This window comes from Buteo buteo, chromosome 4 (assembly GCF_964188355.1).
Source record: "Buteo buteo chromosome 4, bButBut1.hap1.1, whole genome shotgun sequence".
Taxonomy (NCBI): domain Eukaryota; kingdom Metazoa; phylum Chordata; class Aves; order Accipitriformes; family Accipitridae; genus Buteo; species Buteo buteo.
The window spans coordinates 60,914,189-62,005,233 of record NC_134174.1 but is presented as its reverse complement, the minus strand read 5'-3'; the positions used below and the strand labels follow the sequence as shown (position 1 = coordinate 62,005,233).

Here is a 1,091,045-nt window from a genome sequence, read left to right as displayed (position 1 = left end):
TCTGTGTACTGATAATATTAAAAGCTAGTTGTGTAGCTTGTCTCAAAGCAGCAGATTTTGAGTGAGCTTGAACACCTTTGAATTCCATTGAAAGTCGATGAGAATTGTAAATCCATAGCATTTCTTACAGAATGGCTTGAAATTAAAGAGATCTATGAACATCAGGGCAGTCTGGTGGGGTTGCAGTGTTTTTGAAAGGATGTCACTATTGGACAGTCAGGCATGGTGCATTTGCACAGAGGGGATTAGTTCAGATTTCAAATACCCCTGTTTTCTAAAATTAAGGAGTGGCTGATTCAGACAAAGAGATAGTGACTATTTCTAATACAAAACTTCACCTCCATTTTCTTCTTTAAACATTGAGACATTGAGATAAACATGTTTCCAGAATCAAATACATATGGGCAAATTCTACTTCTGAATGTGACTTTTTTTTTTGAAAGTATTTTTGGTTCTACAGAATGATTGAGAACTATACCAAATAGGTAAGGTAATTAACATGATGATGTTTAGAAGAAAATGCTGTTTAGTGTTAACCCAGGATTTCAGATTCCTAGAACACATGGGTACAGCTCTCAAACGAGTTTTCACAAAACTTGATCTTTCTTTCTTGAAGCTATACTATGATGTAAATTACAGAATCACAATCATTTAGGTTGGAAGGGACCTCCTGAGATCATCTACTCCATCTCCCCTGCTCAAGCAGGGTCAGCTTGACCAGGTTGCCCAGGATCATGTCCAGCCAGGTTTTGAGTATCTCGCCAGAGGGAGGCTCCATAACCTCTCTGGGCCATCTGCTCCAGTGTTTGACCACACTCACAGCAAAAATTATATTCTTGTTTTACACTGAATGTGCCATTTTTTAATTTGTGCCCATTGCCTCTTGTTTTGCCAGCGGCCACTACTGAGAGGAGTCTGGTTTCCACCTCTTCGTTCCCTCTTATCAGGTATTTAGACACATTGATGAGAGTCCCCTGAGCCTTCTCTTCTCCAGGCTGAAGAGTTCCAGCTGTCTCAGCTTCTCCTATTATGAAAGACACTCCAGTCCCTTAATCACCTTTGTGCCCTGTGCAGGACTGACTCCAATAAGTCCATCTCTTTCTTGCATTAATTGCACTGATGGAATTGCATAACTGTGTTTGGTTATGGTGTATTTGATTATGTTAGTGCAAGAAAGATTATGGTTTGATGAAGCATAAATGGAATTGTGCTTAAGAATAGAATTCAGTGTCAGACTCTAAACTTCTGTCAGGATTCATATATTTATTAAAAAACATGCATGTTATCCACTGAAAATACTGCCTACTCGCTGAGTATTGCACTGCTAGGAATGTACCTTTAACTGTGATACAGGACTGCTGCTTTCTAGTCTCTGTTTCTTACAAATAGCTAATGAAAGCAACATGAGGGGAGGAACTGATAGAATTTTTTGACAGAAAACCCTCTAGAACTGGATGAAGGTACTGCATCTGCAATTGTATGTTTTGTGAAATGTACCTAAAGCAATGAGAAGGATAGTATGTGAAACTCGTAAGGCTTCAACCAGAAAGCAATGAGTATACCTGTTGTGTCCAAACATCCATCATAAAAATCACCACTTTCCTCAGCAAAGGAGGAGGCTCTCTTTATTGTCAACTGCTGATGTCTAGTGATGGAGCTGAGAATAGTACCAAATGTACACAACTGTATTTGTCAGAGTGTAAAACCTTTGTGTTTTTTGACTGTTCCAGTTTATTAATTCTCAGTTACCTGCTCCATTCACAGGGAGGGAAGCAGTCCATCACACACAACCTAGAACATTCTGGCAGTGCAAGCTGTGTATAAGTAAATAACACCATGAAATTATTTTGAGAAGTGCTTACTATCACTCTATTTTAAAGTTAAATGGTATCCTAGCACTTACAAGCTTAAATCCAGAAAGAACTATTGGATCATCAACTCTTGAACTCCTGTGTATATCAAGCACTGTGTTGTTTTTTGCATATGATCTACAAGTTGAAAGGTTTTTAGGCTTTAATTTGAGATGAATTGCTGCCTGCTTGCAGCAAAATGTCTTAATAAATAGCACAGCTCTTAATTAGCAATTTTGTGTTTTAATTCTACCCATATTCTGTGAACATTGACTATATCAAGCATGCAAGGGAGCACAGGAACATCTTAAATTCCCTGGCTACTTGTCAGAAGATAGTAAAGCTTTTCTTTTGTGTTTCCTGCTTATAAATGGTCACTTTTTCAGGACTGCCATGAAGTGTTTGTGAAGCTCCTGCACTAGTCTGCCCTGTAATGGGAGTTCATTCAAAGGCCATGTTGTTTCAGGACAAGCATCAGTAGCAATTACCACTTCCAGCTTTTCTCTAGAAGTGTGAGTTTGTGTCAAGGGCTCCAGAGTCAGACTGCTAGCCTAAGCTTCAGACACAAAGAGAGATCAGTTATTCTCAGTTTCCTGTGTCACAGTTCTTGGTGTTGAAGTTTTAGATAGAATTTCCACTCTATTTTTGACAAGCAAGTTGTGGGACTGTCTATTTGAAAAAATTGAGGCTATTGCATTTATTGAGTTTTCAGACTATACTTGTGGAAAGAGTAAAAGGAATTGATATTTCACATGTCTGCTGAATCCTTTTACTTCACTGCTGTAAAACATTGTATCATCCAGCAAAAGCTTTAAAGTAATTCTGAGTAAGTTATATAATGGACTTTAGAAATCACTGCTTAGTTTAATTGGATACCTATAGTACAATTCTTTTAGATTATCAGGGAGCAAGCCTTACTGCATATAGCTCTATATAATGAAACGGAACCATGAAATTAGTTTTGAGATAGTACAGTTTCTGAAATATTTAATGTATAAACAAGTTGTGCATCTGGTTCTTTACTTCATGTAGTTAAACTAGTGTAAGTCTGGTTCAATTTTATTGCAAGATTGGAGCCTGGATCTCTCCAGATATCAGTCACACTGATTTGAGTGCTTGTAAGCTTGTGATACTACATAAAACAACCATCATGTAATTGCCTATGGTGGAGTTCCTTACCAAAGAATAAGGAATTTCGCTATGGTGGTTCCTCAGCAGCTCAGCATATGAATAGCCTGTAGTGATCCAGCTGCTGATCCAGCTCTCCATCATTTTTGCAAAACTTTAAGAAGCTTCCAAAAGCTATTTATTCTTTATGGAATTTATGGTAAAAAGATTTGATGGTTATGACTTTGTGATGGTGTATTATTGGTGACAGTGCATATGTAGTATAGAAAAAATGTGATTTGGAAAATGATAAAGGATGAGGTTTTGTGCAGTTTTTCTGATTTTGCTCTGAGAAAATTTTTACAAGTGTGGACTTTTTCTTGCTTATTTGTACTGTCAGTTGTACAAATGGAGTTCTTGCTTTCATACAAAATCTCTATAGTCTACATAATTCAGTGATAAAAAGCATGATGTCTTTGGGTGCGCTCTTGAATTGTTCATCAGTGCATAACATCACGTGTTTGTTAGAAGTGACAGCATGTGTTTCACATGAAGAAATGAATTAAATACTGGCCTGAACTATTTCCGTTATTTTAATTATACTTAGATTCAGAGTGTGATATTTACATGACCTTTTCTTGGTATAGCATTTTTCTATCAGCTATCAATTCATAAAGCTACAGAGCAGAGCTGCACAAAACATGGTCTTGTTTGAGTATTTGGCAAGGCACTGTTGCCAGCAAGTGACTAAATCGGAAGGGCATTAAACTCACAGCACTATTCGATAACTCCACCCACTTCTTTAAGCCATTCCAGGCTTTCCCTCAGCATCTTCTCTATACAGACAATCTTTTAAGATTAAAAAGAAATTGCAATAATTTGGTTTCTAAGAAATGGAATAGTAAGTGGGGAAAATGCAAACCAGGTGATTATATAATACTGTCTTCCAAATCTGAAGTAAATGACATAGAAATCCAAAGTAAATGAGAGAATTACTTCCTTATGTGAATTGGTATGTGTATGTTTATGTTGTTTAGCTTCTTAAAAAAAGTCATGAAAATGTAAAATATGGTGAAAGCGTTGCTTATAAAGCAAGATCATCCAGGAGAGCTGACCACTGCAAACTTGCTATATATACACAGATACATCCATATATAGGAGCTGCTTCTTTTTTGCCTCCTTGTTCTTGAACTTCACTAAGAGCTTTCAATTGCTCTGACATTTTCAGCCAAGGAAGTAATAGTTGTTGCTGAGCAGTATTCTACAGGCAATTATCTTATCTGATCGTTGGAGCAATCCTCAGTAGAAAGGAACCAATACGATCAAGTTAAATCATTACAGAAAGGCAAAAGAAACAGAGGGAGGAACAAATAGAGGAAAAGGGGCTCATCTCATTAACGGGTGCCTGTGCTGCAGGGTTCAGAAGAGTAGACAATGAAGTTAGCCTGTAAGACAAAGCTGTGGAGTTGCCTCCTGTAGCTGTTGACAGGTCTGAATCCTCTCTTCCAGAGCCTATTCTGGCTATAGTGTGAGGCACCTGCAGAAAATGTGCCAAAACTAGGCAGGGAGCACAAGCTTTTTCAATAAGCTGTCATCTCTTTCTCCCTTCACCCACCCCTCTAGTTCCCAGCGGGAGAGGAGAAGCCATACTGAGGAACTAGACTGGAAAATAGTCATGTGATGGGAAAAGGGGTCAGAAATAGACACCTTCCTGTTACCAACTTTCTGAGCCGTGTATGATTCAGCTTTTTGGGCAATTCCTAAAGAGCATTTATTCTTTTTGCTAATACTGCTTTTAAGCTAATGACCTCTAAAAAACTGCATCATTGGGATAGGCAAGTCACCATGTGATTATTGTCAGCAAATAGATTTTTAAAAAATATTTATTGCTTCCTTTTTCTGCTCTAGAAAGAAAGATATGGATTTTGTTTTTGTTAATTCACTGGTAAACAATGATTTGAATACTGCCAAAATTAGCTGCTCACTTGCTCTCACAAATGAGTTGAAAGATCAAGCCAGGCTTCCTTCATGCATTTCTAGACTTAGTATTGTGCTTTAAAAATCTATATTTAGAAGTCCATGTTGTTTTAATGTTTCTAGAGCATCCTCAAAGGCTACACGTAATTGTTTAAAAAGAGAATGAAAGCAGTTGTTTGTGTATACACAGACACACACACAGAGGAAGAACTTACATGGCATAAACTATAGATTTACAAAGGAGAGGGTTTTACCCATCCTGTGAACAGACAGTCCTTGTGTGTGTGAGCATATTCATGTGTAACATGTATGTGTGTAACATTCTTCTTGTTTTCTCTGCATGTATGAATCTTGTTACTGAGTATGCTTATTATTATTAGGGCAGAGGTCCTGGAGTCCCAATCAGACCTTTTTTAACTAAGCATAGCACAAACGCAAGATAGAAGTTTCCTGAAAAGAAATTATACAGGTTAACAATGGTTACATCTGCACTGTGGGGTAGAGGTATGTCCTGGTGTAGCCTTATTCTGGCTTTTTGGATACAAACTTTGCTGTGTCTCAGTCACAGAATGGGAGATTTGTGAGGCATCTGATGTAGTCTGAAGGTATGGCCTTCTGGTTTTCCCTGTCAGAGAAGTGTAGTGCTTCTCCCTTTGTAGTGAGGTCAAGGGTAAGGGGGAAGGTTGGCTTATTTAACAAACTGAACAAACAGGGATAAGGTGCATAGCCAAGGTGGGTTGTGAGTTTTTTTTGTTGGTTGTTTCCCCCCCCCAATATTGGACTTACTTGGAAACAGTCAGGGACCAAAACCTCTGGGTATGCCAATGTGTGAGAAAATGACAATACTGTTATTTCAGTTTCTAATAAGTGGATCTGAGAAAGAGATAACCTTCCATTGGCTGCAGAGCAGGTCTGATGGATTGGGTTTTGAACCAACACCTTCAGCACCTTTATCCCAAGTACCTTATGTGGAAGATCTATTTTAATCTCTTATTACTTCTGTACTTTATTTTGGAAGGCATAAGTGATAGTCTGTGCAGCTACAATGTAATGGAACGATTCCCTAACAAATGAAAAAATCTTTTCTTTGGTGGAACAAAAGTGTTGCTGGTAACATACGGCTGTTACAGATTGGGGGAGCAGATTCCAAACCCTAAGGTAATACAGTCTTTATCTGGTCTAAGGAAACAGCCCCAGTACTATATTTTGTAGCTTCCACTGGAGGAAGAAGGAGATAATGGGTTCAAAGGAAATAAAAGGAGCATGGATTGGGGCATGTTCATGGGAAGCAGACATAAAATATCTGAGGACTGGACACCCTTCCAAGTCCTGTCCAGTTCTTTATTAAAAAGTGTGTTTAATTATTTCATTTTCTTGTGTCTCTTATCTCCAAAAAACTGTGCCAGGATTTTGGTCAAGTATTGATAAATTATGGAAACTCTTCAGTTAAAGAACCTGCAGAAAAAAATTGAGTACTAATAAACTGACTCAAGGCTGCATACTCTTCTGTATGAATAAGTAACTTTTTGCACATAAATTGCTGCCAGTGGAGACTTAATTAAGGTAGGTTGTTAATATGCCTGAGTGGTATTTTTTGATAATCTTCTGTCAAAGTTAATGTGCAACAATTAAAGAAATTGTAAGGGAAGAGGAGGACAGTATGTTCTTAGGCATGCATCTTTTTACATTGCTGTAGCATTTGATAGCTCCAGCAAAGGTTTGCAGGCTTACTGGATTAGGTACCTATTCTTGGATGTAACAGAAAAGAACAAAAATACAATGAATACACTTAGAACAATCAGATGCATATGTGATTGTATATGTCTCTGTTCCAGTGTGAGTTATGCATACTTTCCCTTTCAGATGTCCCCTTAGGCATGTTGCAGGTAAGATTGCATTTAGTTGTTTGTTCACTCACCAACACACTCCCCAAAAGGCAAGAGTTTGTGTCTGATTGTTTAAGACCTTGCTTCTGCTTTGAACACGTCTAGTTCCCTTGGAAAAACATTCTCTACATCCCCATCCCCCTTTAGAGAAAACAAGTGAACTATTCATGCAAAAAAGTGTGTGTGTGGTTGGGAGAGTGGGGGGGCGTGCAATGCCACCGACAAACCCTATTGAAATGCATTGGCTGTTCATTTACATTCACACTTTTTTTAATAAAAATGTTAACTAATGATGTTAAATGCTTTGCCAAAGGTCCTGGCGGGTCAGTTGCCGAAGTGCCATTTCTGCCTAATTAGGGCTCTTGTGGCAGCCTAGGGGCCTCCTGATGCAGTGGGTGACAAGCCGGGAGCTGACAGCTTCAATCGGCTCCAACAGGAAGGTTGGGCTGGTCATGTTTTCTAACTCAGCCAGGTGTTAGCTGAATGTAGGGGGGGTCTTGGCCAGACCTGAGCATTCTTTTGATCTTCCTTTCTTTCACTTGCTCTATTTTGAGCTCTTCCCTTTGCCTGTCCCGTCTTGTGTCAAGGTCAAGAATGAGCTTGACTAAATCAGCAATTTCATTTATCTCTGGGAGATCATTAGCAGTCCTTCTCCCTCCCCTCCCCAAATAAACCTTAGGCACTGGTGCAGAAACAGCACTGGTTCCAGAAACCAGACACTGGGCAGTCCAGATATGAAAAGGAGAAGGAATAAATGCAAATCCTTCCATTAATAAAATCTTTTCTACTGCTCTGCTGCAAACCTGTTCCTTGTTATTAATGTATATTAAATATCTCCATCAAAACATCCTGAGAAACCCTCAAAAACATAAAATGCTTCCACAACCACAAAAAAACGCCTAGAACATGTTTAAAATTTTATTTCATCACTACTGTAGTAAATGTATTTTCTTAAAAACAACAAGAAAACCAGAATAAATAAAGGTTTCGTTTGACCCCACCTGTTTCTTAGTAGCACACTGACCATATTCATATGTGGCCACATGCTTTTGGTAGTTTTTCCGGTTTTAGGTGTCCTGACAGCTGACAACTGTAAAATTGGATCATCAATGTATTGGGGAATTGGCTTTTTTAAATGGATATCTTCACTTGGTTAATCAATAGCACTTTGACTTCAGCTGAGTTATGCTAGTTTGTGTTAACTGAGAAAATAGCCCTTAAAGCATAAACACATAGCTGACCATTGTCTAAATAACTCAGGATTCCAAGATGCTTTACCAAGAAATGGCACAAAACATCAGACTGATCAAGGTTGAAATAATTTACTAGATTTCTTTAATCTAAGATGAATCTAATTTTCAGAAGTTGTTCTGGTTTTCAGGTCTTACAACTAGATTTCAGACTTCTTGGTTTAAGCTGATGAATTGAACTGTTCCCTATTTACATAAAAGTCGCTACGTGTGGGAATTGCTTTCGCCTCTATGGAATGAAACCACTGCTGAAGTAAAAGGTAGCAGCTGGATAATAACAGACAACTGATTAATAATACTCAATAATATTAAGGACAGGAAACAATAAAGGAAATTATATCACTTGAGAGCTGTAGTCATAATGTAATGATAAGGCATGGTTTGTTTTTTTTAAACAGGAAGACTATAATAAACAGTTGCATCCTTCCTTATTACTGATGTTAAACACTTTTTTAAAATTATTTTTTAATTTGCCCTTATCTCTGATCCAAAAAACAACGCAAAAGAAATTCAGCTCTGGGGAAAACAAATACTCTTCTGTTGTATTCAGCAAAAATGTAGCTATGAAACATTAGAAAATTGGAATTGACAGCTGAGAAGCAGTTATACTTTATGAGAGCAAGAACAATTGAAGTGTAATTCCATTCCAATATTTTAATAAAAAATTAATTTTCAGTGAGGACTACTATTGTAGCAGCAAGAAATTCCAAATAGGGAGACCTAAAAGCTGTGTTACGTAGTTTCTTAAGACAATATTCCTATCTCTTTTGAGAGATTAATATTAAAATAGGAAGGTAATGGTGGGACATGAATTTCTTTCAGGAGAAAATTTAACTAGAAAATATAATGAATCACATTAGTCAATATCTTGCCTGATCTACATTCTGGCTCTGTAGTGAACATCTGATTTTCATTACATTGTCTAAAAAGAACTTGGCATGCAGGACAGTTGCTGGATAGGTAGCAAGCCCACACGGTAGTTTCAAGAGGGGATGTTTTTTCTTTTGAGATGATTTTTTTGGAAAAGTAGTTTTCCTTGAGCTATTTCATTGATACTTGGAGTCAAAGAACATGAAGCGGAGTGCTTGCTGTTTCTGTATTACTAATTTCCTGTAGTCTAAAAGAATTTCAGTGTTCTTTTAGTAATGACTGGTTTTGGAAAGTTGGTGACAATGCCAGTACACAGACTTTTTGCCAGATAGGCCCAATGGGAGTGTTATGATTATGCAAATGTGCACTGGTAATACCAAAAATACCAATTACCAATTTGATAATATCAAATCATAATTTTCTGTATTCTGTCTTCATATGTAGTTTGACTTGGTGTCTACTGTCATAAAATATGCAGATCCTCAGAAATGCATGTATGTCTGAAAGAGTAGGTAATTGGTTTCTGTTGCACACTGAAAAATTTTATTTACTGTTCATGTGATAACATACAAATCAGTTATTGAAAAAACGTGCACATCAAACATACATTTTTAACATCTTAAAGTGCAGTTCCTGGAAATGTGAAGCTGTGATGAGAAGTTATTCAAATGATGAAAACAGTAAAAAAATGCAGAACACTGTGAAGGTGATGCTGCTTTTTAAAAAGACAGTTACTGAAATCTGTTTTTGTCTCACTATTTTATTGTATCCACATATTGCAGCACATCAAATAGCCTAAAATGTATAATTCATGAATCCTAGGATAGGTGTGTGTGGAGGACAAGGCTGTTCTACAAGCACATTTCTTCTACTCTGTACTGTTCTGGGAATATGCTCAGAAACTCATGCTACTGTCACCTACTCCAGACTACGTAGGGTTATATTAACCTGCAGCATACATCAATCCAAGCATCCCGCCTTGCAGTTTATCTTCATAAAGTAGACAAAGTGAATTGAACCAAGGACAGAGAATCAGGTTTGCTCTGAATTTCCTCTCCATTTATAAGATTCAGAATTATTTCTTCACCAGTTTACTCCTTAAGCATAAAATGCATGCCCAAGCTGAATATTCCCATTGCAAAAGCGTAGCTGCTTCCTTTCTTTGTGACTAGCTAGTGTGTATTGTTCTGAGAAGTTCTTTCATTATTATTGATTGTTGCAGTTTTTCTAGGTTTTTGGTTTGGGTTTTTAGATGGAGGAAGAATAAACCCCTTTATTGAAGTGTTTTGTATATGAAGCTGCAAGAAAGTTATGGTTGATTTACTCAATCTGACCAACAACAGGAAGAAAAGATGCACAGATAGGAAGAATTCTGCTCTTCTGCAGAAATCTGCCCTGCTCAGAGTCAGACCAATTGCTCTTGCTCCCAGAAGGTAGATCTGAGTGTTGTTCAGAACGGGTGCTTATTTTAGACTGTAGCTGTCTGTTAGGAGTCGTCATGACCTTGGAGATACAGTGTGTGTTAGGAGTCCTTCCTGCTCTCACCGACGTGCATTAGAGGAAGGTAGTGCCAGTCACCTTCTTAATAGTCTTTTTAATTCTTTTGCAGTTTAGGGCAGGAACAAACTGTGAGGCCTGATCAATGACCCATGAATCCAGTGAAGATTCACCCACTGACCTGCAGTTAGCAATGATTCAAAGCTTTAATGATTCTGTATTTTCCCACTCTTTTCATGTTTTCAATCTTTTATTTCTATCTTCATATCAGATCAGTAGAATCCATCTGTTAAAGCTAAATACAGTGACATGAGGTCTGAAAAGGTCAGGAGCAGAACAGATTTCTTTCCTCCAGATGGAAGCTTTAAAACAACAGGGAATAATTATATATAAATGCAAGAATGCTCAGGTAACTGATCGGATTTTATCTGCCTGATCCTTGCATGATGCGAATAGAAGATCGACCTGTCCCTGAACTCTCTTGGCAGCCTCACGGAATGACTTAAACAAGATCAGCTAAAACGATTATACTAGATGGGTTTTAATGATTAGTCAAACCAATTTATCAGCTTGTTTCTCATTGGTACTTTCATTCCACCACAATACACAGGCTGACTTTACAGACTGGCTGCATCTTGTTGACAAAACAGTTTAAAATTTTGGAGGTACAGCTTTTGAGCTTAATTGATAAGCTGCTTCATACAATACCTATGCATGTGGCATGCGTGTTGTGATACATCAGCAGTAGGCAGTCATTGAGTTAAACTGCTGGAATTCTTCTTGACTTCTTAAGAATGGTTTTTTTTGGCAACGTTAGGTTAAAATGTTAGAACACTAACACTGAAACAGGCTGAAGCTGTCCAAGCTCACAAAAACGTCCATTGTACTAAAGACAGAGTTAAATAGGGAAAATCTGTAATAAAATCAGTCTAAATATTCCCAACCCTGATCTTGGGTATCTGGAAAGATGAGAATGAGAAACCTGGAGTGCTTTACTGTGTTCATCTAAACTTTAGGGGGTCTGTTGAGGAAAGAGGATATTCCAGCTGAACATAATAGAGCAAATTCCAGAATGATTAGGCACTGTGATGTCTAATTAATTAGCTTTTGTGGTAGTTAATTAAGTGGTTAAGAGTAGTATATGAGGCAATAAAGTCTACTTCTAGCATTTAGCAGAGCCAAAGGTTATTTATAGAGTTCTGATAGTGATGTAATTCTATTATACTGCAAAACTTGCATAGAAACATGTTCATTAATATGGTTTAAGATTTGTAACGTTTTTAAACATGGGAATAACAGTTAAGCCCATGGAACAATCTTGTAGTGAATACTTGGGCAAAAATATTATCAATAGACCCATGTTCTGAATTACTCTCACAGATATCTGTCCTTGGGATCTAAAATTCTGCTTCCCATCAGTAAAATGAGCAGGACTTAGCCCAGAGGCAGAAAAACTTTTGCCTCATAAGGAACAAAGATGGGAATTTTCTGCTATTTTTAGTAGCTTTCACCTTATGTATAAGAATAATCATAAAAAAAAAGTGAACAGGCTCATCTCTAGGATTGCTTCTTACATTTCTGAATCTAAAATTCTGTGGTTTTTTAGTGAGTCCCTAATGTTTAAAGTTGCAAAGGCAATAAGCCTTGTGAATATAAACCAACATAGTATCTCCAGGACTTCTGTAAGATTGCTTGGGATATCACTGTAAAATCCTTGACATAAGTTTTGAATTTCTTGCATGTATTCAGTAAGCTGAAAACACTGAATATTACTGATAGCAATTCAGATGTCATTGTTGACTATTCACTGTTGATTAGCTGTCTTTCAGTTTTTATTTTTGTGGGATGGTAGCATGAAGACTGTGTAACTTCCTACGAGTGCCATCTTATTTGACAGCAGAATTGGGTACAGGTAAACAGTCCTGGCATCTTTCAGTCTCCTTATGAATAAATAGAAAGAGGGAGATTCTGAATTGGGTGTTCTTCATCCTTAATCTTCCTGAGGACAGCCAGGTCAGATACCTAATGCCCCCTCCTCTCTCCAGAAGGGTCTCTTGCTTGTAGAACAAGAGATTGCACCAGTGTTTAGTGTCTTCATGTTTGAACCTGTATGAAGTGTGCAGCCATCATGTTGCTAGGACCCAATCGTGAGTGGGCTGAGTACACACACTTTGCCAGCCCACATATGATGCTATAATACTAGCTTGCTTAATAGGGTTGCACATCAGATGGCACACTTGGGTCCTGCAGGGACAGAAGGCAGAGGTCTACAGGGAGAAAAAACAGGAAGAAATGAAGTGGGTGGAAAGAGCAAATAAGGTGTCCATCACCCTACAATGACTTGTATGGAATGGGTAAGTGCTAATAGGTGATACCAATCCTGTACCTTTTCCACACAAACACTTTTCCAAATATGTGTGGGTTTTCCATTTCTCTATCCAATACAGAAACTGCACAATGTTCCCTTTTCACTTATCTTCTTATTGAGATCTTCTGCAGCTTGTGGTAATACATTTCTTTTCTTTCTTCTTTTTCTTTTATTCACAGTTAAAGACTTGTACTGTATCTCCAAACCTTTCTGATAGATTCCATAGAGAAGAAAATGATTCAGGGGAAAAATCTTTGAATGCATTTTTTTGAAAAATATTAGGACTAAAGCTACCTTAAAACTCCCTGCAGGTTTAATGAGAGAGCCTGTTAAATTTTCTGGGTATAGAAGAATAATTTGCTAAACAAAATCCCTGCAATCTTACCTTGGTTGCCTATCTTTTTTTTTCTTTTAAACTTCAGAATAAATGAAAAATTGATCTGTATGGTCACTGAAACATTAAATTGTCTTATCTGTCACTTGTTCAACATTGGCTTCTTAAAAGGGAAAACAACAATCACAATCAGCAGTTTCTCAGTGCCTAGAAGAAAATAGAAGCTATAAATGGACAGATGAATTATGTGCTTCCAGTGGTTTTCAAGGGAAGCATTTACTGAGGGAGAAAATTGTTTTAATCTTATAACAACTAAGGAGTGTAGAGTTTGTAAAAACATGGAACACCTACACATAAACTTAATTTTTGTTGCATAGGAACATATACAAAGTAGCTTTCAACAAAAATGGTTGGGGAAACAAGCTCTTTCATTGTTTGGTGTGCTATTTTATATCTTTAACAAATCTCTGTGAAACACTCAGGGAAACCTAAACACAGTGGGTTAGTTGAGTGTTCAGCCTTTACAGTATTAAAAAAAAAATTATAGGAGTGAATCTTCTTTTAAGACGGAAATAAGTATAAATTTTGGTCATGTGGTGTGTATCTTTTCTTTCCTTATTTTGGAAAAGTGGAGGAAAAGAATAGAAGGAAGCTAGAATCAAACCCAAACAAAGAGCAGCCTCTGCATTCTTGTTTTTCATTTCCCTGTCCTGTGTCTATTTCTAGATTTTGCTAAGGATCCACTGAAGCAAAATACAGAGTTGCGAACCTGCCAGTAGGAGGCATGGATATCCTCTTTCTTTGATTAATTAATCCTGGCCATTAGAGCACCCTCTCCCTCCTTTTTCTTCTTTTGTCCAGCTGTTTTACATTCAATAGCAGAATGAAACCAAATAGATTTTGGGGAGGGAAAAAATCAGAAAGCTTTCAAGAATTAAACTTTTCATTCTTTCTTGGAGAAACTAAGTAAATAAAGTACTGGGCATCCCAAATAACATAGATTATAAAGACAGAAATTTAATATCTGAATCCTTTGTTATGATGGGAAGGTAATAAGAATCATAATCTGATCCTTTCAAATTAAGCTGTTTTTTCATTGCAAATCTAGAAGTCAGATAAGGCTAAATAGAGTTACTCCTTTTTTCACCATTGTAATGTACTGCCCAGTGTAATAATGAGATTTTCTTATGGCTGCCCTCTGTACTGGTGTGGGCGAACTGCTTAATCTACTAGAAATACTGGGGGGACAAGGGAGGAAGTGGACAGAAGATTGTTGAGGACTGGAAAGTGAGGGTGTTCCTTTGGTTTTAGTTCCAATGTGTGCAGAGCAGGGGACACAAAGGCAACCTGATATGTAAAACATTGATTTTTGCACAAGAAGGCTTATCTGCCAAACATTTCCAGGAACGTTTTCCCTTCTAAGTGGAAGCATATGGATGCGTTACTCAAAGGTGAACTGGAAATGTAGATTCCATTCCTTCTTCCACTGATGTTAAAGTAGATGCGTTAAGATCAACTATTGGTAGAGCTGTGAGCAAAACCTAAGAAAGGAGAATTGAACTGGTGGGAATGTTTTTAGAAAGGGAGTTTTGTTCTGGAGAACTCGTTAAGGTTTCTTAAGCCCTTCTTGAATGCAGGGTACAACTTTCTGTACAGCCAAAACACCAAGCTAGTTCCCATCTGTTTTGTTTTGGTGAAGCCACATTGTGGGAGGTAGGTACAGCCTAAGGCTCCACTAGTACAATCACTTTGAAGATGGAGTTCATTTCCTTTAGGGTTAGTGAAATAACTGTAGCAAAAGCTGCTTATAGCTGGTGGTAGCACATGTGAAAGTATTTGCATTGTTCCAAAGACAGTAAGTGGAAAATAATGGGTGAAATGTGGCAAATAAAATCAAGGAGTTATGGGAACAGGAAAGCTCAAGTTCTTGGGTGGAAACTGATAACTATGGATTCAGACCTCGTGTGGAATTTTGACAGCTGTTATTATTCATGAATGCCTGGGTTCATTTGACCGTAGGAAAAGAGAAATGGTGAACAATATCTGCAGGGGATAATTTTTATTTCACTTCAATCAGAAATAGCAGTCAACAGCAGTGGCTGCAAATGCTGTAACTAGAGGGGAAAATATTTAGAGAAAGCAGGTACATGTTATGTTTTGCAGAACGGTATTGCTGATAGACTGCTATAGAAGGTTAAGCATGGGGTTAATTCATGACTTCTCTGAATACTCATACAGTTTTCTCACACACATTGTGGGGAGGGGAGGGGGAGGGTATTGATACACCTACTTGTCTTTGAAACATACTTTGAATTCTTGAAGTATTTGACTCTTCATTTTCATATCTTTTCTACAAGACATTGCCACTGTTTAGTACTTTGTATGATGGATAGCAAAACTTACACATTCCATTTAAAAGGTTTTAGCATGAATTAGTACTTTAAGTTTTAAACAGAATGTCTGCTTGGGATTTATCCACTGTCACATACTAAATAACATTATTATTTTAATTGTAGTTGATTATTTGGGATAGGGTATATTGTTTATGGTTTTTGTGTTTGCCCTCTTGATGTAATGAAATAAAAAAAATGCACAAAGAAGATTTTCCAGCCTAGCAGATGTTTAGGGTTCAGTACATAAAGAATAAATGCAATTGCACATTACTAATAGAGAGCCAAGCAATGTAAAAGGAATGACCGATCTTTAAGATCAGAAGTCCTCCTTACATGTAAGGACTATGGTTTTCATGTGTAGTGAAAGATTTAATGCCTTAAAGAACAGATGTCTGTGTTCCAACAAATATGATACTGCAAACAAATTGTGGTTGTCAATGGAGATTCTGCCAAAGGGAGTTCTTCTGTCAAATAAACCGTAAGATACTAATTATTGTAAAGGCACAGCCTATCTAATTTTTCCCCTCAGCCTTATTTTACTGGATTTTTTTTTGCTATATTTGTGAGGAAAATTGTTAAAATGTGCTAATTTATTATGCCTCTGTTTATGCAGTGCTATTCCTGGTTTTATGGGAATCCCACAGAGGATCATGTGCATCGGTGGAAGCCTGCTGCGTCCGTCAGCGTGGAATAAATGGTACACAAGACCATATGGAAGCTCTCTGCATAGAGGTATTTCTCAGTTCTTGGTCTTCCTTGGCATAGTTCTAAAGGTGATGAAAAATCAGGACAGAGAAAGAAATGTTAGGAATAACCAAAATTTTTGTTAACATGCCTGGCAATTAAATGTTGTCAGAAGGTTGACGATAAGGAAGGGAATTAAACATGTGGAAGAATCTAGAAAATCAAAGTTTGTAAATAACTGCAGCCATGAGGCTTTTGATATGTCAGTTACTGGCCTTCTCTACAGAGAGCAGCTAAAATGTTTACAGTGCTTTTTTGGGGATGGATGACATTTAAAACCTCAGCAATGAAATATTCGCCTTTTTCATTTTGAGTAACTGCATACAAACATGTATGTATGAAATGTAATTTTTGATTGCCACAAAGAGAGACTCATAAGTAGGCATAAATCAATTCACAAGTGTTACCTTCTCCATAGGTACTTCCTTATTGCCTTTATATTCTGTAAATCAAGGAGGAAAAAAAAAATCAGAATTCATGTTGTTGTTTCTATGTCTTCAAGAGCTGACCAATAGTAGCATAAGGGAATAGGTAGGGTCAACAAAAGGTTTCTTGAGGAAATATCAGCCAGATCTCCGAGTTCTTATCATATCTCTTTCTCCTGCAGAAATTTCATGAGAAACCTAAGCCTATAAATACAGACCTTTTCAGTCTCTGGTCTTCAAACGTGAGATTCCACGTGCTGGGGCACACATTTCTGTGCAAGGTTAGGTGATAAGCATATGTCCAGTCATTAAAGAGCTGAATCCTACAGCACATAGCCTTAAGAGGGGAGCATGACTTCTAGCAGGGCTCCTGTCAGCACTGGGTCCTGCTAAACAGCACATTCCCCAGCTGCAATGCCAGTACCATGACCTTTCTTTTGCTCCTTGACCCACACATCAGATGCAGCTGGTCAGATAATCACAGAGCAGACTGACCACCTGCATCAGATGTGTGGGATCCAAAAGTGGAAGAGAAGCCATGGTACTGCAATATAAAAATGTGTAATGCTGGCAGTGGCAGAGTGTGATACAAAAGAATGAGTCAGTGCATGAGACTTGACAGGTCTGCTTTATAGCACAGCTGGGGATTCACCAGATCCCACAGCACAGAGTGGGAAGGGAAGTGCTCTGTGTGCTGCCAATTCCCCCTCTTTGCAGAACAATCCTTAGAAGTCTGTTTCTGCGTGCATAACTTACCAGCCTACCTAATGAGATTTGCACCACAAACGCCACAGCTAAATTTGTCTTACAGATAGTGTGGAAAGCACTTTAGCCTAAGAAAACATGATTTTTAGCCTCTTCCCCATTTATTTCATAGAGAGCTCTTGTTAAGCGTTCGGATTTTGAGTCAATGTTATCAAAGCTACATGTTTTGACAGGTTCTCTCCTGTGTGTGTATATGGAAAGGTTCTTCATGTACCTCCTAAGTTGAGAGATATAATTTGAACAGAGAAAATTATGGTTCATAAAGTGCTCTTGTTAGGTGACATGACTATGCTTAGTCCACTGCAGGACAGCCTACACAGAGAAACGCATATTTCCATACAAATTACAGTATACTGCAGCCAAGAGATCAATTAGAATGTCTGCGACCAAGAACTCTCAAGTGTCTCCATTCAGTCTGCCATTCAAACCAGACGAGAAATGCGTTCAATTGGTGTAAAGAATTTGAACTCTTTCAGGGAATGTGTAGAGACTGCTGGAAAGTGGCATTCCCTGCGGGGTGGGACTTGCAGATTCTGTGAGATCCAGCAGGGATTTTTAAGGGTTCTGTAACCTAACATTTTGTCTCCTGTTGAGAGAAAAATTGCAGAACCTGCTGAATATTGTGGAAAAAAATGAGGATTTTTCATTGGTCAAATATAACTGACTATGCCGGCTCTATCATGTGTTACATCGGTCAACTTGATCATCTTAAATCTATGCTATATTTTGTTTGAAAGGAACTCAAAGCACTTTCAAGCTATGCTGCAGATACAGCACCAGCATCCCTGGTATTGAAATGCAGGTCTTCTGGAATGAAACATTACAGGAATGAAATGACATAACTGTTTAACTATGTATAGTAACAGTTCACAGATCAAGACAGGAAATTCAGGTTTAAAAAACTTTGAAAATGTAGAAGTGTGTATTTTCAGGGCAGCAGAGTATGATATCGCCTACTCTTTTGATAACTGCCTCAAGATATTCATTTGACCAGAAGTTGTCAAAAACTGTGTTTAGCAATTCAAAATGCCTACCTTTCATCAAGATGATCTAAGATCCCTCCCTTTGACTAGAGCTGTAAAGTTCAATTCTTACTCAAGTCAATGAAAAAGCTCCCTTTGACTTCAGTAATACAGCAACAGAATGCAATAGAAGACATGAAAGCTATCCCAGCTTTCACTCAATAAAAATCCTTACCAAATGAAGTCATTGAAATGTAATAGAATTTTGATGTTAAAAATACCTCTAATAGTTATTTCTGTATAATGTAGTTATATGGCAGTTAATAACATTATAAATAGTTTATACTTAAAATAGGGTGACATTTGTATACGTTATAATTTTCTTTAAATATACCATTCCTACAGTATTTTTTTATTTTCAACACTGAGTGACTTGAAATATTTTTGCTCCATTTTAAGCAAACATGCTCCTCCCAGCAGTTAGTGAAGCATTTTTTTCATGGCTAGCTTTTCCCCTTTAAAAATATTCTTTGACTGTAGGAAAGATGTTAAATTTTAATAGAACAATTTCTTGTTATAAAGGTACTGATTAAAAGAAAACTTCTATTCAGAGGCAGGATTTCTTTCATTCATGATTTATGAAGGATTTCCCCAGGCACAGGATCGGTAAAGTAAGTCTCATAAATTGTTGAGTAGGGGCAGAGTTTGTAGGTGTTTCCTTTGGAACTGGGAGATCCAAATTCCCTGATAAGCTTTTTATGTTGGTTGCTGTCCCAAAAGTTTCGTAATATTTTAGGATGCCTCTTCTTGCTCATTTTGGTATCTGCTTACAAAAGAGCTATTTTTAACGATGGCATGAACTGCTGGGTGTCCAATTTTGAACAGTTTTTTTGTAAGGGATATGGGAGGTCTTTTCTGGTAGGAACTGGTGCAGGTTCAATATTAAATATGGTTTTGCAGCGAGTTCGGCCTAAAATTCTCAGAAGCAATTGGTGTTTAGCAGCTCAGACAATTGACTAGGGTCAAAATCTTCACCTTTCACTCCAGACCTTTCATGCTGCAAAAACCTCCTGATATCTTAGAAGAGCTGTGGGATGATTTTCTTGGAGAAGTCAGGGGAAGAGCGAGCGAAAGACTGCTGAGTGCAGTCTGTGGTGAGCTGGGAGACAGGGTGTAGGAGCAGGCTGCGGTGTGCTGGAGAGCTTAGCAGCAGGCTGCAGGCAGAGTTAGAGAGCACCCAGATTCCAGGGAGCCGGAGGTCCAGGTCTCCCAGAGTTAAGGTATATAGTGAGCACTCAGATTTCCCCAGGAGGTGGTGGATGCAGGATGTCTTAGCTTAGTGTACTCACCCGTCTCCTGTTACATGTATGTGGTACATCCACTGCTAATTTTACGCTGTTGTACAGTGCCCTGGTTCTTTGCCACCCCCTCCCCGCGGCTATCTGGACTCGGGTCCGAGGGGCCGGGCCATTATACAAAGCAATAGGACGCCCTCCTCTGGATTGCTGTGTCCAGCTGCATGTACTTCATACAAAAAGTGATATAGAAACATCAAAATAAGGGAGATGGGAAAGATGAAGGTCTTTGGAAGACTGCTTTATAAATTGTATTTTGTGGAAGATAATAGAAAGTGAGGTAATACAGTATATGGCACAATCTATTGAACAACCTGTGGGTTATTCCAGTGTAGCTATCCTCCCGGTATGACAGATATAAAAAGGAAACTGAATATATAAAGGTAATATAAATGTATGTGTTCATATATATATAAATTTATGCATATAAATTTATCAATATAAATGAGTTTTACAAGTTTATATATAGGTGTATATATAAGTGAAGGAAAGCAGATTTGGTTTTTTATTAACTTTAGATCAGAAAAATATTTAATACTACATGCCAGGACATAATGTAATTGCATTAATGATTGAGTCAGGAAGACCTTTTTCCATGGATATGCGATAATGAATACCTGGTATGAGCTTTGAATGCTGTCTTCTCAAGCAAGTTGCTTATTTGAACATAACAACGGAGTGTCCCTTAAAGATGCTGCTGCAATCCTTGTGAATAAAAATGAAGACAGCCTTTTAAAGCAAGCTGTTGCTTGCTCACTGTGCAGTAACAGCTATGACTCTGTACCTGCGACAGACTGCTATGTCAGAGTCAAATTCTTAAAAAGTACAACACCAGCATGAAACAGCACACCAGCAGTGTTCCTCGGGGAGAGACTGTTCAATTCTAGGGCCTGTTCTGTTCAATATATTTTATCAACGATCTGGATGCAGGTGTGGAATGCACCATTAGCAAGTTGCTGATGATACCAAACTGGGAGGTGCTGTTGACTCTCTTGAGGGACAAGATGCCTTGCAGAGGGATCTAGATAGATTGGAGCATTGGGCAATCATTAATGGGATGAAATTTAACAAGTCCAAATACCGGATTCTGCATCTAGGATGGAGTAACGTGGGGCACAGGTATAAATTGGGAAAGGAGTGGCTGGAGACCAGCTCTGCAGAAAGGGATCTGGGGGTGCTGGCCAGCAGCAGGCTCAATAGGAGTCAGCAGTGTGCCCTGGCAGCCAAGAGGGCAAACGGCAGCCTGGGGTGCATCAAACACAGTATAAGCAGCCAGTCAAAAGAGGCAATTATCCTGCTGTATTCAGCGTTGGTGTGGACTCACCTTGAATACTATGTGCAGCTCTGGGCCTCACAATTTAAGAAGGATGTTCAGGTCCTTGAATGCATCCAGAGGAGGGCAACAAAGCTCGTGAAAGGGCTGCAAGGCATATTCTATGAGCAGTGGCTAAGGACTTCGGGCTTGTCTAGTTTGGAGAAAGGGAGCCTGTGGGGTGACCTGATTGCTCTCTACAGCTTCCTGAGGAGGGGAAGTGGAGAGGGAGGTGCTGACCTCTTCTCCCTGGTATCCAGTGATAGGACCCGTGGGAATGGTTCAAAGCTGTGCTAGGGCAGGTTTAGACTGGACATTAGGAAGCATTTCTTTACCGAGAGGTTGGTCAGACACTGGAACAGGCTTCCTAGAGAGGTGGTCGATGCCCCAAGCCTGTCAGAGTTTGAGAGGCATTTGGACAATGCCCTAATAACATGCTTTAACTTTTGGTCAGCCCTGAAGTGGTCAGGCAGTTGGACTAGATGATTGTTGTAGGTCCTTTCCAACAGAAATTATCCTATCCTATCCTATCCTATCCTACCATGCTCGATAAAGTGCTACCTACAACTCTTGACTTTCCTGGACAGCATTGACTTCCTAGCACTATGAAGCCAGATGGATTTTTTTAAAAGCAGGATTAGCTATTCAAAACAAGATTCCAGGCAAGAAAGAGAAATAGTGAGTTTCTTCTGCCAACTGCTTATCATTGGGTTAGCCAGGACCTTGCGTGACTGTTTCAAAGAGAGGAAATGACGGGCCCAATCCATAGCTGAATACTTAGGGTTAAGACAGCAAGTTATTATTATATAAGATAAAGGATTGAGGGAACGACTAGAGAGCCATTTCCTCTTTTTCAGAGAAGCAACTGAACATGAGATCAATAAAGTTATGTGCATAAACACATATATATATATAATAATACAGTTATTCAAAGAACTCATCCCCTTTGGATTAATTAAAGCAAATGGAAGGATGGCAGTGGTCTGCATTAGAAACAGTCCACTATTAAAGTAAAGCAAAAAAAATACTGTTCATTTCAAATAATATTAGTGAACATTTTTTAATTCTTCTAATTTGAAGAAGGACTTGCATTATTTGTTTCCCTTTTTTTTAAAACTTTCAATAAATACCCTGAAAGCATAAAGTTGGTACATCATTAGCATAACAGAAATTAAAGCTATGAAAGGTCTGTGAAAACATCATAGGAGTATTGCGTCAGTATATCGTAATAAATACTGTCGTTGATACACTGCACCACACGATGGCAGTGTATTGTCGGATAAAGACAAGGAGTCTGTTAAACTAGTCTGAAAAACAACTTCGCAGATTATACTTTTACCTAGTGTTAGAGAAACTTTTGTCTTTTAGGGTCATCGAATCTTAATTTTAGCCCAAGAAGGATTTTCCCAAGGATCTGGTTAAATATATCTACAAAGAAGCCCTTTGAAAAACAACACAAGCTTCTTTCCAATAAAGCCTAGAGCATGAGAGTAACTTAAGAAGTTGCAGCTTCTTCTTGAGTCCAGACTCCATGACCTTGTGGACAGTAGATCATCTTTTAATGCCAAATATAACTCCATGTTTCCACTCCTGCTGAAGCCAATATTAAAACTGTTGTATTTAGTGAGAATTGGCTTAGCCTTACAATTAGGGACAGCAAACAAAGATCACAATTCTGATGTGTTTTGTAAGAAGCACCACAGAATGGCCTTTGAAAGGTCACTTGGAAAAGTCTGGGTCAATGCATGTGTCTCTTTCAAAAGTTGGGCACTCTGGTTTCATCAGTGGCGGGTGCCTCTCTTGAGGTGGAGAAAGAGGCAGCAATTAACTCACTGACAGATAAGGAGAAATGGAGTGTCTGAGTGCTTGGAGTCTGATCTTTCCTCAGTGTCAATTAGTGATAACTGCTAAACAGAGTGTTTCCTGGAAGTTAAGTTTTTGCACATGACCTTTTGCCTTGGTCATTAACTGCCAAGTTAAGCACCCTCTGCATTGGTCCTGCAGAGCGAAAGCGGGGGGAGAATGATACCGCAGAATTGCTCAGTCCCATTTATTTATTTGTTCTAAAATATTCCTATCCATAATCCACAGCACAGTTTTAAAACAATTGCAAAACAAAGTAAGCAAAAAGTGTGACAGGGTTTTAAATGGGAGACAGGTCACCCCTCCCAGCTCACATTTATTGAAATTTAACTTTCTTCCAATGTGTAAGGAAGGAGGGTCACAGTGTGGTTTGAGTCACTTGAGTTCTGGTAGATTAGGAGCAAAACAAATTCCAGAATTAGGACTCCTTCCCTTCCCCCTTCTGAATGGAGAGCTAGCTGTTAGCTTAAGGCCTGCTCAGTCTTAGCTGTTACACAGCTAGGTGAGAGGGGCTGTTTCTGAAGAAACCAAACTGGTCATTTTGGCTGAGATTTTCAAAGGTGGGTAAAATGTTTGAGCTTTATACCCTGCTGGGTTTTGGAGTCTAGCTTTCTTTAGGAGCCATAGAAAAATTCCAGCTTTGTGGTTTTACAGTTATGTTAACACAGACATTAATCAAAGAACTTGTACAGGTGCAGTCAATATTAGCTGTATCTGCAATATCTTACAGTGAACACTAGCTGCTGATTCCCAGCCAGTGGGAAGCAGAGCAGTTCATAAAGTTGATGAGCTGCTTGGGCCATGCCTTTTCCTGAAAGTGTCTTAGGGACAGGCTGCAGGCTGGGTGAAGAGTTGACAGCAGCAGCCCACTTCTATTTGCTGTTATCTCCTAGGTGACACCCCACTATTTCATAAGATGCGTGACAGGCAAGCTCAGGGTCTTCCAGAAAAAATGGTTTCAGGAGTGAGCTGCCACACTGAAACAATTCGTGTGTGCCACAATTCTGTTCTGGAGCCTGAGAAACCTAACAGCCAGAAACAGGCTGCATGAAGTGCACAGGGAGTGTCACCAGTAGCCTGCCACCATCCTTCCCAAACTCTGTAAATACAGACATAGAGCAGCTTCAGGCAGGCTCAGTTTCCATGGACAATTACAGATCTATGCAGGTGCAGTGAAATCAGAACTTCGTAGAAGAATGGACGTGCTGTATGATTAGCTACAATGCGCCAGGAGAAAGGTCACAGCACATGGCATTCTCCTGCCACGTGATACAGGCAGAAGGTATGGGATCTATTCAGCTGGAAAGACTGGACACTTTAAGCTATCAGAAGAGGTTGTCATGGAGTTCTTCTCTAAGCCCAGGAAGTTATTTCCCTCCTATCTGTTATCTCCCTTGATGCTTGCCCATTATTTTAGGACCTTTTACAAACATACTGAGCAGATGTTTATCCTTAAAATTTAACAGTAAATATCCTTTAATTTTTCCAAACATTGTCATTTGGCCTCAACTTCTAGGAGTTATCTGCGAAGAAGTGGTTTTGGCTGGTGGAGTTAAGCATCAGAAAACTGTAATGTGGTTGCATTCGGTAGCAATGAGGCTGGGGCCCCTTTTTGCATCTAGTAATAATACTAAATTTGTGCCTTCCCTCATATCACTCCTAAAGGACTTTTTCTCATGTTTCTAGTGTGTCCAATGCCCATAAGGTCATCTTCTCCAAAGGACTCAGTTCCCTGTCTGCACACCACAACAGCTGACCAAATTTTGTAAAAAGATTATCTTTCCAGCTGTAGAACCCTCTGGACACTGTTGCCTATTTTCTCAGCAAAAACTAGCTTAGGACATGGGACATGATTAGGAAACTTCCACAAAAATCAAAGTATGGTCTTTTTGTGTTCTGAAAAACACAATTTCATTTAGAATCTTGTAAATAAATAGATTTAGGACTGTATTTAAACAGCTCCTGAATTCTTGATTGCTTTCTCCTTTTCATAAGAATGACTCTCAGATTCATGAGAATTGGCTTACACTGACACAAAAAAAGAGAATAGTCTGATAAAATTCTAGAACAACACACAAAAGCAATAGTTCATGAGGTAATTTCCTTCCCTCTGCCAATATCATATAATCCTTTACAGAATATTTTTGCTCTTTTGCCCTAAATTTTCCCATCTGATGTGTCCAGAATTTCAAATTTACAATTTTAATATACTTTCTGATATTTAATATAAACATTCCTTTTCACCCTTTCATCCCATTACAGTTTTTTTAACAGTAAAAAATTATCTCCTACTAATGTGAGTCTGACCCCATATTCCTCAGATCCTTGTCAAAGGTTAGGTAACACTGGTTACAGCCATGTTAGTTAGCCACTGACTTCTGAAAGTAATTAAATATATACTACTCCAGCACCTTAGTCATTTTCACTCTTCTCTGAATTCCCTCCAATTTCCCATTAGGCTTTGTTACAGTCATAAAGATTAATAACAAGGATTTAATCCTGTTTCTCAATTTCCAAGTCATCTTAACGTAGCTCAAGACATAACATAGTAGCACAAAGAGAACAGCAGGTCCAGCAAGGGATTGAAACAGCAGCATGTTTCTGAATAAGCTGTAAACTTTAAAAAAAAATAAACCAGAAGGGCAGCTAAAAAAACATTAAAGGAGCCATCCAGAGGAAACATCAGTGCTAGTGTGTTTCATAGCAGAAAAATGACATTAAGCATTTTCAACAGACTAAATCTATGGGATAGTTAATAAGAAATGCAAAACATGTATGTGATAAAAGTAAGGACAAGGTATATTTAACTGTGGATTCCAGTGATAATATTTCAACAGAGATTTTGCAAAAGAAGGTGAAATTTGGGGCACATCTGTCCCTATGCTTCTAAAAAACTTTTTCATACAAAGAGGCAACAAGGAGCTGTTGATGTAGGTTTTAACTGATGTTTGTTTATACACATATTTATATATTAGACACAGGGGATCTTTTGGGTCGGTTTAGGAAAGGTCAGATTTTTCCCACTGATGTGCAGCTGGAGACTATTCATTCACTACTGTTATTTGAGAGCTCTTTGCTCATTGTCTCTGACTGGCAAGAGTTTGCAAGTGGCAAAAACAGTGGACACTTCTGGTGCATTTCTGAACTGACACTAGTGTTTCAAGTGGGAAGGTGAATAGTTTCAGTAACATGACACAGCTATGTCCCTTTTATTACTCCCCAAGGTCCTAGAAACTACTGGAGTGTGTAATTAGGACATTAGATTTGGATTATTATCAGAAGCAAAGGAAACAATCAAGATTTAGCACAAGAAAGACTATACAAGATTAAATATAAACTGTAATAGAAGTATGTTACAAGGTAGCAAATCTATATTTTGTGGTAGCACTTCAACTTAAGTTTCAACCATATTATGCCTTCTATGATGTCTTCTATGTCTGTCTTCTTTGATGTGTTTGTACTGCTCATCCTAATTCCAGTCTCTTGACAAAGTTGCAACACATAGCTTTTGTGCATCCTAATGTTGAAAATAAAAAAAGAAGAAAAATTATAGTAAAAGCTGTACAATTTAAAATGAAAACTTTAAGCTAGTCAATAAAATCCAGAAATGAAGATGTCAGGGCGGATGCCTGTCTGTGAGATTGCTGCCCCTGAATCCCAGATATTTTTGGTTTGCATGCCTGGCTGCTTTTTTGTTCACAAAGCTTTCTGCAAGAGTTGTTCAGCTGCTGCAATGGACCTGTTAGTTGGAGTGTGGGAACTCACTGTTACTTGCTTGTGCCTAAATAAAGGTGTCTACTGCCTGCACAAAAGTATTTCCAGAAATACTAGGACATCCTCAAGGAACAAGGATGTTACTAGTATCATCCTTGATTTTGTTTACATGCCTGAGCCTCTTCTTGTGCTTACTTGTTCGTGGCTGTGAAGTGTGATTCTGGTATGTATGCTAGCATTGTAGGGCAGATGATTATTTTAGCAGTTTACTAGCCATCTTCTCTTTGGGAATGTTCTGTCTCACCATTTGATACTCTTGCAGCATGTCTTTTCTTCTAGTTTCTTGGCTTACATGGCATGTTCATAACTATTCAGGATTCTTTGTGATTAAAGACATTTGGTAGATGTTGGAATTAAGGTTCTCCTGCCTTTGAACACTACCTGGTGAGTCTAATTAGGCAGAGTTGTGTGTCAAGAGAGCTTTGTCCTACAGTTGTCTGTCCTCTGTGTCCAATCCCAATCTTAACAATTTCTTGATGTATGGAAAAATGTCTCTAAATCACTCTTATAATGCACTTTGAACCCTACTTGGTTCTTATTCACCTCACATGACACTATGAACTGAATACAGTATTCCAGGTAAGAGCCTTGTGTTTAGCATAGCTTTGTATTTCCAATATAATTTTTTAATACTGTTCCTCTGTACTTCTTAAACTTTTGCTCATTTCTTGATAGCTGCTGAATGGCGTATTCACCAATGACAGCAAGCTTTTTTGTTGGGACATTGTTGCTAATCTAAAATGTAATCTTTCTGCATTACTAGTGTCTGATTTTAGATACTCATCACATTTCACTGTGCTGTTGGTCTAAAATACTGTCTTTGTGTTTCTGTAACATTGGGAATAGAACAATGAGCTTGCCTCAGATTTACGCTATTGGAATTGTAAGCAGAACTTGATTGATTTCCTCAGCAAAGTTAAGTTTGCATATTAACTTGGCTGAAGAAAAAGGTCACATCAAAGGGCACAAATTAATCAGCTGGGACAGTGTCATTAGCTATGCAGTAAGCACTGACTGTGTTTCTGGAGCTCCTGTCATAACATTTTTTTTATACATTGTATGCCATGCATGGGGGCCTAAGAAGAAAAGGTAAGCTAAGGATACAAATTTATTGTAAAATTCAGGTCTTGGGACACACAGGGTTCAGTCTGAGCAGCATGGCATCTTTTGTTGCTTTTGTGAAAGGTAGGGGGCTGATCACAGACTTATGTTCTCTCAGATCTGTTTAGCTTTTATTTTAGATTTTTGTTGATTGCTCTTGCACTTGGGTTTTGTGTGTGGTTTTGTTTCTGTTTTTACGATGTGTTCAGTTCCTCGCCAATATGTCAGCAATTGTGGTTTTGGTTCCTGACTGGATCTATGTTACGTGTTTGGGCCTGAAGGGGCAAATCAAAGTGATATTTATTCAGACATGTGACTGGGTTCAGGCTTTTCTGTCAGCTCAAAACCTATGTATGGTTGTTTTGTAAGGAGTTGATTTCCATTTTGTTCTTGCCTGACTGTGTTTAACTTCCACCAGCTTTAAAGAGGGTCAAGCAATGCTGTTGAGGGACAAAACAAGCACTGCACAAACAAAATAGATAATGAGAGTGGAGTTTCTGAAGATGATATTCTGCCATTCTGAAGATGTCCTTGGCTGTTCCAGAATGCTTAGATAGCAACAACCGCCAGGAATGCTTTTATCATCTGTGTTTGCCTAAGAGTCTGCAACCTTTCCTTTCAGATGCTGGCCTTACACAGTTTTCTGTGCCTCCGTCACCTCTTGAGTAGATTAGTGTAGTACATGGGCTGTTGAGTAATATGCTGCAATCATTGGAAACTTTGGCTGTTGTGGACAGTGGTTGTTGCCTTATTTAGAAAATGATTCAAATGTTCAAAGTCCTGAACAGTTTGGATCCAGTTTGATTTTGAAATCATCTGTCTGGATGACTTCTAACTGCAGAAGTTGATGTAACAGCAAGAGTACTGACTTACAGCCTCACATTCCTTCCTTCCCTACTTTAAACCTTGAGGGAGTTGGATACAAGGAGTTAGGGAACCTTGAGCCAATGGACATGTCTTTAACTTGCATGTTTTGCACCTTTTGAGCTTTTGATTAGAGTGTAATATTTTTCTGTTCTCTTAGATTTTCCAGCAGAAATGATTGATTTCAGTAGGAAGGAGTGAGGAACCTCTACTGGGGAAATTCTGCAAAGAATTTAATTTGGGCCTTTTTAGCAGGATTTTGTAAGTTTGTATGTTTGTGGAGGTGGCATGCCTGCTGGTTTGTGGGGATGGCTGTGAAACAAACAAGTATGAAGTTGTGGTCAACCTTTTTGTCTTGTACTGCAAAAGTACATGTCTTGGGTTCCCCTTGGTTACTTTCAAACATAAATCTACATTTGGCTTTAGCTTTGTATCATAAGTCTATTTAATTTAGGCATATAAATTAAATCTGGCATCTGTGCAGTACTGTGGTGTATATTTCAGATTATGTTACACTGCAAAACTAAGCAGTGGAGACAGCCTGGCTAGCAGTTTACCTGAAAACAAAGGTAGTAGGCAGATATGCATCCCTCAATGGATTCATACTATTACATCCCTCTCTTTCCAGATTCAAGGTGGGTGTCTCACATGGCCACTAACAAACTCTTCTGAATTCTCAATAGATTTTGTATTTTAGAGAGAGTTTAGGAGATCTTGCCCTTAAAGATTTAAAATTTTAAATACTTTCCAGGCTTATTGTTTTGCTCTTTTGTGACAAATGACATTACTCACATTAAAGTATTTAAAAGACCTCTTGCTGTGATAAAAATAAACCCAGCTGGCTCAGGCCTAGACCTTTAAAGGTATTTGAACACTTCAGTGCCCGGCACTGCCTGTCTCCAATGAGCCTTGTAGCTAAATGGAGTCCTCAGCTCCAGGATTCCCTCAAGCAATTTATAGGGAAGAGCTGGGTAACCCAGAACAGCCCCACAGATGTCAGCTGTGTGGAGAGAAAATCTTACTAGCCAAGACAGGAACATCAAGAACTGTGATGGGACTAAAATGGTCTTTGAGCAAGCATGCACCTCCTTTGGGATTCCTAAACATGAAATTTCTTGTGGTGTTAGAGGCACGTCTAAATCGTCACCATGAGTTTGTGAACAAGAGACATGAAGAAAGTGGTAGATATGCCTGCAGAATGCTGATACCTCCTTAGTATGATTTGGAAAGATCCTGAACCTCCGTATCTTGATTGCAAGAGAAGGTTCAAGTCTCCTTGTTACAACACCAAAACAGCTCTTTGCTTGAAAGCAGGGAAAGACAGGCACCTCTCTCTTCCACTCTATATATCTGGACAGCTAGTCACCTTTTGGCTTAGGTACACTTAAAGCATCTGAAAGGACCAGAAAGGACTAGCAGTGAAAACATGGAAAGTCATACTTCAAAAATCCTGCTTCAGATCCCAAGGCATCAGCTGGAGCTAAAGCTGCAGGCATCTTATTAGCTATGAAAGAATATCTGCCTCTGCCAGTTGGCAGTAATTCAAGTACCTACAGGCTTAGAAATATGCTACAGTAGGACTTCGAGAAAGCAGTGGTCCCTCACTGGTGAACAAAGGCCTAGAAAGAGGCCAGACCATAACTCTTCTCTAGTGCCCCTGCTCAGGTGTACCAGTTGAGAAGGGCCAGCCAAATACAGAAGCATTACAAACAGAACAGCCTATAATGAGGAGATTTAGCAGTGAATTGAAAGGAATTGTGATTGTAATTACTCATCTAAAATTGTGTTTTTGTCTATAGACTGTACCACATCAAGAGGAAATTACAGTATGTATCCACATAAAACTTGTCCATACATAATACACAGGAAGATTTCACATATATGTGCAACAGCTTCCCTTCTTTGTGATTATGTATCCAGTCATTCAAAGTCCTTGAAATTTCACATACCTGTAGGAAGTCACAGTTTTTAGAGAACTACCTCAAGGCAAACTTAATTTTCTTTCCAGCAAAAATCCTCCTTACAAACAGAGTATAAAATCTTGCAAACACATGGTTATGCAGATACATCTATTACAGGGGAAAATACTTGTGCCGGTGAGGTTGTCAAAGGACCTGGAAATGGAGATAGCTTTCCAGCTAGCTTTGAAAAGCAATTTTACAATTATTTCCTGTGATTTTCACTGAGGATTAGGTTCTTCTGTGAGTTTGAAGATCAAGATAGGCATCTAGCTATCTCTGAGTGCTCTAAATGCTGGACATTTGCTCTTTCTGATGTTGAGCGGCTGCATCTCAGAGAAAGCAGCAATAAGTTAGACTCTGAAAATCTAAAATTAACCATTCAGAATTAGCGAGTGCTTCTGAACTATTGTTTTCCCGGCCTTAAGTCTTGAGACATCCTGAGCCCTCACAATACCCATGCAGTGCTATGGAAAATAAATTATGGGTGCCTGTGAAAAACTGACTTTAAAACCTCCTTTTTGAGTTACCTCAAGTGCAAAATCGAGATTATTAGAGCTAAGTGTGCTGCTTTTGTATTGCTTAAATATCCAGCATTGAAAAGTTTGAAGAAGGAAGGCTGACTATAAATAGTTATTCATGGTAACATTTGGATTGCTTACATGTCCATTGTCTGCATGGTTTGTTTATGACTGGGAATACAATTTTAAATTAATGTCATTCCAAACCCACTTATCTGTAGAAAGCGCCCCTCAGATCTTGCATCAGTGAACAGGAAGATGTATTTGATACAAGCACCCTATTTTCCCTGTAGCTATATACAGTATTTCATGTCTTATTAACATAATCTATCTACAGTGAAGTTTATAGGCCTTGACAGATAGCACCTCGGGTGAGAAAAAGGATGACAGAGAAAATTTGCTTTTACAAAGTCAATCTTTCTGCATCTCTTCTTGGACAGCTTGACACCAAAGGCTATAAACATGGACTGGAATCTGAAACCTTTTCTGCAATGACCTTGTTTTAGAAAATGCTATTCTTATCTCCTCGTGCTTATTCTTTTCTTGGCAGTCACTCCTCACTATACATTCCTCACCATGTGCTCCTTCTGTTTCTTGAGCAGTACCTTCATATTTATTTTTTGTTTACTACCTGTTTTTATTTAAGTCATGCAATCTGAAGACCTACTGTATGCTAGCACCAAAATTATGTTAGTGCACCATTTGATTTGATATAAGCTTGTCATCTCTGACTGTTTCTTTTCCATTTCTTTGGAAGAAGGCTTTTCCAGGAGGAGGACTGCTCCTGCATTGAGCACTGGATTAAATTATACTTTAATGGAAGTAGTTTTGTACATTCAAATTTAAAATTGCCCATTCTTTATATTAGTAAAAGAAGGTGGCTACTTTCTAAATAACAGAGCAGTCATATGCAAGTTTAAGGCAAAGGACTGAAAATATGGGCTCAGCCAAAAATACAGTCCTTTGGAAGAGAGGTGTCAAATGGATTTGATCAGTATTTTTACACATATTTCACTATTTATAAACAGTGTCAAGCACTTCTTTTCATATAAAATGTTATGCTGCCATTCTAACGAAACCAAATGCAGTTTCCTGTGGTGATGGCTTTTTTTATTGTGCTTGCACCCTGCCCATATGACACATATTTTTTGCAGAACTGATTTTAAAGAAGCACCTACATTTACTTTCACTGCCCTATGTTTCAAAGCCAGGAGACCTTGAATGAACAAAGATCACCTGAGGTGTGGACACATTAATCTCTGTGCATTTGCTCTATTTGGGTTTCCAAACATCCTTGCTGAGTTCTGCTGGTGGTACAAGATCCTGTAAGCAATCTAATCTCCTTTTCAGTATGTTCTGGCCTCCTTGGAAAAAAAACCAAACAAACCAGCCCCAAACTCCTGTTGTATAGCAGACTTCTTAAAACATCTGAATCCAAATTCTGTGATAGCCATTGTGGTGATGTAGAGAATCACAATTTCTGTGTAACAGCACAGGTTAATGAAGCGCTAGGTAAAGAATATCTCTATTAGAAACACTGGCGTACGTTACATCCTCTATTATACAGTTCCCAGATACCAAGGCAGCTATCACCTAAACTCAGCGTTTCAGGGCCTGATTTAAAAGTGTTGAAAGCAATGGGAGTTTTTCCATTGGTTTGAACAGACTTTGAATCCAGCTGAAAGAACCTGTAACCAGAGTTTGCCATTATTTTTGTGGTCAGTGAAAATCCTAGTTTTATAAGACACACATGCATACATAGTATACTAAAATAATCAGCTGTGTCTTTTTCTAAATGGTAATCTTCACCAAGAAATAAAAATTGGATCTTTTATTGCAACTAATGGGATCAATGTTATGTGATTCTTCTTTTGTCAATGAAAAAGCAAATTAATATGAATTCATTACGTTTCTTCAAGGGATTAAAGCATCATCTTTATGGTAGTTAAGTTTAATAAAGTGGAAGCATTTAAAGGAGTATTAGTTTTTTTCCTGAACAAATTCTTGTTTTATTGAATTACCAGACTTCAGCAGTTTAGTAATAATTTAGGCTAAACACTTAAAGGAATGTCAACAACATTCTCTTCTGCTGGCAAAGACGACTGAAATAATAAATCATTATTGAAAATACCACAAGCAAATCCAACAGATTTAATAAGAGGAAGGATGTTTCTTGCATTGTATGTGCCAGTTTAAAGATTGTGGTGCAGTTTGTTGTATTTAAATGACAATAACAGACTTCTCCAAGATTTGAATTATGGTTTCTGTTTTCAATTACATTTTAAGTCAGTAGAGCTCTGCCATCTTCTGTTTATTTTTTTCTTTATCTATTATTGAATTTTGAAGTCAGGGACAAACTGTATTCTCATTTACATTTGTGTAAATACAGGAAATAGCTTATTTTTGCTTCTATTTTTTATGTAGCTGTCGTAATTAATTCAGTAGTCATTTATAGAAGCTAAATATATTATGTATTTCAGTGATGATAATCTTGTATAAGCTGAACTACTTTTCTTAAAAATAGACATGTCTTTGTTAGATGACTGTTGGATTGTTATTCATTATATGATTTGACTTTTTAATTACTTGCTACTGCTTGTGGTAATTCCTCAGCTTTGCAGGCATAATATGACTTACTGATTCATAGTCTTTATTTTAGCATACTGGACTACATGTTTAGAAATCTTCAAAAACTGGTATTGATGTCTTTCTTCAGAAAGATTTTACAGCAAGTGATAGAGTGGTATAATCTTACGGAATTAACATCCCTTTAGTGATTAGGGAGAAAAAAAAATGATCAGAAATCTCATGTAACCTGTGGTGAGATAAATTAGCTATTGAGCAGAAAACCTCACTCTGTTAATTTGGGATATTATGTACTTCCATTTATATGTGTGTGTCCTCATTAAAGATTCCAAAAATAGAAGTACGTGGTAGTTAACAAAGAATGTACAGAGAGGAGTGGCACATCAGGATTTTGAGAAAATGTTAGTGATGCTCAAGACACCATTCATTTCAGACATTTTAACCAAAAGTAAATAAATGACTCATAATGATTGACTGATGATTTAGCCTTTTAATTTTTACAAATTATTTTATTAAATTATAAAATTATATAAAATTTTACAAATTTTTACAAATATTGGAATTTTCTTAAATGTTTTGTAAGAACATATTTCAACCAGTGGATTCATGCTAAAATATCCACTTCCACTATGTCTAGGAGTATTTCTATTTTTTTCTTCATCTGTGTGATTTACTATGCTTTATCTACCCATGATTGAATAAATGGTACCATTTGATGTTCTAAATGTAATTTTCTATCAAATATTCTTTTCTTTTTAAAAAAAGGTGCTCTGAAAAAAAATCCAACATCACTTATATTTGCAGATTATGTTTCATGAACATTTCTAAGGCATATCTTTGTAAAACATCTTTTACAACAGTTTAGCCTTTTCTTTTTGGGTAATATTCTTAGAAGCAAAAATCAAATCATATAATGTTCATATAAATGAAATGTTAAAGGTTGTAAAAGCTATCAAAATATGTTTATAATGGTAAAAAATTTTTCAATATTCACCAGGCACTTCTTAAGAGTGTCAGAGGGTTATTTTTCATTTCCCTTCAAAATCTAAAATGTCCCAGTCCTACTGCAGTGTTAAATGTCAGGTGAAAGTTGGAGGTTAGTGGAATTCATTAAGATTTACTCCAGCAAGTAACCAGTTTGTTCAACCTTATATGGAGCTATAGATTCCTCTGTATACTGCAAGTAGTTTCTTGTAAAACTGATCATGTTATTTCTCTTGTTTACTCTGTGACTTTCCTAGCCTGCATTTCTTCAGTTGGCCTGTAAGCTTCTTTTATTCCTCTGTACAGGTGTGTGTCTCAGTGTGACCTCTTCTATCTCCTACATGCAGAATGAGGTGGATGAAATCTAATGTGCATTATAGTGCCCCCTCTTCCCATTCATTCCATACCAATCTGGAGGATCTGGGTTGACATTTTTATTATATTTGTATATTCTCCACACAGTTTCTCAAATGTCTTAGGAAAAAAACCCAAACCCTTAAGCTGACATGTACCTACATGAAACCTAAATGCCTGTTTCCTATGAGTAATCAATCTGTGGAAACTGCATGTAATTCTAGTTTCAGATTTTCCCCTTGCATGCAATTTGTTTTGAGTATCATGTCAATCATGTGTTGCTTATCTTTCAGTATGCTGCCTTTCCTTTCTAGTTTTTAATTGGACCACAGGAAGCTTCATAAAGCAGTTAGTTAGGAGCCTGGCAACTGTCAGATGTTCTATGCATTTCTGTGATGACATTTTTATGTAGCACAGGTGCACAGTGAGAGAATGCACTCCTATGTCACTTGTTGAGTCTGATAATTTTCTGAGTCCTTTCCCCTTTACATTGTCAAATTCAGTATACTCAGGCTAGTACAGGACATTTTTAAGGGACAGAGTTATTACTTGCACTGCAAATTACATTGCAATTTTGGTAATGCTATTTAATTCAGTGAAACAGTCTGCAAAGCACGGGTATGAACAATAATACCTAAACATGCCACCTGGGGGGTACAATGTATTCTCTGAAACAGAGGCCCTAAGAAATAAGGTAGGCAGATGTTTGTCTCACCCAACTGTACTTCGTTGGTTTTAGAGGTGGCTGGACCATCTGCCACTTGTATTTGACTTCAGTGGGAGCCAAGATGCTCATCACTTACTTAAGCAGTGTACATGTTCACAGGAACCATGTAACAAAACTAAGTTTACTTACAAAAGCCACTATGGATACACAATCTGGTTGATATTTTAAAAATGCCTTGAGAGGATATAATTTTTTTATTCTATATAGAGGGGTGCATATTTGAAGAGTGATACTCAGATGACAGTATGATCACAGTAAGTTATATAATAAATCTGTTTCTTCTGGGGTATTTTGTTTGTTTGGTTTGGGTTTTGGGGCTTTTTTTTGTTTCTAATAAATCCAGGACAGAGGGAGGGCAGTGAATTTAAGGAAAAAAGGAGTTCAGGACATACAGTATGCGTGGAAACTTTCTGGGACTGAACCCATCTTTTGGTTTTGTGCTCACAACACCTAGCACAGTCCATTGAGATCCACAAGACTCTTGAACATTACTATGATGGGACTGTTGGACACACTGTTCAGTATTCAACATATCTATATGGTACAGTCTGTAAAAGAAGTGAAAACAACCAATGGTGTAAGCAGTGTTGAGCACTGGGCTGCCATTTCTGCATTTGAAAGTACTCTCCAAATGAGTAAGTGTGTTGCCAGAGATTTGTGAGCACCAGAACCACACTTTCAGTGTCCACAGCCTAGCAGTTTCGTTGAAAAAATATCCTGCTGTGAAATGCTGGAGAATTCTATGCAGGCTCTGTTTCCAGTGTGATGCACTTCCAACAAATGCCAGGATACTGGGAATGAGAAATGTATAAAAGACAGGTGAAAACTGTATAATCTGTTCCTTTTGAAGAAACCCTTTATATTCTTATGTGCTCAGTAACCTGCTTCATTGAAAGGCTGTGACAGCGATGCATAGTTTTTCATTCTTCTTGTCTTTACAGAGATTTCTTGAGTATTACTATAAAAGGCTGTTTTTAGGAAAGGGGAAGATAGCAACTGCATCTAGGGAAACAGATCACCAGTTGACTCTGTAATAAAAATAATTTCTAAGGTTTTGGTACATGAACCAATAAGCAGAACTGGAGAGGTTAAAGTGCTGTAAGCTGGAAAGCTATACAGCTGGAATAAAGGAGGAGACTGCGCAATAACAATTATGCAGGTGACAAACAAAAATCAGGTATTGTAGGTTTAATGGTGCTCCAGAAAGTACATAAAAGGAAACTTTGAAACATGAAACCATTACCGTAGGAAATTTAATTGAGCGGATGGACATAGTGCTTCATGAGGGATTCCTGAGCTGCCAAGATACAAGGCCATGCTTACCTGCTTTCTATTATTTTGTTTTAAATGTGGTGTGGTTTTTAAAGATAAACTCTCCCTGGTACCAGTATTGGGCTGGGTGTTGGGCTTCACCGGCACACTGATCTCTGTGTCTGTAACGATGTCTGCACATCTTGCTGTCAGGTGCATTGAAAGCAATATTCAAAAGCCTTATATTCCTTCCAGATCTGCGTGCCTAGTGTTTGCACTGATTCTTGGTGCTACTCCATCAGTGTCTGACTTAGACCCTCATAATCACGTGTGAGAAGCACATAGCTCTTTTCACTGACTAGCCACAGTTTTTTGTGTGGTGCTCACCACATGTGAATATGGCCCTGAAAGGGCAATGTGGTGATCTTCAGTTTCTTCATGAAATTTTGATTGATGCTAATGGATAACATACATGTGGTAGCTCTGCTAAAATCAAAGCTAGGTTAGGCAGCTATTACTCTTGTACTGTCAGTTTATGCCAGTGTATCTGAACCCCTTGTGTGATGAATTGAATGATTTGAGGCTGCAGATTTCTGGGGATCACCTAGGATAAGAAGTGCTCTGCAGATGCAAAATACAGGATATTAAATCACTGTTCTTGATTGTGCTTGAGAGGTGTTCAGTTCCAAGTAGATGTTTGAGAGGGAACTTAAAGTAGATGCCTGCCCCAAGCTACTGCAGAAATCATGCTTCTCCCCAGAGTCAGAGTAACACCATATCAAGCACTGGGTTTGGTGCTTGAATTTAACACTGATGGGTGCCTTGGTTGTCTGACAGAGTAACACTTCGATGTTTCAGAGTCAAAAAAAGGTTCTTCCTTTCTACTACTACTCCCCTGCAATGTACTAAGCCAGCTGATGTTAATTCAGTGAGAAGGAAAAGAAAATTCTTTCCAGACCCACACTAAAACTGAATCTCGTGTAAAGGTCCAGCTAATAGCTCACCTAGTTGTTTGTAAGAACAGGCGTTCAGAGAATGTAGGTGATCTTTCTTGTGCCATCCTTTTCAAAATCTATCCATCCACGGTATTTTTACATTTTGATCATTATATTTAGACTAATTTCCTGTTATGCTTATAAAATAATAAACCATTAAAACCACAGATTCCAAACAACCTGTCAAAGTGACCATAAAAATGACAAACTTCCTATGGAATAAGTAACAAAAATGAAGTCTCTTCAGTCCCAGAGCAGGCTTATTTCATACAGTGACCTTCTCAAAAAGTTTTTTTTTTCTTTCATATGAAATGTACTTTTTTATTCATTTCCAAGGGAAAAATAATGCATTATTTTATTTTTCTGTAATTTATTTTTATCCATATAATTAATTTTGATCTATATAAAACAAAACAAAGGGGGCCTTAGTTCTTCATTTTATGTTTCAGATTGATAATCTCATTTTACTTCAAATGCTTTTTTTTTTTTTTTTTTTAACTTGGTTCCTCTCATTAGATTTTAAAAGGAGACACTAACCTCTCTGGGAAAGGGTCTTATTTCTTAAACTAGCAGTCACATGCCTTCAAATATTCTCCTTCTGCATTATTCAAAACACCTACAGCTGAGTGTGTAACTTAGGCAACCTGGCTTGATATTGAATAATGCAGTCACTGCCTTGACATTCAGAAAGATGTCTGTACCCAGCAAATGCTATTTTTATGTGTGTTGTCTTGTTGCTTGAGGGATCATGGAAAATTAGCCTGCATACAATGTTTTTTCCTGAAAGTATACAATTTGGATATATGTTTATGTCTTCCTTGTTTGTTTCTTTTCTTTTCCCTCTGCCTTTGTTAATTATCTCAATACATTTTAAAGCCTACGATTAATTGCTATTGAAGTGCATTTAATTTGAAGCAAAAGTTTCTGCTATTTAAATCTCTTGTCAGGAAACCAAGTATTAGAGTTGTTTGGTTTCTTATTTCTGAGGCTGTTTAATGACAGCATAAATATTCAGCCTGACTCTAAATATGTAATTAAAGCCGACTATTGGCCAGATGTTCCCCTTTGTTGCCTGGCGTGGAGTGGAGGGAAGAGCAGGAAATGGCAATCCCAACGCACGCTGTCCTTGGGTTTTGGCAGATCGTGCGAGTGATCCCCGTGTTACTGAGTGTCCTCAAGAATAAGCTTACAGCTGATGTGAACGGTGGAGTGAGCTGCTGTTCCACCTTCCCTGCGTGCTCCTTCCCTCTCTTCTCCTCTGCAGTCTAGAAAATCCCTTTGTGCAGCTGATTTTGGGAGGCGAAGAGCTGAGTTCAGCTTTTTCCCTGGACAAGACAGTGGATTTCAGGAAGAGGTCATTTTTTAGTGCGTACAGGATTGGTGAAGGCCTTTGAGTCAGGTGTGTAGATGCGAAGCAGTTTACTGCTTTAATTTTAACTTTTGTGCCACACCTTCTGTCCTCAGAGGCAATAAAACTTACAGGGAACAGAGGAGGAAATCAGGGAACAAATAGAGGGAGGTGCTGAGTAAGCACCTGCAGTCTGGAGGGTTTTGCTTCAAAACACCCTAGTTCTCAGGGGTTTCGCAGGAATCCTGCCTTGTGCGAGTGACAGCTTTGGTGAGAGGACTCAGGAGAAATTTTGGTGGATTTCACATTGTGATGAATGTCAGTGACATCCAGGGCCTAGGAGCTGGCAAGGAACTGAGGCTGTGCTTGGAGTTAATGCCCTTATTTATTCCATGTGAACTGTGGGCAGTGCTTTCAAAATGTAAATGGCTGCTGAGGCTGGAAAGCAAAGGAGAATTAGACCATGAAGCATGGGAGGGAAACAGGAAAACATTTTCTCTGGCTCCAGGATTGCTCATGGGAGGATACCAGCCTTATTTTTCTTCTTGCGTTTGTAATGGCTTCTTACTTAGTTTTGAAAACTCTTAAAACTTAATCATGGATCAAGTGACAATAGGGTGTCTCTCTCCCAGGTCCTGGAGACAAGTTAATTCGCTAAAAATCCCTGGGAAAAAAAGAGATTATGGCCCTGATGGCACTGCAGAACCACACGGGTGAGTTCACTGCAAAGGCAGATAAAAAGAATCCCGTGCTGTAAAAGTTACCCCGTCATTCACGATTTCGGGGGACCCATTGATGACTTCCGACCGTTCAGGATAGCTGTCCCTACACGCCCCTGACAACCTGAAGGCCAACAGCCAACATAACCTTGGCAAACAACATCATCGCTCGGTCTCCAGCAGGACCCCAGAACCCTTTTCCTAGCGCACGCCGATGAGGCAGGGTGTCACTTTGGGCCGCCGAGGGGCCGCTTTTTTTTTTTTTTTTTTTTTTTTTTTTTTCCCATAGCTATGCCCGTGAGGGTTTTTCTGCTTCAGTCGCCGTGAAATCCGCATCTGGGGCTGGGCTGGGCTGCCCCTCGGAGCTCGCCCCCCGCCCCGCGGAGAGCCCCACCGCCTCCGAGCGTGCAGCCGCAGCCCTGCGTCCCGTGTGCGGCTGCGGGGAGCGGGCGGGGAGGGGCTGCGCAGCCCCGCAGCCTGCGCGGGAAGCCTGTCAGCGCCGGGTCAAGCGGGGAGGCTTCCCTTTGGCTCTCCGCACCGTCTGCAGGAAGGCGCAGCGGGGTGGGGACGAGAGGAAGGAGCGGAGCCTCCCCCGGGGTGGGCAGCGCAGCTCCGCCGCCGGCCCATGCCTCGGCGTGTGCAGTGAGCGCGGCGCGGCGGGCAGAGAGCCGCGGGGAGGCGGCGGGCGGGCCGGGCCATGTCGGAGACGGAGAGCGGTGCTGCAGGTAAGGGGGGAGCGGCGGGGCTCCCCGGCCGAGCGCGGCCCCGCTCCCGCCGGGCCCCCGCCGCAATGCGGGAGCGCTGCCGGCGGCGGGCAAGGCGACAGCCCGGCCGCTCCTCCGGCCCGGCCCGGCCCGGCTTATCGGGGGAAACGATCTGGAGCCGGAGCCCCGTCCGGAGGAGGGGAAGGCGGCAGACAATGTCCCGGTGGCCCCGCCGCCCCGGCTGCGGCCGCTGCAGGCGGGCAGGGCGGCCGCGGCGCGGCGTGGGGCAGGGCCGCCAGCCCCCCTTTCGCTTTCCCCGGCGGGGTGCGGTGGGCGGCGTGGGAGGTGTCCCCGCGGGCAGGGACGGCTGCGGCAGCGGTGGCCGGGGGGGGGGGGGTGCGGCTCGCTGCGGAGCTGAGCCCCGCGAAGCCCCCCGCCCGCTGCGGAGCTGCCGCGGCTCATGACGTGCCGTCCCCGGGGGGAGCCGATGCAGCAGAGCGGGAGGGGATGCAGGTGAAAAAACAATGCGGAGGCATCGCCGGGCCGGGGCGGGGGCGGGCGCCCTGCCCGGCAGCCGGTGCTCTGCGGCGGGCGCGGCCCGGCGGGGCGGCGCAGCATCCCTCCTGGGGGGAGCGGGGGGGGCCTTTGTGGCTCCGGCTTCCCCGCGGGTCGGGGTCTCCCTTTCCCGGCAACGGCCCGGGGGAGAAGGGGGAGAGCTTGGGCTGGAAATCAGGGGCTGCTGCTGAAGTAGAGGAAGGCACCCTTTTTAGCAAGAAGCTCGATGCACTGAAAAAGAAGGACCTGGCAGCTCGGGGGGAGAGGCAGCGCGGTCTGGGATGAGAGCCTGAGCATCCTGGCGCAGCCTCGGGGACCAGGGAGCTCCCAACGAGGCGTAGGGATGGAATAAAACCCGAGTGGCGGTTCCGTTTTACCACGTTAATGGGTCCGCGGGTCTCTGACTTTGCAAACTTGACATAGGAGCCGAGACGATCTGAATCTTACTTTGCCTGAAACAAGGATTCGGTGGGTTTGGTCCGTTTGCGATTACACTGTGACCGAGAAAAATAACACAGCCGTTTCAGGACAGGGGTGGTCTCTCCTTGTGTGGGAAGGGAACTGGGGGAGGGAAGAGGGTTCCTAGGATACAAATGATATGGGTGAATAACCCTAAGGGAAATGCAGGCTCAGCCTGATTTCGTTGGATCTCTCTGTCCCTTCTTCCTCACTGTATGCTGCAAAGATTTAAGGAAACTGTAATGTTGAGCCTAAGGTGCTGGCAGTAGTGTATGGGGAAACTTAAAAGGTTGAGTTTGTACAGATCATAATGGGATTTGGGGAATATTTTGAATAAAATAGCTTAATTGCAGTGAAAGTGGAATAAAACAGTCATAAAGTATCCATTAAAAAAAAACAAACAAAACAAACAAAAAAACCAACCAGAAAACAATACTTAGAAACTAGTTGAATCTTCAAGATGACCTGCTCTACTGGATTCTCTCCCTGTCCCCTCCCCCCATCTAAATGTTCTTTCAGTGCTTCCTAAATAAAGTCTCTAATGTCTGTTTGAAGTAACCTGTAACAATTTTCTAGCATGCTGCTGACAAAGGGAAGAACAGACTGACGGATTCACTTGTCTTTTAGACGACAGGGTATCGTGTTTTGTTTTCTGCAAAGCTGCAAGTTAGTTCGATGCAATACTGAAATTGAGTAACTTGTGACATAGGGATAATCTGTGCAGGAGGGATTTTGTTAGAAGACAGAAGACCATGTAGTAAAGCAATGATTTGTTATGCCAGAAATCTTTATGTTCTTTCCACACGCTGGAATGCTGAAGCTGTCTGAGGAAAAAAAGGCTTCGGGGATAAAATGTGATTTAGTGAGTGTTGTTGTATTGTCAGTATTGAAGCTGCAGTTGCTTATTGCAGTATGGTACAATGCGTAAAAGAAATGTCTATATGTAAAATAGCCAAGTGTTCTATGCAGTGCCTGCCAGTCATTTTTATAGCTTCAGTTAGCACAGCATTGCGGTATCTGCAGCTCGGTTAGCATGAGCCTGGATGAAATTGTTCATACTCAGGAGCTGTTGCATGTAAAGCTTCTAATTATACTGACTTTTGGCTTTTTTAAAGCCATTGGCTCATAATTGGGTGATGCCGATTCAGCCAAAGAGTTTTCCTTTGTGGTACTGTCACCCTATAAGCTTTTGGTCTGAATATTTAGTTCATTCCCACTGGGACAGCAGTTGGTGTTCAACAGAGCTGCCCTGCCCTGTACCTGCAAAGTTTCCTCAAAGCTGCAGTCAGCTGTAGTGAGACCCCAAGAAGTCTGTTCTGTCCAGAGATTTAGCTGATGCATGAATGGCATAAGGGGGCTTTATCCTAGTCTAGAGGGAGTGACCAGGATGTCTCTCAAACACAACTGTCACCAGGAGCTGGAAAAGGCTGCTGCGGCCTCAGATGTCAGCTCAAGTTAGAGCAGCCTTTGGGAGGCCAGTTCTGTGCAGGAAGACCAGAATGCTGCCTCAGCTACAAAAGACCTGATCCCTGCATGGAAATGTCAAGATTTAGGATATGTTTCACTTTCTGACTATGTCACTGTTGGTTTGGGGTTGGTTGGGGTTTGGTACAGCTGGCAACTTAGCACCACGCAGCCGCTCACTCACTCCCCCCACCCAGTGGGATGGGGGAGAAAATCAAAAAAAAGTAAAACTTGTAGGTTGAGAAAAAGACAGTTTAATAGAACAGAAAGGAAGAAGATAAGAATAATGATAATAATAATAAAATGACAATAATAATAATAAAAGAATTGGAATATACAAAACAAGTGATGCACAATGCAATTGCTCACCACTCACCAACTGATGCCCAGTTAGTTCCTGAGTGGCAATCCACCACCCCTGGCCAACTCCCCCTGGTTTATATACTGGGCATGACATCACATGGTATGGAATATCCCTTTGGCCAGTTTGGGTCAGCTGCCCTGGCTCTGTCCTCTCCCAGCTTCTTGTGCTCCTCCAGCTTTCTTGCTGGCTGGGTGTGAGAAGCTGAAAAATCCTTGACTTAGTGTAAACACTACTTAGCAACAACTGAAAACATCAGGGTGTTATCAACATTATTGTCATACTAAATCCAAAACATAACATTATACCAGCTACTAAGAAGAAAATTAACTCTATTCCAGCTGAAACCAGGACAGGGTTATATGCGGGTTGACTGGTGTCTCATCTTCTGCTCTTTTCTGCAAAATGCTTTTTTTTTTCATTGAGTTGATGTGACCTGCCATGGCCAACTTCTCCCACTTTCATGGGAAAGCTGTTGCAATTTTTGAGGCCCCTTCTGGATGTTATATCTGCTGCTGCAATTGACTCTGGATTTTTTTCTTTTAAAGCTACAGGTCTGGTCAGGTATTTTAAAATTTCCAGTTCCGTATTCTTCTAAGCTGTTCTGGGTGATTAGTTCCCTTTTTGCTGTCCTCAATTATGATTTCACTTATTCTATCTATAATTGGACCAAACAACCATCCCTTTCTTAAAAAAAAATAAATCTTAGGAATATATTTTTTATTTTAAAACAATAACATCCAAAGGATCCTATCACCTCCATTTTCTGTACCTGAATTGGTTCCGCCTTTTGACAATGTGTCAGATGGGATTTCACAAGTGTTTGACTTCAAAGAGCTCACCATTTATGGTTTTAGAAATTTCTTTCTGTGGCTGTTGTAGTCTGTAGGTATCGTGAAGGAGCAAATTGGCTTTCTTGGGTATTCAAAAAAGCTGCACTGGCTCTCAGTAAACAATGAGGGAAAATGTGAAAGGAATAAAAAACAATGCACGCAAACGATGTTACTTCCGAGTAGGAGAACAAGAACAGTCATGACCTTAATTATGCATGAAGCAACATGACCTTTGGGGGGAGTTTGGATCTATTCCTTTTTTATTTTTTTAAGTAAAGTAGATGTTGATGTTTTCCATATGCAGCTTAGTGAAATCTTTATAGAGTATTCTGTCTATCCATAAGTGACTTCAGTTGCTTACTTATTCAGCTTCTGTACAGCACTTGTCACTTTTCTATTAAACAGCCTTGCTAGTTGAAAACAGAAATGGGTGAAACTCTGGACCGCATCACTATCGTGCAGGCTTGTTCAGCTGTATTTCTGCAATGGTTAAAGAGAGAGGTACCAGGAGGACTTGGAATCTTTTTTCAGTAATGAGCTCTGAAGTCCATCGGTCGTGACTATAAACGGTATGCTCGCTTCACAGATGTTTTACTGAAGAGTGTGCAGCTGTTTGGTGATGTAAGCTCACAGATGTTGGTGTTGCGCTGAGGGAATGCTGCTGCCAGGTATGAACTTCAGTGATCTGAGATGCCTGTGACATACTTACAGACTTCATCTTTACTGTGACAAATGTCCTGGCTCCTGGGTCATTAAATTGAAACTGCCTCTTCTCAGTGACCAGGCACATTTTTGATCTTAAAAAGAACATTCCATAGCTCTCATTACTCAAAATATGTCAACTGTGGCCCATGTGCTGTGCTGTTAAGAAACATTGTGATATGTGTTTAAAATAAACAAATGCAATTTTTAATTTTGCCATAACTACGATTAAAGCAGTGACTTTGCAATGCTTTAAAATTAGGATGGCAGTGGTGAACTGTGTAAGTGATCGGTATTAAAACAGGAAATTCCTTCAAAGTCTGTCTCAGAGGGATTTGAGAAAGGTTTTCATGTAAATGAAAAGGAAAATACAGTCAGTTCTAATAAAGTAAGCAAATAAAAGTACTCAGAATATGGACGCCAGCATTCAGGCTAGAAAGCCTTTGTTCTTTACTAAGGACTTGACTAAATGTCCTTACTTAGGACTGCATCAGGGTGTGTCAAGGACATCAGAGTGGCTTTATGAACTGCATTGGTGTGCCCCGTCATCAGCACGCTGCTGTGATCTGGTTGTGTGCGAGAGTCATTTGCTGCTTGCTGGCCCAAATCAGTAGCTCTGTTGTGATTGATTTGCAGGGCTCTGGGCACAAGGATCAGTTCTAAAGGTGTCTTAATTTACAACAACAGGAGACCTGGAGAGGGTTTTTCTTATAGCTGCTGCTTCTGTAAGTAGTTCCTCAGTGCCTGAGTCAACACTCTCAGACTGTGCTCTGCAGATGCAGTTTCTGAGGAATATTGAGAGAGATTTCTAGTAATTGTTATCAGTTGGGGTCCGGAAAGAAGTATGTATGTGATTGGAGTTTCATAATAGCAATTTCATGTCATCTAAGGGAGTTTATTCACTTACTCTCTCTGAAGAAAAACTCTACCGCAGTAGCCTGCCCACCTTGCACTAGCTTCCTTGGGGAAGGAGGCAGAGATAAATTATTCTCCTTATGCTACTTCCTTCTCCCATAGGGAATAATCTGGGAACACTGCTTCGATTTGTCCATTTCTGGATACATCTTATGTTCTTAGTGCTGTTCAGGACCACTCTCTAGGGTTGAAGCAGTTTTTCTCGAAGGGTTTTACAGTCCCAAGCACTCCATGTCCACCTGTCCCACACAGCCTTTCCTTGTGGGGCTCTGTGCATTTGTATTCACTTTTTTTTCTTGTTCCCTGTGAGGTCTGAAGAGTGAGTGAGTATTTGGGTGTCTCTCTCCTTGCTACAGCAACTGAGCTATTTTTCTCTGTTAAGAGATAATAACAACATTAAAATCACAGTTTCTTTAGTACATCCTTGCCACCTCCTTGTCGTTGTTTGGGAAATGCATTCCTGTGACAATTTGGTCTTGTGGATTTCATCACCATTTGAGGACTCTTGATGCTTTCTCCACGCTTAAAGATCAAAATACCTGTGGTTATACTAGGTTGACTGGCATCTAGCCTCATTCCCTGGTGCCAAACAGATCCAACAAATTTAACATCTCTTTCTCAAGTTTCCATGGATACCTTAGTAGAGCACATGCTGTAATCAGAACAGCAGGGCATGCCGTTTACAAAAGCTTTCAGTATTGTCATTATGGAACTGCTGCATTCAAAAATCAACCTTTTGTAGTAGCTCTCCTGCTTACTCAGCTCTGCTCCTGTTATCATTTTAGCCATAGGAACTCCTTTGCAGGCTGTATCATCAGCTTGTCGCTGTAACTTTCTAGTTGGTTATCTGGCTGGTCAGTGTTGGTCTCTGTGTGATGTGTATGCACAGTCATGGCACTTGGATGTAAGCCTGGTTGGTGCTAGTATAAAAACCTCTGGAAATGGATTTTGGTCAGTGACTGCATGATTTTGTGATCTGCTCTACAAATCCTAAACATGTACTTTCTTCTGTCCATGGCTTCTCTTCTCATAAGATATTTTCCTTTAAGACTGATAGCTGATCTGTTTTCAAGATTGTAAAATAAAAAGAATAAAGAAATACATACTTACTTTTGATTTAGCTATAAAGTGCCACTCAGAAGCTAAATCAATAGCCATAGACTACAGATTCATAGATGACTTTGCTAACGACTTGTCGAATGTGATACTAATTTTTGCAGTTTTGCAACAACTAATATTCTCTTATTTTCCCATCTTTGAACAAAATCGGGTTTAATAGCCTTGAAGAACATCAAGAGATTTATATACAGCATCACTTATGCTGACTACTGTGAGAAGTAATGGTTATTCTAGTTTGGTTATTCCTTTTACCCTGTCTCCCTCTTTCTTTGTTTTTGTTTTTGTTTTTGTTTTTGTTTTTTTGGTGGGGGGAGGGAGAGAGGTTTGTTTTCTCTTGTCAAGAGTCTACAAATGTGTGAATCATGTTTGGCATTCCTGAAGATTGTCAAAATGAAGAAGACAAATATTTTCAAGCATTTTTTCCAATTCATGCTTTAAGAAAATGGAGTCAATGCATTCACCCAGCTTTGATGCGTTGCAAGATACTTCATGAATTTGGGAATGCTTGATAACTAAATAACCTTTTTGCTTTCTAAGTAAACAAATACCCCCCCAAAGTGTTCTTATTCCATGTGTGCTGGACACACAGCCCAGAAAAGCTGAACAGTAATTCTTGTTCAGTCTTTGAATATCTTGATCTAGAAAGGTGAATCTACGATTGCATTGTTTTCAGGATACAATTGCATCTTGAGATGTTCTTAAATAGGGACTTGCAGTAAAACAGGGATTTTGTAACTCTGTAATATTTTGATCTTTCTTTTTAAAAAGAAAAAACAACCAATTAGCCAACCCTCAGCTGGTAAATGGTGTTTTTCCCAAAGAAAGTGATTAGCATCACAAATGTTCTGTTTTATGAGTGTGGTCCTGGGAATTAGAGCATAATCTTATTAGTGCCATTGCTGACAACCTTGCAGTGAGCCAGGTAGATGAGGTAGATGATGACAGACATGATGAAGGAGAAGGAGCAGGAAACCTTTTCTAGGAAGGTATATTTTCACTAGGTTCTGTACATCTGTGTTTTGTTTTCTGTTTCCTATGTCTTTCTCTTTGGAAGCAAGAAGGGAGGAGATGAGACATGCAGGAGAACAGTGCTTGCACAGAGGCAAACAGTGCAAGGAAGCCTGAAGGAAGCAAGTTCATAGAAGAGCTTGTTGAAGGAAGAGAGGGTTAGTTGGTGCACATTAAAGGTGTCTACCACAGAACTATATCTGTGGAATATTTAGAAAGATCCTGGCGAGTTGTCTTCTACCACTTTGAGCTGCAAAATCTTTTGTTAACCCACCTTTATCACAACATGCAACCTGCCCTCTCCAACATGTAAACCAGGATCAGTTTTGTCTCTCCTGGCAGTAGTACATGGGTGTGGAAGAGCTGGAACCTAGGAAGAGAGCAATCACTGCAAGGCGCTGCTGGTGAGTTCCCCGAACCCCAGGCTCTGGGGGGTGAGCAGGTTCTGTGCAAGTTGGAACCGTGTCACGACTGGGAGGGAAGAGGGAGCTGACTGACTGCAAAAGTGGGAAAGCTCTCAGGTCATTCAAGGTAGAGCTGGATTTAAGACCTTAGAGTGTAGATGGTGAACGGGTTTGAGTTTAAAGCAGCTTTAAGGGCAGACTTAGCTATTGGTAAGGACCTGGCTGAGGCTGTACAGATCCAGTTGTGAAGTGTGCAGGGGGTGTGTGATAGTTCTGTTTTAGTCCAGCTTACCAAGCATTAGCGAGGTCAGATCAAATCTAGGTAAAATAGTTTAGCCTACATCCTGTCAAAAAGAGAAGTGAACGTAACCCATGTGGCATTTTCAGAAGGTTGTTGCGTGTTCTTGTGTGTTTCTTTCATCTTAAATTAAGTTCACAGAAAATACATAGTGTCTTTTGGTTTTCCTTTGCTGGTGAGGTGCAGGAAAATTAGTATTCACAAAGTGAGTGATGGGATGAACCTGGGATTGTTTTTTAATACTCTTTAACAATAATGTTAAAAACTTAAATTATCTTATGAAGCTTGATAGCATAGTGGAAAAGTAATTCCTACAGTCAAACTGTAATTGTGATGGGAGACAATGTAAAAGCATAAATGAAAAAGGTCAAAGTTGAATGAGGAACATGTCTTATTTTTAGAATTTTATCCAAAGAATTGGGAGATTTGTTTTACTTAGGAAATCACTGTACTCTAATTGGTATCAATGTGATGAATACCAGCTCTTTGGATGACCAGTTATTGTGAAAGGGTATCAGGAAACTTGGATTTATACCAGAGATTAGCTATGGCCGTATTCATAGAAGGGAAGGGTATTGCAGTCTTCAACAACCTAGCAGGATGCCTACTGGCATTTTAAAACAAAGAACTCTGATTCCATTGATGGCAATAGCAGTGGTGTCGCTGGTTTCAGTAGAAACAGAAGGTTCTTACTTCTGATATGAAATAGGGGATATTTTTATTATGCCTAAGAATATTTTAAGTGGTTTTCTGTATTTGCTTCACTCTATCTTTTTTTGTTGTTGTTCTATAATTATTTTCAAAGGCCACCTTTGTATTTACAGTAAAATGCTCTAGGTTGTCATGTTACATTTGGAAGCTGTGACATTTTGTGCTTAATGCAAAGCAAAATCTCAGCAATAGGAAAAGCTGAATAAGGTTTTCTTCTTCAATGCAGCAGTTGCCAGCTAATAGCAATATGGTAAACCCTTCTTTTCCTGTTGTGCAAACATCATTAGCAAGCTTGCTTATGGCAGAATTACTGATGTGCAAAATGATATACAATGTTTTAAATGAAAAACAGTGTTTTAATACCATTCTTTTATTGCCTAATGGATACATTATACCCATATTTGGCTCGGTTCGTCCTCTTTTTAATTATTTTTTTATCTTTTTTTTTTTTTTTTTTAAATCCAGAGATATTGCCTGAATGAAAAATGAAGAATTTGGCTGAGATTTTGGTATGACCAGCAACCTGACTGAGATCATAGCTACATATAGCAGTCACTTTTACTAGCTGCTGGGTGGCTGGAAATTCCAGAAAAATAGCCATCAGATATGTGCAAGTGTTTGATCTGTGAAAATGATCAGCATGTACACAGTAAATTCAGTTAACTTGGATTTATTAGAGCCGTAAAGATCGGCTGCAATAGTGGCATTTTTAGTAGGACTAATGCATCAGGCATAGTTCATCAGCCTACAAATGACTGAGAGGCTGAATGGATTTGGCATATGGAACAGTGGCTATGTATTATACAAATCAAGAAGAGTTATTGCAGCTTTCCTTTTGAGGCAGGGTGGTGTACTGCAGGCATTCTCATTTGGGAATTTGGGAGAGCCTGGAAAAGGGTGTGGTATCTAGGCCTTCCCAGTGGGTCCCCAGGCTCAGCCAGAGGTTCAGATCTGCACAAGGAATGGAATTCATTGAATTGTATATTATGGATTGAAAAAAATGACTTATTATTGTGAGAGCACTTCTTAAAATGCTAGAAGTATGATCTGGAATAGGGAATAGTATTGATCCTATTGTTGATTAAGAAAATCATGAGAAGAGTTTAATTAGCAAGCGTTGGGTTTGTGGCAACTCTGGCAGGATAGAAATAGAAATGAACTTAAGGTACATTGATTGGGATATAACATACATATACATAGTGTTCAGGCATGTTCCTGCAGAGAGATGATATCCTAGTGATGCTGCCTATTTTGTGGTTTGCAGAACAGCTGTAGGAGATCCAGACCATGATGAGTCTCTTTCACCATCACTTGGAAGTGAGGTCTGCGAAGGTTTGGAAAGTACACTTCTTTCCTGGCCAAACCTTCTCTTTTGTAGGCATGACTGTAAAGTACTGCAGAATGTGTCTGAAAAGGTCCATGTTGGGGTTTCTGATGGCAGACTTGGGGCTTGATACCTTATTTCTTTTTTTCTTGTTCTTTTTTTTTTTTAAATTGTTTCTTTTCCATATGATAAACTGGTGACATGAGATAAAGTCAGAAATTTCCCCCCTTCCATGACCTGACTGCATTTCTGTGCTTTATGCTGTTGAGCAGCATATCCTGCTTCCTGAATTCCTGCTTTTACTTGTTTTGTTAAATTCTTACTTAGAGACAATGCACGCTTGCAAAAACTTTAGCTTATCTGTTGTCTATGTTACTTGGGTTGCAGGGAACCTTCTGTTAGCAGAGAATCCACTGCTATGGCATGTTGCTTTTCTGTTGAAATGAACAATTTCCCTAATACGTGAAGCAGACAATTTTGCTGATGTGTGGTGTAGCTGAATTATATAAAGTTAAATATTTAATAAAAGCTGAAATTAATAGAAAAGATTTTGTGTAGGTGCTGAAAAAATTTTTGGTTTAGTAGCACCTTAGTGACTTGTGACTGCAAGGTTTAGTAGTCATCTTTCCTAAAGCAGGTTTAAGCTTGCTGTCTTAAAACTGATTATCTAAGACTGTAGTGGTCCATGTCTGATACTTTCAGTGGTTCACTAAAAGTCATTTATCCAGTCTAGGAATCTAGGGGGGGCTCCCAAATATTCAGAACAGACTGATAGTCTTCCAGAGGATATCAGCTGCCATTAACTGATCTAATTAAATAAAGAGCTTGGTCCTGCTCTCTAGATCTATTAGAAAATGAGATTCAGCTGAACATGCTATCAGTCAAATGTTCACACTGCATCAGCTAAGATTTTACAAATGTGCTGGACTTTGCTTTTACTCTGTATTCTGTAACACTTAAAGGTTAATCCTTCATTGCGTTTGTCATCAACTTCGTTGCATTTTGTTGACATCTAGAACGTGGCTGATCATTTACTGAAATACAGAAAAAGCTAAACTGATTAGCTATTACAGGAAACCACAGAGAATAAACTCTTGCATGTTTATAGATGAAAAGAAGGAATAATTTAAATTAAATCTGTTAAACCAGTAATTGCAGCTAATATGATAATGGACATGATTCATTATTAATACGGTATCTGCTGATCTCATAATTTCACCAGTTCTGTAATTGGGGATTTGCAAATCAGGTAGAACCCTCTGAATGTTAAAAAAAAATGCTGAAAATGAGAGTCTTCTCTATTTTCTCTTCCTCTTCTGGTCATCTTGAAAATATACAAGGTGTTTTTTGGCAATTGCTTAGGTTAGGACTAAAGTCAGAAATTGTAACAATGTGGTCAAATTCTTTCTATACACATTTAGTTAAATTATCCAAACCCCTGATATAGACAGTCGTATTTCAGGTTAATGTTCATATTATTGTTTCATAAGTAAATTAGAGAGTTTCTATTCAAGAAGTTTTCTTCGTATTTAGAAAAAAGATTATTTTAAATATTGGTGTGTTTGAAGACTTACTTTAATTTGTATTCTAAATCAGATTCCTCCATTTATTTTGCTGTGCAAATTGTCAAGAATTAAATGTTTATTTAATGCATGCTGATTAGCTGTATGCTTTTTTCCACAGCGTGTAGTTTGACACAGATAGAGATCCTTAGTAAACATGAGAGATAAAGCTGGAACTTAAGCTATGTGGGACACTGTTTGGTTGTGTTTTTTTATTAAAGAAGCCTTAATAAGTCATCCTGCTTTTAAGAGATGTTCCAAATACCATGATACTATCCAGGACATCTTTTTAAATTGTTAAGAAGAGGAATTTAGTCATAAAGGCTAGGCATCCTTTTTTCTGTTGCATAATTGCAAATCAGGTTCCTTGCAACACTTTTCCCATTCCCTGGCTGGAAAAGATGCTTTTTTTTTTTTTTCTTTCAGATCAACCAATCATAGTCCTTTAGAAGTAAGAGTTTTTTAATTCATGGATATTCCAGGATATTTTACTGCTCTTCAGAACGCAGTTGTGAAGATTGTGAGACGTGCACATTTTTTCCCCAAACAAACACTAACTCAACAAAATATTAAAGCTCCCACATGGACAAGTATATTTTAACACCTTTCAGTTTAGATAGGGCAGATAGTATAATGTTACAAATTTCCTAATTTCATTTGCTTTTAACAACTGTTTCACTACTTGTTAAAAGAACTCTTGGCATTAAATTCAGGGTGACTGCCTTGTAAGCCATTTTCTGTAAATGCCAACTGCTCTGTTAAATGACTTTTTAACTTCCCAGTATTCTGAACTGCGCTTACTCACTTATTAGCTCTGCAAACTCTCTGATAGTGTCAGGGCCTCTTTTAACAGCTGAGTTACAATATAACAATTATGGCTTCCCCAGTTATTGCCCATGATTAGTTAGTAGTCTTATGAAACGAATTGTAATGTAATGCACCTGCTGCTTGTGCCAACATGATAGCAACTCTACAGAATTACTGTAATGGTACATTTTGGTTAAAATTTTAGTTTGCTGCTTTAGAGTTTGTAGCACTGCCTTCCATGATTTTCCTTTCTTGATCCAAGAAAACTCTAGGCTGGTGGCGTGTAGGACTCATTGTAGAATTATTTTGTTTACCTGGATATTTGCAGGAGCAGCAGTGAATACAGTGCAGAATGGTCATGGCTTTGGAAGGATTTTTTTTCCTCTGGTCAAAAACCAGTGATAAATCACCAAGAGCTTAACCTTCCAGCAGAGTTGAGCAGTTGATGAGAATTAGAAAAAGTTAGCTGCTCCACAAATCCAGCCTTTTTCAAAAGGATTCTGAAACTGAAATGGACAATTTATTTTAAAGATTTTTGATGAAAATATCTAAGTCTGTTTTAAGTGGTATTTTCTACAGGTAGCTAAGACAGACCTCTGATCTCTGCTTAACATTTTTTATTTGTTAGCAAATATTTCTATACTTGTGGTTACTGTAAGTGTCCTTAAATACATTTTACACCTCTGGATTACCACAAGTTAATTGGGTTGAATAAATTCTTGATAGACCACCACCCAAGTTAGCACAGTTTCATTGGATAAATATGAATATTGCAATGGTTATTTAATCACTGCTGTCTGAGAGACAAAAAAATGTGTACACTGTCACAGAGGATTTTCTGAGTTGCATGTAGAGCTATAAATAACTTCTCAAGGTACACCCAGGCTGATAACTGAAGACAGGCTGGAAAATAGATGACTGAAACATGAGTGCTGAAACAGGTAACAAAAAGAATTAGTAACAAAAAGAAACACTGGAAACACATAGATAGTGATATAATGTCTACATTTTTGTGCTTCAAAGCCAGCATGCTAAGTGGGAGAAGTGTACTAGTTACCAAAGATGTTGAGTCAGTATTGCAGTGTCCTGATCTGCTCAGGAAGTATTGGTTCAGGTTCACTCAGGAATGACAGCAGGATGCAAGGAACATGTTTTGTTACTAATTCCCTTTTTTTTCTGTGCTGAAATATCGTTCTTAATTCTACAAAAAATGCCATGTTGATGGTATAAAAAATAATCTGTTTTGAAAAGAGGAAGAAGTTGCACAAAGGAGGCTGATAACAGCATCTGATTCAAATATATCTTAACAAACTGAGCAGATTCTGTGCTTGTCACATTTGGCCTGTGGCTTTTTGTACTTCACCACAAGAGGAGTAACATAATATATTCCTGAAGAACTTATATAGGAAACGTGAATATTTTGCTTCTGCAAATGCTTCTGAAGATCAGGCTGAAAATGCATATTATAACTTGAACAAAAATAAATGTTGTTACAAGAGCAGTATTAAGATTTGGAGGAAGATTTTTTCCTGTGGGCAGATTATCCCTTAGTTGCCTACTGCAGAGTTTTTGCATTTTCCCTGGGAACAACACATATTTGATTACCAGGAACAACAGGATTCTTCACTAAGTAGTTCTAAGGTCTTTTCTTAGACAGTAGCTCCTGTGTCATCTTAGAATAATGCTCTGACTTGTCAATCATGTCTAGGAATTACACGCTACACATAAAGTCTTTAGAGACTTATTAAATAATTCTGCTTTACTTCTAATTAGCTTGTGTTTTACAGAAGAGAATTCAGTAAACTCAAGGCTTAAATTTGGGGGCAGAGGGTTACAAGCATGGACAGGGTGTGTGGTACCTTTTTTACATTCCATTTTGATAAACTACTGCAGTCTTCATAGGAGAATATATTATATATAAATCCATCTGAGTCATCAGTGCTTAATTATTTTAATAAGCCATTTCCTTTTCTATCATCAATGGGGTAAATACAAGAAGGAAAAATACAAATAGTGCATTACAGTATTTGTCACTCATTTGGTATGTTCCTTTAAATGAAATTTCAGTATTGTATGCAGGATAGAAATATTTCTTTGATGATTTGTTAATAATACTTTCCTTTTTCCCAGCTGGATTCTGTCCTGCAGTCATATTAACAGCTGCAAGATGTTTCAGTGCAGAGTATTGAAGAATAAAACCAGACACAGTATTGGGAAAGTTTCAGAATAAAGGTTCATGATGGAATAGTTGCAACTTATTCTTACTGTGTTGTCAAATTGATAGCAACTCCTCTTTTTTTCTTAAAATGAGTCTGTCTTTTCTGATCTCAAAACTTGTGTTTAGTTTCTGCATTCACACATTTAAATCTTAGGCCATTAATGTGAGTGTATAGTGTTCAAACTGCTTGTATAACTATGACTTCTGAATATATTTAGGAAGACTTTTAAAATTATACATGGTGATGTAATAGGCAGACGAATGGAAGTTAGTCATGAAGGTCAGACAAACATTTTAAAAGCAAAACTGCAGTTGTTGTGTCTTACCAAGTTGTAAGGGCAAAAAATATATTTTACATGGTGACTGTGGAATTTGCTTTCTTTTTAGCACATTTGTTACAACAGGAAAATAGTGTAGCAGTATGCAAAGGAACTGTCCTGTCCCACTCATTCTGCTTATGGACACTGAAGAATTTTTGTTTCCTTTCAGATGCAGTTTCCACATCTGCTTACTCATCACCAGCCAAAAGTTTGGGAGACCCTGGAATAACTCCATTGTCTCCATCACATATTGTGGTAAGAAATGCACTCTTAACATATACTGTATGTTGACATTACTTTCTCCCGCCTGTTTAATGGGACATAATTTCTTTGGAAAGTTGTTATTTCTTCACATAGTGATCCCCTTTATGCTATCCATAGTCTTAAGTGAAATTTTAGTCACGCTAGGGTTGGTAACAGAGATCTCATGAATTTTGTTGGCGTCCTGGTTTTCCTTTTTTTTTTTGTCTACTTGCTGAGCTGATAGATTTGTTCCTGCATATTTTTATATCAAATGCAGGGGCTTCTTGATCCACAGGGTTCCCAAGTTCTGTCCCTGTCTTTATCATTGATTTGTTTAGGCAGCCCCTGAAAAGTCTCATTCTGTTCAGAAAAAAAGAAGGGTATATATGATACTCAACAGTAAAATCCAAATTCTCAGAGGAAAGAATCTCCTCCAACATAGAGAGAGAAGCTCAAAATAGAACTAGTTTAGTTTCTTAAGGAAAATAGCCACTTCTGTAAGCTTTTAGAAGCAAGCAAACGTCCCATAAAGGTAGTGTGTTTTAATCTCTTGTACATCATGCTTATTTTGTTGATAAACTCCCATTAAAACTAAGTCCCATCTGTTTTTAAGAACATCGGCATCATCTGTAACACAGTATATGCACAGTGTATTTCTTGATATTGCAAGGGATCATGTTCAGAACAGATTGCTACCCTTGTTGGATTTCTTCCTTAGCTTTCTGAATCAAGTTCAGAGTTGTACAAGATCCCTCTTCAGGATTTTCAGAGTTGTCTCTCATAAATTTTTGCTTTTATTCCCTTCTTTCTCCATATACTCTAGAACTTCCCCCTTTTACTTCTGTCATACTGATGACTTTATTTCCTCTTTCAGTTAGATTTGTTCCTTAAACACTTTGAGGAAAACATATAAATAACATATTGTCCTAGTTGAAAAGCTTTATTAGGAGAATCCAAACAAGTCTTTCATTATTTTGACCAAACGTTATTACTCTCGTTTCTCCATTTTAAGTAGCAGGCCTATGGGATGATCTTGGAAAATGTAGGGGTACAATAGAAAGGTGCTGGACGTAGCAGGCATGGAGGTAATGCAGTTATGTGAGAAAGATGGTGGAACATTGCTCATAGAGTGAGGACATTTGGCAGTTCCTCTGTAAAAGATAATAACAATTACTTCAAAATGTTATTGACAGTACAGGCTGAGCAGCAGTGGTGGAATTTCAGACATGACCTGTATAGTATAGGTTGACAGGTCTGTTCCATGGTGATTTTGCCAAGATGATGTGTGCGCAGACGCGTGTATTACCCTCCTTCACTACCTGCCTGTAGCACATAGCCCTTTCACCAGTGTTTCCAGCTTGTTGTCTTCCTGTCTTGCTAAGCTGTTAGTCCTTTAACCACCATCAGCATGTGAAGAGTAGTTCCTTGCTGTTCATTACTTATTCCTCCTTTATACAGGATTTCTGTTAGGCAACAGCATATGGGGAGTGGTACAATTCCTTGTTTATTCATGTCGTGATTTATATCACACCATTACAATTTGGGCCATAACCTTTTCACCTCTTCTAGTTAATGTTCCCATGTTGGCCTTGACTGTGCTTTTCATGGATTGCAGGATTACAGGTAAAAGGCAGGGAGAAGGATTCAAATTCACTATAAGCAGCTGAACAGCTTTCCACATGCCAGCACAGGAAGGAGGAAAGAATGCATATAGTGCTTACAGGATAAGGGTTATGTATATTCTTCATAAATAAATAATTATCATGGGATATAAAGCTTGTTTCTGTATTTTGGGTTGTTCTGTCTCCACTAGTCTTGAATGATAGTAGTACCTCATGTTCAAGGCTATGACATAGTTAGCTCCTAAAACCACCAAATAAGTCCCAAATGTACCACACTGATGCATATAAACATATTCTTCAGTTGATCAATTTAAGGGGGAAAAAACCCCACAAAAAACCAGCCCCAAACCCAATAACCTAGTGTTTAGCCATAAATTTTAATGATACAGGATGACAGCTATTCAAAAAAATGAGTATGAAGGTAACTCTTGATTCAGAAGGTTATGTATAAAAGGCTCCAGCAAATATGTTGAGTTGTATATTGAATTTCCACTTCCATTGGTATGTGTAGCTTTCTGGTATCAACTTTGGTCACAAATGCAACTTTAAGGAAGTCCTTATTTCCACTGAAGAGATATACATGTCTCAGAGAGCAGGAATACTGGAGGGTAAGACACGTTACAGTTACTCTAACCAGTGACTTGGTGTCTATTTTGCTTCTGCTATTTAACAGAAGGACTCTGATGCAGATGATGCTGTAGAACAGTTATTTCTTGTTGTTGTGGCTATTGATTTTGGCACAACATCCAGTGGCTACGCCTACAGCTTCACCAAGGAACCAGAATGTATTCATGTAATGAGGTAAGGGCTGCAATGCAGCATTTAGTTTTCAATCGTGATAACATGGATTGTCTGCAGTAGCTATAGGTATTTTCTACAGGAGCCTGAAGTGTCTAGATTTGTCTAGTGTTGCCACAGTGTATGCCTTTCTCATGGTTATAGTATTTTGTTGCATCTTACTGTATTCTAATTGGCTTTAATAAGAGATTTGAACATGTCCTCTCTCTGTTATTTTGCTGATGACATTGTTATTTTACAAGATGACATGAGTAAAAGGAGGGATCAGTGAGTATTTAGCATTGTTCAGGGAACAGCAATAATTATTAAGTCAGGATGCCCCTATCTCAGAGATTGAGAGAAGCTACACATTTATTAAGGGTCATGGCATTTTCCAGAAGCTGCCTGTCCCCTGGAATCATGCTTCTATACAGTTGTATGTACAGCACTTAGTTACTTGCACCCAGAAACTGGTTTTCATTTGGCTGATTTAAGCTTTTTAGAAATAAATTTGAATCAAATCCCCGATAATGAACCAGTGATACTGGGAAATAAGCAATCAAAAGGCATGAATATGAAAATTAAGGTTTGATGTGAAATCTGTTCTGTATTATATGTATGTAAGGGACAGACTTCAGATGCTGTTATGTAGGGTTTTTTATTTTTTTATTTCTTGGTTAAACCAACAAAATATAAATCCATCCATATAAATCTAATGCAGTCACAGATGCAAAAACTATTATGGCAGGTACCTGAAAGGATTGCCCTACAAACCATTTGTATAGTGTTTGATAGTGGTTTTTTTAAAGTTTTTTTTTTTATAACTAAAAACATATACAATTCTTATTAAGGTATCTTCCAAATTACTATATTGTAACAAGACCAAGATATAGATAATTTCAGACATAAACAAGGTATGTAAGAAAAGCTTAGCCATAGAAGTCTTCTAAACAACGCTGCTGTTATAGCAGTAGGTAATGTACTGTTTGCAGCACTGTAATACTGAGAAAAAAAGGGCAAAAAAGACTAACTTGCTGTAGTCCAGTGTGATACACTGTAATTTTTTTAAGCAAAGATGCTAGCTGAATGCAGCACTCTCAGTCTCAGCAGACTGTATTGATTGAGCAGTCAGCCTGCATAGTTGTTTTGTATGTGGTTGCAAAGTATTTCAAACATCTAATGCAACCGAATGATTTGAAATACTATCTACAGGGAGGTAAATTTTGGAATGGTATTACGCCATCCAGTTGCAAAGATACCTACCATTTTCAGTATGGACAGGTAATCCTTCAAGGCCTTTTATGCATCTCATGCATCTGTTGTTCTCTGAATAGCGCAGGAAGCTGTATGAGGCTAGAAGTCAAAGGACAGGCCATGTGTTGCTGTCTCAGACAGGTTACAGGTTGTCAAGTCAGAACCCATGTTTATCAATTCCTACTCTCTTTTGACAGCAAATAATTAATGAAATTTCTTAAAGAAGTTTGATGAAATGAGGGAAGACATCTCTGAAGCTGTACCTGAGCAAGCCTAAATCCTATATACTGTGTTGTTGCTATAATCTCTGTGGTGATTTTACTATGTGAAATCACTACTGTTTCTAGGGATGTCCTTTAAGCGCTTTGGACTCAAAATTTTACCTTAGGACCTGATTTTGCTATTGGGTTCACACTATACTGCAGCAAATTACAGGCTAGATTCTCCTTCCAGGGTACCAGGCTTCCTGCTGTAGATCACTGGGACATTGAAATGTAGGTGCTGTGTGGCCAGTTGAGAGTATATTCCAAATATTAATTGACATTTTGCTACTTGTGGTTCAAAATACCATATTTTCTTCCTTATGCAATAATGGTAGCATGATTGTGATTTCAGACCGGATAGATATTGTATGAGGTGCTGATGTAAAAAGAAATGAAATAAATTAATTCATATATTTCCAACCAGAAGGGAGTAACATATTTGCGGGGGGTAAATGTATTCAGATTTCCAACAGGTATTTCAAACAATTGAAAATATTTTAATATCAAGAAGGATTTTTTTTTGTTTTTAATAAATATTGTTGGCAGGGAAGGATTTGGGGGAAGATACAGCTGAAACTGACTTATGAATTAATGTGTATAATATTTTTATATATATTTATATATAAATACTCATGAAATCATGAAATTCAATTAAAAGAATGGTCTATGTTTCAAAATAAGGCTTCAGTAGTTCAGCAGGTATTAAGAGGTTCAAACTTTGTATATAATGAGGCTTACATGTAGGATAATTTACAAATATTTCAGCAGAGTAAATGTAACTTCCTGCCCGCACTCAAGAAGGTTTACATTAAAATAAAGCATACGAATGATGCATGGTCCTCTTTGCTTCCTAACATTTTTTCCACCTTCCTTCCTTAGTGTTGATCCTTTCCAGACATTTAGATTTCTGACTGCCTTTTAACAAAGCTGCTTTTCTGTAAATGTCTCAATGAAGGGTAAGATGGGTTTATTTAGAAGGTCCTACTTCGGAAAAGAGTGAATACACAGGGCTTTAGTACTGAGTTTGACTGTAGTGTCTGCAAAGTTGTGATTCTAGTAGTGTAGTTAGTAGACAAACAAAGTCATGTTTTTGACTGTGTGTGTTTATTTGCTGTGATGCCCGGTACTAAAAATGAGTATATAAGCATTGACATAACAAAGTTCTTTAAGCATATACTTAGCTTTAAAAGTATGAGTAGCCTCAGTCATGTCAGTAGACTAAAGCATGTGTTTGGAGTTGGGTGTGTGTTTCTAGATGACCAATGAATGACTTCACTTTGATTGCATAACATTAGTTACTGTTTTATCAATTTTAGGTAATACTTCACATCTGTCAACTCTTGCTAGTTGCCCACGGCTTCTGTAAAGATAGTTGTGGTTACTTTCAGGCTCTTGTTGCAGTGTAGAAGTATGTGTAACAATGAGTGCTGTTTTCTGCATACCTTGAGACTGTGAGTAAATGCATATGAACAGCCTGGGCATGAGTTCAAGCATTTCAGTGGACAGGGCAGTGCCAGAGCCATAATGAAAGACAGTTTGGTGCTGTAGAATGAGTTAATAACATCTCCTTTGAAGGGAACACATGAGGTCTTACACAGTTTTGAAAAACTCCTATTGATTTACATGCACTTATGTGAAGTTATAAATGTTTTGGCTACTGGTTAAATAACAACAAACTGAATGTAGTATTTCACAAATGGAGAAAAACAAATGGAAAAATGCTTGTGATTATGAAACAAATTGCAGCCTGTTTTTGGAAGAAGGGAGAATGTGGTCATTTTTCAGTGTAACTTTACTTAAACCTTCAAGTTTTTCCTTTTCCTTCTCTTCCCTGTTTGATTGTAATTCTTGGCAGACACATGCTTGCCTTTCTTCTGCATATACACTCCTAGTGGCATTCAGCTACATTTTGATGACCCCATTGCTTCATCTCCTTGACTGTTATGCTGCAGCTCTGGATCAAATTCTCATCACTCTGCACGGATCACTCTCTTTGCTCTGTCTGTTAGCCAGATTCATGTGTAAGGAAGGGCATTTCTCTAACCTTAGTATAACCCTGTTATCCTTTCCACACTAACTTTCCTCCTGTGTCTATTTTCACTTTTAATATACAGTTCGATCCTCTGTGGCTATAAATGGGTCTATGCTGCTCTGTTGAGTTAATCCACTTGATATCGGCCTAAGAACTGGTCTCATATGTCTGAATTTAGGCAGAAATCTACCTTGGGTTCTGATTTAATAGATTTTTAGCTCAGACCCTGCTTTGAGAAAATATACCCCACATGCATTTAGAGTACTGCTAGCTTGTATTAGTTCATGCTCTTAATAGGCATTTCCATATATCTTTTTTTCCTAAGAGCATTATTACCATTATTTTGCCTGTATTGCGACTATGAAAGAAAACTGCAAATGAAGGTGCTGAAATCCTAGCCCTGCTGACTAGAAGCCTCCGCTAACTGGAGTGAGGCTAGGGCTCCACCTAAGAAGAGTGTCACCTTCAGGAGTTACCACGCACACGCCTTTTCAGCTGCTTCTCTCTAGAAAAGATGTCACACAGGAATATTTTTAAATCTCTCATTGCGAGTGGTAAAGTTGGACTTCCCCTCCTGTTTCCTTATTACTCCTTCTGTGACTGAACAGTAATACAGGCTGAGAACTTTAGAACGTGCTGAGCAATTACCGTGTCTAGTTTCCACCAGAAACTCATCAGGAAGTGAACATCCAGTTCTCTAGGTGGCTTTGAAAGCTTCAGCCCATACCCACTGAGCATCAGTTTGTCTTCATTTAAACTGCACCTTAAGTGTACTTATTCCAGAAAGAGAAAATATGCCTAGCCATAATGAAAAATGAAGAAGTATTGTTATTAGCCATTTATGGAATTTCCCACCAGTGACTCAGAATGAATCATTAATGATTCCAAGCAAAAACGATACCAGTCTGTCTCCTCTCTGCTTGCAGTGGGTGTGTGGGATTTAACAATCTGGTGAAATAGGCAGTGTTTTCTGTTCATGGGCTGCGGGATACCATCTTTTTCACATTGGAACAGTATGTTTGCTGTAACACCTACTCAAAGATTTTGGAGTTGACCAAGTACATTTCTATAAGCAGGTTAGAAGAAATGGCCTGGAGCAGAGCCTTTGCCAGCTGATAATAGCTCAGGGGCTGAGCAGCGGGACGAAGGAGGTTTAGGAAAGTTTTTCCAAATGATTGAAGGTGGAAATCATTCTACTTCTCATCATGCTGTTTCTGCTCTCAGAGCAGTGGAATTGCCCTCTACACTGAAGTAAATTCATAGTCATGTGATTCCCTGCCATCACTGCTGCTGGTGGAAAAAAGGGCAAATTTTGCTGTTTGATCTAGTTGAATGGTCTGAAGGGTTCCCAGCACTGTTCTTTGTTACTTTGCCAAGTGTTAACCCCTTAGATTGCAGTTTTCCATGTCAGTTGTCTGCCTTGGTCTGGAGGCCAATTCATTTTCAATTGGTTCAACTGTTTCTGAGAATGAAATGGAAAAGATTTTTCTTCTACATAATCTTCCTGTGTCACATAAACAATTACCACAGAACAAGGCAACCTTTTGGTGCTTCAGAACAGGGACTTTGGCAGTAGTATATTATGAAAGTGTATTGTGCTTTCTTTAGAAAAAAGCAATCAACATGTGGTTTAATAATGAATGCAGTTGCCTGTCTGATCTTAACTTGGCTTGTGTTTGAGCTGTGTTATGATTATATATCTGATAGCATAAAGCAGATTTTCCACTGATGCCTTTTTAAGAAAATGTTTTCTGTTAAGTGTTTGTTTCCCATGCTGAACATACTTGTATATGAGGCGAAGAGGAGCAGTAATGCGATTTTCTTCCATTCTGCTTTTTTTGTGATGGAGAAGTGAGAAGAAGACAAGAATGCTCACAGCTGTCTCTGTGGTACAACTTTCTACTGTCTGACCTTGTCATCCCACCATGCACCCCCCCCAATTTCTGCTGCTAGGTGTTCCCATATTCAATGTTCTTATTTATTTCCTTATCCATTCAGTGAAACAAGCTTTGGGTTGCTTTTGCCTTAAAACTTCTGTGTTTCTTGGGTCTTCCTGAAGATAACTTCACAATCTTGATCAGATAGGATAGTTTTATTCACCATTTTAATAGATGGTAGTGAGGTAAATGTTTTGGTGCCTATAAGATACTTGGGGATTGGGGGAGTCTGCTTTATTTTTGACAGATTAAAAATTTTACAGCATTTTTCGCATTTAAAACACAAAATCCATCAACTTCAGGTGGGAGTGCAACGCAGAGAGCCCAACATCTGCAAACATGTCTTCAGAGTTTCAGGTGTCCAGGAAATTAGGCATAGGATCAGACGTTGGTTGAACTGGCTTGTCTTGCTTCAGAGAGCTTTCTGTGACAAAACCAGGGATTTAATCGACTTCTCCACAGTGGTGTTCAGATGACTTAAACAGGTCCCTAATTCAAAATGGGGAAAATATGCTGTACAAGTAAGCATTCATGGAGCCTGATTGACAGTTGGATAGTTCACTCAGTTTGAAGATTTGGTTTTTCATTAGTAGTGTTCTTGGAGAATTACTTGATATTTTTTCTGTAGAATATGTATTACATGTATATGCTTAGTTTGAAAATTTAAGTGCAAAACTGTTTCCTTGTTAATTGTGTATGGCTTACTTCAAGGAATCTGTATTCTTATCAAAGACAGAGTATGATTAGGTACTTAAAAATTATTCAACTAAATGCAAAATTTATTGAATTATCTGAAATGAAAATTACTCTCATCTTTTCTTGGATGTGAATAAAACCACTTGATTTTGGTATTATAAGGATTGAAATTAGTATCTCTGGAGGGGAAAGAAGTCTCTGCAATCTGCCACCACATTGTTTTTCTCACAATATACTATTTTTTCTGCTGCTCTAAACATTAGTATCACTTACTGAAGCTCTTTCACTTGTTGGATAGACGATGGGAAGGTGGAGATCCAGGAGTATCCAATCAGAAGACACCAACTACTATCCTTCTAACACCAGAGAGAAAGTTTCATAGCTTTGGGTATGCAGCAAGAGATTTCTACCATGACTTGGATCCCACTGAATCAAAGCACTGGTTGTATTTTGAAAAGTTCAAGATGAAGCTACATACCACCGGTGTAAGTAATAACTAATTCTCTTGGATAATTGTGCATTTGCTACTCAGATTATCTTCCTGTGGACAGTACTAGGTTTTTGCCTAAAGATGGTCAACTAGACGTGAATCAGCTCTATTTCTAAGTTTAGAGAGTAAATAAAGTAAATTAAACTCTTCAGTTAACATTATGATTCATTTTGCTTTTCACTGCATTTGCCAAGTGTATTTTGCCAGCCTTCTTTCTAGATCTTAGAAGTCCAATATCTGCTTTGCTTAGATCTTCATGTCCTAATTTTCCTGGGTGAAATTCATAGCTGTCTATGGAGTCTGCATGAGGTTGTTTTGTTCTATAAATGTACTCAGAAAGCAGAAATAGAATAGAAGAGCCATACTGAACTCTGGTGGAACAGCACAGTGGAACAAGTTTAGCTGGATTTCACTGTCAAAAGTGCAAGTGCAAATCATGTTGTTAATTTGACATTATTCCTACTGATTATATTTTTTACTTTAATCTGTTGGAGAGTTTTGGGATTCGGCCAGTACTTTCTGCATTGAGGTGTTTCCTGGTTTCATGTGTTAGTGGGAAGCCAAAAATCTACACTTCTAACTCTTAACTTGGATTAAACATCATGCATATGCAGCTTTGTTGCAATTAATTACAGATAGATTTATTGTAATTATTTAATATTTAGTCCATATTTTTCTCTCTGCCTGCAGTTGTCTAGACATGGTAAGTGTTTAAAAACAAAGTCTAAAATAAGCAGCAAATGTCATGCTCCAGGAAATTCAAGTGATGAGTTAGATCCTCTTCAGAACAATTTTGTCACTTTCTCCTAACCGGGTGGATAATGAAGAGTTCCCTTTTCTCAAGCAGTGGGATTTAATTTCATGTTTACCTTTTCCTTTTAATAACTTCCAGTTATTTTCTTTCATGTAGAATCTTACCATGGAGACAGACCTGACAGCTGCAAATGGCAAAAAAGTCAAAGCACTTGAGATATTTGCTTATGCTCTGCAGTTCTTTAAGGAACAGGCATTAAAGGTAGGGTAATGTTTCCTTATCTGGATTTTCTGTATTTATAACTGGTATAAATGTGAGCTTAACACTTCTAACCTTGCCAAGCTTTGACCTCAGTAGTACTTGATGTAAACAAAGCAAGGCAGCTGTAGAAACTCTAGGCAAGCTGTGGACTCTGGAGAGCTCACAATAGCCTGAAGTGATTTCCCCTCACACAAGGGAAGCCTGATTCATTAATAGTAAGTGTATCACTGTGGTGCAGAGTTCCTATTATCTTCTTGCTGGCTTGAATATTTTCTACTGCTTTTTTCATGGAAAAAACATTGATTTGAAAAGAAAATTTAAAAGTGTAGGAGCTGAAGCTCAGGAATTAAATTTGAGACTGGGTCCTGTCGTCGTCCCCTACACTTCTGCTGCTGGGTCGATGGGTTATTCTGTGTTCACACCAGGTTCTCTCTTATGCTAAAGAGTTGGCACTGTGAAACACAATAGGATGGGCACCTAGAGATGTCTGCTGCCCCAACCTGACTTTGTCTTCACTGATTAAGCAAAGGGAAGTTGGATGAGCTGGATATATTTTGTAATAGAAAGATTATTAAAAGCTCGTTTATAATTTGGTGACTTGAATCTCACTGTAAGTCTGTACAAAGATGACGTGCTGAGGTGTACAAGCTGGCTAACCTGGTGGAAATAGTGTAATTATGCCAGTACAATGATTTCTACAGGCCACTTGATTGCACTGAGACGTTCAGTATAGTAGCCTATGTGGAATTCTGCACTAGCGCAGATAAATAGCCTCCATTACCCAAACCAACACAGGTACCTTTGCACAACACTCCTTTATTCTGTTTTACACAGTTGAACTGTAGTATGTGTGCCAAAAAACCGCTGACCCTTTGCAGGGGTGAATTTCATGTCGCTGTGCTGTGAGATAGAACTGTAGAATCGTTTAGGTTGGAAAAGACCTTTAAGATCATTTTGTGCAACTGTTAACCTAGCACTGCCAAGTCTACCACTAAACCATGTCCCTAAGTGCCACATCTACACATCTTCTAAATACCTCCAGGGATGGTGACTCCATCACTTCCCTGGGCAGTCTGTTCCAATGCTTGATAACCCTTTTGGTGAAGAAATTTTTCCTAATATCCAATCTAAACCTCCCCTGCTGCAACTTGAGGCCATTTCTTCTTGTCCTATTGCTTGTTACTTAGGAGAAGACACTGACATCCTCCTCACTACAACCTCCTTTCAGGTAGTTGTAGAGAGCGATAAGGTCTCCCCTCAGCCTCCTTTTCTCCAGGCTAAACAGCCCCAGTTCCCTCAGCTGCTCCTCACAGGACTTGTGCTCCACGCCCTTCACCAGCTTCGCTGCCCTTCTTTGGACACGCTCCAGCACCTCTATGTCTTTCCTGCAGTGAGGGGCCCAAAACTGAACACAGTATTCGTTGTGCGGCCTCACCAGTGCCGAGTACAGGGGGACGATCACTTCCCTGCTCCTGCTGGCCACGGTGTTTCTGATGCCATTGGCCTTGGACACCCGGGCACACGGCCGGCTCATATTCAGCCGGCTGTCGACCAACACCCGCAGGTCCTTTTCCGCCGGGCAGCTTTCCGGCCACTCTTCCCCCAGCCTGTAGGGTTGCATGGGGTTGTTGTGACCCAGGTGCAGGACCCAGCACTCAGCCTTGTTGAACCTCATACAACTGGCCTCAGCCCATTGATCTAGCCTGTCCAGATCCCTCTGTAGACCCTTCGTACCCTCGAGCAGATCAACGCTCCCGCCCAACTTGGTGTCATCTGTGTAATTTGGTTGCCCTGATCCTGAATGCATGTTTATGCAGAAAATCTAACAAGCATTGGGGAGAACAAAAAGTAAGACAGACATCTGTCACGGGTTTAATTTGTAAATTCATACTGTGTTCTGATGGACTGCTTCCATTTATGTTGCCTTTTTTTTTTCTTTCTTTCCTTTTTTTTCTTTTCTTTCAACTGTGGCTGGTGTTGGTAAGGAAAATGAATTTTATTTTCCATTTCCCATTTGAAATGTTGCAATACTAATTTCTTGTAATAGTATTCTTGGGTCACAAGATTTTTTTTTCATATTCTCCTGTGAAATACATGTCCCCAGTAAACAGTTTTTGAGATTTAAAATCTTATGTAAACAGTCAAATGTAAATTAAGTACACATTGGCTTCAAAAGTGCCACTATAAAGTCAATGTAAGCATAGCAGTTGCTGGGTCAGATAAGAATATTCATCCAAGTAAGCATTGTTTAAAATAGCCTTGTTGTTAAAAACTAATGTACTTTTTTGAATGGGTTTAATTTATTCTCTGTGAGATCTCACTGTATTCTTTATGGCTATAGAGAAACAATCCTCATCTTGTCAAAGACTTACTTAACTAGATTTTGGGGTTGATTGTGGAGTCACAGACTTGAACCCGTGCATAGCCTGGCGAAATTCTTAGTGAATATGAATGCTGTTGGGTACAATCCCATATACTTGCTGTGCTGCCTCTTCAGGGCTGCATCCTTTCTTGATGTTAATAAATAAATCCTTGAGATTTGTGAGTGCATGCTGAAACTAATTAGACAAGTGATGTAAATGAACTGTTACTTTCCACTATAATCTGTCTGTTTCTAGTGCCCTGTGCAGTATAAAGGTACTACTTTTCTAGCATGGATTTTTAAACTGCAGCATAGCTAAACAAACACAACACCTTGGCACAGCACATGCAGAAACTTTTTTTTTACATTCTAAAGGCCCGTTGTTCACCTTTCTGAAGCTTTCCCTGTTTGGATGGAGATTTAGATAGGACATATGGTAGTGACATTTTACTTGGAACCTTTCCCAAAACATGTCAGTATATCACCTAATTTGCAAATGCAATACAGACTTTCCTCTTTTTAAGGGAAAAAAAAGGACAATAAAAGTACTAAACTAGTCTTGAATGTTAGCTTAAAGCAAAATTTTCAAGGAGCAATCAGTCAATTTTTTTAAAGGGTTTAACTGTAACTTTTCCCTTGTTAACAGAGTTGTAAAAATTTGATTTAAAGGTGAATTGTGTATAAAGAAGTTATTGAAAAAATCCAGATTGTAAAACATAATGTTCATCAGTGATACCTCAAATATTTTTCTGTGTATTAATCAAGATGCAAGTGTGAATTCTTCAAGCTAACAGCAAATCCCACACTGTGACTAAGAATGTACATAAACATTCTGTAATATTCAGCAGTGAATGAGCTGCTTTTGGAAAAACTAACTTTTCTACTTCATGTTAAGCAGTAAACTTTTCTATAGGCCTCCTTGAGAAGGCATCAACCCTAATTCCAGCTTTTGGCACAGTAAAGCATTTTTGACAGGTTGGCAATAATTCTGATTTGTAGCATAGATGTAACAGGAAAAAAATTGAAAAGAGAAAGTTACTGTTACTAGAGCTAGCAGAAAATAATGTTTTCTTATAAAGTTGACACCCATCATTTTGCATTCACTTCTGTTTTCCTTTTATTTAGGAGCTCAGTGACCAAGGAGGCTCAGACTTTGAAAACACTGAAGTAAGATGGGTCATTACAGTGCCTGCTATTTGGAAGCAGCCTGCAAAGCAGTTTATGAGACAAGCTGCCTACAAGGTAAGATTACAGGCTGAACATAGAATTGCCCCTTTAAAGCCCTAGTTGATAGACTAGATGATAAACTGTATTTGGGGCAATTAGCTCTGGTATAAACTGTATAAAAATGCTCTAGAAAAGAGTGAGACTAGAAACATTTAAAGAGGTGTTAAGTCTACAGAGCAGTAGCTTTAAGTCATATGCATTCACCTCTTAAATGCCTTTTTCTTTCTATTTACTTTTATATATTGGTCTCCTTCACTGCAGACTCTGATGTTTTAGTCATCTTGTACACTGTATTCCTGCTGAATTCAGTGCACATGGAACAGATGCAGTTTTGAGACCCGAGGGAAAGCTGTTTTTAACATACTGGGCACAGTTTTGTTTTGTTACTTTCTTTAGGTCATCACAGACTTTTAAAGCAAAAAAAAAAAAAAAAAAAAAAAGGAAGAGGAGGGAAAGCAAAGAGCCTCCTCGGTGGGACTTATTTTCCAGTTCCCATTTTCCCACAGTAGGAATGAAAGGACTGTGAACCGGATAGTCTGGATATAAAATTAAATTCAAATGTTATTTTCACCAGTAAGAGGCTTATCTGCATTTAACTCTTTCCCCCCAAATGCCCCCCAAATATTCCATATGCACTTTCCATATGCATGTCCTTTATTTCAAATTCAGTTTGCGTCTTTAATACACGAGATGTACACATTCTTCTTTTCATCAGGATATTCATTTTCTGTTTTGTTTTTTTTTTTATTTTTGGTCAGAGACTTGCGTAACCCATTGGCAGCAGCTCTGTGATGCACAGTTTATAAAATACCTAGTAGTTCATGAGTAATTTGCAGAGTGCTCCTGGGAAGCACCCAGATTTTTCTAACTCTGTTTCTAACTATCTCTAATGTTGAGCAACATTTTTCTTAACAGTCTTTATTGTGGGATTGCTAATGCTAGTGCCAGAAGCAAAACACTCTTAAAGTTCTGATGGAAGGACACGGTTGTAGGTAAATCTGAAACACTAGAGACCCATTCATTATCTTTGTATATTGTTGTCTGCCTGCTGTCTGTGTGCATGTGTGCTCATGTACTGGGAGCTGTGTAAGGAGCAGGGCAGGGTAAGGTAGATCTCTTGGCATTTCTCATTTGTGGCACAATGGAATGTTGTTAATTAGTGTCTGTGTCTGTGGTTGTGTCTGTGATTGTGTATTTTTATCGGCAAGCTTGATAAACAGCAAGGACTGACGGCTTTTAACTCGGGGTGTGTGATCAATTGCAGGAAAACATGAGTTTAGAGGAATAATTGATGTTTACTTGACACACGGTTGATTTTTTGTAAAGTAATGGGGATGAAGAAAGAAGTGCAGAAAACTGAGAATTCTGCTTTGCCATTCAGTCTTTCATATTCCTGTTGCTGGATCCAACACATTCGTCAAACCAGTATGTACAGATGAATCAGAAGTTGCAGCTCTTTTTTCTAGCTATTGGAACATGCAAGCATCTTGAAAATGAGAGCTTGTCATAAGAGTAATCGGGGCATCAAGTAGAGAAAAGTGTGAAAAGGGAGCAGTAGAAACTTTGTTACTGGTAACACACTGAAGTACAACCACTAGTCTAAGCTCAGAGTTAACTAGTGGGAAATGTTAATGAGCTGTAGAAATCTGTGGCAAGTGACATAGCTCTAAGAGAACAAAAATACTAATGGCTTCGGTCAGTGGTTCACAATGTAAAGACTTGCCTTTCTGGAATGGTTAAGTAGTTGTCTAGGCAAAGCTCAATATTGCATGGAATTAATAAAGTCAAGTAAGTAGTGTTGTAGGTCTGCTTCTGCACTCAACATCCATCAGCTTTTGTACAGCCTACAATCTCAGTGCATCTCTGACATGCCCTCATTTCTGTTTTGCCTTAAACAAAACATTGCTAACCTGGAACTCTTAATCTGCCCCAGGGCTCCTGTGACACCCCCTTCCAGCTGCTGTGCTGCTTTCTCATTTGAATGAGTAATCTGAGTGTTCCCTTCAGCTCACAGTTCTTCTTCTCTCTTTCCATCCAGCCTATCAAAATCCTGCTAATGCTGTCTGCATGACAGCTTTTCCTGTCTGTACATACTGCTGAGCTTTCATCAAAGCTGTAACTGATTTTGCATCTTGGTTACTGCAACATCATTTCCTTGGCTTTGGCAACTGTAATCTGGCCTGTTCTCTATCTCTTCAGAATATTGCCGCTAAAGGGTTTTGTGGCCTCTCATTTGACAGGGAATCAACCTACATTTGACTCCTTCATTTGTGTCATCTCAGACATAAGCTGCATGTCCTGGACATGAACATCTGTAATGCAAACTCATTTTCCTCCTCTGAAACCCCCGCTAAAATGCTGTTTTATTCACGCATACAAAAACTTGACTGTGATTAACCTACTGATATGTGAAAACTGCTCCTCATTGCTTCTTGCTGTTACTCTGCCTGCCCCATCTGTATTCATCTATTGTGCTTTTTGTATCCTTAACTCTTTTTATACTTGAGTCATTACCTCTTTGAAGCAGGTGTTTGTTTATTCTCATTTGTCTTGCTCTCTGGGCCCTCCCGAGGGACTAAGTCTGGTAGGCTGTAGAGCTGCATGTCTTTCAGCTTCACTTTGCTGAATCAAAATTGCTCTGTTCCTGTATAATAGTTCACAGATGCTTCTTCCTGTCCCTCATGCTTAATTTCTATGTGTCCAGAGATAGTTCTAAAGCTGTGTGACACTTGTTGGGGTCTGGTCACACTTGGAGTGAGCTCTGTGGCAAGAGCAGAGTATCATCTCTGTAAGACCCACTTTGGCTTAAGTTTCCTTTCTCAAAGCATGTCTGCTGGGATAAGTGTGCACTGCATCTGTGTTCGTTACATCCTGAATAATGACTCTCGGGATGCATTAGTCAGGTTTGCCATTGTCCCCACCAGTAAAATATAAGGCACCATAAATAGTGTTAACTTTTCTTGTTTCCGTGTCCTAGTTGTTCTGTTTAAATTTTTTTGCTTTGGTGTAGTTGTCAGAAGTGCTGCATTTACCAGTATTAGAAGGAATCCCATTCTCATGAAGAACTCGCATCGTGAGTAATAAATTCAAATTGTTGATGTATTTTCTTCTTTTGGAGACCTTGGCAGCATGGTCTGGTGGGACAACATGTAGTAGGACTCCATCCTGCTCATTTGGGTGGGACCTGCCCTAATTCTTGTCCTTGCAGAAGCAGGCAAATGCAACTACCTGCGCTGGCCCTGAGGTTTAGACCCCAACATGAAAAGATGGCTTAGGTGTGGAGGCAAGCCACTTCTAGCTCATGAACATGGCCTGGCACTTACTGCCTCATCAGAATGATGTGTTAACATGGACACAAAAGCAGGATCCCACCTCTGTGTCGTCTGAGGTCCTACTGACACAAGAAAATTCAGTGTTTTCTTAGTCTTGTATTACTGATGACAAAAAAAAAAGTGTGTCTTCTAATGGAAAGGTGAAACTCTAAAAGTATTCAAGATGATTTGTGTAGAAATCCATTGAATCTAGGTAGGCATGAATAGTTGGTTCAGTCTTAACAGCACTTTGCTGTCTTAATATATTACTATGAGCAGCACTTTTAATCCTTTACCCAAATGAAATTCAGGCACTGTAGATTGTTTATTAGAGGAACACAGCATCCAATATTCTTGGCAGAGTGTTTCTTTTTAGTAAAGGCATTTTTCCAGCTCATCTTTTAATACACATTCTTTGGGCACAGTAAGTGCAGAGCAGAATCTGCAGGCTGGAATTCCGTGAACATGCCAATAGGAATAAGGTTTTAAGGAAGAGTTTGGAGTGTGACAGGAGTATGTGAATGCAGAAGCTATAAAATAAGAAAGTAAAACATGGCACACCAAATGCACTCAAGGCAGAGCAAAGGAAAGGGAAGGATAGTGCATTTTTGTAAGCTTGCCCCAAATGTTCTGTAGGCTTACAAACATCAGTCAGCTGGTCTACTTAGAGATATCGAGAGTTCTTTTTCCTTTTAATATGAACTGTTGATTTTGAAATGGAGTTCTAGAGCTCTGAAGTAGATTTATCTTTCAATTACAAATAGCAAATAAAATCATTCACATGTTAAGCTCGTATAAATAGAGAGGCAGTCTAGGTCCAGTGAGCCTGAAATTCCAGAGGCTTTCTTTAACCAGCTCTTATGCTGAATATTTATTATGTTTTCACATCAGTTTCATCATTGAATGTGCATGATGAGAATTATTTAACACGTTGTGTTCCACGGTTACATTACATTGATCAGTACTAGCCTGCTCTGTAGAAACCTTCGGAGAAAAGTAAACACATTTGGTGAGAGAGTAATGTGATGACACATAAAATTCCTTGCTAATAAAAACGTGATGTGAAATGTGTTTGGTTTTTAAAAAGATGACTAGAGAGACTTAACCAGATCGATATCTGTGAAGCTGAGCTACGCTTAACTCCTTTCTAAGTATTATCTTTGGTACATAAAATACACACAACTGAAATTTATTTGTCTAGGCACAGTGTAACAGACTTCTGCTATGAACTACATAAAAAGGCAATGGATGTTCAGGCATAAGCAGCACTGGGAAGCTGCTGATTTCTTTGAAAGTGTACTTGTTAGTGGAGGCAGATGAAGCAGAAGTGCATTAATGCATCAACCATCCTGATTATTTGTAGCTTCTGGGGTTCTCTTGAGTCCATGCTTTCACTTTTGTGATATTAATATCTTTTTAATCATAAGGATTAAAATGTTTATTAAGAGATATGATAGGGAGGATTCTGCATCTTGTAGCTATGTTTAATTAGGAAAGGATAACTAATTGAGGAGTGAAGATTACAGAGTGGGAACTCAGCACAGTGGGAAACGTGTACTAATTGATCTTGGTTTACGCATTTTAATTACCCAGCCAGGTTCAAGCGAAAGCAGAGGTAGTTGACAAAGCCATCTGCTAATCCAGTTCTGTACATTTCTGTTTGTCCAATTCTGTGGCACAAGTTGGAATATTTGGAGGTTTTCTTTTTATTTTGCTAAGCAAGTAAAATAGGAGGTTTTTGTAGCATTCTAGGTAAGAATAGGTAGATAGAGCTGTGCCTGTCTTAGAAAGTTGTGGAACATGTTTCTCAGGATCTTGGAAATTGCCTGAAAGGGCACTGGAACCAACAGAAATAGCAAAAAATTAGAATCTTCCCTCTGCCTGGTGGAAGGACTGTGCTAGATGGGGTTTTCCAGCCAAAAGAAGAAAACGACAGTCTTAAAGGCTTTAAATTACAATCAGGAGGAGTGGGGGGAGTGATAGAAGTCCAGAAACAAATATAAATCAGTGTGGACAAGGTCTAAAACTAGCGGGTAGGATTGTCTGTAACAAGTTCATAGAAAGGACAATGAAGGAGGATAATAGATAGGTCTAAAAGGCATCTTAGATGCCAGTATTCAATTACAAAGACAGGGAAAAGAAATACAAGCTGAAAATATTAAGGCAAAATCAGAAAGCCCAAGGTACAAAATAAGATGCAACTAACAGAAAATAGCAAGCATATAGTTTTCTCGGTGAAACTGCTCTCAGTCAGGGCCACTTGTGTCTCTTTAATAAAATCAGCCTGAGCCATAAGGACCTACAGTGAGGATATTTTGAAACAAAGGGAAGGGGGAGCCTAAGACACTAGGAGAATACTTAAATAGGAAGAGAGTCAGGCTTTGCTGTTGTGGTAACTGGAGCATGCCCATGGTACAGAAACCATTTCTAGAATAATGTAACATGAAAAATTGAAAAGCTTATGTGAATTTAATGGCTTCATTTTTCTAATGCATGCTACTCATAAAATTTGCAACTAATGTCCTCCTGCACCTTGGGGGATATAATGTAATGCAGCAAAAAATTCTTGGTAATGCCACTTTGAGCTAAGCTTTCATTTACTGCACAAATGTGATCTGTGGCAACAGTCACTTGGGAGTGAGCTGCAGCAACGTCACCCTAGTGGAAGTATGGACTCAATGCCACTGTGGTCCCATTTACCATCAACCTGTCAACAAGCATAACCTCTCTTGTAGCACGTTATTGTTTGGCAGTATGCGAGTCAGCTTCAGTAATGCTAATTTGGATTTGTGGTCCTAATACCTGTGAAAATTTTGGAGGAATGAAAGGGCAGGGGCACAACAAAACAAGCAATCTGGAGATTTTGTGTAGCCTGTTGTGCAAAGAGAAAAGTTGGTGATTTCAGAGTCTTGTGTTTTTTCCTTACCTTGTAAGGCATCCAAGATTCTTCCCCTTAGAAAATTGTGTCTACATATCTGGGATTACTTCTGAGACCAAAGTGTGATAGACTAGAGGTGATGTCCTAAGTAAGGTCTGCTGCAATTATTGGTGTTCTTTTCTGTCTCACAAATATAAGAAATCCTTTTCTCTCTCATGATGACCCAGAAAGCTTGTGCCTTGCCTGTATGTAGCAAATCATCTTTCTTTCTTATCAGTGGTTCACAAAAGCTTTTTGAGGAATAGCCACAGGTAAACTGCAGAACCTTCTCCATGCATTGTAAACAGAAGTGGTTTTAATGCTGCTTCATGATCGTTAGCCAGTGTTCGTAATTCAGATATTTCCTTCCTTATGTTCCACTTTCCTTCCTCAAGGCCTGCTCGTCAGCACGTGCTACAGTACTAATTTCCAAACCACTCTGCTCAGATCTGTTCTTGGATTCATCTATCTCACTGTTATAACCTGTGAGTGTTGTTTCTCTGCAAACTACAGAGCTCTTCCCTAGAAAAGTGAAGTATAATTGGAAGAGGACATTTTTGAATTTAAGATAGCAACAGGAATAATCTTCTCATCATGCCATGAAGTAGGACTTATGTATCTCTGTTTCTGTCTGGAAAGCAGCCACTTCTAGAAATTCAGTTCCAGTGGGCATCTTCTAAAGGCAGTGGAGAACAGACACTCCTTCTGGGGGTAGGTAAGCACTCATTTTCTGTCTTAATAAGGACAGCAGAATCTTTTTACATTAGGAGACATTCGGGGCAGACCGCCATACAGTGCAAAAAGGCAACTGAATTTTCACACCACTCCTCTCAGTAGATGGCAAAAGGCAGCTGAAATATTTTGTTTCCACTGAAAGTGTTCTATGGATGCACCTCCTGGTGATGCAGGTTCCAGTACAGGGGAGAAGAGAGAAAGCAGGAGGCTTATGACAGGGATATAGGCTCTGTGACTGCATCAGAAAGCATGCAGACAGCAGCGTGTTTGGAGTTTTGGGTGCTGTCTTGTGCTGCTGGGAGATGTGGCAGCCCTTCCCATCTCTGCACAATCTGTTCAAAACAGATGTGAACCCTCAGTGAGCCAACACCGCTCCCGTGGCTGTGGCTGGTGCAGATCTGAGCCCAAACTCATGAGCCTGCTGAAGTATGTGCATGAAGAGGGGAGTTAAAGACTGAGGGGGTAGAACTGGCAGTGGTATGTGGCAGTTCCTCCTGACCCTCTTCCCAGATCCTCCCACAGGTGCAGTACACACATTTTCCTACATTTTTATCTCTGATTTCCATCTCTCACCTTTGCCAAGACAGAACAGATTATTTCCTTCCACATTAGCCCTCAGGTCTGCAGGGCCCTGTAAAACCCTGAAATCACCTCCATGGGGAGTTCAGCATGAATGGTCTTTTCCTTTGAGAAGTAAACAAATGACCAACAGTCCTTCAAAAATTAAAGATTTATTTTTTCAATGAAAGGATAACTTTAGGATAAACAGCTTGTACACATTTCTTGGTGATTTCTGACAGGTATAAAATAGTTCAAGATTGTCCCAAGGACCTTTTTCTTTGGGTCGTAGGACATGTCTGCTAGTTTTGGGGTAGGGTGACGTTCCCCTATCAGAGCTGCCACAGTACAGTTTTAAATTATAAATTTCCTCAGGTTTTTGAACTAAGACAGACCAGTTAAAGGACTTCGTCTAACTGTGAGAGGAGGGTGACATTTTGGAAGGCTTGACAGAGAGGAGCCCTTTTTGTCATCATGGTTGTTCTGCAAGAAGCCGCATTTACCTTAGCATTTGGACTAGAAGTATAATCTTAATCCTTGTAACAGTTATATAGTGAATACTGTATTCTTTCAATATTCTGCAATTCTGCTAGTGTCACATATAGGGATCTGACAATATTTCCCATTCTCTGTCCTCTCATTGCTCCTACTGCTCAGGATAACTTCATGTTTGCACGAGTAATACTTCACAGAGCTCAGAAGCCTTTGAGACTATCTGCTTCTCTTCCTTCGCTGGTTTCCATTATGCATTTTGGGAGTTTCAAAAGTTTGTATTATAGCCTACATTTAGTAAATTTTATTGTTTTATAAATTTAAAAAGGGAAATTATAATACAAAATCTAGAAGACCTCATAAGTATGGGTTTTAATAATAGAATCAAACAGTGCTTACAGTCCCAAAGAATTCCAAGGTCAGGTTGAAAATACAAAGAATAGATTATAAAAATAATGTATAAAATATAAAGTATAGAAATGCACTGGTAAAGCAATCTGTGCTCTTAGCTGAGTAACAGCAACCCCAGGAAAAATAAATTGAGGCAGTCTGACCATGCTTAGCAAAGGCGTTTATCTCAATAAGACAGCCTAGCCATCTATAACAAATCAGTTCATCTAATCAGCGACCACACAAATACAGCCGTTTTGACTGTAGCCAGTGCAACTCCACAAAATTCATTATTCAAAGTGTGCTGAAAGTAAAAGTCACAATTCATTACAGTTCTAGGTGCCTCATTTATCTTCTTGCTTTTCAGAATGGGATAATGCCAGAGTTTCTAAACAGCCATTAGGAGGGAGCAATGTTATAGGCTGTACTTTATTTCTTATTATAGGAGTAGCTTTATTGATAGGTTACTAAACAGTAATGAAATGAATTCTGCTTTGGTTCAAACCAGCTTGCTAAGTAGCATGATCAGGTATACGTATGACAGATAGCTTGATTATTCAGAGTCCAAGCATCCCCCATTCCAACAAACTTTGGCAATAGCTCCATTGTAAACCTTGGTATTGATCTGGATACTCAGAAATTGATGCATTTGCTTTAGTGGATTGTTTCACAAAGTTTGGTCTAAGTGACTTGCAAAATGTTATGTGGGGAGCTTGTAGCAGAGCTGAACGCAAAAGAATTGAGCTTCAAGTACAGGTCTGCTATTTGTATTCTCATGCTTTTAAGCACAAGACCATTTTTTCTCTACAACCAAATACAGGAAAATGAATTAATTAGGAATTGAATTTCCCTGTCTGACAAGACACTGGACTGAGGCAGATTGGGTTTTTTTGGTGCAGATTGTATTAGTGTTGTAAACTCAACTTGTGCATCCTTGATGCATTAAACTAACTGCTTTTGCTGTATTGAATCACTTTAAAAAGTGACTGATGGCTGATGTTTAAGGCTAAAGGACTGCTTAGGACTGTTGTGCTCTTTATATTTTCAGATTTTAAAAGAGTAGCTTTCAGATTAAAAAAAGTGTACTGTGACAAATGTTTCCTTTTGATCCCAAGACACTCAGATAAAAGTTCAAATTGACTGAACTCCACACGGAAACCTGTGATGCCCTGAATAACTGCAGGCTTGTTACAGCGAGTCTGGTACTGCTGTCATACTGTCAGACATGATGGGCTCCCTCCTGCTGATACAGGCAATGATTTGACATGGCATTTACAAAGACAAGGAATGAGAAAGTGTGTAGGTCTTTGGTGTTTGGGAGATTCCTACCAGCAGTTCTGGTCTTTCTCAGCGTGTAATACCTGCACCATTTTAGAATCATGGAAGCATTCATTGGAAGTGTTTGTTGGAGATCATCTAGTCTGACCTTCCATTTGAAGCAGGGTTATTGTCAACACCAGGTCAGCAGTGGCTTTGTTGAGCCAAGTTTTAAAAATCTCCAAGGACAGAGATGCCTCTCTGGGCAGCTGTTCCAGTGCTGCATCACATTCCTAATAATACCCAATTTGTAATACCTAATTTGAACTCTGCAAGCTGCAATATGTGGCTGTTGCCCCTTGCTATATCTCCTGGCAAGACTGAGAAAAGTCGTGTTCTGCTATCTTTGTAACTGCCCTTCAGATAGCTGCAGGCAGCTATTAGATTCCTCCGTGGCCACCTTTTTACCAGACTAAACGCACCAAGCTCCCTCAGTCTGCCCTTACAGAACATGTTCTCTAGCAGTCCTCCTTGAACCCTCTCCACTTTCTCCATGTCTGTCGTGAACTGAGGGGTATAAAAGTGTTCAGTTGATAGCCTTTACAGAGCTCATTCTGTAGCCGTTACTCATGGAAATTGGCAGTCATGAATACTTGTACTGAGAAATAACAAGGAAGTAAGTGCTGTAGTAGAGGGCTGTAAGTGATTCTAGTGGTTTCTTTGGAATTAACAATAATAATAATAATAATAGTTTACACAGTGATTACGTATTTTCATCTCAGCTTTTTGAAGTTGGTATCCAAGAGTTTCTTCCACCATAAAACTAAATCTAATTATAAATAAAATAGTAATCTAAGGCTCTTGCCCCTTCAACATATACATTCATGCACAAACTCTTAAATGGGGAGTAGTGTTGCTATTAACTGGAATAAATTTATATCTCATCTGGTGAAGTTCACCACACCAGGTATATGGGTGCAAGTGAGAGGTACCTTATTAACATCTATCCTGACTTCCTGCAGATTAGAGGATTTAGTCTAAAAACTCCCTTCACAGGAGTTCATAGCTTATGGGTTCTACCTTTGAAGTGTGAGCAGCAGTAAGTTCAGCCTACGTGAAGGCTGTAGGAAGGCTGTGAATTTTCTGTGGGTTAGTTACTTTGTATGAGCTTCTGGTACGGGCAAGCCCTGGGAATTCAAAAAGCACTGCAAAGCCTACGCTCTGGTGTTTTAAAAGCAAGGAAAAACAGTATAAATATGTAGTAACAGTAACTGCTTTATCATAGCAGAAGGGAAGATATCTGGGCTCTCAGAGAGGTCTCAGGATAATCCCAAAATCCTAAAGACAATTTAAAGGCCAGTTTTTACATTGGGTTTCATCCTTCTATGTCTTTCACTTTATTTAATCACTTACGCTAGTGCAAAGTGAATAAATGAAAACTATTACAGGGCTCTCTCAACTTACAGTTTTGTGCCCCCTCCTTTAAACCGATGGGTTTTCCACTTTTCACCTTTCCTAATTTATATTTCCCTTGTCTGCAAAATGAAGTTACTACTATTTTACCATAGCCTGTGATTTCATTTATGCTCTTTCAAGCAGTTTTCTCACAGAGAGATGAGCATCTTTGTCCTGTCACTTAACAGCGAAATGTTACAAATGGGGAAGCTGACACTGAAGGAATTCTGCAGCTGTGATAATTATCCACTATGTTCTCACTTGTGAAATGCAAAATACCAGTGGCACCTGATCAGAATAGGACGAAGGACAGCCTGTGCCACAAACCTAATTTTAGCTCAACAGGCAGCAATAGTGTGAAAATGTATGCATTTATGTATATCTATTATATACATGCATGTATGTATAGCAGGTGTTGTTTAAGAGAAAGCAAAAAGCTCTTGGTTCTGTAGAGCAAAAAGTGCCTCTGTGACAACTGTAGATGTTAGATCTTTGCAGGATCAACCACCACCCAAACATTGCGTTGACTGGATTTAAAAAAAAAAAAAAGAAAAAAGAAAAAAAGAAAAAGAATGATGTTAATTCTCAGTTTTCATCTAGGCTTTTAAATCCTGAGGATGAATTTTTGAAAGGAGGGGAGCACCCAGCAGCTCTTCCTCCTGCCTTTGGCAAACGCAGCCTCTGTGCTGTGGTCACTAAGAGGAATCTGGGTGCCTTTGAAAATCCGGTTTGTTTTGTGGCTGTTGAGCAATTTTAAGAATCTGTCTTTGAACCGATAAGTGGACTGAGCTAAATGGGCTGTCTGGCCTCACTCTGTTGTATTTATTCATGATACTTATTGTGCTGCAGTACTCTTCATCACTCTGAAGACTAACGGCAAAGCATCAGTGTATGTGATGGCGTAATGATTTTCAAACATTTTTTGTGAAGGCTTCTTAAGTCTCAAGGCTGAAGATCTAGCAAAACTGCATGTGCTGTGCTTTTCATGCAGCTTTGTGATGTCCACTAGCCCCACTCTCAGCCAGCCCAGCTCCCCCTTACGTGCCTCTTTGTGATTGGTAATGCTGGGAGTCTTTTTCCATGTTGCTCATCTTCTTTCCTGGCATGCTCTGCCTCTGTAATTAGATCTCAGTCGTTTATTTGTGACATCCCAGTTTGATGCCATAGAACTGGAGAAAGTGCTAGCTAGTGAAAAAGGAGGAGGATTAGAGAAGAGCTCACTTACCAGGGCACTAAGTGGATGGTGTTATCATGAATCCCTTAACACAATGAACTGATTAGTTTAAACGGTGTAAATTTCACAAGGCACTTAATTTCCAACTGTTGTTTTGTGTTGCCTTGATTCAGTCACACAATAGTTTCTTCATGCAGGCTATGCGGTGCTTAACTTGCAATCATGGCTTTCCTATTGTTACTAATTATAATAAATATCTTGGAAAATAGAAAAATGTTGATGTTAATTCACAGCTTCTGTTTTTTTGGCTGAATGATGTTGTCCTGCAGAGCTTCATTTACTAATGAAGCACATTATCTTTATGGAGCTATTTAATGGACTCCAACTTTTAAATTGTCTCTCTGGTGCCTACAAATGTGGCTTTAGTGGTAAAACAGGTTTAAAAAGTTCTTCCTACTACCCAGAAGAATGTATCATTACACTCATCTGGTCTGCAGCGTTGCTTCAGAAGTGATTAAAGTAATGCAGTTGGTGGAGGTGGCAAACTGTGAAAACAGAATGGGGGCCCAAGGCTGTGATGGAGCTGTCCCTGCAGCTTCTGCAAGTGCTATGTGTCACATGCAGAAATTGAAGCTTGCTGTTTGGCAAAGAGTAGCATTTGGCTGGGACACTGAACTGTAGTTCTGGGGTTGTGGAGTGAATTCCCACCTTATTGTGGGTTCCTGTGCAACATTAGCCAAGGCTTTTAGTCTCTGTGCCTTGTTTTTCTAACTGTCTAACGAGGGTGGTTCTTCTCTTGCACATGTTTATCTGTTTAGTTTATTTATGCTACATTTTTGTATCTGGAAATTATTAATTGTGAATGCAGTGCCTACAGCACTGATGTAGTACTGAATCAGATCTTAAATGACTACAAAATTTATCAGAGCAGTAAATTAGAATTTATCCAATCAGACCTCATTCTTAGTTTGTTTCTCTTTCTCAAAGATCAAATTTAACTGCCATGAAAGTAATATCATATATTACTCTTTACTTAGTTTACAAAATGTTTTCCTTTAGTGGTTTTCAATGCATAAAGCACAAAGGCACTAGTATATGTGTTCTACAGATAGGTAATCTGAGCTAGGAAGAAGTATAGAGTCTGCGAGGATCATCTCACTGGTTAGTACTACAATAGAAAGCGAAATTCACTTCTGAGTACAAGAACAGTTCTTATCCAGAGAAAATACGGTTTTTAAAATTTGTGAGTATATGTTGGAATAATTTACTTATTCCATTTGACCCTGCAAGTGCTGTAGGAAATGTTATTAAATGAGTAAAAAATGGGTCTCGATCAGATTATTTTCTCTAGTTCAGAGAACTGCCCTGAACTACTCCCTGGACCAAAGGGGAATCAAGGGGTCACAGTGGCCTCTGTGTTCCTCTTGCAGTGGTGAAAACCAGCACTCTGCAAGTTAATGTAAGCATTAGCACTGAAGTAGACCCAGCTGCAGTTTGCTCTGGCCCTGCGCAGATCTGATTAATCCTAAAGCTGTATAATGCTCCTTTGTACCTCCATTATTTCCAGTATATACTAAATCTTAACCATTTCTCTTTTACTTTTCGGACCTTTTTCAGAGGCTGTGTTAAGATATATTTTCACCATATTTTTGCCATAAGGAAGATGCTGAGTTTATAATAATATGTACAGCTGCATCTTAACTGGTTGAGGCTTTTTTGCCTTTGGTAACATAACACTGAGGTGCAAGAACCATTTGAATCTAATCCTGGGGGGGGGGGTAAAATTTACCTCATCCTTTATTTTATTTATTTATTTATTTATTTAATGCTTTTATCTCCCCCACCCCCTATGCTGAAGAACATAATCAAGGCAGATCCCTCCACTAACATTCTTTCTCAGAATTTGCCTGTGTGGGGCTGATTTGGTCGTGTGAGCTGCTGCTTTCCTACCTGGCTTGGCAGGGTAGCACCGCTAGCCTGCAGAGGAGCCTAGGGGCTGGCCCACAGCTTCAGTCAGGTTTGACAGCCCTGCTATAGACTATTCTTCCTCCACACAACCTCCACACAACCTGAGGGATGTAACAATCTAATTATTTTATGTACAAACTTAACACAAATACTTCCCTTTTGGATGGAGGAAAGTTCTTGGAAAGAACTGCACAAGACCAGGGTGGTATTTTGATCATTGCTGTTGTGCCCCTCGTGTAGTTTCATTCTGCAGGTTTGGCCTTTTTTAATGATCTGGTTCCAAAAGTAAGCTAGACCTATGCAGTGATCTTGTGAAAGTGTGTGTGCCTGCTTGTGTTATCACCCAGTGTTGATGGAATGGCAGAAGCTTCAGAAATGATTGAAAATAGGCTGCTGTGTGCAGGAAAGCATGGTTATGTGCTGTTCCCTGACAATGGGAAAAGCTGCAGTGTGAGCTGAGAGCCTGCCAGCCCTCATAGCAGTCAGCTGTGAGATTTCAGAAGTTTTAGTATTCAGAAAACAAGTTTGACTTTAAAGTTTTTTGAGTGAAGAGGAAATGTATGTACATGAAAGAGAAAGAGGGGATTTCCAGGCAGATAAAGCTCAAGGAAATAAAGATGAATACAAAATACATGGGGCTGACTCCAGTTTAACATACAATTCTAATAATAAATCGGTGTCTTAAATTCAACAGATGGAGTACTTTTTTTCGGGGGGGGGGGGTGTGCACTATTTAAGACCTTAGTATCAGTTATTTTAATCAGTTTTATAGCTCAAGGAAATGCAGGCTCAAGGGTGCAGTCCATGTAAGGCATATTCCTTGTGTTACAAGTCGGTGGTCAGGTTTTTTTATTGTTTGCCTGTAAAAAGATGCCTGATGTATCCTTCTGAAAAAGCAAAAAAGGACATCTAACTTTTGCTTTCAATAGTTTGAAATGACAATAATAGGAAACGTGTACCTTGTCAATGATAGCATGTTTTCTAATATGCTATTACTTCTGAGATCACCATGGTGTAATAAATAAAGCCTGATAGAGCAACAGCATTCTGCCCGGCTGTGTTATGAAATACAGGAATACTCCAGCTAAATGCTGATGCTTCTAATTATGGCTGCTTTCAGAGATGGGAGCTTTTCATCTAGATCTACCTCGTGGCTTCATTGCCTTTTAAAAAGGCTCGAACTACATGGAATATTCTACTATAATGCTGTCTTGAAGGCCATATACATTACAATATGTTATAAAAAAAAGTGCATTGCTTTTTTCATTGTGCATAATGGCATGTGAGGCTGGGTTTTAAAAGTACCATCTTTTAATCTGTAGTAATGATGATTCTGTGTATGGAATGAGTGAATATCGTTTAGTTCTCTGGAAATGCTCAGACTGCTATACTGAGCTTCAGTCCAGATCTCACTATTTGCTAATGATGAATTAGTCTAACACTTGGCAGCTGATGCTGTTCAGGGAATCAGTAATGTATTTGTGGTCAGCAGTGGCTCTGGTCTGGTGACACATCTCTGGCTATAAAAGCAGACCAAGTGCGCCAGGTTGAGAATTCAGCTACATCTGGATGGTAAAATTATTTGTGCTCCAGTATGTGAGGCTTTGAAGCAATTTGAAGTCTGCTGTCGATGATGCATTTTGAACAGCAATGCACTAGCACCAGCTCATAGACCTGTTTTACTGGAGTGAGTGAAAATCTGGGAGTTCAGTTGTCAAAGCATGAAATCCTAGTCCTCAGGCATATAAGCAAAGTCAGTCTGGGGCATTCTTTTAAAGTAGTTCTTTTCATAGTGTTCTTGGCTTCTTCCATGTATATAAATGCAGCAATGTCCTGCAAATAAATTCATTTTTAAGAACTTTCTGGTGTTCAAAGGATTGTTGTAATTCCATGATGGGTTTTCCACGTTTGTGGTTTTGGGAAAACCTCTGTCTGCTGCTTTCATGTTTCCTAAGTGATGACTGGGTTTATACTGCTAGTGAGTATAATGGGAGAAAGAAAATCTCCTTAGCAGACTGGAGTCAAGACATGGCTCTGTTATAAAGTCTGCTATAAGGTGCCCTAGGCAAAAGCAACATGATGTATCTGTCCCACTGCCAGAATGATCTATAATAATGTTGAATACCAAGACATTGTTTAGATCTGTCCTGTTCAAGTCTGTTAACTTGTGAATCTCTGTTCTTAGTTACAGTAGTACTGGGGCAGCAGTGGGTGAGGGCATGGAGCGAGGCAGATAGAAATGAACAAATGTAAAAATATAACAAATTCCCAAACTTCTACAGTTAATATTTTTAATGAATGCATCACTGTTTCTTTGTGTTGACTGCCTGCTGTTTTCACTCCTCTTTCTCTGCACACTAGATATTTTTCTCCCATCTGTCCCTTTCTCCTTGGCTGTAATGATGGGCCAGAGGTACTGTCTCCTAAGTCTTCATCTTCTCAGAGCTTGTATTAAAGCAACCTCATTGCTCCATTCCTCCCTAGCAGTATGTATGTGCTCATGTTTCTTTCTCATCGCCCCTTCCCCCATTCTCTCTGTGCTGTCTACAGATGTGTATGTACAGTAATGTGCTATCTCTGATGATCTAAGTAGAAATACTACATACACAAGGTATGAAATAGTCTATTGATCCATACATATATATGTATATGTACATATAAAATTACATACATGTTGGATGCCTTTTACCTTTCACTGTACAAGATTCTTTGTATGGTCTTCTTATGATGTGAAATAACACATTTTTCATTGTAACTGGCCTTTCAAACTCTGTAAGAAAAGCTTTTTAACAAACCCCCCCAACATTTTCTTCATGAAATTCTGTTAGGATCAGCTGTGCTTTGAACTGTTAAAAACTGTCATTTCTGTTGAATGTTTTCCTCAGGAGATATTTTGAGTATGTTAAAATAATATCTAGAGAGAAGAAGTAGCAAGAATAGCATCTGCTATACTTGGAGGGTCTGAGAACATGGATCTGAGTCCATCCACTGCAGGTCACTGCCTTCCTCGCCTGACATGCAGGCTGCAATGTGAAAAGTTCATGGTACAGACTACTGCTGGAGGAGGGGAGGAAGCAAGTGTTATTGTTAATGGTTTACTGTTTTCTTTTAGCAGAACCAGCCTTGGAAATTTGTACCAAAATCCCCCCCTAGAACAGATGACTGCAATTAATACGATCTTTTTTTTCCTCCCCTCAAGTTAGGAAATACCAGTACATTCCCTGCTTGTGCAACTCAGTTCTTGTCACCTCTGCAAATCCTTTATGATGTAGCCTTTGGATTTTAATATCCTTAGCAGCAAACTATTTTCTCCCTAAAATACAATTTTCTCTTCTATTGCGTAGGTTAGACAGGAGACTAAGAATTGCTTTGTTTGTGCTACTAACATTTATCCAGTACATGGAGCAGACTGAGCACGCTAAGTTTATCCACATTGCTGGATATTAAAAAAACACTTGCTGCTCAGATTCAGAGCTCTCACAAGACATGATAATGGATTTAATATATGTGAAAACTGCAGCAGGGTAGTAGGGAGCTCTTTGTTCTCCATGCCCTTACTGGATAGGGCAAGAAGTGCTGGCCTTAAAATTGCAGCAAGAAAGATTCAAATTAGGCTTTTAGCAAAAATTCCCAAAGGCAAAGACAGCAAAGGGCTGAGAGTTTGTGTGCAGAGACCATACATTTTTGGAATTTTTTAACAGATTAGATAAATTTCTGTCAGGGACCAAGTATTGATTCATATCTTGAATGTTGCCCTTTCCAGGGCAACAAATTAGAGCTCTGAAGAGCTCAGCTGGAAATAAGTGATGTTGAAGTGAGCTGTCATGAAACCAGCCCTGCTTGTGCCTAGTACATCCAGACCAGTTGGAGGAAAGATTGGGTTTATACTGGGGCATGATGCAAGAACTTCATCTTCATCCCGAGTACAACTCCAGAGCTTTATCTAAGCCTGTGCCTGCCAACATGCTTGCATGCAAGTGGTATGATGGCAGGAGAGTCTGGCTTGGACCTGTACTTGATTGATAGTCTTTTTATATGGTTTAGGGTTACTCTGGTTGCTGTAAATCAGCGTTTTCCAAATTTTGAAAGTTTGGTTGCAAACATTATTTTCAAGATAATATTTTTCAATATGCATTGCCACAAGGCTGCAAGGTTTGATATTCTGTGGTATTTGCACAGTATTGTCCTTCCCAGACAGTTCTACTAATTTCTGATCATGCTGTTGAGTCCAGTGGATGTAACCGAAGCAGAAGGTTTTACCCAGCAGCAATAAAGCATGTAAAGTGACCATAATCCCAATCATGAGGTGTACTTTTAAAATAATGAACAACCATGGTTAGTTTAACCCTTTCTTATTTTGGAATTTATTTGTACTTTTTTTTCCTTTTTTGTTATCAACAATGAGGAAGATGCTTTCTATAAGAATCTATTTATCTCATCTATTAAGATGGAGGGGGTAAAATGAGTCAGTAAACTTGAAGGACAATTTTATGTCTCCAAGTCTTACCCCAGTATTGCTTTTTGAACAAGCTTTACTTTGAGTTTCTAGCTGCAGGTGTAAATTAGCCAGCAATTCCCACAGCCCACAGTGTAGCTGTATGAAGGAAGCCAAATTCCAGTCCAGGTCCGCAGTCTTTCCATGTGAGTCTGCCTTTTTTTGGGGGTGCGCTGGAGCCACCACAGTGGTTGTGTATGAATTGAAGTGAAGGTTTGCTGGAAGACTGACAGCGGAAGCAGAAAAATGTTTATACGTGTATTTGTTTGTTAGCATGCTTTAGTACGCAGGCACTTAACTGAAAAACAATAGCAGGTAAACCAAAAGTTGGGCAAAATTTGTTGAAAGATACTGTTATCTATTTTAACAGAAAATCATACAGTAGGGAGAAGTACAGGAGAAAGGAAATGAAAACACAATTTTGTCAACTGCCCTTTGATATTTTTCTCTAAGCCCGGCTCTGAGAGTGATGTGGTTACATGAGAACTTGTGGATTCTTGAAAATCTATGTGTCTGGAGGCTGAAAATGCAGAAAGAAAATAGAAAGAATGGCAAATGTTGATTTTATAATGTGGGATTATTTTTAGGCTTGTTATCATTACATTTTAGGGAACCTGCCCTATTGTATTTTGAGACCTTGAGTATACTGAGCATTTTGAAGATGCTATAAAAGTGAATGTGCTTAAAAGTAATGGATTTTGAAATAGAAAATGTTGGTTTTAATTCAGAAGATGTGTTACTGGCAAAGTGTATCGTATATTCCTAGTAAACTACACAGTACAGGGAGTCCATTTCAGCAAGGACTATGTATATCCGGGATATAAAGAAAGGCATACTTAAAATATTGTTGTGGGGAGGAGAGGCCAAAGGTATTCCTTTGTTCCTTAAAGGAGGCTGGGGCCCCTCTTAGCAGGCAGATTCACGGGTTAATTAGGGGTTCAGGTTTTAGTCCATTCGTTACAGGTTTCAAAATGACTTCCTTTCTCCACCTGTCATGTACGCAGCTGCTCGGTTAGACACTTAGCATGGTAAGTGCATGCATACTTCCCTGTTACAGCCTGTGAAGTTGTGCTATACATTGTGGGCAGGACCATTCCAGATCAAGACCTTTAGCAAACAGCAGCAGCTCCTTTGCGCGTTGAACTTGGAGGGCTGACCTAACTGAAACCGAGAGCTGGGGAAAGGCTTGTTCACTTGCTGAAAAGGGTCTGCTAGGTTGTGGTATTTCCCACTCCACTTCTCTGATCAATTCTCTCTCGCAGGCAGGAATGGCATCTCCTGAAAATCCCGAGCAGTTGATCATTGCCCTGGAACCCGAGGCTGCCTCTATCTACTGCCGAAAGCTCCGCCTGCACCAGATGATAGACCTGAGTAGTAGGGCACCTGTCAATGGTTATAGCCCAAGTGACACTATTGGAACTGGATTTACACAGGGTACTTCTTCTATTAACTCACTTCTTCAGATTCTTATGCCTGAGTTTGCTTTGTCCATGAGGGCTGCTTTCTTACCATTTCTTGTCTTTACTCTCGAGATGTTTCAGGCTAGCATCAATTTGCTTTTATAAACTGTTTTGCTGTTTACTGTAATTAGACTGGTTTAGGGATTGATCAGCAGACATGTTTGCATGCACTTGAATTTTAGCATGCAGGTAGCTTCATTGCCTTGACTTTATTGGAATGTTGTGGGAGTCTTTTAGTATTTTCACAACAGTATTTTTCTGCCTTAATTAAAATCAATACTTTGTGTTTTGTCATTTTTTTAATTTAATTTTTTTGGAAAGAATTATGGGTTTATTTAGCTGCATTATTGAAACAGTGTTAAATAACTGGATCTGCAATGAGATTTTTAGTCTGAGGCGTTGCAGAGTTTTGGCGGATGCTTTCTGATGTCATCTTTATGAAATATCATTAATTAGTTTCAACACTCAGGTGAACACACAGTATTGGAATAAAGCAATGAATTTATCTGCTCGTAGATGGGCAACTAGATACGGCACTTCTGATTTGTCAACCTGGGGTCTGTTGCTAATATCAATGTTTGAAGACTGACTGACAGTGAGGGACAGAGATTGCACCACAGTGTAAGTCACTCGCCAAAAGATCCTTTGTCACCAAAGATTTTTGAGCTTGGTATCCTACCTGAGATTGGAGGAAAATGAGAGGAACAAAACAGGAGAACGAAGCAGCAGTAAGACGTGATTGCTGCATAACGCAGTTTTCCTATCTCTGTGAATTGTAACAGTTGCACTGATATTGGTGGTAGTGTGCCAGTCTGTGCCAGAAGGAATTTTTCAGAAGAATTTGTATTTTATCATATTTACTAGGTCAAAACAGTACAGGCAAATGGAAGATTAAGCTAGTAAAGCTATTCCTGCAGTTATCGGAGGGTATTTTTTTTAGTTAGGCAGAGTCACTACATCGTTCTCTCAAATCCATGCCTCTCCTAGCCAGCACTTGTCAGATGTGTTCAGCGTTATGGAGGCCCATACAGAGCACAGGACAAAATCAGTTTTCAGGACACAGTCCCTTCAGGAGCCCCTCAACTTCTGACCCCCTTGTTCGTGTCCTGAACCATTCTAGTTCCATGTGATTTTACATGAACTCGCTTTCAGGCTACACAAGGATTTGCCTCTGGGAAAATAATAAAAGAAAAGAGTTTCTCTGGTTAAGGTTTTGAAGCTGGGCAGAATTTGACAGATCACGGATTTCTGCTATCGGGCTTTTTCTTGGATGGGGGGTACCATTCTTCTTGACTTTGTATGGTAAAAGCTATTGGGGATGAAAAAGGTTTCATGTCAAAATTAATGAAAACAAAGTTTGGAGTGAATTAATTTGGGGTTAGAATTAAAATTTCATAAAGGCATGGCAGGGACCCAAGACAAGCTGAGAACAGATTAAGGAGAAAAACCCTTTAAATATAAACAGAGAGAAGTACTCCAAGGACCATATTATTGCTGTGAAGTCAAAAGAAAAATTTTACTGTTCATAGTAGCCAGGATAAGCTTCCTTCAGTCGTAGCTAAAGGCTGGCTCTTGTGTTCACTTCTAGCCCACAGAAGTGAATGAAAGAACTCCCATTGACTTCTGTGGGCTCTGTGTCAGGCCCTTGTTTGGACCTAGAGCTTGTTCTGTCCTTGAATGCTTCGTCATCTAAGCTCTCACTGTGTGCTGCTAAGTCAGTGCAGCAAAGCTAATGCGGCTTGTCTGCATCATAGGGTCTTTATGGGGAGGGTAGAGTGCGTGTGCAAGTGGAGCTGCTGGTCTTTTTCTGATGATAGGCACTATAGAAATGAGAAGCAAAATGCATTCAGTGATTTGCATGCTGATATTTTCAGAAAGAATGATATTTGCATGCATGACAGGATGCCTCTTCTTCTCTAGTGTTTTATAGAAGTGCCTCTGAGGGTGAGTGAAGTTTACACAGGGAATGATTTTTTTTGATCATTCAGTTGTAGAGGTTGATTTAGAAGCATAATAGCAAAGGCTCTCACTACTCTGCTTTGTCTTTACAGCCTGTTCTGCATCTTCTAAAAGTCTAAGTAGCAACTAAGTCTTGTAAGTTAACTGATTGTTATAATAGTATTGCTAGATTGTGCTTAGTTTTCAACTGGTGTATATTTAAAATATTATGAGGGTCAGCCTTGGTGAGCACTGTGGCCTTAAGAAGTTATAAATGTGAGCAGCAGAGCTTTCGGCTGCTCGTTTTGAGACAGACTGACGTCCTGAGAGGCTCAGGAGGCATCTTTGCCTGCGCACCCAAAATCGACAATGGCTTTTGGAAACGTGGGGATGGTCTCGCTGGCACTGGGCGGCGCAGGCGGGTCTGACAGCGGGCTGGGGCTGCCGCCTGGCGGCACAGGCTGGCTGCAAGCCCCCCCTGGTTAAAGGCGGTGCTTTAAAAAACAGAATATATTAAAAAAATAAATCAGACCTGTTTATGCCTTTCATATGAGGTTATTGGTTTTAATCCAGTTAGTATCAAGGAAGATCAGTGCAGCTGAAAAAATTTTTCCTTCTTTCTAGGAATGATGTTATAATGTTGCTGATTCTAATGCAGTAATTTTTGCTCATTTGTTTTGTTAAAAAGCGGTACAAACAGATCTGTCAGCCTGCTTGCACTTGTTTCCTGCAGCTTATGATATCAACTTCTTCATGCTTTCTCATACTCAGTTATTTTTTCTCTGTCAATGACTAGCTAAGGAACACGTCCGTCGTAATCGACAGAGTCGTACCTTTCTGGTGGAAAACGTCATAGGAGAGATCTGGTCCGAACTGGAGGAAGGTAGTATGCTTTCTTGAATAAACTTTGCTCTCACTGGTTTTATATTGCAGGCGAACGTTGTGTTTCCAACAAATGTGCTGTGCGCTGCGTTGTTCTCACAGTGATTATAAATAGGAAAAGAAAAAAATACAAGTTCATGTGCTGCTCTTAGTTACTAAGGCTGAACTGCAATTCTGTATGCTCTAGCAAAATGTGGTTTATTAAGGAGATGGTAGAAGGCAATCCAGGTTTTAAAATGCAACCAGAATATTTTCCTCAGAATAGGCCTAGTAAATATGCCATAATATTAAGTTGGTAGCCCACTAGAATGTACACCAGCAACGTGAGCAATTCCACTAACCTACTTTTCATCTGTGTAAATCAATAACTTTTGACATCTGAATTTCATATTTGTTATCAATCATTGCATTACAATTACTAAAAAAGACCAAGTCTTCAGCGTAGACATTCATGACTTTCTATAAGTCATTATCTCTCATGGTGATAATGCCCCTGAGAAGCTTTCATTGCAATATGCTGTTGTGATAACACTAATGTAAATACCGTTTGGCAAACTAGGTGACCGTTACATCGTTGTTGACAGTGGAGGAGGCACAGTGGATATGACTGTCCATCAGATCAGGCTCCCTGAAGGACATCTTAAGGAGCTGTACAAGGCAACAGGTAATGTCACTTCCACTGCTTGCTTATTTATGCAATATTTTGACTTGTCAGTGAAGGAAATGTATGCCTTTATTATTCACTACATTTCACTAAAAGTTCTTCCTGAAATAAGAGCAGCATTCAGAATTAGTATAACCTAGCTACATGTCAGCAGACATCGGTAAATCACTTAATGCTTCTGAAGCTTTTGGATGGTAAACCTCACATTGGGAGGGTAAGAATCTGCCATCTCCTGTGTTATTCACTCCTATTCAGGCCATGACCTCCTGCCATGGTCCTGGTCTGACTTCTGCTAGGAGAATTGTCACCTTCCTGTCCTTCGAGAGGTCACCTGTGTATTGCTGCTCTGTCCAGGTATTCAGAGATGTATCGTGGAGGTACAAATAGATGTGTCACAAGATCCTTGTAAAGTGCCTGTTGGCAGAACAGAAGTTTCCCTAGATTTAAGGGGAATCTTATATAGTCCAGTAATTTCACAGGCAGTGTAACAAGGATGGTCTACCATCCCCTGGAAAAAATGTACAATAATTGGTCCCCAACAAAGATATAAAGTGCAATCCTTGAATGGTATTCCATCCCTGAACTCCAGATCCCCTTTGACTTTGTCCTGTGGCTAAGCTGTTAAGCACACGAGTCAGCCTATTATTTGTTGCTGTGTCTCTATACCAAGTTAATCTTCATCTGTATGGTTCATCACTGAGCCTTCTCAGTCTTGGTGGCTGTAAGACTACCTCAGGAAACAACCTAGTAAGAGCAAATGGGACAGTGTACATCAAGTCCATCTACCCCTAAATATGAGTCTAACCCATACTTTCTCATGTGTGGATAAGGAGTCAGTTTCCTCTGCTTCTAATAAAAATGTTTCTGTTTTATAGTGATAGTGTTACAGTGGCTATAATGGTATGGGAGTAAAAGTGAGGCAAAGGTAAGATTATGTTCTGTATTAGAACAACTGTTACATTTAGGAAAGATACCTCTTTCTGTAGACCTTCTCCCATGATAGTCCTAGTAGTGTCGATCTGATGTGTATTTGGTCAACTCGAAATCTAATAAGCAGTTCAGAGTATTAAAGCTGTGTTTTGTTTGTAATACAGGTGGGCCATATGGTTCTCTAGGTGTGGACTATGAATTTGAAAAGCTTCTGTGTAAAATATTTGGAGAAGACTTTATTGAGCAATTTAAAATCAAGCGTCCCGCTGCCTGGGTTGATCTGATGATAGCATTTGAGTCCCGTAAACGGGCAGCAGCTCCAGACAGGACCAATCCACTAAACATCACTCTGCCTTTCTCATTCATTGACTATTACAAGAAGTTTCGAGGTCACAGTGTAGAACATGCCTTGAGGAAAAGCAAGTGAGTAGACAATTGAACACAAATGGATGCAGAATTAACTACTGGTAGCAAAGACAAATAAGTAAAATATCCTAATTACATGTAGACTGCAAGATAATAATGTAAAAATGTAGTATAAGGATGAGAAAATGGGATTGCCTAAAGTGCAGTTTCCAAAATAGAAAGTTCTGATCAATTTCTTGCAAAAGCTTTTCTGTACAAGACTTGCACTCTTCTGGTATTGCTTTCTATGACTTTTGGTAGGCCACCACTGCATCACTTTCCTGAATTTGACCATATATTTTGAGTCCTTTATGTGTTGATTAGGAACATCAGATCAAATACAGAATTTGATGTCTAAAAGTTAGTTACCAAGAACCTTAATTTTTAGCGGCCTGGGCTCTGGAACAAAACCAAGATCTTGAGTGCAATGATATGTAAATAAGTTTGTGGCTTGAGGAAATTTATTAACAATACCAGATCACTGGTGAAAACATATACTACTGCATAGAGCTCTGCAAAGGGAAAGCATTCTTCTTTTGAAGTGATGGCAGGCTTTCTTTTCTTCTAGTATTTTACCAGTTCAATAATTTGCTCGGTATGTGGGGAGACATAACCCCCTCCAGAGATTTTAATTCATGATTTTCAGTATCAAGAAGGCACCCTAAATGATAAGATCATGGGCTGCTATAGAAAAGGAAATGGGCTGCTATAGAAAAGGAAGTGAGGAGAAAGTAGAAGTGGGCATTTTCATCTTTTGAAATTATATACTACAGGAGACCTGGAGATTAATGACATAAAAGAGAATGAACAAGAGAGCCTGCAAATCTAGGGCAGAATGCTTGGGACCTGAGAGCAGAAAACATGATTATTTAGTACCTGTACCTTGGCTTCTTTCTGTGTTTTTTAATCCAGTGAATGTTGAATGTAACATTGTTGTGGTTTAACAGCAGCTAGCAGCTAAGCACCATGCAGATGCTTGCTCACTCTCCCCACCCAGTGGGATGGAGGAGAGAATTGAAAAAAAGTAAAACTCATAGGCTGAGATAAAGACAATTTAATAGGACAGAAAGGAAAAAAAAAATAATGATGATGATAATAATAATAATACTAAAAATAAAATGACAGTAATAAAAGAATTGGAATATACAGAACAAGTGATGCACAATGCAATTCCTCACCACTCACCAACTGATGCCCAGTTAGTTCCCAAGAAGCGATCCGCCACCCCCGGCCAACTCCCCCCAGTTTGTATACTGGGCATGACATCACATGCTATAGAATATCCCTTTGGCCAGTTTGGGTCAGCTGCCCTGGCTGTGTCCCCTCCCAACTTGTGGCCCTCCAGCCTTCTTGCTGGCTGGGTGTGAGAAGCTGAAAAATTCAGGGCAAGCATGCAGGCTGAAACTTCTGCATCTCTTCCTAAAATTATTGGTAAATGTACTTTAAGCCTAAATGACTTGGAATTCAGTTCAGAGTCACCTCCTAAGAGACTGAGATTCTGAAATCATTAAAAATTTCTGGAAATACTCCCCCTCACAAGACCATCTCCTTCTTATTAATAGTCTTAATGGTGAATCTTAGAGGGAATGCTAAATGTTTCCTTCAAATAAAATTAAATTAATTGGGTAACGGGATACAAAGAGCATAGAGGTGACATATAATGTGCATGAATGGAGAGATTACTGAGCTATATGTATGTGTATCAGTGATGGAATAACATAATGCTTGTATTCATTTAACAAATGTTATGCCTCATTAAAAATGCTGTGCTCCCTTCTGCCTCCTGAGGCTTCCCATACTTGCTTGTTTTCCTTGTGTGTTTCCAGTGGCTTTGGCCTGCTACTGCTATAATCTAAATGTTGCCCTTCTGGGGATAAATCAGTGCTGTTTCAGATCAGTGAGCACTGGATTGACTGCCAGCTGTTTCAGGAAGCAGCTGAGCATTGGTAATGCTGCAGAAGGCAGTCAGGCAAAGAAAAAAACAATTAGACAAGCAAAAATAACAATTCTCCCTTGAAATTTTACATTACTGCAGTTGATATGGGGCAAGGGTGAGGTGGTGAGGCACTTTCTTCCAAGCAGAATGCATGCGGATTTTGTAAACTCATTTATTTATTTATTTATTTAGTGTGTCTTGTGAGTGCTGAGCTGTTTCTTACTGCTCAGCTGTAATATTTTAATGTCCTTTCTAACTGTTCTTTTCCAGTGTGGACTTTGTGAAGTGGTCATCCCAGGGAATGTTGAGGATGAGCCCGGATGCAATGAATGCTCTTTTCAAACCTACAATTGACCAGATCATTCAGCACCTTAGTACGTATCTGCGTGTAATTCCACTTTGCGGCTGAGCTGAAACTGAAGCTTTGCTTACCTGTTTCACACCAGTAACTGGCATTAAAGTCAAACATTCCCCTAGTACACACCAAATGTGGGCAAGGAATTTAGTTCTGAAACTTGCAGTTCTCTACAAAGTAGTTAAGAAAATAACAGAAGTAAGGGACATCACCTTAACACATATTGCTACCTAGTTCTAGTACTAATTACTGAGTGTGATTCAGTCCTGTTACTGCCTAAGCTTCAATTATTCTGTACTTCCAAGGCTGCAAGCATTCAGAAGGCTGAAATGCACTTACTAACCCAGATCCTGCTTTTCTTTTTCCTGTTTCAGGCAACAACTAAATAATGCCAAAGATGTAACTAGTTGCCGATTATTCCTACTATTAAGACCTCTAGTTCATTTCTCCTCAGTGGAAGGTCACATTTGTTCATGACCATCCAAATCACTGACATCTCTAAAACACAAATAATAAATGATGCATCATGGTAAAAGTACTTCCAGGCATGGCTTAAGCAGCACCGAATATATTTATCCAGTAATGGAAAGTGACATAGGCTTACTGGTAAATTTATTATTTAAAGTCTTCCTGGTGAAAGATAGAGTATAATATATATACTGAGCAAAGTATTGCTGTTCTACACATTATAAAGCACTAATTGAATCGTATTATTTGGAATGGAATATCCAGCTTTGCTCACTATATGTGAGGAATTACTAGGTAAATTTCAGAGGTCACAACTTAGTAAAGACAACTAGTACAGAACAGCTTGTACTTGAGCAGGGAGGGAGAGACCTAGACTTAGAATAGTTGTGACAGAAAACTCAGTCATGCTGCGTCAATTATTTGAGCTAAGGGTGAGCCTACAATTGAACTGTATGGTTTTCTTGAAAGTAGGGGATGTGGGCTTCCGCTAAGAAGGAATATCTGTAAAATTTAAGGAAGTATTATTTTGCAGATGGTACTTATTGTGATTAAAATGTTAGGATCAGAAATAATAAGTGAATTTAAAATGGGGTGACTTATCTGGAATGCAGTAAAGGATATGTGAATTGGTTAAGTTTGGGAATATCTCACTGATACTTGAAGTGGCAAGATGATGTCTGTTTCCCTACTACCCATAATGTGACTGGCAGGATTTCTTTGCAGGAAAACTGTGTCTCCCTTTACAAGTAGAAGGTAAATAAAAATTCTGTTTTAAGTGCCACATCAGGAATATTGTATGCTTTGAGGTAAGTTTCCATTCACAGTGAAACAGAGTACAGAAGAGACTACAGAAGGGGAACAAGTGCATGCTGAGAGTGGCAGTGTGGGCATAGATGTGGCAGTTTCAGATCTTGTGCATGTGCATGGGACATTCAGTGCGCTCAGTCATTAGGAGTTTCTCCTGCATTGCCTTGTCACAGTGAATTTTTCCGTATTGAATGGGCTCTGTTTCTGTTTAGGTGATGTGTTTGATAAGCCAGAAGTGACCAATGTCAAATTTCTGTTCCTGGTGGGTGGCTTCGCTGAATCCCCCTTGCTCCAACAAGCTGTCCAGAGCGCTTTTGGTTCGAGATGTCGGGTCATCATTCCTCAGGATGTGGGGCTCACTATCCTCAAAGGAGCTGTTCTCTTTGGTCTAGACCCTGCTGTCATCAAAGTGCGGCGTTCACCTCTCACCTACGGTGTGGGTGTGCTGAATCGGTTTGTGGAAGGGAAGCATCCACCAGAGAAGCTTCTAATCAAAGATGGCACACGCTGGTGCACTGATGTCTTTGACAAATTTATCTCAGCTGACCAATCTGTAGCCCTTGGAGAAACTGTGACACGCAGTTACACACCTGCCAAACCTTCTCAGTTAGTAATAGTGATCAATATCTATAGCTCAGAACAAGATAATGTTAGCTTCATCACCGAATCTGGAGTGAAAAAGTGTGGCACCCTTCGTTTGGATCTCACGGGAACTGATGCTTCAGTGCCAAGCCGGCGGGAGATCAAAACACTCATGCAGTTTGGGGACACTGAAATCAAAGCCATGGCCATTGATGTTGCCACCTCTAAAAGTGTCAAAGTTGGTATTGATTTCTTAAACTACTAACAGCCTGTTTTCCCCACCACAGCCTGTTTGTGAGACTGATCTTCCACTATTCCATTTTTTGACTTTCATATATCACGTAATCAACTTGAATTTCAGCAGGCTATATGAGAACAGCTAGTAAGGTGGGGTATGTCATAATGTGTGCCCTTTGATGACCAAAGGCTGGATTGTGAAAGAACCTTAAAAAGTTTTGGGAGCAAAAGTTCCAGAGGTAGTAAGAGTTCCCAAGTTACTCAAGCATGCTTAAAGATCTACCTTTATTAAGTAAATACTGATTATTGGTGCGTTCTGAAGATTAGTTAAAAAGATATAAAATCGTAATCTCTTTGCCTTATTCTTCTTCCTCTTCCTTTTTCTCCCAAGAAAAACTCACTAACCAACACGGTTGTTGTAGGGGGTGTATCTGTGGGTTATCTGTTTAAACAGCACCGTCCTGTGGCAATGGGAACAAATTAGTAGTCTATAGTATTCTTTTGTTTGTTTGATTTTGCCTTGTGCTTTCAAAATTTTAAGTGCTGAAAATCAATGACTTAAAGAAATGGGAACTGAATTTCTTAAATTCTGAGATCCTACTGAAAAGAAAATCCTCAGAAATCCTTAAAATTAAATTTAGGAAATATATACATATAAAGAGCCTAATATTGATTGCTGCAGTTTGAAAACAAGGCCTTTATTGTCAAAGCCCTCAGAATAAGCTGTTGGATTAAATAGCCAGCATTACCCTCATTATACTTTGGAAAATTATTAAGAACAAAGCTATTTCCCTTTTGGGTCTTTGAAACTCATTTTTATTAGTCTCCATCTGAAATCATAGAATCATGGAATAGTTGAGGTTGGAGGGGACATCCATTGAGTATCTGGTCCAATCTCTCAGCCTTAAGCAGTGTCAACTAGAGCAGGTTGCTTTGTCCAGTTTTGAATATCCCCAAATGCCTAAACTCTGGGCAACCTGTTCCAGTATTTGACAACCCTCACTGAAAAAAAGTTTTTCTTATGTTTAAAAGGAATTTCTTGAGTTTCAGTTTGTGCTCATTGCCTCTTGTTCCTTCACTGGATACCTCTGAAACATCTGTCTCCATTACTGTCTTCTATCAGTCATTTATACACATTCCTAGCATCTCCTGAGCCTTCTCGTGTCTAATCAGTCTCAGCTCTCTAAGCCTCTCCTCACATGACAGATACCCCAATCCCTTAATCATCTTCATGACCCTTTGCTGGTCTCAGTCCAGTATGTCCATGTCTCTCTTGTAGAAGCACAGAACTGGACCTGGCACTCTAGATATGGTCTCACCTGGGCTGAATAAAGGGGAATAATCACTTTTCCTCGACCTGCTGGCAGTGTTCTTCCTAATGCAGCCCAGGAGGCTATTGGCATTCTTCGTTGCAAGGGCACATTGCTGGCTCACACTCAACTTTGTGTCTACCAAGACCCCAAGGTCTTTTTCTGCCAAGCTGCTTCCCAGCTAGTTGGCCCACAGCATATACTGGTGCATGGGGTTCTTTCTCCCCAGGTTCAGGACTTTGCACTTTGCTTTGTTGAACTTTATGAGGTTTCTGTCTGCACATTTCTCCAGCCTGTTGAGGTCTCTCTGACCCATCTGGTTTATCAAGCACTTCTCCAAGTGTTTATATTTCTTTTCTTGTTAATCCCTGTGTTAAGATTTGGAAGTACAGTTAGATGATGGCTGTCCAGGAAGATTTAAACAACTTAAAAGAGAGAAACACCCAGATCAAAAGTGACGTAATATATTTTGAGTAGCAAGCATTTTAATTGAGTAAAATATATTTCTGGGTTGAGTTGAATGGCCAGTTAAGTGGAAGGCAGAAGCCAAGAGAATGAAACTACAAATAGCATTAAATAAAACATTCCTTACATGGCTATAAGCACACAACTCTTAACGCAGGTGAAATACAATGATGGTCATGGTAGAAACTTGTTTTCCAAATAATAACTTTCTGGAAATGTTTTCTTAAGCACATTCACCTGGAAAATTTCTTCTGCAACTGGAACAGTTTCTATTTTGCAAAATGCTTCAGGTGGATAACTTCTGAAACCTACAGTCTGTATCTGCCATGAGCTGACAACTTCAGATTCAAATCTAAATCCCACTCCAAATTGGCAGACTGGTACTAACCTATACAATCACCCTAAAATGCTGACACTTTCAGAGCTTTTATACAGAGCTGCCTGATTACCTGCTGGAATTCATTACATTTTTGAAACTTTGAAATGTTAATTGTTAAACTAAACCTTCCTTTCTAATAAGTTGAGCATGAGTTAAAGCCATTACTGACACTTTTGGGAAATGAAAGCTTTATCAATTATTTCACTAATTTACGTTCCAATCCTGCACTGAAGCTTTCTGTGTTTAGCCTGGAGTGTTGCCACAGTAAAGAGCTGCAGAACTGATCTACTGCATTTTGCCATTGAGTTTTCTGTGTCTCCTGCAGAATTCCCTAGTTGAATGTGAAATCTGTTCTGCATTCAGCTTTAAAAAAAAAACAAAAAAAAAAAAAAAAAGACTATGGAGAATGCTAGTCACAGTATCCGGCTGGATACTTTCTATAATTACAAAGTGTGCTTGCTAGCATTCAGTTTCCTGCTGCCTGCTAAATGCTTTAAAAGCTAAATACTGGGATTTTTTTGTGTGTTGCTTTCCATGGTTTACAAACAAGAGAAACTTTAAGATTAGTTATGAACAATATAATTTTATGTATATACAATATTTAAATATTGTACAGACTCTTTCTTTCTACAGTGCTATTTTCTTGTATAAAAATGCTCTTTGCCTCTGTTGATTTCATTCAGCTGTTAATTTTAAATAACATAGTTTCTCAATCAGCTTCTGTAATTATAGGCTTTTGAAGATGGTAAGATATGAAATGTAAAAGGCTGATCTTATAATAATAGGAAAGAAATGTTGGTGTGTCAGAGAATACAACATTCTTCCTGCAATGCAAGTCATACCGGTTAAGCACATTACACAGATGCACTAGTATGTTGCTGGGATTTTCATTTCTTTGTTTCAGATGGTGACCATTCCATCTCCAGCAGTTCATCATAATAATGGATAAATTCTCCTGTAAAACCAAGCTAAAAATTAGATTGTATGATCTGGATATACAGGTTCCTCACTAGCTTTTGGGGTTTTGTTAAGGATCTTCTCTAGTTTAAAAAACAACAACAAACAAACACGAAACTACCTTCCAAAGCCAGGCAACACTTTTATTGTAGCTGCAGGCAAGAGCCAGTCTCTGACTACCACTACCACAAGACAAAATCCTTAAAGAATAGGCTTCAGTGTCTTTGCATCCTATGTTAAACTGAATTGGTCCAGTTCTGCACAGATTTGTTTCCGGTGGCCTTAAGTTAACACAGAATTTGGTCTAATAAATGGTTGCAACCTCCCCCTCTCCTCTCTGAAGAGAAGGTGAACTTCAAGATCAGGTGGCCCATGATTTTTGTGGTGTTTTCAGCCTGTCTGCAGGGAATATTAAGGGTAGTTTCTGCAGCTCTTCTGAAGCATAGTTCCCTGCACAGTAGTGATTCTCTGCCCTTTCTTATTCACCTTTTGTAAGATCCCATCTGGATCCAAGCAGGGGTTTCTTGCTGAAATTACTCTACTGTAACTGTAAAATGTGGTTGGCATATTTTTGCACTTCCTCATTCATTCTGATGAGAGCACTATCAAGCTTATCTTTGCAGAGCACTGAAGTACTGAACAAACTCCCAGCTGTCCTTGTTGCCCTCTTTAAATCTAAGAATGGAAAATTAGCTTGTCTCTCTAAGGAATTAGAATTGTAGGTAGAATATTATGCTGTGGTCTGTAGTCTATAACGCAGTTAAACAACTTTACATTGTAAGTGGCATGTGGATGCCCATTTTGATAAAGGATGTTAGGCTGTAAAACTAATATGAAATTTATTAGGAAATAAGTAATTTTTAGAATAGTAGTTCTGATACTTTTGCAGGAGATTCCCTGCAGAGCACTTTTTTGGTAGGGGTTTCAGATGACATTGTGCAACTTGATGTTGAAAAGGCAAGGCCTGCTATCCTTAGGGAAAGCAGAAAGGCTTGGCAGAAGTTTTGCTCTAGGCAGCAGCTTGCAAGTTTGGGTCCAGGTTACTTAACTTTAGGCTGAAAGTTAGCAGCTAATTGTGATGGAATGATTAATTGTGCTAGAATATGATAAATGTGCAGTGATGGTTAGGAGTTTACATTGGTATGAATATACCAATATTTATATACAGGAGTTTTAATGCATTATTATGAGAAGGCTAATTATATATTGCAGAGATTTAATCGCCAAGATAAGCTGCATATTTATGATATGAAGTGGCTTAAGCGGATGAATAGTATAAAAGTTGTTGGGCATAACGTCACAGTACTCACCTGCTTGAAATAGTCTTAAACTATATTATAAAACCAACCATTGTGGTCTTGTTCACCTCTGTGCAAGATAAATTCAGATTTCACTGATGTTTGGAGCTGTTCACAACTTGTCTGGATTGTATCTTGAGTGTTCTTGTGTCTTCAATCATGTCAAATAAAATACTGTAAAACTAATTTTTCTTTTGGGGTGTTACTATTTTTATGAAAATGGCTATAAAAAGAAACTTAATCTATTATGAAAGTGAGAAAGGCCAAGTGGTTATACTTGCATTTGGATGTTCCTTCATATGTGTAACTGAGCAAAAGTGACACCAACCGTATGTACTGCTTATGCAATTTCTTCAACTGTTTAGATGTGCAGACACCTAGAGTCTTTGCCAAGGGCTTGCAGGCCCCTGTGCAGCACACACAACTCTTCGACAAGAGGCTGCTGCATTTTTAGTTCACTTGTGTACTTTCTAGGGGAGTCCGTATGTGCCCAAGGTAGAAGTCCACTGCTGGTGATTACTCGACTTCCACCAAAGCTGGTGTAGCTCTGAGTACGGTGTCTGTTGGAGTTAAGACAGAAAGACTTTGGACAATACCAAAAGCAGATTAGGTATTTTCTGTAATGATGCTCTGAGAGCGACAGGAAATCAAATATAAAAATTGATATATCAAAGAGGACTGTGGTCTCTTAGGCCTTGTCAAAGGCTGGTTTATTGTTTAAACTGTATTATCAGGTCAATAAGCTGGCCAATAACCAGCTATATTTGCATGAGAGTGTACATCTTTATTGTGTGTTTCTAGATGTAGGAATGGTTAGTAAGGTCCAGCTGCACTGAAAAAAACTTGCATAACAGTTTGTGCAATATTGTATTTTTCTGCTCACCATTGCAGGCCATGTCCCTCTCGAATTTGGCAGCATTGGCACTAGCTATGGAGAAGATTCAGTGGTGTGTGTGACCTTAGTCTACAATACTGCTCAGATGCAAAGATGAAGAGAATGAACTGAGATGCATAGCAGCCACTACACCCCAACTTCCACCTATTTGCTGCAATGAAGATGTTTTACAAGTGCTTTATGACTATAATTATAAACACCATCCTAATAGGCTAGGTACTGTATTTAACTTGTAATGAACTTGATTTCAGCTAAACATTCAATTAATGTTACTAGTACAATGGGAAATATAATTACAGTCTTCAGGGACACATTAAGAACCAAATTTTGCTTTCAGTGTTCTAGCACATTGCTCTGGTTTCCAGGGGAGTTTCATGTATGTGCATTCAGAATTTGGTCCTTTCACTGGACTTTTCTAAATCTTAAGGTTTTCTCATATGAGTGCATTTATATTTAAAGTTACAGCCCCATCTTGATAGGAAGGAGTTTGTATAAATTATTGGCTCTACCAAGCGCACATAAATACTTACTGAAATTTGCGGATGGTGTTTTCATGTTAGTAGCCATGGAACAAAATAATTTATAAAACAACCTCTATGACAGCAGTGTCCAATTTCCCCAAAGAGGTTCTCTCCTTTCGGTTTCCTAAGCAGCTACATTAAACACCACCCAGACATCTGTCTTAAAAACAATGGATTCAGAGTCCCCTTACTCAGTGCAAGAGCTGCCTGATTTTCAAGAGATGCAGCTTGGATAAATTGGTGAGAACTGCAGATGCTTTGTGTAACTGGGATTCAGGCCTGTTATTTGCCAATCTCATTAGGCACTTTTTTGTGCTTTTTTTCCTTCAAATTAGAGATCTGAAAGTGGGTATTCAAACAAAGGAAGAAGTTTGCATTACAGCCTATGCAGTTCCACAGATGCAAAGATCAATTTCTTGAAGCAAAAACAGTCTTATGCCATCCTGAAAATGCATCACAGCAAATGTCACGAGTGCTGAGTAGCCTCTGGGGAGGTGAAGATGTTCATGGTATATTTGTGATGTATGAGTTCATGAAAATTCTGTTTTCGTATCTGCAACTTAACATGTGGACAGGCTCATGGATAAAAAAAAAGTAAGATGATCTCGGTATCACTAAGGGGTATATCAAAAGCAGCTGAGCATATACCTCACTGATATAAAGGGACTAAGTGCAATAAATTAAGTTAGTTAACTGCAAACATTTTTCTGCAAACCAAGAAATTCTGTATCATCTTCTTTGTTTAACATAGAGTTGTGTAGGTGCTGGCTATAATTTTGAAATAGTATCTTCTCATTTTTCAGGGACTGTAATAATAGGGAAAAGTTTACTAGACGGTATATCCCAGGAGCACTGGCTTTGTGCCCAGAGCAGAAGTCATCGAACTAGGACATAGTGTTCGCTACTATGTGATGGCAAATAATTAAGAACTTGGTAGATTGCAACTGCTATGATCCTTCTATCAGTGTCCACAGGTGAGCTTACATAAACATGCAGAAATGAAAAATACAATATAAGCTTACTCCAGGAATATTGTGTGCTGCATCAGAGCCAACAGGTAAAAGGAGGACAATACTTTATTGAGTGTAAGGAAACCGAAGGTATCGGCTGAAGAGGTGTGTAACTAGGATTTGGATGTGAGAGGATGGAGGCACTGGTATGCTCCAGCAGTAACTGAAGATCGGGCAAGGTTTCAAAGTAGAAAGGAGTGGTGAGACTGACAGCTGTGAATGCCAGAGTTTTCTAACTCCTTCATTACTATGGTTTAGCAAGGTGTCTCTCTCTTTCCTGAGGACGAGGAGTATTTCCTTCCCTCTGAGGAATAAGCTCTGCACCTCCAGTAGGAACTTCCGTCTGCCATCAGCTGATAAGAGCGGACACCAGACTGAACATATCCTCTTCCTCTGTAGTACAAAGAGCAACCTCAATGCTGACCTGATGCTTCCCACACACAAGTACACTGCATACTTTACATGTGCCATCAGTGCGTATTTGCTAACATGTACCAAGGTTGCAGTTAAAGCACTGCAGTATAATGTATTGTTCACAGAACTTTTACTTTTTATCTAGTGAAAATCTTAATGTATTTTCTCAGCCCGTTCCCCCCCGGGGACACATACACAGACACACACTCTTCATCTAAATTACTATTGACTCCTCAAACTGAGTGGAGTTGAAGGAAGTTAACTGTGAGCAGAAGTGAATCCAGCAGAAAAGATGCTGGTGCTGCATGACATCGGCAGGGGTTCCTGTATTTAAGTGTGTTTTTTCCACGAACAACATTACAGCATCCTCTTTCAGATAATTTTCTCCCTATGTTCCTTGTATAAGCGGAGGTCCCAGATGGCGGTAGTATCTGCAGGGTGTTGGGAACACACAGCTAGCTGCCTTGTCCATGAAAAAGTCCTTAGCAGGTAGTACATAGGTGGGCAGGAGAAGAGATGTTTTGTCAGCTCAGGGCAACAAGGTCAGCATTTAAGTCTGGTAATTGTGTAAGGCATTTGAAGAATCAGGTAACATGAATAAGGGTGTTCCAAAACACATTTAAATTAATTTTGTAGTTATTTTGTTTTGTCTTAGCGGTGAGACACATGAGATCAAAGATCAAAAAGTACCACACACTTGCCAAAGGTGCTACAGGATTGAGGGCATGTTGCTAAAATACGCTGATCACATCCTACAGAAACATCTATCATTTCTCTCCTTCAGAGTCAGGTAGTATATAGTATTAATTGTGGCTTTAGATTTTTCTCCGTTTTTTCTCCGCTACCTCTGTGCAGACATATCCAGTATTTTTGCTGGCTGCAATTGCAGCTCTGTCAGAGCATCACAGGAGATGCATGTAGCTGGAAAGGACCTCGAACATCTCACATAAAAGGAGGACATCAGACATATCTCACTGTCCTGCTGCAAAACAGTTCTGCCTAAGCTGCTCCCAACTTTGGTTTAATCTAGTTTTAAACCTCCTGATGCTGCAATGGTGCTATCTGCCAGGGCAGTTTATTTGTGTTTTACTGTCCTCACCTTTCTAAAGTTTTACATAATGTCAACTCTGACTCTCTGTGGCTGTCCTACCCCTAGAGAACATGAGAACATTTCATCCTATTCCTGCTCTGACAGCTTTTGACATATCTGAAGACTAGTTTAGTGCTTGCCCTGAATCTAATTCCCTAATTAAACCCCAGGTCTTTCAATCACATTTTATAGACCTGTGATCTTTTTTATGGCTCTGTTGGCAGCTTTGAAGATTAGACAGTTGTGCTGGTTTTGGCTGGGATAGAGTTAATTTTCTTCATACTAGCTAGTATGGGGCTATGTTTTGGATTTGTGCTGAAAACAATGTTGATAATTCAGGGATGTTTTCGTTACTGCTGAGCAGTGCTTACCCAGAGTCAAGGCCTTTTCTGCTTCTCACCCCACCCCACCAGTGAGGAGGCTGGGGGGGGCACAAGGAGTTGGGAGGGGACACAGTTGGGACAGCTGACCCCCACTGACCAAAGGGATTTTCCGTATGGAACAACATCCAACAGTGGATGCTGGTTTCTTGCAGATTAACATCTCATTGTTGGAAGGACATTTGGAAACCGATGCTGAAGTCATTCTGTGTGCACATGCATGGGGGACTTGTGTTGTGCACATCTCATTACGAAACAGAAAGCCCTGGAGAAGCATCAACAAACAATGAAATGTGATGTGAGTAGTTGAGGCACGTTGTGGTTTTGACTTTTGCAAACATTGATTAAAGGCCTTCTTGTGTGCAATCTGAAGAGTGCATGTTTAAACTTTAGGAGCTTGTTACGGTAGTTATATTAGCTGGGTGTATTTTTGATAAATTGCACTCATGAGATAACCACAAATCATGGTTATGAAACATACTGTGAGTTTTGCACTCATTTTGCTTTTAGAATTTGCATCATTAAAGCATTTTCCTATACCATGGAAGTTCTGATAAACTACTTGTGCTTTACTGACCTGAAGTGTGTTGAGCTTTTCAGCTACATGAAACATGCTGCAATGAAAAACTTCAAAGAGGGTGAGAAATCTCTTAACTTCCTGAATGACTTGCTGGGGAAGTTTAGGCAGGATACATTGAGCTTTTAACCGTGAATTTAAAATGCAATAAAATACTCCAACTGCAGAAAACTGGGCTCCACTCTGAGGTTAAAAACTAATTTCATCTGGTCATCACCCCTACTTTTGACTAGGTGTCAGCACCTCTGGTCTTTAAATCTCTCTTACACACCCCCGGTCATAAAAATCCCCGGCTCTTCTTATGTGGCTGTTACGGGACAAACTGTGCTTTGGTAAACAAGGATCTAAATGAAGAGTGTTGGAAGACAGTGCTTTAGACTTGGTCACTTAATTGCTGTTTTACTCAGAATTGATGGGTGTGGAAGAATCACATGATCTCTTGGTAGATTCCCAGTGCTCCATCACCTAAATTTATATGACTGGTATGATGCCAGCAATGTATGGTATGTAGCACTATTTCCTCTCTGCTTAACTGACTGAGAAAGCAGAATTGCTATAAACAATAAAACAGCTCACTGTAGTGCAAACTCTGTAATACAAAATTTGTTTCATCTGCCCTATTCTACTCCTCCACAAAGGTGAAATGAAGCATTTTTCACACTGTCTCCATACCCAAAAGCCTTCACATGAACAAAGAAGATTATGGAATTGATATGAGCATCTTGGTGTGCCCAGAGAACCCCAAAAGATCTGGCCTATTGATATGCATGGTCTGCAAATTCAGTCCTGGTTGGGGGTGACAGAACAGCTGGACCTGTTTTGGATACCAAAGCAAAGGAAAAACAACTGGTGAAACTCCTCAAATTTATTGAACGCTTCTAGGGGGCCTTTTGTGTGTTAAGTTATATTCATCTTCCCAGAGTACTATTAGCATATTCACCTACATTTAAATAATTAATTTTCTTGTTACACGCCAACTCTTAATTTTTTGTTCTTTCAAAATTATTGAAATCTGTGACAAGAGGTAGTGATACGAGGAAACGTTTGGTTTCTGGTTTGTTAATCAATTCCATAATATCTCATTCTTCACAATTGCTTTATTTAATAGCACCAATTTCTGCTTTCAGGTCTTGACTTCCCTGTTAAGCATTTAAGTTTCAGAATTTTTTTTAATCTTTTAACCTTTATCCCTTTGAATTTTTTTTTTCTCAGCCTATAATTTATTATACAGTCTCCTGTCAGAGGAGGAGGTAGACTAGGTGATTTTTACTGTATTGCAAATTATAATTATTATCGTTATTTGCATTAGTAATGGATTCATTCTTATCACTGCAAACAATTCCATTATCTGATCAGACAGTTACCTTCACACTGTCCGTGATCATATATTTTCATTAGGCACCTCTTTCTCTGTGGGTCAAAAGGAGAATTATTCTTTGGTGCAGTCACTTTTCTCTTCACTTTTAATGTTTTCCTTGGTTAAAAAGAAGTTTTTCATCCCCTACAAGCGCCCTTTGCAACAAAAATATGCTCCTTTCTGCTGCCATGTCGCCATCCCTTCAGACCCAGCAAGAAATGTCACATCGCTGCTATGAACTGCCCTTCAATGTCCTTTCTGTCGCAGCCGCCGGGAGAGGGTTTGTAATTCAGGTTCAGTGGGAGGAACCGAGAAGCTGATTTTCATGACCCGGCAAAGACATTTTTGAGTCCTTTTTGGATTAAAGCAAAGGCTTGAGGATCTACAGTCTCTCTTTAATGAGGTGGAGAAACTTCCTTTCCCAAGCCCTCCCTCCCCACATTCTGTGGGAGATGTGGGTTTGGAGAAGGATGATTGCAGAGTGAGGGTGCAGAGGGAGCAAACGCATCCTCCTCTTTGACTCCCTGCTGAACTTAGTGTGCCTCTGCAGGGGTATAAAACAGTCAGATGGCACCAGTTTCCAAACTGCCAGCAAAGGGGAGATGAGAAAGGTTGGAGAGAGGTGTGAGGTCTCGCCACAGACCCTCCTTGAGGACCTGACAGCAGCCTTGGTGAGAGCTGAATGTGGTGGAGAACTTCTTTTCACGCTTCTCTCCTGTTGATTTTTATTCCCTCATCAAATGAGAGATGATTGGTGTTTGAGTAAGGAATTAAGGACAGTAAGGAAAAGGTTGTCAGTCTAAAACAAGAGATTGGGTTTATTTTTAAGCAGCTCCTTTAGAAGTTTCTGTAGCCCGACTCGGGCTGTGGTCAGCAGACACAGCACTCCATGTTCAGAGGAGGGCATGACTTCTACTCTTCCATCATCACAGGCAAGACATACACATGCTCATTGTGTATTTTGTATACTGTGTAATTAAGGTGATGACTATATTCCTCCTCCATGAAGAACCTCCTCTGAGTAAGAAATGGTACCGCTCTCACGGGAGACCTCACTTTCCAAAGAGGATAATCAACACTCCCAGGGGAATCCAGACTCTGAAACTGCACACCCCAAACTGAGGCACCCAAGCCACCGGTATTGTTCATTGCTGTTGTTTTTAATGAGAGCAAGTGAGACTTACGTTTATCTGAACTTATATGCAAAATTATAATAAGGCAAATTATTATGAAAAAAAGTGCATTGCTTTGGAGGTTTAGATCCCCTTTTTTTCCCCCTTCACCTCCCTAATTGGTTTGCTGTGAAGCAATTATCCACTTAATGCAATTAATGGTAAGATTTTTCATAGGATATGTACCGCAACAAGAATTACAAGGGCCATAGCACAAAGAGGGACTTGAATGCAACTTTTGTATTTGGGTCTCACATAATATATGTCTTCAGTGCGCTAGCAAGTGTAGTAGCCACTTAGTTGTTATTGTGTAATTGAATACAACATTTAGACTAATTTAAAGAGTACTTTGCTTCTCCTTTCTGTTTGTATACAGGCACAATTTAGAAGTAAGTGGCATGTAGGCCACGATTAGTATTTTTTCATTTAGGGCTATGGGAGCATCACCTCGACCTTCTCCTTTCTTCCTCTGCCCCCTACTGAAGCCTTCTGTTTTGACTGATTAAGAATACTGATACATTTTACCCTTTCATTGTCTTCAAATTTGAGAGGGTTTGCAGAGGAAAAAAAATGGGTATCTGAACTTATTATATAATTTCTTTGGCAAAAGATGGTATTTTCTTCAAGTAAATATCTCTTTTGTCAAAGAAACTGTTTCCAATTCTTATAAGTAACAAGATGTTAACAAGTTTAGCCTTGTTTTTTTCACAGTTAAGTAGAACCATACAGAGTATATATTTCTGAAGTATGAGGGTGTGGCAAAATAGCTTGTGATTTACACTCAGATTAAGAACAAAATAGCCTTCAGGCATAACATCATAAAATTCCTATTTGCAACCTCTGAGGACACATCCCAGAAAGGTATGGAAATAAATACGTGTACATAACTGTCAGCTGTGGCTAGGTGATGAAAGCTCTAATATGACAAACTAGATTAAAAAAAAACTCAAGAGGTTCAGGAAGGAGAATTCATCAATGCCAAATTAAGATACACTCAAACATTTCTTGAAAGATAGAACCTCATTATCCTACTGATTTATGGAGCAAAGTAATGACTATAGACGGCATTGTCTAAAGACAACAATGAGCACTGCTATATCTCAGTAATAATTAGAGTCACTTGAAATCTTTTTTTTTTTAATTGTTCTCAGATGATTTGTAATACAGGAGAGAAATACATTGCACATGGCAATCTAAAATGTAATGAAAATATGTGGCCCAAGTTGCTCCCATATTTAAAATTCTGATTGCAATGCTGCCCACCAACAAAATAATAGTAATTTCTGGCAGGAATTATAAAACCTAAACTACAGCACAAAGTGTTGTTCACCAAATTACTCATTCCATATCCACAATTATAGTCCATTTTTTTCTTATGCTGATAACAAAAGATACATTCTAAGATCTGCGCTGTGTTACTCTTCCTTCAATAAAGAAAGTGAGCTTTTCAAAAGCTACAAAATCGTGCAGATAAAAATCAAAACATTTCTACATTTAAAGATTCAATCAAAGACTTGCCACGAATGGTGTGATATTAAAGTTTAAAAAAATAATCAATTTAGTGTGTATTTTTGAACATGATTTGTCACAAATAGCATTCCCAATAGATAAGAATGATTATATGGTAAAGAGCGTAATTTATATATCTCGAGCACTATGCTTTTGTCACCGACATCGTTAAGGAATTTGACACATTTGCAGGAGAACAATATATGTCAACTGAAATATATACCAATTAGCCATAAATGGGACACTGAAATGAATGATGCATGTGCATGCTATACTTACAAGTAATAACATGTGGTTTAAAGTCGCTTGCGTTTTCAAACAAGAATTCTTTTTATGTTGTCATTTAAAAAAATCTAATATTTCAAAAGGTCATGAATAAATAGCACCATTAGCATTAAAAGCTAGCTAAAGGGAAAGTAATTTGTTGTTCATTTAACATTGCGTTTTATGTAATAGCTTTGTAAAGTGTTCAGGGTGGGGGGGAGAGATTTTACTCTGCTAAACCAAGATGACGGCAGCTCCAGTTCATTATTAAAAGGAGATTTTTTATTATGCTATTGTCAACTTTAACATCCTGATTCTGTTATGTGTTTGTTAAAATTACATGGGCTGCTGAAGTGGCTATGGCAAAGGATAATGCAGAGAATATCATGACTGTCAAAACAATTGTGTAGGCAAGAATCTGCTTATACTAAGGTAAAGGAACAAAAGACAAAGGAGAAACCCTTCTGCAGTGTTAGGAAGTTAATAACCCTGTTGAGCTTTCCTCAGCAGGAGGTACTGAGATCAGGAAGCCAAATTCTAGAAGAGACAAACAGTCAAGGCCGAAGGAAGCAGGCAATGTCAAAGGGACGCGGGGTACATGGAAACCCAACATCAAATGCCAGCTCCCGTGTCTATGGCTATGCGTCCTCTGAGTAAACCCATAACTGTTTATCACCCTGGAGGGGGGAGGTGTGTTTCTCCATGGACTGGATGACATGAATGAAGTGTGAAAGCGTGTAGAGTCCTGCGGCTGGATCCTCTGCATCCTGCACAGCCGTGGCCGTGCAGCTGCGGAGAGCTGAGAAAGGCTTTGCAGGAGCAACCCAAAACTGGATTTATCACAGCCTGATGCAGGACAAACAATTAACATCCTTGAAATTATTAAACCTTACCCTCTTATTCTACTATAAGGCTGAACACAGATGGGAAAAACTGGAGCCAAAATAAGTGTTAGCTTATACCCCTCATGGACAGTGTAAGCTGGGGAGAAAACACAGAAAGCAAACGTTGCTGTGCACTTGCTGCTGCCATGAGGAGCTGCACAGGGAGAGAAGCAATGTAACGAGGGGAAGACACAAGTAATATCGTCAGGGTGAAAAACATCCATTTTTCCCTCTTGAGAGAAGTTGGACAAGAAATTGGCTTAGCAGTTTACTACCCCACACATCTATGACAGCATAGCAAGCGGTGTCTCCTTTACTAATTCATGTATTTATTCCCTGTTATCCTCCTAAAGCCAAGGTTTCAGGGACTCAGAAAACAGTGATTTTCCACATCAAAATTTGGTTCATACTGTGCTCCTGGGGCAGCACAATTGGGTAGTGACTTTTAATCTGGGCAAGAAGCACAAGTGCAGTTCAGTTTTTAAACATAAAAGCAAGCCTGCACATCTCTGACTAAAATTGAAATTGCTGGGGCACATTCTTTTCAGTTAGGTTAAACCAAGGAACAATTTGGTTTTCCCATAAGGAACTTGTTCCAGCTCTGAGTGTGCCCACAGATTGCCAATCTTCAGTGCTGATGGTTCTTTTTGTACTCTTTACAGCCCCCTCTCCCTCCCATCACCCTGTGAGAGCTGGCAGAATGCACTGAATTAATCAAACTGCTTTTTGTTCTGTATTAGAAAAGTAAAGTAGTGCTCCAACACTGAATAAATCGGTTTCCACCTCCACCACTGCAAGGGGAGTCCGAAGCCTTGCTAGGGGGTTGATGTCCTTCAGGACAAGACATTCTGGGGGAGGAAAGGCCAGACAGAGAGGCAGAAAGAGCAGAGTGCCCCAGTCTGGGGAACCTCAAGAGAAACTGGTGAAGACAAAAGGTCCCAAGGAGTGGTAGATCTCCAGGCCCCAGCGATTCTGTGTTTTTTTCAGCGAGGATGGGGTTGCCCTGGCAGCAGAGGAGAAGCAGCAGCAGGCTGAGGGAGCTGAGACAGGATTACGTAGGGACAGAAATTAATTTGTGAACTATCCACACTTCAGCTGAATGTGTTTATCAAAAAGCAGGGAAAAAGTGACTCCCTTATTGCATTACCTGTTTTGACCTCATCATCTGGCAGTTTTGTTCAAGGCTGAGGGCCAGGATATGGGATTTCAGGACACTTTGGTGATTGTTCTGATTATAAGCATTTTAGTGAAACTTCATTAACATTTGAAATTTGCTCTGCAGCTTTCTTAGATTCTCATTCTGTCCAGATTATATGATACAAGCTTAGTTCAGCATTAACACACCAGAACACAATACCAGTTCTCCATCATGTTCACTGTTCCCTCTCTCACAGGTAATTAAAATTAAACTTCTGTCCTCATTTTGTAACCACTCACCCTCTTATCTCTGTTTCATCCTTATCTCACACTAATTCTGGGTTTAGCCTTCAGTTTAAGAACATCAGCTTCCTTAATCCTCTCATAGAATCATAGAATGGTTTGTGTTGAAGGAACCTTAAAGATCATCTAGTTCCAACCCCCCTGCCACGGGCAGGGACACCTTCCACTAGACCAGGTTGCTCAAAGCCCCATCCAGCCTGGCCTGGAACACTGCCAGGGATGGGGCAGCCACAGCTTCTCTGGGCAACCTGTTCCAGTGCCTCACCACCCTCACAGGGAAGAATTTCTTCCTAATATCTAATCTAAATCTGCCGCCCTCTTTCAGTTTAAAGCCATTACCCCTTGTCCTATCACTACACGCCCTTGTAAAAAGTCCCTCCCCAGCTTTCTTGTAGGCTGCCTTTAGGTACTGGAAGGCTGCTATCGGTCTCCCTGGAGCTTTCTACTCACAAGCAGGTCTGCTTTCTCTTGGTACTGCCCAGGAGCCACACTCCAGATTCTGTTACCTGCCCCCTTTCCTCCTCTTGTCTGAAATTATTTTTAAATAGGCTGAAATCAGGGGAATTTTTCAACAGGCTTTGGCTCATTCACTCCTAAAGCTACTCTAAAAATTCTGTCTATAGAAATATTCTGTCTATAACCCCCACCTCCCAAACCAGCAAAAACCCCCCAACACACATCACCAGTATTAGAACTCCAGCGACCGCAGACTCCAGTGTTTTATGCATGAGTAGCTTTTATTGGCAGCAAGGTTTGGGGCATCCGTATGTGCTGTTAGCAAGCAGTAAGAGTTTGCAGAACATCCTCCCTCACTGTCTCGGAACCACAGAAACGGAATCTGAAGAAAAAAAAAAAGATACAAGTGCCTTGAGTTGTCAACATTTGTTGAGATTATATAAGTGGATTTGTTTTAATATAAGTAACCTGGTTTGTCATTTGACACAACTGAACACAACATACTTTGAGCTCCTAAGTTTGAAATTTTACTGCTAGGGAAAGCAGTGAAGGACTGTATTCATTCTGGTTCACTGCCTGCCTTCCTTTAGTTTTAGTTTCTTTTTTTTTCCAGATTTTGTGCTACCATCACTATGCAGATTGTCACAACTACTTGTGCAAAGGCCATGAGTCAATAGAAGAGTGAGGGCCTCTCTACAGGTGTACGCTTCATCAGCAATGTGCTTTGGTGAATAGAAACTACAACTGGACTTAGGACCTCTGCTTAAAGGTAATGCTGCTGGTCTGTAATCATTTTGCTTTGCTTGAAACTGTTTCCGTCTCCCATGTTGTCTTTTAAGTGATGGCATTTTAACTATGAATTTGTATATGGGTCTAAAACATATACTCTACCTCCTCTTCCAGATACCCAGTCGTGGGGTGGATAAAATAAAATAACTGATCAGGCAAATGAGGGAGTTTGGTTTAAAACGTCCAGGAAAATGACTAAAGCTGGATCAGTAAATCGTAATTCTATAACCTGAACATCCAAGCCATATTCCACAAAGTCTGGAGAAATCAGTTTTAGCCTCTCTCCCTCAACTTTATATGTAGCCTTTTAAGCGCAGCTTCCAAGTATTAGCCTTGCTCATTGGAGGGGTAGGCTTATTATCACTGTCCTCTTTTATCAATTATGATCTCAGGGACCATCAATATCAATGGAAAATGTCTGCTGGTTCCAGCTGACAGTAAGTCAGACGTCCCAATGCAAGCTCAGGCACAGATAACCTATTCTTGTGGACAGTAGGAGCCTGGCAAGAATGATGCTGATAATCCAAGCCATGGCTAATTTTTCTCACCCAAAGGTTTATACAGGAAGTTTGCTCTTCTGAAGCCTGGAAATATTTTAAGTTTTTCTTTGAAGTTATTTAAGGCAAAGAGTTGAAGTAGTAGTGAATTGAACTATAGAGGAACAGTGTCTTGAAAGGAAGGAAATAAAAGGTTTTCTTGAGAGTCTTTTTCTTTTAATGCTTTCAATAGCTTTTCTTGTGAAAATGCTTTCACCCCACATATAATTTTGTCACCTGTATTACTGAGTAACTTTCAAGATTTTCACAATGCATATACTTACTCTGTTCCATTTTGTCCAGATTGTACTGTGATAGTTGCAGCTCCTAATTTAGGAAAAGTTGGATTTAACTGGTTGTTGTTCCAAAGAAATTTAACTTTTGTAACTGTTCCAACATTAACTTCTGCATCAATGAAGTTTATGTAAGTGTTGTCTGGTTTGAGGGTTCCCCTGTGAAAAAATAACATTTTATGGATGTGAGGCATGCTAGCATTTAATATGAATTACCAGTCCTGTTAACTGATTGGCTGTGGTAGCAAGTGAGTAGAAAGTTAACAGAGAGACAGTATTTAGCTTATAATATAGTAACATCATTATTGCCCATTTTCCAACATAATTCATCCCAAATCAGTGTTTGTCAGAAGCAGCAAAGGCAGGTAGGCCTGATATGCCGCAGTCACACCTCACAATGAAGACCCAGTTACAGGACAATCCCTGTGGAGAAGGTAGAGCTTGCTCCCTGTTGCTTATGTAGGCAGGTTTTTTTGCACATAAATGAAATTTTCACTTAATATTAATTAATTTATATGATACAGATGTTGCATTTTTGGGGGTTGGCCAAAAGGATTATCTACCAGCTGCTCAGCCCTGCTCTCTAGCAGAGATTCCCACAGTTGCAGCACCGTGGCCGAGTCAAATGTGCATCTGCTCTTGGGTAACCGTAGTTTTAATCTGGCTACTCATTTCACGAGCATCAAAGCTCTAAATGGCAGCAGTTTGAGACTGGTAATGGCTTCAGCTACTACATCTCACCGAATATGAGCCAATGCTTCTTTGATCCTCTCCTTTGCCCCCTCCCACCCCCATGCTCTGAAGGTGAAGGGCTACTTTCTTAAATTTACTCCTGCTGTATGAAGTCAAGAGACATTTGAATGTGTGATGCCTTTATCACTGCAGAACTGTTATTGTAGACACTACCTGAGAGATACAGGAGGGGGGCGGGGGGAGAAGCAAAGGACCCGGCAGAACCACCCAGCAGAAACCTCTACTGTTTTAACAAGCTTCATGAGAAAGACAGGATTTTTATTCCTTCCCCTAGCTTTGCACTTTCTCATTCATCTGCCTTCAGAAGATGATATTTACTCTCCTCCATATTAAAAGGCTTATGGTAGGGGAAGTAATGAGAGACAGGACAAAATCCCTTTGCCTTTTTGTTTCTTTACTGGATCCACAGTGGTGCCTGGTAGGTTAGAGCAAGATTTGCTGAGGAAAATAAAGTTCACTTCCAGCAATTGAATTGACACAGGCCCTGCAAATGGCAGCTAGAGAGTGCTGGAGTGCATTCAGTACTGGCAGGCTAGTCTCAGGTGAATGCATGCATGCCAGCAAACTGGGATCAGCTCATAGCAAACACCTGCTGCCAAGTGTGAAGATGCAAAGTCATTCTTGGAAAAGTGGAAGTGACATAGTTGTCAATAAACAAAAAACAAAACCAAAAAATAAACCCCAAAACCCACATCAAAATGCCTTCTCTCTATTTTTCATCATTTCAGATATTTTAGTTGAAACAAACAAGAAAAATGCAAATAAACAAAACCACATAAGGCAAGCAAGCAGCTTCAGTGTAAGCAGGCAAAGTTATGAGCAATAAAAAAATAGATTTTTATATGGTAAATCATGAGGTAACTTTAGCTGTAAGCAGCTGTGGCGGGAACATTTTACAAGCCTGTGAAAGACAAGAAGATAAGAACTCCACTAGTGTAGGTCCAGCAAGACCTTAGTGGGACAGCAGACAAGTAACATCAAATTCTAACATTTTAAAATCCTGCATTCTAACCTTCTCCCTTCAAATGTAAAGCCAGAGTGAGCAAACTGTCACTGCATTTACATAGGGGGTAGAATTTTACCTCTAAAATAAGACCAACGTAAACAGAAATATTAATTAAAAATATGAATTAAATATTCTAGAAGAGAAGTTTCTTTTCTATTGAATTTTTAACTTACTTGATGATCTGATGCTGTCTTGTGTTCCCACCACTTCCATACAGGGCAATATTTACATATCCTTTTATTTTACTCCTTCCAGAGAGGGTCACGGTTACTTTGTACCTCCACACTACACAGAAGAAATACGGTAAGTTAGATTGTACCCAGGGAGAAACACTCTCCAAAATATCAAGTGTTGTCTTTTTTTTCAGTCTGTACACTGTAGTTGAAAGAAAACAAAATTAATGCTGTCCTTCACTTTCAGCTCAAGGCTACATCACAGGCTGTCTGGACTCAAAGGGGTTAACACAATGCTCTCACACCTTAATCTTGGTGCTTGTTGTTCTTCCTTGGGTTATAACTATGCAAAACAAATACAAAACACCAGCAAGTCAGACCTGTCATTATGCCCTGATGAGATCAATGTGAGAAATGGGTAGACATTTGTGTTACTTTCTGGGAAGAAAAAAAGCGCTAGTCCATAATATGGTAAACACAATGTAGACCTCAGCATTTTGACCATGAAGGTTTTCATATACAGTGAAGCTGGAAAGAAGGAGGTGTTAGAAATAAATACTGATACATACCAGAATATAAGCAGTGTCGAAGGAGTGTAAAAAAGTTCTGAAGCTCAAGGAAAATAATTTTTGTGGGTGGGAACTTTCTTTGAGTGTGCAATTAGCAAAAGCGGCTGTTCCCTCTCTGATTCTTGTTTACAAAGGTGAAGGAAGAACAGTCTTGTGAGAGCTGACATTTAGGATAACTGAGGTTGTAAAGGAGGTCATCTCGTCCATCCACTTCTCGAACAAGGCCAGTTACGATCAGCTTGCTCTTGGCCTTTGTCAAATGGAGTTTTGAACATCTCCAAAGATGGCGATTTCCCGGCTTCTCTGGACCCCTCTTCCTGCAATTAACTACTATCATTGTGACAGTAATTTTCATACTATTTAATTAAGAAATTGCCTTGCTGCAACTTCTGTGCATTGCCTAACCTTTCTCCTTGCACGTTGTAGTGCAGCCCACTAAACATCTCAGTGACCTCCACTAGACTCTATAGTTTGTCAGTATCTTACTTGTACTGGAGGGCCCAAAATTGTGCACTAGTGTTGGACCAAAAGAGAAAAAGGCATGAAGGACTGAATAGCCACTGCACTGCTATGAGGTCTGTTCATCAGTTAAAATTAATTGTAAAACAGGAAAATTAAAAAGGTTGTTTACAAGGAGTAAGTAGCAATGGAAGCAATTGAAACTCACGAGGAAAATCCCTGGCTTCTCCAGTATTCAGGTAAAGTTTCAGGAAATCGTTTTTAATTTTCCCTTTAAATTTATCTGCAAAGTGACCCATATTTGGACATCCGTCTCGTGGGCAAGGGAAACAGGTTTCCTATTGAAAACAAATATATCTATTAATAAAATTATCCAGCCAGCCAAGAAAAAAAAAAAAATTAGTCATAGGACTTATTTTTAACATACCCACCTAACTGGCCCTGTATCACAGCAGCAACAAATTTGAAGTAACAGTTTCTGTGACTTAGGAAGGATCATATAAGCTAGACAAGTTTCTCAAAGGCTCTGATTTTTCAGGGCTCTATGTTTTTTCTCATGCCATTTAGCTCAATCCAGCCACAGCAGTGACATCCTTAAGTAGTCTTGAACTGGAGCGGGGAGGAGGAGGTGTCCTTCCCAGCAACTGATGAGAAAGAATTATGTCTCCTTATACCTTCAGGTTGGGTCAAGAAAGGCTTTGTCTTGAAAACAAAGCTCATTTTTGTCATGAAAGCAGTTTTCTACTATGGTGACAGAAGCAGGTAGTCACCTTCTCCCAAAGTGACCTGAGAAGTGTGATCTCTATTACCTGCTCAGAACATGTAAAGGTCAATCTAAGCACTATGTAAGTTTATACCTCTGTCTGTAGGATATGACAAGCCTGTTGCCTCCCTGCTACTCTTGGGCTGTAGCTCCTCATCTCCCAGTCTGGGACAGGGAAGGGCTTCCTGACCTTGGTCCATAAACCATTGCGCTTTGTCCCTGAGGCCATCTTAAAGTCACCAAAGTACTTTGATCATGGACTGACCCCATCAGGTCATCACATGTTATTTTCCTTCTTGTTGTTTTGAAAAGAAAACATTTAAGCTGTGTTTGAAAGTTCATCATCTACAGTATGGGATTCCACTCGCTGCAGTTTGATAAATACATTTGGTGATTACAGGGACAGGCTCTTCTCCTTACCTCTTCCCCAGTTTGATGCAGCAGAGCAGACCTGCAGAAGCCACACTAGCTCCAGTAGTACCTCAGGGCTGTCACACCAGCACAGAATGAGGGCTGTCCCTGTTTGTTGTTGCCTTTTTCTACTTTGACCCATGTCAGCTGAACGAGGTATAATACTTTAGGATGTCTGACCCTTACTTCTCTTACAGATGCACTCATTGGGTGCAAGCTAGCATAAATAAATTGAATTTCAGATGTATACATAAGAGACACTATTTTTGATATGGTCCATACTGAGGCTCAGAGAAATACTTACTGTGTCAAAAACATCATATGAAGCACAAGAATAGCCTAGAAATCCATCAGGGTAGATAATACTGTCAGAGTAATACTTGTAACTCCGCAAATGATTGCAAGCCACAAAGTCCCGAGTTCCTGTGAAAAGATGCTCCCAGGTTAGTTCTCCCTTTCTGTTACCATTCGAGGAAAGATACTGGCACAGCCCTTGCCATGTCATTGGGATACATCGTTCCTCCTCAAAAGCCTCATCACAATTCTTGGAGTATCAAACGTAAGGTTTGAAGCTTGCTCTCGCAATGAATTGATGCTCTAAGGAATGTCACTGACTCAACAGGTATAAAATGCAAACTTCAAATGCTTTGTGGAGCTCAACTGTGCAGCTCAGCTCAGCCCAGCCCCTCCCCTTCCCTCACAAACACTTATTCAAGCAATCTGACCGAGTTTCACAATAGAAATGAGAACTGCATGAAGCAGGTCTTTTGTAGGCAGCAGCTGCATTACCATAACAAAAGAAAACCAAATGAAAAGTATTTAACAGTGAACTTCCTAGGGCAATGCTGATTTGCTCCAGCTGAGGACTTCAAAACAAAATTATTATTATTGGGGGGGGTGCTTAAGGAAGGGAGACTCTTAAAATTAAAATAATGAATATATTATTTTCCTTTGTGTTGCCTTTATTTTCCTGACTTTAGGTTAAAAAGAAGATCATATACAACACAGTTATTTCTTTGTGCCTTAATTCCCCATTATTGATAACAAGTTTATTAAAAAAAAAAAGAAGAAAAAAAGAAAAAGTAATGCCTCTAGCTGCATTGAATAAAACCTGGAGAAAAAGGCTAGTCATCACAAATAAGTTCATGGATTCTCAGAGTTTAAGGTGTTTGCAATAATGTAGGAAAGAGCTCAGATAATATACTGAAAAATCTCTACAGCAGAAATCTTGGGATTTTTTTTAATGTAATGTACAATTAAACTTTATAAGGAAATTTTCTAATATTTAGAGCTTTTATTAGAACCATGTAAAACAACAGAGAACAGTGTATTTGAGCAGCTATGTGCCACTCTTTTTTTTAGCTGACTAAAAATAGACACAATGATGTTGCTTTAATGCAACCCAGATTATAATAGGTAATTAAAAAAAAATTAAATTGCTCTATCTCAGAAGAACTGCAGCTGAAGATACCCTAACAGAAATAGCTGTGAGCATCATTGCCCTGCTCCACCCAGTATTGCTGCTGGGCAACTAAATAGAAACAAAGTGAAATGTGTTGTTACAGACCCTTCAAAATTTTTGGCACAGTTTCAGTAACTTTTGTTGCTGCTGTAAAATACTTTAGAGGAGGCATATTTTCCAGAGGCAACACCTTTGTCTTGTTTATTTTTGAATAAGCTTTGGGAAATAGTGTGTTTTGAGCATATCAACAGTTTCACTGCACTCTGCAGCTGCCATTGCTGATGGACACACCAAAAGCTAATACAAAACACCTGAATTAAGAGAATTTAAGTCCTTACATTGTGAGGGGTGAGTTTCCCCGGAATTTGTAATGTAATCAAAACACTTACCTTCCCAGATGCCGTCGAGATCTACAATTTGTGAAACAGGGTTCTTCCCACACCCTGGCATTTGCTTTCCTCCATTTGGGTAAAAGTCAAGATGTCCTATAGCTGTGGGCATGCCAAAACCTGAAGCATTTAAAGCGGGGGTAAGTAGGTTTGAAATTAATATTGTCTAGTATTTTCTCATACCTATAGCTACTGGCTTGAAGTTTGTCTGTGCTTGGTATTTTAGGATATGAGCTGTTAGTGACCAGAATGGTGTATTTGTTCTGTGTCTATACATCACCCAGCACAACTGAGTCTTGATGAATGATTAGGATACTTAAGTGCCACAAAGCATAAATAATTTAGTATTAATACAGTACAGCTGAATATTCACCTAAGTAGGGGATTGTGGGAGCTGAATCTGTGTGGATAATGTCAACAAACTCTGCATCAGATTTATCCAGTCTGACTTCAAGTGGAGTGTCTTGGAAATAAGGTTGAGCAGGGTCCAGTCCTGAAAGAAAAAGACTAGTGTTATGTATAGATAAGGAGATATAGATGTATCATTTTACATAACACTATGATTGTATATAATGAATATTACATATATAGTTGCCTATGGTTCCTTATATCTAAGTAGTATAGGCATTAATAAAATGATAACATGTGCTCTCTCTTACCAAGTGGCTTTTCAGGAAGGAGAAAGGGTTACCTGTGTGAAGCCTATTAAATTTTACTGATTTACATGAATATTGACTCCCACTTGGATGTAACTTTTTTTTTTTTAAAATTGAACTTCCCTTTAATAATGTTGCTCAAATTGAGGTGGCTGCGTCTGCATCCCATGTAACTCAATGTACTCAAACAGTAATTGATGCTGATAGCACCCCATGTGCTTGGAGGTGTTGGAACCAGCTTGCCTGCTTGTGGCTCCAGTCAGGTTTTGGAAAAACATCTAGTTTTGAAGTGATGATCTTTGCTTTTGATCCTAGCAGAAAACAGAATTAATTTGCTTCCCAAATTGCTGCAGCAATTTCAGGAGCTTGTAAAGTCTTGCAAATTGCATAATTTTTGCTACCTTATACTTGCATCTCTTGTTGTCCCTGGGCAGCAGATTTGGTTTTGCTCTTAGTAAACTATTTTGTAGACTATTAGTCCAAGGTTCATCAAGCCTGAAATCCCAGAGGAAAAGTAACAATTGAAAAGGGCTGCGTTAATAATATCCAAAATTGTCTTTTGTGTATGAAAGGTCACTCTGCTTAATGCACACCGCCCTTGGCGCTGACTCCATGATGAATAAGGAGATCAAGCCCATAGCTTTAAACTCTGGAAATGCTGAACATGTTAAAAAATTGCTAAAGAATGCAGACTGCGGGGTGAGTTTCCTATATTTTGAGAAAGGCGTGGTTTGATCACAAATTTAGCTGATAATACCTCTCTTCAGTTTTGTTCTCTGGGACATTATTGGAGGTTTTAAAATGCTCAAAATGGTGTCTCTGCTTTGTGAGGTCTCTGGAATATCTGAATATCTTTTTTAGAAATGAATTCATGTTGCAATAAATATGCCTGTTTGATTGCCATTTTCTTTCTTAAAGAGTCAGTTAAACATTTTAAGAAAGATGAGGGCTATCCCTTGAAGAACAGCGCAGGGATAGGGTGAACGGTTATGCGGTGGCTGTGTTGTACTGATGCTCCTGCTATGGGCAGAGATCTGAGACAGCCTGCGCTTCCATGGAACTTCGCTTTGCCTCTTGGCCGTACGCATTTTCATCATTTAAGTCTTGCAGTGTTGCAAAATGGTTTCTTCAAGAGTTGTTTGCTCTCAGCTAGTGTGGGTAGAGAGCAGATTACAAGGACGCTGAAAAAGGAAAACTTGCTGTTGGATCAAAGGGAAGACGAAAACGCTTCTGGCCAATAGTCACAGAGGCTTGATCTGTTAGATCTTGCAAGACACAGACACTATTTATAGGACCAGTGGAGGATATCCAGATTCTGCGTATTCAGAGCGATATGTGGACAGCTATAAAACAAACCAGAACCAAAAATGCCCTCCCTGATAGAATTGAACAGGAAAACCTGGCTTAGTGAGAGGCTTTCTCACTTTCTCAGAGCATAGAGTGTGTAACTTGCAACAGGGAAAGACAACAGAGCAATTCAGTGCTGGGCAGGCGAAAAGTGAATCAGTACAGCTGACCAAAAATTAAGAGAACAACATCATATTCCTTACAAATGTCTAAACTCCGAAATGTGGGAGCACTTAAAAGGGACACCTATTACTTAGGAATATAGTGAAAATGGGGGGCTGCTTTCTGATCAGTCAGCTCTGATATTATCTGGAAAGTAAGAGGGAGCTCATGTAGCTCAAACTAATACAGGTTGTCTAAACATAATGCCTGTGATCTCCTTCAAGAAGAAAAAAAAAGGGATTCAGTTGAAATCTGACTGTTTCGTTAAGTATGAGTGCAGTTTCTTAGTAAGTCTACTTGAATATGGACAGATGATATAATCCTGTGCGACTCAATTTTTGCTGCCAAGGAAATACAGAGATTAGTGTATCAACAGTTAAGTGAAGAAATTAAACTTTAGAAAGTTTGCAGGAAATAAAAACAAAAAAGGTAATTTAATTGCTGTTAATGTACTCTACTAGGTGAAGAGTTTATGTAGACATAGCAAAGCAAGGTCATAATGAGTATATCAGGAAGGTTAGCCTACTGCTTCTGAAATGTCAGGTTTAATCCATCCTTTTCTGGAAAATGATATTTGTTAGAAAAACTACAGTACAAAATAACTACTCGCTGTTGTGCTGCTTCTAGCATGCTTTGGAGGGACCTGCAAGCAGTGGGTGATATTGTGCATCAGATGTGCTGCTGTATAACAGGCCAGATTAATGAAAGATGAAAATGGCAGGAGAAAAGCTGCTAGGACAGGGAAGGTAGGGATTACTCTCCTGGTCTGTTTTATTACATTAGTGTTGGACAAATCATTATGAAAAGCAATCATGGCAACTCAAGCTGCTTCTGGTTGTACGGTAGTTATTGCAAGTTCATTTTTAACAGTGACAATGGAGTATTGTTATGTTATAGCATCGCTCCCTTCCTGCTCCAAACTAGCACTGGTCTGGGCAGTGACACCGCTAGGTTGAAGCACCAGAAAGCAAGCTCTGCAGAGATTGCCACAACCATTAATGTTTATCAGCAAGTCAATTAATGTATTGCAGGGGGCCTTCTGTCTCTGTTAGCTGTATGGAGCCTTTCCTTTGCTGTGTAAACATATGCAAGCAAAATAATCATCACACTGACTGTTTTCCCACACTTACCAGGGTACCACTCCCCGGTGTACTATGAAAAGAAGCTAAGTTCTATAATGTCCAAATTACCCTTGACTAAACTACAGCCCACAGTCAGATACAATCATAACAGAAATTGAACAGCAACATTTTGTTAAGCTGTGATGTCTTTAGTCACTGACTTACCAGTTATTCTTCCAATCCCTGGCACCCTCCTGCCAGCCTCACCTGCCGCATGTGCCCCAAGGCTGTGGGCAATTATGTGAACATCAGCTGGAGAGTATCTATATTTTTTCTGAGAAAATAGCAATATAAAAAATTACTACATCTGTTTTCATCTGCAACAGGGAAGAGTAAAAAGGGGCTGAAAAACTACTTTCAATTTGACTACAGACTCAGGAACTCCTATAGTATTTCAGGATCTGTTTCCCAGTTTAGGTAATTATGCCCAATACATAGATTTTTCAAAACTCCTTATTCATGTGCTGCTCTCATTTGAAGGCTGCAAAAACTCTAGACGGCTCTGTATCTATTTTACATCCTAGACCCAGTAAGATTCACAGGATGTTTATCTGGCTTGCAAGTTTCAGCCAGGCAGGAACTCTTAATTACACCTGGCAGGTCAGGAACCACATGCAGCTGGAGGACGACATGAGAAGAGAGATGCCTTCACCCTTTTTGGACAGTGATTCAGTGGCTGCAATGCACATGTAGAGAGTGAGACATGGTTCAGAGCACTCCTAGACCCAGCCTACTATCTAAGTAGTTTACAGTTCTTTTATGGGAATTGTGTGTTGAAAGCACTTAGATTAAAAGAAGGCTTCAAACCAAGCATCGCTTCCCATGTGAAGCTGGCTAAGAAAGGGGGCATGTGGCACCTTCTGTAGATTTGGGCAGTGTACACAGTGACCTTCCCCGAGGCAGCTGGCTGGGTCCTATTTGTCCCCAGGTGTTGTTGCTCACTGGAAAGCAGTTGTCCTCCAGCTGCTGCTGGCTGCCAGCTGATTTTCTGGCATTCTTAAGAGCAGTTTGGTAGGTTTTGTCTTCCTGAGAAGGCAGTCTGCTGTGTCTGTTTGCGTATTTAAAACTACACACTTTACATCTGTTAACATGTATGGAATAACTGTTTGGCTATACTATGGGGACATCTTGTAGAACTTCATATCCCTAAGTTGGCTAACCCTGCTGTTATGACGTAGTTCTCTAACTTAAAAAAAAAAAAAAAGAGTCTGTCTTCAGCACAACTTCTAAAATGATCACTGAGTAGAAGAAAATGTTTTCTGATGGTTACATTCACATTCATGAAAGTTCTTGAATAGTATTTCTTTCAAATCAGCATTATAACTATAGCTTTATAACTGCAAGATTCTTACCATAAGAACATTTATAAAATAAGCTATTTCAGCGCCCACAACACGGACATTGTTTGATGCCTGGGTGTACTGACATCTTGCGCCTTTCTTCCAGTTTATGCAGATGCAGTTCACATCTTCCACAGAAAGCATCCTCTGTTTTGTAAAACAAAAGTAAAAACCAAAGATCCCCACAGTAAATGCAATCTGGAATTGGTTCATATTGCTTATTTCATTCACTGTTCATAGTAAGTCCTAGATTGAAAGCTTTGTTCTAAATGATGTCCTTCAGTTCCCTTCCAGACGTACATTTTTACAGCTTTATTGCTTCTGTTAATGGTCAGCCCATGTCCTCAGCCTCCAACACCCATGTGGCAACCCATACCTTCGTGATGGACTTTCCACATCTAGAAACCTGTCTTTTGTTTGGAGAAATATGATGCAATAGTTATAAGTCTGCAATTATTTCTGGATTCACCCTAGTTCCTAAGCAGTATCTTGCTCCAGGGTTTGTATTGTTTTCACGAAGAAAAAGGACGCTTACGAGCCAAATCTTGTTGTCACTTACTTCACTAAAGAAAAGAATTGAATGCATTTTACCTCCTGCTTTTCCTCAAGGTGCAGAGCTACATATGTAAGTTGCTAACAATTTGAAAATGTGGCCTTTTTACCTTTCTTATCACTACAAGTACCATGAGAGAAATTGGTTAGAAATGGAGGAAACAGGCAATTTATAGGAATGTGTTTATAAATGCAAACTAAGGAACTTCACAGGGACACAATTTCCCCATGGTACCTACCTTGCACATGTCTGACAGCCAGTTTTCTTCTCCATCATCTATAAATCCATGTACTATAAATCTGGTTATCCTACTTGCATTAAAATTTGAGTAGTCAATTGTTACAGCATCAACTGCAGAGATCTCCTGTTGTAGATGTTAAATTAATAAATTAATAAACATTTAAATCTGCTTTCTGTAATGTCAAAATTGCAAAGACATGAACTATGCTCATCTGTACAGGTATTTAAAACTTATGCAATGTTAAACTCATCTGCAAGTGTTTATGTGACTGTGGCTTGAGATCTGTATCTCCATTCAAAGCAAGCTTTGACATATATCTTAGAGCAGCCAGGACTTTATTTTAATGTGTTTTTATCTTATCTGTGGAAAAAAAATTACTCAACAATTTAAAAAATGCACAGTTTTCCAGTACTTCTCAGTGGCCATACAGAAAAAATGGGGGCGTGCTGCTTTGTGAGGGTTGGAGGAGGGTATTCTGTCCCAGAGACCCTGCCAAGGAGATGGAAGAGCTTGTCTCCTGCATAAAGTGGAGGTTTGGCCATTTCTAATACTTTCCAGGAACACAGCTGGAGTCTGTGTTTATTTATTCTTTTTGCATATGACTTACTAATGTTTAAACCGCAATACTTACTTGAAAGACAGTAGGATTTTCTCTTGTGTACAGGAGGAAGTGAATGTCTATCTTTTTTGGATCCCAGGGTAACTTATGGATTGGTCTTTCTGCAGTCCCAGACCATGGTATATCATCTGAGAAACATCCAAGCCTTTCATAGCAAACTTCATTGCCTGTAGCCCACAGATGAGATCAATAATATGTGAATGAGCAAAGAAGCGGAGCAGGCTGGTCATAACTCACAGCACCTCTTCTCTGGAGGTCTCTTGGTTTCCTGAAACTCCTACGGTTTACAGAAAGCAAAGACCAGTAGTTGCCCTCTCTGAGCTCTTCAAAGGCTACAGTTTGCCCCAAGGAAAGAAACCATCCTATTGCTCATCAACAAAGTATTCAGTGGAGTTTCTCCATGGGTATCCTGTACCATACCTTGGATCTTTCCCCAGCTGTGTTTTGCCTAAGGCAAAGACAGCTGATGAGTTTCTCCTAATACCAAGCCAAGATATTGCAAATAATCAGCAATAACTTGAGACTGTGCTGAAGAGCTGACTACACTGTACGTGAGAACTCTTATACTATACAAGCCAGTGGCTTCTGCTGAATATGAAGTTATACCCTCATTAGACTGCCTCTGCCCCCCACCCCTGGCTTTTTCTCCATTTCCATCACTAAAGAAGAGTACAACAAATAATTTCCTAGGTTTGGTAGAGCAATAGCTTTGCTATGAGATGGAAAACACCAGCATTTCTTGCATGCTTCTAGGGTGGGATTTCCAGAGTGGAGAAGAGGAAGGACAACATGCACACACACTTGTCTCACTGTTCTTGTATAGGAAAGTGAACTATGTAACCTCAATCAGTAAGTTTTAAGGCATCATAGTGTAGAATAATATCTCACAAAATATAGCAGCATAGAAAGGCTATATAAATACTAACCCCATATGCTTACCTTCTGCTGCGCTGAGCAGAAATAGTGCAAGTATCCAAATTCCAATCATCTAGAACAGTAGAAAAAGAAGCAGCTAGGATTTGCTAACCTGCTTGATTAGCGAATGCACTTAGCTTTCTGGTGCTGAATTTTCTCAAGGTGAAAAGTGTGCTGTGTCTCTCTTCTCTGCAACATGTATCTATGTGAGATATGTATGAGTCAGCTTTATGTTTGCTTGCTCCGCTGGAGACTGTGGGGCTCCTAAATCTACTAAAGCATAGCTTAAATCCAGAGTGTTTGTCCTGCTGAGGCTACACCTCTAATTGGAGGTATAGTAGCTAATTCAGAACTAGTGTAAGGATGCCTATGTAAGCTGCCATTCCCCTTTATACTGCTGGGTCTTGGGAAGCCATACACCTGATGAGGTAAAAGAAAAACCCCCAAACCTGAGCTACTTACGCTGCAGCCTTGAAGCTCCATGTGCTAATGTGCAAACTTTGCATGTACTTTTTATAGTCTGCTTTATCCTTGGAAATGTTCCCAGAAAGATAGGAACATTTATTTCAGATTATAGTTTATAACTAAGCTGGAAAACAGCTTTAATGGTTGGTTTCTCTGAAAACTCCAAAATCCATGGACAAAGACTTCTTGAATTGGTGTGCTGGAGCCCAGAATAGGATTGGAGCTCCAGAGGTAGGGTAATCCTCAGGCAGCATCACATCAAGAGTGGGACATTAAAGAATTTTGTGGATCTGTGTAGCAGGGCATTTAGGGGCTTGTCTTGGCTGGGAAGGATTTTGTTTTTAGTGTTGTGTAGTTGAGATGTAGGGGGTCTGCTGGGGAAGTTAGCAGGGAGCCACATCGTCTTTAAGTCCCCTCCCCTGCCTTTCATCAAGTGACTTTGGATGTGGAATGCTCCTGTGCTTCTGGGTCTTCTGTGCCCATTTCCTGACATCAGCTCAGTTTGGCTAAGCCTTATCCCTTTAGGTAAACTTCTTAGTGGGCTTAGTATGTCTTTTCATAGTGAAAGAGCCTGACCTTCTTCTGGTGTCCCTTTCATTTCCTTGTTGAAATAAATAGATATAGAAGGATAATTGTCTACCCCTTTGGATTCTTTCTATACTACCCATGTAACCCAAGTTTTGAGAAAGCTCTTCTCTGAGTGATGAGACACATCAAATGAAAGGTGAAAAACAGCCTGTGCAAATGAACAGGACTAGCTCTGGGAAGCCCTTGGTCCTGTTCTTCTCCAGGAGAAGGCTGTAAGTGAACTCAAGAAGCAGCGAGACCTCTGCTAACTCTTTACTGAGAAAGCTTTGTCAGCGTGGCTATGCTTTTTCACTGTGGCCACCTATTTTTGCAGAGCTGACGTTCCCTAATCTCCACCTCTGGGAATGACCAAATGGATACCAGCTGTGTGTATAGGTATTACACTGCTATCATCTGTACTAGTGGGGTTTATTTCTTTAAACAGTAGTGAAGTTTTTAATTTTTCTAAAATATCACCTTTGATACTAATTTAATGCTCAGTGCTCCTGTCCTTAATTGAAGTAGCATTTTAGTCTGTAAACATGTTCATATCGGTGATACAGGAGAACCTGTACATGCCCTAGTACACTGACAAGTTTTAACACTTGTTCAAAATGAGGGGAGAACAGTCTTTCCCATTTAATTTAAGAGCTGGTGGAAGAGATTTGAGTTGGGATTTTATCATAGTTAGTCTGCTGTTCTTATTCAACACAGTGTTAACACAGGGCAAACTGTCTAACTAGACATTCTTTAGGCCATGGTCAGATGGGTTTCAGCTGCTTGCCTCTCCTTTGGGAGGAAGGGGTAGGGCTGGGATGTGTGTCCCCAGCACAATGCAGGATGCTCCCTGTGCCTGGAGGAGCCGTTCTGGTCCTTGCAGCCTTACAGCCAGGAGCTGTTGGAAGAAAGACAGCTTTTGAGACAGAAAGTGATAAATAAAGGCCCAGCTATGTTTCTGCAGTCCTGAAGAAGCTGTAGGCTGGAATAGGAAGCAGGCAGAGGAGAGGACTGGATTTCTGGCGCTGCAGGATGCTGTGGCTCTCTCCTGGGATGCGGCGCGGTGCTTCCCACCATTGTTCACGTTTCCCTTGCCACCTGTCAAGTCCCTGGGGCACTTGTGGCACTCCGGACTGCAGGTCTCCCTTGGCTGAACCTCAGGCTTGTGTTTAATTATGCTTCTAATTTCATACAGGCTTGGTTAGTGTTTAGTCAAGGATACAACAATGACTGTTCTTTTTTTTTAAAAAAAATTCATTCAGATATTTATACTCATTATAAATATGTTCTTAATATTGTATTTCTACTCCTATTTCTTAGAGTTTATCTGCCCAAGTGCTTGTACATCGTTTATCAAACATGGGGAAATGAGACTGAATAAATTATTAACTCTTGCTTCCTATTCATTAGCTCAATTTGGTTTTTATACTTAGAAAAATATCCACTGCCTTGGTCTCCTAAAGCTCCAGGTGGCTTACTCGTGCCATGCTTTGCAGAGCAGTAGTCTTCATTTTAATGTGAAATAGTCAGTCCTAGGTTTTGCAAAGCCTGGAGTTATTCAAAGTCAGAGTTTCTCTCCAGGATTGTCAGAGGCCACAGCAAAGGTATGTGTTTGAAATTAAGCAGTAGCCAGGTGCTGTGATAGAGCTGTTTTGTTTCTTCCAAAGCGGGGAACACTTGAGGTTTGCCTTCATCTGTTGCTTCCATGAAGGTGCAGCGTACAAAGTCCTGTTCTGACCCGCTGAAGAAATATCTTGGTCTTGTTCTGCTCCTGCCTCATCCCACAGCATCTTCTGAAGGCAGTGCTCTTGTGAGGGGCTGGAAAATTTTGAGCAGTAGCATAGGTTGCAGAAAGGAGATGTTTGGGACTATTCCCAGCCCCAGGGGTGTGCTGAGGTAATGTGCTGCCTTGAGAGTGTTTGATAGACAGAAAATCTGGCAAATTATCAACATGGTGGGAAACAGTTCTTACCTTGAGGCACTGGTAGAGTAAGACTGTGCAGTGTTATAAATGGATTTTAGCATATATGATTTCCAGTTGCCTCCGTAATTACAAGCACAATAAACTTGGTCCAAACGTGAAAAACATTGACAAGTGTGTTTGCAAAGAACTGAAAAAATAAAGGAAGCAATAGGCAGTTTGATTTTTTTGCTTTAATAGCCTTGTGTACAAACATTCGCATGCACAGGACTGATGGTTTGCTCAGCTGCCGTTTACAGAACAGTTGTACCCGGTGACCTTCTAGCAAGGTGTAAGCAACTGGGGAACTCCATATGTCACAGTTCCATGGCCACAAAAAGTTGACCTGAGAAGAAAAAAAATACTTGATTCAAGATTTATTTATCTATTTTCCCCCAAAGAAAAACGAAAGGTTGTCAGCTGTCGCCTTGAGGGTTGTTAGTTCGATCCATAATCCCACTTAAGCCTTCTTAAAAGCCTGCTGTACAGAATATTAGCATCTGCATATTAACAGTAACAAGCTGAATTTCCTTCTTTTGGGGAGCAGCTGTAAAATTTGAGTTTTAATACATGAATAAAAATAATCTCTAAACTCATAAATACAGAGCTCTAGATAAAGTCAGAAAGGCGTTTTGTTAAGCTCCCTTTATTTAGGCTAGGTGCTTAACTAGATTTCCCCAATCAAAGCTTTGCAGCTTTTCTTTTAGGAGCTCACACTGAAAGGGAGTTCATCAGCTTCTCTAAATAATCCATGTCAATGCCAAACTGTGAAGAAGTTTTTTCCTAGTACCTAACCAATATTTCTTCTGTTGTAAAATACATCAATTAAACCTTGACCTAAACCCAGTAGATATGTGGAATAGTTGACTGTTGCCCTTCATGGACACTTTATGCATATGTTTTTATGCTCCTCTCCAGGCTTTTCTTTATTGAGAAACACATTTCCTTCAGCTGCTCTACACAGATCAAGTTTTCTAAATCTCTTTTGCTATTTTTCCAGACTTCAGTCTGTGTGCATTGTTCCTGAAGTATAGTCTCCAACCTTGAAAATGACCCTGCTTCTGGTTACAGTCTTACCCCAATTATTCAAATTAGAATAATTACTCCCTGGATCTTCTATACAATACTCCTGGTAATGCACCTGGGAATGAGACTTACTTTATCTTGGTTTGTAATTGTTTTGCAGTGGCAAAACAGTATACATTCCAAATTATTCACTGCTGTATTCCTTTCCAGACAGTTATTCCCTGGCTTGTACTCAAACATTTGATTTTCTGTCCACAGTGTAATATCTTGTTCTTGTCGTTACTGAAATTCACATTGTTGATTACAAACCATGTGTCCAATTTATTAAGATCAGTTTTCAATCCTGTGTCCCAGAGTTTTTGCACTCCTTTCCCATTCCTTCTCACCTGTAAAAGGGATATACTTACCTATGTCCATCTTCTCCATGAGTTATATTGACTGTTTCTGCTCCCAGTCTTGCCCAGAGCAGAGTGAATATGGTTTTATTCCAGAGAAATTCAATTTTTTTAGTATTTTGGGGGTTAATTTCAACATCAAGGTATTTTGTATAAACTTGGTCTTGAGAGAGGACTCCACTGCAAATAAAATGAAGACAGCAATGCTAAGTTTAACAGTTTAGAGATTACTGAACTAAATCACATTCTCCACAAGAGTTGGCTTTTCCCCTTTGCTACAACAAAAATTTGCACTTTTGCTGTTCTTTGCAACAGCACAGAGCACTGGACCAGGACTCTGGGGTGTTTTGCTCTGAACAGGGAGAGGATGAAAAACAATACTGGAAACCTTAAATATGCATGTGGCAGGAGACCACCGGGAGATGGTAAGAGTGAGGCTGCCTCCAGCCCCCAAGGGTGCTGAATTTTGCAGGTATCACTGCAGGAGGAGCTCCAGGCAAGGTTTTTGGGGAGGATTTTATAGAAGATCTGGGAACTTCTGTGGGGCTTTGGTCTGCACATGCACAGAGTATGGCAGGAGAATGTGTGGAAGTGCTTGGTTTGGAGCAGGTACAGAAGACAGTGGGAGCTGCTATTTTGGTAGTCAGTGGGAGATGATGTGAGCTGTGAATGAAGCTCACTGGCCAGATTATATAAATGTACCATTTATATAGTAGTGATGGCTTTTAATATATCCTAGGGAGGAAGGAGGTATCCACTTTGCAAATTTAATAAGTTCAGGCACAGGATTACCTTGCAAGTCACTGGCAGAGCAGAGAGTCTTGTCAGCACGTGGAGAGAGTATGCTGACATGTGTGATGCCATGCTAATGTGGGAGCAGCAGTGCTAAAGCATGTATGTAACGAGTGAGCACTCTATGAATTACATGCGTTCCAGAGGTGTAAATTTATTTTTTTTTAAGAGCAACTCAGGGAAACACAGCACTTCTCCTGTCAAACTGTATTCCTAATTTATTGTAAAGTCACATAATTCATGGAAAGGAAGTGACTTTCATTTTCTTTTTGCAACCATCCATCTGCCCTCATAGGTCTTATCTACGGGATAACTTTTTTTCATATCTGATGTTAAGTAGAATGTCTGCAACACAGAATAAGTGTTTGCACTGCTTAAATATGTGGAAAATGTGTAGATTAAGGTTAGCAGCATTAAATGCTATAGGGAAATATTAGTTTATCTTACCTGGCAATTTCATATTCTTTTGTGTTCCCCTCTGTGTCATGGAAAACTAGGTTTATGTCCCCCCTCATTTTCTTTACACCAGACAGTTTGATAAATACTTTTTGTCTCCAAGCTGCATAAAGACAAGCAAAATAAAACTAGATTGTCATTGGTATGAGAGATCTAAAAATGCTAGTATACTGGAAAGTTCTTTCTTTCCTAACTGGAATTCATTCATGTTGGCAAATGAAAGAATCAGTGAGCTTGAATTTTGGTAACTAATGTAGCATTTTTTGTCAGAGATGTTAGCACTTGTTTATAGAAGCAACAGAAGTGCATGGCTGTAAATCACATCAAGGCAATCACTTTTCAAACAGATGATCAACTGTAACAAACCTCCTCCACTTACTAGCAAAAGGTGGGTCTGCTGCTGTATTTAAAAAATACTTTTGGTTTACCCTCTTCAATTTAGCTGGGAATCTGTCAGCATAGTGGCCCATCATTGGACATCCCTCCTGGGAACATGGGAAGCAGTCTCCCTAGGGAAAAGACAAGCATCAGTTAATGAGGAGTGGTTTTTTTTTCAACCTAGCTCTGACAAAATTAAAGATCAAGATGCTGTTCTGATCTTGCAAGGCTGTGGCAGTGCTGTGTGTTGTCATATCTTACCACCAAAACCCGATAAACTTGTTTCAGGTAACGGTGTCTGCACTTAGGCATACCAGGGGTGTGTGGAATAAGCAGGTTTAATACCTGTGTGGATGATGGTTTGAAAATCCCTAGTTCAAATATTTTTCAGCTAGAGTCTAGGACAAAATATAAGCCAATTTTACCCTCCCAGTGGAAGGGAACTTGCCTGCATCCACTTTGCAACACGATGTGGAGGGGGAAAAAAGGAACATCACTCGTAAGTACATTTTTTAGGTGCTCTAATCAGTGCCCAGTGTAAATTAGAGAAGAGAGTCAATGATTTTGGAGGCTCCAAATGTCTCTTCTTTCATCCAGGAATTAGTTGGGTAGATACATCTAACCTATGTGCTCTTTGCATAAAAGTTTAGAGTGAGAACTGTATGGGGTTTAATTTTTTTTCCTATTGGGTGATATCATCTGTGCTTCAGGATTCATTTTTCAGAGTGGAATAGTTGATGGAGCCACTGTGCCTGTGCTTCACTGTGTGCTTCTTCCTACCAAACCACACGATGAGAGCACAACCATCAGCATCTAAGCGCTCTGTGCACATAGTGGGACCTATTGTGAGTGAGGACACCTGGATTATTTTCTTTACAGCTCACCCATTCCTGGGTCGATATACTTACTGCCTCAAAAGATTTGTACGTTTCACAGGGATATCCAAGGTATCCAGTGGGATGGAGGATACTTTCAAAGTAAAACTCATGGCTGCGTGAGTGATGGCACCCCCCAATGATTGTAGCATCTGTTGGAACAAAGTTTATGAGCATCTGTGAAATAACCTCCTGTCCTCTGGTACAAGAGTTGCACTTGCCTCACCATGGAAACAGCCAAGGCATGGAACAGAAGAGCAACATGGTCTTGTAATAATTTTTCATCCAGTTTTACACATTTCTAGTTGCAGTAAAAGTTATTGTTTTGTCTGTGTTTTATCCAGAGAACTGTGTGCCAGTTATGCCAAAATTTCAAGTGAGATGCATTAGTCTGCTATGGTGTAATAGTCTCTTTTAAGAAGACAGCCACATATATATGAGATGTCACAGCAAGATGACATTATTTATAGTTTTAAAAGGCTTAATAGAGCAAGAGGAATCTACCAGCCTTCTGCCAACCTCTCCAAAGCCTGTGAAGAGAGAGAAGTCTCAGGTGGAGAGGTGAAGCATGTACAGTCCCTGGAAACACTGAGTGCTTTTGCCTAATTCATGCCTTTGTAAGTGTCGGATGCTCTTTGCAGCATCAGCAAGGAACCAAAGGTGGTGGTGACATACTGTCGGTTTAGTCATGACGCTGGCCTATCTCAGCCTGGAAAACCTCCTGCTGGGGTGGTTGGCCTGTTGGACTTGCACACTCCCTGTTCTCTGCCTTTTTGTGTTCTGCAGGTCCAATTTCAAATTACAGAAGTAAAGCTTAGGCCTGTATTATACCTCCTTTCCCTACAGCGTTCCCTGGGTAACACTTTTCTGATCCAGCCTTTATTGTTTCTTACTGCCTTTTCTAATTTATGAGTAAATAAGCAAAAATCAATTTTGTTTTGCTGTTTTCTCCCAAACAGACAGTTACTTTCACAGTTCATGTTTCAGGATTGAATGAAAATAAAGTACTATGCATGTTGGGAATGTATGTTTACCTGCAATGATAACTTCAAAATCACTTTGCTTCATCTCTGGAATGAAATCAGTGCATCCAGGCATCACACTTCCTCCATTTGGGTAAAAGTCCAGGTGACCGGTTGTGTTATACATTCCAAGCCCTGAGATACACATGTGTCACCAATGTCTTAATGGCATGCCCATCCCTGCAGATATTTACTTGCACATGAACACTTACCTATGGCAGGAAAGTGAGCAGCGTTACTGTGAATAATGTCAACAAAGTCTGCATCTGAAGGATCCAGTCTCACCTCAGGAGGAGTACCTTCAAAATAGGGCCCAGCAGGATCTAAGCCTAAAAAAACCCCACATTTATTGGTTGAGGGAGGGAGAGAAGTGTTGCACGTGTTAGTATGTCTTTTGCCAACTTACAATATCACATACTGAGTATTGCAGAAAGCATCTTGAATAATAATGATTTGAATTCTGAGCTAAACTGAAAAAAAATGCAATCATATGGTTTTATGAACCTTTTGGCAAACTTATTCCAACAGAAGTAAAATATTTTCCAATAGACTGTATAAAGGCATCGTATTACTATGAAGGAGGTATTTTATAACCTGTGAGCTTATTACTAGTCTGTGAAGCTTTATGAATAGGAAAAACTAAGGATTCTTGGTATGTTGCTTTGTCTTTGTGTAGGGCTTGATGTAACCCAGTGAATGACAATAATGTTACAAACTTATTAACTATGTTTGTCCTTCCACTAAAGAGTTTTTAACCTAACTAGAGAAAGAAGATATAATAATTACCCTTGTTTTGGAGAAGCATAAAGTTTGCCTGCTCTTATGCAAGGTGTCTCCAGCACTGCCAATGATTTAATTCCAGTCTACAGACCAGTGTGTTGCAAGTTTCTTTCCTTTAGAACCGTGCTATGTTAGCTCTGCACCTCAGTGAACAGCCTACCTGTTATCCGTCTGATGCCTTGGATCCTTCTTCCCGCCTCTCCTGCAGTATGTGCTCCCAGACTGTGGCCAATTAAATGGATTTCCCGAGGGGAATATCTGAAGATTTTCTGATCGTTAAGGTGGTGGTGGGAGACAAGAACACAGGCTTTAAATAGCAAGCAAAGAGGGTGTCTTACATGATGGGCCTTTGGGACCATCTAGACTGACTTTCTGCATAGCAAACAGGGTGAGAGTACCTTGAGTTAATTATTGTTTGAATTACACTAAGACTTGAGAGAAAAATGATCCAATCTAGAATTTTAAATGTCTAGTGATGACAGATTCACTGTTGTAGTGTTGGCATATGGTTACCGTATTCAGCTACCCTTGGTGACAAAATTTCTCATGTGGATCAACCCCTAATTTCATCTTCTATCAAAATGATCTTATTTTTTCTTTATTTACTCTCTTACAGAGCCCTTTTTTATCAAGTCTGTTCTGCATGTGTCTGCTTAGAACACGTGATCATATCACTCAATAATATTTCCACTGACAAGTTTAGTGGGGTGACATTCATTCTCTTCTTTGCCAGATGTCACCTGTACAAGACCTGCACTGCTGAGATATTACGCATGTGCTGAAGGTGGATATGGAGATTAATCAGCGTGTAGGCTGCATGCAGGGTCATATTTTATCCAGGGGTTTGCTCGGTTTTGTAGTGACCAAAGACAACAAGGATTGGTTGCTAATTGCTTGAGGTTTCTACACTGTTTGGTTTTGTTTTGTCATGCATCTACCAAAATATAAAAATATCTGTAGTACTGGCCTGTCTACCTTTATTGTTAGACAGCGGATTCCTCTGAATACATTTTATTGCAGTACTTCTATTTACAATGCAGGTTATTTTTTCCTAAAGTCAAACTTCAGAAGCTTTTAAACTGGGGAAAAGAAAAGAAAGTCTAAGGATCATTTATGCATTTTTGTAATGGAAGAAAGAGAGGCCTAGACTGCAAATGGTGCAGTAATAGAGATACTAAATGAGAAACTGAACCCATCTATGAGTGCCCTGGGATTTGTACACAAAGAAGAAAGATAACAAATGTGTGAGGCTAGGTAGGAGTTTCCTAGGTAGAAACAGTAGATTGTACCCCAGCAGATTCTGAGGAGGTGTTCTTTGATACTCAGGTGCTTGAAAAGTTGGCACTTTGCCTTGTGGGCTCTGAACTCTCTCTTGCAGCACTTTAAGATGAACACCTTCTGACCAGGATCAAGTCCATAGCTGGGCAGTGTTCTGATTTTCAGCAGTTCTAAGTACTCACAAGTCTTTCTGAAGTCAGTGGGAAATACTGGTACTCTTAAACTTTGCAACCGAGCAGTTCTGCGCTATATGTGTAAATGAACATTTGCCTTCAGGAAATTCACAGCTAGAAGGCAACAGCTGGACGGTTTATGGTGCCTGTAGACAGGCAAATATGGCATTATCAAGTGAGCCAGCTCCTGCGCGTTTCAGTGGTGCTGAGATACTAATTTACTTCTAGCACACGTATATAATGCTGGAAAAAATCCTGTAAGCACTGAACTTGTAGGCCTTGCCTCATTTCCATTGAATGCCTTCTTGCCTGTATCATCATATGGAAATGTTGCCACCTACTGGTCTTTAATTAATTGGCACCTCTTTTCAACCACATTAGCTTAATTTGCGTCTTTTGTGACTGTGAGAAGTCCTTCCAGAGTTGATAATTAGTATAATTAGATGGATCTCAACTGCATGCATTGTACAGCTCTTCCTGCAGCACTGGCTGACCATACTGGACAAGGTTCAAAATCAAAGCAGCAGCATCATAACCCCACTACAACCACTTAAGGATTGTAGCTGTGTCTTTTACCTGTAAAGTTTTTATGAAATAAGCAACCTCAGCCCCAATCACGCGGATGTTGTTCACTGCACTGACGTAGGTGCCTTTTGCACCTTCGTGCCAATCGACAGCAATGCAGTTGATATTTTCCACTTCCAGTAAGAGCTGATGTGGGAACACATAAAGCAAAGTATTTAAGGAAACAAAATAACAAACAGAGATTCAACTTAAATCAGAATAAATGTTAAAAGGTAATATAATAATGGAATTTCTCATTCTTTACTAACCAGTACTCTTCACTGTGGCCCGTATGACACTGAAACATGCATCATCTTACAAAGTGGAATATAACAAGGCATTCATCCAAAAAGTATCAATTATGAAAGACCTTAATAAAAATATTTTACATTATAAGCCATTTGTATACATATTTGAAATAATATGAAAAAGCCACGCAACGGCACAGCAGTTTCTATATATGGTATGTGACTTGCTTTGAGGGATGTTGGTGGTTTAACTGACTAGCATAGGAAGTAGACTTATTTACCAAGTGCCTTTAAAACTGAGAAAGTCATGTCAGACTGGAAAGTTCTGGAGCAGAGTAGAAAGTTGCTATTTCAGCAAAGCAAGCTAATGCATTGGTCACTTTGGTACTGGTCAGTCTTGCAGAGACCAGTGATTTTTCCACTGGAAGAATCATGTATTAAAGTCTGCAGTTATATCTCTCTGTCACTAAGGCTCACTTAAGGTTTGAGAAAGAACAAGGACTGGAAACAAAAATTAATCCATGATAAATAGCTGAAGGTGAATGACAAGGAAAACAGAAGCTTGAAGTGATAGTGTATTGAATCCTGGACTCTCCTCTCCTGTAGGCACCATAAGTTTGTAGTGTGGAGAGGCAGATAGAATTGCTGTTTCTTTTCAACTGAAAAAATTAGAAAGTTAATATTCTAGATTAAAAGTTTTCATAGATTTAAACAAAAATAATGCTGTAGATCTGTGACTTAGTATTCAGTGGTGGTCTTTTTCTAGCTTGTCCTTTTCCCTGCCGTTGTGGAAGAAGCAGAAACTAGAGTAGGTTTTGCTTATCCATCAGAGCCAAGGCTGTCATTGACACAGTACATTCTGCTGATTTTGTGGTAGCTTCCACATTTCAAATCTTTTTACATTCCACACTCTGATCAAACAAAAAGTTTGGTGTTTTGGTGGTTGGTTTGTTTGTTTGTTTGTTTTTTAAGAACTGAATAGTGGTGAACAAGAATACTATTTGCAGAATGAAACTTGAGCTTTACAACTCAGGAAGGCCTTTTGACTAAAGGACAGTTCAATTGCTCCTAATGGGAGAGGTAGTGAATTGGTGTGTCTAATCCGATATTCTGACATTGGTGTAGAGGCTGGGGACATCTGTATTCAGTTTATGGCTTTGATCTGATCTGTAGGGCTTGAGGATGGAAACTCTCTGGAGAAGCAAAGTGTCAGAGATGACCAAGAAGATGACTATGCTGCATCTTCCAGAGTGGGAACATTTTGGCTTTTGTGAAATTTACTTCTTGATTGGTATCTGCTATTACCTAATGAATTGCAAAATGGAAGGTGAGCGTTAACGCCTAAAGGATACTGACAGATTGTAGTTACAACTGCTGATGGAAATCAGAGGATACTCTCTCATACCAAGCACATTTCTACCACCCAGCCTTTTTTTCCAGTGCTGCCAAATCCATGAATGATGAAAGAGGTTTTCCTACGTGAGGAAAAATGTGAGTTTTGGATGGTTGATGAATTTATTGCTGAGATCACCTGTGTGTAAAAAAAGAAAAAAAAAAAGAAAAAAATTTATCTCTTCATACTTTCAAACGTTTGAAAAAAGTCAGCTAGGTCATCCCCTCTATAGGACTCAAGGGACTACTTTGAATGGACAAAGTCTGTGATTTTGGGTCTAGGGACCCTTGTATCTCACCTTTCTCCATTCCACTATGGTTTCCAAAGAAGTTGTGTGCATGTGGTTTCTGCTGCTCCTATCTATTTTGTTTAATGCAGGGAGAACCCCCTTATGTGGAATATGAAGCAGCCTAAAAGGGCCACAGTGTCGCATGATGCCTGTTGGCCCGAGTTGGACGAGTTCCTCCAGAAAGCAGCCCACCAGCTCCGCACCTCCTGGTTCAGCTTGCCCTTTTACTGACCTGACCTTTGGTTTCAACGTGCTGCTCTTTTTTTTTTTTTTTTTTTTTTTTTTTTTTTTTTGTGGATAGGTGATGTTTCTATGCCTGTTTTGCTACTCCAGAAAGGCTGAAAGAATTTCATGCAAGAGCTGCATGCAATAGGGGTGAAGCTGATCTTCACACATTGCTGCAAGCTGCTTAATTGTATGCTTTCCTTTTTCTCTGAGAATGATAGTTGACTGTCTGTATTGTTTTCAGACAAATACAGGGTCTGTGATGTGAGCTCAGGGAGTTTGGGTGTGGGAGGGGCTGTGCCCTAGATCATAGATAATTTAAGTTTAGTGGCTAGGAAGTAGTGTAAGGTGTATTTTGACTTATTTTATCAACAACAGAAGTGCTGAGTAACCTGCTGCTGAATGCATCTTGTGTGCTCACCTGTCCCTGCTCTGCAGATTGTAAAAGTTTATTATGGGTATAACCTTTCATCTTTAGAGAGCCTGAGTTGGATTCTCAGCGTGGCAACCAGGTTTGCTGCAAGCAATGATGTCTGCAACAGCAGTGATGGTATCACAGTTCATGCCAGAGGAATCCTAAACATCCCTGTACAGCTCACGGGATGCTAGGTTTGGGAGCCTGAACGGCATTTAATAGCTCCATAAGCATTTACTGAAGTGATGTGGTCCCAGCTCCTGATCTTACAGGTTCCTCTGCATTGCTCTGCTCAGTATTTCAGGGCATAAGCAACTTGAGGAGTTCTGTCTTATTTTTAGAGTGCAGAGAGACAGGTAAGAATGTAAAATCACTCAGATTTCAAAGTGGAGTGTGGGTTTGGAAATCGCATAAAATCAGTCTTCTTCAGACTTTTATTTTTAAAAGTCACAATACCTTCCTAGCTCAGCGTTCCTGTAAGTCAGCAGTATTTGCTCTCCTATCTGAATACTCAGAAAGCTGTTTATTTGAACAAGTCTTCAACTTTCCTCAGAGAGCTAAATGCATGCAAAAGGTAGTCTGCCATAACCCATATCCTCATGCAGGAAAATGCCAGGAAAGCCGTTGTGTCCTACAGTTCATTCACAACATTTTTTTTTTCATGCTTTACCCCAAAGTACATTCATTACTGTACCTTCAAACTATCTTCTTATTCTGACTTGTTTGCCTATGATGACTGACGTAGACTTTTTAACAAGTCAACAAACATTTGTAGGTTTAGTTAGTTCTTGATGTTAAAAATAAATGTCACCTGTGAGTTATTTCCTTTTTCTCTGGTGTAGAGAGTGAAGCTGATGTTCATGTGTTCTGGAGAGTCAGGCAAACCTGTCAGCAGTCTCCCCGGTACCCCAGACCAGGGTGGGTCATCTGTAAAACAGCCAAGCCTGGGGTAGCAAACTTCTTTACCTAGAGTAGAAGAAACAACTTCTTTATATGTTGGACTCTCTTATGCTTGATGATGTATAGTCTGAAGAGCAGAAAACTAAGGATTTCATTTTATGATTAATTTGGAAACTGAGATTCATTCTTGTTTCCTTTATGGATATTGCCTGAAGCAGGTAACACGAGGGGAGCTAAATAATTTGAGGATAAACCAAGTAAAGACCCAGACACTGTTTTGACACCATTTTCTAGGCTTGTAAAGGATTAATTCAATTTCTTTTAAAAAAAGTCTTTTAAGAAGTGCTTGTTAGGATTGCTCCTGCATGCTTCCTCCTCCAAAGCATTGTGTCTCTGCTCATAGGAATGAAGGATATCTGAGCAGTAACCTTGTACTGTGAATGAAATGATCATTTCTTTCAATATAGTAGCTTTTTCTAGATCAAGCAGGTCTCTTGCTCACTTATGCTCAACTTTTATATTTTAACACTGTCTCTTGTGCTAAGCACCCTGTTCCTGAGCGGTTCTTTGTATACAGCAGTCATGTAAAGACAGCTCGTGCACTGTCTTGATAGAAGGAGGACATGTGGCTCTGAATTTCTCTGTGAATTTTCAGGACAGAGTTATGTCTCTTGTATTCTTAATAATAAAATTTAAACAGAGCAGAGCCTTTTAGCATTAATTCTATGCACAGTAATAGACATTGTCATACAATGACCCACAAACCATACTACAGCTTCAATGTAAGGGAAAATACCAGTCATCATCTCCTATATACTCTTTCATCTGAATACACCTTCTAGTGATAGTTTTTATAGATATAGTGTCTCACCTGCTACTGTGCCAAGGAGATAAAATGCAATAATCCACATTCCAACCACCTAAAGCAAATGGAATATATACATTAAGCATTTTATTTAGAGTGATTTGTCCTTTTAAAAAGAGTGTAATACAAAGAGAAATGCAAAGACCTGCACCTGAACGCTGGTTGGTACATACTGGGGACCCATCAGCCAGAAAGAAGCTTTACAGAAAGAGACCTGAGGGTCCTGGTGGACACCAATTGACCATAAGCCAGCAACATGCCCTTGCAGCAAAGGCAGCCAGTAACATCCTGAGCTGCATCAGGAGGAGTGTTGCCAGCAGCACAAGGGAGGTGATCCTTCCCCTCCACTCAGTTTTGCTGTACGTTGCATTTCTTGCACAGCCAATGCTGCATGCAGGTTGCTGAGGGAATGAATCAGATCACAAGGTCCTGATTTTTGCCAGCTGTGAGGAGACAGGTGGGACGTGTGGTAGAACAAAGACAGTGATACCTGTAACTTGGTAAAGTCTACATGCTTGACAGCTTGGGTCGCTCACTACAAGAAGGACACTGAGGTGCTGGAGCGTGTCCAGAGAAGGGCAATGAAGCTGGTGAAAGGTCTAGAGCACAAGTCCTATGAGGAGCAGCTGAGGGAACTGGGGTTGTTTAGCCTGGAGAAAAGGAGGCTGAGGGGAGACCTGATCGCTCTCTACAACTGCCTGAAAGGAGGTTGTAGCGAGGTGGGGGTCCGTCTCTTCTCCCAAGTAACAAGTGATAAGACAAGAGGAAATGGCCTCAAGTTGTGCCAGGGGAGGTTTAGGTTGGATATTAGGAGAAATTTCTTCACCAGAAGGGTTGTCAGGTATTGGAACAGGCCGCCCAGGGAAGCGCTTGAGTCACCATCCCTGGAGGTATGTAAAAGACATGTGGATGTGGTGTGTAGGGACGTGGTTTAGTGGTAGATTTGGCAGTGTTAGGTTAATGGTTGGACTCAATGATCTTAAAGGTCTTTTCAAACCTAAATGATTCTATGATTGTATCTTCAGGCTGTTTGTGCTGTTTTTACCCAGGGTTCATTGCATCTATGCACCTTCATATCCCTGACTTTATTCACATTCCTCTCCTCACTTGGCTTTCCTGTGGCAGGGGTTCCATATATTTCACCGTTCTCCCTTCCTGTTTGCCTCATTCACTGGTCTCAACTTCCTCTTCTTCTAGGTGTTTCCTATGGTACCTGCCTCCCATTTTCAACATACTGTTTTTCTTGTAAAGCAAAAATTTTGAGCTGTCACTCCTGGCCACTGAGATAGCTTATTAGAAGTAATTAAGAAAAAATGGTAAATTTAGTAGGTACAGTCTTCCTATGTGGGAAACTGTCTCCAAGGGATATTTTTAGAGATTTGGCAATGTGAGAAAGCTAGAAAATCAATGCTCCGAAGGTCATTGATACTAATAAATGCTCTCAGAAACAAACATGAAACAATTGGGAATTTCACAGAATTTGTCCTTGAAGCTTGTGTGTCAAATGACAGGCAGGAGGCGTATGTGGTCCACCTATGTGCTTTTTTTTGGTGGAAGTTGGATTATTTGGCTGTAATGACATGCTTTTCTAACCAAGCCAAATGGGGTAAGGTCAGAGGGCAGGGAGTGTGTCTCTGAGCACTCTCTAATCAGCTCTGAAGTCCCTGTGTGGTAATAGCTCATTGTTTATGTGGTAGACCAGAGGAGCAAGGCTGAATATCTAAACAGTGAGCTGTTGCAAAGTGCAGAGCTGAGAGGAATCATGAAATTTCCTTGGAAATACAATTCTGTTCCCAAGCCTAACACATCCATTGAAGTAGTTAACAGAGAAGAAAACTAGCTGCTGGAGGAGAGTGGAAAGCAGAGAGGCAGTCTGGCAGTGAGTAAGAGTAGGAGGGATAAAGGATCAGGAGTTACTCTTAGCAGCTGGTGGCAGACAAGAACAGAGAGGTCCTAGCTGTTAGCCAAAAGGAGGACCTCTGTTCAGCTGGAATATCTGTCAAGAAGTACTCATCATCATGATGAGAACCTGATGACAGTGCAGGAAAATCACAGAAGATGTGGCTCATCAAATGAATTGGAGAGCTCAGTGGGATTTGCTTATATTTAATGGAGGGCTCTCATACTCAGGAGATGTATAGTCCATGTTGGGAACACTACAGCAGGAGGGGTAGTATAATTTCTTTTCAGACCCAAAATCTGAAAGGCAGCTAATGAGTAATGATTTTAGAAAATGTGGGAGGTTGTTGCCAAATAAAAGTGATCAGTAGTTTCCTTTCAGAGCTTCTTCTTTTGAAGGCAGAAAATAGAAATTAACATGTAGTTAGGTAAGTAATAGAAGATGCAGGAAAATTATTTTTTTAATTTTTATTTTTTGTGGAATATTGATGCATTCTGTTAAAAAGAGAGGTGTAGTTTGGGTAGGAGACAATTTTTTAGTGGGTAGGCTTTCTGTATTGGTCTATGTTAATGACAAAAAGATTGCAAAGAGGTTAAGAAATTATGTCTTTGTAAAAAGAGTTGAGGCAACATGCAGTTTGATGGGGGAAAATTCTTTCACTAGGCATTTAAGAAGTTTACTGCTGAACAAGAGGAACTGGAATGACTTGTTTGTGAATGTGATCTCAGCCTAGCTAGTATTGCTGGCAAGAAGGCTGCTGAATGCTGAGCTCAATTGTTATACTCAATGGACAGAGGATATGCGCTTCTGAAGGAAAACAGCACTAAATATTTCCAAATTGCTGTTCAGCTCAGAAAAAAATAGAAATAAATTACAAATATTCCTGGACTGACATCCTAAAATAGAAAACCTATGCTGGAGCAGTAGTTGTCCTTCACAATAGGCCATCAAGTCAACTTCGGGACACTGTTGCTCAACCTGTGATTCATGGGCCACTAGTGGATGGTTTGAGATATGAGAAAGTCTGCATAATGACTGTCAACAGTGTATTTTTAAGTCCCACACATATACCCACACACCTTCCTCAGGACATGCACAAACAGGCACACAGTTTATTCATGAGAAGGAAGCCCAAATCTCAGGGGTTTTAATTATCAGCATTTTTAACCTAATAATCTCACTACAATAAATAGATTTTTTTTTTTTTTTTTAAATTTTAAACAACATATGTTATTTATCTAATTGCTAAGAATTTTACTCACCATTCTTTTATTACTCTTCTTATCTTTTTTCCTGGTGAACAGTAACAGGATACAAAACAGCCACCGTTTTCTTTAATGAAGATTAGGTACCTTTATACTGGAGAAAAAAAAAGTGATAGAAAAGAGATTAAAAACCTACAGGCAACTTGGTAAAGTGAAAGAAACTGGAAGAATACAAGAGTACAAAAAAGGGGAATATTGGTAACTGGTAACTAATAGCTAGAAGTCACACAGGTTTCATAAGGAAAACGGCATTGCCAACGTGTAAATTTATGGCCAGTAGAATTAAGACATGAATTAAGGAGTCCTTCATGCATGGAAGAATTAAAAAGATGCAATGTTTTTGGTCCATTACTAGATAAAATGGAAAAAAAGGCAGGGATGCAACTGAATTGAAATGTTTACACTTTTCTTTTTCTCTCTTTACCAAAACCAGCTGAAGTTCACAGCAGAAAAAAAGTTCATGGAGATACCCTGTTCAGACAATAATGCTAGATGTGCTTTAGAACAGCTGCTGGAACTACATATTTTAAAATCATTGGACTTTGGTAACTCATAGCTGGGATCCTTAAAAAAATAAGAAGCTATAGAAAGACCTTAATGACAGTTTTTTGTTAAGTTATTGATTAGTAATAAAATTCCAGGTTTGAAGAAAACTGATATACTAACAGGTAAAAAAAAATAGGATGAATGACCTGAGGAATTTCAGACCCATGGAGTTTCAGTCTGATATCAGCCTGAGGCAGAATAATGAAACTCTCCACAGGTTACTAACTCATGAAAGAAAAATTGTGAAAAACTGTTAAAAGATTAAGTTGTATAATTGAATTCAGTTACATGACATGACAAACTAATGTGACACTTTTATAAGATCAACATTGTAAGTCTCATGATACTTGGATTTTAATAAGATCTGCTCTGCTACTTGGTATTTTGGTTAAGAAATTAAAATTATATACATGCACTACTACAACAGTTAAGTAGATTAAAAATTAAATGCATGGATTAAGTAGATTAAAAATTAAGTAATTATTGCATCTCAGACTCTGAAGGCAAAGAACTAGAAGGCAACTCCTGGATTTACAAATAGAGCTCTTCCTACTGTGCACCCTCGTATCACATCATGATCAAGCTGTGATCATGTTTTTTTAGCCCTGTTTTTTGACCCTATAATTACTCACTGCTCATGATGGATCATCACTGATTAGGGTTTTAGAGGAATCAGTTCCTGGCATTACGCTGCATGACAACTTTCAACACTGGTATTGCTGGACATGAGCTCATACTGAAAAAATACTGACATCCAGACTAAGGGATTACTAAATAAAAAATACAGGTCATGAATGTGGGATTATTTTTTATTGTTTGGGAAAGTAAATGCTGTCACACTGCATATCATACAGAAAGGAGGTGAACATCTGAGGAAGCAATAACTGAAAAGGCCTTTGAAGTCTTGCTAATGTATTATTAGTGACTTTTGAAGTGCCAGGCAACTTGTTAGTCTTTGTTTCCACATAGGCAGTTGGGACAATAGTATTTTCAGCATATATATTGTATTCAATATATAGATGGGGGTATTAATTAAAAAGTACAGAGGTTTCATTGGTGCTGCATGCACAGTTCAAGAGGGATATTGAGAAAATGGAGAAGACTGAGAGAAAGTCTTCTCGGATCATCATGAGAATGGAAAAGAGGGAATGCAGAGCAAGAAGTGAAGGGAGGACTTTTAGACTAGGGGTACAAAGGCTCAGAGTGTAAATGGTTGTTTCCCAGAGATATAACCTGAGACCAGAAGAGGAGCAGTGATACTTAAACAAAGCAGTAGCGGTGGAACAAGAACTAGCCATGAAAAAATGAAGTCCAGCATGTTGTCCTGAAACAGCCATCCGGCTGGAGTCACAGGGCAGAAAACATAGCTAGTTTTAAGATGGAGTTTTATTGCATTTTAATGTGACAATGAGAAGTGGCATGGATGAGGGTCAGTGACCTAGATGGTGCCTTCCACTTCTTCATCCTGTGTTTCAAAGAGGCCAAATGGTAAGTTAAAGGGTCACCTCAGCAGCCTATGCTGAGGTGGGGAACAGCCTTTGTTAATATCATTATGTCCAGAGCAAGCAGTGGTAGAGCAGGAGCAGCTCCTTCTGCAGTAACGATCTGCAGTGCTACCTCGTTTTCATCTGTCAACAAAGCTAAGCATGGTATCTTCTGTCCCTTCAGTCTTATGTTGTCTTTCCAATTTTCAGGTCTGCTTTTTCCCCTTCAGTACTGAAGTTTGTCTTTTTAATTTTCACCATTTATATTTTTTTCCCATCTTTTCTTGCCTTACCACTCCAACAATACTTCTTATAATTTCTGAACTGGCATTGTCCTTAAAGAGTGAATATTTTTGTCAGTACTGTCTTTTCAGTGTTTTATTTTAGCCTTTCATATTTTTCAGTAGTTTGGCACAGCACTCAGTTAACAGTGTAAGGGCAACACAAAGGAGAAGAAGACATCTAGAGTTTAGCATATAAGCCTTGGGTATAGAAGTTACAGGTTAAATTTCCCATTCTCTCAGCAAATTCTTGCATGGCTTTGAGCCTGAGGCACTTAGAGGACACTTGCTAACTGCACACCCAAGCATTGTAACATTATCCAAAATGGTAAGAGAGACTAAGGAAAAAAATATTACAATAGTATCTTTAGGCCTCATAAAGGGGATCAGTTATGTATTTACCCATATGCAAATACCTGAAAGTATGCTATATTTTTTTCTGTTTTATTTGAATGTAATTTTGTTGTTCAGCCCATTCTTTACAAGTCTACAAAGAATATCATCTTTTCTAGGCACAGTCTCCATTTGGTAGCTCAGACACAGACTATCAAATACTGAAAACTTGTGTGCACGGTACTGGATAAAGTGCTGGTGATATGGTGTACTAATTCAGGTAGCAGAGTAATTGGCATAATTGATAAAAGACTTAATTTCACCTTCAGCTCCTTCCCCATAAATAGCCCATAGTAGGGTTCTGATTCTGGATGAAGGCCCTTTGGCACTGCTTCAATACAAACGAGTAATACTAAGCAAAAATCTTGGCATTAGCCAGTCTCCATTCTTGCTGGCTCACCAGCTTTTGCGTACAGTTAAGTTCTCCAGGAGGAAACTGATCCTAACTGACTAGCTCTGAAACCCACAAATTTAACATTAGATAAATCAATTTTGTAGTGGAGCAAAGATGTCCAGAACCTTTTGTAGATTTCCTTCTCCAAACCACCCAATACGAAGTAGTAACCAAGGCAAGGCAGGGCTCGCATATGTTGTCTGATCTAGGTAATAGAGTTTTCTGTGTATCTACTGACCTCTTAAACTGATTCTGAGACAGTGGACTAGGGCATTAACCTGAAATAATGACTCAGAATAGTGATGCAAATTCTTTTTTGAGGTGTTTAACAAGGGCAGTGTTCCAATAAAAGGTTAATATGTAGGCAAAGTTTTACATAGATTTGTTTGTCATTGGAGGATTCAGTAAGACTTGGGCTTTTAAGGTGTTTAGGTCAGTTGCTTAGAAATAGTGAACAATGTAAAGAAATTGCAAGATAATAGTAAAGAAAACCTATTAAATATCAAGTCCTTGGCTTCCCACTTCAGGACTTTGTGCAGTACCTGCTCTGATTTCCTAAATTATAGGGTTCTCACCTTGACCCTACACTGATATTCATACATTTAAATTTACAGAGACAATTATGATCATTTAACCTGGCTACAAGCATCATAAAAAACCCAACAAACATGATTCAGTTCTGGGACGTGGCTGTGCCAGTTCTGTGCTAACTAGGGAGCCTTCATCCAACTTGCAGCCAGCATCTGGCCACTTGTCTGTCTTTCCAGGAGGACCTTCACTGTTCCTCTTCACGATCAGGCTATTGTTAAATATAGTGAGCTCTAAGACCAACACTATTTTCCTTTTGCCATTTCTGAAGTGCAGAATGACCCTTGCTGATGACTAGTTCAAGCTTCTCTGTATATGGTATTCTACCAAACTACATTGTTTGCCACATTCTTTCATGTAACAGTTCTGTAATTCTTCCCCACTTCCATTCTCACTTTAAATTTGCAGTGCTCCTAATAATGCTTGATTTGTAGCCTAATTTGTCCTCCTTTTTAATTTCAGCTGTTATTTGTGTTCTCATGCATTTTCCCTTAAAAAAAAAAGTCCAGATTCCATGTGCAAATACTGCCATTTTGTTCTTCCTTTAAAAACATAGTTATGTATTCAGTCTTAAATTACCTTAGCCCCACTGAATCCACCCTGTTTTCCTAGCTGCATTACATTGTCACAGCCCAGAAATTCTCATCTCCTACTGGGATTTCCTGGAATTGAAAAGTTTTAAGCCTTGTAACTGCTGCCAGGGTCTTCTCAGGATCACTCTGAGTGCTGCTGTTTGCTTTTTGCCTGTTGACTCAGACCATACCGTTTAGCCGGTCTTTTTTTAAGCAGGAGTCCTTACAGTCCTCCAGCCTCAACCAGGAGTTAGTAAGGACACTTGCCCAGAAACCCTCCCAAGTTTTCAGCCACTTACCACTCTAAATGCAGAAAGGGTTGCTGCTTTGCAAGCTCCGTTCAGCCAGCTCCCTGTCAAATCCTGGTTGCTACCGGCTCTTTTCACTTGGAATCAGTCCCACGGCGGTGGGTGCGGACCTGCCCACATGGTGTCTAATTATAGGCTTCATGTGGGTGACTGAGAACCTTTGTAAGAATGATACCCTTATTGCTGGATATAACAGATGTTGCCTTTTCTTGTCTCTCATCATATCTAATTCATCCAAATTTGCACCTCTTGAAGTTTTGTTATGGGTTTGAAGAAAAGCAGGACAAGGCCATTTTAGCCCTCAGAGGGGTTCCTGTATGTAACATTCATGACAGTCAACATGAAGTGCTTACCTGAGTTAGCCGGTTATCGTAAGCTCCTGTTACAGGCGATGGGCTCCTCTGTGGGGAAGTTCAGAGCAGTAGCTTAATTTTGCTGCCCTGTCTCACCCACTGGAAGTCACCAGCTATCTGTTTGTTATCTGTCTGACGTACATGCTCTGTGGAGTAAACCCTTGTACGTTTTCATATAATCAAAGCTGTTTATATTTTTTACATAGAGCAGGCTAGCTTCTTTTAAAAAGGGGGGAGTAAGAAAAAATTGTGTTACAACTTAGGGAAAATATAGGTGCTGGAGCATTTATTAGCTTTTTCTAATGAAGTTACTCGAGCTCTGTCTACCTACTACCATTTTGACTAATCTATGTCCTCTTAGGCCATGTGGGATTCACAGTTTCTGTGTCTCTGTACCAAGCTCTCTCATCGGTTGGCAGGCTCTGAATATAACTGGCATCTACTGACAATATTGTGATCCACTTAGAGCAGAGAAACCACAGCCACTTTCATTCCAAACTGTGTCAGGAGGAGAAGGATAGGATGATGATAATCATGTCATTCATCTTTTTCTCTGCAATGGCTTCGTGACTTGTCCATCATGTAAGTCTCAGGTTCTCTTCTGTGCTCTGGAGGTTGTGGGTCACAGCTATGTCACAAGCCAGGTCTCTCAGTTCCTGGGCAAGACCTGAAGTCACTACACTGCTATCTGCAGGATGGGTGCTGCCATAATCACCTGCTCAGGCAACTGTATAAGAGCGACTGTCATCCTTATACAAGGAGTGATTCAAGTGCCTAAGGGTAGGAAGTAACTTGGGTTGAATCTGCAGGTCATATAAGAAGCCAATTTGTGGTCTTGAGATAGTGCATTGCCTGAGAGAAGATATAATTTCAGAAATAACACCAAAAGTATGTTTTTCCATTTGCTGAGCTATACATAATGCACTCAGCCTGCTAGCCATTGTAAAAACCGAGTCAAGAATGTCTGTCACTCCTTGTAGGACGTGGCACCTATATGAATGTTTGGATCTGAGTCTGGTTCTTGCTGGTGAAGTGGTGCAAGCCAGTGCCATGTACAATGATAATCATTAGAAAGAAGTCTCAGAGGAATCTGGAGGAAGCAGTGGCTAGTCAGTGAGTGGATCTTGTATTTAATTACTGCTTACACTGAAGACACATATGTAATTTCAGATAAGACAGAACAGACCTAGCTAATAAGAAATTATCTATAGTCTAGTCTACGTTCATTGACTGGAAGATGGAAATTTGGCAGCAGTTACGGGACTTGTATCTCCTCAGAATGATGTAGCTCCTTAGATAAGTCTGGGAAGGAATGAAGCTGGGGTGCCATGGAAAAGAGATAAGGAATGCCATGTGCCCCATTTGTCAAAATACTGGCATGTAAGTTAAATGGAAATCAGCCAGTGAAAATGGTGCCTCTGTTAATGATGAAACATCTTCAGAAATTGCTGAACATCTTTGTGTGAAAATCAGGCCCCTTTGAAAATTTTTTTTTTTTTTTTTTTTTTTTAGGGGACCAGGATTGCTGGATATGCTCAAATATTTTGCTGTACTTTCCCCAGAGTTAGTTCTTTGCGTGCGTGTTGAAACAGTGCCACTGAGACCCCCCCAGCAGTACAGTTACAAATTGAAAGAGAAGTACAGGCTTGCAAGAATACCTCCAGGGACAAATGTACACAAATAGCTGAAAATTGCTTTTGGCAAGAATAGAAGTTTACTAACTTCTTTAGTTTGCTTTTTGATCTACTCTGTACACTGGTAAGTGGCAACCTGGTCGATACAGGGGGACCATATACATTTTCAACATAGAGTTTCACTGCCGGCATATTTCAAAGGGAATACACAGTGGTGCAGATTAAACTAATGTAGGCCAGTGTGACAAGTTGGAATTAATAGTAGAAAGAATTTCTAGCCCATGTTGTAGGGTTTTGAGGTCTAGCATCTTTTAGGAATGGTCAGTCTTAAGAGGATCAGTAGGATTTATGGACACTCAGAAAAGGCTGACTTTTGCAGTTGCCTCTGACAAGACACAAGTGAACACATCCAGGTGGTTTTATAAATGTCAGCTTGAGAATTATCAAGGACATAAATGCATTCTGATAGTAGTGGCCTTCACATAGGTAGGAAAAAGAGGATCAAAACACTCACTGAGAGTCATGTTCTCCAATCTCAGCAACTGTGTTTCAAGTGCAGCAATATATAAATTACCAAGGCTTTCTTGGAAAGATAAGTGAATGAAATTATAAAAGCAACACTTTTCTCTCTCATTTCAATTTTAGATTGAAGATGGTTAATGAATTTCTTAGCTTGGATGGAGGTCATCTGGAAGTAGCTTTCTGTATTCCATCCCCTAGAGAACAGCTAATACATATAGACAAAGGCCACTCACCTTCTTGGAGAATCTTACCTTTAGTCTCTGAGTGGCAAAGCCATGAGTAAAAGACTTTCTTGATATTTCTATTGTCTAACTCCAATGTGTTCATTCTGGTCAAGTGAACAAATCTTATAATAAATAGAGGCAAAACCAATTTGCCTTAGTGTACCCGTTCCAGTATTGCACAATAGCAATAAAAGGAATATTTTGGAAATTATAAATATTTATGACCTTCCATAATACATGTTGCCTGCTAATTAAATCAGTCAAAGCAAGCAAAGATAATGTTAAATTCTGGTTTTGTGTCCTGGAGACTGATGGAGCATAGTACCATTTAAAGGAAATAACACTAGGAGAGAATTTTAGAGCAGATGATGAAAGTAACTGAAGACAGAGAGGAGTCAGTAGGGACAGCTAGGTTGGCTTTACAAGTAATGGACAGAAGTAAAGGGAAGAGGGTGAAGTCCATTATTCTGAATGCTTGATCTCCTATTAATGCTAGAATATTAAACTTATTTGAAAGAAGCAGGTGAAATAAAAGGGAATTACTGTAGATTTGCCTTGGAGATTGAAAGGCAAATGCAAATCTTTGTGAATGTTTAGATCGATGAAAGAATGGCTCTGACCAACTTGGATACAGACCAGTGACTTGGAACAAAGCTAGCCATCTAGGGCTCTGGGCATCTCCTACGTTTGGTCCCAAGCTTTCCTAGTGTCAAAAAAAGGAAAAAATTATGTGATGAACAGGGGACTGACGCCAATGCCAGCCTGTATTTTCACGCATTGATTACACTTCCGGTGTTGCAAGACACTTGCCCCATCCAACCTTGCAGTTGCTGGGAGGAGAGGTACGTGTTTCTGCAGCACAGCAATGTAGGATGTAGGCGTGCTCTGTTTGTGCAAGGGTTGGTGATGATGCACGTTCTTTCCGGAAGTTTTGAGATCCTTGATAGTTAAAGATAAAGAACAGACTCTTGGCTCTGTTTTGTCTTGGAAATAGGCCATAAAAATAGATTTGCACATGCTATCAACTTTTGCTTCCTAATTATTGGAAACAGAATAACTTGAAGGAGCTTGGACGCTATTTGAAATTACAAAGTCCCTGATACCGTGTTATTACAAAAGAAGAATAGGAGAACCACAAGTTTTGCAGAGAGCCCATGCAGATAGATTTGCTGATAGGTCAGTGAGCAATTGTTTACCTTCCCAGTGGCAATTCCAACCCCAGTCAGCTTTGGTTTTGGAAGAATAACTCAAATGTTGGGAATGCACAAAGATTTTCATTTTTGCTTCTGTTGCAGAAGCCTGCCAAATGTAACTGTTAGAGCCAGGGGTTACCCAGAAATACCCTGACTGCATTAAAGTCTCAGCAAAATCACTTTCCAAAGATTTTATTTTGCCTTCTATATAACAGACACACATTTGAGAATTGAAGCCTGCTTTAGGAAAAATCAGTAATTTGCACTGGAGGAAGACAGTGGGGGAACTGTAGGTAAATAATTTTGCTATAAGAATATCTAGGAGGAAATGCAAGAGAAGGGAGTGAGGTGATGCCCCTGCAAGAATACTACCTGGGAAAATAGACTTGCTCCTAGGCAATATGATCTTACAGGTGGGTTGGACACTGCTGTGGGATGGAAAAAATTAAAACCAGTTCTCAGATCTACCAAAGGTACCTTCAGGTTGTGTGTTCCCAGGCATTGAACCACTGTAATCATTCACTCACTTCTAGTATGCCAGAGATAAAGACTCTAACCTAAATTAAATGTAAAGGGAGAAGTCAGAAAAACTTTTCAAAATGCAGCATTGTAGAAAAGAATTAGCTTTTCTTGGGGAAGCAGAAGCCTGAAGAGAGAAACAAAAACTGATAAAAAATCATGTGGGAACACGTGGAATACAGATTATCTAGAGAGGAGACAAAAAAGCCTGATGTATTTTTACCTGGAGAAAATTATGGTTTCCCATGGAGTTTCTCTAAGGAAAGATGCTGGCAAGTGACTGGGCTATAAAATGACATAACTGGAAAGGAGATAGTCTTAAAGGCAGAACGAAGGCACCGAGGAGGCTTTCTGTACAAGAGCCTTGTCAAGCTTCATCTCTAACAAAGATGAAAGACCAAAAGGACTTGGTAGGCTTATTTCTGCAAATTCGTAGTTCATTGCAAATTCGTAGTTCATTTAAAAGGATTTTATCAATATATTATAGGATATTAGAGTAGCATGAAAAAATCTGAAGTCACAGGAATAGATAGAATCAGAAGTGGGAAGAGAGATGACTGCATAAACTGAACGTTGAGGTCTCTGCCTATTAGTTCTATTTAATTTTTATTATTCTTATGCTTTTGGTTCTAAGCTCACAAATATTTACGAGGGACATTTTGATAGGCTGTGCTTTTGGGAAAGAAGAGAGTTTGCTGTGCTATGCAATAGAGTATTTTATTCCTGTTAATGGAGAAGTCTAACAAAAAGGGTCCTTGTTTTGTCATTAGCATACCTGCTTATATCACTTTATGACAAACATACATTTTCACCTAAAATTATTTTTCTGACATTACATATAAAGTAAATACAGATGATGTAAGTGGAGCAAGGAGTTAGTATTTTGGATTACTTACTATTGCTGTTCCCTTCTTCTATAAAATATTTAACAGGTTTGTTTGTACGTGTGTGTGTTTTACCTTACCCCATTGGCAAAGAGTGTCATGAGAAAGAAAAGGGACTGAGGCTGAATGCTTTCAAATGGCTTCGTTAGTAATTTAACTTTGGCATAGTTTTTGTAGTGAACAAATGCTTAAGGAGTATTAAATGAAATTTGTATTGTAATTCTGAAGCACTCATAGTGTTGCAGAATATTTAAGTAATGTAGAAGACTGAATGCAAATCATAATATATCTTTAAAAACCCTAGACAAATGAAGCACATCTGATAAAAAAAACCCAACCTTTCAACATGACAGCCAAATCTATCAAATGGTACATCTCACTTGACATCTTAAAGATGCAATTTAAACTGTTCTAAATAGCTGGCTTACCTTGTTGTGAAGGTATGAAAGAATTACCTGTTCCAGTCTTTGTCAAAGGCAGATTTTCTTGCGAAATATCAAACCCTTGCATTTTTTGGACTGTCTCCATTAATACAAAGTGGTAGTATCCAAAGGTTTCATACAAGTAACAATTTTAATTTTTAAACACAGAAAGAAACAGGAGAAAGACTATTTGCTACCAGCAACACACAGCTACTGTCAATGTTTTTTTTCACCTTTAGCTCATAAAAATAAATCTCTCTTGCTATGTTTATAGATGTATTAGCAAAGAAGTGCAGTGTTGATGTTTACTATACCAAAGAATGAAAATTACCTCAAGAAACAGTCTATGACAAAAATGCAAAACAGGACAACAGAAGGGGAAGAAATTAATGCAATATTTTATTTTTAGCTGAACTGATTGGGTGAGGAAATGTATATTTTTAAGTGGTCTAATCAGCTGGACCACATTTACAGCAGAACTCATCAGCCCATACAAGCTGTCATGTTTTGTCAGAATGTTGTTGAAATCAATAGCTTAAACAAAATGAAAGCTTGTATTTTTGAAAGTAAGAAGATTATTTATTATTCATAAAAACATCAAATTAATTTGTAGAATTTCAAAGTAGCACAGCCAAAAATGGAGGCAGAAGGGGATGGGCTTTATAGAAGTCTTGAGTTCAACAGGACAGTGCTTCCTTCTTGTGGGAAGTGATGGCCTGCATTGCACTGCTCACTCTGCTGTCTCATGTCATTAAATCCAATGACCCAATCCAGTGCCTGGCCCTGCTGCACACTTTTTTGTGACCCCAAGGAAAATATTTACATTTCCTTTGCTTCAGTTCCTGGCTATAAGAAAGAGAAAATAAGTCTTCCTTCTTCTTTCCCTGCGTCTCCTTTATTTGTGCTACTCTGGGGCAGAGAGCCATGCCTGATTTATGAAGGATGTCAGAAATGGTGTAATTACTAGCTACAGGTATTTCCCAACTCCCAACACCTAGGGGGGTGTTTTGTACTTGTCCAGGGAAGTGCAGAAGAGGGGAGTCCCTACTTAATGCAAGAAGAGGGTCTTGCCTAAGGAGTTTCCCTGATGGGTGGAGGAGGCTGAGTTCCCTGCTCGGGTTGGTTTCTGGATCCTACTCCGCTCAGGTGGAGATGATAAGGGCACTGAAGCAGTGAGGCTGAGAAGGTAGACAGCTGATTTGTCAACTTTGCTGCAAACCTCCTAAGCAAGCTCCTCTGGCAGACTTCTTAAGAGGTGATTGGATTCTGACATCTCAGAATTATTGCTGCATAATTTGAAACACACCTGTTCATCACTCACATTTAGCCTGGTGTAATGCATATCATTAACACCTTCTGGTAAACCTCACTGGAAGTATTCTGGAATAGCTAGTTGTTAGGGTGGGACAGAACAGAGTTGCCCAATGTGATTCACACACAGGATTTCTGCACCCAAATGATGAACCTCACATTAGATTTAAAAATTAGCCCACCACAGTGGGCAATTAAAAACCGAAAGGATTTTTGTAGCTTGTATTGAAACAGAAACAATCTTAGCTTATTTTGGCTGATGCTGATTACTCTTAGTGGTCTGGTTTTGTTAACCAGTATAATCAAAATGCTGCCAGATTTGGGGTGGGCAATGCTACATAGTGATGCAAAAAATGCAGCTCAGGCCCGACTTCAGTGGCTTCAGAAAGGCAAGATAGAGGTGGAAAATTCAGCTTCACCAGTAAAGAGAAAACAGTTACTTTGAAGGCTGCCAGAAAATTGAAGATCCTCAATAGCGCAATATAGTTTTGATAAAGAAGATGCCTGTTTCAGGTATAGAGAAAGAGTCCCAGCTCACCCACTGTTCAGCAGAGCTGAATAGAGCATATCAGTGAGTTCTTCCCCAGGAAAAAGGCAACAGACAAATATTTTGCTGTACAATCAGCTGTCCTGCTTGACACATGGTGAACATTGATGGTAGAGTTTCTCAAGGTCTACTGAACAACTCTGTATGCAGTCCCACCTCTTAAGTAGTCTTTTGGATGTGCTGCTAAACTGTTGTTTAAATGTTCTTCAGGAAGGAAGAATGGGTCAGGCAACGCCATTCAGACTCTGATTATTTTTATATTTAAAATTATTCCTCGGACTCCTGACATAGAAACAATCAGATACTTCTGAAAGCATGTAGGTGTCCTTTTCCTGAACAAGTAAGTAGGCACTATTAAGGAATTTGGCAGTCTATACTTCTTTTTTCTTCTCTCCCCACCCTCCCTTGTTTTCTTTTTTCTTTTTTTTTCTTCTTTCTTTTTTTTCATCTTTCTTCCTTTTTTTTTTTTTCTTGTTGCTTCTTTTTGGATGCTCCTCCTAAGATAATTAAATCTATTTCAAAGGGGAATTGGCTAGAACTTTTTTTTTCCTATTTTATTATTTCCCCCCTTGACTGTGAAATATAACCACAGTGCATGTGTGTGTCACTAGTAAAATACGTTAGCTGTCATTGTAACTGGAATTCACAGAAGTGTAACTCCCCTATATGAAAAAGGTTGACAACACTAATTTGGAAATAGAGCTTTTGCGGTGGGCTGGGCAAATTTTTCGTAATCTATTGAAGGAGCCTTGTTGATAGTTTGGCGCTGACTGGAGAAGCGTCCTCTTCCAGATGACGAGGGTTGCCACAGTGGACAACCACGGCATTCCTCGCCGAGCCTCAGCAAAGTGTCAGGGCTTGCCACGTGCTTGGCCGCACGGTTCCACAGCCACAGAACACAGACCTGGCAAGGGAGGAAGAGTTTAAAGAAATATTTTTCAGCACAGTGGGACACTTTCTCAGCAGCAGCCCGAGATAATCAACATAAATCCTATTTTTATTTCATGTTAGGTCAAGGCATGAGTTCTAGTAGACTGAGAACATAAAGTGTGTGGTATCAAATGATTTTTTAAAGAATTACCTGTTAGTGACTAATTATTAAATTTTAAGATGTGTTTGCCTTTATGCTCAGACTCCATTAGCATTTTAATCTGGACCAGGAGTGTGCTTTTGAAGGGAACCTCTCACTCCATTTTCCCCACTTACCACACTTTGGTTTACATGACAGAGTGGTGTTGGGACACGTCAACTAGATTCATTTTGGTTAAAATTAAACCGAGAGGTGTGCTCCAGAAGTGGACCTAAGGTACTGCAGATGCCAGCGGGTGCCCGGTCCATGGGATCAGGTTGGAGTGAGCCTAAAGTACTCTGCCAAGGCAAGTGTACTGTTGCACTGTGCAGAGCTCTTTCTGATGTGCTGTGCTACGTGCTAATGGAGATGTAGGCACATGAAACTGTAATTTAGGAGAAAAACTTGTACCTTTCTTACAAGTGCAGGGCTACACACCCCCAGAATTTCAGATTTGATATCTCTGTTCTTTAGGGAAGTCTGGCTGCGGTGCTGAGCTGGTGGGAGTTACTGCAGTCAGCCAAACACCCTGGTACTGCCATGAAATTTGGATTAGGCTCTTATTTTCAGTACTGAAATCCACTTGCTTTAAGGGGCATGATACCATGCAAAGGTGTTTTGGGTATTTCTTCCCTTTTTCTGCTTTTGTTTGTTTGTTGTTTTTGCCTCACCTGAGACCCATAGAATGGAACAACATTAGATTGTGTACTCACACGTTTCCGTTTTCCCCAGAGACTATTGTGACTTCTTCAGCTCCCATGCAGCCTCTGTCTACATGACCTGGATGCTTTTTCCAGAGAAATTCAACTTTTGAAATGTTCCCAGAAATTTCTGTATCAATATAGTTCAAGTATGTGTTGCCCGGTTTGAAAGTTCCCCTGCCAAAAGAAAAGCACAGAAGTGATGCTCTGTGTTCTTTACAAATGAGGAAAAAAACCTGCTACAGTTTAGGCAGAAAGGGAAAAGAGTTGTGGGATGCTATGAGAGTTGAAGCTTTGAATACTATCATTATAATTTTATTACTTTTTTTCCAAGAACTACCAATCAGGGACGTTACGCAAAATTTTAGCTTAGAACATGTTCTTGGAGAATATGTTCCTTGGGGAATGCACAGGGCTCTTGATTCAGAGCCTCATGCAGATCTGAGGCTTTCAGCTCAGGCAGTAGGGGACCATGTCTCAGGTCCAGAAACACCAAGCTCTGTCCTCTCTGCTAACTAGTCATTCAAGCCATGTAGCAAAGTCTTTTATAAAGTCCTTGTACCTTAGATTTTTCATATATAAAATATATCAAATACTTTTTTGGACAAACATTGTAACAGGGCTGAATTTAAGGGAAGATTAACACCCCCCCCCCCCCGCCATATATAATGCACTTTTCATTTAACCTTTTTTGTAAGGATTAAGAAGGAGTGTCTCGTTGACATTTTGGTTGATTTCTTCTTCCAAATCAGTACTGCAATTTTTTGCCTTCCCTGAAGCTCTTGGGGCAGTGCTGGGGCTACCTCTTCTCTCCCAGCATGATTTATCCTGAATACCTGGAGAAAGTTCTGAGGACTAAATGTCACTTTTTTCCACCTTTGGCTGAAGTCTGTGGTGCAGATACCAGCTAGGCAAATTGGTGAAGGCCACAAAGTCTCTGTATTAACCTTACTTGAAAAAGCAGAGGAAACACCGTTCCTACTTATGTAGAGAGGTTATTGTGGGTCCCACTACAGGCTCTCAGCCTATCGACCCAATGTATAGGCTCGTTGGTACCTAAGGAGGAGATAGCTACTCAGAGGAATCTAAAGAAGTATGCAAATGACTTATTTGCTTAAATCTCTGTGCCTTTCAGGATGAAAACACTACATTAATTAGCCTAGCCTTTGTCAGTATTGCCACGGGTTTTATTCTAGACGTTATTTTTGGAAAACGAGAGCTATCTTCAAAAAAATCCAAGTCAAAAAGTTCTCTCAGTGTTTCTGCTTGCTCTCAACCAAGAAGAAAATTGAAAATTATAGTTTACATTCATGCCTTCTGCGGTATCAGTGTTCATTATAATGGAATGCACATTACAGCGTGATATTAACATAGAAATTACCTGTAGGTGTATCGTTGCAATAGTGTATTTGCAACCAAAGGTACTCCTGGTACAGACCAGTAACAGGACTATGTTCAAACACAGAGGAGTTTGGCTTTACAATATTTAAACTGTGCTCTGGACAAGGATCAGTTTATGAGATTTAAATTCACATTTACTCCAAAAAGCCAGGCTGAATGGACAGGAATCCCAGACTCTAGCACAGTTCATAAGCAAGCTGCAACTTTCTTACTGAGGTATTCCCTAGAGGAGGGAATAATTAAATAGATAACTGTACATCGTGCAGCTCTTTGTCTTCTCAGAGAAGATCACCAAATGATGTTTGAGTTCAGCAGTAGCCACAGAGCTGTTTGCTCTTGCCCACTTTGCTATGCTAATCATCATCCTCAGCAAAGAAAATACAGAGCAAGAGAGACCAGCAAGGAGATTTTGATCAGTCTGTAGCATGAAGAACTTCAACCACTTATCAGCTACTTTTATTACCGGTGCAAATCACAGATCATGTAGAACAAGAGGAGACATATAAAAATACCTGTGTATAAATTCAATATGATAACTATGATAGAGCCATTTTTTCGACAGTCATGTTAAACTTACGTGTCAATTGTGTATTTTTTCCTGATCCCATTAGTTCCTGTCAAGGCTACATCTATATTTCCCTTCATGGTTTCTGTTGCAGATACTCTGACACATATCTTTTTTCGCCAGCCTTTGAAAGCAAAATGAAATAGATTATGGTTGTAAGGAGATTTCTTTCCTAATGGTAAAACTTCTCATATGTTTCAATGTCTTTCAGGGAGAGGAAAGGATTGCAAAAATGTGCTTGTAAGCAAACAAAATGTCACTCTTTATTAAGGCAAATGTTAGTTCTGTGTGGTTCTGGTGGTATTAATTCCCTTGACAGCGGTCTAAATCACAGATCCAGTCTTTGCTGACCTACTGACTATGCTGAGTATTTAGTCTGCCATGGCCAATACTGTACCTTGCTCTTCTACTTGGCCTCACTTTTAATTTTGTAATTTCTTACACTTATGAGCAATCTGGGCGGGCTCATGGGTAGCATGTTAGCTCTTAACTATGAAGTGAGGTCCACAGGACTGCTGTGTTGTTGTTAAAGATATATTAAACAAAACTGGCTGCTCTCCCAGGATGATCCCGATATACAGAGTGTTTAGGGGTTTTCTTATACTTGTGCACAGCCCGACAGCTGTCAGGAGATGCTGTCATCCCACATGTCTTTCTAAGGCAGAAGCAGGGTCTCAGATGCAATAGCACATATTGATTTCAAGCAACCCGGTTTGGGAAGTTTTTGTACTGGCCTTAATTTGGGCTATTGAAAGGAGAATCTCTTCACTCACTTCATAAGATTATATTTTGTTTCAGGCTATAATTTCTATAAATCCAACAGTTTGTAAATGTTGAAATTAATGTATTCATTCAGATTTGAGAAATGACTAGTTTCTCTATACTCAAATTCATTTTTTTACTTTTTACTCTTATAGAGTCGTGATATAAGATTTTTTTTGTTCTTAATTTTGCTTTCATATTTTAGTGCCTAGTGATTAAGGACCTCAAAGACCCTCTATCATTCATTGCCCTTGCAGTTCATCACCTGTGATGGATTACAATTTATTTATGAATTTTCTTATTTCTCAGTTCTGTGGCTGCTTCTACACTAATCACAATTAAAACTGTATTTCTTATTACTCCCTGCCATTTTGACTTGATGAACTTTCCAAAAATATCCTGAAAAGGTCCAGTTTTATAAGTGTTTGTTGATAAAAACAACGTAACTGTTTCTGATTTGAAATTTTGCACTTTCGGCATAACATTCCTTCCATCTTCAGCTTTATAGAATCTTTGAAGCCATCATCTAATTAACAAAATTTTAGCAGGGTTTCTAACTCGGATGTCAGCATTAGCTGATCTGTTTCTACAATTATCTCAGCCTTTCCCAGATAATGCTAGTACTGCATGATCTTAAAACACCTGAAACTCTAGATTTTGGACCAAGTGCCACTCATTAACTGCAGCAGCTCTCTGTAGAAATGTAAGATATTTGTTCATACATAATACTTTGCCGCTTTGGAGTTCACCACCCAAAATGAGCACTTACGAGCATATGGAGGGGAGGGCCCTGTGTTTAAATAAACCTTTTGCTGTTCTTTTTCAGTTTTATGTAAAAACTTATCAGCATAATGACCCATCAGTGGGCATCCTTCCTTCGGACATGGGAAGCAGTCTCCCTGGGGGGAAATAACAATGTGTGTTACAAGATGTTATCTGTTTTAATCCCACTTCTTAAAGTTTAAGAAATTAGGATATTGCAGCTTTTTCCCAGCTTTTCTGAAAAGGTGCTTGCTTCTGACTTCAGGTCATATCTTCAGTATTTATCGGTGTGGTAAAAAAAGGAGCTGAGATGGTCAGTCAGCTTATTTTATCTGGTTGAAAATAAGAGAGAAACAGGTTGAAAATCTGGCCTAATTCCTTATCCTCTTGCAGAAACCATAAGTAAATACCTTAATGCATGTTGTGCCTTATTACCTGATCTGTAAAATACAGGTAATACATTCATCTTTCATAGGGTCTATTGAAAGGTTGTCAGCTAACTATTATAGGGTGGGTAACGATATTTGCAAGGAGGTCTGGCTGGATATCTCACTCATGTGGTAAAGATATTTAAGCTCAGGAATACTGAAGCTTGGGGTCTCACTTTGGGATGTGTTCTGTCTGCTTTTCAGCCTTTATTCCCATGCAGAACCTTAATGAACTTAATCTATCTACACAGATCAAGCATTCAGATCAAGACCTTGATGTGCATTTAAAAAAAAAAAAAAAAGGTAACCGTGAATATTTTCAGTGAAACTGATTTAATTCCCATTGGAAAAAATAGCATTGTTACATTTAGATAGTTCAATTTTGGTATTTGGGAGGTTCTGTAGGAACTGGTGTTTGTGGATCTTTGGCTATTTGGGCATTAGAGGAATAAAAGGCTAAATGATCATGTTTATTACAAGATTGAAAAAAACATTTCCCTTGCATGACTAAATTGCACAGGGTTGAGGTTTTCAAGTCCTGAATTACATCAGACTTGCAAGTTATGTGGTAACATTGCTAAAACATTAACAACTTTTCTGTAGTATTGTAATAATTCTGTTTGGGATTAGATGCAAATAAATTCAGACTTGTCTTCCTCCGTGACTAGTCCTCAGTTGCATTGCCAGAATTGGTCCACTAAAACCCCAGTTATATCAGGCATGAAACACCAGGACATTATGCTGCCTTCTTTCTTGTGCCACCTGAGGGCTGTGTGTGCAATGCTGTGCTGCATAAATATCTCTCCTGCCCCGTATGCTGTGGATGTTTATTGTTTATACAGATGTTTAAACATTTCTGAAATGCAGAGGCTGTCCTCTTGATGATGGTTTCCACCAGGTTTAGATGGACTTCCTTCAACCAGAGTGTCCCTCACTGCTGACCTACACAAAAGGTGAACCCAGCCACTGCCTCTCATTGCCCTCTTACTCAACTCATCTCTCCCTTTGTAACTGGTTTTGGTATTTATATTTACTGCCTTATTTTCTTCTAGATTTTTTTTTTTTTTGAGGTTTTGCTGCTTTTACATTTTGCCTGGTTTTTGGATATGGTCTTGGCTGAAGGTAGTCAGTGGGTCTGCATAACCCCGTTGTATCCCATGATCCAGAGCATAGAGGTTGTCCCAGAAATTATTAAGAGAAGAAGGGCAGGGCTATAACCCTTCAGATAAATATGTACCTGATACTTACCAATACAAAAGCTCTGTATGTTTCACACCGATACCCAACAAATCCATTCGGAGTGATAATACTCTCGGCATAATACCGGAGACTTCTTTTATGTCCACATCCAAAAGATCTATATTCTGGGAAAATGCCCAGGTAAAAAAGATTAAAGCTATCATTAACCTGGAGTCCATGCCAGAGCAACACTTGTGGGTCTCTTCCTCAAAAGCATTTGCACATATAGTGACATCTCAATTTAAAAAATAGTAATAATGAAAAGATGTTTAAAGTGTGAATTATTTTGGTTTTACAGTAAAAAGTGTACTTATGGCTACATGTATCTTTTCGATGGAGAAGAGCTAGGTTCTGATCTGCGTGTCCCTCTGCTCATGCTGAAGTTAACAGACTTGGAGATGCACCAGGGCAGACCTCGTGCAGCCTCCCATCCTGCTAGGTGTACTTAACTGCTTTTATTTTAGCATGAGAACCGAGGAGGATTTAGGAGAATTTCCCTTCGATATTTCGAAGACTGGAATAATTCATAGTGACAGCATTTGTAAAGCATATAGTAGTTACTATGAAGTAGTTTTCACTTGCTTACCATTATCACAATATGGTATTTTGTTAAACCACATTTTCCACTCATTTCTAGAATTAAAAGTAATTGTAGTAATTATTTTAACTTCAGTGGCTTTCAATGTTTTTAAGCTCTAGAAAATCTGGGGTCATTTGACAGTGGTGATTCTGTGAAATGCTCTGAGAAGCAAGGTGTTTGGCAGTGTGTCCTTGATTTTGTCAGAATTATTTGAAACAAGTACATTTTCCCATTAGAGTGAAATTTATAAGCAGTCAGTGCAGGAGAGAAGAAAGTGCTATTTGGGCTGTATTTACAGGTCCCTTGTAACAAGTATTTTCTTCATTGGCTCTGAAGTCTCTCCTTTATCAAAGCACAATATACTAAAGTTAGGTTGTAAAAAAATAAGCTCTACTCTGTTTCAGCATGTGTGGGGGCTCACCTAATCACAGGGTGAAGTCCTGGAGGCACTGAAGTAATTGTGAGTTGGCACAGTTTACACTGAAATCCGAATTTCACCTACTCTCAATATTTATGCACCTTAAAAACAGACCGGTTGGTATTGACCAGTTGACACACATTGTCCTTTACATAAGGAAAGAAAAAAACACACCAAAACCCCTCTGAAAAGTATCTTTGTCTGTTTTTCTTGAAAGTAATCTGCATCATCAGGGCTTCCTGAGTATGTTTTCTTTATAGTTCCTTCTTTAAATCTAATTCAGAAGGATCTGTGCTTTTAACTTTAAAAACCTCAGCTCTTACGGTTCGCTTACTTTGTGCTAGTGCCAAATTCACTTAACATCTATACAATGGGAACATAATACTTCTCTCCCTACTGCGTCAAAAGCTGTAGAAAGAAGTTACTAAATAGCATTTCTAAAACTCTTCATACATAAAAGCACTACATAAATGTAAATATTATCAAACAGAAGAGATATGCACAAAGTGAGGTTTGACCAGGAGGCAGGAGTTAAGTCTGTCTCTATTTTTAGGAGCTATATGAACAACCAACTCCATCTGCTCGTGTTCAATAGAGCTGAGTTTCTCCTTTGCCACAAAACATTGCAAACAGCCTTGTGAAATGTATCTGGAAAATATTTCATTTTTCTGCTGAAAACGCAGACATTCTTATGCAGTCCAATTGGAAAGTGTTTTGGTTCCAAGTGACTTTGTGCAGAGCCAGCTTTCAGTCTTCTTTGTGGCTAAGTTCTCCAACAAGTTCTAAGACAGAGCATTTTTGACAGCCAATTACTTAACTAGTGGTAGGGATTTCAAAATATTTCTCATTTCTGTAGGTTAGGATCAGAAGACAGGATTTTGGGGATCTATTGTACTGGATCCCAGGGTAATTCTGATTAACTGCCCAGCTTTCTTTGAAGAACATGAACTGTCAATGGAGCAGTCATTTTATCATCTTCTATATTTTTAACCTTGTGCTGTTCCCTTTGAAGACACTAAAGCTTTTAATGGCATGGATGAATATGTCTAACCCCAGTAATATTGGGATTGATGTCTTTCTAGGGAGAAAGGAAGCTCAGATTTTAAAATACTCATTTTTGGATTATCCTTGAATGAAATTTTACCAGTCCTTCATGTGTGGAATTCCCACTGAGGTCAGTCTGTTAGCACAGTGGCTCTTAGAAAGGTTGTGAAGAATAAGTCTGCATGCTTTAACTGAAGTTTCCATCTGGAATTTGCATTGGTTAGTACAAAAGAAAATTGGAGGGTATTTCACAAGCAGCTTTAAATCTTCCATTTTTGAGCATTCTCTCCCTACTCCAAATCTGAGCTATATAAATAATATATACATTCAAAAGGCTTTACCTTAGCCTAGCCTTTATTTCTAACTATAGCTTATACTGAGGTATTACTTCTTTAAAATATATTTACCTCTCATAAGGTCATTGATATTCCGAGTTGCAGGAGGTACACGAAGCTGCTTGCATCCTGGCATCTTCTTCCCACCATTTGGGTAAAAATCCAGGTGGCCACAAGTCTGGAGAATCCCTGGAGCTGAAATGCACAACAAATTGAGGCTGATCACTCAGGTACCCTGTGGGCAACCTCTGAGTTAGTTTCAGCCTTTGCATGAAAACTTACCAAAGTCAAAGAAAAGATGACCAGCATGAGTATGAATTATATCAACAAATTTTGCATCTGAAGGATCCAGCCTAACTGTTGTGGGAGTATACTGGAAGAGGGGCCCAGCTGGATCCAAACCTAAAGGAATGGAGATACATCTGCTTGAGTAAATAATACTTTATGTATGTCATCACACAGAGTGTGTATACACTGTATGTCATTACATTTCTTCCTTTACATATAAAAATCCATTTTGTGGTCCAGAACCAGCAAAACAAGCAGAGTTTTAACAGAAAGGTAGCTGGAGGCATTGCAGGACAATAAAATGCTGATGGGTGCTTGGCTTACTTTTGGGGAACAATGTTATAAGAAGAGGTTTGGGGGGTTTTTTTGCATGTTAGTGAAAAATATGAAATCTTGATATGTTACCCTGAGCATGCAGATTTGTTCGAGCATTTCAATTTGGTCAAAAATCTATTTTTGTTTCCAAAAGAGCTTTGTTGAAAATGTTACCCCTTCACTTCAGTGTCAGTGAGCTCTCTTCAGGGCTAAAGCAACACAATTCTGATCCCAGTTTCCCTGAACTGCTTATGTGCAATATATACGCAGATGTCCTGGTTTCAGCTGGGACAGAGTTAATCGTCTTCCTAGTAGCTGGTACAGTGCTATGTTTTGAGTTTGGTATGAGAAGAATGTTGATAACACACTGATGTTTTCAGTTGTTGCTAAGTAATGTTTAGTCTAACGTCAAGGATTTTTCAGCTTCTCATGCTCAGCCAGCAAGAAGGCTGGAGGGGCACAAGAAGTTGAGAGGGGACACAGCCAGGGCAGCTGACCCAAACTGGCCGACGGGGTTTTCCATACCATGTGACGTCATGCCCAGTATATAAACTGGGGGAAGTTGGCCTGGGGGGCGGATCGCTGCTTGGGAATTAATTAACTGGGCAATGGTCAGCGAGGAGTGAGTAACTGCATTGTGCATCACTTGTATATTCCAATCCTTTTATTATTACTATTGTCATTTTATTAGCATTATCATTATTAGTTTCTTCTTTTCTGTTCTATTAAACTGTTCTTATCTCAACCCAAGAGTTTTACTTTTTTTCTGATTCTCTTCCCCATCCCACTGGGTGGGAGGGAAGTGAGTGAGCAGCTGCGTGGTGCTTAGTTGCTGGCTGGGGTTAAACCATGACAGCAGAGAAAAGAAATGACTGGTGGAGAAAGGAAAGCAGAAAATAACCTTTGAAGTGATGTGTGAGTGTGTCTTGACGCTGTGTCTCTCTGTGTAGCTATGCGACTAACAGCTTTCTTCCTTTTCAGGGCATCCATGGCTGTTTACTCTCTCATCCTGACATATTAGATCTAGAGTTTTTAATTTTTCATTTCAGCTCTTCAATCTTTTGAACTGCTGAAAAGTCATGTTAGAGTGAGCTTTTAAAACCAAATATGGCAATGAGTTGCTAGTGTTTTACAAGTCTGTTATTCCACATGTGTAATACAGTATTTTGTTCCTGTTCTTTTATATAATTAAAAATCATAACCAAGTGTTCCCTGGGCCATGTTGTGACCTGTGAAAAGTGACCTCTGTTTAGCCACAGTCGGGACAGTTAAGCCTTTCTGATCTGTCGCACTTGAGCCTTTCTCAGAGCTGTGAACGTTGATGTGTGAAATGCATGGCACGTGATAGGACATGGCTTCGTTTGTGTGCCGTCATGCTAGCCCTGTACTGTTAATTGAGACAAACTAGCATATTGTGGTCTGTATTGTGTGTTTATAAGGCAGCACCGATTCCTCAGTTCTCTTAGGTCGCATGAAAATATACAGCTTCATCAGTTGAAATAGCTTCAGTACCTGTTATTCTTCCAATGCCAGGTTTCCTTCTCCCTGCCTCCCCTGCAGCATGTGCTCCAAGACTATGGCCGATGAAGTGAATGTTGGCAGGAGAGTAGCCATAGTCTTTCTGTGAAGATGTATGGAAAGGAAAAAGCAAGGGTGTTAAGCAGGGGATACAAGACTATGGCACTGCACCATGGCCCCGTGCTGTGCCAGGACGTGGCCAGACCAGTGGGTGATGGAGGGGAGTGACTTGGGTGGGAAGTTACTGTTGCGGGTGGTGGGATCTGTACCTAAAGTGAAGCCGTTCCCAACTCATCCCATCCCCTCTTAGATCACGCCCCTGGAAGGGAGTAATCTCTATCAGGAATTGGCTCTTATGATAGAAAAGAAGAAAAAGGGAATTTCTCCACATAGCTCCCCTACATTTGCACCGATCGCTTATCCAAAAGGCGAATGACCCCACTGCCTCACCCCTGAACCTGTCTGTCCAGTCAGGATAGTGGTCTGTGGTGGCGGAGTTTTGAGTGCCTTTGTCTGCGGCATACCCTCCGTGTGAATCAAGCGGCCGTCCTGCTGTGGAGATGCTCCACCATGCAGGTCCTGCAGGACGGGGAGGACCATGCCAGGAACGCTGCTGGTGTGCCAGGCTTAGCTGAGCTTCTGCACGGGAAGCCTGACATTGGTGGCTGCAGGAGAGTCACTTCTCTGGGCTGTGGTTCGGTTCTTTCAGGAGGCAGCGTGTGTGACACACAGCGGGATGTTTTAATCCTAGTCGTTCTCTATTACCACTCTTCCCCCTGCTGGTTTTGCTAGACAGTCTCCAATCTGATGTGTGATCCAGTAAAAATCATGAGCAAAACTTTCAGAAACTATGGGACCTGTTTATCTGTGGTTTGACACTAAAGTAAGTATTTCCATTGGTGCAGGATTAGAGACTTTTTATGACATTTTCAGCTGCGTTATTGAGTACCTCTGTACTTCCCGACTCTATTGCATCAAACCTAAAGGTGCCACCCTGAACACGGCCTTTACCATAGAGACTATGCACCAGCTTTCATGTTCCATGATACCTTTACCTCAAGAAGGTTCACCAGATATACCAGCTCAGCCCCTACAATGCGGACGTTGTTAACTGCTTCAGTGTACAAGCCACTAGAGCCGCCTCTCCAGTCGGTCAAAATGCAGTTCACGTCTTCAGTGTGAAACATGAACTGGGGGAAAACATGAAAACAGGAGAACAGAAGCAAACAGGCATGAATTACCATTGTAGCAGGGTATATGCAAGCAATATTTTGTTTCACTATAGCCAGGGACTCTGTTTATGTGACTGGTAAAGACACAGCTTTAGTATATAAATTCCTGCTAATGCTGAAGGATGAACACAAGGAGGCAGAGTGGAGGCAGTGATTTGAACACCGTATAAAGACACACAGAAGCTTGCTTCAGTTCTGTTTTCCATTCCAGATGCCTTGCTTGGCTTTAGGGTATCAACTTTTCTTAATGACAGTACCCCAGTTAGAAAAAGAGGATAGTATCACTTCTTTTTTATTGTCCAAGCTTTATTCTTCAATATTTATATGCTTGGATCATCTAAAAGGATTCACAAATTTGTGTTCATGTGCTTGAATTGCTCAGCCCCAAAGTTCAAATATTTTAACCAAAATATTCTATTTATACACTTCTGGCAATGGAACATTCTGATTTTTCATTCTGAAACAATTTCATTTTTGAAATGTGGCTAAATAAAATGAAACCAATCTGCTGAATGAAGCATTTTGTTTTTATTAGATCAAATGGTTCACTCAAAGTGAAATGTTTATTTTGACCTTTTGCTGAGGTGAGAAAAGTGACATTTTCCCACCTTTATTATTAACAAGAAATTGAAAAATCAACTATAGCTTTCCATGTGGAGGTGAATGCAGCAAAAGGGCATTTAGCAAAAGGCTGAAGTGCACTATACTCATAGCTGGGAACAAGAGGGTGGTCATGCGCAACTGAGCTTCATTCTGATTTTTTTTTCCCTCATATATTCCCTGAATTAAACAAGAGAACAGAGGTGTACATTTAATGTGGGAATTTTAAGCCAGTTGATAGGGTGATGTGGATATTCGCACTTTCCAATACAAGTAAAATGACTGTCAGACAATAGTCATACCATACCCTGCATATATTTGTTATCCAGGGGAGGTCCGCTCCAACAAGATGGCCATGTATAATGAAGCGAGTTTTCCTGTATGTTCGGAAATTTGAAGCTTTGATAGTTGAAGGATTTGTAGCAGAAATTTTCTGTGTCAAAAAAACCAACCAACAAACAACACAACAAGGATGTGACTGCTCCATCCCAGTGTACATTTTGGTACAGGGCGGAGTAGCCCAATGGTTAAGGCATAGTTCTGGACTCTGAAGAGATGGGTCTTGTTCCTCACTCGGAAACTGCCTTGCTGGGGGATATCAATTAATTGCTTCAACAAATGATTCACTTCTGCTAGTTAATTGAACTAATGATACTGGCATCTTTTGCACAATGCTTTGAGATGTAGTGGTACAACATGCCATGTAAATACCAGATTTTATCAAACTTCGCCATAGAAATACAAAGATAGCATCTTCTGCAAGATATTATGCAGTTGACTTTGAATCTATACCTATTTTTCTTTTTTCTTTGAAGATAAGATCTTCATCACTAAGCTTATTTTATGAGAAAGCCCACCAGGCTTACAACATCAGAGGCTGTAGGTATTTTGGGGTTTATTGAGAAGGAAGGCATTATTTTCTTTTAAAGAAATTCTGATTACTGGGTTGTTTTAAAACTTGGCTCTTACTTATTTTTTGTTGAGGTTTCGTAAGCTTAAAAGGGGATGTCATGCACTAATTGGCATATATCTTACCTTCAGTGAAAGACTAATTAAAGTTAAAACCTCACAGGCCCGCAGCTAGAGATGATGGACTTGTTCTGAGGTGACTCAAACAGGTGAAATTATTAAACACCTCCACTGTCTGTGACTGCCATTTATATAAAAAAACAACTAGGAAGCCTTTTTCATGTAGTGTAAGCCAACAACAACAAATTGTTCCCCCTCCCCTTTTCATATTAATTTGCTTCATTTTTCTTGCTCTTTGTCCAAGTAAAATTCACACTCTCTGAAGGTCATTTCTCTTCTTTCTCCAGACTAGTCTATAGCTCCACAAAACTGCTCCATGCTATGGACAAGCCCACCTCCAACACCTCGAGAGCATTGTGCTGTGAGCTTTTCCCAGTACTTGCTGATCTTCAGAGGAAAGGACTGACACACTGCTGGCCTCTTTCAGTACATTCCCATTTGAACCATCCTAAACAGTCCTGCAGGCTCCTTTTAGCTACATCCATTTAACACACAGTCACAGTCCAGAGCTTCCTCTTGCTGCCACTAGTTTGCAGATGTTTTAGATAACCTCACCTTTTAACTTTTTATCTTCCATACAGCTCCAGAGTCTGCTGTCTCTATGCTCCTCTACCTGATGTGTCTTCATGAGGGATAACCTGGTTCAGCTCTCTGTAAAAGAAACCTCAAAGCTCTCTCCATGGTATATCTTACCAAGTCTTTGTCTTTAGCTTTTTAGTCTCCGTTTTCCCTCAGTCCCAGTCTTCCAAAAAATGTTTAATATTTGTTTGTTTTCTTTATCCATCCCTGTTTCATTCTCTTTTTGGTTGCTTCCTTCTTTTTCCACACATGATTTCATTCTCTCTTTCATTTTTTCTTTAGTCTCCTGTTTTACTTTCTAAGCTTGCCTTTTATTTTTCATCCTATTTTCATTCCTGTCTCTGGTGAACGTGGATACTTTCTCTTCTGATCTTCACTCTTAACTATCTACCTGCTCTTAGGGCTCAGCGTTGGCTACCGCATAAGCAGAGCCTTTGAGACCAATCATACGTAGTTCAGAGGACCTGGTAATCGTGTATGTGAACCACATACGTCATATGTATGGGCCTGAAACATGTTTTTAATCTGGAGACACATGGGAGCCAAAATTGAGCTTTCCTTTTGTACTGCCCTCCCTACCTCTGGCTTTATAATGCTAAACCTGGAACTGAATTTGGGCCATTAGCTTACTGTAGAGTATATAGAATATATCCAAAATATCTCAGATAACTTGTGTTAGAAGGCTGCGATTAATATGTTGTAAATACACCTGGCTCATTAGAGAGCTGAAATGAGGAAAAAGAAAAAAGATGGAAGAAAATTATGATGGACTGTTTGTGTGTAATATAGAATTGGGGCTTCTCCTGGGAGACTTATGAGCAAAAATACAGGAGAAAAGAAACTGTCCATATAATTTGTGGAATGTGTTGTCTACCATCAGTATTTAAAAACAAAGCACTTTCTTACTTGATATTTCATGATGTTGTCTCTAGTGTAAAGAAGGAATTTGGTGTTCACATCTTCTGGAGAGCTTGGCAAGCCTGCCAGTTGTCTCCCTGGGATCCCAGACCAAGGGGGGCTATCTGTAAAGCATCCAAGCCTTTTGTAGCAAACTTCCCTTCCTGGGGTATGCAAAGAAAAATGTTAGTGTTCTGGGAACGTAGCAGGTTATGCTGCCACCACTTTACAAGAAGCTGGCAGGACAGTGGTTATACCAGGGAAGCAGAAAATGGCTGATTCAGATTAGGATGGCACTTGTGCTCATTTGTCATTAAGGGGCTCACTTGTGCTCTTGTGCCTTGTGCATGTAGCAGGGACTTGAACTTCAAGACTAATTCCTGCTGCAAACATAGTGTAGAGCTCAGCTCAATGAACGCAGGAGAATGCAGGATATGTTTGGTCAAAGATATGGTTAACACAGCCATCGGAAAAAGACAATAAAATCTTGATCCTTTATGGATCCAGAGAATAAACTAGTTTTTGCTGCCAGCACAGAACAGTCCTTCAAATTAGTCCTAATGCTCCAGGGATTATCTAAATTGTTATTTCTTGTGCAACAATTCATCAAGGAGTAAAAAAAACCCAAAATGTTAAAATAAATACCTCTGGTTGCTCCACAACATACATTAAACATCTCCCTTATGTTTTTATTACCGTAAGATTTTAGTGGAAGCAATAAAGTGGAATTTGAGTGGAAGCCTAGAGAAAAGCACAGCCTCAGGAAGTGTGGTCTCTGCCTGAAGGACTAGAGTTTCCTAATTTCTATTGTGGTTTTAATACAGTAATGATAGAAATATGACATACGGGTGTTGCCATTAAATGTCATCCTTACCCACTATTATACCACAATAGTTGTGAAATCCCAAATAATTTTAATTGCTATTAAAAAGATACTGAAAACAATGAGAAACTATTGTTAATTAAGATAGGTGACAGATTCACACTACCTAGAACTGTGACTTACTCTATTCATTGCTCTGTACGAAACACAGGGGTAGAGTGATATGTACTAGAAATACATCTACAGAAAGAAAAGATTTAATTGTGGAGCTGCAGCAAGAGACTCCTCAAGTGACCCAGTCATTTTCACAGGGGTCTTTCCTCTGATTCCAGCAAACTTTTGGACTGTGTCTTTTTGTTTCTCTCTGCTCTTTCTGCGTGTCCATCCCTCTTGAAGTATTTCTTTCCTATCGGTAAAGAGGTGTTTTGGACCAGGACTATCTTCTTCTCTGCATAGCACTGTGAAGAGTAAGTGCCCAGGCTGGCATTACAAGTATTGTAGCTACCATAAATGCTGGTATGGGTTGAGGGTGGGTAGGGGAACCTGTTCTGGAAGAATTTTAGTATCAATTCATATATAAAAATACTTTTCTAATGCCCATTCTGTTTGCTAGCTGTAAAAACCTTTACAGAATTGAAAAGTAATAGGTTAAATGTGGGAAAGACATGACATAACTCAGTGATCCTAATGAAGAAGTATGTTAAATCCATTCCAAAGCACATCCTTTTTCTAAAAAACAGATATTCTGGTGTAAGCTGCACACAACAATTTTTACTGTTTAAAGACTTCATCAACTATGTGTCTTACCTCTGGCTGCATTGAGAATAAAAAGAGTAGTGATCCATACTGCAAACATCTAAAGCAAATAAGAACACAATTCAAACATAATTAAAAATAGAATCTGGAATTCACCTAAGGGTTTCCTTGGCCATTAAAAAAAGTCATAGTGGCCATAGGAGTACTTCAGGCATTTAATCAGTTGGATCCAAAAGAATCAACACTTCCTTGAAGGTAGCAAGGTTTCAAGAAAATACCTTTGGGATTCTTTCTGTTTGCCATGGAGATTTTGCATATGCAGGATATCCTCTAAGCATCTTTTAAAGATTGTCTTCCTGACCTTGATGAACAGAAGCTGTTTTTCCTCTAGAGCTGCAATTTATGGGCAAGCAAATTAAATTCTTACAGGATTTGCAACAACATATTTTTACAGAGTGAAGTTTCTTTTAACATTTAATAGAAAAGTTACTCATAGAACTGCTGTTCAGTGACTGTATTTAAAAGAACTGAGGAACAAACTTAATTTGTGTTTCTAAATCATATAGATAGTCTTGAAAACTCATTTTGATCATTGCTATCAGCCATGTACGCTTATCAGCCCTGATCTGCTTGATCACTTAATCACCAGCTGATAGGTAAGCATCAGAGTAAATGGAACTAGTCATGTACTTTGAGGTGAAGTAGGGAAAGCCTTTCAAGTGTAGTCTCACTACTACTACTAGTAACTTATCTTCAAAGGAAAGAAGATCATTCTTAGAAAACTCTAATATCAGGCCCTGATCCTCCAATGAGTCCTGCACAGGCAGAGCCCTGCATCCCCTTCCTGACCTCCCCACTCCCAGTCCCCCCAGTCCCCCCAGTCCCCTGAAGTCCATAGTCTGCTGTTAGGAGCAAAGAGTTCATCCCTGTGAAACCCACTGCAGGTTCAAGCATGTCCTGCTTCCATCTCCTCTCCTCCAGCCACTCACCGAACACCCCGCACCTTATCACGATGCACCTTATTTCAGTTCCTTAGATGTTCTTGGCTCCGACGTATGCCATTTTACCTTGGCAAAGCTCAGAGCCGGTTCTTTGGGTTCGCCTCTCAGCTGATCACAACAAACTTGCAGAATCCCCGCGAGGAGCCTGGAACGAAGCAGGATAGCCCTGTGCCTGCCCTCCTGCATCTGAGACTTTGTCGGCTAGTGCCAAAGGAGATCTCCCTGTGACAGGCATGCTTCATCTGAGATAACACGAACCAGGTCAGACCAGTTGCTGCATGACTCCACCTGTTTAATGCAAAGTTTCAAATAGGGTGTTATTGTCATACATCGGTAATTATTTTTAAAGCTAAAAAGTGCTGCGAAGCGTGATGTAAAGACTGAACAAACACACAGCCGTTCAGAATCAGGAACAAGGCTCTTGCCTTTGGCTGCGCTGCGCGTCTCTGTGTGATGCTGAGTTGGGATTCAAGTGCCTTAGCTACAGAAGTCTGTAGCAGAGCCCCAATCTTTTGGCTCCTACTCCAGAGTTCTAACAGAAAAACCACCCTTCCTGGAGCTGATCCCCACCTTAAATAATTTACAGTCTTAAGGAAAATTTTCAAATTTGTATTTGATAGTTACATCTACCGTTACTACATCAAGACATAAACAAGGTGTTTTGGGATGAGCTAGCATGTACGTTAACAAAGTTTAAGCTGTTACCTGAGAAAAGGCAGAAAGAAGAGAGAAGGATGAAAAATGATAAAAAAATTAAATTGCTCAGTCTGTCATCTTTTATTTGTTCATCTTGTAGTTCTCTCATCTATAATTTTGCTAGTGGATGAATTACCTGACTTTTCTTTGAAAAGCTGACAGAAATGCTTTTAAACAGGGGAGAATAGTTCCTTGGGCAGATTGTCACCACATCCAATCACCATGAATCTTCATAATTAAATTGTATTAATTGCAGTAATTTTAGTTTTTAGTGTTTTGATAATAACGTCTTTTCACGTAGTACTATATTGTTGTCATACTGTTATGTTAACATTTCTGATCAGGCTTTCCTAGAAATCTTTGTTCCTGTATGTGGGTCTTTTCCAACCTAAATGATTCTATGATTCTATGTAGACATAAATGAGAAACCCGTGTCTCAACATTTTAATGTTAAACCCTTTAAGCATATTGAGTGACTATTGGCACCTCCTAAGCCCAGGTTGTACAGGAAGGGGAGACTCCCTTTTGGAATAATCCTTTCCACTGACTGATGACTTATCTCGCATCTAGCATGTATAAATGTGAACTGGGTTAAAGTGATTCTTAGGAGTGCTAGGTACAAAACCATTTCCAGGCTTTTTTTCTGCTCAGCAAGCCTTGAAAGGTTGATTTCTTCAGATGCAGATTGTAGAAGAAAATAGATCCTCCATCTCTGTGCTCCATAACCCTAGCAGAAAATTAAGAAGGAAGGTTACTATGTAGCTCAGGAAGGTTTTTTTTTTCATTTCTTCAGGACTAAGTTAGTCCAGTACAGTGTTGAATTATTCACATTAAAATTCATTAGTTATCTTCTGCTCACATAATTAACTGTTGTTAGGGTGCAAATTGGTCAGTTAAGCAGTCACCAATAGAATTCAGTAAACAAAAATCCTGACCAGGTGTTTGGAAGAAATGGTTAAAAGAAGCACACACAAAAAAATCTGCTTCCAAGTTATCCTAGGTCATCTTGGCCAAAACTGGATTCAGTGATAGTCAATAGGTTCTCAGAACTGTGATGCTACAGCGTATGGTATACTCAGATCTGGTGATCAGGTGCTCAGATCTGTGATACAGTATCGCATTTAAAGGGAGTAGATGCTTGGGTTTTTGTATCTCTAAGAATTTATAGACAAACTCAGAAAGGCTGATTCATTAGAATTTAAGGGCCCCACAGAATAATCTACATTACCTGCTTCTGATTTAATTCTATTATATATAATATTGGGCCAAAACCTTACTTCATTCTATCCTCACAATTTCTCCCACTTCAGAAGGAGTGCAGAAAAAGGTCACCCAAACTTTTAAATTAATCTAGTTGATTCAATTATTTATTCCTGTTAATTTGAATTCATAGATCTTACCTATTTAGAGTATTTTAGTGCATATGCTCTCTGGGGAGCTCAAGAAATCAGAATTAGCCATTACATTAAGAAGCCTTTCTGGAACCTAGTATTATATGCCCAAACCATACCTCAACCCTCTGCTGCAAATGGACTTCAATAGCAGTCTGGTAGTGAAGATTTCAGATCACTTACAAGATTTAGTGATGTTGCCAAGTTATAATTAGAACAACATATTTAAGGGCTTTTGATTTTACCTATGATGAAAGCATCATTGTCTCATGTCCTAGATGCAAATGTGTACTATGCAATTCTTATAAGTCATCATTCCAGCTAGTATTGAGCACCAACTGGAGCTTAACTTCTCTAGGCTTTTCTCAGAACACATGAAGCGATTATTTAGTGATGTTCATGCTGCCTTTCAGCAGTCAGCTCTCTTCCAGTGTTTAAGACAAGGTTACTGGGAGAGCAAGGCATCTTCATACCTGTAACGAATTAGTCAGAGGATTTACTCCAGCAGACAAGCATGAAATGGGTTTTTTATGCTAGTTTACTAATACCAGGAAAGCTCGTAGCTCAGCAGCATTGTTAGATGTCAGCACTTCTGCATCGGCTTCTAGAAAACGTCTCACTTTAATGGGGTTAACTACTTCAGTATTATTTGAGACCTGCGTAGGAGTTAGCAAGCCATAAAGTACTAACTCTCCATCCCTTAGAAGTTCTTGAGAATTTCTCTTCCTGAACTTGTCCAAGCTGTCCCTGAACTCACGCACACTTCTAGCACACCCAGCATCCTGTATCAAACACTTAATTATGCAACTGTGAGAAGGATCACCTCCTTTCCTTCGTCTTGAGGTGTGCAACTGCTAGCTTCATTTCATGGCCCCTGTTACTAGTGTGGAAGCAAATGAACAAGTCATTTTGTATTTGCCTTCTCCATGATCCTCTTCATTTTATAGGCCACATTCACACCGCCATCTCTTTTCCAGGCTGACTTCTGGTTTTCCCTTATGTGCCAGAGGAGGTTGGAAAATGACTGCTTATTCCATTCGGCTGGAGTAGATGAACGTTAGTCTTTTGCCCTCCATTACCAAAACCAGCAAGGAAAATTCCTTCTGTCCTGAAGTTCTGTCAATGAGTGTGTGTTTTCTTGAGGGATGAAGTGGCCAAAGGTGGAAGAAAGTTCTTTCTGCAGCTCAAACACACTTTTGTGCAGTCTCTCCTAAAAGCTCCCTTCTATAGCAACATCTGTAATAGAGGCACTTACATTATGAGCTACAGTGCTTATAATATGTTATGATAAAAAAATAGGACTAATGGAGAAAATTCATTTAAGTTATTATGGAGGGCTGTTTACCCTTTTTTTTTTTTTTTTCCCCTTTTTTTTCCTTTAATTGTAATAGCACCCACTTGTCATGTCTTAATCTGATCAGTAAACTTCCTGGGCAGGGACCTACATATCTACCTACCTCTGCACATTGTGGGGCATGTAATTCAGTTTTGGGTAGTGTATGAATAATTTTTATTACAAATGGTAGCAGTAATGCAAAGGTCACCTTTTCCAGCACATCAGTTGTAAGGCCCTCCCTAAGGAAGTAACAATTTGAATAAAAAAACTTAAATAACAGCAAGAATTTTTCTATTCTTTCCAGTCTGCTTGGCTGCTGAAATAGATATGAAGGGATTATTATTCCTTTTATCTGCTCTTCCTTCATTATGATCCAGCTTCTAATACTTTTATTGATGCCAATCCCAATGGGATCACTCATAGAATAAAATACTTCTTAGCTAAAGAGAGAGCACCAAATGTTAAGTTCCACTTGCTTTGTATTTTAATACCATTTAAACTAACAGCTGTTGTGTGACTTATTCGTACCTCCCATGGAAACCCACTTTTTTTCTTGTACTTCTTGAGGTGAGACTGGAGATGCCATGAGATTTGATCTCTCATGCTCCTGACTATGTTTTGTCCCAGAAATTAAAAGAGTGAAGAAGATGTTTAAGAGCCCTGGCTTGTACCTGCTCTCCTCATAGCAGTATGTATTTCCAAGGATGTGAGCGTGTAGTTAGCCATCCTTTATTCACTGCTTACCTCTCTGTCGTTAACACTTACTGGCACTCCTGGGAAGATGGGTGAGGAATGATTAAACTTCACAAGGAATACTGCAGGAGACATTCCCCTGAGCTTCATCTGCCCTTCCAATATCTAAATCAAGAAGTGCTGTCTAGCCTGGTCTGTCCTGGACATATCTCGCATATCTGGGTAGGTCTGAAACATCCCACTACCATGCTACAAAGTTATTTAATTCTGTGTCACTTTAGAGCTCCTAGAAAATTGGAGATCCATATCCTGTTGAAGTAAGAGAGCAGAGATAAGCATCCTCTCTCAGCCCTCACACTGTTAACTTCCATTTGGCAAAATTCAGTAACATCAACTTCAGATTGGAAAAAAATGGGAAAAAAAATTGTATTTGCATAGTGCTTCAGTTTGATAAAATATCCCTCTCCCTGGAACAGTTTAGGGAAGAAAAGAATTCAAGCAGTGTTAGTGACTTCAAGCTTTCAAGCTTGAAGACATGTATTTTATTACTTTCACATAATAATGGCGCAATTCCTAATAACCATCTGGCTAGTAATAGATTATGCTTGTCTCTACAGCAGCTACTTGCAGATTGTAAGAGTCTAGGTTACAGATTTGAAACAGTCAGAGTCACTGACTGAATTCAACAGACATTTACAGCAGGTAAGATCTGAAATTTGTGTCTTAATAAACAAAATAAATTTGTTCCTGCAGTTATGTCTTAGTTTGTGTCAAAAGGAATTCCAAGCGAGTTAGTTTTTCATAATTTCTGTGATAAAACACTCTTGTGCTTGATGCATATTCTGAGGACAGCATTGAAGTTAGAAGTACAAAATAGGGAACTGAAGAATGTGATATAAACAGAAAATTTTAAATCTCCTCCAGCAAGGTATTTTAAGGTGTACAGACACTACAAGTGTTGATCTAAATTTCAGGATGTAAGTTAGTTAACTACAGTGCAAAAAAAAGAAAGAAATAAGTAAACCTTTGGACTTTTTCCTAACCAATTACCATTTCTTTCTTTCTCTCATCAGCCATCTAGCATGAAATTACTGGTTTTGTACTTTTGAAAAGTTAGAAATTATTTTAAGAAAAGACAATTAAATACCATGTAAAATGGATTTCACAGATTAATGGGAAAACAGGGAATAAAGATTCTAATCATAGCTATTTTCCACAGCCCTGTAGAAGGCTGTGGTAAATGAATTGTAATTGATCATGATTAATTTTGTTATACAGTTTAAAGATTACATGAAGTGGTGGGATAGAAGCTCTATCTGAAGGCCTTTGATTTTATATTTCTGAATTAAAGCTGGTGGTTATTAGTAAAATAGGAAGCCATCCTTTATGAGATAATTGGGACAAATCCCTATCTGGTAGCATAATTACTGAAGCACTATGCCTTTAGAAGCACTATATTTTTTTTTTTAGTTGCTGCTTCTGTCTGAAATTAAAGATGACATTTTATATTAAACAAGTAATATCAGCTTGCGGGATGGCTGAATTATTTTCTGTATGTTGATAAAATCATTTTATGTATTTATTTCTGAAAGATAAGACTAAAGATAGAGACATAGACATTCTACGTATTCTAGTCCCTCACGAGATTTCCTTTGCATTTCAATCTTTATCAGGTTTTTAATACCCCTATATCTCACTTTTCTCAAACCATTAAATGATTGTAATTGTTGGAGCAGAACGCTCCATGTTTAAAAATGAATGATAAAGTCAATAGAATTATATTAATTTATACAAGCTGTGAGCTTCTTTTAAATAGAAACACCTAATAAAATAATTGGACGCTTTCACGTCTGGCCTTTGATGTGGCCTGGTTTATTTGGTTGTTATTTTGCAAGCACCGGTTGTGTTCCATCGCATTTCCTTTAACTTCAGTTGAGTACAGGAGGTTTACATCAAGGTGCTGTTATGTTTGTGTCACTATCTTTAGGTTCTTAACTGCTTGTGGTGTGGCAACACGTGTAGTGGTTTAATAAAACTGCATATTGTTTTTGTAGTATCCCCTACGCTTGCAGCCTGACTGCAGGTTTACTTTTGTCCCCGATTCGTGTCTGGTCTGGAGAAGAGGTCTGAATTTGGACCTGTGCACCTAAGGCACATGAGGATCTATAGATTTCTTCCTCAGAAGGACCCTGGAGGGGGCTGACAGAAGGAGAAGCAGTACATGGATGGTTCCTGAGGTCTGCTTGGTACCTTTCACTGGCGTCACCACTACCTGTGCAAAGGGATGATTTACACAGGGAATAACCTTTTATCGTATTTGCTTGTGATACAAGACTGCCTGTAAACAGGAAGGCTTCTTTATTTTGCTTTCGAATACTGCTGTTTCTTCAGTCAGTTTGGTTTTTTAGTATACTTTGAGAATGCTGTCAGATTTTTAATAATTTCTGGGCCACTATTGGAATTGAATCAGTTTTTAATGAAGAATTACCTCTGCCCTTTCCTGTTTTTGGAAGGTCTCTCAACACTCATTTGAGAGGGGCCAGTCAATACAGGGTGGACTATAAAGAAAAGTAACTAATTTAGAGCATCTTTCTGTAACTGAAGTAATGAAAAAGCTACAAGATGGCATCTGTTTATTTTGCAGGCCAGCTAAATCAGTATCAGCTTCAATATGACTTCAGAGAAATTGTGCATAGCCATTTCAATTTTAAGCCTTTTGGCTTTGAAGTTACAAAACCACAGATTTTTTTGAAAAATTATGAAGAAAACAGACATGAGGAACAGAGAAAACTTTTTAAAAGGCTACCCCAAAGGAGAATTATGAGGCAGGGTTGCAAAGCACAAAGTCATTTTAAGCCCAAGGAATGTGGGAGTGGGATGTTGCAATCGGCACAGCATGCAACATATAAAGGCATTACCACACCGATTAGACCTAATAAGTTTAACTGGAGTATTTCATAATGTGTGTCCAACCCGGCCTCTTTTTAAGTCATCTGAAGTTATTGCTATTGTCTTCAATAAGCAAGGGTAGAAGTCAGCATTGCAGTATTGTTTTCAGGGTGTATATAGTTGTGGTTTGTATTTGAGGTGCATACAAATGTCTGGAAAAGATGTCACATTTCAGTAATATTTCAGTGATCCATTACTGGATGGGCACTAAACGCTGAGTGTGAAGAACTGGCGAGTGAAAAGCTTTAGGACTGATTTGTGTGTGGGCTTCATGCTTCTGAAATGCAGTTGGGCCGTTTGTGAACACATCACTTGCAGACAACTGCAGCGTGCAGGCCTTGGGTTTTCATGGAGCTGTGCTTGTTTTGGGATTATTTAACAGTTAAATCTTACAAAAATAAACAGCTATTTAGGCATCCTTCTAAACTGCATTTTAACGGCTATGTGACAGAATGATAAAATCTTCCAGTGGCAAATTAAGGGCTTCTAGGCTATTAGTTCTTCTCAGTCCCCTGACTGGACACATTACAGATGCAGTGTACAGTCAGTCTGTGTGTGCAGAGCAGGTACTCGCTTCCCTGACGCGTTGGAGCACTTTAGATGTGCTCTGCACTGTGCATATGTACGTTCTTGTCTCCTCTCCGGGAGAGAAGATGCTGAGACTCCGCTATGGACACGCTAACCATGGACTGATTTGAGCAATGCTGGTATATGCAAAGGAGGCAGCACTGATTATTCTTGTCATCTACAACATATGTAAATGTTTTAAACAACCATTATATGCTTTCTGTTACTACCAGCCAGACTACAGTTTAAGTTGGTTGAGATTAATGCAAAACATCTAATGATCAAAGCTAGAATTATCAACAGTTTCAAGAGGCGAGAGCCAAATGACGCCTGGGCTGCATGCAGGATCAGCCCCGGTAAATTGGGAGTTTTCCGCAGCCTTTGCCAGACTCACCAGGACCACTGCCACCACTGGGACAAACTATATCTTGCTCAGCTGCAGTGTTTCACTGCTGGGGTTAGCGTGCCAGCCCATAGTCTCAGCACGGTCTATTATTTATAGGCAACATAGACATGCTAGACCCTGTGTCCAGGCAAAGGGGAGCCTCGAGCACTCATCCAGGATGAGCACGCGTCGTCAGCCGGGCAAGTCACATTTGGGAGCCAGCGGTTTTCCAAGTCCTTGGGGCTACTGGCGATATGAAGAGTAGTCAGAGCCTGCATCAGGTGTGATAAAAAGTAAGGGATCTCCAGACTGCTCGATTACGTCCGGCTGCCGGAGACCTGAGCCCTGTGATCTCACTGACATCAGAGCCTGGCCCGAGAAGGTGGAGCGTTTGGCCAAGAAATCAAAGGGCATCCTCATCACTGGTGGTTTCATGAGTTCTGACAAAATCAGCTCTTTTGTTTCTCTGAAAGACTTCCTGCTAGCCTCGAAAACAGACTTCAAAGGGATTGTTTTTAACGGCCTTCATCTAGCTGCTGTCATTTCTTAAAGTAATAATTCTCTCTTTGCTAGAAAATGTAAAATTTACCAGGTGGGGTAAGCTAATACTTTTTCTTTTTTTAATTTGCAATTTATAACACAAAATGAAGGCAATAAGGAAGTTAAAGGCCTTTTTAGCCATTTTAGTGTAACACTTTTGTTATAATAACTAGAAGTGCATTTACTGGCATGAAATCTTAAATATAGTGGAAATAGCACTTCAGGAGTTCTCCGTTTTGCCTTTATAGATTTTCTCTGCTTCACCCTTTATCCCAGTAGGATTTCATCATTGAAACTTTTCTCATATCCTGCAGTAATACTTTGCAAACTCCTGAAATTTAATAATCTAAATTATTATTTCTTACGCACTATGTACATGTGTGCCTTTCAACACGTTTACTGAACTGTACAAGAGTCTGTATGATACATGAATGAGGTACTTACTGGGCATAATTTTTAATGCCATTGAAATTAAGTCATTCAGGTGATAAGAGAGAATTGTCTTCAGACAACTACAGAATCTGTAGACAGAGAGTGAGTTAGGTACGCGTTTTCAAGGTTTACACAACCCTTCTCTCCATTGTGTAAATGCTGATTGCAGGGAGCTCTGGGACCCAACGAGAAGCAATCACAGCCCTCCCAGTCTGTGAGGAGCACACGCAAGTCTGTCATTCACAATGCCCCCAAAAGCCTGACATGTTTGGTATTCCATTATAAGATAAACTAATTTCTTTCATTAATGAATCATTCCCCATGCCTTGCCCACAAAAAAAAAAGTACTAACCATGAACAACTTCAGAACAGCGAACTGCAGAGGAGTAACAGTCTAGGTTACTGAAACAGCAGAGGGAACAAGCCCCGAGTTCTGCCTGTCTGTGCTATAAACGTTCATATGCCTCAATCTGTTGCAATATATACATTTAGAGAATTGATAAAGAAGGATAATATGTCTCAGGAAATTATTATTTGGTGAACAGAATCAGGGCCTCATTTTATTAGAGGGCTCCCTGAATAGCTGAGGTGTCCTTCCAAAATGAGCTAGGTTGATGTGTGAATACCAGCATCTCTACCCATAGTTTCAGTTGATTGGTGAAGACACTCTGATCCCTAATTATATGTGATGATTCATCTAGATTATCAGCCCCAGGAAGGAATGCTTTCTGGTTCTCAGGCTGGGGTCTGTGTCTGGCAACAATCTCGTTATACATGGGGGCGAGACCCAACATGTACCACCCCTCTTCACATTGCAGTCAGCTGGGAAGAGAGCTGTATGGTGCACCCCAGACTGCCCCAGTCTTTAAATCTAAAGAAAAAAACAGTTTCATTGCATTGCTGAGCAGCACCACTAGTTCGTTATTGCCTTAAAATAGTACAGCCTCTAAACAATGTATTAATTATTAGCTTGCCTCATTAGTTAATCCCATTAGACTGATATATGCAGGCATTTTATCAGTAAAATTGAAAGTAAATTACTAGGAACATCACTTTTCCGGTTGCATTTTAGATTGCATGATAGATCAATAGATGACTTGAAAATGCTCTTGCTTTAGTGTAGTGCAAACTTGGCCTCCTAATTTCTTGTGCTCAGGTGAGGGCATTTGATGCTTGAAAATGATGCTTTTGCCAAATGATGTTTTGGGGAAGGATAAATCAGGCGTATGAGATGGTAGCACTGGGAGTATACTCTACTTTTATTACTAATTTGCATTACTGATGTTCCTAGGAAGCTTTGCTTGAAGCAGGAGCACAAAATGCCAGGCCCTGCACGAGTGCCATGTCAAGAGACTTGCAGCTAATCTTCCTAAATTAGAGCAAGAGTGACCAAGTCAGCAATTCTCACCTCTGGAGTTTGCATTAACTCAAAGCTCCACACCTGAGACACAATGGCACTCCATGGGGTTCAGAGTCTGTGAGATGCTGGGACTGCCATGGAGGTATCGTTTTATTAATACTGCCATTTTCAGATCACTTCACTAGCTGCCTAAAGGGAAAATACTTTAAAATGTCTACTTAAAAATAATTTGCAAGTAGTTTTTATTATCAAATATTAATTTCAGAACAGTATCTAAGGGCCTGAAGTACTGAAACACTTAATGAGGGTTTAAAAATGATAATAAAATATAACAGGCATGTATTACTCAGAGCAAGACACTCTTGTGAATTGAACTTGATGGTTTGGGTCTTGAAATGTGCTTGGAGTTTCCTATGAAGCTAATAAGTAGTTGTAGTTGTAGTTATTGTAATCTCCACAGAGCAAGCATTTTACTACTCAGGACAGGATCAACAACCACCTGTACATATTTTATGAGGAAGAAGAAAGCTCAGAAGTTAATACAGAGGGTCATGAAATTGAGGGCAATTTTGCATGCACCTTTTATCTCAATTTTATAGTGTCATTTCCATCATCCTTATTGCCAGTTACTTGCATCGCAGCAGCACCAGAGCTAGTGCTACACAGGCACAAAAGGGTAGGATCTTGATCCTGATGCAGCTAACAGCTGAAATAATCAGGAGGGATGGAGAGACCGACAGTGATGAACCAAGCAAAGTATGAGATAGTTGACAGCAGTCATTGCTGCCTACCCCGTTAGTGGTCAGGAGTTAATGAGATTCTCTAGGTAAAACTATGCTGCAGCGTCTCTTAGAAGCATTTAAAGGAAGCAGAGATGACAACTGGTCTGGTATTTTTGTCCCTTTGTATTTACTGTCCTTACATATTTACATTTCTTCTGTGAAATTTTTTCTAGTTTATACCTGTGTTCTCACATATGAAAAGTTAGAGCTTGTTGAATTTTCTGAGGATTGGAATTAAGCCTTAAATTAGATGAGCTACACCTTCCTGCTCCCCATGATTGAATAATAAAATGGTGATGCTGTATTTCCTTGCAGAAATTACAGTGAGAAACTGTATGTTAATTTGCCCCCCCCCAAAAAAAAAAAAAAAAAAAAGAAAAATCCCTGAAAACTGCCTTTCTGGTAGTGAAGCAGATCCTGTTTGAAAACAGAATGGTGCTATTCAATGGAGTTCACATTCTACCGAAGCACCATATTTGAAAGAAAATAAAATAAAAGCTAGGAGTCTTGGCAAGTGGATAGCAATATTTGCATGTAACCACATATCCACAAATGGCTGTTGTCTGTTGTTATTAGAGTTTAGGATATAAGTATATATCCGACCATTTGAGATCTTCAAAGTGGCATATACAAGAGTATCCATACTGGTGGTATATGGTATATACTAGTATCTTCTATCAGGTAGAGAATTACAATTTATGTTATTTGAATCCTCAAAGGGTGTGAAAGACTCTATTTTTGTGCATTCTGTTCAACAGGAATAAATCAGACCCAGAGTAATATGATCTTCAAATATGTCTGATTTCTTATGTCATATTTGCTTGACTATTTTCTGAGAAGCAGCAGCATGAACCATTTGGTTTAAATAATTGCATCGAAGATATAGTTGGGGACAACTGTGTTAAAAGGATTTTCAGTAATCTGTTGGTTGAGGTATTTTCCCTGGAAACTTGAGAAGGATCTTTCTCACTGCAGTCTTTTTAATTAGTAGTATTATTTATCTGTGCTGTTTTGTTTGATAAAATTAATAAGAATATATTCTGAGTGGATGAGTGTTTATTTTCACTGGCCCTGGCATAGTTACAGCCAGGAGCCAGAGTTATGGTCTACATTTCTGAGTGTGACAGAGCAATGGATAACAGCTGATACTTATAAATATCCTCCAGTGAGAATCTGCAGGTGTGTTTTTTTCATTGATGATTTTTCTTTACAGCTGGTTACCTGAGGGAAGTGAATTAACATAACTCTTTCTCTACTTAGTTTCACAACTTTGTTACGCTCTTTGAGCTGCCGCAGTCACTGCTAAGCTAATAATGTCAGCCTTGATTTGTTTGTTCACCGCTCCTGTGCTACATGTCCTCTTACTAAGCCACTCCTAGTCCTAGAACTCAGTATCTGCTCTTATCATCTCTCCCCTTCCTACACATCACCTGCAATACATTCTTCTACTTCGGTTCATGGGTAAGTATCATAAGGATGCACTCAACTCTTCCCAGGGTAACTCTGTAGCCCCGCTACAGGAGCGTCGTTTGTCCTCCCTTCGTCATACAGTTGTGCTTCCTGCTGGTGACTGAAATGAGTTTTTAACTCTTCTGTGATGCCATGTAATCTGTCTGTGCCATGAGGCACCAGTTCACTTCCAGGTGCCATAAATAAACACGAATGCTCTAAATTTATAGGTAATAATTTTTGTGTGAAGCTTATGTCTGTGCTTCCCTGTATAAAACTTGCATTGAGTTATAGTGGAGCATTTCTAGTTGCCCTTATGTATGTGAGGTGGCATCCAAGGAGCTGCTTCAAAGTCTCTGAACCTCAATGGGAAATGCTGCTATGGGATTTGGAACTGAGGTGCTGTCAGAGAGGTAAATTTGAGTCATTTTGGTGATCATAGAGATTTTCAAAAGCTAGTGTGTTGTTCTGAACTTAATGGTGATGCTCTCTAGTGGACAAGTTTGAGAAATCTGTTAGCATGAGCATCTGAAAGATGCCTAGAAACACTCTGGTGCTGAGGATACAAGTAGGTAAGGCAAAGAAAAGATCCCTAAAATAAGTGAGCAAATTAAGAAAACTCAGAATGAAAAAATCTTTTTGAAGGGGCCGAAAAAGGATTAAGGGACTGGATAAAAGGATTAGAACCCATGTATCTTTTTGTCTCCTTCTTGTTTGTTTAGCTTGTAAACATTAAGGAAGCATTAAGATACATCATATGTGTTTGGTTATAGATGTACGGGCATGCATATGAGACAAGGTTGAGTTGTGCTTCTTTTTTGGAAGTTAATATCTGAAAAATCTCTCCACTTTTTGGTATTTACTACTACACTCAGCTTAGTAGCTTCTCCTAGGTAAAGTATTTCTGGTTAAAGGAAAAAGCACTGGAGATTTTTTAATGAGTAGCACAACTATTACTGTTAACCCTAGACCATTTTCTCACGAGGCGCAAGTTCATACTACCACCTAGTGCAATTCATGTTTCAATGCAACAGCATTATACAGTATGATGTCTTTATAATTAATGAATTCCTCTGAATAATTAATCTAGTTGATGCACTTGTTGACTATAGTAATAACTCTATATTAATGGAGGAAACAGAAACAGAACATGATTGTTCTTCTACCTCTAAGCCTTCTGTAAATAGTACACTGGCTTCCATCCTTTATATGCCTATTTTCTCACATGTATATAGTAATTTCAAGATAGTAATCATTCCCCTAGCACAATAATACACACCTACACTCCTGCTGAATTATGCAGCTGTGGGTTCATATGAATGAACAATGGTTGGTTTGTACGAGCACCCTGTTAATATTTGAAGTGTGATTTGGAAAAGGAGAGTAGATTATCTTGATCTCATGTGCTGTGGTATGTAAAACCACAGTAAATCTCTAAGTTCATAGGTATTAGCATTCTGATCTTAACAAAGAATGGTATGGATTAAACAGCTAATGTTGCTAATTCCTAGTGTGTAGCTATAACTTTGGTGTCATTCTACTTCTCCCATGAAACAGTCCATTTTTTTTAAAAGGTATGCCCAATAAACATACTCAAATGATACAGGGATTATTTAAATGAAATTCCTAAAGGCCAAATGTAACTTTGGTCCTTAATATAGCTACATTACAATGAATATACATAAAAACATTGTCCATTTACAAATGGCTTGCATGGTTTTTTTTTATATCGGAATCTTCATTCTGTCTCTATTAATGAATTATTTCACAGTCAAAAGTAGATATTATAATTTTTTTTTTTTTAAAGAAGTTAGCCAAATTGATGCTTTCTGTTGTTATGTTTAATTCCCCAGCCCTATTTTAATGCTGTATCAATAAGGAAAATAGACATATAGTTAACTGGGTGTGCAGCAGAACTTCCTCTAATACTGCCTATACTTGCCCTTGCTTTAAAAAAAGAATGTATACTCATTTCATATAAAGAAATAATACAAATATATTAGTAGCATTTCTGTTTATGGGCTAGCTAAACTCTGAAATAACTAAATACATTTTAGTTTCAATGAGCAAGTATTTTTTACAGGCCTCTTCTTTTTCTATATTTCCTTCATTTGAAAGAGTCAGATCTAAAGAGACAGGAAGGATCAAACTTCCTATAAACACATAAATAACTGAGAAGTTTCACTAATTTGGAATTCCAGTGTGATTTTGGCAAAGGGATCTTACCTCCATGAAAAGCCAAGTGTTTAAAGCTTAGGGTACAGACTTCGAGGGCCAAATTTGTGGTTGATGGATAGTTCCTTGGACTTTAGTGAGACTGGAAAGTGTTCAAATATGAACAGAATGCAAATTAGTTTAATAATTATAAGCTGTAGTGTTGCAAGTATATGGCTATAAGCTATACATACTTTTCTGATAAACTATTCTAAGAGAAACACCAAATGCAGTGTTACAGTTTGTCCATCTTACCAGCAATGGCTCTTTCTGTAACATGGTATCACTGGTTTTACTCTCGCTATCATGCTTACATGGCAGGCAGGTGTGGCTATAGATTTACCTTAGGAGCTTTAGAGGAGTAAAAGATTATGACTGATGGTCTTACAGCTCCAGGTGAATTTTCTTTAAGATTTTGGGCAGTGCTCCCAAATACACATTTGAAATGGACCCCTCAAGTAGATTAATATTAGAGCTATTTAGAATGATGCAGAAAGGGTGAAGAGCTTCAATACATTCTGTTTTCTGTTTGGAAAGAAGTGTATTAGTGCACTTATTCCACTGAATTCATTAATAAGTAAGGAAGAAGTTAGGTGTCTGCTACAGATAAGTTTTTTAAAAAAAATGATCAGGTCTGGATCATTCGCACCTGAAAGTCCATAAAGAAAACACCCTTGGCTGAGGCACTTCACATACACTAACCAGCTTTTGAAAAGAATTTTTGAGTGTTGGGGACATTGCAGAAGCACGAAAGCTGTGAATAGCTTATGAGTATTTAAAAAGAACTTGTAGCTAAATGGCCTGTTAACCTGACGTGATCTCCAGGTGGAATAGTGGGAAAGAGCAAAGGATTTTGGTGATAAAGAATTAAATGATAGGAATACAACTAATGCTAGTCAGTGTGATTTTATAGGAAATAGGCATGATTTAGCTCTTCAAGAGATTACAGATGTAGTCACACTGTGTAGATAGCATATGCTTTAACTGCTGAAAGACATTCAGCTAGCACAATATACTACTGTTCATTTAAAATAGCTGGCACTGTAGCACATACAGTCTATAAGCAATGAATTAAAATCTGAAACCGATGGTTTTGAGAGCTAATGCCAGTGAGAAATAGTCATCCAGTGAGGCTGTTTACAATTGTGTCTTCCAAAGAAGAGCGTTCAAACCAAAGTGTTTTTATGCATAACATGGACTTAAACATAAAATCACTGTCAATAAAATACGCAGATGATACAGAGGTTGACAGCATGATAGATAATGATGCTGAAGTCACACAGAGTAATGTGGATAGTTTGGTAAGCAGAATGAACACATGTAATTAGCTACTGTTTTAATATATTCACATGCAGAGTTGTATATCTGAAAAAATGCAGTTTATAAGTACGAAGGGGAGGACAGTATCCTTGAAAACACCAACTTTGAGAAGTTCTTATAAATCATCTTGAACAACAGACTTCTAATGTGATGTGTGAAGTAAAAAAGATTAACAAGAATTTGTAAATCTATTCAGGAAGGCAGTGTGTAGGAGTAGGAAGGCAATTTTGTTTTTATATAAGCACTGATGAAGCCAGTACTAGAATATTGCTTACAAGTCAGCTGTCAGTGTTTCTAACATTGCGAGAAATGGAGAAGGTGTAAGAAGAAAACCACAAAGATTATCTGAGCGCTGGAAAAATGCCTTACTGTGAAGGACAGAAAGAATGCAGTTTGTTAAACTTATCAAAGAAGAGTCTGAAAAGTAACTTGATTGTAGCACAGTATTAATACAAAGAGAATATACCATGTATTAAAAAGCTTTATAATCTCAGAGAAGAAAGCATAAGAAAAACCAAGGGCTAGAAGCTACAGCCAACACATTTAAACTATCAATTAGACAAAGATTAGCATGCCAATTAGTCAGCAGAACAGGTCTGACGCATCTGCCCCCTTGAAATCTTGAAGCTGTGTTCCTTTCCAAAAGATGGGGTTTCACCTGGCTGGGTTATTGGTCTCAGCCTCACAGTATGATGCCTCTTCCTCGTACGTTTAGTGTATTCCCACACTGCATGATATTCATTCTATTTTTGCACAGAAATAATATGTCCTTAGACAGAGCCAATAGAATTATTTCAAACGTAATGTGTCCAACATCATTATGTATAAAATTGAGGAAAAAATAAGCATATAGATGTAGCAAAAAGTGTTTCCTAATTACAATTATAAAATGAAAATTTCCATACAAGGGAACATTTTTTATTAATATGAAAAACCACTAGATGGCACTGAAACATCCCTTTACAAATCCTCTCGCTTTGACTGATAGCCTGATACTCCATATCTTTTAATCAAGACTAAAAAGAATTTATGAACCATAGTATGAAGAATCCAAGCGACATAAAATTCTGATATTAGACAGGATGAATTTTCTTTCTTTTTGTTTATTGTACACAATGTACCATTCACTGTTTAGTTTATGATTATCTGAATTATCTTTATGCACTTAAATGTTTGGAAACATTGTTTAAGGGAACTTAATCAGTACCAAATTATACCACATGCTCCTTAGAATACGGAATTGAACACCGTTCCAATCTATAGTTTGCTTGCTGCCTAAGCCTTGTTCCCTTCCTGCTAGAGTAAGTCTAATTAAATAAATTATAGCAATTCTCTATTCTGAAGTGAAACAGAGGCTATGGGCTCCTCTCCCACTAGGACACTGCATCAAGACTGCTTGGAAATTTATTAGTACACAATAACAGGAATTATTGTTTCAGTAAAACCCAAGAAATATTCTGTGTGCTTATAGACTCTTTTGTGGCATTTCATCTATTTAATAAATTATTTACATGTAAAATGATCACTGTAAAACCATTCCTGCCAAACAAGTACATGTTGTCTTTAAATACTCAAGATATTAAGTGGGAAGAAAGGAATTAGCTCCCACTTCACATTTCCAAAGAAATTTTTAAGCTCCTCAGCTTGTGCTGATGGGAGTAATCATGGAGTGGTGAAACAGATATCTGGGAATTACTGTATAGGTCTGGTTGAAGGAATGGAGAAGCTATATAATGTAACACATCTAGTGTTTTAACATTGAAAGTGATGTAGTATTATACTTTCCGATACAATTTTAGTCAAATATTAAATGAAATGCAAGCTTTCTGCTGATGACAGTCTCATGCTGAAAATTCAAACCCTACATGTATCAGCAGGGTGACTGGAGAGGTGACTGTGAATGTATGGATGCGCCTTGAGTTTCGCCCTTCAGAGAATCAGGGCTAGCATGTCCCCTACTTGGAACTCAAGGTCTGTAAGTGTTTTTGACAGTTTAGTCTTTAGGAGCTTTACTATTGAGCCAGGTAAGAACTGTCCTTCTACAGATAAAGGTATTACTAAATATAATTGTTTTTCAGCCCAGAATATAGATGCTTTGCTACACAAAAGGGCTATTAACAGCAGCCTGGTATCTAGAATATAAAAAAAAGCATCTAGAAACTTGATAAACTCAGCCCCCAAAATTCACCAAATGAACAACCAAATAATTACAAGAGTTATTTGGATAAGGGGCTGACAAATGCTAGCAGACACAATGAGAATGATGGGAATTTGGAAGGTTGGGCTGTCACTAGAATATATAAGCACTGCATGTCAGCTGCAATCAGTAAAAGGAGAGCTACTACTTACTTAAATAATCTATTGACAAGCAAGGTGTAGATTGTTAGACATGGAATCTGATCCTTTACCCAGTTAACATACTGTAGTATCACATTTAATTTCAGAGCAGAGGACTGGAACTATTTTGCTAGTCCTCTTTACCCAGTATCAGTTTATTGCATTGTCATCCTTGGAAATGGGTGTGCAGCATATCTACTAAACCTGTTATCTTTCTCATGGAAATCACCTGGAGGTGTTTTCTCTTATTAAAAGCTTCAGGACAGGTCCCTGTTTATTACTTCATCTTAGTGGTAAAATTCTTTCTCGTGTTAAATACTCCTATCAAATCAAAGATGACTGTGGTAAGCCAGTTGGCTCACTCTACACCTGAGCTAGCGTACTGACTTAGTACGAGTTTAGACATGGAACAGCATGACAACATAGAGAGAATAGCCATTGTTTCATTCAAGTTTACTCTGACTTGATACTATGGTATCAATTAGAGCAGAAAGTGCCCAAACAGGTACACACTCCGAGAGAGAAACACAGAGCTCTTCAAAATTCTAATGTATTTAACCCCCGTTATGTATTGATTGAATCTGCAGCAGAAATAGAGTGAATGGCAAATCCAAAAGCAGTGCTCCTTATCCTATTGAAGGACAAGGAGGATCTGCTACAGATAGGTAGTGGTGCTTGCCAGGCATGGCATCCCTACCAGTGCTGGAACACGTCTTCTCTTTCTGGTCTTCCCCGTTATCTTTCTTGTAGGATCTGTGCTTTCAGGTTCTCCACTACACCTTTGTGGCAGGGGTTGGCCTTGCAGGTCCTTTTCCCATCCATTTTTGATCTCTACATGTAATTCAGTCACAAGTTTTACAAACAAATACTCCTTTCCCTTGGGGTCTAATTTTTCTGGACTAGTCAACTGCCAAACTGTCAAGCTCTACACAGGCAACCAGCCCTGTAGCTGGAGACTGTCAGTTGCCCCTGTGACTGAGGACCCCATAAGCTAGATCAGCTGAACAGGGATGTGTGACCTCAATTGGTATTTTGCCCTGTGTCACACATGTGAATTTTTTTCTCACTGACTCAGTGTGTCATTCAGTTACAGGCACCTTTTTTTTGGTGACTTATTCTTTGTTTCTTGCCGTTCTTCATTTTATAACATTAGTTTGGCACTATCACCAATTCAATCATATTTATGTCAAATAATTAGAGGTAATTTCTGTGTGCACTGTTGTATTAGCAAACTGTAATTTTATTCTGTGGTCAGATACTGTAGTGATTTTCTTGGTAGTCTTTGAATTGGCTGTTAGTAATAACATGAAAATGTGGTAATTTAAATCCTTTTAATAAGAAACAAAATAATTGCATTTTGATTACTTGTGGTTTTGGTTTGTTTGTTTGTTTATTTGTTTTTCCTCCCAGTTGTAGCTGTTTCTTGCTTCAAGAATTGGTACATATCAGGGTAAGTAACATTTGCTCATGGGGGTGCTTTTTACACAGTTAAGCTGTACCTTCACTGTGGTTTGTGTTCTGTCTGCTGGCTTGTTGGCTATTCAGGTTCTTGGGTCTTCTGCTCCTTAGCATGGCCTCTGACCATGACTTCGGCTTAGTATATGTCCCAGTTTCTTTGGCTCCTGACCTTGGGTTGTCCTTGCTCTACCTCTAAACTCATTAAGGCTGATTTGTAAACCCATAATCTTGTAGATTCAGGATTTAACAGGCTTTCTCTTTTGGGCCTCTATGGTCAGACCTTACTCACCCTGGCTGGTAAACTTTTTGAAAGTTCAGTGATTTTTTTCCCAAGCTTTATCAAGTCCATGGCCTGGCTTAATCATTTTCCTGTTAGATTTTTTCAAATGGATCTTGGATTCTCCTTTGCAGTAACCTGTTTGCATCAGGTTGGTACTGGGAAGTACCTTGTACAAAGCATGGCTGCGAGCTATGGTTTGACGATAAAAAAATCAGGCTGCTCAACTGTGTCTTAGGTATGTGGTCATAGTAGAGGAGAGGTGCTGTGGTGTCAGTGTGTAAGCCTGAGATAAAACTGCAATTCATCAAGTCTTTCGTGAAGGATGTAGGACTTGATGCTTGTCAAATCTGAATCCTTACCAGGTAAATTTAGTAATCTAAAGTATTTCTGTGTTTCTCTTAAAAAATGAGGGAGTTTTTATCTGTTGATCCTAAAAGCAACTGTTCCCAGGTCCAATACAGAAGCATGGCTAGTTTTCCCTATGCTTTTTTTTCTGTAGAATAATAACTTTTTTTCTTGGGCTATATTCCTCTTTCTCACTAACTGCTTCAAGTACTTCTACAGCTCTAATCTTTTTTTGTCATCAAAAGGGACAACTACTTCCTCTGGCCACAGAGGTTCTGTTACACTTTCATATGCAAGGTATACAATATATAATCTATCCTTAAAAAAAAAAATCTCACTATGTAATCTGTGAAGTAATTTATGTATTCAAAATAACTCTGTGTGTATTTTCATGGCAATTTGGCAATGTTCTGTTCCTTAACATATTTATGGCAAATTGGCATATTTATGCCAAAAGATTTGGGTTTTTTGCACTCAATATTTAAAAGATTACTCATCCTGGTTTGAGAATTTTAAAGAAAATCCACAAAACACAAACTTTTGGTTAATTATTAGTTTGAGTCTTCCAAACAGAAAAATTATATTGCTCCCAAATTATATTACTCATAAGACAGGGGTGACAAATGTATTTTTATACTTGGAGAAATTAGTATGTTTTACATTCACCCTGCAACAGCTGGTTTAGTCTGGCATTGTATTTTTTCAGAGCTGTTAAGGGATTTGTTTAGCTCAATAGGATTTGTATTGATTTCTGTTTCACTTTTTTTGGTGAGCTTTATTCTTGTTTTGTTGTTATATCGATTCTGAGAGCTTTAGCCATTTGAGTTATTAAAAATTTTGCTGTATTTATGCTGTAATTCTACTACAATAATCAAGAACTTAGACTTTCACAGCTATTAAAAACAAACCACACACCCCCCCCAACAAACAAACAACTCCCCCCAAAAAATGAAGTTGCAACTGGTTTCCTGAAATCTGAATCATCTCTGAAAAGGGTTTACCATATTTCTTTTCCCCAGATGTTTTTTTCAGGTGACTTAGGGACATTAATTTATATTATTAATTGATAGCTATTGGATGCTATTGCTTATGCCACTTACCTGAATTGTGTATGTAGAAAGCTGGTATAAGCCAATGAGTTCTGTTTCATGTTATATGTGAGTATTTAATCTATATGGAACAAACTACTATATAAATATGAGACCATTGCAAAAGAGATGCAAGGATTCTTGTAAATTGAAGCAACTATAAGTGGATAATCCTGAAGTTATAAAAATAAGTTTTTCCTGGTTGATTAACCAATACACTTAATGTAAGCAAGCTCCCTTAAATGAATAAAATGATCAGGATAAACTCAGCCATGCTAGCAAATCCCAAATTTATATCTGTTTCCAGCAATTAAACCCAGAAATAGCCCTGCTTTAGCTGTCTGTAGATGCTGATATGCAACTGTATCATTTTGCAATACGCCCTGGATTTGGTCAAAATGGACAAGAAGTAGTTGCCTAACTTTGAAAGAGTCAGATGGTCCCACAGAAGTCAGAAGGACTAAGTTGTCTAAAATTAAGCACATCCTAAGAGGATCTCTCTTAGGGAAGAGACAAAAAAAACCCTTATAAGGATGTCAGCTCCAACAGCACTGGTTATTAAGAATGATAATTCCAACCTCTTGGAATTATCCTAGTTAACCCAGTGGATCAGAATACTCTTTGATACCCGTGCTGCAGCTAAATCCTTGCCAGACTTCAAACTGCAGCTGTGTCCCAAGAGGAAAAAACCTTTCTCCATCACAGGCAGAATTTGGTCAGCTTCCAAAAGTGATTTATTCCTCCCTTCTTGGTAAAACATCTTTTGCACTTTTATGTGTGACGGACACCCTCTGTAGCTTGGAGAGCTTTGGGTGTAGAAAAACTAGTGAAGTACAATTATCCATCCCAACCCCCAGGTGTGAAGCAAATTGAAAATTATTTGCACACACAGTTGGATGTGATGAGATGATGACCACAGAGTGGAGTGAGACTGAACAGAGTGAATGTTTTTACATGGTCCTGTTGTAAGCATCTGAATCATAAAATGAGTTCCTCCTGTGCAGTTGGGAACTGCTGTAGCAGTTATACGTACTACATGCTTGAATGAATAGGGCTCCTTATTCAATGGAAATTCTTCACCAATTCTCTAGAAATGTGGAGTTTTCATTTAGAATACGGTTTTATCTTTGCTGTCGAGTGCTGAAGCTAGCATTCAGTATTTTTTGGGTTGTAGGAGAGGAAGAAAAAAGGACTTCTCATGTAATCAGAAGACAAGTGCTGAGTAATGGACTTACTTGCCATCAATAGAGGCATCTACTGATCAGTAGATCTGGAAACTATTCTGGACCATCATGCAGTATTGCTGGATTTGAGCTGTTTCAGAGAAATTGTTACAGAATTGCATTGTAGAGGTATAAACTAAATAGCCACAGCTCCTGTTAAATATTTCTTGATGGTAATAGCAGTCTTCCTCTCAAATAAGACCACATCACTACCTTAAAAATAGTAGAGCGCTCATTCTAAAAAGTAGTACATAGAGAATAGAGCTAGTAATGCAGGAACTCAGCTTTATGTGTAGTGGACTATGTATTGTCCATTCATGGGCAACAAAGAGGGAACTAAAGATAGATAGCTGTTGAACTTGAGGATAAAACACAAAAATCCCACCACTTTTAAATGAATTTTTTTTTTTTTAATGAAAAGTAAAGGCAGATACAAACTGTGGTTTAATTCAACAAAAAAAAACGGAAGCAAACCTGATGTAGCCTGAGTAAAATGGCTTCAAAATACTCAAAGACTAGCTTCTATGACACTACGTATCATATGCCACATATTTTTCACTTTTCTGAAGACTTTTTTTGTGATAGATTCTGGAAAAGAGAAAGAATTGAATTATAGAAAATCTAAGTTCAATGTGTTCTTTACAGAGAAGTTTTTAAGCATTGAGCTGGGTTTTTTTGTTTCTGAAATTTGACAACCATGATAAAATTAACGGATAAAGTGCAAGTAAGTTTGATTCCTCCAACAGAAACTTGAAACTGATCATAAAAGTGAGCAATACAAATTTCCCATGATTGTTATTCTGCTATTGATCCTAGTGGCAGCTCAATCAGGGGCTCTGAAATGAACCTTTAAAAACCCTTTATTTCCAAGAATGGGACTCCAAAATATTTTTTCTCTTTGTATTGTTACATAGACTGACAATCAAGAAATTTGAAGTTAGGATTGACATTTAAAGAAAAAACACACTTTAATTTTTGTAAGGAGTTTGTGAGTGGACAAAATAAAATATTACATAAAAGGATGCTATTATCATCCTATTTCTTCATATTCCCATCTTCCATTTAAATGACAGCTGAATGTAAAGATTAATTTAGCTCCTAAATGCGTAATCTTTTGCAGCTTTCAGGAAAATAATGATTAGTACTAGTCCCCTAAATAGGTCTGTCTTGTGCTAAAAATGTATCTTTAAATGCTTTTCTGTACTTCCCTTTTCTGTGAGAAATGATATTCCTGGGCATTTGGAAATAATAGGCTAAAACAAATGAGAATTGGAGTGCGCCTGCAAGGCAAGGATGTTTGGTTGTGTACATAGTACAAAAAACTGCTTATCTAAAACCACTGCTAATCATCTTAAATTACACATTTAAAACTAAAATTATCAAACACTTAAAATACATAATGAAAATGGCATACCATTTGCAGAATTTCAATTTCTGTTCGAAGAGTCTCACAGATGCTTTCCCAATCATCATTTCTGCAATTTTCCAATTCTTTCTTAAGCCTGCGTCCAAAACCAAATAAATTTTCAGATCAGGGAACTGTACTTGGGTAACTATTTTTTTTTCAGCTTTGGTCCCAGTTGTCAATTTGACTTATGTGAGAAAAGCCTCATCGATCTATTTGCATGATCAGGGTTTAAGTTTGCTGGTTTTGTAATTGGCAGTCCAATATGTTGCTCTCCAGTAATATAGTTGGATTTCATTCAGCACGGGCAGTTGTGATGGCAATGTAAGGAACTTCAGAAAATGACATTTTGGGTTTTTACAAAGTATATCTTGACTAAGTACTTTGTTAGACAAATTTCTGGACCGTGTTGTTTTCATAAACATGAAAGATTTATGGCCTCATTAGTTGTCATTTCCCTTATTTAAACATGCAAATTTGAACGTTGATACTTAGGAAGTACCATACATTACTGTTCTTACTTTCCCTGGATATCTGCTTGTAGCCGCTGGTGGAGGCAGAATGTTGGATTAGCTGGGTCCTCTGCCTGACCCTGTGCAGCCGTTCTGTGCAATGGTTGCTCCATACCCCTCCACAGACTCCTTTGCTGTTGCTGCTGTTCTCTCCCCACCGCTCTTATTATTCTTCAGTGCTTACTGACTCTTTCCCAACAGACTCGGCCAGGAATTCCCCAACTTTTCTACAGTAAGGACTGATTTTAATGTAATGATTTTTGCATTCAAAAGAGCATTTAGTCCTGCTAAAAGGAGACACCTAAACTTTGCACATCAATGACTGCAGTGGTTTAAATTAATACTCAGTAGGCCAAGAGAAATCTATGACAGAGCTTTTAGTAGTCTGATGAATACAAGGTGATGAGATTATACTGAGTCTTTCCATGGCTGTCATAAGAAAAGCATAATGAGAAAGATAAAGTTGCTTACCCTTAATACAGTTTCAGCAAACAATGTGAATATTTTGGGACATATAGACAGACTGAAAAAAAGGAGGAAAAGTATATATTCTGTTTATCATTAAATAGCTAAACTGATGCATCAAAGCAGGACCTCATTTCTTCTGAAGTTGAAAGAGGAGGTAGCAACTATTTTTTCTTTTATATGCTATAACAGGGAATAAATTATTTAACCCTATTAAATAGATGATGCACCTATTTAGCTGTCCTACTGCAGGTAGAGATTGTTTTCTACACAAGAAAATGTCTTTATTAAAATTAAAAGGTTTAGCTTCATATGAGAGGAATAGCTTAGTCACCATGTGGCATTAGAATAGTAGCATAAGACTGGACCATAAGTTAATTTTGCTATTCCTGTGGAAAATGTAAATATCTTACCATCAATACGGAAAGAATATGAGCTCTGTGGGTTTGTATCATGAAGGACTAAATGCCTCTTCTTTCAGGAATATTTCTCCTGCATTTATAATACATATAAGTGTTCGAACAAAAGGACATTTTGAACTACACTTTAAGAAATGAAATATTTACTGTAGGACAGTGCTAGTTTACAGACCATTTTCATTGAGGGAAGTTCATTCCAAGGTCTAAGATCAACTTCTGATCTTGATTAAATCAGCTTAATTTCATTGTCTTGCCTCCTTATTTTTTTTCCTCTCTGTGTTCTCTGTTAGTGTGATATTGGAACCCTAATTTAAGACAAACAAAAGCCCTACTTTGCCTAATTTACTTTAGGAAAAGACATAGTCTGTTAATCTCAGAGAAAATGCTCTCATTGTCTTCCACATTGTAAAATTGATTCATAGGCTGTTTGCTAGTTGTCAGCTAAGAATGATACCACTCTATGTTAGGTGTACGCCAAGGATAGAACAACCAGAAGATAAGCAGTAAGACCTGCTTATCTGTCTGTGTCTTGGGATAGAGAATTAATTACTATTGATGATGTGCTTTGAAACTGTAACATTTTGCATATGGATTTTAAAATCTTATTTAAAATATTTTATAAAACTTTTAAATGTGGTGACAGCACAACTCCTTACATAGCATGGGTTAGTGGTGATAAAAGACATTCGTTCAAATGTGGTGATTAATTTTTACATTAATCAATTGATTCTGCTTTCAGGACTTCCTTCTTTCTTATTTAGAAGCTAGATAATTACAGTATGTGCCAGGAATATTATACTCACAAAACAAGGGCTGTCTGTTAAGTTACAGTCTACACAATTAATGCATTGGGGACGCCTGAGTTACTGAATAAATGATGAAGTTTTACCAGAAGGAATGTGAGACAATGGAACTATTAAAAAAAAAAAGCTTAACCTGGAAGCAGATTTAGCTTTTTCATTTTACACTTAAGATAAGCAGGATATTCATATTCATCTTTCCACTATCAGATTGAATGTGCAAACCAATTATTCATGAAACTATAGTCTCTAGATGGAGGGCAGGTTTTCTGTCACCTTCGGAAATGGAAAGAGATGTACCTTTTGCCAGAATAAGGATTAATATGACAATTATACCCTCCTTATGACTTTGATAAAAAGCAAATACCTTAAAAAAAAAACACACAACCCCCCTGCCCCCAAAACCCCCACCAACCAAAAACCAACCAAAAAAACCCCAACAGAAGAAAAAACCAACCAAACAAACTGAAAAATCACATTAGCATTTGGCCTTCCATGTCCGTTTTTTTTTGATTTTTTTTTTCTTTTTTTATTAGCATTTTGGTCTCCTTGATGACAATAAAATATATCTTTCAAAAAAGTTATTGCACTGAATTAACAGTGTATTGGTAAGTTACAGCATCATAGGTAATGGGCTCCAGTGAACAGCTTGAGTTAAAATGCTGTATTTGTGAAAGGAGGCTTGACTACTCCTTTGAAAAACATTCAAGATAAATAGCAATAGCAAAACCTAGCCTTAAATCAAGTAGGTGGGACAAAAGCATCAGCATTTTTTTGGATGCTAGCTTGCCCCAGACTGAGCTTTGCTATCAGTTGTCCATTTTCCATTACTCTTGTATGCCAGAAGTGACAAAGAGATGAAGAAGGAGGGAATCACTGAAGACAATCGATTTTGCAGCTTTGAAATGAGCACAGCTATTAAATGCATTGGCATTTGTGGTTGATACGCACTCTTCTTGAATTTCAGCTGTATATGCAGAAGGCAAATAGGAAAAATAATTGTGAAATCAATACATGCTCGTATTATGAATTGAACTATGATGAAAATAATGTTATTGTCAAGCAGGTTTCTCTGAAAATCATCCACAAATTATCAGATCAAGACTCCAGTAGCCAAAACTTGCATTCCAAGAATAATTTTATGTAAGGAGGTCTCAGAGAAGAAATAGTTTGTGTAGAAGGCAGGGTGAATATGTATTTTTAGAGCTTTTTTTTTCTAAGTGGAGATGAAAGACCCTATGTGGTTATTGTTGGAGTTGTAGAAGGAGCAGACTGTCTCTTGGTTATGTTTTGCTGAGACAAGTAAAATATTTTTTTTTATATTTCCCTTCTCATCTGTGCCTTGTTTATGACCACCATTTTATTTTTTAACCATAAATACAAGGGAAAACATTAGAGTGTATTATAAAACAGAATTGCTTGACACTGATATCCAGATAGAATCCTGATAGAATTTATGGTACAAAACAAAGTTCCCTAAGAAGTTATATATAAACTTGAGAGTATGTATGTTGATTTTCCTGAATTTTATCATAAAGGTCAGGAGAAACATTTATCAAGGTTTTAAGACTTTATTGACATTGAAGAAAATTTTAGAAGACTTTGGTTTATTGTCTGAAGCCAAAGTAGAGCTAACGCATTGAGGTCATTCAGTCTCAGTTCAGTACCAGGACTAAATTAATGTGTATGTTTCTATAGTGAGGGCAGGATTTTGCTGGGTATTTACAATTTGCTGACACTACTAAACAGAAAATGCTATTGATACAACTGAAGAAGTCAATAAATTTCAGACTATTATCAATTGATTGAGGAAGGAAGAAAATGAGTCCTAAATGGAATTCAGTATCTCAAAACATAAATTCAAGCACTTGAGTTGAACAAATAAATTATAAAAGTATGTGCTTGAAGGAACATAAATAGAATAAAAATTAAGAAAGTGATCTAGTAGTAATAATAAATGCTAGCAAGAAGATGAAACATGAAAGTGAACAGGGTACTAGGCTACATAACAATGGGAATTAAATGTAAATTAAAATAAATAGAAATACCTTAGGTAAAATAAGAAAATTTCAGCTTTTACTGTTCTGGATCAAATGCTGATTGTAAAATACATAATTATCATTGACTAAAGCTTGTGTTTTGTGAATGCTATCAGGCAACTATTTATAAAAGTAGTTATAGGTCTTGAAAAGTATGGGGGGTTTTTTGTTTGTTTGTTTGTTTTAACTTTATATTCCCTAAATACATAAAATATCACAAGAAGTCTATGTGTTATTATAGATGAATAAATATGAAAAGGTTAAGGCACACAATTAAACTGCACATTTAGAATAGATTTGCTTTTGTGCAGACAGCAAACCAAAGTTATACAGACTACTTTCCATTGGAACTGTAAGAACAAGTTACACAGGAAAAAAAAAAATACAAGCATCAGAGACATCGAAACTGAAATATGTTTCTAGGGGTCAATAAGATTCCTATTGAAAGGCAGGGAAAATAAATATGGGTCAATGATCCTTGTCTTTCAAATATCTTGATTTTTCTATTGTACAGGGAAAATTAGATCTCAATCTGGATGTATTAATATGTCCACCCTATTGCTGAAATTAGTATCTCAATACTATTCTGCTTTGTTTCATGTGAACTGTATAATTTTCTCACAGCTAGAAAGGATTTAGAATTGTCCTTGTTTCCTTCTGTGTTATGGGCTCTCCATTCTCTGCTCATCTTCCAGGTTGAATGCATATTTCTTGAAAAGTAGGTGAGAAATTTATACACAGTATTCTTACACCCTCCTGTTTATTGTTGGAAATGCCTCTTGCTTTTATCTTTTCCACAGCTATAATTACTTTTGATGTTTATAGTTGTCTTTTGATTACATAGTATGTTCAGGCATCTCTTCTTTGCTTCCAGGTACCTATTATTGAAGTCCTTAGTTGTGTACAAGTACATAAACTTGCACTGCATATAATTATATTCCTCCTCTTTTTTAGCAACTCCAGTCTACAAGGTCTAGAGTTTTTCAGTTGTTTTACACTGTTGTCTTAAAACATTTTCTATTCCAAAGTCATTATTTAAAACTAGCAAGACCAGCTGTGGCTGCAGTTATCTTCTTCCAGCCCCAAATTTCCTTTTTCAGACCTATTACTGTTGTTACTATTAGTCATTTCCTTACTCACTTAAAATTTTTAATATGTCTTCCCCAGGTTAACTAGTAGTTTCCCATGTGGGATAACACCGAATACTTTACTAATGTCTAGGTGGATGGCATTTGCATTTTCTTTGTCTAACCAATCGGTTGTCTTATCAAAGAAAGATATTGTTAGTCAGATTTGATCTACTTTTTGTAAATCCATACTGCAATTTATAATGGAAACCTATTTTAACATAATTCAAACTATAATGGTTCCACTAGGCACTGCTATTAAAAAGAAAAGCTTAAAAAATCGATGAGGAGATTGTCATTAAAAAACTCATTTTGAACTACATATATTACTCTAGAGATTGATATTTCCTGATTATAAAATTTAACATAAAATTAAATGGCAAACTTTTTTTTTTTTTAACCACCAGAACCATGCATGGCTTTGGGCAGTCCACTGTTAGTGTGAAACATTTGTTCAGCTCTAACGAACATATTTCCTGTATGATTTGTATGAAAGAAAGCATTGCTTTTTCCCTCCTAATTTTGGTAATGGAGTTTCTTTTTCTGTATTATGAAGTATAAGAAGCAATACTACATTTTTAGGAACTAGGCAAGTATACAAAGCCTTGAACTATTTACAAAGTTGGCTGACTTCATGCATTTCCCTTCTGCTACTGTTTTTTTGAAGTAGAACAGAAATTTAGGTTTCAAAGAAACATTTTATCCTTTGTCTACCTTTGGAATAGTAGGAAAAATATCAATTTTAGGTAGAAACTCAGTCTAAATAAACGTTAATTAAAATTATTTCTAGGTTGCTTTACATAAGGCAACACATAAATTTAAAATTAAAATGTGGAAGAAGATAAATAATTAATATAATAAGTAATTACAATGAATATAATAGTAAAATGACATAGCTAGGAATTTAGTGGTATCAGTTAGTCTCTGCTTGACCCCTGTATTGTTCCACTTAAGTGATGCTACTTGCTACCTGCCAGGGAAATGCAACTCAAGAGAGCTGATGCCAAAGTTCTTTCCTGCTGTTTTGTTTTTGGGGCTGGCACTGGCAGAATAGGTGATTAAAATAAGGCTTTTGATTTTAATTGCAGATATTTTCTGGGGAAAAAAAAAAAAGCCCTCTTTGTTAAATATTTCTCTGATATGCACCTGTACCACGAGACTTAAAATTTCCAGGGTGCCTACTTTGAGGAAGAGGGTATAGTACCTTATCCATAACTACATCTGTGCTTAACATTCAAATTTTGGTTAGCTTTTTCCTGCATCTGATGTGTATTAGAACAAGCCTATAACTGCAGCACCAACAGCTGTTGGAATTACTGGTATGTGCTTCTCATGACCTTTTGTAATTTTTTGATGGATTTGGGAGAAATTTTATGAAACTGCAGACATGGTACAGGGCATTTTTCTCAGCTCAAAGATGAATTGCTGTAATTTGAATTTGCTGGCTACACTCTTCAGCTGAAATGCAATTTACTTTAAGATATATACTTAATTATAATGAAGATTCTTGCCTTGCCAGCTACTTTTGATATTGATTTTTAAGCTGGGACTAGGTATGTGATACAATAACAGACTTACAGGGTGATCTGGGAGCTACATATATCTGGTTATTGATGCTGAGTGTCTTTCACATTTGTTCTAAGGAAGGATTGAAAACATTGGTATTTTTACCATTAAAGAGTGGTGTGGTTTCCTGCTCTATAAAAAAAAATATCAAACTTTGATTTTTTTAATAAAAAAAAAGAAAGAATCAAACTTTGTGCTTATTTCTTAGGAAAAAAAGTAATGTGGATCAAAAATACATATTTGTGTCAAAATAGTCTTCTCTTTATATATACTAAATGCGATTTTCAGTAAAAACTGAAATTCTATTCTTGCATTAGTTTCTGTATGGGGAAAAAAGCTGATCTTGTTAGGGTTGTTTCTCAAACACAGTAGGTTCAATCCCTGACTCCTATTAAGATAGACACTAGTATATGTGAGATTGCATTAATTGGTACTTTGGCTGCAAAAGGTCCTTTGCAAGTGCCAAAGGTGTATCTAGACTGTCAGGAGGGCTTCCTGGTTCACCCCAGGTGCCTGGTACTTTAGTTTTTCCCACTGACACTGCATGAATTCTTTATTATCAGATTCCCTTCAGGGGGCACCCACAGGAGTGGACAGGATAGTTTGTTCAAGGATCTGCTCCAGAGAGACTATTGCCATGGACTGCATCAGCACGTGCTCTGCTGCAGCAGCTGTGGTCCCCCAAATACTTCTGTGGCACATCATAAAGCATGCAATGCATGTGCTATGTATTGCCATTTTGAACCAGCACTCTGCTGTGCTGCACATAACTTCTTTAAGTATTTAATGCATTTTGAATGGAAAATATGCGTATATAGATGACATTATATCTTAATGTCACAGAGACGCTACACAGGAACCAGAGCAGATGTGATCTCACCAAATGCTAGGCAGTGTGGAGATGACTGGTTTGTTGCAGATAATGCTGCCTCTGAGCAGTGTAGGCACAAACCAGTGCACATGTATTGATCTATGGGCTGTGTAATCCACAATGATTATTGGTTCATTGGATAACTCAGACTGGAAGAGATGTCAGGAGGTCATCTAGCCCAATGTCCTTCTCAAAGCAGGATCAGTTACAAGGTTAGACCAGGTTACTGAGGGCTTTATCCAGTGAAGTGTGAAAACCTTCAAGGATGAAAACTATGCAACCTCTCTGGGCAACCTTTTCCTTTGCTATACTATCCTCATGATAAACAAGTTTTTCCTTACATTTACTTGATACCCCTCTTGTTTCAATTTCTGGTTTCTGCCTTTTGTTGTCCCTTTGTGTGGCATTGTGCAGATCCTGGCTCCATCTTCTTGATGACCTTGTTGTAGGTACTGGAGGGCAATCAGTTACCTCCAGGGGGACTAGTTATATACTGCACTATTTATAGCATATAATACTTTAAATTCCCTTTCATTCTCTTAATTCAGTAGTCCAAACCAAGAAGTGATGAGCAGGTTTTGTTAAAAAAACAACAACAAAAAGAATTGATAGAGTTGTACGAGTCTGATAAAGTTTGGGATAATTCTAAACAGCACAGCACTATGACATACAGAAATAGACAAATGAGGATTGCCTGCTTGGCTCTACTGAAAAGCAGAATCTATTCATGCTGATGTGGAAGTACAGTAACATAGCTATGTTGCTTCTGGCATCTGAGTTAACTTATTCAGGGCTATCTCTCTCTGTAAAGCATTGAGCTTTTCTGATCAAAAGCCAGTGCAAGATAGAAGTATGGTTTAGGCAAATCTGTCCTAAATTTTGTCCAGTATCTGAAATGAAAAAATATTTTAATGTAAAGAAAATTTATTCATTACATTATTACATCTCAAGGAGACCTAGCTTTTTGTGATGGTAGTAAGAGCAGTAGGAACACTTTATATTTTGCACTGCATGCAATTATCAAATAATGTAAGCTTATCTTGACCATAAAATGAAGCATTTTATGAAATAAAAAAATTTCATCATCCTTCTTGATTTGGTTGTAAATGACACTTTGTCGTTTTGTAGTTAATAGAATTTAATATGTTTTATCCACTGTTGTGTTTTCCACCCAGATAAAACCAAAGTATCATTCCACAGTGCTGTGAGTTAATTTTACTATGTAGAAAGACAGACATACGTGGTTTTGAATGGTTTGCCTAGGATCTCATAGCAATCAGCGGCAGAGCTGTTTGCTGCTCTGTTCCTTATACACAGGAAAGCTGTTATAGAAAACTAATTACACCAATTGGGATATTAAGTGGCATCATGGCAGTAAACTACTCCAAGGGAAGTATGTTATTTAGAAGGAAGTTGACAACCTCATGTATCACAAAACCTAATATATCACGATGCAATGAAAAATGTAGAAGTGAATTATAACATGCTGTCTTACAGAATTGCTTCTGTTGTTATTATTTACACTGTGTCTTCTATATATATGTTGAATGCAAAGTTTTTGCTACTGTATGCAGAATTGTGAGCTAATTAATTTTTATGCTGAGGGAATTTTGGCCATGTCTCAACACCATGTAAGAGATTGAAGAGAGTTAGTAATAGGGCTGATATATCATTTTCTTTCAAAACCCAATATTCAGCAAAAAATGGGCCATTAACAAATCGTCTTTCAGAAAAATGCTCATGGTTCTCTGCAAAATTTTATTTTTCCATTGAAAGTTTTCAGAAAAACAAAACTATTTATTTTTTGTCAAAAAACTCAAAAATGTATAGGAAAAAAATGTGATAGTAACAAAAGTTGTGTTTTCCCTAACAATTTCTTTTAGAGAATATTTTTGATGAGCTGTTCTAGGAGGATTTCCTCTGCATTGTCTATTAAATATTTTTATATATCCACAGGCACTTTCATCTGGAACACCATAAAATAGGAAAAAGATGGTTGATTCTGTGATATGGGGCTTTCTGCATTGGAAGATATTTTTGCCGAAAACATTACATTATTTTCTCTATAGTGAAAATGTAAATGTTGCACTTAAGCAAACTGGAAAGAAATTAGTTATTGCCACTCGGTTCCTGGGAAGCAATAGTCACTATTAAGGGAGGCTGTGCAAGGTGTTCTGTATTGGTTGAATCTTCAAAATTTTGTTCTAAACCAGCTTAATTAGAAGGCAAACTAGAACTGATGGTAGAGATCACAGAGAAAACAAATCTACATATAGTAGCTTCAATTCAAGGCCCACCTGACCCAAGGAGGTTATTGTGGCCAATCCATTCCATTGCAGTCAGGCTCTGGGGAAGGTTGTACAGCCAGTCAGCAGATGTATGTATAGCATTGGGTAGTTCATCAGTACTCTGTGTACCACCACTATTTTTACAAAAACTTAAGAACTGGCCTTCCACCCAAGGAGCACTCTTTTGCTCTGCCTCCAAGTTTGACTGACTTCCTTGTAAATGCTTCCAGTTTTTAGTTCATTGGAGTATGCATGTAAGGGTGAAAGGCTGTAACAAACAACAGGAATTCGTGTTCTGTAATAAAAATGAATGATTCTTCTGATTTCAAAGGAGTATTGTACAGGAATGTAAAATAGTCATAGCCACAAGGACTGGTCTGCAGTTACAGACCTAAAATTAAATTTAGGAACTTACGAACATAAGACTCTTACCTTAAACATTCAGGATCAGTCTGAGGTTTTTCAATGACTTGGACTTTTTCTGCTTCTAAATCTTTTGTCATTCTTTCAGCCTCCCTGATTACTTTCTCAAGGTCTAAACATAAAATAACAATTACCTTGTAAATATATATTAATAATCCATATTCAAAGACTTCCTACATTTTATAAATTTATCTTTTCTAATATTTCTTCATGAAACTGTTTGTAGGGTAAAGGCATCAGAATAAAGAACATGAATTATTTTATTATTGTAATTGATACGCATATTGCAATCTTCTAGAAAATTTCCTTCTTTTTCCCTTATTTATGGCCTGTCTTTCTTAACTTTCTTACTGTGAGATGTTATTTACACATTTGTAAAAAAGTTACTAAACCACTTCTAGATTACATTTTCTTTTAATCCAAATTTCCAAATCATCCATATTTCTTGTGATCACCTTTGACACAGAACCTTTCTTGGTTCTCTCTGTATCTTTTTAGTTTTTTTCTTTTATAGGGTTTCCTGTGTATTCAACACATTCCTCCCAGCTTTGTGCATGGACTTCTTTTTTTAATGCACAGACTTTCATACATGAACACACAAATGTCAGTAAAGAGATGACAGTTGAATTTACAACTCAGACGTTTAGCACTGAGGCCAAATTTGTCTTTATCAGTCCAAGCCATGTTGCTTGTTAAACATTTGAATCTTTAATTATAGTTTAATGGGTTTTAAACAATATTTATGTTGATTTTAAGTTCACTTTGAAACAATAAATTCTCCAATTATGTATATCACTTACCAGCAAAAGTAAAAATTTCTTTTTCATATTTGTAGCTTATGATTCAGCAAATCTATAGACCTCAGTATCACTGACATTTAAAATAAATCTTATTGAAATCCATAATACTTGTTATAACCATATTTAAAAATGATGTATTACATAATGTAAAAATATATTAAAATCTTGTTTGTATGATTTCTTTTTCTTGAGGAAAATAACTTGAGAGAAAAGATTTTTCAAAAGTATTTGTCAAGCCACAAATAATTATCATAACGTGATTGTCAAGCACACCTTTGAGTTCACTTTGGAGAGTAAATAAATCCTGCTTTAATTCATTCTTCTGCAGCTGGAGTGCATTTAACTGAACATTTTTATGTTCCATTGACTCCATTTCTAAGAAAAAATATGTTTTAAATTAAAACACATTGCAGTTTTAGTCTTCATGATATAATCTTAAATATTCTGAAGTACTACCAATCTTCAGCTAGTCAAAAAGAACCTTAAATATAAAACTAAAATCGGTCATATAAACCCCAGTTCACAGGAAATTATGTCATATAATGTATTCATAACTATGCAAGAATTTTTTTTTTAATGTTATTAAGATATTTGACATATTTTGTTGACTGGGCATAAAAAAAATTTTTGCTTTAGAGTTACTTCAGCTGTAAAGGAAGATGACTTAGTGAATAGGTGGTGAACAGACACTTCTCAGCAGGACTAAAAAACCCCTTATTTTTTTTAGTGTTATGGACATTTGAACCTGACCATTGACAGCATCTGGAATTAATTGTGATTGTTTCCCTGACAACTGGAGGTCCTCACAAAATTTCCTTGTTATGAGTTTAAGTAAACTTTTCTCTTTAGTGTTGTCAGTGTGCTCAGGACTGTAGCAGATAGAAAGACAGACAAGTTGTACCTCAAAAAAAGTGTAATTTAAAAGGATGGAATCAAGACAGCAACTGAACCTAGAGAGGAATGTTAGTTGCCTTTCATGTCCTACTGATCATTTGACTGATCAGATCTGCCTGAATATGTAAAAATTAATCATTAAAAGTAACAGGTACCACCAAATACAGACTTTTTTTTTAGTTGTAGCTCAGAATCAGAGCCACAAGAAATGCAGAAGGAAGGTACCATCAAGTACAAACTCAAATGGATAGTCAAATTTCAATAACTTTACATCAGATATCAGGAATTCAAAGTGCTGGCGCTTATGAATCATAGAATCATGAGAGTGGAAAGGAATTTGAAGGGTCATCAGCTGTACCTCTGTCATTTCTGCCAGATGCTTGTCTAACCCATTTTTAAAAACCTTTGGTAATGAAGACTCCTAATTCCTTTGGTAATGGAATCTCCTAAAGCAGAGTGTTTAAGTTGTTCACTGTTCTTAGAAAGATTTCTAAACAGCCAGCCAGACTCTCCCTTATTGTGGTTTACACTTGGTACTTTCTATTCAGTTCACTATAGGTATGGAGAATATATTAATTTCCTTTTTACAGAATCCTTGAATGATTTGAAGATTGATATCCATCTTCCATCAGTCTTTTCCTTCACAGGTTAAATAGTCCCAATTCTTTAATTTTTTTCCTTCTCATGTTCTCTAGATCTCTGATCACTCTCACTGGTCCCATGTGGATTCTCTTCAGCCTGTCCACATTTTTTCTTGAAGTTTAACATCCAAAACTGGATACATAGTACTCCAGCTAAGAGCTTAACTGCCCTAAATAGAGTGAAGGATTATGTTTATGTCTCAGTATGGTGTTGGCATTCTGATGTTATTGACTTATGTTCAGCTTGTGATCCATGATGACTCCTATTTCCTTGCCGAAGCATTGCTTTTCAGTCTGACTCTGTTCTGAGAAATCTCATATTCTGTATCTTAACTCAAAGATAAAGTTATACTGTGGCAGTAGAAGTCCAGTCCTACAAGACAGCTGTGCATATGATTCTTTTGAAGCTAAGGAAATTTAAATAGCTCAACCATGGGTGATTATAATCAGCGCAAACCTAATACAGTATGCTATGTGTGACAGTGCACCTCTGTACTGGTTGACATTAGACATTGGAAGCCACTTCTACAGGTCTGCTTCTTCTCCTCATAGTGCTCATAGTCAGAAAGGACTGAAGAGGACAGGAAACAGAAGAAGCTTTAACTATGCTTGTGTAATGTGGTACGTCAGACCATACTCTAAGAGGAAGTTCCAGACAGCAAGGGAATGGAATTAAAATTATTGTTTTGCATAGCTATATTTACTGATTTATAGTCATTCTCTGGTAATCCAAGATAAAATAGTTTAATATAAGACTTACCATTTTTCAACAGAACTGCCTCATTCTCTAAATCATTTAATTCAGTCTTGACTTTTTTTTTAATCAGAAGGTCTCTATTACTTGTTAGTCCATACTCATTGTTAAACTCTGTTACTTCTCTAGCAAAATTATCTTCCTCTTCAGTCATTTTTCTCTTTGCATCTGTCTGAAAAAAAGAAAGGGAAAATGGAATGTTCAGGTGAAAAAAAGAGTCTTCGTTAAGCTAGGCAGACTGAAACACACTGTTGTTTATCCTTAAACTTGTAGTATAAACGTAGTATATTTACTTTTCCTGAGTTATGAGAACATGAAAATGGTCTACAGCTCTATCATTTTGTCTGTTGCTTTAACTTTTTTTTTGTCCTGAAAAATTGAAGGATATATTCTTAATAATAAAAAAAAATTAAAAAATCACTACATTATGTTACAGACTTGTACCAGCAGTTTTTCAGTTCAACTCTTTATTGAAATTAGTAGAAAGTTCTGTTTAAAGTCAGTAGCATAGTATGGCCACTCTTTTTTTTAGGCTGTTATTTAATGAAATAAAAGTGGTGTTTATTCCTCTGCAGAATGCAGACTTTAACTCCCTCAATAACTACCAAGAAAGCCATAGCTGATAGGAAGTCACTGTTTCATTTTCTGGAAAAAATATTCTAAAGAGGCTATATTAAATTGCTTTTAAAAAATCCTAACTGATTGCTAAATTAAATAAAATTAAATGACCCCTATATACAGGAAGAAAGAAACGATAACCTATATATCAGACTTGAGTGGTTACAGTTAAAAGAAACTTCACAATTCTTCAAAGGATATTTAGCTTTTATAGCTAATAAGTTTTTCTGTGATACTTGTAATATTTATTTTTCTTTCTTTGTATATTTAGGAATGGGAATACTTTGGATGCTGAAGATATATTACTTAAAAGGATATCTGTCTAAAGATTTAGGGTTAATACTGGTGGTTCATACTGAATGTTTAAAATTTAGCTCTGCTGATTTAAAATACAAATACATATGCAGAGAAGACTACTCATCTGTGGCATTTCTTAATAGCTACGGATCCAAGGACCCACAATGAAGTAAGAGGAAGGCAATATATTCAGGGTAGCACAAGAGAGAACTGAAAAGCTTGGGTTTTGTATATGTTGCAAATAGCTACCTTTTAAGGGGTGGCTAGATGTGTCTAGTATCAAAGAGATTGTGTAGTATGTCAGGATTCCTAAAATGTGGGGTTGGCCTCCCTGTTTTCCTTTGATCCTTCTCAATATGTTTTATTGTGGATGAACCTGTCCAATTTAAGGTGAGACTTTCCTAGTTTTCTTTTACAAAGGAAATAATATGTCAGAATTGGAGTTCAGTCATACAACAGCAGACATTAGAAAATGAAGTCAAGGATGTTAAATCAGCTTTGTAGATAAACTGCAGCATACATTACCTTAGATCATGGTTTAAATTAAAAGTGAGAATTTACCTACATTTATATTGTTAGGTATGCTAGATTACAAAAAGAATATATTTTCCAGATTTAAAATGTTACTTCTTCCATATTTTCAAATTTTAAAGCTGACTACTTTCATACAGTAGAAAAGAGTTGTCTGAATATCATAGCTGGAAACATACAAAGATTTTAAGATGACTGCTTTTTTGATTAATAAGTTCAGCTTTCTGTTTCTCTAAGCTGTCTTCACGCTTCTTCAGAATTTCTAAGTAGAACTGTTTTTCAGACAGATGCTGAACCTTCCAAGAGAAAAAAAAAAGGTTATAAAGTAAGGTTATTGTTTTATTGTTTCATATACTTTGATATTGTATATAAGGATCTTGGTCCAGTTAAAACACAGCTGGCATAGCTGCTGGACTAGCAAAAGCATAACAGCTCTTTTTTCCCCCAATAATCTTCCAATATACCACTAAGCTTTTGAAAAGTATCCTTTCTTTAAAAGACACATTTAGTGCTGGTCCATCTATCTAAAGTGTCGTTTTAAAGTCTGCTCAGTTTCAGGTTAAAACCAGGAAAAATACTGATCACATGGGATCTTTTACCCAGCATAATACAGTGTCCTCCATCTAATTGTGTAAAGCTCATCACGTACCAATTCAGACAATAATATCAGAGGGACAGGGGTCTAACATCATTGTTTTTACTGAATGGCTGTACACATCATCAGCTCTGCAATGCTACTATTGCATATGTGAAGGAGGGAGGGATATGCTTATATCGTTCTGAGCACAATTTCTGGAATCCTTAGCCAAGGAAGTGTAATAGAAATTAGATCATTGGTTAAAGAGAGTTTGACCATAACCCCCCCAAGTCTCAAACTTCTATTTTGCATATAGTTTTATTTTTAGTTTTAATAATTTTAAACAGTAGTTTATCTGATAGAAGGGTATGCTGTTCAACCACTGCATTTTCAAAGTTTGCTGAAAAGTTATTTTCAATTTTCTAGTGCATCTACTCTATCATTGACTAATCTAAGTTAAGATATATGGTGGGATAAACTATAACAGCAGATAAATAGGGAACAGCTAAGTGTTGAACAGTCTTAAAGGATGAGAATCATTCATCTGGTGAAGTGGAGAAAAGGAGGTCAAGAGAATGACTCATTCTGTAATACTCAGAACCATGAGTAGGGAAAGTCAAGATAGCAGAATTGCCCACAGACTTTAAAGGCACAGGGTAAGTATCAGGAAGTAAACTGAATAGCCAGGCTGATACATGACTGTTTGTGTGTGCAGAAGCAGAAAAGACCAAATAATAATGGTATTACAGAGGTAAAAATGAAAAGATTGTAAAATGAAATAATGTAGGTGATTTTGGAGAGGGTGCAGATGAAGTGCATCTGATCAAAAAAGGAGGAAGAGGATAGTGGAATCAAATGCCCTAAGACTACAATGTGAGAGTTGGAAAGAAAAGGACCAGATTTTTTCCTTATCCCTGCTATGTCCGGCATGCTAAATGTCCAGGAAGTGCTTGCCTCAGGAATATTTATTTTACATATTAATTCAAAGAGAGTAGATGGTCTTATACCAAGGTATTTATATTACTGAATATAACTAGATGCAGTGTAATTTCTCCATCTGTAAGATGCCAACTTAAGCTATGCATTTGCAACAGATATTTTTAAAGAAATCATTAAGCCATGAAAAGCAAAATGCTATAATTTGGGTTCTAATTACATGCTACCTGATTTCACAGAACAGAGGAAAAAAAAATAGCATTTCCTAGGAATCTTTGATTGACCACAGGCAGTCTCTGTGAAATAGAGGTCAAAACACCTTTGAACTCAGTCTCGTCTGCTTGGTCAGGTATAAGCTGCTGTGCATGCACGTGCTTGGATATGCATGCTTATAAAGAAGTGCCGTTATCTGGTGCGGGACAAATGGAACAGCATTAGCTCAATACCATTATTAAATATTATTTGAATTACATTAACTATTGTAGACATATGTAAACTGAATTCCTGTACTGAAAAATAAATTACTTTAAATAATTTCAGTAACTATATAATCTTTAAACCTAAACACAGTCTGATTGAGATGCATTTTCCCATTCCACTTGTTTTTTACACCATTTCCTATCTATAAATGAATCAATGATGTCAGACTAAGCAAGCAAGTAAAATATATTTTTGTGGATGTCAGTGAGAATATTATTAATCCTGGTGGGTAAAGCACATAAGATTTAATTAGGAATAGTTCTTCAGCTCTTCCCATTAGTCGTTTACAATAATGGCTCTACTCTTGGGATGTTCTGTACCTACCACATAAACCTTGATTATAAATCACAATGCATCAATAACAAATTAGTAGTATAAACATAAAATTGTGATGTTCATAAATAAATTTATCAGCAAGACTACAAAGGACTTTTCCTAACAGGCAACACCCAGATATAATCTGTGTTGGTTAAATAAGTTACTATTTTAAAGCACTTTTGGGCTCTGTGATTGTGGCATGCATAAATGCAAGTACGTGAATAACTGCTTGCATGATTATAGTCTCAATTTGCAACCAGTAAATATTTGTAAATGAGTTCTCTTTTATTCTGACCCCCTCACAGTAATGTGGATATTTATTATATATATTACACAGTCTTTTACTAAAGGCAAAAGAGCCTGGTTTTGGAAGGATGAAAATCATCCCCCAAACATATATTTTCACAATTAGGTGAGGCAGTCCCCAAAGTTTCTTGAAGATGTTTATTTAAGTGATAGGATACAACAGTTCTGACTTCAAAGGGGGCTCCATATGGTATCCTGTTGTGCATACACATTCTGCCAGCGCAGATACTTAAGAGCACAGGGGATGATATTTAGACTTCATTTTCATGCACAAGCAAATGGACTTTTAAATCATTTGTAACCACAGGTATTAATGGTGAAAAGCTCTGCAAAACTGGAAGCTTAATCTGAAATACGTCTGCAGTTTGGTTAAGTGGAAAGCATACTAAAATCTTAAAAATACTAAACAGATTCAGAAACTTTCCTCTGTCTTTGGTGTCCCTGAAAAACACTTAGGCCTTTTAAGCCCTTACTGTGAGCTCAGGCTCACAGGAAGATCTTTAGTATATGAATCAAGATCCTGTGAAGTAAACACAGGGAATGTTTCCATGTATTTTTTGTGACAGGCCTTTAATGAATGGCAGTGGACAAAGGAATGGTTTCCGGGCCTCTGAAGGACAGTGCTATAACGAGCTCCAGGACTGTTATGGCAGGGCCGCTCACACCGTACCTGAACAGCTCATCTGCCTCCAGCTGACGGCTGGTGGCTGCATCTTGTGAAGGGACTGACCTGACATGGCGGTCCACTCCCTGCCAAGCTCCATCTGCGGAGCAGGACTGACTTTCACCTGCACACGTGCTGTCTCCAGTGCTTCCAGTTTTTAGAAGTGTTACCTGGAAACGTTCCTACCCCTGAGGTGAGCGAGTCCATGAACATAGCCAGGACCCAGCCTGAAGGGTGAGATTTCTGAGAGGGGAAAGAGGTTGACAGACCTTTTTTCATTACAGAAATGCACAGTGTAAGTTTTCTCAATGCTGCGTTATTTGGTAGGTGAAGCATACTCCTTGAAAGTGTTTACGAATCTGTTCCTGAAAGAATAGGTCATATATTTGTAAATATCATGTATTTCATTATTTTGTATACTATAAACATGCCTACTTACCATAGTTTCTAATTTCTTTTTAGCAGTGCTTAGCTCTTCCTTTATTTGCTTAATTTTTTCATAACTTCTATTTATGTCGCTTTTAGCTGCAACACAACAAAAACCTGTAAGAATGTGTGCTCTGTTTGTAAAAGTTACGTTCTTATAAAAACATGCCATTGGCAAGAAGCAGCCAGCCCGGCTGCCTGCCAAGGTTTCACTGATAAAGGTCCCCTCATGGCAGCACAGTGCGGCCACCCTGCTCTTCCCCCAGGAAATGGAGAGGCCATTAAGCGTGGTCAGTGCTGCTGCCGGACCCACAAAATGGCAGCCCCAGGGCAGACCTTGTTGGATGAGGTGCCTCTTCTCCCTCGCCTGCTTCTCTGTGAGCTGTATTTGCTGGAACAAAGCATCCAGGTTCATTTCTCTCTTCTCGCGGAATCTGTGAGTTCCCCGGGGTCTTGTCGTCTTTGCGGAGGGCTGGTTGATTAAAGCTGGGATGCCCTGGAGGAAGGTGAGGCTGGGCCCGGCCACAGCCCTTCCCTCAGGGCCCTGTGCCCTGCCAGACCTTGGTTCTGCCCTTTGGCCTCTGCCTGCCGGGGGTCGGGAAAGAAACCCCAGACCACAGAGGGAAGCAGCCGTGGTAGATGGGACACAGCTGAGGAGGAAGAGGTGACGGAGTGGGACGTGTGGGCTGCGCTAAGTGGGGAGCGAGAGTGAACCTCGGGCAGGGGGAAACGTGGATGACTGGCTGGGGGAGCCCATGTGGGAAACACGGGACATGGAAATGAGCAGGCAGAGCAGCAGCATGGTAGGAGCAGGAGAAAGAAGATAATTTGGCTAGGCAAAAGGCAGCTGGCACTGAATCCTGTCAAACTTGTGCACGTTTGTGAAACATGGGTTCTGACTCAGAGCCTGGGGAGTTTTGATCAAACAGCTCTGACTTTATTTCTCTGGGACCACAAGCTTTATACTGGTTTTGTGTTGTTCAGAAGCTGGGTTTTTTACCCCTTCCTTTTTCTATGGAGTGATCACCATCCTTTTTAAATATTATATCTGCTCATATTTATTTGTCTTTTGAGGATTGATGTCTAACCTTAGCAGTTAAGGAAATAGGCTAAAATCTGCTATCATACAGAAGATGATGGTAAAGCTGACTACATATAACTTATGTAACGGTGATCAGACTCAATTCAGCTGCATTTCACCATTAATGTAAAATGGCAATGTTTCTGTTCCAGTTGGTCTCAGTAAGCAAAGATCATAACGCAGCCTGTTGTATGCTCTTCTGGAGCATACTTGTGTATGAGTTTACTATGCTCTGAGCTTCTGCAGCTTTCTGGTTTGTACATTACTGGATGGCATACCTGAAAATGTAAATACCCCATTGAAAATATAATTCATATTACAGGGTTTGTTCCTACATCTTGAAAAGGATTAACTACGTTCCCCACAGGGGATACCTATGAGAAGTTGGCCTCTTTGCTTTGAGGCAGAAAAAGCCTGGAGGAATGGAACTTTATAGCCTACCAGCCTTTTTAACATTGAAAAAGATTAGGATTATTGACAGTTTTGTCTTGTTAAAGAGCTTTCCTCAGAGGAGATACTGTCTTAGAATAGACTGCAGCAGCAAAGTTCAGAAATCAGAAAATCTTTGACCGTAAGAAGCAAAACAATATACATGAGAGTACAAATGTCTTATTGGTGGAAAAGCTGTTCTCAGTTAGCAAAACGAAACTGAGAATTCTGGAAAAAGGGTTTGTTATAGCATTTACTGCTTAAAAAGTGCCATATTATAGCTGATAGTGCGCTACAAAATGGTGATTTTTAAAGAAAAGACATTGCTCTATCTAAGAAAGAAAGTGTGGGTTCTGATGAAATTTAAAAACCTGAAACTAGCACATTATGTTGCAGGAAATGCAATTATTTTTTTAAAATGGAACAAAGTGCAACTGAGGGAGAAGAGTTCACAAAAGTGAATTTAGAAAATGTTTCAGAAGTGAAGCTTCCTACCCAAAGGCCAAAGGAAAAGCGGATGAGTCAAACGGGAACATTTGGTGATTGAGACAGTGATTTCTCACACAGGTCTGATGAGTAAAAAAAAAGTCATTTCACAAAATTCAGGAAAATGAACTGCTCTATCAGTAGATCAAGGAGAAAATACAATGAAAAGCTTTCTCTGAAGTTTTTGAGACTTGACTGCTTTTGTGTTTCAAACTGAGAAAGCTGCTGTAGGCTGGGATGGTGTTCAGTGTCACTTATTAAAGAAACGACTGTGTTTTGTGGAGGGTGCTTCAGTGCCTCTAATTATGGCAAAGGAACTGCTCTCCCTAGAAAGAAGGGTCTGGCTCCAACTACACTTCTCACTGTCTGAGAATGACCATTCAGCACGATTAGCAGTTCTGTAAAAGATTCCTTCAGAGACTGAAAAAATTCAGTGGGACAAGTATTTGACATTAAGCTTTTGACTCCTGCAGCTATTTGCCATGTGCTTGATTTTTACATGGTAAGTAACTCACAATAATAATTCAGGATTGTATAAAGTGAACCACACATGTGAAACATCTACAAGTGTTTTCAGAATCAGGATCAAGGCCATTACTTCAAAGGTGTGCAGTTGCCTGCCTCCCATGGAAATGGATGAGATGGCATGAATCTAAATGTTTCAGAATAAAAGTAAAATGTGAATTACCTTTGCTTGACTCCAACTTTGCAAAGTATAAGATCTTTTGTAAATCACTAGCTGCCAGAAAGGTGACTTTAATTTTATTCTGTCGGCCGTATCAGTACATCGTAATCTTAATCTATATCTGTATCCTAATCACTGTGCTGTAATCAGGTCATGTCTTTCTAGTGTACTTCAAAATTAGTAATTGCCCTTTGTAATCAGGCTGCTGTGCTAATAGTAAAGTTTCTTCTACAAGTTTATTCTCTAGTTTGTGTAGGAAGAAGAAAAGAAAGATTTTGTTTGTAATTTCAAGTCACTATAAAAATATTTATTAGCGTAATTTATTTCTAAATATATACACTCAGATTGTTCCAAAAACTGTTTTTCTGAAAGCCAAGAATGAACGAGGCAAAGGTAAAGAAGTGGCAGGTGTCCTAGTTTCAGCTGGGATAGAGTTAACTGTCTGAGTGAGCGGCTGCGTGGTGCTTAGTTGCTGGCTGGGGTTGAACCACGACAGCAGGGTAAAGATTAGATGATTCAATATGGTCTTCACCATAAAAAAAATGTATAGTAGAAGCTAGAAATTGTAGGAGTATAGTTACAAATAGATTTCATCTTTGTTCTTAAGCTCTGTAAGTACTGTTTTTTCCATATACAAACTATACTGCTTACTTTTGAAATGTTGTATTTATAGCAAACCTTCTTCCCAAACTACATTTCTGGTCTCCCTTTGCTCTTGGTGGTCTTTGTATTTGCCATTTATTTTTGGACTAACTTTTTTCTACCCTGCATGAAGGAATAAACCCAGATTATTCTGTGTAATAAATTCACAGCTATCATATTGTGTTCAGTGCTGAAGTCTGAGCTATCCTTTACTGGAAAATAGCATATATATGTGTGTGTGTGTATATATGTATGTAAAATAGAGAGCACTAACCACTTGGAATGCAGTGTTGAGCAGCAAAGCTGATGGAGAGAGACCACAAATAGTGAGAAAACCAGTAATTATTTGGCATAAGTAAGCATACAAAAGCAGACTTATTCAAAATTAGTTTTATAATGTGGCCTTTAAAATAAAAGCTTTAGCTCTACTATTTTAAAACTTCATTGTTCTAACACAGCAAGCGGTGAAAAGTAGTAACATGTAATAAAGTGGTTTTAATGCTGGCCACCCATTGCACTGCAGGGGACGATGGAGCTGTTCTGCCTCTTCCATTGCCTGTTTCCTGTGCGGTCTGTGTGGGAATGGGGGGAACACAGGAACAGCAGAACGAGCACTCGGTGATCTCTGCTTGAGTTCCTAGTAATAAAAACAGAAAAAGAAAAGAAAAGGAAAAAAAGAAAGAAAGAACAAAAAAGGAGAAAAAAGAAAAGAAAAGAGAAAAAAGAGAATGAACTCTACTTCTGAAAACCTAGAGCAGGACAGCAGAGAAAAGGAATATTAAAATGCAGTAATAACCTATAATTTATGACCTATCTAATTTCCTGAGGAACTCAGGTTAAACACGGTCTAGTTACTATCTCTGGAAGAGTGAGAGCAAACCACTAACCTACAGGCTGGAAGCTCTCCATTTCTAGTAGACTGCTCAGCAAGGGACTCATGAATGGACACTCTGTTTCCTCCCTGTAACAGAGAGGAAATAAACTACAAAAATTCATATAATAAAATATAAAATAGTGGAAAATGTAGAAATAAATCGCGGGCAAATTATATGCAAATGAATACAGAATGTTTCTCAGTGCCCCAAATCCCTTTTCTTGTCATCCTTTTCAGGTGACAAAATTGTGAGTTAGTGAAAAGCCTTGTGTGTTTATAATGTATTAAAAACCACTAAGAAGTAACTTCATACTCCCCCTAACATGTCTGGCTGCAATGGAGAATTAGCTATACTCTTTTTCATTTTGGTAGGAATGTAAACAACTTCACAACAGATGTTCTTTATAAGGACAGAGCCTGCTATTTGCATTATGATATCTCCATTTGAGAGTTATATTCAAGATTTTGTTTAATTCTATCTGGAAAGGCTTTATTAGATCCCTTTGGGTTACAAAAGCAAAGATTACTCTTTTATGTTTTTAAATGTAAGTTTTCTGTTGTCTTTCTTTATAATCATGCAGCACCTGCTTTCTTTGCCAGTTGGTAACTTTGCTGATATATAGGTATCCACGTTGTTCCTCTGCAGTCTTTTGGAGTCTTAAATGTATTTCAGTTGTCTCTTTTGCTGGATCTAAGAGTCTAACCTAAAACTTTTTTACTCTGCTATTCTGCAGTATTTGGATAAGCAACAAATGAGGCTCTCATTTTGAAACATTTATCAGAGCCCTTATTTATCTTGGCATAATGGTAGTAACTTTTCTAATGGAGAAAGAATTTTTCAGATCTGGAGTGCATATCACAGTACAAAATACTGCCTTGGCTTTGCATTGTCATCGTAAATTTTCTTAATTATTTGGCTGGAAAACTGCAGTTTGCTTTACATCAATACTGGCTATCACTAAGTTGGCACCCAGTGGAAGCAACAACAGAAACTGTGAAAAAATACTTTTTGTATTTTAATTGTTTTTATCTTCCATTTATAAGAGATTGGCTTTTTTATTTTGTATTAGCAGAAATGAAAATGAATTATCTGTTATGTTGTAATATCCTATAAGAAGATGGGTGCCATTAAATCTTCTGAATAAAGGGCTGTTAAAGAAACATTTTGAGGACTGGGACTTTCATGCAAGATTGAAATGCATTAAACAATCTGTTGAAAATTCTTCATTTTAATCAATTAAGTACGGTATGTTTCCTATAACCATATAACGCCAATATGCTAGCTTATCTCTTTGTCACATAAAGTTTATCTTAATCATAGAAAAACCTTAATGAATACTGAAAGATAGAAAGTAATAATTCTACAGTTAGTTCATCAAAGTAAAAAAAAATAAATCTTTTTTTTCATTTCACTTGATACTTAGAAGTTCGTTTACAATGCTGCTACATTATTATATGAGCAACTGTCATTTTTTCTTCTAAAATATTTCAGGAGATTTTAAAATGTTTGTTTGCTCTTTAAGCTTTTTTTCTAGTTGATGCTGCAATTATAGGAAAAAGAATATGTGTAGATGACTTAAATGAAACTGCTTTATTGTCTGTATTCATAACAGGAGCATTATTTAGTGCTAGGTTAGATAACTGCTATACTTTTGCTGTATGCATTAAAGCCAAATGAGTTTCTCTGCATGCTGAAAATAACTCTCATCTGAAACCAGGAGTCGTCCATTACACTTTTAGGCTTCTCTGCTCATAGTTTTTATCAGATTAATTTTATGGTTACATCCATGTTCTTGCTTAAAAATATGACTGTTTCCTTAGACATTTGGAGGACTTGGATAAATGCCCATGGCTTGAATTAGGCAGCAGTAGGGATTATTCCACATTCCATTCAAGTTCCCAAACCAAGAAAGCACTGCCTATTTGGGGAAGAGCTATTTCATTTTGACTAAAACACCTATCCTAAATCTGAAAACCTGCTCTTAACATAACTATTGAAACTGCATGATCTCATAAAGCCTTTCACCAAAATTGGGCCAGATGGTATTTTTTAGTGACAAACTGTTTTGTAACAAAGTTCCCAATTCTAAATATTTATTCAGAAAAAAAGGTGTTGTCCCTACTCCTTCAAAATAATCTGAACAGTTTTCAGAATACTTCTTTCCTCCAGAATATTGTGGAAAAGGTATGTTCTACCTGCAGATTTTAAAAGCCGCTTTGTAAAATCCAATCTAATAAAGGGATCTCTATAAACTGTGCCCTCTATTTTCTGTACAGCCCATTGTGGGCAGAGGAACATATTTAACGAAGACTTAACAATGATAAATAACATTATATAAACTTAACTGCCTATTGATACAGATGTTATGCTGTCATTTCATCTTTTTTAAAGATGACATAATAAAAGAGAGCCTATAGTTGTACTTCTGTCCCTTCCATATTCCTTCTCACTGATGCTTCTGGGAGATTAGCTATCTTTAATTCTGAAGGTTTCAAAGGCTTCATGGCACACATCTGCATACATATGCCAGGACTCAGCACATAGGCAGAATAATAAAAGCATTAAATTCAAGTAGAGTAGAAAATCACAGCTGCGGTAAGCATGTATTATCAATTGTGCCACATTCATAAATTAATAATTTGCATTGTATCACAGTGACTTCTTTTCAGAAGCATTAAACATTTCTACTCACAGATTGTGTGAAAAGTATATAAATAATTCTTGTGGGTTTGTCTTTTTACAGCTTTTCTTTTTGGAAAGAAGATAACAGAAGGGAAGTGAATTAGAACAAATAGCAAAATTTTTTTTTCCTTTAAAATAATAACATTTTTCCTATTTTGAGAATTAAATCAGCATATTTAAAATATCCTCAGTAAGTCAGTTCTTTGAATACAAAATTAATATCCATTGTTGAGGCTGCAGAGTTTATAAAAGTAAATAACACAGTGTTTTCATATGTGTTTTCACATATGTTTTGGCCTGTTCCTCTTGCTTTTTTAAAAAAAATCATATCATAACTATGCTTTTTTAACCTTCCTCTTCCATTGCTAAAAAAAATAAATACAGCTTAAATACTAGTTCAGAAGCAATTGTTGTTGATTGTGAATGCTGTTAGATCTTCCAGTGCTGGAAAGAGAAAAAAAGAGAAAAGTTCTTTAATCAAAGGACTTAATGATGAAGAGCCTGATGCACACACATATTTATATTTGTAATCTTTATTTATAGCAATAATTCAGTAGGACACACTGAGTGGATGACATAAGAATCATAGGCATGGAGGGCTGAAAAGCACAGCAGGGGAGTGTCTGTTTTAACTCTACAGTCAGGACAGAAGAAGCGCACCGGGGACTGCCTGACTCATGGGGACAGGGAACTGCTGCATGGGCAGAACTTTGCGGGAAGTCCTGGCAGGTTGCTGTCCTGCCTGGCTCTCCCTGTCCTGTGTTTACTATCTAGAGTAAACACACCCAATTCCTCCACCCTTTCTGCATTAGTCATATTTTCTTAGCCTCTTGTCTTTGTTTCTTTCCCCATATTCTCCATCTTTAGTGGTCTTAGGTCCTTTTCTGCCGGGCAGCTTCTTGGCCAGACATTCCTTATCCTGCATGTGTGCATTAGATTTATTGTCATTAAATGTACCGCGTTGCTCTTGCCCTTAGTGAATATTCCACACGATCTTTCCCATTTGTCACGGTATTCTGAATTCTGATTCTTTCCTCCAAACCACTTTCTCTTCCCCTTCTCCAGCCTCTGTCCCCTCCTCAATACTGTACATTGACTTGCACACATTTTGTATGTACATTCTCTACTCCATCTTCCAAGATGTTAAAAACACTGAATAGAATTGCACCTGGCTCAGACTTCTGTGGGATCCCTTTTGTGAAGGCCTGAAGAGTAAATAACTGTAAAACTATTCACCGAGAGCAAGTTTTCAGTCAGCTCTGCATTCTGATAATAGCGATTACTGTAGACTATATGGAAGTTCAGGATCACAGTTATGCTGGCTCAGGCCAAAGGAATACCTAGCCTTTCCGCGACAATGGCCAGCAGTAGAAGCCCAAGGAATGTAAGAAGAAAATAGATATGACATGACTCTTCCCCCAGTATGACCTTCTATTTTGGATTTAGAAACTAGTTTACTTATGAGAATATGATAAAAGTGTGAAAATCCAGTGTCGGTGTCAAAATCCTTTATCAATATCAAGGTACAACACGTTTACTGCGTCACTGTCATCCTTCTGGCCAGCTGCTGTATCAGGGAAGGAAGTTAAATGGAGTGACATGATTTGTGGTGACAAACCAAGGTTGACTGGTGTTTTATACTTGTTTATTTTTCTTCCAAGTATCTGCAGTTTAACTGTTTAATAATTTGTCCTAGTACCTTTCTTAAAACAATCTGGTGTAAAATTCTGCCAAAGAATAAAGACAAACACTAAGTTTAGCCTGTCATATTTCTCTGGGAACTTACCGGTCCTCCACGAATTCTTTAAGACAGGCTCTAGCAATTCAGAAATATCTTTGAATGGTTCCTGCAAGCTTTTAGGCTGAAAAGGATGAGGTCCTATCAGCACGAACACACCTAAATATTTAGTAAATGATTTCTGTGTTGCAGCCAATACTCTGTACTCCTTGTTGAAGTTAGTGTAATTATGCATCAAGGCATCACTGTTCTGGGGATTACTGAAGGAAGTAAAGGATAGAAATGTGTCAGTCTTCTCAGTATCATACTCCACACCCTTTCCTAGTTCATAATGGATCTTCTCAAAAGTGATATAAAAATAACAGCATGGCCAAGAATTTATAGGTGAGTTGGCTTGCACAATTAAACCAAATAGGAATTGGTTCTTCAGACACATTAGTAAAAAGCAGCACAGAAGTAAGAAAACACAAAATACCAGGAATAAAATGGAAATTAACTACAATCTAGGTATGATTGAAATAGCACATGAATACTTTGTCTCATTTTTCAGTGGGGATAATATAGTGACTAAGAATAGTAAAAAGGTGCTTAAGGAAATGAAGACAGAGCAATGGAAGTTTCCATAAGTGAGCTATCAGCTGAACGTAGCCTGCTTACTGTGATAAAATGGAGAGGGTTAAACAATACCCATTTCAGGGCACTTAAAGAATCCGCAAATGCTGATTTGCACGGAATGCATTTGCAGGGATTTTATGTGTATCTGTTCAATTCAGGGCTAGCTCAATACAACTAAAGAATAATAAAGTTATTCCCTGTATTCATAAAAGGGAAAAGAGGTGGTCAAATAAAATGCAGGCATGGTAGTTTGACCTCAGCATTAAGCAAGGTCTTAGAGTAGATTTTGAAGGAAAAAAATTATCGAGGACCTGGAGGTAAATGGAAAGTGGGAAAAACTACAACATGGTTTTATCAAGGGCAGATCATATCAGACTAACTTAACTTTGATAAGATAATTGTCCCAGAGAAGAGTAATGCAGTAGACCTAATCTACCTTGATCGAAATAAGGCATTATATTGTTCCTTGTAGGAAGTTACTTAAGGTGGAGAAGATGGGCTTTAATACAAGAATTGTAAGGTGGAAAAGGAACTGAGTAAAGGGTTATATTAAAAGAGAGTTCTGTTAAAAATGGAAATACCAAAATGAAAGGAGTTTGCTAGTAGAATTCCTCTGGGACTGGTCTTGGCACTGATTTAAGGAGTATTTTTGAACTTGGTAAAAGTAGGAGAATGGATATGCCAACAAGAGATGGCACAGAATTGGAATATGACTAGCATATCAGAAGAAAAAAAATGACCTTATGGACTGAACAAAATGGAAACCTAATAGTACGGAATGTAGAGCTGGGTGCTTGGGGGTTAATATCTTGTTCTTTTAGTATAAGCCGGTGTCTTGATAATTGCTGGCGATAGCAAAGGGAAGAGGTTTAATGCATTAGTCGGCTGTATGGTGACTATGAACCATCATTATGTCATGGCTTTAAAGCAGGGTATATTAGATGAAGGATTTTCAGTGAAGACAATGAAGTGTTAATATTGCTTTGCAAGGCATTGGTAAGACAAGTCTCAGAATATTGTTTACAGTTCTCATGACCCACATTGATTCACAGCAGGTGCAGAGTGGGATGGTTAGGGGAAAAGAGTACCTATTTTCTCAGCTGAGATGAAAATAGCTTATCTGGCAAAACAAAGCTTGAAAGGGCATATGGTTATATCTTTATAAGTATGTGTGGGGGTAGACGTGAGGGAAGAAGACTTTTATGTTAAAGGATAACACTATTTCAAGATCAGATACTTACAAACAATTATGAATAAATGAGAAATTTAAAAGAAGGTTCTTGGCAATCTGTGCAAAGCTCTGGAACTGCTTTCCAGACAAGGTCATGGAGGCAGGGACCTGAACTACTTCCAGATGGAAATTTATAAATTAATGAAAGGATATGTGTGACATGGTGAGGTGATCATGAGTCAGAATACAAAGTTTGTGATATAAAGCTTTGGATACTTACTGACATTGTCAGAGAAGTTTAATGGGAAACTTGTTTGTGTACTTTTCTTACTCAGTCCCTAAACAGAAATGATTTTAACTGGTCCATGTGCCAGTTTTTCTATTCTTCTGCATATACAAGGACTTTTATGTTCCTTCTTGGTGCATAGAATAGAAGGGGACTGCCCTTTCTTAAACCATAAGATTGGCAGCAGGTAAAAATGGGGCAGTTTGTTAGGATGTCAGGTGTTAACTGGTTATAACTTGCTTACAGGCTCAGGGTTAAATTGATCACCTGATTGGGATCAGGAAGTAATTTTTCTCTTAGGTTGTATTGGCTGGGGTAATGGAGGGTATTGTTTTCCTCTCTAACATAAACTGTCTGGAATGGGATGTGAGTTTTTACCTTGTGAAGTACCTGCTCTTGCAGACTGCTAAGATGTGGCTTGTCAGGAAATCTCATGACTTTTATATCTTCTACTGTCTTCTGACACGGTGTTTTTCAGTCTTTTATTCTCCTGAGGTACAAGGGGGTATGCCTTTAAGGTAGGACATTATTTCAGTATACTGCAATACTTGATTCAATGTTTGCTTTTTCAGAACTTTTAAGAGTTTTCTCTGAATAAGAAAATCTTGCTTTTTTGAGGTAGCATGGAGTTGATTAAGAGGCAGTCAAGGATGCTTCATATGTATTGATAAGTTTTCAAACAGAAAAGGTTGATCACTTTTGTGGACTAGACATTCCTGAGACCTTATAGCAGAAAAAGTCCTTTAATTGATGATTCTAGCTCAAAGGATTTTAAAAACTATTTAGAGGATATCGTATTGTGTTAACTGATATTCTCAGGGCTTTCTAGATTAGGTATTCCAGTAACACACTTATGGATGCCTGATCTTATTACTAAATGATTGAGGTTCTTCAGGCTTTATAAAATCCATTTTTTGGTAACTACAGACGCATTGGTTTTTTCCTTCTGATTTGGTTTCTTTACTACTACTACCTGAAAAGAAATACTTGAAAAGTGATAGTGCTTTATCTCATTAAATGTATAAGGCGTCTATGGCAATTGGGCTCCTAACTCACCTGTCATAGTTAAGTAGATAGAATTTGATGGGGTGTAAATATACTGGTTTTATAATGTTTAGTTCTAATGATGGCTTTTTACACAAATATGGATCCTCAGACTAGAGGCCATGAAGGACATAATGGTGTTAAAAATCTACTAGGTAATTCAGTGTGAATTATTGATATACTTATGCTTGTAGTGGCTATGCTGATGTCTTTCTTGCCACCAATGAAAACAAGATACTCAGTTTATCTCTGTATTTTTTCAGGAATTCTGAATAAGTGTAGTCTGAAATTGTGCAGTTTATTTCTCATAACCTGTACAGTGGTATCAATGTATCAGTTCTGTGATGTGGTTTATCTCTTGCAATCTAGGAAGCTGGAGTTTGAAAGTTTTTCTTAAAGCACAGATTACTAAATGGCAGTATAATCTACTGCTGCTCAGTCTGTCCCTCTCCTTACATTTCTTGTCAGAGAAGCAAAATAGCAGATTCATAAGTCAGGTCAAATCTAGTCTGTATCTGTTTTCTTGAGTCCTAAATCAGATAAATTATCTTTCAGTGAAGAGATGGCCTGAAACATATATAGAAAATGAATGTCTAAACCTGTCAGTCCTCCAAAATCCTCATGTGGCATTTGCTTTGAATTAAGCAAATGCTTAGTTATCTGCTAGTGATACAAACAGCAAAATCACCAAATTAGTTTTTCTTTGTTCTTCATATCATTGTCTCTGTGGAGTCCGGTGTTACAAGCCATGGAACCTTTTAAGAAATAGAAGTTGCATGTCATATGTAACTTTCTAAATCCAAACCCCTCGTAGATGGAGAATGGTTACTCCCACGCTTCTCAGTCCCCTTTGGCTATCATCTGGAACAGCAATAAAAAAAAGTTAACTCTTTTTATTATCATCCTAGGCACATAAATCCAGCTGAAAATGCTTTTTTCCTAATAAATTGTGTGATTAAGCTGAAAAGTTTCTGCTGAGTCATTTTAAGTTTATTTATTTTAAGTTTTGGTTAGAAATACAGGATTTTTGAAGCTGATTCTGTCAGATTGTTTTTATTTTAGCATTTTAGATAGCATAATACTTCTCTCCCCCCACCCCTTATTATTGTTGTCTAAATTATTGTTATCAGACATTTATTTTCCTTTTATGCCACAGGAAAACTTTGATACATAAATTGGGACTTGGGAAGCCCTTAGGTTCCTGATATCAAAAAAAGTCCTTCTGCTAAACAGACACCAGTATCTGTTGGCAGAAAGTTAGTTACCTTCTTGTCCTTTTACTTGTGTGCTATACGTGTGTCCCAGATCACCTCAGCCTGAGTAGCAAAGCGTCTAGCCATCTCCTTTCAAGGTCCCTGTTGGAAACCAGAGCAGGGCTGAATTTATATTTGCAAGTCCACCCACAAGATGGAAAGTGAACTCTACTATGTATAAATGAAGAGGAGTCAGTACACTATTTCCGTGTTCATTTTAATTGCCGTGATATTGTGCTTCCCTGCAAAAGTGTTGGCTTGAGAGCTTGAAATGTGGTAGGAATACCACATAAGTGATTTGGGTTGAGGAAGAGGGAAAGGAGAAAGGTTGATCTCTCGGAAAGGCCTGTATTGTTAGGAGCTCTCAGAACACGTTGTGGCAGAAGTATTGTAGAGTTTAGAGTATTTGCCCAGGACAGGAAAGTTTTGATTCTGTTCTCTCGCAGCACTAGGGAATTAAAAAAAATCTTACTTTCCTAGCATATTACCAGGCACCTCTTTCAGAGGGGGACATTGAACAGCAACTTGTGCAAGAGTTATGGGCTAAGAACAATAAGAAGCAAGGTGTGGTGCAATGTGGTATGTTAATGATTATGATACTGTGCTTCCAGAACTGTTTTTATCTGACAACTGTGCAAAATGTTTCTAGAGTCTTCAGAATACTTCTTCCACTTTTACATATTAAGTCTGAAGTATAGTCTTAGTTCTTTATAGACAGGCTTGCCTTTTGTGTAGTATCACAATTGAGATGGGCCTTATCCATATGACAAATGGTTTTAAGAAATGGGTTATCTTGGGGAAAGATTTAAGAACATGGGTTTGGTATTCAGTGGATGAGATTATCTTCCAAAATCTGGCATAAATTTTTATTCTTTGCCTTAGATATCGATTCAGTAACAGTATTAGCCTAAATACATATTCCTAATTAAAATGTAATTGTCACTTTTAACTCTAGAGAAATTTACAAACCTAGGCTTTTAACAGATTCCAGTTGTACTGGGGGAAGGAATATATTTTTTTATTTCCTAAGGAGGCTTTATGTTCTGATTGTCATTTTATAGTACTGGATTCCATCTGGGCAAAATATACATCTGGTACTGTGAAACAGGAGTCAGCAGTAACTGCTGTATGCTGCTTCCTCTGAATCACGGGCAGCTCATGGGTATAGAGAAATTGGCTAGTATTTGGAAGGGAGAGAAGGGAGACGATCTTTGAGGGTCGTTTCTAAGAAGCACTAAGATTATGAGTGTTATTATGAGTGGGAGAGTGCATTTGAGATAAACTATGGTCTTTCTTTTGATCCAGGATCAGGGTGCGCAATTCAAACAAAGCAGAATAACACATCACAGTATTAAAACCAAAATGGATTTTAGTAGTTCAGGCAGGTGTTGTGGCCATCTTATGTGTTCACCCTAGTAATACTTGTAGGCTTTGCCTAGACACGGGTCTATTTAGATGCCTGTATTTTCTTAGACTAACCTCTGGAGTCTATACAAACAGATTTTTAGGATATTAGGCATTTCTCTGGGTTTTCTAGGTATCTGGTGGTCTTGTCAGTGCCTCATATAAGCTGATGGGTATCTGGACAGCTAGGATAAATGGTCCCTGCACAGGAATAAATTACATGGCAAGCCCAACTTCTAACTTATTTCATAAAATCTGCATTTGCACAGCACAGGCATAGATACTCTTGTCTTGTGACTCTTACACAGAAATGTGGCGACCCTGCCTTGGTAAAGTGGTTTGCAATACAACACCTAGTTCTTTCTTGTCTTTAAAATTTTAGACTTCCCTGGGAAACCTGACTTTTCTATAATCATTACAGAAATAAAAGCATTCTTGAGTGGCTTTAAAGTACAGTAAACTCAATTCAGCAACCAAGTGCTTTATTTTAGAAATCGCTTGATTTCAGAGGGGAAGCTGTCTTCCATGTTTAAAAAAAAAATAAAAAAATTACCATTTAAATGTTTAAAAAAATAAATTTTGTGCAGGTAGCTTTGTCAGTCCAGTCACATAATTATTCAAAACATGAACACCACTCTATTAGTTCTTTATCAGAAAGCTCAGCATAGGACCTTGTTGGCCCCCAACCACTGGGAGATTTCTGTTTGGGTATATCCCAAATTTACTGGCCAAGTCTGGGCTAGCATTGCAAATCATGTTCAGGAAGGGAGCCTGCAATCAGTTTGCCCTCTCTGTCTGACTAATACTTGTCAGCTTGGCTGTGAAGTAGACAGCTGAATATATGTATGCCTCCCTGTCATATATTCATGTGCTGATAAGCATCTTCCTGTCTCAGTATGTCACAAGATGTTGGACACCAACATCTTAGCAGGATTCAGAACTGTAACTAAGTCCAAGTCTTTTTACCAAACCCTTCAGTTTTCTCAGGACTCCTGCTAGTTAAAAGTATCTCTTAAAGATGTTCAAGGGAGTTAAACAGACTGAGGGAAACTTCTGTGTGCTTGACACTTCTTTTAAACATTTTTAGTCAATATTCATCAACTGGGACATTCCACATAAAGTGGAAATCTTACAGAAAGAGGACTTGTGGTTATTGATGGAAACCTTGCAGGAAGAACACTTCTGGTTATTCCTCTAGGGGGTGGGGAAATTACTTCTCTTCCTGCAGGGATTTCTGCCCCCCATGGGATAAAAGATGATTGAAAAATTAAGTTAATTTTTTTTTTCACTTTTAAAAAAAGTGCTAAACCTGAATTTTAAATTAATATTGAGTGGGCAGTCAACACATTTTCAGCTTTCCTTCAGTGCAGTGTCTCTATGCTGAAGTGAGCTGTTTCAGATGTCTGAAAAAGTATTGCTTAATGCCTGTAAGCACTGTCAGAAATCAGTTGAAACTTGTGCTAATTGTACTTTAAGTTTGGCATATCACTTTAATTCAGTCTGTTTACAGTAGAATACAAATGGATATGGGCAATTGTCACAAAGCACATAAATGTGTTGAATAATATTCCTTTAAATTGTAGAAGGAACATAATTTTGATATTTGCAATATTAACTGTATCTTTATTGAAGCCTTGCAAAAAAAGTGCAAATTCAAAATATCATAGGAAATAGCATTGTTTTGGTGGTTACATATAAACTGCAGATAGTGACCACAATCACACTAAAATAATTTTTTCATATTGAAAATATTTTAAGAATTTATAAAACATATCATTAATGAAGAAAAAACACATTTTCAAGATACTTTAGGTGGGCAAATGATTAGCAAAGCAGTGCTGTCAATAACATGAGCTTTTAATATTAACAGAAGCAATGCAAAAGGATTCCAAATTGTGTTTTGAGAAGAAAAAAAGGATGCTGAATTTGAGTGTTGTATTTTCCAGCAGACAAAGGCAGCTGTGTAGAAGTTCAGTTTTCATATTGCATAGGTGTCTGCATGCTGAAGATGAAATTTATTCACTTTTGTTATATAAATGTATGGTCAACTCTAGGACTTTGATCATCTATCTGTGGAATCTATTTAGTGATAATGGGATGATTCTAAGCATTTTCAACAAGTAAAATTTGAAGAAGTTTAAGCATCCAAATGTGAGAATTAAATTAAAATACAACAGTATTCTATCTAAATGTGAATGAAAAGACTTAACCAATTAGGCTGAACATTTAGATGTTTTAATGCATGCCACCAAAAAGTGCAAAGTATGCGTTTTCACCTAAGACTGTGGTAATACAGTAAAATAGATATCCTCGGATGAACAGCCTTCTCCTTTCTGCTTCTCCCTGTGTTCTCCAGGTCTCCAAAAACTACGGTGGCCCAGCTAACTATTCCAAACACAAATAATTTAATGTGCCATCACCTACCAGTTTTGTTTGATATTTAGAATTAAGATTCTCTCTCTCAAAACCAAAACTGTTTGATTCTAATGTTACAGTAATTCCTGCAGTTCTAGCCAATACTGTAGCCTCCTTTCTAACTCTCTGAACAGTGTCAAAGTAGTGCCTGCTCCAAAGCATTTACAACATACATAGTCAAGACCAAAATGGAAGGCAATTGTGATTACCCAGTTTACAAAGACGAAATCTGAATCTCAAAGATCTAAGTACAAGGATATATTCTAGGGAAATGCACAAGTTTCTGTTCATGAAGATGTCATGGTTTAGGTCAGGATGGACTAAAAATATGCATGAATTACTACATGATAAATGAAACTATGTGAGGTATTATTTTGTGCATTAATAGTCAGTCCATCACAGAGGCCACAAATATCCAAAGTTATAGGAATGTGGTTAGCTCTGCTTCTCCTTTTCTTGCTGATCGGAGCAGTGGTTATTAGTAATCTAGAGGACCAGGGTGTTACGTGTGGTGGTTGTGAGCTTGGTCCCATGCATCCCTGGAGGTCCTCCACAGTCAGGTATCCCTGAAAGTTAGGTTGTGCTGTCCCCTAAATTGAAACTCCTTTGTGCCTGTTTTGTGTTGTGTGTGTTTGTCTGTTTGTTTGTTTTGTTTGTTTGGTTTTTTCCTTGCTTCCTTTCTTTGATGTATAGAAAAAGAAAAAAGAACTCAGATGTGCTGTCCTGGTGTTTCACAGTATCCTGACTGTGCATCTGTCAGGATGTTCTGACTAGCTCCAGTCATACAGATTAGAATGTAATCAAGTTCAGAAATCATGATATTAATCACAGTTGCTTTGGATTTTTGTAAGTCTGGGAACATCACGCTTACATTTCATTCTGGCAAGATGCCATTATTGTACATGTTTAAACAAGTTTGCGTTATTTTGTCATAAATAGTGATCTACTGGATAATTAACCAAGTCAGAAAATTGGAGGGCTCACGCTGTGGGCATGTTAGTAATTTGTTACAGCTTTAAATATACTATAAAGTATTTACATTTTATCTTAACATTTTGTCTGCAAACATATTTTTTGCTTCTTTCATAAATTAATAACTCAGAAATTCCTATGAAAATGAATCCATCAGAAGCTTCTTTCTTTTCCTTACTTGGGGCTGCAGATTGCTAGCCTTTTTGCTATATATAAAATAAATTATACAGCTCAGTTGCTTGTATCTACAGCCATTGCTGTGTCCAGAAGTATGGCCTTTAGAATGTTTTTCAGGTATGGTTTGTAAGAAGCAATCAAAAAGACATTGGACAATCTTGTATGCTGGATGCTCTTCCAGTTTATATTACAGGATTGGCTGTTAACCTTTTTTAGGGTCAGGACATTGTTCTTTCAAGTGCTTTACAGACACAGTACAGATGAACCTCCATAATCTGAAGCACATATTCCCTTTAGTGGACCTATAGTTATTCACTAGTGCCCAGGAAAACATGAAGTAAAATTGAAGCAAGGTGTAAATTGAAATAGGTGCTTATTTAACCTGCATTTTTTTCAAAGAAACCACTAATTGCTGGTTTCAGATGTTATGCCAGGTGTTAGAAAGGTGTCCCAGGACAACAGAAAAGATACCCACGTGTCCTCCTTGGCCTGGTTCCTGCATCCAGGTCATCTAGAGGGAGGAGGAGCGAGAAGCTTCTGCAGTGGATGGCAAGGCAGGCATGACAAAGTCAGCAAGGGCTGGAGAGTTGGGTGCTGAGGGTTTCTAGGAAGTGCTGAGACTCTTCTCTCCGAGTGCCTGAATAGACCCAAAGGCAAGCCTCAGAGGTGATGGCAAAAACCAAGAGACTTCAGTAACTCCAGGAGAATCTGAGTAAACTTTATTCAAGTCAGGAAACCACTTGAAGAAAAAGACTCATGTTCCATCCATACAGTAGTGGAGGAAAGATTTGCTTTCAAACCTTGTATTTAGTCAGGCCCACCCAGCTGAAATGAGTTTTCTCTACTAAAAAAGGAAGCTCAGTCTAATCCATTATTTTCTGTTCTAATAAAATACAGTTTTGAGATTAGAATGCTTTGGTGTGTCTGCCTAAAGAAAATGGCAAATCCACCTTCATATCCCTTACAGATGGAAAAAAGTGTGGAGTCATTTACATTTGGTTAATTTACTGCCAAGTTAGGATATAGTTTATTTAGGAATATTGAGGATGCAGTTACATGTAAATGACTTGCATCGGGATCAATTTTAGACAGCATCCAGGAAGTTTGAATAGTTACCTTCATAATTTAAAAGTATGTGTTGTTTTCCACTGAATTATATCTGCTAGTAAAACTGCAGGATAGATGCATGCATTCCTTCATAAAAGCTTTTTTTACCAGCAGGTAACTATATCCATCTAAATAAAGTGCTGTAGATTTAACTGTGCATCACATGATTAAACCAGGAAAATTTCTTTAACAGTTGGAGCTGTAGTTGATGTCATGAACGCTTTCAGAAAAGCGTGGAGGAAAGAAACTGCAAGTAACATCAGTTGTGAGTCTAGCTTTCAGACTTGCCTTTCAGAGTAGCCTGTCACGTTTACTTCTTTGGTGTGTACAGTGCCCAGTGGGTATTCTGCTGTCATCAGAATTTTACAGAAGTAGTAGCAGAGAAGCCACGTAATGGGATTATCTGGTATTTTAGTAGAACAAACAGGTCTTGATTTTCAACACTGTTTCCAGCAGATAATCAATTGGATTACAGGAGAACTATCTCATTATAAGGTTCTTCATAAAGTATAAAAAAAAAGGCATGTGTTAATTAAGGAGCCGTTGTTGCTGACTCAGGAAATACTTAGTCTTTTCATCCCATATTTTTTGAATACTTTTTATGACTAAACATCTAATTTCAAATTGTGTTCTGTATTATTTTTCCTGAAGTGTTTGCAGCTATTCAGGAAGTAAACAAACCAACACCCCAAATAATAAATAAAAAAATCCAACACCACAAACCAAACAAAAAAAATCCACAAACCCACACAATCCTCACCCTCTCAAGCCTCAACAACGCATAAACACTGCCACCCCCCAAAAAACCCCCCAAAGCAAACAATAAAACCCCAAATATCACCGTACCTTTAGTAGAGAGACTGCTACATGCAGCTGATGGCAGATATTTGAGAATAGTCTCGCTTTCTCTGTAGGACAAATTCTCAAGGCATTTACAACACTAGTTTCTTTCACTTACATTTTTTTCTTGATCTCCTTTCACCTCCAATATAAATATCTTGAGACATTTTGTACCCTAAATTTCTCACCTCAGAGGAAGACCGATGAAACAGAGATTGTAGAAATTAACACTGACAGAGTTGCTAACCTTTTGAGAAACTTCCCATAAAATTACAATTTTGGTGATACCATCAGAAGAAAAAATTATTTTACTCATCAAGGTTAGTCTAGCAAATGTACAGAAAACACAATTTTGAAAATCCAAGATGATAGTTTTGCCTTTGGTCACTGAATTCTAAAATGACTTTAACCTCCATGCATCTTTTTTGACTTCCCTACACAAGGCAGGAGTCAGGGCAGATTTGGTCCTACAATTTAGAATAAGACATGTACAGTAAGTGAAAGCAAAATGTTGCTCTATGATTTAATATTCTTTGCTCTGTAAATGTGTGTATATCCGGTGTAGTATGAACAGTGAAAGCTGAATACCCATGACTAGCTAGAGCTGTGCATGTTTGAAAAGAACATCTCACCACTTTTTACATACCATTCTATACAGAGACATTTTATTACTTTCAATTAAACATAGGGGAGGAATGAACCTCCATGTAAGTGAAGCAGTGTGCAAATACAAGATACCAACATTCTCATTTTTTACATGGATTTTCTCACATGCTGTTCAAGAATCTGATTTCAATGTTCTGAGATGTTAATGCTTTCTATAATTATGTTTTTAAAGCTGCCTGGATGTTATATTCTTATAGCAATAGACAATTAGAATAAGCAATTTTCTAGAGCTTTAGTTTTTCTGCAAAGACTATGAGGTTCATTCATGTAAATATATTTTACCTAGTATAAGGTAGGGTTTCCTGTCCTGAGGTTCAGGATTGCATGGTTTCCGCAAGACCAATTTGCTGGTAATCACAGAAATTTTAAAAGACAAAAGGAAGGCTTCAAATTAACAAACCAAATTGTGACCTTGGCTGAATCACATTAGTTGCTAATGCCCATGGGATGCTGAAGGCTGATGCTGCTGGCATACTCTTTAGAATCTGAAGTTCCAAGCTGTTCTAGCATCTGAATAGTACTGCTCTAGATTTTCTAGGCACGTTATTAGTACTACTTAATAGATGATATTTCATATTTTTTCACCTCTTATACTTTTACCTAACTGCATCACATCAAGTTTCTTTGCCGACTGTATCCTCTTGTGCTGTGGAATTTAGCACGTTGTTTTGCTGTAGAGGCATGAATCCCCTTTCCCACGTTAGCATGAATTGCCTCTAAGAACAGCTAGGGGGCTGTATTATTCCATTTTTAAACCAACAAGACGTAAATCGAGGGATACAACTATTATCAGTCTGTTTTAACAACTTTTTCCTTACCAGTTTGGGCAAACATCAATGTCTATGCCTGTATATCAGTATTTAAAGTTTGATGGAATCATTTGTATAAGATACAGAGCTTACAAGTGGCTGCAGTTTTGTCCATATTGTCAAATCTTTAAGGGTAACTAGTATGTTGTGTTTCTTAACTACAATCTCTCTGAGCTGCATTGTACCATTTTAGTATTTATGTATCTATTCTACTGAAATCATAATCAGATCACATGTTAGATATGAATTGACAGAGGAATTCTGCAGCTTTTTTTCTTTTTTTTTTTCTTTTTCTTTCTTCCAGGTGGTCTGATACTACATAAACACAACCTCTGGTGAGGACAGGGAAACAAGAGTTCAGGAAAAACTCCTGGCCAAGAACAGCTGTGGGAATTCACTACCAGGTCTGATTAAAGTTGGGGGGGTGGGGCTTTCTTTTCTTATAGTTTTGCATCAATTAAGTCATTCAGTGATCTGGATTTCACTTCCACATGTTTTTTATTTGATTACTGTGTGAATGTTTTTGTTTTATGTTTTTTCTGATACTTGCTGAAAGCTCTAAACCCAAATAAATGACAGGTTCAGTAAAAACTCAATCTTGCTTTTGTGCTGCAAAAGCCCATTCAAGGCTTCATAAGCCCCTCAAAATTGATTTTTGGAGCACTGTTATTTAATCTGTCCTTTACAAAACTTTAATGCCTTGAGCAAATCCTTCTTGCCTTATTCCCACCACTGGGTACTTTGACTTCATGGTAAGCAGATAAATGTAAGACAAAAAATGCAGTTCGGATTGTTTCCCCAGTCCCTAGTAATTCTCTAACTTGTCTATTCTCCCTTAGTCATTATTGAATAAAGCCTCCTGTGTAAACACTACTTTTTGTGCTCCCACCACACACAGACGTTTTCCCATCAGTCGCTTGCTCTCCCCCACCTGCTATATCTGACTCATTAGTTCAGCTTCAGCTTTGCTTCACCTATTCCTTCCCCAAAGAATTCTATTTAAAGTTCATGACACTGTTCTTATTCTCAGCATACTTTCTCTTCACATAGCTACCGGGCCTACAGATAATACTGTGTAATGTTCCTTGGGCTCAGTGGCTCCAACTTCAATATTTTCTTGCAGGGTTCAGTCTTTAAAAGGAGGTCTATGGCAGAGATGAGAAAGGGAATCTGCAGGCTAACTGTGGCCCAATCAATGTATTAATTGAACCTTCTTGTCGGCTTACTGTTACATTGTCATCTGAACTGCTGCCAGCCATAACAACCTAATGCAGTGCTCCAACACCGCAGCTTTTGCATGTGGGACTGGCTGCAAAACAATATCGACTGCATTTGAGTCAGTTCTTTTTGCACGTGACAACCTTCTGAGAGTTTGCTGTCAGCCGTTAATTTACATGCAAAGGAGGAGGCAGAAGGAAAACCAGTGAAACCGAATGCAGAAAAAATAGTATTCTAGCTTTGCACATCTTGTATGGCTGGCCTCAAGTACCATATGGCCCTGACTACAGGTGTAGTTTGATGCTGTTGCTGTATTCAGGGCATTTGGATTCAGGCTGCAAGGCGACAGGAAGCTTAAAACTGCCCATAGTTAAGGGTTCACTTATCTCACCCTACTTTGAAAGAACAGTGTTTGAAGCACTGTTTTTTACAGAAGTTTTAGTATCAAATAACCCCTCTATCATCATTATTTTGTCTTTATTAAAAGTGTTCAATGAAAGAGTACCAGCTAATGTAGGTAACTAGAAAAAACCAAGTAACTAAAATTATGTAAAAACTGAAGTACTAGCAGTTAATGCTGGCAGAAAGTGGCTTGAAGTAGGTAGTACTGTCTTCCACATTATTTATATTGTAATGGCCTTTAAACAATAACTCAGAGGTGATTATGTTGTCATCTGTCTTCTAATGAAATGTTTGTCCCTGCCGGCTGTACCTTATGTATGTTATATTATATTAATTGTTCTGGAACTTTTTTATAAAATTCAATCAACAGAATAGGAAACCAGCTTAAATATCTTTAAAATGCTCACATTAAGGATTTCTGTATGGCTTATTTTTTTTTATTATTCATTTGGGTGAAGGGCCTTATGGTTTGAGCGATTGTCAGATGCAAATTGTAAGGTGGACCTTGGTTTGACTGAAATCAACAGCAAAGCATCCATTGACTTAATTTTACCTCGGAAGAGGTAAAAGGCAATTGGAATAGAATGTGCAAAGAGCAGAAGGATTATGACTCCAGCCACAGAGTGGCTTATGGGTTTTTGTCCAGTATCTTTTTAAATTCTTGAAAAAACTGAAAATTATTTGTAGCTACGATTTGCGGCAGAGCACATAGTAATACAACATGGCACTTGAGGAAAGCTGCATACCTTGTGTGTAAATATGACACCAGTCCAACACGCACATGACTTCAGCTACCCAAAACCACAGCGATTCCTATACAAAGAGAGTAAAGTACTTGTGTTGTCTCAGTGCTAGCTAGCAGGACATGGAAATTAGTTTAGTAATAAATGGAAAGGATAGCATCCTCAGATTAATTAAAAAATACTGGAAATAAGTTGACAAGATTTATAAATAATTCCATCTCTGAAAGAAAAAAAAGATAAATTGGCAGTTTCTGCTGTGGAACAAATGTCCTTGTAATCTGCAAGAAGCTTTCTCATACCTGCAGTCCTGTTAAAGAGTGCGCAGGGACTGGATATTCTGAGCAACTCCGTGTAGCATGGACTTTGTTCTTTCTTCTTGGATTTTTTTTTTTTTTTTTTTTTTTTTTTTTTTTTTTTTTTTTTAGAACGTGGCTGCATTTTAACACATTTTTGGATTAAGACATTTTAACCTTTTTTCACTTTGGGTGATAGTTTTCCAGAGATGAGTCAAAATACTGGCAAGAGGAGTGTTCAGTTACAATATTCAGAATTTTGGATGCATGCTTTCCAGCTGCCTCGTTATTTCTGAACTATCAGTAGCATTTTATTCAATTTTTAACACTTAAAACATGATTTTAGTTTCACTGTAATAGTAAACACCCCACAAAAGCTGTGTTTTATAACAGCAAAAGTAGCTATTAATGCAGAGATTTGCAATGTGTTGCTTTTATATGCCAAATAATACTCTGCGTGTGTATATATGTGTGTGTATATATATGTATTCAGGACATTAGTGCATGAATGGTTTTGTAAATAGTAGCCTGGATTTCAGTCTTACTTCCACTTGCCTTGCTCTGCTGTGAATGTCGTAGCTATTCCTGACATAGACTTGTAAATAACAGGAGAATAATGCTACCTGTGTTTTAGATCTACAGATGACTTCTGTACAAAGCTTATCATGTGCCATAATGGCATCAAAATTACCAGTGAAGAACTAATGAAGCCACCAAGATAATGAAGGGGCTGGAGCACCACCCCTATGGGGACAGGCTGAGAGAATTGGGGTTGTTTAGCCTGGAGAAGAGGAGGCTCTGGGGAGACCTTACAGCAGCCTTCCAGTACCTAAAGGCAGCCTACAAGAAAGCTGGGGAGGGACTTTTTACAAGGGCATGTAGCGATAGGACGAGGGGTAATGGTTTTAAACTGAAGGAGGGCAGATTTAGATTAGGTATTAGGAAGAAATTCTTCCCTGTGAGGGTGGTGAGGCACTGGAACAGGTTGCCCAGAGAAGCTGTGGCTGCCCCATCCCTGGCAGTGTTCAAGGCCAGGCTGGATGGGGCTTTGAGCAACCTGGTCTAGTGGAAGGTGTCCCTGCCCATGGCAGGGGGTTGGAACTAGATGATCTTTAAGGTCCCTTCCAACCCAAACCATTCTATTCTGTTCTATGATTAATCATCTCTGTATCACCCAGTTTGATTTGTATTGAAGTGTTCGGAAGGCCAACTCGTTTCATTAAATAACAGCTACTTCAAAAGCTGAACCTGTCTTGAATCATCAGTGCTGTCACCAACCTAGCACCTTCTAATTATCTTGAAATACTCTAGAAATCTGGTGGTTGTCTTTGTTTCTCCAATTATGTCCTTGTACACGCAGCAGGTAATAGCTTTTGTGACCATATAATAGTATATGCCCCTTCATATGAAACAACCAAAACACAAACAGTTGTGACTTAATTAGTTGCAACTTAACATCACTATTACTACTTCATGGAGAGAACCAGTACTCTGGACAGTTGGGTTTTTTTGTTTGTTTGGGGGTTTTGGGTTTTTTTTATGATAGATATACAAATCTGTCTTTTAAGAAAAAGTGGCAGGAGGGGAAAACAAAACAAAAAAATAAAGCTTCCAGGTGGGTTCTGTGAGTGTTGTATTCTCTGTATATCCTGGCATATGCTAAGCTTTTAAATAAGTGTTTCTGAAGTACCTTACAACAGTTTAGCTCCATCTGCCATCCAGTTTTCGCTATAAAAGTGGCCAGCCTGATCATCTTCCATCTCATGAGGTGAGGCAAACTCCTTTAGGCAAAATTTATTGTGAGGCGAAGCAAATTCCTTAAGTCAAATGGGCCAAATAGCTTGTTGACAAAATTGCCAAGTAAAGTACACATTGACTCTTTTTATTTTATTTAAAAAAACCTCCAACATTTGGTTGCAGCTAAAACATAAAACCACCTGAATCAAATTTTCGGCGTATGAAAAGAAGGAAATCTGGAAACTGGCGCTATTTTAGGCTAATTGCATTTCGTTGGGTTTCGGGGGAGCGCTACATAGTAGCAACTGTGGGAAAACCACTAAATAGTTCTCTGTTTGAACCATCTGTCACGAATACGGGACATATGTTCGCTTTGTTTATTCAGGAGCCAAGTGGAAGCCGATACACTCAGCTCGGCCCCGGCCGAGCTCTGGCCCGCGCCGAGCACCGTGAGGATGCGGCTCCCACCTTCCCCCCCGTCCCGGCCGGCCGGGGGCAGCCTGCGCCGCCCGGCGCTTCCTCCGCAGCCGCGGGGCCCTGCCCCCCGCCAGGGGACGGACGGGCGGCAGGGGGAGGCCGTGGCCGGCCGGGAAGCCGCCTCAGCCCCAGCGGGCAGCGGCGCCCGCCCCGCCGCAGCCGCGGGCGGCTTCCGCTCGGGATCGCTCCGGGGCGCCCCCGCAGCCGCGGCCGCTCCGCTACCGGTCGGCGGAACCGGAGCAACCACCCCCGCCGGGGCTCCGCGCCTCCCGCCGAGCTCCCCCCCCCGCCGTTCAGTCCCAAACTTTCCCAGCGGCTGCCGGCAGCGCGGCACCTGCCCCCGACCCGGCGGCGGAGGCGAGCGACCCGCGCAAGGGACGCGCCCCGCGCCCCGTCTCCCCGCCCCGGCGCAAACGAATAAATAAAGTTGCGGACCGGGGCGGGGGGGGCTGTGTGTGTGGAAGAGCCGAATAGCCCCGGGGAGCCGCAGCCAGAGGGGCTGCAAGTGGCTGCGGCGCTGACAGCGGCTCGCCCCGGCTGCGGGGCCGGGGGCGGGCGGGCGCCGCGGATCTCGTGTCGTTCCGTCCGTCCCCCCCCCCCCCTCCGCCCACTCCCCCCCGTGTGTGTGTGTGTGCTCTCGGTCCCTCCCTGGGAACAGGCGCTGCCCACCCAAGGAGGCGACCGGCGCTCCTGCCCCGCTCCCGCTCGCTCACTCGCACACGCATCTACCCGTGCGTGCGCCTCTCTCGCTCCCTCCCTGAAGTCAGTGCTTGTGTTTTCAGGTTGCTCAGACCTGAAATCTAAAGGAAAAAGCTGAGCGTCTGCGTCGCTGCTCCTGCCGCTGGTGGTGGTAGCGGTGAAGAGGAGAGAGGTTTCTTTCTTTTTTTTTTTTTTTTTTCCCCCTTCAATTCAATGGATCTGAACTTGGAGTCTTTGGACCTCGTCGGTTTTGGAATATCTACATGCTGATCCTCTTTGTTGTAGCACATCAGCTCGTTTGGGGAAACCATCCGAAGACAGCAAGATGTTTCTCGTTATCTTGTATTTCGCTTTGCCCTTAGTGGGTAAGTTGCTGGCGTCTGATTTCTGTCTGTACATCGCTTCATAAAGCAAAGCATAGGGTTTATGGGATCGGATGCCTGACAGTTGTCAGTCTATTGTTTAGGCAGAACAGTGAAGTTCCCAGTAGTTTTTATGGCTCTGCCTCACATCAGTTAGCCCAGTCTACGTTTAAAGCTCTGGGAGATTACAGACTTAGATACTTGCCTGTATAGCCTCTCGTTAAATTGGGTTCTTGCAAGTTACAGGGAAACTTTTCATTTTACTAAAATAAGGCTGCTTGGGGAGAGGGGGGGGGGTGACAAGAGCCAGCTGAAGGATTACATCTTCACCTGAACCTGGCAGCCTGCCTGACTGCGAGTGGTTTGCAGCCCAAACTGGTTTCCTTTCCACAAGAGATGTTTGCGTTTCCATCTGCGTGTGTCTGAGGGAGCATGACAGGGGGCACGATGGAGAGGAGAGAGTTAATGTAATTTGCTTTGTTCTCCTGCAAAAGCATCATACGTGGAGAGAAATGGGGAGGGGGAGTCATAAATTCTACCTTTATACATGTAGAATAAGCAAAAATGTGTACAGCCTTTAAAAAGTGACTGACACAAAAAGAGGCCAATATCAATCAGTGAGGATACTTACCGCTCTGAGCGGGTTGTTCGTGGATGTAATTGAAATTACAGCAAAGCTCTTCTGGAAAGTGAGGCCGAATATTTAACCCCTCAGTTAAACACTCGAATGGAAAGGTTATTTGTTTCCCCAAAGTGGATCTAAGGAATAATGAGTGCTTGTTTTGTCAGGCACATTAACCCCTGTGGGTTTTCTTTCCTTTTTGTGTTTTCTCATAAATCAGCCAGCAGGCTTAAAACATACTGTTTCCTTGGACTCCCACAAAAGTGGATCTAAGACCATGAAAACCCCGCGTGCTTTTTCCTAAGGTGTAGCGTGAAGCCCGGAGGTTTGCAAGGTGCTGCCCGTGGGGGCTGGCTGCATGTGCTGCGTGAGGAGGTGCCTTGTGCTTCCCAGATGCCTGCTTTGGAGCCCTGGTTAAATCAGCCTCATCCCTCAACGAGAGTTTGTTGGTTTGTGTCTCCTCTCTCTAGATGTACTTTTGTCCGCAGAAGTAAGCGGGCTGCCTGGAGGGGACCGCCTCGACTGCGTGAAAGCCAGCGATCAGTGTCTCAAGGAGCAGAGCTGTAGTACTAAATACAGGACACTGAGGCAGTGTGTAGCCGGCAAAGAGAGCAACTTCAGCCGGGCGACAGGCCTGGAGGCAAAGGACGAATGCAAAAGCGCCATGGAAGCTCTCAAGCAGAAATCTCTGTACAACTGCCGCTGTAAGAGGGGCATGAAGAAGGAGAAAAACTGCCTGCGCATTTACTGGAGCATGTACCAGAGCTTACAGGGTACGTTGCAAAACGCAGAAACGTTACACTCCCCTAGTGCAGTGTGTGATTTTGCAGCCCCTTGCATCTGCAGCTAGCTACCGCCACTGAGGCTAAACCGAGGGTCTGACCCCGTAATTCACATTGTGCTCTTCAGCTGCAAACTGAGGACCTTTCATCCGACTCAAGAACAGCTGCTGCTCCGTCTCCTGTTGTTGGGAAATCCACAATGAGGGTTTCCTCCAGGGGACCCAGCTGACCTTTCTAAACCAGAGTCAAGAGATAAGGGCACTAGCAAGTGCAAGAGCTACAAAAACAATCATTTGGAGACATTTTCCTAATAATATTTAAACTCCTTAATTAGGACTCACCTAACAAGATCACAGGACACTGGAACTAGTTTCTTAGCTCTTTGCTGAAAGTTAATGTATTATGAAGAGGAGCATTATTTTAAGGAAAAGTTTTTTCTTTCCTTTCCTGTATTTACTAGCAATATTCCCTGGGCATGCTGAGGCAGAGAAAAAAAAAAAAAAGTTTGTGCTCTCCTAGAGTGTGTAGAAGTGCCAGTTAGAAGGGATGTGACAGTGATTGACTCAGGACTTCTGTTCTTGATGTCACTGGCAAATTTCCCGTAGTCTGTTGAGAACAGTCAGGTTCTTAGATGAGATATATAATTTTTAGCCCTGTTTTGCTCTGGCCCTGGAGTTGAAGATGCAATCTTTCACTTCAGTATGGTCCCCATTTAACTCTTTCCTGTAGCTGCTTCTGCAAAAAGGGAAGTCATTCCTTTCTGTTCATTTATCCAGGCATCAACTGGAATGTTTTAATGAGTATATGTATTTTTGTTCTAACTTTCGTAATAAATTACACTACTCTTGGACATTTTCTGCATCATAAAAAGTTTCCCTTCCAACAGCATCTTGTTAGGAGTGTTTTATTCCAAAGATGCTAGTTTTTAGCTGTTACCTGTGCTGCTCCTCTAAAACAGAGCTCTGTTGTTAGGGTGAATGAAAAGGAACATCCTTGCTACAGCTTGTCTCCTGCTGCATGAGATGGGACAGTTCCTGTGATGTCACAGGCTGTCTTTGCAAATTATGACCTCATCCATGGAGGAAGGAGAGAAAAGAACTAGTAACAGGGATAAACAACTAGCTTCTTTCAGGTGTTTTTATAGGTAGTGCTTTGAGGAGAAATAACCAAATAAACAGATTAAAGGGGAGTACCTTTTGCTGTTACAGAATAACTTCATTTCAGAGTAAAAGTAAACAACAAAATCTTATCCTGAATTCTCGTATAAGAAAAAAATCCAAATATTTTTTGTCTTTAGGAAATGACTTGCTTGAAGATTCCCCATATGAGCCAGTTAACAGCAGACTATCAGACATATTCAGGCTAGCACCAATTGTATCAGGTAAGCAGACTTAAAATTCTTTAACTGAAACATGATTACAATCTGCTGCTTTGTAGTTGAATTATGGAACTTTAAAGCAATACTCTCTTAAAAGAAATGTTAATGGCTTTCTGGATTTAGGAAGTTCATGATATAGTTGCACCAAAGAAAATACTAATTGGTTTTGAAATAATAACTAAAACTGAAAGAGTACTTGGCAGGATGGCAATTTGTATTCTTTTTGAGTCATTCTTGACAATAAATGCTAAATTTTCCTGTAGGTGGCAATCTGATTCCCTACGTTCCTAATTTACAAATCAGTTCCTTTTTGGGAATGTGGTCAGTGCAAGTTACCTCCCATTGACATTAAAGAAGATCAGAAGATAAATCTTTCAAATGTTTGCATAAGGGAATGCTTTATAGTTTCATACATTTTTGTTTAAAAAAGAAATTTCAAAGTTAAGGCTTGTCTTCTTTTCTGGAACTGCTGCCTGTTTGAAGAGCCTATTCACAACTTCTTTCTTTTTCTGGTTTTTCTCTAAACATTTTTTGTTGCTGTGTGGCTGTCTTTCAGAACTTGTTTGTAGTAATTTGAATATGTTGCTAGGTAATTAAACTATGCTGTTTGTTTTTTATCAGCCTAAATTATACTCATTTTGGATCATATTTATTGAAACAATGATTTGGGGGCACTCGCAGGGGTTACAGGTTGGAATTAATTTTCTTTTTCGGAGTTTCAGAAAGTCTTAGGAGGATGCAGTCTTGTATTCAGGACCTTTATTTGTTGAGTTACATAAAAAATTTAATATGCACAGTATAATGTGTAAGTCTGGCAGTGTTGAAGATGTAGTTAACTGACATGCTATGGATAAGCGTTAGTAGATGGCTCTTTAAAAGAAAGAAGAAAAGACCAGAGAGAGTGGGTTGACCAATTTTCAGAGGTACTTACACTTTTTAGGACCCTAAGTCTCATTAAAAGCCAGGGGGACTTAGGTTGTTAAGTATTTAATGGTACAGATTTTCAAAGGCATATAGACATATAAAATGTAGGTAACTGCCCATTGGGATTTTCAGAAAGGACTAAGTGATTTAAATAGGCGTTAGATGCCCATGCAGTTTTAAAAATTCTAAGTGCTTAATGCATCTTTAGGTATCTTAATGCCTTTGAAAATCAGCCGTTTAGTCACTTTTCAAATTGAGACTTCAGATCCAGATCACATACATCTTTTGAAAGCATTATCCTAGTTTGGCGAGCAAGTCTGTTGGAAAAATAGTAGAGAACAAAGATTAATTTCTGAAGAATCTTTATTTATTTTATTTTTTATTCATTAAAAACCTCAACTTAATACAAAACCAAGACAAAATCAATGCAGAAGGGTTCCAGGATGTTTTCTTAAAGTTTATGGTCAGCCTGCTGAGGACCAAATTCTAACCTACCTCAGCAGTTTTATGATCTCCATAGAAATACCCTATGTACACTCTGCCTTTCTGTTATTTTTTAGGTTCCCCATTTACTTGCAAAGTAATTATCTTAAAAAAGTAATAGTTTTTTTTCTACCTGTTCTGTGCAACAATTAAATAAGACATAGTTGCCAGCAAGTGATGTCCATCCTACCACAGTCACTGAAGATGCTGGTGGAGGTTAGGACTCATTCTGTGTTACTAGTGCACCCCAAATTGCTGTTCACTATGTCAGAAGTTTCAGGTTTACAAGGATTGGAGGCCTAGGTTCATAGGGAGCAACAAACAGAAGTTGTAATACAGTGGAAAAACACCAGTATTTGAAAGAATTGTTATCTGAAGGAAAAGATTAGCAAAGGCATTTTTCTTATTGTCATGGTTACTACTGCATGTTACATTCTTTAAAGCTGCCTAGTCTTACAGATTTTTTGCAGGGCTCTGCAAGTACCCCAAACAGCAGAACTTGGTAAGATTTTTGTATCTTGATTAAAACAAAACAAAAAACCCCCTGTACAAGCAGTGTTGGCAGGGGCTTCAGAACTGGTGTTCTGCTAATGTGGTCACTGTGTTTATAGATGTTGCTGCAGTATTCACTCTCATAAAAGATACTTGGGTGTAATTAAAAGCAGAGATTAACCCTTTCATCTCACAAAGGCCATCCTGTTGTACTGTGTGACTTGGTATATATCAAGTGTTATGCTTTTGCCATCCTTTTTATTTATTTTTGAGACAGTATAGAAAATCACAACAGTCGTCTTTCGTGGTACGTAAAAGAGGAAGACATTGGCTAAGATGACTGTTTTGTGTGTTACATAAGTCTTTTGTAGCATACGTAAGTCTAAGAAATGGAGGACAGTTTTTAAAAGCAGTTAAAGTTGATCTATTTCTGTACTGAAAGGTGTTCAAAATTGCGTCCTCTATGGAAACAGGATGCCACTTTCTCATTAATTCTTCAAGCATCAATATGTTGATTGAAAACAAAAATCAGGAATATATTGCTAAACCTGTTACTAAGTTTGTAGTTTCTCTTCAGTTCCCGTTATGTTAGTGGAACAAGTGATGCAGTCGTGTTACTAAAGTGAATTTTTTTTTTCATATTTTTAAGTGGTTTATATTATATTGGGACTAGTGGTATAGTTAGCCTAGAACTAGAAGGACAAGCTAAGTGTTCTATATAAAACTTAAAACAATGTCCAACAACACAGAAAAGAAAAATCTAAACACACAAAATTATTTCTTGTAGTACTAGCTGTTAAGCCCAGGATATCATATATTTAGATACTAACAAGCATGAATTTTGCATTTGAATCACTACTGTATTTGCCAGGAAAGTGTAATTTATATACATAAATATATTTATGTATAAAAAAATTGATAGCTAAAACAGGAATGTGAGTTCATAGTTTGATTTACTTGTGGTGACGTATCCTGAGTATTCAAGGGTCTGATCTTCTTTCCTTTCCATCTACACTTTAAGTTCATAATTCAGCTCCTTCTATAAAGTCAGTCCTCTGACACCTCACGTGGCCACATCCAGGACTGTGAGTCTTCCCAGTTGAAGGACAGGGCTGTCTTGTTTTTTGTTTTGGGCATGTCTAGGTCTGAATTTTCTTTAGAACTACTATGTCTGATGTGGTGCTTCTGCCTCAAGGGTGTGAATTTCTTGCTGGTAGGCAGCTCTTCAAATTACTGAAGACTTGTGTGTGTGTGTGTGTTTCAGAGAGTAACAGATTTGGGTTAGTTATTATGATGTAAAGATTTTGCTTAAACAGACATTTTTCCTTAAACCTTAACAACTTCTGAGAGGTGAAAACATTTTAAGGCCATTGAGTTCTGTCACAACTACAGTAAATGCAAAATCTGTTGACTGGATTTCAGAGATGAGTTTCATACCAAATTAAGGATAGGTGCTTGAATTAGTCACTTTTTTAAAGCTATCTACAGCTTTTCACTACCTGGGGAACAGTTTGCCTCTTGAATTTGTATTGTATTTGACATTGAGCCTTGCAACTGGAAGATATCTTATTATTGTGGTATCAACTGATACAATATAGTGGTCATCTCTGTGGCATGTTATAAGAAAATATCCTGCATGAAAACTGTAGCTGCACGTACCTGTAGAAATACTTACAAAATAAATGTTTCTGAAATGTCTCATTCATTTCAACACAAAATGGAGAGCCACTGAAGCTGAATAAAGTGTGTTAAGCCATATCTGTGAAGTGGTGTAAATAGAATACTTGATGTTAGAAAGAATTGACTATTTAGATCAACGTGTTTTGGACAACATAACGCTCTCCTCCCATGGATTCACTTTTAAGTTGCCTAGTTAATCACAGGCTTATTATCCCATTGTTCAGCTTTGTGTAGCTTTCCTTCTTTCTTTTACATCTATCATGTTGAGAAATAAAGAACAGGGTACATAAATCAGAATATTTCTTAAAACATATAGGTTTTGCTGGTAATCTGTGGAGAATTGGTCAGTTATATGCGGCTAGTCATGTCTTTTTTCTAGTTGCTAAAATGCAAGACAGGTAGAAGTTAATTATTTTGCCAGTATTTCTTTTTAGTGTAGTAAACTGTTTTTGCAAAGTGCCTTTTGTATCATTAACAAATGAGAAAAAGAAACTGGCTCGTATGATTATACGTCAAAAGGAATGTTTCCTGATTCTGCCATTCTCATGAGAGGCTGTTTACTCTTTAAAAACTCTGGGAATCTTCTGTTGCAGAAGGTATCTGGAAGCTTATATTTAGCTTATATTTATATTTTGTATTTATTGTGGTAAATTTGTTAATTAAAAACAAGAGTTCAGTAGACAGAACGGCACATAGGGCTTCTTAATGGAGTGTATCATTCCACATTAGAACATGAGTAGCACAGCACATGAAGTTAGCATGTTTGATTGCATATTGAATAAGCTGTAAGTACAAATACAAACAACTATGGTCAGTAAGATGGCCTTTTATTGTATTTTAAAAATTGAGACTATAAGAAGTTAGCAGTGCAGGAATTCTGAGAAGGGTGTGTGTGCTGGTGGCCTTTAAATTAGGCAGTCTCATGTACACTCTTTCTGTAGGATTTCATGAAGGTGGGTCTGGGTCTCCTTCTAGGATCTCTACAGTGTTCAGAAGGACAGTGGTTTAATTAGTAGTTTTCCCTTTTTCCTCTGAGTTTTTCAAAGTCTTTTAGGCATCCTGCGTCATTGGCGTTCACAGAGTAGAAAGTCAATGCTAGGAAAGAATGAAGGCCAGTATGCAAAACAGTTCCTTCGAGATTTGACAGACTTTGATCAGGGAATACTTCCCTCTCCCCAGCATAAAACCTGCTCTGAGTATTGATGACAGCTCCCCATTATTTTATCCTCCCCAGGGATGGGGTAGAGACATCACAGAGAACGGACTGCAAGTGTCTCCTTTGGAACAGTTGCTATCAGCAAAGGTGGGGGAAGAAGGTTGGGGTTTTTCAGTACGAATTCTCAGGATCCAGAGGAACAGAGCTTCCTTATCTGTGTGCTTGAGGTCCTGTAGGATTCCTCATACCTTCCCTGTATGGGGGAACTGTAGAACTAGTAGACAACATGTCATAGTGAATTAATTTTGCCCAAACTTTCATAACCCCAAAATTCTGTTAATCAAGAATTGAATGTTTTCCTATTCATTTTAAAATTCTTGAACTAATGTAAGAGCTGTGTTCTGAGTAGCAGGTCCCTGACACTTTAATTATCATTTGCTTCTTTTTTTCCTACCTGGTAAATTACTTTTGTAGAATCCATATATAGCATTTTTTTAAATTGTTTATCAAAAAGATAAGTTAGAGTCTCTGTCCTAGCCAACAGATTCACTGCTTTTTCCTTTTGGGGTTTGTAGCATGTGAATTAGTGGCTTCTCCCATGAATTAATACTGTATGACACCCCCAATTCCTAGTGCCTGAGGCCTCTAATCCTGGTTGTATTCCTAAATCTGTGTATATTTCAAATTCCACATATTTTTCTAATTTAACACTATGCCTTTTTCTGACCTTTCTCTAAGAATATCTGAGATGCCACATTTCTACAAAGGCAATTTAATTTACAAAATATTAAAAACATTGATTTCTCTTGACTATTTACAATGCTCTTAGCTCTTACCTCCCATATCATTGCAGTTTATTTAAAAAAAATGAGATACTTCATGTTGGTTACCTTGCACGTTCACCCGATTTCATAAACAATAAACCAGATCTTATTAAGTTAATAGGAGTCTTGCAATCTGATTCTGTTCCCACTGAAGTAAGCATAACACATCAAAATCTTTTTATTTGATTATGATGTATTCTGTTTCCTGTTGTAATTTTTTTGGCTTAGTTCTGGTTTTCTGATGTGAGTTTGAGCCTTTTGATAGCAGAAAAGTAAAAACGTTGTTAATTTAGCCTTCACTAGATTGTCACATGCACAACTATATTTTCCTTTGTAAGGTAATACATTAAAATAATAGCCCTTGAACCAATATATAATATTGGCTTTACAGTTACAAATCCAGATTAACTCTTCTTTCCCCAGTGAGAATTTGTGGCCCTTTGCCTGTTGCAAGAAAAAAAATAAAAAACACGGGCATCTATTTTAGCTGCCTTTAACAAAATGAAAATAGTTTGACAAAAATAAATCTAATATAAGCATGTACAATGTTTGTGTTCTTTGACATTTCTGTCTGCAGATTTTCTTTGCAGAGACAACTAGGCTGGCTTCCAGTCAGATAACAAGTTATCAAGGGGGCATAGATACCAGTTGCTGATTTCCACTTCTGCATTTTCATAATCAGATTGGACTTCACACAAAAGAAAATCACTTTGGTGACTGTTGGCTTGCAGGAGCTCTTTGAATTTCCTGTTTTCTGCATTTCTTGAAGCTAGATCTGATTATGAGAGGGGAATTAAGTACCTTGCTGAAGTAACTGATTGACTAGCTTATAAAGGCAGTGCCTACACACTTTAACTTGAGCAGGAACGTGAACAGGCCTTGAAACCTCAAATAGAAATATGTAAATATCCTCAGTTTAGTCCACATTTCTTTCCTTGGTGAGATTATTGGAACTTTTTTGCTAATTTCTTTGAAGATCTGTAAAACAGAAGAAAAGGTCTGTGTTCCTCAAGTATTTAAAATGCACAGCTTTGGGCAAATGTAGAGTTTCTGTTTGTCCCAGTAGTCTAGGCAGACGTTGTCCACCTGTTTCAACATGGGAAACAAGATGAAATCCATTCCATAGAAGGAGGAAGCATCTGATGATACAACACAGAGCTTTTATGCATGAATATTCAGCGTCTCCTTGAATGCTGGGAGTAGTAAGAGAGAATATTTAAGTCTTGGAGGAAACCCAAAGGAGAGCAGTATTCTCCTGAAGCCTCAAAGGAGAGTGTTGAGAGATGGCTAGTTGAATAAGCGTGGCCAAGCATTTTGCTTACAATGTATAATGTACACAGTGAACCATGTCTTTTCTTTGTCTAGAGTAGAATCTTTGGAGAGCGGAATTGCCATCCCTTTAGTCTGTATCTTTGCAGGAAAGCCTAAATTATGGTGTGGTGGACCAGATATCAGATAAACAAATGCGTATCCATGATTGAGCAGCAAATTGTGTATTCTTGTTCCCTATTACAGGCCAGCATTATGGTTTGCCTAAGCACTACGCTAGCTCCTCTGAAGTAGGAGCAAAAGCACTCAGGTACTCCTAGCGGTGTTGGTGGGATTACGAGGAGAGATCGGGTACTTACTAGTCACTGAGGAGGGAAGCAGAATCTGGTTATCTGTGGGGAGAGGTACCACCATTTCAAGGATGTGGTGAGCAGGAACAGGCATGGCCTGCCAGGGGACCTTAGAAACATAGAACTTGCTTGGAAGTTCCCAGTTTTGTCAGGTATCTACAGACTGGTGCGTTGCAGGGGTAAGCAGTTGGACACAACCAGCCTGCTAATGGGGCTGCTGAAGACGTGACGTGGTGAGAGTGAGAAAAAGCCCGTGGTTCATGTGGCATAGCTTTGGTGCAGTGCTGGGTGTACGGTTGGGAATACGGCGGTGATAAAGGTGGTGCAAGGGCTGGCGCAGAAGAGCAGCCTGCGCTGAGTAGGCATATTTCCATGGCAGTCTTCCTCAGAGGGCTTCTGGAAAGCCTTGTCTGTAAGCTGTGTCCCCTGGTGAAATACAGAGAACAGTGCCCAGAAGAGCAGCATCCTGCAGCTTTCTGTCTCTTGATGGCACAGCAAGGTGCAGTTTATGGCAGGCAATTTGTACTCTGGCTTTTTACATTTAAACTATTTTAAAACTTTGTTTTTATAACCCTATTTGTATTTGACTCTCAGGGATAACTTTGACAGTCTTGGAAGAGCCAGTGGTTTCTGTCAGGAGCTGACAGTATGTTAAAAATGCTAAGAGTAAAAAGCCTGTGTGCGATGAAAAGAAATAAGAATTTCTGGATTGCAAGGCAGAACTTATTTGTGATAAGTATCCAACGTTTCTTATTTTAAGATCTACATTATATTGTTTTAATCTTAGAAGGGAATGTGTTTACAGCTTTGGTTTTTAGAAACGTGTCCATTTTTGTTTATGAAAACTTAATTCTGTAATTTATCTTATATTAGTTTTTTGGTATTATTTTTATATTCTTGCATTTTCTGTGGATGAAACTAACGCAGCGACAATACTGTCTGTATAGTTAGGGCATTAACACAATTAAGTTATTTTTGGAGTAGTTCTTTAGTTACTATGATGCTTTGACAATTTTTATAAGCATCAGGCTATTGTCCTGTACAATCTGCACTCAGCCTGAGATTTAACATGAGAGATGCGTGACACAAAGTGTAATGGCATAGAGATAGCTCTTCCTGCATAGAAATTTGCAGAAATGATGGGTTGTAAAGAGACTTGAAGATATCAAACAATTTGAGTAGGAATCCATAAATAAAGATGAATTTCTGCATTCACTGGTTATACGATTTTATCACTGTCTGGTGTCCATAAAATGCATCTTCCCATTAAAGTTTTGTCATGCAGCTGTTGAGGTTCAGAAGTGTTAAAAGCTTCCACTCTCTTCCTTTTAAATTCTGCACCCTAAATTCAGTACTAAAGCTCAGTTAAGCAAAACCAGAAATCGCCATTTCCCTGTTCCTCCTCTGCCGGAGACAGTGCCGTGATTCTCCCTGCTCCCCAGTCCCACAGCCTCCAGCCCACTGCTGACGTTTCTTACGTTTAACCCTGACAGTCAGGCTAGTGCTAACCACTGTCGCTTCCTTGAGCTAATAACCACAACTCATTCCTGCCATGACATACCTTTTCCATATACTGCTGTCCCTTTGATTGTCAACTTTGCTCTCTCTGAACTGTAACTTCTCCTCCAAGTCCCCTCCAGCTGTAGGACTTCAGTGGTTTCTTTCTCTGTCACTGCAACATGAAGCAGCTCTGCTTTCCACCTCAACTACTCAACTCTCAGAAATCTGACTACAGTTTTCCCTCTCCTTTTTACAACAGGCTTGTCTTTGCTGTCTTGTCTGATGTCTTTGCTTTGCGTTCTGCCTCTGTCCCCACCCTGCTCTCCCTTTCTCCATTCCCCCCACTGCCTCCCTGTCCTCTGTTTTCTGGTACTTCTGGTGAGGCAGCGCCTTCTCTGTTCCTTGAAAGATTCCCTTAAATTCTACTTTTTCCAGCATTCTCCAAATTGTTCTCTCACCCTCCCTGTAAAGAATTTGAGATGTGGTCTAATAAAAGGAATTGTTCCTGACTAATGGAACTAATAAAGCCTGGTTTCCTACCAGAGTCCTCCATCTCCTGGATGCCTCCGCTCTCTGCACAGAGTTCCTATCTTCTTTCCCTGTGCTGTGCCCTCTCCGCATGTTCTCCCTTGTCTCTTCACTCGTCCTTAATTCTGTCCCACGTCTCTCATCTCTGGGGCAGCACGTCCTGCGGCTGGCTTGGTGTTACACACGTGCTGAAGGACTCTAGGGGCAGGTAGGCAGGCACCTGCTCCCTCTTGGAATGGCTCAGAGCCAGAGACATGCCTGCCTTGTCCTCGGCAGGCAGGTCTACTTGGGTCTAAAACCTGCAGTTTTTCCGAAAATTTGTAAGAACTTCATATTCATTCCTCTCTCAAATTTGTCCAAGTATGTCCTATGGGTTAAAAAAATCGCTGGGAATTGCAGGGGTGTGGAGAAGATAGAGGAGACTAATATTCAATTTACCTACATTGCCTTGAAAAATTAGGATTAAAAAAAGCAAATATGGCTTCTGTCATATCGCTGAGCATTAGACCATGACATAACTCATCTTATTCTAGTCTCACAAAACATCTAGCATGTCATGCAAGTGATATAAATAAACATGCAGTGGACTTGAAACATACAGACAGTTAAGTACAGTAGATGGCTGATAGTTAGTTGTATTAGATAATTGAGCATCTCAGGATTCTCAAAATGGGAAATAATTCATGCATTTAGGTTAGTTGGCATGAAGATTATTTATTCAGATTTAGAAATGAAACAAGAAAGAAAGGACCCATCCTAAAGCTGTTATATATGAAGACCTCTATTGCTTTTGACTATTTGGATGATACCACATTGTATTTACAAATGACACTGCACTTTTTAGAGTCATTTTCTTTTTCAGATGGAATATTTTTAGGATTAAGGATAAGTTTTGCTGATGTTTGTTGTGGTAAGGTCATAAACAAAATTAAGAAAGGTGATATTAGCGTTTGGTAGTAGTTTCAAAGAATTCAGGTCCAAATACCCAGACTTCTCCAAGCTTGCCGCTTGCAAATAGAGTGGAATGTATTCTGCACAGCAGTGGCTTTGCATTAATGAACGCTTAAGCAGCAGATTAAAATGTCTGCTTAAAAAATAGGTTAGGATTATATAATAACACAAGTCTGGGATACTAATAACAGTGAAGATAATTTTATTGAGCAGATTAAGTGCAATTAGATCTCAACTACAGAATATTTAAATACAATACTAGATCAAACCCCAGTCCATGCAGCTTTACTTGCTTTCCTTCACACCTACAGGATCAGCACCTGACAGCAAAGTACATTATCATTTTTATTGTTGTTCATTTTATATTGCCATGTGAATGTACATCATGTTATCCATTAGGATCCAGACAAACAAGTCTTTTCTCCACATACACAGTCATGAAACAAGACATGATTGAAGACAGCGTGGTGTCTGCACTATTTGAAATTCTATTAGAAATTGATAAATTTGCTTGTCAAATTTCTTTAAAGGATTGCATAGGTAAGAACTGCCTATAGTATTCCCATATGAAAAGTCATCAAAATCATAGCTTTATCATAAACCCATATGGACTGAGAAATTGTTGTCAGTTCTTCCTCTTATAATCTATTTACTTAATTTTAGTCTCCTAAATAGTGAAATGGAGACACTAACTTGCAGTGGTTGGTAACACTTATGACCTGATGCAGTAAACTGCTTTGATCCTTTGAGAGGTCAAACTGTGTGTGTTTCTAAGCAAACATTCCCCAAGGCTGCTGATGTGTGAGATGTCTCTTCCCCTTGCCAAATGTCCCACCTTCGCAATAGAAAATTAAAGGAGACTTGCAAAGAAATGTGGTGTGTTAGTGTATTTAATCTTGTCTATAAATTGCTGTGAGAATTGTTGAACACAGGGTTTGGTGTGGTGCTTATTTTTTTTAATTTTTGCACAGTTTAAAAATATCCTGACAGCTCTCTTCTGGGTTGGGTAGAAAGTGAATGTATTAACTCTAACTGCGTTAATGTTCAGACAGAAAGGCATACAGTGTTTTTTAATTTAGTAAATAGAGAATTACTTGAATCTGACTTGGAGCTTCATTTAGCTTTTTAATACATTTCTGCTGTATAGCTAAAAATATCTTATCTTCATGCCCTTGACCTTTCTCTAAGAGCTGTGGGAAGATTAAAAAGCATAAATGAGAATAAATTTAGAATTAGCCTATTTGAAGAAAATGGTACCAAATGACTTGGCTATCCACAAAATGGTATTAAGTTGTCAGTCCTACAACATGTCCAGCCTGGCAGAGCTGAGCAAAGCAACCTGCTACTACGGCAGGGCTCTAGTAGTCCTAGAAGTGGGAAGGTAGTTCATTTTTCATTCCCCACTCAGCCCTTTCCCTCCTTGCAGAAGCTACTAGCAAGGTGCCAATTATGATGATGATTTCTGTAGCTCAGATATCTAACCCTTAACATCCCCCTTTCCACCTGGCTTGTTCTGTGTAGTTCACCATGCAGCTGTATAAATACTTTCGATCATTACCCTCTTGGACTGTATTTGAACTAGAGACTAAAAGGGGAGGTTGTCAATATATTAAAGACATCGTTAATGGCATAACCACAGCCATAAACAGTGAATAATTGTGATGGTTGAGCTTTATTTATTTATTTATTTGTTAAAAAATGTGTCGGTATCTGGGCATCTTTGACATTACAGGGATACTTCTGAAAACAGATGACTTTTAGTGATACCCACTGCAAGCAGCCACTCTGCAGTGTTCTTAATTATCTACTTTAAATTATTTACTTAACAAGACAGAGAATGGTTGCACTTGTGAAGCTGTCATCTCTAGGGCTTAGGTACTGCATTGCTGTGCAAAAATTGTACAGTCTGATACTAGCTTTCATTTATGCTAATTGCAGGTAAGCTTATAAATTCCTCAGATTATTAGAGAGTTATCTCCTTCCTGTTGTGATAGGTCAAGGATTTAAATGTTGCAAACTTTCAGTCCTGCTTCAAAGAGAAAATGTCACCATAAAAATCTTTCAGATATCAATACTTTGTCAAGCTAAGAAAACAAGAAACATTATTCTATTTTGCCTATCAAAATTGTATTTGTAGCACTGCAACTGTATATACTGATTTTTATCATTATTTTAAATTAATTCCGTGATTTAAATATGTATTTAATCCTACACAGACAGACATAATAAAACTAAAATCATGCCTAAAAGTTAATCAATAAGCGACTATACCTGGGACACTAAGAGGAGGCAAAAGAAACTGATTTCATAAATGGCAATGTTTTCTCTAAAGCTGTTCTCAGTAGGATCTTCAGAGAAAAATCACAGATTTCTGCAACGCAGGCAGTATGCAGTATCTGGTTTAGACTGTGAAGAGAAATGTAATTTACAAGTTACAGAATGAATTATTTTGTCACAGAAAGAATAAAATAGAGCCAATGGTTAGCTCCCCTTGAGCAGTAATATGTGCTAATTGAAGGACTCAGGACTGGATTGTAAGAGTCAATATTCAAGCTTGTAGAATACTTGAAGTGACTACTTCCTGTCTTTAGCCATACTGAGAAATATAATAAATTATTCTGCACCTGGACTGTGGTGAGAAGAACTACTTCCCACTGCAGCTATCAGGATGGGGAGACGTGTAAAATGCTTGTAACAGATAGCTCCTCTATCTACGGAGCAGGTTGTACTTCTTCTATGGCAAAGAGTGTCGCTGATAGATTAGGGTGACAATTCATAATGTTCCTGAGTGTGAATGCTACATGTTGAACAAGATCAGAGTCTCAAGGAGCATGTCGTAGAGAATTAAGGTTTATTACTTATCCTTCCTTGTGGTTTTCAGAATTTTAAAAGGATTTATAATATCTGAAATATGTTTAAACTCAGAAAACCGTGGTATTTCAAGTAATACTTTACAAATCATCTTTTCTCCAGATTGTAGCTGAGTGCAGTGGTCTAATTGCGGGTAGTGGCTTTTTGTTGTGTGACATGATACAATAACAGAAGAGTATTTTAACAAAATTCTAGAAATTATTGTGCATATTAGGAATGATTTATTAGACTATAACAGGAAAGCTAGAAAGGTTTTTAAAAGGTGTTAACTTTTCAGATGTGTATTATTAGTGTGCAGTAAATGTATTATTTTGAACTATTTATTTTTAAAGAGTGGCAAAAGTATTAAAATACATCTCTAAGTCACTCTGCAGCTATTTAGAGACAAGGTTTTGGCTAGCTGCCCAAAATACTGTATAGTAGGTATTTGGGAAGAAGAGAAGGTTTCTTTGAGGTATTTTTACCACTGGAGGACTCCTGCTGTTCACATTTCTTCTGTACAGTTTGGAGTACCCCAGATTTGCTTTAAATGATTGAGTTCACCTGAAAGGTGCGGGGTGTACTTGTGTTGGAAGAGGTGCAGCCAGCATATTTGTCATAGAAGATCATGTTAATTTTAATTGGCAAATGAAGCGTTTCCCTATTTCACATTATAACACCCAAATGTTAACCCAGGTTGTTTCTCTTTGCATCTAATGCTAGCATGAGAAGCTGCACGGTTTGCAGAAGATGTGGCTGAGTTCATTCTTTTGCCTGTTTTATCCTTAGCTGTTTTAAGACTTGAGTGAATAGGTGCTGGCAGGACTCTAGCTTTTTTCATATTAAATGTAAAAGCTGAGCTAATGTATATTTGGCAGACACAAGCACTTGGCGGTCAGGAAACTTACGACTTTAGCTTTTTCTCTTTTGTACAATTCCTTTCTGACACAGGCTTGAAATTACATTCAGACACTCCTTTTCCAGTATGTGATATGAATCAATGCTGTACCAGTGCCTAAGATCACCTTTGCTGATGTACTTAAATCTGACTAAGATGTATATTAAAGGGAGAGTTAAGGTACAAACACATCTCTAATTCTGGGTCTGTCTGACTGGAAAGTTTCTTTTCATAAATCATTCAACAGCAGGTTTACTGAAAGGAAGGTTAGGAGACTCATTTGTGTAAACTTCCAGACCTTTCCCCCAAAATAGCTCTTTTCCATTGGAAAAAATGCAGTTATCCTAATTTCCTGACTGTAATCTAGGTTGGTCATTCTGTGAGACTGCATTTTCTTCCTGTTAGGAGTTTTCAAAACCCTTACAGGTGGCATCAGAAGGGCCACCAGTTTGTGCCATAGTGCTTTTTAGGAAGGACTGTACAGAGGAGAGATGTGTCTGTAAGTATGTGTTCATGCAGCTGAACAACAGTTTGCAATTTGTAAAAAGCCAAACTTTCCTGTTTGTAATACTATGTGGTGTCCTTAAACCATAGGCCACTAGGTCAGCATGTTTTTAAAGACACTAGCAGTGTAAGGCCAAATATTCTCAAAGCAGTATTTGTTGCTGTTGTATTGCAAGCTATATCACAGTTTATTTCCTTGTACTAATTCTTCTGTCTGTGCTGTTGCATCACAGTGAAATAAGTTCCAGGGTGTTAGTTGGTAGGAAACAAGTATGCAGAAGTCCCATCTCACATCTGGCTTTCAGAGCCCATTTATTTTATTAAAGTTAATAAAGTGGATTGTACTTCATACAGACAATCACACCAGTTTTATTTAATAAAACAAACAAGGAAGAACCAAGTTGCATTTGCTTCATAAGGAAAATCTGTCTTTTGTTGTTTAGTGAATGTATCCTGTGATGGCTGTCATACAGCATTAATTTTTATGCTGTACTTAGAATTTAAATAGTCAAATTTCTGGCAGATTCTTTTCTGTGTTGGTGACAAGTAAATTTTGAATAATCAATTGAAATGTAATTTTTAAAAAGTAACATCTGAAATGAGGTAGACTGGTAGAAGGGAAGAAGGCAACATTTTGCATGTGAATAAAACAAAAGAGTTTGTCAAACTCTCAATTGGAGAGCTTCAGGTAGTGTAAAAGACATATTTGAACAGAAAATCCTCTGATTGTTTTCAGTCTACTTTCATGTGTATCAAAAAGCTACTCCACTGAGTACCACAACTTGAGAGTTGGCAACATTTTCCTGGAGGAGAATGTGTAGTGCCTCTATTTGCTGTTGAAGAGAAAGAAACAACCAGTTTGCTTTCTAACATGGTAGAATTCCATGAACTCTGGTGTTATGTTATATTCTAATACAATCAATCCTAATGTGTTATGAAGCATAAATGTTATTCAATTTGTTGCTATTTTCACTGGTTGTTAGTTGGTCGCTAATGGGAAACTTAGAGATATGTTACAGAGAAATTTGGTTATATGGAGACCAGTCAAATTGCAGCAGCCATTTTGCAAGCCAAACAGTAGTTGTTAAGGTCACTTGGCAGAGGAAGAGGGGTGATATTTGCATGTTTAAACCTATATATTTCATGAGGTCGCATTGTTCTTTGAAGAATATATGTTGCAGTAATTATAGAATTATGCCAATTACTTCTTTTAATTACAGATTTTTTTTTTAATATGGGGGTTAGATCAGCTCTTGTGAAATTGGCTTCTCATTTTTTTTCCATTCATCTATATTGGAAACACTGGGGCAAAATACGTTTTATATTATTTTGTCTCTTCATCTGGAAAGAATTTTTTTAACCTGAAGAAGCCATATTCATAGCATTAAATTATGACAAATATTTATTGTAGAATATGTTTTATAGTTAACTGCAGAAGAGTGTTTTCTCTTGCTTTTAGTCACAGGATACACATTTACATTCTATTATCAGGGTCTCGTTATGAGTACTGTAGGCCCTCAGCTACCATTGAGTCTCCAGTTGTTTTACATCAGAGTTGGATGAAAATCAGCTTCACTAGATCAGATTTTTAGTTCCTCCTTGGGCAAAATTTTTGTTAAGATCAAATGAAGCTTTCCCAAGCAAGCTGCAGAATATAACCACTGTCAACAATGATGTTTCTTTGTGTATTCTAGATTGCAAATATACCTTGTCTGTGAGACCTCAAGATGTTTTGATTAATTGCATCTTTTGGAACGCCATATGTGTGTTGTGCCTGCTTTATTCACACATAAAAGGGACACAGCTATTACCTTCCCTCTAAGTTATGTGAGGAAAGAGGATTATGTTTACCCTCTGTGGTATATTTCTAAGCTCCATAACATTAAAAAAAAAATTTTTCATGCCTTTGGTCTAATTCTAAATGTTGTTTTTCATTAGTCATAAAAAATATGGGTTAAAAGCTCGCAGAGGTTTTATGTAGGCTTTCATGCAGTAGTCTGATGCCTCTGACAGATAATCCTAGAGAGATCTCTTGCACAAAACAGGACTTGTTCTTGATAATTATTCTCATATTACGACTACTGCTTCTTTGCTTTGAGCAATCTGATAAGGAGACTACATCACGCAGAGTCAGGAAAATTCCTTCCAAGTAGAGGAGATTTTCATGTGGGCAACTCTTGAAATTAAAGACCGGTAATTATTTACAATGCATAGGTGGTTCCATACCCTCTCTTACATTGACAAAAGGTCATCTGATAGTAACATGTGTGTGTCACTGTTCAATACTTTACTTCTGTCTCATACTGGTGAAAGTTCTTAAAGACCCTTTTAGTGACAAAATAGGTTTTTGTGCAACACTTTAATGTCCTGTTTGTGATGCTTGTCATGCATCTTGTGTGTATTTTAAGCACTGCCGTGATCATCGTCTGACTCTTAAAATTGGTATTCACTTCAGGAGGGCAAGCAAGCTTTAGACAGTTAGGGTATAAAAGCTATATGCCTTGCTCTATCAGGAACAAATAGTGCTGAGACCTTGTATGAAATTCATTCATAAAGATGATGCCTGCATTTTGCAGAACAGAATTGGTGGCCTTATGTTTTCCCCCTAAACTTCATGCTACAGATGGAGAGGATTATTTATGTGGAAAACTCAGTTTATAGCTCAGCAATCAGATAGCAGCTGTATTTTCCTTCATTGCCAGATCCTCAGCAACATCTTGTCCTGTTTGCAAAGCCATCTAGTTTATGAAAGTTAGAAGGCTCCCCAACAGAACAAGCTGCTCATATTTGTAAAGTATACAGCCGCTAGATCCAGAGCTGATGCACTGGGAAAGCAGTATTCCCATCTTTGTTTAATTGATAATGTTGGCACTTTTCATGCCACCACTCTGAAAAGACTGCAGCTTAGCCACCACTCTTGCCTTGCTTTATGCTGGCATGCACCCAAAGAAAAATAAGATCGCTTTCTGTATTGGGTTTATGTGGTGGGGTTTTGGTAGGGGAGGAGGGGCTGCAGGGGTGGCTCCTGTGAGAAGCTGCTAGAAGCTTCCCTGGCTCCATGGAGGGGAGCGGGGGAGCAGATGCCCACCTGTAGCCCTGGGAGAGAGGAGCCCACACCGGAGCAGGGGGATGCCCCCCGAGATGACCGGGACTCCGTGGGAAAGCCTGCGCTGGAGCAGGCTGTGCCTGAAGGACTGCAGCCCACGGAAAAGACCCACGCTGGAGCAGTTCATGAAGAACTGCCGCCCGCGGGAAGGACTCACGTTGGAGAAGTTCGTGGAGGACTGTCTCCTATGGGAGGGACCCCATGGTGGAGCAGGGGAAGAGTGAGGAGTCCTTGCCCTGAGGAGGAAGGAGCAGCAGAGACAACGGGTGATGAACTGACCCCAACCCCCATTCCCCGTCCCCCTGTGCCACTGCGGGGGAGAAGGTAGAGAAAATCAGGAGTGGAGTTGTGCCTGGGAAGGAGGGAGGGGCAGGGGGAACGTGTTTTAAGATTTGGTTTTATTTCTCCTTACCCTATTCTAATTGCCCATGACCATAATTGGTGAGTGATCCCTCCCTGTCCTTGTGTTGAGCCACGAGCCTTTCGTTTTATTTTCTCCTCCCATCCCACTGTGGGGGATGAGTGAGCGAGCGGCCTCATCATGCTTTGTTGCCGGCTGGGCTTAAATCATGACACTCTCCTGTGGCCGCTTCAGCTCTTCAAGACAGTTTAGTCAGTTAAGTACACTGCTGACAAGATTTGAATTACAAGGAAAAGAGGAGAGAGTAACTACTTCTCCACCTTCTATCTTGCTGTGTAGAAGCAGTGAAAGTTAGGGGTCATACATGTAGCACTGCACAGTGCTGGGCATAGACCTCAGAAGGTCGCAGGTTCAGACAGCTGAGGTACTTGCTGCTGGCAATGTATTGTAGTGCAGCCCCATTGACCACAATATTGCAAAAATAACAGATATTTATCAGACAATTATTATTTTTGATATGGTAAAGCAAATTTGGGTATATTTTTCACAAATACACTTTTTAAGTACCTCACATTTCCAGTATATAAATGCTATTTATAATATATTTCTCTTTGATACTGGTCATTTTTGTCATTATAAAACTTGCCTTCATCATTTAAAAATAGGTTGTATAAAACTTTGATAATTTTTCAATGTTTGATTTAAATTACAAAGTTCAATAAGCTTTCTTTGCCCAGCTTATCTGTAGAAAATATATGCTTTATAAATACCCAGTGCACCAATATTTAAAAGGCCATGTGTTATCTGAGAAAACTCATGCAGAGAATCAACAGCTCTACCATAGGAATCAATCAGCATAGTACTGCAAACAAGGGACCTTTTGTACCTCTACAAGTGCAGAACAGCATGAATTTTACAACTGCTGAGTGTACTCCTAAGTTAATTACCATTTAGAGTCTAAATAAAATAATTCTCTATAAAAAATTGTGTTGAAAAAAATTTCAGTGGCATATAGCATCCTATTTATTATTTATTCAACTATAACTTTAAATAGTAATCAGAAGTCAGATTTGAATCACAGGCTGTGGGGAAAAGTGCATCTTTTCAGTGGGGTTAATTAGCTTGAGTAGAACAAACTGCTAATGCAGCTATCTGGAACTTGAGTTTTTATTCAACGTATATTTGTGCTATATAGACACACCCTATGATGCCAAGGTTTTATTTTTAATAAAGGGGTTGAGAGCATCACAATTGGGTCACTTAAGGGATTTAATCGCAAAGAAGCAGCGTTGTTGCTTAAGAGTTGTTTAAAGCAGTGCAGTATATAGTGTGCACAGCACTGTTTCAGAGTGTGTATTTAGTGTGTACACTATCGTGTATACTATAGTGTATATACACTGCAGGAATTATCCTATTGTCTTCTACTAGTGGACACGTGATTCCAGATTTAACTCGTTGAGGAAGAAAAGATGCCACAGGTGGAAGAAGGATGCTTCATGAGACCCTGAACTGAGCGGATTAATTGCGAGGAGGAGGTGCTGTGAGTGGCTTTCCCTGTGGTTCACAGGCTGTCCAGTGAACCTGCACCGTCTGCTGACTCTCACTGTGCAATCCTCAGCACCTCCAGTGTCTTTGGTTATGTTCAGGCTTGACTGAGATCAAACTTGCCAAGTATAGGGACAGCGGTGTACTTTCTGTGAGGTATCTGGCAATTGCATTTCCTTCCTCCATTGACTTTTAATTATTATTATATTTTTGCCAATATTATTGAGCTTTCAAATATTTTGCATTGTTTCAAAGGAGGTTTGCTTCCATATTAAGCTAAATAAAACTTGTCAATAGCGTGCTCGATTTTTATTACTCTGTGTAATCACTGCTATAGACTATATCAGATTTCTAGTACTCTCAAATTCTTCTCTTTGAAAGTACCAGATCTTTTCAGTCAATGTCTGTTTCACTTACAGAGTTCTCTTTGTTTTGAACCAAAAAACTTTGGAAATACTTTTGTTGCTTTTTACTTTCTCAAATCGACTTTTGGAGAAGTCCCATTTCTCTCAAGCATTTGACTTGCTTGTTGTGTGGTTGAGCACATTGTATTATGTCTTGCCATATAAAGCCATGAAATGTAACTGATGTGGAGAAATTGAGCACATTATAGTTTCTAGGGTAATGACATTGGAATACATATTGCTTTCAGGAATAAAGAATTGCTTTTAAATATCTATAAAATGGACGTGTTTAGTATTTACTTCTGACGGGATTTAACAAAAAATTCTGTGTTTTCAAGGTAGAGAAATTAATGTCTGCATTATTTTAGGAAGCACTTGACCACAAAAAGTCTTGCTTTGACATAGGCTGGAAAACAGATGGAACAAAGAAAGGGCACATGGATTGTTTTGATTCCTTTTCTTTCCTTCTGTTTTGTTTCTAGTGCCAACACATTTTGGTGTTTCTTTGTGTTTGGAGGCTTCTGAGTGTTCTATTGCAATGCTTAAGGGACTTGACGGGGCATACTATGAATTTAATATCATTATTACTGTTACTAACAAATTCTTGAGTTTCCAGTTTCAGAAAGAGAATATGTTCTAGGTTGTAAACATCTAAGAATGGGAAAGAAAGAGGCAAGGAAAAGTAACTGAATCCTAACTATTGGCACCTCAGGGGGATGAAGAGGTTTCTCAGTCTTAAGGTTTATCTGCTGCTGTATTTGGTATTTCCTTGCTCAGGAAAAGATTATGTAAGTATATAGGAGAAAACAAAACTGGTCTAATTAAACATTTTTTGGGGATCTTCTTCCAACAGACTTACTGAAACCAGCTGCATCTTGTGGTATCACTGGGCAGAGAATTCATTTTTTCAACTGAATTAAAAATGAAATTCCTCATAGGTTCTGCTAAACTTCCTAAAATTCCCATGAATATCTATTTCCTGAGTCTTTGTGGAATCTTTGCTGTGGTGTCACATCCAAATTAATTTTTTTTTTCTTTTCTGTCTTTTGAAATCTTCCACTTCTGTTTTGTACAGCAGTCGTCATTGTTAGGCCTATTGGTGCATAGCAGGACTATATCACCTACATCCTCTTAAAAAATGCTTGGGTATCAGGGAATGTATAAACTAATTTTCCCATTAAATGTGTGTGTGTTTGGTAAACTACTGAGAATTTTTCTGAAGGGAAGGTGAGGTATAAGTGTAAAATCATTATCAATGTGGTTTACACCAGTAAAATTTTCTGGATATTGATTAGGGCTGGAGCATGACAACAAGAATTCGATACTAGGAACTGAATCAGTATCTAAGCTTTTATTGCATTTTGCATCCACAGATTCAGATTACACAATATTTTGGTGCCAATTTAGCATAGTAATGATTACTGTCATTCTTCTAGATTTATTTTTAAAATAGTGTGCTGAAATAAATGCTAAGTAAGAGCAAGACAGTATGTGGGGTGAGTGTCAGTCACCATCCTATTTGTATTCAGACCTTACTCACTGTAAACAATAAATAGGACCTCTGAAATACCTCTTGTATTCTCCATAAGGAATATATAGATGTGATTTAATTGTCAGTTGAGTTGTAAATACAGCTGAAAAAGCATTTCTCAGAAAGTTAGAAAAAAGATCTGTGAAGTTTAGCAACTTGAATCCATTGTTCACTTGGGACATATAAATTGTATTGGAGAAGTATTTCTCTCTGGTCTATGATTTTGGACAAAGAAATGGAATAGCCATTTCAAAGAACAGGGTGCTTAAACAAGATGGTCTTATTAAAAATGCATATTTATATCTGTTTGGCTTTTTGCATGTGTTTTTATTTTCATAGAGGATATCACATTGTAGTTTATCATTTAATGAAACACTCATAGTTTCTTTTTCAGCGACATAACTTAGATATAGTAGTGCATGTTTTGGGAAAGATCTTATTCACAATACATGCCTTTTTGGGGACAAATTGTATGACAGTCCGTGCTGGTGTGCTGCATCTGTTATACTAGTAAAATTTGTACTGGTTCTCAAATAGTGTTTGACTATTCTGGATAGCTGCATTTACAGAAGCTCTTTTCATGATGGAAACTAAAAACTGTTGCCTTTCTGTCTGATGTGCAGCTGCTTCACATCTTCTTTGCTGGGTATTTCTTTGATGCAATTTCAACAACTATCAAATTTGTTGGTGACACAAAACCAGATGGGCCAAGAATGCTCTTGTTGGCCAGGCCAAAATGCAATGACCTCGAGAGATTAGAGTGGCAGAGGCCATGGGGAGCAAAGGGAGATTAACTGCTTAATAAATACAAAGTTCTGTAAGGCAAGGGTGAAGAAGGATTGGCAGCGGGAGTACCTAGCCACGTTTGTCACATTAAGGGAAACTAATTTTCCAGATCGTTGTCTCAGTTCTGTCCTAACATGTCTTTTTATGAAAACAAACATTTCAGACTTCACAATCCTAAAATAGCACAGATGAAGTGAGAGGGAGCTAATCCACAAAATGAAAACTTTTGAGGATACTGCTGTAATACAAGTAATTTACGTTTCAACTCTCAAACAAGTGACCTTGCCAAGGTATTTGGGAAAAAAAAGTAATCTATATTGCTTTGCTAGACTCAAATAAGTCATCAGTAGCTGCTAGAGGGATGGAGTTTAATATATTTTTATATCCCAGGGAGTTTAATAATACAGCCTAAATATTTGTACTTGAATTCCTTATGCTTGAATTACATGTATTGTAATTAAAAAGTAATTCAATTTAAGAAATTCTAAATTGATATAAATTGTGATATTTGCATACATCTATTAATAAAATGCCCTGTTCTGAATTTGGCTTTTAGTTTATGAACAGAAAAGAGCATTGCACTTCAGTGTATGCATTTAAAAACATCACTATTAAATAGAGTTGCCTTGTGAATTCAGTATGATCCATAACAATGAAAGCCTTCCATAAAACCTGTAAATTTATTACAGGTTCAATGCTATTTTTATTATTTTATTTTTACATATATAATCTGTTACAAAAAACAAAGCTATAAAGCATTGTAGCAAAAAGCAGTCCATTCAACATAAGCAAGTGTGTGGAGGGTTTCTTTTTGGTCATATGTTCTCTCCATGGTGCTTTGGAGCACAGCTAGCATTTATAGCTTTCGTAACAGAGAATCATACTTTAAAGATCTGAGGCAGGAAAAGATAAAACTACGGCAGAATGGCCTTGTATTTTGCATCATATTGAAAATGGGAAGTGATCTGGGTCTGATATTCTGAAACATGTGAATTGCAAGGGATGCTAGCAAAATGTCTAGAAAATGAGTCCTGACAGCACTGCACTGAGATAGTGGAAAACGTCTTCAATTGTACATACTACTTGGAGACAGAATAGACACCGAAGCAAAGAAAATGGCAAGTAGAGGCTTGTTCCTAATCATAAAAAATGAAGGGAGTCCAACAGCAGAAAAAATGGCAAATCTTTATAAAACATGTATCAAAACCCATGGTAATTCAGTGGAGCAAAAATAGAACAATACTGTCATAATTGGTTTCCATGAGGCAGAACAAAAGGAGACCCGAAGACCTAGAGAAAGGGATTGTACTTTTCTGTCCAGAACCTTTAGTGTTATCAAGAAACACAGGCCTCTTCCTCAGAAGAAAAATATTTAGGAAACATTGAAAATCACAGATATTTGCAACCTAGCAGCCCAGTAAATACAAATTAGTCTTATTAGTCTAATTTTTTCTAGATGTATTTAAAAAAACCACTCTATTTTTTCAAACTTTTTTGCAGTAGAAATCCTGCAGTAGAAAGAATTATGTTCTAAACTTTAAAGCAAGACTTTAAACTTGTCCTAACATTGCTACTGACTTACTGTGTCCCTGTGAAGAACCATACAGCTCCAATGGTTGAATATTCTCAGTAATAACATGTGGGTATAGGGGAGCAATCTTTAAAATTTTTATAAGGACTTCAAATGATAGGCAAAGTATTTTGTCACTCCTTTTCTGCAGCAGTAGTTATGCTGTAGGGTGAGATTGAGCACTGATTTTTTTTTCTTTTAAATAGATCCACATTGAGACATCCTACTTCATCCTTTCTTCATTTGGATATATTTTGTATAAAGAGAAAAGCATATTAGAATTTCTGTGATTCCTACCAAATAAAATAAAAAAAGAAATATAGTTACTTAATGTTTTGCTTTTGTACAAAAGACAGGTCCTGAGTGGTATTATAAGATGTATTTAGTCCTTCTTTGAAGGGTAGCGGAGCTTTGGCTCTCCACTCGAGGATACAATGGAAAGAACAGATTCTTCTCCCGAGATGCAAGTTGCAGTGAAGCTGGGATGCGGTTTGTAATGCTCTTTGTGTGTAGGAAGAGCGCTTTCTCACTTTGTGCAGTGCTGTATTTAATAGATAGAGCTTCTCAGTCCCTCCCCCTCTCTCTTTCTCTGTATCTACAGAGATATCTATGTCTATCATATATACCTATCTATGTATCTATAAACAACTGCAATAGCAACTGTGGGTTGCAAACTGAACAGGGTGCAGGCAGTGCTGTGTAGCAGTGCAAGGCCCTTTGCTTCTTCAGAGCATACCTGTCTGAACTGATCATCTTTGCAGTTAAACTGCTGGGTTTGCTGCTTTTCAGACTAGGCAGTAGTAGGGAGCATGGCAGGCAGGAGTTGGATGTCTGGATCAGAGATGAAACATGCTAATCTTCACTTTTTGTGAGTTAGTGTTAAGTATCTATGATCCTTAACACCCATGCCCCTACATGAAAGAAATTACTTCTCCTCCTTGTTCACAGCCCCTATCTCTTGTCCCTAAATTATGTTACTACCAATGAATTCCATTTAATGCAACTAATTTCCTGCAGGAACCCCATAAAGTCTCAGTGTAGTGATCTGCAACAGGGTGAGCTTTCCTCTGTTGTGTCTTGTTGTGTTATTTCCTTCTGAATCTTATTTTCTAAAATGGACTGAAAAAGTGGTTGTCTTTTGGGGTTCATATTTTTATTTTATTTTGTTTGTAAATGCATCCTGTTCTATAATCTTTCTTCAGAATGTTCTTGTGGGTGGAAAGATAGTTGAACATACTTATTAAGAAAAGATGAAGAAGGTTTATCAGTTGCCTAAAATGTTTATAATGTCTAGATATTCTATTCTGTCTTCTTAATTAGTTTTATGAACTATGCCAATTTGCACACTGAGGTTGTCTGGATATTAGAAAGTATTCAAGTGTAAAATAAGCATTAGGCTGATGCTCTTATGCTATTATTTTAGAAATACCTTTTGGTTTATTCTAAGCGAAGCGGTTTGTTTGGGCTTTTTTATCTTAAGTTACAGCTTTTCTATCCCTGTACTCTATGATATGATTTACCATCAGGTTAAGTGGACTGACTAAATTAATATCCTAATGAGTGTAGTTTATTTTGGAAGATGGATTATTGTCCTGTTTTGTTACCTTTCTAGATGATTTCCCATATTGCAATCAAATCATTACCCAGTTTGGGGGCACTTCTGAAATAGATTTAATGTGTATTATGTTTAACTTTATACATTTGAGCAATGTGTTCGTCTTTTTCCCAGATCATGTACAGAAGCAATATAAGCATTCATTCTGATACAGCCTTTAAATATAAGAAATGGTCCCATTCATGCTAAATCAGGTTTTGGCCTTTCTGTGGTGACAATCAATAAAGTGATGGGATTCTCCTTTTGTTGCATGTTGTTAGCATTACAAACTCACCCAGGGATACAGCTTAATGCTTGCTTACTTGGCAAATGTGATTAAACTGTGACTTAGATAGAAGGGGAATGAGAATAATTGTATGGCAGAGGCAACAAGGCATGGTAAAAACTACATAGGTCCTGTAAAAGAGCATGTGGAACTGTGAAATTCTTGAAAGCTCAAAATAGGGCAGTTCTTGAAATGATCAAGTGCAAGGGGAAAGCTTAGTCTGGGATTCACGTCATTTTGGAGGAAGAGAAAGGTTTTCTTCCTTTGTCCGATTTACTTGCCCTTGTTTATGGGGTAGAAGGTTGTTGATCTTTGGTTGAGGAAGAAGGTAATGTTTCAGTATGGAGGGAGGAGATATTCCTTAAGCTAGGAAATTTCCTTCTAGTTCATCCAGTCAGGTTCGTCTGACACAGAAATGAACTGATTTTGTGTTATGTTCCCATCCAGCATGACTCATTCCCTGTGCTACTCCAGGTTCTTCTATCTTGTGGCTTGAGATGGAGAACTTTGTATCCAAACGTACATCTACCCAATTTACTGGAATCTTTGTAAAACTGGAGAGAAATCTTTTCTCTTTGACCAGACTGGTTGAGATCATGTGGGTCTTCTCTTTGGAGCTGCACTGTGAGCGTACATGTCTAGGACAGAGAAAATCAGATCTAGGTGTTGGGTTTTTTTTTTAATATTACAGTTGGACAGAGGAGGTGTAGTTCATTGAGAGCTGCAGCTCTGTTCCCAAACGTGAATGAACTCTGAGATTTTTTCAGGGTAAATCTCAATTTTCTTAGATAAAGCAGTTTGAAATGTTTGGGTGTTCTCTTGGGTACTCTCAATCCTGATGCTTATGGGAATGAACAGAGCTTGGGTGGGAGTGGGAATTAATTGCTAGAGACAGAATGTGAAGGTGAGAAGGTGAAAGTTCTTCCAGAAAAGGGAAATTATTATACTCCCTGAAAATAAGAGACAGCTGATACAAATATCCTATATGAATTTCTGCAGGCAAAATATATCTGAAACAGGAAAAGGGAATTAAAAAAAAAACCAAACCCAACAGAACACCCACATAACTCTTACTTTTAAAAATCTCATGACTATGTTGTATACAGCTGTCTGTGGTTCACTGGACGTGTAAAGAAAGAATTCGTGAAACAAATTCTGTACAACAACTTTGGGAGAGAGTCCAGGAATGGATACTTTGTCTTCAGAAGACCCATGTCCCTAGGCCTAGGATTCATCTTTCATATAGAGTTACCTACAGTAACTTGCTGCTAAGATGATCAAATTTCACATTGCCAGCATTTGTTTTAAAGACAAACATTTTCAAAAGCTTTTTTCAATATGCAAAAACCTGGTGCTTATGCTTTCATACTGTTCTCTTTGTTTTAAGACCAGTAGCTTTATTGACACAGTAATTGATCTTTGGACAAATTAATCCTAACTTATTTATTGGTTCTATTGATATTATTGTTGTAGGAGAAAAAAGGAGAAAATTTTATGGATTGGAGTTAGTTCAGTGCCCACTTAAAGGGAGATCTAGATAGAATGTGTTCTGGATTGTTCTTGTGTAAAGTTCCTTTTCTTATTTGGTCACGATTAACATTTTAGGATAGTCTTGTAAATAGAAGGATATTTTTGTAAAAGCAGAAATGTACTTTTGTACCATGTGTGGTGATTGTACTCAAATCTCTGATTTTTTAAAGACAAATTTTTGGGTTTTGAGGGGTGGTCAGTGGCAATGTACAGCAAGTGCCGTCTTGATTTACACAGAAGATCGAGACGACCTTTAGTGCTCACAGAGCAGGCAATGCAGAATCTCCCAGAGATGGAAGATGTACTTGGCTATTAAGAAGGAAGCAGGCCTTACGGACAAACAACTAAATTTGGCTCCCCAGCTATGTTGCCCAGCGTATCTCCTGGCTGCTCTCTGACAGAGTGTTTGTTAAGCCAGTTGCACAGGTTATCTATTTGCTTATGTCCCTGCAAGCTGATTATAAAATGTACAGTGTGAAGTCCACTCTCCGTCCTTGGAGGTTTCAAAACCTGTTTGGATAAGCCCTGAGCAACTTGCTCTCATACCACAGCTGACCCTGCTTTTAGAAGTACTTTGTACAGAGACCTCTTGAGAGCCCTTCCAACCTGAATTATTCTATGATTTTATGAATGAGCAATCAACAACATTTGAGAATACGTGTATATTGCATTTGTTAAATAAGGCAAAACTGAGTTTTTCCTAAATGGTATCTGGATGTAATATGCAGATCTCATTATGCTGTAATATGGCATTACTCTGTGTATGAATAACAGATTGTAATAGAAGGCCAGTTCTTCGTGGGTAAAAGTCATTGAAAGTTTTGCCATCCACAGAGAGGAGGTTCAGAATTCTCATTCACAATTCATGAGTCATATTCTCTATTGCCTTCTGCTTTATGGAACCACTGTCCCTGCGCACAATGGGCAGAAAACATTTTATCAAATCAGATTGGGCCTGAATGTTTTTCACTGTGCTTTCCAAGGACATTGCGGCTAAGAGGCTCAGAGAAGGATGACTCATGTTTCTCCTCTTCTCACTGATTTGCTTTGTTTCAGAGACCCTTCAAAGAAGGGTATGTGCTGTGGTGGGAAGAACTGATCCACCAAATGAGCGGTGTAGACTTCAGTGTCTCCTCGCTCCTGTTGCAGATCCATGACATCCATTTCTGACACCATTTTAAGAGTAATGAATGAAATACCTAACTTTGGGAGAGGATAGCTATACGCTTGTTGATGTTTTCCCAAAGATTTGGGAAGCTTGTATGTTAATTAAATTAATTGAATAGTGAATACACTTTTCATTCATAGAGCTATCAAAATGCAGTCCATAGTAGTCTATTTATTTACACAGTTGTCTGTCTGCCTCTTGAACATTAGGAGGTATTAATGAATACTGGGGGCATATGGTATGGGAAAGAAGATGCTTACTGTTTGTAGGCTATCCATTATTTATTTCCAGAGGCTGTACTATAATTTTTTTTTCCTACAGAGACTTTCTGTGTAATGCATATAACCCAACATGCTGTAAGTTGCATTAGAGGTTATATTTAGTTGAGGTTGAACAAACAAAACTGAAAAGGGGATTAGGCTGTTTTTTAAATAAAATATCTGTTGTGGGAATGCGTATCTATTGGGAATCTTTCTAATTGGCTTGAGCCATCTAGACAGCTTTGGCTATAATATATTTTATAAATTAGAAATAACCATAACCAAGAGTATAGACTGTATTCTCATGTTATCACAGTATCTATTTATACTGTGAAACAGTCTTTCTGTTTGCAAAATACAAGACAGATTTATCATTTATGATGATAAAATCTAAGTGCTTTATTTGTGAGCACCATTGAAGTGCAAAGAATAAATTTAGGTTTATTACTAAATAGCTTGCCATACTTTGTAAAATTTGCCATTCTGTTTGTAGGGTTTGCCAGTCAGTAACATGATATGCTGTTAAACATAATCTTACAAAAATTTCTCGTAATTGGAAACTCGGTAGCATTTTTTAAAGACTGGAGCAGTTGTTGTTATACTGTTATTTCTTCTCATTATTATATGAGAACAGTTTTCTTGTTGGGAGGAGTTACTAACATTACGAACACTGAAGTACTAAAAACATTTAAAAAATTTTTACTCTGTGCAAGGCAGTGCTTTAAGAGTCACTGTGTAAAGGCATAGAAATTCTGTGTTTATAGTTTTCTTCTGTTTTTAGATGTAAGGCAGTTAGAGTTGTTGGGCTTGATATATGGTTTATTGCTCTCACTATTTTAATTCAATCTTTGCTTAGAATGTTGAAAAAACAAAGTTGGTGTTAGGTTCAGCAAGTGTAATTGAAAAGTTATAAATACAATTGCTTTCTGAATGACACATTGCATAGTAGCATGCTGGATGCTTGGCAGTATCATATAAAATCCAAACCTTTTGTATAATGACAGCTTAATTCTGAACTTCTCAGAGTAGAAATATTTTAAAAGCAAGGAAGAGTGGTGGTGTAGCTTGTGTCTGAATGAAAGGGCCATAGCCAGGCCCCTGAACATTGCCACATTTGCACATACACTCACACATATATCAAACTATGACAGACACAACAGCCGGAATTTTTAAGAAGTTTTCAATGTGGAGACCCAGGGAACTTTTTAGATGATTTGTGGATATTTGAAACTGGTTTATTTTCAACAAATACTGAGGAAACACTTTTTGAGAAACTTAAGAATTTTGAAAATTGTCCATATTTGTCAATATCTGCATAATTGCTGCAATTATGTAGCCCTCATTTCCAAAACACTAATTGTCTCTTAACTCTGTAGTAAATATTTTTTATTACTTTCATCCCTTTTATCCTCTTTATTTCCTTCTCTGATAAGTTTCTGGAAGGAATGGGTTGGTGATTGAAATGTCTAGAATTCTGAAATTTCTCAGTGAAGCAGTAAAATTGTCATAAAGTGTCAGAAGTACTCTTAGAAGGGATGAAACCTCCAAAGGAGTGACAGGCCTTGGAACACCTGTGGGAGCACATTGCACACATGAACTGCAAGGTCTGCTGGTGGGATTCTGGTGCTGAACGTTGACCGATGTTGTAAGTACAGCCTCAGCTTGCTTCAGCAGCGATAGTGAGGGTGCCCTTCTTCATGCCAGCAGTATTTGGTGTCTCCCCTTCCTCAGGGCATTTGGTACAGGTTGATTAGGGGGAAGTCCTGCTCAACACTTTACTTGGGCCTGTAGGATGTTCTTTGCTGCATCACCTGCAGTGTAGCTTTTCAGGGCTAGAAGGCTGGCAGCGTGAAGGTCACGTCAAGAGTTTTCTTTGGCTGTAAATGGAAGTAACAAAAATTTAACAATATAAAAGATGATTGTAGCCTGCAGAATAGCAATATCAATGTTCCTGTTGCCTAAAAGTGCAGAGCATGTACCACTTTCAACGGCAATATCTACTTCATTCTTAGTTCAGAGACAAGGCAGTAACTGAGCTTTCATAACTCCGGCCACTGAAGTTGGAGCTTTCTGGGCTGGTGACTTGATTTCTGCTTTAATGTTAGTGTGAGACAGGATCAAATTACAGAGGGGAGTACCTAATGCCAGTAAAAAGTCTTCAATTTGAGAAGATTGTCAGAAGGCTACGGAAGACCACATAAACGTATGTGCAAACCCATTTTTTTTTAATGACCTTTTGTACAATAGATGTCAAGTGGATGAAGGAGTCCAGATGGGCTTGTGCTTTCCCTGAATCTGAAAGCTACATGAAACTTCTCTTGTCCCTGACTCTCTAGATGTCTCCTCCTCATAGCCCTAGACCTGTACAAAAGAACCAACCCACTCGGGTGCCTATTTTTACCTTAAAACCTGTATTCGGAGTATCAGGACACCGTATGCTTACTCTATTTCAAGAGACTGCTTGAAAAAAGTTGTACTCTCAAGTGCCAACAGGAAATGTTACTTTTGCTGGATTTTTTGTACAGCTCTCTAGCCCAAACAGTGCCTATTACAAAAATATAGTAAAAAGTATGTTGATAGGAATGAATGTTTTTGTTATGAGCCTATGCCAAAGACCCAGCAGATATGGAACCTGAGATTCCAGGGAGTCTCCTAATGTATCGCTGCTTCAGTAACCTCCATTTATAGGTGAAGGAAGGGTTGAGAAAGTTGTTAGTGACTCTTGCAGTCAGCGTATGTGCACCGGAAGCGAAAGAGTGTTTGTTTGGGTTGGTTGCCTGCCTGTGGTGAGTGAGAGTCAGTTTGTAGTCTTGTATTTAAAGAATGGACAGAAAAATGCTGAAACAGTATTGTGGTTTGGCAATATAATGGTTTAGAGTAGAAAGGATTGGGAGCAGGTAACCTTTGATAAAACATTGTAAAAAGTTTCCCCTGAGTAATCGATATGTATTTACTGCCTTAAATTTGTCTCAAGCTTTTTTTGGCACATCTCCAAAGGTTCAACTCCTCTCACTTTTCAGATCTCCTTTATTTCCCAAATGCCTGTCTGATTTATATTGAACAGTTTGGGGAAAAAAAAAAAAATAATCCCAAGTCCACATGCCACAAATGAAAGATTTAAGACAAAAGATTTTAGTGAAGGAGGGAGGAAGGAAAGCAGAGTTTTAGTAATATGGCAAGGGGAAAAAAATGGAATTTATAAACCATTTCAAACTTAGCAGTGTAGGCATACATTTATTAATTTAATGTCGAATTGTTACTTGAAGTGTTATATCAGCATTGGGACCAAGGAGGAAAAGACAGGCTCGTGGCATCACCATCATGCTGCAGAGAGCAAACTCGAGGCGGTATAAGGGAGCCCGCGGCGGGGAGGAAGGAAGCTGCCCTGGATGGGAGCTCATGCATCTCGCTTCCCCACTGGAGGAAGGGACTGAAGCGTGACTCTCCTGAGGCAGCGTATCTTGCATTGCTGCCAAATCTCCTGCTTTTGGCAGTAGTCTAACACTTTTATGAGTCATCTATCATCCTACCATTTTTTCAGTTTTTCTATCACCAGTGTGAAACAACAGATTTTCCCCTCCTCCTTTTCTAATCCTGCCCTTGCTGTCTGTTTCCAGGCTGCTGTATGAGCAACATGCATGTGCTCATCCGTTGCTGCCCAGTGACGAGAACTTGTCCCTTTGTCACCCTCCCTAAGTGCTGGATGGTGTCCATTCAGCTCAGCTTCTTCCCCATCCTTTTTCTGAGGAAAATAGCTGGCAGGTTCAGGTGCCGGAGCATGTGTCAGGATATAGGTTAACTTGTACTGCTGTGAAACGTGTCCCAGGCTGTATGTGTGTATCATCCATTTAGTAGGGAAGGGGGCCATGCCGAGGGCAGGCTGGCACCTAGCCATCACATTGGCTACCGTATGAATTTCAAATATGACTAAGTGGGGGCACGGCAACTCAATGTCCTTTACTCAGGTATCAGGCTGAAGCCATGATCTAGCCCTTAAGAATGACGGGAAGCTGCCAGGGCTCCTGCTATCGTCTGTGAAACCCTTGTTTTGACACACATACCGTATTCTTGTAAAACATCAAGATACAAGTTCAGTATTCATTTCAGCAAACAGGAGAATTGAATTCTCTCTTCATTAGCGGTGCGTGAAACAGTGTCTGCTGGTTGGTTCAGGGCTTTGATTTTTATTCTAAACCCAGATGGAAATATTTGCATAAGTCCTACAGTAGTCCTTTGTGGGGGCTTTTTAGTTCTTCTCACCCCAGTTAATATTGCAAACTTAAGAAATCCTCTAAAATTAATCTTTTCCGTTATGCCTGTTTCTGAGTATTATGAATATGACAGAAAGATCTAGAAATTGCAGCTAGTGCTGCTTTCCAAGAGGCTGTGAAGCTGCAGTGATTATTTGTGTGTTGTGTGTGTGTGTTTATCTCTTTTGGCGAGCGAGACCTTCCATGTTTCCCCATTTTTATTTCCCCTCTCCACACACTCCTTCCCAGCTGCCGTAACCAGTGCAGCACTCGCCCTCTGGCCAGTATGTGGAATAAGCTGTTTGTGAGGCTGCTGGTAATGCCTCTCAGTCCGCCACTAGACAGGACACATGCAGAGACGCTTGGCATCTGCGCTCCGACTCGCTGTCTAGCAGCCTGGTACCACCTGGTACCCTCTGGTCCAGAGTTTGCTGCTGTACTTGGTCCCGAGTACTCTGCAAAGAAACCCTCCCTGGGCCAAACGCATCCCCAGAGCAGCTTCTGCTGCATCCTTGTCAAAAGGATACATTTGGTGGGTTTATGCTTTGTATTGCTGGAGAAGCAGGATGTTGAACCGTATTTGTTGTTGTTTCATTGAAATTCTACTTACAGCTGTAGCTACACTGCTTAGCCTGCGTGGAAAATATCAGGGATTTCTTGGGTTTTCTCTTTTCAGCACAGCAGATCCCTGATTTCCTCCCTGGGAGCTGCCATGCTTGGGGTTTTCTTGTCGCTTACTACTGGCAGTATGATAGGGGAGTGTATGTATGCTTGGTGCCCCATACATGGGGTAGAAGCACTTACCGAGACAAGGCCTGAAGGACTGGGAGGTTGAAGAGGGAGGTTTTTTACTCAACATACCTTATTTTATTGGAATTGGTATTTATTTTACTTGTAAAACATAATTCCCCTTTCTCCGTTGCCTGTTTTTACCCTACCAATGATTTACTTTCCATTTTTATGTTAAGTAGCATGGTGTCTGTACAGTATTTATTTTTAATTGTGTGTTTGTATGTGTTTGTATGTGTTGAATATAAGTAACAGCCCAGTGTCTCTCCAGTTTAGAAATTCTGCTATCCAGGCTGTCACAGAGATTCTTTCATGAGCCATATCCTCAAACTCCCTGCAAGTGGTTTTTAAATGCTGGGGCCAGTCGACCGTAAGTTTTAGAGTTACATTTGTTAGAGATGCCATTCTGCATTCACTGACAAAGTGCTCTTGCATCTTGACACCATTTCCTGTTGCCCTGTCTCCTGTTTTAGACCAGTGTGGAATGCATTAAGAGATGTGTTTTCTGAAGTGTAATAATAGGTATATAATAGCCTAAATTACCAGGCTGCTTGGCTCTGTACATGTGTGTACATGTGTTTCATAAGCAAAGTCTGTATTCATCCTGGGGTGCTCTCTGCATTACGACAGCATGGCAATCAGCATAAAATCAAGAAAGGACTAGATGAGCACTGTATATGCAGTAGTCAGTGGATTTTGAGTTCATTTCCAGTTGCCACCCATGTAGCTGTTTTTAATATCTTTTGGTGACAGCTCTTATAACGTTAGAGGTCAGAGTGAAATTGTTATCTATTTCATCCTTCTACAAGCATATAGATGTAACATCCTTTGGACCAAATCCAATCTCTCTTTCCCTTGGGGTGCAAGTGTTGAAAGTATGAAAAACATCACAGCTGCAGTGTTTAGATGTATGGGATAGGTGCAAGCAGTACAGAGCTGGTAACTTCCATGGTAGCTGTTTTCAGAATGGTGTGTTGAAGATGTTGAGAAGGTTGGCAGTAGCAGTTGGTGAGCCTGCAAGCATACAAATTACTGGCCAGTGCCCCAGCACAACATCTACATAGCAGGCATAGATATGTCATAGCTCCACAGCTGTTCCACCCCTCCTGTGACATTACATATGGTGAGTGAAGCCTACCCATTGAGCTTTCCTTCCTCAGGGGAGTATCATTGGGCTGTCTCACCTAGCAGCCTCTGTATATAAGATTTTTTTGTAAATATTAACAATGTCCTGATGTCACATTTGATAATTCTGCAACTGTGGGCTAGAGGCTGAGTGATATCGGTTGTTGGCCTCCTTTCTTTTTGCACCTCCCTGACACCACAATCCTCCTTTTGCCCATTACTTACCTTTCTCCTTCCTTCACATTTTTCTTTCTCAGTTTGCCTTTTAAAATAAAAAAAATACCTACCCAAACTAACTCAAAAATTATACATATATCATAACTTTCTTTGGGTTTTTGTATTACTAGTATTATCCAAATCAGGTTACCCAGCTGGAAGATACATTGTGGGAAAGCACATCTCTGAGTGGAAGGAGGTGACGATACCCATGAAAAGTAGTTAACAGCCACACAGAGCAATAGAAATGATTCTTTTTAAAGGCCCAAGGGGTTGTTCTCACTTGTATTTGTTTGATGCTCAACTGGAAAAAGGAAATTTCTCCACGTCTCTCTAAATAAACTTTTTATCTGGAATGTCATGGTTGCATGTCACCCACTATAGCTAGATTTGTCTAACTTCTTGTCAAGTCAGGGTTTATTTGTACAAAACTAATTTTAGGGTTTTCTTTTCTATGTAAAATGTTAGGGTTGGTTTTTTCCCTTTGATTTAATTTGTCAGTATCATGTAGCATTTCTGCCTCCATCTCTGTATCCATCTCTAGTCAGTTTGTGGATGATGGCACAGATTTGACATTTGGGTTTCTTTAATGGCTTTTAGGGAACTAAAAAAGGCTGACAGTCACTGGCTGATTGGTGTGATAGGAGAGATCAAATTTAGGATTGACACCATGTAGCATCCCAAAGTTGGAGCGACTCAGGTTCGTGGATTTCCTTGTCAGAATTAAGGTGAAATGACACCAGGGGAGTTCAATCAACATTTATTCAATCTAGCTAACCTTGCCCAAGTACAAGTGAACTTATCAATATGAACCTTGCAACATGTCATTAAGCCACTGTTTGAAAAGAGAGGGGAGGTGTAGAAAAAGAAATGGAAAAAGGAACATGGAACTGTATCAGAAGGAAAGCCCTCCCGTTGAGTCACGAGGTTCAGAGCAGACCCCCTTGCTTTCTGGACTCCTTCTCAAAGAGGAGCCCAGGGGTGGCTAGATCCACTCCTAATCTCAGACTTGGTCAACGGTTTATATTTAAAAGGATGAGGTGTTGTAGCATTCGCCGCATATCAAGGTGCCTGATCAACCCCCCAGACCAGGGAAAGAGACAGATAACACACACAGTGTGAGCGCCAACTTCCGCCTTTTATTGCGCAGTTAATTCCTTTTATACTAACAAGGGGAGGCGGGATTACAGGTACATCATAAGGCTGTGACTAACCCTCTAACTTTCCGTGACATCGCGAGATCTTCCGAACGCCGAACCCTACAAGTTGTAGGGACTGTGGAAAAGAGAGAAGGAAAAGAGTGAGAGAGAGAAAGAGAGAAAGAAAGAAAGAAAGAAAGAGAGAAGAAAAGGGTTTCACCAGTCCTGGGTCCAGTGTAGAGATCCAGTTCCGGAGGGCGCGCACTGAGAGCTCGTTCTCCCTTCTTTTATAGTGTGTGCGTTGATGGTCTCGACATGCACAGTTCCCGTTCCCGGGGTTCTTTGGAATTGGTTGGTGAGCTTTGGCAGGGGGTTCATTGCAGAGTTGCCTCTCCTTCCCTGCTGGCGTGACCGCTTAAGATAGAAGCACAGTCCCATCTTCCGTGGGGCCTCCTCCTCCGGGCGCATATGCTGTGCTCCTTCTCCTGGTCACTTAAGATAAGGAATTGCCGCTTTGGAGAAGTGCAGTCCCACCCTCCAGCAGAGGGGCCCTCTCCTCCAGCCACATTGTCCTGTTGACAAAACTCCATCATTTTTACAGAGGCAGTTTTCTCCACCAAAGTTCTTTAACGAATGTTTGAGACATTGACTGTAATTTGTCAGACTGTCACACACCGATTGTGCAAAAGTAAATAAAACACCACTGAATTTTTAGCTATTTGTGGTATGCTGAAATTGGACTTTGGTATACAAAATAATTAGGGATAGAAACACTTGATAAAGAATATGAATTGAACTCAACTATTAGCCATATCAACATTTCTGGAATTGCAGAAGAAATTTTTTTTTTTTTTTTCATAATTATGGATGCAAAAAGTATGGATGTATAACAATGTGAGGTGTCAGTAGGAGCCTAATTACTAAAAGTCTTGTGAAAAAGAATTATTTTCAAATTGCAATAATTCTGTCAAACTGTTTTACCATTTGTTTTCTGTAAGTATGAAATAAGAAAACTCATTGTTTTAATCTCCAAGTATAGTTTGTACCAGTGGTGTAAAAATTATATCAGAGGTTCCTATTTCTTACAGAGAAATTTATACTATGTGCTACCACAGAGCCAGAAACTGTCTTATACCATGTGAGCAGATAGTAACTTGAGACGAGGATCAAACAATCACTTTTGTCTTTCACTTTATTTAAAATATGACATACACAAGTATAATTTGGCTTAAGGATCAGAGACCAATTTATGTTTGAAGTACTAGACTAAATAGTTTTTCTGTTGTCTTTATGTAAGTTACACTGAACCCTTATCCGGTTGTCACAAGGAAGTCAAGTCTTGGAAAGAAACTTTCTAAATAATTCTTTAAAAGAGGGGAGCTAGTTACAGAGCTATGAATTCTCTGTGGATTTAGGAATTCATCATTAGATTGTCTATTTTCATTTTTATAGGAAAAGTAGTAATTTCTTGAGAAAGAGGTAGGAAGTGAATTTAAAAAAACAAACCAAAACACAAAAAACCACCAACACACGCTTTGAGTCCCTGGTGATGACACTCAACTGCGGAGGCTTTCCACACGTTGTGGATAAGTAAACAAATGGATTGTTGAAATTGTTGCAAAAACACATGCTTTTGCCTTAGCATTGGTCCAGAAAGATAAGAAAAGCTGTAAAATGAACCATTATTTTGAAGTAGCATATGCATAAACTCTTGCCCATTGATTACAACGTAGAATCACTTTAAATCCAGTTTCCCTTGCAGATGCTAGCTAATTCTTAAATAAGGAAACCACAAATGATATTTTCTTGAATCACTGAGTGATACTGAAGCACAGATCAGAATTCTAATTTCTCTTTGTCAGTAACAGATAATATAAAGATAAAAGCTGTTGTAGAATATGAATATTAATTTGTTAACCATACTGAAAAAACCCTTCTGACCACTTAGCCCTGTGTTTTTGAAGCAGTATTCTGGGAAGTAGCTGATTGAATCCCATTAATTTAAATGAGAGTCAAATGACAGTCTGTATGGACCTCTTTGAAAATTTGAGGTTTAGTTCTTTATTCTTATTTCTTTCAAACTATTGTAAAAGACTTTCATGTATTTAGTGGACTTTCAAAGGCAGACATATATAGTGCAGTTAAAATACTACAATTTAGTACTTGCACCGCCAAAGTTGTCATTTCCCACAGAGTAAAAGAGTATAGTTAAAACATGTTGTTTTATTTGATGTTGCAAGATTTAAGGCTTCTACTTGTTCACAGTGTAACTGGTGAAAACTTTATTGCCTGTTGTCAAAAAAATAATTTTAATTTAATTTTTGAAACTTGAATCTAAATCTTAGATCATACTTCCTTTATAATTACACACACTTACTGGAACAGCATATGGTGAAAATATATAGAACTTTGCAATATAAAAGAAAAGAAGAGAAATGCTAGGCTTTTATGTTGATTGCACCTGTATGGGGGCTTTATAAGCTTACAATTTGAATCATTTATAGATACAGACTCAACATAGCTCTAACATAACTAGTACTGCAAAGCTTTTTTTTTTTCCTTTTTTTTTTTTCTTTCTGCTGACTGAATGATAGGCAAAGCAATTTTCAACAAATGTCTCCCAGTAGGCTGTCATCATGGAAGCCTTGTAATGTTGCATTTTAACCTTAGCACTGGCGGCTATCCAGAAATTATTTCGTTTATGCCAAACTGTTCTGCACAAAGCACTTGCTCTTTTACTATATGGGAAGAGAATAAACTTTAAACCTTAACATTCCCTCCATCTTCCCATCATTTTATCAGATCTTTTTCATCAGTGGTGTTCTATGCTTATAAGGATGTAGCAAAAGTGAAATAGCAACATGTCCCTTTTTTTTCTTGGGGTCATCTCAATTTCATTATAGAAGGAGAAATTTGAAAACTTCCAGGTGACTTAGGTGCCTAATTGCCATTTGTACCTTTCAGAATATTTAGTGTCAGAATTTGATGATTACAAGAATAAATTCTACTTCATTATATCCAAGAGGTTTTCTCTTCAGTAGTTTGGTTTGTTTTAAAACTCTTCTACACACCCTAGTGCAGGGACTCAGGTGGTAATGTTACTGCCTTCTGTAAAATCTTTTTTAGTTGTTATTTTATATATAACCATTAATCCTTTCATGTGGGCTAAGAGCTTTTCTAAAAAACCCTAGAAGATAAATGATCCCTTAAATTAAGCCTGAATCTAGGTTTTATTCAGGAAGAAGTCATGAATATGCTGGTGTTCAGGTCTGGTAGCTGTAAAGCCTTGTAGTTTTTCTATGCCCTGTTTCCTAAAACTTGCACTCCTAAAATTCCAGCAAACAAAGTAATTTGGAACTGAAGGTGTACATTTTAGCTAATCTCTACTGTGAAGTATAGTTGTCCTGTGTAACTAGATAGAAGATAGTGTGTAACTAGATGAAAGATATGTTTTGGGTTGAATTCATAAAATCTCCTTGAGTTAATCTTCCTATGTGATCTGCATTTCTTTATCAGTAAATACTGTAATAACTTATAGGTAGAGATGAGCAGGTATTTGCAGAACATTATGTTACCCCATACGTATGAAATCTAGGGTGATAGACTTGTTGGCAGTACTTCACATTAATTTTCATGTAATGAAAATACAGTTCTGAGTTATCCACAGCTCAAAAAATCATCATTTCCAAACTTGACAAATAGCCTCTTGATCCGTCCTGTGCAAGTTAGTCTGAACTGCAGCACGGTACAAATAATGGCTTCAGAGAAGACTGTGCTGGTTAGTACTTTTATTGCTCCCATTGAGGCAAGAGGTTTGTGTCTGTGTTCTTGCAGATCTTCTTGGAGACAGTATTCAGAGGAAAGATCTTACCTACAAATAATGCTTTGTGTTAGACATTGATCCACTCCTTGAAATTGTTGTCATATCACATTGGCTCAGGCAGCTGATATTTTCAGCTCCTTCTACTGAATTCTTTATTTTTTTCTTTTTTTTAACCTCTCTCTTTCTGTGAGAGGAACTTTCAGTCATGCATTAAATGATTCTTGGTTAGACAGTGCTTTTACACAGGTAGGACATCTGCCTTGGAGCCACCAGACTAGCGTCTGTTCTGAATTTGGCTATTAACCAACAGAACAACCTGCAACTTATATTCATTTTAAGTATAGGTCGAAGCTGTTGCAGAAGACCCAACTACTATTTGCTTAAGTATTTAAATATGGACAAAAAAGCCTAATTTGAAGCTTCCTGCTCTAGAAATCTTTACCTCTGTGGTTTCTTTGGTTTCGTTTCGCCTTCAGTTCCCAGTGTTCAGAAACTCCAACTACACATAATTTACCACTCTGTAAAGTCAAATAATTTCAGTCAGGCAGTTCGCTTACTAAGGTTACTGATGCCATTTTGTGCAGTATTTTTTGTGGTTGCAGTAGTGGAAACAAAATCGTCTCAAGAACAAGGGCATTTGATAAGGGTCAAAGCACTGGCCTCTGTTGCTAGAATCTTTAGAGCAATACAGGTAAAAAAAAACAACCAAAACCACAACCCATGAACAACCATGGTATTCCAGTGGCTGAGACCTTATGCTACCTAATAGTTCACAGAAAGATTCTCTCACATATCTGAAGTGTGGGAATACAGAAATTAAGAACAGAATTCACAGGCACTCAAATTCTCCAGAGATGACCTTCTGGGATTTGGTAAGTGGAAAAGTAAAACCATTTTTAGTAAAAATAGAAAGGAAAAGAGAATTCTAGATTTAGACCTTATTTATTTATTTATTTAAGAGACTTCAAACATTTTGTAGTTAGAGAATTTCCCTTTCAGTCGGTTCCTTTTACGTCAGTGTGTTTGGTTCCTGTACATGATTTCTACTGCCTGAAGCATATAATTCACCAAATATGGTTGGGGAAAAAGGCAAAGTTTCACTAATAAGAATCTCACATAGACTATTAACTTGAAACTTCCAGGAGACATTATTAGTTGCAGGGATAAGGGTCAGGTCTCTTTGTGTATCTATCTTCTGTTGGCTTTCAGCCTAACAGCTTTAGGGGACATTAGCTTGGAACTGAGCAATATAAGCAGAAACAAGTCTTGTGGGAGCTCACAGATGCTTGTAATAAAAATTGTTAAAAATTGTTTCATTAGTTTGCAAAAAGCAGATTTCTTGGAATACTGTACCTTCTTCTGCCAGGAATATTTAATTTCTTTTATGTTCTGTATGTGAAGAGCACAAGCAGAAGCTAGCTCACAATTAATTATGATGATATATGGGACTTAAAATGAGCACTCAGCATTTTTCCATTTGCATGCTCAAAACAAAAGATAATTGGGTAGAAAACAATACGGCATTTAATACAACTGTTCCTTTAAGTGGCACATTTTTCCAAAAGATGAAGAGATATCAGCCTTCTAGAATTACATAATATCATAGACATATAAGTAAAACTAATCTGATATGCCACGTGCCCTCATTTTGTAAGTGCAATAGCTCATTTAGCTGTTAGCAAAACCTTGCTTAGTGATGCATCAATAATTAGAAACTGTCACTGTCTGTATATGAATAACACTTTTTCTCCCTCTTGCTATTTTGCTATTTGGAAAAAAAAAAATCATATATCACATTTCATCTGTCCTGGAGTACAAACATACTTGGACACTTCAAGATGTCTATATAGAATTTTTAAAATATCACAAAGTTCAGTGTAGAATTTTTATACTAAAATTACAAACATGTTTTTTATCCAATAGGCATATAGAAAGTGTTGCTCTTGAGGTAACACATCTGCAAAGCAGCCTACTCTATGTGGTGTTTAATTAATATACTTAGTTTACATACAATTGAGAGCGTGTATTTTAGAAATAAAAAACATGTTGTTTTCTTATTTGAAAGGAATATTTGTACTTAAACCTGCTTAGAAGGTCAATGGCAAGCCATTTACTGGTGATTTTTTAGCAGACAGGCTTCTCTGAGCTGATTGCCGTTCATCCATTAGGGGGAATGGGCACAACGAAGGGCACAGTGAAGTTATGTCTGTCAGTAACTAAACTGCCAGAAATCATTAAACCACTGTAAGCCTGGGCTGCAAACAAGACAGACAATCTTGCTAGATGATAGTGTTTCAGTATCCTTTTCTCTGCAGATCAAAAGAGTGTCTTTGCAAACGTACCCTGTTACAGATCACCTTTTGTGAGGACAGAATTCCTCTGTTCTCCAAGGCACGTGTTTTATGTGCAACACCACTTTGTGCGTAGCCTTTTTCACCAGTTCTGTTGCTGCCTTTCAACTTGAGTGGCAAAGGAGGGACAATGTATCTGCATGTACAGATTTGGGGTCAGACACATTGCGTGAAACTACTTTTAATTCATGTTTGGAAGCCTATCCTGTCCCTTTTAGAAGTCGTTACGTATAGAAAAGAATCTCGACTGAACTATTATTAAAGTGGGCAGATTTAAACCAAAGCTACTGTAAACATTCCAGCAGCTCTGCGACAGTGATATACAGGTTTTAGTGACCTACCTGTGAACTCCAGTGGGAGTAGGTGGGAGAATTTCCGTTTTCATTCAAAGACATATGTAAGTGGTTAGTGCTGAACAGTTTTTCATCCATTTTTAATGCTCATCTGGGCCATGATCATTCATTGGTGGGATCCTTACTCATCTGTGTAAAAACAGCGGGCGAAGAGTATGATTTTAGGCTGAATGACATTATGTGGGTGACCCTGAGCTGTGCTCTTCCACTAAAAATGATGGTGGTGCAAAGACCTGCTTGCCTGCAGTCTAGGCAAGATCAAAACCCAAGTGACAATTAGATAACTCAGGTAAATGGAGATAAAACCATTTCTCTGGGAGGCACATAAAGCTTAGAGAACCCTCCATGCTGGGGAGGGGACAATGCAGAGCTGATTTACGATATTTACATCTATTCAGATTTGTAAACGATAACCCTTAAAAAGAATTTGTTGACACTATTTTTTCAGTCTACTCACTGTAGCCATTTCTCTGTGAACCAGTTTATTTATACCCATATGAACCCCACATTTCAATGTTGCAGTGCACCACAATGTACTGGGATAACTGCAAAGGTTACTTGGAAGCTCACAGCTAGTCCTCAGTGCCACCATTCACATTACCTAATGGCAGCACATTCAGAGAGTATATTGCACTACTTCTCCAAAGAACTGACTCGCTCTTCACTGGTGTGTCCCTCAGGTTGCTCATACAAATTTATAAAGCCCTCCTTGAGAGACAGCTAGACTCAGATAGTGCTACAGAAGTGCGGATCACCTAAGGTATATTCCAGCCACTGTTTAGCTGTAAATATCTGGGACCGGACAAATTTTAGCTGGCACTAAAACAACACTAAAAGAGTTGGGTTTGATATGTAAACTAACTTTTTCCAATTATTTTTTAAAGGAAATTTAAAATAATGTAATAATAGTGTAGGACTTGAGAAATTCCCAGGACAACTTACTCACCTGCTCCAAATTCCTACTGTCTCCAGGCTGGTGGGATTTCAAAACTTGATTCAAAGACCAGCTGCCTGAATTATAGGAAATGTATTAAAGGTGCATGATGTCATGGACTCACATGCGTACATATATATATATATGAATAATTGGATGACTGTAAGAATATTGACATAGCCCCTTTGTCTCAGATGGTTCCTTGACACACAGTGCCAAGACATTCACTCCCACACATGGGCTCTGGAGGGGAAATTTCCTTTTCCTCCTGCTGTATGTAGAAATATGAGAGAGGATTTTTTTTCAAACAGTGGTCTTTCTTATTCACAATCCGTAAATATTTATGGGCTGTAAGAAAATACACCTGCTACTTACTACTCCATGTGAAACAAAAGCACAAAAAAGAAAATGCTGTAAAACAAAGGAGATGCTGAAACATATTTTACCAATTACTGATAAGTACTAGAAGTTAAAGTGAAATTTTTCAGAGACAAGCTGAAGAACAGATAGCAGTGAGGTTACACCATGCCACTGAAGAACCTGGCTCTAAAGGTTCTACTTAGTAGAAGTCATAAAGAATGACTACAGCATTCTCAAAAATGGATGACAGTTGAGTGGATTGGAAGAGTAAACTCTTCTCAGTACGTTTTCAGACATGATTATAACAGGATAGTAGGATAATTGTAGAATTATAACAGGATAACCTGCCTGAGGAGTCCCTTGTATTACAAGGCTGAGGGGATTTTATGATCATGCTCTCGTGAATTGGCATAGGACCGTGCACTGTTTTATATATTAATGTGAGAGACCTCTTGGTTTAGATGGGCTGTGTCTACATTGGATTCAGTGTGCAAACATTTGAATTAAATTTGGATTTTGGTGCCATGTAGCCTCAGTAGTATGCAAAATACTCCAGACTGCAAAAATACATCCAGAAACCTGGAACCCCCCCCTTTTTTGAATGCTAAACTTGTACTATCTTAGCTACATGATTCTCAATACCAAAACTAGGTATTTGAAGCATTCAGGAGAAAATGTGCTTATTTTTATTGATGAAATACCCACACTAAGAATTCATAATGTTTACTAGAATGAAAATGGTTAGATAAAAAAAAAGCTATAATGATATAGTAAGATACCATCTTGGTTAGGAGTCTCATAAAAGAAACCTTTTTTCTCCCTAGATGTTAACATGACCCATGGTTCAGAGACAGCAGTTTGCTGTCTCTAAGGTAGACACAGTCATTTCCTACCCAGGGTTTCTGTAGATGGAGCTGCTGGAGTGCCATTTTGTTGCAGTTCTTGCCATTTCTAGTAAATGTGGATAGTCCTGCTTATATTTTGTGAATAACAGGAGACAGTACTGTGTCTTGTATCCTTTCCAATGGGAACATGAATGATTGCAGTGTTTCAAAATCTATTGTGCAGTAAAGGAACAACACTATGCTGTGATTATCACTTTCCATTGCCAGGAGCACCGTATAAACTGATTTGAAAACTTGCTTGAGTTCTTGTCTCGGCTTCTAAACATTTGCCATGACATCTAATAGCTTTACAGTAGTGCAGCGCTTCTGAAATGTTGAACCCCAGTCCAGGTCCAGACAGGCAAATTTTGATTGGAATTGCCTCGGTTACAAGCGTGTGATGTCTGTAACTTTCCCAAGGGGAATTCTAGATGTCTTACCTGTGACATGGGGAGAAGCTTCCACACAGTGACAGAGCGCTGAGCTTTGATGTCAACTTGAAGTTTTTATTAGCAGGCCTGGTAAAGTTGGAGCTGGCTCATTGCTTCCCGCTGAGCAGTCTGTGGTAAGGTCTGATCAGACCTTGGTAAAAAATAGTGGATGCTGGTAAAATTAGCTTCTGGGCCTTGAAAATTATTAATTGAGTAGTCTTCTAATAGTACATTGTAATTCAGCTTAAACAGCTTAAGCAGTATCTATTACATGCTGGTAAAGTGGCTCAATAATGGAGGGCTGATTCATAACCATCATAATCACTTCATTGCGCTTTTAGTTTAGATTTGTTTTTCTTGCTTTTGTGCTCAGTAGAGTCTTGATAGCTAGAAAATCCTTTGAGTTAGATGTTTGTATTACTAAATTTTGGGGTTGTACCTATGAAATAATGAAATAGTAAAACACTTAATTAAAGGGCAGTATACTTAAGTGTTATTGCTTTACTTGCATTTGTGGTGTAAAAAGACTTTCTGACTGACATACTGACATTTATATTTGAATCTTTTCTATCATCTTGGAAAATCCTGGAGTTGGATATTTTTGGGGAAGTGTCTTTCATTTTTGAGAATGTTTTGCTTGCTGTACTGCTCTAAAAACAGTGGCTTCCAGTATTGTCTGAGCTGATCAGGAGTCTGAAAACACTGCTGAATTTGTAAAATAGATTATATTAATACTCATTTTGCTCCTTTCAAAAAATTCCTTTGCTCCAAATATGGTGTGACAATGATCAGAAGTGTCGCTAGAGATCCCTTTGGTGTCCCCGGGGGAGCTGCTGGTGGAGCTTAAGAAACTGGTGGGCTCAATTATTCTTACTGCTCCTTTGGATGTTACCTTTCCCCATAGTTGAGCTTCTGTAATAGGTCATGGGATGATACTGAGTCTTATTCTGTAGAGCTAACTTTGAATTACTACTGCAGTGTGATTTCATGTGAAAGACATATGATCCATTATAATGTCACCTCTGTAGGGGTCATGCAAAGTGCCTTGTGGGTGATAGACCGTTAAGTCACTACAGCTGTTTCTGGAATTACTGTATATCCGTGCTCAAATAATTTATCTGGACAATGGTGATTAGATGATATTGAAGTTGGCCTGTTGCTGTAGTCTTTGTTCAGGTTTCATGTCTTCAATTGTTGGCTCAGTAGCGATGTCCAAATGTGCAGACAAAAGACACAATCTTCAGGGGGACTCAACTGATGACCCTTGTTCTCTAGGGAAGGCAGAGCTGTCTGATCATCAGACCTTAGGTCAAGGCTTTAGATATGCCACTGATTTACTGACTGATATCTCTGTCTCAGCTTATCCATCTGTTCGATGGGAATGAAATCACTTCAGCTTTCCTCCAGATCAAATTGTGTGTGCAACTTTTTATAAAGGACTTTGAACATATGCATTGCTGTGTAAGTAATGTAATGTACTGTGGTATTACATTGGGCTGGAGTGGATTAATTTAATTAATTAATCTTGATTTAAATCATGGCTTAGAAATAGCCTCTGTTTCTATAATTGATTTAAATTTTGCTTTGCGTGTTACTGTCTCGTGATTTTTCTAAAGAAAGATTGATTTTTAGTTGTTAGTAAGCATTGATTTTTCAGTGAAATACATAGCGGATTAAACTGATTATTTCTGTTTAGGAGGAGAGGGTTGTAGGGGTTTTTTGTGTTTGTTTGCTTGGGTTTTTTTTTAAATCTTTGAAGATGTCACTCTTGTGGAATGATTTGCTTGTACTAGTTTAAAAGAAAGAGCTCCAGGCAGGAGCAGCAAAACTGCCCTGGACAGAATAAGAAGTGGCTCAATTATGAAGCTTACTTCCTTTTTCAAAATAAAGGCAAGGATTAAGTTCCACTGGTTAACTGCAGGTGAAAGGAAGCAGAGAATTTTAAGAAGAGATACCTGAGTAAGCATGACAGAGAGTTGTGTTTTGGAAGGGAAGAAACAAAGATATTTTGTATATTCAGCATTGTGGTGACATGTATGAGGTTTTGAGAGAAGCAGGAAAACAATAAAGACGTAGTAAGTGAGTTTGTAGGAAACAAAGGAGCAGAAAAGGAGAAAGTGTAAAAAAAAGTAATTAAGAGTGGAGAGTAATGGGTAACTTCATATAACTTTTTTTTAATGGGTGACCATAGTGATATGGTCAGTGCAGGCAAGGAAAGTAATTATTTTAGCAGCTATATTTTACATGCATTAGAGCATAGGGAAGATGACCTTAAACAGGAATTTGCTGTAACTGATGCAAGTAATGTGAGGTCTTGGACAAAGATTTTAGTGGAAGGATTGGAAAGGACAGGGTGGATATTGGAGATATCATAGAAAAGTAGTGATAGGATTTGATGCCATCTTGAGCTGTGATCAAGTGATGGAGAAAAGAGTTGAATGGGCCATGAAATTTGAAATCTAGAGAATTGAGAAAGATAGTGGTATTGTCAACAGTAATGGCAAGGAGGTGAGAATTGGAAGAAAAGATAAGAAGTTCAATTTTCAAGAGGCTGACTTTGACATCAAAATTGTGTGTTTGAGAAGCAGGCAAAGAAGTGACATAGCCTGCAACGTAGGGGAAATGAAAGATGCAAGTGAAGATCGGTGATTCATCAGTGTCAAAATGGTGCTGGAAGCTAGAGCAGGTGAACTCTCTGAGAAAGGAGTAGGGAGGAGGACTGGCTGAGATTTTGCACTGGAGATCAATGAAAGCAAAAGGAAGAAAAATGAAGCGCTGGCCTGTCAAATCCTACAGTGGACAACCATGGTAGGAAAAAGGAGCGAATTAAAATGCTGTTTTCTGATTTTTAAGAGAAGGAATCTATATTAATTAGTGGAAGCCCAAATGGGATGTCCTAACATTCCATTCTTGCTGCTTAGAAGTGTCCTTCAATTTTGGTATAGGTTTTCTATCCAATGCATAGGATTCATTCCTCAGGTCAGGTCTAACTTGATTCAGATTATTACTGTCAGGTGAGTAGAAAAAGATGTCAGATGTTGCTATCAACAAGTAGATGAAGAACTTCTAAATTTTCCTTCCATGATTCAACCACTTTATTTTAAAATATAACTGTAAGCTATTATAAAATCTTGTATTATACACTAGAATAAATAAAACCTCTCATTTATCAATGTTAAGATGATACAAGAATTGAAGACTAAGGTTTTCAAGTGTGAGTAGAGACTTTTTATATTTCAATTTCAGAATATCTTTTAAAATATATTTTAAAAGGGCCTTTGCTTCAGTAAATGGACACTGAGAAAATCAGGCTTCTTCAGCAGTGTCTATTAGGCACTTTTTGCCATGCGTAACATACCCCAAATCACTATGCTTGAAAAAGTCTTGCGATGCTTTAAAAATCTTAAAAACCTTTCTTTTTCTGATAGCTTATTGTATTGGAGGGAGCAGTGCAGATACACTGCAACAGTGGACTGAGTTCAGGTGCTGCACTGGGTCTTGCTAATGAAACTTGAGCTTCTTTTGCCTTGCTATGCAAAACACAATGTCGGTGCATATGCTTGCCTGTCCTGGGTGCTAAGTTCTCCTTGAGATCCTTTTCTCCAGCAGCACAGGCAAGAATTCCTGAGTTTTATCATAAATTGTAAACAGTCACCAGCTCTTTACATGCATAAGAATAATTTGGTTAGAGGCCTTTGAGAGAATTGTACATGTATTATCTTTTATTTATAGTACATCTTAAAGAGCATTTAGATGATCAGTTCCCCCTAAGTCTCAGATACCTTATGGCAGGACTTCTGAACACATCCAATAAATCCATAATTCCTTCTGAGACATTAAATATTATTTTTAGTTTAAACATTGGGAAAGAAATCATTTTTTAAAGCTTATTAAAATGTTATATGAATATTTTTCAAATATAATTTATATTATCACTGGTGCATAACCCTTCAAATGAATAATTCACGGCAGTCAGTAGTCACTTTTGATAACCTATAGTGGTATATTATGTTGGTTCTGTTGAGAGTTTAACACTTATGGCCTAAGAAATAAAACTGGAGGATCTAATCCATTTGTTTGCCTATTCACAGCGAGAAATATTTTCTTAAATTAAAACCTATTAGTCTGAATTCTGAATCTTAAAATGGAATCTGTTTTAGCTCATTTTAGACTCTTATAAAACAGGATTATGATATATAACATATTGCAGGCAAAGAAGTATGCAGACTATTGATTTTCAGCACAGTTTTCCTATCACAGACACTGAAGAATGTTTCTAACAAAAATTTATAGGACATTAAGCAGAGAAATTGTTTCAAAAGGGAGATGCAGGAAATAGGGTAGACTCTCTCTGTTAATAATTGGGTGTCAAAATTTTTCTGAAAAGCAGCTGAATTTGAAATGGTTTTTCACCACACATTTTGATGGCACATCTAATATAAAAGTAAGCAACAATGTAAATGCTATTTTAGTAATATTAGTTGGACCCGATCCACATCATGTTATAAAAGTATGCATTTAACTATAAATAGTGATGTAGTAGAAGTTAAGGTTTACCAGAGAAAACACTGCGATATATGCAAATAATACAGTTTATATCTGTTTAGCTTCTTCCATTTCTGGTCAATTAAATTTTAACTTCTGTAACTGAGAAATATTAGTGATGTACATTATTGACTTTGTTGGTTGTTTTTTGGCTGGAAGCAAGGGGGGACCCACTGGTATTGTCTCCTGGCAGATACTGTGCAATACTGCACAAATTGTGCTGAATTTAAGGAATATGCAGATGCTTCTGTGTGGTGGGACAGGGAGATGCTAGAGCACTGGACCAAAAGATAATTTTAGGAAGCACACTTCAGCGGTAAGGGGGTGGCTTAGGGAGAGCTTTTTTTCTGTTTAGATGTTAAAGAAGCTGCCTCATGTGAATTAAATCCCTTGTTCATAAAGCCCTTCCTCTTTACCTCATGTTGTGGGCAATGAAATCAACCCAAACATGCAAGTATTGATTTGCTTGAAACAGTATCAAGGTAGATGGAGACTTAGTCTGGCAGCAGGGACATGTTCAGAAGACATGGATGCTGATTAAGGTACATAACCTAATAATTAAACCAACTGCTTGTTGATCTTACAGGAAAACCAAACCAAACCAAAAAACCTACAACGCAAACACTTGTTTTCTTGTATCATGCACTTCTGAAGAGACAAGGCTGTATGGTTTTCATTATGAGGTAGCATGTCTAAACAGTAAATGGCCCTCAAAGCAATTGCGTTAAACATTTCTAGTTCCAACAGTTAAGACAAGTGGCAAATCAGAGAAAAATACAAGATTATATAGCTAGTGGAGCTGCACCTGCCAAAACTGGGTGTGAATTTGGTTATAAATGAACTTGGTCAGACATTTGGGAACCTTTTACGACATGCTCACAGCATACAAGTGACTTTTAAGCATAATGTGAAAAAATACATTTCCTTTTAGGCAATAGTGGCTATTAAAACCACTTTTTAAAAAAGACATATTATATGAAATGTGGTTTTGGGTTAACTATTGGCAAAAAAAGTTGCCGCTTTTTGGCACCTTATTACGGAAACTATGGTACCTGATAGAAGATATAATAGCTACCTAAACCTTTAATTTGAAAAAGGTATGCTCTTATATTCCACAGCATAGAAGTTGCATGTCTGTGTAGTTTTAAACAGAGTTGGTGGCCAAGTCATACAAGAACCGGTTAGCTACATCAGAATTGGAATTGCTACACTGTGTAGCTCAGGGAAAGGTCTTTCTATTAATTTATCTCTTCCTTTGTCAGAGATGCTTTGAACAACCTTAAAAACAGCCTGTTACAACAGGCTCCCATTTTTACTGAATGAACAGGGAATAATCTGTGAAAGTTGGTTTGTATAGTATGTAGTGCAGCTATTACATGACCCTGGGTAAAATGCCAGGATTGTACTTAAGGATTAGAGTCTGCTAATATTAATAAATCATTCAAAATGTAGGGCTTTGTTACTGTTTTTTTCATGTCAAGTAAATGCTGTGATTTAATTACAGTAAAGTATTTCATAAAGGAACAAGTTTTATTCCATAAGTTATTACTTTAATAAGCAATGAAAAGGTAATTAAATAACTTGAATCTGTTTTCTGAACCAGAATTGGCATTCAGTGTATACTTGAAAACTACTAGCAGAAGAGATGAAACAGATACTGTTGCAAGTTTTGCATAAAGAACAAAAGCTAAAGTTTTTTTAAACTGGATCAGAAGGATAATTAGAATTACCATTGGGTCTTGTCATTGTCCTGCCTCTGCAACACTACCCCCAAACCCGATATGACTTTGGAGTATAGTCCCTGATTGTATGCTAAAAGAGAAATCCTCATGTTTAAAAAAAAAAAACCACAAAAAAATCCCTGGTATTATTTGTGAGTCTGGTCTAATGTGCCTAAATCAGAAGTAAATGTATAATTAACCTTTTTTCATGATAAATTAACATTAATTTTCTTAGGATTAGTGGGAAATAGCATAATATAGGGCAGGTTTAGCATTCACAGTAACTGTCACATGGGACCTTTAACACTCTTACAGGATTAGTGCAGCCAGTGATTCATCCTGTTACCATGCACACAGAAATAGTGTGCAGCTTCTGACCATCAAAGAGGCTTTCCTAATTATCAGCTTTTACAAGTGAGCATAGAAAGATTAGAATATAAATATGAGGAAGATGGCTTCAGAGTTCTTGAGGGAACAAGATAAAATGCACTCTTTCCCCAGCGAGTACTTCGATTTTGAATGAAATTTTGCAGTATTGTTCAAGAACCCATCATTAGGAAGATAATGAATGAAAAGGCCTGTTGTTAGGCCTAAGTGAGTGTGGTGTCTGTATGTCTGTCCCTCTCTTTTTCTTTTACAAGGGCATTTCTTCCTTGTCTTATTAATCTGAGCATTCTTTATGCAAGGAAAAAGACGAATAATTTTTGAAGAGTGGGAAAGAACTTGAAAAGCACTGGTTGAAAGTGTATGGCTTTGATGGTACTGAGAAACAGGCCAGCTCTGTTTAGGTACTGAAATACAGATTCAGTGCTTAATTTTTGGAATCCAAGAGCCCAGAAGCAGAATTCTTTTGCTTAAACACTTGAAACAAAATAGGAAATGAAAATACAGATGCTTTAGAAGCAGCGTTCTCGTAAGTCATATTAGTCGCCAGAAACTCCTCCCTCAGCTGTGCTGCGATTCATGTTTCTCTGAAGCCTGGCACAGAAAACTGGTTCAAAAGTTGACAACGGACACGGTTTGCCCGACCTGATGCTGCTCCCCCAGAGCACGCACACAGACAGCGACTGCCGCTCACCAGAGGTGACATGCTGGAACGTCGTGTAATGTGCAACTCGGTTGTAGATCTGAGTTCATAGATGAGAAAGAAATTTTTCAAGCAACTCAGTCCGCTTTCTTTTTTTATCTTTATCCTTTACTGTAGATGCAACAATGTATTGTCCATAATACACCAACCCTGACCTTGCAGTGGGGGCTTCTTTGTGCCTCCTTTGCTAATTATCAGCCCATGGAGGAGGAAATGCAGAACTGCACCACCTGAGCAATACCTTAGGAAGACAAAACATGCTTACAGCCAATCCACTCTTAATATACTGAATATGCCCTGGTGAGCTCTGCTTTGTAACTCAGAAAGAAAAATTAGTGGGGGTCGTGGCTCCTCTCTGAATATAAGAGACTAGGTTGGTCGGGCCATTAATCCATGTCAGCCACCAGTCATCTGCATTCTCCTGGACACATTCCCTTTTGCATGCAGGGTTCTTGTCCATGTAGATTTCAAGAATTTAACAGATTAGTCTGGGTTTTGTGCGTGTCCTAGAAGTTTAGATGCTACCATGTAGGCTGCCATATGTCCATAAATCTCAGACATCTGGCAGTCCAGCTGGAACTGGTGTGCACATAAGATCTCATATAGCCATGCACAGCAAACCCTGGGAGGAGCTGGATTCCCTCCCTCCACGTGGGCTATAGAGCTGACTTGTGCACGGAAATGTCCTGAGCTGTTGGACGGGTTCATTGCACATGGACAGGAGTACCTGCAGTCTGTTTTTCTTTATGTTTTTTTATTTCTCTAAACCGTGCTATTTTGTGCAGGACAGCCTGGGTGAATTGAAATGAATAAGGTAAAAATGTTTGTTCATTTGAACATTTATGTGGGCTCAGGCCTTTGGAGCCCATGCATTTGAATATGTAGGGCTAGATTCTGATTTTACAAACAGATCGTAAATTCAGAGCAGCTTTTGGATCTCAGTCTTCAGCTTAGCAGCAGAGATCAGCATAGGAACTGCTCAGTGAGACTTTTTTTTTGTTTGTTTCTTTTGCTATCCTGACTATTCATATTTACCGGGAAAACCAGGAAGGCTGAACTTGTATGGTGTGTGTTGAAAACAAGCCTTTTTGTGCAGTAATGTATATTGGAGAAATTGTTCCAAGAACAATTTATCCATAGATTGTCACTGCAGTGCTTTCAAGGGCAGTTTCATCTTGGGCTATTGGCTGTTTTAAGTGCCAGTTGCACAAAGGCATATTTAACTTGTGCACTCAGTTTGCTGTATAGTCAGATTTAGCATTCACGAACAGATACAATTTGCTTATTGTTTGGAAGAGTTCTTTTCCTTTTATGTAAATTCTTCATCTTCTCTTAGACTCCAATACCTCTGTTACATGTCAAACAAGAATCTGATCATAGGGCAAGATGTCTATATGTGAAATAGAAATTGAGTGTAGGTTGGGGCAGCCGGGTTCCTTTGTCTTTTAAATTACAAATTACATGGAAACCAAGAAGTGATCAGCATGTATGTTCTGCTAGAGGAAGGCTATAGAACTGCACCTTTCTAGACAGATCCTCTCTGAATTCTGCACAAGGTAAAACCTACATATAAATATGAATCCTGATAATATGAAGCTGTTTCATATGAAACCTAAACGGTTGCATAAGGTTATATATGTAATCAGCTGCAAACCTACAGGCACACCTGCTCATAACGTTCAGCACTTTGTATATGGATGTATAGGGTAAGGGTCTTCATTTTCATCTCATAGTGCCAGGGACGTCATGGCTTTGTATTGTAATTAAATCTTTGTAATATCAAGAAGAAATTACTGTGCTCCAATCTGAAAATTCATTGTGCAGCTAAATGCTTCTCTTTGCATAGAAACTGTTCATAATTAATAATCTGTTTGATGGATTATTCGTGCCAGACTGGATTGGCATCTGCACTTTGGACACGATGTACCTGATTGTACTAACAAGTTATAACAACATGTATCAACTACTGTAATTATCATATTGCCACTGTTTTCTACAGATGTAAAGATACATAATTCAAGCTGACAAGCCCAAAGATTTTATTGGAATGACCTATGATACCCTAACTTCTCATTAATATACAGCCAAATGCACAATATCAATTAAGTGTAAGATACAACCTCAGGGCTTCTTAACATTAGTAGCAGTAAAAATTAATAATGCAACAGAAGTTCTTACTATTTTATTTTCCTACCATGTTGAAGTGAAGAACTTTGCAGTATAAAAGCCTTCTTAAAAATGTGTGTTTTTAAATAGTCAGTTCTTTTTTGTGTTTTCGATTTTTACATTAGTATGGAGTAGGAGTAAATAGCATTTAAAATGAAGCCATTGTTTATTCACAAATCAAATAAGCTACCGACAGCTGCCCTAGTGGCTTCCTCATTCACTTAAATTAATGCCTAAGGCCTTGGGGTGAATAGTCTTCTGGGGAGAATGTGGGCATTTATTTTCGATTTCCATTCAATGTTGGGTCTTTTAATGCCAAATCCTATTTAATGTGCACATGTTATGTTGAACTGTGTGCAAATTTATTCTATGGACCACTTGACAGAATTCATACTATTAAAGTCACATACAATTTGTACTCAAAAAATAAGGTCTTTACTTCTTTTTTGAACCAGCGGCGTACAATTCTGTCTTTATTTTAGTTTAAGATCTACATAGCGCTGAGAATAAGTCCTACACAATAGTAGGTACTTTTTAACTAAGCTTGAGGTTTGATGTTTTGGATTTGTTCCAAGCCCTGTCCATTTAATCAGGATTTTCCTGTGCCCTCAAGTGTTGAGACAGTGCTGTGAAGCATGCAGTTCAAAAACTTGAGGGGGAGGGTAGTTTTTCTAGGTTCTGGTATCCTTCTTTCCCCACCCCCAGCCCCAGTTGGAAACTGCTTAAATGTATTTGGACACTTACATTATGTCAGATTTGCAAAATTAATTAGGCCCTATGTCCACGCAAGGACTTACATCCTGTGACAAAAAGGAGATGAGAGAATGTAAGAGTGATAACGATTCTGTAACCTAGTGGTCAGCCTTCTCCTGGGGAAGTAGAGTACAGTTCCAGTTCTGCTCCAAGGATTGCTTATGCATTTAACAGAAATAATTGAATCGGATGACTGTCACTATCTCATTTTCTGTCCTGGCCATGTGTTAAAATGACTGCATTTTTTGCAGCACCCAGTTTGTTAAGCAAGTTCAAATAAATTCCAGTAGGCTTTAAGCTTCTTAGGTCTGGGAGAGAGAAGAACATTCCCTATGTGGACCTTGAGGGACTTTGTTATCAGCTAAATGGAAAGCTGCTCTGCCCATTAACAGTGAATTTATGCACAAGTGCAGAGACTGAACTCAGAATATGGTTTAGTGACATGAGTGGCATTATGACCATGACCAAAAGTCCAAGGTCTAACCTCAAACACGTGGAAACTTCAGGGCTATAAATAAAGTGGACTTCATGTGTGTCTCTTTTCTAGCATCTGAGCAGGGGCCTGGAACCTCATAATTTTGGATTAAGTGCTTAGTTTCCAGTTAAGAGCAGGCACAGATATGTTTGAAACATTACTGGAAAGCTGGTTCTAGATGGCTGCTAGCAGAGAACTGCATTTAAAGTTGAGAAAGAAACCAAGGGCCAAAAGTTTGATCTTCTGACAACCCTTCAGAGGGAATGTAATTTTCCTTCTTTGCACTTGCAAGTTTCACTAGCTTTTGTTTCAGGGTGCAGTCTAAAGCCTAGATTAGACACAAACTTTTAACTGGTAAATCTTGCATAGATTACACCTTTTTTTGTTGCTCTTTTGTTTCTTTCTGCTTTCTTCCGTCTGTGCAAATTCTCAGGTTTGCATAGCCATACCTGAAGTGGAAGGTGAAGTGTCCTTCTTACCTTATTTCTCTACCTTCCCATTTCTACCTTTTCTCCTGTCCTTCTGGCATAGGTAAAGGTTCTATCCCCGCTACTGTTTAATGTTCACTCTTGCTTTATGTTCTGGATTTAGAAAGGAGTGGTCTCAGCCACTGTAGTACCCCTCTGACTCCAAATCTGCTGTGTCTTCTTCCTTAAAAAAGTGAAGTTGGTGCTAATGCATGCTTCAGTTCCCAGATTTCCCAGTTTACAGCAGCATGGAAATGACATGACTTTTGAAAGCTTTGCAGAAGCCCTGCAAAGTTCTTAATGGCATCCATGTTATGACAGGAATGTTGTCAATTTTAGGGATTTTTGTCACGTTAGAAAAGTTGTAAGCAGCAGCTGAGAGGTGGAGGTTGTGTTGTTTCCTCAGTTATTTTTGTTTGGGGTTTTGATTTGTGTCAAACACCTCCACCCCAGCAGCTTCAACAGGACAATTCTGCATTTACTTTACATTAACTTCACTTTTGGAAGGTTCTTTGAAACCATAAGGGCTGGGAACAGTGGCCAAATTTGTCAAGCCTGCATACGTGAAGGTATGCATTTCAGTTCCTCTTGAGGTACTCAGATCGAAGTGATTTTCAGAGCTGCCACATTTCCCCAGCTACCAGTAACTCAGGATGAGCTCAGTTTGTTGAATATCTATAGAAAAAAACCATTGCTTTTACTGAGAAGTATGACATGAGGTAACTCGGTATACCCTTTTGCTCTTAATGTACTTTTTATTTTCGTAAAAGCTTATATTCTGCAAGAATTAATGGTTGCAATTCCTCTCTTGCCAAAGAGAGCTTCCAGCTCAGCCTGTAGTAGCAGATTTGTCTGTACTTGCTAGAATATCAGTTATCCTTGTTTGCTTTTTTAATACTGTAACTGTGTTCAGAGAAATGGTAAAAAGTGGGCAATAAGGAGTAAAATTCTGTACTTGTAAGAAAGGGGAGGAAAAAACGGTATGCTTGAAAAACTTTTAAAATCTGTGTTTCATAAATCGTATTTGCATACTCAGCATGTTACATGTAAAAAATCAGCTTGTAATCTTTTTAGATTTTTTTTTTAAGCAGTGCTTTGGCATATTATATGAATACTTTTCTAAATGATTTGTATTGAGTGATCTGTTACCTGTTGATTGTCTTCTGTGTTAGTTTGGCATATGTTTACACATGCCATTTACTGTTTTCATCACCCCTCCTCTGTTACTCCATCCCCCAAAACTTTGTTCTTCAAAGTTCTCTCCTTTGTAGCATTTACCCATTTAAGGCCACCCTTTTCTATTCTTGAACATTACTCTGTCAGGAATACAGAATTCTGGAGCATAGGGGGCAGAAAGACCCCGTTAGTCTGACAGAATCAATTCTATAGTAATGTTGTGCCCCTTGCTTAGGGTGGTGTCTACCACTGGAGGTATGTCTTTGGTGTTTCGCAGTTGAACTGTGACCTGCTGTCTGCATTTGCCTGTGCAGTGGCCCTTGTGTCAAATTGTTCTGAAGGGAACCACAGTCTTCTGGTAGTTAAAGCTGATCTTTTTCCTCTGGAGGACAGAGCTGTTTCCTTCCAGTGTGCCAGCTAGAAATATTTCCCATCACAGATTAAACAGTATAAGTATTAAATAGCCTTTTATGAAACAGCAAGAAAATAGAAAATACAAATCAATGATACATCATTGGTTTTACCCATAAAAACCATGGAATTATTCTTCTTGACTTTGATGAGAATTGGCTTAAACTCCAGGGCCTCAGTCAAACAAAGTACCTGCATGCCAAGTTACTGTTTCAGCCCCTATGTTTTCATCCTCTTGGGAGCCTAAATACTTTGGATCTGGACATAAGAAAAGAAAATTAGTTATAGCTATAATGATGAAATAAGAAGAATCTTTCTTTACATTGAAAAGATGTTTTCAGGATATGAAGTAACCAGCTTCCGTTGGAGCTGGTTTCACTGTCAGATCTGTATAGTACGTCTGGACAGTACAGTCCTTTTGTGGCATCTGCTCCAGTCCTGAGTATGCCTAATTAAGGTTGGACCAGATGATCTTTTGAGGTCACTTCCATCTTGGGCTGTTCTATCTGGAGATTTTATCTCCAGATAAATTGCAAAAGGAATTTACCCAAACTTACCTGTTCCTTGGAAGTGCATTACTTGTTCTCTGGGCTAGAGAGGGGGAGAATCTAGCTCTATTTGGCCCTTGGCCACCTTCTCCCTAACAAGGTGGCCTCTGTGCACCATGTGGGGGATGCACTACATGCTTCTTTGCTTGGGGGGTTCTCATGATACAGCTCTTTATCAGTGTATTATAGTATGCTGAAATTTGAAGTCTCAGAATGGAGTGGACTACAAAAGGAATAAGAAATTTACATTAGCTCTTATCCCAGCCACCCTCTCATTTGCATGCACAAATGATAAATTCCATCTTTTCTATTGCCTGGGATATTGATTTTCTTTTTAAATTCCTCTTTCAGGGTACATACCTATTTTCCCTTCATTGCTCTTTTATGCACCTGTTTAAACACAACACCAAGAACCCCTAGGCTTGATACACAGAAAACAAATCCTTTGTGAATTTTTAATTAACCTGTCTATATGATTTGAACCGAATAAACAAAATTTCTTGCATATATTTCCATTAACTGGCCTTTTGTGTTCTCACAGATCTAAGCAAAACCTTTCTGGGAGAAGACTCAATTAGCATTTCGATCTCTGTTTCACTTGAACAGTTCAGGCATGTTTTTAAGAATGTAGCCTTTTGTCTGCAGATAAACACAGAATTAAAATCCAACCTAATATATCAACTAAATTAAAATTGGACAGATTACCCATAACCATCAGACATTACCTGTGGAGCATGTTTTGTCTTTGCAGCCTGGTGACTGAAACTCAAAAGTGTCTGTGTGTGGCACTTCATTCTAGAAGTACCACAAGGAAATGGGTTTGTGCATCCTTGGGTGCATGGGAGAAAATCCAGACTAGGACACCACACCAAAGGAAGATGGCGGTGTATGTTAAACTTCCCTTATATAGGAATAGTCCATTCCAATCTGTATACCTTTTTCTGTTCCCCCCCCTTTCTGAGGACATTGACAGAAAAGAAAGAAGAAGTCTATAAGAAGATGAAAGCCCATAGGCATTCTTCTTGGAAACACCCTTTTGTCAGGTAAAAATTAGCTTGTACAGATCCGTGCAGTAATAGATGGAAATGAAAGTATGAATTTCTATAAACACAAACTCTGTGTGCTGCTGTTTTAAACAGTGCTCTCCAAGATACAGTTACATTCTTCCAATAGAGTGTAACACCTCATTTACTCAAGCGTAAATGTTGTTTTATAATGGCAGTGTCATTCATTCCAGTGTTCCTGTGTACAGATGTAAACAGATCAATTCATTTTCATTTTTAATTTGTCTTATGTTTTCTCTGCCGTCACATATTTTAAATGCAATAATTAAGCAAAGATGTTGCACTGTATTATTCTAACAGGCTGAGGAAAACAGCCTTAATTCCCAAGTTCCATATTCAAACAAAATAGTGATAAATATGGTGGCAATAGAATGAACACCAGTTGTTTTTGCTACAAAAATGAATCCAGCAGCATTCCTTGACTGCAGTTAGCCTTTGGGTCTACAAATAAACATCCCACATCTACTTCAGATGTAGGCAAAATGCAGTTGACTAATTCTGCAGGCAGTTTATAAACATATTTTGATAGGTGTGTCCTTCTAAATCTTATATCAAATCAAATGCGTGTCACACAGCATGACCTAACATAGCTCAAAGCAAACTAGCACATGCAGAATTCACATATGCATTTGCAGGAGAAATACAGTGTCTTTGTACCTTGTCTGCCGCTCTCTATCTTTTCATCTTTACCATAATGCTAAAGATGTTTACACTAGCAGTCCAAAACACTTCACCAATGTTGTTAGTAATCAAAGAGCTTTTGACCTTCCAGAAAACTACTGAGGTTCACTTGTTTGTTTGTTTTAGGGGCTTTCAAATTCAACATGAAGCGCATGTATGCACAGATGAACAGAGGTTGAATCTTGAGGCCCTTTACTAATTCAGAGTCCCCGCTAACCTTGAATGCCTTTAGAAGATGTTATTCGGAGTAAAGATTTTCTTGAGGAAACAGAACTGCATTTTGCTAGGCCTCTCAAAACAAAGACTTTCTTTTATATGTGAAGTGTTTTTCAAATGCCACATCACTAAAATTCCTACTGTTGTCCTTTGCTGCTCTTTCAGCCACTCACTTGGCTGGAGTGTAGTTACCATGATGAGAATCTATAAAAGCAGTACTTTGACGTGGCTTTTTTTGGCCCAGGAGAGGCTATTGTACTAATAGCTCTAGAACTGTATCTGAGACTTTCAAACTCTTTGGCTGATGTTAAGCTGCTTTGCTTTTGTGAGTGTCCCTTTTTGGCAGGGACAACATACATGTGAGCATCCCTGTGGGGTTACTGGTTCTTGTGGCTATCAGTATCCAACATGCAGCTGTAAAACCTGCAGCCACTCTGCTATGTAAAGAGCGTTGCATAGTGATTTCAGAACACTTCAGTTTATAACCTTTCTTTGAAAACCAACTCCCTTAATGATATTTAAACATGGATTCCAGATGTGACAGTTAAATATACCCACCCCTTGGGAAATTAGCAGTGGGTTTTTTTCTTTATTCATTACTGAGTGTCCTCTGCCATTTTTCACGCTCTCCCTCCCATTGTCTCTCAGTCTCTCTGTGTACTCCACATTACAGCGGAGATTGCTGTGTTTTGGTACTTACATTCTCATGAGGTAATGGAAGAACAGCATTATCAGCTTACTGTAGCAGCTGAAAAATGTAAAGTCTCACTGCACTTAATCATAGTTACAAGATGTTACTATATAGCAGCAAGTTGAGTTTCACGTTCCGCTGTATACCTAGTGTGTGTATATGTGAGAGTCTCTGTATGTTGATGCATTTATGCACAATAAGAACACGACCTGTTAAATGTCCTTTTGGTAAAAATGTGTAATTTTTGACCAGCAAAGTTTCTTCTTTTTCTTTTAATTCCAAGTTAAGGGTGGCTTAACTGAACAGTCTTAAAAATAAGTGGCAGCTGTGTAACCATGAGTTTTGATCATGGATGGAAATACCTTATGTCATGTCTCAGCTACAAAGTGGTTTGCCTTAGTTTTCAGAATAGGTTTATTTGAAAGACTATGCTAGAAAGTAACATATCATGCCAAGCTGGAATATTGAATAGCATGCTAAGGGAGTTTTTTAAATATCTAATAATTACAATAGTTGAATATTAGTGACAAATAGGAATCTGATTAACTTCTTATGAATTGTTGTAGGATCCAAAGGCACTGAAATAGTTTTCCCAGATGCTAATGAACTTTGAGTTTCTTTGTACTATTGAGAGCATATTTCATTTATCAGGCACTCAGTTCTCTATGTCTCTAGTGATTTGGTCACTGACTGTTCCCTAGGTGCTGGAGCTGATATATAAAGACCTACAGAGCAGACCTGTTGTCATCAGACTTTTGGCAAGGCATTGCCATCTACAGATGCTGCATTTTGGCTTCACAAACATCTGCCTATAGATATCCTTCTCCCAACTCCCTCCCTCCTTGAGTTCTTTTCACTATAATGCACACTTGGAAGGAGGTCATCTTTTTGGAGGTCTAATCTATTCAAACAGATTTCATCTGTTTTTTCAGAAGCTGTCTTGGATTGCATGCTATTGAGACTACTTCTATGCAATGCAGCGCAAAGCTGAATCTCATCGATCTCTGTTTAGTGTCCTTTCATCTTTTTTAATCTATACTTCAGGGAACCACATTTTAATAATGAAAAACATCACTTTGTTTATCAAATTAATGTAGACAGTGACCTGGCCCTCTATTAACATTTGTAATATACTTAGGGCTCAATTTAGACAAATTTATTTTACCTGCTTAGTAAATTAAGATACTGTAACAGAAGAATTAATCATTCATAGTTGTTATTGACATATGCCTTTCTGCTTTCAGAGAGAACATGTTAAAATAATACCTAATTAAAAACAGTATGTGTAAGAATATCATAAATCTATTTATGGCTAAATGCCTAGTGGTCCATACTGCTTTCAAATTTCTAAATGTATGGTGGCTTAAAGACAGTATATATGTATTTTCTAAACTGTACATTGGTCATTGATTTTTAACCCATTTAGAATTATAACTCATACAGACTTAAAGTAGTCTTTGTCATGCTATATAATGTTGTGTATTGGTTTACGGTTTATGGATCATTGTTTTACCACTGGCAAGTGAAGTGTTCAGCCTTTTCAAGTTCGTTTCCTGAAAAACTGTTATGGCCATTTTAAGAAGAAAAAACTTTACTGGGGTAAGAGCTCATTTCAGCTGTCCACGTTTGAACAAAATTAACCTTGGCTTCCTCTGTAAATGTTACTGGGAAGTCTGTCAGACCAGGAATGTGGCTTTGACTGATGAATCAATAACTGGATGAAAATATAAGTTTCAAATTTACTTGGGATATCATTCAAGACACGTTGGGATTTTTTTCTCTAAAATACATGAAAAAGATTTCTTAACAATGTGTAAAGTTACCTTAAAAGCTTTATTAGAATTTGGATTTTGGGACCCACAAAAGAATCAGCCTTTCAGTAGTGCTTGGGACAATGCCTAGGTCCATTTATTTGCAATATCAACTAAGATCTTAGGATATATCAAAATTTTGTATGGAAAGATGGTGTTATGATGAAGAAATTACTGCAGGATGTAAGATTTCTGCTCAAGGTATCTCTTAAATCCCTTGTGAATACACAGATTTCATGTGTAGTCTGACCAAGTTATAAATACTTTTTCTACACCTAGATTCCATAGCTATAAATTGGAACTGGAACTATAATGTTGCCCCTCTGAGATACTAGGAGGATAAATGACAAATTCATTAATATATTGTGGTAGTAGGAAGAAATATGTAATGAATAAAACCCCAGAATTACTCAAATATAAAATATAAAAATCTATGTTTAGATCTGTTGATTTGAACGATGATTTGCCTGCTTCAAATCAAATACTAAACAGATTTTGCAAAAATCCATAATGAAATCTCATCTTCAACTTGCTGGATTTCATCAGTCTTTTTTTTTTTTTTCAGTAGCTTGAGTCAAGAGATGATTTAATTTTACTTTAAAACAACTGTGGGTAGTGAGGCAAAATAATCCCACAGGAAGATTCCAAAACTCCATGCCCTTATGCTGAAAGCTGACTGCATTTGGGAGATGCTCTGTGGGTGGGCAGAAAGGTTGTATAGTGTGCAAAGCAGCCACTCTCTGCAGCAGCCTTCCACGATCAGGATAGCACTCAAGCATTTAGTGTTCCCACATGATGTGATCTGAATTGGTTTTAACTGACGCATTTCTTTTGCACTGTGACTTCAGGTCACTGGAACTGGCCATGGATTTATAGAAGTCTTGCTTTATGCCTTCCTGTTTTTGCTAAAGACAAAGTAGTAGGCCTCCTCTCTGCCCTCAAAAGAAAACATTTGCATAGGTGTATATGAATAGATGTTCTCTTTCTCCATCCATCACGGTCTTTCGGGGGCATCTTCTGTGCCCATGGTGGCTTCATGCTTCCCCTCTGTTAATGCTCTCTGCCATCCTCAGTAGTGGGGAAAATCTCATTCCTAGCATCCAGTTAATTTTTTAAAAGTCTGGGAGGAGAAACATGAAATTATTCATTTTTGGCAGGCTAGTGGTTTCTTTGTTTTTGTAAGCTTTGTGCATCCTTTAGATCTCATCTTTTACCAGATGACATTCAAGCTCTTCGTCTCTACCTTTAAACCTCAATCGCTCTCACTCTCCCCTACATACATATTCTGCCTAAACTGCCTCTCCCCATGTTATCACATCCTTCCATTTTGCTTTTCATCTTGTTCTTTTATATTGTACTTTCCCTAAGCTGTCTCCTCTGCCTCCAAAGTCTTCACTTTCATCCTCTAAACTCTTGTGCTTTGTCTTGCTTGTCATTTTTTGTTTGTATCTCTAAGGCACAAACTTATCCAACTGCATGTTTACTAAAAAATCTATATAAAAAAAGGGACTTGTGTGTATAATTATATTAATAAAAAGGAGGGTTTTTTCATAGTAGATTCACGAGTTTTGTTTTTCTTTTCTAATCGATCCAGATGTTGTATAATCAGACAAAGCATTACAACTCACGCTTGTCAGTTTCTGAGTTAAAACTGGTTGGAGGCGAGAAGAATGGTGTGAGATTTTAAAGAAAAATGTAAGATATCGAAAGAAAAATATTTGATAAATTTTTAGCAAAATGGAGAAAATCATTCAAATCTATAACATAATTTTAACTTACCCTAATGACCTGTAATTTCCTTCTTCTGAAATGTGGCCCCATTACATTAATCAAATTGACATTGTCATGATATATTACACTCATTAAAATGGTGATTCTTTTATTTATTTTAGTTAGTTTACAATTCAGTATCCGTGCTATATATCTAGTGACAGTGCTGTACAGAAAATTAGAATTTTGTGGGGTTTTTTGTTTTCCCCTTTGGCTGAGCCAAAACAGCTGTTTTTAAGATTTGGCATTAAAATCATACTGTATTGTTTCAACAGCTAAATGGAGCAATTTTTGAATAAGACATGTATAACAGTGCATACTACAAAATATTTAAAATATATCAAATAGTACTAGATCAAGCACCAGTTTGTTTTATTGTCTGTTGCTTGCTTTCAACTATTGTGCTGGAAACTGATTTGAATAAATGTTTCTTACTTTCTTTCTATGGGCCAGATTCATAAACCAAAGTTGATCTTTATAGCCATTTGTTTTTACCAACTCAATAAAGCTTGATTGATCTGTCCCAGTGAGTAATTCAAGTATCTATCCAGGATGATTACTGTGCCATGTGATACCCATGCCATCTTACATTCAGGCAGCCAAGCTTTAAAATTTTCACAGGGCACTAGCTGAATTGTTGTTGAATTGAGAAATTTAACTCATTTATCACTTTCAAAGAGGTAGATTTGTCCATTTGTTATTGTGTTTCTTTGACTGAAAACATGACTTAATAAATATATTATTGAAAATTAGCAATGATTAGGGCAAGTTTTTAGAAATTTGTCTGGTGATGTTTTTGTCCAAGTTTATTTTCCACTAAAAAGAAAAAAACCCATAATGTTCAGATATAAAGTAATTGCACTGTTCAGCCTCTCACAATTTATGCATGTGTTAGGAATTTAAGAATAGAAAGACTTCTGCAGTGAATTGGAACAGACGTCCATATATCCCTATCTGACAGCAGCCAATAACAGCTGCTTTCCAGGACACTTTTGTACCTTTTTCAAGTAAACTCTACTGTAGCGCAATAGGTGTGTATGTGGCATGGTATCAATTAATTGGCTGTTAGTACAAGTGGAGGTAAGACAGGAAATGGTAATTAAAAACTAAATCTTGAATTCTGCTTATAAATTCCTCCTTCATGGAGGTGCTAGAACAGACTTTTTCCCTAATTTAATATACAGATTTCTATTACGCATGATTTATGCAGAGAAAGAATAAATTTCATTCTCATTTTTTCTGTGTGATGCTTAAAGAGCCGTAGATTAGATTTCTTGTTCTGTGTTGGTCTCTTCTGAAGATGGGAGAAGGCTATGAAATGAGAAAGAATCTGCCATCTTTCAGTGAAGCAACAAAGTTACTCTGGATTTTTGAGTCTAATTGCAAGCAGACAATATAGTTCATTGTATACTCCCAATTGCACTGAACATTTTCCCCTCAAAATTCACGGGAAACTCCTAGACTGAAAGTTTACAATAAGCGTACGCCATTGCTGCACACCGACACCGAAGAGTTGAAAGTGATTCCTTCAAAAGGTATTATCTTCTGTCACTCTTTGTAAGAATGATGGAGATGATCCACATATGAATCATGTTTATTACATAACGTTCAAGAGCCATTTGGGAATGAGGTACCATTCTGCCAGGCTGTATGCAAACATGGACTAGATAAACCCTATCCTGATGAACTTACAAAGTAAATCACTAGGATAGACAGAGGGACAAAGCATGCAAGCAGTGAAGAGTGTGATAACTGCAAACACTGTTTTAGTTCTATGATTGATTGATTTAATTTTATTAAACCTGCATGTTAGTGAAGACTTGTTTTTCTCTCTTAAATGTCCACTATAAATATGTTTAATCAAGGAAGGGGAAGTAGAATGAAAAGTCAAGTGTGCCTGACATTGATAGAAATTCTGTTTGGAGAAGTTGTTCAGGAACAGTTCATCCATGTAAAAATATGATCCTCGTAAGACTGCCAAGGTCATTGAGGCCTGTGGTGATCTGATGAGTAAATGCTGGTCACGCCTGGAGGCAGCTTTAGCTTCTGAACTCAATTCTTCAAAAAATGTAAAACAGTTTTACAGAAAAGAATGTTTGTCATTAGCCTGTCAAGGCCATTTCCTCCTTGTTTTCTTGGTGCCCTTTTCAACAACTGTATAGCCCTTTATGTACCTGTCAGCTGTCCTAGATCTATACAAACGGCAGAAGTGCTGGTACTGGTTTGCATTCTGCCATTTTGGGAGGTAGCTCAGCCACCTCATGGGACGTGGAGCTGCGCGTACATAGCCCTTTTTAATGGCAGGTCATCAGCAGTCTTTTGTACCAGTCCATTGTAGTTGGTATGCCCATACTAATGGCTACTCCCAGTAGATTACAGCAGTGTGGCCACCTTAATGAGATATGCCATCCTGATGTCTGAATGAATATATACGGTAGTTCAAGATATTCATATATTCATGTAGAAACAGGCTCAAGTCTTTAATGAGAACGGTACTAGGTTATTAGAAAGATTAATCCTTTCATTGCTGGTCGTCCATCATCCCTTCTGATTTGCCATCAACCATTCACATGTGCAAATCCTCAAAATATTTGGTGCAACTTGAATGCATCTGCTTCTCTCCTAGACATACTAGGCGCTGGCAAACAGTTCATAAAGAACATTTTGTTCACCACAACTTCTGGAAAACCTTACTACACTTAACTTTAGTGCAGACATGTCTTCATTCTGTAGTATACCTTGATGTTTGAATTTGCACATGATTTAACATCCCTTCAGCATTCATATTTTCTTTGATCCCCTTGCTTATTAAAAAATGCAAATCTAAATTGTATCTTATTAATGTGCTTCTTTGTGCTAAAGCTGTGGGGGGTTAAAATCCCAGCTTTGGTAACGTATTTGGATTCTTAATGTGCAAAGTGCAGAGAGAGTTAGACTTTCTGCAGGCCATATTTTCTAATCAACTGTTATGAAAAAGATTTTTATTGTGCTTCTATTTCTTGCTCTCATGGAATTTACAGAAATAGAGTAATGACTTCATTGTTATACAAAAAATATTTTCAACCATGGATGGAGATCCTTATTAATTTGCTGCAATTTCTCAAAAATGACAATGAGGAATCTTCGGTGAAAATTCAGAAAAATATGTATTTTAAATGTACAAAAGCCTTTTAGCTGGTTGATTGAAGTAAATAGTAATTTTTTGTCATGGACCTAGGGCCTGGATTTTGTAGTAGTAAACAGTGGTCACTCATTTTTCCAGTTAAATATAGTAGCTTTTAGGTACTGAGTACATCCTTTCACTATAAAAAAAAAGCAAATGCTGTAAAATTACTGATGCATTTAAGGCCATTAAACTGCTCCTTATATTTCCTTTTTGCACAACTTGACCTATCCCTTTGCCCTGGTAAAAGCTTTCTCTGCATGTTTAATGGCTTTTTTCTTAGTGTAACTGCTTGTTTTCTGAGTTGCTTCTTATGCATCTGCTTAACTAGTCGGGAACTTGGGTGGGTCGTTGTGCCTTAGGATTCTGCATTGCATAAAAATATTGTAGCAAAATGTAAAGCACCTGTGAGATTGGTTAAAAGAAAGTAGGAAAATGTTAAACGTCATTTGATGTACTGCCATGTTACTTCTTCACAACTTACTTTGCAGCAAGCTTTACATGCAAATTGAACTCTTCCAGAAGCAGTCCAATCATTAATGAGTTTACAAAAATATTTGGATGAAGACAAACGAGAAAAGTTGACTATTTAAATTTTTACAGAAAGGCAAAAATGACCTTAGAATTATTCTTAGGAAACAAATAAAGTAGGGAAATTTTATGCAAGTTGTACATTTGTTGAAGCAGCTAATCTTTGTGTTGTTTCTGCAGTAGCTGCAATTTTAGGACATGCAGATCTACAGTAAATTGTTGACTGAATAAACTGTGCTTCCTTTACTTTCCCCTTCCTGCTTTTGCTGCTTCAGGAGCCTGAAGAATCCAGCTGTGGAATTGAGATGGCATGGTCTACCATAATATGGAGTGGATACCCTGTAACTGAGTTTATTCTAAGCTTTTGCAAACTCAGAGGAGAAGGCTCTCTTCTAAGAGCCATTCTAACATAGTAGTACCTCTATCCCAACACTTTAATTTGCCTTGAAAAGAATTACTGATTAGGGAAGGACAAAGTGCTTCATCCAGGAACTAGATCTCCTTTGTTTATAGCAGGGCTTTCCATAGTTTTGCAATTGGGGGATCATTTAATGGCTATGGCCCTCATCTAAAGGCCATAGATTACATTTGATTTGACGCGGTATTCCCTGATCCCATCTCTTTTCAGCTGCCTACCACACAGGGCCTGAATGCTGAGCAGACTGACACTTCTTCCAGGAACACTTCAGAAATGGAAACCGATGCTCCTGGCACTGTCCTTTCACTAGCTTCATGAGATGTTGTAGATGAAGAGGAAATGCTGAGAGAGGGTTTGGAGGCCCCCAGGCTCTGACTGACAGTTCTGCGGGGATAGGGCTTTGGGCCACTGATTAGCTTCTCTAGTCCGGTTGTTTTCACTACTTTCCTGAAGAGATAGAAGAGGCCCTATTATCCCTTAGGCTCAACAAATCATCTAGTTTTGTTGAGGACAGATGCTGCGAAAAAGTCTGACTGTAAAGTACACGTTGTAGAAGTCCTTGACTTGCTGGATCCACAGCCATGTAGCACTGGGGCTCATGACTTGGGTACCATCTTTGCTGGGGGCAATGAGTGACCTTGTTTGTGTTGTTTCGCTTCCCGTTGTTGAGACTCCATCTGGATCTGGGTGTTTCTTCAGCTGTATCACATTCTTTGTAGCAGTAGCCTTTAGCCGCTGTTGTCCTAGCTCAAATAGTTTGCCCATATGTTGACCAGAAGAGAGACTAAGAAAGATTGCAGCTTCTGGCTCAGGAAAATAGGAAGGAAGGTAAGCAGTTTCATGCATCTGAGATTCAAGAGGTCCTTATTTTATTCATCCTGGTGGTCGGATACAAGTTTAAGAGGGTGATGGGGCAACTGGTGGTGGATAGGTTGTCCTAATCTGGTGGCCCTGTGGTCTCTTTTGAATAAGGACACTTTGCTCATAGCTTGGGGCTTTGAAGCTCTAGAGATGTGAGTGCACATTGGAGGATCCTGGTTTTGCCATAGGTGGCTTTAGTTAATTTGGATAGAAAGGCTATCCATTTATGTGTTCAATCATAAATGAAACAACAGTAATAAAGTTTTGGCCAACTTTGCTCTGTTTCAGAGGCTGATTTGTCAGAATACTTCTACTTCTCTGGGCCCCTGTGTGAGACAGAGTCACCAGAAATCTGGTTTAACTTCTCAGTTGGTGTGAAAGTTTGTTTTCCTTCTCCGGAGTAGCAAAAAACCAACCAAAGACTGTCAATACCTTAGGCCTCGCTTCCTGTGTCGATTTATTCCTTGATGATCTGTATGTATTGGAGGTGAAAAGACAGATGTTTTGACTTTGAGAACTACTATTGTCTACTGGTAAAAGATCATCTAAAAAGTTTTCAACGTTCAAGCAGTTTAGGAAGGCAGTTTAAAGATGTTTAGCCCGTAACATACGGTATGCTATCACAGGACATAGCACCAAAAAAAAGTTAAAGATTTCTATTTCCTTTTTAGTTTCAAGTTAAATTGTGTCTTGAATAGAAACGAAGAAAAACACACACAAAATGTTAGGGTTTTTTTTTCCTTCTGATGGCATGAAAATACTCCAAAAGCCTGATGAAATTCTTTTTTGAGTACTTAAAACAAGCTGAAGCTGTCACTGTACTATTAGCAATTATCTTTGAGAACTCATGGAAGAAAGAGGGCATCCCAGGGGGCTGAGGAAAGACTAATATAGTACCTACCTTATTAAAAAAAAAAAAAAATATATATACACCATCAATAAAATAAACCTAGGAAAAAGGCCCAGGGAATTATGATCCAGTTCCCAAACTCAGTGCTTGGAAGGATGATAGAATAGGGTATTAAAAAAATTGATTTAAAAGCATCCAGGGGATGTAAGGTGATAAGAAGGGTCAGTGTGGAGTCATTAAGAACAAATGTCAAAGCAGTCTAATATCCTTTGTGACAGGGTAATTGTTAATTGGTCTGAATTGTAGTATGTAATGTTTAGGTTAGATATTAGGCAAAAGAAGTGTAACTTTTAGAATAACTAGGCACCGTACGTAATACCCTGGAGGCTGTAGCATCCCCTCCACTGGGAGATACAGACAGATATTTTGCAAAGGATGGGCTCAGTTTGGCTTGCCACAGGAGGATGAACTAGATAGCCATTACAGTTCCTTCCAGCATTGAATTTCTGTGATCTTGTTAAGATTTCACAGCACAATCCAAGTTTTGAACTGCTTGGTAAAATACTTGGAATGGGGCTTTCCTGAATTTAATCATTAGTGTTTGCAGTAGGAAGGCAAAACACACTTTTTTCTGCCATTTCCTATGGAAATTAACTGAGGTTTTTTTCCTCACACATTTACATACACTGTGTGAACGTACACTGTAGTCTCAGGTAGGTAACTTTCATCTGCAAGCAGTTTTTCATGTTCAGTTATATATTTGTGTGATGGCTTGCCACATGCAGGCCAGAGTATTATTTTCAAATATATCTTTAAATCAGCAAACCTCTGAGTCCTTATGGACCCTGTTGGGTGACAGTGAGATGAGTGTGGCTGTAAGAGCTCTGGCTATATGGGTCAGATTACAAGATCATTTACTGGTTTAATCCATTTTTAACTAGATTAAAAAAAAAAAAAAAAAAAAAAGAAATAAAAACCACCTCTGTTTGTACTATACATTTCGTTTTGTCCAGGATTTAAGCAGAAGGACCCAGAGTACAAAACTACTGTGTCACGGATTCCCCCTTTTGCATCCTTTCCTTATGCATTCTGCAAGACCATAAAAGCATGAACTTTATCCATTGTATGCAGCTAAAATATAAAACCAAGTTTTGCTTTAATCTTGACTGTTACAGTTATCTCATTCCTCTAGTAAAATAATGAGTGAACGCACCCCATTTGGCTTAAAGCAACAGATCTATATCCAGTTAATTTGTGGATAAATATGGGTTTCTGCTATTGATGTTTCTTGATCCACACAAAGTGGTTATATTAATACCGAAACATTATTAATCAATAGGTAGCTCTTTAAAAATACATCACTAAGACTAGCCAATTACCTTTAAGTATATATCAAAGGCGACAGAGCGATTTGACTTACACTCATGGTCCATTAGAGAGTTCCAAACATTTAATTATAAATATATTTTTATCTGCAGTGAAAATTAAAAAGAAAATTTAAATTTCTCGTTCTAGCCTCAAAAAATTAAAAACCTCCAAACTTATTCTTCAGTTTTTCAGGTTTTTTTTCATTCAGAAAAGTACAAAAATATGCTTAAATTCATTTTAGTCTCCTGAATTAAAACTAAATAAACCGTGTGTTATTGCATAGTATTTTTGAGATAGTCTGCTCTGTAAGATCACAAAAGTAAGTTAAAAAGACAGTTCATGTCATTGAAGTGTATAGTTCTGTTTGGTTTTGTAACACTAATTACCTCTATTGACTTTCAGTGGAATTCCATTATTCTCCCCTCTACCAAATGAAAATCTGGCCAAACATACAATATATCTGTAAATTCTCAGAAATATGTTCTTTATTCAAAGAATATCAGCTGTAATTTTGGGAAGCATACAGTGTCTTTTTTATACCTTGGTGAAAGTTTGAATACCTGTTTGAAATGTAAAACCTACTCTGACCTATTTATGGAGTCGGTACTGATGCTTCTGCTTTTGCTTTAGGAAAGGAATGTGTTGGCTGAAGTATTGTGTTGTGTTTTACAATCAGATGAGAAACTGTATATTTTCCTTTGAGATTATCATACCATTCTTCACATAAATTTCCTTATTTAAGTAGACTATTTCCCCTCTGGCTCATGTCCCTCAACAATTACCCAGCATAAGCAATCTACAGAGAATAGCATGAGGTGTAGCTGATTGTCATTCAATGGAAGTGAAATCTTTAGGTGGAACATTAGTCACTCTTTTAGACATGTTAGCTTGAAGTGGAAGCAGTCAATTATAGAGTAGAGGCTTTATGGCTACATTATTACCATCATACTATTAGGTTTTCGGCAGTAGCATTCTGTGTGATCGATCCGTGCCAAGACATTGATGGATAGTTTTGTTCTTCAAATGTCAAATATGTGGGACTTTTCTACTTTATTTATTTACTGGTGCATTACTGTACTGTGAATATCTCCCCTTTCTACATAATTCTAGCTTTAACAGCTAATCATGATTCATTTTATTTTAAGTTTTGGTGTTGATTTCAATAGTGTTCTTAATCTTTCTTTCTCATGCTCTTGAATTACAGAGGAAACTATACTATTGTAATGGATGTACACTTAATCGGACGTATGAAATTTTCACAGCTGTATGAGGGCCTTGGCGAGCAAGAGTTGTTGCTGATTGAGACATGCATGTGCATGGTGGTATGCAATGTGTAATGAATTTTGAGATTCTGTTCTCTGCTCAGTGCTTCTGTGTGTTGTGCTTGTTTGGGGGGGTTGGGCTCTTTATTATTTTATGTCTCATACATCACAATAATTTTAGAACATCACTAGCTTCAAGACAGGTTTATTTTCGGTCACAGGCTTTAATCTGAGTACTATTTTTTTAACTAAATATAGGCATTTGTAAGTATACTCAAACGTAAAAGTACTGCTATTGACACTAATCATCAGGTATATAAGCAAACTATTTTTTGCTTTTGATGGGGATGAAGAAGAATGTAAATATGAAGAAAGAGCAAGTAGACATAGGGTGCTGTTAATCTCTTATCTCCAACAGGACTGAGAAGAAACTCTTCATCAGCCAGTTTGTGAGGGGCACTGGTTCTAAGTATCTTAACCTTCTGCCAGGATTTTCCTAACAGTGTTACTGAATCCATTCTTCAAGAAAAAGAGGGTAGAGAAGAATGGGAAACTGAAACTTGCCAAAGTTTTCGGCTCAGTTTGGTTAAGCATCAAGGTTTGCAGACAGAAATTAGCAATACAATGGCTCCGCACCCATCCTGCATCCATGGCTTCAGTGACACAGAAAGGCAGAGCAACTGTCATCAACTAGATCTATGTTTATGCAAGGAGGTTCAGGGAGCTGTAGTCTCCATGTTACCACTTCAGACAGTGATCAGTAGGCTGTGTTATGTGCCAGAGGAGTGACTCCACTGCTGTACAACTATTGTGCACTGTACAATTGCTGTCTCTGCAACACTGTACTGGCTGCACCCACAATGAAGGGAATGCAATTAATATTGTTAATACCAGTGAATTAGTATTTCAAACCCATCCATTTAGGTCAATACTGCACAAGTGTCCCAGCAGGATGTGGGTTGGGATGTCAGTCTCATGGTTTGAATTCCTGACAGCAGTAACACTTTTTACCTGATTGGGAGTGTTAACATTGAAAAAAAAAAAAATAGTGATTTGGGTAAATGTTCTAGTTTTGATCACAGGAGTATTATACACTCTTAGTTCATCTCTTATCCATGTGCCTCTTGGACAGTGTTGCTGGTGCTGGATAGGTATAATTCTCCTCTCCAGAATTGGCTGCAATTCTGTAGCATGCGTGTGTGTGAAGTGACTCTGAATAGAATAAACTATTTAAATGTAAATCGAGTTGTCATTTTCCTTAGTGAGGATCACTCCTCCCTAATTAGGAGGACATTCATTTTACGTTAGTGTTTGAACATTGAAATAATTAATTTTAGTGTAACACTGGTCTTCTCTTTCAGTTGTTTTTACTCCTACGTACATGTGTATTCACATATTTGTAAACGTGTACACTAAATAAAACCCAATGCATTCCGTCTGTATTTTAGAGTTAAAAATGGAGCCATGGAGAGTGTAAGCTGATGCCCAGTTCATGATAGCACTTAATCAAATGCTTAGTTGATTCAAATGGGTTTAAAGCACAGGCTGAATTAGGGCATAAAACTTGGATCCAGAGTTTATTGAAGCAAATGGAAGTCAAAATACTGTGTTCAGTGGGCTTCAGACTGGACATTAAATAGCAGACAGCTGAGGCACAGGGGCAGCACCTCAAAAAAGAGGCACGAGCGCCACGTAGTTAACAATGAAGTCAAAATAATTCGATTTCCTGCTTGCTTTTTTCAGGAAAAACTACGTTTTTACATTTGGAAAAAAAGAGAAGTTGGACATTTATTTATAAGAGATAAATAAAGGCAAACCAGACTAGCTCAGGGAGAGGGATCAGTGGAGAACAGGGGAAAGACCAGAACACTGAAGACAAAACAGAAAGAAGCTTCCTGTCGATTGCCACGTGTCGTACACAGCAGAAGTGGGAGTGAAATGTAATTTAGAGTAGGCAGTGGTCTAATTATTAGTGTGGTCTAATTTTTTAAATAGCATAAATACCTCAAATTAATAAACCCTCAATTGCATGTAGGTAAGTGACATACATCATACACAGATGCCTTACCTTCATTTTGTGCTGCTTTATCTTCTGGACACACAGTAGGATAGTGACCATCATAATCGTTATTAAATCTCTAAGTCAGTATCATTTAAGTTACTTATTTCCAAAGTATCTTATTTCCCTTGTTCCATTAAGTGCACCTGCCTCAATGCACAAATCTCCTTGATCATTGTCTTTTGAAGTCTCTGCAATGAGACTTAAGATGAAGACAGCAGCAACACAGTGACTGCACCTTCCATAAGCTTCCTGAAGCTGATGCACAGCAAATCCATGGATAGACAAGAGTTACCAGTATTACCCTCTTCACATTATGGTGAATTTATTTGTATTCAACAGGATTGCATTGGGACCAACTGATAGAGAAAAGAAGAGCAGCTGGTGGTGGATTAATGGAATGAGGCTCATATTGTTTGGTAGATAGGCCAGATAACTGCCCCAAATGGTTTTCACTAGCAGCAGGGAAAGGGGGGGGTAGTTCCGTGCCTCCACAGCTGCTGTGACTTTTGTTGTTCTCTGACTCTATTGCTCTCTTTGCTGCCATGATGGCAACCTTCGCCCCACCCCTACTGCTGCTGTCACTAATTGAGCATCTGCCTGTTTCTGTTACTGCTGCTTTCGCTATGATTTTAGTCTCTTCTTTTACTTGTGCTAATGTACTTTTGTCATGACCACAGAGACATCATGTCTACCTGATAGGAGATGCAGGAGAGTTTTAGAGCTTCTCTTGTTATGCTGGAGAGAGTATCTCTCCCCACTCTCTGCCTTCAAATGTTTCCTGATTTATCCCATCAGCTGCTGTTGTCAGACTCAATTCACAATCCTTCTCCAGCCCTCTATCCTCTCTTGATTTTCCTTCCGAAAGAGTAATACCGCAGAATAAGCAGGATAATTTTTCTACTAAGGTTTTATATACTTTGACTCTTTTTTCAGGTTATAGCCATCAGGAGCAAGCTGCTGTCATAGATAAGCTAATATATACTCCTGCAGTAGACAGTCAATGCGTGTAAACCATCCCTACCTACACTGGTATTGCTTGAGGCTGGAGTAAGCTATGCTTCAGCAACTCTTGAATTAACAGGTTTTGTCTGTCTGTAGCAATCTCCTGAGTACAACTCATACAGTAACTCTTGGTCAATGGATTTCTTGGTAATCTCCATTTTTTTTTTTTCAAATCTGAGAATAAAATAGCATAAGTTTAGACACCTAGAAAACATGACTTATGTTGTGAAGAAAGAATTCATAGATTGGGGAGGACTAGTTTAAAAGAAGAGTGGAGAGATGGGAGAATGACAGTCTTCAAGAAGTTAAAAAGCCATTGCTAAGAGGAAAGGAGTAAAGTTAGGCAGGAGACAGGGGAATTATGTTGCAGGAAGTGATAGTTAGATTAGATACCAGGAAAGAAATTTAATGGGATGCGTAGGGAATGCTGGATAGCTATTTGGAAAGGCTGTGGAGTTACTGAAGAACAGGTTAGAGCATAGATTAGGCAGATAATTAAGGTGGGAAGAGACCTTTGGAGGTCATTGAGATCCCACTCAAAGCAGGGCCAGTTTCCACCCTGTAGTCCTCCTATCCAAACTCTGTTTTTCCAATTTCTCTGCAAGGATTAATGTGGGAGTCTGTATCAAAAGGCTTGCTAAAGTCAAATTTAAATTGATACCGTACTCTCCCTCTGCCCACTGAACCAGTCATCTCAATGTAGAAGGCAGTCAGGCCTGATCTGACCTTGGTAAATCCATGCTGACTGTTTTTCATCACCTTCTTGTCCTTTATGTGCATGGAGATGACTTCAGGGAGGACTTGCGCAATAATACCCCTGCAGCTGATGTTAGGCTGACCCACCTGTTATTCCCTGTATCCTTCTGTTTGCCCTTCTTGAAGTTATTTGTGACATTTGCTTTACTCAGCCATCAGGAAGTTCTCCTGATTGCCAAGACCTATGAAAAGGAGATCAGCCTCACAGTGACATTGGCAGATCCCTCAGCACTTTTGCACGCATACTTACCGGTCCTATGGACTTGGGTATGTCTAAGACAGCATCAGTCAGGATTTGTTCTGGCTATAGCTGGTCTCGCTGTGGGGCAGGAGGTGCATTATTTTATGAAATCCCTTCCAACCTTGTGATTCTAAGATCAAATATGAATGCCAGCTTTATCATATATGAGGTCTTGTCATTCTAGGATTTCCCTCCTGCTCTGACAAGCTCTCCTTCCTTGACATCTCCTTTCTCTGCTTGAATCTAAATGCTGCAAGCTTTTTAAGGCTTTGAGCAGCCCAAAGTCTGCCCAGCTGAGGAGCACAGAGAAGTTCCTTGGCTCCTCCACTGCATTTATCCATCCAATGAGCTAAACGAAGTTCCCAGTTAGACTTTTGAGGAAGAGTTTTTATATCCTGAAAAGAGTTGCTGTGTGTCATATATGCCTGTTATTTAAAAAAAAAGAAATTGAAAATCCTACCAGTTAATTTTTACTTACACACCATTTGGTGAGCTTCTACTTGTGCTTTGTCTGTGGACAAATTTCATGTGATGCCCAAATTTGGACATATGGATTCATATTTTTGTTCCTGATGTTGGAGTTGTGCCCATTTGTATGTGCATTTATAGTCTTAAGTTGAGGGCTTTCTCAGCCCTTTTCCTGTTGTGCCAGACAATATTCACGTTCCCTCCTTTGACGTCTTTCCCTTTGGTTCACCTATTACTCTTCCTTTAGACGTTGAGAAAAAGTGTGGTTCTCTATGTGCAAAAGCGCCATTTTATTTTTTTTTAACATATCCTGACACTTTTTACATGTTCACTTCCCACATTTTAACAACTTTATTGTTTAATGAAATGAAAAAAGTAAAGCGAAAAATACAGCTGTATTGACAAAGCAATTCTTGGCCTGTAGTTGAAACACTAAAATATGTGTTGGAAAATTTCAAAATATTAAGCCCCAAACCAGACCCTATGTTTACATTTTATAGCATATATTATGGCTGAGACTGAAATAGGACAAGGTACAAAAAAGTAATAATCATAAGCTTAATATTTTGCATAGTCAAAAATATATAGTTAGATTATTAAAATGCTCTAAAAATCCTTGTTACTAATTCAAAATCCAGTTATAGTTCTAAAGTTTTTCTGAAAAATGTTGGGATGTTTTGCTTGAGCCTTTGTGAAAGTTCATTTCTTTTAAGTGTCTTTCCTCTTTCCATCAGACTTAATTTTCATATCACACTGAGCCCAGATATCTTAGAATCAGCCTTAAGTTAGACAAAAACATTTGGATTATTTCTCACGCTTATTAATAAATATATAAGTAGCTATCTTGTGAAATGAGACATGAAGCCAAATAGTATGGAAACATTCTATGTACATATACACATGTGTGTACAAATGTGTATGTATATATACATATGAGAAAGGTTTAGGCCATTTTAAAGTAAGAATGTACTGTCCTGTTAGTGTATATAATTGTAGAACTCCTCTGATTTTGGTGCACCAACATAATGAAAGCAAACTCCGAATTTAGTTTCAACAGGAAGCTGGTGTGGTTAGAAAAAAATAATATATTCAGAGCTAAAAACCTTTCCTTGTACAAAATCTGTGGTTATTTAGGTTTCGATGTCATAGCTAAGAGCATATCTGGCCCCTTCTTTTCTGTAACTGGCATGACTTCAGGAATAAAGCAGTTGTTAGCGAGCAGAGAAAGGACTTTGGAATTTCCTGCACTCCTGCTGTGTAGATTCAAATGCTAAGTTTAAATAATGGATGAAGCTAAGATTATTATAATTGATCATTGTATGATTTATATGGAGTAATTATAACTAGGTTGAGAAAGAATTTTCAAAAGCTAGTTTCCTGGTAGCCAGAGCCATTAAATAACAGTGTGCTGCCAAAACAAAAATTAGGTGGGAACCTAGCCACAGAGTTCAGAAAGTCTGTCCTCCACCTGATTTATAACTACCCTTATGATGACAGTATCAGGGGTATTTTCTTATTAGGAACAGTAAGAGCTGTTTGAATTGTTTTTCTTATCTTTCTAACAGAACTCGGTATTGTTTTAAGCTTAGTCAAGCATAATAACTGGAAAACTGCAAAAATCTAATGTATAACAAAACTAAAAGGTGCGAGAGGTTGAAAAGGTTAATTAAAAGTGTAATGATCGCATTTACTGAGACAGTCCAATTAATCACTTTATTCCACTGGTCATGTGATACAGAAACCATTGCTAGATAACTGATTTCTAGTGCCAGCATACATGGTCTGTGTTCATTAAAATGTGTATTTTTCTACAAATGGAAATTGAACTTTTTCTTTTCAGCTGCTTTTATTTATTTGAAAATATTTTAAAATAGTAGCTAATGTTTAACCCTGTATCCTCACGTAATACTTTCTCCAGGTATTCTCCCTCTGAACAGTATGGGAGCATTGCCCCCTTGATACTTGTAGACTTACAGCCCCATGGGAGGTTTGCTTACAGCTTAATGGGGTTGTAGGTATAGAAGAAATAAAGCACTAGAAATACATCATTATGTAATGTGATCTCTCTGAAACAGTGTATATGACCAACAAAGTGAATTCTCAAGTGTCAACAAGCACATCTAAATGTAATTTTTACCACGTCAACTGGAAAAAGGCAAAAAGAACCTTGAAGGATCAATTACAAGGGTCAAAACCTTGTATTATCTGATTTGCTATGATATTCATACAAGCTTTATTGGAATGGAACATAAATTTGAAAAATCGTGAGATTAGAAAGGATTGCAATGCTAGAGCAAAGAGCTAGAAGCTTTCTCCTGGTTTATTTTGCTGGGGCAGCACTTTAGAGGGAGCCCATTATAAGCAGGAGAACAGTAGTTATGTTAACACGGTAATTAATCAAGTCTGGGGAAAAGAGGAAACAAGTTGTGAATTCAATTCTGCAGTAATAAAAAGAAATGCTGAAAGTTGCCCTGTAAATTGGCATGACTTTGGTAAACAGTCCCTCACTGTGTCTTGAGAACTTGCATGCAGTAAATCACTTCTCATGGCAACTGTGTAGGTTTGACTATTTTCACAGGTTTATTCTGCATTTCTGTGTGTGCTAGTTCTTTCTCAGTTCTGTTGACCTAGTATTTAGCTAATAATAAAATACTGAACTGTATAACATGAGAGCATATGCAGTAACACATTTTCACTTTGAATATTTTAAGGGGAAATTAATTAGAAGAACTCAGCTGAAACCGCGGCGATAGCCTTCCACATCACAAAACCAGCCTCTGACTCAGTACAGAGCATGAATTGTATATGGAATGACTAACTCCCTCAGAAAAAAATATATTCTGTATATGGTCCCAGCCATGCGTAATCCATTCCTAATGCTAGTGCAGTGTAGATACGTTAAAATGACCTTTACACCCTAAAAGCCTTTAGGGTAGAACTGAAATAATTGGTCCAGTAATGTGAGAAACAGTGACTGGATCAGTTTGCAACAACTGGAAGTTTCTTTGTTTAGCAGCTTCTGATTTTATTCATATATTTCTGCCTCCTGTGTGAGATACCTTGGACAGAAGAAGTAAAAGTAGCATTAAAGAAGCAAATTCTTGAATTTAGATTATTGAACATTCAGAATAACTCTAGTGAATAACTAGATTTAACTATGCTGTCCTCAGTGCCAGGTGGAAAACTAGGGACCCTGGCATAAACTTTCATTAGATTTGTAGCCGAAATGAAAGGTGATAGATCAGGATATTTGTGTGAGTGAAGACAGAAAGAATTTCAGCAGCAGACCACAATGTTGTTAGCACTGGGGAGCAGGGTTTCCTCTCCCTCCCTGCTCTCGTGGAACAAAAATTTAAACCAGTTCGCTGTAGGGTTATAAGACTTCCCTCTTACATAGCCTGTAAGTTGAGCAGATGTCCCTCAGCCAGCCCACAGGGCTCAGCCATGTCTGAGTTTTCTGCTCAGCCTTCCCCATTCCTCCCCAGAAAAGACTGAAAGTATCAAAGGAAATCTTAAGACATAATTTATCCCCTTTTTCATCAACACATATCCAGCATAGAAGTTTTCTCCTGCAGTCTTTATCTGCAATGTCTATGAAATGCACCAGGAAATGGTCAACTAAAGGTAGCAGGATCTAACTCTAAATTGAGACAAGTGTCCTGCTAAGTACTAGAGCCCAGATCCAGTGGTGAGCTTGGGCAATGCAAAATGCAGCACGTAGGGCATGTGGCCCTCTTAGTAGAATTACACTTCCAGGAAGAGACCAAGAGATAGATTTATCCACCTAAAAGTCAGGAGCCCTTGCTTCCAGGTGATAATCTAAAATCCTTAGCAAGATGCTCTGAATCCTTATAAAGTGCACAGGCAATAGTGTGTTAAAAAACACAACCAACCAACCAAAAACCCCACCCAATAAAATCCATGCACAATAAATGTCTAGATGGACAATAAGAAATACAGAAACTGAGATTTGTTGGGAGACTCTGGACCCGAGGAGCCAAATTCACAGCTTCAGGCCGGTGCATCTGCCCACACAGCAATCAGTGTATGCTCCTGGGAGTAGGGAGCCGCTCTTCTTTTAATGGGCTCCTAGCAGAAGATGTCATGGTGCTTTAGTCATTATTAGTGATCAGAATAGTCTTTGAGGAAGTGGGATGGCTTTGCTTTCTGCTCTTCTCTACAGATTTTCAAAAAGCCTGAGAGGGTACCCTATGGATTAGGCATTAGGTTGGTCTGGAAGGAAGGGGAGGAGCGGTGGTATAGAAAGGGTTATGGTTTTTTTAGAAGGGGTTAGAAGAAGAGAGCACAAATGGGATCACACTTCTGCAGACTTACAATTAAGGGAGTCATCTTCAGGGAGGCAATCCTGGTTTCCAGTCATTGTTCTTGTAAGAGAAATAACTCTTTTTCCTGGGTGCAGGCCAGAACCCAGCAATCTGCCTCCCAGGGAGAGGTCTCATCTTTGGGCTGAAGCATGATGCTCTCTCTTGTGTTTTGCAATATGCACTATTTCCTGGGCACCTTGTTGAGAATACTCAACAGTGAGATGGTTTGAGAACCCTTCTGGGAAATGAGAACAGAGTCTCCAGGTCAAGGAAGGCATTGAACCAGAGTCTTCTAGATCCTGACTGATGATTCACCGGCGGAGTCTTATGAATCGAAGGCCAGGGTGTTTTGAAAAAGACTTTGGGTGTAGCAGCTGTGCATAACATGGTAGCTGAGTGATGAACACTTCCAAATCATGTCTGTTGGTTCATACTAAGCAATGTAAATGATCCTGATCTCTATAAGGCTTGGACAGGAGACAGTCTTTACCTCCTCAAATAGATTTATGGGTGTATTCAGCAAAGGATTCTAGGCACCTGTGGAATTTGTGTTATCAAAGACTTACATGACTTACCAGGAATGTAAAATGTTCCAGCTTTGGTCTTGGGAACCTAAAAGTCTCAGTTTAGGCAGTTTTGTTTGTTTATGTCCTTTTGTTGCTCTAGCCCTGGGTGTGCCCTTCTGCACACAGGAGTCAGTCTCATACTTGTCACCTGGTGTACCTACTGTTGCCGTCGACTGTGATTTCAACGTGCATCTTGTTGTATTTGGTAGTGCTTTGAAAGCCCTCGTTATAGCTGATAATGTATTAACTTTAATTTAAAAAGTAAAGCTTATTATGATTATGGAAAAGGATTGAAGTAGGCCTGACTGTTCTTTAAATGCTAGTAGAAGACAAGTAGAACCTCAGAATAACATGTACATGTATCAGTCTCATGATTTCTCGGGTGTGACTTGTTTTTTCTCTGCCATTTGGGATTAGAAATAATTTGTCCAGGAAAATGGTAGTTTATTTGAATCCATTAAGCTGCAGATGACAATATTTCCCATGCTTTCCTTGTTTTTTAATCTGCTCTTCTTACAAAGCAGAAGTACTTTTGTGAACTCCATAGCAGCACTTTTGTTAAAGTGGGATCGTGGTTCTTCTCTTTATTCTGGTCAGGTTTTGGTTCCTATACGCCATATACTGCACCTGTGTTGGAGTAGGCCCATACCCATGTGGTCACCTCTATCACTTTGTAATTTTGCTTTCCATCACATTAACATTTACCGCTCTCTTTACAGCATTCCCTTCACTAAAACCCCTAGAAAACCTACTAATGCTAATTACTTGCAAATAGCAATGGTAATTTTAATGCCAACCTCAGTAAATTGCTTTTTATGTGCCGTAAGAAAATTGAAAACTAAGTGTCCATTTTGCTGTTTAATAAGAATCTTATAGAACAAATAATAGTCCTTTCGCTCCTTCCATCTAGTGGGAGTATGAGTAAGAAGCTCCCAATATCCACGGAGAATCCCTTCTTGTGCACCCTGGGGTTAACAGAAGTTGAGGAGACAGCCAAAGGCTCAGTAGGTGCAGAAATGAAATAGAAATGGAAATGCAAGGAAGATGAAAGATTAAGGTGAAGAGACTGTGAAAGAGGGTGAAGCGTAAGGAAGATCACATGGGGCAGAGGAAGCCCTATTAAAACTCTAGAAACATCTCTGGATGAAAGACAAGCGTATGGGAGCTTGAGTCCAGAACTGTTGCAGCTGTAACAATGTTGGGCCAGGGTGAGGGGGGTTCAGGAGATAAGGAATACCGAAGTGGTTACACTTTATACTATAATACAAGGCCTGCTTTTTCATCAGTAAAATTTATCAGAAAAAACATCTCATCTTGCATGTGTGTGTTACATGTGCAGTAGAAGAGCTGTGAGACGGTGATCCACATAGAGGTCAGTTAGTAAGCCAATAGTTGCTCAAGCCTCAGAGTTTTTGCACATAGCGTACAGCAAACGGCCTGGTAGGAGGACATTTTTAGGCATCCTAACTCTACGGGTGCTTTCCCACCAAGGCAGCAGCTCCTGGCTCTGGCTGTGTTCTTCCTGACTCTGCCTGCACCGCCTCAGGGTAGCACCCATACCAGCGAAGCAGCTCCCAGCTGCTGGTGACTTCTGGTGGGAGGCAGCATCCTGGTGTTTGCAGATCTGCTCTGCTGGGCCCCTTGCCATGGGTGGGAACCAGTGACTCGCACACGGGCCTGAGGCATCACTTGTCACCTGCCTGGAAGTAACTTACCTCGGAGTCTGCAGTGATTTAGCAGGAGTGGAGAGCTGCATGGTTTGGCAGAGATTTCCAGAATGGGCCCAAGGCAAAGTGGACTTGGGAGAGAGGAAGCACTGCGTGGGGAAATGGTGGTGGGAAGGAATCATTACTTGTCCCAGGCTGCTACTCTGACCGGCCTCGATCCATATCCAAGTGCCCCAAGAGAAGGGGGAACCGAAAAAGGATCTCCTTACAGACCTTTCCCAAAGGATGCTGGCAGGAAAAGTAGCTCTGGATTAGATCCATTTGCTCTTAACATAGTCAGTACCTAGTAAGAGCCAAACTCCTGCCTGTCTTAATAATTTAAGCTTTGCAGAACAGAAGCTGGGTGAAATTTTGACCTTACATATTACTGCTGCGTAAGTAATCCTCAGAAACACTCTCAGTATTGTTAACTGTTTGTAGTTACCACAGGACTTAGGAATAACTATGTTGTACTTTTGCAATAAAAATAAAGCATAAAGTGTGTTCTGAACCATACATTTTGCATGAAAACACAATTTAAAAGCTTGGGAGAAGCTGGCATTAATGAGAAGAGTTGATTTAGACAGTCTTGTTTAATTCAAATGCAGTTGATGCGTATCTCTGTATGTTAGTCTTGGTTTTAAAAGGTAGAAATAATTTGTATAATGTGACAATAAATATGCCAGAAACAATAGCTAGAGACATATGTATCAAAATAGAAAAGGCTAGTGGCAAGTTACAGCCAGGAGTAGTTCTAGAAAAAAACCCCAAACACCAAAAGACTTGGTCGATGTTCAGAGTTGACATATAGAGGGATGCGAGTCTTGACTAGATATAAATTGTGTGAAAGATATGAGTGAACGTAACTATTGTTTGTGAACTATTTGCACCTGATTCAACTTTCATCCAAGATAACTTTCACTGCTGTTTGTGTCATCAGTGAATTGGCTTGTGCTCAATTTTTAAAAAAGATTGATTAACCTGTCCCTTTTGATCTTTGAGGTGTTCATATTCACAGTGCCTTTTAATTCTGTATCAGCATTTACTACATTTTGGACCCTTAATTGAAAACATTTATATGATTAACAGCAAAGAGGTGCTTTATTACATCTCGGGTTTTCTTTTAAAGAATGCTTTCTAATAGATCATACAGTAAGCTGATGTCTGTTCATATTGAAATGCCCCATTCGAAGCTCTTCCACGGAATCATGTTTTAAAGAGTGGAATTCAGCAGTTGACTCCCAGGCACAAATAACCATGTAATTACTCTGCAATCACATAGTAATTAGCATGTACTATTCATATATTGCATAATTATATGCCCTGCAGATTACATAGTAATTATATTTGTACTAAATGTATAATTCTATATACTATATAAAAAAAACTTTGAGAGTTCATAGTTAAGATTATAGTTGTAAGCTCATGTAATACAACATTTTATGTAAAAACATTACAATTTTATGAAAGGGTTGTATTTTGGATATCATCTCTTCTGCATCTGGTGTTGCTTAAACTGTGGTAGGCTGCTATTATGAGAAATGCTTGGCTCTGTTATTTATAGTCAAATGTTGCATGTTTATAATTTTGTAATTTGTGAAGATAAGAAGCAAAAAGTTGCAGATTATTGTGCAAGAAACGGATTGGGAAGGACTTGGAGCGTGCATGTTAAATGTACAAAGGTTAAATGTACAAACCCACTGAATGTAGTTACAGCATATCACTAGAGTGAAAAATCTAATGTTACTTAGGCATTGCGTTACTTCTGGCTAGGTAAGATACATTGAATAGTAGCAGGTGATTTATTTGTATAATGTGAAGCATGTGCTAGCACCAAGGCTCATCTTGGGCACAGTCAGTTCAGGCAATTGCAGTACCTCGGTGCAGCATGTCAGCCAAGCTACATCATCTTTTCCTTCTATGGAAAAAGATAAAAGGTTGATGTCCTGATCTAGGAATGGGAGGCAAAGTGGTAGGAGAATGTAGAGGAGTGGCACTGAGTTGTAGAATGGCCTTGGACTGAGTTTTGGGGAAAAGGTGGAAGATGTAGAAAAAAAGGTTTTTTTAAGAGGAACTTAGAGCTTTAGATCATTTGAGATGTTTTATCTTTGGCCAGCCCCCCTAAGAGGTTGCTGCAGAGTTTTAGGTATTTGCAAAATGTTTTGTTCAGCTTGCACATTCTGTAGCAACGGGAAGTTAATGTATTTTCTTGGATCTGTGATGTTGGCGTTCCTAATATCCAAAGCAGCATTACGATTATTCTTAATTGAATTTTTCATTCTAATGCCAGTTGCCTTCATTTTCAAGCAAAGCATATATTGGGTTTTAATATCTGGATAATGTATTGCAAAATTAAATGTGTAATTATAGTCTAAACTTTTACCCGAGTTTAATTTTTCCTATAACTTGTTGTAGCGTGTGCATGTGTGTGTGTGAGAGGCATACTCCTTGTTTTAAAGCATTTCATTCCCAGTCACTTGTTAATTCTACGTCAGCTTCTTCAAAGCTTGTAAACTTCATAAAACTTCCAGGGTTCGGGTGGCATCTATAGATCTTAGAAAAGTGTCTTTAACTAAGCATGGCGCTTACAGGCCTCGTGGGTGGCCTTGGAGAGCTCACAGTCGTGGGGCTGCACCTGCTTTCCTTTCTGGCTGGGTGGGCTGTTTTCATACCTCAAAAACTGTAGTAACAGGCATGTGGCTTTTGCATTCTGCGGAGTACCCAACTTACATTTAAATGTTGTTACCTGGTGTAGAAACTGAATGTCATTTATACTGTTCAAGGAAAAAATAAAAAATGTCAGAGCTTTACAAAAGCAGAGTTGGGAGCCCATGTTCTCACTGTGTTCTTGTGCGATAGGCCAAACGTATCCCTTCCAATTTACCAGCGATTTTAATAGTTTTTTAGTGAGACCAAGTCTTACCCAATATTCATCTTGCATGTCTGCTACAAAGAAGATGAAGTACAGCCTGCCCGGTGTAATCGTCATTTATTTGCCAGCATTCTGATCTTAACGCATGCCTATGCTCTTGTTCGCTCGTTAAACCATTACTCTAAGAAACGTAAGGACTGGTCGCAGTTTCTGGCACTGAAAGTTTTGTCTGTAACAAATATATAACCAGGATCTCATTAACAGTGAAATAAACACAAACATCAAAACACAATATAAATGTGACGCATTTCTTACTGCTGTTGTGTTGTTTTTTCTAGTGGAGCCAGTACTTTCAAAGGGGAACAATTGCTTGGATGCAGCAAAAGCTTGTAACCTAAATGATACCTGCAAGAGGTTCAGATCTGCTTACATAACCCCCTGCACCAGCAGCACGTCTAATGAAATCTGTAACAAGCGGAAGTGTCATAAGGCCCTCCGGCTATTTTTTGACAAAGTTCCCCCAAAGCACAGCTACGGGATGCTCTTCTGCTCCTGTCGAGACGTAGCCTGTACAGAAAGGAGACGGCAGACTATTGTTCCTGTGTGTTCATATGAGGACAGGGAGAAACCAAACTGCCTGAATTTACAAGAATCCTGCAAGAAGAATTACATCTGCAGGTAAGATAGCACATGGCAGGGGAGTGATTAATGAGGTACCAGAGAGAACATTTTGGTACTGCTAGGTTTGCCAGGACTAAGGGTCAGAATATCCACTAGGGAAAAGGATGAGTCAGGGAAAAAAGCAAATGCCACTGACATCCTTAACAGAATAACAAAAGCCTGCATCTGGCTACAGTGTGTGCCTTCTCCAAAACTGTTCACAGCTACTCCCTCGCACTATGGAGGAATCATTAAACCCCCAGTTTAATTTTTACAGATTTTTGTTGGAAACATTTTCATATGGTGTCTCTATGAAATGATGTCTCAGAATGACTTTTATGTCCCATTAGTGACCAGGTGAAAATAGTATTACTCATTATAATGGAATTTATTTTCATTGCAATCTTACATGTGAGCACTAATAACTGTTTGTGAATACAAGCTACATGTTGGTCTTTGTAAATGGTCACAATACACAGACTACTCATGGGCTTTTTCTTCATGGAAAGAAACGGAGTCCACATTTGCAGATTAGATCCCACTCTCTTCTTAGAGCTGTCTTAGGCTTGGAATTGTTTTATCTCCCCTCCCCTGACAAGGGTGCTGGGCTGATACAACTGGAGGGTCATTGATTCAGTGACCTAGTTCCCAGTCGCTTTCCTCTGCCTGTTCAACCCGGCGAGGCAGCGCAGAGTGCTGCTTCACAGGACAAACTGGGTCCTTTCGCCTTCAGCGAGGTCCCTGCAGGTTGTCACACAACAGTGGCATACAGGACCTCCTCTGCCCCTAGGCAAGAGAGAACATTTTGGTACTGCTAGGTACTGCCCTTTCTTCCTACTTAGCATTGTGTATGTTTATATTAGAGCGTTGCTGTGCTAATGTTGTATTTATGAAGTTATGCCCAAGAATCTTGCTCATTTCTAATGTGTAAATTCCTTGTAGATTATCCAGTTCTGTGAATTAGCAAGTAAGGAAATAAACACTATTGTAAAATGTCAAGGACACTGAAGATATGATGTAAATCTTAATAAGTATTTACATATGCCTGGTAAAATATTTACTTTGAAGTTTGTTTATGAGATCCCCACTGCTGATCTTAAGCATTTAGCCATAGCACCTCAGATGTGCCCGAGTGTTGTTCAGAGTTGAGGAGGCGAGCAGCGTCCTACCCTCGGCGGCTCAGGGGAAGTCTGGAGCCAGTTTCCTGCTGACCCAAATTAGAGCAAATTTAAATCAGAGCAGGTTCTTTTTTTGGCCCGGTGAGTTGCATTCAGCACCTTCACAGCTGATGCTATTGCAGTTTATGAAAGCTGGATACATGTAGTCCTGTAAAACCACCTGTTTTCCGTTTCCATGTTGTGCCATTAGTCTTTTTGCTTATATATATATGTCTTCCCTATACACAGGCCCTGTTAATTAGTAGAGTTACAGTATCTTTATTGTGTTTTCTGCCAAACTTAGAGTGTGTTACAGTGCCAATGAAATGGGAGAGAGGATTTTATAGGGAGACTTCTTCCTATTATTCAGGCTGTAGTGTTCAGGAATAACTTAGATAAATTAATGCCATTACTTCTCTCATGACTGTGTTTTCCTTTGGTCAGCTTTGATCTAATGTTGTCTCAGCAGCTAAGTTTTTAATGGCGTTTTGTTTAATTTGACTTCACGAGTCTGGTGTTATGCTTTCTCCATTGCAACGCTGCAGAGGAAAGCTTGGTAAAGTCTCTGCTCCTGTAGCCCTAAGTTACAGCTGGCACTGGGGTGAAAATGGATTTCTTTACAGGTTCTTCCTGGGCTGCTTTTCTTTAAAATACCAAAATCAAAAAGTTTGAACTCTTCCAAGGCTCAGTGAGACCTGGCTGTGAGGGCGAGAGGCAGCGCGGGTAAAAGGGGATGGGTGGGCAAATGCCTGCGGTGTCTGGGGCAGAGTCAGTGAGTGCAGTACTTAGGTCCTACGCCTGGAGGTAAAGAAAGCTTGATATGTTGCTGAGAGTCATCTCATGTGGGTGTTAATACCTCCTGGGCTGTCTAAACTGCTAGTGTATTTAATACCTTCCCTCTCTACTGTCATGGAGAGGAGAGGTCAGCAGCAGAGCTATCCCAGCCTATCCATAATAACGGCAAAAGACATTTTGTCTCTGTGACTTGTGCACTTAGAGGGAGTTGGTGTGATTTGTTCCTCTGTCCTGCAGGAAAGCAGGGACTTGGGCAAGGGAGGAGAGAAAGGGGAGAAGATCTCCTGTATTGGCACTGATAAATATCAGTCTACATAGTAATTCCAGATATGTTTAGAATAATTAAAAGCAGTAGTCAGTAGGCATATAATTCTATCTTTGATAACTTCTATTTCATTTTGAAATCAAAAAGAGTTATCTAAATGGGAGAATAATTTGAGAATACATTATGCCTACTGTGAAACAAGTAGAAATATTAGAAACTATTCTTTGTGTGCCTATTATATCTATTAAAGCTTCTTCATAATGCTAGTTAAGACAAGGGGGACAAGTTCTAAAGGGTTTCTGAAAGTACCTTGGTTTACGAATGCGGCATACTCAGAAATGCAAGATTTGAATCTGCTCATAGTGTGTATAAAATATCAACTGGGCCTTTGCAAATAAGTATTTAAACATTCAATTTTGGATCCTCGTTAAAAGCTTTGTCCTGAATGCACAAATCACTGAATCTGTTTTTGAAACAGTGTTAAGAGCAGAGAAGCGATTTGGCCAAAATGCAGGTATCACTAACTGACACGGCAGGACACTTTGCTTATTTTTTTTCTTTTTTATTCATTAATCTATCTGTTATATAACATAAACTCTCAGTGAGGGAGAAAAGGACCAGAAATGTCAGGAAATGCAAATAAGTTGTGACTTATGTAAATAGTCCTAATTTTTCACCTTCATCAGAATACTGAATTGTTCACTTTCATTACCAGTTTTCTGCTGCCTCTACTTGTATCCCAGTCCATATCCAGCTTTAAAAACAACTGGAGTCTCTCAGGCATGCCTGTCAATGCTCACTGAAAAGAAAAGCAAAAAAACCCAAAGAACAAAAAGAAGCCATTAGAGTTCCTTTTTATTATGAACATTAACAAAACTTCTAAGGAAAGTCAATATACTGTCAAAAACTTTCACCAACAATGTTGTCCTGGAATAATTCAAACCTCAGGAACCTCCTCTTCTGTTCACTTCAGCCACCCATTAAACTTCAGAAAGTTGACTGGCATGTTTTAAAAATACCATTCTGCTGTAAATGCAGGGCAGTGTGCTTCATTTTTGCCACTATCACATTTAACAGTGTTTCAAATACTATTTTCTTTGAGTAATGAAAGTGTGAGTCATTAGTTTGGTGGTTTTAATAATCTGTGTTTTGAATTTGCATACTTCTCTGTCTCCTGGATGCATTCAGAAGGCACTGCCCAGAATGATAATGATGCAGACAAATTGTTTAGTAAAGAACAGTATCAATCCAGTCTCGTGCTGCAACGATCTGAAAAGAAGGATAGTATAAAATGAGGCATTTTTTGTTCACATAAGAATCTAGTGACAGCATGTTTCTTGTCCTCCACAATTACTATGTTCAAAATGGTTGGTCAAATCATTGAGGCTTGTTTTTAAGGTAAAATAGACAGAAAGTAGTTCGTGACTAACTTCAGAAGACAGCTATTTGGACCTTTTTATTTTTGGCTAAAATAGATACTATTATTAATGTTTTGCCTTTAGTTTTATAAAAAGCACATGTTGCTGGCTACAGCTATTTGATACTGAAAAAAAAAGAGAAAATGGCTGCATAATATATTTAAATAATTTTTCCTCATTGGATAGCTGAAGGATAATAGGGAAATGTCCCATTAGATTTCAATAGATGGGTCATCTCCCTGAAAAGACAATAAAGATATTTTTGGCACTGTGTATTCAGAGAGCTAAATCTTTATAAATGTACTTTCATTGGTGTGTTCTTACCCCTTGACCAGTTTCTGGTCACCTGTCCTATCCAGTCTTAATTTTGTTGCAACCACCCAGTCATTCAATTCTGTATGAAAGATATCTGCATCTACAGGTATAAGAACGTTGTGTGAAAATATGCGAACATTTTCAGCAGTGCGTAAAAGAGTTCATCCACAGTAAAAGCTAGAACAAAAGCTCAGCTGCTTGCTATGTTTCCTGAGAACATAAGAAACTTGCCAAGAAATTAATTTTTCTTCTTTATATTCTGTTGAACATTTTTAATGATAATTTACCATGGAAAGGGAGGGACTGTATCTGTGTTCCTTTCCCATAAGGCATGTGCAATCTGCAAGTGCTTTATACCAGTACCTGTTTGTAAAAGTGGCTTCTCTGTGTAAGACTTCTGGGCTGTTCCTGCAACACGTACCATTACTGACTGCAAACCCTACACCATCATGGATAAGATCTGCCAGAGGAGGGGGTGGTCAAACACTATAGGTAAGTCTATGAGGAGATGTTATAAATGTGCAGTCAGCCTTTTTTGTCCTGCTATTGCAGAGGGAGAGCACAGCACCTTGTGTTAGAAGAGAGCCTTCTTCGCTTAAAGCATTAACGGGTAGCAGGGAGGAGTGCAGTAAAGGGTTGTGTGGGGGGAGAGGGAAGACGGGAGGAAGAAAAATGCCCTATTCCTCAAATGTTCTATTCCTTAGACTTATCTTTCGTTTTTCTCACTTTCTCCCTTGCTTTTTTTCTCATGCCTCATCCCCTTGCTTAGTCTCCTTTCATCTTCTCTTTCCAGATCTCCCAGTCATTATCTGACTTTCACTGCCTCTCCACCACGTTTGAATTCTCTCTATTATGGCCACTTACAGTCCCTCCTCACCTGCTCCTCGGCGTGTTGTTCTTTTCCTCCCTCGATATTCTGCCACAGTCCAGTGATCTTCTGTAATTCAGAAGATGAGAGGGAAAACATAGGTGCTACCTCCCTTTCTGAACCTTGTAGCTTATATTGGTTACAATTCAGTTGGCCAGCTACTGAGCCTGACTGCTCAGTCTCAGACTGACTTGAGCTTGATGTGTTAAAAGGACATTATACAGTTCTGTAAAACAGAGCCGGATTTGCATCCCTCCGGGGTATTTATATCAGTTTGGCACTCAAAGCTGTCTGGCAGCTCCTTGAGATGATTGTTTTGCTGTGGGTATGCAAAACCAGGACAGCAACATACTTTTTGTAATGCTCTTAAGGACATTAAAACAGGGACACTCTTGATTTCTAGAGACACGCAGGCTATGCCTATATCGTACGTTTGGAGACTGAGTCAGGGAGTGGGCGAAAAACCTCGTGTGCTGCCTGACTCACCCTGCACTGGATGTAGGAAGTCTGCAGTGTAATAGGGTTAGCTTGAGCTCAGGCTACCTGCAAATCCTCCCTGCTCTCTGCACATGGTATCAGGAAGGCTCCTGTCTGCAAAATACCGAGTGGGACAGGAAAAAAAGTAAAGCTACCTTTCGGCCCATATACTGCAGCGTGCCCACAAGCTCACCTCACATCTATGAGCATAGCCTGAATTTGAAGAAGAATTATTTTTATATGTATATATAAGCGTATGTATATGTGTATATATTGCTGGAGGTACCATATTTATTTAAGTGAAAAACACCCCAGGTATTAATTCATTTTAATGAATTAATAGTGAGGAATGATCACAGTTCAGAAAATTCAAAAAATGGGATCTGGGGGCAGGTGGGACAGAAGCTGGTGTGCTCTGCAGAGGAAACATGATGGTGTAGTAGAGTATGTGTGGGGGGAATTGCTAGCCTGGAAAAAATTATTAATGCAGTCTCTGCAAAATAAGCAAAACCTCTTTCAAGTCAAGTCAAAGTAAAGATAGAAAATGCTGCAATATTGTATTATTTTCTTCCCGTCTAGTCCTTTACATGATTCATTACATTGATGTCTTTTATTAGCAGAGTAAAATAGGCGAAGTATTACTCTCCCCTCCACCCCATAAACAAAGGTCATTTTAAATTTCTTCCCTCTGAATAAAACTGAATGAATCAAGCAGTTCCTCCTTAAAAGATATCCATAAGTCCTTTTGGAATCCAAAAATCAGAGCACCCAGCAAAACAAGACTGCTTTGTCCCTGTTAAAGTGTAGATGGATCTCATTCTGTGGTGCCAGGATCTGCTTGGCCAGTCCTCATTTATACTCTCTCTGTTCTGCTTAAGAGGGTCTTGAAGATTAAAAGCTTGCTGGGTGATTGACATTTCTCTGAAAGAAGCAAAGACACAAGGATATAGTAATTAGAAAAATGGCTCAGCTTTATTCCTGCACCCAACTTTCACATCCCTTTGTGCTTTAACAACGAAGAGAGCTCATGCACAGGGGGTTTATGCTCCAAGAAGCAGTAACTAGACAGTATCTTTACGCTGAGGTCCCTCGTCAGGCAAGCTTGAAACTCTCCAGGCAGCATCCTTCAGTCAGCTAGAACCTCTGCTGATTGCTGCAACCCAGTCTCCACGGAACGGGAGTGTAATTCGTTTGTGCCCATTACCTGCAAAACACAAGTTATACCTCAACATTGTCAGAACTGTTTGATTCAGATGACTTCTGTTGTGCATGGTGTAGCTTTGGCAGTATCCCTGACGTGGCTGAGGTCCTGCTTGTCCTTTCTGGTTACTTTTAAGGTTAAAACAAACCATGGCACTGAATGTTCATTATTACCTGTCTACAGGGTTGAAAAAGTGAAAGAGGGAGTAAAGTATGTGTGCGAACACACAGGAATTGTAAAATAAACTTGGATACAAACGATTAGAGTTTTATAGGTCATATTTAGATACCCTGCCTTCCACGTTAGTCCCTTTTTAGCCAAAATGATTCGGTAGGCTGAAGTACTCGCAGGCACCAGTAAACTTCAGCTCTAAGACTTTGGGGGCATTTTTATCATCCAAATTTGGTCCTTCATCTCTGTGTATCATTTTGTCTGAAGAGGCTTGTTTTGTTATTCTAAGTGAGCAAGGAAAACTGCCTGTATAATAGAAGAAATAAGATGACTACAGGTTAGAAAGATGAGCCAGGAAGGGAGTTACAGCAGGGCAAATGTGACCCATTTTGTTTTCTTCATTTATCATGGGGGAAAGATTAAACTACAGATATTAATGAATCAGTTTCTCCTATGTTTAGTTAAAAATATTGAAATCCAGGAAAGTTAAATTTGGTCTTAAACTTTAATAGACATCTAAATTTGGAGCTACTCATGTTCTTACGGATAAGCAAGCACTTAATTGCTTTGCTGGATGGGGTTCCAGTAAGAGTACTGATACTGCTGATTTGCTGAATTGTTAGTTGAGAGATTTTTATAGAGAGCAGGAGTTTAGCACCCATCGGTTTGCATGAGTAGTTTCCACCCACTAATCTGTTAAATCCGCAGAAGAGAAGATTTTTGATCCTTTTTAATGTACACCTGGTCACATTTGGCTAACTTGCTGTTTCTGGGGCAAAGAAAGGGTGTGTATATCACACAATAGCATTTTCTTTAATAAATCAAAATGTTTTCTCATTTGCCTCAAACCATGTATATGCTACAGGCAAGAAGCTGCTGTATGTTTAATGTGAATAACAGAGCTATTATATCAAGTCCATTCCCAGTGTGCTTCCTCTGACATCAGTGACTTCAGTGGATTTATTCCAGGAGTGAATTTGGCTATTCCTGTTCTGTGTAGGTAAATCTTCAGGCAGTACTAATTAAAAGAATGTCAACTGATTTTACCATTCCATTATGCTGGACTTTGTAAAGGTTATTTATATCATTCTACATCAGGCCCCAGTGAGAGAATATTTCTGGTGGCAGTTCATCTATTAAAATAGCTGCAAGAAAATGTAAGCACTGGAACTAAAAATAAAACTTTGTTTCTCAACAGAGCAAGTGACAGCCACATGCATATTTTCAAATTTTAGCATTTTAATGTCTACTGAATAGAAATTGCATTGCTTTCATTATGTTTTAAGCACTACCATGTTACTGACAGAGTAACTACTATTAAGTGGAAGCCAGATGTAAATGTACCAGTATCCACAAAGACTTCTCAGCAGAGGTGGTGGTTGTTTCCTATGCTTTGATTATCTGCTGGCTTTGAAACAAGTGACACAGAAAAAGTTATCTGGTGTGTGTTTACTGTGGAATATAGATTTTCTGTGTGAGCTAACTGTGACCCTTGCCTAAGATTATTAATAGATGACCTTACATTCACGTGTTTGTGCTTACACTATATTTGTTCAAGCACATTCTATAAACCATTACAGCAAGCTTTTCTATTAGAAAGCGGATATAACTAAGACCTCTGTTAAATTAAAATGACTTGTTCAGTTCACTTTCTTTTGTTCCAATTCAAGCATAAATTACAGGGGTTGTCCTCTCAGTTATGATGCTCCCTTTTCTAATTATGCACTGTGAAATGCTGGAGATACATCTCAGTAACTGGCCATCATGCAGCATTGCAAAATATTCTTCAGAATGGACAATATCTTTCAGAGCAACTTCTGTAAACATCTGGATATATCACAGGCTGTCAGCTCTCAGCCTCAGTGGCCATGTTCAGGTTTTTTTGACAGTGGAGACAAAAAAGCCTCTTAAGACAGCCAGATCATCCTTAACTGGTAAAAATTGGTTATTTTCCAGTCTTATGCTACAAATCAGTGCTTTTTGTACTAGCATTATATATCCATATAGCTTCTAAAAGCAAGTAAAACATGTTGAATAAGATCAATGCTATACTGGTTTGCTAGTGCCAGAACTTTTCGACTTGCAGTTTGATGAGGCTTGTTTTGTGCGTGGAAAAAAAGGGTTCACATAAAAGAGACTCTTAATCTGCTTTTATCTGCTGTAGTTCTGATTTTATATTTGTTGTCTTACTCCTGAGGTCGGAACAGTCTTTAGAGTAGCTTCAGGATGAGTTTCAGCTATGCTGGCTGCCTACAGACCCTGCTTGACTTGAGTGCAAGGACACAGTGGGCACCCTTTCTCTCCTTCGGCCACATCTCTGGCAAGGGGACACAGAGCTGTTCCCTTCAGGAATGCCGCCACACATACCACAGTGCCACTGAGGGATTTTCCTATGCAAAAAGCATCCCTATGTAACCTTAGGAAACCTGATGATCCAGCGCACCTGCCAACAGAAACTTTTCTGGTAAAGAGAGAACTTGTATTGGACATTTTAGATTAGTTTTTTTTTGTCTCCAAACTCCACAACAGTTTCATGCTTGAGTCAGAAATATTCTATTATAGTTTATTCAAGTGGTTACAGAGAATATTATTGTCATGGACATCTTTCTCAGATACTTGGAACCACATCTTTTCAGTGTGCACTCACAATATAGTTGTTAGCAAACACGTAAGCATCCAGTGGCACACTCAAGGACTTGCAGTGGCACTAATTTCTTTGGCTTGCTTTTAGAGAGTGACAATGATTTTCTTAGGTTTCCAGCCTGTAATTCAAAGACACTCCTGTCTGCCCAGCTAATGAAGTGAGAACAACTCTATCTGTAATGCACTAGTTCTTTCCTGAGTAACAGGCTATCAAGAGACACTCTGAGGCTTGGGCATCTTTAAACATGACAGTCATGTATATTTAGAAGCTTCAAATTAAACAGCGTAAAGGAAATGAAATGAAATGAAAATATACAAATTCACGGTACTCGGAAAGCAGCTAGTGGATTTGTTCATGTTATTGGAGAGCTTTGGTACAGAGACAGATAGACTAAATAGAAATCTTACCAGCATCCCCTGATAGAAATCACAGACTGACAGTTCATCCTATCATTTTGTAGAAGATTCTCAGAGAAGTGTTTTCTTTGCAGCTGAGAAGACAGAAACACATTATGCATGCTTAAAATCAATGGAAGGAAACAGAGCCCCGCAAAACATATTTAATATAGGTTTGATTTCCTGTGGAATGCTTTCCAGATGTTCTCTCCAACAGGCCTCTAAAAAATGATGTGAGGTAATTTTTTTGCAAACAGAAAGAGAAAATTCTGGTTTGTGTCACTGCATCTGAGAATCATTGTTCTAATTCTTTATTGCATTACCTTGTGCTCAGGATTTGCACCATATTTTTCAAAATTGGTTTTATTACAGAAAAAGTCAGTAGTGTAAAAATACTTATATTACCCAATTGCAAATAAATCATACTTCTTTAGAATCACATTTGAGCTTAGTAGTTATCCTTAAACCCAAAGGACACCTAATATATTAAATTAGAATTACTCTCATGCACGATCTTGAGTCACTTAGAGGATTTAACCAACATTGATAAACTATGAGATTAGTGTTTTGTTAAGTTCTTTTGATTTTTCTGTAGCAGACATTGTGTAAAAAGATCTAACAGGTCTCTAGCAGATGACATGAGCAAGAGGAAAAGATAATGTTAACAGAAAATGGTATATAACTTACTTTATTTTGCTTTGCATAAAATACAATAATAGAACATGGATGTGGGGTATGTTTACTTTAGAGCACTTGTTACTCAGAAAAATGAGGTTTGTTAGTAGAAAAATAGAAGGAATGTTTGTACTGTTAATTTTAAAATATAGACATCCCTAGATGGAAATATTTTTCATTTTGCATGACTGAATTTCTAATAGCTCTCCATTATCTGGGGTACTAGATGTCTAGAAGGCCCCGGTAAACAAAAAGCCTGGATAACATAGGTAATGGCAGATATGGTGGGGAACATGGTAGAGACCGTCAGCCAGGCAGTTTGGGTGGAGTGTGGGTGCTCAGCTGGAGGAACCAGCTTTGGTGGACTGTCGTGTCTGTGCCCGATGCTCTGAGCAAGCATTTGTGATGCAAAGGGGCATCTGCATGAATCTTGTGTGGTCTCTGGTTGTTTCTGTATCCAGTTATTCCACAATCCAAATAGGCTGCCTGTATGTAATTGGGGCTTGTCTGTATTTTACTTCCAGATGAACACCGCAATTTTTAGAGATAAATTGAATCCAGAATCAAATATTTGCATGGGCTTAGGCTGCCAGTCATTTAAAATAACAAAACAGAATCAAAACCAGACAAAAAACAACTTATTTCAGTTAGTGGCTGGTATTTGGTGTCCAAGATCCTGTAATGGTTTCTGCCAGTGATGGAAAAGATTTGGGTCTGCTTATGGGAGAGATGCTGCTTTCAGTATTCAGGGCTGGCGGGCCAAATGGTCCGCCATCAGATCTTTACTTTTTTACCGTTCCTTCCCACAAGGTACAAATGCTGAGCTGTGTGTAAGGGTGAAGCATGGACTGGGGGCTCCCCGGGGTCCATGGGGACCCCCCTAGGACAGGCAGGGCAGGACCTTGCAGGTCTCATCCCCCCACCCCAGCCAGGGAGCGGGGCAGCCGGGGGCAGCCCCGAGCATCAGGCACTTCCCTGGGGATGGGCTGGGACATCGGCTCACGGGTGGATCTGGCTCAGCGGAGCCCATGGCTGGGCAGGGAAGGGCTGTGGGGGGCTGGAACCGAGGTCCTACGGCATCGCTGGGGCGGGGGGGGCTGGAATGGGATCCTGGGCCATAGGCTGGGTAGGGGAAGCCCTGGGGGTGGGCAGGGACATTAGTGCCCTCGGGGCCTGGACACTGTCATTGAGAAGGAGGGTAGCAACCAAAGAAGAACTCAGCTTTTTGCTGAAAAAAATTAATGGAGTTGCTGTTTAATAAATATATGTAAAAATGACCATTTAAAAAAAACTGTCAAAATTTATAGTTGCTCACAGGCACTCAACAGTGTGTGTACATAACTAAGGAGGTATGAAATGTATTAGTATTACACGGCTCTAGTGTCTTTTAACGAAAAAAAATGGGTCAAAGCTGTGTTACTAGGTGCTGGGAGGGTCATCTCTCTTGTGACAGAGCTGCTCTGAGGCTTTTTTCGGCTCACTAGTTGATAGAGTTTATGTAGTCTTTGCCTCATTTTCTCACTGCCGACTCACCGTGTGTTCATGAAACAAAGAGGAAATGTATAGCTCCTCCAACAATGAAGCCATTAGTTTGGCCACGTACCAACCCCTCTTGCCACTATTGCATCCCAACAGAAATAACACCACCCAAGCTCCACAGGAGCTATTTGTAGCTACAGAGGAGGATACTGCATTTGACCCCCACAAAAGAAGAACAAGTAGTTGGGCTTGTTTTTTTCTATAATGGTGTCATTTATCACTATGACACATATTCATTGACTTAGTCTGAATTTTTTCAGTGTCAGATATATACTTCTTTTCTGTTTTGAATATTGATGCAGCACTTCCCTTACGTGACTATGCTGTGTCTGCCAAATGGTGTCTAGACGCTAGAGCAGCTTTGACTAATTAGTGTAGTCACCCCAGTCACTCAGCTTTGGCATTTACGTGCTCTTTATGTTACTGCTGTGGAGCCATAAATAGGTACCTAAACACAGGCAGCAATGTAAAGAGAGATGGCGGTGAGCATGTCCAGACTTCACCTAACATCACCGAGGTGAGCGCAGAGGACAGCAGCCTTCGCTCCCTGCGTTCTCTAACAGGGCAAGTAGTTGTAACCACTCACCTGGACATCATACCGTACGGGTGTGCAGTCAGCGGGACGTCCGGATTTGATGTCTTTCTTGGCCTGAAGATTGCCAATGCAAAGGCAAGGCTAAGAGAGAAGATTTCTCCCTCTCAAGGCTCAGCCCCTCCATCCCAGCAATTGAAGATATGTACAGCCAGAGAGAAAAAAAGAAGTCAGAGAAATCAAGACCTGCTAGCCCAGTGATAGGGGTACTTCTTGGGGATGACTCATATGTCTGGTTCGTAGAGTTGCTTTCCGATAGGCCATGAATTATACCAGATCCAAGCTGAAAATGCACTTTTAGAATTTTTCTGCAACTTCATCATTTATATCATGCTTTTAAATACTGCACCGGTACTGAAGCTGAGTTGACCAACTTTAAAGAGGGAGAACTGATAAATATCAAAGATAACTTCAGAACATCAAAGAATTTTTACAAAACCTTGAGAATAAAAAATAGTGAAAACCTAATCAATGTTGCCTACGCAACAGGCTGTGCTAATATAAAATTAAATTGTCTCAAAAATTATATGCAGATTAAACACAATACTGCTATTAACAAAGCTTATTTGTAAGCAAAATTTGAAAGTTTTGATTTATCCTGCTGAGTATTTGAAGAACCACTATCATAAGGAAAGCAAATTAACTTTGTTTTCTTTGTATTTTTAACTGTTACAAATGATTTTACTGCTACGAATACAAAGCATTAGAGAATAGCAGGTTTGGGATTTTTTTCTCTTAGAAAGTCTGTTTGTTGTTTGAGCAGATATTCTTTGAATTTGCCAATGGATTATTCTTATTTTTTCAGTTAGTGGTATACAAAGTATTTAAAGTGAGCTTTCCAGAAGATCTGCAGTTTACTTTGAAGAGATTTTACAGGGGTAAGATAACCAGCATTTAATTTGTGGCCCTGCAAAAAGAATTTTTTTTTTCTTTTTTTTTCTTCCTAGGAAGAAGATTTCTGGATAGTTCTATTCAGTTACTTTTTTTTTTTTTTTTTAATGCAAGGGAAAAGAAAAAAACATTAATGCTGCTGTGCACAAAGAGGATTTGTGATTCTTCAACAGAAAAAGAAAACAAGTTTCTTATACATGTGGTCCTGCTATATGTTATGCACAATATAAAACTGCTGTCTCTATCCAGCCATCTAGCATATAGATACACATATGTACATAGCACATGTAAAACTGTCCACACTTGAAGGCACACATGTTGCGAGCTCTGTTTGTTCTCTGGATTACCAAACTGCTGAGTCATGAGTTAGACACTTACTCACAAGTTCCTACCTACAAGTTGCTTCTTGCTGAAGGAACACTAAGATAACCCAGTATGCATATTTTTATAGGACTTCAATCATCTGATTGCTCTTTTTCAGCATCTGTAAAAGGATTGTCTCTTTTACCCAAACAGTTCTTACTGTCATGTGCAATACTTTAGGATAAATGATTCTGTGGTTCCTAATTAGGCTAATTTGTCTCTCTCTAGATAAATAATAGCACCACTGTTCTGGTATTGCTGATGAGCACACTTTCATCAGTGCCAGTCTACTGGAAATGTTTGGGGCTAGTTCTTCAGTGAGTGTTAATCAGCAGAACTTTGCTGAAAATAATGGAGTTATTTTATGGCAGATGGAGGTCTGTCTCCATTTTTATTTGCTGGCCTTAACTTTATCTCCAGTGGAAATGAATCCACATAAATATCAGGTATAGTTAACAGCTCAGGAGAGAGAACTTTGATAGTATGAAGTTTGGATGACTCACTAGGGAGGACATGTATGATGATGTCCAGTAATGCTTGGACCAGAGATATCTGAACTATATTTGGCTTATGAAAACTTAAATGTGCAACATTGTCAGACCATTAACTTTTATGACCACAAAAATTCTTCAGAAATTAGCATAGAAATCATGCTGTATGCAAAAGGGATCAGCAGAGCACTTTTTAGCCTCCTTTAGGGTTTACAACAAATAAATTCTTTAAGCAGACTGGGTAGTAAATGACTGCTGTTATTCCATAGTTATCAGTCCTTAAAAACATTTAGAGAAGAGGAATTATTAAATGATCTCTGGACCAATGCACCTAATAATCTGAGGGAGAACTGGATATTTAAGAATGATGAAATGGTTGCAAGAAAAGTTTTCAGAATTTTCAAGACACTGGTCATATAATTGCATCTCCAAAAAGATTTATTTGTGGTCACATAAATAATGAAATTTAAATCTGAGGAGCTACTTTGTTTTAGAAAGGCAAAAATACTGCACATACAGCAGGCCTACTCTTTCTACCATGGCAAAGGTTTTTCATACTAGATAGATGTAATAGGCTCTTCTGTCCTAAAACAGACTTCATCCAGGTATTAGCAGAATTTGTAAAAACCTTGGAAACTGTCTTTGTTCCCAGTTGCTCACAAGGCTGGATCTGAGCCATTATCTTAATTATTGACTGAGAGAGGAATCACTGCAGTAACATAGGGTTTCCTTGCCCTGATTTTCTTCATGGTGCTGCTATTTATTTCTTCCCATACCTTGGAATCCATTTCTTCTAAGCCTGTCCCCTGGTACATACAGTATATATTCACCAGCAAAGTAAAGATTTTATGGAAATTTAGAAATTTTTGTATACATTTAGGGCATCTTGAAGGATCGGTAAAGAGCTTGACTTTTTAAAGCTATTAAAGGCAACAGGGTACAGATGTTCATCTCAAGGTTAAATGTTTAAATAAGGGAAGGGAGGGAGTGAAAAGCTTACAGTTGACTGTGGTTTGAAGGCAACCTTGGATTTGCTGGTGTCAGTACAGTTAGCGAGGGATGGAACTGAAAAGAGGTCATAAGAATAGCTCAGATGAATTCAGGTACAGTTTGCATACGGTCTATTTATAGGATGTTTTCTCAAACTAAGCCTGTGAACCTTTTGAAGTTTACCCATCACTACTTTCAGGCCAATTAATGATGTACATCCAATACCATTCTGAGGCAGGTAAAACAATAAAGCAAACAAAGATAATTAGTCTCTGGAGCATGTAAACAAATAAAGTAAATCACTTGCAAATCACTTGTTTCTGCTAACTTTTGTGTTTTCATTGCAAAACTAAAAAAGGGCATTTATATTGCAAATCTACATAATGCTAGAGCAGTGCTGAAAACGCATAGATCATACAATTCTGATTTTGAGAGGGCTTTGCAAAGATTAAGCACCTGATCCTGAAACATCACTGTGACTTGTTATATGCAAAAAAAACATTTTCATCCCTTTTTCACAGAAGAGAAGATCGAAGTAGGGAGGTTAAATAATTTTGTTCATGGAAATAAAGATCTAAACAACACTTTATAAGTAAACAAAAGTCACTGCTCCGGGTTTACAAGTCTAAGTGAAAGCACCAGTGGAGCTGAGGAGAGCAAGCCAAGATGGGCAGGAGGGCGGCTGTAGGATGTGGGACCTTGACCCAACTCAGTGATGCCTCTCAAATTTTACAGACCTGAATGCGAGCATTATGTGGCCTTTAAAGTGCAAATAACCAGAAGAGTTCCTGGCTGCTAGTCTTTTCTTTTGTTTTCCAGCCTAGTAGTAATCTGTTAATTGCAATACAGCTTCACTCCTAGTCTTAAAGCACTTCCTATAAGTAAGCAGTGCTCTCCCCGCTTGGACATGGGGTAACTGAGGTAAGTGAAGATAATACGGCCATTCAGCAGCAGAACTCGATGCAGAACACACATATCCCTTCTTCTGAGCCGTGGGCTCAATACTGTAGACTTCGGATAAATGCACATTTTGCAAGAACGAATAGATTCTCAGTACCGTGGCTCCGGGGGGCTGTGGAGACCGTGCCATCTGGATCTGCCTGCTACCCCCAGTTTGGCCAGCTGGTTCTGCTGGCCAGTCCAGAGCAGCAGTAAGCCCATTCCCTGGAAACTCAGGGCAGTACCAAAGCAGGTCCTGCCTCAAGTCATGTAGTAAGAGAACTCTGTGAGCACAAACCTACAGTTTTGTGCAATCAGTAAAACAGCAGAAACGGTGTTCTGAATCTGTAGAACAACAGATTCCAGTTAGAGTTCAGATCCAGGCAAAATGACTGCTCATATGATAAAATTGCTCTTTGTCTTTTTTTTTTTTTTTTTTTTGGCATGAAATTGCAGAGCATTTCTTTTAGTAAAGGGAAGACATTTCCCTGTTGTTCTGTCCCTTTTTACTGTTTTCTTACACTTTTTTCTTCTGACTTCAAAAATGGATTCAGGAAAGACATGCATCTTAGAAAGAGACTCTCATCAGCTGAAATGTGTCCAATATACATTTAAGTTAAAGAATATTAAGCCTTGTCCAAAAATAAGAAGAGTGTAAAAGGTAAGAATGCCTGGAGGCTTGATTTTTAAAGATATGCATTTTTCTTCACGTTGCAGATCTCGCCTTGCAGATTTCTTCACAAACTGCCAGCCTGAGTCACGGTCTGTTAGTAGCTGTCTGAAGGAGAACTATGCTGACTGCCTCCTCGCTTACTCGGGGCTTATTGGTAAGAAGGCAGGGAAAGGTGGGGGCTTGCTCAGTCTAAGAAAAACACCCCAACTGTATTTTGAAGGCCCACATAAAATAAAAGCTGTGGAATGTAATACTGTACAGTATGATACTAGGCAAAATTCTCCACCTAAGTGTATTGGCCCTGTGTTACCTTACAGAGATTCCTGGGGTAAATTTGTACTTTGTAAGGAAATTAAGGATAGAAGATAAGGAGAGAAAGGTGCTTGAATTTGAAATAAATTGAATCTTACAAAGTAAAGTTTATTAAGGTGGTTGAATTTGGACAGGACTGTGATGTAGGAAGTTAAAAAGAACAAGTGAAACTGCAGCTTGGTTGGTTTTGCAGCTGTCATCACAAGATTGGGTAAATACCTCTTGGTCTTCAGGGAAAGTTTGCAGGACATTTGGGGAATGAGACGGTAGACCAGCCCAGCCTTGGTTCACTTCCAGCTGCTATTCTTTCCATGATGTCCTTCTGTCCACTCTAACTGTTGTCTGAGATGCCTGTCAATGGAGGTGAACTGAGACCAAATTTATCTTCTGAAATCCTCTTCTCTCCCCAACATAATTAATTTTGTTTGCTGTCACCTTCCTGACTGTCAACAGGCACAAGGGTGCCTTTATGCAAGCCAGTTTCCATATACCACACGCAGTATTTGATTCCTGGAAGAGAAAGATCATCTCAGGAAGGTGAACTTGTAGAAATACCATGGTTGGGCAGTAAAGAGTAAGTGAATGTCAAAACTCTGAAACAAACAAATTTTAAAGGCCACCAGATAAGATGTTTTTAAGCTTACAGCCTGCACCTGCTGCGATGCAGTAATATCCCCTTCTGTTGGGTGTGAAGGTCCCAGCTGAGGCCCTGAAGCAGATCCTGCTGTTAAGTAAATGTCTCTGGAGATAATATCCAAAATAAAATATTTCTAAAATAGGTTGGCTTTACTGAAAAATGACTGAAAGCTATATTCACTGGCTTATTATTCTAGCAGCTAACAAGTGAGGTAAGTCCATGTGGCAACTGGTAAAATAAGATGTGATGGTTTCAAAGGATATGCTTCTATGACTTAAGAGATGAAGTACGCAAAGGGTATAACATATGAGCAGTTATGACAGAATGTCATTTGACTCTAAAACAAGGAATTGAATAGCCTTGAAATCTGATCTAGTCAATGAGATTAAGAAGTCTAGCTGCTGGCAAAGAGTAACTGTTACTAATAGATACTTCTGGGTAAGAACTGCCAAGAAGTTCTTGCTGGACTTAGTGAATTTTGCTGGCAGTTTTGCTGGATCCATTTTTCAATTTAACCCCAAGGATGACCCAGTTCCTGTAGTCAGGTGTTTTTGTGTTACTGTGGCTGAGCATGCTGCAAAACACTGTCACACATCAGAAATGTGGAATGGATCCCTAAGGAGTTGAAATCAAAATCCTTCCTGCTAGCCCCTAGACACATGCAAAAAGATAGGAACTGACTAGTGTTACAAGGGTTTTTAGTTCTTGGTAGTAATTCTGATAAACCAAGAAAATTACCAAAACAAAATTTAATGTGCTGAAGCAGTAAATTCCTTCATCCAATATCAAGCTGATATAAAACTGAAGTAAATTATGTGAAGACCATCAAATTTGTAAGATGCTGAGATAGAAATCAGAGGTACAATCTTTCAAGTGTCTGCTTAGTATATAAAAAACACAGGAAGAAGAGACAGATAGACTGTAGGTAAGAAGCTGTTACAGATCCATTCATTCATCAGAGCTTCAGGATCTCCAGGTGTTTTAATTAAGATAAAATATTGCTCATTAAAATAAAATATTATTTAATTTAGCCATTTCATTAAATGCAACAAAAATTGCACCTCCATAGAGTTTGCTCAGGAAATTGAGAATTCTTTATGGAAGGTACAGTGGATATGATTCTGCTGTCACATACAGTGGTGTAAATCAGAGTTAACTTCACTGAAACTAGTGGAATCCCACCTGAAATGAATGACTTAAGTGGAAATAGAGTCAGGCACAGTTTTTGTATGAGGGGGTTTACGAGTTAAATGGAGAACAGTCTATATAGGGTGCTTTAAGTGCATCAGGGTGTTATATATATAATTTTAAAGGTATGTGTATTTTACAGGCATTTTGAAAGTATTAATTCATCCCTTTAAGCTCTTCATTGTAGTAATAGGGATAAATTAATATTTTTTAAATAAATTAAAGGAAAAATATAAAAAATTATTAAATGCGGAATAAGACTGGAGCTAGCCATGTTTGAGAATCAGTACTTCGGTTACAGCCTAGTTAAACTATCTGGACCTGTCTGTACTCCCACATCAGTTAAGTATTGCTCTAAGTGCTGACTTCCAAGATCTGCTTTAGTATTAATTTTCTGACACATTTTCCCTTGTCTTTGGTAAAATCCTTCTAATTTCCCTGGGATTCCCAAGAATTCCGTGAGAGTTTGTGTGAGTAAGCTGGAGTTGCTATGGGCCAAAGGAACATCAGTCACATGCCCCTCATCCTCGACTCGCCATCCATCTCCTCATTCTTAATTGACCTTAATTTGAGCAACCTCTTGGCTGTGTTCAGGTCAATTTTTGTTGTTTCTAAAATACAGAGACCTGACTGCCTACTATTGTGACCATCACTGAACTATTTGATACATAGAACACAGAAAACCAAGCATGTCCTACTTTACTGCCAACCGTCATGGTTTCTCTGATCCGTTAGTGTCCTTCAGCAGAATTTCCAAGATGCCAGCTAGCGGGGAGGGGAAAGGGGAAGGCACACACATTGCAGGGAAATAAGAAAATCCACCCCAGGAAACCAAGCATATAATCCGCTTGGGTTCACATCTGCCCCCAGGTTTAAATGACAGACTGATTTTCTACTAGCTGCTCTTTCAGCCACTCTGTTTTTGCTGGATGTACAGTTTGTGTGCTGTGTATACACATTCCTAGTCCTGTCTTCCCTGTATTCATCAACCCTAATCGTACCTTGGTATCTGTTACACTTTTAGCCCCTATCTTGACCCATTTTAATTACCTTATTACCTCTTTGTGATAACAAAGTCTTACATTAGTGACCTTTTAATTTCCTTGATACCTTTCTGGTTTTTTAACCCTTCACTAAATGTTTGCTACTTAGCTTTTTTTTTTTTTTTTTTGAGGCCTACTGTTTTCTTTCCATTTGCAAAATCCTCTTGATTTTCATTTTCTCTCACTTCTTTCAGATCATGTTACATGGTTGAAATAGTGTACTGAACCATCAAACGGATAATGGACAGATATTTTCATTTGTTTTTAATTTAAAATCATTCCTCTTCTTATTTATCTACTGTCAAGTTTTCATTAATGGTGCAAATGATATTTGCCTATTTTACTAAATTCTGTACCTCCATTTAATACATTTTGAATGGTGCTATTTACTCATGTGCTAATCTCATGTAGAATTTGAGCAATTATTACTGCAACTATCTGTTAAAAGCTGGAAGTAGATAAAGGCATGGGATTGCATTCTAATTTAAGAACACCCCAAAACAAGACTAAAGATGCTTTTTGTGAGTTTGGCAGTGGGACTGCATTCATTTTCAAATACATTACTGCCTTTCTCAGGCCAGCCCTTAATGTCTGTTGTCCTTTGTCTCCCATGTCATGTATGAAGCAGTTTGCATGTTGATTTGTTCAGTTCCCAGCTCTGCCTGGTGACTGAAAGGCTATTTGACATCATTCTGTGATTTGTGTTATTTGTAATGTTCCTTCTTTTAACTTGATATTTGATAGCCCTTTCCTCTGTGTTATTGCAGACTCTTGGACCCTGGACCTATAGACCAAATTTTCTCTGCTAGTGTACACTTTGGGTCTCTAATATTTATCCTTCATCTATTCCATCTTCCTAGTGACTACTTTGATGTCAGTTTTGAGGAGATATGATCACATTTCCTCATGATATATAGCCTGTCCTAGAACTGTAGATTACCAAGTGAGGAACATGTTTCCTGAAACAGCTGTCACCTGTACAAGTCCAGAATACCTGCCCCCTTTTATTTAATCTTTCCTGTTGGTCAGACAAATAAAATAAAGGTTCAAACTTCTCAATCCTTAGGGAAGTTTGAAATCTCTGACCTGCTGGGGCAATGCCTTCCGTGAGACTACTTGTTTGAATAAGTGCTGATCATTTAACAGTTGCCTGATCCAGATGAGTGATGAACAGTTGCTGTATATCCTTTAAGACACAAAATGCATTCTTTGGTTTCATTTCATTCTTGGTAGCCTTGAGTTGACATAAAAAGGTAAGAATATTTACCCAAGAATTTGTAATAAAGTTAGAGCGAACCTGTGTTTGCAAGTTGTTGACAATACTTAGGAAACAATCACTGTAGTGAAAAAGTAGTGACACAGCAAGATTAATAGTAATTTATTTCCTGCAAAGAATCTAGTGTACCATTTTATGCATGCTGGTTATGTTTTTGCTTTGTTCATCACCATAACCCACTCTGTTGGCAGGTCACTAATGAGCACTATGGGGTTAACGCTCCTCCAAGATGTATTAGGGCTCCTTTCAGCATGACTAGCATTATCCTTGCTCCTGTGTTTCAGAAATGTTTTTTTCAGGCTGGCTGCAGACTCAAGGAGGAAGCTCAGGCCTGGATGCCTAGTTTCAGCCATCTATTTGCAGCTAGAACAAAAATGAGAAAAAAACATAAGTGAGGAAGAAAAATTGGATTTTTAGAGTGCAACTCTAAGGACACAGGTCCACTTATGTTTGATTTGGCAGCAAAGCCCTTTTAAGAGGTTCCCACCTTCTTCCAATCCATCCCTCCCCTGTGCCACAGTTTTCCCCTTGTCAATTCTGCTGCTACAGCTCTCTGTGGGAATGCAATATAAACCTTTTTGGAAGAAGGGAATGGGTCTTTACTGCATAAGTCATTTTACAGTCCCTAAAGTGGTTGCATTCAAAGAACCGAGGGTGCACTGTGCAGTATGGCATAGGGCTGGGTGTCAAAGGGCGTAGGGAGCCAGGAGCTGTTAAGTCTGGAAATTAGAGCCCTGCCATGGGTCTGCGTTGTGATTCCAGTTCTGAATACGTGACTTACCAAGTGCTGTTTGCTATCTTCTTAGAATGGAAAGAATATTTCAGTGCAAAGGTTGCTCACAGTACTGTACTTCACTCTTTATTAATAGGCACAGTGATGACACCAAACTACATAGACTCAAACAGTCTCAGCGTTGCCCCATGGTGTGACTGCAGCAACAGCGGCAATGACATAGATGAATGCATGAAATTTCTGAATTTCTTCCAGGACAATACATGCCTTAGTGAGTACAAAATCTTATGTCTTAAATGTGTTCTAGGATGTTTTCAGGAATTTCTTTACTGTTTAAGTATGTTATGATACATCAAGGCCATCTTTTTGCACTTCCTAAGCATGGTTCTGCTGTAGGTGTAAGAATTAAACAAGCAAATATGCCTGATACTATGGTTTATGGCCAAGATTGCAAACATGAGAAGCTCTTGGAAAAAAATTCAAATACAAAGTTGTATTGTGTAGAAATATGTTTACATCACAGATCATGTTAGGACCCTAACAGTCAGGCAGCATCTGTACCAAAAATTTGCAACACCTGAGGGGCTTCTGTATAATTTACGAACTTCATATAAAAAAAGACGTGTAGTTTATGATATGAAGGATTTGCTGTAGGTAAGTATAAATTGGATTGTGCTTGCAATTTATAGCCAAGCTTCAGGTTTTTTAGGCTACTTGATCTCAGATGCCTGTTTTTAACACAGGTCTGGATGGTACCTATTTTCAAGATTTTGTTAAATTATTGATTATTTTTTTTTTTATTTTTTTTTTTAGTCAAACTCACTTCCAAATTAGGGACTGTTATAAATTTCAGAATGGCTCAGTGGAGTCGATTTTGGCAGGTTCTCTTTTCAAATTTCCTGTGTGCCTGGAGCAGCGTAATTGGATGATGTGGAGTGTGCATCAGAGTTTTAATTTCAGATAAATGAGGAGACCAAAAGAGCTTGGCTTCCCTAGCCTAGCAGAACAGAAGTTGAAAGGATACGTGATTGTCTTCTGAAATTGCATTAGAGGGGCAAGCCCAGGGAAGGAAAAGGATTACTTAACCTAGAGGACAATGTTGGCACAAGATCAAAAAGTGAGATATTGGCCATACATATTTAGGCTCGAAATTGGAAAATTTTTTACCACCAGACTAAAGTTAAGAAATAGGCTTCCAGCAGTTTTCAGGGTAAAAAACCCTTACCGGTTTTAAAAGTCATATTTCATCAGCTTATGAAAAGAAGCATACATCGTTGCTTTTTTCAAAAATAGTGAATGAACTCGATGATCCAGATTGTCCCATCCAGCCCTGTATACTTGAGCTAATGCTAATGCAGGGTTCAGTCTGTATTTTAGTATAGTGGGCTGAAAATCTCCATTGGTAGCTTCCCAACAGGCAGCATGTTGTTAAGACATGAGGAGCTTTGCATACAAAAAGTGAGTGACTTGAGTTGCTATTTGATACACTCTTTATTAAGCTTTGGAAGAACGAGTAAATTACTCAAGATCATTTAACAAAAAAAACCAGAAAACAGTTCAGACTATGATTGGATTAAAGTTAACAATATAGCATCAGACCTTCTTCAAACCTAATGGGGCTATCATTTATATATACTGTAATACATCAGATTTTATTCATTTGTGAATATATTATTGCCAGAATGTTACAGGTTCCTTTTAGAACATAATGACAGAGCGATCCCTTGTCCTTTCTTTTGCTATCAGTAAAATAGCAGTAATGAAGACAAATCAAAGACATTAGAGGTTACTGTGAGACAAATTATAGTCATCCTAGCTGTAAGAGATGTCTTCTTCATAAAGAAATTAAAGATGTTTCTAGTTTAATAAAAAGTTTTTTCTCTTACAGAGACTGGAAAAAGTTCCAATATTTTTTTTTAATTGTTGTCATTAATGGGCTTTACAGTGCCTGAAGAAAATGTCATTTGTTTATTGGACGAGATTAAAATCCCTCCCACTTTTTTTAGACAAAACAAAAATCCTTTTTCCACGATGGAATGAAACTAGGAATTTCATGCTAGTCTGTTTTGCTAAGGTATACTTCCCCTTCAAACTGGAAAATAAAGCAGTAATTTGGGCCATTTACAGAAGATGTGGAAAACCTGGCTTAAATGTTTATTCAAAGCCTATTTGGTTATTTATGCAAGTGGAATAGCTGAGACTGTACCCTGAGGGTTAGGGGACTCAGAAAGCAGGAGACCTAGGGTCACACTCATACTGTGCATGATGTGGAGCTGGGATATGAAGCCGAGTTTACCATGTCCCACATACACACCTGAAGTCCTGGTCTTTCTTGTGCCTCTGTATGCGCTTGCCTGGAAATTCCACTCTAGAGTTGAAAAGCCTTTTGCAACAGAGTGGAAACCCTTGAAACTAGGGTGAAAGTTTTGATTTCAAAAGGTGGGTGTGAAAATACAAGTGAAAGTTCCAGTCTGTTAATAATTAGTCCTAATAAAGACAATTGTTTTCTTTTTACATGTATTAGATAAAGTGTTTCTTTCTCTCAGCATTGTCCTGCAGAACATGGCTTTATATCAGAACTGTGAAATTGGCCCAATCTCAAGAAAGCTAAAAATCCAAATTAATAGGCCCCAACTAAGATATATTCCACCCTAAAATTTGGGGCTGTGTATTACCTTGCTTGTACTTTTATCCTTTTTATTGGAAGATGCAAGTTTATTGGTAATGTTACAGTGGTCCTAATTGCTGCCTATCCAGTTAGGGTTTGGCCAATCTTAAATTCTGGAAATCCATCTTAAGACTTTATTTTAGCTACTCTGAAAATGAATGTCCTGACATTCATTTACATACTCTAGAAATCCTACTGAACTGAATGGGATTCAGTGTATCTACCTATCTGTTCAAAGGATTTGTTCACACCTGCTTCATACTGCAATAAAAGGAATTGGCAAGTGGGAGGAAAAGCATGAAGTAGTCAGTTAGTTAATAAAAATTATTGAAAGGACTTTTACGAGAGCAGTTATACACTTGAAGCACCTCCTCACAGTCATTATGGTTTTTTAAATCTATTTGAAATACATATGAAAATTATATATATAAAATACATATTTAAAACATAATTTATATGTTTTAAATATTATGAAATTATAAGGAGGGATGGAACACCTCTCCTATGAAGACAGGCTGAGAGAATTGGGATTGTTCAGCCTGGAGAAGAGAAGGGTCCGAGGAGAGCTTGTTGCAGCTTTTCAATACCTAAGGGGGATTTTAAGAAAGATGGGGACACACTTTCTAACACGGCCTCTAGCAACAGGACGAGGGGTAATGGTTTTAAACTAAAGGAGGGTCGATTCAGGGTAGATAAAAGGAAGACTTTTTTTTATGACAAGAGTGGTGAAACACTGGCACAGGTTGCCCAGAGAGGTGGTCGATGTCCCAACCCTGGGAACATTCAAGGTCAGGTTGGACGGGGCTCTGAGCAACCTGATCGAGTTGAAGATGTCCCTGCTCATGGCAGGAGGATTGGACTGGATGACCTTTAAAGGTCCCTTCCAATCCAAACTATTCTATGATTCTATGGTTCTATCATAGAGTCATAGAATAACTCAAACTGGAAGGGACCCATAAGGATCATCGAGTATGATTCTATGAAATAATTAAAGAAGATTAATCGTAAAGACCACTTTTACGTAGAAAACTGGAAGGATTGCATGTATTTCTGTGATCCTTCTTGCAATAATGGAAACAAAGAGTTGCTGTTAATTTAGGAAATCATAGGAATATATTGTTTTTATATATTGCCTTATTCAACTAAAACCTAGAAAAATATCATTCCACTCTTCTTGCTTTGTCTCCATCAACCCTGCTGATTGTGGTGCCTTTTATGAATTCTTCTCTTTGTATGTTGCAGTTCTAAGAACTAGTATCAGAATAAAATACATCTTTTTCAGATGAGAATTAAATGTAAATTATTTTATAAGGCAAGGAATACCACTGAGAAGTAGTATTAATAACTTCCATATATTAGTCCCCAGTGAAATTGTTTGATTTCTTCTACAAAGAATTTGAAATAAGAAATCCCTAAATCCATGTTGAATCCCCAAAGACTTGATTAAAAACTGTTTTTCTATTTGTTTATAAAAAACCCCAACCAATTTACTCTTGCCATAAACACACTCTTTAATCCCATGAAACTATGATAAGCTTTTTAACTTTTATATTCTAAAGTTTTAGTTTAAGCATGCTTCCCTCACCTAATTATGCAGATTTTGATTGAAAACTGTAAGGAAAAGATTGTCTTAGTTAAACCATTTTGTAGTTATAGGCATATTAGTTTTACTACAACAAGCTGTGGAAATAAATTAATATTTTGCCTGCTCTCTGTTTTTAGTTTGCTATGTAACATCGCCTCCCTGAATTAGGACATAACATTAAAACTGTATTCTAAATCTTGAAAGTAAATTTTTGAGGCTTTTGGGTGGTAACAAATATGATTACAGTAAGTCCCAGAGCTTCTGTCAAGAATTACTGGGAACATTACAAAGAAGAGGCTGCACCAGATAATTATGTGACCCCAGACTCTCAGTTCAGGTTTCTGACATGTTCAAAATTAAGACGCATTTTGCAGCATAAAAATTGAGTTTCTATAAATACACATTTTCAATGGAATAATAATAATAATGGTTACAAAGTCAGTTCTGCTTTCTGCCATTTGTTTAGAAATAGAAATTTTCCTGTGATTTATTTTTACAGAAAATGCAATTCAGGCCTTCGGCAATGGTACTGATGTGAATGTGTGGCAGCCAATCTTACCAGTACAGACCACTACAGCCACAACTACAACGGCTTCCAGACTTAAAAACACAGGTTCAGAGACCACCAACAATGAAATACCCACCCACAACGATTCACCAGCATGTGCAAACCTGCAGGTAAGAGAGTCTTGTACTTGTTGCAGTGCATAAATGAAAGTTTTTCATAGATGTGTATACAGAGTAGTCTCCTGCTGCATAAATAGATGCCTGCTTAAATTGGAATATCTGTTTATTCCCATGTTGTAGTTAAAACCCGGATATATTGTAAAATATCAGACACTCCTATTTTAAATGAGAAACATGCATATTTCAAAGTTGACTTTATTGCCTCTCTGACTCAGAAACAGGGCATAGGATTTAATTTGTTATCACAGGTTTGGATATGAATGTGGCACTCTCCAAACTCTGCCAGGATATGTCAGATTAAATTAATCCCCTGAGTAATCCAAATTCAGAAGCAGCTCTTAATGTCAGCTAGCATGTCCTGCTGCCTTCTTTCTTATGTTATTGGCAGTAAACTTAAGAGGGTTTTTGGCTGAGTAGGGCTGGATATTAGAGGAAATGTGGTGCTACAAATTACATGATGAAAAAGCTGGACAAAGATGGAAGCTATTTTGAATCAGGTGCCTTCCTGAACTGGGGTCAAGGTTGTGATGTGATTTTGGCCAATGGCTGCAGCCATATTCTTTGACACTTCAGTTAGGCTATTCATGGTGCATCACTGATTCTGGATTTAGAGGCTCATCACTTGCTGAAGGCAATATACTAGCTCTTAGAAAGTTTGAAGAACTTGGGCAGGAGACAACAGCAAAATCAAGGCAGGAAAGAGGTAACAGGAAATGTAAGCTTGAAACATCTTTAGGACAGATTAGAATCTGGGGTTATAAACGTTTCTGGTGGTTTAAATGCAAGATCAGGTCAGGGATAGATCAGCTTGGCCTGTTTACCTTTGTCTTTACAGAAGGAAAATTGCTATGTGACACAAATGAAAGTGTCCAACTTTTAAGGTCTCATCTGGTATTAAGATACATTTTTTTCTGGATTCCCAAAATCTTCCATACTTGTAGCATTCACATTTCACTTACTTATAAAAAATTGATTTTGTATTCTTCATATTAAACTGTATCAAAGTTTCCATGCTCACTAAAATGGACAATTAGTATCCCTCGGAAAAGGATTTTGCTTCTTAATTTTTCCTGCACCACTCTCTCACCTTCATCCTTTTCTAGTTTCTCCTTTTATTTTGCATTGGCAAATTGCATATAAATTAACAATTTTAGAGGCATTATGGAGTCACAAAGTATATGGGGTTAATGGTAGATGGTGTTGAGCTTAGGTCCTTCTGTTTTAATTCTATTTTTCATATCTATGTGTTCATTATTAGTTAAGCTTTGTAAGTCATTGATGCAAGGGAGATAGTTGTAGGCATATATTTCTATATGCAGCAGTCATTTGACCAAATAGAATATGTTAAAAAGAAATGTAACCTTTTAAACCTGAAACTTGGAATATCTTGCATTTAAAGCAAGACCTTGATGGGATATTATTATTCATGTTATAGTAAAAAGTTGTTTTATGGGAGAGGTCACATTTTCCTTCAGTGTTTGTAGTCCCCTGTAGAGTAAGGCCTCCAGATGCTACCAAAGTACACATGATAAGGAATGAACTGAAGAAATGGCAAGTGATCACATTGGATTCAGTTTGATTTGCAAATGGTCCTCAAGCCTGAATAGATGTCCCAGTGCTTCGAAAATGAATTAAATTCTTCCCTGTCCTTACTCCTGTTACTCTGACACTTTGAAGTCACATCCCACATGAGTTTATCAGCACTGGTTTAAAGCTATATTATGACTTTAAGTGTACCCCTGATATACTTGATGCAAGAAGTAAAGATCTGTAGGGAAAACAGCTTCCTTTAAATCAATTCCCTCTGCTGTTTTGTAGAAACTATAGGTGAGTCTGCACTAAAAGGTCACTGAAGTTATGTGAATCAAGCAGTTCTATTCTTGTGGAGTACAACATTCTGATGCTCACTACTTCCTTGTGTCAGAACTGAAACACAAAGAACAGAACTCTTATATTTTAATGCATTTTTCAAAAAATAACTTATGAATAGAGCCAAAACAAGCCCACACTTTTTAAGAAAGAAACCTGTGTTTGTTGGACAGTATGGTGCCACTTTGCATGTGAGACTGAAACCTCAATGCAAATTTTACAAAAGAACTGGAGGCATTCGTATCACACTTGGAGAAGTGTATTCATTCCATGCTCTCCTCCCATGAAAAATATGCCTTTGTAGTATTTTCAAAACATGAACTAGTGCGACCAAAAGCAATCTGAAGGGCTTTGTTATACGCTTAGCGGTTGAGCTGAAAGGTTTCAAAAAGGCAATATAGCCTAAATACTATGAAAAGTAGAATTAAAAGCATTAGTCTCAACACAAAAAGACAATGGCAGAGCGGGGATAAGGAAATGATCATTGAGATGCTATAAAGCTGCATATCCTAGTTAGTGGGTTTAAAAATACAGTGAAAGAAGAAAGAGCAGGGAGTGATTGATTAGTATAAATCGCCATAGAAATAAATACAGTAAGGGAAGAAGGAGCAGGAAGTGATTGATTAGTATAAATTGCCATGAACAAATACTAACCTCCTGGCGTTGTAAAATACAGGGCACTAACCCAATCTGCCAAGAGTGTTCACTGACTGAGCAATTTTTGATACATTTTTTCTAACTTGTTCAGTATGGTTGTATGAAAACCAAGAATATACTAATGGTTTTGTCGCTGTGCCATGTTCTCTTGCACACATGCAAACCTGGGAATCAGAAGGGTTGTGAATGCTTGAAGAAAATATGAGATACTCTTTGTTTACCTGTATTCAATATTTTTTTTGAATACCTGTTGAAGGTTTGGACTTCTAAATAATTTTTGTTTCAGTGATGCTGTTTAGAAATTGTTCTTCATTACAACTTAACCATTGCCACAAGAATTTACAGTTCTCCTATTATGGTGGTATTTTCTTATTTCAAATTGACACAGAGAAATGTTGATTTCTGATATGTGTTTATTTTATGTTTACATATGGATGGATTTGTGTAATATACTCTTGTTTTTTTTAAATCCCTAAATTAAATCAGCACTGCATCTTTGGCAGGAAGGTGCTTAACTTTGTCAAGCATCCTATAAACTCTTTTATAAACCTGGCTTCTAACAAAGTTTGCTAAACCCAGAGAGTAAATAGTGGTTAGTTTTATATAAAATGCTAAATTCAAGTATTTGTTGAGGTGCTTGACATCTTGCAAAGGATCCTCAGCACCACATAAAAATAATTCATAAAATATTGTGAACAAAAAGGAAGATGAATGCCAACAACATTCTCCTTATACAGGCACATTTTATTAAGTAATTGCCATCCCTATCTTTTTTCCTGATAGCTTCACTCTAACATTTTCTATTTAACTGACATATTTGTTTATCCTTCATTCTCAGTCATAACTTGTGTTCAGTACGCCAGTCAAAAAATGGTTATGGTCTTTCAGTCTCACATTCTGTCACCACTGCTTGAACCGTCATGTTGGATTATTTGAAAGGGACAAAAGAACAAGTTTGGATGTGTACTCACACCATGTATTCTTCAAGAAAAATGCTGCTTCTGCATTTAGGAGAGATGCATGGAACTGAAAGATGACAATGAAATAACTTCAAGTGATAGATTAGACTAGATTAGACCCATTGTAACTACGTCATCAGCAGAGGTAAATAAAAACCTAAGACTTTCATACTGGGTTTGCTATAGTATTTTAGAGGACATTTTGCACAAGACAAAAATGATAGAAGTCAAGATGGTTAAGGCTGTTTAAGTCTAAAATTATGCATCAAAATCTATCAACTCCCTAGCTAGTTCTATACTTTGTTTTCCCATGTTTATTATAAATGTCTTGCTCTAGTTAACCTTAGTTCAACATTCAGAGGGAATTTAAGGTTTTTGTGCTTTTGAAGAAATATAAGCAGTGGACACATATGATTGAGATACAGATGGAAGGTAAGTACTTTTCAGTCAAGTCCAGTATGTGAATGTCTTTGTGCTTTCAGCAGCAAAACTAAAAAAATTATGAGATAGGAACTAAAAGCTCAAACATTTTGTGGGGAACAAGGAGCAAAAGAGAAATCTAGATACTTAAATATGTCAATTCTTTCTATTTGCATGTAAGATTAGTGAGTGTTTAGAACAGACGTGGGTCATATTGCAAGCTGTTCTTCCACAAATTCACATAATTCTACATAAACTTGGGATTTTAAAAAACACCTATTATGGCGAGTCTTAGGACAAAACCCGTAGACAGGGCTTGTGATTCTCTGAGGAGACAGGACTTAAACGTGACTCACAGACTGAAAATGACTGTGCTTTTCAGCTGTAGGTCTATCTGTTGCAGATCTTCAGCACTGTGTGAGGAACTGCTAATCTGGTGTTTGAAGTACTGTCTATAATTATTTAATGTAGCTTCCCGTGTGCTAAATATTATTATTATAAAGTATTGTGTAGGTGTTTGGAGAGCGTTAAAAGCTACAGTGTAGTGTTCTGAGGATCAAGGCACAGCAGGTGTGGAGCTTCATGGACTGGTAATTGGGTGGTGGGTGAACATAAGCAGGAAACACAGGCAGCATGTAGGTGTGTTGGTGATGAGGGGATAGCACAACGGCTGAGACGGTACGCTGGGATGGAGACAAAGGGAACTTGATTTATCCCCTGAGCATCAGCACTAACTCTCCCGTATGCCTGGCACCCTCTTTCCCCCATCCCTTCACACAGCCTGTGATCTTTCTGTTTCTTTATCATTTTGTGAAAAACAAGCACCGTCCTTTCAAATGCCCCGCCTGCTCTGTCCTTTGGGAGAAGTCGTGCTTGGACCTCTTCCTCCAGGCATTGCAACCACACAGAAAGTTATAGTCTGGGGCAAAAGATGGACAGGAATATAAAACTCCCAATGCTGTGCCAGAACAAAATAAAAAAATAAAATAGAAAAAAAAAAAGAATATTGACTAAATGTTTCATTTGAAAAGATTTAAATTTACCTCCTGTGTTTCCAGGATTAGCTGATAAATGGGGTCAGCCTGGTGGTACAAGTGGTTTAGAGAACACCTATTGGCAGCTTTTCTTCTGAAAAAGCAACATCTTTAATTTGCTTCAGTAGCAATCCTGTTGTACCTGAAGAAGTCTTGTGTGCTTTGCATGTTCAGATTAAAATCTGACAGCTAGGGATAATTTAAAGTTTCATCTTTAATCTTATACTTCTAATTTGGGGAGAAAATTCTGTGTTTTACCAAAACGGAAACTGCTTTGTCCATTGATTTCATTGGCATTGATTTCAAGTGAAGTTAATCCTTGCTTGCTTCAGCACCATGCTGTCCTCAAAAAATGTGGATATATAAAATTTGGGTCCTCAAAAAATGTGGATATATAAAATTCCCTGAGACTGTATTCATGTACTGCATGACTTTTGCACCTTTCAGACAGAACCAGAGAAGGTGAGGTCACCACGAGCGAGGGACAGGTTTGAGTTTTGAGTCTGTATGGCAATCTTGGTGTTCCCAGGCAGGGAAGTGGTCAGCAGTCTGCCTGCATTACTGTGCAAACGGTGGACCTCAGTGCCAAAAGGCTTCTTTGCAGTGAACATATACATACATATGCAATAGTGGTATGATCATGTAGACTGCTCCCACTTGGAGCAAGGTTGCGCTTGGGTTCTTCACTGTCTGTGCCAAAGAATTTCAGGACCACACAAGATAGATCATTTTCAAGCTTGTTGAAATCCTGCTGAAGTTAAAGATCAGATTAATAGAGCTGATTAATTTCTAAGTACAGAGAGACTTTTGCCTCTCTTTTGAACATTAAAGGAACAGTTTGAGGATGTAGCCAAGTATCATACACTTTAGGCTCAGAAATATCATATTAGTGTCAGTGTTGCTATGAGACATCAGTGATCAGTAGTCAGTAGAAAATTGTTCTCATTTACCAGCCTTGGTTGAACTTCTTAGTCGAACATTGGGCTCCATTGCAGGATCAGTCACGATTTGTGGAGTAAAATACAGGCTAAAACTCTCCGACAGTGTAAGTCAGCACATCTCTATTGTTATCATCAGAACTACACAGATGTACAATGATTAACGTTCAGTCTCTTTGACATGTAGAGCTCTCTGTAAGACTGGACCTTATATTCAATGATCAGTACTCTGATGAAACATTTTTAATGTTGGAATTCGGCTGTAATAAACTTCTGTTTCCAAAAGACAGCAAAATGGTTTATTTTGCATATTAGAATTACAGTTTAAATTATGTTTTTTTGATTAGTATGCTTTTCATTATACCCAAGTATTGTGCATGTATACTGCTGGAGAGCATAATACTTCAGAATTATTTCATCAATGATAAAATATTTTACAGTTCATTTAAAAAAAAAGTTTTAATAGTCTGAGTATCTTTAGTGTATTATAATAATACAGCGCTTTATAGCAGACTGTAAAACTCCAGGCTACGGTTTTAGGAATCATGCAATTTTGTTTTATAGTTTAATAATTGTTCAATTGAAAATGAGTATGAGGTTACTAAAAACCAATTTAATGACTTACAAAAATACAACTTTATTAAAATGTACTACACACCTTTACAGAAAATTGAAATTTCTTTGGACAGATTATAGTTCTTATCCTCAGAAAGAATTTTGCAAATTATTGCTACTAAAAGCAGATGTAGCATTTTCAGTGTTCCCCTAAGCCACTGTTGTTTCTACGTTTCACATCAGTATCCTCTTATAGGAGTACCCACAAAAATACAAAGTGCTGGAATAAACTGGAATCAGAAAATTGGATCACATCAGATAAGCCAAATCAGACTATTCATAGCCCATGTTATTACTTTATGTGGTTCTTCATCATATTAAAGGTATTCCTAATGCCAGCCAACTTTAGTTCTCAATCAAATATCTAGTCCATCATGTCTTTCCCTTTTAAAACAGATAACTCACTACAGCCTGCAAAAACCAGCCATAAAATGGAGTACAGTATTATAATTTAATTTTAAGGCATAACTACTAATAATAAAAATTCTAGGTCTTTGCATTGCGATGGTAGATGTTTAATCATATTGTCTTTGGAAGTATAGTACATAATATATTGTGCGTTTATGGGACTTGACAAAGTGCTTTGTTTAAGACATATTGTTTGCTGTTAGCAAATATTAGGTTTTAGCAAGTGAAAGGAACTCTGGTTATGGCAGCAGGCTGACCCTGTTGCAAAGCGAGTGCAGGCAAAAGCGATCGTGCCACCAGGTTTTTAATGGAACGGAGTACAAGAATAGAATAATTGAAATCATTAGTATTTTTTTATTTTAACTGGAATAGCTTGTAGGAGTCCTACTTATAGACTAGAATCCCATCATACTAGCTATTCCACAGGCTCATAATGGAAAGGTACTCCTGACCTTAAAAACCCAATGAATTGCAGTTAACTTCAGTGAAGCTAAGATATCACCTCATAGCCTTCATTTATTCTGAAAACCACATAGTGTATTTGAGTGCTCTAGAAACAATAAATATTTCACTATTATAAACTATGTTAATGCACTGTTTTGTCCTCAAATGTATATCCACAGAGACACATGAGGAAAACCAAAGTAAAAGACCGGTACTATCTCAGATAATTGCTACAGTTGTCATTACAAAGATGTTTCTTTCTAAAGTATGAAAATAGCTCGGCAGTTGCCAGAATGGATCAACTTTAACAAATAAAATCTTTATCAATTCTGCCATTTTTTTAAAAATTGTTATTTGCTAGGCAAGCAAAAGGATTTCACAAGACTTTTATAATTGAAATGTATTTTTAAACACTGTTATTGAAGCAGGTATTGATGTTTTTGTTTTGTAGTGTGACAATTTAGGACAAATGACAGTGTGGAGGCTAAATAATTTTGGATAGCGAAGCATTTTAATCACAGATGCATACAGTTTTACAAATTACATCCCTTCTCCGTCTTGGGGGGGGGATGGTGCAGAGGGGTGAGAATTTGGGAGCAAAGTAGCAATTTGTTGCACAACCTCCTCGTTCCGTGGGGGAGAAGGCTCACTGCCAGAGAGGGACCCTGATGTGTTGTGCACAGTCCTGCTGCAGGGTCATGGCGTTTGCCTCGTTTCTTGTCCTGCTCCCTGAAATCCCCAGAGGTTGGAGAGATGTTCCCAGATACTGGAGTAGGGTGAGGCTGCCCACCCCAGAGTCTTTTCCCAAAATCTTTGTTCCCTGGTATTTTTATGAGTCCTTGGGTGTATGAATGGGTAGAGAAGAGCTCATGGATAACTGCTGCATTCAGATTCCACTATGATTCTCTGGTTTGCTGTCACCCTTGTTGGCTCTTGCAGTCTGCTTGTTGCAGACACTTCTGGACATTTTTGCGCCTCTTAATGATCAACAGGTTGTTTGCATAGATTAGCTATTTCATAGAGCACACCAAACCTGTGCTGGTTTTGGGACAAGTGGTTGACCATATTTTTTCTACTGCTACGGCAAAGTGTCCATTAAAGTTGGCTTTCTTATGCTCACAGCTCGCTGTGATTTATTTTCAGTGCAAAATAATTTTAAAGAAGATAAGAATTGGGTAATATACAGAAGCCACTGCCCTGTTGTGGTAGGTCCTGAGCAGCTTTCAGGGAAATAGCATTCTCCACAAGCCTCAGGAGCCTTGTGCACATGCTTTCTTATCTATTTCTTAGTCGTTTCAAGTGTTCAGATTGCTTTGTTGCTGGTGTTAGCTGAATCATTATGAAGAATATAGTAGAGTTAAAGCATGTGAGGAAGGTGTGTGAATTTGAGTACTCCAATGCTCAGAAAAATAGGAAGGATAAGCTGATGTTACCCACTGGATGAAAATGGGCTTGAAGGCATTTACCATATTCTCTCCTTTTACGCACCTTGCAGAACATGCCAATTGTGGAAGTGGATGTGGCAGCTTTGTTCATCCTCTTACACTTGGTCTCATGGCAACATGACTTTCCCTAGCACAGAACTGTAACCTTTCCTCTGGAGGTCTAAACATCTCTGCAGTACCAGCAAAGAAAATCACACTGCTTTTAGAGAGATAGATTCCCTTAAACTCATACATGGATACCAGCTCTAAACACAAAGATCCTTTTTAAATACCTTGCTGTACTCTTGGAAACCCTCCCTACTGGAAATAATAGAAATTCAAGAAATACACTATTTTATCATGGAGGAAAGTTCCCCTTCAGAAAACGATAACCAAGACTAGTTCTGCCTATTTATGTGATGTGAGTTGTTAGACTATTAGTCTCAATTTACTGGCATTTCTACACCATGTTGAAACCTCACTTCCAGTTAGCCATTAGTCTTTATTAGATCCTTTTCCTATCTGTCCCTTCCTCTTTTTTTCTTTTTGTCCTTTCTTCTTGCAGATCCATTCTGTAATCTGGGCACTCAACTGCCCCATAGACTTATTCTGGTATGAAATTATCAGTATACATTTTTCCATATTCTCTCTAATGATGTAATGGCTAAATGCAGATTCGGGGGAAAAAGACTGCACAAGACTGAGCTGGAGGGATGCTGAGCCCATATGGCAGAGGAGGAGTCACCATGCCATCACTGGCTTGGCTGCCTTGGAAGAAGGGGAAGGGGGAAAGGGAAGGCGCTGGGCCTTATGGCCATACTGGGGTGTTAGTTAAGAGATTGGAGTAGGTCTGTATTTTGACTTGGGAAAAATGTCTGAGGCAACCCTGCTTCCTTATCCTTGAGTAAAGAGGATACATTGCCTTCCTCTGTCAACAGCAAACCCAAGTACATTAAGTATGTTTATGCATATAAAGTCCTTTGAGTATAAAGAGGCAATTGCACGACCTAATCAAATTCTGCTTTTCTTTATATACTTGTAAAAATGGAATAACTCCACAGCTGTGTAAATTACAATTATCCTTAAGTGTACATTGTAATTATCAGTTACTCCTTACATATGTATACATCATTCTTTGATATTTCTATGTAAACCATAAACTAATGTTCTTAAAAAATAAACTACCCAGGCTCACAGCTATTGTGTGGCAGATATGATCAAAAGCATTTCAGTAATAATGAAAAAGATTTTTTAGGAATAGTTTCTTCCTTGTAACCAGCAGCAAATGAAATATAGAAAAGCCCAATGGAAATTAGAATACAATAATAAGTAATCATTCTAAATCATACATTGGTGACAAGGCAGCATAGCTGCAAAAATAGTATACTGTTGAAGAGCTAAAATTCAGAACCTTTTCCATAGCATGCCTAAATTTTTCAAGTAGTCAAACCAAGTTTATAGGACAGAAAATGAAACGCAGTCTTTTAACCAAATTGGCTAACATATACTCTTAATAAAAAAAAAATTAATGATAACAAAACATATGAACATAAATATATTTTTGTTCTGCTTTTAACCTGTCTGTTCATTTTACTTTTAGTCTTCACTGTACATCAGTAATCAAATACTGGAAATAAATCACACCCTTTATCTCCTACTTGCTTTTTATCACTATGACTCCTAATCAGTTGTCTTACCTGAATAATAGTTTTCTACATTATTCTCAAACCTTCTACTCTACAGCATTTTTCAACTTGCTATTGAGTTCCAGAACATGAGACACTGTCACCCATTTCAGTTCCTTGCCTTTGAAATCAATAGGAGTTCAAAACATTTATTTTAGTCTGTACTTTGGAGGAGAGCCTAACTATTTCACACCAAATTATAGTTCTAATCAGTGAACTCGGCCTAATATTCCCACCTCAGGTTAAGCTCTCCTGCATGCCTAGCTCTTTCTGTGAGACACAAGTAAACAGACTGACTGTTGTGCATAATGGAGGATATTTTTTCATAGGTTCACTCAGCATGTGCCCTAAAGAATTATAGGATTATCCTCCCTCATGTCTTTCTTAAAACAGAATTAAGTATTCAGGGCAGTAATTTACTAAATACTGCATTACATGGTACTACTTTATTTTTCCAGATTGACATTTTCAGAAGCCTCAAGTTGCCTCTAATTCAAGGCTAGATATGCATTACCACATGCACATAAACATTTGGATGTACTGAATTCATGCTCAGATTTGAAATGTGTGCATTCAAATTTGTTATGTACATCGCAGTTAAGACCAGGTAGGATCTAAATGGCTACCTGGAGTCATAAGTACCTAATTTGTGCAGAGAGTTGGATAAGTGGTCATATAAATTAAGTGTGCATGGATGAAAGCAAAGCAGTTACAAGTATCCGTGAAAACCTGTTCCTAAATTTGTGTCTGCACAAATGTAAAAAAGTGGCTTGATCAGAACTTTTCTGACCAACAGTGTTTAGTATGTTTTTTACAGTGGCTTGCCCTCCTCTAGAAAAAGTAGTGCATTAACAGTTGCATGGGTCCGAGTTAAATTCTTGAAGACCTTTATATAATGAATTCTATGTCAGTATGCTATTCTGCACACTTCAGTCATATACACACTGTAATTATCTGGTTCTGAGGGCAAATTTAGGGATCTGTTCTTGCAAGGAACTAACTGCCTGTATACAATTTCAGAAGTTAAATGCAAATTCAGAAGGAAAAATTGTCCCTTTTTTCATACTGATTTTGAACTTAATTAGTTTGACAAATTCGTGCAACTATTTGCAGAATCATGCTCTCATCAAGAGTTGGCCTAACCCTTATTGCTTTTGATTAAGATTTCCTGATTATTCCTAGGGATTCAGTCACGGTTATTTGCAGATGAGAAATTCAGATTGTTATAGGCACAACTGAACAGGTTTAGATAAAAAACACACCCTGTCTATACCCAGAGAACAGCTTAATGAGGATACTTGGGAATCATTAATTAAGCAGAAGCTTTTCACCTTCAGGCTGATGGCTCAGATACAATGTTGGATTTAGTAGCAGTACAACTCTTTGGTAAGTGCCCTTAGTGAGAGAGCTCTGCTCCTGGGGAGCTGAACTCGATGCTCTGGGTCCACATCACAGGGACAGCCCCTAAAATACAAGTCACGCTGGCTCATGTTAGTGTAACAGGGGACTGGACTCTGGTGTTTCATGAACATTTAAAGAGAGCAACTGGCAAAGCTGCAGCTCCAAATAATCTCCAAGCCAGTGAGACGCATCTGCTCATATATGCTCTGCAAGTCCTCATTCATCATCTGCTGCCCTTTGTTATGTACAAAGCCTGTTGTAGTGCAATTACATTCATCCATGCACAGCATATCAGAAATGCGACGTCCCATGCTGTTCATGTGGTCACTGAGTGTGACCAGCATAGTGATATCCCAGATCCCTTTTAAGGATGCTGTTCGCAAATACTAGAGAGGCTAATCCCATCTTGGCCACTGAACATGGCATCCCTTCAACCCATTAAATTCACATCTCACTGGGACAGCTCAATACACTAGTGCAGTATCAGTGCTGGTGTGCATATGCAGCCTGCATATACAATATACATATGTTAATATACAGGAGACGCAGCTGCATTATACTCATCCCTCATCTCCAGTAATGCTGTCTTAGTTCTGACTTTCCACCCACTGGTCTGGAGGTAGGAGTAACACAAGAAGCCATATTGTTGTTGTAGTCAACACACACTCGGATGTATTTTTTGGAATGCTTCCTCTCTGGAAACTTGATGACAACTTATTGACGCTGAGACTTGCTAGTAAGACAAAGCTGATGCTTGCGAGTATTAGATGCATCTGAGTAGGTAGATCACAAAAAACACCCCTCACTTGGTCTGTTTTCTACTTGCCTCAGCTCAGTCCAGAACTATTAATAAAACTGTTCTGCACTCAGGGAAATATTTGCTGCCAACCATCATCAATCACGATTCTCTTCAGATAGCACTCTCAAGATGTTTTTCTAGGTGAAACCTTCTAATCCCTCTCTGGAGTCCCACTAAAGGATGTTAAAATTTGGTAGCATAGGGCACCTTCAAGATTTTTCCTGTAGGGTTTGCAATGGAATTAGAAAAATCTGAGGATACAGGAGGACTGTCCCTTTTAACAGAGCAGCTCATCTCACAGAAAGGGAAATGAAGGGCATGGGGAAATATCCTAAGTGCTTTGTGATGTTATAAACCTATATCCCATTAATTCCTCAGTCCCTTTGGTGAAGTGCACTGCCTGAGGTGCAAATTAGTGCCACTTTTGTGCATTGAACCTGTCCTCTTAAGAGAAGAAGTGCTCCAGAACCACCTCCTCATTTCAAAAATACTACAGAATAGTTGTCAGTATTGACCTGAGCTAGATTAAAGTAGTTACCTTGGAATATAAGTCTGTATATCCCATTAATAATCCCCTGAACTATCCAGTCTGCCACAGCTAATACTTCAAAAAGTAGGCAAACTAGTCACAATAAATCTTCAAAAGCTTCTTCCAGTTTAGTATGGAAACCTTACAAAATGTACCCAAAGTGATCCTGTTCGTCTCCATTACTTGCATTATTAGCATTCATCTATTTGTATTTTCTGGTTTATTAAATGTAAACATAAATGTAAGCCTTCTGTCCTTCTGTGAATGATTTGTGTGATGAAACAAAGCAGGATCATATCCTGTGAATACAGTTTTGCATAATCTGATAATTATTTGCTTAATCTGGTTATTATAGGCTCAGATTTGTTTTAATAGGGTTATAATTACTAAACGTCTAACATTGACAATAATTTTTGTGTCTAAGAAATTGTTTCAGTGATTGAAAAGATTTCTCAGTACTTCTAACTGAGCACAAATTTGAGGCCATATATACAGAAGATATTAGGAAGTTACTTTTCATTTTCACTTGCTGCTGCCTGGCCAGTGGAAGAATTCCCGTTGATGTGGTGGGATCAGGGCAGTAAAGAATAAGGCACCTTTCAAATAAGGTCATGATTCTGCAGACTCCTCTTACATGAGAGTTTCTCTGCTTATTTGAATAGCTTCATTAACTACAGTGTAACTGTTGTGTGTGAGAGCATCGTTCATGTGTAAGTAATGGATATGAAGAAGGCCACTATAATATCATCCATTAAAGTGTAGTCCACTATAGTATAGCCCATTAAAGAGAATTAGTGTTATGATTTCACTCCTAGTATTTTTGAGAAGGGATGATTTTTCTCTCCTTCACTCACTTCAACAGGGGAAGAATGAATGTAGGATGCTACATCAAAGTCTCTCTCAAGTATTGAGTTTTCAGATCCATGCTGCAAGGGTCTTTTAATAACGTTTAGGAAGCTGACAGGACAAGCCAAAGTCTAGCTCAGCTAATGGAGATCTGTGGACAAGACCAACTGGATGTTTATTTTTTTTCAGTCATGATGCAAATCCATTGAAACGTATGCTTGTTGTAGAAAATACAATGCCAACAATCAAAATTGTGTGATATTAATTCACTTTTAGAAATTAAAATGCTGTCAGAATTTTTAATCAGGAATACTAACAATGATCTTGAATGCCTTCCTACAAAAGTATAAAGGCATATATTCTAATGAAAATAAAACCAGATTATTATAGACACAGGTAGAAGCTATGCTTGAAGTTGTTTTACATTTTGCAGTAAAAAAATCATGTGTTCAGTGACTTTGAACTTTGCCAAAACATTAACTATTTGGGTGAAATTCTTCATGTTATGTGTGTGGCTCTGGCTGAATTATTGGGGAATAACTGCCTGTCAAAACCACAGTATGCCCTGATTTGTTTTTGTTATAGACTCACCTTGGTAAATTTGACTGCATTATTTTCAAAAAACCCTCTCTGATATTTTTATTCTGAATGGTATTTTCAGTGCCAGAAAGGAACATGGATGCTGAGGCAAGTACTGCAGCAAGTTCACTAAAATTTCAGCCCTGCCAGTTCTGAGGATGCATCTGTGCACCTGCAGAATTCAGCCACAGGATTAGAGGAACAGGGAGAAAATGCTTTGAATTTTTATTTCAGTGGCACTTCTGGAGAGCAGATTGTGCCAAAAATGCAAAATTCACCCATTAGTCCAAATCACAGCTGTTCAAGATTGAATTACTTTAAAAGAAAAAAACCAGTCTCTAAATCATGTCATGATTTAATGGTACTTGGGTACAGGCATAGCCACATAACTGTGGATGTAAGGAAACTAATAAATTGGGCTTAAAATGTGCAAACAAAACTGAGGAGGGGAGGACATAGCTGTGTGATGGGTGCTCAACTAAGCAGCTAGTTTCTTCTACCTTTCCATGCAAGATCACTTTAGTATCTGCAGCCTTTGCTTTTGCCTCCCTGTAATTACAGCAAAGTCACTTTTTATCTGAAGTGTTTTCAAAACCCTTTTAAGGCTTTCTGTGTTTTCCTTCTGGGCGTAACCTTGCCAGGACTCACAACACACACTCATACACGTATGGTCAACAAAGGGAAAAGTCTTGAACGTTTTTAGTCATTTAACCAAAAGCAGATGTTCATGGTCATTCTCTTCCCTTCCCTTTTAAAATTTATGAGTGAATGCAGTGCTCAAGAAACCAGCAATAATATCAGTTGCTTAAGGTTGGCATAGCATGAAGGGAAGCTTCCTGTAATGCTCAGCGCTCAAGGCCTCGTGCAGACTGGTGTTCAAGCAAGCTTGCCTGATCTTTCCTTCCAGCTGCAGAACCAGAGGACACCACCCCTGGTCCTGCTGCCCGAGCGCGGAGGCAACGCGTGACCTTGTTTTTTTAATCTCTTCCACCTACTGACAGCTGGGAGCTGGATGTCTCATGAGGCCGACGGATGCGGTGAGCATCCCTGCTGAGCCCTCTCCCGGCAGCTCCGCTTTCAGCTTCGGAGGCTCCCCCAAGTTGTTCTTAGCAGAGAGTCACAGCCCCACACCGTCCCGTCATCTTCTCGGCGTGAAGGAGAACTCGCCTGCCTAGCGCAGAGCAGCACGTCGCAGCCACCCTCCAGCCAAGGCACACTTGGAGGTGGGAGATACGGTGTAGAGGCACCGTAGCTGCATTAGGACGGTGCCTCTTTTCAAGGCTCATTAGTGCAACGCGGGCCTGGGCTGTTCTGGCTGAGCTGCTTTTAGTCCCCTAGTAGCCGTGGCTGACAGCTGCTCAGGAGTGTTTACACCACACTCCAGTGCACCACGTAGCCCAGTCTAATAGGGGAGGTAGGTACTTTGCTGGCTGCCAAACGGAACAACTTTGTTTGCATATTGGGACACGCACGGGCACACACTCCAGCCTGGGGAAGTGTTGTGGGATCTGTAGTTCTTCAGTGGCTTACCTTTGTTCAAAATTAAAAGCTGAGTATGTCTTTTAACTGGGATTGCAATGGCTTTGTGTTCACTCTGCTTTTCTTTAAATGCTCTTCGGTGCGCAACAGCCAAATGCTACCTGTAACTGCTATGTATGGCACTGGGTTAATAGCTGCCATGAATCACTAGGGAAGTGGGTTTTAATAAAATCCCAAACAACTTGACTTTGGATTACATGACTGTAGAGGAAAAAAAAAAAGAAGAAAACCTAGGCAGCCTAAGCCACTGAGATATTAACCTAACAAAACTTACTCCATCTATGCTTTTTAGTATTCTGTTTTCTCCTCTGCCCTTCTTAATGCAAAAATATTTGCTTAAGGCAAATCCATAAAAAGACCATATTAGGAGAATTGCATAATATCTCCTAAAAATAGGAAGGAAGAATCTAGGACTATGGAAATTCATTTTACTCAGATAAATGAATGACTGAACACGAAAACAAAATTGTAAGCAAGTTACTGTACTGCCATGAAAGGTAAGTCAGTCAGTTCAGTTGTCTTGGCTGGGTGTCATATTTTGTGCTGTGCTCACTGGGAAACTAATTGCTTGAAATAAATATTTGAAGATCTCTGTGTCTGGTCCTTGTAAGCTGTTTGATCAGTTTGGTGTTTCTGATAGGATCTGTTTTTTATAAAACCTTTAAGATTGCTGTTAGGCAGTTTTTGTGCCATATTGTCCCTGCCATATAAGTGCAGTGAGAGATGTGGCTTAATTGGGTCTCTTCTTTACTAACATAAGGATCTGGGAATGATCCAGCAGTAATTCATATGGTACGGGTCAACTTTCCTTCTTTCCACCCTTGTTTCTGCTTGTTTGGGAAGATTACTCACCCCCTTCCCCACCCCTCCCAGTCAAATTTTCTTACAATTTTAAGATTGAAGAGGTTGGAAGGAGGAGATTTTCCTCTACCTGTATTGAACTTTATTGACTAATAGGCCTGTTTCTCAGACTTCTGGTCTTGTCTACTGCTAAGTATGTTTCTAGCTACAGCTATGAAGAGACCCAAGTGTCTGCACTGGACACCTGTTAGAGCAGAGCTAATTTGATCCATCGTTACCCAGTGGTCTGGGGAAGAGACACCATTTCCAACCCACCTGGCCCTGTCCAGAAGAGACCGGGCAGTGCTCCCTTGTTGGTGACTAAAGAGCTGGAAAGCTGGCCTTAGCAGAACAGGGACCTACACGTGTCCCAGCCCCTCTTCCCACAGGATTGATTCCTTGTGCCTGCCCTGGGGTGAAGATTTCTTTTCAACGCCCTTTCCTCCTGAAGGAATGCTTGGAAATGTTCTCCGGAGACCCACCATCCCTTTTTGCCTTTCCTGATCAGAAAATGAACCTCCCTGCTTTGAGGTAGTCCCTCTGTGCCTTGTTTCTGATGCTGAAGTACTCCAACCCAGCAACAAGCTACTGATGCTGAGGGATAAGGGGACTTTTTATATGCAATGTGTGTTCCCTTAAGAAAGCCAGAGCTTTGTGAAGGTAGGTCTGTCACTGCGTGGTGTAGCCCACTGAGCAGCTGTCTGCTGGTTTTGGTTGAGGCCTGACCCATGATTTCTGAATCCTTGAACTGGGAAACCAGAGGGTGGCTGGGCCCGAAGGCACTCGGGGCGTCCTGCAGTGCTCAGGACTGCCTGGGGTCTGCCACCCTGCCCAGCTGGGGCAAAACTGCAGGGGAAAGCAAGACAAGAGCCCCGTAGGAGAATGGGGACAAACTGTGTGATTTTAGGATAGGTACAAAGCTATGGGGGTCAGGAGCTTGGTGCTGGGAGGTGATGGGATCTGAAGGGACTGGCTGATAAACCGTTCATTGCGCTGCACTGCAGCCTGTAAAACTCTGTGTGTGTTTCCCCAGTGCATATTTCGGCACAAGGGGATAATTGGTTTGCTTTCTTTAATGTCTGCCAGCTCAAAAAACTTGTGATTTGATTCTTACTATGCTGGGTGTTATCTACATAGCTTTGGAGACTAGTGCCAGCAGTGTCTTGGTAATGCTGGTTTTTAAAAGATACTTTCTTCACTCTACAAAGTGGGATGACAGAACTGTAGTGCTTTTATGCAGAATGATGACCGATAATTTCATCCCCCAAGCTTGCATCTTGAGGGCTGATTTAGCAGAGGGAAAAAAAAAAAAAGAAGCAGACAGAAAAAAAATCTGACTTCTTTTTTATAGGATTGCACAAAGTTGATTGTTTTTATAGTTTAAATAGCTTTGCACTCTGGCTGTACAGTATGGGTTTCAAAACTACTCTGTGCTGAATTGGATCCTTATTTTAGTGGCCTGTGTCTCTGACCCACACTTTGCTAATCTGCCCTTTTCAAAGTAATTTATACTCCAGCGTGGCGTAGTACTACTGTGCTAATAAGAAAATACTATTGACAATTGTGATAGATGCACATACTGCTTCGTGAGCGCAGAAGAGTTAAACTGATTGCATTTTTACAGTCTGTATATTTCTCTGCTTATTGTTTGTACCCTGCTGTTCGAAAAACAGGTTAGTTGCATAGTAAATCTCTCTAATCAACATAAGAGAACAAAAAGAACAAGCACCCTCATTTTTTGTAGCTACTTCAGAAGCATGGTCATTTGAAGGATGTATTCTGGGAGATATGTCCCTCTTCTTCAGAAAGGCTTGTTAATATGGGCATAACTAACCAGGCATCTCAGGAGAGGACATAGGCACGCTCATTAAAATTAGCTGAAGAAACAACCCACATAACAGATACCTATCGTAACGAAACTTCTGTTGTCTCTCACTGTAACCTGTAAGCAATACGTTCCATAAAGCACATAAGGACCAAAACGTGTAGCTAACAGCAAGAGACTGGTTTCTGAGTTCGGACACCCACTCTGTGCCTGTTTGCATTCAGGTCCAATGCATTTATTTCCCTTTAAGTGCTTCTTCTCTCCCCTCCCTCCAAATTAAAGCTCACCTCTGGAGCTGTCCCCAGTCAGACTTTTTCCTTGCTGTAATGCAGATAAGCATGCTATAGTGGATATATAAAAATATTGCTGGATGACAAGCCATAAATAACGTGTGTGCTGACTCCTGGTGAGATGCCACTGCAGTGTTTAATGCATTTATTAACCATGTAGTGCTATGATTTATAGAAACTGGATGCATAACTGCAAGATAGCATTTCTAGGAATAAATTCAGCGCTGTAGTGTCTGCAAAGGATGGCGGTAGGAGGATTTGGGGAGTGGGAAGCAGGGAGTTACTAGGTTTGGGAGGATCTTATGATGGTTATTAGGTGCAGGGCAAGAGGAGACTAGGTTAGGGTGTGTCAGAGCAAGAACATATGATTGAAGCCATCTAGGAGGCACTGGGATTAGAAGGAAACATGGAGGTCCACAGAGTCCTCTGGAAGAGAAATACCTCTATGAGCAATATTACTTTCTCCTTTCAGAAAATCACTAGCTCCTCTGCTGCTCCTGATTCGCCTTTCTTTTTAGGAAAGAAATAAGTAAAATTCTGCTTCTGATCATGAGAGTTTTTTCTTTTCTGGACATGCACTTGGTTTCTTTACCAGCCCTTGACACAGTCCAACACTTTAGTGCAAGTATTAAAAGCTAAATGTTGCAAAGACCAAAACAAGGCTGATGTGACTAACGGACAGGATACTGAAGCTCATCAGGAGGTGCATGAATATGATTATCTCCCAATATCATTTGTTGCTTGTGCTACCACAGTGATAAGATTCTCTGTAAAAGCAGATGTTCATTTTTACAGAATATAAAAGCTTAAGTGAGTGCAAGGTTGTTGGCAGTATGGGGGCAGCTTCATCAGAGTAGCACACATTACTGAATTATAGTTCCCTGCGAAGCCAGGGAGAGTGTCAACCCATCTTACATAACTTTGTTTTACAGTCAGAGGCATGTCACAGCTGAGTGTATAAGTCATTAGCAAATGCTATTTCACCTCAGCAGAAAAATCTCATACCTCTTTCCATATGTTTAACCAGTTATTTTAAGCTGGTTTTCTTTCACTGTTTTTTTAATTATTATTTTTATCAACCCAGCCCTGCTTGTTTTTTGTTTAATGACAGAATTCCCATAGATCTTTTTGTCACTAGATGAGAACTTTATATTAAAATTTAAAAAAAATACAAGTTTGAATACAGACTCATTAGCCATTTGTGTGTTCTATTTTACTCCTGTGGAATTAGGCACTTTAGCACCTTTGAAGGTACCTTCTTGCCTGTATGTTAGGCATGTAGGATACCTGAGATGGGGGTTGGCAATGAATCTTTGGCATCATGCATAATGACCAGCTCTCATTTCCCAAATTTGTTGATGGCATAGATAATCCCTGTCAGAATTGTCTGCAGGTGTATGTGATGGACACACATTTCTATCGTTTAATTTTTTAGGATAGTGGAAGATGTTATAAAGTACATATCCGATGACTGAGGATATCCTTCATAATTCAAATGTATGTCTCCCAGTCTCGGTGTTCGATCACTGTAGCACAAATACAGCGGTTCTGCTACACGTAGAGTCGTTTCTGCCCAAGAGTAGGGCAGGAAGTATTTTCCCCTTAGGTTGTAATTAAAGGGCATATACTGTCTATAGCACTCTCTTCAACAAATAGTTGTGTGTGGGTTTTTTTCTATTACTTGTGATTTAGTGATGCACTGTTGTATTATAGTAGTGCAGCCTATGCCAGCATTTCCATTATAACCTGTTTTTACAGGTTTATAACTCAACAGTAAAAATGTACTCTTCCAATTTGAAACTTCGCATATAATGTCTTATCTCATCCTCAAAATGATAGTTTTTTCTTTCCCTTCACCTTCTCCCCACCAAAAGAGGTTGCATTTTTGCTTATTTTTAAATGGAAGATATTGCCATACCTGTTTTGATAAGAGAAAAGCCTGCATGATTATTAAAATTACTTTTTAGTTCTAAGAAAGGAGGACTTTATAATAGAGGATGCAAGTGAGTAAGTGTTGTTGATGTTAGAATGACTACAATAAGTATATGGATACAAAGAAGTATTACCTTCTAAATGAAAGCCAGGGAATATTGATCAAAATGATTGAAAAGCTTTTTGAAGTTGATTTTGTTTCTAGCTGTTGATTTTACCCTTAAAATAGTGTTCTCAAAGGTAAATATGTTTTAGCTGCTGCACTCTATTGTTTATCAGGCTGAATGAAGTAAAGGAAGACTTTACTGCATATAGACAAAATAATGATATTTTTATCTTTTCTCATTTGAGAAACACAGTACAGAAGGAACATAAATTCTAACTTTGGTGTTGAGACAAACTACCAAGGGTAGACTTGTAGTTAGCACAGTGTTATGAATCCAAAGCAGGCATAAGCAGCAAAGCACAATGTTTCCAATAGACAGATGCTTGTGTGGAGTAGGAAATTTAGCACTGAATGACTAAGAAATGTGAGGCTTGTGTGGTCCTTAGACTTTACACTGTTGAGATCTGAACATCAACCCATACCTCCTCTGAAGCCTCACATTCCAAAGCAATGTAGTATAGGTGTTTAGGATATAAGAAAACCAGGACTGAAATCCAGTTTCTCCTCCTTCACCTGTCTCCTTGGAGCCATTTAGGAGTTGATATCTACCCAGTTGCCATTAAAAGATGTTTCCTAACCTGTATGAATACCACCACCACTGCAAACACAGCAGGAAGGTGTCACTGTGTGGCTTGTTGTAGCAAATTTACTTCCAGGCATTTCTTTTTCCATTTAGATAGTTAAATTTATGCTTACCATAACCACTTTAATGGTACTAATTAGAAGAAAGGGTATGTAAGAGAGAGATTTCACAGAGGGTGTTTATTAATGAATTGAGCTATTAGTTTGTCATATATTTGAAAACTATCAATATATATATAGAATGCATTCTTACTATAGCTAAGCTGTCTTTCTCTTATGTCCCAGCTGTTTTAGTTTTTCAGTTGTCTCTAATATATCTATTTGTAAATGTAAAAGTATCATGAAAAGCAGGGAATGTGCTTCCTAATGAGAACTTCGGTTCCTTCATTTGGATTCTAAAATCAGTAATTAGGTTGAAGACTATTTTGTATCCATAGGCAGCACCAATGGCTCTCAGATATAAAATAAAATAGCCGTACATGGAACTGAATTTCTGAGGGTATAAAATCAGAATGCTCAGCACTTCCTCACATCAGCTTTAGTCCAGTCCACCTCTGCCAAACCCAGTGGAATTCTGCAGTGCAAAATTAATGCAACACAGTGAGATTAACATCCTCATTTTTTGCAGGAAATAAATTCAAGGTCCAACAAAACTTCCAGGAAGTATCAGACGTGCTCAGTGCAGTCAGTAGTTTCAGTGTGTAAGTCCAAGTCTTCTGTTATAAGACTTGATTGTACATTTAACATGGGTAGCTCCTATAAAAGAGTGCTGTTCATGTTTCTGGAATATACGAAGAAAGAAATTATACTGAGAATCACTGAAGTACTTAAATCAGCCACAGCACCATCTATTGAAAATATCTTCAGCACCATGGAGATTGCTATTGCTATTATAGAGAAGCAGAAAACTCCCAGCCCAGTCATGTTCACTTGAGCAATGGAAATGCTAAACACCGTATGGTGCTAGACAGAGTGCACACTGCTGCTTTCATTTTGTATGATGCTGCCACCTCAAATGTTTCTTACTTGAGTCAGTGTGGAGAGCACACCATAATAGCAACAGATGGATGCTCATCATAAGACATAGCCAAAGATATGTCAGATCATTTTTTAGGCTTTGATTATCTAAAATATTCCTGCATTTAATAATATTCCATGTATAATAATCAGCGAATGCAATGTAAACAAACAGCTGAATTTGAGTTACAGGTATGTATTTTAAAAGACATTAAATATTCTTACAGCAGCCTTCTAGTACCTAAAGGCAGCCTACAAGAAAGCTGGGGAGGGACTTTTTACAAGGGCATGTAGTGATAGGACGAGGGGTAATGGTTTTAAACTGAAGGAGGGCAGATTTAGATTAGGTATTAGGAAGAAATTCTTCCCTGTGAGGGTGGTGAGGCACTGGAACAGGTTGCCCAGAGAAGCTGTGGCTGCCCCATCCCTGGCAGTGTTCCAGGCCAGGTTGGATGGGGCTTTGAGCAACCTGGTCTAGTGGAAGGTGTCCCTGCCCATGGCAGGGGGGTTGCAACTAGGTGATCTTTAAGGTCCCTTCCAACCCAAACCATTCTATAACTCTATGATTCTTTTTGTAACTTTCTAGAAGAGACTTTGTGGCAGCCATGCAATGTATTAAAATTATATTTATATTTTCATGATAATACATGGAGAAATTGCAAGAGTCATTAAGGATAAAATACTCCTGTGTTGTATATTTTCCTAAAACTGAGGCATATGATAGATGTTAATGTGCAGTGGTATTATGGTAATTATTAACTGTCATATTTCATTTCTTCTCATGAACATCCAGCACCATTTTTAAGGGGCCACAGAACATAACATGTTTTTTGCAGCTCACGGCACTCATCATTGTAATTACTAAGTACCCTTAGCTGACTATTTGAAGTTTTGCTGTAAATTCAAATCAGAATGTGAATGTTATTGGAAAACATGCAGTTACATTTGGAGAGTTTATTTGCTAATCATGTGCAAATCACTGTCAAAATTATAGGAGTATGACAACCCATGCAAATTTATCTAATTGTTTTGTGCTGCTGTATGTATAAATTGTACAGGGAATAAATTTTGTATTTGTTCGTAGGCACAGAAGAAGCGGAAATCCAATGAATCTGTAGATACAGAGCTCTGTCTTAATGAGGTAAGAGTATGGATCCTATATATTTCACAGCACAGGTGTCTCCCCATAATATAAAACATTCAAAGTCTGTCAAGATTATAATGGGTTTACCTCACACTAAAGTCTTGTTAGTATTGTTATGTTTGCTTACCATAATGTATTAAAGAATGATCTTACTCAGAAATCTGAAGCTGGGCTCAAAGTGGCCTCTGATGACTGTATTTTAATAGCTGTATAGCACATGTTTAGGCAGATCCCATGGTAATTACCATTGCACCTTGCAAGTATACTTAGTTAATAATCTGCAGGAACACAAGATGATACGGCTTTTAACAAATACACAGAAATATACTGGACATCATTCTGTGGCTAATAAAAATGACCAATTTAGGGCATGAAACGATGTTCACGTCAGGAGATGTGATGCTCATACATCAGGAGATAGACTGACAGCCCCAAGAGACACGAACCTCCCAGTGCTGTTTGAGTAGTCTGCTCAGCCTGACCTCCAAGGCCCCCTTTCAGACGTAAACATTACATCAGTTTCCCTGTCTGTCAGTCCATATCCTTTGTACTGAGTCTCTCAGGAAGCGTAATAATTAGTGATGTACATAAATTAATTTTTACAGTGTGGAAGCACATAGCCTAGGCATTGGAGCAAGACCAGCTGTACAGGCATAAGCCACCAAAAGGATGTGACCGTATCTTTCAGGTTCTCCTTCACCATTCCAGATTTGCCCAGTTCTTCTAAACAATGACAGTTTTATAGCGCATTCCTAATTCTTTAGGTTCTATTAAGAATTTCCTGTAGATACTAGAATGTAATAACATGTGAGGGAACAATGCAGTAATGTTAACACATCTGTTGACATCTTGTGCTGGCTAAAAGACCTTACACAAGAAGGCCCTAGTAACTGTAGTTTACCATAAGAACTGCTGGTCCATCTTACCCCATACTCTGTGACAGCTTCCAAAAAGCAGATGCCCAGGGTTGAGTATAAGAAAGCGTATCATGATGATTCCTCTAATGCCTCTACTACTTCTAGCAGTTTGCATCTCAAGGCCTTCCAGTTAGCCTGTCCTAGCAGGTGATACCAAAATGAGGGAATGGCACGGAGATTTATCCATGAATGCCTCCCTGGCTCTGTAGACAGTCGTTCCTGTGGATACTGATGCTCTGTACTTGTTCTTTATATCTGATCTTCTGGGTACTTCTAGCTTGCGCCTTGGCCCATTGCCTCTCCAGGATGGGGGAGGCTTGTCCCCTCTGTAGAAGCTGCATCCTTGGGGATTTTCAGATCCTGCGTGGACAGGGTCTGAGCAACTTTGCATGGAGTAGGTTGGACTTAATGACCTTAGAGGTCCCTTCAGGTCTAAATTGTTCTACAACTATGATTATACCTGTTAGGCTTTTCTTTTTACTGAGGATGATAACAATGAGACATATTCTTGCTACACCTCCTCCTTAAATAGTTCACTATAATCTGCCAATCTGTACTTACATATACAAACTGTTTAATTATTGGTAGCAAAGAGGACAAGGAATGTAAATAATGCAGCAATCAAGGGCAAAAGGCGTTAGAAAGAAATTTTTCATAAGCTAGAAAACTCTGTCTTTTCTGATCCCATGGATTAGATTTTATTTATTGTTATCCAGAAGTAACTTCTTAAACAAAGTTGTTCTGTTGACTGTGGAGAAGTTGCAGTTTCTCTGTGCAACCTGCATTTGCTTTTTAAAATAAACTCGCATGATAAACACAGATTGCTAAACAAATTGCCATACTTAACAAGGGTAGGTTTTACACATGGGACCATTGCTAAAGTAGGGACTCTTTAATACTTTCTTCTTTTTTTTGAATTGTGCTGTACTGGAGTTTTTATCCTTTAAACTCACTTTAAAATCCTTGTGACATCTGTTTTTATGCCTTTTGTATCTTTCAGTCTGTGACAGTGATATACAGGTAACAGTGGAGGGTGGGACGTGAACAAAAGATGAACTTCATCATGTAGATTTAAATATTTTTACAAAGAAAATGTGTAATGGTGACCAAGGAAAGTATTGTGTCTTGCAGAATGCTATTGGGAAAGACAACACAGCAGGAGTCTCTACCAGTCACATATCTTCGGAGAATTCGCTTGCTCTTCCTAGAAGCTTCTATCTAAGCACACCGCTCACTCTGATGACACTTGCACTCTCACTCTGTTTGTCCCTAAGCTCATCAGTCGTCTTGTAGCTGCATTTCAAAAGGACTTGTAAAAAAAAAAAAAAAAATAAAAAAATCTGTTTCCTGTCCTCTGTTGTTTATCTGGAATTCCAGGTCTGGGAGCTAAGCTGAGGCACTCCTGCTAGAACAGTTTCAGTCAGCTGGAATTTTTTTTTTTTCTCTCTAAAAAAGCTTCTTGTGATATTTAGAGGCTTTGTGAAATACTTGGTGCAGTGCTACATTCCAAACCCAAAAGGCTTTTGGGCATGCAGTGTTTTAAAGAGACAGTGTGTAAATTTGCCTGTAAAGCGACCTGGTTGGATTATTTTAATAATTATTATTTTAATTCTGGCTTTTACCCAAGAAGGAGGATGGCAGTTTTCTTAAGATCCTATTTATCTCATTGAATGATTTTGGTTGTCAAATTGATTGAACTTCAGACTATCAAGGATGCCAGGCTTTTGTCTAATGGTGAATGTTCTCCCAGAGAGTGGACTTTATGAAACATCTTCATTTGATAAATTGCTACTGATGTTAAACTCTTTCAGTGTATTAGCATTTTCCTCTTTAAATGTTTATGTACTGTAAGTGATTCTGCGTTCCCTCCTGAGAAGCCATTATAATTCGCATACAGGTATAATGTATGTCTTTCAGTTAAATTCTCATAAAAATAGTGTGGCATATAACTTTCTAACAGTACATTTATCTTTTAATTATAATCATCTAGCCTTAACAAGGGTGAAGATTCTTTAACAAGAAGCAGCCATTGTGAAAACTTGATAAAGATACATTTCTTTAAATTTGAGGATAAGCGGTAGAAACAAATTTTGCTTCAGGGTGTCAGCTGTACAGTCTATGGTCTTCTATGCTTCCATTGTGATAATATAGTCCAGTTATTATACTGTTTGTTTAATAAAAAATGACATACAATTTATTTGCTCTACTAAAACAGCATTATCTGTTTATACGTAGCTGATAACATCAGCTCAAAAAGTTACCAGAACTTTATGCCTTACTTCTCTTATCACAATAGTGTAGAAGGAAAAGAGGTAGTAGGATATCGTTTCAACTGTGTTTTATTTCTTAGACTGCTAAAATCAACACAAAAGGATGGTTGTTCCAATTACAAGGCAGCATCATGCACACTCACCCATGTGACAGGCTTTTCTCACCCTGGTACTTCATACTGCAGACCTTGGCATTGCTGACATGATGAACTGTTTGCAAGACCAGTTCCATAAATTGTTTTAATGGTTTGGATGGCAATATTGCCAGTATACATGATTTGATTGCTTTGGTTTTCATTCAGTGACATTGACAGCCTGTGCTGGCTCATGATGATTTTCTGTGGTATCTAGAAGGAAGTCTTTAAAGCTTTAAATGTCATCAAATAGGCAGCATTTCTCCTAAGGGCTGTCTTTATACCTTACTGTGATGGCTTGTTGACTGTTACAAGCAGTTATGTCTAAATGATCAACAGTAATCAGTTTTTGTTTCTATTGAAAGTAGAAGATAACTTTACCAAGCAGGGAGTTCATCATGCTGAATTTACAGATTTACATTGAGACTTACACAATTATGCCCAGGCCTGCTCTGAAAAGTCCAGATCAGCTATTTGCAATACAACTATAAAGTACAATTACTGTTTTATAAACAGCAATGAAGTTTGGGTGTGCAGAATACACATCTTACTAAGAGATTATTAAACCTATTGACAAGTTCATCTTTTGATCTTTTTCTTAGCTAATAACAAACACTATCATAAATTCTGAAATTCACTTATGTACTCTTGATTATGGTCAAATAACATAGGTTTCAAAGCACTGTGTGTGTGATAGAATTCTAGGATACTCTGTGCCACTGAACATAACAAATTAGACAATATTACTCTTTAATTCTGTACTGATAAGAAACTGCAAATTACTTTCAAAGGCATCAAAGCTGCTTTCACAGAAGAAATATATAGCACATCATTACCAGCAAAGCCCATGTGGTTCCTGTTGCTCTTCTTGTAGAAGCTAATCAAATTATTGAAAACTAGTGACAACAGAAAAAAGATTACGAGATTCATGATTTAAAAAATAAATCAAATTATTTTATGTCAAAAGGAGTTGATAATATAACCTATTGAAATGCTAATGAACATAGCATTATAATTCAAAAGTCTGACATTATCCAATTAAAAATATTTTCAAAACAAATTCATAAACATTACAATTATTAAATCCATCTTTGATCCACAAAGCTTTCTTTAAAAGATCATTTGTATTCAGCACATTAAACATTTTAAGCAGTATCGGGAATTTTAATAACCTCCCAGTATAGAACGTACTTTTTGAAGATTTTTTTATATTTGGTTTGATTACAGTATCTCTGTTACATTTAATACCAATTATTAGAGCTTTGACACTGTGTGATCCAGAATAAAAGCTATTGATCACTTATACTGTAAACAACAACCTAATTAGGTTCTGATTACAAAAGAAATTGCTAGTTAGCTGACTCAATGAGAGTTACCTTTGGAAATACAATTATGTATGTAGTAGAGGAAGAAATGGCGTTTTATACAGCTCACCATGTTGCCACCAAAAAAATCAGACCACTCAAGCTTTTTTTCCTGTATAAATTAAAAGCATACTGAATTCTTAATAAAAAAAAACCAAAACAACTGCTTATTAAACAGGCAAGAAGGGAAAAAAATCTTAAGAGTCTGACACTTGATGACGTTTTTACAGGCATCACCATGCAAATATTGGAGGGTTTTTAGAAGTTGGATGTGGTGTGGATGATGTCAATTTAGCATGGTGACCTTGTCAATGCAGTCATTTGCTACAGTACTGAAGTATGCAAATTGTTTAATTTTCCTCCCTTTCAGTCACTAAAATGCCATGTGTTGAGTCTTTAATGAGCAAGCTTAGGCTGGGCCTTATATATTCCTTTAATACATTAATTTTATCAACATAACAATAATCTAGGAACCGTCCAACTACAAGATGTACATACAGATGATCTACTGTTTAAATTGTAAATTTAACCAATTCAGTTGTGTGTAAATTAAATCATGGGCTACTGTAAACATACACAAATCATCTTTTTCATTTAATGTAAAGGCACAGATGTTGTCATTAGTATTATTAGGAATGTGTATACTCTGCCATGTTAAATAACCTATTATGTTTGTTTCTTCTTAAAAGTAGCACGCACAAAGATAAAATTCAGACTGAACTGAAATACAGGGCTAAGGTTTTGCAGTGTTGACATAGATATTAGTTCCACAAGCTAGTCCAATGAAAAAGGCACTGAAGACGAACCTTTCAGATATTAGTTAAAATAATAGCAGTTGAGGCTTTCCCCTGCCCTTGTGCAGGCGCTGACACCCACCCACGGGCAGCAGTCCTACAGGAGTGTCTGCGCAGTGATTTGGTCAGTAACGAGGAGCACAGCCTTCGTTTCACTGACTCGGTTCCCTGCGATCCCAGCTCCTTCCAGAGAATGGGGAGGGAGGTACCGAGCACTGAGCAGGAGCCATCCATCCATCCTCACTGGGGCACTGCCCGCTTCCCACTGAACAGCTTCATTCCCACTGTGTCATTAGGAAGAATTAGGAGGAATAGGAATTCTTAATCATTTCAAAGCATTGCATAGACAGACTCTGTCTGGAGACCTATTCCCAGCATTTTTTTAAAATGAAATTATGTCCCACTAAGACACAACCTTTTGAATATGAGGCTGTTCATAATTTGAGGGATGGTGCAGTTTGACTGAAAACATGAAAGTATACACCTTTGCTAAGCCTGTGCAATTAGGCTGGAGATGAAGAAAACAGAGAAGGAATCACCTTGAAATCTTAATCTGATTTTAATTTGTGATTGTTGGCTTAATCATGACGATATTTCCATGGAGGAGAGATGGTGAGAAACCAGTGAAGGAGAAGAGCAAAACTCAGAACAGCTCCCTGAAGGGACATACTTCTTGTGTATGTTAAGTGACAGGAGTATCTCTTACTTAGCTTGTAATAAAAGAGCTGGATTCTGCTAGAACAGCAGCTCCTTCAGAGCAAGCAGTAAAAGATGGAAGAATAAGCAGTTATCTGTACAGCAATTATAACTTTCTTTCATCAAATGCAGTTGTTTGTCTTCAACACCAAGGTGGATCTACCTCACTGAAAAATATGCGTTCACTGATGGGAATTCTGCATTAAAACTATTCTGGACTAAAGAGGCCTCCAAGGTTGTTTTATGCCCATAGGGTTAGTCAGATTCTACCTGATGTCAGGGACATCAAATAGAAATATATTTGCTTCTGATGAACTTGGCAGAGAAATTAATCCAGTGGCTTGTTAAATATTTCTCATCTTTAAATATTTGCTTTTTCTTAACAGCTCAGTTCCTCCTATGACATTTCAATTATTGGCTATTTCAGCTTCTCCTTTAACTTCAGAAGGTCATTTTCTCCATACTCTACAGTAATCCACTTTATAGATTTGCCTCAGTATTGTTTGTTTTTTTTTTAATTACAGCCTTCGCTTCTGAGAAAAAAAAATGTGATCAGGAATATGTCTCTACTGAATGACCAACACCTTTACAGGGGGAGGAAATTGCAAGTTCCTATTCTATCTGTTTAGCACAGGTTCGACTAGAACAAGCTAAAACATGATACTGCTATTCCCCAGATGGAATTTAAAATTTAGTTTGGTACTGAATAAGGGTTTAAAAGTTTTAAACTCTCACAATATTTTAGAAATATTTAAATATTTCTAATGTATTTTCCAGTTAGAATTTCAGCCAAATAGATAAAGTCTCGCTAAGCAGTATTTTTTTTCAAGAGTAAGAAGTTTCATTGGGAAATTTTGATGGGTCCATGTTTAAGGTAAAATCAGGGAGGGTGGTGAATTCCCATTTTTAACTCAATATTATCTGGACTTTCATACACCTTTGTTCCGTATTCTTTTCATCTGCGTATGTTTGCCTTCAGGGGACAGTTATGCTTAACAGATACATATTAATGTATCAGGTCACATCAATAATCAGAAGCCAATCGTGCAACTCCTATTTAGATACTCCATCTCTTTTATCATTTATAAAAGCCAGAGCAACAAATTCAAGATGGGCCTAAAGATTATCTGAAGTTTAAAAGAGCACAGGGTCAACCACCTACTCAGTAGCATTTCTTACCAATATAGACTGTGGTATTATAAATTGGTACCATCTAGACTGCTCACTAAAGTTCTCTGAGCACAGTTAACCAGGGCAGCTGCAGTTTCTGCTTTTTTACCTTTGCCAATAGCCGAACTTTGCCATGCACACACTTAGACCCAATTGCTGCCTAGATTACAGCAGCCAAACCCGATCCCACTTCAGCAAGGGTTCCCCTTAGCCCATTTCCCCCTGCTCTTAGTTATTCCAACACACTTTAATTCTTTTGCACTACTTTTTAATCTGTCAAAAGGAGAATTTCCTAGAATCCAGGAGAAAATGAGTCACAGATTTAAGGGCAATTTTCTTCAAATTCCTCCTGACAAAATACCACAATAATTGATCTCTTATGGACTTCTATCCTCCAAAGCATTGAATCCCCACTGCCCAGCATCTTTAGTCCTTATGACACTAAGCAGGAGTTTTGGGGATTCAGCTTCCAGTAAATGAGGCCACGTTTGTTTTCAGGCTTCTTCAAGCCACTCATTCTATGAATTGATATTATGGATAAATGTAAGTAATTAGAGATGGTGTCGTGGCATTACCCTACTCCCTGTGTTGGCCAGCTCGTGTCAAGCCGTTTTCCAGCATTGGCACCAATGGTGCAAAGTTCCTCATGACTCCTTCAGTTGGACGTTGCTTTGACAGTAGGAGATGACATTCAAAGTCCTGCTGTTGTAAGTGCAAAAATGTTACGTCTTTTACTGTTTTATTCATGTCTGAAATACAACCCCTACTCCACCCTTTTCTGAGTTCGTTCACTCGATCACCTTGGAAGCACCAAAGAGCTGAAGATGGTTGACTGATGCCACCCAGTTCTTGGTATCAGTCTGAGTAACCTAACTCCATCTCAGGCCAGTAATCTCAGTCCATATTTACTGGCCACCTGCATAATGCAGGACCACAGTGGGCACTAACATGTGAACTCCGTCAAGCACAGAAGCCAGCAAATATGCTGAAACTCTGGAGTAATTTTCAAAATAAAATTCAAACATCATGGTCCTCTCCTGATAATGTTTATGGAATAGGATATATATGACAGAAAGAAGCTTTTGTCAAAACCAGGAGAAAGCCTGAAGATGCAAGAATTACTGTTTAGGGAACCACCATTTATTTTAGCAGAAGATACTGGAGAGAGTACACTGCTGGGAAATAGAAATGTATGTCCCACTAGGTAGAAGACAGAGAAATCATACTTTTTTTTCTTTGACTTTATGAATTGGCCCGTGGAAACTGTTGCTGCTTTTGAGAGGTGAAGCAGTTCTCTCGGGAGTATGCTAACCAAAATGCAGCTGATGGGAGCACAGGGTCTCCTTCCCACATCCCCAAACCTGATTATTGGTAATGACATCCTCTGCATGCTTTGGGGTGGGACAAAGACTTTAACCCTTAAGTGAAAGTTAATTCAGGAAGAGTGTTTGTAAGGCTTGTTAGGAATGGAACAAAGCCCCGCAGCGGATTGCATCTGGCCATTGGGTGTGCGCAGTCCGGGCTGAGCTGGGTCACACACTGCTCATACAAAAAAGTAAGTGGAGGTAAAAATTGAAAGCAAAAATATGGTCTTGAATTTTATATTGCCTCCTCTCTGTGAGGCATAAAATCAACCTCTTACCTCTCCCCAGTACCCTCCAGTCTTTCTGGATAAGAAAAAAGAAATAAAACCAAAAAGCAGGCAGCAGAAGAAATTGCTTCAAAGCACTGCAACACATGGGAAAATTAACTGATGGCAATTATTAATCTCTATTCTCCCCTCCCCCAAAATTACTGCTACTGAGTTTGCTTAACAGGGTTTGTATGATGTTTTGTGTAGCATTACTTAGTGCTGAAATGATTAGCCATGATTAGTACCGCTCATGCTGGGAAGGTGTATGTGTCTTTCACCTGAGGGTATGTCTACGTTTGCACTTTTTGTGTAAAGTGCAAGTTGACAAGAGCTGCAGCAAAGAGGAAATAGCAGGGGAAGGCTCAGGTAAAAGTAATTTTTGTAACATTGCAGTGATAAAGGGATTAATTGAGGGTAGGCAGAAAGGATGCAGATAAAGGTAACAGGTAGCATTTGGACCCAGAAGACTGGCATTCACTGTGAACTGAGGATATCCAATGTTAGTATCTTCCTGCCTTTTTTTTTTTTCTTTTTTTTTTTTTTTCTTCTCTTCTTACAAAACTATCTGTCTAGAACATGCTTCCATTTTCTGGAGGAAATTCTTGCACAAACAGTAACCTTCTTGTGTAAATTCTATGTTGTCTAATGGATTTCTGTACATCTCACTGCAGGTTATTATGTGTCAGGTCTTCAGTCATAATGGCTGGTAATTTGTTGTAAAGAAAAAAACAAACCACTGTTCACTTGTTCCTGTTGACTTACGTAGACATTGCTCTGAGGACATTGCTCTTTGGACCGTCCACACTTTGGAAGTCAATTCATGATGTTTGGCATTTTCTGTTAGCATAATCCTCCTGCATTAGTATTGTACATATCCAGAAAACAGTCCTTCTCAATAAACATTATTCTCTTTTTTTATTAAAAAGCATGTTTTTGTGAGAAAAATTTCCTGGTTGGTTGTTCTGTTTTGATTTATACAAAAAAAAAAGGAAGCTTGACTGGCAAAAAAAAAAAAGGCAAAACAAGCTTACTAAAGGTTGATCTCATTGTTCCCTGTTGTTTTACAGTCCACTATGATCTAAGAAAATAAGAAATAAAGCTTTTCCCTTTAAATATCCGTGCACTTGCTTGCTCCCTAGTCTTTTTGTGTTAGTGAATGTGGCCTGCAAAATTACAATGAGCAGGGAATATCAGATGGAAATGATGGAAAGACGGGCGCAAGAATGGCCAGCTGGCCCTATTCATGCTTGTTGGCTCTCTGGCAGGCAAACACGCCTCCACACCCATCCCACCCCTTCATCCTGGCAGGGCAGAAAGGAAGGGCTCCCTCCTATTTATTTTTACACAACGGGAGCAAAAGAGCTGCAAAGGCTCTGAAGACAAAAGGGTCTGCGGGGGCAGGGGGGGGTGTTTTAGGAAATGCTGAGTGTGCTGGAAGGGGAAGGGGAAGGTGGACAAATGAGCCTTCATGATGCATTTGCTCGTGTTGATGACTAGAAACCAGGAAAATTATTGCAGCCTTTACTCCTATTCAGACTGAGACTTAACAAATGAATATATTCTGGGCAAAGAGCAGTCACACCCGCCTGCGGAAAACTGCGCAGCAAAGGGCAGGCCAGAGCCTCCTACCATTTTAAACCAAAATAGTTTCAATTGCTGTTGCCTCAGAGAGGGGAAGCAAGGTTTGGGGGCAGGGTGCAAGAAGGAAAGACGGGAGTGGTAGAAATGCAGGTTAATCCAAGATGAACAGGCTGCTCTTTTAGGGCTGGAAAAAAAATTCCCAACTAACACAGCAGCAGGTCACTGTCCTACATGTTCACTGTCATGTTTTGGCAGCTCCAGAAGGGGCTAGAGTTGCATGGGGATTGATGCAAGCAGGAGGAGATGTTTAGCTGTCCTGGCATCGTTTGCTGCTCAGATGATCTGTGTTTCTGAGGTGGCAGGGGAAGGCAGCAGAATCTGTGTGGGAGCATCCAACAGCTCAGCTTGAGTTCCTGGGCCACCTATTGAGGTTGCTTGGATTTAGGAGTCGCTCTGCTGCTATTATGGTCCTGTGTATAAAATGCTGCAGGTACTTCACCTCCTGCAGTGCCAGCTCTAAGTGTTTAACCATTTCAAAGACACAGAGATGGGGAATGTGATGCACAAAAGCAATCAAAATATTTGACAGCACGAGTTAGCATTAGGCTTTCTTTCTACTTGCTTTCCTTCTTTCTCTATGCTGCCACAGCACCAGTGCTCTGAAAGACGAGAATGGGGAGGGAGGGAGAGCAGCAAAGCCTCTGTTCAAGAGGTACAGCTCCATGACAAACTCGCCGAGCAGCAGCCTCTCCGGGGACAGATGAAGCCAAGCTGTGTTCGACACCACTAAGCAGCCAGCTATGCATGACCAGATGGGTTCTTTTGTGTACATCGTCTGTGGGTTTGATTTTTAGGTTTTGTTTTGTTGATTTTTTTTTTTTTAATTTTAATTGTTACTATGCTCACGTCGGCTCCCTTTGACAGTTTCCCTCTGGGCTGAGAGATAATGGCAACAGGGCTACTTTTACTGGACAAAGGCCAACCGGGTAAGTTAGTACCAGGGGTCTGCGTAGAAGGTGCACAGTTCTAAGCCATTGTGCCCAGTTGCCCTTCTTCCACATGTATATACTATGCCATTAATAAAGAATGATGCCTCATAGCATCAATCTCTTGTCGCGACAGAGAGGACCAGTGTCCTCGTGAAGAAACCGCGTTCTCTCTCCACTGTCCTGGTTGCTGGGTGTTAAACTAACAATGCCCATCTCACCAGGCAATTTGTCTAACTTTCAGTAGGAATGTTAGGAAAGTCTAGTGATGCCCAGATAAGCTGGGTTATCCGCCTTTAATGACATTTATAGATCCATGGGTTGAGTTATGCAGAGGAATTTTAAATGACACCCTGGCAGGCAGATGAAGAAAGCAGTTTGGCATCTTCCAAGCAGGCGTATGATGGACATGTCAGAGGGGCAAATTGGCCAGCTTCCCATGAGGAGTTTTCTTAGAGATGCAGTTCCAGCATGCCATTAAACCAGTAGAGGGTCTCAGCTGTCTAGGACATGGGTTTTGAAAGGTGGTCTCAACCATTTTCCAAGTATGCTCCTACAGCTCTCCAAACCTCTCTGCCCGAGCAGTCGGCCAGCCCCAACACTTGCAGAGCTCCTGTGTGTTGGCAACAAAACCTGTCTGTGTTATTGTCTGTTTCATGCTGGATTCTGTTTTACATTCAGAGACAGGACTGTGATTTCCTGAAACAATTTTTTGGTAACAATAAACTCAATTGTTTTGGTGATACGCATGTCTTTTTTGGCCCCAAATGCAAATTACACAACCTAATTCTGCATTGCCAAATTTTTTTAGCTATATTAATTACAAAAAAACTGCAGAGCAACAGCCAGGAACAAGCCCAAAATAGAGACTGGGAAATGTTGCTCCAAAGTAATTGTGCAGGAGGTTTTTTGGGGGGGTTGTTTTTTGTTTGTTTGTTTTTTCCAAAGAGGATGCTAGAAAATATCTTGCTTTGAGGTAGAAAGCATAATTCAGAGAGTCTTTAATAAAAAAAAACATTTATGTTTCGTAGCATTATAAAATAAAGACTGGTAGTCAAGTGCTTTGGAAGGACCTGGCATTCAAGCCTCTGAATTGCTATTGTATATATATTTTTTAAAAAAAGAACAACACTCCACCAACATTCTCAGTGAGGTTAGCTAAGCAGATGGTCTTTATCTCTGGATTTGCGTGTGTACCACATCCCTCTTGCTTTCAAAAGAGACGTTAATGCAAAAATCTTAAAGAGAGGCTATTGCAAAAGTGTCTCACAAAGTACTCACACAGACATATACAAGCATAAAAACAAAAATAAAAATAAATCTACATTCACGAATCCACTGCTGGCCTTATTCTGGATTGAAGAGGCCTCTAAGGTAGTATTAACCTGGCTGAGCAATGATATTTGCCTGTTTGTCAGAGGTCAGAATCTGGTGGCTATAAATACAGTTTAGCTTTTATTTGTCTCCAAAACAATATTTGTCAATAATGCAGTGCTGTTTTGAGCAGATCAATGGCTGCACATAACTCACTGCCTCAGGGCTTTATTATTAATACAAATATAGGTAGGCTAAATATTGAGTGACATTATTAGAAAGGGATTGTCCTTCCCTCTGTGACTTTGATGTCAAATGAACTTAAAGCTCACTAACACGTTGCAAGAAACTGTCTCTCCTTCTCTGCCCATCATGGGAGTTGTTGAATAATCTGAGGAAGATGATTCAAACTGAGTTTTGGAGTGCTAGCAACCTGAGTTAGCATATGGAAAGAAGTTTGCCTTTTGGGGTGAAAGGCTGAGTTATCTCCGTTCAACCTCTTCAGTGGGGCAGGATTAGACCGATTTGTGAGAGGCTCCTGAACCTTCATACTCCTTAAACGTAGCGCACAGGGCTGTGGCATAATTAAGAATGCGCATGTCCTGGTGACTGTGGTTTAAAGTAGTGTCTTATTTCAAAAAAAGAAAGAAGCACTTGTTAAAAAAAAAAAAAAAATTACGGCCGAAGCAGGAGACTTTTCCACTTGCAACCCGGTATCTGTGTTACAGAGATTGCGACCCTCGCACATTGTGGTCTACGCAGATGTTACGCTGCCACATAAATCTGACCTGCGGCGGGTCACCAGACCCCTTCGTGCAGTCCGGTGCCTGCTGCGCCTCAAATGCCACCGCTTGCTACGGCCCCAGTGGGCATCAGGAGCAGCCAGATGCGAAGCTGAGGAAGAGGCTTTCCAGGCACACAGCTGGCTGTAGAAACAGTCGTCCTGTCAGGTCCAGTGGTGCCCAAGTACCTGATGTGTGATTAGGCAACTGACTGGTGAGCTGTACCGTGTTATTCCCTTGAATAACGTTTAACCTGAGCTCATAAAAGAAATCCTGTTGACCAAAGAAGAGATAAATAGCTGCATATAATGCCCCTTGGTAGCTAGCACATTAAGTATTGCTGTGAGAGTGCCTCTTGAAGTGAGCATATATATGCATGTTTAGATAACTTCTTTTTTTAACCAATTTTTATAATAAATGAGGAGATCTTGTGCTTACTTGAAATGTAGCAGTGAGATTTTTAAAAATGCCACTCAGTATAGAAAAGGAATATTTTTCTGCTGGATGAGAACACAAAATTTGTGTAATTGGGGTGTTTCTTTTATGATTACGGACTATCTACACTTGACAATAACTTAACTTTCAACACCCACTGACATTAATTTCACTTGACTTCCTGTCTTAAGGTCAAAAACATTAATCAGCACTTCTATCATTAGCTCAGTTTCCTTTTCTATTAAGCGATTATGATCACTTACTATTAATGAGTCGTGAAGTTTTAATAAATTTTTGCTAGTGTGAAATTGCTAAACAGTAATTATGGCATATACTGTATGGATGGTTTGTTTCACAATGTACATTTTGCTTAACATTGGTTAGAAACATCTACAAAAAACAACAGAAAATAATTAACTAGTTACGGCTGAGGATGTGGAATGGCATTTTTCACCACATTTATAGTCAATAAAAAGACAAAGGAGGTCATTTTTTTTGTCATTGCTGGAATTAGTGTATTTCTGGACCTTGTGACTTTTGCAGTTCTTTATATGAAATGGCACTACCAAGGCTGCTTACTAAACAGGAGATGAAAGAAAATATCACATCTTTTAAGAGCTATTGTTTTAACTTGTGTTATATGTCTACTGTTCTGGCATTGAAACAACAAGGTTAAAAAACAAAAGCCAGACCCTTTCCGTTAATACCGAAGAGAAATAACACAGCAAGTCCCATTGCCAGAAAGTAATGTCTGAATACTGGCTTGGCTTTCCTGTAGCTTGCCATTACTCACAGAAACATCTAAACAACCAATGCCAGATGCTCATTTGGAGCTTGGCTGAGGTTTTTATTGGTTAACTTATTTTAAACACTCGTCAACCAGGAGCTGGACTAACAGTGGCTGACAAACCGGAAGGTAACTCTGAACATAGAACATATCAAGAGGGTGTATTAGAGAAAACAAAGGAGGTTGCAGTGATAACAGTTTCTCTACTAACTGCCCCTTGTTCCCAATTTTCTGGTATACTGACATCAGGGAAATTTGCTGAGAAGACTGTATCTGCTAGAGCCACTGCAGATGTACTCCCTTTTGTACTGAAGCCCTATCTTCTGGACTACCCAAGTGGAGGAATAGAGTCAGCTGAGGCACACCGGCTTTGCTGAGTCCTCTTTCTGTGACATTGCACTGATCTCACAGCAGTCAGGTACTTCTTAAAAAATGTAAGGTTAAATCCTTTTCAGTATTTGTTGCTGTACTGATAGTAACACGCATGGAATGGAAGTTGTGTTGCCTGTTTTGAAAGCTCTGGGTGGGAAGCCATCTGGGTCAGTACTGTCCCTTTTCAGTAAATCTTATCAAACTGGTGCTGAGAAATTGAACATGGTTCCAAGAGGACCTAAAAGGGTGATGCTAAGAGTCTGTGAAAAGCACGGCTAATAGTACATCTCTAACAGTGCAACCTCATCACAAAACTGCTATGTATTGTCTTGAACACTGACTGTAGGTACCTAACAAGGAACAGAAATTAGAAAATAAATAGAAAGTTTTCCATCCCATAGACAAAGCTTTAACAAGGCTGGCTGGCTGTTAAATCTAGACCAGTTCAGGGTAGAAAAAAGTGTCACATTTTTAGCAGAGAAGGTAAGTAAACATAGGAACAAGTAAACATGATTTGTACCGTGTTCTCCACCATTGAACAAAATCTTTAAAACCAGACAAGGTGTTTTTCCCAGAGAAAAGTTGTGTTCAAAGAATAATTCAGGCAAGTCCTACACCTTGCATAGTGTCAGAGGACAGCCTCTTAGTCTATAATGGGTAAACCTGTTCTCTAGTGTATCGTTGTTGTGGTTTAACCCCAGGCAGCAACTAAGTACTACACAGCCACTCACTCCCCTCCCCCCCCCCCCCCAGTGGGATGGGGGAGACAATCGGGAAAAGAAGTAAAACTTGTGGGTTGAGATAAGAACAGTTTAATAGAACAGAAAAGAAGAAACTAATAACGATAATACTAATGAAATGACAGCAGTAATAATAAAAGGATTGGAATATACAAATGTTGCGCAGTGCAATTTCTCACCCAGTTAATCCCTGAGCGGTGATTCCCCGCCCCCGCTCCCCCAGTTCCTATACTAGATATGACATCACATGGTATGGAATAACCCGTTGGCCGGTTTGGGTCAGCTGCCCTGACTCTGTCCTGTGCCACCTTCTTGTGCCCCTCCAGCTTTCTCGCTGGCTGGGCATGAGAAGCTGAAAAATCCTTGACTATAGTCTAAACACTACTGAGCAACAACTGAAAACATCAGTGTTATCAACATTCTTCTCATATTGAACTCAAAACATAGCACCGTACCAGCTACTAGGAAGACAATTAACTGTATCCCAGCTGAAACCAGGACAATCATTCTGTAGTGTTTGGGGTTCCCCGTTGCCACTTTGAGATGTCAGAACAGAGTCTTTGCACTGACTTTGAATATTCTTTGTATTCCAAAATACAAGAACAAGACACTATTCTGGTTATTTCAACCATAGAGCAATCAAGGCAGATCTTGAATGAGAGCATACATGTATGTGTGGGAAGGCTGGTATTGTGTAGGTCTGCAAAATGTCTTATATTGGTTGACTCCTGTAGTGAAGAAGGATAACACCAGAAGGGTGCAGTCAGAGATACTGCTCCAACAAGTATTCAGTCATACCAGTGTAGAACTTTCAATTCAAATCTAGTGTTAGTCTATCAGAAATTGAACAGGTCCTTGGGTTCTATTATAAAAGTGGTGAATACCCTGGATCAGTAGAAAATAATGTCTTGCATAGCCTAGGATTAAGCAGAAGTAAAAATAACTAATCAATCATCTTCCTGTGTCTTCAGCAATGCTGTGGCACTGTAAATAGCAGTTCTGTTCAAAGCTCACATTGCACCATACTGCTGGGACAAGGTTATAACTTTGTTGGTAGCTGAGTGACCATCCGTCCTTGCAGACGTTAGAGTATATCATCTCCTCGGAGAGTTATAAAGCAATATCAGTCCATACTGGAGGAGCTGTATCGCTCACCAGCAGTTACTGGGATCCGTGCCTGTATGACTTGTATTAATCTGAGGAAGATTATTAAAACATTAATTCATAGCTCTTGTCTTCATCTCCCTGGCCTGATTCTCACAATGTTCATTACTAGGTAATGCGCAGTTATATCATCTGAGTTTTATAACTCTCTGAGGATACTTTGGGTCAAAAATGAGCTCGAGATTCCAGGGCACAAGAGAAATATAATTTTTATCTGAAGAAACAACAAAGTGTAGGGAGAATTATGACCAGCAAAAGTCATCATAGTCAAGTATCTACTGAAAGCAATTTTACTTTAATTGCACCTGAAACTGACAATTTCTGAATATGTAAAAAGACCAGTAATTGCTTTGTGGGGATTTGCAAGGAGCCACTGAACAGTGCCTTGGATACATGCACGGTACAGGATTACTAGGAAAGCCCAGCCATGCATATGAGGACATCCAGTTAACTTAAAACACATGGTAATTCCTATAATCAAATTTGTTGCATAAAGATTAAGCAATCTGAAGAACGAGCAGGTGACTGGATCATTAGCACCTTTTCCTCATTCATTAAGAGTGCCGGGGCTCCTTAATAAGTGTGACTGGCGCTGTTACAACACAGTAGGTTCCTTGCTCCATAGTTGAGGTGCGTGACACGACATCCGTATTTGCGTAGCCGTGCTCTGAGAAGCCCCTTGGATAAGTGGGCAGCCAAAGCAGGTGCAGCAACATGTGGGGCTTGAGTCAACTGCACAATGACATTTTCAGCGCTGTCAAGAATTGAGCCTTAAGCCTTTTCCAAAAACCATCCAAAGTATCTGGGGACTTCTGAAAATGCAGGCTCGATCCAGTTTTCAGGGTTGGCAGTGGCTGAACCGGGGTTCAAAAATGCTAAAACTGGGCTTGGAAACTTAAAGCACTAAGGATGGGGGCGAGTCTAGACACGCACATCTTTTAAAGAAGGAGGACAAACACCTCTCAGAAGCAATGGGCAGATCACAGGACTGCTTTTTATCCATATGTAAAAGGAGATGATAAACACGACAGGCCTTTAATGGAAAGCAGTCACCGGCCATATGGTGACGTCTGGCTAGGGGCTGAGATTGTTCGACCAAGCAAGTGCTGCTAAGGCAAAGTCAAAGCTTGTTTCAAAGCTCATTCCTCACATTTGACAAGGGTTTGTGTTGCCAACTTCATTGTTTCCCCTCTGTACACCAGTTTCTGTCTACTCTTTTCATGGCTTTGTTCTCAGTTAGTGAATGGCAGAGTATCTCTAGGTTTAAAATAACAGTATGTATTGGGTCTGTGTGGCAAGGTTTTTGTAGCGGGCAGGGCTACAGGGGTGGCTTCTGTGAGAAGCTGCTAGAGCTTCCCCCGTGTCCGACAGAGCCAATGCCAGCCGGCTCCATGACGGACCTGCTGCTGGCCAAGGCTGAGCCCATCAGCGACAGAGGTAGTGCCTCTGGGAGAACATGTTTAAGAAGGGGGGAATGGGTTAAAAACAGCAATTGCAGCTGGGAGAGAGGAGTGACAATATGTGAGGGAACCAGCCCTGCAGACCCCCAGGTCAGTGCAGAAGGAGGGGAGGAGATGCTCCAGGCACCGGAGCAGAGATTCCCCTGCAGCCCGTGGGGAAGACCACGGTGAGGCAGGCTGTCCCCCTGCAGCCCAGGGAGGTCCACGGGGGAGCAGATCTCCACCTGCAGCCCAGGGAGGACCCCACGCCAGAGCAGGGGATGCCCAAAGGAGGCTGTGACCCCAAGGGAAGCCCGCGCTGGAGCAGGCTCCTGGCAGGACCTGTGGCCCTGTGGAGAGAGGAGCCCACGCTGGAGCAGGTTTTCTGGCAGGACTTGTGACCCCATGGGGGACCCACTCTGGAGCAGGCTGTGCCTGAAGGACTGCAGCCCACGGAAGGGACCCACGCTGGAGCAATTCGTGAAGAACTGCCGCCCGTGGGAAGGACTCATGTTGGAGAAGTTCATGGAGGACTGTCTCCTGTGGGAGGGACCCCACGGTGGAGCAGGGGAAGAGTGAGGAGTCCTCCCCCTGAGGAGGAAGGAGCGGCAGAAATAACATGTGATGAACTGACCCCAACCCCCATTCCCTGTCCCCCTGCGCCGCTGGGGGGGGAGGAGGTGAAGAAATCGGGAGTGGAGTTGAGCCCAGAAGAAGGGTGGGGTGGGGGGGAGGTGTTTTAAGGTTTGTTTTTTTCTCTCATTACCCTACTCTGATTTGATTGGTAATATATTAAACTAATTTCCCCAAGTCGAGTCTGTTTTGCCTGTGACAGTAATTGGTGAGTGATCTCTCCCTGTCCTTATCTGAACCCATGAGCCTTTTGTTATATTTTCCCTCCTCTGTCCAAGTGAGATGGGGGACTGATAGGGCAGCTTTGGTGGGCACCTGGTGTCCAGCCAGGGTCAACCCATCACACAGTATATATGCTGTAAATTCATATTTTAAAACAGATTTCAAGTTGATAATATTCCCTACACTTACTTAGAGAAAAAGCTCTATATTTTAATCCCCTTCAGTTTTGAAACACTTTCAGTCCATTAAAGCCACATAAATACAAGGCACAAAACAATAACAGGCTACAAATCAATACATTTGCACAGTCAGACCTAAATAAATATGATCCAGTTGCTGACTTGAAAAACTGAGAGTTGTCCAAAGTTTCCAGACTAAAATGCTGGTGATGAAATAACATTCAACTGTGTGCAAGAAACCCTGACACACTTGTCAGGTGGCACACTCGGTACAAGGTATTAGAAAGGTATTTATCAACAAGGAAGGCCAATCTTCTGATAAGGTAATGGAACAGTTAGAATTTACGCCGGTGTGAAGTGGGGATGGTTCAGCGTTATTGTGGACAGTATGCTGATAAAGTGGGTTGTTAAGTGGAATGAGACATGTTCAGTTCAGATATTCAACAGTGATTTCTTGTGAAGCTAGCATTAGGCCTAGCAGGAACTTTATAAATAATACACAATAAAATCATAGTCTTCAGCTTGGGAATTGGTACTAAGCATACAGACATAAACATGCTCACTATAATCACACATGATTGGTATCGCTGCAAGGGAACCTCAGAAAGCCTATAGGAAGAGACAAACCAGAAAGAATGACAACCTCTATTCATCTTGCCTTGTACATCTCGCATGTTTCTGCTCTGCAGCTGGTTACGTGATAAACAGCAGAGGATGCTTCAAAAGATCTTACTTCAAACACCTGGGAAAGAAAACCAAGAAAGGAAGAGTGTTTTGTTGAATTTCAAATTATAAGCAATAAAGTCCATTGGATTCAGGCCCCAAGTAGCAATTTAAAGTTCAAGTCATTTTATACCATGATATTCCTCTCTTGCTTAGAGTTATCGCTTCCTGATCCTGTCACAAATTATCATTTTATTGCATCAACCATTAGTAATGGGCACAAGCAAAGGAAGGGAGACACACATGAGTAAAGGGCAAAAGGCAAAGCAGGCATGAGAGGAATGACTCCTCTGTACCTCTGGGCAAGCAGGTATAGCCTGCTTTTACATATGCAGTTCAAATTCATGTTTGTCCCTTCTGTACAATAAAAATATTCTGTTAAAGAGTAGATGTGGCCATGTTTCACGCTAGTAAAAGTCTATAAACACGTATCAAAATTGGTGGATTTGTATTAAATAATTTGTGTACGAAACACAGATTTATTTTTTTTTCTTCTCTTGTTTGACCCTCTGTTTCTATGAGAAAGGGAGAACTGAAAGGCCTGGGAATTGTTCCATCACTTTGGGGGTTCAGAGCCCAAAGACAGTGATCTGAGGCATCAGCTCTTCCCTAGTTCAGCTGCCTCTACTTGAGCCTTTTTGCTGTGGAAAAAGTAAAAAAATAAACTAAACCAGACCGAACCAAACCAAACCACAACAAATGGGTTCCCCAGGGTGAAAATGTTGGACTGCTCTATGCATATTTATGCATGTACCTTTGCATTTGATGGGTTCTGGCCCCACTGATTTCTCCACAAAATATAAAGGTTTCCTGTGGGATACCCCCTCAAAAGTGACCTTAGTGATTCAGTTACTTTCAGCAAAATAAAGAAAAGCCCCTGTAGCTTTTTAATCTAGACAGTACTCATTTACAGTATTCATAAGAGCTCATTAGTGCTAAGGCACACACCTTTGTGTGCTTACCCAGCTGTCTTGAGAGGCAGGAAAATGCTGTTAAATCCATTTTATGGATGAGGATGTTGTGGTTTAAGCCCAGCCAGCAACTAGGCACCACGCAGCCACTCGCTCTCTCCCCCCCTCCCAGTGGGATGGGGGGGAAGAACTGAAAAAAAGTAAAATTCGTGGGTTGAGATAAGAATGACTTAATAACTAAAGTAAAAAAAATGTAATACTACTACTAAAATATAATATAATATAATATTATAATTAATAACAATAATAATAATAGTGATGAAAAGGACTATAACAAAATAATAATAAAAAAAACCAAAAAACCAAAACAAGAAAAGACAAGTAATGCACAATGCAATTGCTCACCACCTGCTGACTGATGCCTGAGCAGCAATCTGCCCCTCCAGGCCACCTCCCCCCAGTTTATATCCTGAGCATGATGGCCTGTGGTATAGAATATTGCTTTGGCTAGTTCAGGTCAGCTGTCCTGGCTATGCTCCCTCCCAGCTTCTTGTGCCCTCCTTGCTGGCATGGGAAACTGAAAAATCCTTAATTTAGGATAAGCGCTACTTAGCAACAACTGAAACATCAGTGTGTTATCAACCTTATTCTCACACTAAACCCAGAAGTCACTGTCCCAGCTACTAAGAAGAAAATTAACTCTATCCCAGCTGAAACCAGGACAGGACATAAAGGTTCAAACAGTCCAAATAAGGATTAAATTGAAGTTAGGAGCCAGCCTCTCAGAAGGTGATGTATAGTATTTGCTCTCCACACTGCCTAGTCTCAAAGATGATGAGTTAATTAATTCAATCAGCACCTTCGTGCCTGACTCCAGAGCTCATTAAGCACTTTTTCATGCTGGGAGGCTCCCTGGGTGGAGCAGAAAGGTGCCTGTCTCCCACCTGAAGTGCTATCACACCTCAAGGATACACGGAAAAACACCTCAACTCTGCCCAGGTTCTCAATGGAAAACACTGCCGGAGTGGGGTGCTGTGCTAGTACTGACTCCTCCTGCTAATTTCTACTTCTCAAAGACCTCTGCAAAATGGGGGAAACCCAGAGACCAAGCCCTGCTTGGCCTGAAGAAGTTCAAATTCATACTGTGCCCTTCAGAGAAGTACAAGCCACAGGGCTGTAGCCAAAGCCCAGCCTGGTCATGTTGCGTTCCTGTGCTGAAGCTGGTTTGGAAAGCAATGCCGGTTGAGCTGGTTGTTGTTTCCTTGTAGCTGGTAACCCTCAATGAATTCCTCATCTGCGAGTTTCAGAATTCACCAAAACCACATAAAATTTCCATTGAAATCAGGGAGAACATCCGTACAAGTGTTAATCAGTGTTGTAAGTGCTGCAGAAGATACAGCAGGATTATGACCACTGTCTTTCTGCCTTCTCCTGGGAGAAGGAAGTCAGGTACATTCAAAGATGACTGACACCTTCATTCGTAATTTGTTTTATTTCCTTTTGCATGACTACACATAAAAGATGGATTGTCTGCAGTGAATTGTGTTTCTGAGAGATTCCCTGAGTGGCTCCATCCTACAGAAGATGCAGTTAAAGCACATTCTACAATGATAGTCCAGACAAAGAGCATAACTATCATTGGTGCACACTGTAGGAAAATCCACTTTAGGAAAATCATCTGGTAGCATATAACTCATGTTACTTGACAGCATTTTGAAAAGGTTAACTCATGAAAATCCATTATTAGCAGCCCTTTTTTGACTTCTCGGAGAAGTTTGCAGGCATTCTGGAGTCTGACCCAGGGACTGTTAGTGAGGAGGTACTACCCTTTCTTCTAAGCTTTATACACCACAGACTCCCCTAGGCTAGTCTTACCCTCTCAATACAGTAGACTAAATCTGACCCTATCTATCTTAATAGTAATTTGAAAATCTTCACAAGCCTACATGTCTTTTGTCAAGAGCATGACTGATTCCATCACCGCTTTAGGAAGTCCCACTGTGTTTATCGATGCAATTCAGACCAGTGTATAGTGGTAATACTCCAGTTATGTTGGAAGGAACTGTACTGGATGCCCTACAACTAACACATACAGTACCCCAAAATAGTCATAGTGCATGCAAATACTGCATTTTCTTGTACAAATATTCTCTTAATGGACCCAGAGGCTTGAGAGGCATTATGATTTTGGTTCTACGTGTATAATCTTTCTTCACGGAGAGATTGTCCTAGTTCTAGTGAACCATTACGACCACACTGGGACAATCCCCACTGTGAACAAGGAAGGGCACTGTCTTTAGTAGTGGAGTTCATCTTGATTTCAACAAAGCAGAGTGTAGCAGCGTGGCCAAACCATCCACATCATTCTGCAGAAAACAGCATATTACAGTTCTGGGAAGTTGTCAGTATTGTGGGAGGCTGCCCTTTTATTTATAAGATCTCGAATTCACTATCCCTCTTCTCTGCAACACAGAAGGTTATTAGAACAATTTCCCTTCTGTTCATTTAATGAAACCACTCATCAGGAATAGTTAATTAAAAATCCATCCTTTGAACTCTCAATTTGGAAAAAGAAAGGAATTCCAAGCAGTTTAGCTCTCTCAGGAAATGAGGCGAGATGAAAGGAGTACCGGCACGCTATGGAAATGCATTGGTAAGGGACCTGTGGGACAAATGAAGTCATCAGCCCGAAGAGAGGGAAGAATCAGTGAGCAAACTCCAGAGAGAAGAAGATTTTGGCTTCAGGTTTGAGACATCTTAAATGTTTCTAATCTTCAGAGATTAGGAATTCAAAGCTAGCTGAAAGCCAGATCTTCTAGTCACCTCTTATCATTAGTCACTTCTGAGAATCCAGCCTTGCTCTGCTCTCTTCAGCCTGTACTTTCTCCTGGGCTTTAATTCTGTCATTTTAAGGCTGCATGGTCCACCTGTAAGAATGCAACTGGGTGTTATGCACACTGTTTTTCAGAAAGCTGACCAATTTTTCTGCACAAGAAAAGCATGGATATAATAATTTTCAGATAGATTCTGGAAGTGACTCTATTCACAATAATCAAATCAAGCCTAGAAGCCCAGGATTAATGATATGATAACTGACAAAAAATTCTTTCTACCCTTGCTAATGGAAGTAAGTAGACAAATAGGCATAAAGCTCTATATATTTTGAAAGAGATGAAATGCTTTCTTAAACTTTGCAGCTAAGAAAAAGAAAAATAATGCAGAGAAGCAGAAACAGAAGGTTGTTAATGGGCTTATCTCCACAATTTCTGTTGGGAAGATTAAATCTAGCAATATTCTCCTTGTGAAATTACTTCCTTCCCCTGCCAGTAATTTTCAAAGCATGTGTCCCCAGGTATGGCTTTTTTTCTGATTAAAAAAGTGCTTGCTGACATTGGCCAATCTGTTGATCAATAGGGGTATCCTTAGTAACTCTCAGTTGTTAACCTCTTGTCCTGCATGGAAGCTGAAGTTCCACCATTCAGCCATTCGTTCTGATTCAAAGCAGCCCCAAATCTCAACCAATTTGCCTATGGATACAGAACAAACAGATCTAAAAAGATGTGACCTTCATCTATCAAAACAGGTACCATCTGGAGACCATAAATGTTGTGATCCTACCTAGCGTAAGCTTCTGCACAAGCATGCAAATTGAAGTCAATTTTGGTAACTCAAGCGTAATGAGGTTCAACAATGTTGAATGTAAGATCACTGTTACAATTATAGGTTACAAGCCAGAAAGTGAGCCACCATCCCCATTCACCCTCTAAAAAAGAATGAAAGGAAAAATAAAAATTCATGAAAAGTCATCTTATATAATAATCCCTGGTTTACTCCCCTGTTTATGATTTCTCAGGGTCTATGTTCCATGCCCCCCATTCTTTGTCACAGTGTGTCACGTGTCCAGATGTCTTATGTTTCCTGGCAGTGCCTCCAACTCCTAGATACACTAAGGAGTATCATTAGTGAGATGAACATTTGAATTAGCACAGATATTCTCCCAAGGAACGCTGTGCCATGAATAGCCTTAGGAATTCATTATGCACCCAACTTCTCAGGAAAGCACATCATACACTCGTTCACATGCGGCTAACGGGATGACGTGAGGCTGCACGCGGTGAGCCCTGGGTCATTGACTGCATCGCGGTTCAGCAGCAAGCCCAGCCTCAGAAGTCCCTGCTCCCCAGCTGCTCGTTCTGCACGTCCCCTCCTGACCCCCGTGTCTGAGACGCCTCGCTTGTGCCATCATGATTGCTTGTGGAGCTGAGCCATAAACTGGATTCCTGAAATGAACAGCCTGAAAATAACTGTTAATAATAAACTGTTCTATCAACACAGCTGAGGGGTGATGAACTGCAAGAAGGTAGGTGGGAATTGGCCGGGGGCGAAATGCATCTTCGGCCGGCTTCGCTGCTAAAACTTCTATCTCCCCCATTGCTCCTCTCAGTTCCAGCAGGGGTATTAGTGAAGTAGCATTGATGGGATATTAAGATATTAAGAAGCTGGTTCATGGGGGCATTTAAACCTTTTATTGCTGTTACTGCTGTGACTTTAAATAGCATACCACTTTCTGCTACGCTTTCTTATGGTGCCTTTGAGGACAACAGGGAATTCAGTGCCAGGTCAGCCTGTGATCTCTGTAGTCCAGCGCCTTGTTGTACACACTGGCCAGCAAGACATTTCTAAAGAAAGTCCTTACAGCCCAAAGCTGCAGTTACAAATGAACCTGTTGCCTGGGAGGTTTCTTACTGGCTTCAGTGGTCTGAAGGTGGCTTAAGATTATCACGAACACCCTGCTCTTTACAGAAGGGCTCAAACCTAGTTTACTGTTTTAAAAGCATGGATTGTAACTGATACAAAGAATACAAATAATCAAAAAATCAGTAACGCTGAAGTCAGATAAACCGTGCTGTTTCTTCTAATTTCAGATTTTGAAGCTCAGGTACAGTCCTACATATTTGCATTCCCATCATTATGCTTTGAGAGCCATGGCAGTGGATGTGTTTGCATCTACACCTAACACCAAGGCTTAAAGAGCTGACAGTCCAATAGACTAGAAAAAGTAGAAGAAATACACTTATCCTTATTTTACAGATAGAGATCTAAGACAGAGAGAAATGAAGGACCTACCTGAGGTCATACAAAGAGTCAACAGCAGAAATTGAACAAAGATTGTCTGAATCATGCCCAGTGCGCTAATATCTTGACCTTTATACCAAGGCATTTACACTTCCATAGGAAAGAGTTATATAGATGGCTGAGGGAAAGCAGTGTACAGACAATTAATTATGTTTTACCTGCCCTTTCTTTCCTTGTCCCCAGTTACCTCCTGGCCCCGCAGCCTGAATCATGAATTCTTGAAGAATTTTCTTCATTCAGGGTATCTATACATAGAAGATAAATAGAAGCTGGAGGAAAAATGCCGAGATGATAGAGTAGGTGGAGGAGGTTTTCTGTGCTACTAATGTATTTCAGTATGCCTCTCATTTGAGCTCTGTGCAGCTACTCTGAAGAAAGAGAGAAAAAGCCTGAATACTTCGCTTTTTCCTCTAGGTAACAACCGCAGACGGTAGGTGCTAAAGAGAGAGTATCCCAGCTCTTTAAAGAATGACTGATAAAGAGTTTTGTTACAAATAACAGGAGAAGAAAAATCCCCTCTGCTTTATTTCTTGCCCTGAGAACTTCCAGACATTCCCCAGTAGGTGCAAAAGACCTCAGGAGACATTGGCAGTGGTAACTGTAACGGTTGAGGGGGCCAGTGAGAATTCTTTAAAGCACTGATGGGATTCAGGAGCATAAGTCCCACTGACAGGTATTACATTCTTTAGGTTTGCCTGAAATGCCACACTGCAATTAACACCTGGAACAGCAGATTTTGTGCATTACCCTTCATAACTGCAGGTGATGTTGGATTAGATACAATTTTTTATTACATTAAGAGATTTTTTACTTGTGCTGGGAACAAAGTTCTGCTCTCTCAGCTCTTCAGAGTCCTGGCTTCATGTTTGCAAGGGCTCTCAGGCATGGGGTGGCCATGACTTGAACTGTACACTCACCACAAACTCCCACTTCCAGCCTTCCCCCATATTCTCTCTCCCTGGTGATAGCATCTCTTCAGTGTCTCCTCAAAAGACACTGAACTGAATAACAACATATTTAGCCCTCAATGCCAGATACACTGAATTGTGTTGGATGCTGCTCTGATTTACAACTTTGTGTGAAGAAATTTGGCACTAGTTTTAGCCTGCGCAATCTCTTTCTGCTCTACTGTGCTCTCACTCGCGCGGATGGAAACCAGGAGATGTACAAAGGCAATCACAAGTGCCACTGGTTTGAATAGCTTGTTAAAAAGTTTACATCTAGCACAAAGGCACACGTGCACATGCAAACTGTACTATCTGCTTCTTATATAAAGCACATTTGGGAAAAGAGAAACTGATTGTAAGAGAAGAATGGCTGCTTAGTCAGTGTCTTGTCCTTCACATGGGGAGCCACAGTTCTTTCCTGCCAGCAGTCGTCTGTACACTGGAGAAAGCTTTGAACAGCTACAATTCAGACACTGATCCCCCTAATCCCGCTAATCCCATGCCCCGATGTGCTCCATTACCCTGTGAAAGGCAGATTTGGACTTTCACAACTAATGGCACTCCACGCTTCAGAGAGGTGGCTTGTACATTTCCCCAGCCCCAGCCAAAAGGGGAACAGCAAGGTCACAGCCAAAGGAGCTACACAGCGATCGTGCCAAGCCATGAAATGAGCTCCCTCGAGGCCCACGGAGCCTGGTCTGGTTTGTATCCGCACACCAAAAGACACCGTCAGCCTCTGTGGCAGCTACAGGTTTACATGGGAGAAACTTATTATTTCACGACACACTGTTAAGAGCAGAGCAAGCCAGCACTGTTGCTGGAGTGAGTATCTGCTGATGCACAGACCTGGCCTTTGCTTTAGTCCCACCAGTTTCAGCAACAGCTTGTAATTACATGGAGATACATAGCCAACGTGGACCAGGTACAGCGGCTATGGTATGGGAATGAGAAAAACATTTTTGTTTCCCTTTCGGGCCTCTATTGCCACTGCTAAGCACAAGTATGTATTACCTTAGCCCACAAATGCTGTGAGCTTTCAATTAAAGATGGCACCGTCTGTGCGGGAACAGTACGTGAAAGAAACGTTTAATCCTAAGGAAACTTGTAGGTAGCTAAAAGGAGTGGAAAGATGCTGTGTGTGGATGCATGTGTGTATGTCTGAGAAAAGGCACACTCTTTGTACTGATAAACTTTAAAATATGATTTACTCTGTGCAGGCAGCAGTCTCAAACATCAAAGCTTCAGACACAGTGCAGTGTCAAAAAACCATGAAGCTTTAAGACTCAACCAAGCATCAACACCAAGCTGAGGCAGAAGCTTTTACTCTTGAGACCGCTGACTGAACGGATTAGATTAAAAAAATCCCACAACTCTCTAAAACTGCTAGTAGAAAAATAAATTACTAAATGGGTGTTTACTCAAGTACACCTTTATTTATCCTGCTGCACTCTACACATCAGTATTTAAACTCACTGCCTTTTAAATGAAGGCTCAAAACAGCTGTATATGCACTAGTCAATGAACTAATGATAACAAATGCATCCAGCGGAGGAGACAAAGGTTTGCTTTTAATCAGAGAAATGAAACAAAGACCAAGGTAACAGTGTATTAGGCATTTTCTTTCATACTGCAGAGTGAGTTGGCCTAGAGCCATGCAGCAAAGCGCACCTCTTTCCTTCGTGCATGCATTTTTACAGAGCCATCGATGATCCAACCAGGGTTATTGTACCAGATGTGTGATCAGGAATGGATCCAGCGGCTGGGCAGAGAGGCAAGGTGTTCTGCTGCAAGTGCTGGGGTAGATCCTGATAGCTCAAGGACTACAGACTGCTTAGGCCCTTCTGTTCGTACAGTAGAGCTGTGCCTAAAATTACTGTGGTGCCGAAAGATCGGACCTCCTTTTGCTGAGCACTGTATGTGGTTGGAAAAAGCTCATTCAGCAAGGAATATCCAGATCTAAACAGGCAATATACATAAACAGGGTAAAAAAATCCAGAAGTGTTATAATTTCTATTTTATATATCAATAATAAAACATGGCAGAACTCATAGAAAGTTATTTAAGGCCTTTCCCTTAATTTCAGAGGGAGTTACGTACCTCAGTAGCTCACAGAAACCATGCCAGATACCCACCCAAGCTTTTCACACAGTCTGTGAAAGAGGTGGGAAATGACTACAAAGCTCTCCTGTAGGCATTACAGTCATGTATTCTCCTTCTTGGAGCCACATGGTTTCATCCTTAGATTTTGCCACCAAGTGAACACTTGAGGAAGAACCTCAGTTCAATGTTTTGACCTTGTGACACCTTCTACTCCTAATGTTCCTGTTGAAAAGGGACTGAGGTCAGTTTTATGTGGATTCCACACACTTGCATGAGAAGGGGACTAAACTGCTAATGGGGGACTGCCTCACTTTCAACAGTGTACTCAGATTTACAAATAGCCTGCACCAGCTGGTGGACTGCAGCTGAAATGATAGTTGGCATTAGTGCTGCTTGCACAGCTTATCTACAGGTCTACTTTGAGACCGTCTCATTATCTGGACTAGAATTGGGCTTCTAGTGCTCTGCACAGAAAAAGATTTCCTCCCTTCCATCAAGATTTTACAGATTGATTTAATGGTAAGAGACACTGGTTACTTTTTCCCACAGTTTTGTTCCCCTCCCCATGTGCTCACAGATAGCGACCTCTCTCTGTGTACCTTGGTGGCAAATTTGCACACTTCAGAGCCTCTCACCTCCAGCCTGCCTAGGGTAAATTGCAAGAAAGAAAAAGGCAAAACCCAACAACAACACCACAACCAAAAATTGATTTCCTACAATACAAAAGAAAACTGAATCTCTTCCTGTTGGTATGTAAGCCCTGCTACTGACAAAGAACAAGATGGAAGGGAAAACAAAGAGAAAGATAAACGATTGAATGAAGATCCCAGGTAGGAGGCTGGCAGCTTGCAAAACTCCATCTCTTCTGCCACTTACTAACACTAAGACCATTTAAAAGGCACTGCATTGTTATTTCTGTAGCAGGGCAGCAAACCAAGCTTAGTGACATGGAACAAGTTGTCAATAGGCCTACAGATCTGCAGGAGGACTTTAATTGGGTAAGAACATATGTCAGGAGGGGGTGGAGGCTGAGTTCTTTTTATTAGCAAAAGATGTTACTAGGCATGGTAGCTTTTGAGAAGGAAAAACTTTTATTCCTTTGTCTCTTTTATCATAAAAAATCTGCTAAACCACAAACCGTTCAGCTTTGCAATGAAAGAGTGCCTTTTGTGTCATTTATATTGCCCAACTGTGCTCTTATTATTAACAGTTTTATGCTTAAAAACAGCACTTGGAAAAACATGCTCTTAAGAGCTTGAAAACACTCCCTGCAAAGCTTTCTTCCTTTGCTCCCACCCCAGAATCCCAATCAACACGTGGATTTTGTAGACAGGCTCCCCCCTCCACCCACCCAGTCACTTTTGTTAAATATTAATTCCTCCTCAGGTTCCAAAAAAAAGCTATTGAAAACTAGCCTGAGACACTTTACTCCCTCTGGGAAATGCCATCCAAGACCCTTAGGGTGTCCGGAGAGCAGGAAGGTTAGGGGGTGAGATGTAGGAAAAGCTATTGCCCTTTATGAAAGAAAGGTGAATCTGAGAGACAGTCAAGAAAAACCTGTCAGGACATGGAAATTTCCCTCACTACACTGAAGTCTCTTGTCTTTGAGAAAGGTGGGGGAAATATGGCAATCCACACTCTCTCTCAGGAAAAGAGGAGCTTGCCAGAGCATGTGTGCTATTTGAGTTCACAGATCCCGTGCAGCTGAGGAATGATAAGTTATCACAAGCTCTAGACTAGAGAGTAGAGCAGACATATTTTCATCTTCAGCCCACTATCCTGCTACATGCTACAATAAGCATCTCTTCTCTGCCTTTCTTCCTTTTTTCACCCTAAGTTAAATTAGTCTCGTCAGTGAAAAGTGCTGGCCTATTTGAGCATCATGGGATAGACCAAATTTGGGAGATCTACAAAATCCCAAGAAATAGGGGGACAAGGGCCAGGACTGGCAAGTGATGATCTCTCCCTATTTAAGATACAAGCAATAACAGTGGAAAGTTTTCCACTGCCGTCCTACAGAGTACTCACAAACACAATCGTTTCGATCAGTAGAGCAATGCCGTTGCGTGCTAGTTCAGTTTGTGGGGCCGTTTTGGTGCATGCCAGCTAGGTAGCTTTTGGAGGCAGCTGGGCCTGAATCTCCAGTCCAGGCACACACCAAACCTGTGCCAGCCGTTAGTGGGGATGTGATGGTCTGCACTAGCCGCACCTCTGCAGAGCTTTTAACATGCCTGGTGGGGAAGACTAATTTAGGGGACCAGGCAGGCTACATCCAAAGTAAAGCCTTCAAGCTGCATACTGTGTAGGTGTAGAGGTCTCAGCCCACCTGACTTTGTCTGACTCTGCCCAATAGATCCTCTGACTGCTCTGCCCTAAGGATGCCCAATTATTCTTGTACCCAAGGCCACAGCAAGTCTCCTGTGGCAGAAAGGAAGCCTAAAAAAGGACTAGAGGACTACGTAGTTTCCATGGTTTTTTTTCAGACTACAGGCAGGGAAGTCGGATGCTTCCAGTGCCGCTTCAAATGCTGAGGAACAGTGGGTCTTGCTATGGTCTCCTCAGAGACTTGACTGAGTCTCTAGTTTGCCAGAAATTAATGCAAGAATCTTAAAGTAAGACAAGCTAAGACAACTGCAACGAAGACATGGAATGGGCAAAGGATTGGTGTTTTGGGGATCTTTCTTTTGATACTGTCCATCTCTCACAGAGTTTCATAGCAAATGATTCTTAATTTTCCAGATGTACATTCATTTCCCCTGAGTGTGTCTTTTCAGAGACTCAGATAATACAAGCTCCCATGTATCTCTGGGTAACGTTTTGCCCTTTTTAGAAAGGACTTCGGACACACAGCTCTCAAGTTAAAATTGCATGCAACTGATCAATGTTCATGGTTAAATATAATCAAATAAGACATTTCTCCTCTGATTAATTTCAAGTGCATTGTCAAAGGTGGTACAGAAAATATCAAATTCACATTGCAAGGCAAAAGAGGCAGCACAACATCTCTGTACTTTTCAGCTGTCTGGTTTTATGAGAGGGTAAGGGTGGTTCCACTCTCGGCAGGGAGGAGCACATCTCACATACATACAAAAAAAAAAAGGTGGTATTCTTCATGGTTCACCAATAGGGGACAGCCTTTCGCATATTTGTCAGATTAACATATTCTCGGATGGCATTTCCCAGAGGGAATAAAGTGTCTCAAGTTGTTTTTCAAGCTCCTGTGCACTGTCTGAACAGATAGTTATGAAATTGCCTTGCTAATGCTTACAGTGGAGAGGTTTTCTATTATATGCTACAGTGAAAACATTCAAGATATAGCTACACGTACTCACTGTCTCTAAAGGTACAGAACAGCTTGCTCTGTCCTAAGCAGAATGCCATGCAGTTAAATGATGGGGCAGCAACCAGAGAATATTTCATGTGATGGAGGAGCCAAATTTCGTTGTGAAAGCACATGCCAGCTCACCTCAGCCGAACCAGTTGTGGTGCACTCTACTTACAGTACATCAGCAATATATCTGCTCTGTCTCTTCTAGAAATTTTCAAATCACCATCTCTGGCCCTCTCTCAGCCCTTTTTCACTGTCTCCTTCCTTCTTCCCCCAAATGTCACTTCCCCGCCTTTTGCCAAGTGTTGTAGTTCTGCACCCAGAGAAACAGAAACATTTTATTCTCTCCAAACCCATCCCCTCTCCCCCTGCTGTTTCCCTTTCCTCCCATCCTATTGGCATTTATGAAGGGGGAAAAAGACTGAGGTGGTGATATTAAAACATGTGGACTTGGGTACATGGGTTTAACAGCTTTAATCTGTCCCAAACTCAGAAGCTAACAGGGTTACAAAGGTAGCTATTTGCCAGACCAAGTTACTCAAAGCACAATTTCTCCTTGCCCCTACCCCCAGCCATGCAAGTATGTCCAAAGTCACCGTTTGTCATTCCTGGGTAACACGGCTCTTTCATTACAGCCATCGTTTTCTATTTCTAAGGTCACAGTTCGTTCTGTCTGAGAGCCGCTGAGAGGGTCTAGGTGAATTTAAAAGGACAAGGCTTATTGCTTCAGTTTAGTATGTATTTTTATGAAACCTGTATGTCAGTAACAGTTGTTGCTTTGACTTATTAGACAGTCTCTAAGTACAATGATTAAATATGAATATCATGGGATATTTATTCAGACTTAATCTCCCCCTCTCAATCCTCGAGACATTATCTGTAGAGAGTTGCTAATGCAGAAAATGTTGCTGCTATCATCCAAATAGCAATCTGAGCTATCCCATGTAAAATTTGATGGATGTACTTTCTAACAATGGGGTGGGAGGTGGGCAGAAGGCAGGGTTTCCAACGAGCAGGTTTGAAACTCCATGCATCAGAGTTGTCAGCTAACTGCGTATCAGATTTACTAACAAGCCTTACTGGGGCAGGGATTTCTAATTTATCACTGTCTTACACTGGAAGGAATGCTTAAAATACATGGACTGGGCTATTTTAGGTAAGACCTGCAAATTAATCTCCATCTTGTTGCATTCCCAGGATCTTTACAGTGAAAACACCTGCAATGACTGTAGTTGACAAAAGGCTGCTTGCTTCAGATCTGCAAATAGCAAATAATGTAACACCTATTGCAAGGGAAAAAAGCATGTAGAGGTAATATCCCGCTCCTGTAGTTCACACCTACCTTAATTTCATAATGAAAAATACTCTGTATTTTGAATAATAAGTATCCACATCTGTGATAGGTGGTCCACTACATTTTTCGATGTAGTTCAGTTCATCACTTACCAATACATTTCTCAGGCTAAAATCTTTTCGGGTCTCTTTGTTTGCCTAAAGACTTCCTACAGCAGGGCCAAAAACATTACCCAGAAGACTCCCTCTGGCCAGAAGTTTTGTCCCATCTGTGAAGAGCTGGTTTCATGGCTCCTCACTGACTGTCCTTCATCAGAAAACTGGGGCTGACTGATGTGCATTTGGGGTTTTGCAGACACTTGCTGCCTTCCAGCCCCCAAACCCATTCGTCAGGAATACGTACCTGTTCCGCACTGATGGAAGAGCAGAAAAGATGGCCCCACACACCCCAAATGCCTTAAAGTTATCCTCAACTTCTTCCCCCGAGTGTATTAGATGAGACTCAGGCTCTAAGTACACCACAAGTGCCAGGTCTCCTGTTCCTTCTCACTGCATTTCATCAGCAGAGCTCGGTGTTTGATCTGTTGTTGAGTGATTGAAGGCGGAAACAGTGTGGTCACCCTCGTGTTATTTAATGACGTTTTTCCTCAGTTTAGCAATTAGCACAGTCACTGAGCTGTTTTACAGCAGGCGTTGCTATGCTGAATTGTTCTACAGCTGGACAGGATCAAAGAGTCATGAAGGGAGCCCGGTGCGTAGATCTGCCACATGTTCCTTTAACTCGGCTTTGGTTGATGTTAATAGTTCTGACTGTGGTCATTAACTCTCTTTCTCTCTAAGATTTTTTATTTCTTGCAACATGTCTGAAAGCTTTGTTCCAGACTAGCAAGCCTTGACAGTGAGCCAGGGAAGATGAGACTGATGGAATATAGCCAGGGCTGTGGCACTGTCCTGCAGAAGTATTTTCCCAAGAAAGGAAAGATCTCTCAGTGTTTCAGTTATCATTAGCACTAGTGTACTTAAGAGCCCTTAAGAATGTGTTACTACTTTTCGGAAATCTAAATATGACTACATAGCTAGTGAGCCTTAAGAACTATAGTTTTATGGTATATCCTAGGGAAGCATTAATGGAATTGACCCAATAAGGAGAAAACAAGTCAAAACTGAAAGAGTCAGCTGAGAAAAGCAACACAAACTTCCCACCTCCTCCCCAAAATATTATAGCCATACTTATTCCCATATTTTCTCAAGTTTAAAGCTTCCTCCTGTAATAAAGGTTTTGCATCAATAGCTCTGTCTCAAATTGCTGTAAACTTTCAAAGCCAACAATGAGAATATGTCATCCCAATAGCTTTGGCAAAGGGCTTTTCAGAGCTTTATGAATAGGTACTGCTGCTTGTCTCTCTACTCTCTTGTAACTAGGGCTCCGAAACATAGCACCCTGTATAGTCCATGGCAAAAGGCAGGGGGGAGTAGAATGCAGTGCTGACGGTAGAGAAAGGGGAAGGAGATGAAAACAGTGTCTACAGTTGCAAAAAGGACAAGGAAAGTGGGAGGGGGATGGTTTGACTGCACTAGCACATAGGGAGGATAAAGAAAACACATTAAAGTTGGATAAGATAACATACAGCAGAGAGTATGTGAGTACAGCCATAAGCTACTGCTTTCATTGTTTTATTCTGTCAACATAACAATGACTATATATTTTTACCCATTTAAATGGCACTATTAAGATTTTACAGAATTCTGGGCCTTCTTCAATTAACCCCATAAGGCAATATGCATTCCAACAGCAGCTTCAAAGGTATGGCTTTTCCACTCTATTAAGCTTGTACAGGTCATAAAACTGTAAACATGGCAACCTGATTATCATTCATTTTATCTTTCTCCTTCCCGTGTCTTCACCAAAGTCTATAGCCACTATTCCTTTACTCCTGTGTTCTGCCACTTGACATGATAGGCTTTATTCTCTTCCTTCAAGGTCTGATTTACTTTTTAAAGACACTCTATTGACCTAAACACCTTGATAAGATAGGAAAGCCCAAAGTCTATGGCTGGGACTCAAAGCTGAAAGGTGTCTCCTTGCAGTCTATAGTCTCATGCAGCCCATGAGACCTCTCTCTTTGAGAAACTGTGCTCCATTTCTTTAAATCTGAACAGTAATGCAGACAAAAAAGGGTTGACGGTTTTCTGGGAGTGGTGTAAAATTCTTCCAGCAATGAGGCAGAGTGTAAATCGGAACTTTTGGGGATAAATATTCTCTGTTTTAGGAGAGTGATTCTTGCTACTGCTGCATACATCTACTTCTTGAGCAGATCATGTTAACAGGGAGACTCATCCCTTGCTTGGGGATAACTTGTCACAGAGGATATGGATCCTATCATTTTTCCTCACTGTAAGGACAGATGTTTGCTCTGACTGGCAGATCTAAAAACTGAATTATTTTTCTCTCTGCTGAGATAGATATACTCCCTGGATAAATCTGAGCATGATCAACAGATATCTTCTTTAGAAGATTGACACAGAGCTTGAAAAATGATGCACATGTCCCCTGGCAAGAACGTCCTCTCTGCAAAGCAGTGACATAGAACAGGAAACAAATGATCTACACTCCTTGCCCATTCCATCATTTTATCCTGTGCTCTACACCTTTATCAAGGCAATCATAAGATGAAGGCTTGAGACAAAGTACAAACATGGTATATTGCCAAATAGTTTCTAATAGTATTTTTGGCTTCTTCATTGTTCATTATTCCTTAGGAGGAACTTTGTTCCTTGGCAACTAGATGTTGATGTTATTTCCATGCTGTGCAGGGAATTAAGACTTCTGTTTGTAACCTCTTCTTACCTCCACAGTACTAGGGCAGCTCAGGGAAAGGTGCTTCTTATTTAGCAGAAGCACCGGAGGAAGACAAAAAGTGGGCCAAATCCTGCTGTGCTACCTGTGAGCCAGGAGAGCTTGTCAGAGCCCCACAGCCTGCCCAGGTTCTTCTGAAGAACCTCTTGTGGTAGGAACTAGCCTGGGGGCTGCTCCATGGTCACCATCCTCCACCAAAGTGGAGGTGGCCAAGGAGTTACATAGGAAATGTCACTGCAGCCATTCAAGCTCCATCACCTCCTTCTGGCCTGGAATAGGACAGAACTTCCCCCTCCTACTTCTAAATGAAGGAAGGAGAGGTAATGAATGAAATCTGAAAAAACAAGACATGCAAGAGACTGCACAAAATCCCCTCGAGACTATGCCAGTGGACGATATTATGAACCCTGAAAACAAGGAGGAAGAGAGGAAAACCCAGTCAGATAATGGACCAATAATTCACCATGTCTAAAAAATTGTATACCATCTTGTTATTGAGTGCCTGTTTTCCTTTTTCTCCAGCCTTCTAATGACTTGCCAGATGGACCATCCACTGTGCAAGCAACTACGTGTGCAGCTAGAATTCCTTTGAAATGTCATTTGAATCTTTTTAATTATTGGCTTAATTTCTTCTCTGCATTATGCTAGCCCCACTTCAATCCTAAATGGCCATGGAAAAGGTTGCCTAGCGTTTAGACACAGAATCCTATTTAAATTGAGTTTAATACTGGATACTGAACACTGTTTAAACGCTTCTTGTGTTCCTCTGCTACTTGAAGCAAGAGCTAATGCGAGTCTTTCTGGGGTTTTAAGCAGTTTTAAACTTAGCCCATTAATGAGACACATAACACATGAGGCACGGGATGTGGTGCTTACTTACACTCTCCAGATATAGCTGTAATTAAGCACTGCTCTGCTTAGCACTGAGACTTCCCCCAAAATCTCATCTAGGTAGTGAAATCCTCCATCCCAAACATGATACACGAGCTCTGTGGGGGTCACAGCCACTCCAGGAGCTGGAGCACTCTCAGGACCAGCTCTGGTGCTGCCTGCCAGGCGTTCCCACCGGGAAGGCTTCAGATGGAGCACCCTCAAGAACCTGCTTATCGGCAGCCCTCTTTCTTACCTCGGTGGCCGACGAGGGGGAAATCAGGCACTCAAGACACATGGGAAGGGATGAAGAGACTGTGTTGGACTCAGAGCTGCCAGGAGAGGTTTTGATGTGAATCAACCCCACAAGAGGTTTTGAAGCTATTTGTTCTCTGGCAGGCTGCGTATACCCTGAAATGACCATGGCCTAAGTGACTAAATTAGATCAGCTAATTCAAAGGTTTGAGGGCATGATGTGGTTTATGTGACTTTTCCTGAATTTCATACCCTTGAAATTTTGTGTGGAGAAACCTTGGGTACTACCTCTGGCAAAGCTACTTTGTGGAGAAGGGATGGAGAGGGGTGATGCAGCAGTACCACAGCAATCTACACATTTAAAATAGTCTCATCGAAGTGTTGGAGCACTACCAAAACTCTGACTTAACAACCTCTCTCTTGTATTTTGTTTGCTCATCATTTCCACTCACTGTGGCCAATTTCAATTCAGATGATTGTAAATACTTCTGAACATAAACTATGTCTTTATTTGTTTCTAACACTCACTGGGTGCCCAGCACTAATGATCACCACAGCCATTAATGACTCGGAGGATTCTGAGTTCTGGCTGTACTTCAAAGAACCTCAACTATCTCAAAGTGTGGAAATTCATAGTTGGGTCTTTCAAAATATTAATTAATAAGTACCCCACTGCTAACTCCCAACTCCCCATCTTTGTTCCATTCACACTTACTTTGTAAGGTGTGTTTATTTTTTCTAATCAGTTACTTTTCTTGGGTTGTGTAGGAAGGCTGCAGCAATACACTAAGGATATAATCCACATGGAAGAGCCACTGTAGTTGTACCAATTATTTGCACACCACAGAGCTTTCCTTTTATAATTGACTTCATACATTCATGTCTTCAACGTTAAGTGCACAGCTTCATCACCACACTAATCTTTGTTCTGTTCAGAAAGCAAGTGTAGTAATTTCCTGATCTGGGCCTGGGAGGTTTATTTATGCAGACATACTGCGTCCTATATCTAATGACATTTGTATAATTGGTGGTCCATGCAGAGGGAGCATTACAGTCATTGGAGCCCCGCATGGTGGTTTAGGCACGAGCTCCTCCTTGTCTCACTCTCTATTTGCAGGGCTCCCTAACTTAACCGCTTGCCCCCAGTTCTCCCTCCTCCGTGGCTGGAAAGCCTCAGGAATTACCCCAATACCTCCCTCTCATTCTGTTCTGTACGGACAAAGCCTGAACTGGGAAGGAAAGCTTGCCGAGCCCATATTTTCCTGATTGTGAATGTGGAGTATATGTCACGCACTTTTCTTTGGTCTGTGTCTAGCCATAAAGAAAATCAGGGCTGGCAGAACTCTACTACAAGATTTAAAGTAAGTCACCGATAAAACAAACCTGTTTGTAACAGAAATATGAGATTGAAAGTACATCACTGATAGATAAAATAAGCCTGTTTGTAATGGAGATAAAAGCTATTTATATTGCAGTGGTGCTGGGTAAACATATTTTTTTGAGTCAATAATAAAGTCACCAAAAAACGCATTTTCTGTTGTCCAGAAACTATTTCTGAATTCAGGTCAAGTTTCCTAATGGTTCCATCTGAGAAAAAAATACTGAGCCAGTACTCTCAGAAGAGATGGTAGATGGTGTTTTTACCTTTTACCCAACAGTTTAATGCAGACCTACTCAATTAATTTTTACTGAGGTCCACTTCCTCTCAGCAGAAAGCAGTATGCCATCTCCCGCCCTGCCAGGATTTGCGTGTTGTCTTTTCAGCCAAGATGCACCGTTACAGCTGTTCCCTCATTTCCCTGTCTTCCCACCTAGCAAGATGTTAGAGAATGGTGAGCAACAAGAAATTTGGAGTCTTTTGCTTGAATTGCATATCTGGAACTGTGGTGATGCCTAAGGGAAACGCGCACAGGATCTGATCCAGCCCATCCTGGTATGGCCTTGTTTTAAGGATTCATACATCCCTCCTGGGACATGAGGTAGTTTTTCCTCTGACACTGTTCGAGCAAATGTTAATTGGAGCAAGACCTGTGAGGCAGTTCCACGTCCCAGCTGAAAATCCTAACCCTTACACTGAGGTTCACACGGTCTCCCTTCCTTCCTCACTATTCCTAGGAATGCTGAAGCGTTTCACAAGAGCGGGACAGGCTCAGCGTGTGGCATCCAGCACCACCTTCTCCTCGGAGGTGGGTTCTATGTCCATCAGGCAGGGAAAGAAGCTAAATCTGGACCTCTGTCTTGTGGTGACTATTCCTAATCAATGACCTACTGAATGAGAGGAGGATGGTATCTAAATCCCTCCTACCTTTGTTAATTAGCCATCACCTGCTTTCTGTAATCAGTGTTTAAAGAATGACAGATTTTGGTTTATATTCCATAGAACTAAATAAATTACTGCATGTTATAAATTTTGATGATTTCTTACACCATTTGGTTGAGTATTTCTATTTTGATTTCTCCCACCTGAAATAGCCCTACATTGCACTCATTTTGACCTTTCAGTGCACTTCTATTTATACAGGGCTAGATGAATTACAGAGATGCTTTTAACAGCAATCTTCACACTTCTGGTGTCTAAATTTTGGAAGTATTCCTGATAAATTAGCTTACCTTTGAATTTTCTGGCTTTACTGATAGCTGGAAGCTTTAAAAAACCCATATAAAATCTGAGAATGGTTTTTAAAACAACCTTGACAGAAGGAACAATATATCCAGAGGGAGTGCTAGGACAACTTGCAGGGATACTCAGGAGCTGAGATGATAGTCTATTTTGCTTTGGTTTCTCAGTCTTCACGAGTTACCTGGCATTCCCCTCACCTGCCCTCCAGTTCCATAACCAGTGTGTCTGCTTGTAAATATTAGGAGCTGCTGCAAAGGTAATATCTCAAGAAGAGCTTGAAATTAAAATAACAAAAAAGTATCTTAACCAAATCCACTCACCTACATTGACCAAAATCATAAGCAGTTTTGCTCTCCCCTTTTAGGTGCAATTTTTCAAAGAGTCTGTGTACTTGAAACATTTCTCCTAGCTTTGATCAAATGCCTAAAAAAGGGAGGGGTGGAGAACTGAGACGGGCACTGAGATCTCAAGGATGCCTAACTTTGGCTTTGCAGGTTTGAACATTCTTATTGTCAGAATATTAGTTAAGGACATTTCTGGAGAGCCCAAGTGGCCATCTGAGGTCTGAGGCTGGGCTGAACATCAGCCGCACAACTAAACCCTTTGTGTCCATTAGCCTGAAGCTGTGAATGAAGAATGCACTGGGCAAAACACTGACGTCAGTGAAGCAGGAGGGAAAAGTCCCTTTTTCCTCTGAAGGGGAAAGGGCGAGTTGCAGGAGTTCACCCAGGATATTGTATTGCCTATGGTCGTGAAGACGGGAGGCCCCTTTTTTAAAGACAAATGTGCAATAGCTGAAATTGAGCTAGCAGAACCTGCCTGAGGAACAAACTCACCTTTTATTAAAACAAAAGAAAGCTTGCCAGAGCTGCTAGGCTCAACACAACTTGATTAAAGACATTGGGGAATTTACCAATCAAGGAAAGGGCAGAGCATGGTAAAAATAAGAAGTGCTAGATCAGTTAAAAGTAGCTAGAGAAAGCCCTGAGGCTCTGCAGCTGGTCATTACTGATGCAAGAGATAGACTGCCTCATGGAGAAGGGATATAATGGGAGAAGAGCAACACATTAATCTGCAGAGTTCAGCATTACAGCTGACTAATCACACGCGGCACTGGCAGCTGTAGACCACAGACCACCTTCTTAGAGTTGGGTCATTGATATCGATCCCTGTTTGTCATGAAAACTACATGTATTACCATGCCTGCATGCCTTAAGCAATGCAGCTCACTATTACCCTTCCATGCCAAAGAAGATTGGTGTGAAAAGTAACTCAAGACTGTGTCCACACTAAGTGCAAATTGAACATACTGCTGTGAGCTGCGCTAATCGAAGCATTGCTTAGTACTTTGGCGGCAGGTTATCACTAGCCCTGCTGGGCAGTCAGCCCTGCTGGAAATCATTATCGCTGGAGAGGCTTCAGCTAAAAAATCTCTTCTAAAGGCACTTTAGTGAAACAATGTTAATTGCTAATTCTGATTCCCTGCCTCCCACAAGGCAGCAGGACAGTGATGGTAAAAGGGGGATGCACAAGTGAGCTCCCCGAGGCAGGTAAGCGAGAGGTGTGTGCATTTACCTAGGCACAGATGAAAGGATAACCACGTAGTCTCTAAGTCCTTTCCACACTCTCATCAGTAGCACTGGGATAAGAAATTCAAGGTTTCACGATGCAGAATCCATTTCTGCTTTATTGAAGAGCTACCTGGCGCACATTCAGGCTATAAACTAACACTGATTAATAACAGGACTTTAAGGCACATGGCCGTACACCTGGTCACACCACAGACTTTCGCCAGGATCCCGTACTTGCTATATGAGAGAAGCAACTCAGGCCACCAGGGCCTCACATAACTCAGTTGCTTTGTCTGTGCCTCTCATGAAGACAGAGTTATTCAATCTCCGTAGATGCATTTTCAGGCCTGATCTCCTCTGCCAGAAAGGACATGCACCGAACTCAGCGTAACCTGCCTCCTAGTCGCAGCCAAGAGACTCTGTACCTGTGCTAGAAAGCAATTATTTTGTATTTGCCAGCGTAACAATACAAAAGAATGGCAACAAATCTTTTTTTGCCCTGCTGCATCTCAGAGCTTTGTACGTTTTCTCCCCCATCCACCTTTCCTCCTGTCTGCCATGAGAAGTGTCAGAAGATGTCAGATTTCAATGTCTAAATTAAATGTAGTAATCTGATCAGGATGAAATGCCAAATGAGTCACCTCCTTCTGCATCAGCCTCTGTGCCACCTGCCCTTTGCTGTACTTCTTGGCTTTCATAGTTTGCTGCTCAGTACAGTGTCCAAGATAATATAAAATGGGCATGAAGAAGAAGGGGTTAATGGATAAAAACTTCATGAGAGCTTTCAGGTAGAAGACTTTGCAGTACAAGCAGATGTAAGTGATGACATTTGTGGGGAACCTGCCCTATACTCTTCCTTTTTAATGGGAAGAGTAAAGTGAAGTTGATAGAATAATTCTGAATTTTTAGCCTTCTCTCTTCTAAATGGCACATAGGTGAGACACTGACAATGTTCTCACCATTAAACCTGACAGAGAAATATATGTTTCCTGATTCCAGAAGGCTTCAATAATGTAAAAAGCATTATGAATCTCAACCAGATTACCAGGTGGGGACCTGAACACAGAACAACGTGGAATCAATAGCTTTTAATAAACTTGTTGAATTTGGCACCAGTTGTTGTTCCTGAACATTAAAAAAGAAATTAATTTAAAGAAGGGATCTGGATTAAAAAAAAAATAAAAATAACATGACCATTTTTTTCTGCATCTTCTTTGACTTTATGGAATAGTACAAAATACCGTCATGTGAATCAAGATATTTTAGCTATTCCTTGCTTTCTCCCCTCTCCAAGGCCAGAGCTAAGTTTCCATATGGCCAAGATAGCTTTTCATAACCACTCATCTGTGGTATAAGCTAAGTGAAGGTCAGATCATTTTAAGAGTGGTGTGCCTTAAGTTGAAGATATTCAAAACACTAAGCTTTGATGTTAACTGGAAAACAGAAGGAAAACTTCAGAAAACTGTCTGCCACCTATAATTCCTTCTCATCAGCAAGCCAAAATAAATAATTCTGCACTAAAATTTAAGAAAACTCAAAGAAAGACCCCACCCCCCACACCTACTTTTTCTCTTTGGTTATGCACTGTATTAAGTGCAGCATAATTCACTGCTTAGGCTTCCTGAAGTAGAACGACTTAGTAAGACACCACTGTACCTCCTAGGCTATCCTTAAAAGTAGATGAAGCCTTTTGTCTTTTTAAAGCTTCCTCTTCTAAACCAAGATGTCTCCAAAATAAAACGACCAAAAAACCCTCCAAAGTCCTCCCCCCTTAACCACTGGGCTTTCTTGCTTCATATACCTGTTCCCCATGCAGCCACAAGTTCTCAAGTCCCATGGCCAACACCTCCTATAGCAACCAGATCTTATCAGTAGTAACTATTTGCTGCTACCAAGGCCAAGGTAAAAGGCAAAACAAGAGGACTAGATGGTGGGAAAGACTGCTGAAAGAAAAGACCTATTGAGTGGAAAAATGGGCCATACTAGGGGAAGATGAGCCTTTCACACTGCATACAGGAGTTTGTCTTCCCTGTTTTCTTTGTCCTTTCCCTATATCGGGGTGGCTTCCTAAGGGTTAAGCCATCTTTGATAGCAGGAAGGTAAAACTGTCCTAAATGTCTTCAGAAATCTGCTTGCCTATTAGTAGTTCCCTAGTGACAATGTAAAGAAAATCAAACACCAGGCTTCACATCCTGAGCAAGCCTGGTTATGCATATTTAATAAAAGGAAACATACTATAAGATAAAAATGGGTGTCCATGGAAACTGCATATCTATCTTTAAGGAAAAAAAAAAAATCCCACATTAAATTTTATGTATTTCTTTCTTTCACATACACTCTCCCTCTACCCGTTTTGGTGTTATGTATTGACTGTCAGAGATCTTCACTGCCTGACTGTTATTTTCACATCACCGGGATGATCTCAGCATTGTACAGCTCTGAGATCTGTCGTGTACTGCACACAGCTTGGACTGCACATAGGCTTGTCTGCACCAGGCGAACATGGGCTGCAACAAAGCACTGAGCAGGATGGCTTGCCCCTAGGATTTAGAGCTTTTCAGTAATTTTTTGTAAGGGGTTAGATGAGGGGAAACAAAACAAAACAAAACAAAGCAGGCAAGACAGAAGCAGTCTGTGCTCTGCAAAAAGGGGAGGGGGAGCTGTGTTCCCAGCTCTCACTGTTCCCTGTCCTCACACTCTGCAGGTACAGATGAGAGATGAGAAATATGGGTATATATCTCCCCATGGGGACATGGGGATCATCCATGGGTGATTTTTGGAGCCTACCTTGAGCCCATGCTGCTGTAACAGTCCAAAGCTACGACCAGCAGCTGTCCTAGTGCTTTATATGGGGTAGCTGAACTGCAGCTCTGAATGCTGGGGTTCAAGCTCTGGACAGTGTAAGGCACAGTGGCGGAGATCAACAAACACTGAATCATCTTGTGGTTCTCTCAGCTCCAGCCACCAGAGCAGTGCTCAGCATCGAGCAGTGCTCAATAAGCCTCTTTGTTTGCAGCACCAGCTGCTAGGCACTGTGAAGAAAGCTGCAGTAAGCAGTGCCTTGCAAGAGATGCATGTGCAGAGACAGACAGCAAAAGGGCTCTGTTACTGTTAGCATTGGATGTACAATCAAATTTTTTATCAAAATGAAGGCAATAGTTGGCTTCCTCAACGTTTTACCTTTAGCAAACGGGCAAATATGCCAACTCTGTCTGCAGCTCTGGGAAAACGGTGAGGTGTGCACAGTGGGCCATACTGAGTGATACACAAAGGCACCACCCAATTGGTGGTGATAGCAGAGGTCACCATGGAAAACTTGACTTCCTCTAATCTGTTTCCACATGGAGTCCCATTGTATAAATTGCCTTAGCACTCCGCAACTTTGAGGATCAGGACCCTACCAAAGAAAAGCCTGTGGCAGGATTGTGAGCTATCACCTTATTACCATTGTTTCCAATAGAGTCACCATTTTCTCCTCTTCAGTAACTAGGCAATTAAACTCAGTCCCCACTGCATTTTTTTTAATAGCAGTGAAGAATTTCCCCAGTGGGATCAGACATTTAAACAAAGAGCAGCAGTTTCCCACCTCACTCTGCAGAACACTGACAAACCCAACCTCCATCCTCCTCCTCTTCACATCTCTGCACACATTCGTTCTGTAACTGCTGCCTTTTCATTTAACTTGCTCTTAGGGAAAGACTTCCCAAAGGTTTTAGTTGCCCAATTACTAGACAAACATAACCACACACAGCTAAGCTAATGCAAATAGATTCTCTGCTCCTTCATCCAGTACGCTTGCTTCAGGCTTTACTATGCATTCATAAGCAAATTCTGTTTCCTCCCTCCTTCCCTCCCGTGTTCATCTTGAACTAGAGAAAAGCTTTTATCCTGTTCCCTTGTTATCACACCGAGCATCCATAAATTCATTCCACTGCTTGAATGTCCTCACATTGCTGAAACTAGGCACCTGCAAAGTCTGCAGGTTGAATGAAGGTCCACTCCTGCTCGTAGAGTCGTTCAGGAACAGACCTACAAGCCCATGCAGCCACGCAGAGGCTCCCTGGCATTGTCCAGATCGTCCTGTTGTAGTGCTCCCATTTGTGCAGTTCACATCTCTGACTTCCCACACCCTTGCTCAACAGTACTCTAAGTTTTTGGAAAGATCTGAAAGATTGATTGCACAAGTGGAGGGGTGTCCAAGAATGGCAAGTAGCCACTGAATCAGTCTCAGGTGCAAGCTTGACATGGTCACAGTCACGTTCCACAGGATTTTCAGTCTAAAGATAAGGTGTGCTCCTAGACCACGGTTTCACAAGTAGTACTTTTTGAACACGCGAGGGGATTAGAGTGCATGAGTAGCTCACGTACCGCTGTACTCCTCCTGCCAAGCAGAGCATGCTGTTGGACTCACCAGAGAATGACACCCTTGTTCCATGGCCTTGCCTCAAGAGTTTGCGCAGCTTGAGGGTTATCGACAGTCTCCTGATGTACGAGGAGGCCCACAGAGTACAGGAATGCGAGTGAAGTGGGCCGACACAGCCGATAGCCGGGTCAAGCAGCACCTCCAGAGGAATGCCGACAGCGGCCCTCAGCGAGGGCAGGGTTTCTGGTCATAGAAGTAAATATGAGTCAGCAGACGACAGAGCGCAATAGCGTTTCTGATGAGAGCTAGGAGTCTTCCTCTCCTGGCTCTTCCTTCCCCGTTGTAGGTGGTCCCATGCATTAGGCATAGGACCCCCCACAGGCCCCGGACACTGGCCTACCCCAGGACCCGATGAGTCCTGGAACCTATGGGAAACAGGTGATTAAATGCTTCTGTTAAGCTTACAATACCGGTTCTGCTCAAGTAAACAAGAGAGGTGAGGAGGAGGGATGGCAGGAGAAAGGGAAGAACTGCACTACGTGGTCAGCAGCAAGGCTGCTGAAGCTTCTGGGAATCCAGAATTTTGAACTGTGGGTTGGCAGATGCCTCATTCCACTTACTATTCCACTTGCTCTTTTTTGCCATCTCTTTTGTTCCCAGCACCAAGCTCTTTCTATGTGACTTGCCAGGGTTACATACTAAATATATTTCTTCCTGTCAGGGTAAGAAATGGGTTAAGTAAGCTTAGAAGTGGGTTTGTTATCCAACTAGCATCTCTGTGCCCTAATAAAGTCAGATAACTGTATTACTGGGGTAGCTTGAAAACAGACAAAATCTGCTTTCTCTTTTTGCTAAATCCACAGCTAAATGATTTTTGAGGGGGATGTTTTCATGGGAGATAAAAGACTAAAATCAATGATAGGACTGTCTGAAGACTGAAGTTTCATTTTATCTCCACAAAAAATCAGGAGTCAGCTATTCCAGTCGCTCTCTATTAAGTTTTCGTTCAAAAATGTCACTTGTACTCATAGCAGTGCTGAAAAGATTATTTATCTGAATCCAACTGTAGCATAAAGATTCTCTTGGAATCTTTTGTTTATCGAATTGGATAAGCATACGTAAGTAACGCTGTTTATTACAAGAAAGGACTTGGAGGTGATATGAAACCCAAACTATGATATGTGACAGAAATTAATAACAGTAATCATAAATGGTTATGAGAGTGGTGTGAGATCTAATCATAACACATACATACAGTTAGATATCAATCTGTGGTTTAGGGAATTTAGCAGAAAAGTACCTGACAGTCCAAAAAGGAAAATTACCATCTCTTCCAAATGCTTTTCAAGAACCGCAACAGCAGTTTAATGCTCTAAATTATGAACTTTACTGTCTAACTGTGGTGATGGGTCCGCATCACATCTAAGTCTATATAAGAACTGAGAAGGGAGAGAGCAGTACAAGGTGGGAGTTAAAGATTCCGCAATCTAAAGGGATGCATATTACATTGTCTTACCTTCCTGATTGTATACTACTGTGACATCTTTTCCAGAAACACCGGCTCCTATGAAATGCCATCAAAGACTTGGTTTTGGCCCAGGTAACCATGCAGACAGCTAGCAATGGTTCCTCAGTCCCTGATCTATCTGTCCACTAGACCCAAAGAAGACCTAACAAGTGTTAGGCAACATGGTTGTCTGCAGTAATTGGGTGACTAGAATTGATGGTCCTTGGTGTGCTAGTCCTAAAATCCTAATTTTCCAATCAGTCTTCCTTTGCAACCGGCTCTGCCTAGAGACTCCTGCAAGAGGAATTAGGATTAACTATTTCTTTCTAGACACTATACTCTTTAAACACAGATCTAGCTGTAAAGTGCAACTAAGTAGAAATGAACCCCTGCTCATTTTCTCTTTGCAACTAACTTCTTTTATAAAGACCTTAATCTCCAGTTCAGCTAAGCCTTTAATTGTGTGCTTAACTTTAAGTATGTGCTTAATGTCAATGGGACATATGGGTAAGCATGAAACTGTGTATTTCGTTGAATAGAATAAGTTACCTCAAACGTTTAAATGTTTTGCTGAACTGAGGCCCTGCCAAATAGAAAAAGAAAAAGCATTTAAAGGGATATTGAAAAGAAATAGGTTCCTAGCATCAGTTGGTAGAACTAGTATTTTAAGTTTTTTCTCCTCATGGTATAATTATATCAATAACTCATTTCTGTTCATCCTAAAAGGAAGGATTTCTTTGAATGTTAATTGAAATGTGGGAGCTTAAACTAAATAACTGAACTCTTTGCTTTTGGGTGTCTTTGATCAGAATGTCAAAGATACTTGGATAATTATTTCTATTACATCAGTGCTCAAGACCTTGCCATTAAAATATATATACATATCCTCTCATCCTCACTGCACTTCTAGGATTACTACATTCCTGTAGGTATTCAGCCAGAAAAATGATTAGGCGAGTATCACGCATAACAATGTCATAAACCCAACATATGCACTCACTGGGATTTCAGGGTTGTTGCGACGGTACCCTGCTGAGATCCTTGCCCCTAGTGTATATACATTCTTGTTACCTAGCAGTGTTAATAATGGTTCTAAAGCAAGAGGAGAGGTATGAAATGATAAACTCCCTCTTGTTGCTGCTCCCATTCTTGAGTCTAGGGAATTTATCTTCCACGAGTTTCTGTACTTAAGCACTTTCTTTCACAAGTAGTGCAGTCATTGCATTTACCATCATTTGCTCTGAAACGGACGCTACCCTGAATCATCTGAGGTGAGCAGTTTTTGAAAAGCTATACCTGTTAGACAAAAGCAGTCTGCCTTTTGGCAGCTCTCTTTCCTTTTCTGTCCCTGAGCTCACCCTGTAGCAGAATGAGGTGTTACCCTGTAAAAAAGAATAAATGCTACATGCAGGAAGAGTGTTTCTCTTCTCTCTTGCCTTATCCAAATGTGTTCTACTCTTGTCTGTCCTATAGCTATTGCATCACATTCAGCCTCTACTTGTCCTCTAAATCTTGCCAGAATCTACATTTTTGCCTCTTCAGCTGAAATTAATGACCACACCTATTCATCCTTCTGACATGTCTGTTCTCATTACTCCTTCATCCTTTGACTCTTTCTGGTGTCATTATCATACTAATATCTTTTACCTTGTGTGTCTTCAGCAATGGGAGCAGTTCTTTCGCATGACTTGGTACAGAGCATTACTAAAGAGTCAAACATTTTCTAATGCCTCACTAATATTTTTCTTCATTTCTTTCACATGACAAGCCACAGAAATATAGAGCAGTGATACCAGTATTTCAAAAAGTGTCTCATCAAAACTCTTATCTAATGGCTATAGTTTTATGTCACGATCTTGGCTACATTTCAGTGGTAAAAAGAGAAAGTCAGTGGCAAGTTAAAAAGGGCAATAAACAAGATGTATCATAAGCGATATGCCAATAATTATGCTATAACTGCATTCAGTTCTTAGTGCCTTACCTTCCCAGTTTGGTTTTTTCCTTTGGCATTTTGGGACAGCTTAGACAGTTAACAGAATCTCATGTCACTGCTCTTCTGGTTTCCCTTTTAAATTCTGATGCATAATATTTGGGTTGCAGCTACCACTAGAGATTTCTTATTTTTTTAAAACACTTCTCTTGGAGATTTAAATGAATCAAGCACATATTCCTATAGGTCTTTCATTTTGTAAACATTTTCTTCTTCAAACAAAAATCTGCATTCTGGGTCATATTTGGAGATTTGTAATGTCTCTTTAATGGATTGTAAAACCAAAGGGATTGTTACGATAATCTATTTTAAATTAACTTCTGTTTAAACAATAGTACATTTTTCAAAAAGATAATCAGAGGGGAAGATACATTCTGATCCTAGATAAATTGTTCTGGTAATCAATTACCCTCAGTTTTAAAACATTGTGTGGTTTATTTAAAGTCCATATTTGTTTAGCTCCAGCTTCCATCCACTAGATACTGATACCCTTTTTAGTGATGTATTCACACTTCTTCACAATCATAAAATAGCTATTTTACATAGATATTGAAGACTGGTATCAATACACCTATTAACATACTCTTAGATAAATTAGGTAGATTACTTTTCTTAAATCACATGTTATTGGAATTTTTTACCACAGGCTCAGAATCATTCTTTTGTTCCTCTCTGAACCTTTTCTGGTTTTCAGTTTTGTTTTTTTTTAATGGGTGAAAACAAGACCTGGACAGAGAACACTAGCAATTATCTCAGTCATACCATGAACTCATCTCCCTCCTGCTTGACATTCACTGCCTACCCATTCAAAGCTAATGTTTTTCTCTTAGCCATTATATTGAACAGGGAGCTCATATTCAGACACTACCTATCACAAACTCTAAATCTTCATCAGTATCACTGTATTTCAAGGGTACTTTTCTGCTATTCTGTACGTGTGATTGGAATTCTTTGTTCCCAGGCATATGACTTTGTATTTGAGTGTATCAAAATGCATGTTGTTCAGATGAGCTCACCTTATGGAATGATGCAAATCCAGAATATAGAAATGATCTGTCCTGTCATTATTTACCACTCCACTAATTTTTATGTCGTCTGCAATATTTACCAGCAGAGATTTTATATTTTCTTCCAGATCATTGCTAAAGAATAACTAGCATTAGGCCAAGAACAGATTACTGCAAATGTCTCCATAGGATGCAGATTTTCAATCATAGTCCTTTTGAAGTCTATCTACTAAATACATCTTTCAGTCAAAGCATAAAGGGGTTTGGAATAAGCTCTATATACACTGTAAAATGGTAGAGAAAGGTTAAGCTATTTTAAACAATAAAAATCTAGCTGACCAGGCAATAGATTGGAAGCTATTGTTGCCATCTAATAACATTTTAGACTATCCAGTCATAAAGTTTGAAAATCATCATGGGAATAAATACAGAACCACATAGTGCAACTAGAAGAAATCCAGTCCCTTAGAAATAATGCAAGACAGCTTTCTCCTTCAAATACATTAATCTGAGTAGCTTTGCGATAAATACGATATGATAATATTCAGTAAAAGAACTTTTAATATCCTACGTATTGGATAGAGAGAGGCATCTGCCTACTTTGACCCCAAAATACAAGCAAAACTTGGAAAGCACTTTGACTCTGGGAGGGATGCACAGAGGCAGCACTATATATGCATCTCTCATCTCAGGAATGGACAAATATATATGGTAGCATCACAATAACCTAATTCTGTCCTTTCTTTTTCTTAGTCAGCACAGTACACAGTAATCTCACATGAGCCTGCATCTTGCAAGTATGTAGGGTTTTGGCAGAACTGTCACTTCCCTTACAATACAATGCATTTTGGGCTTGGATTCATTATTAAAGAAATAGTATTTGTCTAGGATTAGTCAGTCCAAATGCAACACTTTAAGTTTAATTTTTAGTGATTTATCTAGGTCATATATCAGTATGTGAAACACAACAAAACTGTATATTTATCTAATCTCGTAGTAGGAGGGATACAATTATTATTGCAATATGGGAATAACTCTAATAAACTAGAAATCGTGTTTCCTCTGGCTTGGACATGACTAGTTAGGAATAATATTCCACTGAAAAAAATTAATTGTCAAAGCTTTTGTATGGATTTCAAAACTGCTTGCCAAGAAAGTCCTCTATTTCCACTCCTCCAGCCTTCCAGGACCAAGACTCCAGTCTCACCTTATTATTCAAGAAACTAAAATACTCTAGATTCTTATTGCTTTCTATTTTCAGCACTTCAAATGGACAAATAAATATTATTTCACTTTTTGGCTTTGCTGTAGTTTAGTCAAATAGCTGTAGTTTTTCTTGCTTGTTACTACGATCTGTTTGCCACAGTCCAGACAAATAAATATGCTATCATGTTATTGTCAACAGAGAGGTCCAAACTTGCTCTTTGTCTTGGTCGTCTGCATTCATGTAGGGCTCTGTCACAATGCATATTAAATGGGGATTGAAGGTCTAAGTCTTTGGACCTTACCACCGTAATTTTGTTCAGAAACTCCTGATGTCTTAATAGGTTAGCTATATGCCATATTTCTTCCCTCTTCTATTTTTACTTGATGTTACAGGATTCGGTAATCTATATGGTGAAAAGGAAAATACAGCATTCGCAACAGCTCTTTCCTTCCCGTATGTTGTACATCTGAAGGAAACTAATGTCATGAATAAAACCATTTGAAATGTGATTTCATAGTCTCCTTGTTTTAAATATTACAGACTTTCTTAATGCCAATAACACAAAGTAGGTATTTAAAGTATTCTTCAGCTTTACAAGCTCTTACTATGTTAAATATTTTTACTTACGGCATAATATATGTTTTAACAACTCTAGCATGTGTAAACCATTTTATAGCCCTGAGCTTCATGGAATTAATAGAGGTTTAAAGGTAATAAGGCTCATCTGTTTTATGAAGGGGATGAGCTACCTTGACATGCTCATATTTTGCGGGTACTAGAGTTTCCAAGTGCAAATAGAATTAGACAGATGGGGTGGAACTGGTACGAAAACTGACTGAGTTTAGTCACATGAATTGGATTTTCTAAAAGTGGAAACATGAAATCACCCTTTCATTATCCTTGCATCTGACAAAATACATTATCATATGTTTTTGCTTGAACAGTGTAAAGACCGTTCAAAACAGATACAATTGCAAATCAGGAAAGATCACACTTACGTGGAGCCCTGACAATGTGATCTCATCAAGCTAGAACTTGAAATTGCAAGTGTCACTTCAGATAAGATCAGAGAATGCTTCCTGTCCCAATGATGTGACATTATCAGGTTTGAGACTGTAGCAAAGGCACATGCACAATTTTGTGAACTAACAAGGCAGATTGAGAACACACTGGTTGGCAGGATATTTTAGATCCTGAGATTGCCTTGAGCTGGGCATAATTACAGCTCATTTTTTGCACATGGGAGAGCCATCTCGAAGACGAAAAGAGCAGGGTACTCACTGAAGAAAGAAAAATGTTGATCTTTCAATTAGCATAAGTTCAAGCATCTGAACTGTGTTTCACAGTGTACGGACAGCTTTTCAGTGAAAAAAAGCCATCTTCTACAGGAAACTCTTAGACAGCTGTGCTTCCATTTGCACAGGAATCATTTAACATAGAGAATTCTACTTTTAGCTGTGGTGTGTTTAAGCTTGCTTAAAAAAACCCAACCCTATAGAAAATAGAGAGTTTGCTGCTATTAAATTGCATAAAGTTCATTCACCCTTAAGATAGGTCATTAGGAATTTTTTAGCAGGATTTTTCGGTTGATTTGGACTCCTGAACTACAAAATAAATACAGTGATTCACAGTCAGAAAGGAAGAAGGGCAAGATGGCAGGAAGCCATTTAGATTTCTTGGCTCTCTGCATATTTTTGGCGTTTAGAGCTTAGTACACAGCACTTCGCCAGGAACCGATTCAGAACTAGAAGTTAGGTACCAGTCCAAAACAGAATTCATGCATTAAAGGCAGTAACTGGGAAGATGCTGAAGGTCACATGGGAATTAGCAATCTGAAAGTGTTTCCTAACACTAAAAACCTCAAAGCCATTAAATGCCTCTCCTTCTGATCTGGAAATTCCTTAGCACCTACAATTTGCCTTTAATTGAACAGGTGCCAAATTACTGCTTATACAGGAAGACCAACTTTTTGGACTTTGGTGTCCTTAATGGCTTTAACTCTGTCAGATGGCTGAAGACCCCTGGAAGCCAAGGCTTGGGAGCACCCCCATCTGTTGAAACCACGGGAGTAGAAGATGCACATTGGTACTATTTGCATGGTGGAAGACACGAAGTCTATCTTGGTAAAGCAGCTGGAGGAGGCAGAACTGTGAAGTGCTTTTGCTTCAGTGCTATAAATAAATCTACTTAGGAATAAAACACTATTTTATCAATCATACACATGGTCTACTTGGAAACCATGCGATTTCATGTAGCATGGGCTGCAGCATTTGAAATACTAATTCCATGAGCAGAAGATTACAGAAGGTCACTTTGGCCAAGGAATGCATGTAGTGTGATACCAAAATAATTAAAAACTTAACATTTAAATGGAGACCATCCTATCCCTCACAAAACCAGCATTTTTTTTCCAGTGACTACCCAACATATTAAGACCACAACGATTGACAGCTCCTACGTGATGTCTGACAAAACATGAAACTATAACATTAGTGCATAACTAAGAAACAGTGGTGAATGCTTTTTAATATCATAACTCTTATTCCAGCACCTCATTTTTGCACAAATGTTCACATCAGCTGGTGGAAAAAATACTGCACGTTCTTCATCTTAACAAACTTTCTTGCATTGATTAACGCGGCATTTTATGAGACCTGAAAGAACAAAGTTAAATGAACAAGAAGCGAAAACTTATGATGGATGTGTCCCTCATAGCATTTAGATCTTTTCCACTTGATTAAAAATTCCTAGTTCCTCTTCACTGAATTGTTTAGTTTTTTAGCAGTCTCTGTCCTGATTAAAACAAATTAGCATCAAAGATCCCCAGCTGAATGAGGAATCATTAATTGAGAAACATGCAATGCTCCTTAATTACCTTAGAACAGTCAGAGAACAAATAATCTTAGGTTTCAAAGGGGTTTGCACGCACTGTGCACCGTGGGCTTATTCTCTGTGTCTGCTGGAATAAAAGTAGACTCGCTTATACCGTTGAGGGATATCAGTACAAGCCTCAGTAAACACATTGTAGATTGTTTATCTAAAGTGAAAAAAAAAAAAAAGCAAGGTAATGGCTGACTGGAAGAGATAGATGTTTCAGTTTATTATGTTGATCATAGCTTTCAATTTGCTTTGCATATGCCAACATTGACAGAGAAAGAATGAAAGCTGTTCGTTATTGATACAAATTTAAATACTTCTGGAGCTGGAGTGTTTTACTCAGAAGCACCTAACAAAATGTCAGACACTTAGGTACAGAGAGTAACTGTGCAGCTTGAAATAGCAGACAAAAAGGCAACAAACTTTCATAAAACCTGGCTCAAAAGGAATCCAAGGAATATTTGCTATTCCTTGGTTGCTTGTTCTTTGGTACACAGTTCTTCTGACTGTTGGTTTTTTTAAGCTATGACTCAAATTCCACAGATCAGTTAGTGCCAGCCTTCATAGGAGAAGGAGTAACTGACTTTTTTAAGGGCACAATATACTTACTAATACGAATATCTTAACATTTGTTTTGCTTCACCAGCTGATAGAAGAAATCCTGCAGAAAAATGTCACTCAATAGCACTGAGCGTATTCCTGGAGCAGGGCTGTTATTTACATTGCTTTGGCACTAAGGCTAATCCAGCAAGCGTTGCTAACTTTGAAACTAGACAGCGAAATTAAACGCTGTGCAGAACTACCTGAGTTAGCTGGGAACAAGCTGGCTTGTACCAGTGCCAGTATCCTGTGCTCTCTCACTGAGCTAATTAGCTCTGCAGAGCAGTAAGCTATTAGCAGGGGTGCAGTACAGTGCTGATGCAGCTGTGCCCTTCTGGTACCCAGAGTAACTCACCTCGAGTTAGCTGGAGAGATCTGCACCATACTTCATTACGCTATATAAACCTATCCTTACAATCTTTGGCATACAAAACCCTGATGCAATGTAATACAATGCATGCGGTTGACATAACAAGATGATCCCAATAAATATAAAGGATAAACACCATAGTAATAAATTTTAAAAAGAGTCCCAACACCACAGGAAAGCTTTGGGCTTGCTCCCAGTTCCTATAAACCTGTGCCATTACTGTATAAACAATGAATTTTTGCTGACATACCTCAGAAGGGTGATTCTAAGACCCATTAAAGAACTTGATCTAAATATTACATTCTGGCCTTAGTACTCTGGCACCTGAAGGACAGGAGTGGCACATCCAGCCTCTTATGCTAAATCCAGTTTGCTTGATCGTTTTTCAGTCCACAGCCATGAGTTTCTGTCTAACTGGAAGCCTGAAACTTTCAAAGATTTCAGTGGGGCTGATTCTTCTCCTAGGCAACTAAGGATGGTATCCACTCAGAAAGCAAACCCCCCTTCTAGCGACAGTCTATGTAAAACTAGAAAGGATAGTCAGAAAACTCCTCAAGCCCCTGGAGGACACTGCACTCTTTATGCAGAAAGATATTGTATATATTTGCGAGCAAAAACACAGAACTTGAGCCAAACTAACACTTCTATAGGTGAGACACGTATATATGTATGTGTGTGAGCACAAATGTACCATTTTGGGTAATATATGAGTTAGATCAGTACTTTATTTTGTCTCTTTTCCTGTGAAACAGAACTTCACCTGTACATCACACTCCTAACAATTAAGTGAGAAATCAGAAAGCAAAATGTCATGTTGTTTACTGGTTTTAAATTTTACTTATTTAGAGTTTAGTGATGCCGGTTTTGTTGTTGTTGAAATCATAATCTGTATGGGTACAGCTTCTGATGCCCTTCCTGTTGGCCTTCATTTTTAGAGTCTATAAACCAAACTAGTTCATCTTCCCAGACAGCAAAACTACTGTTAGCACATTGCACTGTCACAGGAACACAAATAAAGAAACCTTTGCAATTCTGCGTTGTTCGCCATCGAAGTGAGGTTTTGCAAAGCAGGCAAAAGCCAACCAAGCTTCAAAGCACTCCTTTTGGGTTGGTAATTTTTACAACAAAGGCAGTTTGTCATAACAGAAGGTTGAGCAAATACAGGGTAAATCACAAGTTCTGAATGCTTCCATTTTGAGCTACCATTGAGCCATACGATTTTAGAAAATAAACTAAATAATAACATAACTTTTACCATTAATAAGATCAGTGGGCTCAGTGGTGAAGAGAACATAAAGCTGTATGTTTTCCTTCTGATGGGACTGGGACAGGCACAGTGGGAGGCAAACCATACAAAATGGCAATCACGTTAAGTAAGATGAGAACACCTATACGGCAATATGATGAATTCACTTAAAATATTTCAATTTCTCAAACATTCTCCCCTCGCCCTCCAAGTATTGCACAAAACCACCCCCAGATCTACAGTACTACCAAAATAAGGCAATGGTTTGGCACATCTCCTCTGGCTCTTGACAGAACACAATACCTTGGGTACATGAGTGACTCCAAAAGTTCTGCTGACTGTAAAAACCAGGGCAGGCTAAAGGAGTGGGGTCATATTAAAGTAATATCGCTTGGATTTGAAGGCCTTTTCTTCACCAAGAAGCATAAAATCTTAGAAAACACTCAAATAAGGTTTGGGAAAGCAGATAAAACTGCAGAGGTGTAAGGAAAGAGGGGACACCAAGGACACGGAATATTTTGAGGGCAGATGGTGCAAGTGAAGCCAAAATGCAGTGCAGGGGAATGGGAACAACTGGCTGGATACCAAAACTTTAAAGGCCTGTGCAGGAGACAGCCTTGTCCCAGCAGAGACAAAGTAAACATAGATGCTACAAATAAAATTTACAAATTCTGAGGGATCCAGGAAACACTGAGTAGCAGCTAAGGACAGGTTTGAAGTTTTGGAAGATTTCTATACGAAGTGTGCAGATGATGCTGATACTAAGTGTAAGATGATTGGGGATACAGTAGGAGAACTGCTGAAGAAACCAACAGCATACTTCCAAGAGGAAAGATAAGAGAATTTGGAAAGGAGTCAGGATCAGCATGCGGCAAGGCCTGTATGCCTTCAGAACCTGGATCGGATTCATGATGAGATTGAATCCAAAGGAAAAGCCAAGAGAGAAAGCCAATGCAAAAGACAATATTTGAAGGGCATGGTGGAGCGGATGAGGAACGTTAATGCCTGAGAAGGCGGCAGAGGCTATGCCTGGAGGAAAGGGTATCATTTTATTGCAAATCTGCTGAAAACCTTCTAATTTCAAAGAAGGAAGTTACAGAGGGATGGACCTGAGTTGTTTGTGGAGCTCAGTTCTGAAGAGATCCAAGAGACAATTATAACCCTTTGGGAAGAGCTTGGCGCCATGTGTTGACAGGGTTGCCATTAAATTATTAAAAGCAGGAGGAGGTAAATGAAGCCAAAAGCTGTGCAGAATAATTCTGTTGATTTCAGACATCTGAAAAAGTTTCAGAGCAATGGAAGGTGGTTTTCATAAATGCAATGTAAAAGCTAGTGTGGTACGTGTCTTTTTCTTAAAGTCCATAAAGCTTCCTCAGAAGGCTTTACTTTTTCTTTTTTTTTTTTTTAATAAAGCAGGAACAGTTCAATAACACTGGTGGGCATTCTACAAAAGAGTTCTACCAAATATTAAGAACTTTCAGGAGAGATTTCATAAGATATAACACTATAATCAGAATGAATACGCAGACTTACAGATTTTAAGAAATCTTATGATGCTATATCATGGCCTTTGAGCTACATTGGAGGAATTTATAACTCCATAAAACATTTTTTAAAAGGCATAGTCACTATTTCCAATGAAGAAGATGGAGCATGAAGAGGGTGTAAAATCTCTGGCCCATTTAATATAAATGAGGGATTAAGGCATGGAAATGCATTATCCCAGATATTCTTCAACATGGTTAAAATGGTACAATCAGTGACATTTTCAGACTACAATGAATATCAAAATAGTGGAGCACCTTTGGGATCCTATGGTCTGGGCAACTGTGAATGAAGCAGAAGGTACTGTAAAAAGAATGGCTACTTGAAGAAGAAAAACAAAGAATGAATAACATAAAATCAGACATCTGAGAAGCCTGATTAATCAAAGGTATCAGTAAGTTGAGTAGATTAGTAAAATGATTTACCAACAATGGGAAAATGACATCAATAGGAGAAATTGAGAGCAAATTCTGTGACCACTATTGTGTGAAAAGCCACAGAGTATGAATTATTTAATGCCTGCCATCAAATGTTTATTTTCTTTTTTTTTTTTAATTATGCCTCAAGTTGTGGTATGGAAAACTGCAACATCTAGCACTATTAAATAAATCTGATACTAAATAACTTAATAACTAAAACATACTTAGCACTCACCCAGTGACTGTTATTTTTAGATCCGTAAAGAGCTCTGAGTACTCTCTAAATATTAATTAATTAATCTTCAATATTCCCATGTCATTAGTAAGGTTAATTTTATCATTCCTAAGTATTCAGTTAGGAAAATTAAAGCAGAGAACATGATTTGCCATATTCCAACCATCTATTTAGAAGCAGAAACAAAATTACCTCCTGTATTAATACACACAGAAAGATTTTTATACCTGACCATTTGGTTCTTTGTGCTCTGGGAAGGGGGGAAGAAGAGACTTGCAGGAATATTAACCAATTTAATTTCTGAGAGAAAACTTTAGGACACAGACAATTTGGGTAGAGTTTTGGCATAAGAACATCCATATTGGTTATCCTAAACATTCTATTCCAAAATTATGTTTGTTTTTTCTCAAGTACATTTTATAACTGGATATCATAAAAGAGCTTTAGGACTTCACATGAAAAAATAATTTCCTTTTCATGTTAACCACTAAAAATCATGTCATAACAATGACTTTAGAAAAATACTGACCTGGAAAGGAATGTTGAAATCACTCAGACTTTCAGTAGAATAAGATGCTTAAGATATCTTCTAGGTCTAGAATTGTATTTGAAAAGCCCCATTGTATTCATTTCTTGCTTCTTGTCTAACAAAAGGTCTTTTAGAAAAAAATTTTTGCTAAAATTGGAAAAGAACATAGCTAAGCATTGTTCTGATGATAACATAGAAAGGTAAACAGTTACTGGTAAATGAGTAACAATTCTCTCAAACTCCAAATTCATATAAGCTTCCTGTATTATTAACTATGGCCTTAGCACTTAAAAACTATTACAGAAAAATATACTAAAAAATAAAGTATGTAAAAGGATGGAAGACATTTGCCTCACTTTATGTACTCAGTCTCAGACAAGCTGAAATTACTGATAGCCAATGGATAATAATCGATAACACTTCATAAGTGATAACATTATCTATATAGTATTTCAAACAGACTTCTATATCCTCACTCAGAATGATAAAGAAATGACCATTAATATACACATAAATAGTCACTGATTCATTTAGTCTTCATACTGTTCAATACGATACGTGAGAATATATAAAGAAATTGAAAAAAATGTTCTGATTCAGATCAGCTGTGAAACCAATTACATAATTCCATACATACAGATATATATATGCTTCCTGTATGTTTTAAAGAGGGTTGTCTGGTTTGTGGGTTTTTTTTCCTTGTTGTTCATCACTCCCACCTTTGCTTTCTTATTTCAGAAAAAGGAAGTTTTTAACATATCTGAAAAGGTGCAAAGAGATGTTTTTTACCAAAACATGACTCACCTTCAACTTACATGACCAAAGAAGTCTCAACAAAAGAAAGCCTAGGGTAATAATAGTCCTCTTTCAGCTTCGCAATAAATTTCAGAGGGTCACTATAATTTCAACTACACGTACAAGATGATGATTTTTTACATCAGAAATATCTGTAGCCATAGAAATGACCACATATTGCTGTATATGCGGTCATAGAGAAATATAAGCATTCATTTTGAAAGTGAAATAGCATTAAATAAGGAAAAAGTTGAAACAACATATAGCCCCGAGTTGTACAAGCCCAGGTTCTGCAAGGCCTGTTTTTTCCAGCTTTGTTCTTCTTCGTTAGTATTTAACAAGCAAGTACAGCTGAAGACAATAGGGGAAGTTCTGGCCACCTGTAGACAACAGTAGTTTTGCTATTATTTGCCATAAACATCTAAAATAGCCTTAGGTATTCTACACTTTACTTTAGAGATGATCCAAAATAAGTATCAGTAAACTACAGCTTTTCAGGTAATGCTGCAACTTAGAGATTGAAAAAATAGAGTTAATTTATTTAATTTTCCCCAGTAACATCAAGCATTCTGGATAGGACAACTTTGCTCAAAAAAAGAGAGGGATTGTTAATTACCTTTAACAGAGACTTTTCCTTTATTGTCAAGAAACCTTTCAGATGCTTTTTAAAAAACTGGTAATGAAATTAGATACATAATGATTCTATAATTTAGATGAATACTGTGAAAGCTATTATGCATAAAGACTGAACATCTGTTAAAGTGGTCCCAAACTAAAATTCTTACTATCAGGTTTCCAGCTCTCCACATTAGATTATTTGGAAAATAATTATTGCTGCAGATTTTACCCATAACAAATTCCACGTCCCAATCTGAACTTGTCTAAATGTTTTTGATTTGGGAAGATGAGAGGGGACTCTAACTATAAAGAGAGCAGTCAGCTATGAAAATTTTCAAACCAGATGAATCTGAATGCTCCTAATTAATGGTATCTTCATGCTTTAACATATCTAGAATTTGGCCTTTTTTTTTTTGGATATAATTTTAATAATGGCAACATATAGACAACCATTTTTTGTATAGGTAAACTAGCTTTTCATTACATTTCATAGGAATGTAATGAATGGAAGCAAGTATTCTAGAGTGTTATTTATATGTGCACAAATTTGATTTAAGTAGTTTCAGGCCTTTATATAAATATACAAGTACAGAGAGGAATTGAAGTACTGGTGAACCCATGCTACCATGGACAGTCTATCTCAAGTTTTGAACAGTAATTCATAGCTGCTGAATTTCCCTCAGCAGAATCCATGGACTGAGGGAGTGGAGGTGGAATCCTGACAGTCAGAACTTCACTGGGGCTTACTTTCCCGAACAGCACTTAGTTGTTTATTTTTCATCCAACATAAATCACATTAGGTGTAAAACAAGCCATTCAACATTTTCTGACTCTAAGAGAGTTCAAAAGTTAAATTGGAGAACAGTGTTTAAGAAAATTGGCTTTTTCATGAAGCAATCATAATGTGACAGTTGATAAAACATCTCATCTGATGTACAGTGATCATTACTAAAAAGTTTGCACTTGCCAACAACTAACAAAATGTAGTTATCAGACATATTATGCTATTTTTATACCTTTCAAATAGAAGACTGTAAGAGTTATTTTGAAACTTTGGTTTGAGATGTGTTGGCAAACTTCTGGTATTTAAGTATGGCCATTATAGAAGTATTTTTATTTATTTATTTTATTATTATATGACCTTACTAATTTGCATGCAATCAAGGATTCTGGGAGAAGAAAAAGACTTTAGAAAAAAACATTCTCAGAGCGAATGAAAATGCCGAATGATCCCATGGCAAACATGCTTTTCTTCTACAATAAAATAACATATTTAACTGTTAACACAATAAAATGGCTGATAGCTATTTGCCCATCTTCAGTGTTGCAATACAATATTTTAGTCCCTTTAAAACTCATACCTGCTTTTCAAGTATTTATCAAACTCCAGTTGAGATACGGAGGAATGTAATCCTTTATGAGTGAGTACAGTCAAAACTGTTCTACAAGACTACATGGTCTTTCTGTGTATGGGGTTTCCAGTACATTCACAAAACACACACTGTATATTTCTTATGTGAAATGTTTAGGTTGAGGATAATACAGAGTTTGGAATATATTCCAGACAAGTGGTTCTTTCCTTTTCATAAGTGTATGCATCATATAAACCAGTTCCATCGGTTTATAGTCATTTGAACAGATCAGCTTTAGAACTGACAGAAAGGGTTGTTTTCAAAAGACCATTTTTTTCCACTATGCTAAGTAGCACTGGTTGAAAGTTCCCAACAGAAGCTTTAAAAAGGAATTTTTAAAGTTTTAAGATATAAGAGATTGAGGTCAGAATAGGCAATAAAATTCACAAGGTTGTGATGGCATTATTTTAGTATAATAATCTTATGTTAAGATATGAAAATACTGAAACAATCATGCCAGCATAAGAAATAATTATACCATAATTCATAAGTGCATAATTTATCAAAACAATAGAGCGGTCATGGTTAGATGCAACCTAACACTCCTGTATAAGATATAACTACATACTGTACAATCGTTCCTTTTTATAGTTATTTTTACATTTAGTCTTCATCCAAATTAAGCTGAGTACTTCTATGTATGAATGGCATTACGAAATAAACACAACTCACAACAGGGCTTTATTACTGCTACTGCACCACCATGGCATGCAAGTAACTATGTAGTCAACTATAAACAGTAAAATGTCATCATCTTCATGAAATAAAAAGAACATGAAAAATACAGATATAGTAGTAAACATCAATTATCTTTTTATATCTTTCGTATTTACCAAAAGTCTATCATTACATGAGGCATTTATACCTCTGTATCACTCTCCTGTACTAGTACGGTGGCAAATTTGGAGTTGAGAAACTATACTTTCAACAAGCTTGTACAAAACTACTAGTTTCATATTATACTGCTGTCAATGTGTAATGCGTAAATGAGAATATGACACATCTGCTACCTACCCCTTAGCATTCTCTTACTCTTTTGTATATTCATGAATTTTGAGTAAATAAAAAGACTGAGGGCCATTAAAGCTGTTTGCTAGGTTATCTGTCATGGTGACTGAGCCTCTAAAAGACTAATGTCCTATAGAAAGGAAACTCTTCCATCTGCTTTTTGTTGCTGAGTACTGATTCTGTGAGGTTCCATGCTGGATGTTGGATTTGAGAACCACTGTTGGAAGCAACTTGGATTTATAAATATTTATTTATTTAGTGTTTGTTATGCAGGGTAATTCCTTAACTGGTGTGAAAGTGAGAATGAGATGAAATTCTGCAGCTGGGAGAAAAAAAAACCCAACACAACCCTACTTTATTATAAAAACAAGGATCAAAGTGCTGACTGGGATTCATTTCTTCTGCTTGGAGGTCAGGACAATATATAGATACTAGCTAATTTCAATACTGAAATGGGAGCAGGTAGAATAACAGCAAGTTAAACTCTCCTTAGATTTGCAATCTTGGAGACTCTCCTGGAAAAAAAAGCAAACTTTATTGCAGAAGAAGCTTTTCCGTGCTCAATTAATTTTGCTAATCAGTTAGCTGGCATGGAGGACCCACATGTGCTCTTTGTAAAACATATCATTCAGAATTCAGAATAGACTCTTAGGTACAGAAACATGAAAGCCCACCCATCACTCTGCTGCAGCCAGATTATGTTTCTGAGGCGTTTGAAAGGTAAAGAAAAATAATCATGAAATGCTCAAATCACTTTTTTTTTTTTGTGGAATTATGTTTCAAATATTACATGTGGTGTTCTTGGGTTATACCTATGCTAAATTCAAAAGCTGCCTACCTATTTCAGGCAATGATAAAAGAACACCTAAATCCAAATTATCCTCTTTAGTTCCTGCTTGCTGGAAAGAAATCTTAATGCTGATTACAAGGAAAGAACTGTACAATTCTCTTTGTTACATTAAGCTATACAAAAATGTCCTTTAGTTTCCTGGAATTTGCTTAGTTTTCAATTATACAATTTTCTTCTACATTACAAAACAATGTACAGTTTTTCCTAGTTCTGTTCAAGGATTTTCCCTGCTCTGATATGTTCAGGTTTAAGAATACTAGGTATTTTGTTTCATATTTTGTTGATATCAGGACCCACTCTTTATATTAAAGCTCATCAAACATACTCATACCTACCATAAGTTTGTTCTGCTTTGGGGTATAGTAGGCTGTGTGACTACAACAGAGCACAGTACCTCATATGTTCATTCATAGATTTGCCTCCATAAAAACTGAGGCTGTAGTATAGCTTTCAATGGAAGCCATTTAAAAAGAAAACATTACAGAATATACAATTGTAGTTTTTGAATCTCAGACACAAGTTCCTTGACGTGTTGAAAGATGATGTTTTCGATTTCTGACTCCTGAACTCTTATCTTTACAGTCCGCAGGCTTCTGTTGTGAAATGTCTATCAGTGCACTTGCAATTGCAAGACCTGTAAGATAAATAAAGGAAAAACAAAATTTAATGCCCAGCTTTCCTGAGAAGAGTTCCAGAGCAGTGTGATGGTTAGTTTCATGCCAAGTTTTTGTACTTTCCCAGAAGTGATCAGTTTTATTTCAGACTTAGATAACAAGTTCTCACTTTTTAAAATGCTACCTGGTAACAGTGAAGAAACAGAGGAAGAAAAAAAGTGCAGTTAAGACACTAGACTGGAAATCAGGAGAACTGAGTTCCATTTAAGTCTCTTATTGATTTGTTTTGTGATCTTAGCAGCACCTCTCTTTATCACCATTTTCTTGGTTATGGTTATGGTGGACCAGCAGCTCTCTGACATGGATTTTCTCTTATTAAATGTTTGTGCATTGCATTTAGAAATGGATGAAACTATCAAATCAGAAAATAAAGGAGAAATGGAGACCACAGTTAAGACAAAATTGTATCCTTGAATATTTACCTTTGCAATGCCTCCCTAATTTGGGAATATGAAGAAGTTAGTATTTACCATGAACAAAAAGATAGAAAATATCTTTCCAGAATGCACGGATTTGTGAGCAGACAGTGAACTGTGATGCTGTTGGCCTGGATAAATTCTAAATGTTGTCAACTTACCAAAACTCTTCTTTTTCAGATTCTGGTTAAGTTGTTGATATTTCATGACCTGTTATAATCTTAACAGGGTATTACAGAGGGCAGGGACAGCCATGCTTAGGAAATGAGTAGTTTCAGAATTTACTCTCTGATTTGCTTTTTACTGCACGCATGCTAGAAATTACTGACTTCTGCTGAAATGCTGTGGTTGACAACACACTTAATACATGGTGGTTCTTAATTTTTAAATTCACACAGGTGATATTGCAATGAAATGGATTCAGAGTTTTTACATCATTCATATGTTCTACTACACCACAACTGCAATAAAACCCTTACACTTATATCTGCAAAAGCATGTCTATATAGACCCATAATGTAGGTAAAGATGGTGCTGATTCTCCATACTGCCCAATACATCTCAATCTCTAACCAATAGCAGTACTACTCCACAAGAAAACCTTGAAAATACTTTTCATCATGTTTACCAGGCAGTCTCTATTTTTTAACTCAGGCCAATATCAAACTCAGTTTATCTATTACAGAATCCAATTTTGCAATATTTTTCAGGTGTTCCCTCATTACAGCACTTATCTACTAAGAAACTGTGCACAAAATATTTCTCACAAGTGTTTCTACAGGCTTCTTTCTTAGTGTATGATGTACTGTCAGATTCAGTTCTGGTTTCCAGTATCCTGAAAAATTCTATGCTATTGCACACTGTAACACTACCTTTCTTACTTCACAAAAATGTTGCAAGAATTAATTAATGTGCATACAGCTTTTTGAAAATGTACAGCACTATACTGTAAAATGCTAAGCACAATTATCATTGCTACATTTCAAGTCATTTTTCTCACATATACATTTATTTCCCGGCATGAGCTAGTGATGCCTTAAATTGGACTTTGATAAATTAAATTTTTTAAATCTTTGAGGCACCTTTAAAGTATCAGCAGTATGTAGTGTTAGCAAATTCAAGGATAAAACCTAAATAACATTTTGATGGTCGCTTACATGTGATCCTGTCTTTAAGAGCTAGGCTTAAGGAGTATGCTAAATGGAGTGAATATTATTAGGAAAACAGATTTTCCATTTTTTAAAGATATTTTAAAATATACTTGCATGTATAATGCTAACCTCAGTTTACATAACAATTAACAGAAAGGAAGAACTATTTCCTTCAAATCTAATGCTGCATACTGGGATATACTGGCATGCTGTTAGAGTTCCATTAAAATCGGGTCACTACAGAAGATCATTTTTCAAAACGTCAAACAAATCATCTGATGAAATTCATTTATTATGTTCTCTACGCCCAGCATAGTTCCTTGTTATCAAAGCAATACAATTAACTGGGGGAACAATTCATTATTTCAGACTGGCAGTCTAAAGGAATTTCATTTACCAAGTCAAGCTGATGCACAGGCACTGCAAGCAAGCAGAATTTACATCAAAATACAACAGAAGATTTGATAAAAATGCTGTGGCTTAAATATTCATTAAAAGAAAAAAACCAAAACATTCTCTGTATTTTACAGGTTTTGTATCTAAACAACAACTGTGAATACATTTATAGTCATTGAAGTTGGAAATGTAAATCCTATAGTGCTCTATATCTGTTCCCTCAGTTCATAAGTTATTACTTTTACCCATCTTCCCCGAATGCTGCCATTTAAATGTCCTACCTACCATCCAAACTAGTATTTTCCAAACCAATACATGGCCTTTGGTTGCTTCTGACTCTTGAGTAGGGAGGCAGAAAGGAACAGTGGAATCAGTAAGCACCCCACATGGAGAATCAGTGGGTCACCTCTAATAGTCTAATTTCTGGAATTTCAAGCCTAGCTGCAGAACCGGACCTATTTGTAAGTTTAGTTTGTTTTTCTACTAAATGTTATAGAAATAACCTGACCTAGTTCTATGCAGCTAAATCAACCTCTAGCTTGTTTTAAGGATATGTATGGGAAGATCATTAAGAAGTGAGCCCAGACAAATACATAAGTGGAAAGTATATTTTTGTAAGAGATAATTGCATCCACAATGAGAAAAATACCGGAAAAAGCAATATGAACTTGGTTATCTTTAGCAGAACTATTGTCTTTCCTAATGGAAGTTAAATGGTAATAGTTTATTCTCAGCAAGTAAGTGTCTAATCATAAAATTACTGGTGTGTGAATTTTTTGTTGTTTTTTTTTACAATTATGCAAAACAATTAATAAGTACAGGAATAAAATACAGCACATCAAAAGAGATTGCCTTGAAAAGCGCATTCCCGATTTATATACAAACAGCACTTTAATTCTGCATTTGAACAAAAGCATCTGAAAAAGTCATTCATTTTGAGATGCTCTCCTCCCAGTCTCTGTAAAAACAGGCAGTACTATATATTTTAATTTTGCAGCAAAACAGCTTCATTAGGCGTGAAAGGTTAATTGCAGGTTTAAGTGCAGTTCAGGGAACAATGCACGAGTCTGTAGTGAATAGCACAGTCTGCTACAGGAAGGCTGAGTGCTATAAACTGTTTGCCCTGCTGAAATGGTTTACTACCTCATTTACTAACTGTCTTCTTTTACTGCTTGTATTTGTAGTTCTTCTAAACCTTTAATAGCTACAGTTTTATTTCACTGTAATCAGATTTAAATGGAAATACCCATGCTGGGATGTTTAAACATTTTTCCTCTGATTGTATACAGCTACATTTGAACTGATGTAAGGCTACACTATCTCTCAAAGTAGAAAAAACCCTTACATTGAAAAAGTTAGTCTTACATGCTGACGTGCATATTTAAAATCTTTTTTCCTCCTCTATTGTTCATTTTAATGAGAAATGCATTGAGTTCTTACTATCCCCTTTGTTAAAAGTAAGGGAACAAAGAATGACCTCAGATTCATGGTTAGGCAGGTAACTGGAAATGTTTTTTTCAATTTAAATATGTCTTATTCAGAGATAACATTTGGATAGATGTCTTCATTTGATTAAATTCTACACGTTTTCATTGTTATGCACAATCAGAACATTCAGAAAGCTGAAGACAATAAAATAACTACAACTCGGGTAGATCAATTAGATTTGTTTGACGTTTTAACCAAAATTATAGTCATTGCTTAAGGTGACCTTAAGCAATGAAAATAAAATGACAGCTGCCATACAGAGAGACTTAAACAGAAAAGACTGGGTAAACACTGTACTGTTAAAGTAATAGCTTCACCCTTCAGGACCCAGCAGTCTTTGTGTTACTTCCATTTGTTGATTCTTTAAAGACGTGTTACCGTACATGGTCACCTAACAGTGGGCAGAGTCCTTTTATCATAAAGGTTCTGTTATTTGAAGTCTTTCCATTGTACAAGATGCAATGTCCATGAATATCTGTACAAATGGATCTAAACAGTTTGAAGACATACTAAGTGATGAGAATTACAGACTCTAGTGCCTCATGAAGATGACCATAACACACAGTGAAGCCAGTGAAAACAATTTCATGCTCATCAATAAAACTACCAGTTACTATTACAGGGAATTTTAATGAGTTCTGTCAGTTATCATTATTTCAGGTTGATAAAGAAAAGTTTTCTAAATACGCAATGTACAGTATGTGTGTATAAATGACATTTATATACAAACCCACCTTGTTAATAATGCAGTTTTGTATTATCTGTTTCTTAGTTTGATGAAGCAGATCACATTCACCATAACCTTTATGGATGCATACCAGGACTGCATACATTTATTCTTCATAGGAAACATACCTGTTAGCTATAGTGTCTATAATGGCGGAGGAACATAACTTTCAAGAAGGTTGTCACTAGGCGAGTGTTTCTGAGTACCCACTGAAAAAAATCTCTCACTTTCTGTGAGACATTGTGCTAGGAATATTCTTATTCAGTTTAGTTGTTTGATAGAATTTTCAAGATTGTCTGGTACTTCCTACACTTTTCCTGTTTTCTCACTCAAACTTTCTCCAAGTAGACTAACTCATGATTAACTTTCACGACTGAAAAGGCCAGAAGGCTGTTTGTGCTGCACACTTGTGTGCTGTAGATCAAGTCATGTCAGGAGATATCCAAAAGTACATAAAATGGAACCAGAACAAAATCTGGGATTCAAAAGCATGATCCACAAAACCTTCTCCTAACCACATACAAACCTGATACTCAAGTGCCTACTTTCCAGGAGAAAAATTAAGAGTCATCTGAAGTTCAAGACTGTACATGCCTAGAGGAACGACTCTATCTCACAACAGAGCTAAGTTCATTTCAAAGTCAGAAAGTAGTCAAATCCTTCATGAGTATCTGAGGGTCCTGATCTGGCAGGTGTGCCTAGACGATATCCAGAGATCACGGGCTTAGTCATAGAGAAAAAACAATCATAAGCAACTGCCAAGAAGAATAAGAATCTTCATAACCTGTCATATTGAATTTTTTTTATTTGAATTAGAATTTTTTTAAAAGGACAAGCTGACAGCCCCTCAGAATCACAAAGACTTTTTATGGGCTTCTCTTCCTGTTTGGTGCATGGATGTGTATTTTAAGCTGACACCACTCTTACTATGAGAAAGATATATTAAACAAACTAAACTAACTAGGAAATTACTTCAGGCAAGTAACCCAATCATTTTTTTTCAGTGATAATTTTTGCTAGATGGGAAGACAGCCGAGTCCAGGAGGTATGTTTTCCTTTTCTTATGCATGTAACTTAATTAAATAAGTAAAATATGAGACAGAGCTTAAACCATAACAATAATAAACTAAATAATGATAGTGTGGAATTAAATAGCCACACACTAGTAGAGAGGAGATGTCATGATCCTTTGTACTATACCCTTGGTATTTAGTAATAACAGCTATCTATAAGGGGCTAGGAAACTCTTATTCCCAGAATAGACTTATAAATTACTTGCTGTCAGTTTGTGGGAAATGCAGACTATACAATAAAGGATCTTTTACGCAATGTTCAGCCTTTCCCAATTTTTCTCATTTTGAAAAGGAAATGGCCCTACATATTTGTGTGAAATATTTGTGCTCCAAGGGGTCAGTAGTGATTTTTTTTTGTGTACAGTCAGGCAGTTTCCCCTTCCCTTTCCGTGTGAGATATCTGTAGTTTAGTCTGTAATCCAGGTCTGTACAACATCTGGTGCCTTTAAACTATCCAGCCTTCCAGTGGCTAAGAGATAGCGTGGGCTGTTTGGTCTCTCTGGCAGTTTGGGATAGCTCTTGTCCGTTCAGGAGGGCAAACAGACACCGTACTGATGAAGGGGACCTAGTGAGGAGTTGGAGACACTATGGCGGTGGGACTGGTGCAATCTAATGTTGATTAACTGAAGCTTTTGTCTCCCACACTCTTTTTTCAACTCAAGCCCTCCTGGAACACAAGAATCATAGAATCATTTAGGTTGGAAAAGATGCTTAAGATCATCGAGTCCAACCATTAACCTAACACTACCAAGTCCACCACTAAACCATGTCCCTAAGTGCCACATCTACACGTCTTTTAAATACCTCCAGGGATGGTGACTCAAGTACTTCCCTGGGCAGCCTGTTCCAATGCCTGACAACCCTTTTGGCGAAGAAATTTCTCCTAATATCCAATCTAAACCTCCCCTGCCGCAACTGGAGGTCACTTCCTCTTGTCCTATTGCTTGTTACTTCGGAGAAGAGCCTGACCCCCACCTCACTACAACCTCCTTTCAGGTAGTTGTAGAGAGCGACAAGGTCTCCCCTCAGCCTCCTTTTCTCCAGACTAAACAAACCCAGTTCCCTCAGCTGGTCCTTCACTGATTACTTTTAAAAGGAGGTAATATGAGATCATTGCATTTAGCTGGACTGTATCATCAGACCTGTACACCAATCCAACCTGTGCACCTTGCCCAGGGAAAGCAGCACAGATGGAAACAGAGATGCACGTACTTAACAAGTGGGAGAGGAAGACTGAGATAATGGCTGACCTGAGCTGGGAGAGGACCTTTCATCTGAAACTGCGTAAGAAATGATAGGCGAAGAACAGTAAATCATGGCGGGTCTTGAAGATGAATAATGATATTTGAGGCATTAGAAAAAGAGAGTGCGTGGAGCTACTAGAAATTACTTCTGCAATAAAAAGAAATAGTCAAGAAAAAGATCTGAAGTAAATGTGGTTAAGACAGTAGTTGTTCAAGGTTGCAGTAATTCAGAAGCAAGCGGCAGAGATCCTGGGCAAGGGCTGTTGTTTTGGTGATGCAGAGGGAAGATGGAGTTTTGGAGAGGCTGCAGCAACAGAATTCAGCAAGACTAGGCACTACTGGTGGTGAGGAAGCAAAGGAATGACAGTCAAAGAATACTTGGGCAAGATCGGAGGGACAACAAGTGTAAGTAAGAGTGGCATTAAGACATGCTCAAGGGAAAACAGTGGAATACAAACTAATATGAAGAAATGTAAAATGTTGTGGGAATGAAAAATGAACTACATAAAACTGGTCTGTGACCCAACCTGTTGGTGAAAAGTAACCCAAATCTAGGTGTATGGAATACAGACTTCTGTTAAAGTCAAATACAGTTCTACAAATAGAGGAAGAAATGGAACTACAGATATTTTCCCAAGATCTCTGACACTCTGCTTTGCCAAAAAATCTTTACATTTGAAGAGTAAAGCACACCTTAAGCTATGATGGTTAAACAACATTACTAGGTATATTATCTATTTCTTGGACCCTACTCCTTGGGGCTCGCTGGCAAAGCTTGTCACAGATCTGTCCAGTGATATTAGCAATATGACTGACTCCAAAGACTATAAAAAATAATTAAAAAAGAATTCTACTTTACTGCTGAGTCTGAAGATAAAACTTGCTTCTCAAAACCTCTTATTCACTCACTTTAGATATTACAATAGACTTGGGAAATGGTTACATTTAGACTAGTTTAGTAATAGCTCCTAAAGCTGCAATACTCATCAGTAATAAATTTCAATTAATAAAGCAGGCATCACATTTAGTCAAGAAATATATTCTTCCCACAGAATAGCAGAGCTAAGAGAATTAAAGCATCTTGATGTTTTTATCTAAGAAGTTTTACCTTGGCAGTAGTTACAGACAAGTGATCTATTGTTAGACTATTATTTCAGTCCATTATTGTAATTTTTGGACCTTGGACCACAAATGGTGATTACAGAAATCTGACAGTGCGCCTAACTGTTCCATTGTCTTTCTCAGCATGGCTTATTTTATACAAAATGATGGCAGATTTTTGTGTGCAATTTTTTCCCCCTTTACATTAAAAAAGAAGCAACAAGTAGTTACTGCATGAATAATTATGCATGTGATCAGACTTTCTCTACCCTGCTTTTCTTGAATAAAAGTTATGGAGACTCAAACAGGTATATCAGTAGCAAAATATGTTTACATTTTTAGGGGGTAAAAAGCAAATTTATAGGATACATAACATTTTCAGAAAGCTATCAATCAAGTACATGAATGGCAAATCACCTGTAATTGACAAAATAACTGTTATTTTAAGTTATTAGCAAAAGAAGCATTTTAATTTTTAACCAATGGGTATTAAAAATACCTAAAAAGGAATAATCTGCTTCGAATATGTGCAAAACTCATGCAGATTAATTCCTTGATTCTCTCCCACTGCATATTACACATCATGTGTCAAAATGCAAGTAATTACACAGGTTTCTATAATGGACAGCAATATTCGAAACATTTGAATTTATTTTTTTTTTGCACAAATGATTACATTTTCAGTTTGATTACATCTCCTTTCCATTGAATCATTTATCCATACGTTATGAAAAACGTCTCTATTCTTGTGATGTTGTGCAGCTGTTTAATTTGTTTTCAAGAAAATCACTATAAACTAATTTGCTACTCTGCAAGAATTTGGTGAGATGCATTAATCATGCCAGAATCTAATTTGGTCTTGTAAACCTACTTCTGTAGAAGAGAAAAAAATCTAGTTGGAGTACTGAAGAAGCACTCTTTTCACTTACTTTTAGCAATACCTGTGTTAATACCAACAAAATTATAATTGGTTTTGTTTAGAAGTCAGTATCACAGCTGTGACCCTGTTGGGGTTAGTTTATGAACTTCTCTATAGTAATTAGACACATTTGGATTGCAAAAGCCTCCTCCAGACCAGTACATTGAGGTTACTTGTACAGCATTATTTTACTCTTTGTCTCTGTCTTCAGCAATCTCCTTTTAGTGGGATCATGCATGCCAATCAGAGAAAAATGAAGATATGAAAACTGTAAAAAACTATCAGCTTGAGTTACCAGCTTTTTACCCAAATCCATTCATGCAGTTGGACTCTAACCACTGCAATGAAAGCTAAAGCCTTGCTAAACATCATGAGTAGGATGAACACCTGTGAGACAGAGATTTATCATCCATATAAACAGTGTGATCGACCCTCCATTAATACAGTGCTAAACTATCATTTCATGTAATTAAGTAATCAGAGTATCTGCACGTGTGTGTGCGTGCATATATCTATATGTGTATGAGTATCTGGGAAACAGAAGGTTCGAACGCAACTGAGCCATCAGGAGAACAGTTAGGAGGAGAAAAGGCAGAGGTATTCACTGGGAGCTGCCTCCCTCCGGAGGGGCCTTGCTTGCAGGGGGTTATTTAAAGCAGATCTCTCTCTGTCTGTAGAGGAAATCTGGGGTGATTAACCTCACCAGGTGAAATTCAGTTTTTTTGAATACCTCTCTAATGTTCCATCTGGGTCATAACATATATTGTCAGATTTGCAGCTTTACTAGTCTCCTCCTCAAGACAAAACACACAACTTTAAAGACAATAGGTTTAAGGGCCCAAGAGGGGACAATTCTGCCCCCACTGGAGATAAAACAACACTACTTACATTATCATTTACTTTTAAGGAAGAAGATCAGAGCAATAATCCTCAAAGATGCTGTTTCTCACTCTTGCACCTTTATTTTGCAGGTGCTGGGTTTTTCTTCCACTATCAAAAATTTTATCTAAACCAGAAAGTGATGAATATGTCCATACAAACGAATTATTATTGTTCACCAGAAATTCAATAGGATTGCAGCTTAATCAGAAGTAGGCATGGTATCTGCAGTGCTTTCCCATAATGCATTCTCACTTGTTAAGTTTTGCTTTCCAAGGTTGATGAAGTGCTGGACTTGTTTTCCATTTCCAACATACTGCTGCAATATATCATCGCTCTAACCACTGTTTGGCTTGTAATTTGGTTCTGGCCAAATAACAATGCCAGTTTTTCAGTATTCTGCTGATTTCCACAATTAGACATTCAGTACATCCCCAGCTACATAGCCAGCAGTCACTCTGACAAAATAAACGATCTTGGGAATGTAACACAGAATGAAGTCAACAGGACAGAAAGCGTGCCCAGAATTTTGAACCATATTTTGAAATATTACTAAAGTGACAACTTCAGTGTCCTTAGGATCCCTAACATAAGGGTATTTGTAGTTTCAGTAGCCACTAATGCCAAAGAATAAGGAAAAAATAATAAAAAAAAGAAGACACAAATGCCCTGCTGTCAGTATTAGGGTGGCTCCATCAGCAAAGCTAGTATCAGCTTATGCAGAATATTGATTTTTATTAATTCTAGCAGAAAAGCTTGGTAAAAGGCTGAAAAGCTCAAACTATAAAAAAAATTTAAAAACCCAAACATTTTATACAAATGGCCCTACCAGAATCCTGGTCAGCACTGAAAGGGAATAATTCTGAATGGGATTCCAGTATATACAGGCAAGCTATACAGCTACTCATTTATCCTTTCCTGAATCTTCTATGTTACACTGAAAACACTATATTATGACTTTAACAGGCAAAATGACACACTTAGACCTGGTTACTATTGAAAGGTATGGAAATAGGGTTCCTTTTCAAACACTGTGTGTTCATAATTGATTACATACACTTGGTCCTGCACAGTCAATATAGATAAATATCAGTAAAATTATAGTAGCAGAGAACCATTTCTGTTTGTGTGACATATGCAGGTAGAGCAAATGCCTGAAACTGCGAGATAGTAATACTATGACTGCATATCACTGAAAATATATTATATGCCCTAGGCATGCTTCCTAGTTTGGAGAGGAAAAACTAGAAAACTGACAGTAGATAGTCACAGCTTGTTACCTAGCTCTGTGTGTGCTCACACTCCAACAAGTAGCACTCATTGTCTCATTTATCAATCCCATTAAAAATTTTAAAAGAACTATTCTGGTACGAAGATTACCAAACTGTAACTTCTGCCATTTAAAACATTCCTCTAGATGCTGCTTTGCATCTAGAGGATTTAACTGGAAAAACCTGAGAAAGTTCCTCCTGACACACCAAATTCAGGTTCAGTGTTTCTCCTTTTAGGAACTACATCCACAAGAGTTGCAGGAGCTGTGAAATATTCCTCTCTTGGCATGAGATTTGGCATAAATCTGAGCCTGATGTGCACACCACCTTTTTATACAACAAAGTAAAATCTCTCACTCATTTCCTGTTGCACAGGACTTATGCTACTAAATGGATATGAAAGTAAAAGGTAGAAACCAAGTGAAAGATACAGTCCAGAAATTCTCATAAAGTCCATTTCCCAGCAGTGTCAGCTCCCGGAAGATGGGCTCAATGACAATAAACCTTCAGATACTGAAGAGTTACTACAACAGCCCTTCCTCATCACTAGTCATGGCAGGAAGAAATGGCAGAAATGAAGCCAGGGAGAAGAAGATGTGGCGAGTGATCCACTCTGCTTGGAGTTTTCCAATGTCAGGATGGTTCTTTGAGACAACAGGCAAAATTCAGAGCAATTCTGTGCATTGTTCTTCACAATATTTTCATTAAAAGCTGACGTGCTGTATAAAGCACCATGCTGGCTTCATATTTCCAGGATGTGATTAGGAGCTAGTTTTCATTTATGTATTTTCAAAAAGTTTTTATAATGTAATGAAGGAGAAACAAACCTTCAGCAGGACATTAGAATTCCCTCACTGCAATTTTGCTAAATCTCCCATCTGTTTTTTAAAAGCAGAAATTATGTTGAGTCTTCTGTTTTCTATTTAACTGCTGACCTTTTCCCCCTCTATTTTTTCCCATATGCTTTTTGATCACATGTGAAAAACTTAGCTTCAGTTCTCTCATTTCCTGATTTTCTATATTTCAATTATACTTTAATGGCTATATATACAGTGATGATGATACAAGAGTGTGTTGTGAATGAAATCTGTTTTGTACTATCCCAGCTTCTGAGAACTGCTACAATTTGAGTTTCTTTCTTCCGTAGCCTCTGAAGTGCCTTCTATAATATAATAATATAATAAACCCTGAATCTGCTCTTCCCTTTGCAATGCAATCCAGCATTCTGTTTCCCATAATGCTGCTACATTATGATTTGCAACTATAAATAATTATCCTAAGTTATAAAGATAAAATATAAAACTTTAAAGCAATACCATTAGACACCATACACTTGAGACTCTGAAGCAGCCATAAGCAAACATTGATTTTCATAAAGAATAGAAAAGGCGGCAATAATAAAAAGCGTGGTTCCTGCTTAGGATTAGTTCATCAAAAGCTTGCTGCAAGCTTGGGTGCAAAGAATGGAAAGGGTAGGTAATCAGTGGCAAACTGCACCTTGTTTCTAACAGGTGGGGCACCGGCTTTTAAAAGGTGATACCTTTCACCTGTCTTAAAAGGTGAGGGGGGAAAAAGCCAGTTGTGGGAATGGGATTTAACAGTGTGTGAGGTTCAGAAATAGAAGGTATTGTCCCCCCAAAGGGGAAGCATCAGAGATGAGAGGGACTTACCTAAACCTCTGTAAGGCTTGTGTCCGGACGTGTGAACTTTTGAGTTGATTTTTGTTTGTTCTGTCTTGTCTGGACAAGCATTCAATATAATGACAGTGGAATATATAGGATTCCTGGCTTTTTCCTACACTATTTTGCATTGCCTTCCTTCCAAATAGTCCTCCATTTTCCATTCTTATTTTTGCTTCTTCTTGTTCCATTAAGCTTGAGTCTCCATACTAATGAACTGCCTTTACAAAGTACTTGTTTTTCTCTACTTAGACTTCCAATAATCAGGAATTCTCTTTGTGAATCTGATGTTAGTTACTAAGACTATTCTAATTCCCTTCCACATTCTTTCATCTCTTTTGATTGTACTAGTGTGAAGAGGTGGTAGTATAGCAGGTTTTAAAAGCTGCAAACATCTTAACAATCTTTTATACTATTTGTCCTTCTCCTGACTTCTCATTTTAGTGGGCAGTTCTTTTCCAAGAAAAATACACACGTCCACTACTTACAAAGAGAGATAAAAATAACTGTTCACATTTGAACGATGATCTAATTATTTCTTTAAGAGCGATGAAATAGATTGTGAATAATCTCAATACAGCCAGCCTTATTGCTTTATTTGAGTCCCACATGTGCTTTAAGAACAATATTTACATTCAAGATTTTAAAAGCGGTGTGCTAACTAGCGCACATTTTTTATGCAACTTTTCATCTTTGATGTGTTTAACTGTACTGTCACTACTCACGCTGCAGAAGGGTTGGAATTGTGTTTTTCTCATTGGGATGGCCTCAAGGATACAGCTATCCTTTGTGCCAGTGTGAGATGTGCGTGAAGCTGCTGAAGGTCCGCAGAGGCTGAGGCAGTGTGGGTTTGAGTCCTCTCCAGATCCACAGAGATGGATTTCAAGGGGAGGGAAGTAGGGCCAGGAGGCTCTTGCAGGAACAAACAGCCTTTAGGGTGAGGTACGTCATTGCTGTGCTCTGCTGAAGCTGCATATGCTCAGTAATTTAGACAACTGGGTGCCTCATCTAGGACGCAGTCACGATACAGTCTTTACATTTTCATCTGGCTTCCTACTCTTTGCCTTTCTATTTACCCAGGTAAAATCAACCTATTGCCCTGAAACTTGCCTCTTCTGGTCCATACCAGCAGTTGCAATAGGCCCAGAAAATGAGAATTTTTTAGTGAAACAAATGCTTAACCATATATGAGCCTTTTAAGAGATCTAAGGCTTGGTAGGAGAAATCTGGGCCTCCAAATTGAAGGCCTGACTTAAACAGGTTGAATTTTCACACTCTCTTTTTCTTTTCCTCCTCAAAAAACTAGCTCTTTCAAGTCATATTTTAGAGCTTTCTTTTATAAAATCAATATTTACTGACCTTTCCACAGTGCTTTAAATATGAAGAAAAGAGATGTGTCCAGGGAGAAAAAATAGTATTAAAATACTGAGCTTGTTATCTCCAAAGTGCTACACAAAAATTAACCAATGCATGCTAACACAGTGATTAGCTAGTTTGCCTAGGTTTAGTGCAATGACTATGTTTTCTGATGCCAGCATTCAATGAGAGATGGTTTGGTATCACACTGAAGCCAGGACAGCTCTTCTTCAAACATAATGTGCTTAACGTTTGTGTATCCTCCACTGAAAACAATGTAAGTCTATTTAGAGTACTGAGATTATTTGCAAAAGACAACTACTTTCGGAGAAACATTTTGAAATCAAGATATGCTCTGAGTTACTGAGAGATTGCAATACTAGGCAAAACCATAACGGATTGTTGTTGGCTAGGTGGGATGAAGATGGAGCTACAGACATTTCACCTGGAATGACTACTGCGTTCTGCATAAATTTCATAGGCGTTGACCCTTCACAGCATCTTCTCAGGAGCACATCGCACAGAAAGTTAGAGAAAAGTGCTGTCCCCTCTGTCCCATCCCTCCTCCTTCGGGGAAAAAATTAACAGACCAAACAGATTTTGCCTGTGGGCTTCCCAGGGGACCACGCTCCACGGACACTTGCACGGCACGTAAAATTCCAGCGTTCATAGGCTAGATTAGGTACATGTTTGTACACCTCTCGACGTAATGAGGTCCCAAGCCACAGTGAGGCCTCTGAAAGCCTCAAGAATATAAATAATAACAACAACAAAAAGTAGTAATAAATAGAAATGAAACTGGTAACTTCGCAGGTATTTGTGGAGCTTTGTAATGACCACAAGAAAGCTGGCACAATATCACTGGTATGATGTATACTGAAACAGCTTGGAAAAAGCAATCTGGAAAAAACCCCAATATGAATATAATGAATGTGCCTTTATTCCACATATGAAAGTGTTTCTGATACTGACAAAAGAAGGTACAATATTTATCATTTTAGGATCGCAGGGGACAAAACAACAATATTAAATCATGAGAGGTTTTATTTGTGAATTGGCATTGTTTTCTGTCCCTTGCGTTACCAGAATGATAAATGCTTTCCTTTGTGTAGGAAAGAAAAGGTTTGATACTGGCTGTGCATTCTATATATTCGTGCTTAAGTTTTTTTGAGAAGTGTGGTTAAATCCTCATAAATACCAATGTTTATATTAAAGGTGCTAATAAGCATTTTGGGGTGGTTGTTTGCTTTTTTCCTCCTCCACAGTTTTTTTTTTTTTTTGAGAGTCTCCTTCATAATATTTTATTTTCTAGGGCAGATGAAACAAGATTCAGTTATCAGAGTTCTAGGATAACTAGTGGGAATATTGCAGAAGCACAATGTGATCAAAGCGGATGGAAAAGCAATCCCCAAATGACTAAGGGCAAAACTGTGCCAGTCCCAGAATTACAGAAAGAGCTGATGTGTATGAGACATATTAAACACTTGCATTTGAATTTTTAATATCAAAAATAAATGTCAGCATTTTCATGAAGAATCTATTTGTCTTGAATGCAGCTCATCTGCTACCCCTTTCTATGGATTGTACCTTTTACTTTTTATCCATCTTTAACTCCTGCTGAACACTCTGGCAGCTGCAACATCTGATAGGAGGTTATAGGGGTTTTCATATTTTTCTTACATTTTATGTTTTCAAAAGCTAGCACAGAGCATTCCAGTGATCACACGAGAGTTAACATACTCTGTTGCCAATATTTTCAAATGCAAGCAATATCTTCTGGTTTGCACAATTCAGGATGAATATGGTGCATCACTGTGCCATCTAATGTGACTCAGCTTTGAGAGCTTCAGGGCTTGGCTTTGCCTTCGGTGCCCTAAGTACACATGGCTGAATTATTTTGGACAGTAAATACCGAATGTGTAAATAAATATATAACTAGTAATCTGATTTCCAAAGATATATAAGCATCACCCCAAGAAAGGATTATTTTATAATAGTATAATTCTGTGCATGCTCTGAGTGCTGGGGAAAAATTCCTAGAACGCAGCCAGTTTTATCCCACTGATTTCAATTCCTAGGTTAGAAGCACTTAAGAATAAGATTTAAAATTACACAGAAATGTATTCTATCTATGTTACATATTACAGCATGCATGGATAGAATGGCTCTTCAAATAGTGTGATGGGTTTTCATTTTCTTTTTCAGTGCAATTGCTATTACTGTTACTCAGACATCTTCCTGTAACCTCCCTCAGCCCATCAGGGATACAGCTCCCACTTTGTTGGGTGTAATATGAGCACGGCACCAAAGAGCTTACAAGCGAAACAACTTTTCACCGTGCTTAAATTTTCATGTTAAAAGAAACATATTCACAGACCTCTTTAACCCATAGACTTTTAAAGTCAGGCTGAACATGAAAATTTACCTGGACTTTTCTTTTATGCAATAACCTACTAAGAAATAAAAGTTCTGCTAATCACTATCACTCTCAGTTACACTGTGTAGCTCAGAGGCTTCAAATTATATTTCTGACATCCTGTTACACAACTACTACTGAGTAGACCTTTGTCAATAGCTATATTAATGATGTAGAAGACAGAACACAATCTACCTCACTCGTGCCTACCCACATGGCCTTGCAGTTCTAACACAAGTAAAATAGACTATTTTACATTAAAACCTGTCAATATAATTGCTGCATGGATCTATGGAGCAATAAGACTGCATTAACTTTTTTTTCAGGGAACTGGACTAAATTATTGTGAAAAATAATAAATAAATAAGCTGCAAAATTCTATGACTTGTATAGATAATTTTAATATTGGAAGGAGTTAATTAGTTTTATTTAAAAATAGCTTATGCTTAGAGTTAACAACATACGTAGGTAAAAAAAGATTTGGGGTTTTGTACAGACTGTAAAATTAGCACAAAATTTCTGGGAAACTTTTAGGACCTGTGCAAACAGTTTTGTGTAGAAAATCACACATATAGAAGTTACAATGAAAAGTCAAGAAGTTTCCAGATTTTGATAGATTTCAGGCTGGATGTGTCAAAAGATAAGCCCTGACACTGGCAGGCAGTCTCCCTTGAAAATTTATACCCCATATACAGAGATCTTCAGGTAAACCAATTTCTACTTTCACCTCTGCCTCCAAATGCTGGTCTCGAAGGACTTCATTTCAGCCAAGACCTGTCAAAACCCCCAAATGCTTTTCATTACTGAATTCCTTCTGTATGTTCTCTGTCAGCTGTGTTAAAATAATAAATTCACAACCAATTGATTTCTGAAAAGGGAGAGAACAACTTGAACTCATCCCCTCATTTTGTTATTTCAAAATGTAAAATGTGGGGCATATTTAAAATTGTTGTTTGAAGTCTTTGCTTCCTGTGCCCGTTATGGGGTTTAAAGTAGCAACAGGTTTAGAAGAAGTTATAATAAAAATCATTCTCAGTAGGCTGACTATGAGACATTACGGGTGTGCTCCAGTCAGTGCATATCCTTTTAAATCATTAATATCAATGGTAACTCACTCACAAACATCCAGCACAGACTACGTGTCCTGGTGTTCTTAACTGGTGCTATGAAATAATAAAAGTATTTTTTGTATTCTGATGTATCTGGGGGGGAATTCAGAATATTTCTAAAATTCCTTTGAGAGGTGGTTCTGTACAGTTTTTTTCAGCATCAAGGGAGGAAAATACACAACAACCACACTGCTGCATTAAGAAGGCAACAGTGGTTATTTTACCTAAAAAGTAGAAAAGAGCCTTTTCAAACTGTGTATGTAGACAGGGAGCTTAGCTTGGATGAAGCAGTTGCAAGAACACCTTAATGGGGGACAAGAAAGCAATTAACAATGAAAAGTCACTGATGCAAAAGATAGTCCTAGAGATTAAAATCTTATTGAAACAAATGCTTCTCCATTTGCTCGTAATGAATTGAGCTGAAAGATCTGCAAAAGAAGTTCACTGAACACATGAGAAGAAAATAATAATTTGTTACTCAATTATAGTACAAAGCTTTCTGACCAACGCACTGCTCTACAGCATCAGTTAAATAGAAATAGGGATGTTGGGTAAACTGAACAACTCAATAGGAGAATTATGCATAGTATTATTTGAAATTGTAATGTGATAATTATGAAAATATATACAGATATACCAATTTGTACAGTGCTTTAAAAACACAGGAAGAATATGCTTTATCCAAATGGATAAACAAGACGTTCAAGGGAGCAGAGATGAAATGGGCATAGCAGGAGGACAGGGCAGGGATAGACGAAGGTAATAGCGGAGGGAAGAAAGGTGCAGCAGTGGAGCTAAGCTGAGCGTGGGGCAACTGGGGAATACTCTGAAATGAGAGAAATTGCAGAGACGGAGGTGTGGAAGAGAGAAAGAACATTAAGAAGTGAAGGTTGAGAGAGGTACAATGCACGTGTGGGAACAGACTGCTTAAATTAGAGAAATCCATCAGATCAAGGTAGATTGGGTCTTTCTAATGGGGACAAAGGTCTCAAATTCATCCCATCTGCTGAGACATCCAAATCATGACAGTTTCACATCAGATTTGAAAAATCAGTGGAGAGGCATGTCCAAAGAGGAATCAAGATTGTAGGTGGGCTGAATTGCCTTCTGACAGAAGCTTTAAGAGAGAAACAGAAGTGATCAAATTCATAACACATCTAAAATAATAGGCACAGATTATGTGAAACCTTTGGATTAGATGAGACTGCCATAAGAGAAATTAAAGGAGGGAACAATAAATATAACTATTTACAAAAATAGCTGTCACAGGGAATTGCTATTGAATTTTTGTTTTTTACAATGCACCCCTAACAGGTCCTGTGTTCTTCAATCTTGCCATTCATGGTAAAATCTAGCAACAACAGAGATAGACACTACAGAACAGTCAGCAGTGGTGAAGATGGCATCCATAGGAAGAAAAAAATCTCTTTGTTTTTTAAATGGGCTATATTTAAGTATTTTTTCTTTTCAGTTGCTTTGCCGCTATAGCAAAATATGAAGTTACACAGGTGGAACAATAATGTGGGATATAGCAAAACCAAAGCAGTGGCTTCAGAAAGGCTCTCCAATTCATGAGTCGGGTAAAGGGGAAATGATTTGATTACATTTTGGAGGTTGTAAGGAAAGAAAGATCATGTGCTAAAAGGGCTCTTCCACCCTTTCAGCAAGAAATATTTAACATCCAGTTTGAACTCAGGAAACCTAAATGAGATTAAATTAGAGGAACTTTGATAAACAAGTCATCAGAGTAGGTAAGTCAATGATTCACATCTTAAACTCTGTGAAAATAAGAGATCAAGCATAGTCTGAAAGGTCAACAGACTTGGAGGCAGACCATCAGAAGAAGAACCATGACAGAAAAGCACTGAAAGGAACATACATGGGGGGGGATCAATTACAAAAATGCCAAAGTGCCTTGTTAAAAATCGGTTATAAATATGTAAGTTTATATATACACACATATATATAGTTATTCCAACTGAACATATTTCACTAATAATTTGCTGACAATTTATTCTGTCAACGTCACAAACTGAAGAACTCAGAAAAGATAGTTCAATAATTTCAGGATGAAACAAATTATCTGAAAATATGGATTTCTACACTGTTTAGTAAATGAAATATTTTTAGCAAATGAAAATAAACCCATTAAATAAGCTTCTAGATGAGAAAAACAAAATTGAGATCATCAAACTATCAATACATTTTGTGTTTGTCAGTCTGTAAACAATCAACATAAATACCATCTAAAATTAAGCTGTAAATATCATATATTTTCAGATCACCTTCTACTTGCATTTCAGTCACAAAAACTTCAAAGAAACTCAGTTGTGTGTTCACATTGCAACTATGTTTTCTTAAACGAGCTGTATGTAATTAAGCCTGACAAACCTTGTCCCTTTATAGGAACAAACCCAAGGGTTAAAACCTAGGTATGAACAAAAGAGAGGGCAAAAGGAAGCAGAATGTATTGCCTACAGAAAGGTCTTCCTAGATCTTCCTAGATTTGGGGAATTATGGACACAAGCTTATGTGCATCAAAAGATATCAAAAAGAAGTTATAAGTCTTGTTTAGAAGTGGAAAAAAAAAAAAAAAAAAAGTAGGACTGTAGTCCTTCAGAGATACCTTATCTTTACTGAGTGTTCTGCTGCGAAAAAAGCCGCGTCCTCCACGCCAGGAGCGTACAAACCCCGTACAGGAGCCACCCAGTGAACGTACAGTTGTATGTTGTATTTCTCACTGCGATAATGAAATTAAGTTTTAGACATTTTCTGCATGACTAATCTCGCTTGATTACATTTTGAAGTTTTTCAGTGAATGGTTAATTAATGATGCACGAGGCCTCCTCTTTGTGGTTCTGCTCTCTGCAGTACAACAGGATCGCTGGACTTTGGTGCACAGCTTCCACTGTCTAGACTCTTCCCTCCTAGACTGTTCCTTGCCTTCCCTTGGAGGTGTGCGATAGAGATACAGTGAACCTCAACACTGGACTCGGCACCCACGGAACCATCACTGGATGAACTCAATTTCCTCCTCTTGAAAAGGGAGCTTTGAGGGGAGTTGCTCTCCAAGAATTGCAGCCTCCCCCCAACCTGCCAGATCAAAAAGGGGAAGAGAAGTGGGTGTTCATTGCTGAATGAAGGGACAGGACCTGTGTGGATTTCCTGTCTGTCGGACTTTGTTCCTCTTGATTTAAGAAATATTCCTCATAATTGATCTCTTCCTGGAGCTATGTACACAAATGCTTACCATCAAGTCAACACATCCACTGCATGCTTAAACTTTTACCCAAGCATCTTGATCAGGACTTTACAGGGACCCATCAAGCATCTATCCCTTAATGGAAGCATCTATTAACACTTCTAGGAGATTCACATGATTTTTTCCTTCCTTCCAGTTGTCTTCCACAAATTATTTGTGGAAAGAGATGATCTGTCCACAGGTTTGGGACATTTAACATCAGAACTGCAGAATGACCCTCAAGCATAGCAGACATTTGCTTCAAACCAATTTTCCAACAGCCTTGACGCAACTGTGCACACAAAAACGTTCTCTTTGCAAATCTCTTTCACAAACTGGGGCCAATACCTGGACTGTCTAGACCAGAGATGCACGACAAGGATGTGAAGCTCTTTATAAAATCTCACTGAAGGGAAATCAGTATTACAAACATACCCATAACAAGGGATCCACTACTACTACAATATATAAAACAGTACTGTGCTATTCAGCAAAAACTTATTTGTAAGGTATGTGTTGGGAGTGGGAAATTTTTCAACTTTCTAGGAATATACAGTGATACAATATCACCGAAACTGGAAAATATTATAAGCATACCCATATGTTCATAACCTTAAACAGAGTTATCCACCATACTATATTCTCCTGTGCTTCGGTCCCCGTATGGTAAGGTTTACTTTAGGCTTTTAATCTGATCATGCATACCTCTAATTGTTTAAACTATAATTATAGATGTTAAATTGTTTTGCCTTCTATGGAAAATGTGCTTTGGAGAGACCAAAACAGAAATTAAATGCATGTAAAATAATAGAACTATTTCAATGGCACTAATTGCAAAGCAATTTAAAAAAGCATCTTTTGATGAAATAATTGTTTTAATTATACAGTATACTTAGGTTTACCAACTATAAACACTTCAGCTTTTATCATTAAGATAATTTTATGTGTCCTGTTTTCCCACACTTTATTCCAGAGCGCAAATAAACTAGAAATATAAATCACTGCAAAAGGACACCTGAACAAAAGAGAAAGAAAAGTGGTGATTTCTACATATAACAGGGTTCTACCATAGTATATTGTTAATGGATATAGCTAAATAAAAACAGGAAATTCATGAATTGCCTAGGAGAAACCTTAATATTGGGGCCCTAGTAGGGAGACCAAACTTTAGGTCATTTGGAAATGGCATGTGCCCACAGAAGGCTCTGAGCAGAGCTCAGCGAGGTCCCTCCCGTTGTAGAAGGACTGCACCGAGGCAGGTCTTCTGGCAGGGGATTTTCTAAGTGGAAGTCTTTGCAAAGGACAAGGTCCCCATGACTGCCTGCCTTAAACTCACAGATTCATAGATGGTTCATTTCAAAACCAAAATGAGACGCTTCTTGACTGCACACTGTGGAAAACCATGAATTCACCATGGTCCATTGTCCACTGTGTCAAGAAAAAATAAATGCAATAATTCTTATCCATGTGGCAGCAACTTTCCACTGGGTTGGTCTTAAAGTTTTCTTTGAGGGTGAGACACCTAGAAAAGGTGTTATAATTCAAATACTGTAGTAGGGAAAATTTATTCAACAAAATTACTATTAAAGGTAATTGATATCCCCAACCAAATACCTCAAATTCAGTATTGTCTTAATTGTTGCATGGATACAGACATAGTAAATGTCTTGTGACATTTGGTAGAAAGTGGAGGGGAAAGGAGATATTTGTGATAAAGAATGAATGTGGAAAGGAGATGTTAGCAAAACATTGCACATGTAGACATGCTTTGGCAGAACTGCAAACGTTTTTACAGCTATAAAACACTCAAATCTCTTCTCAGTTTAAAAATATGCCTGTAAACAACTACTTTATATTATTCTGTGAATCAACTACAGTAACAACTGCTTGTATTCTCACTGCCTGCAAAAGCTCAACACGCAGCAGTGAGGAGGTTCCTGCTTCAGTAAAAATCACGGTATTATTCTTATGAAATTTCAGAACTATCGGTCTTTCGCAAGACAAAGAAAAATCCTCTGTGCTCTGACTGCTGAATCAGTTCATGTAAATAGAGCAAAACCAGAGGAACTGCTTGGCAGGATTTTAAGTAGCCTCTTATCTCTACACTGCATTCTCGCTTGTACTGCACCTCAGTACCCACACAATACTTTCGTGTTGGTCTTGCTCTCACCTTGTAATCCACCATTCAAACTGGTTGAAGGATGCCAGAGACTAACGTATCTGTTTAAACTTTCCCACCAAGTAATTACATTTCAATTTTTTTCTAGCTGAAAAATTTATCTCGAGCTTTTTTGTGAGGAATGTTATTTTAAATAGCATTACTGATTAATTCATATTTTCGGCTCATTGAATTTCCACACTGCCCTTGAAATTTGTTCCATTATAAAGAAAAAAAACCCTTCTACAACATATTATATTATGAAAGATAATGTTGAAGTCTTCAGAAGAGCTATGTGTCATATCTTCGGCTGATATTAATGGATGCTCTTTACTATAGGCAATGGGTTAATCCCAAATTTGGTTAGCTGGGGTTCTGGTTCTTTTTCTGCCCAGCTAGCAAACCACTGATGTCCTAACTGATGTTACTTGCAGTATCTAGGTATTGGAACCATGTATACACTGATATATATATATATATATGGGTTTATTTCTGCAATTTTCAGAACAAACTTTGGTAAGAAAAGATATCATTACTTTCTTGTACCTGTTTTCTTTAAGGATTATCATCTCAGAGAATTTGTGCTCCTCAGCTGCAAAAGTCTTATTTTTTAATTTTACTATTTAACGTTCTTTCTGTTGTTCATCAAATACTCCTTTTCTGGAATATGTTACATAACACTGGTCAAAATCGTGCAACAAAAATGTTTGAAAATAGAAAATGTCATAAGGTTGATACAATCTCTTTGCATAGACAGAGGCATCTGATCATTATGGGGCACATTTTCATCACTACCAAAAGTTTATTGGCTGTATCTTTAAAACTGACAGTGTCTTTCAAGATCTATCAAATGTATCATAACATAAGCTATCAAAATGAATAAAATATAAAGTGCATACTTCTTAGAGACATCATTTCCAAGCATGTAAACTTTTATCTTACTTTTGAAAAAATGTCAAATCACTTGGAGCAGCACTTTTAAAATATGATTTATGAAAAAGGCTTATTTTACAGGCTTTGAGAACTACATAAAAGTCCTTCAAATAGCAGGGCTACCACAACTTTTAACAGAGCAAGTAGTAAAACAGGTGACAGATGGGAGCAGGTGAGACAGAATCATGGTCCCTGCACTCAATCAAATGCATCTGCATTTGGTAAATAGCTCTAAGAATTAAGTATGTTACAGCTGATGAAACACTCTTGCAAGCTCTCAATTTGCATTCAACAGATCGGATGTTTGTGGCATAATAGATGCTGCCACACTAAGGTGCCAGCAGTAATCTAGTGCACAGAAGAGTGCTCTGAGCGTACAGATAGGTGAGAACCTTATGGCTGAACTAAAGAGGTTGATACGAGAACAGTCCAGTCATGCAAAAACATACTGCTCTTTTAAGTGAAGCCTCTTCTTAATGTAGGAACCATAGCACACGTTACTACTAATTATTTACACAGCAGTCAATATATGACATCGTTCTTACATGAATTACCTCAAACGTCAGAGCTTCTCAAGGTGAGAAGTTCCTGTTAAAACTAGTAGTCATTACTAAGCCCGGCCACCCTTTTAGCTCTATAACACCCAGGTTAACAAATGCAACTATTCTACCCTGGCTCTATACAGGCTCTCCTTACATTCCTCCCATACTTGCTGCTCGAAGACACGTCTGCTAACTGCATCTCCGTACTACATTTGACAGGCTGAAATAACAAACAATTCAGCTCAGTTTCAAAGGTTGTTGTTAAGCTCATCCAACTTCAGCTGCCTAGAGTGATGTGACTAGGCTAAGCTAATCATCCAGGCTCCCTCTGTAGACATCAGAGGAGTAGGGCCACCTCAAGAGTGAGATTTAAAAGACAATTTTATTTCGAGTTCATGCAATAGAATAGGACAAGATGTCCTCTCCAAGTGCTACATTCTTTCTGTTGACTATCAAGGAATCTTCGATTAACTTAAATTAGAAACCTAACTTCTAGATGAATGTGAGACAGCTCCTGGTTATTTTGATATAGAATTGGTTAAGAACAGCTGTGGAAGCAGCCTTATACAGACAGCATTAAAGATAATTCTTGCTTCAGGCAATTCACAAATTAAGCTAAACTAAAATCCCATTTCAGCTATAAAACTATTTTAAAAGATGCTTTTTGGGTTCATCTTAATGGGAGAAGGGTGCCATATGGAGGGATTTCATTTTGTTAAGAGATACTCAGCGCTCTTCTCCTCCCTATGTACAGCATGGAAATTGAAAACAAGCATAAAGCTTATCATATATTTTTGCAAGCAATTGTCATTTTAAATACAGAGAACTTTATTAATATAGCCATGGGATACAGAAATACTAAAGTGAGAGATCTCAGCGTAAAGGCTCTTTTAACTCAGTTAACGCCATCTAGCTGTATGTAGCTGTCTTGCATTTATTGGTTTACATATATGGATCATGGCTCTTTAAAATGTCATGTATTATTTTCCAAGGATCATTTTCAAAGAGAAATCGTAATTTGCCAAATACAACTGGCATATAAAATAATAGCTAATGTAACCATATGATGAAATTGCTGTCAAGTTGTTTACCAACTGTCCAGTACCATCAAACATGGTCTTGTGATTATTTTCCTGTTCTGCTTGAGAAAAGAAATTAATTTGACTTCCAAATCCAGGCTTTTGTTCCAGTAGCCTTTGAATTCTGGGAGTACAGAAGTATTTTGTAACCTCCGTAGCGAAATAAAGGATTTAATGAACTCAAAAGTGAATGTCATCAAATTCTCCATGGCCAAGAAGTGTCTGCTGATATGATGGGGGTGAAATCTTTCAGTGAATATGAGAAGAAGGAGCATTCTTTGGAGGGTGCTCCACACTTACAAAGTAGATTAAAGGCATGCAGCTTTCACTCCTACCTACATGGAACGCTGCTGCAAAAAACATGTACTTCTGCAAAATTTTGGTGATACTGCCACTATCTGTGTGCTTTCTACTGGCTTCCTACTTTCTGTGCCCTAAACCCCGAGATATTTGGCTTCACTTCCAAAGCCCCTCCCCATCAAACTGCCTCATTCTTAGAAGGAGTTCCCTACAGTCATCTGCAAGGCTGTCTTAATTATCTCATTTTAGATCCTGTCTTTGACGTGTTGCTTATAGAAAACTCATAGCTGGCCTGCTGCTCTCCTTTGAACACTGGCTTTTTGGCTGACCAGTACTGTCACATTGCTTCCTTATGCTCCCCCGTCTGTCTAGCCCCATCTGTTGTCTCTTGTTTTGTACTTAAGTTATAACCTCTACGGCAGCGGAACTGCCTTTTTGCTCTGAGTTCATTTAGCGCCTAAAACAATGCAGGCTTGACCCGTGATTAGGGCTTCCGAGCACTAGAATAATACAAACAAGCAAACATTCTCACAAATAACCCAGCTGGAGTGCCGGATACAGACGCTGCCTCGCAGACATCACAACGTGCAGGAATCAAATTCCACCAAAACTAAATTACCCGGCAATACCGGTCCATTTGGTCACCACTGCAAAATCGTCTTCGTGTTCAATCTCTCTCACAGTCATAGCTTTTAGCTAAATCATCTTTCCTCTGAATAAAACTTGTCAAATCATTGCATTGTGCTCTTCAGGTACTGGAGCTCTGCTTCCCGTGTCTTGGCTCTTCTAAAGTAAGCAGGGTCAGAATCTCCCTTTCTCTATTTTACCAGAAAAAGCTGGAGTTTGAAACCAGCTCTGCTGAAGCCAGCTTGGATGTAAGGAGATGTTCACTCACAGCTTCACCGGTTTAGGGCATTGCTGCCTTCTGGTGTGTGTTACCGTGCCTTGACCCATACCTCGTTCAGAGAAGAGATGAAGGAACAGCACGTGTGAGTGCTCCATGTCTGGCACCTTTAATTCAAGCTACCTCCTGTGGCAGTTTTAAACTACACCCTTTCTGTCCTCCTTCGGTCTGCCTTGGTTTTGCCCAGAGTACTGCTCTCTCAGCTGTTTAGCTGACCAGCTCATGGGTTGGTTTCTGTCCACCCCTGGCCTGGCTGGATTCCAAGCCTAGCTCCTCAGGCTCATCTGCCTAGATCCCCACAACAGCGCAAGGAATACTCATGGTCACCCAGTCAAATCTCTACTATTTCGGACGGGGACATAAAGAAAAGAAGCCGCTGTGAGTGGATCCCAGAAGAGCAAAGAAACAAACCACCACATGTGTGTCTCTGGTTGCAGCAAATGATGAATCCTATAACATCTCCAAAACTCCACGGATGCAGAATCCGTGTCTGTCGGGACCGACCAACACAACCAGGGAAGTTCACGATGCTTACAGCTATCCTCACAAGTCGCCTGCAGATTCTGGCAAGGGACGTGGCGTGGTTATATCCTTATTCCCATTTCAAGGCTGCCTGTATACAGATGAGCAGAATTTGGGACAGGATTTCTCCTGTGATTCTTAAAGTGCTGATTAGTTTAATTAACTTTTTCATGAAAGTAAAATAGGGAATAAATTTTAGCTGTATTCCTATGAGATCAGATTATTAATGGGTCTCACTAACTTAGATTTCTTCAAGCACCTCTCTTTCATATTGTCAGTGTTTTGCCGATTTGATTACATAGAAGAGGTGGCAGCATGGTGACTGCTAATTAGAACTGAACTCTCAACTTATTACCAGTCCACCTTTTTCTAGGTTTCATATTAGCAGATCAATACAAATAGATAATGTGTGTACAGCTGTGTTTAACTCTCACACAAAAGCACTCTAGTACATACATGTCTCCTTTAAAATCTTTTAGTCTGAAGAATTGATATTAAAAAAAAATAGAGAGAGAAATCCAAAAGTTCAGCTCTAAAAGGAGGTTTTACCACAAATAAAGTTTTATGACTCTAGTGATCAGGAATGTCCTTGAGCTGAGAATTTTTGATGATATCATTAACAAGCAGTGGCATTACTTGTATGCAGGCATCAGCTATAAATTATGCTTTATATACAGTCACTATATATTTCTCAGGGATTCAGGACCTCATCTAGCACCAATGGACATTAACAGGAGCTGAGGATCTTTAGCAGCCTGCACTACTATGACCACAAAACACAACTGTGCAGTGCATGCTGAAATAATCATGAGGTAAGTACCTGGTAATTTCTCTTTTCTAGCCAAAGTGCACAATACACATTAATTACAGTTAAGCCACCTAAGCACAATTATCAAGTATTCTACAGAAACATGTAATTTCTATGCAGATTTTATTTGGCAAGAAAGCTTCATGAATCTACTGTGTTATTCTGTGTTGCCACATATATGAGGACAATGCAAACCAAGCTATTAACAAACTAAATAACCCTGAAAGAAAATTTAATATTTTAATATTTTAATATCTATTGCTGCCACAGACTCACCTTCTAAGAATACCAAAGTAGTTTAAAGCATGGAAAAGAGTAGATTATGAAGGACATATAGATACATTTCTTTATCTGACATGCAGAATGCCTGAAGAAGGTAAGTCCAGTACTCTGGCTTCTCATCAGCTGCTTCTGAATTTTACAACAAAATGGTAATGATGTGTCCAGGTGGCAAAAATTTTGTTTTAACAGCTGTATCGACTGTTTAAAACTCAAAAGCAGCATCTTAACAGATTAACAGTTCTCCATAATATTATCTTTGTAGCATGCAATTTGTTCCCAAAGATAATTGGGTATTTAGAGACACACATAATTAGAGAGAAATGACTGGATGATTTTTCATTTGCCGAGAAATCTACTGTCAGGAAAGGAGATCCACTATGGGGACTAATGTGATTCTGGTGCTAGAATTAGTGTCAGAAGGATATGAAAAAATGTGGTTTAAACTATCTAGATGGTAAAATAATGTACCAATACAGACCTACACACAGTTAATACGTGCATAATACTTTTTTCTCCAAATGGAACGATTCCATTCTCCTAAGATGCATTTCATAAGTGTGGGTACCAAGCGGAATATATAAGATTTAGTAAAAGATGCACTAGGATATTTCTTTTTCTGTTAAATAGATCTTTCCTAGTCTAATTTGGGATAACAGATAAAACATTCAAGGGACCATTAGTTCTAGAAGGCATTTGTTTCTTCTTTCTTCTTATTTTTGCGTGCCTACTGCAGGGATCTATTTCTGTTTGCCTTTGCTGCTTCATTGCCTGTCACTAAAATACATCTTTAACTGTATATCATTTTTCCTCTGGATTTTATTTACCATGTCACTCACCAGCTAGCTTCATATAAGTACACCTCAAGCTACTGGAAAAAAGCATTCTCCGCATTCACTACTAATATCATTCCATAGATTGAGTGGAGTGCTTTATGAGAGATGCTGCTATCATGCAAAGACAAATCATGTCTATGACATATTCAGTCGGCTTTTACCCAGGGCTTAAAATCATACATCTACAGCACTAAAACGTTTAAGCTGGCCCTACAGCATCCTTCTTCTGAGAAATTGATAGTTCTTTTTGTGCAGCAACAAAACCCTCCTCATTTCCTCAATTACAGGTGCACACGCACATATACGCACACATATGTACCCCCACCCTTATAACTATACGTGCATCCAACAGCATCCACACTCACAATACATTAAAACATACGTAAGCGGCAATACCAAACATTCAAACATTGCAGCTGTTTGCACAAACATAATTTTTTCCTTTCCTATGTCCAAGCCTATGCAATCAATGCTGCAGGTGTTCTGCAGAAACATGCGATGATGGTACGTTATTGAAGGCTGTATCACAATGCACTCACCCAGGGGAACTGAAAAATGGCTGCACAGCCAAATCTGGCAAACCATTACCTCCAAGAACTTGGCTTTCCAGTTTCACTGATTTCCTTTTAAAACAACCTTTGAAGCATTTTTTTTTCTGTCTTTTGCTGTTTGTTTGTTTTAAAGGAAAAGCCTTTACAAGTTTGCTAGCTTAACTGCAATGTTCTCCCCAAAGCCCCGGTATTTATACTGGACATATCAGCTGAATCACATAACTTTTCAACTTTATGTTCAAGACCAAATATTTGAATTGTCAACAATAATCCCATGGGTGAAAATTATCTTTTCTACGACCCTCCAGAAGGGGCAAAATGATAAGGGTCAGTGGTAGGTCTGGGGAGGTATGGTTGTAGAGCAGAGAGCCTTGACTCTGCCTGCTCCTTCCTCCCCACTGCTCCAGCAGCTCAAATACTTCATAGTGCAGCCTGTGCTGCTACAGCTGCTCTGGCAGCAACGTGAACCTGAATCTTTAAAAATGTTTGAGTTCAGTTATTATTTTGGCCTGCTGCCATTTTTTCCTATGAAATGCAGCTAAAAGAAAGAAAACTGTGATGTTCTACAGTTTATGATTCCACTAAACTGGACTGATTTCAGGGAACAAAGAAATGGCACTTCTTTAGTTCATGGGGTTTTTTTCCTTGACCAAATTTAAAAGTCTGCTGTAAACAACAGAAGTGTTAGAAATTGCCTTTGAAAGTAACCATATTTTTCTGCAAAAATCTTTCATTTCAATGTGCTGGGAAACTTAGCAGATAGCCCTAAGTTTGTCTAAATATATGTTTCCTATATAACTACACAAGCACTTCACAAACAAGTTTATAAACATGATAAAATAGGCACCCATGTGACAGCAGTTGCATTCAGACTTGTTAATTGCTTCGGATAGCTAGCTGCAGATACAGACAACCTTACATATAGTTACTAATGCCTTATACACAGCCCAACTGCATCAGGAATAGTATCAGAAAATAAACTTCTACTTAGTGTCTAAGGAATCAGAATTTGAGCATAAATAAGTACAAGTAGTCAGTTAATCCTGTTATTTACAATATTTGAAGTAATTCCCACAGTTCAGAACAGCAAAGCTCAGAGTACTGAGGTACTTCTGTCCACTTATTCTGAGTAGCTCTCAAGTTCTGCAAACTGTACCATCACGTATCTCCAACTTCTTAATTTCTACATAACTTCGATTTAAAAGATCAGCATCACAAAGTGTTTCTGTCTTTTCTTCCCACTATTGAACTTACTGGCCAAGCTTCACGACTCTTTACGTACAGTGAACAAAACTAAGTACTGAAGCACCTACATAATCAAGGTTTGATATTTAACGATGCATCACAGTGATACATCATTAAATGACACTGAGATAAGATTTGTATGGAGAGATGGTATTGACCAATTGATAAAGTTGGAAAACCACAGACTTTCTTAAACAGGACCCCTTCTTCATATTTGAGCTTTCTAAAGAGAGGGTTCCCAAGGGTGTTATGATTCAGGTGGCTAAGAATCATGAAATTTTATCAATTTTTTTACCTGTGCACTCACATGCACACGCATTTAAAAATACACTCAAATGTCTCAACATTCCTAAAATAGTAGAGGTTATCAGGGTTTTCTTGTTTTAGCCAAATGCATAGAAGGAATGGCACTATGCTATGGAAATAATTTCTAAAGCATCTGCTTAAGAGCGCTTAAAACTTCATAGCTCATTTTTTTTGATTAGCTGAGTTCACCCTAAAAAGAAATCCTTTACCTTATAGAGCCATACTTTCTATCATGTTCTCCAAATATGCATATACAGGTATGCTTAAAAGACAGTTGAATATGTAGAAAGAAGAGCTAAATTACTAATACCAAATAATACTGTAAGATTCTTGTCTTTCCCTTAAAATAATAAAAATAACCGCTTCCACATACAGAACATAGTAAATTACATTTTCCCATATGTGTAGGGATGTTTACTTGCAGCAACATCTACTTCCTCAGCAAAGTAGTCATTTTCTTGTCATTTCCAAGTAATATGTCATAACTTGTTCAATCTCTTGAATGTTACTTTCCATAATCACACCTTGAAGTGTCCTAAAAGTCTGGAAGAAGTCAGAATATTTTATGCTGTGATATCAACACACCACTCTATATGCAGACAAAGAGTAATTAAAGTTGCTAATGAAAGAGTGGTATGTGTTGTTAAGGTTGACTTCATTTTGCATTTCTGTTTTTGGTTTTGTTGTTCAAAAGAAGGAGAAGGCATTAGCTTGAAAGATATTTGTAAGTGCAGGACAGTGTCAGAAGTTTCTTCCCAATTAAATATTTTTCAATGCGAAGATCACATTCAATTTGAAAAAAACCCCAAACTACTACTTTTTATCACATTACTACACCCATGTGCAACATCACAGTTAAAAAAGCTGTCTACTGTAACAATTCGATCCCATGTTGGCATTTCAGCTTACAAATGGGGTATTTAACTTTACAGCCTCGTCTAACAATGCCTTCTCATTTAGTCAGGGAGAGATCCAGGAAATCGAACTGTAGCATATCTGTCTTTCTTTGTGGAGTCAGTGTATATAAGACTGGATGTTTTTTTCTTCTTCACTAATGGGAAATAAAATTGGTTTCAACTGCATCTAGAATGAAACACACTACAAGGAGACCTGCAACTTCAATCAGGTTCTTTTCTTTCCATTTCAACCTTACCAGTCTGGGACAAGAAAACGGTATTACAACATACTCAGAGTTTACAAGAAAGGCACAGAACTATGGAGACAAAATCAGCCAGCTCTTTAATTCATGACTGGTCAGGTCATAAAATGAGCATAATTCATAGCCTTGCTTCCAAAACAAAGAACATGTTAAAGCAAGATTCCAGATGCAATAATGAGTAGTCTGCTCGTATTTCTTTAAACAGAGATCTATTTCTCTACATAAGTTGTTTGGCTTGAAATGCTGAAAATGTTTTGAACAGAAAAAAATGTTTCCTTTTTGAGCTCTGGCAGAACAGCATTCCAATCAGAGAGTGGTAGATTTGTGGTGTAAGTGGCATCCAAAAGCAAAGAAGATCAGAATGCACTTCATGAAGCATTGCCAATGAGGTACCTCACCCCACCTTTTTCAAGCTGTTTCATTTTCTAATATATGATTTCTTGAGAAATCAATATTCCATTCTCTTCCCTATACTGTGGAGAGTGCTTAGAACTACTGATTTGAAGGTGGGGCTTTTACTCATTACTGACTTTTCAATAGGCCCCTTGTATTCCAATCCAAAAGATATAAATAATACCCCCCCCACACCAGTTAAGAGCTCATAACTTCAAGTTATGCTCAGTTCAATCTTTCAAATTCGAAGCAGGTTAAGTGCTCAGACGTGGTCCTCCTCTTCAGCTACAGATTATTACTGCTACCATCTGATTATTATTTGGTGCTCTCTGTGACATGAATGCGGTATTTTTTTCATTTCATTCTACTAGAAAAATCATTACAAGAACCTCAATAACCCTTACTAACATCCATATTTGCTGGCAATTTCTCTAGGAGCATTAAGGAATAAGTAGAAACAGCTTCCTTCAAAGTAAGGGACCAGACACATCGGTGAGCCCTGCTGGGAAAACTACCATTGCTGCCAGCGCTCAGCTGAATAAACAAAGGTTTCAGCTCCCAAAGCAAGAAATGCAGCATTAAAATTCAAGCATGCAATTTGATATCAAAAGAAAAATAATTTGGGGAAGCATAGTCTCTCAACTTTTGCTTTTCAAAAGGGAAAAGAAAATACATACAGTAGCTATTGCAATTAGATAGGGAAATTCGAAGAGGAGAACTGAAATACTTTCATCAAAAGCACACAAGCAATGCAACACAGGCTAAAGAAGGCAGACCAGGTACTGTGCAAAAATGGATGTAGTCAAAACATGGAACAAACAAGAGAAACATATAAGCTGATTAATTTGAGTGCTTACAGAAATTATTTGATTTGTGAAGTTTCTTGGGACTTCTCTACGAGTTTTTTTATTCAAAAACCTAAACTGTTTTAATGGCACTGGTATCACTATAGTGATACAATTCCTCATGTGGAAAAGGTTCTGGAGATGTATCTATCGATATAAAGGTGGTAACAGCAGCATATCTTACTTCTGAAAGAGAAAGGTAATAATTTATCCCAGTATATGGTATATTTGCACACTTTAACTCTGTCCACACAGGCTGCACTGTGCAAGCATAGATCTTTTGATTGGAATTCATCTTTCTAAACATAATTGTTTTATTAGCTTATTAACAGTGTGCATGCCAAGCTTTCATTTATGCTATTGGGTACTATTAGTGAATATGTAAATGAACAAAAATTTTACTGCAATTATAATTATGTTCCATCCTTTAGTCAACTATAGGAGATATGGTTGAAGTGACATCAACTTTTACTAGAACACCTGAAATAGGCTAGAAAAAAAAATACAAGTATACCCATAAAATATGTTTAGAAGATGAGCTTGGGAACTAATTTCATATTTTCAGGTGGCTAGATATCTTTCATTCAGTGGAAGCATTGATTTGATGAGGGACCTACCCTTTTCATTTGGATAGACTCACATTAACTTAACTCAAGACTAAGAACTAAAATTTTGTAAAATATATTCATTTACTGGTAGCTGGGAATTTCTGTCCTCCACGGATTGCAAGTTCACTCTGCTGTGCTGCGGTTGTTTAGTTGCAGCTATACGTACCTATAGAAATAGATGCATTTGGTACATTAGAGGATATAAAAGCACAGAATACAAGGAATATGATGATACAGAGCAGGACACTTGCTGAGGTGAATTATTTTATGTTGATTGTACCTTCTAGAAATTCATTGTCTTTGTATCAGTTTCCATTTTGATGGATAAGTGGCAGCTACAGGCTTTGTGTAGCAGTCAGTCAGGCACTCCAGATCAGGTCTGTTAGCATTTCCATGTTTGAACGTTTTGGATGGGATCTAATGAGGGATTAGAGAACAGGGAATGGCTGTTCAGCACTCTTTGGAGCTGCTGAGTAAGATTCGATAGTGTAATTTCTCCAATATGAAGAAGGGTTCTGCGTCTTCCCTGAGCTTTGTGTAGTACAATATCAGGATGTTGTCTGCTGTTGGCTGATGTAGACTCTCTTTGAATAGTTGGGCTATACTGAGTGAGACAGATTGTGACTGTGGTCACATTTGTTGATTATTACATTGTTCACATTCTAGTCCACGACAGGCATTTGTCTGGTTTGGGATATAAAATCCAATATGTCTTGAATTTTTCATAGGGACTGTCACAGCAGGGAAGAAGTGCAAAGTGGCCTCCCCTAAGTGTAGAAAAACTACTTGTGCTGAAGTTGGCAAAACCAAATTCTAAATCTAATGCAAAAACTGAGCCTTAAATGCTTGACAGTTTCTGATTGTTCATTTGACTATCTGGAATATTTTCATGTACCTACCATCGAAGAAGAAAACCAATAATTTATGATAAGAAGATGCAGGAGAATGGTGCTTTCTAAAAATCTCTTTTCATATCACTACTTTTGATCAATGGAGAAACATCAGAGAAAGCATCACTGAAGCATAATGTCAAGGAAATGTCATTTGAGTAAAGCTCTGGTCATCTAATAACAACTAGTGAAAGTTTATTACAGAACTATACTGATGGAATAGGTTGAGGGGAGCCTTAATCCATCCCATTCCTACGAGTTTGATGTCAGTGCCAGCACTAGATGCCCAGAGCCTAGAGAGGGTTCACAGGTCAGCAGGAGAGGACCTGAAGAGCAGCACAAAGGAATTCCAGCCACTCGAGCCAGTAAGTCAGCTTCATTGGGGACCCAACTTAAGTTTGCCTCTATGCCAATGCACATAGCATGGGGAATAAACAAGAGGAGTTAAGAGATGTGCACGCCTGCAGGGCCATGATCTTATTGGCATCACAAAGACATGGTGGGATGGCTCCTATGACTGGAGTGTTGGAATGGAAGGATACAGGCTCTTTAAGAAGGACAGGCAGAGGAGACAAGGAGAGGGTGTCACCCTCCATGTCAATGACCAGCCGGAGTACAGGGACCTCCACCTGGGGATGGATGAGGAGCCAACCCAGAGCTCATGGGTCAGGATTAAGGGGAGGGCAGGGCCAGGTGACACAGTGGGTATCTGCTACAGGCCTTCTATAGACAGAGAGGAGCAGCCTCACGTTCAGAAGCCCTGGTCCTCATGGGGGACTTCAGTGACCCCGATCTCTGATGGAGGGACAACACAGCAGGGCATAAGCAATCCAGGAGGTTCCTGGAATGCATTGATGACAACTTCCTTCTCCAAGTGACAGAGGAGCCAGCAAGGAGAAGTGCTGTGCTGGACCTTGTTCTCAGCACCAAGGAGGGGCTGGTGGGGAATGTGAAGCTCAAGGCCAGCCTTGACTGCAGTGACCATGAAACAGTGGAGTTCAAGATCCTTAGGGCAGCGAGGAAGGGTGCACAGCAAGCTCGCTAGCCTGGACTTCAGGAGAGCAGGCTTTGGCCTCTTCAGGGATCTGTTTGGTAGAGTACCATGGGATAAAATCTTGGAGACAAGAGGGGCCCAAGAAAGCTGGTTAATGTTCAAGGATCACCTCCTCCAGGCTCAGGAGCAATGCATCTCAACAGAGAGGAAGTCAGGCAAAAATGCCAGGAGGGCTGCATGGATGAACAAGGAGCTCCTAGACAAACTCAAACACAAAAAACAAGCCTACAGAAGGTGAAAGCAAGGACAGGTAGCCTGGGAGGAATACAGAGAAATTGTCCGAGCAGCCAGGGATCAGGTTAGGAAAGGCAAAGCCCCAGTAGAATTAAATCTGGCCAGGGGCATCAAGGGCAACAAGAAAAGCTTCTATAGGTACATCAGTGATAAAAGGAAGACTAGGGAAAATGTGGGCCCTCTCCGGAAGGAAACGGGAGACCTGATTACCCAGGACATGGAGAAGGCTGAGGTACTCAACAACATTTTTGCCTCTGTCTTAACCGCCAAGTGCTCCAGCCACCCCGCCCATGTGGCAGAAGGCAAAGGCAGGGACTGGGAGAATGAAGAACCGCCCACCATAGGAGAAGATCAGGTTTGAGACCATCTGAGGAACTTGAAGGCACACAAGTCCATGGGACCTGCTGAGATGCACACTTGTGTCCTGAGGGAACTGGCAGATGAAGTGGCTAAGCCGCTATCCATCATATTTGAGAAGTTGTGGCAGTCCGGTGAAGTTCCCACTGACTGGAAAAGGGGAAACATCACCCTCATTTTTAAAAAGGGAAAAAAGGAACACCCAGGGAACTACAGGCCAGTCAGTCTCACCTCTGTGCTCAGCAAGATCATGGAGCAGATCCTCCTGGAAACTATGCTAAGGCACATGGAAAATAAGGAGGTGATTGGTGACACCTAACATGGCTTCAGTAAGGGAAATCGTGCGTGATAAATTTGGTGGCCTTCTATGACAGGATTACAGCATTGGTGGATAAGGGAAGAGCAACTGACGTCACCTGCCTGGACTTGTGTAAAGCATTTGACACTGTCCTGCACGACATGCTTGTCTTTAAATGGGAGAGACAGGGATTTGACGGATGGACCACTTGGTGGATGAGGAATTGGCTGGACAGTCGCGCTCAGAGAGTTGCGGTCAACGGCTTGATGTCCAAGTGGAGACCAGTGACGAGTGGTGTTCCTCAGGGGTCGGTATTGGGACCGGCGCTGTTTAACATCTTTGCTGGTGACATGGACAGTGGGATTGAGTGCACCCTCAGCAAGTTTGCTGATGACACCAAGCTGTGTGGTGTGGTTGACGCGCTGGAGGGAAGGTTTACCATCCAGAGGGACCTTGACAACCTTGAGAGGCTGGCACGTGCAAACCTTATGAAGTTCAACAAGGCCAAGTACAAGGTCCTGCACATGGGTCAGGGCAATCCCAAGCACAAATACAGGCTGGGCAATGAGTGGATTGAGACCAGCCCTGAGGAGAAGGACTTGAGGGTATTAGTGGATAAAAAACTGAATACAAGCCAGCAATATGTGCTCACAGCCCAGAAAGCCAATCACATTCTGGGCTGCATCAAAAGAAGCGTGGCTAGCAGGTCCAGGGAGGTGATTCTCCCCCTCTACTCTGCTCTCGTGAGACCCCACCTGGAGTACTGGGTTCAGGTCTGGGGCCCCCAACATAAGAAGAACGTGAACCTGTTGGCACAAGTCCAGAGGAGGGCCACGAAGATGATCAGAGGGCTGGAGCACCCTCCTATGAAGACAGGCTGAGAGAGTTTGGGTTCAGCCTGGAGAAGAGAAGGTTCTGGGGAGACCTTGTAGCAGCCTTCCAGTACCTAAAGGGGGGCTACAGGAAAGATGGGGAGGGACTTTTTATAAGGGCAGGTAGTGATAGAATGAGGGGTAACGGTTTTAAACTGAAAGAGGGCAGATTTAGATCAGATGTGAGGAAGTTCTTCACTGTGAGAGTGGTAGGACACTGGAACAGGTTGCCCAGAGAAGTTGTGGTTGCCCCATCCCTGGCAGTGTTCGAGGTCAGGCTGGATGGGGCTTTGAGCAACCTGGTCTAGTGGAAGGTGTCCCTGCACGTGGCAGGGGGGTTGCAGCTAGGTGATCTTTATGGTCCCTTCCAACCCAAACCATTCAAAGATTCTATGATCATATTATAAAGGTATATGCAAGTCAATATTTAGGAGACAATATTTATCCCACAGGTAAGGATTACCTGAATAATTTACAAATTCCCTTGTGAATGAATTACACATCCTTGTAAGCAAAATGTACATTACAGCTCCTAAATTGCCATGCACCACTTTTGCTGGGAACTAAGTCACATTTGCTTCCTAAGATAAATTCCTCTTCGTTAAATGCAATTTTCATTGCACCTTGCTACAAAGTGCCATAAACCTGCAGGAAGAAATAACTGATCCCTGCTGGCTGACTGTACCAGACATGAATCATTGACTCCACTGTGTATGGAAAGAGATGGGCATGTTTGTGGGAAGAAGGAATTAAAGCCCAGAGCCAAGATCTCTGCAGGAAATCCTAAAAATAGCCAAACTTAGGAAGAAGTGTGGAGTAAGCTTTCTGGTTTCAGTATCAAGTCACTTAGTAAAATTAAGATTTGGGAAGTAGAAAAACTGAATCAACCACAGCTTTCATTTTCCTGCTACCTTATAGATCCTGCATATTGCCCAAGTTCAGAATTACGATGTCAACATATTGACAGCTGGACTCAATGTTCTTAAATGTCTTTTCCAACCTGAATGATTCTATGATTCTATATCACCTACCTCTCATTTTAGGCATGTCAGCCTTTCAGCAAATCATTTCAGCTATATCAAACATCAGTAATTAACAGCATAAGAAGCATGGAAGTTGTGCTTGTGAAAAGGGCACACTGAAGAAGAGACTGAAAGATAAGCTGTTATACTTGCAAAAATGCTATTGAATGCTTGGTATCATTTTAGGATGATTTCCTTTTAAAATACTCAATTTCCCTCTCCAGTCCTCAGTATTCTACTCTCCTGCTGTACCTATCTTTGCATAGGCATAATATAGAGGACTAATACAAAACAATCAGGTCTAGAAAACATGACCTTGACCAGCTTGGAGGAACTGGAATTATTTTGATATAGAGAAAGGTGATAGAGGGGAAACATAAAAATATAAAAGGCTGCAGAGAAGAGGAAGGAAGGAAATAATCTTTTTTCCATGCTCATTTTGGGCATGATAAAAAGTAATGGGCTTAAACCATAGCAGAAGAAATTTAGGTTAACCATTAGGAATAACTTTCTAACAGTTAGCACAGCAATGCATGGGAAAAAAATTTCCTAGGTAAGAAGCAGAAACTACATTTTGGTACGCTTTTATGAACAGGTTAGACAAACATCTGCCAGGAATTGTTTACATGCAGCTGATACTGCCTTGAACAGGGGAGATGGGACTAAATGATCTCTAAAAGTCCTTTCCAGCCTTATTTTTTTATGATTCTGTAATCAACTTTGAAAGGAGCTTGGCATCACTCCTATTGAAAATAATGGCAGTTTGCAGAGTGTTCTGTAATGGCATTCCAGATTTCCTCCGGTACAAACCAAGGTGGAACTGTGTGCATTTTAGCAGAGGGAAGTGGGACCTCGAGCTCCAGTAGCTACAGGAAGGGTGGTAATTTATACCTAGCTGCATTTGTCACACTCAGTATCTTGCATTACCAAGCTCTTTACAAAGCAGAAGAAATTTGATGCCTCTTTCAGGCCATTCTTCAGATTCTGTTCTGAATTGAAGCTGATGGGTAGCTGATAATGCTTCTTAGGTGGATGAGTAACTGATTCTAATGCATTGTTTCACATAAATTAGAGCTTTCTCTATTCTAAATATTTTTCTGAGCAAATAGTCTTAAATCATCAGAAAACATTAAGTTAAAGGATATATTTTAATTTCAGGCTAACAGAAGATATAATTCTACATATAACTCTTCCCTATGTCAGTCTGAACAATCTGATGCAGCTCAGGATATGGCTCACTGTGCTGCCAGCTATGGTTTGCTGTTTTCTAAAAAAAAAGCCCATTATTTTCATCCTCTCCATATACAAATGCAAATAGAATTTATTCAAAGGATATTTCTTCAATAGCTGGTATTTAGAATTTAATAATTACAATCTCCAGAAATTGTAAAGTTCACATTTATACTTAGATCATTTTGCACTTTATGGCCAACATTCCTTTGCTGCTTCTCCAGCAAAAGATACAGTCTCTTCTTGGAAGTAATGTGTTATGCTCTAATAGTTTGTAGTGTAACTTGTTATGCTTTTTGCATATTGATACATTTTCAGGTAACCAAAATATCTCTACAAAAAACTTCATTGTGTACTCTCAGCTGCAATGTGCTACCTAAGATTCTTTATCTATTTTTCCCTCATGATGACTAATCAGTATTTCTCTATTGTGGACAAAGATTCCTGCATGAGTATATTTGACAGGAATCATTTATCTACAGGAAGAATAATGGATTAATCTGCACTTCCATGGAAAAAGCAAAACAAAACAACAGAGTTTCTTATATATTGAGATACTGATCTGAAAATTCATCAACAAATACTGAAGAAGAGTTCTTAACTCTGTCCTTGACTCAAACTTTCCTGCTGAGGCAATGCAAGGATCTGGAAATTAATGAATGATGTTATGCACTAAACCATGCTATGAATGATGGTTTATATTTTTTCTATTACACTTACAACAATGAATCTGAGAACATCTCAAACATTAATTCATTTATTCCCACAACATCCTCACAAAGTAGAATTCCCATTTTAGAGAGAGTATAGAGAAACACTGTCCATCCACAAACACATGGGGATGTGGTAATAGAGCAGGGACTAAAGTCTACTTTGGATACTAGTTCCAGTAGGTACAAGTCCCAGCAAGTCTTTTCTTCCTTTTTGATATGATTAACTACAATCAGCCATCTAAAACTTCCTTGCTTACCTCTAGTCAGTGAAACCGTTTTGCTACAGGGCAAGTTCTGCTGAAGCCACCGTGGTGTGAATTTGTACTAAAGAAGTGAAAGGCAGATACAGCTACAAATATGTAGGAAGGGGAAGGGTTGATGGGGAAAAGAGAGCACAAGCCTGAAGAAGTTTTATACCTGGAAAAGTGCCCTCAATGATGCTACCAGGGACAAGTCTGAAGCCTTGAATTTGCAGTTGTGGGTATCATGCTGGTATATCACTGTCAGAGGACAAGGATAAGGAAGGTTACCCTTTGATCACTGAAATCCAAGTATAGTGCCTTACTCGGTCTGCCCTATGGCAAGACACTAGATATTTTAACTCCCTCTTACAGTCAGATGCGTTCAAAGCAAGCTGAGGACACAGAGCGCTTCACAGAAGATACTCAGGACTGTGTATCATTGAATCCTGAATTATAAGTAATAAATATATATAAAAATAGTAGGAATTAAACACAGAATGGGTGAAAAGGGTAGATACATTGTCATTCTAAACTTTCCACAATTGTGTCACATTGAGTCACTCTCAACCCTAAATATAGTTTGCCATTGTAATTTTCTTTGTAATCTTTCCTTTACACCCTAGCATGTTTTGAGCACTTAAGACAACTTTATTGAAATGAAAGACTTAAAGTGACAAGAGGGGTCTTTTTTTCTGCTACCAGTCAGTTCATGCTTCATGCTTAGCAATTTGGAAAATTCACTTAATATTAACATTTTTCAGATCTAAGAATTTTAGGAAGATTAGGTTTATAAAAAGGCATTCTTTTAAAAGTGATTCATATACAAGTACTAGTTTAAAATGTCCCTCTTATGGATGGATTATTTTGTCTACCGTTTTTCCATATTAACTAGGTCTCAGTCATTTTCAAGCTCATCTTCTCCAGTATGAAAAATACATACATTTTGGTGTGTGACTTACTTGCCAGGTCCAATAATATTTACAGAAACCTAGCTTCATCTCATTTAATATTTTCCTTATCTTCATTTTTTATGGATTTAACTGATCCTTGGATTTTTGTTTGGATTTTTTTCAAAAACAATATTTTAAACAGCCTGTTTTCATTTTATGGACCTGCTAATTCTGTATGCCTAAACTTATCCCTTCTTGTTGTTTCCGCAGACCTTTACCTTTGCTATATTTTGTAAGGAAGAGCAGAAAAATCACCTTCTAACTTTTTTTTTTTCCCCACCTGGGTAATTGCAGGTAGGAATAGCCCTGATATCAGAGAAGCCCACCCATCTAGCGTATGTACTACAGAGAGTGGTGCATCCTGCAGAAATTCTTGAGCAGCTCTGCAGTGAAGTATGATTCACCAGGGTGTATGAATTCTGACAGCCTTGCTAGGCTCAAACTCATTCCAAAAAGCAGCATTTGGTGGTTTCTACACTGTTCCCCATTTCATGTCCCACAAAGACTTAGTCATTTGGATGCACTGTTCAGCTGGTTGTATGTGTAGGCACAGTGCCATACCGAGATGCTAAAAGGGTAGTGCAGGGAGATGCAGAACTCAGCCCTGGTCTTGTACAGACAGTACTGACCTGGATCTACTATATTCCTACAGGACATGAGCTGACAAGTAGATGCCTCTGAACTATATTCCCTATACCTCTCAGTTCCAGAATTATGAAGCAGAACTATTCAAGGCACACGACTAAGAGAAGTTGAGAAGCTGCCACAGCAAAGGCAGATGTCTTAACAAGCAACATCTCTTCTCTAACAACCGTGAGCTAATTAACACCAACCCTGAGGTCTCAGCTATCTGTGGGTGGTTTGAGTTAATATCTTTGCTGGATCCAGACTAGTTCCTTCAGAAGGACATTTCTAGTGATTTCATAGTTAAGGGATGGTTAATCCACAACCACAAAGGATGCGGGCAGAACTGAGTTCACTGTTATGAACTCACTCATTACAAGAATGAAAGTACCCCATTAAGATGAATTTCCTCAGTCTGCTATTCAATTTTATTAACAGAAAGTTTTGAACTTCAAACCTTGTGTCTTTTCCTTTGTACTTACAATAGTAATTGAATATATCAAGCACAGAGAGTAGTTCATCTCCCATCCTTCATCTTAAAAGTGTTTTGTACTTAATAATAATGATAGTGATATTAATTTATTTGTGTCCATAAGCTTTAAACCTAGCCTTCTACAATAGTTACACAATATTGATTGGAAGGGGTTAGATCAAACAATTCTAGAAACTGAGCTGCTCCAAACTTTTAAGAGCTACTTTTAAACAAGAACTGTCCCTATCAGGCTTTCAAACTGTTAACAACAGAAAGCCCTGACATCCTTCTGTCAACATTTTCCTGAACCACAAATTGCTCATGCATTAGAAATTCACTTGAAATGGCATAAAAAGGCTGTGAAGTAAATGTATTCCTGAAGCCTGGGTCTGCAAGCCAGCGTAATTTCAGAAAACACCATACAGGCTGAAAAGGCAGCAGTTGCAAGGACTGAATTTAACTATACATGATAACTCAATTTATTTTCTCTGTAGTCTCATAACTCAGTAAGTCTTTAATGGTTTCATAAATAAACAGATGGATGCCATCAAATGCCACAGAATGATAAATCTGATTGGCCTCTCTATAATTTTGGATAGCTTTATCCCAAAAATAGATAGTGGAAGCATCTTACTCCAAGAGTGTGATAAAATAAATGTGAGAAGGTAGATTATGGGCAATTGCATTGTCCTAGTGATGAATGAAACTTTCCATGACGGTGTGACTAAGAATGAGGGCAGGTCTCAATGTAACTCATTCTAGTGGTAGATTTGAACAGATTTGACTTCTGTTGATAAAAAAAAGGTGCTTCTCTTCAAGGAATTCAAAGTTAGAGGAAGGAGAAATAGGTGATGGGACCCCCTGCTGAAAGATTTAAATCATCTATAACTTTAGCTTTGAAAGGTTTATGGTTCTAATTTAACTGTAAGCCATCTGCTCCACCTAGTATGTGTTGACTGAATATAAAACCAGACCACCAATTTCAAATAGGAAGGACACTTATCATCCAGTCTGTCACTTGCACAGGGGTTTGTTCACTTTACCTAATTTTGCAACTCAAACTAGACAGCTATTGAATCCTCAAAGTTTAACAGCACAAAATTAAAATAACCTGCTTGGTTTTCAGGAGGAACATGTCCAAATAAGATGCTCCATTAGGTAAAGCTGTCATTCATGTGGGCTGAATGCAGACAAGACAGGCCCCACTGCTGCCTATTTTCTATGTTAGGAACACTGGGTCTTTGTGTCAATATCAAGAGAGTAGAACAAAACACTGCTTAATAGCATTATTCGATCACCAATGTTTCCATTTGTGTAAAATAAATCATACAAGTGATTTTTTTTCCCCATGAGATTTCTATTAAAAATAACATAAGTATCATATAAACTGTCTTAGCATAATTCTCAAGTGAGAACTTCACATGTTTGCTAGTTGCCTTTATAACTTTTTTGGGGGTTTTTTGTGTTTGTTTTTTTTTTTTTTCTTTTTCTTTCCTTTGTCGACATCTGTATAGTTTGTCTTAAAAGAGAAAAGCAGACTACAATTTCTTTCAACTATGGAAAGCTTAGCCCTGCAGAGTGCCTAAGGGTCTGCCTGCGAGAAAATCAAATTTGAAGACCTAACTTTACAGAACATATTCTTCTTCCTATTCATGAATTACTTTTCTTTGTACCACCTATCAATTTTACTCTGACTTTCCAAACCCTACTAATCCTGTGCCTTCCTCATCACAAAATAGGCAAAAAGGAAAAAAAAACCAAACATCACATCCAGTAATACAAGTATAGGATTTCACAGCCTAAAAAAGAAAATAAGACCAAGGTCTGTAAACTACCACTTTGTTTAGAGGAATTAGTCATGGTGAGGAAATTAGAGCTGCAAGTAGAAAGGAGCCAAAATCAAAGGGACAGCAGTTCCCCACTCCTCCACATGGACCCATCGTGGGATCCTAAGGCTGTCCCTGCCATTTGACAAGGTAGGGAGCACAAGGTCCTGGCTACCATAAATCTTGCCAAGAGCCTCCAAGGGACAAATCACTGCTAGAAATCTGTCCTTTTCCACATCAACAGAAAAGCACATTGTACAAGGTTACTGCTGACCTGCAATAGATTCACAAGAAAAATTCTTGACTCCTCCCTGACTTCCAACAAATACATTCTACCTAGGCTATATGGGAGCCAATGAACTTCTAAAGGAAGGAGGCTATGCACATTTTTTAAATTCAGAAAGCCTATGAAAATGGAAAAAAACTTCAAGTAACAAAGGAAGCTGTGTTTTAGAGGTAAAGAAATGTAAGAGTGAAATAAGAATTGCCAAAAGTCAAGCTGAGTTAGCCTTGCAAAAGTTTATTAAAACAAGCATCTGAAGATTTTCACTGTATAAATAAATAAAAGACCAAAAAAAGAGAGAAGAGTCATTTTCTAGAAAGAATGAGACGAAGATCAAGTATTTTCTAGGTATTGTCCCAGGAGTGAACTATTTGATGGTTTTCAAGGAGGAGATAATGTTTATCAAAGAAAGTACCATCAACATGGATAACGGAACAAGGATATGGAGATAGAAACAACAGAAGTTTTATGCATTGACATTGGGATAATCAGAACACTAGTTCTGTAAGAATATAAGAAAACAAAGGCTGGTAACAGGGAAATTTAATAATCTGTCACGTCAAATGCAGCGGCATACAAATTGAGAACAGTAAGTGCTGTTTATTTCATACTAAAAATTGTCTAGATTCAAGAAAAAATATTTAGTTCTTTACTGATCTATTAATCAGACTCAGCTATATGATACTTGGCAAGAAAGAATAATTAAAGGCAGGTAAATGGAAAATGGGTCAAAATGCATCAACATTTCATCAAAGATTGTGCCAGACCAACCTGATAGTTTTTTACAATACTAACTGATTTTCTGGGTAAGAACATGCAGAAGATTTTCTAGATTTCTGAAATCTTATACTGGGGGAAATTATCAACAGACAAAAAAGATGAGAGATTAGTACAGGAGTTATGGAGAGTGGACAATTGCACGAAGGAGAGAAAACAGAGTAGTTCTGAAGAGGAAGAAGTCTGCTGAAGGTATAGCATGGCAACAAGAATCAATCTTTTGACCAGTCTTTTTTAATATTTTCATTAAAGAGCTCGGCATAAAAGTAGGAGTATGCTGTTGAAATTCAATCGTGACAAACATTGGTATGTATCATCAATACAGAAAAGGAGTAGAATATAATCCAGAAAGAGATGCATGACCTCAAGAAATTGAGGAATATAAATATACTCAGATTCAACAGTGCAAATTTCAAAGCCATGTATTTTGGGAACAAGCAGAAACTTATACACTGAAAGTTCACTGTTTGAGGAAGAGAAGAAGGGCAGGGATGTAAGAAGTTGGCCACAGAAAGACTGAGTTGGAAGGGGGGAAAATTGTTTAAAGTAAAGTAAAAGTTAATTGGGATACAGCGAGGAAATGTTAGTGCCATTGGGCAACACCAGATGGGACTTCACATGGCGCTCCGAGTACAACCTGGCCATGCAAGGTAAAAAAAGCTGAACTGAAGCTGAAACTGGGACAGTGTTACAAAGGTGTTCAGAAGACTGAAGAACATGTTTAAAGCAGACCTCATTTGCCTTAGCCTGGCAAAATGAAGGTGAAAAAGAGATAGGACTGCTGTGTTAAAACATTGTGTGTGATAGATGTCATGTTGAAAATAGGGTAACCCCTGAATACTTCAGCTGATGGTTAGCAGGCAGGTATGGTAGAAGGATGCTGTTTCTTTCCAGGTTAGAGCCTTCGATTTGAAGGTTTGGGTTCTCATGCGTCTGTTCACAGCCAGAAGCTTAGGATCATGAGCATCCATCATTGCATCTCTATTCCCCATGATGACTGGGGAGAAGAAATCATCAAATTACCATCTGGATGCAACCTGAAAATGGCTCAGCCAACCTCCATGAACAGCACAGGGGATGTACCTGACTGTACTTACATTTCACAGTGTTCAGAACTTTTACAGCCTTGTCAGATATTCCTTCAGTTCCCTTTATGCAATTAAAGCTGCAAAAGCCCCCAAAAGAAAAAAAAAAAAAAAAAAAAAAAAAAGCCTATTTCTAATACTCTGGAGGAACAGTGACAGTTTTGGTTTGAACAATGAATAACTAGTTGTCAAAGAAATGTTCATAGTATTTAACAGTTTTTATTAATATTGAATCCCTCTAGGGCAGGAATTCCAGCAATAAAGTTGTAAAACAACCATATCTACATCCTCTGTTCTCCTCTTTTTTTTTCCTTTTTTTTTTTTTTCCAGCTGATAGCTCTGCAGTATGCAGGTTTTACTGTCCAATCAATAAGTTACTTTTGCCAAGATTTGTGGAAGACACATTGCTAACATTATACTGCATGTTCTTCATATTAAAGCGTTTATGTCCTCTTCAAATAAATTCTTCAGAATATAAAGGAATCAAGGTTCTATGGTGAGAATGATATAGAAAATAATTCATAACAGAACCACCTAAAATTCTTTAAAACTCCAGACAAAATCAATACCCACCTTATTCTTCATCACTTACAAAGCTTACTATGCTAAAAACCTCACTGCTTTTCAGGTAGATTTTACCTGCAGGTTGCAAAAATAATTGCTTTGGGTTTGGGCTGGAGGAGGGGTGGTGGCAGCTACTGGGTCTTATTATCTACTTTGTTTTTGCTATTGCCATAAATATTTTTTAAGTAATCATCAGCACCATCTGCCACTTAGCACTGTGTTCTTTTCACAGTGTCAATACTATAAACACAGTCTGCTTTCTCATTTGATGCAGTGCAGAAGAATGGAATTAAGCAGAAAATAGCCACTCCAAAAATAGGCCTTACTATTTAAAAGCAAGCAACTCTTTCTGTAAAATGATCTTCAGAATCAGTTTCCACCAAGTCTTAAAGAGCTATTTTGCTAAGCATCTCCAGTTAACTAAAAACAACTCCAGATTTTACTTCTTTTGAGACCACGGCACTTGACAAACCAGTCTCTCAGTGTCAATAAATTGAACTTACAGCTTAATATATTAATTAGGAGTTTAGTTTTATTTATAGTCATTAAACTCTTACAAAGACCATTTTGATTTTCTTACACAATTTTAACTTTTTCTATTTTTTTGAGCATTTAACTGGCAGCATATTGGTAACTAATACGGAGTATCCCTCAATGCAATTACCAAAATTGCATTTCTATACAAAATGGTCTATTCACGCCTTAGGCTAGAGAGACAGATTAAACTCAGTCTTCATACAGTCTAAACACTACAGGTAAACTTCCAAAAAATTCTGTTCCTTACTGAGTCTTTTAAAATAATCCACCTTATCTGCAGAGCTTCTGGTCAAATGAATACAGCCATGCACCTTTGCAAGCTGAGCTATGAGAATTGTCCCTGTCATTTCCATCATAGAAGCATCATTTGTGTAATCCAGATATACAATATTTTCTGGAAACAGGTTTTTTTCTAGGCATGGTGAATTATATGGTGCTGTAAACTGTACTTTGGTTTCGGCCCAGATAAAATGCCTGACTCACCCCTGTATTTTAACACAAGTTTTAGACATCAACACTGTTTTGTTGTAATGCATAGTTTGGCTTATTTCCAGTTGCATGTTGGCACTTCAGAGAAGATGAATAGAATTGAGATTTTTTTTCAATATTTCATAGGAGAAATCTTGTTATTTATGGGGGGTGGGGGGTGGGGAATGTCCCTTCTAGGGCTATTGTGAAGATGCTTTCCATGCTTACATATCATTTTAGTCTACCTAAATAGTATTGTCAGATTATAAATATAAAATCTACTTCTTTGGTGCATCAATAAAAACTTATGTCAATAAAACAGCAAATAATGAAAATAAGCCAATAGTCTGCCTCCAAAATTACAAAGGAGGAGAAATGACACTCAGTCTAGAGAGGCAGATGGGTACAGAACAAAGAACAGGATGATGCAGAGAAATATGTTTACTTAAATACACACGTAGGATGCCCAGATACTACTTTGATGGGAGTAATAAACCAGCTGAGAAAAAACAGAATGCAGAACTACATTCTGTTTTATTTAGACTTACGCCCTTTCACAGATTTCTTTTTTTCTTTTGCAATATCAATTTTAGATTTCTTGTTTATGTGTTTAGGAGTCTAAATAGCCTGCCAGTTATGAGTATCTTCCCAGTACTCATGGTCTTTCTTCACTAAAGCCTGCTATATATACAAATGATTAAAAGTCCCACTTCTAAATGAAGGAATAAGAGAAATAAAGCCTTTTTATATAACTTCAGTACCTCTTCTCTAGCTTAAGCTCTTCTCTTTCCCTGGTTCTCTTTCGCTCAGTTGAAGGCGCTTTTTTTGTTAGTAGGTATTAGTCCATATATGCCCCCAAAATGCTGCATATGCAAGACTCTATAGCTAATGCCACATTTTATATAGCATGAAACGTATACTTAGTGTAAGCATTATTCCAAAACAGATACCTTGCCAGCACTCCTCTGTACTATCTACCTGACATGATACCATACCTACAGCTCTTGAACTCCTAAGTCATTGTTTTCCCATTTGAACAGAGACCACACAAAGGACAAACAAGATTAACGATCTGGCCTAGCCCTCTGCTCTAAACAGAAACAAGCCTCAAGCCCTCCCCCCTTGCCTCCTTTCTGAATATAAGAAAAGGTCTACAAAGTGGTGAAATAGTGTACCAGAATATGTATGTCTGAGAAGACAAGGGGCTAAAGTGGTCCTTAGCAAATGAGCCTCTGAAGTTCACCCTTGACTCTTCAGCCTCACTGTTACTGGGAGGCAGGAGCTTTTCAGTAGGCACACCGATAGACTTGCTAATGCAGAATCAGATTTGGATGTTTCCCTCTACTGCCCTCGTCTTTTCCCTTTGAGTACATGAAAAATGCTAGAACCCTCAAAATGCACCCACAGGCCCTTAATAATATGTACTCCATACATCACACTGTACAATTCAATTTACATTCTGTTATTAACTTTTTCATTAATTTGTCCTGTATTTTCACTCCTTTAGTACTCTGTAAATACCCTCCAACATGAAAAAAAGGCAATAAGAGATTCAACCATCTTCTGTATATCTTAATTACAGTATATTTTCATCAACAACTTTAACATTTTTCTACCAAAAAAATATTTGCTTGTCCTTGTAGTCCTACTGACTTTATATTGGGTTATTTTGCAAGTGTGAAGGGACTGAGCAAGGAATGTGTTTGTAGCTGGTAGAAATTCATGGGACTTACTTGCCCCTGGACTATGTCTGCAACTGTTTCACTGCATACTGAGATAGGTACACATATGAACCCAATCTATATATGAAACCCCCTAACCTATGGATTTTCTTCCAAGGGTCAGAACAATTGACCAATATCATTAAATATAACACTTTATAAAAACTATTTGTTTTTTCATATTTATATTCATGTGCCTCTTATGATATGTATTGCCTTTTCTTCTATTTTAATCAGAGAAAATTAGAAATAGAACCAAGAAAGCCTTGTTACTGAAAACCCCCCATCCAGAGCTAATTGTCTTGTAGAACACTTAATGAGTCGTTATTCATTATGATGGTGAGTACAGGGAAGGCAGATGGCATGGTAATTTTATTGATTCTGTGATCCTACTGTAGTTTGCTGATTAAGTAGGATTGAACACCACAGTTAGTGTGCCCAAAATTACATGAAATTCTGTTTTGATTCAAGGATATTGGAGAGTAACTTTCAGATAGCACTGTTGGAGAGGCCTGCTGAACATGAAATTTTGCTATCTTCATTTATATTTATAACAACAGAATATTGCACACAGTCTTCCAGGATGTATGTTCCACAACTTCCACTGCAAAATTATTTCCACTGAAGTCGCTCTATTAACTACTATATTTTATTTAGTTCTTGATTTTAATTTCCAATTGTTACTTTTAACTGTTAAGTTAGATTCACTCACATAGTCATAGCCATCTAGATGTTAGAGTTCTTCTATGGTTTAATAGAGAGACACATATACGTACACCTTCAGAGACCATTCAGCTCACTGTCTTAATAGGAAAGCACCGCTACTGGGTGCTCTACCACTTTTACCTGCTTGGTAGGAAATTTTGCTGTGTGAAAGCCACAAACCTGTAAATAATTCACAAATTATATTGTGCTTTAAAGCATTTACTGGCCTTATCCAAGAACGATGCAAATGTCAGAGTTTTATAAACTTATTGTGCAATACCTCGATACCTCAACATGTGGGATTTAGTTGGCTTTAATAATAAGGATGATATGGTCACAGAATTTATCACACTACCAAGCTATTCTTTCTGTATTGCCCAATATATCACCAGAGCTGTATGAAGACGTTGAAGGAGTTATTCTTGGTCTTTCCACTGCTGGTAATTCATTGACACCTTTTCTGCATTAAGTAATTTATATATTATTACCTCTCTTTTTTTTTTTTTTTTTTTTTTTGTGTCTAGCTTGTTTTGTTCAATACCATCTGAGATGTATAATTTAGTTCTTTCTAGAGATCCGGTTGCAGCTGCTCTCATTATTAGATCTCCTTTGATATTAAGAAGACTTCAAGCCATTTAAAGCATTGGGTCACACACTACAGCAATAATAGATGATCTCTAGCTTCCAAAGTGTCATAAAATCTGTAAGACATGTATGTGCATTGTATACTATAATCTGCCCACAACTGCTTGAAGGAGTGATTTTTCTGATATGCACATACACTGATGCATGCATATTGATATACTCATGAATTGTACAGAGAATTGCTATTTTTTTTGAACCTTTGAATTTTGATCTGATTACTTAGGTACAGTGCAGCCAATAAGACAACTGAAGAATGAGGAAACTATGTGTTCTACCAGTCAATCCAAAATTGAGAAATTTTAGTTTTTATCACTGCTAAACTTCCTTAATGTTTTTCATTGCTCATTTGAATTTATTTATAATTTGGTTCTAATTTTTGCCTTAATCCAAGCAAAATTTCATTTAAAACCAGTTGTTACTCTAGAGAAGTATGATTGAATTGTTAAGATCCTCTTCAAAGCTTACACCTAAAAGAAAATGTAAGGTCTACTGTGCTACACCTAACCTACTACAATGGTAAAATTAATTGACTTTCCAGATTTTCAGGATGTTTAATTCTACAAATCATTCCTTTATTAAAGAAGTCCCTTTTTAAAACATGAGTCACAATGAATAGGGTTTCTTTTTTGCAATAAATCACTTTTTATTAATATGTCATCTGAACCTACATGACCAATCTGTGTTAGACCTATCTTAAACCACATATTAATTTTAAGCAGTTTAATTGTGTCAACATAGCTGTTATTTGTATACTTATAGGATTGGCACATAGAACTAAACAATGCTGTCAAAAGTCTGTAAAGTTCTGAGTATTTTCTGCAGGAGGTAGAGAACACTCAGATCTCCACTGGGACATATGGTCTCTCCTGCAGAAGTTTTTGCCTTGCATAGCCTTTGGCCAAAGCCCACCATCTGTAGTTTCAACTTTTCTTCCAGCTGCTGATAAAGGTGAAGTATAGAACATTTGCTGCAGAAAGAGTAACCTTTACATTAGGGTTTGGTTTGGGTTTTTTTTTTGTAATATTCAAAGTCATTTTTCAACAAAATATTTGTTAATGTAAACCTTGGAAACAAGTAAAACTTGCTTTTAATCAAATTCAGATCTTAAAAACATAGGGATATGGTAACAACTCCAGTGGAGCATAGACTAGTTATTTGTGGAAAGAATTAGCTTTCTTGATTTTGGAGAAACAATGTAATGCAGAACAAAACAGGCATTCCCTTCTTCTATTTCAGATATATGCATATAAGAAATGAAACCCATAGACTCTCATTGTGAACTGAGAATCAGTATCATTGACATAGCATTTAAACAAATATGTTTGACACACTGTCAGTTATATCCTAGAATGATCCCAATGAGATTGAAAATGGTTATATGCAAGTAATAGAGGATTCTAAAATTACTTGGCAAGACATAATTACTGAACACACTACTTCCATCCACCTAAATATCATTGTTTTAACCTAGCTTAGGTCATAAGGGAAACCAACTGCATAGGAAACATGTCTGCCACACAAAGCTTCCACATCATTTCAAATAACTTGGCACGGTTCACAGCATCTGCTCCCAGGCAGCCCAGGAAAGAAGCAGCAGGTAGTGCTGCGGGACAGGAATGTGGTGAATTAGTAGAGCTGCAGGTATGCCAATCAACTTGCATAATAGCTTCTGCCTAGACTATGCATGGTTACATACAGTGAAAGCAGTCCATGAGTACCAAAATTCATTACACACAAGAAAAAACAATTATAGCAATATAATCTAATATAATCTAATGGTTGAATCGGAATGGTTGCACACCTCAAGCATTTCTATTTGCTTTTGACTCTGAACAAAGTGAAAGTTGTGGGACTAAAAATTTTAGATATTTTTAAATACTAAATGGCTGACAAACACTATAATAACAAACGGAGGAATAGCATTTGAAATACATGCCTGCAAAGCTGATGGAAGGCAAAGTAATAAGAGGACAGAGCAGAACAGGAGGACATAACGTGTAAAAAAGAGGTGTATCCTGTCACAGATTGAGAAACACTCAAAATGACACATCTGCTGTATTGCTGAACCCAAGTCCTGTTTCAAAAAGCCTATTCCGTCCACATTTTACACACAGCAAAGAACAGCAATTACTTTTAAAAAAATTGTATATAGTAAATAGAAGCTGATTATGAAGTAACTAGATAAATACATTTTTACTGCCGAGAAGCACATCATAGGTAAATTTGAAAACAACAGAAAAAAACATTTTAAGCTCCAATTTCAACAATTACTTTTAATTTCCTTTCATAATGTTTTTCCTTTTTGTAAGACTATAAACACCTTCATTTCTTTTTCATTTCATTAAAACATGAACACGTAATATGCTAAACATCCTTCCTCCCTCATTGCTCTCTTCAGAGCACTTACATTTATATACTTCTTCCAGGAAATGTATTTGAGAAAGCATCAGTAACACTTATTTTCATAGCACTTCCAGAAATGATATTCCAAGCCATAAACAGCATTTTAAGAACTAAGTCCTCATCTCAGGATTCAGGGGAAAAAAAAAATTACACACCCCACCCAACTGAAAAAACCTACCCTGAACTAAAAAAACCCAAATAAATAACAGATAGTCATCAGGCCAAAAGAAGAAGAACGAACACTCAGCTGAGCTTATTTCCAACATAAGTCAACTTAGTTTGCCCTTATCATCATTACTCAATACTTTTTAATCTCTTAAATGGATTTTTGAAGGTTAAAAGGATATCATTTTGGCTCTTAATAAGAAAAGTTATCCTTAAAGCATATTTTCTGGTTTATAGGAGCATTTTGGGCATATACCATGCACCTTACTAGTCTTTACAAAGGTGTTCATTTTGGCAACAGCTCCAAAGAATTCTGAAACGTTAAGCTGGTCGTCTGTGCAGTGCTACATTACTGTCTCAACTTTGTTCTCATGGCCATTTTGTATCATACCATTGTAGGCAGTTATTTAGAGGATTTTAGAAGTGTATTTAAGTACCTCCTGTTTAGGAAGTATTTTAGAAGAAAGGATGTAATGGTTTTGTACAACAATCTGGCGTAGATCAGATAAGGTAGATTACCGCAAGAAGTGCTTCCAGATAATGCAAATGCTGCTTTAAAAGGAGCTGGGATCATTTCCAAAGTGAACACCTTCCTAATGAAGCAGACACATCCACTCATACAATCCCAGGTTTCATCCCACAGGCATTCTGGGAAATGCTAATATTTTAACGGAATCCTGGGCAGCATAGCATTGGGATTCACGGTGCAAAGGAACTTAACTAGAAGTTAGTGGACTAAAGATCAACTTGAACTGATTCCCTATATAGCCTCATTTATCACAACTTGAACTGAAACTCTAGAAGTGTCTGCATCTGAAATTTTTTTGCCCTACAAGTCAAGGTTGAAGAATATCGGTATGCACACATATTGTTTCAGTAAGTGCTAATGAGGTATGGCATTGTACACCAGCCTAGTCTGATCACTGGGCTTTTTATTTGGGATACCACAACAAATTCCAAACAAAAATTCCTCATTAAACATTGGCCCTAAACTTAACATCAGTTGGACTGAGTAGCCCCTTGTATTCACCTGCTGTGCCATTATTTTGGGTCTGTGTGGGTGCCTTTGTCCAAGTAGACTGCCTTGCACGAGAAAGGACACGACGTTCAGCAACACGAGCCTTACCTGACTGACCAGGGGGTGGGACTCCTGATGATCCTCTGGGCAGACATAAAAACACCGTGAGGACTGCGGCTCTGTTTCCTGAACAGGGCTCAATGGCAATCGGTTTAGGAGCACCCTGAAAAAGGAAGATACCCATGTAATGTCAGAGATTTCCATTATGGTTTTACTTGTACATCTTTAACTTATTTTAAGGTTCACTGTAACAGTAGGAAGATATTTTTCTCAATTAGTTCTTTGCATTTAAACAGACTGTCCTACCCATGTTAATTGACTTAAAAATGGGCTTTAACAGCCCACATTGCAAATCTAAGCAAACAGAAAAAATGAAATGATCATAAAGACAACAAAATTATACTTAATTTTATAGCTCACTAAATGAAGAGATATCAACTTCTTAAAGCTTAGAAAACAACAAAACCTTTTGGTATACACATTGGTATCTAAAAGTACTGAAACTCCCCTATTCTAGTAAGAAGTACCCACGTGAAAAAACTGTGCTTCAGTGGCATCCATTACATAGCCCTCCTAATGCCAAAAACATAAAATGAGAGCAAATCTCTATAATGTAGATATATATAAAGATAACCAATCCCTCCTGAGTTTCCCAGACCAGTAAGTCTGCCTTCTCTATGTCTGTCCTGGTAAGCAACCGATTTCTTTGAGACAGGAACTTCCTGATTTTTTTTGCATATGCAGAAAACAGGTGCAGTGTTACTATATTTAAATAAAGTTAGAAAAGCTCTGAAAATGTTGCCTGTGCAATTATCATCTTAATTTGTCTTATATGAAGCTATGACAATGCTGGTTTTGCTGGTGGGAGGTATGTGCTGTTACCAAGCATCTCTCTCTTATTAGCTGTAGAGATCTTTTCATTTATAGTTAACTTGCAACAAAATGGTTGCTACCATATTGTTCTCAAGTTACCAAGACTGAGGATACTAGGAGCAGGAAAAAAAGCAAAGCAGTCTACAAAGCCATAGAATAATAAGTGTCTAATATGACAATTTGCAGTGTTTCCATATTTACATGTTTCCATGTTTTGTGCTCACTAAGAGATAGGCATTTCACTTTGGAGAGCTTAAACATTTAGTCAAGCAGTAAAGATATTTCTAAAAACATTAGGTCAAAATCAGCATAAGCATTTGTTTCTTTTTTTGTTTGTAAATTTTTAGAATGTCTGTCATGTTCCAAGGCAAAATACGAGTTTGATGTTTTGATTCAAAATTCAAAGCCATAAAACTTTCCATTGACATGCAAAATGCAATGTATATATAAATGTCAACTGATTCAAGTTTACTAAGAAAAATGATAGTTTAGCCAAGTTAAATACACTGCAAAGTATTAGATATAAAGAAAACAAAGGCACTTCCATCATGTAAAGCAATTATCATTTTCTATTTTTCTGCCTCCAAGTAACCAACATTTACATTCCTTATCAGTACAGATAAGGAAACAGAGAATACAGCAATAAATCGAACAATAGATAAATATACTTATTTTTTACTTCATGGTCATATTTGAAAGGCATTGCTGTAGATGCATTTGAGGCGATAGCATTAAAATAACTTGGGCGAGGAATGTCATCGAATTTAAAATTGCTATGACATAATGAATGACAACTTATATTCACTAGAGCCTTACCAAATGATGAAACAGAAAAGTAAAACCCCAAAAGCTTCAGCTAAAATCAGTAACTTTTCAAAAAACAACATAAGAAATATTTTCTAATCCGTGTGTACTGGATTTGTAGCATTTACTAATAATATTTTGTAATGCATTGGCTCAATATAGGCCAAAGGAACAGATGAAGAGAACAGATTCTGAATCTGTGTAAGCTGGTGTATATCTGTAGACTTCCGTAGATCTATTATCAGCAAAACATTTAGACAGGCATTGCTGGATGATATGATTCTATACTAAAAGCAATGCAGGGAAGGGGGAAAACAGAATAAGAAGCTTGCTAATATTAGCAGCATTGATTGTATGTGTACAAAAGTAGTACGAGTGGATTATTGGAGAAGAAATGGTGTGGGAAAGTTTGCTTTCTTATTACGGTTTCTTTGACCTACATGTGTTGAAGGGCAATGTAAAAAAAAACCATACAAAAAAAACCCATACAAAAATAATGGTATTTCTTCCGATCAGAACATTTAATATAGAAAAGGGTCTTGATGAGATCATTCAGATTAGCAGCTAGTCTGTGCCCTGGGCTGTTTAAATCTAATGAGAGAAGCGTAGGCATAGCATAACATAATATAACACAGCACTGACAACAGTCTGGTGTAGACCTCTCTGCTTACTTCTTTCTCCCACTATTACACACTTTCATTCACTCCTACCTGTTGCGCTTCCAGTTGTCAAAACCTAGGGCTTCCCAACTGTCGCACACTCATATCAGAGCTCCCCTTAGACATAAATACGTGCCCCTTGATTCCAGCAGTTCTACCTATATCTCTCTTCCCCAACCATCCAGACAGGGATGCAGCTCCACGCCAGCTAAGCTCATCTCACTTCGACCCCGTGCTTCCGACATCACCCTGCATTGGCCTTGCTCCTGCACCTTCAGTGCGAAATAGATTTTCCAGCTCTAGGCAAGCTCCTGCAGCAGGAGCTGTGAACGGAGCAGACCAGGTCCTCTTCACGTCCATGGACAGAGTGCCATAAATTGGGGAGGTGGCTAGTCAGTGACTCCCATGCACTCACTAATATGATAAATAGATTTTACAGATAAATACCTTTGCATGGGGTGTCATGGACCATCTTCCACTATATACAAGAACAACAGCACCTGAACCCTTATACAGCATTTATAATTAAAATAGTTGCTATTACTAACGCAAACAATAGAGCATTTAAGTCATCTTTCCTCATTTGTCACAAAAGCAAATCAAATAACAGGATTCCTTTCAATTTCAAAAGGCAGAAAAAATGAAATCTTCATTTAAAAATGTAATTCAGGATACAGTTTATGCAGACACACAACTGAAAGGAACAAATTTGCCATTGTGCCTTTTAATTTGGTGAATAATTACTTTATTCTAAATCAAAATGATGATATTTTCTATTGCTGTGTAATATAAAACCTTTTATTAACAGGTCCCATCCTTTTCTGTTTGAAGTTTATACTAATGTTTTTCAAAACACAATTGGAGGGAACTATTTCTGATAAATATTTTTCAGAGGACTTAATCAAAAAATCAAATACAGTAAGAATTTCTGTTTGTGTTTATTTGTTCTTTATAGAACATTACGAATGGAAAAGCAGATGTCTTATCTTACCTCACATCATTCAGATTCACTAGCAAAAAAACACAGAAGCATAGAGCAAATGATAATAATTTAGATACCCTAAGGTTTGTCAGTTGTTCAAAGATAAATACATAACCATGAATCAAAGTTATTTCACAGTGACATAACATGTTCTCTGAAATGTGCCATTTATCATGCATTTTCCACGGGTTTTTTGGAAGAGATAAGGCACATGTTTGCATGTTTGTTTGCCCAAAGCACTTAGCTACCATGATTTACTTGCTAGAATTACCTTTTTTTTCCCCCTGTACAGAAAGTGACTTACCTTTTTTTGCCAAAAAGCACAAATGACAATCACAGAGTTAATAAAACTTTATCAGTGGAAGACAGAATAAACACATACTTCTTTATTTAACAACATTTTACTCTTATATTCCCTTTCTTACACTCACTGTGACAGAAAGAGGTATGTCAGTTGGGAAGGTGAAAAAGAAAGGGGAAGAAAACCACGAAGGAATAGAAGGGTAAGAGAGCATGTATTATTATTGATACCAGGAAAAGAAGAGTAAGTCAGTGGATATAGAAAGAAGAAATAAGTGCAGAGCATAGGGAATAAAACAGAGAATAATAATAAAAAAAATGAGATAAGGTTTTATCCACAATTTAAATGTGTTGTCATATATTTATTCACAGAAAACAAGTATCAGAAGTTATCTTCCCAGGGTCCTAGTCTTTTGTCACAGAAAACGTTCTCCAGTCTCCAGATTTTTTTTCTGAAAATCCTACAAAACCCAGCCAAAGTCCAGCTGCCTGGGTGAGTTTGTGAGGAATTACCAAGCTTTGGGAAGATTCTTTGCTCACCCCTGAGTTGTTTCTATAAGAAATAAATTTTGGCTGGATTTTTTTTTTCCTATACAAAGGACAGATGATGATACTACCATTACTGGCATAAAAACATATGTCAGTATATAGTATATCCATACCTGTATTAAAAATATTTGTTTCTAAGTAACTTTGGACACCTGCTTTATGACAAGAAAGTAACAAAGTGCATTGTGTTATTTGGCTGTTTAGGATTAACACAAATGAGCAGCTTTAAGAGTTCAGACCAAGAAGAAACTGGGAAGTATATTTTGTCATTCTTGGAGGGCAGGACAGGCAACAGAAGGCAGCAGCATGAAGAGGTGAGAAGGGTAGGAGAACACAACGATGACTAAGGGGATGTTCATGGAGCTGCTATAAGGGTTCAGAATCTCTTGGGGGGAAATGCACTGAAACTTTAGCAGCGATTCATATCAACGAAAATATTAAATACTGTGAATACGGGAAGATGAAAAGTGTAAAGTGTTTTGGCTCTATCTGTATTCCAAGAAGTGGTGTCCCACAGAAGTGCTATAAAACTTTGGATTTTCAGTACTAAGTAATATCTATATATATTTTTTCTGTTCAGCATCCTAAGTTAGGTGCATCCAATTTTTAAAAGTGCATTATTACACCATAAGACAAATAGATCACGTAAGACTAAATGGCTGCAACCTCATGCCAAAAAAGCAATTAGAAAATTGAATCAAGGAATTAAGGATTAATGCGAGCATGTTACACCTGTCAGCAGTAATAAGTATTTTGACAAGAACAGAATAAAGTTTGACAGTGTGCACAAATACAGTTCTCATATATAAATCAAGAATTTAAATGCAAACAACTATGCATTAATCACTGTAAAGTTTCCTAACTAAAATGGTCTTAGTACTACTTACGAGAATTCATTATAAATAAAACTTCATCTCTTCTAAAAAACCAGCTTGACTTACACTTTTTTGTTTTAGAAATAAATGACGCCCATTTAAACCTAGTTTTTAATCATATTATTAAACCAGAGTTAATCTGGTGAATTCCACATAAACTAAGCTTGATGGCTTGGCAAATAAACAACCAAATCTGTTGTTGTGACAGGATTAGTACCAGACTCAGAATGTAAATAGCCACTTTTCTGGAGATCAGTGTGCAGGACTTTAGAGGGGAGAGAAGAAAAGAAACAAGACTGCATCCTCTGAAGAGGTAAGGAATATAGAAAAGGAGGAAATGTAAAATTTAGACCTTTATATTACAAGTAATCACATCTTCATTCTCCCTCAGCTTCAGGTTCTTTTCCTGAATTCTTTGGTTATTTTCTGAGTTTCTTGATTTATTTGTGATAAGCAAGTCTCAATTCAGAAAAGCACTTGAGTACCTAAGACGGATTTTGGTCAAATTTAGATACCCACATGCAAATTCAAAAGCCTCAAAACACTGTTAATCTTAATTTCAATATTAAAAATTTCCCAATAGCTGAAGCTCTCCACTACCTGCCCAGGCACATCCTGGTCTCTCTCACACCCACTCAGGATTCACTGGCATTCCTGCAGCTGCCCTGGATGTAGAGCTTGATCTAGGTAGCTGTTTTCAAAACAAGTTTACTAAATTAGATTTTTACAATACAGTTGTGGCCACTTTCTTTTCAAAACGCAGTTGAAATCAGAGGTAGCTCTGTTCTTTGTGGAAAGAGGATTAATCCTGGTTTTCCTATTCTGCTTCTATTAAATGCTTGTTTGAGGTGAAATACTCTGACCTATAATTAAAGATGTGGAGTAAAATGCAATGACTGCTCTGACCATTCTCAGTGCAGTAAAGGCAGACTTTTCAGCAGTGCAAGGGAGAAAAAGAAAATTCATCCTTTCAAATTCACAGAATTCCATTGATGTCATTTGGTGGGGGCTTTTGGGGCCATTTTGCTGAAGAACCTCCAAACGTCCTTAGCACAGCTATCCTGCCAAGAGAAGGAGATGGGAGACTCCCACCCGTAGCCAACCTTCATCCTATCCCCATCTGATTTCCTCCATGGTCATTTGCCGAGGGAATCAAAACCAAAAGTAATGTCAGAGGAATGAAGGAACGCTGTCTGCTCCTCCCAGCAGCAGCTCACCGCTTCCACAGCACCCACTGCTGCCCTGAGGAGAACCTGGCACTTCTACCAGTGCTGAAACTAAGGCAATGCCTCAGACAGAACCAAAGACTATAATCGGTACTGCTGTTTTCTTAGACTATCAGTGTTATACTGCATTGCTGTTTTAATGTTGGGTACATATTAACTAATGCTCATTAACCTACTTTTGAGTACGAGCTTCCCACCCACCCAAAAGTTTTGACAATTTTCTCTACAGATTGATACAATGAGTAATAAGCCTTAATGACAGGGAAAAAAAAAAGCTTTCACCAAACATCATCTGTGTGCCAGGAGAAATATACTTTAGGAAATACCACAACAGACTAAATAAGCGAGGCTGGAGTTCTGAACATTGCTTTGTGGCTGGCATAGGAAACTCCAGTTCTTTGTATGACCCTAGGGTTTTACTGAAATTGTAAGCATCCACTAAAGATTTTCATTTAATCTATCCCGTAAAGTTCCTCTCTTGCGATTAGTGAGCGGAAAGTTTTACCTCATCTAAACCTACAAGAATGGCCCGGAGCCTGAGTGTCCTCAACGCTTTGGGCTTCTACACTGCACCTTCTTTGCCTGAGGATTTCTCAGTGATTTCTACCTTTGATTAACGAGGTCACACTAACCCATGCAGAGTACAACACTGCGTTACCTACAGCAGTAAAAACTGGAGAACTTTTTGGAGTACCTTACAATTCTTCCACCTTTAGTGAAAGAAACTTGAGGTAACATCTTTGCTTCGCTGACTGAGTCATCCGGCCACCGCTGATTTACTGGGAGGACTCTACCAATTCTACTTGACCTTCAGAATGAACCAGTTTTCCCTGAAAACTTCTACAGTATCTAATGGAGCTGAGATCAACAGGCTTATTGATAATAAAATGCAACCTGACCAAAATTATACTAACATTTCTTCTTAGAGATTTTTTTAACATTGAATTATCTTTCCAGAGTAATTTTGCCCCATTGCCTTTACAGAATATAAATCTCCATTAATTTCCTTGTTTCAAAATAGCAATGGAAATCTTAGAATATGTTGGTCCATTATTTTCCATATGAAAAACAGTGGGAATTAACAATAAAAAGAACACATTATGATTACCAAGCTGTGATTATGGCCCCAGTGAGCAAACCACATTGTTATCCTTCAATTTATTGTCTTAACTCTCTCTCAACTATATCAATATGCAGTGATAGGCTGCATTCTTTTTTGCAGTCTTTTGAGTAGAATGTGATTGTTAACAAAGGTTATGTACTGATGTTAAATTTATGTATTAATCTCAAAATTTTTATGCTCAGAAGAGCCATATTTTTATTATAAGAACGATATTCATTTGCAACAAAGTTACTCTCAGTTAATCTAGTAAAAGACTTCGTTTCAAAACCTAATACTATGTCATACAGCATTTCATTAGCAAGAGTTATGAATTGACATTCTGATTAAAACTGATTTATTAAGACAAAGCTTCGAGAAACACCTGCAGAGGCATTTATTTTCAATGGGGTTTCCAGAAAGAACTCCTAGTCAGGTTTCCTAGTCAGCTTTCATCCTACTGCCTAGAGGTTGCTTTTTCTGAATTGTGACACTAGTGTGAACCATCCTGCAGTTTTCCTGACTTTCACAAGTGGCTGAACAGAACACAAGACATTGAAGTTAAATCAAAATATCAGGTAGCTGCAGGGCACACTGCGTTTTTTTTTCTGTGTGTCCAAGTATGCAGTTTCTTATCTCTTCATACTGTTAAATAAACTTGGTTTTACTTTACTGTTACATCTTGCTCGCTAATAAAAGTAATTTCAGGTTAATCTGGAAAATATTGAACATAACTTACAACGGATGGTGTGTGTAGTAGTTGTACTGGATTACTGCCAGAGGTATCCCCAAGAGCCTCCAGAACATTCCCCTATTAAGCTGTATGAGTCTGATTAAAGGCTGGCAATGTTAGCGTCCAGTTTGTGAAAAGAAATTTATCTTGGCAGCAGCTAGCTAGATCCTGTTGGGAAAAGCAGCTGAGACCCTATGTCTGTGGCATATACCAAGCATCATGTATCCCCAGATACTTTCCTGTAAATTCTTCTGACTGCCATTTCAAATTCTGTAAGTCAAAGTGGTGTTGTGCAGTGAAGTGATGCTAATGGGCATTTGTTTCCCAGATGGGTGTATCTGTTCGACCTCCAAGGATTCGAAACAAGAAGTGGAGAATTCTGTTATTCCTTCACAATTCAATCTTAAAGGCTTGTCTATGAAAACTCACATTTCAGTGGTGACAAATCACTGACAGTCCATCACTGTTTGAATTTGGGCTGATCACTTACGACCAGATTGTCACTCCCATATTTCACAGTGGGTTAACTTCATCCCAGACTGCCTGACAGAAGACGACATGGTCCCTCCAGAGCCACTACTAACTTTTCAGGGTGAGAAAGAAAAGATGAAGTACTAGGTACACTTTAAATTCTGCCTAATTTGCCGGCTAACGAGGGTGGCTATGGTGGAAGGCAAGGGAATGCTGAGCTAAGGATGAGCACAGTACAGGTTACTTTCATTGGGAACAAGCAAACTGAGACAGCTACAGATTTCTGAAATGGCCACGAGGTGGATAAACATGGGCTGTCCTTTGCTTGTGGTGGATCAGAAAATTTCAATCTGTCATTGAGACAATGAATCTTGGGCAGATGTCAAAAGTTCTGACTAGCAGGTGCCTTTTGTTGACCACAGAGATCTCATTCATGTAGATGTGCAGTATCCTAGAGTCATTAAAGACAAGATTTGATTATCATTTAGGAGATCTATGCCAGACTTGAGGGTTAGGAAAGGCAAGTGTCCTGAAATTATTATGCAGTATTTTGCATTTCTTGCAAAACTGGAAAGAAAATATAGTACACCATATGTCATCCAAAATACACTTTTAGTGAACTTTTCTTCAGCAATGTCTTTTAAAGTTCTTGTGTAACCTCCTGGCCACATGCAGGATGCCTAGCAAATGATAAATTAAAATATTTATACCTGGAATCGTATTAATGAAAAAGAGAACTAAATCAAGACACATTGTGAAAACTAGCTGTCAGCAGAAGGGATTAAAGTGCAAACTTGGCAATATTCTTAATGCAGGAAAAAATGCTAATGGCACCAGAATAACAAATTACTTTCTATCATGACAACTTACACAGATCACAGCCTACTGAATGTAGGGAAGACACGAACCGAATGTCTGAAAGCATGACATAGTTTTTATTTTGATTGTCCTTGCCATGGTCCAAGGACAGCTGTAAAATGTGTACACCATAGCCAAAAACATTCTGAAACAAATTACCCCACTACTTAAGATTTGTAAGTCTATGGAGTTTTTCATCCTAGTGTGTGTGGATAGTGTGGATCAGAGCAGCAGGAAGAAACAACGATAAAAGACTTCTCTATCCCAACAAAAAGGTATGTGACGGCAGCAAAAGGGAAACTAGTTTTGCTCTATCATGTACTAGTAGCAACAGCATGTGTTACATCGACTAGTGGTTTTGGCAGTAGTTGCTGCCAATGAGGTAGAAAGGGAGCGTTCAGTCTGGCAGGCTTGTGAAAGCACAAACCAGACCTTTTTAAAGGTGTTGCAAGATGTGTCTCTCACCTTCCTCTCTTGAGGACCTCCATCACCTACTCTGGCCCATTCACTAATTTGAAAGCATAATTCGGTAGTTTTCCACTTGAAGCTTATGAATTAATTCAAATCTCAAATATCTGTGAGATAATCCTCAGCTGCCTAAATCAGCACAACACTGAAGTAACAGCAGAACTATGTTGATTTATACCAGCTGCAAATCTGACACTATATCATTAATTTCTTAACAGTGTCCTTGAAAAATCCTGCAAATAAACTCAAGTATTATCACTTAATGTTGCTTCCCAAGATGCTCCCCATCAAGATTGTTAGTACTTACAGTGGTCACAAACATATTAGGAACTTCACTGAAAATGCACAAGAAATGAAGTCTACAGGATCTAATCTGACAAATGATTAGACACATGAGAATTAGTGCTTGGAGAAGCTGTTGCATTAAAGCAAACAGGATTACTCGCATGAATGGAATTATTTATGCATGTTACTCATGTTAGCTTAACATAACTGATGGAATTTATTTTTTTTAAGAAAAAGAGACAGATTTTTTTTAATATAACAAAATAGGGAAAAGTCTGCTCCTTTAAAATACTATAAAACCTGCATCATTTTTACTAAACCAGCAAAGATCTACTGTATAAAGTATTTGCTGAACTTGGATTTGCTGAATCCCACTTACTTATTCAACACTTACTTTTATGGAAAGTAAGTGTCATTTTTTTAGAAAGTACCATATTCCAAGCCTGCTTAGCCCCTTGAGCACTGCTAACTGAAAATGAGTGGTATGGAAACATAGTCCAGCTCAGCTTACGCTTCTATTCCATGTGTGTTTCCTAGGGCACAGCAAGACCTTCTAATTATTTTATATTTTATTATTTCCTTCAGTAAGGTATTACACAGTCACTACCAACAAAAATCATTATTCACATTGAACTCTATAGTCCCCATCCTTATTGCATGAAAGTACAGAAAAGGTTGTTATTTTTCTTCAAAAATGTTCTTACTTTAAATTTTACATCGTAAAATTTACCAGCAGTGATGACACTTGAAACATCTTTTCTTCAAAAGACATACCATTTTCACAGCAGACTGACCATCTTTTTTAAAGAGTTTCCCTGAAAAATCACAGATTTGTGAACTTTTCATTGGAGTTTGCTTCCAATCCTTGCTGTCCGTGAAGCTTTGCACTCCCCCTCATATATTTTTCATATCTAAACAAATGATTTCTCTTCCCCTAATTTTACGCAGAGAGTTTAATCCACTGCCAGTAGTAAAAGAGAGTAATGCTTGTCCTGTACTTCAGTCAAAAGAATAGTATAACACATTTACTTTTGTGCTATGTGTAAACTAATTTACTTTAGCCATGACTACTGTTAGGCTAATGAGGCAAATCTCGCATTTCACCATTGTTTTCTGACTCCTCTTCCCTTTTCCCACCCCTTCCCCACACCTTTCCTAGTCTTGGGGTGCTCTTTCCATGGAAGTAAATGCCCCGTATCAAATGCCACTGACTAATACAATAAGCAGAAGGAGCAGGATCTTATTTACTTAAACAAGGGTTGAGATTTGAGATCAGTCATCAAGCAGATGTTATTTCTGAAGCTGAAAGTGTTCATGATGATTGTTACTATAGAAACCAAGCTTTGTAAAATATTCCAAACAAACACTTCTTTATTAGCCTGCGCTGTAACTACAGCGCTCTGCATTACGCTGCATCCCACGGTAAGTTATCAACCGCGCATATTTTCTTTCTGGTTATTTGCTTTCAATATTAACTACAAGAGAGGATTTCTATAGGTCTTAAAAGATAGTGTATCACAATACCAGTCATCCATAAAATGACACACACTGTACTCATTCAGCACTAAACTCCCGTCTGTTTCATTTCCCCCCTCCTGTGGGCAGCCACTCAAATCAGCATTTCCCTGTTCAGCAATAGTGGAAAACAGGAACCCACTGCTAATTCCTGTGGTTAGATCAGCAGCACAAAACCAGCAGTGGTTACTAAATGCCAGCCCCAGCCTCTTTAGCAATTAAACCATTCTTCATTCTTAGTAGACTTTGCGAAGCATGTGCGTCACTCAGAAAGCATCTTTCAATGGCCTGTCATATCAGAACCACAAGTTTCAGAGTTGTTGCTTTATTCCTTAACCATACAAGAGGAAGAGTCAAAATTTGAATCCCAGTTCCGGTGAAGTGCAGGGTCCCAGGGAAGAGGGCTGGAGCAGGTCACAGCCCTCACTGCCAGGGGACACCACAGCCTGCGCCAGCGGGAAGGGGCAGGTAAAGTCCCATTACCCCAACCTGGGCCTGGAATCTCACCCACCTCTCTCTCTTGCTACACTTAAACTACCCATAGACAGGTAACAGGGCAAACTTCGATTAGAAGTTAAGCAGGTGAAAGCTGGCTTGTTATTATAACACGTGGAAAGGAAAACTGTATTTAAGGCTATGCAAGGAACTTAAAAGGAATTTTATTATAGAATGAATGCATCATGTGGATATTGGAAATATCCCTTCTCTGAGGCCTTTCTGTCTCCTCTCACAGAGAAATCCTTAGAAATGATAAAATACCACTAATATTTCCAATTGTAGCGATGTTCAAGACAGCTCTGGTAGCAACTTCTGATTATTATAATTCCAAAGCTGTTTTCATTCTCAACTTACTGTCATGTGCTCAAAGTCTCCTTTAACTTTCTATACTGTTTTTCTGTTCAAACAGACAATTTTGCCCAAGTCTTTCAGAAACTTCTCAGCTATCTTTGAGATGTGGGACAATTAACATTTTTTCCTAATACCAGTTCTATCCAAGGCTTACAATTTAATTTAAAACTTGGCCTTGACTCAGGTAACATTGAGGATTCCTGCCTTTCTTTATTGTAAAACAAATCTGTTTTAAAATACAGTGATACAATCAGAGCATGATTAGATTTCCATAAGAATATACAGAAGTCTGGAACTACATGGGACACTGGTATCTATTTTAACGGACAATACTGCCATAGTGAGGAGAGTATTAAGCAAAAGAGCATAACTAAGGAGCTGGTTAAAAAGTTTTAGTTGTGGTGATTTGTGCTGTCTGCAACAGTATGCTGAAGATAATAAAATAAAAAAAATCTGTAAAACATTTTAAGTGTGAGAGATGTGTGGCAAAGGATATTCTGGAAACCAGTCACAGACAGAGCAAGAGATCACAGACAAGGCAGGCATGTTTTATGAAGACAGAGTTACAATTTAGAAGTGATTGTGTGGGACTGAATACAAAGAATGCACTTAAAGCGTGGCACAAGTCCTGATGGACCAACATCCAGAGATGAAAGCACTGTAGTTAAATACTGTAGTTACAGGAAGGCTAAGGGTTCAGAGAACACACAAGCTGCCTTTTAAATGGCAGTTACCTACGCACTGTACTCAGAACATCTTAATGGATTTTGTACACCTGTGCAATAGGTCATGCCTTCTCCATGGAGGAGAAGAGACAGACAGCTGGGCCTAACATGGCCAAAGCATGCCAGGTCCTCTGGGTGGGGGCCCTCAAGGAATTACAACAGCTAGCAACGAATCTGACTGCCTCCTACTTCCCAGCTTAAATGAGCCAGTTGCCGTTTACAGCTACGAGTCAGGGCAACCTTCAGTACCTGCCTACAGCAAGGCAAACCCATTCCCCTTGATGTATAGCAACTTAGCTTTTCTAAGAGTTTTTGTTTGTTTAATTTTTCTTAGCTTTTTTTTTTGCTGTATTCTATGTAGAGTGTACGTGTAATGTAAAAAAATAAAATACATATGCATTTATACATACATGCAGCTAGACTACACACACAAGTATATGTCATTATTTCTAATTATGCTATCAGAAACCTCTAGAATGTTACGTCGAAGCAAAAATGTAAGCATAATAAAAACTATGTCAAAGGCCTTGAAAGAGAAACCCTCTCAAAAACCTCCTCAGTCCCAGACAAAGCAGTTTCTCATAATTCCCCAAATGTCTATTGAAATGAGTTGCACTAAGAGGTTCTAGAGCCATCAATATATTTAAGAATTTCATAGATGTCTTTTAGTTCTCTTTGATCATAAATTGCCAGAATGGTTTCTACTCTCTCCAGTTCCCTTGTCCCTGATTTTTCTGCTGTGACATTTCTGGATGACTTCCAGTTCTGATTGTTGCAAAGCCCGTGTTTTTGCAGAATCACCTAGTGTTGAAATTTGCAATTCCAAACACTATCTTTTTTGGTCTGTTTATCAGCTAACACTCTGCTCAAGCAATCTTTGCCCTTCACATTCCAATTGGTTTTGTCCTTATTCAAACTTCTATGAATTTACTGTAAGTAATATAACTTAAAATATAGATGAATATTTTTTTCATTTAAAAAGTTTTATCTTTGCATAACCTTCAGTTATGGGAAGTATCTGAACACATACTTACTGACAAACTTAATTTGGGGGCTTAACACTTCATTCAATTGATCTTTATATTATTGAGTTTTATTTTTACATTTTTGTTATATATTTAAAACAATTTTTCATGTCCACATTAAAGGCCTCTTTGTATAGTTGTAATTTTCCTCCAGTTTGCCTGGTTTTGGTCATTAGAGTTTCCCAATTTTCAGTGAACTGCTGAGCAAGCTGAAGATGTTAATTGGATATATCACTTTATTTTTTTCTTGTAAGAGCTTCTTATTAATGGCTGCTCATGTAGATGATATAGGTGTTAATCAATTTGCATCTGTCCTTCTAAAAGATTTAGTTAGGTCCCTAATTAACCATCTGTAAACAAACCCTTGTTCAGTAACAGGGCCTCAGCCATTTATTGTGAGCTGGTAAGGGCCTTATGCTACCACTCTGCCCTGCTGTAAATACTTGACTTCTCTCAATATACAGAAAGTAATTGGAAAAAGACAAGTGACTCACAATCTAGGTTGTGGATCACTGGATTCTCTCTAATTGAGTCATTGTTATTATGAGAAAGCATCAAAAGTTGCAGGTGTCTGGTGCTCCCGTGAAGCGTCTGGTGCTTTAGCAATACTAGGAGTTGTGTATTCCATAGCTATAAGAAGTGAGGATAATGAAGATCATACATTCCTATGATGAAATTAAGAGACAGTTTTCAAAAATAAAATTACTTAGATAAAAATGATATTTTTTCCCCAAAAAGAAAGGCACATTATTCTGAGCATCTGCAAAGATCCTGGTCTTCCAGAACACCAATGGTCACCTGCTAGAAAGTTCTTTCATAGTTTTGAGTTTTTAATCAATAAGTTTATCAGTTATTTTCCTTTAATATTGTTTTCAAAGCTGTCATTTACCTAGTTCTGTACTGTAGCACTTTCTACACTCCGCAGTGACCACAGGAGTTTCTGAACAGCTCCAAGCAGAGTAACTAACCTCCTTAATAAATCTTGTCTCTCACCACCTCCTGGGGAGCATGCTTATTTGAGCATGCTAATGCATAAGGATATCTTTTTTTGTTACAACATGCATGGCATTATATACTTAAGGCACTATATATTTTTATATATATATCCCATTCCCAGTATGCCGTTATGGACCATGTATGTTCACAAAGACTTGATGCACAGCCTCCAGCTCTTTTCTTATGGGCTGCTCACAGCCATGACAGAGACAGACACTAAGTTATTGTCCATACTTAAGAGCAATTTCTAGCACAAAAGGAAACTATCTCCTTTATTCTTACAAGCAGATAACTTACTGATATGTGTCAGTAGGCATTATTCATTTTTACCGCACAGAGGCAGATCAAGGGTGCCACTCAATCACACGGAAGGGATTACAGCTACTCTGAGGCCCTTCCAGTTCTGCCATCATATCTATTTCTCATCCTTCCCTATTCTGTTCAGTACCTTCCTATAACTATTGAAAATTACAGGTATTACTTACATTCCTGTTGATCCACACCAAAGATTTTGTGTGGTGACCACAAATACTGGACCATCTGCACAAAACACGTACGTGGAAGTGACTGCTTTTACATAGCACGTCATGTGAGCAGAAAACATGACAGAATCCACGTAACTTGGCATAGATGATGTTAGAGGCAGATATTCACATTTTTATTTAGTGCTAGTATCTCAGTGATAATGTTTTATGCTTTCCACCAATATTTCAGCAAGGGATCATTTTGACTCTTATGTTCCAAGCAATTTATTTTGTCTTTAATTCCACAGTTGTTAGAACTGTTTTCTGGAAAGCACTTGTACGTAATTAGATCCCTACTATATAGTCTTTAGGAGTTGAGCAGGATCATTAGGAGTTGAAAAGAAAATAAAGAAATAAAATTAACTTGTTAATCACCAAAGGTTGGGAAAAAAAAAAATCTATGAAGGAGGAAAGCAGAGCCACAAATCAAAGATATAACCTGAGGACTTTCATCTTCCTTTTTCTGCAGTTCTACTTTTCTCTGACTCAGTGATCTCTCTCAAAATCCAGTTTTGTTATAGCACATCTATTTCACATTGATTGCAACAGATTGTGCAACATGAGACATCTTCTCTGTGCAATTTTCCAGATTCTTCTGAAAGTAAACTCATCAAATCATCCAAAAATTTGTTACCAGGGTTCTTAAATATGGCACCCACCGCTGTCTTTCCTTTCCATTACCATGTACATGCAAATGATTAAATTAATGTTCTCCTGCATCCACACAGATTATTATCATACCTGTTGTGTCAGACATAATCCGTTGCACACCTCTGTTGACCTGTTATATGCTTAAAAGAAAAAAACCCACTCTTTTGGAGATCTAGGCTGACTTTGAAAATACCTAAATACATTTTGTAATAGTTTTTCCTAACTCAAAATGCCAAGGCACTTCTCTGTTTTTAAGATCTGGAATTCATCTAAAAGCTCATGATATATGTGCTTGATATTTCATTTAGCGCCAGTGAGCACTTTTGGACCTGCTATCTCATGATTTTAGGAGCTGGAAATTAAAGGGATGGATAACCTAAATGGGAAAATTCACAGCTTTCCACTGAGATGCACAGTACCTGCTTCAGGACTTCAGATTTAGACTGATACAAATGAAGGAATTAGCTTTACAGTCTAAGAATACAAGAACTAAACCCATACCACAGTTTTTAATTTCTATTTTTTTCTGCTGTGAAACATGTGGCATATGCATAATGTATGACAATGCAATCTACAGAGCTTTTATTGATGGTTGTTTGGTGTGATCTATATAACTCATATATTGCTCATTTATGAGTAATGCAGTCCTCCCAAACTCTTGCTCACACACATATAAAAGATGAAAACATTCAATGAATATCACTTTAGGAAGGCCACATTATTCTTGAATGTCAGAGCTTATGCAAGTCATGCTGAAGAAGGCATAACACTAACTGACATCACACAATTATGCACTCTAAATACATTATACATTTTAGAAAAAGAAGTAATTTAGCAAAGAAATGTGAAATTTTTCCTCTCGTACTAGTTTTTGTATACTTTGGATGTAAACCCAGTGCCTTAGCTTCCATCAATTCAACGCTGTAATGCTGAAAACCAGAAAACTGGACTGTAAAATCTTCTGAGTTTATAATTTCATCTAGCAGGGACCATTTTTACTGTCTGATTTGCATTTGATAAATAAGAGGGGGGGTTTATAGCATTTATTTCTGGTTCTTATTTTTTTGATGGTACCGAGGTTCTACAACTTCCAGTATGCACAGGCATCTGACGTCTTCACCATCAATATCTCTCTGACATGTAATGATTAGGGGCAGATTTTTACATGCTCAGTTTTTTGAATTTTGAAGAATTAAAGCTAAAAGATTATATGATTTTTTTTTTATAGTTGGTCACTACAATTTCTACTACAAATATACCAAATTTTAAGAAGCTGTCACACTATCTCCAAAGGCCTTATATGTTCTTATTTTAATGGAATTTATTTGATGTATAGGAATATAACTATATATTCAAAAGTTAAGTATTTGCTGTGACACATTCAGCAATAAATCAAAGGTGATTATTTTGTTAAGTGTTTTCAGTACATTAAAAGCCAAGTACAAAATTCTAAATGTTGATTCATAAAGTCTAAACTATCTACAGACCTTTCAGTTTCTTCATAGGATATGGTTTTTAAATCTTTAGGATATACATTTTAAATTATTCATAATCAATACTGAAATCAAAGAGTTGGCAGCTAGCTCATTCTAAAAACTGCAGCCATGCAATTCATATTCTGCCATAGTGGTCAGGTCAGAGTAAGAAAACAGAATGAACTGATGCAGCTAATTACAACCTAATTCCAGCTTCCCAAATTGAAACAAATGATTGAACTCTATCTGCCACATTGAACTTAACATCACTCAACCACTTGATGTTGTACCAGTGTGATAACTTGTAAGAAAATGGACACTGATTACGAATAAGCCCATGCTGAAGTGCTTTACACATTTGAGACCTGCCTATTATATTGTTTTAGGCAGCTCTTAAGAAAGATTTGAAGGTATGAAAGCACATGATGGTATTCTTTTAGATACATCTGGTTTAATATTTCTAAATGCTGAAAGTCATTTCTCTCATTGCATGTAGATTTCCTGTCTCTACATTCAGTCTCATGATGATACTCATTGCAGTACAAATCAGATGGGTTTTCTTCCAATCAATTAATTCACACGTGCAAGCAGTTAATGACAAGTATGTAGTGTGGCTAGTAAAATAAAAATTACAAAATTTTTCCTATAAAAAAAATTAGTTTTATCTTGAGAATGGAGCAAGAGAGAAGATAGAAGCAAAGCCAAATAATTGCAGGAATGCTTCTACCAAGAATACAAGAAATAAGGACAAAAGTCCTGTTTGTTTAAAAGTAAGGAATTGCGCCTGTGCCTCCCACCGCCAAGGTGCACACCATACTACCATATGATGGTCAAACATTAACTGTTGATGAATATTTATTTAATTCCTTCCAGGTAGGATGGACCACCTGTAAGTTACTAATTTATAGCATATTAATTGAGGCACTTTCCTAGGGGATGCGAGACTACTGCTACAGGGATGAGATCTACCATGGTTCCCTGATACATTTCTAAATTCTGATGAAGTCTAAGGTAATTTAAACAACAAAATTTCCTCACCTATGTTTCTGTGTTGCTTTACCTTGAAGGGTCCATCAGCTCACTGAGCTTCTCCATCTGGGTCAGAAATCATTCTGAGCACTTAAGCTGTCTCCATGCAGAGAAGAGGTCCTCGTTTGCAGCTGTTTGGTTACTACCTATATTCTGCTGAAACTGGAGTCTCTTAGGAGGGGCATCTCATCACCATCTGTCCTGGTTTCAGCTGGGATAGAGTTAACTGTCTTCCTAGTAGCTGGTACAGTGCTATGTTTTGAGTTCAGTATGTGAAGAATGTTGATAACTCTGATGTTTTCAGTTGTTACTCAGTAGTGTTTAGACTAAAGTCAAGGATTTTTCAGCTTCTCATGCCCAGCCAGAGAGAAAGCTGGAGGGGCACAAGAAGTTGGGAGGGGACACAGCCAGGGCAGCTGACCCAAACTGGCCAAGGGGGTATTCCATACTGTGTGACGTCCCATCTAGTATAGGAACTGGGGGGAGAGGGGGGATTGCCACTCAGGGACTAACAGGGTGTTGATCGGCGAGTGGTGAGCAATTGCCCTGCGCATCATTTGTACATTCCAATCCTTTTATTACTACTGTTGTCATTTTATTAGTGTTATCATTATCATTTTTAGTTTCTTCTTTTCTGTTCTATTAAACTGTTCTTATCTCAACCCACGAGTTTTACTTCTTTTCCTGATTTTCTCCCCCATCCCACTGGGGGGGGGGGGGGCAGTGAGTGAGCAGCTGCGTGGTGCTTAGTTGCTGGCTGGGGTTAAACCACGACACATCTAAACCTCACACAGGGGCCTGATTTGTTAAAAATGCATGTTACCTCATGTTAAAAATGGATAAATTACATGCCTTTTACATCTTTACAATCAAACAATCTTTAAGCTAAAGTACACACCCAGGATGTGTAAATCCTGGGTTCAATCTCCCATAAACTGGGGACACTCAAACACAACTTTACCAATTTTGGTGAGGGGCCTGGAGCACAAGTCTTACGAGGAGCAGCTGAGGGAACTGGGGCTGTTTAGTCTGGAGAAAAGGAGGCTGAGGGGAGACCTTGTTGCTCTCTAGAACTACCTGAGAGGACGTTGTAGTAAAGTGGGTGCTGGTCTCTTCTGTCAGGTGGCTGGAGATAAAACAAGAGGAAATGGCCTCAAGTTGCGGCAAGGGAGATTTAGGTTGGATATTAGGAAAAATTTCTTTACTGAGAGGGTTGTCAGACATTGGAATAGGCTGCCCAGGGAAGTGGTTGAGTCACCATCCCTGGAGGTATTCAAAAAGCGCATAGAAAAGGTACTCCAGAACATGGTTTAGTGGGCAGGGATGATGGTTGCACTTGATGATCTTGAAGGTCTTTTCCAACCTAAATGATTCTATGATTTTCTGGAGACAGTTTTCCCACAAGGGTATGCCAAGGGTATGGCACAGTCCCCACTGGGGAAGCTTATTACTCTAGTGGCAGGAGACATGGACAGACACTATAATCAAGACCACTTGCAAGGTTTAGATTAGAGACTAAATAGGAGCAGGAACGAGACTCCCTCTCTTATCTGAGTGCTTAAACGCAAGGGTACAATTTAGCCTCTTTTCCTGTTTTTTGTTTCAGATGCTTACATTATTCTAGTTATTTAATGGCCCGCCTTCAACCTCTATTTTTTTAATGAAATCATGACTTTTAATTACTTTAAGTCAGCTTTTCCTGCCAGCTGTCACTGATAGTCAGTTTTTGACTGCTCATTCATCTGTAGGCACGTACAGAAGCATATTGAACCTGCAAATGAATAGACAATAGTAAATTTGGCCCAGAAAATATTTGGGGGCAGGGGAGAAGGTGTGCTCTTCCACTAGTCCTGATTAAATGCAGAACACAGAAATGAAAGAATAGCTGTAGAAGAATACAGTTAGCTCTTTAGTGCTAAGCAAAATTAAATCTAAACCAACACCTTCATTATACTTCATCCATGACAAAGACCAAAATGATGAAATGTCGCTTTTCATTCAATGCCTATGTTCAGCATGAATTCAAGATAGTACTTTAATATCATTTACAAATATATATTAGCTATTATAACATAATTTGTTTCAGTCACTCATTACTAATACTTAAATACAAAGTATTAGTTCAACAACTCCATTGACAGCGTGATAAATTACAAGAAACCAAACGAGTAAAAGGTACTATACTTGCCAATACACAACTAGGGAGATTGTAACAGAAATCTTTAATTAACTCAGGAAATTAAAAGGTGACTTTAATAAAGAAGCTTAATAACAAGACACACTCAGATGAACTCACTAGCACATGTTAATCAAGAACAAGAAATAATTTCAGGTACACAAATTACTAGATGCTTATACACAGCCTAAATTAAACAAAAGACAAACGTTTTAAACTGGTATCCACATGAATGATGAATCTATGATATTAAAGACTATAAACACAGGCACCGACCATAGGTGTCTAATAAATAACAACTGGAAGCAGGGTTGATTCCTTAATGAGCACATGTTAAATGACAGTGAAACTACATTGAGACTCATTCTGCAATTTATGCCATATACAAGATACTACAGTTTCAGAGCTAGTAGTTCTATGTTTGCATGTAAATAATAAAAACTCTTATATAGGTGGGGTTTTTTTCCAGATGAGAAATGCACTAGTGTTCAATTAATTATTGCAGCAAAGGTGAGATTGTTATGTTCTTATTTCTGATAGCTGCCTAACCATAATTCCTTTCGCTTCAACAAACATATTTACTGAATGTGTCGTATAAACACAGGAAATAAGCAGTATTTGTGGAAAACTCACTGTACATATTCAATTCTAGAAACAGAATTATGTTCTTTCCTATTCAAATATACGTTAAAATACCAATATTGGCAATAAATGTAGGACCTGAAATATTTAATTTGAGAAAATGGAGAATTTTACAGCATTTGAGGTGTTCAAACACACAACATTGCTACTTCGGTTGCATTCTTAATTGATAACAATTGAAAACAAGATATTTCAGGTAAAAGTCCCTACAATTAACAAGACCTCCCCATAAGTAAGTGATAAACTCCTGAAATTAGAGCATTTAAAACACAGATTCAGAATATAAATATACTGAATTTAATGGACAAAACTATGACTAAACTCTTCATTAATTAACATCAAATATTAGTATTGTCCTTCTTCATCCATGTCGAAAATGTTTGGAAACGTTCAGTCTCTAGTTTTAATGCAATTTTCAGGAAATAGCCACAGGCTCCAGCAGCTTACACTTCCATGGTAGATTTTCAGTTCCAAACAAAAGTAACTTTTTAAAGCCTAGCCCAACCCTTACAAAACTGTTAACATCCGGAGCATTCCAGATGCTGCTTTCAGCAACAAAATGCAAATTCAATGAAAGCAATGGAGATAATTCATTTTTTTTCAATATAGTATTTGAAATATGTCTCAATACCTTACTTAAATATGGCCTTGATAGTGATAAACTACTAAGTGAATTTTAACATTAGAATACTATTATAATGAACATTTAGAAATGATTCTTGGCTTTCCTAATCTCAGTCCATATTCAGCTTAAAAATCCTTCTGCTTTTGTTCTTCCTACAAAACATGTTGTGTGAGTTATGGAATTAAACCTACTCAATTTATAAACCATGTTTGTTAACTAATTCAAATGAATTTGGCAATGTACAGTGGTACCACATTTATTCTCAGCAGCCATGCCTTGTCCCCCTCCCCCCCAGTTTATTCATTTCCTAAAGGAAATTGCAAGTTAATAGAAAAAGCAGCACTGGAACTGCCTCACATCCTATAGTTATTAATTAAGTAAAGTCTGGTTCAGTAACTCTGGATACTAAAAATACAGAGTTAAACAAAGCCCAGTGCTTTTTGAAATGAAGTTTCAACTTCGTCAGTCATTCTACAAAATTTATGCATTAAGATCCGTATCGCTCCTTTAAGGAGTTTTTCCCAAAAACTCCAGGTAAAAAAATAACAACTCTTGACCATTTCTTCTGAAGGACTCATGTATGAAACACAATACAGGAGCATGAAAAAAAGTTATGTTACTGTCGCGTAGAAGCCGCTAGCTATATAATTCTCCTTTATTCCTACATGCAGATCATTACCCTGCAATTAGTAAAACAAGAAGGTGCACTACCTGATTCATTGATAATATATAGTAGTTAGTAAAGCTTAAAATGCACTAATGGAAGAAAATTTTTTAAATGTTCCTGATATCTGTAGATCTTGCATGATAATTTATAGCTGGATATGGTATTGAATGTTAAGTGAGTAGGTAGCACGCTGGGAAAAATGCACATAAACTCAGGTTATAACAAGTCCATTCATTTATAGTGAACCTTTTCTTAAAAGTGAAGAGGTTATTATTAAAGTGATTTTTTCGAATCGAGGACAATAACAGGTTCAACAACTATGTTAAATATCTTTTAAATTCTGAATGGAATCAAATATATAAACTTATTGCAAGTTTAAAAATTGGAACCAACTGATGATATAAATGAGAAACAAAGTAGGAAATATTGATGAAATTTATCTGTGAACGTGTATGTTACAGAGAATGCTTGAAGACAAATCAGTTTGTATCCTCTGGAGGGATTGAGTCCCCTCTTCCTCAGGCAACTTCACGGACAGGAGCCTCTAACTGAAAAGCGATGACAAAGAAAGAAATATGCCCCAACAGCCTGGATATTACGACAGATTAAATAAAATTGCTCATTATAGATGGAGTGGCATTCACCTTCGATTAAGCAGTAAACACTTTGTTTTGCTCTCATACCTGCTTTTATACTCTAAACAAAACATTTGTGTCAGATGAGAGGAGTTTGCCATGTTTGTTCCAAGTTAAACACCAAGTGATTGCTATGACCGACCTTCAGAGGCTGAACTGTGCCCTCAGCATCACAGCTTACACTCCGAGAAGGGAGAAGGAGTGGCGCTTATAGCGAAAGGAGACCATTCCTCATGGGAACAAAGAGGAACCAAATTCCTGGCAAGCGAGCGCAAGGCAGATGCCAGGCAAACCTCTGCGTTTACCCCTGAAGTCACAGAAGCTGCCTGGGCACTTCTCCTGTTCAAAAAGAGCTGCCAGCTTGTGCTCCCCATCTTCAGCTAGAGGGTTTGGGGGCTTTTTTTTTTTTTTAATGAAGTAAGCAGACCCCTGTCCCTAGCTATTAGCACCTCCATCTGCCAGTTTCTGTAATAACAAAGTATCTGTGCTTTGGCAGGCTAACTCCTGCAGAAACACGGTCCTCGCTGCTGCCAACCTTATAGGCAGTGACACGCATGGGACTGAAAGAATGACACCAGATCAGCGTTTATAGCAAGAAAGAGAAAAGGGGGAAGAAAAGATCACTCATAACAATAAAGCAGAAGTTACACGATAGCCAGCATCAAGATCTCCTTAACTATTACCTTAAATGGAAAAAAACCAACCAACCAAACAAAACCCCTACAACCTCTAAGCCATTAAATATAAAACTGAAGCAAACAAAATATTGTATTATTAGCAAGTTTTCTTGTAGAGGTTTAAAACCAAATCCATCAACTTGGCTACACCTAATTTGTGTGTGTTTATGAAAGAGACGAGTAATGAATGACGGCTTTTCAGATTTGCTGTTGCTTTTCTTGTATTGAGAGTTTTAGCTCCCCTTTTTCCTTCCCCTCAAACAGATGCAAACAAAAATGTTGTGTATTAGCAAATCTTCCCATAATTTATATGGTCACCTATGGTAACAGTGCACAGCAGTCATGAGGTCTTTTAGCTTGCTTTCTTTTATGGAGAAGCTCTTATAGTGAGCAGTGGGTATACTGAATACCTCAAACAGTATGGAAGTAAGGCCATTAACCCAAATTAATTTCAATTTTTTCTTTCCTTACAGACACTTTTGTTCTACTGCACCTGAGCCCCAGTTCCCTTCTCCCCTGCCAAATATATTCAGGCCCTAAGGTCCTTAAGATACTTTTTAAAATCTTTTAATGACAGTGCTGAAATTCTAGTTCAAAGGCTAAAGGATCTATCCCTGACTGCAACCCATGCTGTGCCATCCCACGTGTGCTGGTGGTACTTTACCATAAAAATGACTGTAAATTATTTTATACAAAACCCCCACGGACTTAAGATATCAGTTTTAGAGCACAGCATCTCCTTTAAAATTCCATGTGCGCTAACTGCTCGGCTCTTGGGCCGGGAATTGGCGTTACCTTCTCACCCCCGCATCGCAGCACGCTGCCCTGCCAGGTTTCCCAGTGCAACGATTCATACAGTCACAGCCTGAGAGCTGGACAGCTGAAATCATCTACCTTAAAAATAACCCAAGAAAATAAAAGCAGGTTGAGGTTTTTTAGAGCAGGATAACTTCCCCGGTTCTTTTAACAGAGTGGTCGTTCAAGCAGTTTTGGGGGACACATACAAAAGCATCCAGGTAAAAGGTATAAGTGACAGGGGCCTGATGCAGAGGACTGAAAATATTGCAAGCCAGTACTGCCACTAACCAGCTGAGAACATCAACCTACAGATTCCTTTGCTAGCATGCCTCTCTGCTCACAGGAGCTAATTTCTCTCAAACTAACCATTTATGTTATACTAATCAATCTTAGACTAATTGCTTAGAACCTGTATTTAACTTGAAGTGTGCCATATTTTTTTTTCCAGACTGAAAGAGGTCTTGTTTGCCTTAAAGCTGGCCTGTTTTTTATTTCAGAAATATATTAGTTAGTTTAATAAAATACATGGCTTTTCTGGGAAATCTTTATTCTCCTACAGAGAATGCGATTAACAGGCTGGTGAGTTAAATTTTATGTAAGCAGGATATATTTCTCCAGCCTCTTAACCATCTTGTCTCAGTTTTCTCTGGAAGACTAGGTCTGTTGCAGGAAAAATGACCACTATTTCCCTCCCCCAGAGAGCGGGGTTTTTTTATATCAGCTCTTTATCTTCCTTGATCTAAAAAACCCCTCAGCTTTACCAATGAAGAAAACCAGAACTCAAAAGTAAGTCCTTTCACTACTTGCTCACAGAAAGGTATAAAGCACTACACTTCCAGAGCTCTGGGGCATTGCCTCACTTTTCTGCAATTAGAAACAGGTTCCTAGGTACTGCTGTTTTGGCAGAGATTGCATAATGCAGACACATTTAAGTAGGGAAATAAATTAGGCACAGCCTGCCATAATAACCTTCAGTTATGAGTGAAATAATAACTGTAAGTTTTTATTGGCCTGGGACATGCTAGAAGAGAAAATGCAGAAATGGAAAGATATCGCTTTCCATGAGATTTCTGAAATCATAAAATCTTCCACAATGTCATCTCACTGAAGTTTGGTTATTTTTTGAGATATTTTAAGAAATCAAGTTTCCCCATAAGCTAGTGAAGTATTTAACTTTTTTTTGTTTTTAATTTAAATTCTTCACAAAAATGAAAGGTTAATTTCTGTTCCTCCCCTTAATAGTTCAGGAATCTATGTAGGTGACTTAGAAAAGAAGAAATCCCTAATTCGTCTTTCTTTGATAAGATAAAACGATATTTTAAGTAATTTTACCCCCAAATCTTATTTTTCTTATCATTTTGAAAGAGGTGAAAATTAAAAGAAATCAAACAGCTAGACCAGATTAATAAATTAATCACAATAATGGGAAGTTCTCTCTCAGACCCTTCTATTTATACTATCTGTATACTATATTTATGTATATAATGATATGGGGTGTATTTCTACCTGCACTTTCTAGATCATGAAAGAGAAAGGATAAAACTGGTATTCAGCATCACGATTTTGTGTTGGTAAAATTTTTGTGACACTTACACCATTTCTCCAGTTCCCAGAGACTTTGACAACCAATATCTGCTGCATAATACAACTATTTTTGCCAAGAGAACAGTGTTGCAGTTTGGCAGTGGACAAATTGTAAGCAAGAGTCAATAGAAACAAATATATTTTCAATAAATCAGTGTATAAATCAGTGGCTTGCTCTGTTTTGCTAGAGCCAGACCTAGGAAAACAAGCGTATGTACAAGGGAAAGCCCATATCTACTGGCAGGTAAACCTGTCAGCGAAGGGACAGATATTCATCAAGGATATTCAGATACTACAGGGACTGCAACCAAGTACTAGCTAATGAAGATGTGTGGCAGAAATGAGGCAGTGCTCAGAAGGAATGAAGGAAAAAGGATTATCAGTCACATAGGAAGTAAGAGGTAGATGGGAGCTGGGGGAAATTACTTTGGGAGAGCTATGTGGTATGGCAGGAAAAAGTCTTGATAGGAGCTACTCTCACTGATGAAGACAAGTTTTATCACAGTGATGGTTAACGAAGAAGCAGCTTGGACACTAGGCTACCAGATTGCCCGAAAGAAGCAATGCAGTAAGTAGAATAAGGCTAAAAATGGCTGCCGAGGAGATAAACCGAGGTGAGCAGTCTTTTTCTACCAGCAGAAAAAACAGTAAAATCAAAAACATTCAGGCCTTTAACTTGCTTATTACAACATCTACAATATGTCCCAATGGGTTAATACACTTCCTCTCAGTAAGCATAGTAAAGAAAAGGAAAACGGAACAATAAATTTATTCATATAGATATGAATCAAAATTGCTTAAAATAGCTGGTGATGTACTTCCGTTACTGACTGTTGCCATGCTAAAAGATGAACTAAAAGGAGAAAGAGAGAAGATACTACCAAAATTTTGCATTTCCTGCAAGGTCACTTCTAAAAATTATTACTATAATCCAGGTAAGATTGCACTCCTTAGTGCTTTTTTGGCCAGTTTGTTCACATTTTCTTATTTAATGACAATACTCAGCCCAGTATTATTTAACTCTATCCTTCAGACAAAATGATGCACCATCTAAAAATATTAACATAAATTTCACTGTAAGAGGATTAAAACCAAAGTAGTTCTATCCAAATTAATTTAGGTAAGTACACTAGATAAATAAATCAGCACCCTTCAACTCTCAGAAAGCACTTCAAGCAATTTCAAGTCATTAAAAATACTTTTAGTTCCAACATTTTGGCTCTTAGAACAGTCTTAATGGTTATATGACAGTATGTTCTACTACTGGCTGTATGGCTTTTATTACATGCCCTGATCTATTTGATGATCATGGCAGCTTTTTAGAGAACTACAAAGAATAGCTGAAATAATGAATTATTTTTCAGACAAGTCTAATAAAAGTGTTAATCAAAAATACCATAAATGTCAGAAGCTCTCATAAATCCTACAATTTATATATTCCTCTTTCTAAACATTCAACCAATGGAATAACAATCCTAAAAGGGCAAAAAAACCCAAGAGTGAAAGCCAAGGAAGAGAACAAAAGCACTCCGCATGCATTTACAAAATCTCACCGATTTATTTATCTGATCTCATTTACTGATTTATGAGCTAGTATTATTCTCCTATGACTTAATTTCTGACAACTTATAAACATCTCATATAGATTAATATGATTATGTTTGATTTCTAGTTAGATTATAAGGTATTCCCATATGACAAGATAAAGTCAATTATTTCCCCCTTATGCTACTATTATGAAATATTAGTGGGTTTTAATATACTTCTATCAGAATAAGAATCACTCCTCAAACCATTTTCCAGTGACTTGCACATCACTGATCCTGAGACAACAAACAGAGTTTCAAAGTACAACTTGAAATGTATCTATCCGATTTATAATGATAATTTTCCTTTTTTTGGGTGACATTTATCAAGACTAAATGTGATTTGACCCTCTTTCCATCCACTTTTAAATCCTCCTTGAAAAGAAATCCTCATTGGTAAGTGAGGAGAATATAACGACATATAACACTGAAGATTTGTTAGCAAGAATTCATTTTGCATTTTTATGAGGTTCCAAGAATATTATGTTGGAAGGTGAAATTATAGAGCTGTCAGTTATGTCTGTTGGATCCTGTACTGATGTTAGTACAATGCTATGAAGTTTCAGGAATTCTTTGTGGGGTTTCCATAGAGCTGTGCAGATGCTTTGTTCTACCTTTGGTGCAAATACCTGTTAATTTTCTTCACTTTCTAACTGAAAGCACTGAACTAAATTTAAAAAAAAAAAAAAAAAAAAAAAAGTAGTAAAATTTGTTAGACACATAATGCACAGGCAAAAAGATGGAGCTTTGTAACAGGAATCAGAGAGGCTTCCAGATCCCTTCAGTCACAATATATATTTTGCTCTACCATTGACATACACACATAAATACTTCTAGCAACATCTAGAAAAAAATAAGTTGCCAATTGACTTGAGCATGCATTAGCTATTGTTTCTATTACTGTATATTCCTCATGCAAACACAGACTGTGTATATATAGACAGATAAATATTTTACATCTTACAGAGATTCCACAGAATTCTTCAACAACCTCCATACCCAGAGGAGAGTCCAGTTATTTAAAATGGATGATTCCTGGTGTGACAAGTGAAATCTATACAAAAAGCTCCATGGAGTACTTTTAGGAGTACCAGTGTGACACTTCTGAGAGTGCTGTTCTAATACAAGAGCATCAAAAGACATACACAGTCCCCCCATTTGAAAACTGTGATTATGAATGTTTCTCTACAGTTCCCTGTTCTGTAGAACAACCAGTGGCAGAAATTGTCACCATAGGCTTGAGGTTTCATCAAACACCCAACCCAGCTCATTTTATGTACTTGTACTTTTTTCAAAATGTGTAAATTTCTTAATTTTATTCCTTTCCCTATATATTTCGCACTATTAATATAATAAACCAAATAAAGTTTACTGGTAAACTTTGCAAGAACCAAGAAAAATAAAATTGAATGTTATTTTTCCCTCAGCCTTTTTCATCAGTATAGGCTTAATCTTTTCACAAGGGACTCTGATAAGGACAATTTTTAGCTAGGCATTAAAAAGAAACATAACATCTATTGAACTTCACTTTTTCCACATTTTGTTGAAGCATCATTATGCAAGAATAGGGTCTGAGAATTCAGGGAATACTGTCATTTGAATATTGCATCACTTTCTTAAGTAGCAAAAGTCTGTACTCATTACCTGAATAGTTGCATCCATACTTTATTAAGATGTGATGGATTTATGTGACAGGATCTATATGTTAGGAGAAAGTCATACATGAAAGGGCAATTTCAAACAAAACTTCGTGTCTGCATTCACTGCAATCTTGAGCATGATGTCTTCCCCACTGCACATTTTTCTGAAGAACTGTGACTAACCAGAAAAGCAGCTTGGTTTCATAGATCAAAGTCGGGGCTCCTGTCAGCTGAGAGATGAAATGCTGTGCTTTTGCTTAGCATAACCAACATTACCAGGGACTTTTCAACTCAAGCTACACCTCCTGTATCTGCTATAACAGCAGTTCCAATGGGATACAGTCCTTTCAGGCTGAGATTTATTTCACTTCATTCTAATTAACCTGATCACTATCTAGCCATACACATCTGTTAACATGAGACACCAAAAAAGAGTTTCTATCGTCATCCGCAGAAATTGTCATGACACTGTCTAAACATAGTGTGCTGTCAAAGATTTAAAATGTCAGAGGAAGATGGTGAATCAGACTATCAGATTAAAAGAGAGTGACATGAGATAGGAAAAAGAGATTAATGAACGTTGCAGAGTTACTGAATTCTGTTTAGGTTATCAGATAGAATCCAGTATTTGAATTTGAATAATACAATACAAATAGATAATGGACAAGTTCACACATATTGATTGCAGCATTAGTCCAAAGAGCAAAACATACACTTAAGCCCATAAATCATTAGCAAGATGCAATACTGACCAGATTACTAGCTATCAAAATTCAGTTTCCACTTCCAATGAAAGAAACAAATTAAGTGGTTTTTTTGCTAGTGTCAAACTTGGAGGAGGAGCACACAATGAAGTGTGTTATAATATTACTTGTAATTTTGTATTAACTTTTCCAAACGCGTTGCAGGAAAGAACAGGATAAGTTTTTATACCAATTTCATTGACTGTAGAAGAAAAATAAAAATGCAGCAGTATCATAGGGTTATTACTAATTATTTTAAGTCTCAGGAGGTGCAGGACAAGAATTAAAAGCAGCCTGTCATAATCACTTTGTAACTTTAAATATGAATGGAGCAATTTTATATATAGAAGCATTATATGAATCTTATAAAGAAAAAGAAAACTTGAGGAACAGAGAAGCCAAAGGAGGGAATTTGTTTTTTACTTAAAATGAGTCAGTATTTTGCTCTGATGCCAGCTTATTTTGTTTCAGCAGATCTCTACCTAAAGCAGAGGGAGACATTCCACACTGCTGAGTTCAGTATCACCTGATTGGATCAATCTCTGGAAATTTTGCTGAAAAAAATCTCTGCTCTGCCATTTAATTGTTCTGTGACCCTCATCAAGTAACTTCACCTCTGTGTGTTTCTATTTTCTTGCCCACTTCTATTCAACTATAAAGCAAACATTTTAGGGTAAAGACTTTTCTTACCACAACCTTGCACTGTGTGTAGCCCAGTGGGAATTCCAATTTCACTTGGGACTGCAATGTGTATAATAACCCAAATAAAGCATAACAGGAGTTCATATAATTATGCAGCCACAAAGATATGAAAGAGCAGCAAGAGAAAAAAAAGTAATAAATGAATCTGATTTTAAAAATCAAATGACAAAATTTGGATAGTGCTGTGAGTGGTGCTGAATAAATACACTTTGCTGAAAACCTTATTTATTATTTGATTATTCCTATAAGCAGACATGCCACTTCTTAATGAACGTGTCCTTCCAAGATGACACAGGAAAATTTGACTTTTTTTAATTCTAAGGACATTAGCCTCACCAATATCTGTCCCAGATGGAGGTCTGGTGGCAGATGTCTGCTTATATGCAGAGATTATTGATCTCTGAAATCTGAGCTTCATATTAAGGACTTTGAGGATGAATCTTTCTTTTTGGGTGAGAAAATAAACTCTCTTTCAGAAACAGAAAACCCCAAACTTTAATTTATTATGGCCCTAATGCTCCTTAGAATTTACTCCCACTGACTTCCCTTTGATAATAAAAAGCTTCAGTATCATTCTACAGAGGGTCTGGGCTAATGAGCGCAATTTTGTACCTGAAAATTTAGGGAACTTTTACTTAAAATTTGTATTTTCATAAACCCAGATTCCCAGCAAGATCAGAATTACAGTATTCTGTCTTGGACCTCCTGCGATTTTAGAAAATCTAAAAGGTCTACTGTTCCAACCAGCGACATTTCTAACTCATCATTCCTTATTTTACTCATCCTGTCTTTAAATCTGGCAGAGATCAGGCTGCTGTGAAGGGGCTGCCATGAGATCATGCAAAATGCACCAGTGAAGCTTAATGTGTGCAAGGACAGAGGTACAGGAAATAACTAATTTCTCATTTTCTGCCTCTTCCTCTCTGTCCTGTCAAAATTCTAATTATATGAAAAAATTGCATTTTACTGACATTGTGTCAAGTAGTCATAACTGTTACCCAATGTAAGTGTTTGACTCTGGCTCCCAAATAATAATGTTAATGAGATAACGCAGAGCAGAGGGAGTGTGGGCTGCCAAGCCTGTGCAGCAAGCTACAGCAAAATTTCTAATGCAAATTATTTCCTCCTGGACACAACTGCATTTGATTTGAAGATTTCTTAGCAGCTTCATTTTCAGGCTATATCATCCAACACGCTGCCTATGTCATCAGCATTTTGCACAAATTCGCTTTCTGCCAATGAAATCCTCTCTTTTAAATGTTCTTACAAGAACTAATCCTGTTTGCACCTATGACTGTAAAAATCTGCCTCGTGACAGAAATACACAGAGAGACCTAAACAGACAAAATACTGAGGACTAGGGAGGCCAGCACTGAACTGGATGGGATCTCTGAAAGTAATTTCACACTGTGGAAGAAAAAGAAGTCTTAAAAATAACATAAAGTCATGGTAGAAATTAGACCCATATCGACAGGCCACTTCACATGTTCTTTCAACACGGACTTGCTCCAGACTCCATATTTTCAACCATCATTTTCAACCTACGTCATTCACCTCTCTCCAATAGCAGTACTTATATTATTTGTCTTGGGAAGTTATTCTACTACATTGCATCATCATACCTGACACACATCTTTCCTCCTCCTCCTCCTCAAAAAAAAAAAAAAATGCAATTTGCCCTTTTAATGTCTTTGAATTTAACTGTAGCATCATCCTCTGTTTTTTCCCTGAGGAAAAGAACTGAAGTACATCTTATTGGACAAAACTAAGCTCTCATCAGACCTCAATTTCTAAAACAAAAACAAACAAACAAAAGAATTGTATTGCCTCCCCATTCTACTTTAATCATATCCACACCAAATGTCTTCAAGTTAACTAGTTTAAGCAAAAAGGCTTTGTAGTAATTGCACACTCAGCTGGGGTCTTTGTAGTTCTGCCTCTAATGGCACATGGAGGTCCCTTGACTCCTAGAATTTTGTACAGGCATCAGGGATGGGATTAAGGGACACAGTCCTGTTGGTGAAAATGCAAAACTGAACAGAACCAGCTGCTTGCCATCCTTCTCAGTTGCTGTATACGTGCAGGGTCAAAAGAACAAACTACAAGTTGCATACTATTTGCATTCCGTAATGAACTGCTGGAGGCAATTGGGACATTGTAATGATGAAGACAATCTAAATGGAACATAATTAAAAAACTTTTTTGTTTGTATTTTTTAATACTGCAGTTAACCCCAGAGGCACAGAAGACAGACCTGTTAGGAAACCGCTTTAACAATGACCTTTTCATCCTCAAAGATGCACACTGTATGTCAGGCAACCTATGTAAGTACCTGTGCTCTCTCTTCTGATTTACAATTAATTTGTTTTCTTTCCAGGTAGGTTAATATATTAGTAACAGGCCTTATGGTGTTCTATACCCTCTTATTCCTCTTGCTCTCTGTTCCATTTCAATATTTAGTAACCACAGGGATATTGCAACCACCCTCCCCAGGGATTCTTCTATCAAACTTTTCATTAGTCAGGAGCTGCATGTCTGCAGTTAGGGTAAAATTCAGTATTAAAAGCAGAAACTACATTTCTTTCTTACACGTGAATAATAAACCAAATAATTGCATGATTAATATCACAGTGCTTTCCCTTCTACAATGGCTGAATTTTCCCAGAGTTTAGATAGAAAGCTAATGATTATTTTGGAGTTAAAATTAATTACAGTTGGGCCCTTTAACTAAAAAAAGTAAACAAAAAAATCCCCACACCAAACAATCACCACACCACACCCCTCCAAAAAGACCCCAAACCACCAAAACTAGGATTTGGCTTTCAATGAGAAACAGAACAAATTCCCCCTGTATAATTTAAACTCTTCAAGTTCTGTGCTTATTTCTCTTTTGAATAGCGTTCTCTGAAAGTAACAGTGATTTCCCCATACAAGACCTTAGAACTAATGGGGGTTTTTTTGGTTTGATTTGGGGTTTTTTTGTGGTTTTTTGAGGGTTTTTGTTTTGTTTTTTTTTTTTTCTTCAGCATTGCCAAATAATAATGTTCTGTTCTAGAATTTCCATGAGGAACCACTCCAGACAAAATACTTTCCTCTCGCTGCTCTCCCTGGAAATGAAACAAGATGCTGCCTACAAGTGGCCACTAAGAGAAAGACTTGCATCTCCCACAGCTCTCAGTGAAGCTGTTCTCCCTCGAAGCACAGACCACTAGCTAAGGGCAATGCAAGAAAAATCGACGGTGATGGCCTCTCTAAAGGAGGACGGTTCCTCATAAACTTTTCAGACAGGCAAGATTTTTTTATTTTAGCCTTTCCTGACATATTTCTGACTCCTCTGTTTAGGACTGACAGGACTGCTGAGCATAGGAAGCATTCCTGATTTTCTTATCAGGAACTTGACAACAGAGGGAATTAAAATACAGGATTGTGTAGGACATAACTGGTGAAAAGGGGGACATCACCTTGGAAATATTCTCTAAGGCACTAAGAAAATAAATCAATATTTGACATGTAGATATGATTTTTGTTTTGCAGGAAGAATGTAATACACAAAATATGAAACTAATTTCCTTTGATTGAAGCTATTAACAATAATTCTGTATCACCTTTTATTTTTAGCAAAGATGACCTCGGAGAACCTTAATCTTTTTTTCTGCAGCTTTGTAGTGTAAGCCAAGACAATTGAACCCTTTTAGTAGTAACGCTGGGCGCTCAGAGAGGAACTCTCAAGTACTATTATCCCCGATACCCTCAAACACACTATAATTTGTGCTGTGTATAGCAGTTTTGAAATGTGTCATGGAGATGGAGTGATTCATACTTTTTATTTTTCTTAACAATAGATGTTAATATTTTCTCGTATTTAGAGTGTCAGCTTTTTGACAACTTATATTGCATTTTAGGGTTTGGGTTTGGGGTTTTTTTTGTGTTAGCTGAAAACTAAATTGTATGACTTGGTACAAAATAAAGCCTATCACTTGACTACCACTTCTAACCCCTCTTCTTGTGGATACTTTCACAAAGTAAATACCTTGTAAGGAGGCAATGAAATCTCAGGGGTGGAAAGAAGGGGGAGGTAGCAAAGGAGAAAAATGGGGAAAAACCAGGATCATGAAAACATTTGGATTTCAATGTGAACAATTAATTTTGAAGATATTTTCTAGGGGGAAAAAAAAATCTACTGATTTGTGATTATTAAAAACACTTCATATCTTGTTTTCAGAGACAATCACATCTATGAAAATCCTGCTAGCACATACTAGATACAAGCTAAGTCATAAAATAACAAAAAGTCTTCCTCTGGCATCCCACTTCAGAATATTCCAATGTAATGCTGAATTGCCAGAGCAATACCTGAAAATTTGGTAGAAGCTTCCATGGAAAAGATGGAATAGAATTTCTGTGGGCATATGATTTCACTAATGAACTTCAGAGTGCCCTTGAAAGCCCCAGGCAAAGCTTCCAGATAACACTGACTGTACTTAAAATAAGTAAATAAAAATAATAATAATTAAAAAAAATCATCTCAATAGTCAAGTCTTAGTTCTGCTCTTTTAAAAATTATATTTTACCCTTCTTGCTTTGAAGCAGCAGTATGGAATAACTCAGGTGTTAGGCTCTGAAGCACATAGCTTTTTTTAAGAACTGTTGAAGGGCAACAGCATACGAAAGTTCATACAAAGGAGGAAGTATAAAAATGTGACATTTCTAATAACGAGGCGGTTGCATGGCTTGTTACGAAGCTCAGCACAAAGAGGAAGAATTACAGATTTATTTCAGAACTGCGGCACGGTCTCATACACCCTATAGGAATTCAACTTTAAAGCTGCCTATGACATGCTACATGCACGTTGGACAATCGAAGAAAGGGACAAGATCGGCAGAACTGCCGTGTTTGGTACTGGTGTCAAGATCGTTTCACGGTTCATGCTTTCCCTGCAGAAAGTATCTAGGAGCAAATCACCTCTTTCAGGCTCTCAAGAAACTGTTACTGTGATGAAGGAAAATCATTCCTCAGCTCCTAAAGGAAAATTATCCTCTGCAGATACTTTTTACTCTCTCCCTCTCTCTCCTTTCTCCCACATCACATAGCAATAGCAGTTAATGAAAGCATTATGGTTCTACCTATCAGAAGCAGGAATACTGGACATTTATCAATAAAAGTTAATAATGTGACCACATTTACAGTAACAGACCTTCACAATAAAATTATACACAACAAGGTAAAAAAAGGTTCCAACTTTCTGGGGAAGGAAGGGGGATGTAGTAGGAGAAAAGAGCAATTATTACAAACAAAATTATCACCTGGTAATTTCTCTGATATCATCTATCTAACAACTGAGGCTGTAAAAGTGAAGCTAAAGAGATGAGATGTAAGTAATAGCACTGCTTGAAAGACCAACACACAGATATTCATTAGACAAGGTCAAAATCATTGGATAAGGCTAAAGGAAAGGCCTATAATATGCAAAAGTTGATACTTATATTGTAAGGGACTTTGAAGCTTAAACTTCCCAGAAAGACAGAAGTGGGTTAAGCATTGCAGGACTTTTCTGGTTCCAGTTGTCTATGCACAAGTCAGATACAGAAAAAGAGCAAGATTAGTAAGATCTGGGAGATCAGTGATGAACACATAGCTCTAGGAATGAAAAGGAATGAGTACCCAGAGCAGAAAAAGCCTCTAGACCATCCTGAAAGTGTGGAAAGCAACTGGAAATTTATGTACTTAAAGTGTGTCCTTGTGTCTGGAAGATATGAGGGTGCCTGTAAGAAACACAACAGTTTGAAAATAGCCTCATTTCTCACAATAGTGGCCTCTGTAGCACTTGAAGATTTTATTAACCATGTACACTAACAAGAACTCTGAAGTATAAGGTGCTGCAATGGAAAGACTATGATGGCACATAAACATTCATAAGACATTTAAGCCTGCAAAATTAATTCTGTAATTTGGGTAATTTACAACAAGATTCCCAGAATTGCCAAAGGGATTTGTTCTGTCCAGCATTAAGCTTATGCAGGGTCCGATGTTGTTATGTGTTTGTAATCCAGCAGTGGCAAAGATGATGCTGTGACTAAATCCTGTAACAGGCTTCATGTGATAGCGGAGTTCTACCTAGTGGAAATCCTGTGAACATACCTAGTTGAAATCCAGGCAATTTAACCTTTTTTTGAGCAGGGGTGCCACTGCTGTAGGCATCAGCTGTCACCTCACGAGAAGCACATCCCAGGCAGCAGCCCACCCAGGGACCCCCCTGCCCCACTGCCAGGCTGTGGGACAGAGCAAGTGGAAATGGGCAGGCAAGGCGCAGCCTGACGCAGCCGAGAGGAAAGTAGGGGTTTGCACCATGCTCCATCCACCATTTGTGTATATCACACTGTCTTACTCAATAACAGACAAATGAGATTGTAAAGAAAAAAAAAACAAAACCACAAGAAAAAAACCACCAAAAAACCCCACCAAACCAAAAAAAACATAAAAACAAACAAACAAAAAAACCCCAAAACACCAAACCAACACAGAATAGTCCCAGAAGCAAAACTCTAACTCTTTGCTTGCCAGCAGATGTTAGTGCCCTAACTTCTAGTCCACCAGGGGGTTCTCTGCTGCTGCTGTGCTCCTGACCACTGGCAACTATAGCAGCCCAGCATCAAATAAGGGAATATATTATACTCGTACAACATATATATTGACATGATAGCTGTGGCCCTCTCCTCACACTTGAGGTTAAACCCTTCAGACTGAAAAGGGCCTAGAACCCAAGTCTTTCTGTGTAATTGTTTTAACCATTAAAGAAGAAAATCTACAGTAGCATCATCCCTGTGAACTTCTAGCTCTGACCCGTGAAGCTAAAAGCTGCTGCAATTTTTTTTCTAAGTCTCCTGCTTACGCAAAGGCACCTGCGTGCTTCAACAGGCACTTCTGAGATCACACAGACACAAGGTTACCTATAACAAAGTTAACTATATCATTCATCATACATGTTCCCTGATGCCAGCAGCATGAGATGTAGTTGCTTTAGGCTCCATTTTAATAATTTTCTCCAAGTGCCACTTCTGTAGCAAAAGTCTAATCTCACTTTTCTACAATAACTGCTACCACTTGTGGTCTTATGGTACCTATATCTGACTCATCCTGCATTAAAAAAAAGGGCAAAACTTCCTCATTCAATAATTCTTGCATCAGGCTCAGCTGCTTGCTCTTGAGGCAGCTTTTCTTTTAGAAAGATATGCAATTCTGATCAAAGACTTCCACTAATGGAAAATCTATCATATTCCCTGAATGATGCATTCCAATAATAAAATACTTTGGCTTCTTAAAATGGGCATCATCTTTCCTGATCAAATTCTCTGACTTTCAGACTCAGCCTCAGGATCTTGTTATGTTTTTTCTTCATGATAAATGAATCCCCAATACCAAGCATCTACTCTGTGTGGAGTAGATATGTCACCCCTTACACTTTTCTTTGACAAAGAAAAGCCAACAGAAGAAAACAGAAGTGAAAAGGAAGCCCCCGTATGAATTTGTTTAAGGTTGGCTCAATGCTTTTAACAAAAGATGAGGTTAGGTTTCATCTTAAACACAAAACAGATTTTTTCCACCTCCAAAACAAGAGTCAAGCACAGAGGTTCAGATTTAAAGGAAGACAAAAGGGAGATCCATTCCCCCACTCCCTCCCCCCAAAAAAAAGAAAAAAAGAAGAGGACCTAACAGGAGTTGTTTAGCATGTACTTTCTATGTTAAGACAGACCTATCAGAGGCGACTGAAGTAAAGAACTTCTAAGCACATGCACAAAGGGGAAATAAAAGAGGAAATCCTCATACACAGCTTTAAAACTAGGATTTATCCCTCTAAAGTTCCTTTACAGTTATATCATAGATTTATAGTGCTTTTAATTACAGTATTAGTAAATAAGCATGGCGAATTTCTATCAAAGTTAGAGGAAGCCACGCTACTGACCAAAGAGATGAATACACACAACATTTTCCCTGTTGAGGAGCAATCCGCATTTGCCAACACAGCAGTACTAATGATGCTTAACACAAGGTGAAAACATTGAGTAAGAGGAATTCCTGGAAAACACAAAAAAAAGCAAACATTTTGTGGTCTAATCCAGCCTGACTCTGTTATTCACTTCTTGGGAGCCGCAACAGATCTTTAATAGAGCATGGCTCTAGCACCAGAAGAACAAAGTACTAAACTGGATTGAAAGCCACAAACCTATCCAGAAAAGTTTGCTGGTTTATATATTCAGCAAAATTTCTAGAACACACACATGAAAAAAAAAATGGCTCTGTAATAACAGTAAATACTCCCCTGCTGACCCAGAAATAGATGTAGCCCCAATCTTAGGGAGGGCTGCAAAACAACAACATAAAGCATTACCTGACATGGAAGAAACACGCAAAATCAGAAATACTGGTCAATTTTAATGGTGGCCAAAAAAAGAGGAAAAATTAAGTTGCATAGCCATTAGAAGTTAACCCATGACTGACTTGAGTTGTTTTGGGGCATGATCCCTATAAAAACACATTGCTTTGGTCAAGCCGGACATGTCTTTTGGCTTTTTTGTCTCCTGTTGGAGAGACACCATGGACCTCTTTGCCATACACACTACTCAATAGCAAAGCATTGGTAAAGGTTTCTTTTATTAGGGCAGTAACAAAACAGCATCAGTACATTAATAATCGATAGTAAACAATGGAGTTTAACTGTCCAGCATCTAGATATCTGAAGTGCTAGCCATAGCTTTCTTTACATATACACACATTCCAATAGCCTCAATGCATATTTAGTACTTGGTAGCAGGTTATATTAACATCTTGCACAAACACATACATGTCTATCTCAATATGAATTATTTAATATTAATCAGTCCAGCACAGAGACCCTGCAGTAACTGACACTTCCAATAGTCATGCACAATTCCTATGATCAGTTAAGGCCAGATAAGAGCAGGGAGAGAGGAAGAGACACAGGGTGTTGTGAGGAGAAGAGACAAGCAAGCAAATTCACTGATTGAAGATAGGCTATTGTCTCCCAGTTCTTCAGGTCAAAAGCTAAGGGCTGCTAAGAGTTAGTGTCTGTATTATCATATAGAAAAGTCTACTTCTTGGCTAAAAACAGTTTCTAGAACTGTGTTTGTAAAGCTAGATGGGGTGGGAGGTCACGAAGAAATAGCTGTTGGAAAAAAAAAACACCTTTCTTAACAACTTGCAGAGGGCATTCAGGAGAATTAGACTAATATGTCCTCATCTGATAAGGCTAGGCTCACCTAAGCTACCCTGGTGGAGGACGCATCTTTCAATTAAATAGTTTCTGTTCAGGTCTGTCCTTTGAGAAGTCTGACTGGTGACTACATATACTAGTGGCCACCTTTTTAGAACAGAGATACTGTAAATGCCTGAAATCTGGCAGACCTAAGGAAGCCCAGTTGGCACAAAAGCTACTATGGTGTGGGAGTTGGTATGAAAAAAAGAATAATTACAGAATTCTACCCAGGACAGTGAAAAATCACTAAACCTCTCTCTACGTGGATTGATTCCAGGAGAGACAAAGGCAAAGTAAGCCCTTTAACTTTGGTACATCATTGCTCAGTATGTAGTCATTTTTTGACACGTTAGCAGAATTACTTACATGTTAGGCAAGGTATCTGTATACAGACACACTTTGAAGGTCAACTTTAACACTGTTACATGAGATCTATGGTTCAAATCCTATTCTAAGTTACTAATCAGAATCAGTCTAGCAGAGCTGCATTTTATTAGAAAGTGAAAATAAGGACACTTCAAGAAGTGAAACAGTTAGATGTATAACCAAGTTTCAAGTATATTGAATATTTAGTAAGGAAACTTGAAGTCACTAGTTGTCTTCCTATTGACTTAACATAGTTCAATACGTTAGAGTAAGAAATCCATTTGAATGCCCAGGTAGCCACGGCTGACCATGTTGTGAATGTCAGTTCATTGACTCAGTTAGTGAACTCTTGCCATTTTAAACTTAGGCAAGTCATTAACCATGAACAAGAACAAAGATTATTACTTAACTACCTGTTCAGCTGCAGGTACAAGCATGGTATTATAATCCGATGAACAGCATAATAAGCATTTTCTGCATTTACCTTTTTAGCTACACATGATATACATAAATCCCAGAGGTGCTAATTTCACTACAGAAACTACGCAACTAAAATTTGCTAATATAATTTGCAAATAGAAAGCTGGGGGGGGGGAGGAAGTGTGTGAGAGGCTTTTGGGGAGCTGTAGGAGACTGGTAACGGGTACAAGCATGTGACATTCCATAGTAGTGAGGCAGGCTGGCTGCGTGCCAGCCTCAGCCACTGTAACTGCACCCTGCAAGAACTCAGCTTTGCAAATCTTTGTTTCTTTTATGTCTTTCATATCTTTGCAATTCTCAAGGCAAAAGGCAAAGACAAAGTCTTTCAGCTGGAGTTCTTTCATCCCAGAACATTCTTCATCCAAGGCCAAAGGTTCACCATATCCTAAAAGGCCTTTGGATCTGCATGTTCAGTCATCTTCATCCAAATGTATTTCTTTGGGAGCATTATTCAGTCCTTGTGGTCGATCCTAAAAGAACACCAATAAAAACTATCTTCATTCCTTCAAATACAATCTTCAATGGTTTTATCTCTAGGACGACTGTATAAGAGTATTGTGTCAAAGGCGCAAAACGGTAAATGATTCAGAAATATTTCAATTAAAACCACAGCACATTGAAACGTTTCTCCTTCTATAGTTTTTGGGGTCTGGTTTTTGGTCAATTCTTTAGATAAAAGTTTCCAAGATGAAATAGAATTTCTGGAAAACCACACGTATGAACACAATATTTTTCCCTTGTGCTCACAGCAGTTTAAAAAAGACTGCCTATTAGCTTTCCCTGGGCGATATTTCTAAAGTGATAAAAATTGTGATAGAAGACCCTGCCTGTATACTACAGTACTACAAAGTGTCTTGAGTATAAAACTCTAGCATATGAGGAGGTTCTTGTACCCACTTAAATTTCTTGACTGGAGTAGGAAGAAGCAGAGTTTCCTCACAGAGGAAACAAGAGAGTTATTTAACAGTGCATGATAATGCTATAGAAAATAAAATAAAAAAACAACCTGCAACTGCAACTTGTGATTGCCAAAAAAAAAAAAGCGTCAGCTAATCTTGGTTTCAAAACCAGTCCTACTTTCTAACCTGCCCATCAGTATTCTATATCATCTAGCTTGCTTAACTGTCCTCCATCTCTCTTTTTGTTTTAAATATGAAGTTCTCCAATTCTTTCTTTGCCTTTTTTTTTTTTTTTTATTTTCCCTGAGCTGCCTATTCACTTCTTCCTTTCTTTCTTATGTTCAAAGATCTTCGTTCCTTTTTCTCTTCTGGTAGCCTTTCCCTGCTACTCTTCTCTTCAGGTCCATAAGCCCCTCTTTATGATTTTAGTCTTTGCCTTTCTCCCTCTGCATCATTCACAACTCTGTCTGTTCTCCACAGTTTCTCTACCAGTTCTGTGCCTCCTGCCCCTTTTCAACCTATTGCCCCACAGTCACCTCCAGTTCTTCTTTGCCTTTATTATTTTTCAGTCTTCACTTCTCTTCACATCTCTCTTTCACCTAAAACCCAGTCATTTCCTGTCTTCTCAATTATTTCTTCCCATGCTACCAAATTTCTGCTATTGCATCATCCTGCCAAACAATTGGGTCACAGAAACCATTTCTAGGATAAGGGACTAACCCTGCCTTGCTCTGATGGTATAACAAGACTAAGTTGGAGGAAAGCTGATCTTCAGCATGATTTTAAAACACACAAAACTTCTCTGCAAGCAGTGCTGTCAGTTCGCATTATTTTATTACAATACTTCAAATAAGTTTGTTACTATTAAATCTGTAGCTTCTGAAGGAAATTTGTAAGAAACCTCTCTCAAAAGAAAGTTTCAAGTTCTGACGGTTACAAGAATAGCACGAAACATGCTCCTGTCTTAACTTAGTGAATCACAGGTGAGAAAGGCTATAATTCAACCCTAATATTTTAAAGTCTTATGATTTTTAAGCTGTGTAACCATTAGCATTCTGACTCATAGGGATAGACTTAAACCTGGTCTGAATAGAAAACCAGACTGCATAGCAACAGCTTAAGTCCATACCTGATTTTGAACTGTTCTGATTTAGCACTACATACTGTATGATCAGAATATTAGAGGAAGGGAAGGGAAAATAAAAAAAAAAAAAAAGGAAAGCTAATCTCAAGCAGTCACCACATGAATGCCATTAAAATGTCACTCATTACACTGAAGTTGTAGAAACAGGCAGCAATGTTGTCAGTAACTTCTATTCAGTTTTGGATGGAAATGACCAGAAGTGACAAGGGTTTGGTGCTTTGCAGATTTCAAATCAGTAGCAAATGGAGGAAAAGCTCAATTTTCCTCATCAGTTTGAGAGTTTTGTTCCTATCAAAAGTCATTTCTTGATCTTAAATTAGAAGCTGTTTCCATTGTAATGGGAAATGGACAAGTCAGATAAAGGATACTAATGAGGATTACTTTTTCCTTGGAAGAAATGTAATCAATATTCCTCCTTAATTATCTCAGAGCAATATGATGGGAAAGGAAAAGGGGTTGTGGTTTTTGTTTTTGGTTTTTTTTACTCCACTCGGCCCCCACAAAACCTTTAATTGCTGGTTTATATTTTCTAGAATTAATATAGATAAATTGCCCTTGGGGATTCTTCTTTTACAGTCCTATCTAGTTTTCCAATGTAAGAGTAGAAAGGATTAAAATTTTAACTAGAAACACTTTGACATCCATCTTCTAACATAAATGATACCCCCTTATGACGAGGCTATGTTTGCATAACTGGGTTAATTACTTAAAGGAAATATTTCTCTATCAATTCTGCACTGAGGTGAATTTAAAGTCCCTGAAGGATTCAGAAATCAAATCCTTTATAACATTAACTTTTTGAACGATGTTAACAAGACACACTAGCTCAAACAGAAGCTTCCTATTGACTCTCTATTCTGCCTTCAAGGCCTGACCAAAGCAGATCTCAGACTTTAAATATGATAAAACTCAAATGGGATTTGGTTTGTAAAAAACAACAACTCTAGGCTTCAAAGTTTATTAATTCTTTAGTGTCCTCTGTTCTTTAGCTTTTTATGTGTAAACTAGATTTTTGTGCACCAGAGTCTATAAACAACTTTTAGCTGAAAGGGAACAGTGATATAAGGTATCATGTATCATCTTGTGAAAGCAAATATCATAAACTTGTTTTAACATCAAGACAAATGTAAAAAGAGAAATTAAGGCAGGTTGTGTCAGCTGCAGCCTGGAGGAAGACTGAAGGCAAAATAAGGGAGTGTGCTCTTAGGTTAATTTTTCCTAACAAATTTCAGGCCTATCAGATCTTGGACCTACTATATTATCCAATTAAGGATCATTTTCTGGATGCTCAGGCCTTCCCAAATTTATTCATAAACAGGTCTAAGTTATTGCTTTCTGTCCCAGCACCTGAAAGCAAGCAGTCCTTAGCCTTCCTCTGCTGACTCCTTCTGAAAAATCCAGTACAAAAAAAAAAAAAAAACAACGTACCAACAGCAAGCTTGGTGGTGGTTCAATGTTTTCCCTGCAGTGGTGAAATACCATGAAGTGCTTGGAAGCACTCACAATTTTCTCAGCATTCCGTTCTCAGCACTGAAGCTAGCTGTGGGTCAAGTCAATGCTAAGACAAATCTAAGCTTTACAGCTGTGGAAATACTAAGCCATACCAGATTTTAAAGTGATGTCATAGCAATCCGCTTTTTACTCGCCTGCCACAGGATCTGCTGATGGCAGTTGAAGTTCTTATTCATCAAGGGGCCCAAATAATTGAAACAATCCATCTGCTCTATGTACTCTCTTTCTGCCTATACTGTGACTACTTACTGCCTTGTTATATTTGCCAATGATGTCATACTTAATCAAGCAATTGGTGGCCTGTTAGATTTCCCGAGAACTGCGCTGCACTCCTGTGACGGAGCATAGGTAACTAAAATAATCCAACTGTTCCAAGCTTTCCCTTTGCAAAACCTGATGGGACATGATATTTGGCAGTGACTGTCATAACTGATCAAACAATTGCCAGACTTGTGCATATTTCCTGAAAGCTGCTGCTGTTTTTCATCATGAATTCCAGATAATTGAAATAATTGACCTGCTCTAGGGCCCTGCTTTGACTCTTGCATTTTCTGCAATGGGACATTTGCCTATTGTCATATTTGTTTAAGGGCTGCAGTAGCAAGGGCCTTTGATTACTTTTTCACAAGATGTCACAGCACCACAAAGGGAAGTGAAATTATTTGCACAATTTTAGTACTGAACTGCCAGACGCTGCTCTGCTCTCTGTACTCATACCATGACTCACAAGTGCACGTGCTATGCTATATCCATCCAAGTGTTAGAGAGCTATAGGAAGAGGAAACGAGGGAAAGCATGCAAGCTAAAGTTTTGCAATCAGGCTGATAGTGCGAATACTATTACTGCTCCCATATGATGAGCACCAAGTAATTGAAACACCCTAGTGCTCTGTTGGTTAAATGGACTTCTATTAAGCTCTTTTTTAACAGTTAAGAAGCCCACAAATGTTTTTGAGGACCAGGTACCCTGACTTAGGCTTTTCACCACTTATTACATAGTTAAAGGACAGACTTGCCTGTTGATTGATATAAAGATTTTTAGAATCGTCCAATTAAGTGTACTAGCTATAAAAAGATTGTATGTGTTCATCTGCTAAGGGGTATAGATCTTACCTGTAGTCAGACTATGTTGTTCAGTTTTATTTGAGATGAATAAAAATACCACATTCACTCACTAGATCACATCCCACTCCTGAATTTACTTTATTCATCTCAAGGATGGATGTTCAGTTGTGTTCATTACTCTGCTTAGCATCTGAGCAGGTCACAGACTGACTGACAGTGACTATAGGTGTCTAGCATATCTGCAATAATCTTGCAAGTGTCAGACAGAGATTTCCACCACTTTCATTAAGATCTAACATTTCTGCAGCTGTACTTTTTTAAAGGGTACAGTATTTTGCCCTGCACAAAGTACAGCATATAGAATTATTTTTAAAAGACCTCTTATAACATAGCATCCACCTCTAATAATGCCCAACTTTCCTAAAGTCCAAGCTTTTCTTTATCTGTAGCTTTTTCTTTTCAGCTCTTTATCTTCAAACAGATAACACTGAAATGACTAAAGAGAAATGCTGTGTTTAAAGGAAGAAAGCTGCCAAATCTTATACAGATTTACAGCTAGGAATATCAACAACATTAGAGTTACAATTATCTACCCACTTAAATAATTTTTTTCTTTTTGGATGAAAATGAAACCAACTCAGAATAACAGAGCTTACAAGTAAACTATGCAATAAAAGGAATATATTTTCCTCATCTTACATCAAGCTTTTTAGAAAAGAAAGTGTCTCTCGATATGGAAGGTTTGATGTGTATTAGTGTAAAGATAAATTCAAACCTTGACATCCAGAGAGATTTATGTTTCCATCAAAAATGAGAGTCAGTACTTGCATACAGGGACAGGTAGTCACCAGAGGTCTGTTGCCTAGAGCAGCTAGGGATTGCTCTGCTTCCCCCATGCTCTTGACTTTCAGTGCTGCCTTCTAACCTTCAGGTCCTAGTAGCATCACAGCATGTGCAGCCCAAGCACTACGTGTATGCTTTTCCCCCATTGAGAAATATCTTCATTATGAGAAGGAACTAACCTAGTGGTAAAGTTTGAATTTCGACTTTAGAGAGGAAAGTTTATCTAGGAAGACTTGATATACTACTCCAGTGAGTGTCTGTCAATCAACACTTACTTGAGGAAAAAAGATGACAGAAAGGACACTGTTATATGGGTCCACACAACTGTGGGGTGAGGGGAAATAAAACTTTTTATGAAATAGCCTTTTTTTTTTTTTTTTACATACCTAGGTGATGATTGAATGCAGAGAATTCAAAAGGGTGACTTCACAGATAATTGGCCCTGACTAACAAAAGAAAACACTGCAGCTTTTTGTAAGCAGTGGGAGGTAATTATGCATCATTAATTATATTGGCACATCAATGAGAGGTCAGACAATGCAATATAAACGAAGAAGAAAGTAGTCCTATACTCTAACAATGTTATTGTTCAAAAATGTTAGTGCTTTTGGGGTGGGAGGAAAACATACTTCATTTAAATCAGGTGAAAATCTGGGCTAGGATTCTGATCTGATTTAAAACCAAGAACGTGAAATAAAACAAGGTAATGAGAATAAAAGAGGTGTTGCAGACTTTAATGTAACCACCTACCCTTTTATCCTGCCCAGACAGGTCTGCTTATGAATGGGTATATAACACCAGGCAGCAACACTTTCACTTAGTAGGGGGTCAGTAACAGCTTGCCAGCAGTAGTACAATTCAAAGCAGAAGACCTAACTTCCCTTATCACGGTGCATGCTTTTATTAAGATAATCTACTGCTCTCAACATTATTTTTATTCAATACCTTCTCCCAGTCACCAGTCTGATCGCTCCCAGTGCCAACTCTTCTAGGAGGTAGATTTGCCATTTGTGATGATGTGCCTCACTGCTGTGCTTTATTTGCAGGTTCTTATTTGACCCACCATTAAGAAGAAAAAAGTAAATTTCAGCTTTGTTAGCAGTGAATAGGTTTGGGGTTTTTTTGAAGAGAAGTCACTTTTAGCTAGATTCTTCCCTGTCCACCAGATTGCTTCCCCCCCATTGCTTTATTTGCACAGACTAATTTGCCAGTGAATGATAAATGGGAGCAAGTTTTGTGGCTTTATAAGCATATTTCAGATAACCTAGTAAATAAAAGACATAATAACTTACGTGATGTTTTCTCTGCATGCAATATATACTGCTTTCCCCAATTCTTTGAATTTTCTTTAACTGATTAGAAATACATATGCAATCTTGAAGGCCAAAAGTTTTGAAGTGAAAAGCACACAGTGTTCTAATGTTTATCACTAATGGAGTCGACCATGCCTCTTTGCCAGGATGAGAGGGGCTTGCAAAGATATTCTGATATTTCTGCTTCCTTTCCCAAAGCAGGAGTGAGACTTGGCAATGGGTAGAGATGGGGGAAGTTGTGCCAAAGTACATCTCAGGGATGCACCTTCTCCTTGGCAGGCTGGAACTGGGTTAGGTAATTATAATGGTCTACAGTTGACAACATTTGCTTCCTCAAGTTTAGGGTCTTGGAGGGGGTCTTTAAAAAAAAAAAACAAAAACACAAACCACCAACCATATCTCCTCATACTCAGATATATTCCCCTTCCCTGCCAAAAAGAACACGAGATTCAGTTAAATACTGAAGTGATTAGAGTGTTGAGAAAACAGAAATGGACTGGGGAAGGAATATTTTCATTTTTCTTTCCAGCTCAGTAGAGAACTCTTGTTTTTAGCAGTTCCATTTCACACACAAACCTCCCTTGAGATACTAAATTCAAAGCCTGAAACTGTCTCCTTTCTGCATGTTATTTTATCTTTTCACATAATTACAGAGGAACTGCTAATGGTCACACTGAACACTTAGATTAATCAATAGGGCAAATCAAACTTTCACAGCAAGATAAGTTATGCAGGATACATATTTCAATACAGCACTATACCACCACAGTTGGTAACTTGAAGGCAAGCATTTAATTGCATGAAAATTTTGGAGAGAGGTTGAGGGAAGTGGTGTAATGAGAGTGTCTTTGAACAAACTTAGTGGGATAAGCACTGATAAAAATATCAAAGAAATAATGTTGAAAGTGAAATTAAGCCCGAAAAAGAAAACTCTCAATACCTGGATTTTAACTTGGTGCAAAATGTAAGCAGAAGTGAACTTTAGAACTAGGTTAACCTCTCTTTCACTTTTCATTTCTTTTTACAATGCAGCTGTGGGGTTTTTTAAACCTGTGGTTTTGTCTAACTGCACAGCTCTTCTAATGGCTAATGCATCTTTCTTTTCAGGTCTCTCCAAGCTGCTAGAGAACAACTTAGATACTATTCACTGTATCCAGCCTTTTGCTTAGGCAGCAAATGTTACTCTTAGGCAATGGTTATCTTGAGTAGCTATAGCATCATTAACTTGTCTCAAATGCCCCATTTTTAAAGATTGTTCTTGTTAGGAACAATTTTGGAAGAGTACCGAAGAGCTGAAAAGGGCTGAGTGTTTTAGATTAGGCTATTATAGTAAAATTGAGCATCCCAATCAAGTTCTCTGGTATCTAAACTGATTTATTGCATCCTAGCTCTTCTGTGTTAAAAGAGACCTGACAAAAAGTATGCAACAGAAATTTTGTAGTAGTGTTTCACGTTAGGCTTCCTCCATTCCCACAGGTTCGATTCCAATTTAGATTACACTATTTACCAGAAAAATGAAAAATCTTCTACCTCAATATTATATTAATATATCAATGAGATGTATCCAATATCTCTCACGCTCAATCTAGTAGACAGTAATTAGTAGACAGTGGAAGCGATTTTGAGAAAATCCTTAATTGTTTCTGAAGTAAGCTAGCAACAAAGAAAAAGGTGTTTGGGGGATTCCTGCTAAGACAGGACAACTACCCTACCACCCCTTGCTCAGATACTTAGCCAGACCCCCAGTCTTCCCTCCAGCTCCTACTCCTGCCAGTTCTACAAGAAGAAAACAGGCATTTGGATGACGTCAGCGTACCTTACACTTCCCTGAAACAATGACCATAAGATGAAAATGTTATTTAACTGTTAAAATTCTTGCACTGTATTCAGTTATTTAGTGACCAAATAAAAGAGGTACCCTCCCATACCTCATATATCATTATAATCTTTGAAAAAGTTTTCAAAAACATTCACTTAATACAAACTGCTGAAGAGAACCAGAGGTAACCAGAATAGTACCCAAATGTCACTCATGGACCCAGATAAAAGATATAACCCTCCCTATGGCCACCTAGACAAGGCCAGTATTAGTTTTTAACCCTAGAGTTCTCTCAGAAGCTGAAAGTTCTACTTCTTTTCATGAACAAAAGGCATCTGTGGTCTGACAGGGAAAACCCTATGTCTACCCATGCTAGTATAGGTTAAGGTGAAAAATTACAGTTCCACAGCCTTCATTCCACCCAAGAATTAATTTAAGTAGATGGTTTCAGTGCCAATCAGTGTTATGTTTTCAGGATCAGGTTCTTTCTGACAGGCATACCAGCTTTTTCCTTCCAAGAAATATGTGAAATGGAGATGGGATCAGAGCTCCTTTATATACAGCCTAGTTGCCACAAGATTCACAGAAGCTGGACATGCAGATTCAGCTGCCTCTGACAAAGAGTTAATAACATTTATCTCCCCCAAAGTTATCAATATCAACTAGATCATGGCCTACTCTGAGGGGACATACTTGCCATAATTTTTTTTTTTCTTTTTCCCCTTCACAATGACAAGAAGAATTTAAATTGAATGCATTGACTTCAGGCAAGTAATTGCTTACTGCACTGTAAAACCCAGAGTAATCTGCACGACACCCAGCTTTGTCCATGAATCACTCTGCCAGCCATGGACCCACTGAGTACTCTCCAAATACCACCAGCTACAAAATCCAGCAGTGCAGCACACTCCTCTATGCTCCCAGATGCTCTACTCCATCAATTCATTAGAACAGGGAGTAACAAGCGGGAATTGGACACCACCACCCTCGTCAGTCCTATTCCCTTCCTCCCCTATTAATAGGTGCATGTGTTTCCCAAGTGAAATATTGACTTGTTCTCACTATAGAAGTACTTAGTGACCTTTTTAAAAAGGAAGTGTCCATTATTTCAAACTTTCTCTCTGGACTATTTATTATTGTGTTGATACACTTAATTACTATCTCTTATTAATTTTCTGACCACGTTAACATGTTATTTTTAATACAACTGTTCAGAATACCAAGAGGCAAAGATAAAGTGCTTAGGTACACCCTGTGTCTTGGAAGTTTTTAATAAGTAAAAAGGGGGGTTTGATAGCAGCGGTCAGGCACATAGCCTTGATCTTACTGACAAAAAGAAAGGGCTATCTGAAATCAAGTTAGTGCACAAAAGAAGACAAAAGGCAATTGATCAGATTAATTTGCTTCTGATGCTTTTTGCCATTATTGGTTTTAGGTGTCTTAGAACCTGGACAAACCCAATTCTACATGCCTGTAACTTTGATCCATAGAAGACTCAGACATTCATTTCTTATTTCATATTTTCGGCTTCAGGCCAATCCTTCAGGAAAAAAAAAATCCAAAAGTTATTCAGTGACAATGAGAACCCTGAAGAACAAGACAGCTATGGAGGAAAAAAGAGAATTCATTCTTTTAGAAGATGGCTATGGCTGCTGGTTCAGTCCATGCCAAAGGTCTTTGGGAATATACATGAGAAGGGATTGGATTTGCTCATAAAATTCAATATTCTGCCTTAACTATTTGAGGAAAAAAAAGAAAAACAGCTCAATCAAAAAACTTTAAATATCTTTACAAAGCAAAAATTACATGTCCTTGATAAACTAATATATTAATGGAAGTGTAATTTATCCTTATTCTAAGAAAACTGTCACTTGGCAAACAAGATCCAAGACACAGAATTATGTTAGAAAAGGGAAGACAGAAGTTTTTCAAAGGACAAACAAAATACGACCTAAATTTACATTTCAAAGCATTTCCCTGAGTATATGAGTTGGTAAACAAGTTTGTCAATATTACCAGATTACTTTGCATTTTGTATATTCCACATCCAGTGTTACCATTATTTATTCAAAAAAAGGTGATCAGGGCCATTCTCCTAATTTGTAAGAGGAATTCTGTGCTTACACGGGTTCTGGGCCAAGACTCACGTTTACCGAAGCAAGAGTTCATTTAATGGAATTTAAGGTTTTAATATTACATACTTAAGTTTATGTCATCACAAACCAAAATATGTAATGTAGGATCTGTTACTGCAGTCAGGGACAGGTGAGAAGACCCCTGCTCTCCAGGGAAGCCTTTTTGACCTAAAGGACACTCCAGACTGGTGAATCTTGGCATTCTCTGCACAGTCACCCTAGTCAGTGGAGTTCACATACTTAAGGGTATCTGCCCAGAATAACCTGGCAGTAGGATGGAGTGACCTCTGACTTTTAAGAAAGCCTTATTTAAATGCAAAGGAAGATGCAAATATTTATTAGATAGCCTTAGAAGAACATGATTTGATGGTGCTTTTCATCATAATATTGTTGACGATTACTACCTCAAGTCTTTTCAGAAGTGGCTAGGTCTTTCCATGTGTGCCCAAGTAGCTTTCAAGAGGGAATGCAAGACTAAACGTTCTGGTTTTAAATACTGCGTAATGGTAAATATAGTAGAATTAGGATTTGTTGTGTTTTTTGCAAATTAGCATACATAATATTCAGTTTTGGTAGCAATTCAGAGAGCTTTAACACTTTAATTAGTCTAAGCTTGGTAATTCAGCCAATGAAAACTAAAATGTTTAAGTTATATTAATCGAAAACAATGTTAACAGTTAATTTTCTGAATGAAGGAGCAACATGAAAACAAACTTGAGTAACACTATGATTAATTAATTGATTAGCTAGTTCCTGTTGAGAAATTATATTCAATAAGAGTCCGTCAATACAAATTCTATCAATTGCCACTTTATGAAGTGCCAGGAATAATGGGTTCAGGCGCATATTAGGACTAGTTGTCATGAATGCCAATTTACACCAGAAAAATGGATTGTTTATCACCTAATTTAATTTCAGACAGCTAACTTACTTGTAATAACTCATTTTAGCATTGAATTTTCAAGAACTTGAGTGTTGTTAAATGCAACAGCTTGTTATAATAAGTTTGCAAATTTAAATTCTTCTGTAAATAATTTAAAGCAGCCTATAACTCAATTTTGCCATTGATTACTTAGAAAGTATTTAGCAACTGTATTCAACATCCAGACACCCCCATTCTTCCCACTGGCAGCATGTTGCATTACAAATGCTTCCCTACTGCTGCAGCATTAGACTTGACTCTGTGTTTTTAATACCATTGAGAAGATGTAGCATCCAATGTTGCTTCTGGCCAATTCAGCCAAAATACTTTGTGGGGTCTCTTAGGTCATGCATGCTAGCAAATATACCACACGTGGAGGGATTTACTACACTTTATTTCAGCACATCTGGACAATTTGATGTCCAGATGCTGAAGAAGAAAATGCAGAGAATAGAATTCTGCTCACGGGTTAATAAGCAGAGTGAAAGGGTGCAAAGTTGCTCTGGTTTGGGACAAGGGAGGGGTATAGTTAATCTTATATGTTCTCCATCCTATTTCTGAAGTCTTTTAGGTTATTTGATGGCAATTACAAACAAGGAAAGTTTCAAGAAAAAACCCACTCTACTTAGAGCCTTTGAAAAATGATGCAAAGCATCAGTTTCTTAATGGCTCCTAGGAAGCTGTCAGCTAGAAACAATTTAACACTCTTCTGAAAAGACCTCCCCCTTCCAGATTTCAAATATTCACTGAACTTCAGTTAGCACTGCCCAAGTACAAATATGCAGTTACATTTAGCAATAAACTAAGATGGCATAATTATTTAAGAGTTTATTAATCTGCATAAAGCTTTACATCTAGGAGTCATGCCTATCTATGTCCACAATTGTAATACATGCTCTCACAACAGTTTGCAGTTTCTGGAAATCAATATACTATCAGCCTTTTTCTTTACTTTTCAGACAAGGCATTGAAACCAATCATGTTCCAGCATGCTTGCAATAGGTACCTGACAAAGCCCACCAACTTGTACTCATATCTAAAACTAGTGAGCATAAAGGTTACTGCCAGTTTCATTGACTTGCTGCAACTATCTCACACTAGTGTGCTGTATGCCCATTAGTTGATACAGATCACTTTAAATTTCAAAATAACTATTGTATTAATACTCTCCTGTAATCTGTGGCTTCAGGAAAGATCATAGTTGCAAACAAGCAGCAATAAACTAAAAGGTTTCAAAAGCCTTTTCAACTTTCCTTTAATAACATGAATTGATTTAATAAAAAAAAAAAAAAAAAGTACAACAACAAAGCCTTTGAAATGCCACCTCAAAAATAGGTGAGATTCTTACTTCCTAGCTTCTCTTTTACAGCATGAAAGACTGTGTTTTGCCTTATGACTTTTCTCCTTATGGGAGCTCCCATGGATCATTTCTGTTAGCAAAAAAGAATCCATTGGCTAAGCCTATCCTAGAGCTAAGAGACTGAGCTTCTATTGGAAAAATGCTGCAGGCTGAACACAGATATTGACCAACCTAGTTAAAAATATAACAGCACATAACCAGCACTACTTTAGCATCGCTGTTTATTAGATTTCACACAAAGCTTTTTCATAAGTGAGGAAGTATTTTAGCTTAACTTCTAGTCAGACTAATAGCAGAACATTTTACTTCAACTCAAAAGTTCTTCATTTCTACAAGTCTGATATTTCCCTCCCTGAGAACATTTAACTGAATTTTCTGAGATCCATTTGCTCTTGCTGTTCCAGGAACAGCTTAGGTTGACCAGCTTCAGGAAGTTACTCTGTTCTTTCCACGACCGTTTTGGAACACCCTAAACTGCTGTCAGTGTACAGCAGAGCAAGGACAGACTACAGAAGCCCATTTCAGAAGCAGACCATTGCAGAATAGGTATGGCTTAGTACGTCTGCAATGTTAAAGTGCAACTGAAACTTCTAAAAATTCAATTTAAAAATCCTGTCAAATAGAGAGCTATTTAGACCGTGTTCAAAGAGCCTTTGGTAATAACAGAAATAACCTTTTGCCTGGAGGATTACTTTTGAACCACATTGTTTCAGTCTTTTACTGTATTGATCCACAGCTATATTGACACAAATGAAGAGGCAATCAGAGATGGGAACTTCTTAATCTAGTTCCACTACCAAAGCTAACACCTCACATACCTATGCTGCCAGGAATCAAATGGTTATTCCCAACCCTGTCAGCAAGTGTTTGATACTTGAAAGGCAGAGGAGGAATATGGCATTTGAGTTTTTCCTTTTAAGGGGAGGGAAGGAATGTATTCTCAGTTAAGAGCGTATGTATTTATCATAAACACACTTAGAAGGTTCAAAAAACCCTATCTATATTCACTGAATCAAGATAATAGTGTAGTAGACTTAAAAAGCATTCCCTCCCTGCTGCTTCCCCAGTATGTCGTAAACTTAGTAAAAACCACTTAATGCTTCAACTTTGAAAAAAAATTATTTGGAAGAACTTCTCTGTAGAGAAGTGTGGCCATACTTCATAAGTTTAAGTCTGTATCACATCTTAAACTGTTACAAAATTAGAATTACAAGAATCTGCAATTATATCGGAACAAAAAAACGTAGTATTCCAAAGGTTGCAAGGCATTACCACATGACTGAAAAACCATGAGTGGATCTTACTTTCAGTTCAACATCAGAACTGACTGATCCAAGTAATAGTATACATTAAAATACAGGCTGGTTATAATAAATTGTATTTGTGATGAAGTATCAACTAGTATTTCTATTGGCATCCTATGACAACTGATATTTGACTCCATACAATCCATTACTTTAATCATTACATGGTAATAAAGCCTATCTAATAAAGCTTTCAGATTATAAATAACATTGATCTCTAAGAAATTGCTATTTACCATTGCCAGACACTATGTAGCAAGACAACTTTAAGGAAGATGTATGCATCACAATACAGCTGAATGCAAGGTCCTACCTAGACACAGGATTTTATTCATCCTTAAGGGGGAACTGGGAAGCAGTAACAGATGAGTGCAGTGATGCTTTTACACAGCATTTGTAAGATTATGTTCATTTTTGAGAAGAGCCTTACCAAGCACGAAGCAATAACAAAACCATACCACCTTACAACCAACTCTCAGATTTCATCCTTTGGCTCCAGTCCTAGTCCAAACAAGGAAGACAAAAGATGGAGAATTGCATTGCGTTCAGAGAAGAGTTCCAGAACCATTTGCGGTCTGGGAAACATGCTTTGCAATGTGAAGAACTTGATTTGCTTTACTGAACAACTTTTAAAAGACTATTAAATCAAAATCTACAAGTACCAATAAAAGTACAAGACTTTGAGACCACTTTAATAAAGGCAAAACAAACTTAAGTGGCTCTTAAATTTATCATAGCTCAAGTTGATGTAATATTTTAAACAGGCCCATAAAACCAGGTGAAAAGTATTAACCATTGGAAGGCTGTAGACCCAGATCCAAAAGGGTCAACTGTGACTGAAGACATGTGGAATTTAGATACCTATTCCTATCATGATTGTCCTCCCCCAAAAAAATTTCTGCATTATTTTACTGGCACCTAAGTCCAAAATGAAATAAATTCCTGTTGGTACACAGAGAAACTTTCACGCGTTCAGAATTTACTGCAGTCTAAACAGTTAATGGCTTCAATGTTTATGTCTTACATAAGCACATGTAGCAATACCAAAGTAAACATTCCTTTGCTGAAGCTCCCTACAGAACAGTGAAAAATTCAGGATTAATTAGGCCAGAACAAAGTACAACTTTGTAACCTATTGTTAATACGTTACTAGGGAGAGAGACAAAGTTTTTGATTCTGCCTCGAAGGGCAATTCATGAACTACACATTACATCAGTACAATTGGATTAAAGGCTTGGACATCACTTGGCACAGAGATTAGAAAACCCGTACCCAATATCTTCTGTCTCCCAGGACAGCAGTTGAGGTCACAGGTAATTTTTCCACCAGACTTGTTGAGATCAAGAACCCTTTTGTCTACAACAGCAGTCACAGCAATGACAATAAATGACAAGAGCAGCCTATAGCCTTACATTCAGGTCTGTGGCGGGTTGACCCTGGCTGGATGCCAGGTACCCACCAAAGCCGCTCTATCACTCCCCTCCTCAGCTGGACAGGAGAGAGGAAATATAACAAAAGGCTCGTGGGTCGAGATAAGGACAGGGAGAGATCACTCACCAGTTACCATCATGGGCAAAACAGACTCGACTTGGGGAAAATTAATTTAGTACCAATCAAACCAGCGTAGGGTAATGAGAAATAAAACCAATTCTTAAAACACCTTCCCCCCATCCCCCCCTTCTTCCCGGGCTCAACTCCACTCCTGATTTTCTCTACCTTCTCCCCCCCAGTGGCGCAGGGGGACAGGGAATGGGGGTTGGGGTCAGTTCATCACACCTTGTCTCTACTGCTCCTTCCTCCTCATGGGCAGGACTCCTCACTCTTCCCCTGCTCTAGCGTGGGGTCGCTCCCATGGGAGACAGTCCTCCATGAACTGCTCCAGCATGGGCCCCTTCCCCGGGCTGCAGTCCTTCAGGCACAGCCTGCTCCAGTGTGGGTCCCCCGCGGAGTCACAAGTCCTGCCAGAAAACCTGCTCCAGCGTGGGCTCCTCTCTCCACGGGGCCACAGGTCCTGCCAGGAGCCTGCTCCAGTGCAGGCCTCCCACAGGGTCACAGCCTCCTTCAGGCATCCCCCTGCCAGCGGTGGGCCCATCTTGGAGCCGGCTGGCATTGGCTTCCAGCAGCTTCTCACAGAAGCCACCCCTGTAGCCTCCCTGCTACCAAAACCTTGCCACACAAACCCAGTACAAGGTCATAGAAATGATTCTTTGACTGTTGGCTGATGATGGCCTGTAACAGCCATCTCTTGTATTTTCAGTGACTGTCTGAGGCACTGAACTGCTGTACAAAGTGTAAACACAACCGCACTCCCTCTGTTTTTAAAAGCATGAGCACCTAAATCCAGGATACCATTTTTAGATGTGAATCCTGACTTGACAGAAGACGCTTTCTGCGGCTTGTTTTAGGTACTTTTGAAGATGTGCCCCTTTTCAGTACTCCCTGTTGGCTCTGCTCCACACATGGCTCTGGATTCAGTTCTGAGACAGCATCTAAAAATGGATTACTACAGCAATGGGCATTACAACAGCAAAATCTTTGGGGAGAAATTTATCCTAACACTTCATTTGGTGTTTTAAAATTGACAACATATTTCTGGATGAGTTCTAGTTAAGCCTTGATTTTGAGGGAAAGCTGTAGTAATTACTAGGTTATATTTTATGGCTTCTATTATGCTGAAAGCCATATCTAGATCAAAGATAGAAAGGGCCAATATAAATACTGTCATTTATGAGTAGGTCACTGGATAGGGAGAAAAAAAAACAAACTGTGCTTTCTTCCAATTTTTCTTTGTCAGTTTTCCTGTGTGTAAAGTGGTATTGATATCTACTAATATATAAGAAGCATTTTTATACCTAAAGATGAAAATAAACTTCATTTACTAATAGACTGTTTCAAATAGCTACAAGGCTACTGAAATATTGAATGACTATAATATTTGTTTTCCCTCAAAGGTTCTCATCTGCATTGTACAGAATTTACTACTTAAATAATGCAAAACTGTAAATCAGCAAAAGGACATTCCCACTTCAGGAAGCCTGACTCCATACCCACAAATACCACTTGGATTATAACAATGACTCTTAGATAATACTGGAATAACCTCACTTTGTTAACTGTGACACTTAAAAACAAGACAAACTGGAGCCTTGCCAGCATTTCAAAAAACATTTTGGGCCATACCACTAGTAGAGTTATAACTCAGCTTCATGTTATAAGGGAGGAAGTATAACAGTGTTCATTTTCTCTGAACATGCAAACACATCAACAGGACGCTTCAGGTAGCATTCATATAAAAAGAATATTTGTTCCACTAAAAGGAATACATTTTATTCCTTTGAAATCACTCCTTTTAATTTTAATCTGTGCCCACATCGTGTAACATACATATTTGTACTATTATCTGAAACCATCACATGTATAAATACCTAAGACTCCATTGCAACTACTGCAAAAGAAGAAAAGCTATGGGTCTTTTCAAACACAATGTCCGTTTAAACGGCATTGTAATTTATGAAGAAAATACTAGATTTCATGCATTCATTCTTATAAGAAAACTTTAATCTTAGAAAAGGCTCCATAGATTATCTTTATGCAAATGGATTTAAAAAGTTTTTTTATTTATTATTTCTTTTAAAAAGAATTTACTTTGGTTTTCTCCTTGAAAACAGTAACAAAGTCTTATCAGGAATGCAGATTAAGGGATTTCAGAATGCTGAAAGTATTGATATTCTCCCTCCTTTATTCTATGCAAGGGTGAAACTCCCAGCAAACAATTGTTAAAGTATCACATGTAAAAATCATAGGCATGACTGACTATTTTCAGTAAGATGCTATTGAAAATAGCCAGGTATGCATTAATCCTGCTTTTTAATCTTGAGTTTCTAGTTGAACACAAGGCATATACTGAGAGTTACATTTTCATATGAGAAATCAAACAGGGCAGTACTACAGTTTTCCTGTGAACAAGCCTGCACTGTGTGTCTTCACATGAGAAAGGATGCCTCAGTCCTGCACAAAGCAGCATAAACTGGTCTGTGTCCATCTTTCTCAAGCTGATGGCCCTTTGTAGCAGCAGACTAGATCCATACTATATATATACCTCACTTGTGTGCATCTGCCCAGCACTGTAACAATAGCTGCTCCACAGCCTTCTTACCACCCTCTCCCTCCAAAATGCACCACCTTTCTCACTCACCTGTGTTACACACATTTTGTGATCACACAAGAATGTTTTGCATAAAGGGTAGGTACATTTATGTTCCCCTCTTCTGCTGCTTTGTAAGAGTTGTATAGATATGTTACTTACTGCAGCTACTGCAATGGGCAGGATTTGGCTTAGGTCTCAGCTTTTACTCACTCCATTGCTCACCTTTTCACAACTTTCCACCCTTTTATTTATGGCAGGTAAATGGAATCAATTTTATTTACCAGCTGCTCAACCTATTCACTGGTTTTAGAGACTGGGACAAAATAGCTTATGGTATTAATCAGCTATTTGCTATTGAAACTCACACTACTGTAATCTTGAAAGGGAAAGATTTGGATCTCCACTCGATGTGGGAAGCCTTGTTCCCATTGCATAGATCATTTCCAAGGCCCCCATATCATAGAGTCAGTGATGCATACTAGGCTTTATAAGCAGCAAAGAATTTTTAGATACTTGTGAACAATTGTTTTATTCGTAGCCTTTTTAAAAAGACAAAGCTGGTACTGTTTAAGTCACAGTGGAAGTGACCAGAGGTGAACCAAACTGCCATTCCCTTATTAGCAGCAGGGAAGACAACACAACAAGGATGCATAGGCTTTCTTTAATTCCCATGAGTATTCCCTTAGTCCTTAGCAAAGTAAATACTAATGCTGACTGCTCACTAAAGCCATCAATTTTCAAAAGTTTCCTCTGTCTTAAAACTTACTTTACAAGCATCATTTTAATATAATATTCTCTGACAGAAGAGCTTATAAAGGAGTGTAACATGAGAGTTCATTTGGCCCTACATTTCTGGTAATGGGCACTGTATGAAATATGAACTCCCTTATCTGTGATATATTGTCTTTTGCTTGAAATATGGCTAATTACTGTCATTTGTTAGAGATGAGACAGTGGAGTATCATTTCTTGTGTCACATTGACTTTAAGTTGCTTATGATTGCATGAAATTAGTGACAGTGAATTTCTGAATACAAATTTTAGAAGATTCACTATGTACCTCAGTTATTAATACACTGACTTCACTGAAGTTTCCAACCGAGGAAATGGGTACAGTGCTGGTTTTGGCTGGAATAGAGATAATTTTCTTCATAGTAGCTAGAATGGGGCTATATTTTGGATTTGTGCTGAAAACAGTGTTGATAATACAGAGATGGTTTCATTACTGCTGAGCAGTGCTTACCCAGAGTCAAGGGCTTTTCTGCTTCTCCCCCGACCCCACCAGTGAGGAGGCTGGGGGGGCACAAGGAGTTGGGACACACCTGGGACAGGTCACCCCAACTGACCAAAGTGATATCCCAGACCATACGATGTCATGCTCAGTATATAAAGCTGGGGGAAGAAGAAGGAAGGGAAGACACATTCGGAGTGATGGCATTTGTCCTCCCAAGTCACCATTAGGCATGCTGGAGCCCTGCTTTCCTGGAGATGGCTGAACACCTGCCTGCCCATGGGAAATAGTGAACGAATTCCTTGGTTTGCTTTGCTTGCGTGCATGGCTTTTGCTTTACCTATTAAACTGTCTTTACCTCAACCCACGAGTTTTCTCACTTTTACCCTTCCGATTCTCTCCCCAATCCCACTGGGGGAAAGCAAGTGAGTGGCTGCGAGGGGCTTGGCTGCCAGCTGGGGTTAAACCACAACAGGTACCAACACTAACACTTAATAAATTCATTATCACATTCATCGTAGATTAAAATATCTATAGAAGTAGATCAGTGGTCTGCATTAGTAACACCAGATCATATACAGAGGACAGTTTCTCAGTTTGTAGCCTAAATAACTCACTACTTTTGCTTTGTTAAGTACTTGCATGCAACGCTAAAGATTCACTTTCCAAGATAACCAATTCTCCATTTTCCAAGGCCGTTTTACATCACATACTCAAGAGTTTGCTCCCAAGATACAGATACAATAATCACACAAGTAATTCGGTTTGTAAATTCTATTATAGTGCAACTGACTATAAAATTGATCCTGCTAAATTGTATGAATACGCTTAACTGCAGCAGCCTACTTCCTTTTAAGTCAGATGGACTACTTTTGGAAGGACAGTACCACATGCAAATTTGACAGATTAGGACATGCATTACATTATTCACAGCTACAAGTTAATATATAGCAATGATTGTCATTAAATATGACTTATCTGTTGGAAGAGCTGAAAAAGAAGAGGTGCTAGTTACATGAGAACAAGCGCAAAGTGATTGCTAAGACTAATCAGATGACAGATTGCAAGGATACCACTAAGCAAGGGCTCAGACTCCATGACCACCACTGTTGTGAAAGCAGTTAGAGCATCCTTTTAACACACTCTTTTGTTCATATAGCTTAGTGATCTTAACATGCTTAGGAGAAAGGTATTTGGCATGACTCACTCTACAGTACCTGAGTACACCATTACATCATCTTGGTTGACAACCAGAGCCACTAATAAGATACAAACACCTGAATAACAAACTGTACATATCAATTATATTTGTTAACATACCTGTTGACCTAAAATATACAGTCTAGAGACTTAAGGACTGAAATGTGTCAATAAATCATTGAAAGAAGATGATGTGGGGAATTTTTAATTAGATGAACACACCCATTCCAAAAAGGAGGTGCTGTCTGTTTAAGCAAAACTTTATTAGGATTGAGAAGAGTGCCCAACCTGACTGATGGAAAAAGAAGATGGAAAAAAAGGAAATACAAACTAAGGAGAAAAGTTGCATTTGCCCGGACTACCTGGTAAGCTTCAGAGGGAACACTAGCAAAAAAGTCCTAACATGCACTAAAAAGAGGTGATTTTTAATAGTGGGCTCTCTTAAAGTGCAGCTGGCACAGACAAATAAGAAAACTATGACTGACATGTTACCAAGAAGAAAAAAGAAAAACCAAGCAAACAAAAATCAGACCTAGAGAGAAAAACATCTTTCTCATTTACTCTTAGTAATAGGTACGTGAAACATATTTTTTCTTTTGTTTCTTTGAAGAACTAAAATAGCATTGCCAATTTGTACAGCATAGAAGCAGCTTTAGTACAGTTCACCTTTACTGAACTCCAGCCAAAGAATCCTGCATTAAACAAGAAAGAAGAGAGACTTTTCTTTCCACAGCTCACCAAGTTTCCAGGCTGCTTTCTGTGGTCAGCTATTACTCTTCACACAAAACTCTTTCTGCAGCACCTCTCAGGCCAACTCTACATCCTTTTCAGGAGAGCCTGCAAATTTGTTATTTACTTGGATCTAGGCATTTACAGCTGCTCTTTCTAATTGGCTAATTGGTCAAAGCTGAGGATAGGTAAAAGCCTGTGAGTGGGATCTTCATTAACCTTTGTGGTTTGTTACCCTGTGAATTGTGCCTAGTTTACCACAAAGCCTCTAAAAAAAACCCCAAAAAACTGAACGCATCTCACCATACATGAGACACAAACTCATAGCTGTGTTCTGTAACTGCACCTGCACTGCCAATATTTAAACAAATTCTTTGAAAAACACTGTGTGTAGTATATAAAGGTACACATTGCAAATACTAAAATGTAAAGGTCAGGAAAAAATTCTGGAATTTATGTGGTGGCATAAAAAGAAAAACTCAAATATGTCTCATCAAGAAATATCAGCAGAAAAGCAGACAGTGACCACTCTTACATGCTGCTACCGCCTTTACAGCAGCTCTTTGATTAAATTAACGTCAAAGCTTCCCTAGTTTATACAAGAACTTTATATCCAACTTTTTTCCACATACAAAAAAAGCACCTGAAATCCTGAGCAACATAGATTTTTGGTTTTGCTAATGTTTTTCATCTGGTTGAGTTAGTAGGGAGTACAGATAATATCCATAGTAGAGATATAATAAGCTAGGGACCACTTAAGCAAATTGGATGTAGACAGGTCCACAGGACCAGATGGGATACTGGGAACTGGCCAACGTCATTGAGAAAATGCTATCATCTTTGACTGGTCATGGTGATCAGGGGAAGTTCCTGATCTCTGTAAAAATGCAAATGTTACACACATCTTTAAGAAGGGCAAGAAGGAAGATCTGGGGAAATTCAGACTGGTCAGCTTCATCTGCTTCCCACCATACCTGGGAAGACTATGAAGGAAATCCGCCTAAAAGTCCTGTCCAGGGACGTGAAGGACAAGAATTTGATTAGGAATAGCCAGCATGGATTTATGAAAGACAAAGCTTGCCTCACTAACCTGGTTACTTTCAGTGATGGTATGACTAGTTCAGTGGAAGACAGCAGTGGATGGTGTTAACCTTGACTTTAGCAAGACTCTCAAAACAGTCTTCCATGCTATCTTTGTAAACAAAACAGTGAGATATAGGTCACCTAGGAGTTAGAAGGAAAGCCTGACAGTACAGGATTTGTTCAGTCTTAAAAGGAGAAGGCTAAGTTGCAATCCTATTGCTGACTCTGACTATGCCATGCTTTTCTCACAGGGATAACACAATGGGCAGCAGAAAGAAGTTGCAAGAAGGCAGATTCTGATGAGATATTATGAAAAGGCTTTTCACAGTGAGGGCAGTCAATCATTTGAACAGAGGCCAGTGAGTCTGCAGAATCACCATCCTTAGAAATATTCAAACCACCATTGGACAGGGCCCTAAGCAATCTGATCAAAGGTGGCTTGACTGCTCAGAGGTTTGGCTCATCCCCAGTGTCTTTGACTGACAGATGACTACGAGACATTCTTCCAACGCAAATTATTCTATGATTCTATTGTGCATGATGAATGCTGTTTTCTACAGATTAGGTTTACTGCCTAATTCAAGTTCAGTAAGCAAAAATATTGAATTTCAGCTTAACATGAACTCTTCTAACAAGGTTCAGTTCCGTGGTCCTGTTAATGTAACGTCTCCAAAAGAGCTGATGAGAAGATGAGGTCTCTAGTGCTGTAAATACTCAGCTAACAAACAGCTGCATTTGTCTGTGAGAAGCGCTCACCAACCATGTTACTATCTTAGCGATCATAATGCTGAAACAGAATGGTGCTTGGAGAAGATCTGCATGCTGATGAAGACAATCTGCCTAGAGTTAAAAATGGGCAAGGCAGAGGTGAGCAGGGGAAAGCATTCAGAAGACCCTACAATTACACAGAAGATGTACCAAACAATGATCAATACAACCCATTGTATAGAAGAGCTTTTGAATTTCTCATTCAGTCCCAGCTCTCATTAAGCAGCATTTCTGAATAATGCCTTCTACCTTTCCCAGTTGATTTAAAGGTGTTGCCCACCTTCTGGAAGATAATGAGTTGATTGTACTATTTTCACCTCTCAGGGCAACTACAGTTCTATGGTATACTTGAACATTTTAAGCCCTTTGAAAAACTATCTGAAACAGAGTAATAGAGTATACCTCAGTAGCAAAGGCTATTGCAGTGATTGCTGTAAAAACATCAGACCTACCCTTTGCCTTCTGTGCTGGCTTTCTAAAGAAGATAAAGTCAAGGTTTCAGACCTTATCCTCAAGATAGTGGCTAAGACGGCACATCTAAAACACTGCCTAAAGGTCTGTGATCAAAACTTTTTTTTTTTTGCTCATCTTGCACAATGGAACTTTTTGGAACAAAACCAATTCCAAGTATTATAGGAGTTGTAAGTTCCTTAGGATTAGGTCAATAATGTTATTGAAATATTACTTGGTCTGCAGACTTTCACAAACTTCCCTATCATTTACCCCAAATCCTAGACAAGTTTCTCTGACTTTGCCCTCTCTCACATAAATGCAAGGCAAAACGTATATATCAAACAAAACTAAGCATGACATCACACACTCCTACACTAAATGCACTGGGTTTATGCCATTTCCTGTTGTAAATATCAATAGCTATATGCAGTGCATATGCAAATTGTAGCAGAATGTCTAGGCTTTGGGAAATATGGTTTGGGTTGCATGCAGATTTTATCAACATATTATTCAGTGAAGAGGTCACATTAGGGGAGATACAGAAGGAGTTTTGTGCCATTTTATGGGTGGCTATTTTGTGCATTTTTCTGAATATATAATTGTTGCTCCCAAAGCATCAAAGCATCTTCCTGTATGGCCCCACATTAATTATTGCTTTCCTTCAGGGACCTAGATTGTTTGGGTGCCCCTTCCAGTTCTCCTCTTACTTCCTTTTCACCTTGAGCTGTTACATCTTCATATAATTAAAAGAAAGCCACTAATAAGACAGACATCTGGGTTAGGGAAGCTTATTTAAAATCTTCTTTAGCTATTTATTTTGCAAAATAGTGGCAAACTGGTTATAAACTGTTGGTAGATCACGACCACACTGCACTTTGCACTCACTTCAATGGATATTGTCCACGAATTTTTCCTACTAGAACAGAAACAGATGCTGTAACTTTTTTGGAGAAAAAGTAAATTAAATATTTAGATTGTAGTACTACTTCTACCACTTAATTATTCTGGGAAATGAGAAAAATAAAAGTTTTTTTCAATTTTTTTAAAATACATTTCTGCAATTACTCAGTATTTAATCATACATACAAATCCACTGTTCCTCAAAAAATCCATCAAAGTACACTATTTCAATAGTCTAGTTTTAATGGTGCTCTACAGACACATGTTGTGCTGGATTTGGACCGGGTGCAATTCTACCTTTCTTGACTTCAGCAAGTGAGTGATGGGAGAATGTAACTCAAGTAACATTCATGATTAAGCCCTGACGGTACATAGGAGTACACAACAGTAGGTTCTGGAGATTTTTTAATGCATATTCAATTTATGATCTTTGGCTCTATTTATAACAAAATGGTACTATATTTTCTTTCTTTTAGTATGATTTTAAAATATTCTTCATGCAAAAAAAATGAAAGATGCACTTTATGGCATCCGTAGGTCCAGAGGAAAATGATCTCACCAGATCTCATTGCCAAAGTCACGTCAGTGTCTCTTGGTATCTTTAGTGGTGATCTTAAAGAGTGTCCTACGCTTGTGTGTCTTGTGTTGCAAAACACAAATTATGTTTGTGAGTCACTGGATAATGCTTTTCTTTTCTGCATGTAAACTGGTATTTAAGTGTGTTCAGAAGGGTACATTTGATTCCTTCCAATTCCTACAATTTGAAAAATTTCTCAATATAGGATAAATTGCTTGTCTACTATTCCAAAAGCCCAGTGGCTTTTCCTTTAATAACCATTAAGTTGTCTGTACAACAGAATAACTTTATTTATTAAATCCAGCTGGTTCAATATTTATACATCTTTTTTAAAGGCCTAAACAGTTAAGACAAGAAGCTGACAGCAAGTGTCTCTTTAAACTTCCCAGTTTCTTACTGAAAGCTGGATAATAAAGATAAGAAAAAGGTCATCTTGCCAAGGATATGGTATAAGGAGTAGCACTTTGAAAGGCAAAATTCTACTTTAAATAAAATTCCAATAACATGAATATATACCAAAGATGAAAAAAGGAAAATTTTATTTCATACATATCTGTTAAAAACTTTACTGCTTCACACTAATGAACAATAATGTTTTACAGTCTTTGTTACAGAATAGATTTGTAAAGTACACTGTATTTGTAACTGGAAGCGATCACGTATCACAAATACTGCTTAATTTTTAAAGAAGTTCCTCTTGTAGGGATGGCCCTGATACAAACTTACTGATCTTCCCAATTTCACTGCAGTCTAACTGCCCTTGTAACTTCTACTTTACTGCAGCTTCTACTTTACTGCAGTATACCATTCATAATCTTTTGATTTCCAAAAGATATTGTACAAGGACAAGACTTCTTCAGGACCTTTAAAGAATCATACCATTGGGCCCTAAGTCCTGATTGAGCCCACTCATTTTTCAAATTCTAATATTATGGTATTTTCCATAACAAAAAAATTGTTGAGATTGTTTCTGAAACTAACATCTTATACCTCTGCTTTGCTACAGCCAGTGAATGGAATCCATGCCCTATAAATTACATATCCAGCCTCCTTATAGTCTCTTCGAAATTTTGGGTTCCTCACACCAAAGAAGTGATCTAGTCTGCCTGTAATTACTACCGTACCTTTCTAAACAATCAGCATAAAAATGGAAACTGCCTCTCACAATATGCAGGGGGACAAATAGGACTCCTCCTCTTCCTCAGTACAAGAAGGACATGGACCTGTTGGAGCAGGTCCAGAAAAGGACCACAAAAATGATCAGAGGGATGTAACACCTCTCCTATGAAGACAGGCTGAGACAGTTGGGTTTGTTCAGCCCAGAGAAGAGAAGGCTCTGGGGAGACCTTATTGCAGCCTTTCAGTACTTAAAGAGGGCTTGTAAGAAAGATGGGGATACTCTTTTCAATAGGCTTTGTAGAGACAGGAAAAGGGCTAACAGTTTTAAACTAAAAGAAGGTAGATTCGGACTAGATATAAGGAAGACTTTTTTTACGATGAGGGTGGTGAAACACTGGCACAGGTTGCCCAGAGAGGTGGTCAATGCCCCATCCCTGGGAACATTCAAGGTCAGGTTGGACGGGGCTCTGAGCAACCTGATCTAGTCGAAGATGTCCCTGCTCCTTGCAGGAGGGTTGGACTAGATGACCTTTACAGGTTCCTTCCAACCCAAACCGTTCCATGATTTCACGGAGAACATAAGGAACAAGAAGAAATGCTACGCAGCACGCTTATACTAAATTCCCCCAGCTCTGATGATGGGCACATAATGAGAGTGGGATCCGCATTTGCAGAGCAGACATCTGAACAGTGATCCCGGTAAGGAGAAAGCTGAACTTCAGGCTCTACTCAGTCCAGTGGGCTCATGATCTATCTAAACAGGAACATGCTCCGCCCTTTTTCTTGAAATTGAGCCACGATGCAACCAGAAATTTAAAAGCCACAATGCCCAAAGCGCAGCAGGCAGAACCAAAGTTAGACACCGAGATGGAAAGAGCATACTCTGTAGCTCTGGATCCTGCCCACAGGGAACATTTTACATCTGCTCCTTTCCAGAGGAGTGTCCAGGTCATCCAGGCAGTCAGATTCCCTCTAATCCGTTCTCCTTTTGCCACCTGATTAATCCACTCTTGTAGCTGTAAAAAGAAGAGTGTGCTCCCACAGGATGCCTGGGGCTATGTAGGTAGAGTCCCCCTCAGGTTCAGTGCTTTTTTACCTCACGGACAAATCCTATTCTCACTATATTATTGTGCAAAAGGTTGCCATCCTCAAAATTAGTTTAGTTGTAGTCCTGACCGGACATAATATTTCAGTCTTTTCTGTGGACTCAGGCAAAGCTTAGCTAATAACTCTCTGACAGCTGAGTCTGTAGACCGAGTAGGAAAGTGCCTGCAGGGTTGAATAGTCTTGGCAGGTAAGCAAATTGGATGGTCTCTGAAGCTTAGGTGAGGTTTAGGCATCTCTGTCCAGGGCAGGTGCATTGCCTTCTAACGCAATGAATTCACGTTCACTTCAGACTCAAATTTAGTTTGATAGAAGTTACAGAACGACAAAACCTCACTGAAAACTGGCATAACCTATCAGATTACCTAACAATACATGCAGGTTGTCAAGTTCTGTGAAGAAAAGCAAAGGCACTGCACTTTTGTCTCCTGTCTGCTGCAGTTTCAATATGTATTGTTGTTGGCAGGAAGAACTGAAACTCAAGTACAGAGCTAGGAAATGGCATGCAGGTAAAGTCTCTGAAGCAAAGCTAAGGACTACAAGTTGCCAAATATCAAAGAACACTCTACAGTAGCCAGTTCCACCCAGAAACATGGGAAATAGCTGATGACAGACTGTAGCTTCTGTATCTATTTCTTCTCCTTTCCTTTTAAAGAGAGAAATGTCCTACTTTAAAGATGAGAAATAACTTTTGATCTAAAACCAAAAGAAATAGTAAGAAAATATATATATAACTAGAAAGAGCAGCCTGTCAGAGCATGGCATGTACAGATCAGGTGTACAGAAAGGGCCAGTGAATCAAACAGAGAAAAATTTCAATCTATGTGCTTTTTAGCTATCCTGATAGAATAATTATTTCCATGCTTTGGTATGTTCAATTTAAACAATCCTAGAAAAATCTCATTGTCATGGATTTGCTATGCAAAGGCAAGATTCCCATAAGCAAGCCTTGTTCAAAGACAGTCCTAGAGGTACATATCTGTTTTGTTTTGCATTCACTGAATTTTGTACCTATCTACTTTATGAAATAAGATGTTGCAAAAATTGTTTTTATTAATTTTAATGAACATAGGACATGTACAGTGTCATTATTCATAACGCTTACAGACACATCTAAACAATTCTTGAAAACAATCAGAATATTTATTTTGATACTTTCAATTTGTAACTATGAGTAATACAATAATTTAACAATTTCTACTCACAGCATGCCAATGTCGCTGAAACACCTACATTTAGCTAGTCAGCCAAAATTCCTGCTAATTGTTCCAATTGAGCATGAAATTTGTTGGCAATTTTGTTCAACACAAATCATATATTTCTATCCAAACAATTTCTATAGTCATCTGATTATGCAGTACATGTGCCAAATAAATTTTGTGAAGTGGAAAGATACACTTCTATCAAAAACCCTGACCAAAATCAGGTTTTCAGAACTAATTGTGAATTCACAGATCCTACAGCTCATAAGCAAGTAAGCGGAGGCTTTACTCTCTTGTTAGTATGAAATATTAGGACATCAACCTGCATGTAGGCAAATCTCCTATACATCATGTTTAAGGCATTCTTGCAATGTCTGTTTGCCCATGAGGGTAAATTGGCTCAAGAGAAATAAGCAAGCAAACAAGAGAATGTAGGGATTAAAAATATGTTTTCTGTAAATTTAGAGACTGGATACATTCTAGAACAAATCCATCATTTTTAAAAACTTTCTTTACGTTAAGGATTCTGTCAAAACATCAACAAGTTTTGAGATGTTAGTATATATTTTAGCAATAAGCACACACACAAAAATTTGGTCTCTATGAAAAAACAATGTGGTTTGTTGCAGGCAGCATTTCTCAGACTATTTTTAGATTTTCCATATGCTGAAGGAGAAAACTATTACTTAGAAATCTTAAAGTATTGTTAACTTGATTCTGTACAAGGAATTGAACATCTATACACTTTAGATTGAATAGAGTTAGTATTCACAACACACATAAAAAAATCATTGCTGTGACCAGTATGCATGAGCAACTAGATTAGGTATTTGTTCTGAATCACAGGCTCAGAACATTCACACATTGCTAGACATAAATTTAAAAAGAAGCAACAAAACTCTTATGCAAATGTAAAGATATTTAATGGGGCAGAGCTACACTGTTGTATATGACCACTGAATGAGGAATTAAATAGTGTGAAATCTAAAATTCTTATTTCATGAAAAACAGTTCATTATATGAGGAAGTAGTTATTGCAAACCAAACAACACTACTTTCAGGTAAAAGCTTTTCTCTAATGGAGGAACTGCCGAATATGAATTTTGCGTACGATATAACAACACTCACACATGGTATCACAAAAGGATACCCAAGGTGAATCAATCATTTGCAAAGAAGAAAAAAAAAGATTTGAAGGTAGGATTTAAAATAAAGTGACTCAATAGTTCAGGAGAAAGTTTTCCAGATGAACAGGACTGGGGGAGTGGGCAGAGAAGAATGCAATAAGCCATCAAGGTCAAAGTGTAGCACAAGATAATGGAGTTCTTGAGGCAGTGGACAGCAAATTTAGCATGATCTTTGAGTAATACAGAAAAACAGAAAATGTGATCCAATATAGATTCTTCTCTTCAGTGTCAGGTATATCGTCTGACTACATTTCTCTGAGATCTAGTAGTGTAAGATGCATGGATTTTGAAAGGCTATAAAAATGGTAATGCACTGATTAAGCCAAAAAATAATTACATCATGAATACAGACTTCAGGGAGAACATTAAAGCTATTCCAGAATGGATTGGAGATCATGTTAGGCAGACCTACAGTCACGGAGAGACGGGGGTCAGAGATAACTTAAGAGTTTCTGATCTTGCAAGAAAACCGAGGACATAAATCAATGAAGATAACAGCAAAATTGAAGAGAAGCGTCAGAAATATTCAGTAACAGAAAACTAATAGTGCAATGAAGGTAATTAAAGTGTTCAAACAACAGAAATGGAAAAATTTCAGAGAGTATGCAGAAGGAAGAGCTAGGCGACAATCAGAATAATAATAAAGACAGAGCTGAAAGGAGAGAAGCTAATGCAGCTATGGGTACATGGTACCTCAGAAATGTTTGTCCAACCTGTTCTAAAAAGCTTCCAATAAAAGAAATTCCACCACCTCCCCAAGCAATTGCTTCCAGTGATTCAGCTTTATTATGAGAAGTTTTTCCTGATATCCAGCCTAAACCTCCTCTGCTACAATTTAAGTCCATTACACCTTTGCTGCCTACAGTGCATGCAAAGAAAAGATTGTTGCCCTCCTGATTGCTACTAACCTTTTGCATATTTGAAGGTTATTATTCTGACTCTTTTCTACAGTCTACTCCAATTTCCTTGACTTTTCCTTGCAGTTATATTTTCTAAGTCTCTGATTGCTCACATTGTTCTCATCTAGATTGTCTCTCCTCTGGTCCTCCTTAAGCTGCAGTGCCACAGACCAGACACAGTACTTACTTAGCGAAGCCCTTTCCAATGCCAAGCAGAGCTTGGCTTACAGACATAACATATGGACAATATGAATAATCCAAACATGGAATTAGCACAAGGTTAAAAAAAAACAAACAAAAAACCCCAAACCAAACAACAACAACAACAAAAAACAAAACAAAAAACCCAAACAACAACAAAAAACTTTTCTAGGAAAGAAAAGTATTAGTTAGGAAACTAATTGAGAGTTAAACTTGGGGATGAGAGTTCTAAAACCACCAACTCCTCACAGGCATTTCTAAAGCCACCTAAGGGGCAGGCTATGAAAACCCAATGTAACCTTTGTTTCTGAATAACATTGAAAAGAATGAACAGGTTAAGTGTTTCTAAACTATGTTGCTGCTCCTCTGAGTCCAGCTACAGCTTTTGCAGTCCCTGCAATCATTCAGAACAACCTGCAACTTGTTCTATGGGATCGTGGCTGAACTGGCTCACAGGCTGTATCCTACACTTGGCATTGCACCTTCCTCAGCCCTAAGCATGACAAGGGTAGAAACATGGATTAGCCCATGAAACTATCCTTCCCCATCCAGGAGAATGTCTGGTTTAACCACAAGATAGTCTGGGATAATGTCTAGTTATCCCACCATAACAATAAAGAATAATCAGATTTGATCATATATTAAACAAAATTTATAATAAATAATATAATATACTAATATCTTCTTTGAAGTTCCCAGAGTTGAGCTCCCTAATAAGCTTGCATGAGCAACATTTGCAACTTTGTAAATTATATAGTATGGCTTTTAAGTAAGAAAGTCCTGCAAGTATAATGGTCTTTGATAGCTCTTGTTGTCAAATATGCAATGCCTTTATGGTCACTGGAAACAAGACGACCATCCTAGGGACAATTTCATCATTATCTTAAATAAATTGTTACTTTCTTCCAAGGGGATTGAAGTTATCCTCTGATACTGAGACTAAAATTAGAAACTGAGAATAGCAAGGGGCAACCTGATGACCTGTAACAAAGAGTTGGGAAGAGTCTGTTCCTTGATATTAGACATTATGTCATCAAAATAACACAGGTGTAATGCTGATGAAGCATACAACTAGTTTCATTTTGTACAAAATAATGAAGCATGCTTAGGTTGCAGTTTCAAAAATTACTCACTGAATTATTCAAATTAAACAAGAAAATGAACCCAACTTAACTGGATTTATTTGTAAAGCAAGCTAAAAAGTCCTGACACCTTATTGGCAGGAGAAACCAACAACACAGCTTATTAGTATAAATGTCAATTACCTAAACCCCACCAACTTCTGGTACAGGATTTTAATGTGTTTTAATAAGTCACTCTGATTTCCAATAGCCAGTCTTGGTATAACAATAGCTACCGGCATCAGTGCATACCTTCCAATTCTTTCACTCAAATAAATGAGAAATAAAGGCCGATCTTTGCTTAATACTTATCAGAAGTGCCTGAAATTCGAAACCTATTTAATGTACCATACATATTACTTATTGCTTGCTAGAGAAACAAAGCTAGATTTTATCTGCAATTCCAAATTCTTGAGATCATCTTACCTTGTCAGAAATAGAGAACAATATAACATCTGTGGCAATTCTACAGGAAATGCAGTAACTTGATGGATAAATAATTGAAAGATTTACTGCATGTTTTTCTGCAGAAATAATTAATAAGTAAGTAACATAGATTTGCAAAAAAAAAAAAATAGATATCCAAGTAATACTGTAAAGATATCAAACAGGTGATCATCATAAGAGCAAATCTGCACTTGGTTCTTATGCAGGCAATAACACACCTGGCTTTACTCCAGCAGATGTAGCACAGTAGATACTGCTGTCTAGAGACTTAGCATGACCATACATTAGGGTTTACAGTAGTGCCCACCTTATCTCACAGGCCTAAAGAAAGAATCTGTCCCTGTTTTTAAAAAAAAAATCATGGGCTCTGAATTAACTGAAAAATACCCAGAAGTTAAGCAAAGCAGGACAGAAAAAACATTTTTATTACTTTTCACTTAACATACAGATTAACTAAAATAACTCTCAGCAGCACAGTGGAAGTGACTCTTCAAAAGTGATTTATATTTTGGGGAAAAAAATGTTGCCTAAAGGAGACTTAGAATATGAAGGTAGCCTAAATGATTTAGCTTTTAAGATATACTGAGCAGCAAAAAGCAACCAGGTCTGGAAATGGCTTAGATGTCTAGAAAAAAGAAATGAAAGGAATAAAAAACATTTTAACACTGAGGGCACTGAGTGTCAAGAAGTGTTGTATCTATTGATCTATGATGCTACTTTAATTTTTTATGATTCCGGTATTGAAAAAATTATGGTAGTATCACAAAATATCACAATATCCTCAAACACTCTGGACAGGGTGCTTCTGGTGTTTTCTTATCCTGCTTCTTAACAACCTGTGCTATGTGAAACTGCTAACAAGCGGACCTTAGGAATTCTTTCTCTTCTTTTACCTGCCCCTGGGCCACTGGCCATTTCACTGTAGCCCCCTTGACTGTTCCCCTCTTGGGGTCCAGAGGTTCACTGCCTTCCAGACTTCCCTTCCCCTCCTCCACTAGGGCAACTTTAGGCCGCTCTTGTTCTTCCCAAAAGGGAGGTGGAAGAGTGTAAGTCTTCCCTTGTAAGAGGTCATGCAGATTTCATCACTTCTAAGTAGGGAAACGGCAATCGTAATGGAACCAGATGAAGATGCAGATTAGGGCTCGCATGGGTTAAATAGGATAATTGTGCACAAGATCAGTATCATGAATATCATGCCACAGCAGGAGTAAGTATTGCTTCATAGATTTAGAATTAGGATACTACCGTGCTACCAATATCATTAGCAAGATAGTAGTTGACGTGATACCAAGAAGGAAGGAGGACAAGGGAAAAACTAAGTTTGATTTCTTCTGTGTTAAGTTTAAGCTGACAATAAGATAGTTGATATAAGGCCAACATGACAGAACGGATGACAAGATAAGACTTGTTAATGTCATGTTGTGAATCAGTTACACAGAAAGGCAGCCTGAAGAGGTAAAGATTGATGAATAATATGGTTTAAATTGGGAAGAGCAAAGGCTATTGCCAGTGCTTGAAAACCCACTCAGACAGCAGGACACAGAAGGAATACGATGCAGATTAAAGTTTTCTGAAGGACTTAATATCAAGATACTGTCACTTTGTTGGCAAAACATTAAGATAGATAGACTGGCAGGTAAAGACTCCAAAGCAGAGAGAGAGCCCAAAATAACAGAGATTCAACTCTTTTCTGTAACGTATTCAGGATTTTACTTTAATCTGTTGCAAATTGCTGCTAACTGAAAATAGACCCAAATATTACCAGTTGTATTGTAAGTATCTAAACTAGGCAATCATTTTAAGTACAGTATCCATACTCATCTTTTTAGATATGTTTTCCAAACACTGGGCAAAAAATGCCATACTACTGCAAACTAAAACTCTACGGTGAAACAGTTGTTCTGGATATCTACAAATAAATGCAAATAATAAAACAAAAGCTAACCAAATGGCATACTGGAATTACCATGTAGATAGTCGTAGGAATATTGATGTGTATCAGACCATCAGTATTAATATAGAACACCAGCTGTACAAAACAACCATCATGTAAGCCAGATGACATTAATGAGCAGCAGTCTTACTATGCAGTTAAATGGGAGACTTGCAGTAATGTTTGGAACAGTTCAATGACATTACACTCAAAGGACCCATGGATCAATACATTGTCATTGGAACTGCCAGAGTTATTACAATGTCAATAAAAGTGTGAGGTGAGGGAATGCACTACACCACCTTTAAAACTGGAACCCCTGGTATATCAGGGCAAGATCTTCACAACACTGGTGGAACATTTTGAAGGGTGTTACTCTATATTCCTCATTTTTACCAAAAGATCGCTAACTTTAAAAGATCCCAATAGGCATCAGGTATCACAGAATTATTAAAATAGTTTAACGTTTCTAACTTAATACAAGAAAATGAAGCTACTTCATACTATCCTATTGTTTAAGCATCACATCCTGGAAATACATGTGTGATCCAAATTCCCTTCAGTCTGAAAGAGAGCTGAGAATGAAGAACAAAATGGCAACTACAACTTTTAGTGTCCTTTCGCAAATTGAGGATAGACTGGGAATAGAAGCTTAATATAGCTCTTTCTTACAGAATATACATCAAAGGACAATCAATACCCTGAATCACATTCATTTAATCCTCAGCACTATGCTTTGTTTTGATATAGATCAGTATATTGTAATTCCAAGGAAACTTTGAATGGACTTCATTCTGTGTATAACTCTGTATTAATTAGGAAAAACCACTATGGATACTGAATACTAAACAATTACTAGAAAATGCTAGGCTAGAAAGAAAAAGCTAATAAAAACTGTAAAATATAATTAAAATATTTTAGCATCTACCTCTTTTAGTGCTAAATAAAAGATATGAGAAAAGAAAATGTGGCAATTAGCTTGGGATGTTTACTTCTAAAGTTTAATTAAATAATCAGTATGTAGAGAATTAGAGTTGGGATGCCTCAGCTCCCACTCATTGCTTCCCTCTGAAAAGACAACAGAGAAAATGTTCCCAGACGCCAGTGCAAAAACAATGAAAACATATTCTAAAAAAGTTAACTTTTAACTAAAGTGTAATGTGTCCTCAGCCTGGGGAGCTGGAGAGGTCTTCTGTTCCAAGATAAAAGGAGACAGAAGTATGGTGATATTGGTGAAGAATGTGGGGGTTCTGGTATTTGGTCAGAAAATAACAAAGCTTCTTCAAAGACATATGGCATTTTTATTCACTATCTATTCCAAGTATTTAAATTATGCCAGCAAGAACAATTGTGATTGCTTCCTATACAGTAGTAGGACAGAGCGCCTCAATTTGATAAGTACTCAAGAGCTGATTCTTTTTCTTTCTGCTATGAATCTGTTTTTCACATTGCTCACTTCACCATGAACCTTAGAGATTTGATAGAGTGTATTTAATCTTCCATTGAAAGAGGCTATTGAGAAAAGTAAGAGAAGCTTTGAATTTAAGAGGAATTGGCAGCAATGAAAAGAAAAGTACAATCTTGAAAGATTTCAGAGCTATCACACCTCATTCCCGGGTCCCACCATAAATAAGATAAAGTAATAACTGTAAACACAATATTGTAAATAAAAGTAAAGGAATAGAGGATTACTATCTACCAAAAGCCCAACTTAGATTAGATATTCATTATTATCCACATATTGTAAATCTCCCTCTATTTTCAGGTGAAACTTCCAGAATCCATTTCATGCATTATTACACCGTTCCAATATCACATTGCCTTGCATATTATTATTTCTTTTCCAATGTGCTGCAATTACAATAAAAGAATGCAGTAATGTAGCCATTATCTACAAACAATATGCAGTATACTCTGTATTCTTTAAACCTGTACATATAGAACACAACACTGAAATTCGACTCACAGCTGCTTAATTTATTTGTTTGTTTGTTTGTTTGTTTGCTGTAATCTCTGTTAATTAAGATAGATGTTAACTAGGGGGCACTGTATACCCTAAGGACTGAGCATGAGGTTTGCTCCCTCCTTAATGCCTGGGTCTTGCATTCCTTCAGCTCACATCCATCACGCCAGGACTGCCAGGTGAGCTGGCTGTCACTCCAGCCCAGGCTAATAGATTCTCCAGTGGCTTTTGTTACAGCTCATGTCAAGCTATTAAAACTCTGCGCCTTGAAAAAGGCATAACATACATAGCTGAGACTTGTCAGCTCCAGGTAATCAGACGCTGCTTGGTTTCAGAAGCAGATGCAGATGAGACTAGCAATATAAATATGCAAATCACAATGGTCCCTTGTCAGCACCACTGTTCCTACCTCTAATGGCCCTCGTAGAAAGTCTGTTTGCTCAGCTCCTACTTCCAGTGCTACATCGACAGAAGCAAAGGGGCGGCTGGCCATCTGCTGTCGCTCCCGCATAAGTTGCTGATGAGGAAAAAATGATGTTTTAACAAAACATTAAAAAAGGCACCAGATATTAGTCTGCCCTACTATACCTCCCATTAAAACCTAAGAATGCAAATAGCATGCAAATAGTTATATTTGTAATATTAAAGGGAGAAAGTTATACCAAATTATGATCATCTATATTGACTCAAGAACTGAGCCCAGAGGGCTTATGTTATCTACAAATGGTCTTTCAGCTTGAACTCTAATGAAATCTCCAAATGAAAGCTTCCCTAACTGACTGTTCGCTCTAAATAACTTTGCTATTTGTGCAAGTTGCAAGCAAATATGGGAAATGGTTGGTAAAAATAGTTGAAGTCTAATTCCACCGATAATGCATGCATTAGAACACCTGCCAAGAACAAGTCCACTTGGCCTTCGAATTTTCATATTTCACTACTAAGCCAGACGGAGTTAATAGTGTCAGGGCTCATAATTTTATGCAGTATCTTTCCTGTAGTTACTTATATATGAAGAATAACGTGTCAGGATTGGGAAGTCTGCATCAGTGTATTTGAATACAATCAGTTGTGCTCACAAGGCTTGTAGAATCCCTTCCAATCATACCAGTATGCACAGAAGTCCCAAACAAAACCACAAAGCTAACTCATATTTCTTCCTCAATCTGTAATTATAACGCTTATTAAGCCACAATGAATAAAAATGATGACCAGCACTAGATATTACAGATCTTACTTTACTGGTTCAGTGCAACTAATAAAAGCATTATTAAATATTTAAAGTGAATGAGTCGTGCAATTAAAGTCGTGTGCTCCTTCAACTGAACAGGACGTCACAGCATCTTGAAGAGACAAAACGCTTGCAAAAATGTTTTATTAGAAAAGATCTAAGTTTCATTTTCTAAGTGTTTTTCTCCCTGTTATATCTCTGGAAATCTTAAAATGTTAGAAACACGTATTTGAATGTAAATGACACTAGCACTGTGACGTACTGTTCATAAAAGCCTTTGAAATAATAAAAGGTATGCAAGCAAATATTTGCTGGCAGCTTACTAATAAACACTCTTGATTTAAGGTCTGTTACAAAGCAACAAGCTCATTTTTTAATACTTCTCATGCATTTTTTCTTGACTTGCATTTTAAGATTGTCTATAGAAATCCAAAGAAGCACTTGTAACATTAAAATCAAAACAGTTTAGTAGTCTCCTAATGCATACCCTGTACATTCTGAAGTCCTTGTTTTTATAAACATGCAGTGTACTTGTCAGTAAGCACCTGCGCAAATGGGGTCTCAGTATATCATACAAAGAGGACAATTGATATGTCTGTGGGTGAAACTGCATGTTTTATATTCAGATTAAATAAAAGCCTAGTGTGAGTATCTAGATGGTTAAAAACTACATTTTTAACACTTCCTTGAAAAATGAAACTGGTAGTCTCTGTATACTGATTTACATCAGCACTGATTTGCATCAATACAATATATTCATAGATTTTACAACCAGAAAGAACTACTATGACCCTCCAGTCTTACCAACAACTTGACAAAAACCACAAAAATGTAAACTATAAAATACTGAGTCACTACATGCTAAAATGACTATATCTAGCTCGTTCTCTTCCTAAAATAACAAAAATTAAAGAAAACAATGTTATTAGAGCAGTCCTGCCATATGGAACTCATTACAGTATTGTAAGTCTACAGAGCTATTGGCAAATGCTTACTTTTTAATGGGAAACCAAACATTGTTTTAAACAAATAGAATTGCTTGGGGAAAGTACTTAAATGAGCAGAATAACCCACGCTCCAAATGCACAAACAATTATTTAAAAGGTTTACTTAATACAGACTATAAAGGAATGTATATTTGGTATGCTCTCTGTGTTTTAAGGCTAGCAGTTTTCTTCACCTCTGCTCCTGGTCATGTGTTCAGTAAAACCTTTTTATTCACAAGGTAGTCACTGTAATTTTGATACTCTGTCATTCGAGTACTGTGAAGAGTCTTAATTAGCTCTGTAAACAAGAACGAAAACTTGAAAATGTTCAGCTGCCCATGAAGCACTACTAAGTTTAGCAGCTGAGCACTTGCACATCAAAGAAAAGTGCTCTATTCAAAATACTGCTTCTTTCTGTTCAGCACTTTAAAGCTCCCTGTAAGGTGCAGAACAGGAAAAATAAGTAGCAATGACGAGAAATACAAGAAGATATTATGATGTTGAAAATCAGTTTTGTGACTGGAAAAGGTCTCTAACTCCCACCATCTGCAACTGTCTGTGTACCAAGACTGGGACAAAGGCAAAGTTCCAATTAGAGAAAAACTTGTGAGTTGGGTTATTGCATGGCAGGTGGCATTCAGGTGTGACACTCTGTGCTCCAGTCACACGCTCTTTTCACGTGGCCCATACAGAGATGGGGAAATTCCTGTAATTCAGCCATGGGCCAAGAAACAGGGAAACTCTCTGAATATGAGTATTACCAGAAGAGTGAAAAAACTCTTCTTTTCCTTTTTCTCAGAAGCCAAAGAAATAAACACCTCCCCTCACACACACACACAGATTTCATCATAGCTGAGGTAGAAAAAACATGGGATAGAGGAAAGTGGAACTATGCTGGTGATACTTATATACTCATATCCCTCCAAAATTTATTGCATTTAAAAATCAGACAAACAAAAAGTAAATGCATATTTCTTCCATAATTAGGGTTATTTACTTGGAGACAAAGAATAGATGGACACTATTAACATGTAATATTTGAATATTTTATCACATATTTAATTTATAATATTCAGAATTAAGCACATGCCTAATTATTCACTTAAAACTATGGGAAATTCAAAACATTACTTTCTCAGCATAGGACTAAGAAATTCAATGAGCATTTATCTGACTGAGCAGACAACCAATTTCAAGGTCTACCATAATTTTAAATCTCATTAAGCACAAGAATATTGACAAGATTAATGTTTTAAGCATCTCTATTATTTTGCAGCAATTTCAAAGTATTAATTTATATCATATGAAAAAGTTTTTCTTGTAAAGTATAAAATTCTATTTGTCATCAGTGAAGAACAGTAGGATGTTAGGATACTATAAATTAGTTCAATTCCTCACTCAAAACCCATATAATTTGAGAACATTTCTTAAAAAACCAACCATTTTGGCATAATTAGTCCTTTGTCATGGAAATATACATTTCACCTGATCCTCAATGGACATGTAGACATCTTCGCCCATAGATTATGTTAATTGTGAGTTTTGGTGTGCTAGTGGAATAAGTACCTTTGAAATAGGACCTGCTTCCTCATCTAGAAGTAAATCACAGGAAAGTATTTGCCTGGGTATACAATTCAATTTTACCATTGATCAAAAAGTTCTCATGGGGGATACTTCTCCTCTGATCAATGCAGTTTGGAGTGAATTAAAATGTTCCACAGCACCTTGTATAATCTTCTATAAGAAAATTTATTTGTTGTAAAGTTCTTATTTAAGTAGAAATGTTTTTAATTTTTTTTCTTTTGGTTGATAACATTTAGACTTACTTTCAAAATATTTTAACACCCCTATTGTATTCATGTACAATAAAACACTCAGTGCAAAATACATATTACCATATTACAATGATTTAATATTAACAGAATAAAACATTTCAGCAATCCCAGGCTGACATTTTGAAATTTTTCTATTTTAGGAAGTGTTACCATTTTGCTTCTTTTTCCTACTTACAAGACTTTTTTTCTTTTCTTCTTTCCACCCACCCCCACCCCCAGCCCCCACCCCAATTTTTCAGACTTGGTCTCTTATGTGGAATGGGATACTATTCTTCTGACTAGCACTGCTTTTTCTATGCTCTTCTCTTCACCTTCCAGCATAACTGTCCTAGAAAAGCCCTAATTGAAAAAAAACCTAATAACGTCCATGAGATGTTAGGAACTAGGACAGGTGTACTTTCTCTTTGTTATACAGTTAACAGACATTCTTGAGGGACTGATAGGTTAGGATGGTTGAAAAGGATGAGACCATTTTAGTGCCATAATAGGATGAACAGAAAAAATCCTTTCAAAGGTCTTTCTGTTGCTGTTTGGCACCTTTATGGGCTAGTTTAGCCCCTTGGCAAGCAAGGGACACGTCAGTGTGCCATAAAATATGCACAGACAAGTGTGCGTGCCCAAGTTCATGGAGCAGCTTGACAGTTAGGGCAGGTATAAGAGGTGGCAAACACTTGTAAAAATATTAGTAAGACTTCTGACTGCCAGACCAAAAAAGTTTTCCTTTTGGCTGCTTAGAGCCAGGCAGTCTCAGTACACTATTTCAGAAATAAGGAAGGATATGGCAGTTGAAAAGGTGCCTATTATTTTAACAACAGCAACAACTGCTTAGGTTTTCTAGGTTTTCTTCCTTCACATCTTAGATTTTCCTTTGTTTGTTTGTTTTTTCCTAGATCAGATCACTACCAACATTGTACCAGGACATCTATGACTTAGTCAAGGTGAGTATTCAAAACCGCCAAGAATGGTAATTCTACAATGTCTCTGGCAACTGCTGCCCAGTCCAGTGCTGCACTACCCTCCTAGTGACAAAAAATTTTCCAAATGTCTAGTCTGAAATTCCTATTCTGCTTATTCATCATCCAGCTTTTACTTGTCTGTAGTTACAACTTGGTCTCCTCCTCTCCTGTTTCTATGCTGTCAACTGCTGATGTGAATAACACCAAAGGCTACAACAAAAGTGTTAACCACAACCACACCAGGCATTAAATCTGAGTTTTATAGGAAAAGTGTTTGCAGTGAGGAAAAATGTCAAAACCTTATGGAGAGTTGCATTGACTAATTTCTGATCACATTGCATTTGACAGACTCCAAGGGATAAAAAAAATTAAAAATATATGTAAATGGACAGCCCTGCAAAAACAGAGTCTCTATAAGCAGTGCAATTTAGTCATTGATCACATATTCTTGAGGTTTCTTATTGCCATATCTAATCAGCAGAAGTAACTTAAATGGGTTTAAATGACTATGCAGATCTGAGTGAACCACAGGCATTTTAGTTAGAAACACAATTTAATTCTTTTCAGAAGTCTTAAATTTTCAAACTGAATCATACATAGTGATATTTCAATGAAGCTCTGATTATTTGCTTTAATAATTTGCACAAAACAAAGATTGCCTTCTCTAACTTTTCTCATTGTAACTCCTGGCGTTTCAAATCTGTTCAAATTAAATTAGCTAGTTACATAGCTGGAAAGGAGAGCAATTTCTCACTTACATGTTGAATAACCTATTTGACTTGGTTAATTTCCAGGTCAGCTGATTTCACTGGAAAGGTATATCATAGTCATTAAAATATTTTTTTGGTTTTTACGTGAAATAAGCTCACCACTCCATGATTGCAGGAGATACAGTGACTTTAAGAGATGGACAAAAGCCAGCTTAGGGAACCAAGCAGGAGGAATAATCATGCTTATGCCAGTAGTCTGACAATCTGGATTCATTCATCCTCTCTGTCATGAACTTCCTAAATAATCCTGGTCACTTGCTTTCCTTGTACCTCATTTCCCATGCTGTTAAGTGGAAAGTGCCCTGACACAAGACTGCATCCAGGTAGGCAATGAGATATTACAATGATGGACATAGTATAACATGCTATTTGCAGTGCAAAACAGACTCTACGGAAACTTCCTAAGATATCAGGGCCTATTCCATGCCACTTTCTTTTAAAATTGCCTAAAGAAAAAGTGCTCTCAGGTGTGTTCAAAGGTCTGCCACGGGAAAAAAAAAATGAGAGGAGTTATACTTCTTGTCCTAGCTTTATACTGAATAAAATGAAGGGTTATTTAAACTAGACATAGTCCAGCAAACAACAGCTAAGACATACTTAAAATACAGTGTACACATCCCAAAAAATAACAGTTCCAAAAGGTCAAGTTTTTATGTATCCCTTTTGGAAACCAAATACCAGTCGTCTGTAATTTCTCTTGAACAAATCAAAAATGAGAAAAAAAGATGAGCCCTGAAAAGGTCATTTTGTTGCTAGATCCAAGGAACAGACATTTAATGTATTGCACATTAGCAAGCAAAGAGCAAAATGTGAATCTACTGTGACTTCAGGTTTTGGACCTTTTTGATTCTGGAATGGAATCCCCATCTCTAAAATACTCAGAGTATGAAAAGCTGCTTATTACAATGGAAATGGCACCCTGGTTTATGCTTATTTGCCAGTAATTTATGGAGCCTCATGTTACAATAAAGTTGTGATCAATCCTTCAGAATTTTTCTCTAGAGATTAGTTTAGCATAGGAAGATAGTTTGGATGCTAAGAATCAATAATAAGCTCAAAATTCAATTCACTGCTTTCAAATTTAAGAAGTGGTAAACAAGACCTAATCCTGTTATCTCTTTCACTTAGGTCACTAAGAATCCATGTTGCATATTTACACAGGTCTGTAACCATAAACATTTTTTAGAGGTTCCTCTAGAGGTACTTAAGTCTTTCTGTAGGCCTTGCTAACCCCAGAATTGCACTCTCCTTCCTAATCAAGTGGGGTTAAAAAAACCTTTCAGCAAACTCTTGATGCTTTTGCTGTTAGCTAGCAGAGCCGTTTTCAATTCACAGAAAATGTCTAAAAATGTTTATTCTGCAAACTAATTCTGTGTACAGAGAAAAAGAGAGCCAGACCCACTAGTTATATATGTTAAAATGTTTTCACATTAGACATTCTACTGTATTTGCCCAAGGACAGTTATTTATAAATGAATATATTAAAATATGTGTTAAAATTAATTATTTCAGAATATGAAAGAGAGATTCAAGTCTCATATTATGCAAACTACTCCTTGGGACTCTTTCATTTACAATGGTGTCACATAAATAATGCTTTTCAAAATGTTTTCTAAAGAATTACTAACACTGATAGTGTAGTACTTTAAACATAAGTGCCATCTTTATAAGTGGAATAGACACAGTATGAAACTACCTTACATTAACAAAATCTCAGTGCATCCTATTGACATTATTAAGCTACTGCTTTTGAAATGAGGCATCATGAATATTATTCATTATTATCATGACTGTTAAAACCAGCTTTACTTACTTACCTTCGACAACAGATGTCAAGCTGATAATTCCCAGCTCTGAAATAAAGTTTCAGGCTGTTCCTAAAGCAATTCAGATTGCTTTAAAGATAGTAAATATGGCCTAATAAAAGAAACTGAGTATAAGTGGTACCTCATGAGATCACTTTGTCCACCTATGTGCATTGGCCCTACGCAAAGGCAGGTTACAGTGTGATTATGATCCTTCTAGCAGATGTATAAGTTTCTTAAAAAGGCCCCAGTGATGGAGGTTCCACAGTCACTCCAGAAGTCCAGAGTGTCTGATGATCCCCATGCTGGAAAGGTCTTTTCTAAAATCTAAATTAAATCTCCATGCTGACATTTAAGCCAATTGCTTCTTGGCCTGTCTACTGTGGAGAGCATTCCCTGTCTATAAGTGAGAAAAAAAACCCCAAACACTAAAACTCTCTTCTCCTTTACAGGAGTTCTTTATAAATTTGAAGTTTCCCTTTAACCTTCTGAACTGTAAACAAAGGCGGGCATGTAAGTATTATCTCACCAGCCCTGCTCCCATTTTCAGTGCTCCCTTCTGGACTCTCCAGCACAGGACACTTGCCAAAAAGTGGGGCCCCAAACCTTACATAGGAGAACAGAAGGGTCACTTTGCAGGCCTTACAGATCTTTTTGTTGATAATATTATGCCAGCATCTTTGCTACAACGAAAGTATGGTGACATATATTCACTTCTGATTCATGATTATTCCACCTCATTTTTTGAATATTCTTACCAAGCTCATTGCCCATTTCCCCCTCCTTTTTTTTTTTTTTTTTGCAGATGGTTAGTTCTTTCTCAGTGCAGAATTGTGTATTAGCCAATTACAGAATTATAGAATTGCAGCTTTTCAATCAATTATTTCAGATTCTCCCATCTTCTTTTGTACAGATTATAGTTCTGTCCTGTAGTATGTTTGCAGTCTCTCTTATTTGCAACACATGCAATAACCATGGTCTATCTCTTAAACCAACACCAGAATCAGATCCCAGCAGAAGCCCACTTGATATACCTTTCCCTTTTCATAATGAATGACTTATAACTAACTGCTCCAAGAATACAGTTTTACAGTCACTTCCTTTTTATCTAAAAGGTTTGTTAGTCTGTTGTATCAAGAAATGAATTTGGCTTGACATGATTTGTACTTGGAAAAACAACATTGAATGCCACTCACATCTTTGCTTTTTTTCTAAATTCTTATAGATTATTCAAAAAAAATTGTTTATTCCAGTACTTTCCTAAGAAATAATGATAAATTGGCTGATGTCTAATTGCCCAGCCCTTCGTTTTTCCCCTTCTTTTCTAATATAGGAAATACTGTCATCCCTTTCTTGAACCTCGTTTGTCCTAGCTGAAGTCTCAGAACCGTTATAGGCTCCAGGATCACATATGAGTTTAGCCAGTTCTCTTAATAGTCTAGAATAAATTTATTCAGGTTACCTAATCTGAAAATATTTAGCAAGTATTCTCTAACTCAACTTTCTACATTACTGCTTGATATTGTATCCCTTTTTTCACTCTAGGTACTAACAGACCTTTAAAGAGGTCTTAAAGTGCTCTTTAAAACAGACTCTTTTCTTAGTGCAGACAAATTCAGAAAGATGGGGTGTACATACTATTACTTTAAAGAGAGGTTACAGTGGAGGACGTGTATTTTAATTTGCAAATAATTTCAATGCATTTTTTAACCTGCAAGTCAACAAAAAGGGTAGGCACTGGATTCGTTTCCTATGTGAACTGATACGAAAACATACGGTCCATATTAGAATGACTGAATTGAAGCTATGCCAATTTAGAAAAAGCTGAAGTTTCTGAAACATACCTGGACCCTAGACCACACAGTGACTTCAGATGTTGAAAATCTTAAGAATTTTTTTCAAATTACATTGAATCCAAGGTTTATATTTATTTTTCTTCACTATTTTCTTTCTACCTTTTTTTTTTTAATTAAATTGTAGCATATTAAGTAAAAAATGATGAAAGAAAAGAAATCAAAAATGCTGAGCAGGAAAACTGGGCTGCACTCCAACGAAGGTGAAGTTTGCCTGTATTATTACCTCTAATTCTTTAAAGCCAACTATTATTTGAGTTTACTGGTACACTGATAAAGTGACAATGTAAATGAAACATTTTAAGTGCAGCATCATTGCCAATTATACAACTATTCTAAAGCAGTACTTCAGAAGCTACTTAAAGCACAAATGACATTACCATTAAGGAAGGTAAACTGGTGATGTACCATGACTGATGCCTTTAAATGCTTTCAAGCTTTAATTCTTAAAATATTAAGTAAAATAACCATCATTTTCACTGCCTTGCAAAGGGGACCAAAAAGAGGTACACTTACCAGTAGTCCTGCCTGTCTCAGGATGGAAATACCCTGATCTACAGGAATCCTGTGCAAGGAGCTGAATAGCCTTGCTATTACAAGCTGGACGGACATGCCACAGTACCTTGTGCTACTGTGTTGGGTGAGTAAAGCTCTTCCAGACAATCTTTACAAAATTTGAGCCCATGTTACTTGGTTACCTACCTCCTTTTTCATTAAAAAACGGGGGTCATCCTGCCACTGATAGCCTTTTTAGTTCAATTGCCCCATCCAGGAAAAGCTCTAAACCCCAATATTTTTCACATCAACAAGCCAATTACGAATATTAGTAAAGCCATACTTTTAAGTTATACCCAGGATCAGGAAGTGCAAAAATAAAAGTCTGTCACTCAGAATGTACAGAAAATCCTTGTAACAAATCCTGTCCGCCTGGCATTTTCAGCGAGAAGGGATTTAGCTAATCAACATAAAGCTAGGATACCAATCTGAAATCTGTGTGCTTGTCCAAAGAAATATTCCAAACTTCACAAATTTGCTCACCATACCTAGTACATTCAAGGCAGCAAGAATTTTGCACACACTGCTAGTCGGAACGGCACGTGGCCACAGCCAACTCGTTTTGTGCGGGGGAGGGAACGGCTTTCAAACAGATGCAGTTCTGCTATCTGATCAGCGTAATAACATGAATTAAAGCAGCTCACCTTTGTTCATGTTGGTTTTAAGTCTGAAACAACTGATTTAGCAGATGTGCGATGTTAGACCTTTTAATGGTGGTTGCTCAATAAGTTGATCACAAAGCTTTCCACTCGTGCTATAGAACTAAGAAAGCAAGGCAAGTGACCATCCCTTACCTTTGAAAGAAACCAAGAAACCAAGGCAGTTTGCTCTGAGCTCAAGTATCTTGAACAGGAAAGTATGAATAACAAGAAACTGCTGAGATAAGGAAGTCTGAAACTAGTAATAATTTAATGGAGAATTATTTTAAGAGTTGAACTGCTACTTAGTAAGCTACAGCTACTGAAGGGAATAGGAGCCATCTAATCTCCTAGAATATTTAAGCTACATCAGAATTTCAGAAATAGAGGGCTTTCAAGCATTAAATACCCTAATCCTACAGTCTAAAATTCAGTTCTGAAATAAGCACATCACTAATTCCAACAGACTATCTTGGCAATAGCTGTAGCAGTAGAAATCAGGTTGTTATTCTCTTTATCTTGATAATAATTTTGTGCACAATCCAATTGCAAACAAGGAAATCCAACTTTCCCACTAGTGTTCCTACAAGGGGTTGCACCAGTCTGTGTGTGTACATACTCTACAGATTAGAAAAAAATACTGTGAAGAAGTTAATCCCTCGCTGCTGCCACAATGAGACTTTCAATATAAAAGTGACAGAAAGTGTAAATCAAAGTACTCTGGCATTTTGAGCTCCAGTCAGACTGTTTCAAGAGAGAGAAGTGGGACGATTTAGAGTTCATCAATTATATCACATCAAATTAGCCTCTATCACTGGCTTGGCTCGACAGCTTTCATCTATTCTAATTTACAACAGAGAGGACAGCCAAGTACAGGATTGTGGCAATGACACAGTCAAAGGGAAGCACAGCACTTTTGCTTCGCAAGAATGGTAGGCTTTTCTGGACAGCTGCTTCAGCTGGGTCAAAATCTCCAGCCACGTTTAGTTTCTTTCATTTGCTTTGATCTGACAACCCTCATCCTCATTTAAGATAGCAATGTGCTAAACATCTTTTTAGCAGTCATTCCTGCAGTCACTGCCTTTCTACAGACACTGTTCTGTATAAATCTACCTTACACAGTGATTTACCTTTCCGGTTAAATCCTTAAAATAGATGAGTACACTACTGGAATGCTATTGTAACTGTATATGGTTAGGACATAGGTTAGCTATTTTAAAGGAAAATCACCATCAGTAAATTGTTAGAATTTGCCTTCCAACTGACAGACTTTAAATTTGAATTTGCCATGGTTATTTGAAGACACTGACAGTGCAATAACTTAAATCACAGTGAAACACAGAAAAGTATTGAAGAACCTTACACTTTACAAAATATTTTATATTAAGAATTCTCCCCTTTGCTATGGATGTGATCAGAAGCACTGTGCACCATTTAAACTGCAGTTTAGAAATTTAGATGGATTCAAATAGAAAACGGGCATTGTGTTAGCCCACTGCATAGTCGTGAATTTGCACAACAGGGATGAAAAGCCAGCTTTAGTGTTTCTACCACAATAAATACTAAGAAAGAAACCAAAAGAACAAAAAGACTGTTTTCCACACAGCATCCAGTTTCCCTCATCTCCTAAAGAACACTTTTTTTAATACAGGCAAATGAACATAGGCATTTAAAAATGCACATATTGCAATGATTACTTCACCAGACTGAGCAAGCTTCCGAAAGTATGTTTCCGTACTTCCATCACAGTTTCTGTGCATATTGGCATTGCATTCATCTCTTTTAGCTGCTTTTGTCTAATATGGCCTGTTTCCAAAATATTGCAAGTTTTAGGCAAGTCAAGGTCATCTTTCCTATTCCTTTACTTCCTGCCCAAGCTTGGCTTTGCCAGTAGGATTTTAACTAGTGAACTACTAATAGGCTTTATGGCAGTCTTAAAGTTCTTTTAATAATTGTATCAGATTAAAATGCTTAGAGACAAGTAAATTATCAGAATTCCTGACTGCTAATTTTTAGAGACCCTTACATGGTATTAGGAGTGATAAATACTAAGTAAAAACTTAGAGACAGTATTGTCTTTTACCTGGAATCTTATTTTGCTCCTTCTTTTTATAAGTAGTCTTGTACAGTTTGTATAAAGAGCAAATGAATGCAACAAAATGTGTTCATGACTTTCCTCTTACAAAACTGAAAATATAAGACATTTTTATATTCTTCCACAATATGCCCCTTTCTGCATAGGAACCTTTTACCTGCATTAGAAAGAGCCATAAATTTTTCAAGAATGTGGACTTGTTTTCTGTTATTTGTTCCAGGGGGAGATATATTGGTTTAAAATGTCAGGGAACCTGCTATGTGTTAATGGATTTTTATATGGGCATCTGCTAAATGCTTTCAAATTTACACCACCGTAATGTATGAGACAGCTGGAATTTCTTTAATTGAAATTTATTTACCAAGAAAAAAACAACAACATCCTTAATTGGGAGACAAAAGAAAACAAAGATATGATCTATGAGTCAAAGGTGTCACCCATCTCAATGATTTTCCTCAACAGACCTATTTATCACAGTGCATGCAAAGCAAGGACTTGCCCTCGGGGGCTTCTTAAAAAGAGCATGACAGCTATGATTTGGCTAATTAATTTTCCCTACTTATTTGGATTTGGAAGTAGTCTAGTATGTAATGCTCAAACCCTCCAATGTAAGTTTTTATTTTCTTACTTGGGGCTGTGGTTGTTGCTTGATTATTAACATGGAAAAAGTTATTTCTTGATTACATGAACTATCATTATTTAAATAGATATGTTTTAAAAACACACATGAATTAAGGATGATATTCACCTCTGCAGAGATACATTTACATTCTCTCTCCCACCTAACTGGGGACTAACAAATGTTCTATCTTTGTATCGGGGTAAGGATCACTCTCAACATTAGATCCAGCACAGGTGCAATATGCCAATTGAGAGCACTGTGGAGGAGGCAACTCCTCTCTTGAAGCAAAGACCAGTTTCCCTCAGGAAAGGTGAGCTGAATGACCACAAACAGGTGAAGCTCAAGAGCAGTGGTGGGGTGTGATGATCTGAAAGGATTCTCTGATCCCTCCCTGCCACACATGAGTAGAGGTGGAGTACAGAAGTCATTAAAGGCACCACAGGAAAAACTTCTGGCTAATGCCTCCACTGCAGCTTCCCTGCATTGGTGAACTCTTTCTCCATCGGTGTTCAATGCTTTTGATTGACAGTGCTTAAGACAAACTATTCAGCTTTGGCACTGGGAATTGAGTATATTGCTAATAGGTCCCGATGGCCTCAGCTAATGCCATCAGGAGATGAGAAAGATGCTTTTCCTCACCTGGTTAGATTGAATCATGTAATACAGGGAGGTTTGGCAGCTTCTCATCCACTAGGAAATCTTGCTTTGACTTCTAAGTACAACTATTCCTTATGCCCCAATTGCAAGACTGCAATGTGGAGTACTAACTAATTTGGAAAGGCCAGTTTGGAATTGGAGACCAGAAATCAACACAGGCAGCTTGGCGTTGTTGGGATATGGGTCCAAAAGACTAGCATCTCTTGTGATATTTTTTGTGTGCAACCTTAACTTTTGTATTAGGAGGAGGTAACATGAAAATCTAGCAGCAGAGAGAGACACCTTGATGACAGGCAAAGGTAGACCGAACAGTCACACTCAATAGATTATTAAGCTCAACATTACTAAATTAAGAATGCACATATCCACAGATTAATCTGACTATATTATGTCCTTTATGTCCTATATAGCCATTTTTGGGGGTCAGTACGCAGGACCTACTTTACACCTGGGTAAGTAGCTCCAAAGAGTTCCTAACAAACAATTTGGTTCTATTTGGCAATTGATTACATTATTTTTTCAAAATTATACATGGTTCAAAATGCAAAGAATTATATTGTCCCCACGGGTTATTTCTTTATGAATACTCAGATGAAGTAGGAAAAGTTTTAATATTTTTGTTTTCTGACAATATCTGTATTTAGTATGAAGTTACAATTGCCAATATCCGTGAATCAAATATAAGAATCTACCCAAAATGGCTGTTTAACATTTATGGCTTTGTCTATGCTCCAACACAAAAGGGGGCAAACATAACACTAGCAAATTTAGTTTCATACAGGGATACCCTTGTACCTACATTCCATTGATTGTAAGACTACAGCCTTATCAGAAAAGAAAAATGAATAGTTTTGAAAAAGGATTTGAATATTTGCCTTGCTTTATAATTTATCAGCATTTTGATTCTCTTCCATTTCAATTCTGATGAATGAACCTTATGATTTCAACAGTAAAGATTTGCTTGCAGTTATATTTCACTGTCCTTTAAACTAACGTGCATTCATTCCTGTCCTACAGGCAAAAGTCATTTCTGAGTTTCTCAGACTTTTATAGGGGGAAATTTTGACCTAATTCTCTGCAACTTTAAAGGCAAAAGATGTCAAGGATTTTTAAACATGTTTTTTTAAATGCAAGTGCAATAAAAGGTTCTCCAATAAAAATAAATAATTTAAAATTTGTCGTAGATTAAATTATTTTCTTTGAAAGTGGAACCAGTCACATCCCACAAATGCAATCTTCCATTTGACTGTACTGACATTTTAGATACATAGTGACTATATAAATTAAAACAATTTGAGAGTGTATCTGGTTTTCTGTATTATAAAAGTTGGTATCAGAGTCCTCATGTTTTTTCTGAGTCATGCAAAAATTTCTAAAATATATACCTTAAAAGGCATTCTCAGCTGTAGTATCTCTTCCTATGCTGAAAATAAAATAGGTCCCATTGACCTCTTTAGCACCCAATGTTTCTGACAATCAGTTTGTGTATGCTCCATCATGGCTCTAAAAGTATGGTTTTATTTTAGAAACTCTGGCTTCTTTAATTGCAAAAGTACAGGTTGTACAATTTAGTGCTCAAGTCAGAAATGAATGGTGTCTGTATCTGAGTTAGACCAGAGGGAAAAAAAAAAAAAAAATCATTGGAATTCACAGGTGCAGGAGCACAGACTCATGTACACTAAACACTTCAGCTTAGTCTTCTTTTCTTCATTTTTATTCAATGAGTCAAGGCTTACTGCAGCTGAGTATCTCAATTTTTTTTTTTTTTAACTCCCTGCTTTCTAACCATGTAACATACACAGCAGAGATCAGGTCCTTCCCTAATCATGTCCTGCCCAATTTTCAGAAAACAAAACGTGAAACTTACAGTGTGAACTACACTGATAGTAAGAATTGGTGTCACCCAGACTGACAAGGTCCAAGATATGCTAAACCAGAATCATGTACAACAGAAATAAAGGTAATGATGAAAAGCAGAATCAGGCAAAATGCTCAGCACAAGCCACGAAAATGTCATATTTCTTCTTCTCAGATGTTTACTGCCTGTCACCAATTTGATAAAAAAAAATAATAAAAGATGGCATTCCAGATCTTATCAATGAAAGATACCAATTTTTAAGTTCTTAGCTAATGATAAATTCTGATTTGTTTTTCTGATAAATTTTAAGTTCTGTTTCTGCAAATATTTTTGCACACGCATAGACAACATGGAGACCTGTAGATACTATTTTACAATTTGATTCACCTACTCTTGAGTATTACCATAACAAAATATTTAACTAGTTAGAGGGATTTGCATAAAGGAACACTCTCCAATATTTAGAAGTAAATAAAACACAGTTGAATCTCATGGGATGAAATTATTCCCTTTACGTTTCCATCCACTACCTATATTATGCATCTAAATAATTTTTATTTGGTATAAATGGAAAATTAAAAAATTATTCATATTAATCTATAATGTTAAACATACAATGAAAATTTGCAATATATAGGAACTTACTATTATATACAGTCATGTAAGTGGCCGCACCAGCACATGTAATAATTATATCAGCATTTATTGCAACTATGAATAGGAAAGAATGGCAGGATATTGGCAGCATTTTTTCCCACAGTGTAAAATGGGTTGTTTCTAACACTAAGTTAGGTCTAACATATTTAACATGACATTTTTTAATAAGTCAAAGTAAGGCTTACACAGAACGAATGCAAACAATTTACATACACATAGATGTCCCAAATTTCATGTATTCTAGTTAAATCCAATGCATATTAGGCTTTCACTGCTGAGTGAACGGTACTCTGTAATACAGATGGAAGGTCAACTGAAGAATCATGTTGGCTACAGTCTGCTAAACAAGCCAAGATACCTGTAAGCCAGTTTCTTCTTCTGCAAAAAGAAGTGTCAAGTCATTCAGCAACACACAATGGAGAGCAAAGATGGGGGAAAGCTAGAGCCAACCCATATAACGCGTTCTCGTGTGGTGCGTGACGGTGGGTAGTAATGTCAAAGCTCTCCAGCCAGCTAGCGTGTGATAGAGAGAAATGCGCTCTTTCGGGTGGAGGGAATCGATCACGTTTGCTCTACACAGTACAGAACTGTGGCATCTGAATCATTGGAAGAAATTGTACCTGGATGTAAACCAGCTTTGGAGCTGGACACAGATGATGGAGAACAGCACTTCATGCTACCTGGAATTCCAGGTTTCGGAAGGCATAGCAGCCTTCTGAACATTTCAGAGATCAACGTTCACCTGACCCGAAACAAAATAATTCAGTTTTTCATCCACTCATTAGAAATTTTCCCTGAAATATCTCTCTACTTATACAAAGCTGACATTTAGATAAAGTAGTATTTTTGAAAAGAAAAACATGCTCTTTAGCCCTAGTAACAAATAATGAGAAGCATTTAGCGTAGGGAGTACTGCCATCATTTCCAAGATATTACTCATTCTATACATATTTTGAAGTCATTCGGAAATGTTTCTGATCCTAAAGTACACCACAGAATAACATGAACTGTTATGCACAAAATAAACAAAATTGAACTGCATGGAGTAAGACATAGCCAAGATGAGAGGTGACACCCAGTCTACTGAATTTACTCTGGGATTTTTTTGCTAATCTTGTGTTTCCAGACAATGTTTTGGCCCTTTTTCATACAAACTGCAGTTTGGCAGCTGTGACTCAGCTGTACAAAACCAGCTCTCATATTTTCCTCTCCTGGGGCACTTCTTCTCCAGAAGCAAACTCATTTAATGTCACCTCAGCTGCCACTGGCAAACTCACCAGCAGTGCAGAAGAATCAAGCTGTGATGTGATGAGATCTAGCACTCCCTGAGCACGTCATTTATTTTTGTGATAAAGCACAAAGAGAGACTGGACCTACACTCTACTATATATGAAAAGGACATCTAACACCACTTCACCTGGACATAAATTACATTTACTTTTCAAAGAGTAAACCTCCATGCAAAACCTCACTGTGTGCCATGCATTCTGTGGTGTCAGCTGCATTTCTCAAAGTAAATTTACTTGTTTAAAAGAAACGCCATCAGCAATAATGCTGTATATATACAGGTGGCTCAATACAGACTTTTTTTTTAACATTTTCACACAATTTCTAATAAAAGGTCCAATTCTTAGCTGTACGAACAAACCAACCTGCATACCGAGTTGACACAAACACCTCAAACAACTGGGCATTACTTGTGGGCATGTCGCTATTTCTGCTAAAAATATACAAGGCTTTGATGCAAAGGTTTGCAGACATCAGCCAGACTTAGGATATGTGAAAGTCTCCTTAAATAACTGCCTGCTTTCCATAGAGATGGTTTTGGAGGGTTGTTTTAACCTGATACTGCAGACAATTGTGTGCTGTTAGCCTAAAACTACCAGTGCATAATATGGAGCTTGCCCACTGTGTTTCTTAATGCAAAATGACATGGAACATTATTTGCCACATCAGGAAAAGCTGAAACTATGCCCTAAGGCAAAACATCCTGAGTTATAATTATTCAATTATGATGTTTAAGATCATCCACTGTTGTGTGAGCGCTGTGAAAACGAGGCATAATGAAGTGGGTTACACCAGGTCTGACATTTCACCCTTCTTTCTGATCATGCTGACTTTGGGGATTTAACTCATTTCTCTTGTATAGTTCTGTGTGGCTTATTATTATTTCCATTTTAATATTAAACTAGAAAATGTCTGAATCTGTTATGGAAGTGTTTCATGCTATATTAAAAAAAAATATAATCACAATCTATCCAAAGGAAACACACATATACTTAAAATACTTAAAAAAAAATTAAAATCTAGGGAGCTAGAGAAATAGAAGAATTACTCATTCATTATTATTGTCAATAAAACCAGCACATACTGACCTGTACAAGACTGTCCATTTTCTTATTACAATGCACTACTGTGAATAAGATCACTGGGGAATGCTACCAAGAAAGAGATTATAACCACAAGAATATTTGTGCAAAACAAAAGCAATAACAAAGAAAAAACAAATGGAAAATGTTTACAAGACTCTTTCTCAGCTGCCCAGCTCTCTTCTCGCTGCTTTAAAATGCATTTAATATTGTGTGTAACAGAATTCATAAGTAGCAACACGGCTTTCAGCTAATCACCCTGACAAGGCAGATTTTAGGAGGGAGCCGTCTCCACCCTGCTGGGGCGACCCCCAGCATTGCAGCCCTTGCTCTGACGCTTGGGTGCAGCCACGGGGGGCTCGGGGGGACAGGAGCCAGCCCTCCTGTCCCCTCACGAACCCGTGCCGTCCCTCCTGTCCTACCTTTCGTGCAGATAATAGAGTAAGTCGGTTTTCTGCCATGATGCCCCTTTCCTTTCTCTTCAACCTCAGACAGGGCAGATTTGGGATGGTTTTGCTCTTCCCTTCCGAGATAGCAGAACCTGCCCAGGGCAGCCCTTCTTTGCCCTGCTTCCTCAGAGAGCAGTTGTTCTGAGGTTTTGACAGCCGAGGATGGGTGTGAGGAACCTCTTTCGGCACTCCTTCAGACCTCCTCCTCCTCCCTGACAGCCTCCCACGACCACGACACTGGCGGGGGCAGCAGCGGTACAAGGAGACCAAGCTATCCACGCGGTGGTGCTACGTACGCTACTTGGGTTGGTTCTCCAACTACTCCCTCGATTTAGGAACAGAGACAACAGGAAGAGCATCTTTTGTTTGACCCCACTTGGGAGCTGCCTGTTGGACCATGCTGGCACTCTACTTGGGGAGAAAAAAAATCAACAAAACAAAACAAGAAGTGGGAGATTTTGTCACCAACATAAGAATAGCTTGACTAGCAAAAAGAGAAAAGCTAGAATTTACCATTCTTCTCCTGCAATTATTGTGAGAAAAAAAATAAAAAAGAATTCATAATAATATTCATAATAATATTTTCCTCCTCATTTGATAATGCTCAAAGAGGAAATAAATACACTGCAAATATACAGAAGATTTCTGGAATGACAAGCTTTTCCCAGGACCCATACACAGGCCATACATACCACAGCAGTAAATATTGCTCAGTGCATACAGATACATACACAGAGCAGTAACTCTCCAAAGAAAATAATATTTTAGAGAATTTAATCTGGTTTCTTCTTAGCTGTGGGGCAGAAATTATGTGGATTTTAATAGAATGCTGAGATAAATTAAGACTACAATAAATATATGTACAGGTAGATGTCTCTTATTGAAGTAGCACATAAAGTATGAAGCCAAAAAAGGGGCTAAAAAGCAATTTAGCTGAAGAAAAAAGATTTCAGGTATCAATTTACTGCCACAGATATAAGCCTACAACTATCAAAAGCACAGAACATTTCCTATGCAAATAGGCAAGACAAGCTAGTCCTATTTTCCCTGGACATGTTCAATAAAAGGCAAACATAATATCATGGGATGAGTAAAAATCTAAAAATCTACTCACCGAGTTTTATACTGTAATGTTTTAAAAAACTACAAGCATTTAAAATCTAGCACTTATGGTACAGAGAAACCAACTGGGACATGTTCTTAAATGTGACACGATACTTGCCTCTGACATTATCCTGTGAAACATTTATTCAGGGTCCGCAGCTTTTGATAACAGTTCAGCATAGTGCTGCTGTTCTCCAATTTATTCTTCAAGTTTTTGATCTACCTGCTGATTATCTCTGAGCCAGTGGTTCAGAATCTTAGGTTTTCCATCCTGCATCTTACCATCAGCAAATTCCTTAAAGGAGAGAGGTCTCAGTGGATGATCCCACCTTCTAACAGCATCCTACATGTTTTTAGCAAGACCAAGAGTGCTACAGTAACACAACAAATGAAGGCTGTTAGGTCAGAATTCACTGCTTGCAGGGATGGAAAAATGACTTTGGTTTTATACGCAAGCAAGAAATAAGAATCTTCTAATTTCCACCAGTGCTTTTAGCCACAGAATTAAACACAGTGCATGTGTACTTAGCGAGGGACTGTGCTACATGGAGTATTACTAGAGAAAAGTGATGCCATCAAATTGAACGTCTCCTTATTTTGGCATGTGTTATGCAAAAGCAGGGGACTGGTTTAAACCCTGACTTTGAGAAAAAGATTTATATTTGCATTTGCCTTCACTTTGGGAATGTGCATGAACTCTGCCATGAAGAAGATGTGGATGGCCCCCATGTTAAGGAGGAATACGTTGAAAAGAAGGGAGAAATACTGGAATTACATTCACATCCCGGTGTTGTGTAAAGAACTTAAATGGCAGTAACATGGATGGTGTGTCCTTGTACCATCCATTTTGTGGGACAATCAGTATTTATTTGGAAAGGCTTGCAGACTCTAGAGTAATTTGTGTCAAATGTAGTAATTCTAAAGAAATCAGACCAATAAAGTACAAATAACAATCCACAGAGGCATTCCTCGCTCTCATGATTGTAAATAAAAAAAACCCCATGTGAATATGTCTAAAACTAGCATAAAAATCAGCATTGGGGCCTGCTTATTTTGAAAAGCTAGAGTACTAATACAATGGCAGGCATCAGATAAAAGGAGTAGACTAAGACTCCAGTAATATGTCAGTATTTTTCATTTGGCAAAGCCAAATGATTGAAATTTCTGTTGATCTCTACTGTATATTATCATTTGTTCTTTTTCATTAGCTTTGCCTCAACAGCAGTAGCAGAATGGGAAGCAATGTGTGAAGGCAAATTTCAAGAAAGAGAAATGCAATACTTCTAATAAAATGAGAGTAACTACCATTTCACTTAACATGTCTGTTAATAGAGGCAAAGCCCCTCGTCACGGATGTTGCCTCCATATAATCTATTCCCTTTAAAGTTGAATTTAATTGTATTATTATTTTTATATACAGTATATTGCCTAAAAGCCATGAGCCAGGACTTCTCTGCATTAGCTGCTGTGCAAACAAAGGAAAGAGGGGGTTTATGGTCCAGAGAGTTTATATTATAATTTGTTAATTTTTGATGAAGAGTAAAAGATAATCTGAATGAGGCATTCAGGCATTCAAAAACAGAAATCATTTAGCTATATAATGCAGCTCCTATTACAATTCTCAGTCTGCGTTCAGAAAACACCATTACCAGATGCGCTGAACATTGCTATAAACTGACAGTAAAGACGATAAAATTCTCTTTAGGTATAAATGCCTGAACTACTACTAACATCAATGGAATCATGCCTATTTACAAGAGAATTTCAATCCACTATCAAAAAAAGGTGGCAGCAGAAAAAAATTACAACCAACCAACCAAAAACCACACACACAAACAACAGACTGTAAATTACTAATATCCATTAAAAGAATGTTTTTTCCTATAACTGTAAAACTAATTTTACTTCAAAATAAGTAAGAAAATATACTTATTTTACTTCAAAATAAGTAGTAATTACAACTCCTGCTCAATTGCTATTTTCTGGACCCAAAGTCTCGCTGAAAGTTCTGGGTTGGTAAAAAAGAGATCTGGTGCTTACTGTACTTTTCCATCTGTATTGAACATTGGGGCACTCTAAGAAAAACCTGCTCAGATCTAAGGTTGTATGGTTTTATGTCCTCTGAAACTAAAGAAACACAGGTAAATGTATTTGATTATTACAAATTAATAAAATACTTTTTTTCCCCATACAACATATGCCCATGTATGCTTACTAAAGATTTAGAACAACTGGAAATGTTTTAAGCTGCAAATCAGAACATTTTGTAAGAGTAGAAGTACTGTCGTGTCCCTTTGCCATCCCAAGATCTGTATCTGTTGCCTTTAAAGGACATCTTTAAATGCAAAACACGATAATCTATCCATATGTCAGTAGTTTCCTACGTTACTAAGCACATAATCAGGTAAAATACATTGTCACAAGTGCCATACCCTGACACACTACTTTTATATAATTTCTTGAAAACACGGAAAACATAAAGTAGATGTTATTTTATATTAAAACTTAGTAATTGATAGTAGCTATTACCCAACTGTATTTATTATAATGATATAGCTAAACAAGTAATCATCACTATTGAATTTTAAATATAAAACTAGACTTGAACTCTCTTATAAGTCAATAATTGAATTCCCAAATGAATAACTATCACAGGAAGGGAATCACAACCACTACAGAAACCTTGCAACTAGTGGGACTGTCAAAATTTGAAAATCTGATTAAGTATTTTTGAAACTCAATCTGAGTTTTAAAAGTAACTCCACTATTAAATGAAAACGTTGCTGGTCTGGTTCTGCTCCTTCATGGTGAATAGCAATATTTCTTTAAACTGACTAAAATATATTCTCAAGATGAATTGTAAGAGGTACTAAATTGCTTACACGGTCATTATTCCCATTAAGTAATTTCCTTTGAGCAAAAGAGGAAAACATTGTATTTCCAAGAATTACAAAAGTAATAGAAATTTTTAAAACTATGGAAGACTGAATTTGATCTACTACAAAAAATATTATTTTAATAATAAAGCAACCATTCTTTCAGCATGTGCATGCAATAGTTTTGAAATTAATCTTTAAAATTACTTTAAGATTTAATAATTATATGTAAGTGAAAATGAACGTGCAGTGTGCTGTGATAATGTCACCACTGGGTGATATCATCTGAGTCTATTATTCAGCAGAGCAGAGAAATATCACGAAATAATTGGCCTGAAAACTCTCATTTTAATTGCTCTGCACAGCCCTGGAAAGCAAGTTTGATGCCTCTAATATTAAGGAACATATCTAATTCTGAAAATGAAGCAAAATGGATCAGGCTGGTCATAAAGAAATTGTAAGCACTGAGCCAGGGTATGCTAAACCACCTTCAAAACAAATGGGAACAATTTTACTATACCAAATGACAACAAAAGAAACAGCTCACATAGGCTTGTTTAACATTAAAAGAATATTTAGGCTCAGGAGCTGGATATGGGGAAGTTGTTCAAGGTTGGAATTCAAGGCTGGAGTAAATCAGGACAGCCATGAGATCTAGGGGAAGAAACTGGTCATGAGGAATACCAGAAGAAACTAGAGGCTTTTAGTCTACCCAGAAAATGATCAATATTCTGCCTCCTTCTAAACAACAGGAGTGACTACGGATCACTGAATCTGTTGCTATACATAGATGCATCTTTCCTAGTATCCTGTTCTTTGCCCCAATTCCTCCCATCTCCAATCAACTTTTCACCTTAGAAAACCAGCTACAGTCAAAAGATGCAAAGTCAATTTACATATACACAGGCTTTATTTTATGTTCTTAAAAACATCCTGTGAACTTTCCAGGATAAATTTTTAGTGTCTCCTTAGTCCAAGCCATGGAAAAAAAAATAAAAATCTTTTTTTTTTTGCAGCTGTAATTTTGTAGGTGTCATTACTCCCCACCTCCCCCAGGATCAGACTGATTTAAAAATATACCGCAACCTCACTTCAGAGTGCTCAAGTTTTAGAATTCTTTGCATTAGTTCTACCAAACTTCTTATAAAATGTCTAGTCTGTGGAAAAAAAGTACTTGGCCAATTTTCAGAAGCTTAGTATCTCTGGGGTAATAAAGAGATGTTTAAGTCAATCAGTTCTATAATGGAGAACTAGCATCAATGAGAACTTCAAGAGTGACTCTTGTCTCTTCATTATAAATACCAGATCTGTCTAGAGACATAATTTTATTTCATTATATGTTGTTTGCCATGTCAGAATAAAAGTGTTAGCTGCAAAATAGTAAATGTGGGACTGAGTGATTAATAAATGTGCTTTAGGTTTCACTGTGTGAAAAGTATTGTTGCTATTGTTTTTTCATCTCAGAGTGCCTGTTGTGTGAAAGCTTGGTTTGTGTGTCTAGAACCACTTATACAAAATGCATTTTTAACTACCATAGTTGATCATAAAGGGAAAGAGGGAGAAATAAAAAGATACATTATGCAAACAACCTTGAGATTTCTTTTTCTTAATACAAAAGACACCAATGTTTCTTTGCTCATTCACTGGGTTCTACAGCATGGCATAAAGATGATTTAAGAAACTTAATTTTAGACTGGTAACCATTTTACCTTCTAAATGAAGGGACAGGTATTTTTTAAGCCTACTGGATAAAATATATTGGGTTTTGTGCCCTGGAAAAATAAAGGGAAAAGTGGATCCTGCCAGGATGAATAAATTACACTGGCATGAAAAAAGGACAGAACAATGCAGTTGACACCAGATTAACATCTGGGGTTAACTGCCAGAAACAATGCAATGCTTATTAGTATCCAACTGAAAAGCTCATCTTCTGTCCTGGGCCACATTATTCATTTGCTTAAGCCAAACAGGCTCTTCATCAGCTTCTGTCTTGCCTTATGTTCTAATTTCCCTGGAAATGCGTGATAATGAAGGTCCTTCTAACAGATGTTCCTTTAGACTCATTAACTTCTGAATCTTGTTGTTCATTTTATCCACCAAAAGTTAGTTTATTAGAATAAACAATTATGGGAAAATAGAAAATCACAAAGAGCTTTCATCATGATACTTAACTCCAGATACTGATACTGAGTGGATGTATGCAGATGCTAATGAAGTATGATACTTAGAGATTGTCTTAAGTGATGAGGGAGTTCCCCACGCCTCAAGAGACAAAGATATCCTGTGTGACTTCAAGCAAAACATCATAAATCATTGCTTAGCAAAGATTCAAACAGCAACTGTCCTGGTTACTGACAATAACTAAAGGCACAAAGCACTTTGATCTTACTTGCCTGAGGGAAAGTTATTTAGTGAGCTAAAATAACAGTATAGGACTGTATAAATAGTACTATAGCAACCAGCTTTGAGGAAAACATTAAAGTCTTGATGATTTCATGAAAAATGTATGAAATAAAGCCCTAACAAGAATGAAACACAACTACTCACAGGATTTACTTCATGATACATAGAACATGATAAATGGCAGACCTTATTTAATATAGATAAAATTATTGTAATGTCTCACTTCTGTGGCAGAACAATTAATTTAGATTTAGCTTTTGAATTACTATATGAAATTGTGATACTGAGGGATGGTACACTTTACTTTAAAAAAAAACCAACATCCCTGTAAATGTATGTCACTACTCTTCATAACCATGTACACCCTAAACAGTTCAGTGTTGATAAAAATCCTGACAGTTTTCTAATATTTTAATATAATAAATGAGATTTAAGGAAGTGTAAAACATTTTTCCTAGCATGAAGACTTTGAAAATCGCATTTGTACTCCTATTAAATCTCAGACTAAAAAAATTGTAGATGATCTTATTTGAAGACTGATGGCAATGTGAAGCTAATACCTACGTAAAAACCAGGAAAAACTATCTTTTCCGACTATGTAGTAGATTTTAAAAAGTTATTACTAAAAAATAAATAAAAAATAGTTTTAAAATGTAACATGCCAACAGGTGAAATGCAGCAACAAAAGCAATTTGTATATTACTTGAATAATATAATAATATTACATATTATTATATAATAATATAAATATAAGCTCTTTTAATTAAAATCAACACTAGTTACAGTTTAAAAGTTCTAGTTCTAAAAGCATGTACTGTCAACTGGTAATTCTTGGGATTCTGCTTAGTAAAAGACATTGATGAGGTGGGAAGAACAGTGTCAGGATATAGCAACAGAAATAAGCTATAACCTCTGGTGAAACTATTCCATGGACTTTTGAATTGCTTGTCTGAAGTTTTACCTGGAAATACAAAATGAAAGAAAAAAGTCTTTTCAACACAAAATTTTACTAGCTTCCTTTTCTACCATGTGCTTTGGGTTTATTTACCATCTGGAATATCCTCCAACTGTATGTACCTAGCAGTTTTCTAGTGTTTTAATATAATAAATGAGTTTTAAGGAAAGCCATCCTTAAGTTCAGGAGAAGCTACCGTACACACTTCCACGCACCAGTGGGACAACAGACTATTAGATTTCCTTCAGAATCAAATGGAAGTCTGTTGAAAGCAAGAAAATATTTTATACATATTTGATAATCATGACTAAAGGTGAAAAATACGCAAATTATCTGTGATGCATTTTGGAGTCATAATCAATTCTGTATGCTTACGTCTTACTAAACAATCAGCTTATGGTTTGATTTACGCATTTACATGAGCTAAGTGTTCTTACCCTGAACAAGGCAGCACTGTATTATCCTCAATTACTAAGAATCACATGCAGTAGCATTTCTCACTTGAATGAGATAGAAGGATATTGTGGCCCCGTTGCTTTCCTTTGAAATATACGCACTGTTTGTACAAAAAGCCCAAATATTTTACTGTCTCAGTTGATCATCAGATAGCCAGTAAGATCATTTGGTAGAGTTAAGACAAGCAAAACAAATGAGTACTGTGTCCTAGGGCTAACTCCTACTCTCTCAAGAGATCAAGTTCATGGAATTACAAAAATGTTATGCCTGCCAATGACACTGTTGTATGTGAATAGTGCTACTAAGAAAGACTGAAATAACCCATTCTTTCACAACTCCTGCAAAATATCTGACAACTGCATTCACTACCCAAATGCATATTTGGTTATATAGGGCTGTCAAACATTTTTGCAGGAACAGTATCAGGATGACTTATTTTTAAGTATTTTGTCCCACCTTCTTTTCGACTGAAATATAACACAGCATTCAAATTTCATAGTCAAGAACAAAATCTTCAATGGTAAAAAAATCAAACCAACCTCACTTTAAGGACATTCTCATACTCTTTAGTCAATTTCCCTTAAATTAACATACGGTAATTACTTATAGTTATTTTGTCGTAGAATCATTCCAAACAATGCTTTGCCTTTCCTTAGGAATTGAAAGGTGTGTGAACAAAGACCTAGGAAATCAAATTCTCTATAGTATGTGGATATAAGAGAATCAGTTAAGCTTTTACTTAACAACAGTATTCACCAATTCTACATATACGCCTGCTATAACCAATCCCTGATTTTAAAAGAGCTACTGCTGCTCCCATTCTAAAACCCTCATTCACTTCCATATGCATTACGGACATTCTGCATTTTGCAGTATTGAACCTTCAGGTCCAGCATCCCACTCATGTCTCACGTCATGGTTGTAAATTTTTGAATTTGATTTTTTTTTACCTCAGGGAACATAACTGTCTACTTTTACAACTGAATACTCATACCCACACCATATCTATACTCATACACAATACTTTAGAATACATGAGGAAAATGCAGAAATGAAGTTGTATCCAGAAATGAAGAAGAGGTGTTCAAATACAATCACACAAAATTACTACCAATTGAATCAAAATAATTGGGTTTCATGATCCAATGAATATACAGAAGATTTTTTTCTTGGCAGTACTTCTGGACAATTGTTACAAAATGATGACTGTCTGATTAGCAACAGCATTCCTGTCTGATTTCAGGATTTTTTTTTTGTGAGCAAAAACAATGGAAACATACTAGTGGGACTGCAACGCTGAATATAAAATGTCCACAAACTAAAATATTCCTAGCAAGGCACTGTGTTGTAAATGACAGCACTCAGCTAAGGGTAGCGCCTTCAAGTACCATTTACAAGCCTCAACTTTGTTTGCTCAACACTAGGTGTCTTACAGACACAGAAGACAAAACAAGTCCTGTCTCAAAAAGCTTGCAATATAGGCACAAACCAAAGAAAATAAGTGAATATTGCAGGATCAAAAGTAGGTCAGTTATGGTTGGTAAATGGACAGTAGGTTGGCGGTGTTACCAGAATTGAGTCATGAAGGCATCAAAGTGGAACTGAAAAAGTATCTTTAACGTAGAACAACAGTGTGACGAGGTGTTGCTGAAGAAATTCCTTCTGCTTTTTCTTACGGTAGGATAATTGTAGGGAGTATGAAAACATAATAAATGTACATATATAGGGAATTCTTATTCTAATCAAAATTTCCTGCTTTTTGCTTGAATGTAAGTGCCACTGATCAGTCCCCATTCTTATACATACACAGAATAACAATTTAAACCAGCGAGACTAACTACCACTTAGCATGTGTATTGGTATACAAAATGGAGATGAAAAACAGCTGTCTACATTTTTTCACTTTAGAATCGCATTTTATTCTGTGTTATGTATAGGGCAAATGTGTGTGTTAAATTTCATTTTCATGGATAAATGTGTAATATCAGCCATCAGGCTGCTAGCTTCACTGTCTTAAAAAAACAAAAGATACCTCACTGATGTGCCAAAAAAAATGTAGGACTTTGTTAAAAATCAGGCTGTGAAAAATGACAGAAACTTCCTTCTGAGCACACTGTCTTTTGTAGCAGTAGGTACCATGTTTGGAAAAATTCCAGAAACTTAGCCCATCTGCATAATTTCTTTTCCTAGTTATAGAGTGCTTAAATAAAAATATACATTCTAGCTTCCAAAACAAAAAGGCAGAGATTTTCTCAACTAGTTCATTAAGCTAGAAATCTTGTAAAGGAATTTCTCCAATGCATGATTTAAATGGAAGTCATTTTAATGACAAAAGCAACCTTACAGATCAGATCAGATATTTTAAGGACTAATTTTGAACTATTTCTGCTATTTGTATAAAACCACAAAGATTTCTGTAATTAATGATTTCTATGCCAAGGGAGAAATGATTTCAGATTGAAGTAATTCTATTTATTAAACAAAGTATTTGTACTGTATTAAGAAAAAAAAAGCTTTTACTGCAGCTTATATTTTCTTACCGTTTTAAAATTGGCTGGTAAACAGGTGTGGTAGTAATAGGATTAAACTCTGCCTAGTACTTCCTTTTGGCTATCTCTAATCACAGCTAAACTTTACTCCCTACTCAGCTACTCATCATGGGGGCATGCATATTAATCTCTCAGATTAGCTGCATGAGGAGTCTAGGTGTCTAACTTCAGAAAATTAGGAACACACTGTTAGAGGTTGGTATATAATCTGTGATGTCATGTTGCCTGATTTAGGCAGAACCCAAGGTACTACAGTGCTGGCCCTGAGATAATTGCAATCAACACGAAAGATTCTAAGAATAAACCAGAAAAAATAATAGTCATTAACATGAATATAAGTTAAAACATATTTCAAGAAGTATATTATCTCACAGTATGCCATACCAGCAAGTAGTAGCACATCATGTGATGTGTTATAGTGATATTAGGTGCTACCAAGTCCTTTTATCAAACAGTATTGTTAAATGTTTACAAGATAATTTACAAAATTAACCATTAAATAAACAAACACTAAAAAGCATACATATTTGAAAACAAAGTTTAATAATTTTACAAATTAAATCTTTTGTAAATATTTACTTGGATAAACCTAATTGTTGACTAATTCGAAAGAAAATGTTAATGACATCTTTCAAACCAGGTGGCTGAACAGCAAGACCAGTACAGAAATGTAGGTTACTTAAATGAAAGATTTTAATACAAAAGTGTAAATGAAGAAAAATCCATTAGTTCCAAAGAAATAATTTCTGACGTACTTTGCTGCCTGACCTGATAAATCTGTGCTTTGTCAGTTTTCATTCAACAGTTAATATTTGACTACACTAAATTAAATTGCAGGATGATAATGCACTTACAGATCTTCCTACCATTACATTTGTCTATCTTTAAGCTGTATCTTTCATCACAGTGAAAGCAAACAACTATTTGTCTACGGTTCAATCTCTGTTTTGTATACATTCTTTGTAGTGCCTATTCCTTCCAAAATAGAGTGGGGATCGGAGCAAAACAGATCTTCCCCCTTTCTGACATATTCCATGAGTTGAAGACCCTATGACCCTATAATAAAACAACACCACTCCTGAACATATGGCTACTTCCAATATTTCTTCAAATATCTGTGTATTATACAAAGCAGGTAGGGATTAGGTGGTAGCTGTTAAAATAAATAGCTCAGCTGCTATCTTGTTGCTTTGTTATTTGCCACGTACATGCATGATGCATTGATGTAAACAGGTTTGCAGGAACTGGGAATGAAAGTGATTATCCTCACAGTAACAGGTTTACATGCCACAGAGCACACCCCCAATGCAGTAAAGAACTTGTATTTCTTTAAGTCCATGCAAATTTAAGTTATATGCATTTTAAGCCTGAAACTTAATGTTCTGTGTTTGATAATATTGCCTTCATCCCATCTTGAAGTGGGATCTGTACTTTAAAAGTAAAATAAAAAAATGAAATGAAAGTCTATTTTTCATAGTGGCAACCAGCCACCTGCAGCACAGGTGGATTATGGAAAAGAAGCACACAAGACACTACCTGGAAGAAAAAAATAACAGCATAATATGACCCAGTAATTTGCTCTCATTGCTGACTTTGTAAAATGAGATGAGTAATTTGGCCATAGCTATGGGAACAGGTTTGGGCCTGGTGCTACTGTAATGAAGTGTGTATTTAGAGATATTCTGCTCATTCAAACAGAATATGCTCTAGAGGAAAAAGGTTGTGATTTCCAGTTGGGAAATGTTTACTCCATGTAACTTCAGAAAATCACTAAAAACAATAGAACAGATTATCTGTATAGTTTTGGATGCTCTTTACTTTCTATGAGGTGTTGGCTAGAACTACAGAATGTAAATCTGGATGCCTCCCACCTATTCTACTGCCAAGGCAAAATGAAAAAAAAAAAAAAAAACAAACAAAAAAACCACCTTAAAATCTTTATAAAAAAAATTCTTGTAATAAAATATAGGACAACAAAGACCCTTCAGAAAAACAAAACAAAACAAAACACAAAAAACCTACACAACCAGGTCTGCTACAAACTTTTTCCTGAGGGGATACACACAAAATATTTAAGAAAGAACAGCTTTTTATTTTTATTTAAGAAGTAAGGGAGAAGAACTAGCTTTATCTTCATGAGCAGAGAGACAGATTATGATTTATGTCTTAGAAGATCATCGTTCTTCCACTGAGAATGCTCACTCACCACAACAGAGGTTTAAAGTACAGCCAGTTGGATCAGCAGTCTACAAAGACCTGTGTAGGTAGCAGGACCTTAATCATATAAGACTCTTAAGGATCCACTTTGGCCCCTGCACTTCTACATCTAGTGTAAAAAGTTTTAGATAACTACCCAAATGCACATCAAAAAACCATTCTTGTCCACCAAGCCTAATAGATCTCAGTGAACAAACTGAACCTTTGGTGAAGCTCCCTACAGATAAGAATGAATCTCAGGTTTGCAAATGAGCAGTATCTGTTTTTCCTAGTCGGAGCATTAGCCAGCTCATTGTCATCCAAATCCAGTTTCACAGACACTCTGTGAAGGTGGAGACAAAGGAAACCTTTCACTGATAAAGTTTAATGAAAATAAATCACAGAGCCCCAGGTCATCAGCATACTGATGACAGTGAAGTCTACTCTGTGTGCTCCCTTTCCTGGTGACATCGTATTTCGTGTATGATAGGTTCCACTGGACCTGTGAAAAATCAATCTTTGGAGTGGAAAAAAATCTTTCCAAAATTACCTTTAAAATCTCAAAGAGGAACTAAGGACACCTGTTTAAAGAAAACAATGTAACCTAGTCTGGACCACCACCAGGTAACAGGAAGAATAAATATTACGGGTATGTCTAGTGAATGGGTCACTGCTTCAGAACAGCAAGATTTGGAGTCATGACCGTGTTCTTCTAAGGACATCTGATATAGAGTCATAGATTATAAAAAAGCACAGTGGAAGAGACTTCACATAATACTGTTCTCTGGATTCTCTAAAACCATATTGCACCTTGAATTGCAGGGCTCAGAAGTTAACATAGGACTCTAATGAAACATTGCCCAAACCAAGCAGAGTAGAAAAAGCACTTCATGCCTTTTACAGATCTTATCTGTCAATACAGAACTTGCTTTCCGCTCCCCCACCCCAGATTAACTTTTGAATAATGGTCAGTTTGATATTCACTACACCCTGGCATCAATATATATTTCTCCAGGTTTCCAAGACTATAATCCTTTTTTGCAATGTAGCTGCTGCCTTTTCCAGCTTTCTTTGACAGTTTCCTGAATACAATATACTCCATATCTATTAATTCTCCCATATCCGCAATATCTCTTAACTCATTACAGGAGGTGAAGAGTTTAATGTGAACATAGGTCCAGTAGGAGTTATGTCTAGAAGGAAGTCAGTACCTAAACACTTTTGAGGACTTTAGTCTTTCCAAATCTCAGTTTTCCATCTATAAACTACACATAGCAGTACTTTGCAAAAGTTTTTGAGATTACAACCATTTAATATTATTAAGTGTTCACATTATATAGTAATGGAAATAAATTTTAAAATATGTGGGCTTTATAGCCAAGCAATATAGGCAAGAAAAAAAATTGCTGACATGAAAATTCCTAAAAACAACCCTTATACTCTACCAAATATAAACAATGCTATATTCAGACCTGAATCAAAGAATCAAGTAAATGTCAGAACATTAGAATATGTTTTGCCATTATTCTTTTACAAAATTCTATAATCCTTGACATTTTTTTAAAAATCAGACACTCATATAAAATGGGAAATTGGTTCCCGAAATAGAGCACAGGAACCCTATCTACTTCCTCCTCGTGCTCGAGAAGTGCGCAGCCCTTGAAGAGGACGGTAGTTTCCTACTACTCCCTAAACCCACTGAATGAGTACTAGAAGAGACAGTAGCAGCATGAATAAACAGGAAACCAAACTCAACAGTCTGCATAATAAGTTACAGAACTATCATATATATACACAAAGGACCATGTGAAATTGAATTAAATCTTAAGAAAACGGATGACAAGGCTAGCTGACAACCAAATGGCATATACTTCATTGCCAGTGACAGGAGATGGAAAGTCTTTGCAGAAGCCCCCATATTAGTGATAAAATTCTGCTTTATGAAGAGAACGTTTGGGGTCTGTAGTAGCTATGGCTACAACTTTTTAAGCATAATGTAAAAGTTTCAGATAAGGATCACACGGTCCAATTATCAACCTCCTTATTTGCAAATTGATCTATTTATGTGATATGTTAAAGATGAGTGAAAAGTATGTATCTTTAGATGCTTAATTACAATACTTGAAGGAATTTTATGTATACTTATGTAAAGTGATTATTCATTATTATAGTTATCATCATAAATTTCCTCATAAGTCTTAAAACAAATATAAGTAGCATTAAAAATCCACATAATTCATTTTCAAATTGAGAAGCAAAACTCTTTTTTTTATTCATAGCAAATATAATTGTATCATTCTTCATTCTTGTTTAAATGGAAAACTTATGCTATTCCTTTTTAAAGGAAATTCTTTTTAGAAGTGTCAGTACTTAATGCATGCTGCCAAACCTTTGAAATAATAGTGCAAAAGTATTTCATATATGGTATGATATGATTTTAATCAAGTAACAACACTTCCATCAGTATTTAAGACTAATCGGAAATCCCTGATACTGAAGACTAGGAAAGGTTTGGAAATTGAATTTACATCTGCTTTAATATTTCTTTATTTTGTCAGTCAGATCTCAGGTTAAATGTAACAGTTTGCATAAACATTAGAGCAGGGTAATCTTCAAAGTTCATTTCAGTATTACAGATATTGACATAAACCAGTTTGGTTTTCATTAGATACTATCAAAAAAAACCCAAACCCACAGGTGAACTAGATTCAGGGAATGTTGCAATTACAAGCAATTACATAGTTTTCCCAAAGAAAACCTGAAGTCCTTATTCAACTTGATTAATCCCTACTCTTGTAAATCTCCCAGTGTAGCTCACTGCAATCTCAGGGTTTCAATTTCTATTTGAAAACAAGTAGCTACTATAAAAGAATTTATGCTTTTTGTAAGCCACATGACCTGTCACTAAGGAGGGAGAAAAGGTAGAATGACTACCAGGAAATGTGTGGACTAAGTAACTGAAAACTGAAGGTTTGGGGTTTTTTTTTAATATCATGCTTCACTCTTTGAATTGAATATGACTTCATTTTTCCTAAGTCATCACCATTCAGTCCTGATAGCATTTACATCACCATATTTCCTACAGACATTTGGAAATACGTTAAATTCCAGTGTAGCTGTGACAGAAAAACATGTGGAGAGTCTGCAGTAAAAGGACAGGGGAAAGGCTGTGCTGTTCCATACATAGTTTACTTAAACTGAAGTCAAAGCACCACACTCACATGACAGAAGTGATACAGGCCAGAAGGAACAAGGGCTGTCAGCAAATAATCATCTTTATTTGACAACTGGAAACTAGATATTGAGCCAAAATGTCACGACATAGTCATGTTCAAAAGTAACTCAAGTTCTTCAATTTCTGTTTAATTTAATTTTCCTCACGTATGGCAGCTATCTACATCAGGCTTATTCATGTTTATGAATTTGCCATAGAACTTTCTTTTAAAAAACATCTATCTTACACATACATGAGTGCCTCAAGAATTAAAAAGGCACATAATTTTCATGAAAGCTCCTCCTCCTCTGGACTGTGAATGGCATCGAAGTCTATGATTCTGATTTTTCATTTCCAAGTTTTCTTCACTTTTATTAAAAGTAGATGCCATGTTAAACTTGGCATTTAATTTCCCCTGATATTTTATAAAAGTGAGAATCCTAAGGAAAAAAAAAAAATTCACTTGGGTTGACCCAAATAAATTTCTTCTCCATTTCTAGGACTGCCAATGAACAACAACAACAAAATTGACAATTTCAATATTTCACAAAACTGTAGTTAAAAAGGACGGGAAGAATTAATTCATCTGAGTTCTGGCTTTGCAAATACCAACAACGTAGATTAAAATGCAACCACAGAACAGTGTGAGCATATTTAATAACACTCACAATTCTGTTTCTCACTCCTGTGGTCATCAGCTTTTATCTCGACCACTGCAGCCCTCTCACTAGCCTTGAGAAATGCAATCCTGGCCCACTTACATCTATTCACAGCATTTTTGGAGAGATCATTATCTTGTCACCACTTTGATCATATCATCCCTTGCTTAACATCCTTTCACTGGCTCCTCGCTTTCCTTATCATATCAAATACCTTTTACTTGTCTTTAATTTCAAAATCCTTTGCAATTTATTCTCTCCTATCTAGCACTTCTCATATGTTATCATTACGGCTCCTGAATAATTAATGTTGTGTTCTGAAATCAGAAGACCATTTGTACCTTCCCCTACACTCTCCCTTAGGCTACCCAAAAACTTAGGCCATTGTCAGCCTTCCCATCAGTCCCTAAAATTCAGCTCTGACACTACATGTCCAGAAAACTGAGCTAAACTAGGCCACCGGTGTACTGAGCTGAACGAGTTGTATGGGCTTCCATGCCGTCACAATCTTATCTGACAGACCACGTTCCACTGTGTTTCCACCTGTTCTTTTTCTCACTTCTTAGCTTTCCAGAAACTATTCAGTTTAAAAGCTCTGTTGGACACAAACCAAGTTAATGCTGCAGATTCATATTTAAAAGAACCAAACGCTGTGAGTATTGACCCCTTGAGAATCCCAGGTACTGGGACTTCATTGACACAGGAAACCCCCAATCTTTAAATTCCTTTAGTAGCTTATATTCATTGGCATGGTTCAAGAATTGGCACGAAATGTATGAAGGTTGGTACACTGCAGTAAGTTAAAACAAAAAATTCAAAACTAGAATGGGTTGTTTACGCAGAGACTGTTTTGAATTTTGTTTTTATTTTACTGTGATATCTGTACCTTATTTCTGATGAATTTACCATGTGGCACCATGAAGAAGAAAAGATTTTATGCAACAATAGTAGAGGGCATACAAGCAAGCTGAAACACTTAAGGAATGAAAGCACTTATTTTCTAGTACCTGTAGTCGTACTAGAGGGCAGGACTTCCAGTCCACTAAGAAACATTCATTTAAACGCCTTGCAGCCGCAAGTTCCCGTGACAGATACTGCCCTTTAATAAAATCAAGTTATCCCTTTTAAATGTTATTGGCATTTTATAGGCTGTTAAAAGGAGCAGAGCTCAGAATGTTTATATTGCTCTGAGTCTCCCTGATTGTGTCCCATTCTGATAACCACCTGCCTGACGAAGCTTTGATTGAGTATGCATCTTCTGCAAATAATTCAATAGGAAACAAACATGTTACTGTTGTATTAAAAACAGAATGTGTACTGGGACCTAAGATTATTGGTCAGTGCAGGAATTTTCCAGGCATCTGGTCTGTAGCTCACATTGCATGCAGTGAATTATATCCCAGTAATTGAGAATGATGAATGATTTGACCCTCTTAAATATATAATGAGGGAAAAAACAGCACAGCGAGAGCCAAGATTTAGGCAATTTTAGACTCCAGGAAAAAACAGTGGTAACCTAACACCACCTACAAATCTCAGCGGGTGCTTTGGTTGGGTAGTATGTCATGTACCTTGGGTAATACATCTTTCATTGTGGGCAAGAAGAAACACTGATATTGATCTTCTACACCATGAAAAACCATACGTAATGTCAAAGAATTTAGCGGTTTACACAACAAGGTTAAAAAAACCACTTAATCTTTTGCTTGGGGATTTTTTTTTTCTGCACAGGAATTGTATAAATCCCTATAAAAGGCAGGAGTATTAAAATAAGTGTTACAAAAGACTGCTCAATTACCCCAATACAATTTAATGTCACAATGGCAAGATAATACCTCTTTCTGCACATACCTCTGTAATACTATGGTGACTTTATGAAAACATAAAGGTAGCAGCATAGCTTGAAGTTAAAAAGCATGATAATTAGTAATTTCATGCTGGCGTTTCACACTGGGATATCCTGCTGCAGTAAAAGACTGTGCGGGACCAACCTCCCATTCACACAGATACTGAAGCCAGAGGTCAGCTCACTTCTGTTACGATTTCTCTCTCTTCCCAGCTGGCCACCCCTCCTTCCTGCTGCACCAAGTGGGAACAGCAAAATGTAGAACTTCTTGTAAGACTTTGGAAAAGATGCTGTCTACAAAGCAGCAGAATGAAGTACACTGATGACAAGGCACCTATGGAACTTGGGGGCATTGGCCTTGATTTATTATTTTGCAATGCTAGATAGAAAGAGGGAAGAGGAGCGAAGGAAGTTCAGATACTGTCTTCAAATTTGTATTTAAAAATACCAGGCAATATTGTTAGGGCAATTTGGTTTGTATAGTGAGGGAGAGAAGTGGAAGGCAGACAAATGATAAATTGATAAAAAGAAGAAAGCTAAAAGCAAAAAGAGTATAAAAATTACTAAGGTGAAATCACCCTGGTAGTTTTGCTTCTTCTTTGTCCTATTTTGCTTATTTGGGCAACCAGTTGCTAAAAGCAGTTCCTGGTCAGTTTAACTGGTCGTTAAAGAAATTCAGGGCTCTCTTTTGTCTGTGGTTCAGAGACACGCATGCTTAACACTGGAGAAGATGAGCACGTGAACAGTCTGCATTTCTGTTTTGGCACAAGGACGAGATTTAAATATGAATGGGGAGATCTCCTGCAGCTGACAGAAGTGCTCACTCATTCCACCACTGCTGCAGAGATGTTACCACCAGCTCCAGGGTCCCATTTTTCAGAGCAGCAATTCAGATAATGCATATTTATAACGTTTTTACAGCCTAACAAGTTAACAAGTCACAAAGCGCTTGAATTACACAGGAAGTAGCAAAAACCAATCGGGTAGAGCCTTAATTTGGTACATCTGTATTGTGTGATGGGCTCCATTGTATGGACTCCGTCCTGCTCCATGGCAGACGGAGTGTGCATTGAAAACCCTACGTTTGTGCTCTGAAAGACAGCAGCTGCTTCCCATCTTCCATAACATCTGAAGAGAGTTTTACATTCACAGTACTCAAAGCCAAGAACACACTTCTCTGATGCGGGCTGAGGGAGAGAGTATTTCTCTGAGTACCCAGACTATCTGCTGCTCAGGAAAACTACATCTGGCAAACAAAGGAGGATTTGCCAAGGAAGTATGTTGAGCTGGTAAACACATACTCCAATAGAAAAAGACAACACAAAATTTTACCAATATTTGTAAAAGCTGTAATAGATTTGTGAAACTTCATATAGCCCATCCATATTTTCAACACTGGGACCTAATTTCCACAACTAGAAAGACAGTTTTCTTCCAGACCATTTTCTATTGTGCTAATAAAATCAAAACACAAGAAAACCAGAGAAAGGTCATCTTCTCTAAGACTATTTTTATTCAACAAGCTCTTATTATCCATTGTTATGCTAAGCTTTTTCTTATAATTTCTAATTTGTAGCTTATTTACCTTTTCTTACAGTACATTTTACCTACGTCTCTTGCAGTACACAGCTATTAGTGAGACAAAAATACAAGTCTCGCTTTTCATTTTCTAGATGAGACAATTTTCTTTTTCTGATTTTGAACCTTTGTGTCAATACCTTTCTTGTTCATCCATTAACCAATTTACTACACAAACATCTCAATTCTTTCTTCCCAGCTACCCCTGACACATGTATCTGTAAAACATATACAACATCCTCTTCTGTGTTGGTTTTAGGGCTGTAAACTCATTTCCATTTCCCAAAACTCCTTCTTGCAATGATTATAGAAAAATGGTGAAAACAATGTTTTGAAAAGAGAGAGAAGAGATAAGAAATATTTGATCTACACTGTTGGAACAAAATTATACATTTGTGTACTATCAGATACGATTTTCCCCCTTATTTCCTCTTATTTTTTAGAACATGCATGTTTATGTGTTGCTATATAGAACCTGATACCATGGAACTTTCAAAGAACAAGTGGGATACTTATTTATTAGCATAATGCAAAAAATGTTGATGATTGATTAAAACAAAACAGTTAGTTTTCTGTAAATGCTGTCTTTACATTCCTGTTCCCAAGTCCAGTATCTCCCAGTGTCGAACATAATCCTCTTAGAAACTAGCACTCCTGAGATATTATTTGTCAAAGCTAGCCACATAATATCCAGATAATATGAGTATTACTATGCTTTCATCACCTTATTTTGTCTAGCGTAAAGATACCCTATTATAACCACAAAAGCAATATTGTCTAGATACGAGAAAAGTAAGTCAGATGCTAACAAACAAGACCAAACTAAAGCCAAAACAAAATCTACCACCTGGTAATTTACCCATTTGTGCATTTTACCCAGAAGACTTTGTAATTCATAAATGAATGAGAAGCTACAAGAGTTCTCTTTTCTAAAGGCTTTTATGTTAATTGAGTTTGCTCTAAACATTTTCATATATCACATCAAGTATTCGACGAGGTGCCAAAGCACTTTGTTAACAAACTTATTTCCCAGATGTGGCTAAAGCAGGGACAGAAGGCTTGAATGTTCTAACATACCTAACAATTCAATTACAGTTATCTTATGGTGCCATCACATATTTTTCTTCAACAATCAAACAACCTCAGCTGGAAACTCCAAGCAATAACATAAATAAAGGACCATCTGGCAAGAATAATTAAGGAAGGCTGGAAATAAAACATTAATTAGTGCAGTAGTTCAAACGACCTTCAAAGGCCTTATTATGAAATTATATCCAAAACAGATAATCATTTATTTCATGTTACAGTTATATTTAACTAAGCATGAATAAATAATAATATCATTTTAGGATGCTATTACGCTGTTATTGACTCAAACTGATTTTGAAATTGTCTTATTTTTCTATAACAATAAAATTAGAATGGAAAACAACCTACATCGGTTTAGAATGGCAGCCTTGGTTTTCCCCTGTTTCACATCAATGAGTCAGATGAATCAAGCTTGCCTCAAAATTTACATACTAGAAAGGAGTAGAATGGTTTGCCAGGACAATATGCATGCAACTAATTGCTTTTAAATCATTTACATTTGTTTTCTCAATTTTGGAAGGAAAAGAATGGAAGTGTAGAACTACTTGCTTTCTGATCTATGAAATGAAAAGAAATGCCAAATACTAAGTTTTCTTAAAATCTCTCGTGTACACAAGTATGCATTGTTATCACAAACTCAGGGAAGATATCCTCTCATACCTTTCAAAATCTTTGCTACTTTTACTGATGAACTTAAGTTAGTTGCAATTAAAAGAAATCAACATATTTGAACATAACCTGCAGATAGGTAATGGTGGTCTCAGACGCCTTCATTATCCTCAAAGCAATAGAATGGGAAAAAGATTCCTTGAAAATGTAATATAACCAGTTTTTTTCAAAAGGAAACAATGACAACAAAAAAAGCTCAGTAATTCCTGTGTTTCTGTACCTTTTTCAAACTGCATTTTAAAGGTATGTATGTATGAATTATTAAAAGAGTTACATCTGTATATTTTCTGGGTTTGTTCATTCAGTTAGGCATTATTGGAAAAATATGCTAAGGCAAAGGATTTTAAAGAGGACTATAATTAAAATACACTAATTATTTTATTTCATTATTGTACAGAATTGCCATCCAGCCAATAAGACTATAGTCTTCATTATTTGGTGGAGTCACCTTCTCCTTATCCCCAGGCTACAGGACATCAAGCAACTGAATGAATTATCTTGGACCACAGCCAACCGCACGTCCTTTAGTTACAAGCCAGACAATGACAAAGCTCCTGAAACTCTCCGACATCATCTGGATAAGCAGGCACAAGGGACAAAATCTTCCTTAGGGAATCTGAGGAACAGATCCGCTTATGAAGAACCATTACTAACAAAAGAACTACAGGAGTCCCCAATGCCACCCAAGGCCGAGGGAAGCTGGATGAAGTTTTGCCGATAAGTTATTGTTTCCACTACTGACTTGTGGCTAACACAGCATGCTGTTCCACAAGACCAAATGGTGCAAACAGTGAAAGAGCAATTCTAATGGTGGTACTGAAGTAATGAATTTCAGATTTGCTCTTTTATCTTTCTTAAAGTCAGTAGCTTAACCCCACAAACCTTATTAGGATCACAGATATGTTGCTGATATGAGAAGATGTTGCTTTTTAGACTGGGAAATTATGATGGATTAAACTAGCATGTGAGTTCACCACTGCACTGACTGTTTAGGAGGTAAATGGCTACTAGAATCTGCTGTTATTCTGTCTAAAAAATAATCAAATTATTGCAAAACTTGGGCCCACAGACAGAAATAGCTGGCCCTATGTTACTGGCCAGACTACGTCAGTGGGACTTCAGAGAGACAAATTAACAACAGCTGATGAGTAACTTTGCTGAGAGAAAGTGGCACCTGGACAATATCCATTCATAGGGAAAGGTGCTGAAAGGAAGGAAGAAAGCTCAGCTATGGGGAAAAAAAAAAAAAACCAGGAGAAAGAAGGATCTAAAAATACGAAGATCGTAGGCAGGCAGTACTTACAGTTATTAAGGGACAGAGGGCAGAAATTACTAGGGAACAAAAGAAAGATGAAAGGCCATGGGACAGACTCTAATAACTCAGAGATAAAAAAGGAGGAGATCTGGACTCAATACCAGCATAAGCTATAAACCAGTTGCAGGATAGAGAGCTGGGAACAAACTTGTAATGAGACAGGGAGAACAGATCCGTAAAGTGGAGGTATTTCTCTGTAAGCGAGCCCACCTAGTTACCACAGAGATCTCCCCAGAGTTCTCTGATCACCTTCCTGTGCTAGTTGTAGAAGTGCGTCTCTAGTTCGGATGCTTTAGACACTATGATTCTGCACGAGTAGGGGAAGGCAGATGGTCTGACAGTCTGTGCAACGATCTGAATGAGACCAAGTATCAAGATCAAGCAAAGGATAGTGAACAGGAGAGAGACCGGTGCTCTCTTGTTCCTAGTTCCTGGCCTTGCATTTTTAGGCTGCGTTGTTGTTTTTTTCCGTGGGAGAGTAGAAGAAGAGTTAGGTGTATGATATTCAGGCTTATGACAGAAAAATACTTATTTTCCAACAAAAAGCTGAAGGTATACTAAAAAAAAAACCCAAACAAACCATGTAGGATGGGCCAACATAACCATAAATATTTTGTCATTATCCTCATTGTCTTTAGTCCTTGCATATCCAGATTAGCCTTCCACAGGACTTAATTTCTTGGGAACTGTGCGGGAGTTGAGGCAGTCATATCAACCAATGCCACTAGCTGAGACTGCAATAACAGTCAAGGCTTATGTCCCCCCAGCAGACCCCAAGACTACTGCAAATGAATGCTTAACTCAAGTGCACTGCATATGCATATGCCTCAAATGGAACGGCTATAGCTGCATTGCATCCCAAATACCCATCGCATACCCAAAATATCCCAGATTGCTTCAGAGACATGTAACCATTCCTTCTCTTCTCCATATTCCAAATACATTACTGAAGCCATTGGGGGGGGGGGGGGGGGCAAATTCAGACTGCAGAAACACAAAACAAAGGACTGACCTGACAAAGTCTGCTCTGCATCAGGAAGTCTGACGCACTCAATGATGTTACAGCAAGTAACAACAAATCATGCTGCAGCCTCGTGGAGGCAGGCGACTCTCAAAGAATTTGCAAAAGAAGCCCATATTCAAATAGTCTTCTCATTTCAGAGGATAGCCTCAGACAACAGGAATGCAAAAAGTGCCTCCATAATCTGACTCTCACCTACCTGAGGGGAGAGTATGGCATCTGATTGAGACTGGAAATCCATCAGATATTCTGCATGGCCCTAGCTGTTATATATCACTTCTCAAGAAAGAAAACCTCAAAAATAAACTGTAAAGTGCTACTGAGGTACTACTGTAGATGTACAAGGCATGCTTCTGATGAACTGGTGATGGTATTACTTCCATTATAAATCTTACTAGCTTTTATGAAACGTACAGTGGCATTTGTATGAAATATATTTGTGAGAAGATGAAAAGAGCCTTTTCTGGAAGGTGTTTTGGTACTTTTGTGGCCCTTCTAGTGGAAGAGGTAGAGAGATCCCTTTCCTGGAAGAAATCTTTAAAGGGCAATGCACAGATCCTCTTGAAGCTTCTGACTTTTTCAAAGAGATTTGCCAAGGGCAGAAAAAGAGCATATCTTATTTTTTAGAAGTGATAGCTTAACAAAACTGTATTTTTTTCATGTGAAGTAAGAAGCTGTACAGTGAAAGGTTGCTTTTCAAATCTCTCTGGCCTAAACAAAATAAACAGCTTGAGTATCCATCATTAGCAGCTATAATAGCTCTGCAAGAGATACAGCCTGAAACTTGGAGAGCTATGGTCTCCAATTAAAGCTAAGAAAATGCAGGGAAAAAAACCAGAAAAAAACATTCCCTCAAGGAACTTCTGTATGAATAACTATTAAAAAAACCCCTTTCATTAATAGTAATCTATATTGTCTGACTCATGGAAGAAAGGGTATTGTCAGAACGACACCTTTGGCCACAAGTACCAAGACAATACAGAAAGAGAACCTTAAAATTTCACTGAAGGAGAACTCTTAAGATTTCTTTTTCTATCTTTTAGTCTCCAGAGCCACCATTTTACATGTTCAGTTTATACTTCTCTTTCTCTTTCTTTCTACTCAAGGTCAACAACTTCTGGTTTTCATGATTATTACTGTGATTTACAGGGAAAATGATGCCGTCAAACTGCTTTTTTCCTCTGTCACACAATAGAAACTATAGACAATTTTAAGTTCTCTGTGGCACATTTACCTTTATATCTTTAAAACACACATTTTTATGAAGAGAGAAAATTAAAAAAGAATCTTACTGAGATATATATATATATAAAAGCCTATTAACCCTAGAATTGTATCCAGGGTTTTTTTATGTTTATAACACAATCCAAAAGTTATTAAATTCTGAGCCACATGAAATATTTGGAACAAACATTTTTTAGAAACACATCATTTGGTTATGTCTGAAAAAGACAAGCAAAACACATCCAAAGAGACAATTCTCTGCAAGCAAAATCAAACAAAACTATTATGAGATATGATAATCACTGTGGGTAGAATTACGACCTAACTTCGCAACAAGCAGGAAGTACGTCAGCACAACTAAGGTTCTAGAGGAAAACTTTCAATCACTGATCCCTTGTGAGTCTACACCATTCCTAGAAGGAGCACACTCCCCACTCTGGAAAGATTGTAAGTCTAGCTTCTCAATAGATGACAAAATAAATCCTCTGTACAGAAGACAGAAAATTTTGCATCTATTGAAATTAAATTAACCCAATAGGAAACAATGGGTTTCTAAAACAGCCACACAGAAGGAAATGCTACATGTAACTAGAAAATTTACAACATATTGTCAATATAATTGTAGTGAATAAGTAATATAAATCAAAAGCATACACACACACACACACACCCCCCAATTCTTACTTTATTCCCCAGAAAATAAACCTCAGGCATCAAAACAAAGCCAATTTTCATCTTCAGTTTGATCACAAAAATGAACTATAACATGTTTAAGTATCCTAGAAATATGCCAATTTACTCTAAAATTTCTCTGCAGTCATCTCTGTATAAGGAAGGCAAAGAGAACGGAGTGGTCTAACATGATACCGATAAAATTAAAACATACATTAATTCATTTTTCTCATGCAAAAGATGATGGTTTGGGAAAATGCTAACATAAGCATTTCACAACACTCACTCAGTTCTGTTAGAACTGTATGAACTAGTAAACCAAAGCTTTATGATTGGACCTAAAACATGATATGGCTAAGGATTCCTTAGTAAGGGGACAGTAACTCCATTCGGCTTAAGAGTACTCATTTCTATAGATTTTCTACATACTATTTGCTTACTAACCAGCAGTCAATTAAAGCCATTGCTCCAAGATGATTTCTAGGAGCTACAAAAGACTGAGTTTAACTTCTAGGACAGTGGAAGTCAATCTAAATCCAAACATGTATCTCTAAGCCTTTGAACCATCCTGTTAATAGGTCACTGCTTAATATGGTTGATTGAATGCAAGCACTGTTACAGGAACTAATGAACTGCTTTTTGTGTTGCATGAAATGGAAAAATCTGTCTAGGTGAAGTCATTCAGAGAACAGCAATGATCATTTGCCAAAGATAATAAAAGTTGATGGTAATTATGGCATACCACGCATCAAAAAATTGGATTTGTTAAATACGCTTTAATAGCTGAATTGTTTCCAAAGAAAGTACAAAGTGGTTTTATGTATAACTTTTTCCTGACAAAACAACTATTAAGCATTTTTCACACTTTCATTTAACATCTATATTTCAAATGTCATTAGCAATGACCTAGTGACAGGAATACACCAAAGCTGGCATTTGTCAGAGCCGACAGTAAATTGGAAAGAAGAAAAGCAGTGTTCTCCCATTGCTGCCCAGACTTAACCTGTGAACTGCAGTGAGTTATTTAACAACCCAGATCTTATTTTCTCCAGTTGTTAAACTGGAATGATAGTCCTTATTTTTCTGTAGGACTTTGAGATATTTGAATGAAAAGTGAGGCATACAAAATTCTTCTCTTTCTTAATCTCTATACGATCTTATAACTTACTTGGGAAAAGAGAAGAGTCGCTTTGGTATGAAAACTACATACACAGATGCAGATATAGGCACACATTATACTGTCATTACAAATTATATATGGTACAAGATGAAGTGGTTTATGTCAATTTTTGACCCAATTTTTGCCTCTACTGCTTCTGTCAGATTTCCTCAACATATATCAGCAATGTTCTACTTGTTTAAACATTTTTCTCCTTTCCTTCTCACCCCTGCAGAAAGAAAGGACATCCAAAATAAAACCAAAAGGTACTGGGAGTTTTCCCTCTATTTACTAATTGCCATTAAAAATGTTGACTTTTTAACTTCTGGAATTAAAAAAAAATGAATCCATAAATATTTTCATGTTACTTTGATTTTGAGAGATTGATATCCTGACAAATCTCTCAAATGACAAATATTTCAATGTTATTAAATATTTTAATATTCTAAAACCAGACTGCTGCCTCTCTTCTTCAGTAATAAGTCAAATGGAGGTAACAGTAAAGTAGCTCACAGGATAACATTATGCAAATATATCAACCTATTCCCAAAACATACTTTTAAAATACTGTAACTGAACTGAAATGATTGTACTCTAAAATAACAAAAGTCATATAATTATCAACGACCCTAGCATAATATTTATTGCTTATGGTGTCACATAATTTCCAGTCTTTCTATGCATTTTTTTTACTCTGGAAAGACAATGAGGTGAAAATTTTCTTTCTTTCACTCATATCCCAAAGGTCTTAAAATTAAGAAAAAAAAAGAAGTAAATTTGGTGGAACAAAATAAATAAGAAGGAATTGCTCATAATGGAAAATAATATGGTTCTATATTCTATGCACACACAAAATATCAAGATCTTTTTAGTTTGAAAGAGTCATGCATCCACAAATGGTAGAAAAATATTCAAGAGGAAGTAAATATGCAGACCACAGCTAGAACATACTGAGAAATTAAAAAAAAATTAACTCAAGGGCAGATGCTTAAACAGAGTATAGTCCAAAAACAAATAGCTTGGGCCAGATCCCTGTTAACTATAAGTATTCTAATTACTGAGACAGATGATGTTTCAAATGAATGTAAGCCACTTTGGCTGGGGTACAATTCCTAAATGTTGTATAATTTTATTATGCCTTTTTACATTTACAACAAACAGTGAGCACTGAGAAAAATTCTACCAGAAGTAATGTAAAGTACTAAGTAAAGTATTCCTATTGCAAAACCCGTAGCATATGCCTTGTGATGCTGTACCTGGAGCACTGTCTCCAGTTTTGGACCAAAAGGCAAGGTTATTCCCCTCTGTATCCCACCACTTTTTTTTTTTTTTTCCCTTTTCTTTAATAGGTCTGCATTTTCTGGCCAAATAAATTACCAAAATGAGAAACTGCAACAGCTACATTGCTTTCAACAGGTAGATAGTATGGCCTAATTTAGAGGGTCAGCTGAGATGCCAGGTTTTCCCTCATGCAGACATACAGTCCAGCACAACTGGTTTTGATCACAGAGGGTAGAGTCTGCTCCTCCTTATTGCCTTGCATTTTTACAAAAGGTGCAGGATTCTTCCTCCTGGTCAGAAACTTTATTGTTCTCCATCTCAGTACTGGTCAGTAAAACGTTCCTCACCCGCAGACACCGTATTAACTTAGCTGCTTAGACAATCAAGAAGAACATACCTTCTGCACACCAGGGAAATGCACTCTTCTGCCACAGGCAGGCAGTCCCTACAGACTTCACTTATAAATGAATATGTAATACGTTGAATATTGGCCACAACGGTAGAGCTGGCTTAACAACAACATGTACGTCCATCTTATAGATAGTCACTAACTTTGCCTTTTCCCAGTGAGACCAGAGTGAAGATAACCATAGATTTCAACAGCAGCAAGAAGGGCAGAGAAAGAAACCACTTTCAGGGCTAGCATGTGAAGATGTTACGATCTCATTCTGGAATGTTATCTGTCAGTCCATTAACTTGAATGGAATCCATTCTTGAAGACATTACAATTTCCTGAGATCTCAGAATATCTTAGGTTTAGCCCTTTTTTACCTCTGAGTCCTAACGGCATGCTTGTGTTCAAACTAAACTTCTTAAAAATGCTTTACAAGCCTTTAAGAAGTATTTTTAATAACAGTAAAGTATTCTACATGGAGCTGAAAAAAGGAAAGAAAACAACGATTCAGCAAGAAAAATGAATAGTGGGCAAATTACCAGAAAGTCCACTGCAGGATTTGTAAATGTGTAATTTGGCAAGGTTATTCCTTCTGGCTGGAGGAGCTGATGGGCTCTCTCACATTAATGAATGTACACGGATGGCATGGTACCTTTCAAAGAATTTTGTACTGACAGAAGCCTGCAAGTCAATAAACCACCCTAAAATTACAAATTCACTCTTCAGTCTTCATATTATCCCCTTTGTGAAACTTTTCAGAGTGAAGTAGCAGCCAAATTCTTGTCTACCTCATCTCATTTCCTATTGGGATCAAATCACTTTCATTCTTTATGTTGATTTTCAAGTATTGGCCCAAAGTGGGTTCAGCCTTCTTAAAAGTGTATGAGTCTGTATGTATTAAAACAGAGTAACCATATCACAACCTCCACAAATTTGATTCAGGTTTCTTACATTATTTGTGTGTGTCAGAATTTGACATCATCTCTTCTCATAACACATAATCAGCAATTGCTTCATAAACTGGAAATACAAAATATTTCATTAAATTTCTAGAAAAATTACCAAGGACGCTAATACTTGTAGTTCATTAAAATGATGGGAATAATCACTGTATGCGAAGGTAAGTAACTCTTTAAATGAAAAATGTAGTTAATTCTAGTATTTTTAGTAAGTTATTTTCACAAATGTAAAGTTAAAACAAAATATATTAAAAAGTAAAATCTCGACCATTTTCATGTGAAATATATAAAGCCATGATCTTACATGGTCTGAGCTTTCATTAACAGTCTCTAGCTGCTTTTTATGAACTTTTTATCTCTCGTATATGATCACTCAGTTCTTCTTATTGCAAGGAAATACTTTATATTCCTCGTAATTTCACCAAATTTTAACTGTTAAAGTAAAAATTTTCCACAATTAACACTTTGGTCAAAGTGATTTTTTTTCAAGAGTGCATACATTTCAGATAACATGTATCTTTTTTTTCCCTAAGAATTAAAAATACACATTTTCTCCCCACATTAGGATCAGTCTGACCATTTTTTAAGGTCAAAGAGGATCTTGTACTTTAAACCTTTGGAGATAAACTTGAAATTTGGTCAGCAGGATATTAGTATTATGACTTTTGCTTGTTTCCTTAGAAAAAAATCAAAATCTGTGATCAGATAATAAAAGACTATTTTAACACAAATATAAAAGACATGAGTTATGCAGGAACTTGACCAACCTACATTCAGGACTTCTTAACTTTGGAATAATGTTCTTTGAAACTTTTGAGGTCTTCCAACATATGGGTCTATATTAAACTCTTGCTTTTTAGCCACTGTGCTTAGCCGTAAAACAATGGTTGAGTGTCATGAGTCCTTCAGGTCATGACGATTACTCTCTAATTAGATATAATTCCGCCAAACAAAAGAGTAACTACTTCACTTGTTTATTACAAATAGTACTTTCTTTCATCTTTCACCCAACTTTCTTTCCAGACTGGCGTGACAAAGATTCTCAAATTTGTATACTGGGGTTAATACATAATCTTACAGAAATCCCATTGACACTGTTACTCTATTGCAGTAAAATTCTATTACTAAGCCATTTTGATTTTCTTTGACTTGTACTAACACTACATGTCACTACGCAGAGTGAAATTTGCACTTTTGGAATGCACGATACTTGGAGAAAATCAAAAGCACGGTAGCAGACATTTCCCTCAGATAAGATCGATAGGAAGGATCCTCCAGAGCCCTGGCAGTTTTTTAAAGTGTGTCTATTAGTAGTTGCTAAGAAAAATACAAAAAGAGCATTCTCTTGCAGAGCAAATTGAATGCAGCTTACAACTTGTTCTCCTGGTGTATGCATAATATTTTGCCCTCCCTCAGCCAGAGCCAGAATCAACACAAATAAACAGGTAGGGTAACACAGAGAACGTGTGATAGCATCTAAAGTTGGAAAGTGGGGAAAAAAAATGTCCCTTAACAGGCTTTCCTGAATACCACATTTTATTATGAATGTAATTATTTATACTCTACAATACCTTTCTGTCACAGACATTCATATGAATGTTTTTGAAGTCACAAATTTATCTGATTTATGCAAAATACATATGCTTGATTTTGATAAGTTAATGAACTCATTCTAACAGCTGAAGAGCTGCTGTCATTTCATTTGACTTTACTGAATCCTAGTGACATTGCTTGAATCCTGTTATGATGAGGAATTAGTTCTGATTTTTTGTTTATTTGTGTTCGCCCGCTATAAAGGCATATAAAAATGAACACTAAAAACTGGTCTGTGCAGTTCACTTCTTTTTTGGAAGTGTATTTTAAATAATTATTTTTAATGCAACAAATTTGATTTTATAACTTTGCACTGTAATTAAATTCAAAGATATCCCGAGGTTTCAGAGTGAGTTACAGTACAAGCCGTCATGTCCAACAGTCCCAAAGAGGGTGGACAGAACTAACTCCTCATTGCAGGATGCTTCCCCAGTATCTCATATTGTGTCAAAGTAAACTCACATGATAAGTCTGTCTAGTGCACTATAGATAGTTAAATCCATTCAATTCTGAGTCTTAAACTTCATTCTGACAAACATCAATGCCAACACGTTAAATCGTTTTCTGTCCACTGTTAGCACTAAGAAGCAGCAATTCCTTTTTTACAGTGCATTGGTAAAATACTAATGATAATGAGTCAGATCCTCTTTGGTGTAAACAATAGATGCCTTTCTGCTAACCTAGAATCCTGCAGAGCTTTTACTTGGAGAGCATTTTCATTACTGGATGCTTGTTAATGCTGGCAGATTTAGAAATAGGATGATGTGATGAAACAGCTGTTTTCATGATTAACAGAAATCAAATTACATATAGTAATTACATATGTTGGTCTACAAAGGGACTCTTGTGAAGAAATTTGTGAGTGTTAATTCACACAAAATAAGTCACTCTTATGGCAGACATCCCATGTCAATTATGGTAAATCCAAAATGCTGTGTAGCTTCTCAAAGCATCTTACCCAGGTCACCATGAAACAGTGCAGCAGAGAGCATTTCATCAAATCAACTATTTAGAAATCTGTGTTTCTAAAATTTAGTCAACATTGGTTCCAGGGGAATACTTTTTTAATGCTCAAGAGATAGTCTAGCTGAAGTTCATTATCTTTTATGCTTGCTTCCCACACTATTTCATGAAGGACTAACCACTACATAAATACTTCATGGTGAACTACTTTTCAGCCATTTTTTATCAAAACCATCTAACAGTTTGATCCTAAGGCAGCCTAAATTACAAAAAAAAAAAAAAAAAGAAAAGAAATTTACAATATTACATACATTTCCTGTGTGAAAAAGTCTTTAGGAATATACAGTTTCATTACCACTTACATGGGCTAGAGTTATTAAGTTGCTTTACTGTTTGGAAAAAAAAAAAAAAATCACAAAAACAACCAACACAAAAACCAACCTTTTGAGAAACAATTTTTTTTTCCCTATGATGCTTTCAACCTTTCTTTATTCGGGTTAACTTAAATGGAATGGTCAGGTCCAAATATAATGCTTATAAATTATATCAGCTGAAGACCTATAGGACTAGTGCTATTATATAGCACTTCAGTACCCTAAGTGTATCAAGAAAAAGCTTTACTCTGGTGTAAAATTATTTCCAGAAAGGGCAAAATGATCATGTGAGGCTGAGTGGTGTCACTTACACATCCTCCTGACTTCTGAAAACATAACAAAGAGGCACTGAAGTCCACTTAGCCTTTTAGGAAGGAAACCTTAATTTAACTATTGTCAAAGACACTGGTTTACAGCTTTGGAGAAAGAGAAACGTACCTTCTAAGAGAAAAACACTGTATGAGACACACGGAAGATGTGTATCTGGCCCTTGCTCTTCAGGATGTGTACACAATAAAGAGAAATCACCTTGGGCTGAAATCACTATCACTCTCTGTGTACTCCATACGTGCCTGATCACGGACAATGAAGAATAAAATCTTACAGTGACTAAGTTTGTTATAAGCATGTCAGTGATCCCAACTGCCTTCTTCATCTGCCACATCCACTTTCAATGGTGCTTTAGGGAGATTATTTCTTGTGATGGCACAGTGCAACGCGAGAGACGTATCTCAAGTTAAAAATTAGACTACCACAACCCACGTAATATACGTGGTACCATATTTCCTTAACTACACTGCAGTGGTTTTGACCAATTAAAGCGTACACCATATAGGGTTCATACAGATTCCCCTCACACAAGTCATGAACTATCAGACTACCAGAACTATCATGAACTCTTAAAGTGTAAAATGATCTAGTCTTTTCATGTTTAAACTGCTTATTACCTCAAATTCTGTGGTGACTGCAGAAAGCACAGAAGCTGGCTTGAAAGCAAGATAAATGAAATATCTTCATTTCTATGTGCCCAGCTCATCTCATTTACTTGTAAGCAAATGAAGGCAAAGCAAGAATCATAGATTTTTGTTCAGTTACTGTACAATCTTTTCAGATGAACAACCACCACCATGCCCAACATCTTCACAGACGACATGTATACCATCGCACAAATACCTTACGGATGTAACTGTGCCACTGCCAAACTTCTCATTGGTATATGCAAGGCTGGTCAGTGCCAACATAGAGTTAAAGAAAAGTCTCCCCTCGGCACAACAACCAACTGCTGCCCAGGATCATCTTGAGGATTTACTAAGTTGGATGGAGAACCAAATAATGAGAAATCAAAGACTGCAGACATATAGCTTTCTCCAGGCGTGGTGACAAACACCCAGTCAACTGTCACCCTCTTTGGCAAAGATAATTAGCCCCAGATTAGCTTAAATTATTTAAATGGTGCATCTTTGCTAGCCCAGATAATTTTGACTGAAATGGCCTAGGTGAGCCCTGGCAATACATTCAGCACAGCTGACAGCATGATAACCTTCAGCAGAAGGCAGTGATGAGAAGCTGGGGTTAGAAACAGGATTATAACCTTTTCCACTGGCACAGCTGGATGAGGAAGAACAGATACATTTACACCCGAAAGACAGACCATCATACTTGAATGAAAAATCAATACTGTGTGCATTCCTGGTCTGGACATCTAATGGTCAGTCAGCCACTCATTCTGTGCATTCGTGAAATAAGATCACAAATGCATCCTAAACTTTTCTCTGTTACACCTTCCAGGTGTATCTACAGCGTCAAACAGCATTTCAATTAATCCATGAATTCTTGCATGTCTTAAAAGTCAAGCACATAATGTATGTACCTGAGAGAAATTCTGGTATTGGTAAATAACATTTATTTTGCTTCCTTCAACAAAGACATGAAATGTAAGTTTTCAAGCATGCAGCATTGAGTGTAGATCACTATAATTAAGAACTATATATTAGAAACAAAATTATTTTTGTGATCTCTTATTAGTTCTCTTTCTTGTGTTACTCAGTTTATATTAGTCTGCTTATTTAACAACTCAATCTCATGGACAATTAAACAATACTCACAGAGGTATACGAATGTCCAACCCAATCAGTTCCACCTTATTAAACTCTTCTTTCATCCGTTTTTTTCATCCTGAATCACACAGTCAATACAGTCTCCTCAATAGGGCTATACCTCTGAATACATTTTAGAAATAAAATCTCAAACTTGATAGATTTGGTTATCAGATTAACTGCATTTGGTCTTTTAAATGTAAAACAAAATTTGTAGATTTTTTTCTGAGAACTTCCACAGTCTTTCCTTATTTCATTTCTGCAGTGATTTAAAAATTGCAGCACTAGAGATCTTGAAATCGTTGCTGTCACTTCAGATGCTATCAGAGTTTATGGTAAGATACAAACTCACAGTCTTCCTAGCATCAGCTACAATGACAAAGTTATTTACTGCACTTTATGGAGGCACTAATCTTGTTTTCCCTATTCCTACTGAAAACTGGTGGCATTCACTATCTTCCCAACCACCATGGCATGACATGCAAGTCAGTTTGAAAACTGTGTCATAATAGCTCGACAGTAACATAAACATTGATTCTTTCCAAAGGTAACAGCAGACAGAGACTAGAGAAAACAACTTTTGCTTTCCATCAGAAAAGCAATAATTTCTTTCAGGTTTTGTCAGTTCTATGGCAGACACAGACACTTTCTTATTATATATTTATTTTGGCATACTACATTTCTTTTCTGAATTAAGAATTTCAGAATAAACTACATATACATCTGAGAAAGTTATTTCAAATGAAATACCTTTGGCCGTCACGAAAAAAAAAGAAAATTAACCCAAGAAGCTTTAAAGCTACTTTCTCTCTTCATGGCGAGTAAAGGGTTGCTTGTTTAAATTAAAATAATAACTATACCTAATCTTCTGATGTTCCTTATTTTGGGGAGAATCACCTGAATTTCTAGAATAAGAACCACCCAGCAAAGTGGTGAATTAAGTTCTTTATAACTTATCCTACACTCCTCTTGTTTTGTACAGTAGATGAGTGATCTGAAATTTGTCAAAGAAAGGGATAACTCTCATATTTTGTTACAGCAGCATACATCAGTGACAGGTCATGCCTCTTTGTAGTAGAGACCTTTAAGTGATACTAAATGAAACTATTATATACATACCGTATTTCAAGTGACTGCCAACATTAATGCATTGTTTCAGTAATAACCATGAATCTACTGTGACATATTTGGGCTATTTCTCCGTGCGGTTATAATAAACTTTTGTCCGAGAGCATTTAAGTCTGTAGCACTCATTATCCTTGTTGTGTGACCTAGAAGGGTCCTTGGCAATCAAAATTCTGACATAGAAGTTCACAGTTCAAATCTGCCTTTCAAGTGTCCCTTGAGACTACTTGTACTGATCCCAAGTCTTTTTTGACAGCTGTGTTGAGGTTTCCTGATTATAAATTCCCATCTTCTAATCTTTTCACTGGAAAGGGCAGCTGCAAGTAATGGCAAGTTAATTGAAGCATATGACACAGATTCTAATAAATGCTTTAAAAGATTTGCAATCTATGCTTAAAAAAAAACAATTTGGTGGCAATAATTTCAGTGTAAATCTCCAAGTGCTCAAGAGGTCTAAGTTGCTCCTAAACACTGCAGAGGGAGAAAAAATTAAAGTACATTTTATGGGATATAGGTCTCAGTAATTGTCATTGCATGGCAGGGTTTTATGCTACACCAGTGAAAATGAAATTTTTCCACACATAACCTGGCAGCCAATACATAGTTCACTCACGAAAGGAGATTGAGTCAAACTAATGACAATCTACTGTTAATATATTCCACTATTTTCCTTAGCTATACAACTGCAGAAGTTTGTGATGTTTAAAGCAGAATAGGTTATAATGTGGTACAATAAGGCAGAATAACAGAAACAAACTTACCTCTATTGACTATAAGCATAATGGAAAACACACAAACTAAATGTAGTTATTTGGCACTTACAATTATTTTCAAGTAAGCTATGACAACTGTACTACAGACCTGTCAGCCATTGTCCTACCTCACGATGAGACGCATCAGATCTCATAAACTAAGAAAAAGCAAGAATAGATCAGTATATGCATAAAAGAAGAATGATGCATACTTTCGAAGAAGGTGACATTCTAATGCCTATGTAAGGACCAAACCAATGGCCCACCAAGGAGCTATTATGATGATCCAGTCTGACTTGATCCGTAACATACTTTAAAGAATTGCCCCCAGTAGTTTATGCATCAGCTGTACAACATTTATTTAGTGGTAGAGAATCCCTGAAACCATTGAGAAGTTCTATTTCTCTTTATAGGATCTTGCTATACCATCTCCTGCTATATTAAAGAACTTGCCTTAAAGTTGGTAGTTTTCTCCCTAAAGAGGAGGTGAACTCTAATCAGATCGCCTCGTAACCTTCATTCTGCTAACTGCATTGAGATCTTCAGTCTCTGTCCGTATAAGCATTTTTTCAAACCTCAAACAAATTCTTGTCTCTCTTTTGTTGATCCCTTTACAATTACCCAGCAAGAGATATTTCAGATAAATATTTAAGGAAAGGAGCAAACATGGTAAATAGATTAATGGATTATTATAAATGTGATTTTTAAACTCATATATGCTATTGATTATTGTCTAAGCAACTGTAAGCTTTACTGTAGGACTTCAGGTTTCAGGCCTAATATTACACACCTTCAGTTCATACCCGTAGAGCTCTTCAGGGTTTTCCGTTTTAATGTCAAATAGAAAAATACATAATGGACATTGGGTTGCTTTTCAATAAGCAAGACAAATGCTGAGGATAAGGGTAAAGTTTTCAGGGCTTAAAGCTGTTTAGTTCTTCAGCAAAATTTATACCTTAAACTAATCTTTGTAATCTCTGTAGCATACTTTTAAGTTATTCAGAACTTCTGATGTCACATCAATTGATGTGTAGGTGAACTAACCTACATTACAACCAAAAGCAAAAATACACCAAAATCAGTCAATCTTACTACCTTTTCAGGTCTCAGTAGGCATCATGCTTCCTTCTGTGACATAAGCAAGAAATATATACTATTTTTTTCCTTCAAATCTGTGAAGGGAGCCTTTGTCGGAAGCTGAAGTCCTGATCTCCTATCCATCATTGCCCTGGAGGTTAAAGTGATATAAGAGGAGCCAAAACCTGTAGCAAGTAAGGGCACATTTCGTTGTTCTTGTCCCATGTGAGTGCCCAGAAAACAAACTGACCAAGCAAGTTGCTGACTTTATGAGTCTCAAGTAGACTCTTTTTAACTAGCATATGTACTACACTATACATCATGTTTCAGTCTGGCCCCACTTCTCCTCCTCTTTTATACTCAGTACAGCTTAAAAAAAAACAACAACAAACAAGAAAAAAACCCCACCCCAAAACAGAGCAAGAAAATATGATGTCTTCCTCTCAAATCTTACAATACAAGACAAAAGACAGATGATGAATAAAGTCATCAGGAGAGTCACAACCCCTCACTGTCCCAAGAAATGCTCCGGAGTTTAACACTTGGAAGCGAGAAGGATGCACAGTAGATGACCGTCTACTCAGAGGACGTCATCCACCTCAGCCCCAGTGGCACCAGAGTGTCTGTGCTGTACTGATTCATTTGCAGGTTTGGAAAGATGCTACCCAGGAGTTTGGTGAATGCTGCTTTCTTAGGAGTCACAATCCAGTGAGATGATTTCAGCAAATCTTGTCAAAGATGTATACTCTTCAGAAAATACACAAAGCTTTGTTGTCCTTATTGTGATTTAAAGATGGTTTTCATAACAATTTTCTCTCAGATTTTCAAAACTACTTTCTACCTGAAACTGTTTTGTGTAAAGGATTTTTTTTATTGTATGATTTAAACAGCTTTTTTTTAAAAAATAAAATGTTGCTCAAGTTTGCAGAGCTGTAGGTCTTTAATAGAAAATTGTAATATTTGTATGTATTTATTTAGATTTAAAAAATAACTAAAAAGAAGCCTTTCTAAGGATCTAAACACCTCAATATGCCATTAATAATGCAATTAGTCATACCTCCTTTACAGCCCTCTGATTTCAAGGGAACAGTGTAGAAGAAAAAAAAAGGTTTCAGGACAAGAGTGCAGTAAGAGAACATCTGTAAATTAGCAAGTATTTTTATTAGATAATTAGCAACTGGAAAAGTAGCACATGCAAATATTCTAATGGAATAACTCACACTTGCATGTGTTTAAATGGCATTCACAAAATAAGCCAAGAGCACCTGAGGTGTTAAAGCCCTAAAATTGCATATTTTAGCAAAACAGAAGAATAAGTCTAATGAGTTAGGTGTATATTATTCTTAGATGCTTATAATAATCCCTTAGCTAGCAAGTTTTAATTTTTTTCAAGGTGTTATAAAAATTACCAGAATAAGTATTAGTCAGAGGTACCCCTTCAGTTATATCTTCAAATACCAGCAGGACTAATCCTCAGGTAAAATAGCAAAAGCTTAATGCTATCATATTTAATTTCAAAGGATTTGAACAAAGAAATAATTTCAGATGATTAAATCAGTTCATTTTGAAAGAGAAAATGTAGGGGAAAATTGCCCTTTTTATAAAAGTTTGTTGTATTTCTCAAAAATACCCAGGAATATTTCCATAAAATTATAGACATATTAAAGAAATTGGCCCTGCATTCTAGACCTCAACAATTAATAAGTGAGTTGTTGAACACTACAGATGAGTTCCTTTGTACTGACCTTGAACAAGGAGTCATTGTGAAGTATCATCACTGCATTTATACCGTTAGTAGTGTAGGAAGACTATGTCCCTCACACTTCATCATGCATCACTGAACTGTAACAAACTCTGACAGGTATAGAGCGTATCTCTAAATATTATGACACTCTGCTAGTGACAGCTGGAAAAGAAAAGCTGGACACAATCATAGTTCTTACATTTACTGGAAAAGATGAGCTGCCATCCATAGCAACCATATTTCAGGAAACACTAACTAACAAATTTTAAATATTTTTAAATGTCTCATTTCCTGACATTTTAAAACACAGAAAAGCATCAGTTACAATAGCAGAGGCTCTTCCTGCCAGCAATTAGTCTTTGTGCTTTACGTATAGCATTGTCACAGAAACCACTGCTAAAAAACCAACCCAAACCCTAAAAATATACAGCATTCAATAACCTTGCTCAATTATAAAACAACTTGTGGCAAAGGTCATTTGCCAAAGCAATAATATTTGCATAATAATTGCATATGAGGAATCAAGCTTGGAATGTCACGAAAGTATTCCAAGAGTACACTTTCTGCAAATTGAGTTTTCTCATTAACCATAAGTATTTCTAAAGTAATTTAATTAAATATTCATTTTAAAATCAGAAAATTACATTCAAGTGCTGCACCTTATATAGATGAGAAGTACACAAAGGAGGACTGCATCTTCCCACCAGCCAAAGCTTAAATTCCTTTTTAATTATTTTGATGAGTGTGCATCTATTTCAAAGCATATAGTGCTGCAAATTCAAGCACCCAGTTCAAATATATATGCTTTGAGGTATACAGCTACCTGCTCCTCTGTAGCTTAACAGAAGGACAGTTCAGCCTTGGTACCCAAAGAAATACTTTAATCTGTGGCCAAAACAGCATGAAAACCTTAGACATTATAACTTTCCTTACAGCCAACCAGCTATGTGTTATATATATGCGTTGAACGCAACATTCTCTTAAAAGCTGCTTGTTTTCTTGCATGGCAAAATGTAGAGCATTTCCTTCATATATAAGAATGTTTTCTTCTTAAAAGGATTATAAAACCACAATTTTATCCAGGAAACAAAAGTTTTAATGCAGCTATGCAATATGATATGAAATACTCCCAGGAATAAAAGAGCACTCTGGAACAAACCAAATTTTTAATCATTAAAAAGTGAGAAATGAGCACTCAAAAGGCTTCTATTTATGCTTTTTAAAAAAAAATAAATACCTTTGTGCATGTATGTAGATACACTTAGAAACACATTATTCAGAAGTGATAGTAATTATGGGTATGTCGCTACTTTCATTTTTGCAGCATCAGAAACAGCTTGGTTGTTTAATATTAACAATTATTAAATTAAAAATTATTAAACCTATTACTAGATTTATTGCTTTTAACTATTTTGATTAAAAAAGCTTGATCTCAGGGATCATGTCTGTGACTACGAATATTTCTGTTCCATCTTACCTAAAATGTTTTCCTGTAATTTACAACTATATTATACTAAGCATTTTGCCAAAATGTTACATTTGGTGCTAACTTCAAGTTTATTTTACACAGAACTTTCTCTAAAAAATTCTTTTGGGATACCTTTCCTTATATTTTGTGAAATGTTTTGGAAAAAAAAAAAACCCAAAACAAAACCTGCTTCAGTTGTTCCTTTGATTGTTATGTATATAAAAGGAGATACATTTCCTGAATGTTCTAATTCAACTTTTTGGCTCTCTCTTTACTTAGAGAAGTTGAAGCTAAAGACTTCAAACTCAAATCTGACTTACTGACCTTGCCAAGAATGGCAGAACATCTCACCTTTGAAGAAAATCAGTTCTATTTCCACCAGAATATGTTGACAGTACATTTCATACTACTTGGAGTATGCGGCACTTTTACTTATATCTATTTAAAATGCTGATCTGGTTGCAGGAAAAGAAAAAATGGGATGGTTCATTTGATGGCTTTGGCAAAAAGGATGTCTTAAGGGATATTTATTAGGAATGCTTCATCTCAAGTTTCCTGAACATCCATTTAAATTCATCTGATTTTTCCCTCCTTTTCCCTTTTTTCCGGTAAGCCTTCCTTATTCCGTGACAAATTAAGTGGGGAGGGAAGTAATAATAAAGTAACAGAGAGACAAATATATCAAATATACAGTAGAGGCAGCTGACAAAGTCAATACTGAATCTTTTCCAAGACCTTTCCTTTTCTTTAAGATGGTAATGCTAAACTTAAAATTCCTAACAACACAGGGTTTTCAAAAGTGTTCATGATCCATCAACTTGAACAAATAGAGGTAGCTTAAAGTGAAAAAGAAGTGAAGAGTAGAACACTAAAAGAGCAGAGAAGGATAGGAGGAGGTAAAAACGTATAGCACAGAGACCATACAAGGAAACGGCAAATTTCACTAAATAGCACTCAGAGCTTTACTTAAACTTGCTCACCATATATGGCATTTCATCTACGACATTACCATCACACCTCTGCCTTCATCTGTAAAACAGTCTGATACCTACCTACTGCTGTAAGGTGCTTTGAATCTTATGGCTTAAAAGTTCCTAAAGAAATGTTAATTACTGAGTCAACAAGAGATGATGAACTATATACCAGACAGTTAAACCCCCTGATTTTCAATTGCTTCTTTATCTTCTTTATATGGATTAAAGACTAAATGAGGAAGATACAAACTTGTTGAGTGAATTCATAATAATTCAACAAACAGCAGTAGAACATCAATGAAGTTGAATTTTTTTCAGACTCCATATGCTAAATCTGTGTGCTCGGCTGCTTGGTCTATAACAACGTTTTTAGCAATTAGATGGCCACATTCTCTTTAAGCAGATGGAACAGAGCTTAATGATACTTGAAACTGCCATATTAAAGGCATTTTTACGGTGACCACTTTTTTCCTTCACTTAGTGCAGTGGAAAATGGAGTTTGACAGAGATGACAGGTGATCTGAGGTTCATTTGAAAGCTGCAGTTAGTATTGTGTGTTCTTGGTTTTTACTTCTGAGTGCTTCTTCCAGACAAGAGGTCTTCAGAGAGGAAGAAGATTCTGGGTCCTAAATGAATTTAGAATTCTTTTATGGCAAAGACAAATATAAGATAGCTTTATTTTCTTCTGAGATTTCTCAAAAATCCAACACCTTAATTTAAATTGTTTATACTTAGAAATACTTAGTAGTAGCTTTCTGATAATTTCCTTATTTCAGTTTTCAGCTTTTACATCCAATAAAGATGTAATGCTAACTTTCAAAGTATATTTCTTGCATTTTGGGGTTGTATTTCACTCAAAGTAGGGGGAAAAAAAGAACAAGATTTTTCTTTTGTTTAAGTCTGACCATATATGTATTAGAAATATTTGACTACCACACTTAAAATTCACATCACTGTGTACTGAATCTTTCTAAAAGGCAAGATCTGTATGGCATTAAAGCTACGCTTGATACTACCCCTACAGTTAATGGTCTGTTAGATACTCTTTTATGTCCCTGTTTCAGAGGGTTTATAACTTCAGGACAAAATTCTTCGCAATCTGAAACTAAGCATATAGGATAGCAGTTCAGAAAGAATTTTATTAGGCACATACTCAAACCTTCTATAAAACAGATTTTAAATAAAGACTTTTTTGTGCTCTTAGCTAAAAGCAAAGATTAAAAAGAATTTTGTTGGCATCTATCTATAACAATTTTTTCACAGTAAAATTATTTTTATATAAAAAATGACTGCAGAATAAAAAAGAAACATAATATTTTCACTACAAAGAACTCAGTATGTATTGATCTTTATTATAACTATTTAATTAAACGTTACAGCAGTGGTGAAAACTACAAAACAGAACTACAGTTTATGTCTCAATTTCTAACTCAAAAGAGGCACGGATATCAAGTTCAAGATTTTTTACTGCAGGTCCAATTGTGAATAAATATCTTGGATGGAAGTGTTGCAGAACTTTCTACAGGAGCTGAGCAGAAAGGAGTTGGCCAAGCAAAAAGAGAAAGGGGAACATATAAATTAAGCACCGTTAGTGTTTTGGTCAAATACAGTAGTTTGGTTTTGAAGCTAATCCCCCATCATCCCCTCTTTCTGTCTTTGGCTAGGTTCACAGAGAAGTTTTGGTGCACTAAACTTATTCTGGAGGAAACCCAACAAGAAACTCTGTTTCACGGGTGCACCATAAATGCTACAATCCCAATAGGTCTGCGGGCGTCCTGAGCTATGTATGAGACGTCCTTTGGAAAACTGAACCTTACACAGGGTAGGAATGCGCAGGACAGGAAAGCAGACTAAATCTGGTTGGAAGTCTCCTGAAGTCCATACAGAGGATATGTAGGAAATTCAGCTGCTTCTACTGGGGTACCCCAGGGTGCTGAATTACTTTCTAACGTAGACATAGCCTGTAATACTCAGCCTTGCCAAAAAAGGTTCTTTAACAATGCATTTGCATGCTACAACCTAGATATGCAATTTGTACGCTTTGAGAGCTCCCAGCTGTTACACTAAGTGGGTTGCTGCGCCAACCGTAGCGTTGAGCCTTGTGTCTTCTGCCCTCCTCCGAGCAGTTCAGCTGCCCGGGCTCAAGGTCAGCTCTGATGCGGGGCAGCTGTGTGACCTGGGACCAGGCCTGGAAGAGAGCTGCGCCAGCCTGGGGCATCTGCCCCTCTCTTGGGAGCTGCACGTAAGCCCAGGATCTGGTCCTTCTGAGCTAGGCTGCGGGTAGACCTGTGCCTTGCAGAGCCTGACCTTGCCCTGCTGGCTTGGCTTCAGGGCTTGACCCTTGTCACCGCAGGTTTGTCTGGCACTCCCTGGGTGGTGGCTGAGCCCGACGGCGGTCGCCAGCCCTACTCTGCTCCTCTTGTGCCGGTACGGGTACCACGGACGTCATCCGCAGCTCCCAGCTCATCTCCCCCTGCGGGGCAGCCCACTCCTGGTGCTGCTCCCTGATACCTCAACAGATTTACTATTTCAGAATGAAAAGACACCTCAGCTTGAGAATAATACTAATTTAATCTGTATTACTCAGACTTCAATAAACTTTCCTCATTAAGCTGGCAATCCTAAAACATGAAAGCAAATACCTAACCAGAGCTACTGAAAACAACGGAATTGCCCACGTTAGTAATGTTATATATGTTTATGTGTGTCTGCATGACCAAGAAATAAATTCTTAGGGCAAACTGCAAAACTTTTCTACAATATAAACTGAATTTCTATTTACACCAGTAGAATGTGTATTGTTACATTAATACAGTATTGCTAGTTCTTGCTAAAAGAAAAAATATGTTAATCTTCCCAAAGAAATATTAAAAAAAACCCTTAATTTGATCACCACCGTTGAACCAATATATGAAGCATTTCTCGGTATGCTGATTTTACCACATGGATGCAAATGTCTCAAAAGCACTCTAACTTCCTGCAAGATGAAACAATGCATTGTTACATAATAGGTGATTTGACCCAAATGATTGTAAACCTCCATGTCATGCTGGAAAGTGTAATTTTTTTTAATGTGTCTGAAATAAGAAATATTTATGAAACATCCTGATCTTTTGAGTCACATAATGCAAGTGTGCACATTAATGACATTTATAGAGTTCAACCTACATAATCAGCTAGTTGAGGTATCCATTGTTATCATTATTATTTCAAAGAGTGTTTATTTTAACTGGACGGAATTTAGCACTCCCTAAGGTGATAGAGTGGGCACAGGCTGGTCTTCTGAACCTAAGTTTCAGTGGGACACAAGGATTTCTTTTTTTGCTTTGTTGCAGAATGATGAGTCTAAAATACATTTGTCAATATTTTGTTGAATTGAAGCCTGAGAATGCTCCAAGGCTCTACTAAACATTTTTTCACCAGAGACACAGAACAACATCTCTGGAAACAATAACAGCAGCTATTAGTGTCATCCCTGTGGCTTGGAAGACGGGAGTCCTCCAGTGGGAGGACAGGAGTTCTCCTCTTAGCACTGCCACCGACTGGTATTGATTACTCTGTCCACTAAGAGCTCTTCACAATGAAGAGATCTCATTTCTCTTACCTTACAAAACAGAAAGTTTTGGTTGTACAGTGTTCACTTCTGGCAATGCTAGCATTAAAACCTCAATTTCCAGTACAGCAGGTCCAAGTTTCATTCACTTAGCCACTCAGAAGAAACATTCCTCATTTATGAAATTGTACTTAAGGCACTTGGAGCACAGTACAGATACTTCCCTTTTGTACTAGTCAGAGTCTTCCTACATGATGCGAGGAAGAACATATTAATGTATAGGCAAAAGAAAAAAAAAACAAACAGGTTGTTCAGTTAAATGTGAGTTTAGGAAGTCCCAGAGATGCTGATTTAGCAATTATTTTTTGTGCATGTTGTTAATTTTCAGCTGACAAACAGCATCAAAACTTGGAGTGGCAAACATTTGCAAAGCAGTATTTCTTTGTGTAGGTTTAATGGGTATCTAAAGCTTTGCTTTGACATCTTTTGGAGAACTGAGCCCCACTTCAGGAAAATGAAATTAATCGTGTATCCATTCAGACCTCAGCATAATCTGTTAATGGTTTAATTATGCTACTGTACAAAGCTTCCCTTCTTTCCTTTTCACTTCATTCCATCCCTCTAGCTTGTCCTTCTTCACACAAAAAAAAACAACTAGCCTATAGTTCTTTTCTTACCCTCACAAAGATTTTTAAATACTTCCTTGTCAATAAACATATTGTTATGCTCAACTGAACATTGCTTTCAAGTATTTTCAAAGAATTAGAAAGCACATTTTGAAACTATGAAATTATCCATCTCAATAGATACAATACAAATCTGAATGGTTTTGGGTACAACACAAAGGTTTTGGATTCAAGGGTCTTTATTCCTGTATCATAAAGTCCCACCATTCTTAGGCACAGATACAAAACCTCTTGCTCGCAGTTCCCAGAGAAACAGAAGGGGAAGCAAGAGAGAGGAAAGATATACTAATACATTTTTTTTCAATTCTTCCATAGCCCCTATAGCTTCATCACCCTTAAGCCTTCCTCAAATCCACAGGTCTTCTAAAATCTCTACACCTCCACCCTATAAAGCCCCCCACATAACCCTTGGCTCCACTCTATACTCCTAATACCTCCCCAGATAACTCCTTCTCCTCCCTCCCATGTTCCCTACCACTTTAGCTGGGCAAACGGCACGTACTTGAGCCAGTATGCGGTTGTGTTCTGTGGCTGGTGTTGGGGTTACGCTGATGGTTTAGGTAATACACGTCCCCTAACTGGGGGGCTGGTTAGGTTAGAGAACAGCTAAATGGTCAGCTCTCTTGGCTTTGCTCTCACAAATCTGGGCTTCCTTCTTCTAAACAGTTGTCAGTTTTCACAAGACTTGGTAGAAATTGAGGACTTTTGGACATTGTATCTAAGCAATCCAGTTGCAGTTGGTCACTGTGTTCAGAAATTATTACTGATAGTCAGCAGACAGAGTATTTGCACAAGTGTATTTTTCAGGCCACTAAGCCTAAATGTGATATTGGAAGCTGTGGAACTGTTTTAAAGGAAGGAAAATGAGCATGGTTATGAATTGTGGTGGTTTTCAATATTGTGACAATACAACTAAGTGGCAGCTTTCTCTCTTTGTATTGCATTCAAAACTGCTCAGCTGAGAAGTGAACTTAGCAGTGGATGGCAAGCTGCTGTAATAGAAGCCTCACACTGTGCAAAAACTGTTGTTACTTTTTTGATGTTTCAGTTGTCTATCCAAATAAAATCATCCGGTGCAAATGTGCGTGAGGAAGCATATGGTATGTAAATAAATAGCAGGAGGCTTATGCTAAACAAACTTCTACCTTCTCTCTTCCAACCTTTCTTTCTTCCTTTCCAAGTTGACCTTAAACATAGTTGGAAGGAAAAACTGTTTCTCAACTACGTGCTCATACATGATAAGAAACAGTAAGGCCTAGTCCAGTGAGGTCAAGATCTCCATTGTTTTCACAAGTGATAGTTAACATAAATAATACTTCCAGCCTCCTCAGCTCTATATATCTTTCCCTAGGATGCAGATGACAGTAATGTGTTTAATTAAATGAGGAGAGACAAAAAAGGCATATGGCACTGCAGGATTACGAGATCTCTCAGAGGGTCCTTTCTTTGCTGTGTCCTCCTGATTGCTAGCAGTCAGGGAAAAATTTAGTCTTAGTGGATTCTTTCTCATCTACCCACCTGAGTGACAAGACACTATATAGGGCTGTCAGGCTCTCTTAACACTTTTCGGTCAGCTGAAGGAGAACAAAGAGCTAAAACAGAGTTTCACCTCCTCTTCTGTGATCATTCTTCACTGCACAAAGACCATAAGTGATCCCAGTTCAGCAAAGCACATCCATATCTTTATTTGCATGCTTAAGTTCTAATAAAGCCCATGTGTGGACTAGAGTTACTGAGAGACATAATTCCTGTCCTTCATATGCCATGAAGTATTAGTGCTGAAGCAAGCTCAGCAGTGATATGGCTGGGAGTTCAATGATTCAGAGAGAGCCGAGATCTGTATTTGACTGCCTACTATACTGTACCTTTGAGGGAATTTGTTCTATTACCATTTACGTTAGGCAGTATGGTGGTTGTAATACATGTCAGCCGGAGGTACCTTAAAAAAGCGATGCCTCACATTTCATATACAATATTGCTGCATGTTCAAAAGCTTTACACGTTTAAGTAAAACATCATCATCTGCATTATCTCAACGCCAAATCTGAGCAGGGTGAGAAATACATTGCGTCACTCTAAGGATGTGGAGGTCAACATCAAATTAGCCTCTTGCTGCCCTGTCCTTTAAAAAGAGGAGGAGAACGACTCTGTGCTGGGATGGAGAGCTGGAGGTGTCCACAGAAAGTCAAGCTTACTGTCACTGGGGCAGAGTCTGGTACCGAATCTACTGATGGTTGCCTCACATACCCTCACCCCTCATTTGGCAGCGGGTACTCTCAGGCGTCCCAAGGCTCTGAACAGGTACAGTAAGCAGCAGGAATTCTGCCATGCAGCTGATTGTTAGCTCAGATGTGGATGTCCATGTTAAAGATGCTTAAAGTCAATGTCTAAAAATTCTTTAGCTTACTGAATCTTAAATATTTAACTTTGGAGACCACAGTTTAAAATGAGCCTTTCTTATCAAGAACATACCATGCTTGTGCCAAATAGTCCTATTAATACATGTTCACTAGCCCATTAGATTAATTTTTAATCTAATTTTTTTGCTTTTCTCGGTGTTCATCCTTTTCTATAAGCCTAAAGGGACACATATAGACAAAAAACCCAAACAAACAAAAAAAAAATTCAGAAATAAAACCCACTAACACATCTGATCACATGTGATTTCATTAGACTTAGTTTAGAAATGAAGATTGGTAAATCACCTAGGCAACCATTACAGAATAGTTGGAAAGAACAATTGAGGGTATAGCTCATCCAAGTAATACAGACATACCTCAGTTAGCTTTGAAGCTAATAACCAAGTTTTTCACAATGCTATAGGTCAGCAGTATGGAAATTAAGTGAGCCGAAATAGCTAGCTGGTATTGAGGTAAATATTTTGGTAACTATCCATAATGAACATCACAAGCCAGCAGCTCTGTGGTTTGAAGACTTGGATTAGCTCATCTAACTTAGCATACCAAAACCACCTTCCCCAGGATTTGATAATGAAAGAGACACAGATAAGGTTATAACAACATTCTGCACAAAGAAAGATTTCACTCCCATTTTCTAACTTACTAATAACTTGGAGTGTCAGAACTAGAAAAATGGTAGGTTATATCTAAGGATATAACCTCAGGACAGGAATAATAATAATAAAAAAAAAAAAAGTCCAACAGTTTAATGAACTACTAACTCATGCTGGAGGATTCCTTTTTACATGAAACAATAAGAAAATGTGGTCTTCACTGGCCACAGAGCACAGTGCTTAATCACATCATTGCACTTCCTCCTCTGAGCCACCTGAGGATGCACACATGCATTCAAGCTTCCAAAACCGAGACAGGTCTTCATCCACGCAAGCATCTCAAGACAAGCAATACACTTCAAGATAACTGTGTTCTACATTAATTATGTGAATTAGAAATCTATCACTAAATTGTTGAAATCATTTAATGTATGAGAAACAAGATGAATCAGCTCACAGAAAATGTGAATCATAAATGTCACCTCTGGAAAAACACTGACTAATCTAATGTTTCTACTCAAGCCAGAAAAGATCCTGCTTAGGTTTACATCTTGGTGATTCATTTTGTGGAAGGAAAAATAATTGATTCTGCTCTTTCACAGAAATGCAGTATGTGCAGTGTCATCAGTACGTCAACAATTTACATTTGTTTTACTGCACAAAGGAGTTTCGAATCAATTTCAAAGGCTGTCCATTTGAAAAGCAGCCAGCTGGCTTTTCAGAACTTTGAATGTGGTTGCCTTTATGTTACCAAGCAATTAGATAGACAACTGAATGTAAAGGGAATTTACAGTAGTTAATTAGCAAATGTCATTGTACCGCTAAGCAAAAACTATTTCTACATAGTTGGATACTGCTCCCCTTAACAGACCCTCTTCATGATGCTTCTTTCATAAAAAGTCTGCATATTTCTGTACCCTTATGACATATTTGTTTGTTGAAAATCTGGCTTTCAGGTGGCTATGTAAATGTGTCACGACAGGCAACATAAGGAACAAAATGCTTATTTTCTTTCAAATGCTGTAATAAGGCATTTGCTAAAGCCTGGCAAAAGATTCAGAGACATGTTTTATTCTGCAAGACATGCTTATGGTCCAGTGCAACTTCATGGAAAGAAAACAATTCAGTCTCCAATCGGTAGAGCCATGTCAGCATGGGGCCACATCAAAACTAACAAGATGTTTCACTTACTGCAGCTCTCTGATCTCCAGCTTTCATGATAACTTGTTTACTGCCAGCTCTGAATAGTGCAGAACAGGGTTTTTTTTCTTTTTTTTTTTCTTCCCCCTTCTTGGAAAATCCCAAGTGCGTGAGGATGCTGCCAGGGAGCAAGCAGGCACACGATATGAAGGAAAGAAAGACAGTCCTAAGGTCTGCTAGAATATCTCTGTTCTTGCTGCTCTTCATTCATCGTAACTGACTCAGGCTTTGACCACCAGGTACATCAAACAGCAGCGATATGTCTGACGGCTATTCCAGGCTGGCTTTGAATCCCTTGGAGGTTCTATCTTCAGTCACTTATGTGCCCATACATTTTTCAACAAGACAAACAGCATGTAGGATCTCAATCAGAATAATATAAAGAAACTTGAAGAAAGTATAGGTTTTTAAACCTGCCCTTGCACTTATTTTTCATCTTGTGCATAGCATTTGGCTTGCACTGTCTCCTATTCTTCTCTGAGTTCCCATCTCCCTCCCATAGCCCAAGGACAAATAGCACCTTCATACTAGTCAAGACAGGAACAGATTTTTGCAATCGCTTTGTCCCTGACACCATATTTGAAAACCCATTCACCTGCACAGAAGACTTCATTTTCTAAAGGCAAGAGTACTTCAAGGGGCCAGGTTTCTGGCCTAATCTGAAATTTGAATACCTGAGTTCAAGCCTTACATCAGTAGGCCTGGCATGTGGCTTTGTGATACTGAGACTGAAGTGCTGCTATGGCTAACAGGGATGTGGAACTACTTACAAGTCTATTTTACCAGCTGTCTCTCCATAGGAGACAAGTTTTATTGCTTGGATATGCTGATACTTGTATATAAAAACCTCAGTGATGAAGTCAATAAAAGCTGTGCTTTGGAGATCATGGCTAAAAAAAAAAGTAAATCATAAAGTGAGCCACAAAGGTGTAAACTTGATCTCACTTGCTATCTGTTATGGAGACAGCACCTCATCTCAAAATCCGGCTTATCTGGATTTTCAGTTTGGTTGCTTCTGAAGACCCTTTGGAAGACTCATATAAATGCAGAACGGAGCAAGTTTTTCCTAATACATAAAGCTCACTTGAGAAGAGTGAGGGCAATACTGCACCATACTCTAGGATGTTGGTGTTGGTTGTAGTATGTATAGTCATATTATGTACAGTCAATATGTATAGGCATTCGGCCTCTTCTTAGACCTGCCAGAGTAGCTGTGATGAGATGGGATACTGCATTCACCAGTTTCTAAAGCTGTTCTCAGATGGACTACCAGGCAACTGCTATCTCAAAAATCTGTACTCACAATTTGCTGCTTTTATGGTTCACGAGCAGTGGAACACGGCAGCTATCACAGAAGACCTCACCATACAACTAATAAAGCAGTTTACTTCTTGACTGTTGAAGACCAAATAGATAGGGAGGGTTACACTGCAGAGTTACTAGTTGAGAACTAACTTCTCAAGAAAGTTGATGAACATAGAATGTTTTCTATCTAGGTCCTGAAAAAGATGTCCAATGTCATGTTAAACCACATTCACATAAAACAGGAATGTATGTCAGATTCTTCACTCATCTGTCCTTCCTAGACTTCAAAAACTATCTGAGAGTCAAAACTGAAGCAATTTTCTGAGGCGGATCTCACATTGACTGTTAGATGTTATTGTGCTCCTTTTTTTTGTTACTATTTTTAATGCTGTTTCCAACACTCGTGTATAATTTTTTACCTTACTTATTTCCCTCTATATTTTCTCTTGTATTATCTAACTAGCTTGCTTCTTCCTTTATGTTTCTTTAAAGGCACAAGATCTAAGATTTGAACTTTCACAGTCTGGCCAAATGACAAAAGAGGAACCGAGTCAACAGTAATAATAAAAACAGGGCAAAACCCCAGGAGGTTTCCAAGGTATTCAAGATTTCAAATTGTATTCAAAGGAATACAATTAAATGTAATCAGATGAAACTAATGCAAAATTAATTTTATATTATGCAGTATAAATATTATTAATAACTGTTATCAAGTTTTTGCTGTAATATGAATATGCAATATAGAAACCTTCTCACATATGAACTTTTTATAGAAATTGGGGTTAGTAAGCTTTATTATTCTTCCCTTTGTATCTGAAGGCCGTGAAATTTTAAGTAACATAAGCAAATTATTTGTCATTTTTCTAGAAAAAAACAGAAAGAAAATGAGAAATCAGCATAGTTGAGCACCCAGACAATTTTATATACAGTGGAAAAATGCACATGTGGGCACACACACATCCATACACACATGTTTACACAAGTGGCTTGGAAAATGGCATGCCCTATGTAAAGCAACTATCTCAGTGAAGCCTTGGTTAGGGTCTACATACTGAAGTTCACATTCATGACTGCTATATTTACTACTAGAAGTAAGTATATGCAAGCTGGTAAGAACACAAAGTGACAAAAAAGGAATGTCAAAAATATAAGTTACCAATATACTTACTGATCTAGGATTATTTAAAAAATCAAGTTATTAAATGAATGGGTGTTTTCAAGATATATTAAAAATATGAAATTTCCAACTCCTGTGAGGTGATACGTGACATGTACTAGCCCTGAATTTAAAGGTGAGGTATAAACTGCAAAAGTTAAAATTAAGGAAAAAAGAAAATCAAATTTGTCCAAAACAAAGTTCTGTTTGGCTCCCTTAAAAATATTTTGATGCATAATATATTACACATTTTTAAGCCATCGAAAATGACAAAGGCACTAATGCTTTTAACAGTTTTTCAGCAAGACTGCTTCATAAAACATAAAGGAGCACGTTGTGTTTGATCTTAGAAGCTGAAGAAATTTCAGAAGAATTGATTTTTTTATATTTGCAGTAATCTAGTCATTTTTAATGTTTCACCATCAATAAATTAGCCAACGTATAAAATCAATCTTTAATTCCATGAAAGGAAAGGAATTCTTTGCTGCTTGCATAATTGCTGTAGAAACAGTGGCTATCCTAATAGCACTACTGAGATTGTAGGAATATAGCATACACTGCAACAAAGAAAATGTTGTCAAAAATGGATCATTTCCATTCTTTCATTAGCACAGTGTTACTAAGCTATGACATCATTTTGCATTATACACAGAGTCGTTAGGAGAATAATATGTTAAAAATAAAAAACCATAAGCATAGAAAATGAAGAATTCAAACTGAGGAGAAATAGCAAATTTCGGCATGAAAATAGGCAAAGCCTCAGAGATCTAGCATTAGAATAGTGGGACAGAGGGAAAACACAGAGTGAAAAGTACAGGTCTGATTGAGATCATGATAAGCACCAAGTGACTCTGATGATACAAGCTTGTTTAACACAAAGAACAGAAGTGCAATTCATATGCCTGAATAAGCCAGCTAATCTTGTTAGGATATGCATTCATGTAAAATTAGTCTCTGCATCTCCGTCTGAAAGAAGCACTTAGACCTTTTTAATTTTTATAGCCTATGGCAGTAAATGATTGTAATCATTTAACAATCAGACTCTTTGCAATTCAGATCTGTTCTTAAGGCTGCTGCAGTCCACACTTCCAACCCAACAATGGTCAAACTGAACTCATTTGTTTTGACTCCCTATGTGCTATGTTTCGCATTATTGGAATACATTTCTCTGTTAAATCTTCCTGACAGACATCTAACACACACGCTGTGTCAGCTACAATTCTGTCCATCGCATAAAAAAGCCTGATAAACTGTGGCAACACAGAAAGCCTGCTGCCTGAAGTCGCAACATGATCACATAATTATTGACCATGTTCTCTTGACCTTTCTATTGCTAGTTCAGGGCCTTGTCTTATGATTATTCCATGATTCAGTTATAAAAGACTTCAGTACAAATTACACATTTTAAATAAAAACATTTATTCAAGAGCAGAGTGTGTCACAGTAACTTAAAATAAAATCTGACTGGGGAATCTAAGTGTTTATTATCACAGTAGCTATGCTGCTGGGCTTTTGTAGATTATCTGGCCCATGAGATTTCAGCAGTGGGATGGGAAAAAAGTAAGTAGCTGAGTAAGCAAAATCTACCTTCAGCTTTCAGAGAAACTTAAAACTAACTGTAGTGAAACAAAGTAAAACCTTGCAAATTTTTATTAAACTAGGTTACTTTGCATGCTTGCAAGATTTGAAGTAAATTATACTCACCATTAGAACAGAGAATATTTCCTAACAGGAATAAAACAAATTATAAATAGAAATCTGTATTACTCCAAGTAATTACTCCAAAATTACACTTTTATATACTCACTGTGGATACTAAGATACAGATAATTAGGATATGGAGGTTGATGTTGCTATTAATTTAAAGGAGCAGGTTAATACAACGTAAATTCTCACTAATGTTTGAAAGGGAAAAAAAATTCTAAACTGATATAAAAACTCTTTATTAAAAAAACAGAGTGCCAGACAGGTGTCTCTCATACCATTGACCCCAGTGGAAACCCAGGACAATCTACATCCACAGAAGTCGATGAAAGGATTCCTCAGTGAATCAGTGAAAGAGGTCGATATTCCAACACAACAGAAAGATACGAATTGTTCATCGAATATCTACACTCCCTTTGTCTTCACCCACTGTACTGAACCATGCTTCTTTATCCTCTACCCCACTTGCGTAGGCAGACATGAGACATCTTTGTCAACCTGTGCGATACCACCCAACTATTATCTTAAAGATCTGGTCAGAGAGAAGTAACACAAACTTAATCTCCCTCAAATCCAAATGAACCACCACAGCGACATTTTTGCATGTGCAACAGTTCCATTTGGTGGTTGTCTTCGGTCTGCTCTTGAACTTTTGTCTCATTTTCATTGTTTGTTGAGGAAAATTTTAACAAATGTAAAATTGCTGCAGTGAGAGAGGAAGAGAGAATAAAACTGAAGCTCCAAACATTTAGGAAAACCTGACTGCATAGCAAATGGATGTATGATCAATAACAGAGAGAGAGAAACACATTATACAAACACATTGAGAAATATCCCAGATGTCAGCAACAGTAAGCCTCAGACGTCAGATAACAAATGCAAGAGTACACTCATGCTTTGATGTTCTGCTCTACTTTGGTCTGAAGGTTGTTACTATTCTCTTTTTAGTAAACAATATTTGCTAATACAAATTTGAATAGTGTGGTTTTTCCTACGGTATTTTGCTACTGACACAGAAAGTTAGCTAAGTTAAAATTGGATGTTTCCTCACAAGTATTTATTCCTGAAGGTAAAATTGAGTTGGATGTGGCATAATTTTATATTTACATACTTCATATTACAAAAATATATATTATTTACAAGGCTTGTATTTAATCTTAGATATCTCTTTCAAAATTTTGCTTGTGTAGGTTATAATGTGTTTTAGCTAGAAAATGAATATATAGAATCATCATTATAATGTTTTATGGAAGCAAAATTCAATAGGCCATATAGTCAAAAAAGTTTCATAGAAAGGCAAAGCTGTTAAATCAGGTAACTATTAAAAAAGAACAGATGAAATTAATGACAAGCACTGTACAGTATTTTGATAACAGAGCCCGATGAATTTACATAGCAACTTAAATGTTTCCAAAATATATTATGCCAGTTTAGTCAGCAGTTTGATTTAATTCCAGATTCCTTCTGATCTTTCAGAGAAAAAAGGGATGTCCCAGATGAATAAGCAAAAGGTTGTCCTAGAACCTTGATGTATGCAAGGAAATCACAGCAGCAGCAAGTTAAACTATCTGTGATGGTTTTGATGCTGACAATGCCTTTCAGCAAAGGACTATCAAGATCACCAAGGAAATGCAGGCTAAGACCAATCCACAGCATTTGAAGCCCCAAATTAAACCAGATTATAATGTCTCTATTATGATGAGATGAAATTTTTATCATGCATTTCTACTAAAAGCAGCTTAAGAATTTTTGTTTATACTAATGGAAAGTACCTCAGTTAAAAGACAAAAGATTCTATCCCATTCCAAGTCCTCTCTACTTATTGCAAGTGAAAAACGTATAAACACTTAAGTCATTGCCATGCATGTTGTGAGACGGACTTTAAAAATCTCTAAGCAAGGTCTGGTTTTCCACTTTCAGGAATATTTTTTCTACCAAAAGCCACAATATACTGTATGATTAAGGTCCTGCTACTTGGACAGAAGAAAAGATGTAACACATAAATTACATTAAAGCAGAACTAATGAAGCTTTGATTCCTTTTGATTTGTGGGTTTTGTCCCCTGACTCTTCACCTTCCTTCACTTATAAGGATATCAGATTCCCTAGGGTGCTCTTTGTCAGTCCTGCTGTGCTTAGGGACCGGTTATTGCATCTTGCACAGAGTGGTTTGTTGGTTACTGACAAACACAACACGTGTAGGTGTGCTGGTCCCTCCTTCAATAGGAGAAATAGGATGGGTCTCTGCCCCCTACCCACCCATTTCTTTTCCTGATATTTGTTGAAGTTCATTATCTCCGGGATTTCTCCTTTTTTGTTCAGTAAGTGTGACATTGACCAATGGATTACAAATTTTGGGAGGATACAGAGGACAGAGAAAGATCCCATAATCTCTGTTTCCTTAAGCAAAAATTTGTGAGAAGGTTGTCTGAAGTCATACATTAGACAACATTCCTTGAAGTACTCCTAGTTCCTCTCTCAGTTGAGCAGTGATATTCCAGAGCTGGTCATTCAGAGTGACAGGGAACCCCATGAAGTTTGAGAGTGGCACTGACAGCCTGCGTAATGATACCAGTTCACGTCTGCTGACCAGCAAAGGTCTGAACTGACAGCCCCTGACCCCTACCACCGCAGTGCTGCTGGAAGCTACAAGACAGCTGGAACAGTCTACCGGCATATAAAAGCCTCTCAGTACAAATCAGATGTTTTGTGCAAAAAGATCACTTTTTGGCTCTAATTATGAATGGAAATCTCTCTGCTTGTATCTCTGCTACACGCATATACTGCAGAAGACCTATGGAAATCACAGAATGGAAGCCTTTAATTTATTGCCAAATACATTTGCTATTAACATTTGATATTTAACACTTGAAATACATTCATCCAACAATTTGTGTTCTAATCCCACTGGCATTTGTTGTTCAAAAGGGCTAGAATTTCCAGATTTTGTTTTAAACATAAGAAACACCAGTATCCTAGACTTTCTGCCACCAGCATTCTCCTGCCCGTCTGGATTTGTCAAAGAATGCAAGCTGGTAGCAATATTCCACATATGTTCACTTTGTATAATCCTCAAAAAACAAAGGAGCTCGGATCTGCAAACAAAGTGAATGTAATTCTTGCATAGACCATTTGCAGTATTTCCTCTCTGTGAGTAGTAGGAAGAAACATTGGCTTTCCTTGCAGAATTTTGATAATCTTCAGTAAAATCTTAATCATAATCTTACACTTTTTGTATATTTAAAGCATGGTTTTGATCATCACAACTACAGAAAATAGCAAAAGCAATACTCCTAGGACAAGATATACAGATTTACAGTGATATATTAATCTTCAGTTTTTTCTCAACCTGAAACAGCAGAATTATATTCAAGGATAAGCTGACACACTGTGTATCTAAATCTCTACCCTGTGTACCTGTCTCTAAAAACAAGAGGTACTACAAGTTGTTCTGTCTCAAAACACATGAAATGTGCTATACATAAACGAAAGTAACTATTTATGTTTATGACATTGCTAATTAAAAATAAATAAATTGCAGAATCATTCTGGTGCAATTAAGGTTGCCTGAATATATGCTATGGCCGCTAAAAGAACAGCAGCAGCACAGAGACAGCCACGTTAGCATATGCCAGTTGGGGAGGGACACAGGAAAAGTGAGAGTGCACCTGTCTGAGCATGAAAGAATTGGCAAGGCATCTTGGCTGTGAGCAAACATAATCTGATTCCTGGAAAATATAACTGCATAGGTTTGCTTTACCTAACATTGAGCAAAAAATGGTAGTTGCCTCTATGTATAAAACATAACTGTCACCCTCCGTAAGCTAATAGTGAAAGTGGGTATTTAGCTATGAGCATACAAAATTTGCCAACAAGTTTTCAACTAAAATCATTGGAAAAAAATGCCCCTTTGTATAACATGTGAAATGTGAATCACGAGTTTCGGGGGGGGGGGGGAATCAAAGTAACATCATTGAAAATAACAACAATTTTATCCTAACAGATGGCCAGGTGGCAATATAATGCTTTGTTAACTTTGCAGCAAGGGCACAAAACGTTTTTGTCTTTCTAATCACTTGAAAAAAACACACACCCCCAAACCCAAAATCTATGTATATCAGCATATCAGGGCTCATTTGTTGGATAGAATTGTTGTTATTCACAAACCTCTTATTAAGGTACATTTTATGAAACTTAGATGATGACATTTCATTCAGCTATAATAAAGGTATGAAGAGTACTGTAACAGTTATTGTCCTGCCTAACAATGAATAATGCTATCATTTTCAATGATGTCAGTGTTCTGTTTTTATAGTGCTGTTATCTAAAGTATGTCTGGTATGGATGTAAAAGGTGATGAGGACATCAGTCCAGATAATGGGGCAGAATCCAACTCTCACTGAAGTCACCAGGACCTCATAAATTGATTTTAATTAATTTTGGACCAAAAGTATTATACACAATTCTCTGTGCTACAAAAAACTCAAACAAACTTGGTACAGTTGGGGGCAATTGATAAAAGAAACTGAATAAAGGGACAAGAACACTGATTGCAAAGCTCATGCACTGGGAGCTGTGGCTAAATATCTCTCCTGACTTTGATACATCCCATTTTAAGGGCAAACAAGTCTTTAGTTTTCAGTGATGTCAAGCTGTGAAGGGTTAAAGATTGTGTATCCAAAACTATTCATTTTTAAGAGACACAACCCAAAATACTATCTGACACTGATTAAGTCTATTTCTCTGTACTAAAAGAAAACAGTCGATTAGTACTAAACATAAAATGTTAGGTACCTCAAAATATCTGAAAGTTGTGAAATGTGTGACACATGCATAATTTCATTCTAAAGGTTTAAAATCAGAAAAAACACATGCCAAAAGCAATACAGAACAGCACAAAATATTGCTTCAGGTATTAAAATGGCTTCTGCACTGGTAACTTTCATTTGCACTCTTTTAAAAGTGCCATGCTATAAAAAACCAAAAAGAGATCTCCAAGGTGCATTGTAGAAACTTTCTGAACCTTTGTGTCACCAGATAAAAGTTCTCAAAGATACCAAACAAATCCCAACAACTTAAAGCAAGACTAGTGATCATTGCTGCCTATTTTCTTTGTGTAACCTACCATAAAATTCAACATATAAAGACTGGGAATCATGCAAATTACATAAAATATATAGGGTATGTATGATTATAGTTGTAAAATGAAACAATTTAAGTATGAAGACTTTTCAGATTTTTTTAGTTATACCACTGAATAAAAGTGTTCTACAGTGGCAGAATTTTCTACAGAACTTACTCCCCTGACATAAAGTTTTTTTCAGACCTGTACTCCCAAAAATCATTAAGAAAAGGATAAGAGAACTCACAAAAGATAAAAAAAAATATTAATAGAGTTAAAGTAACAAATGGCAACTTTAAAATCTAATATGAAGGGGGAGCTATTGAACATTTATTGGATACAATATGCAGTGAAATGGAATCAACCTTGATACTAAATTCAGAGTACAACCTGGTTTTGGATATTAATACTCTCTTCCAAGAAAAAGAAATGAGCATATGGAACAGAGCAAGTTCTACGGGTAGGGTATAAAAAAGTGACCCTTGCAGTTCTCCATTTACCATGTCATCTAATATAGCCTAGGAATATCCCCAAGAAACAAACTCTTTCAGTAGCTCCTACCACAGAGGCACAAGCTGAAAGCTCTATGAGTATTTATTGTTATTTTTGCATCCCTTCAGTCCACTCCTTTTGTGGCATCTTTTCTGGGTGTGGAGGACTTATTTTGTGTTTGGGGGTGGGGGGGGGGGGGGTTGACCATATGGCATACCCTTACATGCATATACAGACAAAGATACAAGGGTAAGCAGTTATGATAAGAAACTTGCATCACATATTACTCTTAGTTTATGCTACTTGCTATAATAAAGAGGAATTCCTGTGCTATAATTTTAGGAATCTAAATCAAGTTTCAGGTCTCAGTAGAAAGGCATGCTACTCCAGAGGGCAATGCCAGCCTCCTGGCAGCCCCAGCTGGCCCTTTACTTTTGCAAATGCACTCTTTCTGTGTGTAGGACAGTCACTGAGACACAGCAATGGCAGGTACTTTTATACATTCAAGTGACTTAAGTTGCAGAAGCAAATAACTGTGGGAAAAATATGTAGGTAACGACCTATAAATTCATCCCTAACATCAAACAAAATGATAGGATGAGAGCTTTCTGCATTTTCTCCTTCACCTGTACTTCTCCAGAAAATGCATTGACTTGAAAGAAACAATCTTAACTTGCTAGCTGTGTCTGAAATTCATGTTAATAGACTGCAATTTGTTTTTTCTTATTTAAGCCATGTATTACGGTTTGCTTTTTCAATTTCTGCATTGCTTCACTTTCTGCTGTATATGTACCACTAATGAGGAAACAACTTTTTAAATTAAAAGCATTAATAAAATGCTGCTTGTAGATATTTTTAAATTTAAAAAATGTCAAATGTAAATAACCATCTGGGGATCTGAATAGTTATTCCTTTTATTTCAGAAAGCTTCCAGCAAATGAACTATTTCTGGAGAATTAAAGGTATAATCCCCTACCAACGCACTGACACTTTATGATGTTTGTGCTATATTGCTATCTGATACCTTTTTTTGATAGTATATGCTTTTAAGGTATTCATACCCCTGTTATAACCACACTCACCTGATGTAAAACTCTTCCTATTGGAACTTGTTTGTATTTCCTTTTATGCCCTCCCTTTAAGTGGATAGTAAACCACGGCTTGCCCAACTGCTTAGCGTAAATGAAACTTGGAAATACCATTCCTTGTGGTCATACTCAACCCTTAGGTTGATCCCTGAGGATAAGGAGAGCCCTAAATGTTCATGTCCAATGTAGAGAGGTTGAGTCCTCGGTTTCCCATTTCCCTTCCTGCACTGGCCCTGAGTAGTGAGGCAAGTGCTTTCCTGGCACAAAACAATAACATTACACTGCTGCATCCTCTCTTCTTCGTTACACCAAGTTGTACTGTCCCTTCTGTCCTCAAACCTTTTATATGGTGATTTTGACAGTCAAGAGGTAGTTTCACCTTTAATGATTATTATGTACCGGCAATGCACTCAGGCAAAAGCACTGCTTTCTCTAAAGTCATCAATCTAGAGAAATCATTTTGACAATTGAGTTCAAGTATAACAGCCAAAAGGCAGAGGCCTAACCTTTTAGAAGTGCCAATTTTAACAAAAACACAACACAGCTGAGATGTGTTTCATAAGAGCATACTCAAGTACTAGCAAAACAGAAAAGACAACTAACGATTAATAACAGAAAGGAGAAACTGATGTATGTGATGTGAGAGGGAATGAGAACAGGGGGAAAATCAAAGACAACAGCTACACAACCAAAATCAGGAGGACGAGGGAAGAAAGATATAAGGTGAATTAATATGCTTATTACAAACTCTTCCTATATTTTCTGGCAGAGACTAACATTATAAGAAAATGAATATAACTGAACAGGTTTGTCACTTACTTGGAGAGGCTTCTCATGAAAAAGCTTTGCCATAGCTAATTTTTTCTTCTGGAAGCTCTCTGAATAAGTGGCAGATAGAGTGTGCATTTGTATATTTGTATAACAAAATACTAGGTATAACTGAATTACAGCTAAACGTGAAAGAAATGTTGTTACAGTATGATGATACAAAAAAAAGTGATATTTCTAGAGAAAGCTAACATTATTTTTGAAAGGAAAAAAAAAACAAACCAAAACTATATAGTTGAAAACTTACACTGTTCCTCTTGTCTAAAATCACAGCAACAACCTTCAGGGTAAGTGTCAGGACTCAGAGGGCAGTAAGAGGTCTTAACTGCCATGACCCGACCGACTGGATGGATCTGGACCTATTTTTTTAGCCTCGTCTCCAGCCTAGTGTCTGGCCCTGCGCCATTTTTCACCTCTCTGGACACCCTGGATGGCCCTTGGATTTGGCTTATCGCCGGAGCCACCGATGGACCCCATTTCCCCCGCCAGGCTCAGCCCCCGCAGGATGGTGCCAGGTAGGGGAGGGCACTGCCCACGCTGGGGCCAGCCCAGCTCCCCTTCCATCAGGCGGTCGCAGCCCCCTGACAGCAAGTCACTGGCCGTCTGTTCTTAGTTTGACCGTGCCAGTTTGTTTTTTCAGGAACACTCTTCATCCCAGCCTTCAGACAAGCCCCAGCCATGCCTAACTAGCTGTCAAAGGCATCTCCCATGAAGCAATAAACACTGAACAGATAGTGCCAGAATAATCTACAGATGTAAATATTACTGACACAATCACCACAATAAATGTCCCCAGCTACCTCTAACCTTTTCCCTTGAATGTCTAACTGATTATCCACACAAAACTCAGAACAACCATCCTCAGCCTGTTTTTACCTTCAAGGTTGCCACTTCTGTTTCAGGCGAACTTGTATGTGCCAAAGCTTGCCCATGTTTTCCAGCAGCTGTGCAGTAAAGCACGTCCCTTTATCCACAATTAATAGTGTATATTTAAGCATGAATGTTAAGGCAGTAACACAGCTTTTTCTTTCTGGGAGAGTGACATTTGATACCAATACCATGGAAAGAAAATAAACATGGAATTTTTTAAAAACTGCTTTTTAGTATTATTTTCTGTTTATTAAAAGATTAAATCCAAGCAGAACATCACTCCATCAACGATGAGTTTCCATTTTGAATAAAAGTATGACTATAAACTCCCTAAGACACCAGGAAGATGTGGGGTTTTTTCTTATCTAACCAGTGGGTCTCTTCAGAGACTTCTACTATATATGCTGGCTTCACATACATAGAAAAATAACCTGCTGCAAGACACGACTGTACTTGAATTTGCCCAAGTTACTACTTCGTTGTTATCACAAGCGTCAGCCATTCAACATAAAAAGTACCTTCACTTAGGATTCAACAAACATTTATTTTGAAGAAGAAAACTCTAGAAGTACATTAGTGAGACATATTAAATTTGCTCAACAGCTAAAATGGGAATGAAACTCTCCAGAACTTGAGACCTTTGTTCATTATTATCAAAAGCACATAAGCACCACTTGACCAACTTTTATATGAGTATGGGGGGCAGTGTCACAGTGTAATTTTTTTGAACCAGAACATTATTCTAATTTAATCAGAAAAAAAAACCCTACTTATCATTTGATTCACTATCTTTCATAAACAATTTTACTTTCCTACCTTTTGCCTTTGTTCATTTAATTACCGGATTGTTTTAAGAATATATGAAGATCAAAAGCTGATTTTATGGTACTTTGAGGTGTGAAAATCAAAGACAATTGTAAATAAAAGATGATAAAAAATATAGCTTTTTGCCCTCAAAAAATAAAAATGTTATATTTAGAATATGTTTTTTCCCTGTTTAAAATAAAATTAGTGTTTGGGAATGGTGTGGACTACAAACAGTATTGGATTCTTCAGAGCAATCACACCCACCTGATGTAAAGCAGAGCAGAGGTAGGTATAGAACAGTTACAGTATGAAGTCATCATGCACATTTTACCATATTGCGGCACTTGTGTATCTCAATTTTTTTCAAAGGCTAGAACGCTTATATACAATATCACAATGGGGCATTACACTATCTAGATTAGAGCAACCCAAATAATTTTAAAGGGCAAAGTTTTAACCCCTCTAAATCAATAGGAAATCTGATAATAGCTTCTATAGGATTTCCCTTCTAGTAATTTTATCTATTCAAAATTTTAGTCTGCCTCCTAGAACATCTAGAAAAAGCATTAAATGTAGGTGGAGTTATGCCTGCATATTCTTTATTTGCTTGTTACCCATTTGTGCCACGTTATTATGGTAAACTAGAGAAAGACATATACTTTCTCTTCATGATGTTACACGCTACCTCATCCCACCAGGCAGAACTAACTGGCAATAACTAATACTTTATTTAGAAGACTGTTTACCTATAGTTTGAAAATCTTTACTGTATTTGATTTCTTTATGACAGTAATATGAGAGCACTGTTGAGTAGATAAAGCTTGCTCTTAACATGAACTCTGGGGAAAATACTGCCCTGAGTAAAATAGGGAAGAGTCTTCATACAGGAACAAATGTGTGAACCAAGTCAATGTTTTTCATATGATATGTAAAAAATGCAATTGATTTCCTACAAATACCACTAACATATTTTTGACAGACTGCAGCTTCAAGTGGGTTCTTCAACTGGTGGGTAGCAGTCCAGTAAACACTGCTTTTGAAATCCCAAATTGCTAACAGAGGACCAAGCCCCACTGAGGGACTAAGCCTACAAGAAGCGGAATCTCTGATCAGAGAAACATTTTGTGAACACGCTACTTTCCCACCTGGAGGACACCAAGCAAAATAGTATGAAAGTGCTGCATGAGAACTAGTTGCCTGAAGCCTCCCTCCATTATGGAGAGAAAAGAAAAAATAGTATTTTCAGACAGATATATCCTGCAGCTCATGTTGGAATGACTCAAACAAGAGAAGAAGGGACTTTAAAAAAAAAACAACACAAACAGACAATATTTCCCTGCTCTTGAAGTGAGAAGTCCCATAAACTATGAATATCTGTACTGGACGTAGGAACGCTGCAGGATTGAGCAGTAAATGAGCACTTACAGAGCTTAAGAATTGGGATGCAATGAAAAAGTGAAGCCAATGCTCAAGCTGGTAGCAGAAATAGCATCCCGTAAAATATCTGGATTAGAGAAAGATCCTTCAAAGATAGCGGAAACTTTTCAAAATTATGATCGCAGACTGACCTGAGTGAGATGCTAGCAAAATAGAGGGATATAAACTCTTCTTCGTAAGTCTTCACTATGAGTAAGAATTTTATATGGGTTGACAGTGAATTTTTGACTGTATCAACTACTAGAAAAACCTATTTACTGCTGGGATGCTAGACTATATTTCTTTATATCCTATTTTGCTAGCAATCCAGCTAAATCACCTTATTTCTTTATGTTAGAAATATATACTTACTTGCCTCTTCCATCAAAGAAGTCTAATCTAAATGAAGCTGCTTACTTTCCACTAAAAGTGAGATTTTCAGTCTGTAGAGAAATATCTTTGCAGAAAAGGTGTTTGGTAATAGCTTCTATGCCATAGTATTATTTCCAACTAATAACAGCCTTGTAAGTAGATGTAAAAAAAAAAAAAAAAAAAGGCAAATTGTAGGTGTTTTTTCCATTTGCTATTTGCATGCATTTCAACTGGTAAAACAATTTAAAGCAATTTAATAAAGCTATATTTTAGCTCTTGTGTCACACTGTGCTTCATCCAAATTTTCTACCAAAACCCACTTTTAGGCACAAACAACATGGAAAAACTAATACTGATGATGTCCCAAACACTATATTTCAACAGCACAAATATCCTAAATTAACAACATATTCATTTCAATTAGATTTTGCATTTCAAAGCATTTTTGCTCAAATTATATGATTTTATATAATTTGTATTAATGATTCAAGATAAAATGAAAGCCAAAGGTTATATGTAAATTCTTATTAATATAAAGGGAGAAAGTATGCTTAAATTACATTAGTTTCATGTTAGCAGACAACAGGCCATTCTGAAAATAGTGGAAATATAATATATTGTCCATCTGCAGGATAGATAAATCATCTGTCATAGGATACAACAATGTAAGAACAATGACTCACAAAATGCAGTATTCTACATTTGACAAGAATTCTGCATGGGCTAAACAGTGCTGTTATAAAAAATATGTATGTGTATTTTAAAAGACCAGTGAAACTGGTTCAGCTAAAGGAGAACCAGAATAATTACAAAAATATGTATTACAGGAAAAAAAACCCAAAAGAACCCAACAAAAAACCTGCTCAATTTCTGATCTATGTACAGTTTTTTATTTCAATCTCAAATAGGTTACCTTGCCTTGCTTGCCAGTCTTACATAGAAGCCAGTAGAATTGCACAATGAAAGGGATGCTAGGCCCAGTACAACTAATCCAGCTCAAATTATGAAACCAAAAAATACAAATAGTAAAGTGAAAAAAAATAAAAAATTACAGGGTGGCTCAATCAGTCAGTTGAATGGACATCATGGATATGAATGAACTTAAATGGTATAAAATGTAAGGGGCTAGTTTTGACCCTGATTTTCTAGTATCTGAGATTTTGCAAGTTTTAACCATGGTGCACAACATCAATAACATCAAAGGCTGCATTTATGCATACAAGATTTATAAAGAAGAAAGCTGCCACTTAAAAGCCTTTTCAATGGAAAAACAACTGAACTGGATAATTACTTGACTTATTGTCATTTGGGACACAGTTTTGCAATGAAAGTATAAATATCAAATTCATGTAGAATTTAAAATAGTCTTTAATGCCGAAGTGCAGGTACTATTACAGCACTATTACAGACACATGCTGCTGTAATTTCGTATCACCCAGCAGTAGGCAGTCTAAGAGAAGCTGTGGATGCCCCATCCCTGGAAGTGCTCAAGGTCAGGTTGGATGGGGCTTTGAGTGACCTGGTCTAGTGAAAGATGTCATATGACATATCTACATCTTCTAATTTCTGTCCTGTATTTGCCTACCTCACTCTCAAAGGCTTTCAATGACAGAGAGTCTCTGAAATCCCTAAGACAATCTATTCCAGAACTACACTACCCTAATCATTATAATTTATTATTTTTAATTGTGTCACCTGAATGTTCTTTGCTGCAACACAGGCACCTCACTTCTTGTCCTTTCTACGACAGATACAGCAAATGCATTATTCCATTCCCTACCTTCAAGTCTATTACCACATCTCTCCACGTTCTCTTTTTACACTATACAACTATAGACAGCCATACTTTCCAGTTACTCTCCTCTGGACATTTCTAATTGTTCCATGTACTTTTTGAATCGGAGTGTCAAAACTGGCCATGATGCTCCAGTTAAGGCTGTACTCAGTAAAGCACAAGAATTAGATGCCTTAGAGTTAATACTTCTACCAATGTAAGGCAGTAATATATCCCTTTTTTGTAACTAGGTTGCTGTTGACTTAAATTTAGCTTGTGAACTTTTCTAAGCCATTGATCAGTTCTGAAGAATTGTAGCACTATCAGCTTTTTCCTCATGCTGTTTCTGTGAAGATGATTATTTCTACCAGGTAAAAAGCTTGCATTCACCAGTATAGATATTCTCTCCAATTTCTAAAGATTATTTTGAAGTCTAATCCTGCCTGCAACACACTTGCAACCCAGCTTCTAGTATCTGCAAATTTAATAGATGTATTCTCTAATTGCATAACTTAGGTCATTAGTAAAAATGCTGATGAATTCTAGAGCTAGGCCAGCTCTTTGAAGTTAACCTGTAGTTAATGCAGTTAACTACAGTCAGCATGTAGTTAATACCTCATTTACTGATAAAGAACATCCAAGTATGTTTTTCTGACAGGTGTTCACCTACTCCGCAGCTATGTAAACATGACAATGCTTCCTTGCCCTACCATTAAAGTACCATGTGATAGACTTTTTAAAGGCTTTATTATGCCAAACTGTACAAGCATCAGATGCTTTCCCCTCCATTCAAAGGGACTTTTATCCTGCCTTGGAAGAAAAGCATATTCTTTTCATGGGATTTGGTTCATGAAAAAACATCTAGGCTTTTAATCTTTTTTTTTCACAGGTGCTTACAAACAGCTTAGTTTTTGTTGAAGGATGTTTCTGGGAATTTCAGTAGAAATGAATGTTCATTGTTTTCTATGAGCTTACAGCATACTGGATGCTCTAACCAGAGCTGAAACTTGGACATTTCATGCATGGTTGATCTAGTCATTAACAACATTAACAAAGCGGACTTGCTTTCCATGTGAATGGGGAAGAGGACAAGTTCAGGAATATTACTAATGGACACTGTTAAGGTATTAAGTCAAAATGTGGTGTGTCTGACACTCGCATGTGGGTCACATACGCTTGGGTATGGTATTTTTGTAACATGCTCCCACTTTTCTGGAAATATTATTCCGTAACTTTGTGAAGGCACAAATTATTATGGTAGGTTAAAAGTGTGCAGAATCAGTATTGTACATCATTAAGATACTCAGGAAGCATTAAACCCTAAGAAATGTGTGATTGGTTTTAATTAAGCCAAAAATGAAACACATATCAGATATTTTGAACTTTCATAACGTATTTTATCAAATATTGAAATATGTATTAAATATAACACGTTAAAATAATGGACTGTATTTCATAACATGTTTGTATCTCTGATTAGTAGCAATGCACCCAGACAACAATTAAGAGAGCAATCCAGTGTCCACTTCACTCGTTTTTCCTGCCTGAATGGACAGATGCCTAAATAAATTGCCCAGGAACAAACAGGATTATTGGGGAATAAAGCAAAACAGTCATGAGAATAGGCTCTCCCAATTAATAGCAACTGCATCTTTAATGAAAAGCATATAAAGAAGACCTGTACGACTGATTCCATTCTACAGATGGGGAAACTGATGGCCCAGGCAGTGAAGCAATTTGCACAAGGGCACCTATAACATCATTAAGAAAATGACTGTCTTCTAAACCCAAACTTCTCCTGACTGGAACGTGCTATTCCCTGCCTGCCTCCTCCAGTAGTATTTCTGACTGTGGCTGCACAAATATAAAATACTAAGAAACTCCAGCTATTTAGATAGGATAAGTCTAATTAACTGGGATTTTCAAAATGGCTGTGGAGCACAGACAACCAAAAAAGCTCAAGCTACAGGGTTCATTGCAGTTTCATTTTTGTTAATTACATGTGGGTCAATTGATTGTTAAAGCAGTCGAGAGTAATTTACTGATGTTACAATTTAACTGCCATGGTGCAATCAATCCAATAAATTCCAACAAAAATACCAAATGGTATTCTGTTTTTCAGAAATTACTTGTGTGTAAATTGAACAGCATGGATAAAAATAATGGTCTGTTCAAATATTCATATTCCCTATAGTACTTTTGCTACTATACAACTGTCCTAAAATAACATTACATTAATTTTAATTAAATTTTGCATTTCAAAGCATTTTTTCCACACATAGTATGTTTTTATGCGACTTCTGTCAATACTTGAAGATAAAAGGAAAGCCAAAGGTTATATGTTAATTATTAATTATCTGTTGAAAATGAATGTAATGAGCTTAGTTTATATCAGGTCACATTAACTCTCAACTATTTTTTGTGAACTGTTGGAGCAATAAAACTATAGCTCCAGGAAGGATAAACATTGCATCATTATATCCTTGAGAAAGAATAACTACCTTTCCATAGGCTGTGTCGTTCACCCATACTTTCTTCTAAAGGTTGGTTGTTTGTTGTTTTTTTTTTTCCAGCCTAAGGTTCCACTGTTACTTTGTAGTTGCAGGTTCCTCAAGAAATGAGCATACATATGCAAATTTTGTCACCATGAACCTACTATTATCACCTTCTACCCAGAGAAGGGGGAGAAGCCTAGAAGGTTCCCAGATGAACTGCCCAGCCACCATTTGCTCAGAGGGATGACACCAAGGAATGTCTGTATAAACAAATATCTACAGAAAGTGGAGAAGTTCCCCATAGAATTTGTTGATAGCAACAATACTGACTTTCACGGCACTGAACACATTGCGCTGAGAGAGTAAATCAATTAATAGCACAGGCACTGAAAAAATAAGTTGGTGAAGTTAACTAATTTCCACTTGCATTGATCATTGCATTCGCTTTGCATTGAAAATTATTAAAGATCTGACCTTAGCAGGGAGTTGTCTACATATAAGAAACTTCAGTGCCTTCAAAATTCTTTTTTAAGGAAAGAAAGAAAGAAAGAATATTTGTGTTTATTATTGACACTAACTTTAAGAAAGAAAAAGGTCGATGTGGTTATTTTAGAAGGCACATACTATCCACGCTGGGCAAAGTGAAATGCAAACTCTTTCGAATAGATTCAGGCATGATATTAATCCCTCTTTACTGTAACTCAATTGCACACATACAGAAACGTACCCAAAACTCGGCTCTGAAAAAAAAATATATATTTGATATACTTGCAAGAACTTGGATGTTTGTGGAAGCAGATATATTTGTGAAAGAACATCAATAATATTGACATCAGCTGTCTACAGACCAGTAGAAAATGTTCCATACATCCCAAGCAATCAAAACTGTTGTTACCACAATTTAATATAATTTTTGGAAGACATGATTAACATTCAAACTGTAAATAAACAGAACTTTAGGTAGAAAGGAGGAGCAGAATAAGAGAGGGGAACTATATATGTCTTCTAGGCTTGGACTTTGAGTTGCTTCCCTGCTCTTTGGAAGGACAATTCTGACTTAGTTTCCTTTATGCTTCCCCTATTGCAGGTGACTTACCTGGGCCAAAGTTGTCTAGTCCATGCCACTAAAATTGCTCCCAACTCTGAGAAAAGCTAAGGAGGAACTAAAGGCAAGTATTTGCATTTCCCTCAAAGAGCTCTTACTGTAAACCCTCAAAACTTTTCACTCTCTCTTCATAGCAGAGTTCTTCCTAGTTTCTAAGCATTTTTTTTTGTTTGCACCTAAATCCACTCACTTCTTTCTTACAGGGCTTTGGGAAATGGGAAGTTTGTGTTTTAACAGGGGACAAAAAATTGACACTATATTGCAAACAGAGAGGGAATACAAATGTAAGGAGTCTTACCACTTTTGGCCAATATTCAACACCTGCTCTTTTGTTTTTGTTAAGAGACAAAAATGAATCATCTATTTTGGTGCAATCCTCTTTATTTACAAAGAACATATTCACCATCCTCATTCCTTTAACACTGTGGAAACAAATCCAAGTGACTTTTCTTCTCAGAAATTCAAAAGATGTTATCTGGCTTCTTCCCAGGGCCTCACTAAGGATTGCCTTTCTCACTGTCTGCTGCTTTTTGCTGACAGGTAGTTTGCTAAAAATTCTCCTGATGCTCTTACATTTACAACCAGTCCCATGGAAACCTCTCAGACCACACACCTCAAAGGCTCCTTAGGCTCTGCCAAGTGGCCAGTTGCCTCAGGCAGTCTTTTTCATTTTGGCCAGTTCCTTCTTTTCTCTTAAATAACCTTAATTTTATCTTCCTGTTAGCTTGAAAGCTTAACCTAGTACACTTGCAAGATTCACCCAGGTCTGTGACAGAAAGCAGGAATTAATATAGTCCATTATAACATTAATATTCTCTCCAGCATTATTTTATAATAAGATTTAGAAATCTCAACTTGGATAATAAATTCTACAGAACAGAGTTCCACAAGTATTAATTTTAAAGTACTGTTATCATCACTAATAACTACATCGAAGCTTCCTTCTATGCATACACCCAGGAATCATATATAATGAAAATAATTTGATTATTGCTTTTTGGGATTCTTCTGGCTAACTACACTATGCAAATGTGAGAAGGAACTTTGGTTATTTTGTTAAGAACAGTGAACAATTTTTTTTCTCCTGGTCATATGCAGATATAATTAAAACACCTACTTAGTTTATGTTTTCCCTCATTTATCTATTTTTTCAATAAAGAGAAGTAGCCCACAATATTCCTTGATCAATCTAGTTATCTTCTTTACCTTCTGAATTTTGGTGGAATGAAGAAACAGACAGATCTCTTAGCAAGCTTTCATAAAGCCTTGTGTTAGCTAAAAGTGGGTGGTTTTTCTGCATGCATACACTGATTTCCAGTGTCTTTTACATGTACTTGTTTAAAAAGACATATTTACACGTACTTACTTTAAAGAAAAAAAAGACTAGAGGTACTAGAGGTAGGAATGAATTTTCATAGCTCAGGTGTACAACCTTGAATAGCTGATATGGCTTTGTTTCTGTTCTATACTTGGTCACCAGAAAAGGTAGAACCAAAAGCCGGCTCTCTATGTCCAACTTACAGATTTTTTTCATCATTAATTAAAAAAAAAAAGAAAGTAGGAAAGAAAAAAAGAAATATTATCCTGCCAATTGTCCTGCCAAAGAATATGGTAGTACAATATATAAGAAAATGGTATACCTATATGAGTTCTAAAGAAGGACAACTTCAAAAGACAAGCTATAGTATAATATAATGTTCTTCAATTCTCCTTTGGACAGGATGACTTTAAGATGAAACTGATAAACTTGTGGAAGGGAAGGTCTGCAAAGGAAACCAGATCACTACTTTTTGCCTTACAACATATACATCCCATGCTTCAAGGTTTCCACTGTCTACCTGTAGTGTTTTCAAAGGAATGTTTTCACTTGGCTCATAAATTGGCTTCTGTTTTTACCTCTACCTCTCCCGGTGATTTTCTTGGTAAATTTCCTCCAGTCTACATACTACTTTAACACTATTCCGACAGACCTCTGCCTCCACAGGCCATGCCATCCCACTAAAGGGCACAAAGCTTTAGAACCATGTGGGGCCCAAGCAAAACTTGGGTCAACTCTATGCAGTAAGGTCATGGTGAATTCCTACTGAAGATGGCAATTCATAAGCAAAGTTGACACAAGACAGCTAGGATTACTTCCTGGGATAAATGCCTCTGGCAGGAGATACATAGCCATGAATAACTAAGATGGGCTCTTCGATCTCATGCCCCTACTCTTATGATAATTGTTCATGGAATCCTCTTAACACTGTATGATATTTTGAGGTATCTGCATTAGATCAACCTTGTTTAACTCACCCCCCAAAATAAATCTTTCCAATATAATATTGACTCTGTCACTGGTACCATTCAATACTTCTCTTTAAAGAGAATAAGCATGATGTGAGCAGTACTAATATAGGAATCAATCAGATGCTTATTTTTATGAAGTGACAGTATTATAAATACAACCTCAATTTTACAAAATTAAAGCATAGATTAACTCTCAGTATAGAAGATTTGACTCATTGGGTTATTTATATTGTTAACAGCAAGTCAGCCCCCCACAAGTATCAGAGTATAAAAGCAAACACTGTGAAAATTGGGTGGGATAAGGTGTCATTTGGAGGTGTCTCTTATATTGACTGCACAGGAGTCCTGAGACAAGATCTAGTGTCAACTAACTAGGCATATCACTTGAAAGGTTCATTCAGAGAGGAACCTAAATTTTAGGTTGGAGAGAATGCAGAAAACATCAGCCTAAAATAAATGCCCCAGTTATCCTCAATAAAACCAGATCCACAGTTGAAATAAGCAGTCATAGCTCTATCAATTTCAGAAGAGCTTGAGCAATATAACAAGTTGAGATTCTGGTCCTATGAATAGCTCCTTTGACTTCAGTAGGATTACTCACACAGTCTATGAGTAAGTACATATAGATGTGTAAGATATTTGCTAAGCAACAGACAAGCAGCTACCAAAAAAGAAAAGAGATCTGTGAGATTAACAACTTTTAAACATAAAGCATATAATCCTGTAGACACCTACACACATGGATAATATTACGCATTGGGGTACTTTAATTGTTTGTATTAATATTTCTTGGTTTCCTTACATCTACTGTTGGTGGTTCCTTGCCCACATTAAAACATCTAGATGAACCAAAGTATTCTTTTTTCTCCTTCAGTTGTTGTTTAAGAATACACCATATTCTATTCATATTAATATTCCTAAACTAAACATGTTGCATTCCATAGACAATATTACATACACCAAAAGCCATTATTGCCTTTTCAAAAAGGAATACTTTAAAAATGCCAGTGTTGTTACACTATAAAGTAAAAAAGCTCTAGCTGAAATTCACATATTGTCGACATTCATTAGTACTATCGATATAACTGAACTTTCTTGTTCTTATTAGGGTTACCATAGAAATGAGCCTAAAGCTATTACATGAATTGTTACTGTTATTAAGAAGTAGTCTATTTCGGTTTCATTTGTGTGTTTTTAAGAATCTTTGACTATTCACAAGAATAAAACTACCTTGATATTAAAATTAAGGCTAGGAAGGAGGAGGGGTGTTTAAACAAACATAAGGTTATTTAATAAAATTAAGCAGTAAGTTGTGTGGCACCCACACACTGTGTAAAGCAAGCATTCTCTATAATTCCATGGTTTTATGCTTGTATATGCTATTCTTTCAGACATGCAAATGGTGCACAGCTGACTGTATAATGAAATGCTATATATAAATATGAAAAGTCCAATAAAGGAATGATATTAACCTTTAAAGTTAGGCAAGCACTTTACACATATAATACCATGCTTTCAAACATTTTTACATAAATGTGCAATCGCGCATTACTTCCTCATTGCTCAAGAGACTTATAGTGTATTACATGAGGAAATAAGATTCTAAGTCATCTTTGTAAGATATGTAAGGTCTTTCTAGTGTGTAATTATAATAATATGTAAAAAAGAGATTTTCATAAGAAAAGATGTAAAACTGCATTTTAACTACTTGACTGATCCAATATACACAAATGTATATTTCAGGCTAGATAAAAGGAAGACATTTTTTACCATGAGGGTGGTGAAACACTGGCACGGGTTGCCCAGAGAGGTGGTCGATGCCCCATCCCTGGGAACATTCAAGGTCAGGTTGGACGGGGCTCTGAGCAACCTGATCTAGTTGAAGATGTCCCTGCTCATTCCAGGGGGGGTTGATGACCATTGCAGGTCCCTTCCAACCCAAACAATTCTATGATTCTATCTAATGACACATTGGCACACAAATGTATTTTGTGTGTGTTTGTGTGGGGGGATGAAGAGTATGTCTGTATGTACAGCAGTGATTGCATGCTTTTGGATTAAAGGTAATAATTCTTTAAAAGATCTGGCTGAATGAATAGTACAAAGGGTATCTGAGCAGCAACTGCTTTACCTGATGAAGGACAAATACTTTGCTAAAGTAACTCAACTAGAAGCTGTGTGGTTTAGAATCCCATCTGTATGAGTTTGTTAGTGACCTCAGTCAGCAGAAAGAAAAATTTGACACACTATTAATAAGAAATCATTTGGATGCAAATTTTATCTGCAGTGTAGTGCCTTTCAATCAGAAGAAGTTTGTGAGACAAAACCTTTGAGCCACTACAAAACCGGCAGGCAACCTATCAAGCTTTTCAGTAAAATGATCTATGAACAGATTCTCTTGTACCCATTCTCAACAGAAGATTGAATGAATACTTTAGATATGAAACATGCAGAAAGAACAAATAATATTCTCTTCAATTTTCTTATTTAGTAAATCTGGGTGATATATTTTTTTTGTATAAAGAAGGAAAACAGAGTCAGATTGAAACTTCATGGATGGGCTTTTGGGTGAATTCTGGGTATAAAATGCAAGAGGCCTAACAAATCTTTTGGGAGAAAATGACAGCTCTCAGTTTTTCATCCAGTGAACTAAGAAGTGAAATTTCACCGAGAAAAGTACTGGTAGAAAGATTTGTGAGTCTTTGGAGGAAAAAGAAGGATGAGAGACTAAAACCTAGAGTACATATCTGATCTTTTTATGTAGTGTAAGACTCTTCTAAGAAATGCTTTGCTGCTCCAAAACTTTGCAATATTTAGGAACTCCTTTAACTTATTTGACAAACAAATATATCTTGCCCTTTGTCTACTCCTACATGAACTTCCATGCTTACCTGCAAATGTTGTCCTGCTCTGTAAGTAGGAATTTGAGGTTTGGTACCCATGAGAGTGTTCCCAATTCCTTCTGGTTTGTTTCTCAAGAAAGATAGTGCCATAAGAATAATGCTTTGGAAATCATCTCATCATACTTCTGTATTATTCCTTTCAAGGATCAAGCTCTCTCAGATGAGCAATATTTCACTATCTTACATTAGCCTTTCTTAAAAACCTTTTTTTACAAGTCGTGGATCCATGGGAGGGATGAGTGGGAGAAAGTGTGAAGGGAGGCCAGGCAGGAGGTTGTTCATGTTCTCCTGCTCAAAGTTTCATTGATCTTTTTGGAACTATGAAATAAAAGAATGGCACTTCCCATTTTCTTTCAATGCAGAAGGTGAATAACTTTGATTGTATAAGGTGAGAGAGAGTCTGTCTGCTGTTTCTTGCCCTTTCAGAAGGCAGGAAAGAAGAAGAGAAACTCAGCCAGAAGTTAAAGTATAAATATAGATGTTCAAAAAGTGTTAGATAAGGTATATCTTAAGAGGCAGCAAACAAATATTTGCTCAATGAGCAATGAATTAGAAAAGAAACTGGAGAGAAAAATTCTAAATTCATGGGAAAATTGAGACATTCCCACTACGCAATGCAAACAACTTGTTCTTGCTTTGTATTGGATTGACGCCATTCAATTTGGAATCAATAATGACCCAAGTTAGCCAAGCATTAAAGTTAGAAGGCAAAAAAGGACAAAGTTCTGAATTTTCAGCTGCACGTAGAAGTCTACGAAAACTTTTGCTTACCTCAACAGCCTGATAAAATTCATTACTAAAACATCAGAAGAACTGGATAGTAAAGTTTCTCCTTCTCTAGGGGAAAACAGACTGGGATGAACAATAAATGCATGCATAGCTATTAACAGCATGCTTTTTCATATTTGTTTGTGTTCTTGTTATATTTCACTTCTTACTGTAGTTTGTGTCCATATTGAAGGTAACATCTAAAGAGTCAAAAATTCCTGTCTTTCAAGAATGATGGAAGAGATGGAAAGCTCATCTGCTAAATGGGTGGGCTTTTAAAAGTAGGTACTTCGGAATTCTTTGCAACAATAAAACAACCTTGTTAAAGTGAAAAATTAAATCAAAGAATTGCTACATTCCATCACTACACAATTTTGCACAGAAATATTAATGAGTTAAGTATTGAGACAAATTCAAATGAAATATTAATAAGTTGAATAGAATACTGTAGTTTAAAGTAACTTTCATCTGTATTTTGCAAGTCATAACAAATATATGAGCACTTGCCCTTAGAGGGAGAATATGCTTAACAATATTCATCGGAATAAAAAAATACCTAAATGAAATAACTACAATAATATACGTTTTTCTTTGTAGCACCAGTTCAAAGCTAACTGGTCATTAGAATGCCATAATTTCAGTGAAGGAAAACTGTAAGTGCTAGTTACCTGGCACTTTTAAGGCATATATAAATTCACTGTAGATCTACAGAAAAAAAAAAAAAAAAAAAAAAGGCTATTTAAACATTCATAGTGCCAGTATACTAAGAAAAATTAATTAATTAGAGAAAGACTTGGCTGTTTAAAAAAAAAATAAATCTAGATTACAGTACTATTAAGCAAGTGCTGTTTCCAAAAATTATCAAGATCAGAAGCTTCAAGGGGAAAAAAATCACTGTCTATAAATTATACATCTTATTTATGAGAACAAAATGAAATAGGACAACTATCAGTATACATCATTTCAATCACGCTATATACATGTAGCTGTATACATAACCTAAGTTTAATCTCATCTAAGTTCAGTCATTTGTTAAACAGGTAAGAACAAATATTTGGGCCAAATTTTCCAACAGAGCTATTTAGACAAATTAGACAACAATTTAGACAAAAGAATAAGGTGACTTTATGTATGAGTATTTATTGAAGAGCTTCAATTGTGCCATGGTTTTAATGACAGAACTACTGATACTAATAGAGATAGAATTTTGCTTACAATAAAAAAAAAATATTTACAAACCAAAAAGAGAGAATAAAAAATAGAAGAAAGTATAAGCTTTTTTGCAGAGAGGGTTGTCTCCTACTTTATGTTCCAATGACTGTCGATAACAACGCAGCCTAAGTCACAGCATCAAATGGATTCCTAGAAAGTCAGAGATGCTACACTATGATCCTCTGCGTTCACTCAATTTACCAGTGTTTTTGCACTACTGTTTTGAGGCTATTGAGAGTATTGGGATGCATTAAACAGCATAATCAGCCAGTCAAAACAGATCTTCATACCTCTGTATTTAGCATTGGTGCAGCCTCACCTTGAGTTTTTTGTGCAGTTCTGTGCCCCACACAATTTAAGAAGGATGTTCAGGTCCTTGAATGCATCCAGAGGAGGGCAACAAAGCTCGTGAAAGGGCTGCAAGGCATATTCTATGAGCAGTGGCTAAGGACTTTGGGCTTGTCTAGTTTGGAGAAAGGGAGCCTGAGGGGTGACCTGATTGCTCTCTACAGCTTCCTGAGGAGGGGAAGTGGAGAGGGAGGTGCTGACCTCTTCTCCCTGGTATCCAGCGATAGGACCCATGGGAATGGTTCAGACCTGCGCCAGGGCAGGTTTAGACTGGACATGAGGAAGCATTTCTTTACCGAGAGGTTGGTCAAACACTGGAACAGGCTTCCTAGAGAGGTGGTCGATGCCCCAAGCCTGTCAGAGTTTAAGAGGCATTTGGACAATGCCCTAATAACATGCTTTAACTTTTGGTTAGCCCTGAAGTGGTCAGGCTAGATGATCCTTGTAGGTCCCTTCCAACTGAAATATTCCATTCTATTCTTAATATTCTAAATATTCCACCATAAAGAAAATATAGCTTTCTGCAACCTAGGGCTGTAATTTCTTTAATTTTTGACAGGAGGAAGAAACAAAGTTTTCTTCTTTAGCATAAAAAGTCCAGGGTAAAAAAAAATTCTTAGAGGGATATTTAAACTGTGTATACAGGAGAAAGTAGAGGTGTGATTGTTCATCAAAACTCTCAATATATTCTGAAAAATAAAGCTACTACAATAATCTTAAAGTTATTGATACCTCTCTCCGTCGAGAAGCCCAACAGGTTTGTTTGATTTTCCAAACGACAGCCGCTACCAGCAGTAAGGATAAGAAACAACTGCAATCACAAAACAAAACAAAAAAATAATTGTAACATAATGGTCTAAAAAAGCTTATGTTTTTAGGGTATCAATGGTAACAAAAATACATTTAAGTGTGGAAAAAACCCCACAAAAATAGAGGAAACCTAAACTCTACTAGGATAACATACAACAGTCAACCATCAAAGTTCAAAGTCAAAAGAGAATGCACACCTCTGATGCTGTGGTTGTCTCCATAAAATGCTATTACTGTCTCCATTAGCATGGGATAAGCTTCATTACAACCATCCACATACCCACAACAGTCTCAACAGATATGCACTGCATGTTCCACATTTAGCAGATGGAAAAAGAGGGTGAAATATAGCAAGAAATTATACCAATTTATACTTCTCTCAGTTCGTGAATTCTGAATAATTTCCTGGAATGCAGGAATGATAACTATGCAGGGAGTATAATTAGTTTGAGGAACCAGGTTTGCACATGACAATAGGTCTGGTTTATCAAATGGAGTATTTCTATGGTGAATTGCCAGGGAAAACATCCCAACGTACATCACCACATTACAGTCCCAAAGACACAACAGAAGAAGAAAAAGAAAAAAAAAAATATCAAAATTATTAACTTCTGCAGTTCACAACTGGAGCATATGAGCATATGCTTTCTCTTTTTCTCCAATATTTTTGTATTTGTAACATTTAGACCATAAAGGATTTTGGTAGAAAGATCATTGAACTCAATCTCTTTTAGTGAATTTCTGGATACCAACAAAAGTCTTATAAAGCTGACACCTAATGTAAGCAATCAGAAGATTTTTTAATTTTTTAAACAGTTTTTTATAAAAATATCTGGATTTTCTAGCTGTGTGAAGAACTTTCAGTCATGTTACAACACCTGCTGTGTACACTGTTTTCAATTAATACAACCCTGTAACTATTGAATTGTACTAGTCATCTGTAATATTTTTTTTTTTGCCAAAAAGCTTCAAAATGTATTCTTTAACTAATATGGGACATACTAAGAATTCCCTGAAGTACTACAGTTCAGAGAAGTACTGTGAAATATAATCCTTATCCATGCAGTAACACCAATGTTTCCCTGTATCATGCTGTAAACAGGACTGAAATTATGACCTAGAAGATACATCTCCAGAAGTAACAGCTCATGGCATTCAATATTTATCCATAATATGGAGACTATTAGAAACCTGTTTATGGCAACCGTAGTTTAATGTCACTATTATGGTAATGGAATGAAAGCACCCAATCATTCCTTCGTCTGCAAGCAACAGAATCAGCTATACCACTGAATATTTGACAACAAAAAGTACCATTGCTCTAAGTATGTTCAAAAGTCAGTCTCCATAACACAAGCTTTCCTTGATAGTTAAAGCAATACAAATCAATATGGCTTTCTATTAGCATCTTATTTGCTTAAAACTCTTTTCACTGTAAGCTTTAAAAATTCTTTTTTACCAATTTCTTCTTTGAACACCCTTGAGAAAGCCTGCCAGAGTGAGGCCAAGTTTGAAAGAGAAAAGTACCAAATATATAAAGTGCTTTGGGCATAGAATGCTCAATTAAAATTAACAGCTTGGGTTTTTACTTAAGAGCTTAATTCTGTCTGTTTAGCTCCAAGAAGGCTGATGGTTCTGAGCCTGAAAGGAAAAAATGGTTAAAGGATCTGTTTCTAGATGCACAGTTTGACTTTCCTCTTAACAGCCAATGTCAACCACCAGCATTTTTTTAGCAGTTTTTTAATGCTCTTTGGGACTTAGGGATTTTTATGGAAACGAAGATATATACTCTCTCTCTCCTTGTAGGGCCATTTTAAATACTGCATTGAGCTTTTATTGGTTCTTGGCACAGATCCTTAAAAAAAAAAGGCACTTTTAATTTTGATTGGTTCTGATCAATGGATCAGAACAGTTCAGCATATTTAAGAACCGCTCTGCCAATAGAAAATTGTTGGAAGAGTCAACGATCTGTAATAAAAGGATGTGAGAGGGCAAGTGCTGGTTCAAGAACCTTAGGGAATTCAGAAGAGAAATCTCAACCTTACACTTTAATGAATCTCAGCGTAAATCATCTTTCTACATGGGTCTTTGCTGAAAGGAACTAACACAGTAAGAACATTTTAATTGATACACCATTTTATTAGCACAGTATTTCTTACTAGAAGAGTTTCTCTTAAGAGTTTTTCACAACAAAATATCTAAGGAGCACAAAGAATGTTATGACAGAAACTGATCATCAGAGAACATTCACCATTTTGTTTAATGCATCACTCCAGTTGATGCACTGATTTCACTTTTTAAAATTTGTCTTTAGCTGTCTCCCTTTCTCCAGTCTCCTTTGAAAGTGAGTACAAGATGACTGTGAATTTATATTTGGTGTCTAGGGAAAACCAGGACAAAAAACCCCCACTGACCATCAGGATAAATCCAGTTTTGCAGCAACATCTTTTAAACTTTTTAAACCAATAGCTGCTTACAAATACTGTTTCCCAGAAAAGTTATCCCTACCACATAAGGTACTGTCTAGCTAGTAACTGCAACAGATGCTTAGGGGCAACATCAGAGTACTGACAAGTTGCTATAAATTAGCATGCTGTGCATGAAGTAAGGGTAAGCCATTTCACTTACTTTTCTCCTCCTTCCAAAAAAACTAAATTAGGAAAATATCAGCAACTCTGTTTAAAATGATGAACTCAAACCTCCTAGAATTTGAAAAAGATTAATACATTCAAGAGAGCTGGACACAATAAACTAAGACAGCCTTGCACTGTGCAACTGCTTCATTATGAGCAGGAACAGAATCACTTTCCTCAGAAAATTCTCTCCTTCACATTTACTAATTTCTTGAACAATTCTCTTAAGCTAGTAGAAGAGAAAAACTTGAGAGTTCTGGCTGAAAAACTTCAGACAAATTGCTTCTGTGGTCTGTACACCAATGAAGCTGGGTCACACATTGAACTTTCCTGTCATCAGTCAAAACATCATTTAGTTTATGTGCAAAGTCAAAATCAGAAATAAGTGTTTCAAAGACACACCCATAAAATAATATCAATCATTGGAAATTACAGCATTGACAACGTGAAATGTTTACTTAATGCTTTTGTATGATCTTTCCTTGGCAAGTAAACATGAACTATTTGACTTTCTTCTCTGTTTTGTTTTTTTTTTTAGTAGAAATAATCAGAAGGAAAAGAAATTTTAAAATTCATGTTAACGAAGAGAAGAAAGACATGGAAAATAAATTTTATCAAACTAACCTGGTTCCAGGCTGTGGTGAGATAATAGCCTTGGTTTATTTAGGGCAATAAAAATTAAAGCTGATTCCAAAGGATCTCACAATATTGAGTGACTCAGCAATAAAATAAGAGAATAAAATTCAGCGCCAATGAACTGAAGGCAATGTGCACAAGAAAAAGAAAAAAAAAACCCAACCAAACAACTCTCTAGCTACAAATACACAATGATAGGTTCTAAATTAGCAATTACCACTCAAGAAAATGGCCTTGAAGTCATTGCAGATAGTTCTTTGAACATATCAACTGAATGCTTAGTGGCTGTCAAAACAGCAAATAGGATGTTAGGAGAGATTAGAAAAGCAATAAAGAACAAAACAGAAAGCATTGGGATGCCAGTGCATAAATCTATAGGATGTCTGTATCTTGAAGCAACCATGACCTCATCTCACAAACACTAAGTTGAACTTAAAAGGTATAAAGGAGTACAGTCAACTTGGCTAGGGGAATAGAATGGCAGTAGAAATAAGCTCTCTTCAGTTTTGAAACAAAGTTGAAGTGAGACGTGATAAAGACATTAACACCACAGGGAAACAGTATAACAGCAGGACAAGTATAGACGGATGCTCTCCAATCCCCCAGCATACTTCTTAGCTCCTTCTTGTGACAGAGATATAAGAAAAGAAAGCACAATCACAAATAGTGTGGCAAAACAGAGTGCAGTGCAAAATAAATGAATTAAAAATTGGCCAGCTGACAGCTAAAAAATAAATTGTCAGAAGGGGACGAACATCAGAAAGGGAAATTTCTAGTCAGGTTTGCAAGGTTCCCAGAGTATCAGATCCAGTCAGTTTTGATGAGGATAATATATAATATCTGACAGGTCTATGCATGACACAAAGACTGAAGAAAAAAAGGTTAATGGTAAGGAGGACAAAGAAATTATTCAGTATGCCAATTGGTCAATTGTACCTATTTCAGCAAATTTTTATTTTTTTTTAAACACAATCACTGCTAAGTTGTATGTACAAGGACAAGAAATCCAGGCCTCGTTTACAGAGCAAAGGATATATATTCCCATTGGAATGAAGCAATTCCCAAAATAATTTAAAGATCAGCGTGAATGACCAACTCAGTATGAATCACTGCTGGGATGATGAAACAAAAAGGGTTAAAACAACCTTAAATACTCAGGTGCACAGTAGTAAGCAGCACTTGAGATGAATTTATCACTCTACAAGATATTGCCAAAGCAGATACTATCAGACATGTTCTTGAAATTCTGGTATTTGCATTTTTTTAAAGGAGGTTGGAAACATGGAGAGAACAGAGAGAAGAATCACAACAAATATTCAAAGGTTGGAGAAAATCCTTTACTGACAGTGATTTAACAAGCTCAACCATTTCACTTTTCAAAAAGACCAAGTGGTGACTTGCCTACAGTGTTGTTATGGGTTTGTGTGGTGGGGTTTTCGTAGTGGGGCAGAGGCCACAGGGGTGGCGCCTGTGAGAAGCTGCTGGAAGCTTCCCCAGCTCCAAGTCGGACACACACCACTGGCCCAGGCCAAGCCCATCAGCGATGGCAGTAGCGCCTCTGGGAGAACAGATTTAAGAAGAGGAACCTGCAGTGAGTGGGGGGAGATTGGAATGTGAGGAACCCCTCTGCAGATACCAAGGTCAGTGAGGAAGGTGGGGAGGAGGAGCGGGGGAGGAGGGGATGCCCCTGCAGCCCGCGGTGAGGCGGCAGGCTGTCCCCCCCCAGCCCGTGGAGGGGAGCAGATGCCCACCTGCAGCCCGGGGAGAGAGGAGCCCACGCCGGAGCAGGGGGATGCCCCCCGAGATGGCCGCCACTCTGTGGGAAAGCCCATGCTGGAGCAGTCTGTGCCTGAAGGACTGCAGCCCACAGAAGGGACCCACGCTGGAGCAGTTCGTGAAGAACTACAGCCTGCGGGAAGGACTCACGTTGGAGAAGTTCGTGGAGGACTGTCTCCCATGGGAGGGACCCCACGCTGGAGCAGGGGAAGAGTGAGGAGTCCTCCCCCAGAGGAGGAAGGAGCGGCAGAGACAACGTGTGATGAACTGACCCCAACCCCCATTCCCCGTCCCCCTGCACCACTGGGGGGGAGAAGGTAGAGAAAATCAGGAGTGGAGTTGTGCCCGGGAAGGAGGGAGGGGTGGGGGGAACGCGTTCTAAGGTTTGGTTTTACTTCCCAACATCCTTGTTTTGATTTGATTAGTAGTAAATTAAATTGGTTTTGTTTCTTCCCCAAGTTGAGCCTGTCTTTTGCCCATGACTATAAGTGGTGAGTGATCCCTCCCTAGTCCTTGTCTCAACCCATGAGCCTTTATATTTTCTCATCCCACCATGGCTGGGGCGAGGAGTGAGCGAGCAGCTGCATGGTGCTTTGTTACCAGCTGGGTTTAAACCATGACAAGTGTATACAAGTTTCCATGGGGAGAAAATACCAAGGCTCTCATTCATCTAGCACAAAAAAACATGGTAAGAAACAATGGCTGGAAGCAGACACATTTGAATTAAATTCAGACATTATTATGATTTACTTTCTGTATCATAAAATAATGTTACATATACTGAAAAAAGATTTGACTATGCTGCAATGACCAGATAATCTAAGATACAGCAAATGGATGGATGGTAAACAGAAAGTACGAAAAATAATTGTGCTTACACAGACTCATCCAGGTGGTCATAGATTATTGGTCCACCATTTCTGACTCTTTAGTTGAGACTCTGAATGACAACCGAATAAACAGATAGATGCCTTTGCAATGCAGATGGCTTACGAAATGCTGACACAGAGTACAGAGGGAATGACTTTCTGCACTTATGAATGTAAATCTTCCCAATAAGACAATTATCACGCTAAGACACACTTAAAGCCACAGCAGCCCAAGTGTTATCAGGACTTCGTATTCTCTAGAACAAAGAAATGATCTGCCAGAAAATAATGACATAGCTTTGCACAGTTGCCCCTTCAAACCTTGTGGAACAAAATAGGAGAAAACACTAAAAAAGCACGCTTGGAAAAAAGCAATTCATCACCCGTAGCGCGTATCACAGGCTGATTGGAAGTTATCGTCTTAGTATTAAGTAGGAGACAATAAACAATAAGAGAATGGATGAACTGAAGAGGAAGAAGCCTTGAACATAACTAGTTTATGTCCAATGCAGCAGAGGAAAGTGGGCAAGGAAGGTCTGCAGAACAACAGGGTCTAGCAGTAAGGTCTAGGGAGACAGATGATCTTCCCAGAAGAGCTCTGGGTAGCATGAAAATACAATTACTGATTTAATAGAGCACAGAAAAGGAAAACCGCAAGGAACAATTACTGCCTGCATAACTATTTTTGCAATATACAGAGTAAATTTTTAACTTACAGAGGTTATCTTTAGACTTATTTAGTGCAGTTCACAGACCTGGCTGAGGAGCGAGAGGGCAATGTTTTCCATAACTGAGAAATTATTTTCTGTGTGTGCATTTAGGAGGCAGATGGAAAACCATAAAGGGAATTAGTGGATGTGTTGCTGCTTGGTATGTGCAAATTAAAACAAAACCTGTAGGTCTTTAAAGAACTCAAATTACAGGGATAAATACAGGGGAAAATCTGTGAAATGTAATGGTCGGTGTGGTTGGACTAGATGAATTAAAGACACATTGGTGCCTTTAGCTCTATAAATGCATTATAAACACCCTATAGAATTCCTTTTTTTTCATTACATATTAATGCCTATAAGTAAGCTACATACTGTATCAAAACAGTACTTGCATTAAAATGAAATAATTTACTTATTTTTGCAGTGATGTAAAAGGAACTATTTCATGAATTAAATATAAATATTTTAAGGACCAATATTGTAAATGGAAGGTAAACAGAACAAAACAAAGTGTTCCATCCTTTGCTATTTCTTTTCTCATTCTCTGATTATTTAACATGCAAAGAGAAATTAAAATGTCTGAAAAGGTATGTAAACATTCATGCATGAATAATTGTTGTTTCTATGATTTTACTTAAGCCACTGATTTGCATAATAATTCAGTATAAATTTCCATATTGGATGAAAGCAAGCACTTTTTCAAACTTTACCTTAAATCTAGTATATTTTTAATTCTATTAAAATTAAAAATTGTGCAGGATTCTACTTCGAGCGCCCATCACATTTACTCATCTTATGACAGGGGACAAAGCACAGCAGCAGCACACAGCTGAGCACGGTGCAGAATCCCTAAGCTATCAGCAGTTAAACCCACCTCGGGAGCAGCATATCTGTGCCAGCACAGTTTGTCAAGACTATTCTAACATCTCACAAGAAAACCGATGGTCTGTTAGCTTGACTACAGCATCACACTAACACGGTTATGCTGTCACCATGCTCAAATATGTGGCAGACATGTCCTTAAATTCCTAGGGGAATGCCTGCATTGCTTGTTTAGTGTGGATCTGGAGTAGGCTTTTGGACAAATTCCCTAATTGTCACCACTGTTGTGCTCATACTGTGGAGCAATCTCGGAGCTCATGATGGAGAAGCTGACCTGGAAGATGTGCAATGTACACTCCAGACACAAATGGGCTTTCGGTCCATGGAACTAAATTAGAGCTAGTCCAAAGTGAAACAATGACAAGAAGCATATAGTGTGGACGTCACGTCCTCAGCACCGTTTTACTCAACAGATGATCTCCTACTTGTCCACACTGCTTACTAATAGAGACATAAGCACCCAAAGATTGCTTTCATGAAGTCATTTAGGTGCACAGCAGTCTCACTGACTGCCCACATGCATACTTACGCATATTTTAAAAGCTCCTCCCAAGTCTTTTTTTGAAAATAGGAGTTGGGCCATCAAGGTGACTATTGCTTAATTACTTGAAACTTGCTGTGCTGTGTGAGGCAATAGTTAAATATCCCTCTAGATCCACAAACCTCTTGCCCATTGGTCTCACCTTCTTTGCCAAGAGCACAAAAATGTACACTGCACTAAACAGCAATCTTAACAGTGGCCCCACACTGTATTAATGTTTCTCCTTCATACTAACTACGGCATTTTTAAACATGAACAAAAAATAAGAGTATTCAGTAATAAAAAAAAAAAAAAAAGACAAAAATCTTTTTAACGTAGATACATATAAAGAAAACAAGTCTTATATCCCAGTTAATTTTTTTAAAATTAATATTGCAAAAGTTTCCTAAGAGAGAATGTATACTCTTTTTCTAAGAACTGTTTTTCTGACGTATTATTTACCATGTTTTTATTGGCAAATAGAGCACATTTTAATTGATATGTTATAAAGCAAGCACAATTCTAAAATGAAAATAGTTGAACAATTATTTTTCTAAAACCATGACTCCAAATAGCAATTATTGTCACAGCAATTGATTTCTCTCATTGTACTTGACAAGAACATTGTGTTTATGATTATGATGTGCTAGCTTCAGCCATCCTTCCTTGTGTTAACTAATATACACATGACAAGCAGCTCCAAAGATTTCAACTGGATTATCTGAAGTACAAAGCACTGTAAACATAATATTAGGAGTCTGATACGTATGAGAACAGTATAAAATTTTTTATGTTTTTAATGATTAATTAAATTGCTCTGAATCACACAGTTTTACAAACACTGCTATAAGTAGGAGTATTTCAATGATTAGCAATTCAGAATGATTCCAGGAATGAAGTGTTACGGTTCCAAATTAAAATGTGTGAAGACTTAAGAGGAATGTAGTCTTGGCTAACAACAGAGTAGGGCATGCAGCTTCCAGACCATGGTAACACAGTGTGTGGGATCAGGGTAATAAATCCTGGCTGACCCTGTGGAGCCAAGGCATATCAGCCAGTAGTGCTTGTTTCCAGGTCTAAGAAAGCTCTGGCTACCACAGCCAGTGAAACACACTGCCTACGAACCCACCACTACCATCTAGGTGATTCAGGAATGTCCCTCTCTTTTTCTTACTGGTCGTGAGAAATACTACCAGTACCAGCAGCTCCATGAACCAGCAGGGCTGTTTTCCTCTTACATCAGCCTAGATCTATGCCCCATTCCATGACAGATTTTTCCTGCCCCTGTTTTAACAACGCAATAGCTCCTGAGCTCCAACTTTTCCCCCACAGTTTCTCCATGAATTAAAGGAATGCAAGGGAAATTTAACTCAGCTGTGAACCTTCTAATCTTAAAACCATACAAAGGGTTCAAGCCATCAGTTCTTGCTTTCTGAACTGGAAAGAGAAAGAAATGTCTGAATATGAAGTAAATGGTATTTAAAACTTCAAGTATTACCAAAAATCATTTAAATGCAAATTTGTATTTATTTATTTGTGTCTCAAATGGAATTCACACAAGTTAAGCAACACCTTTCAAGTTCATTTGAAACTAATTACATGGATAATTCTACTTATCCAGATGACAGAGATTAAAATGCTATTTTTGGATGCAGTCCTGAAAATCTATATATTCCCATAAGTAAATCTTGCATGAAGTGTCTCATGAAAGTCACATAATTGCCCCTAAAATTCACTTCTCACATGTCCACAGCTACCAACCTTATAAAAAAACAGAGTAACAGTTAAAAATATATATATATGGCCTTCTATTAGTCTGGTCCTCCCAGTCAGAACCCTATGTTTGGTAAGAATGCAAGGTAAAGAATACCCACATTAGAATTGTTTTACTGTGTCATGGTTGATTAACAGGAATAGCATCTGCACAGAGATGTCATCTATAAAGTTACTGACCAAGGTTTTAAATGAAGATTTAAAACCATTACAAGAGCATAATGGAAATATCTTAGCTCATGGATTAAAAAACCCATTCATATATGGAGAGTCAACTGAAAGCATTTTTCTTTAATATATTCAAAAATTCTTAAAGATGGCAATAGAAAGTCTGTATACACATTTCTGCAGTTCACACAGCAAAGTAATTGCCATGAACAGCTCTGCAGGTATAGAAAACACTAATACATAGTTATTCTAAGGTGAGAAAAGGCTGACAGTGTATACAATAGGGATCAGATCTTAGAATAAACTCAACTGTTAAATGGTATAAACTTTTCTATTTATTTGAGTTTTTAACATGTATTTAAAAAAGAAAAAAAAAGGAAACCCAAAAGAATAGGTTTCAATGATTTTAGATTCCTGCATTTCAACATAGTGTTCTTCCATGCCAGTCCAACGTCTATCAAGTATCATCAGTGCAGACTCAGGTTATACCCCAAGGAAACATCAAACCTTTGTGAAGACTTCCACCTAGTATCAGAGCAGTCCTTCCAACTGAGGAGAACAGGAGACCACTTCTAAAGAATTTCCTACTCCTGGTGTAGGAAAATACTACAATTCTTATTTTCATAACATCTGTCTCTTGGAATCACACACAAACTGAATATTTCTGCTTGGAAACAGATTTAACTGGCACTTATCTCACTTAGAATAAAATAAAAGGAAGAAGGAAGGCTGAGATGGAGCCATGGACAGAGTACTTGGGCTGTTGAGTAAAAATTCAGTTCAGAAAGTATATGTCAACACATTCTCTTCCCTGGCAGAGGAGACATTGATCATTGATGATCCTGAGCTCTATAAATGAAATATTTTCAGAGAAAATGGGCTGGGGGGAACTCTACTCCCACATAATAAATTCCTGTTTTTCTCTATGTTAGAATCAGAGATTAGATGTTTTTATGAAGCAAAGAGAAGTTTGGCACATCAGCGTAGCAGATCTTTCTACAGAATTTCATCTCCCACAGAGTAGATGGCTATGAAGATGAAAATTTATATCTATCTTGGAGGACTATTATTGACTATGGCAGGAAGATTGTAAAAGAATTCCTCAGAAAGGATCTTATTCCCTGGTCTAATTGAGAAAAATACTTGGAAAACATAGGGATATTGTAACTTATTTTAAAGAAAAGAGCCCTACTAAAATCTGAGGTGCAGCCTAGCTTTAAAGACATCACATAACTACGTCACCACACTGGCCACTGCAGGAGACACACTCAGACATGAGCAAAAATTCTTAAGCACATTTTTTTTCTAAATGGCAAATAGTGTTTAAATCTCTGAACTGACATAATATTTTTGAATCAGTAGTACTCAGGTGGGCATGGAATTTCATATCCTCAGCGGTATCTGATCCAAGCATCATTTCCTTTAGCGTATGACCTGTGTTACAGCTATATCTTAAAAAGTATTCAAAGTAAAGCCCCTTTGAGAAATCACCTCCTGTACGGCTATATGCTTAATCTTCTGAAATCCCAAATCAAACAATTTACAGCAACTCCACAAAGGTAGCACTACCTCTTAGGTGCTTCCTGAACAACTCTAACCTGACTGTGATCATGAGATGATACCATTGATCCATTGCAGCTGGATTCTGTTGCATAGTTCGTACCTTTTTTTCCTTTTTTGAGGAATTCTCACTAACCACCAGGCCATCTCTAGCTGCCCAGCCAAAAAACAATCAAAAAGTGAGTAATGACATGTGTGATCCAAGCTCACTATTACTTCCACAAGGTGAGTCTCAATTATCCCAGTGACACTACTTTCCAAAATATCTGACAAGTTTGCACCACAGCCACCTGGACCACTTATATATGTATGCTGTGACTCCACTCAAAAAAAATTTAAGTATACTTGTGTGAAATAAATGTGCATATATATTTTAAATATATAAAAATTTAAAAAAGTAGGTATTATGGGAGAAGAATTGAGTTATAGGATGTGATTGTTTTACTGCTTAGATACATAGCAATATAAATAACAACAACAAAAATCAAAGAAAAGTCTGTGAGCTGCCTCTACTCAAGTACTTCTACCCAGAACACCTGTACTGTGTGGGGCAGCACAGTACTCAGGGTACGTGTTCATGGACTGATTCACCCAAACACCGACACTTAGTAGCACAACGCATGCCTGTGTATACAACAGATTATAAACAAAGGATTAGATGCACAGGCTGAAGTGCTCCAGCTCTTTTGCATGGAGGGTGCAACTTGTTTTGGAAGTAATGAACATTTATTGTAGTAAAAGATGCTTGTTGCCTTTAGGTGGCCCATTGACCTCGGTAAATGTTTTTGACAGTAGCAGCCTTTCTGTTTAGAGACTGGTTTTGGCAGTGGAGATTTGCAGCATTGCAGAGGAGCCAAAATAGAGGTCATGGGCAAATTAAAGTAGCAACCTTCTGCTGTGGACCTTTCTGACTGGTTTCCACAGGACCACTGGATGTTATTGTGGCACAGAACATTTGGACTGCTCTACAGAAGTTAAGAGAAATATATGAAAGGGAAATGAGCCTAAAAAAAACCAGTATACTGCCAAAAGCATGCTATAAGGCTCTAGGGGAGCACATTTAAAATTATTAGTAATGTAACCAAAATAATTTTGTTGAGGAAGAAGAGCAAAATTAAGTAAAACAGTAAACTAAATCTTCAATAATGGTATTAATAAAGCTTTGCAGTTTAAGCTCTGAATGCATAACTGAAAATATGGAGATTGAAGTATCAACTGCATTTTACATAAATTATATTTTAAAGTAAGCAGCTTCAATGAAATATCAATATAATACATATTAGTTTATTAGTAAGAAGAGCTACCACATCCATGTAAAATCATTTATTAGTATATATTGAATGTAGAAAACCAACTTAATCCTTCCTCTCCTGAGGCATAAACTCCTATAATAGTTTAAAATCATCTCTGACAACTGCCTCTACAAAGCCTGGGTTTATTGGTCTTTGCTGTGCAATGAAACATCAAAATACTTCTTGAAGGTAAGGAAGAAAGAAATGTGTTTGAATGAGGAATTTGTTATTTGCAGAAAAATGATTATGAAAAAAAAAGTACTGATTTTTTCCATTATGTGCATGCGCCGAAATATTATAGAGAACGTGAAGGGGGGGGGGGGTAAGTAACTTTAGTAAATAAAATAATTATTAAAAAGTAACTATACAATGCATAAATGCACACATACATATTTTATATTTCTATTTTCCTACATATATAATTCATGTATATATACATAAAGCTGTCTTTTCCTATTAAATATACCACAAGCCATACCAGAAGCTACTATAGTAAAGTATGAATGAATGATCAATTACGCTAACAGCCTTTATATACAACTACAAAGGAAAAATGGATATAGTGTTCATCAGGACGCTATCCAGAAGACCAACATTCACATTTCATTCTGCCAATACAGTATCAAACTAAAGTGAACCATTTAAAAGGACTCTGAAATATATTACACAATAAAGCTATAGATATGAACTTTAACTCTCAGCAGTTCTTCCTTTCACCTCTTTGAAGGAGCAAATAAAGAAGATTTACAATCAAAGGAGCTTAATCTAACATAAACTGATATTAATCTCCATAGAATAAATAGAACATTACACCCATAAAGTGTGATTATGTTTCTTTTACTCATGGAAGAGACTTTCATATTTCATATAATTTTATGGTTTTGCCCTTCATGGGTGAAATACTCTATATTTCTCTCAACAAGTGATGTGGTATATAAAAAAAAAAGATCTAAAAAAAGCAAAAATAATCTATGTCCATTAAATTTTCAGACAAATTATGAAATACAGAATTTAATATTTTCTGCAGTAACTTTCAAGAGTAATTAGAAATTTAATATATTGTTTTATTTTGCTGATTCATGCTAATTTAAGATTTAAAATTAAGGGGGGGGGAAGACTCATTTAGATGGTTAATCAGTGAATTTGGTGAAAAAGGACTGCCAGCCAATGCCACATTTCAGCAGCCTTCCAAACCAAAAGATTCACATTATTTCAAGACATTTTTTTTGTGCTTTCCCCTCATTCTTTTCTTTCACTGCACTGTTTCTCTAGTGCAGTTGTTATCCTTTGTTAATAAATCACAGAAATATAAAATACATTTAGAGTCACCAAGACACGTCAGCATTATGTAGTGTATTAGTCTCAAATATCATCAAGAAATTTAATAAATTGCTAAAGGACTTTTCCCTTCATTATGTAACACTTCCAATGCCTTTTCCAAAGAGGCAAATATATTTGAAGTGGTAGGTGTAGAAAAGTCATAACTCTCCTTATTGAAAGCCCTATTAACATGAAATTTTCTTGAAGACTGGATAAGGATTTTTAGATTTCCAGGCCAAAGAAGCATCATAATTGTTCTGTAATTGTACTGTATAAAGAATACAAAGCCCCTGAGTCCCCTCAACCTGGTATTTAGAATTTTGACTGAAGAGATTCAAGACATGTAAGGAAAGAAATATAATTTTGAAACTGTAGAGTGTTTCCCTAAAAATCACAAAAAATTATTGAAAGCATAGAAAACCAATTATGATATAGAACACAATTGGGCCACATATGCAGATGAAATTCAGATTTAAAAATTAAAATAGATGATGTAACTACTTTTTAATGTATAATTTTTAGTGCGGGTTTTGGAGTACACAGCAGAGTTTCCATAATTTTGCTTCTTATTGACAAAATGTAGCCCCCCCCCCCCTTGAATCCCAATAAATAAATTAAAAATCTCAAAATCTTCCACACCAAATGCTTCATTCAGTACCAGGAAAATTTACTGGAATATTTTTATTAATATTCAATTTAAAAAAGCTCATTAGATGAATTCCTTTGAATTCAGATGTCTCTTCTCAAAAGTAATAATTAGGTTTAATATTTTAGTATCTATGAAATCCACAGCATAACATACCGTCTAGCACTCTCTCCTCTCTTTCTGTGATTTATTACAACTGAACACAAGGACCCTGAATATTTCTCTACTGCCATAAACAGATTGCTCATTTCTGCGATGTCACTCACTCCACAGCATGCCATATCGACTGCGTCTGCAGAGACAGACTGGCAGAGTGCTTGAGAAAGCTGCTTGTCACTTGCTATAATGGACAATGACATTATTGCCTAAAGGAAAACCCTAATATTTTTTACTTCCTTTATTTTTTGTTATTATTTTTCTTCATCAGCTTTGGTCCCACTTCACTATACACTTACATCTGGAAATAAACTTCTGAAGTTAACTTTGCAACTGGTACATATACCTTGTCAAAAGATGACAGAATTGCTTCTCTTTTGAATTAAAATGACAAAAGCAAAATTTCAAGTCCATTTATCACAGATGAAAACCTGTTCTAGTTCTTTTGTTTAAAGTACAGTGAACTGGAGTTTCATAAAAAAGTTACCAGGATTAAGCACTCAAGAAGACAAATAGCTGTGAGGACCGATGTCGTTTTAGTCTAAGAAAACAACTGACTAATCAGATTTAAGAAAATATGATATAAAATGTAGGGAATCAAAACACAAACACAATATGAATTATGTGTGATGCTTCTTAGGAAACAAATGCAGCTGTAAAAAGACGTATCCCTGAAAGGAGAACATTACAGAACTGTCTCAGAATAAGGAGGCCTCCAAAGAACTGAGTCTCCAAAAAAAGACATACATTCTTCAGGAGGCTTGGGAAGTATATTCCAGGTGCCACCTTCTGAAACTTCTGCAGTGAACACTACTACATAAGTGCCAGCTTTGATTCCAGTAAGATTTTCTAAAAGCAGAAGTAGTAACAAAATATTTTTTGGAGTGCTAGGCTACAGCACCATACATAATGAAGAATGCAATTTAAGATTTTCTTTTTTTTTTTTTTCCCTCTAAAAAAGACTAGAAAAAAAAGAAATCTTTCAGAACCTGTTAGTGTCACCCAAACTTTCATCCTACAACTTCCCTCTGCACTTAAGCAACTCCAGAACTTATTTCTAGTTATTATGAACTGAGCAGAAATTGGAATTAAGCACTTTACCAGGTACAGTGAAAAAGCTCTCACCTACTGGATTTGATACATACAGGAAGTGAGAAGTTCAAAATTTTAAAGGCACCTACTTGAAGGAAGGAAAAGTCCGGATCTGCTGTATATCAAGCAAGTACATAGGCCACCTTCAGACATCAAGCTGAGCATCTATTTTTACTTTGAGGAACAGTGTATGTTGAAATCAAAGTACGACAAGCACAATTGCACTCACATGCACTTTCAAATGACTCAAAGGACGAACACAGAAAGAAGAAAAACAAGAATGAAATAATGGAAAACAGTTCTGTTCACCAAGGGATTAAATGACTCATCTGTTGTTTTGAAGAGCATCCACTCCAGTGGTACTGGGGAATCTCCTTTGCCTGCAGGCCAATAACAAGTGACTGCCTTCTCAGGAAAAATGAATATACCAAATAACTCTACAACGATGACAAAGTTTCTGGGTGATTCAGAGAGCGGAAGACACAAAACTACATTCCACAATTCAAAACAAACATTTTAAACACCAAAAAAACCCAACTTGGATTGCGCACTGCAGTATAGACCTGCTTGTCCCAGTAGAAGTCAGACAACTATTTGCTTCCAGGTGAGGTGAAAACTGTTTAATGCATCACTAAGTAAAAATCAATTTTATTCCAGCCCCAAATATAAAATCCATTTCACTAAGATAACTTGATTTTCATGTTACCAGAAAATATTCTAATTGAGATTTATAAGGCTTCTGCATTTTCTGAGAACCCAGCCATGGTGGACGTGATCTGATCCTGACACACGGTGTTTTGTCTCTTACAGAGATTAATATTTGATCTTACAAAGCTAAGCATGCCAAAATCTAGCATTAGTTTATCATTCTTATTTTAACAAAAACAAAACATGAAGCCAGGCAAACACACCAAAGGATGCCAGTATAGAGAAGGAAACCACTCATTGCAAATTTGTACCCAGAACAGCAGATTCAGGTACTGAGGCTCTCGGGAGCTCTGATACAACCCACTAAAATGCAGCCAACCACTCCCACTGCGTGAAACACAACTGGAGTGACTGTTCTGAGATTTTGGCACACAGCTATACATACGGGGATGATAAATCTGGTTCTTCGGTATCTGCTGCAATTCCTACTATAGCTCATGCTGCTAGTCCTCATCCTAACCTAAATGCCCATCCCTTCCTCCTGCAATAAACACTGGATATGTTTTGAATATTGTTTTCTCTCACTTGAAATGCTCACAGAAAGATTTGCCAGAAAGAATGCACCTCTGATCCTAAATGACCATAATTTTTCATAGAATTTCTTAAAGCACACACAAAAGAAGGATTTTTAAACTTCTGAAGTATCCATATTTCTTAATATCACCCTACTTATTACAAATTGGAGATTCCGCAATTCATAATAGTAAGCAGATACGTTATAAAAGTGACGAAAGTGCACCATTCCAGCCAGTCATAAAATCCACCAGTTGGCAGCTCCACCCCAAGAGCTGAACAAGAGACAATTGAAGGAATTGTTCTGAGAGCATAAAGAAGATGTACAGTCAGAGAAAGCACCTGATTAGTTAGTGGTTGGTATTATGTATTTGAAACAGGCTTTAAAAAAATAGTTATGACAGCAGCAGTTGCATAACATTACCTATGACAAAAATACTAATAGCTAGCCTTTGTCATCTGTATCGATTTCACGTTTCCCTGGTTTTTGATTATGAGACAAAACCGCATTTCTTACCAGAACTCCTGCTGCAGATTCTTGATACAAATAGTTTTTCCGAGAAATGCATGAGTACTGTTGTAAATTCTTAACTATAATTTCATTTAAAACCAGGTTTAGAAATCAAGAGTTTCTTGGCTCTCAATTCTGGATATGCTCAAATCATATATACTAAAAACTAAGAAATATTGAACATTGTCAAATTTTATGCATGATAGAATATGGTCTAAAGAAAAAGTGAATAATGCTTTCATAAACTAAAGATACTTCATATCCCATCATGAAATGCCTAAAATGTCCTGGCTACCTACTCAGCTAAAAGAATATATTCACCTAAGATTTGAAAACACTGAAAGCTCCTTTATCACTTACAGTTTGGAAAAAGAGCCAGGCTTTAGCTTATTGAGTGTTTTACTGGTCAGGGTAATACAGGAATAGACTTTCTTTAACTGTGGAGACTGCATTTCTTCAGTATAAGAAGAAAGATCATCCACATTTGCTGCCTGTGAAATTTTCTAATGAGATCTGTACTGCTTCAAAGCAGGTGGAAAAAAAAAAAAAAAGTCACACACTTCTCAGTTTGTGTGATGGCTAAAAGTCTTCAAGGCATGAGCTAAAAAGCATTGACTAAAGCAACACAGATGCCAAAGTTTCTAGAAGACTGTTAGGAATCTGTCACTACTCTGATATTACATATCTGATTACATTTCTACTCTTAAAGAAAAGGTCACTGAACCAGTAGATACAACGAAACCTTCCAGAATAAAAAGAATGAAATTAAATAGGGGTTCTTTTTTTCACTATTAGTAACGTGGCCTGGAGCACTACAGTTGCTGTAATATTCTGCTTATTTTTTCAAAAGAACTTGTATTTCTAGAACTTTTCTATTCTAGGATGTACAACAGTATCATGGTAGATCAAGCATTAATTACAGATCTAATCATAGCTTTTGTGCTTTATTATGCATAGTTTTAAATAAGTTCCTTACAGAACAATACTTTTAAAATAGTTGATCTTGATATATTGGGAAAATTCTAAGAAAGCTTGTTATTTTCATGTTTCTGATTCAAGCAGTAAAATGTGCATTTCATCTTTTACTCTGAAACGCACCCCTGTGAAGGAACAGCTTTAAACTATACTTTTGAATGGTTGTTAAAAAACATGTTCTTGTCAAATAAACCTATTTGCTGGTTTGGCTAGGCAGCCAGGATAAACAGTGTTGTACCATGTGTTCAGAAATATGAAAAATGTAATACTAGATAGGAGAAATGTAAATACACGTTTATCAAAGCAGGTTCAAACAAGTTTTGTTATCAAGCACATTCAAATTTGTCTTTAAACACAATTATTGTCTCTGTCAGCAATCCTAGCAAACATGGCCTGGGTTATTACTGTTACCAATATAATTTGCCACTGTTTTAATATACCACATTCCTATCCAGTAAAAAAACCAAACACCACAAAACAACAAACAAACAAACAAACAAACCCTTATTTTAAAAAGTTTTGTTAGGCTACAAACTGTTGAAACCAAATTTTCAGATAAAGTCTTGAACACTATCAACCACTTCGGAGAGGACATATTGATGCTGTCTTCAGGTATGACTAACTCTGTCCACTATTGTGGAAAAAAAAAATTAATTATTGCTACATTTTCCTATCAGAAATATCCTGCAGCTTGTTTAGACTAGTGATCCTGTAAAAACAACATCCAATTGAATAACTACTGAAAGTTTTAATGGTGTCTAGACTGGAAACTTTTCATTCTAAATTTCTCAGTCTTGTTTTTTTAAAGGACACACTAAGTATTCTTCCTACTTTTATTTACAACACATTCCACCTACTAGTCCAGTGACAAACAACCCAACAGTTTCTGCTTTGGATCATTTACACGGACTGACCATTTGCTAGCTCTGATGTCAGTGAGGATGCTATGCTTGCAGCAGTTACAAATTCGGAGTATTGCTGTGATATTATGCATGATTGGTTTGGTTCTGTAGTAAGAAAATAAATGGACTTCTAACACCTATGAAAACCAGTCGTTTAATTCAGAACCAACTCAAGCTTCTTTCGCCTCCTCTCCCTTCCCTTTTCCTCTCAGGTTGTGCTTTGCAAGGTGTGAATCTACTGTGTGCTATTCTTTCTGCTTCTATTTTTTTCTTAGAACCACAATATGAGAGCTCCAGCTCCTAGACATGCTACCTATGTGCACAGACACCTTAACACCAGTTGTAGAAGAGTATTATAGAACCTTACATCAAGTTTCTAAAATATATTTTGATAAACACTCTATTTCTCATCATAACCATCAAACCTTAGCCTGATTTTATGTGCCTTTGGAGGGTGCCCTATCCTTAAGTTTTGTACCTTGGTTGGATTACTGCAATGCGCTACTCACAGCATTTCCTGATTCCTTTAGATATTTCTGCAACTAGGCTCCTCAGGTGGATTATTAATGTTATGCTGCAGACAGCTGTAAGCCCCTAATGATCTGAGTGCCAGCTGAAAGCCTTGGTTATATGATTAGACTGGGGGTCAGTCAAAGGCAGCGGTAGAATAGCTGCCAGCTATCCTACCACCTTTCTCTCTATATGGGGGCTTCCCATTAGTTTACTGTTCAGGCAGAGAGATCTCTTCTTACATCAGGATCACGGTGAGTTTGCGTTTACCCAGAATAAACCATATCAGATAGACCATCACACCAGGAGAGCTAATGCAATATATCTCTAGAGATGGCTTCACCACCAAAGAGCCTATAGTTCACCTTTTCTAAGCCTGCATTAGGGCACAAAGCAGAAATAAACTGCTTTTAGTCTACCTCTGCTATTTGTCACAGGACCCCTCTGTTCTATTGTACTTGGACAGACTTTGCTTTCTTCTGTAGGAGTTTGTCATCTAAAAGTTTGCATGAGCGTCATCATTTTTTAGAACTTGCTGGCTTCTCAGAAAAAAAACCCAACAAAACCAACAACCAAACACCAAAGCCCCCAAACACTACTAGACCGATCTTTAGGCAACCAGCATTTTATTGCTCTCTTTGTGGTGAATTGAGGAGAAATGGGATGCTTTGCATCAGCTACTAAACCGCTCTCCATTAGCCAGTGTATTGGGTACAGAAGACTTCAGGATCTGCTCATTTCTGTCGCCTTTTTGGTGACAGCAATTAACAAAAGTTGGTCTGCTCACAGCATTTAAGAGTCTGATTCTTCAGGTACAGTTGCTCAGAGCACAGTGATTAAAGTGAACAGAAAAGCTATGAACTTGTAAAATAAATGCATGGCAGTTCTAGAAATGCAGAAAGTCTGATGAACATACTTGTCTGTCACCATTCACATTTTGCATACGCTTCGTGGTTATTGGGGAATATCTTTCATGGCAAGATTTCAAAGCACCATAACTAATTCATGTGTATTCGAGTGTGTGACATTTTATAAGACAGCTGAACTTTTAAGAAGTCTTTCAGTGGAGTTTTGTTCAGATCCTAGAACAGTTGTCCTTTTGCAGTTGAAGCCAAGGCCTGCGTTGCTGCCACAACCACATCTCATGCATCACCTACTGCCTTTCACAACTAATCTCTCAATCATAAAAGCATTAGTGGTGATTTGGGGTGCTTTATTAAAAAGAAAAAGCTATTGAACAGAACCATCCTTTTTAATAATTCTTTAAAAGAATTTACAAAAAATTCACACACATAAATTACTAGTTTAAGTCAGTATAGCTGGTTTCTCTTAATCACTGTAATATACAGTACATGTCTAGCTAATCTCTATGAAGGAAGTGTGAAGACTGTACCACTGAATACATGAGAGATGCCAGCAGCTGCCTGTAGTTACAGGGCAATGGCCTGGATCCTCCACTGGTGCAAATGAGAGAACATAGTTTAAAGGCTTCCTTGCAGGCATTTCTTAAGATTAAGAAGCTGGTAAAGATGTTGGTTTGATGGAAAAGAATCAGCATGATTTCAGGCAGAAGACAGAAAAAGCAATTTACCTGAAGAAGGTGACAAAGAACTGCACCAGATCCATGATAGTGTTGTGCTGTGAGAAGGCAATCTGCAAATAAAATAGAAGTAAATTACAACATTTTCAGAGTCAACAGGTCTGTTTAGGCTGGGGCTTTACGGCTCCACGGGTGATTAGTTTCAAGTGTAATTTCAGTCTAGTGCACACACACCTGCATTTACCATGAAGTGAGTGAGATGAGCAACTAAATCCCATGCTTTTGCCTGTGTCAAAATACAAATAATGGAATATAGGCTTTCTATTGAAGTAAAGTTAATAGAAATAGCCACATAAAACTTGCTTGATATAAACAATGAAAACAACATGCAAAATATTAAGAAATCATATCGATATAAATTGTCTTCTTTATAGTCAACTGGTTTAACTATTAGCATTTTTCCATTTTAATTACAACAATGAAACAAGGTTTTAGAAATGACAAAAAAAATCTTGTGCTTAAAATTAATACATTTTAAATATTTTAATTATATCATATTAAAATTAATGCATATGTTAATTTTTAAAAAACAGATAAATCTGCTGCATAATAAAACAAGCTGTTTCAAAGCAAATTACTTTAAAGACAAAGTAACAAACATTCTTTTAGGCTACATTTTTACAGCCTCACTAGAACATGCATCAGTTCAACTATTTACCGTAATTTTTCACAAAGATTTAATAATTATCTCTAAGACAGCATAGACACATAGGTACACACTCACACTTGCATGCAATAGAGCCTATAATTATTATTATAATTACTTTTTGCTAATGTTAAGAACTGTACTTAATATTTAAGTTATATCTAAAAATATCCTTAAGTGCCTGTCTTGTTCAGTGTTTCATTGTTTATAATTATCAAACCGAAGATATACAGAATATTTTGAATTGCACGAAGTGTTTATCTAACTATATTCCAAGCCTGTTCAAATAATTGTTGTTTTTAGAGATCTTTGTGCACTGAGGATCTGATCTTCACTAGTAACTATGCCAAATTACTCTGATTCCCATTCATAGGTGACTTGTGAACTTTTGAAATGATAACTCATGACACTCAAGAATTTTTTTTATTTTATTTTAAGGCAAAGCTATAATGCAAACTTTAGTATTATAATGGTGTTACTGTCCATTGTGCCAGCTAAACGCAGCTAACCATAGGTTGGATTACTTAAAGTCTAAGGAAGGAACAGCATATAAACTGCATCATTCCAAGAATAAGCATAGAGGGCACCACCATGCACACACACCTCTAAAATGTAATTTCTTCTTTGTCTTCACTAATAATGCACAATTGTAAACAATGCAAACAAGTCTAGGAGCTCTGGAATTCAGTACAGAAAGCAGATATTTCAAATTTCTCAGCCCAAATTATCAGGAAAGACACCTGATAAATGAATCAGAATATCATTTAGTGTACTAAGCTCCTTGAGTGCTATCATCTATCTGCTCTCTAGAGAGGAAATCTAAATGTGCCTAGCTTAAGTAGACTGCTGTGTTTGGATCAGGGCAAAACCTACATTTTGGCCTGGGAGCCTGTGGAAAGACATGAAGCTGAAGACCACGTGGGAATGAAGCAGGAGAGAGAAAGAACTCTTTGACTCACTAAAGTTTAATATACAAATCTTTTCACATTTGTCTCATATAATCAGAAATTTTAAATTCTCAGAAACTTTACCTTAGGTTACTGTCATGATGAATACTGTATCAAAATGAAGAGATTGTATCAAGACTCCCTAATCAGGGAGTAAAAATAGGAAAAAGTTGAAGAGTTGAAGAAATTATAGAGTGGACATAATTGTCAAAGTATCTGTTAATGCCAATGGAGCCTTTATTTTACATAGAAAAGATAAAAGCTGAGAAAAGATCTGAAGATTACTTTGGCCCAATATAAAGTTCATCCCAAGCATAAACAACTCTTTAAGAATATCTTGTATGAAAAGGAAAAGCTCTCTATATTCAATCTTTATTTTAAATGCAGCGTGGATTCCCTTCAAAAAATATTTAGTATTCAAATTAACTGTTGGCTTTTCCAGAATGTTTTTTACAAATACCATACTTCAGGAGATGAACTAACACAAAGAGAAAAAAACATGCCAGTTTGAACAGAGTTCACCTTTTGTGACCTGTTAAAAAGCTACTTGTTGAAGGAGCATTTATATTCTGCATTACTTCAATCATTTTCATTCAAGGTGTCAGCATTCATTAACAGCAACTGTTAGTCTAGAAACAATTACAGTCAAGGGAAAGTCCTGCAGTCAAAAACCGCAATCTGATCAAAGTCATATCAGGAAAGTTTTACCTCAAATTTTTCTAAGAAATTGTAGTGCCTTTATTTCTCTTTTTCTACACACAGCAAATACAAAGTAAGCAGATTTACAACAATTTAATGATTTTATATGGCTGTTAGTGATTAAATTATTTGCATATCCCTAAGATCAAGATGGGATAGATCGTTTTTTGCACAGACACAAAATGAATGATTTTACATTTCCCACCTTCTATTAATTAAATCATCTACTTAAGACAATTGTGATGTTCTTTTGCTGGAGTTCATGTTTGCAAATCTATGGAAGAACTTCTGTCTGTAAAACTTATTTGTTTGGTTGTATGGGATATTCTTGAAAGTACTCATACTTTAGAGCAAAACCACAGTAAAATATAAAGCTCCATCCTAGAAGTAATTTCAAAATGTAATCAAACATTATCTTCTAATGATTACATTAGACTTCATGTTTAAAAGATGAACTACAGTATTTTTTGAAGAAACAGTACCATGCATCTTAGACTAATTTCAATACAGAATATTAGCAAAAAGAATACATACTTTAATTAAATGTAGATCATGAAGGAGCAAGTAAATGTCGTGAATCTAAGTCTGACACAAAGAACCATAATACAATTTAAAAGATTTATTTCCATGGGATTTTCATCTAGATATGAATGTTATTGTCTTTTTTCTTCTGCCTACATAGACAAGGGACATGACAAGGAAAATTCTTTCAACCCCAGGTTTTCACTTTGGACTTAAAGATACTAGAGATTAATAGCTCTTTTGTTAATTTGTATCATGCCTAAGTAGCCCTCAGTTTCACCAAAATGTCTAATAAGCCAATGGAACCACAAATATTATCTCTCTCTTCTCCTATAAATGAAGATCAAGATAAATATCATCTCCATCACTTCCTATAGAATAGAATCAACAAGTGCCATGTGGAAAATAATTTTCTATGTAAAGGATAGCCTCTATGAGTGAACACAAATATTTCCAGCATAAAACTACTTCTCTTGAAGAAAGAGGAGCAATAACACCTCTTCTTTACACAGCTTAACACTGAAAAATTAAAGTAGGATTACTTATAGTACTATAAAACATTACTTGAAATACAATTTCAGGTGCAAATGCCAATTCTTTCATCCACCAGCAATAGATTTCTAAAAGAGAAGTTAGGACTGACTGACATCAATATGGCAGCTAGAGATACAGCTATAGAAGGAGATGTATTTCAGTAACTGTTCATGATCTATGCTTCCCTGCAAAGGCAAGCTTAGAGACAGCTATCTGTCATAAATGTTATTGGACAGTTTTCCCACCTTTACAGAAACCACTAGAAAACTTCTCATGAACTGCAACAGTTCTTTTCCCTGTTTGCCTAGGGTTACAAGCTTTCAGTGACTTTATGATCCAATACTGTTACAGATAAATTGTTGTTTTGCAACATAAATAATGACAGGTTTTGCCAAAATCTACAAAATGGATGCTTATTTTTAAATACTCTGCTATTGACAGCAAAGAAAAATAAATCAATTAGAAAATTTAAGGTGAATCAGAAGTTATAATTTTCATAAGGACATCCCAAACTGTACCCCAAACAAAAAAAGAACCATATTCTGAGGGCTTCAAGATATGCAACAAAATCTTTAGTCTTATTTCATAACACTACTCAGTTTTTTTTCCTTATAAATTGGTTACAGTAGTGGAATATCCCTTGAATGCAGCCAATGCCATTTGATTTGTAGCTGATCTAAAGTTTTGTCATTTGCTGCTAAAAAACTACTAGCAGATGATTATTAGATTATGAAGCTATAATGAATTTGCTGAAACAAAAACATTACAGGACTTAGAAATTCCTAGCTTTGTACTCCAGTAGGGCAAAGTCTAATCTCAACATCTCGTTCACAGAAAAACCTAGAAGTTGTTTGAGCTTTCCCTTAGCTTTGTGAATTTAAAAATAAATAAATAAATAAAAATAAAATTGTGAGACACCTCCATCAAGAATAAAAGCTGTCCTATGATTAGATGATCTCTATCTTGAGCAATGTGACAAAAGATGAATTTTTGTGGGGTAGTTTGGGACATTCTAATGGTGGTGAAACTCCAGCTATGAGGATCTATAACAAGAAAGTGTTGTATGCAGCAATATTTTTTTCCACAAGATAAAAATGAGTCAAGTTCTTGAGCACGCAAGTTCTTTCTGATGCTCAGAACAGAGGACTTCAAACCAAAATAAAAGTTGGGAAGATTGCTCATTTTAGTATATTAGATCATATAATGTATCTTGTGTGGTTTTATTTGCAGAGTAGAGGGGATAGGTGAGGGGGGAAGAAGAGTTGGTAAGATAGGCAAGTTGTAACGAAAGAGAGACATGGATAGTTCATAACCTGTGAAACATGAAGAGATAAGCATGTGCAAGGAAACTATAACGTGACATAAAACCGATGCTTCTGCTAAAGCCAAGGTTTTTTGTATCCTAGACTCAAGGTTCATCTTGTGAAGGAGTTGTGAGGAGCAGGACCCAGAGGTAAGAACTGCAGTGACTCTTTTATGCAGAATGCTCTATAATTAAACTCCGAGCAATTGCTTTCAACTTGGATTTAGCTTTGAAGTCTGATGCTTCTGTATCAGACATGAAGAAGCACTTGTGTGTCTGAAAGTTTGACTAACTTTTCCAGGTGTCCAGCTGGCTTAATAAAAGATACAAACTTCTACATACAAAACCCATCTTGCCATCTTAACTTTAGGAATACCATTATCAGAGGTGCTTTTTCTATGAATTTTTCTGCTTGGAGTTTTATCTGGATGAACTAAAATATTCAAAAATTTAATTTTCATGTCCAACCTTATAGTCCACTATCCTATAGTACAGAATAAAAAGATTCCAAAGCAAAATGTGTTACGTATATGTTCCAGCTCACAGTCTTGAGATAGAAAGGTATATGAAGAAAAAGCTGATGGGTGATAAATGAGCTGTGGTGATTGCTCCAACAAGCATTACTGATAAGTCTATCTTTTTTCTCTGGCATGTTCAAGTCTTTGAAAAATACGGTTTTTAAAAAAAAAAAACAAACCCCTAAGAAAGTACTTAAGATCTTTACATCACATGACCTATTTGGAAGACAAGGCATTGTAACGGCTGACAAATCTTTTGTAGCAATTGGGGATTCAAAAGTCAGATATCCGGCAGAATATGCCGGAGAGCACTGCATACAAGGATGCATTGCAACCAACATTTCAATGTATGTTATTTCTTAATTTCTGATGATTTTGTTACATGCATGATGTAGGAAATACACTTTACACTGAATAATGTTGGATGGAAAGCTCTGTTGAAATAGGAACAACTTTTGAACACAGGGGTTTTTCCAACCTTCAGAAGTTAATGTCTGCAGGAACAGATTTTTTTCCACTGCTCTAGATGCTCCATTTCATGTTCACCTTGAATGTCACATGCTGCAATAATACAGTCCTACAGAATAATAGGTCAAGATCTGTTCCACCACAAAAATGAGACAATCTTTAAAGTCTAACCTAGGGACATCTTTCATATGGAAATAGTAAGTCTGGCCTCAGAATTTTGTGTTTTAGTTTAAAAAATATAGGTGCTGAGAAGCTGTCTCTGCAGTTCTAATGAAACCAATCTAGCAAAAGGAAAAAAGGGAAAATTAGGCACAACAGGAGTGCACTAAATCAAAATTCCACATTTGCAGGAAACATGAACCTAAGCCATGAAATGGTTCATATATTCAAATAACGTACGTAAAAAGCAATTTTAATCTATGCTCCATTTCATGACATTATCCACTAATGTAAACTTCTATCTGCTCGGGCTCTCAGACAATGAACAAATACTTCCGTTAATATAATTCTTTCATCTTCCATTGTTAATAAATTAAGAATGAACAAAAAAGAGAAACTAGAATAAATATGTGGTAAAACTTTGGTAGATGGTCTAATTATTAAACCTGGAAACATAATACAATAAGGTCAGACATAACCCAAACTAAACTGCCTGGACTGTGCTGATTATGCATACTTAAACCCTGCAGAATTATTACTTCCTTCAGTATCATCAAAACTGTAATTTAATTTCTTCTTGGATAAAACTATTATAGACTCCCACACTATGTATGTTCTGAAACAGAAGAAATGGATATTGACTGAACATAAAGACTAACACATTTTGTTGTCCATCCTCTTTCACACTTTCTTGAGGCACACTTTTTGACTGAGGCAACTTTAGACAACAAAGATAAAAGCTGAGGAAAATACTTGTGTAGATGGTCACATTTTTGTGTATAACGTTTTTATCAGGAAAATGGGAAAGACCAACTACTGTGATAATTTGAAACAGGATGTTAGAAAATTTAGATACATAATAAATTTTCACATTTACTATTTGTTGTATGAAGTGAAGTTTAGATATATGCTGTGCAGAAACATGACTGCAGAGACCCAAGTATAAGCTATTTTAAAGACATTATTATGTACTATATAATAATTGGGTGGGGGAAAAAATCTATGGATATCTTTAAGCTCAGTAAATATGTAAATAGCAACTATTCAGTAATCATGTAACAGAAGATCAGTTACTGCTTTTTTTTTGCTTAAATATAACTACAGTTATGTGGGGTTTTTTTAGAGAGAGTAAAAAATGGTAATGACTGTTCTTTCACATTGGACTTTGAATATGAACAGTGACCTGTACCAGTGAAAGGTAGATGGTAGGAAATTCTGTCATTTTCCCAATAGAAATATTTAACAGACAAAGCACAAAATGTTTTTTCTTTTCCTTTGGAAAACAAAGTTCCAAGAGAACATGGTAAGAAAAGGACAAAGTTACCAACAGTTAATGCAAATTATTCCTGTCTAAATTAGAGAAACATTAAACACTTTCACATGGAGGCTAAAAATGCCACACAATTATGCTATATATTGGCTTTCCTAGAACTTGAAAAAGAAATTTTAAAGAAAATTTATCAGAATTTTGCTATGTGGAATATGTCAAATCTAGTCAAATATGCGAATCTAGTCAAAATTAGTCAGCTAGTTTATAATAATCGGCAGAGATAGGAAGGCACTTCATAGGTGAGTGACTCTAAAATAGATGTGGGACTCTCATAATGTGGAATGAATTACCCTATGGAGCTGCCATTTCTCTCTGCTAACAACACAGGGAGTCTACAATTAGTTTAGACTATAGATCTAATGTCAAACGTAGAATATAAATGTTACGTGAAATAAATTTCTCCCATAGTTTCTAAGAACTGATCGGGTATTTCTGCAAAATAACGTAATGCTAAAACAGGGAAAAGAAGTATTTCTTCTTGCTGGGAAGAAATGACCAGAGAAGCAATGTGGAGCTAGGTGCCTGCTGGCAGAATCCTACTGCTTTCTACTGTGTTGATGCCAGTAAAGAATTTATTTTTATGTTGACAAACAGTCCTCCCAGATGATGAGAATTAGTGATAGCAAAACTTTCATACTGATAACATAAATAGAAAACGAAAGATAACTTAAAGAAAATCAGACTCAGAATCACAGTATTCACATCAAGATTTGATAAACAGATTCCATATATTATTTCTGCATGCTGAAGTCCTGTGTCTCATAATGGCATACACTAGATTATCCAAATACCCACCCCTTTCTTTCTCAAACAATGTAATAATTACAGGATATTATTTCCACTATTCAGAGTCATGAAAGGCTGAAAGACAATCTAGGTTTGTATTCAAGTGAGATGAATGACATTCTTAAAGAAGGTTTTTACAGCTGAATTTTTTCCTACCTTGCACTTTGCCTATTAAATTCAATATGCACACACTGCTATTTCACTGCTTTATTTAATTTTTTGTTTGTGTACACATACGAACAAATGCATACCACACAGAGAAACACTCAGTTAATAACCTCCAAGAAGTGAAGGAGAAAATCTGGGGGAGGGGAACTGTTATCTAACTTACAGTTTAATTCAGTATGCAAAATATCTTCATAATGATTAATACAGACATTATTAAGAAATTGAAATATTGAGTGTTAAAGTCAATGAGAGAATGAAAGAAAATTAAAAGGCATAGATAAGGGAGAAAAGGCATGTTTCAAAATTAAATTTAAAAAAAAGAGTAAAAGTAGTTGATGCAAAGACCTATAGTATTGGAAAGTTATTTTAGACATAAATCTTTGCAGGATTGAGTTCTACAAACTGAGTGTGAAACAGCAGATTTCTAGACAACATCTTCCAAAACTCTGGTTTTTAAAAGCCTGGCTAGATTAAATGAACAGGCAGGAAAATTAAATATAAAAGTGAAAGGAATAGAGTCAGGGAATTTGTCAGGCAGAGTTAAATGACTAAATTCTACTACAAAGAGAAGCATTGCATAGTGATATGGTTTTGTTCGTCAAACTACATTAAGGAAAAGCCATTTCTGTCACTTGCTAGAATAGGATTTCTCTCTCTTTTCAGCTTTCTTGTTATGACTTCTTACGACATCTTATTACAACTTGATAAATTAGTCTTCCACTAGGAAAGCTGCACCTGTTATGGACTGTGCTTTACATGTTAGCATCACAGACTAATAGAAATGTGGACTGGAAGAAACATAACAAGCTCATGTTGTTCAACTTCCCACTCAAAGCTAGGCTACTGTCAAGACCAGATCAGGTCAACAATGTCTTTTTCCAGGTAAGTTTTGAAAACCTCCTTTTCCAGGTAAGTTTTGAAAACCTCCAAACATGGATATTCCAAAGCCACTCTGGGAAACTTGTTTCAATACAGCATTGCTAACATAATTAATTTTTTTCTAATGTTCGATCAGAATTTCCCAAGGTGTACTTGTGGCCACTTCCCCTTGGTTTACCACCTGCTACTACAGAGAAGAATTTAACTTCGTCATCTCTTCCATATCTCCTAGTATCTCCTCCACAAGTAATTGTAGTCTACTATTGGAGGCTCTTTGCCAGACTAAACAAGCCCAAGCTCCACAGCTTCAAGCTAGTTTGTGTGCTTCCGGCCCCTAAAAATCTTTGTGGCACTTCTCCTGGACTCCCTCAGCTTCTCAATATCCTTTCTGCACTGGGACACCAAAAATTGGAGTCTCATTTCATATGCAGCCTTACCAGAGCTGGGTAAAAGGGGATCATTTTCTCTTAATGAGGTCCCACACTTGGGTATTGCCTGTACTGGAATGAGAGCATACTGTTGGCTAATATTCAAGTTGACATTAGGTAATTCCACCCTGGTTAGGGCTTTGCACTTCTTGTCAGACTTCATGAGGTTTCTGTTGGCCCAATCCTCAAGTTTCCTAAGGTCATCCCGAATCAAAGCTCTACTGTTTGACATATCAAACCCTCTCCCTCTCAACATCAAGCCATCTTGGTCTTCTGATAAACAAAACACTTTTAACGTTGACGTTTTTCAAAGTAAAATAGATTCTTGATCCTTTTCACATCCTTGATGCATCTCTCGTTTTGGTTTTGGGGGTTTTTTATCTGTAGAAGCTGGTACCAATAGCAGTCACAGTAAGGATAAAACAATGACAACTGCATGCTCGTCTTCAACCCTCTTAAAAAATTCCATGGTCCTTTGATCTACAGTGCTACCCTTACAATTCATGTTCAAACGAGTGTGTGTTCAAGTTCCTTTCTGATTCATTCCTATTCAAAAAACAATCTTCATTCTGACAACGTAATTTAGATTTTTTTTCCTGTCAAAGCTAAATTAGGTAAAGCACAGGCTGGTGATATTGCATCTAAAGAGTGCGAGAAACTACCTGGGTGCTGAGCAGTAATACCTTCATTCTCATCTAGTGTAGCATGATCGATGGGCTTGCAAAACATCAGGAATCCTTGCTGATAATAGAGAATCCTATCCAAACAACTGGCAGACTACTATGGCTCTAGGATACCATAATAAGTCAAAACTGTAAATTATATTTATTCAAAAAATAAACATAGAAAAACTCCAACTTCATACATTTTTTATGATTCTACACAAACCAGTTGCCCACACAGGTTAATTTCACTCCTCAAAGTACTGTATATTTCTGAGGAAAAATGGTTCCATAAAAAATATTGCATTAAAAAATAGTAACATGACTGTCATTTAACACAGACAAACTAAAGTGCTATCTCTTCTCTTCTCAAAAGAGAGTCTAAAAGATACCTCCTCAAATGCAAAAGACCCATATGATGTTTTTATCAATGTCAAAATGGAATTAGTGGTTCATGTTTAAATCTGCTGGTGCTGGCACACTACTATCATACTGCTCTGTCAACATGTGGCTAAGTTGATGAAGCAATTTGGATTTCTTCCAGGGTTCTTAATGCCAGGGAAATGCCTAGCCACAACCACTAAGCAGCTAATTTTTAAGTCACATCTCTGTAATTATTGACATGATAGGATGGCTACTTGAAATATATATTTTATAGAATCCACGTAGATTGTTAAAAGAAAAATTTCCTGGAGGATGAAGTCAGAATCACAGAATCAATGCTACTGTGTCAGGGTATATTTAACTTTATAAAGTTGTCTGATGAATCTGAAAACATCTCACTGAGGTGAAAGGGTCACTTCACAGCACTTACTGTAAAGTGCAGAGAGTGGCTCAGAACTCTTTCCCACATGAAGAGTTTAATAAATAAATAAATATCTGAAAATCAAGAAATACAAAGTTCCAGTACACACCAGTGAGCACTGCAAGATCTCGTTTCTCGCTAGTGAACCTCGAACAGATCACTGCAGGAACAGCTAGAAAAGCCACCAAGCTGTATCTTCTCAAGCTGGGCAAATGTTTTTGTTAGGGCACCTAAAGCAAACATTTGTAATGCCTGGCTTGTGCTAAGCCACTTCACCTACACTTGACGTGCCAACCCGAAACCACCTATTCACTGACCCTTGACTCAGGGAATCCTTCTGCAGCACGTGTGCACCTACCACTGTCCTGCCATACAGCACATGGACCCAAAATTCTACAAGAAGAATAGGCTGTTGTGTTCCTTAGTTTGCACAGTCCACCAAAGCCAGCATTGAAGCAAATTCTCTACATTTCTTGAATGGAAATGCTCACAGATTGGGCAGAAGCAACCTGGGAAAAGTACATGCCAATGAAAGGGGAAACATAATCCTGTGGAACACAAAATGTCTCCTAAAATGGCATGCTTAGGTAGTCGTTCCCATGTCTGTTACAATGAGCCTCTACTGGAAATATGTTTACATTAACCCCGCCTTGCTCCTTACAGCTTACAGGAGAAAATTAATGGTTTGGGGATAAGGCTGCAGACATCTTAACTCTGCTAAGTCTGTATATCCTGCTCTTCTAATAGAAGCAACTGGATGTTGTGGAAGGATACACAAGTGTCAAATCGTTATACTTAAACTTGTAGGCAGTTAATAACCTTGTACTTGGCTCTACTAAGATGCATACTGTTCAAACGAGTTTAATTTACAAAGCTATCCAGACCACTTAGCATAATTGACCTTTTATTATTTATCAATATGTAATTTGTTTACTGTTGTGGACTATCAAACCAAATAAAATTCAAAAGTAATCATATCAAATTAGAAAACAAGAATAGCTTTTCAGGGGCAGGGACCTCCCTTAAGAATAGTCATTGAGCAACTAATTCTGGCTTTTCATCTTCAGTGACTGGATTTCAGTTTTACTGTGAAGTATACTGGAGTTCAGAAGCAACGTTACTCTGTATAGAAATCTAAACAGTGATACTGTACCACACCAAATGTATTTATAGAGTAGCTGAGGCTCAAGTTAAAATGTCTGAAGGAATTCAAAGTGAATATGTATTGAACTATTTTCTGTTTTTAAAGAGGCTAACAGCATTTGTTTCTAAAAAATGTCACATTTAAACCTAAAACCAAAACAGAATCTTATTTTGTGAAGAGTGAATTAGTTGTTTGTGTGAGTGTCTGCTGACCAAAAAATGGACCCTGATTTTATATTAATTAAAAAAAAAAATCAGGCATATATGCAAGGAGATACATCCACATTATACAGTTAATCTGGCAAGCACAAACCTAACACCATGGAAAACACCATATTGCTCAAATTACCAATGTTTAGATTTCTATTCTTCAGGCACATAAAAAAAAGTCATAATTACTGATTACAGAAACTAGAAAATAATAATTTTTGACAGGTATTTCATATGAACTAAGGAATAAATGATTTCAGAAGTGACTGATTATTTTTTCTCCATTTTTAAACTAACTCAATTTTCTTTAGACATGGATTAGAAAAGGGATTACTCAAAACAAACCAATTAAATATTAGTATTGCAGTATCTGGGAACTGAAATATCAACTGAAGAAAACTATTGTTTATTTCTTGAAAAGACTGATTTTTAAACACAACTGGTTTTATATACAGCATTCAGTGAGGATTTCTTAGTACACAGAAATTGCACCCCCCAAGAAAAGCAGAATTATCATATTCTGAAGCTTATAAATATGAAAAATGTCTTATTTTCTTTCCTGCATGGAAGATATTTTTCACCTTTCCTAAAAAAAAAAAAAAAAAATCTACACTGAACTATTTGAATGACTGTAGAACTTAATATAATGGCTATGGCATTTAAAGTTCATGCCTATGTGTATGTGTAGAAATACTTAGACATAGAAAATGTGCTGCTAAAAAGGATATGATTTTTTCAAAATCTGCTAAGTCTTTATCTTCTTAAATACACAGAAGAGCTGGTTTTGCTAGAAAATCTACTAGTTAACCCACTGGTTGATCTCCAGCCTAATAAAAATGATAATAAAATTTTTATAGGGCTACAAAAGCTGAATTTTTTAAATTTATGCAATGTTTTGTTCATTTTAGAAATCAAATACTTGGTTAGAAAAGGCAAAACATGCACTGAATTTTGCATAAAGATCATGCCATTCAAAATAATGTATGTAAAACTCATTGGTGAGATGCCAGGAAAAGGGCAAAGCATTTTCTTAAACATGAAGAGAGTAATTTCCCAAAGTTTATTGTTATAAATGTAGAGCATGCTATAAAGCTGTTGAAACTGCGGAATAAAAATTTTGTATTTGCAATAGCACTTTTCTTGATTACTGCAGATTAGCATATTTATGAGGTTACTCAGCCTCAGGTTTAAACCCGCAAATCAAAGGTTTATATCAGCAGGGGTAATGGATTACACAGAAGTCTATGGCCTACGATATCCCAAAGGTATCTGTCTTTCAGAAGATTTATGTATATAATACCACTTTGTAGAAATTACATTTTCTGATCTTTTGCATGGCGCTTGGTGATTCCCCTCTCTAACATGTAAAACAACCAAAAAGCAGCATTCCCATTCAGCAGAGAAATTCATTGATGTAGCTTCTCATTCCCCTCCTCACCTATTGATAAGACCATGAAAGACAGAGGCTTTAATTCCTTGATGTAAACAGCACTACTACAATGAGAGCAGAAGTCATTGTGAGCATATTTGATGCAATTAAACTTCTGAAAAGATGAAGGAATCTGTATTCCAGCAGCTGTTCAGAGAACAAATACTTGAGTTTTGTTCATCCTATAAACACCACTATCATAGAATAAACCTAGAATTAAAAAAAATAGTCTCACTTTTTTTCTCCAGAGGTGAATGCTGACTACAGTACTTTTAATGGTAAATACCTACTGACTTCCTTTTGGCTTCAGAAAGACCAGGATTTCCGACCAGAGTGCTAAGACAAGAAATTGAAATGCTTAGTCCTGCCTCTCATGAAAAACTATAACTAGTCAAAAGATAAGTCAGGAAGGCATCTCCTGCAGAATGGCTTTCTCAAGACTACGGGTATCCAACTGAAACTTTTTTACCACCATTGTGAAATGATGACAAATGAAGACACAGAAACCTCATTATACTGTACAGAGAAAATGTCCATCAGCTTTATCATTATTTCAGTTTTTTACTAAAGATCCACATCTAATGGTAAGAGAAACTGAGATATGCAAAGAAGGGTATGGGAGTCAGTTACTCGTGTGTGAATGAGACTGGAGGTAAGAGGATATGTAATAAGCTATATCATTTAGAATATCCAACCTAAAAAGACATGAGGAAAAAATAAAAAAGGTTAAGCTTTCTGTATTGTATGTATATTCCACTGAAGGAGAAGTGTGGGGTTTTGCATGTAAGGGATGATGTCCACTTATCTATACAAGGAACAAGACTATTCTAACAGCTCTGTTGCTGAAAGAACAACAGATCACACTAACGTGAAAATATTAATTGTTTCAAATAAAGTGGAAGTGGTTAGCCAACCTAAAAAACCCTCAGCATACTAAGAAGGAAAATATATAACATAGAAGGAAGAAAATGAGTTTAATGTTCTTCCTTGAAGAGGTGATCAAAATCCAGAAAGTGACAACTGAGACTTTTACAAGATAAAATGAAAATTAAATGATAAGGATTAACAGAACACATTGTGATCCAATTTTGTTATGTTAATTTTACTCTCTTTCATTTAACTTCTATCCCTCATTTGAAACTCCTATTACATTGCAAGCTGTAATAAATTTGAAAAAAAGCAGAGACAACTGACAGCTCTAGATTTTACTCAATCTCATAATAAATTTGTAGAGTCAGGGTGATATATCATTGATATACTACATATCATATCATTGACTGATACGCAGTCAGATCCAGGAAAGTATTTGTAAAAGATGCAGAGAAATGTGTAATGCTAGTAAGCAGGAATGTTTGACATTGTATTTTTTTAATAACTTGCAGTAATTAGGTGGGGAAAGGTGGATGAGTAACAGGGTCTCAAGCAGATTCAGAGTGATGTAAACCAAAGAGAAGAGCAGGACCTGCTCAGCTGAAACCAATTTCCAAGAAACTGGCTAGCCATGCTAGCATTTTGGCAATGACACAACGAACTACACTGACAGGTTCTGGCAACAGTCACTTCCCTGAAACAGCAATGTTTGTAACAAAAGCTCTATAACTGAAATATAGAAATGACAGTGTAATATGAGAGAGGTATCACCTAGAACTGTGATCTTGAAGAAGGCCACCTGCAAGTTCAAAATGGGCTGTTCCCACCTCATGGACAAACGGCACGACACTTCACTCACGTTCACTTTAATTCATAAAGGCCTTAGTTGTTCAGAAGAAAAAAAATATTTAAAGTTATCAGCACTGAGAGTACTTTTTATTCTCACTTTTTAAAAACTGTATTTCTAAGTATATTTTCCAGAAGCTCTAATTGTTTAATTAGGCTTGTGCAAATGAACAGAAACCATTTGAGTGTTGAACAGCTTTAACAAAATCCAAATCCAAAGAAAATAAACACACTTTTGCTGCTAGAGCACTTCATGCTTTCAAAGAGCAAAGGAAAATACTTTTCAAGAGCCCTACATAATTATAATGCTGGCCTGAACTCTGTTTAGACATAGGTAATGCCTTTTCCTTTCTCATGTTCAATACTTCATACTAACTTAAGGCAAAATATTAAGATCTACTTTTGGGGATACTCGTTCAGCTATCTAGATTCTTTTCATCTGAGTAGGAGCACAAAGGGTGTCTGGAGAGCAGAATTTGATCCCAGAATAATGAATAACATCTTCTGACAAAACAAGTATATGAGTCAGGGCAAAGATCCTGCATGAAAAAAACATTCAGAAAGATAATTAATTCAGTTTCTGTTACACAGATGTGTACTTTGGAATTCTGAAACACCTCACTTGCTTTACCGAATCTATATGGCAGGGGAGTTAGGCAATGAGTAAGAAACCTATTTGGAAAAGTCAAGTTAACATTGGGCATCTTCCAGCCTTCCTCTATGCCTCAGTAAAATAATTTCTACTTTTAACTATGAAATGTTTCTGACGTTTAATACAGTAATTTCTGGGAAATCCTTTAAAAGAAAACTTTGTTTCCTAAAAATAAAAGCTACAGAATGTAGCTCTACCTGTCCTGCATGAACAGCTTTGGACTCAAAGACTGATTTTAAACACACTGCATAGAAGATTAAGGGTCTTAAAAATTCAGTGCCTACAAGACTTGTAACAAAAGTACAAGAGAGATGGCCTTAAATATACCAACTGAAGAAAAGACACCTACACGAGTGCACACATTATCAGACATCACAGAAGCAAATGGAGGAAAATACTTATAAAACCATCAATTATTCACATTAATTTTAGACAGAATGTCAGGACAAAGTATCAGGTTTTCTGCAGAAACCTAGGAAATTTGAGGTTTATGCTTGCTCCCATAGCTACTAGTTTTGACAAGGTTGTTATTGACTGAGGTGGCCAAAAAAACCATAAACCACTTCTGAACAGCCTTTATAGGGAATAATTACTTTTTCTAAAATGTGAAAATGGAAAAACGGTTTTGCTTAAAAAAAACTGAAGTGAAAACTTGGTTTAACCCTGAAATTTTTTCTTGGAAAGTTTTAGAAATAAAAAAGGCAATTTCCCCCCCAAATTTTCCTACAAAATCATCATATTTGACAAACTCCAATTATTGCAGTCCATAAGCCTGAGCAGGCTTTTTTAAGAGTGGTATTGAGCAGGGCACAGAGGAACAAATATTAACAATGCCATCCCCAAAGAGATGCATACCTTAAAAGACAATCCAGACTATCTGGCTTCAAGCGCAGGAAGGTGTTGAAAAATAAAGCTGAGAAATTAAAACCATACTGTTTACTCCCTGCAGGGTGAACTTTCTCACGTACAGATTTTAAAGGTATCTTTCTTGCCAACAGCCATATGTAACAGATATCCTCAGAGTATTCCAGGAAAGATTTTCAGTATGCTTTCTGGGACAAGAATACTGCAGAAAGATATCTCCAACTAAATGCATTGACTACACTCAAAAAGAAGAGTTGTTTTTTCCACCCAATGGCTACAGAAATTCCCAAGATCATTCTATTGCACCCTACACCCTTTTCTCCAAATGAGAACTTACTCCTGGTTTTCACTGAGACAAGAACATACCTATATAAAAATAGAGAAGATTTTGTATATTTATTATTTCTGAGAACTAATGCTTCATTGTTTCTAGCTGCAAGTGAGTTTGTTTTGTAATCATTTTATGCATCTGTAGAGGGCTTAATGCTGATTTATGTTGTTTACTGAAATCTTGACTTAGCCAGTTTGGAAACAGTTCAATGAAAATAAACCATGTGACCATATTCAAAGGTTACAGGGGATTTTCACAAATGAGACGTTCTATACAGCAACATTCTTTTAGTACAAATACATTATCAATAATAATTTTTAAAATATTGTAAGTTAAAGTGTTTTATATACCAATTGCCTTTCTAAACCTGAACCTCAATCAGATCAAATTGAAATACAGGAAATTCCATTTAAACATACAAAATTTTTTTTACTACAAGAATGATCGAAGACTGGAACAGGCTGCTCAGATAGGTTGCTTATTGATTCTCCATCCTTGGAGATAGTCAAAACCTGACTGGACAAAGCCCTGGACAACTTGGTTTAGCTGACCCGGCTTTGAGGGGTCAGACAATCTCCAGACAGTCCTTTCCAACCACAATCATTCCGTGGTTCTATGATTAGGTATGATTATTTCCCTTCTCACAGGTTGTTAGTATGGGTTATTGGGCCCCTGTGTCAGTAACAGGAGATAAGACGGAAAAAAGATTTGAGAGATTTAATTTTCTCTCCATTCTTCCAAAGCTGACAAGTGCAGAGACATCCACATTAAAAGTGTTAATTTAAAACAACAAACACTCTCTAATCCAAACCAAACTTAACCTTTTCCATGTATTTTACCAGACACTTATGTTTTTTATTAATGTCAAAGCAGTTTCATAAAATAAGGGATGTCTTGCCAATGTCTATTGATATCACACACGAAAAAAAGTACCAACTGGTATTTTGATAGAAAGAGAGTGATCATTCAAAGTTCATTATATCAAAAGTTCCTGAAAAAAAATGCCCCCATTCTGGTAATGACAAGAAAAGATTATCACTACGATGTAATGTAATATATATTTACTGCAACATGCTATTGCAGAAGCACCAGTATAATGCTTATATTTTGTAAAGAGCACTTCTATGCTTTTTCATTATTGGTCTAAAGAATTGCATTGTAAAGTGATATCTACTTAATGACTCAATCTTTGTACAGTACCATTAATTTAATTTTAATCTACCTAAAGAGTTAAAAATGTTTTTCCTAATAGACAAGCTGGAAAGCTGATCACATTTTATGACAAGTAATTGAGCTCACAAACCTGATGGCACCCTTTTGGCCCCTTTTGCTGTTCCTTGATTAGGGATTTATTAAACTGCTTATTATTAAACTGTTGTAATTAGAACATTTATAACAACTGTGTGTAGTAATTGAATGTTAAACATGTCCTTTACATGAATTAGGTGAATGCGATGCCAGGTTGAATTTTACATAGTAAAAAGTTAGAACATTTGAATTTATGTGACATAGGAAAATAGGAATGTGGAGAACAGAACAGGGTGATCAGATCTAGTCTCCCACAATGAAAAGCATCTCATCATAGAATCATAGAATCATTTAGGTTGGAAAAGACCTTCAAGATCATCAAATGATGGTTAGTTTACCAAGGTCTACAGAACACTCAAGACTCGTGCTGTTACTTAGACACAACCTGCGTTTGCTGGTATTCAAAATAAAAACTTAGATGGGAATAAAAACCCCAGCAATTAAGAAGGGAAGGAGGGAAGGAAGAAAGGAGGAAGAGAGGGAAGGAAAACACCTGATAGATATCCTTGGAAATACTAAAAAACCATCTGGACATGGTCCTGGGCAACCTGTACTAGCTGACCCTGCTTGAGCAGGGGGTTGGACAAGATGACCTCCAGAGGTCCCTTCCAACCTCAGCCACTCTGTGATTCTGAGATACCAATAAAATTAAGAGACAAGAGCTGAAATTGCTGCAGTAAGCCTATCTTTCCCTATCTTGATTCTTGGTATGCATAAAATCTCAACTACAGTATTAAAATTCTTTGCACTTAATTTAGAAACTCAATAGCTGCAAAATTCAATACAGAATGGTAAAGAAAAATAATATAGATGGATATATGCTATGCACATATAGACATGGGTTGCTTGAAATGTCCCAGATATCAATATCTCTACAACTGGATCTACCAGAAAAGCTATTAATAAGGCTGTGGCCAGCATAAACTTTAATAAAGCTACTACATTAGAATCCCCAAAAAGGAGTTGAAGATAAAATGCAATGGCAGTCACCAGCATGTTCTTCATGTGAGTCAAAACCATGAAACTTTAAACAATCTGATTTGCACAACTAATCTCTGGTAATTTATAGTTCTTACATGCAATCAAATTTAGAAGTTTAATGAAGCACAGGAAAAAAAAAAATCCCTTCACGTGTTTACATTCGTACTGTGCCAGACTTACGTAAAACTTCTCTTTACTAAAAACAGGAGTCTTTATTTCATCATCATCAGTATTTGAAAATGTCTTGTTCTAGTTCAAGGATTGGATAAAAAAATAGGATAAAGAACGTACCGATTAAAATAAAGAATGACTACAGAAAAAAGCGGAAGAGGTAACACAGTATTTCTGCTTTCTATTGAGAGTCTTCATACATACACACACACACATATTCTCCTTTTAAAGAAAGAATATTTATGAATTATATTCAAATTAAAATTGAAGGGAAATCTGTATACAGTGTATGAGCATACCAGAAACATCATTATTTTCAGACCAGACCTAGAATTCCATCTTTATGGCAATAAAAGCTCACATAGCTTAAAAACTGAAATGTTTAGAAGGCAAAGCATCTAGAACTGCGTTTTACTTCTCAGAACAAACACTAGAAATGAGAAATTTTAAAAAATATCATTTGCTTGCTTGTTTTTTTTGTTTATTTGGTTTTTTTTAAATTTACATTGTAAATTATCTGAGCTAGGATTGCCTTATTCTTCCACGGCAGTCCAGGATCTTGCCTTGGTATTCTGGTGTTTCAAATATGTATTGACTTTCAATTTCCAACAATGCTAATATACAATAATAAGCCATAGGCATTAAAGCCTTAAAACTCTTCAAAATTATCTTAAAAAAAAACAAAAAACAAAAAACAAAAAAACCCAAACACCTTATTCGTTCTTATTGATACATTTCCAATCTTAGCCTTAAAAAAAAAAAAAAAAAAAGGATTTATCAGTTCTGATTGATATCATTCCAAAATTAACCAACTGAAATGAGAGATTTTCAGTGATCTGAAATTAAAGACTAATGGATGTATTACCAATAAATCTTCGCATAAATTTTTGGTCAAAACTATATCAAATACAAACTGCTGCTGTGTTGCAATTGTTATGTTCTTTGCTTGTTTATTTTTGAATACTTTATTAACTTTTTACTTATAATGAAAACAAAAATCTTAATGCCAAGGATGAACACATCTCAATATTGAATCACATCTCTACCACAAAAATTTCTGATGACGACTTCTTATTAAAGGAAGAATTTCTCCTTATTTTCCTTTGCATCTTATCTACTAAAATTCTATCTATAACTTTTAGTGACTCTTCAAGGTCTCCAAATATTCATCATGCAATAATTTAAAAGCCTGACAGGAATCAAAGGTATAAGAACTCAAGTGCAATTTCAGGCCAACTCCTTCTTTATTAAGTGTTGATGGGTTTTGATCTGTTTCCTAGGCTAAGTCATTATACCAATATTCCACCTGACACATCTGTTAAAGATGTTGGTTTTGGAATGTAAAAATTCTCACTAAAGTGAAAGGCAAGGTACAGCTCTCAAATCAAACCAAAGTCTTAATCATTTTCCATAATTCTTTCAAGCACAGTTTATCCCAACTGTGTTTTTTATTTTAAACTCCAAACTGCCCAACAAATTTCAAGATCAAATATTTAAGCAACAATTCATCTATTCTTTGGGATAGGTAACTTCAAACAGATAAGAAGATGATCTTAAATTTTATTCAAAGGAGTTGTAATAGAATTGCACAAAAGACTCCTTAGAAAACCAAAACCTAATGTGTTATCTTATGAAATAAGTGGTATTCCCAATTTCATATTTTTACCCTACTAACATGAGCTTATTTGCTGCACTTTATGTTATATCTTGAACATGTAAAACCTGATACTCAGCTGTGCATTGTGACCAATTACTGTCAATCTGTGTGTGTCTTTATATGAACCTCCAAATTCCAGTTAGTTTTCTGAGTACCGTCAAGAGAGTAAACTCGTACACTCACACTGCACTTTCAAAAGGAGAAAGAATAAGCTCTGAATCACAGGATAGGAGACCCAAAATAAACTTAGGGAGTTGTGGCGACTTGAAGTTGATGAGAGTGAAACACTATGGAATGGACATTTGCTAGCAGCTTCAGAAGATGAGAACCAGAAGACATGATTCTATACTAAGAAAGGACAAGCTATGAGGGTAAAAAGACTTGCCAAAATTTTGTAGAGTATTGAGGAAGCCAGGTTTTTAAGGTCTATGGTATGAGTGCTTGTTTGTCCACAGACCTCAGAGTACTTGTAGTTCATCCATAGTCAAAACTGATCCACTACATAACAGAAAATGTCTCGGAAACCTTTACTACTGTGGATTGGACTGTCACAAAAAAGCTGATTGTCTGAGGGAGCAGATCTTCCACATTTTAATTGCAATTGGAGATGTGCTATCAGAAGCAAAGCCTGAGTTCAAAGATGAGGCTGCAGTCTGTAAGCAGATCAACAATTAGAAACTGAGGCTAGAGTTAAAAACGTGAGTTCCAGAACAGTCAGAAGTTGATTTTTTTGAACTTGTGGTTTGTATAATCTCCAAAGCACCAGCGATTCTATCAGACTGGAAGAATCAGAAACCACATCAGACTGGCCAAGAGCAAACCTTTTATCCATCTGTTTGGGAGTAAAAGTCACACTTGACAGGTCAAGAAACACCTTATACCCTAGTACCTATTTCAGATGCAAAATTACTGGAATTATATATATTTTTCAATTAAACGTCTAAAGGAGAAGATCACTGTTTTATAAAGAGTAAAGATAATAGCTACATAAATGTTACAATATTTAACTTGTTGAAAGAGAAATTATACTTATATTTTTTGAAGTCCGTTCCAATGCTGCACTTATATGTCACATAACAGAGCTTGGTTTAAAATATAAGTATCCATAAAAAGGTGATATGATAATATCTTGTGCTAATGGTGCCATTATCAAGCTATAAAATGATGCCATTATTTTGCCCAACTGTGTGGCTTCGTGCCCAAGGCCGTTGTTCCAGCTGGGAAGAACAACTCACAGTAATATGGCATATTATGAAATTTCCCTAAATACGTAAGAGGTTTCATAAATGGAATGCATTTATGCAAGCCATGCTATTATGTAATAAAACAGTCTCCTGATTTATGTCTGAGAGTAGGAAATCATGTCAAACCATCCCTTCCTAAGATTCCAAAAAATGAAGTATATATTTTGAAGGCTAAAATTGAAAAAAAGTTTATATGGACCTCATCTTTAAATACCTGTTATAAAAATAATTTCCCACATATCCTACAGGTAAGCCAGCTGTTAGAATTTAGGGTGATAAATCATAAACAGGTCATGGTTAAAAGCTAAAATTCCTTAAAGCTCACAGGACAGAGTTTAATGCATATAAAAACAGCGATTATAAATACAGCTAAATTTGACATCTGCAACATTTCTCCTACATCTTGAATCTTGTCTGTTTTACATACACAAACCATAACACAACTCCTACTTAGAGCATTCTTGAGAGTCAGTGAGTCCCAACTTTGTCCCTCAAGTTCAAGAAAAGATGAGCTGAAAGACCTGTAATGGCACCGTAACACATTCATTATTAACATCTGGTCAGTTACTAGTTTTATACTTCAAGCATGATCATTAGCAAAAGTACATTCCTCTTCACGCTCACAAATTGAAACTGCAAAGGGAAGAATAATTCTTGGCATCATTCTCACATAAGAAGCAAATCTAAATTATGACATCAGTTGCAGATTGACTCAATAGTAAATTACCAAATCCAATTTACTCAGGACCTTGTAATTTAGTTTCAATCTAATTTAATTCAATTTTAGCTGTGATATATAAATGTTGATTAGTAGACTATTGCATAAGAATATAAAGTACTTAAGTTTCTTAAGTTACTACTGTTTAAACTACAGTATTTTTTGTTGTACTTTCAAAGACAGAACTGAACAGTATTAGGAACCATAAAACCAAATGTTAATAAAATTAAATCTGGAATCCATGCCAATTAACTCTACAGCACAAGTTTCTAGCATGCTGAAAAAAATATCTTCCTTTGCAAACAAACTGAACTACAAACGCAGTACATATTTTATACAACAGCCAACACTGACACGGGCTTATCCTTGTGAGAGATACAGCTACAATTACTGCTCTTCAAAAATGCAGTATACTAAAGTTTGAAATTTACATTTTTTTTATCATGTGGCCATAAAACATACTTTCAAACTTAATTCAAACAAAATATTTAATGTATTTTACTTTTTTATCAAAAGAAAATTTTAAAAGAATAAAAGAATCTTTCCAGTTATTGGAAAATAGAGGAGATTTTTGAAATAAAATAGACCAGTAGTCCAAAGTCACAACCTGGTTTTTATAGCATACCTCCTGGGAAGATTAACTTGCAAAAGCTTTTTCAAAAACCTTTCTTATACAATGAAGAATAAATAAAAATTACTCTCAGCTCTACATTTATCTTTTAGAACAATCAGCAAATATTCAGATTTGTCTTACTTGGAGAAGTTTTTAGATGCCTACCTTTGGCTGAAAAATGGTTAAAGAATTAAGTTAATTCAAACACTTAATAATGATAATTCAAACACTTAATAGTTAGAAAAGAAGGAGATGAATAGGGAAAAGCTATTCATCTGTAGCCGAGCATCTTAGCTAAACAAAATCAACAGCAAAAATCTCCTTGTTTCCATTATGGTAATATCCTTTAGTACTCTATAAATATCTGGCTATTGCAATGATGTTTTCTGCCTTTATAATCTGGAGGACTTCTCGTAGAAAGCCTGAACAACTTACGTTCTTCTCTGCTGCTTAGAATTAAAAATAAAATAAGAAAAGCATAGCTGTCACAACTATGTATTAACTTGAGAAGCAAAGACAATGGAAACCAAAGACTTCAAAGACCTTATCACATATAGGAAATCCATAGGACCTTCTGGATCACAACCCTTTGCCGAATCACATAACAAACTTTGAATACGCAGGGTTGCAATATAAGTACATACCCTCACTCTTTAGTTTACTCCACACAAAAAAATTGAACGCGAACAAATAAAATACCATTTCAGCCCCGAGCAGTTCTATTCAAGTCTGAAAAAAACATGTTGCACTCCTTATTCTGCAATAGTACCATGACGTACCAAGGTATAATGGCACATTATACTTCTGTGTAGACTTCAGAAGTGACCCACTGACCTCTCACTGCCACAATTTTTTATAAATCTACAAGTATTGAAATGCACAGCCCAACTTGTACCCTGAGTTTTCATACCTAATCTGCCTGAAAACACCAACAGAACACAACGTGCATCTTGGATGCCAGCCGCAGCAACCAAAATGTCACTGAATAATAAGAGCATATACACAGGTTTAACATCACACTATATAACCATTTTGCTAATCTGTACTGATGACAACTATTTATTGGTATATGCACAGGATGCAACTTCTAGTTTATTCAGAATAGATGTTTTTATTTGTGACTGACTTTTGTTGCTAACCAATTATTTTCTCAAAATGGTTTGAAGGAAATGGACTGGAAAAACTTAGCTGTGCCTATTCAGAAACGGATAACAAGGATTTTTTTTGAGAGAGATCTTCTAGAGGCTTGCCACTGAAACCACCCCCTTAGGAACTCTCCGCAATCAAGCGGGCTCTCCCAGGCTTGCTGCTTGCCAGAGGGCCTTCTGGTTATCCAGAGAAAATGAAAGAGCCTCCTGTTCCTCCCAGATCCATGATACCAGCCCTCCCTCTGGACAATAAAAATATGCTTGAACTCTGAGATCTTCAGGGAGTTACTCACAGTGACCTTCCAGAGTTCTGTGATCTTTCGCTTTTGAGATCTTCTAATACTACCAAGTGAAAGTACAATGAAAGGACACTTTAAAGAACAATACGGACATACACCAAATCATCAGCTTTTTTTCCTTACAATATTGCACTTACTGGTCTTTACTTCAAGACAGGTGAACAGCAGGGCAAACTAAGCAATGACAAGCTGTATCTAACACATTTTCACAAATAAAAGTATGTTAAAAATAAGGATAAACCCATCAGTAACTGTCATTTGCTATTTACATAGCTGTATTTATGCTAAAGCTATAAAGGGCAATTAAAATATTTAATCTGGCAATTTAGTGAGAATTTTATTTTGCAATATTCACTAAAAATTAAAAACTGCCATGATAACACTCAAGATACATAAGAAGCTCTGCCTCTGGGATACAAAATAATCACAAAATGTATCTACACAAATGCATATTGTACAATTTTTATTTTTTTTTTTCCAGTTTCTATGCTAAGCGTATTAAACATTTGATGCTTAGGGATATAATTCTTTTCATTGTTTTTCTCACTGTTTGACAAAATATTTTGCCCTCAAGCAATGATATATTTGTCTGCAATATATCTGTAGCACTTTGCAAACAGCTGCTTTACTTGTTGAAATATATTTTTTTAAAAAAAGTGAAGGATTTTATTAGAAAAGCAGCAGAAGTGTAAGGGACAGTTGAAGAGGCTGTAATTTGGTTATTCTTTTTTCCCTCTTACCACTTCATTGTTACTGGGTAATGCAATAAGATAGCTGGATGTTTTACTGTCAATATGGCAGGACAGAATCTGTGCATCTCCTGTTAAATTATTTTTACTGTATTCAAATTTTAACCTTTTTATACATGTATATATCAGGGTTTCACAGAGTGGTTGTGGTTGGAAGGGACCTCTGGAATTGTCCAACCCCCTGCCACACAAGCAGGGCCACTGTGAGCATGTTGCCAAGGCCCAGGCCTGGACATGTTTTGTGTATCTCCAAGGTGGGAGACTCTATAACCTCCCTGGGCAACCTGTGCCAGTGCTTGGCTCTCACAGTAAAAAAAGCATTTTCTGATGTTCAGACGGAACCTCCTGGGTGTCAGTTTATGCCCACTGCCTCTGGTCCTGTCACTGGTCACCACTGAAAAGAATCTGGCTCCGTCTTTGCACCCTCCCTTCAGGTATTTATATAAATTGATTAGATCCCCCTGAGCCTTGTCTTTTCTCCAAGCTGAACAGCCCCAGCTCTCTCAGCCTTCCCCCACAGGAGAGGTGCTCCAGTCCCTTCACCATTTTAGTGACCCTTTGCTGGACTCTTTCCTGTAGCTCTTGTACTGGGGAACCCAGCACTAGACACAGTACTCCAGGTGTGGCCTCCCCAGTACTGAGCAGAGAGGAAGGATCACCTCCCTTGACCTGCTGGCAACATTCCGCCTAATTCAGCGCCAGACACCATTTGCCTTCTTTGTCATAAGAGCATGTTGCTGGCTCACGGTCAGCTTGGTGTCCAACAGAACCCCCAGGGTCTTTTCTGCAAAGCTGCTTTCCACAGCATGCACTGGTGCATGGGGTTGTTCTTCCCCAGGTGCAGGATTTTCCACTTCCCATGGTTGAACTTCATGAGGTTCCCGTCAGGCCATTTCTCTGGCCCCATCCAGGTCCTACCGGACGGCAGCACAACCCCCTGGCGTATCAGCCACTCTGCCCAGTTTTGTGTCAACGGCAAACTTGCTGAGGGTACGCTCTGCCCCATCATCCAGATGAATACGTTAAACCCCAAAACATTATTCCACAAATGATGATTTCACTAACAAAGTGTACCATAATGAACAGCCTAAATGGACAGATTTTAGTTTAACCTCAGGACAAATAGGATTATAACAATATATACTTCTGACACTGAAATCATTCTGACATGTATATGGAAATGAATATGGCAATGTATGGAAAAGAATTATGTCGAGAAACATACATATATATTCTTTATATATATGTAATTTTTTTTTAATATACATATATAAATGAAAAGTAAATGGCATCAGGAACATGTACCCAGCAGGCCACATTCAGCTTTAGATATCTCTATCTCCCATTCAGTTTCTCTCTTCTCAGTTTAGTATCTTCTTATGCCTATCACCAATTCCCTGACATACTTTATTTCTAGTACAACAGAATAGGTGAGGGGAAGGTATTAAATAAAATTGAGTTCCTATTGTTGAACAAGTTTGCTTGAATATTGATGCAGTACTTGTGAAAAATTAGTTTCAGGATTATTGTTAAAATCTGTTTTGTAACTAAATTAAATCTGTTTCTGGCGAAAGAAGGATTAGTCAACTCCTACAGCAGAAAACGATGCTGCTTTGGAGCAAATTGTTATGATTGTGTGATGAGGAAAAATAGCTTTAAACCTGAAACTAAGTTTTAATATCATATGAACTTAATTTTTCTGGCAGTCATGTCTCATACAAAGTCATTAAAAAAGCATCTTCTGAAAATGCCTCAGAATGTCCTATAAGCTTTATAATCCATACAGTTTAGCTTTTCCTAACTGAAAAAACACTTCCTATCTTTTTTCCTGAGAGACTAAAAGGACCAGTAATTCTTTATACCATTTTTCCTATTAACTACACTCATTCCCTTATAAAAGATAATATATCTTATTTAGCCCATCACAAAGCAAAAATAGGGAGTTCATATATAAAGCAATTTGTGAGCAATCAACATGCAATATTCAGGCTATTCATCACAGCCCCCAACCACAGGAAGAATTTGTTTTCATTGAGACATGAATACTGAGTTAATGATAGGGGTTTGAAAAGAAAGTACTGAAAAGACATGAAAAAATTACCCTAAACTAACAAAAGAAGACCTCTGACTAATTCTAAAGCTAAATTTTCTACAAAAACCTGAGCTTAATACATACAGTAATGTTTTTTAAAGCTGATTTTGAAGGTTTGCATTACACATTTCTTAAATGAAAAAGTTTCCACACAAATTTAAAGAGGATGATTAAAATAGCTCTTCAAAAGTTAAGGAAGACAAATGGAAAACCCAGGAATCCAATGACATCTCAACAGAAGCCAAAGCAGAAGATGGTGTCGCACAGCTACTGTCAATGTTGTACCCGCTAGCACCATGAAGAACGACGCTGCTGACGTGACAGCCACCACCCAGGACAGCAGCTGGGGAAATGCATTTTGGATTCCTGACATAGAAGATAGCTGAGAATGAGGAAATAATTTCCTGTTGTTGTCTGTTCACGCAGCCCACCACAATGAGGTTTTGATTCAGACTGGCACTACATCACAATCATTCTTATTAATAGAATAATACTAATAAATGCCCATGTTTAACCCCCATTGCTTGTGTGAAAGGGGAACTTTTTAAAGAAAACAGATAGAAAGAAGGTGAGACTATTGATAGAATAGGAACAGCAACAGGCTTATCTGACAGAAGGAAAACAATAAAGACAGATGTTATGTGATAAAACAGGTTCAGGCCACAGACATCAAGAAACAGGAAAAAACCTGCTCTCCTAGCATGCACACAAACACTACCTGATTTCTTCAGAAGTTTAGCATATGATAACTATCAGATTAGAAAAAGTAGATATGTAACTACAAGCAGTATAATGATGCTTAAACCAGAGCAATTACCAATGTTGTGTTTGTAGAGACAAGGGAATGATTCAAAAGAAAACAAAATAATCAAAAAGGATATTTTTTTTTACACTAAACTTTTACCAACTTCTACCCAGAAGATTAAAGAGACCTTCATTTTGGAAGACGAAATGACTGATGAAGACAGAAAATTCTTTTGTTCTTTCTGCTTCTGAATAATGGAACGCTTCACTGAGAAAAATAATGTGTACAGAAATATGGGACCATATTATTACAGAAATCTGGAATTAGAACATAGAATTTAAATTGGTTAAACTTCATTTTGAAAATTTCCTTGATGACTATGAGGTTCCAATAGATCATTCTGACTACTTTGCAAGATGGAACTGAATGGTACAAATGTCTTTACATTTGGAATATCTAAAATAAAAATAAAAGTACAGCCCTAAACTAGACTTAAAATCCTACATTACATTTTTTTAATGTACCATCCTCAATTATATAAAAAATGTTATGTTCTTGAATTTTGGTCCAGTTGAAGGCTCTTAACAAGGTATTTTATATACATTTCATATCAGCTCTCCTAGGAGAAAGAAGGATGAAACAGAGTAACAGTTTACACTGTCAGGCAGCAAAACTGTCACCATATATGAAAGCCAAAGTAGGCAAGGACATAAGAAGAATGTTTTGTTTAAAAGTCATATTTGATAGAAACACCATGCTGCTTAGCTTATCAAGCACTTTCTTCAAAGCTGCAGTTTTAATAACCTCAGAAATTTAATTCCACCATTACATGGTTTAATAGTTAAAATGAAATTGATATCTAACATATTTCAATTAAAAAATTGCAATCAATCTAATCATAATACTTCATATCAATCCTTATAATACTTCTTTTTGATATTCCCATGTCTTTCCTTCACTACAAAAGTAATCTTAGCGTACGACCTGAAGGAGTCTCCAGTTCTCCTCTTGAAGCCTCTTCGCTTTAACCTCAGTACAAGTTTTTGTTTCTCTTTTGAGTTCTAGCATGCAGTTCTGAATCTCCCTCGATAAGGTTCTTATCTTCTCAGAGCACAGGAATCGCCCAGTGCAGCAACACTTTTCAAGTTCATGATGTCGCCCTGTGCTTGCAGAATACCAGGTTCTGAAAACAGAGAGCTGCTACAGAACTTAAAAGACTTTTCTACCTGGAAATGTCCAAGCCATATTTTAAAGGAGAGCAATCTTTCCAGCATGCTACTTATTACTATCTGGGGTACAAGCATAAAAAATCGCAAGGACTGTCTCAACAGCATCAAACATTAAGCAGCAGCCACACTACTTGTTTCAGGCATATAGTTCAATGTAGTAATAGGACAAAATCAAAAAGCTTTGTGATTAAACCCTATAAAACCAGGGAGATAATTAAAAATATGTCACACACTGTTTGACTGAATAACATTCAATAGATTGATTTAATCTTCTCCTTTACTCCCATGATGAATGAAATGAAGGCCCATCTCCTTTAATATGAGATGGATGGTCACCTTCATGAGAAAGACATAGGAAATACTTCTAGTACATCTCCTGGAACACGGTAATTCAGTATACGCACCAGCATGGTGAATATCTAAGAAATGTTTTGGCTCATGGAAAATAACCCATGAACTAGCAGCTCCTCAATCACAGCTAGGGATGCTGTGTATTATTATTTCCTATAATCTGGCAAACTTCAGAACCTTTTATACTCAGTTTAGACCAAAGTGTGTCCTTAACTAATAAAATACACAGAACTGAAGTAAAACCATTAAGGAACACTTACTTGATTTTGCCATGATGACCAAAATCTGAGCTTCAGTATTACTTGAAGGAAAAGGAGAAAAACCTCTGAGGAACTATTATAGCTTATAAAAATAAATGCCAAACTCACATCTTGCATGAGTAACACAAACTACATTAAGTTAATGGAGTCATGTCTTAAAATCCTAGTAGCAATTTTGATTAACTTTTGGGCTATGATTTATTTTATGTCACTGATAGAAGGGTAAAGAAGGAAGTTATGCTTATCTGATTAATAAGCATTTGCTGAGCATCTTCTCAGACTCCTGGAACCTTTACTGAAAAGTAGTTTAACTAAGCTTCTGTATATCCTGATGGACACAGTTATCTTTGGTCAGGGGTTAATCAAATATTATCTCTTGCAGCAGCGGGATATTTGGGAATTAGCTCTCCAAAACATCTGGGGCCTTATAAAAGCACAAGAGCAGTACAACTGTTTAAAAAGAATAAAACGGACACCCTTCCAAGAAATACATAGTACACTGCATCTGCTAAAGGTCACGAGTGTTTTACACAGTTTCAAATGGAAGGTATAAAAATGCATTTTTAGTGCATTTCCTCAATGAATTATAACCATGAATAATGTCAAACACAAATCAAATGAAAAAGCATGTCAAACATGCCCACAAACTTCCCAACTATGGCATAATGATGCACTTTTCATTCTATACTAGTGAGAACTGTAGTCTGTCTTGAGAAAAAAAAAGGTAAGTTTAAGCTTTTCCTCAGATCAAATAGCCATTTAAACATTTGCTGAAAGCATGTTTATTTCATACAGAGTAAAGCATACTTACACAGACATCATAATCAGAGGAAAAAACCCACATCACCAAAACAAAAAATACCAGGAGAAATTGAGAAAAGGAATGAAAGTTATTTCTTAATTTTCAGCAGCATAACATAGCTTCTTCTTCTTTGAGAAAAGACTTCTTTCCATCATTTACTAAATCATGTTTTCATGTTGACATGGACATGTTTTGGACTAACTGATAAATTATTGATTTATTGGGATTAAAGTAGATTCAAAAAATATTGAAGATAGGTTTGTATGTAAATTTTGTAGTCTGACATTAAATCCCGCAATATACCCAGCCATGGATTCAGCTGCAGAGGACACACAAACCCGCAGACCTCTCTAAAACTCATATGGTGATTCTGTGAAGCAAATGACGGTGGTCCCATTGTATGAGTGAATAAATGGGTAGCCTCTCCACAACACAGAACTGAATGACTTAATAAATTGTCATTCAGATTGTGTCTGCAGGTCAACTGCCTTTTACAAAACCAATATTAATGTTCACTTTATGAGGTCAAGAAAAACATTCTCCTTAACAATGTTTTCAGGTCAAAGAAATAATTTTGCTATTGAAAGTTCAAAACACTCAGTTATATTCTACCAGTAGTGTCATATTGATTATGAAAGTTTATTTTACCTATATGATTAACCAGAAACAGAAATGTCAGTAAAGACTGATTAATTCGTAAAATATTTCACAGAACTAAGACTGCAAATATATCATTAGTCAAAACAAATTCAGTGATGCCTTTAAGCAATTCTGAATTATTTTTTTTTTTTACTTTATTTCTAAAACAAGAGACAAAACCCCCCACTTTAAGAACAGAAGGTTGGAGCAATTTATCAATTCCCTGAGCAGCAGGGCAGAGTAGTCAATTCAATTAAAGAGTATGTACTAGACCAATTGTATTATCATTCCTTGTGGAGCGAAGGGCTCTAAGTGTCAACAAATTGGCAATAAAAGAAGAGTCAATTGGTAAAAGACCAGTTTTATTTGTTTTTAAAACATTCACATGAAACTTACAAAGCTGAAAAATGGATCAGTTTAATCCTCCTTTTCTGAAGCCCATTAACTGCTTTCTAGTTATCACTGCTTAGTTCTATGATTATTTTTTTTAATTGTGAGTTATTGGTCTTCTTAACAACTTCAGAAATAATTGTAAATGCTCTTCATCCCCATTACTGTCTTCCTCTACAGTTCCCAAAAATGACTAGTAGGGCATCTACCTGTCATATCATGAGAAGGATTATTTCAGCCCTTTATTAAGATAAGACTAATGGAGTCATTTCTCTTTTGTTGTTACAAATGATTCACATCAAAAAGGAAAAAACATGGAAGGTTGAAAAAAGATCATTATATCACAGAAAACATAATAAAAGCACAGCAAGTACAGTAGATGGGACATACCTGCTTCCCCAAAGGAGACTCAAACCTATGTGGATAGATGGTTATATAATTTCTTTTTAAAACCTCTAGTTTTAGAGATTTCAGAAACTGCCTGTGCCACCTTTCCTTTTAGCATGTCTAAACTAAATATCTCTTACTGATATTTAGACCCATTTCTTCTTCTAGCCCTCTTTCTCCATCTCCTTCCCCCATCATCAGACTTCTTTAGCTGCTTGACTGCAGTATCTCCCTTTAAATCTTCCCTTCATGAGATTAACAAGTGAAATAATTTCAATATTTCCTCAAGTCATTTTTTCTAGACCTCTTCGCAATTTTTACTACCCTCTGAACTCTCAAGTTGAAACCAAAATAGCTGAGTAGAGCAAAAGGACTGCTTTACAAGTTTCACTTAAAACACTGTTCTTCAAGGTAACTAATCCTGTTTTATGTCTTTGGATTCATTTTCATTTTGTTCTCTTAGTATCCTGAGTTACTGTTTGAACAATATTAACACAAGAAGTGTCAGCTTAGCAATAGAATTTTAAAAGTATACTATTACTTAGTATGATCATTTAAAAAAAACTTGCTTTCACTACATTGTAAGTTTAAAAAGCCTTTAAAAACCTTATTAATACTATATATCATTAATAAAAATTGAATTTATTTCCCTCTACAATCTCTAGAAATGCTCTTGCAATGACATACCATTTACCATTAAGTTCCCTCTGACAGAAAACACAGTTAACCTTAGCACACCTGCTATCATACTGTTAGTAAATTGTCACTACTGTACCTTGTATATTTATCAATTTAAATTGAAAATACCAAAATAAAAAATTACTTCCTCCATAACTTGCTTGATTTCACCATACTGACTGAGGTCAAACAAAGGTAATGTTAAACAAAGGTAATGTTTAAATATCATGAAAATCAGTTTAAAAAATATGAGCAAGAATTTGAGCAGTAGGGTATTTCATAAAATAAAAATTCACACACAAAGCAATTCATCCACAGTAAGTGCAACCCCAGCAACTCAGTATTCATGCTAATGGAGAGAGCATGTAAGTGGACCTGAACAGAAACTAATGGTTTAATATCATAGTATCATGCAGTTTATCACTGTGAATGATAAACTATATGAAAGCATCCCACAGATGAAACTCCATTTAATGATCTGATTGAGTATTTGTAAATTCAGGAGTATAAATTCACTTTGGTATTAGTATGACAAGGACTCTATGCATTGCAATTACACATGTGGCTTTTCAGTGGTTGCTTTAAAGAAATAAATTCTATCATACTAGAATATCATTTGAACTTGTCACCTCAGATGAGATCAGTTTATTAATTAATTATGCTTTTTTTTTTTTTTTTTTAAGTCCGAGCTCTTTTACATCTGGTTACTGCATCATGTGCAGAATAAGCACCACTAAAGAAACTTCCTCAAACTACACCAGCCAAGCATAAAGAAAAACACAAACGGAATGTGAGGCATCTTAATGGAGTAACTGAAATTGTAACGATAACAATGGTACTGTGCAATTTAATCTTCTAACTGCAAAGCGATGTCTTGACAGACTAATAACTGTACACTGCACTGTCACTCTATTCAAAGATGGATTCAAACTGAAGGTGAAGAACCATTAGGATGGCCAGGAGGGGAACAGAAAATGAATCTTATCAAAAGCAAAGAATAGAGCTTGCTTAGCTGAGTAAATCAAAGGCTGATAGGGAATATGATTGCTGTGTATAAATACACAAAAAGGGGTAAACACCATGAAGAATGAATAGCTATTGATGTCATAGAAAATGGCTGCACCCTAACAAATATGTATAAACTGTATGATTACATTTGTGGAAATAAAGGAGCTTTGTGAAATTATTTTAAGTTCAAATAATGATGAAATCTGCTTTTTAAAACAGATGGATGAGTTCATGCAAAAGTTTGCTTGCAATATCAGGTAACATCATCTCAATGATGGAAAACATTTCTGACAGCCCTAAGCCTGTATTACTAAGATGTCAAAGACCACTTTAATGTTCCACGTGTACTTGCAAGACTTGGAGCCCAGCACATAAAACTTGTAGCCCTTCACTTTTTGTAAACAACCATATACATCAGCAGTTAATAAAAAAAAAAAGCAAAATGTATTTTAATGAAAATATTAATAATGGAATCAAATCTTGGATAGAATAATGCTTAGTATGCATGAAAACCAAGGACTGAAAAGTTACTATATGCTTCCCTTCCAAACTTACTGTAAACACATAATTTGAGACACTGTTCAGGTCAAATTAATTAACACAGAGGATGAATACACCATTTAAATATGCCCAGTTCATAAGAAAAGCCAAAATAAGACTAAATAAGACAAAGGATTTTCAAAAGAACAGGGTGATTATATTCATGTTCAAGATATTTTCAAGTAGCACTTATTTATATGAACTCTAAATAAAGTTCAAAGTAAGTGGATGTAAAGAGATGAGTAGCAGTCTTTACAATGAAACAAAGAAAAGATCCAAGCATTTCAGATTAGTGTAATTTTTCCAGCTCCTCAGGATTGCCTCTTCTAGTTAGAATGGAGAAGTGAATTGATTACTTCTTTGCAAATAATACAGCTGCAATTGATTTTTTTACCACCACTAGCCTTACCACAGATGAATATAGCTTTAAAAAGGGTTTTCAAAACAAATGAAGTTCTGTGGTTAATGCCCATAGAATATAAATGAAGTGTTATTAGTTGGGGGGGGGGGGGGGGTAATCATTTTACAAAAAAGCATTATCAGCTTACAGTAGTTAATACAGGTCTGATGTCAATTAAATAGCTTTACACCTTATCTAATACCTAAAAGAGAAGGCAACAAGCTAAGGAAAATCTATTCTTACTGATGCACATGGGACTTAACCACAAGAGTGCTAATATACCTGTCACTTAGGGTAGAACACACATCTTTTGTTATATCCTCACTGAAGAGCTGACATAAGCACTTCAAAGAACGCCACTGAATGCCTTCGCTTTGGCGGTGATACAGTTACACCATGCTCATGTTAATGAGCATTGCAAGTTGCAAGAATACATCCCCAATGAGGAAGCAGAGCCAAAAAGTTCCTTTTAAACCTTTTGAATATACATGTTATGAATACTTTCTCCACTGACATCCCACCACCAACTCTGCAGAGTGTAACAGTAACAATAAAGACTGTAAAGCTTTCACCCTTATATTTCAGTTTAAATGCTGCTTTACACTATTTCTGCCTTTTTATCCTTGGTGCTACTGAAGAGATGCACTTCATCCTTATTCTTTCCAATCTCTAGTGGTGATACAAAAGCACTGCCAAATTTTCAATACAGTAATGTATATTTAAATAATCGTATGCCAGAAAGGGGGGGGGGGGGCAGGGAACAAACAGATTTTAATAAGGTTAATGATTATGCTATACATGAAAGATATCAGTTTAAAAGAAAGATTAAATTGAAAAAGGCACTTCATATGTTATGCTCTGTACGATGGATGTGGCTTGCAACTGCAATACAAAGTCCCCTCCATGGTAGGAGTTACAAGTTGCCCAGGTGTTTTTTTTGAGACAAACATCTGATCATATCACTTTCTAGCATTACATGTTAACTCATCTATGCAGACATAATAAGCAACTTATTGAAAGAAGCCACTCGCTAGGACAGCAACTCCAAAAGGCAATAATTAAGGTCTGACAGGATAAATTTTAAAACTACATTTATCTCAGAAAATACTGTTCACACATTTTGTTTTTATGATAATTAGAATTAGTGTCTACAAAAGCCACACCTCCTTCTGTCTTAGGAGACTATCCAGATGCCATTTAAGTAACATTTTTTTCTTCAAGAAGGCAGATGTAAATATTGAGCTCAAAAGGCCTAACAGCTGGATAAATATCAAAATAAACTATCTTGTATTTATATTATACAACTTATTATTTTAAATAATGACTGCAAGAATTATATCAATTTTCATTATTTTTGAATCCTTGGGGTTGGAGGGACTTTCGAGGAGAATGCACTGAATTGCACTGAATTCCTGGGATTGATCTTAATGTCTTCCATAAATTCATTGAGCTCATGTTTTATCACATAGTAATAAGTCATTAACTTTGAATGTCTTAAGGAGAGGGCAAAGAAGGGATCTTATTGCTGTCTCCAACTACCTAATGGGTGGGTTGCAGAGAAAATAGAGTCAGAGTCTTCTCAGAGGTGCAGAGAAAGAGGGTTAGATACAGTGGATGCAAACTGCAACATGAGACAGGGAAAAAAATTGACTGGACAAGGATCTGAGCAATCATATCTAACTTTGAAGCTGGCCCTGCTCTGAGCAGGGGGTTGGACTGTAGACCTTCAGAGGTTCTTCCAACATAAACTATTCTGTGTTTCCCAGAACTTCTGTATCCACAGCAAGTGATTTTGTGCTATGTCTATATTAATTTGATGAAGAAACCCAATAGGAAACAGTTTTGTTAGAAATAATTAATACAAAAAACTTTGTTATCTGTGAAAATTAATCATTTCTGTAAAACTCTCATACACAGCAGAGCATTTCTCAGACACTACCACTGGGAATAAAACAAAAATAAAATTACCTTAAATGAAAACAATTCAAAGCCTGCACAAAGATGGTATTACAAGACGAAGGACAAATGATGATTCTATATACATACAAACAGCTTTTATTTCACTCATTTGAGAATATCTGACAGCTTGAATGGTTCTTCACTACCTGGACTGCTAGTTAATATGGCAATTTTAACAAGACTGCAATCTGTAACAATGTCAGTCTTGCGTATTTTTCTTGTCACAGTAAAGAATAATAATAAAAGGAAAAGACAAGAAAGTAAAATGAGGACATCATGAAACAAGAAGAAAAAAGGAAGGAAAGGCAGAAGATTCACCTTCCCCCAGTTTTGTGTAAGGTATGTTCCTCAAGGGGTAACAGAATGAAAGATTAGAACTATGAATAAAGTTCAAATAAGATAAATAATAATGTAGGAATATAATAGCAAAATCTGTAGAACTTATTGGTCTAAAAATTTGTTTTATCAACTTTAATATATGTGTTCAGAACAAGTATTCTATAACCAGCAGTTCTTACACATTTTCACAGGAGATCACTACTCTCCAATTCATGACTACATAGACCATCTCCTAACACATTCCCAACAACATACATAGCAATACAAAACAAGTAACAGAACTTCTATTCCTTCTGGATATTTTCCTATTTATACATACAAAGAGATCGCATTAATCTTTCTGGCAAAAGCACCACTTTGAGAAACTAGGATAATACAAATTCAACATGGCAGATATTTAACTAATGTGAAAAGTAATTGCAAATAGAGATTCACATTTGTACAAATGTGTTTCTAGTGCAAGGCACAGCAAGATTCTTGGATCTTTGTTTTCGAGTGTTATTTAAAGCTTTTATCAATAACTGGCAAAAAGCCCAATATCATTATTAACATATTTTTATTTGGTATGCTGAGGGAAGAAAGTGAAAATAATAGGTCACTTTTACCAAGCCATTTGTACAGGAGTATAAGCGGAAGGTAAAAGTAATAAAAACTGCCTTAGATAGTATAAATGTGGAATCAAAGAATGAAGATCATTCTCAAGGATGCTATTCTGGACTTAGTGACGCTGAAAAACATTTGGCGTTATGGTAGATAATGATTAAATTCTCAATGCTGTGATGAAAGGGCTATGGTAACCCTGCATGTATACTGGAAAATACTGAATATTAATTAATTAATACTGATAATACTGTAAAGGGTGTACTGGAGACACACTAATGAGCAGGAAAGCTGGTGCTAAGGTTGCTCTACTTCCTTCAGCAGTGCAGCGTGGCCCATGGGGCAGCTGCTGAAAAGCACCCATTTTTCTGCCCCCTCAAGCACATCATTAACTCTGTATCTGAAACAGATGTAATCAGGCTTGGAAAAGCATATCCAGTTCTGGCATCCATCATTCCCAAGGGATACTGAAATACTGGAGGGTTCAGAGAAAAGCCACAAGAATGACAGTAAGACTGAAGAAAAGCTGAAGAAAAGGTGATGGAGTACATGGTATTTACAACAACAGCACATCCTTTATAGGATGAAGCTCTTCTTTCTAGCATAAAATTATATTTCAAGACTAGCCTGTGGAAAGCTACACTTACCATGAATCACATGTTTTTAAACAGTGGCAATAATTAACAGTCAGAACTATTTAGTAGGAGCCTAGTGCGCATCCCATTTCTAGAAATACTTAAGCCAATACTCGATATTTTTTTGAAATATATGGTCTAGTTCAAGCAGCAATTAATTTGTAAAAGCCTATGCTTTAGTTTATGTCTCATTTCAGATTATATGATCACGGCAGCCCCTTCTGGATTTATCATCTATGAGATATAACACCAAGGTAGCAATGAAATCAAGTGCTTACATGAAAAAGTAATGACAAGTAACTAATGTATTTAAAGACAGATTTTTACAAAAGCAGATGACCTGCAAGCTCTCCACCCTCTTGTTTAATACGCATATCTGGCTATCTGTGTCTGATAGTTGTTTGTACTGCCTCCCTGAAGGCACAGAATATGTTTGTCTAATACAGACCAAGCAGTTTGGGGGTTTGTTTTCCATTTCTTCAAAATATATACAATTAGCTTCCTGATAATAAAGAATTAAAGAGATTTTTAAAATTACATCATTACCACAATTTAAAGGTCCTTAAAATATTCCAAAATAAAAACTAACCATCAACATTTCATAATGAAAACAAACGAGATCACAGCCCTAACGTCCTTTTGCACAGTGTAAAGAAGCGAGCGTTCACACTATAATCTAACAAAGAGCACAACAGCTCCCCAATATCTGCCCAATTAGCCACCAAGTTTGCAGTCCGAGCTGGTCTTCTTGCTAAAGAAAGAGCTTGTGATTCTGCCCAACTTTGTGTTTCTCAGGAATGACATTTGTGGACTTTGACTTCCTCATATCTTTGCATTAGTTAGCTCAAACCATATAAGCATTAGTTAATCCATGAGGAACAACAGAATGGCTCTGGATTTGAAAATCCTGAAGTTTCACTGCATAATATTTTCATTTTGTTATTTCATCACAGAAGTTAATACATTGATCAGATGGTTAAAAGATTAATATGTAGCTTTGTGAAAAATAGAGGTCTACATGAAATATCTCAACACAATAAAAATACCTTAGAAGAGGCCCCAAAGATCAATAGAAGGCAACTACTTTCCATTCTCAAGGATTGTCTTCCAGTAGCATATATAAAGTTTAACACCTGAAATTCCTGTCAGTGTCTGGACCATGATCATGTTGGGGAGGCTGACAAGATTGTCATCACTACTCAGCAGATGCAGGGCTCCTGAGAAGCCTACTTCACAAACACCTTACGTTGGAATTTTTAAGTTGATTTTGGGCCACTGACATTTTGTTTATTAAGAAATGTTGAAAAACATGGATTTGTTCCAGTTTGGCACAAATTCAAATTTAAACAAAAATATGAGAAACAGAAATCCTGCACGTACACATTTATCTACAAAATCCTGGTTAGAGAGGGTAACTAAGGTTTCTAGAATGAACAGTCATGATAAATAGGATGAAAATATCTATTATCTACCACTATCCTCCTATTTCCATTCTGATTCCCTATGAGCCAAACATTTACTTTCAAATTATTCTGACTGTGTGGGAGCCACTGTGTATGACCTTTATAGGCTTCTGTGGTTCAGCAAGGCATGGATGTTTTCTTCAGGGAGAATCTTAATCTTTGAAGGGTTTCTTCTTATTATTAAAAAAACCCCAGGTTTCTATACTCTGTCATATGTTCCCTCCCAAAGTCCCAAGATGAATAATTGATTTATTTTCCTATAGCTAATCAAAAGTCCTTAACAAAAAAAAAAAAGCTATCTTTGAGCAACATTTTCTATTTCATTCTAAATGTTCCAACTACAACTTACTTAATTAAGTAGATAAGGGAAATGGAAATTACAGAAAAAAATCTCAATATCTACTTACTAAACATCACAGGGAGATAATTTTTATTAGCAAATACTATATCTATACATCTCTATTGTGTTATACAGCTGCCAGTAGATGGTGCCTTGGTCTGTCTGGAAAAGAAAACCCTATATAATTGGCACATCAGTTACGGGAGTTCTTATCTCAGACATTCAAATTATACACCAATTAAAACTATGCATCATTGAGGACTAATTATCTCTTAATTAGGTGTTTTGGTTCCCTTAAATCAATAGCTGAACTATTAACAGTGCTTCTGCTTTCTCAGAAATATATCAACTATGTTAACTACTTACAAATATTCTTGTGGCTTATATTAAACCTCTTCTAAGGTGATTGCAAAAAGAAATGTACCAGGAAGAGTAATGAAATTAGCATTTACATTTATTGGAGTGGTGTAGAAGTTGGCACAATATGGTTGGCAACCTTGTTCCAGTATATTTTAAGACAAACATTAACAGGTCTATCATTATTTGTTAAAGAAAAAAGGTATAATCTAATCATCAGAAAACACCTCCTCATTTTAGCAATACTTCAGGATTTATGGGAAGCATTTTGGAAAATGCTATATTGGATTTGGGCACATTAAGCTTTTTGGGACTATTATACAGTCTTGTGATTTATTCTCCACACAATTGCCTTGCAACTACAAGGAAATAAATTATAGATATTATAGATAGTTAATTTTCCAAGGCAAGAACCAGTAGGTTTCTGGTATTATATTTGATTACCTCAGAAAGAAAAAGGTTAACAGTAACTGTAACAGTCCACATTTCGAGAGTAATTTTCAACTACTTCACATAATGCAATAATTATACATGTAACAGATATACCTGTAATAATGTAACTATGACACAAAATTTTCAATAATGGTATTTAATGTGTTGAACAACAGAACGGAGTTTAGTTTTAGAATCTACTACTGAAAGAAATTAATCTTTCCCACCATGCTGCTGTCCCACTGATTTCAATTTTAAAATAATTTTGACTTCCTTCACTTAGTGGAGTTGTTTATTTCTAAAAATAACTCCAGAGCAAAAACTCTATTTACATTGAATTGAAAAACAATGAAAACATCTTTTCATATATTTTAATCAGATATAAGAAACAATCCTATGTAAGATATAAATCTGAATCTCCAGACATTTTTCTGCCAAACAAACTAAATGTTTCCACTCCAACATGCCCAGAAAGGTAATTAGATGAGCCACTTTGGCAGAATGTCAAAGTGCAAACGTATCATAAGCAGCCACGTGATCTGTTACAGAAATCTCTCTTTCTTTAGATCTACATTCTTCTACTTTCCAATCATCAGCCAATTCCCTTACTGTCTAACTTAATGTCTACAGTCAATGCATAAAACCTGACAAAAAACTAAATACTATAATATAACTTTCCTTCAAAATCTCTTCCAAAGCACTGTATACTACTAAACCTGTTGTTACCTGAATCACTTCCTTCCTACGTTCAGATACAAACTTGCATTTGCTTTTCTCCAGTCTCGTGGTCCTACCCTCCTGCTTTTGGCCCTGCAATTTCACATGTCACTTCCTTCACATTCTAGGACAGATATTACCTGGTGCCTAATCTCAGCACATTAAGCTTGAGGTTTGCATCCAACTCTGTTGAGGATAATTTTGATAAATATGTGTTAATTATTATCAATCCTGACTTTACACTATGATCAATATCATAATCCCTATTGAAAACTGAAGCCAAGTATATATTTACATTTTAGGCTGTACTTCAGTCATCTATGAACTAACCCACCCTGTACTGCTAGATGCCATCTATGCCTGATTTTTTTCTGTTCCAAAAGAATTTCGTGCTCTTTGCAGAATTGGAGCTAAACGGTAGCTCGGTTGGTTTCCCAGGTTTTTGTTCTTGGCATACTTTCAAACCTCTTTTTAAGAGGGATTTTATATTTACTGTAAGAAAATGTCAAAGTTGTTTTGGACACTAATGTATCCACTTCATCATCAATACCTGTTAACTGTTTCAAGAATTATAGTGTCTTCACACATAGCTATATGCAGTTACTCAGCAGCCTCTATGAAAACCATTAAGGCACTTAGAAATTGAATCATTCACCATAAATCATAGAGATTAGATTTACGTATGCAATCACTGATGGGAGGAGGTTCTGTACAAACACAGCTACATGTGGATAAATACACATTTTCCAAGAAAAGATTCCAGAATCATGACCTTTGCAAATTTCATAGGTCTTAAAAACTAAAAAGTTCTGATCTTTATTTGTTAATTCAGTAATTAGGTTTGTGCTACCGTTGTAACTTCTAATGGCAGTGACTGACAAGTTTTACTTCTTGGAGCTTTTACAACATATAAGTCATTCATGAATGTTAAATATTCAAAGTGAAATCCAAAACAAAAAAAACTGAAATAAATTATGTGACACAGTAAATTTTATTATAAGAGTAGATATGCCTCTTGATTTACATTACAGTCCTTCTGCAGTTGCTACAGGCAGGCTATTAACAGAGGAAAGAAAATCAATTCTGAAACAGGAGCCAGTAAACTGAAAGAACACTAGTTTCCCCTTTAAAAAAAAAAATCCCTTGAAAATTTATATATGAAGTAGTTTTATTTGTTGTGCTACAAACAAATAAAATGTAAATCTTCACCATAATTCATTATTCTGTTCTGGCATACAAACTAATACAGGGTGCCAAAGCTAGTTTTCCTCAGAAATAACAGTGCAGAAAAAAAAGAACCCAACAATACTCTACTAAATCTTGCAGTAGGCTTGTTTAAGAATAATTACATTCCTTCTTTCCAACACATTTGGGCATTCTACATGTACACTAACATCATGTCTAACTTTACTGTAACAATAATTGTTCTATGCTGGGGAAACCTGTTAGATTAACTATTCTATGATCAAAAATGAATAAAAAGATTTTTTTTCATTAAATACAAACCTGATTTTGCCAGGCAGTGCTTTGCTGCTTAGGTTGAACCTTATAATTTAAACTGACCCTCCCAATTAAAACTCAGACACTTGTGAATCTTTCATTTACACTTTAGGGAGGAAAGGAAATAACTAGTAGAAGAGTTATTATTACCTCCAGATGCGGCTTTAAAACTGGTAGAAAATTTTGCTGCTAAGGCACAAGTTGAGATCAGACATATAGGTTTGACAGTTATAAAGAGATATAGGTGCATGAAAGCAGCTGATCCAGAAGCAAGAATGCTATTGCTGTCCTTAGGGAAAAAGCACATCAACTGGATAGCCAGGACGGCATTTTAAGGGTATTTGCTTGTTTCATATGCACTTGCTACTTTTCAGAATATGGGAGTAACTGATGGGGAAAAAAAAAAAAAAAGAAAAAAAAAGGAAAGACATCTGTTACCAGCTTCAATGACAAAAATCCCTTGCCATAAAATTAGCTTCCTGAAAGTGAAGAACATGTTACTGCTGTTACTGATATTTGCATAGCTGTCAGAAGCCCAAGCTTTATGATTGCTTACTGCTTCAGGGACCACTGACCATTATTTGAGGTGCTGGCTACAGTCTAAGTTACTGCTTTTCAATAAATGTTACAGCCTTCAAATTCCATTACCAGCAGAGTCTGAGTTACATCTACTCTCAAAATAAAATAAAAATGAGCAGAAACAAGTTATGGGGCTTTGCCATGTATTCTGTTCAGAAATCTAGCCTATTTAAGACAACAGCTTTTTCTCAGGGAGTCCTGTTTAACAGAAATACAAGACATGGTACACCTAAAGGGTTGGGACTGTCAACAACACCCAGTCAAACATAGGGATGGTAAGTCTGGATGATAAATCACGTCCTATTACTTGGACGCTTGAACCCTTTAATAACAAAGCTACTTTATAAAGACTTCCTCTGAAAAGATGGATAAACTACTGTAGCCTATTAAAGTCTGGAAGAGCTAAGCTTAAGGGTCTATATTCATCCTTACTTTCCAGTCAGCTCTGCATTACAGGAAATGGAGAAAAAGTGTGGTATAAACTCTTCCTACAATTCAACAGAATAATATCCAACATTTGTGTGCCAGCATATAACTACTACACACTTCTGAGAAAAACTGGTAGCTGTCCATGTTACACCCAATAACAGGTCTATTTGTGGAAACAGCTCTAAGCTGAAGATGTCCTATATCACCATCTTTCTAATGACCCCTTATGCAATTATGTCACATTTCTGTTTCTCCTTTGATGTCAAGGAACAAGAGATCTTATAGCTAAATAAAATGCTTTTAGCATCAGGAAATTTCAATGCAGCAATTTCCCCTGAGGGTTGCAGAGCTCTCCTCCTGACTGAGCACCCAGCTATGGCCCATAGCCATTATGGACAGAAGAAGGGTGCTGACTAATGGAAACCTAGAGTACAATTTTATAAAGAGAGAAGGACTTCATCTGAAACTGAAAACTTCCTACATAGTTTCTATAATTGGCAAGTAATTCACTGCTATCCAGTGCTGAAGAAGTTGTATTCTGAGGTCATTAGACTTACCAGTGACAAAAATAAAATGGGTCACTGGGTCGTTGCTGGTGAATAATTAGCACAGACCAGCACATCTTCAGGAAATTGTTCTATGGAAACAACCATCCCATACTCTTTTTTCAAAGTCAGGAAGTCATATTTCAGAAGGGGACATTTTGTGTTAGAATCACCAGGAATTTATTAAGATTTAGGGAAAAAACTCCAAGCTTGCTGAATAGGTAACCTGTATAGTAAAAGTACTTGAGGAAGCAACTGTGAGCCATTGATCCAAATAAACAGTCACCTGCTGGGATGTACAGTTTTTCCTTGTAGTCATGAAAATCTTGAAGAGAACTGAATGCAAAAATAGAGATAATATAGGTGACTTTGACAGAAAATGAAGCTAAATGTCTTCTATAATGAGGAGTGCTGTTCCTTCTCCAATAGGAGATGAAACGGTAAATAGCATTAACTCCAACACCAGCACCCAAACCTTCCCAACAAAAGACACAAGCAATCTTAGCTCCAGTGCCAGCATAACAGGAGGCATAAAAGGAGAGTGGTGAAATGCATATCAAGAACAAAACCTGAAATATCAGTTACAAGGGAAGTAAGGTCACTATTCTCCTTCCTTAGGAACTCATTTGTTACATAATCTATTCTTGACAAGTCACAATGAATAACATAAATACAGGATACTGGTACTTAGACTGTATTTAAAAAATGCTAGATGTGAAGTATTTAGTCCTCTATAAAAGTATTGTGTAAAAGGCACGTGACAAATTTCATGCTGCTATCTTACTTATTCCTATGAACAGAATACATCTCAAGGAAGTCACAGTAATTTCCTTAGTTCTAACAGAATTAACTGAAACCTTCAGTGCTCACTTGATATAAAATATTAGTATGTTTTTAATCAACACAATTTGACCAATGCAGCGTGACTGCATTAGTGGAAAGGACTACAGTGCAAATAGTTCAGTGTCCAAGACTATTTATGCATAGGCCAGCTTCCACGACATCCAAAGCCCTGCACTAGAACATGGAGCTAACTCTCTAATCACCACAGAAAGGCAAAGGTAGCTAATTCAGGAAACTACTTTCTAGACCATTTGAAAAATAATTCAGAGATTGTCTAGAGTTCCCCATTCCAAACCAGAACTTGAATCCATCAACAGTATCTTGACTCTCCCAAAGAGTCCTTTCATCAGTATAACAGTAACATCATTTTTGTAAGACTTATCATCCTTTAAATGGATGCTCTTTAATATAACAATAGATTGATATCAACAACTTCTGTGTATTGTGAAAGTGAAATCTGGTATGCTAAGAGATGTAGATGTAGAAGAGCATAAATATTAGAACTGTGAGGCCGTTTAGTAATGGCCTTGGAAATTTCAGCCTCTGGATAGGTATGAACCATGACTTCCCTGTCTGAACCCTAAGTCATAAGAAGGCTCATGTATTTTTTAAATTTCTATTATATACAGAATTTTAAAGTAAACATATAAAATCAAACTTGTTTTCTCTGAAAAGCTTCCTACTGCATTTATCATTTGAAGATCTTATCTACTGCTAGAGCACCAAACATTAGAAATCTATAAGGGTGATGTGAACTTCAGATATTTCCTTGGAAAAGAACAAACCACAGCATAAAAAAGTTGAGAGCTAAATAATAATCTTGTTGATTTAGGAAGACAAATACAGAGGACAATATTAACATCCTGAAAGAGTTTCCATAATTGGACCTTAGTTTTCCTTTACTGCTGCATAAAATTGGAGTGACTTAATTTCTAGATGGAAGAAGGTTTTTTATGAAAAAATTAGCATGACAGGAAAGGAATGCAATACTCAAACACCATCATCTGTCAGACAGAACTGTCTAGACTGATGAATTTCAATGGGCCTCAAAAATGAATACAAAAAAATCTGTGCAACTGTGGCAGATAAGGAAAAGTCTGTGTTGTTTTTTGTTTTTTTTTTTAAATAAAGAAGGGATGTGGGATGTAACCAATGAGATTCCTTTTATCATGCATTAAAACATGTTGCCATTAAGATGTTATGCTGCAGTGGGAATAGCACAAGCTAGAGCTGCAATCTGCTGACATCTGACAAAGAGTTGCATATCTTAGGAATACTTCACCTTAAAAATGTTTGTCTTACATGATGATATAGGCACCTTCCAATCTTAGAGGTGAACAGAGTGTGTAATGCATTTACCACTTAAATTGTTTCATGGGTTTGTTTAGGAAGGCTATTTGGCAATTGAAGTTGTTCTATCCTTAGGAAGTGGGATTGGTGAGTGTAAAAAATACCCACAATATGAAGAGTAAAAGCAAGCAGTTAAACTTCAGGTTTTTTATATAATATAGTACATGCATAACTGTTAATGTTGCACCAATTCATCCTTCGACACTGTGTAACACATATTTACTGTTAACATCCATGTATGATTAAGAAAAGTCTAGCTTTACTGAACACAACACAGGAATAATATTTCTTTGCCAGTTTACTTAGAACATGACTGCTTTAATCCAGGAGGCTCCACAGCAGATTACTTTATCGTACATATATCCCTCTCTCTCTATATATATATGAAACAGGGGTCTGTATTTTATAAAAACAAGGGGGGGGGGGTGTCCACCAAAATGGACATCTGTAGAATATTTGTAATTGTGGTGGTTAACTGGCAAGTATTTTGAGCTTGTTCTGGTTTCTTGAGCTAGGAATTATGAAATTTTATTATCATTTTAACAATTTAATTTTTAAGAATTAATTCCATAAGGGAGCTATAGCCAAAAGCTGGTCATGCACATAAAGAGCTCCTTGATTGGTGCAGAGGATGCAGTATTTACAAATGCAGCTATAGTAATGGTAACTATAAATATTGCTGAAATTTCTTGGGGCGGGGGGGGGGGGGATAATAATCATTATTGCATTGATTTTTTTGAGTCTGCCACTGCACAGTATCTCACTACTCCAGAAAATAATCAGTGAAATTGATTCCAATGAAGGCAAAGAAGAATATAACTTCTAACCAAATATACTTAGCGTTAACTGAAGTTTGTAATATTGCAATATGATATAGACCTTCAACCTTTAAGAAAATCAGAGGCTAAGCTAATGATTAACAAAAGATTACACTCAAATATCTAGGTACTTGCATACATATTTGTATGCCCTTTTTTATGTATACATCTAAACGCATAAGATATATTACAAGTAAACATATATGTTCAATAATTTTAACTTCAGATTTTAAAATTGACAGTCTGAAGTCTGATTCACTACTGAAAGCATAAGCATCATAATGTAATTCTTATACACAGAAAATACAGCATGCAAATAATACTGTTTGTACAGTTTCTGTACGAGTGAAAACATGAAATTCAATGTAAAGCTAAGATGTCAATATCTCTATAAGCACAAAACAGTCATACTAACCTGTATTTTGATTGGCCAGGAGAAATTGCTGACATAGACATAGAAAGTGATGTTTGGGTTGCTCCGAAAGTTAAATTTCTCACAGGAAAAGCTATCTCTGTATTCCTTAATATTAGCCTTAGAAACAACAGGAATCTCTTCTCCAGATATTGTTCCAGCTAAAAAAACCCCATAGGTAAAGATATATATTTATGACAAATATCAATCATCATTAAAGGTGCTAAAGTAAAATTGCACAAGAAACGTAAATTCTGCAATTACTTTCGGTGTCTTCATTCTACAACTTTAATAATCTTTTACTATGGTTTACGCGGCACATTAGGTATATTTCATGTACATACAGAGAATTCACAGAAACTCTTACTCTGGTTTCAAAAGATTATGAATAAATCATAAAATTGATAGAAGTTACATGAATTTCAGAAGAAAGTTGTTATGGTCAGCTAAACAGAAAATATGCTTTCCTCTAGTAATTTACATTCCATTTCAATAAAAACTCATAGATTAATAAAGCTTGAAACTGAATTCGTCTACATCTTACATTATTGCTGTACAGTTTTAATTGTTCATGAAAGCTTTTATAACATACCTACTAATGAAAGTGTATAAATTTTTTGCAAATATATGGGTGACTGTGCTAAGTGAAAATAAAGCAATAAATAAAATTTACTAACTATGGTATGTTAAAATACTTCAGAATTACATCGATGAAAAAATTCGTGAGTTTATGTAAGACAAACTCAAAACCTGCTTTAAAAAGATTTTTTTTTTTAATTTTAGTATGATTTTATTTTAAGCATAATACTTCTCCTTGGATGTGTTTTCAGAAAGTCAATAGAACCAATTCAGAAAAACTGTCTAAATAAAGGTTTTCTTCCTCCTTAAAACAAAGAAGAGTAATGGGGTTCAAAGTTGGAGAAAAATAGATAAGCAGCTCCTTTTATCAGCACACACAGAAGAACTTTATTGTTTGATATCAATGTTAAGGTTAATAATTAAATTTTTAGCTTGAACACTGAAACAAAGAAATAAAATCTCAGTCTCTGCAGTAGTTAAGGAAGCAATTTATCTTAATTAAAATCATAGCATTTCATAACACTGTCATTTTAAAAATTTAAATAGACTACAAGCTTTTCTTACCAAAGTAATTTTAATTGAATCGGAGAGAAAGTTAACATATTAATGAAGCTTTGTTCAGATTGCAAATTATCATCTGAGGTTTAAATAATATAATTAATAATGGCATAATGATAATGGCAAAAGAACACATTTGGTAAAGGTTTATTATCAAAATTAGCAACAAAGAGACAATCAGGTTAAAATAGCTTAAAGGATCATGAAATCACATGGGAAAAATTCATCACACCAAAATTCACCCTCACCTGTAGAACCAATGGACCATGTAATATTGAGGTTGAAGTTGTTTGATGCATTAATTGATATATCCAAATTTTTATTTGACTGGATAAAAAAAGAAAATATATTGAAGTTAAGAAAATATATCAGAACCTATTGAATATAACTCTGTTGCACATAACTGAATATAGCCTTTTAATCATCTTCCATTTTTCATTTTAAACATAAATAGAAATGGTAATAACTCAGAGCCAAAGGCAATCCTCTCTTTTGCTTCAGTAAGAACAGGGTACAAGTAAGGATATAACTACACCAGTTGTCTTTTCAGATTGTGATTAAAATAATGAAATAATTTTCTTTACAAAACTAAAGAAAAATACATGGCAAATGGCTACATTTTAATTACAATCAAAAAAAATTACTTTTCAAGTCTTCTTACAAAGATTTCTTAACTGAAGGGGATACTCCTTTAATTCATCTCAGGAAGATATTAAAACTTGTTATTTATGAGAACAACAATAAAATAAACCAGTTGATAATCTTTTGGAGTGTTAGTTGATCTGAAGTGCATGCACCATTTAGAAAGTTTTCTCAGTGAATGCACTGGAATAATTTTCAGTTCTCAGAAAGATTTGAAATATCTCTAATACCTTATAGGCACTTGGGAAACCTTTAATCATGGTCAAATACAATGGAAATCTTAATCATGACTCTCCAAAACTTGTCTAATGTTAATAACATTTTCTTACCTGTTCTGGATTTGCTATAAAGTTTATGGCAGTGTGATGGCGATCATCTTCTTGTAATAAGCTGAAGGTAAACTGGTAATCAATCAAAAGGCTGTCTGTGGGTAAAACAGAAATTAGAAATAATAAAATAGATTCAAGTGTATACATATTAATAATATATTATGCAAGCATCTAAAAATTGAGCGCTTTTATTTTAAAAAACATGAAATAATCTTCAAGTCAGAATTATTCACATGCATTTAACTGTTTAAGTAGTTGCACTACAATTTCTTGAAGCAATAAAAAACAAATAAAATTAGGTGAAGAAGTAATAAAAAATAAAATTTAGAAAAATAACTAAATTAAGAAACAGATTCGATCATGGAGTCAGAGCAGCCATTACACATAACTTGAAATAGTCATCCTTTGTAAAGTAATTATTCCAAAATACAGTATCAAGTATCATTAGAGTGTTAGCCATTCCCTAATTTTACTCTGAAATAATTATTCAAATATTCTGTTCAAAATGCATTTAAAGATATTAGGTTTACATTCATATGCTTTACTGTGTTATATAAATGGTTTACATAGCTACATTACTATAACACATTTTAGAATTACTAGGTTTAAACATTTTAGAAAAAAAGTTGCATCTACAATAAAATTATATTGTATGAGCTCATGATACTATAGTAAATAAAATTGCTAATAATAAAAGGGTGCAGTGGAATTTTGAATAGAAATTATGTGACCACCAAGCACCTCCTTTCTAAATTTCCAGAATTCCAAGAGATTTTTCTAAGTGGCAAGTGATATGAACTTTTCATACAAGAGAAACAAGTCACGGTCTAGTATTGACTCAAAAAGATTCTATTTCACTTCCAAATGGCATTTGTTCTACACATTTTTCTTTCAACCTATGAAAGGAATGGAGTCCACCAGGCAGTTCCTGAATATTCGTGCCATTCCTGTCACCGCACACTAACAGCACTGCCCTGGTGGCCAGCCAGCTAAAGTTGGCATAGGTGCAGAAGGGAGAAAGGGCCATCCTCAGATGACCCAAACCATGCTCAACCCTTCCTGGAAGGAGCATAAAATGATTGGGACAAGTCAGAAGATGTAAGTTTTGAGCTATCCCATTGTGTTCGTGAAGCTGGAGGAATGAGATTAACCCTTAGTTGGGTCATGGCACTAGGAATGACTGAAAAGGAACTTTTTCTGCTGGACGAAGGGGTAGAGGTGGACTTGTCAGGGTGAAGCGGGTTTCCAGCACCTCCATAATGTAAGAAAAGGACCCCGTCACCAGGGATGACTGTTGCTGTAATTCATAGAGGGTGCCACACAGAATCCCAGCAGGCGATGTTCACTGCAGTCAGATAGTCAAGAATCAGCAGAGCCCTCAGAGGTGTAAATTGTGTTAGCAGATTAATAATCCTTGTGCAACAGACAGTCGTGAACCAAAAGTGGGTGCAGTGGATGGATCTTGAATGCTCTGTTACAGAGGCAGATATCTTCAGAACTAACAGAATGAATCTTCTAACTCTTTGACCATTACAGTTCTACAGGCATCAAAAAATTCTGGGTTTTGCTCTGTCACGGGAAATAAGGTGGTGACCTGTAAACGTACATGACTCAGATTGTTATTTTGTGCATGTTAAAATACGGTTAGATTCAAGTCATCTTTGATGCTACATCCTAGTGAATAATTTTGAAGCCCTATTTTGATCCCTGTCTTGATGACATTCTACTAGTCAACACCACACAAGCAGTGTGTTACAAGTAAAAAATATGTGATCATAAAACCAAAATCAGTAAATACAAAGAGAGTGAAAGATTAAGCCAAAGCAGGAAAAAGCTGTGTCAGCCTTTTGTTGGACGCAATAGTTTGCTTACTGCTGACAATCACCTTTTCTGCAGCAACACATCATCTGAAAAAATACACTCTATTGTATCCCATGGGATGCCTGATATAGGAGGAGAAAAAAAAGCTTACTGGTCAATGAAGCATGAATATAGCCCACTGTATTGTCTTAATAGTTAAAGAAAATGGGTTTGGTTCTTTTGTTGGTCTGTTTTTTGGTTGTTTTTTTTTTTACACTGAGTGTGGAAAGAAAATTAGAAGATAAAAGAGTTACATGAAAGGATTTACCATGACCTTCAAAGCGGAAAAGTCCACTTTCTCTATTATCAGCCACTACAGTTCCATTATTAAAATAAGAATAAGTTGATCTAGATGTCTTAGATAATGAGTTTTGATCAGGTTTTTGCAAGCTTATGAAGGCAAAAGATGAATAAATATTAGAGACCCCATTTATTTATTAATACTACTCTACACTTCTATAACTATGCAAATCTAATTGATAAAGTCTCATTGACTCTATTAGTAAGAGTGTGCCACATCTACATATTTAACAGTAAGATTACCATTGCACCACAATGTATTTAAAGGTAGCAGGACAGCAAAAGATGGCAATTAGAGATTGACCCCTATTAAAGGGATTAATAAAGCCTTTAATAATCATGAGTTGCAAGGGCAAAAGGCTAGTATACTAATGTATAGATATGCTAAATCTCCTGATCTGGTCAACTTGGGGTCCCACAAGATACAAATGACTGCTTTAGCATGAATTGTTGCAGAGTTATTGCAAATGTATGGTAGACAAGCACTTCTGCATGCACTCCTGCAGAAATTCTGGCTACTGAAAAGGCTACAAGATGCAAGAAGCAGTGTAGATGGGCCTTCTGGACAAGATCCTGTTGATTTTTCTCACAATATGTGGAAAATGACCATTTAAAATGTCATAGTATTCTTCTAAGGCCACATTGCGCCCTCTCAGGGACACAGAGTATCAGCCAAAGACCAGCAGTGATATAGTGTTAAGATCTCATCATAAGGCAAAATTGGGAATAAAGTTCCGTGTGGGACTCTTGCCTCCCAGTCATATGAATGAGCAGGTTTTCTGCACACAAGTTTAAAAAAAATTCGAAGTCATTTACTCTTAAAACAATATGACTACTTTTTTCTTGGGGTTTGTTGTTGATCCTGTTGTTTCATTGCTGTTTGTTTTCTTTTTTTTTTTAATTTGTTTTGCTTGCTAAAAGCCAAGAAAATAGGAACTAGTTTTTCAAGGATTGCAGGAAAAGTCCTTACACTGATAAAAGATATTAAACTATACAGCTCCTCATAACTTTACCATCTGTAACAAATCAGAAAAATACTTCCACTTTTTTTACTGCATTTTCAACCTGCAATACAGTTGAAACAGCAAATAATGAAAAACAGTAAGAGTTGGTTATGTATAGTGTCTTTTACACTCAAAATATCCCAACGTATTTTATGGTGTTATTAATTAGTTAATTATTCCATTAATTAATTAACAATGAATTAGTCACTCCATTAACAGTTTCAAAGTTATAGTTATATACCCCACACTGTAGTCATTATCTCCCCTGTAGTACTCAAAGGGACTTGAACAACATGGCTTGTGTTATTCCAGAAGACTTCTGAGCGCCAACACACAGAACTCGCCTCCGGATTCTTCAAAGGTGCCAAAGGACCTTTAACTTATGCCAAGCCAGCCCCCAAAAATGGGAAGAGAAGATCTTCACTAAGCTATTCAGAGGGAGCACATTTCTTAGCACTAAGAAACACAAATTATGAAGTTTTTATTCCCCAGAGACCTGCAGTAGAGAGGGACAAACCATTAAATCTCTATCTTGGCCACAGACTGGATGCTGCAAAGCAGAAATACATATCTCTTCATAGACGATTCTAATTCAGGGAAGATATCTAAAAAGCATATGACTTGAATGAAGTGGAGAGCGCTGCCTAATGCAGTTATATGATTCAACAGTGCAAATGCAGTTGGGTGCAAATGAAAGAGCTGACACTGCACAAACACTCCCTCCCGTCTTTCTGAGGACTGCAAAAGCATGGTGAAGAAGTTTCACAGCTTGGAAAAAGGTTCACTTTCATACTCAGGATACTTTCTGGTTGGCCAAAACTTTGAGGACAATTTGCCTTGACCTATTCTTAAGTTGCACACCCCAAATCTTTGGAAGGCTCTAAAGCTAGATTTTATTAGACTATGAATTAGTAGAACTAACTGAAGTTTAAACTCAAAGTGAGAGTAGAAATTAAAAGGGATTGTAAAGAAGTCTCTCCATCTATTGCATCCCGCTGCTGTCTGTCTCACTCTCCTTTCTCCCTCTCTCCATCTGTTTCAGCCTACACCACAGGGGAGACTTCCCCACGTATATTCAGCAGCTCTCAGGGAAAATATCACCACCTCCTCCTCCAGAAGGCTTCACCTTCTACAGACTGCAGCAGGCAGAACAGCTTTCCTTCCCACTGCCAAGCCCCATCCTGAACATAACCCTAAAACATAATCTATGCCAATACATCGTAAATTCACATAAACAAAACTAAGCAGTTACACAGTATATCACACTGTATTTCCCAATTCATAGTGCCATTCAGCCTAGACAGCTTAGCCTGGAAATAAATACAAAATTTAAAGTAAAATTGAGTTGTAAGAGTATGACCTGTTCTGAATAGTTAAATGTATAAATAGACAAATGTATAATAGCTAAATGTAGAAATAGCTATTTAAAGCACATTCAGTATATCCTGTTGATATATAGTGTTGTGTATATTTACAATCAGGAATTTAGAGAAGCCTGAGATTTTACTCCACGTATTTTTGTTTCTACTTTAAACCTTTAAAAAGCCACCATAAGTATTTTTACCCTTTATATAAACACATGAGACTTTTTGTAAGTGCTTCGGTTTATAAAGACACACGCAGAACAGATTGCTTCAATTAGGAAAGAAATTTGGATCACATATAAACAGAAACTAAAAAAATCTCACTGCATATAGTATAGGATGACAATGAAAGCACGAAGATAACAAATACTAAACATAATCATCAAACTGCCATATGAGCAACACCTGATAAAAAGCAATCTTGTCATTTTCATCTGGCTGACCTATGGAAGCAAGACTTTAAAACTCTTTTCAAAATCTGGCGAACTCTGAAAATAAACAAATTCAAACAACACCACTTCCATAAGAGGTAGCAATCAAAATATTATTGATGTCCATCAACATCCAAATATTAAAAATACAAACTTATAGAATTATTTCAGTGAATTATCGAAGAAAATGCTTGATTCTCTAGAATTTTCATTGATGCACTCTGTGGTTCATTTTGGTGATTCTTTCATTTTTCTGTAAGAATTAAAAACATCTAGAATATGAATCTCAGCTTTTTTCAAAACATATTTCCTCAGTCTAAACTTAATTCTCAACACATTTTAAATTCACAAAGTGTCAATTAGCTATAATGATTTTCAAAAGAGATTAGGTAGTTAACTATCTTGAGCACTGCATAGATGCTTCCCTTAAATATGGAAAGAATGTTCATGGCATTACAGAATGAGTGTTGCATTCTTTTATTTTTAAAAAAAGTTAACTGAAAAAGAGTTTATCTGAAGCACCATTTTTTTTAACAATTACTTGCTTTTCTACATACCCCCTATCTTTTGGAAATATGCAGAAGACAGTTTCATCTTAGTTTTGGATTGTTTCAGTAAAATCTTAATAGCCAGCATTTAAATTTTTTTATGCCATCCATATCCTCCACATTTACATTTTCCCACTTAATATGTTTGAAATAAATATTTAAAAAAAAAAAAACCCTGATATTCAGAGTTTCGCTACACCCATGGGCAATGGAAAGAGATGGAACAACTATCACATTACAACAGCAATAATCCCTTCCTACTTTGTGCTGGTACAAATGACTGTAAAATGCCTAGTGTGTTGTTGGCACAGATGCGCAGCCCAGACCTTCATCTCAAATCTGATACAAGATACATGTGACTCAAGCGGCAGCCAGACAGAATTTAGACAGCTGCACACTAGAATATAATCTATAAACTCCCTGAACTTTTCTATCTAGTTTCACAGGAAAAGTTCTTGAGGACATAGAAACCTCCTACACAAATTCAGAGCCCACAGCTCAGACCTTAATACCCCACCACAGAGAGTATTTGGAATCCCCAAGCTGGGTATTTTTGAGCCAAAGTTTCTCCAGGAGTCAGCCCAGGGCATCTTAAGCACAGCTACTACAGAGTTCAGCACAAACATCAGCTGGCACGTCACCACGACGTCGCCTCCTCTTCAGAGCTCTCACCAGTACAACATGTTGTAGGCTGCCTTCTTTTTGATAGTATTAAACCCAGCTCCTCCTAATTTTGCCAAGCAGGGTGTGCCCCATCACCTGAGTGTAGGCAAGGGAGAAGCAGCAGCAGGATTCACACCAGCAGGGAAGAAAGATTCCATTTGCACACAGAGAGAGAGAGACCAGATGAAGTCAAATGAGACAGGCACTCAGCAGGGAGAGGGGAGACCTACAGTCTAATTTCGGTTTCCAGGCAAGTTGCTTCATTTTGTATTAAAAATCATTGAATAAAGTAGAAAAAGAACGCTGGGAGATAAGACTACAATACCATCTTGACATCATCAACGGTCAAATATAACAAGGCCTTACGGTTATTGAGTCCTTTCACATCTCTATTTTGATTTTTTCAAAACCCTTGACTGCTTTCACAGTCAAAAGGAGTCATTAAAATCAATTCAAAATGTCAGTAATGAGCGCATGTGAGAACACAACAATAATTAGGCGAAGACAGACATTTAATTAAATGAGGAAAATAAATTTCAAAGGAGTCGTTTAATCCTAATATTGCTGTTAATTTTCAAGAAACTGTTTTCTTTCTTTAATGAAGGCCCATGACTTTTAATATGGTTAATATGGCTTAATATGGGAGTTTTATACCATATCCAACAAAGAACAGAACTATTCCCATACTCAAGCTTTTGTATTAAAAGAAAACTTTATGTTTTCTAAAATGCCAGAATGTTCCCAAAAGAACAAAGGCCAGACAGAAGTCTTGATTTGAAATTCTACTTCAGTATTTCTGAGTGCCACTACAACTCTCTAAGCATATATAATTACATTGGTAATTATTTTTAAAAAATAGTTTTTAAAAATTGGATATGTTTATTATAAATTAGTGATAAAGTTATACACAAAAAGGTATGTTAAAGAGGAATATTAACACTGTAAAAGGAATTACTACAATCAAGGGTGCCTGTGAATTATTTTTGGGTGAGTGCTCACTTAATGGGCAGCTATTCAACATTTTGTTCTACGTTCAGTACTCAGTGTTGGGCCCATGCCTCATTTACTACATACTACACAAACTCTTTTCTAAAGACGGAATTAATTTATAATGTGGCTTTCTATAGTATTCATCACTATCATTTTCTAAGTTCTTCAGAAAAGTTAATGAATTTGTTACAACATTACTGAGATGAGCAGGCATTATTAGTCCCATTTTATAGGACAGGAAATGAAACAAAGAGACCAAGGACAAAAACATCCATTAATCATGAGTAGCCAATCTGAAATACCTCAAGTTTGATTTTTCATAATATTTTGAATTATATAACTCTACATATGATCATTCTTATTTTGCAGTTCCTTCCATCATTCATTGTAATTCTTTCCACTTTTACAAGAAAACAGGAAAGGAACATACATTCATCTTTCCATTACATTATCACTGATTCATCCCCTGCAAATTCATTCAGTGCATTGTAGAGGGAAAGTTCCTTGGGAAATAGTATGTAGCCACGTTATTAAAAGTTGTACAATGATGCCCTAATAAAGAAGCAAATAAAATATTATTGTGCCAGCAACTTTAATTCTTTCACTTTCCTGGCACCCACTGCCTAAATAGCATATTTCAATAAAGGGGTTTTGTTAGAGTAATTTAATTTACGAATCAGGCTGGAGTAAATTCTAGAGAACCACTTTAACTTTTGAGCTGGCTTCTCCCTTTCCCCAAATCTTTCCAGTAGAGCATCCCAGTTCATTATATCTCTCAGCAGAGAAGGAAGAATGAACCTGAGTTCCCAGAAAGGGAGCAAGAACATACAGAACTTCACACATTCATGGCGTTTCTAACTTTGGCCACTGGACACTTTCCCCTGGCTCCTGTTAAGTAGTTTCTTAATACCCATTTCTAAAACTGAACAACATGGCAAAAGATTTTCATACGTATACAGAATTTCTGAGAAATACATCTAGCATTTTGGCTCTAAAAGTTAGTTTAGCAAAAGTTCTAAGCCAAAAGTACTGCAATGTGTGTCAGAGCCATAGAAACAGAGCATGCGCCCAGACCCACTCACAACATAGTCTTGTTCCCAACTACAACTTAATTACCACATTTTATAAATGTAAGGTGGGGATCGCACAATCTTTACCTGATCAATGACTAAAGTGTTTTCTCATTTTTTTCTCTTCTGATAACTAATAATAATATTTAAATTATGCTGAAAACTAGTGTAATGGACATCAAAAGATGTCAAAATGTGCTTACTTGAAGGGAATCCTTATGGCCAACTTGAAATGGTAATCACTAAAACTGAAGGAAGAGATGGTACACTATTACGAGTGCTAGCCATGAAACAGAAAAAAGCAAAGGATAGGTAAGAAAAAGATGGAAAGCTTCTTCATTCACTGAATAAATGGCTGGCCTTATATACAACCATGTGCGTATTAATAAAAACATTTAAGACTACTGTTAAGAAATTATATTTCAGCCATTCACTTCCACCAGTAACATTATTTCAATATCTTTATTACACTAAAAGGCAGACAATTACGTGCCTGAGTTGGTACATTTTCATCATAATTCTGTATTACTGAACTACAATAACTGATTTTGTTAATAGAAACCTCATCAAATAGTGCTGTTCTATTTTTATTTCTTGAAATCACTTAAAGTTGTAAGAACCTCCCTCACAATTGCAATATCGGACCCATCACAGTCAGTCTTCCCACATTTTTCTATTTAGGGAACTCTCTATTCATGCTGATTCTAAAATTCATACTCTCACCTCTTCATTGCACAGGCAGTTTGCCTCTATCCCGCTCTTTCTAGCGACTGTTCTCTATTTCTAGTAAGAGTTTTTTGAGAACAATCCTATTCATATTCCTCTCTAGCAGCAAAAAAGTTCCTTTTGAAACCCAGTTCCATTATCAAATGCTATAAATCATATTCATTTGTGACGAAAATAAATTCTGCTTGTATTACATCTAAGTTAGGGGGTTACCACCAGACCTATTTTCAGTCAGGATAATTATTTTGAACTTTCAGAGCAGCTGCCTGATTCATTCCTCTGTCATCCATACCTAATAGTCATCCAGTGCCGCATTTTCATTGTTACATTGAAATAAGTTGGTGTCTGACATTACTTGTCCATTGTGACAAAACAAAAAGTCATTTACTGTGAAGTCTTTACTATAAACTAGAAAAACTTGCATTTTGGCTAAATGTAATCAGAGGACTGAGCTTCAAAATAAGCCAGCACTTACTATTTATATGCCTTTTTCCATGTAAAGAAAGAGCATGTGAGAATGAATTTCACAGAAGTTCAAAGTTTTTAAAAAGCATACAGCAATAACAATTCATTGTTTCTTTTACTGTACTTTAAAAAGATGTACTAGGCTAAAAAGCCCACAGACATAGGGATTAGTGTCATAATCAGCAAAATGGGTAACTAAATTTTATTTTAAACAGAAATCTTTTATGAAATTTCCAGCTGCTAGTTGGAAAGTTCTAATAGTTGTCAATTTTGATCCTGAGGGAGGGCCAGATACAGAGAAATCTGACCTGCGTTAAAATTTTATTCAGCTAAATGTTACTAATAGTCTAGGCTTACTCTACATTGACTAAAACTTTCTGAAGATGACTGATGTCTTTCTGTGCCAGCTATGCACAGAGGTCAGATGAGTAACCCTTGGTTCTCTCTACTGACTACAGAAAGACCTAGAAGGTTAACTAAGGCTAGGCATATAAGTTTTAAAAAGCTAGTTAGGTGAAATGCCTCTCACTGTAACTGTCATAGAAGTAAATGTGCAGGTATGTCAATGTTATGGTAAGCAAGGGAAGACCTGATGCTGAGATCTAAAAACTGAGGAACATATATAATTACCTGGGTTCTTTTAAGCACACAGTCTGAAGATGTGTGTTCCTAAAGTTTTTAAACCATAGACCACAGCCAGACTTCATGTTTTTCATAGATATTTCACCAAACTCTTAACTGAAAACACTGCAACAACTGACAGGGTTTCTCTGAACAGCTGCAAACCCTTTTCAAGTTCTGCCCAGGACCGTGGTCTATAAATAGTTTGGACACTAAGGAACTAGAGAATTATGAACAAAATATTAGTAAAAGAAGCAAAACCAAAGAAAAGTGAAAATATCAGTTGGCAGTTATTTGAACATCAGTTTTAGAAAAAAGGTCTAGATGTCTCTGATGATGAAGCATTTCAAAGTTCATGCCACAGGTATTACAATTAGTCAAAAATACAAGTGTTATTACTTGACAGTAAGGACTGCCCAGTAAATGAACTTTTGTTTTGTCACCATGGAAAGTCTTTGTAACATCTTAATTCTTGTAATGTTCTTGAAGTGTTAGAAAAGTGGGAGATAAGTACAAACACAACCAAGAAAAAAAAATCTCATTAAAATATTATGGTAGAAATTCAAATTTATTTCTCCATGAAATTTTCTTCATAATGATCTAGATGCATCACCAGCTTTACAACACTCATTAATATTACAACTCTAACATGCAACATCGTTTTGCAATATACTAGCATCAATACTCACTAACATGATTCTAATTTTTTTCTTGAGTTATATAGTCTATACACACTGAAGAGATCTCTGATCTGCTTGTTCTGACAACTGAAATGGCATATCTAAGAAACAACAACATTAAATTACTGTTTGAGTTCATATGTTATTGCCAGAGGGATGTTTCTTGTCAGGTAGTTAATGAAAGCAGTCAAATTTTAATGTTATTTTAAATCTGGCTCTTATAATGTTCAGTTTATTGTATAAACCCTACAAATAAGGTACTTGGTTTCCTTTTAGAAATAAAGAAATTGATTTTTATTTCTAAAATGGATCAACGCCCATCATATGGACATGGCAAAAGTATAAATACTATTTTTAAAATTGTTTATACTTTTATACATTTATATCGTCAAGTTTTCATATAAATTCAGAATATTCAGAAGGTATTCATGCAATAACTTCTATGTGGATTATTAGCAGAGTTTTTATCCTGGTTCTCAAATAATTCAACACAGATCTCAGCAATTAAAGAAGCAACCTCTGGTTGATTAGGCCTTACAAGGAGACAGAACATGCACTTCGTAAATTAGCTATAAATATACAGAGATAAGTAGGTGCTCCTGTTATATCTCAACATTTTCAAAGTTCTCTTCCTTCCTTTTTCTCATTATTTAGTTGAACTTTGCTTAAGAAACCTTAAATCTACAGTCCAAATGTCAGAACTTAGCCTATGTTGCTTGACTCCACACGATTTGTACAAAATACACAATGTAAATTGAAGTTGAGATGTTTCAACTTTGCTGATATTCTTTGCTGTTTCTCAAACAATTTTAACATGTTAGTTCTGAGAACTAAAATCTCCTATAGCAAATAAATGCAGAACACTTTTAGCAAAATTGCACTTCATACTGGACAGAAGTGATACATGTCATATACCTCACTGTGCAGTCTCCCCTATTTTAAAGTCATGAATTGCAACAGGTACTTGTATTGTAAAAAATATAATATGCTAAATCACCATACTTGCACAATGGACAGTAGAAACTCTTTTGCATTACAATTTTGAAAAGAAGATGTAACATAAGCACCTCTTCATTTAAAACACCATCAGGTATATTTAAAGTAAAATCTGTTCATTTAAATAATAACATTCTCACTGCTTTTTGCTCATGCTAAGAATTGAGTGCCAATTGAGCAAAGCATTGATGGAATATTAAAATTCCAAACATTCACAAATAAGATTACATATCTGTAATATTGCCCAATCCAGCCTACACAGCTTTTAAAACAGATAGGAGGAAATACCTCAGCCCTTAGTGTAAAGTACAGAGTGGCAAACCTGAGAAAAAATAAACCCAGATTTTTTCCCCACTTCCTACAAATTTAGCTTCTAGGGTTGGCAGTTAAGCACATAAAATAATAAACTGCTTGGTTAAACTAGCAAATGGAAATAATAGAGGAAGGAAATATGGAGCCCAAAAGGTTGTTTTTCTCAGCCCCAACACAGTCACCCACTCTTCAGAAGAGATTTATTCTTTGACTGAGAGAGGGAACATTGGCCACCGTGGCAGGACTCACTGACTCCTTTTTGAAAGTGACTTGGAAAACTCAATTTCCACCTCAAACAGCTGCCAGCCATTAAAAGAAATATACTGTTTTCCTAGCACTACTTTTTCTATAAACCAGGAACTAGATACAGCTGTGCTTTCATTAATTCATGACTTTTTTTTGGCCACAGAAAGAAAGAACTGCTAACTGAAATGCACAAACAGAATAAACCTCTTAGTCTTTTGTTGGTTTTTTTTCCAGTGATTAGCTTGATAGAGAACAATTGATAGATACCACTACTTTTTCATAGAATCATAGAATCATTTAGGTTGGAAAAGACCTTTAAAATCATCGAGTCCAAGCGTCAACCATGCCTACTAAACCATGTCCTGAAGTGCCTTGTCTACGTGCTTTTTGAATACCTCCAGGGATGGTGACTCAACCACTTCCCTGGGCAGCCTGTTCCAATGCCTGACAACCCTTTCAGTAAAGAAATTTCTCCTAATATTCAATCTAAACCTCCCTCCCGCAACTTGAGGCCATTTCCTCTCGTCCTATCACTAGTTACTTGATAGAAGAGACCAGCACCCACCTCGCTACAACCTCCTTTCAGGTAGTTGTAGAGAGCGATAAGGTGTCCCCTCAGCCTCCTCTTCTCCAGACTAAACAACCCCAGTTCCCTCAGCCGCTCCTCATAAGACTTGTGCTCCAGGCCCTTCACCAGCTTTGTTGCCCTTCTCTGGACACACTCCAACACCTCAACGTCTTTCCTGTAGTGAGGGGCCCAAAAGATATTTTTGAAAGATATCAGGCACAAACTTTTTGACACAGCTTTTCTACGAACTGAATTATCACGTAAAAAGGAACAGCAAACTGTAGTGAATACTGACAGTCTGTTTGTTCTTGGTATTTGAAAAACACTGATTGTTCATATCATCTATACCTGACCCTCATAGACCATATATTGTGCTAGGCAATCCTTGCTAATGAACATGAAGTGACATATTTGCATGACATAGTTGGACATTGTCTTCCCTAGATTAATTTCATTTTTCTCTTTCCAACATTTAGTCTACTGTTCATTCTAATAATGACCCCTCTTCATCATCTCTTTCATTAGCCATTCCTAGGGCCATGAAAAGCTCTCTAGGCACTAAAGGCACTTTATAATCTGCCTAGCCATATTTTCATGAACCTGTACAAAGTGGTACTTATTTCTACCCAACAAGAGTAGAATTCTAAAATTCTCATTTCATTGACGAGAAAAATGTGAGATTTTTGCCCTTTTAAGATTTTTCTGCCCACATTTCGCACAGCTTGTCATTTTTCCAAACTTGTTCTGATGGCCGTGGCATTTCCTTAAGGGGGTAACCCAGTAAAGCATATTTATTTACCCATAACATAAAAAGACAAATCAAATACATATATATTACTTCTCTACCAGTGTATCTTCATACTCCTTGACAGATACATTTTTCAACTTTCCTTTAACGTCTTTTTTGCTATTGTATCTATTTTGCTAATGTATACTGCTGCTTTTTGACCTCACACAGTTTGCTCCTCCATTTCATGTCAGCACTACCCTTTATATCAAGTGACTAGCAAATTACACTTTGCTGTCAATGGTTTATATTTCTGGAACATATTTTAAAACAATATTCACAATTCAAGCTAAGAAAAAGTGACAATAAATTAATATCAAGGACTCATAGGCTACTTTACAATATGCTGAAATCGAGCTGAGTTAGTCAAAGTTGAACTTGCCAATGTCCACATTTAACCTAAGATTTCTTAAAGTTTATATAAGCCAAGGTTTTGTCATCATCTTGAGATAGAAATGACCCTCAATTTATTTAAATGATCCTACAGAGCCCCTCACTCAAATACTCTGCAAGGGCTTCACAACACCAGTTCTAAAGCTGAAAACATTACTGACTGCTCTCTCGACTTTTACAAATAGGCGTGCACTAAGATTAGGTGGTTCAGGACCCAAGGCACCTGAAGAGCGTACCTTACAATAACTAGACAGTTGCATTAGGTGTTCAGCCTATAATAATTGAAGAGGCTAAACTGTCCTCAAGTGCTTCATATTTGCCAGTGGAGAAAAGCACCACAGCTGACACGGAATAATGTGCTAGTTTGGCCAAGAACTCCCAGTCAAAGGAACCAACACAAATTTTCCCACGACCATAAGCCACTTACTGAAGTCGGAGGTAGGGGGGTCCTATTTCAATTGGTTCAAGATTTCACCACAGATCTTTCCCTGTAGTCCCACTGATCAAGAATTTTCTCTTTTCCCTGGGAAGTCAGTACAGGAAGCAATGCAACTGTAAAACTACCACAAAGGTTCTCCCTTTGCCATCTGAATGTAAAGTAGAGGGACCACTGATGGATCCTTTCCTGTTCCGTTTGTTTCTTACAAGCCCAGTCGTGGGGAGCTCTAAGGCCTCCCAAGTGTTTGAGGAGTGACAGCTCTTTTCTTTGTGGACATGTTAGGGAAACAAACGCATACACAGCACATCGTGTATACAGCACAACAGTTCAAAAAGTATTCATCCCTATGAACCCCAGCTCAATATATGGACAAAATCAAATATTGTATATATGTAGATATTTGCACCGGATTCCTTTTCATTTAAAAAACCACTCCACACGTGGGCTACAGTCCCCTACAAAGCAAAGTATTTCTTCTGAATGAGTTCTCCAAGCCATTGAGTCTCTCTCAGTCTTGCTTCATCAAGCTTTTCAAAATTTATAGTTCTATAAATAAACATCATTTATACTGTTTTAAATTTTATACTAATAGGTATTTTACTGTAATACTACATATTATGTTTGCAAGATAAATAATAATATAAAAAATAATTATGGGTCCTGTGGAACAGTCTATCAGGTGATGAAGGACTCTAATTCAGACTTTTATTTGCATACATTATAATGTATATTTATCTATTACTTCCTTCTTCCTGGCAGTTAGAAAGGTAGTTTTTCCAGTCAGTAAATTCACTGATACATCAGCAAAAGCTATCAGAGAAGGCAAACAATCTTCATTTAAAAAATAAAGTGTGGGTTTTTTTTAAAATAAGAAAAACCCCAATATTAAAAAAAAAAAAAAGTAAATACATACAGGGAAAGATTCTCCAATTCACAGTAAAGTCTGAAAATGATTGGCAGCAAAATTGTTTCTTTAGCCTGCCCAAAAAAGCTGCAAGCCAACCTAGCATTTGGCAAATGAGTACGCAGAGCCTGGGGTGAGATCATAATACTTTATTAGGAGCTTCAGATTCTTGGTGTGGTTATTGTTTTAATTCTCTGGAAGGCGACAGTTGGTTTGTGTGGTTATTTTAGCTCAGGGCAAAGACTCCGTTTGTGTGTTGCTCTTTATATGTTCTGAGTTGGTAGGTTTGTTGAGGCTAATCTTTTCTCAAACCATTTCTAGAATTGTCTTATTTAAACTATAATCTGTTCCACTAGACTCTTTAAACACTAAGAAGATTTCTTTTTAAATAGAATTTATTTGTATAAGACTATATATTAAAAAGAATGTGAGTCATTATTGTTACTGTATTTATAAATAATAAAAATTGTTTCAGTCTGTATCAAAGTCAATCGGTGTTAGATATAATTGGTGGAACTCATTATTTTAAGTCAAGCATGACAGTTTTACAATTACAATATGTATTTAGTTTAAATTAATGCTGTCCCAAAAGGAAACATGAATTCTACAAATCAGTAGTGAGGCATCTAACTGCTGGTATACATCTCACAACTCAACTAAAAGAAACACCTTTTCAATAGCTAAAATTTATTGTTTATGCCCTTTAAGTTTCAACATAATTTTTAAATATCTGGAAAATCTCTGCTAACGGTTTTATTAAAAGTGCTACTTGCTATTTATCTTCTAAAATACTCTCCTTGGAATGTTCTTGAGTTTAATTTTTCTCTAAGTATAGCAAGTCTGCCACCTAGTGCTTTATGGCTACCTCTAACACACATTTTATTTGATAATTATTTTTTTATAATTTTTTAATAAAAGATGTCATGCTCTAAGTCCCTGACTGCATACACACGCACGTTCGCCTACACACACTCAGAGTGCTTAAAAATCACATTGCATCTTCTTCCTGACAGGTTGCATTACATGTTTCAACAGCTATTAGACCATATTTGCATTTCTTGACTAGCATGCAACCATCTTATAACTGTGCTCTTCTGCTGTGAGATCTGAAAATCTCACAGTGATTGTAAAAGGAAAAACCCATAATTTATTTTATGAAAAAAATAAGATATCACTATAGTATGAGAAATACTAGGGAAGCCAATATGTCTTTGGGCCAGTGCAGCTCTATACACAGTCTCTTATTTGGTGGGGAGTGCCGTCACACTGTGGTAGCCCCAGCACTGAACACAGACACACCTTGGAATGGGCTCTGAGCTAAATGCTGCTGAGATTACCTGCTTGGGATACAGGGGCAACAAGTCTTCAGTAGTGGCACCCTACATGGAAGACAAAAGCTGGGGAACGATGAGGAAAAGGAAGCACATATTCCCTTCACAAAAAAAAGTTTCAAGCAGCAGGGCTGGAGCAGCCCAAGAAGTAGTTTATGGTAGGTCCCAGTGTGCCACTCACAAACTGAGAGCAACCAGAGCCAAGTTTCATTCCAGATCGAGCACCCATCTGCCCCTAGAATGATGCCTGTCACAGAGGTTGCTTCTGTCTGCTTATTCTACTCTTCTGGGAAGATGACGATCTTGGTTTCTGCCCCTTCATTTTGCCAGATTATTGCAAGGCAGCTAGACCACAAGAGAAAATTTGGCATAGTATTTAAAGAGATTTCTTTTGACAGTTTTAATTCCCCTTTTTATGAAATTATAACATTTGTAATATAATAACTGTTACTGAAAATTGGCTTGTTTCAGAACTTTGATATATGAACTATGAACTATGGGACTACGAATAATCCCAGAAAAAAAAAAAAAAGAAGAAAAAAAAGGTATGTTCAAATAATAAGGAAACACGAGGTGGGATGAACTATCAGACCACATCAATAGGTCAGATGAAGCCTAAACTATATTTTGACAACATAAATAAGGATGTATTATCTGACCCTTTTGCTCTGAGACAGTATTGAGCCAATGTTTCTGAAACGTTATTAGGGGTACTATGTTGTCATAAATTATCTACTTTTAATAATTTGTCCTCTATCAAACCATTTTTCTACTTACTACTATTGCAAATAAAAAAAAGTCAGAAAGGAAAAACATAAAGTAACACCTCTAAAGGAGTAACAGGGCTGTTAGTCCAAAGCCTGAATATCAAAGTTATTAAGACTTCTTTTCTTAATTTTTATCAAGTGAGATTAATTTTAAATAAACAAAAAATGAGTGTTTGTTTTTGTTTCAGGCACCACATACATTGCATAACAGTATGATTTAAAAGTTTTAAATTAAAATAAAAATTTACTGTAAGAAATAGTAAGGACTATAGTCAAGGACTAACACTTTACTTTGCCCTTTTTTGAAGCCCTGGCGTGTCAGCAGTAATGGAGCTAACGCAGCTCCAGGACTGGACTAGAATCCTTACGAGGTTCTACAGCCAGAAGCAAAATTTGCTTCTTTCTCCCCAGCTCCCTGCACAGATACCAGATATTATCTTGAGAGTTTTCACTGAATGTATATTTCATGCTTCCTCACCAATTTTGGACATTAAAGTACCATTCTTCATCTTTGTGAGCTGCTGACATACTTGGAGAATTGCTTATTGCTATCCTTTCAGTATGCATACCAAGGAAACAATCAATAGTGTTAAGAGCTATAATGATTTTATGGCTCAGAGTTTAGAATGGGATGGTAAAGCCATAAACCATTTATTCAGGTCACTCCCCAGAAAGTTGTTGCAAGGTATTTAGTAGCTCACATATGATCACATATTTTTCCTGTGGTGTACTTTAAGTAGAAAAAAACAGTTAACAAAATCTATCCAATGACAATTTTTAAAAAAAATCTATGAATATTATTTTCCTAGTAGTCATTGTGTTGGATTTTTTTAGTGATAAACATCTGAGAACTCAGCAATGTTTTCTCTGGCTTTCCATTTCCTCCCTCAGTGTCCATGAGGTTGACTAGAAAAGCTCAGTGGTGCCAGTGCTCTGTAGTACACCTGACCCTTAAAGCTTCTGCAGATGGGCCTACCATCTTCCGTTTTTTGCATGCTTCATCCCAGAAGAACATTTGAAATAGTGGCTGATGAGTCACTGTGTGAAGCCATCCACAAATGACATTTCATAAAACACTGAGGTGAGAGAAAGATTAGAAAGAGCTGTGGAAAGAAACACAATGAACCCAGGAAAACAGTTAAAATAAAATTTGTACATTCTTTCAGCCTCTTTTATGTACAGTTATGCATGCTTCCTCTTTTTTAAGGCTGTAAATCCAGCAAACACCTCCATCAGAGGCATATATTCTTGTGAAGATGTGGAATAAATGATCAATAAATAGGTTTTAATTCCACAAAAACTACGAATCATTCAGCCCCTCCCTGTTTTAATTTTCTTTGTAAATGACCTATCCCTCCTGACCTCTATTCATTCCTGGATTCTCTAATCCTTCTCAATGCTCATGTTCTAATCTCTACCAAATTTAAAAGTGGGTCTGCTCTGCAGCACAGCAAACTCTATAGTGTTACCCTGGATACATAATGCACTCCTGAACGCAAAAGGCAAGCTTCCACTTCTTTTTGAGTTCACACATAGTCACGGACCCATGAAACTGTCTGTCCAGTCCAAAGATAAGCACCAGGTTAATGACAATTGTTAATTTATTGCAATTTTATTGCATTGTAACTAAATTCTTGTTGTGCATAGCTGAGAAAATCTTCTTGAATGTATGCAAGTTTCATACTCTAAAGCGTGCTGCCCTGTAACCCACTATTGCTGCCTATTTTAAAAGGGCAACCAATCTGCAGAACCAAATGGAGAAGCTACTTGTTCTCTTCTCTCCATTGTTGATGGTAGTATCCAGAAATAATAAAAAATGCTTCTTAACATCCTTTTAAAGGGTAAAAGGGTATAAGAAACTAGGGTATATAAATCCACATATATTTTTTCACCTACTTTATCTTAGCTGGCTACTAGACTGGTCTTAGCTAGGAATTCTCTTGATGGAATAGGCAACTCTTGAGTGCCAAACTCATCTGGAAATTCTAACAACTATGCAGACAAACAATGCCATTTACATTCACACTACTGATTTATTGTAAACTTTCATGCTTCTGCTCATAGCAGTATTAGAATCTATCAGTTGTATCTCTTGTTTGAAATGTAGCATTGGACACTCAAAGTAATGCACATAAAACAGACATTTTGGAAAGTTTTAACCTTAGAAATATGGATATCTAAAAGAGGTTTATGAAGGAAAATATCACATCCTTTCAAAAAAAGTGGGTTTTAGCAAGCCTATAATTCACCCCTGTATAGTAACAAATCATGAATTGTAAATTTAAACTCTCATTTTCTCTAGAACACTGGTTTAACTATTTATCCATTTATGATTTACAGCTTTGCGTCTGTATATAACCCAGGTCAGAATCACAGAAGTGGCATTTGTCCCAGTGATTCTTCCCAATCAGTCTAAAACCATCTGGTTTTGCTGCATGTTTCTTTGCACCCAGGAGCACTGATTCTGACAGCAATGTATTTCTAATGCTGACGTGCGAAGAACTAATGTAGCAATTTGGATGCATACTTTGCTATCTAGGTGTCACTGTTATACATCATGCTGGCTGAGATACCAAAGAACTATAACAACAACAAATACGAATGCATCATGACAAAATGTTATATTTATGGTCTGTGTACATGCATAAGTCAGCTGCACAACCATCTCTGGCCTCCACTCAGAATTCATTTATATGGATTGAATCAGCTTCCGATCATTCACAGAAAGATTGGCTTCTAACAGAAAGGCCTAGGGATACAGAGCCTCCCTACCAGAAATACAGAGACACAATCCAGAAGCTGACTTGTACTCAACCTACAAGAATATTTACATGGACAAGCAAAGCTGTGGCTTTTAAATTCATGAAGCTTTTGTTTTCATATTCTTCTTTTTATAATGTATAAGAAATCTTTGATAAGATTTCCTCTGATATTCCTAAACAATGGCACATCAAACACTTTTGGCTCAAGAAATCCTCCCTCTCACAGAGTTCCTGAGCTGCAAATCGCTGGATGTAAAGACAAAAATATCACTGTATATTTGTTCATTTGCTATACTCTTCCCCTGGCATTCATATTCAGCCACTACTGACAACTACTGACAACAGGGTACTAGAACATAGACCATCATGCAGCTGCTCATGCATTCTTACACATTCAATATTTTTCTAATTTTTATATCTGTGAAGGTTGTTCTCTCTTAGTCTGAGAAGTTTGTTCTCTCTGTTGTGCTTTTTCAATCATACAGTGAAGTCATGAAGAATGAAATGAAAATAATTCTAATAGAAGCAATGGGTGACGATTTTCACACAATCTGGATAATACACTATTGCATGCCCTGTCTATTATGCATTTCCCACTCTACTTAAGTTTTGATAATTTAAAGTAGAAAAACTACCCATGTCCAGTGCTGCCACATTTTGAAATGCCATATTAGAATGAAATCCGATGTTTAAAGAACTGCTCATGTTATCTCTAGGATTTGATGGCTTTGCTGCTATCTGTGTTTACCCTTTTGGCATAGTATCTGTATTTAGATTAAGTCCCTGCAATGTTTCAGCATGTTACTTCCTATATAAATCTCATTCTTTTTGATCATGCTACACCTATCTGTAATTTTCCTGTGTTTTCATTTGTTCTCAGATCACTTCTCCAATCATAATGTGATCCATGTACAGTCTTAAAATTCTGCTTACTCTCCTACATCACTACTAAAGGAAACAAATAAGGAAGAAACTAAAACAATCTGTGCTATCCCACTGGCTAACTCTATTAAGTTTAGCATTTACTCACCATCTTAAACAGTCTATTGATGTTAATACCAGTGCATAGATCAACACAGTCTGTTCCCCCTTCCTAGGCTTGAGGATAGCAATGACAGGCAAGAGGGAGGAGAGGACTAGGCAAGAAATGGGTACGCTAGGCAGAGAGCAAGAGATGGAAACAGCTGAACTTTTATAGGGCAGTGGGTATTCACAATATCACACATTGCAGAAAGTTCCTCTAAGGCAACAAGTATTCTCAATCCACATCCTGCTGTTAAAGAGAAATTGAGGTCATCCAATATCATACAAAAGTTAGCCATACACTCAGGATTGAATTCTAAGGTTTTGGCTTAGAAAAGCATTCCAATTTACTGCAGTATTTACACAACTGAAAAAAAGATAAAATTTGAACACCTAAAACTGGTCATTTTGAAGATGGCTAAACTCAAGCATGTGACTAAAAGCTTTCCTGAAGAAGATCCCAACCATACAGCAAATTACTAGTTGTATTCCTATTTTTGTACCATTCACTGATTTTGATTCTAAGTGGTAGAAACAAGTGTGCCTAGAATTTTTATTTCTCATAAACTCATACTGCTCATAAGTATATACAATTTGTTTTTCCTCAGTACTTTCCTCCCTCCTGAGCAATAAGTATTCCCGTGATGTATAAAATAAGAATATTCTTCACTTCAGGAGAAGTAAAGCAACAATATAAGTGTCTAAAGAGAAAGTTTCTTACACAGTAGTGAAATAAGCACAGAAAAATACCATCCAAATGTCTGTCTTGTGCAAAATCAAAACATTTTCTTGTACACATTATAGTCCATGGTAAGGCCATATTTTAAAATACTTATATAGATAAGAAATTGGAGCATCTCTTTATGACATATATATATTCTAATACATGATGTAGCAGGTAATGGATGGTGCTGATAAGCAATTGTCCTTGAAATCTTAGGTTAGTCAGTTATCCACAAATTAACAAATTATTTCCCATTATGATGCATCAGCCACTAAATGTAAGAAATGCAGATATTCATTATTTTAAATTAGCACAGGCTCCTTATTACCTCCAGGTAAAATAACTCTGAAAACTGTTTATATACAATATTTTAAATGACTGAAAGTATTAAAAGAAGATTTACCATTCCAGAACAACAAGATCTTTAAAATATTTTGAAATCTGACAGGAGACAAATAATAGTAGTGAGTTAAAGGTGAAAGGGTATCTTGAATGTAGTACAATTTGTCTCCAACATGATTTATAGACACAACCTGCAACATGATAGCAAAATAAAAGGGTTTTCATGGAGGTGCCTGAGGTCTACAAATCTCATTACTGTCATTTCTTCTCCATCTCTTAAATTTAATAATGTTTATTTTTAAAAGACAAAACAAATACTGATACACATATCCAAATAGCCTATATGGCACACTCTTCATAGTATGAACTTATATCTACAAAATTTATAAAATTCATAGATGTAAAAATTCATTCTTCTAAATACTGAAATTTCTGTTTTGAAATAAGAAAAAATTAATGTGCAACAAACAACAAATGGAATTGAATTTATTTGATCAACAGTATCTTTAGAACACAGTTTAAGGAGTATTTTTAACCTGGTGTATTTTATGTAAACTGTCAATGTTAACAGTATCTTCAAAATACAATATTTTAAAATTATCTTCCAGTTTAAAGTATTACATTTGAACTTAACTTGTCTGTGAGAAAAAAAACCAATCCACACCAAGTTTCTTTAATACTCAAGAGGAATAAATGCTTTAGGCCTAGGGATGTGTCAGCATCTGTAATATAGTATGTGTCTATTTTGTTCTCTAAAACATACCTTGCAGATGCGAACCATTTAAGGTAGAAAAGAAAGAAACATTAATTTATTAGGTAACTGATGCCTTAAAGAGATTCTAAACAAAGCTTTTGTGTACATTTTGAAATGAAATGCTGAAAAACAAGGCCAAAGATCAGAATGGATGCTATAGAGATATTCAGAGATATGTCTTTATGTAAATTTAAGTTTGAGGTAGGGATGATGTTAGGAAACAATCGACAAATGGATCCAATTGTCTGACATTGAGCAGGTATGTGCGAAAGTCACAAAAGGTAAAACAATGTTCTCCAACATCCCATATGTTTTTATGATGATTAAAATTACTATTTAACATTGATATTGGCACAGCAAAATTGGCACAGCTCACTAAGGGATTTCTGCACATAGGTAATAAGCATTCTCATCCCTTCAGGTCTTTCACTATGACTATCAGAAATGTAATGCTTTAAAGTAAATTTGCCGGAGACACCTTTTCTACAATAAGAACATGGAGACAACACACAGTATCATTTTATGATACTTGGAGAGCAGCTGTGTATCATGTTCCTGGGAGGCAGAGTGACTAAACCATTCAGAATGTCCCCAGAAAATACTACTGCTTAGCCTATTTCCATTTCCCCACCACAAATTCTGTCTTTTAAACAATGACACAATTACATATTCCTTTCATTCACATATGTTGAGATACAGAGAATAACCCAATGGCTTGGTCAGTCCCTCTAACCTAGGTGTAAGGCAGCAACTTTATTAGTAGACTTTGATTTGCATTCTTGCGGACAAAGTAACAGAGAAGCCCAGTGGGGCATTCTATTTTTCAGACAAAATATCAATGTTCCCAACTTCAGAAAATCTTAAGAAAAATATTTCATTTTTCCAAGGAAATGAAATTATCACATAATATGTAAACAGCATTTAAGTACTGAACATTAAAAATATAAGTACTCACAGTAACATGTTCCCCTAAGCGGATTTCCGAGATACCTATTTTCAGAGTCACAGCTGCAGGGGGGAAAAAAAGACAAAACCAAACATTCCCATTAAACACAGTATAGTTTTAAGAAAAATGCAGCTAGAATACTCATTCCAAATAGCATGAGTTTCATTACTCATGAAAACATAAAGCATTTGATATAGTTCCTAATTAGGGTGTGCTACTTTCCAGAGGTACCTCTCTTTCCTCTCCCCTTTTGAAAGAAAGTCAGAGTGGCCAGGCTCTTGAAGAAGGCACTTCAGTTATGTGTTTAAAGTCAGTGCCTATTGTAGGACTTACCACACACAGGTGGTACGTCTCCACTAATGAACAAGAGAGAGCTGGGCAGCGAGGCTGAGCCCTGGATCTCTAATTATCCGTGACGCTTCAGTGACAGCTTACTCCCTTGGCTGGTTTTGATCCCCCCACTGGCCCTCCCCAAGATAACAGCTGAGCATCGATCAGGGAGATCATTCACTGAAGAAAATGTTCCTAAATATGTCTTCCTCTAACATACACAGTCCTGAAACACTACCAGCCCAGGCTTTGCACCCTCAGATACCTTCCACACCTCTTCATGCCATCCCTTCAGGGATGGAACATACACTCTCCATTTCCAACCAGACAAACACCACTCTGGTGGGCTGCAATGCAACCTTCATATATTTCCAACTCTTTAAGTGAAAAAAATACCCAACAATAACAAAAAAAACCCCAAACCCCAAAATACCCCTAAGCATAAAATAATGATTACATTTTCACAGCACAACAGAGGACCTAGAGGTGACCCAAAGCTATGCTGTCTGCTCTAGAAAGGTTAGTCCTAAGCTATGTAGCTGCAACTAGGCCACGGCAACTGGCTCTGGGGCTAGAAATTGTACCCATATATATATAGCACTGTAAGCACAGCAGTGTCTAAGCTACTTGGCTTCTCTGAACTTGAGGCAATTGCTTCTCTTCATTGACCACCTAGGGCACTAGGTGAAATTTAGACTGAATATAATGTACTGATGCTGCTGACAAGACATGTACATGGTAAGAGCTGGAGAAATATCTTTCTTATTGATAAGATATATAGTTATTTTCAGAGACATGAAATATCCTACAGAATTTCACAGTTATCAAATTGAATTATATAACTTTTCTCTAAAAATGCTAAGTACCTTAATAGAAACTGATTATCCTGCTTTTGATTTTCTTGGCTATTCCACAGAAGTCTCCAGCAAGATTATAGTTTTCTGTTTAAATACACAGAATGATTCATAAAACAAAGAGGAAGCTTATTGCTGCCTATTAAGTTCCATATAAATATTTTCCCAGAAGAAATCTGGATCATTTAATAGCTTGGACTACCTTTTCATTACTTTGTTCTAGGAAACTTAAATTGCAAGGAGGTTTTTTTGTGTTATTTTATTTGTGGGTAGTATTACAAAACTTTCTAACTTAGACGTCATATCATTTAACAAGTTGCAGACTGTAGAATAACATTTATATTCCTGTTGGTCTCTTCAGTAGTTTCCAACTGGTGATTCTTAACATGATCATTTTAATTAAAAAACAGGCAGAGAATCTCCTTGACCCTTTGTTACAATATCACAAAGAAAATAATCAACAGTAGCAATAAAATGGAAAAGTAGGGAAAAAAAATGTTCTTGACTCTGCCCTTGCCCACTCCCGATCTCATGTCATTGTGAGAACTCTTTGCAGGATCAACTGTACAGAAATTTAACATTTCTTTTATATAGAAAAACTTTCGCTTAAACTCCAAGAAACCAAAAAACCATATGCTTCAACTCTAACTGCAGCACACAATTTGTGGTCTTGTACACACAGACACTCTGTCCCTACAGTCCTTTCCACAGAATTTAGAAGAAGGATTGATGCTGCAATATCTCTCTTGCATGTACTTATAAAGGAAAGGAGAAAATAATCTCAAGTAATTATATTGGTCTGCCTTACACGCTTTTTCCTAAACATTGCAAAACATTAACTAATTTCTTCAAAGAACAGCTCACTAAAACAGATTAGGCTTGTAAAAATAGATTCTTGTGGCTGAAAGTGTCTTTAGGTTGGCAATTTTGAAAGAAAGAACTAAGGGAAAAGGGTCATTTTTGAATGAAGAGTTTAAAAAAATTTCCTTTTCTTGTATGTAAGATTGTCACACAAACAAGACAATATCATGCATCAAATTATAGTAACATGATAGAGATTATTGTAAGAGGAATTTTTTTTTTCTTCTGAATTGTTTCAAAGGCAAAGTAGAATATTCAATACAGGCAGTATTCAGAATATGCTGGGGTTTTATACCAGAATGCAAAAATATATTTTATATAAATAACTGTGTATTCACAGTCTTTTCTCAGACAAGACAAGAAACTTTCTCGGAAGGTAAGAAACTTACCCTGCTGCTCACTGATAACGGCACTGATTTATGTACAACATGGAAGAGCAATGTCTGACCAGCAGTTACAATAAGCTGTACAACTTTCCGTCAGTACAAACTAAACAAATTCTGCTGTGAACTCTTGCTGGCCACAGTACTCACCTGTGGTGATTTGACCCAGGGTCTAAAAGAAGCTTAGTTTGCTCCTGACACAAAACAGGACTACCTTTTTTTTTTTTTTTTTTAATCTTGAAAATCTATATGAAAAAGAAAAGCTGTTTCCGTACAGCTTCCCTTCTCCATTCAGCTATCCTTCTGATCAGATGAAACCATCTCCTGTGGATCAATAATTACCAGAACCCAGGAATTTCCAGCATCACACGAACCTTTCTGGTATTTATATTTCTATTTATATTACAGAAAAACCACAAGAATACACAAAATAAAAAATATCTATAAAATCCGTCTAACACACCACAGGTTTCACTACTTAAAAGAACACACAAAAGAATGCTTAATATGAAAATTACTGGCTACAGAGTATTTTGCAATATACAAGTATTTGTAAGTATTCATTCAAATCCAAATAATTACTAATTCCCTGACAATTATAGAAGTGACCTTCACGAATCTTGAAGAGAAAATGGCAATGCAATTTTACAGCCAGTCATTTCAGTTGTTCCAGCATAATGCATGATGAAATGATAAAATATGCATAATAAAAAAAAAAGAACAGTGAATTACACCATAGCAATTTTGATATATTATCATATATATTGTACTATCTATATTGGGAGCCTCACGGCAGACGTTGTACTCAAGGAGCTAGTGATTTTGGGCAAGGCATGTCTGATCTACTAGTCCTTGTTCATCCTACAAGCCCAGCTGCGAGCACGAGTAGCTGCTGTAAGGGAAGGTGCTGGAAGGCTGTGTGCTGGTGGTTGTTATCAAAGAGAACCTTCCAGCTTGTCAGGAGGAGATATATGGTTTTGTTTTTACACAAGATAAAAGGCACCGTAGTATGGGAGGGAGGAGGCACCTCTCCACGGACAGGAGCTATGCAGTACTCCAGAGGAAAATCCATGCTGCGCCCATCCAGTGCTGCATGCACACAGGGATCCCAGCAACTGAAGGGGCATAAGATTTACCTGCTCTCCGTATGCCTCTTTTTAGTCTATCTTATTAAAAAAGCTAGTTTAGTATGCCATTTGTTGCCAGGCCTTTTTGAGATACAGAAAGAACCGTGCACCGCCTCTCTTATGCTTCCTCCTCTGTCCCCTGGTGCAGAACACTTTCATAATGTATGTTAGGAATAGCGTGAGGTGGAGATCTTACTAGTTAGGGAAGCCTGCTTTAATTCAAATCAAAGATGCTATTTAAACACTTAGTTTTCAGTGGAGTGAAAAGATGAAACTAATAGGATTAGACTACATATAAAATTATTCACGTGAGTATGTATGCTAGGTTCTGAATAAATTTAGGTTTGTCTTTTAATCTTATCCTATTTCATTAAGCATATGTATTGCTCTGCGTTAGTCACTAATTATGGCTCCAATTACAAAATTTCCTATTCGCTGAATTATTTCCTTATGAGCTGTACTCATTGTAGTAATTTTTGTACCTTTTCCAAAAGCCAGCGCACATTTGACCATATGTGAAGCATAATATATGCTTTGTATCTGTGAAATGGGAGCTACACTCGTTATTTTATGTGCCATAGGGCTATGATCATTTGCTTTAAGTGGTAATAATGAATGAGCAGTTCCACTCTGGCATGACTCCAAAGACACAGCTCCCATTTACAAGGACAAATGGAGAGAGGCTGCTACCGGGTTACGTACAAGTTCTATGGTTTGTTCCAACACAAAAGTATTCAATTCATCAAGCTCACTGACCTTCTGATGGCCTGCTATTAGCAGTTATTCCCCAACCTCTCCCTCAATTATCCTTTCAAAACTGAACCATTTTCTTTCACTTTCTTTTTTACTCCCTGGATTTTCTGGGAGTTCAAAATAAAAGTTATGGACAAATGCATTAAAAAAAATAACTTTTCTCATGTTTATGACCATGTGAATGATAATTTTTGGCTTTCTTATTAAATACCATAAATGTCTCCAAGAGTACATGTTTACATTAAGATTCACAGATTTGAGGGGGGTTTAATGAATGAAAGGCTTTTTTGTAAGACAGAGTTTACAAGTGTCCCTCTGTTGAAGTTTAGCAATGTGTATGAACTTGTGCACTATATCTGCATCTACCAACCTTAAGAAATCTAAGGAACTGGCAATAGAAGTATATATATATCTATCTATAAATATATATATGTGTGTGTCTAATTTTATCGTGCTTACTGGTATCTCCCTTAAGGAAGGGTATATGTTCAAGCTTCTCACCTAAAGAATCAGAATATAACACCAACCTAGATCTACAGCTTTCTAGACTAGTGATTTTATTGTGTGGAAACTTATAAGAGCTCATCTAACCTTTGATTGTGAAGGCAAGATTTTCTGCAGTTCTGCTGCCACCACTAATTGGGAAATCTTTCCTTTCAGTTAAAAGTGAAGAAAAAAAAGGAACAAGGGAAGACTAACCCATGTATGGCTGGTCTTTCCTCTACCTGAGTTTGGTTTTAATGCCAAACTCTCAGGGAAGACAAAAATGTATGTCAGACCACTCTAAAAGACAATAATCTTTTATTCAACTGATTCCCTGGTGAGGCAGTTGTATCTTTTTCTGGCCTAGGCGCAGGCTTGTCAACTATACTGAGTGGATATTTATGACCCTTACCTCATATTTTGTCCTTGCAAATTAACACAGACCACTTCCACAAAGTCTGGGAAAGAGCTGTCATCTTTCTGATCTACAGCTGGTCATAAACAGGTCTGGGATTTTGCCTAGGTTCTCAGCATTGCATCTACAAGAGGTTCCAGATTGATAAAGACTAATGGACTTGGCAGACTACTCCTGGGCCCTGACTGGTGGCTTGCCCCAGCTTTTAGATGAGTAAGAGTATCTTCTAGGACTACTGTTCAACTTCTGCTCAACTCTCCTCTAGCCTTTATTTCTCATTCTGTCACCTATCTAGCCAGCAGTCTTGTTCCTGCTGTCCTCCATCACTGATTTCTGCTCCTGATCTCCCTGCCCCAGTTCCTGATCTTGCACAACAGGCTCCTGTTTTCATTCTACTTTCCTGGTACCACAGTGGTGTGATGCTATGGTGGTTTTGAATAGTGGACTACTATTTAACATAACATAATTTGCTTACTTGGGAGACCTCATAACCAAAGTTCAAAGAGTGTTTGTAAAGCTAAACTTAAAGATTTCTCTAGTCACATGGTTAGGCCTGTGGCATCATAACTGGACTATGAAGCATTACTACATACTACTATATATTACTACATCCTCAGCATTAAAAATATGCCCATGGTGCTGTGGCTGCAGATTTTGCAGATACTTACGAGACAGCTGATGAACCGTTAGTAATAACAATGTAGTAACACTGAGCTCAGCACAGATTCATACACAGGTATTTATCGTGCTTGCTGGTTAGCTCTTCTTGAAAGTCATGCAAGACTTCCTATTCTAAAAGTACCTTTCCAGCAATGAGAAAATAAGCTGAGGTGTATGCTTAACTATAGTCAATAACTGTAATTGGCTGTAATTCATAACATTTTGGAAGTGATGCCATAGAAACAGCTGATTTTCAGCTCAAGAGTGGTGACTCGTGGATGAAAGCACCAACCCCAGCTGTTCTTGGGTCATTAACTGGCCCAGAACAGCGAGTGACCGATACCTGGAATCCTAATTCACACTTGTACCTGGATGCAGGAGAACAAAAATCCCCAGGTCTTGACTCAGACCTACTTGGTTTCAATACCATTTACACAGAACTGTCAAAGAACAGCCGCATCTTCTAACCATCAACAACAGTTAAACAGACATGGTCGATACCAATGAAAGTGAGTGACCTCACAACCAACAGTTACGCTACACCAGCCTGTCTCATGTATTGGGAGGTCAAGCATGTCTAAAAGATTCAGAAGCAGCATCATTCTTCTGCAGAAGTGCTAAGATTCAGGTGTGATAATTGAGCTCAGATGACATATTTAATGAAAAATGGGTATCGTCAGCAAAGTTAGTGAATGCATTGTGATTTTCAGAGTAGGTTTGTTTAATTGTCAACTATTATTGTATTTCTACCCTAATCTTTGTTTTGCTGCAGTGAAATATACAAACTACTAATCTATAAATGCAGATATATCCCTCTTATAGTTAAGGGTCTGCTTTGTGACTGTATTGACATTGCACTATGTGTCCCAATGTTCTCCATTAATATTCAAGTATGTGAATAGTTGTCTCAATTTTTTCGAGCTACAATAAAGCATCTTTGGTTCTAATGTAAAAATTGGACAGTTTCACTTTGCTCAGTGTCAAGATCCTTCCAGTCATGAGCAACCCTTCTGCTTTAGATATAAAGAATTATCAGCCTACCTCTTAAGATGATGATAACCTAAAAGGGTAAAAGGTACTAGGATTTATGTTTCCAGTTAGGACTTTTTAATAATGTGGGAAAATGATTTATTTGTTTCTTCTTGTAAGTGTCAGTAATGATGTCTTGAGACAATGTTTTTTCTGCAGATTAATTTGTCTTCTCTTCATATAATTCATGAAAAAGGGCTAGGCCAGCAATACTTTTTTTTTTTCTATTCTTTTTTAAATCTAGGCTGATCTCCCCAAAAGAAAAACTAAAACATTCTAGCTTCATAAGAAAATTTTTCATATACAGATTTCCCTCATGCTATTCAAATCCTTCTTCCCTGCAAGATCAAGAATAATTAATATTATAGGGTTTTTATACACTCTTTGAATTAAGGATATTTCAAATCACTAAATACATTGCACTACAGGAGAAAATAAATTTTCAAACAGGTGACAAATATCACATAATTATATAGTTAAGAGAAATCAGTTAACAGATAAAATAAGATTTTCTAATAAACTCTAGATAATATTTTCATCTCTTCTTCTACATAAGACTTAAGTAACCTATAGCCATCACTAGGAACTATCTGGACACAAAAATATCTTTGTTAACCTTCATGAATTGGAGACCAAACGGATTTCACATGCCAATGATTTGATGCTGCTCACTTTGAACCAGAAAATCTCATGTCCACAGCCTTACCCTTTACCTCTGGCACCCTTCTTTCTCTATGAATGGCCATGTTTTGGCAGTGATGCACACAAACTTTTATATATGTAAAAGGGTGAACTTGGAAAAGCCAACTTTCCTCCTATCAGAAACTGTTCTTCCAAAGTGGGGGAGGAAAAATATGCACATTTCTTCTCTTGCATTCTGACCTATTTCAGACATTTCTCCAGCCCTGAGAAATAAAATGTTAGAAATATCACAGACAGCTCAAAATAAGATGCCATGTTTACAATGAAGCGAACCACATCTCCAAGAAATATTAGCATAGTTTTCTCAACTATTTCTTTCCATTTAGCTAGAAGAATTAGATTAGAAGCAATGGTAAATTATCATCACAGTTTATGAAAACTTATTACTGCTTAAACCAAAATGCAGCTCCTCCTAAAATATACTGTGCAAAAATCAGTGAACAGTTCACAAAATTTACATATGTTTCATTCTTTTAAAAGATAAATATTGACGAAATGTGTTAAATGTTAACTTAATATCAACAAGAGAGTATTCATGAATCTGCATCCCTAAGCATAAGCAGTTTGTAAAGAGTTTCTTTTGCAATCATTTTTAATATAAAGTTCTCCTCCATGGAACGCTGATTTTTATTTTCACTATGATTTCATGGAAAGAATATTCATATAATCATGACAACAAGAAGTATAGCTCTTTGGTTAAAAAGACTAAATTTCTTCATCTTACAAAATCTCACTGTTCAAATAGCACTGTTAACAGCATTGAACAATTCATGTTCATAAGTATGAACTCTTCCGTCAGAAATTTCAAAATGAAAGAGGTGCACTAAAAACAAATACAAAGGAGATACAAAAAAATTTCTTTCATATGATCATGTCTCATGCTATTCACTGCTGGTGATATTCTGGGAGTTTCCAAGGGTGTTTATGTATTTTCATTATTTAGAAACCAGTCCTCAAAATGAGCAGGAGCGGTAGCACATCAGCAACATTAAATATTCTGACAGACCCTGACAGTCGAGTAAATGTATTGTAAATGTCTACAGCAATTAGACCAGATGAAAAAACAAATAATATATATATATTCATTAAATCTGAAGTGTTTTACTGCATTTTTATTAGTCATCACTGAATTGTAAAAATGTACTCTTAATAAGTGTATTTGTAGAGAGTATATTTAACTATGAACAGCTTACATCATGTTTTTAAAAAATGTGCATTAATATGACTATTTTATTATTGTTTAATTTAATTTGTGGTCAGTCACTGAGGGAAATGATTGCAAAGAAATACTCTGTTACAATCTTAATGCAGAAAGTTCAATGCTATAGAAGTATAGAGTGCTATAGAGTTCTCATCTGCTTTCATTTGACCTTCCTTGCATTCATTTTACTTTGCTTTCAAGATGTTGGGGGGGGGTTTGTTTCCTTGTTTGTCTTAAACAAAACCACTATTTATGTAAGACTACCAAGTTTTATTTAATTTTGAGGCAATTTAAGGAAACAGCAATTTAAGAAATATGTATTTCAGGATGCCATACATACACTAATTTCCAGAAGAGGGTATGAAGACAGGCAAGTTAGTTTTTCTACTTCAAATTATGTAAGGTAACTATGATAATTTTCTTGTCATTTAAGTACAATTTATCACAATATGGCAATTAATACTTTCAAAAAGGTGATAAAAATTCTGACTAAGCCAACACAAAAATGACGATACAGAAGCAAAGTGCATCACACATTTGGTAGTGGAGATTGCAGCTTAGCGATGCCCAAATGCTGCTTCTAGATTGAATGTTCAAGAATATTAAACGCCAAATGTAGACAAAGGTATAAATAAATCAGAATTTCATGTTTTTCTGTAAGCTGTCAGCTATACAGTATTAGCGAATTTTAGAAAATAGTGAAGTTATCTAAATTATTCCTCTACCTGCAGCAACTTCTACAGTGTTAATGATGTTATATGAACATGAAGCATAAATGTTAGAGATTTAAGTATTATATACAGTGCAACTGGCAAAATATCATTCTTACTTTTAGGAAGCCAAAACTCTAGCTATTTCATGGTATTTCCAAATAACTTTCGATATTCCTAGATGACTGGGGAGTTTGACTAGATATTCAGAAAGTATGTCCAGACTATTTACTCATCATACTTGTTTCCTGTGGCATTGACAGAAATTGTCAGAGAATCATACCTCCTCCTACTACAATGAATAATGAGCCTTCAAAAAAAATACCACAAGTGACCTATAGGAAAGCGATCACTAGAAACCAAATATGGAGGCATGGCAGCTTCCAGACTCCTAGCTTCCTTCTTGTCCTGATGGTCTTTAAAACCACATTTTTGTCCATCAGACCATTTCAATATCTATAAATCTGTTCACTATGTTGTTCTGACAAGTTCTTTTCCTGCCTAAAAGAACTTTCTTTACCCCACCCCTGCAGGGCAGTCTATCAAATTCATGCCTTATTGCCTACCATTGTTCCATCATAACCATGTCTGGCCTCTTTTTAAGTCCTTTTTAATATCTAGGATATCAACTCCCATCTAACCTGCACCATCTTTTATTTGACTTTATTAAAAAAAAGATACCAATCCAAGAGATACAGAAATATCTATTAAGAATAGAACACACAAAAGAGCATGGGTGGTTGGAGAAAGCATGAAGATAAATACACACATTTGCTTTTCTCTGGTCCCTTTCCTATGAAGAGCCGCAATCTCCATTAGTCCATTATAGCAGATAATCTCGCAAATTTCCTGGAGCAGAGATGACACTGATACTTCTTTATGAAGTGCCAAATAAGTGGAAATAAATGTTACTGTCTATGTTGCAACAACAACGCTACATCTGCCAACACTTCCAGTCTTGGCTGACTCTCCTAGAAAAGTTACCTGCCCTATAAGAAGAAAAGTTGAAAGGAATGGCTGTAAAAAAGGAAAGAGAAGTTGACTAAAATGACACTATAGCCTCACAGCAGGGTCCTGTGAAGTATTTTGTAAGAGGAGTCCTGGTTTGTCAGTCTTGATCCGTTCAAACTATGTTTATGTTGGTTTTGATAGGCAGGCTGCAGAGTACTACCATGAAAAGCAACGCTTGCTCCTGTGTGAGCACAGCGCAGAACAGAGCTGTTAACTCTGTAAGTAATCCCCATGACTTCCCAAAGGGCAATTCACAGAACAAAGAATTTTTCAAATGCACAAAATCTCACCCTAAACAATGACGGGGGGGAAAAAAAAGGAAAAAAAAAAAAAAAGATTTTGCTACTACAAGAGCTCTGGTGACAGAACTTGCAATGGATGAGAAAATTCTTGCATCCCAGCTGGGAATGACTGGGAAAGCTAAAGCCTACACTCCTCAAAAAGCTATTTTATCATCCCAGCCCACGTACCTCAAAGACTCAATCCCTCTGCAAAGAGGCTCTAAGACAGCAGCTTTACTTGGACTTCTGGTTAGTATTTGATCTCCTGTATTTTGGAAGCATCACAGTAGATGTTTGAAGTAATTATTGCTAGAATTACCTGAGATGTATGTATTACACTAGGTGTGATCAGTTATTTTATGGGAAAGAAGGTGCTTTCCTTGCTTTCTGGGCTATGCCAAGGGAGACAAATCTGTCCAAATATTTTTGTAATTAACATGTTTCAAAGTATTCCAAAATTTAGCACCTTTCCATAGGTATTCTGAGGAGACAGACACGTCTTTTTAATTTTTAAAAGCTTTCAGTGCAAGATGTGGTATATATTCAAAAAATACAAATACTGGCTACTGAAAAATGAAATGGAATAATAAAAAATTAGGTAAACTGTCAGAATGCAGTCCTAAAAAACACACCTGATTACCTGAAATATGCTATTTCCAAAGGGCCATGCTAAACAAAACACCCACTCTTACAGTTGAAAAACCCAAGAGCTGATTATTATTTACTATTTTTTAACTAATTTCTCTAGTAAAAATAATAATTTATTGCTAGCAATGAGCCCCACAGACATGCTTAGGATCAAAGAGTTTAACTATTTATGTGACCAACCACTTGCCTCTGTGCGATAGCAAATTTAAAAAAAAAAAAAAAAAAAAAAAAAAAAGAACAGAAAAGAAAAGAAAGAAGTTCTGTAACAGAATGCTTTACCACATCCCAAGGACTGATGAAAGTGGTAGATTAAGGGCAAAAAACTCAGGATTATAGAGTACTGAAATTTACTAAACATGGACCTTTTTTGACGTCAGAGAGAAATAAAAAGAACCCAGGAGGCATACAAAAATCCTGTTTAGTAATCCAAACATACGGTAGAGGTGGGATATTACTGATGCAGAGATTGTGTGGGAACAGTTACGGCATAATCCCTTCACAAGTCTCTATTTCACCAGCCTTGAGCGTTTCTATTTTCTATCCATCATTTTGTGACTGTCTGTTGGTTTGCTTCTTAACTCAAGCCTGCATAGGATAATAGGCTACAATTACATTAACCGCCTTTCATCTCAGTTTGAATTAAATTTGTTCTGCGTGCCAGCATGAAAATCTGTCCCAAGTCATTTTGCTTAAGTCAAGGAATAATAAACTCGCTCAGTCCAATAATTTAGCCAATGGTTTTAATATAGTGAAATATTCAGATTTTTTTTTTACCCGAGAGATAATCTCAAAATTAGTACTAAAGAGGAAAAATTCAGTTACAATATTTGTCAGTAAAATATATATATTTTTCCTGCATTATGAGCGTGATTTTAAAATGATTTAAAATACAATCCTATCCTCAATTGTTCTCATGTCCTAAGGTCTGTTTTCTCACTTGTTTTCAGATTGGGTTTCTAATTTATGCAGAAGTAATGCTATAATTTGTAACATTACCCACAAATTAGAAATGCAAAATATTTTAATGTCACTTGAAACACAATTCTGGTGACTGAAATGGTCCATCATGTCAGAAAAACAAAGTACTTGTCACATTTTCCATAAAAAAGAGAGAGAAATCAACTGAGAGCACAGTGGAGAAATGGACTCTGAGGTGAATGCTCTTTTGGGAAGATCAGAGTGGAAAAAATCCAAAGAATTCACTCTATGATTATTTTATGTTTGCAGAGCATCCTAATGCATTATAGCAGACATTTCACTCTTGGATAAAATCTAAGGGTTTAATTTTAATATTTTCCATCATGAGACAGGCTTAAAAAAAAAATGGCATCTTCTGTACTACAACTTTAAGCTTTCCATCTTCTTTCTCTCACTTTTTTTTTGTTCCCTTTCCATCTTCTTTCTCTCACTTTTTTTTTGTTCCCTTTTGGATTTTTATTTTTAAAGAAAATAAAACTGAAACGACTGTGTAATTTCAAAGTTCTAATTCAAAAGTGTCTTTGGAGAAGTGTCTTAAGCACCACATCATTTTTGAAATGGCAAAATATTTTATAAGCAATCTTGGATTCCTTTACTATCAAGCAGAATGAGCACACACATAAAAGACAAAATGTCAAATTCAAATAAACTACTCATAAGAAATATACAAGAACTTTTGGGAAACATTCTGTTTTGAAAACAAAGTGCAGGTGTTCCTGATTTTTTTCCCCAGGAAAGATATGTTTTCTATGTCATTTAAAAAAAAAATAAAAAAATCAAGATTTCCAAAACCTGGAAAAAATATCTTAGTTTTTGTCAACCCCAGTTGACAAGACCTTATGCACCATGAGAGTTATTAAAACAAAAACAAAAAACCCAAACAAACAAACAAACAAACGAAAAAAGGAGTGCACCACATGACCTACTGCCGTAATTCGTAATTTTGGTAATCCGGTTTGGATTCTGAAAGAAGTATAGTTTTCTGTAGGAATATTACAGAATAATCATGACTTCTAGCTATGACTGGAATTTGCAGAAGAAAATACTCACACAAAATGTTACCTGGTAGTTTTTAATACAGTGTGTTAATAGAATGTATGACAATCTACTATATTACGACAAGGCAGAAAATTGGATATACTATACTACTTGGAAACATATAAAGCTGACTATATCTGGTGTATAGCTCAATATATCCACTATGGAGGAAGAAGATTTATCAGACTAATATTTGGGTTGTATTATTCAACGATTCTTTTCTGTTTCTAGGCCTGCATTTAACTGGAATAATTTAATTTGAACTTCTATCACATTTATAACAAAGCCACGTCAGTCGCCATTTCTTTCATTCTTTTTTCCCCAAAGAAAGAACTATTGTTTGCTGAACATTCACTGTAATTTATTTTAAGGTCAGTACTTAAATGGCATCTGTGTTACAGAAAATTTCATATGATACAAACACAATAAAGACAGGAGATTTCTAGGTTGCAGAAACTAATTGTCAATGGTAAAATCTGAGGACAGGTACAGAGCATGCATGGGCTCAAATATTTCAATTAAAAGAATCAACATCCTGTGGCATAACAACTAAGTCTCAAAACAACCTGCAATGTTATCATAACTTTAACTGCATAGAAATAATTGAGAACATTGAGTAGATGATGAAAAACAGGTAGATACAATTCTACAAAACTGAGCACAGAGAAAACTGTAATCAGAGTTTCCAAAGGGTAAATGTCAAACCATTTATTAAATCATGTACTGAACTATTTTTCAAAAAAGCAACTATTTTAAAAAAAAACAAGAACAAAAGCAATAAACTAATGGTATAGGAAAGGTTTCATGAAAGTCAATGACAAGAAGACAAGAGCATTAAGAAAAAAAAACATAATGAATTTTTATCCTTTTTCTACCCTAAAAGCAGGGTTGCAAAATGCATTTAATTTTATACATGTCAGGGTGGCTTAAATACAACAGAAAAAGGTGAAAAAATCCTTAAGTACAATTCAACAACAAATGCATTTTCTTTAAAAAAAAATAATAAAAATAATAATGCATATCTTCCCCAAAGAACGGATTTACAGAATTCCCACTTCTGAACCTTAGAGGTATTTTACTTTTATGTGGATGACACTGAACAGCAGTAAAGTTGTTCATCTGTTTAGATGTGCTGTTACCTCTTCTTTTATTCATAAATATAGAGGAGGCAATCTTTCTCTTCAACATGAAGGACTGATTTATATATTTTTTCATTTTTTACAATCATCATTTGTCACTTTCAACATTACCTTACCTCAAAAAACCTTACATTTACCAAGCCCAGAAAACAACAAATAATAATAAAGAGAAGGAAAATGAATGAATGACGAGAAGCAAAGTATCAAGAGTGGATGGGAAGAACTTTGTGAACTAGTTTGGTGAAACTTTTCCTGCTATTCTGTACACGACAATTTACAATTAGCCTCCCAAGAGCAGGAGAAAGTAAAAGTAAACCATATGTTCCCCAATTCGCACCAAATCAGAGAAATATCCCCTCCTAAACTTAAGTAACAAGGTGTTATCATTTATCTAAATATTCATCTGAATCAGGGCCCAAATCTGTGATTAAATCAAGACTATACGTAAGAAAGGATAAAATGACCTAAACAAGAAGAGGATTAGAAAGTTATTTTGAAGCATCTGTTAAAAAGTAATCGCTGCCCTCATCTCCTTCTGGATCTTGTAAGAACTCATTTCCAGGCTGAATTATTTTTTTTTTAAAGTTAAACCTTCTTTATGAAATCTGATTTATTAAATCTCTTTTAGCATATCTGACTGTTCCTTTACCCTTTAATTCTTATCACTTCTCTGTGAGCAGCCCAACAACATTTCTTCCAGGACGTTTGAACACGTTTCTTATGTTAGCGTGGCAATCTCACTGCTCTCCCTTTGGCTTCCTGCTGTAATTTAGTATTCCTAAATTTATCATTGCTCTGTGTAACAGTGAGTGAAAGAAAAGTGTTGTGCCAGGTCAAATTTTCAGACCTGATTATAAGTTTGCTTTGATTCTAAATCAGACTCGTGTCACTATTTAAAACAGCTTTTCTAGCTACGTATTTACTCTGACTTCTAGTACTTTGTTCTTTTTTTAAATTGCTGAAAAATTCCTTTTCTCGTAACATAAAAATAATAGATGGAGATGGAAAACTAAAGCTGTAAATCAATCCTTCTGACGTGATAATCTAATAAACCACTCAGGCTTCACTGTTGAAGTTTAGGATATCATCAGGGCTCTTGGATTGATTTATGCCTTTGTAATCAAGCTTCCCAGCCCCATTATCTAATAAGCTAGATAAAGAATACCACTTACTTTTCAACACATCCATAAAAAAAAAATATAAAGCTCAAAGCATGCAGAGGTTATGCAGCTTAATTTATATTTTATACTTTCTAAAGGTGATTCTTCAGTACAAAAGAAGAAAAGAATAAGGGAGCATTTCTAATATTAAGACATTATTATCTTTCAGCTGGTGAGTACAGATAGGACTGGGCCTATGTTATTTGTTGTTGCCCTATCAGTTATCATTCCCTGAAAATACCTTGCATATGACGGAGAACTTCCTTTTGGTATCAAATTTTGCTAGTTTACATTATAAAAGGTAATATATAACAGATAATTTTCAGTAATACTGTTTATTTTTAACTTACTGCCTTTTCATATTTTGTTTATTTTATGTCATTCACATAATAATCCAGGATAAGAATGAAAAGGCAAAAAAAAATATGTTTATGTAAGCATACATGCTTACATATGGTCAGCCTGCAGAATTCATTACCTCAGGTAGTCAATCTCCAGATTTTTAAACAGAAGTGAAACAATTATTCCTCTTAAATAAACAAATCTGCAGCAAGGAAGAATAACAATATAGATAATCACATCAGATTTCACCAATCAACTATAGAATAGGACTTTAACCTCATTTCTGAAACAACATAGTTTTTATAGCCCCCTATTTTTCTTTATGTTAATTGTTAAACTACAATTCAAATATTTACTGTTTTCTAAGCAGCTCTTTAAAATGTTGCATGCAGTACCCTCATCTTCGTAACAGAACAAAAAGAATATATCATTTTGGTTGGCCCATTATTAACAGAAGCTAGTGTTACAGAAAGCTTTTCTAGCACTGGTTGTACTTGGGACATGGGGAAGCATGAGAACATGGGCTCTTCTGCAACAATTGCAGATACAGACTTGAGATGGAAAGAGGATACAATATATAAGAAAACCTGCGTGACTTCTGGGTACCTGCACATACAACTGCAGAAGAATGCAAGTTTGTTGTGACTGGAAGGCTCCCCAAATTGAGGACTCTTTTAGCATGATTTAGCACTGTGTAATTGATGTGCTTAGTCTATGTAATTATCAGCAGTTTCATGAAAAAAATAAATGAGAAGTAATGCATTTCTCACTCCCATGTCTTAATACCAAAATATATTTCTTAGTTCTATCTATGCATAATTTTAATCCTTTATGTGCAAACTTCTTTTAACACTCTCAGCAACTACTGAAGCAATTTAAAACTAATAACTGGCAACAAAGTGAAACAAAATGTTTTAACTTTAAAACCAGAAATACAACTATTGCAGCTAAATTTTCATCTATATGTAAAGGTATACAATTGACTGAAAGAGAAAACAGAAAATGAAAACAGCAGTAGGAAGGTGCATATTACTTCTATTAGGGACCCTAAGAGGAGAAGAAAAGCAATCTTTTTCCATCACCAGGAGATTTCTAACAAATAGTGTCACCAGTACCCATCTGACCTAGCATTTCCTTATTGCTGTATAAAAACTGGTTTTTCTTCCCCTTTATTAGTAAATAAAATGAATAAATATCACAAGCCAAAGCTGATAGATATATCTGTCAACAGGGCTTTCATCAAAACGTAGCTTCATTGCTTTTACTTATTTGTAAGATTTTGAAAATAGATTTAAAATTAAAAATAGAACACTGTATTTTGTGCAAGTTGAATCCATATCAAGCAACATAAAGAGGCACTATTTTAATTTCAGACTTAGCTATGTGTTGATAGCTTATAGAGAGCTATGAGCTATCACACTGGTGTTTTCTTTTCCCACCACTACCTATATACTTGTACTAGCTAAATGACAAATTGATTAAACCAGATGTTTATTTCAGCTCTAACAACTCTTGTACCAATTACTAATTACCATACTAATGGCCTATCAGATGTAAAATATAAGCCCAGATCTACACTGTGCAATGGATAATATTTTAGCTGAGGGTTAAGATCTGAGAATACTGAAGCAATTTTCAAGAGCTTTGAAAAGTCACAAGCACTGTAGATCTATTAAGAAGAAATCAAGATTCACAGAATCTATTTCATTGAATTCACAATTCATTTCATTAAAAAGAATCAAATGTTTGGATTACTATATACATTAAACCTGCACACTGGAAATAAGGAAAATGTGGACATTCAGGACAGGTCTACCTTAGACCTGCTTTCCCTTGAAATAAAAACTTTCATGCAGAACCATTCTCATTTCATAAGACAAAACAGTAGGCCTGAGCAAATATTTATCATCAATATATTCTTCCTGCTTTAAACAGTTCTACATTCAATACAAATTAATTCATGCAAATCATGATTGAACTAGGTGTAGAAGTAAATTCACTGCAATGTATTGACTTGGATAGCCCAAGCCCTGACACCAGACACACAAAGGTAGTCCCTTGAGCCTTGCTCAGTCCTGGTCAAAACTATGTAATCAGTTTGCTGGATTAAGCAGCATCAGCAACACAACCACTTTAAAGCTAGCAAACGCTTACTCTAGTATTACAAAGCTGTTTTCAACAAACAACTCTATGATAGCCAATATTTTCCGTTACCTATCAATTAATAAAATCAGTATCACCTTCCAATCATTCAACCTGATTTTTTTTAAAATGGCAAACTTAATACAGATGCTATTGAAAAATACTATTTTCATTGTAAATGCTCCTTGAACACATTCTCTGCACAGCTTAAAAAGGAAAACCTGGAGCATATAAGAGGTGTGTGCTACATCAGTTATACTTACGAAAGAAATATATGTTGTGATGGTTAAATTCGAGCTCACCTCCCATTAGGTATATATTTTGAATTTTCCACATGTTAAAATAGTAAGAGAAATAGTTATTTTGACAGGCAACGTTTTTATTTTATTTGTAAAATGGCCTGATAGTTCAAGAGAGAACTTTACTGAAGTAATTTCTATATATACTTCCTACTGAATTTAATTACAAAGCTATTTTATAGTTAAAACTAAATCCATTTTAACAAAGTTCAGACTACATTTAATCAAGTATCTCAGAAAATGATGGATATTAACAATATACAGACATACTAACTATAGAACAGGTCAAATAATTGCTTACTCATTTCTATTTAAAAGGATTTTTCTTTAAATTAAAAAATTAAAAAAAACTATTTTCAGTCATTTAAAAAGCACAAATGCTATTCATCATTTACTGAGAATCAATGCTTTGTGCCTCAGTGAATGTTGTCATTTCAGGAAGACACAGCCTTATTTAAAAAAAAAAAAAAAAGCAGAACACAAAAGGTGTTTTGGGGAACATCCAATACTATTTAATAAGCTCAGCATAGAATCTTCCCTGTCACAAACCTCAAAAAAAAGTCAGAATTTACATGAACATGCAAAATGAACAGCTGGGGTTCCTTTGAAATCATCTCATTTTTACAGATCAGTTTCAAATGAGAAGAAACCACATCATTTGTATCAAAACTCAATACACCTGTGGCCCACAACAATTTTTACTTGTTTTGCTCACAACTGGAGTTTCTGTTACAGAGTATTTAAAGCCTAACAGTACTTAATGAAATACCAGTTCTGCACATTCAAATCAATGTCTGTATTTAAATCATACTGCTTTTTATAATATAACTCTATTCTCTTTAAACTTCAGCCATCCAAACCTCATTTCTGTTGATAATCGTTTAATGAAAATGGATCAATTCTCCTCTCTAACAACATACTGTAAAAAATCTTGCTGGCTCCCCAATACAGTGCTACCATGAATGATTCAGGGGAAAGGATTTTGTAAAGGTTTTTTACTAGACTATTTTTAAGTGCTTCTACCAGAAAATGTTAAGTACCTATTTTATGCTTGGTAGAAACCACAGGAGAAAAGTGAAGCTGTACAAAGAAGATCATAAACAATTAATGTACCTCCAGACATAGTAATCAAAATAGTCTATCAGCATCTGCTACTTAACATCTCGTGTTGGTGCCCATTTGTAAGTAATGAGCAGTTGCATTGCACTGGGGCAAGAAGCAGCTGGTTAATCCAAAGCGTGTGTGGGGCGCAGCAAGCCAACAAGGTCGACAACAGCAGGACGTCCTGCGATCGAGCTGCACACCCGGCACAACATCTCACCTCGCAACGGAGAAGTGGGATTCCTGGGAAGTCAAGGCAGGAGGAAGGTTTCTTGGAAATATTCACAAACCTTTCACTCCTCGTCAGGTGAGCAGTATGGGCTTACGACTCTTTTCCACATGAATATTTGGGTGTGTGGCTCCTAGAATCCAACAGATATTCTGCCTTTTCTCCCGATTGGCTTCTTGTGGTTGCTGTTATCATTGTCACCATCCAGCATCATTCTAAGTATGTTTTTCAGTCACAATTTTGAAAATTTTGATTTATCTTACCCTAAACTGAAAACTAATAAAAAGAACCTGCTTGTTTTTGAAACACCTGAAAACTGGTGGCTTTAGACATCCAAAACTGTTGGGTTTTTTTTTTTTTAAATACAGTTTTGATTAAGGTGACAATATTCCTGTAAGCCCTTCTTTTGCCTTCTTTTCCTTCTTGTCTCCTCTCCCTACAACTGACAAACTGCCTTTGTCCAAGATGCTGATATGGACTATGAGCAACAGCAAAGATGAGGGCATGTCAGGAAACTCTTTGGCTCTCCTCCTCAGCTCTTTTCCAGCACAAAGGACCAATAATGATACATAAATTTTTTATAAACCATTTTTAAGGCTGATCTGTATCTTACACAGTAGCCAAGGGAAGGCTTTGGTTACTAAAGGTTTGGTTACCGCCAAAGGTCAGTCTTAGGAAGACCAAAATATTAAAATCATTCTGATAGCATTGATTTCTCAAATGCATACATATACTAAAGCTGACCAGTGTTTGTGTTTCATGATCCTATATGTCAAATTCTTTGTTCTAGAGAAAGAGTCCATGAAAAACTCTACTAGCAACATTAGTTTTCTGGAAGATGCTCCCCTTGAAAATGTTTTGTTCACCATAACATTTGTAGGAGTGTTTACTCTTAAACTTTGAAAAAAAATTCTCATTAAATATTCCCCTTCCACAAAAGAAATATCCCTTTACTCCCTTCTGCTCCATAGTTAATTGTCCGAAGCTGCCTCTGGTAGCAGCAGTCAGCAATAATAATAGTGATGCAGTGGGTTGTTACTATAACATAGCATACATTGAATATAATCTGTTACGATATGGCAGTATATACTAGCATTTTTAAAAAGAGCTCCCTCAAATATCTGGTTTTGTCAGTCACAACTCAGCTGAAGGGTTTTTTTTCTGATGACAGCAGGGTGAGTAGCCAGAAAAGCCAGCAATTACTTTATTTTCCTTCTATACAGAGAAACCCTTATCTTTAACCAAAGCAGTAGGAAGACCCAAACAACTTCATGCTCCACTGGAAATCTGTGTTATTTTTTCTCCCCTGCCTGCAGCAAATATTCTAACTCTTAAAAATTGAAGTGGGGGTTTAGGTTAGGAAGAGATGGAGGATTAAGTATTGTCGTCTGAGATTTAGAAAAAAATAAGCTATCTTTTTAACTCTTAAAAAACAGTCTGCGGGAGTTAAATTTATGGCATAAAGTCTGTAAAGAAAGATTTAACAGACTTCAAAGAGGGACAACTACCTAGGGAGAAGACTCCAACTTCACTGTCTCCTTAAGAGGGATGCAATGGAACAAAGAAAGCATCAAAACCGAATGATCGGAGCCCAAATCCACAAAGAGATATATGTGCTGTAATGCTTCTTATTGCACCACCAAATTGTTAGGTGCCCAGTTGCTCAAGTAGAATTCCCAAACGCAGAACTACCACAACTGCCTGCACAGCAAACAGGCTGCAGTTAGGTGCCTACAGACAATAGTTTGAGAGTTTCTTAGGTACCCATACACTCACCTAGATGTCTTTTGTACAACTGGGAGTTACAGATCAAAACCATTTACTGGACTTAGGTGTGTATGCAGTTTCTCTGGACGGAAATAGCTGGATCAGAATATTCACTGGGCAGGTGTGAGACATACAGGACATGAGGGGATAAGCTGTTACTATCTGAAAAAGAGCTGGAATCTGACAGCAGGTACAGTGAATAGTGAATATTTAAGATGTAAAATGGTTAGGTCAGGCACACAGTGTCAGGCTATATTGAGGCACAGAAGTTCATTAATGAAGGAGTAGTAAAGAGTACTGTTCTAGAGTAATTCACAGATGTTATCCTATACATGACAATTTATGATCTGTGAGATTTATTATGCCTCCTGTGAACAGTTTATAAAATAACAGTTTATCATCCAACCACAGCAGCGTGAAAAGAACAGAATAATTATATTAATGGTTAACAGAGTTAGTGACCATGATACTCAAACTGGATGCATTTATGATTTGTGGGGACCCCAGCATCTTATCTGAACAGAAAGAACAGCCTGAGAGGGTATTTAGGTCACACAGATTAGGAAATACAACTGGCTGGTAGAATTGCATGTTGAAAAGAAGCTGGTCTCCACTGTCAGCAACCTCCTACAAGTTTTTTCTGGAATCTGAACAACACTTTATGTTGGCTGTCTTACAAGAAATGCTCCAGTCTCCTTTTACATCTCAAAGAAGCAGTGCCAAGAAGTGGTGTAACTGCACGCACCTCTCCCACTGGGCTGGTTGCTTTACAAGAAGTGTTGTTCATACTGATTTTTGGCTTATGTTACTTTTCATAAGCCTTAGCGTCACTAGCTCTTAACTGCAGTTCTAGTCCTGGCCACAGGGAAACATTGTGCCTTCACAGGTGCCTTCATTGCACACCCTAAAGGGTGCAACGCTGCACAGCCCCCACAGCATTTTCAACAGCTTGAACTGGGGAAAAAAAAACCTCAAATTGTAAGTCTTTGCAACCTACTGTGACCCTGTCTGAGACTAAGGTGAAGCACTGTGCTACACAGATACATGCAACTCTACTTTAAAGTTAGCCCTAGGCAAAATGTAAAGCCAACCCAAGCCACAAGGCCCTTCGCTCCCTCCTTAGCTGTACAAGAACAGCCTCAAAACCTCCCAAATGCTTTCTAACAACAAGCACAGAAGCCAAGGCCACAACTTTGCTGGATAACAAAAAATCAGCCTCAATAATAAAGCTGGTTTATGGCAGTCATAACCTCCCTTCCTCTCCTCTACCCAGTAACTCTTCCATGTGGCACAGGCTACCAATGTTTCTCTTATTCCTGTGTGAGAGTACCCATTAGCATCACTCCCCATTCCTAAATTCATCCCAGTCCAGACTCAACACATACCTATTAAAGGCAGAATAATTGTCTTCAGCTTATATTTAGCTTTAAATCTTTATGGGTCTACTTCAGACCTGTCTATTCTTCTCAGCTTTGCTACTCCATTATAACAAAAATAAAAGGTAGAAGCCTTACCTTACCCATACATCCTTAGCCAATAGGGACTATAGCAACACTTGGCACTAAAAATTACTAGTATTTCTTATAAGAAGGGATTTGTTTCCTGAGCACTGGAATTAAAAACAGGTCTCACTGGCATGTCATCTGTGAAAGACTTAGGCAGCCTGCCCTGTTCCACTGTTTCACTGATGGATCCTGCACTAAGCAAACCAGATTATTCAGATGCCAATCACTGAATGGCACAGCCATGGCACAGGAGGAACAATTTTTAAAAACAAGATATTTTGATTCACTTATTTTGAAGGAAAAATCCAGCACCGTATCTTTTTCAAATAGGAAACAAAAAGGATATTACTTAATTAAATCTATATCCAGCATGAATGCTAACATAAACCAGTTGGGCACAAGAGACAGGTACACTGCTTGCATTCCTATTTTACTGCTAGGAGTATCTGGAAAGTTGTAAAGAAAGTCTGTTTTGCTCTGCAGTTTGTACTTTTGGAGGTAGCCTGGAGAGGAAATAATGAATATAAAAAACCTTAGAGAACAACTGAAGCCCAGTGGTGAGTAGGTTCTGCTCTGTTGAGCTTGCCAAACCAAAAGACATACTTATATATGTGCATACAGTCATTTATGGAAGAGCCTAACTTAGAAGCCAAAAGCAAAATTACTTTATTCTCATGAAAGCGAAACCCTCATGCTCAAACTGTTCCCCATTTTCCAGACAATTAGTACTGAACTCAGAAAGATAAAAGGCATATTTCATCGGAACAGAACACCTAAGAAAATTACATGTAGCATTTTTAATTCAGCTCTTGGCAAGAGACATCTTGCTAACGCAACTAGTTTTACATTGCAATATCAATATTGCAGTGTTCTCCAGATTTAATACATTCACAGCTGACCCACAATAAAGTACCAATATACAAAGCTCTTGGCTAAGTGCTTGCAGCTGCTCCCTTAGCCACTAGCTCATTCTTATTTCTTCACTAAGAATACTGCCTTCCAGGAACAATACAGGACATTCAAACTCCACTTCTCCATTTTTACAAAGCTGAGCAATTTCCTGAATAAAATGTAAGTTTGCAATATAACAATGCTTACAAAAAGCATTGTTTCACATTTACAGAAAGCCGACAACTCCGAAAGATCCCAGAGAGCCTCATGAACTTTACATATCATATACTGAATATACTGAAGAGAAGGTGATCCTACTGCAGCACAATTAAAAAAGGGGGGGGGGGGGGGGGGATAGTGACATACAATACCGCCAAAATCCCCTTAAAATACTGCACAAAGCCTGTTTCAAATCACAAACTTTCTTTTTCTTCTAATTTTAGATTAAAAACTATCTCAAATGCTTCAAATTCCTGGTATTTGCCTTCTGAGTGTTTAAGCCATTAGAGTGCATTTGGGTCATGTTCTGAAGCTTTGATATTAGACGTATTGTTTAAATGAAAGCTGCAATTTAAGCAAAAATGATTGATGCCAGAAACATGAATTAAAGAAAAAAAGAAGTATCTCAAGTCCTTGATAGATCTAGCAATAATTACTACATGTAGAGCAGAAAATTAGTACATTGAAAACATGTATTTAGTGTTGAAGTGGGAGTTTTATTTTATTGTTCTCCTCAGCAACCTAAGGATCTAGCTCTTGGAGAACTAGCTCAGGGCTTGAACCTATCCTTACAGAAGCAAGCTAAGTTTTTCAGGCAGTTAAATAAGAACAGAGTCAGTCACTAAATCCACCTACATCTACATGCCAGATTTTGCTGGAATTCTCCTTGAAACATCATAGCTAATGGAGTAACATGCATAAGCACATCAAATTTTTCTGTTAAATGGAAAACTCAAGGACTAGACTCAGCCTGCACAAGGAGAAAACACCTCATGTTAAACACAACCAAATATGTAAAACTAACAGTGGAATATGACCACATGACAGAAAAAGGAAAAAAATCTTGAAAAAAGAAAAAACAGTTTCCTCTAGTATTTTAAAACATTAAATATTATACTTTTAGCTTCACTTTAGAAAAGCATAGATCATCATAGTGACTAGTATTAAATGGATTCTACCCTCTATCAGGAAAATTAACTTTTTCAATAGAAGAAACTTTTTCATTAAACTTTCAGCAACTAGAATCTTGCCAGCTTGTTTTTGTTTGTTTGTTTGGGGGGATAGGGGAGGGGGGTGTCTTTCATAAAGAAAGTTCTAATAAAGTGAATTTGTTATATGATTGCTGTCAATTTTTCCCCTACTGGAAAGCAGAAAGTAAAGCTCAGAGGAAACAACAGGGAACAGATTTACTCTGCTATCAGCAAATAAAGGTGCAGTGATATCAATAGAAAGGTGAATTTGACTCATAACCCAGTATATTTTTACCTGCCTTTCCATCTGGTAAGAGGAATTGTACCATTCTGTGGAAGGGAATTATACAGAAGACAACATCTGGATATTTTTAAATCTTATTCTTATGTAAATCAAACTATCAATAAGTGCTTATTATTTATGCACAGATTCTTACATTATAAAACAGCTTTTTAAAGCTTGCATACATTGAAGATTTTACCAAATAAACAGGGTATATTTTTGTAAATAAAACAGCATTTCTTTCACCTCTTCAGAAGAAATAATGGTATGTCAAAGAAATGAATAGTCTGAATATTTATTAGAATTAAAATGAGCGAAATATTACTTTTTCATTCCAGAAAACCCTGGATCTACACATTTTATACACTTACATTTATCCTTCTTACAACTACATAAAATATACTATGAAATATTATATTAAAAATAAGGATCATCCCCCCCCCCGGTATTTTATTTCCACCTAGCAGTTCTTCATTACAGAATTCTTGAAGCCCAGTTTTTGCCCAGTTCTTACATGTTTTTGTGGTAGTTTGGGTTTTTTTATGCACCACAGTCTATGTTCTCAACATTTTAATGTTTCCCAGTTAGGTAAAATAATTATTATTCTGATTTATACCTGGGAAGTTAGATACACTAAAATTATATCTAACCTGCCCATCATTCAAAGATACAGTTTCAGTACCAACCAGGCAGGTCCAACAGCCTAAAATCTGCCACAGTGGAAAGTACTTAACAAGAGAGATTGATTTCCTTCCCCCAAAACTACAGCAATGGTTGTAACTGGGAAGTACAGCACAATAAATGTTACAATACATCCAGTAAAACCTGACAATTTGAAAAATTCACCATGAAACCCTACTTCCACCCAGCATTTGTAACCCTCTAACCCTTCCAGATGCTCATAATATGTCCAGATTTACACAGATGTACAAGGGATGACAAAAGCTACAGACACATCTCCAGGTGAAGGCTGTGTATTGGAAGAGCCCAGACATACTGAAACTTCTCAAAGAATGACTTAACTACTCAGTCAATTCTATAATTTTCATATTTTTCTTCCTTGCATCCAGTAGAAGTTCTCTCATTTAATATCAAAATTTGAACTTTGAAGCACCCCCTTAGTATATTCCTTACACTTCCATAGGCCTATTCCTGAAAAGTTTTCTGGGTATATAATCCTGCATATTGATACACTGAAATCTATAGAAATTTTAAAACCTCTGTAGACAAAATTCTATGAGGGATTAAAATAAGCAGCTAGCAAATCCAATATTATAGAAAATTAAATAAAATTATCTTCAAGTAACAGTTTTCACCTAAAAATATGTTTTAAGTCAATATGATTTTCCTATTACTATCAATGGCTAATTTCATTATTAAAATTAAGGGGGGGGGGGGAACCTACGTATTTTTCTTTGTATCTAGTTTTATTGTTTTACAGTCTGGTTACTTTAAATATTCAAAGCATTCTAATCAGTTCCTCCTGATTAGGAGAGTATTACAGGTTTTTACCAACTGAAACTACCTATTTAAAGCAAACAAAAATATTTCTTTTGGAAAAAAAAATGTCATCATGTGTCATTAAAGAAACATTGTAAAATAGAATGTAAACGTATGCTTAAAGCTGCCTTAGAATACTAATTTTGATTTTAAATGTCACTGTGCCTCATGCTATCCAACAGTACAATTCAGAAAATAATATAACTAAGAAAAGGGTATACTAAAAAAATTTTATAGATAAATAAGAAAAAAAAAAAAGAAGATCCTCCATAAAAATACAAATAACTAGCTGTTTTTAACCTAGGGAGGGGAAAAGAAAAAAAAAAAAAAAAGCTTTGTAAAGTTTCCTTGATTTCCTAAAAACTCTGACCCCAAGGCATGGTGTGTACTTCACATGAGGAACAGATATTAAAGCATCAGAGGGAAGGAGGAAGAGACAGAGGGAGGGAAAGAGAGATAACACACAACCCAGCAGCTATGAATTTCTAGTCAATAGGATTCTTGACAGGAATATAAATCTAACTTTCACACCAAACAACTAGAGTTTGGAATTTTCACAGAAATCCTTATTTTAGAAATCACAAGGTTATAGGTTTGCTGCTGAGATTGCACAACAGCCTATCTAACAAGTGAAAAAAAAAATTTATCCAGAGCTATGGAGAACAGTATTCACACTTGGAATCAAGTTCCAGATTATTTATACAAAATATAATAAAGTAATAAATACAAGCAAAGCATTTAGCTGACTTAAAATAATCCTTATCGTCTAGATAATGACTGTATATATATATTGACAATATAATATGATACTTTCAAAACAGGTTTTGAGTGTAAGGATGATTTTTACAAAGGAAATAGTTTTCTATTTTTTTTAAACATAATACAGATCTGATCAAATTTGCATTCTTCATATGAAGTTTACAAATTAGATGGCAGTATGGGACTGGATTCAGTGATTCATGAGTGACCTATTTTTTAATGTTCTTCATCTCCTGATGCTCTCAGGGAAATAATTAAAAAACAACATTTGGCAGAAACTTCCATACATCAATGGATCACGCTCCCAAACCAAGCATCACAGTAAAATGACAAATCCTAAGCGTATTGTCTGATGACATGTACTAAAACTCTAAATCTGTGGTTATCAGCTTCCCTCAGGATATCCAGTGATCTTAACAATGAGTCTCTAGTACTGAAATTTTATCCTAGATAGTCTCCTAATACGTTCAAAGTGTCTATAACTGGAACTGGTCTCTTTCTACATGTGTTGTCATAAAGTAGATAGTCTACGTAGCCTTTTTTTAATTTATTTTTTTTTTTAAAGACCAGAGTTAGGAAAGGATTTAAGAGCAGAAATTCAATTTTTATGCTAATATTTGTGCCTATGAACCCAACAGATGTGAAGCTCACAATCCGAAATGTGATCACAGCCAAAAACAATTTGAAAATTGCTCTGCAGAGTTTATTCCATCCAAAAGAAACCATTTGGAATACCAAATGCTTTAACACCATAGCTTGCCCTGTGTAAGCCTTTGGTCTATGTAAGAATGTAGGAAGGGGAATGTATTACATGTGACAAAACCTGGGATTTTCAGTCTGAAATTGCAATTTTAAGTTTACTTTTGAAAAGTCAAAATTCAGATCTCCATTTTCTCCATTTAGTGGAATTGCTGTAACTCTTCACCAGCACAGGAAAATCCACCACCAGGACACCTTTTCTCTTCTAGTTCAGTAAATTGGATAAAAGAACCTTTTGTGACAGACAAACTCAGGACAGCAGACTGATATGGCTGAGCAGCACAACCGACCATAGGAGACAAAAGTTCCAAATCAGAGTGGAGAAAACAATGATGAAACAGACACAAGACAAATGGAAAGCAATAGCAAAATAGGTATGTGAAATACAGACTGGGGAAAAGCTCTATAAAGAGTGCCTTAGGCTGAATGGTAGTTGCTGGAGGACAGGAATTATGAACAAACTGTTTCCTGTAGTTCCAGTGTTATGATGGACAGAGGAGTGGATTTCTGCCCCGCCTCACCCCATTCTTTGTAAATAAGTAGAATGGCATCAACATATGTCCATAGCACACTGGTAATCAAACCACTCGTTAACATCTAGAACTGATTAAGTGTTTGGACATAAAAAGAGGAAAAAATAACTTCTCAGTTAAGACTTACTTCAAAGTTTAAAGATATCATCACTTTTCAGCTTTTGTCATGATAAAAATTCATCATTTAGTCCTAATCGTGGTTTCCCATCTCAGCCTGAGAGCCTCCAGTGAGCTAGACAAAAGGTCCTAGCGGTACTACTGAAACTGTACCTGCCAGCACAGCTCTTTCTCACGAATATACACATAGCCTCTGCAGCAGATATTTTTGTTTCTTGACTATTTATCAAGCAAAGCATTAAGGGTAGGATTCAAGCCAGTTTATTAGGTGTATCAAAGGTGAATTCACAAATCCTGTGAAAGAATATGCCTTGTGGCAGGCAGAACATAACCTTCTGGCACTTCTCCCTGCTGGAGAGGAGTAAGCTGTATTTATGCCTTTTCCCCAGTTCCAACCAACACTGCTAAGACAATTTTGGGGCCAGATACTATTGAAAATAAATATAATTGTGAAAAGAATAAGGTTCCTATTGGATAATGCAGTGTACAGGAGAGAATGAACTGAAGCATGTTTAAATATACAGCTATTCATAGTTGACTTTAATGTGTTATTTCTCCTACTTGACAAGTTACTCCACTTCAGTAGTTCTTCATTCTTAGTCCTCCCATTTGTTATGCTTTATCTTAAGCTGCAAGCTCTTCTTCTAAACAAACCCAATAAGCTATTCCAGTACAAAACAAGATACATTAATTGTACTTTCCATGACAGGTCTACACATTCCTCTGTTCTATATTTAATGATATGGGAAAATGTCTAAAACATTGTGCACCTTAATGTGTTTCTAAAACTCTAAAAATCTAATCACTGTAGATTCTGACCAAGATATGTGACAAATGTACTGAATATAATTACCAATTTCACAGATATTTTTTATTTACTGTAATTTTAAAAAATCCTAAAAAAAGGGAAGACAACTACAGGTAATTCTCCAGTGACTTCTTTTTATGGAATACTTTTTAAAATCTGTAGTGTCTGCAAAGTATTATTAATATTTGTGATGTAATTCTTTAACAAAAGACTAAGTAATATTGAAATTTCCTAAGAAATGTAGGGAACACTAGATTCATCACTAAAACATTGTCAGGTCAATCACAAAATCCAAGAACAAAAGCAAAACAAAACCAGGAAAAAGTGATTAGGCATGAATTGCAATAACTTTGGGCTACATTTAATTGTACTCACAGTTGACACTGGTCTCCTTTGATTCCCTTAGTTGTGCAGAAACATTTTCCTGTTTGCATGTGACAAATATTTGCATGTCCACTGCACGTGCAAGCTATAAAATCAAGAAGGAAAAGTGAGATTTTGTCACCTATATGTTACTTTATAACTAAAAGAATTTTCATGGATTTTAATACTTCATCCTGAACACATTTCCTAAAAGCTGTATCAAAAAAATATATATATATGTTACTACTCAAATTATAAGCTTCTCTGAGGAACATTTCACTAGCACATAATTTAGTTTATTTTCTGTAGAGTTAAGAACTATGCATGTGTCATTTGGGGCTCTGCTCCACACCTTAACAGAAGTTTGAGAATAGCCATTAAAGTATACCATTTCAATGTGTAATACAGGAAATTACTAACAATACATCTTTTCTATACAAGGTGAAATTCTGACCAATGGCAAAAGCAATGGCAAAACTCCATTAGTTTCAAATATCTAATGAAAGAAAGTATTATTGCAGATGTTTGGTAAAATGTCTAATATAATTGAACTCTTGCTTTTGACAAAAGCGAACAAAAAGAAAACTTTGAAACCGTTTGAACAAAGGCGGAGTTAATACTACAATTATGGTCCACAGCAAGAATATTCCAGAAGCAAAAAACAGGCACCTTGAAAAGCTCATGAAATTTGAACTGGAGGAGAATCACAGAAACATCATCATCACTCCTATTTAAACTCAGTGCCTAAAGTAATTCTCTCCACAGTGGTCTGCTCACTGCCACTCTTACTGCCTGATTGATTCTCACCTCAAAACAAACCTTCTTGTTCCCAATTCCTGAGCTTTCTTTTTGCTTCTCCCTCCCACGTTTATACGAATGGCTACCTTGTTTAGACAGGCCTCCCTCTTTTCTAACCAAAGCTTAATAACTTCCCTCTGGTAAGTATGTCAGTAAGTTCCCACCTCATACTGGAATAACTACCTGCTAATATTCACACTACATTTAAAGTCTTTCTTTAATACAAAATAACTCTGAACCTACCTCAATGCTCATGCTGTGCTTTCGCTGAAGTTTTATCTTAGTCGTAATTAAAAGACTTAATATGTGGGCTCCTGCTTGGGAACAGATATGATACTAAGTGGTGACCTGTATATAATAAAAGTTTATTTTCCCCTTTATAATCCTAATATTGAATTTCTATCAGAGGGATTGAGTTTTAATGTTCCTATTCTACTGATAAGGAATAACACACAATGAATACTTCTGTGATAGTGTCCCATACCATACACACTCTAACCTCTCTGCCCCAGCCTAAGACAAATAGGGAAAAAGGTAATATAACAGCCAGACTAGAACCACAATTAAACCTAAGATATTATTGACAGACTATTTCAAAGTCAGGTATTCTATGGTTTGTTCAGCCTTCAGAACTTGTTAGATAGACAGCTGAAGCGGAAGGAGCAATTCTTACTAAAGAGGTACGTACTAGAGATTCAAACTGTCTGCAAGAAACACATACCAGCAATTCCTACGCAGCATATAGTTATGCTTGACATTCTTCTCTTTCATAATACGGCTTGTAACAACATTTCTGAAAAACACCTACAGTTACCACAGAGTGCTAAATTTTGTAATTTTGCTATGATCTTGACACTCTACAATAAATGTTCAAATGTTCATTGAAGTGCTGCCACTATATAATCACTTATGTTTTCCTAAATCCATTCACGTTTTCCCCTCTACATTTACGGAATGATTATTTAGGCACTTTAAGCTGGAAAAGCCTCTTCTCAAAAGTTAATTTTAAATGTGTAAATCTTTGCTATACTTTCAGTGAAAAACAAAAGAATATATTCTTAACAGCTTATTCGCTTATGGTTAAATGCACTTAACAGTGACGCACCATTACAAGACAGCACAAAATTTATAAAGGAGCTAAAAGGCTGAATTCCAAATCATATTCCAAAAGCTATCAATATATTGACAAATACAGAATCTATTGCCAACCAACCTTAATTTTTACTCCCATAGTTATTGCTCACTTTAATAGGAAGATCACAAATGTGAAAGTGGACTTCCTTTACTTGAGTAGCTTTTATTTAGTAAAAGTATTCAAACTCTAAGTTATAAAAGCCTTTGGACACTATGCATCTTTATCATCTTCTTGAAGAAAAAAAAAGGGGGGGGGGTTATGATGGATTACACAGTAAAAGTAACAGACGTAGTCATATGAGACTTTGTGGAAGGGCAAAACCATTTCCTTTGGCAGCTCAGACATGACTTGTATACCCAGTCCATGGAATTACTGGTCAATCAAACTTCTCAGCACCATTTATCCCCAGGGACATAGTGCACTTTAGTGTACTATATGCTTACTCATACAGCAATCCACAGATGAACTCCTCTCCAATCAGCCAGATATCTCCTTCCATTTAAACTGCACCAAATTTTAGTCACTGCACTCTGTCTTTGGAGTTTCCTGGATTTATGCTGGAAAATCATTAAATAACATAAACATTTGATGGTATTTTCCCATGGCCTTATGTCTAAATTTTGACCTGTGTGTATTCATAGCACACACAAATACAGGATACATTCATAGTTTGGTCTCTCTCAACAAAAACACCACCATGGCTGCTCTACCTCACCTGCATTTTCACAACAGATATAACACTTCAATAGCGCTAAGATCAGTATGGTTGGAAAAGGAGAAGAAAGGAGTTCAGAAGACTGAGAACCTTGTCTTTTGGATTCCTCGTCAATGAAAAATCTGATTCTGACAAGTCTAGCAGCTTGTTTTCTTCTATTAAAAGATGAAGAGAAATTACTCTCATTGATCAAGTTGCTAGTAATTTAACTGTTCCCTGGACGATACCTTGAAAAAGGACATCAGGAGCTAATCACTTCTGCATTATTTTAAAAATCTCATCTGGACAAATTTTATTTAACAGCAGTGAATATGCATATTTTAATTATTCTCAGGCTTGCAAGTCTGTGATGAAAAATGGATTCCTAACCAATCTGTGGACCTCTATCTGGGGAGAAACTCAAAAAACAAAATACATATCAGCCATCCCTGCTGTTACTGAAGCAAATGTGAATATATGTTATCAAAGAAATGCAAGAGCAGAAGCAGGACGGTATTAGAGTACATTCAGTGGAAAAAATTTTAGATGCCATTATCTTTGTGCCTCACTGCAGGTTTTTTCCATTGGCCTATTTCCGAATAACACAAAAGAAATTACAAGCTTTGAATATGAAGTATGTTTACTAATGAATAAACTGCAACTTAAAGCTACCTTTGATTGAAAAAAAACAGATTTACATTCTTCAGTTACCTCTATATTTCCATATTTTCTTTAATATTTTCTACTTGTTTTTCTCCGCTTAACCATTCTCAGTGAATGGTTTCTCTTCTTACAGTACTGTAAGTAGACAGTTAAAACTGTAGCTAGAGTAATATCTTTTGCAGTCAGAAGTCAGCACAAGAGAAGCAATTTATAATTCCTTTTTTTTTTTTTTTTTTGAGGTCCCACCCCTCTCCATCCCCATGCATTTGTTTTCAAGGAATCAGGCTTAAGTTCCAGCAGCAGCCACTGCAGCTAAAGCCTGTATTAAGTAACTTTGTTTTTCTTCCAAAAAAAGAACAGTTATTATCTTTAATGTTGATCTAAAGAAATGCTTAACATGATTTTTCTTTGTAAGAACACCCTAAAGCTGAAGAAAAAGGAAATAAGAGTTAAAACAAAAGCTATGCTTAATACTTCACATTTTAAATGCTTCTCTCTTTTTCTGCTTCCCCCCTCCCCCCCGCCCTGTATTTAATAAAAGGTTTAAAAGTTTGAGTAGAACTGCATGGTGGTAAGCAGAGATTTTGGACTGAAAATCCCAGGCTCAGACTACTTAATGCGAGGTGGTGGGAGGTTCACATTATCGCTTTTGATTTTCTGGGCCTGTCTCCCCCATCTTCATTAACATATCTGAGACACTGTCAAGGAAAATTTCTGAGATCTCATTTTTGTACTTTAGTGTTCTCCTACCACATTGTCTTTTCTAGGGCTGTGTATGAAGTTTAGTAAGCCATCCCACTGAGATTCTCAGCCAGTAAAGACAGTTTCAGCTTCTGCACCACTCAAGCGCATTTTACCAAGTTTCAGCATCTTTTAACTGATTTCTTTTCTCCCATTTAGTTTCCATATCCTTCAGTGTGGATTTTTGATAGACACTATTCTTTCACATATCCAGTTAGGCACAGTGTGACTCTTTTGCACTGTCGCATCCCTCAAGTGATGTTAGGTTGACAGCAACATATTCTTTATCATGATTATACTTTAAATAATGTCTAATTCTTAAGATGAATTATTTTATTTCGGACACTGACAGTGGGCTTAAAATTAGAGGATGAAGCATTTGAAAATTAGAGGGTTAAGACAAATTAAATGTAAGCAGAAACAGTCTTTATGCTTTTGGCTAGGGATATTTCATCCCTAACAGAAAGATAGAAACAAATAGAAAGATAACAACACTTACAAGCCCAGTAGGGAAAGATTCTCTAAACCTGATCTTTTTTTTTTATTTAAAATATACTCTTTGTTTTGGGTTGTTTTTTTTAAGAAATCTAGAGACAATTTTTGGTCCTATCCTCAAAAAAAACACCCCACCAGCATAGAAAACTAGCCTCACCAATGCCATTATACCTTTTGCTGAGTACTGCCATATGAACAGTAGTACAAGGCTGTTAGAGACATGATTATCTACAGGGTACATCAGATTCAGATTCTACTGCTGTGTGACATATTCCAGCACTCATAGCAGCATAATACTCAAACACTTTCAAGAGGTTACAATGACACTAATCCTCTCTCAAATCTTCCCGACAGTCATCAATGCAGAGAATAGCTTGAAATCCTGCTTTAACTTTATAGCAAGTTTAATATACAATAACATCCTAACAGTCTTATTAAATTCTGTTCACATTCTCTGTTTCCTCCTAATTTAAGTACTCATATTCAGTATTCAAAATTCAGAAATGAATGTCTGCAAATCAACTGGTTAAAATGAAATATACAGAATATACAATTCTGCATCCCGAAACACTACCGACTTTAAATAATAACAGTAAGTTAATTCCAGGAGATGTATTTGCAATGAGATAATCACACCTCTAGGATACAACAGGGATTGATAGTATATCATGGCTCCTTTTCCCTCATGGGAAAGTAGTACATCTGTCATTCTCTATTTCATAATTCACACAGTGCTAACAGTTTTTATTATAAGGACAAGCTTAAGTCTCAAAATAAATGCCAGCTTCTGCTGGATTTCACAACCTTCTATTAGGCAAGAATTATCATTAGCCTTACACCTTCCAAAATAAATTGCAGTACATAAAACACAGAAAAACTTGTTACCAATGCTCATAGTTCACTCAAAGATACAAGAAGAGATGGGAATTAGAATTGTCACAATTTTGTGTATGAAAAGCTCAGGCACAGAATATAGGCAGAGAAATATATTTTAATTCAAAATACATTGTACAACTCTGATGGAGACTTTATTTCATGTTGCAAATTCCTGCCCAAACACATGTACATTCTTTAAATCAACTTTCAAAATCTATATAAATTATATGACATGTATATTTTTAAAAAATCCTATCAGCTACAAAAATTCTTCTTGCAAGTAAGACAGGAAGCTTTAGGTGCAGTATTTTGGAACCATTCATTCACCCCCATCATGACTGAGAAACATGAGTTAAGGTCACAAAACTATATAAACTGCCTCCAGGTTGAGCTTTAGTAAAGAATTCTGATCACTTTTATGTTCTAGGTATAGATACATCTTAAAAATTCAATCCTCTGTAGATGCTGGAAACGATCCCCCAGATTGCCTGGCAACATTTAAAGTTAATGTCTCATTAACATCAAGTATTTTAGCACAGATAATGAGTGAACTTTTGTAACAAATATCCCAGTTATCCCCCTCCTACCATGTTTTGGTTTGTATCATACTCCATGTCCATGAACTCAATTTCACAGACGATGGCCACAGGACCACAAAGGTGATTAAGGGACTGGAGCATCTTTCATATTGAGCTGGCATTCAGCCTAGAGAAGAGAAGTCTCAGGGAGATCTTATTGACATGTATAAATACCTGATGGGAGGGAATAAGACTCTTAGCTGTGACCACTGACCGAAGAAGAGGCAATGGCCACAAATGAAAACACAGGAAATTCCATCAAAATACAACACTTTTTTACTGTGAGGGCGACCTATTGCACTGCTGTAGGTGCACATGTACTCTGTGCTGCACCTTTGGATAGAAATAGTGAGTTCAGCCGAACTCCAAGAGTCTTCCCATATCACTGTATGCACTCATCTCCAACCTAGGTTTATATTATGCACACACGCTTTTGTTTAAAGAGTTATTTTAAATACTTAACTAGTACACAAACATTTTACCAGTTATTAAACATTTTAAATAATCTATGGCTTACAGTAAAAAAACCTGCCTAAAATATAGAGTTTTTAACCTATTTTTGTCACATTATTTTTACATATTAAAGAGAAATGATGACATCAGAGCTTTAAAAACAACAAAAAAACCCCTACCCTGCAATATTAATTCTATTTTTAGGGAAACAGCAGTTCAGAGTACTCTTTCGTACAACATGCAGATTTTAAGTGGAACAGAAAGATTATATGAAAACAATACAATCCAGTACAGTAAATCTATGCTGCAAAATCACAACCCTATAGAATTTATTAAATGATAAATCCACAGCATGATTGATTCTGAGTTGCTAGCTCAGCATATAAATGTTCTTGCTGATGCTGACAACAAAAGAATACCCATCACTATTTCCATGAAGTATGCATTTTAGACAATTGAATTTAAAAACACTTATTGCTTAGCCCCCATCTCCAACATATAGTTGGCAAGAGCAATTTTTCCTCTCAAACGGAGCTCACTACAAATGGTACTTTAGCTTAATGTGTTTGCTTACTTCAAAAATTACTAAACCAGTAGCTGCACATGGGTAATTCCTTTAAGACACCTTACTAGTTTTTTTTAAAAGGAAAGCTATGACTATGCTTTAAATATTGAGGTGTACTACTTTGTTAATTTTGGTAGCATGCAAAGCATAATTTCTATCAAAAAAACATATACGTTACATCAGAAAAAAGGAGGTACAGTCTTTCTCACACAGCTAGACTAAGTAAGAAATAGCAGGTATAAACATATATTAGATATAACATTGTAATGCTCAATTTCACTATAAGTGTTCACTTATGTAATCCCTTAGTCTACTTTTATGAGAACTGCCCTTCTGAGACAATTTTCTACATTAGTAATATTACAAAACTGTCTAGTCACTTATTTTTCTAGAAATGTATATTCAGCTGGAAGCCCCTGATACCCTTTTAGCATTCAACAATTACTTTTGTAGGAAATAGATGCATTCAACCTTTGAGACAGGCAATGTAAAAGCAAACAGATGTGCCCAACAACACTTATGCAATATCACTAATTGAGTAGCATTAAAATTAAGCTAAATAAATTCTGTGAAGCAACGAGCAATGAAAATAAGTGTAAAAATAAATAAATAAAAAGACGTACATGCAGGTCAAATGCAAATGTCCTTTTATAGTAACATGGTTAACCTTCCTAATATATCAGTCTTATTAGACTAATTAGCACATATATAACTAATTTTATTTTCATCCTTCTTGGTTTATCTTGTGATTTATTTTTCTTTGGTTTCAAGCCAATTTATTTTTTATAGTACAATAACAGCACAGAAAAGACAAAAAACATATCTAGAAGTATTGACACAGTACTAAGGACTGTGAGACCGAGAGAGAAAAGGTAGACAGAATAGACATATTTTTAGGATTTATATAAGTAAAATATAGAATCTGCATATGCAGAACAAGCAGGAATTCTCCAACCACCCAAATCATACATATATCATGTATATATCATTTAAATCAAAGTCAGTTATTCCCAATATTCATAAAAATTAGATAATCATTTTACCAAATCAATAATGGATACAAATTTGTTCTGGAAAAGGCAAGTATGCCCAATCACCCTGGCAGCCATTTTTGTAAAATTGGACACTCCTCACATTGCAATTTTTTCAACAGTTGTCTCAGATCGTAGCACAGCCTGCCCTCTGCTCTTCCTTGGAATTTTAGAGGCTAACCTGGTGGTTACTGAAATGTTCTTGTCCTTAGTCACTTCCCATTCTGAAAGAACAATTCACCTAAGCCTGAATGTGATTTTAACTCTTTTCTGGGATTTATAGCCACAGCAAAACACAGACAAATTTTACTTGACTGTGACCTAAGCCTGCTGAGATCATTTAACCACTAGTAAGGCAATTACTTTTTTTCCTGAAAAGCAATACTGGGTCACACAGTCAAACAATCTGGAAATCACAAGTGATGTTTCTTTAGCTTTTTGGACTGATCCGTACATTCCAGAAGTAGGATATTTATTCTAAAAATCCCCAAACAAATCTGGAAAACAACAAACAGGCTGATTTTCTGTTGCAGAAAACAAAATTTACTTTGGTTACACCAACACAATCCTATGGCAACCTTCTCCATTTAAAGGTTTATATTTATTCTTAAGACATTTTTACACTGGTAAAATAGCTCAGCAGTGTTTGTATTTCATTATTTTTTCTGTTTAAAGCATTCATCCTGAAAAATGAACTGATTCTTTTTGTTTGTTTGTAATAAATACCTCTCAAGCAATCATACTAAATCTGTCTTTAATCATCAGTGACTAACATTACAAAGTCAGCTTGGAAAACCATAATTTTCTTTTATACAAGTAGATAATGAAAATGCAACACAGAAGATTAACACTGAAAGACAAGGTATTTTTTCTTGTTATGAACTGAACAGAATCTTAAACAATTAACAGGAGTCTTGTTGTGCCTAAATCTTTCATGCCAATACTGAACTACAGTTCAGAATTTTTATAGCTTGCTCTTGGGATCATTCAGGAATAATGTCCATAGAGGACAGCATTTTCTAAAGAAAAACCATACCAAAAAAAACTTTTCCATGAGAACTCATGAACTACAATAGGACCAGTATAATTTTCTCCATGTTAATCTGTGTGAAAAACTGAAACTTTTACACTTACTTTGAACATGTAAAACTGAAAAATTCCAGGTGAGAACATTATTAAGAGCACTTTATTTGGAGATAGGTTTAACATGTCCTATCAGTTTCCTTTTCACTCCATCCACTTATTCTTTTCATTTTTAATTATAATATCATAGAATCATAGAATGGTTTGGGTTGGAAGGGACCATAAATATCATCTAGTTTGAATGCCCCTGCCGTGGGCAGGGACACCTTCCACTAGACCAGGTTTCTCAAAGCCCCATCCAGCCTGGCCTCGAACACTGCCAGGGATGGGGCAGCCACAGCTTCTCTGGGCAACCTGTTCCAGTGTCCCACCACCCTCACAGTGAAGAACTTCCTCACATCTAATCTAAATCTGCCCTCTTTCAGTTTAAAACTATTACCCCTCATTCTATTACTACCTGCCCTTATAAAAAGTCCCTCCCCATCTTTCCTGTAGCCCCCCTTTAGGTACTGGAAGGCTGCTACAAGGTCTCCCCAGAGCCTTCTCTTCTCCAGGCTGAACAACCCAAACTCTCTCAGCCTGTCTTCATAGGAGGGTGCTCCAGCCCTCTGATCATCTTCATGGCCCTCCTCTGGACTTGTGCCAACAGGTTCACATTCTTCTTATGTTGGGGGCCTCAGACCTGAACCCAGTACTCCAGGTGGGGTCTCACGAGAGCAGACTAGAGGGGGAGAATCACCTCCCTCGACCTGCTAGCCACGCTTCTTTTGATGCAGCCCAGAACGTGATTGGCTTTCTGGGCTGTGAGCACATATTGCTGGCTTGTATTCAGTTTTTTATCCACTAATACCTCCAAGTCCTCCTCAGGGCTGGTCTCAATCCACTCATTGCCCAGCCTGTATTTGTGCTTGGGATTGCCCCAACCCATGTGCAGGACCTTGCACTTGGCCCTGTTGAACTTCATAAGGTTCACACAGGCTCCCCTCTTAAGCCTTCAGTGATAAAAGGAAGACTAGGGAAAATGTGGGCCCTCTCCAGAAGGAAACAGGAGACCTGATTACCCAGGACATGGAGAAGGCTGAGGTACTCAACAACATTTTTGCCTCTGTCTTAACCACCAAGCGCTCCAGCCACACCGCCCATGTGGCAGAAGGCAAAGGCAGGGACTGGGAGAATGAAGAACCGCCCACCATAGGAGAAGATCAGGTTTCAGACCATCTGAGGAACTTGAAGGCACACAAGTCCATGGGACTTGATGAGATGCATAGTTGGGTCCTGAGGGAACCGGCAGATGAAGTGGCCAAGCCACTATCCAGCTTTCTTGGGCCCCTCTTGCCCCCCAGGATTGTATCCCATGGTACTCTACCAAACAGATCCCTGAAGAGGCCAAAGCCTGCTCTCCTGAAGTCCAGGCTAGCGAGCTTGCTGTGCACCCTTCCTCACTGCCCTAAGGATCTTGAACTCCACCGTTTCATGGTCACTGCAGCCAAGGCTGGCCTTGAGCTTCACATTACCCACCAGCCCCTCCTTGGTGCTGAGAACAAGGTTCAGCATAGCACCTCTCCTCACTGGCTCCTCCGTCACTTGGAGAAGGAAGTTGTCATCAGTGCATTCCAGGAACCTCCTGGATTGCTTATGCCCTGCTCTGTTGTCCCTCCATCAGAGATCGGGGTCACTGAAGTCCCCCATGAGGACCAGGGCTTGTGAACGTGAGGCTGCTCCTATCTGCCTATAGAGGGCCTCATCCACTCAGTCTTCCTGGTCAGGCGGCCTGTAGCAGATACCCACTGTGTCACCTGGCCCTGCCCTCCCCTTAATCCTGACCCATAAGCTCTCGGTTGGCTCCTCATCCATCCCCAGGTGGAGGTCCATGTACTCCAGCTGGTCATTGACATGGAGGGTGACACCCCTCCTTGTCTCCCCTACCTGTCCTTAAAAAGCCCATATGCTATCCCAACACTCCAGTCATAGGAGCCATCCCACCATGTCTCTGTGATGCCAATAAGATCGTGGCCCTGCAGGCGTGCACGTCTCTAATCTCTCCTGTTTATTCCCCATGTTACGTGCATTTGCCTAGAGGCAAACTTAAGTTGGGTCCCCAATGAAGCTGACTTACTGGCTCGAGTGGCTGGAATTCCTTTGTGCTGCTCTTCAGGTGCTCTCCTGCTGGCCTGTGATCTCTCTCCAGGCTCTGGGCATCTGTTGCTGCCACTGATCTCAAACTGGTAGGAGTGGGATGGATTGAGGTTCCCCTCCCCCAGCAACTTTAGTTTAAAGCCCTCTTCACCAGCTTGGCCTACGACTGAAGATGCTCTTTCCCTTCTCTGACAGATGTACCCCATCAGCCCCCAGGAGACCAGGTTTCTCAAAGCGAGTCCCATGGTCTAAGTAGGGACTACCAAACCGCTGGCTGTAGCACCAGTCCTGTAACCATTTGTTGATTTGCCAGTTTTGACTGGCCCTTTCAAACCCCCTCCCTTTGACCAGGAGAACTGTTGAAAAACTACCTGCACTCCAGAGTCCCTTACTGCCACTCCCAGGGCTCTGTAATCCTTCCTGATACTCCTCAGACCGCTCCTGGCTGTATCACTTGTGCCCACATGAAACAACAGCAGCAAATAATAGTTGGTGGACTGTACAAGGTTCGTAGTCTCCTGGTGACATCCCTGATATGAGCCCTCGGTAAGCAGCACACCTCTTAAAGAGTGTGTCAGGTTAGCAGATGGGTGCCTCCATACTTCTCAGAAGAGAGTCGCCTACAACTATCACCCATCACCTTTTCTTAGTTGTGCTCGTTGTTATACAGGGAGCAGATCAGGCTGCCTCACTCAGCTCCAGCATCTCTCCTGATGTGACCGGTCTTTCCTTTTCAGTCTGCGGAGTGGTCAAGTGGTTCTACAAGGGCATGTCAGGCTTTCGGAGAAGTCTTTTCCTCCTGCAGGTCCTTGCCCTTGCAAGCTTCCATTCTTCTGCATTATTGGCCTTCTCTTCTGCGTGCACCAGTGGGAGAGTTTTTGGCCATTTGGCCGTGGACTGTGGGTCCACTGCAGACTGTGCCTGGCACCAGCTATCTGACTCCTCCTCAGCCTCCCTGATGTTAGGCAGCCTTCTCATGGCCTCCTGCAGCTCAGCCACCTGCGGCCGGAGGTCCTCCGCCTGGGCCCACCTTCTGCAGGCAGCTTTGCTGCCCGTCCCTGCCCCAGGAGAAAGGTCCAGAGGAGTGGCCTCCCACACAAACTGCCATGCCGTGCCCTGTTTGCCATGCTCCTGCTCGCTGGCGTTCCCCAGGCCTGCCTTTTGTGGGAGCAGCCGCCATTACTCCTGGCCCACCCAGGCCTCCTCACCCGCTCTCCCTCATGAGAGCTGCTGGCTCCTGGCGGGTCCCCGCACTCCCGTGGGGTTTCCCTGTCTCAGGAAAAGCCCCTGGACGCCACGATCCTCCGCTCCGCTGCGGAACGCGCCGGCTCTGGAGCTGATCACCTCAGCCAGTGATGTGTTATTAAGAAATAAATAGCCTACAAATTTCACAGTGGGTTAAGCTGCAGGTTTTGTGAGGTCACGTCACAACCTAAACTCTAGATCTGAGGTACGGTACAGTTCTTCAAGCATGCGAGCATTTAATGACACGTTTCTTTCACACGCCTACGAGTTAAAAAAATTATTCCTTAAATTACTGTTAGTTTTCTTGTTTGTGAAGAGGCTTCCCACATGAAAACATAAGGTAAAATAAGAATTACTTAAAAAAAGAAGTAATTTCAGATCTGGCAGACTAAAACTTTTACTAGGTTTAGTTAAAACTAAAACAGAGGGGTTTGGTTTTTTGTTTGGTTGGTTTTTTTAAAGCAAAAATACAAACTGATGATTTTGGATGCATATATCTTTGCACGTCTAATCTGAGATGTGTTTAAGACAACTTTTTCGGACACCAAAGGCTTAGCACTTTTTTTTTTTTTAAATTGTGTCTTTTTAAATTTTCTTGAAAAAGACAGCAGCTTTTCTACTGGCTATTTTGAAAATTTTGGCCAAAAACCTCCTTTCATCAAAAGGCTGCCATTTTTTTCCCCCTCTCTCTAAAAAGAATGTATAACTTCCTAAATTATAACTGAAAAAAATAAATCAAAGATTATTATATAAGGCAGTAAAGAAAAGAAAAACAATTTAAAACCACTCAGTAGCTATTCATAGCGGCTTTAAATGTCAAAAAAAAAAATACAGTCTAAGGTGAAAAACAACTGAAATCAACAACTGGTGATTGCAACTATTTGTGTGTATTTGGTCATTCAGAGTAAAAGCCGGAAGAAGAGAAATGCCTTACACAATTTATCAGACAAAAATGCCACAAAATGTAAAGAAGTCAGCAAATCATTTCCCCGTGTTAGCCATTAGGAGGTAAAAAATACGACTGATTTTTAATGCATTCAACTGTGAGTGAAACTTTTTTTCCCCTTAAATAACTAATGTGGTCTGCCATTGTAATGTATTGCATTTACCACTCAGAAAATGAAGGCAAAATCAACTGCAATCAAACAGAAATGCCATTACAAGAGGTTTTTTGAGAATCTTCATTCTACCAGTTGGAAAGTGAGTTGCATGATGCCTCAAAAACTATTTTCTCAACAGCCTGTAGGGGGTTTCCAACACCCCTTAGGGAGAGGGATGACCATTTCAATGCAAAATGACTGCTTCTTGACTCTTCTGTCCTGGTTGCATATTCACATGTAGGGATTCAAACAGGTAACCACACTGGGAGGTTCTGCCATACCCCTCTGATCTATGTGCAGTCTCTGATCTAATTTAAACTGATGGGTACATAACCAAATTCAAAAAAAAAAAAAAAAAAATGTTACATGTCAGACTGACCAGATGTCAGGAAACATATTTGTGGGATTTTCCTGGGGAAGGAAATGCTTCCAGAGATGCTGGAATTTCTGACTGACTGCAGATGTCTCTGCATTCAAAACTATGAGAAGTTGTGAGTGGTTGCAGTAACAAGAGAGAACGAGAGCTTCTCAGCACCTAGAAACATCTAGAAGGGTAGATTTGGAAATCACAAACACATGAAATGGATACCTTTTTTTTTTTATTTCTAACATATTTGGCACAAGAAGAGTCTGGCTGTAGTCAAACGCTTATTTGAGGATCAAGTAACAGTGATTTAAGGAAATGTCATCTTCAACTTAAAAGTACCAACCCTCAGTCAGAGGCTGGCATCTTCTCAGCCCAGACAGAGTAGCTATGTGAGCTCTTGACATCTCTTTCAACACAACGTAAAATATGTTTGCTTATAAGAGGCAGACAAAATCCCTATATTTCCTGGACAGCTGGAAGTTTCTAAATCATGCCCTATCTCCTCTGGGAACATCTTTTGGAAACCACTGACTTGACAAATTTCATTAGGAAGGTGAACATATCGATACACAGCTCAGCACATCAAATACATTTTATAAATATTCCTTATTCCATAAAATGAATTTATAGTATGTAAACCTGAAAAACACAAAAATAAGAATGCACAGCAACACATTCATCATTGCCAAAAACTACGTTATACAATAACATGCAGGAGGACTTGATCACCAACATCAGTGAAAGCAACAGAATTGTCATTAATCCTTGCAAAAAGGTAAAATAAGCAGAGAGATAAAGGAATCTAATATAAATCAAAATGCTGTATCTCTTCAATATCTATAAAAGTAATAAGTGAAGATCAATTTAAGGATGCCTGAATTCTTAGTTCTCAGGCTAAGGTGCCGAATAAGCACAAAATGCCTGCTATCTAAACAGATTAAGAGAGTACAAGTTGTTACTATTCTTTTTACTATTTCAGATATTTTTGTTGCATAATAGACCAAAAAAAAAGTTCAGATTAAGTTTATTAAATATGCAGTATTGACTGTACATTTGTAAAATTTCAGAAATAGGTTTGCCTTCTTTTATTTTTCTTTTTTAAAAAGCTACCTTGTTCTCACTCCACTTGCTTAAATTAGAATCAACTTTGCTGGATGGTGAAGTTACATTTATGCAAAGCAACATACTGTAGCAATTTGGCTTAAGGAACAAAGCTATAATTGATAACGTTGGTTACCAGGCATATAGCTACACGATTACATTGTGGTTGTTCAAGGTGGAAAGAAAACTTTGTTATGTAAGGAAAAATCTCCTTCAAAGGAGTCAAAAAGACACTTCAACTAACTTATTTTAATCATCTTTGAGAATAAAAAAAAAAGAGTTTTAATGGTCAGGAACTGCAAGACTGGGTTGAACTTATTAACTTCTGATTATGTTGATAATCAAAAAAATATTATGTAGTTTGGATGGGACGTTATGCCTCCTTGGACAGCTGACTCGAATTGACCAAAAAGATATTTCATGCCATATAAGGTCATGCTCAGCAATAAAAATTTAGGGGTGGGAGTGGTGCACGAATATAGCGGTCTGGGAGATAGCCATCACTCTGAGACTAGCTGGGCATCGGTCCACTTCAGGGAAGATGCTGAGCGACTGCCTTCGCTTGGTTTGGTTCCTCCCCACCCCCCCAACATTTTTCCTTCCCTTGTCACACTGTCTTTATCTCAACCCATGAGTTTTCTTGGTTTTGGTCTTCCTGTTCTCTCTCCATCCCACTGTGGGGGAGGAGGGAGGGAGCAAATGGCTGAGCTGTGTTTAGCTGCTGGCCGGGGTCAACCCACCACGCTGTCAGCATGAACACCAGCTTTTTCAATAGCAATCCTAAACTGATGCTTGAACCAGTACTCTCCCATGTTTGCTGTTCTTAAAATCAGACCACTCCACAATGAACGCACATGTCCTGATTTAGTAAGTAAAATCAAATTTAGAGATTCAAGCAATAGCTTAAAAAGGTTGTGCTTGACAGGAGGCTTATAAAAGTCTTCTGTATGCAATCAAGGAAAATCATCAAAAAGATTAAATACACCAAACAGACATCCTGTCAAAACCTTATGAAATGCCACAGCCACCCAAATAATCTCTCTCTGGGGGTTAATCATGAGGAATGTTACATTCAACAGTTGTTTCTTCTTTTTTTTTTTCCCATAAAATTATAGATATCTAAACACAGCTTGACAATGACACTTTCCTTGAAGTGTAACTCCAGGTGCTTCATCTAGGATTATTCTGAATATAAGTAGGTTATGGAATACAAATGTATCTATAAAAAGATTCCTAGTTTTAGTTGAGTTTTTGCTTTTAATTTACAATTAATTATGCTAGAAATCATACTTTATAATACAGGTCTAATCTACAACAAAGCAAAAAGAAAATTATATGTATACACAACAATTAATAGCATACTGAAAAGTTTGCTTAGCACATTCTGCTTGGCAGCCAAAAAATAACTGGAACAGTAATTTCTTAAAGATGTCTTTTTCCAAGTTCCTCAACTAACTTTTTCTTATGGCAACCCACTTTTCTTCTGCTTTAGTAGCACAGGACTTATTTGAAATACATCCTGATTGGAGTGAATTTAATTTAAGTTCATAACTAAGCCCAAGTACAAGCATTTTATTCACTCAGTACTCACATTATCTTGAACACTGTTCAATAAACAGCATTCACTAAAGGAAGGAAAATAAATTTTCAAATCACTCGGGGGGAAAAAAAGGTCTTCTTCAAGAAAAGAGTGCTTATTCTAACTATTCTAACAATCTCTCTGAAAAAAGTAATATGAAGCTTCTCTTGAATACCTTATTGTGCTATGATCTCTTTTTCTTTATATTTTATGTGCTAAGCCCTCTACCTAGTACTAAAAACAAATTCCAGCATTTTAGTTAATATTAAGTGTTTCTATTCTATAATAAGGTATTGTATAAAAATGAGAAATTGGTGTCTTTATCTCTATTCAACACTTGAAAGAAAAACAAAACAAAACAACACAACAACAAAAACACCACCACTACTGCAAAATGGGTTTTCTTGACAGACCCCTCATTTGTCGAAACTTGTTATTACTTTGTATAAGATAAACAAAACCATGGGGTTTGTTGGAATTTAGCATCACATGTGAGCTTTTCTTTTTCTGAATAATCTTAAATTACAGCTTCTTATCACAGTTTTACTATGAACTTGTGACCTACTGTTTCTCAGAAACCAAGGTACAAGACAAACAGTGAGTTGGTTTTTTTTTTTTTAATTTAGTTCCATATTCTAGTGCTTGAAGACAGTATGAAGCATACTGTACTCTTTTTCCACTGATCTCCAACATTTATCCATTTTTATGTAAAACGTCTTTATTCATGTAGACTCCTGGTGTCTGTATCGTAAGCCTCCAGTCCACTGATTATCTGTTATTTATGTGAATAACCACAAAGTTTCTGGACTAAAAGATGCTTTTGATTTTTAACTACACAGAATTGGTCACTGTGAAAAGAAGGCTTCTAGAACATAATATTTAACCCAATATAAAATTTCCTCTAAAATTTTAGACATTTAATGGTGGAATGCCTGAACCCACGATCTTTAATGCATCAGTGAGTTCCATAAATGCAGTTCTCTACATGCTAGACATTAAAACTGCTAAAATGAAAAACTGTATAAAAACCTTGTATCCCAAATTACCATGTCATTCTCTAAGAGAGTCAAAACTCCCATCAATTCACGTTCATTCCTAATTTTACTTTAGGAAGATGCAGCAGAAAATGCTTTTGCTGCTGTTTATACTGCTAATTGAGGATACTGTATTCCTTTATGCTTTCTACATTTCTGTTAGTTTTTCCTGCAGATGACAGTTAAAAAGCTCTTTGTCCTCTTTCTTAGTTCTACCTTACATAGGACTTGAGGCCTCCAAATGTAAGATTTTGGACCAGAAACCTTTTCAAAACAGAATTGCCCTGTAGAAGACCAAACTTACAGCTGTCTACAACAGTAGTAGAATTCACCCACTTATCTTTTTTCTGATATCAAGTTAAACACTGAATATCACTCTAACATTTCTATTAAAAACTAATAAACCAAACTCTACATAGTGATAGACCTTATTTTTTGCCCTTTTCATTAGTTTCACAACAGTGTGGGTGCTGACCTCTATGGACAATGCTGGACAAAAGCATCCAAACTCCAGGCATTGTGGCACAGGCAGAGTCAGGATGAAATGTGCAGGAACAAACATTTTGAAGAGTAAAGTATCATTGCAAACATGGGTGGAAATTGCCTTCCTGGTAGTGGCATTGATCCCCACAAGGACTTTCTAGCTCTCAGTATCATGCTTGTGCTAAATGTAGCACCAAGCCCCTATCCACATGACACCAGAGGAGAAGGTTAGCTTCAGCTAAGTGCTAAAAACAACAACAAAAAACAAAACAAAACACAAAATACCCCAAACAAACAAAACAAACAAACAAAAAAAAAAAACAAACCAAAAACAGGTGTAAGAAAGCTACAGGCTCCTGTTTTCCGCCTTCTATTAGTACTAACTGGACTCATGCAACTGAATACATCACGTTCCCCATTTTGAAAATTTAGATAGAGGAATCATTTAAAAAATGCAGAAAATTGTGGGGTTTTTAAAAGTCTCTTAGAAATAATCTATACACCATTTATTACAAAACTAAATGTTGTACTCCAGCTTGGTTCTAATTTACCTGACTTCAATAAGCAATTTTATATGACTGCCAGACTCAATGGGAGGAATGATTGATGATTGCTTGAGAGCCAAAATTTAGATGTTCTAGTTCAAATTTCTACTTTCTTCGTATAATCATTTTATATAGAAATGCATTAAGTTACATTAATTTGGACTGTGAACATCCGTCTTTTGTTTCTAAATAATACACGATATGAGCAAAACATCAGGTCATTGCTCACTGAAGATTAATAGCCAAGAACAGCAGCTTTTGTGCTATTAAAACCAACTATTACTACAGGCTTATAAAAACATGAGTCTGGACACGTCACCACTTCATGGTCATAGCAGCAGAAAAAATTAATGCAAATAAAATAAAGAAATGAATACACTAGTTAAACTAGCTCTATTTTTAAAATTTTTTTCCAACTGCAAGCATATAATTTTCTAGAGGTTACAAAAAATGATCAATTAATTCTCTAACATGTAGCTTTATGGAGCTCAAGTATTTTTTGTTTCCTTGGTTATCACGGCCTATAATAATTCCTATATATTTTCATCAAAATGACAGTCTGTATGACTGTTCCCCACAGAGAACTGCTATTAACAGATGTTGGAAGTGATGCCAGTGATGGGTATCAGAGGCTGGGAAAGCTTCAAGGGCAGGTTACCAAATGAGATTTCAGTACGAAGGCATTAGGCTTCCAGCTCTGGAAGTTTGACACTTTGGAAGTTTGGGAGTTTGACACTGAAATTCCCCAAAGGGCAAATTTCATCTGCTGTGATGGTTTAGTCTATGCTGACTAAGGAAATGCAGTTTTGAATCAACTGATTGTCAGGATGGAAACAACCCTGGGTGCACTAATCATGAAATTCTTATGCAAAAGGGGGATAGTCCTTCCAGCACCCTGATTTTAAACAAAATTAACTGCAGTTCACGTGCTCTTAGCTGATCTTAGTGCTGGCCTTATATATGGATATAGTCTAAGCACGCTATGCACAGAATTCAGGCAATGTGCACAGAATGCCCCATTTCAGAGTACAAAATCAGTTTAGGCAATAGCTGCTTTGATGGTTAGTTCATCAAGAACAGTAGCTAGGTGCATGAAGGTAAAAACTATTAGATGCCTCAGTCTTCTGGGAAAAGCTTATTTACTCATAGGTTCAAAAGCATCTGGTTCACTTAGGTCAGGTCTAAACGCAAGTGCAAAAAACAGCGATACAACTATAAAGACTTATAAAGGCACAAAAGAAAGATTACAGGGCTATAAAAATTAGCACAAGCATTTATGCTAAGAATTGTAATGAACAATCAGGGAAGGAGTTTTTGTTGTGGGTTAGGGTTTTGGGGGCTTTTTTTTGTTTGGGGGTTTGGAGCTTGGGGTTTTTCGGCTCTCTTGTTCTCTTTGATTTGAGCACATAACATTTGACAGAGCTGCACATCAGTCATCAAATGCTCTTTTGGATCTCACAGTATGAGGTCAATACTGTGATCCTCTAACAGCTATTAGTTGAGAGTCCATCTAGCATTTACAACTTTTCAGCCCACTGAATGTGTTTTGGGGAGAAAAGCTTTGCCATGTGTCCAGCTGTTTAACAAGTCCAGAACCTAGCAAATGAGAAAAAAAACCAAGAAAAGGCAACTTGAACTCTGCACAGAAACGCACTGGTTGCCAGACCTCAAAATAACAGCATAAATAACTTCCTTAGAAGCTTATCATGTAAATAAGAGAGTGCACTTGCATTAGATTTGGATTTTGAAACACCTCAGTGCTAAAATGCTTCATGCTACACCCCAGGGAAAGCATGGATAACTGTAGTGTAACAAGGTATGAGGAATCCAAGCACTGGATCAACCCTTCCACAGTATGAGTCAGGGCAAAACTGATGGAATTGCAGAGCCACTCACAGATAGCAGCATGTCTCCTCCCTATCTAGCTGTGTTAATTCCACTTTGCAAAGGACACAGAATTAGACAGAAGCGGGTGAAACAACGTAAAGAGCATTTTACTGAAGCAGAAAAGTAATTATTGTACAAAGTTTCACAGGCTATTTGTATGACACATGCAGTTTTTGCATGCATTTCTAAGGAAATATAGAATCATAAAACATTACAGTGAATAGAGTAAAAAAAAAAAGTTACAGCTAGGAAAAAATAGCATGAATACTCATAGCAGTTGAGGTCAACTTGTAATGAACCCTCTAAACCAAAAAAAAGTTACTTGGATCAAGGTATTATGAGACACTATTCCAACTTTGCACACTGAAGATCTTCAACCAGCCAATGAATATGAAGGCAATGGAGAGATCCCTTGTAAATCACTGTTTAAACACTTGACAAGACAGGAACTTAGTGGTAACTTAAATATAAATTTGAAGAATTCTTGCAAGCTTTACAGAGATAGGTGTTACCCTCCCTTAGGACTAGTGTGTGGAACCAAAATATGATGAGCCTAAATCTAGTACCCAAATCTATTACAGGTGCTGTATTCCTGTAAAATAACAGGACATGAAGCATAGAAGTTTTGGAATGTCTGGTCTTTAATGCCTTAGTATGTGGCACTGTTTTCAAATCACAGAGTGGCTGAGGTTGGAAGGGAGCCCTGAAGATCATCTGGTCCAACCCCTCTGCTCAGGTGGGGCCACCTAGAGCCAGTAACCCAGGACCATATCCAGAATCCTTGTGAGTATCTCCAAGGAGGGAGGCTCCATATCTCTGGGCAATCTCCTCTGGTGCTCAGTCACACTCACAGTAAAAAAAAAACAACACGCACACTACAACAGCATGTTCAAAAGCAGACTATAAATTTCATCTAAAACAAAACAATTATCACTTACTTTCCTACTGCTCAGACTGCTGGTATGAACTACCTCCAACAACTAGAAATGACTAGAATACTTAAGCATGTTGTTAAAGAGAACAATTCCCTCAATTGTACAGCTGTTTTGTGACAGCCCTGAAAAGTAACCAATAGACACCAGTCGGTGGTGGGACTTTCCTGACAGACAGAATCTTCAATTCCCATTTTAGCTGAAAACATTCACAAAGGCCAGGATTGCTGCAGAATCTGTTTGCAAAGTTCTAAATCACAACAGAATAAAACGATTTCAGGTTACTGACAAAAACTCCCTTGATGAAGTTTTAAATGTAAGATTTTATTTCTCCTTCCAAAAAACAACTACTCCGGCCAACAGCATCTGCCTAGTTTTGCCATTTAAAGAAGCATCATACAGTTCCTAATACTATGATATATTAGTCTCTGGGTGTTTTGAGACTAAAACTCAAATATAAAGTCATTGTGCTATGATATTTACTAAATAAAATAATTCTTAGGGAAATACTTTTTTCTACTTTTAAGTTTACTGCTCTAAATACAGTCATAAAGTATTTATATTCAGAATATTTAGGTTGATACTTCCCTGCACCTGACCTATGCAGTCCCAAATTACAGGTAATTTAAAAGTTACGTAGTGATAGTGTTGAAGTGAAAAATTAAAACTGCTGCTTTCTGTTCCCTCATTGTTTGTATAACTTTTTGAAACCTAGAAAAATAAGTCTTAAGGGAAATTACCAGGTACGTTTCTATCAACTAAGTAGACAACAGCATATTTTACTTCAAAAAAGAAACTGAACATTAAATTGCTTTCCTTGTCACACTATCAACTTTTTCCTTTAGAAAAGACAGGTTGCTTTCTGTAATGTGTGAAATTATGTAATTTGCTGTATTACAATTTAATATACAAATACTGTGCACTGTGTATGTATACACACACACATACATATGTGTGTGTATATACATTCTAAGAGTATGGCTGGGGAGCAAACAGAAAGACTGCCTGTTTACATTGTTCTGAGCACTATGGGTTACATTGGACTCTCTAGAGGGGAGAGGAAACTGCTTCTTCCCGGATGCAAATGAAAATTACAAGCCTTACAAAAACTATTGGGAGCAGCAGGCAGGGTTGAGAGAGAAGATGACGAAAAGCAGAAAACCTGAAGCAGGAGTAGAAACTAGGAGATGTTTCAGAAAAGAAGAGCCTATCTATATCAAAGAGCAGAATCGAATCAAACTGGAGGAGAGGTAGAAAAGACACTTTCCTAAGATCTAGTGTGGATCATATGGAGTCTGATTCAGCTTGGACACAGCAAGAAGTGTTGAATTGGAAAGAAAACTGGGAATTAAGGACACCCACCTTGAAATTATTTGGTAGCACAAGGTAGATCTGTTTCCAATTGGTTTTCTTTAATACACCTCCCCTAGTTTTCCACAGATTATCTTGTTCAAGTTGATGTTTGTGTTCTAATAAATCAGACTACAGATTACTTCAAAGTAATTGTGGGGTTTCTTAGATGTGCTGCCTACAAAAAAACCCACTGTAATGCACATGCACTCCTTGTAAATGAAATTGATTCCCCCCCCCCCTCCCCCCCAAATATCTTCCACACTGATTGCCCTTTGTACTCTGTAGGAACAGGGCTCTGATCTCAACAGTGCCCATGGTAGCTTTTAAAAATATTTCTTTTGGAGAGACAGGGAAGGAAATCAGTATCAGTTCCTCCATAGACTGTCGTGACAAAAATGTGTTACAAAGGTTGCTACTGCTGAATATGTAAAAACGTTAGAAACAGTGCCAGAGAAAAAATGATCTGTAAGTCTACCCAGCAGATCTACTGTTAGTAGATCTGACATCTTTCAAAGTTAGACAGAATCTAAAAACCAAGGACACCATTTTCAATTAGCTGCCATGATGACTTTAACATCCTTCTCATATAACTCTTTCATAGACACTAGAAGCAATGACCACTGCCGTCCTCACCCCCTTCTCTCAAAACCCCCACATCTCAGATGTCAGTTACTCAGCAGAATAATCAGATTCTTTGAGCAGCAAGATTTGAACACCATGGATTTTCCTCCTCCTGTTACTGAAGATGTATCTTAGATATCAACTAATAAGTTTTATTTTTTCTTCTTTTAGCCAACAGAAATAATCACAGCTATATCTAGGCAACTATTTTATTGCTGGGGTCAATTTCACCTAAGTCAAGGTACCTTAAGGCTAGTCTAACAACAGTCTTTTATTGATGCCTATCTTTTTTTTTTAATGTCTTGAGGCACTTACTGTAGATATATGTAAGTTGGATGGCTAATGCATAGATGCCAAAGTTCATGTGGAACGAATTCAGGGAGTAGTATGTGTAGATGTACACACATACACATACACACACACATATATAGGTGAAAAGTACTGAGTTACACAATGTGCAAAAGAAGCAGACACTGCAAAAGGCATGCTCTTACAGAGACATATGCTTTAGAAGAATAGCAGAAAAGCTCAGCTTTATTCTGTGCTTCACACTCTACGTACTGGAGGAACAAAAAAGGCTCCCAGACCTCTCACCTGGCTGCAGTAGATGCTACTGACTTGATGCACATATGGTGTACGCTCACTAGAAGCATGTTCGCTTTTGCTAATAGTTTGAAAATCTGGTAAAAAATCAAATGTTTCCAGTAAACAATTAACTTCACATTTTCAAACAGAATTATTACAAATCAAATGGGGGGAGGGGGAAGCTGTGTGATAGCAGAGAAGGGGACAGATCTATAAAGGCAATAGAAATGCTACAGGCTTGCTTAAAAAACCTTCACATGCACAGCCTATCTGGTAGGAGGTTTTTACAGAATGGTCATCAATGTCTTAAACACCATACCTTTTAAGGCTGCTTAGAGACCGAGCAGTGCAAGTTAAAACACAATACCCTGCTGTGCTGGTACTCACAGTTTTATTCCTACTGCAAAAGCAACAGCAATGGTAGTACAATGATGGGAAAACTGAACGCTGTTTGGGATGTTACCACTTTATGAAAAAAATGGCAATACAGCAAAGTGCTCATGTTACCTTATTATTAAATGTATTATACATTCACAGTGTGTGTCAGAAGTTACCATAAAGAATTCTCTCATCTATATTATTCATCTCATACATATTAACAATAATTTTTAAAAATACCATGCACAAAGAAAGTGACAGAATGATAAGCAGCTCGAGTAAATCTTTTTTAACATTGACAACTAAGTAGATGATTAATAAGTTTGAAAATAATGCTAAAAAATGTTGCCAAGATGACACAAAATTGTTCCAAGCAATCTCCCATACTGTTTTCTTCTGTTACTTTATGCTGCAGTATGTAGTACACATCTATTTTTTCTAGAATTTCTATAAAAACATTGCATATTTCCCAGACAAGTAGTACAGAATAAGACCTTGAAGAAAATATAACCCTAAGAGAAACCACCGAGACAGCAAGCCAGTATCTGTTCCCATCTACAAATCAGAGGGGGTTTATTTCCAAAATCCATCAATATTTAGTGATGAATTTTCTATTACTGAATTTTTTTATTCAAAATTGTACCTCAAATGGGACTTGAGCAGAATTTAAAAAAAAAAAAAAAATGAATCAAAGTGATTTGAAGTACCTGTCCTCCAACTCGACAACATCCCAGACTACAAGGCTTCCTACGTTTCCTACCTCTGGATAGCTTTACCTGCTCAGAAGCAAACAAGGCTGAGCTGTGCATCTCTCATCTAAGCTTCACCACAATACAGAGTGTGAGTGTGTCTTATTCTGTTAAATCACTAGAGGGTTTGACTCCTTAAATATTTCTGACACTGACTGACAGCACTGCATTTAGCTCTCCAAGGGCTGCTCATGCATTTGCACTCAAGATCAGTCAGATAAAAGGTGTAAACAGAACTGGAGCTTGGTCTGGAACCCAAAACCTGTCCCTTTGCTAAAGTGCTCTGTTCCCTCATGTTCAGAATTCACCTCTGGCTTCCCTCTTACCTTCTCACACATTGAGCCAACCCTTAAAATGAATGCTGTAACTTTACATGTAACTTTGATGGTACAATCACTTTACCCTTTTCTTTGCCGTATAGGGGCTTTAGCTTACAAATCTTAAGCATGCACACAGGGTCTGGACTTACTAATTTGTGTACTGTGTATCATTTCCAACAACAGCTGCAAATCTTTTTTGTGTAACTAAAAATGTATCATAATGTAAGGTAACAAATTAATTTCATTTTATATTTTGGCTACCTGTTTCACATCACAGACATAATAACTACCTGAAACCATTTTAATTAGCTTAAGAACAGATAACTGCAATAAATTACACTCACAGAACTTTCTTTAACATAAAATAAAAGGCTTTTGCAATTTATTACTGATGTTTGTATAGAATGCAGCAATGAATCAAATATAAAAATAATTCAAACTAGATAATTGTACAATGAAATATTTTAAAGAATTGCAGTAAAGATGTATGAACTCCTTCAAGCCGCATGTTAGGACTACTGAATATAAAGATCACGTATACACCAAGAATACAAACTCTAATTCTTATTCCCTGTATAGAAAAGACTTCAGGTGACAGAATTTAAATGAATAATTGGTATTAGGCATGTTTTTTTAAGAAAAACTACAACAATTAATTATTAAAAATATGATCACTGTCAAACTATTGCCCATCAGCAACCGACATACTACACTTCTGACACAAAAATAAACTAAAGCGAGGGTCAATCACAGAGCAAACCTCCATTAGATGGAAAGCTTTTTAATGTCACAATAACAAAGATGCTACAGATTTCAAAATAAGTAATATGTAAGACTTAGGAACATCTTTATTAAGCACTGATAGTATAGCAAATATCCATAATCATTTTGCTATACATAAATCATTTTCTTATATAATTGGAATACTTTATCTTTACTCAATACCTTCCTGCATTCTAGATCTCAGACTCCATGAATCCTTTGAAAATTAGGACTGGAGAAGAACATGTGGAATTGGCTAGTCCACTGCCCTTTTCCAAAACTAGAGAAGTTAAAAAAATTTTAAAAATGTAGTCTAGGTGATAATGCAGATTTGATAACATCTTTAGGCAACCTATTTTACAGTTTAACCAGTAGAAAGTTTCCCTTGTATTCCACCTTAATCTTTCTTGTTGCAACCTAATCCCATTACTTCTTCCTCAACCAAAACGGGGGCGTGGGAGAAGGCACTCTATCATCACTCTCTCTTTTTAGCTTCCTTCCACGTATCTGAAGCCTGTTATTATGCCTCCATCTTTTCTTTGTCCTTCTTTTTAGGTTTGTCACATCTACTAAGCCTGCATCATATCAGGATGCAAAGCAAGTCCTTAGATTTGTTTTAAAGCTATTGAAATGTCAACAATTATAGTGAGCGAAAATCCAGAAAAGTCAAATTTTTATCCATTCTTTAATCACAACTATTCAAAACCTTCTGAAACATGAATTATATCTTTTTTCCTATAACAACTGTTATTCATCCCATAGTAATTTGATAGCATAATGCTACGCAATACCACTATGAATGTATCGGTTATCTGATGACAGTTGTAAAGGCATCATTATTCCCAGAGTAGAATAGGGAAAACAGTTATATTTCTACAGAGTTTCCCATCCCCAGACAAAGGTCAGAACAGAATTCATCACTCAGGAGTGGACAGTCAGCTTCTTTCAGAGCTTTTTGAATTACCTCCTAGAAGTATAAACAGAAAGGATGTAGGAAAGGATTAGCATAGTTAAGGAAAAAAAAAAAGTTTTCCAAGGACTGAAAAACTTGCTATGCATTTCCTTCTCTTTCCTTTCAAGATCACCAGAGATCTAAGAAACAAAAAAGACTAATCCAGCCTATAAAAGAAAAGGAAGTTTTTCTTGCAAATCTTTTTAATCTATATCACCGATAGTCAAACTAAGTCGGGAGGTCAGATTTTACCTATAAGTACATATATCACAACAGCAGAATATATAATATGTGTACTGAATACATAAGTACTTTTGTCAGGACACTGGGAAAAAATTATTTTATGTCATTTGTCATGAGTAGGTTAAGAGAATAATTAGTTTTTCTCCCAGTTTTGCCTCTCAACTGTAGAGCTCGAGTACAACCTCTTTTCCCAGCTTCAACTGCTCTCCGATTCAGAACCAAGTTACACCCTTGTAACTATAGCAACTTGTTATATGAAGAATATTATAGTATTACAGTTGTATTTTAAGAGTTATAATCATTAGCTTGTTATTCGTTCAAAAAGTTTTCAATCTAGATCCAAAAAAATAACTCAGGAGCTCTGAGGAAAAAATGCACCACATGCTCAGGCAGTCTCAACTGTCATACAGAAGGATGAGTCTTAGTAGAAAAGAAATGTTGGTAGGGTCCAGCCAGAAACACCCAGCAGCAGCAGAGAAAAGTAACACAAGACAGGACTATGAGGATGACTCATTTTGACTAGGTTTTTTCAGTTCTCCATAATTTTTTTCTTTGATTGGCTATTCCATATTATTTCCTGTCTTGTTTTCTAATTATTTCAGTCACACTTACGTTCAGCTTCTGACCAGGTTGCCCTTTCTTTCACTCATATTTTACCCTTATGCTTTTACTTTAATTATGGTTTTAACCTGCAGCTACTTTCAAAATTTTTCTGTGTTACCAAAAGCATTACCAGAATGAAGGAAAATAATATAAAATAAAAATAAATAAAATAAAATAAAAACCACAAATAGAACCATCTGTTTCTTTCTTTATATTTGCACACTGCCTGATCTCAACTAGCATTCCAAAATCCTCTTAAATCCAACCAAAATTGATCTGCCTCATCTATGGATCACTGGTATTTTTTCTGCAGAAATCCCTGGCCCACAATTTGGGCACCTCTATCACAGGAACAAAAATCATGATACCAAAGAAAAATCTAACAGTTCATAATGAGTACATTCATCAAAATGTCTTAAAGACTTAAACAGATTTATGGGCTCTATACTACAAAATATAATATACCAATGCAGATAAAGTCTCAAAATAATTATCATATTTATTTTTTATAAAGCATTCTTTATTCTAAATACCTCCTGTTAAAATCATGTCTACCAATAAAAATATGTACTCTTACAGACTAGGGTTGAAAAAACAAGTCATAAAATTTATAATTTTACTGGTCTTATAAATTGATTTTAGCCATTATTGCACTGCACATAATTCACTAAAAGTGATGGAATGCTTATTTGGTTGATAGCTAATGTATCCCTGAAGAATAAAAGCTATATTAATACATCATTTTGCCATAAAGGTGATATAGACAGCAAAAGAACATTTTGTCAACTTCAGGAAATAAGAGAACTATTAAGAATTATTTAAAGCATCATAAAGCAGCAGCAAAATGTGCAATTGTCAATAGGGGTAGACATTAATCTTTCCATCCCCTTGAACACACTTTCTACATATTGTGCTTGAGTTTACCAGATATGCAGCTTTATGCACTGACTACTGCATGTTAAAGTGCTGAGAAACAAGTGAACCCTTTAAATGAATAATATTCCTTGAGTAGCAAAGGTCCAGTTAAAGAAACATCAATAATAGAGAAGAAAAAATCATGGGATGAAACTTTCTAGCACCCTCCTAGATTCAATCTCAACTACCTTTATGACTTCATATTGAATATATCCCCCCTTCCCCCATTTAATTATAAGGGAAGCAGTTACTGTCAGCTTTAAAATCACCCATGCAGGTGAAAAAGCAGCCCTATGGCAATATACAAAAACCACCCAGAGTATTGGGCTTCTTTCTCTCATTCACTTCAAGGACAATCCTCCAATGCCACAATCACAAAACTAAACAGACTGAATAGGTTAGGGTACCCTAGAATCCTCAGTGTACCAGGCTTTTCTGCTTAAACCATACAGGAATAAGACTTGTTGGTCTGTCAAACACATAATTCTTCCACTAGCATCACACATTTATACCAATCAGTGCTATCAGACATTATGGTAGATACTGAACTTTATTTATAAGTACTTTCTCACTACTTTTAAGAGGATTGTTTACATGGAATGAAATTATGCCTCTCTGAAATATCAGGATTTAAGGTGTTGCTCCCACAAGACAGTTTCTTTCTCCTCCTTTCCTTAACTGGGAGAGCATCAGTAAATTATCATCTTGTTCTCAGAGCATCCAGACCAAACAACAACTGCAAAATGATGATTCTGAATGTAAAGTTTCTCTTAAAAATATTAATCTGATTTTGAATCATTAATTTAGCTGATCAACTCATCTGCATTATCGAATAAACATTTAACCTTTAAAGAAAAGTTAATTTGGCATTATATTAAAAGTTAAATTCACATTACATAAAATGTAATTTCTTTTTTTTTTTCCTTCCAGCAAAATGACTTACCTGTACATTGTCCTCCATTTGTGGGATCCCCATAATATCCTGGCATACACGTTTCACATTGTTTTCCCGTTGTTAAGTTTTTACATTGATCACAGACATTACTGTTGATGCAGGTGCTGTGGCCATTACACTGGCAAGCTAGAATATAACATTTAAAAAGCCATTACTAAATTGCTCTTGGGAACAAAATCATTCCTATGTGATTACAAAATTGCAGCAGAATCTGAGGGGTTTAATCTGACTAATGACCAGCATATATATTTGTACTTTGACATAGAACCTTTTTAAAATAGCATTGTGACAAGACATGAATTCACACACAAAAGACCACAGAAGTTGACTACATGGTGACGGGTGAGTTTAGGGTGTGTGAGAAAGTCTTTTTTGCCATTCTGAGTGACTGACTCCAATCCTCATTTTTAAAACGCTGCCCGGTCACTTAAGAAACCTGTTAAGAGGCAGTAAGTCACCAACTGAGACCAAATTAAAGCCCCATACCTACATGCAACCTGCTGTGAAGCATTTGAAAGGCTACTGTGATGGAGAACATCAACGGCTCACACTAACTTATACCTGCTGGGGAGAGAGAACTTACAAAAAAATTAACCAAAGATCATCTTATTTTTAACAGTTCTGATCCTCGCATTAGCTTTGGCATACTAAGGGGTTTTAAGGACATGCGGGCCATATCAAACAGCCCCAGTCCCTCCTCACTACAGTCAACTCTGGTGAATGTAAAAACACTGGACTCCTATTGACGTAAATTTTTTATGCCTGACCTTAAAAGCATACAATTGCTTTTTGTCAAATAACAACACTATAAACCACTGATCTTGCACCACACCTCCACTCCAGTGCTCCATGTTTTGGAGAAACTCAGCAAGTACTGATCACTATTGCTGGAAAATCACAAAGTGAATTCTGCCAGAATCATTGATCCTGCTGCCAGGATTCGGCTGAACACCCAAGAGGTTTTGAAAGATGACCTCTCTATAGAGTGGGAACTCAGAGCTGATAGTGCTCAGCAGATTAGCAATCTGTCAATTACAGCAGCTTGTCAAATGTCAGACTATGTCAAACCTGTCGATTCCTTACTGGCAAAGGCTGTGTAAGACTCAGCAGAAGACAGCTCAGTAAGATTTTTTTAATTATTTTTATTTTTTTAAATTTGGATTTTTAATCTAATGTCACAGTGACTAGTGTCTTGGCTAGGGGAAAAAAAAAAGAGAGAGAGAGGGAGAGGAATCTCACTGCATGATTTAAAAGGTTTTAGAGCTGTTTTAGAATTTAGTAACTTAATACATTTACAGCTATTGCCAGGCTTGGCTCATAAACCGTTAAATCTCCCAAGTTGACAATCTCTTCCTTCTTCTGTAGCTATGCCTATAGAACTTGCAAACAAGTATCAAACGTTTCTGTACTACTGGAAAAGAAGTTTTCTCACTGTCTTGACTAAATCTCTTTAGAAATTACAAGTTTTACTCTTCCTAAAACCACTTGAATTTTAGACAACTTCGTGACAACTTCCTCCAGGCAGTTTGCCATTCTGCAGTTTGTTGCCTTTCTCAGAAAAAGCCACACAAAAATACCATGAATTGCAGCTCCATTTTGGGTTTACGTGTCTTACACATTAAGTTTCTTAAAGCAAATGTTAAAAAGCAAAATGCAGCTCAATAAATCAAAGTAAAAACAGATAGTGCATTAAATAGATGTTCTATTAAAGTAAAGTAATGTTGCCTAACTAAAGAATGTATCATAATGCAGGGAAAATGTTTCATTCTGATATTCTCTAACTAGTGAGTCATTGATTTATAAATTTTCTATTCTTCCTAATGCTTAGTTTTGTATTTCTTAATTTTTGTGTTATCTAAAGGATAATGAAAGCAACCTTAATTAAGGAAATTTTTTATTGTGAATTTTAGTTTGCTGCACGTCATAATATTATCTGGTCATATATGATAGCTCTTAATTCTTACAATTTGTTAAGACAAAGAAAATGGAAGAGATTTAAATCAAATTCAAAAAAATATGTATACAATAAGAAGCAATACAATCTACAATTGACATGACACACCATTTAAAATTATATTATGTATTTGCTGATTTTCCTAAAAATATGTATCTCATTGATAAAAGTGAAGAGCCAGAAGAATTATACAATTCAACAACTTTCTGTGATACAGATGAGTGCGATCAAACTGGAGACATCAGTATTAAATAATTAAAATAATAATTAAAATAATGAGATACTGTAATAATCATTTAAATAAGACCAAGGAGTTACATTTTTAAAAGTCATTTTTTCTTTCAGTGATTTTAATGTACATCACTGGCGGCAACAGAATAATTTTCTTCACACACATAAATGTGATTTAGCTGAATCTTCAGTGAGGCTGCCCTGGAGGCAAGCAATTTTGGGGTGGTTTTTTGGGTTGGTTTTTTTTTTCAATTTTTTTTTTGACCTCTGTGGTGAAATGGTTGATGATGCTGACAATTGTTAATAATAATAGTTTTAAGAAAATACTTAATACTAGGAAAATATATTAAAAGGATGTCTGCATTACAATCTGGATCTAGTGTAAAGATACTTCATCTAGTTTTAAACAAACTAGTTAGAATCAATTCAAGCTTCTCTTCAGAGGAGGAATTTAGGCTTTAAAGACAAACTTGGGCTTGCATTCTACTTAAACTACTCTTCTCATGAGAAGAAAAGCCAACACTATTTACTTTTTCTTCTTTTTTTATATATATGTATACATGATATTTGCCATTTTATTTATAATAAAAGTTCAGTTAAAATACAAATCTAATGAAAAAAATTAAAATTTATTCATAGCAAAAAACATACTATGACAGCTGCTTTGAGGACTATTGATTTCAAAATGACCAGTCACAAAAAGAAACATTTTTTATGCTACCTGCTGAATACTAGTTTTAAAGATTTAAATGGAGAGAAAACGAGAATGAATTTAAAATACTTACCACCAATACAATTGCCCAGAGGCATTATAAAGAGCATGGTTATGAACTACAAAGAAAACTAAGTGCATACATGAATGAACATGAATAGTTTAGCCGACTATTCATCAATGTGGCAGAATCATCTTCAAACTACATGTCATAACCTATTTATTTTTATTTTCATCCAAACTATAAACTGCTCAGTAGGCTTAGAGAGAGAGAGAGAGAGACTTAATATCAATTCTATCTTACTTCAAGTACATCAAATGATTGCTGTACTAAAAATAATAAACTGTGTTAGTACAACCCATTACAGATAATATTTTAAGAAAATGAAAACAAAAGCTTAGGAACAAAACTGACAGCCTATACCAATCAAAATTATATTTGACCATCAACTGAAATTTTAGTTCTATGACTTCTGTAGGATTTGCCTCAAACTCATAAAACTAGTGGGTTTTTCAGCTAAAGTGGAGCTTCAGTGAATTCTTGATCAGAATATACAATGAATACAGAATTTTATCTATGAAGAATAAGTATTAAGCAAATAAGCTGATGAAATCTTCTAACTCAAACATTTTAGACAAGCGATTTATATATCCTTTACAGTTTCACTAGTGGTAGCTACTAGTACTGCAGTGAAAGTCTAACAATGCACTTACTATCAACATACCTGTATTTTAACATACAAAGTACTGAAGTTCCCGTGCAATGTAATGTCGTTCTGTTGTTTCCAGAAATTTACTGGAGGCTTTGTCCTGGTTTTGGTTGGAATAGAGTTAATTTTCTTTCTAGTAGCTGGTATAGAGTTATGTTTCGGATTTAGTATAAGAATGTTGATAGCAACAACTGAAAACATCAGTGTGTTAAGTAGTGTTTATACTAAGTCAAGGATTCTTCAGCTTCTCATGCCCAGCCAGCAAGAAGGCTGGAGGGGTACAAGAAGTTGGGAGGGGACAGAGCCAGGACAGCTGACCCAAAGTGGCCAAAGGGGTATTCCATACCATACGACATCATGCCCAGTATATAAACTGGGGGAAGTTGGCCTGGGAGTGATCACTGCTCAGAAACTAACTGGACATCGGTCAGCGAGTGGTGAGCAACTGCGTTGTGCATCACTTGTTTTGTATACTCCAATTCTTTTTATTATTATTGTTGTTGTTGTTGTTATTGTCATTTTATTCTTCTTGCTATCATTATAATTTTCTTCCTTTATGTTCTATTAAACTGTTCTTATCTAAACCCACAAGTTTTCCTTTTTTTTTCCCAATTCTCTCCCTCACCCCACTGGGTGGGGGGAAGTCAGTGAGTGGCTACGTGGTGCTTAGTTGCTGGCTGGGGCTAAACTGTGACAGGCTTCTTTGTTCAGGAAATGGTTTGGATTTTTTTGGTTTTAATTTAGAATATTTGACAGTGTTCACTTGGTTTTACATTTCACTTTAGTATTCTAAAACTTAAAAAAAAGAAATCCACTCTCTACCTATGTATTTAAAAAAAAAAGTCACCAAAATAAAACTTTCTTCAGAGATTCTGCTTTCTAAATAATATAGTGATACATACACTTAAATATAAATATATATATGAAAACACACAGATATATACATACACACACACACACACACACAGAGAATACACTGATAAAAAAGTACCCAGGAGAGCACACAAACATAGCTGCATATACCCATAAAAGTTTTGATCCTAGAGAAGCTCCAGCTTCCAAATTTATCATCAGTAGGAACACTTGCTGGCAAAATAACTTTAGCACAATTACACCATTTATTCTAAAAAAAAGTTTTCAAGCTGTCTTTTAAACTGTATTATTTATTGTAAATTACCACTGGAGGTCTGGCAAACTCCCCAGTGTGCTTTTCATTTGCCTGTAACTACTACACCGCTGCTTTCACACACTGCTTGCAGGATTTGAGTATTTCCATACAGGAGATGGTACCAGCTCAGCTTCCACGGTCTTGAAGTACCTGATGCCTTGCTTACTTTTCCAACGAACTTTAAAATTAAAATACTATAATCAGATTGATAGGGCTTAAAATTAGACTTCGGAGATTCTCTTTAAGATTACAAAAGCATACATTCTATTTACTCAAAGTGTTTAAAAGGTAGACTGGAGGCACAGCTCAGATATTTGGCAGCCCCTCAGTCTCACAGCCAGCTGGGCTTTTGTGTGTGCAGCAGCGATGCAAGAAGTTCCTGCTCCTGGGCACCACCAGTTGCCTATAGATAATTTCTCCCCAGCTGCACTCTTCTTTGATGGATACAGAAGCCAGAAGAAAGCAAAAGCTGAAGCAAATTCATATAGTTGGATTTAAAAAAGTAGAAGGATAGGATGGGTGAAAAATTATTTATAAATAAATGGCAATTTTGGTTAAAATGCATCAAATTTCACATGCGAACCTTCATGACAGTGAGCACATTTGTGTTCGGCAGACAGAGACTAACAAACTACACATTTAAGAAATATTTTGGAAAAACAAATCTCTCATGCAAAGGTTACTTGTATTACTCAAAATAATTATGCTGATTTGTCATGCTTAAACAGAGAAACACCTCTTATTTCATATATAAGAAAGAACGGAAGCAGACCTTACCTGGACACTGGATAAAAGACCACTCATAATTCTTCTCTTTTGGACAAAGAGTAGCATCAAGCACCATTTCATTAGAGTGCATGCCAACAGGCTTCATGGGGCCTCTTGATGATCCTTCCAAACATTGCCCTTTTCCAGTGTTACTGGGATCGTTACACCATCCGCACCCAGGCTGTTCCAAACACTGTCCGCAGGTCCTCAGTCCGGAGCAGTTTTGAGCTTTATTACATGGAATAAAGTATTAATGCTAAGGGGTTTTTTTTGTTTTGGGTTTTAGTTTGGGCGTGTTTGGTTTTTTTTTAAATTAAGATGCTAGGATTTTACAACAGCTGATGAAGAAACAATTTTGCATTTCTATTTCCTTGTGTAAATTAAAAAAATTTCAGTAACATCAATAAGAATATCTCAGTTTTCTTTAAGAGTTGTACTACTTCAAAGATCACAAAATACACAGCAGGTGTTTGTTACACCACAATGCAACAACAAAGATTTCAAATGAACAAAGATAATGAAGCAGTACAATAATATTACACATCTTCATTAAATCCCATGATAAAATCTACATTCTGTGCTTATTATTAATATATATTATGGGATGCATATATTACTAATTCTACTGATGTAAAGAGCCCTTCCAAAAGGAAGGCTCTAGATCTCAAGACAAGGTCAATAATCCAAATAAGAGTGATAATAATAACCCAAAAATTGTGATAATTCAAATTCAAACCAAAAATTTATTTGGGTATGCAGTATTCTGGGATCACACCTGAGTATTCACCTACAAATATGACTCAGTCTTGTTATGTAGAAATTTTGAAACAAGCTAGCATACTACATATCTTTCCAAAAAGAGGATTCTTAAACTACAAGTCATAATTCAATCCCATTTAATTGAACTATATCTTGAGTCTCATCTGTTAGAGTGAATCTGGTTTCATTTTTTAATTTGCATACAAAAAAGCAAATCTCCCTCTAGATCTTTTATATTCTACTCTTTTTAAATAATTTATCATGAAATGGTCTTCCTGATATTTTAAATCTGTTTAGAACCAAATAAAATTCATATTCTGAAGTTACTGCCATTTCTTATTAGTAAGAAATTAACAATTTAGTATCTTCCGAAACACCATTAGAGTTCACAAGTTTATTTGAGCTTTTTCTGTGACATCTTAAATGTTTTAACTTAATGATGTAACACTGAATCAAATTAACATCAGAATCATTTGAACATTGATCTCTATGGGTCCCCGTCTCTTCTCACGTTAACTCTGTGGACACTTACAAAATAAATTTTACAAGCATACATGAACTTCAGGAAGATCCTACCAGGAAGACAGAAACAGTCTAAGTTACTTTTTAAAAAGAAGGTATTTTAAAGGTTCATGGGGGTTTTTTTGGAGGACACTCAGATGGCTTCTACATGAGTGTAACCTCTCAATTTGGGTCAGCTGCAGCCAGGACACTATATCCACCTAATACTCAGGTTCACAGCTACCTGGACCACTCTGCTCCATAAAAGCAATACTTGAATCCATGTTATATAGGGTATACTAAGCAGAACAATTTCATTTCTAATTAAATAAACTGACAGCAGAATAAAACTAGCTACTCTGACTTCAGCAACTATTAAAATCGTTTAAAAGTAATGAAAGTTGTCATGTCAGAGAAAAAAATACTCTAGTAGTCTAAAGATACATGCAGATATCAAGAAAACAGGCAGTTAAGAATCTGAATGAAATCTCAAAAGGACTTTAACAGTGCAGAAAGCTGGAGCATGAGTTGTTGTATCATTAGACTTGGAAGGATCCAAAATAGGAGGAAATGTTTCAAGTTTCCCAAATATGGGAAGGGACAGGGGGGAAGGAGCTCATCTGTTCTTGGAAATCAGTGTCAATCATGTGACAAATCAGTTTTAAACCAGACCTCATCAGATCTGAAGCTGAATGATGCAAATTTAGTTTTTTGAATATGTTAGAAGATCAGCAGAAAAATAAAGACCATCATTCTGTACCGGCTGGCTTGCCCTTTCAGAGATGCACTGTAGATGATCCAAACAATTCTCATGCTGCTATTTATAAAGCTAGGAGAAAACAGCTCTGAAGTATCAGCTGCACTGTCTTCATGGAATGTAAAACAGAACCGAAAGTGGAAATCCTCAGATACTCTCTGTAGTGGCATTCAGCTAAAAAACTGAAGAGAGCTAACTGAGAAGTTATTGTTTGTAGAAAAAAGGGAATATTCAAGTAGAATATTTTTTTTTAAATTCTAGAGGTGGTCTGAGATTTTCAACTGTCAGCTATTCAATCAAAAGTCATAATGGATGGAAGACGTGGGGAAGAATGGAATGCAACTTTTTGGCAAGCAGGTATTAAAATGACAAAATGTCACCAATAAAACAGTATTCTTCATTTTAATTCCAAGTTGTGAAAATAAATGTGAAGTTCTCAGTTGTTATATTTTTTCCTTTCAAATCATACGTGCTTGTGTGATTTTTTTCATTCAGAGCAAAACATCCAAAAACTCAGAAATAAGTCATTCAAAATAAAAATAAAATTTAAAAAAGAGGATTTTTTTTTTTTACAGGTATAGTTACATTCCATTCTTCAAGTAAGTAGAAACACTACCCCTTGATAAAGGAATCCACTTAATACTTCATTACCTCAGTAGCAATAATGATGTATCTAACTAATAAAATTTTCAAGTCATTTAGACTGAAGATGCCTGAACTATGTTTCATTTCAACATTCATTTTCTTGTTTAAATGCAAAATATCTAATGCTTTAAATCTCTGAGGGAAAAAAAAACCTGCTTATGGACATGGAAACTTGTTTCATACAAAACTAACTTTACATAATGATGAACTGGTATATAGCAAATCCTGTTCACCTTATTTAATATAAACTTTTACAGACCTGACAAAAAATTCCAATTAAATTAAAAACAATTTCTTGTGTTCCCCAAACAAATTGAATCTGCATGATGTGCAAATACTACACAAACACAAAAACAGAATTAAAAGTTCAGGCTGACATATGCTATTTTAAATATATGCTATTTTAAAAAGCTAAGATCATTCATGTGACATTCTGTCAATTTTATCTCCAAATTTTCAATCTACTTATCTTCTGCCATAACTCACTATCAATATTTTATAAGTTAGAAAATTGATTCCTTATAGGAGTGAAAAAAAGTTTAGTGAACTGTTGTGAGAGAGAAACATTTACATAATTACAGTATTATTACTCCAAATACATGGGACAAGAGATTAAGTGTTCCTAATATTTCTTTATTTTTAGACCATACATGGGCTGATGGCTGGGTTTAGAGGACATAAGGACCCAAGGAACGTGTAAACCCTACTTCTAGTCCACACTGAACCTGGACACGAGGACCTGGATTAACATCTGAAATTTACTAACTATGCATACAAGTTTACCAGAACAGGTCAACATTGTACTGGTTCAGTATATCCTATGATTACTAAGGATGAAAAAGGAATCTCAATTAAGAGGAATACAGCCTCTTGGTCAGTTTTACCTGAAAGAAAAATTTTCCTATGCTTGTTTTCCTTTAACCCAGATATATGTAGTGACCTGATACATACAGTCATTCTTCTCTCCTAAAACTACAACGTATCAATGGTTCCTATTACATATGTGGCAGGACCTTACTTTACTTAGTATTTTCCCCATGCTTACGTGAAAGCAAGTAACAACCTTTTGTAATTTTTTGTATTTGTATCCAAAATCTATTAAACGGAAACATGATCTAATTATGCCCCTGAAGCAAGTTGCTTCTTGTCAACATCATGAATCCTGCCAGAACATATCTAGAAATAAAGTGTTCCAGAGGCGCCGATATCAAAAGATCCTTAAGGAGAGGGAAAGGAAGTTGGAAGTAACTGAAAAAAAAACCCTCTCAGAGAAAAGCAATAATAAGATTTCAATGGTACACTTCAGAAGTCCTATATATTAAGGTTGGGTCCCACTGGATTGGAGTCTTTTACAGGTAGAAAATATTTTAATCAAATCTTGAAGGACAGTAAAAATACTAAGAAACAGTCTTCTGCAGGATGGTGACTGAGGAATTGTTCCAAATAAAACACAACTGAGACAAGAATCTAAGGCACCAGGCAGCTTGCTCCAGCATCTGCGTGAATTATGGCACCGATATACACTGGAACTGCATGGTGCTGAACTTAACAAGGTCCAGTCACTACAGACTTGGGAAGAAGTAGATTCAGCTGAACGGTATACTGAAAAGTACAGTGAGTAGGTTTCTTATTCTCATAGGGAGGCATTGTATCAATTTCTGATGAAAAGTGCTTCCAAAGGGGACATCTGGGGGGTATCTTTGCTGCTTGACCAAGAAATCGCTTGCCTTTTATCTCAAGAGGATGAAACGAGCAACTTTGAACATTAATACAGCCTGACCCAGTCTGATCACATAGGACAAAGTTTCCTGCACCTCCTTTACCTGCCTGATGGCCTAGCAGGATTCCTTCTATTTCCATGGAGAGGATAAACAGTCTGCAAGGGTTAATAATCAGCATTTGCAAGTGAGAAGAATCTAAGGAAGACCATGACCATTTGTTTTGCATCTGTGTTACAATACTCTCAAGACTATTACTGCCATTATTTTAACACTGTTTTTATCTTTGCATGCTAGGAAAATGGGCTGCTTTGAGTCTGACAAAATAAATCAGAATCTTAAAAACTCTGAATTCAGCTCATCTCCTTTTTTTAACAACTTGATGTTGTATAAGTCTAAGTTCTACATATTATTTATCTAATTTTAACAGTATTGTGTTCCAGCTCATGGCCATTGTTTGACACACTAACACTGGTCATACAAATGATCATGGTATTTTTTCTTTATCTGAAAACAATAAACACTTTTTACTGTTTCAAAAGACTAAATATGTTTCATCGTAAAAGAATTGCCAGTTATTTATCTGTATCTAGAAAATACACAGTATCGACTGCTCACATTAGTAGCTATGTAAGGTCATTCATCTGAAATTATTTTTATCTTTAGTGAATGTGCTGAATCCTACTCATATAGATGCTCTTTTGAGTGGAAAAAAAAATACAACAGTATATTTAATAGGATGAACGTGTAGTAAGATACTCACGGGAGCACGTGGCAGTTTGCCATTCTAGACACTGTCCATATGGGAAGGAGATTATATAGGCATTTGAGTCAACACATCGTTTTGTACTGCTACACCACATACATTCCATACCATTACTCGTGCAGTTCGAACAGGTTGTTCGCAGGGAGCAGGGCTTTTTGCAGGGTCTGGCATTCTGGTTAGGACTGACTGGAAAAGAACCACAAAAATTTTTAATTTTGAACAGAAGTTCAATCTCCTTTTTCTTTAATCATATGTTCTATTAGAAAAATCCTTGTTGCAGTGAAAGTGGTTGCTTCCTTAATTAGCTATAAATAACTTCATCCAAACTTATGTTGCAGCATATAAATACAATAACATTTTATAAAAACTATTAAGTAATACTCAGCATGAGTTACACTATAGAGTTCCTTTAAAAAATTTCACAGCAATTTTATCTATATACTGAAATAACACATTCAATATTAATTGCATGATAATGTCAGTTTATTTACATGCACATACATGACATAAAATACATCTCAAACTTCTATAACAAGTACAGTAGAGTTCTGGGCCTATCATTCCCGTTAGTTTAACAGTATGTAAGCAACAAATATTCTACCTGTGACTTACTTATCCCCTAAAATTTTGCCTTACAGTGTGCATATGAAAGTCACTAGAATCCAAAGGGAAAGTAATAAAATGAACATTGTTCAATGCAAAACAGATTTGGGTTGGGGTTTTCCTGTTGTTGTTTGGTTGGGGTTTTTTTGATTGGGGGGGGGGGTGGGTGTGTTTTTCTCTACTAGTGACCATATTCTGACTAGGTTAATGTTGTACATTATCTCAAAAAGTCATAACACACAAAAAGAACTTGTATACACTAACTCCTGATTTTTGCTTTGATTTCAAATAAAACTGTAAAATGTACAAGAACAAGAGTATAGTAATTCTTAGGTAGGAACACAGAAGTATACATAGTACTATATTTTCCACACAGAAGTGCCATGTGAAACATCAGGATTAAGCCCTCCTATGTATTGCCATGTTTTTGTGTATTATTGATTCACATTCAATACTACCCGAGTTCTCAAGCCATTCTGCGTTGCTAATATAGTATGCCAAATCACTTAACCAAGGGTGTTCCTGGATTTGACCTACTATGCATGTATACAAGCTGTGGTTTGCAATTAATAAAAAATATACAGAAAAATCTAACAAAAATCAGCTGAACTGTAAAAGTACTCTCATACAGCTGAAGTACTTTGACTTCTACAGTCTTAGAAGCACCTCAAGATCACAAAAAAAAGGTAAAACAAGACACCAGGAACAGACACATATAATGTTGATCTAATTGCAAAAAATTGCATCTTAATAACGTCATTTATGTTCCACCTAGTGTATCCTTTACATTTTGAGATGTCTCTTCCATTGTGACTATATCTTCTACTATTTTGAGAAACATCTGGTAAATAATTAACTATTAACTCAAAATTAAGAACACTGTGAAAGATGAAAATTTTAGGAAATACAGATAGCAGTAGCAACAAGTGTACAACATATACTTTAAAATTAACATTACTGTTTGGAATTGCTTATAAGAGAATAAAGAATTAGTAAGATCACGCTTTGGTTACGCAGATTAACAACTCTGACAATTTCACAGCAAAACCATCAGACTGATAGGCAGTGTACCCAACACACCAACAACGCAGCTATTTTCCAGTTTTGCACAGATAATGCACAAAATAAATCTGAAGGGCAGATTTAAACTTCATGTGCTCAACCTCACAGCTATGCAGAGAAACATAGGACAACTGAAGCATGAAAATCATGCTATCAAGTAACTTTGCCACAGTAATTTTTACACACAAACCAACCTACAAGATGGAAACAAGAACTTTGGTTTCGTCAGTCTTTCAGACCGTTAAAATGTTCACTGATGTTCAGCGAGATTCAGAAAGAAAATATCAGCCTTACTGAACACCTCCACAGACACTTTTGTGCTACAATCACTGTTGTCACTGACTACTACTGCCTTAGAGGCAATTTATAAGACTTCTGGTGTAATGCAAACTAAGCCATGTAAACTAATTCACAAAGAAATATTTGCTGCTTTAGGAATATTATTTGTTTTCTAGATTAAAGCTCCATATTTTTCAAAAAATATAAAAGTATTTTTTTTAATTGTTTAATCCAAATTGTCCAAAAATTCCCCTTAGCCAAATGAAAGCCCAAACAGATTGCTAATCATGACAGTGACAGTAACTGAGTATAAGAGATTGCTTACCAACAGGTTTTTCACACACAAGACCATCTGCCATTGCAGTGCATGGGTTCGCTTTCAGACCTGCCACCTCTGCTCTTTCTAGATATGCACAGAAGCCAGAGTCATTTGGCTCTCCAGGAAGCCACTGCAGAGTTGTATTTGTAAAAGGAGACATGTCATCCCATCCCCAGTAGGAGATGTTGATCTTGCGTAAACCTACCCAAGGTGAAATTTTCTATGAATCAGAATGAAAGAAATGTGAGATAATTAGTTAAATGATTTTTTTTGTTGTTGTCAAAACATTTCAAAGAATAACTCAACAGCAACAACTTCACATTTTGAGAATTCACCATGTTCTTCTCTCGCTTTATCACCTCAATGGTCATTGTCCATATAGTTTTTATCTTAATTGTTCTACATTGCTGACCCCCCCCAAAACCAAACAAAAACACCACACCCACTATATGCTTCTGTTCTACTCAACATCTCTGTTTGTTCTATTCAAAGTCAATCCTGATTACTATTATTTGATAAAGAGTCAGACACCAGGCCAAATGGTCATAATGAAATTGTTTTCTTGGGGGATTTTTTGCACTGGCTGCTATACCAATTACTAATTGCTAGGCCAACATGGATAATAAAATACGCATAAGTCAACAGCAATTCACAGAAATCAAACTTCAGAAAAAAAACCAGGATAAATATTCCATCCTCTCAAATCTGTATTGCTGATACTGATCAACATCTTTAGCCAAATCAGAGAGATAGATGAAAGTGGCACATGCACAACTCCAATGCCATTAAATAGACATTGAATACACTTCTATTATTGATTCATAAAGCTATAAAACAAAAAAACCAAACTAGTCTAGAAAACACAAAAGCATTAGTACTCAAAAAATATTTAGGACATATCGGTAAAATTACATGACACGAATTCGACCCATTTTTATCATTTTATCTTCTCTATACAATTACCAAGAGAAAAAGTCAATATTGAGGAAGAAAGGCTTTTGCCTGTTCCAGGATAAATCTACATATATTTCTTGCTCCTATCACTGTAAAAAAATCTCAAGATACTGAAAACAAACACTTTTCCTCATGTAATCTCTGTGCAGGCAGTTTTTCATTAACCCCAGTTTAAACATAAGGAACAGAGATATAGAGAGACTACAGGCTGTGACAGGTATGTGGTGGTAGGTGAATACCAGAGAGCCCAGCACAGTTATCTGCACTAGGCAAAGGACAGATGTTGTCAGCTCCAAAGCACAGATGTTGATCTGATTGTGAATTAGGTTCTCAACTGATTAAATTTACAGGCCAAGGTAGGTAAAACACTATAATATACCTAAAGGGAACCTGCCACAATTCAAGATCTATGTGGTATTTCACAAGTGAACCAAGTCACTGCCATCATCTCTCAGAGAGATCTTTCATCTTTGATCTCACATCTTTCTTTGGCCACTCAGGTTTAATCCATGGCTGAAAATCTTACAGACCTCTTAAATCTACACCTGATCAGAGCATTCCTCTTTTTCCCCTGCCTCATTAGATCAAACTGAAATATGAAGGATTATTAACTTTTCTTCAGAAATACCACTGGTAATTACTTTTTTAAAAAATCAGTAGGTAGATATTAGGTCAGTATTCCTGACCTCCCTAAAATGTACTCCCTATGCTCTCTCCTTCTTCTGTCCTATCAGTTAGGAGCATGATCAAACAAGAATTGCTACAGCATCTAACAGACTTACAGATGCAAGAACAAACTTAAATAAACCAGAAAACAACTAAGAAATGTTCCATTCCTTAAGCAGTGATGTACTCTGGGAGATTATCAAACACCAACAAGAACATCCAGCAAAAATGCCACCACCCATTCTTCTGTCTTCTGTATTTACTTCATAACTTCATTGCTACCCCAGGTGACCAAATTTCCAGGTGTCTGTGAGAGCTCCCAGATCCTGCATACTAGAAAGAACATGATGGAAGCTGTAAAAGTGGAACTTGGGCACCTGGAAAATGGTAGATAGTACATCCGTTGTCTTATTTGTTACTTAGTCTCCTAGACTGCTGTATATGTGTGTGGTCCACACGCATCAGAAAACCTTAGATATTTATGCATGACTCTAGACATCTTGCTGTAGAACACTAAGCATGCACACCAGGCATGTATAAAAAATGTCAGGGACTTAGGCAGGATAAATTGCTGACAAACACAGGCCTAAAACAACCCTAAATGCCTACTTTGGGGCTGAGGAATTCCAGCCAAGAGAACCTTCAACATATTACTGACTATTTCAATTGCACTGCCAAATAATTTGGCCTCAGCATCAGTATATAGAAAACAGAGAACCTATCCCAGCTATAGTGAAAAGTATGTCAGGCCAATAATGAAAACTGATGGTGCAGCAGTGACATTTGGAGAGAAATTCTTCTATTTGAGTGGGAGAGTGTCTCAGAACCCCTTTAATGATAGCGAAGCCCCAAGGATGATCACAAAAGCCAGAGCAGCCTTAGGAGATACAAGCAGCACCCCTGAACTGAAAGACTTCTAGCAAAAGCAACACGTATCGTAGTCACCATCATTCTTAACAGCTGTAGTATCTGGACAACTTATAATCATCATGTCAGATATCTCAGATTCCCTATGTACCATCTTTGGCTCTTTGCTAGTGTAACACAACAAAGTACAGACCTGAGCGCTGATTAGCATGCTATCAAATACGCACCATCAAAGCTACTGCCTTGCAGGCTCACTTATGCTGCTCTGGGCATGTTGTTAGGATGCCAAAAACAGATTATCCAAAACATTTTTTTAATGTCTGATTAAAATATGGTAAATAGCTGAGAAGTAGGCCACCAAAATGCTCCAAGGACATGCTTAAAGCACATATTCAATTATGTGGCATTAACTCCATGATGTGCTGGACTACAGCTGAAGACTGCTGGCGATAGCAGAGATTGTGTGTTGATATCACCAAAGCTTATCAGAAAAAATGACTGCTGCTGCACTGCATGAAAGCCAACAGAAGAAAACAAATAGTGAATAGAGAATTCGGGAAGTTCCACCCATGACACCTGCAGCCACCAGTGTGCTGTGACTATCAAACTAATTTCTTCACAAAAAAAAGCATAAATTTAGTCCTTATCTCTCAAACTGATGAAAGGTTCAGTCATAATAGCTGAGAGTCTCAAAGTACTTGAAGCAACTGAGGGACTTCAAAGGTGCCAAATGAGGATGCCAGTCCAGTTTCTTCTTCAGGCTTAAGAAATAATGAGAGTTGAACACCCTTCACTTGAACTCTATGATTGTTACATTTAATGCAAAATGAATGTAGGAAACCGATTCCTTTACTTTGAGTAACTTGCTAAAGATGCTTCTGAAGAGGCTCAGACAGGAAGGAAACCAGACTGCCTGTTCTCTGCACCCAGAACTCACTGATCTAAGATTCGAGTTTCCAGGCCTCTTGAAAAATATTGTTATCAAACCAGGTGGGTGAAAAACACAATACAAATCAAATCCTCACTTCAGAAAAACACTTGCTGACATGAAAACAGTCCCAAATATGTCTAATTTTTTCTTCTCAAGAGTACCAGCTTCTTTATTAGAAGGTCAGATGATCTTTGCTCAATGTGTAAGTGGGAAGAAAGTTACTCCTCAGAGAGTTCTGAAGACTTATTCCGTCTTTCTCAAGGTTTTGATGAATGTATACTTTCAAGATGTCCAAAAACCACAACCAAGAAATCTCTCCAGTCCTCACTGTATTTAGCACTTAGTAAGTTGTTCAGATTCAAAGTTGAAGAGGAACCTGCAACTCAGTCAGAATCAGTTGCTTTTCTATTTGAGGAAGGAGGAAAAACTCCAACACACATGTGACCACGTACACATGTGAACACATACACATGCAAGAGCTTGTCAGTAAACAATGACATGACCTAGTTCAGGAAATCATTCTTATTCAAGACACCTTTGCCTCAGCACAGCAGGGCCATCCTGCTGCTTAGTTTGTTACTAACGACCCAGAAAAGAGGTGAGTGGAAATGTACTGAAACTTTTTCTAAGTGATTTGACTGTGCCTATCTCAGTTCTTCAAGCTGACTATTAAAGTATCTGATGTTTGTTACAGTTTTCCTGGGTGCTTTAAAGTAGTCCACACTTGCTGGAGTTGCCAGTCCACTGGGGACAGAAGTGAATAGGAACTCCAAAACCATGTGGTTCCTACCATTACTAGAATTTTCCTTTAATGCCAAATGCATGATCATCATGTGTTGCACTGGTAAGGAAGCAACAAGGTCATCTGGAGACCTTCCCTGGCTAAAGTCACCAGGACCCACACTAGCTCTTGCTTCCTAGCAGAATCTGTCCAATTTCACCAAGGCCGATATCTTTTGCTAGAATCTAAAGCTTTTATCAGAACTACCTTCTCCTTCATTGCTCTGAAATAGAAAAGGAAGGGAGCATTTGCTCTCTCTAGAGAAGGTGTAAGAGTTCCTTAATGCAAAGTACACTCTGCCACGCTCTAGGTTTCAAGAAAAGACTGGACAATCTAGTCCAGCTTGGGACTATAGCTACCTTCTCTCATTTAGAAGCCAAAGAAATGGTACAGCTCCATATTACAGCTGCTAGTACCTAGAAACTTGGTAAAAATTGTGGTCATTCTGCCCTCTTGTCTCTTGATTAACAAAGCAGTAGTGGGCATGCAGGGTGGAAGTAGACGTTGCTATTCATAAAGATTTCAGTCTCACAGAGAGGTATTGTAAAAGGGATGTCCCTTCAGATGTCACATACACATATGCACAAACATACAGAGACAGACCAGTGAATTTCAAGTGATACAGTGCATCCAAAAAGGCCACAAGGAAAATGTATTACTCATGTTCTATTAATATTCAGCTCTACCACTCTTCCATGAATATGGAACAGTAAGACAGGCAATATCTCCTACTTCTTTGTTGACATTATAAGTCCTAAAATTATTTAAATTGAAATCATTTTCTAGCTAGCAGAAATTAATTGTCTTATTTGTTTTAATAAGGTATTTTTTTTTTAATCAAGCAAAAGAAAATATCTTAACAGTTGGAAAAATTTAGTAATTAAAATCACAGCACTTCATATTTTTATACATTAGCTATCAAAATACTTCTTTATTTGATGTCTTCACTTCCCTTATACTGAAGCCTTATTACCTGCTACTACTGCTATTAATAAGTAATGAAAAAGCTTCTGTTTTGGATAGACATGAGACTAACCATTGTTTTGAATCGCAATCTTAAATTTTAATCTCTTAACCAAGATTCTCAACTGTATCTAGGGAATGATCTTCTATTTATGCCTCTAAATTTTTTTAACTTTTAAATGTCATTATCTTTTTAAATAATGATTTATCATTACTTTGGACATCAGCGTTGAACATTTTTGTTCCCATTTAAAATCATTAGGAGCTAAAAGCTACATTACATCTACATCATGATACATCCACAAAAAGTCACCAAAACAAATGATACCTTTTTGACTAAATAATACAGATAATTATTCTTGATAGGGTTTAGGAATTATTTGAATTACACTATAGATTTCTATGTGAAATGGCAAAGTTCATAAAACTTTGCCTTAATAAATTTTCCTTCATGTGGGAAGAGGAAAGCATAGGGAGGAAACAGTGGCTCGTAGGAGCAAATATGAATTCCAATCTACTATTTTTCTATTTTTATTCAACATGTATAGGACAGAATTTGCTTAAACATTATTATAGAATACCACTGCTCATATTCTGGCTGTTCAAATTGAAACAATTTTTTCTGGAATACTATCACTCACCATATTCTGAAAAATTATGTATACATTCAAATGTTTCAGTGGAGAGGTTTTTTAAAAAATCAGGCTCCAAGGTATATATACGAAAACTGCCGTTACACACTGTATACAATTCATGTCAAAACAACATCAACAATAACCAAGCTTACTCAATAGCATTCTAGGTAAGTTATCGGCGGGGGGGAAATACCCAGAAATGATCAAGGTAAAATTTTACAGTAAAACAAAGCAATGCAATACACAGCAGGTGGCCAAATCCATCTTAGGAAAGCTTGTTATGAGCCTTTACTAACATTGCACTGGAGAATGCAACCAAATATATCTTAGAAACTATTCTACAGCTTTGTCCCACTACACTATTTAAAATTTAGAACCATTCTCTAGAATATGTTTCTCTTCTCATATATTTCTTTCTAGGCCAGTTTTTAAAGCTCACAGCCCATCTTAGAAGCCATATACCCGTGCTTGAAATGCAGCTAGTCACGGTTTATCTATTTTTATAGAACAATCTTTTATAACAGTGACAACAAGTTGCCAAAAAGCCTTTTAAGTGAGAAATCAACCTTTATGTTAAGCTAGAAAAAATTTAGGAATTATTAAATTCTGAGACAAATTGCTGGACGGGGCTTTATTTTCATCTGACAGAAGAGCAAAATTGCAAGGGTATGATGCATACCAATAGAACATCATTCTGTACTGACATCTACAGGCCTATTTTACTGAACATAAGGCAAGTTTTTAGCCATCACAGGAATTTATTAACTTCAAAAATGTACTCTTCTCTTATTCTAAATGACCTAATTTTAATTTTCTTTTAAGTAGTAATTATGGAACCATGTTAGAAAGGAAAATTGTGTAACCTTAACTAGAGAGCTGATGCTTCATGTTAAATCCACTGTTTACTCAGAAAATTTAAGTCAGTCTAAGTTGCTTTGAAATCTACAGTGAATGTGAGCATTTATAGTCATGACACATTTTTCAGGCACTACTGCTGACTCAGCACTAATTTAATGAGGGCTGAACACTTTGCAGATGAGTGAAGTGAGCAAGTCTACCTTTACTGAATAGCCAATTACTTCTGAGGTTCAAAATTCTCCTACATATCTTAATTATGGAAATTGCTAAGGAATTATGTATCCCTTTCAGAAATTTATCCCCACCTTTATTCAAATTCACTTCATTTTGGATCTTAAATTGTCCTGGAAGCGTATGATATGCTTCTGACTCATTTTCTAATGTGTGAATCACAATATGTTATCACCAAACTTCAACAAACTTTTCACGAATTGTTTGAACTCCTTGATTTCTAGGAAATTAGTTGCCCTAGGAAGAAACATACAATTAAACTTTGAAAATACAGTGGCCTCTTAGTGTTCACATTTCCACAACATTCACAGTTTTGAGAAGGGCTTGCAGTTAGTTTGCTGCTTCTGCATCATTATGAACAAAAAAACCTGCTTACTGAAAGTAAGAGCTATATGAAGAGAAGCCATCCATTCTGTTTACTACCTTCATTGCTTGGTTTCTATTCTTTAACTATGCATCTATTCTAACTATGCTAGATACCCATACATTTCATATTTTGTAAATATTTACCCAGCGAATGACACATTATAAGCAGTGGAAGCAAGCTTCATGATTTTTAAGTGTCTCAGTATCTATTAGACACAAATGATGAAATCTAGATATAATTAGTAGTAGGAGTCCTGCATTAGGTCATAAGAACTTTTATTCCTCCCACTCTCTTCAAATTTTGCTGTTGTGGCATCGGTTAAAACAACACATAAAATCTGGCAAACTGAAAAGACTACAACTTCCCCAATTTCCATCTAGAGAGATTATGACTAGTATTGCCGTGGGACTTTAGTTTAGATTGAGTCTCTCGAGTCTTCCTCTTTACAGGGGACAATTTTTTTGGAAATTCAGGTTGTCTTCTCAGGCATTCAAAGTGAGTTGAGTTCCCCACTTCCTGAAAGTAGGAAGACAGTTAAACTGGAGGTGAACTAATGGACAGTCAACATAACAACTCTAATATGGAAGCAAAGTGCTGAAATAATTTATTAGAATTCCAAAACCACAGTAGTAAAGTGGGACTGCTAGAAACTGTAGTAAAAAGACTAATTCAGAAAAAAAGTAGATGTCAGCTTCACTACAACAAAACATATGATAAAACCAGAAAAATATTCAGCCCTCTGAGAATACTTTGAGCCAACAAGGAATAACATTGCAATGCAAAGCTCACTAATTAACTGCAACCTACACTCAAGTGTAATCTATAAAGGATGCTTAGCCTTGAGAACAGTGGGTTAAAGGAAAAGTTGCAAACAGTTTATATAATGAAAGGCATTGTTTAAAACTGTTCTCATCTTTGTTTATGCTTACTACACCAAAACTAAATCTTCTCAGAATTTATTGCATGCTAACAAGAAAATTATTATTTTTAGTTAAATCCCACAGTTGTGAGCAAACTCCCAAGAGAACTAATTGCATTTTTAAATGAATATACAACATTTGAATATTAGCAGGAACAATTAATTAACCTCATATTGCTGTTTAATCTACTTCGCAGAAAAACTTGCATCTTCCCTTTTGTAATATTTTGCTTACTAGGTCAATAAAACAGCATATAAGAAAAAATATCAGGTGTCATTTAGCTTTAGCACAGGAATCTGCAGTCTATCCATTGTGTTTACTTTGGTATTCTCTTAAAGAATTTCTTTTATTTTCAATGAAATATACAAATTAGACTTTAAATTATTGGTGATAGTTTTAGAATACATCTGCAAATTCAACAGTGGTTTGACTTTATACTACAAACGTCTTTGTTCTGTCCCTATCTTTATTACCAAATGAACCTTATCCTTTAAAAGGAGACAATCTATTGATTTCCAATTTAGTATTGGATCAGGATAACTTATTGATACACAACGGGGTCTGGACAGGGTGTGGAGACAACAGTAGCCTCCTCCCTCTGAACCTTTCCAAAGCATCAATGTTTCGTATTATTCTAAACATGATGAAGAAATTGTCCTAAATTTGTTCCAGAACAAGCACTTTGTGTATTAGAAAAACAATCTACAAAGTCCCACATTGTTTCTATGAACAATAAAAAATTCTTAAGTCTTTCCAGGCCGTAGTATTTACTGACACTATTTTAACAGTCTGTAAAATACACAACAGTTACCAAAGTTCTTTTTCTTTTCTCACTATATCAGGTAGAGATAAAACCAGATCCATATTTTTATTTCCAAATGTTGCTCTGTTACATTCACTAATCCTGAAAGCTTTTGTTTCACATAAGCTAAAGATTTTAAAGCCTTTGATATTAAACACACAAGTCAAACTCCAACATTGATAATACAGATTAAAGGCATAGTATTCACCTTACAGTTGCTCCGACACTACATTTGTGAACTCCACACCACCACCTGTTACAGAAACAAGCTATCTAAAATGAAATCTTACTCCTTAAATCATTATGATTGCAGTTTGAGAGGAAAAAGCAGACAAAAGAAAATCAAGACATTTCAGAGAGCCTCTGTCACACCTGATAAGACATTTAGGCTGTCTCACAAAGAAAAAATGTAACTGGACAGACAGATAAAAAGGAAAAACTTTTTTTTTTTCCTAAATACCACTGAAAACACCAGGATAAGTCATAGTAGCATTTTATTAGAGATTCTGGTAACTAAATGATTGTTTAAACCAAGATACACTTTAAAAGAGCATACATTTGTCTACGATTACATAAACTGTATGTGAGGTATCTCAAATTTACATCACCACATTGGCTCAGGACATACTTCATTTAAATAAAGATATGCTCAGCAGGATGTCACCTTGTAGGAGTTCTAAACACTGAAATGTAAGAAAAATCTAGCTTCCAAGCACTAAAAAAAAAGCTATTTCTCATCTACACCTCAAGCCAGTCAGGTAATATCAGTCATATCAATACTCTATCACACACTATTAGATTTGAAGGCCTCCTGTGCAGTATTTTAATAGGAACCAGGGCAGGGGGCGGGGAAGAGGCAGCAAAATAAATAACTAGAGAAATCACTACCATTTGTGATTTTTTTATTTTGGTTTCAATTACATTTTCAACATTATCTCATATCAAATAGTAGACAGACAGAATGTGTTTCAAGGCTACAGTGAGTACAATATCAGGGGAGATGTTCTGACATAGAATTACTTTTCTCTGTCCTCTATTAGCAAATAATAGAAAATACGTGTCTTTCTAGTAAAAAAATTTTGCGCTGTCCAGATCCGACATTTATTGGGAAAAAAACCCAAAAAACTTAAGTACGTAACCTATGTTTGCATCTCCTCTTGAAATGGAACACTGAAAAGGATAACAAAGAATATTTTGATTCACAGTATACATCCCTAAACTCTTGCATTCAGATTTAGTATCACACAAAGGCAATCCTTAACTGCCCTTTCCTTTGTATGCATCTCAATTCATCTGCAACATAACAGCTTAGCAAATCACATACTAGCTTGATATAAGCTTTAATTATTGTTCATAATTATCTTTCATTTTCCTGTAACTGTAAAATCCTAAGCTACTTAAAAATTAGGATTTTTATACCTATAAATGTTCTACCAACCAAAATACACACTTTTAAAAATGTCCTTTGCTAAGATGAACTGATTTGCTTGTCATGGAATCTTATTCTGGTAAGACATCCCATCTGAGTGTACACTGTTGGGTTTGACGTCCTTTGAGCATACATATATTTCATATACAAGTATCAACAATGTGGGTAGGCTTTCCAACAGTTTAAACACAGCAATCAGCATTTGGACATTTAACTGCTAAAAAAACCTGAACCTGACCACCCATGGACAGGTAATTAATCTTCAACTTCCCTTTTCTTGTCCCACAGTTAACAAATTAATATGGATCACTTTAAGGAATATTCTGATGGCAGCTTCCTATATTTGCCAGAGGCATGTAAGAGTTTTCAGCCCTCTCCCTCCCCCACCATTATCACAGAAAGCTAATTAGCTCCTGGTTCATTCCGTGCTGCTGCGCAGGGAATTTCCACATGCTTCACATACTAGTACAGCTTCTCTGTGACCCTTTGATCCCACATACCAGTTACATAGGGACCTAGGGTTTTCTGGAGAAGTGTACACCTTCAGTACCTCTCTGTTCTCAACTGCTCGCAGTCTAGCTACTAACCACCCAAAAAACACTGCTACGAGCAGTTTTATGGATACTGATGTGAAAGTCAGGATTTTTTTCTCTGTTACAGTGAAAAATATTTTGTCTTGTTATGATTCCTGCTGTCACAGTGTATTGAAAAGGGCTGGGATTTCCCAGATCAGTGTTCCAGCCATTCTCTTGAGTCACATCTTGAAAGTAAACAGTAACCTGTAACAGTTAAATCTGGTAAGGAGAAACACTTGGGAACTGCTGTGTCATCAGCTTTAAACATGACATGTCCTTAATATCCTACACATCACTTACACCAGTCTTTAGCATCACGCTACATTTCTTTGAAGGCATAAACTTTCCTTGCTCTGGATGAATCCCTAAAATACATTTCTCAATGCAAATTTAATTCACATTAGCATCAATTACAGTTACTCAAGTTACCTGAAGTGTATATTTCTGTATTTCATCCAGAACAAACTCCACTTCTTTTGAGGTTGTTAATGAGGCAAGATTCCCACTTAAATTGTAGCAATACAGTTTGGCATTGTCATAGCTTTCACGACTAGAATTTATGCGGAGGCAGGCATCTCCAATATGACTCCATCCTTCCCCACACAGATGAGCTAGTGTAAAAAGCACACAATTAAAGCTGAGTTGAAAAAACTTTTAAAAAAAAAACCTAAAGAAGTCTGAATTTTATCTTTCTGAGATCATAATTCAAAATACATCCCACACTCAATTTCCCTTTTCTCATCATTTAAATTCTAAATTTTATCATATTGAATAATGTGTTTTTATAAAAAGAAATTTTTAACAACTTATAAAATATTTTATAAGGTATATGCTACATTTCAGCATAACGTTATTATGACGACACTATTTCTTCCCTGTATTCAGATCTGAGAACAACTAAATAGTAAAGATTAGATTATGTGCATAATTAATAGTGCTTTAACCAATCACTTCACCTGAAAGTTACATAAATTCCAAAATCTGGAAACAACTGTCCTAAAATTAAGAGATCACAACTTGACCCTATCTTTGCTTTATCATCCTATCTTTGCATTTATATTTGCCTAAATACAAATGCAATCAGAATGATAGGAAATTCAGGTAACATCTGAGAAAATATTTCCTCTGCAACATATTTCAGCATTACTCAGATTCAGATAACTATTAAAAGATAAGTAAGTAATCCAGAGCAACTGTTAGAGTTATCTTTATAAAATTACACAAATGCAGTTTTAAACTGCACAGAATAAATTGGTTTATTTAATGAATAAACTCTGAAAAAAAACTGTGTTCATTAACTTCATCTAGACATAAGGATCAAATGGAAAAGGTTCTGATCTCTAACTGCATATATGTAGTTATGAATACTTGTTAGAGAATAAATATTATTTCAGAATGTTAACAGTCACCTTCTGAGAATATTTTATATTAGCATTTTACTATGCACTGTTAGGGCACTTTCATAATATTACCAACTATTAGACAATCAAGAAACTAGATCTTGGGCCCTATCTGCACAGGAAAACTGAGATATATTTGAAATATAATTTATAAGCTAAAACCCCAGCTAGCAAAGGTAACAGTGTCAGTGGATATGTAACAGTAAAGGACTCAGTATGGCAATTCAGCTCTGCACAAATGAACACCACAGGCTAGAACTCGTCCCTGGCTTGTGCAGAGGCACATGCCATTATGCCTTTGCTAATGTTATTATCTCCCCTAACAGGATTAAAGGTAGCATTGACATACCAATCAGTGGTGCAATTACATCTGTGTTCACCTGCACAGGCACAGTCAGGCAGGGAGAGTCAGCATGAGTGAAACAAATCCAGGTCTACTCATTGAACAACAATTCTCTGGCAACAACGGAAGAGATTGACTCAGTCTTGAAACCAACTACAAAAAGCAGCATTGCTGCCCCACAGCCCTTACCAGGTAGTGCCTGGCACTCCTGCTGCCGCTGGTCCCACTGGCAGTTCAGATGTAGCGAGCAGCTTTTGCAGCTGGTCAGTTTATTGCAGATCTGTTCATTCCGCACGTGACATTTGGTGTAGTTTTTAACCGACTATAAAAATAAAACAGACAAAACAGGACCTCAAACATATGTCAAATTGTCGACAAACCAGAAGTCAGAACTGAAATACACAGCAGGTGGATCCCTCCCAGAAGACCACAGCACCTAAAAGCTAGGATGAATTTAAGCTCTTTCTCTAGATTCCCTTATCAGTTGCGGAGAGTAAAATATGCATCTCTAAAGCACAAATCACCCCACCTGTCCTACACAACTAACTTTGAGTGGGTCAAACAGTACTTTGAATATGTCACTTCCCTGTACTGAGCCCAGGAACAGCTTAAAGAACTAAACTAAATCTCTATTTCTTGGATAGTTAAGGGATATGCTCTCACAAAATTATTTCATCCTATGCAGGTTAAAGCAAGCAAAATAATCAAACAGAATATAAAAAACAGCACACGATACAGGTCTAAAATAATTATACATCATTGACTGAAGGTGTAAGAATATGCTCTACTTGTTTTATCTGGATTAAAAGAAACAAAAATAGGAGCTATAGGACCAGTAGCCACAAAACACAAGAAGGATTTGTCAAAAATTTCAATCATGTTTTTTCGACAGATTTAACTGCAAAACTGTATGCAACATAGCCAGTATAAAATCTACAGAATCTACAGGAAACCATTTTGTCAAACAGTGACATAAAACCAGGAATAACATTATTCCTTTGGCACCTTAGTATACAAGAAAAGGAGTAAACACTGAAGGAATCTGTAGGAATTTTTACTTGGGTTTTTTGTTGGATTTGGTGGGGTGGGGGGTTTTCCCTGAAACCTGAGGTCTTCCTTTCCAAGTTAGGCATTTTGAATACAAATCTTTTTTCCCTCTGCATAGTACTTTTAATTAAGACATAATATTGATATTTTATTTAATAAACTGCCCCAAATCCTCAGCCAATTCATCAGCTTATCCATAAGGCTGTCTCTACTAACTTAATTTCAAGGTAAGAGTTAAAAATAAGTCCTAATTCAAGACACCTGTATACTCAACAGAATGACAGAATAGTTGAGGTTGGAAGGGACGTCTGGAGGTCATCTTGTCCAACCCTAACTACTCTTGTCTCTCTCTAACAAGAAAAGATTAATTTATGCATAATAGCAAAAATGGATTGCACTTCGCAAATATATGGTTTACATGACAATTTTCATTGCTTTCTTTTCCAATAGTCTCATGGAGTAGGATAAAGCACATCTAAATGGGCAATATGACAATAAGCTACCCAGTTGTTGGTATTGGAATGACGACGATGATAAGGCATCAGCCTACTGCAGTCAGGAGGGAAGACAACCAGCCTCCTTTTATTTTTGTTTTTTTTTTTTAAAAGTCCTGAAATAATGCAATTGTTAAAATGAATTTTCAATCTCTCACAGGACCAGCTTCATTCCTGCTGAAGAACACTGCTGTTTAGGGATTTGTTTGTTGCCTTTATTGGATCAGATGCCCATCAGGGAGCTTATTATAAAAGGTACTCACTATTTTTTCTGGTCTATAAGAAAGGCTACTGTGAAGCAAAAAGAAGCAGAGAAGCAGTTCTAGGAGAAGGCATCAACACCACAGTATGCAACAGAGCCAAAGGCAATGCCATAAAGTAATAGAATGTCTATCTAGGCCAATAAATGCATAGAACAGTAAAGCACAAAAAACCTTTGGTACAAACCCATATTTAGTTTCACTCAGTCATGAAGCATAATCACAAAACTGCCTGAGAGATGCTTTAAAGTGAATTTTAGAGCACAAGTAACCACAATCTGCTCATTTACAACACCTCAACTAATACTCACTTTTAACACTTCATGATGACATAGTTAAAGCCCTTAAGCATTCAGCTTGTTTTTGAAAATTATATACTTTAGTGACATTACATACAGATTACAATTTTCCAACTAAAGCAGGGTATTTGTTCTATTACTTTCTACTCATGAAGCTTGTTGTGTGCTGGTTATTTAATGTTTAACATAAAATTCAAAGTACTAGTGACTATTCTGTAATAATGTTCTCTATTGTATTCCCTTATTCCCAGCACATATTTCCCTTAAATCCAATTTAAACATTGCTTGCCTGAAAATCTCATTAGTTCAATGTAGATGTGAATCCAATAGGTAATTCATATTAACACAATATTAAGGTTATAACTTAAGCTACCAAACCCAATGAAATTCAGAAATATGACAGCTCATCTGTTACTGAAGTTCTATATTGCTGTAGGATATTTATAATGTTTACACACCAAAATGTGAGTAAATCATGTTATGTATAAAGCTTCCCACTTATGTCTGATTTACTTAGATTTTTTCAGTACTCATCTTGATATGGTGGTATATAGACAGACTTATGAACGGCAGTGATTTTCTGAATATCCACTGTAGAATGAAAATATTACAGTAGTTTATCTTAGAATTTCAGAAGTTGCTATTATATAATGTACCTCTCCTCCTCTTCCTGGATTTTTCAGGTTAACAGTATAATCTTGTCTAGTTTGCCTAGTCTAACTGTAAATATTAATCTAATAGATTTGCTATTATTTCTCTGAAGCTACTCCCAAATCTTACTATTGGGTACTCCTTAGTCCTAAATTTTCTTTTTTTCCTCCAAAATAAATTTGATTCTATTCATAATTCCTTCTACTACTTTATACACTTCCCCTTGACTATTCTTTGAATTTCTCAAATGTAGGCAGATTGCTATTATTATTTCTTATTATTAAGTATTATTATTATTTATTGTTATTAGTATTAGTGCAGCATCCAAGGGCTCCCATCATGAAAGAGCATGTTAACTTTCTGGAAGCAGTGCAAGCATTACCGAAAGACAATGATTCTTGTGTTTAAGGCACTGTGGAAAAATATTTAACAATGTAGGACAATGGTTCTCTTTGAAGCATCCTCTAGTATCCTATATCCCTCAACAAGATGCTCTTTATCATACCCTTCATGGGTTCTACAACATTTAGTTTATGTTGCCACACAGATATAAAATACTTTTAAATCACATACCAATTTGGGCTGTATTTATGTTACTTACATCAACTGGGGCTTTATTGTATTACATGCGTGGAGACTGAGACACAAGAAATTCAGAGCCTGCTACTGGCGATAGGGGTGTGGTTGGTCACAGTTACAGAAGGAACACGTCCGCCTTGTAGCTTTTGAAAGCAATGAGGCTTTCAAAAATGCAATACAGACTGGATGCAGGAATACTTCAGCTGTGCCATCGCAGTCTCTCCAGACAAGAAAATCACATGCACTCCACTTGAAAAGATACATCAGAGACCATGCCCTGACCAAAAAAGTACTACATGCATGTGCTATTGCGTGGTGTTCTTGATCCCCACTGATTAAGCGTTCTCAATTTTCAAGTAAAGTTTAGTATTATATTACTGCTGCAGTTCAAGCCTTCAAAAAACTTTCCTTAAATAATACAGGAGTAAGTTACTATATTTGCAAACTTCTAGTGTGGGCAGTTAACATTTCTATAAACTGAAGAATTATAGGCCAACATTGTAGACAACCAGTGGAGCATATTATTGCAGCTACCCTATCTGCAGTGATTACTGCAGCTTTTACTGTAGAGGAGTAAGATAACAGAAGGGGAGAAGGAAGCCATTTCTTGTTAATTCCTGAAGCATGCCTTTCAGGACTGCTCTTTGGATCTGAAGTGGAGTTTGGTGTGGAGCCAGGAAATGGGAATAGTTACTCTAATGATATAAAGAATCAAAGCCAATTTGTTTTGATAACTAGAGCTAGCATTTTTCCATTGTTTTCCAAAGAACAGGGTGAGGGAGGAGACAAAGTGGGTTGGAGGAAAAAAAAAAAAAAAAAAAGAAAAAGGTAAGAAAAGACAGAGAAGGGAAAGCCTTCAAAATTCTTTCACATATAAATATCAAAAAGAAGCCAACATATTGTCTAGTAACAACCTACATGTGGACATAAATATTTTTACATTTTTCAGCCTATAAGTCTATCAGCACTTAAGCCAGTCACAAATATAAGCGGCACAGCACATGTCCAAACTCAGCTCACCCTCCTCTTTCTCAAGCACATTTCTTAAAGAAGGCTGGCAAGCCGGAGGCATTCCAGTACTTTCAGAGCTTCAATGCAATCACACTTTTTGAATGTGCCTACACGTGCCTGCAAATATAAAACAGCTTTATGGCCATAATGTGAACTTGATATATTGCTGTCCTTAAAAATGTTTACTCTCTTAATATATTAAGGCACTCTACCACTTTATCAACCAATATTTTGCTCATTTCTAAAGAGAAAAAAAAAATTGATAAAGTGAATTTTTTTACTCAAAAATTCAGGCGCTCTCTGGTTTTCCTCAGTAAAGGAAACTTGCCTTTTGTTGCAACTGGTCAGCCCTCTTCAGTCATTTACCACTTTATTTATCAGAAGGTAGAAAAAGATTTTGCTTTCATGGGATGGCTCCAACTGAGAGGCAGACCAATTCTTTGCTTACTCTTCCATGCTACTACCTCAAGAAAAGTGACACGTTGTAAAGGTGCAGCAATTTAAAATGAAATTCATATCTCCCCCCAAATTTTTTTTTTTTAAACTGGAAGGTAAAATTGTAAAATTAAGAGCTTTTCCTGAGAACATTTCCATTAAAAATATAAATGTAGTCAATTTTCTGAACAACACAATCAGCAAGGGAGTATCATTCTCACAGGATGCAAGAAAAAGCTTTTTATATGCAGATGTACAAAGTGAATACAGTTTCATAAACATATTAAAGAGATCCAGATCTGGTGGTTTTCCACTATCAAGAAATAGGAAAAATCCATCAGAATCAGTGAGGACCAGGAAGATGCGTAGGATATTATATAGTACAAATGAAAGTGTCAAAGTGCAAGATCAATGTAATAGACTTAAGGGCGGTGAACTGTTAGGAAAAGTCAACACAATCTACTCCACAAAAATCAGATATATACCACAAGACAGACAGAATTTTTTTTGAAAAAGCAAAGAAGGAGGAAGATGTAAGACAGAGAAGCTAAAGAAAAAAGGCAGATATGAGCATGACAAAGTGGTTTCTCCCAATTTTAGAAGAAGAGTGATATGTAGCGCTTATAGGGAGATGTATGCTACACTATTAGGATTTGCAAGTCAATCAAAATATTCCTGTTTAAGTTTCCATCTTTGATGCAGGCATCCAATGAATGGGAGAAAAAGAATAGGTCCATCAATGACATCGTGTCTTCTTTGTGACAAAATCTTATACAATATTCTATGAAAAAGCTTGAAAGAGGAAGTTATACAGATATTAGTATGTCATGTTGCATGAAGTCTGTACTTGGCATAAGACAGTATTAATGACAGTTCCTTTTGCCCCTGTGGCAAACCAGTATCTGTATTCGCATATTTTTGAAAAAAAGGTAGAATAGGTGATCTTCCCATTTTTAGCATCCATGAATCTGAAACATAAAAATTAACTAACTTTTTTTTTTTTATTTTATATATGAGCACTATATTTTATTATGGAATAAATTCAGTGTATCATGTAAAACCACTGTAAGCAATCTGGGGGATTTCAATGGTGTAATTTCTCAAGGCAACCTTCAAAATCCTTATTATAACAGACAAAATCACTAATAGATGCAGTTAATGGTAGAAAACAGACAAAAAAGCACTACTGCTAGCATGCAGTTCAATCCACTCACTAGCCAAATGTCAGTGCTGTCTTGAACAACTCCACATATTTTAAGTAAACTGTTTCCCAGTTGGGCAAGACAGGATAAGTACTCACCCTTCAACATTTGCATCAGATATGATGGGGTCAACTAAAACCATAGTCTGCAGAAGCATCCCGCTTATGTGAGTTTTTATGGGAGAAAAACCAGCTTGGTAGTGCTGAGCCAGAGCTCCAGAACGACCTGGCATTGCAAGCCCCTGTTGCAATCACATCAGATATGAGCATGATATATACCTTGATGATCCACGAGTCTGCACAGGAGTGGAATATAGTGCCCTGTTAATGTGCTGACCCACATCAGATGGTGAGCATAGGCAGGTATATGTGTATCATCAGTGCATTAGTACTACTTATGAAGTCCATCTGTCCAAACAGAGTTATTTCAGGGAAATTTCCATATTTTACAGCCCTTCCAATCAGCAGAACAGTCACTGCTTTGCAAATATCCATGACCATGAGGCCAATGCCAAACTAATTGCCAACATATCTTTAGTATGCTGGCCAGTCTCCATGAAGCCAAAGCAACAGATTCTAAAACATTACTGTCTCATCTGGATGTTCTATGATCTAAGTCATAAATCAAGGCCTTTGTACAGCTGCAAAAATGGGGCTTTCTCCTTGTGATGTTTCTGAGTCTGCAGCTTGCTATCCCATATTACCATCACAGTACTGTCACAACATTTTCATTTTGTGGGTCTAGTCCAGAAGTAGCAGTCTATGAAAATGGAAAATCAGCCCGATCCATTTCGTTTCTCCACATGGTGCCATTCTGTTGATGCTATTTTGGTGGGTTTATGTTGATAGCTGCAAAATTCTGCCTCCATCATCTCCCAGCCAATACACTAATTTTGCAATAGCCACCTTCAACTTACGATAGTAACTCTTCTCAGAAATTATTTCAATGAATTTTCACTACCCCATTCTTTAGTAACTCCACTAATAGCCTTTTCTATCCGCTTCAATCCCTCAATAAAAGACAGGAAATGATATAGAGAAGACTGGTGCATCAGTTGCTAATTAAGCTGACAATCTTGATTATGAAAGGTTGTCAAAGAAGGATACTGAACTGAGAAGTTTGTGCTAAAATACCCAGTGCTCCACATTTATTAGGGATGAAGATGGTCCGCTCCTTAGCAACTGCTGCTTGCTTAGGAGTTGAAAACCACAGTTAGAAAATTGGCACCTAATATAGTACAATGTGCTAGGAAAAGAAGAGCCCTTGAAGATCACAAAGGAAACTAACCATTAGTGCCTGGCATGTGAAATCCCTCTGACAGACTTATAACATGACTGCTGATGAATTTGTGTCTGCGTTGCTTTTATTAGTAGTGACTCGCTACGAATGCCAGTGATTAGAGCTGGCTGTGCTCACTCTGAATGGGCAAGATTTGAGTCAGAGTCAATCCAACTCACACCTTAATTTGTCTGTCTAGAGAATAAGATTGATTTGCATCAGGTTCAAACCAGAGAGCAGGCTACTTTTACTAATGGAAGTGTGTAAAGAAAGGATTTTGAACTCAAGTACAGCCAGGTGTCTGGAGCTAGCTGAAAAAAATATAAGGAGGTAAATTTTATAAAGCTAAAATACTATTATAAGCTTGTCAAAAATCAAATGAACAAGCAAGAGATGCAGCAGCTGGCAGACAACAACAAAGTATAAAACATGGCACTAAGCAATATAAAAAATAGAAAAATATAAACTTGTATGAATCTGGATGTTCTTATTGCTTGTATTTACAAAGATCAGAACAATCTTACTGAATCATAAACCAGTTAATCTCATGGTGACAGAGGCTCATATTCCTTTAATTAAATGACAAGTAACTGCATGACTTAAAAACATTTCTATGATGAGCAATTATCAGAATACCAAGACTAATGAGACTGACCTGGTCCTGTTTGAAGGTGGGGGGAAGGGGAATCAAGCAGCCACCCTTCATGGGTTTCCACAGTTTCTGCTTGCATACTGTACACTGCATATGCACAAAATCCAAATTGATAATGACTCTGGGACATTCCAAATGTCATTAATTAGGAGACAACAGTATTTGTCCTGAGAGATATACAGTGAGCTAACACAGTCCTAAACAATACATTAATTTTTTTCCACGGAATATATATCTTTGCTGCAGTCCAACTCTGCCCTTTGCAATATTTTTACTGCAAAAGCCAGGCAAACATATTTATGTCTGTGTTCAAAACAAGCCACTATTAGTCTACTCTACCCTTTCATTTGCTGCAACAAGCCTTGGCTTTAGCCAGAAAAGAAACAGTGTTAATAACATGGTCATAGATTTGCAAAGACTCACCATGCTACAGTTACTATTTGCTGAAATGCACTTCTTGTCATCACACCACTGGCACCCGTTTGTATTGGCAGTACAGCTCGCACAGTCCGCGTATCGGTAACATCTGTCATCTGCGGCAGCTGTAATACAAATGAAAGTCAAAAAGAAACATCGAACAGGAGAATAACACCACATTTCAAACACTTGCTTAGAGCATTTTCTGTTACATCCTTCATTTCAACTCCAGCCATTCATAAAGGTTTAAGTTACTGTAGAAAATTAATTCTGTTCATTTAATAAGATTTGCTCCTTTAAAAATTCCTTTAGTAACAACTGTATTTGAAGGTTCATAAGTCTCATATCAACTAAAGGAATATTCACTGATTTGCAGCATACAAGCTCTCTTAGCACAGTACATAAAATAACAGTATCGGAAAGTTTCTTAAACTACTCATTCTTCACTAACACAGAAGAAAGATTTTCTTCAGATGCAGGTTCCTTGCTATGCAAGAAGGCAATGATAAAAGTAGTAAATAAAACCAAAAATCTAAGATTGATATTAGCAACACACAAACATTCTAAGTCTTTATAGATTGATTTATAAACCCAATAATGATTGTTAAGTTGTAGTTCTGCCCTTTCTCTACAAAAAATATTTGAGGCAGAGTTCATGTTAAATCCTTAATACAAGCCTTCAGGACTTGGACTAAAATTTATGTTATTTAAAACAGTTTGGGACACAAATTATTACTTCTGTTTAAAGGAGGCAAAAATTTGAAAAATCACCATGACCCAAAATAGGAGAATTCCTACCATCTCCTACACTGATTACCGTGTTTAACTCCTATGCAGTTTGGCTTCTTTCATCTCAGCATCATGCAAGTTTAAAAGATTCTCTTGCCAGGGAAGCCTTGCTATTCAAGAATTGAAAATCCACTAAAATTTCTGCTTGTCCTTTAATATTGACTGTCAGCGGTTCCTCAGATGATACTCTCAACTGGGTAACAGTTGAGACAAGTGGTGTAAAAGAATATATGAAAAATTGACTTTTGGCAGAGTATTGCCACCCTAAACCAGAAGGATTTGACAGCAGTGAAGTAGTGCTGTCCACACAACTTCTTCAGGACTGGAATTCTACACACCTCATCTCTTGCAAGTTTAGTTGTAGTTCATTCCCACTGCAGCAGCTGTACTTTAGAAACTGCTCTAACTTTTTTCCTTCAGCCTGTCTGTGGTTTGTTTTGTTTGGTTTTTTTAAACACCTGTTGATATGATCAACTTTTTATAAGATCAACTTTCACTGTATTACTTTTTAATTTAGTGTCTAGAGATTTTTCTTTATACAAAGAGCTGAAACTTTCTAGATTCTAGATCTCTAAGTGTTATGAAACCCTGCAAAAGCAGTCCTTCAGAAAGCTTTACCTAGGTAAACTTTTTGTTACATAATGCACCTTTTTTCCAAGTTTGGAACTCTATATCCAGTTCAAAAACAAATAAAAGCTAACAGAAAAATAAACTGTCTTGAAGCATTGATTAATAACAGAGCTAATAATTTTTAATAAACATAAAAACGGAATGGCAGTTTAATCATATGGTAGTTTGTACATGTAGCACACAGCCAAAGTTTGGTTAGTGATTTTATACTGTGCTACAAGGAAAGATGCACAGAAAAAATAGCAGGTGTATGTAGCAGGGAAACATATTCTGTTCATGTGAAGTATAAGAACAATACTTTCACAAGCAATTTATCTGTGACAAGCCAAAATACTTCAGAATAGGGTGAAACAGTTATTCATAATGCTAAATTGCTGTTTCAAACAATATAGCTATCACAATGCTGCACAGAAATTCACATGACAAACTTGAACTCATTTTGACATACTGCAGCAAAGGGCTTGTTTGCCTCAAGTTTGTTTCTGGCTGTGACTGTACTATATTCTTCTATACAAATGCTCCTGTTTGATAAGTAATCTACTTGAAGCAGCGACGCTTTCCCTCTCTCTTACTGATATGTACGGACACAAGAGTGCCATATGCCTGTAATGGCAGATACCACTTGCAGTGCCCACCTGTGCTCTGACTGCTGTTATGCTTTCTTTGAATCAGAAAAATATGAAGGCTTATGTGAGTGTGAGTGAGTGAGTGTGTGTGTGTGTATCCCAAAACAGGAGAAGGTGGAGAAACAGGAAAGAGGAAAATTAATTCAGTTACAAAAGCTCACCCTTTTACAAATGCTTCAAACACACTGAGCCAAATCCAATCTAAAGTCATTTTATGCTTTAGCTCCCCAATGAATTAAATTCTTATCTTTGAATCTTCCTATGTTTTGTATCTCAGCACCTTAAACTTGTGTTCTTTTGCACCTACTTCCCTGTATTTAAAAATAAAAAAAAAAAAATCCAGAATTGAATTATTTTAAAAATTAATCCACAAATCTATTGCATTGGGTATTCTGAGAGGATCACTCTTAACTATCCAATCATTAGTTCCACTTGGTTGGGTTTTGCAGGGTCCCCCCTAGTTCCTACATCGCATTGCAAATCTGACACTGTAAGACTAGAATTCACTTACCTGTTTTCTTAGGACATTTTGCTCTAAGGATATTATTAGCATGTCCAGATTCCCAGGATTCACAATGTTTCTTGTTCCACAGACACCTTATCCCTGGACGAGCGTTTTTACACAGCTCTTCATCTCTGAATGCTTCACAGTTTGGAGGCTTGTACACAAGGATGTCATTCAAAAGAACACTCGAAAAACCCCCAAATATATACATGGACCTATTAGGAAAAAGCAAGTAAATATAACTGTTATTGTAGCTACAGATATGTTTCCTTGATTTCTTATCTGTCTTGATATACAATAAAAAAAACCCCACATAATATTATAAAAAACATTCTTCACCTCTCTCTAATAAAGACTCTGTCAGTGGTTCCATTATAAAGATTGATAAGTTTTTCAATGTATTTCTCCATGGAAGTTTAGCCTAATAAAAAAATTGCTCAAAGTGCACTGTGCTATATGCATTAGTGAGTGACATATACCATATGTCTGGAAAGAAGAAAGAGCAGCTATGGAGGCAACCACTCATTTTTGGAGTTAGATAATGAGAACAGAGTGTGAAATAATGGGCTACAGGAAATGAGAACATTTTTCTTCAAGAAGATTTCGAAGACAGCCAGTAATAATTGGCAGATGGATATTTCTTTTTGGTAGTATTTCCGGTGCAGTAGCTGCTGACATCAGAACCAGAAGGCTAGACTTGAGATCTTACCCTTCTCATTTAAAATTAAAAACAGCCTCAGGTAAAAGATAATAATAAAGAACCTGTACGATCTGTTGTATCATATACTCTTACAACAGAATTAATCATACAGTTACCAATAGCAGAAATCTTTGGAGAGTATCTCGTATTGCACTTTTCTGTACATAAAACCCTACTTAAAAATACCATTAAGTTCAGAGGGTTAAAAAAAAAAAAAAGGCGGGGGGGGCATTTTCACTTTGAATCTAATTCATTGAAAGGGACAGTTCTTGAAGTATCAGACATAGCTTGTATGTCTTAAAACAACACAAATCAGAATGAAAAACTACCAGTTGTTGAATTCATTAATTCCAAACAATTTTCTCTTAATGAAGTAATCTGTTCATTGATTGATTTTGAGTGTTCTCTGTACAAAGTTACAATTTACTGCTATTTTTGTTAAAATCAAACTCTTATTTGTAGTATTACTTACTACCTCCACGATTTCTGACCTATACAATATCCATATGTATAGGATCTGTAAGTTTCCCGCATATACTTAGATACTGAGTTTATTAGCATGATGAATAATGTAGAAGAGAAATGATCAGTAGTAAAATGATCTATAGTACTACAACTGTCAGATATTGGGCCACTTGGGAATGAGCAACAGTAAAACAAGCAAAGAGTAGAAATTTCTTTAAACTGGACTACAGTTTCCTACAACTTTTCCACGAAAAAAGGAGACATTTGTCCCACAGTTTTATCTTTGGGGGCTGCAGTGGAGGAAGCAGAGTTCAGCAACCAAATCCAGAAAACTCCAGATCCACTCCATCTCCTGTTTCTAGATGATGAAGCTTTACTGAGCTCCTCTACTCATCAAATTACATGAAAGTATGCTACGTTTTCTAGAGGATAAGCAACAGACTTAATATAGTCTAGATGTTGGCAGGCTTTTTTTCCTGCAAGTGGTTAATGATGATAACTGTATCAGTATCATCAAAATCATGCTTTTTCCAAGCAAATTTTAGTTACATGGTTTTGATTTTATCATTCTAGAAGAACAAGGAATTACAGCATGCTGCAAAGAGAAAAGGATTTTTCCCATCACATCTAATTGAGGATTATAGTTGGTACTGAATATCAAATTCAGTGTAGTTCACAATTCTGAGGAAACACCTCAGTACACTAGAAGGTTCATATAAAATTCCATTGAACAGATTCCACGGCATGACAGTTTGATGATTAGCTGTACTGATTACTTAAGACGAGTAAAGCCCCTGATGAGCACTACTTTTCATGTTAACGAATTACATCAGTTGTATGCTATTGAACCATATTTTACATAGGTATAATTTCTGCCACATGTTTTTCATTCAGAAAAAAACGGCCAGGAAAATTTAAAAGACACTTCATTTACCCATTACTGACAACAGCAGTGTGACCAAATCTGTTGACATCTCGATGTAGATTAGGTTTTGGTAAAATCTTCCATTCATCACAAGCTGAAAGACAAAACAAAAGCATATGAAAACATATATAAAATAATTCAAAAAGCTTTCAGCAAAATATTGCAAAATGGATTTTATCAGACTCTCTGTGTATTTTAAGCATCAACTAATTATTGCCTATTTACCCTCCTTTCCCAGAGGGATCAGTGCAGGTAACCCCTGCTGTCCCCACTGTAAAAACAGACCATCTATACCTCATGACCTTGAAGTGTTCTTAACATGCTTTCATCACCTATTGGTCTCATGAACTATGAAACAAAATTTGACTGATGTATTTAAAACCATTCTTAATATTAGCTTCTAGGGGTTTTTAAAATTGTTCTGCAAAATCAGCAGGATTTGACAGACTTTTTTTTTCCTGTTGTCACTAGGTAAAAGCTAAGCTGTTTTTTCCTACTCCTAATAATCTGCTTTATTCTGCTGTTTAAATATGTTATTTATTCAGACTCCATAGGGTCCTTCTAGAGTCTTTATTTGCAGTGATATGCATTTATCAACATATATCACAGATCAGTGATATACACACTATCAGTCTTTAAACACACTGCATTAATGCCATTTTGGTCCCTCTTCTCATTTCTAAGTAGGCTTTAGATTTTTAGGTAGATCCCCCTTTTAAATGCATCACTGATGGATTTTCTGGAGAAAGGATTAATATGCATAAAGAAAGACTCTTCTACACTTTAGAAATGGCAGGATTTGAGCACACTGCAGTCACCAGTTCTGAGAAGCTATATTTGCATTGCTCAAGAATAAATCAACAGGTACTCCTTTTAGATGCCTTTGTTGAGTAGGTGCTCCAAGAACCTGTCAGCAACACTTACCTTTCATGGCATTTATCAAGGCCAGAGGACACTCACAGAAGCGTCTCTTTATTATACAGTTCCCCACCTTCATAGCCCGTTTCAATACCCACAACGACAACCACTGCCATCATTGTCATCAAGCGATCAGTAATATTGCCCTAACATTACACACTCCCAAATTAGCCAAAGGATTTCAATTCACATGTATTTCATTACTTTCCTTTCACCTAGTATTTGAGATGAAGGTTCTATCAGTATCTTCATGTCAAATTAACTATCCAAACATGTTTCTTTTAGTACTGCTATAGGAGCATTTACAAATGTGGTTTTGGTGTGGTTTCATTTTTCTGTCCTGACTGGGATTTTAGTTCTTTAGAACAACTAGTCCTTTCTTCATTACTTTCTACTTGAACTTTACTGACTTCAAATATTCAAATCCCACAGTAATAGAAATAGGGAGCACCAGGAGACTGAAACTTCAAAGAAATCCCTTTAAAATGGAGCAAAGAAAGTACTTTTCTATAAAGCAGGCAAAGCATTTCTACAATTTGTCATCATAACAGATTTTATAGACAGGTAGGGTAAACTTTCAGGAAAACTTTCATATCAGACAGAGGGTTACAGTTTTCTCATTTTAAAAAAAAAATCTGCTACACACAAAAAGATAAGGATTAAATCCAAAGTTGAAAAGGACTTAAAGAGAGAGAGACTTCTCCAATCCAAATAAAAGTGTGGCTTTACTTATATTTTTATATATATATATACACACACACAAACACACACATACATATATATTTACGTCTTTGATAATTATATTGGTCTTTCAGATACCCTCAGTGAAAACTTACTTGCATTTTGCCTTAATGTCTTTTGAAACCAGAATAACAAGATGACAATTCTTCTTTTAAACCAGTGGCAAAGCTATCAATTTGGGCACTAAGACACACACACAAAAAAAGACCTATTTGCTCAGCATACTCTCCATAATACACAGAAGTGGATGGAGTACATGCCTGTAGAACCTGCATGGTCAGTTAGTACCACAAAAAAGCAGAAGTGTCCCATAGAGACCAACGGTCAGAAAAGGTCACTGGCATACAGCAAGACTGTGGGGAGCACATCTGAAACCTAAGTGTTTAGAGGGTCTTAATGCAATTATTACACACATTGATTTTTACCTAATATTGCTGAGTTCATTTACCTGTAAGATTCCAGTGACAGCCAAATCTAAGTAAGGTATAGTAACTTAATTTTAAAATTTGGAATAATTTATGCAAGTTATAGATACGATTAAAAAATAAAGAAATATCACCATCAGACCACATATTTCAAGGAAGACTGCTTAAGGTTCAAAAATAAAAAATTAAAAAGAAACCCAAACACCCCTCCACCCTCCCTCCCTCCCCAGCTTAAAACAACAAAAATGGATATTAGGAAATCCAAGAGGGACAAATTGTCCTCGAGGCTGGTGTCATACAGAGCCTAAGTCACTCTAACTGCTGGCTGCACTGGTCCTGTTCTCATTCCCACTGTCATTACAGTTCATCTCTGCTGGTGCTGCTGTTCTGGCACTTTTAATGCAGAAAATTATTCACAACAACACTTCGTCCAGTTAGCGTCCTGTTAGCATGCTGAAACATCTCGGTGCAAGGTCACGCAAGGGTGGACTCGGCACATGAGAGGGGGCAGGATGGCATGGCTACGGGCAAAACTGCAGTAATACGCCGCTAGATTGACTTAGGCTTCCACAGAATCACAGCCTGAGCCCATAAAGAGAGTCAGAGACTCTGGCTGTGGTAGATAAATCAATTACATCTTTTTATAAATTGGAAACAGAAACTAAAAGCACATTATTACCAGAGTAACACAGATGGTCCAAACAGCAATAATTTCAACATCAGATGGTGGACTCGGAATGAATTTAGTAGTTTGAAGAAAAAGGAAGTATAGTAAGTTTAACTCACTGTCTTATAGACCCAACGCATCTCCAAAATTTTGCCTCTTTCTCAACTTCTACCTTCTGTCACTATCATTGTTAACATTATATTATCATAAAATTATTATACTATTAATACACTTTTTCTCTCACAATTGTTCCTTATTTATTTCTTCCACTTAAACAGAATGGTGAAAGTACATACATACCAAAGAGATGCTGTTCTTGAAAGTTTCAACAGAAGAGATCACAGTACTAGGGCACCAATTAAATACTTATGATCATAAGCTTCAGATAAAGGTAGGAGTAGTATTAAATATAAAAGTTGTATATTCCCCATATCACAGCATAACACGGGCATTTGATGCCTTCATGGTGTTTGAATTATATGTAAGAGATTCAGACTAAGAGCAATATTCTTCATTGGAAGTAAGTGATCAACAATAATTAATTCAATTTCTATTTCAATAAAATATTTCCATATTAAAAGCTATAAAAATCAAACATTTTAATGCTACAATCGACCAGCAAAATCTTGCTGCTATACTGTAAAATCAAGTTCGTGCTGCTGTAAACCATTGCACATAAACAGAAAGAGCATGTTTGAGCTCATATGCCTTTGATGGTAAAGGAAACGCTTTAAAAAAAAAACCCACACTAAATTTTCATCTGATCTTGGAAAAATGTTGCACATTATTTTTTGTATTTTTACAAACATATATACAAATATATAGTGTTTCCTGTACTTAGAAATTTATTTAAGAAAAAGTGGGATTTAATGCCAAAGGAAAACCATAAAACCATAATAAAGGCTGGTTTTGAGATAAAAAACCCTTGAGGGCTGGAGATATAATAATTCCTTTCTTGCTGATGGTATTTGTCAAACTGGCAGGTCTTTTCAATAGAGAACCAGAAAAAAAGGGGGAGGGAAGCACGTTACAAATAGCCTTCCCTCTTATCTCCTCCTAGCCTTCCCAATGACTACTGAACACTGAACAGAGCATTGTGCAAGAATAATGCTTTTGCTCAGCTTTAAACTCCTGATCTGAGCTTCTCTGTACAGATTGGTTAATACAAAATACAGATAGTTAACCAACTGATTTTTGGTGGGTTTTGGTAAAGAATCAAATAGAATTCATCCTGGACCATCATCTTCAAACTTCTTTTGAACATTTCAAGGTACCCAAATTTACAGTTCCAAGAAGAAAGTGACAAACAGCAAATGCAGTATGAGTTTCAACACTGTTTATCGGTATTAGAGCCTTCTGTGCATTGTATTTGTTGTATTAAGTCTAAGAAGAATGGTAAGCTTTATGGAGTAAAGAATAAAATACTTTCCTCTATAAAATACTATGCACTCTTAAGGTATTATACAGATTGTAAGCAGCAGATATGGTACTGGTTGTACTTACCATTGTCTCTGTATGTATCTGGGTTTAACATACAGCACATGGAAGTGTATACTGCTTTTAATAGAAACAGTTACCAAGCACATGAAGAAGTGATACTATTCATTCCAAACTGATTACCAGAATTTTTAGTCACTGAAAAGTACAAGGAGGAATACAGGGGCTTTTCTTCCTATTAGTAAGGCTTTAACTTCAAGAACTAGTCCTACCACATTATCGCATTATAAGAGGATTCATACTCCTCCCTAGCGTAGATTAAATAGTTACCAGAAGTGGCTCAGAGTGAATTCGCCAACCATACAAATTACTTACATGACAAAACACGCCACAGAAATGCACCAGATTTGAGGTGATCCAGCTGCTGCTGGCAGAGGAAAACCCGAGCTGAACTTTGCGTGGGGTAGTGCGCTCCAGGGTCAACGCTCCAACAGGACAGACCTCGACACCTTATACTTTGTCCAGTCTCCTGCACCCTTCTCATCTACATCCTATTAGCAGTATTGCATTACCGATCACAGAGACGATGACCGAGGCATTTTATAGAAAAGTTCTCAACAGTAAGGAAAATTTCACAGAGCTTGAACTCAGGTGGGAATCTAGGCTGTCTACAAGGGACATAGAGACACAGAGAAAGAGTCCTTGAGAATTCACTGGGGACCATTAAGGTTCCATTGCTGAGATCACTAAAATACAACCAGTTACATCAATACAAAGGTACTATAACAGCATATAAAGTAGGGCAAGAGGAATATGCTGTAGCATATAGTATAGTAGTGTATATATACACTAGTATAATGTATTCATACATTACTAGACTGTTTCCCAGTATGATTTTATACAGAAGTAACAACCACATTTCCAATCAACATTGTCACATCAGCAAAATACTTGAACATAGATTTGCTTTAAAATATTTAGCTAAGACCAGATTTAGCAAAATGTGACTGAAGGAAAAATAGGGAAAATATAGCATCCTATCTCATCCTGTTAGTCTTGCAAGTCTTTTTATGAGTGACTTTTGCTCTCCAGACATACAGTTGAAGATACCATTAAAAACCTTTTTAAGGGGGGGGGGGCAGTACAAAGTTTGCACTTATCATTCACATCTGATTTTGAACAATGTATTACTTAAACATTAGGGCAGATCTGGAGCAGAAGAAAGTTAACATAGCTCCATTAAATTCATGTCTGAATTAAGTTAATAAAGCAGTTTTGAAAATTATGCAAGTTGAGCACCAACTATTTCCAGTTCAAATTTTGAAAATCTAAGAGAACCGCACATCTACAAGTTGGTTTAGAGGTGATTACTCTCCCCTTTCTTCATCTGATTTACTACATTTATTATGCACATCTCAATTATTTTCAACAACTAAAAGACTATGAGAATGACCCTGAAAATCTTGACATCTCGCTCCCAAATCTACAAAATTTTGTAAAGAATATAAAAGAATATCAAGGAACTGAAATATTCCCTTTGCAGAAAACACTATAGAAACTCAGAAGAAAAAGTGTAAGTGTTGAACAGAAGCTTATTTACACCTCATCTTCATTTTCCTCCCCCACCCTGCAATGCCCAATACTGCACTCAAGACTGAACAGAAGCACCATGCCTAGTCAGAACTTGCAGGTGGAACTCTAAGTGATACTCTTACTGTTCCCTTTAAAGAATGGAAAAGGTTCATACTTCCAAAATACAATAAAAGGAAAAAGAGTTACTTTATATAGTTTAATAGTAGTTAGAGTAATGATCCAGGATATAGGAGAAACGGGTTCATTTCCTACCCAATGGGATTTAAACCTACGGCTTTCATCTCTGAGGAAAGTGCCCTACCTGTTCAAGCTAGGTAACTCTTCACTACTCCCAGTTAATGCTGTTCCACTGAACAGAAAAAGAAAAAAATTAATAGGGTTAGAAATAGGGATCAAAAGTTGTTAGGACAGTCTCTAAAAAAGGGACGACCAGTGTTCCATTTTCTACTTCCAGGATCACATTTGTATTTCTGCACCGGCAGGCCCATTTAGTGACAACCTCTTACTACATTTGGAGCTATGCTTTAAGAAAAGGTATACAAAACTGCCTACTCTATGTTTACATTATCAAATCATTTCTCACTTTTAAAGTATTTAAATAGATTTGAAATGCCAATGTACTGATCTTGCTCAATCACACTCTCTGTAACAAACGCAGTGCAGCCTTACATACAAGTAGAAACCAATGTCAGATTATGCTTGTATGTTCTCTTTACCTATTTCCAATAACTACTCAGTTAGTTTTACTCAGGCAAAAGATGAAATGTTGGTTCACAGAGTATGGACACACATTACACTTCTGTCTGGTTCTCTTTTTTTTGTGACTGGACAACTAAACCACCATGAAGTTAGGTATGAACAAAAAACTTATTTTCCAATTCATTCCAAACTGCATAAATATTTTTCTTTATACAGATAATAAAAATCTCCTTACTCTCAGGAAAACATAAAGGCAAATACGTTTGAAACAGCATGAACTGAATTTAAACTATAGCTCTAAAATCTATAGCAAAGTCCATACACATAACAGTGACTCCCTAAACAGTATTAAAAAAAAACCAACAACCTTGAGCTTTACTATTAAATGGAGCAGTTAGTGTGTTATGTTATAGTTTTGCTCTTCTAATAGTACAGTCATACGGAGGTAATCACTAATACAGACTGCACCAGAACTACTTTTATGACTTAAGTGCTCAGGAACACATAAAATTTAATCTATCACAGCACTGCTTTACATTTTCTTTGTAATAGCACATTGATAATCCATTTGTAACTCCAGAAGGAGGGGAGAATTGTAAAAATAGATGGGTTTGCATTGGGAAAAAAAAAAACACAAAACTTTACAGACATTTAAACTTACTCATTTTGTTGATGACAAAGACTAAAGTTGAAACAACTTATTTTACAAACAATTTATGAATAAACAATTCATTTTATTCCAAAATACAAACAATATGTTTGCTTACAAGTGAAACTAAAGTTAATCTCATGACATAATCCTGAAAGTTTTTTCCAAACAGGAAAAAGATTTTAAGCTTTGTATGAATACCCTAGAAGAAACTTAATATTTCACATGCATATTGTCTTTTGTAAGTGATTGAATTTGCATACTATTTAATACATAATAAAAAAATTGAAATCCAGACAGTAAGAAGACTTACAAAAGAAAAGTTGCATAGTATAGTATTGTCTTAAATGTCTGGGTTATTGCACTTCTCCCATAGATACAGACAAGCTGAAATACAACTACCACTAGGAGAGACCATGGAAGCAGCTGCCATGTTCCAATGTTTTCAGTTTTCAGCTTTTATAGAGGTTCCCTGTCAGTCGTTTTCTGTACATTTCTAGGCTATCCAGATACCTTAGCAATTGGCATACATGAAACAAAAGGACAGAGACTGAATATTTCATACACTGAAACTGCAGGAACTGCCTTAGGCATACAGAAATATATTCACTAACATGACCATTTGGCCAGGAACTAAAATAAATATCCTTACTCTTCGAAAAAGCTTTTTCTTTTTTTTTTTTTTTTTTTTTTTTTTTTGTTATATACTGGTCTCAGTAGTTAGAGTCTCTGTTTTGATTCTGATTCTGTGTGTCCAAATAATCTATTTTTATCTGCAAATTTTGCATTTGAATACTCATAAAATATAATCTAAATTACTTTCCTAAGCTCTGATTGGAATAGAAATGCAAGAATTTTAAGCATGGGGAGCTCTTGTATCATGGTTTTACAATTTAAAAAAAGAAAAGAAAAAAAAAGGGGGTCTTATTAACCCAAAGTAATACTTCAAAAATCTATCCTAAAGTCTTAGAGTACAGCTTTGAAATTTTTTATCTCCAAGTGGGCTGAAAACATGTTCTTCAACATGCACATTTGCACATTTGTATATAAATATGTACCTAATACATATACATATATAAATACATAGTGTGGTGGTTGGGTTATTTTAGTTTTAAGTAGTACTTCAACAGGTTCCCCAGCATGAAAATTGAGCTCTCCTTCAGAAAATTAAAACCCACATGGACATGACCTTCCAACTACCCATTTACACTTTTAGAGAGAGAAAAGATTTCCAGTAATGCTAATGTCATACAAATTGTAAATCAAATTTATAGAATATATTTATCAGCACTGTAACATTAATTGTAGGGCAGCATAAGGAAGACACACACATGATGTGCTTTTTAAACCTTCATACCAGGTACAAAGATTGAGAATAAAAGTAAAGAAACAAAACTGTAATGCTGCATCCCTCTTTTCTTCCCAAGCCTACAGCAGAGAACAGAGCAAGGTAGGATTCTTCCTCCAAATCTGGTCACCAGACATAGTCTTGTTCCAAAAAGCTGGTTGCTGATATAGCCCAGAAGACAGAGTATGACTGAATATTCACATTTTTCAGGACAATACTACAGAGTTCTATTTTCTCTGGGAGGGCTTTCCATGACTGTTGCAAAACCAGAAGGCCAATAGCAGCAAGAAGAATCCATAATAGTTTTTAGCTCATTTTGATTACACTGGAGCCCATCTGATAGCTGATTCAAGTATGCTATTTTTGCTTAAATTCATGTAAATGCATGTATAAAGAATGTTCTCAAATTTCCCTAACTTGCACCATATAATTCTTAGTCATGGCCAAAGAATTAGATGTCTTCATGAAGTGGTTTCATTTTGTTTATAAATGTTTAAAAAATTAAGAACTACTTTGCATGAAATTTTATTTTTTTTTCACTGCTCTCATCCTTCCACAGAATTCAGCCCAGTTATTGAGATGTGTACTCATTAGACTAACTTCTGCAAAACAATAATACTTTGTTTGGAGCAGGAGTGGGACTAGAACTTTGTACAGTAGACACATCATCATGGTTTCTCTCTGAAGTGTATTCTATTCCTAATATGATGTACATAATTAAATTAATCAAGTATTCAGAAAAAACTCCCCAGCACACTAGCCTGGTTGAACCTCTCTTCCCCTGTGTAGGCAGAAAACACAGTGATAAACTTGAGGCCAGCAGTAACAAACTTGTGTGATTTTGTTCCTGAAGAAAAAAAAAGCAGACTGAACTAACGTCAAACTTTGTACCAAGAAGAAAACATAAGCAAAACATCAATACTAACGCGTGCCATGCTTCCTTTCTAGTTCTATAACACATTTATTTAAACTAATCTCTGTGGGATCTAATTAATTTGTAGAATCCGAAGTCAGTGGTGATTATCTACTTTCTTTCTACCATGTCTCAGTCTCCCAAAGGTATGCAATTTTTATATATTACAAAGTAGTGCTAAGGAATTGGGAGAACTCGGGGTACAGGTCCTAATACATAGTTTCTCAATTACACAGCAAAGACTGAAGAACAAGATAATATCTCATTTTGAAAGATAAATCCCTATTAGTTAATTAAAAGTATGCAGCCAGTTTTTCAGACATGCACATCCCAGTTTGTATTAACTGTCATTATTACGTATGATGACTATACACAAACCGTCCTTTGCATATGTAACTTGCTGATTTCCAAAGAACTGTCACAGAGCATAGATTTTCATAAGCAGTGAACATGGTGGTTTTGCTATATACATCTATTAGAATTCCTTTTCTAAATGAGAAAACTGCTGCAAGTATCTTTCAAAATGCTATAATGGAAGAATTGAATAAAGATCCTAGATTGAACACTCACATTACATTCATAATAGGCAGGATGTCACCAGTTGAAGTCCTTCAGCTTCTTTTTTACATACTGAACAGGTAACTAGGGCACTCCAGTGACCAGTAGATAAAAAAAAGCCATAACCAACATCACTCAGAAAACTCCAGGTCAACCACAGCATCCAAGACTGAGCCCAGCAGTAGCTCTGTCCCTATTGCCAAGGTTCCTTTTTCAGCATAATGTAAGCAATAACAGCACAGTTGGAAAATAGCTCACCTCTATGAGGATAACCATTTGTGGATCTTTAAGGAGCTGCCAGAGCAACTTGGCAGCAAGTCCAGTGGTAAAATATCAGAGGAGGACAAAAGCATACCAAAGGCCAGGTTTCTAAAGGTCATTTTATGCAGCAGACTTATCATCTAAATATGTTTACTGCTATTTAAGTAAATACACTGAACAATATTAAACTATGAAAATTAGAGCATCATAATAGTATTTATAACATCTCCAGATCTCTGAGTCTTCAGCTTTACCAAATATATTCAGATGCAGTAAGCATTTAAAATGACTGAATTGAGCTCTTGGCTCATGACACTTACACTTAACTGTCTGAAACTTATGCATGTAGACCAAGTTCAGTACCTAGAGAGTAATGACTGATTCCACAAAAGAAGAAAAAAAAAAAGAGCAACTCTGTCCTAGGCTTGGTAAAATTAATTGCTCTCTGGAGATACTTATCTCCCTCCATTGACTAGAGGAGGACTCTCTATTACCAGATCGTATTAGGAACCAACATTTTAGACAGCTAAACTTAACTGAGATTAATCCCCCCAAATAGTTATTTCACATTAATATGAAAAACAGTAAGCATTTTCATAGATAAAAAAAAGCTGAGGCAATCTATCCATAAGACTATGTCACATATAATAAGAGATATAATCAGAAGTACTCTATACCCCAACTTGAACATAAATAGTATAGGCTCTATCTCCAGGATTCAGCTGGTTTCCAGACAGGACCCATTTTTTATAAGATGGAGCATAACACTCCATCACTTGCAAGGTATCTAGGAAACATGATACTGATAGTATCATACATTTTTTTCTTCCAAGTATTGTTCAAAAACTCATGATACAAAGTAAATAAAATTCTGAAATATACCCATTCAATAATTATTTAATTCTTAGTAAAATAAGTATTTACTGTTTTCTGAAAAAGTATGTCTTTACCTAATGTGTGCTGTGAGATTGCAGTTTTTATTTGGTGAAATGAATAATACAGAAGATTAAGTCTGAATCAAATCAATCTTCACAGATTTAAATTTTTTTTAAGGGTAATTACTACATCCATTTCTTTTGTACTTCATCAGTTTGATAACACATGGAGGATGTGACTTGCAAGAAAATTCAGATATTGTATTAAATATTGTAATCAGCTAGAAAAAACAAAATATTGTTCCACCTTAAAAAAAAAAAAAAAAAACACCACAACAACACACAGCACACAACATTTTCATGAAGTAGGATAAAAAACTCCTGGTGCATGAAAGTCATAAAATTACACTTATTCAGATCCTGGGACTCATGTAGATTCTCAAGTGCACAGTCTACAAATAAATGTAGACCAATAAGTAATATTATCCTCTAAAATGATGAGGGAGTTTTTATTCATTAAAAATTAAAACCAGATGTAAACTGAAGTGAGAGCAAAATCAATAGCTTACACCAACAGATACCTACAAAGAAGCTACAGAATATGTAAAACAGGGATACAATAAAAAAAATTCAGCTGTTCTGAAAAGGCATTATTCACACACTCTGTGAAACTGGCAGGAAATAACACATATATGTTCCACGTGCTTAATTTACTGATTATTTTTGCATGAAAGCAAACACATTGCATTAATACCTATACAGAAAGCCATAAAGAGCCATCAACTAGCCCTATAAAACAGATCATGTCTCACCCTCCCTACCACTGAGTCAGCTGATAAACACTTGCCAAAAATAGATCCAGGCACTATCCACAGGCTATTCTCTACAGGATCATGCACAAGTCCATTTCCTAGACTGCTCTGGCACATTTCCCCATTTTTAGCTCCCAGGAGAAGTGGCTGTGGTTTTGGCCCAAATATGACCTGTGTGTTTATATTTGCAGCCTATGCATAAAATATGGACATGAACATTAGGGAAGGGAAAAACTATTTATGGTAAGAATAGCAGTGGCAATAAACAAAACAGGAAACAGATTATGGACTTATTAAATTGCTCTAGATTTACAGCCTCCACAATCCTATAGGGAGGTTTTTCCATACCTGCACAGCTCTAATGGTTGAAACCATTTTACAGACTGAAAGCTTACACCCACCTAGTCTTGTCTCCAGACTGTCTTTCACCTTAAACAGTTTTCCTCCAAAGTGTATTCTTATCATATAAACAACAATCTTTTCCGCTCTCAGCTACTCTGTTGTGAAATTAAATATATAACACATCTTTCTATTATCTCCTACAGGTTCCTCATGCTTCAGTCAACCTGAAGGCCATGCAGGGCCCTGTTTGAGTTTGTCTGTCTTAAATGTGTGTTGCCAAAATTCTACAAAAATATCTAGGGCCTTGAGAACGACATCGATGCTTCTTTCTTCTTTTCATTAGGACCGCATAGGCCACTTCCACAGTCACGTGCCACTCTGGACTTGGACACACAAGCCACTGTCATTTCCTTCAGTTTGTAGGAGAAAATTCTTATCATTTCCTAAGGGTATGACTTGCACCTTGTTCCATTAAACGTTATCTCAGGTGGACTGTCATTTTCAATCATCTCTTCTCCCTGAATGACAGTACGGCCTCCTCCCAACAGGTTGTCATTAAAGTTTTGTGAGGTTCTTTTGTTACTATTCACTTCTACTTTTGAACTTGGGTAACCGGGAATGAATTCTGTATTTTGAAACTTGTACTGCATGCTAGCAGGCTTTGGTGCTTCAGAAGTAAACGGGTTTTTTAGCACCATCCTCCTAAGACTATCTTCTGTCCCATCTAACCAAGCACAAATAGCTTAGCCTTTTTCATTGTGCTGTTGTCCATGGAAACACAGTTTATCCTTAATGTAATGTTGCAAAAGTATTCCATAGCCTGTTATTGCCCTGACTCATTTAATGTAGTTATCCCATTAATCTATATGAGGGAGTAACCCCCAGAATTTTCCTCCCACTCAGCAAGACTGCTCATGCTAGACTGTGGGTGAGGTATTGCTCCATGTGAAACAGACATATACCGAGGTAGTTATCCTGATCATGTACTTCAGTCTCAAAGGCAGGAATCTTCTAATTAATACTCTGACCTGAAATGCATATTAAAAGGTAGGAGCAGGGAGGGTAATTTGTCAGAGGAAGCTATCCATCAAAATCCATGCATCTCAGCTATCAGCCCCAACCTGTATCCATTCAGCTACAGCCAGCTATACCACAATCCGTCTCCCAAGAGGCTGTTTCTCTACACTCTGCTTCTTGTGGCGTGGACTTCCCATGTTTCCACATTGCTCTTCGGCTTGCAGCAGCTGAACCTTTCTTAGTTTCCTGAGCATCACCACCTGACTACCCCTGCCTCACCTTTCAGACTGCTGCCTACCTTGGCTTCTCCACTCCCTGATTTTCAATTCGGACTCACTGTGATGCCTTGATGTAAGCACTGAGCAATGCATTTTCCAAACTGCCACCAACTCCAAACCTTTTTAGGAACCTCTCAAGTGTTACTTGTGGGGAAATGTTTTGGTGTCAGGTGGGGGGGGGGGGGGGGGGGGGGGGGCGGGTTGTGGGTTGGAGTTTTGGGGGGGGTTGGTTTTTTAAATTCCAGCATCATATTTTATTAGTACTATGTAGATATTCAGTATCAAAAATAAATCAACACTTGGAGGTAATAACCACCAGGGTCTCTGTTCAACACACTTAGCACCAAAATGCACCAAACTCTTGCAATTCATCTAGCAATATATCCGTCATTCATATAAGACAGTATTAGGCACATTTTTTGAAATTGATCATTTTAGCTACTATGCTTTGTCCCACAAACCAAAAACTTAAGAATATTATGGAAGAGAAGCCTGGTTTTAATTTTACAATATAATTCATAAATAACTTGAAGGTGTTTGGGATCAAGACTTTAAAGAATCACGAGCTAGACTTGAGAAAGAAACACTGTGGTATTTAAAACCCAAATGAGAAAAATACAATACAATACATACCTATATCATATGCAAGAAAGTCAGCAGAAAAACACTTTGCACCATTACTCAGGGAAGTATCATTATGAGTGTTTCCACCAAAAATGAGCATAGCTCCATTGATTAAGACAGCTGAATGAAGATATCTTGCAAAACCACTCTCTTTCAAAATAGTCCTACAATACATAAGAACAAATTAATACATACTAACATGTGATAAACTGTATACATGCATCAAGAAAATGTATAGATGAAAACATTATAAAATACAAGGAAAACACTAAAGCTATTACTCAGTAAAAATAATGAAATGTCTTCAGATTATTTCTAAGATTATGAATTTTCTCATGTTACAACAAATATATTTAGCATTCATTTAAAATGTCATGCTTTTTTTTATTAAAAAAACAGTTTGTCAAATAACGTATCTGAAATAAATTGTATCATGTTTACATTCTTCAGGAGTGATTAATGATATGGTAAATTTTACTCAAAACTGAATGAAAACCCATTCATATTATTAATTCCTATTCTTACATATCCTTAGCCATGTCGGGTTTTTGTTCAAGAAATGCGATAAAGAATTCTTTTGAAGGCTAAAAGAATCTTTAAACCATCCTAAGTATTGGAAAAGTAGAAGGTTTGGGTTTGGTATTTTTTATTAATTGAACACTCAGACTTGTAAAAGAAATGGTAGAAGTCGAAAAACACTTGCACTGCTTCATAAATACATTCAGGCTGGCAAACTCAAACATACAGAATTTCAGTACCAAAAAAAAAAAAAATAGTACAGGCACATTGAGTCTTTGATCTCTCTTCATTCATTTTAGCTTGTGTCTGTGTGGTCTGCTTTGTGCCAGAGCAGTAACATGGGCCCAACAGTAGCCAAGAGCTATCAATACTACAGTTTTAAAGTGGCAGGTGTGGGGCTAGTAGAAAGAACAGAATATAAACTTGATTCAATCACAGTAAATAAATCTTACCAAGGGAGAGAGTAACCATTTGTGGGTTTTGCCAGCTTGAATTAGTTAAGCAGACCAGCTGTAAACATGTTTGTGAAGAGCTGATTAGATCGCCAATACAGAATATTATTTACATTCCCCTAACAACCTTTTACTTGTCTCAGTAATCTAACAGTTTGAGTTTAGACTCTCACTTTCACTTGTCTTACTGCACACTGCTCATACTTACAATTAAACTGTTTTGTCATTCATTTCCTGCAATGAACGTACTGACTCGACAATCTTTCCTTCTGATTGAATAATACTGTCTCTATCAGATCACACTGATAATATGTTCAATATTTTTATATCATCATAGGGTTTGGGGGAGAGGGTTTCAAGTATGTCTTATTGTTTTGACATCATGATGTAAATCAATCAAATTTTTTTATTATTTATGTAAATTAATCAATAGATTTTACGTGATAAGAGATCATATGTTTAAACAAGCTGAGAGGAAGGCATTAAACCTAAAGTTCTCATACTACCATTTAAATAAATTGCCCTCTACTCCTAGAAAGTAACATCAAAGGAAATACCAAAGACTAAATGAAAGTAAATGAGATTTTTTTTTTAATTGCTTAAAAATATGATAATTCCGTCAAGCCACCAGCATACCCACCAATGTCCTTCTGGTTTTAACCCTTTTTTCGGTTTTAAGTGACTTGCATTTTTGTTCTGTATTTCTGTTTTGAAAACAGAGCACCACGTACATGTGGTTTTGTAACCAGGAATTAGCTTGATACAGAATACTTATGGTACCTACCCAGAAAAAATGATATATTTGGTTTCAACTCATCAGCTAGCAACATACAAAATGAGGAATGACAGGGAAATAGAACAAGACATTATTTTCAACAGTTATTTTCAACTACTAATGGAGGAATACTGCTGCTATGAGTTGAAAGAATGATAATATAAGAACACATTGTCCTTATTTCATTAGGACTATAGATTTCTTTCTGTCTTTTGCTTCACCAGTTTTCTACAGCCCCTATCTCCTAATTTACATTAATTGCTATACACTAGGCTCTGTGTTGATTATACTGCCTTGCCGCTGTCTACAAATAGTTGTCTTGATCACTAAAGGCCTAAAGAACAGTACACTGTTCTGGAGAAAACTAAGGACTCTCCACAGTGTATATAACAGCAATCCCTGCAGTTTTTCTTTGGGCTACTCGCTTTTCCACTTGTCACCCAACTGCATTGCCCCAGCCCTGGTCCCCACATTGTACATGGGTTTTGCTCCCCCCTAATTTCTGCATATTGTGTGCTGAGTTTCATCTCTTGTGGTAACAGTAAATTTTCCCCAAGATCCAGCAGAAGTGGAAGTGTAATACAGACCAAGTTTGTTAATTTGGTGATAATTTTCACTATTCATTAGCATCACTGATGAGAGCAATCTTCAGAGCTCTCCAGCACATATAAACCCCATGCAAATTATGCGAGAGTCTCAGCACACTTTACACTGAACTCATTATTTATGCACATACACGTGTATCTGCAAACATTAGTCCATGTTAACTATAATTATGCGAAGCATTGCATGCAGCAGCATAGTATTTTAATGGTAATAGAAATACCCAGGAGCCAGCAGGTGCTTCCACTGTTTCAGGCCATTATCTAAGACCAGCACCACATTGTCCCTCAATTGCCCACTGAGCAGCATGCAAGTAACGCAAGGCAATGCAGGTATTACAAACACTATAATTCTCCATCATGCGTTAGAAAGAATGTTCACATGAGGAATTAAAATGTCACCTCCTCACATTCCAAGAAACAAAGCTTATGCCTAATTGATATGAAGAAATAACAACCCACAGGCCACTGAATAAAACAAGTAATCAGCTTTGTATACCAAGACTTAGTAAAGCATATGAACCTCAGCCAGATCACACAGAGAAACAGAGAGTGAGTGCAACAGAAAAGCAGAGACAGCGATGACAAGCAAATGCAAGTGTGAAAAAAGCCATGTATATGGGCATGAGAAAGCCGATGTGGTTCCACCTCTTCCTCACACCCCACCTAGCCAGTGGCACATTCAGGCTCAGTTGCCTCACTGAGTGCTTTGAATACTGATTATAAGATGTCACAGAGACAGCAAACAAAGATTTTATTACTACGTAAGTGTCATTACCCCATCCTCAGCCAGTTTTCAGTCCCATAGTACAATTGACTTCCCGTGTAATACTCATGAATAAAAAAGTTCTCCACAAGCTGCAGAGAATGCCACATTAGTATAGAGGAGATACAAGCATTCACTACTAGTTTTTGTATGAATAATGAATAAAAAAGCCTTCCAATAATTATTATTATATTGTTGAACAGGACCATCAAAGGATACAATAATGTTTTGTTCCAAGAATAGAGTATAATAAGAAAGCATTAAAAATACATTAAAAGGGACAAAAAAATCATGTAATAATGTTTCCATGTGCCATGAGTTAGTGGCATTCAAAATCAAGAGTCTCAGTGAAATCAAACCCACATGTTTCCAACATCTGAGAGCAAGTCTTGTGTGCTTAAAGTTAAGCCATTAGTGCTCAACACAAATATCAAATTGCAAGAATAAAATGTTCCAAGAAATAGTTCTTGATCTCAAATCATCTCTAAGGTAAGAAAAAACATTTAAGGTCACTTGCTATACATAACATACAAGTAGCATTCATAAGTTACAAGGGACAAGGAACTGACAAAAAATGAACACCAAGAACATTAATAACTAAGGATCTCTATACAACACCAGGAATTTTGTGAAAAATAGCCTTCCACAGTTCTTAGATTTCTCTACTTACATAAATAACAAGTACTTGAATGTGCATCAGCACTATATTCATACCATGTGGAAACAATACACGTGTACTATTTCTGCATAGTGGTTATGCCTGGATAGGAGAAACTTTTCTTAATTTGTAGAACATGTGCAAAGCTTCCTCCCTGCCATTCCTTCGATGTGTAGCTCCATTAATCCACTGGCTAAAGTCTAACCCCTCACCACAATTCTTCCATTTTGTTGCAGAGAACGTACTGTTCTGCAACATGCAAAGGATATAGAAGTGCCTACGTAACTACTAGAACCTTACTCTACCTTACTCTGTGCTTAAGTTGCCTTTTTCAGTAACAAATAAGTTCTTTTCCTACCTTATAAATCCCACTTACCATGTCCGAGTATTAACTTCATATCTGTAAAGATCATCCACCAATCCATATTTATTGCCAGGTAATGCTTTGTACCCACCATGGACATAAACAGATTTTGTCAGTTCATCATAGACACTAGTATGGCCATATCCACCTTGCACAATTGCTCCTTTTGTTTCTGGTACGAGCCAAGAATTAGACCCTGGAACAGATGTACAAAAGACATAGGTTTAAGGCTTACTATTGCTAACACACAATACTAGGAGTTCTAAGTATACAAAATAATTTTCACTATAATTCTAAATACAGCACTAACTAGGATTTGTTTTAAGAAGTAATTTTATAGCAATGTACCAAAATATCTTCAAATGGATAATGTTATTAAACTATTATCTGCTATTCTTGATTAAATCCCAAATACATCACTGTTACAGGTGCCAGGCAGTATCTCATACTCTCCCATGTGTGAGTTCAGCACACACACAAAACCAAAAAAAAAAAAAGCCCAAACCTTTTGGAAAATATGAAATTAAGAGTTACGATTAATTCTCTGTCAACCTTAATTTTGTCCCACCAGAGATGGCTGATGAGAATTCAGTGCTCCAGCTACTTCAGTTGCATTAGGAACACCTGTACTCAATCACGGGGAAACTGGAGAAGCTTGGCAGAAACTGAACTGCTGTGAGTTGTGAGAAGCATGTAACGTAAGGTAGCTCAAAGTACACATGGATACAGACAGACACTTTGCTACTAAACTGTAAAATTATTGAGCTAAAATCAGTTTCCAACTACTGTTTCTTAGTTATTTAACTGCAAATATACCTACTCAGTTGCTGAAAACTCACAGAAGGATAATTTGGTAGCAGCTCATTAAACCGGCACTTAAATCCACATTTTACATCACATCATTAATAACTGCAAAGAGACACCAAATAAAACCATTCACAATAGCTGTTATGACTGAAGAATAAAACACAATTGGAAAATATTTTACCATAGCAGTAAAAAAAGACAGAGAGGTTAAGTGACTCCTTGTTGCCTGTGGCCCTGAAATTTCCAACTTTTTTCCCCTCCATCTTCCCAGCTGATGACATAAGTCACAAAAAGAGCAAGCCAGGAGGTAATATTTCCTGTAGAAACCAGCCTATTCAAAAGAGCCTATGAGGATTACACAGCCAGTTCTATGGATGTGAAATGGAAGAAATAATTCACTTACAGCCTTTTGAAGATTATGTCAGAAGAATAGAAAGCGTGGACAAGGACTTCTGAAATGGAGCAGTCTCCTAATTCTTAACCTAAATTGGCTGCCATTATAAAGTTATTTATCCAAGGCTAGCACACAACACCATACACTTTGCTTCATCTGAAAGTTAGTTTAAATTCCATTTCAATTTTTATCTGATATTAGGTAGGTAGTTTAAGATTACCTCTTTTTCCTCTGCATTCTTCTGTTCAGTGAATAGACTCATGACTTTCAGTTATTACTGTTGTTATTCTACTTTCATTAAATGTTTTCCAGGCACTGCCTCTATAAGCTAGTTACATTTTTTTCAGTAACAAGTGCTTATAGCAAGTTATAAAGCATAGATTAAACTGGAAGACTCATGCTGATTTTTTGTGTGTATAAATAGCGTATTACACAAATACCAGCATTCATATCTGACACAGTACATTTTTATTATTTACATGTGGTGTAATGTAACTAGTATTTTATTCCAATCTCTATGTTAGATATTATCAAGCTATTAAGAACTGCAACTGTGAACACAAACATCAAATTTGTACCAGTAATACTGTATTTAACATACGTATTACCTTGCTAACAAATAGATTTACTTGATACGATTTATGTAAGAGGGTTCGTGAGGAGTCAACCTGCAGATACACCTTTCTATCACCAATACCATCCTTATTTTTTCATTTAAACAGTGATCAGTCCTAAAGATTGGCATATATGCTTTCCAGGGAAAAATGACTTTTTCTCCACATAAATTTGCACAATGGTATTGATCATATGCATAATAGAATATTTTGCATTTATATCTGACTGGTTTATGTAGCATTTGGAACACTGTCACAGTAAAATTGTATATTGCATAGCTTTACATGACTTGCACAGAAATATGAATAGCCGTTCCTTCTTGCATAATAAAAACCATGTGCTATGGATAAATACCTAAATTTGAGAAAAGAGGTCCAGCAACATCTTTCTGAAATAAAAGTCAAAAGCAGTATTACAGTTTCTCCTTCTATTTCCCATTCTAAAATTTAGTTGAGCTGCCTGAATTTTGAATACTGAAATGTATATATGCAGTTTCGATCTCTTTCACACTTCTTCAGCATCTTGAATACTGCATCATTCAGACAAAAATACACTTCTGTCTGAATTTAAAAACATTACTATGCATATGATCTGCTTTTTTTTTTTTTTAAACAACTCATTGATATGGATCTTCACCTATCTTTTTTCTTAAACAGAAATCCAATTTTTATTGAAGGTATTTACATAACTCTTCTCATACTCAAAGAGATCCCATTCTTTCTGTCATTAGATCAGATGAAGTATTCAATTGACCAAATCAGTCATGCAAAACTCTGCATCCTCAACAGCTTAAAAAGCCAAATACAGGAAGAGGTCTATAAATAAATAAACTAGAAATAAGGAAATAGGATTTTTTTTATTATTATTTCCAGATTTCAATTTGTAAGTCTAATAGGTATTGTAAAAATAAGGTCAAATGAATTTTGAAAAAAAAAACACAAGAAGAAAATCATTGCAGTAATAGGGGCTTCTACTTTTCATTTGTAATTTGACATTTTTCATCAACATCTGGGCAATCTTCCAGAGAATTCTACCACATAAAGTCCCTCTTGAAATGCTTAGGCAAGTCACTATGATAACTTCAGATAATTAAATCTGTCAGATCCTAAACAGCTGGACACAGTTACAGGCTGCAATATTCTGGTCACCTTTGTCAAACAGAATCACACGTTTCATGTCCAGCTTTACCACGACCATTTCCAGGAGACTGATCAAAGTGAAAGAAAAAAAGAAAAAAAGGCATCTACAAAAACATGTAAAAAGAAAAAGAAATTACAGCTGAGATAGAAGCTAAACTCACTAATTTAATGTACTGAAGCTGGGGGTATGACTCCATTCCAAAATTCTGACAGGCACAGCAAGTGAAATCGCAGGCCCAGCAGCAAGCATTTTAAACAAAGCTGGTTAGATATTACCAAAGAACAGCAACCACAGTGCTGACACTGAAGACCAGAGGGAAGAGAGACAAGATCTGGACAATTACAGACATTAATCTCACCTCAGTAATATGCAAAGGTTTAGGACAAAGGGGTTTTTTAAAAAAAGGATAAATAAAAAATGTTGAAATAATGGGAAACTGTTTCACTGGACAATATACGTACTGGACAATGGTACGAAACCATTTACATCACATTTACCTAAAAACCAATTATCTACAGAAGGAAGAGTAGGTGTTCTCAGTATCTGGGCTTCAGTAATGTCCTTACTATAGTGTCACAATGGGAAATTATTAAATAAACCATTATAACACAATGGGATTTGGGCACTGAACAAGAAGCAGCCATGAACAATGTTGAGAGGTGCTGGGATTACTAGGGAGACTTCTTAAGGATCAGAACGGGTGCATTTTATGCCACTGTCACAAATTTAAGATATAATAATTGCATAAATTCAGACACTATCAATTCACAGAAGCAGCAGAGAAACATGCAGATTGAACTGGACAATCTTAGCTACCAGAAAAATGGATCATAATTCAACAATAACTTAAAGATATTGTGCACTGGGATTAGCAATATGAACTTCTATAAAATGGAAGCTCATCAGCTGATAACGACTGAGAAGAATGAGTAGGAGCACTGCTTCATCAGAGAAAGTCTGAGCCATTAATGACTTTCTCATGGATGCAGTACAAATGTCATTCTACTACATACCAAGTGAGGTGTTCCCAATAAAGTAGGATTAAGGTTATTAACCAGGCACTGGTGAAATCTCACCTAGAATATCCCAAAGGCTTTTCTAATCATCCATGTTCAGGAGAGGTGAACTCCTTGTGGAAAAGGTACAGCGATTAACTATTAGAATGAGAGCAGAATAGATGAGGTTGCCTTAACTAGTCTTGCAAAAGGGAGGATTGGTATTTATAAATGTAATTCAAAGTAGAATTCAAAGAGAATTCTAGCAAGGGAGATGAGCTGCTTACATTAAATAATGTATCACCTAGAAAACAAGTGAATATAAACTGACCATTGATAAAGGTAGGCTATGATTTAGAATATGCCTAGTCACTAAATTATAACTGATTTTCCAATGACAGTGTGAAGAAAACCCAAATTGTTTAAGATTAATCCTCATATTTTTGAAAGAAAATATAAGATATGGTGTTTACATTTAAAAAGCACTGATTTTGACAGCCAAGGTCACAAAGGTGACAAATTCCGGCCTTTTGCTCACAGGAAGTTACACACTTCCAAAGATGTAACACCATTCCATCATCAAGGAATGCAAAGCAAGTGAAATAAGAGACAAAACCTTATTCTTTTTTTTTTTTTCTTCAGTTCATTTCTTTGTATGAAACTGATTAGGATGGCCAAATCAAGAAAAATGTAACTTTGAGCAATAATAATGTTATCATTCAAAATAGAATAATTAAAAGAGCATTTTGAGATAAAGTTGTTTCTAAAAAGATGTTTGGGGAAAAAAAAAGGTTAATATGCAGTAATAAATTCACTAAAAAAATCCAAGGAATGATAGATACATTGGCCTGATCTGTCCTTACCACAATAAAAGCTTTGATAAAAAGAACAGAAAGTCCAAGTAACATGTCAGTGTGCCATCTTCAGTTCATTGCAATAACAAACTTAAATTTTTTGGAGCAACCATGAAGCTTATGCTAACTTACAAAAAAGAGGGAATACATGTTACATCATGGGGCCATTTCATTTGACACTATTTCAAAGAAACATTTTTAATCAAAAGCAACCTATAACCTACTTATAAAGTCATAAAAAAATTCAGCCTAAAAACCAAAGTGATATGCTGCTAATCCAAACAAATCTCTGTCTTCTAAAAAAAAAAATAAAATAAAAGTCACAGAAGACTTATTCAGAAGTTTCATAATATATAAGGAGCTTTTATAAACCTCAGCTGAAACAAAACACCATTATTATATTCACCTTGAGACTCACATTGAGATTCTTAGAAGGTTTATGAGGTATTGCTAACCTAAAGGGAAATAAATTTCCCTGGGGAGTAACCCAGAAAAGCTTTATGGTTCAAGTTAGTAAAATCATTCACACAATTCCCATACCAGGATTTATTGGTTCCTCAATAGTCGTAAGTCTAGGTATAGCAAGGAAGGACAACAGGAAGCTGTTTCGTTCCTGCAACAACCACCATACCTTTGGAGTAGAAATGAATTCCCATGCTTTTGCATGGTAAAAAGCTGCCTGCAAACCATGTCCAATTTTTTTCCAGAATTTATTTGACTGTGATAGAAATCACTTTCTTCACTAATCAGACAGTGTCAGAGAAATTTCAGACCATGCACACATTTGATTCATATGTTTTGTTAATAAGAACTATGTACCTATGTGAAAAGCTAGGGAATCCACAAATAATTAAAACTTTTTTCAGATGTTTCTTGACCCAGACCCCATGGAAGTCAGGGTCACGTAACAAATGAAGGCTTTAGTACCAGAATTCTATGTATCAAGTTCAAAGTTCATTAACAGGACTGGATCACTAGAGGTTTCAATTCATATGAACCAAAGGGTAAATTGCCTCTTTCTGTGCCTCTTTCTTTCAGTAGGCATCTGGTAAATGCTTGAAAAATAGCTTTCATTAGGACTAAAAGCCATGGCTGATAACATTTAGAAAGAATAAAGCAGTACAATTTGAAATGTTAAGGCAATGTATGTTTTAAAAGCAAGCAGAGAGAGAGAGAAAATTGGACTCTAATTTTTCTTTCCATAACGTCAGAAGCCCTTTTTTATAACAAATTTTCTTTCCTATTCAGGTGGGCTCACAGCAATACTTCTATCACTTCCTATGTCTTTTAAGTTTGGATTCTGAGCTGCTAAAGTCCCCCCAAAACATAGCCATTCTTAGTTCAAACCGCCATCTGGAATTTTATGGTCAAAAATGATCCTACAGCTGCAAAACTGTAGATAAATGCTATAGCTGACACAGAATTCAGGAAAATTTGCCACAAAATTCATTTAACTGAGGGAAGGGGAAGGAAGGAGATGCAATGAGCTAAAATGAAACATGAGAATTGTCCACAACAGAAATGGTTCAATTACAGCATATAGACCATGTTCTACAAAGCACTGCATGCACCAATAATCCTTCATCACATGAGTAGACTCACTGAAATCACTGGGTATCCACAGTAATACCCTATATTGTTACAAGTTTACTTTATATAGGATGCAAGTGAAGCATATTTTCTCTAACAAACTAAATTTCCCACTAGTATGTGAAAAAATGAACATCTGAGAAAGGAGATATAAAAACTTGAGAATAATTCAGACCCATAATAACTGCCAGAGAAATAAGTGTTTTCTCCTACTCAAAGCTTATCACCATGGTGTGAAAGGTTTGGGGTTTTTTTCTTTCTTTGTTTTATATAAGCTTAGTTATAGTCTGTTTTATTAATCCTCCACAAACATAGCTTTAACATTAAAAAAAATTTAAATAGGAACAAGTAGTACATTTCAACCATAAGGCCAGCAATAAAATCTGCCAGACAGAAAATTTTACACTAAAGTGAATCGTGCACCCCTCTTCATAATTAAACTAACCACAATAGTAGGTGAGAATAACATTGGTACTTCTACTCCAGACTAAATAAGCAGCATGCAAAGAAGCAAATTAATCAAAGTTCCAATAGACATTACAGTGAATGAGCATGCAAAAAACTAGAACAACATATTTCTCTCTTCAAGAAAAAAAAAAATTCTCTCCTGTAGGTTAAAAAAAAATTTACAGAAATTAAGTTTTTCAAAAAACTGGCCTTTAATACTTAACAAATCTTACAATATTGTTGTGAAACATCATTCTAAGACCAGAGTTTTATAGCAGTTTTATGCATTTCTATCAAATTTTTTGGTGTGGATAAAGCACATCATGGTGCTCTTCCTCTTATTCCCATTCTCTTTTATACTTTTTCCAACACTGTTCTAAAATTTCAACACTACCATCAGAGATAATGCCAGGAAGCATAAGAACCTTCTGAGTTTTGAAGGGATTTCCCCAGCCCATAAATCTGCTTAAACAGTGTTTATATACATATGCATACAGCAAAAAAAGTTAAGTGGAACAATTTTTTAAAAATTTATTATGCCTTAACATATAAATATTACTTTGAAATTTTATATTATGCATTCTCTGATTTCTTAAATAACTGAGGGACTCAGATCAATTCTACAGAAAACAAGTAATCAAAAAAAGAGAAGATTATAATTTGAATTAGTGGATATATAAATATTCCTAAAAATGGTGTAGATTTTCATGTTTATTCTATTCAAATAATATCTTAGATGTACCATGTATAATATAAAAAAAAAAATCTTTTGGTTTATTTAATTCTAGCATTTAAAATCACCCCTAAGAAAAACTTGCAGTTCACAAGGGGAATCCTAGACAGACATGGCAGGTTATTTACAAAAAATAGTGTTCTTTTTCTCTTCTTTCCCATAGTAGGAACATGTATACACTTTAGAAAGAACACTATATACAATGATGAATTAAGTTATTACATTTCAAAAATCAGAATGAAAGTATTACAGCAACATTAAAGAACCTTCAAAATAACTAAATTCTTGTAATAAGCACTGTTCATTGCATTCTGTTTCGCCCTTTCTTTTTTTGCTCTACTTATTCTTTTTTATTCTATCTACTCCATGGTAAAAACAGTAAGCCTGTGGTAAAAAAGTAAGTTTCATCACAACAATAACCACTGCATGGAATTTTTAGTTTCAGCCTTTACCCCCTTTAGAGTACCATGGCCATGTACAGAATAACACACAGCCAAAGTCATAATACTCCAAATATGTATGAAATGCTACTGCTTAACAAGAAATCTGACCTACATAATTTGAAGGAAGAAAGATGAGGTTTTATTTGTTTTGCAAAATTCATATTTTTTGTTCTGAAAACAGAGATGTTCTTCACTTTAAAAAAAAAAAATCAGGATTTTTTTTATGAGTACAGGACAAAAATGGTTTGAAAGCAACTTACTGATGTAGTATTCCTGCACAATGCTTGTGTAACCATATATGGCAGAATATCCAAAAATTATGATCATAACCACATCTCTGCTGTCCAGCTCTACAATGTGTGCTGAATGACCTTCCACAGCATATTGTTGGCCATGTACAAGTACTGCAGGAGTTCTGGTACTCCATGTTTGACTGTGTATGTTGAAAATCCACAGCTCATCAGTAACATTGCCATTATTTGTTTCAATTTTGCCTCCATACATGTAGATGTCTTCCTGTAAAAATTGGAAGGGAGAGAAGAGAAAGCAAATAATGGATTACAGAAAGATAACATCTGAACTGCATACTTCTGTGCTACGTAATATTTCATAACTGAAAAATCTGATTTAAATCTTCCCATTTAATCTTACATTAACCAGCTCAATATCAGACACTAATCCCAGACAATGATATTTAAACTAAATCAACAACGATGATAAGGAGACTATTTCTCTTAAAAATAAACCCAGCCATGAAAATGACACCAAAATGAATCTCGACCAGATTACTTCAAGCAGAAAAACTTTAATTACATGGATCTTCTAATTCATACTGCAGCATTCAGTTAAAAAACAAAACAAACAATATAATAGCCTTTCTGTTTTGTTTTTTTTTTTTTGTTTTGTTTTCTCAAGGAACAGTTAACAGAACTAAAATCTGATTTTCCACACACTCAGTCTATGGGGATTTCATTCAGCACACGCACAAGAGAGCATTCTCTCTTAATAGCAAAGTAACTTAAGTCCTGAGAAAATTCAGTCATCAGAGCCCAAAGAAAAGGGACAATGTGTGTATAGCATCCTCTTGGGCACATTTGCTAAAATCAAATCCTATAGTGGAATACTTTGAGTTCTTTTAAAGGGATGCAAAACAGATTTTCCAGTCTTCATGAGTCACATACCTCAAACAGCAATGCCATCTGTTTTGATAAGTAATGAATTATTTACTTAAATATTGACTGAAAGCAAATCCTACTAAATCTCAGACTTCATCTAGAGTTGCAAACCAATACGAAGTCACAGAACAAATTCCATCTCGCTGGCTTCGCAGACTGGCTCAAGAGCAGTTTATCCTGGGTAGAAAAACTGCCTCTGGTTCTGAGAATTATATTTAGTCTTTGCTAGGACATACCAGAGCCACATACACTCTGCATTCCATCTGCATGGTGTTTGCACAGTTGGCAATTGTCTTCTGCATACTGCAATGTAATATTCTAGGGTTTACCCTAAATTCAATCTTACTTGGTTAAAAAAAAGGAAGCTGCAGGCTTAGCACATTTGGAAAATTCTTGCTTGGCATGGAATACTGACCCTCAGAAAAAGAGACTAGAAGATAAAGAAACTACCTAATATAAGAAGTTTGAATCAACCATGTGGAAACTTCAGCCTTATTGTACAAGGAGCTGATGGAATCTAAATAGAAATGTAAACTGCATGCTATTATCATCATACATATCAAGAAGGATGAACTCAAACTGGCAGGCATGTAAAATATGGATGTTCAGTAGAATGACAGTCTATTTAGTCCGGCAAAACAAAGGCTTGAGAGGGTTATAATACTGTCTATAAACCTACGTTGATGGTAAACAACAGAGTCCAGGACCACATGAAAAACTTCCTCATTACTCAGACAGATTAGTCAGTAAATGACTGACCAAACTGTCTGACCTGTCTTCAAGAGTGCACTTGAAATTTCTGCAAGATTTTCAACTATTTTTTCATTTGAGGCAGGTAAACATTTCTTGATTTAAAATTTAAATCACTCCTATGCAGTGATACTCTGTGTTACCAAGTAGTTTGGACTGGTGGTGTTTGAACAAAAGGTGTTCACATCCTTCAGCAAAAATTCATAGTAGGATTAGATATGTATATCTGAACCCATTCTTTTCCTATGAGATAAAACAACATTTCAAATAGCTTGGTGAAGACCCACAAAAGCTGTAAGGAGACTGTGCACTGATCCAAAGGAATGGTTTGAACAAATATTCTTCTTAAAAGGGTCCTAATATGGCTCATTCGTTACACTGCCACATAGATCTCAAAAGGCAAATCAGCATTGCTAACATAGTGGGCTATTTATTTATTTATTTTTAAATGCAGATAATAGACTACAGCAGAAAGAGAGCACTAATTAGGGAGTTGCAGGTGCTGTATAACAGTATTTGAAAAATATTTCTGACACTGAGGAAAGACACTACACAAAAAAAGGTGACCTAAAGAGCTGCACGAACTTTGAAGCGATTACTCAGACAGCTGACAGTAAGAAAGTCCTCCTCACAGTTCTGCCTAAATGATTCAAAGTTCAGATAAAAGAACACTTCTGTAAGGAGCAATCTTTATAAATGACACAGCAGATCCTGTACATAAGACTATTCACAGAGAAAAAGACAAGAAGGTCATGACAACTGCTTTATCAACTACAAAAACAGATTTAACTAAGCTTCACTCAGGGCTATTTCTGAGATTAAGAAGCTCCTAGTGCTGCTGAAAAACGCTTTGAAAGTTAGTGATGATCAGCTGAACATGGAGAAAGAAAGGCTCACAGACTAAAGTCAGGAGAAGAAATACAGAATAAAAAAAAAGTTACATGCATAGTTATTGTGCTGGTTTTGGCTGGGGTAGAGATAGTTTTCTTCATAGTAGCTAGAATGGGGCTATACTTGGGATCTGTGCTAAAAACAGTGTTGATAATACAGAAATGGTTTTGTTATTGCTGAGCAGTGCTTACAGAGCCAAGGCCTTTTCTGCTTCTCACCCCACCAGTGAGGAGGCTGGGGGGGCACAAGGAGTTGGGAGGAGACACAGCTGGGACAGCTGACCCCAACTGACCAAAGCGATATTCCATACATACGATGTCATGCTCAGCATATACAGCTGGGTGAAGAAGAAGGAAGGGGGACACACGTTCGGAGTGATGGCATTTGTCCTCCCAAGTCACCATCAGGCATGCTGGAGCCCTGCTTTCCTGGAGATGGCCCAACACCTGCCTGCCCATGGGAAGTGGGGAATGGATTCCTTGGTTTGCTTTGCTTGTGTGTGCAGCTTTTGCTTTACCTATTAAACTGTCTTTACCTCAGCCCACGAGTTTTCTCACTTTTACCCTTCTGATTCTCTCCCCCATCCCACTGGGAGGGGAGGGAGCAAGCAGCTGTGTGGGGCTTGGTTGCTGGCTGGGGTTAAACCACGACAGTTACACAGGACAAAAAACAACATCCTAGGCACATAAAGGTGGACATTTATCTGGAAAGCCTAATCAGAAAGAGATTGTAGGAAGGTTACAAGTGCACATGGTCCTAAGCAGCCTAACAGTTGTGAAAGAAAAGAATGAATCCACTCGTAAACTTATACTACTTTATAACTTACAAACTAAGTATAAATCAAGGCTTTGATGCTTTGAGGCTTTCTGACAGACACAATACACAAGATACAGAGTTTCAAGAGTGCTAGTACAGAAAAACTGCTGACTTTTAAATGAATAAAGCGTTCTAGATATTTGTTTATAATAAGATAGCATACCACAACAGGAATTAGATGAAAAACAACAACAAGAGTATAAAACAGAGTCCTTGTGAAATCAGTGAGGAGAAAGTGCCAAGAATCTGGCCCAGATGGAAGATGTTAAAAATTGTACTCCTCAGCTGGAGGAGGGACAAGACCAAGAGGAGACTATCCAAGGAACAGATAACAAAACGACAGGCAGATAAGCACCAAGAAGATACAAGGTCTCCAACACACTCATATTTTAAAGTTTTGATACCACATGTCAAAAGCAACACTTTTAATCAGAGTGACAGATAGTGAAGGTGAGCATTTACTCAATAAATTAACCTTGGTCATTTTAGATATATTACTTCACATTAATAAAATCATCTAAGAAGTTACAGAAACCTTTAAAGATCCTGTGTTTTTTCAATTAAAATTTCATATAAGTATTATCATATGCAAATCGAAGTATATAAAACTACACTGTATATTGAACTTGTAATTCAGAGTTCCTGTTCAGTAGGGAATTACAGCAAAAATGAGAAATTTCTTGCTGTAAACCAAGCAGGTAGGCAGCTAGCTCATTCATGACATTCCCACCTACAGATGACATCAGTTGGTTTCTTGGCAACAGTTCAGGTACAAGCCAACAAAACAGCCAGTGTAGCTCCTGTTAGTTTCAATGGAACCAAAACTTTCCAATAGATGTTTCCATTTTCTCAAATCAGCTTTTTTCTCCGAGAAAATTATTTCAGTAAAAAATTTTGATGAACCATAATGATAAAGAAAGATGACAAAAGGTATATGATCTGTAAATAGCTGACCATGCATATTGGGCAGAGAGGATGACAGCAGAAGGCAGGAATCATAAGACCAAAGCCAGAATTTGAACAAAACAGTTAAATCACACTTCTCAAGAGAAGAATAAAATATTCATTTGATCTAGTATATCTCTTGCAGAGTAATGACTGACACACACATTTCAACTAGCCAAAATGGAAACAAGAGCACAACTCAAATACAGGATAAAAAGTAAATTGTTGCAATTTGGAGAGCCTGCTGGAGGAATTAAGACAACTTAAGGCAGTAAAATTCCTCTTAATTTCTTTACCTTATTGATATCATCATGATTTTTGGAGAATGTGTTTTTTAAATAACTAAATAATTCAAATAAAATTAAATGTCTGGTGGGAGAGGGTAAAAAACTGGGAGACAGACTCTTCTCAGTGTTATCCAGTGAACAGACCAGAGGTGATGGGCACAAATTGGATTACAAGAAATCCAATTTAAATGCAAGAAAAAGCATTTATTTTTACAGTGACGATGGTCAAAGACTGGAACAGTTTGCTAGGAGATGTTGTGCAGTTGAATATCCTTGGAGACATTCAAAACCCAACTGGACAATGTCTGGAGCAACCTGCTGTTGTCAACCCTGCTTCGAGCAGAGAGGCTGGTCAAAATGATCTCCAGAGGTCCTTTCCAACCTCAACTATTCTTTGTGAGTCCATGAAAACAAATTTTTAATACAGGCACACCTCTGGCAAGCTTCTTTCTTATTTAATTTTCTATTACAAACAATAACAAAAATAATTCATTGGCTGATCATGAACAATATCCAAATTGTAAAACTAAAGAATTATTCTAAAAAAAAAAAAAAAAAAAAACAAACAAAAAAAAGGCACAGAAACTTTGAAGTCACTTAATTTGTGTGACTAAAGAGATGACACAGGAAAAACTTACAGAGTTCTGGTAAACAAATGGCAATTGGCTTAGCAGTCTGAACTTTAAAATTGAGGGCAAAATTCTTTTAGAAGCCCAAAAGAAAATAAAATCTTTCAATGTGCATTCATCCTTAGAGTTAAACTAACAAAGCAAATCGTGATCTGCATGAAAGCACTGATTTCTGTAAATTAATAAAGGCTCCAAATTAAAAAATAAATCCACCTTTAAGTGAGTAATCATGAATTAAAATGGCTATTTGTGCATTTGAAGTTTCATAAAAACTGACAAATTAACCCACAGAATTTCAACAAAATAGGTAAATGAATACTTATTTTTAATAGAGGTAAAAAGATAAAAAATTGCAAAAATGACTGGTGATTCCATATGCTTTACTTCAGCTGTCTCATGTTCCTGACTTCCAAGGCTGTGTACTTGTCCTGAAAAACCATGCCCCAGAAGTATCACCTAGCTTTTGCATAGGAGTTTTAACAAGACTTCAAATCCCTTCACAGGGGAGCATTTTACAATGAGAAAAAAATGAAACAGAGCAAGTAAGTTACTCAATAAGATCACCAGCAGAGCAAGTAAGAGCACCCTCTTGTCCGATAAGTCCTGGTCAACAGACTATCCAGATCAGAGTAACTCTCCTACTTACTTCCCATTGAATCCTGAACAGACAGCCAAAATCGTTAGTTCCTTTGACCTTGGACAGGCTCTCTTCCCTACATCATACCTTAGTATTAATATCGATTTTATATTTTATACAAATGCAGTAACTCAAGACTTTTCTAAAACTTATAATATCTTTATTCTTCAGACTTATGCAATTTTTCTCCATTCCTAAACAATACTTATCAGCTGCTCTAACTGTACCTGGGAACGCTACACTGTTATGCAAATCCTGCCTGCATTCCAAAAGAATCTTATCTGGTAGTTACCATGAAAAAAGTGTAAAAGAAATGCAATAAGGGGCTAATTTATAATCCATTTCTAATGAATTGGAAGTAAATTAATCATGTTAAAATAACCACATAGTTTTCATTTTGTATTTCTAAACTGTATCATTGCTACACAGAAACTTTTCTCTCTCAGAATCAAGTTTTCTGCCTTAATTCTTATATAAATCCAATCCATTCCTGAAAATTTGGCCAAAGAATGCTACTCATAAACCACTTGAAGAAGAGTCATTCTCCATTTTCCTGAAACAAGACTATCAATCTGTTTTCCTCCCATAGACTGTACCCATCCATTAGTATATAAATTAACTTTATGTAAACTAACAGGATTCAAAAATTCATCAGAACTTTTGTTCTCTATACTTTCCCGAAATTTCTAAAAGTTTAGTCGAATCTGTACATCATTAAAAAGTTTGGGGATTTTTTTTTTTTATTTTTCAAACAAAATATAAGTAAGACTCAAAAAAAAGTAATCTGGCAATAATTCATCCATCTCAAGCCTGTTTTTTGCATTCAGTACATGCCAGCTGGTTTAGGACAGTCTAATACCTCCTTTTACTTTCCCCAGACCATTACCTCCTTTAATATGGTAACAACATCAAGAACATACTTTTACGTGTTGTATCAAAAGAAAAAAACAAATAATCAACATCTCTACTTGATCCCATAATCCTCCCATTAGATCAGGACTGGCAGACTGGAAAGCAGTCTTCACTTAACTCTTCTTCCTGCAGCCTGCTTTAATATTCTTAGCTTATTGTGTAACTATATCCTCACCAAATAAGAACCTGCTAAGTTACACAAGGAGCATATTATAACCTAAGTTTCCCAACAGGACCAAATTCAAGTTCAAGACAGTACATACTGCAGCAATTTTCATGTTCAGGAGGTTAGCCTAATCAAGAGCGCTAACACTTTATTTCTTCATTATTTCCACAGTTTTTCCACACTGTTGCTGGCTACATTTAAAGGTATTAATTCATTGAAAGATTCAGTTAAGTTGGTTCCTATATACCTTAAAAGCCAGTAACTTTTTTCCTGGACTACAGTGGCATTCAAAATATAGGTCAGGAAAATAAGGTAGTGTGCTTTTGGAAAAAAACCAAAATTTTAAATTTACTTGTTTGCATTAACATTCCTGCATTTAACAGAAAACTAGGCTGAAGAAAAACATGCAAATAAAACTATGTGAACAGAGCTTTAAAGCTGTTGAAAGTAAAAGCTAGGATTTTAGTAGAGACGTCAGTCTGATCTTTTGTACATTTAATATTTGGACTAAACGTATTGGAAGGAAGGAAAAAGTTATGGAGACTGCATAGAAAAGTATTAACCAGGCATCTGCCTTGAGATCTGCTAGACATAAAAGCCAATCATGCTTAGACTTCAACTTTCAAACCAATTGGTATATAATGTTGAAACAATGAATGAAAAATATCACATTTCTATACAAAGGAACAAATCTGTTGATGATTAAGGTCCATTTAATTGAAGAGGAATTCTGAATAGGCTTTTACCTACATGCAAAAAGTGTATGACAGGTCATCTCACTTACTTCTCATATACTTCTGAGGTCTGCAAATCAGAATTAGAAAGCAAGTTGTTCATAAGATATAACTGAAAGTCATAAAATAATAAAACTATGCCACTTGGTGGTACAATCTGCTAATAATTATTAATAGAATAGTTAGAAAATACTTTCACATTCCTAGTGCTGTTCCAAATCACACTACAATAGCCAACAAAAATAGGCATTAAAAGAATAACAATAAGCCAATTGGTGAAAGATTTTGTCTCACTCATATTAAAGCAGAAAAAGATTTTACTCTTTGTTAACACTAGCTTTTGATTAGACTAATAAAAAAAATACCATAAGAGATATACAGACTCAACATCAATACCAATTAATTTGGAAAAGGAATCAAAACAATTGCCCCCTTTTTAATAAAGCTTTAAAATTGGAAGTAACATTGGTAAAACTCAAATGAGTCAAATTAAATTTGACTACATATAAAATGATCCATATACTGGAAAACAGCTTTATGATTACTTACTTTACGATTATCAGCCTGCCTCTTTGCTTCACTCCTATTGCCAATCTTAAAGGAAACAAATCTTAATGCCCGGTCATCCTTCTCACTGTCTTGGGACCACTAGCAACAGTTTAATTACAAGGATGAATTCTGCAATACAACCACAAGCTCACTACCGAGTAAACTCCCAGCAGTGACCATACACACACCTTGTATGTAACTCCCCTTCTACTTTATTCCAGGGATCTAGTATTTTTCAATTTACTGTCTAACTCCCTATCTAGTCACTGTTTAGCAAAGCTATATGTGCCTGCTTTAAAAATATCACAAGCCATTTCCACCAATATCTTTATAATCATATTTCTTATATGAATTATTTCAAAGTATGTTGATATTTTCAGTATCAGGATGCCAGGAACTATATACAATCTCCCAGATACAGAAGAAACAATTGCTAACAGAGATAGGTAGCACCTTTCCAACAACCAGTCTGAAGAGGCACTGGAAGGTAATACTATCTAACAGTTTAGTTGGTCTAAAAGCAAGAACACTCTTATACTCTCTCCTCTTTAAATGCATAAAAAGTCTTAGTCACTTGTTATAACTATACATCAGTGGGAGTCTTCTGATCTTTTTCCTTCAGAATAAAGAAGTACAGTACTTCAATTTTAACTAAAGAAGCTTTCTGAGGGAAATAGGCACAGTAACTTATTTCATTCTCCACAGTGTCAATTATATAGCTTCAATTTACCTTGCACCGCGATCAAGCAATACTAGCTCTGTGCTCTCACTCCAGTCTAGCGCTAGGCTTTGAAATCTCAGGAGCTCAAGTCAAAAACTTAATCTAACTTCTTCTCTGTGGATATTTTTTTCTCTCAAATAGAAAGGAAACTTTACACAATAACTAGTACACAGCTCAAAACACAGCTCAAAGCTGCCATCTCTAGGTATTTACTCTTCACGCTAAATTATTTTTCTGTTTTTTCAAGAGACTGACCATCTGAAAGGAAAAATGTCAAAAGTTTATCCTAACAAGTTAATTTAAAAACTTATTGCAAAAGGATGTACTTTTTCTCTTGAAATTTCTTCAACTTACATAATCAGCTCCTTTTGGCCCATGTAATTTTTGATATTTGACATAATCAGTAGTACAAACAACATATTGGTTAATTATTTGACATTAGCGGTGGTGTGTTCATTATTAGTGAATTCTGTTTACTAATTAACATGCACCTTTGACAACAGCAAGAGCTTCTTCACTACACACTTGCTTAGAGCTTTCATTAATATTAATAAGAGTTGCACTTCCTCACTGACATCCAGAAAGATCTCTGAATTAACAAAGGTCTATTATATTTAATATTTGCTGGTAAAAGTATCTCTAAAATGGTTCCTTTTTAGTCTGCAATATCTCAAGAAAATATTAGCACTGTCAAATAAAAAGGTTAAATGATATTGTAAGCCTTTATTCTGAACTGCTAAATGATACATTACTTGAATGTTTCCCAACTAAAAGGTCCACATTCTACAAGAACTGTAATAACCAAAGATACTGGTCAGAAAGATCTGACCTTTCAAAGAACAGATAATACATTAGTAATTAATCAGGGAACTGATGAGAAGAAAAGCATTTTTTGAGTTGATGTTGGGGCACGCACAGAGTCTAGTTCATGTTACTACTGAAAAACGCCTCAACAATATTAACCATGCCATGTACAGATTCAACATCTCTGGAAGAGCAACAGATGCCAGGAAAAAAAAAAATCCACCCACACCTACAATTCTGCTTAACTTCAAAAGGAGCACTATATAGAAGGAAGACCAATCATAAAAAAGAAATTAAAAGCTACAACTAAAAGGATAAAATCTTTAATGAAAGTATGATGACATTTTAAGGACATCTGCTCAGATCATATGAATGCTTCCAATTTAAAAAAAAAAAAATCCCATTACAAATAACAAAATAAATAAAGTTTAACTTAACAAGAGGATAACGGAAACTGTTTGAATAAAAAGTATACTTCAAAATAAAGGTTCAAAACCTCCAGCAGGCTAAAACGCAGGCACATATAAAGGCAAGCCATGAAACAGTTTAATGAGCAAAATTATATATGAAGTACTAACATATCATTTTTCAAATACATTAGCAATACTGCCAACTAGATAATTTCTGGTGTCAACAGACAGTCTCAAGGAGTATTCTGAGAAGATAAAGCCACAGCAATAAAATGAAGTTAATTTTCCCACGCAAGGTCTTCATGGTAGACTATACATGTATTTCCATAGCAGAAATTAATAACAGAATGTTATAGTAAAAAAAACAAAACTGACAAAACAATCAGCAACTAGTCACCAGGATGAGTTCTGAAGGAATTTAAGAACAAAACAGCTGACCCCTGTCTGTAGCATGTGAATCCCTCCTTAAAAATGTGCCAGTACCAAAAGACTGAAAAGCAACAGGCAGAAAAGACAGAATTCAGTGAACACATGCATAAGACAGACAGACTGAGGAAAAGACTTAATTTTTGAAAAGGGAAGTTGTATCTTGCAAATAATTGGATTTTCCTGAAGGAATCAAAGATCTGGTTGACACAGTTACCTGGAATTTCCAAAAGATGCTTGATAAGGTTCCTCATGCCTTAGAGAAACTAAGATGCTCTGGGACAAGCAAGGCAGAGAACAGAAGGCTAAATAATTCAATAAAGGAAAGTTTGGGGAAAAAGAAAATGGTCACTTATTAAATGAAGAGTGGTCATTAGTGGTGTCCCACAGAGATCTACAGTTGGGATTTGTTTGTTTTTCAGTATGTTGAACAATCTGGCACAGGGATGAATGGAAAAATGACAATGTTTTTTGACAATACTATGTTACTCAAAATAGTTGAGACAATGGTCAAAAGCAAAGAATTGCAGAAGAATCTCATAATACTGAATGTGCAATACGAGGATGAATAAAAAGGTAAATAAAAGTTTACGCAGATAAGCATGAAGTGATGCATACGCATAAAAAAACAATTTTAAGTCTGGTAAGTACAGTGGTGGGTTTTGAATTGACTAGAATGAGATCTTGAGGTTATAACTGATAGTTCTGTGAAAATACCAGTTCAAAGCCAACAGCAGATTTTCAAAAAGCTAAAATACCATTAAGAATCAGACCATTAATTCTATGACATTAATCTCTGAGGTACCAATACACTAAAGATTGTGATGCCCCCTATCTCCAAAGGGATTTAACAGAACTAGAGGAGGTAGAGGCAATGGTACTATGTTGTCTAAGATATGAAATAGCTTCCTTCCAGAGGATTATTAAAAATGCAAGGAATTTTCAGCATGAAAAAGAAATGAGAGAGAGAGAGGATTGTGGGGTGACTGCTGGAGGTGACTTGTCGATACGACACACCCCCCTCAAGGGAAGGTGAACCTCCAGGGTGGAATGCAGAGGACACGTAAAGAATCGGTTCCATGGTAGTTCCCTGAGCAACATAACCTACAACTTTTAGATATTGGCAACACAACGGGAACTTGGTACGCTAACTCTGAAAAGTAACATGGAGGGTGGAGGGGAGTCGAGATGCCGCGGCTGGGGTCTATGATCACAGGGATGGGGAACTGAAACGATAGGAACAAGAATGGTTGGTCCCTGCATTGAATCCATTGAAGCAAGGAGGTAAAATAATGGGCATTCTGTCAACCTAATGACCTACTTTTGATGTATATCATATGTGCCCAGTTCTGGGGTACTGACATGTAACATGTCCTTTGGATGAACTTTGTTCATTATAATATCGTTATAATACCAAAACACACCTCCATCCCAAAAGTTACACACGTCCAAAGTGCAACCGCCCCCTCACAGAGAATGCGCTCTGAATTTTTTCTAGCTTATACCTTTAAAAGCAAAGCAAGACAACTTTATACCAATCAAAGTAAAGGTATGTATGACTAGAGTCACTCAAGCTCCACCTAAAAGGAAAAATAGTATAAAAAGACCCAAAAAGAAGACTGTTAGGGAAGATACCATCATAGACAAGTCAGGAGGACACGGCTGACTTCTGGGATCAGTCAACAGGATGAACCCCTCTTTCCCCCCCCTTACGGACACCTATCGGGTAAGATTTGAACACTTGGCTGTACTGAGTGCTTCCCCAGGAAGCTTAGAAATCTATATAGAGTTGCTTTCTTTTTTGATTTTGCGCGCTGTATTCGATATTTGCATGTGCTTTGCAGACAGTGTATTTATCACCGACAATCCGAAAGAACCTGTACTGTTGCTTTAATAAACTGCGCTGTTCATTAATCTAGTCGTGATAGTTCGTTAACGCAACCAAACTCCCTAAGTGTGGTAATTCTCGTGCATCGAACGCAGCTAAGCCAAGACTGCAGTGTGCTATAAGTACATCCATCATCGTGACAGTTGTGTGACCAGACTTATAGTGCTGAATTGGACATTACTCAGAAACTAAACCTAGCCACCCCCAGCCCCTCTGACATCTGAGGATAAGCTGGAACGCAAGGGGGTTTATTTTCTGCCAAATTCCTTTACCCTTTAACGCAACAGAAGGTATGATGGGTTTACCAAAAATCATGAGTGGTACAGAGAAAATAAACGAAAAATAATATTAGTAGTAGAGATTATCAAAATTAATCCAGCTAGTACCAGTGTCCTATGCTGGAATTCTTAGGCACAGGATGGCATCAATGCTAAAATAAATATATGGTCCAAAAATCTGGAAAAAATAAAAAACATGGATTCATAATCTTCCCGCAAAATTACTACCGTATCTTAGAAAATCCCAGCTGCAGACTGGGATGGTATTCTGAGGAAGCTTCTATACGTTCTTGTCATTTTTTCTGATATTTTTCCCTAGGCATTTGCTGTTATCCACTATTCAAGACGTGTTACCAGGCTAGATGAACACTCTGGTCTGACTTGATACAATCTTTTTTGTTCTTCCCTACTGGAGATGTCTTATACCAACAACTCCAAATTTGTCATATAAATTCTGTATTTCTCTGTCATAGTTAAAAAGTTTGCCATCATCTGTACAAGGCTAAATTATGCACTGCATTCACTTTTGGTCCTTTATATTTTGGAAATGTGACTAACACTAGTGAAAAATTGACAAATTAACAAAAAGCAATTTTATTTTTTTTTAACAAAGGTCTTTTCTGCCTCTATAGTCTATCAGTGCAAAGAATATTTCCTCCTTTTTTTTTTTTTTGAGTTAAATAAGTCTTTAAATGTTCTTTCAATAAAGCAGCATGCAGACTACATGAAACCAGCAGAAGCAAAACTGCCAGTAGTTCGTATTTATTTGAACTTACAGTAGAAAGATACTATAGAACAACCGTTTGTATTTTAATGGAGCTCTGGTTCTATATTAAGAGTAATAGCACAAAAATAAAAATGTATGTCTTACTATCATGGCCTTTAGGGCATTAACAAGCCTTAATGGCCCTGACTAGCCTCACCCAGAGCTCAGCCATGGACCCTCAGTCCCTGACTGCGGGTGACCCTGCCTCCTGGATGGACCTGAACCTGCACTGTAGCTAGCTTATCTCCTGGATGGACCCCTCAAGCATATGCTGTAGCCTTCTCTCCAGTCCTGCCTCTGGCCCTGTCTCTTTGTGCTCCTGATTGCACTCCCTGGATAGTCTCTGGATCTGGGTCATCACTTACCACGTCTGGGGCTGTCAAAGGACCCTATTACCAGAACCTGGGCATGGTGCCTGGTCAGCAAGGGCACTGCCCACTCTGGAGTCACCCTTGGCTCCCAGCTTGCCTTCCCTTACTGCAATTCTAATTATATTAGCCCCCTTTTATTGGCAGGTTTAGCTCTGAGGGTTTATGGTCAGCTAATAACTGACTGAGATCTACTGCGCAATCTTTTTTCCAAAAATTGTGCACTACATCTAAGTACCGAAGAAGACACTAATACAAAATGTTTAGGGACTAGAAATTAAATTATCCTCAAAAATCTATGTTCATGATGAATCATTTTAAGATCACTAATGGCACACACAAAGAAATTCATTAAATAGAATGCTGAAGAATTCAAACCTGATATAAAGCAAGAGTGTGTCCATATCTCTGGAGTGGCCCTTTGGATACCGGAACTACGTTCCATATACTGCTTTCCAAATTGTAGCTAGAAGAGAAATAGAACAGTAAACATTTTCTACCAGCAGAGAAATAGAGGGGTTTGTATGTTCAGACTAACTTCTGTTTGGCAGACTTGATCAGTCACTGTTTATCTGATGTGGTAATTTGTTAGCTGCAGTAACTTGATCTCTTGTAACTGTTACAACAGTATATTAACTTGTGATAGTGTAGTAAGTGTTCATCAAAGCCGAACAGGAGCAGCTCTTGCAGGAACCCATCAACAATCTCAGAAAACGGGACTGTAATAAAAGTCACCAGACTTTTTTCATAACAGAAAGTTATGAAACTCGGTTGCTAAACTCACTGTTATTAGCTACATAAAAAACCCACACCCCGCTAAACTGCTCATGTCACAACCTTTTGCACTACTTTGAAGACTTATTGTTGAGCACCCTCTCAGCTGCATGGCTGATTTTAATTTCCATTAAATTTTAATTAACAATTAATCCATTAGTGCATTAACACACAAGCTGGAAGAGAGCTAAAAAATAAACGACAGAAGTAGAAAAGAAAAACACCAAAGGTGATGGGATTTGTTTTGGATGATTGCAAACATGTAGAAGAAAACAAGAGGTAGACAAAAATAGGAGAAATAAGCATGCTAAAAAACATATCCTAACACTTGCATTTCCCACATTTAGGGCCTCTACATATTTACAAGTTACCATCCAAATCACCTAGGTAATATTTACACCTGCTTCAAGTTTGTTTTCAATAGGTGATCAAATACACATATGTACAAACTGTCATAAATATAACTACTGAAATACAGATGACCTGCCTAACCCTACTGGCATGGCACCAACAGGCTAAGTGCATGCATTAAATACAAGTCTCCTATAATTATAAATTAACTTCAATAATGCAGATAGCATTCTAGATGTACTGTCTGAAAATATCAGCACATGGGTTTCTTTCGCCATTTTATCACCACAAACATTTTTATGTTTTGCAGCAAAGTATAGCAACAGTTTTCACACAACTGCAGAAATTACATATTAGTATCAAATACAGTTTGATGTTACCCATATTTTCACTTTTTTTAATCATAAGAAAATTACAAGCAGAAAATAAGACCATTATTAAAGAATCTAAGAATATATAAACCCTTCCATTAAATTGCAGGATAGAGGCTACCTCCCTGGTAAGACCTGTTTTCCCTAGACCACATCAGAAAGGTTATGACAACGGAGAAATCACTTACTTCAACACCATTTGGAATGAACTGTAGTTAAAAGCGTATCCACCAATCACCCACATAAATTTCCCGTGTAGGACTGCCTTATGGGAAGCCCGGCCCACGGAAGGGCTGAACGGCTTTACGTTTGGTAAAATCCAGTAAGACTCCGTGGAAGGGACATTCAAAGAACAATCTGGACCTGTTTTGTAAACAAATGTGCAGTTTATACAATCTGTTAGACAGGAACATTAAAGCCAATAAAGCAGAAACAGGGGAGGCTTAATTACAGATGTCAGGATTGCTCATTCTGATAAAATACAGTATACACTTTTATGTTTAACAGATGCTCAATGAAAAAAAAAATTGACAACAAGGGATGTCAGTCAAATTGAAAGCATTAGATTAGCTCAAACAATAATGATCCATTTCTGCATTCTTCTCAGAAAACATACTGTATGAGTCACAAATTGAAAGAAAGGTGTAATGCATCATATTTTTAGACACTGTATAGGTCTAAAATGTGTAGCACAATACACACTGCATGTTACCTCCAGAGAGAAACTACATTATATTTGAACTAGCAAATAACATTACAGTAAATTAAGTTACAATATAGGCTATACTATATTAAATCTCAGGAATAAAAATTTGCCCTTTTCCAATGTCATTCCACATCATCTTTCAAGAGGAAAATACACTGCAAAGAGCTTTATAAAAAGAAAGATTTGAAATATTTAAGTTTTTTAAAATTTTATAGATCATTCGACAAAGCTACCAAACCCCACAACTAGATATTATTTTAGAGTGTATTTTAACCAATGATTTTTGCTAAATAAGGAAATGTCAGCAAAATGCATCATTTTTAAGTTACAGGATTATTAAAATCAGAACAGCAGAAATAATTATTTATTTTTCATTTGTTCTGTAGTAACCAAAATGTGATCTCTTCATCATTAGTTTATGCTCTAGACATTGGAATAACTTTAAAATCTTGTTACTCAAAATCTGAATATATTCAGAACTTTGCTTAAAAAAAAAAAAAAAAGGACAGCATATGCATGCACTATTTGCCTCTTGTCAGTGACTGTACGTCATTATTGACTGGCTTTTTTTCTAGATAGGGAACACTGAATTTTTAGGACACCACTGTGTTCCACTTTGAGCATTATCAATCATGGAATTGAAATTTTTGTCATCCATACAGATGTTGTACAACAGCTAAATTATTTCTGTAATTTGATGCTGATACTATAAGCAATGTTATGTCCCTCTCAGCCTGCCTAACTGGGATAAATCCTTCCCTTGAGCTACTGGACGTTACTAAAAAGCAAAGCTGTTGAAGTCAGAATGGGCATAACCCTCTTTGGAAATTCAATGATAACATGCTAAAAAAAAAAAAAAAAAAGGAAAAGAAAAAGAAAACACCACCAAAAAGCAAACACACCAAAAAAAAAAAACCAACCCTAGTCTGCATCCTAAATGTCACACAGGACATCAACTTTTTAAAAAGGTTCCAGGGAAGATGTGGAAAACTACTGGCCTACTATTCTTCTGGCCTACTATTCTTCTGTTTCTACCAGAGGAATCAGCAGAAACTATAAGAATGGACAGAATTAGTCAACAGATAGATAATTGCCATCTACTCTTAAAAATCAGTATAGCTTTCATAAAGAAAAGGCCTGTTTTCCAAACTTATTAATGTTCTGTGAAGAAATCAAGATGGGGTGATCCAATTGATACACTGACATGGATTTTCACGAGGCTTTTAGCAAATTCCTCACCAAAGACTTTTGAGGAAACTTGACTTTTGTAGCAAGAGAATGAAGGCCTTTGCATGGCTAAATAATTGACTGTAAGATATAGTAAGAAATAGTAGACAGGAGCAAATGGCCAGTTCTTAAAGAATGCAAGGTCACCTGTGGACTCCCACAAGAATTTCTGCCTATATCCAAGGTATTCTACGTACACATTAATGATCCTGAAAGAGGATGAGCAGTGAAGAAAGTTTATTGATAAAGGCAACTACTAGAGGGCAGAAAGAATAAGATCAGCCTTTGAAGAACCACAGAGCAAGTTCTTGTCTGACCATGTGACTGGGCAATAAAATTACACATGAAATTCAACATAGATAAATTTTAAACTAGAGTAAGCTATGGTTTAGATTGACTGAAAAGGAGATGGTCTCTTAACTAACCATCACTAGTCAGTAGCAAACTCTCATCTTAGGATAACTTATGAAAATATCACATCAACACTCTGCAATGGTCAAAAAAACCAAGACATGTTAGGAATAGAGAACACTGTTACCATACTGTATAAATCTGTGGTTTGCCTACACTTAGAAAACTGTGTGCCCTATCAAGAAAGAAAATATAGTAGAGATGGAGACTGTTTACAGGTGAGTAGTAAGGATGTTAAAAGGAATTTAATGGCTTCTGTAAATGGAACTACTGAGTTGGCTAAGACTTTTTCACTTGGAAAAAAAGAAAATTTGGAAGTAATGATAAATGTCTATAAAATAAGTGACACAGAGGGGGTGGATATGAAGAGTCCACAGCCTCTCTGAATATAAGACAAGATTTATCAAATGCAGCTTGAAGAAGCCACATTCAAAACAAACAAGAGGAGGTAGTTCTTCATGGAAAAAGTATTAAGATCTCCTCGGCAAGGACGCTCTCCTGACAAAAGATGGTCTGGATGCAAAGGTTTACACTAAGTCATGGAGAGACTGGACAAGCATTTAGAAGAGAGCTGCTGAAGTTTACTAAATCAAATAAGTTATCTACATCAAGTTCATAATTTTAAAATATATTTTCCTGGGGCGGGGAGCCGTATTACATTTTTCCAATGTGTATTATCAATTTTTGGGCAGCTTGTTACAATTACTTCTTATACACCAACAACCAGGCATCTAATCTGTATCAAACCAGTTGTCAACTTTTCCTAGCACTCTATAGAAGAATGATGTCCGGTAGTATTCAAATTACCTTCCATTCATTAAATTATGGAGATACTAAATTCCCATTGTTCATTATACCTTCTCCCAGAAAAGATTAATGGTATTTGAATGAGATCTAATGAGAGCATGAACAATTCAGTATATTATTTCTTAAGTATTAATAATAGATACTGTAATAGAATTGTAACCTCAGCAAGATTCTGATTTGGTAAATCACTGGAGGAAACACTTAATTTGAATCTAAAAGTGCTTAAAAATAAACAATTGATTAAGTATTCTTTGATCAGGGAAGAGCTTAGAATTATGAAAACGGTGCCTCCAGTCAGAAAATAAAAACATTTGTCTTTTATTATAGCTACCATTCTTGCACAGAAATGTAGTGGTCAATAGTGTCCCCTAGTGGCAAATACTGAGTAAAACACACAAACTACTCATGCCAATTGATTTGAGATTTTCGTTTCTGGAGACAGGGAACCGCAAGAATTCATATGGCAAATCCAAAATACATTTAAATGACATTGACTATATTAAAATGAGGACAAGCAAAAACTTTGTAAAAAAAGTTAACAATGCAAAAATCTTAACAATACTGTGAAGCAGCTTGGTGATTGAAAGAAGGTCACAGATAGCTTTCTTACAGTCTCAGTGTTTCACTGCAGGTCTACACTAAACGACAGGAAAAGTGAGATAGAGAGGAGACACACCATGTCCCCAGGTCTTGTTCTAGCATGGAGAAAGGACACATTCTAAGGAGACACACCTGAACTTAGGAGCTTGAAAGCAGCAGTTTTTCTTCAAAGAACACATCAATACCCTGTGCATGACGCACACATGCATTAAAGTGACATCAGTTGACATTGCCACCAGAAGAGGCACTCCTGGCCCCCCCTCACTGCTTACTCTTCAGCTATCATTGCTACTGGCACAAGTTTTCATATGGCTGCACCATGACCCAGACAAGGGAATGCATACATTTGCTTTTCTTTTCAGCCTGGCTTGCTTTTAATCTGGTTGTGTTCCCTTGTACGTCTCACCTTGCCCACATATGCATAGTTGTGCCAACACAAGTAAGACTGCATGGCCAGGACTGCCTCTTCAGTGAAAGTGTAAAACATTCCTGGAGTTATCACACTATGGATCAATCAGTACAAAAATGGAATATATAGTTGAAAAAAAACCAAAGCAATAGAATAATATTGACTTCTACTGAAACATCACTTAAAGAGCAAATGCTTTTGTGTAGCTTATAAAGGCAAGGTAACTGTAGGACTTATAAATATCATTTACAGGTTTTCCTACTTAAATACATATACCATGAAATATCACCATTATTTCAGCATAAATACATTTTCTCTTCAGAAACATCACATTCACTAAATACATGCCTTTTGTGCAACAGAGAGCACTACAACTGCAGAACAAAGATAATGAAAAATATTTTTTATTATTTTCTATGCAAATATTATTTTTCTCCATTTATTTAAAATTGGATTTCTTTCTTATCTTCCTAATGTGCTACTCAATCCACTTGGGGGGGGGGGGAGGGGGAAGCTTTAAAAACAGCAAACAACTTTATAAACCTGAATTGGAAGTCAATTATGTTATCCTCAAAGGTAGGAAAAAATTCTATAGGTTTAAAAAAGTGATTTACCCACACAACACAAAAGAAAGAATCTAATTTCTATTTATTGAGGAGTTTCATGAACTGCCAAAGTAACTATCTGTTCCAGTAGCTCAAGTCATAAGATCAATTTCCACCTAATGAGAAAACATCATCTACTGTCTTCAACCCTAATCTTTTCCCTTGGGATCATAGGAAAAAAAACCAGAAGTATTGATGTGTTGAATACAAATGTCACAGTCCTGTATTTCATACAATCTAATCAAAGCATTTAAATATTAGTATTTGTTGTACTTTATTCTACATTTGTTTGATATCTGATCATTTGAGTTGAGAATTATTGATTTAACATAATTTTTCAACCACCACAAATATAAACACAGTATTACTATTCTGAAGTACCCAATAAAATCTTCATATGATAATGACTTTGAGATTATGAAAAATATTTTTTAGAAAAGAGAATATATCTGAATATACTTTCAATAAAAATTCTATTCAAAGTTACACCTTTCTTACAGGAAATCACCTTTCTTACAGGAAAGTGATGAGATAGTAATGACGTAAAAATACAAAGTTGCTATGTAAATGAAAAGATAAATGTTCAAGAACAGCTCACCAGCATTGTAATAGTAGGTGTATTCATGTATCCCTACACTGCCACAGCACAGCTCCGCAACATCCACACAGGATGCAATTATTTCCCCCCTCCTGCAAGTAGTCTAGCTCCAAATGAGACGTAATGGTAGGCAGAGAGATCCTGGACAGGTCTCCAGCTAAAGCAGCATGGTAGCAAGCTGTGCCAGGACTCAGCCTCCTCCATGAATGAAACAGTCAGAAATCCTAATGCACACAAGCTGATGCAGTTCTTGAAACGCCACCTGGTCGCTATTATTCAGTCCCATTTCCTTCCTCAGCCAGGAAGAGTGGATCATCCAAGGGCGATCTGGCTTTGGGGAATCTGCAGGGTCAGTCTGAGCAGGCAAGCCAAAAGGGCTGCACTGCCCGGCACTGGCCTTTGGTGTGTTCTACTCAACAGTGCCCTTTAACTCTTTGACTTCAGGTCTCAAACTCAGGATCAGCTAGGCTGGTACAGAAGAACAAGGCCTGATGCCATGGCAGTCTTTACTGGAAGCACATTGCACGGAAAGCTTTCCTAATCTTTCGTGACTGAGCGCAAGTATACTCTTTGGTAGAAGCTGCATGAGATTTGTCATCTTAATATTAAATAAAATGTTCTGCTTCTTAGTCTCTAAAAGAAACAGGGACTTTTCAGATTAGCAGTAGCTGGCAGTACCCATTGGATTACAGATTTTGAGACTCCATGCTAATGCCAGCAGGATATTGAGCTCTAGTATCTTGGCTAGCAACTTTTAGAAAACTTCACAGCTCTAATACTCAAAAGCCTCCTTTCAGTATTCAAACTAGATGTATTGATGGCCAGTTTACCCCAATTTTTCTTCTACCAGTATTGATATCACTGGACTTAAAGGTCTGGTCTGACTATACACCCCACAAATTTCTATAAACAGCAACGCTGTTCCCTCCCAGCCTTCATTTTACTAGCTGAAAAAAAAAAACCATGCTCTGTTAGTATCCTCCATAGGCCTGACCATTCTAATGCTTCTCCCTCTAAGACTGTTTCAATTTGTATTCATAAAAGTGTAGTAACAAAAATGGAGTACTAACATTTTCAAATATTTAACTGTCGATTCTGTGACTGATCATCCTACTAGTGCACCTGACACTTTACAGCCTATAGTTCGTAGAGTATATAAAACTAAGAATATTCATATTCTGAGATAGACAAGCAAGTTTTCTTCCATGTCACCTTCCGCACTTCAAGCCAAGATTATAAAAAAAATTCTTAATATTCTTAGTCCCTAAATGTATAAATTTACAATTTATACTGAAGTAATTACATCCCACACATTACTCTAACCCTTTTTTGCAGGATATTCTGGTCCTCCTTCATATTTAAAGCAACTCCCACCTTTGTATTACCAGATTTCATTAGCAGTCTTATGAGTAGATTATAAAAATTATGTAACAAGATCAGTCCCAAGATCAGTCTTTAAGTAGTACTGATATCTTTCCATCCTAAGTTACCCGTTCAGCACGCCCACTCACATTTCACAATTAAGAAGCTCTGTTCCCCTTACTGTTCCCTTATGTATTCCCTGACTTATTTTCAATTAGTTCCTATCATCAAATGCTGAGGTTCAGATAAAATATATTGCATTTTCTTGTCACTTTTCTTACAAGTTATTTTAGCGTAAACTACGTTGATAGATCCACATTTCAATTGTTTCACTATTCAATCACACCACATGTTTAATTCTTTCTTTCCTCAAGTTACGGTCTAGAACTTTACACACTGCTGAAATCAAGATAACAAGTTTTGAGCTGCATGAATCACTTTCCTCCTATTCTTCAGTAAAGGTGCCACAGATAATGAACTATATTTAGTATATTTCCTTATCAGGGAGATCAGTACTATCTATACCCTTCTCATGTTCAGGGCATAGTATTGCATTTGTTCATTACTTTAATCAAGCGTTTGCATGTTCTACCTTGCTACATTCATGTGCATGCATTTTAAATAAATATTTAGAAGGTCATAGATTTCTTTTAAGTGGATTACATTTTTCATTGAACCTCACAAATAGTCGTGAACTTTATTCCTAAATCTCAGCTTAATTGCACATACAGAGCATTATCAGCCACTTTAATGCAGCCAACTATTTATTGAAATGAATCCAATATATTCTACTAAACTTGCTTTCATTAATCATCAGATGACACCACAAAGGTATTTAAAACTGAAGTTGGCTCTTCATTTAACTGTGATGTTCTTTTTTTGCAATAAGGATACTTAAATTTCGCTCACAGAATTTTCAGACACTGAATTTCTAATTATGATAGCTATATATTGTTTACAAATTGCACAAAGTCCTCCAAGGATGCTTAACAAATTACTAAATTCAATCTGAACATAAAACTGAAGAACATGTTTCCAGTATATATGAAATAACCATTCACATTAAGCCAATTCCTTCCTATGAATTCTGTATGTGCAAAATTTCCATAGACAACTCTCATTTCTATGATACACATAATGAAATTCACAAATAAGGAGTGCAGAAATTGGATTTTATCTTAAAATTGGAGGAGGAAAGAATTCCTTGGGTTTGTGGTTTTATGTGCATATGTAGTATTAATGCACATGTATTTAACAGGACATCTCCCAGATGGTAAAACTGCCTTTTCTTCTGACTGAATTGATACTTGGGACAGGAGAAAACCTGAAAAGGAAAATCTAGACAAAGAGGGCATTATCACAGGGCAGAACAGTTATAAGACACTTGCTTCTAATATTTTTGCTTTTTTCCTTCCAAAAACAGGTTTGTCCAAAGCAAATGTTACATCATAGGTCCTCTTCTCTGAAAATACATACTTGTATGCTTTCTGTTCAAGAACATCCAGGCACAACAGGCCAAAATCTCAGATTTCAGACCTCTCAGCATTTGGCACAAGCTCTTTCCAGTGTGGCACTTCAACTGCCACTGCCTGACCTCACATATCAGACCTTCTCCATCGGTTTCAATAAACAAGCACCACACAAGCACAGCTTTGCTAAATCTCAGCACTGAGGAATACGGCAGGCCAAATGAGACTATGACCTCAACGCCTTCCACTGAAGTAGAGGGAATGAACTCAGCTGTAGTTGCAAATACTCTGATAAAGTAATCAAAATTTGATCACACAGAAGAGTTTGGCTTGATCAAGAAGTAGAAAATTATGAAACATAATGTATAGGATTGTTAAGTTTGAAATAGCTAACCATAGAAACCTTACCAGGAAGTTACTGGGTTTTTCTATGTTTTGTTTTTAGAAACTAAGGAGACCGTCGTGGGCACCAGTTATGCTGCTTAGAAATCCCCTTACCCTTCCCATCTTGATTTGAATATCAAGAATTCCAATCATTAGAGCTAGGTAGAACTGACCAATGATTGTTTGGGGGTAAGAATATTGATAAGGTTATATAACTAACAGACCCAATCATTATAAAGGTTACATTTAATAGCGAGCATATTATGCATCTTTATGTAAAAGAACTTGTGTAACAATGACTCAACAGCAACAGTATATAAAAACTGATGGATTTTGATATTAAGTTGGACACGTTGGACGGAGCTATCCCCCGTGTCCCCAACGCTGCAATAAAGAAGTGCCTGCTTATCTACTTTGTGTAGATGAGTTTTTCTTCCACTCGCTAACATAGTCAGTCCTTTCAGGATAATCTAAGTTAGACACACATCGACATAGTAGTTCTGGCCATACTCAAGATGCTGTTAGAATAAGCGCCATAGTAATGAGCAAGGCAAAATACTGAATTTTACACTGCAGTAGTCATAGCACTACTTTTATACTTTCATTGTTTACTTTTCTCCTTACGTAAAGGCTCATTTTTCCCTAGAGAGATGTTATAAAATTCAAGCTGCCTGAATTGCTAATAGACATATTTCAAAGTTAATTAGTTAATTTCAGAATCTGGTCTTCTGCTACATCTCTATCTGCTAGGAGCAGCTCTGTAGGGAGAAACAACTAACTATACACATTCCAGAATTTTTATTGGTCTTTTAACTTTGGACTAGATCTGATCCCTAGGACTGAATGCCTGTTTGTGGCTGGTGTGCATTAAGTGCAACCCTGGAGCTCATCTTCTGACGTAGTTCCATCTAAAAGGAATGCAGTTCCTGTGTTTTCAAACCACCTCATAATGTAATCCAAAACACAGTACACTTGGAGGATCAGATTTGCTTTGAAGGTACCCTGCTGATTCTCTTAAAGACCAATGTAAATGCACCCTGTAATTCTTCCCTAGTAGATCCCCTTTTTGCTTGCAGTACTGATGTTCAATCGTGAAAGTACCAACAAAGTTTCTCTTAAATGCAATAGTGTCTTCAACTCTTTCCCCCTCCCGCCCCATCCCTACCCAGTACAAAAGGTATCAGCACCAAGAGCATCCCCACATCACCCTGGACGATGGAGAGGAAGCACACTGTGCCTGTGCTGGGGCTCTCAGCAACAACTCCCACTAAGCATTAGTCACCACTAACTCCTTAATCTCCCCATCACAAGACTGTTTCCTAGTGAGCCTATCAATTTTGTGGCGTGACTTGAGTTCTTGCTGGTATTTACACCCCTCCCTAAAGTGCTGATCCCCAAGATGGGCACTATAATCCAATGTTCTCTCTCAAATGCCTGTCACAGAGAAAGGGTCACTTCCTCTCTACTCAAAATTCCTCATGTGAAAACTATTACCTACAGCGATTTGCAAGTCTTATAACGATCGCTGCTATCTAAGACAGCCTTTCTTTTGCTGACACAGCCTGCAGCCATTGTTCCCAGATCACTTTACATTAAGTGATATTAAGACAATTTTCTACACTATGACTTTAAACTGGATGATTTATAGCTCTTTAAAATGAAACTATCTTCCTTTATTTACCACATAGTGAATCTTATTGTCTTACGTGAAAATTTTACCAGGAAAAATTATATGTAATAATAGAAATCTTTTATAAAAATGACGTTTATCATCAGACAAAAACTGGTCACTGGAAAATTCTCCAATTAAGCACTTAGCTACTGCATATTTTACAGGTAGCTATATTTTTATTTCCTTCTGTAAAAGAGTTTTCAACCTATTTAATATGTGGCAGGCTAGTTATTTCCTTTACATGCCATTAAATCAAGCACCTTGAAGAAATCAAAGAACATCTCTATCAACAAGACCTGTAATATTACTTTTAAAAAGCATACAACACATTCATAGTAGTTAGCAATATTTTCAGCATGTCCAAAGATAGTCCATTTAACCCTTTTAAAATTGTGGAACTGTTTACAATCCTTCCAGTTATCCTGAATTTTTAAACCTGTTACAGAATGTAACTGTTTTGAAATCTCTTCTGCTCATTTACAGCCTGAGACAATCCAAGACAAGGTGTTCCTGGTATCAAAGAGAATTTGCTGGCTGTAAACGTATATTTGGCAAAAGGTAACATCTTTCTACAACAACCTTCTTCTACTTCCTCAACAGGTCAAACAGTGGAAGAGCCACCACTTTTGTATCAGCCAAGTCCCCATTTCTTTTTTACCTGTGCCTAGCAAAGAAAAAGAGAGCAACTTGGTAGTTTTAAGGCATCTTTTTTTCCTCCCTCAGTTAAATCCCCAGCCTTTATCAGCAGACATCAACACATTCTGCTTTAGAATATCAAGACAGGTTAGCCAGTAATAGGACAGCATAATATGATGTAGTACTCAAAACGAATCGCTCTTCAAGAAAAACTTCAGCCTGCTTTCTGTTGCCTGAATATTTTAAATTAACGAGATTTCAAGTAAATACTAAATTTTCTTCCTATATGTACTTCTGAAACAAGGAAACTCAGAAACATTTAACATTATTAAACATTATTAGCATTATTAAAAATAAGAATTTTATTTTGAAGAAAAAGTACATTTAACAAGTACATTTTTTTAAATGTACTTTTTGTTAAAAATAAAATAATAATAATTATTATTATTATTATTATTTGCTTTCCAGGTCTAGAAGATTTATTGTCATGGCTTTATTCTATATTTATATGACTAGCAGCTAACTGCAAATATCTACAAGATCCTTCTTCCACAAAATGTATCTAATAACGAGAGGACCCTACTTTTTTACTCAAAACAATTATTCTATCCCAAAGAATACAGTGTTCTCTTTCCTGAGAGTACTTGTTTTAAACGAGAAATTTTCTGCAGAGCTGCTCCTTCCACAGCATCCACAAGATGTCACCATTGTAAAAGAAAGAAAAACCCATGTGTTGTAAAATATGAAAGACCTTTTTGAGTTCTGAACCATGGATTTTATTTATTGCACATCTCAGTCAATGCAGTCCAATAATTTCTATTTAATATAGGGACTAAACACACTCAAAAAAAATCAAATGTGAAAACCATAAAACTCTCTTCAAAAACGTAGAAATCAAGACCCTACTTTAGCCACTTGCTTTGAATTGCCAAAGAAAAAAAAACTTGGCAGACAGCAAGAGTAGTAAGATAGGTAGAAACATTTATTATTCTAGCATTATAAATAACCCACATAGAAGACACTGTCAGTTTAGAAACTATAGAATATATAGATGCAAATAAATAAATAAATAAATAGGACAGAAGCAAGTAGTCCCCCAGAGAGCTTAAGGAAAGTTTGGTATTGTTTTGCATTTAATAAAGAAAAACAATTATGTATCCAAGCCAGCTCATCTGTCACAGAATAAAAAAATTAAATTAATTGAAATCTATGCAGGTTTGGTGAAAATCCAAGCAAAAGCAAATTATCTCTATATAATCCTACTCACTGTAGGAAAGAATAGGAAGCTAGTATGCACAGAAATGCTAGATGAAAAGTAGGTACTAACTCTGAAAGTTAGACCTCTAATTTTATTTTGTGCTCAAAATTTCTAATGAAGATTATACCACTGTAGATGAAGGTATAGCCTAAGAAGTGCTTTCAAAGTTTTGTGACTTTTCCCCATTTTGTGCATAGTGATCTGAAGATGCAAGTAATCAACATGCAAATAAAAGGGGGATATTCTTGCTGCAAGTTCTATTCACAACTTCCTTACAGAGATTAAGCTTTCAGGATTTTTTTTGTGCACTACAATCACAGAAGGTTGTAAAGGACTCAGTAACAAGTCTGCACTGCTTCCATCCAATGACCATATTGCTAACCCACTTCCTTTCTGTGGGTGCACTGACTGCCTTTTAATGAATGACTTCATTAATTATTAAGAAAAGAAATGTATTAAATCTCATGGTGTCTTTGGTCTAATAGGTGTGACAGCTAATAGGAGTAAGTCAGTCATTTCCTTTGACATGCAAAAAGAAACAGCAATAAAACAGAAGTAGAGGCAGGAAGTAAAGGGAACAGGGCATATGAGCTAAGTAATCTGGAGGTATTTTAATGTTTCTTTTAAGAGAAGAATGGCAATTTCAATGCATAGCAAGCTAACCCAACTGAGACTTCTAATAGGAGTGGTAAAGGATAAAAAGAAAAAAACTCACAAACATCTAGCGTAATTATAGTAAGTGAATTAAACATTTAGGGTCTTAAATAATTGATCTTTAATAAGAAACAATTATTTACAGTACTGGGAGTAAAACTACAGCACATGCTTACAGTACATCCATTACTCCACAGTACGTGTCCACACAGACATTCTTGTACCACCATAACAAAACAGCTTACCTTCCTTTTTCATTGAAAGGCTATACAAATAATACACAACGAAAAACCAGACAGTGAATACCTACCTCAGGAAGCCCTAAAAATATGATGTGATGATATGACAATAAGAAAGGGGGGAAGAAAATCAAGTCTATCTAGACATTAAAGAAATCAATAGAACAGGAAATAAGGCTATGGGGGAACTTAGTCTTCAGAAGTGCTCAAAACTCTTGAGTAATTGCTGCCATTATTTTTTTTCAAATTAACGATCCAAAAAGAAGAGTGCCCACCACAAGAAAGTTTAGATAGGAAGTCAGATATTTCTGCAGTATCTTCAGGCAGAAAATATCAAAGCTGTGAGCCTTTTATGGCACTAAAGCACATACATCTAGGTCCACATGAAAATTTAATCCAGAAATTATTTTTTCATTTATGTTTATTCTTTAAAGATGCTAATACGTGTACTAGATAGGATGCATTAAAAGCAGTTCTTTTTTAAGGATTAACTTGATTCCAAATAACAAAACCTTACCTTGCCAGCTATCATTGCAAACACACAGCTTCTCGCCTGTCAAATCACAATACCCGTGATCTGGACTGCCACAGTTGGCTTTACAATATGGAATATCACAAGCTTCTCCTTTCCAGTACTTGTCACACTCACAGTACACCCGGCTTGGTATGGAGACACTGGTTGTACACTTTCCATGTTCTGAGCAGTTATTAGGACAAGAATTAATTCTGAAAAAAATATGTAAAATAAGGAAAACGACAAGCCAAGAGTTGATGACAGTGGTTTTATCTGACAGTATTCCAAGACTATTTGTTAGATAAAGTACTTCTTTTCCTGAATAATTTCTATGTACTGACAAAAAACATGTTTAATGATGATTTTACAGGCAAGTGAGCTGGAAAGGTGTTCATCCAGGCTTACATACAAAGTCCGTGATGCAGTCAGGATCACAAACACTTTGTATTTTAACAAGAAGTATTGACATTAGGCAGAAGGACAGGCCCTGCCTGGACAGATCACCATCTTTTTTTTTTTCCTGTGTTCTAGTATCAGCACTCTAGTCAGTCCCTTCAAATGCTTATTATCTCTAGGAACATCCACACTGGAAGTGACTATGAGCAGTAATCCTTAAACTTTCCACCACAGGCATGCAGTTAAAGGGTTTTCCCGAGTGGGTTTGGTCCATGCTATAAAACAGTATGTCTAACACCCGAGGGGAATAAAATTGGAAAAAACGAGTAAGGAAAAATACAAGATGGCTAAATATCCTGAAACTACTTACAGGTAGCACAGGTGCTTTGAACCCTTAATAATAGAGCCCCCTTAACCTTGCCTCCTTAACTCCACAGTCAGAGATGCAAAAAGAGGAAAGATTAGGCCGAAAGAAGTCTGTGACTGTTATGGGAGTTAGCATTTCTGCGATATGCCCTACCAAACACTGAGATCATAGGCAAATGGATTGCAAAATTATGCAAACTGGTTCCAGAAATGCAGGCGATTCCTTGGAGATGAGGAGGAATGGAGCACATCGAAGTATGCGAGTCTAAGAGTTTCCATGAACAGAATCTCAGGTAGTATGTGCCTGACAAAGTCCAAAAAGGATTTGAAACCTTTTTTGATGACTCACAGCAAAAGGGTTGGGTTGAAACTCAGAATAAACTGTTACTACAAACCCCTGATGCTTCCTGTAGATGTGAGAGCTGAACACCATACATAACCTTCCTTGCTCTTACTGAAGGAAGAACGAACAGAAAAAGTTAGCAAGGAACTATTGAAGGCTGGCCTTTGGCCAAATGTAGTTGTGGCAGGAAAGTCAGGAGACATGTTTTCATTTTCTAAAGACTCACACCTCAGAGGACTGATTCTGTTACACTACCAAAAAAACAAAATTCCATGTCTGAACTACAAATGTCCTAGGGGTTTTGCCTAGTAACACACATAGCATTAAAACCATTGGTGGCATTAACTGCTGAGTACCACAGCTGTGAGGAATCTCTCCCCCGACTTCACAGGAAGAGTGTTCTGTGGGAAGGTGAACAGTTAAGTCTCTCCAGCAATAGAGATACCAGTTTAAAAGTAGACACATTCCCATTACAACAGGTTCTTTAAGGATTCAAACAGAATGAGAAAAACTGGATCAGCAGAGATGGAAGCAGGTTGCCAGACTCCAAGGAATAGAAAATTTACTCAGAGAGTTCTGGAATAACTACTATAATTACTGTTGTTTGCAACTGGCATGGCATTTTAGTCACAGATGCTGTGCTTCCGTCTTCCCCAAAATAAAGGAATACAAGTGGTCGATCAAGATGACGTCAAAAACTGCTTTGGGGTTACCGAACCAAGGAAGAAAGAAGGTAACAGAAGCAAAGTGCAACAGGTCAGTGACAGAAAAGTTAATGCAGCCATAAAAAGCAATCATAGCTACTTATTTTATCATAAGAAGTTACTCCTTAAAAAAATATTTTAAAAGTATCCATTGCAATTGAAGAAACAGAAGAACAGAGTACATAACATTTCTTGAGTTATATATGTAATGGAATTAAAAACTGGCAGGTTTTTTAATTTATTTTAAATCTTAAAAAAAATTAGGTAATGATATGTAGTATGTACCACATTACCAAGTCACAGAAGAATGCAGAGCACATACACTCATTTCTTAAGAATACCATGTCATACCACCATTTGCTCCCAAGACAAACAAAACAAAGTGCAATAAAAGCTTCAGGGATAACTGAAAAATGTATCTAATTACAGTAGATAAATCTGCCAGGTGATTGCATTTTACTGATGTCAACTGACAAAAATTAAAAATACCCAGTCTTCTAGACTGCCATTTCCAATATAACATATTTAGTGAGGTTTCTCAAGCTCTGAATAGCTATTTATTATCTGGTAAAAGGTAGGCAAACTGCTGCAAATTACAGAAACAATCTTTCCATAGACAATTTAACAAAGACCTCTGCCAAGAGTAAAGCTATGATCAGAAGCTTAAATAGGATTTTTAAATTAATAAAGAGTATGACAAAAATATTACATGTACTTCCACATTTGAGGTGCAGTGTTGGCCACCACATCCCACAAATTAGTATTTCAGAATCTGAAGTAATTGAAAGAAAGGAACAATATCTGCAATCATGGGAAAACTATCACATGAAGAAAGAGGTCCAACAGGACCAAGCACTCCCCGCTTGAACTAAAGCGTCCAGTATAAAGAGACATCACATTACGAGTCACAAGCATGTCCCAAAAGAAACAGAAGTTGCAATCAACAGCTGGTGCATATAACAAGGAAAAGGCTCAGGTCCATTGGATGCATCTTTAGAGCTGCCGACACAGAAAACCACACTGGAGGAAAGCAAGCATAGTTATAGCAGATTACGCTGCCATCAGAGAAACTAAAATTTGGACAGTGCAGATAAGAAATATGAAGGCAGAATGTAAACTGAGATGGACAATTGGAGGGGAAAATACCTGAGAAGTAGAAAAGAAATGGAATAAAAGCCTTGTAGCTGGCACAAAAATAAAAGCAGGACTTCAGTGAAGGTTTCAAAAGCCATAGAAGTACATTCAGCAAGAAAAATCAAGCAACAGATGATCCTAGTTCAAGAGAAGGGAATTGACATGACAGCAGATATAATCTCCCTTCTATTCCATATGACAACTACATGTGTTGGATAAACACTGAAAGGGATACATTCTAGTTCCATATGGCATAGGAAAAACATACTTTTGGAATAGCCATGTGGCTTCACTCAGAACAATACACGTTATCTCTTTTTTTTTTCTTCTTCTTTTTTTTTTTTTTTTTTTTTTTTTAACTAGTACCTTGATGACAACTCATTACAAACCCAGGTCCCGGACTTTAGAAACATGCCACAGTATAACTCTTACACTATTAATAAAATCAATAGATAAACACTTTCCCTGGGTTTGTCATTCTCCTGAAAGAACTGATAGCCTAATTTAAAAAGTAATTACTTATTAAAAAATACTTACGAGTAAAAAATGTTAAATCCAGTTAGGTTATAAGCAGCATCACTAAAAAAGTGTAGTAATGCATAGCCAGATGTAGTAACTACTTCAGGAACAGTTTCATTTCCACGGACTTCAGGGACTATTAGACCACTGGAAAAGAAAATTAGAATACTGTTTTTAATCAGTCTTTGGTGGGGTGGGGGAAGAGGGAGTTAGCTATTCTGTTTGTTATTCATATACAGAAGATAAGTCATAAATCTCATTTAAAAAACTTCTTTTAAAAAAAACAAAATAAGCAGCAGCAGCATATAAAACTTGCCCATGCCTCTGCAAGGTAAGGTAGGGTTTTCCAGGAAATCAAAACAAAACCTCCTCCCTCACAGATTAATGCAAAATTTCACATCAGATTATTTTGAGGGTGCATGCACCGTCAGTATAATTTTTAAAACTTATTTTAACTTTGAAAATATATATATCTCCTTCAGACAGGTGCTTAATACTCACTATCAGCAAGAATTCTACTTCCACATAATATTTGCACCTTTAGATGTTTATCTTAAAGAATTTCAAACCTGGAAAGTAATTAAGTAATTTCCATGAAAAGGCAATTTTCAATAGAAAATAAAATACTTTTTAAAACTTCAGAAAGATGTTAAGATGTCAGCCTTAAATAAAGATGGAAGTAGAAAAAAACAAGCAACATATTAATATACTGAGGAAAAAGGATCACATGCAAAAAACAGTGCCACATCACAGATATAAATTAAAAGTTATAGGAATCCTAAGGTAAACACTAAAAATCGATACACTGAAAGACATCTGAAGTAAAGAACACAGGAAGAGGAACCTCTTCTTTCCTTCCATTCATGCTACAAGTCAGGCTCCTGAATGATAGCTAGACACATTTAACAAATACAACTTTGGGGAGGAAAAAAAAAAAACCCACCAAACAATTATGTAACAATTGAGGAGAATTAGGAGAGAAGGTGCAGATTGCTATAGTTGGGCAGGACAGAGGGATGACATGAGCTTTGTTGCCTCAGGAGAAAGCACTATCATTTATGCAATTAGTATTTCCTAAACTTCAGCAGCATGATCAGTACTTCATAGCACAAAATGAAGTACAATTTCTGTCCCACAAAGCATCTGCGTATATATGCACAAACAGTTTCTGGTTTGTTGGGGTTTTCTGGTTTTTTGGTTTTGTTTTTTTTAATATAGCTTTGCACTCAATGGATATCCCAAGATAAAACTTGTACTGACTTCAAAGGATTAGGATCTTGTGCCTTTTCTCTAATAAACTATAGTCCACTTGCATAGAATATTTTTTCTGGAATGTTTCCCAAAATTTTAACAAAAGGGTAGGAATAAAGCAACTGAAACATTTTGGTAAAGTTCAGGAATGGAGGAAACAAGTGTTAAAAATCATATGCCCTGCTTTTTCTCTCTTGGACATATAGGAAATGCAGTGCATGCACCTAAATCTTTACCGCAACAGTTTATTGTCATTTGAAAGGCAAATAATTAGTCTTTATTCAGCATTAGTTGCTGTGCTCGTTTATTGTTGTTGATTTTGTGTTTATTTCTAAATCTTGCTACAAAGTAATACTATGAGTCTAGAAAACAAACATTAACCTGAAAAAAATATTTAGCTGTGTAGAAATTCTCATAAGCTAACGATAATATAACAAAAAGGAAAGAAATTCCACCATTTCAGTTCATAGCAAATTTGAGCTCTCATCCAGGACTTTGTCCAGTTCAGTAATCTAAGGAAAATATGTTACAAAATTAGTGCTTAAGACGGCCTTTGCATCAAATGCTCTGAACAAGTCTCTTCAGTCTTCATACAGAAATATAGAAAGCATTTAGCAGCCATTTTTTGTAACTTACACATAGTACAACAGTGCCCAAATTATCCCTTAAGTAGGATCAGATACTGACACTATTGGCCAGTGCCACATTTAATGCATGTTAAAACTCAGGAGTCACTATTGGAAGCCTACTGGAAAATACATTTCTGATTGCCTGTCTATAAGCATTAACACTCCGTGCAATGTCAGCAGTAAGTACAAGCCACATAATGGATTTATGCTATGATCACCTAACCAAAAAAGTAGTGTTTTGTAATTTATTCTAATATAACTTTACATACATGCTCCCACAATATTAACAAAAGAAAGCAAGTTATTTAACAAATTAAGGCCTCTAATGTTTTCATTTTTTCCGCCCGCAAACTAAAAATGTCCATATATGACTACTTGGACTAAAACGCTAATAAATACACTCACCTAAATACAGCTATTAAAGGTGCATATATTGAATCTCCATCATATACATACATATGGTCCCAACTACATTCCGTGGCAAAGTGATTAAATCTTAATCTTAGTATTGCATTTGGGCTGAAAAAAAAACAAAACAAACCAACATTGATGTAATATATTATTTACAGAAGTATTGAGCTCATAAGATAAAGAACTTAACAGCAAAATTGATCATGCCAGCATAACTCTATTACAACATTTTGAGTACTAACTAAACATTTCAGAGTTAAATTACAAAATTCAGGGCAAGCAAATATTTTACTTTATCTTAGAAAACTTTAAAAATAACATCTTCAGTCCAAGTATAATAACCCCCTAAAGTTAACAAGAGACTTAAGTTCACCAGGTTTCACCAGTATTCTGAAACACAAATTTAGAGCAACTAAAATAACACCTTTAAATATACTAGCTTCACTTTACAATGTCAGGACTATAAGGTTTAAAGAGTATTCCAAGACAAAATCACCTACATATCCTCATTCCAGTATTATACTAGTTATTGAAAATAAAAATCTTAACACACAAGTTCAAAACAACAAGCAATATTAGTGCAAGATTATTTTTTTTCTTCCTCCTCCCCACCCCCATATGACACCTAAGAGTCATATTTCACCAGTTTTCAGTAGAGATTCAGATTGAGAATGTAAGATTTCTGAAAGGGGTATTTTCTCATATGACAAAATTAGCAGACTCCTAAATATATTCCATGCAACATACTGATTATTTTCTTTTATTTCTTTTTTTTTTTTTCCCTCCTACTGACAGGCTCTAGGGCAGTTTCTCAGTTTGGAAAACATAGGGGGGAGAGAGAGAGAGAGAGAGATCATTTGGAGAGAGCTCTTTGTTCATTTTTTAAAAGAGAGTATTTTATATATATGTAACTTTCTAGTCTGTTGACATTTTGCACTATGTTTCTGGGTTCCATCACGCTTCCACATACTGTGCAGCATATTGTTTCCTTCAGCTACCCACTCTACCATCTCCTGCAAAGAGGAGGAAGAAAGCGAAGACCAACTTCAAAGCAGAGTTTGCATACAGTCCTCAGGCATGTTTCCACTTTAGTATAGTGTAGTGCAGTGCAAATATTCCTGAGCTAGCTTGGGTAAAAAGAGAAAGTCTAGTTATGTCAGAAAGATATTCAGCTATAGCCTAGTCACCTAGATATTGAAGCTTCTACTTAAACTATTTTGCCAACTACCCATAACTTTATTGCTGTTGTGTTTAAGTTACTATCTGCATATAAGCAGACCAAAATTAGATCAGATAGGTCATTACTGAACTGCAGCAACAGAGGAGACATCTAAGGTAACTGACATGATGATAATATGGAAATACAGAAGGAGGCAATTTGCTTTTAGAATATTAGTAGAACTTGGACCTAGCTAAATTCTTCAGCAAAATCCTGATCCATAGCCTGGGGGAAAAAAGTCCCACTGAAATTTAACAAACTTGTGCCTTTAAAAATTAGCCATATTAGTGCATATGTCTCATCATTTCTTTGTGCAAATCTGTGTGTTTCTGTGCTGCATAAACTGAAAATTAGCAACAGACATGAGACATCTAAACTATATAAACTGTGGGCACAATATGATTTTAAAATTAAGTACATGAGGAAAACTAGAATGCAAGAGAAAATACTTTATAGAAGCACTAACTTTTGAGCAACATGTAACTGAATAATTATAATTAAACTGGAAGCATTCTGTACTTGAAGCCATTCCTGATTTATCACTGGAGAGTAAGATAATGAGTTAAATAATAGGATTCTCTAACCACATTTGGAACTTATGTAAAGGTACTCAAACAGGCAACAAATTTATCATAGGGTTTTGAGAGCTTGCAGCACTGGCCAAATTCCAATGTCAGCCTAAATTTTGCCAGCAATTTGAATGGGAATGGAGCAATCCTGAAAATTCTACTTCAACTTTTTTTTTCCTTTTTGAATCTTTATAACATTTCAACAAAAACAAAACTAACAAACAAAAAAACAAAACTGTTTATATTGTATCCAGATGCAGTTTTGACTTGAGTTTTGACTTGAGTTCTTTAGATGTCTACAATACACAGTACCAAACTGACAGAAAATTTAAGCTATGAAAATAAATACTTACTATCCTTCAATTAACCATGTACATTTAGTTTTATATTTATAATTTATTGGTCCATCTGTTAAATATCCAGAAGGTTCTGTTAACCTACAAGAGAAAAAACAGTGCTGTAATAAACCAGAGACAACAGAATGCACATCATCAACATGCCAGTAGATTCTTTCTGGATGGAGAGAAAATTGGGTGTGGGGGAAAGAGTTAAGTCTCTCTCCATATTTCTTGTCACACTATTTTTGCTCATAAAAACTAGAATTCTGATTATTCTATATCATTGATTTGCTTTCTTCCCCCAGGCAATCACAAGACTTCTAATTTTTCTAGTTCAGTAACAAGCAAATACTACATACAATTTAAATTATCCTTCACATGAAATGGATGCAAACCCGTGTAAAGGGCTTTTCGTTTAAGAGGATTTTGGTTTGGTTTGCTTGTTTCTTTTGCCATTACATTACATCTTACTTCTGAAATTAGACCACAGCAGTAGTGGGAAACCTGTTCCAGATCAAGAGAAATTAAGGCATAAATTATAAATTTAAATAAGCATATCTGCCAGCCTGTCCCTCTCTTACTCCTGGTCAGTGATGAGACATGGGAAAGCTGAACAACACTGAACTACACAGAAACTAAATAAAATGCATACTAAAAGCCATAGAAGGTCAGACCAAAATGCCAACATAGCCCGGTACCCTGTCTCTGACAATGACCTACAGCAGATATCCAGGAAGGGATTTAAATCCCTACAAATGCTTCCCACAGCATTACACCACCTTCAGCGACTTGCAGGTCAGGGACATATTCAAGATGCAAGTTAACCATGAATATCTACAGTAGCATAATAATGATTTCCACTTTGTTCTCTATTCCCATCCTAACATTTTATTTGCTCTTTCAACAACTACTATGCTGACATTTTAAACACACCTAGCTGCTGTAACTTTTTTTCTGAGTGATAATAGTTCAAGATTCATTACGTATAGAAATTCATTTAATGTAGAAATAGAACCTTTTTCCTCCACTCACATATATTACTTCACATTAATCTATACAGAGTGATAAAATAGCAGATTAAATTCAATAATCCATTACCATAAAAGCTTTCTGAAAGAGCTTAGTATCTTCAGCACACTAACTTCACTATTTACCCCATTTTCTACATCCTTTATGATTATGTTGTGTAGTTCAGGCCTTAACACAAATCTCTGGTGGCCTTACTCCACTGGGAAAACCAACCATCCTACTCTTTAAAATGTTATAACAATGATACAAATATAAATACATACTCAGAAATGCTCATTCCTTTCACTATAGTGTGGAAAGATAATCATTAAGAATAAGTATCATTGAATAAGAAAAAAGAAGCAGTTGGGGTTTTCTGTTTTGTTTCAGTTTTTTTAATAAATCAATAGAGTAGATCTAAGTCCAGAGGCAAAGCTGAACAACCTGAACAAGTCACAGCCAAATTTTCTCACCAGGAGTCCAGCTGAACAGGAATTCAGTATCTGCTATCCTACTACCTTTGAAGCTGTACATACCAATTCTAAAAATATTTGCTACCACATCTACTGCAAGTTATTTACATTTGAACTCATATCAAACAGTAATTGCATACTTATTAACAGAGGTCTGTAATTCCAAACCTAAAACTATAAACATGTGGAAAGGAAATAAAAACAAGAGAGCAAGAAAGAAGAACTTATAAGACAAGGTCCATGCAAACTCTTAGGTTTTTAAACAAGTTCCTTCACCTATAAGAACTAGCTTCGGTTTGTTAGACACACTGTAAACCACTCTGTTCAAATCACTAGTGGTTTGAATGAAGATTTTTTTTATCCACGTTTTCCTTTTGATGAAATGGGACAAGCTCTCTAATATGGGGAGCTGTCCAAATAATTGTACTTCAAAACATTTTCAAGGCATAAAAGCAATATCAATAACATATTTTTTGCTTCTGAATAAAAAGAAGAAAAGCCGATAAACAGCTGGTAACATGAGCAACAGACTGGGAGGAAAAAAAGAAAATAAAACCCAACAACAACCATATACTTCAGTCAGCTGACAGCTGAGAGAAAATTTCCCTAATAAAGCCTAATACATTGAGCTGGTCTGAATGCTGCAGTACACCACTCCCCAAGAGCAATGGTTCCTGGTAAGCGCTATACAAGTGCTGGTGTAGCTCATAAGCAAAGTAATGAATGACGAGGCACAGCTGGTAACTCCCACTCCTCCCTTGCTGCATGCTGGCGAAGCTGCAGCAATGGCCACGGGAAAAGGCTAACCATGCCCCTGCCAGGTGCTCTCTTGTGAATCGATGCCTGGCCACAGAATACTTTTGCTCGAAGCAAGCAAAAGACACGTGCAGTTTAAGTTTGTAATGTTTCTTTTAGTTGAGAAATATCAACTTCACCTAAAGGTATACTTTCATGTTTATATATATGATTTGAAATCAAGCTAATATTGATGCTTGGCCCCTAGCAGAACCTTAGTAAAGCTGACTACAGGACCAGATCCCACATTTGAATGTGTGCTAGATTGAAATCTTTTTTTTTTTTTAAAAAAAAAAGGCAGTAATGCATAAAATTCCAATCAAAACAAATTGCTGTCATATTGTTTATATACGCATGTAAAGTCTTACATAGCAAGCCACTGAACATTTATTTTTCTGCAAGTGTGAAATATCACAAGTATTCATGTGCTGTCATGACCATTGCCGCCTTAGTAGCTGTATAATGCAATGGAGATGACTTACAAGAGTTGTTTTTATTAAATCAGCCCTTTGGCACTAGTAAAGCGCAAACGATTTCCCTTGTCACCTAGGCTGATAATTTTTTGATAAATAGTTTCTTGCGGAAGAGCAGATAGCCTTTGAAGCAGCTATTGCACTTCGCTGAAAAAAGTAAACAATAAGTAAGAGCATGACATTGCTTTGTAATAATGGTTGTGAAAAATGGTAAGATAAAGGGGCTGTTCTATTTAAAATAAATACATAGCAAGACAGAGGCGTATTACTTTAAGTTTCTTGAGTCATACCAAGAACTTTTCTGTACCATTTTTCCTTCCAAACATTATCCAATACCAAATCCCATGAGCAACACGTATACATATATCACTAGTACTTTCACATAACCTCTTACCAAATCAAGGGCAATATTCTCTATCATATAAAGCCAGGTATTCATGGGCATAGTTTTACTCTGTGACTAACAGTGACCCTGTCAAATAACCAAAACCCAGATGAGCCAACATGACCACACGCTCTTTAGTCACAGACGTGGAACAGCCAGAACGAAGCCTACATGCCGCAACCAACTCGCTGCTCATTGCTTTCTCATCGCTGAGAAAGCTTCAGGGATGAGGGGACAGCCAGAACAATTTGTGTGGCCTGCTTAAGCACCACAGGTTTATCACACCTAGACTCCAGCTTTCTAAACAGAATGCACAGGGGAGCAGCTGATGTTGTATATTGTCATTTTAAATTGCATGCCTGCTTTCACAAACACAACAGTATTTTTTTAGTTGGCATGCTTATAATCGAAACCTATAAAGCATTAGAGGTGCATGCCAAGAGAACATTTCCCTTCTCTGTATACTGTAAAACAGATCTACCAAATTATAGAAAGAAGTCAGGATGCTGCACAGCAGAGTTAAAGATATTCAGAAGCATCAGTGACAGATTAGTCACTCACCAAGCTAATCAGTCAGTAATAGTTTACGTGAAAGATACATAGGTTGTTTCATCTAGCAGACAGACATGTACCAGAAATGTGAGGGCTAAAGGCTGAAGCCAACACAGGGCAACTGAAACATGCAACAAGGGGATATCTATATTCCCCTGGAATATTACCACTGTTATAAAATAATGGCAAATATAACTGACAGTGGTAATATTTATATTTTGCACTGCAGAGGCTTTAAATCAAGACTGCTGCATTTCAAGAAAAGAGAAAAGTATGTTCTAGTTCAGTCAGAAATTATCGGTCCAAAATGAAGGAGTAGTCAGATGAAATCTATGGCCTGCAATACATAAGACATCAGAGCAGGTTATTAAAATGGCCCTTCTTGGCTGTAATATTTATGGATCTGTGAAAAATGCAGTCATGTCGTCTCCTGTATCTTCTTGCAGAAGAATAGTATCATCAAATCTTTCAGAAAGGGGCACTAATTTAAACCAGCGAAGTCATTGGGTATTTTCTGTCATGAGCAGAACATGAAAATCCACAAAACTGCTGGTAGATGGACAGACAGAGGTCTGATTTATAATACAGGAACATTAGGAGAAACAAAGCATAAGGCACATTCATAATATTACAAATATTCACTGTTACATAAAAGAAGGGGATATGAAGAGGTTCATTTATCTCTATATTAGTGTCACATTTCTATTCAGAATTTTATGAAATGTTGGATTATTTTGCAATTCCTACTTCAGATATACCTGAATATAAGATACAGAGCATGTTTTGCTGTATGGATTCATCTCAATATCAGTATTTGCATGTCAGTCAAGGACTATTCTCTCCATTGTTGCAAAATTTTGCTCCATCTCCTTTTTATCTTTTATGAAAATTTGTTTTAGTAAAAAAATAAAAATCAATAACTGTGCTTCAAAGTTATAAGATCAAATCCTTCATAAATACAAGTAGGGGCAATCTTTCTAGCTCAAGATCTTGTACCTAATCTTTACAGCAAGGAAAGAGGCTCTTCACGTATCCCAGATGAGATCAGCTGAATACATTAAGAAAGAAGAAAAAAAAATTTGGAACACCTTACAGAACAACCCAGAACTAGTGAGCACTATGATATCAGAAAGAAATACAGAAGAGATCAAGAGGCCATTTCTCATACCAAAATTTTAAATTATAGTCTAAGAAGATTTTTTTAATATTTTTTTCAAAGGAAGAAAAACAACATGTTCTGAAAAATCCAAAGCCAGATTTTCATTTTCCGGGCATAAACCATTGATTGGCACCTGACAAAAATCCTAAAAATTTGCATTTGGTTTTCCTGCATTTTTACATTTATGGTGGAACCTTGCTGTTGGTTAATTTTTTTCGACAATGTATATTAAACAGAATATACTGAACATCCTGTAGTTCTATTTTTTCTTAAATGACTAATCAAGAGGAACAAACATTTAATACATTACGAAAATATTTGCATATGCCAATCAAACTCCTATACATGTTACATACTGCTTTGCATTAATAGAAGAATGTATATTTAGAAACAGTAAGGATATTCACGACAACTTTTCACATGCCAACTAATCAAATGCATGCTCTTAAATAGGCCCCACTTTATCCACTGACAAAGTAACAGCTTTTTTTGTAAAATGTCCCTGCTGCTTAATTAAAGTATTCAGTTCCTCCCTTTATTTTAAACAAAACCAGGCTCCAAAACAATCCAAAAATCCCAGAAAATTAAAATGAAGACTACAATACAACATTTTCCCTCCCATAAGAATATATTCTCTATTTCAAGAAGCTTAACACTTGTGTGGCACAAATGTACTTTTTTCTTGAGTGTTGAGGTTTTGGTGTTTGGGGAATTTTTTGGTTTGGGGTTTTTTTGTTGTTTGTTTGTTTGTTTTTAATAAAGCTAGCAGGGATATAATCTTTGATTGGTGTGAAACATTAATTTAAGGTTTAATTCCAACAGATGTTGTGTTTCTCATTTACTGTTTCTGAAAAAGGCTATTAGTCTATAGTACATTTTTATAACAGTCCCAAAAACTACTGAAAGAATACTGCAGAAAATAAAAGTAATATAGTAACATCAAAGGCAATCCCAATATTTATTCTATTGTAAATTAAAATTACTGTGGAAATACTGTATGAGACTACCTAAGGATTTTCTTCTATCTCCACACAATGTTAGGTGGTACTTGACTTTTTTTCCCCAAAAACCCTTAAATTGCCATTCAATTACAACACACCCTAACCCCTATCCCAAGGCAGGATCAACTATACTGAAATCTTTTTTCACAGTTATTTGTCTTATTTATTCTTAATAATTCCAGTGACAGAAGTCTACAATCTTCTTAGGCAATCTATTTTAGTACTGACTTATCCTTATTATTAGAAAGTTTTTCTAAATGTCTAAATTTTTTTTTTCTTACTTCAACTTAAACATATTACTTCCTGTCCTACTCAGAGCAGACCTGGAAAACAGGTAATCTTCTTCCTCTTTCTGTTTACCTTTTACAAACATCTACCTCCAGGCTTTTCTTCTCTGAATTAAGCAACTTAATCTAGTATTCCTCATGCATCGTTTTCTAGACTTCCTTCCTCTAGAACTTGTCCAATTCATCTGCATCTCAAAATGGTACCTGCTACTCCAGTTGTAGTCTGACCAGCATAGCAACCAGAGAAGAAGAATTATTTAATGTTTTTAATGTAGGCAGTTCTCCTGAATGTAAGTAGCAGAATAACTGCCTTTATGCATGCCGATTTGTATACAACCTGTAATTCCCTGTGACTGCTAACTTCCTCCACAGAAGGAAGTAAACAGTATTACTCTACTTCATCTTACTGGGGTTAATTATGCCTACTGATGTGTAGAAATTTGAATCCAGTTCCATGAGTACGACTTTTTTCAGGCAGCATTATATGGGATCAATGCAGCTTGCATGATCTGGAACTTGCTGCATGGGAAGTTTCATTTATAATCACTTTCTCAGCAGGAAAATCTATTTTTATTTCTGTGATATAAGCATTCATTTAAAAGTTGGTTACTGTTCACTTAAAAGATGGCAACTCCTGGCCACACTGCATAGTGAGAAATCCTACTTAAAAATCAATGGACTCCACAAGAAAAGATGAAATTCCATTTGTGTATATTTATCATAAAGTTCTTTGAAAAACCACATTTTTCGTAACAGCCTTTTTTCTATTACTCAACTATGTCAACAGTTTTTGAATTATTATTCATTATTCATTCACCTTACAAGCACTAACATAAAGTCAGTACTAACAAAAATTAAAACTCAAGTGCACATATGGAGAAGGTCCCCATCATGACAGTTGCAGTAATTTTGTATACTATAATGTAAGCCATTGAACCAACTACAACATGGTACCATTTTTTGCATTAGTTAAAACCAGGCAGTTGCCAGACATCAGCACTGTGAATTAGAGACGCAAACACACAAGGTTTTCCTCTTCCTCACAGTTCTAATATTAAATCTGAGGAAAAATATTGATGTGCATATAGAAAAGAACTTTCTACTTTTCTGCACGTAGAGAAATTTTCCCATTAGCTTCCAGCAACAGCATATGTCAAAATGCTCTATTTTAAGTTTTTTTGACAAAATGAATAACTGAATTTTGGATGAACAGAGGCCAAGAGACGAGGTGAAGAACAGGCACAGTATTCTCTCTCACTGCACAAATGATTGGACTATTTTAATTTAACAGCTTGATCCATAAATGTAGCAAATAACACTACTGAAAGCACAGCTTCACAGCATGGGTCTTGAAAAAGTCAGGATGGCTTCTGTCTTCAGATTGTTCTTCAGAGTACATACCTATATTCTTTAAAATATGCAATTATAGGCCATAACTATCTAAAAAAACAATCCAAATGCTGATTGCCTTGAATCTAAGCAAATTAACACACCATTTTCTCTACTGGTATTGAGTATTTGTTTATTTTTATAATTATGTAAATGAACCCAGATTTTGGAATAACATAACTTATCCAAAAAGAGAAGTAATTTTTTGAGAGGACTCAAATCTAAAAAAAAAAAAAAAAAAAAAGACAGCAAACAAAATCTGGTCTGCCAAGACACTAATATAGTATGAGGAAGAATAGTAGAGTGCAGCCAGCATGGTAAACACTTTAGGAAGCTGAAGAGAGAGGCAGCAAGGAAAAATGGATCAGTTCTCAGAAATCTGTCATTAAATGCATTATTGCCCTTCATTGGATTCTTAGCCTTTTTTGAAGTGATATTCACATAATGTAACAAGAAAAGCACACACAAAGATATTTAACAAATTACTTGGATTATTTTCAGAAAAACTCCTTACCTATAACTCTCGTTGTGCCACTATTCCTCCTCTAATAAATACAGTAGATATCCATCAGGAACAATTTTTTTTTTTTTAAATACAACTTCAAAAGCACCTGATTCTGTATCTGAGATGAACAAAACCAGATTCTTAGAGATTACCACTTAATTGTTTAACGCAGGTACCCAAGTACACATACTTTACTGAAAAATGGTTGACCTGTTTTCCCGAGGTTTAACCTGAAGTCAGAAAATACTTTCTAAATGCAAACCTTTCCCTTTGGGGGAGAGGGAGGAGCGCTGTTATGCTACATTTTAAGAAACCCAAACTACTAAATGCTGTATCACACCCTATCATTGAGAAGTTATTGACAACTTAAAAAGTTTTTATGCTATCTAGTTTTACACAGATGGATTTACATGTAATATTTACGGAAAGTTTCTATAAAATTGAGTGGAGTTGAGTCAATCCACAGAGTTCAACAGTGAACTGCATACTTTCTACAGAATTGCTACACCAATTAGCATTTCAAATCTTGCCAATATTTTCCAGGTGGCAGTGGTCCTCTTCGTCTCAACTTGGAAATCAGTGCCTTTTTAAAAGATACTGCAAATAGCACAATATCCTCCACTGACCTGGAAAAAACTTCAAGAAACATAGCTTCATGTCTCTTATCGTGACTAATACACACATTTGGTATTTCCTATTTTAATATCATGGTTGGACAAAATCATATGAGACAGATATCTATTCTACTAGAAATGCCCAGGCTAGTTCATAGATGTCATCCAAAATTCTTCCTAAAAATAGGCCTGCCACTATGCTTAAAATTAAGAATTTGGCATCTTGATACAAACACAAGACATCATATATTTCCCTGTATCACTATCTCATTTAATTATGACTGCAAACACTACTTTAGATATAAAATCCAAAAGGTTAAAAAGCTGTATAAAGATAATTCCTGTTTTGAGTAAGAGGCAGACAATCTCCCCGATTTGTTGGCTGAACTTCTTGTACTCACAGTTTCGTGTCATGGTTACTCATTTTCTCAGAAAAAAAGAGTAAGCTTTGAAATATTCAAAATTCTGACTATTTAATCTCGATTCAGAAGAATATTAACAGCAGTCCCAAAGTTTTGTCATGTATCAATGCGTATAGCTACCATTAGAAGCAAACAAGAATTACAAAAGAATCTGCCAGGAAGCAAGGAGACACCTCATTGGTCTAACATTTTAAAATGTTCATTTTGGCCAAGAGTTATTTTTATGGCCAAATGTTGCCAAGATAATGAAGAAATAAATAACAGAAGCAAAAAAACCCCACACTCTGCCAGACTGAAGTGGTCCTATTAATTACTTTTTTCCTACCACATTAATATTGTTATTATGTCATTTAGAAAAGTTCTGTACCTGAATAGACTGTTACTTTAAAATTACCCAGAAGTAACACATTATCTTTGTTACCATTCCTAATGTTTAAAAAAAAAAAAAAAAGCTATAGTTTAGGTTTCTTTAATTGCTAGAGCTCTTTTCTCTAGGCTTTATTTTCTACAAGGCAGCCCTCTATTTCCAAAAGTAACATGGTTAAGTGTATTTTCTAACATATTATTTATATTATTTTGCTAACATCTTTCACTTCATCTCTGCTGCCTAAAACAGATTTCAATCCAAGTAGGTTCTACGTTAAAGTAGGATTGTCTACAGGTTTTGATTTAATCACAAGATTAACATGAATGAAGGATAAAGTTAATAGTGAATTTGTATGTATTGGTATATACTTTGAACATATATTTGTATATATTTATAAAATACATATACATGGCTCAATATACAAGACTTCTATAATTAATCAAACATGCTACAGCATCTTAAAACGTGGGACACAAAGTATATAGACAATGCAGACTGAGGTACTTGGCAAAAAGATAATGCACTGTGCCAATTTTTCACTGTACACGACTATAAATCTCATTTTCATTTGTGACCTAGTTCAGGGTTTTAACTTAAGCTTCCTGAGGTAACAGCCAAATGCTCTAAATCCAGTGTGTCACCTACTCCTAAATTTCTCATTGTCTCAGACAAGTTTCTATAATAAACACCTGTGCCCAACAAGAGGCAGCTATTTCTACCTTTCAGTCATTTAGATTGATTAATACCTAACCATCAAATTTTATGTTTGTTAAGGATAGAGTTCTCCTGGTAGGAAACTACCTCCTACCATAAGGCTGCAAGCACCAGCTCCTGCTAGCTATATTAATTCTGAAATTATCCAAATGTAGTAAACTTTGACTCCAAAGAAAACCAAAAACAAAGACATCAAGTATCTCTTAGCATCCCTAAGACTACACTAACAGAAGTTTGTTTCATTTTATACTATTTATGATTTGTTTGGTTTTCAACACTTTTTTTTAAATTCAGCATCCTCATTCTATTTTTATTTATACATACATATAAAAACAGCAACTCCTTCCTCTCTTCCACCTCCCATCAGCACACATGCTGCTTCACAAGAGGTTCCCAGTCCCTGAACACAACCTCAGACAGTACAAACGTTGAGATAAGAAGAGTTAACAGTTCTTTTAAAAACATAATTGATTAATAAATTCAAAGGACTGGCTGCTGACTAGGTTTCAAGTACTGTCCTTTAGATAATTATACAGATCATCACTAACTTTCTGACTTCCGTGGCTATAGCAATTATCAGGACATTACACATTTGCCTTAAATACAGAGCCCATCCCTCTTTTTGCTGTAAAGAACTGGAATAATGGCATTCATGTCTCTCAGGTATTACAAGACATTCCTGTTTGGGGATATGAAAGATTCTTACTAGTAATAAAAAAGCATCATTTTAGAACACATCATTTGTGGCAGGTGTCATTTCATTCATATTTTCTGCTTGACTTTTTAATTCACGGGTAAGTTATAACACTGTTAGCAACTTCCAATATTCCCTTTAGAAGTGGATGAAGAGAGCAAGGAAAGAATATGACATTTTGAGTCCTAACTATTCCAGCTGCCAGTTTCACAGAATCAAACATTTCACATTCTTAGAGGAGTTGGGGGGGGGGGGGGTGTTTCTTTGGGTGGGTTTGGGGGTTTGGGGCTTTCTTGAGGGGGAGAGGGAGGGTATCTTTTGCCCGTAATTTGTTCTGTATTTCAATGCAAAACCTCCAGAATTAATCATATACTGAAGTCAGGTTTAAAATTACAAACAAAACTTCTTAGCAATTTTAGCTTTCAGCTCATAGGCTCTCAACTGAAATGAAACACCAAGAAAAATTCGCAGATAGTGATGAGAAATGTTAGAAGACAGGGGCACACACAAAGCTGTATGTTATATCCATCAGTTACTGAGCTTAATACAACTTCCCATTTACTGAAGTGTTAATAGAAGACCTGCTAATGCAATGACTTTGCATCTCCAAAGCTGGCGGTGTGAAATATCCTGACAACTTCAAAACCATACAAGTCTTACGCCATTCTGAAATAAGTCTTAGTTTGGATTACATACATTCAGAGTGATTTTGTTTGGGTTTTGGGAAAAGGTATTGCTGTTATTTTTACTGTCCACAGAAACACAAAAGAATAAAAGACAAAAAATTAGCCATGCTATTTAAATGATAAAAGCTTCATTTTTCCAATATTTTCTCTCTTACCTCACTTTTTTTTGCAATGAAGCATGAAATAATGAAAACTACCGGTATACAACACAAAACCAGTGGGAATCTCTGAAAGGTGGCACATACATTTTTAAAGCTCTACACCAGAAAAGACGCACCCAGGAAAATGAACAGGTTGCATCCTGCAAACTGCCCCATGTATGTGCATTCCTGTAGTTCTAATGAGAAAATTCAACTGAGACGGCACATGCTATTCCATATGCCAAGTCTTATATGGGCTTAGGATTTAAATGGGGCACCATATTAGTATAATTATGAAAACATACAACTCTAAGTTTTTCAATGTAACACTCCATGGGTTTATTCACCACACAGGCACTGAACCAAAAAAACTTTGTTTTAGAATTTTTTTTCTGCTAAGCAGAAAAATTACAACAGAAAACTTAGTCTTTTCAAATCCTGTCTTGATAAGGACACTGCCAATTCAATGAACAATAACATTAAAAGTTTATGCTGAGATCTCCAAACCCCTTCTGCTCTAGCTTGCCAAGGCACTGATCAGTACCAGCCAGTTCCTCAAAAGACATAGCTGGAGCTAGGAATGGGGCAAAAGGACATAGAGGAATTTGTCAGAGGGGCTGTTGCCCCCAGCCTCCCACAAAAGGAGAATACAGGTCAGGGGAACGTTGCTTGGAATGCCTTGCTTTCCCTTTAGCAGAGCACAACAGCAAAATACGTGCCTGCAAGACCAGAGCTCTTATGACCCTATTCATGCTATCCTTAAAAGGATATAGCACAGCATGTGGGACACGCAGCCAGCCTGTCTTTTCTTATCAGTAAGAGGATATAGAAAGTGTAGGACCATCTTTCATGATCAGAAATTCTAGGGATTGCTCCTAGGATAACAGTCTGTGCCTACTTCCCTCTCAGAGACTTATGATCTAACTTCTGCTACAAAAAGCTCTCAGAGCTGCTGCTGATCTTCTCTCACTCAGTTCAAACACAAAGCAGAATAGATTTAGAAACAAGGACCCACTCTTCATCAAGGCAGTATAAACAGAAACTATACCTGTCCACAGAGAGGAGCTTCTGATACACAGCATAGTGCCCAAAAGCCAGCAGGAATCAATGAAGCCATACGCTGAAGTCTAAAGCCAGTAAATTAGGCTGTTGGAAACAAGTAGAGGAAAAGAAACAAGAAGGCAAGCAATCATTCTGAAATAGGGTCAGAAAAAAAAGCAGTGACCCTAAGGCTTAGAGAAGAAGTGATGCTTCAGGTAGCAAAATGCACCAGAGCAGAGAATTGTTTCAACGCAGCTGAACGGTTAGGGAGAATGAGAAGGATGGGTTGACGCTGCCCCTTCTCCAACTTCATGAATGGTATGCCAAAGAAGTACTAGCAGCACACACTCCACAGGTTGTGCTGTGGGAGAAGCTTCCCCAACTCTCAACAACTGTACACCAAAACAGAATCATTCAAAAGATATACTTTTGTTATTTAATATACCAACTACAAACACGCCATCGAGTATGCCTGTCAGCATTTAAATGTTTCAACTATCATTTAGTTGTTTCTTGCAATGTGTCAAACCAGAAATCTAAATTGCCCTGGTCACCTCACTCAAAGTTATTAACAGTCAAGTGCAGAGTAAATTTCCTGGCATTGATGGAATGTCTACAAAAAGGCCTTTGAAAGATACATCAAAAAGAGAGTAACTATTGCTTTATTTGATTGGCTTAAACAGAACTGGAATACATAGCAAATTCAGAAGGAAGTGCACTGGTTTGCATAAAGACAAGACAGACAACTGAAAGGAAAGTATTTAGCTGGAGGAAGATTATTACAGCAGCAAGGATGACAACTGAAACCAATCCCGTTTAAATAAAATCAACTTTCCTTGCCTATATGACCTTACCTGCTCTACTAGATGCTTGCTTGAGTACCTTTACAGCCCACTATTCCAAACAACAAGCATGCATTGCCATAAGCAGTACCTTCTATATCATGAATAATTCAATTATAACAAACATATTTTGTTTGTTTGTTTTTAATTAGGAGTAAAGATAATTTATTTTTAAATGTTTTGGATGCTTGCTTTTGCTTTTCAGAAAGTTTCACTACAGGTAAACGTAAGTGAGTAGATATGACAAACTAACAAAACCAATTCTTCTTCTAAATCCTAGAAAACCACATAAACTGCAATAAACGTTCTTAATTTTTATTGAACAGAAGAAATCTCATCAAATATTCCTTGAAAGGTTGTGTATTACTAATATGGTCTGAAAGCAGTATTCATCCAGAATTTCAAAACTGCTTTCATATCCATATCAAAAGAAACCCCTCACAACAACAAAAGCAAGTCTTAATATTGCTTTTATTCAGTTCTCAGTTTGTGGACTAGAATTTGCATTTGTGCTACTATCTCAGATAACACTCTGAAGTTCCTATTGATCAGCTAAAATTGATGCAAAATAGATTCAACATTTATCAATACAAAAATAATTTCTCTTTTAATGAAAATCATTCCAAGGATGAATTCACACAAGCTTAATAGCATAATACCAGCAACAAGTCACAGGAAAAGGAACTCAACTTTCCTTAAACTTTCAGTTGACCTTAAACGTTTCCAATACTTCTGCAATATATAACACAACATAGTCTTTTCAACATACCACTGCTTCCAAACCAAGCTCTTCCCAGAACCAAAATGTTACAAATCAAAACAGGTGCAATTGGAGTTATGGACAAAAGAACATTCAGTGCTGTTTCAAGAAAAAAAAACTACATCACCTAAGACTACACCTAAGAATTTCTGACAGTGTTTCTGGTTATTGCTACTCTTTTGTTACATCTTATATAGCATAAGCTACAAAGAAAACTATATCATATTATATTATCCTGTATAAACCATACCAAATCTGTTTTCAGGATATACTTCTGTATACATTTCTAAACATGCACACCACAGTCAAAACAAGCATTTTTTGGCCTTTGATTAGTCACCAGAAGGTGCTCTTAAAACTTTAATCTGAGCTTCAATCACTCCTGACCTCAACTCTCTGAGGACAGCATTGTGCACAGGACTGTTAGTAGGTCATTAAACTGGAACATATTATAGTTAAAGCAAAAGTCAAACTAATTCTAGCATGGCTTGTTTTTCAGTAAGTAAGCTGAAGGGTTATCATCAGCCTAAAAAGAGCCAGAGGGCTTGTTGAGTCATCCCCAAAATAAGCTTTTTATTCAAAACCACAAAAAACTAAAAAACATTTCTATGGATGCATACTCTTTATCAAAAGAAAAAATAGCCACAGAAAATTCCAAAGAGAGGTAAATTACTCCAAGACTAGACATATCTTACAGCATCTCAAAATATACAATTAGGAAGCTGATGCTTCACTTATTGCTTTAAAAGACAAAAGTTTAAGACATGGGATTTAAAAAATATAGCTATTTTGATAAACAACTTATTTAGGGGAAGAAATGAAAGGAAAAAAAAAGTGTTCATCAAAACATGTGGTGCCTTAGTTCCAGTGACTATATAAATTAAGGCCAATAAAGTATATTGAGTAAATAAATTATATATTTGTGGAAGCAGCTTTTTTTGATCTGTAAATTTGCTCACTTTTGTCCACTGTTCATAAAATCCACACCTGTATTTATACTTCAGCATGTGTATTCCCCAACAATTGGTGCCAGATATGGACCAGGCCATATAAAACATTACCAGCCAGCAGAGACAGAACAAGGCACAATATTCTACAAAGGTTATTTTGCTCCATCTCTGCATCCCATCTAACCGAGAACGAAGCAGAGCCCCTTTTCCCTTAATTTCTCTGTCCAGGATGGAAGCCAGACATGAGCTGTAATGTGAACGCATTGACCCGGTCAGCTGCAAGCAGCCAGCATGGCACAGGCTGCACACGCGCACCCCCATCAAACAGCATTCAACCCCCTTGGGGAGTTTGGAGTCAGATCCAGAGTGACAGTATACTAGGTTCATCTCCTGACCAAGGGAGACACTCTAGTTCAGTTTGGGTTTGTCTCATTTTCTCCCCCTCAAATTACTAACTTAAAATAGTTGCTTTTAAAACACCAAGTCTAAGAGTTATCCATATATACAAGATTGAGATGGCAACTTCAGCCTGGATTTTGGGGATTGCCAGCCTAATGTCAGCTTCTGCATTTAGTTAGAAAATAAGCTAAGTCTTTGCTTCCAAAGTCATTGGGAATACAAGTTTTTAAATCTCTTTACATTTTCAAATGCTTTTTCTTGAATCAGCCTAAGGATCCAAGTGTTCTGATTCATAGAAGTTCTTAGGCTGCAAATCCATTTACTAATGATAGGATTATACAGCACATGTATATCATTTTACATATGATACTTTTAGGGAATTTTAACTGACAGGGCTGCTTTAAAAAGCTTTCAGTTGGTAAGTGAGCTTTATGGAGATATTTACTCATGTTTCTTGAATTTCAATTACATACCCTGAACTATCTCAAAAACTTGGAGAGATCTAAAAATTAAGCTTAAAAATGGACATAGTCCTTGTTGCAGTTACTTTGGTATAAATCTGCAAGTGTTACCTGTTGTTACAAAGAAGATGCAAATACTTTATTGTTGTTTCAGTCATACTAATGATCAAAAAAAATTATTCACAGCAGAATGTATCCACTCTTCACATAATAAAATCTCACTTTAGAATCGTATTTAGGCTAAGATCACGGTGTGGAAGAGGATCAAATCTGGCAGGTACTTGCGAAAGTGAACTTTTCCTGTCTAGACAATCTACAGAACACCAGCGTCAAAATATATTCTCTGTAAATTTACCATGCACACACAGAGGCACCCTTCCTTCTCTTCATCCCTAGCAATGCCCTGAGCATGTTACCTCTGGTGTGGGTTTGCAGGCACACAGGATTGGGTCTTATGGGCAAGACAGTGCAAAGTCCAGCTTCAGAAACCTGATGGAAGGCTCTCAATGCTTTTGAGCTGTAGTTCTGAACATTCATCTCATCAGTGTTTCTACCACTCATTCAAGAAGAGTGATATAAACATGTAAGAAACTTTGCACATGCCAAAAGAAGAAAGAGGGACCCTTTACGTAGCAACTGAGAAAACTGGAGAAAGTTAGGTGGAATGACTTGTCTCTTAAGTGGGTGGCTAAATTGCAAATAAATATATTTAAGAGAAGAAGCATCAGTCTTCAGAAGTAGATTTAAGCTACTGAACAGACAATATATAATGGGGGGCGTGATGGTTTTATTAAGCTTTCAGAGTAATTATGCATTTGTATAGATCAGTAGTTTCCCATATTCTTCCTTTTTTTTTTTTGCATGCTACACAGCCATTCAGATCTGTGCTACTTACCTGTGTCTGAATTTTCTCAGCACCGCACTTCAGCTTAGTCTGCATAAAAGATTGATACATTTGCTGTATATACTAGATAAGTTAACAGCTCAAATGAGGTCAGTAACATTTGCCTGCTTTAAAATAGGAAAGAACCCTCTTTAGTAATGCATTTAACATGTTGACACAAGTGAATACTGGGACATATGAATAAGTCATAAGGAAGCTCTGAGTAGCCACCTGCTGTTCCATCAGAAAACAGGGTAGCTACGTATTGTTAAGTCACGGGTTACCTTACATAAATATCTGCATAAAAAGGATTTAACAGTTTTAAACAGCCCTTGATGATGGACAAGACCAGAATGCAGAGCCATGTCTGTTAGGAATAAGGCTGAATAGAGTCCTCTTCCACACAGTGATCTTAAAATAAAAGTTATACATTAATTCCAAGTCTGGCACATTCATATGTTAGAGTTTTGAAAAGATCTTTAAATGCTCAGCACTGATGTCAGCATTCTAAAACATTGCAACAACTCAGCTGTCCAACATGCTTAATTAGAGAAAAAAAAGAAAGATAAATAAATCACAGTGTTGAATTCAGAAATAATTTTGCTTGAACATTCAGGAGTACATGATAATATAAAGAAAAAAAAAACAAAACACAAAACTATAGCAAGAATTGTGGACTAAAATGCTCAAAATCCTGAAAACTGATGTAGCTTACAGACAAATCCTCTGTACAAAGTATATCCCATATATAATAAAGTTCAAATAATCCTGAAGGCCATGACATATTCTGAAAGTACTTTTTCATTGATATATTGATCAATGGTTGTGTTAAACATTGAACATGATCCAACTGTGATATGAAAGCTAAGCTATGAGAAAAAAAATAGAAATTATTTTAGAATCAATTACAAAAAAAAGGAAATTCTCTGACATATCCCAGATGTTAAAACATCATGTTCTGCAAAAAATTATGCTGTACTACAATGGTAGGTACTCAATGGAATCCATATAGGTCACATTCTTGTTCTCAGTAGACACACCCTTGAGAATACGTTTATTAATCAATAGGATGTATAGTACCACAGGTTTTTAGGCATATGAGCTTTCAGAAATTCATCAAAATTTAAACATTAAAAAATTCAGTAACATCTAGTCCACAGAAGCACTGCAAAACTGTATCAACATATTCTACTCTCTGAGGCAACCAAAATACAGAACTAATTTGCCATAGCCACTTTTAAATTTAATAATAAAGTTAACACAAACTGCTTAGAATAATTTTGGTTACACAGCTTACAATTTCTTTGGAAAAATATCATGACAATTGTTTAACACAGCTCTTGAAGGATTTCTTTTAAAAATAATTATCTGAAAGACTAATTTTTCCTATATCTACTTGCAGATTTTTGACTCTTGAGCTGTGGATTTGCTTATAAGAGCTTAATAAGACAATAAAAAAACTATTTTATTTCTTTTTTTACTTTAAGAAGTGTGAGAGTTGGATTAATTTACAGGTAAAACAATAGTCTAAGACTATCTTAATGCCATCTGAGAGATTTGCAAGAAATGCTAAGTACACTAGTGAAACATTGGACATTAAGAGTTCCAGACACTTTTAAAACTGTTTGATTACCTCAGTAGATGAATGGACATGATTATTTAAAGAAATAAAACAGGCTGAGTTGGAAGAACTTATTTTAAAATCAGCAGCAAGTTTGCAGACAAGCAATCAAGTGGAGAATGACAGCTAAAAAAGGATGAAGAGTAGTTGTTTCAATGATTTTTGTAAACCTTGATAAAGAAAATAATTCAATGAGACACTGAAGGAGCAGTAACAGTAGTTGAAAGTTTCAAGTCAAGAGAGACCTCTATCACAAAAGTCAAGAGAAAAACAAATTTCAAGGAAACCACACAACCAACAGTAAAGGTACAAGACAAAAAAAAAACAAAAAAAAAAAACCAAACAACAAACCACAAAACCACATCGTGAAGGAGACTTCTTTTCAAAAAGCAACAATGTTAAAGACAAATTAAATAAGAAGTCAGATTAATAGAGGATGGATGGCACAATTTAGGTCAACATTGAAAAGTCCCAGCTACACCCCTGTCCCATAGACTAAAAGGCCAAAAAATTCCCATCCCCAAGATCTGCAGGGGTCAACATAGAAAGAAGTGCCAAATACAACATCTAGTACATGTTGACTCATCTAACCTTATGTTTGCATAGTCTTTGCTTTTCTCATTTCAAAACCAGAGCCTTCCTAAAAAATTGTAAGGTTAAAATAATTATAAAATTAAATTAACTATAAAATAAGATTACAGAGATCTTCAAGTATTACCTGTTTGGGACTGTTTTTACATGTGGATTATGTCACAGATCACTTACAGGCTGCAAGCTTTGCAAGAGCTGTTGATTCCGGCTTAATACGGCAATATTTAACATTCTCTATACAGCACTGGTATTGCAAACAGGGTTATCTGCATGCAAAGCATGTTGCAAAGGGGAAAAAAAAAAAAAATCATATAATCAGGCAAACGGGCCCCCTAAGGATCCAGAAAGGTAAGTCACTCTGCTTAATTAAAGCAAAAAGGTACAGTCAGTCAGCCTAGCCCTCTCAAGACAAAGATGGACATTCCTGCTAATATTTCATTAAATTGATCACAAAGCGTTACTTGATCAAATCAGAGATTTGATGAGAATAAATCCACATGTTTTCAGATAGCTCTCTATTCAAAAAGATGCCAAGGCTCAAAATTTTAAGTTCCCAGTGGATGCTCAGCTGCTGTACTTATTTCACAGTTATCAGGAACAGCTATTCCCTGGCTCATGCATCCAGTAGAAGTAATCAACTTTCACAAAGAGATGAACAGCATAATATCCTAGTCTTCCCTGTATTGCTTGCATTTTCCCCCCTCTAAAAATGAGGTAAAAATATCAGGATGACAGACATCTTAGGACTCATCATGACATTGCTAGTGAACCAAACATACAGAAGTCATCATCATCCAGAAAGTTGCCTGCTATGCACTGCTCTAAATGACAAAATTTACTCAATCTCACAAATGGGGGCGGGGGGGGGGGGGGTGGGGTGGAACACAGACACGATGAACCCCCAAAGAACCAAACCAACCACCACAAAACCCAGATGATTTACAGTGTTTATACTGGGTTTATCTGTTATGTCTGCCAACTTTTTCTAGTTAAATGTTTCCATTCCCTTAAAAATTCCTTTAATCCACTGATCTTAGTGTCACAGTTAAGACGTATGTAAAATACATCAAGAGAAAATTTTCAAAACTCTCCAAAGCTGATTTATTTTCTTCTTACAAGTGTGAGTAGAGGGTTCCTTCTGCAGGAATAAGATGTATCTCTTTGCTTTTGACAAGAAATAAAGCTTGAAATATAAACCAACAGAAATGCACAAAAGAAGTGATGTTAGTTTATATTTCACATGTATACTGACATAAAAACTTCCATTTTCTTTGGATTACAGAGCAGATTGGTTTGTTGGGAATTTTTAATGATTTGTGAGTAACCACAAAAGAACTTGTCTTGAAAAACTGTACAGTTTAGCATGTGAAACTGAGGTGTGGATAGATTATGCAAGTATTTATTTTTCATTCATACATTTTCAGGAGAGTGGTGTTCATGAAAACCAGGTATTTGTGAACAGTACTGTTAGATACATATACACTTTAATACCTTCTCCTGTATAAACATTGTTGTTACTCAGGGAGGGATTTGGTAAAAATCATATAATTCATTATAAATCTCTCCTCCACCATACAATTCCAATACAAATACTTATTCTGACAACATATCAACCAGAGATACTAAATCAGATGTAACAGGTGCATAAATACTTAACAATAGGGCCATTACTGGAGCATATAACAGCACCAAAGCTTTTCATATTGGGCAAATTGTGTAATTACTTTTTAAGTACCAAGTGTAACTAATTAGCACTTTTTAAACCACTATGTATGATCCTTAAGTCTTAGGTATTTCCATTTAAATTTTCCATCAGCAACTAATTTCCTAGTGCAGGGGAAAAAGAACAGAGAAGACAGAAGAGTGTTACATACATGCATGATGTACCAGTATCAATTTGAGTATCCATATGGACATAACAGAAAAGCCAAAGCAGCTGTACATAGTCATTAGCACTCCAGCTGTAATCCGAGATGAAGATTAGTCAAATACACTGCTTAAATTGTTATGTTTAATAACTAGACAAGCACAGAAATAATTCATCTTTACCAACTACTTTGTAAAATATATGCCATGGGATCATAAACCTGTTATGAATAGATATTATTTCTTCGTTATTGCCAGTTACAACTTGCTCTCCAAGTCACAGCTAGTGTTTGTTCACTTAATAGCATCTGATGAAAGTATTTCATAGTTTCATTTACACAATTAATAATTAAGATAATTGATAGAAAGCAAATAGGGAAGCAACATGGAATGTGTGTATTTCTAATAGTATTTAGCATAATTAACTTTCCATTCTAAATAATTAAAATTTATGGAGCAATGGAGATGATCGTTGTGCTATTTACCTTATAGCCAACATGAAAATTGCTTTATGAGGTGGAAATTCAAGTCAGAATTAAAATACTGCCCAAATTCCAAGTGAGGCTAAAATCATCATATCCAATGAAGAACTCTAAACAAGCCTGGAATTACTTAATATCTAATTGCATCTTAAAAGATAAACTGGGATGCTGCGATTATAATCTGTAACTTTATCAGCATTATATCCTGTTCTAATTCCACTTTTTTTTTAATTAATGAATATATACATCATGACAAGGCAATCAACCATAAAACCAAAACTTCTAAGCTTTAATGTGTAACTCTAATAATCCTAGAACCACCAATTCTTGTCCAAATTTTTTAAAAAATAATGTTCTCAACTAAGGAAAGTTTGTTAGATCATGTGTTTGTATGAGAGTGTGTGTGTGTGTGTGTATATACATGTATGTATGATTACAAACTTGTCAAACAATTGGCAAAAAACATCAGGAAGCATGAGGCAAGAAAAATTAAAGATAACAAAAAAAATGTTTGACAATTTTCACTCAGGATGATGATGTAAAGTATTATCTTACAAAAGCAAAGCAGCTCATGGAAATAAGTGTATAGAATTGGACAATACAACAATTTTAGTACTAACAAAATTCAAATAACTTACTGCCCTACCAGAACAGAGACAAGACTCTCTACACAAGAACACTTGGAAACAAAAGATTCAAGACATTACCTTGCAAGTTACAGCAGTAGGCACTTTATTAAATAGATTAAATTATACCATTTGTCATATTCTAGCAAATATTGTACCTAACTGTAATGCAAAAAGAGAAGGAATTCCTCAGAATTAATAGAACCTATTAGTCTAGCTTCTCATTATTCTATATTCATAGTTTAATCTAAAAATATGGATGTGAGGGGAAAGAATAAAATGCATCATAAATTTATTAACATTACACACTTTATCTTTAATAAAGCAACTATAAAGAATATTACCATTACATGAAGACTCAATAATAAGCTATGCAATTAGTTAAACCTGGAGACCAAGTTAATGTGAGAAACATAATGCAAGTAACAAGCTGGATAGAAATGGGACCAACAGGTTGCCCATAAGAAAAAAAAATCTCAGCCTATATGGGTATTAACATTGGGTAGTGCAGGTAGTCAAAAGCTGACCTTAAAAAGATACTTAACAGTGATGGCACAAGTGTGCTAGTGCAATTTATTAATGACATGAAGTTGTTCATACTGTTAAAGATTAATATACCCCATGCAAAGAGCTAGATGTTGATGCCTGACTAACAGAAATGAGATTAAATTTAGTAATTTAGTCTGTAAAATCATGCACTTAGAAGTAAGGGGACTAATTTTAATTAGTCCACTGGAGAAGAAAGAAGATAATTAAAACAGCAGCAGAATGACTATATGCCACCAATGGGATACAGCCAGAAAAAAAAGAGAAATGGTCCTACAGTGTGGGATTTCCAGAGATCAGGCAGTGATCCAGATGTGGGATTTCCAGAAGCAGTCAAGCAGAAATAGCATCACAGCACAGGAGACGGGCAAAGCCATATCCAAGAAACAGAATAGGAAAGATTAAACTGGAACATGAACAGAGAATGCTATTTGAGTGACTAGAAGAAATAAGAGCCTAGGAAGAAGACACTTGCTTATCCTAGCATAATCAAGTCCAAGGTAAAAATATTACACACTCTGTATGTACAAAGAGGACAAAAGGAAAAGTACATGGAGAGAGAACAGCTCTTTGTCTAAGTGACTATATGCACACAAAAATAGGCATGTATCAAGGAGACTGCATGAACAAATTTAGAGTAACAGTCTAAATTCAGACAGTCAGAAATGTGATATTCAAGAACCTTTGAAGAGGTTTATGGCATATTTAGTTACAATATACTGCCATTTCACTCCACAGAGCTTGGGACTATAGCACAACATAGAGTTTACTAAAGATTCTTTTATCTAAGTCATATATACAAAGTCGTTAAGGCATGCTTTTAAAACATATCTGCTCAAGTTTCAAATTTTTCTGCTAGAGTTGTTTGCAGGGTTTTGGAATGTTTTTTTGTTCTTAAACACATAACATCCCCTCCATATAAAATATCCCTGAGTATAATAATGGGGAACTATGTGTTTGCCACATATAGGTAGCCAAGGCTTTATTTTACTGCAATAATTAAAAAAAACAGAAGCATTATATTATTTTTTCACACAGCTTTTAGGTCACAGCAAACAGATGCCTTTGCCCCTAAAACAGTGTACACGGGCTAGTGTAGTAGTCCTGCAAAAGTGGGAAAACAGGGGGGGGGGGGGGGGGGGGGGAGAGATGAACCCTTTGCGGAGATGTCAACAATCAGCAATTTCAATTACTCTGGCTGGTAACGCCAGACAGAAATCTGGAGGAAAAGGAAGAAGAGAGTAGCTTGTAGAGTGAAGTAGGATAAAAGCAGTATTCGAGCCTAAATTGCAACCCAAAATGCTTAGCCTGTCCAGTCCTGAAGACAGCTATTCGTAACAGCCACCTTATTTTTTTTCCACGTCGCAGCTTGTGAACTCTTCAACAGCTATGCTTCTAGGCATTCATAAAAGGATGTAATAGGTTGGCTGAAGTTGGGTGTCATGTCTACCCTGACATATGAACTTACACTCCTCAGAGATCTTGATAGGCAATCTGGGAACATAGCTCACAGAATTGCAGTGGCAGTGATTTTATTTTAAAATATGAGCACATAAGGAGATGAAACTCTTCCTCCTTTTCCTTCCCACTCTTATTCAGCAGGGCAATGATTAGAGGCACTAACCCTAGATAAGGGAAGGTTTGCAGTACTCACGTAGCTGCTTCAAGTCAAAGAACAAACAGCATGGAATCTGGACTTTCATGTAGACTCTAGAAAATTCTATTTTTCAAGTATATTTGTATATACATACATAGCTATACAAGTAGATACATGCACTCACACATATATACAGATCGATTTGTTTTAGAAATATTTTGCCTTTATACACAAGACTTCACCTTTAAACTCATACAAATCCCTGCTGCTTTACAGACAAGCCTTTCTAATTAATCCCAACTTGCTCGCCTTCTTAATTAATCCCAAATTGCCAGAATGTTAAGAAGGCAGGCAAATCATTAGAAAAATCAAAGCACTTGGAAAAGCAAAACAGAAAACCCAACAAACAAAAAACCCCACTACAATACTTCAGAACTAGGCATCATCAGAAGCTTCATGTTAAAATAAAAATTCGCAAGTTGAGGCAAAAGCACCTAGCAATTTTAAAAGCTTACATTTAAATAACAGAAAATTACAATAATCTACAAATGACAACTATAAATTAACATACCACAAGGACCAAATAATTTTCATTTATCCCACAACAAATACAACAATAATTGCTATTTGCAATTTCTAATGCAAGGTCCAATAATGTCCTAAGAAGGCTGAACCATAATAGAATAATAAACTTCAACGTTTGTGTTTATTCAAACTTGACAGCTCTAATATTTAATTTTCATTCTCAATGTTGGTCACATTTTTATTTTTTGGTAAATTAAAACTCCCTGCTGCCCTGTTCCCTCCTTCATAAGGCTCAGTTCCCTGTTTATCCCATTGTTTTGGGTTATAACTTTTTAGCAGTTTCAGACAACTGCAACGTTCATCCAGAGGAGAAAAGAAAAAAAGAAAAAGAAAGTAGCAGAGCTTTGATGATAACTGGAGAATTACAAATTAAAAACATACTTTACAAATCCTGTTTATTTTCTCCTATTAATAATTTAAGTCATTAATTTTATCTTAAACTTACAATAGTAGTTCAGTCATTACTCAAACATCATTTTGGTGAAATAACTGTGCACTGGTGGTGAAAGACCATCATCAGTGACGTGATGGTTCATACTTGTAAACTTGTATCCAGACTGAGCATGCTCCAGTACCATTGAACTCCCTTCATAAAAAAAACACACAAGACTTGCAGCTCCAGAATTAGAGGTTAGAAACAAATGTAATGATTATTGTCAGCCTCCTAAATTGTGAGGAACTAAAATTAAAAGAGAGCTCTAGTGCGGCTGAAGAGTTTCTTTTCCTCCCATTTAGTAGAGACCTGACGTGAGTCCTTATAAGAGCTTCACAGATGGCTGATAGAAATCTAAGTCATAAACGAAGCAAAGTATTTTATTTCAGCACTTATACACATCGGAGAGGACCCAGCTCAAACCAAAACAAAACTGCAGTAGTTGAGACAAGAAATTACAAAGCATAGGTAAAGTTTTAGCTATACTATGAAGGGTGTTATGAAGTCTTCCATCATTTAGACATTTTTTTTATTTATATGTAAATTATCATTTACAATTATTAAGTTAAAGGAAAACCAAAATAACTATTTGGTTCTGCATTTCATAAGTACTGCATTGCTTGTATAGTTCAGTAACAAAACTTTCTCTCCTTTTATCCGTTAATTTCTAATGCTATTTAGGTTTCCTCCCCTTCTTCAGTCTACCTCCCCTTCCCCATTAGATTATGCAATTAAATCTATTTATGACATAAGCAGTTTCATCACAACACAGCAATATGAAACGAATTCATAACTTCTCTGCACATTTATACAGCAGTAAAAGATATAGCAAAAGAAAGCATATAATTTATTGTAAAGGCAATAAGAAAAACTCAAATGCATTTTTCATAGAAATGACATTCTCAAACTCACCATCACATGGCAGTTTTTAAATAGGGACAATCCCTAAGTACTCATTTCAGAGCTTTCAAAAAAATCAATTTGATTACCATTTTGCAGGGGAGTTTTTTTGATTGTTTTACATTTTTCCCCCTCAAAATTCCATGATGATCTTACATTTATTGATTGTTGGGCATTTATTTGCTTTCAAATTGCTTTTCCCTAAGATTTGATATTTCAAGAAGAAACAAAAACAGACTCTAGCATCAAATACTGAGCTTTAATTCATCCAGATCACCCCACTCTCTCAGGCTCCACTTTGAAAAAATTGATTATAATACAATCTGACTATTAGCAGTTCATAGTAGTTTGATACACTTCTTTGTGTATCCAGCCAAACAAACAGGAAAAGCTATACGGAAAAACTACTTGAAAATAAGCAAGCTTCCCAGTTTTTCCTGAGAAAGTTAGCATTTATCCACAGGAGTGTTAGATAAACAAATAAAGCTCTACATGTAAATTACTTGAACATTACATAGACTAAAAGTTATTCTTCTAAGAATAATAACTGAGACCAGACAATTAATGCAGATTCACAACTGAGTGTTAGCCATTGCAACCTGGTCTATATGATGCTTTAAGGATAATACAGTTGTATATGGGAACAATATACAACTAGCATATGAAAGGCCCTGCCTGAGGCTTTTTGTCCAGAATAAAATATGAAACTGTAGCTTCTTCTGAGGCAGAGATAGGAAAAGTCTATGACTTTGAAAGGCTGACTGAAGTGGCATTATAGTACTGACAGAACTCTTGCGAAGACCTTCCTCAGTCTTTGAGCTGGACATCTTTGGAAGATGTTCTGTTACCACACATTGCAATCAGAAACAGTCCTCTACATATAATTAAAAACATTCTGGTTTAATGCTTTAACTGCTGATACTTGTTGGTCAGATGCATTTTTTAAGTTATCTAATACAAAAAGGCCTTTCTATTCATACAATCCTGCAAATTCAGTCCATCAGACACATAAACAGCAGAATTCTGCTTCAGATATGGTCCTGGCATCACTAAATCAGACAACTAAATGCACTTCGATAATATTTTTGGACACCTACAAAAGCCTGTTGCTTGATTGCTAGAACATCAAGTTAAGTCTAGTACCAACAAAAGAAAAGATTAGCTGAGAAATAAGTGTCTCCCGTGACACTGATAACTTCAGGCATTCCTGACAAATACATATACCACTACTGAGTAATGCAGACACTGCTATTTTACTGCAAACAGGAAGAGAATTAATAAAATAAGATGTTGCATTAGTACAATGAAGCAACAGAAACAGGCTTAAACAGATACAGAATCAAATATTCATACTAGTTGAAAAAAAAAACCCCACACTTATTCAAAGATTTTTTTTCTCCTGCCCTTCAGCATATAACTCTACATCAAAAACCAACATTCATCCTGAACGTTTTTCCTTCTGTGCTCTTTAGCATAAATTCAAAAACCAACTACTCCAAAATAATGGTCATATGCCATAGTCCAGTTATTGTTTCGTTTTTCAAGTCCTCATTCTGTTCCATGGCAAGATTCTAATTTCTCTTCTGCATCCAAACACAATAAAGTTCACAGAGATTTCATAATAGCAACTGTTCTTATTTTTCTAAGGAAGCTTCTGACAAGGATAAGTTAAAAATATTTTAAGAGAGGATAGGGAATTTTACTTGAACAGAAGCTACCATTTCCCTTTCTTCACATGCATAAAACATGCTTAAGGATAACATTCCCTCGGATGTCTCTAACTCAAGGAAAATATTTGGAACCACAATCCTAGCTAAAAGCAGACAGTTAATAATTATTTTTCTTTCTGAATACAACACTAATGTAATTAAATCACACCTATGAGAACTCTGTGTAATACAGGCATTCTTAGCATGCGACAACACCTTAACAGCTTGATTTTAAAAGTACCAGGAAGATAAACACAGGCCCCAAAAGTTCATTAGGTGAAAAGATTATTTCACCAACTTAATTCTTATTTGTATCATTTAAAAATCCCTCTAAAAAAGACTGATTGTATCCAGCCACACAAACTTCAAAAACATTGGTACAAAGTATCACAAACACTGGTCATCAGTGTCATTCTTTCCTATCATTATCACATTCATTTATTGGTAAATTTCCTTTTTCTTCGTTTTGCTGTAATTTAGAAAATGAAGACAAGCACTATAGGTAAGGTAACTCAATATTCTACAACATAACAAGGTGATGCATATGTACCTACACACACATTATATATATAAAAAAATTGCAGGATAACAAACATTTCAGCACCTATACATGAAAAATGCATTACTGTCATATATATATTATTTTAAGAATCTGATTCTCCATTCCATTATACAAGTTTCACGAAGTTTACCTTCAAATTAAAGAACAAACCCTAAAGAGATTAATTACAACATCTTAAGACTATAGCAATTGAGAGTCAGGCCTGTAGTCCAATTGCAAGTGCAAAATTATGAACGATCTTATTATTCCTTGTTATATCATAAATATTAATTTAATAGAAATTCAATATCATTTTATTTCTTAATAATCTTATTCTTGCATATTAATGATATTAATTAAATTATGAATTTAAATATTTATATTAAATTGTTATCCTACAACTATCGCTAAGTCCATGAATGCTTTCTGATGGTGTATACCTTCATAAAAGTTAACCTGTCTCCAAAACCAAGAAATGCTTCCCATCCTGAATCAATTAAAAGCCAAAATCCTATTTTGTGGATGTGCTCAAATTTCACCTGTTTCTACAACACTCCTTACTTTGCATAGAGTGACCTCCTTAGAGAGAGTTTCTTTCAAATCCTGCCTCAAGCAAATATTTCTGCAAGTACATGGAACCCCTGAACTAAGTCCATTATCCACACAACTTCTGAAAATTACTTTCTGAAGAAGTCTATTTCTGACTCCTGAAACTTCAACATGATTAATTAGATGAGCAAATATATAGTATTTCTGATATGCAGATATCGCACATATCCACACAGCTATGCAATTTTCTCTTTGCTGCCTGAGCAAATAACTTAGGAGTCATAAAGCATACATGCACGCAAAATCATAAAGAACTGCGCAAGTGAATCTGGACTAAGTAAAATTCAACATTATGGGAAAAAAACCCTAAAGATCCTTCTGATACTCTTAAGCACAGACAATATCCTGCAAAACACTCATACCTTTATGAAAAAAATCCTTAAGATTCACAACAGCAAGCAGACCAGATTTATGCAGCCTGTAACCCCAGTTACCATTGAAATCTAGTATAGAGATGCCTTGAACAGTATTACTAGCTTACCCTGTTGAGGGCATGCACAAATAGAAACATGTAATGTTAGTATGTATTGATCAGCATATGCAACTTTTTCTGCACAGCAACATCCTTACACACAAACCTGCTAACCTCAGTTCCTTAATTCCCTTCAGAGTCATGGTTTACAGGCTCCCAGACATTTCCATCCAGATTTTTAACAGCGTTTTCCAGTTTCCACTTTTCTACAGAAGCAATAACAAGATCTTTTAGACTAGAATGTCTTCTTAACTATAAGGCAAGTATATCCTACCATAAGAAATGTGCTGAGCAAAGAACAGAGAATTCAACAAGGATGATTAGCTGTCCTTAAAAACAGAAACCAGCACAAAAAAAAGGCATCCTCTTATTTAAACTACATCATCAGAACACGTATACTTCATAAATACATGACATACTGAAGATAAGCTTGCATAACTTGTGATCTTTTAGGTTTACATCATCTCAGAAAGCCTCCTAAATACTTCTGGTCTGTTAAAAACAAAACAAAACAAACAAACAAAACACACCCAAAAAAAGCCAAAAATTGAAAGAGAGAAAGACTCAAAAACATAACAAGAAAGTTCTCAAAAGGGAGGAAAAACCCCAAAGTTGCTGCTCCTTAAAAATTTGTAGGTTTTTAAACCATAGGACATCTGAGAATTTGTTTCATCAAATAGTGTTGTGTTATTCAGAAAAAAGTATGCCTTCAAGTAGCACCAGAATAAGTGATATGATACACTGAAGTCTAAGCCTGCAATGCCATAACTATGAGAACAAAGAATATTTCTTCTACTAAAGATCTTGTGCAGCTATGCTCATACTCACCAAATTAGCATATGTTAGTTTTGTCATTCTCCCAGCCTTGAAGCACAATAATTTACCTCCATACCCACTGAATCACATAAAAACAATAAGGAAACTTGTAGCTTAGAAAGTTACAACACAGACTAGAATATCACACATGGCACAGTGCTTTCCTTGATCATCACAGAAAAATGGACTAAATCTTAATTGCTGTGTTTAAAAATAAGGAGTAAGATTAAGCATGTCCTTCATCTGCTTTGGTTTTCACCAGCAGATGGAAACAAAAAGTCAAATTTACCAGGATGATAAAAAAATAGTGACTGTAAAGAGCAATGGCTGATGTGTCAAAGAACCACATAAGATTCTCCAAAAGGAATGTCCTTAGTAGGCAAGTACTTTAACCACAGGGTTTTTTAATAATAGTAGGTAAGGCTTTTTAAGATCTTTACTGAGCATGACCTCAAAACTATCAAGACAATGCAAAGGAAAACTTCAGAGGAAGATGTTCTCAAATTCCATTTCAGTGCAACACTGCAAGCCTCTATCATTCCAAGAGAATCTAACATACACTGGCTCTGCTTTCCAGTCCAATTGCTACTTCTAAATGCAGTCAATCTAAATTAGAAAACCTAAGTCTAACTTTAAAGGAATATTCTGCTTACATTCAGCTGCCTGTCACCTCAGAGTTTTATGTTAGAGAACAGATTTCTGAATGCATACAAACCCCAAAAGCAGTAGGTGCACTTCAAGGATGTATATAAAACTGAAAATAAAATAGTCCAGCAATGTTCCTGTTAATGAACAGCTTTTGTGAACTCAATATATTAAGCTGTGATTTGCTTGTTCCCTGTCTCCCCTGCCCCTTTAAAAACAAGACGACAGACCAACTACAAACTCAGTCCAGCTTTGCTGTCCTGGCTCATTTGAATGGAGGACACCTTTCAAGATCAATTCTCTAAGTATTCATCAACCTCTAACCTCTATTGGCATTTATACCTGCATTAACAGAGGTCCCCCCACATATTCATTGAATGACGTACAGTATGTGGTTGGAACAGTTGGTCTAAAATATCATCACAAAACTCCTCAGCTATGTATCCATACCTGAATAATAAACTTCATATCCTTTCCTATATCTGATTATGTTACACAGTAAAGGTCTCTAAGAAAACAAAGCACTTCAATCTATATTGTATACTTGCAGAAAATGAATGTACAATTTGAAAACAATTCAGTATTCCTAAAATGAGGACTGGGACAGAATCACAGAAAATTGTATAAACTCCCAAGCTTCCATTTCAATTCAGTCACTTATTTGTTATGTTACCTTAGACAAACACAGAACTTCAGGTTTCCTATGTGTAAAACAGCTCAAAAAATAAGTGTCTATTTCTCAAGGCCACTGTGATGACTAACTAGCTACCTAGTTCTTAAATAAGATATTCAGATACAAAGTATGATACAGATGTGTAGACGTAAGTACTTCCTTGAATATGGGGGGAGTGTCCCCCATGAAAACTAAAGTAGTATAAGCAATTTGGAAATTAAAAACTCCAGAAAAAATGTGTCATTTTGATTTCATAATAGATGCTCACAGATTATTCCTACAAAGTGCTACACTATTAAAAATACCCAGGAAAAAAAACCTAAAGTTTTAAATACAAATGTTCTGGATTTAATACTTATATCAGTACTAAGTTTTAGAAAACATCTGCAAAAATATTTTCTAACACAGTTGTCTTAACATATTACAGCTGTGCATGCAAGTGCAAATTCGTATGTTTTCAAAAGCAGCCATTTGTTTGTCCAGTATTTATCATTTTTCAAGAACATCTTCCAGCTCCTGTTCAATGTTTTAAGTTATCCTTTAGAAAAGCCTCAGTTGACTTAGGAAGCAAACAAAACAGATCTGCTGATATAAGAGAACTACAGCAGCACACAGCTTAATTACGACAGCTCTATGATACTTCCTATGAAACACACAGTTCACTTCCCTCTTCCCCATAACCGCTTTGGTACATCTTGCATATACCACATATACATTTGATTATCAAGTATCCTCCAAAGTAGATTCATCAGCTGGGCTTGCACACACAAACATGAATGTGAGATATTTTATGTTTGTTTTGGTTTATTATTTTGGATTTTCTTTGCAAGAAATACATACTTTTACATACACACACTCTTACTCTAGATTCAAAAAAGAACAATTAAAGGTGCAAATTATCCTACAGTTGGATTAATCAGCATTTCAGTTTTACTAATAAAGCTGGAACTATCAAGTATTCCTTTATACAATTCAGAGTGTATCAAAGTTCTCTTGAGTTTTGAAAGCTGAGATGCATTATCAAGAAAATTAAGCTTACCATATTTTATTCACCACTGCTATCCATTACAAAAAGGAAAGTATTTTAAACTGCAGCATGACTAGCAAGATATTTTTCTGGTTAATTTATCTCTGTCCTTGGATTGGGGGCAGCAATCAATGAAGCCCATTCATCTTCTTGTTCCACAGTGCCTCATGGTCTACTTACACCTTGTATAGAAAGTTTCTGCAAAGCTCACCAGAGTATTTAAAAACATCTCCTCCCCCAGAATTTTGACCAAAATCATTGCTGCTCACGCTTTACTGCCACAACTGGTAACGTACACAGTTAAAATCTGGTCCTTTTGTGATGTTTCTGATCGTTCTTCAGTCCCAGCTCCAGCATCCCGATAATCACATGACATACTCAACATGACCCACTTTTTCACTGAAGGCAAGTTATTAGCCTTCAAGGTAAACAGGGAACAAGCTGAAAACTCAAAAACATGGGAACAAACATACATCTATGCATAAAAGTGCATGTCTATACCAAAAATCTACATTTAAAGACTCTGAATCCAGACTCACAATTCTGTAATAACATAATGTAATCATCCTACAAATTAGAAATGCATGGTTCTTTGATACTGATAAAGGAATGTAATAACTAATACAAAACATTGTATTCATACAAGTACAGCGGTAACTCTTCAAAGTATCTGTTAAGTACTACAGCATATTACAATATTTTGTTTGTTGGGGGTTAGGTCTTTGGAGGTCTTACCTTCTGAAATAAAATCTTATCATTGACAGTCAATGTACCGTTTCTTCCAAGGATTCTCTTGAATAAAAGTACAATGTATTCTTCAAATATTCTGCAATAATACAGACTCCTTGCAAGTTTTAGGTAAATCTGACTGAATAAGGAAGCAATTTTACTCATTTCTTTGAGATCTATAGCACAGTTTGGACAACAGCACTTCATGCCCTAGTATTTATCACATTCTAGGAAGAACTGCATTCCCTAAAATTGTACCTAGCTTATTAGCTGTTCCTCATCATTACAATCATGGGTCACCTCAAGACTTTAACCTTACAGGAAGTGTTATTTCCTTTTTACAGATGAGACACTGAAGTGCATAAATTATGGAAGAAATCCATATGAAAATGTAGACGCTGAGTATCATTTTATGTGCCTGCATCCAATCTTTAAGTACTTCAGTATTTGTTCCATTGCCAGGTAATCCTAGAACATCCTGGCTTCAAAATTCCCTACCCAAATCATGGCTCATGGTCATGTGCTGCTTAAAACTTGGAAATATTCTATGGCTAGCTTGTTTCTAAACATCATCAGCATGAACAAGCTAGATATTTTGCCATCATACGATGGTAGTAGCACATTTCCATCCTTAGCTAAGAAATATAAAATACTGATTCAAACAGATCCTGGAATCCATTTCTTCCAGATGAATGATGCAAGCTCTAAATTTTGGGAGAGATTTTACAGTGAATTTGTTTTTTACAAAATGCTGTTGCATTAACAGAGAGTTTAAGATGTTTACCCTATAATATTCTATATAGCTGGTAGCTAAATTACTTTTCAGAGGTCTAAAAGCTTTAGACTTTTCTATCTGCAGGAGACTTCAAAGCTGAATGCAGTTCTTCCACCTTGTGAATGAACACTAAGTAACAGACAGTGTTGAGCTCAGTTCCATCATTTCTCAACAGCGTCTTACTCCACAAGGAGCTCTGAAATCAACACAACTCTTACCTCTGCTCATTAGGCTTTTAAGAATATATAGGGCAACCTATAATACTAGCCTGAAAATTCCCACTGCTCACCCACCGCACGTGAAAACATACACTTTGCTTATAGTTTATTATTGTTCCTTTATCACTGTTAACAAATGCAGTCCACTGGAGTGCCCATGTTTTCAGGTATCATCATCATTTATTCCTCCTTACATCAATTTTGTAGCATGTTTGCCAAGACTAGACTATACAGCTAATAATAAATTCCCCGGACACTGACAGGTAATTATTCTTCAATATTGCACGAGTTTTCCAATGCATTTTTTTATTGCATGAGTTTTCCAATGCATTTTTTTTATTGTCAGTGTAGTAGTGTTTTAAAAGCAAGGGTTTTTTCACCAGCACTTCAGTTAGTATGTGTAAGAATTTCCCAAGGATATTCCTGTAGCACCTCATATTACCTCCTACCTTTTCTGCCTACATTTTGATACAATTAAATCAATTTCTAGTGCAGTGTGATAGACTGATCTCTCAAAAACTACTCATTTTAAAAAGATGACATGAACTATGGTAATGCCTTCCAAAATATGATCATCATGCCTTCTTTTTGGTTAAAGGAAGTAAGAGATACACAGTGTGAGACTATTTATTTGCCAAATTAAATTTAAATCATAATAAATATTAAATGCTTTAACCATTACATGCATTTATGTATCACTTACGGATAGACTTAAGCATACATTTGATGCAACTGAGCTTTTTACACACCCATAGCAATGGCAACCAGCCTTTGGTGCTGTCTGAAGGCCTGTCAGCATCCTCAGCCATCTGCTCCCACACTTGCTTAAGTAACAAACTGCTTAGTCTGCAGACAAACCAGACTCCAGAATCCACAAGCCCTTTGCCCAACTTGCATTTGGATTCAATCCTATAGATGGTCTCAGACTCACACACAGAGGAAGGATCTCTGCACATTGTTAATTATCTACTGCTTGGGGGAAAAGAGGGATGTTTTTAAAAGATCACAGCCCCATCCCAAACATGCACATCTTTGTAGCCCCACAATTAAATATCACTCTGAATAGGGGAGGCTATGTTCAGTTCACAGACTAGTTAGAGAAAAGCATGGCCACATATCAATCACTTGGTACTGAGGATGCAGCAACTTTGAGAAGACTTGTGAGGCATAAAATAATGGACTGAACTGCCAGCACAGTGCTACGCTTAGAAGCATTTTCTGCAGCTGCACGCGGCAGGACACCAAGCAGCAGGGGAGACATTGCTCTGCTGCTACACTTCACCAATACACCCATTACCAAAAGACAAGCATCTAGTTCTGGCATTCATAGCTCAAGAATGCTCATAAAATAGGCTAAAAACCAAGAGAGCAGTCAAGGATGGAAAAAGTTGGTTTGTGTTGAGACAACTCAAGGGACACTCCTCCATTCTCAGTAAGGAAAAGGTGACCATATTTTCACCTACACAGGGAACACAGACCTGACATACTGAAGGCTCTGCAACAAAGGCCTGACTCAAAACATGATAAAACAGGGCAACTCAAAGAGACAAAAAATGAGATAGGGTAGATTTTCTGGATTAGGCAGATTATGCATTTGTTTTTACTGGTTATAGAAAACAGTGAGAAAACTAACCAATGGAAGAATTTTGAAAGTCTGTAATGGGGTCTCAGTCAGCAGAAGTGCTCTCAAACATATGTGGAGGGTTTTCTAAAGCATGCATTCAACTCAAACAGGAATTAATTCAGAGTTACCCTACAGCGTGCATAAGGCAAACTGTAAGAACAGGTAATCAGAAAGTTCATTTCTGGTCTTGTCTATAAAGCCCCATTAAAAAAATATTCAAAAGGTTTAGTGGTGGACTTGGTAGTCTTAAGTTAATGGTTGAACTCTGTGATCTTAAGGGCCTTTTGCAACTGAAATGATTCCATACAGGAAGCATTAAACACACCACCACACTAATAACAATCAGGTTTTAAAGTTTTCAAAAAGATTGCTTTTCTTTCAAAAAACACTTTTTAATGCAGGTTGTTTAGCTTGTAGGAGGAGTTTAGTATGGTCATATGGCTTATGCTTCCACATTTCAAAACACGCTTTGAATAAAAAAAGTATTCCTTACAAATGCAATATCTCTTTATTGTACCAACTATCATTGTATTTTAAGATTTTAATACAGAGAGAATAACTCACATGGGAAGAAACATTTTTCAGAGCATCACCACTAAAATCAATTTAAATAAAGATCATATTTTATAAGGGTAAAGTCATAATCACTGACATTTCCACTAGTTTAATTATATTAACATCACCTGTTGACTTATAAAAAGGCAATTTGCAGGTGTAAAAATCTCACAACTCCACTGATGTCAGTAAGAATAACTATGCATATGTCTTGAATCAGATACAGGCCATGCCGATGACAAAGGCAGTTTTGCAACTGATAGCCTGACTCAGGATTTGTAATAGAAGTCACACCAGTTTAGTGGTGACGTTGTTTCACATTAAAGTTAAGGCAAACTAAGTCTGTACCACTTCTTAAAGGGACAATTTTCTTTTCCCATCTACACCTGCTCATTCCTGCTACCTCCTTTGGGTCAGCAAGAGACTTACACAAGTGAAGTAACATGAGGAAACTGAGCTGGCTTAAAAACAGTTGGCTGGTAGGTGGGGAGATATGTTCCTGTTGATACTTTTCAACTCTCAGCAGGAATATTAATGCTTACATAAGAAGCGGAAAGATGTAATCAAAGAGAAGCGTGAAGGGTAAAGTCACCCATTTTCACAGCAGCATGAACTTCAACTGGCTGCAGCTAAAACTAACTTTTTGCCTAAAGATCATTTCTTACACAGTATTATTGTTCATTTACATTCTGCAATTTAAGGACACTTTCCTTGCATGAGTCATTCTGCAGACAGCAAAATTCAGAGTTTTAGATAGAAATAAGGATTTTGCCCGGAATAATGAAATTTGATACACTTCTAACATTTCACTTGTGAAGGTTCTTGTACTTGGAAACTGTTTTGTCCTTGAAAAATGCAGAATCTTTTATAGGAGCTCTAGAAATTAAGGAGAACAGGAAGGAGGTAATTTAGAAGTGCAATAAGAACATCTGGAGACAAGGTTTAATAATTAAACTGTTCAGTTTGCTCTTACTCTATCCATAACAACTAGATATCTAGGACTAGGCAAAGCAGATTAACTTGTGTAGGTACTCAAAGGTGCTCACCTATCCTGTATAGTCTGCTTTGTTACATATGCCAGTTGGGACTCATAAGTTATCAAATAAACAATCATAATCATCTGAAGACACAATCTACCTTTTTAAAGACAGCATTTTAGGAGACTGGATATTTCCAGTCATTCAGATACTCAAAAACTTAAGAGGAAGAGCAGTTTCATGCACAATTTTTTCTCTAATGCTCTTCCATACACCAGTGCATAAACCAGAGCTAGAGAAAGGGGTAACTTTTTGCTCTAACCTGAAGGAAACTTTTTTTCTTCTAAGAAGTCATTCTGTGAGTAGCAAAAATAATGAAACCTGTTTTCCTGTAGCACTGCATCTCAAGATTGATTGACTTTGACATCTAAATACGTAGAAGCTGTGACTGCAGCTTTTCCTGCAGTTGGGCTATTCGTAATGTTTTCCTCCCTGAATTCCCTGGAGTCTCATAACACAACTGCTTTGGGCAGCCTTTCCCTCTCCCTTCTGCCCAAGCTGGTATCATCATGAAAACTGTAACTGACCAACAAATTCAAGGGTATAGGATAGGGGAAGAAAGAGTCACAGTTATAGCATTAAAACTTCATTTCCTTAATAAATCAATCTATCAGAATAAAACAGGACACTGTGCTTTTATGCTTGTGGTTTTGTTTACGTCTTGGGAACTGTGCTGTTTGAAGCTCCCTGCTATAAAAAAAGAACCTGCTCACCCTTTGGCTTTCTTATCTTTCACCTGTCTCCCACAGGCAGGCAGACAGAATTTCTTTCCCCTCTCTTTTTATAACTAAATTTCCCTTTTTTATTTTGGTACCAAAAAAAGAAAAAAAATTATTTTTTGCATTCTATCAGAGCAGAAGGGAAGGGGAAAAAAAAGTTTGAGAGAAGGAAAAAAGTCAGAATGGCATTCAGATATCCATCCTGAACAGAGTAAAATAATTTACTGGCAGGCAGAGATGAGGCCTAGATCATTCTGAAATGTGACTGACATGGATATAAATGCAATGCAGTAAGAATAACACCACTTCCGTGTATATAATGAGTTACCACATGCTTCACAATACAAGGAGTAAATACAAAAGTTGATAAATAAGAGTAATAAAATAGTGCTAGAGAATCTTTTTGCCCATTTTTTTCCCCCCCTTCACCCTTGTTTCATCCAGCCCAGAGCAACATTTGCAAAGTAGTCTACTTAACTGAGTAATTCTCCTACAGGGAAAAGGCAAGGTTACCATAGTACTGTCAATTAATTTTGACACCTGCTTACTAAGATTGATCAATTATTTTTGATGTCTCTCTGCTATGTTGTTTACTTCTCAGTCTAGAAAAGAAGTAAAACAAAGACAAAAATACTACACATCTCTCACCAAAGAATTAATGGTCCCAAGTTACCCCTAGGTAGAGCATTTCTCTTACGGTAATGTTTCTGAGGCTTGCTAATGCAAGCCACTCATTCCCAGAAGAGCAAATAAAGAAGAAAAATAAAGACCCTTTTATTTTCAAGTCTTTTAGGCCTACCCTTAAAAAATCTGTTTCCTCAATTAACCTCGTGACAGAAAACAGGTTTTACAGGTGTCCAATTTAGGTCATTAAAAGTTCAACTTTAATCTTGCATAACAGAGACGCACCAGGCACTTTAAACTGCTGAAACTTTGAAACAATGTAAATGTTTAGAATAATACACAAGGTTCTATTAACATTTTTATAGATTGTATCTACAACCCATAAATTAATTGTTAACGCAGTTGTAATAGCCAAACACACTTTTCAAGCTTCACGTCATTTTGAAACATTCTTCATAATAATTCTTACTGACAGAAGCAACTGCTGCAAAAGTGGTATACATCCAGCGTAACTTGTCAAATAAAAGTACCACTGCTGCAAAAGTCCAGCCATGGCAGCTTGTGTACAAAGCAGATATTCACACTTCACAGACAAACAGAAACTATATGCAAATGTTCCACGGTAAGTCAAACCATCAATTGCCACAGAAGTCACAAAGGTCTTCAATCACCCGGCCATGAGGCAGATTAACATTCTTTTTCCAGCTCTTCAGCTGGAAATACATAGACTTGACTCATCACCCATTCAACACCCATCTGAATTTTCAGGATTCAAAATACAACCACTCAGAGTTGCTGCTTGCGTTGTAAGACACGTTAACATATTTCATGCCAACCCCAACTGACAGGACCTGAAAAGCTTTAAATCTTAGAATGCTTATTTTCATTGCAGGGTATATTTTGCTTCTAAGAATAAAGATTAATGATGAGCTATCGAAGATACCACTATGAAAGTGTCCTCAGTAAAAAACAGGTCTCCAACATAATAGAAACAGCTTACTTCTGTGACAAAAATCACAATGCAAGCATCACTGTCATTTCTAAAGCTAAGCATGAAAGAATACAGAGGAGTTAATGAGAAATCTGTTCTGCTTTCACCAAAACTCCTAACAGCACAGCAATTAACCACTGTGTTAGTTTAGCTCAGAAGAGGTGCCCTTTCAACACTCAGGCAGAACTTCCTCTAGGTGGGGATGGATTATTAACTTTCTACCAGAAGTGAAAACGTAACCCCACTGTGCCTTCTCACTTGACAAATACAACAAATGTAAAGAAACATAAATGTTTTACCAGATAATCAAGGAAATACCCGTTAAGGACTGGATAAAGGCTCCAGTAATCATTCAGAAAACATACTAATTCACAACAAGCTTTGAAATTTAAGAAATGAAAATTTGCTTCAGCCCTTGCACTATTAGGGTCTGTTGTGAGTGGCATCAAGACAAAGGATACAAGTAATCTCTTTAAAGCAAGGAAATAATAGCTCTGCAAGCTTGTCTCCTGCAGATCCTCACACACAAAGAAGATTCACCTGGGCCTCCTCTCCTCACTCTCAATCCCTAGCAATTAGCCCATTGTTCCACAGCACAGGACAAACCCCAAATCCTCAGTACGCACAGGCAACAAATGACCAACTTCAAAATCTTATTACCAAGTTCATATGCAGATAAGATGTGCTTATATTATACCTGCTTTATATTACCTTTACAACTCAGTTATAATCTCACTGATTAAATAATCCACCAGATATTATCGGTGAATTGTTTCTTCCTCTGCAGCACGTACATTACCTCAGCCAACATGTCTGACCCCCAGCTACTCAACTTCCCAAGCTAACGAGTCACTGGATTTACTTTTTGTTTATTTAGTGATGAGTGACCTCAGATTGAATGTTTAAGAGATGTAGATTATATAGCTTAATTTTAGTACTCCAAAGAGAAAACTGAATTTAAACACAATTTTAAGTAGACAGTTATTGATACTTTTACCAATGAAAGTACTTTCCAAAGACAGAATTTGAATTCTGTAAGACACAGCTTTACCAATATATTGTTATTAGCTAGATATTAGAACACTTTCCAGCTGTATGTGTCAATATACTAATAAATAGAGTTCCATCTTTTAAGGGGTGTTTTACAAGGGAATGAAATGAGATGTCCTGTCCAAGGTTATATAGTGAAATAACAGCAAACAGTATTCTTCACAGCCAGTCTTTATACTGATACCAAAGGGGGCGGGGGGGGAAGTGACAGCCCTATAAATTAAGTCTTTTTTTCCACAACAGATAGAAAAGCAAGTGTCAGGATGCGCTTTCTTCTCACTGATCAATGACTCAGTATCACATCCACTTTTAAGAATGAGAAGGTAGTTCTAGCTTCAGTGACCACTGCTTTGCAAAAATATGTTAGTTTTACATTTACCACTCTCTCCTCTCCTGCAAACCTTGTCATGAGGTACGTACATTTCACTAAGTTACGCTTAATGTTATCCTGAACGCCCACTTAGCTAAAACACTGGAAAGAAAGGGAGGAAGACTGTAACGAGCAAAACACTTTCACTCTCTAGAAGGAAAAAGTCATACAAATCCCTTAGTAATTTTTGCTCCCTGGGCAGCCCCATGAAGTGCACATGTCATTTCCATGACACTTCCAGGAGGGACAGCAGCGACACAGCTTTAGGCCGATTTCTCCTTGTCTCTCAGTTCCCATCAAGTGGAGCAGCCTATTTTCAGCAGTAAGTTAGCAGGTACAATTTTCCATCGGAGGACTGGGTCCTGCGTTCTTAGAGGCAGGGTCCCCAAGGTGGAGGCGCCTACTTCATCCTTAACTTCTGTCACATACTTCCACCGCACACGAACACAATCATAGCAGACACAAGCAAAAAAAAAAACCAGGCAAGTGAAAACGACAGGAAAAGGGGTTAGGGAGGAGGAAAAGGGAACGGTAATCGGCAGAGACTTACTTGAACCTGCCCTGGCAATGTTGGCACTGGTCTCCCACCCAGCCCTGGTCGCAGACACAGGTGGAGTTGACACAATGACCCGAGAAGCAGGAGATTTTGTCGCAGGACTTGGACTGGGACACCTGGGCATAGAGGGCCAGGTACAAGAAGCCGTAGAAGAGCAGCCAGCTGTTCACATCCAGGAGCGAGGAGAAGAAGAAGCAGCAGCAGCAGGAGGAGGAGGAGGAGGAGGGGGGGGAAGGTCTCCAGGCGCCCAGGGGCGCGGGGGCAGCTCCCGCTCTCCGCACGGCGCTGCCCGGGTCCATCTTCGCCGCGGGGGCCGTGGGCCGAGGCGCGGCCGGCGGCGGGCAGCGATGGCAGCGCCGCCCGCGCACCCCGGGCAGGGGCAGCTTCCCCTGAGGGGAAATAATCCGTCCGGGGGAGATTCAAACCCCCCGCTTCCTCCTCGCCTTCCTCTCCTCCCTCCCGACCCCAGCGCTGCCTCCTCCGGCCGCCTCAGCCCTCGGCGCCCCGTCACTCCCGCGGGGAAGCCCGGCAGCCCTCAGCCCTCCGCCCCTTCTCTTCGTCGTCCTCCTCAGGGCTCATCGCTCCCGTCTTCTTCCATGGAGGAGGAGGAGGAGGAGGAGAACTGCCTCTTGACCTTGTGTTTTCTCCTCGCCAGAGATGCCCCCCCACCGGCGTGCACACACACACACCCCCACGCCACCCTCGACCATGTAGCCCCCCGACTCCCCCTTCTCCTTTGTAGTCCCTCTGCCCGCGGCACACACGCAGGCGGCAGCGAGGAGGAGCGCGGGGAGGCGGGGGCCGCCGCTGCCGCCGTCCTCTCGCCAGTCAGTCAGTCAGTCAGATGGGAAGTGAGGGCGGCCGGGCCCCGGAGCCGCTACGGCATCCCGCACCGGCGGCGGGGGGGCTCGGCGGTGAGCAAAGGGCTGAGGAGCTCCGTTATTAGCCCTGCAGGGAAGAGGGGAGGGAGGAGGGTTAACAGCCCCTCCGTGTCCCGGCTGACAGCTTCCGAGCAGCCATTTTTAAAGGCTAATTGTCATCTCCTCTCAGAGCCGCCTGCTCGCTCTAACGCCCCCCGCCCCTCGGTCCGTTTGGATCCGTCCCTCCGCCCGCTCCTCAGCGGCCGAGGGAGGGAAGGGAGCGGAGGGGAGGGGGGCCCGGCCCGGCCCGGCCGGCGGTGCGGGCGACCACCGTCCCCGCCGACCGGAGCGGGGAAGGGGCAGCCGGGGTAACCGCACACCGGCAGCTCGCACGCCCCTCCCGCCCCTTGCCTTCCCCTGCGCGCAGCGACGGCGACCTGCGCTCTGTGCTTCGACAGACACCTCTCCCGCCCACGCTTCTTAAAAAAAAAAAAAAAAAAAAGAAAGAAAGAAAGGGCGGAGGGAGATGAAACGGCACCGGGCCCGGCCGGCCACCCTCCCCTTCCCCCCGTGCTGTGGGCACACCGGCCACCCGCCGCACAAAGCCGGCGGAGCGCCGCCGCCCAGACCTCGGAGGCCCCACGGCCCCGCGGGAGGGGAGGAGAGGGAAGGCGGGGCGGAGGGGGGGGGCAGCGGGCGGGGGCGGACCCGACCCGCCCCGCCCCGCCCCGCTTCGGCGCGCGGGCGTCCGTTAGGAGTGAGGGGGCGGGCGGGAACCCCCGGCTCGGCCGCCGGTCGGCGGGGAGAGCAGGCGGCGGGCCGAGGCGGCGGTCGGTCCGGGATCCCTCCTCCACGGGAGCCGGGCCGGTGTTTGCCTCGGGTCCTGCAAAGTTGGGAGGCGGTTTTCTTTGAACTCGCCACGGTTAGTGCTAGAAGAGAGGTCACGGCTTGTCGTGAGATCCCGACCTTCCGAGGATTTACGCCGTCTTCCCGTTTGACGGTTGAAATCGAGACGTTGCCTGCCGCTGACAGCCTGATGAGCCGTAACAAAAGTTCCTAGCTTTGTAAACAGCGCTGTACAGAAGTAATCGTTGCTTAAACTGTCCTTTTTTTTTCCTCCTGCAAAGTGTGCCGTACACAGCCCGTCTTTTTCAGCTTTGCTATAACCTGTTTTCGGCTTACAGTTTTTTACAAGAAAAACGTAATGAGCCTTGCTTTCAAGCAGTGAAGAAAATAACAGCAATCAAACCCTCTGAAACTTTATCCTAACGCTGAAATTGAGAATTTATGACATGATGTCTCTATTCGAAGAAGATAAAGAAACGGTATTTAATTTAATCTCCTGGTACCATCCAAAGTGACCCGTATTAGAGTCTGAAATCAGATCCAAATCTACCCTTCTTCAGATTCTGCAGTTCTTACCCTTGGAGTGTAGAGGAATTGTCTGGGGGTTGGTTTAGCCTGTTTTCCCTGGCTTACCATTAAACCCTCACCTGAATTTCAAAAAAAAATCAAGGTACATCAGTACTACAGTAAGGAGCGCAGCAACAGCCAGCAGTACCTATTTGTACTTTGTGTGATGTAAGAGCCCAACCAAGATCAGGACGTCAGAGCTAAGCACGATACAAACATCACAGAGGAACAGTCTGTGCCTTGAGGAGGTCACAGTCTTGACGGAGGTAATACCTGAAATTGTGTGGGGAAAACAGAGATGAGAAGTCATATGTCCAGTTTCATTCCAGAGGATGTCAGGAGGCCCACAAGCTGCTCTCAGTCCAGTAGTCTGTACATTGTCCTCCTAACTGAGCTGAGATAGATCATTTCATTGTTCTGGATCAGACACATTTCTTAGCTATTAGACATCTCTTTGTATGTGTTTTGTAATGAATTGGCGAGTTCATGCAAAGAGAGGAAATGGAAATTGTGTTGCTGCTTTATATTTTGTGAAAAAAAGCTGAGGCTGAAGCCTTTGTCGAACAGTCTGCTAATTGTACAATATTACATGTGATTAAGGCTGCTGAACAACTGTCCTCTGTTAAATACCATTATGAGACCAGAAATGCAGTTAATAGGAGATTATAGTCCAAGACACAAAGTCAGTTCAAGACTGCTCTGTAATCCAGAAACACTTTTAAGCAATAGTTTTGCTTACCATGGCAGGGAGATACATTCCTCCTCCACTTTCACAATTCCTCTATACCAACCAAAAAAGTTCTAAAGCCAGCACCATCTTTTTCTCAGACTGAAGGAAGATTTTGCTTCGGATCTACAGAAGTCAGCCAAATTTTTGAAATTAACATTCACAGCAAAGCTAAGATCTCAACAATCCTTTACCAGGCAACAGATCTGTTCAAAAGCACAATGATCAGCGTGCATTTGTCCATTAAATGCCAACGTTCTTCTTCAGTAATTAATGCAAAAAAATATAAAAAAAGTAAAGAGAAATACAAATTTACCTTGCTCGAGCTTAAACAGCTTTTTAGGTAATTCTGTGAAGTGGGAGAAAAAACACAAATAAGCCACCAGAAAAGGACTGGGGTGGTTATAAGAGGTGCAGAGAATAGTATGACAGTACTTTTACTGCATAAACAATCATAACTAAAAAACTAAACACAACTATAAAGGTTTCTAGATTTAGGACAGCAAGGAAGAAGCATTGGACAGCCATCTCCTAGCTAAAATGTAGCACACTATGAAAATGAAGGAATGCAAACCTTTTGGCTGCTGTATGTCACATCAATGCAGTAGATATTTCATAACCCTAGGAAATGAATGATGTGCAAATGCCAATATTGGTTCTCTTCTGTGCTGATTTGATGGGATTTTTTTAGTGTCAGATGAAGTTAACAGATCTGGCTGAGAGAAGTCAGATCTGTCAATCCTTTCATCATTACGCGCATATCTGTAAGTTCCACTTTCCTTGGAAGTGTAACATTTTACACCTTTCATCCTTCGGGTTCTTGACATAGAAATCATTTACACTTTTAAAGGACTAATGTACTAAAGCATCTTGGGTAGAATTTACAACTTAAAAGCATTTGAATAACTTATCAAAAGTTTTAAGTTACTGAATTAAAACAGATAATGAGATTACAGACTAGTGCAGAAGGTGATGGAGAAGGTTGTGTGAACAAAACCTTCCAAGAATATATCCAGCTTAGTAGGAAAGCAAAATAAAAAGAAAAAGTATAAAGGCTTCTTAGCTGTTACCATCAAAACCTAAGCACTAGTATACAAGGAGAAAAATACTGATACATTTGTGTTCATGCAGCAAAACAGCTTGAAGTATATTTAAAGATCTATACGGCTGCTGTTGTGAAGCAGGGTGGAGTGGATCAAGGGAAACAGCCCTCAAACACAGACTTCTTCCGTTGTTCAGAATTTCTGCAAGACCCTGAGGACAAGAATATATCAGAATCCATCCTCTCCTCCATACCCCACACACACACATACCCACCCCTCCCTGCTCTGCTGGCCCTCTCCTACAGGCTGATATCAATCAAGCCATGCTGCAGACAACATCTTTCCTTAAGGATGCTTAGTCCTATTTACAGTATCTAGTGCAGATATATTTTTGCAGTGTTGTTGAGAAGTACAATATAAGCAGCTGAACAGAAGAGGGAGAAAAAAAGATTACCTTTGTGGTTGACCTCTTTGCAAGGGTATTAAGAGAAATGAATGTTTTCTATGCCCTTTCCCTTCTCCTTGGGACAGACGTTGTCAGACTCATTAAGTAAAACAGGCCAAGCTCTGCACTGCTTCTGGGCATGGATATATAGATCTCCGTTGGCCTTATGACATATTGGTAAAACTAGCATGTAGATTTCAGTAGCAGAGGCAATAGCTGCACAGTGATTTGATGCAGTTTCAAGAGCTGTTCTAGCTTAACACGTCAGAGCAGTGTACAGGCTTCATGGTGTGCAGTGTACAGGCTTCTTACTGAACCTTACAAGTATGATGTCAGTGTAGGCTTTACCTTTTCTTTCCAAATATGCACACAATACTTTGGATGGAGGACAACATAAGGCTTTTTTTCCTAAATTCCATGCTAATTTTTCACTGACTGACACTGACTCACCTGAGCCATTCCATATAACCCTTTCTAGTATTATGAAAACCATCAGTCTCTTCCATGAGGTAAAACGAATTTATCCCTACTCAGCAGATTCTAGTGCTAACAGAATAATGCATGTTACAATTTTCTGTTCATATTTGTCTTATCCGGTAAGTCAACTCTTGGGAGGCATCAATTTTATAAGATTAAAAATATAAGCCCTCCATCGCCTACTCTTTTTTTTTTAAATTTAGAAAGAAATAAAACTCACAGAAAATTCACTGGCACCCTTCTAAAATGAAACCTTGATAGCAAATCTTACCTTATCACCCATGCATGAATTTTGCTACTGCATTGAGCCATGTTTGTTACCATCATCTCCAACAGGTATTGGCGAGCAAACTGCCATACAATAAAGACTGTAAAAGCTGTAGGAAGCTTACCAAACTCAGCAAGAACTACAAAACAATGGAGGGGGAAATGAATGTTTATGTTATTTTATTAAAAGCCAATATCTGGAGAAAAAAATTTTAGGGTCTGTTCTATATTTTTTATGCATGTGCATAAGCTGAGGTTTAAAATCTATTCTACAAAGAAAGAGTCAGACTTTTACTGAAATGTTTGTTCCTTTGTGGAATTTTTTTCATCAGGAAAAAAAGTAATTATGTTTTTACACACTAATTTTAAAATTGTGGACATTGGATCAAGAATAACAGGATAAATTACAAGTTGGCTTCAGGTCCATTTAAAGAGGAAAGACATTTCAGAAAAACAGAGAGACTAGACAAAGCCAAGTTCTATCAGCACTGACAATGGCATTGTCATTATTTGAAACACCTGTCTGCTTTCAAATAAAAGTCTATTGAACCAGGAAATAAAATCATATTATGTTTTTTTATGTACTTTCTGTACACACGCTAAAAATTAAATAGCCAAGCTACACCTGATAACTTTTCCATCTACGACTGAATGAATCTGGTGACATTGATCTTGACTCTTAGTATCATCTTTTGATTTCTTTAAAATAAAGTTTTTAGATGTCTTTCTACTGAATAGATGTGTAATTGTATGCCATGCTGAAAACTTGATGCATCCTGCAATATATTACAAATTATTTGGAAAACACTGACATTTTCCACTGCAAATATCCCTTCTGCTGAGTATTTTTCTGCATCTGTTCTGCTGCATTTCATTTTCACTGCTATTCCTTCTGGAGTTTTTCACAATCCTGCTTAATCTTGACTAAGCTAGGGCATTTTTTCCCTGTCAGCAAAGCTCCATCTCACAACTGAACCTTTCTCACACATCATTAGTAGGTATACTGAATTTATCCAATACCCTTAATGATCCCAAAGGGACGCGGCTGTTAGACTTTTTCTAGCTGAGAAAGCATTTACTTTGAGTTATTTTCTCTCATTCTTTTCTAAATCAGGAAATGATCTGCTGCCTTTATTTCTGTATTTGTTCTTTTTATTAATAAGTTTCAGCAAAATGCTGAAGAATTTATTTGATGCTAATGAAATTCCATTGACTTTACTGGGATTTACACCCCTCCTTCAGAATTTAACAGAGGTTTCCACATTTTTCTGGATAAGACTAGTTTGCTGAATGATGGCAAAAAAGCCTTACTAAAAGATTTTGAAAATCAAAATAAACCATAAGCTTCAATTGTCTCTTATCCACTATTTTTTCTCTGCAAGACTTAGGAAGACTGCACTTATTATTAGTGGCTTACTGGTTTTTCCTCATCACATTATACTTTACCCAAGAGCTTCGTAAGTCCTATACCAATTTCTTTTAAGGCTACTAAAGCATGACTTCTCAGTCGATATTTTCAGGCTGACAAATGTAATCTCTTTTTTAAAAAAAAGTAAAATGTTGGGTAACTGTTAAATCAACGGTACAATCAGTATTTTGATATTTACGTCATCGTTCATATCCTTTGGAGTGATATTGCCTAGTCTTAGTGATCCCATTTCAGTATAATCTCATGTTGATTTCTTACTCTTCTTTTAAAAAACTTTTAACTATGGCTACTGTAGTAATCTCTATACTTAATTTCTCAATATTTTGTTTGAATATTGGACCGAAATAATTTGCTTTTCCTAAAATCGCATTTTCCTTTCCAGTTACTACTTTTGGAGCCTACTGAATTTTCCTGTTAGTTCCCTTTTATGTATTTAAAAAAAAAATACTTCTTTCTTTTCTCATTTAATACTTGAGTAGTTGTGTTATTAAACTTTGGAAAGCGATACTTGCAAAAAATGGAAAAAACACATGCATCAAATAGGCTGCAACAAGGTTAATGAAACAGTAATTGTACTAGGCATAATGGAATAATGGAATAAAATGATGCTCTTTTTTGCCCTTTGATTTGCATAAAATTGGCAAAAATGATAGGCTATGCGTGCATTGATCCCTGTCTTGTCTACTATACAGATGTCAAAAAAGAATTGAGTAGATTAAATCTTCCCTCAGTATTAATGTTGAAACAGGCATTATATGCCAGGAATCAAACTGGCATATTGTATTAATTCAATGAAAGTATTTACAGTAATTTGAAGAAATAATGCTCATGTATAAATATAATATTTTGTCAAGCACGCAAGCAGTTATTTAATTAGCTTAAGACATTAATTTCCATATCTGCAGATTGAAATAATGGTAGAAGTAATTATTATTAAGAATTACCTTATTTCCCTGAAGTAACAAGTTTTACACATATCTAGACATACGGATAGTGCCACAAAAGAACAAAACATCTTCACATGTGGCATCTCCTGTTTGTGTACTTGGGCGCTGGTGTTACTGCAGGTATGTATGATATGAGTGAGGCTAAAGAAACTACGGGTAGAGATGCTGACCTCATCTGTGCCCTCAGCTAGGGATAAGGGCCCTGACCGTGCCAGGGGGGAGGTCTGGCTGCACAGGCGGTGTGAAGGTGGGCGTGCAGGATAGCTGTCTGTAAGATTAACTGCTGAGGGAAACCTTCTTACCAGCCTCGCAAGTTGGTCTTCAGGAGCAAGGCTTTGAACTAATTTTAAGAGGTGCCAGTGAAAAAAATTCTGCAGGCTTTACCTCCCCCCCTTTTCAGGTTATGGGTTCAGAATAAGCGTTGTCAAAGCCAAGGCGGAGAGGGGAGAGAAAGGAAAAAATTGCAAGAAGGAAGGGAGAATGCGAAGTGAACCAACAAACATCTGAAATACAGATCCACAAACACTGCAGTCTGAGATACACGTGCTAGACTTTATGGTCTTAATACCTTAGTGTGACCTAACCGGCATTGCAGGGGTGTGACTGGGTTAACAGCAATACTGGAATGTAGTTATGGAAGGGCATAGCATATTCTAGAACAGACATAGGAAAAGTCAGGTGGTGTGGCTTGTGAAGGGCATATTTACTTCTCCTGAAGTCCAGGAAAAAGTGACAGGAAGATTTGTTGAGTACCATTTGAAATATGGGAGAGAAAAAGAGTAATGTGCACGTAATGACAGGTTTAAATCAAAGATTTTCTGACCAGGAGGCTTTTTCAATATAGCAACTATTGGAGGTATCCAAGGGGCAGAAACTGGAAAGACCTGCATGGCAGGACCTGGTGGTTAGATGGGAATATAACTATCTGAGGATCTGTTTGAAAAAGCAGTAAGGCAGGACTTAGATTGTCTATTCAATTCTTCAAATGTGCTAGGGACTGCTTTTTTCTTTCATGAAGTGGAGGAAATTACACAGAAAGTAGCTATTTTAGATTTAATTCAAATTCTTTAGGAGGAAGTGGTTGAGAATCTTAAAGTGGAAGTTAATTCAAGTGAAAAAGATCATAAAAATGATAAGTCTTCCATTCTTCCTTTAAATTGCGAATAACAAAATAAGGGTAATGGACTTCAAATAGCTCAGGGAAATGCAAGTATCTGAGAAGTGATAAGGAAAAAAGGAATGCAAGAGATAAAGGCACAACAGCAAATTATCCTGACATGGAGGAAAGATTAGAAGTACATCAAAAATTAACATGATTGCATCAAGAACTCTTTAGCAATCTGAAAATCTAAAAGAAAATCATAAAATATAGAAAAAAAGGACATGCATATAATGATAAGTATAAAGAAATAGCACAAGCAAGCCAGAATAAAATAAAAAATGCTGAAGCACAGAATGAGTCACAAGTGGCATGATAATATTCATATTCAGTGCAAATGGGACAGATCTGTGCTTGAAATAGTAGTAACTCCTATACTGCTTTGTATCAGAAGACTGCTGTTTTCCACAAGGATTATACCACATTACAATGCCTTGTCAATCGTTTTTGACCCATTTTCCTCTCCAAATCCTCCATCTCATACTGATGCTGTACTTCTTTAAGTCCTCTAAAAGCAATTTCACAAGCTTGAAGCAAAGACAGATGGTGGAGTTTCATTTTCTCAGGTGCCTTTCCCAGCCATGTTGACTTTAACCGTCCACTGTCATTACAAGACAAGGCATGCATCTGGCCTGCTGAAATTAATTCCATGTATCACAGTTTACTTCTGTCAGAATTGCACATGGTCATACTAAATATTAAAATGATGTTCAGAACGAGATTATGAAGTATGATTTTGAACTACATCTCATGGAGCAGATCTGTGGCTTCATCATCACCAAGGAATGTTATTAGCTGTGCATCAGTATCAAGACTGAGAACCCATACTCAAAGGTAACACTCTGGATAGGTTATACCACTAACTACACATAGTTTTGTTATGCTGTGAAGACAAATAGCTTCAGGCTATAAGGCAGTCTGAGAATAAGAAGGTTTAATAAAACCTCATTGAAAAAAATTTGGAAGCAGAGCATTCCTATTTTCACAATACTTTTTTACACAGCATATAGTTAAGCTTACTGTATTTAGTGCTTCTGTATTTACTCCCATTCCCTCATTTTTCCAGACTATGGGAATATTGCTTTGTCATTTATCAAAAAACAAAGTGGGAAAAATCATAATTTGGTCTGAGCCACTTTCCATCTCTTTAAATAATTCAAATATCTAAATTTACTGACAAAAATAATTTGTAATAAACTTTGTCTAGATAAATTACTGACTGAAAAGCTTCCAGAATGTAAGACAAGTTATAAAGTTTTCACTTAATTTTTCATTCTGACCTTATCTGTTCACTTTCTTTGTTGTTTACATCAACCTGAACACTCTTTTTCCATAATTTCCAAATTTGGTATTTTATTTATCTTCCATGCTGACCCTAGAAAAATATAGAGGTTTTTTTATTAATGTGAGAGCAGTTGGAAGCAATTCTAGACTGAAGGAAATTATACAAAATACTCCTCGCTTTTACATGAGGAGAATTTTAGAGTGCACCTCTTAAAGCAAAATGTAGCATAGTAAAACAGAGCTTATAGAACTCTCTTGACAATAATTAGAGACCAAAATACTGTTTATGGTATTTGAAAGAGGAGTTTCTCTTGCTTTCATAAGGTTTTGTTTAACAGACCAGTCTACCTTTATTTTTAAATTGGATTTTAAATAAATGTTCTTCAACGTTTCACCTATCCACGTATTGCTCTCTCATTTCGCATTATCTGAATTACTTAAAAAAAACCAAAACAAAAAAAAAAAAACAACCCAGAAAATAACCTGTTTTTTAATTTTTTAACTTAATTTTTTCTGTTGTTAGCATTCATGGTTCTACCAAAGCAGCATAGTACAGAGATCTCATGTAAAGAACAGGGCTAGCGTTTATGCCTTACAAAAGGACACTGTATTGTTACCTACATCACCCATCAGTGTCTGTGTTAGCCTGATACGGTCCTGTCAGTACACACATGTGCACACACACGAATATGCATGTGCACACACACGCACATAGCAGCACATTTTAAAAATTTTGTAATTGTTCCAGGCTATTTTTTTTTCTTCCAGTTCACATACCCTCACCTACATACACACCTTATTCTAGAAGCTGCCTATATGAAGAAGAAAGAGCCTGGCATTACTTCCCCAGCTGAAAGGGACTATCTTCAGTAAGGAACCAAAAACACCTCAAATAAAAAGGCTGTTTGATGTCCAGGGTTGTGTATGAACACCTGCCAAATATAAAATGAATGCCAATTTTATAAATAGCGGACAGTATGGATGTTTCCTGCGAGTATTTGGGGCAAAAATGAATGCCCACATCTCTCTGAAGAATGTCGGAAAACTATACCAGCAGAACAACAGCATATCACGTGAAGGGTAGGTTTAGACCCTGAGCTTTCAGAGGTTTTCACGGTCTACAATTAAAGAGAATAAACTCAGGAATTACAGTCTGGGCCTCAAGGGAAAAGTATTTTATGTGCCTTTGATGCCTGTTTGCCTCTTAACTAGAAGAAAACGCTGGCAGTACCGTTAGCTGCCTACAGCAAAGAAGGCAGAAAGGTCTCAGTGGGATGATGGTAGCAGCAGTTCGCACCCCAGGACTTCTAAAAGCAGCAGAGCACCCTGCGTGCTCTTCAGCACGGGTTAACTCCCGAGCAGCTGTCACTGTCTTGACCTTCAGGGGTGGCATAAAAACAGAGGTGATGAAATGAATGTTGGAGAAAAAAATTATCTTCGTGTTTAGTGACCTCAAAAGGAAGATGAACATTAAAAAGACAGGCCTTATCTGAGCATGGAAATGTCATGACATTCATTTTAGGATGCCTTCACCCAAATCTGTGACATGCTTGAGCTTGGTCGGGGTACCTCCTGGAGAAGAATTTTCACACATGAAATTAATTTGTAAAGTCTAACAGAAAAACTTTAATTTAAGAAAATACTACCTCATATTTCTGTCTTTCCTGATCACCCGGTTGGAATCAAGAATCAGAACAGACAATCCTCTTCTGTGTTCATGTATTTGGGTCTAAAGTTAAGATCTGCTTATATGCTGGATAGCAAGGGAATAGCTCTGGAAAAAGAAAATTAAAGGAGTCTTTGTGGAAAACAATTGTGAAGGGGAGAAAATATGTAAACAGATCAGTACGCTATTTGAACTCTGGGCAAAAATAGAGCCCACACCCCCCAAACCTCCAAAATACACTGTTTGTGCAGATTTGATCCGTTTCTTGCCTGATGACTGCTCTCTAGCCTTACTTTCAAACCTTTTGGCATTGTGTCTGTGCAGAAGTACCACATTACATTTTCATACAAGAGCTGTCTTTCATGCACCCGTGTCAGAGGACATCTGCATTATGGAGCAAGACCAGAACGGGCCCTAAATTAAGAAAGAGGGAGGGAAGGCAAAAGTGTCTGTCACATTCTCTATTATGGCAGCTGATTTTCACATCTGCAGAGAAATATAAGCATAATTCAGATGACTTGTCAAGGGAAATATGATTGAATTATCTGTATAGCCCAGCTGAAAGGTGAAATGATGAGCAACCTGGAATTAAATTAAAAACCTAAACCCATTAAAGTATTCCGATTTCCCAGTCTAAGATAAAAGTGAAAACCTTTGAAATTAAGCAGTCTTCCTACCCTTATCTCAAGCTGAAAACGCTGCTGCTTTGGATAACACAAAGGAAGCCAGACTGGATTATTGCTCATTTGAACATTGGTTTTCAAATGCACCATATTTTCCTCAAGAAATGAACACTATTCATTTCAGCTTATGCTGGATATCAAAGAAGCTGTAGAAAAGGACACAAAATAAATTACCAGCCATCCTTTGATCCCAACACACTCCCACTGCTCCGCTTCCCCACTCCAGAGAACAATGTGAAGGGACCAAATCTCCTCCTTATTCTCAGCACAGTGCTGCACACCCTGAGCCTTTCAAAGCTCATTCCTTTTCTGAAGAATGTCTTTATTCTTAATAAACTTGAAACTCTGCATAAGATTTCCTCAAATGCCGATTCTCTCACATGATCTCTCCCTTGCCTTCAAAGTGATTCCTCTTAGAATATAATTCATGAGTCCCACCTTGTCTGGCTTGAAGAGACAAACAAATAGTTCTCTTTGAGGAATCAAAGTCTATTCATCCATCTCATCACAAGGAAGTACATTTCTGTACAGAAGTATTCCATCCTTATGTGCAATATAAACAAGAAAACAAATGTGGTTTTATTTAAAGTGATTTTCCTGTTGGGGCACTTACACTTTTGGGGCATGTGAAATGAATCCTTGCCTGCTTTCATAAACGCATTTAGATAATAATAACAATAAAACAACACCAACTCACCTTTGTTCTTGAGACTTCAGTTAAAGGCTGAGCCACAGCCTGACAACTTAAATTACTGTAAAACCATATAATAAACTATACCGTCTCACAAAGCTATAGTTCAAATAGAGCCAACAGGGATCAAAATCAAACTTACTTCATGTATAATACAGTGAGATCCATTCTTCTGTGTATTTTTTTGGTCAGGTGGTGCAACCACATCCCTTTCCTTATGTCTATTTACAAAGACTTCAGGCCAGGCATTTTTTCTTTAAAACTTGCATGGCATCAGAATAATGAAGCCCCGATCCCAATAAGGGTCAGTGGAAAGATCAGGAATAGAAATATTTACTAATAGTACTACTGCTATTGTTATTGAAAAAACAGCACTTTTCAGCTGCATTTTGAATACAAGGAAAATCAAAGGCAAGACTGTTTCACAGCTCCTGAGCCCTTCTACCTCCACAATGGAACCAAGTCCATCCTTCAGCGACTGAGGAGCAGTAGTAAACTTCCCTTGATATAAGCTATATCAAAGGGCACAAAATTATCAGGAGGAAGCTAAGGGAAGAAATAATTATTATGATCAGACTTCTACAATCAGAATTTTCCAACAGCCCTTAGAAACTCTTCAGCGGAGGAAAGTTATTACTGTGCTTTAGTGTTATTCCTCAAGCATTTTCCCATATGCCAGATAACAATGTAGATATCAATAGAGATTCCCTCAATAAACATTTTTTAAACTTAAACATTAAACATAAAACCTTTAAAATGGTATTACTTCTTCCATCATCAAAATATTACACTACTGTAGTTAAATTTCCCTTTAGCCTTGGGTTTGGAGTCTACAGAATTAAATATTCCATTTCAAACCCACATATGGTAGTTCAGTGATTTACACCTCATCTAATTTTGCTAGATGTCAGAAGCCCTTTTAATGAGTGCTTGAAGGGTTTCATTCCATTATAGTTCCAGAGAAGCTGATGCTGCATTTTCTTTCAAATTCAAAAATTTAGTTGGCTGACATCCAACTTGCAATCAAATAATAATGAATTTTTAAAACAACTCCTTCCCAAGCAGAATCTCAAGAATAAAATTAAAAAAACAGAGCAGCAAATGTGCCAGATTTATACAAGTCTCTGCAGCAATTGTCCGAAAGACAAAGTGCATTGCTATAATTCCTCAGAAATGGAACCAGTAAACTTTGGAATATTTCTTCATCTAAATCAACTGAAAATATTAACAATTTCACGTGTTCAGTGTTCCTGCTGTATTAAAAAAAAATAAGCTAAATGTGAATACGATCTGAAAAAACATCTATTTAAAACCTTCTATACTGCTAAACTGTCCATTGCATTGGACAAGTTGAAAGTGCAGAGGCAGAGTAGCAACCTACATATATAAGCACAGTCAAGGAAGATAAACAGGACTGGTTTTGAAAAACCATGGCAGAGAGTAAACAAGATATCAAGAGACTTGAGTCCTGGGCTTGATTCTACCACTGATTTTCTATATGGGCACATCACAGAATTCCATTTAATTTCTAAACCTGGAACAGCCTTTGTAATTCACACTTTCTTCAATCCATCTTCTCCCTCCTCTGCCTATCTGTTTTTACAACATCATGTGTGTAATACCCCCCACCAACCCAAAAGAAAAGGCATCTCTCTGCACTCCTGTAAGCAAAGCAAAAAAAGGACCAGTGAATGATATCACAGACTATCTGGAGAACAGTGAACAGAAAATTTCCCAGTTAGTTTATACCAGTTTTGAATAGATTCCCTTTCCTCTATCTTTTATCCAATTGTTTGAAAGAGTCATTTTCATTTTATAAAGATTATTTTCATAAACTAAAATACCATTTATTACCCCAGTGAAATGTAGATGGCCATATGGCATATACTTCATGTAATTATTGATTAGGAGTCTTGCTAGAAAGTTATGTTGTCAAGGCCTGCTGAGGTGGCCAGGTTCTCCTTGTGAAAATACTTGTAAACCCATTTACCACCCACAGTTAAAAAACAGTTATTTATTTACTGGTTTAATCCCACATAGTTCCAAGCATCATCTGATCTATTAGCTAAATATTTATGTAATAAATATTAATAAAATAATAAAACAATGGACAAAGAACACTCTAGCAAGAGTAAGAATTTAATCAACACCCCACTCTTCTGCATATAAACAAAATTTTGCCATCCTATGCAAGATGCTTTCCTGCCTATTCTGGGAGTAAAAGGACACTGATGTCCCCTTATTCCTTTATATAAATCTGTAGGGTAGTGACAGTTCAACTTTTATACAGAAGTAATTTTCATTTCCTGAAAGGTAGGATTATGTCTTTGGATGCAGTGATCCTCCCTCAGTTCCTTTTATTACCACAGAAATATAAAGCTGGAAGGGAGGTCACCTAGCCTAGCTTTCTCTTTTTTAATTTAAAAGAGCCCCAGTTCACACAGTCTTTCTTCAGGGATCATAATTTCTAGACCTCTGACTGGTCTCTACCATCCCTCACATCTCTGTTCCAAAAGCACTTCCACAGTTATTCCATTGTACTGAAAGGGAATTGATTCTAAGGCAAAATTAAATTTATTATTTAACTTTACTTTTCCCTTTACCTTTTTCTTTTTTTTATTCCATTAGTGATAAATGCAGCCCTCAGTGTTAAGAATGCTCCATTTTTGTGTGTCTGCATAATCTGCTAGCGCATAGCTGAGTAACAGACTTAGACTTTAACATTCATAAACACACTAATTATTTCTTTTGTGAATAGGCCCAAATCACATTTTTCATTAGTTCAGTATGCACTCCTTTACTGTGGCCTAGAATTCCCTTGACATAAAGCACTTTGCAAAGTGATTTTTCTGTGCTACCACATGCACTAAAGATGAAGAAATTGAGCAATATAATTTTTACCATTGGATAACTGAGATAAATCTTTTCTTATGACTGGTTTAAGAGAATAATGCAATGAAACAGTACATTTCTATTATTTTCATGAAATTAATATAGTAATCAGCCCTGGAATCTTCATAAATGTCCTAAAACATAGGCACAAACTAGGACATCATGAATGACTGTGATCATTTCTATGTAAATGCTCTTTAGTTCTTTCTGATGTTACATTTTTTAAAATGTCTTCTCGAAGTGTTCTTAAAAAAACTCCTTTTATGAAGATATTCGGTGTGTACTGACTCTATAGACTTTATGTTTTATCGAACATTGAAATCTACAGTTCTTCCAAGTCAGAATTGGTCTTGGTTTCAACTATATGGCTAAGTAGATATAAAATCAATAAATGTTACTAAAGATCTCAACAGAAGTCATTATTTCCTTACCATTCTCAACACCACTCCTTAGCTCAATTGCACTGTTCCTTTATTGTAGGTCTTACAGGCAAGTTCTGAAATATAAGCTATGCAACTACACATTCTATTGCTCATTTGGAATTAAAACAGATGGCAAGATGATATCCCAAATTACTCCACAAAGCTTATTGCAAGTCTAGGTTGAGGTCAGTAACATTCTTGCCTTTTCTAGCTCTGTTGCATTACCAAAGACTCAGTTCTTCTCAAGTATAAATGTTCTCTTCAAGAGAGAGGTGTATTAGAGAGTGCAACGAAGTACAAGCATAGACCATGAGAATCCCTCACACTGCATCACAGCAGGAAAGGAAGTACTTTCCTTCTATATTTTCAAAAGCCAGTGACATTCTGGAAGCACAAGTAATGAAAACTGGCATTCTGCCTTCTAAAAAGAAAGCACAATATCTCATTCTTCTGGTTTTTATCCTCAACTCATCAGCCTGGTAACTGCACATGGAGTTAACCTCTGTTACATGCTACTGTTTCAACCCAGATTTTACCAGTTAATAGGTAGCTGGCCACTGAATTTAGCATTCAGTTTAATTTGTGCTGGACATCAGTTTGTAAGAAAAGAAAGCAAAAGATAACAGATAAGTTAAGCACCCGGGCTTAAGGAGTGTTTGCAGACAAATGCTTTCTAGAAACGGTTCTTCCAGAGCAGCACATTTTCAAGAACATGGAGAAGTTCGCAGTGCTACCTGGTACTCTTTTCATTGTCTGGCTCACTGAAGAAATTTTGTCTCTATCAAACTAGAGTCAGATTTTTCACTTTTAGTTTTAATCAAAAGGCATCGATGCATTTTGCAAGTAGCAGAACAATTTTTTCCAACATCACTGCAGAAAATTCCTCTTTTCCCTCTTCTTCAATGTCATTTTTTAGCCTGAAAAAAATGTATTTATTGAGATTTTTCACCCCCCAAAATTAATTACAATGAAAAATGAGTAGCAACCCCAATGGTAGTGATTATTTTATTACACATTACAAAAATACCAAAGGTTTCATCAGGTAGAAAACACTATTTTTTTTAATGAAAAAAAGCATCTCAGAAGAACCCCTGTAATTAAATTACTCCTGGAAGTCTGAAGAGTTCAGCTGTTTGTATAATGGGTTTTCAACATGTGAGGTCTGACAATTTTTCTTAGATTAGAAGGTACGAACTTGTTAAATACTTGTTTCTGATGGCAAAAGAAAAAGTACCAAGGTAGGATATTTAAAAAGCAACCTACTGGTTTAACAATGAAAACTGGATCTACTGGAGACTTCTTTTTCCCTTCCAAACTGCTTTTCTTCTCTGTTTCCAAGAACACTAAAGCCAGTGACCTTCCATCCTCTGGAATCAGGGCTGCAGTAGCTAACATAACAGCATATTAGGTATTGAAAATGGGTGCCTTCTTTCCTCGGATTTGAAACCAAAATTATGATGATCTGAGTTTTAAGTAATAGTATAAAATGTCCACTTTCAGTGCAGTTTACAATAAATTCTTTTTAACCAAGTACCGGTATAGTTGGGCTTCTCCTTTCTAACTACCAGAGAATAAATCCTTAGCACAAGGAACTCTGCTATCAGAAGCATTGAGCAAATTTGACCATTTATCCTTTTGTGATTCTCTGAACCTGTATTCCTGCATCTGCTGCATCGACAGTTTCAGAACCAGTAGTGTAGAACAAAACCTGTCTCAATCCCTTGGCTCAGAACTATCCTACCAGGAAAAAAACAAAACCAAAAATCAAACCAAACCCCCCTATCTAATTCAGAAGATGGTTGAACTATCTTCAGTAACAGGATTGCTAGAACCATTCAGTTAATCAGAATCCTAAAGACTGCCACTCATGCGAGGTAGCCTCATTTTGTAAATACCCCATATCCTCGCTCTGGCACTGGACAAACTCGTTTCAGATACAAAAACAGTCACACATTTTCTAAGTTGTTAGGAAATAACCCAAGTGAGATTATAAACAATGTAATCTGAGAAACTGGCTTGATGCCTTTGCAAAGGCTTTGATATGGACTGTTGGCTCATGCCAGCATTTTGAAAATAGTTAAACATATTTTACTGGTAGCAATGTTTTTCCGTTGTTTTGCTATCCCAGCATGGAATCATAACAGAAATTGTCTCTTTCTAGGCATAAAATAGAGACTGACCAACCAGAAACTGGGTGTAAGAGTGACAGGAGCCTGCGATGTACAGAAGAGGGGCAGAGGGCAAGTGTCAACATCTAAGCATGACCAGAGGTAGAGAACTGCACAGAGAAGGTTTAGTATCTTCTCCAGCACTGGATTTTTCTTGAACTGACAGACTAAGAAATCACTATTTTGAACAGTTGTAAATTTACCTGCTTAAATTACTACATGCCTTTGGAGTGAGAAATACACTGTAAATTAAAGAGTGCCGAAGGCTGGAGCTTTGGAAAGGAATGTGGATACACACTATGGGTATCTTTAAGAAGACAACTGCTTTCTGTCTGGAAGAAAAGTGGAGTTTCTGGATTATAGACCCAAAAAGTACCAACGATTCAGGGGATTAAGGCTCCAATTCAGAGGAATGGAAACTTCAATGAAATCTGAACCTGGGCTATAAGCAGATACTTAAATTGCTCCTTATTAAGCAAAGGACTTGGCAATTTCTTTAATTTATATCCAGTTAAAATGAAAGAAAGTTCATCATATGCTTAAACGCTTTTCTAAATTGGAACTTCACAACCTTTTTCCAGAAACTGATAAGGAATATCTACAACAGTGTAGACTTGCTGTAGCATTTTCCATATTTCAGTATAGCCACAGTTATACAGCTACTAAATGCAGTCTTTGTCTACTTTTAAAAATTAATGCTCCCTCTGGGACCTTTGTTAATAGTCAGAACTTAATTGCTTTACAATGCCTTTTCATTCCAATCAAGACCATTTCTAGCAACTTACTGGATTGTAGTAGTAACAAATCATCCATCCCAGCAATGAGAGTGATTATCCAAAACTGGTACATAGAACTGGGGAAGGTTTCCCTCCAACAGAGTCTAAATTGTGGATTTTGTTCCTGTATTTGTTTCTACTGCCCATCACCTTTATGTATGAGAAAAACTGAAGTAAATCAATATTTTTGCTGGTTTGGATTTCTGAATTTAACTACTGCTTGACCTTTCTTGTCCTTGTTGGATCCATACTGCTCAGTAAGAAGGGAGTTCACTTACTTCTTGTCCATGTGAAGGTAAAATTTTTAACTAGCTGAATAAACAAAACACACCAGGCATTTTCTTTCCCTCTAGATAGCCAGTTCTTTTTAAAACAGTCTGTCCGGAGTTTTACATAGTGAAATACTTGAAACATCTGACCTACCACTCACTGCAGTAACTAAGAATCTTTTATTGACTTCAGTGGCCTTTGGATCAGGATCTACATGAAACTGTGGCTTTGTGTTTTAAGACAAATAAGAAAACAAAATTTAAAGGGACACATTGTTTCAAACAGACTCATTCAATTCCTTAGCAACAATTTAAGAAGTCACAAGGGAAATGAGTTTTTATGGTCTCATCATTTCTTTGATGTAAAAGTGCACACTCCATCTTTTTGGCATTTCATTCAACAGCGGAGCACATGAAAAAAGAGCCCCACTGTGCATAAAGAGAATAAAATATGTTCAAGAAGAAACAGGAAAAGAGATTCAGGTTAATACGAAGGTCAACCTCTTTCTGTGTTTCAAACCTGCACTCTTCTGAGATCTTAAAGAGAAGTAAAAAAAGCTTTAATCTTCCATGCTGTCATCCCTTAGCTGGAGAAGAATTAAAATCCAAATAGAGATGTTTTGCCTGATGTTAGAGTGGTAAATTGCTGTTAGATTTTAAATTATCTGTCCCTGAAATAACAGACCTTATATGACACACACTGCACTTCATATTAAATAAAGCTAATGCCTCATTAAGAGTATTAACAAACTCCGAGACCACTTTTACTTTCCCCTCACCTCTTTCTGCACAGGAGGGCAGTGCACTAGCCTCGTCCAGGGAGCCTCAAGCTGTGACACAGCCACACATCTGGACCAGTTTGGAAAAACCAGCCCATCTCCCCGGCTGCTTCCACACTGTATCTGAACTGAACCCCAAGAACCAGCTGCAGTCTGATGTGGTCCCACAACTTAGAGATTCCAGTGCCCTTCCCTCCCCTGCGTGCGGTGGCCAGAGGTGACCGCGCACCTTCAAGCAGGCAGCAGGTACCGACGTTGAGTCAGGACTCCAGACCTCTCCATGAGCATGGTGCACAGGCAGCCCAAGCTTGGGGGGAACGCAGCACACCTCTGCCTCGCCGACTTGTTGAAGAACGAGCAGGCTGTATTGCGAGGTGTTCAGGTACTACAAAATTGGGGATGGACACTGAAGAGCAAAGCACCTCAACGGGATCTGTGTGAATGGCAGGTCTGGCAAAGTCTCCATCTCAGGTAACTTGAAGAAGGCTGTCTGGGGACAAACTTTTAGTAGGGCCTGTAACGATAGGACAAGGGGTAACAGTTTTAAACTAAAAGAAGGTAGATTCGGACTAGATAAAAGGAAGACATTTTTACCACAAGGGTGGTGAAACACTGGCACAGGTTGCCCAGAGAGGTGGTCAATGTCCCATCCCTGGGAACATTCAAGGTCAGGTTGGACGGGGCTCTGAGCAACCTGATCTAGTTGAAGATGTCCCTGCTCATTGCAGGAGGGTTGGACTGGATGACCTTTACAGGTTCCTTCCAACCCAAACTATTCTATAATTCTGTGATTCTAAGTGTGGGACACTCTCACGCTTTCCCCAACCGCAGGTATTTTGGTTTTGGGGTGGTTTTTTTACTTCTTAAAAAAAAAAAAAAAAAAGCCAACAACAAAAAACAAGCAAAAGAGATTACTACTTGGAGCGTGAGCTGACAGGACTGCTATAGAAATATTTCATCAGCTACTTTGAGATTTAACTTAAAATGTATTTTTAATGCCAATATTTTATTCATCTACTCAGTTACCTCTCCTTTGCAGGAGAACTGCTAGACAATGACAATGCCTTCTATTTATAACCTGTCAAAGCTGAAAGTAAATTCTTTCAATCATATAACATAAATATGTTTTACCAGTACCAGTGGAAAAAGTGAAAATTGTCTATTCTGCCTAGCTGTATTCTTTTCCTCCTTAAAAGTGAAAAATTAATAAAAAAAGGGGAGTGACCGATTTAAAAAACCACACCTAAATCTGTCTTCCAAGTATTCTACTCTCTGGGCTGTATTATATTAGCCAAAAAAAGGAGGCAAGAATCTGTATTTGTGGTAAACACAAGGACGAGGGAAAAGGTTTTCACATAGACATATGAATTTCCCTCTTATTTAAAAATACGAACACATAACTTGGACATGATAATTGGAAGTATGGGGGAAAAAAGAATAAATGTTACCTGCAATACTGTTTAATGGCTAAATGTTAATAAATGTAATAAATCAGAAGAATCTGCTTGCTTGGCAATTTCTTAGAGAGATGACAATAAAAGTAGTATACTTTGCTACAGTCTTTGGATAGTTACTTTAAGTAGTGTTCCCTAGGAATAGACTACTGAACTGGGAAGCTGGGTTTCCATGTTTTCCTTCTTCTCTGTGTCCACAGTTGTTATTTTTCTTTCCCCTTTTCATATAGTCAACTTGGAGAGAGTTCATATTCTAAAAATTAATAGCTTCCAATTTTGGTCTTGTACCTTTCTTTCCTGCACTACAGTCTTCCATTATAGTTCACCAGAGGACAAAATGGTCTATTTTTCGATTTTTTTATGTGGGGGTAGGGGGTCAATAATTTACAAAATTTTTGAAATGTAATTACTAGTGAAAGCACACCTTAGGGCATCCCTAGGAAGAAAAAAAGACAGTGTTCATAGATGCTTCTATTTTCCAGCTCATAGAAATAGCTGCTTCAGCTCCTAGTCATGGAGTAGGACCACTTTAAATGGATCTGGAAAACTGGCAAGAACAACTGTGTCTACTTCTACCCCATAACTGGCTACTGTTGTGCCCCAAATAACCCATCCCAACATAGTTAATTGAAAAAGGTGGTGGTGAATTTGAATTCGGAATGCTGAATACGAGTGAGAAAACACAACCATTCTGTTTTATGAAATCCATACTATAGCAACAGTGTTGCTATATTCTTTGCCATTTGGTCAAGAAAAAAAATAATCTCAAGATATGATAGCAGTATTAACATTTTTCTAACTCTGATCCAGATGTAAAACACGTTTCATTTAGCATGCCTAGTCTCTGCATGAGTACAGATCTCAGCGCTGTGTTACATTAGCCTTGAGTATCTTTGAAATTTAGTTCTGTTCCCTTTGATTTTTTTATTGTGCTAATCTTCCTTGTTCAAAATGGTGGTGTTTAACTGGGGGAATTCACAAGTTCAAGTGTTTGATGGGAAGATGCTGCCTATTAGGCATCATCTAGGAAAAAAGCTAATTAAATGCACCACTAGCTGCAATGATTTTTAGAAGAGAAGAGGGAATAAGCAAAGTCACAGGTTGAGATAAACAGCAGCATAAGATTACAGCATCAGAAAGAAATTTATTTGGAATAGAAAACAAGGAATAAATATTTTTCTCTCCACCGTGAAAAAAACTTTACATTTCAATCCTCTGGCTTAGTGCCTTTAGCTTTCATTTTAGGCTTCTTGTTCTACTGAATATTTTTGCATCAGAATTCTGCAGTCTAATGTCTTTTCAGCATCAATTTAAAGTTTTTCTTCACCCTTTCATCCTTTAGTAACAAGCGTAGACACAAACATACCTGTTCTACTTTTTGTTCCTCAGTAGCTCAAGTGCAATTTACACTTTTGCTTGTTCAGTCTTCAGTCCCTCAAGCATATTTAAATGATGTAGCTGACTGGATTCTTTATGAAGAATTTTGAAACTATTTCTGAGCAGAATATTTACTCTATGACTAGAGAAAACCTTTCCAATGTTTGTATACAAAATATTTGCATGTGAAGGGGGCACATTTAAACTATGAAGAGATCATATCCCTCTAGTTAAGAAACTCATGCATGCTCTACAAAAATATCAACTAGTATCTCTGCAGATGTATTACTTCTTTGATTAAATCCATCTTGTGAGGGTGTGTAGGGGATACGAAGAATCTGCCCTTCATAATGCAGGCAGTACCCTGCAAACCGTGGACATCAGAACTGATGTGAATAATGGACTTATAAGCGGCTGCAGAATCTGCTGCCTCATCCTGGGAATTGCACCATTATTGATTTCCTGCCCATGAACCTTTCTCCCTTGCCCTTCAACCAGCCTCCACAGTGGCTGCACTCATGAAGTATATCCAATTGAGAGAGCCTAAAGATTGGACTGAAACTGCAGAGCAACACTAATATGCAAATATCTGCTTTTTTTTTTTTTTCCCTAAAGAAAAATGCTTTTTAGGATAGCTGTTTTCCATACTCTCACTTTCCTCTGCCTTTGGGCATTGCAAGGATGCATTAAGCATCCTGACAGGTTGTTATTCTACTGCAGAAGGAATGTTTCATGGACCTTTTTGGCATTGATTCCTGGCCAAGTTTTGGAGAAGGTCACTGCAAACTACCCCTTTGATATTACATCACCACAAACTATGCTGGTTTTGGCTTTGAAACCCACTAGTGGAAGGCAGTAGTGTGCCAGGTGTCGGAGAAAGTGTATTTATTCAGAGATGACACTTAACAACAACATAGTGAGTGCCAGAATTCCTTCTCTATAAAAATAGGGAAGATATCCTGCAAGTGGCTGGCTACAGTCAACAATGCGCAAGCAGCAAACACTGAAAAGAATTCCCCAAACATCCCAATTATAGTACATGGGCATTGCTTTTGCAAAGCAGATATCTTTTTTGATACTTTTTAAGAAAAATTGTCAAGAACCTACGTAACAGTTCCCAATATATAAACTGTAATTCTACAGCGCTTTAATAATGTTGATGATAAATAGAGGCACAACTGGCAGAGGAGAAAGAAAGAAACCCATCATCTTAAAAGTGAAATTGGTACAAAGCCAAAGAATAATACTATTTTAATAATAATGCTGAGATATATAACCCTTTTAGAATTCTGTTCAAATTTCTACCAGACTATTTAGGAATAGATGTCTTGTCTTAGACAGAAATATGCATTCAGGGAAAAACAAACTAACCAGCTGCCAATCCCCTGACTTATTGTCAATCAAACTGCACTATAAATGAGAAAGAGATGATTGTCAGGCCAGTTACAATGAGGAGTTCAAATTGCAGTCCCCTGACTTATTGTCAGTCAGATTGTATTATAAAAAAGACAGATATGACTGTCAAACCAGATACAATAGGATGGCCTTCAATACATGGTACAAGACAAAGGAAAAAATTATACCTAACCTATTATAAGAGAAGTAGAAGATCATGTGAAGTGAAGAAAATATTGACTATCATAAACAGCTTGATTTCTCCTGTCTTTTTGCTTTTTGTATGTCCCCATTATCTGCCATTTAATTGGTGAAGAAAAAGGGGAACTATCATTCTTACCACTCACGCCTGTAGCAGGTATCTTGTCCACATTATGCTCTGTGGCAAAGAGTTAGTTGCCTCTATTGCAACAGCAAGTAGAATCACTAATTTGCACCCTGGGAATCCCTGACCGGTAAGTTCTTAGCCACCTGCATTACTTTTCTCCCCTTTGAATTCTTCCCCTTTCGGTAGCCTGCTGGCCAAATTGTTTCTCACATGTGTGCATAGGCTGTCTGGAGAGGAACAGAGCACCGATGGGGAGGTCAAGGGAGGGAAACAGATGAGAATCTCTTGCTTCGGTAATTAGTTCTGATCCTTGCAATGCTAAACAGAAATTTGGCGAGCAGGGAAGGGGAAGGAGTGTGGACCCAGATTGATGAAGTCTAATTTGGGACCAAAGGAGAACGAAGCAGCAAAAGCAGGATCACAACCAATATGTCCATTCACAATCCAGTCCACTCAATCTTTCCGCTGTTGTCTGTTTTCCTGTACTTATATAGGGTCTAGAGTCCTCTATGTAACTATTTCCCCCTCCCTCAATCCTTGTTATTTTCTAAGATGTTATTTGGCTTGAATTATATGGCAGTAATGCTGTCTTTAAAATGTTAGTGTAATTGAACAAAAATGCTACATCCTTTCATTCGTACTTAACCTTTAAAGGACACATTTATTTAAAAATACTCAGCAGGGCCCTCCTTTTGACTCTATGGCTGAATGCACCTGTAGGATTCTCCAGATTTATCATGAGCATAATAATGCAGAAATGAAAAATATGATAATGCTTACTTTTTTTTATTTTTAGCTGAAAATGCTATGTTCATTTGTGGAAAATGTCACGATACTTTTTAGGGTTTCTATGTTCAATGTCACAGTTTTCCCAGTTTCCTATATGCTATTTGTACAAAAGAAGATGGAGTTTAACCTGGTTTTCACCCACAAAAACAATGTTAAGGACCCAACACTGGCCTGTGAAACAAGAGGATTCTTAGACTTGTTGGGCAAGGAGACTGAGACCAATTTCTGCACAGGGAAAGTAGAAGCCAAGCGGCTCTTGGAAGGGACATTTTTGATTAAAAAAAAAAAGAGTCATAGAAAGAAATTAATTTTGAGGCTGACCTGGCAAAAGGATTGGAATTTTAAACTTACATTTATGGTGATGCCATGGCTGCAGAGGCTTCAGTGTCATATTATTAGCAGTAAAGTAATTCATGAGTTTCTGAAGCAAAAGGAGATTGCTGGAACTAAGGGAAAACCTCTCTTGCTGTAGTTGTCCCAATCCTGAATATCCTCTCTCCCAATCAGTGTCAAACACTATCCTGCACATAGGTCTGAATGACCACTCAGTCAGAGGCATTGGGTGCTTTTTTTTTCCTGTTAAAGGCAGACTGACTAATGTTTGTAAATTCTACAATCTGCTGGTGCCATTGCTACATATCAGCAGTTTAAATATTCAATATTTTAAGTAAATAGAGGACTGCAATGCTGCCAGCCTGATAAATAGCAGAGGATTAAATTTGCTTAGAAAACTGAAGTAGTTGCAAATTAATTTAGTATATTTAATCTGCGTTTAGGAGAAGGAAAACCCCTTCATTTTAATATTGAAGCTCAGTGTAATTTTTATGTGCATACCATTCCACTCTGTTCCTAAGTACATAAGAGGCAAAAAATGCTGTTTCTTTGGGCAGATGGATACATTACTAAAAATGACAAGCCCATTAGATCAACAAGAACTATATAATTATCATGGGGAAATAAAGCCAATAAATCTATCTGGTATAAATTATAGGCTTATGAAGTCATACATAATGAAATAAATATTTAATTTTTCTAAAATCCAAAATCTCGCTTTAGAAACAGGAATATTAAAAATTAATTTCCATTTCTTATGATGGGTACAGTGTGGTTGAGTGGTTTCGGTATGGGCATGTACTCCCAAGCACTTCTTGATCCTATTCCTGGTTCTGACATTGATTCACACCGTGGTCCGAGACAAATCACTCAACCTCTCTGTATTCCTTTGCCCATCTGTAAAGCCGAGATAATGCTCACCCGCTTCACAGAACCATTAGGAGAATTAAGAAACATCTGTTCTGCATCTTGAAGACATGAAATGCTCTAAAAATGCAAAATAGTATTATTCAAGAGATGGATAAAACCTTCCAGGGTTGGGAGATTTTCTCCTTGTCACCAAATTCCTTAGTACCTGGCAGGAGTGATTTCTCCTTCAATAATTTGGTCAGCTCCCTCTTTCTATAAGATTTATTATTTCACTCCCCTAGCTAAGTCTGTCACCATTAAAAGAGAGATGTTTACTGTAAGCCAGCTCTTCCCTCAAAATAATTGGCAGCATGTTCCTTGCAGAGGCACAGCAGAGAGCTTTCCTCTGCAAAAGCCTCAACCCCTGACAACGCAGGTCCTGCTCTACGAACAAAGATTCAAACAGTGTCTGCTTCCTAATTATGGAGAAAAGGTGAAGGAAAAGGGCTACCGAGGGATATAAAATTATGCAATGGGAGCACAAACTAAGAGAAGAAGGGTTTAATAATTAGAACTTTTGCTATATATCTGAATAGAAACAGCTTTTCTACAATGAATGAAGAAAATATTTCTTTTCATCAGGAATTTTGCAAACCGCATGGAATAGTGGGTAGCAACTCTATGAATAAGATTGCAATATTTGTATTTCAAAGCAGAAGTATAATTGGTTTCCTTTTTTAAACAATCATATTTTATGCTATACTACATATTATATCTACCCATTCTATGCAGTGTACTTCCAAAATTATTTGATTTCTTTGTCTGCCTGCCTGCCTACTCAGGCAGTATTTATTTATCTCACTTCAGTATTTATTTACTTGTCTGAAGTAAAAGATAAATGAACTTAGTGATATCATATTTCTTTTCATTGATACAGTTTCAGGTAAATTCTATTTGTACACCTGAAATTCCAGTAAAATAAGTAAAATATTTTAGATATATAGGAATGTGCCTTGTATTATAAAGTAGTCAATCTTTTAAAAAATCTGTACAGCTTACAAAAAAAAAAACCCAACCCCAAACCACTTTTTAATTGACTAGGGAGAAAGATAAGATTTGCAACCTGTTTTTGTCAGAGGTGGTTTAGAGGTGGTTTTACATGTTCTGCTGTGCTTGAGTGGCATTAATAATGACCTTTGCATGATTAACTCAAAAGCCTAACCTGGAAAGATAGCCAGCTATGCTTTAATTGCCATTATTATGGAATTCACTTTGGCCTTGAAGTCTTTAGTAGGCTGTAAAATAGTGTCTATTCCAAATAAGCTCTGTTCTCTACTACCTATCTATCTCCTTTATATACAGTCACAGATTACAAGGGCAGAAAGAATTGTCGTCATCTTACCTCCTCCTTCAGACTGATCTTTTGGATATCCTTGGCAGTTGTCCTGGTTTCAGCTGGGATAGAGTTAATTGCCTTCCTAGTAGCTGGTACAGTGCTATGTTTTGAGTTCAGTATGTGAAGAATGTTGATAACACTGATGTTTTCCGTTGTTACTCAGTAGTGTTTAGTCTAAAGTCAAGGATTTTTCAGCTTCTCATGCCCAGCCAGCGAGAAAGCTGGAGGGGCACAAGAAGTTGGCACAGGACACAGCCAGGGCACCTGACCCAAACTGACCAACGGTGTATTCCATACCATGGGACGTCCCATCCAGTATAGGAACTGGGAAGTGGGGGCGGAGAATCGCCACTCAGGGACTGGCTGGGTGTCGGTCAGCGGGTGGTGAGCAATTGCCCTGCGCATCATTTGTACATTCCAATCCTTTTATTACTACTGTTGTCATTTTATTAGTGTTATCATTATCATTATTAGTTTCTTCTTTTCTGTTCTATTAAACCGTTCTTATCTCAACCCACGAGTTTTACTTCTCTTCCCGATTTTCTCCCCCATCCCACTGGGTGGGGGGAAGTGAGTGAGTGGCTGCGTGGTGCTTAGTTGCTGGCTGGGGTTAAACCACGACAGTTGTGAATGTCCTTTAGCCCTGATCAAGCTGTGGTTGAGCTGAGTTCCTCCTTCTAGGAAGTCAATGGTCTTGATTTAAAGATTTCAAGTATCCATTCTGCTTTTGGCCAGTTATCTATCTATGTAATCAGAAATATTGTTTCTTATTTTTAGGCACTGGGTAGTTTGGCTGGATCTTGTTATGCTTTTGTGCAAGAAAGGAGCTGTCACTAGTAATGACAAAATAATAATAAGTATTTGTAGGCTGATCGTATCACTTCTTAATTTTCCTTTAAAGAAGAGTGAGCTAATTAAGCCTCTAACTATGTGGCAGGTTTTCTAAATCCTGAATCATTTTTGTAGCCCTATAGTGAACCCTCTTCATTTTGTCAGCTTACTTTCTAAAAAAACCCTATTTTAAAATGAATTTAATCATTTCACTCCAGTCTCAGCTAGGAGGTGAACATTTCCAGAAATCGTAATTCTTCACTGCTCTTTCTGTAGATATGTAAATCCATGCTCACTGGAGAGAGATAAAATGACAATACCTGAAATAATCAGTTTACTGTACAGCTACCAAACTAATTCCATTCCACGTACGTCATATGCAGCACTATTTCCAGGAACCGAGGCAAATCTTTGAAAATAGACGAGCTAAGCTTTGACGACCCCTAGCCACAACAACTATCCTGAAGCTACATGGGCAAGAAAAAGACCTCAAAAGTAGTTGTATCTGTTGCAGTTATATCCTTTCTTTCTGAGGCAATTCACAGCATTTCACAAACACCACCTTAGGATTCACGTACCTGGGGCACTTTAAATGGGCGTTCAGACACTCCGCTTCGGATTTGGATGAAGGATTGTGCTGACGTGGCCTGGGGAGCTCAGCATTGAGCATTATGCTCGGCAGTGTTTGCAGAACAAGGTCACAGGGCAGCTGGAATCCAGCAGCATCTGTAAAGGACAGGAGCAACCCACTGGAGCACAAGTGGGGGCTGTTAAACTTAAAGGCAAGGAAACACGGTACTACAATAGTGTTTTGCTTCTCTACATTGAACATTTTGCATGCTAGTGTACATATCCATTCCTCTATGGCTATTTATCTATACGTTTTGCTCATCTACAATGCCAATATAGTGCCCTAAATATGTCATCATTTCTAAAATATATAAGTGCTCCAGCTGACCTTATGAAGAACTATAAAATTGTAATGTGTTTGAAATCATACATGAAATAACAATTTCTGAGAAGTCCTCCTTTTGTTATTTGTTTCCATTTAAGTTTAAACAAAACAAAAAAAGGTAAATTCTATTTTCTGTCCAGAAAAGGAAAAAAAAAAAAAGACAAAAATACATTCATTCCCCAGAACAAATTTCAAAGCCCAGAGAAACTGGAGTTCATATGGTAGCCATTCCCAAATGCCCCATGAATGCTACCTACAAAATATGCTTTAGATAAATTTTGCAATTTCCTTTTGCTACTTTCTCTGGGAGTATTTTACATTCTGCCTTGGGCATAGATCTCGACGCAAAGGACTGGATAATGCAGCCCCAATTCTTGTCGGAGTGTACCTACGCCATGAAAAATCTCACTGCCTTCAATGAGATATTGGTATATCCAAGGCATACTAATATGAGCAAGAGTTGATGACTAACATGAGCATCTGCTTCAAAAATACCACAGCTAGAGCTGAGATATTATTATAGACAGTCTATTGTACTTGCAAAAGACAAGTAAAGAGTTCTTGGTTGAGAATACATGTCAGAAAAATGACATGTTTTCATCACTTCCAGCCATAGTTAAAAGATTCTGAATACATTAACCAGCTGAAGGAAAAATACTTTCAGCTTTTGTATCACAGTGGGAATCTGTAAATGCAAGTTACAATGTAACAGACAATTAGTGTGAATTCAACCGTTCATCATTTCTAAAAAGTTAATAATTTCTTTTTTCTAACATACACAGAGAAATGTAGTATTTTTCACCAAGGGTACAATGCTCCAGTTTTGGGGATTCAAGCTAGTGAAAGGAGTTTAGGGTGGGCAGGACTGACTCAGTAACTGTAGCTGAGTAGCTATTTAATACAAATCTTTACATCATTAGTTATTTTAACCCAAGTATACATTCCTGCATCCCACTTCAAAATGATCCAAATCCTTTTGATGAAAATCTGGTCGATAATTCAGCATGCCAACTGGCATGGGATCCTGGGCTTTGCTTTCAAGAACTTATCAATAGTAGCTATTTCTTCTGGTTTCTTTTCTAAATCAGACTTGTTATTTCCTTTATCCAGAAGACTTCAGCCATACTCCAGGGACTGAATTCCAAGAATGTGTACGGATGGCCATGTTACATCTAGGAATGCATGGCATTGTTTCTGAAAGGGATTGCTTGGGCTGGCACTGGCAAGCATCTAAGGATAGCTGTTTTGAATAAAGTTTTGCTCTTGTCATCACGTACTGACTCAGAATCACCCTTTTGTGAAATGATTGTGTCCAGGTGGATGGACAGCATTGGTCCCTCTCACTTCCCAACTCTGTGTTTCTTGAGCTGACTTTGACATCTTCTCTGAATCCGGAATGACAGCATGAGCCTGTTATACTCTTTGATAGGAGTACGCTACCATTTCACTGGAAATATAGGGTCCAGCCCTTAGTCAAATTAGACTTTCAGAGAAAATCATGATAGATATAAGAACTGAGTGCAAAAATAATGGGTTAGCTGTGAATAACACAGTTTAAAAAAAAAAAAGGGAAAATTACTTTCTGACTATTTCTAGACAGCAAAGCAAGAAAAAAAGATAAAAGTTGCTCGGAAAGATGTGGCCACATAAGCAAAAGGTCTGTGCATCCCTCAGGCTTCTGTCAAAGACACATCTACAGCCGTGAGCGTTACTGAAATGGCTAAAAGGAAGCACAAGGGGATTTGTACTACAAAAATTGTGGAAACATGGGTCTGTATATTATGTTTACCCAGAAAGAAACCCAGCAATTTTCAAATGTATATATAAAGAGAGAGAACATAAATTTAAACCTTTACTCAGTCAGGTTTGTCAGCTCCATTTAAAATATGATACTAAAAATGGGGAACCAGATCCCTGAAAATGTTCTCATACCTCTGCAAATTCTTATCCAGCCCATCCATGTTGGTGTAATCCTCTGCTGAACTTTACCTTCCCGTCACAAATCTCATTTTTTCTCATGCATTTAGAGCAGCACCAATTTCACTATGACATACAAGAAGAAGAAGAGAGTTAATGTAAATAAGGGACTATGAAGCAAGAGACCTGGTTATTATTCTCTGCTCCTCTGGTGCTTCTTTCTGCCCCACAGGCTCCGGAAAGGTTGTACTCCTTGGTATCTGAGAAATCTTCAGACAATGTCATACTGAAAGAAACTAAAAGGTAAGCAAAGAATCAATATTAATTGCCACCAATCATCTTCAGCATATTTTATCACTGTATTTAGTTAGATTTTTTTCCTTGCTTGAATTATTACAAGCAGACCCTTATCATTTCCTCCACAAGCCAATCTTTTCCCCTCTTTTACTTTATCCCTGCAACTCCCCTAAAAAGCAGATAAAATTCAGTATAAAATTTATAATGGCCAAATTAACTGGCATTTCCAGGCTGCCTCAGCAGTTAATGTTTGTTAAGGCAGGAGCTGATTTGCCAGCACCACTTGCATGAAAAGATATATATACATATGTATATAGCCAAGAACAGTGTGGGAGCTGTTTCCCAAAAAAATGTTGAAAGCCACTAGTGACATGAGAGTTATTAGTATATATCATTTCTACAGTGTCAAGTAAAAGAAATAATAAAAAATAAAAGAAAAGGTGCTTTCCCAGAAAGTAAATGTTATAAAGCTGTTTAATTAATATGATGGCTTAGTAGGTGCCATTAAGCACCTCTTTAGGTTAATTTTAGTCTCAGCAGGGGTGTGGATAAATAGGAAGTAATTTTACACCCTCTTCCAGATAAAGCATCATTTTATTAGATCAGAAAGGACTAGGCTCTTCCAATCCTTGCATTTATCTGACTGCACTATGAGGTGACAAATTCTCTGTTTCAAGCCTTACAACAGCATTAAGCCCACTATTTCAAAACAAAACAAAACAAAACAGCCCCAACCAATAAATAATAGTTTAAGCCTACAATGCCCTCTTACTCACACACTAAGAAATGTGAGAATTTGAGGCCAAACTTGGAGCTGAAGAGCACTGTCCATTTCTGGAGTAGAATTATATTTTTGACCACTCTTCCACTCTTAGCCAAAGCCAGATCAGCTCAATTTTATTTAAGTCCATAGCATACAAGAAAGGATGCAAGAAAATACGATTCATCCAGACATTGTGTTTCCATTGAGGGGCTCTATCACAGCTAGCTGTCTCCAAAGACAACTGTCTGTGTATGAAACACAAAACCACATCTATGGTAATACTTCTACAAGTACGCTCTCAGCATTTCCTAAGTAAGCAAGCTTGATGTATTCCTGCTATTTCACAGTTAAAAACATATCTTTTAATAAATCCTACAGACTTCTCTTTTTCAAGCATTTCTTAAATGTGCAGAAACTAAGAGCACACTTGCTTTTCTTACAGATTGCCTTTCTAGCAAGAAGACCTATTTAATATGAATTTCCATGAGTAACTCAGACAATTAAACACATTAAAAAGGCTCAGCAATTGATTTTGACAGAAGTAAAATACTGCGCTGAAAGTGCAGAGGAAACGCTATGGTATAACTACGTTACCTTACCTTACACACAGGCTGACAAACAGATTTCCAGGGCTTCAAATTTATGCATTAGTGTTCAGATACTTAAAAGTTTAAATATTTAAATCTGGATTTACTTGTTATCCTAAGCAGCCTCCTGCAGGTTTACAGGCCTAAATTCTTCAGATTTGTCTAATTCTAGGCTGTCTTTCTTTGCATGACACATTGGAGCAGGCTTTAGCAAACACACTTGTTCCTGAGTTGTTGCAGCAACCTCAGCCTGTTCTGAAATCAGGTGCGTAGCTTGGACACTGCTTAGCCTGGGCAACACTAAGTAACCTGTAGGGTCCAAACCTCGGTTGCCCTAAGGCTTTTTGATATGCAAGATAAAACATGAATTGAGAAGTATGTCCTGTAGCACCTATGGCTTGGCATCTGCCTGCTCTCATCCCCAGCACCACAAGGAAGTGAAAGAGAAAAGCAGAAAAACAAACGAACGAACAAAAAAACCCACCACCAAAAAACCCACCTCCTTTTAAAGACAAATTCATTTTTTTATACCTCCAGCATCTCAAAATTGGAATATAACAGGATGTCAAGCCATCTTCATACATCAGAGAGAATAAAGGGTATATGACACCGGTCTAATAAGACATTCACTGTAAGAGACAATGAAGTGATAGGAATTTGCTTACAACAATCAAAATAAAAAGAGGACAGAGATGAGAGCACAACCTAATACACATTTTTAGCATTATCTACAGTCCATGCCAGGCTTAGTTCCACTGAATGGTTTCTCTGCCCACCCATTAACAGACATTTTTGTGGTATTTAAGTGTTGAACCTACAGAGAACTTGTATTCCTTTCCCCACTGCAGTGGGAGAGTTTAATATATAGAAGATAATACCAGTGTTCCAAGCCCTGATAGACTCTCTCTGAAGGTGTACCCGCTGTGGTAGGATGCTGGTTTCCGATTCTGAGAGAGGACTCGTTGTCAGACCCATTACCGAAACTTCTTTACTCATTCTCTCACTCATCACTCATAAATAGTGCACGTTGATAAAGTAGCCCCTCCTTACATTCATATACCTTATGACTGACCCTGAGCAAGAAAATCCTGCTTTGTTCCAACTGCCTCTTTGGACTATTTACTGGTTTTCATTTTGATGGTGTACTTCTTTATATTCCCAAACTTCACTGTGTCTCATGACATGACAACATTAGGGGGAAAAAGGGGAGAGGCTACTCCCACACCCCATCCTGAAGAGCCTTATAAGTCTCTCTCTCTAAACACAATAAAATCTTATTTTTTATCCTGAAACCATGGTTGCCTGCAAGCCCATGCAATCAATAGAGCAGTCAAAGATTATATTGTCAAGCCACCCCTTCAGTGCAGCTTCATTCTTCAAACTCTTGAGCACCATTAAAAGAAACACTGAATTTACACCTGAACCTGTATCATTCAGGTGTCTCTCTTCTTAGACTTAAATCTATTTTCATCCCGCATCAACATAGTACTGGTTACCAGCAGCGTTACTGGGGATAGCTTATTTGTATTGGAGGGAAATGGCAGCTGAGGAAATTAAGATAGGATGCAGAAAGTTATAAATTATTTTAGCATAATTTTAAACTTCTTATGTTGGCACTCCTGAAAAAATAAGCCTTCTTTTCCTTCTTTCTACCTTTATTCTGTAAGGCAGCAGACAGTTTGTGACAGAACCTGAACTCTGTAAATACCACATTACTAAAATTCAGGATCTGCCTCCTTCAGCAGAAAGCTTTGCTTTTGTCATTTGCATGAGATGCAAAGGGTGAAAGCTTCTGGAGACCTAGGGTTGAACGGGACTTTTGTGTCCCTGAGCCTAAGCTGCCTGCAATTGCAAGAGAAATGCCATAAGATTCCCCATGTAAATTCATCGTTAGCCAGTTTAATGTCTGTTGGGTAGTTTGCTCTTGCTACTGCCATTATAAAACCATTTGCAAAGCCAAAGTCTTTTAATCATTAAAAAATGTCTAATTTCCAGCTTAAATGTACTTGGGGCAAGTGGCTATTTATCTGCACTCAAGCCAGTGTTACTATTCGTTCTACCTCAAATACTTTCTGTCACTCTCTGGCATCTGCTCCTCTCCCCCACAATTTCATTGTGGCTATCAATATAAACATTTCTCTGACTTGACTTTACTAAGATGGACAATCCAAGCTCTCAGGTTTTTATTTTCTGGGTCCAGGTTTTATAAGCCAAAGACAGATATCTATGTCATGAATTTCTGAGGTGGAATCAATTCCAGCTTTTCGACTGAAAATCTTGCAGGCCAATTTACTGCAGTGTAACACTATCTGGATGTCTCCTTGAGGCCCGCAAGTTCAATAGAATTGGAGAAAAGCAATAATCTCCCCCTGCCAAAAAAAATTAATGTTAAGCAAATATTGCTAACAATTTATTGAAACAAGTCCTTGAAAACTAGCTTTAACCCCAAGGGGAACCCAAAACCTAGGGAGTTACTTTAAAAATATTAATGGAGGAAAATAAGGAATTTCAATTAATATATGCTAAATATCTTATCACTTGAAGCACTAAAGGTGCAACTGATCTCACCACAGTGGGGACAAGTTAGGGAGCAGTGAGCACAGAGACTTATCATCAGATAAAAAGCTCAAAACAGAATTACATTCTTTGCTTGTCACCAAAGCACTAATACTGAGAGGGTGTGGGAAGGCAATTTACATACAGAATTGGAGCCACATAGCTCATGTACTCTGATTTTTCACTCAAACTACATTTCACTGACAGAAGGGTCTGTAGCCACATGCTTAGGAAAAATGGGTGATTGTGTCCCTCATCCACTATCCCTTTTTATAGCACTAGAGAATTATTTTGTGTTCTGCTGAAAATTGTAAGATAGTCTAATGAAAACTGGCCAGCCCCTGTCTTCTCATCATTTTGAAACCCCTAAAAATACTATTTACAAAGTATGCAACTGGAAAGCTACACTGAATAATGTATAAAGAACACATTTCTTTGAATTTCATAGCCTTTTGATGGCAGAAAATTGACAGACTGAAGGATGTTATTCTGCCATGTAGCAAGCTAGATGAAGAGCTCTGTAAAGGTTTCTTTCTTTCAAGTGCATCCATCTCTTGGAAGTGGATACCTGGGAGTGCAATTCTGCTACTTTTTTTTTATACATTGGTGGCAATTTTTTTTTTTTTCCCCCAGAAATCTTCTCCCAGATGTTAAACTGACTGCCTAGAATCAGCCCTTTTTTCTCTATGATGTACAACCATTTCCTTGATGACTCAGCCATTCGTACCTGAGAGGACAACTGGGTGATCTTCTAAATTCAAGGGAACTCTGCTGACTTCCCCTTGGTGACTGCAACAACTCACCTGCACCTCCTGGGTCCCGGTCCGCGTAGCAGAGGCATTTCTCACTGCCAAGGGCAAGGCCATGCCCAGGAACATGGATGGGCTTGGTGTCCTGGATTTATCTCCTGCCTCTGAGAAGAACGTGCAACCAACAGGCGTGCAAAGGGACAAGGAGTGTTTGTCCCCGTGCAACACCTGCACTGGTTAAACAACTTCACTTTCTCATCGATTCTGTTGTCTTCCTCCCGTTCCGTCCCCTCCCAGCCATGAGGCAGGAAAATCAGTTCAGAATGAGCACGTATTGCTGTACATTTCATTCCACAATTTCAGGAAATTCCTCAACAGTCCTCTCTGTTAATAGGCATATTATTACCTGTGTTTTTTTCCCCACTGTAAAAATTAGTCATAATATACCATCTGTTTTCCCCCTTAGTCAGCAGCTAGTATACAGCACTGTGTGCAAAAGCATCAGTGGATTCTTTCAGGGTGCAGATACATTTTTAGTGATCATTTTGACTTTTTCATTTGTAGAAAAGTAGATTTCGCCCTTTTCAAGGATGATTGTTATATTGTGCTTTTTCTGAGAAAGCGGAATTATTAATTTAACCCCTGCAGCAGTCTCGGTTACAAAATGCACATCGCATATGAGATATTTAATGTGCACAGCTGGTGTGACCATTTAAAAAAATTAGGGAGAAAATAGCTTCTTGGTTTTCAATTTCCTCCCCAAAAGAAAAAAAAAAGGCACATTTTGTTCTGCTCTAATTAGTATGTGTGCCAGTGCATGACTTCCTAAGCAGGCAGATGCTTTGAATGAAGTGTAATGTAGATTTTCATTAATCTTCTTTGGCACAAGACTTTTCTTCTGCTATGTGTATGCAGGAAGTAATGACTAGAGAAGATGAGCAATCACAGGCAGTTCTAACCAACTTAAGCTGGCTTTTGTAAAGGGCAAGACAGGGTCATAAAAGAGTATGGTTACCTCCGTGTCTGACATCTCCTGATTTCTGGTTTTTCATTATAATGAAGGGTTTGGGGTAATTCCTTTTTAATACAAAATATCAAATTCAGATATGGGAACTCTAAAGAAATTAAATATCAATGTGCTGAAAAATGCATGCATTTCAATCAGTTATGTGAACGATCCAAGAGAAAACCACAGATACGTTTTCCTTACAGCACGCAGAGAATTAAAAATTGTACTTCCTGAAACCACTTTCCTGTTTAAAAGGGAATAAGAAGAGTTTTTCCATCTTGCTGGAAATGAAAGCCTATCAATGAACAGTTTTAGAGTAAAGTTGGAGTTACTTTCATCTTTTCCCACCTCAATTTAGGGATATTCTAGATTGCTTTAGCTATGGCTAAGGAAGAAAAAAGCTTGGGGCAGAGACTGTGCATGTTTCCTCTTATTAAACCGCCTAGCTGGGTTGTTCTACCAAAGATGCAGATTCCACGTTCGGTCAAAGTCCACGTGCCACGGTAAGAACTGAAGATGCCGCAGGCTCATTTGCCAGCAGCGGAAAGCGCTCTCTTGTCAAGAAAAGATTGTCACAAAGAGTGAAAGTCAAATATAAACTACCCTTCAGATATACTCTCTTAATTATGAGCACATACGGAGGACGTGAGTTTTCCACTGTTGTGTTCTCACATTAGCATAATTCAATTTTTAAAAAAACCTGCTCCTTTTTGGGATCATTGCTATTATTACCTTTTGCTTTTCTGTAGTCTCTTCCATGTCTTTTCTTTTTCTTCCACGAGACAGCTGCTGATTCCCTCTGCACTCCTTCCCTTCATTTGTGAGCTTTGCATCTTACGTTTTCCTGCACTTGTAAGAAGAGAGTTAACAGATTGTTGGTCTATACATTAGATTTGGGGATTAACTCCTAAATGGGAGTAATGGGACCGGGAAGTTCATGCTCCCGCAGGGACACTGACTGGGCAAACACTGTTGCTCAGCTGTTTGATTTCCACTTTCAGAAGAATCTTTTTGCAAGTATGAGGCCAAAAATGTAGCTTCATATGTGAAAGTCTCAACTTTGTCTTCAATAAGAAGCAGATCCCTGAACACATTATGTGGGATAGTTCTAGGCTGAAGATGGCATGTTTGACATCTATGCATAAAAGAAATTAAATTAAAGAAAAAAAAGTTCCAGTAATAACAAAATCATTAATTACACAAATGGATTTCTATTTACAGTGCAAGTGAAATGATGACTTAAGAAGATTACAGAGCAACGTGCAGTACAGAACATTGCTTTCAGGAAGAGCACAAGCCAAAAACAGAATGAAAAGTGTATGCCATCATTGAGATAATACACAGGGGATATAAAAATAAGTTCTAAAAATTGAGCAGAAGGAAATATATTTCTTTCTGACCTCTTTAGAAACAGACAAAACCATTAAGCGATGGTACAGGAGCATTAATGTTTCCTGATGAAGCATTAAAATAAAAAAAAGAAGGAAAAAGTGGATTTAATCTACTGTAAATATTACCTTTTCTGAAAGCCATGCAGAATAAAACAACACTTTTTCCCAAAACCAACACTCAACTTAAATGGTGAATACTTCCAGGAAAAAGAAATGAAAGCTATTCTATTTGGGAAACATACCTGCTTTAGGATATAGGTTATGATGATGGAACTAGGCAAAATGTTAGGTTTCCTAGAAGCAGCAGAATTCAGAGGTTTTATAATATAACTTTCATTTTCTCTTTGCAGAGGAGAATCATTACAGCTTAGTTTTCAGGTATTAGTTAATAAGTACAACTCCCTTACTGAAGGCATAGGGTCCCATTCTGCTCTCAGGTTTCCAGCATTCTGCATAGGAACCACCTACTTATGGCTGACAAACCTGTCAGAGCTTCCTGTGAACACTTGTCTGAATGCACATTTCTCAATTGGAAAACATAGCGGAGCTCTTCAGTTTTTGCTTTTTCTTCAACATGAAGTTTCAGAGGCTAGGGATAGGCAAGCTGATAAAGGGAAGAAAACTGGCAAGCTGTCAGGCCTCAGATCTCAACTAGTTCTGTATCTATTGGTCTAAAATCTTAAATAGATGCTACCTCTCTCCGCTGGCTTTTTTTTTTTTTTTGGTACCCTTAAAAGAACGAGCTACCACAGCAATGCTGCTGCAGGAGCTGAAACATCACTTACTGCCCAGATTTTGTAAACACACTACGACCTGCATTTTGTGTTAACTCCACTGTTTTGTCAAACAGTTTCTGTAACGTATGCTGAAGCTGGGCATGATACCCGTTTGCTTTATCAAATAAAGGATTTAGATTCTAAAAAAAAATGTATTCACAAGTTAAAACAAAGTCCATGGAAGCTAGCGTTCCTCTTCTTCATTCAAACAGGAAAAATGATCGCGTTGCACCTTGTACTGATTTGCAGAGCTGTTGTTGTATTAGTTACTGTAAATCTGGCCTTGCTGGCATCAGGACACCGCAGCAGAGCAGACAGTAGTTTTGATCTCTGCCCTTAAAGTCTTGTTAAGGAGCATTGATAATTTTTCAGTATGTGACATTATTTAAATCTATTAGTGGTTCATTTTCATGTGTATATCTGTATCTATTCATCTATGTGTGCAAAGTAATGATAAATTTGTCAGTTCCATGGACACAAAGTTAACATTACATTTAGATACATAAATCAGCATAAACTCGTCTGATTCTATCAAATAAATTGACTACTCAGGCTCAGACAATTTATTTAATATTAGAAGACCAAAAAAAAAACTTTCCTGCACCTTCACTGAGATCAGTCACTCTACCCAAAAAAGTACTGTAAGTGAGGCCCATTTCATAATTTAGGCATTGAAAACCACTGGCTAATGACAGTAGATCCATGAATGTGTACCTCAGCTTTAAAACTATTTATAGAAACTATTGATTCAGTACATTATGCTGAAACAGAACACACAGAGGCTGGATTTTCTCTATGTGTATCTTACCACAGTAAAAGTGTTCTAACAAACTAATCAAAGCAACAACAAATGGTATGGTTTAGTTAGATGTTTGAGCCTCCTATGCTGTTACATTTCATAAATAAATACAATACATATGCTACTGTATATCTAAGATGATGTAGTTATAAAGGAAAAATCTTGCTTTTAAGGCTAACGCTATAAAAATGGATGGCTTCATTGGCTCAGATAAATAATAATTCTTTAGCTGCAGAAAAAAAACACCGTACAAATAACCTTTGTTTCATTTAAAAAAAAAAAATTTATGAAACCTTACAGGCAAGAGAGAGATTCATATGACTTAAAAGCTTCAAGGCAGATAAATCAAGAAAGAAGCAGGGGGATGGGCAGGTCAAGGAGAAAGCAATACTCGAAAGGAGACAGCTTACTTCTTGTAGAAATATTTTTAATTATTTCAGTTGTCATTACCTTAAGGAAGTTTTCACTTTGATAGCACAAATATTAAATATTTTTAAAGAAAGTGCCAAAGAATCTATCTTGAATTATTTTTTATTTCCATACAAAGGCAGCAGTCATTAAATAGACTGCTCATGGGCTACAAAGGGATAAGTAAACCTGCCACGATGTGACCTTAGAAATTACTAACTATGGATGTCATTAATGTAACTCTAAACTGAGCTTTTAGAATGGCAGTTTTGACCCTTTGTGACTTCAAATATTTTAGTTATGAAGCCTCCTTAGGGTGCTCCATATATAAATATCATTAATGTGCCAAGGAAAAGAATCAGTCATAACTAAGCAAACAATTAAGATTAACCAAACCTCAAAAAAAAAAAAAAAAGACTTAGTATGTCATATATTCATTTATCTATATTTAAAATTCCATTAGGGAAAATTCTTTTAAAGACTCAACATTAGCTTCAATGTTAAAGTGGTATTTAGACTATGCAATAACATTCAGAGCGGGAAATGGTGCACACTTGAGGATGACATTATAAGAATAATGCACAGTATAAAAATTCCTCTCTGAAGAGTTCAGTATTTCAGCATCTCAGGGCCTTTTGCAAACAAGTGGGAGGGTTAGCACCTGTATGCTATTTGAATATTATTTTCTACCTGAAAGCTCAAGAATAGGAAGAGTTAAGGTATTTCCTAGGCTCCTAAAGTGAAGCTGGGGCAGAACGTAAAATAAACAGTAGGTTAGATAGCTCTCCTGAGAAGGAGAAATGTGGGATTCATTCACTGAGTCCAGATCCTTCTGGACAGGAGGATCCTTCTCTGCACACCTTATGCAAGCTCAGCTCCTTTCTGCTGGGCTAAACTGATGTTGCAGCTCAGCTGTGACAAAGAGGAGAGTTCCTGAGGAGGGCTATCCCCGTAAAAAATAAAGAAGAGAGTATGGAAAGCAGAGGACAGCAAAACAAATGAAGCTGCCAGCATCACGACTTGGGGTAGGGCAGGCGTAAGGAAGCACCTTGGAAGGGAATCCTTGTCCTGTGGGGGAAAAAAAAGCCCAGACAGGACACGGGATGACATTAAACACAACTTTAGGAGGATCAGCGGCTATAGCCTCCCTCTGCCTTCCCTAAGAAACGCTAAGCACCACCTTAAAAGCTGATCCTGATGTCGTCAGCGGTGGAGGGGACTGTGTCTGGGGCAGAATTCAACCCAGCAGGGACGAGGTGCTCCCCAGGAATACCCCAGGGACGGATGAGATGGGACATGGAGATTGGTGCTGGCGTCAGACCACTCGATAGCAGGAGGTAGAAAGGATTCATTCCTGTGGCTGCCAGTCACCACCTGAGCTTTGTTCCCCTGAAGAAAAGCCAGGGCTACTTTGCGCCTGCCAGAAGAATGGTCCCAGTCTGAGTACAGCAACAAATGGCTGAGAAAACACTTCCACCAGAAATCTGAGCACGAAATTAAAGAAATAGATGAGCAGTAAGAAATCACAGACACCCCACAGATTTATAGTCTTGTTTCTGCAGACAGATCAACTAGTAGAAACCCACTGATTTCCACAAAATCTTGATTTTGCAAACATTGAAAATGAACAGAAATTTGTGCTGTAAAAATGTAAAAAAAAAATACGCAATCTGACTATTTTTATTACTCAGAGGTAATAAAGTTACGTTTCAAGCATACAAAATGACAATTTATCAAAACCCTATCCCCAGCTGGAGAATTCATGACTTCTGGAATACAAACAGTAAAATCCTTAATGAGACAAGTACCACAGATAAAACTGCTGCTTCAGAAATACCCTAAGCATCCGCAGTTACCCAATTAGTTATCTGGCAGGAATGTGAGCACATTTCCCCATTCAGCTCTACAGAAGAAAAATAAATATTTAATGTATGTAAACTCAGCTACTGACTGATCATTAAACATTACCCTAAAGAAACAGGAATATCTTATAATATACTCACCCACATTTTCTCAGCCTTTCTCCACATCTTTGTGAAGATTAAGGAACAAAAGTAGGATTTAAATTAAGAGCTCCAAGTTTTCATAAAACAGCTTTGTGTGTTTATTGTCTACACCAGAGTACTGTAAATAACTATGCCTAAAATATAGTTTATGACTGTGAAAAAAAATGCACGTGGTGCTGAACACCCCTACATCTCCTGCAGGGTTTTCTGGGGAGCTAGGGAAAAAGATTCCTCACTCCTCTCTCTAAAGTGCAATTTTGCTTCTCAGAGGAAAAGGACCGTTTCACTTTTGTTGCCTTTGCCCCACATCTAAGCAAGAAGACACCATGAGCTACAGTGGGTCAAGAAATTGCGGAGCCAGGTCACGCAGTGCCGGGCAGCTCTGCCTACTCCCACCCAGCAAAGCCCTGCAAACCACTGGCCAGCCAAAACGGGCTCAATGACCTGCCCTTTCCCCAGGAGCCGTCAGCATGGCAGGCTGCGACTGGTTCAACCGGAGGACTAGCTGCTGTACATCTCATTAAATGTTCCCGCAGCTTCTCAGAATTGCTGATCTGTGTGTCAGCTCTGCTCCTCAGGAAGGGAGCTGCTGCATCGTTAGTAGCTTTCTGCTATGGGGAAGGAAAAAAAAAAAATGCTGTAACACCCCTTCAGCACGTACATGACTCAAAATGCTGAAGTTTTCAGAACACTGGTTTCTCACATCAAGAGAAAAAAATTTATTCCTGGCGAAACAATAGGAAGCACACAGAAATGGTATCAGGAGGTCGCCACATACTCCTGAAGCTGCTCCGACAACCACGAGCTAATTTCACCGTACCTCACCATTCACCTTCGGAGCCTTCCTCCCGCCAGCTTCGCAGGACTAGACTTGCATGAACACTCTCTGCCAGCAGATCCTATCAGACTAAAACCTAAAGAAACAAAATCTTGTGCAGGTGAAATTAAAATAGAGCTTGATCCTTTATTGATAATTTTGAATGGATGTTATCTTCAAAGATCACTAACTTTTAAAAGAAAAGTCACTCTCCTATATCAGGGCATCCACGTTAAGCAAAACAACCACCGACTCCTACAGCAGTATGGTAAGCCGGAGCAGCCATCCTCCTCTTCTCAGCAGCAGCAGCACCGTTCTTCATGTTGCAGCAGCTAGAATAATTTCCTTACAACCCCAAAGGAGTTTGCTACTTAAGGCACTTTTTGTTTCACGCATAACATCCAGAGCACGATGAGCTTTTGATTAATCATACGGTGATTAATTACTTGCACTCTTTATGGTTTGAACTCAGCATAGCAATCAGCTTCTCACAGCAGCATATTCCCAAGTTCTGAAGTTGGCCAATTATCTGTCACTAGGTGTATTTGTACCATACTCCTGTGTACATTCCTCATATGTTTAGATTATGTTCTTAGAGCACTTGCACGAAAGCGGCAAAAGTTAGCCCATTAATACATCAATACGCTGCAGTCAGCACCATGCAAGAAGAGATATTTTTAACATGTATTAAAATGTATCTGTACTTTCCACAAATGTTATTGAATCAAGAGGCTGATCCAACAACATTTGTTATCAGATAATAAATATATATGGCTTGCCTGGCCAGACAATATATTTTGAAAGCAAAGTTGCCTTATATACACAAACATCTATTTTAGTTAATAATGTGAAATACACACTTTTCTCCTCAGTGTAGCTCATATTTTAAAGCAGAGGCTTGTGTGACTGAAGACAATAATAAAATATGTGCAACTTAGACGTGTAATATGTGGGAAATACAATTTGTACCTCAAGTCCAGCCATGGACAAATTCCCATTAGGCTGGTAGATAGAGAAGCCCAGGATAACAGGCTAGTCCTTCCAAGGAGCAGTGGACTGACAGCTCCAGGAAGGACAGACATTTGTCCCTCTATAAGCCCGGCTGTGTCAGGTCAGACCCAAGACCATCGAGCCCGATGAATGACCTTTGACCATCCTCTGACAACAACGAATAGCCAAAAAAGAGAACCAGGATAGGGAAAACAGGTAGTGATTAAAATATCCCAATCTGCAGTAGCTTGTGGCTCAGACCTATTCAGCCAGAGAAGGTGTTACAGTATTTAGGTAAAGAGCCTCTTCAAGTGCAATTGGAACTCTCCCTTCTACAGGTTTGCTTCAATCCCAAATGTTCTTTCTGATTAGTATGCATTTAAATATGGATGAACACTTGTCTATACTTTCACCTTGTCCGGGGGGCTCAGGAGTGGCAGTGTGCAGGAGCGTATCTTCTGCCACTAGTTACAAGTCACAATTTTTGTGAATTACCTGTTAGAAACAACTCTTCTTTTCTTAGTATTGAAAACCAAAACCCAACATGGAGGCTAACAAATATAATCCTGTTAAAACTATCATCTGTATCATTCTAACAGAACCAATGCTTTTTACCTTATTCATGTTATTTTCCTGGTTTAGGATTGCAGAGCTAAAGACCCTCTATCATCGTGAAGCTTTAGGGAATTTTATTTTACTTGTATGTAAAGCATCCCTGAGTCTTACACAATGCCACTTCCCCAACCTATGCCTGTTCACTTGGTGCCATTTCCCAGAGATCTGATACAGTATTTGAGCAGAGACATTGCCAGTGCAATTTTAGAAGTTTCCCTGGTAACTGCCGCTGACATCTCTAACTCAAAATTTAAGACTACAGCTCTCTGTAACACCCTTACATGGCAAACTGCCTTGCATGATTTGAGCTAAGGAACCTCACAAATGACAAATCAACGTCGCCTGCTTTTCAGAGACTGAAGGTACATGCTCACAGACATTTCTTTTGGTTAAGGAAAGCTGCCCCCACCTTCCCCAGTCTGAAAGTAGGGAAAAGGCACAGATAAAAGTCTCGGAAAGTGATTCAAAGAAGGAAAAGTGAGACTGGAATGAGGTAGATGCTGGAGAGAGAGCAGGTAAGAGACACAAGGAAAGGGAAGAGCTAGAAGTGACAGCATTTAGAAGGCAACAGGAACACCTGGAAGATGTAGTGAGTTGGCAAGGAAGAACCTAAAAAGAAATTTATTTAAAGCAATGAAGAAAACAAGGAGAAAGGGGAAAATAGTATTCCTTTAAACTTTAATTGCTCCTTCAGTACATTTTTTGGAGGATGCTCGTCTCCCTTTCCAGGTCTGGAAGGGAGGTAAAGTGAAGAGAGGTCACTGCAAGATGTATTATTGGTCCCGTGTGCCTCAGTGCTTTATCTCTGGGCAATCTTTTGTCTGCAAACCCCACAAATTCTTCAGCCATTTCTGTTGATGACTCAGGTCTAAACTAGAGAGGCGAATCTATCTCCCTTATTCAAGCAAAGTCACAGCCCAACAGTGCATCACGGATATCTAGCAATCCTTTCTAACTAAAACAGAGCTCAGCATTCCCCACTCACAACCCCTTCCCACGAGTTCCTCTCCTCTTCCCAGTGCCCACCACCCCCTTCCTGGTAGACATTCCTGATCATGAGTTGGTTTCCCTCCTTTTGTTTGTTCTTATAGACATCTATATCTTGCAAATTATTTCATAAGTAATACCTTTAAGAAAGAGTTCTCCCGTGCCCATCTAAACCCTGCAGTCCATTTCTGTGACCTTACTTACTTTTCCCACTCCTGTTCACCCCAAAGGCTCACCCTGTTCTTCTGCCCCTGACTATTGCCCAGCGGTGGCATGGCCCTGGGAGCTCTCTGGGGCAGGGACTGCATTTTTGGTCCGAGGTTAGCCAGCATCAAGTACTTCGGCATCCTGGTCCACAGTGGGCTCTTACTGGTATATGATCACAGGTAATGGTGAGAGAAAGTGGAGTGGATAGTGAGAGACATTAATAAAGAACCAGGAAAAAAAAATCACTTTGAATAGTGAATATTGCCTTGTCTTCATTCTCCCATTTTCCCAGGTACATAAGTGTATATTAGAAGACACCTCTAAGAATATATTTTCTTCCTTAACACATAGTATTACTTTTATTTTAACTCCTCAGGGACCAGAGTGTTATGTATCAGCATAAAGTGTTAAAAGGCACCAGATGAGGTGTCAGGAAATTTCCTAGGCATCACCCACCACTCTGGGCTCCATTTTTTCTCCCAGACTCATCAGTCAAATTCCAGCTTCTTTGACATAGAATCTCTCTCTCTATTTGTGCAGTTCTTATCACAACTGAAGCCCTGTTTTTCATTTTGGAGCCAACAATGAGGAGAAAGAAAAAGCAGTAAATAATAACAATAATACAGCTAAGGGCAGTATAATTTAAGAAAAGGCTAGAGAATCCCTGTCAATTACCCTACATTGCACAGGAAAACCAATGGAGTGTGATGCTCATTAAGGTGGAAGGAAAAATAGGCAATGCAAAAAGATAGAGGAAAGGGGAAATCCAGCTGTTTGGGCTCTTAGTACAGCAACAACAAAAAAACAGAGGCAAGCCATAGTGTCAGGCAAAGACAGAAAAAAAAGAGAAAAAAAAAAGACTGTGTATAGAAACAGTAGAGCAGGGTGAAGTAGAGAACCAGAGAGCTATAAACCATTATAAACAGAAAGTGCTGAGGTAGGGAAATAACACTGCCACAACAGAGGTCACAAGGAAATGTGCTCGAGGGGAACCTTGGTGCAGAAGTCACCCCAGACTGGGTCAAAGACTGTTACTGCCAAAAAAGGTTAGCTATAATTAGTGCATGGGAACAGTTAGTAAAAGGATTGTGATGGTTAATGCTTGGGATTTTCAAAAGTATTCAGAAAGGTTTTTGCCCTCGACAGCTTGAAGCTGTTCATTGTCTTTGCATCCCAGGTTATTGATGGTTTCAACTATAATTCCAAATACAGAAGGAGCACAGAACTGATTATGTTTTGCTGCTGTAGCTGAGCTCACCAGCTCTTCTGACTGAAAAACAGGCAATATCTTCACGGACGAACAGTCCCCCTCTAAAATTTCCAAACCATGTACTACAGCAGCAAGCTTTCAGCACTCTTTCAGAATCTTTTAACACATTTTTTCTTAGACAACTACAAGGGAAAATGTGCTTTCCACTATTATTATTACATTACTGCTCCTTCTTTCCGTCCTCTTCTTTATTTTCTAACTGCTTTAACGTGTTTGAGAACAACCAGTGCATAAGAGTGCAACTCACACTTTAACAGACATTCATAAATTTAGATTTGAATTACACTGCTGGTGCCATGCTGTGCAGCTGCTGGGAGGAAACTAGGCCAGTATATAGTAGTTACTGACAGAAAAGAAGAGATTTTTCTGTAATGGTACTGTCAGGTACAATTGACGGGTCAGCATCTCCACTTTCTGAGTATCTATGAAGAGACACAAAACCCCTCAGCCTAGCTGCATTTGAATATTACATAAAATGAAATCCAAACAATTTCTCTCTTTCAGAAAATCTAGTCTCGTCACCTGAACTTCATGTGATATAACTCCCATGGCTGCAAAATCAGAATCATGCTCAAGAGCATAAGAAAAATCCAAGTTTTACATTCTGCAATTCATACGCTATTGGACTTCCCTCTCTTTCCCCATGCACTGGCCTAAACCCAGGTGTAACCTCACAACAGCCTCCAGCCCCAGGCATCTGAGAGCAAGCTAAGGGAGCTGCAGGTTAGGACCTGAACTAAAACAGATCTAAGCTAGACTGACCTTCGAAGTCTCTTTGCAGAGGTCACCTATAGAGTCTGAATCTAATCTCCCTAACAGAAGACACAATCCTGCAACCTGGCAGTGAACCTAGGAGGAATTTTGGCTTTTCCCCCAGGATAATACATCAACTTGTTACAGGTCTTAAATCTCTGTCTGTGGTAGGGAGAAGACAGGAGAAGGACGTCCAGATCACACCCCATGAGAAACCATCCATGAGGATGTTAAGGACCAAAGAACAAGTTTCCAGCCATGAAGTTTCTGCTCTGTAGTATGCTGGGTGAAAGCTGTAGCTGCTGATGGAACAGCTCTGAATTGTACCCTTCATCACCTGCATGTTTCCAGAGTTCTTCAACCTTTTCTTACCAAGCCTGATGGTCCAGGGCATCACAGCTCCTATGGGTCTTCAGTGGCTTCTTCCACATTTTGTACAATGCAGGTGACCGCAGGGATGTGGGCAAGCAGCCGGCCTGACAGGGTAGCGAGGGGTGCACAAGTGAGGGCTGGCTCACAGAGCTCTTCCCTCTTGCCTCTTCAGAGCCGGGCACTGCTCGGTGTCTTCCCATCCTAGGAGCCCGACACCCCAGGAACTCACAGCTTTGAGTTTCTCCTGCCTTTGGCCTCTGCTCGCGTAGCCATGCTGCAGAGCTGTTATGTGCAGGTACAAGAGACCTTTCTTTAAATAACACAGTCCCTCACTATTCTTCCTCACTGCTCAGCAAAAATCACTACCTGCTAATCACAGGCTAATTATAAGCTTTTCCTTAGACTACTGATAAACACAGCAGCATAAATGGGCCATTTCTCAGTGCTTATTAGGCACGATAACGATTGAGCACTGCACCAGAACGCAAACCGGAGTCAGGACTGCAGGCGCTCAGTTTGCAGCCAGCTGAAGACTCTTCCCCGGTTTCTGCAGCTCCAGAGCTGAGGGCAGCTCGCCCCAGCTGCTCACAGCAGCACGCGTGTGATGTAAAGGTATTCTCACCCCTGCCTGACGCACAGCTCACCTTCAAAAGTAGAGAAGCAGGCTCTGTAGGCACCTAAGAACAGAGCACGGCAAACCTCACCGCCGCAGAGAGGGAGTAAAGGCTCAGCACCATCATGCCCTGCAGCCTGGCCTGCCTTCCAGTTTGCACAGTAAACGTGAGATAAAGCTCAGCCTAAGCTTTGCTGGCCCAAGCGTTGCTCCTTCTCATAGATCCACCAGCAGCTCTGCCATGGCCAATCCACAAGTAAAAAAATCCATTTATGTTATGGTGTACCTAAAACGCAAAATGAAACGGTGGCTTTATTGTCCACATTGGGGAGCTGTTTTTGCCATAAATCGCTTCAGACTAAAGAGGCAGGTAAAGGGAAGGCAAAGACCCAGAACGGTAAGATGAGGTTAAGTAGGTCAGTAAGACAGTACCCAGCCTTATCGCTAGGACCCTGTACTGCTCATCTGCCAGCCACCTCCTAACTCATTTTTTTCCAAGGGAAAATCTGTCGATGTCTTACCACTTGACTGGGGTGGAATCCTTAATTAACATTTGCAAATTATTTTTCTGTCCCCAAGTAGGAAGTGCAATACTAACATGTGACATTATAAAAGAATAGCCCTTAAGTCTGAACTCCTTTACTAGTGCAGAGAAAAAGGAACTGCTTAAGGAATAATTTGCTCCTTAGCAAGTCCCTTCTTTACAGAAAATAATAAAAGACAGACTTTTAAATTTCATCTGCATTTTTGACCACAGAAACATAAAAGGATATTTAGCTGGAACACTTTAAAGAATGACAGAGCCTTTCCATTTTAGCTTTACCTTTACTGAGAACAGGACAGAGGTCAGTGTTCACTGCATCAGAAGACGACTTCTTAAAGTGCAAAATCCTTCTCAGAAATGGAGCTTCAGAAAGCACTGTGCTTTGAAATAATATCCTCAATTACGTTTTAAAGTTGCAAGTTAAACAGGATTGCAGATAACAGGTACTTCCAGCCAGCAAAGCCTAAGGATAGGCTGATTTTAAATAACTCCAAACAGTAGCCTGCAGAGATTAGACTACTGCTAGCAAAGATATTCCTGGAGGCACTGGGCTTTCTTTTTGAACTACTTTTGAACTAACAACTAATGGGATAGCTTTCTTGCATTCCTCCTTTATAACTAGATACAAGCAAATGGGAGACAATGACAAATGACATTCAACTTCAACATCTTTTTTTTTATTATTAAAAAAAGGGGTTTAGTGAATGCCTTTGGGCTTTCACGTTCTACAGGGCAGATTTCTGCTCTACATCACACCAATATACATCTGGAATAATGTCAGTGAAGTCAATGGAAATATTTGGGCATTACAGAGATAATTTTGAGCAGAACTAGTTGAAACTGATCTAACAACAAGAGACAAACGGATATTTTACAATTAGTTAATGGGCAAGGGAAGCACAGCAGGATGCATGCTCTGAAAAGGGTGGTGTTCTGATCAAGTTTGACTTTATCACCTGCAAGCTGGAGGCTTTCTTTTTAAGGCACATAACATTGAACTATAAACTACTCCCCAAAATATTTTAAAACTGGTCTTATACAAAAAAGTGCATTTCCTGCCCTAACATACCAGCTTATATTTGCAATAATCATATGTGTATGAATCCTAAATTACACTGCAAGTAGCATTTCAGTTTGGTGACAAGAGCCAGGATCCAGGTAACTTGCTGCTAATCTCAGCTCAACTAAGCAATCTGTTGATCTTGGTTGCTGTTAAGAGTTCACATCCATAAACGTGGATGTTTATTTCCTCTCCTCATGATATGCCTGGCTTTTTTTATAAACTGGGAAACTTATGGAGAGGTAAAACTTACCTTTTGCTGTGACACGCACATTATCTGGGAAGGAACGCTAATGTTTCACATTAATGCTGTCTCACATTCACATGCCAGATCCTATTCTAAGTGAACTTAATGCCTCAATAATAGCTTTAAAGCCCTGCTTGACAGTCTTGTGACCATGAGTCAACAGTCCTAACTCTACCGTTTGCTTCTAAAATTAAAGCATAATAATAATATCTTAATTCCCATGGCTTGTCCTTTGTGATAAGTACCTGGGCAGATGAAGAACTTTCAGATGTGAAAGATGATGAACAGGTAAGTATTGAGTAATACTCAGAAGTGCCTTTCCATGATGCACACTTAGAACAGTGACAGTTCTTCAATTAACCATCATAGTTTTGACCTGGAGAACTTCTGTGAATTTGCAGTTTCTTTTCATTCTACCTTCAGCCTGCACAGACTAGTGCAAGTTTGATCCACCAAAGCCAGATAAGTTATAATAAAATCGATTCTTAAAGCAAAAAAAAAATTCCTTCTCACACATTTTCTTTTTTCTGAGTACCCTTATGCCTAGTACATCTTGTGCTCTTTGATAAGATGCATCTTTCCCACAGAGTTAATTCTGATCAGCTACATTCATCCAGCTGCATAGCAGCTTCCAAGCTTTCATACACCAGGCTGTAACCCTGACAGACTGGCCAACATACTGACCAACTCAGCACGACAGAAACACGAAACTCAAATTAAGTATTAGTGACTTAACAGGACCCCAGTTAGGAACAACCCCTTAGCTGGCAGTCAGGCCCACAGAGCAGCAGTTCATTGAACCAAATGACCAGAATATTCAATGGCATGTCTAATAATCCTCCTCTCTAAACAGACATCAACCCATGCTTTGGAAAAGTTCCCTGCTAACCCTAGGAGACTACTGACAGAATTATTTCCCAAAGCAAAGGTTTCAAAATACAAATCATTCTTCTTTCAAATCATTCTTTGATACTTTTTAAGGTTTTTCATCAAAATAAAAAAAGCAGCTGTGCTTGGTTGAAGCTTACCATTCAGCTCACCAGGCCAGATGCTTATGCTGGAGTCAGTACAGATCATACATTTTAGAGGTAAGAACTGAGTCTCTCCCTACAGTCATACACTGTGATGCAAATAGCAATGGGGTTAAATTACAATTATTACAGTGAAGCAACCCCCGCCAATGAGAAAACATTCTGGGAAAGGAAATAAGCTGACACATCAGAAAGTTTCTTATTCCTTTATGTCAATGAATTCAGGTAAATGTGAACTTGAATATAGCCTAAAGTTTCTTTCATCATGGGCACACATCTGGTATTTTATCAGTTTTGTGGAACACAAAGTGCTTTCTTCCCTTGACAACAGCTGCTCACTGGTCTCTCTGGGTCAAATAAATTTCCAGAAAGAACCATGCTGCTTGGCTTTTATATAATTAAGAAGTTGCTGGGTTGACCTTACCTCAAAATGAACACTGGAGAAACATCTTCCTCACTGAAGGATTAAACATACTAACACGAAGTCTGAAGATTTCTTTTTCCTCACAGCCATCCCCTTCCTTAAAATGCCCATGCCATCCTGAGCAATTACTCTGCACCCCATAAAAAGGAGCTGCAGGGGATCCACGGGGTACTCACTCCTCTTGGAGCAGAGGTCCTTGGAAAGTGCACCTGAAAAGGTGCATATGCGAGTTTGAATTTCAACTTGGCTGACTACCTACTGCATTTTGTTTAAGGGATTTATAAATACATAAAAGTTTGCCAGAAAATAAACAAATGCTTTATCAACTGAGCTTCCCAAAACCTGTGACTGGATTTGACTTGATACCAATAAAGCCACTTTTCTGAAAGCACTGTAACCTTGTTCAGAAAGAACAAAGCTAAGTGCTATAAAAACATGTCAGAAAGCCGAAGCACACTTTTTTCCAGCCTTGTACCACACCAGTGTTTTAAGACACCAGCCATTTTTCTTGATTTACCAAGAATTCCCAGTTGTTTCTGCCACTCTTGTCCAATTTTTTTTCTCTCTTCTGGACCACAGTCAGCAACATCCCTAGACTGTAACTTTGCTTCATAGCCTGGGGCCAGTTACGAAACCGTTGGATGGTTTCAGTGAGAGATAAATGATTCTTGGGTACCGAGAAGCAGAAGGACCTGGGGAAGGCTGTCCAAATCTGAAAAAAACAAACATGCACATGTTCCAGAAGTAATGGGAGAAAGGTTGTGCTTTTCTTCCACAGGGAGATTAGAAAGGTAGTCCAGGAGAGATTCAGCTGTGGAATGCCCTCTCCCATTGCCAGGTTTATCTTGCACAAGAACAGGCACAAAGTCTGTGCCTATATTAAAAGAGATGCTGCCAGGCATTCCCTCTTATTTTTTTCCAAACTAAATGAGCTAAGAAAATCAAAAGGGAGTGTCAGAGGAGCTCTCCCAACCACATCTGGTATGTATACCAGTCACCAGAAACTGCAGAAATTTCAAGAGCTGACTGAAGGGCTTGAAAAACAGCCTTGCAATGCACGAGTGAAACAAAATCAGTGAGCTCCTTTAGCAAAGGAGGGGTGGAAAGTTTACTTAATTATTTTGACACCCAGAAAAACAGTAGGAGATTTACTCCTGTGATCCAATGGCTGGACACTCTTCTAAAAGACGCACTTCCTTGGAAAAGCTGTCTGGTTTGGTGTGTTCAGGACCAGATTGCACATGCACGGGAAAGGCTATCCTGCTGGACTTCTCTTGTCTGTCTTTGCAGCCGTAAAACATGCTCTGCCTCCAGATAAAATTCATCTCCTCAAATCCTAATTATATACTGCCTTCTCTGTGGCATGATAGCTTATTTCTGGGTCATTTCTATACAATTCTGAAGGACCAGCTTGGATTCATTAACGCAGGGGAGCAGAGTGGGGATAAGTACTTCGTATTTCCATTGATAGAAAAGAATGGCTGAATACCAGCTCAGATTGTAGGACTACGCTCTTTCCAGTAATAAACAACTACAACACAGCAGAGGAGAACAGATAAAATTTGTGCAGGGAAATGGTATACAATTCAATAAAAGTTACACATTCCTAACTCTAGAAACAGATCACTAACACACTCAAATAGGTTTATGCATTCTGCACAGTCTTTAATGGCACTCTCTAGAGAAATGCATTTCCTAGATAAACACATTTTAAAAAGTAACACTAATTCTATACTGACAATTTTTGTGTGTTTGTTTTTAAGTAGAAAATAGAACTGTTACATATTCATTAGACATGGAACAACTCTAAGTGTTGTGCCACATCATTAATATTTATTTTACTCTTTTTTTTTCTCCTCTAAAAACAAATACAATTTTTCAATCCATCAGTTTGCATTACTAAAATAAAAAGAAACAAAAAAAAAGGACAAAAACCATGATAGGTGAAAATGAAATACATAAGGCCTTAATTCAGTGAGTAATAATTGACATAACTGAGTAAAACAGGGCAGGATTCCTCTCACTGAAGTCAAGAGAAATAATCATGCTGTAAGTTAGCTATGTACCCATACACCTCGCTGACATTTTCCACCGACTCTTGCTTGGAGGGAGGATTACTAGAACATTACTATCCCCTGTTGCCCACTCTGTCTTTTGCCGGAGGTTAACAGAGCAACACAATGAGACATATGGTCTTCTCCTAACACAGTCTAGTTTATTTGCACAAAATTTGCACCATCGACACTTTACATGCCAGTCTATGAATGGGACAGATGAGGTGGACACACACTTCTTTCTGCTAGCGCTGCCGGCGGTAGCCTCTAGCAGAGATGCAGAGCACAGTACTAGGAAATGGTAACTAGTAAATACAGAAGTTAAAGCCAGTAATCTCTCTGTACGAGCAGCAGCTGGGTGAAATTAATCACCTGGACAAGAAATCAACAGAGTCTGCCAGTGCCCTTTGTCAAATTAGAGCATAAAAGTAAGAAGAAACTGTATACAAAGCGATGCAGCAAAGCAGCAGTTAGGTTTAATGCAGCCTGGCTAACATTTTACTGAAAGAGCAATCTGCATAGCAAAGATTACAGAGAATTAAACTTGTTTTCTAAATATATTTAGTGTTTGTACACAATGTTCCATTTGCACTGGGAATGCGTACTATGTACCTGCAGAACTTGAAACAGTATTGTTGACCCCTAGGAAAGCCAGCTGCAGGAAATGATTTAATATGAACATACCACTCACAAAAGAATAAGTTATGCTAAGGATTTATGGCAATTCAATATAAGCAAAACAAAACACTGCCTTTTGAAGGGCATCATAGGAGACTATCTTTTCAACTGCTGAAATGAAAATAAATGCCTTTTTTCACATCAGCATCCAGTAACAACCTCTCATGCATTTCCAGATAAAAGCTTCTTAAGCTTTGAAATGGTGTATTTAAGCTAATTGTTTCATGTGCTGAAAGAAACAGAAAAGGTAATAAAAATTGTGTCCTTTCTCTTTACCTTTTGTCCATTAGAATACTTAATGTATTTTCTTACATGATTACCTAAAATGAGTTCACCTATTTCAAAAATTTAACAACTGAATTATGCATTTACCTCTTGCCATTCCTTTTCTACGCCCCTCCTTTTAAGCTGTAAAATCATGTTCTGAGGCCACTAAAAGTAGTCTGACATCTGTGAAATGATGCATTTTGTTTTTAATGCATGCACTCAGCTGCAGATCTGTCTTTGAAGTACTTAATTCCAAAATATCTAAAATAATCCTATGTCCCATAGAAATGGCACTAAAGCATTCAGGACTATGTCTTTTTTATGAAAAGGTAAGAAACGGACCAGACACACCTCATCCTCTCCAGTTCTACTTTGTTACCAGCTTTCCTGTCCCCCCAGAAATTACACAGCATTTTAGCTCCACACTTACCCAAGGCCTACATGTACCTGGAAAGGAATTCAAAAGCAAGGATGAGAGTTTTAGGATGAACTGCCTCAAACATTAGGTAAGTTAATGGGATGCAAAGTAGAAAGGCCAGGCACAGAGCTGTAACCTAAGATGAGTACGCTCATTTCTCATCCTACTCATTCCCAGTTATTGTTAACTTCTGGGACAAGCTACATTAGCCCTTCTACAGCCCAGAGTTTGAGCCTCGGATTGTTTCAGCATCCACAACACACACAGCAATGTGACATGGGAAAGTTGGGGAGAGGCTGCTGCTTTGATTTAATGCCACTTCTTTGAGCTAGAAGTGAGGAGGGAAGAGGATTAAAGTCCAAGACATTCACATCCATAACAAAAACATTAGGCTTGTCTTGGGCAGCCATGCTAATGCTTTCTCTGAGCCATGGCAGTGTCTCCAACACTTCCCCAAAAACAGAACTGGAAAAAAATATGGCTTTCTTCTCGCAATATAGTCCATTTTTTGTCCCGAGCAATGACACCATGTGCTCCCAGTTACCAGCTTCTTGCTTTGCCTGTTCAACACCTATATGATCTTAGCAGCTGATCTCAGAGTCAGTAAGAAAAGATGTGCCATCTCCTCACCCAGGGTGGAGACATAAGCATCCAGATGACAAAACTGCTTGTTTGACAAGCTCTTAAGTATTGGTGATTTACTTAATCCTTACTTAATCAGGTCTTGCAAAGAAGCAAAATAAACCCATGGCTATTAGAAACAATGACTGCTTTTTAATAGCGACAGTAATTTTGCCCAGGCTGGCTGAATCCATTCACTGTCTCTGTGACTTCTCTCTGGTTGTATATTGTAGTCACACTCTCATGTACACACACGTGGACTCTCGCTTTGTCTCTCTAAGGTCTTTTTAATGAAATTAATACTGTTGCCAACTGATTCCTTGACTCTGCCAAGCAAACAGAATGACCCTAGCCGTTAAAGTCTCAGAGCCATTCATGTTTAGAATAGCAACTTCACCATCTATTACACTAAAAAATAAAATCCTAAGGTATCCCAAAATTTGGGGAGTTATTCAAAGTTTGACTTCTTTTTCTTCTAATAAACATATAAATCAAAAACAGAACTGCAGGGTAAGATGCTAAATGCTCAGTTATTGATGAAGGCGCTCCTAGAATATTTTGCTAATGGCTCAGACTTGATTAATACAAAAAAAAGGATTCTATTGATTTTGCTTACAAAACATTAAAAAAGTGCTCAACACGCTGGCAGCAGAAATATATTATGACGTGCATAGAAAAACTACCATTTAAATAAGGAAGAAAGAGAGCCAGCCAGGCAGAGACATTAGAAGGACATAAATTATGAAGCCCTTGTCAATCTCGTTGAAGCAGCACTAACACCAGGGGCAGAGTCAGGGCCAGACTATGGTAGCATACTACTATGGACTAAAGATCACAAGTCCAAATTCAAGACAGACAATATTCAGCTCAAAAAGCAGGACACGTTTTTCTATCAGGAATTCTGTGAACAACACTCATTAAAATGAGACAAATCTTTCAGTCTGTGTCACGGATATATTTTAAACGGTAAATCACAGACATATGCATATTTTCCAGGCAGAGTAGCACAAAATTCCTATTAACTACCATTTGTCTCAGCTGGGCACTCAGTACTAACTCTTCTACTAGTCTCAGGAATATTGTGTACACACTTTTCCTCTCACTCTAAATAGCCCTTAATGTTGAGACATCATGACTGTCAGTAATCAAGATTCAAGATCATGGGATATTTTGTTCTGGAAAAAACTATTTTTTTGTGGATATAGCACAATTCTGAAGTCTGGTATCGCAGGGACATGCATGCTAATAAGAATAAAGAAGTTAAAATGACTATTTCCCTAGGTTCCCATGGGAACACAACACTTACTTGCAGATCTGGATAGTTTCAAGATACTGAGTTAAACACTTACTAAAACATATCTAAAAAAGCTATTCCTAGATTTTTCAGTGGCTTCCCAATTACTATTCATGGGGACTAATGGCTCAAGTGGCAGAGACCCATTAAAGGACAGGGGTACCAAGGAAAGAGCATGCAAGTGAGGCCGAGCACCTAGGAAAGATGCTGGTTAGTAGCCAGAGGAGTCTGAATGTCTGAAAAGATAGCTCAACTGTTTCAGCATGGAATGAGGCTGACAATCATCAGTGGTCATAAACCAAGCTGTTACTGCATAATTTGTTCATGACTTTATGCACTCACTGTGTCTTCTAAGAACACCTACCTGCTGTCTGCCATAGTTTTGCATGCTATCCAGCCATTTACAACTACAACCAAACATACTGGCTACCAACTCATAAGTGAAATAGTTTCTGTTCAATACAAGTTATGTGGGGAGATGTTTGTCACTAATTTGAGATAAAGAAGTTCTGCCTTTATTTCTGAAGATAACAGAACCTAGCATTGGCGAAGATGAGAGGAATCCCAGGAAAAAAAAGTTCAGCTAGAACTGGTGAAAGTCGCTCTACTTGCTACAGAGGAATAAAGGCATTGAGGGAAGTTGCATTCGTAAATTGAAAGATACCTCAAGTCTTTAGAAACACTATCTACCCATCTTACACAGATTCCTGAATGCGTACAACTGCATTCCTGCTTTCCCTATGCTTTCCATATGCATTAGGGCTTGCAGCCTGAACCAAAATTTGCTGATGTCAACAGGATGCTTTCTTTGGATTGCCATTTCATTTCTCTCGAGTGACTAGACTATAGAACAGATACTGTCTTCTCAGGATCACAGATCTGTTAGCAATAATTACAACAGACCAGTTGCAAGCTAACCTAAAAGCTGATGAAAATATAACTCTGCTTTTTAAATTAAAAATATCAGGGGGTCTTACATGGAATAGCAAGAAAGCCACAGTGAGCATTAAACAAACAGATGAGATAAAAAATGTGCTAGACACTTATAACACTGTATACAAATGTGCCCTATTAATAGAAATATTTCTCAATTGCACTAATTTTTAAAGAAACAAATCCCTGTAGATGAAACAAGTAGACTAATAGAATTATATCTACTAGTCTATTTTTAAAAAAGCAGAAAGATAAATAAAATAAGAACTTAATCTAGGAGACCACTGGGATAACATAAATTAGGTTCTTGGAAAAATACAGATTTAGACAATAAGAGAAGCTGTGTTTCAATCAAAGTCTTTGATCATTCAAGATAAGTATACTGGAAAAATGAAATTTTCTGCTGTATTTGATTCCTTTAGGAAATAATCTCTTTCTTCTCTGTTTCTATCTGAAGCACCAAAAAACCTACCCTGAAAAGAAACAACTAAAATCTCCCACTGTTCTCTTACTGAACACAACCCTCTTCTCCTGTCTCTGAAATTGAAATTTCTTACAATGGTTACTTCATCCATATTGTACATTAAATATGCTGCTGCTAGAGTGCTCTAACATTTCAATTTGCTTGTGACATTTTCGACACTTCGTTAAGTTCTTTCTAAGAATATACAAAGAAAACTGTTTACTGAACAATAAAACATAAACTCTATCCTCCCTCTAAACAAAAGCTTCATTAATCTTGCATAGACTTCAGTTTCTTATTGTACAGAAAACAAAAAAACCCTATAGATATCTGAAAAGGTATCTTGCAATAAGAAACTTCAGGATATTTATTTCATTTCTTAGATTGAAAGTAAGGTTGGAACTTGATCATTTCACATAATACCAGCACACAGAGAAATTGCTTTTTGTAAGGTGCAGACAAAGACATAAAATGCAGCATATGGGACACAGCTCAAGCAATACACCCAGATGGCAAAAGTAAATTCCATAAGCCCTATGAAGGGCATAACAGTTAACTATACTTTAAATTATGGATGGTCACCAATTGGGACATTGTACCAGTAAAGATATGTACACCTGCACTCTTCAGAACACTTTTTATCAGTTACCTTCAGGAATTGTTTATACTTGAAACTATTCACTTACACTGGTATTTCAGACTAGATCTAGATTTAATGCATTTTGAGTAACATTTGACTGAAAGAACAATCTGCATAGGAAAAACTACAGTAAAATGGACTTTTTTGCCTCAGTCTTAACTGGCAAGTGCTCCAGCCACACCACCCAAGTCACAGAAGGCAAAGGCAGGGACTGGGAGAATGAAGAACCACCCACCATAGGAGAAGATCAGGTTCAAAACTAAGGAACCTGAAGGTGCACAAGTCCATGGGACCTGATGAGGTATATCCACAGGTCCTGAGGGAACTGGCGGATGAAGTGTCCAAGACACTATCCATCATATTTGAGAAGTCATGGCAGTCCGGCGAAGTTCCCACTGACTGGAAAAGGGAAAACATCACCCCATTTTTAAAAAGGGAAAAAAGGAACACCCAGGGAACTACAGGCCAGTCAGTCTCACCTCTGTGCCCAGAAAGATCATGGAGCAGATCCTCCTGGAAACTATACTAAGGCACATGGAAAATAAGGAGGTGATTGGTAACAGCCAGCATGGCTTCACTGAGGGCAAATGGTGCCTGACAAATTTGCTGACCTTCTATGATGGGGTTACAGAATTGGTGGATAAGGGAAGATCTACCTGGACTTGTGCAAAGCATTTGACACTGTCCCGCATGACATCCTTGTCTCTAAATGGGAGAGACATGGATTTGACAGAAGGACCACTTGGTGAATAAGGAATTGGCTGGACAGTCGCACTCAGAGTTGTGGTCAAAGCTCGATGTCCACGTGGAGACCAGTGACGAGTGGTGTCCCTCAGGGGTCGGTATTGGGACCGGCGCTGTTTAACATCTTTGCCGGTGACATGGACAGTGGGATTGAGTGCAGCCTCAGCAAGTTTGCCAACAATACCAAACTGTGTAGTGTGGTCCACACACTGGAGGGAAGGGATACCATCCAGAGGGACCTTGGCAGCCTTGAGAGTGGGCCCATGAGAAACCTCATGAAGTTCAACAGGGCCAAGTGCAAGGTCCTGCACATGGGTTGGGGCAATCCCAAGCACAAATACAGGCTGGGCAATGAGTGGATTGAAAGCAACCCTGAGGAGAAGGATTTGGGGGTGTTGGTTGACAGGCAGCTCAACATGACCCAACAATGTGCGCGTGCAGTCCAGAAAGCCAACCATATCCCGGGCTGCATCAAGAGAAGCGTGACCAGCAGGTCGAGGGAGGTGATTCTCCCCCTCTACTCCACCTTCGTGAGACCTCAACTAGAGTACTGCATCCAGCTCTGGGGCCCCCAACATAAGAAGGACATGGAGCTGTTGGAGTGAGTCCAGAGGAAGGCCACGAAGAGATCAGAGGGCTGGAGCACCCTCCTATGAAGACAGGCTGAGAGAGTTTGGGTTGTTCAGCCTGGAGAAGAGAAGGCTCTGGGGAGACCTTGTAGCAGCCTTCCAGTACCTAAAGGGGGGCTACAGGAAAGACGGGGAGGAACTTTTTACAAGGGCAGGTAGTGACAGGACAAGGGGTAATGGCTTTAAACTGAAGGAGGGCAAATTTAGACTACAGGTAAGGAAGAAATTCTTTATTGTGAGGGTGGAGAGGCACTGGAACAGGTTGCCCAGAGAAGTTGTGGATGCCCCATCCCTGGAAGTGTTCAAAGCCAGGCTGGATGGGGCTTTGAGCAACCTGGTCTAGTGGAAGGTGTCCCTGCCCATGGCAGGGGCATTCAAACTAGATGATCTTTATGGTCCCTTCCAACCCAAACCATTCTATGATTCCTGGAATGGATTTTAAGAAAGCCTTCAAGCTCTGACAGTCTTGTCACTGTGGTATTTCAGGGTTCAATTAGCAGCTATAAATAAAAAAAAAGAAATTTTTTTTGAGCACATTTAGCAAACCTTAGGATTTATATTATTTTTTTTATTGAGGAATTAGTAACAAAAGCTATATTGCACCCTGCAAGTTCTTTAAAAGTTTATGAAGATTTGACATCAGTAGCAGACCCATTTACAGTGTGCAACAAGGGAAATAAACAGATCAGGAAACAGCAAGCGCTGGACATTTTCAGTACATGTTCTAAACCCAGAAACAAAAGAACCATTTTTCTTGCACTGCAGTTTGTCACCCTCCCGGTACAGACTTTTAAATTTACACAGGAGGCAACACAATCCCAATCCAATCTTAAAATGTCTCAATCATTCAGTCTTTTTCCTTGACCCCACTTATCACTTATCTTCACAGCTCACAGCAGTTTCACCAGGATGCTCTGTCTTCAATTTTTTATGAGATGGCTCTCCTGGGAGAAGAGACGTGCAATGTTCTAAGGATCGTGCAATTTCATCAATTGTCCATTTGTCTTCATAAAGGGCATGTTCCTCTAGCGTAAATGGCCCATGTTTGGTTCGGGTCAGCTCTTGCATAGTGGCACAGGTAGAGAGTTCTACAGTAAAGGAGAAAAGAGGATTTAGAAACAGTGCGTGGTCAAGTTTACCTATTTGCAACTCACTTAAAATGTATTTTTACATGGAGCCTTCTACATTATTCTGCTTTGTTTGAGAAAGAAGCTCATGAAGATTTATCACTCGTTTACATCTTCTTATATTTGAGCCAAGGAAGTCCTTTGATTTCAGTAGATCTCCAGTGTAGTAAAGAGTTCAAAATCTGACAGAAAGTTGTCAAAAGGTTTTCCAGACTTAAATCAGAATGAAAAGAGAGGAAATAATGACATAAGACATAAGCAGAACATTCTGTATTCACAAGCGACATAGAAGACCACGTACTATTTTTCCACAGACTTTGAGGCCTTAGCACTTCTTGCTTTCAAGAAGAATTTTTAACATTTTTATCCTGTGCTTCCTATCAGGACAATATAAGCTAAGATAAGGAAAAATTAAAAAAATAAACAAAGGCTCTGATATGATAAACAAACACCAGCATTACATAATGATGGACTACAAAACATAACAGCAACCAGAGCTGACTTGTAAGTGCACAGGTATACTAAAATATTCTGTCCCATCCTTTCTGATGCAGGAAGAGTTTTACTGCATTTTAAATTTTGGAAACCAGCTGAGGATAGACTTTATCTTGGTTTGTCATTAAAGGACTAAACATAAGCCAGTATGCTCAGAATGCAGTAACAGAATCTTTGACTTGCCTAAGCACAAATAACAACATTGAAATTCATACGGTTATCCCACATCACTTGCTTTCTTGATCTGCAAACGTATCATTTAAAAAAAATTTGAAATGGATTATCTGTTCTCCATCATGTGGTTTGATAGATACAGAGCACAACACAAATAACCCTGTGGGAAAGCAAAACCATTCATAGTTCAGGTAAAGGAGAAAGAAAACACCAGAAAAACCATCACAAATGTAGAAGTCTTTCCAGCAGGTTTATTATGTGCATGGTAATGTTCTGTGCAATCTGTTTTCAAAATGTGATGAGTAACGTTTAAAAAGACAGTATCTTTCTTCTTCTTCTCACCCTTAATCTGAGTTAGTTTTAACATATGGAGGAGGGGGGGGAAAAAAATCCCCACTTTGCCTTGTATTATCTTGCTCAGTCCTATTACTTGCTCCATTTTTATCCCCCAGACCCCAAGGTCCTCTGGCAATTATTCAACCTTCAATCCCTCATGCTCCCAAGGAAAATACCTTAGTATATAAAAACAAGTGATAGCACTACAATTCTGCAAAATAGCACATAAGTCTGGTCACTGGAGATACAGAAAGTGACAAAATTCTTCCATAAACAGACACATTTGTCCCTTAAACTGTCACGAGTTTTTTCATGCCTACCTTTGCCAATGTCACTGACCAGGCTCCTGACATAAAAGCCACCACCACATTCAACATCTGGAATGTTAACAGTGACATGGTAAATTGCCAGTGCAATGTGAAATCTACTTTACGTAGAAACCATGCCCCCACATAAATGTAAAAATGCACTAAGCAAACAACCCAGTGATAAAATATTTATAGGATGCAACATCAATTATTCATCCTGTAACATATGTGCGGATGAGATTGCTAAGCTAGACAGGAGGGAAAGCAAATACAATGGCAACTGAACTAACTCACTAGAAATTAAATACTTGCTGTGGTATGTTAACAAATGCTTCAGTCCTATTCATTTTAAAGGTTTCAGAAGGTTGTTTCATATTTCTAATGATGCTAACAAGTTATTTTAAGTATAGTCTAAACTATCAATGCTTTTAAGATACTGCACACAGGCAGCTCCAATAAAATTTTAAAATTCACCTTTCATTTTCCCTGTTCTCTCAGTCTTTCCCTTCCCCCTCTGCCAGTAATGAGCTGCTAGTCACCCAACCATAAAGTAAGGACTGAAGTAACACACCATTGAGTTCTGTCACTCATACCTGCTCATCATATAACATCTGGTCCATAACAGGACTATGGGTCAACTAGGTAGCGGATCAATGCAAGACATTATCTTGACCTCACAGTAGCACCAAACATTTAGAACAGTCTTTCTGGTTTATTTATTAATGTGCTTCTTAATGTAGTACCCAAGTTTCTTCATGTATGACAGAAGGAAGGATAAGATCCTGCCTCCTCAACCAAGAAAGAGGCCTGACAGTAACTGATACTGCTCCTTGGGAGAGATGCCAGCAGGCCTGGGCATCTGGACAAAAGAATGGGCAAAGTGAAGCAAGCAGACCTGAGAAAGGAGGAGTGACTTGGAGGTTGCAAAATCATGGACAGATGCAAATAATCCCCTGACCAGCCTCTCAGAATTTTCCCTCACAGCAAGATTACATATAATCAGCTTAACTTAAAACCAAAATACGGTGCTTTTACTGCAAAGAGAAAGTCTCTGCACATGGGCTCACACCAAAATAAGTAGCTGAGGGAAATGAAACCCACTTCACTATCTTATTCCCATTCTGAGTATAAATAAGCGCTAACAAGCTGGGAGCATCACTCTATGTAATAATCTGTGGCCTTTACCCAGTGTGAACAGTGGTGGCTGGAACTGTTGGAGAGAGAGGCTGTACACTCTTACTGGCCGAGCAGGCTTTGCTTCAACTGCTTCTCCTCTCTTCATCAGAGTTGATAGCCTTTCTCCATCCTTCTTCAAAGCAGAATAGCTGATCAGATAGAGCATGAAAACGTGTGTCATATGGTTGTAATAGAACAAGCTTCCCATCCTCCAGATCCTGTTAATACTATACTACAGTAGCATACATTTTACCCTTCTAATCCTCTCCAAGTGCTCACAAAAAAAACCAAAACAAAACCAAAACCCACTATCAAGTGCTTCTGAAATCTTTTGGACACAGAATCATCTCACTCACCAGCAGCTCTATAAACTGGAAAACAAGAGATGGTCCTTTATTTATCTCTTGCTGTACAGATTTTAAAGTGTTTAATCACTCAATTTGTAGTTTATGAAAACAAAAGGTTTCTATAAGGGGTACAACACTTGCAGCTGCCTCTAACATACTGTCTCTCAGAAGTCTGCAGGGTGTACTGTTTCAGTGTTATGTTGAGCTGAGTGCTGGGAGCTGCTCAGGCAACTCCTTTAATTCTGCCTTGCATGTTTACTCATCTCACACCAGGGTCTTCCCTGAACAGCAACTGCCAAGTTATGCAGCCTTGTTCTAGAGTGTTTAGGGGACCACTATAGAACAAAAAAAAAAATAATTTCACTGATTACATGAAACTTTACCCAAAGCTCCAACTTTGGTCTTGACAGAAAGATAACCATAGAAAAATCAAAAAAGATCTTGCTCAAATTAGCAGAGGGCAATTTGAAACAGGTCACATGAAGCAGAACACCTAATGAATTACTGACCTTACAGTGCTCACACTGGAACCACAGTAACCGACCCATTGCAAATGCAAAGGAAAGCACGTTAGCTTAAATCACCATAAAAGCCATCTGTCACAAGCTAAGTGCTTGCACATTGCCAGCTACTATGGCTCACCTGACTAGAAGAAATTTGTTAAGCTACGGAAGCTCAGTCACTAATCACTCATTCATACTCTAAGTTTTCAGAAAACTAATTCGAAGTCATTTAAGGCACTTCCACACAGATGTCAGTAAGCCTCCTCTTACCCCACAACTGAAATTAAAGACTCAGAGCTTTGCTTTCTAATTGGAAGACTGCATAGAAGCCACCAAGCCCTGAAAAGCTCTTTAAGACTACTTTGCTACTTTATATAATATTTACCATAAAAAAACCCAGACTCCAGGTTACCATTTGTGCCTTATGTCCAAATGGGCATGACCTGCAGTTGCAAATGTTAAACACCTAAGGCTGCCTTGCCTCTACTCTCTTGCCAAAATGCATCTCTCTACTTCTGAGAGAACTGACTTCTGTTGGCAAGTCCCAACAGCTGAACACAACTGCCAAGAGTGTCTGAATATTGTGGAACTTACAGTGGAGGAACCTGCATTATGTCCCCTGTGAACTTTTGCAGCACATTTTCAAGATCTCCTTTTGTTATCTGGTCTGCAGAAAGAAAACAGTAAGTATGTTAGCATTGATTATTCACATAGCACTAATGGCATCAATCATGTTCTGCAAACAGATACAAGGAAGAGTTCCCTCTCATCTGAATTTAGACTGGGTGAAAAACACCAAAGAAAAGAGAATAAACCCCAGAATGTAGGTAGGAGTGTGAATTATCACAAAGAGTAGAACAAACTGTCCGAGGTGATTAAGACAGTCTGGTTGCTTTCAGAAGGGCAGAAATCCCAATACACACAGTTTTCTTTTGCCATTTCTCTCTCTTGGGACTGCATATCCATTTCTCCTCAGAACTATGCAAAAACTACAAAATTTGCCCTCTTCTATTTTTTGTTAAAGGACCAAAAAGAATAAAATGCTCATCTAACCTTGGCAACTTCTCTTTAAGAGTATGTAACTGCGGGGAAAAGTACAACAGATTATTAGAGAACAAAAGCATCGTGTGGGGTTTTTTTTCTAGTAAAGAAAAAGACTGCATCTGGAACAACACATCAAATTTCTGTATCAAACAACTAACCTGCAAATGCACACCAGAGTATTGTTATATATTAAGTAAGGCAATTTTACTGAGGAAATCCTGTAAAATAAAGATAGGTGCTTTAGGCAATCTACTCTCTTTTAAGAGTACACATACAAATCTGTCCCACTTTTATTAGAAGGCTATAACCTAAGTAGCTGATTGCATTGGTCCTTTGAAATACTACTCAATAGAGATGACATTCATCCCTAATTTGTTTATGGAGAGTACAGACATAAGATCTGTAATCACAATGCACTTCAATGCATTTCTGCTGTCTAGGACTCGACTAGTCCTGTTTTTCCTAAGTTATATTCAATTAGTGTCACCCTGCTAAGTCAACACCATCCTGGAACATGAACCAACCAAATTTATTTATTGAGCCTGCATTATGTTTTGGAACAGACCTTTACTTGCAAACCTTACAAAACAGACGTACTTCATGCTGTAAGTAAAAAAGAAGAGATTTCTTTCCACCGCAGCTTTGGAAGGTGGCAATGTGGTACCTCACCTTTGCAAAGCACACTTTGGAGCCTCAAGAGCAGATGCTGTCCCTATGCCCCAGCAGCTGTCTCAAGAAGTGTCATTAATAGCAAAGTTGCAAGGCACAAAAGTCAGTCAGGGATGCTAAGAGAGAACAATGTACATCAGAATATAGGGTAGGAACAACAAAATCACTTGTATAGGAAGTCTGGATCTTCTTCTGAAGAGCTTGTTATATGGTTATTTCAATCTTCTGTTTGTATTACTCTAGTTTAGCAACATATCACAAACAAAACTACGTGGCAGAAAGTTAGCATGACCCAGCTCTATGCTGGTGGTCCTGTCAGCCTTCTTGTGAACCCCAGGTTGCTTCAGGCTAGAATTTTGTATTTAAGATCTAAGCATAAGTGTCACTTGGGATTCTCTTTCAATTTTCACCCCATGAACTGAATTTGTGGCTAGGGCATTTAATGAGACACCTGAGTTCAGTTCCTGCTCTGATCTCATATTCCTCTGATTGAGAGGTTACATCTAGCCTCTGATGAAATCACTTATCTCTATCTCTGAAAAACACAAAAAAATTCCCCATGTGAGGAATGATGCATTAAGCCATTAACAAATAAAGTTGTGTGGTGTGTTATCAAAGTAAATATTTACAGATGAGTTTGCTAAGATCTAGAATAAAACGTGTTTGTCCTCTGCAATACATAGTGGCACAAGCTGGTCAGTATTATGTTCTGAAAACCTAAAACCATGTGCTTTTCTTTTTTTTTTTTTTTTTTTCCTCCAGCATGCACTGCCTTTGTGTTAATGGACTATACTGGATTCTTGCCCTTTCCTAGAACCACACACAGGCTGGTGGAGCTCTCAGTCATAAAGAAATGCCCTATTAATCTGGTCCCACACAAACGGTTTCACTCTGTGTAAACTGTGTATTTGTTCCAGGCATCAGACTGGACTCATGACTCTGCAGGGCACACAGCCCACATTGGCAACCAGCTCCTTCAACACCTTTCAGCTCCCACAGTCATTACATCCACAGCATAGGTGGGGGGATGCAGTCCTGTTGCCCAGGAGAACCATCTCCTTTTAGGCCCTAGGCCTACAAGTCTCCCTCACCTGACTGTGGGCTTGGGTTTAGTAGTTTACCAGCTTGCCTGGTCAGCAAGTTTAGGGAAGCATTTGGACTCAACCATCCATCAAGCGTGAAATATGAACACATACATGAAAGTTAATTAGCATCAACAGTCCCAAAACTTTCTCTCCCCATCTGACTTCCCTTCTCCACTCCCTCAGAGTAAAGGGTTGACAATGTTTCTGCAGGAAACGGATCACAGATCTGTTATTAGGTCACAGATCCTAATCGCCCTTACTACCCCAAGTTAGCCTACTCCTCCTAATATTCTCATCTGTTATATTGCAGAGCACAAGCTTTTCCTAGAAAATGGACTTAAACTGCAGGTCTTTGCTCTTTCAGGGAGGGGTATGGCAGCTGCCACCCTGTTTCACAACAATTTCAGTGAGGATTGTCAAGGTTTGGCCCATGGGGTAACTGCATCCAGTCCCCAGAAGTGACAATGGCCTTAGCTTAGAACAAAATGACTGTACCTGCTCTGTGAGTACACTATTTAGATTACATTAAATTCAACACTGTTTTCTAAATTTCTTCCTAAGCCCTTAGACTGACAGTGGGGTTATGTAATCTCTGCACAGGCTATGTGTCTTCCAGTGGACTATTCCTTACAATTCTATCAGCATCCCAAAGCACCCAAAACTTCAGTTCTCCAATGTTTCTAAAGACATTGAAAATGAGTCTATTAGCTTCCAATATGAACATTTTTAAGAACAGCTGTGCTTCTGAAGACTGGTGACTGTTGACTGATTTTCCTGCTACAATCATAAAGGAAGTTAATTAAAGTTACCAAACCAAAAGGTGCCAATTGTGCCTCAACCTCAAGAAGCCTCCACTGAAGGGTGATACTGGCCTGCACTTGTTAGCAAACTACATCAAAACAGAACACAAGAATTATCCACGACAGTCCAACAGAACTATAGCAGATGACCTCAACTCAATCTGGCCCAGCACAAATTATTTGCAAACAGACAAGCAGAATGCTGAAAGAACTACTTTTTCCAAATTATTCAGGTAGCTCTATTAAACATGTATTTCAGCATAATCAGCAGAGACCTACAGAAAATCCTTGTGAATTTCGTTCTCTGTGTCTGGATATAGTCTGTAGGCAGCTGGGAAGAAGTGGGTTTCAGAATGCACATTCCTGTGCATAGCTACAAACATTAAAAAAAGGGCTACAAACGTTAATGTGCTCAAGAAAACATCAGAGGAACACTAAACGCTACTTGCTTCTAGAGTCAGCATCTGATAGGCTGGGAGCAGTATGAAACCATAACTTAACTTCACGTGGAAATGCAAACTTGTTGTCTGATAAGAAACAAACAAAAAACTGTGAGAAGTTCAGGAGGGGTTAAATTCAAGGAGGTCTCTTCAGTACATCCTTTCATTGTGCCTAACTGTAATACACAACAGTTTGCTTTCTAAACTGCTGTCTAGGGACACTTTGAGGACTAAAATATAACACTTTCTTATAGTTAATATAGCAGGCAACTTTCTGCAGGCATTTTCCTCTTGTGGTCCAGTGGAATCATTCAAGAAGAGTTTTATATATCTTGCAAGATGTTTTAGTGGCCTTTCTCTGCGCTAAGGCCCAATCCTGGATGCTGCTGGCACTGCAGGATTTATATTCCCTAGCAGATGCTCTGCTTCTCACAGGATCCTTGTAGGCGTCAAAGGAAAGCTGAAACTCAGCTGAAATATCTGGTTTGTCTGTTCTTCGAGTACCAATTAGGGTTAGGGATTAGGGATGGTGGGCCACTGAGAGAATCCTGCAGAAAACCAAGCTGCTTTAGAGAAGACACTGGAAAAGATGAGAAATATCTGCTTTATTAGAAGAAGAGGAAGGAAGGAAATACAACATATGTAGGTAGCATGGAGAAAAAGGAGGAGTATGCATGTTCTCTCTTTCTTCTTTCTATAGAATTCAAATCTGACTAATTTGCACCAACATGGAAAGCAACTGAGACCAATTTCACAAGCATTTCTTTCAGCCATCAGCTTCAGCAAAAGGAAACTTTGTCCAGCACCCAAAACTGCACTGCGCAGCAATGCCAGTACTGCTCTTCATGAGACCGCATGATGAACTGGATCATGCAGCTGATCTCAGTTTAAAAAGATAAGCAACTCAAAAAAGGGGGTGTTTTTAACCCAAATCAGTTCCCCAAGCACACAGTCTAACAGAAAGCAAAACCACCGTAACAGAGGAGGTGGTGCAGAGGTGGGAACTACTACAACAAGAGCTGCCAGTGAAGGAAACGTGCAGGAAAACAACACTCTAAATTCTGTCTGCAGTAAACAATACAAATTAAAAAAGCAAACCTAGAGTTTCAAGAAACAGATTATTTATTTATTTATTTATTAATTGACCATGGGAGTCGCATCTACTTAAAATGATATTTCACAGTTTATACGTGAGCGAATATCTACAATGAATACTACTCAGCGCAGAACCACAACATTTCACTTTCTGAGAGATATACATAAAAACCAGTAAAGTGTTCTCTCCAACTATCATGACGCATTGCCAGCTCTAACACCATGTGGATGCTGAGTCCTTCAGAAGTTTAGAGAGAGACTTAGAACTTGATCCTGAAGCAGAAGCAAATGATCCAACATCTCTGAATAACATTACCTAGTAAATAATACTATTCAGAATGATCCACCAAGTTAATGTGGACAAGAAACTCACACTTGCCTGCCAGTGCAAAAAGAAAAAACTGCAAAAGAAAGGAAACTGGGGGCGAGAGGTGGAATCCAGGCTACCTTTTTCATCATGCTATTAAAAAAAGATAATTTACTTCATGTACCTATTACCAGGTACCACAAACAGTGTGGGACCTGTAGAGTTGCTAAGCAACCAGTTACCTATTGTGTTTTTTTTTTCTTTTTTTCCCAGGCTGGGAAAGAACTAATGGCAAATACGTTTGGTGTGTCCCTGGTTAGTTCTACGTTGTTTCTAAGACACCCTGGGTATTGTGGAATGTCCACTCCAACAAAGCCACAGTCAGGATTAGCTCTGAAGCCTTAAACCCTTGCACTGTGCTCTGTGGGTCAGAAGAGTTCATTTATTAAAATTGCTAGGACACAGACTGCAAGCAAGAGCAAGATTTGGTAGCTGAACATATGTAGAAAGGAGTTTATGCCATCCTCATTTTATGTTGAACAGTTTGTAGTTAAAGGGGCGTCCTAGAGGGAAGATCCAAGTACTTTATTCCTCCACTGGCCTTGAAGGGTGTTACTAAAAGAGCACTCATAGGACTGTACACTGAAGGAGGAAAACTTTACTGGACACAGCACGTCATTTGTCAGCCTGTCAAAGATTTAAAATTACACAGTCCTGCCCAATTCTATTTTCTCCCTCCCATTCTAATGCCCAATATTTTTTTTTTTCAACAGAAATGAGCACTTGCAGTGGATATAATTGCATGAAACTGGTCTGAATTATATGAGCACTGAATTTGAAGGTGAAAAAAATCTTAGTTTGATTTCACATTTAAAATTAATTCAGAGTCCCAAACATGTCTTCTGCTTTTCTATGATAGAGACCATTTATGCCTTCAAATTATATCAAGTATATAGATACATTTATGCTTACCATAAGGTTTTTCTTCAGTTACTTTTCCTGTAGCATCTAATGTATCAGTAGCTTTGCCCAGTAGTCCAATAGCAGTGTACTTCTGGGAAGGAAAAAGAGAGATAGTGAGTCAGGTCTTCAAGGTTGTTTCTTTTTCCTTTTTTTTTTTTTTTTTTTTTTTTTAAATAAAGACTGGAACTACCAAGTATTTCAAATCAGGACAGGAAGAATACTATCTGAATAGCAAATCCAGCACCTCTGGGTAAACAAAAGTAAAGATGAAAAGACATGGAACTAAACAAAAAAGTAAATCCTGCATTACATGCGCCTATGATTTCAGTTTTAGAAACCCCAGGAAGAAGCAACATGGAATCTAATTTTTTTACTATAAATACATCAATATCATAGAGAAAATAACAGGGTGGTAAAATCAAAGTCTTAGTGGGGTGTCATATGTCACTGTTGAAGCAAGGCACACAGAATACCTTTCACACACAATTTTTCTGTTCCTTCACAATTTAAAACAAACAAACAAAACCCAAACAAAAAACCACACAGACCTTTACTTGAGAAAGCAAAACACCCACTTCCAAGGCAAAGCACTACAACAGTTCTGCCATGAAATGCAGTGATATGCAATAGCCTAAAGCCAGAGTTTTGAACATATGGAATTTGGTAAGGACCTTGTGACCAGTACAAGGAGTGCAAGGTTACTGAGTGACATCTCTGCTCATCATGGGTTCTCCGGATATTTCTGTTTCAGAGTTTTTCAGGGTTCTCTAAAGAATTCTTCAGTGTATGTGTTCATAGCTTGCAAGATGGAATTAACCTGTTCCCAGGCCAGTAGCTCTTGTCCTTACTGCATTTCACCTGATGTCCTTGTTTTCCATGTTTTCACCCTAAGCACTGCCAGGCTGTGGGCATATAGCAGAATATGCTGAAGTTGACAGAAGGCTTCCCATGAACCAGCTGCCCCATGTCTTTTCATAAGGCTGCCAACACATGAAGACTCACTCTGTAACATGAGTTTGGGTCAAGTTTGGAGATACCTTCAGGTGTTAAAATCTGTGGTTTGATCCACTGCCTGTCCCATTCCATTACCTTTCCCTCAGCCCTGTGTTAAGTCCAGGGGCCTTCAAAGTAAAGCATTTACATAGCTTGGGAGAGAAAAATCAAGGTGTTCCACAGACCTAACTCCCAGTAAGGTTTCAATGAACTTACTCCCAACTGAGCTAATACAAATTTGAACTAAGTTGTAAAAGGACTTATCTTCTAGAATTTGGTCGATCAAATTCTACTGGAACACATCCAAACAGGCATAAGCACTAACATTTTACTCTTTGATGCAATGCATCCTTTTTCATGTACTTGCGAAGTACAAACAAGCTCAAGTAATAATAGTGTAGGCATATAAATCACACCTACAAAATGGGACTACTAAGACATGCCTTGATTTTGTTCCATGTGACAACCTGCCACTTCAATATATTTCTTCAAACAACTGCCACAAAATGGAAGCAGGAGGAATAATCAGACAAAAGGCAGTGCAGAATTTAATACAAAAATAACTGTATTATTTGCTTACCATATTAAGGCTACTTTTTTCCTAAATACTGCAGATGTCCAAATCCCCTGGTAAGTCTGCAAAATTAGGCATTTTAAAATCAAAATCTTGAAGTTTACATACTTTTGGAATGCACGGAAAAGAAATGAAAGGAAGAATGAATGAAGGCTGCTCCACAACAAGTATTTAAATAAACTTTAAAGTATATCATCTGCTTTTAGGACCATAAAATTGCCTGCTTTCCAAGACATTTAATGATCTAGTTCTTAACATTTAATAGCATAGCTAGAAAGAGACAATATTCGGCAACCATTCTAAAGGTTAATAAAGCATGTGAACAGATCTTCGTAATTCTAGCATGATGAATGATCTTAGCAGTTCAGTAAAACTCTAAATCTGAAAGTTTGAACCCTCACCCACCGACTTCATGTTTCCAAATCAAAGTACTGATATTACTTCAGTTTGAATTACTTCCTCTTAATTCTGGTTTTGGCTATCTTGCTTCAGGCTGTTACAATAGCATGTTATATTTGACCTACCAGCAGCAGAGATAACATCATCTGTTTATAGGTAAACACAAAGTGTATGAACAATACAATCCAAATCTCAACACTTGACTTCCCCTTTAATTTCTGCAAAAAGGGTAAAAAGCCATCCAATTTGTAAAAAGAGCGTCCTTAAAAATGAGTCACAAATCCCAATTCCTTACAGGAGCCTTTAAAGAGTCACAGAAGACTCAGGCCAGCAATGCAATAATCCACAAAGAAGGCTATAACAGGTCAGGAAATTAAGAATTACAGTTGGTTTATGATCAGTCTCTGGAGTGCCCTTGGGTATCTACAATTATATATCATAATTCTTACTAGCCACTTAATAGGGTTTACGTCCCCTTTGTTAGTGTGCAGGACCTGGAACTTGTAGGTGATAACATGAGAGTCCAGGCTTAATCTATTGTTCTTCTTATTTTTTGTCAAAATTCAGCATTAACTCTCTTTAGACTCTGACTCGCAGTGCCCTCGGAAGCACCCAATGGATTCTGAGTCATTTAATAAGTCTTTGGTGACCTCTTCTCACCTGTGTTGGCAATCATTTATTTCTTCCAGTTTTATAAAATACATCTAGGGGCATTTCTTCCTGTACTCTCAAATTACAAATCACTGCAGGAACACAGACAGCAACTGCTCACAACCACGCTGCCTTCAACCCACTCAACCTGAAATAAAAAAAGCAAGGTAGTAGGTGTTGCAGGCAGTGGAAAAGCCTAGCAAGTGCAGAGTGTGACAGGAAATGTCCCTATATCAGCAGCTCATCAGAGAACACTCTGCCAATCAATAGCCCCTATGTCCTTGCCCCCTACTCATCTCAAGAGACGTAGACCCAAACCATTTAAAGATTAAAAGCAGCACCTCAGCTTCCTTACGGGATTCCATAACATCCAAGTGTAGCGCATTAAAAGTTAAGATCAAGCATTCCCAGTCACAACTTGCAAGCACTGCAGCATCATGCATTAATTCCAACTTCCAATGGTGGTCTGCATTGTCCCAAAGCAGAACCTCGCAATTGTACAACAGTATAACAACCCTGAGGGCATACAGACCTTCCCAAAACTATCCTGCATCAGGGAGTGGCTACATCTCTCAGCCGTCTAGAAAACCATTTTCTTGACATTATGGCAACTGAAACAAAAGGCAGCAAAGCGATCAGAAGCCCTCAAGTATAAGCAACTCTCATTCACACCAGTGAGGAGACGGCCTTAAAAAGATACTTTGCAGTGACAAACCACTGCACTCTGTCAATGATAATGCAAAAACTCTATCACACACGCTGGGGGGTGTGGTGGATGCAACCTCAACAAGACCAGAAAAACAATGAAGTGCTTTGGTAGTCATACATTTGCTACCATACGTGTGACTAGAAAGATATATGCCATAAAAGCCAGGACTGGAGAAAGAAAAGGATTACAGCAACCCCTAAGAACCAACTTACAAACCCTCTAATAAATCTGACATCTTGGGAAGAGGAATTTTGTTTTAGAGTCACAACCACAGGGCACAGTCAGAATTCTCACAAATAATAAACCATACGATGTTTACAATAATATTTTAGTAAGAGAATAGCTATCACTTGGCTTTTTTCTTTCACATCTAGTTTCAGAGAAATCCTTATACTAACACGGAAAGGGAAAGTATATCCATAAAAAGAGAGAAAAAGGCATGACTTTATCAGTATACATACTTAACTGTGAAAGGAGGAAGAGGAGAAGGAAGAATCCCCTCCCGTTAGAGGGGCTGTACAGCCAGCATAGCTATTAGCTGCACAACCCACCCGGGGGGGCTCCGGGAGGCTGAAGCCCCTGGGCTGACTGCCAGGCATGTCTGCCCCACTTATCAGTACAAATGCCAGACAGACCATGGAACAGAGCTTCTCAGTTTTAACTGTTAATATATCAAAGTTTTATTTGGAAAGAAGCCAGAGACTTGAAATCTCAAATTATAACATGTCTTAAAAGCTTTTTCAAACATGGAGAAGCAACACTTTGGAAGAGCTAGACAGAAACACAAGTAATTATGAAATAAGGTCAGTAGTTGCTGTCAGGAAAATTTTAAGATGGCTCCCACTGCAAGAATTTCCCAGGCAAGCAAGCTCTCTGGAAGAGGCAGTTCATAAGAGTTCATCCAAGGATGACCCATTTTCTAATCACAGCAGCAACTGAACACAGAAGTGTAAAAGGAAAATAAATAAATAAAGGCTACAGTCCCCTGTGCAAGAGACTGAAAGCTGGGAAAGAGAAGCCATATTCGATAGAAACAGAAAGTCAATTTATGTAAACTGATGTCTGTGTGTGGCTGACAAGTTTGAGGGAATATAAAACAAAACAAACAAACAAAAATACCAAAAAACAAGTGCTCTAGAGAACCTGAAGGAAATCAGAGCAAGCACACAGCAGGCAAGCACTGATCAAAATTAGTGCTCCTGTGCCAAACCCATTCAGTCTGCATGCTTGGTGCGAGCACTTATATTTTTGTAGACTTAGGCCACTGAGATAGTGAAGAGGCCTTAAACTCTCAGTTTTACAGTGACATTCAGTTTGTGCGTAATGACTTCTCAAGCACAACTATTGTTGCTCTGGATTTAATATTTACATAACTGATATTTGTTGTTTGTATGACATTAGCAGCTACCAGTGGTTTCCAGTATGCTAATCATCCACCAAACCAGAGGAGTACAGGAGGCAGACAAGTAAGCTGGAAAAAAAAGAGGGTTGCCATAGTTTCAATTATTTTCCAAAACAAAGCACTCTCACTAAGCAGATTCCAATATATTAAAAGCACAGAGCCCTAATCTCTTAAAAGCAGGTTGGACAGAGGCAAAATAAAGACTGCAGGATGAGGGAGGAGTTCCATATTTTACAATAGAGCAAATTCAAAATTATCCAACACCAAACATGTCCTCTTAATATACACAAACATTACAACTTCTCTTCTCTACCATTCATTTTTTTCTCCTGAAAGAAAAAGCTGGCTTTGTGCTAAACCTGCACTAAATTTTATTTACTGCTAGCTGCTGTAATTGTACTGTCATTGCTGAAGAACTGTCTGATCTTTACTCTTGGACTTACGGGATTTTCTGACCTCTTACGTCAGCTTATTTTAAAAATACAAACATATAGAGTGACCAGATTTTCAAGTTGAAGGACTACAATCACCTGTAATAGGGAAACCCACAGAAGATACTTTACCTGGAGTTCAGAGAAGCTTTAAGGTGGTAGCTAAAAACTGCAGCAAGTTTAAATTTTGGTGTTAGAGGAAGGGCAGGAAAGGGGGTGGGAGGGGGAACAGTGACAGGAACACTAGGTCACCTGAGATAGCACCATGGCCACATGTCACTTATAAACACAATACAGGCTCACAACATCCAAGAGGGGATGCTGGCTAATGGGCAAAAGTAAAAGTGACTGCTTATAACTCACAGTCTCTTTATGCAAACCTTTCTGACACGTGCTCTTTGTGGAAACCCATCACACTCACGAAAATGTCTCAGGCTGGCTCTTAATTTCATCTTCAGCTTCAATACCCAATCTTTACCTGTTTCCTCATTCTGTCTTCTAGCACCTACACCACAGATTATACAAAATAAACAAATATGACCTTCAGCTTCTATCTGAGAAACAGAGTTTTAAGGAAATTCATAATTTTGTCTAGAAATTTAAGGGGGGTAACACTTCATAGGTACATACAAATTCACAGATAAAATTGAAGGCATGAAAGCCTTTAGGTGAATTCAAAGACACTGCTAAGGCTAAGATCAGTAAATTCTAAAAGGCAGTGCTAAGAGCATCTTCAAATTACTAGAAAGGAACACTACAGGAACATGCAGAATGGCTAGTTTAAATCTGTTAACATCTTTTTTTTCTGTGACTTTTATTAAGGAGAAAAAAGCCTTGCCATGTTGCAGTCTTGATATTTTATTTTTTTAATTAATACAAGCAAGAACTACATGTAGCACAGACATATACACAATTATAGAAAACTCAAGAGGAAAGAAGGTGACACTGACCTCGTGAATGGAAGAACAGAAAAATCACACTAGAGCACACTTAAAATATTCTGCATTTTTGGAGGAAAGAGCTCCTGCAGCACAATAGGTGCAGCCTCCTCAAGATTTTCAACAGTTTAAAAAAAGTGTGAATATTAATAGAGCATGAAGCTGAGCTATTAATAGATTAGGCCTCTGGGGTGAGCATAAAAGAGACTCGAGCAATATACAGCACGTTAAGCCAGCTTACTAACGGTATCACTGCGGGAAAGTGTGTATCTATACTATTTAACAGCTGCTTCTTCTACAACTTTGTTTTGGGGATACTGGGCAGGGCAGGAAGGCGTAGATATTCAAATCAGCCTCTTTTCTTCTTATGATTTGTTAACAAAAAAAGCAGGTTAAAAAATGTATCACATATTTTGCAGTAACAGGTAATTAAAGATTGTGACAGTGTGTAATACATAAGGGTCACATTTAAGGGTCACATTTTATCCAGCTAACAGTTTAGCCCTTCCTGATTCCTGCACCCTCTACCATGCAGGCTTAATATTCTCTCAGTGCATCTTGTTTTGTACAGACACCACTCCAAGTTTTGGTAACACCTTCTACACATTCTCAAAACACATCAAAACCAACATTCTTCATGCATTTTCCCAGCCTTTCTTTTATATGAGTATTTTCCTTGTGACAAAATAAGGAAGATGACCATACTTTCATAAACTGATATTGATCTTTAGTTAGTATCTTGAGGCATTCAGAGAACAAGAAATTCATTGTCAGTAACGTAAAATAATACACACAGGATAGAAACCAATGCTAAGTTTGCATAAACAACGATGGGTCTCTGAACCAACCTCTGCTCTGGAAAGAGGTTGTGGAATTACAATAGTTCTGGTTTTGCAAAACTTTCTCAGGTATCAGTAGTGTTTAAAAAAAAAACCCAACAAACTACTATAGCAGTACTTGGATATAGCTGTTACAGACATAAGTAGGACAAGTTTTATTAATAGACATGACATCTTTGCACTGTACTGTGCAAACACACAAAGAGGTATTCCTTGAATGTTTGCACAATACTGTAACAAATACCATGTAACAGAAATGTCAAAACTTCTCTGTCCTACACCTATATTTCGGGAATGCAATATACTTCATCTAACACACAAAATGGTAACTAAATGGGTGAAATTAAGCAACCACTACATGTCAGGAAGAATTCACCTAGCTAGTTTACAAGGGCTGAAACACATCCATCTGCCTGTGGGTTAACATCTCTCATAAAACAATAGCTCCATCTCTGATCTGCCAGTCCTGTTCCTCAAGGGAAACCTATAAAACACCTTCCAAAACAAGCCAGGGAACTAAAATTCATAACTCTACTGGGTTCAGAAAAAAACCATGGGCTCAAAAGAGACATTGGATTTATGGCACACTGTAACGTTACCTCACACTAACCCCTTCACATGCCACAATGTATAATCTACCAGACTCTCTCCTTCCCCTAGGAGATAACCTTATCATCTCTTTCTTTCCTTTCCTAACTCCCTTGTAAGGAAACAATAATTTCTTTGGGCTTGAACAGAGGCAAAGTAATGACATTTTGTGTAGCTACAATCCATTTTGCTTAAATGAGCAGGTCACATACTGCACTTTTTTTTTTGTTACCTCTCCCATCTCAATAAAGAAAGAAACTCAGTCAGACCCTTGGTTATTGCAGATAGGATACCATAAACAAAGAGGTGTGAGAATGTAAAAGGGCATGAACCACAGAGTGAAAAATGAGAAGGTGTTGAAGATGAAAAATTTCCTAGGGAAAGAGCTAAAGAGCAAACAAACCACTTTTACTTGGATTCCTCCAAGACAAATACAGACAGTTGGATATGATAATACTGCAATTCAGAAGCAAAAGCCCAACTGAAACCACAGATGAACACAAACAAGATGGGATCTGAAGAATCATCAAGCAAGCAATAACAGTGCCCCTAGCCTTGTGACCTGAAGCTTGGCTGATCGGTTGTGAACAAAACCTTGCTACCCCACACAGGAGATAAATTGTTTTCTTACTCTATTTTATTAAAGCAGGTAATAAAACATAGCCCATCTGTGCAGAACAGTCTTGGGGTCTTACAATTGCTTGCCCACACAGAATTGTTGGTATACCACACTCACAAGCATTAACTACTTTTTCTTTCAGAAATGGTCTAAAAGGTACTTATTTCACTAAATTCCAAACAAATCTGAAATACACTCAGTTTTGTAGTCCATGGTTTCTATTTTAGATCTGAGAAAGGGCTTGCATATCTAAATGCATAGTCTTCCATACTATACCAATTAGTCTAATAAGAAGTATTACTACTACCCACAAATCTTGCCCTTCCAAGAGAAAGTTAAAAATATCAGAATATGAAAAAGAAAACAGAACACATCACTATGCACTGTATAAATAAGTAGTTTTGGTTTTATCAGCTCCAAAAGAAAGCAAGATGAAGCAAAGAGCTTAGCTGGTGATACTGTAGAGAATTTTTTAAGATTAAAAGTAAGAACACACACCACCAAGAGGATCCTTCAGAAAGAAAGTCAACTCAATTTTCTTGCACTCATAACTCAAATATACTAACTGGAGTACAAACTGCTTTTGAAATATATTTTTTTAAAAAAAAAAAAAACAAACCTGCAGTGAGGCTCTTTAAAAAGAAAATTAGGATTTCCAAAGAAATAACACTTACACCATCATGGTGTGCATGTTAATGTGCAAACACACAAATGCTGGCAGAAGAATAGAGGTCTCGGAGATGCCGAGTTCTTATAAGCCTCCTGAAAATAGGCAGAGAGGAAATAAATCTATTGCAGCTTCCACTAAGAAAAACGCTCCAGAGGGAGCCCCACTGTACTACTGGATACCAAAGAGTCCACATGGGGCTTTGGTGTGTAACGAGCTGTAAACAAACAAAGTCACAAGAAAAGGCTTCATTAGTTCTGCTTCTTATAGAACTACTAGATGTGCTTTTTAATGCATTATTAATTCATTGAACTCATTGCCAAAAGATGGAAGCTAAGGACTTAATTAAAAAAAAAAAAAACTCATGGAGAAAGCTAGCAAACTTTATGTTTGAGAAGTTAAGGGATGCAAATTAAAGCCTAATTTTTAGGACAGTAAGATAATCACAGGAGGTAAAGAAACAACCTTCCTCATGGACACTTTGTTCTGCAGCATCTGGTGCCAACCCTCTAGAGAAAAAATTTTGCAATATACAAACTCTAATCCCGGAATCACGCTGCAAGAAATAACTTACATGTGTCTCAGAAATTCTCTTTGAACCAATTCCTGCTCAGACAAGCCCTCTCTCATAGGATACAAGTGTGACTGGCAAGTTTGGAGACCTGATCACTGAACTAGCACTCATTTTCCACCCAGGATTCATAAGAACTCAAATTTTAACAATTATAATAAATTGAAGCTGTCACATACCAGGTCACTGATGTATCTTCATTCTGCCCATAATCTCTTTTTCTCTTTCTAGTCCTTGTGATCAATTGGAGTTTGGGTTTTACTCTATCCAGTGATTTTTATTTTTTTTTAAATAGTATTTCATTCTGGAGAAGCCACAACTTTTGAGATTAAATTTTCTATTTTAACTAGTCCTTGCCCAAGCTTGTGCAACCAGTGCAAAGTACTCAGGCAATTCCCCTCACGTCGCTGAGCACTTGGGGTTTCAGATTGTATGTGGACCATGACAAGAAGTTGCATCGTCAGATAAAACCAATACACCCATGCAGTAATTTCAAGCACAGTTTGATGGATGGCCAAGTTCTGGTTTCATTCACACTAGCATGACTCAAATTCTCTTAGGGTGAACCCAGATGTTATCTCACTGAAAAATACGCAAGTTAAGCATAGAATCAAAGTCTGAAAATTTCAATTATCCTGTTTTATCCCACCTAAAAATAAAGGCTGTATGTGTTGGAAGACATCTCCTCCCTATGGAAAGTATTAGAATAATGAAGAATTTCATTGCTTATTGCTCTTCCTTTTTTTCTTCTCTGAAGGGTCCCTGATCATTTCCCTCATTGCTTCTATGTAACAGCACATTCTGGTAGATGAGAGGTTTTAAAACAGGATTACTGCTTTGGAAACTGTGCTGCTAGCTAGCATTTTCTAACCCATCTACCCCCAAAAAAAATCACTTCTACATTGTGTTTGAGACAGACTAGTCACCCATAAGACCGAGTTGTTCAGAAACAATTTACCATAATAAAAATTGGTCCACCCCCATCATGTTCATTTTACTGGTGAAGTAGGAAATATTTTCTCATTCTACTATCTTTATTTTGCAAACACGATAAAACAATTTCTCTCAAAATGATGCAGTGCAAAAAGTCCAGGCAAGACCAAGTGCAAGTCCCAGAATGCAAGAAGGAAAAGTGCTTCTCCTATGGAACACGTATTAAATGCTCAGTATTTAAATTCAGATCCAAGAGGATTCAGCTTCTCCCCCTCACTTGGAACATTTGAAACAAAATAAAGCAAACAAACAAAACCTAAGCCAGCTTGCACATATTTTTATTTCTGGATAAATATTAAGAATTCAATGAGAAATCTGGAACACTAAGTAGGTATTGCCCTTGGTTGCACGTTTCTATTTGTGTCAATTCATAAGGAGGTCAAACCAATGGAGGACTAGATTTACACTGAAAGAGTAACACTCCTTGTATAATGTGTATGAGTTGCAAACCAAGTGATAATGTTCAGAGCTGCCACACAGAGTCAGGAAAGTTTCACACAACGTTTGGGAAAAAAATCAGAAATAGTCCAATCTCTGGCAGAGCCACCATATGGAGTTTACTGCAGTAACATAAGTTTTGGCCACTCAGCATAGCTCTGCTGCCAACAACGATAGACTGAACTATTTCTTTACAAGATACGTTCCTATAACCTGTCCTGGGTTTGGCTGGGATAGAGTTAATTTTCACAAGAAGCTGGGAGGGGGCACAGCCAGGACAGCTGACCTGAACTAGCCAAGGGGATTTTCAATACCATATGATGTCATGCTCAGTATATAACTGGGGGAGCTGGCTGGTGGTAGGAGGGATAGCAGCTCGGGAGCAGGCTGAGCATCAGGTTCCCAGTGGTGAGCAATTGCATTGCACATCACTCACTTTATACATCCTTTTATTAATATCAGTATTTCTTCTTCTCTCCTTGTGTTGTCCTATTAAATTGTCCTTATCTCAACCCACAAGGTTTCACCTTTTTCTTCTGATTTTTCTCCCCACCCCACCAGGTGGGGGAAGAGTGAGCGAGCAGCTGCATGGTGCTTAGTTGCCAGCTGGGCTTAAACCAGGACATAACCAAACAGTAAATTATAACCAGAGAGGCTCAGACAGTTCATCTGAATCTTTATAGTAATAAAAGGAACAAAAGAAAAACATTAAGAAATGTCAACAAACACTTCAGCATCCACAGTGGTAAAAAAAAGATGAAATAAGAGTGTAAACTCCTAGCACATGGCATGGGATGCAAAAAGATACTCAAACCTATTTAGACAGCCATGGATTTATCTGTATCAGATCTCTTGCTACATTATGAGCCACTGTTGTCAGTGTTGTCAAAAAAACAAATAGGCAGGTATCTTTGGGAGATCCTTCAACTTCCTTAAGCCTCTCAAATAACTGCGTGTCTAATTTATTGAAGTACAAACAGAAAATAGGAAAGCAGAGACAAGACAAGCTCCAAATGAAGGCTCACGACTGTCATGCCACCTGGCACAGATGTTACCTACCTCACACACTCTGCCATATCAGAACACACAAACACTTGCAGTGGAAGAGCTGATCTACTGTTAAGGATGTAACTTTGCTTGCCTCATTGAATCAAGCGCTCACAGCCTACACCTATCTAAGGACAGGTGAGAGCTGATGGATCTAGCTGGGGTAGCTTACTAGACTGCCCCCACTGCCCATTTCTCCTCTGTGTTCCCCTCCCTTGCCCCTCAGCAGCAGCTACAAGCCTTCTTGAGCTATCTGGGGACAACGTTTGGCTAGATAATACTACTGCCTACAGGATTTCACAGTGAAGTCTTCACTCTCTTCTGCCAAAAAGGTTGAAAGTACTTCATCCATCACAGCTGTTTTCACTGTAAACATCAGCTTAAGAGAGACTTCAGTTGCTTCACATGTTTTTAAATCAACAATTTTCACACATTTAGCTATGATGACTTAATTTAGCCGGAGTATTTCAATGCCTTTTTCTAACTTAAAAGTTCTTTGGAAGGAGATGTCAGGTGGCAACTGCTTACACTTCCACTGTAAATCCAGCTCCAGCTGCTTACTGCAGGTTTCAAAACACAGATGCCTCTGAAATCTGGTCCTATAAACCAAATGCAAACCCATTACAGCCAGTGCAGAGACTGACACTGACTACAGTAAGTTTTGGATCAGACTCTACAGCTACGTCCTTTTACCCTATGTGTATTGTCTTCTGCCAAATTATTTGCCTTTGAGTTGAACTGAAGATTGTTAATCAAATTCTACCTCAAGCTATCAGTTCAGCACCTGTAAAGAGCTTAAGTGTTCAGACCAGAAGAGAATGGGAAAAATAGCAGAATAAAATGCATTAGAAAGGCTATCAATTTGCTGAGCCCACTATTGACTTTCCCAGAGTATAAGATGAAATTTGGATGGTTTAATTGATTTCTCCATCTGTCACTCTTACCTAAACTTCTCATTTAAAAATAATGGCTAAACCCACAGGGTTTTACTTGCAAAGAAGGAATCAACACTGGTAGATTATTCTTGGGAGTACATGCACTTGTTTGTGTATGTAACACCTACAATCTGGAGTGCACTCATCAAAGACACAGTACAACTAATCAAAAGCAGCAATGAACAAGATTGCTATCTGTCAAGGCTCCAGTCTGGGTTCTCTCATGCAGCCACAGGGCTTTTGTTACCTTTGGCTTCTTACAAGTGCCTATCCATGCATTTGTAGACCACCCATCTACAGAAGCTGCAATCTGGAACGATAGCTACCATCACAAACGACAAACATGCTTAATTCCAAAAGGTGCCTCTTAAGGCCTCATGGTATTTAAGAAGAGAGAAAAGAAACAGAGACCATCTGTTACTGCAAGCTAAATAACAATTATGTTATCTACACATAAGGAAAACGACCAAAAACTGAACCATCATACACAATTACAGCCCAAAAACATCATTTACAGTGCCATCTTCATTACAGTTTTTCTCCTTTTTTTTTTTTTTTGTTGAAAACATTAAATAGTATAGAAATCTTCCTGTGAAATAGGAATTTGGTCTTTATTAACATTTTGTAGAAAAACCAAGACAAACAAAGTTTTTAAAATAACCATTCTGGACGTAAAAGTCTCAGTATCAAATTTCTTACTAAATACAAAAAGGAACTGAAGTACACATTTAAACTAAATATGCAGGATGGTTGAGATATTTGTCTGTTGATGCAGCTCTTCATTGGAAGAAAACAAACAAACAAATAAAAAACCTCACTAATACAAGTTATTTAGCATTCCTTACCTTGGAACCTGCCAACATAGTTCTCAGCATTTTTGTTCCTTTTCCAATACCAACCACTGCAAAGACAGAGGAAGAAATGCCACTTCAAAACCAGCTCTGCAGTTCCCTTCTTCAACACCATTAACTACCAAATATTAAGCTAGTCAGAAATACAGCTTTTCATGCTCTGTTAGCATATAGTCAACGCTTATGAGAAAGTATCTCTGATGTTCAAACAACATGGGACTAGTGAAAGGAAAAAAGCCTAAAGCAGAAGATAAATAAGCTTCACCTATTGTTAAAATGCTTTAATTCAACCCCTAGATTTATTTGTCTTTTAATCACCACAGAAATGGATAGTGCAATTAACACCATCTCTGGTTGATGAAGGCTATGGCTCACTAATAATGAATCTAGCCTTCACTGTAACTAAATAGCCCTGTTAAAGGTTGATAGTGACCAAGAGTAATACAGCCAAGATAGCACAATGAAATTGTTTATCAGGCTTACAACAAGAAAATAAAATAATCAAAAAGTCCAATTGCCTCTATCAAAAATCTTTTATAATCAAACCTTCCTATTATTGTGCATGTACAGACTACCATCTTTTCAATCTTAAACCAGTATTCTGCAAAACAGCAATCAGTTTTTCATAAAAGACAGACACAGGAAAAAGAGCTCTATTTTATATTTTACTTTAAAGCTTTTTACAACAGGGTGCTTTCCTTAAATATGTTTTCCTATTGATTTTCTCCACATACAGCAATTCAAAGAAACAACAAAAATTTTATAAGGAAATTAGTTTTGTGTACAACTCATGGAATACGCAACAGCTTATGTCCTTGATTTTAATAAAACTACAGGAGTTAAGGGAGCTTGCAGGAAATCAGCTTTGTGTTAGCCAGAGGCCAGTACCAAAAGCATCAAACTGACAACGAACTTTTTTTTTTTTTTAAACAAATACTTGTGCTCTAATGCTTCTCAATCTTTACACTCTGAGACTCATTAGATTACTTCTTACTCTCGATTACTTCTCCTCTTGTTCCTGAGGGTTTTTAGTCACAGATGCCCTTGTGCTTGTGCTTTTGTGTACCTTCAGTTCAGCCTGTTCCTGTCATATTTGTCAGATAGGGAAGAGCTGCAACAAGGCTGAGAAAAGGAGATAAGCACACAGATAAAACTTTATAACCAAGCACTTTTCTTGCAATGTGATGACATCACTGACACTTCAACATAACTGCTAAGCTGAAATTTGCTGAAGAGTGTCAAGAGATTCAATAGAATAATTTTAAAGAGACATTGAATGCTTTTGTGAACAAGACACTAACAATTTTCCCCATTAATCATCAGCTTGTGTAGCATGTGCATTATTGAAAGGTGACATAAACTAAACTTGCCAGACTACACTGGGCGTAACAAGGTTTAACTGAATTTTTAATTTTGATACTTTTTCATCTTTTCTTCTACTATGGAAGCATAATTCACAACTGCCATATAGAAACAAGCCAATTGTTTACAATTCCCATTGTACAGCAAGAAACACTAAACTGGAACCACAGCCCTAGACTGGTATTAAAAGAAGATATTCACTAAGACTTGACCTACAGTTCCTTTTTTCTTGTGTCTGAAATATGAGACCTAACGTTGAGAAGTTGAGTCCTAGTCCCACCAGCTTCCAAATGCACTGGAAGCCACAGATGGGGACACACAAAAGATTTTCCCTCTCAGACAGCTGTTGCTCCAGGCTCCTAGTGGTGCAGGACCATCACATGCCACCTGGTCTGTAAGCTGCCTTTCACTTACATGCCATAGATCACTGACCTCTGTCTTCAAGGTCCTTCCTCATCTACATTTGCTGTCAGTAGGAGAAGAAATATAAAAGTATATTTTCTGATGACAAGCACTGCCCACTTATTTGCAGTACACTTGGCACACTAAGCAAGACTCTGTATCAACTAATTCCCATGAACAAAGTCATAGATATGCAGTACATAAAATTTGGGCAACAGCAGTATAGATCAAGAAAGGTTAGAGGTTCCAGAAAATAAATACTTCTATTATGCTACTGTCCATGAGGAAAGAAAGCTTTCTGCCCCACCGCCCTATCCCAAACAGCGGCACACATTTTTTTAATAACTTGTTTCTGTTGTGTCCTCCCCTCTCTCCTCATTATCTTACGCAAACCCACAAGAAATCCGGGTACATTCCCTTTCCCACTCCTCTCCAGTTTTGTCCTTTCCAATCTAGCTAACATTGATTTTTTTTTTTTCTGTGTGTTTTATATGGCAGTGGAATGAAAGATCCTGTGCCTTTTCTTAATCGATCCATAGCACATTAAGGTGATGCACTTCTCTGTCTTTACCAAGCACATCAAGCCCAAATACTTTTTGTCATGCCACAGGAGCAGGCTTTGGAGACTGCTGGATATCAGAGAACAGTAGGAGAAGCAATTAAGAAGCACGAGTGATTTTTCTTTTCCTATGGATCAATGCTGTTGACTTCCCACAATGAGCAGTAGCATGCTCAAAGGGGACATCTGTGTAAAAGGAAAATGTCCGCTTCGGCAATACACACAGTATTCTCCAGTGAGCAGCCACACAGTACAGGAAATTGGAACAAAATGAGCTTACTTCTAGCCCAAGAATGTTACATTTTGCAATGTTCACAGGTGACAGACAATTACCAGCCTACAGGCCTCTACCAGCAACAGTCTCAGCAAACAACATCCCCTTGAAGCACAGCTCTTCCTGAGAAATCATTACATCAAAACTCAGTGGATTTACTTTCAGTGTATACTCATAGTTGTACCTGTTGATTTTCAATACCAAAAAAGTGTTGCTGTTATTTCTTCTAGCCAAGTACAGGTACAAGGCTATGATTTAAGCAAGCTGTAGTTTGCATGTTACTTATCAACAAAACTGTTGGTGACAATGTATGATATGAGAATAATCCAGCCCAACGGTCACAGCCACAGCTGAGTTTTCAACACCAGCAACTGACACATCCTGCTCCTTAATAAAATAAAGGAATTCAATAAATGGATTGCTATCAAAATTAAAAGACAAAATCTCTTTGGTGACTCCTCTTTATGATGCAAGACAGGACAGGAAACAAAAACTGTTTCTGTGCTGAGCCTCAAAAAAAGCAGCAGCTGAATTGCTCTTATACATCTTTCATTTGGCGAGTATAAGGCTCCCTCAAAATCCCAGAAAAGCATTAGTTTAAGAACAAATACTTTAGAAAATTATGATGACTATAAATCCCCCAGCTTAAGTAAAAAAAGCCATCAATTTCTCAGGTAATTTAGAATTCATTACACAAGAGTCTGTATTTTCATGTAATAACCCACAAGTTATTTCAGGATTGGGGTGGGGTGTGGAATATAGCCTTCTGTTAAAAAACACATTACATGCATGTAAAAGTATATGCAGAGGAAATTTAACCCAGACCACTCTTCCATAGTAACCCGTCCTTCCCCCAAAACCATAAAGCCTGTCATGCATATCCCAAATTGTTCCTCTACCTCTGATTGCATGTAGGCATAAAAATGTTTCCTCAAATCATCTTCTGATGACCGTATTTATATTTTTCATTACCCAGAACTCCTGCTGCTGCACTGTCCAAAGTTCCACCATGTCCAATTTTCAAAACCTGATTTCTTTTGTTCCCATTTGTTTGCACACCAGCTTCTGCAAATAAGAAATTGAAAGGAAGCATTATAGGATAACCTTAGAACATAGGAAAAAATAGCAAATATTTCCAGACTGCTAAAGGAGATAAAAAAAATTATTTAAACTATGAATTAGTAGTCCAGAAATTGCTGTACTGAATAAGACCAATGCTTCATCTAGATCTACTCCCAACCCCAAACAATTTGCAAGCTATTTTCGCTTAGATTCTAATGAAGTCTTACGTACCAGTATAACCAGATGTTCAGAAAATTATACTAGAAAACCTGGCGGACAGTTCACCTGAGAAGTTTCATTAACAAAGCATGCAAGAACTAGCAGAGTTCCTGAAATCATCTATTATAAACAAATTTTATGCTACATAATCTGAGAAATTCCTGTTGTACTTACTTCCATGTAATGGGTCATGTTCATTTGCCTGCATGTAGCCCTATGAAACTCTACAATGAACTGAACTTGCTCACTACTGCTTTCAAGCTGTTAGAGCATCTCAACCCACTGTACTACCTATGCAGCTGATGACTCCAGAATTTTGCAGAGTCCAGTGCCCCTTATTTATTAGTATTAAATATGACAAATGCTCTAAGCTCCCTTACCTATTTATAATCTCTCTATTATGCCTTTCACATCAGGGAATCAGACATGATTCTGGCTAAATCTCTTCCATACAAAGCTGAATTGAAGTCCATGCCTACCCTACAGTTCACTACAGAGTAAATCAGCCTGAATAAGCACTCACCACTCTGAAAGTATGTTCTCACTTCATCAGCCAGTGCCCAAAAACCCAGTTTAGATGATCAAGTCCCCATATCCATTATAAAAAGAATCTAGGCTGTAGTCCTTCACACCTTTACAACGATCACACTTTTTCCCCTAATATCTGACACCCAGGTTTCCCTGCATTCAGAAAAAGCAGACTGTGCCCAGGACTTTCAAACTCCTCGAAACACTGTATTTTTTCACTCATTTGGTGGTTGTTTTTTTTTAATGGCAAACAGCAGTGGGAGTGAAGCAGAATATCCTGCCAGTGCTGTGCTGCAGAGATGCTGCTGACGCCCATTCTGGCAGATGGGTGCACGCTGTCCCTGGGACCATGCTCAACAGCTCTCCAAGCAAGCTGGGATCCCCTGCATTGTGCACTGCAGGGCTGGAGCTTTCTGCTGGGGCAAATCTTACCCCCATTCAAAACAAAGGCTCACATCACGCTGTACCTTAGGCAATGACAGATGCCTGCCTCAAAGCGGTGAAGCAGGTGGTGAATATGGCCTTACAGCTACCAACACGCTGAGTCTCACAGGGACCCAGCAGCTTCACGCAGCAAGCCAGAACGTATCCAGCAATGACTCCATTCCCCCATTCTGGGCCATGCCACAGCTGTGAACTACCACCAAAAAAAAAAAAAAAAAAAAAAAATCAAACCCCAGTCCTCCTTTATTCTCTTAATGCTGAGAAAGAGGGTGCAGTGGCTTGACAGGGGTTGTGGTGCCAGCAGCCTAACGAACGCACACGCTACCGCCTGACAGCCATCCCACCGCCATGCCGGGCAAGGTGTCCCTGGCCAAAACGCTCGAGGGCTGAGCGCGTGTTCGCTTCAGGCCGGCCTGCTCCTGCCCTGGGACCGCAGGCAGGGCCTGTGCCCGCCTCCCTGTCACGATCTCCTGGCTTGACCACCAAAACCCCACCTCGGGCCTCCGGGCCCAACTCGGGGAGTCTGCACCTCGCCTCACCTCAGCCCGCCTCGCCTCGCCTCCCCCGGCCCGCAGCCCGCCTACCTGCCAGCAGCCTCTCCTTCAGGAGGTTGAGCACGCCGGCCGAGGTGGGCCCCTTGGGCTTGTACACGGCGAACAGCCCGCTCAGAGAGAAGAGCTTATCGGCGGACTTGCCCAGCACGACGCCTCTCGCCTCCCGGGCAGCCATGCTCCCGGCAGGCCCCGCCGACCCGGGGCAGCCGTCCTGCCGCGACCGCCCGCCTTCCGCCCCGCCCGGGGGCCGCTGGGAAATGTAGTCCGCCGGCGAGCCGGCCGCGGCGGGAAGGCTGTGAGGGGAGGCGGGTGAGGGGAGGCTGCCGGGCACCCCCCCCCCGAGGCAGCCCGGCAGTCAGCGGCACGGCCGCCTCGGGGGGACCGGCGGGGTGTCTCGGGTGGGACGCCTGCCGCCGGGGACCCTTCAGTCCGAACGGGGTGGCTGTAGGTATCGCCACCGGGCACGGGGGCTCCCTGCGGGCACCGCTGGGGAAGGTCGCTAGCCGGTGCGTGGCCCCTCAGCCGGCACGACGTTAGTCGTCGTACCTTCGTTGCCCAACTTGAAAGAATTATGTTCTGCTGACTAGCGGCTGAGTCCATTCATCTTCCCGCCTTCCTGTGTGTCATCTAAGAGAGTACTGGGAAGGCAGGCTGCTCTCTCGCATCTCTCGCCTCCGTACCGAGGCGCAGCGTGTGGGTTTTCCTCTTCAGGCTCGATTTGTACAGACTCATCTCTCTGACAAGGCTCGCAAGGCATTTAAGCAAGCTGTGCTTGAGCAAGGCACCGAGAGCTTGCGTGTTTCATTCATGCATTTCATTTAGTCATTTGTAAGAGCCTGCAGATGAAACCGTGAGGAGACACTGTTACGGGGAAATAAATACATGGTTAGCTAAGGGCTATGCATGTTCCCAGTCCTTCCCGGAGCTTGAGAGAAGCAAATCTTCTTGCTGAAGTCAATGGCTGCCTCTGTACAGAGCAGGATCAAGGTCCCTGTGTGGTTTTTCAGCCTGGACCTGAGTCAGCGGCTCACCCCGTGCCTCCTCACGCCTTCCACAGCAGCTGCGCGGGGCCCGGAGCTTCCAGCTGCAGGCTGCCACCACCGCGTCCGTGAGATGGTGATGGCTTCCTGCCACCAGCAATGCCGACCAGCCTCCCCTGCGTGCCTCTTGCGCGTATTATTCATCAGGTGCCTTATCTACGTAGCCGTAATCTGGCTGTGGAAGTACTTGCTGTTACCAGAAGTCGCGAGGGTTGGATCCCCTGGTGAGTGTTACAGGTGGCCGCCTTTGCAGGGCATGGAAGCGAGGTGTCAGAGTCCTCCTCCAGTAGATAAAATGGCAAAGACACGCTTGGGTGAAAGGTCAGCAGGAAAATTGCAACTGATTCACATGGAGTTAAAATTTAAGCAGAGTTGTGGAAGGCATGTTGTAAACTGTGATGGAGTTTTTGTTGCAGACATGGTTTAGTCAGGCTAACTATTCGAAAACTATTCTCACCAATTCCCTGCTACAAAGAGCTTAAGCACAGATTGCTCTGTAAGTGGGCTCAAGCAAAACTATTTAAACATGACTGTTAAGAAATGGTGTTAGTAAGTTTCCGGGTGTTAGTAAGTTTCCAAGCAAGCAGGTTGCAGCCCGAGGACTGAAATGCAAACCTGTCACACCGTCGTGGCCAGCAGTATTGTTGGGTCAGCAGACTGTTCTGAAAACATCGCAAAGGATCAGAGGGAGATTATGCAGAAATGAGAACTCCACTCTTGGCATAAAGACATCCTTAATGCAAAGAGCACCTCAGCTTTCCAATAATGCAGCAGCAGACAGGGCCTGTGAAAAAACTCCCTGTACTGCCTTCTCAGGACTGACCTAAGCAGAGGATTGTCTAAAATGATGTAAATAACCTGACACGGGCATAGGGCATGAGCTGAAGGTCAGTGTCTGACCCCCAGTACTGTTTCCACAAATTGCAAAAAGCTTTTTTTCTGGGGTTTTGTTGGGGTTTTTTTGAGGACAAGGTTTCAGGTGTCTATAGAAACTACCCCCTATTCTCATTTTTAGTGTTGAGCAGGAAGTTCTTGTAGATCTCCTAAACTTCTGCATCAGCAATTAAAACACAACACTTTATTATTGCACCAGATGGAGTCTTTGAAGGCTTAGAAAGAGGAGGTTTGCTTTGACTTCAGTGGGCATTGGACAAGGGCCCAAAATAAGAATTGTGAAAAACTATTAACGACTGTCAGTATTTTAGTTAGCTGGAAGTATATGTGTACATAAATCACACATGGCTCTTTTCATGGGGCAAGGTTATTCAGCATTCAAAATGGTGGGAATGATGTACCAAACTGTTCATCTCAGGAGCTTTATTTCAGGTTTGCCTCATGTTGCTTGTGATTAAAAGTCATTACCATCTGCTCAGTAGCCTATTTGAAATGAGATGTTTATCTCCAACTATTCCTAGCCAAGCCAGGATCCAAAACAACCAAAAGCATGATTAGAGTTACTGACTTTATTTGCAACCTTAATAAAGGGGCTCGGTAAATGGCTGAAAGGATGATGTTGCTTTATGCATGCAACATGACAGGTCTAGTAGAGGCAGGCCAAATCCTCCACGCGGGTCACTGGAACTGCACAAAGTAATGCCTTGAGGATCTGGTACAATTATGCTTTAGAGAGAGGAGATAATGGGTAGTAGCTGTTGTATATGCAAACAGCAGATGAGTACTATTGCAGAAGAGGAGAAATCCATTACTTGCTTGTGCAGAACAGAGACGCAACATTTCCTTCTACCTTCTCCAGAAAGATGCTCACTCCTTTGTGTGCTTTCAGACTGGCTTTTTCTGAGGTAATGCTCACAGACCACAGTGCAGAAGAAAATGATGCTGCATTACAGCATTTAGATTCAGTAGCAACAGGCCATTTCTGCATTTATGTTCACTTTATGATTCCAGCTTTATCGTCTGTATCCAAATCAGAGCAAATAATTGCGAGGAGGTCAATCATGGCTCATGTTCTTCCTGTAAAAAACAAAGAGTTGCAGCTGTTTGAAAGTTTAGGTCCTAGACATGTAAACTGCTCCCTTGTCAGCTAGCAGAATTTTGTCTGTTATTGGAGCTATCAAAGCCTGAAATACATAGAATTTTTTTCCTCTAACTGTTCCATCTATTTGGATAATAAGGGGTAGATAAATAACTGTTCAACTTGTTAGTTCATTCGGTCCCATTCAGATGGGCACAAAGCCATAATTCATTGTGTTTGAGTGGTTCTTCTGAACAAAAGTAGGTTCTTCAGTATCTTGTTGAACTGCAGCAATTTGAAAAAAAGAATGTCAATTATTGCATGCAAAGGAAAGATATTACTACCCATGACATACACTAAACCTAGGTTTGGCAATTTTTTTTAGTCATTCTCCCCATGAGAAAAGGTTCCTAAACTGCAAGTATTTCATGAACAGATTTTTGTATTTTGTTCAGAACAAGATCAGTAGTTAAGGTTTACACCAATTGGGATTTTATGTCTAGGCTTTTGTTTATTTTTAGGAATATTTTCTTTCCACCTTCATTCTGGCTTCTCTGGTATTAGAGGGATTATTTTTAATTGAGAATAGTTTAGACAAGGAGAGATTTTGGCTAGCTGATTTAATGCAGATTTATAGTGTCAATTTGAGTTGAACTGGACAGAATATAGTAGGATCGAAATGTTTTTAGCTGTTCCTTCTTTATGTGAAATGCAGTTCTGGCAGTTAACTAAACAAGAGAACAGCAATTTTTCCTGATAACTGGTAGGTCACAAATGGTGTAGAGCTAGCTATGGAGAAATATGATATATTATGGACCCTTTCTAAACATATTGCATTAGTAAGTGAGGACAGGTCTATTATGGACTGGGAAGTTACTTTTAATCTCCGATACATGCCCAGGTGTGTCTGTAACGACAGAGGACTAAGCATGGTCTGGAATCAGAAGATTCAGTGATGCTGAGGGGAAGAAAAACAAAATACATTTTGCAGATCTTTGATATTGTTGTTAATAAGAGTCTCAGTGGGATTCTCAGTTCTTGTTTAAATTTGCAGTTTCTTGTTACAGTTGCTGTCAAAGAAATAATTTTCCAAGAAGTTGCATCCTAATTAGTAACAACGAAGAACTCACCAGATGTGCATATGAAAGAAGGCATCACGAGGGATTTTTTATATGGACAATTCAAGTCCAACCTGCCCCTCTGTAAATTCAGAACATAACGTTAAAAGGACCTGGACACCATTAAATCTGAGAAACTGCTAAATCTGAGAAACTGCCATGGCTAGAAAATAAATTCAGCAGTATGAGTTGAGCTGAATTCTGTTTTCTTGAAAAACATTCAATCTTGATTTGAAGATACTGGGAGACAGAAAAAAAAAAAAAGATCTGTAGCTTCACTAGTAGTTCAAATTTATACCTGTTTTCTCCACTGGCTTTGTACAAATTCAGCATTCAGATAAATGTGTTCATAATCAGCCCTTTGGCGACATATTCACAGCTTGTGAGCCCATGTATAGACTCTGATTAATGGTTTGTGAGACGGATGCCCAGTGAAGAGAATACCTGAGCTCCAACACCTCAAATGATGGCCTTTCCTCACCTACTCATTTGAGTGAAAGAACAGATTGTACCTACAGAAAAAAGCCAGCTTCAACATCTAACATTAAGCTCACATCAAAGTTAAATAAATACTGTGTAATTTTCTTGACAGGAAAGCTAAAGCCTATGAAGCCCCCGTCTGTGGAGAGTTAAGAGCTTCTCTTCCAAAACATTCCTGCACTTCCAGATTCAATGTGCTCTGGCTTCAGCAGTGTCAGAGCCATCTCCTCTGCACAAACAACTGGGTCGATTCAGGCCCCTAGCCCACTACTGAAGCCTGTAGCAAATGCTTAAGGAAAGCATAAGAATGAAGACTGCAAGAAGTTTGCTTCTTCCCTTACACACCCAGCTTCTCGTTGTCAGCAGTCGGAGGTATTTTTAGCCGAAGCTTCAATGTGGGCTGTTATATTTAACCATTATCAATGAATCTTCCATCCGTTGTCTAATCTGCCTAACTGCTTTGAAGCCATATGTACATTCAGCTTTTACTCTCTGGCAATGACTTTCTCAAGTTAGTTGGAAGTTGTATGAAGGAGTCCTGTTTAGTTTGTCCTTTATTTTGAGCTACCTTTACTAGCACTAGGTATCTCCTGATTCTAGTACAATGAAAAATTCACTCATTTATTTCCTCCATCTCTCTTACGATTTGAAAGGCCTTAGATCATATCTCACTCTCCCCTTGTCTGTCTCTTCTCAATTTGAAGAATCCTATTAAGTCTTTCTGAAGCTTTCTATTTAGTCAATCCTCGGACAGAGGCTATTTGTTGGCTATAATCTTCATTATGATTATAACTATCTTCTCCATCTCTTTTTAGATTTTACAACATCCTTCTTGATATGGGGTGACCAGTATTTTACTCACCAGTTAAAATATGGCCATGTTGTTGTTTTATCATGTGGGGTAACAAGACCTTCTGTTGTGCTTTCGGTTCCTTCCCAAAATTCTTAGCACCTGATTTACGTTTTTGATCTCTTTACAAGGTGCAAAGCTTGGTCTCCTGGGCACAGTCGGAGACCCTCTTTCTGCACCAGTAAGATCATGCAGCATCATTAACAGAGCTGGGGATAGATAGTAGCAGGTGTCTCGGGCCCTCACCACACTTTCCTGACTGCCTGACACTTCACACATTGCAAGTGAAGCTGCCTGATGCCTGATAGCTGTTCTCTTTCTCCCTGTGTGCTCCATCTTCCATTCCATGGATGCTTTTAGGGGGTCTACTGGACAAGCACACAAGTTATGTTATTGGGGGAAAGAATAATTCTCTGCAGAAGTAGGATAGCACACATCATTATTTGCTTATTAGTCTTTCCTCCTGGTCTGACAAGTCTTCATACCCTTCCCAAGAATGGCCTGCACTGGGTGACCCACAGCAAGAAAGTAGACAGCCAGCTGTAAAGCTTTTCTGCAAAAGGCGGTTAGAAGAAGCACAGAGATGAAGGTTCACTCCACATTAGGGTCTTGGAGTTACACCCCAAAATGTAACAATTTCTTAAATGCTCTGGTCTACCATAAGAAGAAAGAAATACCTCTCCTCACACTGAAGAAGAGCAGCTGTCCAGAAACCCTACAAAGGGCAATGGCTAAGCATCTCAGGCTCTTCATGCCAAGAAGAGTGGGAACATAAATAGATGATCTCCCCCCAGACATGACCTCAATCAACGAATCTCTCCTCTAACTGGAAAAATCCCCACAACAGTCATCCCACACACAGGCAGAAACTCGCCTTTTCAACCTAACGCTAACCTGACAGTTTTCTGCAAGCCACCTTTCCTTTGTTCCCTAGGAAGATTCAGTCCTTTTGGCTCTAACTCTTTCAAAGGAAGACACACTCCCCATATTCATCTTCTACCTGATCATTCACCCCTTGCAACTGCTCCTTGGTATCTGCCTAGCTTAACACCTTCTTTGCTGTGAGAGGCTTGTAAACATCACCAGCCCAAGCAAACAGCTACGATAAGAAGGTCAAAGCTGTGGATTTGCTATCCATTGTCCCAAGAATTAAATTGGAGCTGAGAAGGTGTTTGCTGTGTTCTCTGGCCAGAGGCATCAGTGGCCATTCTGGCAGGTTTTGCCTGGAGGATAACCTGCTGGCATGAACACAACCATAGCACACCTCCTCCATCCTCTTCTAGTGGCAGAATCTCTCCCTAAATAAGCGCAAGTAACGATGGATTAGTTCCAATTAATTTAGAAGTGCAGAGAAACAAAAGTAGCCATTGCCTATGGGCGGGGGCTGCCAATTGCATCACTAATGAGAACTCCAGAATCAATAATCAAGCAGCTTCAGGCAGTGAAGTATATTTCTAATGCATGTTATAATACTGTTGACAGAAATTGTTCCATTTGCCATAAATTATTCAACTTTTAATTGTTTAGGCTTTGGAGTCTGTAAAGATGCTAATTGCCAACTGTAAGATTAAATTGATAATGTCTGCTTTTTATTTTCGTAAAGTTGGACTTAAAATCACAGAGGGAAGAAAGACTTTGATTTTACAGATACCTTGTTAAAAATAAGGAGATCAAAAAGATGATGAGTGTTCTGCTTTTTTATTCTGGGTTGTGATCATTAAAATGACATTCCATATTTACCATGTGTGTGTGAACAAAGTAATAAATATTTTGACCAGCACACATACCTAGATCAATATTTCACTCCATCTGGGTTATCTCATCCCATATCTTGATCATGGACAATCAGCAACCCTAAGATGAAACTGTATTTTTGCCTGTCACATCTCAAGTCCTATACTTTTCTTCGAAACAAGAAAGTAAAATGGAGTTGAGTATTTGTCAGTTTTCTGACATTTCTTCCAGGTTTTGATGTATTTGTATCATTGTTTCATTGGCTGTTTTATCTTGCAGGATTTGTAAGGATATTGTCTAGACAGATGGACAAAGAGAAAGTTTGCTTTTTGTAGTAACCACTATGGGGAAATGATAATGAGAAGTTTATTCAGAAATATTTTTGCTTAGAAAAAAGACCCTATTTGCTAGAATTATAAATCTGATATCACCTAGAAAGGCAGTCTGGATTTTTCCACTTTAAACTGATTTCGCTTAATCTGAATCTCTGTTTAAACTGTTTGATGAGGGAAGGAATTGCTGTTCTTGGTACCCTGATTGATGTTCTACTTCTCAAAGGAACATCCTTGCATCCAATCTCAAATATAAAAAAATAAAATAAAATAAAATAAAGAATGTTTTCCTCTGATGGATGTTGAAAAATCCTTCCTGGAAAGCTGTAAAAAGGCCAAAGTATTTTTTTCTTTTAGCTCAGAAGTTCATTTTGAAGCAGTATTCACTTACACAGCTGAAGAGCTTGATCCCAGGAGTGCTATCTGTTGAAGTCAGTGAGAGGTAAAGAATGCTCAAAATCATGCCCTAATTGCTAACTTGGCTTGAAGGTACGTTCTGTGTCCTACTAAGAAGCCAGTTTACGGCAATCATCCTGTGCTGTAATAAAATCACCGTAAACTGTGGTGGCTGAGACTACCAGTGTATAAATGTAGCATTGAAAAGAGGTACTAAATGGATGTACCGTGTCAATGATATTTTGGCAAATGATAAACAAGAGGTGACCAGAGATGTGCAAAAGATGATCTACTTGAGTTACTGCTTCAATAAGGATACTCTGCTTGAGTATCCTTTTGGTTTAAGTCCTTTTGTTCATAGGAAGGTCATTAAGTTACTTTGGTTGTGGAGTATATTTTTTACTTTTAAATCCAGTGCAGTCTATTTAGTCTTTCTTGATGCTTCTTTGTGAAACATTAATGAGAAGCTCACGCACACAGTCATAGAATTTGTCTGATTACTCCATTTATATTTAATAAGCTTGCTGCTTACACTTCAGAGTAACAACAGAAATTAGATAATGCAATACTTTAGTCCTGGACTGCCCCTAAATTTGGCTCTAAATTATTCATTATACTGGCTGAGGGCAAGAGAGCTGTCATAACCCTGAATTTATCTAAATCCTACATTGTCTAATTTGTGCCTCTTTGTTGTTATTCCCACTTTAAAAAATAACTAATTTTTATTGAAACTGAAAACATCCAGTTTTTATCTGTTGCAAATTTATCATCATTCTCTGCAGAAATACTGCAGTCAGCTAAAAAACAAAGGTAATTTAGTTGGACTTGAGCTGAATATACAAAATGTGAGCCCTGCAATCAAGTAAGACTGGGATGATCTCTTTTGTTAAAGTCATGATTATATTTTCTAGCTAAGACAGTATTTTTTTTAAACTGTCAATTAGACAAGAACAAAGATATTAACCAGCTGCACTCCCACATTTTTAGATTTTTATGGTTTCATTCTATAAACTAAATGTCTCTTTCATATGGGTTATATCCAGAAACACACTATCAGTGTAATATTTTTAGGGTCTTTAAAGTAAATAAACTTGGTAAGGTAAAAGGTCTAATCTAAGCCTAGGTGGCCCTCAAGCAGAGTCTAAAATCATATCTTAAATGTTGGTGGGCTTGTAATCTATTTATCAAAACAAACAATCTGTCATACCTTCGGACTCATCACTGGGAATGTTCCATTCTTAAAAGTCATATCTGAAAACAGGACCACAAATATAGCTCAGTTCAGATGTATCCCAAGTTTCACAAAAGCAGAAATTTAATAAGAACAGCTCGCTTAAGGAGACTTGCATCCTCTGATGCGATCTTCTAGTAGAGATTTGCTGTTCTCCTGGGAATGGTTCATAAACCACTTCTGAGTTTAAACCTCTAATGGAGTACATACATATGCCCAGCATCAAGTTGGACCAGGTGCCCAGGGCACTGGCTCTGAGGTTCATCTCTAAGTGTTGTTGTAGACTACCTGGCTGTCTAACAACATGGGGCAAAACCAGGCTCATGGGGAGAGGTACCAGAGCATCAGTGAAATACCACCTCCTCCCAAAACATCTAAGGGGAAAATAAATATGAAAAATAAAGTGGGGTGTAACTATGTTACACACAAGCAAGAGGAACCCAGAAGCAGTGCATCTACCCCCACTTTTTCCTCATTGCCTGCACTGCTGAGTGAAATGGCCACACTGTGGAAAGCCCCAGTCTGGATGCATGGCAGCATGAAAACTAGTCACTCATTCCCACACCTGAGCTTGACGAAACAACCTGGTCTAAAAGGCCAAAATGAGGAAATAGCATACAAAATGTTGTTACAGTGTTCCTAAAATACAGTAAGTCCCCATAGGAAGTTTGGGACCTCTTTGTACTCATTGCCTTTCAGGAGACGTGTGTGCTAATGCATCATTATCATCACTTGTTATTAAGAAATAGTAACACATGTAAGAATCGGAGGCATTT

At 37.6% G+C, this 1,091,045-nt stretch overlaps 8 protein-coding genes across 12 annotated transcripts; 2 read left to right on the top strand and 6 right to left on the bottom strand.

The window, feature by feature from the left end:
- Positions 1-40,727: 40,727 nt before the first annotated feature.
- HSPA12A (heat shock protein family A (Hsp70) member 12A) lies at positions 40,728-101,599 on the top strand. Its single transcript, XM_075026473.1, has 12 exons — positions 40,728-40,865; positions 56,074-56,159; positions 58,443-58,570; positions 65,027-65,213; positions 66,129-66,233; positions 69,721-69,837; positions 89,837-90,008; positions 92,769-92,855; positions 93,414-93,518; positions 94,613-94,871; positions 97,060-97,163; positions 98,632-101,599. Exons 1-12 carry the CDS (start codon positions 40,838-40,840, stop codon positions 99,264-99,266), a joined length of 2,013 nt encoding a protein of 670 aa, XP_074882574.1. The 5' UTR covers positions 40,728-40,837; the 3' UTR covers positions 99,267-101,599.
- Positions 101,600-115,914: 14,315 nt separating this feature from the next.
- Positions 115,915-130,246, bottom strand: LOC142030699 (inactive pancreatic lipase-related protein 1-like). The gene is made up of 12 exons (XM_075026988.1): positions 130,198-130,246; positions 129,271-129,425; positions 128,637-128,762; positions 127,858-127,992; positions 126,671-126,779; positions 123,593-123,712; positions 123,220-123,339; positions 121,673-121,791; positions 120,403-120,532; positions 119,167-119,278; positions 117,226-117,393; positions 115,915-115,998 (listed from the first exon to the last, which is right to left on the bottom strand). The coding sequence occupies exons 1-12, from the start codon at positions 130,244-130,246 to the stop codon at positions 115,935-115,937; spliced, it is 1,407 nt and encodes a 468-aa protein (XP_074883089.1). The 3' UTR covers positions 115,915-115,934.
- Positions 130,247-133,336: 3,090 nt separating this feature from the next.
- Positions 133,337-153,058, bottom strand: LOC142030698 (pancreatic lipase-related protein 2-like). The gene is made up of 14 exons (XM_075026987.1): positions 152,959-153,058; positions 148,399-148,495; positions 145,243-145,291; positions 144,283-144,437; positions 142,555-142,680; positions 140,914-141,048; positions 139,047-139,155; positions 138,319-138,435; positions 138,119-138,241; positions 137,118-137,236; positions 136,211-136,340; positions 135,823-135,934; positions 134,596-134,763; positions 133,337-133,508 (listed from the first exon to the last, which is right to left on the bottom strand). The coding sequence occupies exons 2-14, from the start codon at positions 148,399-148,401 to the stop codon at positions 133,445-133,447; spliced, it is 1,410 nt and encodes a 469-aa protein (XP_074883088.1). The 5' UTR covers positions 148,402-148,495; positions 152,959-153,058; the 3' UTR covers positions 133,337-133,444.
- Positions 153,059-159,728: 6,670 nt separating this feature from the next.
- Positions 159,729-179,147, bottom strand: LOC142030697 (pancreatic lipase-related protein 2-like). Of its 4 annotated transcripts, none has more exons than XM_075026984.1 (14): positions 178,907-179,147; positions 178,196-178,310; positions 177,969-178,017; positions 176,348-176,502; positions 174,141-174,266; positions 173,057-173,191; positions 171,996-172,104; positions 170,163-170,282; positions 169,953-170,075; positions 167,513-167,628; positions 165,844-165,973; positions 164,325-164,436; positions 162,359-162,523; positions 159,729-161,480 (listed from the first exon to the last, which is right to left on the bottom strand). In XM_075026984.1, exons 2-14 carry the CDS (start codon positions 178,253-178,255, stop codon positions 161,417-161,419), a joined length of 1,464 nt encoding a protein of 487 aa, XP_074883085.1. In that variant the 5' UTR covers positions 178,256-178,310; positions 178,907-179,147; the 3' UTR covers positions 159,729-161,416. The 4 variants fall into 4 exon arrangements, with proteins under 4 accessions (XP_074883085.1, XP_074883086.1, XP_074883084.1 ...); XM_075026985.1 differs by having other exon boundaries at positions 178,921-179,141; XM_075026983.1 differs by having other exon boundaries at positions 178,985-179,106.
- Positions 179,148-202,318: 23,171 nt separating this feature from the next.
- CCDC172 (coiled-coil domain containing 172) lies at positions 202,319-222,335 on the bottom strand. The gene is made up of 8 exons (XM_075026982.1): positions 222,257-222,335; positions 221,934-222,019; positions 218,393-218,509; positions 216,774-216,939; positions 214,752-214,853; positions 213,688-213,790; positions 203,178-203,265; positions 202,319-202,351 (listed from the first exon to the last, which is right to left on the bottom strand). Exons 1-8 carry the CDS (start codon positions 222,333-222,335, stop codon positions 202,319-202,321), a joined length of 774 nt encoding a protein of 257 aa, XP_074883083.1.
- Positions 222,336-249,011: 26,676 nt separating this feature from the next.
- GFRA1 (GDNF family receptor alpha 1) lies at positions 249,012-395,099 on the top strand. The gene is made up of 9 exons (XM_075026980.1): positions 249,012-249,231; positions 250,321-250,623; positions 251,930-252,013; positions 339,587-339,926; positions 356,812-356,921; positions 362,093-362,227; positions 366,709-366,887; positions 390,779-390,835; positions 392,887-395,099. Exons 1-9 carry the CDS (start codon positions 249,192-249,194, stop codon positions 393,046-393,048), a joined length of 1,410 nt encoding a protein of 469 aa, XP_074883081.1. The 5' UTR covers positions 249,012-249,191; the 3' UTR covers positions 393,049-395,099.
- A 57,274-nt stretch (positions 395,100-452,373) lies between these two features.
- ATRNL1 (attractin like 1) lies at positions 452,374-989,830 on the bottom strand. The gene is made up of 29 exons (XM_075026472.1): positions 989,160-989,830; positions 947,194-947,277; positions 945,047-945,160; positions 942,780-942,908; positions 939,303-939,511; positions 925,937-926,111; positions 924,631-924,718; positions 910,361-910,616; positions 902,095-902,278; positions 897,956-898,110; positions 883,799-883,883; positions 881,706-881,914; positions 879,156-879,274; positions 871,014-871,146; positions 869,511-869,692; positions 858,109-858,322; positions 855,837-856,025; positions 850,703-850,921; positions 845,139-845,276; positions 815,206-815,299; positions 784,852-784,904; positions 760,827-760,921; positions 760,104-760,182; positions 758,722-758,879; positions 709,784-709,845; positions 687,960-688,038; positions 590,014-590,121; positions 511,511-511,625; positions 452,374-456,273 (listed from the first exon to the last, which is right to left on the bottom strand). Exons 1-29 carry the CDS (start codon positions 989,462-989,464, stop codon positions 456,149-456,151), a joined length of 4,155 nt encoding a protein of 1,384 aa, XP_074882573.1. The 5' UTR covers positions 989,465-989,830; the 3' UTR covers positions 452,374-456,148.
- Positions 989,831-1,051,508: 61,678 nt separating this feature from the next.
- Positions 1,051,509-1,081,347, bottom strand: TRUB1 (TruB pseudouridine synthase family member 1). 2 transcript variants are annotated; one of them, XM_075026470.1, is made up of 8 exons: positions 1,081,147-1,081,347; positions 1,079,282-1,079,374; positions 1,075,707-1,075,762; positions 1,062,077-1,062,158; positions 1,056,259-1,056,331; positions 1,054,824-1,054,963; positions 1,053,651-1,053,707; positions 1,051,523-1,052,286 (listed from the first exon to the last, which is right to left on the bottom strand). In XM_075026470.1, the coding sequence occupies exons 1-8, from the start codon at positions 1,081,289-1,081,291 to the stop codon at positions 1,052,072-1,052,074; spliced, it is 861 nt and encodes a 286-aa protein (XP_074882571.1). In that variant the 5' UTR covers positions 1,081,292-1,081,347; the 3' UTR covers positions 1,051,523-1,052,071. The 2 variants fall into 2 exon arrangements, with proteins under 2 accessions (XP_074882572.1, XP_074882571.1); XM_075026471.1 differs by lacking the exon at positions 1,053,651-1,053,707 and having other exon boundaries at positions 1,051,509-1,052,286.
- Between the last annotated feature and the right edge of the window lie 9,698 nt (positions 1,081,348-1,091,045).

Excerpts from the sequence above, each read along its gene's own strand:
- CCDC172 (XM_075026982.1), bottom strand. The coding sequence starts at position 222,335 with ATGAACCTGGATGCTTTGTTCCAGCAAATACAGCTCACAGAGAAGCAG. Across the intron at positions 222,020-222,256 it reads GAGGCACCTCATCCAACAAG|CTAAAAGCGACATAAATAGA; the intron begins GTCTGCCCTGGG and ends GTTGTGTTGCAG. Across the intron at positions 218,510-221,933 it reads AAAAGAAATTAGAAACTATG|GTTCAGCATCTGTCTGAAAA; the intron begins GTAAGTAGGCAT and ends TTCTCTTGGAAG.
- ATRNL1 (XM_075026472.1), bottom strand. The coding sequence starts at position 989,464 with ATGGACCCGGGCAGCGCCGTGCGGAGAGCGGGAGCTGCCCCCGCGCCC. Across the intron at positions 926,112-939,302 it reads TTGCAATGATAGCTGGCAAG|GTCCAGATTGTTCTTTGAAT; the intron begins GTAAGGTTTTGT and ends TTTACAAAACAG. Across the intron at positions 881,915-883,798 it reads ACTGCTGTTGTCAGTAATGG|GTCCATGTATATATTTGGGG; the intron begins GTAAATGAAGTG and ends TTTTCCTAATAG.
- HSPA12A (XM_075026473.1), top strand. The coding sequence starts at position 40,838 with ATGTCGGAGACGGAGAGCGGTGCTGCAG. Across the intron at positions 90,009-92,768 it reads TGGAACTGGATTTACACAGG|CTAAGGAACACGTCCGTCGT; the intron begins GTACTTCTTCTA and ends GTCAATGACTAG. Across the intron at positions 92,856-93,413 it reads CTGGTCCGAACTGGAGGAAG|GTGACCGTTACATCGTTGTT; the intron begins GTAGTATGCTTT and ends TTGGCAAACTAG.
- GFRA1 (XM_075026980.1), top strand. The coding sequence starts at position 249,192 with ATGTTTCTCGTTATCTTGTATTTCGCTTTGCCCTTAGTGG. Across the intron at positions 249,232-250,320 it reads TTTCGCTTTGCCCTTAGTGG|ATGTACTTTTGTCCGCAGAA; the intron begins GTAAGTTGCTGG and ends TCCTCTCTCTAG. Across the intron at positions 362,228-366,708 it reads CCAGGACAATACATGCCTTA|AAAATGCAATTCAGGCCTTC; the intron begins GTGAGTACAAAA and ends TTATTTTTACAG.
- LOC142030699 (XM_075026988.1), bottom strand. The coding sequence starts at position 130,246 with ATGATTGGAATTTGGATACTTGCACTATTTCTGCTCAGCGCAGCAGAA. Across the intron at positions 126,780-127,857 it reads ATTTTATAAATGTTCTTATG|AAAAAATATAGATACTCTCC; the intron begins GTAAGAATCTTG and ends CTATTTTCTCAG. Across the intron at positions 117,394-119,166 it reads AGACAGCATCAGATCATCAA|GGGAACCCTCAAACCAGACA; the intron begins GTAAGTTAAAAA and ends ATTTTTTCACAG.
- TRUB1 (XM_075026470.1), bottom strand. The coding sequence starts at position 1,081,291 with ATGGCTGCCCGGGAGGCGAGAGGCGTCGTGCTGGGCAAGTCCGCCGAT. Across the intron at positions 1,079,375-1,081,146 it reads GAAGGAGAGGCTGCTGGCAG|AAGCTGGTGTGCAAACAAAT; the intron begins GTAGGCGGGCTG and ends TCTTATTTGCAG. Across the intron at positions 1,075,763-1,079,281 it reads TGCAGCAGCAGGAGTTCTGG|TGGTTGGTATTGGAAAAGGA; the intron begins GTAATGAAAAAT and ends CTGTCTTTGCAG.
- LOC142030698 (XM_075026987.1), bottom strand. Across the intron at positions 144,438-145,242 it reads TCTCCTTGGCACAGTAGCAG|GTAAAGAAGTTTGCTACCCC; the intron begins GTGAGACACTAT and ends CTTCTACTCTAG. Across the intron at positions 133,509-134,595 it reads CATGGAGAAGATGGACATAG|GTCAACTTTTTGTGGCCATG; the intron begins GTAAGTATATCC and ends TTTTCTTCTCAG.
- LOC142030697 (XM_075026984.1), bottom strand. The coding sequence starts at position 178,255 with ATGCTTAGAGGATATCCTGCATATGCAAAATCTCCATGGCAAACAGAA. Across the intron at positions 167,629-169,952 it reads TATCAATGACCTTATGAGAG|AATATAGATCTTTTGGATGT; the intron begins GTAAATATATTT and ends GCATTTTCCCAG. Across the intron at positions 162,524-164,324 it reads AAAAAATACACAATTGACAC|GGGAACTTTCAAACCGGGCA; the intron begins GTAAGTTTAACA and ends TTCTTTTGGCAG.